This window comes from Vipera berus, assembly GCF_964194415.1.
Source record: "Vipera berus genome assembly, chromosome: 1".
NCBI classification, from domain to species: domain Eukaryota; kingdom Metazoa; phylum Chordata; class Lepidosauria; order Squamata; family Viperidae; genus Vipera; species Vipera berus.
Window position 1 is genome coordinate 343,244,671 of NC_138202.1, and position 1,072,708 is coordinate 344,317,378.

Consider the following 1,072,708-nt stretch of genomic DNA (forward strand, 5'->3'; position numbering starts at 1 on the left):
CCATACCATTCTGGGAAGCTTGTGCGTTCATTTATTTGCAGACTGTGAGTCCTTCCCCTCTAGCCAACCACTGCACTGCCTTTTTAAAAAGTTAAATAAGAATAAGCTTAAAGAAATAGCAAATGTTTACAAATACTGCACTGCCAACCTACCCTCCTTTCAATTACATGGAGTCAGGCTAAATGATATGAAAAACAGGCATGCTGCTTCTGACAATAGTCCATTCAATCCACTAGGAAAGACCACAATCAGGAAATTATGATGTCCCTTTCTTACAGTTGTTTCCTAGCATACACAGCATTTGGATATGCAAGATACATCTGGATCATAGAATAATTTTCCTTTAAGTTTGATTCTGCCTGTATAACTGGGCTAAATAGGAAAGATGAATTTGGAAGCCTCAGTATCTCAAAAGGCCTTTCGACTTGCACAAATTGGACAAGCAAAAATAATTTGTAGAACCTCTAAAGAAGCAGCTCAGCTAGAGGTCTCCAGTTTTTAAGTCAGAAACCCGTAACGTTCAAGCCCTTCGCTTACCTTTGCTTGTCCCTGAACTTTGGCCACTTACATCCAAAGACCTTCTCCTTCAGATCCTGGGTTTGGAGAACTGGAGGTGCCCTCCCATCTCAGCGTTTCCAAGCTTCTCTGTGCAATTAAGCAGGATGCCTTCTTCAGCTGGCTGCAAACGATCCGTTCTTCTGTGTAACAATGGTGTTGGGTGGCTGTTCAAGGAGGGAGCCAAACAAAAGGTGGTGGCTCTCAGCAATGGGATGCAATTGTATAGCTCACAGATTCTGACGGTGGGGGAAAAAAAAGGAGGTGGTGATTTACTGGCTTCGGCTGAATGCCACTTCTTTCATCTGCCATTCCCCATTCTCTTTCCAGAAAAGCTACTGCTCTTGCTGCTGTTGCTTGGAGATTCTGCTACAGCATTGCCCGATGCACCTCCTCTCCTATTTTCTAGTCCAGAGTGATCGATGCCCAAAGACAAGGACTGCCTGCTTTAACAAATGCTACGGCTTATGTCGGACTGCTGGTTTGGTGAGATGATAATCTGAAGCCTAGATCAGAAGAGGGCAGATAATAATGCATTTACTGAGTACTTCACTGATCCCGTGGCTTTCTTCTAATCTCTCCTAAACACCACAGGCAGCACTAGTGGCCATTGCTAAGATCTAGATAGAGGCACAGGTTCCATAATTAATGTTGCAAGGTTCAACTGTCTGGAAACATGCATATTTTTTCAGTATATTTTATTGGCTTCATCCATTTAAGACAACTGCAAATATTTTTTAAAAGTGTAAAACTTGTGAGGATTTGAAAAGGAAGGTGAGGGCAACCAATCAGAACCAGGCACCGCTGGCTTCTAAAGAACCAGCCAATCAGAAGTACAGCTATCTTGTACATTGTTTTATTTCCCCAAGGCATGCTCCAGTTAAAGGTAGCACAAGAGAGAAGACACCAGTCACATAATTAAAATACATGGAAATGACTTTTTAGAAATAAGGTACAGCAGGGCCAAATAAGAATAAGGGCCCTTAAGATAAAAATATTTTGTTTAGATCTGGTAAAGGATAATATTATGAAGATGATGCCTTGACTGAAGCTTTCACTTAATTATTTCTGATGCTAAAGAAAAAGTGTGAGGACATAGGCTAGTGTAGTCAATGTTTATTTTCTCTTTCCTTTTTTAGAAAAAAAGAATACATAAAAATGTGCATAAAACGTAATCACGTTAATGAAGCTCCAGAAATATTTAATAATGTGGTTTCTACCAGATGGAATTGATCTGATAGGGCTGGCATGCTCCATGTTCCATGCTTCTTCTATTAAAGAATGCTACCTATCAGGACCCAGAGTGCATGTTTTCTCTGTTGCGCCTGCCTTCTGGAAGGAAGTCCCTGTTTATTTATTTATTTATTTATTTATTTATTTATTTAATTCCATTTATATACCGCCCTTTCCCTGAGGACTCAGGGCGGTTTACAGGGAGTTAAAAAACCAGCAATACAAAAGTTAAAACCCATTTAAAAAAGATTAAACTAACCCTGTGCATTTAAAACCCCGATTAAAATAAATTACTCCTCAGCCTGGGCCCGAGAGCTCAAAGAGCCAGGTCTTCAGGCCCCGGCGGAATGACCGGAGGTCGGGGGCAGTCCTCAGCTCCACTGGCAGCTGGTTCCAGAGGGCAGGCGCCCCCACTGAGAAGGCCCTATCCCTGGGTGTCACCCGCCGGCAATCTCTTACCGGTGGGACCCTGAGCAGACCCTCCCTGTGGGAGCGCACTGGGCGAAGGGCATTTGATGCCGGCAGCAGGTGTTCCCTCAAATACCCCGGACCCAGGCCATGTAGGGCTTTATAGGTGATAACCCCCCTCCCCCCCAGCTCTGGTTGGTGCAACCCTGTTGGCTTTCTGAAGCGCCATGAAGGCCAGGCTGTTCTCCCAGGCTCAGAGCTAGCTATGTTTTCAGCCCCCTTGTCAATTGCTGATGGGATCTTCTGGGTTCACAGTTTCCCCTCCTTTTTTGTCCAAGTCTGATTTTGTTGTTCTTTATCTTTATTATATGGCTTTTGGTGTATTATGAGCTGCCCAGGGCTGTTTAGAATCGGGCAGCATCAAATGGAACAACATAGTAAATAAATGATAAGTGTTTTATTATACACTGAAATGATCTTCACACATAAGCAGCACACATTTCTCACTGCTACTTTTTTCAAAACATTTCAGGCAGAATGACAGAGCATGCCCCAACAATTATTCACGGATTCCTTTTCCTAATGAGAAAGTACATAATTCAATCCCCCTGGGGGGGAAAAGTAAGATATAAATAAAAAATATTGTTTCAAAACTGAGACATAGGTTGTTCACCTGAAAATGTTGTTGGCTCTATTGCATTCTCTGATGTTTTTTTCTGGTACTGTCTTTGCAGTATCTCCTGATGCATTCTATCATTTATTTTCCATAAGAAATAAATATTTCAATGCATAAACTGTATAGTGACAGAATGCACCTTTTGTACCTTTGGATTGCACATAGGGAAAGGTAAAGTAATACTGTAGCCTCTACTATTCAGATCTCATGAGTTTAAATTAGAGGAGCACCAAAATGTTTTAGGCATTAGATAAAAATGTCTCCATTAGTCCAACAATGGACCTAACACACAGGGAAAACAGATATGTTCTCACTTAGTGGAAATGCTTGTGGATATTCTCACTTTCAATTTTCTATAAGGACCAAAATATGTTCCTCCACTACCAATTCTGTAATTTAGAAACATGAACCTTGTGGAATAAACTCTGTAAGTAGAGAATATAAGACAACAGAACTCACTTTCAGAATGTGCTCTTTCACCCCAGGATAGTTGTCCTACTGGGCGTTATCAACACAATATACTTTTGTTGTGCTGCAGTGCCACCTCTGTGGGGGCCAAAGCTGAAACTGCAGCTGCTCAGCCCAGACACAGCTCAGCTGCTAGCAGCTGGATTTTGAATTAATTTCCAGTTTATAAGTGGCTTTTAAGAGCGGACTGAATACATTGCAGAAACACATCTGGTGGCTAAATCAACTGTTACCAGAAATATACACATTCCCATTGCCCTGCAGTTGTATTACATTAAAAGCATGAAATCTTTACAGTTGATTCATCAGTACAAATCTTGTTAGATTGCCTGTGAAAGAGCAGGCATAGCAGGCAACACATAGGCAATCAATCATACAGAGAATCAATTTGCTATAGTGGTTAAGGAGCTGGGCTAGATTTTATTTATCAAATGTATTTGCCATCCATCTCGTGGTTCAAGGCTACTCTGAGTGGCTTGAATCACAACACTGTTCAAGACCTCCCTTAGGAATGGAATGGAATGGAATAGAATAGAATAGAATAGAATAGACCTTGGTGATCTTCTAGTCCACCCCCCCCCCCACTCAAGCAGGAGGACCTATACCATCTCAGACAGGTGATTGTCTAGTCTCTTCTTAAAAATCACCATTGATGGAGCGCCCATGATTTCTGGAGGCAAGCTGTTCCACTGGTTGATTGTCCTCATTGTCAGGAAGTTTCTCCTTAATTCTAGGTTGCTTCTCTCTTTGATCAGTTTCTAACCATTGTTTCTCATCCTTCCCTCTGGTTAACAATGTGACCCCATCTTCTCTTGGCAGCCCCTCAGATACTGGAATATTGCTATCATGTCTCCCCTATTTCTTCTTTTCTTTAGACTAGCCAAACGCAAGCCCTGCAGCCGTTCTTCGTATGTTTTAGTCTCCAGGCCTTGGATCATCTTAGTTGCTTTTCTCTGAATTTTTTCCAAACTCTCGACATATTTTTTGTGATATAGTGACCAAAATTGGCTGCAGTATTCCAGGTGTGGTCTTACTAGGGTTTTATAAATACTTCGTGTGATCTTGATTCTATGCCTCTATTTATACAACCCAGGATTGTATTAGCTCTTTTGGTTGCTGCTGCATAGTGCTGGCTCACAGTCAAGTGATCGTCCAAGGTCCCTCTCAGTTACTGTTTTTAAGCCAGGTCTCACCCAATCTGTACTTCTACCTTTGATTTTTCCTACCTAAATGTAAAACTTTGCTTTTCTCCACATTGAAACTCATTTTGTTGGATAGGGCCCATTGTTCAGGTTTGTCTAGATCTTTTTGGATCTGGAGTTTGTCTTCTGGGGTGTTGGCTACGCCTGTGAGTTTGGTGTCATCTGCAAATTTGATGAGTTCCCCTTCAATTCTCATCTAAGTCATTTATGAAGATATTGAAGAGTATTGAAGGTATGGGTGACTTTGGGCCATTCACTTTGACTGAGAGACAGTCAAGCCCACTTCACAGGGTTGTTGTTGCAAGGAAAATGGAGGCAGAAGTATTAGATATGTTCCCTCTCTTGAGTTATTACACAAAAAAGGATAAAATAATAATAATACATAAGATTTGCCATATAATGACAAAGCAGGGTCAACGAATGGCTGTATTCAAGCAACACATTTAAAGATGTTGCTGAATGAACTTATAATCTGGGCCATGAATCACAAACTAATTAAAAAGGCTACACTTGTCCGACATATCAATGTATTATACATAATTTAAGAGAGGGGTGTGATTTTTTTAAATGCAAGGGACGTGCTTGGCTTGGTGTGCCACGGCCTTATAAGAGTAAGGAAAAAGGAGTAGTTTTTGATATCAACATTTTGTTTTTAAAAGCACATCCCTGTTTTTATCTGCCAAATGCAGGTTGTTGTAAAAAAGCAGTTTTGAAATGTAGGTGGGCAGTTTCTAGGAATGCATTTTTGTGTTGTATTTTTAATTATTTGGTTTGCCTGAGAAATCTTGAAATTGGAATGGGGGTTGGATGCAGGGTTTTTAACCGCTTGCTCTTAACCTAGGTCACCGGTTCTCAAACACTGCGTGCCAGAAGCAATGAGAATCAGAAGAGTAGGCAGCATAAATTACCCAAAGAGGTAAATATCTTACTGCTGTTGCTTTCCAATCCAGTTGGAAGCAGGCGGGTGGCCACTGATAATACAAAACTCGTCACCCAGGGGGTAACCCTGCGGAAATCGCTGGGTTAGATAATCAGAACCTCCGTTTTCAAAGGCTTTCTACCCGTTGCAAGTCCCCGATGCTATCAGCTTACGGTCCTGCGTAGCGATTTCTCCTATCTACTCACTCTCCGTAGAAAATAAAACTCCCGCCCCCGCGCGTCTCTTTTTGACAGATTAATCAAATCAAACACACCGAGTTGTAGCTCTTTCGTTTTCCCTTTCTATGCAGCCAATCTGAATCTAATAAACAAAATCCCTCTGAAATAACCAGGTGATTCTTCCCTTTTCTTATCTCTATGCCGCAAGCTTCCCTCAGCCAAAATTAACACCGTCGGACATTACCTCTCTTGCCCCTGCCGTCAAAAGACGAGTCCCGATCGCCTTTTCGCGGCATTCTGAGACGCTCGCCTCGAGTAGGCGGCTGTGATTTTTGCGACTCTGCCCCAAAATGAGGCCCAGCCCTCTGCTGCTGTAGTCTCCCCTGCTCGGCTTTGCGGCGTTGCCGAAAAGCGACGCGATCACTTTCTCTCTTAATAATTAGACGACAGGGGGCCATCTTTGGCCGTGCTGCTTGGGACCCTGGGCCCCCTCCTCCAGCTCTGCTTTACGGCAGGGTCGTAGACCGCCAATGGGCGAGCAGACTTTGCGACGTTTAGGCGGAAGTGTGTCCTGAGGGAAGAAGACGCGCGAGAGATAGAGAGAGAGAGAGAGAGAGAGAGAGAGAGAGAGAGAGAGACGGCCTTTCCTGACCCGTGACAGGAGTTCGCCTGAAGGGGGGAAGCCGGAGGGCGAAAGGTGGGCCGAGGGCTTCATGGGGAACGTGGGTAGCCACAGCGAGGGAGAGGAAGAAGAGGAGGAGGCAGCAGCGGGAGGAGGAGGAGGAGGAACAGCGAACCTCGTCACCTGGAGAAATAGTAACGGCAACTGGGCCGCTGCCACCAGCGAGTCACCTCCGCCGGGAGCTATGGAGGCCGCCTTCCCGGGCCTAGCTTCTCCGCCGCCAGCTTCGTCGTCGTCGTCGTCTTCCTCCGCCGCCTCGACCCTCCCGCCGCCGGCGGTGTTGCTAGGACAGGCCCGCCTGCGCGAGGAAGCCGCCGCTCGCCTGCGCGAGGTGCCCGCGGCCGAGTCGCTGCTCTCGCGCCACCACGCCGCCCTGGTGCGCTGGCTGGAGGAGCGCCTGGGCCGCGGGGAGCAGGCCATCAGCCTCGAGCAGCTCTGCGAAGCCTTGGAGATTCGCGCTGGGCCCGCGCAAGGGACGACAGCCGCCGCCGCCGCCGCCGGGGCAGGAGGAGACGCCGCTGCCGCTGCGGCCGAGGAGCGAGTCAGGAGCGAAGAGGTGAGCACAGGATGGCCACCCGGGGGGAAAGGAAAAGCTGAACTGCACCTGCAGGGCGAAAGGCTAGTACCGGACGCTTCTTTTCCGGGGCCGGCACAAAAAGAGGTTGTTAGTGCTCACAGAGGCTTTCGGGGCATCTTTCCCTCGAGGCATCTTTCTGAGGAATGTGTGTGAGAGGAGAATCACTGAACAGCCAGTGGAATAGCAATCAACCAATGAATCAGTAGCTTGCCTTCAGAAGTTGTGGGTGCACCAGCACTGGAGGCTTTTAAGAAGAGACTGGACAGCTATCTATCAGAAATAGTATAGGTCCCCTGCAAGAGCAGGGGGTTGGACTAGATGACCTCCAAGGTCCCTTCCAACTTTTACTGTTACTGAACTGCAGTCCTATCTAGAGCAAATGTCCTGCCAAGGTTCCATTATGCTCACACCCTAAGGAACAATGTTCAAAAAGAGCAGAATGCACTCACTTCAAAAAAAATATATCTTTTTTTTTGTGGGACTGGTTTTTCCCCCCCCCCCCCCACTAAAGATGCACAAACTGACTCATAAACTCTGGGTTACATTCAGTACTAAATGTATTATTGGAATTTCATCTTGGGCTTTCTCCTGAACCAATTAGCAGGCTGCAAGCATATGCAGCTTTCACCAAGGGTGCCATTAGGGAATACATTTGAAATAATGAGACATGGAATGCCTAGAAACATTTTAAACCATGTACAATTTAGCCGTAGAGAAATGAGGACCAATTGTCAGTATGATTTTAATGGAGTCCTTTCAGCATGTTTATTTCTAGATAAATACAGAGTACTAATCCTAATGTTTCCTTTTGGGGCATCAGTGTTATGCAGAAAAAATAGTAAGCAAAATAAATTAGAATCCACTGGGGTTGGCTGGCAATAAATTTAGATTAAATAATGATGGCAAGAGATAAGTGAAAAAGGTAAGTAAAAACTCATGAAAGTTTTTAAAAATTTTCTTACCTATCATTGTTTCCACTATGTCTGTACACTGCCTCATACATTACCTTTTGTTCTTTAATCCTACTGTGTTCAACTTTTTTTTCCTGACCAAGTCTTCAGTATAACAAAATGGTTAGAAGCACGTTCTTAAATGGCAAGCATTCATTCACAGACCATATATTTCCCATGTCTATTAATTTTTCTTAAAATTTATCCATTTTCTCATGTTTAATAAACTTTCTGTGCAAATTTCATCTAACTATTCTATTTTTTTGTGATTTATCTCTTAAGGCCTGCAATAATTTGCTGCATTTCTTTGTCCAACACATTTTTATTACATTATTAATTGTAGATCCATATTCCTTGTTGCATCATTAGTGCAATATTTGTGGCAACTTCTTTAGGTTCTTAGCCAACAACTTTATTGTTGCGTATAAAAAGTACAAAATGTTTATGCAATCAATGACTCACACCAAATAGCTGTTGGCCACACTTGATATATTCTCTTTATCACAGAGAAGTGATCTGATAACAGGAGACTTTTGCACAAGCTTTTGTCACAGGTCATTCCTCATGACATAGAGTTTAATGGGGGCTGCTAACCTCCATAGGGAAAAAGCATTGATTTAAGATGATCTGCCTCAAGTGCTTGATGAACCTACAGGGTATTCAGATGAGTTTGGGGAATTCTTCAACAACTAGGACAGCTCTATTGAATGTATTGATAGCCTCTATCAATATAAAGGTGATAAGTATACTACATAGGGCTGCTTCTTTCAGAGTGACTGGGTTTTCTGATGAGTTTTGGGAAATGAAGCAAAGAGATACTTAGAGCAATGTTGGGGAAAGTGAGGTGTGAATACAGCTGGAAATAGGCATGAGCAAAAATTTGAGCCTAATAAGGGCAACAAAGCAAGATTACATTTCTGTGTGATGAGCAGCATATAAATATGATTCAGTAAATAAATTACTACTTCCTCTTGTCTGCAGAAAAGCTCATCTAGGGAATTACAGCTAGAAGTCCCTGCTGGGAAACTGCAATTACCTGGCTAAGCATTTCAGTGATAAGATTGCTCATACTTCTCTTTGAAGCTTGGTGAACGGTATCTTGCTAGTTCCAGTGATGTTATATCTAGGTGGGTAATGAAACATTTGCAAGAAAACAACCAAGCTCAGGGAGCACCAAGGATCCCACAGTATCTTAAAATATTGCAGAAATGACTTATTTACCTGAGTGGGTTTTGAACCTGTGGCACTTGAGGAAGTGAGAAAATTGTTGAGGAAATGTTGGAGCAATAATCAAAAGCTCTGGAAGATATGTGGTAACTGGCTGCTGGGAAACAGGTCCTAGTAAGGAGAAAGACTGCACTTATTGTCCTCATGGTTCTGGGCTATCATGATTGTCCTTATCCTGCTCAACCTCTCAGTGACAAATACTGTCAACCACAGGTTTCATGGGCCATCTGTGAGGATTGGGAATTGGAGGCATTTTTTGCATTGATTACACTCTGATTTGAGTGGGTGGATCTGACTCTGGGCCAAAAAGTCCTGTCCTGATGTTTGGAATCTGTCAGAACCTTGATAGGAAAAAAGAGCCAAGCAAAATGGAGTGGATGTTAAGTCAGAAGCCTTCTGAATCCAGGATAATATCAAATATAACTCTTAGTAGGGTTAGTTAGTTGGCACAGGTTTACTACTTCAGGATTCTTTTGGATTCATAGTACCTGCTACAAAAGCAGATGGAAGCATTTTGTGTTTTGTTCAGCTTCACTTGATGCATGATTTGTAGATTGGATTACTATAATTTGTTCTTAATGGAGCTGCCCTCAAAGACCATTCAGGAACTTCAGGTGGTCCTGTATGCATTGGCAGCAAGACTTACTGAGCAGTCTAGGCCACAGGTCTGCAACTTGCGGCTCCGGAGCCGCATGCGGCTCTTTCAGCCGTCTCCTGCGACTCCCAGTCCTCTGCCATGTGCAGTCCAAAAAAAAAAGTGGGACTAAAAAAGTTCAACCAATCAATTCAAACTTCTCATGGAAAAAAAAACACCTTGTGAAGCTTGAATTGATTGGTTGAAGTTCATTGGTTTGTGGGACTTCCCACAAACCTCTTTTCTTCCTCGGACTGCACATGGCGGCAGCAGAGGAAGAGACAGGACTGCTGGAAAGTTGAGTGGGTCGGTCAGATGGGGCGTGCCGGGGAGGGGGAGTTCTCTGTGTGTGTGCGTGTGCGTGTGTGTGTGTGCTCTTCCTTTGGGCCAAAGACAGAGAGCACAGCAGCTACCATGCCGGCCTGGAGCACCTCCAGCATCTCTCAGCGAGTGCACTAGGCCGCCCCAACAACAGCAGCCATCGCCGGAACGATTCCTCAGCCCTTGGGGCCCACTGCTGCCATGGGGGCCGGCCCAGGAATTTGTTTCTGCGGGGGAGGAGGAGGCTGACGGAGATGCGGCAGACCTCCAGCGTCTCTCTCGCCGCCACCGCTACTGTCGGCTTCCGCTATGGCCGAACCCGGGCAGCCTCCTCCACACCCAGCAGTGGCATCTGGATGTTTTCCGGTTTCATCGGAACCAAGCAGCAAGTGGAAAATTTAGCAGTAGCAGCACTACCGGGAGCTGTTTCAATCGGCCCCTTCATTGCCAAGCGTCCCCATAGAAGTCAATGGAGGCGCCGCGGCTGGCTTTTCAAGTGAATGAGAGCGAGAGAGAAGCTTTTCCAAACAAAACGTGAGTGAATGAGAGCAGAGGGGGCAGGGTAGGTGCATATCTTGCCTTGGCTCCACTCTTCAGTCAAACCCTGTTCTGCGCATGCGTGCATGTACGCGCATGCACACACAGTTTTTGCAGCTCCCAGTTTTTCCTTTTGTGAGGGAACCGGTTCCGACTGGCTCTTTCACTGTTTCAGGTTGCTGACCCCTGGTCTAGGCACTGCAATGTTACACTACTGTTCTGAGAGCTACATTGGTTACCATGTGTTTTCTGAGTGCAACGTTATTGGTGTTTAAATTTCCCTTTGGTTTGGAGCCTCGATGTTTAGGAGAGCATCTTTCCCAATTAGAGCCAATTCTAATGATGGGGTGGATGCTAAAGATCCCTTCCTACTGCATAGAGGGGTTTGATGAAGGGCATTCCTTAACTCTCCTTTCAGAGTAGTATACTTTCTGATTGTAGCACATTTTGATTTTAAATTAATAGTGCAATCAAGAAAAATGCCAAAAGCATTTGAAGGCTAGATTAAAACAGGTAAAGTTGAATCTGTGAAGTATTTTGTTGCTTTTGCGGGAAGGGTGTGGAAAGTAAATAATGTAATAAAAGATAATGTCAAGAGAAGTACAGTATTGCTTCTGGGCAAAGGTTCGGTGGACCACACCCTGTTAAAAAACAAGTTACTCAGATAGGAAAGCTGGTTGATTTACATGCCTTCAAGCTGTAGCAAATGGCAACATTCTCTTGTTTACTTATATTTCTAGAGTCCATTTCTGCAAATCCAATCACAGTACCAATTACACTATGGAATATATTGAAATAAAGTATGATCTTAAAAAAATACCACATTACCTGACAGCTAGTTAATTAAAGATTAGAAAATTCAAATACAATTCATAATATATGGTACATGACATATTAAGACTAGTGGTGGGATTCAAATATGTAAGCAACTGGTTCTCTCTGTGGATGCTGCTTTTGGAAGTCCATTCAAGGCCTGGGCAACAAAAAAATGGCTACGAGTTCTGCTAAAGTGGTGCAAACCAGCTGAATCCCACCACTTATTGAGACATATCATAACGTCTGCAAATAGAAATAATCAAAGTAGCACTATAGCAGACAAAATCAAAATTGATTATTAATTATAAATAAAATCTACCAGTACTGAACATAGAAAGCTCTGAATAAGAAGTTTACTCTTTACTCTGTTTACATTCCATTGATCTCAGAAAATTGCTGCTTAAGTTGTGGTAGGTGCTGAATACAGGTGAAACAAATGTATTCTACATAAATATTTTTATTATACTACTGCTAATATGTCCAGAGGCAGGTAATTGTTAGTGTAGATTTCTCCTATGTTTCCTCACAGTATCCCTTCATGGTCATTTTTATGGATTGTGACAGATTCACCAGAAATAATCCAAGCTTTTCAAGTCTTATGTTTTCTAGATGAATGTGGACTCCCATAATTGCCATTATGCTTACCACTGTCACTAGCAATTCTTAGAGCAAGAGTTTTAACACATTTATTTGGGGACCACCATTCTGTGTTCACTGGATATCATCTAATGCAGGAATGGATGGGCTATAAATATCCCTCAAAATTGTTTGCTTCCATTAGATAAAGCAAATCTGCTCAGCAGTATTTCTGCATTGATGGTAGAATTTTAAATAAAAATGAGATCTTCTCAAAGAATCAGGGCTTACTGATTGAGCTGAAACTGCTATATTAAAGGTGGCAGAATATTTTCTTAGGAGACCATTATGATATCACTTTATGTAGTATTTCATATAGATTATATTTGTAAAGATCAGATGCAGCAGCATTCTGTATGCATTTGCAGTGTTGACCCTTGTGTTGACAACCAGAATTGTATTTACCGTAGTTTCCAGCGTATAAGACTACTTTTTAACCCATGAAAATCTTCTCAAAAGTCAGGGGTCGTCTTATAGGCCGGGTGCTGAAAATTTAGGGACAGGGCTGGCTGGAAAACCTGGAGCGGATCTCCCATTTAGTCTGCGCAGGGAAAGCGGGACCAATTGGAGAAGAAGCTGCAGTCTGTGATTTTTTACAGGCTGGGGTCTGGGCGTCTTTCCTTCTAAAGTTGAAGAGCAGCTGTAGTATATCCTAACTTGAAAGGCAGGTGGGGAAGGCAGCAGCCAGAGCAGCGGCTTAGCTTTAAGGACTCAGGAACTGGGCGGGCTGGCTGGAAAACCTGGAGCGGATCTCCCATTTGGTCTTTTTTTAAAAAAAAATAAATCCCATTTATATCCTGCCCTTCTCTGAAGACTCAGGGTGGCTTACAATTTAAAGCACAAATCAATGTGCTTAGCAATAGCCTTCATTCTGTGTATATGCCTGTTTATTAGGGCTTTCACCCCCCCAAGCAGCATTATTACAAAGTCAGCTTATTGCCCCCAACAATCTGGGTCCTCATTTTACCTACCTTGGAAGGATGGAAAGCTGAGTCAACCTTGAGCCTGGTGGGATGCAAACCTGCACTAATTGCAGGCAGCTGGTGCTACTTAAGGCTCTGCGCAGGGAAAGCTTTAGAGTGAATTAGGAAAAGTGAAAAAGTGAATTAGGAAAATAGGGAACGGTTGCTGGAATTGGGTATGTGTAGTTTAACGAAGAGAAGGGTGAGGGGTGACATGATAGCAGTGATTCAATATCTCAGGGGCTGCCACAAAGCAGAGGGAGCCAAGCTATTCTCCAAAGCACCTGAAAGCAGGGCAAGAAGCAATGGATGGAAACTAGTCAAGGAGAGAAGCAACCTAGAACTAAGGAGAAACTTCCTGACAGTTAGAACAGTTAACCAGTGGAACAACCTGCCTCCAGAAGTGGTGAATGCTCCAACACTGAAAGTTTTTAAGAAGAGACTGGACAGCCATTTGTCTGAAATGGTATAGGGTTTCCTGCCTTAGCAGGGGGTTGGACTAGATGACCTCCAAGGTCCCCTCCAACTTATTATTATTATTATTATTATTATTATTATTATTATTATTATTATTATTATTATTATTATTATTATAGTTTAATCCACTTGCACTGTTTTATGTTTACATGTTTGATGGCAAACAGCCTTATGTTTATAAGTGACAGTTTTCCTACTAAGCACCTGCATGTCATAAGCATTTGAATTAAAATTACCATATTAAAATCAAATCTGATGTTTTTTTATTTTTATTTGGTGTGCGTTGGAAGAGGGGTAGTCTTATACGGCGAGTATAGCCCAAACCCTTGGACACGGAACCCCTGATTGGTTCAAAATTGGGAAAGGAGTCCGGCAAGGCTGTATACTGTCACCTTGCCTATTTAACTTATATGCAGAGCACATCATGAGAAAGGCAGGGCTAGATGAATCAAAAGTTGGAATTAAGATTGCCGGAAGAAACATCAACAACCTAAGATATGCAGATGATACCACTCTAATGGCAGAAAGTGAAGAGGAACTAAAGAGCCTCTTGTTGCGAGTGAAGAAGGAGAGTGCAAAACTTGGGTTGAAACTAAACATTAAGAAAACCAAGATCATGGCATCTGGCCCTCTCAATTCCTGGCAAATAGATGGGGAAGAAATGGAGGTAGTGACAGATTTTATTTTCCTGGGCTCCAAGATCACTGCAGATGGGGACTGTAGCCAAGAAATTAAAAGACGCTTGCTCCTCGGGAGGAAAGCAATGGCAAATCTAGACAGCACACTAAAAAGCAGAGACATCACCCTGTCAACAAAAGTGCGTATAGTCAAGGCTATGGTCTTCCCAGTTGCAATGTATGGCAGTGAAAGTTGGACCATAAGAAAGGCTGAGCGCCAAAGAATTGAAGCCTTTGAACTCTGGTGCTGGAGAAGACTCCTGCGAGTCCCTTGGACTGCAAGGCGATCAAACCGGTCAGTCCTAGAGGAGATCAACCCTGACTGCTCTTTAGAAGGCCAGATCCTGAAGCTAAAACTCAAATACTTTGGCCACCTAATGAGAAGGAAGGACTCACTGGAGAAGAGCCTAATGCTGGGAAAGATTGAGGGCAATAGAAGAAGGGGACGACAGAGAATGAGGTGGCTGGATGGAGTCACTGAAGCAGTAGGCGTGAGCTTAAATGGACTCCAGAAGATGGTAGAGGACAGGAAGGCCTGGAGGAACGTTGTCCATAGGGTCGCGATGGGTCGGACACGACTTCGTAACTAACAACATAGCCCAAACCCTATAATTTAACAGGAAATGTAGGGGGTCGTCTTATACGCCCAGTTGTCTTATACGCCGGAAAATACGGTATACTGTTTGGAAGGCAACTTAACCGGTTTCAGAGAAAGGTCTTTGAATGCTTTGTTTCTTGTCATCAAATATTTGCAGCCAGTAAGGGTACTGTAATCTAAAATTGTGGTTCACAGTTACCTTAACTGCCGAGATCAGAAAAGATGAAGGCCTTCACCACCATTAATATCTATCCTTTCTGTGGTCGGACTGTGGTAAGTGAAAAATAGGGAACAGTTGCCTGGAGAAATATGAGCATTTGTTTCTTCAGGCCAGGCCTACTGAAAGCCTGTTACTCAGGTTTGTATACGTTGTATTTTGCTTTGCATGTTACCCCAGGACAACCAGGTTTCATTTATTTGTAATGACTGCGATTCTTGATTTCTCCTGTGAGAGGCCTTTTATGGAATTTAAATTTGTATAACCATATTAGAGATAATTATGTGAGAGTTATTTCTTTAGAACCTCAGGAAGGTCTTTCAGCAAGATGCTGTTAATGCTGACCAAATTCTAATGAAGAATTTGTTGATTTCCAAAAGTTGATGGGAATGATAAGTACTGAGAAGCTTTTCTAACTTTTTTTTTCCCCCACTAGGCTTTTGCTCAGTTTGATCCTGAGGGTGATGGCACAGTGGATGTGGAAAATATGCTGGAAGCTCTCAAGAACTCCAGTGGTGCAAATTTGCAAGGAGAGCTTAGTCATGTAATCCGGCAAATGCAGAGTTGTTCACTTATTCCAGGTAAGAAAGAAGGAAGGAACATGTTCCTGGCACCTTCACTTAAACTATCTTTGATTTATGCACTGGAGAAATCCTTTCACTGAGACCTCGGAGAGTCCTGGTTTAGATGGATACAGCTTTTAAGAAACATGATGTTTCAAGTTGTGTATGTGCATATATACTTTGTCTACTGCCTGAAATAAAATATTAAGTTCATGGAGCTCTTCCAAATATCTAAATAGAGGGAACAGTGGAACAAAATTATATTTTCAATGCCCTTATTTTATCTTCAGTTATTTTTTTCTAAAACTATCTAACTGAACCTTACAACTTAGAGCTGGAAACTTTTATAAAAATGCCTATAATTAGGCTTATATGAAAATGTGTCTATATGTCATTCTAAGATAGATTAAACAAACAAAGCAAATTTAAAGTGTTAATACAGTGGAACCATTGGTTACTTTTCATGTGGATACATAATGAAATCACAGGTAGCTTTTAAATCACGACATGAGTTTATGCTGAACAATAATATCTAGATTCCAGGCAGCCAAACTTAACCCATGCATTTATAGAATTTATGCTTAAAATAATATTTTCATGAGTTTTACCAGAAATAGCTTTTCTCTCTTTTCCAGCTCTATTTGATTGATTGACTATGTACCATAAAGCTGTTGTCAACTCAGACACTACTTAGATAGATTTTGATAATCTGTCCCTAATCTGGTTTCTCAGGTCTTTCAATGATGCAGTCAGACACTATATCTGAGTCCATCTGTTTGACTGTTAGTTACCCTCTTTTCTTCTATCTTTCCCCACATTACAGTGTTCACCAGAGAGTTAGGTCTTTGCATAATGTGTCCCAAGTAGGATAATTTGAGTCTGGCCATTTGTGCTTTGAATGAAAATCTGGTTGATTTGTATTCTCGGGATATTCTCCAACACTCAGTTTGAAAGCACCTATAATTTTCATTTGTGATGAGGTTTTATTAAACTCCCAGAATGTATACAACGGTAGAATAAAATAAGTTTTCCCACCAACTTTTACATGTTTTCCCCTAAGGATCTTTTCTTTCTCTTACAGGTTTTATAGATATATTTTCAGACTCAAATGAGCGCCTTAGTCTTCATGCTACTATGGTTCTTAGATTCTTGCATCGGCATCGTATCACCAGCACTGTTATCCCATATCCAGTCTTGGAATACTTTAACAATATTTGCACTATGCGATCTTCTGTACTAAAGGATTCTTTAGATCGACTTCTCCTAAAAGAAAAGGGTATTAAAAATTAATTTTTAATAGATTTACTTTGGACTTGCTTATTTAAAATATTTATATCCTGTTTTTCCTGTTGCTAGGCCTTCAAGATAGTTTTCAAAATTTGGTACCAATGAAGACTGTATTGAATTGCCCATCAAAAAAACCACCATTATTTCAATTGCAGTTGATTCTTCTACATTTGAAATGCATCACTTAAAAAATCCACCCCCCTACCCACCCCCGTTCTCATCCTATGTCCTTCATCTTATGTTGGCATCCTAAATAGGGCTTCCGATGCTGATATTACAAAAAAGATAGGCTTATATGAGAGAAGGAATTTGTTAGAAATTCCCCTGTAATCAAAGATGTATCAGGCTAACAGTTGGGATTTATAATAATCTGACTTTTTTATCTGGATTTGATAAAATTAGTTAGTGATCTGTTGGCCTCTGTGCTTTTCTTCAATTCCCCTAATACTTAACGAAAATGATTTAAAGCAGGATTTCTCCATAGTGATCACTATCAACTCCCAGGGATGAGGGTTGACCAAAAGTGGTTGATGATACCATTATTATTATTTTTAATATTATTCGTTAAAGTAGTATTTATTAAATTGTTTTCATATAATAAATATTTGGGGGGAGCAGTCAAGAAACAATCTCAAAATTCATGAAGAGGTTGATGAGCTGAAGAATTTGGGGATCTCTGATTTACAAGCATGCTTACAGAATTACTTTTCCCTGCTGCTCTTTTCCTGGAAGGATTGTGTAGCTCAAGAAGCAAGCTGCAGCATTGTGTAATTGTTAATTTAGGCAAGTGGATTTGTATGCTTTTAAGTGGAACAGAGCCAAACTCACTTAAGTGTTCTAGGTGTTTCTTTCTTTCTCTTTCCTCTTCTAAGTAAAAGGCCATTTTGCAGAATTTTCCTTAAGTGTTCTGCAGCATTTTGGAGGTGGCCATCTCTCTTCTCCTTAAAATGACGTAGAACAAAGCTAGGGCTGAAGCATGAAGGAAGGTACAAAGCAGCAGCTCTTCCGCGACCATAGCTGGTGATGTCCTTTGCTCCTTCCCTTCTTGAAAAACTTTAGGAAAAAAAATGAATTGCTGTTTCATTGCAGCAGAGACCTATTCCTGAGAAACCATTGAGGAATGTTTCTCACACTGTGAAAAACTGAAGTAAAATGATTCCATACATTTCTCTGCCCATAAATAGTGTGGTAAATTTGATTTGCGCAAATCAGTCAACAGTTTCGTTTGGATTTTTTGTTTCGTTGTTTAAACAAGTGCACATTAGTCAGCAAAACTGGGGAAGAAGCTGCTTCCCTCTTTTTTTTATCAAATTGAATAGAGACAGCTACAGATGTCAAAAACCACAAACAAGAATTTTTAAAAAAATAATAATGTAGAAGTGGGCTCGGTAATCACCATACAGGAGGGGGTGGGTGAAATTCTTCTCGTCAAATTTCAGTTCTATTCACTGTGGGATGTGCATTTTATGATTTGTGAGAACGCAGTTTATAGAAGTTTTTAGTGAAACACTTTAGAATATGGCTTGAAACTATTCTGAGTTTGTAGTGGCACATTTTGAGGGTAGCCACCATGAGGAGAGAGAGCAGACATTCACAGAGAATGGTGGACAGATCTGTCTGTCTATCTAATCATCCATCTCGAATACATATCTCTGGGAAATTAACAAATAAAAGCAAAACAGTATGCAAATTGATAATGACATCTGTTGATAATGAGTGCTTCTGACTCTCCTGTTTGTCTCTATATCTGATCATTTTACAGAAAGCCCTAGTGATTTAAATGGAAATCAGGAATTGGACAAACTCAAATCAGTTTCTAAGTGCTATACCCATATAGAAACCTCCTCTAATTCAGCCGATATAGACAAAATGACAAATGGAGAAACTTCCTCCTTCTGGCAATCAGATGGGAGTGCTCGATCACACTGGATACGGTGAGACCTTCTTGCTAAATATTAATTAGCTGCCAAAGATGGCTAGAATAAAATCTGACTTTAATGGAAATTGATCTATAATTTTGTTAATAAAAGATTCCCAGGTGTAATGGGTGGTACAACTGGATTGTATTCATTTAACTAGCCAAGTATGTATAATACTCATAGATTGGGCCTGGCCTGAACCTAATGCCGGCATATACTCAAAACATATGAACTCTTGACCAGATAGAAGTCTGGCTTGTAAGGGCATTCACTTTATCTGGCCAAAAAAAAAAACCAAAAGCATTTCTCTCATACCGATTGGTGGATCTGAAATAGCATACTATGATTATCTTTCAGCTCTATTAATTGATTGCTTGATATGTTAAATATTACGATAGGTTAAATGATAAAGGTTTAACGATAAAGGTTACATTATATGTTAAATTTGCATAAGAGAAACCTTTTTCTAATGGGAAAAATCTCTTTTCAGTCTTCAGAATCATGCCCTCTTGTTTCAGAGATAATGGCATTTTTAGCTAGATTTTATGTGTAGTGTATATTATATGCACATATATAATATACATGGTATTTATTACAGATAATTTAATAGCAGATTAAAAATGAAAATATTTTAAAATAAAAGCATGAAAAATGCCTGGATAAAAGCAGTGCATTAAAAGACCAAAGTTAATGGCTGGATAACACTAACACACATTTGGAATCTTTAAAAGATTCCTTAAACATGTAACTTTTATCAATCTACAATGGAGTTCTATACATCTCTAATAACCTGTTTTAAGTAAATGGAATTTTATTTCTTGTTAAGTATGTATTTATTCCTTCAACTTATATGGAAGCCCATCTCAAATATATGACTTTAGGCAACTGACAAGGTTAAAACAGGTAAAAACATCATAATATAAAAAACAAAAACACAATAGTCAAGATAAAACTACCCAGGACAATCAGTCTATATCTATATATCTGTATCTGTAGCAGTAGAAATAGGAATGCAGCCTAAATGTTGCAGTATTTTGTTTCCTCAAGATTCTGTGAAAGGGAAACATTATTTTACCTTTCTCATGAAATATAAGCCTATCAATTGATATAGTCATGCTTGCTGTATTACGCTGTTTACTGTCAAGTAGACCACAGTTGAACCTATCTCTGTATTGCTTACTGAGAAATGTGAGCGTTGAAGGCATTCCTTTTGGTTTTTTCATGTTTTCGTGAATAATGTTTGTATTAAAAGTTTCCATAACAGTAATATATCATCATATCTTAATTGTCCTGTGTTTGGGTTTTTATATTCCACTGCATATATTCTTGTTTTGTGAGGCTCCTGTGCTTGCAGTTGATAAATAAACTCTTTCATTCTGCCTTGCAGTTTAAAGATGAAACCAGATGTCATTCTGAGGCACCTCTCCATTGCTGTTGCAGCAAATGACCAGAGTTACATGCCCCAGCAAATTACAGTAGCAGTTGGAAGGACTCCCAACAATCTCCAGGAGGTCCGAGATGTTCACATTCCCAGCAATGTTACTGGATACGTGACATTGTTGGAAAACGCTAACATTAGTCAGATGTGTGAGTCAATAACAATACAGTTGGCTTTTTTTTTGCTTTGTTTTTTTTAAATAATAAGTTACTGAATGACTTGGAAGCTAAAGGGAGAGCTTTGCAAACAAGGTTTTAAAACGTTGCCTTTTCCACCAAACTATACAAATACAATTGCAAACACATCATTTGGGTTGCGGCTTACTCTTCCCATCCCTGAATAGGAATAAGTAGGGAACTCAGTAAAGAAGGTGCAAGCAGCCCATTGGCTGCTATTTACTAAAGCTGAATGAGAAAGATCACTCTTTTCTTCAGTCTGGCTTTCTCTGTGAGAAAGAACATGTTTCTTTCTCTTTTGTTAAGAGGTTACAGGAGATAGAAGCAACAAGGCTGCTGCGGCCCTCTGCCAATGTGGAAAAGAGGTGGTTCTATCCCTATGAGGTTAGCCTTTTCAGAAGCATCTGCTGTGCCAATCTGCCATTCCTTTTCTTTGTAGAAGGTAGGAAGCAATGGGTGGGTTTTCTCTCTTCCCATTGGAGTTTTGCAGGCAACAGCAATGAGGTCCAACACATACTTTGGTAAAGGTATTGATAGAACAAAACCATCTTTCTTCCTCTTTGTTGAGAAGGAAGTTAGTAGTAGTGAGTCTTTCTGCAAATTGGGCTTTTAAAGAAATTGCAACCACCCTCGCCTGTTGGCTTTTTAGAACGAAAAAGAGACTGTCCTCAAAATCTTTCCCCTCCTTTTTTTTCATGTTGGTTTTTTTCAGGAACTAGCTTTGAGGTTCCATTATTGCTTTCTGAAAAAAGAAGTCTGTAAAATAGAAAGTATCTTTTCTGAAGGACCTGAGAGAAAAGGGGAAGGAGCTTCTCACAAGTAGGAGCTATCTCACAAGATAGATACAAAAGGGTTCATCTCTTAATCGAGAGGTGACAATATGTTTACCACCTCTTTCATCAGATAATTTAATTACAAATGTGTTTCCTCCTAGCAGAACCGTCTGCTTTTTAAATTCTATTTTTTCATCCATTTATAGCACCTAAAGGGACGCGGTGGCTCAGTGGGTTAGGACGCTGAGCTTGTCGATCAGAAGGTCGGCAGTTTGGCAGGTCGAATCCTGAGTGCAGCGTAACAGAGTGAGCGCCTGTTACTTGTCCCAGCTTCTGCCAACCTAGCAGTTCGAAAGCACATAAAAAATGCAAGTAGAAAAATAGGAACCACTATGGTGGGAAGGTAACAGCGTTCCATGCGCCTTTGGCGTCTAGTCATGCCGGCCACATGACCACGGAGATGTCCTCGGACAAGCGCTGGCTCTTTGGCTTTGAAACAGAGATGAGCACCGGCCCCTAGAGTTGGAAACAACTAGCACGCTTGTGTGGGGGAACCTTTACCTTTATAGCACCTATCAGCTTACAAAAATACTCGCACAAGTGAAATTGTTTCTCAGAATTCTGTCCTGAGATTGTGGTTTGGTTCATTGTAAGCGTCATTATGAAAACAGCAGCCTTGAATCTTTGGCTGCTTATTTGTGTAGAAATGGAGTAGGATCACCTAAAAATAAGATAGTGACTTTTACATAACCAGGCACTTTAATAGTAATAATGTCAGTGGTGGCTGGCATAGATTGTTGGAACACTAACATGAGAACTACTCTGGGTTTTATACCCAAATAAGGTTATACTCAGGACTCCATGTGCATACATATTGTGCACATGTCTATAAAATAAGAAAAAGCTCAAAAATTATTTGGAACTTTACAGTATGTACAGAATGTTGATGTACCAGTTTGTTGTAAGGAGGAAAATTTCCTGCACTTAAATAAATTTGTGTTTCCTCTCATCTTCATAGCCTAAGAAGAGGGTGAAAGTACTTTCTCCTGTTCTTTTCAGAAATCTCCCTCCTTTGAACTCTGAACTTTTAGGTTTTCAAGGGCAACCGGCTCTATACAGTGTCACTTTTTAGATCTAGAGATGCATTGGGGCACTTGATTGCAGATCTCAATTGTTTGTCTCAATTCTTGATTGTGTGAATATGCCTGCGACATTTTGGGAATCACTAGAATTTCTCTTTGGACAACAGTCATGTATTATAATTATAACTAAGCTTTAAATATATACTGCTCAAAAATGAAGGGAACACTTAAACAACACAGTGTACTGTATTTAATAGTAGGATGTCTTATCTTGTGTTCCCTTTATTTTTTTGAGCAGTATATATGTTGGCAGTGACATTCAAAACAAATCCTTTAAAAAATGAAGAAATTGTTGCCTAGGCCAGGTAAATCAGCAATTTTGAGAATCGGTCTATAAGAATAGAGACAAAAGGAGCCCCGTTGGAGTAGATATGATAGGGCTGAAAAAATTACATTATGTGGGTTATTTCTTTGGTTTGTCTAAGGAATGTTTTCACTTTAAAATAGTTGTGGTAGTGGAGTTCTGATTCAGAATAATAAAACAGTGATACTGTGGGAATAATGTTCCCTTCTATTAAAAGCTATACTATTATCTCCCCACCCCATTACATTATTGCTGAGTGCATACTTTCCTCTATGATTAATAGTTTTAGGAAAGGTAGTTGGATCAGAAAAACAGTGCAGGTTGACTCGTATACTGATCCAATTGGAATTCTACTTCCCTTTGTAATTTCTGGTTTTATTTTCCTCCAAGTAACTACTTTAGCAGATGGTCTATATTCATCTGCTGTTTTGCTGTTGGTATATTATGCTGTCTTAATTCCTTTTAAATTTGACTGATTACTTAGATGTAGGAATTGTTAATTTTTGCAATTGGGTTCTGAACTCCAACCTTATAATCATTGAGAAGAAATGATCCTCTAATAAGTCAGAGGTGGTAAATTAGTTGTTCTGGTTTCCCCCCTGTTTTTTTAGTAGAATTCCAAGGATTGAACTTGCAAACATGAGACAAATCAGCCTCCAGTGGCACAGAACTTAGTTCCTACTAAGTTATGGTATCATAGGAATTGATTTCATGGTGCTGGGGCATCCATTTGTTGAAATTGTTGGATGTTGTGCTTTTTATTTCAAAAGACTCATTCAGAAGGATATACCACATGACTGAATTTATATTAATCCAGTTAGGTTATAGAATGCCATTTTGCAATTCTCCAAAGCCCTAAAACCAGAACTGACATTGTCACAGGAGTATTGCTGGCCATTTAAAACTGTATTTGACTGACATGGGAACTATGTAGGTTTCCTTTGCTTTTTTGCTGTTAGATCATCCATATCTTTTCCCTATAAATTCACAGGGGATATTGAGTATATGTATGTGTTCAGCACATGTACAGATATAGATGTAGCCTGCTCTAGGTGATGTTGTAGCATTTGCTTGCATTTAACTTGCTTGCTTTCCCACTGTTAAAGGATTTATAGTCTAGTCATTTCAAGGTCATGTTTCTGAAAGAGTCTAGTACAGTTTTCAATTGATATCTTTTTGAGCTGGCAAGAGGTTACTTATTTCTCTGATACTTCCTATGAAGTACCTATTCATTACTCTTAGCATGAGAAATGATTAGAAATCAAGAAATTTAGAATGACTTCTGAGAAAAAAAATATTATTAGTACAACCACCACAACAAAGGTGTGTAGTTTTCCCATTGTAACCTGATTATGAAAATGACTAGACATTTACTTTCTCTAAATTACAAATTCTTTCCACTGCTTCAAAAACACTCTTCTCACCTTTCATCATTCCCCATACAAACTGTCCAGAAATGCAAAAAAATTGATTTTAAATCCTAAACTTTGTTGATTTGAAATAAGTTCCTTTATTCCTGCTGCCCACAGTCGTTCAGCCTATAAATTTTATCAGTACATGCTGCACTTTTATTAATATAGTATAAATCTTCAAAATGAAGCAGGCAGGATCTTCAGAAAGTGGTCTCAAAAGATACCATGGATCAAATGCTTCTGGATCTTAGAAGCCATGAGCCTACCCTTTGTTAGATTTGCTGACTAGGAAGACACATTAGTATTCCCTGAAATAATTGAGATGTATCTATATTTCCCATAATGTATACCTGGATGCAATTGTGTTTAAAGATTCATTCAACCGTCTAGCTATGTGCCTTCAGAACTGTTCTTAAATGGTGTATCAAGAACTGACTGGCTTCTGAAATTTTCAGTTTGGCCCTTGACTGGAAGAAATTACCCTTCTTTGATATTCTTGACAGATGTACAGATTAACATCAAGCGTTGCCTTAGTGATGGATGTGACACAAGAATTCATGGTCTCAGGGCTATTGGGTACCAAAGAGTGAAAAAAGACTGTGTCTCTGTATGTGATGCTTCAGCAATCTGGTACTGGTCACTTTTGACCTCTCTGGTCACAGCATCCATGGAAACCAACCCTGCGATTGTTCATGCTATTCTGCAAAATACCCAGTAAGTTCTCTCCTCTTTCAGTGCACTAACTCTTCTTAAATCACTTCTCTGTTTCGTACTGTGAACATACTTCCTTGTATATTCTTTTATAGCATTAAAGAACAGTATTCATCCATATTTACATTTAACCTAGGGCAGTGGTGGCACTCAGAGCCCTCTCTGTTGGCACGCGCACCACTGCTGGCAGCAGCAGGTCCATCAGGCTGCTACCACTGCCCAGAGCAGGAGCCCCACCCAGCACAAAGGAGGCGAAGCGGCCGACTAGCAACCTCAAGTAGAGGTGGTAGAGCAGAGGTCACCAACCATTGTCGATTGGTGGACTGGAAGAAAAGGGAGGGGGAAGCATTTTGCATGCATGCGTGCACTGCAAATGGGGTGGGGCTAGTGCCTGCGTGATACTAGCCCTGCCCCGTTCTTGCGTGGTGCAGCGCCTTTAATCAGCGCCTTGGAGCACGGTGGCCCATTTTTGTGCCTCTGATTTTTGCGTGCCAGAGGCGGCACTCAGAAGCGCCTCCCTGCCCTCCCCCCCCTGAGGGCACCATAATGCTGATGCGCCCCTTGCACTTTGCAATAAATAAGTGGGTTTTGGGTTTCATTTTCATTTTATTAAATTTATATGCCACCGTTCTCCCTGAGGACTCAGGGCGGCTCACAACAATAAAAATTAAAAAACATAGAGTAAAAAATTTAAAAGAGAATTAAACAATAAATGCAAAATTACAAGACAATTTAACCCAATAAAAAGCCTAATTAAAAATCGTAGTCAGTCCAGGCCCACTTGTTGTGGTTTGGGCACTCGGTCTCTAAAAAGTTCGCCATCACTGACCTAGGGATTCAACTATAGGTCAGTCTTGCCCAACTTTGCTTTAACTCTCAGCAGTAATCATGCTGGCTGAGGAAATGTGGGAATTGGTTTGCCCATCTAGAGGGCTTTCAGGTGAAAAAGGTTGCTCTGCAGCTTCTGTTCGGAACTTTGAATGACAGCGTGTAAATACGGTACCTTTAATCCAGGTATTGCAAAATGCAAAAAATGCAAAAATGCAAAAAATTGATTTTGAATCCTAAACTTTGTTGATTGGAAACAAGTTCCTTTATTCCTGCTGCCCACAGTCGTGCAGCCTATAAATTTTATTAGTACATACTGCATTTTTATTAATATAGTATAAATCTTCAAAATGAAGCAGGCAGGATCTAACTGCTCTTGTCCAAAAAAAAAAAGATAGGAAAATCAGATGCATTATTCTTTGTTGGTTTGTCTGTCTTAGAAGCAATGCAATTATTAAATCTCCATTTAGATTGATGATTTTTTAAGTAAGTGATTTTGAAATACTTTGATGATTTTATGCATCCTAATAAAAAGTTAAAACTTTACAGTTATAAAGTTGTATAAAGCTATGTAATTAACTCAGTCACTAACTAATTTCTTCACTCCCTCCATGGAGTGAAGGAAAGCCTGGAGGAAGCCTAAAGATATTAACTGCTAGCCTAGTGGCCAAAAGATTCAAGGTCAGTATAGTGTTCATGCTACTTTATAGATAACCATGTTGACGATCAACCAGTTTTTAAGTGCATCTTCAGGGAAACGCTAAGAAGTGTATCACAGGACTGGATGACATGGATTAAACCAATTTGATTGTAAGCCAGGATGTTTTTGTTTCTCATACAAATTAATTTCCTTGAATTGTCTGTAGAATAAGCTCTCATGATCAAGGGCAGGTATCAGAGTATTAATTAACAAATTGCTTTTATTCAGGAACCAGAGCAGCTAAATACAAGCAAAGGTTGCTGAAACACAAAGTAAAGGCAAATGTAATTAAGTCCCTTGTTCTTTTGTTGCCAGATTCTTGGGCAAATATTACCTATTATGACTTGTCTTGTGATGGGCTTGAGGCAATTTCTGATGGACTGCCTTTTCTTTCTCTTGCCCTCTAGGAAGGCATTGCAACATATGCCGCCTCTCTCTCTGTCTCCAGGCTCCACAGACATTTCAAGTTTCTTATCTTCCAATGTGTTGGAAGAAGTGGACAATTTTCTCCTGGGAATTACCAGGTATGGTAAGGATTAAGCTAGAATATAAAGAGGAGGAGGAGGAGGAGGAGGAGGAGGAGGAGGATGGCAAATTAGAATAAATTGCAAGTTTTAAAAATTTAATCTTTCTTTTTCCGTTCCAGCTACTGTGCCTCTCCAGAAGTAGAACTTACGCTGCTAGCATTTTCTCTGGCCAGAGGGAGCCTGACGAAAGTGTTGAATTCACTTTGCACTATTGCTGGCCACTTGGAAACTGCTTATAAGGCTGCTTCTCTAATTACTTCCATGGCTACAGTCAGGCAAAACCTGCTCTACAAATATGGTAACCATTGCTGGAAACTTTGTGCTTGGGGGATGTTCAGTCCTCTCTGGGTTAGACTTTGGTATTGTTGCCACCAGGAGTTTATTTTGTTTCTCTGCTAGCCTTCCACAATCCACAAACTACAGCACAGGGAGGCAGCTTGCAGGCCGCCTGATGTTTTCCAGCATCCCCCACATCTCTGAAATCAAACTGATAAGATCCAGTGGCAAGATGGCCCATTTTATACTGTATGGTGCAATATAGATAGGGCCCGCAACTTGGGCGTCCTCCTGGACTCACGGCTCAGTTTGGAAGATCATATAGGAGCCGTGGCCAGGGGGGCTTTTGCCCAGGTTTGCCTGGTGCGCCAGTTGCGGCCCTATCTGGACTGAGATGCCCTACGTACAGTCACTCATGTGCTTGTGACCTCCCGGATAGACTATTGCAATGCTCTCTACATGGGGCTGCCCTTGAGGACCATTCGGAGGCTTCAGCTGGTGCAGAATGCAGCCGCGCGAGTTGTGATGGGGGTCTCCCGATACTCCCATGTAACGCCTCTTCTCCGCGAGCTGCATTGGCTTCCAGTTGCCCTTCGGGTGAGATTCAAGGTGCTGGTGATGACCTATAAAGCCCTAAATGGCAGCGGTCCGGATTATCTTAGGGAGCACCTGCTGCCAGCGTCAACTTCCCATCGTCCTGTGCGCTCCCACAGGGAGGGCCTCCTCAGGGTGCCGCCGGTCAAGGAGTGCCGGCGGGTGATTCCCAGGGGGAGAGCATTCTCGGTGGGCGTGCCTGCCCTATGGAATCAGCTGCCAGTGAACCTCCAGATCGCCCCCGACCTTTGTTCGTTTCGCCGGGACCTAAAAACCTGGCTATTTGAGCTGGCTGGCCTGGACTGAGGGGTTTTTAAGGTTTTAAATTCAATTTTAAAGTGTTGGGGCTATTAATTTAATTGTATTTTAATCTGTATATTGTATTTTTTTTTAATTTGCCCTGTAAACTGCCCTGAGTCCTTCGGGAAAAGGGCGGTATATAAATCGAATAGAATAAATAAATAAATAAATAAATAAATAAATAAATAAATAAATAAATAAATAAATAAATAAATAATAAATATTTGGGAGCAAATTAAAGCTGGGAATGAATGTGGGAGGCCTCTGAAAGTCAAGTCATTTCCATTCCCATCTTTAATACTCCCATTTCCTACAACCGTGAAGACCACTTTTGTGCTAAGTACCATGAGCATTATTTTGTGTGGGTGCCCCCTGTCATGTTGGGAGGTTTAAGGAGAGAATGAAAGAGGTTTGCCTCTCAGAAGCTGTAACCACTTTTCCACTCTTTTCTCAAGCCCCCAAATGATTCTGATCCTAGCTGAACATCTTAAGCTCTGCACTAGGCTGATTTTTATGGAGTCAAGCAATCAGGATGCTTCTGAGCAGTGACTCGGCCAAATCATTTTTTTATAGTAGTAGAATTTAGTCAAATCTTTTGCCTGTAAATCCGCATCTGTTTCTCCTCCCCATTTTCCCCTGAGGTGAACTACTTCCAACTGCACCTGTTGTGGAAAAAAAACCCCAGTTATTTACCTCCCTTTGTTTTACTCATTTTAACACCTTACTAGATGAAAATACAGGTACTCCTCGACTTTCAACGGTTCGTTTAGTGACCATTCACAGTTAAATGGCATTGAAAAAAGTGACTTAGACTGTTTTCACATTTACAACCGTAAATGTGCAGCATCCTTATAGTCATGTGATCAAAATTCAGCAGTTCGGAACTTAACGATGGTTGCAGTGTCCCAGGGTCATATGATCACCTTTGGCAACCTTCTGACAAGCGAAGTCAATAGGAAAACCGGATTCACTTAATAGTCATATTATTAATTTAACAACTTCAGTAATTCACTTAACTGTGGCAAGAAAGGTCACAAAATGGGGCAAAATTCACTTAACAACTGTCTTGCCTAGCAATGGAAATTTTGGGCTCAATTGTGGGCATAGGTCTACGACTGTACCTGTATAAGTGTTTCTTGAATAGTCAGTTATAATGTGGCACTTGTGTTGTTGAACATATATTGGGAAGAATAAATTTAAGTTTTTCTTTCAACCACATACTGCCGCTGGTAAATGTTGGGACGTGGAGTCATCCTCATGAACTTAAGCTGAAAGAGTACAGGTTATTCTGAGTCATTCTTAGCCCACTCTGTTCAGTTAGACTCAGTTGGCCCCCCTGTGTCTCTTCATAAAACTTCTCTGCTTTTCCAGGAACAGCCCTGCATCTCACTCTGCAAGCTTGTGATGTCAAAGGGAAGGAAGACAAGTCAGGACCTGAAAATATGCTTGTGGAACCATGGACAGGCGATGGTAAGGGCTTCCTTTGATTCTCATTTTCAACTCAGTAAAAACATTTCCATCTTACTTTTCTGCCTCAGACAGAGATATCAAAGAGCCGTACAATAAAACAGTAATTTAGAATGTTAAAAACGCAATAAACAGAAAAGAGGAACAACAATATAAATGTGTGACATGTGTGACTTCACAAGACAACCGTCATCATGGTAGAAAGTTTTTTTCACTTATCATAAATTATTTAATATTCTGGTGGTAAGAGCCAGCAATCTGCATTGAGACTGGAAACAAGAGCAATGTGCGAAATAACAGGCATTTTTTAACATTTTCTCATACTTGTTATGAAAGTTTTTAGATGCTCTTCAGAGCCGTATTCAGCATATTGCAATAGAACTGGGCATGTGTAACAGTGGCTTGTAATACAAGTAGTCCTTGGTTAACAACAGCAATTGGAACTTGAATTTCCATCTGCAGTCATAAAGCAGAACTGCATATGGCCATGCTGCTTAATGACAGCAATTACACAACTTCTGGTTGCTGCTGTTAAACAAATCCTGCAACATCACATAGTTGCCATTTGCAATTTCCTACTGGTTTCCCCATTAATTTAGCTTGTTGGAAGCAAGCAGTGAAGGTCACAAATGGTGTTCACATGACCATAAGATACTTATGATGTTGTAAATGTTAGCCAGTCACTTACTACCCAGATTGTGATCACATAACCATGAGGACGCTGCCACATCCACCCAGAACTTTGAGGACCAATCATAAGTACCACTTGTTCAGTGCTGTTGTGGGTTTGAATAGTCACTGAATGAGTGGTCATTAAGTGAGAATCATCTTTGCATTTTATATACTAGCCAGCCATCAGGAGTAAAGCAAGTTCCAAGAGCACACTCAAATTATAAACTTAATTCTTAGACACAGTTAAGTTTTAATTAATGTGCACACCAGTTGTACAGTCTCAAGCCAAACATGTAACAAGGTGGAAAAGTTTGTTCTGAACATTCCAGATAAGTTGTTGCATATTCTTTATCCAAAGGCTTCCTGACAGAGACCGGAAAAAGGCAGGCCAGCATCATTCTCTCAACTGGGACAGAATCAGCCTTTCAGGTCACACAAATCAGAATAAAGGTCTGAATGCTCTTCTTAAATATTCTTGGTGAATCTCTTTGCTTTGCTTTTAATTGCATGGTCTTTATATAAGTAAGGAAATTTTGCTCATTTAGCTTCTTGTAATAAAAAATGGGGGCGGGGAGTTTGCAGGACATATAATTTAAACAGTAAAATATTAATAATAGGAATAGTTTTTTTCAGAGTAGGGAACCCTTAATAATAGTTTGTTTAAGAATTGAAATGGAATTAGGTTGGTCACATAGCAAGAAAAAATGTTGGTAGGTGGACCAAGGCAGTCAGAATAGATCCCACTTGATAAAAAGCATCCACGAAAGAGATCTAAAACAAGATGAATCAGATGACATCAGCAAGTATTGCGGGCCCAATTAGCAAAAGAAAGCTCAGGACTTTAGTGGTTGGAAACATGCAGAAGTGCCCTTCGTCCTGCAGTGGGTAGACAGATAATGGCTAAAATGAAGGAGAAGAAAGAAAGGAAAAGAAAGGAAAGGAAAGAAAGAAAAAGAAAGAAACAAAAAAGAAAAAGAAAGAGAAAGAAAAAAAAGTAGTAGTAGTAGTGAACATCTGTATCCTCTACTTTTATGAATGAGTTAGATAATGCATCAAATCAATTTGAAAGTTGGGAAGAGTATTATTTATGTAGAATAAGGTTATATGGAGTTTATATGGCCTAGTCTCAGAGGAGTCATTTAGTTTTTCTCCTCTTGATTGGTGCAGTGCTAAACATCCTTTTTTTTTCCTCGTAGGTGCGGAGAGGAGCAATTGGAGCCCGATGTGGATTGGTGTTTGCTTACAATTCCTCTTCAGATAAATTTCATGCAGATGAACATTTCAAAAGATTTGAGAGCTATGGCAAATGGAAACTAGAAGAATTCCGTTGCTTCTTAAAAACAAGGTAGGTGTAAAACAAATGTGCCTCATTAACACATAATGTTAAGCTGCCTTTTACTAAGTTAGCCTATAAGCTTCTTTCATTGGCAGTAAAACTCCCAAAGAGCTCAGTAGACAAAATCCTTGCCTATCACAGCTCACTTGCTCTTTTTAACTGAAAAGACCAACAACTGACTCTGGGGCTTTCTAGGAAGACTCTTTGACTTGTGACATTTCACTGAAAACTAAACATGGCAGTCTGTTGGGACAGAAGACGCGATCCCAACAGTCAATTCCAGCTGAAAGTGTCACATTGGACCAGCTAATCCACCAGATATTCTACCCCGTGCTTCTTATCATGCTGCACAAATCATGCTAAAACAAATGATAAGGATGAATATCTTTGCCTTTAAAAATACAGGTAGTCCTTGATTTACAACCACAATTGGAACCAGGATTTCCATTGCTAAACAAGGCAGTTGTTAAGTGAGTCGTGCCTGATTTTTTATGACTTTTTTGCCATAATTGCTAAGTGAATCACTGCGGTTGTTAAGTGACTCACAAGGCTGTTAGGCGAATCTGGCTTCCCCCATTGTCATCACTTGTTGGAAGCTGGCTGGGAAGGCTGGAAATAGTGATTACGCAACGTATCTAGTATATAGTACAAGTATTATTATTTTTAATACTGCCTGTTTTCCAGAAGTAGCATTGTATGTGATGAACTTGGAGAGGAAGATCCTGTTGGATGGTTTGAAATGGAAGAGGAATGGGATGAAGTAGAAGTCAAAATGCAGCAGTGTAGAATATCTAAGGTAAAACTGACAGACTGTCTCTTTGTCTATGGATATACGTGGCGTCTTTCCTCTGAAAGCTCAAGATAACTTGTGTGGGGATATTCCTTCATTATCTCCACAATAGGAACTGGCCTGAGAGAGTAACTGGCCTAAAGTCACCCAGTGCTTTCTTACAATGAAGGAAAGTACACTGTATCATACTGCCTCTCGTTGTATCACATATCCGGACTTAAAAGAATAAGCTATTACCTTATGGTTAAATGGTGGTTCAGTGAGATGCATATAACGTCTTAGATGGACTTATTAGCCAAACCAAAAATAATAATTCCTCAAGCCACCATTTCCTGGAGGTCAAGCAAACTAATCTAATAAATACATGAATTATATATCAGGCTTAATGGAGGTAGGTACATTAATCTGCTGTTAGGTATCTCATTCACATCAAGCTAAAGGCAACATTACAAACAACATCAACATTTTATTGTTACTTTTTATTTTTCCCCCATTGTTATCTCATTTTATCTCATTAAGCTGACTTTGTAATAATGCCGCTTGGGGGGGGGGGCGAAAGCCCTAATAAGCAGGCATATACATAGAATGAAGGCTACTGCTAAGTTTGTAAGCCGCCCTGAGTTTTCGGAGAAGGGCGGGATATAAATGGAATTAAAATAAAATAAAAATAAATAAATAAATTTTGGTGACTTTTTCTATGCAATTCAAACTTTATATTAGGGACTGTTGTATTGTTGCTGTTAATAGAGTAAATCTATGTATATTTGATCATAACAAAGTATAGCTTTAAAGCAGAGGTGTAGTCTGGGGCCACAAATGTCCTGCTAGCTTCTCTTACATATATCCTTGCCCCACACACGTTGTGGTGATCCCATATTTCAGCCTTTTTTGTTGTTTTTTCAGGGTTTTGCAAAGTTTTAAGATATTTAAATCCCTAATGATTCCTGTCCCTAAAATGGGTCCTGATCCAGCCCTCTTTTCTTTTGCACTAAGTGCCTTGATCTAATGGTAATTGCACACTCCTAGTCTAATGTAAGAAGACACACACTATTTTAGATGTGTGCTAAAGGCTGCAACAGGCATTGTATTAAAGGCATTACCTCCAACAGGAAAGAAGCTATTCTGTAATCACCTGAATCAAACATTTTAGTTTTAAGAATTCAGAACACTTATGTTGATGTTAAAAGAACTGAAAACAGAATAGCTAACCATATTTCATAATAGAAATGTGTTTGTAAATCTTAGTGTGAAATGGTCTAGTCTTTTTTTTAAAGTTGCTTGGACTCATGTTTGTTTTCTGCACTTTTCTAGTACTTGATGGTAAAGTTCTTATGCACCAGGCAAGAGAAAGCTGAACGGCTGGGAGTACAAGGATTAAGTGTCTTTGGTTATATTCGCTCAGCATCTGAAGAACCTAGCAGAAACAAAATTTGTAGGGAATGTGACAGACTAAATGACGATACCGTTTGTGGAATGACTCTTCTTCTAAAAACTCTGTCTTTCATTCAACAACTTGCACAAGATTTGGTATGTGGTGTTCTGTTCATTGTAACTTTTCTTCTGTAGAGTGTTTTGTTAAGCCACATTGACAACAAGCTTTAATAAGCTCTTAAAAATAAATGATCTTGTCAAGAATGACAATATAAAATGGTGTAAAATTTCAATAAAACCCATTCTGTATGGAATTCAGATATGTGAGGAATTATTAAAGTATTAACCTGAGTGAGATTGCACTCTTCAAAATACAGATTTGCAACTTGAGGCATTTTTATTTGGCCTGTTGCATTTATGTCTGAGTTTCTTGCATCATAGTTGGGTGTGGCAGCAGGGTCTGTGGTTAGAGATGATCTAGAATGATAATGCTGCTCCTTAGAATAGAATAGAGCTGGAAGGGACCTTGGAGGTCTTCTAGTCCAGCCCCCTGCTCAAGCAGGAGAACCTATACCATCTCAGATAAGTGACTGTCTAGGCTCTTCTTAAAATTCTCCAGTGTATTTATATATTTATTAAATTTTTATACCGCCCTTTTCCCGAAGGACTCAGGGCGGTGTACAGGGCAATAAATATTAAAAAACAAAGTACAAAAGTTAAAAAACAATTAAATAATTATGCCCGATATATACAATAATAAAACCATGTTAAAAACCCAATTATTTGGAGTGCCCACGATTTCTGGAGGCAAGCTGTTCCATTGGTTAATTGTCCTCACTGTCAGGAAGTTTCTCCTTAATTCCAGGTTGCTTCTCTTTGTTCAGTTTCCAACCTAATAACATCTAGACTAGATTACCATAACACTTTGATAATACTTGAAAAGTACTCAGTAACTAGAATGTATAGCTTACGTGATGACAGGTGCATTATTATATGAATCATTTCAGACTTTTAGATGTATTATGCAATTATCTTTCAGGGATTGGATTCCATTTCAGTGAATAGCAGATCAAGTGCATGATTCAAATCCACAAAGTCTTATTCTGTCATAAATTTTCTATCTTCAGAATGTCACTGGATTTTTTTGTTCTCAAAATCGGTTCACTCATTGCTATTTAAAAGCTGCACCTTTGGTCCCAGCAAAATCTAGTTCATATCAAATTCTTTTCCATTTTATTATTTAGTAATTTCTTTTATAGGTTCAGAAGAAGGAAAGTGGTCAACGATATAAATCATATCTGGACTTCACAGGCCTGGATTTAAAACTTTTCTGGAATTTTTATAGTAAACTTCAAGAAAAGTAGGTCCCTTTCAATTATACTAAACAAAAGTCAGCACAATTAGTTATATTTAGGGTTATCATTGTGGTTATTAATAGTGAAAACCTTCAGCTTTGGTCTGTTGTCAAATACATGAGATTGGTAACTTACAGCTCTCATAAATCATATGCAATTATCAGCAGGCACAATGCTGTTGTTCAAAGGAAATCATTATACAGTTGAGAAAAATAAAAATCTAAAGCAAGTATTAGATTTTCAAGAAGTCTGTGTTACACAGAGTCCTTCAGAGATATTTATTAACTCCCACAATCGTGTTATAAAGACTTTCTGCTGATTGGTACATAGGAAATTACACAATGTAAGGTTCTGTGCTTGGTTATGTTTAGGGAACGCATTTTAAATGCTGAATTACTGTCTTAACCATAGTTTCATGACAACTGTTTTGTGGCTTCTCCTTGTAGCCCAAGAGAAGAATGCATTGATGCCCAGGCCATTCTCTTACAACTTCTTCAGAGTTGCTTCTCAGTGCTTACATCAGATCCCAAAGCTGCAAAGACTGAGAAAGCTGCTCAGAAAACAACAGTAGAAAGTACAGAAGCAGCAGAGGAACTTTATAAACATTTGTGTGAAGGTGATTCTTCTCATCTTTCGCTACAACCCATGAATTCCATGTAGTTAAGACTTCTTCCTTTAATATAATAATGTGAGGCATTTATAGAGCAGGGTAGCTGGCAATTCTTTGAGGAGTTGTGGGGAAAGAGAATCCAATTGCTATGAAATTCCTAGGAACGAGGATGTCCTACTGATCCTTTATTCCATGACAGATATCTAATCTCAGATCTCAAGATGTCTGGCCTTTGGAGTTAAGTATACTTTCTGCTAGGGAAGTTGACCCTTTTATATTCTTCCTACTAGCTTCTCATTGTGGTCAATTCCTTCTCGACTCAGAGAATAAAAAACAAACAAACAGGGACCTTGTGCATAAGAATATCTGTTAATCTCTATTTAAATCTCTATTTAATCTCCTGTTTGCTGGAGCCCAAGCCTCATTCATCAGCTGATTTCTGTTGGGGTGGGAGTTGTCATAGCATCTTCCAACCTTTTGTAGGCTTCACAAATTGTTACAAGCTGCTGAAATTGTTGCATACCTAGTGGACTGTAATTTATCCTCCCAAAACAAAGATATCCTTAATTGGTATCTTCTTGATGGGTCTTAAAGAAAAGATAATCCCTGAGTGTTCAAAGTTACAATGGCACTGAAAAAAGTGATTTATAACTGTTTTTATACTCATGACTGTTGTAGCAACCCCATGGTCACGTGATCAAAATTCAGACACTTGGCAACTGGCTCATATTTATAACGGTTGTAACATCCCAGGATCATGCAATCGTCTTTTGCAACCTTCTGACAAGCAAAGTCAATGAGGAAATCCAGATTCACTTATCAACTGTGTTAACTAACTTAACAACTTCAGTGATTCACTTAACTATGGCAAGAAAGGTCATGAAGTGAAGCAAAATTCACCTAACAACTGTCTCATTTACAGAAAGTCATTACTAAAAGCCATCATGGGTTTGTCAAAAACAGATCATGCCAGACAAACCTTATTGCATTCTTTGACCAGGTGACAAAATTAGTGGATCAGAGGAATGCTGTGGATATAATTTACTTGGACTTCAGTAAGGCATTTGATAAAGTAGTTTACAACCTACTACTTGATAAGATAGGAAAATGTGGGTTAGACAGCAGCATCACCAGATGGATTCGTAGCTGGCTGACAGGCCGTAATCAGCATGTGGTCCTCAATGGAAACACATCTACATGGAGGGAAGTGTGTAGTGGGGTCCCCCGGGCTCTGTTCTGGGCCCAGTGCTCTTCAACATCTCCATCAGTGATTTGGACGAGGGGATAAATGGGGAACTCATCAAATTTGCAGACAACACCAAGCTGGCAGGAATATCCAACACTCCAGAAGACAGGCTTAAGATACAGGAGGATCTGAACAGACATGAACACTGGGCGCTATCTAAAAAATTGAAATTCAGTGGTGGAAAAAATAAGGTTCTACATTTAGGCAAGAAAAACCAAATGTACAGATATAGTATAGGGGGTACCTTGCTCAATAGTAGTAACTGTGAGAGGGATCTCGGAGTCCTAGTGGACAATCACTTAAATATGAGCCAGCAGTGTGCTGCAGCTGCCAAAAAAGCCAGCACAGTGCTAGGCTGCATTAACGGATAGAATCAAGATCATGTGAAGTATTAATGCCACTTTACAATGCCTTGGTAAGGCCACACTTGGAATACTGCATCCAGTTTTGGACACCACGACGTAAAAAAGATGTTGAGACTCTAGAAAGAGTACAGAGAAGAGCAACCAAGATGATTAGGTGACTGGAGGCTAAAACATTATAAGGAACGGTTGCTGGAATTGGGTATGTCTAGTTTAATGAAGAGAAGAACTAGGGGTGACATGATAGCAGTGTTCCAATATCTCAGGGGCTGCCACAAAGAAGAGGGAGTCAAGCTATTCTCCAAAGTGACCGAAGGCAGGACAAGAAGGAATGGATGGAAACTAGTCAAGGAGAGAAGCAACCTAGAACTAAGGAGAAACTTCCTGACAGTTAGAACAATTAACCAGTGGAACAACCTGCCTCCAGAAGCTGTGAATGCTCCAACACTGGAAGTTTTTAAGAAGAGAATAGACAACCATTTGTCCGAAATGGTATAGGGTTTCCTGCCTGAGCAGGGGGTTGGATTAGATGACCTCCAAGGTCCCTTCCAACTTTATTATTATTAAGAAATTTTGGGCTTGATTGTGGTCATAAGCTGAGATGAGATTGCAATAGAAGTTTAGAAACAGCAGGAAAAGTAATTGGAATTCAAAATGTACTTGGTTTATTAGGTTAGCATATTTTTATCTTTTTTTAATGAACAGTTGTTAACAGCAACAGTGATTCCACACCGCTGAAGACTCTGAAGCAGGAAGTGACTAACACATTACTCAATGGAGCAGCCATCTTTTTCCCCCATAGACATACCAGGCGGGAACAGCTCTTTGCAATGCTGGTATGTTGTGAAGATCAGTGAAATGTAGCTTTTGTTGTATATGTTACTTAAAAGTACTTTTTAAAGATTAGATTCCTTAGATACATGCATCTTCTGTCCAGTCTACCTCAGTCTGCTTCCCAACAACAATTTTATTAGTTTTAATATTTATTAACTATATTTTATCTTGTACATGTTCATTATAAATAACACTATCTAGTTAAGTAGATTCCGTTACCGCTGTTTTGTATCTACCTAACAATCCTTTGAGATATTCCATTCTGCTTATTTATTCTGTTGCCAAAAGTGTATATTTGTGAGTTATTTTTAAAAGATCCTTTTCTATTTTTCAGAATAATATTACAAAGCAGAAACACAAGCCATCTGTGCAACTTACTTTCAAATCCCTTTGTGCTTATTTTAGGTAAGCAAGTTAATCTTTGCATTGTTTGATTGAGTTATCTCATTGGCATTTTTTTTAACATTTTCAAATCTGTCATTTTGTGATATGAACCTGCTGATCATCAGAATGAGATTTCTGCTTCAGGAAACAAAAAAGTAGAAATGGTTAATATAGAAACTGTATCTGAATTACTTAAAAAAAATAAACTGTAACCATAAGGATTGAAAAATACATGGCTCTATTTTAGAACCTGCAGCAATTCATATGTTGGTTTATATTATTTTTACAAATAACTCAAGGTGGTGAACATATTCAGTATACCTTCCTCCTCCTATTGTCCTTAAAACAACAACCCTGTGAGGAAGGTTGGATTGAGAGAGAATTTATTTATTTATTTATTTTATTACATTTGTATACCGCCCTTTCCCTGAGGACTCAGGGCGGTTTACAGGGAATTAAAAATCAAACATACAAAAGTTAAAAACCAAGTTAAAAAATATTAAATTCACCCTGTACTCTTAAAAACCCCAGTTAAAAATTTTCTCCTCAGCCTGGGCCCGGGAGCTCAAAGAGCCAGGTCTTCAGGCCCCGGCGGAATGATCGGAGGTCGGGGGCGGTCCTCAGTTCCACCGGCAGCTGGTTCCAGAGGGCAGGCGCTCCCACTGAGAAGGCCCTATCCCTGGGTGTCACCCGCCGGCAATCTCTTACCGGCGGAACCCTGAGCAGACCCTCCCTGTGGGAGCGCACTGGGCGAAGGGCGTTTGATGCCGGCAGCAGGTGTTCCCTCAAATAACCCGGACCCAGGCCATGTAGGGCTTTATAGGTGATAACCAGCACCTTGAATTTCACCCGGAGGGCAACCGGAAGCCAATGCAGCTCGCGGAGTAGAGGTGTTACATGGGAGTATCGGGAGACCCCCATTACAACTCGCGCGGCCGCATTCTGCACCAGTTGAAGCCTCCGAGTGGTCTTCAAGGGCAGCCCCATGTAGAGAGCGTTACAGTAGTCCAAACGGGAGGTCACAAGCGCATGAGTGACTGTGCGTAGGGCGTCTCGGTCCAGATAGGGACGCAACTGGCGCACCAGGCGAACCTGTGCAAAAGCCCCCCTGGTCACGGCTCCTATGTGATCTTCAAAATTGAGCCGTGAATCCAGGAGGACGCCCAAGTTGCGAGCCCTATCAACGGGGGGTAACACCTCACTAGAATGACTAGCCCAAGGTCACCCATGGCTTTCATGCTAAGGCAAGACTTGAACTCATGCTCTCTTACTTTCTAGCCTAGTGTGATAACCACTAAATTGGCTGAATGATAAATCTTAGCATCAGTTTTTATTGCTCATACTGGCTGAGGTGGTTGATGTCAAATTCTGCATTATCTGGAGCAGTTTTTCTCAATCGTGACAATTTCCAGGAATGTGTACTTCAACTCCCAGAAATCCACAGCCAGCACAGCCATTGATAACAATTTTATTTATTTATTTATTTATTTATTTATTTATTTATTTATTTATTTATTTATTTATTAATTAAATTTCTATACCGCCCTTCTCCCAAAGGACTCAGGGCGGTGTACAGGGCAATAAAATGCAACATACAAAAGTTAAAAAGAAAATTAAAATTAATTAGCCCTAACAATAAATAGTTAAAATAAACTCAAACCCTTAGTCCAGGCCGGCCTGTTCAAACAACCAAGTCTTCAGGTCATGGCGGAAAGAGTGAAGGTCGGGAGCTGTCCGGAGCTCAACAGGCAGTTGATTCCAAAGGGCTGGCGCCCCCACAGAGAATGCTCTCCCCCTGGGGGCCGCCAGCCAGCAATCCCTGACCGACGGGACTCTGAGGAGGCCTTCTCTGTGGGAGCGCACAGGACGAAGGGAAGTTGACGCCGGCAGCAAGTGCTCCCGTAGGTAGTCCGGACCCATGCCATTTAGGGCTTTATAGGTCATCACCAGCACCTTGAATTCTGGCTGTTGAAATACATAGGCCTGGAAGTGGCCATGGTTGGGGAACACTGATCTAAAGATTAACCAGTTGCCAATTCTAATTGGTAATTAACAATACATTATTATGGAAATGTTGTTTCTTCTTCAGTGATCAGGATCCAGGTGGACTTCTGCTATTACCAGATAAAGGAACATCTGCAGATGTTGATGTTACTGAAGTGCTAACAGTAATGAGGACCCTCCTGGTGGTGATGTCAAAAGAGGTTGTAGTCTTTAAAAATGTTTTTTCCCCATATGGAAGTGATAATTTATATATACATTATTTCTTGAAAAGCTACTTCGGACAATTTGTTCCAATAGTTTCAGAACAGGTATACCAGGGTTTGTTTGTTTCAATAAATACTATTGAGGTGGCAATATTGATTGAATTTGCAGAAAATTATTTGCAAATTTAAATACCAATAGAGCTGGGTTTTCGTTAGTCATAGCTAAAGCTGAACAAAACATTCGTAAGTATTTAGTGATAAGCTCTGCTTGATGTAATATCACTATTTTGCATCATTTTTAAATTAAACAGTATTGTAAAGTGTACAATAGAGTATAGAATGTAAAGCATAATGTTTAATGGTTTTTTTGTATATGATGAAGTAGAGATGCCTAATTTTTTTGGGTGTTGTGTCACATTTGACATCTGCATTAAGCAGCAGAAAACTGATTGGATTTCATTTTAAATTACAGTATATTTAATTATAATTAAACATATTTGAAAGAACTGTGAGCAAGTTGAGGTGGTGGATAGCCAGCATACTCTCTTCGTTTTGATTTCTGATGGGACATCAATTTAAACTTAGTGATTCAATGCTGTTTCACAGATTTTTTTTTAAAAAAAACCCAAATAGCCATATCCAGACTTCTTATATGATGTTATCCCACCCACTTTATGTTCCTCAATTGCTTCATCCCAGTCAGGTTGGGCAATTGCCAAAAGAGTGTCCACCCTGCTTAATTATTATTGATGTCACGTTTAGACTTAAAAAGTGCAGTTTCTGTCATGTTGATACATTTTAAAATAATAAACTTGAGAACATTAAAAAAATGTGATGTTGAATACCCATTCCTCCAATTAGTTAGCTGTTCTAATTCAGGAGTGGGAGCTCACAGGTAACAGCTTCTTTGGTTACATATCTCTTCTGGTCCCCAAGTAAAAATTGTGACCCCTCTCAGGTCAAGAAAGGGGTGTGTATTTTATTTTAGTTGCTTAATTTCTAGTTTTGATTTCTAACAACTTTGAACTTAACTGATTTTTCCTCAGTGTGAAATGTTGATGAAGGACATTGTATTGCAAGATACTGGCCCTGTTCTCTCATCCTTATTCTGGTCAGTACAGGGTAGCCTTCTGTCTTGGTGTTACCTGCAACTTAAAGGCAATGATGCAGCATCCAAACCTCTTGCCAAAGAAATCCTTACAAAATGTGAGTACTGTATCTGAGGTAATACTCATAAGTAGTCACCGACATTTTAGTTTAGCCTGCTCTAAAGTGATGCATGTGTCAGTCTCTGAAGATGAAGGTAGATGTAATCCAACATAGTTAGTGGGCACCGAGTGACAGAATCCTGTTGCTGATATTTCCTTTAACTGTTGCCTTACGTTTGTTTGTTTTTGTCTAGATGTACAACAGTTTCTGTCAAATATTAAGACAATTTTAGAGTCTCTCCTATCTCAATACAGTGTGAAAACCACTGTGGAAAAATTAAGCAACTCTGTTTTTGCCATGGTGGTCCGTCAGCTGGTGAGTGAGCTGAATGAGTTCCTACGGCAGTTGCCTATTTTCAGTTTGGTGCTTCTTTGTGTAAGTGTTAACATCAGATGCTTTGTGTGTTCCCTAGGTGATCTTTCTGCAGGATTTCTGCATTTTAGACATCCCCCATGGGAGCCTCCTGCAGGATGTTAGCACATTGACAAAATTACTGAATGACCTGTCTGCAGAGTCTGAAAATTGTCCAAATAAGGTAATCTGAGGAAAAAAACACAAATGCTTAACAATATTTCATTTTTTTAAATTAAATGCTAGGATTGTAATGCTAACACTGTGAATAAGAAGTCGTAGTGAAACATTTAAGTAGATTGCAGGCTTCTGGGTACTTAAGAAACACTTATCTTTAGATAAGTATCTAAAAAAATAAGTATCTATTGTAGCTGGAGTAGCACTGAGAAGTCTGTTTTTATTCAGTCATTAATTAAGTTTTAGCTCTGTACTGCTCTATTTTTACAACTATTATTTTTAGTACTTGTAGCTGATATTTCTCTTTCCTGCTTAAAGTATGTGCCAAAATCTGTAAAGCATTACAGAGTCTTCAGTCGAATAGCAGGTTTCTAGCCTCTGGCATATGAAGATTTGTTGTTAACCAGCTTAGGAAAATCTGATTTTGAAAGTCAGATACAACTTTTAAAATAGAAAAACAGATCCCTGAGTGAGCAGGCCATAGCTATCAGACAGGTCAGGATCTAAAATGAAGGATTGGATTAATTTTCCATGTGCCCGTTGGTCACAATTGTTTTCTAGATCAAGCTTCAGAGAGTTAACTAATATCTGCTCCTCCTTTTTATTTTATTTGTATCAGATGGGCATAGAAAGCTGGCAGCAGGAGCAGCCAGTGGTACTACGAACATGGACAGCAGAATCTCCTCATAATTACGATAACAACTGCCATGATGTTACTGTCTTCCTGTGCCCAGGAGCAACTTCCTTCGATGTTGAGTTTGACGAAAGATGTGAAACGGAGCGGAGGCAAGTTGATCAATTAACACTTTTTGGTTAACATTTCCTTTTGGCCTTATGAGCTGCATTCTTGAAGCTACAACAAAAGAGATAGTTTTTAGATTGTATATGTGAGACCAGTTCTAGGACTCTGCTTCCTCAAGAGTCAGAAATTTTAAAACCTAGAACCAAAATATAAGAAGACAAATGGATGGTTCAGAACGATAACATTTGTCTCACGTCTTATAACTTCTCTCATCAGGTCCCTTAATTGCTAATGTTTGCTACATAAGAAAATGTATTGGTAGTCAGTTTCTTGTAGGGATTGCAGTGTATTGCATTCAAGTGGTCACTTAGTAAGTGGCATCTTCAATTTAATTAAAAACTGAGGTATTGACTAAGGTGCTTGTAGAAGGCAGAGGGAATGGCCTTGAAGAACAGGAGGAGGAGTTGCTACCAGGCAATGTCTATGGAGATTCTCAATCATCCAAGTCATGGTTGTCCCAAAGGTGCTTTTTCCAAAGACTTTTCACTTCTCATCCAAGAATCTTCTTCAGTTCACAAACTGAAGAAGCTTCTTGGATATGAAGCAAAACAATTTCAAGGAAAAAAACAAGAAAGTCCAGTTACCTTTGGGACTACCAAGGCAATGGTCAGATAAAAGCAGCTTGGCCCAGGCCAAGAATATATCATGAGGAGAAATCTCATACACTTCTTAATTTGGAAAAAAACTCAGAAACCACTTGACAACTTTTCAGCAACATTCTTGGGGAGAGTAGGCTTTCTGCTGTTCTGCTGGTGGGGGCTTCTGCTCGCTATGTAACTTCCTTCTCCATATCAACTTTCTGTTTTCCTTCAGCATCATAATGGGCCTTCTTTCCTTCAGGAGTATTGGTGGCCAATATCCATAATGAAAAAAACTGTCTTGTGGCTCAGTTGCATGACTTATTTCCAGATTAATCAAAGGGTGCCAAAATTAGTCCATTTAAGACTTGTTCTTTTAATCTGTTCAAAAAAAATTGTAGGTATGATTATCTGGAATTTACTGATGCCAAAGGTGCCAAAACTCGCTATGATACCAAAGTTGGCACAGATAAGTGGCCCAAGGTGAGTAATCTCCAGATTCTAAGCAAGAAATATATATTGTTGTCATTCCTATCCCTGATATCTGATGTTAACTTGTTTTTCTAACCTGTTACACCTCTAAACATCTGGCTGTTTTATTGTTTGGTAGAAAATGACCTTCAAAACTGGCCCTCGGTTGCAGTTTCTCTTTCACTCTGATAGCAGTAATAATGAGTGGGGCTACAAGTTCTCTGTTACAGCCTATGGATTGCCTGATGTTGACATTTCTTGGGTCCTGGATTTGCATCTTCTTGTGGCCAAGCTAATGGGGCGCCTAGCTTCACAGAGTATGGTGTTGAAATCTTCACAGGGTGAGTAATTAATAGTTTAATTTTCTTCATTTTCAAAACCTTGATGCTTTTGTAAGTGGGGAATGGATGTGATATGAGACAGCTGAAAATCATTGCTGACTTGCAATTTTTATTCTCAAGGTTTATACTTAAAATGCCTATACATTTAGGAAACAGTGGAAGAAATGCTAAGCAATGTGCTTTAAAACAAATACTCAGCATCAGAGCTGAATTTGTCATTTGTCTAAATTCATTTAGAACTTCTGTGTTTCCATATCCCACTCACTCATATATCCTCAAAGGATTATCTTGACTGAAGTGTTGTGCATCTCTCTCTCCTTCCCCCCCTCCTCTGAGTTGTAAGCCTTGGTGGGGAACACTTCATCCTGACAAAAAAGGAATAAATAATAACTTTGCTAGAAAGTGGATTGGAAGAGGGATATTTACCCTCTGGTGCTTTATATTAGCCACTACAGTTGCCCAAAGAAGTATTGTTCTGACATGAAATCCAATATCCAACAAAAAATAACACCATAACCTATGGCAACACTGAATGCATCTATTGAGAGTCTCAGAAGGAATGGAAGCAAGGGTGCCAATAGTGCCAATTTCTAAAATTTTATATGTATTGGCTGGCTTTTATAGTGAATTTACTTTTCATTTTCTGAGACCTTACCTTTGTAAATATAGATTACAGACTGTAATCTTAAAATATATTAAATTTGATAATGCCTCTGCTATTCTAACTTAGTGTTTATTCTCTTCAGGGGTAGGTAGTGAAATAGAATTGCCTCCTACAGAAGCGGCAGCTGTTCTTAACACTCCTTTATGGAAACCTGTCTTCAGGCATCGGATGCGTTCTGAGCAAACACCAGTAGACAGAAAAGAAAGCCAAACTCATCAGGAAAATACAAAGGTATTAAGGTTGGCTGCTTACACTTCTTTTCTGACAGGTGTTACATCATTCAGGGACTGGAATGCTATGCCACAATTTACCACTTTTGTATCAGAAACAAGTGATCAAGACTAAGGAGGGGATCAGATAGAGTTTGGATTAAAAGCATGTTTAACATCTGTCTGGGAGCAGCTGTATTTAGGCTAATTTCATTCATGGCAATGGGAGAATTCTCTTTTTTTCTACCCTAATTTTAGAATTTCTTCAAAGTTCCTGTTCAGTTGTCATGTAATTTTTGTTTTCATGGACATTCTTTTACTTCCTTGTCTGGAATTCTTAGGCTACTACAGCAGAGTAGCTCAAACCAAGGATTTATTCCTACAGTATTTACTTTTCAAAAAGAATTTAAAAATAAGTGATTTTTATAAGAAATTGGAAGCCCATAACACAAAGAGTGTTAAGTTCATACAGATTTATCTCTCAGGGTTTTATTTCCTGTAATAAATTGTGGCATAGTTACCAATAGTTGAATAACCTACTTGAAATCTTAGCTAGTTTGCTGATTTTTCTTTCTCATGATAAAGCCAACCATCAGCAGACCCCATAACCAGGATATAAGACTTCAGCTTTCTTTTTCTAATTCCATTTCAGTTAGGAAACTAGAAAATGGATCCCCAGATTTTAAGGAATAATGGTCCAGTTTTTTATCTAAATAGGATAGCTTCTTTTTTTGAACTTCTTATTTAAAATTATTTTTAACTGCATCTAAGATAAGTTTTTATTCAATCTAATTAAAAGCTTTTATGACATTTGTTTTAATGTTCATATTAAGATTGGATCTTATAATGCTTATTGGATTAATCATTAGGGACTTTGGGTTGAAGTAGAAGTTAATCCCTATATCTCTTCTGATGTTCTTTTTTAGGCAATCAACTCAGATGCCAACTGCTGCCATAATTTTCTCCTTGAGTTCTCAAAGTCAGATCCCACCCAGGAGTTCTGTGGGCCAAATTCTGAACTTTTCACAGGACTCTTACAGGCATGTAATAAACAGGCCCCAAAGACAGATATAATTGCTGGTTCCACTATCGATCAAGCTGTCCAGTCTACATTTGCTGCTTTGGTGTATCTCTCTCCAGATTTGTATGGGAAGCTGCAAAAATATGGTAACTTCTACATTAGTGAATATATACTTATAACAAAGACTGCTGCTCATATTACATAGCAGTCTTCTGTGACCTGGTGTCCTCCACGTGCTGGATGGCAGTGAACATTCAGCATGTGGCTTCAGGAAGCAGTAATATTACCGACAGGGAAGGAGTTGTACAATGTTAATTTTTCCTAGGAAGCTTAGTATAGGAAATCACACTTTTGAACATCCTCCGGTGAATGTTTTGAGATATGTTTAATTTTCAAGACACCATAATAGAGTATCACATTTAATTTGGGTGCATTTGCGCCCTACTTTGTGATTCTTCTACCTCAAAAGATGATAGACACTTGGTTACCTTGGGTCTTAATTGAAGACAGGGGTATTGAGTTGTAACATATCATTCTGATTCTTGATACAATTAAACAGCTCAAATGAAAGGGGAAGACATATTTCTGAAATACTGTAAAGTCATAGGTTAAGATGGTTGGGAATTCTGGGTGTGGTAGAAAGCTCAGTTCACTATTTTGTCCTCAGCAAAGCTTTGCCACCTCTTTAAGAAAGATCTAGAAAGATTTTGCACTTTGTATGAAGGATGTGCCTTGTTCTTTGATTTAGGCTAAAAGGATCTGTCTTCTTATCTCCATCTTTTTGCCTTTGCAGTGAATAGTGGTGGCAAAACTCCTTTAAGTGAAGAATTTGCACAAGTATATTTGCTGGCAGATGGGATCAGAATATGGATGGTAAGAGGGCTGCTAATTGTTGTCATATGTTCCTCATTTACTAAGTTGGTCACAAAGTTGATCTGGTTCAGAGCTGTTCAGAATCGATCAGATATTGCTTAAATGCTTGAGTATCTCTTAGTAGCATTAATCAACTTTTCTTTTATGGGGCGATTCATCCTGCAAAATTCATTTCTCATGGAATTGATCAATATCTGCAGGAGGTGAGGGCTCCCAAATATCCTTTCATTTAAAAAAAATAGCATAAAATCTTGTTATTCAACATCAGGGATCCCCAACCCCCAGTCTGCATCCTGGTTACCAGTCCGCGGCCTATTGGGAACTGGACCACGCAAGCAGTGGGCAAGCACATGAGTGCATGATGCTCTGTATAAATGGTTTGTGCGTGTGCGAAATCACACCCTCTCCCCACCACCACCACTGCTTCCATTCTGTGGAGCCAGAAAGGTTGAGGACTGCTGCTCTCCATGTCAGGGAGCATGTTTAGTGGGAGCTGCCCCTCCAAGTATACTAACTTTCCAGAAGAAGAAATCCACTTAAATGGGACCTGAGACAAGCATATATTTCACTTATCCATTGGTTTTCTTGATGAGCTACTGGTATCCTTACTTATGCAAGAAATGACATGGAAATTATATTGTTAATTCATTCAGCCTGCTAAGGGTCATATACCTCCTGATGCAATCTGATTTCCAAAGACCCAAATGCTTTGCCGAAATCTGAACTGATCATTTTCAAACTTAGGTCTGTTAGTACTATCCTGTCTATAAACTGGCCATCCTTATATTTTTCTAGGTTTTTCTTTTAAGATGTGAACTCATAATACCATTCCATTGATCTGTTGATTTCCACTCATTGTGAGGAAATGTGTTTGTGGAGATGTCATCTGAGAAAGGCAAATATGAAATTCTTTCATTCTTTTTAAACTCTCTTTTCTGCAGCTGGAAATGAAGCAGAAGTTCCTCATGGGCCAGAGAAGTAATGGGGAGGAGCAACAGGCTGGTGAGATGAGCGAGGTAAACCCAGAATGTCTTGGTAAGTCTCCTTCTGCACTTGCCTCTTTTTGCAATCCTATTAGTTATTAATAATATGTCCATTCTCCAAAGGACCTTTTGAAGAACATTTGTTGTTTCTCACAAAAAATAAAAAGGCTTCATTAATAATTTACCACTCCCTCTTAAAATGCAACCAGATAACTCTTCATTCTGTACTTTGCTCCCTTTTCTATAAATCCATTTCTTCAGCTGTCCTTATTAATCAGCAAAGATCCATTAAAAATTAGCCAAAAAATATTCACAGACATTTCTGAATATTATAATTGCAGAAATAACAGAGAATCACCAAAGAGAAACACTTATCTGTATTGGCATAAAGCCTCTCTTTAACTGAATAACAAATTATAATCCAAAAATTTCATTAGAAATAAGAAATGTAGGTGCTAGAGTCCATAAATTGGGATGTGAACTTAAGGGAAGACCCTCCCTCCCTATTGCTCACTTCACTAGCTGATTGAGAAAAATCTCAATTTCTGTGACTTTCTTGTGAGGAATGACAGTCCAGAGGACAGATGTGCTGATTTCAGATTTCCTCCTTATTTCCAGAGGGAGAAAAAGCATTCCTAAGTATAACTGGTAGCAAAACAGTTTGGAACACCGTCTCCCTTTGAAAATGGTTAAACTTTCATTTTCCCCACCAGACGTCAGCCCAATAATAAAACCTAAAAACTAAACATAATCCAGAAACTTAAAATTAAATTATTTAAAATGCATCCACATACAGCAAGAATAAAAATGTTTTGTTGTGTATTTTTAAAAATCCTGAACAAGTTTTAAAGTAGCATATATACATAACATAGCATCCATATCACGTATAACCCTTTTAAAGGGACATTCCAAAATCAGGGCAGCAGAAGTCTGTCTTGTTTGAAAATAATAGATCAACCTAGAAAGAGGCAGTGAGAAAGCTTTTCTCTGATCTTCATGCATGAGATACTCCTTCAGATATTTGGACTCTAAGCAATTCAGGGTTTTAACAGTAAGCTACTAGCACCTTGAATTAGGTTCATTAGCAAGTAAAAAAAAGCTTCAGTTTAGTTATGTTCCTCTTAGGCCAGTAAGGAAGCATGCTATAGCAACAGAAGATTGATAAGACCTGCTGCTTTTCTAGAAATGCCTGACACATTTGATGACTGGCTTTTCTGTCTCTCAGTAGTTCCAAGGTCTTGTTACCAACTGGTACTGTGTTTGAATTACAGCATCCAGGCTCAATTTGCCATTGCCTGGATTGACAGAATAGTGCACTGGTGTGCTTAAGGTCAACCCTGAAATTTGCAGAAGAACCCAAGGCATTATTCTACAGCAATAGCTACTTTAACGTGTGAAATTTGTATAGCTTTTTTATAGTCTGCTTCATTCACTCACTCACTCAGAAATGCTGTATTCCAAAGGTGGGTGTTCTAGTTTTCTAAATAAAAACCTCAAGAAAGGTCTGAGAATCTGGGGTGCAGAGTGTTGCTTGTGCTATTCTTACAGAACATCTATTGCCTTCCGTTGTAGCACAGCAGTGTATCCAGAAAAGTCTTCTGTTGCTGAACTTTTTGCCCGTACGGTCCAAGACTGAAGGCCTTAACGCTGATCATCTGGAGGACCATGGGCAAGTCCTTAATGGTAAACGCCATAGGACAAGTTCTGTAGTAGAAGCAGATTTCCAAGCCTCACATCTATCACCTGCTTGCGAAGCAACTGGTTTTCCTTTCCCAGAGGGAGGTCAAAACTCTGAACTCAAGAAAAAAGAAGTGCCCGATTCCCCACAGAGGGAACTGTCTTCAACATCCCAAAGTAGTTCCCTGGAAAAAAACTCAGAGCCAGAAGAAACCTTGTCCCCCCCTTCAACCCCGACCCGCAAGCCTCCATTCAGCCGTGGACGGCTACGACTCCTCTCCTTCCGTTCAATGGAAGAATCTAAACCTGCACCCAGCATAAAGGAGAAATATCCCATCTTGAAAGACATCTTGGATTTCATTAAAGATCAATCTCTTTCTCATGAAAGGTGAGCCAGATTGTACCCAGTATTTTCTGCTTTAGAGTTCCAGGAGTGGATAAGTTGTTTAACCCTGTACGTTATAGTCAAGGAAGACTGCAATCAAACCTCAGATATTAAACAGGAATGGGGCAAATGCAAGAAAATATGTTTTCATAGTTATTTCAGTACTTAAACAGAGCAAAATAGTCCCTGTTTTAGTAAAGAGAATAATTGTTTCAGTTTATAGTTTTAGAGCAGATATCGAGTGGATTGCTCTACAGAAAAGAAATTAGGCAGTTAGCTTTGAAAGTTCAACAGCAACCTGAATTAATTTCAGAACAAAGCAAATATAGATCTTGAACTTCTCTTTGAAATTGCATAAGGCAACAGAAATAGCATTTTCTCTTGATTGCTTTAGCTAGTGTTGATCTCTGAAGTATGGCAAGCCAACTGAAAGCTATGTGTCCAATAATGCAAGGAAAGGAACATTGTTGTGAAAATGAGAGTGGTTCTAACTGGCTCCTCAGGACTTGAGACTTGACAGGATAGTGGAAGGCAATCATTCAGGTGCTCCAGGATCCAGGATAAGCAATTCATGCCATGCTATCCTATGCTAATTTGGAGGAAAGACATTATCTGCTTAATCTGAAGTTTAATCCACAACTTGAGCAAGACTTGTAGCTTTTTCCCTAACAAGATTCTCTTAATTCTGATGCATCCAACATCTAATTATGGTAGTGATATTCTGTCATCTCATTTGGATTTTTGTTTTATCCCCAGTGTCGTGAAAGTCCTTGCTTTGAGGAAAAGTCAAGCCAAAAATATTTTGGAAGTGCTGAAGATGATCCTCCAGTGTCTAAAATCCCTCAGCCAACCTCACTGTTTTGTTCCACCTTGCATAATTTTCCTGCTGGAACTTTTAGCTTGCCAGAAGGACTTCACAAAGTAAGTCATGATGAAAACCATTCCCCTGACATTTGATCAACTTAGACCATAAATGTGTGTTTTGGAATGTCCACTTATCCATGGAATGTCCTATCCCCACATCCCATATATGTATGTATGTATGTATGTATGTATGTATGTATGTAGATGGAGAGAGAGAGAGAGAGAGAGAGAGAGAGAGAAGAGAGAGAGAGAGAGAGAGAGAGAGATGTAAAGTAGGTATCAGTGAAGGATTTATGATGTAGTTCATCCGCCAGCCTTATGTTGTTGTTTTTGCTTGTTTCCAGCTATTTTGGACACTTAGAAGGGTGTGGGGCTGAATTACACCGAGAAATTCGGGAATCCTTCTACCAGCTGCTTCACTTCTTGGTCAATGCTTTGAAAGGATTTAACAACTACAGTGACAAGTATGAGCCTTATTCATAAAGAATGCTAAATTACTCTTTAAACTTATTGCTTATCTTATTAATTGATCTTCTTGGTAGCCAATGGTCCTTCTATGATGGAGAGTTTATAAACCGTTATTTGCTCATTTTGTATACATACATACACATATTTTTCTGAAACGTTTGAGGTATTATTTTTATATGGATTTTATTGGTGTATCTGATTGTTAGCTTCTCAGAGCCACCAGGAATGAATACTATAAAAATATTATAAATAATCACCATGTATTGTTTGTAGTGGATGAGAAGAAAGGGATCCGTTATATTCATTGTTATATTCAAATTTTGCTAGGTTGCTGTTTTCGCTGGGAAATTTTTTTTGAGTTGCTGTCAGTCTGTTGATTCACAGGGATAGACATCTATATGTTTTGATTATGTTACTCATAGAAACTATTATTCCAGTCAGTGAGTTATAAAAAAATTAGCTGGACTTTCTTGGTCTCTCAAATTAAACTTTCTTCTAGAAAGAGAGATCCTGAAAATTCAGTGTCCTTTTTAGAAACCTGCATTGCCAGGATAACAGTAGATCTTAACTAAGCGAAGTTTGGTTTTCTCACAATTCAGTTAATATCTAGATCAGTTTATATACCATATACAGCTGATTTAGTGATGTATTTAGTAATTATATTAATTCAGTGATGCTAAGAATTACACAGACTGAAAGAGATAAGCAAGTCTTGTTTTGTCTTTCTGAAGAAATAAAAATCTATTAAACTAAAACCAAACCTGGTACATTTCAGACAGATAGTGGCACATTTTCATCTCACATTAAATTTGACTAATCAAACCTTAGGCAGAATGAGTGGTTATAGTCAATATAAGTGTAAACATTTGCTGACTTCCATGCAATGGTCTCTTATTTGTTTCTTTGTTGGATTTCAATTTATTGTTAGAAATTTATCAATATGTGGAGTAAGATTCAGGATTTTTTAATGTTAGTAGCCATTAGGTGACATTTCATTTTTTTTATACCCTTACTGATATAACTGAGTACAACTGTTCCACCAATGGAGATGGTGAGTTATCATTACCCTGGCATAGGAAGAATGAAAGCTGTATTCTGAATATAACTAGATGGCACTAAATGGGAAGAGCCTTGGTGGAGCAGTGGGCTAATGCCTCCTTAAGTAACACCAGCTGCCTGCAATTAGTGCAGGTTCACATCCCACCAGGCTCAAGGTTGACTCAGCCTTCCATCCTTCCGAGGTAGGTAAAATGAGGACCCAGATTGTTGGGGGCAATTAAGCTGACTTTGTAATAATGCCGCTTGGGGTGTGTGTGAAAGCCCTAATAAGCAGGCATATACATAGAATGAAGGCTACTGCTAAGCTTGTAAGCCGCCCTGAGTCTTCGGAGAAGGGTGGGATATAAATGGAATTAAAATAAAATAAAATAAAAATAAGAGGCTATATCAACCAAATCATAAACATTGCTCCATTTGACAAGTGAAAGAACCCCATTTTCTTAAATCTGGCTAGTTGGCAAAACAGAATAGTTTTCATGCTGTTCGCCTGCCAGCTTCTGGCTATTCCTGTGCTTCAAAATTTAGGTTCTTCTCATTGATTATGTTTCTGATTGCCGTGTAAAGTCATCTTAATTGGCAGCTATTACACAATCTTCCTGGTAGCTAAATTGTATATTATATAAGCAGGATGCCTTGAACATAGCAGCGCTCAGTTTCATTAGATTATTATTTGTTTAGATCATTACTGCCTGCCTTGTCCTGTGTGCAGACATGTCTCCTTCACTTTTTGGATATGGGCTGGGAGGCAAAAGATCTTTCCTTCTTCATTGATATTCAGCTGCCACGTCTCCTCCTCACCATGTCACAAGAGAACATAAGTACACATGACAAGATAATTTGGTAAGTCAGAAAAACATGTAATATTAAAAAAGAGAAGTCAGTGAAATAATTTTAAGAATATCTTTTGCACATGGAGATTTTCCATAACCGCTTTGAAGGCTGTTCATTAAAAAGGTATTCATTATAAATAAAAAGGTAAAGGTAAAGGTTCCCCCGCACACGCATGCTAGTCGTTTCCGACTCTAGGGGCCAGTGCTCATCTCCATTTCAAAGCCGAAGAGCCAGCGCTTGTCCAAGGACGTCTCCGTGGTCATGTGGTTGGCTCAGTGGGTTAGGATGCTGAGCTTGTCGATCAGAAGATTGGCAGTTTGGCGGGTCGAATCCCGAGTGCCGCGTAACAGATTGAGCGCCTGTTACTCGTCCCATCTTCTGCCAACCTAGCAGTTTGAAAGCAAGTAAAGCAAGTAGAAAAATAAGGACCACTATGGTGGGAAGGTAACAGCGTTCCGTGCGCCTTTGGCATTCATTATAAATACCAAAACTTAATTTGAATATTGATGGGAAATTAAAGCTTGGAAAAAAAGCAATAACAGGACATTGATTGTATATAAGGATTGAATGCAAATACAATTAAGTTATGTATAAGCTAAAAATTATTGATAAATGTAACAAAGATGTTTTACTTAGTTGAGAATAATAAGAACTGTATTAGCCTAATATGAGATAGTAGATATTAAGGGAAAAAGAGAGGAAATATCTGATGTTGTAATTTGAGATTTATACTAAAGACTTATGTATGGTATTGAACTATTGATTAACCCAGTCACCATGTTGTTTTTTAAATACTGAATTGTAAAATTAGAAAATTAATAAAATATTATTAAAAAGATAGTAATCTTTAAACGACTATATATAGAATGTGCTAATATTGTAAAAATTATGACTTCACTATTAGTCACTTTCTGCAAAGAGGTAATAGAATTATAGTCTTAGGTTTGTTTTGTTTTTTATTTAGAATAATGTAGTTGTTGCTTAAAGCTTGATTTAGATTTGTTTGCAAGTGCATGCAGGCATCAATGCATATCTACACTGCAAATGGGTTGATGGGTGTGCATAAGTTGCAGATGGCTGCAGATGAGTTGACACGCACACCTCCCAAATCTCAACTACACGTTGTGCAAAGATGTGCATCCTGCATGGTAATTGGGTTAATAAGACTATATTTTCTATGCTTTGTTTTTGAGTGCCCCCCCCCAGCCAGGGGGTTAACATTTGCAAATGTTTAAATGCAACAGCAATGCAACCATCTCCCAACTACATACGTATGCGTTACCTCACATGCAGTGAAGCAGAAGTCTAATCCTTGGTTTTGAGCATTAGGCAAAGTTGGCCCTCGTTTTTCTTGAAAAGGAATAAAAGTTTAAACTCTGAGAAATTTAAAAACTGGGAAATTAAAAATAATGTTCCATAAGTAGGGGCAAATTACTTTCTTAAACACTATCAAGAAAAAAACGTACGATGCAGTCAAGCTTGGCTTGGGAGCATCTTCACTATTATTTTTACTATTTGCAATTATATTTACATCTAATTGGTCATTCATTTCCAGTGGCGTACAGAAGCAAGAAGGGCTGCTTACTTAATAGATATATGCAAAGAGGACACAACCATGAAACCAGCTCATACTGAGTAATGATTGTCAATGTTGAGCCCCAACAGATTGGAGGTGTTAGGCTGAAAAAAAACCCCACTACAATTGCTCTCCCCTGTTGTCTCTCTCTCACTAATTAGATATAAAAAGGTAAAGGTGTCCTTGCAGGTTTTATTCTGCTAGTTGTAGCCAATTTTAGGAGGCACTGCTCATCTCCGTTTCTTTAACTGATTGAACCAGCACCGGCCAAAGACATTTACTTAGTCACATGGCCAGCATGACTTCATGTCACAGCACAAAGCATATGGCCAAACACAGAACGCTATTACTTTCCCACTGAAGTGGTACCTGTTTATCTCCTTGCATTTACATGCTTTCAAACTACTAGGTTAGCAGGATTTGAGGCAAGTGACAGGAGCTCACTCTGTCACACAGTGGTAGGGCTTGAACCTCTGGAGCATAGACCTTCTCCGGTGTCTTTTAAGCCACTGAGATGCTGCAATTAAAGTTCTGCTGATAGTATTTAATTATACATTTTTATTGAAGGTGAAGCAATAATTGTGAAGCAGGTAAGCCTATCCTTCCTGGATATTTAGATTTTCTGTTGATATTATCTTAGAAGTATTTCGTCTTTTGTGAGAGAGAAGATGAAAAGCATATTTTAAGATGACATTTCTGTCTGTCATATGTTAAAGCTGTACTTATTTTTTTTAAAATCTCTCTCTGCAACTGGATTTCCCGCTGTTCAGTTACCATATATTTCTTACCCAAAGGTCATGCTAGCTAAAAAAATGTTAAAGGCTAAGATCGTTATATTTCAAAAGCAGCAACACAGAGAATGCTGATTACTGAACCAGAAACTGCAGCTTCTTCCTTTTAGTTTTGCTTATGCAAATTTGTTGGAGATGGTCTTTCTGGCTTTGTCATTGTTCTAAATGAGTTTTTAATGTAATGCTTTGTTCTCAGCCAGTGTAACAAAGAAGAAGAAATTGCAGACTACAAGCAAAACTCAGAGTGGATGGATGAATGCCAGGAAGGAGTTTTTGAAACCTGGTGTGACAAGATAAGCCAAGCAGACCCTGATAAGCAAAGAAAGGTCATAAGGATAAAAATGTTAACATGGTTTTTTTTTCCAGATAAAAACATTTTTAAAACAGAATGATGTGCTGTAGCTTATGTATGTTTTGGACAGCAGTAGGAATGGAAGAGTCTGTTCAGCAATATCTGAACAGTTAATCCTCGACTTATGACTATAATAGCCTGGCAATTAGGGTCATAAGTTGCAACAGTTATAAAGCGAGTCATCATATGGCCAATTTTACCATCTTGGTGGAGCCTTGGTGGAGCAGTGGGCTAATGCCTCCTTAAGTAACACCAGCTGCCTGCAATTAGTGCAGGTTCGAGTCCCACCAGGCTCAAGGTTGACTCAGCCTTCCATCCTTCCGAGGTAGGTAAAATGAGGACCCAGATTGTTGGGGGCAATTAAGCTGACTTTGTAATAATGCCGCTTGGGGTGTGTGTGAAAGCCCTAATAATCAGGCATATACATAGAATGAAGGCTACTGCTAAACTTGTAAGCCGCCCTGAGTCTTCGGAGAAGGGCGGGATATAAATGGAATTAAAATAAAATAAAAATAAAAAATAAATCTTAGTTGTTGTTAAGCATGCCCCCTTTTTTTTTTTTTTTGCTCTGGGCCAGTTTTTGCTGGAAACCAGAAGTAAATACCAGTTTACGGCAGAAACATAAATCATGGTTATGTGATTGCGGGATGCTGCAAACAGCCATAAATACAGACCTGTTGCTAGGTGCTCAAAGCACAGCGGAGCTAGTCAAACTTCAAAACCAGGTTGTAAGATTTTGGAGGAGGGTCTGTTGTAACTCTAGAGAGTCCCTAAGTGACCATCGTATGTTGAGGACTACCTTTGTGGCTTTGGGAACCTTCTGTATCCAAGCCTCAGTTGAGTTCAGAGAGATTAGTTAAGCTATTATAGACAAAATATAATATGTATTTCTTCCCTTTGAAATTCAAACCAATTCTGTCAGTGAAATTACTTCCAGGTTTTGGAAGATGCCATCTTTCTTGGATTCCCATTTCCATCTGATTGCTCCTGTGCTTTTCTCCAGTTTTCACTAGGTGGGAAAATAGCACAACACCCCCACTATCCCTAGCCATTTTGTTATTTATTGTTCATCAGCGTTTTATCACTATTTCTTTCTAGATGCACATGTTCATTGCCCGCTACTGTGACCTGTTACATGTGGATATATCATGCGATGGATGTGATGAAATTGCTCCGTGGCATCGTTACCGCTGTTTGCAATGCAATGATATGGATCTGTGTAAAACTTGCTTTCTGGGTAAGGTAGATAGATGGAAACTGTATCATAGCCTTGATTTCCCATAATGGAGATGTGGTTCAACTTCCACTGTTATACTGAAAGTCAGTTGGTGGGGTGGGGGGGCACACATACATATGTGCACACTTAAGACAAATATATTCACAAAGTAATTCCACAATTTAATAAAGTGTGGAAGGATATTTGTTGAAACCAAATGTCTATGTCCATTAAATCTAAGTGGGCTTTTTTGAATTTCTGTAGCAATACTGACAGTGATGTGATGTCATAGGCAGCTGCTCTTCTAGATGTAAACCGTACAGATGATTATAGCAGGTGGAGAACGGGTATTTCAAACCTTTCCAACTAGCAAATGTAGGATTGTGTAACTAGGAAATGTCTAATTGTCCTTGTTTGCTGCCAGGGGTGTTGTTAAGAGTTATTTTTTTTTAGATTGTTATCCCACCTTTTTATATATAACTCATATTTAATGCTTAGGCCTTCTATTTTCTTCACTGCAACAGCCTTGAGAGGTGGGTTGGACTGAGAGAGAATAACTGGCCCCAAAGTCAGCTTTCATGCCTACCTCATACCTTTCATGCCTAGACCTCATAGTTACCAATAGCTTTCTTTTTTTAATTATGTACATAAGGTTAAATTTTGTTTGTTACAGCTGAAGTCTACTAAACTGAGGGTTTATTAAATCAAGTGCTTATTGCTATTTGTCTATACACACATCCCACCATTACTTTGAAAAAAATGGAAACATTTTAAATAGAACTATTCAATAATACAATGCTAATTATGATTTAGTCTCATGGCCAGTTCGTTATGATTCTATGAAATAGACTTAAAACAATCTGCTGATTTCTTAACTATTAACATTTCTCTGGAGTAATGTATCAGCTTCTTGTGGAATGATATTCATACAGCAAGCAGAGCAGTTATTTTGTGGCGCAGTTTCTTAGCTTCTTCAGTAGGAGAAAAACAGGCAGCAGAGCAATGCATCTACTGGCCCCCAGTTACATGACAATTTTGGATGTGTGTCTTTGAGGCTTTAGATCAATGTTTTATAAACTTTGCAACTGTAAGATGTTTGGACTTCAAGTCCCATAATTCCACAGCCACCAGTGCAGAATTTATTTATTTTTATTTATTTTATTGCATTTATATACCGCCCTTTCCCTGAGGACTCAGGGCGGTTTACAGGGAGTTAAAAATCAACCATACAAAAGTTAAAACCCAATTTAAAAAAAAAATGACCTGCAGGACAACAATGCAGCATGTGAATGATGGAATGATGTGTTTTGCATTTGCCTACTAAAAGGTGGAGTGAGACCTGAAGGTCACGAGGCCAGTCATGACATGATTAACATGGAGTATGCTTGCAATCACTGCCAAGGGATTATTGTTGGCCAGCGCATTAACTGCAATGTGTGTGAAGATTTTGACCTTTGCTATGGATGCTACTCTACAAAGAAATACTCTGACAGGTACTGGCCCATAAGCAACTACTAAATGCACGCCAATCACTTGGTCATATTTGGGGGTCATTTCTCTATGCATTTACACTTGTCTTTGCTATATGAAGAAAGATGACTGGGGGAGGGTGAAAGGAACAAAACGGGTTAATTGAAAAGATTTAATTTCTTAGAAAACCACTTTGGTTATTCCATTCTGCTTTGCTTTACTGTCCTCCCCTATAAGCAAAGGTTTTCTATATTGATAGTCCTCAATTTATGACCATAATGGAGCTTGCCCATCAAGTTGTAAGGTGTGATGGTCATAAAGCGTGTTGGTCACATGACAAACCCAATTTTGTAACCTTTTTTGCTGCGGTCAATGAACTAAGCAAATTTCAATTTTGGGCAAAACCATCATAAAATGCAATCACATGATCACAGGATGCCACAAACAGCCATAAATGCAGCTCAGTTGCCAAGAGCCTGAAGTTCAGTCACATGAAAGAGAGGGCCATTTGACTACCTGTACTGCAGTGCTGTTCTTCCTCATCCTTATAGAATTGAAAATCTATTGATCCATCTCTGCTTCCAGTATATCCTGATCTTATTTGCATAATTTCTATCAATTTTTGCTATGGTCTTTGACATTGTTCCCAATATTTGGTATATGTCAGGAAGAGCTGCTTCTGTTTAAGCAAAAACCTAGTATCTGTAAAATCACTGATTTTCAGCTGGGTGGTACAGACTGAATGGTAGCTGGTGCCTTGCCATGAAGTGGGTCACATGATTGAACCATCTGTGTTTCATTTTTCACTGAGGCAGACAGTAGGCTTCAGATATACAGTTGCAAGAAAAAGTATGTGAACCCTTTGGGATTACGTGGAGTTTTGCATGAATTGGCCATAAAATGCGCTCTAAACGTCATGTAAGTCACAACAATAGAAAAACAGTCTGCTTAAAATAATACTACACAAACATTAGCTGTTGTCATGTTTTAATTGAAGATAAGATGGAAACATTCACAGTGCAGGGTGGAAAAAGTATGTGAACCTTTGGACTTAATAACTGGTTGACCCTCCTTTGGCAGCAATAACCTCAACCAAACATTTCCTGTAGTTGCAGATCAGACCTGCACAACGATCTGGAGTAATTTTGGACCACTCCTCTGCACAAAACTGTTTCAGTGTAGCAATATTCTTGGGATGTCTGGTGTGAATCGCTCTCTTAAGGTCATGCCACAGCATTTCAATCGGGTTGAGGTCAGGACTCTGACTGGGCCACTCCAGAAGGCGTATTCTGTTCTGTTGAAGCCATTGTTTTGTTGAATTACTTGTATGCTTTGGGTCATTGTCCTGTTGCATCACCCATCCTCTGCGGAACTTCAGTTGGCGGACAGATGGTCGTACGTTTTCCTGCAAAATGTCCTGATAAACACTGGAATTCATTTTCCCATCAATGACAACAATCCATCCAGGCCCTGAGGCAGCAAAGCAGCCCCAAACCATGATGCTCCCTCCACCATGTTTTACAGTGGGGATGAGGTTTTGATGTTGGTGTGCTGTGCCTTTTTTTCTCCACACATAGTGTTGTGTGTTTTTCCCAAACAACTCAATTTTGGTTTCATCTGTCCACAGTATATTTTGCCAGTAGTACTGTGGAACATCCAGGTGCTCTTTTGCAAACTTCAAACGTGCTGCAATATTTTTTGGGGGCACCAATGGCTTCCTCCGTGGTGTCCTCCCAATGTACTCCATTCTTGTTTAATGTTTTTCTTATTGTAGATGTGTCAACAAAAATGTTAGCATGTGCCAGAGATTTCTGTAGGTCTTTAGCTGACACTCTAGGATTCTTCTTTACCTCATTAATCATTATGCACTGTGCTCTTGCAGTCATTTCTACAGGACGACCACGCCTAGGGAGAGTAGCAACAGTGCTAAACTTTCTCCATTTGTAGACAGTCTGTCTTATCGTGGACACATGAACATCAAGGCTTTTGGATATACTTTTGTAACCCTTTCCAGCTTCATGCAAGTCAACAATTCTTGATCGTAGGTCTTCTGAGAGCTCTTTTCTGCGAGGCATGGTTCACATCAGACAGTGCTTCTTGAGACCAGTAAACCCAAAACAGGTGTGTGTTTTTAAAGGGCAGGACGGCTGTCAGCAACACATCCAATATCATCACACTGATTGGAGTCAAGGTTGGCTGGCTCCTGGCTCCAATTAGCTCTTGGAGAAGTCATTAGGCTAAGGGTTCACATACTTTTTCCACCCTGCACTGTGAAAGTTTCCATCTTATGTTCAATTAAAACATGACAACAGCTAATGTTTGTGTAGTATTATTTTAAGCAGACTGTGTTTTTCTATTGTTGTGACTTACATGACGTTTAGAGCACATTTTATGGCCAATTCATGCAAAACTCCACGTAATCCCAAAGGGTTCACATACTTTTTCTTGCAACTGTATCTGAACAAAGTGCAGGGGGAAAGTACCTTGTTTTTATTAATGATCATATCAACCAGCTTTTATAACCCTTTTGTCATTTTAGCCACCTGCCTACCCATAGCATCACTGTGTATCCAATGATGACCTTCAGGATCAGTGACTGCCATAGGCTCATCCAGCCTTATCTTCACAACTATTCCTGGCTCCTTTTTTCTGCCTTGGCTCTCTACAGCGCTGACTTAACTTGTGGCAAACAAGCAGATGGGGAAGAACTCAGCCCAGAGATCATTGCTCATGCTAAAATCCTACAGCAAGAATGTATCCAGCTGATTGGAGATTGCCTGATGAAAGTGCAGCATGGCAAAGGTGAGCCGAGATGTTGTAACAGCCCGTGGGGATATCCTTGAGAAATGGGAGGAGGAAGAACCGCAGCCAGAGCAAAAAGTGAGATATGAGACATCTCAGCCCACAAAGGGAATAGGGGAAAGCATCTCAAATGGGACTCTAGTTGCTTGGAAAATAAAAGAAAGGGGGGAACTGATGTGTTTTCAGACTTGCAAGATTCAGTTACTGTAACCTTACAATAAAGGCAGTGTTAGAACTCATGGTTTCCTATCTGGAGTACCTTGAAAGGCTGACAGACTTGCTATTTGAATACAAGATATTTAACATTCCTGTCCTGGCACAGCTTTGGCAGGCATAAGAGTCCACCAACAAATCTGTTCATCAGATACTCTGTTCTAGCATTGGAACCTTATCTGGACTTGACTTCCTCCTGAATAGCCATTGCAGTCTGTATAATTGATTCCTTAGGCTGTTTCTCTTCAACTTAGTCATATAACAAAAATAGTAGGAATTGGGAATTTATTCTCTCCACACAGATACTTCCAAATTATTCCACAGTGGTAGATTAATAAACATGTTACATTCTGAGGTTTCTCTGTGGAACAAAGGAGAGCTCATCTTTTTGCTTGTATGAACCAAGGTGTTTTGACTACTCTTGCCATTATTGTGGTACCTGTAACTCTCAGATGCTTGTCTTGCCTCAAGAAACGTTCAGTTGCTGCTAGTGATGGTTGACCTTCCACCTTTGTTAGCACCATTTCTGTCGTAAAATTCTCTTTGTACTAAGTTCATTTTTCCTGAATTTGCCAAGAAAATTCAGGATGACCTCACTAATGGTCCAGATCTCATGAGCAATGATATTTAATGCTACTGAAAATAAAGCAGGATAAGGAGGGCTGTGTTCCCTCCCACCATCCACATTTTGTGCAGGCCATCCACCACAGTAAGCAATGCTGTTCCTGACCCAAGTCCACTTCATCCTGGATTGTCGGAAGTAATTCTAGAATAGATGAGGTAGACGTTGTCCAGGATGGCTGGATTAAGGAATCCCCATTTTGTCCCTTTCCTGGCAGCTTGAACAGAACAGAACAGAACAGTCACACAAGGAAGGGGAAGGATTCAATAGATATGTGGTGAAACTCGTTCCATGATGTATCCTGTCTTCCTGAAATTCATTGATTGGGGTGAATCCTGAATTCAGACTGTTTTCATCCTGTCTTGAACATCTAAACTAACTTTCTTCACCTGCAGGTCTGAAAAGCCAAACTCTGCTTAGTATGTTGCCAGAAGAACCTTTGTCTGAAAATGGGATGCCCACAGTTGATTCTTGCACAGAGAGCAATGAAGAAAACCATGCCAGTAAGGAAATCGTGGAAAATAACAAGATGCCAAAATCTGTCATCCATAGCAATGTAAATATTTTTTTTAAAAAACACACATATATTGAGTGGTTTCATTTGCTTATAAATGCAGAGCCTTGTATTAAAGAGACATATGCAAATATGTGAGTATCTCTTATGCACTCAACAGAGGGGAGATGGATTCTAAATGAATTTATTTTAGTTTTTTTATCCTGTTTTTATAAATAAGGCAAAGAACATACTTAATACTCTTTCTTCCTTCTATTTGTCCTCTACAACAACCCTGCGTGGTAGATAGGGCTGAGAGAGAGTGACTGGCCCAAAGTCCCCCGTTGGCTTTCATGCCTTAGGTGGGACTAGCACTTGCAGTATCCTGTTTTCTAGCCTAGTTACTTAACCACTAGATGAGTAAGCAGGTCAAGCTGTATCCTATAGATAGAGTAAGGTGAATGAATTCCAGGATTATTGGTTCACCTGGTCTTAGGCAAGATCTTCTTATGACTTCAATTACATCAAATTGAAGAGATTCTAAATATTCTTGGGGCTGAACCTTGAGCCTCTGTATCTCTTATCTCTTGTGTTCATAGTCAGTTTCTGAATAAGCTGCAGTTGACACTCTCCCTTTGGAGACCTAGGAGGTTAAATGTTCCTTCAAAACAGCAGTCTTTAACACTGAGCACTCAAGATGTGCTGCCACTGCAGTTCCCAAATCTGATGACTTTGCTAACTCGGAATTACAAACCCCGCATATCTAGAGAGCTCTAACTTGGGGAGGTTAGTTCAGATATTGGGAATGATCCCCTTTATTGCTTAACATAGGAGCATTTCTTCAACAAGAGTGTTAGAATTTTACACTGGTTTATGGTAAGTTATTCTATTGGAGCAGTGCTGTTGAACTCGATTGCAAATAAAATGGCTAAAATTAAAAACACTTAAAAGTCACTAACTGCTTAAAAATACAGTTTGAAGTTAATTTGTTGTTTTTACTTAGGGAGATGGAAGCATTACTGAAATTCAGACTTCAATGAATAATAAACAAGAGAGTAAAATGAAAATTGAGAACAAACTTTCCAATGGTCTTCCACCAAAGAAAGAAATGGTATTACAGGAGAAACAGACACTTGCTTTTAATTCAGACTTACTTGCAAAAGAGAGCATATCCCCAGGTAAATATTACTTTTTAGCTCCTTTATATATAAAAAAGCAGTTGCTGTTCAGTTTCTTTTTTCTTACTTCTTTACGTACATTCTTTGCAACCAACTGTATTACTATTGGTCTACTCCTAATAGCAATACATTATTGTTAATTTCTAAGTTGCCTAATTTTTTTTAAAAAAACTGATCCTAACTAGTCAGTTTTTAGAAAATTTTAGGCAATTTCAAAATTAATAATTATTGTTATTAGGGGCAGACCCATAGTAACACAGTTGGTTACAAAGAATGTACAGAAACATTCATAAACATAAATAAGGAAGAATGAATGATTGTTAGCAAGCATAATATATGAAATTTTAAAAAGAATTTTAGAGCAATCCATATTTAATACTCCAAGTTGAAAGTGAAGACACATGTAAGAGAAAGTTAAGAGAATGCTGGATTTTGTAGTTAGCAATATTTAAAGGGTCCCTGGTATTTTAATATTTTGTATGTTTATTTAGTGTGCTCTTATATCTAACCACGGTAGAAAAACTTATTTTTTCCTACAACAAAACTCCTGTGACATAAGTTGGGCTGAGAGAGTAATTGGCCTAAAGTTACTCAGTGAGATTCCATAACTGAGGTTAGATGAGATACTTTATTCACTTCAACACAGGCTCTCACTCATTTCTCATTCGTGGCTTAAAAAAAATCAGTGACATTAAGCCTAGCTACATACACAAGGACATTTTGAAAATTAACACTAGTGTAGGTGCCCATCATACAATCAGAAAATTGCTATGATTTTTTCAAAAACCTTATATTTGCAAACAGTAGTTAATATAATACATGTGTAATGCTGTATCCTGGTAATGCCAAAAATGATCATCTGCCTTCCAGAGGTAGATGCATGAATTCCTAGTATGCTCTGTCTGCCTCTCTACAGTCCACGTACAGATAGTCCTCAGTTAATAATTACTTGTTTAGTGATAGTTCAATGTTACAGTACTGCTGAATAAGGAGACTGCACAGCATCTCTGCAGTCACATAATTGCAATTTGAGCATTTAGCAATTGACTCTCAATTATGGCCACAACATCCTGCAGTCACGTGATCGCCATTTGCGACTTTCCCTGCCAGCTTCTAACAAAGTCAGTGGGGAAGCCAGCAGGAAATCACAAATGGAAATCATGTGACATCATCCTCAGATAGACGGATGTGAATCCCTCCTCTTAAGATGGGGTCCTGGTGGTCAGTTGGGCCTACTTCTGGTATACCTCTCTCCAAGCTGCGCAGCAACGGTTCTACCCAGGCTACTTGACGCCCTCTCAGGATTGGCGGTTGAATTTCCAAGACTTATGGTTCTGGGAGACTTTAATCTACCTTCCCTGGGCAGTGCATCGGAGGTGGCTCGAGAGTTCATGGCTTCCATGACGGCCATGGACCTGACCCAAATTATTCAGGACCCGACTCACGAGGGAGGAAACATGCCTGATCTTATTTTTATCTCTGAGCAATGGCTTAATGGACTGGGTGGGGTTACTCCAACATCTCAACCCCTTTCATGGACAGACCATTATCTCCTGCGGTTGGGCCTCCGTCACGTCACCCCCCGCTGTCAAGAGGCGGAACCGACCAGATGGTTCCGCCCCAGGCGCCTGATGGACCCAGATAAATTCCAGATGGCGCTTGGACTGATTCCCACCTCCCTCTCCCACAGCCCGGTCGAGTCCTTAGTTAATGCCTGGCAACAGGCTGCTTCGGAGGCTCTCGACTGCGTTGTACCTTTGCGGCCTCTGACCCGGCGCAGGTCCCGACTCGCTCCTTGGTTCTCCAAGGACCTGCGGGAGATGAAACGCCGGAGAAGGGGCCTAGAGAGCATTTGGAGAACCAGTCGGTCCGAGTCTGACCGAACACAGTTAAGATCCTTTTCTAGATCTTATCTTGTGGCAATGAGGGTGGCAAAGCGCGCTTACTTCACCCTCATTGCGTCCGCAGATAACCGCCCGGCCGCCCTATTTAGAGTGGTCCGCTCCCTTTTAAATCAAGGGACGGGAGAGGACCCCCTACAAGGACAGGCTGAGGAATTTAGTAAATATCTGGTGGACAAAATTGCTCAGATTCGGGCTGGTCTGGACTCTGACTGGGCAGTATCTGACGAGAGGAAAACGATGAATTTGGCCGAGAACATTTGGGAAGAGTTTGATCCTGTGACTCCGGATGAAGTGGACAAGATCATGGGGAAACTAAGTGCCGCCACATGTTTGTTGGACCCGTGTCCCTCCTGGCTGGTCTATGCATCTCGGGAGGTTACACGAGGCTGGCTCCTAGCAGTTATCAACGCCTCACTGAGTGAAGGGTACTTCCCTGCCGCCTTGAAAGAGGCGGTGGTAAGGCCCCTCCTTAAGAAACCTGCATTGGATCCAGCTATTTTAAACAACTTCCGTCCTGTCTCCAACCTTCGCTTTCTTGCGAAGGTTGTTGAGAGCGTGGTGGCACGACAGCTCCCTTTGGTCCTGGAGGAAACTGAGTATCTGGATCCGTACCAATCGGGTTTCAGGCCCGGGTATAGCACGGAGACTGCATTGGTCGCACAGGTGAATGATCTCTGGCGGGCCCGAGATAGAGGTTATTCCTCTGTCCTGGTCCTATTAGATCTCTCAGCGGCTTTTGATACCATCGACCACGGTATCTTACTGCGTCGTCTTGAGGGGTTGGGAGTGGGAGGCACCGTTCTGCGGTGGTTCTCCTCCTACCTCTCGGGCCATTCGCAGACGGTGTTAGCAGGGGGGCAGAGGTCAAGCCCTAGGCCCCTTAGTTGTGGAGTGCCTCAGGGATCGGTGCTCTCGCCCCTCCTGTTCAACATCTATATGAAGCCGCTGGGAGAGATCATCCGTGGCTTCGGGGTGAAATATCATCAATATGCTGATGATACCCAGCTTTTCATCTCCACCCCGAACCAACCCAGTGATGCCCTCGATGTGATGTCCTGTTGCCTGGAAGTGGTACAGATTTGGATGGGAAAGAACAGGCTTCGGCTCAACCCGGCCAAGACTGAGTGGCTTTACATACCGTCATCTCGTTTAGTCCAAGAGGTTCCATCTTTGATTATAGGAGGAGAGATGTTACCTCCCATTGATAGAGCACGCAATCTGGGCGTCCTCCTAGATTCACGACTCAGTTTTGAAGATCATATTGGAGTCGTAGCTAGGGGGGCATTTGCCCAGATTCGCCTAATATACCAATTGCGCCCCTTTCTGGACCGAAATGCCCTACGTACAGTCACCCACGCACTCGTTACCTCCCGTATAGACTACTGCAATGCTCTCTACATGGGGCTGCCCTTGAAAACCACCCGGAGGCTTCAACTGGTGCAGAATGCGGCTGCACGGGTAGTGATGGGAGCGCCCCGATACTCCCATATAACACCTCTGCTCCATGAGCTGCATTGGTTACCGGTTGCCCTCCGGGTGAGATTTAAGGTGCTGGTACTTACCTTTAAAGTCCTACATGGCTTAGGCCCGGGATACTTGCAGGACCATCTGCTACCGGGAACGAATTCCCATCGCCCAATACGCTCACACAGAGAAGGCCTCCTCAGGGTACCGTCGGCTAGACAATGTCGGCTGGCGACCCCCAGGGGGAGGGCCTTCTCTGTGGGAGCGCCAGTCCTATGGAATCAGCTCCCCCCTGAGCTTCGGATGGCCCAAAATCTCCAGTCCTTTCGCCGCGGCCTCAAAACACTCCCTTTCTACCTGGCTGACCTGGACTGACAGGCATTTTAATTATATTTACAATTTTTAATTTATTTTTAATTTTTAATTTTAATTTATTGCACAGATGATTTTAATTTTATTTTTATCTTAATTTCTGTACTTATTATATGTTTTGTTGTTAGCCGCCCTGAGTCCTTCGGGAGATAGGGCGGGATATAAATCCCATCAATTAATAAATAAATAAATAAATAAATAAATAATAAATAAATAAATAAATAAATAAATAAATAAATAAATAAATAAATAAAATGATTGCACAGGATTTGTTTAACAATGGGAACTGGAAGTGCCATTTAAGTTGGCATGGTCACATACATGAATAGAATAGAATAGAATAGAATAGAATAGAATAGAATAGAATAGAATAGAATAGAATAGAATAGAATAGAATAGAATAGAATAATAACTTTATTGTCATTTTGAATGTACACTCATCAGCATACATTAAAATGAAATTTCATTCCATGCAGCTCTTAAAAGGGCCACCATCTCATATATTCACTACATAAATATGAAAAATAAATAAATAAATACAGAATTATTTATATATCCACATGTATTATATGACACAGAGAAAGAACAATCTAGTTCAGGTTATGTATAAATGTGCATGGCGAGAAAAATGAATCTTGCATATACACACACACATGACACAGAAACAACAGTCTAGTTCGGGTTATGTATACATGTGCTGCCGATAATGTTTTGTTTATCGACAGAGTTACCAGTTTCAACATTATTCACCAAGGATTACCTATATATAAACATGGAAATAATATTCATTTGGGAATATTTTACTATATTATATATGATGAGGAAATGTGCATCATTGTGAACATTGAATTGATGAATTGTAAATCTGCAGTGATTGTAATATTACTAATATTTTCAACAGTAGCATAATTTGAGGAAGCATTTTCGTTTGTTGGTTTACAGATGTTGAAGTTTCTGATGTTTTGCTTCCACATCAAGCTGAAGAAAAAGCAATGCCTAGTCAAGCAGAAATATTTGCTGAATGTTCCCAGAAGAGGATTCTTGGGCTACTAGCTGCAATGTTGCCTCGCCTGAAATCCGTAAGGAATTATCCAAATTAGGAAAAACAGTGAAGGAGTTTAAGTGCCAGATAATTAAGGAAGTAAGAAAAGGACAATCCCTCCAGAAGATCATATGAATCATTATAGTTTCATCAAAGAATATGAGAGTAGGAAGGATCTACCTAGGACATCACATTCAATCCCTTCCTCCGTTCAGGAATCTATATCCAAATATATTTGCTTAAGCAATGAAATGGAATCCATTAGCTCTAGTTCCACTGGCAAATTGCTGTTACTGTTGGAAAGTTATTCTAAAATTCAGTTGGAGTCCATTTTCCTGTAACTTTATTATTTCACATCCTATGCTTTGGAATGAGAGATGTCTTGATCTTGATTTGTGTAACTTCCTATCAGTCTTGGGAGATAGCAGTATTAAAGTGCAACTAAATAACATAAGCAAATATTTTAAGAATGCAATTACGTTCTCCTTAATTGTAGGTTCTGAAAACTAAACATGACTAGCTTCTTTATTCTCACTTTATAAATCTTAGCTTCTGGTCCCCTCATCATTGTTCTTCTCTGAACCTATTCTAGTTTCTTCAAATTCGTCTTAAAGCAGACATAGTACGTAAAGTAGAGTGCAGAATAGGGCGCAAAGATTGCTTTCTGCAATTTGGAAATCATATTCCTGTTGATGCAGCCTGAAATTGTCTTTGTCTTTTTTGTAGCCACAGATCATTTTGAGTTTTCTTTCTGTCTCTTAAGGAAACTTCTAAGCTATCACATCCAATTTTATATAGTCTATCAATACGTGCCTTCTGTCCATCTCTTTCAAGTCATTAATTAAAATATTGACAAGTAGAGGACCCAGGACTGATAGTTGTGCATTCCACTTGATACCTCTCTTGTAATATATCATCTTTGCATTTTTTTCTCTTCAAATAATTCTATGTAATAATGTGGGTGGTCTTCTGATGGATCTGGTATTCTGGGTCAAATCATAACCAGTATATCATTTCATGGTCAAAATTTTCCAAGTCAATTCATGATATTTCATTATTTTGCTGTATCTTCCTTCCAATGGTTGTAGTGTTAATAAAGGTAAGGAAGAGGGAGCCAATATTGTTTCCTATGTTGTAATACTTTTTTGTGATAATAATCCATTTTCCATTACATTGGCTTGTTATTCATTATAAATAGTCTACAATGACATGGAATTGAATAGTTTTTACAGCACAGTCCAAATGTAGTAAAAATACTGTAATTACTGTAAAAAGTGGTTTAAAGCCACTGTGGTTAAAAACAATTCAAGAGCTCCCTCTTATGGTAATAACTATAATTCAAAAAGAGAATTAGGTAAAGGTAAAGGTTCCCCCGTACATGCGTGCTAGTCGTTTCCAACTCTAGGGGCCAGTGCTCATCTCCGTTTCAAAGCCGAAGAGCCAGCGCTTGTCCGAGGATGTCTCCGTGGTCATGTGGCCGGCATGACTAGACGCCAAAGGCACACAGAACGCTGTTACCTTCCCACCATAGTGGTCCCTATTTTTCTACTTGCATTTTTACATGCTTTTGAACTGCTAGGTTGGCAGAAGCTAGGACTAGTAACAGGCGCTCACTCTGTTACGCGGCACTCGGGATTCGACCCGCCAAACTGCCGACCTTCCGATTGACAAGCTTAGTGTCCCAACCCACTGAGCCACCGCGTCCCTTAAACAGAGAATTAGGTCCAGCTAAAACACATGATAGCCGAATATAGGAAATACTGGAAAATTGGAGCTGATTACAAATTAGAAAGTCGTACATAACTTAATATACAATAAAATAAGTGCTGATGAAAAAAGTAAATTAATGCTGTGCTTAGTCACCACCAGCCTGGCACTATCATTTGTAGATAGGTAGTCCTTGACTTACAGCCACAATTGAGCCCAAAATTTCTGTTGCTAAGTGAGGTAGTTGTTCAATGAGTTTTATCCCATTTTACGACTTTCTTGCTGTAGTTGTTAAGCGAATCGCTGCAGTTAAGTTAGTCACACAGTTGTTAAATGAATCTGGCTTCCCCTGTTGACTTTGCTGGTCAAGAAGATCACCAAAGGGAGGATCAGATGATGCCAGTGTCAAGGTTCTGATCGACAGAGACAAATAAAGCAGAACGAGGCTTGCAAATTCTTCAAAGAACATGTTTATGGATACAGATTATTGGTACTTCAAAAGTGAAACCAAGTCTGAAGAGACGCATAAAAATTCCCCAATACAAAGTTAAGAAATCCCACCCCCAACACTGTGCAAGCAACTATGTTTCCCCACTCAGCTTGTTGGCGGGCTTTTCATGAAACGTCCAGCCTGCAGTCTTGGGAGCAGCCGATGACCTTGGTTCCCATGAGAGAAAGTCCAAGAGAGAGAAAGTCTGTTTTGCCTAGCGCAACCACCACCACCCCCTCCCTCCGTGCTATGTGGCAACTAGGAATGAGAAGGAAAAAGATGGCTGCAACCAGGCTCATTCTAAAGTTGACACCCAGGATACTACAAAGGTCGTAAATATGAGCCACTTGCCAAACATCTGAATTTTGATTGCATGAGCATGCTGCTGCTGCTGCAATGGTCGTAAGTGTGCAAAACGGTCATGAATCACTTTTTTCATTGCCATTGTACCTTTGAATGGTCATTAAATGAATAGTTGTAAGTTGAGGACTACCTGTATTTATTTGAAGTCAAGAAAAAAATGGGGAAAAAATGACTGGTTAATCTTTGTTTTACTGATCTCAGTTTTTCATTTGGATTTTGTACATAACACTGAGAACTGAAATTATGTAGTCCCTACTCAGAACATCCCTTGAATTTGTTCTTTCCACCCCAAGCTGTCCCTGAAGGATAAATTGTTCTTTGGGCGTAGATTCTTGACACTACTCTATGAATAACCACCATGATTATGAAAATGGGAAACTACGACAACATTCCTCCTGTAGAAAGTTCTACTTCCTCTGATGAGCCCACCATCTTGGAATTCTGATGCTTGTTTCATCATTCTGACAGAAACAGCTTCTGCAGACGCCCGTGTCCAGTGATTCTATCCCAAGTCCTCTTCCAGAAGAGGAATGTTCCCAGTTCCCTTGCTTACTTCTTGTATTCATTTCTTTTCCTACCCTGCAAAAGTATTAGAAAAAGCAGTGAAAAAAACTTGAGACTGTTTCAAACTTTTCTCAGTTATCTAAATTGACACCTTTTAATTGAGAACAGATACTGGGTAGATAATAGATTTTTTTCCCTACATTTCCTACTTTACTACGTTACTATCTGGAAAAATGAGTTGAGTTTCTAATAGTTACTACATACTCAGTTGAATAATTCATCTGTGTACCCAATTGGATTTGATGAAGCTAAGCAGAATGAGTATAGCTTGCTCTTTGTCAGCAGTCAATTTAGAATCCGCTGTTTGATATCCAGTACACCCGTTGTTGGTTCAAAAACAAAATTGCAAATTGTCTATCTTTGAAAAACTGAACTTTTGAGGTATGTTAATTAAATGTCACCACCACCACCCCTCTGCTGATTTCCATATTCTTTCCTGTTCTCTCTTTGTAGGGCTTAACAATGTCTCTAATTAACTTGGACCAGATCCTTCCTCTCATGTTTGATGTTGTGATCTCCAATGCTGGCCATTTAAATGAAACTTACCACTTAACCTTGGGGCTCCTGGGACAGTTGATTCGGAGACTGAGTCCTGCAGAAGTGGATGCTGCTGTGAACAATGTCCTCTCCACCAAGCACAGCCTTGTGGCTGCTGGTGATGGCTCCATAGTGCCAGAAGGCTGGAAAACAACCCATCTCCTCTTCAGTCTGGGAGCAGTGTGCCTGGACAGGTCAGTTTTCATGACCGCTTAATCTCAAAAGCTTTAATATGTTCAGACGATCCTTTCTGTTATAAACTTGTCATGGAATGCCAGGGTGTTAAAAATGTTTGCATGCACTGCTACTGCTCAAAAAAAAACCCCGAAACCTAATACCGCCTTCAATAAAAAAAAACAAAATTGAGGCTCACAAGGAATCAGTAAGAGCCATGGTGGTGCAGTGGTTAGAATGCAGTATTGGAGGCTAATTCTGCTAACTGCCTACTCCCAGCAGTTCGGCAGTTCGAGTCTCACCGGCTCAAGGTTGTCTCAGCCTTCCATCCTTTCAAGGTCAGTAAAATGAGGACCCAGATTATTGGGGCAATACGCTGACTCTGTAAACCGCTTAAGAGAGGGCTGTAAAGCACTGTGAAGCGTTATATAAGTCTTAAGTGCTATTGCTATTGCTACCAGTAGTACTAATGTAAATATTTTTTTAAGGGAAGAAAGAGAATTTGTAGCTTGTTTGAAAGTAAGCTAAGTTAAACTTTGGAAGACTGTCCTGCCTAGAGCAAAGATCTCAAAATCACTGCCTGAAGGCCACTTGCTACCCTCCAAGTCATTTTCTGCAGCTCATTAACAATCCCTGGGGGGAAACAGTAAGTTCTGCAAGGAATGTCCCTCCTAGTTGGCAGGATCTACCCCAAGAGAAGGCAGCCTATTTCAATGGGAATTACCAGTGAAGCAAAATAGTCATTGGCTGCTTTCAGTTTTTGAAGCAATGCTGATGTAAGGCAGGCACATTCAGGAGCACATGTGACGATAATTAATTCTAACTCTTGCTTTCTAGCCGTGTCGGATTGGACTGGGCTTGCACCATGGCAGATATTCTGCGAGCGCTGAACTCCTCCACTCAGTGGCATGATGTGATTGCTGCCTTCACAGACCACTGCATCAAGCAGCTTCCCTTTCAGTTGAAACATACCAACATTTTCACGTTACTGGTACTTGTTGGCTTTCCAGAGGTGAGCATATTAAGGCACGCGCTTTTCTAGGCCACTTTCTGAAGCTGCAAGTAAAAATGCAGCCAAGGCAGGCAGTGAAAACTTGATTGACTTCAGTTTAGAGGACTTTAGATGCAATAGACAAAAGTTATATCCAGGCATGCTTTCAGAATAACAGGCCAAATATCAGTGAATCACATAAATTGACGGACTATAATTTGTGTCAATTTACATGTGTATGTAATTATGCCAGTGTCATAAATAGATACAAATGATGTAAATTTAGATTACAATGGCTAATCCCTCCCTCATATTGTCCAGTAAATCAGTTTTACTTGTAGCTTGCTTGAATAGAGAGCAAATCTAGCTATAATCTACATTAACTGAACAAATGTCATTTGAATGTCTCTTTCCAACTCTACAGGTTTTATGCATGGGAACCAAATCAGTGTATATGGATAATGCAAATGAGGCCCACAATGTGATCATCCTCAAGCATTTCACAGAGAAGAACAGGGCTGTGGTTGTGGATGTTAAAACTCGAAAGAGGAAAGCAGGTTCATATTAACCCATTTGGATATTTGTTGATGTCTTGTATATAGAAACTTAGTTTGTGTGAGCTAAGTAAAAAATCACATGATCACAACTGTGCTTTCTTTTTCCCCCACTCACGATCCAGTGCTGGGATAGTTGGCATATTGCTGCTACTTGTAATTATTAGCCCTGTGAACCGCCCTGAGTCCCTAGGGAGAAGGGCGGTATACAAATTAAATAAAACCTAAACCTAAACCTAAACCTAGTTTCATAACTTCCACATTTGTTTGCCTTCTAACCATTCCTGCTTTCAAATGGTTATCCTAGTACTGAGATAATTAACAAGAAAGGAATTAGTGTTTGTAATTTACATTTATTAAGAGAGGAAGGAATTACAAGAGAGTAAGCAGACATACAAAGGGGATTATACTGACTGTCTGCATAGCATGCTTGGTGCTGCCAGTGCTACTATGTCCCATTGCGTGCTTTCCTCCTATTGCAGTCCCTTCCTCTCCAATCTCTTCTCTGCAAGGGTGTGGGGAGAAAAACAACAGGACAATGCATACTGACTGTAATGGTGATCATGTAACTGAAGGATGCTGTGAAGGTTGTAAATACAGACATTGGCTGTAAAATTATTTCTCAGCACCCTTGTAACTTCAAATGGTCACTGAACAAGGCAGTCAATAAGAAAGGGCTATGTATATTGGAGTAAAATATTAGAAGTGGCTGAATGCGAATAATACGACAATATTATTTACTGCCAGCCTATTCTTAATCTATATTCTGTCTACATCATCTTTCTGTGAATATAAAAAACATAGTTCTTTAAAGAGTTTATTTTTGAGGTAGATCTGAAAACATTTTTAAAAAAAGAATTTGTGTTTTTCTCACATTGCATCATGCTAAGCCAAGGCCAGAATTAAGTAAACAGAGCTGAACCCAGGACAGCTACTAGCTGGAATTTATGTATTCATCTATTTCTGTTCTAGTAAAAGATCTTCAGCTGATTAAGCCATGTGAGCAAGATGATGCTGAGTCTCAGGGCCAGCTCCACCGGTACCTCCAACACTTTGTGTTTATAACTAGCCATCTTCTCCAGACCAGCATTGACAGTAGCTTTGCAGAGGCAGTGGAAGCAACTTGGGTCTTATCTCTTGCTCTGAAGGGACTTTACAGAACACTTAAGGTACAAAAATGGACAAAGATTCCCAAGCCATCTTATGACTCAGAATTATATAAATCATTGTGTGGAGGGGGCATAGAAGAAAGAACACTGCTGATTTCTGATAAAGAAACATAGAATCATAGTACTGGAAGAGGACGTTTTGTTGTTGTTCAGTTGCTAAATCGTGCCCAACTCTTTGTGACCCCATGAGCCACAGCACGCCAGGCCACTTGTCCTCCACTGTGCCACAGTCTGCCCAAACTGATGCCCACTGCATCGATTATACTATCTAATCATCTCATCCTTTATTCTCCCCTTCTCCTTTTGCCTTCATTTTTCCCAACATCAGGATCTTTTCAAATAACACATCTTTTCTCATTTGGTGGCCAAAGTATTTGAGCTTTAGCTTCACATTTAGTTTTCTGTTCTCTAATCCAGATTAAAGCATTAATAAAAAATGGCTGTCTAGCCTTGACTTTGAACCAATCATTTTAGGTTCTTTAAAATAACAGAAGAAATAACCCGAAGGAACAAGAAGGTCCACTAAGAACACAACTTAAGAATGTTGATAATTTTTATTAGAAAAAAGTTATAGTTAAGACAAAAGCCAGCAGCCAAAAAACCCTTCACCCTTCTAAAAAGTTGTTTTCAATCTTTATAAATTTAATATACAAGCACTGCAATCCGACATTACATTTTGTTGATCAGGAATATTGTATACCACACTATTTTTTTCTTTGGGAAGGAACAGTGGTCTATAATTCTATACACTATAGATGAAAATGTGATCTTTATATGTTCAGTGCCTTTCTCATGTAAGAAATCCTTTAATAAAAAATCCTGAAAAAAGTCAGTCCATATAGATCAGCATTTCTCAACCTCAATATATGTTAAGATGTGTGAACTCAACATTGTTAAGACATGTGAACTCCCCAAAATCCCCAACATGCTGCCCGGGAAATTCCAGTTGAAATCCATCTATCTTAATGTTGCTGAGATTGAGAAAACCTGATAAACCATCAATCTTAGTCAAAGTGTTAACTGTTGCCATTTTTTTCTTGTGGCCAACAGACACATGCTTTTGAAGAAATCCGCACAGCCTTTCTGCAATCTGGTTTGCTTAAGCTATTGGTGAAGAAGTGTAGCAAAGGAACAGGCTTCAGTAAGACTTGGCTTCTACGAGACTTGGAGGTAACATAACAATGCTTCTAAGGGCTGGGCAAATTCTTCCCTACGTACTCAGTTATTTGTTTATTCTGTACATCAGCAGTTCCTTCTCATTCTTGCAGTTTTATATTCTTCATAATTTCAATCTTTCTAATTGTGCTGCAGCTATGGAGAAGGAATGTTAAATGGATGTGTTGCTAGCCTTTTTGCTCCAGACTGCAATGATATACCTAGCAAACCTCAACTGAATGGAAATTGATGGGGGAAGGTGGGCTGGATGTTTTGTGAGTCTGTTATGGAACTACATAGAGCAAAACCCGTGAGACAGCCTTTTTGAGAATAAGAGTTCCATGGCACAATTCAATGAACTAATGTTCACTTCATCACTTACTGATATATTATTATTGGTTATGTTCATGCTTTATTGTTCAACTCCTAAAATTGAAGAGTATGGCTAGAGGCTAAAGAGGAAACAGCCTTACGGAAGAGAAGCAAATCTGGCCTATAATTTGTCTTGTAGCTTCAGTGGCTTTCCAATGGAATTTAAGTTGTACCTTGTCTCTGTCCTTGCAGATCTTGTCGGTCATGCTTTATTCTTCAAAAAAGGAGATAAACTCTATGGCTGAGCAGAAGGACTTAGAATTCAATGAGCGAGATCATGAAGAAGCAGTAAATGAGTCTGTTGACACTTCTGATGCTGAGCAGAATAGGCTTGACCCACTGGAAGGCTTGGATGAAACCACCAAAATATGCTTCCTGGTACTGTTTTTTAATGTACAGTAGATGGGGTAGGGACAATGCTTCAGTTGTTCTCAGAAGCACAGCATGTAAGCTTGTGTTGCACTGTGCATGTTGTTTGAAGTTCTCTTCAGACAACAAGGGATTGGTCCTCATCAAGGCAAAAGACAGACCTAAGAATACAAGCAGAAATTTGAGATTAGTGTTTCACTCGGGGGAGAAGGCTACTGGTATGTACAGTCATACAGTGTGTGACCCTGAAGTTATATTCCAATTCACCACCTCTGCTTCAATATTCAACTTCAGTTTGTCCCAAAATCCAAATAAAAATCCTATTAGAATGTTACAGTGGCAAAAATACAAGATCCAATTATGCCTGAATGATAATACTATCAATGATGTACTATCAGTTTCATGGACTCTAGTCAACCTTGAACAAATACAGAGTTAGCCTCCGAAGCGAATGTCCAAATGTAAAACTTTTTCTTGAACAAATCTATCTAATCTTTCAGGTAATACTAGGCTGATGTTTTTAGTATTTTTACTTCTTTGCTGTTTCCTGTGAAAGTAAATGTAATGAATTGACAGAAATTCAGCATTGACACTCCCACCCCCACCCTCCAGCCTTTGCAGGTAGATCTTATCCATCCAGCCAGTATAATGATTGTATGGGGTGAGGGCAGGGTATTTGTGTGTTGTGGAAGCCTAACAAAATAACTCAGATTCAAACGTTGGCTCTACCAATGCAATTCTTCCACAGTGGTTTTTAGGGGAAAAGGAAAAAAAAGTGAGTTGGATTTTTGGTGTTCACTGGCAATGAAACATCTGGTAAAAATAATATATTTGCAGTTATTGAAAAACAAACAAACAAGCCATAACCAAGAATCCAACAATTCAACCCTGAGCTACATTGTCTACTATTAGAAAGTATTTTCCTTCTTCTCACCTAATCAGAGTTAAACCTATTTTCAGATGACACATGATGCTCTTGATGCACCTCTGCATATTCTTCGAGCCATGTATGAATTGCATATGAAAAGGACAGATTCTTTCTTCCTAGAAGTTCAGAAGAGGTAAGAGAATTCCCGAACCCAACTTGGAGTGAAAATTTGTGTATCCATAGTGACTTTATTAATCAAGAATACCTAAAGAGGAAACTAACAGATGGCCAGGAGTTTATTTTTAACCATTGCAGGTATTTTGCAATGGGGCAGGAAGACTTCTTCTATTTCTAACTGAGCTGTTGATGATTTTGAGTAAGACGAGTACCATTTCAAAGAAGAGCTTTCTTGTAGGCCAGGTTTTAGTGAGGAGAACTATTTAGTGTGCAAGGAACATTCCATGGTCTTGCCCATTTACAAGCTGAAATGGCACAACCCCAGAGAGAGGCAGACCACTTCTGTAAGATACCTTTATGCTATAATCTTTTGATAAATCAGCCATTTCCAAGCTGTTATCCTTTCATTCTTGCTGTAAATCATGGTAGTTATAGCCCAACACATCCACAAACCTTCTTGACCTTGGAGACAGAGAGAGGATAAATTACTTGCAATCAGTTACCTTGTCTTTGAAAACATGCTTATATTGCAAATTAAAAGTGTAAGATATAAAAGATATTCTAAATTGCATGGAACATGGACAAGATATCTAGAAACAAAGAAAGCCACATGACCATATAACTGCTAATATAAAGAGCACTTGATGGGATGAAACACAGGGAAGTGGTTTTAAATGTAGAGATTGCTCAGCTCAAAGGTATTGTCTTTAAATTCTGACAGTAAAAATATTTGTGTGCATATTTTTAAAGATTTGATGGAGAAGTGCTTACCATGGATGAAAAGATTCGTACATTGGCTCAAAAATGGCAGCCCAGTAAGCGTTTACGCACAGAAGAGCAGAATTCCAAAGCCCTGGATACAGATATGATCATTGTGCCATGTTTGGTGAGTGTACTGTTTTATACAAAGCCTTTTTTTTTACTTTGTTCCATTTATGTAGTAATATCTAATACTTCCACCAAATGTGATCATTAACCATATTAGCCAAAACTGATTAGAATTGTAGTCTAAGCATCTGGAAGGACATGGGCATTGAAAAATACTTGTTGATTGGAATGTACACCAAACTAATATTGCTATTCTTCAAACATTCATTGGCATAGCTGTGAGATATTTGGAGAAGCAAAAATTTAATACATCTGAAGGATATTAAACTAGAAACACACAACAAGAAATACAACATATCTGCAAGTATCAAACCCTTACCTTCAGAATGTACTGTAGAATATTAGTGCATGTTTAAATTCTAGTCTCCATTTTGGAGAGCTTTACAAGTAGTCCTCAACAAGTAGTCCTCAACCTACGTCCAGTCATTTGGGTGTCAGGGATTAGCTGATTCAGCATGGTATATCAGTCAGGATTTTAGATGTGGACAAGCAAGACTTGAGTTCCACTCTCCACTTAATTATAAAGATCCGTCACAGTTTCTATTACTGACTATTACAAAAAAATAATAATCATACAATACATGGGCAGCATCCAAAAGCAGGGTAGATTTTGAAATGAGACAACTTTGCATCTACTGAGACACCCTTTTATGTTACAGTCCAAGCCTGCTCCCTGCAGCAAAGCCACTGAAGAATCCAACCCAGTGACCCAGAAACTCATCACCAACACAGAAAGTGACCTCCAACTTAGTTATGCCAAGCAACGCCGCACCAAAAGTTCTGTCCTCCTGCATAAGGAGTTGGACTCCAGAAGCAAGAAAACTGTGCGGGGTTATCTCTACCGAATCAATGAAGCTACTGCTGTCCTCTATGCCAGGCATGTGCTTGCTTTGTTGTTGGCTGAGTGGCCTGATGACATAGCAATAAGCGAGGAGATGTTAGATCTCAGTGGCCCAGCACACATGACGTATATCCTGGACATGCTGTTGCAGCTAGAGGAAAAACAGCTGTGTGAAAAGGTAATGACTTGTTTTAGTATATCCCTCTGATTTGGGAGCGAACCGTGAAAAGTAGCTTGACACGAGCAGCAAATCAGAACATCAGTCTGTCCTAACTCAATTGTTTTGTTTTGTTTTGACCAATTTTGTTTTTAATGTGCTAGAAGCCAATATTTTAGTCTACTGTTCCAAGTTGGATTTTAAGGAGGAGAAAAGTGAAACAATATTCCCATTTTCCCTCCTTCCACGTTTTTCCTTTCCATGTTGCCTGGTTGTCTCAGCTGCATAATTAGATTATTCAGGAAGATTGTTTGAAGTTCACGACAGAAGAGATCAGATGTAGAATGTAAGAAATTGTAAAACACTCATTTGGCATGTAGAAGATCATAGTTCAGTCTCAAATAAAGCAATCCTAGAATGCTTGAGAGTTTGGATAGCTGCTAGTCATCGTAAATGGAATTGGGCTAGGTCAGGGGTAGGCAACCTCGGCTCTTTTATGACTCATGGACTTCAACTCCCAGAATTCCTGAGTCAGCATAGCTAACTCAGGAATTCTGGGAGTTGAAGTCCATGAGTCATAAAAGAGCCAAGGTTGCCTACCCCTGGGCTAGGTGGACGATAGCTGCCTTATTTTCTCAGGGAGAAGGCGTGCTTCCTTTGAACATAAGTGATGTTACTGGAGCAGTCCACTAATACTAACAAAGAAAATTCCTTTAGATTATCAGCGTTTTGACCTGTAGAAATGTTCTTATCCATGTAGGGCTCTATAGTGCTCTAAATTTTGGCTTGTGACTTAAAAACCATCTCCTTCCTCCTAGTTTTCTTGCTTAAGTTGAAAAAAAAAGGTTTGAAATTGCTTCCTAGTCTTGTTAAGGATGATCTCTAATTAATCTTGTTCATACTTAAATCTGTGAATCCATTCCAAGTAGGAGAAATAGTGGATATCAAGCACACCTCTACCAGTAATCTAAGCATAAGTTCTTTTCTCACTTTTAAACGTCAGGGTCTTGGGCAAAAGCAGACAAGGGCCATCCAGGGTCTCTGTGTCTTCTATTACTTTACCTTTCTTGTTTCATTACTCATCACACCCACCTGTATTTTTATTGATACCAAACTTAACAGCACTTTAACCAACATTTATTTTGTGAATCGTTTTGTGTGGTCATTCCCTCCCCCTGATCCTTCCTACAGATTCTCCTGAAAGTGCTCTGTGGATGCAGTGGAACCATGCTTGCAAAGATGGCACTTACAGCCTGTCAGTTCATGGAGGAGCCTGGGATGGCGGTCCAAGTGCGCGAGTCCAAGCATCCTTACAACAATAATACAAACTTTGAGGTACTATGCTTAGTAGTCTTGACGCCAGGTGAGCAAAATGTCAGCCATGCTTGCATTGGCAGTTCCAAATGAAAAAGACCATCCATCTCATATTGTTCCATTTTATCAAAAGGGTGGCTATGGCCAACCCAATTAAATGCCTTACTGTGGACTAGGTACAAGACTTACCAAAGAAGAAATGGCAGACTGGCAAATGGCTGTCCAGTCTCTTCTTAAAAGGCAGTTCCGCAAAAAGTGAAGCTAATGACTTGAGTGAAATGAAGAGCTGGCAAGTAGCCCCGCTCTGATAAGTCCTCTCCAGACGAGGAGTGAACATGCGATTACTCACGAGTGCTGCAGACTGTTGTTCCTCACGAGGTGACTGTGAGAAAGCAGTCTCTGGCGGGTTTAGAGCTCTGGGTAATGAGGAAATGGCCATTTTGCTCAAACTCTGGTTGTCACCTTTGAAAGGACACTGGGTTTGCATGCTTCCTTTTCTAAACGCTTTCAGAAATTACTTATTCATTGCTTTTCAGCTAATTAAGAACTTTTGGATCAACAAGTTTTATAGCACCAGATGGGTTTCCTTTAATCCTTAGTGAAAGAAGTTTTAAATACAAGTTTAAGGATTTTTAAAAAAAATGCTTGGAATAAACAACAAAAGGATGATTAAAATTTTGATTTTAGAAAGCTACAAATGGATTAAGGGGCCAGATAAGATATTTCAATCTTTTATGTTTAAGGGGAGTTAAAGCGCGATAGAATTTAATATGTTTTTTTAGTTAGGTAGCATATTTTAGCTTAAGTTTGTAAAGTTAATACCCTGTATTCAGCTCTGGGAAGTCGGGGGGGGGGGAGGGTTAGGGAGGGCAAGGGGGAGGGCAGGGGGAGGGAGGGAGTTTATGTTATTAAAAAATGTATTTTAAAACTTTTCAATGAAAAAAAAAGATATTTCAATCTTGATTCGCAGTAAGATTTTGATATTGATTGTAAGGAGTCCTTCCCATTAGAAAATGTTTTTTTAAAAAATTCTTAAAAATATTTATATAATAAAATAAGATTTTAAAAATTAGACCAGAGGGAAGTAAAGATTACCATTAAAGGAGAAAAACATTTAAATTTGATTCTGACAAGATTGACAAGTAAATTTTAAAATGTCAGGCAACAAGAATGACATAGAAAAAGATGTTACATTGGACATACAAAAGAAAACCAGCTGATGTCTTAATAATTAAAAGGGATATACAAATAATAAATCAATAATGTCTTGGGGTAATTTTTTTAATATTGGATTTTAAATAAAGATTTATCAAAGCTTTGAAGAGTTTTGTGAGAAATGAGAAAAAATGAAAAGAAATCAAGTTCTGAGACATTCTTTAAAAGGTCTAAAGACCAAGACTGTTAGGAGTAAAAGCAAGGACTATAATAAAGTTGTTTTGATCAAGGGTTACCAGAAATAATAACAATGTTGTTTTTGGATTTTTGCCGACCTCCAGATAGAAATGATGAGGCTTTAAGGATTTGTTTATACGTAAGAGATGGAATATAGGTAGAGATCATTTGTGTTTTAAAAGAAGATGATACATTGCTAAAATTATTTGACGAAGATATCATAGCCACTTCCTTGATAAAAGGAAACAATATCAGATGAATTCACACATGGCCCTTGATGCATCTGTAAGGAAGGAGGGGTCTCAGGGGTCTGCCCTAGGCTCAGGCTTTTCAGCAAGGGGATAGAAGGGATGCTCATCAGATTTGCAGATGATTCAAAACTGGGAGAAGTTGCTAATCCCTCAGAAAACGGGTTTTAGGTTGTTGTTTTTTTTAGACTTGAACATTTATTTATTTTTATTCATTTTGTATGTCTTAAAATTTTATGCCCTCCATCTCCCCTTTCAAGATGACTCTAGACCAACGGTCCCCAACCTTTCCAGATTGGCGGACCAGCGGGGGGGGGGGGAGAGGGGATGGTTCTGTGTGAGTGGCAGGCACATGCATGAGTGTGTACAACTCCTGTTTGTACAAGTAAATCATTTAAGGGGAGAATCAGGAGGACTGTCTCTCAGAAAGGGGAGCAGGATAGCTGCTGAGGTTAAAAACAGCAGACGCAGAAATTCCTTGAAAGAACGGTGAAATAAATCACTTTATTTTATTTAAAAATGTTCGAAATGCTTAACCTTTAGCTTTTGGTGAGGTGGCTAGATAGGCCCATGCAACTTTATCTAGAGCCAAATGGTAGCTAGGCTGCATGTTCCTCTTCATAGACTAGGCAAGGATGCCTTCTGCAGCCTACCACTCATAACATTTTTTATTCTTGCATCAGAGGCATAAAACTATCAAACCTCCACAGTGATTTCCCCATTTTTTGAGGTCTAGGATTCCAGCAGGTTGTCTTTAGTCATTTTGGTTGATCGGCTTCTACCCATTTGGAATGAGACTGCGGAACACCACTAATATTCATACATTCTTTTATCCACAGGATAAAGTTCATATCCCTGGTGCTATCTACCTCTCAGTCAAATTTGACTCTCAGTGTAATACCGAAGAGGGATGTGATGAGTTGGTCATAGCCAGCAGCTGTGACTTCATCCACGATCGTCATACATTCAGTGGGCCTCCACACAAATGGACTGATTTTGAACTTCCAGGTAAACTACAAAAGATTTCTTCAGGAAATCAACTATCCCTTATTTTGAAGATCCGTGTCAGAAGTAACAGTGTAACAAAGTTGGAAGGGACCTTGGAGGTCTTCTAGTCCAACCCTCTGCTCAAGCAGGAGACCCTATACTATTTCAGGCAAGTGGCTGCCCAGTCTCTTCTTAAAAGCCTTCAGTGATGGCACCCACAATTTCTGGAGGCAAGCCGTTCCACTGGTTATCCCCGAAAGATGCTTTTCCACAAGGCAACTGGACTTCCTTGTTTTACTTTGAAGATGTTTCGCTTCTCACCCAAGAATCTTCTTCAGCTTCTTGGATGGAAGGATTTATACTCCTGCAGACAGCTGCTCATTTTCATTCATTAAAGCTACCTGGGGGCTTATCTGTGTCTTCAGGTCATCTGAGTAGTGCAAAGGGGTGTTTTTATTGTCTAAGCTGCGTAGAGTCGCTGAGAGCAAGTAGACGGCTATATAAATATTCTAAAACAAACAAATCTTGATTGTTAATTTTAAACCCATCATGATTAATTCCAATAAAAGAAGGAACTTTTTTTTTAAAAAAAACCTAAAGCAATTTTAGTACAAATTCGTATCATAACTACAAATAGTAAAAAAAAATAGTTAAAGAGGCAAGTCTCCCTCCTGCAGGTGTATGAAAGAAATAGGGAAGCCTTATCAAATGGGTCACTTCAGCCTGTATGAGAGAAACTTTCCTTCTTATTTGACAGGAGATACACTATACTACCGATTCACCACTGACATGAGCAATACCGAATGGGGTTACAAGTTTACAGTAACAGCTGGTCACCTGGGGAGATTCCAGACAGGTCAGTACTGCTTAGTACTGGAGCACTGTATTATTGCTTGGTGGGTATCTTTGTGTAGGGACACTAAATAATATAATAAATATGTACGTCGAGAACTTAAGAAGATCTAAGTCAGTCTCCTTCCATCAACACTTGAGAGTGACCCTCCAACACATCTAGATAGGGGAAGTCAGAGTGCTGCCCTGAATAAATAAAAATAATTGTACTATCTATCTTGATTGTACTATCTATCTTGATTATTTTAGCTTTATGAAACGGCTTTTCTAATCTCTTCAAGTATACTGTATGTTTTTCTTTAGCTGTGTTTACCAGCTTAGTTATGAACGTCTCTGCGGATAAGAATATAGGATTAATTAAAGAGAAGAATACAGAGACTTAAAAGAAGGCATAGGAAATGCAGTGTGCTTATATTGAATTTCAGGCTTTGAGATCTTGAAACAAATGCTGTCGGAGGAAAAGGCAATTCCTCATATTCCACTTGCTAAAGTTTGGGAGTGGCAGGTGGGCGTGGCCTGCAGACAAATTGGACACCAACGATTGAAAGCCATCCACTTGCTCCTGAAGATCATACAGTGCAGCAGTGAGAGGTACACGTTTTGATCCTACTTTTGCTTTTCTCGAGGGAGTTCCCAGCCCTTGTGTTTTTGCAGAAAATGCATAATCCACAGTACTACCGGATATCATGTCATCTTATGATTTTGAGGGCTATATATTTTCATTTTAACCCCTTTCTTTAAATTCTCAGTTGGAATTGAAAGTGTAAAAATGTTGACTTCTCTCAGTTCCAAATTGTAAATGGAAGAAATAGCTTTGGCTCACAAGTGGTTACTTAGCTTTTTTTTTCATGCTTCTTTCTTCATAAATATTGACCCGTTTGTTTTTCCAATGAATCCAGTGGTAAGTCCCTCCCAACCACTCTCAAGGTAGCACTTAAATTTCTTCTGCAGCCTCTACAGCAGGAGTGTCCAACTTGGCAACTTATAATTTATGGACGTCAGCTCCCAGAATTCCCCAGCCAGCATGGCTAGCTGGGGAATTCTGGAGGTTGAAGTGCACAAATCTTAAAGTTAGTAAGGGTGGACATCCCTGCTGTACATAAAGGGATATTCTCTTCTCCCAGTTGTCGATTTGCCTTGCTCCAGAGACAGTGCACAGCTGTGAATTTTATGGGCCATTCATGTGACCAGAACAGTCAGAACTTTCCCCCCTCTCTTTTGTTCCTTTTCCCTTTAACTTAATACAGGTGCCAAGATTAGCAGGCTCATGTAACTTACTCTCTCAGAGGATCTCTGCAGTGGCTGAGGCCAGGCATGGAGACTGGGCCCAGTGGTGCAGCAGTACTCCCCCTCATCTCTCTGTGGCATTCCTTTCTATGCTTCCCCAAGAGGAAAGAAGAAACGTTGCCTTGGGTTGCCAGCTGGCACAAGTCACAAGGGCTTTGTGGGCAGAGTGAAACATCACCAGCCCCCAGCTCAGCGGGCAAACACCATCCTGCCACTCTTGTAGGGGGATTCTTGCCTCCATCCTAAGGAGAGACTTAGGTTCACCATCTCAACTATCATCCGGTCAGATGCAGAACCAGCTGGCAAGGAAGTGCCATTCTCCTCAGATAAGGAACATGACCAGCAATTAGTTCCCAGGTCCACTAGGCTTAGTCAGTAAGCAGGTTTTTCACAACTGCTCGGGAACTTCTAGACATCAGCAGGCTTGAAAGACTCAAAATCATTTGGCCCTTCAGATCTCCCAAAGGTTCTGACCAGAAAAATAGGTAGGCACCTCAGGACTCCATCCCGATTTGCATCACTTGTGTGCGGTTTTCACATCTCAGTGCCTTATCCTTCTGCACCTTTTTTTCTTGCTTGGCATTCTAATGCTGGGGAAGGCACTCTACTTCTTTCAAGAAGAAATCTTGAGCCCTGTCTCCGTAACAAGTGGGCAGAAGATGCCTACTATCAATTGTCCCAGCTCCATTGTGGAAAATGAACATTTACATTGGACCTTTTTTAGTGTGGCTTTGTGTAAAACTAATACTTGGATTCCTAAGAACAACGGAGATAAAATGGCATTCAAAACAGTAACTTGAGAAATCGGTGTGCGTAGGTAAAACAGCGCTTAGCGGCCATGCCATTTACAGTGCACTATCTTCCATGCTAATTTTAACACACCTCTTTATTTTCAGAGACTGTGATCTCACTTTGCTGAAGCCGCTATGGCATCTTTTCAGCCACATGGAAAAAAACATGAAGCATGAAGTGACTAAGCCAGGGGTCCTTCTTCCACTCCACCGGGCACTCACTGAACTTTTCTTTGTTGCTGAGAGCAGAGTTAGTGTAAGTCATTTGCTTTTCTTTGTTTTGCAGACCACAGATGTATATTCCTATAGTTTGCTTATGAGCCTCACTTTTTCTGTTTGCAGGAACTTGGGTCTCTGCAGGATTACTTGCTTGCCTTAAATACGGAAGACCACCTCTACCACTGTACAGCCCAGGTAGGACGGCCTGCTCCTCTTTCTTCTAAAGCTCCTCCCCATATGGGTGGAGTCCCTTGAAGAGTTGAAACAGATTTGAAATGGGAACTGCGTGAAGTCCTCTGGAATGACTAAATTGGCATAAGGCCAATGAATCCAGAGACATTGCTCCAAAAATTAGCTCCAATCCCGTAGTAAGAAAAACCAAGTGTTTACTCTATTATGTTCTAAATCTGCTTTCTCTGAGTGGGGAAAACTGGCTTTGAAATTCGAATTAACATGCTAAATTGAACCTGATTAAAAACTTAACAGTCAGTGGCATTTCTCGATAGTAAATGTGATATGCTTTTAACCATCTTTCCGCTTTGTTTAATTGTTGGTTTGTTTGTTTAACAGGCCCTGAAAAACATTGCTGCTATTAGTCTTGCCATTAACTATCCCAACAAATCAACAAGTCCCTGGAATGTCTAGGAATGTCTTTTGCTGCTCAGAAGAACTTAGTTCTTGTCCAGAGGAACCTTTGGTGCAAGCGTTTTCGCTCGGTTCCCGAATCGGAGAAAGGCAGAGGCCTTTCCTGCTTCAGTGTATGTGCACTCTGCAGCCAGCCAACCTTCCTCCCCAACCTAGATCCTGTAAAAGCAAAAGCGCACATCTGGGCAAATGGGGAGAATTCCCTGGAGCATTTCCGGTGCCATATGCACTTCCTATCTCTGGAACAGTATTCACCCTCTGAATCTTGGAAGAAGAAAAAAAAGGCAGGGAAGAGGGGATGAAGTTCCCCCCAAAGAAAGAGAACTCAGGTCATCTTCTGGCAGTCATCGCATCTTCCGGTCATCCTGTGCATATCCTCTACCCAGAAGGCTAACGAGCGAATGAACTGGAATTAGCAAGTTGCAGCCTGTAAATGCCTGAATGAGGATGGAAGAAGCAAGATATTTAAGAGGGTTTTAGGCTACAGCATGGCGGAAAACTGAGTTGCTGCCTTACACCCTTTTTTTTTCTTTCGAGATGGGGGCTCCTTCCCTAGCAAGGGCCAGCTTCCAGGATCCAGATCAGTTCCTACAAATGAGCAAAAAGAAAGAATGTATTTTCTGAGAAGAGCAGGGTAGATTATCTGGGCATTTATGGAATGATAGTGTTGGGGTAGAGAACCAAGAAGCTGGCAGTTTTCCTTAAAAGCCGGTCTTTCACAGATAACTCCAAACTACTGAAGATGTCATACAGTAAAAAATTCCCATGGCCTGGAATTCACAGTATTTGCTCATAAGAAAGCAAAAGAAAGGATTTTTTTTCCAATAAGATCACATTGGGAAGAAGGTGGGTGGGAATGCAATGGGGTTTTTCCTCCCACAAGATCTTAGGAATACTGTGGTGTAGAGAAAGTGAACTCTTCATCCTGCTTTTCACAACAATAACCACAGAGCTCCTTCTGAACTGGGAAGACATAAGAAGATCTCAAACATGAAATATATAGGCTTTAATTTCTCACCTCAGGAGAGAAAGTAGCAATGCAGGGTAGGGGAGATTTTGTTGTTGTTTTTTGTCCTCTCCCAGGACAACTGCATGGAAAGCTAGGTGCTTCTGTGTGGAAACCATATATTGCCAGCTGTATATTTATATTATTATCAAGCTTGCCAGTCATCAGTTGTGCTTCAGTATGTCTTTCAGGATTTTCAGAATCCAGGGGAAAACGCACCTGGAGGATCTGAACATTGTGAAAGCAAATCAGTGTAGGGACACGCATCAAATATATTGCTCCTGCTGAAGCATTAAAAAAAACACCAGTGTTTTCTTTATAAAATGCCTTTTTAAAAAAATGGTTGATGTTTTGAAAGTGAAAGAAAGAGAGCCCATGTTTCTCAACCTTAGCAACTTTCAGAAGTGCAGACTTCAACTTCCAGAATCCCCCCCCCCCAGACAGAAAGGCTGGCTGAGGAATTCTGAGAGTTGAAGTCTGCACATCTTAAAAGTTGCTAAGGTTGCAAAAACCTCAGGCTAGATATAACTGCGGGAGATGATGCTGGGAACGCTGGGTGCTTGCATATTGGTCTTCATGATTGTGCCAAGGGGCTGGAGCTTTCCTGGCTTAAGCAATACTATAGGAAAAGTAGAGAGTGCTTGACTGTTTACAGTTTACAGTGGTAAATGTCAATCGATGTAGAAAAACCTCCAATTCTCTTCTCTCTCATCTCTTTTCAAGAACAGAAGCCATAACCAGCACAATCAGCTTTTGGCCAGGATGCATTCGCTCACACGATCAGATTTTCTATAAGGCATCAATCCTAGGAGATGATCCCTGTTGTAGCAAAGATACCTATTGTCTTCCGAGCTGTATGTTGAGACAAGCTATGGATCACATGCAGCCAGATGGGAAGCATTTTCTGAAGGCCATTTCAATGATAGTTGTATCCAAAGAGGCCAGAAATCCATTTGGAGAGCAATGTTGCTCCTGTTAAAAAAAAAGAAGAAGTCCCATCACAATTTTTAAAAGGCAGGATCTTTTGATGGATAGTTTGTTGAAAGGGAAAAGGAACTCATGACAACTGGAGTCTTGGCTTATTTTTCACTCTCCTCCAAAACAAAATTGCAAATCTTATTCATGGGATGTGGCATGACCCCGAGACCTGTAATCAACAGTGTCATGGTTTCAATCCCTCCTGTTTCTGTTTGACTTACGATGTGTCCCTTTCTACATAATCATATAAATATTGAAAGGAAAGTAACTGTTACCTTGCTTATTGCTTTTCCTATGACCAATAAGAATTTTGAAGCTAGAAAAGATTGAAACCATCTTTTGTTTTAACCTCTGTACAAGGAATTTACTGGGTCACCGCTGAGCATGAACATCAATCATTGCCTTACATTGATTGCTCTCTTCATTTCTTATTTTTCTCACAGGGAAGAATTATGGCCTTTGTTTTAGCTAGCGTTAAAGATGCACATTATACATTGAATTAAGACAGTTAACAAACATTGCAGTTAATATCTGTAGTAGTTTCAGATGAATGCAAAATCTGAGATTTGAAGGGTGAATGTGGAGAAGAAAACAAAATGTGCCTACAAGTGATTATTGTGAATCTTAAATTGTATCCAACATATCAAGAGACTATTACCATCCTAATGCAACTTTATTTTCCCAACATAAAACTTAAATGTTAGCAGTGGGGGGGGGAGGAGGGATTCAGAAAAAAATATTTTGGTTGGGGGAGGATAGTCTGTTTTGATTTAACATTATTAAAATCAACTTCTTAGATTTACTCCTGTTTGGCTTAATATGTATTTAAAAAGAAGTTATAAATGCGATGAATATATACAAATGAAGAGATATATTGTAAAAAATTATATTAAAAATGGAAGTACCCAAATATGTGACTGATCATTATGTAAACGTATTTGTTGACAATCAACAAAAGTGTTTGAATTGTAGGAATTCCAAATAAATGTTTTTGGACTACCAGACCTTTGAGTATAGCATCCTTCTCCAAACTGAGGCCTTCTGGGTGTGTTGAATTGGCTCCTATCATCCCCATCCAGTGTGATGGGAAGGATATCTCAACATATTTGGAGGGCATCAGGATTGGAAAGGTTGGTCTATAGATAACTGCTTTATTCACTCATTCTCCTCCAGCATTGGCAGATTCTGTCCTTGTCCTATTGATTGTGCTCCCCCATTTCATTGCCCCCCCCCAGTGTGTTAGGAATGGAATCCCATCCAGAATTTCCAGCTACTTGTAGGTTGGCTGGCTGGGGAATTCTGGGCGTTGAAGTCCATACCATCTGAAGGCTGCCAAGGTTGAGAAACACTGCTAAAAGATGATCAACCAGGGCACTTTTCCACTTTCCATATACATTCTTTGTATAGTATGAAACAGGCTGATGGTCACTTCTGCGGCTTTGGTTGGCAGACAAGGTTTGTGAATGGTTTTTGATTGCTTTCCCACCTGATGTCCTGCTATGCCACCTCATCATGGTTGGAGGGAAGGGCTTCCTGGGAGAGAGAAACAAAGAACATTGTGAAGGTATTCCAAAAATACAGTGTCTCATTCCAGCAGGATCACCCAAAGCACGAAGGTGATTTCAACTGCCCAGTTAAAGCAAGTAGGCACATATATCTGACATCAGTATTATAGGAAGATGCCTGAAAGCAAGTGACCACTTTAGTAACAAGAGCAAAGAGTCATACTGTGTGGGGGGAAAGCAACGATAAACTATTCCTGCACTTTACCAAGAATGGCAGATTGGCAGACAATATAAAGTGGTTGACAAATAATGCCAGATGATAAGACTTCTCAGGTCATATGGCAGTATTACTACTGAGGAAGAACTGAGAATCTTTCGGTGTACTAGCGAACGATGCAGCTATATTAATGTCTACCTTGTGATGTTGCCATACAAGAAAAAAAAAGCTGCAGACTTATGTGGGAACATAGAAATTTAGAACAATGAATATGGGAAGTCACAACACATTGAAAGATTAAAGGAATCAACTAGACAGTAATGTCTTGGGTGTCAGTAAATTGAAATTGAAATTCCCCAGCCAGAATTCCCCAGAATTGGAAACTTTCAGTGGATCATACTGTTTTACTTGTTGGAACATGGAAACAAGAAGTGTTGTTTTTCATACAGCAAAAGCAGTACTTGGATGCAATGCAGTCAGCAGATAACATCAATTAGATTTCACAGTCAATACAGCATTTCTCAACCTTGTGAACTTTTAAGATGAGTGGAATTCAATTCCCGGAATTCTCCAACCAGCATGGGTGGGGGGAGAATTCTGGGACTTAAAAGACACACATCATAAAGTTCACAAGGTTGAGAAACCCTGCTTTAATAGGATGGTTATCCAAGTTTGTGCTTCAACTGATGCAGAAGAGGAGGCTGACAAATTTCATATTCCAAGTTTAATCTAAAAATTTTAGTCTTAAGCAATGCAAGCAGGACGTGCAGTGGTAGTTGGAAACTGGAATGCTGAAGTAGGACGATATGGCCTAAGTAACAGCAATCCAATAATTTCTTCATTACTGTTCTGATGAACATTTTTCAAACAACATGGACATCCCCAGATGAAGGACACAGAATTAGATTGACTATATTATTGATACAAGGATTTGGAAGTGCTCAGTTAATTGGGCTGACTGTGGAATGGATTGTGAACTGCGCATATGCAAACGAGAAGCTGAAGAACAAAGGCTGTGAGTTACCACAATAAGACCTTGAGCATGTGTTCACCCATTTTCAAAGAGAAACTGAATCACTTTGAAATCCTGATCCTCACTGATAGGGAACCAGGTAGGAAAAACCGTTTGCCAAAGATCAAGAAAAAGAAAAGTTGGATATCAGAACAAACAGTGGAAAGTGCAAAGAGGAGAAGCCAAAGCTAAGAAAGATAAAGATCTCAGGAAGGAACCTAACAAAAAGAATTTCAGAGAACTGGAGACAAGAAAAAGTATTATAATTAAATCGTAAAGATTTCAAAAATTAAAAACAAACAGAAAAACAAGGAGAGTTTTCCAAAACATCTCCAAACTCAGAATCACAGAATCATAAGGCTGGAAGGGAAATCTTCGGGTGTCGCGTTGAGCGACCGATCAGGGTTCCGGCCTCAACTCTTAGAGCCCCGTAGCAGGGGTGAGAATTTAGAGGGACCCTCGCAAGGGTGAACACCTTGAATATGGAAGGATTTTGCCCTTTGCCACCGACCCAGTGTGCCGGACGTTCCAACGGTCACACTTGGGAACTGCGATAGCGCAGGAACAGAATCCTAGGACAAACTGAGGCACCAACACAAGTTTGTTCAAGGTGAGAGAGCACAGAGTGCCCGGGGTGGATGGTGTTGCCCCCGAACAGCTTTGCACAGCACTCTTTTATTGAGCAGTTTCATCAGGGAGGGGGAAGTACACTCATGAGGGAGCAACATATAGAAGGTCATAGGAAAACATAACTCATTGCATACAACTGCTAATGAAGAGGGCAAAGGTCATCACAGGAAACAATAAAGCATAGCTTATCGTATACAAATGCCAACAGAGAAGACAAGGGTTATTACAGGAAGGCATAACTTGAAAGGCATAACTTGAAGCAAGGACAATTACAAGAGACATTATCACAGGAAGGCATAACTTGTATCACAGGAAGGCATAACTTGGAAGGCATAACTTGAAGCAAGGACAATTACAAAAGACAAGTCTTGTTATATACAATTGTAAATGAAGCAGGAGACAAAGGTCACTGGAGACAGGAATGCAGAAGGCAAAAAGGTCTTTTGGGAGTCTAGGATAACTACATTCGGGTCCAACCCCTTACCTAAGGCAGGAGTCTTTATACCATCCCTGACAAATGATTGGACAATATTTTCTTGAAAACCTCCAGCAATGGAGCACCAGTAATATCAGTAACCTGTACTATGCTGAGGACATTACTTGGATTAACTGAAAAAGTAAATGATCTTCAAACCCTAGTAATGAAAATTGACAGGAACAGTGAGAAAATAGAGCTACATGTAAGTATGAAGATAATCAAATTAATAATAATAGGTAAAGCCTTAGAAATGGTGCTCTCTGAGCTCGCTTGTTTACTTGAAAATGTTTCATTATCCAAACTAGGTAACATCAGATTAGCACTGATGATGTTACCTAATTTGGATAAATGAAACATCTGCAACAAAACAAGCAAGCTCACAGAGCACAAAGGACCCCTCATTTCAACCCTGAGCTACAAATATTCTCCTTTATTAAAAGCCTTAGGAATGAGAATAAAATTAGCAGTAGATAGTCTCTGTTCTTTAGGATTAACCATCAACAGCAATCAAGAAATATCTGCCAGGGAAACATTTGGCAGGGTAGCAGTTGAAGGCTTTGGAAAAGATATTTAGACATTATGGACTTTCTGTACCCACAAAGATGAGAATCAGAACCAATGCAGGCAATGGGTTTCCCTTGACCCACTAAGGAAGTAAACATTCAACTTTGAAGAAGCAGGATAACAAGATTGATACTTCTAAATTTTGGTCTTGGAGAAAGCTCTTGAGAAGATCATGGAAAATCAAGAAAACAAACTAGTGGATCATCAAATGAATCGACCCAGAATTCACACTTGAGGCACAGATGACCAGACTCAAATTATTGTATTTTGGATATGTTATGTGAAAACCTAGCTTTCCTGAAAGACTGTGATGCTGAAAAAGGTAGAAGTAAAGAGGTGGAGGATCAGCAGCAACATGAATGGCTTCAGTTACAGTGGTTACAATGATTTTCATCATTGGAAAATCCAAAAGAGCAGACAGGAGACAGATCATCCTGTAAAAGGTCTGTGCAGCTATTAAGACACAGCATCAACTTGAATGTCCATAATCAATTGGCCTGCTTCCCAGCCTATTTCTCATTCAGTGGCTCAATTAATAGATTTGACACTCATGACATAGTGTCCCTCCCAGGGACTTACAGCCTAATAACAGATGAAATCTAGAAAGGTGGAGGGGAAAAAATAAGCAGTAGACTGTTCAATTATAAGTGACACAATTTGTTACAGAGGATAATGGGCTCTTAGCAGGAGCTCACAACATTTATGGAGTTAAGAAGTTGCCTTCAAAGTTGAACAAAATGTCCCCAAATGAAATTGAAGCAGCAATGTATAGTTAAATTGATTACTCCTCGTTTAGTCACATAATTTCTTAGCAACCTTTGGAGAGAGGGGGTTGCATCCAATGCTTTCAAGGTCTACATGCAGCCTGGAGACATCAGTGTGTATTGTAAGCTTTGAGAAAAGTCCAAAAAGTCTGTTGCATGGAATTTAATTTTGGCCAGTTTTCAGGCCTTGAAGTCTTCTTTTTCTTCTTCTTTACTTTCTTTTTTATCATTTTGGGTGTTGAGGGAGATACAAAGTTCTGGTCTCTTGCTCTTCTGGCGGCCTCAACCATTGTTAATTGATGTTGTTGTAGCATGACTTTGATGTTGTTTCTCCATCTTTTGGGTTTGCCTCATGTTCTTTGACATTTGCCTCTTTTTGTACATGCCTTGTATGGTATAGAATCCCATGACACCCTCTCCAGGTGAACAAACCATTTTATTTGCTGTTTGTGTATGTAATTTTAGATCGGTTCTATGCCAATTTTTTCTCTAATGCTCTCATTTCTGATTTTATCTCTTCTGGTCATTCCAGCAAACGTCTGATTTCTGCGGTGACTAACTTTTATTTATGTTTGGTTGTAAGTGTTTGGCACTAGTAACCTAGCCTTTGAGACCTCACCTTAACCACAGTTAGTTTAGGAGACAGCTCTAGAACAGGAGGGCAACCTTGTTCTGTTGTGCTTTGCAATCCTACATAGCCTCATTACCAAAGGTGGATGGAGGTGAAGCAAGTGCTAGGAAGGCCTTTACACACCGAGTATCTTCTTTGTTATCTATGAATGGGGTGGGTGGGGGAATGAGGTGGACATTTCCTGATCAGGCAGTTAAAAATATACAAAAGGCTGGCTTTGAAGATTAGCCCTAGATTAGGGTTTCTTACTTGGCGGTTCTGAGCCAGTTTAGTCTAGTGGTGAAGGCACCAGACTAGAAACCAGGAGTCCATGAATTCTAGTCCTGCCTTAGGCACCAAAAGCTGGCTGGGTGACTTTAGACCAGTCACCCACTGTCAGCTCAACCCACTTCAGAGGGTTGTTGTTGCAGGGGAAACAACAGGGGGAAGGAGAACTAGATATGTTGACTGCCTTGAGTTACTTATAAAAACAATAAAGGCAGGATATAAATTTAAAAAATAAATAAAAATATGTTTAAATGTCTAAAAACAAAGTTTCTCCCCCTGTTCCCCACTATCCAGTTCTCTTTCATTTTATCTTGATTCTCCATTTCTCTTTCCATTGCAGGGTCTCCATCCTTTATTTATTTATTTATTTATTTATTTATTTATTTATTTATTTATTTATTTATTTATTTATTTATTTATTTATTTATTTATTTAGTAGGAGTAAGTGAATGTCCCCCCCCTTTTTTAAAAAATCTACTAGAAGGTGGAAGGGAATTGCATTAGAGGGCAAAATAGCTGGTAGATGTTGGTAGAGGATCATTTTATCGAAGTCATTGGCTATACTGTGTCCATTTTAATCGGGCCTTTTTGAGGAAAAGGAGATCATGGCTCTGCCAATTCTGGACTGGCTTCCAGCAGATATGTATTTGTATCTGTACACACACACACACACGGCAGAAGTCTTTGTAGGAGGAGAGACGGATCAGTCTACAGTAGCCAAAATTCAGAAGGATCTTTGCAGGTGAACACATTTTATCACAAGGCAGATGCTTTCATAAACTGGAAAAGTGGTCGCAGGCTCCTGAATTACTGAGGAGGTGAAATCTCCAGAGGCGTTGTTGCAATCTCAGTGGGTTAGGACGCTGAGCTTGTCGATCAGAAGGTCGGCAGTTTGGCGGGTCGAATCCCGAGTGCCGCGTAGCAGAGTGAGTGCCTGTTACTCGTCCCAGCTTCTGCCAACCTAGCAGTTCGAAAGCACATAAAAATGCAAGTAGAAAAATAGGGACCACTACGGTGGGAAGGTAACAACGTTTTGTGCACCTTTGGTGTCTAGTCATGCCGGCCACATGACCACGGAGACGTCCTCGAACAAGCGCTGGCTCTTCGGCTTTGAAACGGAGATGAGCACCGGCCCCTAGAGTCGGAAACGACTAGCACACATGTGCGGGGGAACCTTTACCTTTACCTTACAGGGGCCAGGGGCTGGGCTGGGTATGGCACAAGGTTTTGTGTGATTCTTCTTTGTGTGTATTCTTCTTTGGTTGATGGGGACTATTTTAAATTCAGATTGGTTTCCCTTTCAAGGAAATAGAGTTATTTCTTTTCCTCTTTGTCCGGCAGGCTGCCAAGGAAGGGACAGATTGTTCTTCCTACGTTTCTTCCCAGAAGTCTAAACTGATGGCTTAAAAAGCACTTTCAAAATGAGGCTGAGGGCTGTGTGGCATTAAGCCAAAGGCTGTTCTTGCTATGCTTACCTTAAATGGACTAAAGACCTTGTTCCTTGAGGCCTTCTTTCATTTAATTCAATTTGAAAGGGGTAAGAATGAAACTGGCTATGCAAAAGTAAATATTTAGCAGTAAATAAATGTATGATTCATCAAATTAGCTTTCCTGCAAGAAGCCCAAAGTGGCTCAGATGTTTTTTCTTCACCGCATTCTCGGAAAGAGTGACCGACTGACCCAAGGTCAGCAACAAGCAGTGAGGCTTAGGGGTGGTTTGAGCCAAATCCAATTATTGGCTCCAGCCTTTAAGACATAGCCAGGTTGGGATTATTTCTGTTTATATCTAGTATTATCTTCCCTAACTCAAAGAAAAGAAGCAGGAATTCACATCGTCTTACACAGTAGAGATGCCAAAAAATGAACTGGGGGCTTTTTACATATCTCATTTCCTCACTTCTTCAGAACCTGTTAACTGTCTGGGTATGCCCTGCAAACAAGCCCAACATCCTCTAGGACCGTGGTGGCAAACCTGTGGCATGCATGCCACAGGCGGCACACAGAGCCCTCTCTGTGGGCACGCGCACCCTCGCCCCAGTCATAGGCCTTCACCTGGTTTTTATAAAACCTTTTCGCTTTAGGCCAGACATGTCAAACACAAGGCCCGGGGGCCAGATCCGGCCCGCGAAGTGGTTTCATGTGGCCCCCAAAGCCATCCTGGAAACAGTGAGGGAACGGTCCCTGCTGCCTTGGCCCTGGCCCAGAGACCCTCCTTCTGCCAGAGACCCCCAGATCTGTCCCACTCCTGCCCAGGCCCCCATAGGCACCCTTGATGCCAATGATGTAGAGCTGGCCATGCCCACCCAGTAGGCCATACGCACTCCAGCTGCGCCCACCCAGTAGGTCGCGCCCACCCTGGCCATACCCACCCGGCCCCCCGAGGGCAACCACAATGCTGATGTGGCCCTCAATGAAATTGAGTTTGACACCCCTGCTTTAGGCTTCCAGAGCCATGTGAAAAAAAAAGGTTCAATCAATCAACCAATTTCAACTTCTCGCGGGGCAAAAAAAGATCTCACAAAGTTGGAATTGATTGATTGACTTTTAAGTCCCACCCAGTCTGCCGTTACCACCAAAGCCATGCCCCCTAATAGGGCACACCCACCCAATTGGCCACGCCCACCCAGTGTGCCCTGCCCACCCGGCACCCGACGCTACATACGTGGGTTTTGGGTTGCAGTTTGGGCACTCGGTCTCTAAAAGGTTAGCCATCACTGCTCTAGGAGGTCCTCCATGAAATCTTCCTAGCCTGCAGTGAAGGGAAAAGAATTAAGACGAAGGGAAAGGAATTCAGACCCGGGTCGATAGAGTTGTCCTGAACCAGCAGGGCAGCCTTGTCTCCAAAAGAACTCTGGAGAGTACACTGCCCGCTGAACTTTTATTCACCTCTAATATTACAAAGATTACATCAGTCTCTCACAACCAGGATACACAGAAATAATTGGATACTCAGGTGCTTATGAGATCACACAAAAACAAGATAGCATAAGATGCATGTGAAGTCTTTATCATAGCATTTCCCAAACCTCCCACATGCCAGGCCCCCCTCCTAGCCAGGAGAGTGTGCCCTCACTGAAGCTACAGAGAGGCCCAACTAGGAAAGCACGGAAAGGCTGAAAGGTCAAAAGCCAAATTCTTGGGAGACCAAATTCTGGCCGTTCCCACATGTCCCCTTTTTTTGTGTAATGACAGAAGCAGAATGTTTGAGATAAGCTTGCATAACATGTAAATCTTTGGCATTGAAGGTAGAGGTGTGAGATCGTTTAACAAAAAGCGAACGGCACAATGCCAGCAAAGAAGGAATACATTGGATACAGCAACACAAACTAATCAATATAACTATAGTTAAAATACCATAAACAAATAAATGCTTAAGCCAAGCAAAATCCGGTAGCCAAGATGTAAGCCACTGCCAAATACCCCATCCTTTATCCTGACGAATTTGGTGAACTAATGTGTGCAAAGCAGATATATGGTTACGAATGGCATTGGAATTATCAGTTATATTAAAACAGCACATTTCTTCCACTGCTTCACACCCTGTATTATGTAAAAGCATAAGATAATCTATAGCAGCTCTATTTTCTAAAATAGCATGGCGTAACTCCTTCTGTTCATCATTTAACTGTGCAATAGCAGAGGAAGTATGGTTCAAGGCTTTAGCTACAAGACATGCAAGAGAATTAATATTTCTGCTATTTCTAGCAGCCAAAGCACGAGGAACAAACAAAGCCAGGGCTAAAATTTCCTCCTTGTTGAAAAGACGTGTGGAAGAGTCACAGGTGGAGTCTAACTCATCGTCACTGTACGCACGCCTTTTACGATAGACCGGAGATGCTTGCCTGATGGTTTTACTGTCAGGCATGATGAGCGCTAGACGGCTCAAACAACAAAAGGTTGGACTGGACAGATTGGCCGGAATATAATTAAACGTTCTCTGTCCACATGAAAAAAAACCATCCACTGGGAAGAGGAATGTGACCTAAAGTGAAGGATACATTAACAATCTGAACACAATTAGTTAAAGCTGAATTACCAAAATAATAACAGTTATGGGTACAATTAATGATTCTAGCACAAGTGATATTCTCGTGGTGAATAACATTTGGAGTAATAATAGAAAAAGCATTCTTCTTAAGTTTATAAGTGGGAGAGCCCCAAGAATACATAGTATCATAAGTAGTAGATATATTAAAATTGGCAAAAAGAGTATAATTTTGAATAACAGTAGCTGGAGCACAGACAGGAACAATGCAAGAGCTAGTGACTTCATGAGCAGAGGCAGACATTTTTAAGCAAAAATTACTCTGACCAGAAATATTGGCCAGTTGCAGCTACAAATTGAATTGTCCTCTATCTGCTAAATCTTCATGAATTTCTACAGATGAAAAAATAAAAATCAAAAAACACAGCAACAGTCCAAGTGCTGAATTGGTGTTAAGTTGAGCGTGATAAATGCCGACAGGAATCCTGCTGGCCGCGAAGGTCTTTTACGCCTTCGTGGTATTTCATCCACCGGGTTCAGGTTCAATGTCAGAGCTGGATTGAACTCTGGGAGTGGACTGCTCAGCTTCTGGTGCCAGCTCATGTTTGGCTCGGAATGGCTTCACACATCTGGCAGGCACCCGCACCGGTCCTGTGGGAGTAAGAATAGATGCAAAACCCCTTCCCCAAGTAATCAATTCATCTGGTCCCTTCCAGGTTGGCTCGGGCAGCTCCTTATATAGCACTTGTGGTCGCTCCAGGGGAAGCTCTTTCCTAAAATGTCTCTCTGCAGGAATATAAGCTTGATTAGTGATAGTTAAATGATTCAAAGTAAATAGCAATACTGGAATCAAGGATTTAAGATCTGAGGGAGTAATTCCCCTTTCTTTAAAATGTTTAAACAACAAAGCTTTAAATGTACGATGTGCACGTTCCACTATAGCTTGGCCTGAGCTATTGTATGGAATGCCATGTCGGAGAGAAATATCCCAAGTTCTGCAAAATTGAGAAAAAGCATTAGAAGTATACGTAAGAGCGTTGTCAGTCTTTAAAACAAGTGGTCGTCCCATGACAGCCATGGCAGCGAGAAGGTGCTGAATAACAGGAGAGGCAGTTTCGCTGCGAAGGGGGGTAACCCACACATCTGTTCCTCTTGGATTAACAGCATCAAAGGGAAAAGAGAGGGGGGAAGAGGAGCAAGGAGGACAGGCTGAGATAATATCACAAGCCTGAGAAAGTGGAATGTTAAAGGTAGCACGAAGAGATTTAGCATTCTGATGAAAAAAGGAATGGCTAGTTAAAGGGTCAGTAAAAAGTGGAGCCACCTTAAGAGAATGTAAAGCAGCGTCTGCTCTGTGGTTGCCATCAGAAATAGTATCAGAAAAACCTGTATGAGAGCGAATGTGAGCAACAAAAAATGGAATAGTTCGGTCACGCAAAAGAGTTTGAAAAGTAAGGAATAAAGAAAGCAAATTACGATCTAAAAGTGGAGACAAATAAGCAAATGCCATATGATTAAAAAGATTATAAATATATTGTGAGTCTACAATAAGATTAAAGGGAATTGAATCATGCAATTGAAAGGCTAAAATCACTGCAGAAAGTTCAGCACGCTGGGCTGAGGTTTGAGAAGCTGTGAACTTAGCTTGCCACTTGCCATCAACTTGCCAAACAACCACCTCACGGGTATGAGATCCATCTGTAAATAATGTAATAGCATTAGGAAGAGGGGTAAAAACCTGTGCAGATTGAAAAACAAAAGGCAATTCCTGTAATAAAGTCAAACGTTGGTCCTTGGGGGGGTTAAACAATACAGCTCCCACATAATCTACAAAAGCAATTGCGTAAGCATTAGACATTAGCAGAAAGAAATTATGCTGATCCTTGGTGCAAGGCAAGTGAAAGACTAAAGGATGAAAGCCAGAATATAACATCTCAATGGGAAATACATTTTTAGCTGGTGTGTGTGGCAAATACAACCATTCTACAATGCAGATAGATTTAAGCGTTTCAGGAAAAAATAAGATAGCAGTTGGCTGCAAAGGAGTATGAAAAAGGGCTGCTGACATTAATCCTAAAACAGGGGCTCTGTTAACCATAACTTTGCGAAGGGCAGAATTGATTTGATGAAGGCAATGCCGCATTGCCAGGGAGACTGGAATCTGCGCGTCAGGGGTTAAATGACCTTGCAAAGCAATAAAAAGTGGACGCAACAAAGCAGTAGTTAACCCTAAAAATGGTCTAGCCCAATTAAGATGACCCAAAAATTTTTGCAATTGTACCAGAGTGAAATGAGATGGAATGCGCAGAGCTGGAACAAAAGGAGAAAAAGAAGATTGAAGCATCCGAAGACCTAAATATAAAAAAGGAGGTTTATTTTGAACCTTCTCAGGGGCAATGACAAGTCCCGATTTAGCCAAGATTTCCTGTAAGGTTAATAAGCAGTCAACAAGTAAAGGCTTTCCAGTTAGCAAGTTATCATCCATAAAATGGTAAGCAAAGCATTTTTTGTCTTTGGCTGGATGAAATACAGCTGCAAGAGCTGTGGCCAAAGGTTCTGTCTTAGGAGATTCAGTTTCAATGTTCTGACACAAATCAATCATCGGAGCAATAGTTGTCTCAGGTTTGGAATCAATTGCTTTCAGGGCTGTTTTGCAGTTCTGATTAATATTTTCAAATGCCAATTGTTCCATCAGAACGTCAGCAGCAGCAGCTTCATTTTTAGCCTTCTCAGGGAGAAGCTCTTGGGTGAAACTGCTTTGCAACCCATTTTCTGTAACACTTCCTTGCAGCTCTTTGTGAACTGCAGATGGAACAGACTCATGGACTTGCTGATTTTGAGCATTTTGGACCACGGGGCAGACAGCCATTAATGGCAATGCCTCCTGGACGTCCTCTGAAGTTTCAGAGACCAATGCAGACTGTACCATTTGCTGAATAGCAGTCTGTGCTTGAGGCTGAGGAGAGTCTGAATTTTGCTGACTCTCAGAGCTCCACTGCCGAGAAGAATTAGTATGAGACAGTGGTGGCTGAGGGTCTGGGGGATACAGAATTGGTGCCTCAGGAATTATTAATTTTGGAGGGTACAAGATTGGTGCCTCAGGAATTATTAATTTTGGAGGGTACAAGAGAGGATTGGACCACTCAACAATAGCTTTACCACAAAGTTGCCAAGTGTGCAGTACTGATATTGGAGTGGTTGCAGCCCGATGCAAATTTTTCCCAATTTCTTGCCAATCTTTGGGATTAAGAGATCCATCTGCAGGATACCAAGGGCATAACTTACCAATAATCTTAACCAGCTCTTCTACATCCTCCTTATAAACTTTAACTGTTTGCGTAGTCCTTGTCAACAAATTCCAAAGATCAGATACCTGTTTTTTCTGTCCTGTTGAAAGAGAAGTCCCCATACTTACCTCGTTGATTCCTCAGAGGGAATGAAAAGTTGAACGCGTTCGTTTAGCTCCTGCCGAGCGAAGGTAAGCTAGAAGTTACAGTTGGCCTCACAGCCTCACACGCGGGGACACCAGATGAAGGGAAAAGAATTAAGACGAAGGGAAAGGAATTCAGACCCGGGTCGATAGAGTTGTCCTGAACCAGCAGGGCAGCCTTGTCTCCAAAAGAACTCTGGAGAGTACACTGCCCGCTGAACTTTTATTCACCTCTAATATTACAAAGATTACATCAGTCTCTCACAACCAGGATACACAGAAATAATTGGATACTCAGGTGCTTATGAGATCACACAAAAACAAGATAGCATAAGATGCATGTGAAGTCTTTATCATAGCATTTCCCAAACCTCCCACATGCCAGGCCCCCCTCCTAGCCAGGAGAGTGTGCCCTCACTGAAGCTACAGAGAGGCCCAACTAGGAAAGCACGGAAAGGCTGAAAGGTCAAAAGCCAAATTCTTGGGAGACCAAATTCTGGCCGTTCCCACATGCAGTGTTCATGACACCTGTATAAAAGGTAAAGTAAAGGTTCCCCCTGTCCAGTCTGTCTGACTCGAACAGTGCTCATCTCTTGTTTCTTAGCTGAGGGAGCCAGCGTTGTCCAAAGACACTTCTGGGGTCATTTGGACAGCATGACTATATGCTGAAGCGCACAGGACGCTATTACCTTCCCACCAAATTGGTATTTATTTATCTACTTGCAGTTGCATGCTTTTGAACTGCTAGATGGCCAGAAGCTGAGGCAAGAACGGGAGCTCATCCTGTTGTGCAGTGCTTAGGTCTTGAACCTGACCTGTCAGCTTTCCAGTTGACAAGCTCAGCGTCTTTAACCACTGATACTAACGATCTGTCCCAAAAAGATGTACTCTCTGTGCAGAATGATTTCCAAAGCTTGGGGCAGGAACTTAGCAGAATAGGCTGTAGGCTTACTTTTCCAGAGGTTTTACCAGTGTATAAGGAGCAAAATGGAAAAGGCCAGCGTATAGCAGAATTTAATATGTGGCTAAAGGAGTGGTGTAAAGGAGAAGGCTTTGGTTATATTAGTCACGATGTCTATAGCTGGTCCAATGAAAAAATGTATAAAAGAGATGGTCTGCATCCATCCAAGAAAGGGACTGAGTTACTTGGCAATAAAATCACAGCTTTTCTGGAGGAACATTTAAACTAAACGGGGACAGTGAGTTAATTGATACAGAACATCACTGTCCCCGGCAATCTAAAAAAATAGGGGAAGCCAGGCACCACACAAGTTATGCAGCAAGTAAACACAGGGTCAGTCATAAAGGACTCAAATGTCTATACACTAATGTACAGAGTATGAACAGTAAGCAGGGTGAACTAGAAATTCAGGTAAATGAGGGCGGATATGATATTGTTGCCATTACGGAAACATGGTGGGACGAAACCTACAAATGGAACACACAGCTAGAGGGATTTAAACTATTTAAAAGAAACAGACTAAACAAAAGAGGAGGTGGAGTTGCTCTCTATATAAGAAAAAACTATCTCTACAGAAATAGAGCACAACAATGACGAAAACTGTAAACTTGAATGCATTTGGGTCAATATAAAAGGGGAAAAATGACATTGCCATAGGTGTATACTATAGGCCGCCCAACCAAGCAGAGGAAATAGATGAACTTTTTGCTAGTCAGCTAACTAAGGTATGTAAGAAGCACATGACAACAGTAATGGGGGACTTCAATTACCCTGATATCAACTGGGAGACAAACAGATTCCTGACAAACCTAGCAGACAACTTTCTCTCCCAAAAAGTAAAGAAGGGAACTAGGGGATTAGCCATATTGGATTTAATTCTCACAAACAGAGATGAAATGATAGAAAATGTCGAAGCCACAGGAACCTTGGGGGGAAGTGATCATGCAATATTGGAATTCAACATTCTGGAGGCACAAGCAATAGAACACAGCCAAACTAGAGTCTTGGACTTTAAAAGAGCTAATTTCAATAAACTTAGACCATAGGAAGAATTCCATGAATGAGAATCCTAAAGGGGAAAACAACTCAAGAAGCTTGGGAAATTTTGAAAAGTGAGATAATAAGGCCCAGTCTAGTACAATACCAACAAAGAAGAAAAATAACAGCTCTCAAAAGAAACCAGCATGGCTGCATAAAGAACTCTCTGATAAATTGAAAGATAAAAAGGACAAGTATAAGAATTGGAAAGAGGGTCACATAACTAAGTCAGAATATCAGCAAATAGCCCGTGCCTGCAAAGATGAAGTGAGGAAAGCTAAGGCTCAAAATGAACTAAGGCTTGCAACCAAAGTCAAAAATAACAAAAAATGCTTCTTTCAACATATAAAAAACAAGAAAAAAGTTAAGGAAATGATTGGTCCATTAGTGGGGGAAAGTGGCAAGAAGGTGACAAGCAATAGGGAGAAAGCAGAACCATTTAACTCGTTTTTTGCATCTGTCTTTACACAAAGGGGAAAAACAGTCCAACCTACCCAAACCAGTGCCATAAAAAACAGAATAGAAACGCAAGTTAAGATAGGCAAGAAAATGGTAAGTGAGCACCTGTCCAGCCTAGACAAGTTCAAATCACCAGGACCAGATGGATTACACCCCAAAGTTCTCAAGGAACTGGCAGACGTGATCTCAGAACCACTGAACTATATTTTTCAAAGATCCTGGAGCACTGGGGAACTACCAGAGGACTGGAAGAGAGCTGATATAATTCCCATCTTCAAAAAAGGGAAAAAAATAGATCCAGGAAACTACAGACCTATCAGCCTGACCTCAATACCTGGGAAGATTCTGGAAAAGATAATCAAACAACAAATCAGTGAACACCTAGATGTAAACAAAGTCATCACTAAAAGTCAACATGGGTTTGTCAAAAACAGATCATGCCAGACAAATCTTATCACATTCTTTGACCAAGTGACAAAATTAGTGGACCAGAGGAATGCTGTAGATATAATTTACTTGGACTTCAGTAAGGCATTTGATAAAGTAGATCACAACCTACTACTTGATAAGATAGAAAAATGTGGGTTAGATAGCATCACCACCAGATGGATTCGTAGCTGGCTGACAGGCCGTACTCAGCGTGTGGTCCTCAATGGAATTGCATCTACATGGAAGGAAGTGTGTAGTGGGGTGCCCCAGGGCTCTGTTCTGGGCCCAGTGCTCTTCAATATCTTCATTAACGATTTGGATGAGGGGATAGATGGGGAACTCATCAAATTTGCAGACGACACCAAGCTGGCAGGAATAGCCAATACTCCAGAAGATAGGCTTAAAATACAGGAGGATCTGGACAGACTCAAACACTGGGCACTATCTAACAAAATGAAATTCAATGGTGAAAAAAGTAAGGTTCTACATTTAGGCAAGAAAAATCAAATGCACAGGTATAGTATAGGTCACAGGTCGGCAACCTGCGGCTCCCAGCCGCCCGGTGCGCACGCACCTCTTCCAACGGGCAGTGGTGCGCGCGCACCTCTCCAAATGGAGAGTGGCACCGCCCGTTTGGAGAGGTGCACGCGCACCTCCCCGAATGGGCGGAGGTGCGCGCGCACCTCCCCAAACCTTTGGAGAGGTGCGCGCGTACCTCCGCGCGAATGGGCAGCAGGGCCGCTCTTTCAGGAAGCTGCCGCGGCCCGTCTGTGAAGCTGCCGAAAGCAGCAGCTTAGCAGACGGGCCGCGGCAGCTTCCTCAAAGAGCGGCGCCCCTGCCCATTCCGAGAGGTGCGCGCGCACCTCTCCGAACGACCGGAGTTGCGCGCGCACCTCCCCAAACCTTTGGGGAGGTGCGCGCGTACCTCCGCGCGAAGGGGCAGCGGTGCCGCTCTTTGAGGAAGCTGCCGCGGCCCGTCTGCTAAGCTGCCGAAAGCGGCAGCTTAGCAGACGGGCCGCGGCAGCTTCCTCAAAGAGCGGCGCCCCTGCCCATTCCGAGAGGTGCGCGCGCACCTCTCCGAACGACCGGAGTTGCGCGCGCACCTCCCCAAACCTTTGGGGAGGTGCGCGCGTACCTCCGCGCGAAGGGGCAGCGGTGCCGCTCTTTCAGGAAGCTGCCGCGGCCCGTCAGACGGGCCGCGGCAGCTTCCTCAAAGAGCGGCGCCCCTGCCCATTACGAGAGGTGCGCGCGCACCTCTCCGAACGACCGGAGTTGCGCGCGCACCTCCCCAAACCTTTGGGGAGGTGCGCGCGTACCTCCGCGCGAAGGGGCAGCGGTGCCGCTCTTTGAGGAAGCAGCAGCTTCCTCAAAGAGCGGCGCCGCTGCCCCTTCGCACGGAGGTACGCGCGCACCTCCCCAAAGGTTTGGGGAGGTGCGCGCGCAACTCCGGTCGTTCGGAGAGGTGCGCGCGCACCTCTCGAAATGGGCAGGGGCGCCTCTCTTTTTGAGGAAGCTGAGACGGGCCGCGGCAGCTTCCTCAAAGAGCGGCACCACTGCCCATTCGCGCGGAGGTACGCGCGCACCTCCGGTCGTTCGGAGAGGTGCGCGCGCACCTCTCGGAATGGGCAGGGGCGCCGCTCTTTGAGGAAGCTGCCACGGCCCGTCTTCAAAGCTGCCGAAAGCGGCAGCTTTGCAGACGGGCCGTCGCCGTCGGGCAACCGGGAACCGGTTCCATCTCATTTTTAAAAAAATGGCAGCCGCGTGCGTCCGCGCATGCGCAAAAAACCTTTTTGCGCATGCGCGTGCATGGACACACGCACGCGGCTCCCTCTTTTTTTAATTTGTGATGGAACCGGTTCCCAGTGGCTCTTTTTCTTTTTTAGGTTGCCGACCCCTGGTATAGGTGGTACCTTGCTCAATAGTAGTAACTGTGAGAGGGATCTCGGAGTCCTAGTAGACAATCACTTCAATATGAGCCAGCAGTGTGCTGCAGCTGCCAAAAAAGCCAACACAGTGCTAGGCTGCATTAACAGAGGGATAGAATCAAGATCAAATGAAGTACTAATACCACTTTACAATGCTTTGGTAAGGCCACACCTGGAATACTGCATCCAGTTTTGGTCACCACGATGTAAAAAAGATGTCGAGACTCTAGAAAGAGTACAGAGAAGAGCAACAAAGATGATTGGGGGACTGGAGGCTAAAACATATAGGGAACGGTTGCTGGAATTGGGTATGTGTAGTTTAATGAAGAGAAGAGTGAGGGGTGTCATGATAGCAGTGTTCCAATATCTCAGGGGCTGCCACAAAGAAGAAGGAGTCAAGCTATTCTCCAAAGCACCTGAAAGCAGGACAAGAAGCAATGGATGGAAACTAGTCAAGGAGAGAAGCAACCTAGAACTAAGGAGAAACTTCCTGACAGTTAGAACAATTAACCATTGGAACAACCTGCCTCCAGAGGTGGTGAATGCTCCAACACTGGAGGTTTTTAAGAAGAGACTGGACAGCCATTTGCCTGAAATGGTGTAGGGTTTCCTGCCTGAGCAGGTGGTTGGACTAGATGACCTCCAAGGTCCTTTCCAACTACTTCTTCTTCTTCTTCTTCTTCTTCTTCTTCTTCTTCTTCTTCTTCTTCTTCTTCTTCTTCTTCTTCTTCTTCTTCTTATTATTATTATTATTATTATTATTATTATTATTATTATTATTGTATACAGTTTTGATCTTTATGCATCTGGTTTCTTCACAAAATGTAGCTTCAAATTGCATTCTTACTGATTTTTAATATTGGCATTAATTTCCAGCTTTACCCCCAGCACCATCACCTCCATTCCCAATGCTATGAACTTAACTTTTTCTGATCACAATGGTTGAGACTGGTTGCAGGTTCTCTTGTAACTAAGACACCAAACCTGGTTGCTAAATGGCACTGTTGTGTTAGCATGGCAACAAGCTCTCAGAAATCTGACAGCAACCTACTGATGCTCATGTATTTACTCTGTTTTTCAGAAATCTGGGGGGAAAAAGTGGATTTTCACACATTGGGCAGACCAAATTTTCAACGGATCTTTTGTACCATCCGCAGGAATGTCATAGGGAAAGGCATGAAAGGTGGAACTTCAAAGTTACAAACAGATGGCCAGTGGAAACCTGGCACTCAAGCAAATCAGCCATCAATAGACACATAGAGATAAACAACATCTTTCTACCACTCAAAAGAAATAATAAAAAAGTCCAAAAAGAAACAAACAGACTAAAACACCACCTTACCAGCAATCAACACCCAGATTAATGCTAGACTAACAATCAAGAAGCAAACAATATCCCAATCAAGAAACTACCAATTCAGACAAACAAGCAACAGTAAACAACAGCCCAATCAAGGAACCATCAACACTGAGAGGGCGAGCTACTAGTATATAAAATGAGAGCAAATCCCACTCCCTACCAGCACTGATGATGTTACCTAGTTCGGTAATGAAATGTCTGTAAGAAAACAACCAACCTCACAGAGCACCAAGGACCTCACAGATGGCTAATTATTTTCTCCTCTTAATTAAATTGCATTAAAAGAATGGGAAGGGGGAACAACCTTTTTTTTTAAATCTACCATCAAGAGGATCAAGCACTGGTTGGAGCCTAATGTCTGTTTCTTTTTAAGATGGTAATTGCATGGATGTGTCATATTTCATTTTCCTGGAAAAATGTGGAAGGCATTTGCCATTGCCCTCTTGCAGAATGGGTTTTGACTTCCTAGCCTAGTTACAGACCTTGATGGTAGTCAAGTACTACTGTATGTCTGAACTTGCTTGGCTTTTCTGAGATTAATGAAGTAGCTAAATGCAGATTCTAGCAGTAGTAGGCAACTTGGTATCTTTATTCCCACCCCCTTTTTGGGGAGGAATTTAGTATATTGCACAGCAAACTACAGTACCCACTGCAGCATAATTTTTCCTTACAGCAGTATTTCTCAACCTCAGCAGACCTACCGTATATACTTGAGTATAAGCCGAATTTTTCAGCCCACTTTTTGGGCTGAAAAAATCCACTTCGGCTTATACTCCAGTCAACAAAAAAAAAAGAACTTACCGAGGACTTGCGCGCGGCCGAGCTACTTTGCCTGACGCTGCTGGGGTCGCCCGGGCGCCTCTGCTCGCCCTCAGCAGCACCTGGCCCGGAATCACATGCGAAACAAGCCCGGCAGAGGAGCCGGAGCGGCGAGCAGAGGCGCCCAGCCCAGATCCTGCAAGGCCCGGCCTAGACACGCCCCCAGCAGCGGAGCTGCTCCGGCTCCTCTGCCGGGCTTGTTTTGCATGTGAGCTACTTTGCCTGACGCTGCTGGGGTCGCGTCTCGGCCGGGGCCTTGCAGGATCTGGCCCGGGCGCCTCTGCTCGCCCTCAGCAGCACCTGGGCCGGAATCACATGCGAAACAAGCCCGGCAGAGGAGCCGGAGCGGCGAGCAGAGGCGCCCGGCCCAGATCCTGCAAGGCCCGGCCGAGACACGCCCCCAGCAGCGGAGCTGCTCCGGCTCCTCTGCCGGGCTTGTTTTGCATGTGAGCTACTTTGCCTGACGCTGCTGGGGTCGCGTCTCGGCCGGGGCCTTGCAGGATCCGGCCCGGGCGCCTCTGCTCGCCCTCAGCAGCACCTGGCCCGGAATCACATGCGAAACAAGCCCGGCAGAGGAGCCGGAGCGGCGAGCAGAGGCGCCCGGCCCAGATCCTGCAAGGCCCGGCCGAGACACGCCCCCAGCAGCGGAGCTGCTCCGGCTCCTCTGCCGGGCTTGTTTTGCATGTGAGCTACTTTGCCTGACGCTGCTGGGGTCGCGTCTCGGCCGGGGCCTTGCAGGATCCGGCCCGGGCGCCTCTGCTCGCCCTCAGCAGCACCTGGCCCGGAATCACATGCGAAACAAGCCCGGCAGAGGAGCCGGAGCGGCGAGCAGAGGCGCCCGGCCCAGATCCTGCAAGGCCCGGCCGAGACACGCCCCCAGCAGCGGAGCTGCTCCGGCTCCTCTGCCGAGCTTGTTTTGCATGTGAGCTACTTTGCCTGACGCTGAGAAGACCCGCTTGGGCACTCGGGTTGGTGTCAGTCTCCGCAGGCCCTTCTCGTTTCCAGGAACGTCAAGCGCGCTTGGCTCCCCACCCCCACGGCAGGGCAGGGCAGGGCAGAGACTTGCTCGCCCTTCTGACGGCCCTGAAGAGAAACGAAGGGCTTGCAAACTCCCCGCGAGAAGCTGGGCGAAGCGCGCGGCTGGGCGAGTGTGTGCCTGCGCGCGTATTTACGAAAGAAACGCTCCGAGAGTTCTTCTTTCTCCGCCCCCTTGGGGGGAACTCTAGCGACTGCTGTAGCCGCGCTTCTCTTCTCGGCTCCGAAAATAGGGATTTCTACTCTCTCTCTCTCTCTCTCTCTCCCCTCCCCACCCCGCATTTTCCTGCCTCTTCGATTGCGACAATAAAAGGGCGAAGGGTGCGCTGGTTTCTTCCTCCTTCCTCCCCCCCTCCCCTCCCCTCCCTGATTGTCAGGTGAGGCAGCTGGAGGTCTGGCCGGGAGATTGTAGCCGTTTTGAAACGCCGCATCTTGAAACGCCCGATCAGCTGATTTTCGGGTGGAAGAGCCGCGGCTTGAATCTGTTTGCATCTGCCTGAATTAGACCGAAACGGCCTGAATTTGACCAGAGTTGCTTTGTAATGGCTGGAGGAACTGCAGAGGAGGTCTTGCCGGGAGATTGTGGCCGTTTTGAAACGCCGCGGCTTGAAACGCCCGATCAGCTGATTTTCGGGGCGGAAAGAGCCACGGCTTGAATCTGCTTGTATTTGTTTGAACTTAACCAGAAACGGCTCGTAATGGCTGGAGGAACTGCGGAGGGAGTGAATGCTCCAGCCTGGAATATTTGGAAAGGCTGGGGGAACCGGATGAACTGCAGCTTAAGCGACTGTTGCCGGAGGAGCCATGGCTTGAAACGCCCCAGTTTTGGGGCAGCGTTTGCTTGTTCCGGGTAGAAAAAACGCTGTCGACCCCGGCATCTTTTGCGGGGATTTCCCATTTCCCGTTGCGAAACCAGCCGAGCCCAAGTCCACCCTTTCTTTTTTTTCCACGGCACGCTCGGTGCCTTTCCCACGATCGTGTCTCCTTCAGATCTTACGCAAGCTTCCTCGATTTCCTGGTGTGTGTGTGTGTGTGTGTGTTTCTTTCTTATTCCTCCCTTCTCTGGTGGTTGGAAAGGCGTGTGACGCGCTTCGACAACAACTCTGCTGGCTCTCTCGGTGGGAACCTCCCATCCTCTATATACCCCCATTTCGGCTGCTTCGCAAACTGCTTCCTCCACCCCACCCCACCCCACCTCACCCCTCCCCGCAAAAGATGCCGGGGTCGACAGCGTTTTTTCTACCCGGAACAAGCAAACACGCAGGCAACCCTGCACTATTCAGCTCAGTGAAGTCACGCTTGGTTAAAAAACAGATTTAATAATAATAATAATAATAAGAAGAAGAAGTTGGGCTGATCAAATGTTTCAATAATGACTGAAGGAGAGCTGCTTGTACCTTGGTCTTTGTGCTGGTGTCTTGACATGCCAGTGTTTTTATTTATTCCATTTATTCCATTTGATCAGCCCAAAGTACAAAAAAAACCCCCAAAAACAAGGTCTAGTTTCACGGCGATGAGCGACCGGAGTGCCAATCAATTAGTTAACAGACTTCATCAGTTCCAAAATCAAGATCACACCGGCAAGCTTTGTCAGTTGTCACTCGCGGCAGTACAAATACACTAGTACGGAAAGCTGCCGTTCACTTTCGGGGGGAGGAAAAAAAACAACAACACCGCATGCTTTCCGCCCCGAAAATCAGCTGATCGGGCATTTCAAGCCGTTTCAAGCGTGACTTCACTGAGCTGAATAGTGCAGGGTTGCCTGCGTGTTTGCTTGTTCCGGGTAGAAAAAACGCTGTCGACCCCGGCATCTTTTGCAGGGAGGGGTGAGGTGGGGTGGGGTGGGGTGGAGGAAGCAGTTTGCGAAGCAGCCGAAATGGGGGTGTCAAGCCCTACGGGGACCAGGGGAGCACTTCCAACAATGCCCGCGCAGCACCGAAGGCCCATTGGCACCCGCACCCCCCAACTGTTCGGCGGGCGAACGCCAGACCCGCTGCCGCACTTACAGCTGATCGGCGGCCGGAGGAGATTGTGGACGGGCGCAGAGGGTCCGCGTCAGCACAGACAGCTGATCGGCGGCTGAAGGAGACTGCGAGCGGCTGCGGAGGTTCCGCGCCGGCACAAACAGCTAAGGGACAGCCGGGGACGTCTACCAGTGGTCACGCAGCGCGATCAACTGAGCGGCAGCTAGAAACAGCCGCCGACGGTCGCACGGGCCTCACGGGACTTTTCGGGTCCGATGGCGGCTTGGAGAGTGTGGGTGGCTGCTTCGCAGACCTTGCATGCCGCTACAACCGCCAGGTCTGCGAAGCAGCCACCCACACTCTCCAAGCCGCCATCGGACCCGAAAAGTCCCGTGAGGCCCGTGCGACCGTCGGCGGCTGTTTCTAGCTGCCGCTCAGTTGATCGCGCTGCGTGACCACCGGTAGACGTCCCCGGCTGCCCCTTAGCTGTTTGTGCCGGCGCGGAACCTCCGCAGCCGCTCGCAGTCTCCTTCAGCCGCAGATCAGCTGTCTGTGCTGACGCGGACCCTCTGCGCCCGTCCACAATCTCCTCCGGCCGCCGATCAGCTGTTGATCCGGCCGCGGAACCTCTGCAGCCGCTCGCAGTCTCCTTCAGCCGCCGATCAGCTGTCTGTGCTGACGCGGACCCTCTGCGCCCGTCCACAATCTCCTCCGGCCGCCGATCAGCTGTTGATGTGGCCGCGGAACCTCTGCAGCCGCTCGCAGTCTCCTTCAGCCGCCAATTAGCTGTTTGTGCCGGCGCGGAACCTCCGCAGCCGCTCGCAATCTCCTCCGGCCGCCGATCAGCTGTAAGTGCGGCAGCGGGTCTGGCGTTCGCCCGCCGAACAGTTGGGGGGTGCGGGCGCCAATGGGCCTTTGGTGCTGCGCGGGCATTGTTGGAAGTGCTCCCCTGGTCCCCGTAGGGCTTGACACCCCCATTTCGGCTGCTTCGCAAACTGCTTCCTCCACCCAACCCCACCCCACCCCACCTCACCCCTCCCCGCAAAAGATGCCGGGGTCGACAGCGTTTTTTCTACCCGGAACAAGCAAACGCTGCCCCAAAACTGGGGCGTTTCAAGCCATGGCTCCTCCGGCAACAGTCGCTTAAGCTGCAGTTCATCCGGTTCCCCCAGCCTTTCCAAATATTCCAGGCTGGAGCATTCACTCCCTCCGCAGTTCCTCCAGCCATTACGAGCCGTTTCTGGTTAAGTTCAAACAAATACAAGCAGATTCAAGCCGTGGCTCTTTCCGCCCCGAAAATCAGCTGATCGGGCGTTTCAAGCCGCGGCGTTTCAAAACGGCCACAATCTCCCGGCAAGACCTCCTCTGCAGTTCCTCCAGCCATTACAAAGCAACTCTGGTCAAATTCAGGCCGTTTCAGTCTAATTCAGGCAGATGCAAACAGATTCAAGCCGCGGCTCTTCCACCCGAAAATCAGCTGATCGGGCGTTTCAAGACGCGGCGTTTCAAAACGGCTACAATCTCCCGGCCAGACCTCCAGCTGCCTCACCTGACAATCGGGGAGGGGAGGGGAGGGGGGGAGGAAGGAGGAAGAAACCAGCGCACCCTTCGCCCTTTTATTGTCGCAATCGAAGAGGCAGGAAAATGCGGGGTGGGGAGGGGAGAGAGAGAGAGAGAGAGTAGAAATCCCTATTTTCGGAGCCGAGAAGAGAAGCGCGGCTACAGCAGTCGCTAGAGTTCCCCCCAAGGGGGCGGAGAAAGAACTCTCGGAGCGTTTCTTTCGTAAATACGCGCGCAGGCACACACTCGCCCAGCCACGCGCTTCGCCCAGCTTCTCGCGGGGAGTTTGCAAGCCCTTCGTTTCTCTTCAGGGCCGTCAGAAGGGCGAGCAAGTCTCTGCCCTGCCCTGCCCTGTCGTGGGGGTGGGGAGCCAAGCGCGCTTGACGTTCCTGGAAACGAGAAGGGCCTGCGGAGACTGACACCAACCCGAGTGCCCAAGCGGGTCTTCTCAGCGTCAGGCAAAGTAGCTCACATGCAAAACAAGCTCGGCAGAGGAGCCGGAGCAGCTCCGCTGCTGGGGGCGTGTCTCGGCCGGGCCTTGCAGGATCTGGGCCGGGCGCCTCTGCTCGCCGCTCCGGCTCCTCTGCCGGGCTTGTTTCGCATGCGAGCTACTTTGCCGGCCGCTGCTGAGGGAAGATCTCTGGAGAGGAGCATAAGGTGAGCTGCTGCATTTCCCAGCCTCGGCTTATACTCGAGTCACCAACTTTTCCCACTTTTGGGGGGTAAAATTAGGGGTCTCGGCTTATATTCGAGTCGGCTTATACTCAAGTATATACGGTAAGCTGTATGGACTTCAAGTGCCAGACTTCCCCAGCCAGCATATCTCTGGGCTTCATGTGAATGTTGTGTGTTCAGCTTTGTCCCAAGAAGTCAAAGTAGCTTGGAAGGTCAAGAGTATCCTGGAAGGATGAGACCAAAAATAATGGTGTATCCTTGTTTATTGTTTGAAAATAGCAGAAAGCCAGAAGATTGATTGGAATCTAATAGTGGATCTCTAAACGAGAAATTTAAAATGTTCTGTAGATTGAGGAAAATGTCTTAGTCATGTCACAGCATTAGCCAATTGGCACTATCCACAGCTGCCTTATGCCTTAACCTTACAGGGCTTTTGTTTTGCAGAACTCAGTTCTAAAAAGATAACAAAGGATACCTAACTATGAGAATTGCGTCTCCTGCCAAGAACTTTCTGGTGACTATAAAGGTTACGTTTTGTGCCAAACAGGTCCTTCCGCTCTCGAAAGCATGCCTCATAAATCATTCAGACAGCTTGTCCATCCAGCTCCATACTGTCTTTACCGGGAAAGAATCTCTTAAGGGTTTCAGACTTGATCTTTAGCATTACCGGTACTTCCTTGAGATGTTGTGGAGTCCTCTTTTTGCAAATCAGCTCCCCTAATGCTGAACTCTCATCTACCCACCAGCTTTAGAACCAGTGTCTGAGGAAGCCAAGAGCCAGGGTGCTTATCCTTGATTGGCCCAGTTGCTGCTCACAAGTCCCTCGGCTTGACTCCAAGACACACAAAGGACACGAGGAACGCCATGTCCTGCTGCCGAGGATGGGTAGGTCTGTTCCGGGAACTTCAGGAACTACGACATAAGGCCTGCAGGCAACTCTTTCTCCACCTACATATCAGCTGTCTGGGTGAGGGCCTCCTAGCATGCAATGCAAGCAGCTGTTCTCCTGTGACTTCTTTCTGTCTCTTCCTTTTCTGTTTGCTAATGCCATTTCCCCCCCCCCCAAAAAAGCCATTTTTAAACAAGCTTTCTCTACCTGATTTGCCTTAAGACCGTTTGCCTCAGCAAATCAGCTAGATTGCAACAAAGCAAGAAACGGACCTGTTCTAATCCTAAATAAATTCATTTCAAACAGATCTTAGCATCCTTTGCTTTCGATGCTGAGATGCAGAAACAAATTAAACAGAGATACGCAATGTACCCCACATCACTTCTGAAGGTATTTTTGGCAAAAAAAAAAAAGTAAAAGCAACCCAACGACAAAAGTGAGTTTGTCTTCAACCTTTGCAAACAAAAGGACTCCAGTGCCTTGAAATATTGATTTGACCTGAATGTTATTCGTTATTTTTCTTGGGTGGCTGCCAGGCTGCAGGAGGAAGTACTTGAAAAGAGAAAATTGTTGAGAAACAGATTCAGATGGTCTCAATCAGGAAGTTGTGTCACTTCAGGGTTGGATAGTTTACTTAGAATAGTTCAACAAAGTATCTATAGCACTTGTACATGTACACACACATTCTCTCTCCTGGAAACTCTAGGTTTCCATTATGGCTTTGTTTTTTGTTTCTAAAAAATGCTGTCTTAATGTAGCTGTTAACATTTTTTGCTAAATATACATGTACAGTTGCTGGAATTCCTCAGGCTGAGGCCACCTCATTAAAATCATGAGACCAAACTTTCTTAACCTAGGACCCTTTCCAGATATGTTGGAGGACAATTTCCAGCCTGCAAAGGTCTGGGAATTGGGAAGTCAACCCAGTCAAAAGCCTTTCTATGCAGGGCGGGGGGGGGGGGGGAAACGTGCTGGAAGGTGCAAAGATAATCCAGATCATTTTAGTGAAATGACTAGCAAACCTTCCTGGGAAAGGATGAAGTTAATTTGAGATCACTCTTCTCTTTAGTAGGGCCTTAAACACTGGTAATGGTGTTTAAGGCCCTACATGGCATGGGTCCGGAGTACCTTAGGGAACACCTGCTGCCGGCATCAACTTCCCTCCGCCCTGTGCGTTCCCACAGAGAGGGCCTCCTCAGGGTGCCACCGGTCAGAGAATGTCAATTGGTGGCCCCCAGGGGGAGGTCCTTCTCTGTGGGCGCCCCGGAGCTATGGAATCGGTTACCGGTTGAGCTCCGGATGGCGCCCGACCTTCGCTCCTTCCGTCGCGATCTAAAGACATTCTTATTTGAACAAGCTGGCCTGGCCTGATGGGGGATGGGAGGGGTTTTTTATTGTTATTTTAATATTTGTATTTACTGTTTTTAGTTGAGCATATTTTAACTTTTGTATCTCTGTATTTTTTATGCTTGCCCTGTTCACCACCCTGAGTCCTCCGGGAGAAGGGCAGTATATAAATAAAATTATTATTATTATTATTATTATTATTATTATTATTATTATTATTATTATTATTATTATTATTATTATTATTATTATTATTATTATTATTATTATTATTATTATTATTATTAGATTCCAGGGCAGAACATGCTTTTAGCCAGATCCTCCCAACAAAAACCTTAAAGATTTTCATTTCATGGTAATGAATGTTAAATATGTCACGCAAAAACAAAATGCAATTCTCCAAGAGAGAATAAAAACCAATGATGTCTACAGTTGAATCAGCCCCATCTTGACTAAGTTTGCTGAGGATGCTATTGTCCCTCCTCATCCCACTGCCATTTTGCCCCACTTTCCATTGCCCTACCATGTGATGCTTACTGGGAAAATCCCTGACTGTGTGAAAAGAGCAGAACCAGAGGGAGACAGAAGGAAATGCTTTGTCCCCACCAATCGTCCCATTCACTTGTGCTGCCCAAAATCATCCCACAGAGAAGAAGTAAACCCAACCCAGTAAAGCTATCTTAGGGTGCAAGATGGAGATCCAATCTGAGCTTATATAAGAGACCTTCAAGTGGGCACTTTGACACAGTACAGTACTCTATGATTTATTGTTTGACATTAAGTCACAGTTGAACCTTAGTTGAACAGATATCTTGTTCCTAAGATGCCGTGTCTTCACCTTGGTCTTTTCAAGTCTTCCAGTAATTTCTGCAGCAATCAAGTCTATCTGCCTCACTGCTGGTCATCCTTTTCTTCTATTTCCTAAATCTTTCTCCAGGATTATGGACTCTCAAGGGAGCTGGGTCTTCTGAAATAAGGTATTTTGAGCCTCTTGTGCCTCAACTGAAAATTCTGGATCGACTCAAGGCCGGTTGGAAACCACACCAGGACCTCTGTCATCACATATTGGTGATGTATTTGAAATCACAGCTAAACCTAGCCATTTCTCTAGAAACATACAGCTCTACAAAGTGTGGGGCTGGCTGGTTGTCCCCAGATGAGGGATCTTCCCTCAGTCCATTAGCAGTTTGTACTTTCTGTTTAGCCAGGAATGGAAGGACATTTTTGTTATTTTTGCATGTGCCGCTGCTTATGGTAGCCCAGTGATTAAACCTTTTTGCTCTTAATATCCGAGGTTGGCAAAAAGGAATACACAGATTGTCTTTGGACTGTTTTTAAGAGATAGCGTAATGAAAACAATAGCGATCTAGAAGGGCCTTAACGAAGCCCACTAGGTTCCTAGGCTATTTGGACAATCATGTCCAATTCTTTGAGACTGCCTGGCAAGGTTTTTCAGAAGCGATTGACCATTAGGGTTGAGTGAAAGCGACTGACCCAAGGTCACCTTGCTGATTTTATGTCTAAGGCAGGAGTAGAGCTCACGGTCTCCCACTCTATTTGTGCTATGCCGCGTTTGTATATAAGTAAGCGGTGGCTCAGTGGGATAGGACGCTGAGCTTGTCGATCAGAAGGTCGGCAGTTTGGCGGGTCGAATCCCGAGTGCCGCGTAACAGAGTGAGCGCCTGTTACTCGTCCCAGCTTCTGCCAACCTAGCAGTTTGAAAGCACGTAAAAATGCAAGTAGAAAAATAGGGACCGCTACGGTGGGAAGGTCACAGCGTTCCGTGCGCCTTTGGCGTCTAGTCATGCCGGCCACATGACCACGGAGACGTCCTCGGACAAGCGCTGGCTCTTCGGCTTTGAAACGGAGATGAGCACCGGACCCTAGAGTCAGAAACGACTAGCACGCATGTGCGGGGGAACCTTTAAGCCTGAAAAGCAAAATAATATAGAAAATGGTGCATTCCTTTCAAGGGAACCAGTTTACTCTTCAGAACCTTTATTTACCATTAGATATCATACCAATATATTTAGTTTTCTTCTCCCCTCTTTTTTTTTTTAAAAAAAACTGCTCTGCAATGGTCACAGCAATCTTTTCATGCTCTTTTTTTTAATTCCAGTGATGCTTCTGGTATCTTTTGTTAATGGGTATAGTTAACTCAGCAAGGACTTGGTCTCTAGATGCCAGATTTGAGACCTCTTCTGCCTGTGCTTTCACCCCCGATGACCTGTTTTGTTTCTTGCTGGGAAAAATGTTTCTTCTTGGCCCAGGGAACAGTGACTCATTCACGTGTGAAACTCCCACTGCTTCTTGCCATGCTTTTAACAAAATGAGTTGGCAAAGGAGCTCATGCGTTTCTGCTTCACAGGGCTCAGGACCCTTGGGATCCAGAGTGCAGAACAATATTTGGCAAAGGCTCGCCCCTGAACTCCCCCCCCCCCGTGTCCTTGCCAAAGGAAAACTGACAGGCACACTTGATCTTATGGGGAGATGTGGGCAAGGCATCAAGACCCTGCAAAGTCTCCCCAGGTTTACTTGTGAGGGATCCCTAAGCATTGCAGGAGAGGGAGCAACAAGTAGAATGCATTAAACAGAGGGCATTGAGGGGCATTAAACAGCTTTTTGAGCGTTGTTGCTTTTAAGTTTGTATAACCAAATAACAGAGTTGGAAGGGACCCAGGAAGTCTTCTAGTCCAGGGCTTTTCAACCAGTGGTACGGGTACCACCCGTGGTACATTGGCACCTGGCAGGTGGTACGCGACCATCCTAGAAAAGTGGTAGCGGGGGAGGGGAATGAGCTGAGCCGGTGGCAGCACCACACAAGCCTGAGCAGGAAATGGCTGGAGCTGCAGGGCTGTCAGGGCTCAGTGGACGTGCCAGGATCAGCGCCAGGCTCCAGCTGGAGCTCGGCGCTGATCCCGGCACTTCTGCAGAGCCCAGAAGAAGCGCCGATTAGCTGGAATGTTGCAGCATCTCCAGGGTTTTGTGATTTACATTCAGATGCTTGGCAACTGATTCATATTTATGACAGTCACAGTGTCCCAGGGTCATGTGAAGTGACCAAAACCTGCTGCAACCACCCAGCAGATGGGGGGAATAAAAACCAAACACTCCCACCCCACCCCTGCTGCCAATCCTCGACAGAAATGCTCACAACAATGAAAACCTCGGACAGGAGGAAGAGCACCACTGGGCAGGTAGGCAGGTGTCTTGCTCGGCTGTGGCTTGGGGGCACTTTTTTCAGTGCCATTGTAACTTCAAACAGTCACTAAGTGAACTGTTGTAAGTCAAAGACTACGTGTACTTTATCACTTTTTTCCCTTTTTTTTGGTCAAGTTTTTGACACCTTGCTAGGCGACTGGTGGTACTCGGATGTTGCCATATCCTAAAAGTGGTACAATGGGGGAAAAGGTTGAAAAGCCCTGTTCTAGTCCATTGCCCTGGTCAAGCAGGAAACCCTACACCATTCCAGACAAAACATTGTTTTGGGGAACATTCCCATCCTGAGTCACTTCATCTCTGTAGTTCAGCCTTTCTTAGCTCTCTGGTGGCCTCCAGATGCACTGGATTTTTATCACCTTATTTTTTTTCCAATTTTTATTATTTATTATAAAATACAAATAGAAATAAAAGTCAGGAAAGTTAAACAAGAAAGAAGGGAAGAGCAGAGAGAAGGAAAGGGGGGAAAATTTGTGGCTTCTGACTATTTTCAGTGCAACAGAATACAAAAAAAGTTACATCTTTAACCTTTGGCTTTACATTTCTAAATATGTCAAGCTGGTTTTATAACAACAAAGTTATTCCAGTTGTCAAAACCTAAAATTAGCATTTCATTTTTTTCAGTTTTAAGCACAGTAAAGATAGTCCTTGACTTACGACCACAACTGAGCCCAAAATTTCTGCTGCTAAGCAAGACAGTTCTTCAGTGAGTTTTGCCCCATTTTACAACCTTTCTTGCCATGGTTGTTAAATGAATCACTGCAATTGTTAAGTTAGTAACATGGTTGTGAAGTGAATCTGTCTTCCCCATTGACTTTGCTTGTCAGAAGGTCGCAAAAGGTGATCACATGACCCCAGCAGACTGCAACCGTCATAAATATTGAGTTCGTTGCCAAGTGTCTGAATTTTGATCATGTGACCACGGGGAGGCTGCAATGGTTGTAAATGTGAAACACAGTCATAATCATTTTTTCAGTGCATTAATTCCACTGTGTGAATTAATGTGTCAAATTTTACCATCTTAATTTGGCCACGCTAGATTTGGAGAGCTGAAATCCAGTACTTTTAATGATTATTGGAGGAAGATCCCACACTTCAGGTTTTTTAGGATCTACTTGTTTTTGTTAATAATCCTTCAATCTATGTGACCCTCACAGCATTCAACACTTACCTTGAATGGGCAAAACCATTTTTTTCATCTTTGAGAGTGGGGACTGTTTATGGGAATTTGCAGAGATTTCAGGCATCCATTTCACATCGGTTCTCATGCTAGTTTTGGAAGGTGGGGCATTAAGGGGCAAATGGTCACTATAAATCTCAGGAACTTTATTTATTGCCATCCCTCACCAGAAAATAGGATAAATATTTTACCCCTAGCCACTTAATGACTTAAGAATATCGCCATCACATTAGAGACCGAATGTGTTTTAAAGTTCAAACTCCGTAACCACAGAAAATTTACGCACTTCTGGCTTAGAACTTGGAAATCCACACCCTAAGTGGAACTAATAACAGTGTGGATGACATACTGTTCTCAGCCCAGGAATATCACTGGTGATCAGAATACCTTCACCAGTCCACAGTGTTCTAGTTATGCCATGGTGGCGCAGTGGTTAGAATGAAGTACTGCAGACTACTTTTGCTGACTGCCAACTGCCAGCAGTCTGGCAGTTTGATTCTGACCGGTTCAAGGTTGACTCGGCCTTCCATCCTTCCGAGATCAGTAAAATGAGGACCCAGATTGTTGGAGGCAATATGCTGACTCTATAAACCGCTTAGAGAGGGCTGTAAAGCACTATGAAGCGGTATATAAGTTTAAGTGCTATTGCTATTGCCATGCTATACTCACTTTAATCAATATAAATTTATTTTATTTATTTAAAAGATTTGTATGGTTGTCCATCTTAATTCACAACTCTGATGGGTAAGCGCGGGAGGCAACTCAGTTGTCACTTAGCAGTTGCTAACATTAGCCTTAAGCCATTACAGGTAGTCCTCGATTTATAACAGTTCATTTTGTGACCAAAGTCACAAGAGTCCTGAAAAAAGTGACTGTTTTTCACACTTATGGCCATTTAAGCATTCCCAATGGTCATATGACTTGGCAACTTACTCATATTTATGATGGTTGCAGTATCCTGGGGTCATGTGATCACCTTTTGTGACCTTCTGACAAGCAAAGTCAAGGGGGAAGACAGATTCTCTTAACATCTGTATAACTAACATAACAACTGCAGTGATTCATTTAACAACTGTGGCAAGAAAGGTAATAGAACGCAGCAAAACTCACTTAGCAACTGTCTTGCTTAGCAATAGAAATTTTGGGTTCAGTTGTGGACATAAGTCGAGGACTACATATAGGAGTGTTTGACTGTAGTCAATTGACCACGAGTCAACCAGAGCTAGTCCAATACATCTCAGTCAATCTCTTGAAATTTGCAGCCATCCAGCTTGGTGAACTTCAATTCCTATCCTTCTCAGGCAACATCGTCATTATTGGCTCGGCTATTGGAGCCATGGTTCAAACACATCTAGGGGTAATCCTAGGTTGGGGGAAGTTATGTTCTTTGCTCTGCCTTCTTTTTCAGCATTTTGGTTTGGATGCTACCTTTCAAATATGAAGTGTTAATCTCTTTTTATCTTTATCTTTAATGATTAATAGTAAAGGTTCTCTTCTTGTGCACATAAATTGCCCTATATGCTTCCAGTTGAGAAAGCCGGGTGTTGAAGGATAGCATACAATTTAAATAAATAAATAAATGTACCAAAAAAGCTAATATTTATTTACTTGGATGTGTCAGCTGCCCAACTCAAATAGGTGGAATACAAAACAGGCCAGGGAATTCTGGGAGCTGAAATCTGCCCGTCTTAAATTTGCTGAGATTAAGAAATACTGATAAGAGATCAACAATTTATCACTTACAGCAGTTACTGTTAGTGTATTTGATGGTGAGTACACCTGCTCAATATTCATGCCTGCCCTTTGAAGTTATCCAATTCTGCATAAAGATATTTATTTCAGTGAACACTCTTAGGTGTATGCTCCTTCCCTCCCTTTCATTGGGCTAAAATATTGATTATCTGCCCTCAAGTCATTTTTGAATCCTAGCAACTGCATCGATATTATAATAATTATATCACATGGTTGTGTATATAATAATAAAATTCAAACAGACAAGCACCTGCCAGAAAACATCCCAAACTTAACAATTGTTGATAAGAAAACAGTCTGGATAATGAACATTGAAATACTTGGAAATAGCAGAATAGAAAAGAAAGAACTGGGGGAAAATCACAAACAGAAATAGAACGACTGTGACAAAAGAAAGCAAAGGTAGTACCAATAGAAATAGGCTCCTTGGATGCAATCCAGAACATCAGGAACATCACTTGAACAGTATTAGCATTGAGAAAATCACCATCAGTCAGTTGCATAAGGCAGCTTTACTTGGAACAGCTTGCATCTTGCGACGATACCTTGAAAACCGTCAAACAACATCTGCCTACCACAGGTCCTTGGGAAGGACTCGATCGGTGGATAAAAATGCCAAATGCAGTCTAAACATTTGGCTGACTGTACGACCAACCATAACAATATTGTATAAATAAAATACTGTCCACACAATATGTTGGAATAAAATACTGCTATACATGCAATGTGGCACCAGGAGGAGCTCCTGTCCTGGGTAGCTGTAAGCCTTAGTTCTTGCAAGGCTTGTCTTGAAAAACTTCCTCTCTTTCATTTCATCTCTGTCGTGGAAAGTTAGAGTAGTCGATGAGTTGCGCTTCAGAGGGACGTAAAAAAATGGGACCTACAGAAAAGGATTAAAAAGAGAAGGACTCGGGGAATGATGCAGGTTTCTATAGTTAATTTGGGTTTGAATCAAAATCCCCCAAATTTTGAAAGAAAAAAAAAATCAAGACCATTTGCCGTACATCCAAGAGAAGAAAAGCAACCCCATGTATTTTACCCACTTAAATTCACTCTTGGATAGTAAACAAATCTATATAATGCAACCCCAAATAAATATGGCATAATTGTGCATATGATGTTCAGGATGGTTTAATATGGGATTTTTGGAATGATCTCTGCTAGGCTGCTCCCCATAATTCAAATTGGAATAAGTATTTGCAAAGTAGAGAAAAGCCAGTTTTTTCTTGCCTGATTTGCTTAGGTGCAACTTTCTCCACCAGGCTAGCCTCTACCAGTCTCTTCCCCCCCCCCTAATAATGATTGGAGTTGGGAATTCCGAAGGCCAGAACACCTGGGAAACTGCACTAAACACAAATGCACCAAACGCTATTTTTCAAACTTGGCATCTTTAAGATGTGTCCAATGGAGAGTCTCAGTCATCCAGGTCTTGGTTGTTCCAAAGGTGCTTTTTCAAGAGGCAACTGGACTTTCTTTGTTTCTGCTGTTCAGCTTCTTCAAGAAGAAGCTTCCTGGATGAGAAGTGAAACATTTTCAAGCAAAAACAAAGTCTAGTTGCCTTTTGAAAAAGCAGCATTGAGTTTAAGGTGTGTGGACTTCAATTCCCAGAATTCCCTGGCCAGTGGAGTTCCTGGCTTCCCTCACTCCACTGGTGTGTTTTTTTTTATGACAAAGCTTGCTGCGACAAAGATATACATACGTCCAATGTTTCCTTGATGGATTGTGCACATTGTGATTACAACAGGCATTAATGCAGAGCTAGCTTTTGTATACAAGTGTGGCTTCTTACATGAAGTTGAACAACTTTCAATTGCTGTAGGCTGTATTGAGTTGGTACAGCCCTTCTGCAGAAACAAGCAAGAATGTCTAACAGTTTAACTGGGAAGGAAAAATCTCTCCTAGATCAGCACACTGGTGATAAATAATAAAAAAGGAGGCAGCCATGACAATAGCTGAACACCCAGAAAAAGGAGAAGACACTTGAATCTAGGTGAGACAAGCAATCCTGTCAAGAACATCAACTCAAGGCCCATTGTGAGTTATGGGTGTTGGAATTCAGCACATCTGAGTGGCATCAGATGAGGGGAAATTGCCTTGGTGGAGCAGTGGGCTAATGCCTCCTTAAGTAATACCAGCTGCCTGCAATTAGTGCAGGTTCTAGTCCCACCAGGCTCAAGGTTGACTCAGCCTTCCATCCTTCCGAGGTAGGTAAATGAGGACCCAGATTGTTGGGGGCAATAAGCTGACTTTGTAATAATGCCGCTTGGGGTGTGTGTGAAAGCCCTAATAAGCAGGCATATACATAGAATGAAGGCTACTGCTAAGCTTGTAAGCCGCCCTGAGTCTTCGGAGAAGGGTGGGATATAAATGGAATAAAAATAAAAAAAATGGACTAAATTCACCCTACTGCTGATAATACTACATTGTGGTTATATTGGCAAGGCTGACTTTTCCAAAGAGTGCTATCAAGGACTGTGGTCTTCCTGTTCAAAAAAGAAAAAAATATCTGAGAAAACAGTGCTATACAAGGCAAGCTTACACTTGTTCTGGCCAGCTGACTTTAAAATAATGTTGCATTGTTGAACAAGTCCTGCAGAATAATGTGCAGATTGCTGGACGGTTCTGCCCAGTTCCTGTGGAAATGGCTTGCTCAGATTGATTGATGGTTTGTTTAGGTGATCCTTGAGTTGTTTTGTTGGTGGGGGAGTGGGGAACAAATGTACCAAAGTGGAATGCTGAAGCATCCAGCAATATCCTGTAGGTGTCAAATTGGTTGGTTTTTTTTTTAGATAAGGGCAATAATTTCCAAGCAGCATGCCAAGACATTTTTCTCTAACACACACACACACACACACACACACACAGAGCAGGTTTAATGTCAATCTTGATACTTAAACTCCATTGCTCTATCCAAATTTGTCTGAAATGGTATAGGGTTTCCTGCCTGAGCAGGGGGTTGGACTAGATGACCTCCAAGGTCCCTTCCAACTTTACTATTATGATTATGATTAAGATGACTGAAGAGGGGGGTCAAAATCTGCAAGATGACAGATTGGGACAGAAAGTTTCCCCCACCCTTTTGGTTCATGCCGCAGTTCCATATATACAGAAGAGATGAGGCTTGTATCTTGACGTGTCTGCATCTTGCAAATTTGACTCTGTCTTAAACACACACACACACACACACACACACACACACACAAAAAGGTGTCCCTGCTCTAGATTTATCTTTTCTCTGTTCTTACCCATCCCCAGTAGTAAACAAAGCCGCTTCTACCTGGGGAAGGGATATGCTCAAGATTTTACATTTCAGAAGGCGACTTCTCAATGTATCACAAAGACCCAGTTCTTCTCTCTTTTGAATTTACACTGTTCTGGACCCTTAGGCAGGGACACTGGGAACCAAAATGTGTCCGGAGGAGAAGCACTAAAATGGTAAATGCTGTGGAAGGTAAAAGAGATATGCGGTGTTTCTCAATCTTGGCCATTTTAAGACATGTGGACTTCATCTCTCAGAATTCCCCAGCCAGGCCTGCTAATATCTGACAATGTTAGGTATGTTTAGCTTGCAGAGAGAAATCATGTTAGCTCTCTTCAAATATCAAAAGGGTTGTCATATAGAAGGTGGGTCAGAACTGCTTTCCAAGGCAAGACAAGAAACAAAGGGTTCAAAAGCCCTGGAAGTAGATTACATGGAAGTAAATATCAGAAAGGGACATGGTGGCTCAGTGGGTTAACACACTGAGCTTGTCGATCAGAAGGTCGGCAGTTTGGCGGGTCGAATCCCGAGTGCCGCGTAACAGAGTGAGCGCCTGTTACTCGTCCTAGCTTCTGCCAACCTAGCAGTTCGAAAGCACGTAAAAATGCAAGTAGAAAAATAGGGACCACTATGGTGGGAAGGTAACAGCGCTCCGTGCGGCTTTGGTGTCTAGTCATGCCGGCCAGATGACCACGGAGACATCCTCGGACAAGCGCTGGCTCTTCGGCTTTGAAACGGAGATGAGCACCGGCCCCTAGAGTCAGAAACGACTAGCACGCATGTGCGGGGGAACCTTTACCTTTACCTTTACCTAAATATCAGAAAATGGTTCCCAACAGTAAGAATGGTTCAATAGTGGAGCTGTCTCTGGAGCTGAGGGCCTATTCTTTGTTGGAGGTGCTTAAATAGAGGCTGGAAACCCATTTGTCAAGAATGCATATGGAGATTCTCAATCATCCAGGTCATGGTTACAAAACTGAAGACGTTTCTTGGATGAAAAGTGAAACGTTTTCAAGGGAAAAAACCCCCAAGAAAATACAGTTGCTTTTTGAAAAGCACCATTGGGACATTTGTCAAAGATGCTATAATAGGATTCCAGCTCTGGGAAAGGGCTGGGACCCTTTTAGTCTATGTGAACAGAACAGGATCATGAACAGGGAGAGAAAATATTTTCAAAACCAAGGTTTCTGCATTTAAGCCTAGATAAAAGCTAATGGGCTTCTGCTTTCACATACATGCATATGGAGCCATGCATACACATACATACATACATACATACATATATGATAAAAAACTTTCCCCCTCCTCCATTTAATCTGGTCCTCCTAAATCCCTAACATTGCAGCAACAGCTGATACTATGGAAAATGCTAAGCTCAGCAATCATAGAGTCCCCTGGAGTCAGAGGTGAAAATACAAGATAGGGAACTGTTGCTGGAATTGGGTATGTGTAGTTTAATGAAGAGAAGGACGAGGGGTGACATGATAGCAGTGTTCCAATATCTAAGGAGCTGCCACAAAGAAAAGTGAGTCAAGCTATTCTCCAAAGCACCTGAAAGCAGGACAAGAAGCAATGGATGGTAACTATTCAAGGAGAGAAGCAACCTAGAACTAAGGAGAAACTTCCTGACAGTTAGAACAATTAATCAGTGGAACAACCTGCCTCCAGAAGTGGTGAATGCTCCAACACTGGAAGTTTTTAAGAGAAGACTGGATAGCCATTTGCCTGAAATGGTGTAGGGTTTCCTGCCTGAGCGGGGGGTTGGACTAGATGACCTCCAAGGTCCCTTCCAACTTATTATTACTCTGGTTTCTGAGGGGCCTCTATGGTAGGCTAATTTCATGAATTTCATAATTTCTGTTCCTTGCAGTCTGAAGAATTCTGGGAGTCCACTCACCTTAAAGCTGCTGCGATTGAGGGACATTGATCTAGTGACTAATGACTAGTGGCTTCTTAAGAAAAGTTATTAAGAACTCCATAATAGCTGCATCTAACAGAAATGGGGGCCCTGTTGAGATACTCCTGATAAGTCAAGAGTGGAGTGTGAGAATTAGAAGTATTGGGGAGGGGCACATTAATAGCCCTGGAGAATTGTCCACCTGCAATGTACAAAGAGCTTGCCAATGCTTCATGGTTGTGAAACAGGTGCAGGAGTTAATGAGATTATTTTAATTCAAGGGGAAAATGCTGAGCTATCAAACTACTGTACAAGATATATGGGAAATCCCAACTAAGGATGATGGAAGTAACATTAATACCTCCTGTTTTCTTGGAGGGAGGGATTGCAGGGGAGTAGATGAATTTCAGACCCATGGGATTTATTTTGTTTTTGCTTAAATTCACTAAAGGAACTACGAATATAATGCTGTATAGTATTTGGTCTTTGATACATTAATCACATGTTGAATTATTGTATTATACAATCTATATAACATTAACTGTAAATCATTTGGGCTGTCAGCCAGGAACATCATCTTTGTACTCAGAAGTGCAGGTGCATTCCCATTTCCAGCTAACATACCTCAACTGTTTGCATACGTAATCGCTTCTTACCCATCTTCATAAATGCATTAAACAGTCAAGGGGCATCATACATTCTTGTCTTATTCCTTACTCCTAAAGTTTCAAGCTGACTTCATTTCCAGCCAGTTTACTCACAAAGGTTTATAATCTGTTTTTGCTTAAATTCACCAAAGGAACTAGGAATGTAATACTGAACAGTATTGAGGCAGCCCTGAACTACAGTCCATGAACAATTTGTTAGTTGGCTGTCTCTATGAGGCAGAAAACTAGATCTCAAGGGAAGCCATTAGCGTGGTTTTACATCACTGTCCTTGGGGAGATGAGCATGAGATATTTCCCTTATCTGAGGGTTCAGAAAAGAGGATTACCTGCCCTGTGAGCATACCAGCAAAGCCACTTGGGGTCATTCAAAGCCACCCTAGACATCCACATGTTGGCAAATGCTTTGAAATGCATTGGTTTCGGCACAAAGCAAGTCACATCTACGGAGTTTCTCCTGCAGAAATATGCACAAATGAAGGTGAGACTTTTCTTCTTTGAAACCTGGATAGGCTCCGTGGTGGCTGTGGATTCAATTCCATTGTGGTCAGTGATGGGCATTGATAGGCACGAGCAGTGCTTTTTTTTGTCATAGAACGCACCGGAACGCAGTTCCAGCACCTTTTTTTGATGGATTTTCTAAGTTTTAAAAGTAACTTGAAAATTTGATGTTTGGTCCACGTGGATTTGAATCGCCCTGTTGAGTGTAGCAGGTTGGCGGGAAAATCATTAAAATGGTGCATGCAGGCTGCTTGTGTGTTGAGTCCGATGCATGTGTACTTTGTCCGTACTGGTTGTGATGGCGCTGCTCGGCTTGTGGCACTGCTCGGCTTGTGATTGTTCGTATGGTCGCATGCTGAGTGCGGCGACCATTATGTTTCGTTATACAACTGCTGTATGTGTGTGTGTACAGCAATTGACTACACGCGAAAGGTAAATAATTTCTTTATTTTAAAAAATTGTTGGTGAATTGAAAATCTTTTTAAAATTTTTAGTGTAAAAGTGTGACCCCAAATTTAAAAATGAAAAAAAAAATACTAATTACATCTCGACCACTGGTCCTGCTAAGAACTGAATATATAATTTTCATAAATAAAAGATTAACAAGATGTGTGTTCCGGCACCTTTTTTCTTACAAAAAAAGCACTGGGCACAAGCACCTATCAAAGAGAGGCAAAGAGAATGTGGATCAAACCTGAGGCCTGCTAAAACCTTTGCTTTCACATAGAAAGATGAGGATGCTTTCCTCTTTTTCATGTACAAAAATTGGCCCCTGGAAGTGGCTTGTTGTTAGTTCAGGTAGTATTACATTGTTATCCTTACTGAGTGTTAATGGCCTTAGATCAGTGTAGCCTCAACCTTGGAAGCTTTAAGGTGTGTGGACTGTGTGGCCTTTAAGCTATCTAGTCATTTAATTACCAGAATTCATGGTGGCTGGGGAATCCTGGGAGTTGAAGTCCACACAGATTAAAGCTACCAAAGTTGAGAGGCACTGCGTTAGACCAAAGTAGCATGCCCAGTCTGCATTCTCCGTCCAGCTGACCTTCACAAAGGAAAGTTGGCAACTTTCCCTTCTATTGTGAAGGTCCTGGTTCAAATAAAGAGCTGAGGTGAAGAGACCTTATCAGAGCTAACATGCTTTTGGAAAAGAACGAAAAATCTCTTCCCGCCAAGTGTTCCAAAGTCTCCTGTAAACAATGGTTCCAGGGAAAAGCAACACCTTGTTTCATAATGGCCCTCCCAGAGCCCACAGGGAGAACTTCAGGGGAACAAAAACCATAATGACCATGGCTTCCCCCTTTGTTTTCAAATGGTCATTCTCTCTCTTGCCCTCTTTTGGCCTATTCAATTTTCTAGGATTTTTCAGGTTTACCACTGAGCAGAGTTTCCCCCCCCCACACACACACACAAATGGAGCCTTAGTGCTACTAGAACAAGTCTGTCAGCCTCAGAGGAATCAAGTACTTCAACCCCTTTCTTGCCTTGCCAATGGGTACAAAAATAGGTGTGATGTGTGTAGGGCAGGGGTAGGCAACCTCGGCTCTTTTATGACTCATGGACTTCAACTCCCAGAATTCCTGAGTCAGCTATGCTGGTGTAGGGCTACCAGAGGACAGGTCCTCCTTTTGGTTCTCATGTCCTCTGTCCAGCAAGCATAGCCTCAAAATAAAATATATTCTCTGGCTTTTTTAGTACTATATCTAACTAAGCAGCCTTTCTCCCCATTTCCCTAATATGTGCTAACTCTAAGTTAACAAGCTCCACCTGAAATTTGACAAGACCTTAATTACTTACTGAAGGATTTAGCCTCCTAACCAGCTCTAACCACTCCTCTCAAGATTATTCCTCATTGTGTGCTGGTTTATTCACTTGCAATCTCATCCTCTCCAATTGTCGGCCTTCCCAGTAGACCAGTCAGGCAACATGATCAGATGAGCTAATGTTACTTTATTGTAAGGCTACATGAACAAAATCTTGTGAGTCTGAAAGTACAATTTTCCCACCTGCTCCTTTACAGCCTGAGAATGTAGGGTGTGTGTGTGTGTGTGAGGTGCCCCATCTGACCCTCTTTTTCTATCAATTATGCAGCTGCAGGCTATGTCCTTTCTTATCTGACCATTCCCTAAATGGCGTCTTCCCTCCCACCATCTCCCAAGGTTATTCTCATACATTACACTGATGAATGTAAATAGAAACATTAAACAGTTAGTGTGTCCTCTGCCCACCCACCCACCCCTTTCTCTTCTTTTTCAAGTAATCCTGTCAAGTGTAGGAAATCTGGAGTCCAGGGAGATCAAATGAATATAGGTTTATTGAGTTAATGCTATCTACTAGAATCTGAACTACTAACAGTCAAAGCAAATTGGCGGCAAATAAGAGTCAACCAAATTGAAGAACTTAATTCATTTGACCCCTCCCTCAGGCTCAACCTTGTCATCTCCTACAAATCCACTTTCTGTTCAAATGCTAAATTAATTTAATTTTACTTTTAACTTTTGTATGTAGTATTTTATTGCCCTGTACACTGCCCTGAGTCCTTTGGGAGAAGGGCGGTATAGAAATTTAATAAATAAGTAAGTAAGTAAGTAAGTAAGTAAGTAAGTAAGTAAGTAAGTAAGTAAATAAATAAATAAATAAATAAATAAATAAATAAATAAATAAATAAATAAATAAATAAATAAATATCTGGTAATTCTGCTATCAGATTGTTGTTGCTGTTGTTGTTAGTTAGTTGCGAAGTCGTGTCCAACCCATCGCGACCCCATGGACAATGTTCCTCCAGGCCTTCCTGTCCTCTACCATCTTCTGGAGTCCATTTAGGCTCACGCCTACTGCTTCAGTGACTCCATCCAGCCACCTCATCCTCTGTCGTCCCCTTCTTCTATTGCCCTCAATCTTTCCCAGCATTAGGCTCTTCTCCAGTGAGTCCTTCCTTCTCATTAGGTGGCCAAAGTATTTGAGTTTCAACTTCAAGATCTGGCCTTCTAAAGAGCAGTCAGGGTTGATCTCCTCTAGGACTGACCGGTTTGATCGCCTTGCAGTCCAAGGGACTCACAGGAGTCTTCTCCAGAACCATAGTTCAAAGGCTTCAATTCTTTGGTGCTCAGACTTTCTTATGGTCCAACTTTCACAGCCATACATTGCAACTGGGAAGACCATAGCCTTGACTATATGCACTTTTGTTGGCAGGGTGATGTCTCTGCTTTTTAGTGTGCTGTCTAGATTTGCCATGGCTTTCCTCCCCAGGAGAAAGCGTCTTTTAATTTCTTGGCTGCAGCCCCGTCTGCGGTGATCTTAGTGCCCAGGAAAATAAAATATGTCAGGGCCGGATGCCATGATCTTGGTTTTCTTAATGTTTAGTTTCAACCCAAGTTTTCCACTCTCCTTCTTCACTCGTAACAAGAGGCTCTTTAGTTCCTCTTCACTTTCTGCCATTAGAGTGGTATCATCTGCATATCTTAGGTTGTTGATATTTCTCCCGGCAATCTTAATTCCAACTTTTGATTCATCTAGCCCTGCCTTTCTCATGATGTGCTCTGCATATAAGTTAAGCAGGCAGAGTGACAGTATACAGCCTTGCCAGACTCCTTTCCCAATTTTGAACCAATCAGTTGTTCCGTGTCCAGTTCTCACTGTTGCTTCTTGACCCACATATTGGTTTTCAAAGAGACAAATAAGATGGTCTGGTACTCCCATCTCTTTAAGAACTTGCCACAGTTTCTTGTGATCCACACAATCAAAGGCTTTAGCATAGTCAATGAAGCAGAAGTAGATGTTTTTCTGGAACTCCCTAGCTTTCTCCATGATCCAGCGTATGTTGGCAATTTGATCTCTAGTTCCTCTGCCTCTTCGAAATCCTGCCTGTACCTCTGGTAGTTCTCGATCCACATACTGCTGGAGTCTAGCTTGTAGGATTTTAAGCATAACTTTACTAGCATGTGAAATGAGTGCAATGGTGCGATAGTTTGAACATTCTTTGGTACTGCCTTTCTTGTAATGTAAACTGATCTTTTCCAATCCTGCGGCCACTGTTGAGTTTTCCAAATTTGCTGGCAAATTGAGTGTAGCACTTTTACTGCATCGTCTTTTAAGATTTTGAATAGCTCAGCTGGAATACTGTCACCTCCACTAGCTTTGTTGTTGCTCAGCTTTCCTAAGGCCCACTTCACTTCACATTCTAGGATGTCTGGCTCGAGGTCAGTGACCACCTCATCGTGGTTATCAGGGACGTTAAGCTCATTATTGTATAGTTCTTCTGTGTAATTTTGCCACCTCTTCTTAATCTCTTCTGCCTCTGTTAGGTCCCTGCCATTTTGGTCCTTTATCATGTCCATTTTTGCATGAAATGTTCCCTTCATCTCTCCAATTTTCTTGAAGAGATCTCTAATCCTCCCTATTCTATTGTTTTCTTCTATTTCTTTGCACTGTTCATTTAAGAAGGCATTTTTATCTCTTAGCTATTCTCTGGAATTCTGCGTTCAATTGGGTGTGTCTTTCTTTTTCTCCCTTGCCTTTTTCTTCCCTGCTGTCCTCAGCTATTTGCAAAGCTTCCTCAGACAGCCATTTTGCTTTCTTGCATTTCTTTTTCTTTGGGATGGTTTTAGTTGCTACTTCTTGCACAATGTTGCGAACCTCAGTCCATAGTTCTTCAGGCACTCTGTCTATCAGATGTAATTCCTAAATCTATTTGTCACCTCTACTGTATATTCAACAGGGATATGATTTAGTTCATACCTGAGTGGCCTAGTGCTTTTCCCTACTTTCTTCAGTTTAAGCCTAAACTTTGCAATGAGAAGCTCATGGTCTGAGCCACAGTCAGCTCCTGGTCTTGTTTTTACTGACTGTACAGAGCTTCTCCATCTTTGGCTGCAGAGCACATAGTCAATCTGATTTCTGTGTTGACCGTCTGGTGATGTCCATGTGTAGAGCCATCTCTTGGGTTGTTGGAAAAGAGTGTTTGCTATGACCATCGTCTTCTCTTGACAAAATTCTATCAGCCTGTGCTCTGCTTCATTTTGTACTCCATGGCCAAACTTGCCTGTTATTCCGGTTATCTTTTGGCTTCCTACTTTAGCATTCCAATCCCCCATGATGATAAGGACATCATTTTTTGCTGTTAGTTTTATAAGGTGCTGTAGAGCTTCATAGAACCGGTCAATTTCATCCTCTTCAGCACCGGTGGTTGGGGCATAGACTTGGACTACTGTGATATTGAATGGTTTGCCTTGGATTCGAACTGAGATCATTCTGTCATTTTGTGGATTGCATCCCAGTATTGCTTTTCCTACTCTTTTATTCACTATGAAGGCTACTCCATTTCTTCTAAGGGATTCTTGCCCGCAGTAGTATACCTGATGGGCATATGAATTAAATTCACCCATTCCTGTCCATTTTAGTTCACTGATTCCTAAGATGTCGATGTTCATTCTTGTCATTTCTTGTTTCACCACGTCCAGCTTGCCTTGATTCATGGATCTTACGTTCCAGGTTCCTATGGAGAAAAAACCTTTACAGCATCGGACTTTCCTTTCACCACCAGATACATCCACAGCTGAGCGTCCTTTTGGCTTTGGTCCAGTCTCATCATTCTTTCTGGCTGTTAAGTCGTAGCCGCCGCGTGGACACAATGAAGAGACTTGGTACATGACTGTTCCTTTTATTGATTACATAATGGACGCACCCGTCCTACCCTCATTTACCCCTTATATTCTACTGATGCCCCACCAGCTGACCAACCCGATTGCTCTATTTTCCCGCCTGTCAGGAAACACCCAACCCGGTGTTATATATTTCCCGCCACACAGGTTTACCAATCCCATCACCTGGGTGATGTCAGTGATGTTAGGTTGGCTGTGCCGGTCAAAGCATCCTACATACACAACACCCCTTCCCCCCCCACGAGAACGAATACTACCCATGTAACACCAACAATCACCTCCCATTAATAAGGTCTCACATAATCCTTAAGATAGGCCAGAGTTTTGTGAGTTCTGACAGGGTACCTTCCCGACGACTTCCCGGCCTCTGTGTTAGCCCTTCTTTTAAAACAGACACAAGGCCCGGGGGTTGGATCCGGCCCGCAAAGTGGTTTCATGTGGTCATCCTGGAAACAGTGAGGGAACGGCCCCCACTGCCTTGGCCCTGGCCCAGAGACCCTCCTTCTGCCAGAGACCCTCAGATCTGTCCCATTCCTGCCCAGGCCCCCATAGGCACCCTTGATGCGAACGTTGTAGAGCTGGCCATGCCCACCCAGTAGGCCATACACATAGCCACGCCCACCCAGTAGGCCACGCCCACCCAGTAGGCCATGCCCACCCAGTAGGCCACGCCCACCCTGACCATACCCACCCGGCCCCTTGAGGGCAACCTCAATGCTGATGCGGCCCTCAATGAAATTGAGTTTGACACCCCTGACATAGCTGATACTGGGCTGTGTTACAAATAAAATAATTCAATACATCAAAAACTGAACCAACTATATTTGGTGTATTGTGTCAGCTCAGCCAAAAGCAGCTTTGGGAGTGGGACAAAGGGGCAGCAACACGGAGGTGGAGGTCACTCACTTGGGATTCTTCCCTCCCTCTCCTTTCTTGGTTTCATCATCAGAATAGAGGCAGAAGAGATATGCAATTGAGATCAAAGAATATAGTGTAGGGGTGAGCGGTTAATTTCTTCTGTCACCTCTTCATGTGTTTAAGCAGTAGGGGAGGAGAGTCAAAGGTAATGATAATTATAATAATGATAATAATAATAATAATAATAATAATAATAATAATAATAATAATAATAATAGTAATAATAATAATAATAATAATAATAATTGCACAGTCAGTCAGATGTTCAGATTGGATTTGGCATTTTTGTCTATCTATGGAGTCCTTACCAAGGACCTGGGATATTGTTGTTGTTGTTGTTGGAAGGGACCTTGGAGATCTTCTAGTCCAACCCCCTGCTCAGGCAGGAAACCTATACTATTTAAGACAAATGGCTGTCCAGTTTCTTCTTAACAACTTCCTGTGTTGGAGCACTCACTTCTGGAGGCAGGTTGTTCCATTGATTAATTGTTCCAACTGTCAGGAAATTTGTCCTTAGCTCTAGGTTTCTTCTCTCTTTGATTAGTTTCCATCCATTGCTTCTTGTCCTGCCTTCAGGTGTTTTGGAGAAGAGCTTGACTCCTTCTTCTTTGTGGCAGACCCTGAGATATTGGAACACTGTTATCATGTCCCCCCCTCATCCTTCTCTTCATTAAACTAGACATACCCAATTCCAGCAACTGTTCCTTATGTTTTTCCTCTAATCATCTTTGTTGCTCTTCTCTGTACTCTTTCCAGAGTCTCAACATTTTTTTATATTGTGGTGACCAAAACTGGATGCAGTATTCCAATTGTGGCCTTACCAAGGCATTGTAAAGTGCTATGATCTTGATTCTAACCCTCTGTTAATGCAGCCTAGCACTGTGTTGGCTTTTTTGGCAGCTGCAGCACACTGCTAGCTCATATTTAAGTGATTGTCCACTAGGACTCTGAATTACTACTATTGAGCAAGATTTTTAGGTTTTTTTTGCTTAAATGTAGAACCTTACTTTTTTCACCATTGAATTTCATTTTGTTAGATAGAGCCCAATATACAAGTCTGTCCTGTATCTTAAGCCTATCTTCTGGAGTGTTGGTTATTCCTGCCAGCTTGGTGTCATCTGCAAATTTGATGAGTTCTCCATCTATCCCCCATCCAAATCATTGATGAAGTTCCTATTGCCCCTTGGATTTTTTGGGCCTCTCATGAAAGTGATTAGGAAGATCTGGCTGAGGAACATGCCAGCCATGCCACTAAACATCTGGTTGATTTGCTAAACTTTTGGTATGTGTATTTGTTCTCCCACCTGTTAATTTGGCTGCTTCCTCCCTTACCCCAGCTCTTAGCAAACATTCAGACTTCTGCTGGAATTGCTGCTTTGCCCTAATGTGACAAGATGGTTGTCAAGGCAACAATTTCATTAAAGAAAATGGCAGGGTTTGAAGTCTGTCTCATTTCTCCAAAGTAAAGCACAAAGGATGCTCTGAGGTGGCAGCTTCCGGGGATGTAGCATTGGCCTGCTCCTTTAATGTTTTCCCCAGATGTGGCCTCCTGCCAGCCAAAATCTGAACTTGGATTGCCTCGTTCACTTTTCCCTTTTCTCTGATATCTTGAAAAAGTTTGCAAAATTGCAATGCAACATCTTCTCCAAAGAATGCTTTTATGCAAGCCCTCGTCCTCTGCTTCTAATGTATCATAAATAAGGTTTAGGACATCACTATTATCATCATCATCATCATCATCATTAGCGTTATTGCTCTTATTTTTCATGATTATAAGGAAAATACATGTAATCTTTATCAAATGTACACAGCTGCCCATCTCATGAGTGTGACGTGTAATATTCAAGAAGTGGACAACACCTCATTCTGTTGCCTTCAGAGCACCCTCCCCATTTTTTTCTGGCCCCCAAACTCTGCCTATTTGACTCATTAATGAAATGAGGAATTATTGCATTATACAATCAATCTAACATTCACTGTAAACCATTTGGGCTGCCAGCCAATGACAACATTATTGTATGCATTCACATCTCCAGCTAATATACTTCAAATGTTAGGACAAACACTCCTTACACATCTTCATAAATGCATTAAACAATCAACGGGTGTCATACATTCTTATTTTATTGCTTATTCCTTTTAAACTTTCAAGCTGGCTTCATTTCCATTTAGAAAAATGATCTTTCTTTCCCCATCCCCTTTTGCTGGGACAGGATTTAATGGTCATCCTACTTCTAGAAAGATATTTTCTTCCTTTTGTTCTTGTCAGAATACTATTGATATGAAACTGCTGTGAAAATTATGATGACAGCTGCAACTTGTGGCTACTGGTGACCCTGAGGGATAATAATAATAATAATAATAATAATAATAATAATAATAATAATAATAATAATAATAATAATAATAATAATAATAATAATAATAATAATAATGGAAGGGACCTTGGAAGTCATCTAGTCCAACCCCAAAGCCACTTGGTACCCACTCAACTATTTTGCTTTGGGTTCTTTCTGAGAATGAAAACACAGGGTGAGGGAATGTATAAATAAATAACATGCATAAATAAATAACAGGCTGTGAGATCACCATTTGTCTGTTGTCTCCTGTGCCGGATGCTTCCACAAATGTCCAATCTATACTTTTTAAAAAAAAATTATCCTGCCCAGTATAATTGTTGGCCATGCTGGCCAGGGACAGTCAGAGTCAGAATCCAAATGATGAGCAGCATTCAGGGACCAAATTATAAGTGTACTATGCACACCTAGTGCCAAACATTGTATTTGGGGGTTGGGGATTTTTCTGGAGATACTGGCATTGTCTTCAGCTCTGGAGGGGCAGCATCCCGAATTCTTTGCTGATTACTTGGCTAATAAAGATCAGTTTGACTCCCACCTCCCACTGCAGCTGTTGAGAAGAGAAATGGTTGTGTGGCACATGAGTAGCTGTGCATTTCTGGGAGTAGCAGGGCAGCTGTCCTGCAGCAGTCACTTCACTTCACATATTTTTCACTGTTATGTGGTTACTTTATTAACACCTCCTATAGTGATTTTGTTAACGATTACAACTGCAATAATGAAAGCTAATAGACATGAAAAAAGAATAAAGAGAAAACTAGAAGAAAAATAGAGGGACGCGGTGGCTCAGTGGGTTAGGATGCTGAGCTTGTCGATCAGAAGGTCAGCAGTTTGGCGGGTCGAATCCCGAGTGCTGCGTAACGGAGTGAGCGCCTGTTACTCGTCCCAGCTTCTGCCAACCTAGCAGTTCAAAAGCATGTAAAAATGCAAGTAGAAAAATAGGGACCACTACGGTGGGAAGGTAACAGCGTTCCGTGGACCTTTGGCGTCTAGTCATGCCGGCCACATGACCACGGAGACGTCCTCAGACTAGCGCTGGCTCTTCGGCTTTGAAACGGAGATGAGCACCGGCCCCTAGAGTTGGAAACGACTAGCACGCATGTGCAGGGGAATCTTTACCTTTACCTTTAGAAGAAAAATAACAATAAAGAAAAAGAAAAGAAATATATAGAGGAGTGACTACCCTCTCCGTCACATTAAGTACAGGTAGTCCTCACTTAGTGACCATACCATGTTACAACAGCAGTGAAAAAAGTAACGTATTGACAGTTTTTCACAGTTACGACCATTGAGGCATCCCCATGGTCACGTGATCAGAATTCGGACACTTGGCCAACTGACCATATTTATGACGGTTGCAGTATCCTGGGAATCACACGATCACATTTTGTCACCTTCTGACAAGCAAAGTCAACGGGGAAACCAAATTTACTTAACAACCGTGTTATTAACAACAACTGCAGTGATTCACTTAGCAATTGTGGTAAGAAAGGTCATAAAATGGGGCAAAACCAACTTAACTCTCTTAGCAACAGAAATTTTGGGCTCAGTTGTGGTAATCTGTCGAGGACTACCTGTTTAAATAATTTTAGTAATCTGTGCCTTCTCGTTAAATACAATAAAATGTCTGTTCTTCCCATGTCCCATATTTTAGCCATGAACAAATCCTTAAAAAGTTGTCATTTCCATCCTTACATCAGCAAAATTCTATTAAGGGTTAGCAGAGATAACAGCATACTTATTTTATTTTTGATCACATTAGCTAAGTCTATACTCCTTTCTTTTACTTCTAACAATCTTGATCTTTAGTTCCTTCAAATAATGTCCTTGAACTTGATCTCTTTTCTGTTTGTCTTTGTCATGTCTCAAAAAAAAAAAAATCTTTGAAATTTTAACAAGCTTCTTTTGTAAATCGAAATAAATAATAAATAAATAAATCCAGTATAGCAAAATTGTCCAGGTCACTCTTTGGGTTTGTTATTTGTATATCCCTTTTAATTATTAAGACAGCAGGTAGTTTCTTTTAGATCAGTGTAACATCTTTTTCTATGTCGTTCTTGTAGCCTGTCATTTGTAAACCCACCTTCAAATCAATTTCAATCTTGTCAGGTAAAACTTGTTCCTCTTCCATATAGCATCTTCCTGACAGTGAGGACAAGTAACCGGTGGAACAGCTTGCCTCCAGAGATCATGGGTGCTCCGTCAGTGGAGATTTTAAAGAAAAGACTAGACAATCACCTGTCTGAGAACTGGGGTAGGTTCTCCTGCTTGAGCAGGGGGCTGGACTAGAAGACCTCCAAGGTCCCTTCCAGCTCTATTCTATTCTAAACATCTTTGAAACATAGTCTATCCAAGAGGCACACTCTTAAAATTAACTTCTGGGTCCATTGTTCAAAATATCCATCAATATTTATTAACATCTATGCCAGGGGTGTCAAACTCAATTTCATTGAGGGCCGCATCAGCATTGCGGTTGCCCTCAGGGGGCCGGGTGGGTATGGCCAGGGTGGGCGTGGCCTACTGGGTGGGCGTGGCTAGAGTGCGTATGGCCACACTCTACATCATTCGCATCAAGGGTGCCTATGGGGGCCTGGGCAGGAGTGGGACAGATCTGAGGGTCTCTGGCAGAAGGAGGGTCTCTGGGCCAGGGCCAAGGCAGGGGGGGCCGTCCCCTCACTGTTTCCGGGATGGCTTCGCGGGCCACATGAAACCACTTCGCGGGCCGAATCCGGGCCCCGGGCCTTGTGTTTGACATGTCTGATCTATGCCATTCATCTCATCAAAGGCGACAATATGTCTAATGTTAAAATATTTTGCTTCATTCTATAATTGTGAGTTAAGTTTGAATGTTCTTCTAATTTAATTATAATCTTTAGTTCCCTCTAGTGTCCAACTATTAAAGTCTTATCGGGTCTTTTTGAAAAATCAAGCAAAAACATTTTCCATTGGGAAGAATTCATTACTGTTAATTCCCAAGTTTTACTTCACATTTTTCTGGACCCTTAGTTCCTTTGTAACTTTCTAAAATCAAAATTTTAATTCTTCTTTTGCTATTTATTCCATTTTTTAAAAAAAAATCAAAGAACAAATTGTTAGCTTTGATGGGTTAAACTAAAGTCTTCGAAAAGGGTAGAACCAAAATACTTTTTCTCAGAATAATCATAAGCAGGCATGTGTTTTGACAGGAAGGATGACAAAGCCCTTGGGGCAATATTGTTGTGTCCATCTCCCACTTTCCTTCCTATCAAGGAATGAATGTGATAAACAGTTTAGTTCCTGCAAAAGTCTTTCCCAAGTCATATGAAATGCACTCAGTTTTATAGCTGGTGGCTTATATACCAGGCAAGGAATAACTGAAGGGCTAATCAAGGAATCCCAATGAGTATCCCAAATGTGCAGAATGCTTTTTGTTCACTCAGTGCTGAGTAACATAACTAGCACGCCTAGTACTGTGATAATTTTTTATTATTTCTTTTTCAGCAGAGCTCATGTTTGTGTTTCTAATGAATTTTATATACCAATAGTATCAGTATTTAACAAGGCGTGTTCTCTCACAATACCCCACAGCCTTCCTGCCTTCTCATATGGTAATCCTCATTTAGCAAGCACAGTTGGGACCGGAAACTTGGTCATTAAGCAAAGCAATTGCTAAGTGAAACTGCTGCTGTAGGAGATGACCAGTCTGAACCTGAGGAAGGGGTCAAGTGTGTCATAAATCTCGAATCCTGTCATGTACACAAGAGACCCAGCCTACCTTGAATTCCACTGACTCTTATCTACTACCAATTTGCTTTGACAGTTAGTATTTCAGATTCTTATAGAGAGCATGAGCTTGCAATAAATCTTTATATTCATTTGAACTATCTGGACTTTCTGATTTTCCCTGTGCTTGGCAGCCAGTGTTCTTATGACCTTCCTTCAGCCTTCCTTTGCTTTACAGGGATGCAAAGGTATAAATGCAAAAATTTGTTGCAAAGTTCCTTTTTTTACCACCATCATAACTGGGATGATTGATAAACAAGGCAATCATGAAATGAGGACTACTATATCAGAATATAAAAATCTCATGAAATGTTGGCGGTTTTGTTTTTTAATTACTTGGAGGACAATTGGAGGCAATCTTTGGGGAGGCATCTGGCTCCTTCTGCGCAATAAAAAGACAACCACAAAATAACCACAAAAGTCATTAAAAACTTTAAAAGACAAATGTTTAAAATTATTAAAACAGAAGCTGTGGGAGAGTACCATTCATTTTCCTAGACATATTTTTTTTAATCCCATTTATATCCCGCCCTTCTCCGAAGACTCAGGGCGGCTTACAATTTAAAGCACAAATCAATGTGCTTAACAATAGCCTTCATTCTATGTATATGCCTGCTTATTAGGGCTTTCGCCCCCCCCCAAGCGGCATTATTACACAGTCAGCTTATTGCCCCCAACAATCTGGGTCCTCATTTTACCTACCTCGGAAGGATGGAAGGCTGAGTCAACCTTGAGCCTGGTGGGATGCGAACCTGCACTAATTGCAGGCAGCTGGTGTTACTTAAGGAGGCATTAGCCCACTGCTCCACCAAGCCATATGCTCTCCACCAATGTCACCAGATCTCCAGGGTTCTCTGAAGCTGTTGTGCAATCACCTTCCCAACAAATCTTCTCTACAAAGGGAAAATAGGATATTGGATTAAATTTGTCCAGTATGGTTGAGTCCAGTGATGGCTTCTTGTGGAGGGAACAGACCAAAGCCTCTTTAATCATAATCAGATGCTACCCTGCTGCTCGTGATACACAATCATCCTGGGATAGTCTTTAAGTCTCCATCCTTTGGGCCTCCAGCCAATCCAGCAAAGAGAAACGAAACTAGGTGGGACAGAATGAATGCTTTATCAAAAAGGAGATACTGTACTTGCTCAGTGAACGAATAAGGCTGCAGGCCCAGACTAAGAAAGGCTCCAGCCCCAGCCCTAATTTCAGTACCAATAGAGAATATTTGCTACTCAGGGTTGAAATGAGGGGTCCTTAATGTTCTCAGAGCTTGGTTGTTTTCTTGCAGACATTTCATCACCTAAACTAGCACCAGCACTGTTGATGTTGCCTAGTTAGGATAATGAAAAGTCTGCAAGAAAACAACCATGTTCAGAGAGAGCACGAAAGACCCCTAATTTTAGTGATCCACAAAATATCCCAAGTTGCCTGGATTCCATGGAAAACCAAACTCTTGCTAATAAAAAACATGAGTTCCGAAACAAATAATTTTTTGATATCATATTGCACTGCTTTGTGAGGAAGGAGCCATGGCTGACTGGGGCAGTTAAAGACCTAGTAGCTATAGTCACACAACGTTTTAAACTTGGTTAACCTTGGTTAGTTTTTTGTGATTGGAGTGAACCCAGCCTGCCTGGTTATAGTTTAAGATTCAGTGCAGACAACCATACTGCGTTGTGCAAACCCAACTCTTAGTTAAATTATGGCTCTGTGTAAGGCACAACACAAGCAACTAGGTTTTCTTAGCCACTTTTCTTGGTGACCACCAGGCTCCTTGTTTCATCTCACTTTTGGTAAGGATTATTCTATTTTTTTTAACAGAGTGAGTGCCTGTTACTCGTCCCAGCTTCTGCCAACCTAGCAGTTCTAAAGCACGTAAAAATGCAAGTAGAAAAATAGGGACCACTACGGTGGGAAGGTAACAGCGTTCCGTGCGCCTTTGGTGTCTAGTCATGCCGGCCACATGACCACGGAGATGTCCTCGGACAAGCGCTGGCTCTTCCGCTTTGAAACGGAGATGAGCACCGGCCCCTAGAGTCGGAAACGACTAGCACGCATGTGCGGGGGAACCTTTACCTTTACTTTTACCTATTCTATTTTTTTTTAAAAAAGCAAAGAAGCTGCCATGCCACTAAGTAAAATGCCATCACATGCCATTGTATTTATTTAAAAATATATCCTACAATGTGCCCAATGAGGTGATTAAGGGTATTCTGAACGACCAGTCACCATTTGGCCAATGGGCATTTTGTAAGTGGTCATGTGCATTGCGGTAGCCATTTTGTGAGCATGCCATCCCAAGCATTTCAAATGTGCCTCTGGAGTGCCTATCCCTGCGGTAAACCTCAAATAAACATATTTAGTGCAGGGCAAGATACTCAAAACTGGCAATTTCTGAGTAGTGCATAGTGTATATATTATTTTATTTTAAATAGAACAGAACAGAATAAATAGCTTTATTTGGCCAAGTGTGATTAGACACACAAGGAGTTTGTCTCCAGTGCAGTAATCCCCAATCTTATTTTGTTTTATTATTTTACTTTATTATGTTATTGTATTTCCTGCCTTTATTATTACAAGTAATTCAAGGTGGTGAACATATCCAACACCCCTTCCTCTTCCTATTATTCCCACAACAAAACCCTGTGAGGCAGGTTGGACTGGAGAGAGTGACTGGTTCAAAGTCACCTAGCCCACTTGTCTGTAAAAGGGGGTTCCTATTTCATTCTGAACTCAGAGTTTAATCTATTAATCTACCAATAATAATAATTACTGTCCCTAGAAAGCATTTCTCTTTTGCTCCCAGGAATAGAATATAGTTTCCTTTCAAAAATGTACGGTAATTCCCTAACCCACCCTCATTGTAGTGGTTTTCATTGAATATGTAAATGCATGAAGCAAACTGTCAGCTATAAGCATCCATGGCTTAATAGTTAATACATCATTATTGCTTTATTTAATTTTCCATTCCTTGGATGCTGCCATATTGCAGAGCTCTAGGTGGCCTGCAAACCTAAGCCATAAAACAGTAAAACCATTAAACCATCAACCATGATGCTGATTAAAATGAAGGATAGCATACAGTCAAACACATGGCAGGCAAAGTGCAGATAATTAGTCACAAAGGGTTTATTAGAATTAGCCACATTTGAACAGCTTTCCAGAAGATGACTGAGGCAGAACCCTTTCTATATTGGTGACTCACTAGAAGATCCACACCAGTCTGATGGTCCCACAGTTATCACAAACGTGATTTGACCTTGCAGAGCAGAATATACTTCAGAGAAGGTTAATGGAGAAAAGAAATACCGAAGTCATGCAGGGATACACTGGGCAACCTCCTTTGTGAGCTAGTCCTTTGGGATTTCAGGAGCCTTTAATTAATTGACTAATTTAATTCTTTCTTGGCAGCATCACTCTCTCACAGCCAACTAGAGAATTCTGGCATATGTTTCAGGAATTAACTGGCTTATGAATGTCTTTACTTTAAAGACCAACTTGATAAAGTGAATGCTTGGACCAAGATGTTCTAGCATTTCCTTGGCCTTAGAAGGAATTTATCCATTTAGAAGGTTTGGAACGGAACTGAGTTAGTTGCAGGAGATATCCAGACATACTGGATCCAACACAGGCGAAAGTAGTTATAATAGCCTCTGGCAATTAAATGAAAGAATGACCCACAAAGGACAATTACCCTGAGAAGTGCCAACTGAATCCAATCCAGAAGCTAGCAATAGACATTTTTTTTCAACCTGTGCAACTTCTGGGAGTTGAAGTCCACACAAATTTAAGTTGTCACAGTTGAGAAACACTGTTCTATTCTATATAACTATTTCCTTTGCTCTGGAATTTGCCTTAGTCCTCTTAACCAGCACATAGGCACCTGAAGCCTGTGCCTATATGCTGGTTAAGAGGACTAAAGCAAATTCTAGAGCAAAGGAAATAGTTATATAGAATAGAACAGTGTTTCTTAACCGTGACAACTTGAAGTTGTGTGGACTTCAACTCCCAGAATTCCTCAGCCAGCCTTCTGGGAGTTGGTCCACACATCTTCAAGCTGCCATGGTTGAGAAACACTGTAATAGACTTCCGGTTTGCCATGTGGCCGCCATGGACGCCTGGGAGACAAACTCCGTCTCCCCCGTCCAGTTTCGGATTGCTGGGGAACCTGAAAAGGGTCAAAAGTTGCCCCGTAGAGGCAACCAGCAAGGAGGGGCTGTTGTGGGAGAGCGGCAACTCTCCTGCTAGAGCCAGTGAATCCCTGCAAACCGGCGGACGAAAGGCCGACCATAGAGATATGGTCCGCCACAAGGCTGCAGACAGCCGAAGTCACAGCTACCATCTGGCACTTGTAAAGCAGCATGGAAGAGACTGGATGAGATCTAACCCTCTTGTATCCTAATCACCTTTTTACCTGCATAAGCTGCTAAAGTATTCCCCCCCCTGTGGTGAGGGAAGGGGGATTTTAGCCCTCCCTCCAGAAACAGCGGCGATCAATCTACCCAGGGGAGTTTTAAAACATTGAAAAAATACTAGGATCCTAATTGGAACTCTATTTCCTAACATTGGTGGGTTATAAGATTTTTAACTTTCTATTTTTCACTGCTCTCTGATTTTTATGCCTATTTTTTCTGAAGATTTCGGTTTCTTTCCTTTAAAATAGAAGAAAAAACCCCAAAAGATCAAAATAGCTCTGGGGTGACATCTGCTGACTGAATTTGAGACTCTAACCCCATGGTGGCAGACCTATGGCATGGGTGCCACAGGTGGCACGCAGAGCCCTCTCTGTGGGCACGCACGTCGTCGCCCCAGTCCCAGGCCTTCAGCTGGGTTTTATAAAACCTTTTCGCTTTAGGCCTCTGATGCCATGTGCAAAAAAAAAAGGTTCAATCAATCAATAAATTTTAACTTTTCACAGGAAAAAAAATCTTGCAAAGTTGGAACTGATTGATTGAACTTTTTAGTCCCGCCCAGTCTGCTGTTACCACCACAGCCACGCCGACCCAATGGGCCACGCCCACCCAGCACCCGACAATACATAAGTGGGTTTTGGGTTGCAGTTTGGGCACTCAGTCTCTAAAAGGTTTGCCATCACTGCTCTAACCTGTTATTGTCTAAGAGGGACTTGTTGACAGCTTAGAAAAGAAATAAGATATATTCAGCTCTGAAACACCAGCTGGAAGAAAATCAGCTCTGTTTTTTTTACTTTGTGGACTTTCTGACTATAAGCTTTCAGTTTCAATATACTGCAATGGAAGAAAAACAGGAATGGAGCCTTCCTACAGAGGAAGAACAGCAACCAACTCTTTCATCTTAAAAGCGATTATCCAAATTCGTATCACAACCGGAGATGAATTAAGAAACGGCAGGAAAAAACAAGAAAGTAGCATGGACATCCAAACTCAAACTATGGTTTCTACTGAAGAATCATTTATACAGAAGTCTACTGAAAAAGTGAAACAATTAAATACTATGACAAAAGATTCAACTATTCAACAAATACAGATAATGGAAATACAGAAAAGAAAATGATAATAGAGAAAAAGGAAAGGACTTTTCTTATAAATCAGAAGGAATTTGAAGATTCAAAAGAAAAACAGATGAAAGAGAAGATAAATACTTTGAGACAACTACATCAAGATGGAAAAACAAGGAAATGACCTGCCAGATCAGCTAGTCCTCTTAAAAAATGGCAAGTGGATGGTCCCCTCAATGCCAAACAACAGATACAACAACACAAGGAGATCTGCTTGATGACTTAAAAGCAAAGACACGGAACATGATCTGGCAAAGAAAAAAGCTAGAATAAGACTGAAAAGAAATAGGGTTTTGATTTACACATGAGATCTAAAGTAGAATATATACAAGCAGATAAAACATGTATTCTGAACATAAACATTGTAATGGTGTGAGACAAAGAAAATTTTGGTTATGTAAAACTCAGTAGTATAAATATTAAAATAAGATTTTTATATTGTTTTATTAATTTGTTAAATAGATGATAAGAACCTATATATTAGTTGTGTATCTTAAATATTAGATTTTGTGAGAATGGAGATAAAGGAATTGTGGATAATTAAAAATCTGGAAAAAATAAATATTAAATGTTAAATTTAAATATCAAGGGAAAATTAAAACTGGGAAAGGCTTATTAGGTCACTGTTGGGTTAAAAGATTGAATGTTAAAAACAAGATTTGAATATAAGCTATTGCAATGAAATAAGTGTGAAAAAAGTACCGTAATCTTGGCTATTAAATTGGAGATTTTAAGAAACCTGAGAATTACTAGAAAATAAGAATATCATGTGTATTATTAATGGGTTGATTAGACAGCGAGAAGTCTGCATAGATAAGTGTATTCAGAACTACAAATTGTGGGGGAATTGTGATAAAAAATGGGGTCATTTAAAACTTGGAAATGATGAAGACTAAATGTTAATTTTAAAATACTTAATGGAAAACCAAAACTATTAGGTTACTGATTGTCTAAAAGATGAAATGTTAAATTAATTAAGATATACATGAATTGAAGATTATTGATGAATATTAGAAAGCTGTTTGCCATTTGATCGATAGAATAAGAACTGTGTTGGCTTGAATATGAGACAGTATAAATAAAGGGGGAAAGAGATGCAATTAATTGTTGTAATATTTTGAGATTTGCATTGATGACACTTAAATGTAATGGAATTATTGCACTCAGCCACCACGTTGCTTTTCAAATATGTTAATTGCAATATTAGAAAAATAATTTAAAAATTTTTTTTTTAAAAAAAGAGAAACACTGTAATAGAAGAGTCAAGGGCAACTTAGAAGCCTACAGAGACAGATCACAACTACTCCTAGCTCAGTACTGCTGCACTGCTAAAGTAGCTCATCTAGGAGATTTTCCCAGGCACACCTGGAAATCCTGGAGATTAAATCTGCATCTTCCTACAGAGAATCCTTGACCCGAGTTAGTGTTCTTTCTTGAACAGTAGAAAAAGGGAATGAAATTCTAGACAGGTCAAGAAAGGGAAATTCCAGTTGAAACTCAAGTTCAGCCATGCATTATTTGATGACCCATCTCAGGATCCACCACGTCAGGCTTTCACTTATTTTACAATGTTGGAAATAATGAATGAAAAATTGGAAAACAATACCAGCGAAGATGAAGCTGCTACACTGTGTTTTCCATGGAAGATATGCAACAAAAACTGACTATAACCCTTCCTAATCTGCTACCCCCTCTAAGTGCAACTGGGATATATTTATAATGGTGGCAGTATCCCAGGCTCATGTGATCACCTTTTGTGACCATCTGACAAGCAAAGTCAATGGGGAAGCCAGATTTACTTAATAACCGTATTACTAACTTAACAACAGCAGTAATTCACTTAACAACTCTGGCAAGAAAGGTCACAGTACAGGGCAAAACTCATTTATCAACTGCCTTGCTTAGCAACAGAAATTTTGGGCTCAATTGTGGTCATAAGTTGAGGACTACCTATATAGCCTGTGTTTTCTTAGTTTTGTGCTCTTTCTTTAAACCCTCTCCTCCAGATTCATTATAGATCTCAGTATAGTCCAAAAACGTATTCAAGGGGAAAACAAAATTGTATCTCATTATAATCATTATGAGAAACCAGATATTATAAGCAAAAGGCAAAGGAATTATTGTTCATCGTTATTTTGGAGATTTTAGTATAATGATGAAATGCTTGTGAAGTGTTGAAAGGGGGTTTAATCCAGATGGCAGAGATTCATTAGGGTCTGGGAGAGACCTAAATTGAACTGGATGCTGCCTTGACAACAGCTAGAGCTTCAGAAAAAAAAAGCAAAAGTGGTATTTGCAGTAATGTAAAGCTTCAGATTTCCTCAGCCAAAGCAGCTTTCACCAAGAAGGTGAAAACTTCCAAATGGGGTTGACTACAGGTCCCACAATGCTCAGCTAGCTTGTAAATAAAATTGACTCAAGGTTTGCTTTTCTAATTATATGCATTTTGGTGCATACCTGTACATGGGAAAATTGCATCACAAAATTTAAAAGTATGTATTTCAAGGTATAATTCCCATTCGAAGGGTACAAAGCTTATCTACTACGAAAGATTGTTGCAGATAGACCAAAAGAAGGGCCTTCTCTGGGGTCACTCCCTCCCTTTGGAACATCATCCTTGCAAAGATTAGGTTGGCCTCCACTTTGACAGTCTTTCACAAAGCTTTGAAGACCCAGAATGGGATGGAGCCCATCAAGTGGCTCCATAGCCAGCCATGGAGTTGAAGTCCACAAGTCTTAAAGTTGTCAAGCTTGGAGACTTCTGATTTAATGTTCCCCAGATATTTTACAACCCACAAGTCCTGGCTGTTGCCTATAACAGCCAGATCTCATGGAGCTGTATCCCATCAATATCTGAGAACATCACCTTATCTACCTTCCTTCTGACAATGTTTCAAACAAATCTGTAAAGTAAGATACAAGGTGATCATCATAAATACCATCATGGTAGCTCACAAAAGCAACAAAACATGCATTTAATCAGCAAATCAATGGTGGCCTGATTCCTATCAGGGCCAGGGTTCAACCAGACCTCAGGTCTCTTCTCAACTAAACTCAGTTTAATTTGTCAAACTCTGAATCATTCTGAAGGTGGCCCAGAGTTGTGAACAATCAATGCATTCCTTAATTTTAACAGGTGGACTGTTCAAGAGATCTAGGGCATTTCAGGTCAAGGAGAAGATCAGATACAAATTCAGGAAATAGAAGAGCTTGATGGGCTGTAGCACTTTAAAGGCTGTATAAAAATTAACATCCATAACTGGGCTTGGATTCAATTGAGTTTGTCATCTATATTGCTGAACAAATGTAGGGTGTTATATGCTAACCATTAGAGAGTGTCTGCCAGTGCCAAAGGCAAGAGAGATGGTCTTTTCAAATTTGAAGACACAGCAATTTTCTTAAATAGGCTTCATTGTTACTTGATAAATACATTTTTATTCCACCTTTCCCCCAAAGAATGCAAGGCAGCATATTCCTGTCATCCTTTTTCCCTTGAAAACAAGCCTTGGGTGGCAAAGGTGGGTTGAGAAAGGCTGTTAATTTCCATTTGTTACGTCCTGTTGTTAGCGATCAGTTCTCAGCATTTTTGGTTGGGTGTCTTACTTAAGCACTGTTAAAATCAATTAATATGGATTAGGAACCAGGACAATTGCCTTATATGAGTCAAACAAGACTGCCAACTGGGGCTTTTGGACCACCCAAAATGTTTGATGTGACTCATAGCAATGGAAGGCATTCTTCTGCAATAAATGCATGCCCACAAAGACCATAGTTGAGTCCAAGTTGACTCTTCTTCATCTTCCCACTCAGTGAATAGAATAGAATAGAATAGAATAGAATAGAATAGAATAGAATAGAATAGAATAGAATAGAATAGAATAGAATAGAATAGAATAGAATAGAATAGAATAGAAGCTGGAAGGGACCTTAGAGGTCTTCTAGTCCAGCCCCCTGCTCAAGCAGGAGAACCTATTCATGCTAACTGCTTTGGGTTAATAGTTTATAGTTAATTTTAGTTAATTTAGTTTATACTACTAATAAATAATTTTATACAATTAGTTAAACAAATGCTGAAAAAGGTAAAGCAGTATAAATACTACAGATAGTCCTCAACTTACAACCACAGTTGGGACCAGAATTTCCACTGTTAAGCAAGGTAGTTGTTAAATGAGTTATGCCAGATTTCACAGCCTTTTTTGTCATGGCTGTTAAGTGAATCACTGGAACTAATCCTGTGCTTGTTAAGCAACTCCAGTTCCCCCCACTGACTTTGCTTATTGGAAGCTGGCTGGGGAGGTCACAAAAGGGGATTACATGAGGCCAGGATGCTGCAACTGTCATAAATACATGCCAGTTGCCAAGTGCCCAAATTTTAATCATGTGACTATGGGAATCCTACGGTGGTTATTAAGGTGTAAGGGGGAAGGCTGATCGTAAGTATTTTTTTTTCAGTGCTGCTGTAACTTCAAGTAGTTGTTAAATGACTGGTTGTATTCCGAGGACTACCTGTAATCAAAAGCACAAAAATAGCATTAATAATCTGCATAAGTTATCTTAGAAACAAGCAAACAAAAAGCAGAAACAGCAATCACATCTGCAATAAATGTTGTATAAAATAATAATAAAGTAGCAACAAATTACCCGAGTTCTAAAACACCAACATGGTTATTGACATGCACAGGAAAATAAAATGGGATGCATCTGGAGTTGAGATCATCATGAAAGTACTAGTTGAACATTTTTTTGGAGAGCATGTTCTGCAGGTGAGGGCTCTATTACAACAAACAAAAAACACCTTTTCTCTGTCAACTACCTGTCTTGTCTCATTAGATGGGATACCTGGAGATGAAGATGTTAGGCCCCCAAGAAGCTAATATGGGTGGGGGGAGGGAAATGCTCTTTACACCCAAGCGATGGACCAATTTAAAGAGCTATGGTGGGACAATGGCTAGAATGCAAGATTGCAGGCTAATTCTGCTGGCTGCCAGGAGTCTGATCCTGACCGGCTCAAGGTTCAGCCTTCCATCCTTCTGAGGTTGCTAAAATGAGGACCCAGGTTGTTGGGGGTAATAGGCTGACTCTATAAACAGCTTAGAGAGGGCTGTAAAGCACCATGAAGCAGTATATAAGTGTAAGTGCTATAGCTATTGCTATTTTAGTATAGCTTTCTTTTTCACTTCTCTGATTTGACCAAGTGGTAACTGGGTGATTGGCTAATGAATATAACATAAACGAACTTCTATCTGATCCCAACATCCAGAGCGTCCTAAACCAGTGAACAAAGTCTCACAGATTGGGTGGAAAACTGAGAATAGCAGTCTATCGGAGAGGAGTTCTAATCCAACAACATCTGGCCATCTCAGTTCAGAAGACTTGGGCTCTGATCTGTGAAATGAATATGAGGCGTTGGTTTTTTTTGTGAACCGTTGGAACATTTGAATTCCCACCGAATCTAACAATCTCCACTTTGAAGTCTGAAACCTAAACTGACCTCTTATGCTAGCCTCACATTTTTTTCCTTCCTCAAATTGTTCCTTCAGATCTCTCCTTGCCTCTAACAATTCTTCTTGCTCTCCCACTGCAAATCCTAGCAACATAAACACTACGGGACAAATTTATCACATAGAAAAATGTGCAAGACATAAATCAGCCTCAGTCAGGAACTGAAGAGTTGATCATAGTAGAGGAATAAGCAACCTAATTACAGGACTCAGGGATGTGAACAGTTGGAGGTGGGTGTCCCATGCTGAGTAGCTGGATATCCAGCCAGGTGGACATGTTTCATATGGTACTTTTTGCTTTTGTTTCTAAATGCCTAATGTGCAACCCATGCTGTGAAGCTACTTCATGTAACCTGGCACTTTTGAGACTCTAGCTCCCAGAATTCCCAAACACCAGGGGGACTGGCAAAATATGTATTTTTGGAAGATTTTGAAATACATACAGTAGCTATGCCATCCTCAACTCCTCACCCCATCTTTCTCACCAAAGAAGAATAGAAAAAACTACTAGAAATGAGAGACTGGAAAAATTAAAAAGAAAAACACTTCTTGCGGATTTTTTTTTTGGCCAAGTGGTGTCTGGAGTTCATTCAAATATAATCCATTTTCTGCCTTCTTGTCTGCATCCTAGTATTTGCTGACTCATTTTGAAGGAACTTCCTGTGCTCTACACGGTTTAATTAACCGTGTAGAATCTTTCAAACAGCCTTTCGAGGACTACCAAAATTACAGCACCCTGAATCTCAACCATATGCCAATTTCCATGGCAAGAGGGAACTCTAATTCTATTTCTAACCCATCTGGAGGACACCTGGTTGCAGAAAACCAGTTCTTTATTAACTCCTCAGAACTTGAAGAACATTGGGAAGCACCACGGCAGAATGTAGAGTTGAGAACATCGGGGAGGACCACAGCAGAATGTAGAGCTCTGCAGGTGACCCATTTCAGATACTTCAGGTGCCATGGAAAATTTGTACCTGAGAAATCAGCCATGTAGGATTGAGCATCTGCACATACAATATCTCCATGTTAGAATACCAGATGCCCTGGAGTAATTGTGAGAAAGAACTACAGTTTTCTTTTGTTGACTTACAATTTCTTTAGTGACTGGTTGAAGTTACAACACTGAAAAAAGTGAGTTATGACCAGTTTCCACACTTACTATCATTACTATCCTCATAGTCAAATGATCAAAATTTGAGCACTAGCAACTGGCAAATATACACATATACATATACATATACATATAGGGCAGCTGCACTGTCACAGGGTCATGTGATCACCACTTATAACCTTCCCAGCTGGCTTCCAATAAACAAAGTCAATGCGGGAAGTGAGACTGGCTTAACTCCCACATGATTCACTTGACAACTGTGGCAAAAAGATCATACAATGAAATGCAACTCATTTAATAACTGACTTGCTTAGCCCCTACCTGTACTCTTTATACACATATGACTGTGTATCATCTGACCCATCCACTGCGATAATTAAGTTTGCAGATGACACAACTGTGGTGGGTCTCATTACAGGTGGGAATGAGACAGCATACAGGGCGGAGGTACAAAAACTATCCATATGGTGTAGTAACAACAACTTGCACCTGAACATCAGCAAGACAAAAGAGATGGTGCTAGCCGTCCGGAGGAAAAAGGAGGAACCTGCCCCACTTTACATCAGGGAGGGCTGTGTGGAGAGTTTCCTCCTTTAAATTTCTGGGAGTCTACCTCTGTGAAGTTCTGACCTGGAAAGTTAATACAACCCAGGTGGCCAGAAAGGCCCAACAGAGGCTTCACTTTCTCAGGGTCTTGCAGAAGAACATGGTAGAACAATGGCTAATGACCCTCTTTTACCAGTCTACTATAGAGAGCGTCCTCTCGTATGGTATTGTGGTTTGGTATGCTGGTCTGACAGCTGCGGATAGGAAAGTATTACAGAGGGTGGTGAGTACAGCACAAGACATTGTGGGCTGTTCCCTGACACCACTGGATGACATCGCCAGGGCTCGTTGTCTTGGAAGAGTGAGGAAGATTCTCAGGGATGACTCACACCCTGGACGGTATCTCTTTACTCTCCTACCATCGGGTAGGAGATATAGGAGTATAGCCAGCCGCACCAACAGGCTGAAAAACACCTTTTATCCATGGGCTGTTAGGCTTTTGAACGAGAAATAACTTGTGTGAATTTTATGCAGAATTGACTTGGGAGGCCGGTGTGTGGTGTAGTTGGTTCACATGGTGTAGTAAGATGGAGGGTTTGTTGTCACTGTGTGTTGGGGGGTGGGAGTACACAGGGAGGCTCAGCTAATCTCAATGTATACATAGTTGTACTTTGACAATAAAGATTCATTCATCCAAAAGAAATTTTGGGCTCAGTTGTGGTTGTAAGTTGAGAACTACCTATATTCTGGGAGAAGGTTGTTAGTTCATATTTTATCCAATCTGCCAAGCTTATATATTCATACTAGTCATGATAGATAGTATACCATATCCCGAGGGATCCTTGTTTCTCTGTTAACTTGGTGGTTTACTTGCAGATATTTCACTACCAAACTAGGTAACATCATCTGTGCTAGAAGAGAGTAGGGTTTGCTCTTATTTGTATATACTATTGGCTTGCCCAGTCAGTATTGGTAGGAGTGTTCTTGATGGCAACTTGATTAGACTGTTGTTTACTGTTAGCTTGTTTGTCTGAGTTAGTAGTTCCTTGTTTACTTAATTATTTATCTAATGTTAATTTTGATGTTAATCTCTGCTCGTATGGGTGTTGATTGCTGGTGGTGTTTTGGTCTTTTTGCTTCCTTGGGGGCTTTTTGATTGTCTTTTTTGAGTGATATGTAGATGTGCCCATCTATGTGCCTGTTGATGGCTGATTTGCCAGGCCTTTAGGAATTCTCTGGTGTTTTGAATTTGGCTTGATCTAGGATGCTCACCGTTTCCCAATATGAGCAGAGATTAGCACCAAGATTAACTCTGAACCTCATCAACTTTAAGATGTTGGGTAGGTTAACTTTAAGATGAGTAGCTGGGCTGGGGAAATCTGGGTGCTGAAGTCCACACATCATAAAGTTGATGAAGTTCAGAAACATTGATCTAGTAGCAAAATACAGTTGGACCTTTTGAGTAATCCTGTAAATTTTCCAGTAGAAGATGGGCCTATAACAGTAAACAACAGTCTAATAAAGGAGCCACCACTATCTGGTCAATCATGGCCTCTTTCAAATGCATCTTCCCTACTCAGGTGAAGCTTTGCCCTTTTTGCTCTTCAGAGAAGCGTTAAGCCCCAAATGCTGCTCTTCTCCCCATCCGTGTTTCAGACTGAATCACCCACTTGACCTCCAGCTCGCTGCTGCTTCCTTGAATGCTCACCCACCATCTTCTGTGCTGCAAAGGCCAGGGTCGTGCAGCACAATCAAAATGGCTTCTCCTAGTAAAGGACCGGGGAACCTAGCAACATTGTTTTCTATATTTGCATCATTTTTAAAGGATGAGAGAAAGGATGACACACTCTTCCGACAAGTGTGTAAATTCAGTACTGAGGCCATCTGAGCCTCCCACTCACTGTGTTAAAATTGTTTTTCCCCTCCCTTTTCCTTTTTAACTGTTTACTTTTGAGTGAGTGTCTTTGTCACTGCCAGTGTTTTAGCCCCTAAAGCAGCCAGGGAAGGTGTGAGCCATGGCAATTCCTTGCTAGAAAATCCACCCCAGTTGTTATATGAATAAAAGAATCAGCAGCAAGGTGATCAGGACCCACTCCTACCTGTTTCATGTCAGAAGGATAGGTCATAGTCTTCCTCAAAATCTTCATCCTTGGGTGTCGGCACCATCTTTAAACAGGAGCCATGACACAGAAGCTGAAGCAGAGGTATTCTTGCTAAGAATGAAGGCAATTGTAATCCAGCTCATCTGTTTTATAGTTTTTATGATGATATTTCTGTCTCATGCAAATTACAATTTGACTGTCACTTTTGGAAGATTTTCTGGGGATTTCCCCCAAGGCTCCTGGATACAATGGGCCTTCACAAGGCCCTTAGAGAAGAGTTCCCCAACAATTCAGGCTTTGTGGTCCGGGGTGGGGGTGGGGGGGAGAAAAGGGATGGTTCTGTACAAATGGCCGGCAAGCGTGCTTGCAGCTGATCCATTTGCATGAGTGGCAAGCACAGGTGCCTGCTGCTCACTTTAAATGGAACACACACGGACGTAACTCGACTGTCGTTTGTGCAAGTGAGGATGTACACATGCTCGCTGGCTGTTTCTGCAGCCCCATTTTAAAACCCTCATGGCCCACTATTGGGCCACAGCCCACAGGTTGGGGACCCCTGCCTTAGGGGGCCTCAGATGGTTCATCCCTGCCTGATAGCAACTCCATGCTTTTAGCTCTCTCTGACAGATTTCCACATCTAAACTTTATGAAGACGTTAAGGCCCTGAGGTTGAATGGCTGATTGCATAAAGCACAGGTTGGGGAACAGAAGTAAAATGTTGGAACTCCACCAGAAGAAAGTTGTTATTCTCAGTTTGCTAAGGAAAGCCGAAGTTTTTCATGAAGTGGGTCCCCTTTTCCATCTCTGCTATTGCTAATGTCAAAAATCAGCCTGAAATGATGGAAATACAATGCCAGTCAAATCGGACAATCCCTAACTTCATGATAATCCAACAGACTGTTGCACAGAACACCACAGCCAGCAAAAAGCCCCTTAGGTCATTGAATGCAACCCCAGTTCAGTCCGACGTGACCTAAAAACATACTTATTTGAACAAGCCGGCCTGGTCTGAAGGGTTGTGGTATTTTAATTGTAGTGTATGCTCTTAAGCATACACAGGATGTCAGCACAGCAGGGGGCTGGACAGCTCCAGGCTACAACCGCTTTTGGCGGGAAAGCCTGAATAGAGCAAGTCGTTGACAGCCCCAGGGCATGGTCAGCTCTGGCGGGAAGCCAGGGTTTAAATCCATTGGCCACCTGCACTGGTGGGAAGCCCAGGTTTGAATCTATTGGTTGCGATTCACCTGGGCAGGTATAAATAGACGCCAGGTAACCCCTTTGCCCCAGCTTCATTCCTGATCCAGTAAAGAAGTTACTACCCAGCTCCAGTGTCCATCTCTCTGTGTGACCACGCGACATTGCATTAATATTAACTGTATTAATTTTATTGGAATTGGGCTGTATTATTTAATTCTTTTTAAACTTTTGTACATTGTATTTTTACTGTATTTGCCCTGCACACCGCCCTGAGTCCTTCGGGAGAAAGGCGGTATAGAAATTAAATTATTATTATTATTATTATTATTATTATTATTATTATTATTATTATTATTATTATTATTATTATTATTATTATTATTATTATTATTATTATTATTATTATTATTATTATTATAAAAGCATCTCAGTCAGATGATTGCCAATATTGTTCTGTGTGAACATATCCAGTGAAGAGGAAACTACCATTTCATTGGGAAATCTTACATTTTTAAAATGAAGTTTTATTATAAAAACTGTTATCATACACTAAGCTAAAGCTTCTTCTGAACAGAATGCAGAACAACGGAGTTAGAAGGGACCCTGGAAATCTTCTAATCCAATGTCCTGACCAAGCAAGAGACTCTATACATTCTGGACAAATGGCTCTCCAATCTCTTCTTAAAAACCTCCGGTGATGGAGCACCCACAACTTATGTAGGCAAGCTGTTCCTCTGATTAATTGTTCTCACTGTCAGGAAATTTCTCCTTAATTCTAGGCTGTAGCAGATGTAGCATGGAACAAGTTGAGCATCAGCCATTTGAGCAGCACTTATCCAGCAAATTAGAAAGATGGGCAGCTATATAAATGTTTTAAATAAATAAATAAGTTCCTCCAACAGGCCATGGTGTTCCTGAAAAGAGCCACCTCATGGCTTCATCATTATTCAAAAGTGCATCCCTGCAGGGAAATGCAGAAGCTGGTTGGTGACATTGAATAGGGGCAGAAGGTTCTAGGAGAGTGGGAGCAGGAATTAGGAAGCAGCAGGTATGGTCAGTCTAGTTCCTGTGAAGAAAGCATCAAGGAAACTGTTGTGTAGTGAGTTCTTTGGAGGCAGGAAACGAGACGAGAGGTTTCAAACAGGAACATTGCTTTATTGAGGCAAACAGGAACAGAACTGAATCAGAGGCTTCTGCGCAGCTACTTATATAGTTGGCCACTAGGCGGCGAACAATAGGTTTAAAGGAACCCATTCTCGCCCCAAATCATCCAATGATCTTCTTGGAGACAGCAAGTCTGGCTAGTCAGTGACCGTTACACAGACACCTCAGTTGAGCAACCTTAAGCAGCATTCAAAAGACACGTGAACACAGTTCAAGTAAAATCCCAATATGTTACAGAAACTGCAGTTAGATAATTTGAGATCCAGGACAGTATCTCTTTGAAAACCTGAAAGCAGTGTTTGTCAACCTTGGGAACTTGAAGATGTGTGGACTTCAACTCCCAGAACTCCCCAGCAGCTAACTGACTCGCTGGGGAATTCTAGGAGTTGAAATTCACAGATCTTACAGTTACCAAGGTTGAGAAACATTAGCTTAGAGCAGGGGTCTTCAAACTCGGCCCTTTTATGACTCATGGACTTCAACTCCCAGAATTCCTCAGCCAGCCTGGCTGAGGAATTCTGGGAATTGAAGTTCATGAGTCATAAAAGGGCCGAGTTTGAAGACCCCTGGTTTAGACAAACAGAGGGAAAAGGATGGTGGCCCTTTTATCAAAATACCCATCACATCTTTGCAGAATCCAAAGCAGATCTGGTGGTACAAAAGGGTGTCTACCTTGTCTCTCCAAATGTTCAGGCCAAATTTATTCTCTTCTATTTTAAGGCCATGAAATTGGGTCCTGTCCTGTCCTTTGTGGGCAGTAGAAAATCTTCTCAGTGCAGTCTAGTTTGAGAACCCACACTGAGATGGTTTAACATCTTTCCTATCCTGGGAGGAAATGCTTACGTGGCAGTACATTTCTATCCATTGCTTATTTTATTGTCAAGATTTTTTTAAGTAGATTGCTTCCTATGTTTTCCCAAAACTAAAAAAAAAAGTTATTTTTATGGGCTAAGGATTCTTTTGAGGGGATTCTCCTTTAACTGATGACAAATAATTATTTTTGTAAGTCCGTGTGCCACTATTCCTACAAAACCCATGCACAATTCCCCACCTGTTTGTGCTGTCCACCAGGCAGTGGTTTTTTTTCCCTGTGTTGAGTGGTAGGAAGGAACACCAAGAAAAGAAATGCCCACCTCCACTCTTTTGCCAAGGCTGAGCTGAGTCAACTCTTTTTCTAAGGGAAAAAAAAACTTCCTACTTTTCCTCTAAGCTATCCATCATCCTTTCAGCACTGATGGTGCTTCATGGCTCTGTGCAGCCAGAGGCTTTCCCGCAATCCAACCGCAGCCTGTGACTGGTGCCATTACATTGGAAGCCCTTAATTCACCCTGGAAGATGTGTGGGTTGGCATGAAGGTGAAGCAAAGGCCTGTCCTTTGCTTCACCTTCATGCCAACCCACACATCTTCCAGGGTGAATTAAGGGCTTTCTCTTCCTTCTATGCAACATGAGCACAAGCCGCAGCATCAACTGGACTGGGAGTTCCTGATATGGATGGTGAAACAAAACAACACCAGTATCCTGTTTCCAACAATGGTCAGCCAAATGTATCATCCTTGTTTGAAAGGTTTCTTTTTTTCTTTTAAAATCTACTTTGGTGTTTCTCAACCTTGGCAACTTTAGGACATGTGAACTTCAACTTCCAGAATCCCCCAGCCAACTGATCCTTCCATCCACAAACTCCTCTTGGACGTTTATGGGAATTATAAATCAGTTAAAATGCAGATGTCAACGCTGCTAACATCGAATGTTATTGCTTGACAAGAGATGAAGAAGTAGCCATTTCATATGTTAAACTTGTGTATTGCTTTAAAATATTTAGTTTAAGGCTGGGAGGGGCAATGAGTAGGATTGCACCTTCAAGGCCATCTGTTTAACTAAAGAAGATAAGGTCTTGGTTTTCTAACGGAAGGGAAACTGATTCTTTAAATTAATTGGAGAATATGATTAATGACAAAATTAGAAAGGTGGAGAATTGTGTTTTAATATATTGTGCAAGGGGCAGACATTTCAGCTTCCTTCGAGCAAGCATTTGCTGGTGGTTTAGGCTAATAAAGGACTTTTAAGGTAAACAATGCTTCAGAGTCATTTGAAAAGCCCATATGTCGGAAACTTGACAGCAAACATGTATTTATATCTTGGACTCCAGTATTCCTTCACTTTTAGTTAAGGTTAACAGGAAGTATAGATAGACCTCGATTTACAATTGAGCCCAACATTTCTGCTGCCAAGCCAGTTGTTAAGTGAGTTTTGCCCCATTTCACAATCTTTCTCACCACAATTGTTAAGTGAACCACTCCACTTGTTAAGCTACTAACACGGCTATTAAGAGAATCTGGCTTCCCCATTGACTTTGCTTATCAGAAGGTCACAAAAGGGGATCACATGACCTTGGGACACTGTAATGTCATAAGTACGAGTCAATTGCCAAGCATCTAAATTTTAATCACGTGACCATGGGGATACTGCAACAGTGTGAAAAGTGGTCATAATTCACTTTTTTCAGTGCCATTGTAACTTTGAACAGTCACTAAATGATCTGTTGTAAGTCGAGGACCACTTGTAGAGTGTGGCATTGGGAAAAATGGTTGCAGAAATGAGCACAATATAAATCCAATGTATCCTTGTGGGACTTGACAGTAATCCACTCCTCCCTTTGATGCAATCACTCCATTTCACCAGGTATCTAATTGGAGTACCTGTACTATAGAAGTCAACTGACCTAACACGATTCCCAGAAAAAGAAGCCTAAAGTGTCAAAAGCTATAAAAAGGGTGATTTAACTATTCATTGCTGGCAGAAAAAAAAAGCAGCTTCCAGTAGCAGGCTGCAGCCAGTCTGTTTTCAGCCAATAATTTGCAATTGCCAATAGAAAACAAGCCGGCTCAGCTGCCAGATCTGTTTTTGGCCAGTAAGAAAGGAACAAAATGTGTTTTTGCAGTGTTTGAACTTGCGCAGTGACGCCACTATGGAAGCCCTGTTATGCTGCATCATATGACACAGACATGTAAAGAAGGAGCTTATAAGGTGGTGTCACTGTGGGGTGAAGCTTACTACAGCTCAGTATTTTCCAGACTTGGCAACTTGGCTGGCTGAGGAATTCTGGGAGTTGAAGTCCACACATCTTCAAATTGCCAAGGTTGGGAAACACTGCTACAACTTATCCCACTTTACTGCAGTGCATCTGATCTAGTGCAATGCTGGCCTTTGTTTCTTGCACCTTGAATAGTGGTTGCAGCAGTAAAAGCTTCAGTTTACCAGTTTCACACTGAAGGAGAGAGGGAGAGAGAAAGGATTTGGTGGTTTTCATCTGGAAATATTTCTAAAACGGCCAGGGACTTGTAGGGAACCACCACCAATACTTTCCTCTGCATTTCCTCAGAATTAACTCGCAGCAATGATTGCCAATCTCTTGTAGGTACTATCAGTACAGCCACTCCCCTGTGTCTCCGTGTTCTTTAAGCCAGGTACTAATTTTTTCAAGGATAGACATGTCCATCAATCCCAAAATGAGAACATATTCTTCAAGGTTCTTTCTGCATTTGGGTCAGAAGCACCTACACAGCGAACCAAAGGGTGCTTCTGGATTGAAAGGATTTGCCGGTGACAACACCAGAGCCCAGGGCATGCCCAATTGCCAAAATTACAGGTAGCCCTCAATTTACAACAGTTTGTTTAGTGACCATTCAAAGTTGAAACAGCATTAGAAAAAGTGACTTATGGCCATTTTTCAGCCTTATAAATGTTGCAGCCTCCCCGTGGTCACGTGATCAAAATTCAGACACTTGCCATACTCTACAGGTGGTCCCCGACTTACAACAGATCATTTCGTGACTGTTGAAAGTTTCAATGGCACTGGAAAAAAGTGACTTATGGCCACTTTTCGCACTTATGACTGTTGCAGTATCCCCATGGTCACATGATCAAAATTTAGATGCTTGTCAACAGACTCGTATTTATGATGGTTACAGTGTCCCAAGGTTACGGAGTCACCTTTTGTAACTTTCTAACAAGCAAAGTCAATGGGGAAGCCAGGTTGTAAAATGGGGCAAGGCTGATTTAACTGACTCACTTAGCAACACAATTTTTGGGGTGAATTGTGGTTGTCATTTGAGGACTACCTGTAATGCAATCTTTGGGGAGGCTCCTTTCACGTCCCCATACTTCATCACCGGGAGAAAGATTTGTGTAAATTGTGCACGTGTGAATTTACACAGAGATGCAAATGTAGAACTATTGATGACCTAAACAGTCTTTCCAGAAGAGTCCAAAAGAAGGCTTACGCACATTTGCATATTCAAATAGGAACAATTAATGAGAAATTGAATATGTTGCATCTGTGTATGGAATCATTTAAGAATCATTTAATCATTTAAGGATCCTACATTTTCCAGCAAGAATACAGGGGAAAAAAAGTCTTTTCTCTCCCGCTGTATATGCATACAAACTTTATGAATCCTACTCATTTTTTCTAATTTCCTTTTTTCTACAATTTACAGTGACCATAGAATTGTCACGGTAGAAATCAGTGTATGAGACAACCTAGCTCCATCTGGAGAAGACCCGATGGCTACTGCCATTTGCAGGAAGAATTTCGAATGGGTTCTGTTCCTCAAAGAGTCTGGTAACTTAAAAGCCTCTTCAAGAAAGAGGTCAGAGCATCAGTTAGGAAGATTTTGTAAATCTTGCTGAAATAGGGCTAAGGAACCAACAGCAGCAGGAATAGCTGCTATAGCAATTAGTTTGAAGGTGGGATGGAGAGTTAGTAAAGCAGGATCCTTCAAAGTGTCCTCTGTTGATTCTCAATTCTGAAACATATATTCAAAATCATCATTATCACCCTTTATTAAAGGATTACAACCAGTAATAGTACATTGCCAATAAAGTTTTACTTTTATAGTTAACAGCATAATAATCCTAGATCGGTGGTTCTCTAAGTGTGGTCTGGGAACACCTGGGTGCTCTCTGAGATCCGTTTTTTTTGGGGGGGGGTCTGCAAAGTCCAAGAAATAAATATTTTAACATTTCTAAGATTAGATTTCTCCTACAGTACCTATTAATAAACAGAAATCACATAAACCATGGCTTTTTGGGTCCTCCATCATTTTCTTAGGATGGAAGAGGTTCTGAGACCACAGTGTTTGAGAACCACTGGCTTAGATAATATTCATTTGCAAACACGAGTTTAATTTACAAATCTGCAGCATGGCAGATGTGGCTTCCTGATCAAATCACCTATACTATACCTGTGCATTTGGTTTTTCTTGCCTAAATGTAGAACCTTACTTTTTTTCAGCACTGAATTTCATTTTGTTAGATAGCGCCCAATGTTTGAGACTTAAACACTGTAAGAATAGACAGAACAGAATAACAGAGTTGGGAGGGACCTTGCAGGCCTTCTAACCCACTGCTCAAGCAGGAAACCCTATACCACAGGTCTGCAACCTGCGGCTCCGGAGCCGCATGCGGCTCTTTCAGCCGTCTCCTGCGGCTCCCAGTCCTCTGCCATGTGCAGTCCCCCCCAAAAAAAAGTGGGACTAAAAAAGTTCAACCAATCAATTCAAATATGCAGGGTAGGTGCATATCTCACCTTGGCTCCACTCTTCAGTCAAACCCTGTTCTGCGCATGCGCGCATGTACGTGCATGTGCACACATTTTTTGCAGCTCCCAGTTTTTTCCTCTTGTGAGGAAACCGGTTCCGAGTGGCTCTTTCACTGTTTCAGGTTGCTGACCCCTGCCCTATACCATTTCAGACAAATAGCTGTCCAATCTCTTTTTAAAAACCTCTGGTGTTGGAGCACCCACAACTTCTGGAGCCAAGTCATTCTACTGATTAATTGTTCTGTCAGGAAATTTCTCCTTAGTTCTAGATTGTTTCTCTCCTTGATTAGTTTCCATCCATTGCTTCTTGTCCTGCTGAATAGCTTGACTCCCTTTTCTTTGTGGCAGCCCCTTAGACATTGGAACACTGCTATCATATCACCCCTAGTCTTTCTTTTTATTAAACCAGATGGTATTTTTCCAATTTCTGTTTCAGTTTCAAATTCGTTTTTTGAAAATTTTACATTGTTTAGTTAGTATATACTACAGCACATACAATATATATTGCAGTATTATATTTCTGTTGTCATACACTTCCTTAATTATTTTTGTTATAGTATTAGTACAAAATTATAATTTTTTAAAGGATAATTGGCTTAGTGTTTAAAACTATGAAATAACTATATCACTTATTTTAATTTAACTTCTTGGAGATGGTTGAGCTTGAGCGATAAATGTTTCATTGAGTTGGGATTAAGAGACATGGAACAGAGGAGTGTGTCTGAAATGAAAAAAGATAAAAGATATACCATTGGGACCAACAGAAACACAAAACAAGACTTTGCCCCTCTCTTTTTCTTCTAAGAGCATAGAGGTTGGAGACAAAAGCCCAACTTGAGTGCCACCCACCGCAAGCAGCAGGAAAATTGGCCAAGGAGATATTTTTTTTAAAAAATAACCATAAAAATGTCCATAGAAAATAGGTAGCAGGCTACAAATAAATATTCCTTTCAAGGATTGCTATGGGAATTTTGCTCCTAAACTGAGGAACCATTGACCAGGACTTTTTAGTGAGGCAGCCCTAAGCTAAGACTGGTCTGAGGAGGCTTCTCTTCTGTTGCTTGGCATATCTGTATCCTTTGAGCGATGTTAAGCAGTTGGATCAAGCCATCCTTTTTCCCCCCAACACCTGGAGTAATGCAATGTCAAGGACACAGTTAATTTAATTTAATTTAATATTTGCATTTGTATACCGCCCTTTCCCTGAGGACTCAGGGCGGTTTACAGGGAATTAAAAATCAAAACATACAAAAGTTAAAACCAATTTAAAAAGCATTAAATTCACCCTGTACATTAAAACCCCAGTTAAAATTTTCCCCTCAGCCTGGGCCCGAGAGCTCAAAGAGCCAGGTCTTCAGGCCCCGGCGGAATGATCGGAGGTCGGGAGCAGTCCTCAGTTCTACTGGCAGCTGGTTCCAGAGGGCAGGCGCTCCCACTGAGAAGGCCCTATCCCTGGGTGTCACCCGCCGGCAATCTCTCACCGGCGGAACCCTGAGCAGACCCTCCCTGTGGGAGCGCACTGGGCGAAGGGCGTTTGATGCCGGCAGCAGGTGTTCCCTCAAATAACCCGGACCCAGGCCATGTAGGGCTTTATAGGTGATAACCAGCACCTTGAATTTCACCCGGAGGGCAACCGGAAGCCAATGCAGCTCGCGGAGTAGAGGTGTTACATGGGAGTATCGGGAAACCCCCATTACAACTCGCGCGGACATTTCAACAGCTACTTTGCATTTCAAAGTATCAGGACTCATGGTTTTGGGAATCACCTGAGCAAATAAGCTACTTAGTTCCATAGGAAGTTAATATAACTTATCTCCCATGCACTGAATAGTTTCTTATCAGATCAGAAATTACAATTTGGCAGCAAATTTTGAAAGAACTATTTGGCTGCTCACCCAATACTCGGTCTACCTCTGGTTCTGGGTTCTCAAGTTGTATAAACAAAGACACCCACAAAACACACTAAATCAAAATCCAATGGAATAGACTGCAGCACAAGAGGTTACTGTGTTTGAACTCAGTCAAGGAGTCCAATGTTAGTTAGAGGTAATTGTTCAAGGGGCCAGTCACATTGTCAAACTATAAATCATGTCTCAAAAAAGGACTAAACTGGTCTCACAAAACTGCAAATCTGACTGCTATTCAGAGGGTGACAAAATATGAGGTGAGGACTTCTAAGCAATTCTTCAACATGCACTGGCAGAACTCATGTGAAATCTGCCAGGAGAGATTTAACACTTTGAGAGTTAATTACCTGTATTAATAGATTAAACAGTGTTGTCACCACGGGTAGGTGGAAAGTTGCACAGAATTGTTTTGTCTTATTGCATTTATTTCTTGATTATTTTTGTGTGGTGGCTATGCTTTGAGTAGAATGGGCATTTAAAAACAAGATTTTGCTTTATTGTGAAAAGGTCTGAAAGCAAACTTGGTTCAAAAGTGAGTTGACCATCTCTCCAGACAGAGCTTCGATCCTTTAGTAGCTAAGTATCTTTTTCTTCCCCAATTCTGCAGCATCCACGTCACCCATTCTCTTTGTAGCCTCTCCACTGAGATTGGGTGTTTCAATGATCTGGTTGCAGATTCCCCCAGCTGGTTGCTAATTCCAATTCAGATGTCCCCTCCATTTTAATGAGGTATGCTTCCTGTTGAGTCAGGCTTTGGGATACAACAATCAACCTACTGTTCTTAACCCCACTGTAATTCTGAAAAATGAAAATGAAAGAAAGGGGGATGAGAAGGTGGTGGAGAAAGAGATGTGACAGAATAGTCTTCTTGAGCCATTGTTGCCTTGTAGGGGAGAGAGGGAGAGAGAGAGAGGGAGAGAGAGAGACTAGAAGATCTCCAAGGTCTCTTCCTATTCTATTCTATTCTATTCTATTCTATTCTATTCTATTCTATTCTATTCTATTCTATTCTATTCTATTCTATTCTATTCTATTCTATTCTATTCTATTCCATTCCATTCCATTCCATTCCATTCTATTCCTTTCCACTCCACTCCACTCCACTCCACTCCATTCCATTCTATCATTCTGTTAATTATGGCCAACTTTTAGGTCTTGTGGGGTGGGTTCTAGGAGACACAACATTCTCACTCTGACCCCTCCTGTCTGCTGCCAGCAAAATTTAGCCATTTTAGCACCAAATACCAGTAATACAAGTTCATTGGTTCCCTAGCCTTCACTGTCCTCAGGTCCCTGCAACATTCCATTCTGGCTGTGACCATGGGACCAAGTTTTTCCAAGTAGAAATAATGCAAAACTATTTACCCAAGTTAGGAGCCCAGGTGATTATCTTGGTTTCAGAAAGAAGAAAGTATAATGCAATTGTTAAATCAATCTCTGTTATGTGCCTTATTATTTTTGCCTTTATTATTTTTTGCAGCTATCTCATTAAACCTAGTTGGTCATTCTCTCCTTCTTCAGCTCCTTTCTCAGAAAATTTTAAGCAATTAATTTTTGGTGAATACAGAGGTTTTTCCATGTGTGTACACGGACTCAATATCATTGTTCAGAGCAGGCTGGCTGTTTCAGGGTGTGGAGCAGCCTGGTATTTATTTTTAATTTTATTTATGGTTTTTGTATACCACCAAACTTTAGAAACAGTGGTCTGGTTTGAATATTGTAAAGAATATTGAATATTGAAAAGAAATGTTTGAGACCATGGCATTTCAATACATTCCTGAGATTATTATTTATTATTTAAAGGACTTCTCTTCTACCTGTCACCCAGGAAAGCTTGTGGAACATCTTACAGATAATAAAAATTGAAATGTACCCTGTACAGAATTCATACTCTCAATTTAATGAGACCTGTCATAAAAAAAGACATGGATAGGTTAAAAAAAAAGGTAATGCAGTTACCAATTGTTAAGGTCACACAAGTCCTAAGACATCCAGCAGAAAGTTTTATTTATTTATATATTTTATCAAATTTCTAGAACCATCCAAGTCTCTGGCTGTTTACTACAAAAAACAGCCAATAGAAATTCCCAATAAGATTTGTCCATTTTCTTCACTGCTGAAAACATCCATTTCCCCCCCCTCAAACCCCCCCAATAAAATCCAGAGCAAAGAAAATCAAGGTATAATTTGTACGTCATATATTTTGTGGACAGAATTTGAGAGAGAGGGAGTTTAGCTATTTTGAAGGAATAAAGAATTGTTAAGTTTTTCTCCTTTTCTCTATAAACCTGGGAAGAATACCTTGTGCCCTCCTCACCATCACCACCCCCAAGAACTCATTTGCAGCCCTTCTTTCAGAGCAGATGGGGGTCAAATGGGAGACTGTGAGTTCGACTCCCTTGAAAGCTAGCTGGGAGACTTGGGCTAGTCACTCTCTCTGAGCCCAACCCAACTCACAGAGTTGTTTTTGTGGGGGGAAAAGGGGGAGGAATAATAATAACAGGTGGGATACAAATAAATAAAAGAAATTAATATTTTTGTCAGAGGTAATCCTCGACTTATGACCACAAATTCTGAAATTTCTGTTGCTAAGAGGCACAGCTGTTAAGTGAGTTTTACCCCATTTTACGACCTTTCTTGCCGCAGTTGTTAAATGAATCCCTGCAGTTGTTAAGTTAGTAACACGGTTGTTAAGTGATTCTGATTTCCTCATTGATTTTGCTTGTCGGAAGGTTGCAAAAGGTGATTGCATGGCCCCGGGAGACTGCAATTGTCATGAGTCAGCTTCCAAACATCAGAATTTTGATCACGTGACCATGGAGATGCTACAGCGATCTTGTGAAAAAGGGTCATAAGTCACTTTTTTCATTGCTGTTGTAATTTTGAATGGTCACTTGTTTACATCTTAGCAAAGCTGGGCAAGTTGAACTGTCCAACTGGATGGATAAATAAATCAAATCCATTTTTCTGCTCATTTGATTCCTTTCTTCCTTCCTTTATTTTAAGAAGAGGCTGCACAGTCACTTGTCTGAGATGGTTGTTCTGTACCAGCCTGCTACCGGCCTTGCAGAAAAGGCAACCCCTTTACAGACGGCAAGAGGCTGGAATACGTCTGCCAAATTTATTACAAAAACAAACAAGACACAAACCAAGATACCGGAGCTTTGAAACACTATCTGAGCGGTTGCTTTCAGCAAACCAGCCCTCCCCACACAAGTCCTTTATAAAGAGTTCAGGGCGTGGCTTCTCTCTCCCTCCTTCCGAGAAGCCCCATTGCCTTCCTCTGTTTACTCCTACTTGACTGCCTCCTGCGTCGGGCGTCCTTGAACAGGGCCAGCTGTGGGTCATCTTCATCCACGCTGTCAGGCTCACACAGCTGGGTCTCCGTCGTGACCAGGTGGGAGGGGCCTGGCTGAGGGCTCTCATCAGCAAGATCTCCAACCCCCTCAGCAAGCTCTCCAACCCCCTCAGCAAGCTCTTCAACACCCCCCTCCTCCTCTGAGTCGTCCGACCCAACTGCCGAACCCACAGGCTGACCCTGAATCACAACAATGGTATAGGTCCGTGGTGGCGAACCTATGGCACACGTGCCATAGGTGGCATGCAGAGCCCACTCTGTGGGCACACGTGCCGTTGCCCCAGTCCTAGGCTTCAGCTTGGTTTTATAAAACCTTTTCGCTTTAGGCCTTCGCTGCCGTGTGCAAAAAAAAAAAGATTCATTCAATCAATTTCAACTTCTTGCGGGGAGAAAAAAAGATCTCACAAAGTTGGAATTGATGGATTGAACTTTTTAGCCCCACCCTGTCTGCCATTACCACCGCAACCACACCCAGCCAATGGGCCACACCCAGCCAATGGGCACACCTAGCCAATTGGCCACACCCAGCCAATGGGCCACGCCCACCCGGCACCCGACGATACATAAGTGGGTTTTGGGTTGCAGTTTGGGCACTCAGTCTCCAAAAGGTTCGCCACCACTGGTATAGGTTCTCCTGCTTGAGCAGAGGGCTGGACTAGAAGACCTCCAAGGTCCCTTCCAATTCTATTCTATAGTAATTCTTTCCAACTTTCTGTTTCAACTAAAAAACATGCAGTTCATCTTAATATAAATCACCAGGCCCTGACAGATTATTCTCCAATAATCAGGACAAGAAACAATGGTTGGAAACTGATCAAAGAGAGAAGCAACCTGGACAGTCACTTGTCTGAGATGCTACAAGTTCTCCTGCTTGAACAGGGGGCTGGACTAGAAGACCTCCAAGGTCCCTTCCAGCTCTATTCCATTCTATTCTTTCTTTCTCAAACCACTATTGTGCTCTTGCACAGACATGCTGGATCCAAGGGAAACTTTACCTAGGCTTTTATCCTATTATTCATTATAAAAGTCCTAAAGCAGTTGACAGCAAGATAGACACATAATTACAAGCTAAAAATAGTCCCTTTGGAAGACAAGAAAAAGCCAAACAGAATTTTTTTTAAAAAAACATCAGAGTTGTGGGCCATAATAGACGGAAAGTATTGCAAAGATAGAAAGTACAACACAGTGTAGGATCCAGGGAATTCCGTGTGTGTGTGTGTGTGTGTGTGTGTGTGTGTGTGTGTGAGAAGTTGTGTTAAAAAAAAGTCAAGATGGCAACTGTTGCTGCAATCATTAAAAAAAAAAAACAGAACATTACCATTAGAGCATAACTGAACTGGGTGGCCAATAAATTTTAATAAATTCATCATCATTCATCAGTGTCCTTCTGGATTGGATCCCTGGCCTATCTAATCCAGCAATCTGTTCTCCTAGAGGTCAACAACTGCACAAGGAAGCCCACGAGTCTCCTGCAGATGGCCTTCAGAGGCAGTCACACTGCCACAAAAGCTAAAGGCGAGGGATCCTGAGGACTCCATGAATTGATCTAAACCTTTTTCGAAATCAGGAAAACTGGACGTCCGCACCAATCTTTTTCACACACAATGCAACACACATAAAAGTGGGCAGGGCTTAATTTTTTTTATCCTTTCTCAAAATGCCCTTGGTAGGACTCACTCCAAAGATAACAAATGAAGAACTAAACAACATGGTGTCCTCTGGGTGGAGCTTATGGGAGGCTTACCTCTCCCCCCCTTGGCCACCAGTCTCAGAAAAGGAGATACAGTCCATCATTAAAAGCTTAAAGAGCAATAAAGCCCCAGGCGACTATTTTTTACCAGCAGAATTATTTAAGAAATTTCCCAATTGGTGGGGCCCTGTATTAGCAGGTCTTTTTACACACATAAATAACACCTGCCATATACCAGACGGGTGGAAGATGGCAATAGCTGTTCCCATATATAAAAAAGGGAATAAAAAGGATCCTAGTAACTACAGGCCCATCAGCCTGACTGACATGGTAGCAAAAATATGTGCTGGGTACCTTTTGAACAGAATAGAAATCTGGGTAGAGGAAAACAACATCCTCACAGAAGAACAAGGAGGTTTTAGACAAAACAGATCTACTATTGATAACTGCTTTGTCTTGAACCACCTAATTGCCAAATATGGCTGCTTTCATAGACCTTACAGCAGCATTTGATATGGTAAATAGAGAAGTACTATGGAGTAAATTGACATCCCTTAAAATAGAACCCAGACTTCTGGCTTTGATTAAAGCCCTTTACACAAGTACCTGTTTGAGGGTGCGGTATGGGGTTAATGGGGCCCTGACTAACAGGATTCACACAAATAAAGGGATAAGGCAAGGGTGTACCCTGGCCCCATTATTATTTAATTTATACATCAATGACTTGCCTGGGTTAATGGTACACATGCCGATGATCCTAAATACTTAAACAGCTTGCTTTATGCTGATATGATTTTATTATCATATTCACAAGTAGGATTACGGAGGCTATTAAGAAGATTCAGCTCTTATTGCCAGGATAACTTCTTAATCATTAGCAAATCTAAATCAAAAACAATGGTGTTTGGAAGAAACCATCAGATACATAAGTGGCAATTAGATGGTGAACCAATTGAACAAGTTAACACCTTTGTATATTTGAGTGTAACTTTTTCCAAGACTGGGTCTTGGGCCTGCCATCATCAACGGAGTACATTTAGAGCAAAAGCCCGTTTGAATTTACTGCTCAAACTAAAGAACCATAGTTACCCAGGATCCCTAGCCCCATTAATCAAGGTTTATAAGGCTACGGTTACCACAATGCTCTTGTATGGAGCAGAAATTTGGGGTCTTTACTCAACCACAGTCCTAGAACAGACACAGTCCCAGCATTTGAGATGTATTTTGGGTGTAGATCCAAGAACATCTGCTGCAGCAGTTAGAGCTGAATTGGGAATTCATACAATTCATGCATTATCTAAAATTAGAGCTTATAACTACTGGTGCAAAGTTAATGAAATGGAGACTGAAAGACTCCCCAAGTTATGCCTACTAGAGCAAATAAAACTACAATCACAAATCTCCTGGATCACCAAACTAACAAATTTTGTAAGAAGCTGTGGCCTTCCCGTCTCTTGCGTAACAGGAGTCCAATCCCAAAAAAGAGTTGCCCAAAGAATTAAGGATATAGAAACACAAATTGATATAGCTATCCTTGGTAAGGTGGGTAACTTGAAATGGCTGAGTAAATACAAACGTACTTTTCAAGTAGACAGTTATTTGAAGTCACAACTCCCAAAACACCTCAGGGAGATATTTACGCGAGTGAGATTCGAACAGCTTGACACAATGGTCAGATATGGGAGACTTCATGCTATATCCTATAATGAACATCTCTGCATTTGCGGAGCAGCAGAAGTAGAAGACCTGGCTCACATCCTGTTTGACTGTTGCCTGTATAAGAGGGTGAGAGGCAGGTATCTTGGTCTATATACCAAACGAATGACCCATTGGGATCCCCATATCAAAACAACTTACCTCATGTCCGGCCAGAATTTGAAAATAACATTTAACGTAGCACAGTACTTAAACAAAATGGTCCAGTTGAGATCTGCATAGGTGGGGCTGATTGGGGTAGATTCGCAAGGGCGAAATATAATTTTATCATATTTTATCTATATCTTAAATTATTGTACATTATTACAATTTCATTTTAGATTGTATTTTATTACCATTTCATTTTAAATTGTATTTTATTCTGATTCCATTTTGAATTGTATTTTATCAAATTCCAATTTGGGTTGTTTTTGTCAAATTTTGGTGGCAATTTGTGCTGGAACTTTGCACTTTGATATGGCACAAGGGCTAATCAATAAAGTTGTTGTTGGCTTACCATACAAGTGGTTAGATCAGAAATCTATATATAAATTTAACAGGCTGTAATCTCACAAATTGCCAAATCATGTGAGATGTTCATATTTTTACATATCCTTTGGGCTTTCGAGTGAGAATTTGCAAGATGATAATGGTGAGATCAGTGAAATTACATGAGAATTAGAAAGAATGGGTGATGTGACCACAGCATCAGGGCAAACCCAGGGCTTTTTTTCTCATACAACGCTCAGAACGGAGTTCCGGCACCTTTTTTGGATGGAACCTTGTAGGGTAGGCAAGGCGGGTTGTATGATGTGTGTGAGTTCCGGCACCTTTTTCTTTTACAAAAAAAGCACTGGGCAAACCATACTGCATTCGAAAAGATAGTCAACTCCTGTCAAAGCAGGTTATTTTAGCCGGAGATATTTTGTAAATGAGGAGTCCTTGGTTCTCTCTGAGCTTTCTTGTTTTCTCGCAGATGTTTCATTACTCTAACTAGCATGCCTGGCTGAGGAATTCTGGTAGTTGAAGTCCACAAGTCATAAAAGGGCCAAGTTTGAAGACCCCTGTTCTGGTATCTTGCCTGCCCATGTGGGTGGGGGCAGTCTTAGGGATTCTTTGGTTGACCTGTTTACTAATGGCTCTTTGATAGTTTCTTGATTGGGGTATTGCTTACTTGATTGTTGGTCTGAAGCTGACCTTGGAGTTAATCTGTGCTGATCTGAGTGCGTATTACTGGTGGAGAGATTCTGGGGTCTTTTTCCTCTTAGGGGCTGGTTGATTGTCTCTTTTGCAAAGTCTATAGATGTTAATGTCTATGTGTCTATTGATGGCTGATTTGTCAAAGTGCCATTTGAACTAATGATGGTCTCTACAACTTGGGCCTTCTGACAACTCTCAACAACAGAGGTGTACTAGAAGGCCTTACATTGAAGATTATGCCTAAGATGATGACTGTACTATGGTTGTTAGGTTTTATGATTCTCTATGTCACTTTAATTCTTCACAGTGGATTTTTTTTTAATGTTTCATAACTGCTGATTCTAGATTGCCCCAGGTAATAAATCTAATACATAAATCAGTAAGATAGCTCAGTCTCCAAAGGGCCCCAAACACTTGAATGATATCCCCCCATCTCAGTTACAAGCATTTCCTTGTTTTTGTAGCTATGAGTGACTTATACTTTCCATTATACTAAGGAAGGCAGGAAGAATTTAGCGGCTAGATTTGGGCTAGATTTGGGCTAGATAGGGTTTCAGGATGTTGACCTTTACTGAGTGTGGGATCTCCCTCTGAAAGTACAGTATGTTTCTATTTTTGATTCCGTATCTGGCTTGGTAACATTTACTTCCTTCCTCTTTTTCTCTCTGGTGAAGTCCGCTGAGAGGGTAAAGGAGGCAGTAGGGAGACAATTGCTTTTAAGAGGTTGAGCAGATGCATGCAAAGTCATTTGAAATGCTTCGTTTAAACTGGGTGCCACGGGAAGCTTTTTCTGGCTGTCTGCAGGCTATTCTGATCAAGCCGGAAACTCTCTGGGACTCTTCTGCTTGCAAGGTTCACTTTCTTATAAAAGCTTGAGATGCCTATTGTTATAGCATGGCCAACCGTGTGGAGACAGGAACGAGACAGGGTAGTACCGGTACGTAGAGCCGTTTATTGAATACAAGATGGAATCCCCTGCACGCCCCCCGGTGCCCCTTTTATAATGCCGATGCCCCTTGAGCTAACCAACCCAGTTGCTCTATTTTTCCGCCGGTCAGGTTGACCAATCAGGTGGCTGCTCCGACCTGACGATCCTATGTACATAACACCCCTTCCCCCCCCAACGAGAACAAAACTGCGGTTGAAATTCCCTAGTCTTCACTGCCACCCATCACCAACACTAAGACCTCACAAAGTCCTTGAGATATGCTGGGGTTTTGTGTGTCCTGGCCGAATGTCTTCCCGGCAGATTCCCGGCCCCTGATTCACTCTCACTAGTTAGATCACACACCCCTTCCCCTGCAATGTCAGCCTCCCGTCCTGCTCTTGGCTGAGCCCCCTCCCTTATCAGATCTGTATGGGATTCCTGCTGAGGCCGTTGCACTGGTACAGTTCTCCTGTATTCTGCTGTTAGTTGACCCTCATGTGACGCCCGCTCATCCCTTGCATTTGCAGATACTGGCATTGTTTGAGGTGGTGTTGTTTTTTCAAATTGATGAGCTGGTGCTGGAAGTGGTGGTTGTAATACAGCCGTTAGGCCCTCTTGTTGTTGTTGCTGGTTCTTCGGTGCCCGCTTCCTGAGTTGGTCAATATGTCTTCTGACCTGACGGCCCCCTTCCCCCTCAACAACATATGACAATGGCCCTGTTTTGTCAACCACCACCCCTTTGCATCCACTTCTCTCCCATTCCATAGTTTCTGGCCCACACTAATTCCCCCATGGCCAGATCCCTGGCTGTGTTGGGTTGTTCTGCCTCTGCGGCCACCCTGTCTGTGTGAAGTCTGTCCAATCTAGATATTAGTCTTCTTCCCCAGCGCAACTCCGCTGGGCTCTTACCCGTAGCCATACAGGGTGTTGTGTGTTGAGCCAGTAAGAATTGAGCCAGTCTCTGATGCCAGTCACCAGCTATGATGCATCTCAGCATGTCTTTCGTTGATCTCACCATTCTCTCTGCCAAGCCATTACTGGACGGGTGGAAGGGCACAGCCGTTGTGTGTCTAATCGAGTTGGCCTTGATGAAATCCTGGAATTCGGTAGATGTGAATTGAGGCCCATTATCAGATACAATCACATCAGGTAACCCATGTGTGGCAAAGAGGCCCCTCAGCACCTGTGTGGTCTTGGCAGACGTCATACTTTTCACAGGCACCACTTCTAACCACCTAGAGTAGCTGTCCACGACCACTAAGAATAGCTGCCCTTGAAATGGTCCAGCATAATCTATGTGCACCCTGGACCACGGATTGTACGTGGTTTCCCACCTGTGCACAGGAGCATGTGGTTACTCAGGCCTGGACTTTTGACATTGGTAGCACCCCGCTACTTGTTCCTCAGTGGCTTTGTCCAGGCCAGGCCACCACAGGTAGCTCCTTGCGAGGGCTTTCATGCACACAATTAATAGGTGAAAGCATTGGGTAAGGTTCCCAGAGCCTCTTGGGAGTTTATACACAAAGGTAGTCCTTGACTTACCACCAGAATTGGCACCAGCATTCTGTCATTAAGCCAGATGACCACTGAGTCGTGCCTGATTTTACCACCTTCTTTTGCTGTGATTATTGAGCGAATCCAGCTGCTCTTATTGGCTTTGTTTATTGGAACCAGCTCAGAAGGTTGTAATGGCAATCATGTGATCCTGGGATGCCACAACCTTACTTAAATACATGCCGGTTGCCAAGGGCCCAAATTTTGATCACATGACCATGGAGATGATGCAAATGTCTAAGTGTGAAGGCTGGTCATGTCACTTTTTCATCTCCCATTGTAACTTCAAATGGATGCTAAATGAATGGTTGAGGACTTCCTATTATCTAGTTTCTGTTTCAGTCTTCCACTGTTCCTGCATCACTCAGCATTCCGAAATATCAATTGTAGGAGAATTTCCCCAAGGGCACATTTGAACCATAGACCACAGCACATTACACAGAAGCCCAGAAGGCTTAATGTCAACATTGCAGTTAATGTTGGGCCTAAAGAGGGGTGGGGGTCACACTCCTTCTTTATAGCCTTATGCAAATTGGAGTATACATCTGATTGGGTACAGCAGCAGGACATTTGATCGGGTAGATCCCAAGCAATTATTTGATTGGATGTAGCTCATCATGTGCCTAGAGAGGTCAGTGAGGCTATTAGGCTGTCTTTATGGGGCAGGACTACAAGGCTGTGGGGCTTGGAAAGAATAAAGAGGCCGTTATTCCTTGAACACAATTTCTTTTGAGGGAGTTGCTTTCCTTTCCTTTCTCAAAGCTCTGATTGCCTCGCAGATTGTCCTTATTCCTTGGCCTGAGCTGACAGGATGGTTTTCCCAGGAAAGTGTTTTTGCAAATGGGACAGCTGCACAATTTGACACCATAGAGTTGCTGACCCTGCGCTTTGTTTTCCTCTGGAAGATGCAATTAAGTTAGGATCTTTAGCCTAACCTCTTTTCCCCACCCCCAAATTCTCTCATTTCAGTTTGCAACAAACCAGGAGAAATGACTAACCTTAAGGACAAGCCTATTAACCCAAATTACATCTCCTGGTTTTGGTCCAGCCACATTTTCACTATTTCTTTTTTTAACAGCCCTACTTTTTGTGGGGCCAACGTGGGCACTATTCAAAAGGGTAAGTGCAGCCTTACATTCTGAAATGTTGCATAGCCCAAGGATTTCTGCATCAAAATAGACTCCAAAGGGTTCAAATTAAGGACAGAACCAGTGTGTGCATATGTGTAGGTGTGTGCACACGAGAGAGAGAGAGAGAGAGAGAGAGAGAGAGAGAGAGAGAGAGAGAGAGAGAGAGAGAGAGAGAGAGAGAGAGAGAGAATTCAAGTTGGTGGCTACACATGATCAAAGCTCTGTCATTGGGCTGAACCACATTAGGACCCAACAGTTGATAAGTGAAGCTCACTTGAATGCAAGGGCATAACTGGTCAGTCTTACACTTAGATTCTTTCCTAAAGCTTGGTATTGGTTATCTGTGAGTTAACACACTTTTCTTATCTGGTTTGGAAAATGTGGCCTGCTTGGTAACCTTATGTTATCAGCTTCCTCCAGATCTGGTAACCATGTCACCCAACGAGTTCTGCAGCTCCATAAAAAGCCCAGCAAGAGTCATGGGAATATATCTCTATATTTTAGAAGTGTGTTTGTCCTTATCAGCTGCATGGAACAGATATAACAGATAAAAATATAATTTTCCTCTAGCTATCGCACTCTTTAAGCCACAGGAATAATTTTCTTCATCTTTTCCTTCTTCTATTCATATTCCTGCTCATATTTGTACTTCCCCCCTCCTAAGTACTCCCCCCCCCCAGCTGCAGCAGAAATATCAGGGAAAAGAAACAGCATGAGATGTAATTATGTTTGGTCAGGCAAATGATAGCTGGCCAACCATCCTCCTTTTGATGGATGCTGATGGTGAGTTTACAAATTACATACACACACACACACACACACACACACAAACACACTATCCATGTTCCACTGAGTCATTGTTTCAGAGATATTTTTTACCTGACCAAGGAAGGGCAAAAAAGCAATGGGACAGGAACAACTTCCAATTTCCTGTCAGTTTCCCCACACTACGTTTATTTATGGGAATCTGGCAAAAGCATTGAAAATCCTTCCTTCCTTCCTTCCTTCCTTCCTTCCTTCCTTCCTTCCTTCCTTCCTTCTTTTCCCCTTCCCCTGCTCAGCAGGAATGTAAGTGGATGCTGATGGGTTAGAGAAGAGAGAAGGATTGTGAGACTGTCTTGGATACTGTCATGATGAAAATAAAGATCATGTGACTGTAGCAACAACAGCCTAGCAGCAGCCAATAACACTGAAGCAGCCACAACTTCCTCACATTTCATTCCCTCAAGTTCATAATATGGTAGCAGATATATTACATGGCAATGCTTTGAGGTTGAGGGGAATGTTAGAGAATCCACGTGGGGAATGCTTTTGAATAGATGCATCTTCTGCCATCACCTTCAGACAAACAACTGCCTTGAAGATAGTACTTTCCCTGGCCTCCAAGAGCCAAGCTAAATCCATCATGCTGTCTTTAAAAAAAGCAGTCCCTTGTTCTGAGGCATGTAAAAAAATATAAAAATTAAATATTTTTTAAAAATAAAAATAGTAACATAGGTCTATATACTGCCTACTTTGGACTACCTGCTAACTCCTGCCTTGCTTGGAGAAGCTCTCCATGCTCCCAGAAGTCCTGTGCCTGTTGTGAAATCTATGATTTGAAATCTATCAGAATCCATTTGATGATGTGCTATCAAATTTGTGTCAGTTCTTAACGGCTATGTAGGCCAGGGGTCTTCAAACCTGACCCTTTTATGACTTGTGGACTTCAATTCCCAGAATTCCTCAGCCAGGCAAGCCAAGTTTGAAGACCCCTGATGTAGGCAGATCTTCTCCAGGATGAACTGTCCTCAACTTGCTTCTTCACTGCTATAATTAACTTCATCCACCTTGTTGTGGTGGTCTTTTGGGAGTAGATCTTTCCAAAATATGATCATTTGAATCTGGTCCTTTGTCCTCCGAGTGAGAACTCTGGACCAATTTCTTCTGTGATCCATTTCTTTGTTTCCTTGGCTATCCATGTTATTTTCAGGAGTCTTCTGGAGCACCCAAGGTTCAAAAGGCAAACCCTAAAACTTCCTTTCCCAATTTGAGGAGATTGCAAATTCAGACCTTCTATCAGAGAATTCTGGGAGCTACAGTGTTTGAATGTATCTGGAGGGAACCGGCTTAGGAAAGACTACATTAAAGCCATTGTGTTCATTAAAGTTCCCCTTGTCTTGGAAACTGGAATAAACTTTATCCCAAAGCAAAGTACTAAACATGAAGTCAGAATCAACTGAAGCAACAAACTGCATCTGTGTGTATCAGCTCTCCTGGGTTTCCTTATCTGGGCTCAGAATTGACCTTTCAATGTTACACATTTGTTTGCATGGTGTCAGTCCGGCTTTCTGTTGTTTCCACAATAAAATGCATTAATGAAAGTAAAATAAACCTTTGAGGTTGACAAAAATACTTTCTGTGTGTGATAAATGTGTTGTATATAATGAAACCCGATCACTTTGGTGGCTGCTGACTGAAAGGGTGAACCTGAACACCTTGTAAGATAAACGGTTGGCTGCTCCTGAACTGCAGGTGTTTGGCAAGCGAAAACCTCTCCCCCCAGCCCCCCTCACCCGTGCTCTAACGGAGCTGCATAAAGGCACAGCAAACAATCAGGATATATAGATGCAAAACAAACAACCTGAATAGAAATTGTTCATCAAATGTATTGTCAGCAATGGACCTGAAAGGCCTTGAAATGAAATGGAGGCACACAGGGAATTTTATGCAGCTCCATTTCCCTTGAACCAGCTGGGGCAATGTGTGTGTGCAAAATTATGTTTGTGCAATTTTAAATGGTCAAGTGGTTTTGCTTCTGCAGATCTTTCTTAGTGGGAGTGAATTGATGAATGGGGGCCTAGCAGGGATGTTATGCCCATGCCCATATTCAAGAACAGATAGAAATGCATGGGCTGTGTTATAGGTAGCCCTCACTTTACAACCAATCACTTAGCAACCGTTTGAAGTTATGATGGATCTCTCCAAAGTTACTTATGGCCCAGTTTCACATTTCCAATGGCCACACACACACACACACACACACACACACACCCCGCAATCAATGATCACATTTTGGATGCTTGGCAACCAGCTCATATTTACAGCTGTTGACAGCCTCCTGTGATCACATGATCACAATTTTTAGCATTTTTTTTTTGCTGAGGTCTGTTTTTTTTGGCAAAAAACAACACACTTGTTTAACAACCGCAGCATTCACTTATCAACTGCTGCAAAAAAGGTCACATAATAATCTAGGGCAACCATGTGGTGGCCCACTTAATGATTACCATGACTTATGTCTGTAATTTATGAGAGGCTCAATTACAGACATAAGTCAAGGACTACTTGTACTTTCATCATAATCGGGTGGAAGCAGATCTGGATTTACCGTTAAACTCCTCTTATAATTTGTACTTCTCCATGATATTAAATGGAGGAGTTGAAAGTAGTAAAAGTGTTCAAGAGATCACACAGTTCACACAGGGCAGAAGAAGTAGCCCAAACAGTCATGGGTGCTTCTCATTCTGCCTATATAACACCATGACTCTGGGAACTTCAATGGTTACCAGTTGGCTTTGGAGGCAATCCAAATGTGAGTTATTTAGGGCTTGGCTATCTGCAGGACCACATGTCCTTAATAACATCTGCCTGGCTGATAAGGTCAAAAAGGACAGGGTGTCCCCTCTTCCAGGGACTTCCCCCATACAGGGCCCACAGAAACGCACTTTCTCCATTGCTGTTTCTCTCTCTTGAAATCTCCATTGAGAAAACATGGTTCTTCAAACACACTTTGAGGGCTAAAGGATATGTTTGTTCTTTTGCTAACAGAAAGGTTTTTTTTGTGGCTATAAGATGAAACTATTTATAGAATCTGGATTACTGACAATACCGGGGCTAAAGAGGAGACCGTCGGTGTATAAAATAAATGTATTTCCACTATAAGAGCTGGACAATTTCAAATTCATAGTCCAGCCTTATGAAACTAAAGGCACAAACAGAAAGATTTCTTCAAATTTATCTCAGGTGAAAGATCACTTTTGTTTGTGTGTTCGCCATTTGAAATATGTACCTTCTTAAAGGTCAATATATTGCCTGTAGCTCTTGCAGAAGAAGTCGGTGCCTTTTAATATCCATCTAACCAGCTTTGTTACCATTTCTTTTCTTGGGGAAAAAATGAACATCGATTAAATTGCACAGACTGAAAACCCTGTTAGTTTCAAACGTTGAGCAAGGAGGAACCCCTGAAGGAAACTGCCTTCCATGAAATTGATGAGCGTTGACTTGTCACTTTCAATCAGACAAATGGAGCTATGGAAAGTGATCAGACCTACTCATCTTAGGGAGAAGAAGATTAAGAGAGTGGTACTAAAGTAATCAAGTTAATTATTTTATATGAATGCAGCCTGAGCATCTGCAGAGAGTAGAGAAGTAGAGAACCAAATGGTTATAGTCAGGGCTTTTTTTTCTCATAGAACGCTCAGAACGGAGTTCCGGCACCTTTTTTGGATAGAACCTTGTAGGGTAGGCAAGGCAGGTTGTATGACATGTGTGAGTTCCGGCACCTTTTTCTTTTACAAAAAAAGCACTGGTTATAGTACTAGGGAAAAAAATGTTGGCATTTATCTAAAATGCTCTACAGGTAAAATATGCAGATTAACAGGTGGGAACATAATACTAAAAGATACAAACAGTAATATATACTCACCAAAAATACTGAATTAAAGTTAGATAACATCAGACTTTGTTTTCCTGCCTGAGTTGCAACTCAAATCTTACTGGTACATGACCTAGAAAACAGATGAGCAAAGCAGTCCCTGGCCTATACATTCCATACTTTCTGTGCCCCTGGGCTAGATATTAAGATAGGGCCAAAAAACAAGCTCTTTACATTCATTTACATTGTATTGTCCCCAGAGACCCATTCAAAGTGACTGGAATTTTCAGCTATCTATGCCATCCACCCTCTTAGAGAGCAGGGGGTATAAAGGAACATTTATAGACACCCCAACTTTGCATACTGAAACTTTGAGGTTCAATTTTGACACAATCTACAGGCAGTTGCTGGTTAAGAGCACCCAACTTAAGGATAGAACAGAGATACTGTATAACAAAGATATATGAATGGGCTGCCTAGTAATAAAAATGGTAAATGGCATTATCTTAAAGTTGATGAACCCCTGAAGCCTCACAATGCTTTCAAGAACCCCCAAAGCTGTATGTTTTTAATGTATAGCCTGTTTTCAGCAGTTTTCAGCACTTCTTGATAACACTGTATGGCTTTAGTGGTTCATCAACTCAAGGAAGGACAATGCTGTCTGCCATTTTTAATGATGGGCAGTTGGTTTGTAAGGATGAGTTGCAACTTAAATACAAGTGCAAGTTAAAGACAGAGTTAAGGAATGCAACTTATTCTTCATCTGGGGACTGCCTGTACTTGGATCTCAGCAGACAAGAGTTGGGGAACATCTCATTCTTAGACCATCCAGACGTGAATTGAATCACAGCAACTTCCTGGAGAAGAAAACCAAATGTAGTTGCAACTCAAATCTTACTGGTACATGACCTAGAAAACAGATGAGCAAAGCAGTCCCTGGCCTATACATTCCATACTTTCTGTGCCCCTGGGCTAGATATTAAGATAGGGCCAAAAAACAAGCTCTTTACATTCATTTACATTGTATTGTCCCCAGAGACCCATTCAAAGTGACTGGAATTTTCAGCTATCTATGCCATCCACCCTCTTAGAGAGCAGGGGGTATAAAGGAACATTTATAGACACCCCAACCAATTAGGCCCCACCTCTGACCTATTAGATCAACTGGGCTATTGTTTTTCTAGTCTTGCAATGTCACCACCAACAAAATTCTGAAATAATGTTTTACCTGAAGTTCCTTGCAACAATCAAAATAAACATTGAGCATCATAATTCCCTTCGTGTCAGCCCAGCTGTTCTGTGTGCATAGGAAACCTGGGGCCAAGATGGAAAGACAACAAGTCTAACAACACTAATATCATTGCATTATGTAACATCTCTATTCAGAATTGTCACAGATGCTGATCACTGACAAATAAAACCGAAAACATGCTGGGGACAATGCTGTTCACTGCCCCATCCTCCTCCCCTGCCTCCATCTCAGCTTTCCAGAGGCTCCGAACCTTCCTCCCACTTTTCATATGAAAATAGAAACGCAAGATGTGGGGCAGAGAACAAGTGCAGGAAAACAAATTGTGTTCTTTGAAGGAAAGCGCTGGCACATCATCTGTAGTTCCAGCTCAAATTAAAGTAAGGGGGTGTAGATGCTCTAATATTTATGGAACTATCTCAATCAGATGCCATCATTCTTCCTGGACAGAGGCCATTAATTCTGTTCAATTACAAAACACCACATTGTTTATGATTTTGCATGCTTAGACAGGGGTCGCTTCCTTGCTCCAAAGATAAATAGCATGCTGAGGAAAAAAAGTGATGAAATAATTAAGTGGAATTGTACATGCAAGCTGCCTTCTCAGATCAAACAGGAGCTCAGTTACTTCAGCTTTATGTCTCCAGCAGTGACCAACCATGTGTCTTTTGAAAGCCCATAAAAAGGCATGAAAGCAACAGCCCCCAAGTGTCTGAAAGCTTTAAGGAAGAACGTCTGTGAATATAGTGCGTGCTTTCTAAAATCATAGGTAATAAAAATGTACAAGCCTTCTGTAAAGCTCAGAAGGAAAATATACTCTGCCTATATAAGGAGATTTTCAAAAAGAGACACACCTTAAGGGTCTGGATGCAGGTCAAAAGTTGCAACCTGTGACTTGCAGGGCAGATGTGGTTCCCCCAGTCCTGTTTTATTTTATCTTGCTTTCATCTGTCAGAGCCGCAACGAAGTTTGGTGTGAAGAGTGAAATGAAAGCCCTGCAATTTCCACTAATTTTCAGCAGAAAACAAAATAAGTACATTAACTCTCTTTTCTTTTTGCAGCTCCTAATGCCTCTTCAGAGTGTTGAAAGCCGATAGCACAGTTTCCTGATATTTTAAAATGAAAAACATTGGGATTTGCAGCATTAAGCCTTAAAAGAATTTTTTTTAAGGCACAATACAAATTTAAAAATAAAGATAGCCCTATACCTATGCCCACTCTGGTCTTTTCTAAAAAGTTTTTAGCTATCCATAGGTTGTGAAACCGGAACAGAAAAGGAGAAATGCATTCCAATACTAAAAAAATGAAGAACAAACTCCAGATTAAAGCAAGATCAACATTAAAAGGTCTGGAGCAGGCATCTACCAAGCAAGATGGTGTCAGCAATGGAAGCCAGACCCCTTTTTAATGATAGATGCACATAAAGCCATGTGGTCATCATCTTGACTTTTTAGACCCTTCCCCTGTAGATGTGTTGACTTGGAGGAATATAAAACCTTTTTCTGGAACTCTCCTGGTGGGCCCAGAGTTGTTACAATATCATTCCAATGTGACAAAAAAGGTAAGTCTTAACTAGCCTAGCTGTCACCTTTTCCCCTCCACACCTGAGGAGGAGGAGGAGGAGGAGGAGGAGGAGGAGGAGGAGATATAAACAGGGCTTTTTTTCTCATAGAACACCCAGAATGGAGTTCCGGCACCTTTTTTGGATGGAACCTTGTAGGGTAGGCAAGGCAGGTTGTATGACATGTGTGAGTTCTGGCACCTTCTTCTTTTACAAAAAAAAGCACTGGATATAAAGATATAAGATAAAGATAACCTTTGCTTTAATGGCGAACATCGTACGCAATAGACAAAATTTGCATCTGGGTGTCACTTCAAAATACAGGTAATCCTCGACTTACAATAGTTCGTTTAGTGACCATTCAAAGATACAATGGCACTGAAAAAAGTGATTTATGACCGTTTTTCACAGTTAAATCCTTTGCAGCATCTCCATGGTCCGGTGATCAAAATGCAGATGCTTGGCAACTGGTTCATACTTATGTTCCAAGGACACCTTTTGCGACCTTCTGACAAGCAAAGTCAATAGGGAAACCAGATTCACTTAACAACCGGGTTACTAACTTATCAATGGCAGTGATTCACTTAACATCTGTGGCAAGGAAGGTCGTAAAATGGGTCAAAACTCACTTCACGAATGTCTCACTTAGCAACAGAAATTTTGGGCTCAGTTGTGGACGTAAGTTGAGGATTGCCTGTAATGGACAAATCTGTTGCATCCAGAGTTGCCTGGGCAATTCAGTTAAGCTCTAAGCATTTGCCTTAATTTGCCTCATTTGTGTAAATACACACTTATGCCAATAGTGCCATTTATATTATTTGTATCAATTTACATAATTAATTCAAAACAGGATAGGCTGATGCAAGTGACATACATTTGGATTTAACAGACATATGGGTATAAGAGATACCCCCCTCCCTTCAAGTGAGCCTTTAAATGAATCAGTCTACATAGGGAGTGACTCTGCTAACCTTTTTCAAATGAGTTAATATTAATTTACTTAAAACTGTATATTAAATTACATGTAGACTTGGTTCACAGGATACCAATTTCTTTGTGTCACCTAAACTGATGAAGGAAATAAGAGAAAAAAGGACCTCACTCGGTTTTGTCAGATGTGTACAAACTTCCCTGACATTGGGGAAAGGGGCAAGTTTTATTTGTTTTATCACAGCAAAAGTCTTTATTATGCCTTCTAGTGTATTACCTGTAGCCTTCATTTCTTCACCATGGGCTCAAATATGGCTGGAAATATATATTTCTCAGCTAGATGTCTCGCACTAATTTATGCTTTTCAGCTGTCTCTCAAACCATTATCAACCAATCAATATTATTGGCAAGCTAAAAGGATTGATAGCTGAGCTATAGCAATTGCCAAAATTTCATCCAGAAATCCGGCTGACAGATGATCTCCACTACTAGAGAATATTTTCCAAAACAGAAATTGGATCCAAGGCAATCTTCAAAAAAGTTTGTTATATTTAGAATTTCCATAACAATTAAATTTATTCACTGATTATATTTGCTGAATTAAATTGGGGACATTACATTTCCCCCCCAGAAAGCCTCTTTAGTCTGTTCAAATGAGAGCAATTACGTTGGAAGAAAGTACTCAACCTTCAGAATTTACTCCCAAATTTTCTTTATTTCCTCTACTTTCCCATTATTTTCCCCTTTCTAGTGATTTATTGGATGCTAAGTAGCACACCTTTTTGTGGCTGTTTCTGAAAACAATGAGTTAAAAGGGTGTTAAGCTTCTACTAAATTAAACATTCTTCATTTATTTTGTCTTATAAGAAAAGTGGTAACATTTTCACTCTACCTCCTTTGGTGACATCTCTGTGACTCAGAAATGCTAAATTTCTAGTATGTTGTAGTATTTGATCACAAAAAAATTGCTCAGCTGCAGAAAAAAAACCAGCTGGGGTAATTTACAGGGTATGAAATGGCTGTGATTTTAGAGAATATTGGTCGACTATAAAGGTCATCTAATCCAGCCCCATTGACTTGACCCAGGACATCCAACTACAGTAGAGTCTTCAGGATAGACAGCTATTCCTAGAAGGAATTGTAAATTATGCATTTTTCTTCTTCTGCCTTTTAGTTCTGCTTCAAGCCTTTAACTGGGGCAATAGGATGGCTGCACTGACATAACAAGAGAAACCATAAAAGCTTGAGAAATTGCCATGCTGTGATTCACATAGACTAATCTGCAAAACAAGCAAACTACATGCCTCATTTATGTGAATTGTATGAACTGTCCAGGGTCACTCCTCAGAAGCTTCTCAGCACATTTTTAAATGGGTGAGCTGGAATGAAATAGAATATCACACTGATTTATCTCTTATTATTTATTTCAGTTTAGAATAGAAGAAAACTTTTTTTTTACGGGGACTAAATATCAACTACCTCAAAGTTACAAGTGATCCCACAAGAACCTCTGCCAACCCAGATGTTTCTATGTGTAGTCTTAGTGAGGGTATTACCTCAATCCACTACTGGGGGAAAAAAATGTGTGTGGAACTTTGGCACATTGCCAATATCAACTCATCCTGTCTCATAGTGGATACTCTTAAGTTAGGGATGAATTCTAACAACAGTACCAGATATTGGTACGTCTTGGCTCACTTTCTGATCAGCACATGGAATCCAGAGGTATACAGAACCAGTTTGGTCTAGTCAGTGGTTAATATACCAGGCTAGAAAGCGGGAGAGAGTGAGTTCAAGTCCTGCGTTAGCCATGAAAGCAACTTTGGGCCAGTCATTCTCAGCCCAACTCACTGCACAGGGTTGTTGTTGTGGGGAAGTTAGGAGGAGGAAAGTCTGTTAGTTATGTTTGCCTCTTTGAGTTATTTGTAAATACATACATACATACATACATACATACATACATACATACATACATACCTGCCTGTGGGCATGAAAGTTCCACTCTTACCAATTATGGTTCCTAAGAAGAACAGTCCCTGAGGTATCAAACCTAACACTCATCTGTGTAGCCAGCGTTTCTCAACTTGGCAACTTTAAGCCGTGTGGACTTCAACTCCCAGAATTCCCCAACCAGCTGAAGAATTCTAAGAGTTGAGATCCACACATCTTAAAGTTGTCAAGGTTGACAAACACTGGACTACTTTAAAAAAAAAGATTTTGTCTGAGACATTTACCAGCTCAATATATATCCAGCCATTTTAGTTTCTTTCAACAACATTTAAGCTTAGCAATAGATCAAACAAATCTACCTTTCTACCAGCATTTGCATATCTTTAAATTGCTATGCCCATTTCCCCTTTCTCTTTAGTCAACATGCCAGAAAGGCACACAAACCCATCTGCTTGCTCTAATGTTTCACCTGTGTTAACAACAAATGCAATAGCAATTGCTCACTCCATTTCCTCTGCCACACATAATCATCTTGGTTTTTAATGCTGTAATAGTCAGATTCATAATCTTTGTTGTATCACATAATCTATCTAACGCTTGTGGCAAATCATTTGGGTTCTCAATTTACAGAATGGCATCACCCTCATAAAAAAAATACAGAGACTGTCAGTGCTAACTCTAACTTTACAACAAGCATTCCCAACACATTTCTATGCAAACATCATTATGGAATATCACATATGAATAACCTTATGCTTAAAACATAAGGTTCAATACCAACTTCTTCCTAAGGAGATACTCATCACTCATTAATTCTTGGGTCTCTGAATAGCCAGATCACTTCCTTGTTCTTCTCTCTCCTTTCTTGTCATTTAACCCCCTACTCCAGGGGTCTTCAAACTCGGCCCTTTTATGGCTCATGGACTTCAACTCCCAGAATTCCTCAGTCCATGAGTCATAAAAGGGCCAAGTTTGAAGACCCCTGCCCTATTCCATTCATTCACAATGTTGCACAATTTCCCCCAAACTCACCTTTACTTCCTTCATCAACAGCATGTGGGAAGTCACCCCCCCCCAGAGAAGGAAATATTAAAAGGGCAGAATATTATATTTCCTCAAAGGATCTTAAAGAGGCAGAAAAGCATGCCCAGTTTTTTCTTAATAGCCCCAAGTCTTCCTCCCCCAAGCAGAAACCAGCTCTGTAGAAATGCAGATGTAAATAATCCATTCAGGAAGGTTGGAGGCCCCCAGCTAGAAGCTTAGGAAGACAAAAACACCTAAAATCTACATACCCCACCCAAACTCTAAGACAGGACATAATAGGATTAACCCACAGATGCCAAAGGGCACACTCAGACACAGGTCAAAAGTACATGACACAGGAAATACAAAGCCTCAAACAGGAACAGGAAACAACCTCAAGAACCCCAGAGGGTATAAAAACCCACTCCCTACATGTGCTCTCTTTCTCTTCTTCCAGAGCCATCTTCCTGTCTGGCTCTCCTCTTCAATAAACTGCAACCTTCTTTCTAAAGCAGTCGCCATGTTGTTTATTCCTGGCTTGGACTGAACCATGGTGAAGACTTTTCCTTCAACAAGCATTCACTATTAAAATGCAACTATTACAAACCTATGGATTCCTACTTTCACACCCAGTCATAACAAACTAGAGGCACTGGAATTTTCTAGGATACATTTTAGCCCTTTCATTCATTAGAAAGCTTGGCTTCTGCATATATTCATCAACTCCATTCTATAGGATCAGGTCACTTCATTTATATATTTTTCATCCTTCCCTTTTATCTTAGTTGTGCAACATGTCACACACACAACTCTTTACATTTCAAGTCAGAATTTTGATATGGCACCAATGTCCCCAAATAGGGCCCACTGCACTGGTTAATTAAGTCTTTTACAAAACATATTTTTAGTAAGACAGAGAAGTGTAGACTGATATCCCAGATTTATTTGTAGTTGGGACAAATGCAGCATTCCATGCTAACAGTAAACACAGGACCATTCAGTTTTGGCACAATTTGGTCATAGTGCTATAAGCCGAATCAAAGCCCAGTTTTACCCCTCTGGTTTTATTCCATTCTACCATCAAGTTATCTTTCTGTATATGGATATTTTTATTGTGCTTCTGTTCTATGCAAGTTACTCTTTAAATGACACTATTTTAGAAGACAACCTACAACTGCCTGCACCTCAAGTAGAAAGCACATGCAGTGTAAAAACACATGGATATAGATATGCTCTCTCTCTCTCTCTCTCTCTCTCTCTCTCTCTCTCACACACACACACACACACACACACACACACACACGTCCGCAAAAGAGTTGGCTCCGTTCAAGACAAAACGCCGTTTGGTCCAGGTCCAAGGGAGCAAAGATGCGTTGTGATACCCGAAATTCTCCAGATCTCACCAACATTACTTTCCATTGCTGCAACGACTGGAGATTCGTGGATTTGTTTGGTTTTTCCTCCTAAAATAAAGGTCCAGGAGGGCGGGCATTAAAAACAACAATCAAAAAGTGAATGTTCAAAAGCAAACATCTTCCCGGTTCGGTCCGAAAAAGAAAAAGACCATAAACAAATTAAGAACTCCCGCTTTGGCCAATGGCAGTAAGGCAGGAAGGTATCAAGGGCGTAACGGAACCAATCAGAAGAAGGCAGGTAGCTTGTGAATGGGGGAGGCCGGCGAGGTTGTAGCCGCCCGGCGATCCCGCTTCAGCCCTTCAGTGGGGATAATTAAATAAATACGTCCAAGGCGATCGAGGGTGTCGATCAAGGCGGGAGCGGAGGAGATCTTTGGCGAGCCTGGCGGTGGAAGGCGAGAAGACATTGTAGAGCGAAGGAAGTGGTGGGAGGGGCGCGTTGTCAGGCAGTTCTGCAGCAGCCGAGTAGAAAGTAACTTTCCAAGGCGAGGCATGGCCGCAGTAAGGAACCCGGGGACGATCCGTCTCGGCGGCCAGGTTCGCCGGCTTTGAGTCTCCCCGCTTTCCGAGCGGGAAATCGCTGGCGACTCCAAAGGAAAGAGGACGCCAGCAGCGGCACAGCGGGCAGGGCTGGCCCTCGGGAAAGCGCAGTCCTTTCCGCGCGCAGCCCGTGTCGGCGGATCCGGAGGGAGCGAAGGGGCTCCCCGCTTGAGCGGCGAGGGAGCTTCGAGCGCGGGAGGCGCTGCGCCGTCGAGGAGCTTCGCCCTCCCGCCAGCCCTTTTTGCAAACCTTCGCCGGCGAGGAGCCTGGCTCGGCTCTGACTCGTGAAGTCAAGCGAGCGCAGAGGCTTCCGCCTCTCGGAGTTGCTCCGACGACAGCAGGCAGAAGGGCAGCGCCGAGAAGCGCTTCCAAGCCCCTCGGGAGCAGGCGATGGAGAACACGCACAGCCTGACCGCCGAAGAAGTCCTGCGCCGTTTCGGGGTGCGGGAGAGTTGCGGGCTCAGCGCCGAGCAGGTCCGACGGCAGCGGGAGAAGTACGGCGCCAACGGTAAGAAGGCTGGAACCTGCCCACAGGCACTGAAGCCGCGTTGCGCGGAACGGCCGGGGTGGCCGGCGGAGGGAAAGAGGGTCTTCTCCGAGTACTGCCGGCGATGGGGAGGGCTAGCCGGGCTCGGATTGTGGTCGTGGTCGCCCTCTCCGGCTGCCGGTCGGGTCGGCACGCGTGGGGTGCATGGAGGTCAACGGGCTTAGGCGGAAAAGGAAACGAATCGCCCCCAAATAAACAAAAAAAAGAACAAGAGGCTTGTCGAACCGTGTCGAACAGTCCAGGGTCAGGCAGCATCACTTTTCCCACGGTGGCCGGCCGGCAGCAGAAATCCCACGGGCACTCGGGGAGGGGGAGGGGGGCAGGCAGGAAGCTGCTGCTCTTCGGCGTTCGAGAGAAATTGACCTTAACGCCGGTTTCTCTTCGCAGCCGCGTCGCATCTCCGAGCCCGTTAGCTTGTAAGTCTGGCCTCCTGAATTTGGGCAGTGGGGTCCCTTCTAAGAAGTCACCTCGAAACAGTAAAGGGCTATTTAAACAGGACTTAGCAGACCGTGTCCATGGTAGCCAGCCGAATGTGTTCTGGAACCAGACAGAGGTGATAGTGGTGGTGGTTGTTTCCATACACCCCTGTGCCTCATGTTTATAGATACACTGTCTCTGTCCATGGAAGCTCCCTTTAAGTGTCTCTGTAATGGGTAGGAGGAATGCTGGAGTTAAGCCGTCATTCAGGTTCATGAGCTTAATGTATTGTGTGAATGCAATCGTTGTTTCTTGTGTCTTTACCCAACTCATTGTGGTTTGCTCAGAAAACCATAACAAAGCAAAGTATGGCTTAGTTAGTATAATATGTGAATTGAGAAGGCTGAGAAGTCAGGGCTCATGAGAGAATTGCGGACGGGGCCACTATTTTTTTTGTCTCTCTCTCTCTCTCTCTCTCTCTCTCTCTCTCTCTCTTTTCTCTCTCTCTCTCTCTCTCTCTCTATCTATCTATCTATATCGTATTTACTCTATAGAAATCTATATTTATAAATAAGATTTACAGAATTAAGAAAAAGAAAGAAGTGAACAGACCTCCTCTAGCAGAGAGTGAGTCAGGACATCTGAATGACAAGAATTTGTAGGTAGTAAATTTGGATAGCAAGATGGTTATAAGGCTTGCTTTGTAAATAGAAGGTTCCTGACTCAAAACCCAGAAGAAACTTTGAATGCCATTGTGGTTAAGGAGTTGATCTATAAGAGCATCCATGGAAGCTCCCTGCATGACTTTGGGCCAGGTATCCCCTCTTGGCCCATCCTTCCCCACAGGGTTGTTATGGGGAAACATAGATCTTGGTGGTGGTGCTTAGATAGAAGTACACACCAAATACTAATATTTAAGAATGATGCAGAAAAGGGATAATCCTGGGCTGACTTTTGAGGCAACATTTTGTAAACTTAAAGTTGTTTCCCAGCTACTAAAACCCTTTTTAACTGGGGATGAACCCTCTGGTCTTCTATAGACAGAATTGCACCTTGAGCCTTCGGTTATCCTGCCACTTCTACAAGTGCTCATCTCTGGTCTGGTTTTGGAATTGTAGGTTTCGATTGCTAAGAGAAGTACATTTTCTCCCCTTTTTTGCACGACCTAACTGCAAACACATCTAGCGTCTACTTGCAAGGTACTGCAGCATGGATAATGATTGATCTCTGCCAGCCCTCCCAATCTACCCACCTCAAGATGCTAGGAGATTACCGTGCCCATAGTCCTACATGGGTTGCCTGGGAATTATGGGTATTGTAATTCCTACATATCTGAAAAGCTGGGCAGCTAGCTTCAGTGCTGCAAAAAGTATCTCTCCTGAGATCAATGTTTGTTTTTGGGTTTGTTTTTGGATGAAGCGAACAAGATAGGTGGAGTGACCATATTTTCCTCTTGGATAAAAAAGCCAGGGGGGAGGTTCATTGAAAAGCTGAATGATGTATCTGGAGGACATGAAAGTTCAGTGGATATGAAGAAGCTAACTGTTACACGAGTTAATGAATAACAGAATTACAAAGTTGGAAGGGATCTTGAAGGTTTAGTCCAGGGGTAGGCAACCTCGGCTCTTTTATGACTCATGGACTTCAACTCCCAGAATTCCTGAGCCAGCTTGGCTGGCTCAGGAATTCTGAGAGTTGAAGTCCATGAGTCATAAAAGAGCCGAGGTTGCCTACCCCTGGTTTAGTCCAACCCTCTGCTCAGGCAGGAGACCCTATGCCAGGAGTCCCCAACCCTTGGCCCATGGATCGGCACTGGGCCACAGCATGCTAGCAACCGGTCCACACAAACCAGCAAAGCTCCATCCACGGGATGCAGGCAGCACACCAAACCATGCACCCCCTGGTCTGCGGAAAAACCTTTTCTCCATGGAACCGGTCCCTGGTGCCCAAAAGGTTGGGGACCTCTGCCCTATGCCATTTCAGACAAATATTTGAAATGAACCTTTGTTGTCAAAGTACAACTATGTGTACATTGAGATTAGCTGAGCCTCCCTTTGCGCTCCAACCCCCCAACACACAGTGACAACAAACCCTCCATCTTACTACACCATGTGAACCAACTACACCACACACCGGCCTCCCAAGTCAATTCTGCATAAAATTCACACAAGTTATTTCTCATTCAAAAGCCTAACAGCCCACGCATAGAAGCTGTTTTGCAGCCTGTTGGTGCGGCTGGCTATACTCCTATATCTCCTACCCGATGGTAGGAGAGTAAAGAGATACCGTCCAGGGTGTGAGTCATCCCTGAGAATTTTCCTCACTCTTCCAAGGCAGCGAGCCCTGGCGATGTCATCCAGTGGTGTCAGGGGACAGCCCACAATGTCTTGTGCTGTGCTCACCATTCTTCATTCTCTTCTTAGAAACTTCCAGTGTTGGAGAACCCACAACTTCTGGAGGAAAGTTGTTCCACTGATTAATTGTTTTAACTGTCAGGAAATTTCTCCTTAGTTCTAGGTTGCTTTTGCTTCTCCTTGATTAGTTTCCATCCATTGCTTGTTGTCGGGCCTTCTGTTGCTTTGGAGAATAGCTTGACTCCTTCTTCTTTGTAGCAACCCCTGAGAGATTGGAACATTGCTATCATGTCACCCTTAGTCAGGGCTTTTTTTCTCACAGAACGCTCAGAACGGAGTTCCGGCACCTTTTTTGGATGGAACCTTGTAGGGTAGGCAAGGCGGGTTGTATGACATGTGTGAGTTCCGGCACCTTTTTCTTTTACAAAAAAGCACTGCCCTTAGTCCTCCTTTTCATTAAACTAGACATACCCTATTTCAGCAACCGTTCTTTATATGTATTAGCCTCCAGTCCCCTAGTCATCTTTGTTGCTCTACTCTGTACTCTAATGAATTTGAGGAAAGCTGGGTGAGGCTCTTTGGAGTGGGATAAATCAGATCATCAACCCATTCTGGTTCAGATAGCAAGCTTTCCAACTCTTTCTGTGTCAAGGCCTTTCATTGTCCTTTTGCAATCTTTTGCAACATTCCCCTCTGAATGTGCACCTCCAAACTATAGCAGTGCGTTGCCAATTTTTTCCCTTACCTATTCCTCTGCCGCTATGCCCTCCCTTTGCCAAAATAAGGATTCAATGCAGAAGGTTATGAGAGTCAATTGCCATCTTTCCCACATTTAAGCCTGTCATCAATCCTGTTCTTCAAAGTGGGCTAAAACTGGCTGACATTTGATTAAAAATTTTGAGTAAACATGTCCAAATTGGGATGCTATAAGTTCAGTCCCTTTTTCCTGGAGGCAAATGGAAGTGATTTCTCTCCCCACGCTTCCTGCCTTTAACCTCCACACCTCTCTTGGTTATTGTCTGGAAGCTGAAATGAGCCCTCACACACACACTTCTTGTCACATATAATGCACTATACAATGATTGTTAGGATTAGATTTTGAAGTCCTTGAGTTCAAGTCCCGTCTTATGGTAGTTACGAAAGACAGCTGGGTGAACAACCTCATAAAGTTGTTTGCTGTGGGGAAAATAGGAGGAAGATGTGTTGGATATGTTCACTGCTTTGAGTTATTAGTAAAAATAATAAAAGTAGAATACAAACAAAAATAAAAAAATGCCATTTTTCCAGGTCTTATTAATTTGGGCAGCATCTAAATTATATATATGAAAAAGCTAGAAATTCTGTATGGTTATCCTCACTTCTATGAGCCACAAAGAGTCCTAGGGAAGCGGTTTCAAAAATCTTTGAATGACATTCTTTAATAGATGTGGCACTGACATTTTTCTGCTTTTACAAAACTTTCTTGCATAAAGTTTTCAACAAAAGTTTCCTTTTCCTTCCTAAGAAACCTCAACTTCCTTGTTGGTTCCATGTTTCTTTTAATCTAAGAATGCTTCAATTCGTCTTTGGCCCTTGTCAGATTTCGTTGGCATATTTCATTGCCACATTTAAGCCATTTTATTTTTCTCTTGGCAAGACTTCTCTCCCAAGCCAACCCTTTTAGGACAGTATTTTATTTCAGCTACATTTTAGCTGGTCAAGAAAACCGCAGTTGCCCTCCCCAGCTATCAGCAAGCATTCGGATTAACAAAAGTTGGTTCCTCAGCAACCATCATAATATAATTAGAACATTTATAATGTGTCTAAATTAGGCTTCATTAAAGCCATGATGTCCAGAGGAAAAAAAGAATCATAGGTGGTTAATATTTGCACTTCTCAAAAGTTTTTTGCGGAGTTCTGGAGAATTCAGAAACTTACATATCTGATTTCCAGAAATCAACTGTGGTGGTCTTCTACAGCTGGGGGAAAAATGGCTATTATAACACTTCTAAAATTAGCTGATTTTTAAATTACATATGGGTGAACCAGGAATTTATAAAATTACTGTACAATTCTGAACTGTAGTCCAAGCTGGAAATACCTTTTGAATTTAAAGTATAATTTTTCAACATGCACATGAATGCTGGAGATCCAGTAAGTCTAAAGAGGCAATTTGTTGTCCCCCTACCTTGATATTCAGAAAAAGAAAGGAAAAAAACTTCTAGTAATACTGGAGTTTAATTGCAACAAAATTCCCCCCTCCCCATTTTCTAACTGATGTTTGGGGGAAAACTAAACCACAGTGAAGACTTTGCATTGATAAAAACTTTCCTTGTTGAATTAGTGTATCAATACTATCCTACTGTATCTATGTTCTAATGAAGTTCATGTTTAATTTTGTTAATCTTCGTTTTGGGTCAATTAAGTTTTTATGGAGGTGTAGAATTGGACAGAGACGCGGTGGCTCAGTGGGTTAGGATGCTGAGCTTGTTGATCAGAAAGTCGGCAGTTTGGCGGTTTGAATCCTGAGTGCCGCATAACAGAGTGAGCGCCTGTTACTCATCCCAGCTTCTGCCAACCTAGCAGTTCGAAAGCACATAAAAATACAAGTAGAAAAATAGGGACTACTACAGTGGGAAGGTAACAGCGTTCTGTGCGCCTTTGGCGTCTAGTCATGCCGGCCACATGACCACGGAGACGTCCTCGGACAAGCGCTGGCTCTTCGGCTTTGACACGGAGATGAGCACCGGCCCCTAGAGTTGGAAACGACTAGCATGCATGTGCAGGGGAACCTTTACCTTTAACCTTTTAGAATTGGACAAGTGGCTCATCCTAGTTTTAATCACTGTTTTTTGAGTGTACAGTGTTTTTTGGTGGCGCAGTGGTGAACAGCTCAAGGTTGACTCAGCCTTCCATCCTTCCGACGTGGGTAAAATGAGGACCCAGATTGTTGGGGGCAACATGCTAACTCTGTAAACTGCTTAGAGAGGGCTCTAAAGCACTGTGAAGCAGTATATAATTCTAAGTGCTATTGCTATTGCATTCTTGAATATAAATCAGGAATCTTCTGAACAATTTTTTCTGGGTCCTTAAATGTCTGGGTAATTTTATAAATTTAATAAATAGTTATTTTTTCTGATGTATTTTAAAGAGTTTATGATGTGTAGAAACCCTATCCTCATTTCCTAGATATTCCTCTTGAGTTGTTTTGAACAAGATTTTTAGAATTATGTTGTGTAAGAGCTTCATGGGCTTCAGAGATTAAGGAGAAAAAAAACCACTCAAATGCAACCATATTTCTATCACCAGAGTTTTGCCTCATAATCAGGAGTTTCAGATTTCCCCCCCCCCCCACCATTTTAACTAATAAGTTCCATAGCCTGAAAGAGTTTGAAAACCCCTGGTGTACAGCAATGGTACCTACACAGTTCAAAACCTATCCTGGTAACCTTAAAAAAAGCGGGACAGACCCTTAGTCTGCTGTCTAGCTCAACATGATCTATATATAGAATTAGTTTCCCAACCTGGCAACTTAAGATGTGTTTAACAAGTGTGGACGTCAGCTCCCAGAATTCTGAAGCTGACTTCCCATCATTCCCAGATATCAGTGGAAACAGTGTTGGGAGAGTTTGATTCCAGCACAGCTACATATAAAGTTAGGGAAGGCTGTTCTTCACTGACAGGCAGATGTTTTCTAAAGCAGGGGTCCCCAACCCCCGGTTCGTGGACCAGTACCGGGCTGCAGCATGCCAGCAACCAGTCTGCACAAACAAGTAAAGCCACATCTGCAGGATGCAGGCAACACACAAAACCCGCACACTTTCCGGTTCACGGAAAAACCTCTCTCCACGGAACTGGTCCCTGGTGCCCAAAAGGTTGGGGACCTCTGTTCTAAAGTCTTTCCAAGCAGTCTTTCCTAGAAACTAGGGATATAAGGGATTACCCCCTGGTCTTTCTGCATGCAAAGCGAGCATTATATTATGATCTACCCTTAAGGATTAGAAACTTCTCTCTGAGTTTAATTTTCTCAATGCTAAACTGCATATGAGAATCAGTTTAGTATAGTTGTTAAGACACCAGGGTAGAAATCGGGAGAATATGAGTTCTAGTCCTACCTTAGACACAAAGCCAGTGAGGTGACCTTGGGCCAGTCACTCTCTCTCAGCCCTAGGGAGGAGGCAATGGCAAAAAAAACTTTCTAAGAAAATTGCTGAGAAAACTTTCCAAGAAAATTGCAGGGATTGGTTCAGGCAGTCTCTGAGAATTGAACACAATTGAACAAAAGAAACAACAACAACAAGCCAACCTGCATCTAAGTTCTAAATATCTTTATGTGTGCATTTGATTTTGTTAATGTGCATCTCATAATAAATGAGATCGGATTTTTCCCCCTTAGGTTTTTGTCTTTGTGTGCTTGGTATGCTAGGTGAATGTTAGGCCAATCTTGATCCGTTTGGTGTACTGGTTTGTGTGCTGGCCTAAAAATCAGGAGGCTTAGAATTTTAGTCCTGCCTTAGGCATGAAAGCTGGCTTGGTGACTTGGGCCAATCACTTTCGCTCAGCCTAACCCACCTCACAGGATTCTTATGGGGAAAATAGGAGGAAGAAAGAGTACTCTGTATGTTCACTACCTTGAGTTATCTATTTATCCCTATTTTGTTGGTTGAAAAATCAACAAAATGCCCCAGAAGGCAGCGGCCAACCACTTCTGTTTCCTGCCAAAATAGAACAAAGATGTTTCCTTTAAGTCACTGAGAGTTCATTTCAATTTAAAGGACACTTTTAAAATAAATAGGTATACATACTATTAAAAGGGACATGGTGGCTCAGTGGGTTAGGACGCTGAGCCTGTCGATCAGAAGGTCAGCAGTTTGGCGGGTCGAATCCCGAGTGCCTCGTAACAGAGTGAGCGCCTGTTACTTGTCCCAGCTTCTGCCAACCTAGCAGTTCGAAAGCACGTAAAAATGCAAGTAGAAAAATAGGGACCACTACGGTGGGAAGGTAACAGCGTTCCGTGTGCCTTTGGCATCCAGTCATGCCGGCCACATGACCACGGAGACGTCCTCGGACAAGCACTGGCTCTTCGGCTTTGAAACGGAGATGAGCACCGGCCCCTAGAGTTGGAAACGACTAGCACGCATGTGCGGGGGAACCTTTACCTTTACATACTGTTAAGCTGTCCTGTTTAAAGGTAGCGTGTTCTGATGATACAGATATTGTTGGAATATTCTCATTTGCCCCCTGTTTGATCTTCCAGGCTGTGGGTGCCAATTTCCCACCCACAGAAAAAACAAGTTGTGGCTTAAGTGGCATTCTTTACTTCCTCCACCTAGACCAGAAGTTTTCAAGCTTGGTGTGTGGACTTCAACTCCCAGAATTCCCTAGCCAGGAACTGTGGGAGTTGATAGTCCACATATCTTAAAGTTCCCAAGGTTGAGAAACACTGTCCTAGATTCTGAGCATATTGCTCCAAATGCAAATCAGGCACAGGGACATATTTTATTTCAGCTGAGCAGGGGAACATTTGTTTTGCCTGCAGAGAAATCTCCCCCATCCCTCCTTCCTTCCTCCCATCCTGCCCTGGACATTTCCAGGGAGACTGGGAAAAAGGCCTACCTGAAAGCAAGGAAAGCTGCTGTTTTCCCTAATATCAGACTAAAACATTTTGAATTATCACAGTATTTTAAATTTTGATTGTTCATGCGTGTTTGGGGAATGATGCCTTTTTGATTATAGGTAGTCTTCGACTTACGACCACAATTGAGCCCAAAGTTTATGTTGCTAAATGAGTTTTGCCCCACTTTATGACTTTTTTTGCCATAGTTGTTAAGTGAATCACTGCAGTTGTTAAGTTAGTAACCTGGTGGTTAAGTGAATCTGGCTTCCCCCTTGACTTTGCTTGTCAGAAGGTCACAAGAGGTGGTCCCAGGACCCCAGGACACTGTGACCATCATAAAAATAATCAGTTGCCAAAGCATCTGAATTTTGATTACGTGACCTTGGGGATGTGGCAGTGGTCATAAGTGTGGGAAATGGTCACTTTTTTCAGTGCTGTCGCAACTTTGAACAGTCACTAAATGAACTGTTGTAAGTTGAGGACTACCAGTATTTAATAACTAATTCTAGGCTAGGGCACCCAACAGTTGGAATGAACAAAGGTCAACTTTGCATCTATTGCTGACTGCCACTAATGAACGGTTACAGATAGTTTTTGACTTACAACCATTCTTTTAGCAGCCATTCGAAGTTAGTGGCACTGAAGAAAGTGACTTACAACTGGTCCCCACTCTTATGACCATCGCAGATCTGCACAGTCATGTGATCAAAGTCTGGGCACTTGGCAACCAGCATGTAATTAGAGACAGTGACAAGGTTATTTATCGCAATTTACGACTTTGCTTCTGACAAGCAAAGTCAAATGGGGGAAGCTGGAATCGCTTAATGATTTCATGATAAAAACTGCACGGATTTGCTTAACAACTGTGGCAAAAAGCGCTCATAAAATTGGGTGTGCCTCATTTAGCAACAGAAATTCTGATCCCAATTGTGGTTGTAAGTCAAGGACTACCTGTATTCTGTCAGAGATTTTCCTTCACAGGTGACTCCATTGAAAAGGGAGGGTTTGGGGGTTTTTTCTTCCCTCCCCATCCTTTTTCCTTGTTTGTCTTGGTGGGCTCATCTTTGCAAGCCACCCTGAATATCATTTTGGCAAAAGGATATGGTAACAGTCCTTCTAATAAATCCATTTGTGAAGCACACAGGAGCCAGGGATAAAAGAATGGATATTTTCATGCTCAGACTAATTGTAAAACTGTATTTAAGCAGGTGTTCAATGTTTAATGGCTTGCTGATTTTTGATAAACATGTTTATTTTTGTGGCCACTGCTATTTTTATTGTTGTTCTGTAGATCTTTGTATTGTTTTAAAATGAAACAAAGTCTTATCCAGCTTTCTAAAAATAATTTTTTTAAAGTAAGTGGCATTAGCATTCTAATTTAAACTTTTGAGTGGTTCAAGCAAACACACAGAGAGGTAAGAAGCAGGGTCATGCTCCCAGTTTACTTTCAGGACCCATATAGTTCACTTTTTTCTAGAGACCTCAGGAAAGGGAGAATCTTTAGATAACCAAATGGAGCCCTTCCTGATCTGGTGCTCTCCAAAAGAGTGGATTTCAGCTCCCATTGTCCTCAGCCAGTATAACCAATGACTTGATAAGCTAGAGATGATGGGAGATACTACTTTAGCTAACATTTGACATTCAGGAAAGCTACTCCAAACATAGAAAGGGATGGAACTTGCTCATTGGGGAGAAAAGTGCAAATTTCCACCTGAGTCAATATTTGTCTCGTTTCAAAAAATGTTGGGAAGGGCCTTTTCCACCCAAGTCATATTTAGCATATGCAAATACCTTTGACGAAGCCAAAGTAAGATGGGTGTGCAGCTAGAAGACGAAAGAAGGGAAGTGGTAGGATGTACTCTGTAGCCTAAACGGCACTTTGAAAGCCTTTGGGGGGAGGGGTGTGTGTGATCATCTGTGGATCATTTTTTTAGCGCATGCCTAATTTGTTTGTGTGTGTGCTTTATGTGTTCCTTCTAAAGGAAACAGACTATATATTGTCTGTAGGTAGAAGGGAGGGGCCTCTGCCTTGTTAGTCTTCCAGGGGATTATGGGATGCCTTCTGCTTTCTGCATAACTTTTGGGAACCCAGAGTTTGTGGAGCCTTGGCAGATATTAAGAAACAATGGTATGATTCCTGCTTAGGAAGTGGCTTTACTTTGGCTGGGATTGTGTGATACAGTGAATTTAGCACAGCACAACTATGGCAAAAAAAGACCTATCACAGATAATCAATCATCCCAACAAGGTCCCCCTGCAATTGTATGGCCTACTACCACCTACTTCCCCTTTAATTTGTTGTTGTTGTTAGTTGCAAAGTTGTGTCCGACCCATTGTAGCCCCATGGACAACGTTCCTCCAGGCCTTCCTGTCCTCTACCATCTTCTGGAGTCTATTTAAGCTCATGCCTCCTGCTTCAGTGACTCCATCCAGCCACCTCATTCTCTGTCGTCCCCTTCCTCTCTTGCCCTCAACCTTTCCCAGCATTAGGCTCTTCTCCAGTGAGTCCTTCCTTCTCATTAGGTGGCCAAAGTATTTGAGTTTCAACTTGAGGATCTGGCCTTCTAAAGAGCAGTCAGGGTTGATCTTCTCTAGGACTGACCGGTTTGATCGCCTTGCAGTCCAAGGGACTCTCAGGAGTCTTCTCCAGCACCACAGTTCAAAGGCTTCAATTCTTTGGCGCTCAGCCTTTTTTATGGTCCAACTTTCACAGCCATACATTGCAACTGGGAAAACCATAGCCTTGACTATACACACTTTTGTTGGCAGGGTTATGTCTAGATTTGCCATAGCTTTCCTCCCAAGGAGCAAGCGTCTTTTAATTTCTTGGCTGCAGTCCCCATCTGCAGTGATCTTGGAGCCCAGGAAAATAAAATCTGTCACTACCTCCATTTCTTCCCCATCTATTTGCCCTTTAACTTAAAAAATGTAAAAGAAACGCATACACCCTGTCAGCGCTGCTAACATTGGATGCAAGCAATGCCTCGAAGTTCTTTTAAAGAGTTTCATCTGTCGGAACCATGACACCCTCACACTCTCCCCTCCCCCTCCCTCTCATTTATTTATGTTTTAAAGTCATTGGCACAGTTGCATTTTGTAACAGTAAGAAATTTTGTCTGTCTGTAATTTCTTTTGAACAAATCAGGTTTGGCCTAAATTAGAAGATGACCTGCCTCCATTGAATACAGCGTACATAGCTTGCTTCTGAACAAATATGAACGAATTAGACTTCGGATGCTGTTGCAATCAGAGAAATGTCATTCCATTTCTGTATAGTAATTCCATTGATTGAAATGGGATTTCATTTGATTACCTGTCAATTTAGTTGGCATTGGGTTAAGTTGTGAAGGTCCTGGATTTGACTGGGAAGAAATAAAGGAATTGCCACACTTTGCATATTGTGCTTAAAAGTTCCTCAGGTGGGATAATAAATATCAGGATGCTCATAATGTTACCATGACTTATTTTGCACAGCTGTGATTGCACTAACTAAGCCATGGTTATGTGGTTGTCATATTATGGATTGCATGAACCCATCCACTATGGCTTATAAATTAGGATTTATAAAGCATACTTTAGGGCAGTGTTCTCAACCTTTACAACTTTAAGATGTATGGACTTCAACTCCCAGAATTCCTGAGCCAGCCATACCCACAGTTCTCTTGGTATAATGCAGCAATCTTTGGCTCTGCTTCCTTCTGAGTTATTTCTCCGTTTATCAGTGCAATCTGTAGCCCTGGACTAGATTCTTTCCCATTCAAATACTACCCAGTGCTAACTCTGCTTAACTTTGTTTCTGAGCCAAGGTTTCCAAGTTACTACCTCCTAACAGGTCATGTCCATTCAATAAATCATAGTTAAGTAAACCATAGCTTATATTGCTGTGTAATCTTGTCACTACATGATCCCAGTAGCCCAAATGAAAGATGGCTTGTTTATGATGAATGAATGTTGTGAAAGTGGAGCCCTTTTATAAACTACTGGCACGCTTGTAAAAATAAATTGAAAAAAGGTTTCTTTAGCATGGCATGAATTTATAGTGAGTAATTGAAGGCTACATTTGGCTACATCTTTGGAAAGCTTTCAAAGAGCAAAGGGAGACAACCTAAAATAAATCGTTGTTGAGCTAATACTCTCATAGAGGCTTGGTCTTTGCAGAAAGCCCAGTTGGTGGTGATTTTTCACATTTCATAGGGTTTGGGGGAATAGCTCCAGTTCCTGTGGGGGTCTGGTTGCATATAATGGGAACAGTAGCTGTGGAAGCCCTGGCCATTCTCTTGCATTGTCTGCAAGCTCCAGGACCCAACCGGTGCCTGTGTGAGAAACAAAGCTGCTGCCACCCCCTACACAAATGCCAAAGAACATCGGAGGAAATTTGTTAATTTTGTTCAGAGGAAATAACACAGAATACATCCAAAAGTCAAGGTTTTAATGAATGGTTTTCACCTTATTTTGCATTTGGTAGGGAAAGCAGACTTGTGCAGTAGGTTTTATTATTCAATTTAAAGCTACTTGTGGTTTATAGAGAGAGTCCTCGACTTAACAGCCACACTTGGGACCAGAATTTCCGTTGCTAAGCAAAGCGATTCTTAAGGGAGGTGCAGCCTTGTTAAGTGAACCACTGCAGTTGTTTTAAGCGAATCACGTTATTGTTGAGTGAATCTGGCTTCTCCCATTGACTTTGCTTGTTAGAAGCCAGCCGGGAAGGTTGCAAGTCGGGATCACATGACCTGGGGATGCTGCAATTGTCATTACTATATGCCGGTTGCTATGTGCCCAGATTTTGATCATGTGACCATGGGGATGCTGTGATGGTTGTACATGCCAGTAAGATAAAGGAGGGCTGTGGAAAGGAAAATCAACATACAGTTATGCGAGAAGCACATGCTTTCTTCTTAGCAACCATTTTATCACTGTGAGGACTGGATTAAGTCGCTTTTTCCAGTGCCACTGTAGCCATTGCCTTTGTGCCTGCCATCTTGACTTTGTTGCCCATCCTGCCAATCCATGTAGAAGCAGAAGACTGGAAGGCAAGGCTGATAGACACTTTCAGGTGCAAAAGCTGCCTGATTTTCTGCTTGCGACTTTAGTGTTTCCATCCCACAGGGAGGGGTCCAGTTTTTCCACTCCTCTCCTCTAAAATGTCAGTCTGCCAAAAACTGGAATTAGTCAAAGGCTCTCTATGTAAAATGGAGCTGAAACAGTCTTGTTTGGTCCCCGTGCTTTAATTTGCAGACAGGTGTATAACCAAGGATATAAAAGGCTCTTTATTTGTGAGCTGAAGGCAGGGTGAGAATTCCTCAAAAGAAAAAAAAATGCAGATGTGAGGATAGAGGCATTTTTGATTTAATCCTGAGTTTTGTTCCCTTTTTCATTGCCCTGTGCATGCCTGCTCAGAAGGGAGACTCATTGCACAGGTAGTCCTCAACTTATGACCACATTTGAGCGCAAAATTTATGTTGCTAAGTGAGACATTTGTTGTGAGTTTTGCCATAGTTGTTAAGTGAATCACTGCAGTTGTTAAGCTAGCAAAATGGTTGTTAAGTGAATCTGGGATCCACATTGCCTTTGCTCGTCAAAAGGTTGCAAAAGGTGATCACATGACCCTGGGATAGTACAGTTGTCATAAACATGAGTCAGTTGCCAAGAGTCTGAATTTTGATCACGTGACCATGGCGATGCTGCATGTTAAAAATGGTCAGAAGTCACTTTTTTCATTGCAGTTGTAACTTTGAACAGTCACTAAATGAACTGTTGTAAGTCGAGGACTACTTGCAATTGATTTTGCTGAGATGTGGCAGAGTGGTTCAAGAATTGGACTAGGACAGGGAAGTCTCTGGTTCAAATCCACCCACAGCCTTGGAAGCTCACTTTACATAGTATTGAACCTGTTGCTCCATTCTAGTCCAAACTACCTCACAGGGTTGTTGTTGTTTTTATGGAAGTAAAATGAAGGGAGATCCCCGTGTAAGATGTCTTGAATTTCCAGAGTGGATGTATTATTGATTATTAATATTAAATTGCATTTCTCAGGTGACAATAGGATTGCAAATTAAACTTCTTCTTTTGGCCATGGAAGTTACATTAGTTTGGGAGAGGAGACGGTGCTTCCTCCCAGATGTTTGAGGCTTCATCCCCTCTTACGTTTTTTCAGGTTGTCAGCTTTTCTGCCCTGTGACTTAACTTTGATTAACTTCAGTTAAATTTAAATTAAATAATGTTTCTCCCAGTCACCCAAAAATAATTGCCTCCACACTGCCAGCGAAAAAAGGAGTTTAGAAGCTGATGTCATTGCTTTGAAGGAGTTGGTGACTCGACAGTTGAACTTTCAAGATATAGATTTATTATTTAAAAGAAGTGATAAAATGGTTGCTAGGAAGAAAGCATGTGCTTCTCGCATGACTGTATGTTGATTTTATTTTCCCCAGCCCTCCTTTATCTTATGTTTTCTAACTGGCAGCTAAGCTAGCGGAAGATGCACTGCGGTAGAGTGGTAGACAAAGAATGATTTACCTTTTTTTTTGTAAAATTCCTAGGTAATATTTCTCTGAATATTACCTGAAGAATTGTGCCTTGTAGCAGCACAAGAGACAAATCATGGGCACTGGAGCCTTCCATTGTGGTTTATTAGAGCATTGTATAATCCCCCAACAATGTTCACTGGTTCATCCCCCATCTAAGGAAATACTGTCCTGCAGTGGTGTATGACCCATGGCAGTACAGTATTTCCTGGGCACGTTATGCATTTTTATGGGAATTATTTCGCTTGATATGGGGTTAATAGCTAAAAGAACTTTTAAATTGTTTTGGGTAGTGATCTCTAGCTTATGTATGCATCCCATAAGCAGATCAATCCTTGCAGGGATGTGGAGCTTTGGAACAAAAGGCCAACATGTTTAGAGGACAAAAAAAACCTGCCTTTGTGTTGCCTCAAGCAGAAGATGTGATTGCTGGTCCCACTTGAGACAGCCAGAATAAACTCAAATGGATGGGAATAAAACAAATTACTTTATTCACAGGCATCCTATGTCAATAACTCACGGTTACAGCAAAGGCTCTTCTGGAATGTAAGGTTGTAATCTGGTCCCATCTCATTAGGTAAAAGAATGATGAACTTTCCATCCTGTGCAAAGTTACATGTTGAAACGGAGCTTGATATCCCAAGCCAACATGGCTAGGGTTTATCCAGAGAGATAATACAAAGACAAAGACAGGAAGTCCTGCCATAAACTATAAACTCCACCCACTTAACCAGGTAAGCATGGTATTCACTAAACAGTTAGACTACAATTCCCATAAGGCATCTCTTGAGGAAATAACGTTTAACCCTATAAATGCTAAATACTCTTAACACAGTCCTTAATTCCTAAACTAGATATAAAATGGAGCAGCTGGATGTATACTGGTCCAGCACAGCCTTCTATGATGTTGTGAAATCCTCGTTTTCTAGAAGTATTTAAGCTTCTTGGGTGGTGGGAAAAGGAACGAAAAGGAGAAGGGGGGGGAGGAAAAGAAAGGAAAGGACTTCCTGACTCATCCAACTCAGCTGTCTGTTCTTTTGCACATCGCCCACCTGCCAGCCTCCCAATGTACACACTTAAACTGTCTGATTCATAAACATTCACCTCTCTGCTCCCTACCTGTGCCCCTCCCTTTCAGTCTCTTTCTTTGGAAAAAAAATCTGTTTGTTTCAGTGCTTGGAAGGTTTCTGAACCAGAAAAAAAAAGAGCCATGTTGGATCTGAATTTGTTTGTGGCTTCCTTCTCAGGACCCCTGTCTCAGATCATTGAAGGTGTTGGTACATTGTGCAGATTGGAGGAGCAGGTGGCAGCCTTGGCCCTGCCTGTTGTGCACCATTTCTGGACCAGCGTGCCCTTTTCACAGTCACCCACACCTTGGTCACCTCCTATTGTGAGGCACTCACTGTACATGGGACTCCCTTTGAAGAGTATCTGTAAGCTTCAGATGGTTCCAAATACAGTGCCCTGCACAGTTTTTCCACAAGGCTAGATTTCTGCATGTATCAACTCTTTTGTGAAAGCTGCATTGGTTGCCGATTTGCTTCTGGGTGCAGTTCAAGTTGTTGATTGTCATGTTTAAAACCCTACATGGCTAAGGGTTATTTGAAGGACTGCCTCTCTTCAGGAAGGCAGGACATGTGACAGATCATCTCTGTTAAGGAGGTCCATCTAGTGGGACCATAGGAGCACGGAGGTTCTCGTGGTTATGATGCTGGGTTGGAGGTTAGCAAGTCCACAGTCGAGACCTGGGTGCTGCAGCGGGGCAGGTGAGCTCCTGTCCTTTGCTCTAGCTCCTGCCAGGGACATGAAAGGAGCCCCCAACCGGGTGTCCTCCAGGCAATGATGATGTCACCGGCTAATTCTTTCAACCCAGAAGCACCTCGGTGCTTCTGATACCAGTGTGATGCAGTCTAGTGGGACCAAGAAGTAGGACCTTCTCCATGGTGGCACCCTCCTTGTGGAATATCATTCTCTCACAGATATGATTGGCTACCACCTTATTACTTTTCTGGAAGGCCTTGAACTGATAGGCAGCTTGTGCACCCCAGGGTGATATGGAGCCAATCAAATATCTAGAATGATTGTATCTGTTGGCACTCAGGTGTGGTAGCGATGGCAGAGTTTTAAATTATGATATTTTTAATGTGGCAAACCACCTGGAATCAATGTGTGTGAGGTGGGCAGTCATATAAATTTAGTAGGGTAGCTTACTTTTTCTGCCTAATTCTAGGTCATTTATAAACAAGTTAAAAGCTTTGGCTCCTGAAAGGGACTTTACATAGCTCCATTCTGAAAAGTACTCATGTTTCCTCCTTTTTTGCATCTTATGCCTTTATATGAATTGGGTAAGAAAAGAAAAAGGTATTCTTAAACCTTTTTTTTTAAAAAAATAGGCTGTGTTGAAGCTAAAAACAGGAAGTTGGATCAGGTGGAATATGTTCTACCCTCCCCATTGCGCTGCAAAACATCGTTTAGGAACATATGAAGGGTAATCGTTGCTCATGTCTGGGAGGTGGCTGTTGAATTTCACTTTAAAAATAATTTAGAAAACATCTTGCTACACTCTGCAAACAGTTTGTATTATTTTAAACATTTCTGGGCTCGTTTTACAGCAAAGCAATCCCCAAGCAGCTTATATAAACAGGTATTCTTTGGTTAAGGATGGTAATTGGGACTGGACTATCAGTTGCTAAGCGATGCTGTCATAAAGCATGAAATCACATGACCACATTACTTAGTGGTGGCAATCCTGGCAGTTTTCAGTTCCTGATTGACTGCCTCCTGCGTCAGGCGTCCTTGAACAGGGCCAGCTGTGGGTCATCTTCATCCACGCTGTCAGGCTCACACAGCTGGGTCTGCGTCGTGACCAGATGAGAGGGGCCTGGCTGGGGGCTCTCATCAAGCTGTCCAATCCCCTCAGCAAGCTCTTCAACACCCCCCTCCTCCTCCTCTGAGTCGTCCGACCCAACTGCCGAACCCACAGGCTGACCCTGAATCACAACACCACCATCTTCTTCCAGGAGGAAGAAGATGGCAGTCAGCTGTGGGTTGCAGGCCAGCAGAGTGCAGAATGGCCAAAAGAACAGTGATGTGTGTGTGTGTGGGGATAGATGGATGCCTCTTTGCCTTGTGGTTATAAGTGCGAGTGGGTGCCAAGCCCTGGAATTTTGACCACGTGACAGCTGGGACATTCCCGAGGTCCTAACTTCAAAGACTGGGCATAACTACCATTTGTTCAGTTCCGCTGTAATTTTGTACCGTCACTGAATGAAAAGTCATTAATTGAGGACTAGCTGTAACTATTCTATAAAAACCTATTAAGAGCATATCCCCTGCCTATATCTATGTACATATCTATGCAGATATATAGATATACAGATACATAGATATATATCTAACACAACAATTAGAACAATCATCCATGATGGTTTTCTGCAAAATGGTTTTAAACTGGCAGCATGTGTGTTAGAAGGTCAGTCTAGATAACTTGGAGCAACAAATGGATTTTCCTCTAAGTCCTTTTAAAAACAAATACTCAAATATTCAAATGTCATGATGTGACTATCTCTACAAATATCAGAATTGTGCAAGCTGTTATATTCACTGCGATACTTTATGGGAGCAAAGATTGGACCTTGAAGAAGTTGGATAGAAAGAGTATGGATATCTTTGTATTTTGCTATCAGAGAAGACTGCGAATATCAAGGACAGCCAAGAAAGCAAACAAATGGATCATCAAAGCAATCTATCCAGAACGCTTACTAGAGGCACAAGTAACCCAAGCTCAAATTATCATACTTTGGACATGTTATGTGAATACCCAGCTCCCTGGAAAAGGCTCTAACGCTGGCAAAGATGTAAGGAAAGAGAAGAGGACAATTAAAAGCAAAATGGAGGGATTCAGTTATAGTGGCTATAAGTTGCACCACTGGGAGACTTGAAAGACCAGGTTAGGTGTCAATCATCATGGGGAAAATCTGTCTGCATAGTTTTAATATATTTTAATTATTTTTCTATTTGTTTTATAGCCTATAAGCAGCCCAGAGACACCTTAGAGGGGAGATGGGTGGCATAAGAATTTAAATATAACAGCAACAACAACAACAACAACAACAACAATAAACCTTAGCCTGGCAGCCTAATCGGATGAGCAGCAGCATGTCTGTATTCTATCTAGATAACAACTGTTGTTAATGACAACAACAACAACAACAACAGTTTCCATCCATTGCTTCTTGTCCTTCCTTCAGGGTGCTTTAGAGAATAGCTTGACTCCCTTTTTGTGGCAGCCCCTTAGATATTGGTACATTGCTAACATGTCACCCCTTGTCCTTCTCTGCATTAAACTAGACATACCCAATTCCAACAACCGTTCCTTATATGTTTTAGTCTCCAGTCACCTAATCATCTTTGTTGCTCTTCTCTGTACTCTTTCTAGAGTCTCAACATCTTTTTTACATCGTGGTGACCAAAACTGGATGCAGTATTCCAGGTGTGGTCTTACCAAGGCCTTGTAAAGTGGTATTAGTACTTTACGTGATCTTGATTCTATCCCTCTGTTAATGCAGCCTAGCACTGTGTTGGCTTTTTTGGCAGCTGCAGCACACTGCTGGCTCATATTTAAGTGATTGTCCACTAGGACTCCGAGATCCCTCTCACAGTTACTACTATTGAGCAAGGTACCACCTACACTATACCTGTGCATTTGGCTTTTCTTGCCTAAATGTAGAACCTTACTTTTTTCACCGTTGAATTTCATTTTGTTAGATAGCACCAGTGGTGGGATTCAGCCAGGTTGCACCGGTTCAGTAGAACCAATAGCTAATTTTTTGTTGACTTCGGCAAACCGGCTGATGCCCTAGCCCTTTTTCGCAAGGCCCAAAATGGACTTCCGGAAGTGCATGGACGCCACTTCCGGAAGTCTGTTTTGAGCCAGGGAGCCTCCAAGGTTCAGAACGGACTTCCGGAAGTAGCACCCAAGCAGAGAACCGGTTGTTCAGATATTTGAATCCCACCACTGGATAGCATCCAATGTTTATGGATAATAATATCTTCCCCCCTTTTTTCTTGTGGTTCTGGGTTTTTTAATGAAACCTGGACTGGATAACTCTCCCAAGAGAAAACATAGAATCTCCCTCCCATGCAACTTTCTTGGAAGCAGTATGAAAATAGTCTACTATTGCCTTTTTATGAAATGATGGAGGATATAAAGCCAGTAGATTGAAAGACCTAGATATGCTGGCTTTCAAGGAAAGGCTGCTTGCGAGTAATGGTTTATTCCATCCCCTTTGGTGAGCTGAGTTGTTGATGAACAGTTGGTGCTGGGTGGAGGCTCCCTGCCTGCAGAGCTATAGGTCTTCACTTAAAAACTGGCCAAAGCTGAAACAATATTGCCATTGTATTGATCTTGGACCTATTGAAGCCTTATCCCTTGAAGTTCAGATGGTGGCTCTGTAGGATTCACTCAACCATTGAACTGATCCAGAAGCTGAATGCCAGCCTGTATCTATGTGCTTGCCTGCCTTTGGCCAAGAACTGAACTATATATTATCACAGTAGCTAACTGATGCTGACACAATGTGCTTATTATATAGTAGTTTGCTTGCTGTTCACTTAACAGATTTTGCAAACCCAACTCTGCAAAAATTTGCAAATAAAAATTAATGTAAACTTGCATGGGCTTTCCCCCCCATTCTTTCTTGTTTTACAATTGTCAAACTAATGCTAGTATCAGATGAAACATATTTCAGTTTGCAAATAGATACCAATAAAAACCACCCTTGCTATATGTGTAGCCCTGTTTCATCACGTTCTTTTTGAGTCTTTCTAAATATTGGTAAGAGAAATCGCTAATGCTGTGCCCACAACACCTTCCTGTGAATGGGAGGTGCAAACCCACATGACCCATCTCTTTCCACATCTTGATTCAGAGAATAATTCCCCAGAATCCTACCAGGCATTCTGAGAAAATAAGCACTTGAAAGCTGCAGCCCCATGTTTGGAAATATTTGTACCTGCCTCAAAATATTTGTACCTATCCCAAAAGAGTTGAAGTAGGAAAAAGCAGGCTAAAAGATATAGCTGGCAGACTTGCCTTTTTGTAAATGGATGCTTTGGTTGTGTTATCAAGGCAGCCATTTTGTGAGTGTGCCCATGACATATTCTCAGAATTTGAAATGCAGAGACCATTGTATGAAAAAATCTAAAAGCAGAACAGCTTGATAAAGTCAGTGGGCTGAAGGGATTGTGGCCTTCCTCATGCTGAACATCTTCAAGCAGAGGTTAGAGAACCCTCTATTAGAGATGGCTAAACTCTGAAAGAGACAGGTAATTTAGATTGATTAGATTTCTATTCTTTCAGGATTTCAAGGCAACATGCTCAGTATTTCTACTTTTTTCTCCACAACAAGAACATTGTGAGGTAGACTGGGCTGAGAAGTCATCCAGTGTCAGCCTTACCAGACAAGAAATAGGACCATATGAATTAATTCTAGTTTATTGTAAAACTACATTAACAGAACCTTGCAAGACTGAAAGTACAATTCTCCTGCCATTACTTTTACAGCCTTTACTTTTACAGATAACTTAGGGCAGGGGTAGGCAACCTTGGCTCTTTTATGACTCGTGGACCTGAGCAGGCTGGCTCAGGAATTCTGGGAGTTGGAGTCCACGAGTCATAAAAGAACCAAGGTTGCCTACCCCTGACTTAGGGAGATTCCCTCCTGAGCTTCTTGCTTTGCATACCATGCAGCTGTGGGCTATGCTCCTTCTTATCTGATTGTTCTGTAGGCATTCATCCAGTCTCCCAAGTTCATTCCCACATAACATTACACCCAGTGAGCTTCCATGGCTAAAGGTAGTCTAGAACCCAGATCTTCCCACCCCTGGTCCAACAGTTTAACCCAGTGTTTTTCAACTTTGGCAACTTTAAGATGTGTGAACTTCAACAGCTAGAACTCTCCAGCGAGTGCTGGCTGGGGAATTCTGGGAGTTGAAGTCCACACATCTTACAGTTGCTAAGGCTGAAAACATTGACTTAACCACTCTAACCATTTGTCTCTTGTACGGAGGTCCTGGGTGCCTTCCTCTAACTCTGATTCTGCATGTCATTTTTTAATGATCGCTAATTAAAGCATTGTATTTAAAGTACAGTAAGTGTAACATCCCCAGTGCTTTATAAAAGAAGCTGCAAAAATCTGAAATGTTTGAATTGAAGTGGTTGTGAATTGACATGTTGCTCAGAGCAGCTGAAAGACTGTGGTTTCTTGAGTTTTCTTGAGTATTTCCATGACGTACTTGACGTGTGTTAAGATTCATTCTTCCGTAGGATTAAAACTGGGGGGAGGGAACGTGCTAGAGCCAAACTGGAAATTCGCCAGTTGTTTCTTATGCTTGGGGGTTGTGATGGCAGGGAAAAGAGATTGCCAAACCATGTTAATTTCCCTTTGGGAATAATCAATGTAGTTTGGAAAATAAAGGAAGAATGAGTTTAGCGTATCTTAATGATTGAAACAACAGCAGCTAATAAAAGTTTAACATTTTCCTATTGTTTTGCACTCATGTTGAAACTCACTGGAAAAGAGCAATGGCTTTTGTGATATTCCACCATCTCCCCCTTCCTCCTCTCCCCCCCCACCACTGAATTAGAGAAATAATCTTTCATTACAGGATTTTTGATGAAGGATTTCCATTGTTATATTTATAGAGCAAGTAAAAACATAAGTCTGCTGAGTTCCCATTTTAAAAGACAATAATTCCTTCTTTATCCCTCCCCACCTCCTTTTAATCAGCACAATCCACGAACAGAGAAAACAAGTGAATAACACTTAACACAGGCAAGAAGCATGCATGAAAATCTGCAGGGAAAGCTCAGATCTTTACTATCCTGAAACCACCTGATTTCCTGTATTAAGCCATGATTGTCTAACCATGGCTTCTGAGCATACCACAAGATGCTGAATCATAAATGGTGATATTCAAGCCACACTGGCTAGGTTTGGCAGCACACTAGGCTCAAATCAAACATCTGCAATGTATGTATGAACTTTGCCAGAGCCTTTAGAGAAAGACCACACACACATACACACAAACACAAACTTCATATAATTTCCTAACCCTTTGTCTTTTGCTCTCATTTTTCCTCTCCTCTTTTTCAGAGCAGCCTGTAGTGGTCCACCATTGAAATTCACTTGGCAAATCTGTTCATTCACCCTAAATACTGGTAGTCCTTGACTTACAACAGTTCATTTAGTGTTCATTCAAAGTAACGTCACTGAAAAAGTGACTTATGAACATTTTTCACATTTATAATAGTTGCAGCATCCCCATAGTTATATGATCAAAATTCAGACAGTTGGAAACCGTCTCATATTTATGATGGTTCGAGTGTCCCGGGGTCATGCAATCCCCTTTTGCAACCTTCTGACAAGCAAAGTCAATAAGGAAACCAGATTAACTTAACCACCAGGTTACTAACTTTAACCTGATTCACCAAACAACTGTGGCAAGAAAAGTAATACAATGCGGCAAAACTCACTTAAATGTCTTGCTTAGCAACATAAATTTTGGGCTCAGTTGTGGTTGTAAGTCATAATAATCCTTTACATTTCATCTCATGTTGGCTGATTTTCTGGCTAATCTTAAATCCAAGCTTAGTATTTTTCCGGAAGAGCACTATTCTAAAATAGTCTTGAATCCAGGTACCACAAGCGTTTTTCATGCGGGCGCAAAACATTTGTGCAAAACAAAGCAAAAAAAATTGACACTAGCTAAACCCTCCCATCTTGCCATCTGTCAGAACTCGCCTCCTCCCCAGCCTGTGTTCACAAGAACAGTTGCTGGATGTTTTCTTCTGCTGGCTGGTGTCACTTGATAGGAAGGCAGACAACGCTCAGGGAATCCAACAATCCCTTTCCTTCACTTGTCCCATATTAAATTTGCCAGGACTGCATCATTTCCTGGCCTCCTTATTGGGACAGAATAAGGGTCAGCAATGAGGGCAAGGCAAAGCATGCCAGCGTACTTTCTGTCACCTCAGAGGCAGGAAGAAAGCACTTTAAGGTGACCCTTGAGGAAGAACCCAAGCCATCAGAGGTGAGACAATCCTTGATCTCAGTTCTTGTAAAGACATAGCCTTGAAAGGAAGAAAAAAAGAAATGGGAGACAGAACATTAAAAAAAGTGGCATAAGTTCTTATAGTAATTATCATGGCAAACTGGTATCAAGACTGGCTGTGTCTCTTCACAGATTTTACCTGGTAATTTTGTTAGGTTGATGAAAAAGACCAGATGGTTTTATACCTGTGTTTTTCAAACTTGGAAACTTTGAGATCTTCCAGAATTGGGGGAATTCCAGCAATTGAAATCCACATGTTTCAAAGTTGCCAGATTTGAAAAACTCAGTTTATAACTTTCTGGAACCCCATTTTGGAGTAATGAAAGAGGGAAGGGAACTTGATCCTGATTCACTTCCCAAAACGGAAAATCTCAGATCCATCCACAGTTTGACCCATCTTCATTCTTATATAACCGTTTTGTGCCAGCTGTGTGCGTGGACATGGCATGAAATGTGCAGATCTCAGGGAATATGACTGCAGTGGGCAACAGCAATAGGAACATGACCAGCCATAGGCATTCACGGTAGGAAGCAAAGTCAGCAACTGGCAATATGTAGCAATAGCAATAGCACTTAGACTTCTACACCACTTCACAGTGCTTTACAGCTCTCTCTAAGCGGTTTACAGAGTCAGCATATGGCCCCCAAGAATCTGGGTCTTCATTTTATCAATCTCAGAAGGATAGAAGGCTGAATCAACCATGAGCCGGTCAGGATCGAACTCCAGGCTGTGGGATGCAGAGTTAGCCTTCAATACTGCATTTTAACCACTGTGCCACCATGGCTGGTGTACATCGTGCCATCATCATGCACACTTACCTACTTGCATCAGACATGACATTAGCACTGAATTGGATCCTTCGTGCAGTAATGTGGTGGCTCTTTTTGATGTCTTGTTTCAGGTCCTCCTAGGGCCAGGGTTGTCCACAAGGTAGGATAAAAAGGGAAGATGAACCTTCCATCTCTGCTGACATCTTCACTTTTTTTGATTACCACTGCCTGGGACAGGCTCTTTGATCCCAAATTGATTCTTACACATCCTTTTAGAATATGAATATTATCATGTTTCTGTTATGTACCAATCAGAATAAGAAGATGTTCCAGATGCTCCACTGAAAAAGGAATGGAAGAGAAGGATATTCTTTTCTCTACTCCAAGAGTCTCCAGATTTTTAATTTCTCTGAGGTGGAGACCAGTGTTTTTCAACCTTGGCATCTTTAAAGATGTGTGGATTTCAACTCCCAGAATTCACTAGCCAGATTGAGAAACGCTGGTGGAGATGATTCCTTCTTTCTTTATGGCTGTGTTTGTACAGGCTGCTAAGCCAGTTTATTTAGCTATGTTTTAGTGACTAAGCCATAGTTGACTGTTATGCCAAAACCGAAAAGAAACCCCATACAGCTTTAGCAGGTTGTCCAAACAAACTGTTAAATCATCCTGCACATTGATTTTTAAAAAACAATCCTCTATTACTTCGGGTTTCTTTTTTTTTCTAAAGGACAAGAGTGGAAATTTGCAAATGTTTTTGAGGTAACCCAACATATCAGCCCACGCTAGGTGGATTTGGAAGGAAGAGCATGGAAAATTATTAGTAGATTATCTTCTTTCACCTGCATGAAAGTTAAAATTCCTGCTTCTGTAAAATTGTTATTATTAATAATAATAATAATAATAATAATAATAATAATAATTAATAATAATAATAATAATAATAATAATAATAATAATAATAATAATAAGAAGAAGAAGAAGAAGAAGAAGAAGAAGAAGAAGAAGAAGAAGAAGATGGAAGGGACCTTGGAGGTCATCTAGTCCAACCCCCTGCTAAGGTAGGAAACCCTATACCATTTCAGACAAATGGCTGGCCAGTCTCTTCTTAAAAACTTCCAGTGTTGGAGCATTCACCACTTCTGGAGGCAGGTTGTTCCACTGGTTCGTTGTTCTAACTGTCAGGAAGTTTCTCCTTAGTTCTAGGTTGCTTCTCTCCTTGACTAGTTTCCATCCGTTGCTTCTTGTCCTGCTTTCAGGTGCTTTGGAGAATAGCTTGGCTCCCTCTTCTTTGTGGCAGCCCCTGAGATATTGGAACACTGCTATCATGTCCCCCCTCACTCTTCTCTTCGTTAAACTACACATGCCCAATTCCAGCAACCGTTCCTTATATGTTTTAGCCTCCAGTCCCCCAATCATCTTTGTTGCTCTTCTCTGTACTCTTTCTAGAGTCTCAACATCTTTTTTACATTGTGGTGACCAAAACTGGATGCAGTGTTCCTTGTATTGTCCTGGTCCAGACTACTTGTGTGTGAATTCTGATGTTTTGATTGTTTTGTCAGTGACTTTCAGAAAGGAAATCCATTTTTCTTGCCCTCTTGAGCCTTCTTACTTTTCAGTTTAACTCCCCTGGTTCCTGTCATTGATTCTGGCTGGCTTATAGTTTTGAGCCTGCTGTTTCCTGGCCTTTCAGAGTTTTTTATATGTACATTTTTATGTGTATATTTTTAACCCCATCTAAAGAGGGCAAGATGGGATGAAAATAAGTACAGAGAAGTAGGACATTATTGGAGTAAGAGGAAGGAACTTTTGATGTGTGGCATTTCGGATTGTAGTAATGTGCAAAAGGATAAAGTCCTTTTGGCAGTTGGTGGCTGCAGTCCCACACTGCACTAAGATTTAATGCCAATAATTTGCAGCCTACAAGTTAGCATTGCATTTACGATAATTCTATGGGAAAGCAGTAGGGAAGCTTTTCTCAGCTGGGGCCCCTTGTTGGCATTGCAACTTTCATAATTCACTGCCACACTAAAGGAAAGCTAGCAGGCATCTTGGGTGCCAGTGGGAAAGCCATGGTCATCAGCCTAAGTTGATGTGGTCCTTAGATTAAGTTTTCACTTCTCTGGGAGTCATCTGTTCAGACATCAAACAAACAGCACGAGGCAGCAGATTTGGCATGAAGAAAAGGGATGCAATAGAATTCAATGGGAAGCCAGAGAGAGGGGGGAAAAAGAGCAGTTTGTGTCTTCAAATAAAGAAGACACAACACACCATAGTCACACAACCTCCAAGAGATACATCTGGAAAGAAAGGTCAAGTCACACATTGTGTAGGTCCTTTGCTTGTGGGTCATGGATCATACCATTGTGAGACATGGTTTACTTATTTAAAAAATATACAGTATATCACTGGGTATTTAATATATGGCTTCTATAGGGCCTAACTCAACACGACTGTTTTATCGCTTAGCTTATAGGTAATCCTCAATTTATGACCATAGTTGGAACCAGAACTTCCATCGCTAAGCAAGATGGTCATTGAGTGAGTTGTGCCTGATTTTATGATCCTTTTTGCTGTGGTCGTTAAGCAAATCAACATGATTGTCAAGTGAATCACATGGTCAGTAAGCTTTCTCCATTGACTTTGCTTGTGAAGGTTGTAAATGGAGCTCAAGTGGCCACAGAATGCTGAAACCATTGTAAATATGTTTTGGTTGCCAAGCACCTAAATTTTGATCATGTGGTCATGGAGATGCAGTAGAGGTAAGTGCAAGGGCCAGTTGTAAGTCACTACTTTCAGCGCCATTGTAACTGGCAATAAACGAATACCTAAAAGTTGAGAACTAATATATGAACTCAGCTAATTAAGGTTTGTTAGGTAAATTGTGGTGTAGTACAGTTCATATTAAAGGATTTCACATAGCTGTGTTTGCTATATCTAGCTGAAATGCAAGGCAGTTGTAGGAGGAGGAGTGGCAAAGCCTGGAGACAGTCAAAAGAGGAATCAGCCTAAAGTCTTTAGTTGCCACAAAAGTCCAACCTCTCTTGAATTCCATTAACCGTTATCTAGTGCCAAAATAGTGCTAACTATTAGTTCAGGGAACTTCAACCTTGGCAACTTTACGTCTTGTGTACTTCAGTGCCCAGAATTCTCCAGCCATTCATACTGGTTGGGGAATTCTGGGAATTGAAGTCCACAAATCTTAAAGTTGCCAAGTTGCCCCTGGGTTAGTTGACTAGATTTCTGTGCATAGGCATGAGCAATAAGTCAGTTTCATTGGAACTTTATTTGGGGTCCTGGTCTTTCACACCAGACAGCAGTTAAGCCTACATTGACCTAGATATATCTAAGCAGAGATTGGATAGCCATCTGTCATGAAAGCTGTCATTCAGGGGTTAGCAATCAATGACTTCTCAAATATTGTTAAACTAGTTACTCGTCCCAGCTTCTGCCAACCTAGCAGTTCGAAAGCACGTAAAAATGCAAGTAGAAAAATAGGGACCACTACGGTGGGAAGGTAACAGCGTTCCGTGCGCCTTTGGCGTCTAGTCATGCTGGCCACATGACCACGGAGACGTCCTCGGACAAGCGCTGGCTCTTCGGCTTTGAAACAGAGATGAGCACTGGCCCCTAGAGTTGGAAACGACTAGCACGCATGTGCGGGGGAACCTTTACCTTTAGACTGCCTTGCTATTTACTGTACTTTCTAGGGATGCCGGAAGTTATAATTCAATATGATCGTAATTGCCACAGATTGACGTCCCATTGCAGTTGAGTCTTTGCTTCGAGCACTTGGTTAGACTAGAGTTGTAGACAGGAGACATTTGGTGCTCCAGATATAGTTCCTGGCAGCTCTGTTTAACATGGCCCATGCTGAGGGATGCTGGGCATTGTAATTCAGCAACATCTGGAAGGCGACATGTTCTTTATCTCTGAACCATGTGGCAAATGGTCTTCTTCATTATAAACTATCCTATGTTTTCAGCTTTATAACAAGGGGCAATTATCTGGATCTCCTGATTTACAACTATAATTTTAAAGGATAAATGCAGTGTCTTCATTCCTTAGAAAAGGCTGATGCAGAAATTTGTCTGCTAGGGCTAGGCTATGACTGGGAAGATGTTGATATAGGATGTGGGTGTCTGGCCAGAATGTGAATCTACTTGACACTTGCCTATTTCAGTTAATTGCCTCCACTGAACAATCTGTTGGGTTTTTGTTTTTTTTAGGAACTGCTTTTTGTAAAGGAGCAAAATGCCACATTGCCTGAGGGATAGGCACAGGAATGAAGCGGAGAAGGACAGGGCTTCTGCCATCTGTGAAAAGTTGTGTAGGAGAGAGAATTTTTGCAGGTGTTAGCTTGGTTTTATGCCAGCAATGAGACAAGCTGCAAGCCGGAGTGCCTTTGCTTTAGAACAGGGGTGGGGAACCATGGTTCTTTTATAATTTGTGGACTTCAGCTCCTAGAATTCCTGAGCCAGCAGGAATTCTCAACAATATTTGAGAAGCCATTATATGCCAGCCCCTGAACTATAGCTTTCATGACAGATGTCTATCCAACCTCTGCTTAGATACATGTAACTCAACATAGCCTGAACTGCTGCCAGGTACGGAAGACTAGAACCACAAGTAATATTCCAATTAAACTGATTTATTGCTCATGCCTATTCAAAGAAATCAGGTGAACTAACACAGGGGTCTCCAATATGTCTAGCTCAGGAATTCTGGGAGTTGACGTCTACAAGTCATAAAAGGGCCATGGTTCCCTATCACTGCTTTAGAAGACCATGTTGTGGCCTTCTTTCGTTGCCATTGGCACATGAGAATTTTCCTCACCACCTCTTTGGTTGTGACAGAACCTCTAGTCCAGGCATGTTCCAGAACACTTGTGGACGGACTCTAAAAATTAAAAATAAAAAATAAATAGGGGGAAGGAGCATTGTGTGTGTCTGACCCCTTGAGTTATTTATAAAAAATACTTGTAATAAAGGCAGGATGTAAATAAATAATAGAAGGGGACAGATATGTTGGGTAATTAGAATAATAATTATAGATTAGATGAATAAATCTATTGGTGGGATCTTGTGACAGGGTGAATTGATGACATTAATTTTTATGAAAAACCAACAAAATCTTCCTTTGAAACCTCTTTTTTAAATACATGAGGGTCTCTGCACATCTCATGGAGAACTGTATGTAATGAATGAAGTTCAAAACATTGATCCAGTGTCTCCTAAACTCTAGAAGGACAGTAGCTAAATTTCCATTGATTTGAAAGGGCAGCAAGAAAAAGCCTAGAATTTAAACCTTGGAATACAAAAGCATACACAAGCATACACACACACACACACACACACACACACACACACACACATATATTGGCCAACAGCTGAGGGCAAAGAATTGCTTGCTTGCTGGTCAACCACCAAGTGCCTGGCTCACCCAGTCAGGTTTCCCTGGGTTCCTGCCTTTTAAAAAAATCCTCTCTTATTTTCCCAGAAAAAAAAATAAAGAAAATTAGTGTTCTCCCTCTTGTATGCACTTTGTTTCTTTGTTTATGAATTTGTGAACATTTTTCCATTGTTTTGGAGTAAATCTCAGAAGCAATTGGAAGTGATGAGATCTGGAATGGCGGCAGTGTTGATGGTAGTATTGATTGATGAATGAATATTGAATGAATCCATGTCTTTCAAATCCTCAAAAACTTCCCATTTGCCCTACTAGCGAAGATCAACTGCCTTCCAAGCCCTTGTCCCATTTAGTGGTGACAAAGCAGCAGTTCTGCGATTGTGTACTTTCTCCTAACCATGCCAACCAATTGCTATCACGGAAGCCCAGGAGCTAGAAGGTGGGCTGAATCAGGTAGTTCCTCCAGTGGGAACAGAGAGTCCACTAAATTACAAAAACAATGATTATTGCTGTTTCTAAAGCAATTAGATTGCAGAGATTCATGGTACATAGTGATTTTAGAGCCCTATAGAGGACTGTTGGGTAGGATGCTTTGTGACTTTTGTGTTGGAACTGCATCATCATCAGGAACAGCTGCTTCTCTATTACCATTTTATGCTGCCATTTTATTTGCACTATTGTGATGTCTATTGTGCATGCGCTGCAGAAAGATAGAACATGACCTCAGACATCCAATAGTTTCCCATCTGAAAGTTGGCATATACAGGAGACATGTAGGTTTGAAGTTAGCTCTAGACTTAGTCATATTGTAGGCAAGTCTTACTCAATTTGATGAGTTATAGATATATTAGAGCAGGGTCCCCAGCCCACAGATCAGCACCAGTCTGCAGCCCACCAGGAACTGGGCCATGCAAGTAAGTGAAGCCCCATCTGTGCACACGTGGGATGCAGGCAGTGTGTGAAACACCCCCCCCCACACACACACACGTGCACACAGTCTATGGAAAAACCACTCTACATGTAACTGGTCCTTGATGCCCAAAAGGTTGGGGGCTGCTGTATTACACTACATTTCCCATGATTCCTCATCCGTTATTCTGCTGCATATTGCTGAGCCAATCACATTGCAGTTTAAGCATGTTGGTAATGTTTATAGAGATATCTGTCCGTGGCATATTAAGCAGCCTATAAGAAATAAATATAGTTACTGAGAAGCTGGCCACTAATTTCCCCTTTTATAAAGAGGGTGTCAAGTATCTGGTAAATACTTCTGTGATAACAGAGCAATAACACAGATATTGTAGATATAGTGGTTCTGATCCTGATTTTTCTCTGCAAATTGATATGTGTGGAGATTATTTAATCTCCCTATCTTAAAATTACACTATTATGTTGCACAGTAGTTTACAACCACTTAACTTTACCCTGCTGACCTTTATGATTTGTCAATTTGCCTCCAAGTTGTTTTGTTTTGTATGCTGTATGTGTGTGTGTTTCTGTGTATATTCTTGTTTCTCAGTAGCATACTGCCATTGTCCAGGTTTTTTTTTTAATAGATGCCTTTCTTTTGTCATAAATACTTTATGTTATTTCCTAGACCTAGAATTTGGTATTTAGGGTATTGTCAAGGACTGAGCAGACAAAGAGCTCAGATTTCTTATTACATAGAATTTAATGTAGAGGGAATGGGCAAGTACCTGTGGCCATCTTGAGTTTCAAGAACACAGACGGCCGACATGTAGCCCTCGAAATGTTGTTAATTCCAGTTCTGATCAGAACCAGGGGTTATGGGAGTTGCAATGGAACATCTAAGCGGGGGTGTCAAACTGCTGGCCCACAGGCTAGATGCGTCACATTGAAACCGCGCCTACCCCATTGCTGGCAATGGGGAAAAAGTTGCAGTACGTTGCGACACATCACGTGACGTTGCGAGTTTGACATGCCTGATCTAGAGGAATTGCTGCAGAGCAGTGCTTCACAACCTCTTTATGTTTAGCCTTATGTTTTTATTGTTTTGAATGCTGTAGTTTGTCTTGGAATAACTTCTGTCCTTAAAAAGGCCCTGAAATATTTTAAACAAAAATAAACGTATGATTGTAAAAATTGGATCTGAAAAAACCAAGACAGGAAGAAAATGGACTCGTTTGAGCTGTGGTGCTGGAGAAAGCTCCCGTGTATTCCTTGGACAGCAGAGTTGACTAACAAGCAGGTACTGTAACACGTAACACCAGACATGTCACTGGAAGGCAAAATCATAACGTGAGTTGGCCACGACTGAATGGAAACTTAACCCTCTTGTTGTACTGCCCACATGAGAGGAAAAACAAATATCTGTTCTTTAAGGAACTGTGTGTGTATGTTAGCAAAGAGACATACTACAGCTTGTTCTGACTTTTTCTACCTCATGCACTCTGAATGAGTTTGGTTGTATATCCCATTGTGAAGTCCTTCATGCTCTCTGAGCTTGGTTGTTTGCTTGCTTGCAAATATTTCATTACCCAACCAAGTAATATTATCAGTGCGAAGGAAGGTGGGGTTTGCGGTCATGCCCTTATCCTGCTACTATATATTATATAATCCTCCAGTTATGACTGTAATTGAGCCTAGAAATACAGTTGTAAGTCATGTGGGTTGTTAAGTGGGTTATCATGTGACCAACCCAATTTTACAACCCATTTTTTTCCTGGTGATCGTTAAGCAAATCCACAGTTATTGAGCAAATTTGTGGTTGTTAAGCAAATCCATTGTCCATGACAAGTGGTTTTTTTGCCAGAAACCAGAAGTGAAATGCCAGTTTCTGGCAAAAAACATAAAACATGGTTACGTGATGGTGGGATGCTGCAAAAAACTGCAAACGCAGTACGGTTGCCCAGTACCCAAAATGTGACCATGGGGTGGGGACAGCATTGGAATTTTGAATCCCAGTCATAAGTAGCTTTTTTGGAGTCTATCCTAACTTCAAACTGTTATTAAGTGACTAGTTTAAGTTGAGGACTACTTGTGTAAGCAGGCAGCACCTTATCTGGATCAATATCTTACATAATTCCAAGTACAAAAGTGAGAAAGATGCCTCATCCAAAAACTTCTACAGCTTTCTCCAGTAGAAACTGATAATCTGTTCAGTAAGGTCACCTCTCTGTAAAGCAGATTTGGGAGAGATTTTGTTACTTTGGGTGAACAAAGTAGGATTTTCATTTTGCATTGTTAATAATTCTCTTTTTTAAAGGAGTGCTGTCTCAATCTTGCAGCACCTTCATAAAAAGTGAAAGCCTTGAAATAGATTTTTTTTTGTTTTGAAATATGTTTGAATCACAGCTGACTAATTCTTCCCCTCCCCACATAACACCTCGCATTTTCTGATTCAATCTCTGTCAAGGCCTATTTAACATTATCATTTGAGTATATGAAAATACTAACTCTGGTTGTGTGGGAGAATAATATGATGGATTGTTCTATCCCCCACCTCATGTTAAAAGATATAGAAAACCAGCATTCATTGATATGGAAGTTTGGGCAAGATTTTTCTTCTTGATATCTCAAAGGTGCTTTTTCACACAGCAACTGGACTTTCTTTGTTTTTATTTGAAGACATTTCGCTTCTCATCCAGGAAGCTTCATCAGTTCTGGCAGGATAATGTGGAGTTGGAAGGCTTAGTTCTGACAGGATGGAGAGGGCAAATGGAAGGATCATTTTTCTTTATTTCTAAGCCTTCCATCTCCCCCACCATCCTGCCAGAACTGATGAAGCATCTTGAATGAGAAGTGAAATGTCTTCAAATAAAATAAAGAATATTCAGTTGCCTTTTGAAAAAGCACCTTTGAGGCAACCATGACTGGAATGACTGAGAATCTCCACAGACTCTTCAGTTTTTGTATGTCTATGGAGTCCTTGCTTGGGGAAATTCAGCCCACAATCTACCTACAGTAGTACCTACTATCTAGAGTACAAAGTGGTAGAATCCAGAAACAATTTGTCTTCCAATGTTTATCTACAACAGGCCCAATTTTTCATGTGTGTCCATGAATTTTAGATGAACTGTTGACACTTGAAAATTAGCAGAGAAAGGTCTGTAATGGGAGAAGACCAAGTGCAAAATCAGTGCTTATTATGTTTATCTTGGAGACTTTTACTACTAAATCGATTTTACTTGATTTAGTTCAGGTCAAAAGGGGTGTCTTGCAAAAGATGAAGCAGATATGTTCCATACTGCTCCAAAGGACAAAGCTGGAATTAATTAATGGAAACTGCAAGGAAACAAATTTAGACAAGCAGTCAGGAAAACCTCTAAAAGTGGGAACATTTGACAGTGAATTTAAACAGATGATATTGTACATTCCTGCTGCTGAAGGTCTAAAATGAGTATGGTAGATGATAACAGAATAACAGAGTTGGAAGGGACGTTGGAATGGTAGATGATAACAGAATAACAGAGTTGGAAGGGACGTTGGAGGTCTTCTAGTCCAACCCTCTTTTCCAGCAGGAACCCCTACACCATTTCAGACAAATGGTTAATCCAATCTCTTAAAAACGTCCAGTGTTGGAGCACCCACAACTTCTGGAGGCAGGTTGTTCCACTGATTAATTGTTCTAACAGTCAGGAAGTTTCTCCTTAGTTCTAGGTTGCTTCTCCCCTTGACTAGTTTCCATCCGTTGCTTCTTGTCCTGCTTTCAGGTGCTTTGGAGAATAGCTTGACTACCTCTTCTTTGTGGCAGCCCCTGAGATATTGCAACACTGTAATCATGTCACCCCTCGTCCTTCTTTTCATTAATTTATAAGTTTTTTCCCTCCTTTCTCGAGTTATGTGAGTCAAGTTTTTGTTGTTGTTGTTCTTAAATCTGTTCTGCACTCAGAAATGCTGCAGGAAGAACGCCAGCCAAACTTCTATCATTTGAACATGCATGTAAAAAGAAATGAGAGAAATCTCTGTAGGTGAATAGAACAGAGCAGATTTGATATCCAGGAGAGTGGAAGATCCTATTGATGGTTGCCAGGCTCCAGATATCATATTAAGCCATAATGTTGGTTGGGCTTCTTTGGGCTTCATGTGAAAGGGTCATATGAATTCATTGTGCTAAATCAGACGAAGCCAACAAGCCATGGTCCAAGGTGCTGTGTGAATCACATCCCTTTCTTATTCGTTGTAGCCATCAAAACCCTGGAGCTGAACTTGGAATATGACCATAGGTAGTCCTCAGCATATGACCACAATTGAACTCAAAATTTCTGTTGCTAAGTGAGATATTTGTTAAGTGAATTTTGCCCCTTTTTATGACCTTTGTTTTTACAGTTGTTAAGTGAATCACTAAAGTTGTTAAGTTAGTAACACGATTGTTAAATGAATCTGGCTTCCCCATTGACTTTGCTTGACAGAAGGTTGCAAAATGGGATCACATGTCCTCAGGATACTGCAACCATCATACATATGAATCAGTTGCCAAGCGTCTGAATTTTGATCACATGACTGTGGGGATGCTGCAACGGTCGTACGTTTGAAAAACGGTCATAGGTCAGTGCCATTGTAACTTCAAACAATGATTAAACAAATTGTTGTAAGTCAAGGACTACCTGTATTTAAAAATACACTTCTATTTGTTAGTTGGGAAAGATGCCACAAGATTCCTTCTGATTTTTTGCTTCCATTTTTTCCAAGAATACTTAACTACAGTTTTCTTCACTCCTCTCCCTGCCAGGATAATTTCCATTAAATACATTTTAACTGAAAAAGAATAATTGCTTTTAAGATTTTGGAGCAAGAATTATTTATTTATAACACCTCCAATCCACTCGTGCTTTTTACCCAACACTTTCATCCTCATCACCGTCCTGTGAGCTAACAGTTTTGGAAAAATTTTGGTGTCAGTTCTGGATATTTTTCTTTATTATTCCATTTCATTCCCAAATTGATCTTCAAGGTATGTATTTTTACATTATTGAAATAAGTATTTTCTCTTACAATCTGGGACTCTTTTATGTTACATTTAAGCATGCATACATCCATTTTCCAAAAATGTGGTTGGAGATGGGACACAATGACTTAATGGCAAATGAATAAAATTGATGAAATGCAGCCTTTATTCATTCTAATACATCTAATAAACTTCTCTGTCATCATATTAAATATTTCAGTTCAGTATTAACATTCGGAGGGGCTACACCGGAGGATTTGGTGGATAAAAATTGTGCATCCCTGAATTGGGCAAAACTAAAATGCATTTTTTTTCTTCTTCTCCAGACATTCTTTAGGGAAAACATATGTTTTGAGAGAATTTTTTCTATTGCTGCAACCATCACCTCCATCACCACCAAAAGCTCCAGAGTAATCCAGGCACAGAACAGAATTAGTGCCAAACAGACCCAGATCAAAAGGGGGCATGAATGGGAAACAGCTTTTGGACCCTGTGAAAGTTATCTTGAACTCCTAAGGATAATAATACAATAGCAATGGATAAATAAATTGCGCAAACACCCAGATCCAAAAATAACTTAGGCTAAAGTGCTAAGTACATTGATTCTGAAACCACACTATTTGTCTGTTTTTTCCCATTCTTGGCAGCTGCTGGAGCCAAGAATTTCTTCCCTAAACATCCTTGTTTGAAAGTGGCTGGTTCAGAAAAGTCTCCCTTTGCGATGTAATGTGTTTCATGTTCTTTTTTATTACAGATGGGAGTGTAATAAAATGAACTCTAACCCACAAAATGTGGAGCTTCCTTTTGAAGAACTATTGATTATTTTCCATTGCAAATTCAGTTTAAGCAAATCATCAGCTAATACTAAATATCTTTGTCCGTTGTGTACATCATGAGCATTGCTGTATATCCAAATTTTATCCATATTTTTATTCATACAATACATCTCTGTTTCAGGGCATGTCTCCACTTTCCTCCAGTTCTTACACCATGAGCCACCAAATTGTGAGAACTGTTTTCCTTCTCATCTTCCTAGTCTTCCTGGGTTTTACAGCACCTTTCATGACTGATACTGTAGTATGGGTAGGAGCAAAGCCAGCTACACTTGGAGTACCAAATGTTGTGACCTGGTCCTTATTTATTGTTATTTTGTTTTTGAGTCAGTCTTGATTCTTGGTAACTACCGGTACATTACAAGTCCCTGCAATTTTCCCGGCAACATTTTTGGAAGTGGTTTTCCATTGCCTCCTTCCTAGGGCTGAGTAGGAGTGACTGACCTAAAGTCACCCAGGTGGCTTTCTGCCTAAGGCAGGATTAGAATTCACAGTCTCCCAGTTTTTTGCCTGATGACTTAGCCATTATACTAGACTGGCTCTTGTTCTATAAAATATCAAGTATTTAATGTGTGTACTTGACACCACTCTGGTTCTCTCCCCACTCTTTCCCACGTCTAATTAGAACTGAACCCAATTTGTCTTTCTACCATGTAAATGGATATAATTTACTATAGCTGATTAACCACTTAAATAATATTTTAATAAATAATCATAGCTTTTCCATATATATATATATATATATATATATATATATATATATATATATATATATATATATATATATATATATATATATATATATATATATATATATATATATATATATATTGTACACTTTGAGAGCAGGCAACAGAATTTCATTTTTAATGTGTGCCAGTGTGCCCACAGTGAAAAAAATGACAAAAAAGTTTATCTATTTTATCTTTACAAGACTCTGACAGGTTAGACTGGGCATAGTCCTTTCACAAGAGAGAAGATCATAAAATGGGCCTTATTGCTGAATGCTCACAAAGATCCTGCTCATCTAAGTAATAGCAAGAGAAACTGTTAATCAATTTATGAAGAAGATGAACTCTTCCCTTTTATTGCCTCAAACCTGGAAGACATAATGCCTCTAAGCAATGAGGTTCTATTTAAAACTGTAGCTGATTTTATAATAGATCTGTATTCTGGTTCTTCAATGCAATGAGCCTGCCCTCTGGAATGAAGCCCCCCAGCTCCCCCCACTCCGAGATTTGAACATATCTTACCTTGCTGATGTTTCAAAGAGTTTTAAAGAACTGACTCTTTGCCCAGGTCTTCAGAGAATAGGATTTTCTTCCTTCCTTCCTTCCTTCCTTCCTTCCTTCCTTCCTTCCTTCCTTCCTTCCTTCCTTCCTTCCTTTCTTCCTTCAGCTGGGTTTATTTTACTTTGTTTTGTGCTGTTTTTGTGTGCTGGTTTATTTCTTGTATTGTTCTTTCTTTTTAAATATTTTAATGATAGTAAGCTGCTCAGAGTCATCGGGATTCAGGTGACATATACATTAAATTATTATTAAGAATAGAATAGAATAGAATAGAATAGAATAGAATAGAATAGAATAGAATAGAATAGAATAGAATAGAATAGAATAGAATAGAATAGAATAGAATAGAATAGAATAGCAGAGTTGGAAGGGACCTTGGAGGTCTTCTAGTCCAACCCCCTGCTCAGGCAGGAAACCCTATACCATTTCAGACAAATGGCTGTCCAATCTCTTCTTAAAAACTTCCAGTGTTGGAGCATTCACAACTTCTGGAAGCAGGTTGTTCCACTGATTAATAGTTCTAACTGTCAGGAAATTTCTTCTGAGTTCTAGGTTGCTTCTCTCCTTGATTAGTTCCCGTCCATTGCTGCTTGTCTTGCCCTCAGATACTTTAGAGAATAGCTTGACTCCCTTTTCTTTGTGGAAACCCCTGAGATTATATTATTATATAGTTGGTTGCACTGCAAGCCAGATGTTTAGTTCGATTTGACATGTTTATCCACCTATTGAGTCCTTCCCATGAGTCTGGCATAGGCATTCAATTGTGTTAAAGGTATCGTCACAAGATGTAAGCTATTTCAAGTAAAGGCTGCCTTTTTCAATTGACCGATTGGCATTGTCAATGCCAATACTGTTCAAGTGGTGCTCCAAATGTTTTGGGATTGTACCCCCAGTGCCTATTACTATTAATACTGTTGTCATAGTCATTCTACTTCTATTTTCAGGTCTTGTTAGTCGTTGTTATCATCATCATTACTCAATAAATAATTATCATTTATCAAAAATACGATTGATGGGTAACATAACTGCTTGCTTCACTTGAAAAAATGCCCATCTTATAATAAAAAGGCTCAGATAAAATGCCCTGATAAAAAGCATTTGGTTGGGAAAGGGTAGGTGGGTAAGTTGTGACTGACCATACCACTCTGGTAGCCATTTTGTGAAAGGAATCACATCTTGATCTCAAAATTTGAATCATGTTCACTGGACAAAAAGACTAAAGCCCTTAATCTTTATCTTTGATCAGTTTTATTTCTCTGGGGAAGTTGTTTTTAGTTTAGCATCTGGTCCACTTCTATTGTCTTTATGTTTTCCCCAGCATGATGGGAGAAGAAGCTGGTTTATGCTTTCCTCTTTGGTAAGCTGATTAATTCCTTTGTGTAATTTGCCATTTGATTTGGAGTAAGTTATTTTTCTATGTAGTCGTGATGCAACAAAGAACTTGGGAGTTGAATGGGTTAGGAGAATTCCAGTATTCGGAAAGAGAGAGAGAAAGAGAGAGAGAGAGAGAAAATGTGTTTAATAATTCTCTTTTTTCCATGATGGAGGTTTATATGAAGAGGAACCTCATGTCAACAGTTTTGTTCTATTTCTGAGCTTTTCAAGTTTTGAGATTTATTTATTTTTTCCACTTTTCATCTTTGGATTGCTATCAAAGAGTTCCAAGCAGCCTTGAAGCTGAGTTAGATAAAGCAGCTCCCTTTTGGGGTTCAAGTCCATTTTATGGCAATCCTTTTGCAAAACCCAAGGGCTGGCTGGCAGCAGAGAGGGCCCCCCAAGATTGTACCGGGCTGATATTCAAGAGACGTGGCAGAGGAAGAGGCTAGAGAAGGAAGTAGTTCATAATATTTCGACTTCTACCCTGTTGGCAAACAAAGGTGAAAGGAGTTCAAAACAAAAGGCTAGGGTGTATAAACAAGGGCAGGGATGGAAAATACCTCTTAAGGGAGACCTCTCTTTAAGTTCACCAGCCCAATAGCAGGGGAAGTGCTGTGGTTTCCTGTAAGTAAGTTGAAACATTTGGTGCCATGTTCCAGTTGTAGGTTTCCTTGTTGGTTTTTGGCTGCAGCTGCAGCTTTTGCTGACATTTATCTTGATCTTATTAAATAAGCACAGCAAACAGGTAGTTAGTTTTCTGGTTAGAAGAGGGCGCCTGATGGACAGGAAATGGGGCCTTTGATCTCAATGGACAGAATGCTTCTCTCTCAACCTACATTATTTAGAGCAGGGGTGTCAAACTCAATTTCATTGAGGGCCGCATCAGCATTGCAGTTGCCCTCAATAGGCCGGGTGGATATGGCCTGGGTGGGCGTGGCCTACTGGGTGGGCGTGGCTAGAGTGTGTATGGCCTACTGGGTGGGCATGGCCAGCTCTACATCGCTCGCATCAAGGGTGCCTATGGGGGCCTGGGCAGGAGTGGGACAGATCTGAGGGTCTCTGGCAGAAGGAGGGTCTCTGGGCCAGGGCCAAGGCAGTGGGGGCCGTTCCCTCACTGTTTCCAGGATGGCTTCGCGGGCCACATGAAACCACTTCGCGGGCCGGATCCGGCCCCCGGGCCTTGTGTTTGACATGTCTGATTTAGAGCCACACCCTTGGTTCTTAAGCAGTGCCCTCTACACCAGCCAAGCTATCATGTCCTTAGTGTAACGTGCAAAACCTACCATATAAATTACAGGTAATCCTTATTTGGTAACCACACTTACCAAACAAGTAGTTGCTAAGTGAAACCTGACTTCAGTTTTCCTTTGGTTTATAGACCTGTGAAGGTGATAACTGCAAGGATTGTTTGCAGAGTTATTTTTTTATCACCACTGTAACTGTGAATGGCCACCAAATGAGTTGGTTGTTAAGTGAAACCGCAACTGGACTTGCAATTTGACTTCAGCTTTCTTTTGCTTTACAGACCTGTGAAAATTGTAAATGCAAGAACTGCTTCCAAAGTTAGTTTTTTTTAATTTCCACTGTAACTGAATGTTCACTAAATAAGTCAGTTGCTAAATGAGGGCTACCTGTATAAAACAGTTTTATGGATTAGAATCGTGTGTGAATTTTGCCAAAATTATAGAGTAACAAAATCATGGCTTATCATGTCCTGTCCCATACATTAGAAGTTCAGAAGCAAAACAGGACTTTGAAAGCAGATAGCAGTTTCAAAGATGTGCCTGAGCAGGCCATGATTAAGTCTAGTAGCTATTGTTGTATTGTGGTTGAAACAAACCACAATATCAAGTTCAAAATGGATTGTCTTTACCATTTTGAAAATACCTTCTGTTTGAAATAGTTGTTTTGAGTTTGAAGTGCTCTATTTCAAACTTGAAACACTTCCAAAATGATCCAAACAGCCTATTAGAAGCAATTCAGATTTATAATGCTTTGTCCACTCTAGCTGTTGACCACTGATTAGCATGTCCCCCATGAATTGGCCTAAATCCCCTTTAATTAATTTAAACTGGGAAAGGATTGAAGAAGCAGGGGGAAAATGAGGGGGCAGTAGTTTGGTTGCCCAAGTTGAAAGAATATAAGTTGAAGGCAAATATATGAATTAATATTGATTTTCCCATCGCTTGAGACATAGTAGATTTTCAGAAACATTGCTAGTAGTTTATCTGTTTATTTAATCTACTTACCTATCTGGGTCCAGAGGGTGGAGGCAGAATGTTCAATTTAGTCATACACTCCACTTCACCCAACCCCAAAGGGACTCAGATTTTTTTTAGAAGCAGTTGGGCTTGAAACTGTCAGAGTTTTAAAGCAGTACCTCCACCTCCCTTCAACCCAAGCTATATAGGGGTAAATAAATTAAATACAAAATATATAAAAAAAATCCTTGCAGGTGGAATGAATCAGCAAACATTCCAACCCCAGAAAAATCTCACCATTTGATGGTAGGTAGGGGTGGGGATCATAATAATATGTTCAGCTCCAGTTTCAATTTATTTTTCCCAAAACCTGCTGTGATATTCTCGTATTCTTTGTCTCCCCTTTTCTCCTTCATTGCAAAACCATTTTATTTCACTCTGAGGATTGATTTGGGAGTTCCTTTTGTTGTGTTTTTGCTGATGTGACATGGAGCTGGACAAAACCTGAAATACTGCATCCAGTTTTGATCACCACAATACAAAAAATGATGTTGAGAAAGAGTGCAGAGAAGAGCAACAAGGATGATTGGGGGCTGGAGGCTAAAATACATGAAGAATGGTCGCAGGAATTGGGTATGTACAGTTTAATGAAAAGAAGGACAAGAGGAGACATGATATCCATCTTTCAATATTTGAGGGGCTGCCACAAAGAAAAGGGGGTCAAATTATTTTCCAAAGCAGCAGAAGGCAAGACAAGAAACAATGGATAGAAATTAATCAAGGAGAGAAGCAACCTAGAACTCAGGAGAAATTTCCTAACAGTGAGAACAATCAACCAGTGGAACAGCTTGCCTTCAGATGTTGTGGGTGCCCCATCATCACTGGAGGCTTTCAAGAAGATACTGGACAACCATTTGTCTGAAATGGTATAGGGTCTCATGCTTGAGCAGAGTGTTGGACGATGATTTCCAAGGTCCCTTCCAATTCTGTTATTCTGTAATGTTTTTCCCTCTTTTGAAATATTTCTTACTACGTCTGTTGCTGGGTTACTGTAATCATGATTTCAGATTTGCATATTTGACTTTGTACAATTCTAGGAAGAGGGAATGGACTGAAGCTGAAAAAGAGCAGTCAAATCCTGCATTTGCATGGACACGATAAAGATCAAGGGAAGGCATACGTTGATGACTGTGCAATCTTTTTTCCATTGTGGTCCAGCTGCCTGAAGATCTGTGCTGCTGGTTTTGGTTTTCTTATCTCTCTTGTCAGTTGAAGAGCTGGGGAAACACTGTATCCTCCATAAGTCTCATCCGCTTCCACTCCTGCTGCAACTTTGTCTGCCTTCAGAGCTCTCTATTTAAGGAGTTCCTCGGCTATAACTTACACGAAGGGAAATCCCGACCTTTTTAGGCGTATCACTTTTCTGTGGGGAAGCAGAGAAGGTTCACACCCAGGTTGGCATGCCAACTTGCAAATGCAACAGGAAAAAACAGGGCAGGGAGGTAGTTAGAAAAAAAACAAAGCAAGCACAGGAGACCTCATTCATTGCTATGGTTGATTGCTTTGAACAAGGTATATTATTTTTGCTACTATCTGCAGTATTTTTTTTAATCTCTGCTGTTAGCCCTTAGTCTGAATAGTCGGATTGCTTCATTTTAGTGTCTGTAGATTAGTTTGAAATGCTATTAATGAAGAATAACCTTTCTATTAATAGGCCATTGAATAAATTTGGAAGCTCAGAGCTTCCAATTTGTCTTCTCGTTACAGCTATCTTGCCCCAAAGGAAGAACAGCACTGTGAGTTATCAGCTGACCAAATGGTTAGGCGGCCTGGGACTGCAGCCCAAATGGTCCCTTGGGGCTTAGAATTGAGGTTCTTCTAGGCTAGGCAAGGTTGACATGTAGATAGGGTTGACATGTCAAGCAACAGTGTAATGTGATTGTTTGGTTAGGATGTTAGGTGGATCGGAAGTTGATGAGTTTATGAGGGCTAATAAAATTAAAGGAATAAATTTGTTCTTGCTCCAAGTGGGCAGTCTCAAATAAGGGAGAGGAGAGCCTTTTCTTGTTCATTTACCTTGTAGATCTAGTTCAAAATTTAGGGACAGATAAAACTGAAGTAAGTGCTGCTATGTTCATAATCACATCACTTGCTTGATGCTGGATAAGAACTAAAAATCCAGAGGAACAATTGTAATACCCTGAAAGACAGTCACATATTGGTTACAGAAAAATGTTCTTTGCAATGAGGAAGTCCTCTCCTTGGCATCTCCAATTTAAAAAAAATTAGAGAAGAACCTATGAAGGCACTCTTTTCCACTTTCTTCTGCTTAAAAGCTTTTAAAGGTACAATACTGTGTGTGTGTGTGTGGTTTCCAAAAGCTTTAAAGTTGCAAGTATCCCCACCTCTTCATGATGAGCATCAAATCACACAAATATGCCTGAGCATACGCAAGCACACACACACAAACACCACTTCCACTTTCTTATAGATGTGCGCATGAGCTGTGAGCCATGCACTTACAGTATCTTGCACTTCCCGCATCACTCCAGTTTTCTTTTATTGTGGCATAATTTCTAATAGTCACTCATAAAATCTGCCGTAGAAGAAACACAAATTCTTCATATTGGGATCAATTCAAAAGAGGGAGGAAGTTTATGTTGAAGTCTGCATGGGCCAAATTCTTACAAATTACATAGATAAGTCCTTTTGTTTTTCTTGGCAGCACTACGGGTATGGATGACCATTGCCTTCTTAAGTGTTGTTTTTTAACATCTCAGTCTAAACTAAATTTGTGGGGTTTCCTGGGTTTTTCCCATCTAAGTACTAACCTGGCTTGGCATGAACTTGTTTAGCTTCTGAGCCCATTAAATGTTGAGAAAAGGAGGCAGACAAGGCATAAACAAACAGAGCTAGTTTACAGTCCTATTTTAAAAATATATAAGAAGATTCACTGGTTATTTCTATCATTCTACAAAGCACAGGGAAATAACCATTGCTTTTGCTGGAGGAAAAGCTACCTTTTGGCTTTTCTCAACTAACATCTGGACAAGAACCATTTCCTTAGGGCAGTAGTTCTTAATATTTGTATTTTAAGACCCAGCAATTCCACGATCAAGGAGCTTAGCTTCCACCAAGTTAGAAAGAAAACCCCCTCTTTTCCTAAGAGAATTACTTATTTGCATGCACAACCTTCAGTTATTAATAGTTTGGGGTTAAAGTAGGGTTGAAGTACACTCAAAAACTGCAGTAATATGGGTGACAGCAAATTTCACTGCTGTGACTGTGAAACTCTAAAAGGAGAAATAGTTTCTTCCTTAGGAAAGATGTGAAAATAATGTGAGAAGTTGTATTTTACCAGCTAACATCTCAGCCAAAAGGAATTAAAGTTCTCCTTATAGTAGAACTCTGTTTCTCAATCTCATGAACTTTAAAATGTGTGGAGGTCAATTCCCAGAATCCCCCAGTCAGTTTGGCTGGCTAGGCAATTCTGGAAGTTTTCGTCCAGGCATCTTAAAATTGATGAGGTTGAGAAACACTGAAATAGAATAAAACAATGCAATGCAGAGTTTATCTCAGTCAAAAAAAACCCATCTCAATACAGGTAGTCCACAACTGAGCCCAAAATTTCTGATGTTAAGTGAGACAATTGTTAAGTGAGCTTTGCCCTATTTCATGACCTTTCTTGCCACAGTTGTTAAGTGAATCTGGCTTCCCCATTGACTTTGCTTGTCAAAAGGTTGCAAAAGGTGATCATATAACCTTGGGACACAGTAATGACCGTAAGGATGAACCAGTTGCCAAGCATCTGAATTTTGATCATACGTTCAAGGGGATGCTACAAAGGTCATAACTGTGAAATATGGGCATAAGTCACTTGTTGTAAATTTGAATGGTCACTAAATGAACCATTGTAAGTCAAGGACTACCTATACAGCCCTGATCCATAAGGGTCCAAATAATCCATTGAACAGTGACTTGTTGCTTTGTTGGGGTGACGTTTTTTTGCATACTGTGATAGTGCACCTACTATTTATTCTAATCCATAATAAAAGTTTTTCTGCCCTCCAGTAATCCTGTGTCCCATCCAAATTACAATTAAAGTTTTTAACAAAGCTGACTTTTAATATTTCTGATTGGAAATATCAAATTTACATCTAGGCCTCTTTACTGAAACAGCATTCATTTAGAAAATGGTTTTGCATCACCTTAAAGCCAACGCCAGGTGTTTGAATGTAATAGTGGCTGGGCATATACATGGCAAGATGAAACATTTTCAGTCTTTGAGCTAAACCACAGAGACTTATTGTGGCACAAAGATGCTCCACTTAACAGTTGCTGTGGGCATGTCCTCAGAATGGAGCTTCCATCTTACAGGCAGCTGAGTACAGGTGGTTCTTGACTTATGACCACAATTGAGCCCAAAATTTCTGTTGCTAAACAAGTCAGTTCTTAAATGCCCCATTTTATGACCTTTTTGCCATGGTTGTTAAATGAATCCCTTCAGTTGTTAAATAAATCATGTGGTTGTTAAGCAATTATGGCTTCTCCCATTGACTTTGCTTGTCAGAAACTCTGATAAGAAGGTTGCAGATGACAGCCCTGGAATCCCGGGATGCTGCGACCATCGTAAATGCATGCCGGTTACCAACGATTCAAAATTTGATCATGTGACTGTGGGGATACTACAACGATCAAAAGTGTGAAAATTGGTCCTAAGTTCCTTTTTTCAGTGCCATAACTTTGAACAGTCATTAAACAAATGGTTGTAAGTCTAAGACTACCTGTACTAAGTTGGTAAAAGGTCTTTTGGCATAAAAGTAGAACAGAAGAAGACTTCACATAGGGATAATCCATAGTGCATGAGGGAGGAAGTTTGAAGTAATGTAGGGCAGACAACTGCTCAGTTACAACTGGCCCAACACCTCCTCCTGTCTAAGTCCCTGGACTCAACATCTATTCTGCAGTGCTATTTTGACTGCAAGAGGAGTAAAACTATGTTTTCCACAGCCCCCATGTCTCACCCCTCTTCTTTTTAAAGTGGGTTGGTCCACCAGTAAATCTAGAAGAGTTTTCAACCTCAGCAATTTTAAGATGTCTGAATTGCTCTAGAGCGGGGGTGTCAAACTGCTGGCCCACAGGCCGGATGTGACGTGGAAGCTACGCCTACCCCAGCTCCAGCAAGGGGGAAAAAGTTACAATACGTTGCAACACATCACGTGATGCGGCGAGTTTGACACCCCTTCTCTAGAGAATTGGAAATCCTGAAATTATGGGCTGAGAGAGCTCCTGGCCCAAAGTCGCTCAACTAGCTTTCACGCCTAAGACAGGACTAGAATTCACTCTCCTGGTTTCTAGCCTGGTGCCTTAACCACTAGACTAAAATGCCTCTCTAGCTCATCTGCAGCTTAAGAGATGTACCGTATATACTTGAGTATAAGCCGACTCGAGTATAAGCCGAGACCCCCAATTTCACCCCCCAAAACTGGAAAAAGTTATTGACTCGAGTATAAGCCGATCCGCCGTTCTGCAAGCCTCTGCCACCAGCAGAGGCTCGATCCGCCATTTTGCAAGCCTGAATACACAGGAATACCCTGTGTGGCCGCGGCTCGTCGGCAGGTCTCCGTTCCTCCTGCCGACCTTTGGGGAGGTTTGGGCGCCTCCCCAAACCTCCCCAAGTCTCCGTTCCTCCTGCCGACCTTTGGGGAGGTTTGGGCGCCTCCCCAAACCTCCCCAAACCTCGGCAGGTCTCCGTTCCTCCTGCCGACCTTTGGGGAGGTTTGGGCGCCTCCCCAAACCTCGGCAGGTCTCCGTTCCTCCTGCCGACCTTTGGGGAGGTTTGGGCGCCTCCCCAAACCTCGGCAGGTCTCCGTTCCTCCTGCCGACCTTTGGGGAGGTTTGGGCGCCTCCCCAAACCTCCCCAAACCTCGGCAGGTCTCCGTTCCTCCTGCCGACCTTTGGGGAGGTTTGGGCGCCTCCCCAAACCTCGGCAGGTCTCCGTTCCTCCGCGCAGACCTGCCGACCTTTGGGGAGGTTTGGGCGCCTCCCCAAACGTCCCCAAACCTCGGCAGGTCTCCGTTCCTGTTTGGGGAGGTTTGGGCGCCTCCCCAAACCTCCCCAAACCTCGGCAGGTCTCCGTTCCTCCGCGCAGACCTGCCGACGTTTGGGGAGGTTTGGGCGCCTCCCCAAACCTCCCCAAACCTCGGCAGGTCTCCGTTCCTGTTTGGGGAGGTTTGGGCGCCTCCCCAAACCTCCCCAAACCTCGGCAGGTCTCCGTTCCTCCGCGCAGACCTGCCGACCTTTGGGGAGGTTTGGGCGCCTCCCCAAACGTCCCCAAACCTCGGCAGGTCTCCGTTCCTGTTTGGGGAGGTTTGGGCGCCTCCCCAAACCTCCCCAAACCTCGGCAGGTCTCCGTTCCTCCGCGCAGACCTGCCGACCTTTGGGGAGGTTTGGGCGCCTCCCCAAACGTCCCCAAACCTCGGCAGGTCTCCGTTCCTGTTTGGGGAGGTTTGGGCGCCTCCCCAAACGTCCCCAAACCTCGGCAGGTCTCCGTTCCTCCGCGCAGACCTGCCGACCTTTGGGGAGGTTTGGGCGCCTCCCCAAACGTCCCCAAACCTCGGCAGGTCTCCGTTCCTGTTTGGGGAGGTTTGGGCGCCTCCCCAAACCTCCCCAAACCTCGGCAGGTCTCCGTTCCTCCGCGCAGACCTGCCGACGTTTGGGGAGGTTTGGGCGCCTCCCCAAACCTCCCCAAACCTCGGCAGGTCTCCGTTCCTGTTTGGGGAGGTTTGGGCGCCTCCCCAAACCTCCCCAAACCTCGGCAGGTCTCCGTTCCTCCGCGCAGACCTGCCGACCTTTGGGGAGGTTTGGGCGCCTCCCCAAACGTCCCCAAACCTCGGCAGGTCTCCGTTCCTGTTTGGGGAGGTTTGGGCGCCTCCCCAAACCTCCCCAAACCTCGGCAGGTCTCCGTTCCTCCGCGCAGACCTGCCGACCTTTGGGGAGGTTTGGGCGCCTCCCCAAACCTCCCCAAACCTCGGCAGGTCTCCGTTCCTGTTTGGGGAGGTTTGGGCGCCTCCCCAAACCTCCCCAAACCTCGGCAGGTCTCCGTTCCTCCGCGCAGACCTGCCGACCTTTGGGGAGGTTTGGGCGCCTCCCCAAACGTCCCCAAACCTCGGCAGGTCTCCGTTCCTGTTTGGGGAGGTTTGGGCGCCTCCCCAAACGTCCCCAAACCTCGGCAGGTCTCCGTTCCTCCGCGCAGACCTGCCGAGGTTTGGGGAGGTTTGGGGAGGCGCCCAAACCTCCCCAAACAGGAACGGAGACCTGCCGAGGTTTGGGGACGTTTGGGGAGGCGCCCAAACCTCCCCAAAGGTCGGCAGGTCTGCGCGGAGGAACGGAGACCTGCCGAGGTTTGGGGAGGTTTGGGGAGGCGCCCAAACCTCCCCAAACAGGAACGGAGACCTGCCGAGGTTTGGGGACGTTTGGGGAGGCGCCCAAACCTCCCCAAAGGTCGGCAGGTCTGCGCGGAGGAACGGAGACCTGCCGAGGTTTGGGGAGGTTTGGGGAGGCGCCCAAACCTCCCCAAACAGGAACGGAGACCTGCCGAGGTTTGGGGAGGTTTGGGGAGGCGCCCAAACCTCCCCAAACGTCGGCAGGTCTGCGCGGAGGAACGGAGACCTGCCGAGGTTTGGGGAGGTTTGGGGAGGCGCCCAAACCTCCCCAAACAGGAACGGAGACCTGCCGAGGTTTGGGGACGTTTGGGGAGGCGCCCAAACCTCCCCAAAGGTCGGCAGGTCTGCGCGGAGGAACGGAGACCTGCCGAGGTTTGGGGAGGTTTGGGGAGGCGCCCAAACCTCCCCAAACAGGAACGGAGACCTGCCGAGGTTTGGGGACGTTTGGGGAGGCGCCCAAACCTCCCCAAAGGTCGGCAGGTCTGCGCGGAGGAACGGAGACCTGCCGAGGTTTGGGGACGTTTGGGGAGGCGCCCAAACCTCCCCAAAGGTCGGCAGGTCTGCGCGGAGGAACGGAGACCTGCCGAGGTTTGGGGAGGCGCCCAAACCTCCCCAAACAGGAACGGAGACCTGCCGAGGTTTGGGGACGTTTGGGGAGGCGCCCAAACCTCCCCAAAGGTCGGCAGGTCTGCGCGGAGGAACGGAGACCTTCCGAGGTTTGGGGAGGTTTGGGGAGGCGCCCAAACCTCCCCAAACAGGAACGGAGACCTGCCGAGGTTTGGGGACGTTTGGGGAGGCGCCCAAACCTCCCCAAAGGTCGGCAGGTCTGCGCGGAGGAACGGAGACCTGCCGAGGTTTGGGGAGGTTTGGGGAGGCGCCCAAACCTCCCCAAAGGTCGGCAGGAGGAACGGAGACCTGCCGAGGTTTGGGGACGTTTGGGGAGGCGCCCAAACCTCCCCAAAGGTCGGCAGGAGGAACGGAGACCTGCCGAGGTTTGGGGAGGTTTGGGGAGGCGCCCAAACCTCCCCAAAGGTCGGCAGGAGGAACGGAGACCTGCCGAGGTTTGGGGACGTTTGGGGAGGCGCCCAAACCTCCCCAAAGGTCGGCAGGAGGAACGGAGACCTGGGGAGGTTTGGGGAGGCGCCCAAACCTCCCCAAAGGTCGGCAGGAGGAACGGAGACCTGCCGAGGTTTGGGGAGGCGCCCAAACCTCCCCAAACGTCGGCAGGTCTGCGCGGAGGAACGGAGACCTGCCGAGGTTTGGGGAGGCGCCCAAACCTCCCCAAACGTCGGCAAGTCTCCGTTCCTCCGCGCCCTGCCTGCCTGCTTCTTTCCGCTGCGGAAAGAAGCAGGCAGGCAAGGCGCGGAGTTTGGGGAGGTGCGCGCGCACCTCCCCAAACCTCCCCAAACTTCGGCAGGTCTCGGACGGCGGTGGCTTGGGAGAGGTGCGGGCGATCCCGGAAGCACCAAAGCCTCGGCCGCGCACAAGTCCTCGGTAAGTTTTTTTGTTGACTGGAGTATAAGCCGAAGTGGAATTTTTCAGCCCAAAAAGTGGGCTGAAAAATTCGGCTTATACTCAAGTATATACGGTAATTAAAACTGTAGTTGACAAGAATCAGGTCTTGGGCTTTTGTAGGCTTAAGCCCTTCCAAAGGAATCCTTCAAATTCCCATCCCTTTAAAAGAGGGATGTTCTTTTAAACTGTTCACTCCATTATTGAATGTAACCTGGTAAAGATAGCTTTGACAAATAGGTAACATTTTCCTTTATTTTATTTATCCCAGCTTTATTTATGCTGTGATTTCACATAAGAATCAATAAGTGATTTCTCAAACTCCAGCTCTTCAACACCATTTAGAGCCGTGGTGGTGCAGTGGTTAGAATGCAGTACTGCAGGCTAATTCACTGCTCACTCCAGGAGTTCGATCTTGACTGGCTCAGTTCTTGACTAAGCCTTCCATCCTTCTGCAGTCAGTAAAATGAGCACTCAAATTGTTGGGGGCAAGATGCTGACTCTGTAAACCGCTTAGCAAGGGCTGTAAAGCACTATGAAGCGGTATATAAATTCTAAGTGCTATTGCTGTTTATTAAGTGGTTAGATTTTGGATGCAAAAACCCAATTGACCACTAGTTGGCAGCTATGAGAAGCAAATTCTCTTTACTTTCACCTAGTGGCTGATGGGCTGATTGAATGTTGATCAAATAATTTGGGAAAATAATGTATTTTCCAAAATGGAACTGGACTTGAGAGTATCCCACCGCTGAACACATCTTTTACACAAACTGAAACTCCAAGAATATTTATATGGTAACTGCATTGACTGGCAAACAACTACTATCTTGTTCTTAAGAGAGAAACAAACTCTTTGATACCATCTAGTGGTTGGTAGATGGAGAGGTCAACAGTCCTTTGGAAAGATTTACAAATGGGTAGATGGAGTGCTCAAACCTTTCAAGAGCTATCTTAGCACAAATGTTCTGTATGATAATTGGTGGCAGCTTTTCTTCAGATTTCAGCCAGAAAAAATAACTGGTTGTTGTCCTTACAGTGTCACACATGTATTCTAGGTGCTCATTAAGGGCTTGCTGGGAGGACACTGTAATTTATGCTGGCAAGGTTTCCTTTTGGTTTCAGGTTGGGAAGGAAGCACAACAAAATTGCTGTGTGGCTGAGTTGCTTACTTACCCATCGGTACACCAAAGGAAATTATTTTTGTCTCTTCTGAATTTCACACATGTCCACCTACCTGGCTGTCTTTTACAGAGATCTGAACAACTCTTCTGATCTTTTCTTCAACTGTTGCATCTCTCATCATCATTTAGAAAGGTGTAAATTCTTGTGCCATGTGCTTTTCTTCTCTAACTTACATGCTGTAATGGAATGTGGGAAAGGCCTTGGAGAGAGAGAGAAGGCAAATTGCACTTTCAGACTTGCAAGATTCTGTCAGTGTAGCATTATAATAAAGTAGAATTAGCTCACCTGGTTGTGATTCCTGTCAGGTTAACCCTGTGAGGCCAACATTAATCTTGGAACTCTGAAAGTACAATTTGCCCTCCTGTCTCTTTTACTCTGCCTCCTAACAACTTAGGGAGGGCCTCTTCTGAGCTTCTTGTCGGTCCAAAGTCCAGCTTTGGGTTGTGTTGTTTCTTCTGACCATTTCCTTGACAGCTTCTCTTTGCCCAGTCTCCCAAGGCCTTTCCCACATGTCCTTACACATGCACACACTCAAACAACACACATTAGGATTGCTCACATAAAAACCGCTGTGCAGCAGAGAGGACATTTAATCAGGTTAGCTCAAACTCTACCAGCTGTATTTGCAAAACATGCTAAACTTGGTTAGTATTAACACTAACATTGGATACATTTTTGAGGGCTAGCATTTGTATAAATCTTAGTTTATGATGCACTATAGCGTACAAATCCAGACAATGGATTAATTCACCAATGAGGTTTAGGCTGGCAGTGGTAGTCTAGCAGGCAGCATTTAGGTCAAGAAAAGCAAAGAGATCAGGATAGTTAAAGTGGTGCATTACAAATAAATATACCTTCTGTATATTTGGTGGAGCAGTGGGCTAATGCCTCCTTAAGTAACACCAGCTGCCTGCAATTAGTGCAGGTTCGCATCCCACCAGGCTCAAGGTTGACTCAGCCTTCCATCCTTCCGAGGTAGGTAAAATGAGGACCCAGATTGTTGGGGGCAATAAGCTGACTTTGTAAAAATGCCGCTTGGGGTTTGTGTGAAAGCCCTAATAAGCAGGCATATACATAGAATGAAGGCTACTGCTAAGCTTGTAAGGCGCCCTGAGTCTTCGGAGAAGGGTGGGATATAAATGGAATTAAAATAAAATAAAATAAAATAAATATTTATTTTTTTATTTTTATTTATTTTAATTTTATTTTAATTTATTTTAATTTTAATATAGATAGTCCTGCTCAACTTACAACCACAGTGGAGCCCAACATGTCTATTGCTAAGTGAGATATTTGTTAAGTGATTTTTTGCCCAATTTTATGACCTTTCATGTCACAGTTGTTATGTGAATCGCTGCAGTGGTTAAGTTAGTAACACGAATCTGGCTTCTCCACTGACTTTGCTTGTCAGAATTCCATAAAAGGTGATTACATGACCCTGGGACTCTGCAACGGTCATAAATATGTGTCAGTTGCCAAGCATCTGAATTTTAATCCTGTGACCTTGGGATGCTGCAACAGTTTAAGTGTGAAAAACAATCATAAGTTCCTTTTTATGGTGCTGGAATTGGGTATGTCTAGTTTAAGGAAGAGAAGGGTGAGGGGTGACATGATAGCAGTCTTCCAATATCTCAGGGGCTGCCACAAAGAAGAGGGAGTCAAGCTATTCTCCAAAGCACCTGAAGGCAGGACAAGAAGCAACGGATGGAAACTAGTCAAGGAGAAAAGCAACCTAGAACTAAGGAGAAACTTCCTGACAGTTAGAACAATGAACCAGTGGAACAACCTGCCTCCAGAAGTGGTGAATGCTCCAACACTGGAAGTTTTTAAGAAGAGACTGGACAACCATTTGTCTGAACTGGTATAGGGTTTCCTGCCTGAGCAGGGGGTTGGACTAGATGACCTCCAATGTATAAATGTATGTATTTATACAGCTATGTATAAATGAATATAGACCTTCATGCAGAAAATCTAAAGCAAACTCCGCATTAATGCAGAAATGGAAGAGAGTGGTTTTAACAATCGACACTTTAGAAAGTGATACACATTTTTAAAAACCCTCCTTTTTTTCCAACCAAATTCTTCAACTCCGAGTGCCCACCTTTAAAATTAAAAATTCAGAGTATAAGTTCTTTAATGAGTTGAGCTCTTCCAAAAAGCTTTAACAATTTCCCATGGAAAGATGCATTTTAGTCTTCTTGATGTTAAATGCATACAGAGATCTTGGCCATGATGAGTTAGTTAGTTGTTGATGGTGGCCTGTACCATAACCATGGCAACAGTATAATTTGTTGGCTTGTCGTGACTGAAGAGAAATATTTGATGGTTTGAAACTTTTTTTAAAAAAAAAATCAATGCATCCTCCAAGTAGAAAATTTCTGATATTTCAATGACAGCAGCAGCACAAAGGTTCAATTGCAGCTGTTAGGATCCAATCCCAGGCCTTTCATATATACCGGCCCAGGTACTTGGATGTCTCTAGAAGCACCTCCCGTGGTGTCCCTACCCCCCAAAAGCCAGATGGTGGCTACAACAGGCGGGGTCTTTTCAGTTATGAGTCCCTGCTCTGTCAAAAGAAAGACACTTGGCATCTATATTAATTTTTCTTTCACCATCAAGCAGTGACATTCCTTCTTGCAGGAACATCCACAGTGGGTTTTTAAAGTTCCGTTTTGATTTTAACCTCTCTACTCAACAGTATAGTCCTGGACTAACAACCATTTATTTAATGACCATTGAAAATTACAACAGCACTGGAAAAAGCACTTAACAACTCCCTGACTTAACAACAGAAATTCTGGTCTCAATTATGGTCATGAGCCGAGAACTACCTGTGCTTAGCAGAAGGGTTTTTTTAACACAATTTTTATTTTTACTTATTTATTAAAAAAATTTCCTGCCCATCTGCCTTATAAGATGATGCTGTGTGGCTTACAGATGGCTTAGAAAGATAAAAAAGTAATTAAAATATTAAAAGTATGCTTTTTTAAAATACAAAATACCCAGAACTAAGAGACAGATGGCAAGGGGTTGTGGTCTTCTTATCCTGTCAACCAACAGGTCTAGGACAACTTGCCACGGCCAACTCGCCATGGGCCAAGTCACCATGGCCAAGTCACCACAGAACAACTCACCCTGGGACAATTTAACATGGATAACTCAAGAGAGGGACAAGTGAATTGCAGTGGGCCTTCTCTTGCTTTAGGTTTGAACCTTCTCAAGTTAGAAGTTCTCAAAGTTGGGATGAGCTGCAATTCTACTTGTCCCTCTCTTCAGATATAATGATGATGATGATGATGATGATGATGGAAGGTACCTTGGAGGTCATCTAGTCCAACCCCCTGCTCAGGCAGGAAACCCTGTACTATTTCAGACAAATGGTTGTCCACTCCTTCTTAAAAACTTCCAGTGTTGGAGCATTCACAGCTTCTGGAGGCAGGTTGTTCCACTGATTAATTGTTTTAACTGTCAGGAAATTTCTCCTTAGTTCTAGGTTGCTTCTCTCCTTGACTAGTTTCCATCCATTGCTTCTTGTCCTGCCTTCAGGTGCTTTGGAGAATAGCTTGACTCCCTCTTCTTTGTGGCAGCCCCTGAGATATTGGAACACTGCTATCACGTCCCCCCTCATCCTTCTCTTCATTATACTAGATATACCCTATTCCATGTTACATTGTCCCACAGTGAGCTGTCCCGCAGTGAGTTGGCCATGGCGAATTGTCCCATTCCATCAACCAACTCCAGCAGTGAGCGCCCTCTCAGGCCCCTAAGCCAACTGGCAAAATCAAGTTATCCCTCTTGAAGGCCAAAAGGGTGGGAACAATTCTCACCTCTTCAAAGAATCCTTGAAATCTGGTTTAAAAATTGTGATTCTTACCATATTGGGTGTGAATTCTAAGAGTTACAGTCCTAGGATTCATAATGGCGCGAGACTGAGGGAGGTAGCTGTACCGTAACATTACTACTTTGCTGATCTTAGGTGAGGGTGACTGATGCATGAATGGAAAAGCATGATTTACTTAAGAAGGCAAAACCTATAAAGAGTAAAGCAGAATGGAAAAAAAGAAAGAAGAGTAAAACCAAAACAATGGCTTGGAGACAAATTGCAAACCTACTGCCAAAATCTAGATAAAATGTTAATTTTTTAACTTGGTGATAAAAGAATGTCAATGAGAGGAGACAGCCACATCTCTTGGATTATTTTGCCGTTTTACACGCTGGGGACGAAAACAGCTAAAATTGCTCTCTTCCTGGAAAAACAAGTACTCGGAGCAAGACTTCCAAGGATGTTTTTACATGGACAGGTTTCTGTCCCCAAATTACAAGGAAGTGTAAACAACAATGGAGCTATGTTTCTGATAATAATTAGTTCATATTTCAGCTCTCTTGTTCACATCCTTGTTGGGTGAAAAACATTATGGTTTTAAGATGCATTTGTTAAGTTTTAAAATAATAGTTCACCCTCACAATGGAATCAGTGGGTGGAAATTTTAGGGAAAGCAGATTTCAGATAACAGTAGAAAAAATACTTCCTGGTTAACTTTAGAACAGTCTGCTTAGGAAGATGAGGCTATTTAAGTAGCTTCATCTTTCAGGGAAAGTATGGGTTCTCCCCCCCCCCCATTTATCTGTATATGTGGGTGTATCTCCTCCTGAGACTTTTAATTAAAAAAGTATATATTGGTAAAGAAAGAGGCTTTAAGTCCCCTTCTGTGCTATAAGGTAAAGGTAAAGGTTCCCCCGCACATGTGTGCTAGTCATTTCCAACTCTAGGGGCTGGTGCTCATCTCTGTTTCAAAGCCGAAGAGCCAGCACTTGTCCGAGAATGTCTCCGTGGTCATGTGGCCGGCATGACTAGACGCCAAAGGCGCACGGAGCACTGTTACCTTCCCACTGTAGTGTTCCCTATTTTTCTATTTGCATTTTTACGTGCTATCGAACTGCTAGGTTGGCAGAAGCTGGGACTAGTAACAGGAGCTCACTCTGTTACGCGGCATTCGACCCGCCAAACTGCCGACCTTCTGATCAACAAGCTCAGCGTCCTAACCCAGTGAGCCACCTGTAGTGGGGAACATCCAGCCTCAACTCCAGTAGACCCTACCACAATTAAAGCAGAGCTGGCTGTTGATGCTGGACACATAGATTCATACAATCACAGGGCTAGAAGGGACCTTGGAAGTCTTCTAGTCCAATCCCCCTGCCCAAGGCAGAAGATATTATTTCTTCTTGGACAAATGGCTGTCCAGTCTTTTCTTGAAAACTTCCAGCGATGGAGCATTTATACATTGGAGCATTTATACATTGGCACCCACAACTCCGGGAAGCAGGAACTTATAAAATATGCCCTCCAGAATAGTTTAAAGAGTTTGTATAGTTTAAATCCCTAAAAGTTCAGGTTTGGATCCTTAAAAACCTCTGAAAATGAGAGCAGTGGGGTACACATGCACATATAGGGTGTGGTACAGTGGGCCTTGCTGACTCCCATGAAGGTGTTGTCTAAATTCTCTACCCACAGTCCTACTTCTAGAAACTTCTGTAAAAATCCAGTTTGGTGGATTCATTAAGAGTTCAAGTCTTTATTATGTTTGTCAAGCTCCAAGAACAAGAAGGAAGTGGAAAATCACAAAAGGAGGCAAGCGCTGTTCCTTCTGGAGATACTGATCTCATCTACCTGTTCTTTCAGCCAAGCTCTTCTGCAACACCCCACACTTAGAACTAAGTCCTAGCTCAAATTACAGTTCCTAAACATATAGAACATACACATCTAGTTCTACCGGTCTCATTTGCACTCTGATTCTCTGATCTCCAACCCAGATTTTTACAGATTGGGGTTTCTTTTCTGAATTGTCTTCCAGTCAGCCCTGAATAAAAGCTTCGATGGGAACAAAAGCAAAAGGTATAAGCAACATAGGTCTCTTTTTAAAAGCCCTGCCATGAAAAGAAAGCTCCCAGTCCCACTCTATTTTGATGGACTTCAAATGTCCAGATTGTTCATAAAGATGGTCAAAGATGGAGTCTATGAAATCCCACTCAAAATTTCTGTTCTGGCTAACGTAGAGTAAAAGCGCTTTTTTTCAGTGCAATTGATCAGTGTGTTGCAACTCCATGTATTATTTGTTGTTGTTGTTCAGTTACTAAGTCATGTCCAATTCTTTGTGACCCCATAGACTACAGCACTCCAGGACCCTCTGCCCTTCATGTCTCCCAGAGTTTGCACAAATTCATTTTCATTGCATTGATTGCACTATCCACCATCTCATCCTCTGCCATCCCCTTCTTCTTTCGTCTTCAATCTTTCCAACATCAGGGTCTTTTCCAGTGAGTCCTCTCTTATCATTAGGTGGCCAAAGTTTTTGAGCTTCTGTCCTTCCAAAGAACAAGCAGGGTTTCCTTTTGGATTGATTCATTTGATCTCCTTGCATCCAAGGGACCCTCAAGAGTCTTCTCCAACACCACAGTTCAAATTGTGTTGAACGCATATTATAGTACCATCTAATCTACATTTATCACAAGGATACTGTGAGAAACTTTGTCATGTGCCTTTCAGAGAGTGAGGCATTCCCTTGGCCAATCTGATCACTCTATCATAAAAAAAGAGATAAGGGTAGATCCAATCTGGGTCGGCCACTGGGTCCAGAGGTTTACTCTTCAGATTGGATCTTGCAGCATTATCCTGGGACACACATGTTCGCCTTCATTCGTGAGAGATAAGGCTAGTCTCATTTGACTGGTCGTGAAAACCCTTCATGGCTCTTGGTAATGATAGCAATAGCATTTAGACTTATATACCACTCCTTGGTGCTCTACAGCCCTCTCCACGTGGTTTTACAGAGTCAGCATATTGTCCCCAAAAATCTGGCTCCTCATTTTTACCAACCTCAGAAGAATGGAAGGCTGAGTCGACCTCGAGCCGGTCAGGATCGAACTCCTGGCAGTGGGAAGAATCAGCCTGCAACCCGCCCCCCAACTACAAAAAATAGCATTTTTTCCCAAGTACCTGCAGACTGATTGTGTCTGAAATGGTTTAGCCCCTTACCCAATATACCCGTATATGTTGTTAAACTAAGTGATGTCTACTTTCCCAAGTCTCGTCTCTACCCCTTTTTGAGAATGGGGCTAGAGAGTTGCTTGATTCTAATCATCCAGCACTTCATTTGTTCAATTCCAGCACTGAATTCCATTTGTCATCTTTGTGTAAAAACCTCAAGGATTGTTCACCTTTCTTCTCCATTGCCGGAGCAGCTCATCTTTTCCCCCTTTAAAAAAGACACGGCTACGAAAATCAAACCGGGAGAAAGGAAGAGTGCCATCAGGCTCATCCTGAGGGAAATTGGGAAGGAGGAACTGAAGGAAAAGTTGGCAATAAGTAATTTTGCATTAAGTTGTCAACTATGGTTGTGAAATGACAACCCTCCCTCTTTTTCACACACACACGGAGAAATACATGCACCACACGAACACATAGACACACACACACAAACATACAAACATTTTTTTAGCATGTATAAGATGTGGTTTCTCTCATCAGTGTGTGGGCTGAAATGTAGCTGGTTAAAATAACAGTTTATTTTTTGAAAATGTCTTGGCGAGAAGCAGTGTCCCCAAAATGATATTGTCAGGGAGGGCTGTTCTTTGTCTTGCTTGCATCTGACAACTGCAGTTCTTCCTGTTCCATAAATTTCATTTCAGAGAGAGAGAGAGAGAGAGAGAGAGGCATCCGCCTGGTAGAAAGATAGAAATTAATGTCTCTCCTGCTTTCTTTTCTTTTTTTCTTTTTTTTCTTTTCTTTTCTTTTCTTTTCTTTTCTTTTCTTTTCTTTTCTTTTCTTTTCTTTTCTTTTCTTTTCTTCATCCCTTTTGCCCAACCTGTTTCCCTTCCTTCTCCCTTCATTTGGGATGGCAATTTGCTTTCTACTCATCTTGGAAGAATGTACAGGTAGTCCTCAATTTACAACGGTTCATTTAGTGACTGTTCAAAGTTATGGTGGCAGTGAAAAAATTGACTTGTGACCATTTTTTTCACACTTAAGACCGTTGCAGCATTCCCATGATCACATGATCAAAATTCAGATGCTTGGCAACTGGCATGTATTTATGATGGTTACAGTGTCCCAAGGTCATGTGACCATCTTTTGCAACCATCTGACAAGCAAAGTCAGTGGGGAAGCCAGATTCACTTAACTAATTTAACAGCTGCAGTGATTTACTTAACAAATGTGGCAAGAAAAGCCATACAATGGGAGAAAACTCAGTTAACAAATTTCTCACTTAGCAACATATATTCTGGGCCCAATTGTGGTTCTATGTCAAGGAATACCTGTGCAATGTTCATATAGGGCCATATATCTCTTTTTATGGAGCACCAACTTGCTCAGTGAACTAGCTAAAATTGGAAATTCCCATATGGCAGTTTTGAAGGCTATAGCTGTAATCATAGCTCCTTTGGACTGTTGATGTTTGCCAATGATGTGGCTAGTGCACATTCTGGACTCAACAGATGCATGCAAAAAAGGTCTTGCATTCTGGCAAACAGAGGAAAAAATAATGGGTGCTTGCCAAAGACAAGCCAAGATGACAAGCACTTGTCTTGACAATTCCTAGAGTTGAGCTGGACTTGATGGCACATGATTAATTCTTATCTCATAGATCCCAGGATCATTTTTTTATCTCCAAGAACACCTTTTAGCCCCACTTGCTCTTAGGAAGTTAAAATAGTGAATGGATAAAGCTCAGGATTTTAATAAGAAGGTAAAAAAAGGCAAAGATAAGTAGGGGTGGTAGAAACATCCTAGTTTGTACAGGAGGAGCTGAAAAATAGCCCCACTGGGCAGTCCCATCAGGGTAGTCATTTTGTGAGAACACCCACAACAGTGTCACCTGAGGAGCAGAGTGCCTAACAGTCACAAAAGGGGAATCTTCCACACTTCCAATATATATCGAGTCGCTCTTGATGAACAAGATGGGTGGCATGTAAGAAGGCTAGTAACGAAAGTGCAAAACCAGAATTCTTCTCTGAAACAAATTCTATGAGTTGACTGTTTCACACTGCATGAAAACAGTATCTTCACACAGAAAGAAATACTGTAGGCAGGTGACATGAGCTTTGGGGAAAACATTATGAGTTGAGCAACTGGTACAATTCACACAGGGGCAAATTTGTTGTTTTAGGACTGCTTCCCTCCAACCTGGAGTATTGGACTCCTAGTCCCATAGTCCCCAGCCAGCAACAACTGTCATTGCTGCAGTGCCATCTCCTTCTTCAGTTTTTCCCACCAGCCATCTGCAGCCTGCTTTTTCCCCACTCTAAAAGAGCAAGGATCTTGCCACATTCTTTCAGTAAATCAACAGAGATGAGTGCTAACATCCAACTGTTTTCCTGGGATGTAGCTTCCATTTGTGACTACTTAGATATGTGGTGAGACATTTCCAAAATGAATTAAGCTGGTTTTGAATCTATCTTCAGTTTTTGTCTCCAAAAAGGGCTCTTGGTCTTTTTTTCAATTTGCAGCTGCAGTTGAAAAAAAAGCAGCTTTATTAGTTTTCTTATTCTTATTTACTTCCTCTTCCATTTCCTGAATTTTTCTGGGAATATAAACCTTATTGTCTTATTTTTCCGTTGTAACCAAGTTTCTTACGTGTCTACACTGAGGGAATCTTGCTTGGTGTATGCTCAAGGAACTGAAATATTTGTAGGTTTCAACTATAGCTCTGTACTCAAGACCGTTATCTGTATTTTTAACAAAAGAGAATGTCTGTAGCTCAGGGTTGATCTGTGCAGTTCTTGGTGCTCTCTGAACTTGGTTATCTGTTTGCAGATGTTTTATTACCCAAGTAGATAACTTTATCAGTGCAAGAGAGTGTGGGGTTTCCTGCCTGTTGATATGCTTGCTCTGCCAGATTTGGTGGCAGTAATTCCTCCTTGATGGTTTCTTGATTATTGTTTTCTGCCTGATTGTTTGTCTAGTATTGATCCCTGCTTCTCTGAGCATTAGCTGCTGGAAGAGATGTGTTCTAGTCTTCGTGTCTCCTTCTCAGTGCTTTTTTTGTAAAAGAAAAAGGTGCCGGAACTCACACATGTCATACAACCCGCCTTGCCTACCCTACAAGGTTCCATCCAAAAAAGGTGCCGGAACTCCATTCTGAGCGTTCTATGAGAAAAAAAGCCCTGCTCCTTCTTAAGTTTTTAATTAATTAATTAATTAATTTTATTTGTATACCACCCTTCTCCCGAAGGACTCAGGGCGGTGAACAGGGCAATACATGTTAAAAAACAGAATACAAAAATTAAAAAAAGATTAAACAAGTGCCCAGAACTCTTAGATAGATTAAAACGCATTTAAAAGTAATAAAAACCCAACCCCCTCCCATCAGGCCAGGCCAGCTTGTTCAAAAAGATACGTCTTTAGATCGCCCCGGAAGGAGCGAAGGTCAGGCGCCATCCGGAGCTCAACCGAAAGATGGTTCCATAAATCCGGCGCGCCCACAGAGAACGCCCTCCCCCTGGGGGCCACCAGTCGGCATTCTTTGACCGGAGGCACCCTGAGGAGACCCTCTCTGTGGGAGCGTATTGGGCGGAGGGAAGTTGATGCCGGCCGCAGGTGCTCCCCAAGGTATTCCAGACCCATGCCATGTAGGGCTTTGTAGGTCAATACCAGCACCTTGAACCTCACCCGGAAGAGGCTTTTGTTTGTTTGTCTCTTTTAAATGGAATGCACCTGGTTGGGTAATGAAATATCGGCAAGCAAACAACTTAAAGAGCACCAAGAATGCCACAGTACTTATTTCTGTACTTTGTGTCTCTTAAATCATACAGCATTGGAAGAGAAAACCCACCCAAAGTTCTGTTTGATTGATAACACAGGATTGAAGACATCATTACATATTGACGCTACACTGCGTTGCTTTTGAAGCTCTTTTTTCCTGATTCAAAGAAATATTCATGGGTTCTTGGCAGCTGCTGGGAAAAGGATTTGCTCCTCCTGCTAATTTTCAGCACCAGAGATCTTTGTCCTTCAATGCAAAATCTATGGGGCAAAACCAATTATGAGTCTGCATATTAAAAAAAAGGAAAGGATTAGGCATTCAATTTCTATTCACCAGTTCCATGTACAATGGTACACTTTTGTCAGATTACTGAATTAACACATTTTTCTTGATTCATATAGTAATATTATCAACTCAAAAAATGGGTTGAATTTTCCCAACAGAATAAGCCACAATAAACTAATCGATATTTAGAAGTTTCAGAAATGTAGCTGCTAGGTTTTTGACCCTCCTGGTTAGCTGTATGATGTGAATACAGGTGTTATTTTTCCCCCCTGAAAAGTTTGTTTTTGAAATACTGCATCAAATGGTTCCACAACCTAAGGAAGTTCTGAGCTGAGCATTATAGTTTCCATTCCAAAAAGCAACTTTCACTGATATTAAATATTCAAGTCCCTATGACTGCAAAGATCAGTCTGGAGATATCTGTGTACTGGTGCTGTTGAGTCAACAAAATGTCCTGTGGGCAAGCCGCAGTTCCTGTTCTTATAGATTACTTCCTTATGCTTATAGATTAGTTCTATAGACAAATGTTTTTAATATTCACTATTCATACTGTAGGTAATTGTTCTGTTTGATTTACTAAGAGCGAGTTTTGAAGGATCAACATCCCTGCCCATATTTATCAACTTCTCTGTCACCTGCCTGCTGTATGTTGTTTGTAAGGGATGCCAGTGTGAGGTTTCCCTTTGCAAAAGGATGTTTGAATTGGCAATAGCTGAAATGTCAGTGCTAGTCAAATAACAGATGTACTTGGACGTCAAGTTTCCCTGGTGATCTTTTTTTTCCAGATTAATCTCCGACAGACTTGACCTATGCACAGCTCTGGCAGATTTTTACCATATTCATTCAAAGTTAAAATAACATTTATTGAATTCTGATCCAAAATTTTTTAATGAAAAATTTGCGTATTTCCAATTGATTAAGCAATGTTGGTTTAATTTGGAAAGCATTGACCTTTTCCTGGGTTCATTTATCATGCTAAGCAAACAAAGTGAGTTCACTGTGGTTTGTAAGCCATGTTTATGGTAGTTGAGCCCAAATTAGAGCCTGCCAAAACTGCATGCAAGCCTGCATACACACACACACAAAATTGTAACTGACAACATAACAAAAGAGGAAATGTAATAAATACATAACTGGAAATTTATTGCCTCATTCACTAATTTTGGGAATGGAGCCTCCCCTCAATATAACATCTGTAAACCTAGTAGGGTTCTTAGTCAATAAAAAATTGAGGACTTCTACTTTATAGCTAAGCACATAATCCAACAAAATAGTCAAACACACAAGCCCCTTACAAACTTCCATGCAACATCACAATGCAAGTACAAAAGAGGCAGAATTTGCATTGCAACACAACAAAGCATGCTTTGTCTTCCCTTGTATGCCCCCATCCACAAAGGCCCAGGAACCAAGTCACTACAGGTAATCCTCAAGGTATGACTACAATTGGGGCCAGAGTTTCCAGGCAGTTGTTAAGGAAGACACACCTGACTTTATACCCTTTTTTGCCATGGTTCACAATGAGTGAATCATATTGTCGTTAAATGAATTGGTTGCTAAATGAATGGTTGCAAGTCGAGGACAAGTTGGTTCTCTCCTTGATTAGTTTCCATCCATTGCTTCTTGTCTTGCCTTCTGGTGCTTTGAAAAATAGTTTACCCCCCCCCCTTCTTTGTGGCAGCCCCTCAAATATTGGAACACTGCCATCATGTCACGCTAGCCCTTCTTTTCACTAAACTAAACCTACCCAATTTCTGCAACTTTCTTCATATGTTTTAGCCACCAGTTCCTTATTGTTCTTCTCTGCACTCTTTCTAGAGTCTCAAGATCTTTTTTATATGGTAGCGACCAAAACTGGATGCAATATTTCAAGTGAGGTTTTACCAAGGCATTATAAAGTGATATTAACACTTCAAGTGAGCTTGATTCTATCTAAACATGGCTTTTCTGGTAATTAAAGAGCCTATGAAATCAAGCTTATTTTTTTTCCCCAACTCATCAGTTTCCAAGAGACTACAGCATTGCAACCTAAACTGTTTGAAATTGATTTTCTTAATAAGAAGTATTTAAATTGTGACTGAGATCCTCTTCCTCCTGCTTGTGAATGGGCGGAAAAGGCCTTTGCTGATGTGACATATACAGTTAAAGACATGTGATCCCAGAGATATAAACGGTGTTTTTTTGTCTGTTGGGGATTTCCTACCCTGAGCCCTACCACTTATGCAGTCTTATACGTTCTATTTATTTTGCTCGCATTTCAGCCTCACCCTAGGAGCACTTAGGACAGCTGCCAACAATAACATCACAGTTCAGTTGATTATGTGCCATCAAGTCATTTTTGACTCCTAGCAACCACACAGATACAGTTTCTCCATGACGATCTATCCTTAACCTTCCATGGGCTGTTAGGCTCTTGAACGGGAAATAATTTTATAATTTTATGTGTGACTGACTTGCGAGGCCGGTGTGTTGTGCAATTAGTTTACATGGTGTAAGAAGATGGAGGGTTTGTTCTCACTGTGAGTTGTGGGGGGGACACGGAGGGAGGCTCAGCCAATCTCAATGTATACATGGTTGTACTTTGACAATAAAGGTTCATTCATTCAATGGTGTACTAAGTGTCACTGTAACTGAACCCACCCGCTTTGCTGGCTGGAGAAATAATAATAATAATAATAATAATAATAATAATAATAATAATAATAATAATAATAATAATAATAATGATGATAATAATGGTGATGATGATGATGATGTAGGAAGGGATCTTGGAGGTCATCTAGTCGAACCCCCTGGTCAGGCAGGAAACCCTATACCATTTCAGACAAATGGCTGTCCAATCTCTTCTTAAAGACTTCTAGTGTTGGAGCATTCACAGCTTCTGGAGGCAGGTTGTTCCACTGGTTAGTTGTTCTAACTGTCAGGAAGTTTCTCCTTAGTTCTAGGTTGCTTCTCTCCTTGATTAGTTTTCATCCATTGCTTCTTGTCCTGCCTTCAGGTGCTTTGGAGAATAGCTTGACTCCCTCTTCTTTGTGGCAACCCCTGAGATATTAGAACACTGCTATCATGTCATCCCTCATCCTTTTCTTCATTAAACTAGACATACCCAAATCCAGCAACCGTTCCTTATATGTTTTAGCCTCCAGTCTCCTAATCATCTTTGTTGCTCTTCTCTGTACTCTTTCTAGAGTCTCAACATCTTTTTTACATCGTGGTGACCAAAACTGGATGCAGTATTCCAAGTGCGGCCTTACCAAGGCATTGTAAAGTGGTATTAGTACTTCACATGATCTTGATTCTATCCCTCTGTTAATGCAGCCCAGCACTGTGTTGGCTTTTTTGGCAGCTGCAGCACACTGCTGGCTCATATTTAAGTGATTTCTGGGAGTTGAAGTCCAAACGTCTTAAAGTTGCTAAGGTTGAGAAGAACTGCCCTAGACTAACACTGCTGTCCCCTTAAAATGCTTCCCTATTCTGCAAGTCTTGTTGTCTGATGCTTTCCTAATCCAAGCCTTTCTCTCTTGTTTCTCCTTATGGACGATATCTGAGTTTCCATCCCTCCGTTGCCTGTATTCCCTCAGTTTTAAACTCCTGTATAGAAGGAATACCAATTGAGGCAGTCGAGCTGCACTAGAGAGAGCTCAATTTTCTGGCTCTGTGTGAGTGAGGTAGATATTTCTCCTGTGGTTGAAAGTTTTTATTCCTTCTAACCTCTGCTGGTTTTTTTGTTTTTTGTTTTGCCAGCAAGAGAAAATTAATATTTCAGTAGAAGTGAGAATCTGTTTGTTTCTCTCTTGCACAAATCAGGCTTGTCCAGTGAGATTGAAGCTTGCCTGTCCTAACACTTTGGGAGCAAAATGGACATCCTCCCCATCATCATCTCACACCTATCCCAAAGGTGCTTTTCCAAAAGGCAACTGGACTTCCTTGGTTTTTTCCTTGAAAATGTTTTGCTTCTCATCCAAGAGGCTGCTTCAGTTCTAACTGAATGTGGGGAATGGAAGAATTTATATTCTTTGCAGTCATCTGGTCATTAGCACTCTGAGGGTCAGTCATTAGCTCTCTACTTTCAAGAAAGTTCAGCTGCCCTTTGGAAAACACCTTTGGAACAACCATGACTTGGATGAATATCAGACTTCTCACATCTATGTGACTAGAGAGAATGGGGGTGGTGGTGTCTCTTCCAATGCGAATGAAAAGTAAAGACTAGGCAAAGGACTCTAGTTCTGAGCTTGCCTAAAAGGGTCCTTACTGAGTAACCTAACTTAGAGCTACAGAGTCAGTACCTGCCAAGTGTCCCATGGGTTATCAGCCGTGGTGCTCTCACTTCCTCTGCAGAAAACCAAATTGCTCCCTAACTGCAGTGAAATGCTTTATTCTGTAGTTTCTCTGCAGTTGTGAGTCACTTGGGGGCCTGCTATGAGTAGTGAATTCATTTACTGAATGTTAATCAAAGTGTGTGTGTGTGTGTGTGTGTGTGTGTGTGTGTGTAGGGGGTGTTCACGTGTATGTGAATGTTTTAAATGTGCAAATGAGCAGATTTGTAGAACCCAGAGTTTTTAATTCCTCCCCCCTCCGTTGAAATTATATTTTTTCAACGATCTGCATGAAATATTTACTGTCACCTAAGAGGCACATGAGAGTGGGTGAATCTGATGAGTATCATCCCATAATGCTTTTGAGCATTCTTATCTATTCTCTTCTGTTTCTGTAGCAATCTAAAGGTTTTCTTGGAAAAAAAGCTCAAAACACTGTATTTAAAATGTCAATTCCCCTCTCCCTTCCCCCCAAATGTCATATTTAAGATTTTGTGTTTTATCTCAGATAAAACTCATGCATAATTATGATGTATTTAAATCACTAAGACTTGTGTTGTTGGCATGGTATTTTAGTTAACAGTGGGAGACCAGGACAGATAAGAGGGTTCTAGGTTCAAACTGCACCTCAGCCATCAAACTCACTGGCTAAATTTAGATGTGTGTGGATTCATCCATTGTGCTAAGACATGATATGGTGTTGTTTAATTTTAGCTCAGTATGATGTGTCTATCCAACTGTTACAGCATGTAACATGTGGCGTGTATACATATGTTTACTTCTCTTCTGTCACATTCTCATCATACTCTAAATAATAATAATACTAAGCATGTAATCCAATGTGTATGGCTTAGGGTTCAATGAAACCCCCCAGTTTATGACTTAACAAATAATATTTCTTTAAAAAAACTAGGTTAAGTCACTAATTCATAAGGCTACTATGAGGATTAAAAAATGGGAGAAGAAATATTTTGTAGGCCATCATTGTTCTGTCTGTTCATTCATTCATTCATTCATTCATTCATTTCAATTTCTTAACCATCCAACTCGATCAAATTCTCTGGGCAGTTTACAATTCCAAAACAATAAAAAGCATTTACAGTAAAAGCAATAACATAGGACAGATACTTACAAAAAGCCAGCTTGATTGGGACAAGTAGATCCCTGACACCCTTACCTGTCCAAAATGATATGGAAAATTCCTACAAGGGTAGAAGGATGTTGAAATTTGAAATACCGGTAACTAAAAACACAATGCTTTCAAAACGATCCTATTATATTTCAAGACAGCCAGATGTAATCTTTGCTCTTGCCAATAAACACAAAACTATAGAATGAAGGCTTTCATTAGTTTATTTATGAATTCTCTTATGGTTTTCAAGAAGGGGAAAATAAGCTTGAGAAAATCCAGTTGAAAAGTTGTCCATGTCACAGTTATTTCAACTCTGTTTGCAGTTGTTGGATTAGATGGGTTAGATTAGAATTATAAAGTTTTGATAATCTTTTGTAACATTTTCGGTAGATGCCAAAAAGAAGAAGGGCTTAGGGATTATAGTAACCACTCATGTGGGATGATTTATTGATCCAAACCTGCTTGTAATTCACTTGATGGGAAACAGAAAAATTCTTTCTGGCCTCCAACCAGCTTCTTATCATACATCCAGGGTTCTTGGACATCAAAGATGGCATTTTGAAAAGCGTGTGATCATGACACTTGTTATCCATTCAGTCGTGTCTGACTCTTGCCGACTCTAGGGGCCAGGTCTCTCCAAGTCTTCTCTTCTTGCACTACTTCTTTGAGTTTTTCTAATCTATGCTATGCTGAAAAATTATGCTGAAAAGCCTATGTGGAGGCCAATTTCATAGTATAATTTGTCTTTTATTTGTATGGAATAGTGATGGTACAGCATTGGTTTATGGGCATTGGATGGCATATCATTACAGGTAAACCTTGACTTACAACAGTTTGTTTAGTGACCCTTTAGAGTTACAATGGCACTGAAAAATGTGACATGACTGTTTTTCACAGTTATGACCTTTGCAGCAGCCCCATGATCATCAAAATTCAGATGCTTGGCAACTGTTTCATATTGCTGTGTCCCATGTGATCACCTTTTGAGACCTTCTGACAAGCAAAGGCAATGGGAAAGTCAGATTCACTTAACAACCGGGTTACTATCAACTATAGTGGTTCACTTAACAACTGTGGCAAGAAAGGTTGTAAAATGGGGCCAAAGGCACTTAAGAAATGTCTCACTTAACAGTAGAAATTTGGGGCTTAATTGTGATCATGTCAGGGACTACGTGTACACGTTTTGAAATTGTCAGATCCATTTGTCAGTATCTGGTGACACTAGAGTGAATTGGGCGAATTTATTTATTTGTTTGTTTGTTTATTTATTAAATTTGTTTGCTGCTCATCTCACTCCAAGGCAGCTCTGGGGAATAGGGGAAAAATTGGGTTGTTTTTTTTCTCAATTTTAGCACTTGCAAAATCGTTGATTATTGGGAGAAGAAAAAGTGGAGCTTCTGAAAGACTAGGTAAAGTCCATATCTCTGCAAATCAACAATGTTTTATTCTTTTTCCCTCCTTCCCATTGGCTGCGCTTTGTGGATCCCCCACTGGAAACCTGTAGAACTTCCAGCTGAAGAAGGTAAGTTTGATTCCTATTAGCGATCATTTGATTATCTCTTTATTTATTTAACTTCTATGTCTCCCCCCCCCCTTGCTGAAGCAACTCTAGGTGGCTTACAGTCACATCATATTTTAATAAGAAGGGGAGGACCCATGGACTATGTGGGAGACAAAGAAGAGAAAGTTGAGTTCAAATCACAGGTCATCCATGAAGTTCTTTGGACTGATCTTGGGATCACTGTTCTCTTTTAAATAATCTACCGTACTTTGCAAGTATGTTGTAGGTATATTGCTTTTGGGCCACTCATGGGATGAAGAAAGTGATAATATTTAAGATACCCACTGGTGTGATCTAGATGGGAAATGCTTCATGTAATCAGTCCAAGAGGTTGATCATGTTTACCTTGATGGGTCCTTGGTGCTCTCTGAGCTTGGTTGTTTTCTTGCATACGTTTCATTACCCAAACTAGGTAACATCATCAGTAGACTGGTGATGTTACTTAGTTTGGATAATGAAACGTCTGCAAGAAAACAACCAAGCTCAGAGAGCATCAAGAACTCCTCATTTCAACCCTGAGCTACAAATATTCTCCTTTATCAGTATTATGTTTATCATGAATTATATCTTTATATGGCGCGCATGTTTACCATAGAATTCCAGTAGTTCTTGCACTTATGTGCCCAAGTTGTGACAAAAGGGTCTACTATAGTCTGGACACTGTGTGTCCAAATGTCCCATTCTTTGTATTCCTCCATTGTATTCTCTACTTTAAAAAACTAGACAACTAGTATTAGTGATTCTAATTAGTAAATTAGTGATTCTAGATTTTTCCCTGACATGTTACATTTTTGCTATGCCTGGATTTTTATTGATGTTCATGTTGGTTTATATATATTTAAAAATGCCATCCAAGAACAATTCCTTGCTTTTGAAGCCTTGGTGGAGCAGTGGGCTAATGCCTCCTTAAGTAACACCAGCTGCCTGCAAATAGTGCAGGTTCGCGTCCCACCAGGCTCAAGGTTGACTCAGCCTTCCATCCTTCCGAGGTAGGTAAAATGAGGACCCAGATTGTTGGGGGCAATTAAGCTGACTTTGTAATAATGCCGCTTGGGAGGGGTGTGAAAGCCCTAACAAGCAGGCATATACATAGAATGAAGGCTACTGCTAAGCTTGTAAGCCGCCCTGAGTCTTCGGAGAAGGGCGGGATATAAATGGGATTTTTTTTAAAAAAAGATCAATTATAAATCTCCTATTGTCAGAAGAAGGTAAAAGCATACAGAAGTTTGCAATTTTTTCCCTTCTGATAGAATTGGTTTCATCTATAGAAATGGCAGAAAAAACCGAATGTTCCATTGAGTCTGCACTTTGAGTTTGTTTTTAATTTCTAATTTATTTTTTTAATTATTATTTTTAAATTTTATTAATCTTCATTTTTTATTTTTGTCGAATGACATGTTTAAACACATCTCCTCTCACCAGCTGAAGTTTGTTCCTAATTTCCACTATTCTCTTTGCGAAGTAATACTTTCTAACAACACTTTTGAACTTCCCACCTCGCAGTTTGAGGTTATAACCCCATGTTTTTGATTTTTACTTATTTTCTGCTGATTTTTTAATTATTCTAACATGAGATTTAAATTAACTTTGTAGGAAAATCACTTCTGGAACTAATATTGGAGCAGTTTGAAGATCTCCTAGTACGCATCCTTCTCTTGGCTGCTTTTGTTTCCTTTGTAAGTATGTTTACCTCAATTGAGATTTGTTTTATTTATTTATCAAATTTCTATATCACCCATCTCACTTGTGTGCCTCTAGGCAGTTAATAGATCAAACATTAAAATGATATAAAAGCTTTAGCCAAAAACTAAGTTTTAAAAACTAACAAATGATTTCCTAGTAACTAAATGTTCAACTCATAGTACATGAGTAGAAATATGGATGCTGACCTGGTTCAATCCTCTCCAGGAGACAGGTTGCTAATCTCACAGAAAAAGCTTGAGTTTTCTAGTTGGCTTGGTGTGTGTGTGTGTGTGTGTGTGTGTGAAATATCATACCAGCCCAGAAAATTGCCAGATATCAAGTCAGATCATGGTTCTCTAGCTCAGTCCCATTTGTACAGATTTCTATGGCTGGGGTGAATGTAAACTTTTATTTATTTGTATCCCGACTTGATTATTTTTACAAATAACCCAAGGTGGCAAACATCTCTTCTTCCTTCTACTATTTTCCCCACAGCAACAATCTTGTGAGATGGGTTGGGCTGAGGTTAAGTGACTGGCCCAAAGTAACCCAGCTGACTTTCATTCTTAAGGTGGGACTTGAACTCACAATCTCCCACTTTCTAGCCTGGTGACTTAACCACTAGACCAGGGGTAGGCAACCTTGGCTCTTTTATGACTCATGGACTTCAACTCCCAGAATTCCTGAGAGATTTTGGTTATTTACATGCAAGATTGCTCCTTTGAGAATTTGGTGAAACCTATAGCCTCTTCTAAATACATAACTGGAAATTTATTGCCTCATTCACTAATTTTGGGAATGGAGCCTCCCCTCAATATAACATCTGTAAACCTATGCTGGCTCGGGAATTCTGGGAGTTGAAGTCCATGAGTCATAAAAGAGCCAAGGTTGTCTACCCCTGCACTACACCAAACAGGCTCTCAGCTTTATCCATTTATCCCTTTCAGAAGTTCTTAATATGAATATATTACAAGGGGGTTGGTCTTTGAACTTGGATGGGAAAAAATCAGTTTTGTTTCCACTGGTAGCTGAAATTTAGATTCTTGTTCAAACGTGTATTGGCAACAATTTAATATATGGCTGCTAGACTTCAAAAATGTTCTTAAATCTCACATATCTTTATAAGGTATTATCTTTTTATTGATTAATAAAAGACAGCACAGCTATCAATGTATGTGTCATTTTTGAATAATGTGGTAACTGTGTTTGAATATGATTAGTTTCCTCTACAGATATAAAACAATCTATATGCATGTATTTTATGCATTTAATTTTAAAAACATTTTTCTTAGAAGAGGCTATAGGTTTCACCAAATTCTCAAAGGAGTCCGTGATATATATATATATAAAATGGAGAATCCTTGCTTTAATTGGATTTGCTGAACAAACTTGCATGTAAATAACCAAAATCTTATTTAGATTAAATTCAGGATATGTAACATATCCTGAAAATATCTATGGGCTGCAGGTTATAGAAAGTATGCACCTCCATATTTTTGTTTTAACATTTCATATGTCTCATAATAGCAGTGGGAAATTCTGTTACCTGCATAAATACACACATAGATCTTATAAGCAGTTCTTACTTAGTGACAAGCGGATGACAGAGGGAAAAGTAGAAATGGAGGCCAGGAAAAGATAAAATTGCATGCGCTGTATAATTTTAGTTATGTAATGTTGTGGGCAAAATGCCTGCTTAAATAAGAAATGAAAGTGTTTAGACAAAGATGCAACAAAGTACCTTTTACTGGCACATACAGCTGTAGTGATCATGGGGCTCCTTGCCAGAAGAGTGCAGAAGAGCCCCAAAGCCCTCATAGTCACAGATTATGTACCCTGTTAAATGATACAGAAGACTTAGAAAAATAATGTAAATTATAACATGATCTGATACAAGATTTGAAAACAACATGAGGTGACCTTACTGTGGGCTGACTCAGTGCCTCTGCATTCTGCTCTTCTCAAGATAGTCATCTGTTGGGGATGGTATAATGAATCCTATAGTTTGCAGAGCATTGGTGATCTCGCAGGTCCTTACAACTCTATGATTCTCAAGAGACTCCAAGCCCGACTTTTGGTCTGAACTACAACTTTCTGATATATAGGAATAGCAGTTAGACTTATATACTGCTTCGTAGTGCTTTACAGCCCATGTCTAAATGGTTTACAGAGTCAGCATATTTTCCCCCAACAATCTGGGTCCTTATATTACTGACCTCGGAAGGATGGAAGGTTGAGTCAACCTTGAGCCGGTGAGAATTGAACTGCTGGCAGTGGGGAGAGTCAGCCTACAATTGTGCATTCTAATCACTGCGCCACCACTGCTCACGTGGTCCGTTATTATACCCATATATTGAATCCCTTCACACCACAAAAAAGACGTTTCGTTTGTGGTCTGTTGCCTTCTCTTCCACAGTTATCTGGCAGCTTCAGCTTGCCTGCGCTATCTTCCATGCAATTTAGCATCATGCATGCCAGGAGAATATTATTTATCCTCCACAATATACTTCAAGTTGTTTAAACATGGCATGGAACCAGGGAATGTGGAAAGGGATGTCATGTTAGGAATACAAGATGCACCAGTTAGATTGCAACACTTAGTTGTATTTGGCTGATTCCAGCAAGCAAAGCAAAATCAGATGTGACTGGTTCTTAGCTGGAATATCACTTAAGAAACCCAGTGCAGTAGATTTAATTGAAAAAATGTCCTGGAGAAAAGGCAGTAGTAAACTACTGCCATACTGTTGTCAAGAAAACTACACATCCACGTAGAGGCCAGGAGTCAAGCTCAACTCAGAGAAAGCTGGGGAGCTTCGTCATGAATTGTATGGAAATCTCAGGTGATTTTTTTTCTTATCATGATCTGCTTGTGAAGGAGCCCTATGAAAAATGAGCCAAAGGACATTTTGTGTCTATGTTTAATTTCACAATTGCCTGCTTTTTATTAGCCTAAATAATTTGCATATCTCTAATGGAATTTGCAAGATATTTTATGAAAAGAAATCCCTTAGATGTAATTTACATGGTAAAAGCAGGAACGGAAGAAAGAAATAAAGACTTCTATTTTATTTTTGAGCAGTGGCAGAGGAGTTACATTTGCCTTGTAGTACCCTCCCTGGACAAAAACAACTTTCAGGACTTTTTCTAGTGTTTTAGGTTGAATGTTACACACCTGGATTTTCTTAAGGCTGGTGAATTGCCAACAGATCTATTATCTTAATTATTCCCTCCTCCCAAAAAGTTAGACAATATGGGTATCAAATTAAAACAAAGCAACACAAACTTGGTGAGCTACAATTGTGCACAAAAAATGTGTAATCTTGCCTTAAAGTAATGGGCATTTGGCATGTTGCATAAAGAAGCATGCTCCATCCTCATTCAGCTGTTTGAGGAAGCATTTCGTATTTCCTTTAAAGATAAAAAAAAAGATTCTTTTGCATTTTTGTTTTGTTTGGGGAGGGGTTCTCCCAAGAATGCTGCTACTTCCATCTACAAACAATCCCTAACTAACGACCATTTGTTTAGCAACCTTTTGAAGTTACAGTGACACTGAAAAAATAATTTACAACAGGTCCTCACACTTAGAACCTTTGCAGCATCCCCGTCATGTGATCAAAATTCAAGTGTTTGGCAACCAAGATATATTTATGACAGTTACAGCATCCTGGCATTATGTGATTGTCATTTGTGACCTTCCCAGTTGGCGTCTAACAAGCAAAGTCAATGGGAAAAGCTGGATTCACTTAACAACTGCATGATTCACTTAACAACACTATACCATTTTAAAATGCCTTGGTAGGGCCACTCTTGGTCACCATGATATAAAAAGATGTTGAGACTCTAGAAAGAGTACAGAGAAGATCAACAAAGATGATTAGGGGACTGGAAGCTAAAACATATAAGGAACGGTTGCTAGAATTGGGTATGCCTAGTTTAATGAAGAGAAGGACGAGTGGGGACATGATAGCAGCCTTCCAATATCTCAGGAGTTGCCACAAAGAAGGGAGGGGTCAATCTATTCTACAAAGCACCTGAAGGCAGGACAAGAAGCAATGGATGGAAACTAATCAAGGAGAGAAACAATCTAGGACTAAGGAGAACAATTAATCAGTGGAACAACCTGCCTCCAGTAGTTGTGAATGCTCCAACACTGGAAGTTTTTAAGAAGAGATTAGACAACTATTTTTCTGAAATGGTATAGGGTTTTCTGCCTGAGCAGAGAGTTGGACTAGAATACCTCAAAGTTCCCTTCCAACTCTCTTATTCTATTCTATTCTATTCTATTCTATTCTATTCTATTCTATTCTATTCTATTCTATTCTATTCTATTCTATTCTATTCTATTCTATTCTATTCTATTCTCTATTCTATTCTATTCTATTCTATTCTATTCTATTCTATTCTACTCTACTCTACTCTACTCTACTCTATTCTACTCTACTCTACTCTACTCTATTCTACTGTATAGAATTTTTACTGGCTGTTTATTTTGGGTGAAGCTCCTGGAAAGACCAATGGAGAAGGGACACATGACTGTACTGTGGCTTGGGCATTTTATATTCTTCTGATGTTGGAGTTGGACAATCGTCAGCAAGGACAATTTAGACAAGTAGAAATTGTCCAAGGTAGTGTGGATAGGAGAGACAGAAACTGTCTAAAGTCAAGTTTCACCTTGTACAGTATGAAAGAACAGAACGTGTGTTATAATAATTGCAGCTTAACAACTATGGCAGAAAAAAGGCATAAAATCTGGTGCAACTCACTTAACAATCACTTTACTAAGCAATGGAAATTCTGGTGCAAATTGTGGCCATAAGTTGAGGACTGTCTGTATTTCATAAAGGCCGTCTTGCTTCTCATCAATCCTCACACTTAGTTTTGCATTAGAATGAGTGATCGAAAAGTCTCTGAAGAGAAGCAGTGGATCAATAAAGATACTAATTATGGACAGTCAGAGAAAGAAGGATTAAAGATTAAGCTGCCAATATAATATATTTATGCCAACCTGTGGTATTGTGTATCACTGTAGTCATCCTATACCACAAAGATAATTTAGTACTGTAGTATCTTTTTGCTGATCCCACTATTTCTAATTCAGCAAGGATATACCAAGAAGTGGACAGCCATGCCATAATCAAGTGTGTATTTTCAGAGATGGGCCCCTTTTCAAATGCATATATAATGGGATACAAAGTCTGCAATAATATTTTCCTTTCTATTTTCCTCCCTCCTGTTCTGCATGATTATAATAAGTGTGTATCCTGTTGGGTTTCTGTTCTTTCACCTCAACTTTATTTTCTTATTAAGATCAAAGGCTTAATCCAATAGAAACTGAAAAACCACAATATGGATCCAGATCAGTGGGGATTCAACAGCTTGTTCAATTCAGTCTGTTCTGTTTTCAAATGTAGCATTAACTCAACAGGGACCAGTTCTTTTGTCTTTTGAGCTGGCTTTCCATCAGAAGAAGGAAAATTAAACTTTGCAGCTAGGTAACTGAGGAATATTGTCCAGGAATGTTTGGCTGAAAGCAAAAGGGTTAAAAAAAAATCCCCAAATTAAGGAAGTTTCTGTTTAGAACAACTGCTTTGAAGTATTTCTTTTGGTATCAGATGTGTAGCTACAGGAGATTCGAGTCACTTCCCTCCACCTGAGAAAATTATTTGCTGAAAGAAGTTCGTTTATTTTTACTATCCACCACTTAGGTAAGCCTTAAAAAAACACAATTTTCAGATTACATTTTCCAAGCTTTTTCTGCCTCAACAACAGTCAATGGAAGCTGCAACATGTGGCAGACTACATCTGGGCAGCCAGTGGTTGTGGGCATTACATCTCCCAGCATGCCTCACTATGCACTCCACTAGTTGAGACTGGAGGAAGCCACAAGAATAATTTCCCGCTGTAGATCATGGGATGGTGACTGAATGGAAGAATGTTATTTTATTTTGACTTTTTTCAATTTGGATAGCTACACATCTCACATTTGTAGGAACCTCACAACAATTAAAACGCCAATAAAAACAGCAAAATGCAAATAAAACCAAAAGTACACTGCAGCCATACCCACTTTTAATATTTAGATTTTAGATTTAGATTTTATTAGATTTAGATTTAGAGCCTTGGTGGAGCAGTGGGCTAATGCCTCCTTAAGTAACACCAGCTGCCTGCAATTAGTGCAGGTTCGCATCCCACCAGGCTCAAGGTTGACTCAGCCTTCCATCCTTCCGAGGTAGGTAAAATGAGGACCCAGATTGTTGGGGGCAATTAAGCTGACTTTGTAATAATGCCGCTTGGGGTGTGTGTGAAAGCCCTAATAAGCAGGCATATACATAGAATGAAGGCTACTGCTAAGCTTGTAAGCCGCCCTGAGTCTTCGGAGAAGGGCGGGATATAAATGGAATTAAAATAAAATAAATAAATAAATAAATATACCGCCCTTTCCCGAAGCACTCAGGGCGGTTTACAGGACATTTTAAAATCATATCAATATAAAATACAAAGTTAAAAGAGAATTAAAAGATTAAATTATCCCTGAAAATAAAACCCCAGTTAAAATTCTCAGCCTGGGTCAGAGAGCTCAAAGAGCCAAGTCTTCAGGTCCCGGCGGAATGAGCGTAGGTCAGGGGCAGTCCTGAGCTCCACGGGCAGCTGGTTCCAGATGGTAGGCGCACCCACAGAAAAGGCCCTCTCCCTGGGTGTTATCCGCCGGCAATCTTTTACCGGCGGCACCCTGAGAAGACCCTCCCTCTGCGAGTGCACTGGACGAAGGGAACTTGATGGGAGCAGCTTTGTATTGTCCTCAAAGCCTTTTCTATTGCCAGGTTCAGTGTTTCTCAATCTTGGCAATTTTTAGATGGGTGAACTTCAATCCAAGAGTTCCTCAGCCAGCACTGATTGAGGGCTTCTGGAAATTGAAGTCCACCCATCTTGAAGTTACCAAAGTTGATAAACACTAGTTGAAGCATTAGCTGCTCATCCTTAAGAGAAAACAAGAAAATTTGCTGTTGCCATTACTCATTCTGTACTTTCTCTGTTACCTGCAATGGTCTGCCATTAGGCATTTAAAGTAGTGGCATCTATGTGGTGGGGGGAGAGACAAGATGGTGGATGTAGTAATTGTCAACGCTGCTAACATCGGATGTTCTTGCTTTGACAACAGATGGAAATGCAGCCATTTTTCCTCTATTGTTTTTAGAGTTAGTTGATGCTGGGAACGGGGATGTATATGAGAGTCCAGCTCGTCATAACAATAATAACTCAGCCGTGGGAACTCAAGGTTATTATGTCCAGAGCTGATAGAGATTTGGTGGGCTGGAGAGCTGGGGAGAAAGCCCGCGCTTCAAGTTAATTGGGGAATGTGATTTATGACTATTAATTGGAGGAGGGAATTGTGCCTTGCTACTTTGTGCCAAGGGAGGGGAATTCAGTTTTTGGCTTCTATTACGTAGTGCCAATACTTTATTTCTCGAATAAAAGATTCTTTAAGGAAAACAATGCCTCGAAGTTCTTTTGAAGAGATTCATCTGTCAGAACCATGACAGTAATATTGATACTAGTAGTCCTTGACTTATGACCACAGTTGGGATTGGAACTTTTATCACTAAACAATGTGGTTACGTGACTGCACCAGATTTTACAATCTTTTTTGGTGCAATTTATTAAGCAAATCCAGTTTCTCGATTGACTTTGCTTGTTGGAAGCTGCTTAGGAAGTCCACAAATTGCAATGATGTGACCCTGCAATGCTACAACTATTGTAAAAACATGTTGGTTACCAAGCACTCAAATCATAGTCATATGATTGTGGAGATGCTACAGTGGTCTTAAGACCAAAGACTGATTGTAAGTCACTTTTTCCAGCACCATCATAGCTTTGAACAGTCGCTAAATGAATGGTGGTAAGTCAAGCACTACCTGTATCTTAAATTGTAGTTATTACTGACAGAATATTTTTCTTGTCGTTTCTATTTTCAAAACTCTAAGCCAGGATTTTTCAAGCTTGGCACTTTTAGATGTGTGGATTCAAGTCTCAGGATTTCCCAGCCAGCATGATTTGAATTCAAAACAAGAATGGGATGGAGATAGCATCTCAAAAGGAACCCTCCCTAATTCTGTGGAATATAAAAGCCGGGAAGGGGGAAGAAGGGTTTTCAGATTTGCAAGATCCTGTTACTTTAACTTTATAATAAAGCTAGTATTAGTACTCATGGTTTTGGTTTTGCTGTTTGGACTATCTCAGAGGGTTGACAGTGGCAATTAAACCTCTGAATTCAGTGACTCTGAACCTCTGAATTAAACTGTTCTGTAGGCACTGAGCATCACTGTGGGATTGGGAATGGCATCCTCTAGGGAGCAATTAAGGGGACTTGGTATGTTTAAAAGAGAAGATTGTACAAGGACAAGATAACATTTCTCAAACACCTGAAGGGATGTGGTGTAGAAGAAGAAGTCCACAAGGTTTCCTTGGCTCCCCAGCATGTGAGACTTAAAGATGCTTAAAAATCAAGAAAGCAGACTCTGGTTGGACATTAGTAAAATTCCCTAAATAGCATGTTTCATTTTAACAGTAGAACTAAATTACCAAATGAAGTTGTAGACTTGTCTTTAATGAAAGTCTTCAGAGTTGTTTCTCAGAAATACTTTATACTCAGTAGGGCCTCGGTGGCCCTTTCAGATCCAGCTTCTGTTTTGGTAATATGAAAAAGGCTGTTTTGAAAAATCAAAATGAGGTGCAGTACAGCTGCTAGGGAAGGAAAAGGCTGAAAACTTGTTCCAGGAAGCAACTTCAATTAATTTAATTTAGAATCCTAATTTGTGGCAGGTCCCTTCCCACATTATTCCTCAGCACCCTTTTCCTTCGACATCTAGAGTGGCATTTAGGGATTGGAGGTGTCTTTGAGATTGGGGGAGGAAAGGGGATTGGAAACTTTCCTTCTATGAGGTTCTTCAGTCTGATTCATGTGAAAATTCAAGATGATAGATTTAAAGTATAAGCTAATCTTCCTCTCTGTGTTTCAAAAATAACTACGAGCAAAATCACACCTTTTTTAAGTAGAACAGCAGGTAACTTTAAAAGTTGCACCTCTTTCACAGGCGGCACAAGTTTGTTTTCCTACTGCACTGCTCCATATGTATGGATGTATATATTCAAGCATCCCCTCATCGTAGGAGGCGATGTTCTGTCTTCTCAGACAAACCTGATAGTGATTAACAATTTATCTTAAAAAAAAACTTCTGAAATTTGTTTAAGTCAGTTTTCCTTTTGGATGGGATGAAGCCCTCAGCCATGACTGCTTTTCATCTTTGTTTTTTGAGCTGGTTGTCTAAATGTCCCCTTCTCATCTCCTCCCTGTTCCCTCCTTTTCCTTTCCTTTGCAGATTCTGGCCTGGTTTGAGGAAGGAGAAGAAACCACCACAGCCTTTGTGGAGCCTGTTGTGATTATTATGATCCTCATAGCTAATGCAGTGGTAGGAGTCTGGCAGGTATGTTAACGGGCTGGTCACCTACCTGCTTTGATGTGTCTTCAGGTGGGAGGGAGGAAACAAGTTATAGCCAATTCACCTCAGCTTCAGGTGTGCTTTAGGAGTTATTTGATATAATTGCAAGTCTGAATCCAGTCTGTGTCAGTTTCACATTTATTTATTTTTTTGCAATAGTATCTGCCAAATGGAGAGGAAAAAAATCTCCCTCCCCCCCCCCATTTATCATAGAAGCTGCTTTTCAAAAGAAATTAACAGTTAGTTGGTGAGAATGGCTAAAGATATCTGAAGGAAAGCATGGAATCCTTTGAAAATTGGCCAGCTTCCCTCAGTGATTTTTTTGTAATGATTAAACAAGTTTATTTGATTTTCTTTTATTTTCCCCGCCTCTTAATCTCCATCCAGATGGCTCTGCTCTGCTCTACTCTACTCTATTCTATTCTCCCCTTTATCCTCCCCCTACTCCTTTCATTTATACCGTGTAATTCCTTCTCCTTTTTCTTCTCTCTCTGTCCCTCTCTCTCCTTCTCCTTTCTATTTCTGCTGGTGTGTGTGCACATATGAGTGGTTTCTATGTATGCAAGTATATGATCCGTACATATAAATAGGAATCACTTAATTACATCAAGGTAGTTCTTTATTTTACAGGCAATTAATTTTAATCAGGAATTTTGAATTCACTCATATGCAGTGCTTTTTTTGTAAAAGAAAAAGGTGCCAGAACTCACACAGGTCATACAACCCACCTTGCCTACCCTGCGTGGTTTCTATGACAAAAAAAGCCCTGCTCATATGACTTCTGGGTATCCCCAGAAGCTTTCTGCTTTTATTAGAATGATGGGAGTAGCATCATGCTGTCATGATACAAACTCCACACTATAGGATATTACTTTGATTAAGAAAAGGGGTGAGATTTGCATCAGTCCTATGGGAGAAGGGAGGTATATAAGTCTGATAAAGATAAAGAATGGTGTGATGCATTCTGCTCCTTCACACACACACACAAACACACACACACAGAGAGAGACATATACATCCATGTAGTTTCCACTGAGTAAGGTGTAGTGCCTGGATATGTTTATTTGAGGGGGGAAATCTCCAGGTTTCAGCTAGAGGTGAGCACCGTATGTTGACAAAAGGAAAAAGGTGGGGGTGTTTCATAGAATTTTAGTCACATATCTATTTTCTCCTAATTGTTCCTTCTATTAGGGAGGGTTGTATTAAGTGTAAGATTAACTTCCTTTTATAAAATACAATATTTATTGGAGCTTTTCATTTGTCAGTAAATGGGGGTCAATGAATCTGCCTCCTGTCCTTTGTAATCTCACACCTATAACAATACAGAATGGAATATAAAATAACCGAGTTGGAAGGGACGTTGGAGGTCTTCTAGTCCAACCCCCTACCCACACAGGAAACCCTATTCTGGACAAATGGCTATCCAATCCCTTCTTAAAAACCTCCAGTAATGGAGCACCCATAACTTCTGGAGACAAGCCATTCCACTGATTAATTGTTCTCACTGACAAGAAATTTCCCCTCCGTTCTAAGTTGGATTTCTCCTTAATAAGTTTCCATTCATTTCTTCATGTCCTGCCCTCAGGTGCTTTGGAGAATAGGTTGACCCCTTCCTCTCTATCACAGCCCTTCAAATAAATCATTTGTCTTTTCTATTCAGTTCCTGCATAATTCTGCATTTTTAAAAGACATGCACACAGATTTGTATCTATTTTTATACCAATTTCCTTTGCATAGCTCTGTGTGTATAATATTTAAGCTAAGAGATGCCATGTACTGTTTTGGATGTTGCAGTCTGAAAAATAAATGTTGGTCTAGATATTAATCCAAGTAGTTTAGGGAGTTAATTTAAAAACAAAGATCATTTTCAGCTCCAGCCTTGCATACCATCATCTCTCCTCACAAATTGATACAAACATAGAAGAGAATGCAATTTTGATTGAACACATGCCAAATTGACATTGGCTAGAAATATATTTTTGAAAGTAAAAGAGGTTACAAAAATAGCTGGGGCAACTTTTTAAAGAAGGCAGTTGAGGACAAATTTGTTCCAAATGCACATATACTAATGTTTCCAAAATAGTCATTTAAAAGAAAAGAATTATCAAAATAATCCAATATGAAACAACACGAATAATATGAACCTGGTTCAACAATCCAACCCACCAAGTGCATATTTTCAATCTGCAGAATAGCATCACAATGCTAGTCCATAGCAAGATATACAGCAGCGCTCCTGGGCAGTCACCCAAAAGACCTTGCGTGTGGTGGACACCATCTATATCTGGATAGGGTAGATCTTTTAGTTTAATTTCAACTGGAAAAACATTCTCCCCTGAGACATTCAGATTGTTTAGGGGACTTTTATGTTGGAAAAGTTCAAGTTTTAAAAAGCTCCCCCCCCCCCGTTGTTGGTTTTTTTTTTGGGCAGGAGAGGAATGCTGAGAGTGCAATTGAGGCCCTAAAAGAATATGAACCAGAAATGGGGAAGGTGATCAGAGCAGACAGGAACGGAGTGCAGCGGATCCGAGCTCGAGACATCGTCCCAGGAGATATTGTGGAGGTAGCAGGTACAATCTCAGTGTTTGGCTTGCCTTGTGTATGTAATGTTGACCTACGTTCTTATAAAATCCAGATGGAAATACCGTGTTTCCCTGAAAATAAGACTGGATCTTATTATTATTTTTTCCCTCCAAAAGAAGCACCAGGACTTATTTTTGGGATAGGCCTTACCTCACCTCTGTCACCGACAGCCCCACCCAGCCGGTCCACGTCTTCTGGGGCCTAAGTTCTGCAGCTGCATTCGGGCCTGCATTTTGCAATCAAGCCTCTCCAGAAGGCCTAAGCAGCTGAGTACCAAGTTATGGATTCTACTGAGGTCTTGTAGAACTGAGCTACTGATTGAATCCATAGCTTGGTTCTTGGCTGCACAGGCCTTCCGGAAAGCCCTGTGACTGAGAAAGGCAGGCCTGGCTGCAGAAGAGGCCTCAGAAGAAGTGGGCTGGCAAGGAGAGGTCTGGCTGCAAGGTAAGTGGGTGCAGAGTGAAGAGGGCGGGGCAGCTCCACCCCCCCACCCCTGCCTTAGCTTTATTTTTAGGTGTGTGCTTTGCCCCAAAACTAGGGCTTATTTTTGGGATAGGGCTTACTTTTGGGAAAACATGGTATGCCTGCTTATTTGCAGTCAAATGTTAGCGGCTGTAATTTACTTATGCTATAATAAAGGTTTATTAGTCATTGGGAACTTTTCTTTCTCTGAAAACTACCTATGCTACTCTGTGGCAGCAAACATAACAAATCATCTTGTAGCTGCCCTGGAATAATCTTTCATGGACTTACATCCATGCCATAACAAATTTGTAGCCTTTTAAAATGATGCCATGATTCTGTTGTTGTTGTTGTTGTGGCTTTTAGGTTGTTTCCTATATGGGCATCAACTACTCAAAGTAGTTGGCAAAGTAAAAGAATAATCATAAGAGCTACTCCCAATACTAAAACTAATAAAAATCAACTTCAAGAATATTTACTAGTGTTGGAAGACATTAATGATGAGGATGATTTAATAATATTGTATTGTTTGTGTGTTTTGTAAAGGATATGACAGATATTTATTTTAAAGGATTTAGAATCTAAAATAAAAAGCAAAACCAAAGGGATGGAGGCAAGAATATGTCATTATTCTAACATCGTGTCAGAATCCATTTATATCACATTCATAAATGTATGTTTAAAACATTATCCCCCCCCATGGATTCTGCCATCTCCCGAGGAAGGAGGAGCACATGTGGATTCAGCCTGCCTTAGGTTATTTCAAAGACCAAGGGAAACCTTTTGAACTGGGGGAACAAAGGGGGAGGGTTAGGGCATCTGGCCTGTGTCTCCATTTGAATCTGTAAAGGAAGAAGGCAATAACCATAAAGATTCGAAGTTCCCTTTTTCCCACGAAAGGGATGACACGAAGTAAAATGATGGGGGGCTGACCAAGAGTTTTGTTTCCCTAAGATGTGGATTGGGGTGGGTCCTGACACAACACATACATTGCTTAGGGATATATATATATATATATATATATATATATATATATATATATATATATATATATATATATATATATATATATATGTATATGTATATGTATATGTATATGTATATGTATATGTATATGTATATGTATATGTATATGTATATGTATATGTGTGTATATGTGTATATGTGTATATGTATATATACAGTATGTATGTATATGTATATGTATGTATATGTATATGTATATATATATATGTATATGTATATGTATATGTATATGTATATGTATATGTATATGTTGGGGGCAATTAAGCTGACTTTGTAATAATGCCACTGGGGTGTGTGTGAAAGCCCTAATAATCAGGCATATACATAGAATGAAGGCTACTGCTAATATATAGTAACCTTTTCAGGCCCAGGTCTGGAAAATAAATAGAGAGACGGATAGACAAACAGACAGAACCATTTTATATAATATCCTGGGCACCCAAATAAAGAGCTGATTTCAGTGTTACAGAAACAGTGTTGTCTCTTGCTCCTCTGGAATTCCCTCCCTCCCTCCTGGAAATATGAACAACATTCCATCACAGGAGAAGAGATGTGTGAGATACCTACTTTAAAATAAAGTAAAAGCAAAACATTATTTGAATTAGAAAAGAGCTAAACTTTTTCAGACCTTTTTTTCCCCTGAAAAAAAAGTTTGTGATCTTTTCTTTCTTACCCCATATTAGAATGTTCTGAGACTAGGTCTTTTAAATTTTGTGAAGCCACCATTTTCTAGTTTCAGTGCCAAGGAAGAATAATATAGAATCTTGCAAGACTGTTAACCCAATTACTGTTGCAACTAATTGTGGCAGTTCCTAATCCAAATTTCCACTGTCCACATATTTACCTTTAAGGAAAACAAACCTATTGGAACATATATGTCCCATTTTGCAGGAAACACTGGAGTGCTTCAAATTCCGAGTGCGTGGGAGTGTGATATAGTATCTGTCTGCAGCTCTTTAAAGCAGCTGCATCATTTCTTGGAATTGCAGTGGTTGCTATCTTCTAGGGAAAGGAGCAAAAGGTAACTTACTGAAGAGTTGTAAACAGATGCTACAGTCACATCTCCACATTCTCTGAAGCATCTTTTTGGAATCAAATTCAAAACATAGCATATACCTATTAAACACTGCTTTATAAATCTCTCATTATTTTGTAAATGACTGACGGTGGATTTCAGACACACATCATTTGTAATAGCAAACTGTCTCATTATTCTTCTTGTCTTTTAGTTGGTGACAAAGTGCCTGCTGACATCCGAATCATTGAGATCAAGTCCACAACACTGAGGGTAGATCAATCCATTCTTACAGGTAGGCATTCTGTTCCAGGAATCCCCAACCCCTGGGCCGCAGCCCACTACTGGGCCATGGCCTATTCAGAATTGGTCCATGTGAGTGGCTGGCTGGAGTGCACGCTCTCAGTGGTTTTGGACTCTTCAGCCCCTCCTCAGAGAACTTCTCTCTCATCAGAATGTGTCCCTCACGTTCTGGTGAGAGAGAAGTTCCCTGAAGATGGGTTCTAGCATGAGTCCGAAAGCTCAGAAGACTAAACCTCGTGTCAGTGACTGACCGAGCTTGGATCGTAAAGTTACATAGGCATTCTTGTGGCCTCTAGTCTAGTTGACATGTTTGTTGATGCAGGTGGGATTTGTGGTCCAAAGCATCTGGTGAACACTAGATACTTTACCCTTGAGCTCGTAAGCAGTAGAAATGAGGAAAAATCTGCCCTTCTTCCATTTTCTAGTCTTGCCCTCCCTCTTATCTCAGCATTGGATTGCATACTTGATTGTTTGTATGTGTGATCTGTAGCTCAAGTTCATTCCAAACCTGAAACGTCTTGTTACAAATTCATTCTTAACTTTTGAAGGAAAAATGAATTTCAACATTCTCTTCTTTCTGCAGGTGAATCTGTTTCCGTCATTAAACATACTGATCCAATTCCAGACCCAAGGGCTGTTAACCAAGATAAAAAGAACATGCTTTTTTCTGTAAGTGTCCTCAGCTCACCTTATAAGCCCGCCCTGCTTCTGGAACGAGGCTTCTCTGTCCACAGGTCTCTAGGGAATCACCGTGTATGATTGACAAATGGTAGAAACCTAAATAGATAATATTATGTTAGGCTATAAATAGGTAAATAGGATTCATTGTTTTTGGATGCAACCCAAGAAAAAAGCAGCACAGCCAAGAATAATCTGCAACTGATGTGCTACATATTGTTTATTGGATGTTTGTTATGGAAAAATAATTCCTCCCTCCCTCTTCCCTGCAGCTGCCCCCTAGTTTGTTGCAAATTCTTCTTGTTCAGTTAGTACAGGTAGTTCTCAACTTACTTGAAGTTACAATGGACCTTCCAAAAAGTATTTATGATCCTACTCCAAAGTTCCAACTGCCCCCCCCCCCGCTGTGCAGTCACGTGACTGCATTTCGCGCACTCAGCAACCGTCTACATTTATGACTGCTTGCAGGATCCTGTGGTCATGTGACTGCAATTTATGACATTTTTTGCTGAAAACCAGAACACCCCTTGGCAATGGGTTTGCTTAATGACTGCAGCATTTGGCTTAACGATCATGGATTTACTTAACAACCATCTTGTTTTGCTTAACAACTGCCATAAAAAAGGCCACAAAATCAGATCGTTCATGACTCTCACCACTTAAAACTAATGGGCTGACTCCATTATAGTTGTAAGTCGAGGATTACCTGTACCTGAATGTCAGTCAACCTTTTTAATGCTGAGAATTGCATTGCCCTGGACATGATCAACTGGAGAGTGGGCAAAACTGAAGTCAGCAGTGGGTGATGTCACAGAGCAAAAAGAACTTAGGTGAAATTTAGATATGTGACCCAGAGACAAACAAACAAATGTAGTTGGGAGCTAAGTTAAGCCCTTTTCTCTCCGATGCTGTCTTTTATTTTCTCCGTCTGTTACCTTCTTCCTCTTGTGCACCCAAATGCATAGAAGGTCTGAACTGTTCTCCTGTAGATAGATTATGAAGTTAATCTAAGGGCTACATATAGCCCTATGGTCATCATTCTAGTCCAATACTCCAATATTTCCTGGTTACATACTTTTGATCATTGTCAGGTTACATCAGAGGACCCAAACTGGACCAGAGAGCCACCTTTAACTTCTTAAAAGTTGAAATGTATCAGGGCTCAGCTGAAATTGGGGTAATCTCCTGAATGGGAAAATGGCAGAAAATGTGAACAAGTATCTGTCATCAGTGGATAATATGAAGCCTTGAGAGAAAAGGAAATTCAATGCTTCTGAGAAATTAGCCCTGCAAGAGAATGTAAAGCAGGGGTCTTCAAACTTGGCCCTTTTATGACTTGTGGAGTTCAACTCCCAGAATTCCTCAGCCAGGCATGCTGGCTGAGGAATTCTCGGAGTTGAAGTCCACAAGTCATAAAGGGGCCAAGTTTGAAGACCCCTGATTTAAAGACTTTGAGAGATGATTGGGTATAAATCTGGAGTTCCATTGTTGCTCATTTAGAGATTGTCGATTGTCTTTTAAGGATACTGTTTCTTGCAATACCTCACATACAAGATATAGTTTTTAGTAATGTTCATCCATGTCTTCAATACCCAGAGACCTCTAAATGTTGTTACCATATTCTAAGAAATCTCCTTAACTCAGACATGTCAAACTCGTGCAACGTATCGGGACCGTTTTGCCATTGCCGGCAATGGGGTGGGTGTGGCTTCTGCATGACGCATCCAGCCTGCAGGCTGGTAGTTTGACACCCCTGCCTTAACTGGAGAGTGATCATAATAACTATGTTTCATTTTGAGGAAATATACATGAAAATGAAAAGTTTAGCTGTTTTCTTGGCTCCACCTACTTGTCTACTATTTTTGTGTGAAGCCCTCGAAAGGTGCCATCAGGCCACAGGTAGCCCTGGTCTGCCAGAAGGTGTGCAAGCTGAATGTAGGCCTGTGTGAGAGAACCTCATCTAAATTTCTTTTCTCTTCCTAAGGGAACGAACATTGCTGCAGGCAAAGCTGTTGGTGTTGTCATTGCCACCGGAGTGTACACAGAGATTGGGAAAATCAGGAATCAGATGGTGGCCACAGAGCCCGAGAAGACCCCTCTGCAACAGAAGCTGGATGAATTCAGCCAGCAGCTTTCCAAGGTCATCACCCTTGTCTGCATTGCAGTCTGGGTCATCAACATCAGCCACTTCAGTGACCCCGTGCATGGTGGTTCCTGGTTTCGTGGTGCCATTTACTATTTCAAGATCGCTGTGGCTTTGGCAGTGGCTGCCATCCCTGAAGGACTTCCTGCAGTTATCACCACTTGCCTGGCATTGGGCACTCGCCGGATGGCCAAAAAGAATGCCATTGTCAGGAGCCTCCCCTCTGTGGAAACCCTAGGATGCACTTCAGTCATTTGCTCTGACAAGACAGGCACCTTGACAACCAACCAGATGTCGGTCTTCAGGGTGAGTCCTGAGCATCAAGTTGTGTGGGATACTGGACAGGGGTGCCAGATTAATTTCTGCATTCTCAATTTGTTGGCAATGCTTCTAGCTCGGTTAAGGGGCTTATTATTTGAAGGGGCCGCTTTTATTTGCTCTGTATTTGCTGGTGTGTTTTGCCAGCAAAACCAAGTAGTTGGAGCAGCCAACTATGTTTTCTACAGCAACATTTCTGAGCATCCACATTTATAAGACAGATGTAAAAACAGAGGTAGCATATCCCAAATAGAAGAGCTGTACCACCAGGTCAATGCTTGCATTATTGGGGTAGAGGAAGACAGGGCCCATGTGAACAGTATTTATTTAGTTGTTAGGTTTTTTTTATCCCAGCTTTATTACTTTATAACTCAAGGCAGTGAATGTACATAATACTCCTTCTTCTCCTATTTTCCCACAACAGTTCTGTGAGATGAGTTAGACTGAGAGAGAGTGACTAGCCAAAGTCACTTAGCTGTTTTTTCATGCCTAAAGCAGGACTAAAGCATCCAATCTCCTGTTTTCTAGGCCAACACTTTAACCACTACACAAAACAGTATTACAGAATTGAAAAGGGGCACATGGATCTTGGGTCCAAACTCCTTCTGAAAGCGGGAATTCAGATCTTTTCCATCCAGGAGAAAGCAGGACATATTAAATAGACTTATTTGGAAACTTGATTGATCCCCAAATGCTCCTGGAACAGCTTATGATTTAATATTGAACAATATCGTCCTTGTTCTTGGCCTTACACACACAAGGAAAAAGGGATGGGGAAGGGAAAAAAGAGAAGGGTTCTCAGCCACCAGATATTAAAACTTCTTATAAGAATTCTTATAACAACCAGATGGAAACTATTCAAGAGGAGGAAGAGTCAAAAGGGGCTGTAAAATTTAGGAGGTAGTTTTGGGTCCATAAGTCTGGTTTCAAGGCAACCTTTTGGTGATTAAGATAATCATTTTTTACCATGTAGATAATCTGCTTGGATTCATTAAATGTGTTTATGCTTTGCTCTTTTTCCTTCCAAGCTGGCCAGGGATTTTAAATTAAAATTACCTGCCTAAAAGGGCTCAGTGTTGTGTCTTGAGCTGTGTACAAAGTATGACCAAGTGCATTGTTTTTATAGCATGTAAAGGTGAACAGGTTAATTGAGTGTTTGGTCAATCAGAATACAGCTGGAAGGTACCTTAGAGCAGGGGTCTTCAACCCCCAGTCTGTGGACCAGTGCCGGGCCGTGGCATGCCAGCAACAGATCTGCACAAATGAGCAAAGCCCCATCCATGAGATGCAGACAGCAAACAAAACCACGCACTCTCCGGTCCACGGAAAAACCTCTCTCCTTGGAACCGGTCCCTGATGCCCAAAAGGTTGGGAACCTTTGCCTTAGAGGTTTTCTAGTCCAACCTCCTGCTCAAGCAGGAGACCCTATACCATTTCAGACAAGTGACTGTCCAGTCTCTTCTTAAAAACCCCCATTGATGAAGCACCCACAACTTCTGAAGGCAAGCTGTTCCACTGGTTAATTGTCCTCTCTGTTAGGGAATTTCTCCTTAATTCTAGGTTGCTTCTCTCCTTGATTAGTTCCCATCCATTGTTTCTTGTCCTACCCTCTGGTGCTTTGGAAAATAAGTTGATCCCCTCCTCTTTGTAGCAACCTCTCAAATACTGGAATACTGCTATCGTGTCCCCCTAATCCTTCTTTTCTCTAGACTAGCCAAACCCAAATCCTGCAACAGTTCTTCGTATGTTTTAGTTTCCAGGCCTTTAATCATCTTAGTTGCTCTTCTCTGAACTTTTTCCAAAGTCTCAACATCTTTTTTGTGATATGGTGATCAAAACTAGATGCAGTATTCCAGGTGTGGCCTTACCAAGGCTTTATAAAGCGGTACTAATCCTTCATGTGATTTTGATTCTATGCCTCTGTTTATACAACCAAGAACTGTATTAACTTTTTTGGCTGCTGTCATACACTGCCGGCTTATATTTAAATGATTGTCCACTAGGACTCCAAAGTCCCTCTCAAAGTTACTGTTTTGGAGCCAGGTTTCACCTAACACATACTTACACCTTTGTTTTTTCCTGGCTAAGTGTAAAACCTTTCTTTTCTCCATATTAAATTTCATTTTGTTGAATAGTGCCCACTGTTCAAGTTTGTCAAGAACTTTTTGGATTCTGAGCTTGTCTTCTGGTGGGGTGTTGGCTATTCCTGCCAGCTTAGTGTCATCTGCAAATTTGATGGGTTCCCCTTCTATTCCCTCATCTCAGTCATTTATGAAGATATTGAAGAGTACTGGGCCTAAGACAACACTTTGTTGTACCCCACTGCTTCCTTCCTTCCATGTAGATCAGGGGTGTCAAACTCGCAATGTCACGTGACATGTCATGATGTATTGCAACTTCTTTGCCATTGCCGGCAATGGGGTTGGCGCGGTTTCGCTATGATGCATCCGGCCCATGGGCCAGCAGTTTGACATCCCTTATGTAGCTGTAGTACCATTAAGAACAACCCGTTAAATACAACCCGTTTGTCAGCCAATTACAAATCCACCTGGTGGTGATGATGCATATGCCACATTTTTCTAGCTTACGAAGAAGAACATTGTGGTCTGCTTTGTCGAATGCCTTGCTGAAATCTAAGTATACTATGTCCACAGCATTTTGCTGTGATCCAATTTTTGGATTGGTGTAAAGTTCCATATTCCCCAGCTTGAATGTTTCTAGTCTAGGTACACGTAGTTCAGGTTAGACTCCATAGTTCTGAATTCTAGACAACAAAGAAAGAACCTTGACATGTGTTTGGCAAGAAGAGAATAAAAGTGCAGACAGTGCCATCCGGACAATAGCTGTGCATGTTCTGAGAAGGCTAGCTTCCATTCTGGCCTAATCCTCCAGAAAGTCATAAGCCGCCTGATGCAGTTGCAAGACATTTGCACACAAACAAAACAGCAGATTGGAGTTTCCCTTTCAGTAAAAAAGGTAAAGGTTCCCCCGCATGTGCATGCTAGTTGTTTCCGACTCTAGGGGCCGGTGCTCATATCTGTTTCAAAGCCAAAGAGCCAGCGCTTGTCCGAGGATGTCTCCGTGGTCATGTGGCGGCATGACTAGACACCAAAGGCGCACGGAACACTGTTACCTTCCCACCGTAGTGGTCCCTATTTTTCTACTTGCATTTTTACGTGCTTTTGAACTGCTAGGTTGGCAGAAGCTGGGATGAGTAACAGGCGCTCACTCTGTTACGCGGCACTCGGGATTCGACCCGCCAAACTGCCGACCTTCAGATCGACAAGCTCAGCGTCCTAACCCACTGAGCCACCGCGTCCCTTTCAAAGCACACCTTAATCATCATTTTCCTAGTTTTGTTTTTGCTCCAACTGGCAAATGCAGTCTTTGCATACTGCTTTCCTCTGGGACCAGGAGGCAAATTAATGCTTGGACTTGTGAGAAGAGTGTGTCTCTTCACTGTTTCCTTAGCAATGCAGCTTCGTAAATGGTCTGCAACAATTTTGTGCATCCAGTGTGGGGGAGGCAGCAAGCCGTTGGGTGATAAGCTGATGGGGGTCATACCCAGCAGTGGAACCATCACTTACTAATGAGGTTGTGGGAGGAACAGCTCATCTCTCGAGGAACCTGTTTTTAGTCCTTGCATGCTGGGGTGGCATTTTCTTGGGTCTAGTATGACGGGCAAGTAGCAAATCAGTGCCTTGCCTCCCCCAAAATCACAGGGATGAGCATCATCGGATGCTGCATGTTTAAAAAACCAAAATCAAACACATTTTTGCCCTGTTTATTTGCTTATTTACTACATTTACAGGATGCAAGCCCTGTGAATGATAACTAAAACAGAGCATTCAGAAACAATATAAAAAAATGAATGCACAGTTGGATTGTTTTAGATTATAGGATCAAGTTGACACATGTGGCTAACAGAGAAGAAAACGAGCATATATGAGTTTTTAGAAATGCTCCATTTTCAGTTTATTATACTCAAAGCAGCCATGTTACCTTGGCATTGAAATAGGAAATACCCACAAATGTTTATTCCTTCCAAGGTGGTCACAATGCAGTACCGGTACATTAATCACTATTAAGTATATTACAGCAGTAATAGAGTAGTTATAACAGTTCAGTTTTCAGGACTCTGATGGTTGTCAAATGTAACTCTTCTCCCTTCCTAACCACAGACTCTTGCCTGGGAAAAAGGCAGCCTGAAAATATGTTTACAATCAAATTAGCAATCCATGACCTCTTGGGTCATCATTTCACAAATATTTCCTTACCTAAACAGAGAAACAGAGTAAGCAAGGGCAAAAAAAACCCAGTGAGAGCAGGAGCAATTTCCAGATTCCTGCTGGCTTGACTACAGCTGATCTCTCTCTGGCAGCCAATGGTGGGACTGGTCTACCAGGTCTCTGGAGAGCTAGGACAGGACTAGTCCATCTAATCTCCAGTGGCCAAAAGAGGGGATGGGCTACCTAGTGTCCAGGGGGCTAGGTTGGGACCAGTCTACTGAACTTCTGAGCAGTAGCATGGCAGTACAGCAACACTGAAGCAACCATAAATCTGCCAATTTTCAATTCCATAGAAGTTATGGGTCCCAGATTTTGGATGCATTCTGTAAGTTAGCCCACTTGGTTTAAAAATGTAGCCCTATGATGCGCTGTTTCATCCAGTTAAAGGTAGTAGACAATAAGAGTTTCAGTAGTATATCGATAAGTTCAGAATTCTGAAAACATTACACTTTAAGCATTTTAGACTTCATTCAAAATTAATAGATTGAAAGCCCCACTGGTCCATGGAGCTCATAGAGAGATGTTGGGCCAGTCGAAATGTTTCAGTCCAGACCATTTCATGTGCACTTTGGAGGGAACAAAATAAGTAAAACCCTCCTAGAAGCCACCCTGAGTTTTCAAGAAGAAAGGGCTACAATATTTACTTGATTTATTGATGTAGACAGTTGCTTTGCCTGGAGAAGAACAAGTTTGTGAGTGTGAATTTTTTATTCTAGTTGAGTAATTGCATATGGTACATTGTGGTGGTAGCATGTGTGTGGGTTGGTTGGTTATTGTGGAGGTAACTGTGTTATCAGGAGAGGTCAAGGTAATATAACTTTGATTGTGATAGATTGAGGGGGACGTGGGGGTGCTGCAGAGGTATTATAAGGGAAGGGAAACCAGCAGTTTAATACTATCTCTGTTTCTAGGCTGCTAATTGAATTCTGGGTCCTTATGGTTGAATCGCTGGTGAATTTCAGCTCATGTTGCTGTTGATAAAAAACAGATCCATTTTGATTCATGACTTGATTGCCGATGAATAGGCATACATGGTGTGTATTCCTGAGAATTCCTGGTAGGTGAAGACAGGTATAGTGTAGGTGGTACCTGGCTCAATAAGCAGTAACTGTAAGAGGGATCTTGGAGTCCTACTGGACAATCATTTAAATATGAGCCAATGGTGTGCTGCAGCTGCCAAAAAAGCCAACACAGTTCTAGGCTGCATTAATAGAGGGATATCATCAAGATTACATCAAATGTTAATACCACTTTATAATGCCTTGGTAAGGCCACACTTGGAATACTGCATCCAGTTTTGGTCACTGCAATATACAAAAGATGTTGAGACTCTAGAAAGAGTACAGAGAAGAGCAACAAAGATGATTAGGAGACTGGAGGCTAAAACATATAAGGAACGGTTGCTGGATTTGGGTATGTCTAGTTTAATGAAGAGAAGGATGAGGGGGTGACATGATAGCGGTGTTCTAATATCTCAGGGGTTGCCACAAAGAAGAGGGAGTCAAGTTCTTCTCCAAAACACCAGAAGGCAAGACAAGAAACAATGGATGGAAACTAATCAAGGAGAGAATCTGGAATTAAGAAGAAACTTCCTAACAATGAGAATAATTAACCAGTGGAAGAGCTTGCTTTCAGAAGTTGTGGGTGCTTTATGAAGAGATTGGACAACCATTTATTTGAAATGGTATAGGGTTTCTTGCCTGAGCAGGGGGTTGGACTAGAACAGTAGTCCCCAACCTTTTGGGCACCAGGGACCAGTTCCATGGAGAGAGGTTTTTCCGTGTACCAGATGGGCTGTGGTTTCGCATGCTGCCTGCATCCCACAGATGGGCCTTTGCTTGTTGGCACAGCCTAGTTTCTGGCATCCCGCAACTGTCTTGGTCCACAGACCGGGGGTTGGGGCCCCCTGGACTAGAAGACCTCCAAGGCCCCTTTCAACTCTGTTATTCTGATATTACCCTCTTGGGGATCTGCCCTTCTGGTCTTCAAATCCTGCAGTAGCCATGAGCTTGAAACAATATGGTGGCATTGATCATATGGGACAACTTATTAGTGATTAGGAACTCTGCTCTTCCTTTGGCAGGATGTTAAGTGCCTGCACATTAAGCCGGGTGGTAGGGGCAAAGGCAAATTGGGTAATTTTCTGATATACTAACTGACCTGTTGTCCATCCACTACCTGGATTCCTTGATCTAGTTTCTGGGCTGGTTTGAAATTGTCATACCTTTTGGTATTGGGTAACTTCAACCTTCTTAGCCTCAGTTGAACTTCTGTGTGCTCAACATGAGGTTGCCTTTGACGATCATCCAGAAAGTGCAACTGATATGGATATTGGCTGCCACCGTGGTCTTATTAATCTACTTTGTGTGGCCCTGCATAAACCAGAAGTCGAATTACATTAGCAACCTATTGTTGCTAGTTTTCATTACAAAGTCCTTATATTGTTTGACTTCTGGGTATTTGCAAGGTAGCCTGCTCCAACCTGAGTTGATCCTTCTGGAGAAGCTGTGAATAATGGCTCAATTTTGGAAAATTAGGGAGTTAAGGCCAGAAAGCCCTGCCGTGGTGCCTATTCTCTGGAATAACCTCCTCCTAGAAGTAATGCTGACCTCATCAGGGATTGGATTTCACCAACATTATGCTTTTGGTACTGTATAAATATTATTGATTTCTTTAAATACTAAGAAACTTTCTAAATACCATTGATCTGAACAGTCAGACAGCCTATTTAATAAAGGTTGAATTAGCTGGGAGTGTACAGTAATTCCTTGTATAATCTGTACATCAGGAAGACATTTTAAGGTTTCATTTCATAAAAAGCAGAGAGGTATTTGTGTTTGCCATCTATGATTGCAGAGGGAAGAGTATTGAAGCATCTTTAGAGAAAACCTGACCATATTTGGGTCATAATAACTTGTGTAGGTATTGTGTGGGTTGTAGTTTCTTTCTTTCATTATAAAGTCAGCATAGCCTTTGGGCAGCTACAAGTTTGTTCTGGAGCTTCCTATTTTCCAGCCTTTGCTTGACAACCCCTTTTGCTTTATCTAATCAGGGATATTCCCAAATAGAGAAATTTGCTGGCTACAGTTCTGGGCCATTCGGACTGCAAGAGGTTTTGCAATAAAAAGAACAGTAGCCCTAGAGAAGATTGATTTTGAGCCAGTAAGATATTATTCATTGCCAATTTCAATAAAAGTTTATATAGTATAGGGGTGTAGTTCTACATTCTTAAGTTTTCCACTGTATCTTTGGAAAAATGTATCATTTTATTAGACTGTATTCATAAAGTGTGACTTCTTCATTTCAAGCAAACGTTGTGGAGTCAATTAATTAATCACATGCATTTTGATTAATAGGCAAACCAGTACTTCTTTAATTGGATGCTAATGAGCTAAAGACCCTTACACCTTGGAAAAGAACCAGTACAGTATTCAGAGTCTAGGCCAAAACTAAGAATATCTGACTTGCTAAAATAAAAAATAGTTGATGGTTGGATTTTAGTGAGTAAAATAATGGCTCTGTTAGCTAAATATTTATTACTTCAGACATTAAACAATGCTATAATGAAGGAAAAAAATAATGTTTAACCTTCAGGAGTTCCCTTATTAAACAGGGGTAAATATTTAATTGGAAGGAATATAGCTGTTGTTCATAAATTTGCAGACATAAGAAGGTTAAATATTTGCCTGGGTGCCATGGAACAGTCCCTTCTCCAGAGGAGATTATATTTATTGCTAAGCATGTTAGCTTCTGCCCTGCCCTCAGCACTGTATAACTTGAGGCAATCTTGTAAAAATATTTATTTTAGTCTTGTTCTAGACAAGGTAAGCCAGGGATAGACAACCAGTGTCCCTGTAGATATTTATTTCATTTTTTCCCCCATGTCTATCCCAGTGTTTCTCAAAATGTGGTCTGAGGACCCCAGGGGTCCTCCAAGACCTTTTCAGAAGTCTACAAAATCAAAATTATTCCTCAGTCTCTGGTGAAAAATAATAGAGTATTAAACCCATCAAACAATTGTGAGGACTGGCAGTGAATGCATCCTTTTTAATTTTTAGTATGATAAAAGTAAAGATTTCCCATGTTTAACCGTGTCTGACTCTAGGGGGCGATGCTCATTTCTTCGCTGAGGGAGCCAGCATTGTCTGAAGACACTTCCTTGAACGTGTGGCTAACATAACTATACGCACAGAATAGAGAATAGAATAGAGCTGGAAGGGACCTTGGAGGTCTTCTAGTCCAGCCCTCTGCTCAAGCAGGAGAACCTATACCATTTCAGACAAGTGAATGTCCAGTCTCTTCTTAAAAACCTCCAGTGATAGAGCACCCACAATTTCTGAAGGCAAACAGTTCCACTGGTTAACTGTCCTCCATGTTAGGAAGTTTCTCCTTAATTCCATGTTGCTTCTCTCTTTGATCTGTTTCCAACCATTGTGTCTTGTCCTGCCCTCTGGTGCTTTGGAGAATAGTTTGATCCCCTCTTCTTTGTGGCAGCCCCTCAAATACTGGAATACTGCTATCATGTCACCCCTATTTCTTCTTTCTTTAGACTAGCCCAGGGGTAGGCAACCTCAGCTCTTTTATGACTCATGGACTTCAACTCCCAGCTATGCTGACTCAGGAATTCTGGGAGTTGAAGTCCATGAGTCATGAAAGAGCCGAGGTTGCCTACCCCTGGACTAGCCAAACCCAAGTCCTGCAGCCATTCTTCATATGTTTTAGTCTCCAGGCCTTGAATCATCTTAGTTGCTCTTCTCTGAACTTTTTCCAAGGTCTCAACATCTTTTTTGTGATATGGTGACCAAAATTGGCTGCAGTATTCCAGGTGTGGTCTTACTAGGGTTTTATAAAGCGGTACTACTTCACGTGATCTTGGTTCTATGTCTCTGTTAATGCAATCCAGGATTGTTTTTTGGTTTTTTTGGCTGCTGTGCATACTGCTGGCTCATAAGCAAGTGATCGTCCACTAGGACTGTTACCTTCCCATCAAAATGGTACCTATTTTATCCACTTGCTTTTGTATCGTTTGAACTGTAAGGTTGGCAGAAACTGGGACAAGTAACCTGAGATCATTGTGTCATGCAGTGCTCATTGTCTTAACCGCTGAACCACCACGCCTTCTTTAATATGATAAATAGACAAATATAAGCCATACAGACAAATGCTTGTTTGGTGTCCAACATGGTTTTTAAAAGTGGGAAGAGATCCTGAAAGAAAGAAGTTTTAAAAACACTAATCTAGATCATGCTAAGACTTTTCAGTTGTTGTTGTTGTTGTTGTTATTATTATTATTATTATATTTATTAAATTTATATGCCGCCCTTCTCCCTAAGGACTCAGGGCGGCTCACAACAATAAAAAATTAAAAAAACATAGAATACAAAGATTAAAAAAGAATTAAACAATAAATAAAGAAATAAAGGACAATTTAAGCTCAGCAACATATGAAGGCCACCAATTTCCCATCACTATTGTAAAGCAATATTGACAAGAACAGCCTGGAAGTCTTAGAATCACCCCTGTTCCCCACAGTTCATGGGTCTCCTTGGGCACAGCAAGAGAAGTCATAGGTAGTAAAGTTTCCACAGTCATCATTCCCAGTGATATTCCAAGAGACTAGAAACAGAAATGGTTCAGGAAACCCTAAGGAACAACTGTCCAAGATTTTGACACAATTTTGTCCTAAAATGCTACCCTCTTTCTCAGAGTAAGGGTGGCATGTTAATTGACCCTAACAAACACTCATGATGGCAGCAAATATTGCTAGAACTATTACTGCCCACAATAGGCTTTAAAAACAAGGGTATTTCAGAGGAGCTAGTAGTAGATCTCGGAAGCAATGGCAAACAGAGGTAGTGGTTTGAGTGGGTGGCCAAGATGGCAATAGATGTAGATGGAACTGTTGTAGGTCCCAGTGAAGCTGATCCAGGTACTACATTTTCTTAGACTTCAGATTTTCTGCTTTCAGTTTTCTCCATCCCGCTAAGCAGTAATAACTCTGCCCTGATATATCTGCTCTGCCTCTACAGTCTTTTAAAATATCTATGAGGATATTAAAAATAGATGAACAGACACATAACTGTCGTAACAATCTATTGTCAGTTATTCAAAATTCAGCCTTGCCAAGCAAGGCAAATTTGCAGACAGTGCAATGATGTCATTTGTTCAAGCATGTGCATTTAGAGCAGCTGTGGAACTTGTGGTCCTTGCCCTGCATGTGAGGCAAGATGGATGATTATTATTGTTTTTAAATAAATTTCCATGCTGCCTGACTCTGGGCAGCTCATCAATACTGTAGATATGACATGTATGCAGCCTATGCCTCAAAAGTTAACACATTAGCCAGTCTTCCTGTAAGGAAGCACTTTACGTGGACGCTAGAAATGAATCTGTCACTAAAATAAGGGATGTAAAACTAGAATGTATTTATCTATCTTGACATCTGCATTTTCACGCTCTTGTTTTTGAAAATATATACTTAAAGGCCTGTACATATTTTATCAGAAGCAGATCCCACTGAGCTTCAGTGACTCGTCCAGAATGGAGGGACTGCATCCTGAGTTTCAGTGCTTCATATTTGTATCTGCAAAGATCTCTTCTGACAGAAACCCAGAAGCATAATAAAGATCAGAATAATAGTGTGTTGCTATTTTGGTTTGTGGTTTCGATGATTTTAAGGTTTAAATTACACAACATTCAACAACTGTTGTACGTGACTAGATTTTTTTTTGCCAGGTGATGAAACTTGTAGATATTGAATAATTTCATTTCAACCAGATTACTGAGTAAAAGCAAAGATTTACTGAGAACATTTTAGCAAAGCTCCATTTTATTTTTCAGGAAATCCTATGTGCTTTTGGTTTCTTGGATTTTGCTTGAGGTTCTGATTTATTAGACTATAGTTTGCAATCTTAAAATTGTCTCAAGTAGTATTCAGGTTGATCAATTTTGTCCTGAATTTGTCCCTCTGTTTATGAATTCTCCTTGACAGAAATATTGACTCAAAGGGGCAGAGAAACATTATCAAGAAAATAAAATATAAATCCATCTCTCTTTTAGTTTAAATATGACTCCTCAAGCAATTTCAAATTACAGCTTCCATCACCTCCTCTTGCCTCTGATTGGTTGATGGGAGCTGAAGTCCAAAACATTGGGAGAACTACAAGTAGCATAGTCCAAAATGGGCAACTTTTGGAGTTGGGGAAGGGAGGGCCAAAGTAATGTGATCTGTGTTGACATGGCTTCATCATTCAAGCAAGTAATTCTCTGTTTCCCCCTTAATGCTGGGTGTGATTATTGAAAACTGATGGTATGGTTTCCCAAATATGGGGAATGGTGGGTCTGTGGACCAGAATAAAAAATACTTGCACTACAGGCTGCTCTTCTCTGTATAAAAACGTATTTAATTGTATGAATAGCAGTAGCAATAGCACTTTAATTTATATTCTGCTTCATAGTGCTTAACAACCCCCAGTCCATGGTCCAGTGCTGGGCCACAGCCTGTTTGGAACTGGGCTGTGGAATTGGTGGGTGAGCACAGATGCATTTGTGAAAGTGGCGCACAAACACAAAACCATCCCCTTTCCCCCACCACCACTGCCGTTCCGCCAAGGCAGAAAGATCGGAGACTGCTGCTTTACAGAACTCTCTAAGCGGTTTACATAGTCAGCAAATTATCTCCAACAATAATGGTTAGTTATTAACAATCTAAGAGTGATTAGATTGGACAACCCATGAAGACAAGGACTTCATAAGCCACTTCTTTTATTGATCCTGAGCATTAGACAGCAAGAGTAATGCTTGATTAAGATAGAGTTCTGCGTAGCGTTGTTCTTCACATCTCCCCAAGGCAAAAAGCTAGAATCTTCAATGAATATTGAAGGTTTTGGGGGGATTCAGATGTGTCCATGGACTATGGCCAAAAATGTCAGGGGTTGGCCATGATGGTGCACATAAAAATTGGTGGAGCTTCATCTCCATCTTCTCCACCTTTCTTTTTACCAGACACTCCAGACATCCACAGGGAGATATCTTCAACGTTTCTGGCTATGATGCTGTGCCAAAGCAGCATATGCAAATTTCTGGGTATCCTATATAGGTTGACCTTAGAGGTTTTTCTTTATGTGAGACTACACCTTTCTTTTTAATATAAGAATCTACACCCTTGGATGTAAATAATTAAGACTATTTAATGGCCAAACTCGCAGGTTGCTTTCCAGGGTGTGCTCTGCTTTTTATCTCTGCTTGATCAATCACTTTAATTCTTCTTTTCCTAGCTTAATTGCTGGAAGAATGTGTAGGTTGTGGTCAGCAACGTGATTCATCCTCCCCTCCCGCTTCTTCTCTGATTTCGTAGGCAGGACTATTTTTATTTAGCGTTGCTTTGTCAAGGAGACAACCTAAAGAAGGTATGTTGAGAAAAACCACATGGTTTTTTTCCCCTAGACATACCACTTTAAGAGTCAAGGGAAGAACTTCATTTTTTTCTAGTTTATACCTATTGGGAACTCCTTGTCTCCTGCCTCCCAGCAAATGTTTATATTTTGTCTGTGCAAGACGTTGGAGATGGTCATCTATCAATCTTCTGCTCTATCTTCCAAGTCTCTTAAACAGGTTAAGTATCCTGAGCCCCTAAATTAAAAGCCCTTTGGTACCCCAATTGGCTGCGAATACCAGCTCATGTGCTGCCCTTCCCTGTCAGCCTGATTCTTTGACCCATCTGACATTTTATATTTCAGAGAGAGAAGCAAACGCATGCACACACACACACACGTACACCCACCCACCCCACACACACATGTACACACCAAACAACCTGTCAACAATTCTGAGTCTGCCCACTACCACTGACAAAATATACTTAAAGGAATGTGATCTTCAGCTAAAACAACAGCTTCACCTCTGTTCTATTATCGCATACTTGGTTCCTTTCTCTTAAAAATAAAGTAAAAAACTTTCCAAAACCCACTTTTCACAGCACAGCCCTCCTTAGGAATTTCACAGAGATGCCTGTAAAAGTCAGATGAATAATTTATCAGGCACGCTTCCTAATTAATGAGCATTAATAAAAACTAAAAAAACTTCAGGAAATCTGTATCCACCTATGGGAGTCAGACATGTTTAAGAAGTTGAAATCAGTGGGATTGCCTTGTTGAAAAAATTTCTAAGATGTCAAAAAATAATAATAATCCGGTTTCTCTGAATGGTATAGTTCAGGGCTTTTCAACCTTTTCACCCATTGTACCACTTTTAGGATATGGCAACATCCAAGTACCACCAGTCGCCTAGCAAGGTGTCAAAAACTTGATGACCCCCAAAAAGAAAAAAGTGATGAAGTACAGGTAGTCCTCGACTTACAACAGTTCGCTTAGTGACTGTTTGAAGTTACAATGGCACTGAAAAAAATGCCCCCCAAGCCACAGCCAATCAAGACACCTGCCTGCCTGCCCGCCCGGCGGCACTCTTCCTCCTGTCCGAGGTTTTCATTTCTGTTGAGGATTGGCATCCCCCCAGGGTGGTTGCAGCAGGTTTTGGTCATTTCACATGACCCTGGGACACTGTGACCATCATAAACATGAATCAGTTGCCAAGCATCTGAATGTAAATCACAAGACCCTGGAGATGCTTCAACATTCCAACTGATTGGCGCTTCTTCTGGGATCAGCAGAAGTGCCAGGATCAGTGCCAAGCTCCAGCTGGAGCCTGGTGCTGATCCTGGCACTTCCACTGAGCCCTGACAGCCCCGAAGAAGCGCTGATCCTGGCGCTTCCGGTGAGCCCTGACAGCCCTGCAGCTCCAGCTGTCTCTCGCTCAGGCTTGTGCGGTGCTGCCACCAGTTCAGCTCATTCCCCTTCCCCGCTACCACTTTTCTAGGATGGTCGCGTACCACGTGCCAGGTGCCAATGTACCACAGGTGGTACCCGTACCACTGGTTGAAAAGCCCAGGTATAGTAGATAGCAAATGGTGAGCTTAAGAACCAGGCTTCTAAAATTGATCTTAAAAGCTAGATGATATGATAATTCAGGACATTTTCCATAGTATATATTGGAATTAAAACAGGGCCTGTATTTGATTTTATGATTTGGAAAGGGCATCAATAGCCACCAATCCCAATCTAAAAGGAAGTGTTTGTTTTAAAAATCCTTACACATTATATTCCTGCATATCAACCTGCTGTTCTGTTGATCAGCTCATACTTCTGAGTCTCTTTTGAATGCCAAGTTCCTGCTTCCTGTTCGACCTAAACTTTTATTTATTTAAGAAAGATATTTTCATTTTAAAAAATGGAAACTTATCTTAAATGTTTAAATATTATATCTATAAAATTGGCATTCTGCCCTGCAAAGCAGGTTTTCCAAGGCAGCTTGTAAAAAGCTAAAATCATCAAATAAAACCTAGAGTCTTAACATACATGCGGACATTAGAAATGTAGCACTAAAATTGTGGAGCAATAAAAGCAAGCATACTGCAAAGAAAAATATTAGCATCCAACTTCATCTGTATTTCCAAGAACGCTTCTGGCCCTAAATAGTACCCCAAATTACTTTAGGTTATCAAAATAATGGACAGCTGTATTCTGGAGCTTTTTTTTTGGAAAGTTTACACATGTCTGGGGGAAAAAATGGGTCAGGATGGCACATCCATGAGGAAAACTGTTAGACTTATGATAAATTGATGCTTTATAACTAGGTACATTCTCCATTATACATATAGGCTTTGATTTGAGCCCAAAATTATAATTGTAAGTCATGGTAGTTGTTAAACGGATCACCACGTGACTATACCCGATTTTACGTCTGTTTTTACAGCAAACATTAAGCAAACCATTTTCCCCAAGGATGGAGGGTTTTTTGTCAGAAACTAGAACTAAACACCAGAAACCAACAAAAAACACTGCAAATCATAATCACGTGACCTTAGGATCCTGCAAAAACCCATAAATGCAAACCAGTTGCCAAAGACTTAAAATACAATCACAAGACTATGAGGGGGGAGGGTTGTGGCTATCAGAACTTTGAAAATATTTTATAAATCTAGGGAAGTGCATCATAACTTTGAATGGTTGCTAAGCAACCGGTCATTAAGCAAGGACTACCTGTACATAAATATCTGAATATCTGAACTGCAAAAATCTGAATAACCAACAGAAGGCAGCCTAGGAACTCTCCTTTCTGACATCTAATGGTCATCTGGATTCTTGCATACCAGATGTGGTGGCCCTATCATGCTAACCCCGTGGTGGCGAACCTATGGCATGCGTGCCAGACTGGGCATGCAGAGCCCTTTCTGTTGGCACACAAGCCAGAGGGACACTCCCCTCCCCCTTGCCACATGTGCCTGACTAGTGGGAACTGGAGAAGGCAGGGTAACCGAATCCAGCAACACTCTTGTGGGAACAGCTGCGAGAGTTGGGTGGGGAGAGGGGAACCTATAAAAGGAGCAGGTTTTGATGGGAGTGCAGCAAGAGAGCTAGTGAGCAAGCAGACGGCCTTTGGAAGCGATGGTGGGCATGAGTTTGGAGAAGACAAGTAGGACGTGGTGTCCATTTGCGCTTTGCAGAAGACTAGCGGAGGAAGGAGGACACATAAGTTTGGACTTTGGAGAAAGGGAGGAAGGAAAGAAGAAAGGCCGGGCCCACCAGCACCGCTGGGTAGATGCGCGGCCAGGCCTGCCCGGGTGACGCCGAAGCCAGCCAGCCCTTCTGCAGGAGCGCGGGGGGAGAGTGGCTATCCATGAGCACCACACCTGCCTCCCTTTGGGCTCTCTCAGCCTCTCCCCCCCTCCAGGCTGGGGCTGGTCAGATTCCCCCCGTGGGCAGTGCTGTAGCTGTCCCCGCCCAGCCCTCCTCCCTCCTCCTCCTTCTGTGGGCAGACCATAGCTTACTGAGCCGGGCAGTGTCTCTCCCCGCACTCGTCCTCAGGTTGAGGAGCCGGGCAGCCGTGGCTCTCACTCCCCTCTGCCTCCATCTGTCCAAGGTCCAAGTGTGGCGCGCCCAGATAGCTGGCGATGGGCTGGAGAGCGCGGGACGGCACCAGCTGCCCCGGGATGAGCGGTAGGCAGGGTGGCCGCTCCCGATGTCCTCAGGGGAAGAAGCAGTGCTGCTGAGCTGGCACACCTGAATCAAGAGGGGGGATCCCCCTGCCCAACGTTCTGCAATTAAGTGTCTGGGGAGGGAGTCAGAGGGGCAGTGAGCCCATCCAGATGGCCTCCAAGAACTGTTTGTATCATTGAAAGCTTTGTTATTTGGGGGGAGGTGGAGTGAGTGGGTGATTTTTATTTTTTGCCTCATTTTGCTCTTTTAAAGAGAACGTGCCCCCAACGCCCCCCTGCATAGCCAGAAGCCTTGCGCCATCACCGTTCACCTGCCATGCTCCCCCAGCCCCTTTCTTTCCCTTCCTTTGAAACAAACAACCCCCCAATCCTCCCGTTCCTGTCTTCTGAATTAAAACGAGAGAAAGCCAAGTTTTTTTTCTTTTGTGGTCTTTACATGTTTAAACTGCAGCTAGAAGGAAGTGGGGAAGAAAACCATCGTGAGACACTCTTCCGTTTTAACTTTTTTTCCTTGTTGCTTTTGGGAGTTTTCATCCTGCTTTTGTGAGACGGCAGCGTTTGGGAGTGGGTGTAGCTGCCCCCTTCCCTCCCCAAGCCATCAGCTGAGAAAGACGCCCTCCTGCCCACTGCCCCACCCACCAGAGACCTCCTGGATCTCCCCCAACCCTGCCCAGCCCCCACAGGCATCCCTCCCCAGGAGCAACATTGAGCTGGCCACGCCCACCTTTGCCATGACCACCCAGTCTGCCATGACCACTGCAGCCACACCCACCAAGTGGGCCACGCCCACCTGGCAATACATAAGTGGGTTTTGGGTTGCAGTTTGGGCATTCGGTTTCTAAAAGGTTCGCCATCACTGTGATAGCCATTTGACGACAAGATTTCATTTCCCAGCAGTTATGTTGTACAGGTGTGTTGAAGGAAAAATCTTCATCAGGGTCCAGTCCAAGCCTGGAATAAACAAAATGGAGACTGCTTTAGAAAGAAGGTTGTAGTTTATTGAAGAGCAGAACCACAAGACATGTGCCTCAGGAGCAGCTGACCCCATGTTGCTGGGAGTGGTGGGTTTTTATATCTTCTTGGGCTTTTGTGTTTGGAGTTGTTCCTGTTCCTGTGGCTTTGTATTTCCGGTGTCATGTACTTTGACCTGAGTCTGAATGTGCCCTTTTTGTATTCTGATGGTGGTGAGTTAATCCTATTATGTCCTAAAGGTCATATCCTGCTTTCCTGGGGCTGAGGCTGATGGCTCTGTCCTGTGTTGGATGGGTGAGGGGTTGCTGGTTCTAATCCTATCACTGTGCTATTGTTAGCTATCAGTTTTGCTCCAAGGGATTTTGAAAGATCCTGTCTTGAATGGGCTTCTGCATGCTAGCATTTGCTCATGAATGGGACCTCAGACTTTCTGAATGGGATTATCAAATCTGCATTTCTACAGACCTGGCCTGCTGAGTTTCTGCTTGGGGCTATTAAGAAAAACTGGGCCTGCTTTTTTTGCCTTTAAGATCCTTTAGGTAAAGGTTCCCCCGCACATGTGTGCTAGTCGTTTCCGACTCTAGGGGCCGGTGCTCATCTCCGTTTCAAAGCCGAAGAGCCAGCGCTTGTCCGAGGACGTCTCCGTGGTCATGTGGCCGGCATGACTAGACGCCAAAAGCGCACGGAACGCTATTACCTCCCCACCGTAGTGGTCCCTATTTTTCTACTTGCATTTTTACGTGCTTTCGAACTGCTAGGTTGGCAGAAGCTGGGACGAGTAACAGGCGCTCACTCTGTTACGCGGCACTCGGAATTCGACCCGCCAAACTGCCGACCTTCTGATCGACAAGCTCAGTGTCCTAAACCACTGAGCCACCGCGTTCCTAATAAGATCCTGTAGGGAAATATAATATTTTGCCTTTTTAATATTACCCCAAAATATTTCCTTCTCTGGTGGTGGTGGTGGTGGTGGTGCTGTCTTCCTACAGGTGCAAAGAAATCACTCTCAATTTCCCAATAGAGCAACCTCATGAGATCAAAAGGGAATTTATTGCCATTGATTACATCAGCTTTCTCCCCCCTATTGGGTGAGATATCTATTCCCACCATCCCTGACAGCACGGCTGTACTGGTTAAGGATTGTGGGGGCTGAAATCCAATACATCTGCTCAGCCTTCCATCCTTCCGAGGTCAGAAAAATGAGGACCACAGATGATTGTGAGACCACCTGCTGCCATTGTCAACCTCCCATCGCCCGGTTCGCTCCCACAGAGTCGGCCTCCTCAGGGTGCCGTTGGCCAGGCAATGCCGGCCGGCGGCCCCCAGGCAGATAGCCTTCTCTGTGGGCACGCTGACCCTCTGGAATGAACTGCCTCCGGACAGCCCCTGACCTTCGGTCCTTCCGCCGTGACCTGAAGACCTGGTTATTTCAACAAGCGGGTCTGGACTGATTACGGTTTAAATTAGGCTTCTATTGGGTTAAATTGTCATGTATTTATCATATTTATTGTTTAATTCTTTTTTAATTTTTGTACTTTATGTTTCTTAATTTTTTATTGTTGTGAGTCGCCCTGAGTCCTTAGGGAGAAGGGCGGCATATAAATTTAATCAATCAATCAATCAATCACATGCTGACTCTGTAAACTGCTTAGAGAGTGCTGTCAAGCACTATGAAATGGTATATAAGTCTTAAGTGCTATTGCTATTGCTATATGGCACTGTTTGGAGAAAGACTGGTCTAAATTCTTGCTGTTGGAAGAACTAGTTGTTGGTTTGGGGCAGTGTTTTTTCAACCTTGGCAAATTAATTCCCCAGCCAGCATGCTTTCCATTTTTGCTCAGGAGAATTGGAAAAGCTATGTGTTTATAGCTGCGTCCCTCACCCTGGGTTGGGTGCCACATTCCTAGCCAATATTTCTAGGCATTATTTGTGTTTCTGACTGTGTGACTAACTTAATCCTCCTCCTCCTCCTCCTTCTCTTTTAATCTGTCTTGGAAAAAAAGGGAATAAGAGAGCTTTTGTGTCTAAGTGCCTCCTGGCGGCCTTTTTGATTAAGCAAATTGCTTTTTTCTTTCTATTTGAATCCTCAGCTAATTAGCAGGATGTTTGCCGTATTCCTCTGAAAAGGTGATGATGCTGAATTGAAGTCAATTCAACCCCAAAAGAAATAAAAATCAGAAAAATAAGTATAGATATGGATAAGAATCTTCCCTACTTACTTACTCCATACTTCCCTACTTCATTAACCTGTTGCCAATGCCAGTTAAATTCCTCTCTCCATAATAAATGGGTACACTTGGTACACTTACACAAGTGTGTGCATACGCACATACACACACACACACACATAGAGACACACAAATAGACACACACATATTTTTCCAAGATGTTACAGTAAAAGTAAACCCTAAAGTAGAATGAATGTATACTAATTGAATTAATGACTCCCAATTAAAATCCATTGCTTGTAAAATAAGCTACCCACTGACAACATTAATGCATCCTTATCGGTTTGTACTAATTATTCTCTTTCATGCACACAGAAAAATACATGGAAAGGAAGGGGAAGGAAAGCATGAACTGAGGGGAGACATGATAGCTGTCTTCCAATACTTGAAGAGCTGTCACAGGGAAGAGGAGGTTAATTTATTCTCCATAGCATCCAAGAAGCAATGGGTGAAAGCTCCTCACAGGGAAATTCAACCCGGAAATAAGGAGGAATTTCCTGATAGAACTGTTTGTTTGTTTGTTTTTGTTTGTTTGTTTGTTTAACTTCTATGCTGCCCATCTCGCCACTTACAGTCATTCAATTAAAATACCATATACAACATTAAAACAATAAAGACCATAAATTTAAAATTCAGTTAAAATTCAATTGACCAAGAAGGAGAGGAAGGGAGCAAAGTGTGCACCGGGAGGTGGTGGGGTCTGTCTTATTCATTAGCAATAGCAATAGGCTTATATACCCCCCCCATAGTGCTTTACTGCACTGTGTAAGCATTATTTGCATGTTGCTCCCAACAATCTGGGTCCTCATTTTAACAGCCTCAGAAGGATGGAAGTCTGAGTCAACCTTGAATCCTGTCAGGATCGAACTCCAGACTGTGGACAGAGTTTGCTTGCAATACTGCATTTTAACCACTGCATCATCAAGGCTGTTTAACCCTCATTAATCATTGCCAGGATGCCACTTCCCCATTGTGGCCACAGGTCAGTTGGCAGAGCCCTTCAAGCCCTTTAAGAAGGCCAAAACGGTGGATGAGGATCTCACCTCGGGGGGGGGGAGGCATGATGTTCCAGAGGGCAGGCATCGTGGCAGCAAAGTGTCTTCTCCTGGACCCTGCCAGGAGAAATTCCTTGACTGATGGGGGGTCTGCAACATACTTCTCAAGACATGGGTGGGGTGCATGGGGGCATTCCTTTCTATGAAGATGGTTAAGTCGATTTGGATCTTTTTTAAAAAAATCCCATTTATATCCCGCCCTTCTCCGAAGACTCAGGGCGGCTTACAATCTAAAGCACAAATCAATGTGCTTAGCAATAGCCTTCATTCTATGTATATGCCTGCTTATTAGGGCTTTTGCGCCCCGCCCCCCCAAGCAGCATTATTACAAAATCAGCTTATTGCCCCCAACAATCTGGGTCCTCATTTTACCTACCTCAGAAGGATGGAAGGCTGAGTCAACCTTGAGCCTGGTGGGACTCGAACCTGCACTAATTGCAGGCAGCTGGTGTTACTCAAGGAGGCATTAGCCCACTGCTCCACCAAGGCTCTTGTTCAAAGAGCCCTTGGTGGTATAATGAAAGCAACTTTAAGTGAAACTGCAGCTGCTGGGTGTTTTAAAGTTGTGAGAACGATCAACTCTGGATGAGTGGGCAGTTTGGTCCTTGGCCACTAGAGCTTTGGAGCAGGTGCAGCGTGTACCCATACACCTTTTCAGGTAAATGGATCTGAATGTGGATGGCTAGGCTCCAAATCTCTTTTAAAAGGGCTCTTGGAATCAAATATTTTCCTATCCGGTTTGGGGATTAGCTGTCTGCTTTTTCCGCCACTCTGTTTACATTCTGATGAAAAGTGGGAATGAGACCATACGCAAAAGGGCGCAGACAAGAGAATGTGATCAGATCTCTCCATGGTGAACTTTCAGCGTCGTCCCCGCTTGCATTTGCGCTTTGTTGACAGAAGAAATAGCATGCCAAGCTTGGTTGCTATAGGATACCAAGCACTTTTCCATATGTGGTAGGCCGAACCCTGAACTGGGGTTGAATTTAACAGGCCCAGACTGGTGCAGGAATAACCACAGCCAAGAAAATACATGGAAGGCTACTGGGTCAGAAAGGAGATGGGTTTAGAGAAGTGGGAAATCCCACCTGTTGGAAAAAACAATTATTCCAAAATTGTGTGGCATAGGTTGGAGTAAGATACATTAAGAAAGAAAGAAGCACATGCCTATAAATAATGCTACTGTGTGAGCAGAGTAAATATACAAAATATGTAAATTTCTAAATTCACCAAGTGCTTTGTGTTTATTTTAAATTATAGAAATGTTTTTGTGACATTCCCGTTTATAACAATATGCCCAGTCGTAGCCACCCAGCTTCATCTGCCTGAGATCATATAAGTCCTCAGTCTTGCCATTTGTTCCCCAAAAAACACAATATTTGAACATTTGTGGTAGCTCCATTAAAAGCCACACACACTGACATAGAATAGAATAATCTTTACTGTCACTTTGAATGTACACTAATCGGCATACATTAAAATGAAATTTCATTGCATACAGCTTTCAAAGGGTCACCAGCTCCAATATACACTACAGAAATATGACAAAAATAAATAAATACAGAATTATGCATATACCCACATATATTATATGACACAGAGGGACAACACAGTCTAGTTTGGATTATGTATACATGTGGATGGCGAGAAAAGCAAATCTTGTGAGTTGACCAGACAGATGGCATAGGGAACAAAGCTATTAAAGAATCGGGTACCCCTGCTATAAATACTTCGAAACCTCCTCCCAGAGGGGAGCAACAGAAACAAACCATAAAGTGGGTGTGTGGGGTCTCTAACAATGCTTCAAGCTCTAAGCACATAGCGCTTATAAGCAGCATCCTGAATACCAGGGAGTGAGCTTCCTATGATCTCCTCGGCTGTCCTTACCATTCTCCGTATGGACTTCTTATCTGAGGCACTGCTGCCACCAAAGCAGACAGTGATGCAGTTTGTTAAAATGCTCTCAATCATGCCTCTGTAAAAAGTGGCCAGGACAGAAGGCGAGACATGTGCTTTCCTCCGACGCAGGAAATGCAGACGCTGGTTTGCACCCTTCACTAAGGATGAGGTGTGGAGAGACCAATTCAGATTGTTATGTTATCTGTATTAAGTATCCCAAGATACTTAATACTGTTGACCACCTCTACAGCTGCATCCTTGATACTAAGTGGAGTATGACTATGCCGGATCTTTCTAAAATCTACAGTGATCTCCTTTGTTCTATCAGCATTTAGAACCAGGTTACTTTTGTTGCACCAGTCCACCAGAACCTTCACCTCTTCTCTATAAGCATCTTCATTGTCATCCCGGTTAAGACCCACCACTGCCATGTCATCTGCAAGCTTCACAATATGATTCGTAGCAGATTTGGTACAGCAGTCATGGGTCATCAAGGTGAACAGTAGCGGACTCAGGACACAGTCTTGTGGGGAACTCGTACTCAAGGAGATGGTGTTGGAAACTTTCTTTCCAACTCGCACAAACTAGGGCCTATCAATAAGGAAGTCAAGTACCCAATTACATAAAGCAGGGGTCCCTAACCCCTGGTCCTTGGACCTTTACTGGTCCACGGCATGCCAGCAACCAGTCTGCACAAACCAGCAAAGCCCCATCCGTGGGATGCAGGCAGCACACAAAACCACACACTCTCCAGTCCATGGAAAAACCTTTCTTCACGGAACCAGTCCCTGGTGCCCAAAAGCATGGGGACCTCTGACATAAAGTATTAAAACCCAATAGGCCCATAATGAGTTCAGTAACAAATTAACAGAGATGAAAGTACAACATTCAAAAGAGGAACCTTTTAAAATAACTAAGAGAACAAACCAACTTTGCCTGGACATTAGATGAATGTTTAAGGAGAAGGGAGCCTATTGTTGCAAGACTAAAGAGATCAGGACGTGGTCATAGCATCAGTTCATTCAGAAAGCAGAGCTTGAAATGGCTTTCTATCTCATGCCCCTTGTAGATTCAAATCCCACTGCTTCCAAGAGGGATAAATATATACAGTTAGTCCTCGACTTAGACTGTCATGGTTCTGACAGATGAAACTCTTCAAAAGAACTTCGAGGCATTGTTTACCTTAAAGAATCTTTTATTCAAGAAGCATAATATCGGCACCACATAGCTGAAACCAAAAACTGAATTCCCCTCCCCTTGGCACAAAGTAGCAAAGCACAATTGCCTCCTCCAACTAACAGTCATAAATCACATTCCCCAATTAGCTTGAAATGCGGGCTCTCTCCACAGATCTCCAGCCCGCCAAATTGTTATCAACTCTGGGCTTAGTAACATTGAATTCCCACGGCTTGGTTACAATTGTTATGACTAACTGGACTCTCATCCACATCCCCCCTCCCAGCATCAATCACTCTAAAAGAGAAAGAGAAAAATGAATGCATTTCCATGTGTTGTCAAAGCAATAACACCCGATGTTAGCAGCATTGACAATGACCTGCTTAGGGACCATTTGAAGTTATGACAGGCCCGGAAAAAAGTACTTACAACCTGGATTCGAAATTCTGACTGCTGCCTCCTTGTTGCAGTCACATGACCACATTTGGGGCATCTGGCCCGCATTAATGGCTGCTTGCAAATGTAACTGCTGGAAAGTTTCCAGCAAAAAGACACCTCATAGAAAACAATGGATTTGCTTAATGACCACAGCATTCACTTTACAACTGTGCATTCACTTAATGACCACTGCAACAAAAGGTGTAGTGCTGTGATGACAACCGTAATTAGATAAGATAACCTTTATTGTCATTTTTTACTGTGAGCATACTGGCCCACATTAAAAATGAAATTCTGTTGCCTGCTCTCAAAAGTGTACACATACATAACACACAAATAGACATGCTATATACATACATATGTATATACCTAAACCCTTACATATAAATATTAATCACTGTGCATCTTGAATACATAGTGGGAAGAGGAAGCTTGAGAGTTCACAAGGTTGCTACTGTATGGAACAAAACTGACTGAATCTGGATGTTCTGCTTCGGATACCACGAAGCCTCCCACCGGAAGGTAGCAAGGAAAACAGGTCGTGAAGAGGATGTGTAGCTTCCCAGACAATCCTGCGGACCCTGCTCAAGCAACGTGTATATGCCATGCCCTGAGTGGAAGGGAGGGCACTGCCGATAATCTTTTCTGCCATCCTCACCACTCTCTGCATTGCCTTCCCCTCTGAAGCAGTGATGCTTCCAAACCAGACTGTAGTGCAATATGACAGGAGGCTCTCGTAATTGCGGGGTCAGCTATGGTTGTAAGTCAAGGACTACCTGTTTAATACGATTTTCTTTTAATTTGTGTACAGATATACTTTGGCAAGTTAAAACATCATCTCATTTTTTTAGAAACTATTATTTTGAGAGAGGGACCCTTCACCTCGCTTGCAAGTGGATAGTATACAGTCATCTGAATCTGCTATTAAAAGCCAGGATAATGAGAAGAACAAATAAGGGACTCTTGAATGAATCTCTCTGCAGGTAGCTAAACCACAATTTCCAGCAACCCCAGTCCTAGGCCACAGGTGAAATAGGCTGGGGCTGTTAATTCAGCAAAATGCCGCTTGGGGGGGGGGGGCGAAAGCCCTACTAAGCAGGCATATACATAGAATGAAGGCTACTGCTAAGCTTGTAAGCTGCCCTGAGTCTTCGGAGAAGGGCGGGATATAAATGGAATAAAAATAAAAATAAAATAAAATAAAATCAAGTAGGATAGAGAAGATTTTAGAACAGGAGTTGGGGCCTTCTGTGGATTGCTTTGTGTTTCTTTCTTTTTTTTCTTTTGTATGTTTTTTTTTAAAAAAATGTTTGGCCTGATTATTTGTTTAAGTCATTGAAAACTAGAATTAGTCTTTGGCAGAGGCATCTGTAGTGCTTTGATATCCATTCTGTTTTTGTTTTTAGCAACTAAGCATCACGTCACTTTTCCCCATTCATCATATCCCCTTCACTGCTTTCTCATTGTCTGGAAAGTTAACCAGGTTTCAGCAACAGCAACAGCCCACTTTCCATACACAAATCACCACAGGGATCCCCAAAATTTGTGGGATAGGACAGGCAAGATGTGCTATACAAAAATATAGAGTTGTTAAAAGCTTGCTTTTAGCTGATTAACTGGCTGGGTCATTTAATTCTTTTCTGAGCCAGATCAACTGAAGTCCAAGCTTGTGGCTGAAGGATCTTCAAGTCCTGGAATGACCAGCTAGCGATTAGCCTAACATGTAACCAAAAGCTATTTCCTTTTCTTTTCCACATCTCAGTTCTGTTTCTACTTTCTGAGGCAGAAAGTGTGAATAGAATAGGGCTGGAAGGGACCATGGAGGTCTTCTAGTCCAGCCCCCTGCTCAAGCAGGAGAACCTATGTCATTTCAAACAAGTGACTGTCCAGTCTCTTCTTAAAAACCTCCAGTGATGGAGCACCCATGACTTCTGGTGGCAAGCTGTTCCACTGGTTAATTGTCCTTACTTTTAAGAACTTTCTCCTTAATTCCAAGTTGCTTCTCTCTTTGATCAGTTTCCAACTGTTGCTTCTTGTCCTGCCTTCTGGCGCTTTGGAGTAGTAAGTGACTTATTACTCATCCTCACACTTATGACCCTTACAGCATTCCTATGGTCATGTGATCAAACTTTGGGCACGTGGCAACCAGCATGTATTTACAACAATTGCAGTGTCCTGGGGTCATGTGATTTCCATTAGTGACCATCCCAATCAGCTTCTGAGAAGCAAACTCTTTAAAGTCACTTAAAGACCTCATGATTCATTTAATAACTGCAGTGATTTGCTTAACTGTGGCAATAGAGTTGTAAAGTCAGGCACAACTCAACAACTGCCTTGATTAGCAATGGAAATTCTGATACCAATTGTGGTTATAAGTCGAGGACTACCTATAATTGTCAGATTTTGCATTTCCCCCCAAATGCTGCATCTCAACACTGGACAGTTTGAAGCACATCAACTCATGAATTTAAGGTGTTGTATTGGAAGATTGTAAGCATTTCAGATGATGATTTTACATTGTAAAACTATAAACAGCAGCAGAAATTGTTATCGTGGGTAGAGTAGTAAAAGCCCTAAATCTGAAGAGGCTGGGAGAGAGAAAAGTAACAGCTCTTTCCTAGTTACTCAAGAATTTGACAAATGTGGGAACTCAACAGAGAAAGTTCCCATGTGCTGAGAATTGCTTAAGAGTCTGATAAAAGCAGAATAAATTTTGACATGAACAGGAATCAGATTGCATTTTGTTGCAGTGACATCATCCCTTTTTGCTCCCCTGGTGCAATGTGGGAGCAGACTGAGGCTTTATTTCCACCCACCCACTGATTGTCCTCTGATAACCTGCCCTTGGGTGTCATCTCTTAGTACAGCAAGATGAGTTTTAAAGGGCACAGAGGGCCAGTTCTAAGCCTAGGCAATCTAGACAATCGCCTAAGTACCAATTTTAAGGGGTGCCAAAATGGAAAACAACTTCTGAAATTCGCCATATACATCTGTAATAGTATGTGGGAGGACTGGGCCCAGGGATACTGCCTAGGGAACAATAAGTTAAGAAACAGCATAGTCTACAGCTGGATAGTGGGCAGGGCAAGAAGAGACACACCCTAATTTCTCAGAGTATAAAGGAAATTAGAGAGGCGTGGTAGCCTAGTGGTGAAGATGCTCACCTCTAACTCAGAAGGTTGAGATTTCAAACCTAGGTAGTGACAGATGTTTCTCTTTCATGGCACAAAGAAAAAAATATCTGCTGCAAACTCCATGTAGGCATCAGGAAGGGCATCCAGCCAGTAAACATTCAGCTCCATCCAATCGCCCCAACTATAACCTGATTTAAGGGATTACAGGGTCAAAAAAGGGGGGGCAAAGGATACTAGAGAGAGATTTGCACTTTTGAACTTGCAAGATTGATATCAGCCTTACCAAGTGGATCAATTAGATTACTAATTTTGCTTTATTGTAAGATTATATTAACACGATCTTTGTTACAGGTAGTCCTCAATTTACAACTATAGTTGAGACTGAATTTTTCATCATAAGCAATTGCAGTCATAAGTTCAGTCAGACCCAATTTTACAACAATTCTTACTGTGGTCATTAAGCGAATCACACAATGATTATACAAATCCAGGTTCCCCAATGGTCATTTTTTGCTGGAAATTGGCAAAAAAAGGTCACAGATTATGACCACATGACCACAGGACACTATAACAGGTTGTAAATGCGAGTGAGTTGCCAAGTGCCCCAGTTGTTATCACACAGACTGCAGGGGTAGTATAACAGTCGTAAGTGTGAGTACAGGTCACTTCTTCCAAGGCCGTTGTAACTTTAAGCCATTGTTAAATGAGCAGTTGTTAATCGAGGACTGCTTGTGCTATGTCAGAGAACGTGGAATGAGGGCTGAACATCATTCATGTAGCCCAGTGATTGTATCTGATTGCAGGCTCAGATGATTGCAGTCTTTGTCAAAATAGTCTGCTTTTTCAGTGACAAAGCAATGTACAAATGCTTTAAACTTACTTGTGACTTGTAAATAGCCCTTCAACAGTGCAATCTTTTAATTGCTCCTCTTTCTTTCTCTTGTTATGGTAGATGTTCATTGTGGAGAAGATTGAGGACAGTCACTGCAGCTTGCACGAGTTCACCATCACCGGGTCCACCTACACTCCTGAGGGACAAATGTAAGTGACTCTACTGACCACTAGGAGGCACTGTGCATTGATGTTTGAACTTGTGAAGCATAGCTGTAAAAACTTCCCAATGTTTGAAAATTGATTGATTGATTGATTGATTGAGCCTCTGAGTCAGTATTAATTCCTGGCAACTGCCTGGACAAGTCTTGGCAGTTTTCTTGGGAACATTTTCAGAACTGGTTTAGCAATGTTTCCTTCCTAGAGCTAAGCGGGAGTGATTGGCCAAAATCATACAGCTGACTTTGTACCTAAGGCATGTCTGAAACTCATAGTCTTCTGGTTTTTAGCCTAGTGTCTTAATCCTATACCAAACTGGCTACACAATTCATTTAAAAAAAGGAAAACTACTCTATTGCTGTATCTGTCAGGTGATATCATTGTTTTCAATTTTCTGTGCTGTTTTGGCATCTCTTTTCTGAAAGTTTCAAATTACCAGCTAATTTAGAAATGTAGGATGGATACCAAAGCAGGAGGATATTATTTATTTGTTTCATTTTATTTATTCAATTTATTGGCTGCCCATCTTACCATAAGGTAACTCTAGGTGGCTCACAATATTAAAAGAGATTCCAGGACTAAAACGAAAAGAATTGTGTTTTTTTAAAAATTATGTATATCCAACTTCTATAATTTTTACAAATACTCAAGGCGTTGAGTCACATACTGCACCAAGGGCCTCTTTCTTTTTATTGAAAAGTTTTAAAATACAGTTTTCCCTTAAGAAACCCCCCTTCCCCCTCCCAGCTCCCCCCCTACCTCCCCCCAACCTCCCTCCCTCCCCCCCTCCCTCCACCCTCCCCCTCCCCCCCCCCCGACTTCCCAGAGCTAAATACAAGGTATATACATATAAAAAGGCAACCATAAACAACCATATACTAACAACTATAAGTTCTAAAATCCATCACTCTCTAGCTTATATAGGATAAGACACACCTTAACAATATTAAATATATATAAAAAACTAGAATAAAAAAAAAGGAAAAAAAACGAAAGAAGACTTATTCGAATGCTACATAAAACTTCTTAACCCTATACTTGTTCTGGATAAACTCAATCCATTTTCTCCAATCCATAATATAGCGTTCTTGCGAATGATCTTTCAAATAAGCCGAAATCTTCGCCATCTCTGCCAGGTCGGAAACCTTTAAAGTCCACTCTTCTATGGTCGGCAGTTCCTCTTTCTTCCAATATTGGCCTATCAAAAGTCTTGCCGCCGTAATTAAGTTCAACATCAGCTTGGTGTCCACAACTGTAGCGTCTGCAATTATTCCCAACAAAAAAAGTTGCGGACAAAACTTTATCCTCTGTTTAAAAATCTTCTGCATATTCCACCAGACTTTTATCCAAAAAGCCTTAACCTTCTTACATGTCCACCATATGTGGAAATACTTTGCATCTTCATCACCACACCTCCAACACTTAGGCTGATAATTCGGATACATACTTGCAAGCTTTTTAGGATCTAGATGCCATCTATAAAACATTTTGTAAAAGTTCTCTCTTAAATTTTGAGCTTGAGTAAATTTTACGTTCCTCACCCAAATCTTTTCCCACATGTCCATTGTAATAACTTCCTGGATATTTTGGGCCCATTTTATCATACAATCCTTAACAAGCTCTGTTTCCGAGTCAATCTCTATCAATGCAAGATATATCCGTTTAATATGTGCTGACCCCTGATTTCTAATCTGCTTTATCAAATTTCCATCAGTCATTGTAAATCCATTTTTCTGGTCTTCTTTCCACCTGGCCTGTAATTGAATATATTGAAACCAAGATTGAACAACCTTCTCTTCTCGCAAGAGGCTATATGATTTCAAACACCAAACATTCCTTTCCAGGCTTAAAATTTCCTTGTACGTAGTCACATCATGTTTGAAACCAGCATGTATATTTTCTATTGCGTGTTTTGGAATTGCCCACAATGGTATCTTGCTGCTTAGCTTATGTCTATACTTCTTCCAGACTCTCAGCAATGCCTGTCTTAAAATATGCATCCTAAACACAGTATCTACCTTCTTATCATACAACAAATATGCATGCCAGCCAAACAACAAATCATGGCCCTCAAGATTTAATAACCTCAATTGCGTCAAATTAATCCAATCACTTATTCCTACTAATGCAGCAGCTTCATAATATAATTTAAGATTAGGCAATTTAAGGCCACCTCTCTCACGAGTATCCTGCATAATCTTAAGTTTAACTCGTGGCTTTTTCCCTGCCCACACAAATTTATTGATACCTCGCTGCCATTCCTCCAGATTAGAATCTTTCTTAAGAATCGGTATCATTTGAAACAAAAATAAAAATTTGGGCAGGACATTCATTTTCACTGCTGCAATCCGTCCCAGCAAAGACAATTGCAATTTTTGCCAACTCTCCAATTCCTTTTGAATTTTCCCCCATAGTTTTTCATAATTATTTTTATATAGCTTTGTATTAGAGGGCGACAAAATCACCCCCAGATATTTAACCCTTTTAACAATCTCAAATCCAGTTAATCCTTCTAAGAGAGCCTTCTGTGAAACTGTCATATTTCTAGCCAAAATTTTAGTTTTCTGTGTATTTACTTTAAATCCAGAAACCTTCCCATATTGTGTTATTATCTCCATCAGGTCCACAACAGAGTTCTCTGGCTGGGTCACTGTAACAACCAGATCATCTGCAAATGCTCTCAATCTATAGTCCTGATCCCCAACTTGTATCCCTTTGATTTTTTCCGAGTTCCGAATCTTAACCAATAGTATCTCTAATGTTAACACAAATAACAAGGGCGATAACGGACACCCTTGCCTTGTGCCCTTCTCAATATTACATGCTACTGTCAGGCTATTGTTAACTATGATTCGGGCAGTTTGTTTTTGATATAATGCCCTAATCGGCTGTAAAAAAGTTTCCCCAAAATCCATTTTATCTAAAACTTTCAACAAAAATTGCCAATTCAATTGATCAAAGGCCTTTTCAGCATCTAAAAAAATTAGCGCTGCAGAGATCTGGTTGTGCCTTTCCAAAAACTCTAACACATCAACTATATGTCTCACATTATTTTTCATTTGCCTGCCACTAATAAACCCCGTTTGATCCCCATGAATCACCTGTTGCAGAACCCTCATCAGTCTATTAGCCAAAACCTTAGCAAATATCTTATAATCTGTATTTAAAAGCGATATCGGTCTGTAATTTTTAACTAAAGTAGCATCCTGGTCTTCCTTCGGAATCAAAGAGATAAAAGCTGTTCTCCAAGACGGAGGCACCTTTCCCCCCCTCTGGATTGTCTGGAACAGTTCCTTTAACGGTTTTATCATCTCTAATTGTAAATTTTTATAATAGGCCGCAGTCAAGCCATCCGTGCCTGGTGCTTTATCCACCTTCAGTTCCTTAATAGCTATAAAAATTTCTTCTTCTGTAATCAGTTGATTAATCCCCTCTTTTTGTACTTGCGTAAGAACCGGGATGCTAGCCTTCTCCAAATACTTATCAATATCTTTTGCATTAATGTCCTCTTTAGTATATAATTTCGAGTAAAAATCCACAAAGGCATCCTTAATAAGATTCTGTTGATACACAACCCTTCCTTTATACTCAATCTTATCTATATTAGATGCCCTTTGTTTTTTCCTCAGTCTATAAGCTAACCATCTGCCTGGTTTATTAGCATTGCAGAAAGTATTATGCCTAGCAAACCGCAGATTGGTCGCCACTTGATCAGCCATTAATTTATCAAATTGTCTAATAGCCTCCTTGATCTTCACATCCTCTGGGTTCAAAATCAAAGCCTTTTCTTTTTCCTTTATTTCATTCTCCAGTTCTTTCCTTCTAGTTTCCACTGCACGTCTATGTCTATTATTCATATATATCAACACCCCTCTCATATAGGCCTTGCTAGCATCCCAAACCATATCCATAGAGGTACCCTTATTCATATTAATCTCAAAAAAATCCTTCATCCGCTGTTTGCATTCTTCCACATTTCTCTGATTTCTAAACAAATTCTCATTTACGCGCCATGAGCGCCTATCTCCTTTTTCCTTATCAATCTCCAACCACACTGGACTGTGATCAGAGATAATTCTTGCGCAGATCTTCACCTTTTTAGTTCTCAAAAGAAAATCATTAGTCAACAAAATAAAGTCAATCCTCGAAAAAGATTGGTGTCTATCAGAATAAAAAGTATAATCCTTCTCCTGCAGATATCTCTCACGCCAAATATCTCGCAATTCCAGGTCATCCTTCATTTCAAAAAAAGATTTAGGCAGTCTAGCGTGACTTGGAATGCGCTTAAAGGCTCCAGCCTTATCCAACTGTACATCCATAACTCCATTCCAGTCCCCCATAAAAATAAAGGATTTATAATCCAACTGGGTAAGCTTTGTATGAAGTAAACTAAAAAAGTCAGCTTGTTGTTGATTTGGTGCATATAATCCAACTAAAAGCGTCTTTTTACCTGCTAACAACAGCTCGATCATAACATATCTTCCATGCTTATCTGCTTCGATTAGATCCGCTGTTAAGGCACTTTTAACATAAACAACCACTCCATTTTTCTTATTCTCTGCAGAAGCAACAAATTGCGTACCCAGCCTCGAGTTCAATAAGTACTTTTGATCCAAAACTCTAATATGCGTTTCTTGCAGGCATATAACATCTATCTTAAATTGTTTTAAATATTGAAAAACTTTCTTCCTCTTCTGCGGTGAGTTTAGTCCATTAACATTCCAGGTTAAAAATTTAGTTGCCATGTATATCCTCGAAAAGCTCTTGGACCACAGCTTTGATAGGACTAGCTTCCTTAGGCCGTGCTCCTCCCACAGCTTGGCTATGAATGCGTTGTGAAGAATCTGAAGGCTTTTGCTGATCTTGTTCTTTTATTTTCTTTGCTCGTTTTAAAGCAGCACGTGTCACTCTTTGCTCTCTAGGATCATCCAAAGAAATTGTAGCTTGATCTCCTCCAGCACCATTTTCCTCTGTTTCCTCCTCTTGTTGTTCTTCTTCTCCAGATCCCTTTCCAGCTTCCAGAAGCGTTAATGGGGTTGCTTTTAAGACATTATTGTAGAAATCACGCGCTTGTTTCACAGTAATCAGCCTGTACCTTTTACCTTCATACATCACCATCAGCCCATCTGGAATCTCCCATCTGAACCTTATATCTCTTTGCTTAAGCTCTTGCACAAGAAATGTATAGTCCTTTCTTCCCCTTAAAATCCTTGGAGGAATTTCTTTTAAAACCAAGACTTCTTGTTCAGCAATCACGACCTTAGCATCATAGGCAGCTTGTATAACTTGATCTCTAATTTCTCTTTTTGCAAAATAAACCACCACATCTCTAGGCAATTTTCTCTGTCTAGCAATCCATGAATTCACCCGAAACACTTTGTCCATAGCTGCTCTTATTTCAGATGCTGGCTGGTTCAATACCCCTTCGAGAGCCTCAGAGATCAGCTGCTTTAAATCTTCTTTAACATTCTCTTTTAAACCTCTGATTCTGACAGCAAACTGCATCTGGTAATATTGGGTAAGGCTTAACTCCCTTTCCAATTTGCCTCTTACATTTTCATTCTCCCGTGCTTTTACTTCTAATATAGCATTCCTTTGAGCCAAATCATCCATTTTCTCATCTAAATCTTCCACACATTCCGCCACTTTATGCACTGAAGTCAAAATGTCTACCCTCATCACGCTATACTTCTGTTCCATCCTCTCTTCCATTCTTTCCTCGAATTTCTCCAATTTCTCCTCCATCTGTGCAAATTTATCAGCAATTGACTGATTAATTGATTCCAAAAGTACCTGGGCATGTTTATCCAGAGCATCTCGCAAATCCTTCGATGTCAGCACTTCAGGAGGGTGCAACGCCTGTAGTGATGATTGTTGCACCGGCGAGGATCCTCCACTCCGGAGAGTTTTAGAGGGAGGTTTAGCCGCCATCTTTTAATCCTCAATTATGACGCACTTTCAATTAAAGTTTAAAAAGTCCAACAAGTTCGAGAGTATAGTAAAATAATCCTCTTCACCTTTTTCCTCTTGTACCGCTCTGCCTGCTCCTTTAAATCATAGTCCTTTCTTCAGGCAGGGATGGTTCGCAGACGCCTGGCTCTGCTCCAAAAAGTTCGGAGCAGAGACGACGGCCAGCTGGGAGCAACCCAGGCTTCGGGGGAGTTCGATCCTTCAGCCGCCCAAGCTCCAAGCTCAGGCGGCCTCGGAGAACTCTACCCCTACCTGGGGCCTCACCCCCTCCTCTTCTCCCGAGGAGGGGGCTTCAATTTCGCCCGAACAGCTGATCGGCGCTGTTTCGGGCGAAAAAACAAACAGCTGAGCCGCGGGCAGCCAGGGGAGGCTGTCTTCGGCGCCGCGCCGCCACCGGAAGTCGAAAACCCCAAGGGCCTCTTTCTGTCTGCAGTGGTGAACCCCAAGTGGTGGGGACAGTCTTGTCAGGTAAGAAGAATCAAGACCCCACATTAAGTCTAGTTAAGCTGATTTATTGCTCACACCTAGGAATCTAGTCAGCTAACAGTCAGCATTAAATTGGTGCTAGGTAAAGGTAAAGGTTCCCCCGCACATGCATGCTAGTCGTTTCCGACTCTAGGGGCCCGTGCTCATCTCCGTGTCAAAGCCAAAGAGCCAGCGCTTGTCCGAGGACATCTCCGTGGTCATGTGGCCGGCATGACTAGATGCCAAAGGCGCATGGAACGCTGTTACCTTCCCACCGTAGTGGTCCCTATTTTTCTACTTGCATTTTTACGTGCTTTCGAACTGCTAGGTTGGCAGAAGCTGGGACGAGTAACAGGTGCTCACTCTGCTACGTGGCACTCGGGATTCAACCCGCCAAACTGCCAACCTTCTGATCGACAAGCTCAGCATCCTAACCCACTGAGTCACCGCGTCCCTAAAATTGGTGCTAGATAACAGTTAATGGAATTCCAGAGGAGTTGGATTTAGACCATTTGTGGGAACTTAATGACTCAAGGCTGATTCCTCTCTTGACTCTACCCGTAGGTCTGCAAAATTTGACTTACAAGAGGGTTGCTTTTGTTGAACAAGCTTTATAGCCCTGCAACCTCTCCTTTTCCCTCCATCCCCAGAGTTGCTCAGTTTAGCCATCAGCAAAGGTTAGACATTAACAAGGATTAAGTGTCTCGCAGGCACTGGACACTTGCTACAACAAAAGAGAGAGATAATTATCTGATTGGGATTAGGGTTGGAAGTTTGTTATTTCATAGCTCACAAGACTAAATAGAAAGATCTAGCTTGTCTAAGTAGCCTTTCTTCTAGGTCAGACATGGCCCGGGGGCCAGATCCGGCCCGCGAAGTGATTTCATGTGGCCCGTAAAGCTATCCTGGAAACAGTGAGGGAACGGCCCCCACTGCCTTGGCCCTGGCCCAGAGACCCTCCTTCTGCCAGAGACCCTCAGATCTGTCCCACTCCTGCACAGGCCCCCATAGGCACCCTTGATGCGAACGATGTAGAGCTGGCCACGCCCACCCTGGCCACACCCACCCGGCCCCCTGAGGGCAACTGCAATGCTGATGGGGCCCTCAATGAAATTGAGTTTGACACCCCTGTTCTAGGTGTAAATTGAAAAATGCAGGTCAATCACAGGACATCATCTTTATTGAATTTCGTCAGATTCCCCCCCCCCCTCAAATCTTCCATGCATGCACAAGTAGACCTATTAATATAACAAACATGTATGATATAGCCAGCTGTAGTATTTATTTATGGCCATGTTTAGTCTGCTTTTTATTAAAGAAAACCCCAAAGCCAGGTGCAATAAAATAAGCCAGGAAAACAACCCTAATTATAAAGTGAAAACCATAGAACAGAAGCATGGAACAGTTAACAAGCCCCAGGATCATAAGCTCAGCCCAAAACTTTAAGCAAACCCCCAAAAGCAAATTAGTCTTGGCACCAACCAGAAATGGAGAGGGATGGTGTCCCACAACTGATATGCAATATACCCCACAAATTATGTGAAGCATGTTCAAAATAAAACAAAGTAAGGTCATCCCCAAGGAATGAATTCAACCAAATAATGGCATGGGGGTGCAGAATTAAAACATGTTTTCCACTGTACACACCATAAATTTCCACCCATAACAGTTGCTTATGTATAAATTAGTTTTGGATGTAACATGTTAATTTAAGCGATTCACTTTTTATCTCTGTTTTATTTTTGACACAAAATACTCCGACAACATAATTTGGAGAGACAATGTTTTGAGTTCCATGGTGAAATCTCTGTAGCAGTTGCCAGGGTCAAAAACATTTTGCACAGTTCTGAATTATTTTGTTGTTATTCAAAGGCCATGGGAAACGACAAGCAGAATAAATTTTCACCAGAGAAAGTGTGACCATTTCCCCCCTCAGCTCATGTATTATCGAAGGAGCTAAACTGACTATATTCTTTCTATCTCCATTCCCTGGATTTGTGGGAATCCACAACTCCTGCCCCAAAGGAATATACAAATAATTGTAATAGAAAGTTGGATTTACTAGGTCAGTGATAGCTAGTAATGGATAGTTGAGAAATAATTCTTTGGAGCAGGGTCCGGAGAAATTTGAATCTAAGAAACAAGAAACAAATAGCACTAGAAAACTTCAGAATGTAGTAGATGACCTACTTGCATTGTCCCACATCACAGAAAATAATTTAGGCCGACCTCTATCCTGCATTTTCTTTCTCTTGACTGTGAGGATGGGCAAATCTGTACATTTTTCTCAGTCCTTCCTTCCTTCCTTCCTTCCTTCCTTCCTTCCTTCCTTCCTTCCTTCCTTCCTTCCTTCCTTCCTTCCTTCCCTTCTTACTTTCTTGCAGTCTTAAGTTCAATTTGTCTCATTTTTGCATGTCCTGTTACAGAGGTTTTAACTGCACAAAACTATATACATTTCCCTTGTATTTCTTGTTAAATATATATTTGTCTATCTTGTTTTAATTGGGGGGGGAGGTTGGATCCAAATAATTTTCTAAAGCTTCATTACATTTGAATCTTTTTTTCTATTTCGATTACCCATGTACCTGGATAAAGTTATTGCAGAAAAGTCAGCTTGCTGGCATCGTATATCACAGTAATTTTTCTTCAGCATTTTACTGATGCAGCAAGTGCTTTTGTGTGTTGGAAACACCTTGTACCAGTAGAATACAGATACTGTTTTGCATATACAGTATGCATTTTGTCAACTTATATGGGTATAAAATGGCAAAAAAAGAGAAAAGTTATTTTAGAAGTATCTTAGAAATTAATGTCTCTTGTGTTTACTCGGGTTACCGCATGTTTTATGATGGATATTCCCATTTTCCCCCAGGTTAATCATGACCATAAAAGCAGAAGATGATGGATTGTTAACTGCTAAAGTTTGGAGCATAGTGCAAATCTGTACAATGTTCCTATTTTTCTCATGCCAATGTTTGTTGTGCAATGCACAAAATAACCTTCACTCCTGATCTGCTAGGTGGAAGAGTTGGGATAGAGAGACCTGCACACACCTTTAGTGATATCCAGGAAAATGCATTCATGTGGGCCACCCCCAAGATGCTCATACAACATACTTTGTCATCCTTTTTACCAGAGGTTCACTGGAAACAATTACAGATTCCATGGGATCCAGTGGATCCCGGGGTCGCTCACTCCTGGTGCATTCCAGGTTGATATCCATTACCTATCCAAGGCAATGTCTGATAGGGGAGTATTTAATGGGAACAGAATTTGATAAATCTCCAGTAAAACTATTCCTCTTGGGTTCCTACCAGTTGCAAACCAATTGGGTATGAAGTGTTACTCTGTCATTTCAACCCCCACATCCCCCCCACCCCAAACTCCCAGGGTTCAGAATTGCTTCTATGACTCTGCTTTTAATGTTTGCAGTGGACAAATGACAACATCAGTGTGATGAAGTGACTCAAATGCTTCGGCTGATATCCTTGTGTCAAATATCAGGGTGCAGATACTTAGGGCATTTGCATGATGCTCATGTTGACATTTTGTGCCTTACATAAAATTAGTAGCAATATGATTTACCCAGTGGTCTTGCTTCTGAGATTCTTGCACATAAGGCAAAGCAAAAAAACTCCCTTGTGTGCAGCTTGACTCTCGGTGTCTTCATGTCATTTTCCTGGCCACAGTATGGTAATAGTATTCCATTACCTTCTTTGCACATATTCTTTCAATTTTTTTATCCAACCCCAGTCCAGTGATTTTCTCATGGTCCCCAATCTGGGTATGTGCTAGGTCTATGACGACTTGCCAACTCGCTGCAGCAATTCGCCGCAGGATAACTAGCCGTGGGACAAGAGTTACACTAATATCGAAGAAATAGTGGAATGAAAGATGCCAACGGAGGGACAAAATGAAATGTGAATGACAAAAAATAAAATATTTTTTATAATTATTTTAAATGATTTGAATTGAATTGTTGAATTGTCCCGCAGTGTGTTGTCCTGTGGAGAGTTGGCCGTGGAGAGTTGGCTACAGCGAGTTGTCCCATTCCATATTAACTGACTCCAAATCTTCTTAGATTTTTGTGAGATATATTTAGGCTTTTCTCTTTTTTTGGAAATAATCAAAAAGGCTTAAAAATAAGGGAAAAAACAGGACTGTGATTCCCCCTCCCCACTTACCACCCTTAATTCTGCTTCTCTAGGATCATTACAGCACAGAAAGGTGTTAATTTGCCTCTTCTTTTGGAAATGTAAACTCTTCTTTCCTGTGAAGATTCTTGTGTGCCTTTAATTAGCAAGTTCCTTTTTCATCACAGCTGTGCTTTGTCCAAGACATTGGGGAAAGGGTACAATTTGTCAGTCTCATAGGAGCCACTCACTGACAGATGGCCTTCTTCGGACATTCCTTTAATAAGGCTCTTTCACAGGAATTTGTCTGGAGAAATTTCTGTGTGTGCATGCACACATGCTAATTGGAAGCTGGCCTTCCCATAAGAAGTTGTCAGGAGGTATGGGCAAAGCTCCTCTCATTTTATGCAGTAGCCACATGATCTTCTCATTTCTCCCATCTGGAGACTGCCAGGACTTTTCTTTTGCAAAGGATGTACCCCATCATTGTGGAGCATGTCTTTTGCAGAAGAAAAGTCCCAGCAACTTTCAGATGAGAGAGATGAGAAGAAAGACCATCCAAAAGCCTAGAGCAGGAGTCCTCAAACTTGGCCACTTTAAGACTTGTGGACTTCAACTCCTAGGGAGCTGAAGTCCACAAGTCTTAAAGTGGCCAAGTTTGAGGACCCCTGGCCTAGAGAGCTGTTGACAATCAATAATGTGGGGTATCTATGAGGTGATTTGGTATGACAAAGATCTCTGAACACATATTAAGGGCATGGGGGGGGAGGATTCAGAATAATTAGAGACTAGTGATGCTTATTAAAGAAATACCAAATTGCTGATCCATCTAGTCTGATTTTTACTAAATATCTGAAATCTCAGGTGGAGGGGGGGTGTCTCTAGACCAGCCTTCTCCAATCTGCTATTCTCTATGTTGAACCCCGGATCCTAGAATGTCCAACCTTGTCATCAACTATGATCATATTGGCTAGGAATCCTGGGAGTTTTAATTGTTGCACATTTGGAGGACAGGAAGATGATACTTGTTGCCACTGGCTTTCAGATCAGAACTTTCTCCCATCTGAAGGTGCTGCTGGCACCTTCTCCTTGCATTGCTTGTGATCCCCCCTTAGGCAATTGTTGCTTTTCTATAAAGTTCGTTTATCTTGATTTGGGATCCATCTAGGTCAGTTCTGTCTGCTCTGACTTGGCAACAGCTCTCCAAGTCATCAAAAATATTCTTCTCACTCTTGCTACCTCACACTCCTTTTGGATCCCTTTGTCTTCCCTCCCCCCTCACTTACGGTTTCACAGTGAGAATCAGATGTTGTAGCATTAGCCAGTTGGTGGCAGTTTAGAATTCAGAAGAGAGACCTGCAAACTGGAATGGTTCCTTCTTGTTAACGAAAAAGAAGCAAATAAATACCACAGAAACGTAGGTGTATTTGGAAATAAAGTAATTTCAGAAGAAATTTTTTTTCCTAACTCCAGGTGGTCCAGTTATTTTGAGATACTTCTTTTGAAACAGAAAGTAGCATGCATTCTCTGTCTTACCTATAGGTTAAAAAAAAAGGTGAACGTTTTCCCTGTTCGGTCATGTCTGATTCATAGGGAGAGGGTGTGCATCTCCGTTTCTTAGCCAAAGGAGCCAGCTTGGTCCAAAGAAGCTTCCGTGGTCATGGGGCCAGCGTGACTGTATGCCAAGGTGCATGGAATGCTGTTTGCTTCCCACCGAAGTGGTACCTATTTATCTAAGCTTGCCCCGTTTTGAGTCTTGAACTGTCAACCTTCTGTTCAACAAGTCCAGCATCTTAATCACTAGGCCACCTATAAGCATCCATGCTGAGCCTGGAGAAGCAGCACCCAGCCACTGGCACTGGGGAGAAGATTTCATAGCACTGTTGAAATAATTGTCCTGGAGCTCCATTGCTTCTGCTGGTTCCAGCATCTTCATAATTCAGTTTTACAGTCAGGGCTAAGGGCCTGACGTTGGCTGAGACAGACAAAAGTTTAAAACTATATTTTGTAGAAATATGTTACTGAATGACTGCAGGAACAGATTATCTGCCAGATATGGAACTTGTCCTAAGTCTCTTTGACAATTTTCTTCTAGGAAAGCTATGGTAAGATATATTACTATTAATAAATAATAATAAAAAAATCAATGTACTGCTCTGTTATATTGGTTACTGCATTTTGGTTGCAAAGTACGGTATATAGGTTTCTTCACTGCCAGTCAGATAAAATTTTACTTTATTTTCCCTCTTCTCCCTTTAAAATGGCAGCTTAAAGAATGATCACCCTGTTAAGTGTGGAGAATTTGATGGCCTAGTGGAACTTGCAACCATTTGTGCCCTTTGCAATGATTCCTCGCTGGATTATAATGAGGTGAGATTTTATTAGTATTAGCTATAGTATTAGCAATCTTAGACTAATATGCTGCTTCATAGTGCTTTACAGCCCTTTCTGTACAAATGTCAGTCCCCAACAATCTGGGTCCTCATTTTACCGATCTTGGAAGGATGGAAGGCTGAGTCAACCTTGAGCCCATTCGGGATCAAACTCCAGACTTTTAATTTTAACTGGGGTTTTACTTATGCAGGGACGAATATAATTTTTTAATCTGTTTTTAACTTTTATATTTTTGCTTTTAATCACCCTGTAAACCGCCCTGAGTCCTTCGGGAAAGGGCGGTATATAAATGTAATAAAATAAATAAATAAATAAATAAATAAAGGCAGAGTTAGCCTGCGATACTGCATTCTAACTACTGCACCACTGGTGCTCATATATTATACATCAAATCAGGAAGAAAATCATACAGTAGCTCAGCCTTCATTTTCCTAGAAGAGTTTTCTCCGGTTTGAATTGTGAAGTCTGCCTGCAGCTGAAGGGAATTGTAATTCAGAAGGCTTCACTTTTACAATGAATTTGTCATTTCTTTTGACGTGCAAAAACAAGTATATTACAGGTATTATTAATACCTTAATTGTCAGAGGGGGAGGAAATAGCATGCAAAAAGGTATATCCTTTTTTAATAATTTTCTTGAAGTTTAAAAACAGATAAAAATCCTACAAATTAAGAAAAAAAGAAAAAGTGCAGAAAAAAGGGGGAAGGAAAAAATAGGTAAAAGAAAAAAGAAATATACCCTGTTCTATTATAAAACCTTTTAAGTTAAAAAGTTAACTTAAAATTTAAAGTTTAAAAGTTTAAAAATCCAGATTCACTTAACAACTGTGTTACTAACTTAACAACTGAGGTGATTCACTTAACAACTGTGACAACAAAGGTCATAAAATGGGGCAAAATTCACTTAACTGTTTTACTTAGTAATGGAAATTTTGGGCTCACTTGTGATCATAAGTTGAGGACAACCTGTGAAGACAGATAGGCCTGGAATTATTTGCAACATCATTATCCTAAGACTTACCATTTACCATTCCATATGTAGAAATAATATGTCCTCTTAGATATATTAATTAGAAATTAATTTTTTCTACCTACATGTTAAGCAGACATACTACATATCAGACTCTTTGTTTTACTGTTTTTGTTTTTGCTTTTAATGTTGAGATTTAAACATCCATCCTCACCAATGTCATGGTTCCGACAGATGAAACTCTTCAAAGAACCTCAAGGCATTGTTTATTTGAATAGCATAGTGTTGGCACATACATGGTCAAAGCCAAAATCTGAATTCCCTTCCCCTGAGCACATAGTATCAAAGCACAATTCCCTCCTCTAATTAACAGTCATAAATCACATTCTCCAATTAGTTTGAAATGCAGACTTTCCGTCCAGTTCTCCAACCTGCCATTTCTTATCATCTCTTATTTCATACAACCTTGAATCACACACTACTAGGATATTGTTATGTCTAACTAATTCCCATACACATTCTTCCTCACCCCCTATCATCTAATTCTAACTCTAAAAATAACACACAAGTTAAGGAAAATGGCTGCATCTCCATATATTGTCAAAGCAAGAACATCCGATGTTAGCAGCATTGACAACCAAACTAACATAAACAAACTAGACTGCAGTGCTTACCATGAGGGGGATCTTGGTTTTGTTTTAAATACACCTTCCTTTTCGGTTTCTAGTCCAAGAAAGTTTATGAAAAGGTGGGCGAAGCGACAGAAACAGCCTTGACCTGTCTTGTAGAGAAGATGAATGTCTTCAACACAGACGCCAGCAGTTTCTCCAAAGTAGAAAGAGCCAGTGCCTGCAATACCGTGAGTAAGGGGTTAATTTCTCCAGGGTAGAGACAGAAGAAGTATTTGTGATCTTTAAATGGGGACTTGCAGACCATGTTTAGCCATGGTTTGCCCAATAAAAGCCCCTTCCTAGCCATAAACCATTTCTGCAGTTCCCTGCAGTGGAGAAATGGGACAATTCCAGAGCACTAAAGCATGGCCAGTTCCTCTGTTGATTGTTGGACGCTGCCTTGAGGATTTGCATAATGGAAAAGCTGGACATAAATCCAATAATTAAATATTAAATTTGGTGATTTCTTAACACTCACTGGTAACCTATTCATGTAGTTATGCATACAATAGCCTTGTAAATAAATCCAGTTTTTAACTTGCAAATTATTTATTATCTGTTAGATAATAAATAGATAGCCCTTTTAGTTGCTGGGTGCAAAATATTTCTAGGCTATGTAACCAAGTCTCTATTTCAGTGCCATAATGCTTTGGACTGGCAAAAAAGGTCTGGAGCTAGAATTGGCAAGTAATGGACCAAATGCAGTTCCGGAGGCTTTCCAGAACATGCCACTAAACGTCGGCGACCAAGTATCAATATTTAGATGAAATAAAAAACAGAAGAGGATTAAATTTTGAAAGGCTTAATGTAGCTTTTTTTAAAAAAAAAATCCCTCTTGTGCATACTCAAAGGGAACAGACAAATACCACTGTTATTGGCAACAATCAGTATTTTCTGTAGGGCATCCCAGAGAAAACAAAGTAGCCCTTCCATCTGTTTTTTTTTCCTTCTGAAGCAAGTATAATACTCTGAAAAGAACACGCATGGCATCGTAGACAGTATATTTTGCATTCCAGATGCTACTCTGCATTTGTGATCTATGTATCTAGAATGCTTATTTATATCTGTAAATTTAAACATTGCTTAACAAAAATATTAATAGGACAATGCCTATGGCTGGGACTCTGATGATTACCTGTTGTCATTTTCACCCCACCCCACCCCCCACAGGTGATCAAAAAGCTGATGAAGAAGGAATGCACCCTTGAATTTTCCCGCGACCGCAAGTCCATGTCTGTGTATTGCACACCTGTGGCCTCCAGTCACAATTCCTCGAGCAGCAAGCTCTTTGTCAAGGTAACTACTGGCATCAGGTCCAGCTGTGGTGAAAGCACCGCTAGAGGCGCCGCTGCTATGGCTTTCTCTAGGCATTGAACTTGACAGGTGAAATGGTGGTGCGGTTATGGTGGTGCTTCACTTTTCAATGGGGCACACATTGGCTTATCAAAGGTTGCTGCAGCTATGGACTTTTGGGAGATATGGGTCTTAGCAAAATGTTACACAGCAATATCCCTGCTCAGGATCCCAGCCAAGAGTCATTGCTCAGTCCTCATTACAAGTTCTCATTTGCCTCTTTGTTTCCCTGCATCCACCCTTAAGATAGTTTCCTTTATTTCTAAAACATTTTATATTTTTGGAATTTAGATTCCCTCAAATTATGAGTAATGCCGTCTAATGTGTTGATGAGTTTGCTGTGATGTGTCAAGAGGAGGAACTCCTTTAGGGACTAGAGCACGGTTTTTCAACTTGGCAACTTTAAGATGTGTGGACCAAATCTCGGAATTCTCCAGCCAGAATGGGAATTCCAGGAACTAAAGTCCAGGCATCTTAAGGCTGCCAAGTTTGAAAAACACTGCTCTAGAGCGCATGGGGTGGGCAACTATTGTCCCTTTATGACCTGTGGACTTCAACTCCCAGAATTCCTCAGCTAGCCAGTCATACTAGCTTAGGAATTCTGGGAGTTGAAGTTCACAGGTCGTAAAGGAGCCATAGTTGTCCATCCCTGCTGTAAAGGATCAAACTCTGTCTCTTTAGAAGCAAAATGGTTTTGCTTTAAGCAGGGAAATGATTTTCCCTCCCTCCCCCCACTCTTTCTTCCTTTTCCCTGATATCTTTGATACATCTTGAAAAAGAATGGGTGTTTTTGTTTCAAAAATAAATGTTGACTTAATCTCCAAGAGATTCCTTTAAAGTCCTGTGTTTCCACTAGGGCACAGGTCTGCAACCCGCGGCTCCAGAGCCGCATGCGGCTCTTTCAGCCGTCTCCTGCGGCTCCCAGTCCTTTGCTATGTGTAGTCCAAAAAAAAAGTTCAACCAATCAATTCAAATATGCAGGGTAGGTGCATATCTTGCCTTGGCTCCACTCTTCAGTCAAACCCTGTTCTGCGCATGCACTCATGTACGCACATGCGCACACTTTTTTTTGCGGCTCCCAGTTTTTCCTTTTGTGAGGGAACCGGTTCTGAGTGGCTCTTTCACTGTTTCAGGTTGCTGACCCCTGCACTAGGGGGTGCTCTTTGATTAGTTTTCAAGGTAGAACTTATTTGGAGAGAGAAAATAGGCCATTCTGACCTAATAAATTAACTAGCCTTTGCAGGAAAAAACTTTTATTTTTCACACAGCTAGCAATTGCCTTTAGCCTTTGAGTAGTGTGCACAAAAAACTTCACATTCTCAAATGTAAGCTAATCAGATCACAGACATAAATAGAAGAAGAAGAAGAAGAAGAAGAAGAAGAAGAAGAAGAAGAAGAAGAAGAAGAAGAAGAAGAAGAAGAAGAAGAAGAAGAAGAAGAAGAAGAAGAAGAAGAAAGGGACCTTGGAGGTCATCTAGTCCAACCCCCTGCTCAGGCAGGAAACCCTATACCATTTCAGACAAATGGCTGTCCAGTCTCTTCTTAAAAACTTCCAGTGTTGGAACATTCACCACTTCTGGAGGCAGGTTGTTCCACTGGTTAGTTGTTCTAACTGTCAGGAAGTTTCTCCTTAGTTCTAGGTTGCTTCTCTCCATGACTAGTTTCCATCCGTTGCTTCTTGTCCTGCTTTCATGTGCTTTGGAGAATAGCTTGACTCCCTCTTCTTTGTGGCAGCCCCTGAGATATTGGAACTCAATTCCAGCAACCGTTCCCTTTAAGATAGATTTTTTTTAACTTCCAAACACGTTGAATGCCATTAATTCCTTTACTACTCAGGTATTTACCAATTTCCTCTTTTCTTAGATGAATAAATGACATTAGACTAAAACTTTTGGAGAGATGGCAAAGCTTCACCCCATCCAAGATTTACAGGGTTTAAAATCACAGGGACATTTTGCATAAGTCACTAATAGTTTACCTGCTTGATCATCAGGGTCAGTTCAGACATTTCATTTCTTTTCTTTCTCAAGGGCGCTCCAGAAAGTGTCATTGAGCGCTGCAGTTATGTTCGTGTTGGGGTAAACCAAGTCCCTTTGACTTCTTCCATCAAAGAGAAGATCCTCTCCAAGATTCGGGAATGGGGTAGCGGCATCGACACTCTCCGCTGCCTCGCCTTGGCCACGAGAGACCATCCACCTCGGAAAGAGGACATGCATCTAGATGACTCCAGCCAGTTTGTTAACTATGAAGTAAGTGAGGCTGGCTAGAGGGTGAGAATGTCTTTATTATAGGCCATATACAAGTAGTCCTCAATTTACAACCTTCATTTAGTGACTGTCCAAAGTTACAATGGCACTGGGAAAAGTGACTTTTTCACACTGATGACCCTTGCAGCATCCCCATGGTCACATGATCAAAATTTAGATGCTTGGCAACTGGCAGGTATTTAGGACAGTCTCCTAAAATCATGTAATTGCAGGGTCCCAAAATCATGTAATGACCTTCTGTAACCTTCTGACAAGCAAAGTCAATGGATAAGCCAGATTCACTTAACAACTGTGCTACTAAGTTAACAACCATAGTGATTCACTTAACAACCTCCAGCCTTTTAGGATACAACATTTTCCCTAGATCCAAAGTTTAGAAAATAGCAAATCAAACATTGGAAAGATGTATTCCCCCACTCCCTTTTCCCTGCAGACGAAGTTGACCTTTGTTGGCTGCGTGGGAATGCTGGACCCTCCTCGGAAGGAAGTGGTGTCATCTATTGAAATGTGCAAGAAAGCGGGCATCCGTGTCATCATGATCACCGGAGATAACAAAGGAACAGCTGTGGCTATCTGCCGGAGGATTGGGATCTTCTCAGAGACTGAGGTGGTGACCGACAAAGCCTACACGGGCAGAGAATTTGACGATCTCTCACCAGAGGCCCAAAGCAATGCCTGCCGTTCAGCTCGATGCTTTGCCCGGGTAGAGCCTGCGCATAAGTCCAAGATAGTTGAATACTTACAGTCATTCAATGAAATCACAGCAATGGTGAGTTCAGACCATCCCTCTTCATCTTTTGATCCTCCAGATTTACTTAAGGGTATTGGAAGATAGCAGGGCAATGTAGATGAAAAGCAAGATAGAATCAAATAATCAAATAGGTAAATAGGGTTGCATGTGTTCTTCAGGTTTCTTTCTCCTTCCTTGGATGAGAATCCATCATTGTCTAGTTGAACCTTGGCAACTTGAAGACTTCAACTTTATCATACTGGCTAGGGAATTCTGGGAGTTGAAGTCTACCCAACATCAACCTGTCAAGGTTGAGAAACACTGGTCTAGTCTTCACACCTATGTTGGACTTCAATTCCTAGAATTCTTAGGCATGTTGGCTGGGAATTTGGGAAATTCCTAATCCATCACATCTGGAGGGAACTAGGTAAGGAAAAACTAATATAAATGTACCTGGTTTAATAACACGTCAAAAATATATAGATAAGACTAGTAGAGAATTGTCCATCATTGCTATAAATATTGACAGTCTAAACTGAAGCTTTAGCTTTTGAGTTAATTTATCTTCTGTTTTTCTGGAGGCATCAGGCTGGCCAGTGTTGGAGACAGTTCCCAAACCAGACATTGGATTAGGCAAACCTTTGGGCAAAATTAACTTTATTTTCTTTAGACTGGTGACGGAGTGAACGATGCCCCTGCTCTGAAGAAAGCTGAAATTGGTATTGCAATGGGCTCTGGAACAGCAGTGGCCAAATCAGCTGCAGAAATGGTTTTGTCAGATGATAATTTTTCTACCATTGTGGCTGCTGTGGAGGAAGGCAGAGCTATTTACAACAATATGAAGCAGTTCATCCGCTACCTCATTTCTTCTAATGTTGGAGAAGTCGTTTGGTAAGAGCTTAAGGCAGCCCTGGTCAGAACAGAAAACAATGAAGGGTAGAGAAAGTAGTTATGGGATTGCAGATTTCATCAACAATAAATATTGGGTCTTCTGTGGAGTCCTTGGTGCTCTCTGAGCCAGGGACTCCACCATTCAACTTTGTGCCACATATATTCCATTGGAGATGGACATTTTGGTTGGAGATGGTAGGTGTGGGGTCCTGGAACACTAGGAGACTATATTTCCACCACCCCACATATAGTCAAGTGAGTTAAGAGGTAATTCTCTAGCACATCTGCTGGAAAATTTAACAGAAATAATAACAAGCTATGTCAAATATTGTTCTTAGGGGACATTCAGTTCTGATCTGAGAACCTCTGCTTTCATTCAGTATTGAAACCAAAAGGGTTCCATTTGAGCTGGGGCAAAGTTCAGTGAGGAAAACAGTCCCCAGGTGTGGGAGGCCAGGTGTGCACTTTATAATTGTGAAGAATTTCTCTAGATACCCTCGCAAAATGACTTTCAAAGTCTACATGCCCATTTACAAAGTCACTGTTGTGGTCAGTATGACTGATCACAAAGTCCCCATTTCAGAGATGAGGCTGAGAGCTCCAAAACTTGTCCAAAACCTAAGTAGAAGGTGGAAGGTGGCACCTGGAAAGGTCACAAAAATATATTGTATTCCATTTTCAGCATCTTCCTGACGGCCATCCTGGGCCTTCCTGAAGCTTTGATCCCAGTCCAGTTGCTTTGGGTGAACTTGGTGACTGATGGACTGCCGGCTACGGCCCTTGGTTTTAATCCTCCTGACCTTGACATCATGGATAAATTGCCCCGGAACCCTAGAGAACCTCTCATTAGTGGGTGGTTGTTCTTCCGCTACCTTGCAATTGGAGGTGAGAACATTTTTTATGCCTATTTTGGATGCCTTCCAGATGAGTGGATTTCAAATCCTAGAATGCTCTAGTCAGCATGGCTGTGCCTGGGAATTGTGGATTATGGAGGTAGCCTATATTAGGGAAGGCAATTTGATATGTACAAACAACAGCGGGCAAGTTACAGATTCATCCACACACCTTTTACCTGCCCCTTGTGAATATGCATGAATTAACCGTTTAGCCCCAGTATAGTTATTGGCCAGGGTGGAGTAACCTTTCAACACGTTTTTTGAGATACTAGAAAACCTGTGTCCCATTGGGTCATTGTTTCAGAGGTATTTCCTTACCTAAACAGAGAAAGAAAATGATCAAGAGGGGGCAAAAAAGCAATGGGAGCAGGAACAACTTCCAAATTCCTGACAGCTTCCTCACTGAGTTTCCTCGTGGGAATCTGTCAGGGAGCATCAGAAATCTTCTCCCTTCCTTTCCCTTCCCTTCCCAGGAGGCAGGTGAGTGGCTGCTACTGGGTGGGGGAGGGAATGAGGGGGTTGCGTGATTGACTGAGAAACTGTCACAGAACATTGAAACATAAACATTACAAAATGGCGGCAACAGCCTGGCAGGTGCCATTACCATTGAAGCAGCCACATGTTTCCAAATTTCATTCACTCGGGAGTTATGGGTCCCAGATTTGGACACATTCTTTACATTAGCCTATTTGAGGTACCTTAGTTCAAAAATTGTCGCCCTACGATGCATCATTTCACTCAGTTAAAGGTCATGGTAACAAGATAATAGCATATAGATTAAGAAATGAAACAGGTAACGTTTAAGCTGCTTAGATTCTTTGCTGAAGCAGGGTATAGATTGAATTAACAATGTGCAATGACCTTGGGCTTTTATTTGAAATATATCAGGTAGTGATGGTGGTTGGAATGTAGTTAGAACGGGTTGGGCTGGTTCCTGATCATAAGCATCATATAACGAAGACCAAAAAGCTATTTAGCTTGGTCCCATTCCTTTATTTAATTTTCCTTTTCCCTTGCAGTTTATGTGGGGTTTGCAACTGTAGGAGCGGCTACTTGGTGGTTCTTGTATGATGCGGAAGGACCTCAGGTTACCTTTTACCAACTGGTAAGTTAGAGATCTAAAGTGGAAAAAACGCAGTTTGCATCTTTATACCCTGCAGAAATGCGATGCATGTTACATCTAGAGCCAAAAACGTTGCTTCAGAGTAATTGTGGACAGCATCAGGCTGAGGCTAGGAACAGGTATAGCTCCTCAAGGATGGGCCACACGTCCTCCAAAGGGCTATACCAGGGGTAGGCAACCTTGGCTCTTTTATGACTCGTGGACTTCAACTCCCAGAATCCCTGAGTCATAAAAGAGCCAAGGTTGCCTACCCCTGGGCTATATTGTCTTTTTGTCTTGAAGATATTGAAGGTGAAGATATTATCGTTAATTTATTTAGACAGCTGATATTACAGCATTATACTTTGAATATTTTTTTAGTTTATTTTATTAAGCTTTTCCATGGGAATTCCTTTTTATTTCAAGGGAATTCATTCTTTCTATTCCAGTGGATTGTGGAAACAGCAGGAGTTTCCATAATGTAGGGAATGTTTATGGATATCACGGAGACAAAATTTACTAGTTGCATTAAAAAAAGGAAAACCATTAATTCTTACTTTTTCTAATGTCTAGAATATGATGCTTAGCTAATGTGTTTAGCCAATGTGACAAATCTCACACAGAGCAAGAAAGCATCCCTGTAGCATCTAAAAATCAAACACTGACTTTTTGTGTTAACACAGAACAGGGGTTCTTGATGTTAAATTGTGGAAACCTTCCAAGAGAATTATAATTTTACTTTATTCAGATTTAGAGAGGCTATTACATTTTGTTTTTCTGTTCCATATGTTTTCAGAGTTATTTGGCTTTGTAAAATCTTTAGATTTATAACTTGAGTTTTCTTCCTATCGGACCTGAGTGCAATATACATGGCACAGCTTCTTAGCTTTTGAAAAGATGATAGTATTTTTCTGTTGCTTGTAATATTTGCTGCGTGCTGAGGTTTATGTTTTTATTTATTACGCTCTATGGACTTCAACTGGCTTGTGATAAAAAGATCAAGATCACAATATAAAATACCCCAAGTTTTCATTAAAATGATAATAAAATTCCTCCTGTAGTGACTATCCCCAGCACTAAAAGTCTTTGTACCACTGCAAGCTTTAGAAGATTTTACTCTCCGAGCCACAACTCACAGCAGTCTTCACACTGAGCCTTATGGTTTTTTGTTTTTTTGCCTACAGAGAAACTTCATGAGATGCACAGAAGACAACCCCATCTTTGAAGGCATTGATTGTGAAATCTTCGAATCCCGTTATCCAACTACCATGGCACTCTCAGTTCTGGTGACAATTGAGATGTGCAACGCACTAAACAGGTTCAGTGTCACCAGCTGGGTGTTTCTTAGAGAAGAAAAGCAACAGACTGACCCTGGTTTCATTTTTTAAAAAGGGATTGATAATACGGAGTGCAGGATTTAGAGTGCAGCTCTTCCAAGAAAAATTGGTGCTTTTTCAGGAGGTATCTGGACTTCCTCGGTTTTTCTTTGAAGACGTTTCGCTTCTCATCCAAGAAGCTTCTTGGATGAGAAGTGAAACATCTTCAAAGAAAACCGAGGAAGTCCAGTGGCCTCCTGAAAAAACACCTTTGGGACAACCACGACCTGGATGACTGAGAATCTCCATAGACCTCTTGAAGCTGACACGTGTTTTGTGAGTGCATCTCAGTACTTAATCAAAACAAACTATCCATAGATAATTTTCTTCCGTGGCATAAATTCTAAAAATCACTGCCAGTCCAATCACTGGAGAAAGTCATGTCAGCAGCAGGTTATGGAGTGCAGTGGAGTGCAAAGACAGCAAACTTTTATTTCATTTGTGCTTGTTTCTTGGTTTATCTCTTGGGTATTTTATTGCCAGGGATGGGGTGAATTGCTGGTGGGGTTTTCTGCCCAATTAACTTGACAGGGTATTGAATGTGTCTTGTAAGGTCAGTGGAATTTGTCTACAAAATAGGATGGATGACTACAGATGTGACCTTTTTTAAATAATTATGTAGCATCTGTGTGCTTTGTACGGTTGTAGGTGTTGAGCCATCAACTTTGGATAGCATACAGACAATCCTTGACTTATGAACACAATTAGAACCAGAATTTCTTTTCCTAGGCAAAGTGGCTTTTAAGTGAGTCATGCCTGATTTTATTACCTGTTTTGCTACGATTATTAAGTTAATCACTACAGTTGTTAAATGAATCATGTGGTCAAGAAGTAAATCCAGCTTGCTCCATTGGCTTCCTTTGTGGCAAGCTGGCTGGGAAAATTGCAAATGGCAATCACTTGATCTGGGACACTGCAACCACCTGAATTTTGATCCCCATATGATCATGGGGATGCTGCGATAGTCATAAGTGTGAGGACTGATCGAAAGTCAATTGTTTTCAGCATAACTTTGAATAATCAATAAACAAATGGTTGCAAGTCAAGAGCTACCAGTAATCGCAATTGCTTAGAACTGTCCCCCTTGCCTCAAATGACATAGCGAGAACGTATTGTGTATGTAGATGCCTTCAGAATGCTAAGGAATTGGGGATGCCTGATTAGTTTCTGTCTCCCCTACAGTGTGTCTGAAAACCAGTCACTGCTCAGGATGCCTCCCTGGCTGAACATCTGGCTCCTGGGAGCCATTGTCATATCTATGGCTCTGCATTTCCTGATTCTGTACGTGAAGCCGTTGCCTGTAAGTAAAGTCCCTTGTGGCCAAATTGGATTTAGAAGGATCTTACTGAGCCATATCCTGCCTCCACTGCTCTCTTTGGATTCCTGGTGGCAACAGTGGGCAATGTTGGTCTCAGGATCCCAGAAGCAGGATATCTGATCACAGTTGGGGGAATTCAGGTACCAACATTGCCAAAACTCGGCAGTAAGGCTCCCTCCCTTTTTGAAGCAGCAAACACACGAAATGAGAACCTAAAGCAGTCTTTCTCAACCTTGGCAAATTTAAGAATATAGACTTCAAGTCCCAGATTTCCCCGCCAGAATGGCTGCCTGGGGAATTCTGGGAAGTGAAGTCCACCAGTCTTAAAATAAGGTTGAGAAACATTGGTCTGAAACAACAAAATAACGTAAAAATGCAAATGAACCCTGGCTGCACCCAGTTTTGGGTAGCCCACGCCTCTTCCCCCAAATGTTAGATGTGGCTCCTGATTCCAAAATTTTGCCTATCTTGAAATTTCTTGGTATTTCAGCAAGGCTGGGTGTCTTCAGGTTTTTCCTCTCTTGGAACGCTATAGAAGCAACAACATTCCTAGACTGAGCTTTGAAGGTAGTAATAGCAATATACTGCTTCATAGTGCTTTACAGCCCTCTAAGTGATTTACAAAGTCAGCATTTTGTCCCCAACAATCTGGGTTCTCTTTTTACCAACCGTGGAAGGATGGAAGGCTGAGTCAACCTTCCACCGGTAAGAATCGAACTGCTGGCAGTCGGCAGAATTAGCCTGCAATACTGCATTCTAACCACTGCGCCATCATGGCTCTTGAAGTAAGGTAAAGGATGTAATCCACATCATTTTCTTATCTTGCAGCTGATCTTTCAGGTGACCCCACTTAGTTGGCCTCAATGGGAGATCGTGCTGCAAATCTCTTTGCCAGTTATCTTGCTGGATGAAGGCTTGAAGTATCTCTCCCGTAACCATTTAGATGGTGAGTGCCCTTGCGGCTAGATTGCCCATCAGCTTTGTGACTTGTTAATTGTGTTGATGTAGGGTGCAGCTTGAACTGCAAAAGTAGAAGACACCCTGTAAAATAAATACCGAAGCCCAAACCTTCCTGATTTAATTAAGATAATATCTTAAATTGTAGTCTTCTGCCAGCATCAATTTCCAGAGCAATGAAATTCATTTATTTGTTTGTTTATTTATTAAATGTATTTGCCGCTCACCTCGTATCCAACTCTGGGTGGCTTAAAACATAAAAGCATTAAAAAAACATTAAAATCATCAGTCATAGAAGCACAGCAGATAAAATCATGAACAAATACAAACCATTATCACTAGGTGAGAAAGGAAGGAGCCAGACACACAGGGTGGGGAGATGGGATTAAGTTTTAGTTAATCAACCACCTCCAGTATGAAGTTCCCCCATTGGGTCCCCAAGTCATCTGGCAAGGCCGGGTCTTAAGGCCCTTATGTAACGTCAGGAGGGTGGGGCCAATCTCACCTCAGGGGATAAAATGTTCCAGACCGCAAGAGCTCCAGCAGAGAAGCGCTTTCTCCTGGACCACCCCCCACCCCCCCGCTGAAATAACTAAAGACATGGGATGGGGAAACATTGATTAATACCAGCCAGCAGTAATTCTTACAAGAAAGCAACTAAAGAATGATAATCCTCATTAAACAACCGCTAATTCAACAACTGTTCAAAGTTATAATGGCCTTAGAACTGGTCCTTAAATTTGCAGCCACTGCAGCGTCCCTGTTGTCATGTGATCACAATTCTGGCAATTGGCTCACCATTACAACAGTCTCAACATCCCTCAGTCACATGATCACCATTTGCCAACTTCACAGCCGACTTCCAACAAGCAAAGTCAGTGGGGAAGCTTACAGGAGGTTATAAGTCACAGTCATGTAATGTTGTGCTTAACAACCACATATGATTTGCTTAACAACCACAACCAGAACTGCCACAACGGCTGTTGTAAGTTGATACAGTCACATGACACCATGCTTTTTGAATCTGTCGCTTAGCAACAGAGTTCCTGTCCTCATTTGCCATTGCTAAGCAAGGACTATCTGTAAGTTATTCAGCTGGCATTTTAAAAGGTCTGGTAAAATTAAATGATACTTAAATGGCAAGGCTCTCCTTAGAGGGAGAACTTAGAGAATAGGAAAAGTTTATGTAGGACTCTCACATACATTTTCTCTACAGGTAGTTCATGACTTAATGACCACAACTGACCCCAAATTGTGAGTTGTCATGTGAATCCCTGCAATTGTTAAGTTAGCAACACGGTTGTTAAGTGAATCTGGATTCCCCATTGACTTTGCTTGTCAGAAGGTTGCAAAAGTTGATTCCATGACCCCAAGACACTGCAAGCATCATAAATATGAGCCAGTTGCCAAGCTTCTGAATTTTGTTCACGTGGCCATGGGGATGTTGCAAAGGTTGCAAGTGTGAAAACCAGTCAAAACTCACTTTTTTCACTGCCATTGTAACTTTGAATGTCACTAAATGAACTTTTGGAAGTTAAGGACTACCTGTATATGAGATAAGATGTGTTTGTGTGTAGTACATTTGGAGGAATTGTGTAAATCTCCAAGATTTACAGAAGAACCCCAGACTGAGAACAATCCAGACATCAAAATCTTAGTTTTTGCATTTTAGTAATACATTACTTTTGTCCCATTTGTAGAACCAAATTAAGAAAGAATTTAGAGCACTTTCCAGCACTAGAGGGTTCTGCAGTGGAGTTTGTGGCCCTTAATGTTTCCCATTAAGGGACGCGGTGGCTCAGTGGGTTAGGACGCTGAGCTTGTCGATCGGAAGGTCGGCAGTTTGGCGGGTCGAATCCCGAGTGCCGCATAACAGAGTGAGCGCCTGTTACTTGTCCCAGCTTCTGCCAACCTAGCAGTTCGAAAGCACGTAAAAATGCAAGTAGAAAAATAGGGACCACTACGGTGGGAAGGTAACAGCGTTCCGTGCGCCTTTGGTGTCTAGTCATGCCGGCCACATGACCACGGAGACGTCCTCGGACAAGTGCTAGCTCTTCGGCTTTGAAACGGAGATGAGCACCGGCCCCTAGAGTCGGAAACGACTAGCACGCATGTGCGGGGGAACCTTTATCTTTACCTAATGTTTCCCATCCTTATCAAGTTAGTTATCTTGAAATAGTGACTGCTTCATCTATCGCATTAAATCATGATTTGTTCAGCTATAATTCACCGAGCAAACAAAAGTAACTAGGTTCACAGCATACATTATTCCAAAACTTTAGGGCATAAAGTTTGAATCTATTTCAGATGATAAAAATGTTTTCTACAAAGAAACTCTTTTCTTTTGTTATTGAAAAGAAAAGTCAGTGCAAGCATTAATTAATTTTTAAAATGTTGTTTCCTGTCCCTATCTCCAGGCAAAGAGATCAAGGAATGACCAGCACAAAAGAAACTCAGTTTCTCCGCAAAATGAATCATAAACTCTTACCTGGGACTAAAGAAATTGCATGCTTGCATTTCCAAAAGACATCAAGGAATATGCATGTTTTTGAAGTCTCGGACTTAATGCGGGTGAATTGTCAAAAGAAATGAAAAACTGATAATTTTTGTTTTGTTTTTATTTTTACTTTTGTTATGTAGCTGGATTTTCCCCCCCTGTATATAGTTGTGCAAATACTGGACAGTTAAATTATGGCTGGGGAGGGGAGGGTAAAGTTTGCTCTTTAATGGAGGCAAACCTTTAGATGTCTGCTTCTGAAGATTTAATTCCTTTTTTTTAATCTTTCCTTTTTTTGGCACTCTAAGAACTGCATTTTTCTCTAGAAACAAATTGTTTCTGGGATATTCTATGGTTCCTGTCAGAAGTAGCCACTGGTGGGATGAATCTATCCTTCACCAACAAGACCCTCTTTGACATAGTCCTGTCAGGTTTTATAGGAGATAGAAAATACCACATGACGTGAGGTAGCCTATCAGATTTTTTTGAGAAATATGTTTGACCACCCAATTGGCTACTGTATATTCATCATATCTTACTGGAGACTGGCTGCTGAAATCATGCTTGGCTTTGCGTAGAGGCCTACATTCTAGAATTTGAACATGGCTACAATGCTTGTGCTTGCAGGCATATGACAAAGAGGGCAGAAAAGCTCAACATACCCTTAACCATCTACTTCTGCTATGTTTTGTTCTTGTGGGAAATGTTTTCTCCACCATTTTTTTCAGAGCTTTATTGTGTGGAGGAGGATCTCCGGCTTCTTCTATACCAGAAAGCTGAATTCATCAGTAAAGATCCAGTGTGGAAAGCTGGTATTTTGAAAGAAAGATTCTAGTCTGGCCATTTCTCTCTATCAAAACCCCACTTTGTATATAAGATATTGCCCTGAGACAGATCTACCCATGTTTGCGTGACTGTAGACCATAAATACAGTATATGGAGATGTCTCATTAGAAGTCAATTCATTGATCCATTTATTGCAGGTGTGTCAATCCGCAGCCACATGCAACCCTGGACAACTAGAAACACAGCCCCATAAGATCATAAACTTTTAATATTATTATGTGATTTTTAGCAATATTTTATATACAGTAACTATATTACATGTTTTGTATGCTGCCCAAGACATTCAGTGCGGCTCAGGCAAGCCAAAAGGTTGGACACCTATATTTTAGCCTATCTGACTGGTAGCACAAATCTGTGGGTTATCGTTTTTCTCACTTGCTGCCTGAAATCTTTGTAAATGGAGATATTGGAGGTGGAATCTCTGCATGTCTACAAAAAAACTGAAATATTTTGCCACTGAACTGAAAAGCTACCTTTGGGTAAACTAATGAGTCATCTTGGCTAGTACTGTATTAGTTTCTATGTGAACTATCCAGAGTAGCTTTCAAATATATAATTGGGGTGCCATAAGATCAGAATAATCATAATAATTACTTCCTAACAAAGGGACAGCATGATTTAAGTGTCAACATTCCCTCTGTATAGTTTGTTCTTAACAGATCTCTCAAGAAGAAAAGCTGTCAAGCAAACCAAGAGTCTTGCACTGAAAAGGGTCCAGATAACATTCATGGATGATATGGTAAAAGACAGAGCAATTCTGACTCTCCATATCCTAAGAGACACAGGACATTTATGCAATTTAGCTTGTGGTCTTTGAAGATTTAAGGGGTGCAAATGTCTTCATTTGGGGCAAGAGTATGCATTCTCATTAGTTAACAAACCTGGCTGATTTTCAGGCCAGGTGCCCAGAACTGTGATCTGTGTAACCCATAACTCTTACAGCTGTAACAGGGAAGATTTGATGGCATGGGTGCCTGACTTTAATTTCTGACCATGGATTTCCATGGAAAGCTTCACACTTCAGGTGGGTTATTCTCACAACAGCAGCAGATTTAGGGATGTGGAGAATCTTAAGTGATGAATCCCAGCCTTTGGAAATGAGATGTGATTTCAGAAAGGTCATCTTGAAAGTTGTTTTTGCAACATGGCCAAGGGTTTTTTTCCCCCAGGAAAAAAAGGTAGTCCCACAGTAATATTAACATGAAGTGTGGCTCTCCTGCCTGACAGCTTTTTTTAAAAGAACAGTACCTAAGAGCAGATGATAATTATGGAGGAGGAGGAGAAGAATTGTTAGAGTTCTCTCTCACCTTTTCTCCACTATTACAAGACCGCTTACCTGAGCTTCTCAATTTTACTCTTTGAGGGGCTGGGCTGGGCTGAGGGATAATGATTATCCCAAAGTCAAGCTTCCATGATTGAGGGGGACTACGCCAACTTCATACACGTCCAGTGTCCTAAAGGTGCTTTTCAAGAGGCAACTGGACTTTCTTTGTTTTTCCTTGAAGATGTTTCGCTTCTTCAGTTCAGTTCAGCTTCTTGGATGAGAAGCTAAGCGTCCTCAAGGAAAAGCAAAAGAAAGTCCAGTCGCCTCTTGAAAAAACACTTTTGGGACAGTCATGACCTGGATGAATGAGAATCTCCATAGATATTTAATCTATGTCCAGTGTATGTTGAGTTCACTTCTCTTTTTTTGCGCACAAGAATTGCTTTTTTAACTGAGCATAATTCTAAAGGCAGGTAGCTTTAGAGGACTCTAAAGGCTTTTTCCCACAGCTGTTGAAATGCTTCCCACCCATATCTGAGTCAGCAGAAAACAGGCAAAATATTGACTGACTGTCTTTCCTCTTTTTTCCCCCTCACTGGCAATCATCTGCTTTTCTGGAAAATGAGGATTGATAAACCTTCCCCGAGTAGGGAAGAAAATGCAACTTTAGCAGCACTGTATCTAAGGATGGTTTAAGAATATGTCATGGGGGCTGGGAATAAGATTCCGACAACATCAAGGGGTCAGGACATATTTATGTAAGAGGAGAAAAGCTCCAATCTTCTTTCCTTATTTGTTTTTCTGCTTCCAAGTTCTTATGGTTATTGGCTGTCACATGTTTTGGCTTATTGAAATAGATGCTTCCTGAGGCTACTTAATATATTGAGCTTTAAAGGTATGTTTGCACTGTGCATTTAAGCCGACTTCAATCTTTCTTTATTCTCACTTTTGATCTACAAACACCTGGAAAATGAAATATGACAGAGCAGCAGAGGAAGAAATTTTCTGCACACTGCAGAGCTTCTATTCCTTGTATTATTTGTCTTTGTGTGATTGGTTTGCTTGCTTGCTTATTTCTCTGAGGGAATGAGATTGAGTTTACATAAGTTTTATTCCACAGTAAATGTGCTTTCTGTGTTACTGAATGGGGAGGGGGCAGTTAATCATGAAGCCAGCAAGGCATCATAGGAATCTAGATATTTGCAGTGCCAACTCAGGGAACTTTGTCTGCCACTTCCATGTGTCCTGTATGTGGGCAAAGGTTTGCCTTGAAGTATTTGGAGTTCTATCATAGAGGTCTTTCATAATTAATTGTGCATCATTCCTTGTGAAGAAGAAGATTGTGTATACATGCTGTATGAAGCTTCCATCTCCTGACATTGTTTTCTTTTGTTTTTTAAAAAAATGGTGTCTTGAACTATTGAGACACATTTCAAACGTTTCCTATCAGTCTTCTTAATAACAGCAGTAAGGATCCAGGAAATTATTTCAAGCAGGGCAGGCGTATCCATGGGGTGCAGAGGGATTAAAAAAGAAAAATTAAGTTGGTGGTTATGATTCCTCCACTTTTGCTTTATATCTGTTGTGTCTACAGATATAAAAAGGGCCCAGGGATTTAACATGAATGTGTAACCATCTTCTTGGTTCTTTTTAACTCTCACCATCTCTTTCAGTTGCCCCTGGAGCAAAGGGCAGAATTGTGAATTGTGCATAAGTGTGAAGGCATTTAGTCAAATGTTCAATAAAAAATTTTGGTAGATGAAGTTTCCTAATCCCTCTACGTCTTTGTTAATAAAAGCTGCATTTGGTGAGATCTACATCTGTCATGCAATAGGAAATTAAAATCACAGGCATGTTCTGTTCAAGACACAAAAGCACTGCTTCAAAAGGTGATGCCACCTGTTAAATATGTTGTGTTTCTGATCCTAATATCTTTCTTTTGGTAACCTTGTTCATCTTCCAGCAGTTTTAAACCATCTTGTCTGGAGCAGGGATGACTTCTATTCCCAAAGGGCCCGTTTCTTTTGAAAATCAAAACTGGAGAATCTTTTTGCAGTTCTCCTTGTATCTAACGTTTTCAGCATCTTCTCTAACAACAAGAAAACCTACAGTCCCCGATAAAGTCTCTATGATACTTAATCCAGTATCCAATATGGACAACATGTGATATATTTGTTTGTTACCATGCATCTATATTCCGGGAAATATGTCTCTTTGTACATAGGCTGAATAGAGATGGATAAACTTGTCACTTCTGATTTTGTTTGGTTTCTTTTTCTTGCTGTAGTATCATGTTTATTTTACCCCATTTCACCTTGATGAATAATTTTAATTAAAATGCCATAAGAACATTTTTGTACACTTTTTCCCCAATATGCATGTTTTTGCACATATTTTCTTAAATTGCTGGACTGCATCAAAATCTTTGGGAATGTGCAAATATTGACATTTTTGACATTATGGTTTGTGTCTGGGTGGGGAAAGTATATATTTATGCTGTAAACTGAAGAGATTTTTCTTCCATTCTTATTGAATGCCACTGTCCATGTGATGTTTGCAAGATTGAATGATCTCCGTTTCCACAATTCAAGGTTGTTGTTTTTTTTAAAAAAAAATGCTAAAAATTTGACAAAGTCCTGAAATTGTTATCTATTTAAAAGAAAGAGAGCCCACATTTTCAGCTAATTCACAGATATTATTTAAGATGATAATTCTTTAGAAACCACATGCCACCTTTCTTCCTTATCACCAGCATTGTATAAAATAAAATATTTCCAAGGTGGGGAACTTTGCTAAGTCTTTGGGAATGTATAGATTTAAATATACTACTGAGCTGGTTGAGCTGTACAGAAAAACCTTGCATGAAATATTGTTAATGTATTTAATATATACTTGTAATCAAGAAGTTTTAATATGAAGCTTTGGGGAAAAGATCACCTTTATAGATACGTGTGGTTACCAGAAAGTTTTAAGAAACAGAAAGAAAACATATTCTTCACTTTCTAAATGTGTCATGTTTCTTTTGTTCTATTGGTGAAATCTTTGGCTTTTCAGTAATTTTTTCAGAATAATTAATCCTACTTTTCAGTCCCTCTTCCCCCCCATCCCCACACACCCATGATGTTCATTTTCAGAAGTTCAGCTCCTCTCTAATAAAAGGTTTACCAAACTATCAACAGTGAAAAACTGCTACAAGGATTTTTTTCTGCTTTATAGTAAAAACTTTATCCAATGAATAAATGATACAGAAATTCATAATTCCAATCTATTTTGTGGTGCAATGATCCCACCTCGAGTGCTGGGTCCATGAGGATTCTGAAAAGTTCAAGCTTCTGTTAAAATCAATTAACACAGCTTGGAATGGGTCCAAGGTTCTGGATCCATTGATATCAATTTTCCAAACCATAATTAATAAACTGTTAGGCATTCAAATAAATCCCACAACAAGGATTTGTTGAAATGTTACCAGCATTTTGAGGAAGCTAACAAGAGGGACATTGAACATAGAGGGGAAAAATACTATTAATGTGAAATACATACACATGTATAAGTTGCATAAACCTTAATGCTTAGCAGTAGAACAGTTCACCTGAGGTATACATTATAGAGCAATTCTTTAGGAAGAGAATTCTGGGTGTGAAAGTTATCTGATTACACAAATTATTTAAGAAAATTAACACACGGACTGTGAACAGCTCCAAAGGAATCTTTACAAACTGGTGTATGAATATTAAAATAGTAAAAGTGGTTCAGTGTTAAAGCCTGGGCAAAATGTACATACTGTATCTATTTAGCAGATCTCCAACAGACTCAACAATTATGCAGTAACAAGTATTAATTATAATAATATTAGTAACAAGTGTTTGGGACTCAATTCCTCTTCAAGTTGGAATCAGTTACCACATAGCATACCTACAGATTCATTAAAGACTTGAAAGCAGAGAAAACACATATATGATTTGTATATAAGACAAACTTGATAGAATAGCTATTATTGTAGAAGTCGCAAACAACACTCAGAGGACTGAAAAAAATGGTGAAATTCACTAGAGACAAACACTAAGCTTTCATTTAAGAAAAATAAATCCAAAGAGCAGATACAGGGTAGGGAATACCTGACTTGCCAACAGCATGTGTAAAAAAAACATGGGATTTAATTAATTAATTGGAAATTAGTTACAGTAGTTGATTGTTTTGGGACAGCAAAATACAATTTAAAACTTCCCTGCCAACATCAGTAGAAAAATAACATTTTATCTCATTTTTTTATCTTTTTCACACATGGGTATCTTAGACCTGGGAAGCATTACATTTTGACTCTTATTTACATAGAGGACTAGTTGATGATGAACAATTAAATACAGTTAAAGGAGAATATTTGTAACTCGGTTGAAATGAGGGGTCCTTGGTGCTCTCTGAGCTTGGCTTTCTTGCAGGTGTTTCATTACCCAAACTAAGTAGCATCATCAGTGCTATTACCTAATTTGGGAAATGAAACATCTGCAAGAAAACAAGCAAGCTCGGAGAGCATCTAGGACTCCTCTATTAAATACAAATAAATAAAACTTAGTAATACAATTAATACAATGCAAATATAAATATATAGGGACACAGTGGCTCAGTAGGTTAGGACACTGAGCTTGTCGATCAGAAGGTCGGCAGTTTGGCGGGTCGAATCCCGAGTGCCACGTAGCAGAGTGAGCGCCTGTTACTTGTCCCAGATTCTGCCAACCTAGCAGTTCGAAAGCATGTAAAAATGCAAGTAGAAAAATAGGGACCACTATGGTGGGAAGGTAACAGCGTTCCGTGCGCTTTTGGTGTCTAGTCATGCCGGCCACATGACCACGGAGATGTCCTTGGACAAGTGCTGGCTCTTCGGCTTTGAAACGGAGATGAGCACCGGCCCCTAGAGTCGGAAACGACTAGCACACATGTGCGGGGGAACCTTTACCTTAAATATAAATATAATGAAGTAATTCTATAGCTGCATTAATTCTAGGCACTTCATCACTAAAACTGCTCCTGAATATCCTATTCCAGAGTAGTAAGTCACAAGAGCTACCTGTGTTAATTTATTTTTTAGATACCCTGGTTAGCTCTTGTCCCTTTCTTTCGCCTCTTTTTATCTGTCCTTTTATCAGCTTCCTCTCTCTGCTCTTAATTGCTCCTCCTTTATTTCTCTATTTCTTTCAATTTTCTTAACCTCTTGGGCTGCTATTTCAACAAAAAGATAGCTAGTCTCTATTATATTTATTATATTTATTTTTTTAAAAAACCATTTATAAAGTGACCCATCTTACGACAGTGACTCTGGGAAGCAAACAAAGATTAAAACTACCATCACAATATAAACCCACAATGCTCTGGTTAAACAATAACCCCCAAAACAAAAATCATATCAATAGAGCTTATATAACTACCTGACCCAAATGCCTGGGAGAACAGCCAAGTCTTCAGAGCTTTACAAAAAGTTAACAGGATTGAAATTATCATAGTGAGCACTAGTGTTCTGTGACTTGCTAATCAGAAATTTGCTTTTTTGCTATTAAAAACCTATAGTTCATCTATCACTGCCTCTCATTCCAATATTCACACTGCTGGCTCAAACACAGAAGTCATTCAAAGAAAACAATCAGGTGATCAAGAAAAGGCAAAAAAAAAATCTGAATGAACAAGCCTCACTGAGGATAGGCAGAAATGTTTACAAGGAAGAATATAGTTTACAATTGATGATAATGGCCACAGATCTCTACAGCATGCTGTTTCTCAGCCTTTCCGAGCCGGCAAAAATATAAAAAAAAACCATAAAGACATAAACAGTGTGATAGTTCCTGTCTGTCATTAGTCTGAAGGGAAAGGGAAGTGCATTATGTTAAGATAAATTGAAGCAGGAGAGGGAAGAATAACGATTTTTTGTGCTGGAGGAAATTTGGTCAGTTGAAAACTCGAAGAGAACTGAATGAAGAGGTTGTTCTAGAATAGATGGGTGCAAATGGGGTTAATTAGATTAGTCCTTCTAACCTGAAAGCATTCATTCCAACCTTCATAGTAAATACCATTTGTTTTCATTGTTCCTCAAATAGACATTCTGTTTTTAAGACTGCATACTTTTCATGCAGCCGATCCAATCCACGGTTTCTCCAGATATGGCTGGAAAAAACTCTTGCCTAAAATTCTGAAGCTGCCATTCATATTTGGCTAAATTTAGAATTTGCCAATCTAGTTACTTCCATCTTCCTTTTTTTTCCAGTTCTATGCTTACCCCATTTATTTTTCCAATTACTTCTTCCAACTTGCAGCTTGTCAAAAACCCCAAGGGCAATGGAAAACTCTTTTTTTCCCCCATGATCAGTTACAAGACACATGCTGTCTTATATGCACTATTAGAGCAAGCATGTATTGAAGCCATGCTAGGATATCCTATGCAGTGTATGCCTCCCAGCATACACAAAGGACAGCACAGCAGGAGGCTGATGGTGCAGATCAGCAGAGGGGTTGGACAGCTCCGGGCAATAACTGCTCACTCAGGATAAGCCTATGAGTTAAGCTGTTGACAGCCCCAGGTGGGAAGCCAGGATCTACACCCATTGTCACCTGCACTGGCAGGAAGCCCAGGTTTGAACTGATTGGATGCCATCCACCTGGGCAGGTACAAATAGACGCCAGGCTTCCCTGTTTCCCCAGTTCGTTCTGTTCAGAATAAACTCATCTCCACCCCAGCTCTGTGTCCGTCTCTATGTGAAGCACGCGACTTTGCATCCTAGTTTCAACTAATTTATTAGAACATACTCTACAGATAACAACATATGAAATTCTTGGTGTTCTCTGAGCTTGGTTGTTTTCTTGCAGAAAACAATTAGGTAACATCTTCAGCGCTTGAAGCGACAGGGGTTTGCTCTCTGTCACAATCAACTGGCTTCAATCAACACCCAAATAAATTGGGATTAACACCAGGATTAATACCAGACTAACAATCAAAGAATAAACAAGAGCTTAATCGAACTACCAAGAAGAAAGTAACACTCCCACCAACAATGAGCGGGCAAGGTGCTGTATATAAACACAAAGCAAACCCTGTTTCATTCTAGCACTGAAGATGTTATCTAGTTAGATAATGAAATGTTTGCAAGAAAACAACCAAGCTCATAGAGGACCAAGGACTCCATATTTGGGAGATTTTAAAGAGCTCTTTATAGGTGAATCTCAGCTTTCCAGTTTCCAGCTTTGAACGTCTATGGATCATAATATCTTGTGTTGGTTTTCACCATACGTGTCAATACTTTATTCGGATCTCACATATTTTCTTTTTGTTTGATATTTCAGTTCCTCTCTCAAAGAAATATCATATTTATCAGCACCAGCATGCAATCAGATAAACATTTTCTTTACTTTGTTTCTGTTTATCAGCTCTAACGTTTGCCAGTTAATGGTTTAATCTGGGTTCTTGAACTCTCTTATCTTGTTCTTCCTTCCCCTCAACTAGAAACAGAAGGACAGAGAGCATTGTAGGGTTCCTACAGAGTATAGAATATAGATAGATACACAGATGTAAACATACCAATAGATCTCAACTAGTACTGTTAATCAATTCCACAAAATGATCACATTATTCAAATTTGCACTATTCAAAGAGATTTTTATGGAAAATAGGGTAACTGGTTCCAGCTCAATTGAACCTCAGTGAAAAATTTTAAATATAAATTTTTATATGTATATTAATGAAATGTTACAGTAAAAGATAAAAATATTTAAATTTATGGTTAACATAGTTATAGAGTAGTTGTGGAAAGCAAAATAAAAGCAAAAAAAAATTCTACTTTAAGTTTAGGCATTCAAATATTTTGTCCTACTTTAGTGTTGCTATGACCTTGTTCATGTCACGCAATTAAATCAAATTGTTGCACTAATATTATAATAAGCATTTTCTTTTTGAAACTTGGACTGTTTTATTTTGATGGAATCTTCCTTTTCTCCATTTGCACATACAAAGATAAGCATGTCTGAAACCACAACCACAACTGCGCATATGCCTCAGTGTCACATGCGCTAGCTTCACATTAAGAGCCTTGGTGGAGCAGTGGGCTAATGCCTCCTTAAGTAACACCAGCTGCCTGCAATTAGTGCAGGTTCGCATCCCACCATGCTCAAGGTTGACTCAGCCTTCCATCCTTCCGAGGTAGGTAAAATGAGGACCCAGATTGTTGGGGGCAATTAAGCTGACTTTGTAATAATGCCGCTTGGGGTGTGTGCGAAAGCCCTAATAAGCAGGCATATACATAGAATGAAGGCTACTGCTAAGTTTGTAAGCCGCCCTGAGTCTTCGGAGAAGGGCGGGATATAAATGGAATTAAAAAAAAAACTGTATGGGTCACATGAAATGCAATCTGGTATCAATTTAAAACTTGCACTAAATCAAATATCACATTATTTGAACTCAAATAGTTCAGATAACGTGACCTGCCTATATTAATAGTTCAAATGGAACGGCTTGCCTTCAGAAATTGTGGGCACTCCATCACTGGAGGTTTTTAAGAAGAAACAGGACAGTCACTTGTCTCAGATGGTATAGGTTCTCCTGCTTGAGCAGGGGGCTGGACTAGAAGACCTCCAAGGTCCCTTCCAGCTCTATTCTATTCTAAATACAGTGATTTGCCTGTATTAAGATGGCAAATATACTTTCATATGTTCACTGAAATCTTCAGATCATCTAATACTTTTTAAGGTATGATTACCCCTCATCTAAATGGTTGTTCCACCTTTCCAAACATTAATCCCTGATCTTCATGAGGTTTCCAACCCAGCTTCTTAACCTGCCCATCCCAAAACACATACATTTAAAGTTGTAAACATTCATCAGAAGTTTGGTGTAGCATTTGCACTGTGGTTCCTTGGTACTATAAATATGTATATTGGTTATAAATGGAAGTGGAAGATGTGGAGAAGCAGATGAAGTAAAAACTGCAGTTAAGAAAGAATGCTCTCATTCTGGAGATAATTTTATAAATTCTCCTGGTTTCCATACCGTTCAGAAAAAGGAGAATGCAGATTACTCAGAACAATAAAGAAGAATATTTGTAGTTCAGGGTTGAAATGAGGGGTCCTTGGTGCTCACTGAGCTTGGTTGTTTTCTTGCAGCCGTTTCATTACCCAAACTAGGTAACATTATCACTGCAGTAATGAAACGCTGCAAGAAAACAACCAAGCTCAGAGGGCACCAAGAATCTAATGTCAGAAAGAAGGTGAAATCTGCTAAATCCTAGCATAAAAGGAATATAGTACAGTACCCCTGTCCACATACAAGACAGAGGACTTAGGATGACTGAAAGGAAAGAGCTGAGACAGCAGTCAAAACAGCCAATGCAATGCTAAACTGCATTAATATTTACCATTTAATATATTAATATATATTACTATTTAATATATCAGTGATTTAATATATTGGTGACCTGGCTCAGTAGCAGTAACTAAGAGATGGATCTTGGAGTCCTAGTGGACAATCACTTAAATATGATCCAGCAGTGTGCTGCAGCTTCTGAAAAAGCCAAAGCAGTCCTAGGCTGCATTAACAGAGGATAATAATAATAATAATAATAATAATAATAATAATAATAATAATAATAATAATAATAATAATGATGATGATGATGATGATGATGATGATGATGATGATGATGATGATGATGATGGAAGGGACTTTGGAGGTCATCTAGTCCAACCCCTTGCTCAGGCATGAAACCCTATACCATTTCAGACAAATGGCTGTCCAGTCTCTTCTTAAAAACTTCCAGTGTTGGAGCATTCACAGCTTCTGGATGCTGGTTAATTGTTCTAAATGTCAGGAAGTTTCTCCTTAGTTCTAGGCTGCTTCTCTCCTTGATTAGCTTCCATCCATTGCTTCTTGTCCTTCCTTTAGGCCCTTTGGAGAATAGCTTGACTCCCTCTTCTTTGTGGTAGTCCCTGAGATATTGGAACAGTGCTATCATGTCACCCCTAGTCCTTCTCTTCATTAAACTAGACCAGGGATGACAAACTGCCGGCCCATGGGCCGGAGCGTCACGGAGAAACTGCACCCATCCCATTTTTGGCAATGGGAAAAAGTTCCGATACGTCGCGCGACGTCACGTGACGTTGCGAGTTTGACATGCCTGAACTAGACATACCCAATTCCAGCAACCGTTCCTTATTTGTTTTAGCCTCCAGTCCCCTAATCATCTTTGCTGCTCTTCTCTGTACTCTTTCTAGAGTCTCAACATCTTTTTTACATCATGGTGACCAAACCTGGATGCAGTATTCCAAGTGTGGCCTTACCAAGGCATTGTAAAGTGGTATTAATACTTCACGTGATCTTTTTTCTATCCCTCTGTTAATGTAGCCTAGCAGTGTGTTGGCTTTTTTGGCAGCTGTAGCACACTGCTGGCTCATATTTAAGTGATTATCCACTAGGACTCCAAGATCCCTCTCACAGTTACTACTATTGAGCACAGTACCACCTATACCAGTGATGGCGAACCTTTTTGAGTGCCCAAACTGCAACCCAAAACCCACTTATGTATCGTCAGGTGCTGGGGTGTGTGGTCCAATGGGTGGGCGTGGCTGCGGTGGTAATGGTAGACTGGGTGGGACTAAATAGTTCAATCAATCAATTCCAAATTTGCAAGAACTTTTTTTTGCCCGCAAGAAGTTGAAATTGATTGCTTGATTGAACCTTCTTTTTTTTCCCCACATGTCAGCAGAGGCCTAAAGCAACAAGGTTTTATAAAACCCAGCTGAAGGCCTAGGACTGGGGCGACGGCGCGCATGCCCACAGAGAGGGCTCTGCATGCCACCTGTGGCACATGTGCCATAGGTTCGCCACCACGGTCATATTTGCTTTCAGAAGAGTTGGTGACTTCAAGTGACATTTAAAACCCAGCTCTACAGACTGTGTACGGTTCCCTAAGCATTGGTTCTGCTATTTTTATTAGGATGAAGTCACATTCTTAAGTATTTTTATTTCCCTTTTCCAAAATTGAATTTGGCTGCCTTGAACAATATCTCTTTTCTTGACAATGTTTTGGCATTATTTGTGAACTTATTGCCCTGTTGGTTCACATTGTTCTGACTTGTTTTTACATCCCATCAATTTCATCTGTCCAGATAGCTGTCTAGTAATGCCAGCACTGGTCCTAGTCTCTCCCTACTCATACAAAGTTTTACAATTATAATATTTTACAATTCTAATCATATATTAAAATTCTGAATCAATAATGCTTTTTTATAAATTTCTAATGCTAACATTTTAGAATCCCTCATGCCAGGAATATTATGTTGATTATCTAAAGTTACTTTAATGTCACATTTCTGTTATTACATGTCACTGATATTATTGCCGTGGTTGTAGTTGTTACTTCTGTATACCATATGGAGTAGCTTTGACTAAAATGGTTTACAAGAAATAAATCAGCAGGATAAAGGAAAAATGTCACTTAGACACAACAGAGTCAGAAGAGGCAATAGGATTTTTACTAGCATATACCTTTTCCTATTTTCTGTGTAAAAACTAAAAAGTTTAAGTTTAAGTTTAAGTTTATTATATTTGTATACTGCCCTTCTCCCGAAGGACTCAGGGCGGTGAACAGGGCACATATAAAATACAAAGTACAAAAATTAAAAAGAGAATTAAATACAGAGCCCGAGCTAAAACAATAAATAATAATGTAAAACCACAATAAAAAACCCCAACACATCCCCCTCAGGCCAGGCCGGCTTGTTCAAATAAATAGGTCTTCAGATCGCGTCTGAAGTAGAGAATATGCAAAAAGCTAGTATTCTATCTATTCATGCACATTTAAAGTTCTCATATAATTTATCAACTATTCATGAGGTATTTCAATACCCAAGTAGAACTAATGAATAAAACAGGATTTAAAGTTGAGAAAGGGGTAAAATATTTAGGGTTTACCCTGATGGGCACGTGTGCTTTACCAAAACAATTATGTCAAAATGTGGAATGAAATTAATAAAGATATTTCAGGGTGGGATAATGTACAACTGTCTTTGATGGGGAGAATATCTTTTTAAAAATAAATGTATTACCAAGAATATTATTTCTATTTCAAACAATACCAAGTTTGATTTTGGACGTACCCTTTAAACAAAGACAGAAAGAAATATCTAGATTTATCTGGCAAGGAAAGAAACCAAAAGCTAAGCATAAGATTCTGTGTGATGCTAAAGAGAGGAGAGGTTTAGGCCTGCCAAATGTGAAATTGTTCTTTACAGTCTCTTGCCTTATTTGGTTAAAAAAATGGATGATGTTAAGAAATTTGAGATTGGGATGGCGTGCATACCTATTGTACAATAAAGACTTTAGAAACCACTTTATTAGCCTGGTCATTCTGAGAATTTGGAACAAATATAAAATGAGATTACACCCAAAAATGCCTTTATGTCTTCCGCCATTAACCATGTTATAGAAAGGAAATGTTTAAGATATGCAGATTTATATATATGCACTGGTTTGTGTATTTGCAACTGATGGAGAGATTTAAAAATGATAAACTGATAAAATCAAGGCTATAATTTGAGATTTAGATGGCATGCATACCTATTGTACAATAAAGAGTTTAGAAACCACTTTATTAGTCATTCTGAGAATTTGGACAAATATAAAATGAGATTATGACCAAAATGCCTTTATGTCTTCTGCCACTAACCATGTTATAGAAAGGAAATGACTGTGGGACAAAAATGTTTAAAATATGCAGATTTATATATATATGGACTGGTTTGTGTATTTGCAACTGATGGAGAGATTTAAAACTGATAAGAAACTGATAAAATCAAGGCCATAATTTGAGATTTGGATGGCAGGCATACCTATTGTACAATAAAGACATTAGAAACCACTTTATTAGTCATTCTGAGAATTTGGAACAAATTTAAAATGAGTTTATGCCCAAAAATGCCTTTATGTCTTCTGCCACTAACCATGTTATAGAAAGGAAATAAGTCTGGGGCAAAAATGTTTAAGATATGCAGATTTATATATGTGTTTTTGCAACTCATGGAGAAATTTAAAGTTGACAAGAAACTCTATGATTTTGAACATGATAAAACTACTTTTGAAATGGGACTGTGTACAAACAATGAATATCCAACTGCTAAAATGTACAAACTTTTGTTAAAACTGGAATCAGATGAATTAGTTAAAAATTGTACAAGTTGGGCAAAAACATTTCAATATAACATACCAAATGAACAATGGGAAAACATGTGGATAAGGGGGCTGAAATTTATATTATATTATAACCTCAAAGAGAATTTTTACAAAATCATTTACAGATGGTACTTATCCCCAGAAAAATTGGCTAGAATATGGAAAGGATCTCCAAACAATTCCTGGAAGTGTAAAACTCAAATAGAAAACTTTTACCACCTTTGATGGACCTGCAAAAGAATTAAGCAATATTGAATTGGAATTAGTAATGCAATTCATAACAATCTTGAAAATCAACGTGCAGTTCAGACCAAAACCTTTTTTTGTTAGGGTTTATGAATAAAACATTGGAAAAATCATATGGTAAACAGTAGCACAACTTTTATATGCCCAGCATTAGAAAGATCCTATGATACCCACAATAGAGGAATGATTGATAAAGATGACAAAACTGATAGTTTTTCTTTGAGAGAAAAATCACTGAAGAAATTCATCTATAATTGGACACCCTTTGTGGACTTTTTGCAGGAGATGAAGAAAAATCAAAGTTTGAGATATTGATTTGATGACTGTTAAAAATTTTAAAAAGAAAAATATCCTTTCCCCTTTCCTTTTTTGAGGGTGGGAAAAAAGACATCATATTGCAGTCTTAAACTAAGAATTGAATGTACGGTAAGTGCTCCTTACATCCTTGGAAGAAGAAATCATCATTTTTTGTATACATTTTTTTCCCTTTTTTTTAAATTAGAGGGGTCCTTGGTGCTCTCTGAGCTTGGTTGTTTTCTTGCAAACATTTCATTACCCAAACTAGGTAACATCATCAGTGCTGGTAAGGAAAGGGGATTGCTCTCAATTTATAAACTAATGGCTTGCTCAGGGGTGATCTAAAGCAGTGGCCCCCAACCTTTTGGACACCAGGGACAAGTTCTGTGGAGAAAGGTTTTTTCCACTGACCAGAGGGACTGTGGTTTGTGTACTCCCTGTGTTTGGTCCAGACAGACGAATGACTCAGTGAGGGTTAACAGCAATAAGGTTTATTAATTCACATATGTCAACTGACAACTGTCAAAGTAACTCCGGCTTATATACTCGAGCTGTTTGAACTGTATCCAATCCCTAGCCCGGGTTTTCCCGCCTTTACAACATTAACCAATAATTGCACCAGAATCTCCCGCTTCAAAGGAACCTTCTTTGTAACGAAGCTACTGACATAACACCCCTTCCCCCCCAGTTGATGTTATTTGTTGACGTAATCTCTCAAGTATTTGGGTGGCCTATGGACCCTAGATGGGTATCTATTGGGTTGGTTACTTAAGTCATTGTTAACTGACTGCCTGATTGGCTGGCTGATATTTAAGGGTCTGGAATTTTGAATTACAGGCTCTGAAACTTCACTACTGACTGATTGAGATTGCTGTTGTGTTTGTTGTTGTTGCTCAGGTACTGTTGGTCTGTTCATAGGGGACAACTCCCAATCAATTTGACAATGTTGTGAGTTAGCTGCAGTCGCACTGGTTTGAGTTTCCGCTTCTCCGTTAACTGGCAAATTGTTTTGATTAAGCCAAGATGCAGTATCACCCCCGTGTACGTTTTGACCCCCATCAACTGGCATACTTCCGGCAACCCTCTTCCTTAATTGATCAATATGTCTTTTGCTTACTCTATTCCCTTCCCCCTCAATGGTGTAAGACAACGGCCCCAATATGTCAGTGACTACCCCAGGAACCCATTTGTCCCCCTGTCCATAGTTCCTGGCCCAGACTAGGTCTCCAATGTTGAAGGACCTGTTTGGGATGTCAGGTTCAGCACTTGAGGATAGTTTGTCAGGATGTAACCTGTCCAGTTTAGTGGTTAGCCATTTGCCCCACCTCATTTCCGCTGGGCTTTTCCCGGTAGCCGTGCAAGGGGTTGTGTGTTGAGTCAGCAAAAAGTCTGCAAGTCTTTGGTGCCAGTCGCCTCGGATGATTCGCTTCAAGGCGTCTTTGGTGGTTCTCACGTTGCGTTCAGCCAAGCCATTGGTGGACGGGTGGAAAGGTGCTGATGTTGCGTGTCTAATCGAGTTGGCCCTGAGGAAATCCTGAAATTCAGCAGAGGTGAATTGTGGCCCATTATCCGATACAATCACATCAGGTAACCCATGAGTGGCAAAGAGGCCCCTTAAAACCTGTATTGTTCTACCAGATGACATTGAATTAACAGGCACTACCTCCAGCCACCGAGAGAAACTGTCCACCACAACTAGGAAGGTTAGGCCTTGAAATGGCCCAGCAAAATCAATGTGAATCCTAGACCAAGGATTCCTGGCCATTTCCCACTTATGTGTGCGTGCGTGTGCCAGCTCTGGTCTAGATCGCTGACACAGATAACACCCTGAAACGCATTCTTCAATATCTTTATCAAGCCCCGGCCACCACAAATGACTTCTGGCTAATGCCTTCATTTGCACAATTCCGGGGTGCCCTTCATTTTAATTCAGATAAAACTGTATTTCTGTGAAGTTCAGGAATAACAACACGGTTACCCCACAATATACATCCCAAATGGGGTGATAGTTCATTCTTCCTTCTAAAATATGGGATGTACTTGGGATCAGGGTTAGTGCTTGGCCAACCCCCTAGAACCCAGGTCATAATCCTCTTGAGAATATGGTCTTTCTTTGTAGCCGCAGCTATTTCTCTAGCTGTTACTGGGCATTCAGGAATATCATGTAATGACATAATTTGTCCAACTGGGGCAGGGTCCTCCTCTGTGTTGGTTAAAGGCAGTCTGCTAAGGGCATCCGCATGGCCCATTTCTTTACCTGGTCTATGTTGCAGTGAAAATGAATATGCTGAGAGGAAAATTGACCACCTCAGCATTCTAGGAGACATTATTTGGGGTGTCTGCTTATCAGTGGTAAACAGTCCCAATAATGGTTTGTGGTCAGTGAGTATGGTAAAGTTCCTACCATAAAGGTAATCATGGAACTTTTTTACTCCTGCCACAATAGCTAATGCTTCTCTATCAATTTGTGCATAATTCCGTTCGGCTTTAGTAAGCGTCCTGGAATAGTATGCGATTGGCTTTTGAATGCCCTGACTATCCATGTGGCTGATAACAGCCCCCACACCATAAGGTGAAGCATCACAAGCTAAATAGATCGGTTTGTTCTCAATAAAATGAGTAACTGTGGATTGGCTTGATAGGATATCTTTTAAAGTCTGAAAACTGACTTTATGTTTTTCTTGCCACTGCCATGGGGTTTTTCTATCTAATAGTCTATGTAATGGTTCCGCGATGGCAGCTTTATGTGGCAAGAATGTATGATAGAAATTGACTAATCCTAAAAAGGCTTGTAATTCAGCCTTGTTTTTTGGTTCTGGTGCCAATTTAATTGCCTTAATTTTATCAGCTGTAGGGTGAATTCCATTCTTATCAATCCTAAATCCTAAAAATTCTGTGGATTTAACTCCTATACAGCATTTTTCCCTTTTTAATTTAAGTCCAGCCTCCCTAAACCTTCCCAATACCTGTTCCAGACGCTCAGCTAAAATTTCTTCATTTCTTCCAGCTATTAGAACATCATCAAAGTAAGGGCATACACCAGGTATGCCCGTTAAGGTCCTCTCCATCACCTCCTGGAAGATGCCTGGAGCTGCTGCAATACCGAATTGCAGTCTGTGGACTCGGAACGCCCCCTTGTGGGTAACAATAGTTTGAGCTTCAGCAGCCTCCCTGGAAACAGTAAGTTGCAAATACGCCTGCGCCAAGTCTAACTTGGCAAATATGGCGCCGTCCTGTATCGTGGCGAGGACCTGCTTCACCGTCGGGACCGGGTAAGCATGTTTTTTCATTCCGAGGTTCAGGGTGGCTTTGTAGTCAGCGCAAATCCTCACATCCCCATTAGGTTTAAGGGGTGTGACGATTGGCGTCTCCCACAAGCCACCCTCGACCGGTTCTAAAACGCCTTGGCCTACAAGCTTATCGAGCTCGGCCTCGATTTTTTGCTTAAGGGCAAAAGGCACCCGTCGGGCCTTAAGCCTGATGGGTTTAATTGCTGGGTCTAAATTAAAATTAATAGGGGGCCCTTTATATTTACCCAAGGACCCATCAAAAACGTCTGCGAATTCATCGCAGACATTTTTGAGGGTTTTATTATTATTATTAACGGTGTTAATTCCCCCGACCCAAATTCCCAGGGCAGGGAACCAGTTAAGGCCTATTAAACTAGTTCTATGGCCTTCTGTGACTATCAAATCTAGGAATCCATTAAACCCCTTATATTTAACTTTAAGGGTAACTTTTCCCTTAATTTTTATAGGGGTTTTTTGGAAATCCGCCAATTGAATTTTGGTTGAACTAAGTGGAACTTTGCGACCACTTTTAAGTTCAATCTGTTTAAGGGTCTCACTTGAAATTATGGACACTGAGGCCCCAGAATCAATTTCCATTTTGCAAGGAATTCCTTGCAACTGGACTAAAATTTTTAATTTTGATCCCAAAATATGGTTTATTTTTCTCTTTCCTATGTGATTGACTCGCGCCACCTCCCCGCGGTTGGGGTATTGTGCCCAAGGTCTAGGGGTCTCCTTGCCACTGTAGTGAGGGGTTACCTTACCTTCTGGACAAACGTCGATTTCGTGTAGACGATTGTCGCGTGCACGACCCCTGCAAATGGCTTGAATGTGGCCGGTCTTTCCGCACAATCTGCATCTAGCAGAGCGGAATCTGCATGTTGCTCGGGGATGGTTGCCCCCGCAGCTTCCACATCGGTTGTCGCTGTCGCGCTGTCTTGCTGGAATTTCTCTCGGTTGTCGTTGCGGCGTTGTTGGTTGTCGTTGTGGTGTTGTTGTTTGGAATCGGCGACTCGGTTCCGGTCCATCGCTGCGGGATGGTTTTGCCGCCATTTTTCCAAACCGTCTGGTGACTTCGGCTATGTCAGCTTCCCATTGTTGGTCCACCTCCCCGCAGTCCACAAGGCTTTCTTGGTTTATTTCGGCAGAAGCAGCCATGCTATTGCGGGGGGGGGGGTCGCGATACCCCATGGATTCATATGTTAAAAGTTCGTCGAGGACTTCTTGCAAGTCGCCGGTGGGCTTAGCGATTATTCTGTTTTGTAACTGCTCGTCTCGCAAGCCCAGCACCACTCTGTCCCGGATCCTTATTTCTAAGTTGTCATATTTACAGCGTACCGCTGCTTCTCTGACTGCCGCAACGAATTTTTGGATTGACTAGCCCGGTCTCTGATTTCGTTTTTCGAAAATGCGCCGCCAAAAGAGTTCTGATCTTCTTGGCGTAAAATGTACTTTTAATTTGGCCAGTAAGTCGGCATACGGAACGCTTGATACCGGCAATGGTTGACACAGTCCCACGGCAACCCGGTACACAGGTGTGCCGCAAATAGTTAGTAAGGCAGCCGCCTTTTTCCGGTCGTCGGTTATGCCGTTCACGAGCAAGAACCCTTCGACCTGTCCCATATATTCCTCCCAGTCCTCTGGGTAGTTAGGATCGAATTCTTTTAAAGAACCAATTTGCACCATTCGGAGGTTTGTTGACTCCGCCGCGGCCGCTTGCGGTTGACTGTGAATTGTTTAAATTTACCGCCTTACGCGCAGCTGTTAGTCACCGATCCTTCACTAGTCCGCCGCCTATCCCACCTTCGTCGCCAGTTGTTTGGTCCAGTCAGACGAATGACTCAGTGAGGGTTAACAGCAATAAGGTTTATTAATTCACATATGTCAACTGACAACTGTCAAAGTAACTCCGGCTTATATACTCGAGCTGTTTGAACTGTATCCAATCCCTAGCCCGGGTTTTCCCGCCTTTACAACATTAACCAATAATTGCACCAGAATCTCCCGCTTCAAAGGAACCTTCTTTGCAACGAAGCTACTGACATAACACCCTGCATCCCGTGGATGGTGCTTTGCCTGTCTGTGCATCCCGGTTTCTGGAGTGATGCCAGTCCACAGACCGGAGGTTGGGTACCCCTGATCTAGAGGTCCTTTGGTTGGGCTGTTTGGCAGTTCCTTGATTGGTTTTTTGTTTTTGTTTTTACTTGATTGTTGGTCTGGTGTTAATCTTGGAGTTAATCTATGCTCGTCTGGGTCTGACTGCAAAAATTAATAAAATTATTAGAAACCATGCATGTGGTATCTTAAGACAATTAAAATAATGGTGTTCTTTACCTCCTAATTTTTGAAACAAATTCATTTTATATACTGGTCACTGACAGCACTTAGCAATATAAACAAAACAATTCTTCATTTTCATATTATATTTAAAATCCACACTGTCAGAAACATATATTCAACAGAAGTATAATAAGAAGTGGGATTCAGCAGCAAAAATAATTGATAAACAGATTATAAATTGGAGGCCAACAAAGTTGCTTCAGCAAAATCTGAGCATTTATAGCAAATACTTATAAATTCAAACAACAAACTCAAAAGGAGACTTCCAACAGCTAGTAATATATGCAACACGAATCATAAACATCTTAGTAAAAATCCAAAAGTCTGATCACACCTTTCCCCACTAACATTAAACATATTAAACAGCATAAATTTTTGTGACAAACATGCCCCTAGTGACCTCATTTTTTTGCCAGCAGACTTAACATGTCTCTCCTCCTACAATCATTTTTTTAAAAAAATATTAATATTATTTAAATTTATTGACCACCCAACTCCAGTGAACTCCCATGGACTCATCCAGTGGACTCACCATACTAGGATTCATAGAACATAAAATAATAGGGTGGGAAGGGACCTTGAAAGTCTTCTAGTCCAACTTCCTGTCCATGGCAGGAGATCCTAAACCATTCCAGTCTTTTTGGGGGCTTAATGGGATGTATACACATGATCATAGAAAGAACAACAGAATGCTAGATAATAAATCAATACTTATTGAGTATTTGATTATTATTAATTCAATAAACGTGGGGGGAAATCCTCCAAATCCTAATTCTATGTAAATTTATACAAAAGAAGGGCTGAATTGAGTAATAGGAAATGGTTTGTTAAAACAGTTTATCCTAGGAAATGAGTTTCTCCTCATATCCCCATAGTTGTTAAGTTCTCTCAGTCCACGTTAGGACTTCGCTCTTACAGCATTAAAAAAAAGTTATCATAAACTCCAAATATCTGATTACATATAACCAGTAAGACTCCTAATTGATTTGTCTTCTTAATAAACACTAGATGTCAAAGAATATACTACAATATACTACAATGAGCAGTCACGATGAACAAAACAACATTGAAACCCCCAAGAGGGAGGGAAAAGGATGCTTTTACCTCAAATTCTCTTATGTTAATTGAAAACATCTACTCACGGAAAGCTGTAAACAAAAGATAGGATTAGCAAAGAGAATGTCTTTATTAATACCTTTAAGCCCAAGAACAGCACACTGATTGAGGACAATTGACGTACCAGAGCTTTGTTGCTTCTTTGGCTCTTTGCATAGCAACAGTTCTACATTTAAGCATATCCATCTAAATCCATAAAGGAGCTGAACAAATCCATTTAGATCTTAGATTCCAACCCCCACTCTGGGCCTCCTACCTCACAGAATACATTCAGGAGATGTGGGATAGTATGGGAAAGAACAGACATTAGAAATACATTTCCAAATGATTGGATTTGGATGGGGCCTCAAGGGAAAGTGATGAAGAAGCAGAGATTCAAAAGATCAATCAGTCTCTCGTGAAATTGGTCAGGCCCCTAAACTTGAAAGAATATCTGATAACTATCAGATCGCCTACCAAACATAGACTCTGCAGAACCTGATAACCATCATTTATAATCTAGGGATCAAGGCAGGCTTTCTAAAGAAAACTCTAGCCAAGTGAAAACATGAATTGCACAAAATGCAGCCTTCTAAGGAAGGTTGAGTAGACCACCATGCCAAAGTGGTGACAATCAGAAAAACAGGGCATCTAAATTTAACTGCAAGGCTTATGGTAAAAATGCAGTCTCTTATGTAACTGAATCCACGATCTTATCCAGTTTATTCTTATTGGGAAACACGTCATAGTCTCTTCACTGATTAACCCTATAGCCTCAGCATAAAATACTGTACCGTATATGAGTTGGAGTAGGTTAACTCAAACATTCATACCTACCCCAGCAGCATCTGCTGTAGAGTTGTTCAACAAGATTTGTTGTTGTTGTTGTTGTTGTTGTTGTTGTTGTTGTTGTGGTTGTTGTTGTTGTTGTAGTTGAAACCTAGCTAAGAGTTCCATAACTATACCAATTTTACAATGTGACTGCCATCTGTCAGGTCAAAGGAAAGGCACAATTAAGCCGAAACAGGGAATCACCTTACACAAGAACACCTGTAGGAGGGGCAAGTCAAGAAAAAAAGCTATGCTCAAATCGCACCTTTTTCATGTGCATGTACACATAAAAAGAAGGTGAGGCTTCTTCCATCATGCCTTTGTCCCCACCATCCTGAAATTTCTCTGAGCCCAAAAGACAACAAGGTGATGCTCAATTATAGACTTATAAAATGTGAGAAAAGAACACCTGCAAACATCTCAGTGGGAATATACACACGGTACCACCGCAGATTAGAAGACATTTTTCCAGCCAAAGAGCTATTAGTAAAATAGATTAACTAATTCAAGTGGCAATTCTGTACCACCGAATTGAAATTAAATCTCGTTGAAATTGATGGGACTTCTTTCTGAATAGACATGTGAGGGATCTCACTATAAATTATGTGATTTCCATCTTCTATTCTTCTTCTCTTCCCCAGCCTTAATTTCATTTTCATTTGCAACCAACCTCTAGCTTTAGTTCACTTTCTTGTTTGCTGCTGAGATTCCTTAATATTGTAGGAAAGGTTTGTAGAGTCTGTAGAGGAAAACATTGTAACACCCAGGGATTATGATGCTCAATGTAAGGGATAGTTTTTTAAAAAATAATTCTGTTTGGCATAATAAGAGCCTTGGTGGAGCAGTGGGCTAATGCCTCCTTAAGTAACACCAGCTGCCTGCAATTAGTGCAGGTTCGCGTCCCACCAGGCTCAAGGTTGACTCAGCCTTCCATCCTTCCGAGGTAGGTAAAATGAGGACCCAGATTGTTGGGGGCAATTAAGCTGACTTTGTAATAATGCCGCTTGGGGGGGGGGCGAAAGCCCTAATAAGCAGGCATATACATAGAATGAAGGCTACTGCTAAGCTTGTAAGCCTCCCTGAGTCTTCGGAGAAGGGCGGGATATAAATGGAATTAAAATAAAAAAAAATAAAAAAATAATTGTTCCTCTCATGTAATAGAAAAAGGCTAAAACACAGAAGTGGTTACTTCTTATCACCACAAAATGTTTAAAAACAGGAGGGGGAGTTTCCCCCCAGGTCAGTGATGGTGAACCATTTAGAGACCGAGTACCCAAACTGCAACCCAAAACCCACTTATGTATTGTCGGGTGCCAGGTGGGCATGGCCGTTTGGGTGGGCATGGCCCATTGGGGGGGTTGTGGCCCATTGGGGGGGGCGTGGCTGCAGTGGTAACAGCAGATTGTGTGGGACTATAAAGTTCAATCAATCAATTCCAACTTTTTTTTTAATCCCATTTATATCCCGCCCTTCTCCGAAGACTCAGGGCAGCTTACAATCTAAAGCACAAATCAATGTGCTTAGTATATGCCTGTTTATTAGGGCTTCCCCCCCCCAAGCGGCATTATTACAAAGTCAGCTTATTGCCCCCAACAATCTGGGTCCTCATTTTACCTACCTCAGAAGGATGGAAGGCTGAGTCAACCTTGAGCCTGGTGGGACGCGAACCTGCACTAATTGCAGGCAGCTGGTGTTACTTAAGGAGGCATTAGGCATTAGCCCACTGCTCCACCAATCTCTCTTTGCGAGATCTTTTTTTTTTCTGGATAGAAGTTGAAATTAATTGATTGATTGAACCTTTTTTTTCCCCTCACACGCAGTGGCGGAGGCCTAAAGTGAAAAGGTTTTATAAAGCCCCGCTGAAAGCCTAGGACTGGGGCAATGGCATGTGTGCCCACAGAGAGGGCTCTGCGTGCCACCTGTGGCATGCGTGCCATAGGTTCACCACCATGGCCCTAGGTTCTTTGTAGATTATGCTAACTTCTAAAAAACCTGCTCGCTTATTTCTTGCCACACAGATTTCTTTTTAAAATCATTGGTTCATCTGAATAACTCAAGAGTTCATTGGCTATATGACTTTTAGGCAAAATTTATTGATTTAATCTCTGCATTCATGGATATTGGAGGGAGAAGAAACGCTCTGCCAAAAAAGGCATTGTTGCACTAAATAAAAGCCAGATGCTCTGCAAACACTGAGAAGAAGAATGCCACCGTTACAAGGATCTGGCCTGTGCCCTGAGTTCTAGTCCTACCTTAGGCATGAAAGCCAGTTTGGTGATTTTGGCCCAGTCGCTCTCTCTCTCAGTCCAATTTGTCTCACAGAGTTGTTGTTAGGGGGAAAATAAGGAGGAGGAGGTTATGTTAGATATGTTCGTCGTCATGGGTTATTTATAAAAATAATAAAAGGGGATACAAATAAATAAAATAAGAACATTTTTGCATAAGATCAGCTATTTATACTTAACAAAAAAACTATTTTGGTATTGAGAGATTCGGATAATACTGCACTAGTACACATGGCCAAAAGTTTATATATTTTAACCTACTTTTCATATTTTTTAAAATGGAGTATTTAATTCTATATTTAAGAGGTAAGCCAACCTTGAAGCTCTAGAAACATATTGGACAAGCAAAGGTATGGAAAGATAAAATAAAATAAGTAAACATAATAAAATTAAAAATTAAAATAATTAAAATTAAAAAATAAAAATAACATCAGGCCTGAAATTGCGTCCAGTGAGGGTTAAATCCTGAAACTCATTTAAGAATGATGGGACTTGCCTGCCTTCAACTTTCTCTTTAAATATCTTGCTCAAGAAAAGGGTGTTATGAAACTCATCAAGACTCAGAGAAGAGAAAAGATGGACAAATAAGTGGAATTTTGGATCCTGATCCCCTGTTCTCTCTCTCTCTCTCTCTCTCTCTCTCTCTCTCTCTCTCTCTCTCTCTCTCACACACACACACACACACACACACACACACACACACACACTCTGTCTCCCCAGAAAATGTGGCCGTTGACCAAAATTAACCATACACAAATGAAAACAATTCACTTTCTTCCCTGCAGTTAGCAGTTACACGTATTGCTTCCTTTTCAAGCTATTTCTGTTTAGTGTGTCTGCAGATTTTTTGGTGGTGCTACTACCGGTATGAATGAAAATTCAGTTCTCTACCAATGTCAGACCTGCGCTTACTCTAGTGGGCATTGTTTCTCAACCTTGGAAATTTTGTGACAGGTGGACCAGTTCCCAGAATTCTCCAGTAAGCCATGCTGGCTAGAGAATTCTGGGAATTGAAGTACACGTGTCTTAAATTTGCCAAAATTTAAAATTTATCTAGGGCTGTCTGTGTGTTTGGGTGTATGGGGGTGTGTGTGTGTTTCTGTATGAAGATTCTACAATGTGATCTTTCAGTTAATTCTTTTCCCACAAACACACACTGCAAGACCATGTTGATAACAAAGTAATCCAAAAGACCTGCCCTGTATCAACAGAGACTCTGTCCACCATCTGTCAACTAATATTCTTCTTTTTTTTCAATCTGGCAGTGCCATGGTGTAAAACTAGAAACTTTCAGGAAAAAATGTGCTCTGTTACTCAGTTTACTTTAAAAGCAAGACTTTAGTACTCATGTGTTTGAATAAATGATTGCTTTAAATAAGAAATGCAGGAAGTTACGTACTTCCTCTGGTCCATTTTATCTGCATTGGTTGTCATTAAATCCTATCTATACTTGCTGGGAAATAAATCTGATGGAGACAATTAAATTCTACACTGAATTAAATTCCACATAGTTTAGCATATCATATATGGCATATATGGCAAAGAAATTAAAAACACATAGACAGTATTTTACTGTTAAACTACAGTTTGTCCTGTGAAGGCAGAGTCCAGATCTTGTTCCATTTAGATTTTGCATAATAAAACAAATACTTCATATTTACTTTTTTATTTTCACTTGGCCTTTCCTGCAGAGACCTTGAGGTAACATTCCTGATATCTCCCCTCTTTGCATTTAATCCTCACAACCACCTTGTAAAGTAGGCTTTGCTTGCCATCCAATGGTTATCTAAAGCTTTGTGAATCTGGAAGCTTGATTTTAGGCCATGTTTTTCTGGCAGTTTAGAGATTTGAATTGCATTTTAACCCCAAACTCCTTCTGAGCAAAGTAAAGTGTTAAGCCCTGAGATGTAATAGACTTAGGGCAATAGAAGTTTTTCCTATTTTAATTTGTGAAACACAGAGAGGTTGTCAATTATAAAAACCATTCTAACCTTTGGAGTCATCACTCCATTCTATAATTGTCTAGAGCAGGATGCAAAAATGAATCTTTCCTGTTCAGCTGTTCTTGGGTGGTGTTTTGTGGCTGCCTCCACTTGGTAAACACACCCTGTCCCACCCCCCCAGACCATCTAAGGAGATGTAAAGTAAACTACTACACCCAGAAAGAGAAGGGACTTTTTGCTGTTGCTTACACAGGGTAAGACAAGAAAGCCTGCTGAGAAGTCAAAGATTAGCAGAACGTGAGAAAGACAAACTTTGGGAGAATCAACCATCAGAAGACTTTTGCCTGCAGCCATCAAACAAACCACATCAACTATTCCTTATGGGCCATAAGTTCACAGAAAAAATATCCTCATTTCTATTTGAATATGACACCCCAAGGATGGTTTTGGTGCACAACAAGAAGGTGGGCTTAACCTTCCGGCTGATCCAGCTGGTAGTCCTTACCTACATCATTGGGTAAGTAAGTGTTTAGGATCAGACAAGGGAGCCATTCAGTTCTCCCTAGAACTCTCTTTTGTTTCTCCTGTGACTGGGTGCCCAGTTCATGAATCCCATCTGTTTAATTAATTGACTCAGCCTTCCATCCTTCCATCCTTGTGAGGTTGGTAGATTGATGACCCAGATTATTGAGGGCAAAATGCTGATGTTGTAACCATCCAGAGAGTGCTGTAAAGCATTACGGGGCAGTATATAAGTCTAAGTGCTATTGCTATTGCTATTGCTATGGTCTTGATTAACCAGAAGACAGATCAAGGTCATCCACTCTAAGGAAACAATGAGCGTTATTAGTTTTTGATGGCGTGGAAGGATCTGAAAATGCAATTGAGGGCAAAAGTCCTAAATAGGCTATGAAAAATCATTTAAAGGTCTGGAATTGTGCATGGCAGCCATCTCCTGACTATCTGCATATGTATCCCCCTCCGGGTTGATTCTTTGGTTTCCATATGGAGCAGCTAGATTTAAAATGTGGGATTTCTACTCACATCTGGAACAGGAGTCAACTCTTCCCAAGAAGTAGTTGTCGTTTAGCAAGACTTCCAGCTGTGCTAAGGTTTCTGCTCCCTTTCACTTCAAGCCTTCTTTCAAAACCTGGCCAGTTGCCACTCCACTTGGCAAGGTGAGGACTACGGGGCAGGAATTTCATTACAAACCTTTACTCTTGATGTCTATGGAGATTCTCAACTGAGGTCATGACTGTCCCAAAGGTGCTTTTCAAAAGAACTGAAGAAGCTTCTTGAATGAGAAGCAAAACATCTTCAAGGAAAAACAAAGACCAGCTGCCTTTTGAAACAGCACCTTTGGGATGTTACTGTTGATCCTGCTTTAAATACCCTCTCATCTCTAGGGACTTGCCGGACATTCTGGCTGGGGAATTCTGGGAGTTGAAGTCCACACATCTTAAAGTTGCCAAGGTTGAGAAATACTGTTCTAAGTCATTTTTGTGGGAAGCTGAGGATCTGCAGCTTTCCCAACACCGCCAGGCCTGCCTGAAGCAGAATTTCTGTTCTGTCACTGAGTAATCATTCTTTGCCACCCATTAAAAAAAAGAAAATTTAATACTTGTTGCTGCTGCCATTTTACTATTTCTTGAATTCTGTTTTGAACGCTGATTGCCTCCCAAAGCAATTTGTTTCAGCACTAAAAAGCATCTGAATCTAATATCAAGTGAAACATTGGTTCATTTAGTTTAGCATTCCCTATGCTAACTATGCTAACTAAAAGGGACGCGGTGGCTCAGTGGGTTAGGACGCTGAGCTTGTCAATCAGAAGGTCGGCAGTTTGGCGGGTTGAATCCCGAGTGCCGCATAGCAGAGTGAGCGCCTGTTACTCATCCCAGCTTCTGCCAACCTAGCAGTTCAAAAGCACGTAAAAATGCAAGTATAAAAATAGGGGCCACTACGGTGGGAAGATAACAGCGTTCTATGCGCCTTTGGCGTCTAGTCATGCCAGCCACATGACCACGGAGATGTCCTCGGACAAGTGCTGGCTCTTCGGCTTTGAAACGGAGATGAGCACCAGCCCCTAGAGTCGGAAACGACTAGCACACATGTGCAGGGGAACCTTTACCTTTACCTTTATGCTAACTGGAAAGGATTCATGAAAAGCATCCAGGGTGGTCAAAAAAGTCAAGATGGCAGCTATATAATTCAAGTTCTGTTGCTTGTTTATATGTGGTACCCTTATGACATATGTCCAAAGATCAGATTTAGCTAGGAAACAACTGCCTGTTCTTTATTTATTAATTAAATTAAATGCCAACAATTTTGCTCTGAAAGTGATTCTTTATTGTCTTTGCCTATACTTTTATCTTCTGTCTGTCAAGTTGTGAAAAACAAATTTGAAAGTTTAATTGTGTGTGTGTGTGTGTGTGTGTGTGTGTGTGTGTGTGTATAGAGAGAGATGTACTTTATCATAACTCTCTCCCTATCTAATATACTATATGCACATGTCTGCATTCAAAAAACAATACTAACCTTCACCACCAATCTGCATTCTTAAGTGGCATAATCCAGAATTCTAACATTGTCTATTTCCCACATTATTTAAATAATGGATAAAACAGCTCTCTGGCTGTTGTGTTGACATTCCTTCTTAATTAGGCAAGAAATCACCTTGTAGTAGGTCTATTTAACATTCTATTTTTATTTGTCCTTTGCATACCCAAGGATATGAAAAAAGTACAGTAGAAGTAAATAGTGCTGTAAATACCCATAATGCTAATGGTTAAAAATGTGAAAAGCAAGCCAGAAATAACTCAGTATTGGGTACTGTGCCACATTAATCCCTGTGTTGATGGTTAGGTCAAAAGTTAGTCTGGTGCTGATGCTCCCCTGAAACATCTATATCCCCTTTTGCCCTTCAAAAACAGGACAGAATATAGTTCCTTGCTGATCCTATGGACTGCTTGCTGAAGGAAGCAGCTGTTTTTTCTGCTATCTAAGCATCCAACACTTAGGAATATTTCCCAAAAGAAGACTTTGGGGGAGGGGGAGAGAGAGAGAGCTAGAGCTGAGAACTAAGTATTTGAAGAGAGAAACTTCCTGTTCAGCTTCCTGTTTTACTAGGTCATTTCACAAGGTTTAGTTCTATCAGGGCAAGATTAGAGAGAACTTGGTAGTTTCTAGGTGCTGCTGAACTCCAACTGTTACTATCCCCACCCAACATAGTCAAGAATGACTGGAGATGCATCTAACGTGGATGGAAGCAGAGTGGTGGAATGTAGGTTTTGCCTAGAAGTGACTCCCAGCAAGAAGGAGGTCACACCTTTGCCAGAAGATGTGGTTGTCCTTCAATCATCTCATCTCAGAAGCTAAGTTAGATTAGACTTGGATGAAGAACTGGCTGAGAATTCCAGGGTGGGATGGTGAACAGGAAAACATCCTTAAGGAAATAATCCTAAGGAAATTTTAATTTATAATTTTCCATAACAGTGCAATTGAAAGAGATGCAATGCACGTTATTCAAAGGAAAAGGCTGGGTCCAGGTAAATTGTATTCTTCAGGGCTCTTCCTTACAGCCATATTAATGTGTTTTCCTTTCATCTTGGAAGTTGGAGGAAAATGCAGTAATAGAAATTGTGCTGACCTCATAAACCATCTTTACTATGCCTCTGCAAGGAGACCAGAGGTATATCAGGGGAAGTTTTTTTTTTTTTTTTAAAGGCAATATATAGCCATGGCTGCTCCTTTTACATATGCTGAACAAGGATGGCCACAGGCACCATTTTGAATTTTTTGTCCCCTTCCTCTGATGTCCCTATCAGTCAGTATCATACAGTTTAAGATGGGGTAGTTTCCAGATTGAAACTAGTAGATTTTCTGTTTTACTTTCTCTTTCCACCAAGATTCACCTACCTCGGGGAAAATCAACTACCCAGCACTTTCTTGAACCTGAGGCAAGTTAGCTCAGGTTGCCTCAGCCGAGGCAAATTAGCAGTTCAAGGAATAATTATTATCTTTGTGTATAATAGAATGGATCCAACTGGGCTTAATTCTTATAATTGAATCTACCCTTCTGCAGACAGAGCTATCCAGGAGCTTGATAGTCCAATAACCCATCATTATTGCAGATCAACAGGCAAAAGTCTTGGCAAAACAGAAGACTCATTGTCCCAAAGCAAAAATCTGTCTGAGAGATTAGAAGAGCTGGTTTGGCATATAATAAAACAGACAAACCAAACCAGAGGGACTTTAGTGTTGTTGTGCCTCTGGGTTTTATCTCTTACCTAGTGTTTCTTTCCAAGTGCAGGATATACTTTTTTCATATCAACCAAGTATTGATTCATTGGTTGTGACAGGAATTGACTGACCAGCTTGTCTCCTGAATCTGACATCATGGGCTGAGAGAGGGTGATTGGCCCAAAATCACCCATCTGGCTTTCATGGCTGAGACAGGTCTAGAACTCACAGTTTCCTGGTTTCTAGCCTGGTGATGTCAAGCTTCTGACGGATGAACTCTTCAAAGAACTCTGAGGCACTGTTTACCTTAAAAGTCTTTATTAGAGCAATATAACATCAGCAATACTTGGTTAAAGCCAAAATCTGGATTCCCCTCTCCTGAGCACAATAATATTAAAGCATAGTTCCCTCCTTTAGTTAGCCGTCATAAATCACATTCTCCAATTAGTTGGAAAGGTAAGTTTTCCCTCCTTAGCTTAACCCGCCAGTTCTTATGCCTCTTATTACATACAGCCTTGAAAATGCTCTGCTGCTATGTTATTATGTCTAACTAATCCTCCATGCATATTCTTCCTTCCCCCTCCCATCTTCATCTAACTTTAACTCTAAAAGTGATACACAAGTAGAAATATAAAATAGCTGCTTATTCATCTTTTGTCAAAGCAAGAACATCCGATGTTAGCAGTGTTGACAGGTGCCTTGGCCACTTCACCAATCATTGTGAGGAATGATCCATTATAACTAGGGGACATCTTGATGTTAAATAAGAAACATGTGTAGATACACCTTCTATCTGCAATCTAGGAGCTAGGTATAAGTGAGTAACTTCAGCACCCTCCCTACTTGAGCCCCACTCCTGTTCCCTAGAGCTGGCTGGGGAATTCTGGGAGTTGAATCTTATAATTTTAAAAATGCTGAAGTTGAAAACTACTGCTTTAAAGCTCCTCTTTGTTTTCCCTTTGAGTAAAACCTCTTGCAATTCTGTTAAGAGGAAAGAAGAAAGATCTGCTTCCTCTTTAGCACTGTAGTAATTCATTGGCAGGAATGATTCCAAGGAGGAGGCTTGTGTGGATCAATATAGGTGAAGTTCATTTCATTGTTCCCATAAAATGGGCAATAATTCAGATTGATTTGGTTTAATAATAGTGCTTTTTTAAGAGGAACCGACAAATATGTGGTTCCATTCAGAACCTTTCCTAATGTAGAAGGCACGTCTAGGCAATTAACATTAATGTCCACACAACTGTATACATTTACCCCAAATCTTTTTAAAACCCAAATTTCTCTAATGTCACTTTTTATTGTATATAAATTTCCACAATGCAAACTTTTTAAAAACTTAAATATTAATATTTTTTTTAAAAAAATTACTCCGTTTTATATGTAACATTCTTAAATGGGGTGAGAACTTAAAAAAAATAAAAGAAACTTATATTTGTACTTTTTCATTTTTCTATCTCAGAGGCTCATAGCGTTATCTGGGCAGGAGTGACACTTTGGTGGTGTAGCTTTAGGTTAATTTCCAAGAATAAAGTTAGATAAAGACAGAGGAAAGATAAACATAATTTAATTTAATCCAGATGAGGAACAGTCAAATATTTCACAATTTCTATTTAATTGTAATTTAGCAGATAGAGAAATCGTGAAATATTTGTTCCACATCTGTTTAAAAACTTGGGAGAAGAGATTCTTAGGATTTGCAGTCCAGATTTTAGGAGTACTTTGTAATTTGAAGTTTCTGATTAATTCTTTCCACCTCTCTCTTGCAATTTTGGACTGCAAATCATAGAGACATTCAAAGGATGTTTCATTTTTTTAAAAGCTGTACGCATTTCTAGCCTGGGCTGCCCAGAGGAAGGAGGAAGACAATGGCTTAACCAGACAGCTAGTACCAAGTGTAATAATAATAATAATAATAATAATAATAATAATAATAATAATAATAATAATAATAATAATAATAATAATAATAATAATAAGAAGAAGAAGAAGAAGAAGAAGAAGAAGAAGAAGAAGAAGAAGAAGAAGAAGAAGAAGAAGAAGAAGAAGAAGTTTGAAGGGACCTTGGAGGTCATCTAGTCCAACCCCCTGCTCAGGCAAGAAACCTTATACCATTTCAGGCAAATGGCTGTCCAGTCTCTTCTTAAAAACCTCCAGTGTTGGAGCATTCACCACCTCTGGAGGCAGGTTGTTCCACTGGTTAATTGTTCTAACTGTCAGGACTGTCTCCTTAGTTCTAGGTTGCTTCTCTCCTTGACTAGTTTCCATCCGTTGCTTCTTGTCCTGCTTTCAGGTGCTTTGGAGAATAGCTTGACTCCCTCTTCTTTGTGGCAGCCCCTGAGATACTGGAACACTGCTATCATGTCACCCCTCACTCTACTCTTCATTAAACTACACATACCCAATTCCAGCAACCGTTCCCTATATGTTTTAGCCTCCAGCCCCCTAATCATCTTTGTTGCTCTTCTCTGTACCGTTTCTAGAGTCTCGACATCTTTTTTACATCGTGGTGACCAAAACTGTAAAAAAGATGTCGAGACTCTAGAAAGGGTACAGAGAAGAGCAACAAAGATGATTAGGGGGCTGGAGGCTAAAACATATAGGGAACGATTGCTGGAATTGCTGTTTTCACATAATTTACTACGTTTGATTAGTTTTAATATTAGTGATTTCTCTGGCTAAGGAAATGGTGTGAACACAGCCTGATTAATTTGGTTTCCTGTTTGGTGAAATTCAGTAGCCAAAATAGGAATGTTATACGTACCCAATCTGTAATCCAGTGCAAGTCTGTTTAGAAGTAAATCTGTCTGAGTTCAAAGACTTACAGTCAAGCTCCCGTATACAACATTGCAAGAATATAAACTGAAGTCGGAATTCCATATTTAGGGAGGTTCCTAGATAGGAGTCCCTCCCAAACTCAATTAATCATCCTTCCTTAACTTTCACTCTCACAATACTAGAATTCAAGGCTATCTAATGAGGTCAGCAAATTGTAAATGTAGGGCAGGGCAAAGAAAACATACAATTACTTTATGGAATTGACTGTTAAGCTGAATTCCAACTGAAATACCCCCCAAAAGGGCATAACAAATTCATGGAGGAGGAGGTAAAGGAGAATCCTATTAGTCACCACAACCAAATGGAACCAGAGAGTCTATCTGGTAAGCCCTCTACTTATTGCTGGGGAGAAATAGGGTAGAAAGCCCGTTGCTTTAAGCCTTAAACTGGCAAATTTCTTCCAAAGTACATCTCTGCGACAATTGCTGGAAAATTGAATACTAGATTCACTGAACACCAGTTAATGGCTTGGCTTAATTGAAAAATAAATCTGTGTGTATGTGGGCCTATCAATAACCTGATCTTTTTACTGGCTGAAACGTTGACTGGTTGGATGGTTGATTGAAGATTCTCACTCTTAGGATTGAAAGCAGTTATATAAGTTACTGTCAATGTGTAAAATTAGGCATTTTATAGAATGCCTAAGAAATCTAAAGTAAAGGTAAAGTTTCTCCCGCACATGCGTGCTAGCCATTTCCAACTCTAGGGGCCAGTGCTCATCTCTGTTTCAAAGCCGAAGAGCCAGCGCTTGTCCAAGGACGTCTCCGTGGTCATGTGGCCGGCATGACTAGACGCCAAAGGCGCACGGATCGCTGTTACCTTCCCACCGTAGTGGTCCCTATTTTTCTACTTGCATTTTTTCGTGCTTTCGAACTGCTAGGTTGGCAGAAGCTGGGACAAGTAACAGGCGCTCACTCGGGATTCAACCCACCAAACTGCCAACCTTCTGATCGACAAGCTCAGTGTCCTAACCCACTGAGCCACCGCGTCCCTTTAAGAAATCTATAGAATACCAAAAACGGGACGTCAAAGTATGAAATGCTTAATATTCCACACATTTCGTAGGCATTCTATGCAATGCCAAAAGGTAAACCAGAAAAGTATAAAAGACTCCCACTAAAATGCCATTTTAGCCTTCCTTGTTGCAACAAGTAGGTAACGCTGGTCTTTGTCTCCTGTTCTTTTTTTTTCAGCAAGAAAATCCTGTACTTTGCATTTCTTCTTTCATTTTCATATACAACTTTTCAATAAAGGGTTAGGGTTAAAGTTAGAGTTAACCCTAACCCTAACTCTTTTCATCACTCTCTTTTCATACTTTGCCTAAATAGTCATTCTGCGTAATGCCTGGGAATTATATGTAATGCCTATATGACATATTAAAATAACACAGTCATTTCATAGTTTGCCTAAAAGTGTCACACATTCTATAGATTTCCTAAGCATTCTATACAATGCCAGCTTTTCACATATTGCTGGTAACCTATATAACGCAATTCTGGCTGCTGTGCATAGCTCAAGCTTTAATTGATTTCTAATCTATGGAAATCTTGACCTTTTATCATTTTTGTTGGGTTTTGGCTGCCAGAATAAGTCAAATGTCTCATAATATGGGCATTTTCAGCAGACAGAAAACTTTCCAGACATTTCCTGCTTATAGTTGACCTGGCCTTTACCCTACTCTTGAAAGCCTGGGAACAAGAATTTGGCATGCTGAGTTCATTTAAGTCCTATATCTAAAGTAGGTTTTGACGTCTTAAAGATCTATGTTTCTTCTGGAAAATCTTATAAAAGGCACATTGCCAGGCTGGGTTGAAAAGGCATTTTAGTAAATGATAAACACACATGATAAAACTCGTAAGCTATTCCTAGTTGCATTCTTGTCTTAGACACCAAGAAAATAGTAAAGGGTTTCATATTATAGCCTTCTCATTAGCAGCACCCAGGAGGTGGAAACTGTTATGTAATCTGTTCTTATTTGCAACATGTAAATTCCCCCTTTCTTCTAGGGGTTCAAAGCAGCAAGGAGAAGATGGCTGCCACAAGGTCATGGACGCCCATGTGTTTCATGGTTGATTCTGGATTTGAAACTGGATTTTCATGGTCCTAATCCAATACCTAATCCAGCGTTTCTTAGTCTTAACAACTTTAAGATATATGGATCTCAACTCAGAATTCCTCAGACAGCATGCTGGCTGAGGAATTCTGGGAATTGAAGTCCACATATCTTAAAATTGCCAGGGTTGAGAAATATTGCCTTAACCACTAGACACACTGTCTCAGACCTGATTGCCTTCTTCTCCACAACTAGGTAGCAGGAAATTTTCTTTTTAGATAACTATTATGTCACAGTATTCTTGTATTAGTTGGATATGATGCTGGCTTCTGGATTTCCTTCTATATATTATAGATATTTTCTAGAATTTTCTTTTTGTAATATTTCACGTTTATTGGTGTTTTACCTGATTATATTAATGTCTATAAGCACTGAAAAAGGCAAAACATAAGTTGCGACAGTATTTTATCTTTAATGCACATAAAATAATCAGAAATTCAGTTCAATTCAATTGCTATTGTCCTAGGATTATACCAGGTATCTCAAATATAGATATGTATTTTTACTGACTCCTTTAGTAGGTCTCACCCCTGATCTTGACTTAATCTAATGATTCAATGTGGGTCTGCTCCCTAATCAGTTATTTTTTCTTGCTTGCTATGCCAAGAATTGCTCCTGTGCCAGCAACAATGGATGATAATAATTATAATAGTAAAGTTGGAAGGGACCTTGGAGGTCATCTAGTCCAACCCCCTGCTCAGGAAACCCTATACCATTTCAGACAAATGGCTGTCCAATCTCTTCTTAAAAACTTCCAGTGTTGGAGCATTCACAGCTTCTGAAGGTTGGTTGTTCCACTGGTTAATTGTTCTAACTGTCAGGAAGTTTCTCCTTAGTTCTAGGTTGCTTCTCTCCTTGATTAGTTTCCATCCGTTGCTTCTTGTCCTGCCTTTGGGCTCTTTGGAGAATAGCTATCACGTCACCCCTAGTCCTTCTCTTCATTAAACTAGACATACCCAATTCCAGCAGCTGTTCCTTATATATTTTAGCCTCCAGATCTCTAATCATCTTTGTTGCTCTTCTCTGTACTCTTTCCAGAGTCTCAACATCTTTTTTACATCGTGGTGACCAAAACTGGATGCAGTATTCCAAGTGTGGCCTTACCAAGTCATTGTAAAGTGATATTAATACTTCATGTGATCTTTATTCTATCCCTCTGTTAATGCAGCCTAGCACTGTGTTGGCTTTTTTGGCAGCTGCAGGACACTGTTGGCTCATATTTAAGTGATTATCCACTAGGACTCCAAGATCCCTCTCACAGTTACTACTATTGAGCAAGGTACCTCCTATCAAATGCCTTACTGAAGTCCAAGTAAATTATATCCACAGCATTCCTCTGATCCACTAATTTTGTCACTTGATCAAAGAATGAAATAAGATTTGTCTGGCATGATCTGTTTTTGACAAACCCATGTTGGCTTTTAGTAATGATTTTGTTTGCCTCTAGGTGCTCGCTGATTCGTTGTTTGATTATCTTTTCCAGAATCTTCCCAGGTGTGGAGGTCAGGCTGATAGGTCTGCAATTTCCTGGATCCATTTTTTTTCCTTTTTTGAAGATGGGAACTACATCAGCTCCTTCCCAGTCCTCTGGTAGTTCCCCAGTGCTCCAGGATCTTTGAAAGATATAGTTCAGTGGTTCTGAGATCACATCTGCCAGTTCCTTGAGAACTGGCAGATGAGTCTTAATGTGAGCTTACAGAAGAGAGTCCTCTAATTAGAGGACCACTCTGTATTTTAAAATGTCCTCTATTTGGTGCATTGATCCAAGGGTACTCCCTGAAGACCATATTAATGCATTCCTCTAGGCCAGGGGTTCCCAAACCCTGGTCCCTGGATCAATACTGGGCTGCAGCATGCCAGCAACTGGTCCGCACAAACAAGCGAAGCCCCATTTGCAGGATGCAGGCAGCACACAAAAGCACACATTCTCCGGTCTGTGGAAAAAGCTTTCTCCACAGAACTGGTCCCTGGTGCCCAGAAGGTTGGGGACCTCTGCTCTAGGCTATGAATAGGCTGAAAAAATGTATCAACATAATTTGCCTTGGGTTCGACAGTTTGAGTCTCACCAGCCCAAGGTTGACTCAGCCTTCCATCCTTCCAAGCTCAGTAAAATGAGGACCCAGATCATTGGGGGCAATATGCTGACTGTAAACTGCTTAGAGACGGCTATAAAGCACTGTGAAGTGGTATATAAGTCTAAGTGCTATTGCTATTGTCCTGCCATAACTGCTGAGCTTTAGTCTGCTTTAGTAAAAGGGAGTAGTTCTGTCCATACAGCTCTATGGCAGGATAGTTTAAGAGCGGTAATTATTAGATTCTCCTGGCTTCTATTTCCAGTCATCCAGTGTCAGCTGCCAGTGACACTAATCAGTAGTCCCTTGAATGTGCAGTGGGCTCAATGCCCTAGGGGTATTTCTGTACCCAGGCCATGGGTCTTCTGGAAGTCCAGTGACTGTTTTTGATTGATTGATTAACTGACTGATAACAAGCCATCAAGTCACTGCTGACTATTATCAGCCACCCAGATAGATTTTTCTCCAGAACTATCTGTCCCTAAGCTAGTCTTTCAGGTCTTCTAGCAGTCCACTTTCTAGCCACTGTAAGTGAGTCTGTCCATCTTATTTATTTATTTTATTTATTTTGGGACTTATATGCCGCCCTATCTCCTGAAGGACTCAGGGCGGCTAACAACAATAAAAAATACAATAATACAAAAGTTAAAAAAGGATTAAACTAGTAGCCCCAATAATAAAATTAAAAACATTTTTAAAATCCCTGTCATCAGTCCAGGTCAGCCTGATGGAAAAGGAATGTTTTAAGGCCGCGGTGAAAGGACTGGAGATCCGGGGCCATCTGGAGCTCAAGGGGAAGTTGGTTCCACAGGGCTGGCGCTCCCACAGAGAAGGCCCTCCCCCTGGGGGTCACCAGCTGACATTGTCTAGCCGACAGCACCCTGAGGAGGCCCTCCCTGTGTGAGTGCACTGGGCGATGGGAAGTCGTTCCCAGCAGCAGACGGTCCTGCAAATATCCTAGGCCTAAGCCATGTAGGGCTTTAAAGGTAAGTACCAACACCTTAAATCTCACCCGGAGGGCAACCGGTAACCAATGCAGCTCACACAGGAGGGGTGTAATATGGGAGTATCGGGATGCTCCCATCACTACCCACACGGCCGTATTCTGCACCAGCTGGAGCCTCTGGGTGGTCTTCAAGGGCAGCCCCATGTAGAGAGCATTGCAGTAATCCATACGGGAGGTAACAAGTGCGTGAGTGACTGTACATAGGGCATCTCGGTCCAGATAGGGGCGCAACTGGCGCACCAGGCGAACCTTGCTGCTGGTCATCCTCTTCTCTTTCCTTCTACCTTTCCCAGCATCAGACCCTTCTCCAGAGAGCTGGGGCTTCCCATAACATGTCCAAAGCAGGGTAATTTGAGGTTGGGCATTTGTGCCTTAATGAGAACTCTGAGTTGGCTAGTTGAGGATCCATTAGTTTTTTTGTTTTTTTCCTTAACTATCCAGTGTATGCTCAGGAATCTTCACCAACACCAAAGTTCATTGTCCTGAGTTTATCCAAGCCTTGGGGAAACAGGTAAATCATGGACCAAATGAACTATTTGAGGGCAAAATTTCACCAGTTTTCCAGAAGACTACGAGAGGAGTAAACAGCTTTACTTTTCTTCCTGTCATTTGGTCTGGAAATGGAAATTTGCTGAAATCTTGTCAATTTCAACTTTTAAATAACCCAAATGGAAAAGTGTAAGGGTAGTGCCAGGAAGAACTGACCACAGTTGGTATTTGAAGCATGCAGAATGACTTTACAGTAAATAAAATCTCTTTCTTCCACCACCACCACCCCAAAAAAAACACTTAATAAAAGCAGTAGAAAGTTCAGCAGCCCTGTAAAACCCCTCATGGATAAAAATAATCGAAAACCTTTAATGCATCCATTTAGGACAGAACCAGCAACCTATTTTTCTTCCTGTTCAAATCAACCATCAGTCCTTGTTTTTTTACAGAATAGGCACAGTGGTCTTTTGAAATACTGTTGGAAGTGTGTTGAATAAAAGATCTTCTCAAAGATAGGCATACCAATGTAACAAAGGGCTGGATGGAATTTTGCAGAGAACAGACCAGGAATTACTCAAGCAGAGTCTAAAGCAGATACCAAGTGTCCAGCTTCTCCTGCAACCCAAGCCAAAATGACCCCAAAGGTCAATGACTGGTAACCCAGGAGAGAGAGGTATGGCTGCCACAAATACGAGCACAGTAGATACCAGCCCTCATCATTGTGAATGGAGAGGTAGGTCATTTGTATGCCAAGATTTGTGTTGGGAGAAGATGGAAAACATTACTTTCAGGCTGCTTCTGCAATAGCAATAGCACATAGACTTATATACCACTTCACAGTGCTTTACAGCCCTCTCTAAGCAGTTTATAGAGTCAGCATATTGCCCCCCCCAAAATCTAGGTCCTCATTTTATTGACTGTGGAAGGATGGAAGGCTGAGTCAACCTTGAGCTGGTGAGAATCGAACAGCGGGCAGTCAGCTGTTTCGAGTTTCTTTCTCACATCTTACCCTGTTGATTCTGCAAGGGTGACTGGAACTATATTTTATTAAGATAGGCTACACCCAAAGATGCTTTTTCACAAGGCAACTGGACTTTCTTTTTTCTCTTTGAAAACATTTTGCTTCTCATCCAAGAAGCTTCCTCAGCTCTGACTGGATGGTGGGGAATGGAAGGATTTATATTCCTTGCAGGCACCTGGTCATTTGCATTCTTTTAGCGAGTCATTGAGGCCAACTGGAGGCTTATCTGTGTCATCAGGATCACCTGAGTAGTGCAGAATGGATGTGAAGCCTTCTTGGAACTCCTTGGAACTGCTGAAAAGACTGTGTTGTAGACTGGAGATAGATGATGTTGAGAGAGGGCTGTTCAATTTTGACACTGATGACCTCTTTGACCCCTCTTTCAGACCAGAGGTCCTCTCTGTCCAAAATGTGGATTTGCTGTCTTCGAAAAAGTGACCAAAAAGAAAAAAGACAAAGGCCACTTATCTGATGACACAGATAAGCCTCCATGTGACATCAATGACAGCAAATGACCAGCTGTCTGCAAGAAGTATAAATCCTTCCATTCCCCACCATCCAGTCAGAGCTGAAGAAGCTTCTTGAATGAGAAGTAAAATGTCTTCAAAGAGAAAAAAGAAATTCCAGTTGCTTCCGGAAAACGCACCTTTGGGACAACCATGACCTGGATGACTGAGAATCTCCATAGACATTTAAAAATAGGCTAGAGTAACAGCATTTTGAAAACCTGTGTTTTTCCTTCCATCTCTCCTATACCCCAGTGAATGAGGACAGAGCCAGTCTGAGCATTTTTCTGATGCTTCACTGTTTTCTGGGCTCAAAGCATGCTCGGTTTTTGCTACCATTTATATATTTTTTTTCTCTAAAGTCATCTCCAATGATCTCTATAATACCATCACCAATAGTGATTGTCAAGATCATCTCTGCATTCCTCCTCAGTGGGGCATCTTCATGCCATGGTTAATGGGACTGCAGGTGAGCACTGAATCTAGTTTAAGAATTAAGCATCCTAAGAAAGGAATGCAGGGCTACTTTGAAGTTGCCTATCAACATCTGAATAGTAAACACAAGTGTCTGATATGTCTCCTACCAAGATTAAATGAATTTTACTCTTGAGATTGTACTTTTAAAATTATTTCTAAATGTGCATCCATCCATACAGATTAGCAACTAGTAATTTCTTGGGATATGACTATTGCCTTTTTTGGAAGAGTTATACAGTAAACCACCATAAATAGTAAGTACGATTCTCCAGCTATTTGCACTGGGTGAATGATCAAGTTCTCTAGGGGAGGGATGAGCTATAGCTTGAAGAATTAAAAACTGAAACACTACATGAAGATATAAAAATAGGAGGAAAATGGTGGCACCAATTTAACCAAGAAAAAAAATGCTGCTACTATTTTTAAGAAAAGGAACAGCTGGAACATATTTTGTGTTGAGCACAACCACATGTATTTAATGCAAGACCCTGATTTGCGATTTGAAGCAATACCCTTCTGCCATTCCAGATTTAATTTTTGAGGATAGCTGATAATCAGTTAGAGAAGTCAGCCTTTTCCAGCCTGAGGCTTGGAATACCTTGTCTCATAATAATAGGAGTTTGTTTAGTGACTGTTCAAAGTTACAATAGCACTGAAAAAAGCGACCTATGACCATTTTTCATACTTATGACTGTGCAACATCCCCATGGGCATATGATCAAAATTCAGACATTTGGCAACTGACTCATATTTATGACAGCCGCAGTGTCCCAGGGTCATGTGGTCACCTTTTGCAACCTTCTGACAATCAAAGTCAATGGGGAAGGCAGATTCACTTTACAACTGTGTCACTAACTTAACTGCAGTGATTCGCTTAACAGCTTTGGAAATAAAGGTCGCAAAATGTGCCAAAACTCACTTAACAAATGTTTCACTTAGCAACAGAAATTTTTGGGCTCAAATGTGGTTGTAAGTTGAGGACTGCCTGCAATAAATATAACATAGGTTGAAGAATGCTGCTTTATGGTAAAAGTTGTACAGAATAGTTTCTAGAAATATTTATCATTATAAATCATAATGTGCCATTCTACAAACAGTTACTGATATGGTCAGTAACCCATACAATACTCCTGTAAGGTATTATTACTTTGCAGATGAAAGACACAGATGAGAAAATGATTTGGTGATGTAATGGCTAAGGACATCCACATTCATAGTTCATCATGGTTCAGCAATATTAGCAAGCATGTCCACAAATAAATATTGTTCTAAAACAAATATTTGGCCAGCTGAGTAGTGACTGACTTGCCATCTAAAGTCAATTTTATGTGCATTCATCAGGAAGTAGCCACTTCTGAATATAATGGAATTTGTTCTGAAAAAACTGTTCCTAAGGATTATGCCTTGATTTTTCCATATTTGTTGAACAAGAGGTATTCCTTTACTTTGCATTATTTTATAAGAAGATAGATTGCGATCTACTGAGTTGGCAAGTGTTTCTCACCCTAATTGTTTAACTATATAATAAAGATTATTTGTCACATAATGAATTGTTTAACTATACAATCAACCACTCAGTCTCAGTTTTATTTCTGAAATGAGGAAAACTTGAAAATCAGTAGTAGATTTCTTTAAATAAAATTTAAAAAATGTTCAAATTCCTCAATTCAAGCCCGTTTACAGGTAGTCCTCAACTTACGACCATTTTCTTGTTGTAAGTTACAACAGCACTGAAAAAAATGTCTATTTCTCACATTTACAACCCTTGCAGAATCAAAATTCAGATGCTTGGCAACTGGCATGTATTTATGACGGTTACAGTGTCCCCGGGTCATGTGATCCTCTTTTGCGACCTTTTGACAAGCAAAGTCAATGGGGAAGCCAGATTCACTTAACAGCTAACCGCAGTGATTCACTTAGCAACTGTGGCAAGAAAGGTCATAAAATGGGCAAAACTCACTTAACTCTTGTTTAGCAATGGAAATTTTGGGCTCAACTGTGATCGTAAGCCGAGGACTACCTCTACCTGCACAGGTTTTAGCCTCCTGGCTGATTACACATTCAAATTTGTGTACCTGCTGACAAATGACTCTGACAAAGGGAGGGGAGAATGAGACTTCATTGGGAAGAAGATGGGAATCATTGCATGACTGACAAGAGAAAGCCAGAGTCTGCACCATACAAATATAAAAAGAAGAGTTCTGAAGTAAGGAGAGGACCCTAGAAAGAAATAAAAGAAATTGAAATATCTGGTGTCTTTTTCTGTTGTCAGGTGTTGAGAGGATTAGAGAGGCATGAAAGTAAGGAAATCTCAACTGCTTGAGCTAAAGTGGTAACTCATGCCACATTCCATTGCTGTCAGGCAGGAAGAGGAAAGGGTATCATAGATTTTTTTGGCTCCAGATGACAAATAAGTGGAAATAGAAAGTGGGTAACCATATTCTTCAGCTACTTACTACCACAAAATAAGTATGGTGTGGGGGGGGGAGAAAGTAGAGAAGGTGGCGGTGTTAGAAATAAACCTGCCAAGAAAAGAACCAGGGGTTTCCAGACTCAAGGCAATTATTATATTAACTCACCCAGCTAAAGTGAGGATGGCCAAATATCCTTTGATTTGAAAAAGTGGGAGGAAAAAGCCTAAGATTTAAACACTGGAGCTTAGATTTATATATAAGATTTGGTTGCTAAGTACTGCTGTTGTGGTTGACTTAATTTTGTTCTGCAATAAGATAATCAGTTTAGCTAAATCTGTGAGCCTCCACTTAGAAAGCCAAATTCTGAATTAGGAGTCTGCAGAACACATTAATAGAGGTCAAAATCTGGAGAATCTAGACTTACAGGTGTCAGGTCTACAGTGATTATGACTTAGATTATAAGTGGTAAAAATGTAAAATATTCACATTGATATCACTTCAGTCAAAAATATTTGTTGTTTTAAATGTTATTTATTTCTTTGCTAGATTAGTTTCCCTTTTTGCTTTTACTTTCTAAGCCTGTTACTTACCTTTTTTTGTAAAAAAAAATATATGTCTTCCTTAGGTGGGTATTCCTGTATGAGAAAGGCTACCAGTCTAAGGATAGCATCATAAACTCTGTCTCAGTGAAGCTCAAAGGCATCGCACTAACAAACATTAGTGGCATGGGTCCGTACTTATGGGATGTGGCAGAATATGTTTTCCCTCCTCAGGTAAGATCTTGGGAGCGAGGAAGAGTTGTTTCCAGAGAAGAAACAGAGACTTTGGAACTGGGTCATAAGTGCCTTTTGTGGGGGTCTCTCATAACTTCAATTGGTTGCTAAGCAACTGGTCATAAGTCAAAGACTACCTGTATTAATTTAGGAGAACTTTCCCTTTTACTTGTTACTGGTTGGTCAAAGGTTGACTCCAGGGTTCTGCTAAAAGAAACATGGCAGTCAAAAGGAAAAATCAACCTGCTCCTATTTTGGATGAACATTTATTAGTTAAAAAGGTAAAAGGTAAAGGTTCCCCCGCACATGCGTGCTAGTCGTTTCCGACTCTAGGGGCTGGTGCTCATCTCCGTTTCAAAGCCGAAGAGCCAGCTCTTCTCCAAGGACGTCTCCGTGGTCATGTGGCCGGCATGACTAGACGCCAAAGGCGCACGGAACGCTGTTACCTTCCCACCATAGTGGTCCCTATTTTTCTACTTGCATTTTTACATGCTTTCGAACTGCTAGGTTGGCAGAAGCTGGGACGAGTAACAGGCGCTCACTCTGCTATGCGGCACTCAGGATTCGACCCGCCAAACTGCCGATCTTCTGATCGACAAGCTCAGCGTCCTAACCCACTGAGCCACCACGTCCCTATTTATTAGTTAGATTAATATTAAATTAAATACAGTGTCACATCAATATTTTAAAATCTTCCTAGTTTAAAGGGCTGGGAATTAAATTGTTCAATTCTAATTTTGAAGCTCCTGGGAAGTCCAGATTGTCTACATTTATTTCTCACCTATTCCTGCCCCTGCTGTGAATAGCAAGAGAGTTTTGTCCTCATTTTCTCTTCAGGCCTATTGGTCATTCAGCTCCAGCTCTAAGAGGTGTGGTGGCTCAGTGGCTTAATGATGCTGGAGATGGTCTCTGCTATGGCAGTTCAAGCCTTAGCACTGCATGGCAGGGTGAACTCCTGTCACTTGCCTCCGTTTCTACCCACCTAATAGCTCGAAAGCATGTTCTATGCAAGTAGACAAATAGGTACCACTTTGGTGAGGAGTCAGCTGGTGCTCTGTGCAGGCAGTCAGATTCCTAATGGCTCTGAATCTTCCTGTTTGTGAGGTGGCTCTGGGAAGGGAGGGGGTCATCTTTCTCTGGTGCTACCCTCCTGTGGCACATTTTGGGACGTGCACAAGCATTTCCTATAACGGAGCTGGTACCTTGGCAAACCAAACTACTCCTCTGCACTAGCATTGTGGTCTCCTGGCTACTGCAACATATCATCATCATCATCATCATCATCATCATCATCATCATCATCATCATCATCATAGTAATAATAATAATAGAAACAACTAGAAAAAATAACAAAATACTGCAATCTGCACATTAAAGTTGAGTGATTGTGGAGGAAGAAATCAATAGTTGTACCAAAAGTACAACTTGCCCTTGGAGCAATACGCAAAGGGTTGCCTAGATACATGGAAATTTTGAACTTATCAGATCTAAATATTCTGACTTTGTAAAAAAAACAACACCTTACTCGGAAGTGCCTTTACTCAGACGTCCCTTTAACAGCTCTTAGGTCCTTGGTTAGGACTTGAACTGTTAAGTGTTTGCCATTCCCAGACTGTGAATCGAATTGAAAATATTATTATTATTATTATTATTATTATTATTATTATTATTATTATTATTATTATTATTATTATCATCATCATCATCATCATCATCATCATCATTATTCATCATCAGTCAATTGCAAAAGGTGGCTTTACTGGGGACAGCTTCCATCCTGTGACGATATCTGTAACACTGTCAAATATCCAGATCTGCCTCTCCCAAGTCGATAGGTAGACAAATATGCCAAATCCAGTCTGAACATCTGGCTGACTGTGCGATGATTAATAACAACAACAACAATAATAATAGCCCCAGCTTTTTCTTATTTCCTTAGCTTATGAACAGAAGAACATTGAAATGCATCATCTATTGCTTACCTCCACTTAAAAAATCCACTTTTACCTACAGCCATGGTATTTTTCTAATGTTTTTCCATGCGAATATTAATGAGGTCAGATCTTGCTTAAGTTTTCCAAAGTTTTTCAAGATAAGATACCACTTTATAATGCCTTGGTATACTGGAATACTGCATCCACTTTTGGTCATCACAATGTAAAAAAAACGTTGAGACTCTAGAAAGAGTGCAAAGAAGAGCAACAAAGATGATCAGGGGACTGGAGGCTAAAACATATAAGGAACGGCTGCTGGAATTGGGTATGTCTAGTTTAATGAAGAGAAGGACAAGGGGGGACATGATAGCAATATTCCAATATCTCAGGGGCTGCCACAAAGAAAAGGGAGCCAAGCTATTCTCCAAAGCAGCTGAAGGCAGGACAAGAAGCAATGGATGGAAACTAGTCAAGGAGAGAAGCAACCTAGAACTAAGGAGAAACTTCCTGACAGTTAGAACAATTAACCAGTGGAACAACCTGCCTCCAGAAGCTGTGAATGCTCCAACACTGGAAGTTTTAAAGAAGAGACTGGACAGCCATTTGTCTAAAATGGTGTAGGGTTTCCTGCCTGAGCAGGGGGTTGGACTAGATGACCTCCAAGGTACCTTCCAACTCGATGATGATTATGATGATGATGTCAATATGAACTGGCTGCTACCTCAAGAGAGGGCGCATAAAAGTATGAACTCCTAGATTTACCTAACTGCATCACTACAGCCAAAGGTCTAATGGTACAAGTCCTGGTGTGATTTTTTTTAACTTTCTGTGCTTAGCCAGGAATCAAGAGGCTAATCTGCAACTATTAAATGAGTAATTTCATATTCATTTTATTTTCCTCTGCAGGGAGACAGTTCCTTTGTGGTGATGACTAACTTTATTATCACTCATGGGCAGAAACAGGAAACCTGTCCAGGGGTATGTAGCTTGATATTGTCACTGCATATCTTTTAGTTTATTCGTGTTCTGTAGGATGCCATAGAGAAAACCTCAGAAAAAGAATGTAAAGTTAGAAAAATTTGTATGAAGCCAGAGAAGACAATGTGAGGAAGAGACTGGAGGTTGCCCTGCCTTGACTTTCTGTAGCATAAAAAAGATGAAAGGAAACATTATCAGGTTTTTAAGATGCTATTGTTGTAGCCTAAATCCTTATAGTAGAGTTTCAGTATGCCTTGCAAAGTCTGTTTTCTGATTTAGTTTACCTCAAAGTGTTGACATCCATCTTGAAAGCCTGACATTTCCCCTTCTCCCTCTCTTGCATCAATGAAAGTCAAACATATTAAGTTTGTCCTTACCCTATCTGCTCTCCCCAGATTTAATTCAAAGCTTGCTAATGATATTTGCATTATTTCTTCAAGGTCATCACTGCAATTTTATACTGCACATTCTCACTGGGGAAATGATAGCAAAATTCCTAAAATACATCTGAAAATTGCACCTAAAATACACCTGAGAATTGCAGATGCAAAATATCTGAGGAGGTACCATAGTGGGGAAAGCTGGTAAACAATCAAAATTGTCTGAGGAACACCCCTTCACCAAACAGCACCATCTTGTATATAAGGTGGAAGTAACAAGAACCTCAGATTGACTTTCATACAAACTGTAGAGTCCCCAAGATTTTCAGGAATGTCTCTCAGTCATTCATACCACACTTACACACATATTTAAATAGGAAGTAGGGGATAATTCCCCCAAAAAATTTTTTTAATGAAAATTGAGTACGCTTTTGTGCATCCAAAATACTTGGAAAGCAGAAAAAAAACCAAAGGATAGAAGGAAAAATATAATTTGTTGGAAAACAACAGGATTAGTTTACATGAATATCGAACAGAAGGGTTTCACATGTTCTCATAGGACCTACTTGTTTCTATATCTATTTGGATAGTGTCTCACATTCCCAATCTTCTGATATTTGTGGTTAATATCTAGTTAAATATTTGCTGCAGTGAATGGCAGAAGTAAACTTGTTGTGGGGATTCCCTCCTCTTTTTTAAAGAAAGACCCCTAACTTGAACACACTACCATGGCACCTGGAAGAATGCCAATGTGCTCACACAAGCCTCTTTTGATATTCCCTCATACTCCATCATCTCACTCTTTTTCTGAAAACAGAAAGGCTGCAAAACACATTCCCTTCAATATCATTGGTATTTCCCAAAATATATCTAAATGCCACTGACCCTCAACCCCCCACCAACTCCTAATGAGTTTCACAAACTTGCTTAGTAATAATAATGGCAACTACTGTCCAACAGTTTGTTTGAAAGACCCTTCCATAAAAAAGGACAAGGATGATGTAATGGTACGTGGGAAAGAACTTGGAAGACAGGGTAGAGACATTGGCAAGGGAACCTTCAGATAAGAGGCAGCATAGCCTGCAGCTGGATAGTGGGCAAGGCAAGAAGCTCAGAAGAGACCTCCTCAGACAGTAAAAGGGGAGGAGAATTGTACTTTCAGACTTGCAAGATTCTATCAATGCAGCTTTACAATTAAGTAGCATTAGGTCATATGGTTATGATTTTTACCCCGCAAAGTCGACAATAGGGGAACCCCATAGCATCCTGCAAGAAGGGCGACTAAAGAAGAATGCAAGTTGCATTCTTTGTAAGTGTTCCCATGGCAGCCATGTTGTGAATGGGCAACCGTCTCCTGAACAGCCATGTTGCAACTGTACACCAACATGCCCACCAACTGAAAAAGGTTCTATAGCTAACCCCTCGCTTAACTATACTAAACACATGGAGTTTTTGTTTATTCAGTAATATATTTTAAAAGTTCAGCTTTCTGTCATTTGCATAACTGAGTCCCTATAGTCACACATTTTTAAAATAGACTGCTAAATGTCACGTTACTGGGCAATGAGGTCTAGCAAGACTGTTAAGAGGGCTTGCAGTCACTCTCTCCTTATTGAACTGCTTCCATTTTTCTCCTCTTTGCAGCATCCTGAGAGTGAGAAGTGTAACAATGACAGTAACTGTAATAAAGGACAGTTTCTTCGCCGAGGTCAAGGTGAGAAAGAAAACTAGTTTAAGCTCTAGATACACAGCAAACTTAATCAGGTCAAATATAGCCCAATGATTTTCTCATGGTGTCTTATCTGAGAACAGGTAGTCCTCGACTTACAAGAATTCATTTAGTGACCAAAGTTACAAGGGCACTGAAAAACATGACTTATGACTGTTTTTCACACTTATGACCATTGCAGCACTCCTATAGTCATGTAATGAAGATTTAGATACTTGGCAACTGACTCGTATTTACCGCAGTGTCCTGGGGTCATGTGATCCCCTCTTGCGACCTTCTGACCAGCAAAGTCAATGAGGGAGCCAGATCCACTTAACAACCATGTTATTAACTTAACTGCTGCGATGATTTACTTAACAATTGCGGGAAGAAAGGTTCGTAAAATGGGGCAAAACTCATTTAACAAATGTCTCATTCGGCAACAGAAATTTTGGTCTCAATTGTATTTGTTATTTGAAGGCTATCTTTTGCATCACACACTGAAAGCTTGGTTAGTGTTAACCTTGATTTGATTGTTTTTATGATTTAATGTGTCCTATGAACTCATATGATAGTATTAGTTTATAATTCAATGTATTGTGTGAACGCAAACAATGCCATTATATTGTATATGTTCAATAAAGAAAGTTACTTCCTTGTTTATGTTACTTGTCATGTGAGTTATTAGATATACTTTAAAAAAAAGTTTAAAAGAATTTTCCTGGAATGTTTATAGTCCAATATCCTGTCTTCCATAATGACTGATGGGAAACCCACATACAGCTATAAATTAAGTATGAACTGACATGAGATTTTTTTTTGAATTTCTCATTTTTGAAAACATGCCTGTTTGGGTTCTTTCACTGTTTCATTTTGTGAATAAAGTTTTAAGATTAGATTTGTAGACAAAGTTTTGCCATTTCCTTAATGGAACATATTTTTCATGAGGATATGCATGTTATACAGTATGTATTCCGTAATACTATTTTTTAAATTGTTGACACACTGCACTGCCAAATACAGAGAACCATGAAGTTTGAACATACCTAAGCTTCCCATTTGAATATTGATTCAAAAATCCTAAATTACAGTGCATGTAACATTTAACAGGCGTACAAAAAGAGCATCTAAGAGGAGAAAAATGAGGATAGATACCAATCAGTGGCTGTGTGATGTTGACAAATTGTTTTACAGGAGCTGGGGAGAGGAAGGAAATTGGGGCTAAGGTTTTGAACAGAACCACTTATATTGCAACATTTTGAGGCTCTTCCTCCATTATTGTTTCATTGCTCGCTGCTGCTGATATAAATGCAATAGAGCAGCTTTCTCAAGCTTGGCAACTTTAAGCTGTGTGGACTTCAACTCCCAGAATTCCCCAGCCAGCATGTCCACATAGCTTAAAATTGACATGGTTGAAAAACACTGGCATAGAGAGGTAAGAAAAGTTAACAATACAGGTAGTCCTCGATTTATAACACAAGTCTCCGAAAAAGAGACTTATGGCAGGGGTGTCAAACTGCCAGCTGGTGGGTCAGATGCGTCATGCCGAAACTGCGCCCATTTCATTGCTGGCAATGGGAAAAAAGTCACAATATGTTGCGACACGTCATGTGACGTTGAGAGTTTGACACCCCTGACCTATGGTATGGATTCAAAGTTCAAACATCTGCCCTTATCTGCATCACAGTCACATGAGTGGATTTTGGGTATTCAGCAACCAGTCTGTATTTATAGTTATTTGCAGTGCCCCGTGGTCACATGGCCACAATTTACATTTCTGCTAGAAACCGGTATTTACTTCCTGTTTGCAGCAAAACTACCCCATTGCAAATAATGGTTTCACAACAACCATGGTTTGTTTTTTCTGAACGACCCTGGCATTTGCTTTACCACTGCCACAAAAATTGAGTCCCATAAAATTGAGCCTTATTACCATCACAACTTACAATCGTAATGGCAGAGCTCTGCTATGGTTGTAACTTGAGAACTACCTGTATAAGAATATAATTATGTGGACACATACAGAGAGTATTTAGTCTAAGGCTAAGTGTACCTAAATCCTTTATCATTTCCTGACGGAATCTGATTTCCAGACCCTTCACCATCCTAGCAGCCATCTTCTAAATTTACTCCAGTTTATTACTCTTGTATAGCCAGTTCTTTGCAGGCATTGAGCGAGATGGAAGGTTCAAAACAGCAACATGCTCTATTGAAGGTCAGAACAGAACAGAAGCAACAAGGGAGCTGCTGCACAGCTATTTATATGGTTGGCCGATAGGCGGTGACCAACAGGTTTGAAGCATGAGTTTCCCACCCAAAGACCTACTTAACCGGTTGGAGCCAACCAGTCTGGGCCAGCTAGCAAACGTTACAAAATACACAACTAGTACTTAGCAATTGAATGCAACCAATTAGAAAGCAGTGCAACAAGAGCAAACACAACATGTACAAAAGGCCAATACATTACAATTACTATAATTTTAGTTTTGAATGCTGGTCCTGAGAATCGGACACATCATCCCAGATGGAGAAAGTAGAGAAGAATTATTACACCCTGAACTACAAAATTGTTAGCTTTGATTGTGTTATGTTGCATCATGAGTTTAAAAAGCAATAACATAGAGAGAGGAGTAATACAGGGTGGTCTTTGGTTCAAAGGCTCTGTTTGGTTCATGATGGTATCTAGGGTGATGTTCATTCACATTTTGACTATACTTTCCTCAGGAATCATGACTGGGAAGTGTGTGAATTTTAGCCGTACACAGAAGTCCTGTGAGATATTTGGCTGGTGCCCTGTTGAAATTGATGACAACATTCCCAAGTAAGAAATGTGGGGGTGGGAACGGGGGTTTCTGTTCATAATGATGCTAAATCTCAGGAAGGAAGAATTAGTCTTCTATGGACTCCAGTATTTCCATGTATTTTCACACCTACACATCAATGTTTATCTCTTACAGTCCACCGTTGCTTCTGGAAGCTGGAAGGTTTACCTTGTTTATAAAAAACAGCATTACTTTCCCCAGGTTTGGAGTTTCCAGGTAAGTCAAGGATTCTTGTGACCATAAGCTACAGCCCTTCTGTGAGGGTGGATTTTATTATATTTGGTGATTTATCCCTCCATCCATTCAAAACATTTACAGGTGTCCTTTATTTATTTATTGTATTTTGATTCTGTCCATCTCACTTGGATGACTCTGGGTGGTTTACAAATAGAACCATAAGATCATATAAAAGCCATAGTTAAAACAAAGTAAAAAAAATGGAATTAAAACAAAATTAAAAAGAACAAATGAGAAAGTTAAAGGCAGAGTGCTGTCAACCTACCATTTACCTCCAGGATTGATTAAGCAGACTTTTAGAGTATCATATATCTTTTAAAATTTGTCTTATTGAAGAATTGAGATGGCTTAATTCTCAGCTGTTGGGACGCAATGGCTCAGTGGGTTAGGATGCTGAGCTTGTCGATCAGAAAGTCGGCAGTTTGGCGGGGTGAATCTCGAGTGCCGCGTAGCAGCGTGAGCACCTGTTACTCGTCCCAGCTTCTGCCAACCTAGCAGTTCGAAAGCACGTAAAAATGCAAGTAGAAAAATAGGGACCACTACGGTGGGAAGGTAACAGCGTTCCGTGTGCCTTTGGCGTCTAGTCATGCCAGCCACATGACCACAGAGAGGTCCTCGGAGAAGCGCTGGCTCTTTGGCTTTGAAATGGAGATGAGCACCGGCCCCTAGAGTTGGAAATGACTAGCACGCATATGTGGGGGAACCTTTACCTTTACCTTTAATTCTCGGCTAGAAATATTGCTATATCGCCACCTTATGATATTTTTAATACACCTATTATTATAATCATTATTCAGATCTTTATATTTTCCCTATCTGGTTCATACTGAGATGCTTAAGAGATGTAACATAATTTGAAAGTAGTTATACCGTGAGCTAAGAACAGAGAAACAAGTTGAGACAATGGTTTGCTTTCCTCTAATACAGACGCAATCTTGTTGAGCAAGTTACTGAACGCTATCTGAAGAAATGTGTTTATCACAAAGACAAGGATCCACTGTGCCCTGTGTTTAAACTTGGATATATAGTGGAAGAATCTGGACAGAATTTTTCTCAACTTGCTTTTAAGGTGAGGCTGTTCTGAATGGTCAGAGGCACAAAAAGTTGACAGACCATAGGCCGAGCCACAGGATCCAATACAAGCCACCATGATGTCACATGCTTGGCATGAATTATATTATTAAAATGGCATAAATTATATTATTTGCACAATGACATAATGTACATGACATCACTTTCTTCTTTGCAACCCTCTCTGCTGCAGAAGCAATCTGATTTGCGTAACTTTCCTCCATCATACCTTGATGTGCTTTTTCAAGAGGCAACTGAACTTACTTTGCTTTTCCTTGAAGACGTTTTGCTTCTCATCCAAGAAGCTTCTTCAGTTCACTAAAGAAGCTTTTTGGAAGAGAAGCGAAACATCTTCAAGGAAAAACAAAGTCCAGTTTCTTCTTGAAAAAGCACCTTTGGGACAGCTATGACCTGGATGACTAAGAATCTTCATAGACATATACCCTTTGTGATTCACAAGACAGTTTGTCACCCATAAAAGAAAAGGAATTTCAGGGGCAAAAAACTATGATAGAAGGTTCTGTGTTTACTTAAAAGCAAAAGGCCTTAAAGCTTAGTGTCATCCTTAGCTGGTCCAATGTAAAAGTACTGTTGCCCTCTTTACACAGCAACAAGCAGCAATTTTGCTTCACCAGTCAGTGTCACATCCTTGTGACCTCCGTAGAGTTTGAACAATCTGGCATGTAATGGCCATTTTAGGCTGCTCCTCTCCATTTTGGCTCCTCAGTGGTATAAGATTTAGCCTCTAGACCAGGGTCCCCAACCCCTGGTCCATGGAACAGTACCGGGCTGCAGCATGCCAGCAACTGATCCGCACAAACAAGCAAAGCCCCATCCGTGGGATGCAGGCAGCACACAAAACCATGCCCCCTCCTGTCCATGGAAAAACCTCTCTCCACGTAACCGGTCCCTGGTGCCCAAAAGGTTGGGGACCTCTGCTCTAGACCCCTTATCATCTTTGTTGCTCTTTTCTGCACACTTTCCAGGGTCTCAACATCTTTTTTTTGCATCATGGGGACCAAAACTGGACACTTGCTGCTTCATTACACAGTTTTCTCTATACCTATCAGCCATTGTTCAGGTTGTTTTTGAATATAGGTTTAGTATTCTTCCAGCATAGTGCTAAACTTGTACCCCAAAGTACCATGATAATCAGTTTTGTTTTGGTGTGATGTCTCAAAGATCTAGAATGACAGAGTAGCATTAAACCCTTATACCATTAAACTTATATATAAAAAACACCTATGCCACATCAGAATACGTTTTGACAGATGGTTAAATTTGCTATTTATTAAAACTCCCTTCCTATGAAGTTGTAGGCCCTTCTCGGAAAATGATTGGATATTTTTCCACTGTTTGGTTAATTCATGGGCCAACAAATCTAGGGGAATCCACCAATCTCTCTCTAAATGGTCTCCGTGCAATGAAAATAAGATACTTGTTAGTATCATGCCAATGGCAGGACAAGGATCAGCAGAAGGGGCATCAAATTTTATACCACAGCAAAATGCAAACAGCACTTTAACTCAAGTGTGAGGAACCATTCTAAGCTCTCCTTCTGTCCCCATAAATCTTCCTACAATCTTTAGGCACCCAGCTTAGGTGTCAAGCAGTAATTTTTCAGCACCTCATTTCAGAAAGTCAGAGGCCATCTCTATATCCTGTGCTGACAAATGCCACAGGTTAACACAGTGTCATGTGAAAATATCTCTCCCGCCCTCCAGGTTGAATTTCCCACTCTCTAGCTTTTATTGCTAGCTTTTTATTATGAGAGCATGAGAAAACATCTATTCACTTTTGCAACATCATTTATTTGTAGACTTAAATGATGTCCATTTTAGTCTATGATTCTTGCATACCACTTTGCCTTTACATTCCTTCTAATATATGTAGCCATGCCATTGCTGCTGTGGTAGGTGGCTCCAACAGGTTGTAGCCATGAATTTTGCTTCTTCTGAGTGGCTGTTCTTTGTTTTCTGTGTGCTTTTCTTGAAAAATGGCCATGTCTATATTACTTTCCAATAAATATTTGGAAATATATTGGATCCTGGCTCTGCTGAGCCCTTCAACATTGATTTGGCACATTCAAATAATATTCCTGATCTCTCTTGCCATTTGGGCCTGAAAAGATCTAGAAAATGGCCTAGACATTGGTATTTGAACATAGATCTTTGTAACATTTATATTTTATTGTGGTTTACTAATCTAGGTGAAATGTTGATATAAATTCCTAGTCTATGTATGATATGCCATACACTAAATAAATAACCCTCTTTCCCTTTTTGTGCCCAGCTGGAGTACAGAAACTTAATAATAATAATAATAATAATAATAATAATAATAATAATAATAATAATAATAACAACAACAACAACAACAACAACAACAACAACAACAACAACAACAACAACAATAATGTTGAAGGGACCTTGGAGGTCTTCTAGTCCAACCCCCTGTTCAGGCTGGAAACTCTATACCAGTGATGGCGAACCTTTTAAGGACCGAGTGCCCAAACTGCAACCCAAAACGCATCATCAGGTGCCAGATGGGCCTGGCTCATTGGGTGGGTGTGGCTGTGGTGGTAACAGCAGACTGGGTGGGACTAAAATGTTCAATGAATTCCAACTTTGCGAGATTTTTTTCCGCGCGAGAAGTTGAAATTGATTGAACCTTTTTTTTTTTGCATATGGAAGCGGAGGCCTAAATCGAAAAGGTTTTATAAAACCCAGCTGAAGGCCTAGGACTGGGGCGACGGTGCGTGTGCCCACAGAGGGGGCTCTACGTGCCACCTGTGGCATGCATGCCATAGGTTCGCCACCACGGACCTATACCATCTCAGATCAATGGCTATCCAGTCTCTTCTTAAAAACCTCCAGTGTTGGAGCACCCACCGCTATTGGAGACAGATTGTTCCACTGGTTAATTGTTCTGTCAGGAAATTTCTCCTTAGTTCTAGGTTGCTTCTCTCGTTGGTTAGTTTCCATAGAGAGAAGCAGGGCTTTTTTTTGTCATAGAATGCCCAGAACGGAGTTCCAGCACCTTTTTTGGACTGAACCTTGTAGGTTGGCAAGGCGGATTGTATGATGTGTGTGAGTTCCAGCACCTTTTTTTTAAAAACAAAAAAGCACTGGAGAGAAGCAACCTAGAAACAACTCTTGGTACAGCTGAAAATGAAGTGGGATTATATTTGATTAGTATTTGGAACAGATTACCAGAAAATAACAGGGCTTAAACCTGGATTGAGAAGTTGAAAGAAATGTTCTGAAAGTTGCCAAGAAAAATTCATGGACAAATCCAGGACGTCATCAGGAATTGAGGAATTAAGGAAATGAGTTCGCCCTAAATGAAATTTCAACTTCACCTTCTATTATGTGCCTTTTTCTTTAAATAGCCTTAAATATTCTAATCAATTTATGAACAAAACCTACTGTGATATTTTTAAAAAGTGCTGCTTCTGTTTGGACAGGGAGGCACTGTTGGAATTACCATAAATTGGGACTGCGACCTTGATTGGCCTCAGAAATACTGTGTACCTGTTTACAGATTCCATAGGCTTTACAATGAAGACAGTAACGTCTCGCCAGGCTATAATTTCAGGTATGGATTGACTTTTGTGGTTGTTTCATTTAGTGCCCCACATTTCAGCTGTTATGTAAACCAGTCTGGGCCCTATACAACTCAGGAGAACAAACAAGGAAAGAAATATCAGGGAATCAAAGTCAAAAGTCAGGAGCCAGTAAACCCAATGGAAATTTAGGATTAACCTGAAAGCTTTGCTAGTTCAGCATACGAACTGAGTACTTAAGAGCATTAGGACGTGTCATTGTCTAGAAAACCCAAACTAGTAACATGGAGAAACAGCACACAAAGCAATGGATTGTTGAGATAAGGTATGATCTCTGTTTACAGTCTCTGGATGTTTGCTTTAAAAAAAAAAGTCATTGTAATGAATGTCAGTTTATATTCCCCATAGGAATAAGTAGGTTTAGAAGTGGAAATTCTGTTCCAGCTCAATAATTATAGTAGACCAGCACCATCTTGTGGATTGCTGAGAACACTGCATGCATGTTTGGTTACATTGAGTTTCATACAGAAAAGTGGTTCTCAATATGTGGGTCTAGGGATCCTTAAGACCCTTTCAGGATCCTGCAGAATTAAATAATGTTTTAAAATGACTCTGTTTAAATTAGTAATGCCATAAATATTAATAGATGCAACCCAGATAACCACAGCTTTTTAGGGTCCTCTATCATTTTTAAGGGACGCTTTGGCTCAGTGGGTTAGGACGCTGAGCTTGTCGATCAGAAGGTCGGCAGTTTGGCGGGTCGAATCCCGAGTGCCGCGTAACAGAGTGAGCGCCTGTTACTCGTCCCAGCTTCTGCCAACCTAGCAGTTCGAAAGCACGTAAAAATGCAAGTAGAAAAATAGGGACCACTCCGGTGGGAAGGTAACAGCGTTCCGTGCGCCTTTGGCGTCTAGCCATGCCGGCCACATGACCACGGAGACATCCTCGGACAAGCGCTGGCTCTTCGGCTTTGAAACGGAGATGAGTACCGGCCCCTAGAGTCAGAAACGACTAGCACGCATGTGCGGGGGAACGTTTACCTTTACCTTTACCTATCATTTTTAAAAATGTAAAGGGGTTCTGAGACTGAAACGTTTGAGAATCGCTGAGATAGAATTTTTTTGTTAATAAATTTTGATTTTGATTATATCTTGTGAGATTGTTCTAGTCTCCATCTCCACTCCACAAAAAAAATGATTGGGGTGGTTAAAGGGCAATCTTCCCACTACAGTAATATTGACAACTAAACAATCCATGATCTATTGGATCATTGTTTCAGAGACATTTCCCTACCTAAATAGAGAAACTGAATGACCAAGGGCAAAAAGAAAGCATTGGGAGCAGAAATTTCCAACTTTCTATTGGTTTGACTGTGGTTGACCACTCTCTGGCAGCCAATGGTGGCACTGGTCTACCCAGGCTCCAGAGGGGTAGGCCAGGATCACTAGTGGCTAAAAGAGGAGACCCTAGACCTAATCCTAATGTTCAGTCAGCACTTAATGCAAGAATTGAACAATTCCCACCAAGTATCTATTTTCTGTGATTCTGTGATTTTTATCATTTGGTTCAATGTCTTCATAGTTACCCTTGTGATATGTAGCCTATAAAACTGTAATCTATTGCTTTGTGTCATCATCCGTTGCATACATGGTCCAATAATTCAGGACCAGGTGTCAATATTTAAGAAATTGTAATATTTATTTTATTTATTTTATTTTTATTACATTTATATCCCGCCCTTCTCCGAAGACTCAGGGCGGCTTACAAGCTTAGCAGTATACAAGTTGAGATTTCAAAACCCCGAAGTATTAAAAAAAAAAAACCTTTACCTTTAAAAGAGGAAGGGGGAAACTTGAAGCACAGGCAAATCCTGGGAACTTGACCAAAATTGGTCAAAAGAATCCAGGTGATAAAGGTTCCAGACTACAAACTGTGGAATCCAAAGTATTGGCTTTGGGCCTAAGGTGTTTAGGAGCAGTTTATAAGAATGACTATGTCCAAATGAGCCTGGCCATTCTTTTGAAGATCAGCACTACATTCTGATCCATAGCTGATCTTTATACTTAGCAATACAGGCATTGCCTTTTTGCATAAGCTCTATGCACATAGAACACTCTCTCAAGGGTTGTAAGCAGGTCTACTTTTTTTTAAAAAAATGTATTTATTGTATCTTTTAGTACCTGCTTTGATTAAATGTTGCCTAGAAAGACAGCTCACAAATATTTTAAATTTATCAGTGCATCATTGATAATAACAGTTCTTCATTCCAGCCAATCTCTTGCTTTTTCTGCTTTATTTTTGAAAGGTATGCCAGATATTACAGAGAAAATGGGAGAGACATGAGGATTCTGTACAAGGTGTTTGGCATCCGATTTGATATTTTGGTGAATGGGAAGGTAGTGCTTGTTTTTATAAAATGATTCTTTCCATTGTCTCTGTCCCCTGGCTTATCTCTAATACTGTCCTTCTCACAAACAGGCATTATGTTGGCTTGTAATCTCAGATTACTTTATCTACATATCATGAACTGTGTCAGGTCTTTATCCAACCTATACAGACAGCTAAGCAGGCTACCTTTCCTCAAAGCCCACAGTGGCATAAATAATTCCTCACTGTCCTCTTTTATCATGACAACAAACTCAGACAGTGATTGACTCTAAGTCACTCTTTAGTTTATTACTAGAGGAATAGCTAGGCTAATTGCTACTTTTGGTGCTTAATTAGTCAACCAAAGCTCACTTGAGGTCTCTAATTGGTAACAGCCCTAATAATAGCTACTGTATTCACATCTTCTTTTCCCAACATCTTTGAACTTTCTTTTTCCTCTGTTTATCCAGGCAGGAAAATTTGATATTATTCCAACAATGACTACTATAGGTTCTGGGATTGGTATCTTTGGAGTGGTAAGTGCCTGTACTTTGTCTGTATCTGTATTTTGCTGAGATCTTAAGATTCTACTAACAGTTCATAAGATCCCTAAAACCTTTGCAACTCTCATAGAAGTCCCTTTTTAGAAACTTCAGCATGCAGCATTCTTGACAGTTATGTATATGTCTAAGTTTGCCCATATAAGTACTGTATGCTACTATGGAAACTGCATGGCCTGGTGGTTAACCCTATGTAGTTTTAAAGAGACTAGCACAGCTTTAAAATCTAGGTATCTCCAAGATGGCCTGCTCTGAGTAGAATCTGCCCATCTGGTGAAATGTCATATTATGGGTCCTAGTGTCAAAAGGAGGTCTTTTAGTGATGATGTCTCCCTCCTAGAATAACCTCTCCCTGGATAAGGATTGCCCGTCTTTAATAGGTTTTGAAGATACTTGAAAATCTGGTCTTTGGAGGTCCTTTGGAGATAGTATCACATGATCCTTGGTCACTGCAACCATTGTTAAATATGTGCTAGTTACCAAGCATCTGAATTTTATTTTATTTTATTTATTTTTATAACATTTATATCCCGCCCTTCTCCGAAGACTCAGGGTGGCTTACAATCTTAGCAGTAGCCTTCATTCTATGCATATGCCTGCTTGTTAGGGCTTTCACACACACCCCAAGCGGCATTATTACAAAGTCAGCTTATTGCCCCCAACAATCTGGGTCCTCATTTTACCTACCTCGGAAGGATGGAAGGCTGAGTCAACCTTGAGCCTGGTGGGACTCAAACCTGCACTAATTGCAGGCAGCTGGTGTTACTTAAGGAGGCATTAGCCCACTGCTCCACCAAGGCTCTTCACATGACCATGGGGATGCTACAACGGTCATAAGTGGGAGGACCAGTCATAAATCATTTTTTCAGTGGCAGTGTAACTTCAAATGGTTGCTTAATGAAGTCGAGGAGTACCCGTAGTTTGGCTGCTCCTGTCTAACATGAATTCTCTTCCAGCTTCTAGTGATGGATTCTAAGATCTATTTCTGAAAGACCACGTGATCGTTTCACCACTACCGCCCTTCTCTAGAAACCCACACTGATTTGTTTTCTGTACCAACATGCACAGTGGCCACTTACACATTGCCAAAATAAAGCAATACATCAGCAGAAGGAGACACAGCGTGAAATGTACTCAATTAACTGAAATATTGAAATACAAATTTAAGAAACGTTACTGTAATTTAAAAAGAAGGAAGCATCTCCCTATCATGGAGAAAACTGGCTGAAAGAGCTGTAACTAAACAATCTGCTGCCTAGATACCAACTGATTGTGAATGGGCAAGTGAGGACAAGCAACATTTATTAAGGAAGTCATATTGTCCAACAGAAATCATGCATTTGTGAGCCTTCTGTCTTTGTGGTGGAGGAAAGAGAAAGAAGGAATCAGGTTGGGAAGTAGACTTTAAGAATATTGTGCTTGTAATTGAGGGGAACAGACAAAAAAGGGAAAAAGCAGGCATCTCTTCATTGTTTTTTGTATTCCTAATTTCCTAGTGGTCAGTGGGACAAAGGGAGCCAAGAGTTGGTGTTTTTACAATTTAGATCCAACATTATGTATAATGGCACAGTTGTCAACAAGTCAAGATTCTTATGGAAGGTTTCAAAATTTGATAAATAAACTTGTAGTCACACAACATTTCCAAGGGAGAGAAAGCAAATGATTGAAGTCAGGACAGTAGTTTACAAGATTATTTCTTCTCTAAATTATCGTGGATGCCCATCTTACTTGTATTAAAAAGCAAGGATGATACCTGCCTGCCAACCAGTCATTCTCTATGAGAATGATAGAAAATGGTGTCCAGTTCTACCTCACCATATTTTTCAGACTATTTCAATACGTTAACTTTATTGGTTTGGAGGTTTTCAATATGTTTTGTTTCTGGCAGGCCTCTGTACTTTGTGATCTGCTTCTGTTAAATTTCCTATCTGACCGGGACTACTACAAGCAGAAGAAGTTCAAATATGTAGAGCGGAATTATATCAATTCTGTGAGTAGACATCAATCTTATTCAGCTATGCACTGAAATATTGTCCTTTCCTTATTGAGCAGGACCCCAAGCACACTTTAAAATGGAAATCAGAACTGAGAAGATTCACCTGTCCAGTGACATCCTTTCTCATGTTCTGGATTTCTTCTGCCTAATCAGATTGGCCATGGGATCCTCATGGGAAGAAACTGTTTGTAGAGACTTTCTTTTGTGGGTTAATATGCTTACTGAGTGCCAGTAATTGTTATGATTCTGCTATATTTCCATACATTCTTCTTCTGCCCTGCCCTGGTTTTAACTTTCAGGTTTGATTCCCTATCAATAGCCACATCCTGCGTCTTTGACTCCTTGTAGGAAATTCAGTAGTAAACACAATATCTCTCCAGAAATGCAATTTCAAGAAGAATTCTACCCAAACGTTTTGCCCATGGCAAGGTAGAAATTACTCCTATCAGATAGGAGTAATTGAGTATAGGTAGTCCCTGACTTATGACCATAACTGAGCCCAAACTTTCTGTTGCTAAGAGAGAGAGTGAAGTGAGTTTTGCCCTATTTGACATGTTTTCTTACCACAGTTTCTGAGTGAATCACTGCGATTAATTTAGTAACACAGTTGTTAGGTGATCCATTAAATTTTCATGTCAGAAGGTTGTAAAAGGTGATCACATGATCCGAGAACACTGCAACCATCATGAATATGAGTCCATGGTCAAGCATATGAATTTGGATCACGTGACCATGGAGATGCTGCAACGGTCGTAAGGGTGAAAAATGGTCATAAATCACTTCTTTCAAGGCCTTGTAACTTCTAATGGTCACTAAATGAATGATTGTAAGTTCAGGACCACCTGTATACCAGAAGGCAAAATGAAAGACCAATCAAAGCACAGAGCAGTCACCATTGCTCAGGAAGACTATGTTGCTATAGAAGGGCTAATTAGACTAAGAAGCTTTACTGAACTCATCCCTGCCCCAGATTCAATGGTGAGATTTAAGAGTCAAGCCATGTAGACTCTCCCATCTAGGCGTTAATTGGATCCAGACTGGCTTAGCTTCCAACAAATTGGGATATTTGGATAGAAGAATATTCTGTGGGATGAAATCTTTGCATCCAGAAGACAAAGATTCTTGCATTATGCACCTTTCATTCAGACCTAAATCCTGAAGACTTTTTAGCCTTTTGCATCAGTTATATAATGTTAGATAAAGAAATATACCTCCCATTTTATTGAATAACATGTTTATCTTATAATCTTTTAAAACAATATTCTTAGGAAAAAGAAGACATTGACATGAGCAACTCACAAGGGAAAGAAAAGAGTTCTCTATGAAATTGTAAGTGAAAATGAGAAATAATGATCATAGGAGAAATAATCCAATCCCCATTATGCTACTTAAATAATTAAATGTATCTTCCTTCCTCTTCCTTCCAAACCTCACAAATGACATAGCTTCTCTGACGTGCAGAAAACAGAATCTAATAAAAGATCAAGCATTATTGCCATCAAATTCCATGCCCTGGTTTTATCCATTCCCAGTAAAAACCAAGGTGTGCCCATCAATTTCCCCATACAACATTACCCAAAAAGCAAGTTTTAATATGAAATGTTAAAGATATTTCCATGGTGGCTTTTTGATCTTGAAAATTATATGTCTGATTGTTTGTTTCAAGTGTCAGAGTTCCAAACTTTTATCATCTCCCTTTTTTTCTGATTTGCAGCAAAGGTGGGATTTGATCAGCCTTTTTCCCTTATACACTGGACTTGCTTCCTGAGATCCTGTTTTAAAGAACCATTCAATGCGTTCAGCACAGAAACACTGGACCCACACAAGGAATGTGATTTTAAAGTCACTCAGTCTGGAACACTTTTCACTTCAGTTATGTATTTATCACAAGGTGAAAGGTGTTGCAATTGTGTCAGTTGGTAGGATTCCAGGGGTGTAGAAAACAAAAGCTGTAAGTAATAGTTTGCTATCTTGTAGATCTAAACAAATTATAATGCCAGGTTTTTACCAGGTATTTGTGAGCTTCCTCATACCTGCCAGGGGCTACTAAGTTGCTGTGGTTACTTAAAACTAGGCAGCCCTGTGGAAGGGATGTGCGGGCTTTTCTCAGCTGAAAATGCTAGTGGAATCTTCCCCACTCAGTTTCCTTTCAAATTCACTCGGACTACAACTCCCAGAATTCCCTAGGGAGCTACTATAGAAGATTCTTGCCACATGACTATTTCTACATACTTTGGCTGGCAGGGGTTCTAAGCACTCCCAAGGATCAAAGTGCTTGTGAGCTTAATGGCACAGCTGAAGGCCTGTATTATGCACACACACATGTATACACATCTTTTCCACACACACAACCCTTCCCCTTATTCTTTTCGATCAGTAGCATCAACTCCTGTTCATATTCCATGAATCAGTGAAAAAGAGCTGCAGAGATTTATTTTGAGAGAAATATTGTATTTTGCTAAAAGGGGAGGAAATGAGAGAAAGAGAGCAATAAAACTAGTTTTGATACTACCTCAACTTGTTTTGTTCAGTGATTCCCTTTTTGAGTATGTGAGTTTAATAGGGGATGGATGTGTCAATAGGGGTACCAGACAAATCTGCTCCAGATTTAATGTATGATGTCTGCAAGCTTCTATCATCTATCTATCTGTCTGTCTGTCTGTCTGTCTATCTATCTATCTATCTATCTATCTATCTATCTATCTATCTATCTATCTATCATCTATCTATCTATCTATCTATCTATCTATCTATCTACCTACCTACCTACCTACCTACCTATCTATCTATCTATCTATCTATCTATCTATCTATCTATCTATCTATCTATTTTCAAAAACTGAATACTTACACTGGAGAAATGCTTGCAAACAATGATCTTATTCAAAAAAGGGAAGCCAATTCCTTGCCTGGAATTGTGGCCCCTCACAGCAAGTATTTCCATCTTGCCTGTTCATTCATTCATTCCTTCATTCATATAGAGAGAAAATATATAATGCCCAAGAGGTACAAGAGCCTTGGTGGAGCAGTGGGCTAATGCCTCCTTAAGTAACACCAGCTGCCTGCAATTAGTGCAGGTTCGAGTCCCACCAGGCTCAAGGTTGACTCAGCCTTCCATCCTTCCGAGGTAGGTAAAATGAGGACCCAGATTGTTGGGGGCAATTAAACTGACTTTGTAATAATGCCACTTGGGGTGTGTGTGAAAGCCCTAATAAGCAGGCATATACATAGAATGAAGGCTACTGCTAAGCTTGTAAGCCGCCCTGAGTCTTCGGAGAAGGGCGGGATATAAATGGAATTTTTTAAAAAAAGAAAGGAAACTATAACAAGGAAATAAAATGATTTCCAACCTTTTCTTCAACACATAATTGCAGTCTTATAATCTCTCCTCCCTCTTGGATATTATGCAAATCTCTTCAGGCCCACACTTAATTCACTTTTTAAAAAATCTTCAAACCCATAAATCATCATATAAGGATTTCCATCTTTTCAAAACTGAGCTTTATTTTATTAAACCTGATCTAGCCCATTCCCATCAGAAGAAAGCCACAAATCTGTAACCTGGAAATGTTACAGATTTGAGTGTCATCAGCATACTGATAGAACACAGCTCCAAATCTTCTCATGAAGTTTTCTAGCAGTTTCATAGAAATATTGAAAAGCTATGAAACATAACAGAGCCCTGAAGACACCAGATACCAGTTCCCATGCCTCCAGACCTCCTATTTCCAAATCTCTCAGTAGATGTAAAATATCAAAACCCACTAAGGGCTAACTGAGTTGCATCGTTGTATTTATAACAGTTCTTCTCATACAGTCCCAAACATTTAGCTACCATGAAATGGAAAGACGCTTGCTCCTTGGGAGGAAAGCTGTGGCAAACCTAGATAGCACATTAAAAAAGCAGAGACATCACATTGTCAACAAAGGTCTACATAATCAAAGCTACAGTATGGGTTTCCCAGCAGCAATGTATGCCTGTGAGAGTTGGACCATAAGGAAGCCTGAGCGCTGAAGAATCGATGCTTTCAAACTAGGGTGTTGGAGAAGACTCTTAAGAGTCCCTTGGACTGCAAGGAGATCAAATCAGTCAACCCTGACTGTTCTTTGGAAGGATAGATACTAAAGCAGAGGCTCAAATACTTTGGCCACCAAATGAGAACAAAGAGTTTATTGGAAAAGACCCTGATGTTGGAAAGACTGAAGACAAAAGGAGAAGGGGATAGCAGAAGATGAGATGGTTAGACAGTGTCATCAATGCAATGGGCATGAATTTGGGCAGACTCCAGGAGACAGTAGAGGACTGTCCATGGGATCATGAAGTGTTGTGACTTAGCGCCTGAACAAAACTTCTGTTATTATCCAACAGTCCCCAAATCTGGCACCATTCAGATGTATTGATTGCAATTTCCATTATCCTCAGGCAGCGTTGATTGATTCTGTGCCATCAAGCAATTTAAAACACCTAATGATTTTACATATAGATTTTCTCCATGACAACATATCCTTACCGTGTTTTTTTCAAGTATCCCAAAGGTGTAGTCATCACCACCATAAATGAGTCCCTTCACCTTGCTGATAGTCAAGTCTTCTTCTCTTTCCTTCCATCTTTCCCAGCATTAGAGCCCTTTCCAGAGATCAAACAGCATAGCCAAGCTGAATTAGTGTTCCAAACTAGAAATAAGAGACTCTAATTTCAGTTCTTCGATCAACCATGAAGCTTTGCTGGGTGACCTTCAGCTGTCAAATCTTGTGAAGAAATCATGCAAGAGAAATCCAAGCAATATTTCTTTCCTGAAACTCTATGACCAGTGACTTAGAGGGAGACTTGGTTTATTCTACCAGGAGTCTCTAGTTTTATCGCTTCAGTTTCTAAGCAATTTGATAATCCATAATTAAGCCTATGGAGAATAATTAGCACAGAATTAGATATGGCCAGCAGGGGGAAGAGGAGCACTTGCTAAAGGCTGCTGAAAGTTCATAAAAAGTTTTTTTTTATGAACTTTTTAGGACACTGAGCTTGTCGATCAGATGGTCGGCAGTTTGGCGGGTCGAATCCCGAGTGCCGCATAACAGAGTGAGCGCCTGTTACTCGTCCCAGCTTCTGCCAACCTAGCAGTTCGAAAGCACGTAAAAATGCAAGTAGAAAAATAGGGACCACTACGGTGGGAAGGTAACAGTGTTCAGTGCGCCTTTGGCGTCTAGTCATGCCGGCCACATGACCACGGAGACGTCCTCAGACAAGCGCTGGCTCTTCGGCTTTGAAACGGAGATGAGCACCGGCCCCTAGAGTCAGAAACGACTAGCACGCATGTGCGGGGGAACCTTTACCTTAACCTTTACCTTATCATTTAGAAAAATGATAAAAAAAGATTTCCAAAGGTTTTGGCATCTGACGATTCCCCACTTTTAATCCAGCATCCTTTCTGTAGGCTACTTCTACAGATAGAAATGCTAAAATTCTCCTCATCTTAATCCCTCCATGGATTTTACTGTTGTTTACTAACAACAAAACATAAACATAAAAGTTAGTTACCACAGAAATGAGATGTTTGAGGAAAGCTGCTGAAGAGATAAAATCAGAAATGAGACCATCCAAGAAAGAATTGGCAGGGAACAAATTTTAAATTACATACAAAAGCGACAGGTAAAGTGATTTGCTCACCTGGAAAGAATGTCATGGGATTCCATGCCATACAAGGCATATGCAAAAAGAGGAGAAGGACAAAGAACATGAGGCAGAACCCAAAGAAGATGGAGTGACAACATCAAAGACTCAATACAACAACATCAATTAACAATGGTTGAGGCCACCAGAAGGGCAAGATCCAGGACTTTGTATCTCCCTTGTCACCTGAAGCGGAGGAAGAGGAAGAGGAGGAAAAGGAGGGAGGAGGGAGGAGGAAGAGGAGGAGGAGGAGGGGAGGAGGAGGAGGAAGTTCCTCCATGGTCATCTTTTGGGGGTGAGCGGAGACATTAAATAATTTTTCCTTTATTAATATTCTAATTTTCAAGATATTTCCAGGAGATACTTGGCTTGACTCAAGTTTGAACCACTTCAATTCATTAACTGATGGAAAAAATAGTTAATATGCTGCATATATTATAAGCATTCCTTTTCTTTCTGATGACTAAGTGTGAGTTATCAGTGCACACAATCAGCAAGCACAGGTTCCACTCCAAGCTAAACTATTTTTAGGAGATTGGAAGGAAGTTCCCCACCCAAATTCAGTGAGGACCAAATGTGCTTAGTGGCCCTAAAATGCTAAGAATTGCCTGACACCCACTCACTCCCCTCTGAAAAACAAGAAGGATAGGGATTTGGAATTGATGACCACAGAGGTCTAGGTAGGATCTTAAACTGTTTTGCAAATCCTATTTTGTCTTTTTCATATGCCATTTTACTGCTGGGATGAAATACATGAGCACAGAATAAAAGCTTCAAAAAAAAAAAACCCCAGTGCTGATAAACAAGAGCTGTGGTGACACAATGATTAGAATGCAGTATTGCAGTCTGACTTTGCCGGCTGCCAGCAGTTCGATCCTCACTGGCTCAAAGTTGACTCAGCCTTCCATCCTTCTGAGGTCGGTAAAATGAGGACCGAAATTGTTGGGGGGAAAATGCTGGTTCTGTAAACCACTTAGAAAGGGCTATAAAGCACTGTGAAGTGGTATCTAAGTCTAAGTGTTATTGCTATTGCTATACTATCAGATCCAAGCTGGGCTTCTGCAGTGCTTTCTCCATGTCTAAATCTGAAATATGAGAAGTGTGCAAAGCAGTAAAGATACATGTGATCAGCCCACTAATTAATTTTAGGAGGGCTTCTAAGCTCAGAATTGCTCCAACTGTGAAGTGGTTGGCGTATAAAATTAATAAATAAACAAATATATGTTCAAGTACTGGCTCCTAATTGCCTAAAGGGTCCTGAGTGCAAATGTGGAGGCAATTTCATGCCCTTTGATAATGCTGAATGTGTTGGCAAACTTTCCGAATCAAAATGCAATATGTTGAGTTTGAAAAAAAATCCAGACAGAATTCTGCCCACAGAGTTTTTGCCTGTGACTTTCGATCATGCCTTAGCACTGTATCCCAGGCTTCATCTGGGATTCATACCAGATTTTATTAAGAGAGAAAGGATATACAAAACATTCAGCTGCAATATTTCCCATTCTGATGAGATTGCTTATATTTCAAGTATAATTTGTGATATGTAAACATACACAAAGACGCCCTCCAGTTAAGTTTTGGTTCCTGGGAACTGTGTCCACACAATTATCTTGGAAGTGGTTTGCCACTGCTTTCTTCTTTATTTTCCAGTCTATCTACAGCACTGGAATGCTCATGTGTTTCCCAACCAAATACTAACTAAGGTTGATTTTGCTTAGCTTCTGAGATTAGCCAAGATCAAGCTACTTTATGTCCCTATAGGTTTCTCTATGAATCCACAAGAAAATGTCTAAGACAGTTATTACTAAAATGGAGTTTAGAAACACAGAGCAAATATCAGACACAATAAAGAATGAAGTGGATGAAATCTGCAAATATCTGCAGGATGCATAAAGCCTCTCTTGCAGCCATTGAAGGCTCATATCACCTCAATGAAAAATGACACTTCTCCCAAAGGAACAAGGAAGAAGAAAAATATTATAAACACAGACAGAACTCAGTCAGTGGAATGTACAGCCTCCCTTCTTCAGGAATCTAAGGCTGCCAATTTCAGCTAAAATATTTATTTATTTTTATTTATTTATTTTAATTCCATTTATATCCCGCCCTTCTCCAAAGACTCAGGGCAGCTTACAAGCTCCACCTCACCCTCCCAACAAATGTATTTCTATGCATTACACATGGGTGTCTCGTATATTCATTAGAAGTCGCTACTAAAAAAAAGCAGGGTGGAAGTTTTGTGCTGAATTCAAAATTCATTGAAATTGAATTCTTAATTGCAGATTAAAATTTAATTTTTCCTTTAAATTAAAGAACTCCATTAATACAAAGGAAAATCAGCTGCAAACTGTGGGATTCAAAGGCTAAGAAAGAAGAAAGGTTGATACAAAAAAATTGGTTCCTTCTCTAGGTGAAATCTGTGCACATGAGTTCAAATGACCTTGTTGGTAATTAAAGTTTCTAAGACTTACTGGGATCATTTCTCAAGCTAAGTGCAAAACTTCAGCTGGCTTGTAATTCACCATGCCATACTGGGAAGCTAGATATAGAGTTTGGATCTAAGGTTTTGCAGAAGATATCTTCCTTATTTATTGATATGTAAAGAGCCAATTTGGGGTAGTGGTTAAGGCACCAGGCTAGAAATAAGCTATTGGTTAAGAACCAGTTTCACTAGAAATAAAGAAGTGGTTAAGAAATAAACTAATGATTATAGAATCAGGCTGGAAATAAACTAAAGATTGTGAATTCTAGTCCTGCCTTAGGCACAAAGCCAGCTGGGTGACCTTGGGCCAGTCACTTTCTGTCAGTTCTAGGAATGGCAAACCACTTCTGAAACCTTGCCAAGAAAACTTTAGGGACTTTCTAGGCAGTTGACTTCAAGGTACGCATGCACAAACACAGAACCAAAGAAACATAGAATGTATGGGAGTTGCCCATGAGCTAAAATTCTCATATAAAAAATTTATATATAATAATAACTGTTAAGTCGTGGGCTCTGGTGAGCAGGAATGAATACACAAGGCTGAGTACAGAAAAACTCATTCTTTATTCTCAATGGAACTGTACTTGGGCTTGAGCCACACCCAGCCACAATATACTGTATATAGCCTAGCCCTAAGGAAGCAGCCAATAGGATTAAACCCATGCTTGCTGCCTGGGCTGACCAATTGCAGGACTGGAGACGGCCTGTCTATGTAGCTGGGGAGCCGTTAGCACTCCAGCAACGCACGTGGTGATGATACCACAAGCCCAATACATAACAATAACAATAAAGTTGGAAGAGACCTTGGAATCATCTAACCCAACCCCCTGCTCAGGCAGGAAACCCTATACCATTTCAGACAAATGGCTGTCCAGTCTCTTCTTTAAAACTTCCAGTGTTGGAGCATTCACCACTTCTGGAGGCAGGTTGTTCCACTGGTTAATTGTTCTAACTGTCAGGAAGTTTCTCCTTAGTTCTAGGTTGCTTCTCTCCTTGACTAGTTTCCATCCGTTGCTTCTTGTCCTGCTTTCAGGTGCTTTGGAGAATAGCTTGACTCCCTCTTCTTTGGGGCAGCCCCTGAGATAGTGGAACACTGCTATCATGTCACCCCTCACCCTTCTCTTCATTCAACTAGACATAGCCAATTCCAGCAACCGTTCCTTAACTGCAAAAAAAAAAAACCTTAAGAGGAAATACAAAAACAACTAAACCTAAAATCTCAAAAACAACACATTTTAAAAGGATTCATCCACAGAGATTAAAAAAATCTAAAACATATCAACATTAAAAGGCCTATTTTCTTAGCAGAATATATTTACATGCCATTTGAAGCAAGGTCATATGTAAATATGGCTCACTCATAATGATTTACTTTTTATGTTAAAGTACAATTAGGAATAGAAGTTGCATTAATGTAGATATTACAGAAGGACTGCCTTTGCACTATTTTCATCATAAATGAAGTAATAGAAGCAAAAGGTTGGGATTTTCCATATCTGGAATATCCTTTGAGGATTCTTTCCGTAATGGTACATGAGGGAGAGAGATAGCAATGATCATTCCCCCCCCCCATACCCCTGAGTCATGTTCCAAAGAAAGTGTGGGTATATTGTGTGTCACTACCTGGAAAAAAAAGTCCCTACGTTCACAACACTGTTGCCTTACCAATAAGTGGTGATTGCTAAACACAACTGGTTTTATATATTAACATGGCTGTGATTTGATAAAATACATTCCCCATTTTCTTCTGCTTCTGTATGCCAAGCCTGAATGTCTTCATGTTATCTTTTACTACCTGCTTATATCTCAGCAAAGATCAAGAGCAGAGCATAAAGAGAGTCACATATTCTGTGGTCCATGGACTTTTCTTTCCTGAAAGAAGTACTCCCTGCAATATTCCAGCTCAGTGTTTCTCAACCTTGGTCACTTTATTTATTTATTTATTTTTGGGACTTATATGCCGCCCTATCTCTCGAAGGACTCAGGGTGGCTAACAACAATAAAAACAACAATACAAAAGTTAAAAGAAATTAAATAAACAGCCCCAATAAATAAGTTAAACTAAACAATTAAAAATTAAAAAACATTTTAAAAACCCTGTCGTCAGTCCAGGTCAGCCTGATGAAAAAGGAAAGTTTTAAGGCCGCAGCGAAAGGACCGGAGATCCAGGGCCATCCAGAGCTCAAGGGGGAGTTGGTTCCACAGGGCTGGCGCTCCCACAGAGAAGGCCCTCCCCCTGGGGGTCGCCAGCCGACATTGTCTAGCCGACGGCATCCTGAGGAGGCGCTCTCTGTGTGAGCGCACTGGGCGATGGGAAGTCGTTCCCGGCAGCAGACAGTCCTGCAAATATCCCAGGCCTAGGCCATGTAGGGCTTTAAAGGTAAGTACCAGCACCTTAAATCTTTAAGATGTATGGATTTCAACTCCCAGAATTCCCCAGTTGCCAACTTTGTGAAATATTATTCTAGTAGTTCTTCCCTAGTCATGAGAGTCAGCCAGGTGACTTTGGGCACATCATTCCTTCCCAGCCCTAAATGAGCACCAGGCTCTTGCCGTTTCATTTTTCTGGGTGAAAAATAAAACTCTTCATTGCATCATGCATTCAGAGTTTCAGAAGACAGGCTGTCTTATGACTATTTCTTTAATGAACATTCAAAATTATGGCAGCATTTTAAAAAGTGATTTATAGTGGGTCCTCAGCTTGCAACCGTTTCAACATTCCTGCAGTCACGTGGTCAAAATTCAGGCCCTTGGCTACTGGAATGTATTTACAATGGTTGCAGCATTTGGAGGTCACATGATCACTTTCAACCATCATGGGTGGTTTCCAACAAGCTCAAATCAATGGGGCAGGGGTAGGCAACCTTGGCTCTTTTATGACTCGTGGACTTCAACTCCCAGAATAACTGAGCCAGCTGGACTTCAACTCCCAGCTGTGCTGGCTCAGGAATTCTGTGAGTTGAAGTCCATGAGTCATAAAAGAGCCAAGGTTGCCTACTCCTGCTAAGTACCATGTGATTCACTTAACAACCTTGGCAGAAAAAAAAGATTATAAAATGAGCACATCACTTAGCTTTCTGGTCCCAGTTGTGGTTGAAAGCTGAGGGCTACTTGTGAGAACTGTAGCAAACCTAGGGCCAAAGAAACAGATTCTGTAATCATGAAATACAAATGCTAGGAGCTTTTTTTTCCTGAGAAACAGTTGCACGTCAATTGCATTTCTTATTCAATTAATTGGTTCATTATGGCCTATTGTTGCGCAATCTCAGCGCATGCACTCAGTGCACTGGTCATCTCTCATCAGGGCTACCACAATGCATTCGGGGCTATACTTGAAGAGTATTCGGAAGCTACAGCTGACAGAACGCAGCAGGGCAGACAATTTTAGGAGTTCCAGGCTGGCCCACATTAATACCACCATTACGCAAGCTGTACTGATTCCTGGTTCAACTCAAAGTGTTGATTATCACCTTTAAAGCCATTTATGTACATCAGATGTCCATGTTATCTGAGGAACCATCGCATCCTAATGGGATTGGCCTGGCCCACTTGCTCTAGCAGAAGAGGCATGCCGAGTAGACTATGTCGGTCAAGGAATTCCACCTGCCATGGCTCCTGCCTTTTGGAACATCGGTCCCATCAAGATGAGATCCACCACTACCCTACTACTAGCACTGATGGTGATACCTAGTTTGGGTAATGAAATGTCTGCAAGAAAACAACCAAGCTCAGAGAGCACCAAGGATCCCTCATTTCAACCCCAAGCTACACATATTCTCCTATATTAGTACCCCTATTCTCTTGGCCTTCCGAAAGGGCCTGAAAACCCAGCTGTGGCCACTGGCTTGGGACCCCAATAGGGGCATCCCACTCTGGAGGTGGTTAATAGATTAGGAGACGATCCCACCTTTTTAAGCAGTTTCTTGTTAAGGTTAATATTTTAATTTAATGCTCTTCGTGTTTTATACTGTGTTTGATAACATTGTAAGCCACCCAGAGTCACTCAACAGTGAGACGGGAGGCATACACATTTTATAAATAAAATAAATAAATAAAATGTGCAGCTGTCCTTGCTGTGGATGCCCCCTGTTTGATCAAAGGCCAGGTCTTTGCTCTCAGATGACAAGCTTAACAGTACTCTGTATCTCATATTCATATTTTATCTGTTTTCCTACTTTGCATACTTTCTTCTTTTAAAGAGCCCTTAGAGGCTCTCCCTGATTCACATTCTCCATCCAGATGGAATCTTGTCGCTTTCCAAATATGCCGTCAGCCAGAAACGAAATGAAAGGGAACTCACGGTGAGTCACAAGCTGGAGAGACAAGCTGGGAGGGATATGGAAAAAATGAATGAAGCATGTGTGAGAAAGATGACAGCAGCTGGGCTGTGTTCCATTTATACCTGGGGAAAATTGAGCAAGGGAAGTTACAAATAAAGCTGAGATTTTTGGGGAGTCATCTTGCAAATGTTTAATCATGCACTACATACTAAAAACAATATTGATTGCATGCAGGGAAAGCTGAAAAGATTACAGTGGGTGAGTCATGCTTAATACGATAGGACAGCGGCCACTAGTTTAGGTGGCTTTTTGCAAAATAAATAAAAGGGGGAGGTCAGAAAATTAATAGGGGATGAGTCCATTAATTGCCCACAATTATGAGACCAATTCCCCATGTATGGAGGCAATTTGTCTCTGAATCTCAATTGCTAGTGGAGAAACAATAGGGGAAAACTCTTGCTTTCAAGTGACATGGAACTTCTAGCTGAGAAATGTACAAGTCCTCAACTTGCCACCACAACTGAGCCCAAGATGTATGTTGCTAAGTGAGACATTTGTTAAGTGAGTTTTGCACCATTTTACGACTTTTCTTCTCATAGTTGTTAAGTGAATCCTTGCAGTTTGTAAGTTGGAAATGCGGTTTTTCAGTGAATCTGGCTTCCCTGTTGACTTTGCTTGTCATAAGGTCACAAAAGGGGATCACATGACCCCGGGACCTTGCAACCGTCTTAAATATAAACCAGTTGCCAAACACCCAAATTTCAATCACGTGACCACGGGGATGCTGCAATGGTCGTAAGTGTAGAAAACAATCACAAGTCATCTTTTTCAATGCTGCTGTAACTTTGAATGGTCACTAAATGAAGCGTTGTAAGTCAAGGACTACCTGTATACATTTCTCAGCTAGATGCTGGATTAGGTGGTTTGTTGGCTATCCTCAAATTCTGATAGTTACGTGATTAGATAAAGAGCAAGAAAGTCAGCCTAACCATTTAGTAGTTGAGACCCATGCAGTGAGTAACCTTTGGCTGCAGATATCCACACAGTATATGAGGGAGACATTTTTCCCTGTCTTTGCACCATTCCCCCTTGTATGTAGGTCTGAGGTCCAAACACATCATTATCTGTAGTCCTGGACTATTCAGTGACCAATCAAAGATATAACAGCATTGAAAAAAGTGACTGGTCCTTGCTCTTACAACTGTATCAGCATCCTCATGGTCACGTGATCAAAATTCAGGCACTTGGCAACTGGCATGTATTTATAATGGTTGCAGCTTCCTTGGCTCATGTGATTGCCATTTACAACCTTCCCAACCAGCTTCCAACAAGCAAGGTCAGTGGGAGAAGTACACTGAAAGCTTATGCACCAGAGAAAAATTCCTTGTGTGTCCAATCACACTTGGCCAATAAAGAATTCTATTCTATTCTATTCTATTCTATTCTATTCTATTCTATTCTATTCTATTCTATTCTATTCTATTCTATTCTATTCTATTCTATTCTTTCTGTTGTTGTTCTATTCTGTTGTTCTATTCTATGCTCTAAACAACCAGGTGATTCACCACGTGATTCCTAAGTCTGCTGCTGTTCACCCTGTTGAATCATATTGTGAAGTATGCGGCTGATACAACAGTAGTGGGCCTTATTCAAGATGACAATGAGAGTCCTTACCGCAAGAAAGTTGAGGGCTTGGTGAACTGGTGTAAGAAAAACAGCCTAGTTTTAAATATTGGAAAAAACAAAGAGATCATTGTTGATTTCAGAAAAGCCAGGCACAGCAACACTCCTCTGTGCTTTAATGATTCACCTGTGGAGATGGTTACCAGCAACAAATTTCTGGGTGTGCAGTTAACAAGTGGGCTGGCTTGGTTGCTCAACAGCAAGACACTGGTGAAGCAGGCACAGCAGTGCCTGCATTTTCTGTGTTGCATGAGAAAAGCACATCTTCCTTCCCCGCCCTTACCATATTCTACGGAGGGACAATCGAGAGCATCCTGTCATACAGCATTACAATTTTGTCTGGATGCATCACTGCTTCAGACAGGAAGATGGTGCAGAGAGTGGTGAGAAGGCAGAAAAGATTATTGGCAGTTCCCTCCCTTCCATCTAGGACATAGCATATAAGGATTGCTTGAGCAGGGTCTACAATTCTCTGGGTCACTGCACATCCTCTTCACAACCTGCTTTCCTTGCTACCTTCTGGGAGGAGGCTTCGTGGTATCTGAGCAGAACATCCAGATTCAATCAGTTTTCTTCCATACAGTATTAACCTTGTGAACTCTCAAGCTTCTTCTTTCCGCTGTGTATTCAAGATGCACAGTGATTAATATTTATATGTATTTAAATGTAAGAGGGTAGGTATATACATATGTTATATATAGCATGTTTATATGTGTGTTATGTATGTGTACAGTTTTGAGAGCAAGCAACAAAATTTCATTTTTAATGTGTGCCAGTGTGCCACAGTAAAAAATGACAATAAAGGGCAACAGGGTATCAATAAATTTGTTTGGGCAGGGAAAAGGCCACGAGTTAAATTTAAGATTATGCAGGATACTCGTGAAAGAGGAGGTCTTAAAATGCCCAATCTTAAATTATATTATGAAGCTGCTGCGTTAGCAGGAATAAGTGACTGGATTAATTTGACACAAGAGAGATTATTAAATCTTGAGGGCCATGACTTGTTATTTGGCTGGCATGCATATTTGTTGTATGATAAGAAGGTAGATAATGCGTTTAAAGTGCATATTTTAAGACAGGCATTGTTGAGAGTTTGGAAGAAGTATAGACATAAGTTAGATTACAAGATGCCGTTGTGGGCAATCCCAAAGCACGCAATAGAAAACATAAATGTTGGCTTCAAACATGATGTGACTACGTATAAGGAGATTTTAAGCTTGGAAAGAAATGTCTGGTGTTTGAAGCCGTACAACCTCTTGCGAGATGAGAAGATTGTTCAAACTTGGTTTCAATATACTCAGTTACGGGCCAGGTGGAAAAAAGATCAGAAAATTGGTTTTGCAATGACTGATGAAAATTTGATAAAGCAAATTAGAAATCAGGGTCCAGCACATATCAAACGGATATATCTTGCTTTGATAGAAATTGACTCAGAAACAGAACTTGTTAAGGATTGTATGATAAAATGGGCCCAGAACATCCAAGAAGTTATTACAATGGACACGTGGGAAAAGATCTGGGTGAGGAACGTAAAATTTACACAAGCTCAAAACCTAAGAGAGAACTTTTATAAAATGTTTTATAGATGGCATTTAGATCCTAAAAAGCTTGCAAGTATGTATCCGAATTATCAGCCAAAATGCTGGAGGTGCGGTGGTGAAGATGCAACATATTTTCACACATGGTGGACCTGTAAAAAGGTCAAGGCTTTTTGGATAAAAATTTGGTGGAATATGCAGAAGATCTTCAAGCAAACGATAAAGTTTTGTCCGCAATTCTTTTTGTTGGGTATAATTACAGATGCTACTGTTGTGGACACTAAGTTGATGTTGAATTTAATCACAGCAGCAAGACTTTTAATAGGTCAATATTGGAAGAAGGAGGAACTGCCGACTATAGAAGAATGGACTTTAAAGGTTTCTGACCTGGCAGAAATGGCAAAGATCTCGGCTTATTTGAAAGATCATTCGCAAGAACGTTATATTATGGAGTGGAAAAAATGGATTGAATATATCCAGAACAAATATGGGACTAAAAAGTTTCATTTAGCATTTGAATAAGTCTTCCTTTCTATTTTCTTTTTTTTCTATATGAAATATTAGTATTGCTTGTAGTTATCTCATATGAGCTAGAGAGTGATAGATTTATGAATTTATTATTGGTAGCAAATGGATGTTTATGATTGTTTTTTTTGTTTTTATACCCTGTACTTAGCTCTGGGAAGTCGGGGGGGGGGGGGAGGGGGGAAAGGGGGGGGAGGGGTAGGGAGGGATAGGTAGGGGAGGGGGAGGGGGGATTGTTAAAGATAAAATGTATTTTAAAACTTTTCAATAAAAAAATGACAATAAAGGTTATTTTGTCTTATCTTAACAACGATAGTGATTTGCTTAACCATAGCAAAAAAAAGATGTAAAATTGGGTGTGACTCACTTAACAACAGTCTTGCTTAGCAACAGAAATTCTAGTCCCAAATGTTAGCATAAGTCAAGGACTACCTGTAGCACTAAAGGCTTTCTAAATCTGAAGCTAACAACTTTAAAGTCCTCTAAAAATACTTAATTCACACCTTCAGGCAGTCCTTGCGCTATGAGATCTGGAATGGAAACATCCAGATGATCACTAGATGGCAGCAAAGAGTAATTGTGTTTTTTTTTCTTTTGTCAGAGCAGTCAATTTGGCCATCTCTACTAACTTCACGTAAGGGATGCGGTGGCTCAGTGGGTTAGGACGCTGAGCTTGTTGATCAGAAGATTGGCAGTTTGGCGGGTCAAATCCCGAGTGCCGCGTAACAGAGTGAGCGCCTGTTACTCGTCCCAGCTTCTGCCAAACTAGCAGTTCAAAAGCACATAAAAATTCAAGTAGAAAAATAGGGAACACTACGGTGGGAAGGTAACAGCGTTTTGTGCGCCTTTGGCGTCTAGTCATGCCGGCCACATGACCACAGAGACGTCCTCGGACAAACGCTGGCTCTTCGGCTTTGAAATGGAGATGAGCACCGCCCCCTAGAGTTGGAAATGACTAGCACACATGTGCGGGGGAACCTTTACCTTTACCTTACTAACTTCACCAACTTTTGCAGCTATTCATCCATTGCGGGAATTGAAGCCCATATACTTTTTCCTGAAATGTTCATACAACACAATTCACTTACTAAATAAACCCAATACTGTGTAGGAGATGCCCGGCTGAGCCCAAGGGAGGGGTCAAGCATGTCATCAGTCTCAAGTCCTTCACACCCAAAGAGATCTAAGTCCAGCCTACCTTGAATTCTGTTGACTCTTATCTACCGCCAATTTGCTTTAACTGTTAATAGTCCAATTTCTTGTAGAGAGTTAACATGCAATAAACCTGTATTCATTTGAACCACCTTGACTCCCGATTTCCTGTGCTTGACAATTTTGGAACTACTCACTGGCTCAAAATCAAGCTGAGCCATTAAAACTCCCCCAAACAAAGTTTGTTGAGCAAATGTAGCCCTTCTGTTTTTAACTAATCTGATTAAGCACATGTTTGGGAATAGGAACACCTACAGACCACATATGAAGCTTAATGTGGTCCATATATTCCCATAAGTGGTAACAGAATTTATCCAGTTTTGGTTTGGCATATTATGTGAATTCAGCAACTGTGGGTTGGACCCCTTGATTTATGGCAGCCTTGCCCAATTTGGTACCTTCTAGATGCCGCTGGGGCTGTTGGAGTTTAAGTCAGGAAGGCATCAGACTGGAGGATTGCTTAGTATATTGTATGAGCCTAGTTAACTGTGTTTTATTCAATAAAATCTGATTAAACAAGCCATAGGTTAGCAAGATGATTAGATTACATCTTTTTTCTGCAGGAGCTCATTAGACATCTACAGGGAGTTCCCCATGTGAAACACGATATGAGGACAATAATTCCTCTGTTCCTGGTATTGTTCAACAGTAGATCACACAATTTATCTATTTTTTTTTATTTTCACCATTAATCTATAGTTGCTTCCTTTTGCTTACTTGGGAACGTTCTAAGGGAGAGAGAGCTTTTAAAGGATCTTGAAGCAAGCTTATTTGGCTACCAAGCAGCTCTAAAACATAGGGAGGCAAGGAAGGAGGTTTAGAAGAAGTGAGAAGCAAAACCAGAGACAAAGAAAATGTTATGGATATTAATACCTAGGTTTGTTGATTATACAGTATGCAGTGTTTGGTTTCTGAAAGGTGCAACATGAAATGAAAGCTTTAGAAATGAGTTGGAAGATGACTCCTACAATTCCACGTGTGACCTGACTTACTTTAAACAAAAGGACAGAGAAATGAAGTGTAAAAAAATGCAAGGCAACAAAAAAAAAGCCAAAAGGAATATTTGTGGCTCACTTTTGCTTTTGCTAGGAAAAAAACAAACACAAACGATTCCCCAGGGATCTGTTGAATGAAGCTACCAATCACAGCTACATTAAACCAGATAGTGTGGTTTTAACAGCTCACTCCTTGTTGGTAGTGATGCCTTAATTCTGCCATGATGAACCTAATTACAAATGCCAGTTTCCTCCAGCAAAGCTTCTTGGATGTTTCATTGCTCTTTTTATTTTTTTTACAGGTACTATGAGAGTAATGTAACACTAAATCCAGGGTTAGGTGTCACCTTTGGCTCTCTTAGTGATTTGTCATTTATTTATTTCATTTGGTTCGGCTGCTGTCTAAACTCCAAAGTCATTCCAGGCAGCTGACAATACAATAAGCCCTACAAGCATGATACAGAACATAACAAGATAGGAATCAGGTCACCTGATACAAAAACATAGATAAAAAACACATCCACCCAAAGCCTGGAAGTAGAGACAGGTCTTCCAAGGCCTAGCAGAACACCAACAGGATGAGAATTGTTATGTATTGGGCTTGTGGTACTATACCACGTGCGTTGCTGGAGAGCTAACGGTTCTCCAGCAACCCAGACAGGCCGTCTCTGGTCCTGCGATTGGTCAGCCCCAGGTGGCAAGCAAGGGTTCAAACCTATTGGCTGCTACCTTAGGGCTTGGCTATATATTGTGGCTGGGAGCAGCCCAAGCTCAAGTACAGTTCCAGCAAGAATAAAAGAATGGGTTTCTCTGTACTCAACCGTGTGTCTTCATTCCTGCTCACCAGAGCCCACGACTTAACAGGAACCCTATGGATTTCAGAGGGAATCTCATTCCAGAGGGCAGGCACTACAAAAAGGAACTGGCTCCTGCTGCTTGGGTCAAGATAGATAACACTGTTTAATCAAAGGGATTCAGAGCACACCAGACCTGCCAGGTTATATCAGCCAGGTAGAAACCATGCGAGATAGGTGGTCCTTCTGAAGGAGGACAAAAACTTTGTAACAACCATTCTGGCTGCAGTTTCAAAAGGATGTGCTCTTAGAAACTGTGGTCACAGCCCAAGGAGATGTGCCCCCCCATCCCCAAGCAACAGAACAATAGCAGGGGTTAGGCTCAAAACACTTCAGCAGGTGTGAAGTTCCGTAAGTTATGGAAAAAAGGTGGGGAACTGGGGGGGTTAAGGAAATCCCCCCAGGGATACTAGGATGGCATTGATTAAGTACACCAGCACTTTAACATGTAACCAATCATAGCACTTCCATTTATTTCTTGTAAAAAGGATATAAAAACTCATGCATAACTCTGTTGGCGATTCCTTCTCTTTGATTGGAGGCAACCCTTTTGCCACTGCACATCAATAAAAGGAATTTGGCTCAAGACGTTTCTCGTGTTGAAAGAAAAGTCTTCCTCATGGTTCAGTCCAAGCTTGGAATAAACAACATGGCGACTGCTTTAGAAAGAAGGTTGCAGTTTATTGAAGAGGAGAGCCAGACAGGAAGATGGCTCTGGAAGAAAAGAGAGAGAGCACATGTAGGGAGTGGGTTTGTATAGCCTCTGGGGCTCTTGAGGTTGTTTCCTGTTCCTGTTTGAGGTTTTATATTTACTGTGTCATGTATTTTGATCTGAGTCTGAGTGTGCCCTTTGGCATCTGTGAGTTTATTTATTTTATTTATTTATTTATTTATTTATTTTATTTTAATTCTATTTATATCCCGCCCTTCTCCGAAGACTCAGGGCGGCTTACAAGCTTAGCAGTAGCCTTCATTCTATGTATATGCCTGCTTATTAGGGCTTTCACACACACCCCAAGCGGCATTATTACAAAGTCAGCTTAATTGCCCCCAACAATCTGGGTCCTCATTTTATCTACCTCGGAAGGATGGAAGGCTGAGTCAACCTTGAGCCTGGTGGGATGCGAACCTGCACTAATTGCAGGCAGCTGGTGTTACTTAAGGAGGCATTAGCCCACTGCTCCACCAAGGCTCTTTTTAATCGTATTATGTCCTGTCTTAGATTTTGGGTGGGGTAAGTAGATTTTAGGTGTCTTTGTCTTCTTAATCTTCTAGCTTCAACCGTCCTGGATTATTTACATCTGCATTTCTACGGAGCTGGTTTCTGCTTGAGGGAGGGAGACTTGGGGCTATTAAGAAAAACTGGGCATGCTTTTCTGGCTCTTTAATATTTCCTTCTCTGGGGGAGGGCTGACTTCCCACACTCGTGTCCAGTGGATTTAACTCAGTCCAATCACCTGAGTTACAAGCCTGTCACTTCAAATACCTTGGCCCTGTGCCATGTAGGGCTGCATCTTGAAACATGGATTAACCAGATTCATAGCCTGTAAGGCTTTATACAGTATCATGTCCTTCACTATCAGTATAACAAGGATTAACAATCTGATCATGATTTTACACACTAGTGCCTTGTCAAAAAAATTAAAAAACCAAACATGGTTCAACTCTTGCAAGTCTTTGCAATCTTATCTCAGATTCCACCTGTTCTTAGTGTCCTTGCTGAAATATCTTGCAATCTCCTAAAATACCAAAAGGGGGCAAGATTTGGCAATCCCTCCCAATTTCTGAGAGGCTTATTTTCTTAAAATCAAAAACAAAAAAACCCCAAAATGTTTAATTCTGCTTTTCTGTAGATATCTAAAGCTGCTGCAGGTATGTTGCAATCAAAGGTGCTGCAGCACACAAGTTGCTGTGGAACACAAACCCCAGAAAGCTACTGTTGATTTTCTGCTGGTGTTTTTCCACTGGTTAGCCAGCTTGGAATCACAATGCTGGCAGGAAATTCCTCCAAAATCAGATTCGTTCTCTGTATCATTGTGGATGATATGAATTAAGTCTAATAAGGTGTGAGAAGACAACACAGACCAAGGAAGCTTTTATGGGAAATTCACTACTACGCATTATTTTAGAAGAGTTAGGAGAAAAATAATTGCAGTTGACAAATTCAGCATGTGATATATGTAAGAAAAAAATGTACAGCCTTGACCTAAGGCGACAAAAATTATGAACATGCCAGCACTTCTAGTTGTAAAAAGTGGGAGGATATACACAATTTGTTCCTCTTACCTCCACTTTTTCAGACCATTTATTTTCCTTAATATAGCACACTGTAGCTGTGATGGATTAAAGCTCCCATCATCCCCAGCTAGCATGACCATTGGGGGCAGGGTGTGTGTGTTATATTACAGCACTCTGGGAGAATACCAGAACAGGGAAAGCTGTTTCAGACTACAGTATATATCCTTAATAATGCTGCAATGTGATATGAAAGTTCAATCTGTAAAACAGCTCTCACCAGCCTGGTGGTCTTTTGGAACATTATTTGCTTGTTTGTTTGCATTTTGAAAACATTTTGATCAATGTTTCTCAAACTTGGCAGCTTCTGCTTTAACAAAGCAGAATTAGATTTGGGGAAACAAAACCACCACTTCACAAATGCATAGCACAACACAGAAGAACACTTCACAACTGTCTCACTTAGCAACAGAAATTTTGGGCTCAATTGTGGTCGTAAGTTGAGGACTACCTGTAATATCTTCTCTCTTATGTCAACCCTATGCCAGAGTGGCTGTCACAGATGCAAAACCATCAGGTTTTATCCTCCATTATCTTGGAGGGCTAATGTCGGCAGTGACCGAAAGTGAGGTGAATTCCATGATGATGGTAGCTGTCAGATCCACCTTTCAGCCTGGCACTTTGCTGGCATTCTGCCATTAACCAGGGCAGGGAGAAAGGAACAAATAGGCAATAAAGCTGCATACCTTTATGATCAGAAATTGGGAGGGGGGGATTGACAACTGAGAAAGAACAGAGCATTTTGCAATAAGGTCCGTGTCGGCATCTTCAAGGCTGCTTATCCTGAGTGGAATTTCATCAGCCAAAACACCTCAGTGCTTCTCAAAACATGTCGGTGGTGCCAAATTTGTTGTACATGGATGGACTATGGGGGGAGGACTGGGGTAACCAAGGGCTTAGTTTTGTTTTGATGCGCAGGAACCTCAGATTCTACTTGACTCTACTGCAATCAGCATCTCTTAGTAAAAGTGCCTTTTCACTTTAATCAAATGGAGTCGAGTGTTTTTCTTTCCTAGGAGATCAGACTGAGGCAGGTCTGACAGTAGCTTTCTGATAATTCAAGAATGGCTAGAGCACATCAGAACTAGTTGTGTGGAAAGGACATAGCCCAGAACTTGCAAATAAAAATGCATAAAAATAAATATAAAAATAACTCCCTGAGGGAAGTAAGCTCCCCAGAAAAGGAAATATTAAAAGGGCAGAAAAGTATATTTCCTAAAAAGATATTGAAGAATCAGGAAAGCATGCCCAGTTTTAATAGCCCAGTTCTCTTTCCCCCAAGCAGAAAACCAGTTCTATAGACCATCAGGAAGGTTGGAGCTAGAAGCTTAGGAAGACAAAGACATACCCCAGCCCCAGGAAAGCAGGATATGACCTTTAGACACAATAGGATTGACCCACAACCATCAAGAATACCAGAAAGGCACACCCAGACTCAGGTCAGAATATGTGGCACAGGAAATACAAAGCCTGAAGCAGGAAATAACTCCAAACAAAAGACTCCAGGGGGTATAAAACCCACTCCCTACATGTGCTCACCCCTTTTTCTGCTGGAACCATCTTTCTGTCTGGCTTTCCTCTACAATAAACTGTAACCTTCTTCCTAAAGCAGTTGCCATGTTGTTTATCCCCAGCTTGGATGGAACCATGAAGACTTTTCTTCTTCCTACATCCCTTTACATTATAGTTCTTTACAGAAAACCTGTGTTTGCATTATTCATAGTTACCATGGTTTATCAAATTAATTTAATTTAAACAACTGCATGGGCTGGCTGGGGCAAAACGTATTCAGTGCAGTGAGATAGTATGTCAAGCAAGGGTGGTGAGTTTTGCTATATTTAGTCTGGGCTTGACACAACCTGCTAAGTCACGAACAAGAGAACTACATTTTGTCTTAGCACGTAAACACAGCCTGTGTGCCACAGAAAGAGGAGGGCATACGCCTCCATTCCTCGACCCGATCACTCAGTTATTCCCATTTTCCTTTCTTTTATGAATCTATCAAACGCTTCCGTCAAGGTTACCGCTAGCCTTGAGCTGTTTATTAAAAAAAAATAATGATGGAATTTCAATAAATCAATCAATCTGATTATCTGGGTTGTAAGGGAGTAACAAATCATCAAGTAATGCACCAGAGACCAGAGAAATCACACACGTGCACGCCCGTATAAATCACAACTGCAGATTAACTGTAAAGAAGGTGAGCTCAGCCCCAAAGGGAAAGCGGTGACTTGGGGTAGGGGAAGGTTCCCTGATCTTGGCCGCTTCTCCCGGCCAGCAAGCCCGGGCACTCGATATAGACCAGAGGTCTTCAAACTTGGCCTTTTTATGACTTGTGGACTTCAACTCCCAGAATTCCTCAGCCAGCAAAGCTGGCTGAGGAATTCTGGGAGTTGAAGTCCACAAGTCATAAAAGGGCCAAGTTTGAAGACCCCTGATATTATAGACCCTCCACAACTTTTCTGCTTGGCAGGCAGCAGCGCGGCGATTCAGCGGCGGCGGAGGCGGCAGCATATCCGAAGATTCTCCAATGGCGATCCAAGCCCGGGCGGGCAATTGTCCAGTCCAATGAGAACCCGAGGAGCTGCTGTGCCATCTGCCAATCGGGCCGTCTGTCACAGGAGCTGCCCCAGGAGGAGGAGGAGGAGGGCGGAGGGAGGGGGGAGGAGGAAGCGCGAGAGCCTGGCTCAGGCGCCCTGGGCTGCGGATTGGAGGCTCGTGGGAGCGCTCTGCCCGCGTCTGTTGCAGGCAAGCAGCACGTTGGGAAGCGGCGGGGCGAAGGCGGGTTGGCTTCGCCTGGGCGGGGCGGTTGGGCTGGTTAGGTGCTGCCGCCTCTTGCTTCAGCCCGGGAGGCTGGCAGGTGAGCAGCGGCACCCAATGCGAGCCGCGGCGATCGCTCCTCTGGCAAACGGAGCGAAGGCTTTGCGGAGTGTGGACCGTCTGCTGGGAAAGGTAGGTCCTTTGTTCGGGTGGCTTTACCCGCCGCCGGGCTCCAGACCCAGCGCCAATCGCTCTGGATCCGGCGAGAACTCGGTCTGCACGCTTCCCTCTTTCACTTCCCAGGCTGGTAATGGATGCGGAACCCCGCTTCTTTGCCGGACGCGGCGTCCTTCTGCTGAGGGGTGGTCGCGCCCGGCTCAGAGAGGACGTAGGAGCTTGAGAAAAACCCTGAAACCAGACGAAGGGGGATGGAAAGAGGTGAAGGCGAGAAGGGACAAAGTTGCCTCTGAGCGAGTGCAGAGCGCCCAACCGTCCCCCCTCGTTCTTTCGAGCCAGGGGCTGGCTGAACGGGCGAGGCGGGAAGGGTTTTCCGCAGGCGGAGGCGCATTCCCAATGCGGGGAAAGTCCGGAGCAGCTCAGCCTCTGCTCCCCAGCAGCCCCACGTGCAGGTGTGTATCCTGGGCGGCTATGCACACGTTCATTCTGCTATTGCATCTTGACGTGTAGCTTCCTTCAGGTTTGGACTGTTTTGAAGCCCACCTCTTACAGTATTTTTTTTAAAATTCCATTTATATCCCGCCCTTCTCCGAAGACTCAGGGCGGCTTACAAGCTTAGCAGTAGCCTTCATTCTATGTATATGCCTGCTTATTAGGGCTTTCACACACACACACCCAAGCGGCATTATTACAAAGTCAGCTTAATTGCCCCCAACAATCTGGGTCCTCATTTTACCTACCTCGGAAGGATGGAAGGCTGAGTCAACCTTGAGCTTAGTGTATTGAGAGGCTTTGTAAAGACCGACAGTCCTTAACTGGAGCAAATGATTCTAAAGGGGCAAATTCCAGTTCACACCTGCTCCTTTGAAATCAAGAGTTTCTCCACCATTTCCCCCCCCCCTTTCCGACCTTGTTTTTCTCCTGTGCCCCTCCATCCAGATCCCAATGCCAAATACAGACATGGGACAGTAAATGGCGCATTTTCTGACATCTAGCAGGCACAGTTATAATACGCTTTGCTTTTCTGTGACCTCCTCAGATGTGTCCTGATCCACCTGTTAATGTTTCATCTGTGGCCCCCTTGAAATATCCTAGGGCTGCGGGGGGGGGGGGCATAGGGCCCCAGTTGTAAACCACTCTTTTAAATTACATTTAGTGTGCAGTGAGATTGGGTGCATTTTTGACACAGGCCTCCACTTCTTTTACCTAGCCTACTTTGCATGGTTCCTTTAAGCTTCCTTGAAGCAGTCAGAAATAAGAAAGGCATATAAGGAATAGTAACTAAAATCCAGATCTGCATTTAAACCTTCTTAACTCCTATAATTTACCCCATTTTTTCATATTCTGCACCAAGATGCTCCCTTAAAAGGGCTGCTCAAGTTCTTTTTTTTTCCCTTTTCAAGACAGGAGGGAAAAGATTATCATGGCATGATGACCTTTCTAGGCAGATAACTTTCATGGTTTACTGATGAGCTGTCTTCCACCAATGTTTAATCTTTAATTAAACATGATCTTTTCAGACCCTTTGATTCTTGCCCTCTCACCAGCATGTTCTATCCAGAGAGAGAGAATTCATTTTCTTTCCCATCTGAACTCTGACGCTAAAATACTTTTACGGCTGGATTTAAAGTCTTAGTAAAGCATCTGCTTTTTTGGATTGCCATCAGTTGCATGAAGCTTTACCCCAATTAGCAGTCATGCAGGAGAACCAAAAAAAGAAAAATGAATGAAAGCAAAAAATTTACAGGGACCCCTGTGTCGATCCAGGTGTGGTGTGTAAGACAATATGCAGGTCTGGATGGAGATGTGGGATTGAATTTGAAGGTGGTGCATCCTTGAAAGACTAGATGTGTATTTTGAGATTCTCCTATAAATGGAGATGCTGTTACCTGTAGAAGGGCAGCTACAAAAACGGGAATCCTTTGCCACTGGCATTCCCTTTTGGAGAAACCTGCTCTTACTATTTTTTGCCCCATTATGGTTAGATTAAATCACTTTTTTATTTCTTCCGTTCAATGCTGCCTTTTAAGATGGTGCAGATGCTTCAGCCAATGAAGAATGTAGCCCATCTGGTTGCTGGCTAGAGATTGGCAATGGGCCAGCATAAACATAGCCTGATCATCAGGTCCAGTTTAAAGGTCTGCTGACCAGACTCTAAAAGCCAAAATGACTTGCAGCCAATTTATTTAAAAGATTGCTTGTCACTGTACAAACCAGTACTGGTCTTGAGGTCTTCCATGGAGACCCCCTAGTTTATCATTTAGTTGCAAGGGATATGACTTTTTCTATGGTAGTTGCATCCTTATTAAATGCTCTTCTGTTCGAAATTACTTTCTGACTATTTCCACCTGGATTTTAGAGAGCTGGATAATCTTTCCTGCTTTTAACTGCACAATGATATTAGATGGCTTTTAATGGTCACATGTATTTATGCATTTAAAATTGTTCTGAGGGCCTTGGTTTTAAAAGGTGGCATAAAATATTTAAGTGCTGTAAGTAAAAATGCAAACATGGAGCCCAAAGGAAATGTGAGACCATCCATGAAAGGTTCAAATGCAAAAAGATTGTCTATCACCTATAGGAGCTGAGATTTCTATTTTTCTTTAAAAAAAACATCACTACGCTATTTAAACACTACAATGGGACAAAGAATAGGAGCCTTGGTGGAATCATCCCAAGAAAGAATCACATCTCTTAATTAATGAATGTGTAATGTCCTTGTGCAGTCAATTTTCTGAGTGATGTATTTATCTGGCTCATACGTTACTCTATAGCATACTGTAGTCTACACAACAATGATTTCTTAAACAAATCATAATTGATCGGATTTGCCCAACATGCTAACTATAAAGCATGGTTATATGCTGCAGGCTGACCAAATCCACGTTATGGCTTGTTATGAAGGGTCAATTCAGTCATAATCTTTTAGCTAAACAAACTTCAAATTGCTTTTATAAGGAGAAAATGAGAAGGACAGGGTAACAAAGTAGTTAAGCTATTCATAATTCTTTTTCCTTTACTCATCCTATCTGAGGCTAACACCTCATAAAAGTAATGGAGTCAACTCAAATTCACAAAAAAGTTTAATCAAACAGGTCTGTCTTATTCTGTCTTATTCAGGAGAGAATCTTGTGTAAAGATTCATTTATTCATTCGTTCATTCATTTTTAAGATCACAATTCTTCTCATGTTCACAGACTAAATATTTCCATAATATTCAATTCCTTCTTAAGATTTGGAAAATTGGAACATAGATTGTTCATTTAAGCTTGCAACAGCCTTCCATTTTTGTTTGTAGCTCCATTTTTTTCTCCACTTGCTTCTGTTTCTAATAGGGTGAAACCCCAAATACTGAAATAACTCTTGATTATAAGAGTTATTAATTAATTCAATTAATTGAATGAACATTTTGATTTATCTGTTCATTCCAAATATTGAATCATATTTTGCATGATGTTGATTTGTTTGTTTGTTTGATTGACTGATTATGTGCCATCAAGTCTTTTCCAATCCTAGCAATTACATAGATACTCTCCATGCTAATCTATCCCTGACACATATGTTGAACCTAGGACAATTCCTACTTTCCCAAATATCTTGTTACTATCACCAGTATTACCCTAAATGTCACTATCTTCTTTCTTTCATTTAAGCTGCTCAGAGTCACCTTGAACCATGAGATAAAGGGCACGTAAATTTGATAATAATACTGCAATAACTGACAACTCCATTTGCTATATCTGTAAGCGTGTCTGTAGAAGCAAAATGCTCGTTTTTAAAAAAAGTGTTCTTGATAGTTTAGAACACACCTATTTCTGACTTTCCATTGTCCAGAAAATCAAATTTTATCCCTTTCTCTTTTGAGCACTGCAATTTCTCATCACTCTAGTGCAATGTTTTTCAACCTTTGCAACTTTAAGATGTGCTAACTGGGGGATTTTGGAAGTTGCAGTCCACATGTCTTGAAATTGTTGAAAAACACTGCACTAGGGTGTGTGTGTGTATGTGTGCATATGTGTGTGCACTTCTTTAAAAGTAATCATCTGGCATCATCTAGTGATGAGTTGATACTTCCTCCCCTATGGCTCAGAAAACTGGTTAATCCACAATTAACTACTTTTCCCTCTGGTGATGTTCTTGGGAATGAAATCATTTGTTTATGAATGGCAGAAAATTCCCCAAATTTCTATCTAGTTCTTTTTGGTTTTGCTAATTGATGTTTTATGTTTGATTTGTCTTCCCATTGTATTGACACAGGTTCCTGCAGTTATGGCTCTCAGTCCAATAAATGGGAAAGGCTATTTTATTTCTAGTATTTTTTTTCTTGTGTCTCAGACTTTAGTTTTTGGTATGAGTCAGTGTGATGGGTAGGCCCCTAAAGTGTGCTGATTCAAGCCCACAGTGATGATTCATATAAGAGCTATATCTCTATAGTAGCTACTATAATAGTTACTAGTAGGAGCATGCAACTTTTTTAGGATTTGATCACATTTCCAAAGCTAGAATAAAAATGCGTGATTTTACTGTATTTCATTGAAATATAAATTGCATGAATGGTAAAATTAAATATTAATATAATCATTCCCAAGGTATTGAATACTTTTCTATACTAGAAGAACTTTGCTGTGGGAGGTTAGAAGGAGCCTCAGTTATATACCTTTATTGTGCAAAATCTGTATCCCCTGCTTCCATCAAGTTATTTGTACAACATCTCCTTAGCTGCAGTCAATTTTAGACAAGAAAGCTAAATTTACACTTTGTGCCTTTAAAATGGAGATAGGAAGGAATATCTGCAGAAATGGGGCAGCATTCTTGGTTGATACAAAAGCTAAGAAAGGTCAGATTTCATTACTACAGATATCGACTTACAACGGTTTGTTTAGTGACTGTTCAGAGTTACAACAGCACTGAAAAAAGTGACTTACGACTCTTGCAGCATCCCATGATCACGTGATCAAAATTCAGACGCTTGGCAACTGGTTCATATTTATGACCCTTGCAGTATCCCGGGGTCATGCAATCACCGTTTGCAAAGTCAGTGGGGGAAGCCAGATTCACTTAACAACCATGTTACTAACTTAACTGCAGTGATTCACTTAACAACTGTGGCAAGAAAGGACGTAAAATGTGGCTAAACCCCACTTAACAAATGTCTCACTTAACAACATAATTTTTCGGCTCAACTGTGGTCATAGGTTGAGGACTACCTGTACTTGGATGGAAAAGCCATGTTGTAGAATTAGCTGCATTGCCTTGATTTTTTTTTTCTGTGTGTGAGATTAATCCTGCGGGTCAGCTCTGTTTTCATTATACTGCATCTCTATCTTTTGGAAAAATTAAATGGCACTAGGTAATGTGGAGTCCTTTTTGAACATACCACTCAGCCCTTTTAAACTAAGGTATATGATTATAATATAGAGCAAACGGTGATCTTCTCTTGAAACACTGACAGTTTGAATATACAGTTGAATTGATTGATGACATGCCATCAAGTCACTGTCAGTTCTTAGCAACCACACAGATAGATTTTTCTCCATGGTGATCTGTCCCTAACCTTGTCCTTTAGATCTCACACCAATGCACCGATTGACACTGTAAACTGAATCTATCTTGATCTTGATCTTCTGGTCATGATCTTCTGTTTCCTTCCACATTTCCTACCCGTACAGCCTTCTCCAGAGAACTGGGTCATCACACATTGTAGTGGTTCTCAACCTTTTCTTCATCATGGACCCCCTTTAAATAACTTTCATGGTCACAGACCCCAAGACTTAACTCAAGTTTTAAATCATAATATTTTTTTAAACCTTCACAGATACCCTGTGATGACATCGTGGCCCCCCCAGAGGTCCATGGACCACAGCTTGAGAACCACTGACATATTGCGTCCAAAGCAAAATAACAGAATAATAGAATAACAGAGTTGGAAGGGACCCTAGAGGTTTTCTAGTCCAACCCCTGCTCAGGCAGGAAACTATACCAGTGGTGGCGAACCTATGGCACGCATGGGTACATACGCTCTCGCCCCAGCTCCGCCTCCCCCTGCAGCCCCCTCCTCCCCAGCAGCTCCCCCCGAGGAGAGTTGCCCCGAGGCGCAGCCTGCATAGAGCAGCACAGCCAAGAACATGGCAGCCAGGCAGCGGGGACAAGACTCTGCCCTCGTGCCCCGTCGTGCGCAGATGATGCTGCGGGGCACAGGCGGAGGGTGTGGCAGCCATGGCGCTGCTGGGCCGCCTGGGCAATCTGCGGCGGGCCATGGAGGTGGTGGGTGACCCTGCAGGCAGGTGGGGCAGGGCGGTTTTTCAGCACTCAGTCACTGCTCTATACCATTCCAGGCAAGTGGCTGTCCAGTCTCTTCTTAAAACCCTCCAGTGATGGAGCACCCACAACTTCGGAAGGCAAGCCATTCCACTGGTTAATTGTTCTCACTGTCAAGAAATTTCTCCTTAGTTCTAGGTTGCTTCTCTCCTTGATTAGTTTCCATCCACAGTTTCTTGTCTTGCCTTCTGGTGCTTTGGAAAATCGGTTGACCCCCTCTTCTTTGTGGCAGCCCCTCAAATATTGAAACACTGCTATCATGTCACTCCTAGTCCCTCTTTCTTATTATACCTCAGTGTGGCATAATAATTTGAGCCTGGTCGTTTGTACCTTGTGAGAATTCTGGGTTCATTTGTTCAGTAAACCATTCGTTTGTTTTCTTGGTTGTTCACTGTTCTCCGGAGCCTTCTCCAACACCAGAGTTCAAAAGCATCAATACTCTTCCTAGCTTGCTTCTTCAAAGTCCAGCTTTCACTTCCATAGAATGACACAGAGCATAACATAGCTTGCACAATTCTGATCATGGGATTTGGATGAAAATAGCTTTTTTAATGCATCATTAAAAGGATATTGGAGGCAAATGCTGAAGAAATGCCTTCCTCGTGCTGTACTAGAGATAGCAGATGATCTAGGAAGAAGCAGGGTACTTTCAATCCATCCTAGCTCAATTTGCATAATAGTGTGACTTTCAAGAACCTTATAGAGATGCATTCTGATTTCCTCCCTTGCTCGTGCAGCACAGTTAGTCTCAATAATGGGGAAAATGGATTTTCTCCTACGGATGAACTCTCTTGAAGAAATGCTATTTTATCTTTCACCCCAAACCTTCCCAAGATGTCTCTTTAAGACAAACAGTAAATGAGGGGACCTGCCCCCCTAATGAGAAAAATGTTTCTTGCTTTTTCTTAGATCCCTTATTCAAACTGCCAGCAAGAGATTCTGTTTTGTGAATGCATTTCTGCATCTACAAATTAAAGTTGCACGCATACCTAATGGTACTTCATGATATTGTATGTAATATATTAACTTGTGTAGTTTCCTTAGAGATCAATAGAAGTCTTTGTCCCAATTTCCTTCCTCTTCCTTGATAAAACAAACAAAATCCTCTGCAAATGACTTCAGAGTAAGATGTGTTTAATTTTTTTTTTCCTGCGTCATGGATTAATAACCATTTTCAGGGCTCTGAGATTGATATAATAGATGGGAGAAAATGCTGAGAAAGACTGTGAATAAGTTCTGTTTAGTTATCTGCTCAACATCAGATCCAAATAATATTTTATTTTTGCATGCTATGCCAACCTATGCTGCAGGCTTTTTATTCTTAATGTTATTGCCCTTGACATTAGCTAATTAAGCTTTATCCTTGCAAAGGGATTTGAGGCTCAAACTCTTTTCAAAACTGTATTGCTTAAAATTTTGCATTAACTATATTTTTACTTCTCCCTCTCTTTTTCATAAATTGGAATTTTAAAAAATGCAGTCTCCCAGCATGATCTTCATTTGTAAGCCCAGGATGGTGCTTGCCTCATACACCAGTCAAAATGCACCTGGTCAAGCATGCGCGGCATACAGAATGACAGATGGCATTATAACACTGAGAAGGTTTTATAATGAGCCTGATAACTGTGCTAACCAGACAGGTATCTATAATACAATATGGCTGGCCCAATGCATTAGCTCAGCAACTTACTAGCAGTGACTTATTTTCAGCAGAATTGACCTATTGTTAGCATTGTGAATGCATCATCTCTAAAGTATTTTTTGTCAGAAAGCCACGGATCCCCCCCATCTGAAAAATGTAAATTTTGGAGGTACAAAGCCGAGAGAGTACTCTCTTACATTTATTCATATTTATCTATTCTGTTTATTTTTTACCTGTCTGCTAATAAGTTTTATATAAACCAGTGTCAAATGGTGACAAGCTGCAATTCATTAGAGACCACAAAGGAAAAAGAATGAGAGAAAAATAATAAAGCCAATATCAGTTCTCGTACATCTGAATTTTTGAGTACAGTTGAAGAAAACCAAGATCATGGCATCCGGCCGTCTCAATTCCTGGCAAATAGATGGGGAAGAAATGGAGGTAGTGACAGATTTTATTTTCCTGGGCTCCAAGATCACTGCAGATGGGGACTAGCCAAGAAATTAAAAGACGCTTGCTCCTTGGGAGGAAAGCCATGGCAAATCTAGACAGCACACTAAAAAGCAGAGATATCACCCTGTCAACAAACGTGCGTATAGTCAAGGCTATGGTCTTCCCCGTTGCAATGTATGGCAGTGAAAGTTGGACCATAAAAAAGGCTGAGCGCCAAAGAATTGAGGCCTTTGAAGTGTGGTGCTGGAGAAGACTCCTGCGAGTCCCTTGGACTGCAATGCGATCAAACCGGTCAGTCCTAGAGGAGATCAACCCTGACTGTTCTTTAGAAGGCCAGATCCTGAAGCTAAAACTCAAATACTTTGGCCACCTAATGAGAAGGAAGGACTCACTGGAGAAGAGCCTAATGCTGGGAAAGATTGAGGGCAAGAGAAGAAGGGGACGACAGAGAATGAGGTGGCTGGATGGAGTCACTGAAGCAGTAGGCGTGAGCTTAAATGGACTCCAGAAGATGGTAGAGGACAGGAAGGCCTGGAGGAACGTTGTCCATAGGGTCGTGATGGGTCGGACACAACTTCACAGCTAACAACAACAACAACAACAATGCACTGGGATCATATGGAACAATATTTATTAATATTGTAGGCTCAAAATGTAAGCAAATCAGCCTTGTTAGAGAGAAGGTTTCATAATGAGCCTGTTTTTTCGGAGCTGGAAAAAACATAGGTATCTTAAAACATTGTTAACCACAAGCAGATGGATATTATATTTCAGTATTGGTTTTATCTGGAAAAATGACAGTCCTTTGATCTTGCATTCTGGGGGGAAAAAAGTTCAAATGGCTTTGAAACTCAAGATTACCCTACTCACTGTTGTAAGAGGGAGGAGTGGGGAAACGCTGTCAGTCTTAACATTTTGTTAAGCTATAATAATAATGTAGAATTTCAGTATTTCTTGTGAAACTTGGTTTCTTGACCTGACTTACTTCAAAGAATTGACATTAATAACCATGTTGGTTCTTGGTTTATTTGACAAAATACTTGGCAAAATATGTCCTTAGTTTTGGTGGGTAAAGAGAGAAGGAGATCAAAATGATAATTTTCAGTCAAGAGTTTCATCAAAGGAAGAAAGGAATATATGGTACATTTGACAAACGGAGCAATTCACCGACCCTTCATGAATGTTAACATCAATCATCCCCTCTTTTGATTGTCACAAAGTCAGAGTTGAGCCTGCTTGTCTTTTATCAGCCATCATCAGTCTTCAATGATCCAATCATCACAGAGGTTTTTTTTCAGAATCTGATGGGTGGCTATAAAAGTCTTTTAAATAAATAGACAGACAGACAGATAGTATGAATTTAACAGGTGTTATGCTCTTTTTATTGACATTGTTTTAATTGTTGATTGGGATTTGATACGAAATTTGATATGAAATGGGCAGCTATATAAATGTTTTAAATAAATTTATCAAATAAATTAATGGTAAGCCATTTTGATCTAGGGATTGTGGCACCAGACTAGAAACCAGGAGACTGAATTATAGTCTGCTTTTGGACATTAGGACTTTGGACTAATCACTCTGTCTCAGACCAATCCACCTTACAGGATTGTTGTTGTGGGGAAAATAGGAGGAGGAAGGAGATTTTTTGTATATTTAATCACCTTGAGTTAAATAATAAAGATGGGATATGAATAAACAAATATATAAATACAGTTTCTCATCCCTTCCTTTCTAATAAGGAAAAAGAGTTTTAACTTGTATGTGGAGCTGCAAAGTGGCTGCAAAGTGCAGGTTTTCAAATGTTTCACTATCTCTTGTACTCATAAAGGAGTGACTTAGAAGGAAGGGAAACAGTACAGATAATCCTTGACTTAGGACCACAACCGAGCCCCAAATTTCGGTTGCTAAGCAAGATACTTGTTAAGTGAGTTTTGCCCCATTTTATGACCTTTCTTGCCACTGTTGTTAAGCAAATCACTGCAGTTGTTAAGTTAGTAACACGGTTGTTATATGAATTGGGTTTCCCCATTGAATTTGCTTGTCAGAGGTTTGCAGAAAGTAATCACATGACCCCAGGACACTGCAAGCATCATAAATATGAGTCAGTTGCCAATTGTCTGAACTCTGACCATGTGACCATGGGGACGCTGCAATGGTTGTAAGTGTGAAAAAGAGTCATAAGTCACTTTTTTCAGTGCCATTGTAACTCTGAACAGTCACTAAATGAACTGTTGTAAGTAGAGGACTACCTTGTATAACAACCATTCATTCAGTGATTGTTCAAAGTTATGGCGGCACGGAATAAGGCATAGTTATGATCAGGCTTTGAAGTTATGGCTATTGCAGCACCTTCGTGTTATCAAAATTCAGATGATTGGCATCCCGCCTGCATTCATAACCAAAGTGGGTGCTTCAGTTTCCCTTTATCTGTCCATCTCTCTCTCCATTACTGCCCTTTTTTGTCTCTTTGTCAAAAAAGGTCTCACAAAGGACCAGGAGCTGCCTTGGCCAGGTGTGCCTTATCAGCAGTTGCAGGAAGAAGATGGTGAAAATCTGCTGAAGGCTGGTGGGTTGGCAGAGTGCAAGGCTGCCAAAAGGCATAGATGTGGGGAGATATGTGCTGGGGGGGAGTTGAAGCAGAGGTGAGTGGGGCAGGACAAGAGAAGCATCATTTCTTCGCCTAACAACAGTGTGGTCCTTGCCTAACAACTGTAACCGGGGACTACCAGATCTGCCAAGTGATGTAGTTACTGATATTTTGCCTAATGATGGCTTTGCTTAGCGACAGAAATTCCGGTCCCAATTAGGGTTGTTAGGCAAGGGCTACTTATATTTGTAAGTTTTCCATATGGCTTCCAGGAAGCCTTGTGTTCAGGCTGGGGGAAAAAAGTTAATTTCCTGTAGAGGGAAAAAACCCGCTGTTAGCAAAACGAGAGCTGTTAGCCTGTAAGAAGACAGCTTAGAGGCTGGCTGGCAGCTGCAAGAGGGAAAATGTAATTTTCCTGCTTGATTTCTTTCTTTCTTTTTTTTTTGGAATAATGTAGTTTCAGGTATGAACATTAATAGGCCTGCTTTGCTTTGAGATGGGTTTTTTTTGAGAGAGAGAGAAAGAGAAATTGTAGTGATTATATTCGGATTTAGGTTGCTTGTACAATGGAACAAAAGAGAAAGATCTAGGTTGGAACTCCTTAACCAAGGCTTACAACAAGAGTCCTTGAAATTGTTAAATATGTATCAAAATATAGCAGGTAGGAAAAACAGGTTATAGGTCAGGCATGTCAAACTCGCAACGTCACGTGACACCGTGCGATGTATCATGACTTTTTCCCCATTTCCGGCAACAGGGTGGGCGCAGTTTCAATGTGATGCATCTGGCCTGTGGGCCAGCAGTTCGACATGCTTGGTATAGGTAGTTCTCAACTTATAACCATTCATTTAGTGATCGTTTAAAGTGACAAAGGAAAACTGACTTGTTAGATGATTAGTGCCAGCCATTGGCAGTTCCCCAAAAAGGTCATCAGATGGAGGCAAAGAGGCTTCTTTGCTTCCACTGATGAGCCAAGGGTCCCAGACCCGACAGCCCCATTGGTGAGAGTGTTTTATGGTCAGGGAGGGACCAAGACCCCCCATAAATACCTCTGCACGAGGGGCTGTTCTTTGTTCTAGTTCTAGTCTCCATTTCTCTTCTAGTTTCTATTCTCTTAGTCTTTCTGTTTTAGTCATGTAATGCTAGCTTGTTTTGTTTTATTTTATTTCTCTGTCACATGCAGGCATGAATGCTTTCATGCCAAGTATTTCTTTCTCTTTGATCTATCATTGAATAAAGCTAATATGATTGCATCTCTGCGTGATGCCTTTGCTTGGAAGCTCCTTTAACGATTCATCGTGAGATCACCTCACATGACTTATGACCATTTCTCACACAATTGTTGCAGCAGATCACTTTTTGCATTCTTCTAACGAGTTAAGTCAGTGGGGAAGGCAGATTCACTTAGCATCCAGGTTACTAACTGAACAGTTGCAATGATTCATTTAACAGCTGCAGCAAGAAGTAAATAGGGCAAAACACACTTAACAACTTAGCAATGGAAATTTTGGGCTCAATTGTGGTCATAAGACAAGGACTACCTGTACTTCAGAATCATGTCTTTCTAAAGGACATGTTTCGAAACCTATATAAAATGCTTTAAATAAATAAATAGCTGGGGCAAGGAATGGGGGCTCATCCCATCCTGTGGTGCTTGGATCTTGAACCCAGGCTGTAAGCTGTGTTTAACCACTGAGCCATCACACTCCTACTGCAAAATCCCCACGCTAATTCTAGCCAAATTTCTCATATATCTGGAACTGTTTTGCTACATGATTTTTCCTTTTCATGTCAGCACCGATTCATAAATCTCCATTTCCAGACTTGGCGGCGCTGGGGTTAGAATGCGGTATTGCAGGCTAATTCTGCCGACTGCTGAATGTTTGTTCCTCACCAGCTCAAAGTTGACTCAGCCTTCCATCCTTTTGAGTCAGTAAAATGAGAAGCCAGAAAGTCCACGTTTTGGACAGAGATGACCACTGGTTTGAAAGAGGGGTCAGAGAGGCCATCTATGTCAAAATTGAATAGCCCTCTCTCGACAGAGGGGGAGGGATCCAACATCATCTATCTCCAGTGTACAACACAGTCTTTTCAGCAGTTCCAAGAAGGCTCCACACCCATTTGCACTATTCAAGTGACCCTGAAGACACAGAAAAGCCTCCAGGTAGCTTTAACGACTTGCTAAAAGAATGCAAATAAACAGGTGACTGCAAGGAATATAAATCCTTTCGTTCCCCACCATCCAGTCAGAGCTGAAGAAGCTTGGATGAGAAGCGAAACATCTTCAAAGAAAAACAAGAAAGTCCACTTGCCTCGTGAAAAAGCATCTTTGGGAGAAGCCAGATTGTTGAGGGCAATATGCTGACTCTGTAAACTGCTTGGAGAGGGCTATAAAGCACTATGAAGTGGTATATAGTAAGTCTAAGTGCTATTGCTATATTTCTAGGGATAATGTAGGACCATTATCTCATGGGAAGGCCTTTATAATGAAAATTTGAATTGTAAGCTTTGGCTGTTTTTTAATTTATGGGGTCACTGTAAGAAGGTGAGAAAGGGCCTCTCCCCAGTTTAATCACACCAAGTGGTTCTTTGGCAAGCAAAGAACTCTGCTTTGTTAAGTTGTTTTGAAAAACCAGCTTCTGGGAAGAGAGCTCATGTTTGCACACTTAGAAAATCTGTTGTTGGTAAAATAATACCTACTACCAATCCCCCAATCTCCTGCTTTAATTTCAGTGTCGCTGTCAAATCCATGAGCTAACAAAACACCAACCCACTACATTTGGCTATGCTACATCTACTGTTTTTCCATTTTGGCAATCTGGCACAGAGAGATGAAATTGGAATGCATGTCGAAGGGAGGTGAATCTACATTAAGCCATGTTCTCCAATCCCTTCCGGAAAAGGGTGATTGCAATACAGGTAGTCCTTGACTTACGACCATAGTTGAGCTCAACATTTCTGTTGCTAAATGAAACATTTGTTAAGTGAGTTTTGCCCCATGTTATGACCTTTCTTGCCACAATTTGTAAATGGATCATTGTGGTTGTTAAATTAGTAACACAGTTAAGTGAATCTGGCTTCCCTATTGACTTTGCTTGCCCAAAGGTCGTAAAAGGGGATCACATGGCCCCGGGACACTACAACAGTCGTAAATATGGGTCATTTGCCAAGTGTCTGAATTTTGATCACGTGACCATGGGGATGCTGCAACAGTCATAAGTGTGAAAAACGGTCATAAGTCACTTTGAACAATCACTAAATGAACTGTTGTAAGTCGAGGACTACCTGTACTAGGATCAAATGAAGGTTAGGCATGATGCTGATACACGCTTCCTACTTGCCCCAAGTTATTAAATGTTTTAGGAACAGTACCACTACACAGTAATATATCTGATACCACCTGATTCCTAAAAATATATCATGCACATCCAACATATTTTATATACAGTCTGATTAAAAATGTCTCAGTGCTTGGATTCAAAACAGTTGCTGTTCTTGTTTCTTATTCAAAGACCTGAATTGAACTCTGAAGGAAAATTCCCCAGTATCAAAAGTGCATCTACACATTTTCAATGAACTGTCAGTCAAACATGCTGGATATTAAATAGCAGTCCTCTTAAAACAATTAAAAGTTATTTGTACCATAAGCAAATATGGAATCATAGATTCAGATTTCAAAATATGAGCTTCTGTAAACACATTAAAAATTGCACACAAATACTTCCGGATCTGAACCCATCAACTTCCTCAAACCAAGTTTTGCTCTCCCTTTCATCAGAGCAACGTTGTTGAATTTTGTTACGCTTTCTATTCAGTGGCATGTACTTGAGCAGATTAGCCCACATGACATGTTCTGGTGAAACATGGCTTACTTTGAAAGAATCATGTTAATACTTGCAGCCTATTTGCTGCTGCTTGGATAACTTAACCCAAGTTCATTGCCTGAGTTTGGAGAGAAAGATATCAGAAAGAGGAGATGGAACAGGAACTGATTTGCTTTCATTATATATAAGGACTCACTGGAGAAGAGCCTAATGCTGGGAAAGATTGAGGGCAAGAGAAGAAGGGGACGACAGAGAATGAGATGGATGGATGGAGTCACTGAAGCAGTAGGCGTGAGCTTAAAGGGACTCCAGAAGATGGTAGAGGACAGGAAGGCCTGGAGGAACATTGTCCATGGGGTCGTGATGGGTCAGACACAACTTTGCAACTAACAACAACAAAATATATAAACTTAGGGAGAGGGAGTTCTAGTTTGAAAGGCTGTAATTCCAGTGCAGGATAACTTCATGCCTGTTGGCATAATTCAAAGTAGAGAGGTTCACCATGAAATCTACAAGGTACTTCAGGAGAATTTACTGTCACAGATTCTAATTTATCAGTCTAACTTTGAGGGACTCAATTTTTACTACTCTCATAATTCTGAACTGGAATTGTGGCCCACACATATATTTATTATTATAAATAACTGATACAACAGCATGTCAAGCACACTTAGATGGTGGTGGTTGTCAGTGATTTAGGCACTAATATTCAGGAAAGGCCATTGGATGAACTTTTCAATCAGAGGTGGGCAATTTCAGAGCAACCTATTGACTCCCTAGCCGTGTTTTTTCACCACAGTTTAACAATTTTTGCTGTCAAAATGGCTCAGTGGTTAAAGATGCTGTTGTCAGCTGACATCCCAAGTTCAAGATCTGAGTGTGAGCCTCCATTATTGTCCCATCTCCTGCCCAGCTAGCAGTTGAAAATCATGCAAATGTGAATAAATAAATAGGTACCACTTCAGTGGGAAGGTAACAGCATTCCGTGCTTCCCCGGGAATGTTTTTAGACAATGCTGGCTTCCTTGGCTAAGAAATGGAGATGAGCATTGCCCCCTTACAATTGGATATGGGGGACAGAGGAAATCCTTTACCTTTTTTTATACTGGCAAAATGCAAAATATCTTGGTCCTTTTAAAAAAAAAATCAAGAACAATGGGAAATACATATATGAAGTCTTTGCAGGGCCAAACATATTTCACTTTATTAAAATAATAGATCTTTCCAAAGCAAAAAACCCCCACTGAAAATTGTAGCTCCACTGTCTTCTGATATGATGTCACGTTCAACTTCATACTTTCTATTGAAAAAGAGTTCCCACATTGTCCTAAATTATGCAATATATATCATATATCAGATGTCTTATTCCTGGTGTTTCAGTGTCTGACCTTAGCTTTTACTGAGCACCAGTTGAGGCATTTCCAGTTTTAAAATCTGACTTCCAACTTGATGGGAAACAGTATAAGCCTGAGAACTTTTCTTAAAAGGAAATGTGAAGAAACTGCACAGGAAATGCACACTAAACAAAGCAGAACCCACTTTGGAGCAATTTTAAGCTAATTGGCTGTATACTCATTTAAAAATAGATGCTCTCAAAATGAAAAAATGCACTTCATTTGGGAAAAAAGACTAGAATTTGTTTTTTTAATTGCCTTGTTAATGGTTATGAATGCACAGTTAGAAATTAAGATACTCCAATTTTGAATTATTGTCAAGTCACAAATGAATGACTCAGTTTTGACACGTCTTTGATTTATTCATTCATTAACACTGAACACTGAAATCTCAGTTGTTTACATTAAATGCCGTATAAAGTATTTAGGAAATAATGCCATAACCACGTTTTGAGCAGCATATTAAGAGCTACACCCCTAGACTCGGGGGAGGGGGGGAAACAAGGCCTGTATTTTGGTGTGGCTATCAGAGGTTTGAGGGGTCTGATGGAGGTCTTAAAGCTGCGTTTCTCAGTTGGTAGCATGTACGTTGCAGATGGTCCTCATTCTTTGGTGCTCATCTGTCTTTCAAATGTCTGCACTGGACAAGAAGTTAAAAAGAAACCAGTTTTGAGTTTAGTGTGCTGAGGCAAATTGATTGAAGTCATAGCAATTGGCCATGAGGCACAAATTAGGGCATGGTTAGTTGTTAGTTGGAACTGTGCAGGTATTTTCTTTCAAATGAAGCAAACAGTTCGTTTCATTTTGTCATCCATGTAAGGAAAGATTTGATTTTCTTTTCATTTCTTCATTTATAGGATTTATATGGCCACCCTTCTTAAATACATAACCTGGAGCTGCTATCAACAATCCACAAAAATATGTACCATAAAACCATGAAACACAAATACAGATCAAAGTTAAGACAGCCATAGTATAATAGCAAAGGCACCCTACTGAACAAAACTACATTGTACTAGGCTCAATTAACATCTTGACTCAGCAATAGGGGGAAGAACCAGGTCTTCATAGCCTTCTGGAAGGCCAGGAGTGTTGGGGCCTTCTGGATGTTGGAAGAAGGCTGTTCCATAAGACAAATGCCATAACAGAAGCCTCTGAAATCCCAGCAAATGAGATTGTATCATAGAGGTAATTTAAAAGCAAGCCTACTCTGCTGGATCTAATAAAGAGAGGCAAAAACCCGTCAGGAGAGGCAGTCCTACAAGTAAGCAAGCTCTGAACCATATTGGATTTTAAAGGCAATAACCAGGACCTTGAATTGTTCCCAGAAGCATGCCAGAGTCTTGAAGAAAAAGATTTTGGTTCTTCATATTATTCCAGCAGAAGCAGTGATACTTTTTTTTTGTCTGAGACTAACAAATACTCAATGGATCAAGGTTAAGGAGGATATTTGATTCTCTTTTGCTAGTCAGTGAAATGTAGCCACAAGCTTCTAATTTATTACCCTGTTTTTCCTCATGATGACATTCCTTTTAAGATCGGTGATTAGAGCAATAAAAATCATCCAAAGTATTGCTGCATTTTTTTTGTTTCTTAAAGCTTTCTGTAACCCTGTATATTTATAATAACAGAATCCTGAAAACATCTACCGATCTTTCTGTGAATAAAAACAGAAACCTATTGTTTCTATATTGGTGTAGGCTCTTAAATGGCGATTCATGGGATCTACCATATGAAAGGTTAAGAGCCATTGCCTTAAAGCAACTGTCAAGTTCAAATCAACTGCTCTTAACCCCCCAAACTGACAAAAAGGGGAAAACAAGGGGAAAAAGGAATTCTGGGGGTAAGAAATGGGATATTAGAGGGCCAAATGCAGTCTCTCAATCACCAGGCTATATTTTTGTACCCCTATTTTAAAGAAACGGGTATGCCCTAGGTAGAATCCTGAAAACCCTGAGAATAAAGGACATTTTTTTATTTCTTATAAGTTTAGCATCTGTGTGATAGCATTACAATAATAAAAAGATCTCTCTCTCTCATTACAGCTTCAAAGAGGAAAAACATTGCACTTAGTTGAATTGCTTTCCCCTTGTGATGCAATTAATGCTACAGGAAAAGCCTGGCTATGAATAACCTTTTTCCTATTAATAATTTGTAAACAGTATGTGTGTTCTGAAGATATATTTATGTTTATGGGCTAATTGGCACCTATGCCCTTTCACTTACACACAAACACACCCTCTTTGAGTAGGGAGTGCTAATGCATTTGAAAGAAAATCCCATTGCATAAGTGTCTTAACCTACAACTAAGAGATAAATCTTCTCTGGTCAGGGCTGCAGCGGTGATAATAAGGTGACATATGAGAAATGGTCAGGTACTTTTGATGAGTATGCAGATAGGGGTTTTATTGAGTGACTGACTTGGAAATATACCATTATCTACATATTGTGATTGGGTGGTATATAAATCTAGGAAATAAACAAAGTCTCTCAGCACACTTAGCAAATCTTGCTTCTTTGTTTTTCTGCTGTTTGGCTGGAAATCTTGGTACTTATGCTAAATAATTCACCCATCAAATTTTGGCAAGAAAATAGCTGCTAACTCTCTAGAAAGTCTAATTGTACATCATTTTGTGATATGGAAAGCAACACATTTAAGATCCATGGCATATTGTCTTGGCTACCTGTTTGCTGATCAGGTGTTGCTGCGTGAATTTGCTTGGTATTGCTACTCTAATGCATGAATTCTATTATTTTAATGAGATTGCTCTGAGATATTCTTAGTGGTGTGTAGGAAAGTGGTGTATCTAAATGTATATGAATGTCTGCCTTACCTTGCTGTCCTATCCATCAATGTACCTCTGTCTGGCAGATTGATCTTTAGTTGAACTGCATCTGGCACAGGTTTCAGGCTAGACTAGCAAGCTCAGACAAGGTGAATTAGCATTTTGATAGCTCTCTTTGCACTGCAAGGTGACTCTCCAAGTGGCTGGGTCTGGGCATTCTGCCCAGCGGAGCCCCTAGACACAGCACTGATGAACAGGACTAAGATGAACTCTTTACTGAACTAAATGCGGCAACAGCTAATCCTGGCTGGCCACCTGGGTCCTGCAAGATGAAAGGAGCTTTGCTTCTTTTGATGTAACTGCAACTGGCAAAACACATGTACCGTATACATCCATACAAAGAGTGTGCGTTTCTTTCTCTCCTTCCTTCCTAACGCAAAGCATTTTTACAGAAACCAACTGCAAAAAAGCAGGACCTCACAAAATGATACAGGTGCTCCTTGACCTACGACCGCAATTTGTGCCCAACATTTCTGTTGCTAAGTGAAACATTTGTTAAGTGAATTTTGCCCCATTTTACTACCTTTCTTAGAACTTAATTTTTTTAAAAAAAAAATCTGCCTTTTTAGAACTTATTAAATCCAGGTGGGAGGGTAAATGTAGCACTTGTGTGCTTTTCTTTCCAAAATTGAGATATTTTTTATCTTCCATTCTCCTCCTGTTCCAAAGTCTCATGGAGAAAGTGAATTAGTTTCAAGAAAGCTATTTCTTAATGCTTACAAAACAATAAATCTCCCCAAAGAAACATTAAATGTTTATGCTGTCTGAAGAATAAAAGCTCTGGCTAGTGTTGGTGAAATTAAACTAAGTGGAAACTGTAAAAACAAAGGGTAGACAAGCAGAAGAGGTGTAGGACTTTGTTTGGCACTGAAAGTTGAGTTTGCTTAGGATCTGCCGGAACAAACATTTGTATGCAGCAAAAATAGGTTAAGAAATGTAATGAAAAGTTTATAGTTAGGGGAAAGTCTGAAACTGGTAGATTATATAGAGAAGGAAAGGGATAGTTCCAATCTATCACCCTAACTTTTTTTTCCTTCCTTCCTTCCTTCCTTCCTTCCTTCCTTCCTTCCTTCCTTCCTTCCTTCCTTCCTTCTTTTTACAAATAACTCAAGCCAGTAAACATATCCAACACATCTTCCTCCTTCTCTTTTCCCCACAACAATGACCCTTTGAGGTGGGTTGGGCTGAGAGAGATTAACTGGCCCAAAGTTACCCAGTTAACTTTCATGACTAAGGTGGGACTAGAACTCACAGTTCTCCTGCTTTTTAGCCTGGTGCCTTCACCACTAGTCCAAACTGGCCCATCTGATTGGTCTGTCCAGCTTCCAAGGCTTTTAGTTAGACCCTTTTAATTCTCCCTTACATATTCTTCACCATTGATCGTGTTTGCTCATGTTTATGGATTGGCTTGAAGTTTTATGTTCGCCAAAAGTTTTGAAAGAGTTAATATCAAGGCTGGCTGGCTGTTAAGCCCTTTCTCTAGTCTCTCAGGGGCAGTTCTTATTCTTTATGAAGTTCATCAGGTTTTGCCCAATCTCATGGGGGCTACAAGAGGGAATTCTTTCTCCTCCCACTAGTGCAGGGGTAGGCAACCTTGGGTCTTTTATGACTCGTGGACTTCAACTCCCAGAATTCCTGAGCCAGCCTGGCTCAGGAATTCTGGGAGTTGAAGTCCACGAGTCATAAAAGGCCCAAGGTTGCCTACCCCTGCGACTAGTGGATCCCTTCCTCTGCAGTCTTCAACTTTGCCAGATTAGCTTCTGAGTTTTTAATGAGATGGCAGAATTTCCTTTAAAAACTGCTCATAAGTTTGGGGTCATCTACAGTGGGAAATCTGAAGTCTTATGTATACCTCCCATGTGGTTGTCTCCAGAACAAGGCAGATTTTGCAGTTGGAAACAAGTAATAAAATGACTGATTTTAGTAGCTGGTGCAGCCTCGTTCTGCACTGGTTGAATTTTCCAACTTGCTTTTCAAGATAGTCCAGCATTTAGTAGTATATCAATCCTGTGCAGTAGGTACGGCTGAGAGAGATTGGCCCACCTACTGAACTTTATGGCTGAGAATAGGATATGGTTCTGGTTTTAGGTCTACGTTGAGTCTGAAGTGGTATCCAGTGAGAATTTTAAAGAAATGCAGTTATTTATTTATTTATTTATTTATTTATTTATTTATTTATTTATTTATTTATTTATCTATTTATCTATTTATCTATTTATCTATTTATTTATTTTTTAGAATGAATGAATGAATGAATGAATGAATGAATGAATGAATGAATGAATGAATAAGACTTGTATGCCACCCTATCTCCCGAAGGACTCAGGGCGGCTAACAACAATAAAATACAATAAATACAAATATTAAAAAAGAATTAAATTATGTCGAAGTCCCACTAAAACCAATAAAAACATTTAAAATCATAATTAAAACCCCATTATCATCAGTCCAGGTTGGCCTGTTGGAAAAGATATGTCTTAAGGTCACGACGAAAGGACCAAAGGTCTGGGGCCATCCGGAGCTCCCGGGGGAGCTGATTCCACAAAGTAGGTGCCCCAACAGAGAAGGTCCTTCCCCTGGGGGTCGCCCTGAGGAGGCCCTCTCTGTGCGAGCGCACAGGGCGATGGGAAATCGTTCCTGGCAGCAGACGGTCCTGCAAATATCCCGGGCCTAAGCCATGTAGGGCTTTATAGGTAAGGACCAGCACCTTGGGGGAGGCTCAATTAGTAGCCTGGTTATTGTTATCTGAGTCAGTTTCATTTATGATTTCCAAATCTTTGGGTTAACAGACCAGCCTTTTTGATTTTCTTTTCCTGTTAAATAATAACACTTGTCAGTTTTGCCTCTGCTCTCCAAAGTATAATCAATCTTCAGGTATGAAGGAAAGCTGCATCTTTTTTCTCCCCTTCCACCCCCTTTTCCAGGTTGCCATGTTTGTTTTATTTTTCTTTACACTATGCTTTTTCAAAGGTCTTTCTATGAATCTTCCTATAATGCCTTACTTCGGACAACTCAAGGAGGTTTATATAGACGAAAATGTAAAAATGTAACAGCATGGGAAGTTAAAGCAATAGAAAATGTTCAAAGAATACTTGCCATAATCTTTTAGTGACTCTTAATTTTTTTTTATGAAAGAACAAGGGCATAGAAAACCTACATCAGATATATTGTCTTACATCCTGCCTGCAGATGATAATTGTCTGCAGAGTTTAGGTTATATACTATTAGAGAAACATTAGCTTTCCCTACAAAGTCAATTCTTCTTTGGTGGATCAATCACCCATATCTCAATCCCAGTGTTTAATGCAGAGCTACATGCTCAGTCTCTTCTCCCTAATATGTGATTGCCCAACAGTAATACTGAATGTGACAGACGAGAGAAATTTTGGAAAGCAAAGCGGAATTTCTTAAATGATCAACTTACCTTCCTGTTTTCTACCCTATGGGTAGAAGACAAACAGAACAGGCTGAGCTAGAAATTTCTCCCTAGATTTGCTAGTTTTTTAAAGTTTAATCTTCAAATTTCACATTATTAGCCTGGGAGATGTGTACATTAGCCAACGATTGTGTTACAAGAAGTAGCCACCAAGTCAAACAGTACAGTATTTTTTTTTAATTGCATACCATCCAGAACTGGTTGTAAGATGATCAGCTACATAAATGTTTTAAATAAATAAATATTTCTGGACTAGATCAGCACGATGCAAAGGAATGGATGGATTCAACAGCAAGAAAACAAAAATATTACCCCTCAAGAAAAACAGCCTACTTAATAGAGGGTTTAGAAATTTTAATCTTGTTTTGTTATTGTTATTGTTTTATCTATTTGTTATTAATATAATAGATAGATGACAGGTCAATAATTTGCAACTAAAGTTAGAAGTTTAAAAATTTGTGGCAAGGATGGGAAACTAATATTGCAATATGTTTATCAATATTCGGCTAGGAGGGATAATGTACTGTATATATATGTATATAGCTTTTTTAATGCACATTTTTAATGTCTTATCCTTTTTATTTGTTTTTGTAAAAAAGTCTATTGGAGTTTTATATTTTAGTTTTCTAAATAAAAAAATAAAAAAACTGAAAAAGGGGGGGGAACAGCCTATTTTTTCTCTCACACAGGACAAAAATTTACAAAATGTGGTGGTAAAAGTACCCACACATACATATGAGTTGCATTCACTACCAAACTAGCGACACCTCGTCTTTCTATATGTGTAAAGAACTTAAAGTGCCCTTTTAAGAATACTTCCACAGCAAGCTGAATTGGCTCTGAGTGAATCAGTCTGGAATCTCTGGCCTAGATTTTTTTTTTATAGTCTTTGGACATAACTCAGGGAGAAGTGTACAGATGACCTGCCAAACTAGTAGTAAGGAAGAATAAGAAGAAGGTCACCCAGACGGGTTTACCAGAAACATTCCAACATCATAACTATAATTTGCACTCTGTCTGCCTTTTCCTTTGTCTTGTCCTTGTAATATAGCTGGCCAAAAGTATATGATGAAGCTGTGGCTCTGCTTTTCCTCAGAGCTGCCCAACAAGCTGCTAGTGGTTTACTGGAAACCTGGCGCACATTTTGTTGTCTCAGGGGTCTTTGGTGCTCTCTGAGCTTGGTTGCTTTCTTGCAAATGTTTCACTGCCCAAACTAAGTAACGTCATCAATGCTAGTGCTAGTTTGGGTAATGAAGAAAAGAACCAAGCTGAGAGAACACCAAGGACCCCTCATTTCAACCCTGAGCTACAAATATTCTCCTTTATTGATTCTGTTGTACGCAGGCTAATATATTTATGTTGTATCTTCAAAATGATTTGGCTGCTTTAAGAGAGCCAAGGTGTAGGCACAACAGATTGGTGCAGTGATCAGAAAGATGGAGGGAGGGAGGGAGGGAGTTAGTCACTTGCATCTATCTCTCTATATCTATATGCATACCACGGTTTCCATAGCTGCAGCCTTTGCAAATGGAACATTACATTAAACATCGTTTTGTTTTTGTTTTCACTCCAAAGAGCACAGGGTCTTTTATGGAAGCATTCCTTTATCTGTGTGAAAAACCAGTCTTGTAGAGTTGTCTAATGAGATGATTGTTCCAAAATCACCAACTGAATTTGTGGAAAAATGAAGTTTTAAACGCTGTGAAACCATTTATGGTCATAGTAGTTCTTACATTCAAAACTGAGAGATAGATATATAGTATATTGTTACTTCCTCTGTACAGCTAAAAGCCTGTAAAAAAAATAGTTGAATATCAGAGCAGAAATGCACTATATCGTGGTGTCTCCCTTCTCTCTCATCCCCAGTAGCAAATAAAAAAGAAGGAAAAACATCTTTTATACTTCTAATACTAGAAACCTAGAGCTAAGTCTGTCTAGAACTGAACCTTTTCTAATGCACGTGGAGGCTTTATTATGCCACTCTAAATTTCAGAGAAGGATTAGTGAACGGCTGTGCTTTCTCCACGAACATCTGCAAGGAAGAGGAATGGAGGGCAAGTGTTGTCACACGCACCATGAGATACAGTAGTTCTAGATCAGGGGTAGGCAACCTCGGCTCTTTTATGACTCATGAGTCATAAAAGAGTCGAGGTTGCCTACCCCTGTTCTAGATAAACACATCAAGGGAACACAATTGGGAGTTACTTTGTAGAGCGATGTTTCTCATCCTCAATGACTTTAAGCTGTGTGAACTTCAACTTCCAGAATTCCTCAGCCAGCCGTGCTGACTGGGGAATTCTGGGAGTTCAAGTCCAAACTTCTTAAAAGTTGCTGAGATTGAGAAGTATTGCTGATTAAATCTGGAATAAATAATAGGTGTTAAATTTGGAAGCTTCTGTAGTAAGGTATTTTCTGAGCCATCAAATTATTTTTGTACACCTGCTTTAAAATGGCTATTTCTCCATATATTTTACAGTTTGAGCAGTGTATCCTTTGTCTGCTAAAAGCACTGATGGCAACTAATGGCATAAAGAGTGGGCAGACGAGAGGGTAAGTGAGTCTCTGACTAGAGAGGTTTTAGGTAATTATATTTTATTTCTTTCCCACCGCTATTACATGCCTGTCTTAATTCTTAAGTTAATTCATGATCATTCAAATAGGAAGAGAAAATGGGACGTGAGGGATTGCTTGCTTGTGTTATATAAATATATTAAATTAATATTGTGGGACATAAATATTTTGTTATTTATCACTAGGGTACCAGGAGGCTCAAATGACCCTACAGATAGCTTAATAATTTTTTAATCCTTCATTTAGACCACTTTGCAACTTGAGGATGGGTGGACTTAAATTCCCAGAATTCCCCAGTTGGGAGTTGAAGTCCAAGTTGCCAAGGTTGAAAAGCACTGATTTATCCCAATGTACTGTATATAATGAGATGCGGTGGCTCAGTGGGTTAGGACGCTGAGCTTGTCGATCAGATGGTCGGCAGTTTGGCGGGTCGAATCCCGAGTGCCGTGTAACAGAGTGAGCACCTGTTACTCGTCCCAGCTTCTGCCAACCTAGCAGTTCAAAAGCACGTAAAAATGCAAGTAGAAAACTAGGGACCACTACGGTGGGAAGGTAACAGCGCTCCGTGCACCTTTGGCGTCTAGTCATGCCGGCCACATGACCACGGAGACGTCCTCGGACAACCGCTGGCTCTTCGGCTTTGACACGGAGATGAGCACCGGCCCCTAGAGTTGGAAACGACTAGCACGCATGTGCGGGGGAACCTTTACCTTTACCTTTTTACTGTATATAATACAGTTAAACAGAGTCAGGGAGTGAGATTGTCTTTCTGTTCCTCTTTCCACTATTTTCTTAAGTGTTATTCACAAATAGTGAATAAATTATTCTCATACTTTTCAAACCAAAAAGCAGCCCCTTACTTAATGTGCATTTCATTCAATTCTCAAAGACAGTTAACAAATGGAGTTTAGACCTAAAGTAACAAAATAGAATATATGAATTAGAGCCAGTTTCTGCAATTGAAACAGAATGCTTCAAATACTAAAGGTGTAGAATAATTTTATTTTACCAATTAGGTCTATGGTATCTCTTGTTTACAAAACTGACAAATCCAGGAGGATTGGATCTGTCCAATGTGCATCTGTTTCTTTGAAGAGGATACTGTGCAAGTAGTCTCCGACTTTCAACCATTTGTCTAGTTACTGTTTGAAGTTACAACACACTGAAAAAAGTGACTTATGACCAGATTTCACACTTATGACTGTTGCCGCCCCCCCCCCATGGTCACATACCGTATATACTTGAGTATAAGCCGAATTTTTCAGCCCACTTTTTGGGCTGAAAAATTCCACTTCGGCTTATACTCCAGTCAACAAAAAAACTTACCGAGGACTTGTGCGCGGCCGAGGCTTTGGTGCTTCCGGGATCGCCCGCACCTCTCCCAAGCCACCGCCGTCCGAGACCTGCCGAAGTTTGGGGAGGTTTGGGGAGGTGCGCGCGCACCTCCCCAAACTCCGCGCCTTGCCTGCCTGCTTCTTTCCGCAGCGGAAAGAAGCAGGCAGGCAGGGCGCGGAGGAACGGAGATTTGCCGACGTTTGGGGAGGTTTGGGCGCCTCCCCAAACCTCGGCAGGTCTCCGTTCCTCCGCGCAGACCTGCCGACGTTTGGGGAGGTTTGGGCGCCTCCCCAAACCTCGGCAGGTCTCCGTTCCTCCTGCCGACCTTTGGGGAGGTTTGGGCGCCTCCCCAAACCTCCCCAGGTCTCCGTTCCTCCTGCCGACCTTTGGGGAGGTTTGGGCGCCTCCCCAAACGTCCCCAAACCTCGGCAGGTCTCCGTTCCTCCTGCCGACCTTTGGGGAGGTTTGGGCGCCTCCCCAAACCTCCCCAAACCTCGGCAGGTCTCCGTTCCTCCTGCCGACCTTTGGGGAGGTTTGGGCGCCTCCCCAAACGTCCCCAAACCTCGGCAGGTCTCCGTTCCTCCTGCCGACCTTTGGGGAGGTTTGGGCGCCTCCCCAAACCTCCCCAAACCTCGGCAGGTCTCCGTTCCTCCGCGCAGACCTGCCGACCTTTGGGGAGGTTTGGGCGCCTCCCCAAACGTCCCCAAACCTCGGCAGGTCTCCGTTCCTGTTTGGGGAGGTTTGGGCGCCTCCCCAAACCTCCCCAAACCTCGGAAGGTCTCCGTTCCTCCGCGCAGACCTGCCGACCTTTGGGGAGGTTTGGGCGCCTCCCCAAACGTCCCCAAACCTCGGCAGGTCTCCGTTCCTGTTTGGGGAGGTTTGGGCGCCTCCCCAAACCTCGGCAGGTCTCCGTTCCTCCGCGCAGACCTGCCGACCTTTGGGGAGGTTTGGGCGCCTCCCCAAACGTCCCCAAACCTCGGCAGGTCTCCGTTCCTCCGCGCAGACCTGCCGACCTTTGGGGAGGTTTGGGCGCCTCCCCAAACGTCCCCAAACCTCGGCAGGTCTCCGTTCCTGTTTGGGGAGGTTTGGGCGCCTCCCCAAACCTCCCCAAACCTCGGCAGGTCTCCGTTCCTCCGCGCAGACCTGCCGACCTTTGGGGAGGTTTGGGCGCCTCCCCAAACCTCGGCAGGTCTCCGTTCCTGTTTGGGGAGGTTTGGGCGCCTCCCCAAACCTCCCCAAACCTCGGCAGGTCTCCGTTCCTCCGCGCAGACCTGCCGACCTTTGGGGAGGTTTGGGCGCCTCCCCAAACGTCCCCAAACCTCGGCAGGTCTCCGTTCCTGTTTGGGGAGGTTTGGGCGCCTCCCCAAACCTCCCCAAACCTCGGCAGGTCTCCGTTCCTCCGCGCAGACCTGCCGACGTTTGGGGAGGTTTGGGCGCCTCCCCAAACCTCCCCAAACCTCGGCAGGTCTCCGTTCCTGTTTGGGGAGGTTTGGGCGCCTCCCCAAACCTCCCCAAACCTCGGCAGGTCTCCGTTCCTCCGCGCAGACCTGCCGACCTTTGGGGAGGTTTGGGCGCCTCCCCAAACCTCCCCAAACAGGAACGGAGACCTGCCGAGGTTTGGGGACGTTTGGGGAGGCGCCCAAACCTCCCCAAACGTCGGCAGGTCTGCGCGGAGGAACGGAGACCTGCCGAGGTTTGGGGACGTTTGGGGAGGCGCCCAAACCTCCCCAAACAGGAACGGAGACCTGCCGAGGTTTGGGGATGTTTGGGGAGGCGCCCAAACCTCCCCAAAGGTCGGCAGGTCTGCGCGGAGGAACGGAGACCTGCCGAGGTTTGGGGAGGCGCCCAAACCTCCCCAAACAGGAACGGAGACCTGCCGAGGTTTGGGGACGTTTGGGGAGGCGCCCAAACCTCCCCAAAGGTCGGCAGGTCTGCGCGGAGGAACGGAGACCTGCCGAGGTTTGGGGACGTTTGGGGAGGCGCCCAAACCTCCCCAAACAGGAACGGAGACCTGCCGAGGTTTGGGGACGTTTGGGGAGGCGCCCAAACCTCCCCAAAGGTCGGCAGGTCTGCGCGGAGGAACGGAGACCTGCCGAGGTTTGGGGAGGTTTGGGGAGGCGCCCAAACCTCCCCAAACAGGAACGGAGACCTGCCGAGGTTTGGGGACGTTTGGGGAGGCGCCCAAACCTCCCCAAACGTCGGCAGGTCTGCGCGGAGGAACGGAGACCTGCCGAGGTTTGGGGACGTTTGGGGAGGCGCCCAAACCTCCCCAAACAGGAACGGAGACCTGCCGAGGTTTGGGGACGTTTGGGGAGGCGCCCAAACCTCCCCAAAGGTCGGCAGGTCTGCGCGGAGGAACGGAGACCTGCCGAGGTTTGGGGAGGCGCCCAAACCTCCCCAAACAGGAACGGAGACCTGCCGAGGTTTGGGGACGTTTGGGGAGGCGCCCAAACCTCCCCAAAGGTCGGCAGGTCTGCGCGGAGGAACGGAGACCTGCCGAGGTTTGGGGAGGCGCCCAAACCTCCCCAAACAGGAACGGAGACCTGCCGAGGTTTGGGGACGTTTGGGGAGGCGCCCAAACCTCCCCAAAGGTCGGCAGGTCTGCGCGGAGGAACGGAGACCTGCCGAGGTTTGGGGAGGTTTGGGGAGGCGCCCAAACCTCCCCAAACAGGAACGGACACCTGCCGAGGTTTGGGGACGTTTGGGGAGGCGCCCAAACCTCCCCAAAGGTCGGCAGGTCTGCGCGGAGGAACGGAGACCTGCCGAGGTTTGGGGACGTTTGGGGAGGCGCCCAAACCTCCCCAAACAGGAACGGAGACCTGCCGAGGTTTGGGGACGTTTGGGGAGGCGCCCAAACCTCCCCAAAGGTCGGCAGGTCTGCGCGGAGGAACGGAGACCTGCCGAGGTTTGGGGAGGCGCCCAAACCTCCCCAAACAGGAACGGAGACCTGCCGAGGTTTGGGGAGGCGCCCAAACCTCCCCAAAGGTCGGCAGGTCTGCGCGGAGGAACGGAGACCTGCCGAGGTTTGGGGAGGTTTGGGGAGGCGCCCAAACCTCCCCAAACAGGAACGGAGACCTGCCGAGGTTTGGGGAGGTTTGGGGAGGCGCCCAAACCTCCCCAAACGTCGGCAGGTCTGCGCGGAGGAACGGAGACCTGCCGAGGTTTGGGGAGGTTTGGGGAGGCGCCCAAACCTCCCCAAACAGGAACGGAGACCTGCCGAGGTTTGGGGACGTTTGGGGAGGCGCCCAAACCTCCCCAAAGGTCGGCAGGTCTGCGCGGAGGAACGGAGACCTGCCGAGGTTTGGGGAGGCGCCCAAACCTCCCCAAAGGTCGGCAGGAGGAACGGAGACCTGCCGAGGTTTGGGGAGGTTTGGGGAGGCGCCCAAACCTCCCCAAAGGTCGGCAGGAGGAACGGAGACCTGCCGAGGTTTGGGGAGGCGCCCAAACCTCCCCAAAGGTCGGCAGGAGGAACGGAGACCTGCCGAGGTTTGGGGAGGCGCCCAAACCTCCCCAAAGGTCGGCAGGAGGAACGGAGACCTGGGGAGGTTTGGGGAGGCGCCCAAACCTCCCCAAAGGTCGGCAGGAGGAACGGAGACCTGCCGACGTTTGGGGAGGTTTGGGGAGGCGCCCAAACCTCCCCAAAGGTCGGCAGGAGGAACGGAGACCTGCCGACGAGCCGCGGCCACACAGGGTATTCCTGTGTATTCAGGCTTGCAAAATGGCGGATCGAGCCTCTGCTGGCGGCAGAGGCTTGCAGAACGGCGGATCGGCTTATACTCGAGTCAATAACTTTTTCCAGTTTTGGGGGGTGAAATTGGGGGTCTCGGCTTATACTCGAGTCGGCTTATACTCAAGTATATACGGTAATTAAGATTTGAGCTTTTGGCAACTGGCATTCTTTGACCAAGTGACAAAATTAGTGGACCAGAGGAATGCTGTGGATATAATTTACTTGGACTTCAGTAAGGCATTTGATAAAGTAGACCACAACGTACTACATGATAAAATAGAAAAATGTGGGTTAGACAGCTGACCGGCTGTACTCAGCGTGTGGTCCTCAATGGAACTGCATCTACATGGAGGGAAGTGTATAGTGCGGTGCCCCAGGGCTCTGTTCTCGGCCCAGTGCTCTTCAACATCTTGATCAATGATTTGGATGAGGGGATAGATGGGGAACTCATCAGATTTGCAGATGACACCAAGCTGGCAGGAATAACCAACGCTCCAGAAGATAGGCTTACGATACAGAAGGATCTTGACAGACTGGAACATTGGGCACTATCTAACAAAATGAAATTCAATGGTGCAAAAAGTAAGGTTTTTCATTTAGGCAAGAAAAACCAAATGTACGGGTATAGTATAGGTACCTTGCTCAATAGTAGCAACTGTGACAAGGATCTTGGAGTCCTACTGGACAATTACTTCAATATGAGCCAGCAGTGTGCTGCAGCTGCCAAAAAAGCCAACACAGTGCTAGGCTGCATTAACAGAGGAATAGAATCAAGATCACATGACGTGTTAATACCACTTTACAATGCCTTGGTAAGGCCACACTTGGAATACTGCATCCAGTTTTGGTCACCACGATGTAAAAAAGATGTTGAGACTCTAGAAAGAGTATGGAGAAGAACAACAAAGATTATTAGGAAACTGGAGGCTAAAACATATAAGGAACGGTTGCTGAAATTGGGTATGTCTAATTTAATGAAGAGAAGGACATGATAGTAGTGTTCCAATATCTTAGGGGTTGCCACAAAGACGAGGGAGTCAAGCTATTCTCCAAAGCACCTGAAGGCAGGACAAGAAGCAACGGATGGAAACTAACCAAAGAGAGAAGCAACCTGGAACTAAGGAGAAATTTCCTGATAATTAGAACAATTAATCAGTGGAACAACCTGTCTCTAGAAGCTGTGAATGCTCCAACCCTGGAATTTTTAAAGAAGAGACTGGACAGCCATTTGTCTGAAATGGTATATGGTTTCTTGCCTGAGCAGAGGATTGGACTAGATGACCTCCAAGGTCCATTCCAATTATTATTATTGTTGTTGTTGTTGTTTTTCATCACACAGTCAGCCAGATGTTCAGACTTGATTTGGCATTTTTGTCTACCTATCAAGTCCTTACCAAGGACCTGGGATAGGCAGATGTGTATGTTTAAATTGATGGTATTACAGATATCATTACAGGATGGAAGCTTTTCCTAGTAACGCCGCCTTTTGCAATTGACTGATGGCAGATTTGTCAATGCCAATGGTGTCCAAGTGGTGCTCCGGTTGTTTTGGGATTGCACCCAAGGTGCCTATTACTATTACTGTTGTTGTTATTATTATTATTATTATTATTACTATTATTACTATTATTACAGTTGCACTGTCTCAAAATCATGTGATCACCATTTGTAACCTTCTCAGTGCCTTCTGACAAGCAAAGTCAGTGGGGGAAGCCAGTTTCAATTAACAATAGCAGTGATTCACTTAACAAAAAGGTCATAAAATGGGACAAAACTCACTTAACAACTGCTTAGCAATGGAAATTTCGGGTTGTATTGTGGTTGTAACTCGATAACTATCTGTACTCTAATTAGGATATTACTGAGATAGCTTTGTTTCTAGTGCCTCTTCCTTAATTTCTAAATGGCCAAGAATATTAAGAGCGGGTCTAACGAAGATTTAAAACAGCTTTCTGCAGCCTGATACCTTTCTAAGATGTTGGAAAATAATTCTTAAGATTCTGAATTAGCATACTTTTTGTTCATGATGGGAATTTTCTAGGCTTATTCTCTGTCAACTTACAGTCTTAAGTTTTCAAACTATCGTCTTCTACTTTCCACGTTGGCCAAGAGGCCTAACAGAAACCCAGCCCATTAAATCATCTTGAGCTGGATGATATGCCTTTACTGATGCCCCCTTTTCTGACTTTTATGGAAAATGATCTCTGGCACAAAGCTTGTACATTTTTCTCCCAACCACATTTCCCATCCTCTTCACCTCATTCTTTTTATTTTTATTTTGTTATTCTTCCCAAGAATGAATATAAGCAATCTGTTGCCATAGCAATGACCACTATACCATCGCCCAGAAGCACATAAATACTTCAAATGCTTGGCTTCTGTCAGTAGCAGCCATTGTCAGTTTCCCCACACTATTCCTCTCCTCACTGTCAGCTCTACGATTCCTTCCTACTTCCTCAGTGGGTTTTCAAAACCATTAACGAAATGAGGTGAAAAATCTTATTATCTTTTTCCTCAAAGCATCTGGGGCCTGCTAGTTCTTGAGATTCTGTATAGGTCAGACATGTCAAACACAAGGCCCGGGGCTGGATGTGGCCCATGAAGTGGTTTCATGTGGCCCGCGAAGCCATCCTGGAAACAGTGAGGGAACGGCCCCCACTGCCTTGGCCCTGGCCCAGAGACCCTCCTTCTGCCAGAGACCCTCAGATCTGTCCCACTCCTGCCCAGGCCCCCATAGGCACCCTTGATGCGAACGATGTAGAGCTGGCCATGCTCACCCAGTAGGCCATACGTACTCTAGTCACGCCCACCCAGTAGGCCACGCCCACCCTGGCCATACCCACTCGGCTCCCTGAGGGCAACCGCCATGCTGATGCAGCCCTCAATGAAATTGAGTTTGACACCCCTGGTATAGGTGATGTGTCAAGAATAATTTTAAATGCCATATGATTGCAGTTCATTTAGCATTTAGCTCCCTTTGAAGATCCAGTGGCCACCTGAAGCATCTAATAGGTAATGCTCACCTGTTAGGGCAGACATGTCAAACACAAGGCCCGGGGGCCAGATCCAGCCCGCAAAGTGGTTTCATGCGGCCTGCGAAGCCATCCTGGAAACAGTGAGGGAACGGGCCCCACTGCCTTGGCCCTGGCCCAGAGACCCTCCTTCTGCCAGAGACCCCCAGATCTGTCCCACTCCTGCCCAGGCCCCCATAGGGACCCTTCATGCGAATGATGTAGAGCTGGCCATGCCCACCCAGTAAGCCATACGCACTCTGGCCACGCCCACCCAGTAGGCCACGCCCACCCTGGCCATACCCACCCGGCCCCTTGAGGGTAACCGCAGTGCTGATGTGGCCCTCAATGAAATTGAGTTTGACACCCCTGTGTTAGGGTGAGATAATAGGGCATTTAATTTCCCATATTGTCTTAGAATGAAGCTTTGGGGGGGATTTCTGGAAAATTAAAATAATGGTTCACAGAGTCACTTACTTGACACTGGAGAATCTGAGGCCAGAACAGAGGTTGTACAGGGGCTCTCTGAGCCCCTGAAAAATGGTTGATTTGATACCAGCCATTATCATAGCTATTTCACTGCTCATATTTCATCCTATTTCTGCTTTATTTTCAACTGTTAGAGCTATCGGCCTTCAAAATCTAGCTTCCATACCATGAAGTTTAAACAACAGACTCAGGAATGGATAATGGTTACATCTGGTGCTCTGTTCCCAAACAAATATAGCTACCAATGTGTATTTTGAACTATAAATATTGGGGGACGACTGTCAACATTTGCAAGATGATGGCGCAAAGCCTACTTCGGTATGTGTATGTACACTGCACATGCAAAAAGAGCTCTGATACTGCACTGACCATCTCACAGATTTTGAGAACTTCCCCCTGACTCCCCCCCTCCCCCCAGGATGGACAGTGTATCCTAGTTTCACTTTTCTGCTCTGTCTTTCTTTGACTTGTGGGAAAGGCAATGATTTGTTTCACACATTGTGCTAAGCCGTAATATATAAACAAACTTGGCATAGCACAGTATGTGAATCCAGACACTGCACTTTTAAAGCCATAATTTCAATCTAGGTGCAATATGCAAATTTATACACTTGTAGTAGTTTATTCAGTGAGTACATTCAAGGGACCTCAGCTGTTTTCTTTGCAAGACTTTTCTAAATTTGCCTCTGTTCGGTCAGAAGGCTTGTGCATTGAGTCCTGAGGTTTGAAGACTGGAATTAGCTATAGATAGTCCTCGACTTATAACCACAATTGAGCCCAAAATTTGTGTTGCCAAGGGAGACATTTGTTAAGTGAGTTTTACCCCCATTTTACTACCTTTCTTGCCACAGTTGTTAAATGAATCACTGTAGTTGTTAAATTAGTAACACAGTTGTTAAGTGAATCTGGCTTCCCCATTGATTTTGCTTGTCAGAAGGTCATAAAATGTGAGCACATGACTCTGGCACACTGCAACTGTCATAGATACAAGTCAGTTGCCAAGTGTCTGAATTTTGAACACATGTCCATGGGGATGCTGCAATGGCCATAAGTGAAAAATAGACATAAGTCACTTTTTTCAGTGGTATTGTAATTTTGAATGGTCACTAAACTAAGTGTTATAAGTTGAGGACTACCTGTATTCACTGTCAATGCATTTTTCATTGTAACCAAAATCAGTTATGAATCCAATACTGTGCCTTGATCTTTACAAGTAAGTTATTTAGTTATTAAATTAAGGTTCAATGTAACCATTAAAAGTGTGGCCTAGTCATGTTGCTTCAGTTATTGAAGCTCATCTGCCATCAACAAACAAAAACATGTGTTTGATAATCCACTATGGCAGGGGTAGGCAACCTCGGCTCTTGGATTTCAACTCTCAGAATTCCTGAGCTGACTCAAGAATTCTGGGGGTTGAAGTCCATGAGTCATAAAAGAGCCGAGGTTGCCTACCCCTGCACTATGGAATGAATGCCTTTAATCATGCAACAGCTCCATAAAATGTTTGCAGATGCTTTTCCTGAAAGGGTGTTTCCCAAGTGCAACTATGACATAAATATACCCTCGTGATTTATTTTATTTGCTTTTGCTCTAACCTCAGATGTTTGCAAGGCAGCCAAAGGCAAGGTGAATGAGAAGTACGTGCTGACATAATCATGCAAATTGCAGGTGTGTTCTTGCATCAGACATACTGGCTTAAATACAGAATTCTGGCAAATTTGTGTGATTTTGGCATCATTAGAGTTTGCTTCAGATGCTGCTGTTTGTTTCTGTAATGTTGTCTCCAGCCTGTGAGTGAAATACTCTTTGCTTAAATTACCCTTAGCTCTATACAGTAGATCAGGGGTCTTCAAACTTGGCCCTTTTATGACTTGTGGACTTCAACTCCCAGAATTCCTCAGCCAGACACGCTGGCTGAGGAATTCTGGGAGTTGAAGTCCACAAGTCATAAAAGGGCCAAGTTTGAAGACCCCTGCAGTAGATGTTCAATAGCATTCCCCTGCCCCCTTATTGGGACGGTGCCTGAGGGCAGCCTCAATGTGTGTAAAATCCCTATTACCTTTTACTTTGGAGGGAAGTCAGGTGACAGTAGTGACTGTGAAGAGAAGCAATATAGGTGGGACAAGACTTACCACAGAGGAATAGAACTATACTTGCAGAAATAACTGAGCCAGCAGTAGAATTTCATTTGGAGTCCTCTGAACTTGGTTGTTTGCTTGCAGACATTTCATTACCCCACTAGGTAACATCTTCAGTGCTACTGAGAGTGATGTTTGCTCCCTGATTATATACAATATTGCTCTGCCAGTGTTGATGGGGGTGTGGCGTTTCTCCTTGGCAGATTATTGATTAGAGTATTATGATTTGTCTGCTCTATTGTTTGCCTCTTTTAATAGTTCCTTGATTAGGAAAGTTGAAAAGAGATAATAAAGCCAAGAAGGAAACAACAAAAAAAATCCTCTTCAGCATCCAGCACCTAGATAAGCAGGAATTAACACTAGACAAATAAACAAGCAGAAAATGATATCTTCAATACTATTTGATTATAGAAGAAATTAAGCGTGTTTGGGGACAATGTACTCAATAGCTACTCACAAGAATGTTGGATATTATAGCAGAGGATTTAGATTAGAACACGAGATTGCATTGGAGACAGATTGATTTGAATTTGGATTTGGAGAAAAAAAATCTGAATTACAAAACTGATATGAAACAAGAAGATGTGGATCTGAAAATGGATTTTAAAATGCCAAAATATAAGAATAATAAGAAAAAAGATGCTACAAATTGACAGATGAAACAGCTGATGTCTTAATAATTTGAGGGGATATTCAGACAATAGAAAAATGACTTGCAAAGCTTTCATATTTTGGATATACAAAAGAAATGCGTGAAAACAAGGAATCTGTTTTGGAGACTTGATAAAACTGATCCTGCAAGGAGACAAAGAGACAATGATGAGAAATCAACTTGTGGGACATTATTTGAAAAGATTAAAAATTAAGCTTTTTAAAGGTAAACAAAAAGTTTATAAAACGAATCTGTTTGACCAGGGTCAAACTATATATTGTGGCTTAGGGTAGCAGTTAATAGGATTTCTTTATAACATCATTTGAATAACATCAAATTCCTGGGTGTAGGCTGGCTTGGTTGCTCAACAGTGAGAAACTAGTGAAGTGGGCACAACAGCGCCTGCATTTTCTACGTCGCATGAGAAAAGCACATCTTCGTTCCCCTGTTCTGACCACTTTCTACAGGGGGACGATCGAGAACATCCTGTCATACAGCATCACTGTCTGGTTTGGAAGCATCACTGCTTCAGACAGGAAGACGGTGCAGAGAGTAGTGAGGATGGCCAGAAAGATCATTGGCAGTTCCCTCCCTCCCATCCAGGACATAGCACAGAAGCGTTGCTTGAATAGGGTCCATAAGATTGTCTGGGACACTACACATCCTCTTCACAACCTGTTTTCCTTGTTACCTTCTGGGAGGAGGCTTCATGGTATCCGTAGCAGAACATCCAGATTCAGCCATAGTTTCATTCCATACAGCATTAACCTTGTGAACTCTCAGCCTTCCTCCTTCTGTTATATATTCAAGATGGACAGTGTTGTTGTTAGCTGCGAAGTCGTGTCTGACCCATCGCGACCCTATGGACAACATTCCTCCAGGCCTTCCTGTCCTCTACCAAGATGGACAGTATTTAATATTTATTTATCATGTATATGTAGGGGTGTGGGTCTATACATATGTTGTATATAGTATGTTTAGGTATGTGTCATGTATGTGTTTCATTTTGAGAGCGGGCAACTAAATTTCATTTTTGATGTGTGCCATTGTGCCCACAGCAAAAAAAAAAAAAAGACAATTAAAGTCATCTTATCTTAAAGAGAAGGAAATGGCAAACCACTCCAGTATCTTTGCCATGAAAACCCTATGGACAGTACCAAAAGGCAAAACGATATGACGCTGGAAGATGAGCCCCTCAGGTCGGAAGGCGTCCAATATGCTACTGGGGAAGAGCAGAGGGCTAGTACTAGTAGCGCCAGAAAGAATGAAGCGACTGGGCCAAAGCCGAAAGGACGCTCAGCTGTGGATATGTCTGGTGGTGAAAGGAAAGTCCGATGCTGTAAAGATTTTTTCTCCATAGGAACCTGGAATGTAAGATCCATGAATCAAGGAAAGCTGGACGTGGTCAAACAAGAGATGACAAGACTAAACATCGACATCTTAGGTATCAGCGAACTAAAATGGACAGGAATGGGTGAATTTAATTCAGATAACCATCAGGTATACTACTGCGGGCAAGAATCCCTCAGAAGAAATGGAGTAGCCTTCATAGCCAATAAAAAAATAGGAAAAGCAATACTGGGATACAATCCTCAAAATGACAGAATGATCTCAGTTCGAATCCAAGGCAAACCATTCAATATCACAGTAGTCCAAGTCTATGCCCCAACCACCGGTGCTGAAGAGGATGAAATTGACCGGTTCTATGAAGCCCTACAGCACCTTATAGAACTAACACCCAAAAATGATGTCCTTATCATCATGGGGGATTGGAACGCTAAAGTAGGAAGCCAAAAGATAACTGGAATAACAGGCAAGTTTGGCCTTGGAGTACAAAATGAAGCAGGGCACAGGCTGATAGAATTTTGTCAAGAGAATACGATGGTCATAGCAAACACTCTTTTCCAACAACCCAAGAGACGGCTTTACACATGGACATCACCAGACGGTCAACACAGAAATCAGATTGACTATATGCTCTGCAGCCAAAGATGGAGAAGCTCTATACAGTCAGTAAAAACAAGACCAGGAGCTGACTGTGGCTCAGACCATGAGCTTCTTGTTGCAAAGTTTAGGCTTAAATTAAAGAAAGTAGGGAAAAGCGCTAGGCCAGTCAGGTATGAATTAAATCATATCCCTGTTGAATATACAGTAGTGGTGACAAATAGATTTAAGGAATTAGATCTGATAGACAGAGTGCCTGAAGAACTATGGACAGAGGTTTGCAACATTGTACAACAGGTAGCAACCAAAACCATCCCAAAGAAAAAGAAATGCAAGAAAGCAAAATGGCTGTCTGAGGAAGCTTTGCAAATAGCTGAGGAAAGGAGGGAAGCAAAAGGCAAGGGAGAAAAAGAAAGATATGCCCAATTAAATGCAGAATTCCAAAGAATAGCTAGAAGAGATAAGAATGCCTTCTTAAATGAACAATGCAAAGAAATAGAAGAAAACAATAGAATAGGGAGGACCAGAGATCTTTTCAAGAAAATTGGAGAGATGAAAGGAACGTTTAATGCAAAAATGGGCATGATAAAGGACCAAAATGGCAGGGACCTAACAGAGGCAGAAGAGATTAAGAAGAGGTGGCAAAATTACACAGAAGAACTATACAAGAATGAGCTTAACGTCCCTGATAATCACAATGAGGTGGTCACTGACCTCGAGCCAGACATCCTAGAATGTGAAGTGAAGTGGGCCTTAGAAAAGCTGAGCAACAACAAAGCTAGTGGAGGTGACAGTATTCCAGCTGAGCTATTCAAAATCTTAAAAGACGATGCAGTAAAAGTGCTACACTCAATTTGCCAGCAAATTTGGAAAACTCAACAGTGGCCACAGGATTGGAAAAGATCAGTTTACATTCCAATTCCAAAGAAAGGCAGTGCCAAAGAATGTTCAAACTATCGCACCATTGCACTCATTTCTCATGCTAGTAAAGTTATGCTTAAAATCCTACAAGCTAGACTCCAGCAGTATGTGGATCGAGAACTACCAGAAGTACAGGCAGGATTTCGAAGAGGCAGAGGAACTAGAGATCAAATTGCTAACATACGCTGGATTATGGAGAAAGCTAGAGAGTTCCAGAAAAACATCTACTTCTGCTTCATTGACTATGCTAAAGCCTTTGATTGTGTGGATCATAACAAACTGTGGCAAGTCCTTAAAGAGATGGGCATACCAGACCATCTTATTTGTCTCTTGAGAAATCTATATGCGGGCCAAGAAACAACAGTGAGAACTGGACACGGAACCACTGATTGGTTCAAAATTGGGAAAGGAGTCCGGCAAGGCTGTATACTGTCGCCTTGCCTATTTAACTTATATGCAGAGCACATCATGAGAAAGGCAGGGCTAGATGAATCAAAAGTTGGAATTAAGATTGCCGGAAGAAACATCAACAACCTAAGATATGCAGATGATACCACTCTAATGGCAGAAAGTGAAGAAGAACTAAAGAGCCTCTTGTTGCGGGTGAAGTGCAAAACCTGGGTTGAAACTAAACATTAAGAAAACCAAGATCATGGCATCTGGCCCCCTCAATTCCTGGCAAATAGATGGGGAAGAAATGGAGGTAGTGACGGATTTTATTTTCCTGGGCTCCAAGATCACTGCAGATGGGGACTGTAGCCAAGAAATTAAAAGACGCTTGCTTCTGGGGAGGAAAGCCATGGCAAATCTAGACAGCACACTAAAAAGCAGAGACATCACCCTGTCAACAAAAGTGCGTATAGTCAAGGCTATGGTCTTCCCAGTTGCAATGTATGGCAGTGAAAGCTGGACCATAAGAAAGGCTGAGCGCCAAAGAATTGAAGCCTTTGAACTATGGTGCTGGAGAAGACTCCTGCGAGTTCCTTGGACTGCAAGGCGATCAAACCGGTCAGTCCTAGAGGAGATCAACCCTGACTGCTCTTTAGAAGGCCAGATCCTGAAGCTAAAACTCAAATACTTTGGCCACCTAATGAGAAGGAAGGACTCACTGGAGAAGAGCCTAATGCTGGGAAAGATTGAGGGCAATAGAAGAAGGGGACGACAGAGAATGAGGTGGCTGGATGGAGTCACTGAAGCAGTAGGCGTGAGCCTAGATGGACTCCAGAAGATGGTAGAGGACAGGAAGGCCTGGAGGAACATTGTCCATAGGGTCACGATGGATCGGACACGACTTCGCAACTAACAACAACAACTATCTTAAAGATCCATTTACGAGTGGAGAATGATTTCTTTTGCTTTATTTCATAGAGAAAGTAATAAGTCTGAATGTTTTTAATTAAGATTATAATATGTGTTAATATTTTTGGTAGCTCTTGATTGTCTTTTGCTGAAAGATTTGATTATTGATAAAAATAAAGAAGAGATATAGAAAGAAGATATTTTCCTTTTTTATTGTCCTAGAAAAGACTCAAATGTTTTTTATATTTGTCTGGAGGGAAGGGAGAATTATTTTTCATATATCTTCTTTTTCTTTTTCTCTATTTTTCTTTCTCTTTTGATATTTCTCTTATTTTGCAGTAGTTTTTTATCTTTGTACTTTTAAACTTTAGTAAACTTTAATAAAATTATTGAAGATCTATTGGCGAACTTAGTTGATCCACCAAATTTGCTGTTTTGTAGCTTTTTGGTGATGGCAGCAACAAAGAGACTTTTCAATTTGTCTGCTGAGGTGGAACAAAGTTTGGGAGATGATAAAATTATGAAGTCAGTTTTGGTTCTTAAAGAGTTTTGGGACTGTGCTAGTGTTCAAAAACATCCTACTCTTTTATTCTTGGTTGTTTCTTGATCCAATGAGTGTGTCAGACCTGCCCCAGTCTGATCTCCTAGGGAAGTAAAACTCAACTCCATTTGGTTGAAGTGAAAAGGTACTTTTTACTAAGGGATGGTGAATGCAGTAAAGTCAAGTGGAATCTAAAGTTTCCATGCACCAATACAGAACTAACCCCCTGGTTTCCTTAGCCCTCCTCCCATGGTCCACCTGTGTGTAGCCAGTCTGGCACTGCTGAGATATTTTGGGAAATGTTGAGGTGTTTGGGCTGGTGAAATTCCATTCTCAGGGTAAATGGCCTTGAAGATGCCAGCCCACCAGCATGAACCGGATTCCTAAATGCTCTGTTCTTTCTCAACTGTCAGTTTCCCCCTCCCAATTTCCCATCATAAAGGTACACAACTTTATTGCCCATTTGTTCCCCCCCTTCCCCAATTGATGGCAGAACACCAGCAAGCGAAAGGTCGTGGTTCTGACATGCTGCCCCCCCTTGACAAGGACATCAGTTCTGCAAAGCAAATGGAAAGACACAACAAAGAGAGAGGGAAACAAGGTAGATATGTGGTTAGATAAGGGAGTGTTATGTACCAGCCTACTACCGGCCCTGCAGATAAGGCAGGGACAACCCCTTTACAAGAAGGCAAGAGGCTGGAACTAAGCCTGCCAAATTTATGGACACAAAAGCAAACAGAGCAAAACAAGACACGAACCATGAAACAGGAGCTATTCAAACGGTTGCCTTCAGCAAACCAGCCCTCCCACACATTCCCCTTTTAAACAGTTCAGAGCGTGGCTTCTCTCTGCCTCCTTCCGAGGTGCCCCATTGCCTTCCTCTGTTTACTCCTGATTGACTGCCTCCTGCGTCGGGCGTCCTTGAACAGGGCCAGCTGTGGGTCATCTTCATCCACGCTGTCAGGCTCACACAGTTGGGTCTGCGTCGTAACCAGATGGGAGGGGCCTGGCTGAGGCCTCTGCGGAGCCTCATCAGCAAGCTCTCCAACACCCTCAGCAAGCTCTCCAACACCCCCCTCCTCCTCCTCTGAATCGTCCGACCCAACTGCCGAACCCACAGGCTGACCCTGAATCACAACAGGGAGCTATTTTGGTTATTGGTTATGGAAGCATTTGAGACGTTTGGCCACTTTAACATGCTTACAGTCCACCCATTCAGTTTTGAAGGGAGGAAAGTCTTTTCATGCAACTAAATACTGGAGCTTTCCTTGGTGTTTATTAGAGTCTAAAATGTCCTTCATTTCAAAACGTTGTTCCCCCTCAATCATGAATGGCTCTGGTGGTGGACAGACCTGTTTTTTTTTCATTGTTTGCCTCCTATAATTTTGATATCTACATAGTTTGCTTAATATTGTCTTGCCTGCTCACTTCTGCTCAGTGCTTTTGAAGGAGTAGATTTTTTTAGCCATTGTGCCCTTTTCAGTGAGGACTATCACCATTTTAACTCTTATTCTTAAGAAGTAGCAGAGAACTGATGTTGTTAGTATATGGTATTTCCCTTTTTGTTGGCCATGTTCTTGTCACTTCCACAAGTGAAACACACTATCATTTAAACTTTGATGGAATGCATTTGATTTTTGATTTGCATCCTAGTTATCACCATCCCCTGCTTTCCCTGGGTAATTCTTGGCTGATTACTGCTTATACATGCAATTAGAATAATTACATCTGATTATGCAAATCAGTATCATTGTGTAATTAGAACACAGAATGATAAAGAATAAGACAGTGCCGTTTTGTCTCTTATTTCTTGTTTCACTTCCTAAGCCAGCTGCATAAGAGCATAAAATAGTTGGTTATTTCTGCTGTTGGCCTTTAAGTAAGAGAGCTCATTAAAGAACCTCAGATCTTTTAATGCAAAGTTCGCCATTTAAATAATTTATATTTGACTAGACCAACTGCATATTTTAGTCATTTTATTATTAACAGAGAACACAGATGTATTATCACAAAGGGAGTGGCTTTCGTGCTGGAATGGAAAGATTCTGCTTTCAGGCCCTGATTAAATTGTGTCTGCCTCTTCCCGTATCTTCTGTTCTCCTTCCATTGAGCTCACTTTGGCATATACAGATAGTCCTTGGACTTCTGGGCCCAGTGCTCTTCAACATCTTCATCAGATGTTGAGACTAGAAAGAGTACAGAGAAGAGCAACAAAGATGATTAGGGGACTGGAGGCTAAAACATATAAGGAACAGTTGCTGGAACTGGGAATGTCTAGTCTAATGAAGAGAAGGACTAGGGGTGACATGATAGCAGTGTTCCAATATCTCAGGGGCTGCCACAAAGAAGAGGGAGTCAAGCTATTCTCCAAAACACCTGAAGGCAGGACAAGAAGCAACGGATGGAAACTAACCAAACAGAGAAACAACCTAGAACTAAGGAGAAATTTTCTCTCAGTTAGGACAATTAATAAGTGGAACAACCTGCCTTCAGAAGCGGTGAATGCTCCAACTCTGGAAGTTTTTAAGAAGAGACTAGACAGCCATTTGTCTGAAATGGTATAGGGTTTCCTGCCTGAGCGGGAGGTGGTGGACTAGATGACCTCCAAGGTCCCTTCCAACTATTATTATTATTATTATTATTATTATTATTATTATTATTATTATTATTATTATTATTATTATTATTATTATTATTATTATTATTATTATTATTATCACCACAGTCAGCCAGATGTTCAGACTGGATTTGGCATTTTTGTCTACCTATCGAGTCCTTACCAAGGACCTGGGATAGGCAGATCTGGATGTTTGATGGTATTACAGATATCGTCGCAGGATGGAAGCTTTTCCTAGTAAGGCCGCCTTTTGCAATTGACTGATGGCAAATTTGTCAATGCCAATGGTGTTCAAGTGGTGCTCCAGTTGTTTTGGGATTGCACCCAAGGCGCCTATTACTATTGGTGCTACCCTTGCTTGCCTTTGCCACAGTCTTTCTATTTCTATTTGTAGGTCTTTGTATTTTGTTATCTTCTCCAGTTCTTTCTCGTCTATTCTGCTGTCTCCAGGCACTGCCACGTCCACTATCTAGACTTTTTTGTCTTTCTTATCGACAATTGTTAAGTCTGGGGTGTTATGTTGCAGGTGCTTGTCTGTTTGAATTCTGAAGTCCCAGAGCAGTTTAACTTTTATCATTTTCTATGACTTTCTCTATTTTATGATCCCACCAGTTCTTGCTTACAGGCAAATGATATTTCTTGCAGATCTTCCAGTGCGCCATTGTTGCTACTTTGTCATGCCGCTGCTTGTAGTCAGTCTGTGACTCTGTGCGATCTTCTTGCAGCAGCTTTCCAGGTGGTCCACTGTTTCTTCAGCTTCTTTGCATAGGCGGCACTTACTGTCTGTTGCTGTTTTCTCAATTTTGACTTTGTATGCATTTGTCCTTAAGGCTTGGTCTTGTGCAGCCAGAATTAGTCCCTCGGTCTCTTTCTTCAACTTTCCTGCTCTTAGCCATTGCCAGGTCTTGTTATTATCTACTTTCCAGCTATTTTTTTAATGTACTGTCCATGTAGTGGTTTGTCTTCCCATGCCTCTATTCTGGTCTTCCCATGCCTCTATTCATGCCTCTTCATTTGGTCTTTCTTGTAGGCCAGTTTGGTCTCTCCAGTAGTCAGTAAGCCTTCCTGCTATACTAATTTCAGTGCATCTTCACCATTGTCCTTCAGATATTCTTCCAAAGCCATTTTTTTCTTCTTCAACCATCTGGTGTACTTGCAGCATTCCACGTCCACCTATTTGCCTTGGTAGAAAGAGTCTGTCAATGTCACTGCATGGATGAAGGGCATGATTCATTGTCATTATTTTTCTAGTCTTCCTATCCATTGCTTTTAGTTCTGCTTGAGTCCAGTCCACTATTCCACTGTGTATCTAATGACTGGAATTGCCCAGGTGTTGATTGCCTTCACGGTATTTCCTCCATTGAGTTTGGACTTTAAGATCTTCTTCACTCTCTTAATGTATTGACCTCTAATCTTTTTCTTGACTTCAATGTGCTTGATGTTGTCAGCTTGAATGATACCCAAGTATTTGTAGTAATCTTCCTCATCCAGACTCTTAATGTTATTTTCATTGGGCATCTTGATACCTTCAGTTTTCACTATTTTCTATTGTTTGAGAGTAAGTGTGGCACATTTGTCCAAGCCAAACTCCATTGCAATATCTTGGCTATATATATGGACAGTGTTCAGCAGTAATTCTATTTCAGATGATGTTTTTCCATACAGCTTTAGATCATCCATGTAAAGGGGCTGGGATAGTCTGGCAGATGTTTTTGATGTTTGATAGTCATGTCCTGAGTTATTCAGTATTGTTGACAGAGGAAACAGTGCAATAACAAATAGTAGTGGTGATAATGAATCTCCTTGAAATATTCTTCTCTTGATATTAACCTCTCCCAGTCTTTCACCATTGACCTGCAACTATGTCTTCCATTGTGCCATCGATCTTTGCACAAATTTTCTGATGTTTGTTATTATTATTGTTATTGTTATTATTATTATCACAATTGAGCCCAAAATTTATGTTGCTAAGTGAGACATTTCTTAAGTGAATTTTGTCCCATTTTCTGGCCTTGCTTGCCACATTTGTTAAGTGATCCCCTGCAGTTGTTAAGTTAGTAACACAGTTATTAAGTGAATCCGGCTTCCCCATTGACTTTGCTTGTCAGAAGGTCACAAAAGGAGAGCATATGACCCCCGGGACACTGCAGCTGTCATAAATATGAACCAGTTTCCAAGCATCCAGATTTTGATCCCATGACCATGGGGATGCTGCAAGGGTCTTTAGTTGAAAAACAGTCCTAAGTCACTTTTTTCCGTGCTGTTGTAACTTTGAACAGTCACTAAACAAACTGTTGTAAGTCAAAGAGTATCTGTACTGGTAGTCCTCGACATACAGTCACAGTTGGGACCAGAATTTCCATAGCTAAGTAAGATAGTTATTAAGTGAGTTGCCTCTGATTTTGTAACCTTTTTTGCCATGGTTGTTAAGCAAATCACTGCAGCTGTTTAGTGAATCATGTGGTCAATTAAGCCTATCTGGCTTCCCCCATTGATTTTGCTTCTCAGGAACTGGTTTGGAGGGTTGAAAATGAGACCACATGACCACAGGATGCTGCAAATGTCAAAAGTACATGCCAGATGCCAAGCACCCAAATTTTAATCACATGACTGTGGGGAATGCTGTGATGGTCCTAAGTGCAAGGACCAGTCATAAGTCACTTTTTTCCTTGCCATTGTAACTTCAAACAGAAACTAGACAAATGGTTGAAAGTCGAGGACTCCCTCTGTGAATTCAAGTTATTCTTCTGCTATCCTATAAACACGCGCACACAAACATACACATAATCCTGCAATGTGGGCAAGGGTTAGACAGCAACTTGCCCCAAGTTGCACATACAATATATATTCCCAGATCTCTACAGCCAAAGTCTATTAATTTTTACTCTCCTGACAGTTCCTCCTACATGTTCTGATATAATTACAAAATAGAATTAATTACAAAAACAGAAATGTACAATGAAGAGATAAGAAACAATTTTGGATATGCTGGATTTAAAGACCGTCTGTTTCTATAATGTGTTCCCAGAATAGAGATAAATCACTGGAGCTAGCTTAATAATTATTTATTCATTTATTGAGTTTATTGAGCTGTTGATTGGTGAAGATTCCTGTTGGTTTGTTAACAACAGGGTTAAAGCCACCATTAGTAAAATAAATATTACAAAAAGCAACAATTAAAAGCTGATGGAGAGATTATTTGCCTCCTTGAGAGAAGCCAGCCTAGCTGCCTCTTGGCTAGCCTTTATCCTATCAATGCAAGTCTGCAAAAGCTTGGAAACCATCAAGTTCTCCTTTCTCAAGCTGGTAGAACAGGTTGGAAACCATCCTATACCAAAATCTTGCACACCAAAAGGAAAATGAAGTGATGATCATTTTCCTGATGTGGCTACTTTTATTGCTTCACCAAAGTAAAATAGCTTATTGTGGTTCAGCTATGCTGGCCGAGGAAGTTGTCAAGGTGGCAGACCCCTGACCTCGCTGGCTTCATGTCTTAAGGGAGGACTATAAATCATCATCTCTTGGTTTTTAGCCCCCTTCCCATCTCAGCTTCTGTATTCAACTGGCATGAAGCTTAATTTATAATAACCAGTGCAAAATTAAATCCCAAATCATCAGTGCTTGGCAAACCTATTTCATGTATAGATATGTTCAGGCTGTGAGTTTCGATGAAAATTGACTGATAAACCAAACACAGGATATTAAACTCTTTACAGTCGCTGATTTTTAATATTAAAATAGATTATTCCACTTGATTGCATCACAAGGAGGAAACAGAGAAGCGACGGAGGTCGTTTTTCTCAGAAACATATCACTGGCCATTTTCTCAGCAATTACGGTACATCTGACAGCAAGAAAGCAAAGACTTCCCCATCAGCCTTAATTGGCCACCTGCCATTTCATAAAGTGTTTTGAGGTTGCTTTCAGAGCCTCTTCTTTCCTTGTCCTTTTCCTGTGTTACTGAAAAGTGTAAGGTAAAGGTAAAGGTAAAGGTTCCCCCGCACATGCGTGCTAGTCGTTTCCGACTCTAGGGGCCGGTGCTCATCTCCGTTTCAAAGCCGAAGAGCCAGCGCTTGTCCGAGGACATCTCCGTGGTCATGTGGCCGGCATGACTAGACGCCAAAGGCGCACGGAACGCTGTTACCTTCCCACCGGAGTGGTCCCTATTTTTCTACTTGCATTTTTACGTGCTTTCGAACTGCTAGGTTGGCAGAAGCTGGGACGAGTAACAGGCGCTCACTCTGTTACGCGGCACTCGGGATTCGACCCGCCAAACTGCCGACCTTCCAATCGACAAGCTCAGCGTCCTAACCCACTGAGCCACCGCGTCCCTTCTCTGAAAAGTGTATCTCCTTCCATTAATGGCCAATAATATCTCCAGGAAAGCAATTGGTTGCAACTGACCTAATACAGAGGGTGGAAATGCCAATGGTGCTGCTGATTATGCCTGCCTGCCTGCTTATTTATTTGTTTGCTTGTTTGTTTGTTTAATTTGTATGCTGCTCATCTCTCTACCAAGCAACTCAGAGCTTCATTGGTAGTATTTAGACTAAAGAGAAGCCAGCTGAAATTAATGGTATGTTAGCTATTATATTATCATAACTCTGAATGGTGCTTCTTACCAATAATTTAGTTTGCATGCTGTGCTAATGAAAATAAAAGTTTAAAGCTTCTTTTTGTACTTGTAGAGCATCTCATTGATTGATTGAGTGAGTGAGTGATTAGATTTGTTTGTCATCCATCTAGCTGTCATCCTTCTAGCTTCGAGGTGATTTTGGGCTGCTTACAACTTTAAAAGCCAATAAAACCATCCAAAATAAATATTTCTAATATCAGTAAAAATTACAGTTAAGAATGATGCGCAGAGGGGGAGGTGGGATCTTCTCTTAATCTGTCAACTACCTCCAGTGTGATACATTCCTGGTGGTTCACTGGCAGGAAGGTCAGAAAAATGGAAGCAGACCTCGTCTCAGGTGACAAAATGTTCCAGAGGGCAGGAGTCACAGCAGAAAAAGCTCTTCTGGGCCCTGCCAGCTGAACTCCTGTGGCCAAGGGGGCTCGCAGCATCCTCCTTCTGCTGGCATGGGTGGGACGGGCCAATCCCATTGGGGTGAGACCATTCCTCAGATAGCCTGGACCCATGCCAGGCAGAGATTTAAAGATTTTTTTTTAAAAAAAGGAGAGAACAACTGTGTATCTTGAACTAAAAAGAAACTGTATATTTTAATCCCAATACAGTAAGGAAAAAAATTCATGAAATACAAAACAGGTTGCAAAAGTATGTTACCCCAGATTGTGAAATATTTCTGAGACAGTGCTGTTAAATGTTGGATTTCCTTTGGAGCAGATAGGCCTGGGAGAGTCACGTGTTCTGTTTTCCCATATCTGCAACAATGCAGTGCATAGTATAAAATATAATTCACTGAAATAGCTAAAGACCAGGTTTCGCCTGAGTTTAGCATATGTGGCGAGCTTATGTTCCAATGTATTATGTGACCTGTGTTTAGCATACGTGCTTACATTACGTTTCAATGTATTGTGTGAACAGTGCACCCTACCTGGTAAATTTAGGCTCAGTTGTATACCTGGCTAGTCCAATTAATGTACCTGCTTTGAGTGTCATGTCTAATGTTATTTGCATCAGATTCTCAAGATCCATGTATTGGTCCAAACATTTAATTGTATCCTTGCCTTTCCTATTATTGCTATTTCTTTTCTCCAAATTCAGGGCTATATGCATTGTGTCACAGTACTATACAGAGCCACACAGAGCAACTTACTTAGGTCAAACTGAGATGTTTGACCAGAATTTAGCATTAAAAACAAGAAAGTACTTGGGCTCACTGAAAATTCTCCTGAGTGTTTATTTCAGTAACCATAGTTATGAAGGACAGTCCTTTTTTCCAGAAAGCTGTCCTTTAGATTTAATATTTGTTTTCTTGGTTTTGCTCTTGCATGCTTCTTTGTAAAGCAAAATTACCAACATAAACAGTTATATTTTTATACTAATGAACCTCTTTCAAATTTGCCCCCTTTTCAGGTTTGTCCCTTATTATTTTCCAAGACAATAAGGTCACTGTAAGTGCATATGCTAAACCAGGGCTTTTCAACTTTTTCACCCATTGTACCACTTTTAGGATATGGCAACGTCCAAGTACCACCAGTCGCCTAGCAAGGTGTCAAAAACATGATGACCCCCCCCAAAAGTGATGAAGTACAGGTCGTCCTCGACTTACAACAGTTCGCTTAGTGACTGTTCGAAGTTACAATGGCACTGAAAAAAGTGCCCCCCAAGCCACAGCCGAGCAAGACACCTGCCTGCCCGCCTGGATGCTGCAAAGTTCCAGCTGATCAGCACTTCTGGGCTTAGCAGAAGCGCCGGGATCAGCGCCGAAGTCCAGCTAGAGCCTGGCGCTGTTCCTGGTGCTTCCGCTGAGCCCTGACAGCCCTGAAGAAGCGCTGATCCTGAGCCCTGCAGCTCCAGCTGTCTCTCGCTCAGGCTTGTGCGGTGCTGCCACGGGTTCAGCTCATTCCTCTCCCCTGCTACCACTTTTCTAGGATGGTCGCGTACTACCTGCCAGGTGCCAACGTACCACAGGTGGTACTCGTACCACTGGTTGAAAAGCCCTGTGCTAAACCGCCAGAAAACAAGCTGTTCTGCATAAGCATCTATCAAAGCTGCTGTAGTTACACTGGGCTTGAAATATCCTACATTGAAAAGAGTGTTCGGAATAGATTGCTTCCAAGGTCTCTTCCTACATTTTAGCCCTGTTTGCACAAAACACTTAAATAAACTAGTAACAATTCTATTGTTCAACATGCTAACCTTAGAAAATAAATCTCAGAAAGAAAATGGAGGCTGCACCCTTTCTTTTAGATCTGAGTGGGATCAAACCCAGTTAATCTCTTTGCTTAATCCTCTAAAACCCAAATTAAACCAAAGAGTAGAGCCGCTTTTTTAGGGACGCGGTGGCTCAGTGGGTTAGGACGCTGAGCTTGTTGATCAGATGGTCGGCAGTTTGGTGGGTCGAATCCCGAGTGCCGCGTAGCAGAGTGAGCACCTGTTACTCATCCCAGCTTCTGCCAACCTAGCAGTTCGAAAGCACGTAAAAATGCAAGTAGAAAAATAGGGACCACTACGGTGGGAAGCTAACAGCGTTCCGTGCGCCTTTGGCGTCTAGTCATGCCGGCCACATGACCACAGAGACGTCCTCGGACAAGCGCTGGCTCTTCGGCTTTGAAATGGAGATGAGCACCGGCCCCTAGAGTTGGAAACGACTAGCACACATGTGCGGGGGAACCTTTATCTTTATCTAGAGCTGCTTTACAGCTCACAGCATAGCCCTAAGAAGGGAATTGCAACATAGTAACAAAGTTACAGCTTAAAGTTCCATCCTCAGTTAGGGACACACACACACACACATACACACACACACCAATTATTTCAACATCCATCTCCTTAACAAGGGACTTCCCCAACTCTGCTGCCACCTCTGAAAAAACCCTTTTGCCTACCAATAGAACTAAGCCCAGGTACATGAACAAGGACCTACCTAGCTTCTCCCCAGCCAATCAGATACCTCGTATTTCTGGCCTTGTAACCCTCAACTTGTATGAAAAATATTTCATTTTCTGTTGTTCAGAATCACCCTTTCTTGTAAAGCCGGCATCCAATATCATTGCTGCAATAAACATGTTGGGTTCTGTAACTGGTTTTTCCGTGGCAAATCTTTTTCAACTTGTCTGCTGCCAGGAGCGACTTCCCATCGCCCAGTGCGCTTACACAGAGAGGGCCTCCTCAGGGTGCCGTTGGCTAGACAATGTCGGCTGGCAACCCCCAGGGGGAGGGCCTTCTCTGTGGGAGCGCCAGCCCTGTGGAACCAACTCCCCCTTGAGCTCCGGATGGCCCCGGATCTCCGGTCCTTTCGTCGCGACCTCAAAACATTCCTTTTCCATCAGGCTGACCTGGACTGATGATAGGGGTTTTTAAAAAGAAAATGTTTTTAATATTTTATCACTGGGGGTTATTAGTTTAATCTTTTTTTTAACATTTGTATTATTGTGTTTTATTGTTGTTAGCCGCCCTGAGTCCTTCGGGAGATAGGGCAGCATATAAGTCCCAATAATAAATAAATAAATAAATAAATAAATAAATAAATAAATAAGTATGCTGTACAAATCTGATACTTTTGGCTAATTTATGGTTCTAATTGTGTGACCAGCTAAAATATGCTGTGCAAATGCAGATTAAAGGTAAAGGTAAAGGTTCCCCCGCACATGCGTGCTAGTCGTTTCCGACTCTAGGGGCCGGTGCTCATCTCCGTTTCATAGCCGAAGAGCCAGCGCTTGTCCGAGGACGTCTCCGTGGTCATGTGGCCGGCATGACTAGACACCAAAGGCGCACGGAACGCTGTTACCTTCCCACCGTAGTGGTCCCTATTTGTCTACTTGCATTTTTACATGCTTTCGAACTGCTAGGTGGGCAGAAGCTGGGACGAGTAACAGGCGCTCACTCTGTTACGCGGCACTCGGGATTCGACCCGCCAAACTGCCGACCTTCCGATCGACAAGCTCAGCGTCCTAACCCACTGAGCCACCGCGTCCCTTAAATGCAGATTACGACTCTATAATTGTACATTTCCCTCCCTGGCCAATCATATTAGCTTCCTAGTATCTGCTTTTTTTAATGCACTTCAGGGAAGGAGTTTTCTCTCCAACCCACCATCCTTAGGTATTCCAAACTGTGCATGTCGCCTTCTGTTTGTCTTCTAAAAATAGTACTCCTTGTTGATTCCAATTTGAGAAGTATATTTTTGCCACACATGTAGAAATGCTGTGTTTCGTTTTCCTAAGGGTTAGTTTTAGGCAATAGTTCCACTGACCTCTTTTGGCTGTCTGTTACATCTCTTAAGTAGCCTAGCAGATGTTGTGATTCAGGGTCAGCCTGTGGGTTCGGCAGTTGGGTCGGATGACTCGGATGACAGATGAGGGGGAGGAGGGGGGTGTTGAAGAAGAACTTGCTGATGATGGCTTGGAGGCTCCGCAGAGCCCCCAGCCAGGCCCCTCTTACTTGGTGGAGACCCAGCTGTGTGAGCCCGACAGTGTGGATGAAGATGACCCACAGCTGGCCCTGTTCAAGGACGCCCGACGCAGGAGGCAGTCAAGTAGGAGCAAGCAGAGAAAGGCTGTGGGACTTCTCGGAAGGAGGCAAAGAGAGGCCACGCCCTGAACTCTTATAAAGGGAGTGTTTGGGGGAGGGCTGGTTTGCTGAAAGCAACCGCTCCGATAGAGGATCAAAGCTCCGGTATCTTGTTTCATGTTTTGTTGTTTGTTTGTGTAATAAATTTGGCAGACGTATTCCAGCCTCTGCCGTTTGTACAGGGGTTGCCTTTCTGCAAGGCCGGTAGCAGGCTGGTACAGAACAGCAGATCACAAAAGAACTTAAATTGGATCAAAACATTATTATTTATTTATTTATTTATTTTATTTTATTTGATTTATAAAAACGGTAAAGGTTCCCCCGCACATGCATGCTAGTCGTTTCCGACTCTAGGGGCCGGTGCTCATCTCTGTTTCAAAGCCGAAGAGCCAGCGCTTGTCCGAGGACATCTCCGTCGTCATGTGGCCGGCATGACTAGATGCCAAAGGCGCACGGAACGCTGTTACCTTCCCACCGTAGTGGTCCCTATTTTTCTACTTGCATTTTTACGTGCTGCTAGGTTGGCAGAAGCTGGGACGAGTAACAGGCGCTCACTCTGCTACACGGCACTCGGGATTCGACCCGCCAAACTGCCGACCTTCCGATCAACAAGCTCAGCATCCTAACCCACTATACCGCCCTTTTCCCGAAGGACTCAGGGCGGTGTACAGGGCAAATTAAAAAATAAAATATTCAGATTAAAATACGATTAAATTAATAGCCCCAACACATTAAAATTGGATTTAAAACCTTAAAAACCCCTCAGTCCAGGCCGGCCAGCTCAAATAGCCAGGTTTTTAGGTCCCGGCGAAACGAACGAAGGTCGGGGGCGATCTGGAGTTCCACCGGCAGCTGATTCCATAGGGCAGGTGCACCCACCGAGAACGCTCTCCCCCTGGGAATCACCCGCCGGCACTCCTTGACTGGCGGGACCCTGAGGAGGCCTTCCCTGTGGGAGCGCACGGGATGATGGGAAGTTGATGCTGGCAGCAGGTACTCCCCTATATAGTTCATTTTTCCATGTTTCTTTTGAAAAACACCAGTGTCTTATCTCCACATTTGGAAAGAGAAGAAAATGACCAATATTTCACATTATATTGATTACACATAGTCCTCAACTTACGACCACAATTTACCCCAACATTTTACAATCTTTCTTACCATGGTTGTTAAGCGAATCTGGCTTCCCCATTGACTTTGCTTGTCAGAAGGTTGCAAAAGGGGATCACATGAACTCAGGACATGGCAACGGCCATAAATTCATGCTAATTGCAAGTGTCTGAATTTTGATCATATGACCATGGGCATGCTACAACAGTGATAAGTGTGAAAATTGGTCCTAACTCACTTTTTTCAGTGCCATTATAACTTTGAACGGTCACTAAACAAATGGTTGTAAGTTGAGGACTACCCTTGCTCTTCTTGAAAAATAGGATCCTATTTTAAGTAAATTTTTATGTCCTGCCAATTTGGATCAGTGTCTTTGCATGTTTTTGTTTTGTATCAGTATTTCTTGTCTGCAGTCCTTCAGATGTGTTGGAATTTAGTGGCCCGTCATTCTGGTTGAAGATTATGGGAAATGAAGGCAATATATTTGGGGAACGTAGATTAAAAAGAGTAGTTTTACAGAGATCTAGTAGTAAATTTACATAAATTTAACAGCAGTGCAAGCCGTAATCCATCAATTCCTTCCTTCCTTCCTTCCTTCCTTCCTTCCTTCCTTCCTTCCTTCCTTCCTTCCTTCCTTCCTTCCTTCTCCTTTATTAGATTTTTTTTAACAAAACAACATTTAATCTTAAAGAAAAAGAATTTTTTAAAAAATTAAAAATACAAGCAAAGAATACCAACTAAAAAGGGAAAGGGAAACAAAATGTATATTTTATAACTATCAGTAGTCACTGTTTTATCAATGAATTGATACAATAATATGAACAAAACAGTACTATCTTGTATAGGTCATAATATTATAGTGAATTCATTGATAAACTAATGTAATGAGTGTCTACTGTTAATATTAATAACCCCAGCATGATAGGAAGTACTGGCTGAGGAATCTGGGAGTTGAAGTCCACACATCTTATTGTTGCCAAGGTTGAAAAGCACTGTTATAGAGCAGACATGTCAAACACAAGGCCCGGGGGCCAGATCCGGCCCGTGAAGTGGTTTCATGCTGCCCGCGAAGCCATCTTGGAAACGAGGGAACGGCCCCCACTGCCTTGGCCCTGGCCCAGAGACCCTCCTCCTCCCAGAGACCCTCAGATCTGTCCCACTCCTGCCCAGGCCCCCATAGGCACCCTTGATGTGAACGATGTAGAGCTGGCCACGCCCACCCAGTAGGCCATACGCACTCTAGCCATGCCCACCCAGTAGGCCACGCCCACCCAGGCCATACCCACCCGGCCCCCTGAGGGCAACCGCAATGCTGATGCGGCCCTCAGTGAAATTGAGTTTGACACCCCTGTTATAGAGGGTCAACACCCACCCTCTCACAAGGCTTGTGGGGAACATCCAGGTGTTGATTTTTTTTTAAAAAAAATCATCAGGATGGAAGCCATACAGATCTCTTGGGTGGAATGCTGTTCCAAAGGACAGGCACTGATTTTGACACTGTTTCTGTTGGTACTCATTGCCTGACTTCACTATTGGGGGAAGGGTCTAACCCAGAGCATTTTTGTGGAATTTCCCCCCCCCCCCAGATGCATGTTTTTACATTTAATAATTAGCACTTCCTAATGGAACAGTGGTGATATTTATGGATCTTTCTGCTACTGTAGTAGCTGATTCCTGATGCTGTGGGCTTCACTTTGGAAAGGTATTTTAATGGCACAAACGTGGAGCCAAAGGTCACATAACAAAAATGACAAAAGCATCATTATTTGTTTGCAACTTAATTTCTCCATCATTACACTCAGTGCTTTTTTTGTAAGAAAAAAGGTGCCGGAACTCACATGTTTTTAATCTTTTATCTATCTTTCGCACATAGTCAATCACTGTACACACACCCACACATGTTAGTTGTGCAACGAAACATAATGGTTGCTGCCCACAGTAAGCACTCAGTGCGTGACCACACGACCAATCACAAGTCGAGCAGTGCCACAAGCTGAGCAGTTGGATGAAGTACGCATGTATCAGACTCGACACAAGCAGCCCGCATGCACCGTTTTAATGATTTTGCCACCGACCTGCTACACTCGACAGGGCGGTTCAAGTCCACATGGACCAAACATCAAATTTTCAAAAGTTACTTTTAAAACCTGGAAAATCCATCAAAAAAAGGTGCCAGAACTCCGTTCTGGTGGGTTCTATAACAAAAAAAGCACTGATTACACTATATGTAATAGTATGTGGGAATGACCTCAGGAGATGGTAGCAGGGGAATGGTCAGATAAGAGAGGGCATAGCCTGCAGCTGGATACTGAGTGGGGCAGGAGGCTTAGAAGGGACCCGCTTTAGTTTCTTTGAGGTGTACAGAAGAGGTGGTGGTTATGTACTTTCAGACTTGCAAGATTCTGTTAAAGTAGAAATAGTTCATCTGGTTAGGTTTCCTATCTGGTCTGTCTGGGAAGGAGCCAGAGAACTAAGAGAGGTTAACCTAAAAGTAAACAGGCAAACTACATTTATACAAACCACACTCTCCTATGTGTTATAATCTTGCATATATATATATATATATATATATATATATATATATATATATGCAATTTACACAAATATGAGCTGTCACTGTTGTGACTACTGCCTGTCGATGGCCTTCGGTTAGGCTGAAACAGGAAATAAAGATTTGTCCCATGTTTGGGGCCTAGCAAGGTAATCTAAATAGTTAACAAGCATTTAACATATTATATATATATATATATATATATATATATATATATATATATATATATATATATAAGGGACGTGGTGGCTCAGTGGGTTAGGACGCTGAGCTTGTTGATCAGAAGGTCGGCAGTTTGGCGGGTTGAATCCCAAGTGCCATGTAACAGAGTGAGCGCCTGTTACTCGTCCCAGCTTCTGCCAACCTAGCAGTTCGAAAGCACGTAAAAATGCAAGTAGAAAAATAGGGACCACTACGGTGGGAAGGTAACAGCGTTCCGTGCGCCTTTGGCGTCTAGTCATGCTGGCCACATGACCACGGAGACGTTCTCGGACAAGCGCTGGCTCTTCGGCTTTGAAACGGAGATGAGCACCGGCCCCTAGAGTTGGAAACGACTAGCACGCATGTGCGGGGGAACCTTTACCTTTACCTTTATGTTATATATATATAATCTCAGAAGGGTATGGCTGACTGATGAAAACTAATAAGTTTGAAATGCATATCAGTCTCCCTTAATTCTTTGTTAGCAATTTAAAATTTACACAAATATGAACTGTCACCGGTGTGACTACTGCCTGTCGATGGCCTTCAGGTTAGGCTGAAACAGGAAATAAAGATTTGTCCCATGTTTGGGGCCTAGCAAGGTAATCTAAAATAGTTAACAAGCATTTGACATGTATATATATGTATGTATATGTATAATGTATGTATATGTATAATTGCTTGATATTTGCTCAAAAAATATTTTGTCCTTTTTTTAAAGAACTGTCGCATATTGGTTTGCTGGGGGCAAGCAGATATAATTATAGTAATTAAGTAATTAGAACTTGTAACTTGCTTTAGTTGATGTAGTAAAATAGTGGCTGACACAAGCTGTATTCACAAAATATCAAGGTTTCCAATGCCAAGATGCAAAATAAGTGCAATATGTGGAGTCTGCAATAGACTAATTAGTCTGGAACATGTTGCTTTTAACGGTATTTCCAGTTACAGGATACAGCAGAAGTGCAGGTAGTCCTCAACATAAGACCACAATTGAGACTAAAACATCCATTGCTAAAAGAGATGGTCATTAAGTGAGTCATGCCTAATTTTATAACTTTTTTTTTCTTATGGTCATTAAGCAGATCCAGCTTTGCCTGCTGACTTTGCTTCTGAAACGGGCTGGGAAGGTTGGAAATAGGGTTCATGTGACCTTGGGATGCTGCAACTATCATACATACATGTCATTTGCTAGGTGCCGGAATTTGGATCACATGATTGCAGGGACACTGCAACAGTTGTAAGTGTAAAGGACCAGTTGTAGGGGTTTTTTTCAGCATGGTTGTAACTTCGAATGGTCTTTTAAATGATTGTACATTCAGGATTACCTGTTGGCAACTTTGGAGGCCCAATATGCAGATTTGAAATATTGGCATTCATGAAATAGCTGCTGGTGAAAGGGGGTTGCCTGTTCCAAAAATGGTTTCCATAGTGGGCATGACAGAATAACAGAAAAACAGAGCTTGAAGGAACCTTGGAGGTCTTCTAGTCCAACCCCCAGCTTGGGCAGGAAACCCTATACCAGGGGTAGGCAACCTCGGCTCTTTTATGACTCATGGACTTCAACTCCCAGAATTCCTGAGTCAGCTATGCTGACTCAGGAATTCTGGGAGTTGAAGTCCATGAGTCATAAAAGAGCCGAGGTTGCCTACCCCTGCCCTATACCATTTCAGACAAATGATTGTCCAGTCTCTTCTTAAAAACTTCCAGTGTTGGAGCATTCACAACTTGTAGAGGCAGGTTGTTCCACTGGTTAGTTGTTCTAACTGTCAGGAAGTTTCTCCTTAGTTCTAGGTTGCTTCTCCCCTTGATTAGTTTCCATCTGTTGCTTCTTCTCCTGCCTTCAGGCGCTTTGGAGAATAGCTTGACTCCCTCTTCTTTGTGGCAGCCCCTGAGATATTGGAACACTCCTATCATTGCTATTACCGCTAACATGACATCAGAAGTTGACAGACTGTTCTCTCTTGTACCTTTGTGCTAGCCTTAGGCACAGCTTAAAGTATTTTTGTAAATGAAGGTGATGATTTGCAGCAAGCCAGCTGCTGTGTTGCCTTGTCCTATGACAGTGCTGGCTTCCTGTCCTGTTTTATAGGAGTAGAAAATTTTCATTCCCAGTTGTGTAGAGAATTGTATTGTTTTTTCCTAAGGAAATAGAAAGGTTGCTAAAGATGTTTTAATCTTCCATCTCATTAGGCTACTTACTACAAAGTGTGAACCAATAAATTCACTCTTATTCATTTGTTCTTCATTTTTGTTTGTCTTTTCTGTTTTCAGCAGTTACCCTGATTTTCTGCATAACATTCCATCATACTTAAAGAAGTATTTTCAAATGGTGCCATTTCAGTTCCAAATTCATAGGCAGCCAGCTACCTGAGTTTGTTGTTGACTTGATAGGGAACACCTCCTCCCCAAAAATAACACCCTTCATGAACTTGCATATAGTTCAGCCTTAGCTATATCTCTTGTGCAGAGTTTCAGCAGACCAGCAGTGGACCATTCTGGGGCCACCATCTTCTCTGTCCAGAATGGAAGACCAGCCATAGGACAGTGACGGCGAACCTTTTAGACTGACTGAGTGCCCAAACTGCAACCCAAAACTCACTTATTTATCACAAAGTGCCAGGGCCGCATCAGCATTGTGGTGCCCTCAGGGTGGGGGCAGGGAGGCGCCTCTGACTGCCGCCTCTGGCACGCAAAACCCAGGGGTGCAAAAATGGGCCACCGTGCTGCAAGGAGCAAAAATGGCCACCGCCACACCGCAGGGTGCAGATATACAAGGTGCTGCACCATGCAAGAACGGGGCAGGGCTAGTGAGTATCACACATGCACTAGCCCTGCCCCATTTGCAGCGCGTGTGTGCTCGCAGCCCTGTGCACGCATACACGCATGTAAAATGCTTCCCCTCCCTTTTCTTCCAGTCCACCAATCGACAATGGTTGGTGACCTCTGCTCTGCCACCTCTATTCGAGCTGGCTAGTTGGCTGCTTCGCCTCCTTTGTGCTGGGCGGGGCTTCTGCTCCGGGTGGCGGTGGCGGCATGATGGACCTGCTGCTGGCAGCAGTGGCGCGCGTGCCAACAGAGAAGGCTCTGTGTGCCGCCTCTGGCACGCGTGCCATAGGTTCGCCACCACTGGCCTAGGATATAGGACAAAATTGTGCCTCATCCCAGTTCTTGTAACTCTTACTTGAACACGTTCAGGTGGGTAAAATAGGGAAGCTACAACTATTTGGAGCAGCCCCAGTGCCAGCAATTCTTACATGAAACAAGGGGCTCCTTGGTCCTCTCTGAACCTAATTGTTTTCTTGCACACTCGCTGAACAGTGGTCAGCACTGATGATGTTAGCTAGTTTGGTAATGAGATGTCTGCAAGAAAACAACCAAGCTCAGTGAGCACCAAGGACCCCTGAGCTACAAGTATTCTCCTTTATTGGTTACATGAAGCGGCCCACTTCATTTTGACTGGTGATAGAACAGTTCCTGGCAAGGAAGAAGAAGGTAAGGTGGGAGCGATGCAGCTAATTCCTGAGGCATAGCCAGTGATTTGGTATTTACAAAAAGACGAAAAGGGGAAACAATTTTCTGCTCTTGAAAGTCTTCTCCTTCTAAAATCATTTCAGGTGAAGAGCCTCAGCCCTTAAAGCACGGGTGTCAAACTCGTCGCGTCACGTGACATGTCACGATGTATTGTGACACACACACCCCACATTGCTGGAGCTGGGGTGGGCGGGACCTCAGCATGATGCAACCAGCCGACTGGCAGTTTTGACACCCTTGCCTTAAAGCAAACCAATTCATTCACCTCCCACCAATTGTCATTTTAAGGATCTCTTTTCAAAGCCACTTGACTCCTTACTTGCTGTGAAGGTTAACTCGACCTATATATGTTATATTCAGAGGTGCTTTTTTCCCAGCATTTCTATGGCTTCATGCAGCTTTTAAAAGCTTATCTTTTCTCCTTCTGGCAAAATATGTCCTCAGCAGCTGCATTAACTGAACAGATGATTATACCTGAATCTTAGCATTCTGCAGCATGTAAAATGGCTGTACAGCATCTGGTGCTTGAAAGATTTGTGCAGGCAGGCAACCAAGTAGATTATGGGGATAAACAGAGCTCCTGTAGGAAAAAAGCTACAACACTTGTGGCTTTTTAAGATACCCCAAAGAGTAGACTTTTCTGTCCCATTCTGAGAATCCTCCAAATGGTGTGGTCCTCAACTTGTTGCTGGGAATCCTGCGGTTCCTATCCACACATATGGATGGTGGACAGGCCTAGTGGAAGCTATGAAATACATAAAATCATGCCTGGTATGGAAGTGTGAACAAAGAGAAGTTTTTCTCCCTCTGGATGATATGGGATCATCCACTGAGATGTATTGTAGGAAGAATCAAGGTTAATAAAAGAAAAAAAATATATAGCACCCAGATTTCATCTGTAGAATTTGTTGTTCTTAGAATTTGTTGCTTCAACCACCAGCTAAAATGTTTTTTGTAAAAGGGAGTCTCAACAAATTAATGGAGGATTACACTATCTAGTAGCCATTGATGATTTTAAAAAAATATGTGCCATATTTTAATCATTTCTGGCTCCTAGTGACCACATAGATTTTCTCCAAAAATCTCTATCTCTAACCTGTTCTTTTGTGTCTCCCAATGGTGCACTCATCACCGTTGTAACAAAGTCTTGATACCAACTTCCGAATCATAGCCTACACTCTTTAAATACTAGCTCCTACGGAAGAGGAAGCAAATATTCTCCTCCATTCCCTGTTTGTGAGTTTTCTGTAAGCACTTATTAGGTGAAGAATGATGAACCATATTGGCTTATGGTCTTCCTTTTGGGACTCGCCTTATTAAGGGAGAGTGTAATAGAAGTAGGATCCACCTCTTCCCAACCTTGTGTTTTCATTTCTATAGCAGCTTCTTCATCTGGTGAGCTTCAAATATATTGGATTTCATCATTTGGAAAGTATTGAGGGTCTATGACAATTTGCCGCAGCTGACTCACCACAGTCAGCTTGTCATGGCCAACTCGGCACAGGACAACTCACTGAGAGACAAGAGTTACATTAATATCAAAGAAATTGTAGAATAGAATCACTAAAGAAAGGATGCAAAAGGAGGGACAGAATGGAATGTGAATGGCAAAAATTAAAATATTTTTTATTTTAAATAATTAAATAGAATTGTTAAATTGTCCCGTAGTGAGTTGTCCTGTGGCAAATTGGCCACAGTTGGTAAGTTGGCTGCAGCGAATTGGCTGTGCTGAGTTGTCCCACGGCGAGTTGCCCATGGTAAGTTGGCTGCAGTAAATTGTCCCATTCCAATATTGGATTGGAGAAAAAAGTTCTAGAAATATGTTAGCACCCCAGAAAGGTTAAAAAAGGGCTAGCAATGTATTTATGAGACAGGTTATAACTGATAGATCAAGATGGTTGGGGAGTGGAGTTGAAAATGGAAGAAATGCAAATATACCGTTATAGCAGTTCACTACTTAGCCCCCTCCAAAAGTGTGGGATTTCAGCTCCCATGAATTTTAGGCAGAATTACTGGTGACAAAAGATTATGAAAGTTGTGGTCCAAAATATCTGGAAGGCATCAATTTGCTACCCCTGCTATCCTGGCTTTAAAAGTAATGGCTTCCTCTTTGCTTTCTCTTTTCCTTATTACAGTTCTTTCCAGAGATCCATTTGGCCAAGATCCCCACCTTGGACTCTTCAAATGAACTATTCAGTCCCGATGGCCTACACCATCATCTAATAACATAAAAAGCCAGGAGTCAACTATGGGTGATTCTACAGCAGAGATTGTTGGTCAAGACACAGACATGGGTTGCAAAGATGCTCAGATGGGGCTTGCCAAGAGAGTAGCTGCCATCACTGTAACGGCTGGTCCCAATGGAATTAAACCAAATAGTCAGGAAGCAATAGAAGAAACTGTTGGTCCGTTATCTAATTGCACAGCTGAAAACAACCAAAGGAATGGGGTCAGTGTTGATTCAGGAACCTCTGAAGAACTGGATGGCACCAATGAGCTACATGAGCCAAAGAAGGTCCCCAAAAGGCCCAATTTGACTGGCAGGAAGTATTCCCTTCAAGAAAAGACTACTGGGAATTACTTGAGTTCCTCTGATCTTCCAGACTTTGGTCCATATGCCACGGGACCCTCCATGCATATTTCACCACGAACAGGGAGGAGGCCAACAATAGAGTCCCACCGAGTCTCTATCTCGGATGCTGCAGTAAGTTTGCTCTTTGTGAGCCATTCTGATGGCTAACTATTATGTCAGTTGGAAATTTCTATGAATATTCTCAGTCATCCAGGTCATGGTTGTCCCAAAGGTGTTTTTTCAAAAGACAACTGGACTGTCTTTGTTTTTTCTCTTGAATACATTTTGTTTCTCATCCAAGAAGCTTCTTCAGTCATAACTGAAGAAGCTTCTTGGGTGGGAAGTGAAATGTCTTCTTGGATGAGAAACAAAATGTGTTCAAGAGAAAAAACAAAGACAGTCCAGTTGCTTTTTGAAAAAGCACCTTCGGGACATGTCTGTTGGGAATGACTTTAGTTCAGCAATGCAAAAAGGTCCACCCAGCCTATTCCGAATAATTAATGCAAGTGTTCCTCCCAGCTACCAATATCTGAATCATAATTTTACCACCTGCCCCTTCCATTTCTTTCTACCATCATTTTTGGGTGCATCTGCTTTGGCACATATCTGTGGAAGTTTTCTCTGTGGCGGTAGCTTGCTGATTATTATTTTATTGGCTGACGTGCGTAGCATTTCCCAGAGGACTCACATAAGAGCGGAAAGCAAGCAATTCAATATTTTAATGCAGGCAAAGAATGCGTGGTTGCTACATATTGATAACTTCCAAAGTCCACATAACACTCTCGCTGGACCACAAAGACTAGCTGATGTATTGTAGCGTCAGCTTTCATTAAGTCAAGTCTCCTTTGTCTGTTGCTCTTAGTTGGCAGATATATTTATATTTGTGCCCAGAAGAAAAGTATTTTAATATAAATTGTCAAGGCAAAATGACCATGAAATGAAAGAGGTTCACAGTCAGACCTGTGACATCCCTTTCCAAATATATAAAAGTTGTGGATTGATTAATTCCTTTGTAATAATAGTAACTATTTTTATATTGCTATGTAAATTTATCAGTGAGGGAAAACTCAGTTGTTTAAGACATGCTGTGATGAAAGCCAATGAAATAAAAAAGGGGTCCCTGATTTTGGGAGAACAGAAATTTGCAATTTTGAAAATATGCAATGGGAAGCCATTAGGTATCTAATGTAGCTACACACAGAGCTGTTTTAAAGGCAAGCTATTCAATCTTCTGTTAAGAATAATTACACTAATAAAGATTCCTTTATCCCATATTTTTAATTCAATCTGTGGTTATCTTCTGCAAGTATCATCATATTTTCCTCTGATCTCTGCCCTTGTTTGTTTCTATTTTTCAAACATTGTTGAAGGTCCCTGGGAAGGCCAAAGAATGAGTCTCTTTAAGGACACTAGCTTTTGTGACCTACCACATTTCTTTTTAAACAGCAAGCTGTCGCTAGAAGTGAAGTTTAGTGTGACATTGATGGAGACTAACAGCGGAATGACTGATTTTGTCTCTAAGACATAGCTATTTATTCTAGGTTTCTAGGTCCACCCTTCCTGCCTTTTCCTTTCATCTTTAATGCATCTTTTCCATCACTGCTGACTGCAGAGTTAAAACAGATGTGACATGTTTTATTTTCAGTATTTACAGGTAGTCCTCAATCTATGACTGTAATGGAGCCCATAAATTGCATTGTAAGTCATGATGGTTGTAAATCAAGGCAGCCCATGACCCAATTTTATGACTTTTTGGGGCAGTTGTTAAATGAACGCCACAGTTGTTAAGTGAATGCAGCAGTCATTAAGCGACCACTGCAGTCATTAAGTGAATCAATATACAGTATTTCTATGCGTAATTATTGCCAGAAAGCAGCCAGAAAGGCTAGAAACTAGCACAAAACATTGTAAATCATAGGCACATGACTGTTGTAAAGATGAGCCAGTTGCCAAGCACTTGAAATGCAGTCATGTGACCATAGGGGTATATGCAGACAGCAGACTAGTCTTAAGGATTACCTGCATGGAGCACAAAGCACACATAGACATTTTGTGTGCAAGACATTCTCTTTGTTTCTGATATTGATGTAATCCAAAGCCATACATAACTGGAGTGGGGGAAAGCAGCATCTTGAGGTCTATAAATTTCTTTTTAAAAGATTTTCAGAAAGACCTATAGGGGAGAGATGAAATGGAATGCTGAATGGCAAGAAAGAGGACTGGATGGACAGGAATCTCCAATTGCAGTATTATTATTTTTTTGCTACAGGCCCTAATTGTAAAGTATCTGTGTACAGCAGGCTACTCTTAATTCTGTCCAGATGTGTTGGACTTCAGCTGACAAGTATCCCAACCAATACTGTGCCATAGGGAGTCTTGAGTAAAGATTGAGCACATCTGCTAAGTACCAGATCAGGGAAGATTAAAAAAAAACCACACAAGAAGATTAAAAAAAACAGACAAAATACCACCCACAGAATAGCCCAAAGCACAGACTCTTTTAGACAGAAGTTCCCTGAGGATGGACTCCAGCAAGTGTCCGAAAACTCAGAAGACAAAACTTCTGGTCCTGGTGACTGACCCAGATTGGATCCTGCAACATTATCCTGGGACACGTATATTTGCCTTCATTTTTGAGGGAAGATTAGCTTAAACATTTGCTTTATCAAAGAGTTGGCCTGTTTGCAATTTCTTTTCTCTCCCGGCCCCCACCTAAATCATAGGAGTGTTTGACAGGCACATTATGTTTGTGTAATGCATTATGTATGTGTTGAAGATTGCCTGCTTTCCTAGACAAATTTCTTCCAGTCTCCCTAGAACCTTCAGATGCCTAAGAATGCCTTCAAAAGCAACACCTCCTAAGTCATTTGTCATTGTCAGTCCCCAGAGGCAGTATATCCATACTGCCACGGTTAAACTCATTATGCAACCTAATTTATTCATCTTGGCAAAAATGAAGATGAAATCGATCAATGCCATCAGTTGAAGGTGAAGATGGATGACTGCTTCCCACTGCATGATGTAAACAAGGAACAGCAAAAGCGGGTGCCATTTGAAGCCTCTGCATACCCAGCCAGTGACACATTTTTTTGGCAAGAAGAGATGACATATTTTCTGTGGTAATATTGCTAGAGAGCCAATTGCATCAGCTGAAAGCAGCTAGATTGTTATGTGCTCTTTCTGGTGATTTAACTCTCTTTTTCAAAGCTTCCAGAAGAAAATGTTAAACATTAGGATGAGATTTTGGAATCGGAGGACAGCATAATTTTCTTTCTTTTTTTTTAAAAGAAATGTTTATTAAAAAAAGATTTTACATATGCTTAAAAACCTACAGAAACTTAAAAGAAAAAGTATTGAAAGAAAATCTACAGGAGTTAAAAAAGTGAAAGATTACAAGAGAAAGAAAAAGCAAAGTCTAAAGCAGCTACTTCAAGTCTTCTGTGCAGCAGTTACTTACACAGTAATTGCCATTTCCATCTTCCCAAACTGCATACTGTGGTTTCCTTCTTTCCAGAAACCAATCTTTTATAGCAGTCAATCCCCAAATCAACTGTTCATTTTATCCGTTTTCAGCAAAAAATCCAAAAAGGGTCTTCCACTATTTTATAAAAGTAATTGTTTATCTCCTTTATCAAACAAGTCAAACAGTGTTCCAATATTTGAGGGGCTATCACAAAGAAGAGAGTGGTCAACTTCTTTTCCAAAGAACCAGAGGGCAGGACAAGAAACAATGAATGGAAACTAATCAAAGAGAGACGCAATGATTTTTAAAAATCATTTAAATCTACATTTACTTTAACTGGTTACCATAAGTAACCACGCTATGCAGACCATGTCCTTCTGATTCTCTCATTTCTTAACAACAGCCATTCCATAATCCAAACAGTAGGCAGCTAAATGCAGTTTAAGATCAAGTAGTCAGAATCTTCCTCTTTCTTTTGCATCTCTAGAGAATCATTGTTGTTGTTAGCTGCAAAGTCGTGTCCGACCCATCGCAACCCTATGGACAACGTTCCTCCAGGCCTTCCGGTCCTCTACCATCTTCTGGAGTCCATTTAAGCTCACGCCTTCAGTGACTCCATCCAGCCACCTCATTCTCTGTCGTCCCCTTCTTCTCTTGTCCTCAATCTTTCCCAGCATTAGGCTCTTCTGCAGTGAGTCCTTCCTTCTCATTAGGTGGCCAAAGTATTTGAGTTTTAGCTTCAGGATCTGGCCTTTTAAAGAGCAGTCAGGGTTGATCTCCTCTAGAACTGACTGGTTTGATCGCCTTGCAGTCCAAGACACTCGCAGGAGTCTTCTCCAGCACCATAGTTCAAAGGCCTCAATTCTTTGGCGCTCAGCTTTTTTTATGGCTCAACTTTCACATCCATACATTGCAACTGGGAAGACCATAGCCTTGACTATACGCACTTTTGTTGTCTCTGCTTTTTAGTGTGCTGTCCAGATTTGCCATGGCTTTCCTCCCCAGGAGCAAGCGTCTTTTAATTTCTTGGCTACAGTCCCCATCTGCAGTGATCTTGGAGCCCAGGAAAATAAAATCTGTCACTACCTCCATTTCTTCCCCATCTATTTGCCAGGAATTGAGAGGGCCGGATGCTATGATCTTGGTTTTTTTAATGTTAAGTTTCAACCCAAGTTTTGCACTCTCCTTCTTCACCCGCAACAAGAGGCTCTTTAGTTCTTCTTCACTTTCTGCCATTAGAGTGGTATCATCTGCATATCTTAGGTTGTTGATATTTTTTCCGGCAATCTTAATTCCAACTTTTGATTCATCTAGCCCTCATTTTCTCATGATGTGCTCTGCATATAAGTTAAATAGGCAGGGCGACAGTATACAGCCTTGCCGGACTCCTTTCCCAATTTTGAACCAATCAGTGCTTCCGTGTCCAGTTGTCACTGTTGCTTCTTGGCCCACATATACAGTAGGTTTCTCAAGAGACAAATAAGATGGTCTGGTATGCCCATCTCTTTAAGAACTTGCCACAGTTTGTTATGATCCACACAATCAAAAGCTTTAGCATAGTCAGTGAAGCAGAAGTAGATGTTTTTCTGGAACTCTCTAGTTTTCTCCATGATCCAGCGTATGTTGGCAATTTGATCTCTAGTTCCTCTGCCTCTTCGAAATCCTGCCTGTACTTCTGGTAGTTCTCAATCCACATACTGCTGGAGTCTAGCTTGTAGGATTTTAAGCATAACTTTACTAGCATGAGACTAGAGAATCATATTTAATGCCAATAAAGGAGAATATTTGTAGCTCAGAGTTGAAATGAGGGGTCCTTGGTGCTCTCTGAGTTTGGTTTTCTTACAGATGGTTCATTAACATCACCAGTTGATGATGTTACCTAGTTTAGGTAATGAAATGGCTGCAAAGAAAATGACCAAGTTCAGAGAGCACCAAGGACCCCTGAATCTTGTATTTAACTCTTGAGGATAGGATAATTTCTTCAAGTTGCCTTGAGGCCCCCACTTTTTCCTCCAATTGAAAGTGTGATGAATTGCTAGATTTATCTGTCATTGTTCCTCTCTCTAGTCTATATGGCAAGCCAGGTAGGTTCTTGGCTTCTGATGTTGGAGTGAGTCCAGCCAGCCAGCCTCTTATTGGATCCTCCTAATCAGGAATTACTTGTAGTACAAGATCTGTTTTTCTCAGATTCCTTTTGTGGTGAGCTACTGAATGGTGCTGCAGATATGTTGAAACCCTGGGACTGCATTATCCACTCAAGGAGGGGATTAGATTCTCCTGGATAAGGAAGAGAGAAGGACTTTCAGTATCATCTTGTTTGAGTTGACAGGTCTCTGTAAGCCCTACAGCAGGGCTTTTCAACCTTTTCCCCCATTGTACCACTTTTTGGATATGGCAACATCTGAGTACCACCAGTCGCCTAGCAAGGTGTCAAAAACTTGATGACCAAAAAAAAAGTAAAAAAAGTGAAGTTCAGGTAGTCCTCAACTTACAACAGTTCGCTTAGTGACTGTTCGAAGTTACAATGGCACTGAAAAAAGTGCCCCCCAAGCCACAGCTGAGCAAGACACCTGCCTGCCCGCCCGGTGGCGCTCTTCCTCCTGTCCAAGGTTTTCATTGTTGTGAGCATTTCTGTTGAGGATTGGCAGCAGGGGTGGGGTGGGGGGGAGTTTGGTTTCTATTTCCCCCCCTCTGCTGGGTGGTTGCAGCAGGTTTTGGTCATTTCACATGACCCTGGGACACTGTGACTGTCATAAATATGAATCATTTGCCAAGCAGCTGAATGTAAATCACAAGACCCTGGAGATGCAACATTCCAGCTGATCGGCACCTCTTCTGGGCTCAGAAGTGCCAGGATCAGCGCCGAGCTCCAGCTGAAGCCTGGCACTGATCCTGGCGCTTCCACTGAGCCCTGACAGCCCTGGCGCTTTCATTGAGCCCTGACAGCCCTGCAGCTCCAGCCATCTCTCGCTCAGGCTTGTGTGGTGCTGCCACCCGTTCAGCTCATTCCCCGCCCCCGCTACCACTTTTCTAGGTTGGTCGCGTACCACCTGCCAGGTGCCAATGTACCACAGGTGGTACCCACTGGTTGAAAAGCCCTGCCCTACAGTACAGTATGTTCTTCTATACACAGTTGTTTCTTCCTCCTAGTATAGCATCTTACGTTACTGTAGTGTTACTTTTCTCTACTTCTTTTATTTTACTTTTTGGCTTTTCCCACAGTTCTCTCCTGAGTTCTGGCTTGTTTCAAACTGTTGCTGAGATCTAGCCTTGATTTCAGATTCTGTCTGTATGCTATCTGGCTCCAGTCCTGTGTTCTGTCAAGCATCATTCCGTACCCTGCTTTTTGATCCACCAATCCTTGGTTCAGTCTATAGATTAGCTTCTGCATTGCATAGGGCTGCAGCTAAAGCCTCTTTAATTCCTCTCTCCATTGTGAATGGCTTTGTCAGAGGAATAAGCCTTCTTTCCCTCCTTATAACCATGCTCCATTCACTTTTATTAGCTGGTTGACAAAGAGAGCTTCTGTAAAAAGATTTCTCAGGTTTATTCACAAGCAAGTATTACCATGTCAACTCAGCAGAAATGGAACACAAGAGTTAGTTTGGTAACTGGGGGCTGTGTTAGCAGCCATAAGCAGAGCCATTTGAGCCTGATTTGGCCATGAGTGTCTGCTTTTCCTTTAGAGCAGAGGTGGGGAGCTATGGCCCTTTTATGACTTGTGGACCTCAACTCCCAAAATTCCTGAGCTAGCCAAGCTGGCACATAAATTCTGGGAGTTGAAATCCACAAGTCATAAAGGGGCCATATTTCCCCACCTCAGCTTTAGAGACTCAAAAAAATTCATCTGTATTTTTTTTGAAAAAAAACAACCGTGCCTGAAATTAGGAACCAGTTCTAGGGAACAACAAGCTTCCAGAAACCTTCTATGCTTACAATGCCACCATTCACTGGTGGCCAGAGAGTGGATTGCAGCAGCTGTTTCAATTTGGATGTTAGAGGGTCAATAGAAATACAAGCTGGACTTCTAAAGATGTTGATTTTGGCCTTTTCTTTTAGACATTATCTTGGTTTCTTCTGGGTTCCACTCCACCATTTGACTGTTCTCTCCCAGAACCTTACAGCTCAATTTTAGTTCCCCGTGGCATGTATCCATGCTGTACATATGACTTGCACATTACAGGGCACATGCAATACAAAGAAATAATCCTTTATTTTACATTGTGGGTAACATTTTGTATGAATACCTTGGTCATAGTAAATATTATCCATGGTCTTGCTCTCACAGAAGAGCATTCTGAAATTGAATGAATTGGGACTTTTGATTAATTGTCTCACTGCACTTTAATTCTTTGTATTGCAACAGCATCAACCTAATACCAGTGTGTTGCATAAAAGGGCAGTTGGGTCTATTGTGCTCACTGCCAGCCATTGTTGCAATTGCTGAATACCTCAAAGAATAGAACTTTAGCTCCAAAGTCCAAACTGGCAAATGTTATAATAAGAAAGACATAATAAGGACAGGTGCTGACCAATGAGAACATTCAATCTAGAGCTGGTTTATTGCTACCTTAAGCCATAACTCTCTTTCTTCTGTTTATGTGTATCAGTCCTTGAACATTATAAAGTCAGGGTTTGGTTGATAGCAATTTTCAATGTTATCTTCTTGCCACACTTTGTGCAAACGTTCTGGTTCATGAGAACATAAAGTTCATGTTAGAAAGTCCTGCGGTTGGTCATAAAATATGACTTTAAGAGGTGGCTGTGAGGTTGGAAATCTGTTTTGCTCTGCCATGGTAACCGAGGTATTGCCAGACTGCTATATTCTCTTCTTCAGTCATCGTTATCTGATTAGGCAATATTGTTTACATGATGATGAACCTGCCAACTTATTTAGATTTTTTTTCAGGCATTTCTCTATAGATTCTCATTTATTTGGAGATAAAATAATTTATATATGAGAAGTGACACTATATGTCTATTGAAAGTGAGGCTGTTTTCTTTTTTAAGCCCACTTTTTTGGTAGACTAGAAGAAGTTCTGGCTGCTTTTAGGATATTTTATCCTGTGGTTTTATTGTGATTTTTTTTTGTGGGCTCTTCTACAGCCTCCTCCTCCAGCTGGATAGGTTCGTCAGTCAGGAGCTGCAGTCTTCTAGAGGCCCCAGTTGTAGGGAAATTTTGTTCAAAATGTGGGAGACACTCCTCTCTTTCACATAGAAGGGAATGGTTTTCTAAAAAGTAGGTTTTCTGCTGCTGAGACACTTCCTTCTATAACAGTGTGGCTTGGGACATACAGCATATGCTCTTCTCTCTTCACATTGTTTTGCCTGTTTATTTGTGCAGATAAAAAATAGGGCTCTGTAGCACTGATTCAAAGGGGGAAAAATCTTCATGGTATATAAACAAGTTCCCATAACACCAATCAACTACAACCGGAGGGAAAGACACTGCTGCTTTGAAGAGCTACAGACAAGTGTTTTATGAACTCCCCAAACAGCAAAAACCAATTTTGGTTTTGAATCTATAGTGCTAACTGCTGTAATGCATAATATAAGAGATAGCTGTTTGGGGACTTTGCTAGAGAGAGATGCATATCATATAAATATAATGATCTTTGCACAACAGTTTTATTCAAAGTCATCGGTTTTGGGGATTCACAACATACCCTGATATTCGGGGTCAATGTTGACTCTTGGAGACTGCTGGAGTAGTTCCTGCAGATCTTTGGAAATTGTTTGCCATTGCCTCCTTTCTAGAGCTGAGAGACAGTGACTGGCCCATGGTCATGCACCTGGCTTTGTACCTAAGACAACTAGAACTCACAGTCTTCCTGTTTGTAGCCTAGTGCCTGAACGCCTACTCCAAACTGGCTTTCACCTTGAAATAATTAGGAATATCTAAATTGTAAACAATCCATTTTAGCCAGAATCAAGTACTGGAAGGCTCACTGACCAAGAGTTCCATATTTAATTTAAATTTGTCAAAAGGTCATCCAGTAGGGCTATTCCAAAAACCAACTTATAACTCTAACCTGTGGGCTTAGAGTTATGCAGTGTTCTAACTTCCATTAACATCCTAATTGCTCAGGTGTGATGGAATTTATTTTAGCATCTGGAAGATCATAGGTCCCTCACTATACTATACTACAATAAATGGAGTTTCAGAGTTTAGATCATCTGTAATTTGTTTTAATGACCTACAACAGGGGTAGACAACCTTGGCTCTTTTCTGACTTGTGGACTTCAGCTCCCATGTCTGGCTCAGGAATTCTGGGAGTTGAAGTCCAGGAGTCATAAAAGGTTGCCTACCCCTGACCTACAGGCATTTTCATCAAACTAAAGAGAAATTTTGTTTAATTAGCTGATGAGACTTTCTACCTGGACGGCAAATGAGAATGAGGCATTTCCTGCAAAGGATATAAGGCAAGGAAGAAGGCCTCTTCTACAATAATGTACATTGCTCCAGATGGGAGTAATTTGAATTAAACTGAATTTGAATTAAAAGGAAGTGTTCATTTGAACCTTCTTTTCCAAAGAGCATATGGCTGTTTATTTGGAAATGAGAGCTATTTTATTTAAGGGGATATACTACATGACTAGTATGGGTAGTCCTCAATTTATGACTGCAATGGAGCCTGCCCATTACAGTCACAAGTCATGATGGTCATAAAGCAGGTCATCACATGACAGACCCATTTCTGTCATCTTTTTTGGGACAGTTATTAAGCAAACACAGCAGTTGCTAATACCATGAGCTATGAGCCCTATTTGCTGAAAACCAGAAGTAAATTGTGGATACATGATTGTGGGATAGTCCAAATGGCTAAATGTGGGCTGATTGCCAAGCACCCAAAATGCACTCCCAGGACAATGGGAGGAGGTGTCCACACACCATAACTTCAGAAGCAGGTTGTAAATACTTTTTGGGTGCTCCCTCGTAACTTCAAATGGACACTAAGCGAACCGTTGTAAGTCAAGGACCACCCTGTATGTTGGTGGTTGCAGTGTTAATTGAGGCTATGATCAGACTGCTCAGTACAGTCATAATGAGCTACCAACATTTTCTTTACTTCTGTATCGTCCATTATGAGTCATAACCCCAAATGTATTATTTGACACCTGACGCACTTAGCAATATTGGCATTTGCCTAAGGAAGCAGAAAATTTTGGAAATGCTGTTTATGGAGTACTGTCTTATTTAATATTCTTGCCCCACTGCAGACTGCAGATACCTCTGTAAAATAGGACAAGGGTGCTCAGTTCCATGCGGAGAGAACTTCAGCGACACTCCTAGAAAGGAACAAAATGTAGCCGAAGACCTCTCCCAGAACTCATTTTCTCATCAGTAGAAATAGGAAAATGTTAAAACCCTGTTTCTCAACCTCAAAATTTTAAGGTATGTGGACTTCAATTCCCAGAATTCATAGCTGATTGGGGAACTCTTGAGAGTTGAAATCCACAAATCTTGAGGTTGCTGAGGTTGAGAAACACTGCATTAAAAGGTTTCCTCTCAGTGTGTATGAGTAGCTATTTATAGGGAAGGGAGGAGAGCAGGAAGGGTGATAATTATTTCCTGAGAATTCTCTTTCCGTATTTCAAAGGAACCCATTGTTCCTTCTTGTGTCATTCATGTTTCACAGAATTATAATCATCTCCTATTTCATGTTCACTGCAGGAGATTTAGTGCTACAGCATAGAATCAAAGGGTAAATAAAACTGTGGCGTTGAAGGACCTTTGGAGATCCCCTGCTCTAGCTTTTTTGATCCTATAGGTGCATGGACTTAAAATTCTGAGCAATGGTCACATTGGGGGGAAATGACCTGGTCCAGCCTTTGGCTGCAGGTGGAACCAGAAATGTACAATACAATACAACTCCAGTATCCCCAAAATTGGGTGATTCCAATGAGGAAGAGAGCCTCACAGCCTCCTATCTGAGGTCTATTCTTGTTTTCCCAATGTATATGTGGAAAGGCAGGGCTAGATGAATCAAAAGTTGGAATTAAGATTGCCGGAAGAAATATCAACAACCTAAGATATGCAGATGATACCACTCTAATGGCAGAAAGTGAAGAAGAACTAAAGAGCCTCGTGTTACGTGTGAAGAAGGAGAGTGCAAAACTTGGGTTGAAACTTAACATTAAGAAAACCAAGATCATGGCATCCGGCCCTCTCAATTCCTGGCAAATAGATGGGGAAGAAATGGAGGTAGTGACAGATTTTATTTTCCTGGGCTCCAAGATCACTGCAGATGGGGTCTGTAGCCAAGAAATTAAAAGACGCTTGCTCCTGGGGAGGAAAGCCATGGCAAATCTAGACAGCACACTAAAAAGCAGAGACATCACCCTGTCAACAAAAGTGCGTATAGTCAAGGCTATGGTCTTCCCAGTTGCAATGTATGGATGTGAAAGCTGGACCATAAAAAAGGCTGAGCGCCAAAGAATTGAGGCCTTTGAACTATGGTGCTGGAGAAGACTCCTGCGAGTTCCTTGGACTGCAAGGCGATCAAACTGGTCAGTCCTAGAGGAGATCAACCCTGACTGCTCTTTAGAAGGCCAGATCCTGAAGTTGAAACTCACATACTTTAGCCACCTAATGAGAAGGAAGGACTCACTGGAGAAGAGCCTAATGCTGGGAAAGATTGAGGGCAAGAGAAGAAAGGGACGACAGAGAATGAGGTGGCTGGATGGAGTCACTGAAGCAGTAGGCGTGAGCTTAAATGGACTCCAGAAGATGGTAGAGGACCGGAAGGCCTGGAGGAACGTTGTCCATGGGGTCGCAATGGGTCGGATACGACTTCGCAGCTAACAACAAAATATGTGGAATAGCCCACGCTGAGCTTGTCGATCGGAAGGTCGGCAGTTTGGCGGGTCGAATCCCGAGTGCCGCGTAACAGAGTGAGCGCCTGTTACTCGCCCCAGCTTCTGCCAACCTAGCAGTTCGAAAGCACGTCAAAATGCAAGTAGAAAAATAGGGACCACTCCGGTGGGAAGGTAACAGCGTTCCGTGCGCCTTTGGCGTCTAGTCATGCCGGCCACATGACCACGGAGACGTCCTCGGACAAGCGCTGGCTCTTCGGCTTTGAAACGGAGATGAGCACCGGCCCCTAGAGTCGGAAACGACTAGCACGCATGTGCGGGGGAACCTTTACCTTTACCTTAACTTAAGAAACTGAGATCTTGCCTTAATCAAGTTCAGCTATCTTTTACTGTTTTTCTATGAAATTTGAGCTTTTTGTCTATTGTAAAGAGGGCTAAAATGTGTTCTCTGTCCCTTCCCTTGCTGCCATTGTCAGTTGTTGCTTCAGATCCCCTTTCCCTCAAATAATAGTTTGATTGGTAGCATTGTTAAAATTAATTCCAAAACTGGGTTATTAATGTTACTTTTTGGTTCCTTCCATTGTTTATTCCCTTCCATATGCAAGCTATTTCAGAAAGTAGGCGAGTCATCTCCTGTGCATTGGTAAAAATACTGCAGAGAAAGAAACTTGACTCAGAGGAAGGGACTTTGGAGACTTTATCAACATACCCATGTAATCTTCTCAGCAGTAGCAATACAGAAGTGGTCAGGCTGTCAGTTGGACAATTAGGAAAGAAAGTCTCTCGAACTCATGGCTAGCGAAAATACACTTTACTAAAAGCCAAGTAGTTACAGTGGAGCAAAACTAGATCTGGAATTTTACCTGCAAAGCATCTGCTTAACTTTTCCCCTGACTTCCCATCCCACCCCCTATGGTTATCAATTGATGTCTAATGGTATTCAAATAAACTGTTTTGCTTACAATCCCTGGCTGCATGAGCTGGATGGTACTGCATTCCATCAAGCGACCTTGGAGCTCATGGGTGACCCCCCTGGGACAGCATGAAGAGTAGTTTCGTTTCCCCATCTTCTACCTCCTACCTTATGCCCAGTCCTTTCCCGCTTGGTGCAATATGGCAGATTATTAGGATCTACAGGATGTTCTAAGATGGCGGCGCCTGGAATGGCTGCGGCTGCATTGGCTCTTGAAGGCGAATAGTTTTGGGAGGGATAGTAAGGGCTATAGGCCACATGATCAGGAAGATTTTAATGTGTTTGAGCAACATGGTGGAACTAAGGTAACATACGACATACGACCGACAATCTTTGCTGGCCTGGCGAGTTTCTAGTTGTTTTGGAACTGTTGATGAGACCATTAAAAGTCGTTGGCGCTGTTTGAATTTGTTCTACCAGCAGCAAGATCTGACTGCTGGCCCAGTGATGGATTGTATTGCAAATCAGGGCTGTTTCCAGAGGAGGCAGAGGAGGAGAGGACCTGGAGCTTATGGGGCGAAGGAACTGGATGAGGCTGTCGGCAGGCCCAGAGGAAGAGAGAGAGGCTTTTGGAGGAGTTGGTGGCGGCGGCAGCAGCGTGCTCCAGGGGCGAAAAGAAGCAAGGCCTCTTTAAGGAAAGGGTGGAAGAGTCAGTATCAGAAAAAGGAAAGAAGGCGAGGTTGTCAGAATACAAGCTAACTTGAGGGCTAATCCACATGGAGCCCCATTTCCATCTGTCCTGTGTGCCATCGTTCACTCCCTAGAGACTAAAATGGACAATGTGAAATTTGAGCGGGCCCCGAACAAGGAGTATATATCGGAGGTGGTGACCCTTTGAGAGCTGTATGCAACGAAATTTCATTTTGATGTATGCCGATTGGTGTACATTCAAAGTGACAATAAAGTTATCATCATCATCATCATGGGACAGCATGAAGAGTAGTTTCGTTTCCCCATCTTCTACCTCCTACCTTATGCCCAGTCCTTTCCCGCTTGGTGCAATATGGCAGATTGGCATCTAGCGAAGCATTGGAGGGGTACCAGCGTGGCAGACCTGACACAGACATTGTCACTTTCTGGAATGGTGTTTTCAACTTCCCAGTCTAGTCAATGGCCTTGAGATTTCTTGGATAACCTTCTGTCCAGTAATAATAGTCGGTCTGACCTTACTTAGATTCTGAACTTATTCAAAGTTACCCAGTTTTCTAAAGCCAAAAAAAGGTTGAAATAAAATACAAAATAATGGAGGATTTTTGATACTTTACTCACCATTGGGAGCATGCTTGGGCAACTTCCTTCATTGCAAAGCTGTCTCTTCTGTCTGTTGCTGTAATTATTTTTTAATAGAAGCAGGTTGGAAGCATTGCTGCTTAAAAATATTTATATCTTATCTTCCCTAGTGAGTGAGGTCCCAAAATATATTTGTCACTTCTCATTATTTTGAGGAGCTTAGAGAGAAGTGAAGCTACATCTCAGACTTTCTATTTTTTTGTCCCCCCTCCCATACTAACTTGGTTTATCTTTTTTAATCCACAGGATTGTGTGCAGCTGAATCAATACAAACTGAAAAGTGAAATAGGAAAGGTAAGGTTTATAGCACCTTATTCTCTTATTCCCCAGGGTTGGATAGAATGTAGATTGAAGTTAACTGGGAGGTCACTTGGATATTTTGCAGTAAAGTTTCTGTCTCCTTCTGAGTTTCTAAAAGTATTTAAGGAATTTAGACTAAACTAATTTAAAAAATATTTCTAAAACCGGAAATAATTAAACACTCTCAGTTTTGTTGCAAAAAAGGATCATTATGAAGGGGGTGGGACAAAATTCAGAAGAATTCTTTGTAGGAAAGATAATTCTTTAATTGAAGATTGTTGTCAACTTTAGAATGAGCATGGTTGCAGCCATCTTTTTCCTTCATAAGAAGAAGGAGGAGGAGAAGGAGGAGGAGGAAGGGGGTCATCTAGTCCAACCCCCTGCTCAGGCAGGAAACCCTATACCATTTCAGACAAATGGCTGTCCAGCATCTTCTTAAAAACTTCCAGCCCCTACCCCTACTGCTATCATGTTACCCCTAGTCCTTCTTTTCATTAAACTAGATCACAGGTCGGCAACCTGCGGCTCCGGAGCCGCATGCGGCTCTTTGAGCCGTCTCTTGCGGCTCCCAGCCGCCCGGTGCGCGCGCACCTCTTCCAACGGGCAGTGGTGCGCGCGCACCTCTCCAAATGGAGAGTGGCACCGCCCGTTTGGAGAGGTGCACGCGCACCTCCCCGAATGGGCGGAGGTGCGCGCGGACCTCCCCAAACCTTTGGAGAGGTGCGCGCGTACCTCCGCGCGAATGGGCAGCGGTGCCGCTCTTTGAGGAAGCTGCCGCGGCCCGTCTGCGAAGCTGCCGCTTTCGGCAGCTTAGCAGACGGGCCGCGGCAGCTTCCTCAAAGAGCGGCGCCCCTGCCCATTCCGAGAGGTGCGCGCGCACCTCTCCGAACGACCGGAGTTGCGCGCGCACCTCCCCAAACCTTTGGGGAGGTGCGCGCGTACCTCCGCGCGAACGGGCAGCGGTGCCGCTCTTTGAGGAAGCTGCCGCTTTCGGCAGCTTCCTCAAAGAGCGGCGCCGCTGCCCCTTCGCACGGAGGTACGCGCGCACCTCCCCAAAGGTTTGGGGAGGTGCGCGCGCAACTCCGGTCGTTCGGAGAGGTGCGCGCGCACCTCTCGGAATGGGCAGGGGCGCCTTTCTTTTTGAGGAAGCTGCCACAGCCCGTCTGCGAAGCTGCCGAAAGCGGCAGCTTAGCAGACGGGCCGCGGCAGCTTCCTCAAAGAGCGGCACCGCTGCCCATTCGCGCGGAGGTACGCGCGCACCTCCGGTCGTTCGGAGAGGTGCGCGCGCACCTCTCGGAATGGGCAGGGGCGCCGCTCTTTGAGGAAGCTGCCACGGCCCGTCTGCAAAGCTGCCGAAAGCGGCAGCTTTGCAGACGGGCCGTCGCCGTCGGGCAACCGGGAACCGGTTCCATCTCATTTTTAAAAAAATGGCAGCCGCGTGCGTCCGCGCATGCGCAAAAAACCTTTTTGCGCATGCGCGTGCATGGACACACGCACGCGGCTCCCTCTTTTTTTAATTTGTGATGGAACCGGTTCCCAGTGGCTCTTTTTCTTTTTTAGGTTGCCGACCCCTGAACTAGATATACCCAATTCCAGCAACCATTCCTTATATGTTTGAGCCTCTAGTCCCCTCAGTTGCCACATAGCACGGAGCGAGGGGGTTTGCCAAGTATTGCGCTAGACAAAACAGACTTTCTCTCTCAGACTTTCTCTCATGGGAACCAAGGTCATCAGCTTCTCCCAAGACTACAGGCTGGGCATTTCATGAAAAGGCCACCAACAAGCTGAGTGGGGAAACGTAGTTGCTTGGATAGTTTTGGGGGCAGGATTTCTTAACTTTGTATTGGGGAATTTTTATGCATCTCTTCAGACTTGGTTTCACTTTTGAAGTACCAATAATCTGTATCTGTAAACATGTTTTTTGAAGAATTTGCAAGCCTCAGAGTTCTGCTTTATTTGTCTGTCAATCGGAACCTTGACAATTGGCTTGGTAACATGTTAGCTTCCTATTTTTAATTTTTTTTTCCAGTTAAAAGAATCTAGCTTAAGCTTAGGTGTGACTGGAGCTTGCAGGATATCTGTGGACATATTGGTTTCATAGGCACTACACTTGGGACTCAGGGAAGAAGGACGTGGGGGATGAGTTCTTGAGTGCAAGTATGAGCACTCTGTATAAGTACTGTATTAGTGCCAATAATATTAAAAATACATTGTTGATTGTATTATTAATCAATTTCAGAACTATTTGTCTGCAACTTTAGATTTAAATAATTTTAAAGTGAAGTTTCCAGGTTGAGTTTGATTTTGCGCGTGTGTGAATTTACAGACACATCCAAAAAGCTTAGCTGCAAAACATCATTGGTTTATCTGTTGCCTTTTCAATTTTTAAAAAATAGTTTCAATTTATAGCCCTGGTAATCCCTGGAAATCTTCCACTCAAAACCAGGCAACCTTCCTTAGCTTCAGGGCTAATTCTTCACCAGGGGACAAGCATTTTTATAAACATTTCCACCCTCAGAATTGGAAATAATAATTTTAGAAAGAAAATACTGGTATTTATCACCCGCATTTTTCATGAGGAAAGCTCAGGTAAGGAAATAATAATTATTGGTTTGCATTATCATTATAATGATACCTGGAATTGTAATTATTACTGTTACACTTTCCTTTTCATCTAGGAGGATTTTCCCTGGCTGTCTGCCTGGAGTCCTCAGACATGATATAAAGACTTTTAATCACCTTTAATGCAGCCAGTTGTTGGAACTTCAAAAGCCCAACCTTTTTCAACCATGCCAATGGGCCTGGTTATTTTCATTCAGATGCAGTGTAGTTTAACTATTTCCTCAATTCAGAAGTGTCCCAGAGCTGGAAGGCATTTTAGAGTGAATAGGTGAATAGTTTCCCTACCTGGAGGTTGGTAATAAAAGCAGAATTACAGATAATAATAATAATAATAATAATAATAATAATAATAATAATAATAATAATAATAATAATAATAATAATAATAATAAGAAGAAGAAGAAGAAGAAGAAGAAGAAGAAGAAGAAGAAGAAGAAGAAGAAGAAGAAGAAGAAGAAGAAGAAGAAGAAGAAGAAGAAGTAGTTGGAAGGGACCTTGGAGGTCATCTAGTCCAACCCCCTGCTAAGGCAGGAAACCCTATACCATTTCAGACAAATGGCTGTCCAGTCTCTTCTTAAAAACTTCCAGTGTTGGAGCATTCACCACTTCTGGTGGCAAGTTGTTCCACTGATTAATTGTTCTAACTGTCAGGAAGTTTCTCCTTAGTTCTAGGTTGCTTCTCTCCTTGACTAGTTTCCATCCATTGCTTCTTGTCCTGCCTTAAGGTGCTTTGGAGAATAGCTTGACTCCCTCTTCTTTGTGGCAGCCCCTGAGATATTGGAACACTGCTATCATGTCACCCCTCACTCTTCTCTTCGTTAAACTACACATACCCAATTCCAGCAACCGTTCCTTATATGTTTTAGCCTCCAGTCCCCCAATCATCTTTGTTGCTCTTCTCTGTACCCTTTCTAGAGTCTCGACATCTTTTTTACATCGTGGTGACCAAAACTGGATGGTAGCATAAATGAAGACATTTTCTTTGGGGGGGGGAAGAGAGATAAATCTCTTTTACCAGAGGAGAATGATTTCTGTTTGCTCAGAAGCCTTTTTGTAGGCTTTTAAGAGCTGCACCCCAAAGGTGGAATAATCAGAATCCAGGATAGACTTCACTGAAGGAGGGGGAAGTTTTTAAAGAGGTAGAAAAGGTGCCTTAATCCTTTAAGCCACCACCCTGCTTGTTTTTCATTATGTTGTTCTAAGCATTTCAAAATGTCCAGTACATTTCTAATATTGTCCCTCAACTGTCTAGAGATCACAATTTTCTTGCATAAAGATACCATGTCAATGTTCAGAAGTTATACAAGACGTTTCTTGCATAAAGGCCCCGTGTCAATGTTCAGAAGGTGTAGAAAAAGTTTCTTGCACAAAGACCCCATGTCAAATGCTCAATAGCTGTAGAATTGGATTGCTGCAAAAAATGTAGAATGCCGGAGCAGCTCAGGATAATTATTTATAATCTGGAGCTGATTGGACTGCTCAACCCCTTTTTATAGCTAATCATCATCATCATCCCAAAACTACTGGAGCACCACTTGAACACCATTGGCATTGACAAATTCACCATTAGTCAATTGCAAAAGGCGGCCTTACTAGGAACTGCTTCCATCCTGCAATGATATCTATAATACCATCAAACATCCACATCTGCCTATCCCAGGTCCTTGGTAAGGACTCGATAGGTAGACAGGAATGCCAAATCCAGTCTGAACATCTGGCTGACTGTGCAATTAATAATAATAATAATAATAATAATAATAATAATAATAATAATAATAATAATGCCACCTAGGATGCTGGCAGCAACCCATGTCAACCATTAGTGCCAGTCAAATTGAGTGTTCAGTTGACTGAGTTTCATGTTTTATGAATAAAAGTTTTATAATAATAATAATAATGATGATGATGATGATGGAAGGGACCTTGGAGGTCATGTAGTCCAACCCCCTGCTCAGGCAGGAAACCCTATACCATTTCAGACAAATGGCTGTCCAGTCTCTTAAAATCTTCCAATGCTGGAGCAGTCATAGCTTCTGGAGGCAGGTTGTTCCACTGAATAATTGTTCTAACTGTCAGGAAGTTTCTCTTTAGTTCTAGGTTGCTTCTCTCCTTGATTAGTTTCCATCCATTGCTTCTTGTCCTGCGTTCAGGCGCTTTGGAGAATAGCTTGACTCTTTCTTCTTTGTGGCAGCCCCTGAGATATTGGAAGGCTGCTATCATGTCACCCCTCGTCCTTTTTTTTTAACTTCTTTTTCTGATACCAAATACATAGGTCACATATAGGTTTAAAAAGGTGGGGAAAGAAAGACAAAACACACTCCCCTAACTGGAGAAGAATAATAGGTCTGGCCATCTTGCATCATTACCCTTCCGTACAGAGGATAATAAAGAGCAGGCATCAGGAATGGAAGGGTACAACCATCACAGAGAGAAATTATCTTCTTTAATAGCACTACATTTTAGAGCAAAGCTGCCAACAACCTCTAAGCACTAAGCAGTTTTTGGCAGCCTAAAAAGTTGGCAGAGATCAAAAAACAGATCCCCGGCCTTGTTCTGCTGGATGACAGCATCCAAACACTGCTCTATTTCAGGCAGTTCCTTACCCAGGCAGAAAGCCATGTCGATCTGAAGTGGACCAGTGGACCAGATTATTTTTACAGTGATTAGAAGCTGCAAAAAATTTGTGGGGGGGGGAGGAAGTTGATTGGGGGTGCAGAGATGCAAAAAGCATTGCAGACTTTTGAAAGAGAAATGATTGTGGTTTTTCTTATCTTTCTTTTTTAAAAAAACTGCATAAAGTCTGTTTTTACAAGTTTTATAGTAGGAAAAAAGTGTACCCCCTATTTCAGATCACCACCAGAGAAGGCTTGGGAGGGGGCTGCAAAATATTCAAAATCTGCTTGCCCACTCTGCTCCATAATCTATCTGCAAAGCAAGGACTGGGGGAATGAAAAAATGCCAAATGGAAGGGAGAAGCAGTGGGGAGTGGGTTTTAGAAGGACTATCTCCAGCTTGAAACAGAGTTTTGGACCGAATCTTTCCCTGGAGCAGGTCAACGAAACAAGAAACACAGTGATTTTGATTGTGTGTTTATTTCTAGGGTTCTTACGGAGTTGTGAAGCTGGCATACAATGAAAATGATGATCAATATTATGTAAGTTGCAAGTACCTCTCCTGATCCATTGCTACATGAATGAGAATGACATGGGACAATAATGGGACATTTTCTTTGATACCTTTGAATTCCTACACAGTTAGAGGTAACAGCTTGGGAAGATTGCCTAAGTTATTGTTTTAATTGCTTAAAATGTTCCCCATTTCCATTATGAGCTGGAAGAACTATAATCTCCCACACAAAATGGCTTTCCAGATTTGTTGAGCCACTGAACAATATTTAAAAAGAAAAAGAATAATTACTCAATAGAAAGAAAAAGAAAATTATGTTCTTTCTTATTTTTCTCTTTTTTCTTTCTTACTTATTTTCCATCTTTGGTTTGGTTTGGTTTATTTGTGCCTTAGAATCGGGGGTTTTTTCCCCCCCCCACTGCTGAAGACTGCCTGGAAAAGTTCCTTTTTGGCAAGGGATTTGCCATTGCTCCTTCCCAGGACTCTGAGAGAGTGACTGGTTCAAGGTTACCCAGTTCGCTTTCTGTTAAAGATGGAACTAGATCCCAGTTTCCTGGTTTCTAACCTGATGTCTTAACCACCAGACGATACACCAAACTGGTATATTTTTATTATATTGAATAGACATACCTACATACACAGTTGCATATACTGTAGGAAAGGAAAGGAAAGGAAAGGAAAAGAAAAAAAAGAAAAGAAAAAAGAAAAGAAAAGAAAAGAATATAATTGAATTTTATGGTTGGATACAGTATTACATAATTAGTTAATAGCTGGTGAGTTCTTCCATGCTTTTACGATTGTCAAGGCACTTCAAATTGACACAAATTCCACGTTCTCTTTATTGCCATTTTGCAGTAATCCTATAATTATCTCATACGTACCATTTGTAAGAGCTTCTCACCCCTGATTTTGACAAATAGGAATAGTTATTTCCCCCTGGTTTTTCCACACCCGTTATTGCACATTTTACAATTACTGATATACAAGCAAAATCTTTTTGGATTTGTACCAAGTGCCCTCTAAAGTAGCCGAGAAGTAGTTACATTCTTCTAAAAGGCTGTTTCTCAACTATGGCAACTTTAGGATGTATAGATTTAAAATCCCAGAAATCCCCAGCCAGCATGCTGGGGAAGATGGGAAATTCACACATCTTATGTTTGTCAGGGTTGAAGAACACTATTCTAAAATATCATTAGTGTAAAAGCTTAAGGGTGGGGGATGAAGAGGAAGTAATCTTTCTTCCATGCATGATGGTGATTCTTGATAGGAGTGCATGAGCAACTATTGACCATTTTTTCTTGCTTAAAAAAGAAAAGTCCTGAGGAGGGACTTTCATCCCAGGATACAAACCTCAAAGGCTTCTTGCTACCTGCTTCCTTAAGCACCTCAATTCCAATTATAAAAATGAAATGATAGCATGCCTTTAGATATCCTGGCAGGGAGCAGGGATTCCTATGGATGCTGGATGACCAACTTCGATCACCAACTTTTACATTTGGTGTTCTTGTCAGGAACATCAAACAAATTTCTCCTCCTACAGGAACTCCTATAGCTTTTAAAATGTTATTATCTTTCTCTTTTGCCTGCAGGCCATGAAGGTCCTCTCAAAGAAGAAGCTGTTAAAACAGTATGGATTTCCACGTAGGTATCTGTGCCTTGTTAAGGCATAAAGATACAGCAAACTCTTCCATTTAAATCAGATTTTTTTAAAATCCCAGTGTTGTGCATTCTGAGTGGCAATGGTTCACTAAATTTGGTTGTATGTATGTATATACCGTATGTATGTATATTGTCTTTGAGTTAGCACAATCCTTGGCAACTGGCTAGAGTTGCCGGTAGACTAAAGAATTCAGAAGTGGTTTGCCCTTGCCTTTTTCCTAGGGCTGAGAGAAGTTGACTGGCCCAAAGTCACCCAGTTGGCTTTGTGGCTAAGACAGAGCTAGAACTCACAGCCTCCTGGTTTGTAGCCTGGTGCCTTAACCACTACACCAAACTGTCTCCCGATAAGGAAATAAAATGGATGGATGGCTGGACCCAAAAAGTCCTTACCTTATAAATTCTTTGCATTCATTTCTTCTTGAAATGAAACTTTGTCCTGATATATGCCAAGAATTTATGACATATAAACTTTTCAGGTGGTTTTCCTTTTCAACCCACACTTAGTAAATGAGAGTGCCATGTGGGAGTGAATGAGAGAGACAAAGGGAATTATAGCATTATATCTATGTGCTCATATATAAAAAATGAAAAAGTGCATATCCTCATCTGCATTCATTATGTCAGGTATATGAATCTGAGTCCTCAAAGCTTGGTGTGTCCCCCAAATCCTTGGGTCTGCCCCCCGTCTCCAAAAGCTGCTACCAAACTGTTATTTGGAGGAGAACAGAGAATCCTAATTCATTCAGTATATAACTGAATCATATCACCTACATTTCTTTGGAAACATACTAATTATTTCTTTTTCTCTTTTCTGGCATGCAACCACTGCACACCACTCATTAAATGTTGTGCAATCCTGATATTTTCCAGCTTAACTTGACAAGCTGTGTGGCACTTAAGGCTGAAAAAATTGCCTGCCTGGGCAATTTGGGATTGGATTAATTAAGTTTAATTTTAAAGCACAACTCAGTGGTTAATAGGCACTGCAATTTTCCATTTCACATTTATTTGTTAGATTTGTACCCTGTACTTTCACTGAACAGTGGAACTCCAGCTAGATAATATGAAAAAATGAATAAAAAAAGAAACAAAAACAATAAAAATGCATTACAAAAAATAGACTTCTTAAAAAGCACATTGGTAAAACAGATCACATCCAATAAAAATGTATTACAGTAAGCTTCAAGCTCGTATTTCCGTTCTTCTTTTGCATGTCATAGGAGATGACATCTGCTTTTAAATTAACCAAAGCTCACTTGGTATCAAAATTGTTATTTTTGAAAGGATGGTCTGATAATGCTGGATCACTTTATATTTTCTTCCTGGAAATGTAATTTTTTGAAACACTGAGGAGAGATGGCTGTTTTCTAGTGGACTATAAATGCATCACTTTACTCATCTTTTTCCATGACTACAATGGGCCACATGGTCAGAGTTGATTTGCATGGATATCTACTATGCAGCATTTCATTTTTTTACAAGCCAAGAAGCTTTAGCCAATCCAGCTGTATGACAGTGGCATTGTGTGTTTTTTTTAAAAAAAATATCTGCTTTATGTTCATTGTTACTGAGAAGACCAAAAAAAAACTTGTCAGTGCACAATATTTGACAGCATGTGGAGATGTTTGTGTAGAAGGTTGTGTTTCCAGAAGTACCCTCAAAATAGGGATGGACAATATATGACCCTCCAAAGGTTGTTGTCTACAAGGTCCCATCGGTTTTCCTAGATGACCATGTTGATGTAAATTGGGAATTCAACAGCATTTGGAGAGTCACAATATCATTTATATTCTTTATGTCACATCACATGTGTAACCTGGTTTTGCATTAACTTGCTTTTTGGGTGCACACAATTATTTGAATCATAAATTTATAAAATGAGTTGGGCTTGCACAGCATGCTAAGGAAATTAAATAAGTGAAAAGTAAGACTAACCAGGCCTAGTATCTTGTAAGATGTAGAGCCACAAAAGTCTTAAGTGTGTTACGCAAACACAGCTCATAATTCAATTGTACTTGATGTAGCCTGTTGAAATTAAAGGGCCTTCAGCAACTCATGACTGTTCTTTCTTGATTTCAAGAGGCTTACTCAAAGAGTGATTAAACCAGAAATTAGTCCACTGGATTTACTGTTTTTTTTTAAAAAGTAGAAAGGGTTGAATGTGGAACTGCTATTTTTGGCTTTGTTTCCTAGATAATTGCTATCAGAGTGATGTGAACAGATTTGACTTCTTTTCTCAGAGAAAGAGCATTTGTATGAATGGTTAAGTAGCTCCGCACTGTATCAAATTTTGTAATCTAGATCATCAGAGAAGTAACTGCATCTGAATTAAGTTGGATATTTTTCTTGGTTCTCATAGATATGCCTGAAAGCTAGGGAAAAAGTCAACCTTAAAGCAACATGAAAACTAATTCTCACTACAACATGTCTTTTGATTTCATTGCCAAAGGCCGGCCTCCACCTCGGGGATCAAAACCCAATGCAAGTGGACAGATGAAGCCAATGGCCCCTCTAGATCGGATATATCAGGAAATAGCAATCTTGAAGAAGTTGGACCATATCAACATTGTCAAGCTGATTGAGGTTTGTTTGCTTGTGTTCTGTGCATGAGGTAGGTTGGGATTTTCCAAAACTCCCTTTAATTGAATTTCTTCCTGGATTTTAAAACTCTGGATTTTTTTAATTTTGTTTCAAATTGAGCATGGAAGGTCAAGACTTCTTCATTTTTTTTGCTGTAGGTTTTTCTTTTGAATTTTGTATGGAAGATTATGAGTGAACAGTTTGCCCAGATTTCAGCATCTTCTGACTTTCTCATAGTTCCCATTTAGTCATTACAAAACTTGAGTAAAGTCTGGGAAAATAAACAAGAATCTTGAACAAAGCTGAGTGCTGCTACCGTTAGCAGTGGTTGTTTGAAAAAGCAACCTTTTTAAAGGAGTTTTCTCTTTTTTGCTTTTTAAAATAGTCACCACTTACAGATTTCTGGCTTGTGTTCTAGAGACAAAAGTGGACAAGGTTGCTTCTGGGATTTCAGTGTTACTGTATGCCTTTTTTGGCTGTTATACTATTTTAGTCCCTGGTAATGTTTTATGTAGGGATGCGGTGGCTCAGTGGGTTAGGATGCTGAATTGTCGATCAGAAGATCGGCAGTTTGGTGGGTCGAATCCCGAGTGCCGCGTAGCAGAGTGAGCGCCTGTTACTCGTCCCAACTTCTGCCAACCTAGCAGTTCGAAAGCACGTAAAAATGCAAGTAGAAAAATAGGGACCACTGTGGTGGGAAGGTAACAGCATTCCGTGCACCTTTGGCGTCTAGTCATGCCGGCCACATGACCACGGAGACGTCCTCAGACAAACGCTGGCTCTTCGGCTTTGAAACGGAGATGAGCACCGGCCCCTAGAGTCGGAAACAACTAGCACACATGTGTGGGGGAACCTTTACCTTTACCTTTTAATGTTTTATGTGTAGTTTTTGCTTACCTGCTGTTTCATTCAGCAACCATTTGAAGTTACAATGGTGCTGACAAAATAATTTTGTGCTGAATGCCTGCATTTACAACTTTTGCAATATCCCTCAGACACATGATTGCTATTTTAGTCAGTAGATGCAGTTCTGTGCCTGACCTGTTATTTTTCTTTCTCTCTCCCCAGCCCCATGCAGAGTGGAGAGATTGGAGAAGAAGAGATTTAAACAGAGTAAGCAGGCACATAATGGGGAATACACATCTGAAGAAATCTGGTAGTGCTGATAGCTCTGACCATGCAAGTGGTATATCCCCTATTGTGTGCCTGCTTACTCTCTTGAAATCCCTCTCTTGCTTTATGTGAAGGAGGGGGAAATTCTATAGGCAATCTCTTCTGGTCCTGACCTGTTTCTCTCCCTCCTCCACAGATCAAGAGATTGGAGAGAAAGGCATTACAAGAGAATAAGCAGGCATACGTGGAAAATGCACCTAGTTGTTTGTGTAGCATTTTTGCAGCTGCCAGCCCTGATATGCACTTGGGGCTAGCCAGCACTCCTGTATTGCTTTTGATGTGTATTCCCCATTGTGTGCCTTCTTACTCTCTTGAAATCTCTTACTCTGCAATGAATGTAAATACAAACATTAATTCTCTTCTTGCTAATTACCCAGTACTGGAGTGAATATTCCAAAGGGCGGAGGAATGAGGAGTGGAGTCATATGCTTTCCAACTTTGCTTAATGACAGAGCTACTAGTCCCAATTGTCATTGCTAAATAAGGACTACCTGTTTGCCAAGTAGTTTTTCTAAAGCTTTGTATGCCACTGTATTCACATCTTTAGGAAATAAATAACAAAAGGCAGCTGGAGAAGTTAACCAGAGACTAGAGGGGGCATGTGCCCACATTAGGTTAATACACCCAATAAGTGCCTCCCTCAGTACTCCGTACTGGTCACCTGACTTTGTTTCCAAAATAATGGGTAGTAAAGCATAATGCATTTTATGCATTTTGAGGCTTTTATATTTATATTTATATTTATAAAATTTTTATACCGCCCTTCTCCCGAAGGACTCAGGGCGGTGTACAGGGCAATAAATATTAAAAAGCAAAGTACAAAAGTTAAAAAACAATTAAATAATTTATGCCCGGTCTATACAATAGTTAAAACCATATTAAAACCCAACCCCAACCCCATCAGACCAGGCCGGATTGCTCAAATAAATAAGTTTTTAGGTCCCGCCGGAAGGAGCGGAGGTTGGGGGCCATCCGGAGCTCAACTGGCAAGCGGTTCCACAGGTCTGGCGCGCCCACAGAGAAGGCCCTCCCCCTGGGGGCCACCAGTCGACATTCTCTGATCGGAGGCACCCTGAGGAGGCCCTCTCTGTGGGAGGGCACTGGACGGAGGGAAGTTGACGCCGGCCGCAGGTGCTGCCGTAGGTAATCCGGACCCATGCCATGTAGGGCTTTGTAGGTCATTACCAGCACCTTGAATCTCACCCGGAGGGCAACCGGCAGCCAATGCAGCTTGCGGAGCAAAGGTGTAACATGGGAGTATCGGGAGACTCCCAACACAACTCGCGCGGCTGCATTCTGGACCAGTTGGAGCCTCCGAGTGGTCTTCAAGGGCAGCCCCATGTAGAGAGCATTACAGTAGTCCAAACGAGAAGTCACGAGCACATGAGTGACTGTACGCAAGGATGGTATCAGAATAAGTAGGAAAACACAACTTTAGTACTTGTACAGTTAGTGGTAACTTAAAGCTATCTCATTCATGAGCTTAGAACAAGATGAAGTGTCATGAGGACAAGGAGGAAATTGTTGATATAAAGAAATGTTTGCATCATAGTTAAGTTCCTCTATTGTTTTTCCTGCTGCTTCTTTGACAATGCTCAAAGGGACATGTTTTCTTCAGTGAAGAACTCCCCTCTGAAAGAAGAAAGGAAATATAAAACAAATCAGGAATTGCAATACAAACAAAGTTATTTTTTTGTAAGGTGTCATCCATGTATATATGTGTATCAGCAACAAAGAATTGGCAGGAGCAAGTTTGCAGAACTGCTGAGGGAGTTGAAAGTAGTTTGTAATGGCATGTATTTCAGTTCCAGTTTTTGTTTTCTTCTGTTCAGTCCTGTCTGATTCTTGGAGATTGTCTAGACATATCCCTGCAATTTTCTCGGAAAGGTTTTTCAGAAGTGGTGTACCATTGCCTGCTTTCTAGGGCTGAGAGGAAGTGACTGGCCCAAGGACACTGTCTGGCTACTGTCTTTCAAGGCTGATATTTCTAAGAAAACAGCTGTAATCATTGGGCTGGTTCTCCTAAAGTTTGAATAAATTTGTTTGCCTTACTTTACCTTAGTTTTACTTTAGTTTTACTTTACTTTAGTTTTAGTTTTAATTTACTTGAGTTTTGCCCTCTGGAGCAAAAGTAAAAAGTATCTGATCCATTGTCTGTATAATGGGATCTGTTCATTTCAGGGTTCCCCCAAATTAGCATATTTTCATGCACACTTTGATGACATATTGAATCTTTTTTACAGCAAAACTGTATCCATGGAATTTATTTTATTGTACCTTGAGCTGGTATAAAAATAAAAAAGCTTATAGCTTACCTGCTTCCTTCCAAATGTGTTCGACTACAGTTCCCATTGTCCCAGTCAGGATAGTTTAGATCACCCTTTCCCTACCTGGTACAACCTAAGCGTGTAGGGAGGATAATTTCTAGATTTCCTAGCCAACATGGCTAATTCTGAGAGCAGCAGTGTCAAAACAGTTTTAGGATAGGGAGAATTACGTTAACAGTGCTGCCATTTAGGGCATCATAACTGCCTGCAGTGTGAGATGAACCTGAACGATGGTTCAGAAGTTGAAGTAGATATATTCTTCTTTTCAGGTACTGGATGATCCTGCAGAGGACAATCTATACATGGGTGAGTAATGTAGAAGAATACAAGAAATGGCTGTGCTGGAGGAGACCGACACTGTCTGATTCCTACAGCACCGAATCTGTTTGGGAAACTCAGAAAGAGGTCACGAGAGAAGTTCTACTTATGTTTGCTAGCACTTTCCACTGATTCAGGGCCATATTCATATTTATCCTGAAGCAGGGCAATCATTTGCCGAGGAGGGGGCTGGTGTCACCTTCAAGAATATGATGATGTGTCAAGCCCAGTAGACAACTCAGACCGGGAAATCTACTGTGCAGGAAGGCTAAGGCTACTTCTGTTGAGATAGGTTATAACAGAATTTTGCAGGTCTGCTTGTGCTCTGCCTCCCCTCATTTTTATACACCAGTGTATTGCGGGGATACAGGTAGCCCTCTACTTACAGCAGTTTGTTTAGTGATCATTCAAGATTACAGCAGCACTGGAAAAAGTTACACTTACAACCATTGGAGCATCCCCATGATCACGTGATCAAAATTCAGATGCTTGGCAACTGACTCATATTTATGACGGTTGCAGTATCCTGGGATCATGTGATCCCCTTTTGAAATAAATGGGATTAAAAAAAAACATTCTGACAAGCAAATTTCAGTGGGGAAGCCAGATTCACTTAACAACTGTGTTATTAACAACTGCAATAATTCACTTAACAACTGTGTCAAGAAAGGTCGTAAAATGGAGCAAAAATCACTTAACCAATGTCTCACTTAGCAAGATAAATTTTGGGCTCAATTGTGGTCGTATATCAAAGACTACCTGTATCCGAGACACTTCTGAATATTATCTTGTTCTGGACTTACCCCTTTTCCCTTGGAGCAGTGGGCTAATGCCTCCTTAAGTAACACCAGCTGCCTGCAATTAGTGCAGGTTCGCATCCCACCATGCTCAAGGTTGACTCAGCCTTCCATCCTCCCGAGGTAGGTAAAATGAGGACCCAGATTGTTGGGGGCAATTAAGCTGACTTTGTAATAATGCCGCTTTGGGGGGGTGTGTGTGAAAGCCCTAATAAGCAGGCATATACATAGAATGAAGGCTACTGCTAAGCTTGTAAGCCGCCCTGAGTCTTCGGAGAAGGGTGGGATATAAATGGAATTAAAATAAAATAAAATAAAATAAATGATTCCTTAATATTGCTATCTCCCTTACCCTCTATAAGAGGCTGCTAACTAGATTGGATTGATTCATTTCTACCTCTTTTGCAGTGAGGTTTTTTTCCCCCCTTATATACACATTGTCTTTTCCTTTCCTTTGTAAACAGAATTCAGCTCAGCAAATCTGGTTTCTGTTTTTTGTTCGTTTGTTTTTTATTTTTAAAGAGTTCTCTAATGCACCATAAAGTGGTGCTCTGGTTTAGTGATGCGGCTGATCAATATTTCCCCTGCAGAATTCTCCAGAGTGGAGTCAGGAAATAGTGCTGTCACTTTTAATGGCTTCAGAATGGTGCTGTGGGGTCACTCAGTATCTTTCTAAAACCACAAATGAGTCCCGTGTACTCCAGAGTAGGAGTGGCCAGCTTCAATCCCTGGTCCTCGTACAGGTCTCTATTCTAATTTGTGGCACCCAAGAAATCACACTGCTGAAATTCTGCAGAAAAAAATATGTGCAATTTTTCACTACATAATCTTTAGCTTTTTAAATAAACATTAGACTGGAAATATTATTTATTTATTAAACAAATTTATATAGCTGACCAACTCACACACAGTGAATGCGGGTGGCATATGACATTCAATATCCAGTTAAAAATTCATGACTTAAACCCCTCCTCACACCCCAGCCCATGGCATAACAACAGAATCAAGCAAGCCACTTGATTGGCTCTGAATGGGGTCCCCAGGCTCGCTGACAGAACCATGTCTTCAAGGCCTTGTGGAAAAGCAACAAGATGGGGGCCAATCTTATCTCTGGAGAATTGATTTTGAAAGGGAGGCAGCTCCCATAGAGAAGGCCCTTTTCCTAGATGTGCTTCCTTGATAGTTGAGATTAAATAATAAATAAAATAAACCTTTTATTGTCAAAGTACAACATGTGTACATTGAGATTAGCTGAGCCTCCCCCCGTGCTCTCTCCCCCCAACACACAGATCAGCAACATGTTCTGCCTTCCTGGTGGACCCCGTAGATGTATTTGGGGAGAAGCAGTCTGTCAAATAGATGTGAGACAAATGTCCATTATTAGTCCTTGAGACTGCCATTAAGGCAAAAGGGGAAAAAATGACGAATTCAAAATGTTTTGCACTCACATCATTTATATGATGTCTCTCTGTCACAAGTACAATCACCAGTGGCATTCAAAAGGTAAAATTTGCAAAAAGATGACTCCAGGCAAATAGGTTCTCCCTTTGCTCTGGAAACACTGAGAAATCAAAGAAATGGTAACCCCATTTTCTACAATTGGGATTACTACAGGACTTTGGAAATAGATGATCACAGAAGTGAAAACTGAAAGTCTTTTGCTTGGAACTCAAAGTCCTTTTATGAAGAACATTTGCTTAACTCTTACTTTGAAGGTCTGTTTAGTTTAGTATAAAGTTAGTAGTGTAAATGCTAATATCATTGTTGATTTTTTCCTACAAAAACATTCTCAACAAATTTTAAGCTTAAAATTTTAAGTTTATGGACCTTTTCTATAACATCTTTGTATTAGAGATTAGATGGAAATTAATTCCATCTAATTAATTCCATCTTTTCTAAAAGTGCATTGGTTGAGAGCTGTCTTTTTCCTTTTCTTTTTTTGTCCCCTTTAGCATTTGATCTCCTCCCAAAGGGGTAAGTAGTTTATAATAAACAAAGATTGTGTGAATGCCATATTATGGGGATTAAAGCCTTACAATTTTGGAACAGGGTGTTAAAAGTGCAGTATTGCAAGCAAACTCTGCCCGCAGAATTTCCATTCTTACAGGGCTCAAGATTGACACAGCCTTCTATCCAGTGGTGGGATTCAAATATGTGAACAACCAGTTCTCTGTGTAGATGCCATTTCCGGAAGTCCACTCTGGGCCTGGGCAACAAAAAATTAGCTACCGGTTCTGCCGAACTGGTGTGAACTGGCTGAATCCCACCACTGCTTCTGTCCTTCAGAGTTTGGTAAAATAAGAACCCAGATTGTTGGGAGCAATATGCAAATAATGCTTACTTTGTAAACTGCCCAGAGAATGCTGTAAAGTACTATGGGGTGGTATATAGGTCTAAATGCTATTGCTATCAGGTTCATTGCATGACTGTTGAATAGGCCTTAAGTTCTGCTCAGCAGCAGCATCTGCTGGATGATCTGTATCAGCACCATTAAAGTTATGGCATCCTTAAACAAGACTTTGAAAAAATAGCTATGGGTGCCATTTTGGCTGTTTTGACGCTTAGTCCATGTACACCTCCCAACTCCTTGAGAATCCAGTGAATCCAGCACTTGAAAAGCTGTCACCAGGAAGACAGAGTGGGTTTATTCTCTCTATGGCCTGAGGGTAGGACAAGAATCCATGAGCAAAGCTTTCCAGGGAGAGATCTAACTCAAAATAAGAAGTGATTTCCCAACTGTAAGAGATATTAAACAATGGAACAGCCACTGCTTCTTGGAATCCAGCGCTTATCCAGTGTTTCTTGGAGACATGGGCTCCATCCATGGAAGTTTTCAAACAAACAGTTGGACAGTCATTTGTCTGAGATAATTAAGGACTGCTGCCCTGGGCAGAGGGCCAGGGAGAGATTAAGAGTCCTCCCCCTCCCCCATCTTTCTATGAATCCCTCTTCTCCATTTTTTTGCACTATTAACTGGAAGGAGGAGGCCTGTGTTGCTATGCTTTGATTGGTTCCCCCACCCAGTCATCCCATAAGCTACAGTACATCGTTCTTACAATTTGGCATTAATAAAAGCAATAAATAACAGTCAACACCAAAATTAAAAATAACTCCTAATGAAACAAAACAAAATGAATTGTTGAACAAGCCTCACAAGCTTACATCATTAGAATAAGTAAAAATACAGAATAAAATGGCTGTTACAGTCTGGTAAAGTACTTGTCTTGTTCTTTGTGCTCTATTTTTTTAGGCCTGTCATGGAGGTGCCATGTGACAAACCTTTTTCTGAAGAACAAGCTTGGCTTTATTTCAGAGATATTGTCTTGGGCATTGAGTACTGTGAGTATAAAGCAACAGAGTTATTGTTTTCAATGGATTCTTTTTCCTTTGATGTCCCTCTTTTTTTCTACTTAAATGATCCTCTAGCAAAGGAACTGTAATTCATTCATACATTTCAACACGTTTTCAAAAACATTTTCACAGCAGGCTCAGATCTAGTCAATTTCTCAACTTTTGGGAGAGGAAGTATTTTTTCTTGTGACAAACCCATCAGTCTACATAACCCTTATTAAATTGTATATATCATTTTCTGAGCAGAAATTGGTTTATAATAACTTAACCAAGGTTCAGCAGCCTTCACTACTGGAGTGGGCACGACAGTATAATGTAATTTTGTAAAATGACACTTACACTGAATGAAATGATGAGACTCTACAGTAAGTTGAATTCCATTCAATCGTTTTGGAATTTTATCTATTTCTCTAAGCAGTCTATAAGACACCTCAGTCACTACTAGGTAACATATAGTTATATAAGGAATACAATTCAAAGCAACCATGAAGAAGTACGTATATCAGTGGGAAAAGAATGGAGAATTCACACCAGGGAAAGAGCACAATTGATCTGAGTTGAGTTGAGTTGATTTCACCTGACCTGACTTGACTTATATAGCTGCCTGTTTCACATAAGTGGCACTTGGCAGCTGACAACAAAACTAGTTAAAAACATACAATATAAAAAATAAAAACACAAAGTAGTTGAGCATCAAACAAATATTAATTGTGGTGTTTAGCTGTTTTTAATTGGTTTTAATGCTGAATTTTGTGGTTGCTAGTTTGTGCTTTAATTGAGTACACCTCCCACAATCACATGGAGATGAGATGAGCTGATATATAAATTGAAATGGAATGAATGAACGAACTACTATTAACAAAGCCAACAGGGGGGCTCTGTCCCACATCGAGGGTCCCAGGCTCAGGCACAATCTTTGCACATTGGTTGATCATAATCAAATCAATATCAAAGCTGAATATTTGTTCCAATGAGAGTGATTTCCAGTCCCTATCTCTTAACTCTCCCAATATATAGTATATTTAGGCTTCTCCATTCCATATATTTCTATATCTACACATGGCTGCTATTGCCCAATTTGTGCCCTAAGCCTAAAAATGATACAGAATGTGTCAGAGTATCTAGAAATCTTGCGTTCTTTAAAAAAAACAAAGCAAGCAGCAATAACACTGTAAAGTTGAAATGGTTCCAGCTGGTGTGACAAGAAAGGGAAATCAATATTTTACCATCCCCGACTTACTTCCTTCTATGAATTATAACACTTATTGATTGTATCTTGGAAATGCAGCACAGTTAATGTGGGGGCAGTTGCCACAAACTTCTCTAGGGAACCATTTGTATCTTGACCGGGATAAACAAGCTTAGAAAGAGAGGAAACACAATACCGGTGGCTTAAACCACAAGTAACGAAATGCAATTGTTGATCCCCATCTGTGCTTCCTGAAATCGCAGGCCAATTCTACTGCAGTTTTCTAGAATCTCTCTCAAGGCACTTAATTCAGTGCTAATGGAAAAAATCATGTTTACACTAGTTTAGTTCGAAGGTTTAATTAAACAGCTTCTGAACCTGTTTATTTCACACTGGGAATTCATACTATAATTATTTGTTATTGTCATAGTACAACAAATATTTATATTTCATCTGACATACAGCGTGTCCAGACACAGTACAGTTTAAAAGCAAAAAATATAATATCCAGAATATTAAAAAAATCAACAATACAAGCTACACTAAATGCAATACACAAATATAAACCAAATACTTTTTTTAATTTGGCTATTTATATTTATGTTGCATTTTATTTTGTATCATAAATATAGATTTAAAAACAAAACACCTCTGGGAATGTAGCCAAGCCAGTAAATGGTTCAGCCATACCATTGTGTTTAAAGGCTGCTGAATGAAACATTTTCAGCATATGCCTAAATTGCAGTGAAGTCAGAAAAAGCTTATTTTCCGAAGGGGATATTCCCAAGATGGAATGCCCCAAGAAAAGGAGGCCACTGTCAGCCTGGTGCATTTTTTCAGAAGACCCAGTACACATTTTCTGTAGAAACATGTCAAGGAAACACTAGATTTGATGTCCAGCACTGACCACAGGCTCCCCCTTGCATAGTTAACAAGCCCCCCCATCTTCCTTGGAATTCTAGTTTTAGATTCATGTATCTGAGGAAGAGGGGGCACAATGCCTCAGCGGCTAAAGATGCTAAGCACTGATGCTAAGATGCTAAGACCTGAGCACTGTACAATGGGGTGAGCTCCTGTTCCTGCTCCAGCATTGTCCACCTAGCACTGTGGTGGTGAACCTATGGCACGGGTGCCACAGGTAGCACACAGAGCCCTCTCTGTGGGCAGGCGCGCCGTTGCCCAGTCCTAGGCCTCCAGCTGGGTTTTACAAAACCTTTTCGCTTTCCACTGCCATGTACAAAAAAAGGTTCAATCAATCAATTTTAACTTCTCGCGGGGAAAAATAGTTCTCGCAAAGTTGGAATTGATTGATTGAACCTTTTAGTCCCACCCAGTCTGCTGTTACCACTGCAGCCACGCCCACCCAATGGGCCATGCCCACCCGGCACCCGATGATACATAAGTGGGTTTTGGGTTGCAGTTTGGGCACTCGGTCTCCAAAAGGTTCGCCATCACTGAATCCTAGCAGTTCAAAAGCTTTCAAATGTAACTACATAAATAAATAAAATTTTTATTATTATTATTATTATTATTATTATTATTATTATTATTATTATTATTATTATTATTATTATTATTATTATTATTATTATTATTATTATTATTATTATTATTATTATTATTATTATTATATACCGCCCTTCTCCCGAAGGACTCAGGGCGGTGAACAGGGCAAATGTATAAAATACAAAAATACAAAAGTTAAAAGGAATTAAACATAATGCCCAAGGTAAAAACAATAAATACAAATATTAAGAACAAAGTACCACTTTGGTGGGAATGTAATGTCATTCTGTCTGCCTTTGCAAATAGTCATGCTGGGCACATGACTCCGGAAGCAGTTTTGGACAACACTGGCTCCCTTGGCTAAGAAATGGAGATCAGCACTGCCCCCTAGAGTCAGAGGTAACCTTTACCTTGACCTATCTGAGGGAGATTGTTTAAGAACCAAGAGGCAAATATCAAAAAGGCGTGTTTCCCAGGTCCCGTAAGGCTGCTTGTTCACGGTTTAAAGAAAGAGCATGTGCTTTCCATGCAAAAGGTTCCAGGTTCAGTCTCCAAAATTGGACTGATAAAGATTTTTCCTTGCTGGGCCTGTGTTCAGGAGGTCTGTCGCTCTCATTGTCCCTTGCCAGCACTGAATTTAGCCATGCTTATTGGTGATGAGGCAGGTTGCCATCCAGCACAACTTGAGGGTCACCAGATCAGGGTAAGCCTGGTGAGCAGCACTGAACTAGATAGGAGCAATAGTCTGATTATGTCGCACAGACTAGCATCCTCAATTCATGGTCCCTTCTCTTTATATTTCTATGGATCTAGCACAAATTGGCCTTCTGTGAAAAAAAAAAACCTCTCTCAAATGCTGTCCCCCAACTCACCTCGGTTACTTTCCTCTGCAGATTTCTTTTGATAGGTGCTAAATCATTTCTCTGCTCTATGACATGAAGCTGACGGCAAAGTGAAGCAGCAGCACTTTGAGATTGCATTCTGTCCTTGAAGTGCAGGAGATTTCTCCATTAATCCAATTTAATGCAGTTAGCAGCAGCTTCAGCAGACAGTGCAATGTGCTAATATAATTGAAACACATTTTCCTCTATTGGTAACACATTTTTCTCTTTCCCCCCCCCCAAATGGTAGGGAGTTTGATACGAGGCAAAAGCATGTTGACACAAAAAGCCATCTCCATCTGCCTGGTCTTGTCTGTCTCTGTCTGTATATCGGTCTGTCTGTCATGCCAATAATCCAGGGGTATAGATTTCCATCAGTGCAAGGCTCACAAACTTGATATGATTAGAAGCTGATCTTCTAAGTGGGCAGAGCTCAGACCCATTTGGAGACAGGGTTTCAGAAGTTATAATATATGAAATGAACATTATTTTGGGGGGGGGAGGTGAGCTGCATAAGCCATGGTGATTGTGATTGTTCACATGAGGTTGTCTGGTTGCATTTTTTGCACCCTAGAGTAGCCTATACTTGTTTTAAAGATATGCAAGAGTCCCCTGGAAGCCTCTGAGCCCAGGTGTTTTTTCCCCCCTTGATATCAACACTCCAAACATTGGAAAGGGGAAAGGAAGACATGGTGACAGTGGGACATCCTATGCTTTCTTTGAGAAATTGTGAGTCCCGTGCCTTGCCTTCTGATTTCCAGTGATCTAGTGCTGACAGCAATGATTGTACTACTGGTAGGATTTTGATTAGAAGACTTGAGATCACTGAGGAAGCATTCAAAATGCATCTGGCCAAGCGAGTGTGCTTTATTTTGAATCAATATTTCAACTCCTTTACACTCTGTTCTAGAGCAACTCTGTTAAGAGGACAGAACTTTTAAGCAAAGTCTCATCCATGGACTCTTACAAGAAATTTAAATAATTGGAGGGCTATATTTCATGTGGATATTTTATATAAGTTTATTTGTGTAACAATATTTACCTTTGAGTAATTTTTCTATAGTGGGACGAGGTAGCTCAGTGGGTTAGGACGCTGAGCTTGTCGATCAGAAGGTCGGCAGTTTGGCGGGTCGAATCCCGAGTGCTGCGTAGCAGAGTGAGCGCCTGTTACTCATCCCAGCTTCTGCCAACCTAGCAGTTCGAAAGCACGTAAAAATGACTTCCGGTGGCAACGCCGCGCCGAATGGCGGCTTTTCTCTGGCCGCCTGTCCTGAGGCTTCGTTAGATCCGTGGGGACGGTGACAATAAATACTTTGGTATTTATGCCCTCCCTGGAGTGGGTATAGATTTCTTCCTGTTGATTTCAGTGAGAAAATTTAGGTTAGAAAAAAAGGTGATCAGGGAAGAAAATTCTTGTTCTTCATTTTTGTTTTTTAAAAATCCAGCAGGGCCTTGGTTATGGCATAAACTCCCAATATACAGTAAACCTTTTCTGCAGTAAATAATAGAATTGCTCTTCTCTGGGGAATAGAGAGGTTCAAAGATATAAAAATTTGGAGACATTTTTTATTTCTATTTCAACTTCTCTGTGCATGGGAGATGGAGAATGGAGATTTTGTGTTATAGCTATTCTTAAATAATTAAAAAATCTCATCCATCCTCTTTTTAAAATTAGTTTTTAAAATTAGTTTTTAACTTAATATGTATTGATTTTAAGGGCATGATGTTTAATTGGTTTTTAATGGTTTTTTAATTTTTGTATCTGATTTTTATTGTGTATTGCCCTGTTCACCGCCCTGAGTCCTTCGGGAGAAGGGCGGTATAGAAATCAAATTATTAAATTAAATTAAATAGATCGCCCAGTAACCTTTCAGTAGATGTTTATTTTGTCAATGCTGCAAACACTGACATGTTTTTGCCCCTGTTTTGCCCCTTTTAGCAAGTCTAATTTCATATCTTTGCAAAAACAGAAAGAAGCATAGCTGTTAGGCTTCACATCAAGCACAGCAGTACATCTTGACATTGGAGATGGGAAGTTTTAAGTACTCCAGCTGGCTGGCTCTCACACCAGAGTGTGAAGATGTCTTCCCTCAAGGAACACACAGCTAGATAGTCAGATACTCATTGCAATGTAGTTTTCATTCCCAAGAAAAGAAAGAGTGAGTTTGGGGGAGGGGGATCCTGAGGGTCATCTGTCCCAGCCCACATGCTTGGTTCCTATTTTTGTTGATTATGGATTTTAGCTGCTAGGGAAGCAGTCTCAATTCTGACCCCACAAGGTAAGCCAGACGGTGGGCAGTTTTCTGGGTGCAGAATGGAAGTAGGCATAGGATCATAGATAAACAGAATTCTGGGTTCCACAATAAAACATCTGCCTGATCATTTTGTGAATTTGGAATCTTAAGAGATCTAAAAGTGAACATGAGAAAGAATCACAACCATCTTGCCTGATACTGTATGAATCTATGACAAGTCTGTAAATTCTTGTGGTCAGTTCTGACCTCAGTAGGGTATTCATCTCTTTCAAGGTGACACTAATGGTGAATAGATGTTTTGATTATGTAAACAAATTTGTTTCAAGTTTAGAATTCTGTTTGGATAGAAGGAATTACCTGAAAAGGAATGTGCAGACCTCCATCCCATCTTCAAAAAGTCCTAGTCACTGCAGTCCAGCTATTGCAGCAATATTTCTGGTGTATTAAAGATGCAGATCACATACAGATTCTGAAGTTTTTGCTGCAAGGAGGAAGAATCTCAGATCCTTTTGCCTCTGCGGTGCCCAAACCTGCATAGTTATGGTCTTCTAAAGCAAATGCTGTCTTAATTGCCACCCTATACAAAATGAAACTTGCCAAAATAAGGAGGTAATTAGCAATTAATGAATTTGAACAGCCATTTGAAGAGTAGTAGATTAATTAAATGGCTCACCTCTCTCAATGCCTGTTCATTGATATATTTCACTAGATCTGGGACACTCACACTTGAAAGAATGTTGTATCAAATTTGGTAGTGATTAGACATATATGAAATTGTTCTGATTATGGTGCAGAATCCTTTTGAGATGCTTTGTGATAAAACATATTTACCTTTTTGCACGACAATATTATTTTGCCTTTTCTTCATTCTTGGTTGAATTCCAAAAATGTATTGAACCATTGTGGAAAAGGGTGGGGCCTTTAATCTAAGCAAAACTCCTATTCTTTAACTTGTATCAGAATTTCAGTCAATATGCCAATGATGGTATAATTCAGTAGGCTGAGTAGCAATGATTCAGTAAATAAAACATTGCAGTGAACAACAGTAATTTAATTTCTCACAGTTGTTGTAAGAGTGATTGAAAATAGAATAAAACAACCTCCTCAGTGCTCAACTAAAAGGCGTTGGTATTTGAAATAGAATTGCAGAAAATAGATAAATAACAGAGTTGGAAGTGACTCTGGAGGTGTTCTAATCCAACCCCTGCTCAAACAAGAAACCCTAACCATTTCAGACAAATGGTTGTCCAATCTCTTAGATCCATGATGCAGTGATGCACTTTCAGATTTGATGGATATTCCAGAATAATAGACACTCTTCTTCCACTTAGCCCATTAAATTAAATTCTCTAATGCAGTGTTTCCCAACCTTAGTCATTTTAAGATGTGTGGACCAACTCCCAGAATGCTGGTTGGGTTATTCTGGACGGTGAGGTCCACACATCTTAAAATGGCTAAGACTGGGAAACACTCTTCTAATTGATCAGAATCTGAAAATTCCCAAGAGACAGGATTGGAACTGTTGTTATAATTGAAAGTGGAATTTGATTTAAATATAGCTGTGGTTGCTATCATGGACATTTCAGAAATCCACCAAAGCTTCATGTTCTTTATAAATAACATCTCCATTCACAGAAACCTCTTCCTGTTGCTGGACCTTTATCTGGACCACCGACATATCCTACTGTCTCTGTTGTAGACTGTGAATTTTCACGGATGTCATGGAGACAACAATCCAGTTAAATCACTTCCCCTTGTTTGCCAGGCCTAGTGCTGCCATATTAAGGCAACTTTTTATACTGGTCTTTCTCAGCCTTTGTCTTCCAATGCTATTGGCCTTTGCAAAGAACATTTTTAGATTTTTTATAATGACAGAAAGTTACGGTTCTTAGAATGGACCATTTTTCTTCTAGATCTTACCAGTCTGATAGTTCTGAAGAGGATTTGGTGGCTTTCCAGAATTTAATATTTCAAATTGAAAGTGGTTTGCAGTGCTCTGGATGAAGTGGGAGATTTGCACATCTCTAATTTTAAATAAAGTCTACTCCCTTGGGATCTGTGCTCAGACTTTCACTCTGTCTGTTTTTACAAGAACAATTAGAGTTTATCTCCTCAGTTAGGTTTTTAAATGTCAATGGTTTTGATATTTGCAAAAATTAAGATGATTTAAATTACTATGTTTGTAACTTATTAAAAATATCTTTGCACTTTTGTAATGTTCTACCAAGGGAAAGGAAAGATATAAATTGGATAAATAATTAATTTTAACATATTCCCTTCTACAGAGTGTCTCAAAGGATATCTTCTTTTGGCAAGTTGATATCTGAGAAAATCAATGTATATTTTACAAAAAAAAAACACATACAAATATTTTTGAATGACCGTAAGCAGAAACAACCGTGGGAAGAATGTGGCCAGACTGAAAACAATTTTAAGAGAATTTTGTTGATTTTCAAAATAATTTGCTCAGGAACCAAGTGGTGAATTTTGCAGCCATAACATCTGATACTGAATCTAATACTAATTTAATTATTGGAAGCCTCTTCCATAAAACTATAACTGAAAAACAGGCTGTATTTCCCTATACTAACTTGTCTATTGAAGACTAGACAGCAGTGCCCAACTAACCTTAGTTGATTTTTTTAAAAAAGGTAAATAGGGTGAGAAACCATCAGGAAATCCCAGGACTGTGGGATTAATTGAGAAATTACTTTTTTAAAAAAGAGCTTGCATTTTGCTAAGAAGACATCATGAATGATGCATGTAGTTCCTAGAAGTTGCACTTGAATTGAGGGGGTCTTAGTAATGGAAAGATCTGGAGGTGTAGAAAACTATTTGCTAGTTTGTGGCATCTGAACTGAGATATTGTCCTACAATAGTTTTGACTTTTCTTAGAGCCTATGTGGCTATCTTAGTTTCTAGAAAATTTGGAAATCCAAGATTAAGAGAAACAATCAGCAAAGAAAATTTTAGAAAGCAACCATCCTATTTGGAATTCTTGTAAGATAATATGGAGCGGAAGTAGTTACTCCTTTAGCCACCACTGGACATCATGTTTTCTTTTTTTTTCTTTTTTCTTTTTTTTTCTTTTTTGCCTTTCCAGTGCATTATCAGAAGATCATTCACCGAGACATCAAACCATCAAACTTGCTCTTGGGGGATGATGGACATGTCAAAATTGCTGATTTTGGAGTGAGCAATCAGTTTGAAGGCAGCGATGCCCAGCTCTCCAGCACTGCTGGGACCCCAGCCTTCATGGCCCCCGAAGCTATTTCAGATTCTGGAAAGAGCTTCAGCGGAAAGGTAGAATCCTTGTTTATCTATATGGCTTTCACATGCACGTTCAGTTGGAGGGACTATAATTATTATGAATTATATTTATTTGTAATCCGTCTCATTTCAAGGTGACTCTAGGCAGCTTACAGCATAAAAACATTAAAATCATGAGAAATAATTATTACTAACCTAATAACAATATATTCTTCATTCTACTGTTTGCCCTACACCAGAGAGGTCCAACTTCAGTGAATTTAAGACTTGTGTCTGGGAGTTGAAATCCACAGGTCTTAAAGTCACTAAGGTTGGGACCCTGCTCTACACTATTATTTATATTATAAGACCTCATTTTTCTTGATTTTCATGGGAAAGTTTTGAATGTTTCAGAAGCTGTATGAACATATCCATCTTCTATGTTCAGTATCAGACCTCCAAATCAGTACCTTTATTTCCAATGTTCAGCTTGTGAGGACCAATATTTATCCAGCCAAAAATGGCATTATCAACGTGTAAGAATGTAATATCATCATGTCTCAGGGAAACTCCAAAAGTACAAACAAAACAAAAAAAACAATCTTTAGAAAATACATACCCAAGAGAGGGAAAATCCTCAAACCAGCATACAGTACCAGGCCATGAAAAATAATGAGAAGTAAAAAATGTTAAAACATAGGAAAGAAATGAATAGATTAATTAAATGTTTTTTTCCTTTCAGGCTCTAGATGTCTGGGCAATGGGTATTACTCTCTTTTGTTTTGTATATGGGAAGGTAAGGAATCTGTAAATGGGACTATTTTTTTTGTAGGGGGGTGTTAGAGTTAAATCATCTGTTCTAGGGCTGTCCAGTTCCCCTTTCACCCAATAAGGCATACTAAAAGTTGTATCAATATATTGGATTGAAGCACCCTGTTAAGCATTGTTTAGCCTTCCCAGGATGGTATTTGGAAACTAGCTTTCTTGTAAGGGTTACGGACTTTCATAAGTTAGAATATTAGATGATTGTTTACAATATGCATGCATTGTTTTGTTCTACATTATATTGTAATGTAGATTATTTTCTACAATACAGCTAGAAATTAGTTGTAGAACAGGAAGGGGGGAGGGGAAGGGAAGGGAAGGGAGATTTTCAAAGCTTCCTGCAAGATTCCCAAAGAAACTCAATGGGGAAGCTGGCAGGAAATCGGAAGTTGCTCCTGTTCCCACTTCTTTTTTGCCCACCCTTTGCCAGTCATGCGTAAATATATATATAATAAATATAATTGAACCAGCTAATGATTTGGTTAAGACCCTACACACACACACACACACACACACACACACACACACACACACACACACACACAGAGGGAGGGAGGGAGGGGGAGAGAGAGAGAGAGAATATATATAATTCACAGATAATTAACTGTTTTAACTGAAAAGCGGATTGCTTCCACTACAGTATAAGTGAAAAATTTAATATGACTATGAGTGCATAGGAATATTGATATACGAGTTCATGATATACGAGTTCAAATACCACAACAATCAGTCCTATAAAAAGCTCCTTAGGGCCTAAGACATAACTGTTCCTGCCAGTGTAGGGTTATCTATAGGCCAAAAAGAATGGAAAAATGGTTTGTTTTTCAGTGTCCCTTCATTGACGAATACATCCTGGCGCTTCACAACAAGATCAAAAACAAGCCTGTGGAGTTTCCAGAAGAGTAAGTAGACTTGTAGAGTTGACTACCGCAATCAGAGTTCCTTAGCTGGAGTCATCTGAACATCTAGTCTTGCCCATTCCAAACAGGTGGTAATCATGCCAGTAAACAGCAAGTATGCCAGTCTCTTTTCAGTTTGGGTAACATCTGGAACAGCAATGGATGAAAGCAGGGACTGAACCCATGGAAAATGGGCTGAGGGGGTATCCCACAGATAGACTGTTGAAGATCAAGGGTGTTGTAATCCCAATAAGTAGAGGACATCATCCTAGTAGTCCTTGATTAGTAGCTCCATTAATAAAGATTTACTCTAATTATACCTATCCCATTAATAACCTTCTTTCCTTTGTTTTCTTGTCTCTGCTTTCTCCAGCCACTTTACATATCATGGAAGCCTCATTTCCCACATTGTATTAGATATGCTGTATAATTAGTTATACTGGTATTTAAGGAGTATTTTCCCAGTTATTCCTATATTGTCCAATGACAGCCTGAAAGGATGTTTCATAAAGCTCTCTCTTTTTGAAGATGAAATCATTTTCAGTCAAAAATGTATTTCTCCCTTCCTTTTGACCCTTCTGTTATATATTGGTTTTGAGATTTGGTCCTAATTATTTCTCTGTCACACAAAAGTATCTCAATTATTCTCTCAACCTTTGGTACAGGTCAGTCACCTTTGTATTTATTGACATTCATTTACCGGCAGCATCCATTCTCTCTCTTGACCTTGTCTGTTCTCATTTTGCTCCACTTTTAAACACTCCAGGGCAATTGAGTTCCATTTCCTCTATGATATTCAAAATTCTCACTTCCATATAACGAAATAGAGAAAAATGGCCTTTCTCCATACTCCATACTCTTTTTCACTTCTTTTAATAAATGACCACATATCATCTACTACTTTCTACCTGGATTGCATGCCTTAATGTTTTTCCATCCATTTTTCCATTTTTAATAAAACAGTCTACCCAGGTACAGAAATGCATCTACTTCATTAATTCACTTTTCCCTGTCAATCACAGCTACCTTGGTCTTAGATGCATTGATTTTCACATCTGTATTCCCTGTGACATCATACCGACTGTCTAACAGCCACTGCAAATAACATGATTTGTTAGGCAAAAACATGGCATCACTAGCATACAAAAGTATACACACGTTTACATTTTCAACTAACATACTTCCTTACACATACATGTATAAGGAGGCGTATTGTTATATTTAAATACATTAACAACCAAGGGAACATCACACATCCTTTTCTTACACTCTACTTTCCCAAAAAACTGGGATAGGCAAATGTTGTTTCCTAATATAAAAGGTATCATCACAGACTGTAAGTTGTTCCAAGTAAATCTACCTTTGTTATTGACTGATGGTGATTTTGTCAATGCCCAGGGTGTTCAAGTGGTGCTCCAGATGTTTTGGGATTGCACCCAAGCCATCTGTTACTGTTGATACTATCTTTGCTTTCTTTTGCCACAGTCCTTCTATTTCTGTTTGCAGCTCTTCTATTTTGTGATTTTCTTCCATTCTTTCTCTTCTATTCTGTCTCCATGTATTGCCACATCCACTATCTAAATTTTTTTTTGTCTATCGACAGTTGTTAGATCTGTAGTGTTAATGTGGCAAGTGCTTGTCTGCTTGAATTCTAAATTCCCAGAGCACTTTAGCTTCTCCATTTTCACCTTTATTACATTTTTTATTGGAATTTTGACAAACTCTTCCCCCCGTAGTTTTCTATTTCCTCTTGCTGTCTTTGTTTAGGAGAGCCATAACGATGTCCTTCAATTGTCAGGAACAGATGTAGTTTCCACATACTTAGTAAACAGGTTGCTGAGCCACACTGCAGATAGTCCTCAACGTGAGACCAGAATAGAGCTCACATTTTCCATTGCTAACCATTGCTAAGTTAAGTGAGTTTTGCCCCATTTTGCAATCTTTTTGTCACAGTTGTTAAGGAAAGTACTGCGGTCGTTAAGGGAATCATGTGAATCAAGGCCATTAAACGAACCTGGCTTTCCGCCCATTGACTTTGCTTGTCAGAAGCCAGCTGGGAATGTCACAAATGGTGATCACATGACCCTGGGACAGTGCAAGTGTCATAAACACATGTCAGTTGCCAAGCGCCCAAATATTGATCACATGCCCCTGGGAATGCCACTATGGTCATAAGTGTGAAAGCTGGTTATGTTGTGACTCAGGGCCAGCCTGTGGGTCCGGCAGCCGGCTCAGATGTCTCGGATGACTCAGATGAGGGGGAGGAGGAGGGTGTGGAAGACGAACTGGCTGATGATGGCTTGGAGGCTTCGCAGAGCCCCCAGCCGGGGCCCTCTTCTCAGCTGCGTGAGCCCGATAGTGCGGAGGATGATGACCCACAGCTGGCCCTGTTCAAGGACGCCCGACGCAGGAGGCAGTCGAGCAGGAACAAACAGAGAAAGGCTGTGGGACTCCTCGGGAGGAGGCACAGGGAGGCCACGCCCTGAACTCTAAATAAAAGGAGTGTTTGGGGAAGGGCTGGTTGCTGAAAGCAACCCTTCCGTTTGAGGATTCAAGTTCCAGTGTTTTTGTTTCTTGTTCTGTTGTTTGAGTAATAAATCTTGGCAGACGCTTTCCAGCCTTAGACGCTCTCCAGTCTCTACTGTTTGAACAGGGGTTTGCCTTATTGCAAGGCCGGTAGCAGGCTGGTTCAGAACAGGTTATAAGTCACTTTTTCCAGTGCTGTTGTAACTTTGAACAGCCACTAAATGAAAACTTGTAAGTCAAGGACTACCTGTATAAACAAATCCTATTAATATTTTCTCCAGTTTAACATCTACCCTTGAAGGCTTCACACTTTTCAACATTTTTCACAGCGTTATGACTTTCTTTTCATCACTTTTTTCTTGAGCGCTAAAATGGATAATACAGTATTTGCTCCAGTTCTTCCTTTGATGTATCACTGTCATTCCCATACAGTTCTATAAGACACTCTTTCAGCATTCTGTCACTTCAACTTCACACAAAATTATTTCATCGCTTTTAATTCCACTCACTCTGCGGAAGAGACCTTGTTTAGCCCTCTTCACTCACTACCTCAACTTCCTAAATTTTATTTCAAAATTGTGGTGCATTTTAATTAATTTAATTCAGTTTAACTTTATGCTGCTCTTTGATTACATTATTTGAAGTTACCATTTTTCTGTGCAGAATTTTATTTCTTTCATCCTTATTTTGCAATAGTCCTTCTGTATGCATTTTTTCATCACTAACTGCAGTACCTGTTTTATTTCATTGTTCAATTTCAAATTCAGAATAGAGCTGGAAGGGACCTAGGAAATTTCTAGTCCAACTTCCTGCTCAAGCAGGAGACCCTATACCATTTCAGACAAGTGGCTGTCCAGTCTATTCTTAAAAAGCCTCCAGTGAGGAAGCACGCACACCGTGTGGAGGCAAGCCTTTCCACTGTCAGGAAATTTCTCCTTGGTTCCAGGTTGGATTTCTCCTTGCTTAATTTCCAACCATTATTTCTTGTCTTGCCCTCTGGTGCTTTGGAAAATAAGTTGACCCCCTCCTCTTTGGGGCAGCCCCTCAAACCCTGGAGTACTGCTATCATGTCACCCCTAGACTTTCTTTTCTCTAGACTAGCCATACACAGATCCTGCAACTGTCCTTCATATGTCCATCCATATAGACATTTCTCATGGGGAGATGACATGGCTAGTTCACACTCTTCCTCCTATATCAGAAGATTTTCCAAGTTTCTACTCTCCAAACATTCTTTTTCCTACTTGTCATTATTCCACACAGTTCTATGATACTCGATTACATTATTCTTTCCATTGTTCAGTGCAGTTTCCCTATTCTCTTTTCTTCCATTCACTTTTGATTCATTCTGTTAGAAGATGACTGTATCTTTTACTATTTTTAGGCATGAGTTTTAACTTCCTCTTCCTGCCATTATACCACTTTCACTCTAGTTTATTTTACTTCTTTTTTATATCCATTTTTTCTCAGTATCCATTCTTGAAACTGCTAGATAATAGTATGTCTTATTATTTTTTATGCCTGATTAATATTCCCCAGTCTGTCATTGCACACAGTTGGGGTTTTATATTTATGTTCATCCATTTGCTATGTGTATGTGTGAATATATTTATACATAAACAATTTATTTGAAATGGATTTTTCCAAAGAATGTTGCACATTTTCTCCCAACTTTCTGATGTACATTTTAACCCTTTAGCCCTTTCATTAATAATTAAATCTGCATCTTCGTTTGCTTCCAATTCATTAGCTATATTCAACAAAATCAAACCACATTCATTCAGAACTTCATTCTTTCTCTTATATGTTGATTCAACCCTTCATCATTTACTCCTCTTATATTCCCAGTAGCAATTTTCCATATGCTATGGTGGTTACCAGATGGGTTATATAGAATTAATCTTGACAATCTATTCTGGATTTGATCAGTCAAAACCTCCATGTAACAGTTATTTATACAATTAAAAAAATGCATGGACTAGATCAGTGTTTTTGCAGGAGAAGGAACTGCAGAGCCTAGGAGCAGAGTTAAAAGAGGAATCAGCATGGAATCTCTACATTCTCACAAACAGTCCAACCCCTTTGAATTACAATAACCCTTATCTAGTGCCAAAATAGTGCTGGCCATTAGTTGATTAGATTCCTGTGTATAGGCAGGAGCAATGCATCATTTTCATCGGAACTTAACTTGTGGCACTGATCTTTCACATCTGACAGTTTTTCAAACTTGGCAACTTTAAGATCTGTGGAATGCTGACTGGGGAAGTTGAAGTATACTATCTTAAAAAGATCAGGTTTGAAAAATACTGGACTTATTCCCCAATCTTAGTTGTACCTTTAGCACATACCATGGTGGCGCAGTGGTTAGAATGCAGTACTGCAGGCTACTTCTGCTGCCTGCTGGCTGCCTGCAGTTTGGCGGTTCGATTCTCACCGGCTCAAGGTTGACTCAGCCTTCCATCCTTCTGAGGTTGATCAAATGAGGACCCAGATTATTGGGGGAAATAGGCTGACTCTGAAAAACCACTTAGGGAGGGTTGTAAGTAAAGCAGTGTATAAGTCTAAGTGCTATTGCTATTGCTAGACAGTATTCTTTGCTAATGGTAGAGCCAGCTCTGGTTAGCACATTTCAGCCAATATGCCACAAAGACAACCAAAGCCATTTTAAATCCAAGCAAGCTTATGCTATTCTAGAATCTTTAATTAAAGATTACCTTACAAGTAAAGTATGCCAGCTTCCCACCAACAAGGAGATTCATGCATTGTGCTGACACACACTTAGATTACAGACAGGAACATGTATTACCTTTTTAATTATCAAAGGAGACAGTGAGTGTTATCCCGTGTGGTGTCTCTGCTGATAGAAAGCTCTTTGATGCAACAAAGACATTCATTAGCACAATGACAAGATACACAATTTAGTTGATTTTCCTGCCCAAATCTATTGTTGAGGATTGGGGTTCCTTTCAGAACAGTTGGGAGAATATTGTTGAATGTTCATTGTATTCGTTGTATTTGTTGAATGCCAGTTGCATTTTCCTTATCTATGGATAAACTCACATCATTCAGGTAGTCCTTGAAATACGACCATTTGTTTAACAATGGGTCAAAGTTATGATAGCCTTGGAAAAAATGGCATGGCCCATCCTCAAAGTTACAACTGTCTCACCATCCCCAGAGTCACGTGATTGCAGTTCAGGCTCTTGGCAACTGGTTTGCATTTACAAGGATTGCAGCATCCTGCAGTCCTGTACACAGGATTTGCAACCTTCCCAGCCATCTTCCAAGGAGCAAAGTCAGTTGGGAAGCTGGATTCCCTTAACGACTGTGTGAATCACTTAATGACCACAGTAAAAATGGTTGTACAATCAGGTTCAGTCATGTGATAACTCGCTTAATGACCATATTGCTTAGCAACTGAAATTCCGCTCCTAATTGTAAGTCAAGGACTACTTGTCCACATTATCATGAATGGCACACTGCGCACTTCTAAAAGCTTTTGTAGGAAGTTTCCACTCCACAAATTTGTGTTTTGGACGAGATGCCAAAAGCTATGATTCTTTCCATTTGGCACCGTAGAACAGCAGCAAAGAATTTCTGACCTACTTCCATTAATTAAATCCTTTATTTCTAATTGAAATGTAAAAATGATATACCTCTGTGGGTAAGGAGGGAGGGGGGATGGAGAGTATAGTGAGTGAAGGAATGTTCCCATGAAAAGCCATGAATGCCAAATAAATAATCCCTTTATACTTTGAGCTTATTAACTGATATTATAAACCATTTAAAGCTAAGGGTTCTCTGGCATCCTCCCCCACAACCCCTATTAGCACTCTTAACAGCCTGTGTGGGTGATCATTATAATGCAGTAGGCTGGAAAGCCATCCTTAGAGTCGTGCATACTGGTATGATAAAGCAGGGGGTGGTTTGGCAAATTTCAGGGCATCCGTGCAGAAACGTGGGAAAAGTGCTACAATCCTTCCAAAAGGAATAATTAGATTTCTAGAACACCTTCTCTTTCTGCTTTCCTGCAAAATCAAGTGTGGGGCAATAGGCACTGCCTTCATTCTGATAAGTTCATCATCTCATAGCATCACCAGGAACTCAGTTCAGAGTCAGGGGGATGCTATCTGTGTTTGCCATAGCTGCTGATTTTTTTGCCAATACAGTGTAAACCTCGGCTTCTCTATCACTTTTGTCTGAATTAATACTTTTTGTCTGTATGACCAGTCTTAAAAACAGGAATAATTACATACAGTATTAGTTGCAGCCCCTTAACAAAGATTTGCTTTCCTCTTTGTTTTTTAATGTATGTATTTCAGTACTGATATTTATCATTATTCTGATGTTTTAACTGTATTCACTGTTCAGAGTTGCTTTAAAGAGATGGGCATCAATATAAATGACATAAATAACAAACAAACAAGGAATGTACGTATTCAGAAGTGGGAAACTTTTAAGACCTCAGAGATATGGAAAACAATTACTTGGTTGGTTATAGTGGGGTGGGCAGCGAGGGACAGTTAAGGGCGGGGATATAGAATTTAGGGATTGTGGTGCACAATTCTCAGATCTGGCTATGCAATATTACAATACACATGAACTCTAATAAAACTATACCTTTCTCAACAAATGGAGTGAAGGGACGTTTCTGTTTAGAGGTTTAGGTTGTGGCCAGACTGACAATAAGGAAAGAGTGAAGAATCTGAATTGTTACATTCACAAAATGCTTTTAACTAGGCCACCCTAGAGTTCCAGATGTTGACCACTTTATTTATTCAGTTAGTTTTAAAATATTTACTTCTTATTTTAACTTTTATGGCAGAGGCGTGTGCCATGTGATTTATGTATACTTAAATAATTTACATGGCCACCCATCTCACAACTGTGACTCTGGGTGACATACAAAGATTAAAATCTAGCAATTAAAACAATAATCCATGACACTCTGAGTAATTTCAATAAACTTAGGGAGACCTTGGGAAGAATTCCATGGATGAGAATCCTAAAGGGGAAAACAACTCAAGAAGCTTGGGAAATTTTGAAAAGTGAGATAATAAAGGCCCAGTCTAGCACAATACCAACAAAGAAGAAAAATAACAGCTTTCAAAAGAAACCAGCATGGCTGCTTAAAGAACTCTCTGATAAACTGAAAGATAAAAAGGACAAGTATAAGAAGTGGAAAGAGGAGCACATAACTAAGGCAGAATATCAGCAAACAGCCCGTGCCTGCAAAGATGAAGTGAGGGAAGCTAAGGCTCAAAATGAACTAAGGCTTGCGACCAAAGTCAAAAATAACAACAAAAAAAGCTTCTTTCAACATATAAGAAACAAGAAAAAGGTTAAGGAAATGATTGGTCCATTAGTGGGGGAAAGTGGCAAGAAGGTGACAAGCAAAAGGGAGAAAGCAGAACTATTTAACTCGTTTTTTGCATCTGTCTTTACACAAAGGGAAAAAACAGTCCAACCTACCAAAACCAGTGCCATAAAAAACAGAATAGAAACACAAGTTAAGATAGGCAAGAAAATGGTAAGTGAGCACCTGTCCAGCCTAGACGAGTTCAAATCATCAGGACCAGATGGATTACACCCCAAGGTTCTCAAGGAACTGGCAGACGTGATCTCAGAACCACTGAACTATATTTTTCAAAGATCCTGGAGCACTGGGGAAATACCAGAGGACTGGAAGAGAGCTGATGTAGTTCCCATATTCAAAAAAGGGAAAAAAATAGATCCAGGAAACTACAGACTTATCAGCCTGACCTCAATACCTGGAAAGATTTTGGAAAAGATAATCAAACAACAAATCAGTGAACACCTTGATGCAAACAAAGTTATCACTAAAAGCCAACATGGGTTTGTCAAAAACAGATCATGCCAGACAAATTTTATTGCTTTCTTTCACCAAGTGACAAAACTAGTGGACCAGAGGAACGCTGTAGATATACTTGGACTTCAGTAAGGCATTTGATAAAGTAGATCACAACCTACTACTTGATAAGATAGAAAAATGTGGGTTAGATAGCATCACCACCAGATGGATTCGTAGCTGGCTGACAGGCCGTACTCAGCGTGTGGTCCTCAATGGAACTGCATCTACATGGAAGGAAGTGTGTAGTGGGGTGCCCCAGGACTCTGTTCTGGGCCCAGTGCTCTTCAACATCTTCATCAACGATTTGGATGAGGGGATAGATGGGGAACTCATCAAATTTGCAGATGACACCAAGCTGGCAGGAATAGCCAATACTCCAGAAGATAGGCTTAAGATACAGGAGGATCTGGACAGACTCGAACACTGGGCACTATCTAACAAAATGAAATTCAATGGTGAAAAAAGTAAGGTTCTACATTTAGGCAGGAAAAATCAAATGCACAGGTATAGTATAGGTGGTACCTTGCTCGATAGTAGTAACTGTGAGAGGGATCTTGGAGTCCTAGTGGACAATCACTTAAATATGAGCCAGCAGTGTGCTGCAGCTGCCAAAAAAGCCAACACAGTCATAGGCTGCATTAACAGAGGGATAGAATCAAGATCACGTGAAGTGTTAATACGACTTTACAATGCCTTGGTAAGGCCACACCTGGAATACTGCATCCAGTTTTGGTCACCACAATGTAAAAAAGATGTCGAGACTCTAGAAAGAGTACAGAGAAGAGCAACAATGATGATTGGGGGACTGGAGGCTAAAACATATAGGGAACGGTTGCTGGAATTGGGTATGTGTAGTTTAATGAAGAGAAGGGTGAGGGGTGACATGATAGCAGTGTTCCAATATCTCAGGGGCTGCCACAAAGAAGAGAGAGTCAAGCTATTCTCCAAAACACCTGAAAGCAAGACAAGAAGCAACGGATGGAAACTAGTCAAGGAGAGAAGCAACCTAGAACTAAGGAGAAACTTCCTGACAGTTAGAACAACTAACCAGTGGAACAACCTGCCTTCAGAAGTGGTGAATGCACAACACTGGAAGTTTTTAAGAAGAGACTGGCCAGCCATTTGTCTGAAATGGTATAGGGTTTCCTGCCTGAGCAGGGGGTTGGACTAGATGACCCCCAAGGTCCCTTCCAACTTATTATTATTGTAAATGACATCTTCCAATCACACACACACAAAAAAAACCCCATCAACAACAGGGCTAGCCTAACCTCCTAACCTAACATCATGGGCACTCCCTGTCATGACACAAATGTTTATTTCATATAGGCTCTGCCTAGACTCTCTTTAATATAACTTTTAATACAACAGCACAATGATGAACCTATATACAGTAGTAGTCTTTTACATTGTGTCAGCTGGCCAGCCATGTCCTCTTCTAAGAAACTCTATTTTATTCCTCTCAACATTTTGCTACATTTGCTAGCCATGGAGCAAACTTAATTTTTTATCAAATGTTTGGAGGGTTCCTTCCCTGCTGTTTTTAATTTCAAGATTGTATTTCTATATGCTTCAGACTTGCCTGATACCACCATCTTACCCATGGATGACTGGTTATGAATATCACATCCAGGTTGTTCCTTAACAATTAACTAGCTAAATGTTCTCCGGGATCTCTCCCCAACTTGACCTAGCTGGTCTTCCAACCATGTACATATTGATAAAGTGACTGAAGTGACATCGTCTTTTTCTGTCCACTTTTCTCAGCATTGTAGATTTCTCCAGAGAGCTAGGACTTTGCATAGTGGGTCCATACTGTGCATAGGTAGAGTTACATAAATGAGAGCACCTAAACACTGACAATTAAGGAGTTCTCATATGTAGGGGTAAAATGACGTGTAGGCTCCTCCAGCCTCAAGTTTGCCATTTGCCAAATTTGAGGCATTTTGCCCACCTTCTCCCCACGATCATATATTTAGGTTTATTAGTCAGCTTGTGAGTGCCACTTCTCATCTGCCTCCATAGCAAGGGATTAACATTTAATGAGCTGATTGGATATATTTTTCACTGATGAACCTTTTTCTTCTCTTCACTATCTCCTGCAGCATTAACTCTCACTGTGTGACATATCTACCACTCTGTGGTCTAGTCTTTCCTACTTAAAAAGCTTTTCTGCTCATTAGTGCGTTAGGAGGACAAAAGGGATGGGCTGTGGATTCGGTATTTGAATGAAGCCAATTAATTTGATAGGGTCAGTAAGAAAGACAGAAAAGATGGGGAAAAGATAGCCTTAAATTAGAAGCCACAGAGTTGGTTTCACCTCAGACTTTTTATGAACTTGGTGCTAGTTGGAAGTTGAAAATGTTTTGCCTTGGTGACAAAGCATATCACTTTCTATTCAATCCATACAATCAGCTAAACTCCACTGAGATAAGAAGTGGGTAGTTAGTAATTGAGCATGGGGAAACCCACTACAGTTTCAGCATTTTGTGGGAATCGAGATATAATTATAAGCCATAACCCTGTTTAGTATCTTGTAAACCCAGCCAGCTGGAGAATTCTGGGAGTTGAAGTCTACAAGTCTTAAAGTTGCCAAAGTTGGAGAGCCCTGTTATGAAACATAGCCTCTGTTTACAAAGAGGCCAGAAAAAAGTATGGGTAAGGAAGTAAAAAGAATTAAATAATAAATCATGACTGCTTTGTCACTTACCTTTTCTCACTTGGGATTCAGAGTCAAGGACCCTTCAAAGAACAGATGCAATATTGCAGCAGTTGGAATTTATTCTTATTTGCAGTTTCTCAGGTTTTGTAGAGAAACACAAAGATGACCTTGGAGGAAATAGGCAGATATTTTTATCAAAATATGAACACAGTCTGGAAAAAACGTGGTGGGTGCTCCATCACTGGAGGTTTTCAAGAAGAAATTGGACAATCATTTGTCCAGAACAGTGTAGTCTCCTGTTCGAGCAGGAGGTTGGACTAGAAGACCTCCAAGGTCCCTTCCAACTCTGTTATTCTGTTTCTTAAAAAGTTGATATTTGGCCCAAAAAGTTTTCCTGTTTGAGTGAGAATCTTCTACCTGAGTACCTGAGGCATAAAATCTCATAAGCATTTCTCCCCCTAATCTCCCCCTAATCCCCCTAATAACAAAATATGTTATTAAACTAAGCATTTCTTCTCTTTCATATCATCTAAATTCTATGCATCTGCTTCATTCACACTAATGATCAGATCAGCCTGTCTTACACACTAATCTCTGTGTATGCTTTAGCTCAGCAGCAGAGAATGTGTTTGCCTAGGGAAGATCAGAGGAAACCTTGGAGAGACATTTTAATGATTTGGCAATAAATGAACCAAGGATTGGACTGGATCAAGGGGTGTGGGTGGTAAGCCTCTCATGAGGCAGAGTTCAAATTAATTCTCCCAGATCACTTATGTCCTATAGATTGACCAAGATAATTGGTGGAAATACTGTATATTCTTCTTATCTAGTGAGTAGAACAGAGATAAAGTTCTAGGTTAGCCCCCCCTCCCAATAGGATTTTCGACATTCTCATAATAAGGTACAATCAATGAATCAATAAATAGCCAACCAAACAAAATTAAAGCTTAGCATGCTATGTGGATGTAGCTATTAGGTCCTTAAGGGATTGGGTTAAGTATTTATTAATTTATATCCCATCTTTATTATTTTTACAAATAATTTTCAATATATCCAACATAACTCCCTTCTATTTTCCCCACAACAATAATCCTTTGAGGTGGGTTGGGCTAAAAGAGAATGACTAGTCCAAAGTCATCCAGCTTGCTATCATGGCTAAAGGAGAATTTGAACTCATGGTCTCCTGCTTTCTAACCTGGTGCCTTAACCACTACTAGACCAAACTGGCTGTGGTTATTTGCAAATATAGCTAGCCAGGTCCATCAATATACATAATCAATCTGTTATCTTTTCTAATGGCTCCGGTAGCACACAATAACCCTAACTGAATTACAAAAATCATCATTGAGGGATATTTCAGAACAAAGGAACCAAAATAAAACTCCCGTTTGGCATTGCTAAAATCTAAGATGTGTCATTAGAAGTCCAGTTGAATCCAATCAGTTCTGTCCTCACCCTGTTTCTAAATGGGGCTCCAGCCTTACAGATCAACAGCCTTACAGGTCAACAACTTCAAGCCCCAAAGTCAGAAAGCTTACTTAGCTCAGTGCAAGCCATGATTGATATCTGAACTCAGCCAGCTCAAATAGAAACTTATCGGTGGCAGAATTCAGTAGCTTTGGATTCCTGGTTTATAGGGACCTCACCCCCAAATAGGGTCATGTTCTCCATTCTTCCATCATCATCCCTTTCCTTTCCTCTGCCCAGTTATCTCTGATAAACAACAGAGTGCTAGGGGAACTTGTGTATGTTTATGCTTAAATTTATGGGCTGGGTTTGTTTTGTTTTTTGCTATAAACAGCTTTCAAAGTGGTTATGATAAAATCATAAACAATTACAACATCACAAAGCAATTACTAGGAACATAATGATTCTGGCAAAATTTCTGAACCTAATTTTGGGAGGGGAAAAGACACAAGAGTCTGGCATGCATTTAGGATGGTTGCACTGTCCTGGGCATGATGTGTCCACCGGTCAAAGAATGTCGACTGGTGGCCCCCAGGGGGAGGGCGTTCTCTGTGGGCGCACCGGATTTATGGAACCATCTTCTGGTTGAGCTCCGGATGGCGCCTGACCTCCACTCCTTCCGGCGCGATCTAAAGACTTATCTCTTCGAACAAGCCGGCCTGGCCTGATGGGATGGGGTTGGGTTTTATTACTGTTTAATGTGTTTTAATCTATTGTTATAGTTGTGGGTACTTTGTTTAATCTCTTTTAATTTTTGTATTTTGTCTTTTAACATGTATTGCCCTGTTCACCGCCCTGAGTCCTTTGGGAGAAGGGCGGTATACAAATAAAATTAATAATAATAATAATAATAATAATAATAATAATAATAATAATAATAATAATAATAATAATAATAATAATTTTGTGACGGTCTGACAAGCAAGTCAAATGGGGAAGCCAGATTCACTTGACAACTATGATACTAACTTAACTGCAATGAATCACTTAATAGCTGTGGCAAGAAAGGTCGTAAAATGGGACAAAATTCACTTAACAACTGTCACTCTTAACAACATAAATTTTGGTCTCAATTGTGGTCATAACTGTGGTTAGAATTCGGCACCTGTTGGAAAGCAGTCCCGATTCATTCACCGCTCAGCTCCACTCTAGTTGAAATAGCTAGATTTGGCGGGTAAGGGTTTACCTGCAAAGCCTTATGTCATATAGGATTTTTTAAATTTAAATAATGGTGCCTGGATAAGGAGTAAGGTTGGTAGGTTGTAGTTTATATCTGGGAGTTTTATTTTAAAGATGCCAAGGTTAAGAAACATTGTCCTACAAATATTTTATATTTGCTTCCACAAGGATCAAGATCACTGAGGAACTAAAGGATCTGATTCTGAAGATGCTGGAAAAGAACCCTGAATTAAGGATAACTGTTCCTGAAATTAAAGTAAGCAATTATGAACTTTAGTGGATTGTTGAAAATGTTGCGTCTTCTGAGCTGTTCCATATCACAGTAATTGAATGGATAGGTTAAATCTTATTTAGTATTCTTATCGATTATGTGCTGCTACACTAGCTTTCCCCAACCAGGTGTCTTCAAGATGTGCTAGCCCTGCGCTAGCCTATAATTTCCTAGCCAAGAATAACTTCTAGAATTTCCAGCCACTGAGAATTTTAGGAGCTGTAGTTTATTTATTTATTTATTTATTTATTTATTTATTTATTTATTTATTTATTTATTTTATTGGATTTGTATACCGCCCTATTCCCGTAGGACTCAGGGCGGTTTACAGGGCAGTTAAAACCATGAATACAAAAAATTAAAAACAAATAAAACAATTAAATTAAATTCAAGCCCCAAGAGTAAATCTAAAACCCAGTTAAATTAACAACCCCACAGTCTGGACCAAACAGATCGAAGAGCCAAGTTTTCAGGTCCCGGCGAAATGAGCGAAGGTCGGGGGCAGTCCCAAGTTCTGTGGGTAGTTGGTTCCATAGGGCAGGCGCACCCACAGAGAACGCCCTTCCCCTGGGAATAACCCGCCGGCATTCATTAACCGGCGGTACCCTGAGAAGGCCCTCCCTGTGGGGGCGCACAGGACGATGGGAAGATGATGCCGGCAGCAGGTGTTCCCTTAGATAGTCCGGACCCAAGCCATTTAGGGCTTTATAGGTCATTACCAGCACCTTGAATCTCACCCAGAGGGCAACCGGAAGCCAATGCAGCTCACGGAGAAGAGGTGTTACACGGGAGTATCGGGAAGCTCCCATCAAAACTCGCGCGGCTGAATTCTGTACCAGTTGAAGCCTTCGGGTGGTCCTCAAGGGAGTTGAAATGTTCAACACATCTAGAGAATATTGGGGAACAGCATATTAAACTTGGAAATGTAAGGGTTTATAGTAACTCTGCATGTCTTTGTGCTGCAAAAAGCAATGGCATATAGCATCCACATACAAGTAATCCTCGACTTATGACAACAATTGAGCCCTAAATTTCTGTGGCTAAGCAAGAGTTAAGTGAGTTTTGCCGCATTTTATGACCTTTCTTGCCACAATTGTTAAATGAATTTTTGCAGTTGTTTAGTAACATGGTTGTGAACTGAATCTGGCTTCCTCCTTGACTTGGCTTGTCAGAAGGTTGCAAAAGGTGATCTCACAACCCAGGGACACTGCAACCATCATAAATTTGAACCAGTTATCAAAAATCTGAATTTTGATCATGTGGGGGATGCTGCAACGGTCATAAGTTTGAAAAACGGTCATAAGTCACTTTTTTCAATGCCATTGTAACTTCGAACGGTCACTAAATGAATGATTGTAAGCTGAGGACTGCCTGTATTGCAGATCAGCACAATTCAGTCCTAGAAACCATGCTCTCCTCTGATTGCTTAGGATCAGCTTTCAAAATGGATTGAGCTTTAACAAAAGAAAATTTGTACATGGAAATGAAGTCTTTAGAAATTCAGACCATCTTGCTAAAAGTAATTGTTACCGGATTGCTAACTTGAAATAATCATCCCATCAAATAAAAAAAAGAAGGATCTGGATTCTGCTTGATAATTTTTTTCATAGTTTAGCTGGTTAGAGACTAATAATGTCATAATCTTAAAACTTGAAAGCTTTGCTACCTAAGCCATTTGCTAGAACAAGAAGAGTGACAATTGCCATCTTACATTAACAGGTGATTTTGTGGCTTCTTTTTTGAAAAAAAAATATCTAAGAATTGCCATCTCTTATTTCTTTTTCCACTCTGTCCTTTCTGATAAAATTCAGTTAAATGGACATGAGTAAGACATAATAAAGCTCAGCCATTAATTTACTGTATGACTTTTGACAAGCCCGTCTTTTGTAGATTCCGCTCTGCCCCACCTTGGAGGTCATAATTTTGGGTTGTTTAACAGCAGCTTTTTCAAAGAGTGGACTATGATCCCAGAGAGATCACAAAGCAACAAATGGAAGTTTGCAAGAGAGGTGTCCCTGGCTGGTTCTTTCCAAGCCTGATGCAAAAGTATGCAAATATAAAACAGCATGACCATTTCAGAACTCTTCCTGAAGTCTTGTTTTGCTGTAGGCTTTCACAGCCAGTATCTGTTGGGAAGTACTGGGCTTCAGGGTTTAGTGACATCAGATTTCCTGAAATTTCAGACCACTGTGGCTGACATCTTCAGAGGCAAGGTGGTTTGATTTCTTGTTTATTTTTGTTGCCTTGCCTGGAAGGTTTTTATGTTCTTTTTAACCACGGCTGTTATTTCTTCGGGCCACATCCAAATACAAGCTGGCTCCTTTCATTAATTCTACACAAAGAAAGAATAGTCTGAAGGAGAGCTGATAAGGCAGGGGTCCCCCACTCCTGTGCCCTGGACCACTAGCGGGCCACGGCCTGTTCGAAACTAGGCCACAGTTAAAATGGGCAAGCACATCCATGTGAAGCTCCACTCACGCAAGCAAGCAAACACACACACACACACACGAAGCTCCACACGTGCGAGCGGGGGGCACTTGTGCTGCTCTGTGAAGCTCCATTCATGCAAGTGGAGCTTCGTGTGCAAGTTTCTGCTGCTTGTGTGAGTGGAGCTTTGTGCACAAGCACCCTCCTCTCACACGGACAAGCTCCTCTTGTGTGAGCGGACAGCTTGTGCACACATTCACCTGCCACTCACACTCCTGGGACTGCTGTGATATAAGGCATCATGCACTCTGGTTATGTTTCTATGCAGGAACATCCATGGGTCACCAAATATGGCAAGCACCCTCTTCCTTTAGAGGAGGACCATTGCACCATAGTAGAAGTAACTGAAGAGGAAGTGAAGAACTCAGTCAAGACAATTCCTAGTTTACCTGCTGTGGTAAGTATTAATGGTTGCATTATTAAAAGTTGCTCTCCTCCCTCTTTGTTTTTGTAGTGGATGGAGTGCTGCACAGAGCTCGGTGGGTTATTTTATTTTCTTTTTATTCAAAGTTAATTGAGGAACCAGATTGTTGGGGCAATTAAGCTGACTTTGTAATAATGCCACTTGGGGTGTGTGTGAAAGCCCTAATAAGCAGGCATATACATAGAATGAAGGCTACTGCTAAGCTTGTAAGCCGCCCTGAGTCTTCGGAGAAGGGCAGGATATAAATGGAATTAAAATTAAAAAAAATAATTTGGAATAAGTCATATTTATGGCACTGCAGAAGATATCTGAAGCCCGTTTTCCTGTAGCACAGGCAACTAGAGGTAGAACCAGAAGTATCTACTGTAAGAGGAGGCTGGGCAGATGGTTTCATCTGAAATAAAAACGCTTGGATTTAAGCAGGGATTAGGAAGTGAACAAGTATCACAGTGGGTAGAATAATAATGTTGCAAATAAGCCAGGCCTATGTCTTTACAGGTTGTCCTCAACTTATGATCACAAATGAGCCCAAAATTTCCATCACTATTTAAAACAGTTGTTAAGTGAGTTTTGTCCTATTTTATGATCTTTCTTGCCACAATTGTTAATGAATCACTTCAGTTGTTAAGTTAGTCACACGGCTATTAAGTGAATCTGGCTTCCCCATTGACTTTGCTTGTCGGTCACAAAAGGTGATCACATGACCCTAGGATATTGCAACCGTCATAAATGTGAGTCAATTGCCAAGCATCTGAATTTTGATCACATGACCTTGGGGTTGCTGCAGCAGTTGTAACTGTGAAAAATGGTCATAAATCACTTTTTTCAGTGTCGTAACTTTGATCACTAAACGAACTGTTGTAAATCGAGGACTACCTGCATTCAGAATCTCTGAATTGATAACACATTTTTGTTTGTGATTCTGAGTAGCCATTAGAAATCAATACCCTTCCTATATCTATTGAGCAGAGGTTTTCATTCAAACCACAAATGACCAAGCTATGTACCACTCAAAGCAGTGACACTCTTTCTGCCAAGATCTTCAGACAGAGAGCAGACAAATCATGCTTCAGCTGAATGAGATAAACCTGAAATGTTGGTGACCTTGAAAGTCACCTTGTTTGTCTTTATAATGTAGCTGGTTCTCCCCAATAGCTATTGTTTTTGGATAGACTAGGTTTAAACCAAGCCTTGTTTTTAATGTGAAATCAAAAGAGCAAGTTACAAGTTTCATTCTGAGTAATTTGAAGCAATTTCAAAGCAACTTTGAAGTAATAAAAATCTAGGCTCCCAAAAGCTATCTAAAATGATTGAGAATAACATCATTTTTCCAACTGCATCACTTCTGTACTTCTGATTCTTCTCTTTCTCCGTATACCCAAGATTTTAGTGAAGGCCATGCTGAGGAAACGGTCATTTGCCAACCCATATGAGACCCAAACGAGGCGAGAGGAAAGATCTATGTCAGCTCCAGGAGACTTACTAATGTATGTGATTTTATACCCATACTTAATATTTGCATTTTCAAGTTAGTCATGTCAATTTCTTGCGTGTCCATAGCACAATGTATTTGCACTTGCAAATAAAGCTAAATTTGTGCTGAAATCATCCCCAATGATCAGCCGCTGCATAACTAGCACAGATGATGTTACTCTAGTTTGGTAATGAAACATCTGCAAGAAAACAACCAACTTCAGAGAGCACCAAGACCCCTTAGTTGAACTCCAAACAAGAAATATTCTCTTTTATCAGAACTGCATATTAATATAGTGGAAAATAGCAATCTTCTCTTTAAAATAATGACTCATACTTCTAGAAAAGCAGACAGCCAAAATATTATATAACATTCTTTAGAAATGAAAAAGGAAATAAAACCAGTATTAGAGTTTGCTGCCATTCAGAACAAATCCTGTCCATGTGCCCTACCAACTTTTAATTAATTTTGTTGACCACCTTTCAGTAAAAAAAGAAAAAGCAAAGATGCAACCTGACAATTTAATTTATGGTAAATATTTTTGGATGCATGCTGGAAATAGAGCTATGATAAAACCCATCTTTGCAGCCAAGCCATTATTTAGCAAATTGTTCAAGGATAAAAACAAAACAAAATCCTCAAAACAAGCTTCATCCTATATTCAGGATTTATTTATTGTATTTATTTTAAAAATGGTTGAAATGAAAGAGATCTTCGTGTACTAAAATGACTGTTATGTGGAGGAAGCACAGATGTGCTTTTTGCTGCTCTAGAGCAGTGTTTGGCATTTTAAGGCATGCAGACTTCAATTTCTAGAATTCCTCAGCGAACATGTCCATACATCCACGTCTTGCCAAGTTTGAGAAACATTTATCTGCAGACCAGGGTAAGAAGCCTGGCTAGAGAAGCTAAGCATCCAGGAACAATCTAAAACAGGAGTCTTCAAAGTTGGCTCTTTTATGATTTGTGGACTTCAACTCCCAGAATTCTTTTCTTTTTTTTTTTTGTTATTGAAAAGTTTTAAAATACAGTTTTCCCTTAAGAAACCCCCCTTCCCCCTCCCTGCTCCCCCCCTACCTCCCCCCAACCTCCCTCCCTCCCCCCCTCCCTCCACCCTCCCCCTCCCCCCCCCCCCCGACTTCCCAGAGCTAAATACAAGGTATATATATAAAAAGCAATCATAAACAATCATATACTAACAACTATAAGTTCTAAAATCCATCACTCTCTAGCTTATATAGGAAAAGACACACCTTAACAATATTAAATATATATAAAAAACTAGAATAAAAAAAACAGAAAAAAAAACGAAAGAAGACTTATTCAAATGCTACGTAAAACTTCTTAACCCTATACTTGTTCTGGATAAACTCAATCCATTTTCTCCATTCCATAATATAGCGTTCTTGCGAATGATCTTTCAAATAAGCCGAAATCTTCGCCATCTCTGCCAGGTCGGAAACCTTTAAAGTCCACTCTTCTATGGTCGGCAGTTCCTCTTTCTTCCAATATTGGCCTATCAAAAGTCTTGCCGCCGTAATTAAGTTCAACATCAGCTTAATGTCCACAACTGTAGCGTCTGCAATTATTCCCAACAAAAAAAGTTGCGGACAAAACTTTATCCTCTGTTTAAAAATCTTCTGCATATTCCACCAGACTTTTATCCAAAAAGCCTTAACCTTTTTACAAGTCCACCATATGTGGAAATACGTTGCATCTTCATCACCACACCTCCAACACTTAGGCTGATAATTCGGATACATACTTGCAAGCTTTTTAGGATCTAGATGCCATCTATAAAACATTTTGTAAAAGTTCTCTCTTAAATTTTGAGCTTGTGTAAATTTTACGTTCCTCACCCAAATCTTTTCCCACATATCCATTGTAATAACTTCCTGGATATTTTGGGCCCACTTTATCATACAGTCCTTAACAAGCTCTGTTTCCGAGTCAATCTCTATCAATGCAAGGTATATCCGTTTAATATGTGCTGACCCCTGATTTCTAATCTGCTTTATCAAATTTCCATCAGTCATTGTAAATCCATTTTTCTGGTCTTCTTTCCACCTGGCCTGTAATTGAATATATTGAAACCAAGATTGAACAACCTTCTCTTCTCGCAAGAGGCTATATGATTTCAAACACCAAACATTCCTTTCCAGGCTTAAAATTTCCTTGTACGTAGTCACATCATGTTTGAAACCAGCATGTATATTTTCTATTGCGTGTTTTGGAATTGCCCACAATGGTATCTTGCTGCTTAGCTTATGTCTATACTTCTTCCAAACTCTCAGCAATGCCTGTCTTAAAATATGCATCCTAAACACAGTATCTACCTTCTTATCATACAACAAATATGCATGCCAGCCAAACAACAAATCATGGCCCTCAAGATTTAATAACCTCAATTGCGTCAAATTAATCCAATCACTTATTCCTACTAATGCAGCAGCTTCATAATATAATTTAAGATTAGGCAGTTTAAGGCCACCTCTCTCACGAGTATCCTGCATAATCTTAAGTTTAACTCGTGGCTTTTTCCCTGCCCACACAAATTTATTGATACCTCGCTGCCATTCCTCCAAATTAGAGTCTTTCTTAAGAATCGGTATCATTTGAAACAAGAATAAAAATTTGGGCAGGACATTCATTTTCACTGCTGCAATCCGTCCCAGCAAAGACAATTGCAATTTTTGCCAACTCTCCAATTCCTTTTGAATTTTCCCCCATAGTTTTTCATAATTATTTTTATATAGCTTTGTATTGGAGGGCGACAAAATCACCCCCAGATATTTAACCCTTTTAACAATCTCAAATCCAGTTAATCCTTCTAAGAGAGCCTTCTGTGAAACTGTCATATTTCTAGCCAAAATTTTAGTTTTCTGTATATTTACTTTAAATCCAGAAACCTTCCCATATTGTGTTATTATCTCCATCAGGTCCACAACAGAGTTCTCTGGCTGGGTCACTGTAACAACCAGATCATCTGCAAATGCTCTCAATCTATAGTCCTGATCCCCAACTTGTATCCCTTTAATTTTTTCCGAGTTCCGAATCTTAACCAATAGTATCTCTAATGTTAACACAAATAACAAGGGCGATAACGGACAGCCTTGCCTTGTGCCCTTCTCAATATTACATGCTACTGTCAGGCTATTGTTAACTATGATTCGGGCAGTTTGTTTTTGATATAATGCCCTAATCGGCTGTAAAAATTTTTCCCCAAAATCCATTTTATCTAGAACTTTCAACAAAAATTGCCAATTCAATTGATCAAAAGCCTTTTCAGCATCTAAAAAAATTAGCGCTGCAGAGATCTGGTTGTGCCTTTCCAAAAACTCTAACACATCAACTATATGTCTCACATTATTTTTCATTTGCCTACCACTAATAAACCCCGTTTGATCCCCATGAATCACCTGTTGCAGAACCCTCATCAGTCTATTAGCCAAAACCTTAGCAAATATCTTATAATCTGTATTTAAAAGCGATATCGGTCTGTAATTTTTAACTAAAGTAGCATCCTGGTCTTCCTTCGGAATCAAGGAGATAAAAGCTGTTCTCCAAGACGGAGGCACCTTTCCCCCCCTCTGGATTGTCTGGAACAGTTCCTTTAACGGTTTTATCATCTCTAATTGTAAGTTTTTATAATAGGCCGCAGTCAAGCCATCCGTGCCTGGTGCTTTATCCACCTTCAGTTCCTTAATAGCTCTAAAAATTTCTTCTTCTGTAATCAGTTGATTAATCCCCTCTTTTTGTACTTGCGTAAGAACCGGGATGCTAGCCTTCTCCAAATACTTATCAATATCTTTTGCATTAATATCCTCTTTAGTATATAATTTCGAGTAAAAATCCACAAAGGCATCCTTAATAAGATTCTGTTGATACACAACCCTTCCTTTATACTCAATCTTATCTATATTAGATGCCCTTTGTTTTTTCCTCAGTCTATAAGCTAACCATCTGCCTGGTTTATTAGCATTGCAGAAAGTATTATGCCTAGCAAACCGCAGATTGGTCGCCACTTGGTCAGCCATTAATTTATCAAATTGTCCTCTTAACAGTCTAATAGCCTCCTTGATCTTCACATCCTCTGGGTTCAAAATCAAAGCCTTTTCTTTTTCCTTTATTTCATTCTCCAGTTCTTTCCTTCTAGTTTCCACTGCACGTCTATGTCTATTATTCATATATATCAACACTCCTCTCATGTAGGCCTTGCTAGCATCCCAAACCATATCCATAGAGGTACCCTTATTCATATTAATCTCAAAAAAATCCTTCATCCGCTGTTTGCATTCTTCCACATTTCTCTGATTTCTAAACAAATTCTCATTTACGCGCCATGAGCGCCTATCTCCTTTTTCCTTATCAATCTCCAACCACACTGGACTGTGATCAGAGATAATTCTTGCGCAGATCTTCACCTTTTTAGTTCTCAAAAGAAAATCATTAGTCAACAAAATAAAGTCAATCCTCGAAAAAGATTGGTGTCTATCAGAATAAAAAGTATAATCCTTCTCCTGCAGATGTCTCTCACGCCAAATATCTCGCAATTCCAGGTCATCCTTCATTTCAAAAAAAGATTTAGGCAGTCTAGCGTGACTTGGAATGCGCTTAAAGGCTCCAGCCTTATCCAACTGTACATCCATAACTCCGTTCCAGTCCCCCATAAAAATAAAGGATTTATAATCCAACTGGGTAAGCTTTGTATGAAGTAAACTAAAAAAGTCAGCTTGTTGTTGATTCGGTGCATATAATCCAACTAAAAGCGTCTTTTTACCTGCTAACAACAGCTCAATCATATCTTCCATGCTTATCTGCTTCGATTAGATCCGCTGTTAAGGCACTTTTAACATAAACAACCACTCCATTTTTCTTATTCTCTGCAGAAGCAACAAATTGCGTACCCAGCCTCGAGTTCAATAAGTACTTTTGATCCAAAACTCTAATATGCGTTTCTTGCAGGCATATAACATCTATCTTAAATTGTTTTAAATATTGAAAAACTTTCTTCCTCTTCTGCGGTGAATTTAGTCCATTAACATTCCAGGTTAAAAATTTAGTTGCCATGTATATCCTCGAAAAGCTCTTGGACCACAGCTTTGATAGGACTAACTTCCTTAGGCCGTGCTCCTCCCACAGCTTGGCTATGAATGCGTTGTGAAGAATCTGAAGGCTTTTGCTGATCTTGTTCTTTTATTTTCTTTGCTCGTTTTAAAGCAGCACGTGTCACTCTTTGCTCTCTAGGATCATCCAAAGAAATTGTAGCTTGATCTCCTCCAGCACCAATTTCCTCTGTTTCCTCCTCTTGTTGTTCTTCTTCTCCAGATCCCTTTCCAGCTTCCAGAAGCGTTAATGGGGTTGCTTTTAAGACATTATTGTAGAAATCACGCGCTTGCTTCACAGTAATCAGCCTGTACCTTTTACCTTCATACATCACCATCAGCCCATCTGGAATCTCCCATCTGAACCTTATATCTCTTTGCTTAAGCTCTTGCACAAGAAATGTATAGTCCTTTCTTCCCCTTAAAATCCTTGGAGGAATTTCCTTTAAAACCAAGACTTCTTGTTCAGCAATCACGACCTTAGCATCATAGGCAGCTTGTATAACTTGATCTCTAATTTCTCTTTTTGCAAAATAAACCACCACATCTCTAAGCAATTTTCTCTGTCTAGCAATCCATGAATTCACCCGAAACACTTTGTCCATAGCTGCTCTTATTTCAGATGCTGGCTGGTTCAATACCCCTTCGAAAGCCTCAGAGATCAGCTGCTTTAAATCTTCTTTAACATTCTCTTTTAAACCTCTGATTCTGACAGCAAACTGCATCTGGTAATATTGGGTAAGGCTTAACTCCCTTTCCAATTTGCCTCTTACATTTTCATTCTCGCGTGCTTTTACTTCTAATATAGCATTCCTTTGAGCCAAATCATCCACTTTTTCATCTAAATCTTCCACACATTCCACCACTTTATGCACTGAAGTCAAAATGTCTACCCTCATCACGCTATACTTCTGTTCCATCCTCTCTTCCATTCTTTCCTCGAATTTCTCCAATTTCTCCTCCATCTGTGCAAATTTATCAGCAATTGATTGATTAATTGATTCCAAAAGTACCTGGGCATGTTTATCCAGAGCATCTCGCAAATCCTTCGATGTCAGCACTTCAGGAGGGTGCAACGCCTGTAGTGATGATTGTTGCACCGGCGAGGATCCTCCACTCCGGAGAGTTTTAGAGGGAGGTTTAGCCGCCATCTTTTAATCCTCAATTATGACGCACTTTTAATTAAAGTTTAAAAAGTCCAACAAGTTCGAGAGTATAATAAAATAATCCTCTTCACCTTTTTCCCTCTTGCACCGCTCTGCCTGCTCCTTTAAATCATAGTCCTTTCTTCAGGCAGGGATGGTTCGCAGACGCCTGGCTCTGCTCCAAAAAAATCGGAGCAGAGACGACGGCCAGCTGGGAGCAACCCAGGCTTCGGGGGAGTTCGATCCTTCAGCCGCCCAAGCTCCAAGCTCAGGCGGCCTCGGAGAACTCTACCCCTACCTGGGGCCTCACCCCCTCCTCTTCTCCCGAGGAGGGGGCTTCAATTTCGCCCGAACAGCTGATCGGCGCTGTTTCGGGCGAAAAAACAAACAGCTGAGCCGCGGGCAGCCAGGGGAGGCTGTCTTCGGCACCGCGCCGCCACCGGAAGTCCAACTCCCAGAATTCTTCAGCCAGTGTGCTTGGATGAGGAATTCTGGGAGTTTGAAGTCCACAAGTCATAAAAGGGCCAAGTTTGAAGACCTCTGGTCTAAAAAGAAAGATTTGTAGAAGAGATTTTTCAAAGAAATAATAGCTCAAGACCTGTTTCTGCTGCTCTGTGTTTATAATTTAAATTTTGGTGCTGAGGAAAAAAAGTGAGTAAAGAAAACCAAGAATAATAAAAGGATAAAAACAAGTAGCCCAGTTTATTTAATCAGATTTCATTCTGGCAGCAAACATGGTCTAAAAAGGGATTAAACCTGTGCCTTCTGGTTTGATAAAAGAGCAAAACCTGGAAGTGAGATGTGGATTTCCAAGCAGTATTAAGAGCTAAGCAAAAAAGTCTCAAGGAAGAATGAAGGCAAGTATTTTTCTTGGAGTTATAAGCATACGTAGCATCCAAGAAGACCTCCCCTAATCTGTTTTAAAGGTGCATCATCCTAAGTTTTATGCTAAGAGGGCAGCAATATAAATAAGATCTGTGGATTCAGTAATGACAGAATTTTTAAAATGACTGGATCTGTGGCATTCTGGAAAAGGATTAAAGGCCTCCAAAGTATTCAAGAAGAAAGGGCAAGTTTCTTGGGACTACAGTAGAAGGTCTGCTGAAGGATGACAGCTTTGAGGAACCATTATAGCAATAAAGTTACAGCTTTATTGTTCTGTCCAAACATTCAAAGCAGAACCAGCTGAATTTGCCATCAGTTCCCCTTTAATAGGTAGAATTCTATTAACGTGAGTAATATGAACTAAGTTTTTTTGTTTTCAAATCCCCAGTTGAACTTTCCTTCCTCCCCCTTCCTTCCAGTTTGGGTTGAAGAGGCTTTGAAGTATGTGAAAATTAACATTTGTTGCTAGTTGGATGATAGCTTTCATGAGCCTTGGTGGAGCAGTGGGCTAATGCCTCCTTAAGTAACACCAGCTGCCTGCAATCAGTGCAGGTTCGCATCCCACCAGGCTCAAGGTTGACTCAGCCTTCCATCCTTCCAAGGTAGGTAAAATGAGGACCCAGATTGTTGGGGGCAATTAAGCTGACTTTGTAATAATGCCGCTTGGGGGGTGTATGAAAGCCCTAATAAGCAGGCATATACATAGAATGAAGGCTACTGCTAAGCTTGTAAGCCGCCCTGAGTCTTCGGAGAAGGGCGGGATATAAATGGAATAAAAATAAAAATAAAAAAATGTTCCTCTAACAGGAAATGAAGAGAAAAGCAATTAGAAAAGCTAATTTTCACAGTTTGTTTAATTAGCATGAACAAAATATTCCTTTCTCCTCTCCTTAGAATTGCTTAAAGCAGTCTTTCCAGATACATTGGATTTTAATTCACACAATCCTCTGTCAGAATTATCACTGACGTAAAAAGTCTTGTGCCTCTTAGGCTTAATGCTGCTTTAAATTTTGCATTAAGTGTTTGGACAACTGAGGTTATATTCTTTGGTAGAAGAATACCTTGTTTTCAAGATATAAAAGCAATTTAAAATCATATTCCTTGGAGAAGAAATCAAAGAGGAGATAAGTTTTCTATTCTGATTGATGTACTTAGCCAATTTCCTCTGTAATTCGGTTTCCTCACAAGCAGATTCTATGATATACGTGGATCTTAGATGTTCCAGCACATCTAGGATCCACATAGTTTATGAAGACTAATCTCCATTGTAAGTAGGATTTCCTTTTTAGATTCCAACCATGCCAAATTAACAATGAATGGAATTTGCAGCCCTCCGATGTTGCTGAACTACAGTTCCAAGCAGACCTATCCAGCATTATCAATGATGAGAAGTCCTGAGAATTGTAGTTTAGCAACATCTGGAGCTTTATATATTTCCTACCTAATTGGCTTGATATTTTGTAATAACCAGCCTAATTGCTGCTGCTTCAGTAGATCATGGTTTAAATAATACTGGATAAGAAATGCAACTATAGCCCCCATAATGAATAAGACCTCCAAAACTTGTAGGATTCTAAGTAATGGTTAAGGTGTTAGTCTGAGAACATGAAAAGCCATTTCCTAATCCACCTTCAGCCATGAAAGCCTTCCACTTTCAACCCAACCTACCTTAGAATGTGATTTTTCTGGAAAAATAGGAGTAATATACAGTACTTTGAGTGTCTGAAAGGAAGAAGGGAATATAAGTCAACCAATTCGGTGAATAAAATAAATCAGCCTCTGCCAGTGGCAAACAGCAAATTTCATGAATTAATTTTGCCTCTTTGAAGGAATTATTATTTTGTCTTCCCATTACTCCAAAGTCCTATCTAAATTCTAAAGTGGCTTTCTTCAAAAGGTAACTGGGCTTGTGTTTTTTCTTTGAAGAGATTTTGTTTCTCATCCAAGCAGCTTTCTCAGTTCTGACTGAATGGTGGGGAATGGAAGGATTTATAAACAATTCTCCACCATTCAGTCAGAACTGAAGAGGTTTCTTGGATGAGAAGCTAAACATCTTCAAGGGAAAACAAAGTCCAGCTGCCTTTTGAAAAAGCACCTTTGGGACAACCATGACCTGGATGACTGAGAATCTCCATAGACATTTATTTAAACTCTGTCCCTTGTTCCCATGGAAATAGTTTGTTGTTTTGTTTTGTTTGGCTCTGCTGCATTTTGACATCCAGATTTCTTGCATGCAGTCTCATTATTTCATTGTTTGTCCCCTTCTCTTTCATTTTGCTCTTTGCTTCCAGGCACGGTTTTCAGTTAAACCCCTCTGTGTATTTGCATCCAGCTTTAAGGTAACTTGTTGTCTGTGTTCCTCCCACTGTGCAATGAAACCCCTTATTCCCCCCCACCCCCATCCCCCCAGTGAATCTGTGGTGCTGTATGTGTTATAGCATGTTACTTACTTCTAGAGCTGAGTGAGCATGTGCTCTCCCATGTGCTCTCCCATATGACTTTTAATGGGCATTCACAAGAGTCATCCATTGTCATTTTTCTTTTCATCATTTATTTATTTATTTATTTTATTTTTGGGACTTATACGCCGCCCTATCTCCCGAAGGACTCATCCCTTTTCTTTCCTTCTTTCTTAAAAAAAACAACACACACTTTGGTGCCAATGATCAGTGGGATTTGCATTTTCATTCCTATTGTCTAAAAGCAGCGTTTCTCAACTTCGACATCCTTAAGATATGTGGACTTCAACTCCCCAAATTCCCCAAACAGCACTCTGGGAGTTGAAGTCCACATATCTTAAAATTGTCAAGGTTGAGAAACGCTGCTCCAGAGCTAGACAGGAGGAAACAGGAATGGTGCCATAGAGCTTATTCTACTAAGAATAGCACACAATGAAGGGGACGTCATGGGTGTTTAAAAATACCTTCTTTTGGACAAGCTGTCAAGAGTGGCTTTAAAAGAAGCCTAAAAGGCAGAATGAGGTCTTTGGATAGGGTCAACCAGAGTTGCCACCTAGACAACAACAGTGAACAGCTCACGGTCCCTCCTTGCTCATAGAACCATGGGGCAGGAAGAAACCTTGGAGGTCTTCTAGTCCAACCTCCTGCCCAAGACTGGAATCCTTATATCATCCTAGACCAGGGGTAGGCAACCTCGGCTCTTTTATGACTCATGGACTTCAACTGAGTCAGCTATGCTGACTCAGGAATTCTGGGAGTTGAAGTCCATGAGTCATAAAAGAGCCGAGGTTGCCTACCCCTGTCCTAGACAAATAAGTGTCCAATCTTTTCTTGAAAACCTCCAGCGATGAGTCACCTACAACTCTGGGAGGCAAGCTGTCCCATTGTTAGTTGGTCTCATTCAGGACATTTCTCTTTAGTTCCAGATAGGATCTCTCTTTTAATGAGTTTCCATCCGTTGCTTCTTGTCCTGTCCTCAGATGCTTTGGAGAATAACCCTCTCTTCTCCGTGAGTGTCCCTCAAGTACGGGAAGACAGCTATCATGTCACGCCTAATCCTTCTCTTCATTGGGCTAGAGTTAGACATACCTAGTTTCCCTTAACCATTCACCATACAGTTTAATCTCCAGACCTCTTATCATCTTTCTTCTCTGCACTCTTTCTAGGGTTTCAGCATCTTTTTTGAATTGTGACAACCAGAACTTTTTTTTGTCTATTTTGATCTGTTTTTCTGTCTCCCACAGTGCTACTTTTGATAAGTTGGACTGTTTTTTCCCTTTTGTGTGAAGACCTATGCAAAGAAGGAATTAAACAGTTCTGCTTTCTCCCCTGCTGCCCATCACCTTGCCACCTTCTCCCATTAGTGGACCTATCGTTTCCTTGACTTTCTTATTATTCCTTACTGATTAAAAGAAACTTTTTTTCTGTTCTTCTTGCAGATTTGAGCTGTTTGCTGATATTTTGTTCTAGTTATGAGCCCCTCTTTCCATTTTTTATACTTGTCATTTTTGTCTCTCGGTTTCTCAGAGAACTCTTTATGCAACCCTGCTGGTTTTATCTGAGGTCTCTTTTTTTCTTTCTCTGTGGTATTGTGTTTGATTGACATTTAATAATCTCATTTTCATCGTTTCCCAAGCATCTTAAGTTGTTTTTCCCTTAGGATTTCCATCCATGGAATCCTTCCTAATTTCTTTTTTTAGTTTGTTGAGGTGAACTCTCTTGAAGTCCAGAACACTAGTTTGACTTTTCCCAATTGCCTATGCCTGCATTATGTTGAATTCTAGTATGACATGGTCACTCTAGGTCCCTTTGAGTGGTGCTCATTTGAGACGTTTTTCATTTCAGCTGAAATAATCATAATTACTTGCGTCTCTACACTTAGCACTTGCAAAGTTATTGCAAAGTGACATCTGTTTACATATATGCATATTTTATGCAAACTGGCAGCAGCTGCTTTTTTAAGGCAGTGATAGGCTTTTCTACCTGAGATAAGAAGACAACTCTCTTCCACATATCTCTTGGATTATGCAAGCAGACCAAACCATCTGTTCAAAGTGATGCCCTGGAAACACTAAAAATCTTCTAACTATTGTAGTGGTATCCCTAACCCTCTGTCTACATGTGAGCTGCATTCCCTACCAAACCTACTAAGACTCAACCAACCACCCAATACATGTGAACTGCTTAAAGTGTCTTAAAAATCATTTACAGCAAGCTGATCCTGAGTGGTGACAGTGGGGAGATGTGTGGCCCAGTAAACCAAATTGTTTCTATTCTGTGGCTGTATCTCAAAGGTAGTATGGCTACCATGCACACATAGTAGGATGGGATAAATATAAGAAAGTCATCCAGATGGGTTAATCAGAACAATTGCAACATCATGTTCTAATTTACACTGTGTCTACCTTTTTCTTTGTCTTGCCTTTGCAATGTAGTAGCCGAGGGTAAATAAGCTGTGGTTCTATATTTTTTTCTTAGGGCTGCCCAACAAGCTGCCAATGCTTTGCTGGGATTGGTATCTATTATTATATGTATGGTAATACATTTTGCATGTTAACAAATCTTAAGCAAACCGAAGAACCCAGGAGCCCAAGAAGAAAAATACAGGGAAGATCTGTTTAGGAGCCCCGATGGTGCAGTGGTTAGAATGCAGTATTGTTAACTCTGCCCACAGCCTGGATTTCAATCCTGACTGGCTCAAGGTTGACTCTGCCTTCCATCCTTCTGAGGTCGGTAAAATGAGGACCCAGATTGTTGGGGGCAATGTGTTGACATTGTAAATCGCCCAGAGACTAAAGCACTATGGGGCAGTCTATAAGTCTAAGTGCTATTTCTATCTACAGCATACAGTATAAGGACTGTAACAGCCACTATAGAGGACAGATAGGCAAGACTATCAGATTGCATCCATGAACATCAACCAGCAGTCAGAAGACAATGAAAACTCCTTCGTCTCACAACACATGGAAGCTATAATTAGCCCTAAAACCCTATTTTAAAACTCTCAAAAACTAGCAAGCTGAAGAGGTGATGGAGGGGGCAGTCCATCCTGGAATGTTGCCTGTTAATACTCTGTCTCACAGGTTGCTTGGCTGATACACAATTAGATAACACTTTTCTGCTTTTCCTGCCCAAGTCTATACATCGTGTAGGAAAGCTGATAGTCCGTACATTTACTACATTTACTTGTGTCAGCCACCGTTCCATCATTCTTTAACTGCACAAGAGCACCTTCAGAGCTTGTCGGCCATCTGGTGCAAAGGCTGGGTTTATCAGAGTGTTTAATAAGAACCAGTTCTTTCTTTGTATGTTTGCTAGCAATATGTGAAGAGCTGTGCAGGAGGGAAAGGCCCAGTTAGTCCAACAACCTGGAAGCCCAGAAAGATGAAGATAAAAACCCTTGTATGCCATAGCTTTTCCAAGATAAACCTTAATGGATCCCTTGCCATAGTTATATTCTCTTCTCCTTTTAAAACCATTGACGGCATTGAGGTGTTAACGTACCACCAGGTCTATCAAGCTCACTATTTTAATTCTGGCTGTTTTCTCACAACACACTTGATTTGGTCAGATAAAAATTGAGCAGCTGTATTTTCACAATGTTGCTGAATGTAGCCGGCATTAGTCATTATTAATTTTGTTTGTGTGCGTGGCTTGCTGTGTTGTGTGACTCCAAATCAGTTGACAGCTTTATGGTTCAGCACATTGTGTGAGTCCAAAAAAAATAAATTATTTTGGTAACTGAATTAAATGTGTTAGGTAAATACAGCAGGTAGTGACTGACTCCTCAGATTTTTTGGCACTACTGTTTTTCCTATACCCAGAGATGTCTGGGACTGAACATTAAGCCGGCTGGATCCAAAGTGTATGTGCCACTGTTGAGCACATTAATAAAGGACGATTCTAGTTCTCTTGGTTTCAAATAACATTCTTTTCTATTGAATGGCACTTGTCAATACATGCTTGTCCAAATGTAATTTTCTTTCGTTTGTGGAACCAATAAGACAGTCTTTCTCAACTTTTATGTTGTGTTGTTTTCAGTTCCCACAATTTCCCAGCCAGCAATAATGTATGTGCATCTGCAGTTAACCTCTTGTATGAAGGCAAATCACTTACAACAGGGATTGTTATACATTGCTTCTTGATCTTGTGATGAAATGTTCTTCCTCTTGATGGTGTGTAGAAACCAAGGAAGCCGGGAAGGGCTTAAAGACCCAGAACTGCCCGATGTGAATGAAGATGACACGACCTCTTGAAACTCCTCGAATCACACTACTGATCATCCAGCTAGAGCTGCTGCTGTAACTATTGTAATTGGTGGTGTTGTCTTGCACGCCATGCTGTTATCATCAACCAGGGTTTGTGATCTGTGGGAGAGAAAGAAGAAGACATAAGTACAACACGAAGGACTAAAACAGCAAACACCAATCCAAGATATGATCCACCGAATAGCTAATTCTTCATACAACCTGCTGCCTGCATTTTTTCCACGATGTAAGACATTTTGATGTTGTACACTTGATATGTGCCTCTTCCAGCTGTGTTTCATGTTTTGGTGTGTGGTATGTGTCAGTTTTGCTGAATGTTCCCTGCTAGGAACTGCTCAGTTAAAACTTCTATTCCTACTCTAATTTTGGCATGAGCTGTTGAGCAATCAAATTGCAAGCCCAGTATGTTATTCAACACATTAGAAACTTTGCATCTCTCTAATTGCTGGCTCAGAGTTGCAGTAACTTTGGCTTGTTTTGAAATGCAACAGCAATACAGTAGCTCTGTGGTCACTTTGCTTCCGCATGATTCTTAAGTTGTGCATGTCTGTATCTGTTAGAAAATGCCCAGTCAGGTTGCTAAAAACTAGAAAGGCTTCTGGATTTCTCCTTCTTTAGATATTTCCCCCAATTCTGAATTATCTGCTCATTTACAGAAAGACGTTCCAAATTAAGAGAGCTAAGATGTCCCCTTGTCTTCTGCCTTCCTTCCTTTTTGCCTTCCTTCCTTTTTGCACATGGAAAAGGGATAAAGCTCAGTGGGAGGGCATAGGTTTTTGCATGCTTTTGGACCAATTCCTAGATCCATCTCCGTATGGAACTGGGAAGGCCTCTTCTGTGAAATGATGAATGCTGCTGCTGGCCAGAACCGACAGTACCGTGCCGTATGATTCACGATTTGACTTTACAAAAGTTAGCATCATATGTTCCTTCCAAATAATATCCAAAAAAGCAATTCTGATGTTACATTAGTAATGACTCTGTCATGTGAGAATTCTGCCCCTAGAAGATAGTTCTGGATTCCGTATTCTCATAGAACTGGGTGTGTTTGGAATTTTGAGCTAATTTAATTCTGTATCTGCTGCAAAAGACAAACGGAAAAATTTCCATTTTCAAATATGACATATTCTGGAGTTCTGGAGGTTGAGGAAAAGGGTGGTCTTTTTTCCCATTTATTCTTGATTTCTCTTACCTTCCTTCATTGCAACTCAAAGCTCTCGTGACAGATTTCACTCGCTGTCCTGTCAGTAAACCTCTCCTTAATCCTTTCTAGTCTAAATATTTAGAAGAAATTGCAGAAGGAAAATGGTGCATGGGCCCTAAGTTTCTTTTGTGGAATTGTTGATCAGCATGCAGGAGCCTTGTCATTACAATATACAAAAAAAAACCCTTGATTCGCTCATACACATAATCAGGATCAAAATTAATGGAATGTAAATGGAGCTTTTCTAGTTGCACTAGTAGACCTCCTCTAGTGAGATAATTAATTGTAGAGATGCTCATTAAACCAGATTCGCTCATTCCTATGTTTTGAAATAAACACACATGGATAGCCAGTACATATAATATGCTATTGCAAAATGTCAAATTTAATCACTGGGATGCATTCTCAAATGTTTGCCTATAGCTATGAATCTCAAGCAGAAAATACTTCTAAGGCCATCTTCGTGACAAGAGGGCCTGCCCTTTCAGCAGATAGTTGCCTTTCTGCCTTGATTTGTATTTTCTGAAAGAATCTGTCACTGATTTCATATTGATTGCCAATAGATACCCAAAAGTTCTGGGCACGGATGAGAGCTAAATGTAGAAGAAAAAGAATCTTTTCCAAATCCAAGATACATTTACAGTATAGCAAACCCTTTTAGTTCCTGTCAGAATTTTAATTCCTGCAACAATTTTAGTCCATCACTGGATAAAGAGCAAACTTTTGCACTATGCATTGTAAATCTATAAGCACACTTATTCAGCGTCAGACTCATTAGAACTATGAAGAATGCAGGGGGAATGAGAGATAAGGAATTTCATTCTCTACTGGTTATCAGGATATCCTCTCTGGGTTTTACTACAGGGATGAGCAAGCTGCACTGGTGTTGAAGTTGTCATTCTCTGGTGTTGAAGTTGTCATTCTCACCAAAATAATCTGGGCTGCATTGGTACCAAGTTGATTGAGACTAAAGGGAATATTGTTGGGGAAGAACTAAATATGATGATGCCACTGATTCTTTCACTTTTTCACATATCACACACACACAATCTCTTGTCTTGCACCCTATTTTCTGACTCTTCCTCATACTGAAATGGGGAGGAATTTATTACCCTTACCAGCATCCAAATTGACTGTTTACAAAGAGAGTTTGAACTTCTAAACAAGGGCTTTATGAAATTATGACAAAGACTACATGTGACACAAGGGCTATTGGTTGCCCAGCCCATTCTACAAAATCTGGGATTGTTTTCTCAGATGTGTTTAACCTGATAACCAAGTTAATCCATTTTGGGGGTTGCACAGCTAAAGGAATTATGAACTAACAGAACAGGCTTTCTGTTAAAATAAAAAATTAAACAAATCTTAGTATATCGTATGAATGCACTATTAGGTTTAATTAAGTAGGTTACATGTACATGTGAACACAGCCCAGTATTTTTTTTATGTTTTCCTCTACAAAGCAAGAAAAACATTAAAGGAGACCTTCCAAACAACTTCTGTTACTTCATTATAATTCTGCCAATTTAATCTCTCTTTGAAATTTACACTCAATATATCACAGCTTTTACAATGATAAACTTAAATCTTGAGCATATTTAGAATTGGCCACCAAATGGTAAGAAAATAATGGCAGAGACTTACAAAAAGGAGAGCAGATTCTGACCTATTTCTGAGTCATGTGCTTCAATATGTACAAATTCAGGTCATTTTGAAATAATCCTATTTTTGTATGACTGATGCTTAAATTAAGGGATGGAAAGATGGACTTTATGCGACTTGTCTTCATTTATAAATCTGTCCCATATTCTCATCAGCAAATTCAGAATTATTTGTTTCATTATGTTTAATATTTTAAGGCATTATGATAGGCAATTGGGTCTGTGTACTTAGCTAAGAAAATTTGGAGATATTCAAAAACCAAGTCTTTCTAATCCCACATATTTGTCTGGCAATTATGGTTAATTTGGTAAAAAAAATGTAACTTAAAAATGAGAACTTCAGGTACCCCTGTAAAAAAAAACCTGTTCCAAAAATGTATTTCATTTTTATGTAAATTTTATGAAGCAGCTGATGTCCTTTCCCTCTGACATTAAAGTTGATTTCAACAATTATTCAAACTCAAAACAAATCATTTTATTTTCTTCTGTTTTTCATTTGCAAGCTATTGCAACATTGACTTTTAATTCTATTTAATCCTACTTTTTACTTGTATAGTACCTGTGTAACAGCCTTCCTTAGTTCGTTGTCTTCTAAATGGATTACACTTCAACTTTCTAGAAGACCAGAGAGAACAAATGTTCTTGTAGTTGTAACAGAGCACTTAAAAGGTAAAGGTAAACGTTCCCCCGCACATGCGTGCTAGTCGTTTCCGACTCTAGGGGCCGGTGCTCATCTCCGTTTCAAAGCCGAAGAGCCAGCGCTTCTCCGAGGACGTCTCCGTGGTCATGTGGCCGGCATGACTGGACGCCAAAGGCGCACGGAACGCTGTTACCTTCCCACCGTAGTGGTCCCTATTTTTCTACTTGCATTTTTACGTGCTTTCGAACTGCTAGGTTGGCAGAAGCTGGGACGAGTAGCAGGCGCTCACTCTGCTACGCGGCACTCGGGATTCGACCCGCCAAACTGCCGACCTTCTGATCGACAAGCTCAAACCACAAAACTGTCACTTTGGTGCGTGTCATGGGCAAAAGTCTTCAGCTGGTTGTTTAACAGCATGTTTGTCAGCACTTGAATAAGAATGCCACAATTAACAGGATTTGGTATAGTTTGTAGCCAATCAATTCTGCCAAACTAACCTTACCTCTTTTTTTTAATCGAGTTACTAGTTTAGTAGATCAGAATACTGTAAACCAGTGTTTCTCATCCTCAGCAACTTTTAAGATGTGTGGACTTCAATTCCCAGAATTCTTCAAAGTACATCCTGGCTGGAGAATTTTGGGAATTGAAGTTTACATGTCCTAAAATTGCAGAGGTTGAGAAACACTGTGTAGATCAGGGGTCTTCAAACTTGGCCCTTTTATGACTTGTAGACTTCAATTCCCAGAATTCCTCAGCCAGACACACTGGCTGAGGAATTCTGGGAGTTGAAGTCCACAAGTCATAAAAGGGCCAAGTTTGAAGACCCCTGGTGTAGATATATGGTACCTGGAATTCAGCAAAGCTTTTTATACAGTCTATCTTGATAATCTCTGCAATAAAATGGTAACAAACAGGCTGGATGGTACTAATGTTAGATGAACTCACAACTGGGTGAATGACCACATCCAAACACTGCTCATTAATAGCTCCATTTCAGCCTGGAAAGAGTCAAATGCTACACAACTGTGTCTAGGTCGTGGGTTCAGCAGAGTTACCATAACATGATTGAAGGACTTGGAGGGACATATCAAGCTTGCAGATAACACATTGTTGGGAGGGGAAGTTGTTATTTTACAGGTATTCCTCACTTAACAACTGTAATTGGCACCGGCAATTCCATTGCTAAGAACTGAGGTCACTAAACAGGCAATCATATGAGAGCAATAGACTTATGAGGTCACTTCCCATTCTGTCATTAAAGAAGTCACCTCAGTCATTCAAGAAAGTCATTCAAGTGACTGCTATTTGCAATTTTACGTCCTCATCCTACATTTAATTTAGTTGCAAGCCACTTTGGAAACAGACAAATGGTGATCACATGACCACAGGAACCATGATGATCAAAATGCAAGGATTGGTCACAAAGCTGTGTTTTTTAACACCATAGTAACACAATGGTTGCTAAACAAGGCAGTAAGCAAGGATTAGCTCTAAAGCAGAAAGAAGATTCAAAAAGAACTAGACAGGCTTGAAGAGTGAGCTGAAATAAATAGAATGGAACTTAATCAAGAGAAACGTAAAGTACTACTTCTGGACAGGAAAAAATAGGGCAAAATTTAGCTTGGGGGAGATGTGGCTTTGCAATAGTACAAGTGAACAAGATCTAGGTGTTCTTGTTGACCAGAAGCTGAATGTGAGCCAGGAATGTAATGTAACAGTAAAAAGGCAAATGCTGTGTTGGGGTACTTTCACAGGAACACAGAGTCCAGTTAATGGGAAATAATACTTCCATTTATCTGCCATGGTCACATTCCATTTGGCACATTATGCCCATTTCTGGGCATCACAATTCAAAATAGACAGTGACAAATTAAGTTCAGCGGAGTGCTGCCAATATGATATAAGGGTTTAGAAACAAGCCCTCCAAGAAACAGCTAAAGAATCTCTGTTTGGCTTGCAAAAGAGACAACTGAAGGAAGATGGGACGGCAGTGTTCAACTATTTGAAAGGCTGATACATAAAAGACGAAGTGGATTCATACCTTATAGACTGAGAGAGCAGGACTAGAACTAACAGCTGTCAGAAGGAACATTCTAGCTATACTTGCTATTGGCCATTGGAAGAAGCTCCCATATGGTGGAGTTTTCCTCAGGAGATCTTTCAAACAGAGGCTAAATGGTCATCTGTGAGCTGGATCCCATGCTATACTGGACTAGATGAGCTTTCAGAGCTACATTTCCATAATTCCATAATTTGTAGACATCATAGCCAATGTTGAAGTGTATATACTATAATTTGCAGGGTACTGAGCCGTTTATAGTGAGATATTCACTTATAAAAATGTACTTTTCACTGGATTGTAGGTGACTTTGTGTATGTGTACCTACAAATTAGTCTTGGCTCCTGGTGACTACATTGTCAAGTCTGTGCATGTTTCAGTGTTTTCAGAAAAAGTTTGCCATTGCTTTCTTCCCAGGAGTGAGAAAAAGAGTGACTGGTCCAAAGTCACCTAGTTCACTTTGTGCCTAAGGCAGGATTAGAACTCACAGCCCCCCTGAAGATCCCATGAAAGACTGATATTGGGGAGGGTAGAATACCACAAAAAACTATGGTGTTGCTATTGATAAGGCCATTCTGGGGGCCCTGCCTTCTTTGTCTCTCAAAGAGACGATACCTCTAGCTCTCCTTTCAATTATACCGTATTGGACAGACTCCCCCTGGTACAGGTGATCCTGAAGGTAATAAACTCAAGCCATCTCCAGCCAAATAACATGTGGGTTGCCCCTGCTTCTTTGAGGTTTGTCCCCTTCTTCTTCTGCATACCAGCAATTGTAATTCTTCCACCACCACCACCCCTCCTCAGAGTGTTCCAGTAAAGCAAATGGCCAATAAGTCATGCTGGAATGAGAAAGGCTACTTTTAGTTGTTTATTTCTGCAGAAATAAAGTGCTTCACACTTAGGACAGAGGTCCAAATCAACCGCCCTGAACAAAAAGTTAGCTCAAACCTTCATACAAAACGTTTCTTCATTGTTTAAAACGTCAATCTATGCAATTTCTTTCACAAGGTTAGTGTTTACATTTGGTTGATTACATTTGTCTTTTTTGGTACTATACAAGATGACATTTGTTCTAATTTAGTACAAGATAGCAAAATCTTCCTAATCCTATCATTGTCAGGAGTTTCCTGCTGCATTTCTATAGTAGTTCAGTTTCATAAGGAAGCTTAGACAGTCTGGTGGGCAATTTAATCAGTTCTGACTTTGGTGACTCGTTTCTACATACTTTGATCATTCCTGGCTGACTTGGTGTGGAAAACATTATTTGACACCTTTGAATAGGATTCCTTTGAAGTGATGGGATTTGCTGTTGTTCCCTTTAGATTTTAAAATGGACTTTGCCTATTTAAAGGATTCCATTATTTTATATTCTTAAGCTGTCATCAAGCTATCAGTTAGTGAGGTTGCAGAGCTTTACTTATTCTAAGGGTTTACAAGATCCCACAGTGCTGAGAATTCCCTTGCCATATCTTCATGCTACTTTGCACTCGAGGAGAAATTTCCTGACAGAACAATTAACCAGTGGAACAACCTGCCTCCAGAAGCTGTGAATGCTCCAACACTGGAAGTTTTTAAGAAGAGACTGGACAGCCATTTGTCTGAAATGGTATAGGGTTTCCTGCCTGAGCAGGGGGTTGGACTAGGTGACCTTCAAGATCCCTTCCAACTTTATTATTATTATTATTACTATTACTATTATAAATCCATGCTTCTCCTGTGTTGGTATTTTGTGTTATGTTCAATGTGAAACTCATAACCCCCAACTCCACCACAGAAACAGAAGGCATGACAATGTATGTCAACCTTGTGCCAAAAACTTGTTGGGAGCAATGCTTAAGAATTCCCAGGAGAGAAACAGTAAATTATCCAGCCACCCAAGGGCCACTACACTGAAAATATGTACCACGAAAAGGTTAGGGTTGCAGTTGTGTGCATCTGAAGGTTGGGGTTGCAAGCTTTTGTACTCCAAGAAATGAAATGGGAAGGGGGACAGAGATGGAAATGCTAATAAAGTGCTTAAAATTAAAGTACTGGCTGAGCTGTGACTGAAATGAGAGACCCAGGCATTGCTCCTGACATCTATGTCATCAGTGAGTAAGTCACTCATTTCTGGAGACTAAAGACTCGCCATTGTTTTTCGCATTCTGCAACATTTTTGTTTTTAAAAAATTGGAATAAAAATAACGTTATTGTGACTTACATATCATTCCAGACTTGAAGGCACCCATGTGTGCATGCAAGCACACACTCACACAAACAAACATGCAATGAGCACAGGGAACCTGTAGGCTTTTGTAAAATATTTTGAGATTAGGAAAAGTATTTTACATCAAATAAACCCAGGGACTGGATTGGCATTGGTTTCAGGCCCGGGTACAGCACGGAGACAGCATTGGTCGTGCTGGTGGATGATCTGGCGGGCCCGAGATAGGGGTTATTCCTCTGTCCTGGTCCTATTAGATCTCTCAGCGGCTTTTGATACCATCGACCATGGTATCTTGCTGCGACGTCTTGAGGGGTTGGGAGTGGGAGGCACCGTTTTACGGTAGTTCTCCTCCTACCTCTTGGGCCATTCGCAGACAGTGTTGGCAGGGGGGGCAGGGGTCAGCCCCTAGGCCCCTTAGTTGTGGGGTGCCTCAGGGGTGGGTACTCTCGCCCCTCCTGTTCAACATCTATATGAAGCCGCTGGGTGAGATCATCCGTGGTTTCGGGGTGAGGTATCATCAATATGCTGATGATACCCAGCTTTTCATCTCCACCCTGAATCAACCCAGTGATGCCCTCGACGTGATGTCCCATTGCCTGGAAGCGGTACGGATTTGGATGGGGAAGAACAGGCTCCGGCTCAACCCGGCCAAGACTGAGTGGCTTTACGTACCGGCATCTCATTTAGTCCAAGAGGTTCCATCTTTGGTTATGGGAGGAGAGGTGTTACCTCCCGTTGATAGGGCACGCAATTTAGGCATCCTCCTGGATTCACGACTCAGTTTTGAAGATCATATTGGAGTCGTGGCCAGGGGGACATTTGCCCAGGTTCGCCTGGTGCGCCAGTTGCACCCCTATCTGGACCGAGATGCCCTACGTACGGTCACTCACACACTTGTTACCTCCCGTGTAGATTACTGCAATGCTCTCTACATGGGGCTGCCCTTGAAGACCACCCAGAGGCTCCAGCTGGTGCAGAATGCGGCCACGCAGGTAGTGATGGGAACATCCCGATACTCCCATATTACACCCCTCCTGCGTGAGCTGCATTGGTTACCGGTTGTCCTCCAGGTGAGATTTAAGGTACTGGTACTTACCTTTAAAGCCCTACATGGCTTAGGCCCGGGATATTTGCAGGACCGTCTGCTGCCGGGAACGATCTCCCATCGCCCAGTGCGCTCACACAGAGAGGGCCTCCTCAGGGTGCCGTCGGCTAGACAATGTCGGCTGGCGACCCCCAGGGGGAGGGCCTTCTCTGTGGGAGCACCAGCCCTATGGAACCAACTTCCCCTTGAGCTCCGGATGGCCCCGGATCTCCAGTCCTTTCGCCGCGGCCTTAAAACACTTCTTTTCCATCAGGCTGACCTGGACTGATGACAGGGATTTTAAAAATGTTTTTTTAATTTTTAACTTAAATTGTAATTTATTTTATTGGGGCTGTTAATTTAATTCTTTTTAACTTTTGTATCATTGTATTTTATTGTTGTTAGCTGCCCTGAGTCCTTCGGGAGATAGGGCGGCATATAAGTCCCAAAAATAAATAAATAAATAAATAAATAAATAGGAGTCTGAAATGGGACAGGCTAGTTGGGGGCTCAGTGGAGTCGGGGCTTTTACCTTTTTATAAGAGGAAAAAAATCTGCTTCAAGTTTGTGGAAATGCCTGTATTGTACCAGAGAATCATGTTGGTAAATTTGCATCAGATAGTCAAAAAAAGTCATCATCCAATCTGTAGAGGTGTTGTATGAATCAGAAAAGCTGTTTTCTCCACCCTGCCCATTTTAAATAGGTTGCTACAGTTTTACAACCTTTTTGTGATGTTCTAATTATTACGCTTTTAATTAATTAATTTAAAACATTTATATAGCCACCCATCCAGCTCAGGATGACTCCCAATTAAAGGTTAAAACAACATATAAAATCATATTGAAATTATAAAACTAAACATTTCATAAAACATTTCATAAAGCTAAACATTTCATAAAACCTATATGAAATTTCATTAGATAAAACAATAACTAGAAAATAAAACTTGTCACATTCCTTTGGTGCCCCCTACTGGATTCCAAGTTTAAGATTACTGGTATGAACATTTCATCCATCTCATGATTCCATGAAGGCTTACCTATATCTTATTATTCTTCCTTTGTAATGTTTTAATATTAAAAAATGATAACAATTACTAATAACATATAGCATGCATGTGCGGGGGAACCTTTACCTTATATATGTATATATATATATTATATATATATATCCTTATATATATATATATATATTATATAATAACAATCGGAGGTTTTTTGCAACATTTTCAGAGATCGTTTGCCCTTGCTCTCTCCTCAGGTCTGGGAGAGTGACTGCCTCAAAAAAAAACCTAAAATCAGGATTAGAACTCAAGTCTCGTCATTTTTTTGAATGCTTTAATCTTTACATCAAACTGACTCGCAAAATGAAAATAGGTCATAAAATATAGAATTGGAAGGAATCGCTCAAGCTTTTGAGTCCAACCTCCCACTCAATGCAGAAATCTAAAACCTCGAGAAGTATCCAATAAAAGGGAACCCCCATGTCTGTAGGCAATTGCCCTCAATATTAAATTGTTCTTCCTATTAGTTTTCTGTTCCTGTAATATACATAGTCCTCATTTAATGACTGCCACATAAAATGACCATTTGCAGTTAGGAGTGATCAGAATGTAACTTTACAACCTGTCTTTGCATTTATGACCTTCACAGGTCTGTGGAGCAGAGAAAAGCCGAAGATCATGAGAAGACTCACTATATTTCATTTAGTGACCACTTCACTTAATAATTGCTGGTCCCAATTGTGGTCTTTAAACGAGGACAACCTATGTAAATCCACTGTTCTCCTTCTTGCACTATAGAATGATATAGAGGTAACGTGAGCTTCCGTTTGCATGACACTCAAGAAGTTTCCTGTCATTTATAATAGTTGATTAAAACTCTCCTCATGGAATTGAGAAGTTTTAAAGTTTAATTTCTCATCCAACATTAATATAATAATAATACAGTTGGAAGGGACCTTGGAGATGATCCCCTGCTGAGGCAGGTAACCCTATACCATTTCAGACAAATGGCTGTCCAGTCTCTTCTTAAAAGCTTAGTTTCTGGAGGCAGCTTGTTCCACTGGTTAATTGTTCTGTCAGGAAATTTCTTAGTTCTAGGTTGCTTCTCTCCTTGATTAGTTTCCATCCATTACTTCTTGTCCTGCCTTCCGGTGCTTTGGAGAATAGCTTGACTCCTTCTTCTTTGTGGCAGCCTGAGATATTGGAATACTGCTATCATGTCCCCCTTCTTCTCGTCATTAAACTAGACTTACCCAACTCCAGCAACCGTTCCTTTTATGTTTAAGCCTCCAGTCCCCTAATCATCTTTGTTGCTTTTCTCTGTACTCTTTCTAGTCTCAACATCTTTTTTACATCATGGTGACCAAAACTGAATGTAGTATTCCAAGTGTGACCTTACCAAGGCATTGTAAAGTGGTTATTAATACTTCACGTGATCTTGATTGTATCCCTGTTAATGCAGCCTAGCACTGTGTTGGCTTTTTTGGCAGCTGCAGCACACTGCTGGCTCATATTGAAGTGATTGTCCACCAGGATTCTAAGATCCCTCTCATATATAAACCTTAGGCCCGCAATGGTCAACCTACGGCATGTGTGTCAAAGGTGACACGCCGTATTTTGGGTGACATGCCAGCATTCAACAACACCCAACAACTATTGTCAAGAGCATGCACGTGATTTTTGGAAGGTTGTGGAGACCGTACAAGGATGGGATGTGCCCTTGTTTGACTTCAGGACGTTATGCAAGAAGGCTATGCTCTCGTGAAGCTTCGGGAACCTCCAAAAATTGTGCAAAAACAGGGTGTGCTTTTGTGTAGATTTCGGAAGCTATAGAGACAATGGAAAAACGTTCTCTGCTTCAAAAATAGAGGCCTTGTGTGATCCAGAGCAGCCTCAGGTAGGCCACAGAAAGAGGAAGACCAGCTGCAGGTTAGCAGAGTGTGGCAGATCCTGAGGAGCCTTAAGCCCTTGGGGCAATCATGCCATTCCCCAAGGCTCGCACAAGGTGTGCTTTCTGAGTGCCAGCAGTGGTGGTAGGGTTGAAATTGAGGCCCAGGCCTCTATTTCAGGCCCAGTCTCGGGACTAGAGAGACTAGCCTAGATGGGGAAGTGAGGATAGAAAATTGTCTTTGTTTGGAGGAGCTGGGTTGACACACCAGCTGAGTCAAGTTAGCCATCTTCTGGATTTATGACATGCCAAGAGTCACCATCACCGCCTTAGGCAAAGCAAGGGATGACTCTTAAATAAAACTGTCCATCTAGAAATAAACCGAACCTTCTCTGCAGCAACCCAAAATAATGGAGTTCTCTTTTAAGTCACTTGCATATTACAAAATATGCCTTTTTTGTATTGGTTTCTGATACATATTAGGGCAGCACACCCCCTTAGAATACATCCTTAACTAAGTGGGTCTTCTGCAATCCAGTGCTGGAAAAGGCTGCTTGGCCACTGGGCCGCATGAAGGGATGGCCACTCACCCCCCCCCACACACACACACCCATGTTAACGCTGCCCTGAGCATCCTGCCAGTGCTAGCACGACCCCAAGTGTCCCACCGGCACTAGTGCCACCCATAGCGTCCCACCAGCGCCGCCCCGCCCCCAAGCGTCCCACCGGCATTACTGCCACCCAGAGTGTCCCACCGGCACTAGCACTGCCCAGAGCATCCCATTTGCACATGTGTATGCACTCACATGTGGCCATTTGTGTGTGCACATGCGCTTGCACGTGGCCCATTTGCACATGCGCACATAGCGGTGCCTGCTTCCCTTTCCAGGCCGCCAAACCAAAAAGGTTGGAGACCTTTGCTTTAGGGAACTCCAAATGGGTGATATGTGAGCATTCCTCCTATCCTGACCTGAATACAGGTAGTCCTCGACTTACAACAGTTCACATTGACCATTCAAAGTAACAACAGCACTGGAAAAGTGACTTATGACCATTTTTCACACTTATGACCACTGCAGCATCCCCATGGTCACATGATGAAAATCTGGATGCTTGGCAACTGGCTCATATTTATGATAGTTGCAGTGTCCCAAGGTCATGTAATCACCTTTCGCAACCTTCTGACAAGTAAACTCAATGGGGAAGCAGATTCACTTAACAACCATGTTACTAACTTAACAACTGTGGCAAGGAAGGTTGTAAAATGGGGCAAATCTCACTTAACAAATGTCTTGCTTAGAAACAGAAAATTTGGGCTCAATTGTGGTTGTAAGTTGAGGACTACCTGTAGTTTTGTTTCTGCACTTGAAGCATGACACAACCCTGCTATACAGATGTGCATGCCTTGTTAAATCCAATGTACTGCTTAGTGCATTATTACTAAGATTCTCATGGTCATACTTGCAAACCACCATGACTGAAGTAGTAGATACATTGCATAAATGCTTAAATATAAAAAAGGTAAAGGTTCCCCCGCACATGCGTGCTAGTCGTTTCCGACTCTAGGGGCCGGTGCTCATCTCCGTTTCAAAGCCGAAGAGCCAGCATTTGTCCGAGGACGTCTCCGTGGTCACGTGGCCGGCATGACTAGACACCAAAGGCGCACGGAACGCTGTTACCTTCCCACCGTAGTGGTCCCTATTTTTCTACTTGCATTTTTACGTGCTTTCGAACTGCTAGGTTGGCAGAAGCTGGGACGAGTAACAGGCGCTCACTCTGTTATGCGGCACTCGGGATTTGACCCGCCAAACTGCTGACCTTCTGATCGACAAGCTCAGCGTCCTAACCCACTGAATTACCGCGTCCCTTAAATATAAAAACCCCTCCCTAATTTCCTAGGCTACATTAAACCACATGGCTCAGGTACGCAGATCCAGGAAATACTTTAGCATGCTGTGGGAACTAAGCCATCAAATCAAGCTATAAAAGCAAGTATCCGAGGGGTCCTTGGTGCTCTCTGAGCTTGGTTGTTTTCTTGCAGACATTTGCAGAGCAGTGCTCAGCACTGATGATGTTACATAGTTTGGGTAATGAAACGTTTACAAGAAAACAACCAAGCTCAGAGAGTACCAAGGATCTCTTACTTCAACCTTGAGCTACAAATATTCTCCTTTATTGGTGAGCATGTACAGTATCTTTGGGTAAAGCATATTAATGTTGATTTTAACATGGCAACATTCAGTTAATCCAGGTTGAGTTCTGCAGTTGGGTAGGAACTCCATATATCTGAACCACATCAAATTGGAAGAAAGCCAAGCATACACACACTTTACAATAATAGTTCAACATTATTTTTTATTTTCACATTATTTATTTTTCCTTTTTAAACTGTACAAACCTCCACAAACTAGTTGACAGCTGGACGGTCTACAGTTGCAGAATGGCTGCAATGTCCCATTCCCCCTCTGACCCCCAAGTGGATATAATCAACTCCAGAGAAAAGCTTCAATTCTCTCTTCTCTAGTTTCCTGGGGTTTTAAAATTAGAGTCCAGGTTTTGGAGGGCAAAAAGTAATCCACTCTCAAACTCCCTCGAAAGAAAGACTGACCTCCACGCAGCTCATTCAGCCTACTGACATTTGACAAAATGCTTCAGATCTTCAAGGAACCGAATGTACTCTTTATGCTCCAGGGCTGTGCTGAGGTTCACAAGCTCATCTGCAAATGTATTGTCCACCCCTCGGTCGGCCAAGAAATCCATCAGGTGGTCATACAGGGCCTGAGAACATGTAAGAAGAACACAAGAAATGCACACATTGTAGAAGGACAGCCATGTCAGTCAGTCTACGGTGGGGAAAACAGGTGTCTCGTAACACTTTTTCCAACAAATGTACTTCATTACATTTATTAAAATAAAATAAAAACTATCAGCTTTCATGAGCTTCTTTATCAGATGCTCAAGAAAACCTTTGAGTAAAAAAGTTCTCCAGGGCTATGGTACCAGACTATTTAAGACAGGGGTCTTCTAACATGGCCATTTTACAACTTGTGGACTTCAACTCCCAGAATTCCTCAGCCAAGCATGCAAGTCCACAAGTCATAAAAGGGCCAAGTTTGAAGACCCCTGATTTAAGAAATGGAGACATACTTCTGCATATTCTTTTAATAGGTAAGGTGAATACAGGTTTATGCTCAAATAAAGAATTGTCACCAGTTCAGTATCGCAGGATAAGGTTAGTGGCACTTCCAACCCTAGTTGTATTCACTTAATACCAACTAAGCCTTTAAATATAAATAAAATATTGTTGTTTTTTTCAAGTTTATAAAACACTCCACAGGGAGAGAAATCCCTATTTTTTCAATTTGTCCTAAATTGTGGGATCCATGATGGGAGGACCATTTGTCTCAAGTAGGAATGTTCAATGATTGGAGTCACACAAAATAAACTCTAAACCTGGATTCAAAAAAAAATAACCTCTCTTTTGAGTTGAGCTTAACTCCATGTGACATCTTGAATTGTCCCTTCAGGTTTCTTAGCAGCAGCTCAGTAATGAGAACCCCACTACAATGTTCAACCCAGATGCTATACCCAAACCATATTTTGGCTTTAGGCAACAACCTGGCTAACACAACATTGGCTGGTTCCTCACAAGAAACTGACTCATAAACCAGCCAACCTGTTTTAGCCTAGTCTCTTGTGTGGTGTGATTCCAGCACCTCCTTCACTTGCCATGCCTGCGGTACACACTCTTACACTTTTGTCAACCTGGCACCCTCCAGATTTGTTGAAACTGCAACTTCTAGAAATCTCAGACAGCCCACTCATGCTGGCTGAGAGAACTGCAATCTCAGCCTATTTGGAGGCTACAAAATTGAAGAAAGTAATTTCCTATAAACAAACTCATAAAAACTTACACAGTGAATTACAAATTCTCTTACCCAGTCTAGAGAGTCAGTGTTGAGAGTATAGTTGTTGTCCTGCCATTCTGAATCTCCTGTAGGCTGGAAACTGACCTCTTGGATGGAAAAAATATCACTTTCTCCTTCTCCACTGTGGCTAATCTGCTGGGCAGAACAATTCAAATGGGATGGGTAAAAAACCAAGTCATTACCAAGCAATTCATATTATTTACTCTCTATAAACTATAGAACACTTATGATCTATACAATATGAAGACTTTCTTACTTACTTGGTGTATTACTGTAACCACAGCAGAGTGCTTCTGCACAAGTCAAACCACCTGTTCCATTAGGTAAAAGGTAAAGGTTCCCCCGCACATGCGTGCTAGTCATTTCCGACTCTAGGGCCCGGTGCTCATCTCCGTTTCAAAGCCGAAGAGCCAGCGCTCATCCGAGGATGTCTCCGTGGTCATGTGGCCGGCATGACTAGAGGCCAAAGGCACACAGAACGCTGTTACCTTCCCACCGTAGTGGCCCCTATTTTTCTACTTGCATTTTTACGTGCTTTCAAACTGCTAGGTTGGCAGAAACCTGTTCCATTACAAACATCTAATTTGGCATCGTATGATCCAGCCATCTGCCCTCATGATTGGGAGGACTTGCATTACACACATTGTGAGTCTAGGGAAATTCCCTTCCATCCCACAACAGGCCTATTTTGCAGAGTCAAAAGAAGACAGTATCTCTAGCTCAGGGTTGAACTATGGAATCCTTGGTGCTCTCTGAGCTTGATTGTTGGCTTGCAGATGTTTCATTGCCCAACTAGGCAACATCACCAGCGCAACTCCCACACTCAGTAGCACTGATGATGTTAGCTAGTTGGGTAATGAAATGTCTGCAAGCCAACAGCCAAGCTCAGAGAACACTACCAACACTTGTTCAAAAGAAGCTGCTGGTGGTATTAGCAGTGGCTTCCTTCTCAACAAAGTAGCACAATCAAGAGTGAAGATGGGGGGAGCGTCATTGGGGAACAAGAAAAGGAGTCGCACTTGTGGGTTTTTCTAAAGGCATATCTGGATAGATGCTGCTGGAACAGAAATCTGAATTAGATGGGCTTTTAGTCTGATCATAGGGACGCGGTGGCTCAGTGGGTTAGGATGCTGAGCTTGTCGATCAGGTCGGCAGTTTGGCGGGTCGAATCCCGAGTGCCGCGTAGCAGAGTGAGCGCCTGTTACTCGTCCCAGCTTCTGCCAACCTAGCAGTTCGAAAGCACGTAAAAATGCAAGTAGAAAAATAGGGACCACTACGGTGGGAAGGTAACAGCGTTCCGTGCGCCTTTGGCATCTAGTCATGCCGGCCACATGACCACGGAGACGTCCTCGGACAAGCGCTGGCTCTTCGGCTTTGAAACGGAGATGAGCACCGGCCCCTAGAGTCGGAAACGACTAGCACACATGTGCGGGGGAACCTTTACTTTTACCTTAGTCTGATCAAGCATCCTCTCTTCAAATTTTTAAGAACTAAAAAATAATAATTAATATAAAGTATAATGCAAGAAAAAAAAACATTTTCCAGCAGAGTGAATCCAGACTGCCCATAAATAACACACCATATTGCACAAGATCTGTGACGCAGTGATTAGAATGCAGTAGTTCAGACAAATTTTGCCAACAGCCTGGATTTTGATCCCGACTCAGGACTCAAGTTTCCATCCTTCCAGGATTGGTAAAATGAAGACCCAGATTGTTGGGGGCAATATGCTGACATTTGTAAACCACTCAGAGAGTGCTCTAATGCACTATAGAACAGTATATAAGCTTAAGTGCTATTACTATTGCTATGATGCAGTTTTTCTCAATCCAGGTTTAATTCACCATGCACAGTGGAGCTTGTGGGAGTTTCAAAAAACACCTGCAAGGGCATTTAGCTCTCAGATATCCCGTTTACCTAAATAGAAAGCTAAACATATATGTTCGGTGCACCATTTCTGACCTTGCAAAACTGATTATATTGCATTCCCTAAATCCTTCTTCTGGTTGGAATGTCAGCAACGATGGAGAAAGCTTAGTTAAAACATCTACTTCATTACAATCTCCTGTTTTATGTTGATTTCCAACCCTGGACAAGAGGACTTCATTTAGGGAAGACAAGAGAGAGAAAATGACCACACTCACTTCATCCTCAGGGTAATGGCAATCTAGCACAAGAGTTTGCTTGGTATCATCTTTGGTTACTTCTACAACAAAGTTTGGGGTGGATGTCAGCTCAGGCTGTAGAAGGAAGACAACAACATAAACCTCAGAACCAACGACACCAACCACATCGTATTTGATTGCAGCAATTCGGATGAAATGGATGAAACTGTTTCCCATCCTGTTCTCATCATAGGAAGCTGCACAGACCTGATTCCCCCGAAATGCTTCCAAGTCTTCTAAAATTAAGGTACCGTATATACTTGAATATAAGCCGACTCGAATATAAGCCGAGACCCCTAATTTTACCCCCCAAAAATGGTAAAAGTTGGTGACTCGAGTATAAGCCGAGGCTGGGAAATGCAGCAGCTCACCTTATGCTCCTCTCCAGAGATCTTCCCTCAGCAGCGGCCGGCAAAGTAGCTCGCACGCGAAACAAGCCCGGCAGAGGAGCCGGAGCGGCGAGCAGAGGCGCCCGGCCCAGATCCTGCAAGGCCCGGCCGAGACGCGCCCCCAGCAGCGGAGCTGCTCCGGCTCCTCTGCCGGGCTTGTTTTGCATGTGAGCTACTTTGCCTGATGCTGAGAAGACCCGCTTGGGCACTCGGGTTGGTGTCAGTCTCCGCAGGCCCTTCTCGTTTCCAGGAACGTCAAGCGCGCTTGGCTCCCCACCCCCACGGCAGGGCAGGGCAGGGCAGAGACTTGCTCGCCCTTCTGACGGCCCTGAAGAGAAACGAAGGGCTTGCAAACTCCCCGCGAGAAGCTGGGCGAAGCGCGCGGCTGGGCGAGTGTGTGCCTGCGCGCGTATTTACGAAAGAAACGCTCCGAGAGTTCTTCTTTCTCCGCCCCCTTGGGGGGAACTCTAGCGACTGCTGTAGCCGCGCTTCTCTTCTCGGCTCCGAAAATAGGGATTTCTACTCTCTCTCTCTCTCTCTCTCTCCCCTCCCCACCCCGCATTCTCCTGCCTCTTCGATTGCGACAATAAAAGGGCGAAGGGTGCGCTGGTTTCTTCCTCCTTCCTCCCCCCCTCCCCTCCCCTCCCCGATTGTCAGGTGAGGCAGCTGGAGGTCTGGCCGGGAGATTGTAGCCGTTTTGAAACGCCGCGTCTTGAAACGCCCGATCAGCTGATTTTCGGGTGGAAGAGCCGCGGCTTGAATCTGTTTGCATCTGCCTGAATTAGACCGAAACGGCCTGAATTTGACCAGAGTTGCTTTGTAATGGCTGGAGGAACTGCAGAGGAGGTCTTGCCGGGAGATTGTGGCCGTTTTGAAACGCCGCGGCTTGAAACGCCCGATCAGCTGATTTTCGGGGCGGAAAGAGCCACGGCTTGAATCTGCTTGTATTTGTTTGAACTTAACCAGAAACGGCTCGTAATGGCTGGAGGAACTGCGGAGGGAGTGAATGCTCCAGCCTGGAATATTTGGAAAGGCTGGGGGAACCGGATGAACTGCAGCTTAAGCGACTGTTGCCGGAGGAGCCATGGCTTGAAACGCCCCAGTTTTGGGGCAGCGTTTGCTTGTTCCCTCCCTCCCTCCCCTTTCCCTCCTCTCTAAATCCTTCCTTCCTTCCTTCCTTCCTTCCTCCCTCCCTCCCTCCCTCCCTCCCCTTTCCCTCCTCTCTAAATCCTTCCTTCCTTCCTTCCTTCCTTCCTTCCTTCCTTCCTTCCTTCCTTCCTTCCTTCCTTCCTTCCTTCCCCAGCCCTAATCCGGAAAGTGGAAGGAAAGAAGAGTAAAGGCTGGGCGGAGGAGGAGGGGAAGTGCAACCCTGCACTATTCAGCTCAGTGAAGTCACGCTTGAAACGCCCGATCAGCTGATTTTCGGGGCGGAAAGAGCCACGGCTTGAATCTGCTTGTATTTGTTTGAACTTAACCAGAAACGGCTCGTAATGGCTGGAGGAACTGCGGAGGGAGTGAATGCTCCAGCCTGGAATATTTGGAAAGGCTGGGGGAACCGGATGAACTGCAGCTTAAGCGACTGTTCCCGGAGGAGCCATGGCTTGAAACGCCCCAGTTTTGGGGCAGCGTTTGCTTGTTCCCTCCCTCCCTCCCTCCCTCCATCCCTCCCCTTTCCCTCCTCTCTAAATCCTTCCTTCCTTCCTTCCTTCCTTCCTTCCTTCCTTCCTTCCTCCCTCCCTCCCTCCCCTTTCCCTCCTCTCTAAATCCTTCCTTCCTTCCTTCCTTCCTTCCTCCCTCCCTCCCCTTTCCCTCCTCTCTAAATCCTTCCTTCCTTCCTTCCTTCCTTCCTTCCTTCCTTCCTTCCCCAGCCCTAATCCGGAAAGTGGAAGGAAAGAAGAGTAAAGGCTGGGCGGAGGAGGAGGGGAAGTGCAACCCTGCACTATTCAGCTCAGTGAAGTCACGCTTGAAACGGCTTGAAACGCCCGATCAGCTGATTTTCGGGGCGGAAAGAGCCACGGCTTGAATCTGCTTGTATTTGTTTGAACTTAACCAGAAACGGCTCGTAATGGCTGGAGGAACTGCGGAGGGAGTGAATGCTCCAGCCTGGAATATTTGGAAAGGCTGGGGGAACCGGATGAACTGCAGCTTAAGCAACTGTTCCCGGAGGAGCCATGGCTTGAAACGCCCCAGTTTTGGGGCAGCGTTTGCTTGTTCCCTCCCTCCCTCCCTCCCTCCCCTTTCCCTCCTCTCTAAATCCTTCCTTCCTTCCTTCCTTCCTTCCTCCCTCCCTCCCTCCCCTTTCCCTCCTCTCTAAATCCTTCCTTCCTTCCTTCCTTCCTTCCTTCCTTCCTTCCTTCCTTCCTTCCTTCCTTCCTTCCTTCCTTCCTTCCTTCCCCAGCCCTAATCCGGAAAGTGGAAGGAAAGAAGAGTAAAGGCTGGGCGGAGGAGGAGGGGAAGTGCAACCCTGCACTATTCAGCTCAGTGAAGTCACGCTTGAAACGGCTTGAAACGCCCGATCAGCTGATTTTCGGGGCGGAAAGCGTGCGGTGTTGTTGTGTTTTTTTTCCTCCCCCCGAAAGTGAACGGCAGCTTTCCGTACTAGTGTATTGGCATGTCAAGACACCAGCACAAAGACCAAGGTACAAGCAGCCCTCCTTCAGTCATTATTGAAACATTTGATCAGCCCAACTTCTTCTTCTTATTATTATTATTAAATCTGTTTTTTAACCAAGCGTGACTTCACTGAGCTGAATAGTGCAGGGTTGCACTTCCCCTCCTCCTCCGCCCAGCCTTTACTCTTCTTTCCTTCCACTTTCCGGATTAGGGCTGGGGAAGGAAGGAAGGAAGGAAGGAAGGAAGGAAGGAAGGAAGGAAGGAAGGAAGGAAGGAAGGAAGGAAGGATTTAGAGAGGAGGGAAAGGGGAGGGAGGGAGGAAGGAAGGAAGGAAGGAAGGATTTAGAGAGGAGGGAAAGGGGAGGGAGGGAGGGAGGAAGGAAGGAAGGAAGGAAGGAAGGATTTAGAGAGGAAGGAAAGGGGAGGGAGGGAGGGAGGGAGGGAGGGAGGGAGGGAACAAGCAAACGCTGCCCCAAAACTGGGGCGCCCCAAAACTGGGGCGTTTCAAGCCATGGCTCCTCCGGGAACAGTCGCTTAAGCTGCAGTTCATCCGGTTCCCCCAGCCTTTCCAAATATTCCAGGCTGGAGCATTCACTCCCTCCGCAGTTCCTCCAGCCATTACGAGCCGTTTCTGGTTAAGTTCAAACAAATACAAGCAGATTCAAGCCGTGGCTCTTTCCGCCCCGAAAATCAGCTGATCGGGCGTTTCAAGCCGTTTCAAGCGTGACTTCACTGAGCTGAATAGTGCAGGGTTGCACTTCCCCTCCTCCTCCGCCCAGCCTTTACTCTTCTTTCCTTCCACTTTCCGGATTAGGGCTGGGGAAGGAAGGAAGGAAGGAAGGAAGGAAGGAAGGAAGGAAGGAAGGAAGGAAGGATTTAGAGAGGAGGGAAAGGGGAGGGAGGGAGGGAGGGAGGAAGGAAGGAAGGAAGGAAGGAAGGAAGGAAGGATTTAGAGAGGAGGGAAAGGGGAGGGAGGGAGGGAACAAGCAAACGCTGCCCCAAAACTGGGGCGTTTCAAGCCATGGCTCCTCCGGCAACAGTCGCTTAAGCTGCAGTTCATCCGGTTCCCCCAGCCTTTCCAAATATTCCAGGCTGGAGCATTCACTCCCTCCGCAGTTCCTCCAGCCATTACGAGCCGTTTCTGGTTAAGTTCAAACAAATACAAGCAGATTCAAGCCGTGGCTCTTTCCGCCCCGAAAATCAGCTGATCGGGCGTTTCAAGCCGCGGCGTTTCAAAACGGCCACAATCTCCCGGCAAGACCTCCTCTGCAGTTCCTCCAGCCATTACAAAGCAACTCTGGTCAAATTCAGGCCGTTTCGGTCTAATTCAGGCAGATGCAAACAGATTCAAGCCGCGGCTCTTCCACCCGAAAATCAGCTGATCGGGCGTTTCAAGACGCGGCGTTTCAAAACGGCTACAATCTCCCGGCCAGACCTCCAGCTGCCTCACCTGACAATCGGGGAGGGGAGGGGAGGGGGGGAGGAAGGAGGAAGAAACCAGCGCACCCTTCGCCCTTTTATTGTCGCAATCGAAGAGGCAGGAGAATGCGGGGTGGGGAGGGGAGAGAGAGAGAGAGAGAGAGAGTAGAAATCCCTATTTTCGGAGCCGAGAAGAGAAGCGCGGCTACAGCAGTCGCTAGAGTTCCCCCCAAGGGGGCGGAGAAAGAAGAACTCTCGGAGCGTTTCTTTCGTAAATACGCGCGCAGGCACACACTCGCCCAGCCGCGCGCTTCGCCCAGCTTCTCGCGGGGAGTTTGCAAGCCCTTCGTTTCTCTTCAGGGCCGTCAGAAGGGCGAGCAAGTCTCTGCCCTGCCCTGCCCTGCCGTGGGGGTGGGGAGCCAAGCGCGCTTGACGTTCCTGGAAACGAGAAGGGCCTGCGGAGACTGACACCAACCCGAGTGCCCAAGCGGGTCTTCTCAGCATCAGGCAAAGTAGCTCACATGCAAAACAAGCCCGGCAGAGGAGCCGGAGCAGCTCCGCTGCTGGGGGCGCGTCTCGGCCGGGCCTTGCAGGATCTGGGCCGGGCGCCTCTGCTCGCCGCTCCGGCTCCTCTGCCGGGCTTGTTTCGCATGTGATTCTGGGCCAGGTGCTGCTGAGGGCGAGCAGAGGCGCCCGGGCGACCCCAGCAGCGTCAGGCAAAGTAGCTCGGCCGCGCGCAAGTCCTCGGTAAGTTCTTTTTTTTTTGTTGACTGGAGTATAAGCCGAAGTGGATTTTTTCAGCCCAAAAAGTGGGCTGAAAAATTCGGCTTATACTCAAGTATATACGGTACTCTGTGCAGAATTATGCTTTGTGTAAAGCACTGCAGTAAAAGCAGAGCCTTTTGCCTACCATTTCCAGATGCCTATTGTATCCAAAATACTGTATGTCATCTGCATCAATGCCATTTGTGCAATAAGAAATAACACAAAAAGCTTCATTGTGACTATGCAAATAATGCTGAAATAAATAGATGTAACATACAAGTAATTATTGTCACAAAGATAATGGAGCATCTGTTGTACTGGGCATGTCCAGACATGAGGTTGATCTATTTTCATTCTTTATACTGTAGAAACGAAATCAAGCTATGTTTCTGTAAGGTCTTTATTGATTATTCAAAGTCTGAACTACAGATAGTCCTCAACTGATGACCACAATTGAGCCCCAAATTTCTGTTAAAACATTTGTTAAGTGAGTTTTGCCCTGTTTTATGACTTTTCTTGCCACATTTGTTAAGTATGCATGTGTGTGTGTGTGTGTGTGTGTGTGTATTTCATTCCTTTTCAAGGAGCCTAATGTAGCTCCTGTTAGCGTTGCAATGAAGAGGACTTGGGGGAAAGTTCATCAACTTCATTGAGCTATGAAGGTCACCTGCTTTTAACTAGGATCTTTCACAAGGACATAAATGCTTCACTGATTGTCTACACTGCTGAGTCCTACCCTGCCCCCAAACAAAGGAACTTTTTTTTTACCTCTGCCTCATCATCCTTCTGTCCTTCTGGGGGTTCATCAGTGCTTGGTGGAATGCTGTTATTTACATTGAAGGAGACGGTGATCCTAGGGAACAACATACCAACAATGAACAAACCAAGATTAATGCAGGAGAGCAGCCTTGACTGTAACACATGGCCTCCAAGGCTTCCAATTTCTCAAAAACTGTAACGCACACTGACCCAGCAACAAGTTCAAATGAATTGCCTCAGTCTGAAGCCCTATTAATCAATCCTTAAAATTTAGTCACCATATTGCCAGAGTTGTCACATAGTAATCAAATCTACTGAACTATGGTGCTGGAGAAGACTCCTGCGAGTCTCCTCCTCCTGCAAGTCCCTTGGACTGCAAGGTGATCAAACCGGTCAGTCCTAGAGGAGATCAACCCTGACTGCTCTTTAGAAGGCCAGATCCTGAAGTTGAAACTCAAATACTTTGGCCACCTAATGAGAAGGAAGGACTCACTGGAGAAGAGCCTAATGCTGGGAAAGATTGAGGGCAAGAGAAGAAGGGGACGACAGAGAATGAGGTGGCTGGATGGAGTCACTGAAGCAATAGGCGTGAGCCTAAACGGACACCAGAAGATGGTAGAGGACAGGAAGGCCTGGAAGAACGTTGTCCATGGGGTTGTGATGGGTTGGACACAATTGCGCAGCTAACAACAACAATCAAATCTACTGATCTGCAGCAGTCTGATTCTGATCTATCAACCTTGTTATGTCTGTACATTATGCATGTAACTATTACTCTATTAACAAATGTGGTATAAGGGTGAGAATGCTACTAGAGTGGGGCAGACCCAGTTTCTAATCCATATTCAGGCCCAGATCATCAATGGGTGAATTCGGTCCAGTTAAGAACCTCGGCCCAATACAACTTCTGCAAATGTCTGGCTTCCTCCAGACTTGTGATTCTTCTATGTTAAATGTAATCTCTCCAGACCAGACATGTCAAACTCGTGACGTCATGTGACATCGTGCAACGTATCGGTACGGTTTTGCCATTGCTGGCAATGGGGCGGGGGCCACTTGCATGTGACGCGTCTGGCCCGCAAGCCAGCACTTTGACACCCCTGCTCCAGAATATTTAAGCAATGGACTTTCCCCTTCTGCACCCACTGAAATCCGGAAAGCAGGTTCGGTAACTGGCCAACCTTCTTGCCCACTTACATTTCCCCAGCCACTTTCCGTGTAAGCTTGGCCTCAGTGCCATGGATGTCCAGCTCCCACCCTCCAGACATCTTCGGCAGGGATGTGTGTTTCTGGATCTTCTTCTCCTCTTTGATTTCATCATTTAGAAACTCAGTAAAAGCCTTGTCACCTACAGATTGAAAAGAACAGCAGCTAGTTCATTTTATGCATCCAAACTGTACTCAATATAGCGAGTGCTACTTCCAGTGTGTGAGTCCCACAATGACATTACTAATTACTAAAGCATTGTAACACTTAATCACAGCAGATCCCCACACCAGTTAACTTTGGTCCATGCAGAAAAAAGTTAAGTAGTTTTCAATCTGATCCTAATTCCTGGTGTAGATTAAACTGACAGCAAAAAATGCTGAAAGGTGTCCAAGAAGCCCATCAACAATGTTGCCAAGAAATGAAGCTTTTATTTTTTACCATAGGTTTGGGCCCAAAGGAGCTTACCATCAGTAACAGACAACAGCTCTACCTTCAGCAAACCTATGGATAAAAATCTCACGTAATCTTCAATTCTAGGCTTAAGTACCCAAAAGCTTTGGGTTCACAAAAATTATTACATAATTTATTACATGGGACAAGATTCCCACAGATGCTATGAAAACAGGAATCTCAAATCATTAGCTATCCAATCCCTTTATAATCAGATTCTTATTTTTTTGAGCAACTGTACCACAGTTATTCAGACCGAGATGCATCCAATTGTATTTTTTATACTGGAAACTATACAGGTTTGCACAAGGGGATTACAGAACTCCAAATGTTACTTTCAATCCTATTCCAAATAGTTTCTAGTCTGGAATTCATTGTCTTCATGGCTGACCAATATTAGATGAAGCTTTTCAGCCACCGTACTTCTCACAAGTTTTAGATCAACCTTCCCCAACCAGTGTCCTCCAGAAATGTGCAGACTACAGGTCCCAGAATTCCTCGGGGAAGGAAGGACCTTTGCAATAGTACTAGATCTAGAAAATCTGAAAAGGGCCAGTAATGACTGGAAGAAAGTAAGATTTTGCTTGCATGGATGATCTTCGGTTTGTGCTCTTCTTTTCCCCCTCCCTCCAACCTGCAGCCCATTTCCCCTTAAAACAACCCACGTGAGCTGTTTAATGAGCCGTCTGTACAAGCCGAATCAAGATAGGATTTTACTGCACGCACATGGCGCCAGTTAATACCCGTGCACACCTTGATGCGGAAAACATGTCTTGCGGGGTTGCAATTTGCGCCTCGCTATTTTACTCAATTTCTACGTGTGTCTTCTCCAACTCGTCCCTAACGGCCTTTCTAGGCAAAAAAACAAAACAAAAACGCATGGGCCCCTCACCACCACTCCCGCGTACCTTTTCGAGATTCAAACTAAATTGTCCTAGTAGTAAAGCATCGACGTAGGAATGAGCCACCTGGTCTGATGGGTTTGGGGTTTTAACATTGTTTTTAACTAACTTACTACATTGGGCACAATCACTTAACTTTAAATCTTGTATCCTGTATTCTTATTTTTACTGCCCTGTACACCGCCCTGAGTCCTTCGGGAGAAGGGCGGTATATAAATCAATCAATCAATCAATCAATCAATCAAATAAATAAATAAATAAATAAATAAATAATAAATACATACATACATACATACATACATAAATAAATTTAACGAGGCTAACCTTGGAGCACAAGCATCTAAAGCTCCTCGGGTCTTTCACCCGTGATCCCAATTCTTTTAATCCTCGCCTCTTATTCTCCAGCACCCCTCGAGCCCTAGCATACCTCCGATCCTGCTGGGAGCAGGTTAGGAGCGGAAAGCAACCCCCGACGGAATCCAATGACTCCCTCCAGATCGGCCGCGCCTAACCCAGGAGCCGGGCTGCTTCCGCGGGAGTAAAGGGAATGCTCGCCCGGCTCCCGACTCCCCCGCGACTCATCCTTTCTCTCACCTTCGGTATGAAGGCCGCCGCAATGGCACGACACGGAGGGTGAGCCTCGCAGAAGGCCGGGAAGGCCTTTTCCGGAGCCGCGGAGCACCCAGAGCGAGCGGGTCAATGGCCGAGCGGCCGCAGCGGCAATAACGGCGGCCGCGGGGCGGGGCGCGCTTGTCTGCAAAGGCAACAGCGGCAGAGAGGAGCGCGCGGCGGCGACGGCGGATCGCAAAGCCCGGGCGACCAGCATGGTGAAGGCCGGAGAAAGACGGAGCAAGGCAGAACTCACGTGGAGGGAAGCCCGGAAGGGAGGGGGGAAAAAAGGAAAGGAAACCAAGGTCGTCGCCCCAGACTCCGCCTCCTCGATCGTCCCTCCCCCTTTGAAAGAAAGCGCCGAAAGCGCTTTTGGCGCATGGGCTGTTTCAAGCGGTGCGCCCTGCGCAGCTGGTTGTTTTGAGGATGACTTTGGCTGGAAAAAGGGGACGCGGTGGCTCAGTGGGTTAGGACGCTGAGCTTGTCCATCAGAAGGTCGGCAGTTTGGCGGGTCAATCCCGAGTGCCGCGTAACAGAGTGAGCGCCTGTTACTCGTCCCAGCTTCTGCCAACCTAGCAGTTCGAAAGCACGTAAAAATGCAAGTAGAAAAATAGGGTCTTCCACTACGGTGGGAAGGTAACTTTTGGCGTCTAGTCATGCCGGCCACATGACCACAGAGACGTCCTCGGACAAGCGCTGGCTCTTCGGCTTTGAAACAGAGATGAGCGCCGGTCCCTAGAGTTGGAAACGACTAGCACGCATGTGCGGGGGAACCTTTACCTTTACTTTTGGCTGGAAATACTGGGGTGGAGTTCTGCATTTCCAGCCCTCGGGAAGCCCAGTTTACAAAGGCGGGAGGGTAACGTCGCCCTTGTCTTTGGCTGAGTGTCTTCAGCGGTAGATTATCCCTGTTTCCTGAGGCACTATCCTTTGATCAATACCGTGGCACATCTATGTTCACAAACCTGCCATGAATAGAATCAGGGCTTTTTTTCTCACAGAACGCTCAGAACGGAGTTCCGGCACCTTTTTTGGATGGAACCTTGTAGGGTAGGCAAGGCGGGTTGTATGACATGTGTGAGTTCCGGCACCTTTTTCTTTTACAAAAAAAGCACTGAATAGAATAATAGGATGGGGAAGAGTAAGAATAGAATAGAATAGAATAGAATAGAATAGAATAGAATAGAATAGAATAGAATAGAATAATTTTTATTGGCTAAGTATGATTGGACACACAAGGAATTTGTCTCCGGTGCATAAGCTCTCAGTGTATATACAAACAACAAAGTGATAGATCATAAGATACCAATAGAAGAAGGCAGAGGAAAGATGAGAAGATGAGGAAGACGTGAAGGATAATAGCAATACAGCCTACTATATTAGTAAATATCTAGGCCTAAGATAGTGTTGTGGGAATTAGGTGTTCAGCAGAGTAATGGCATGGGGAAAATTATCTTGGTGTCTAGTTGTTTTGGCATGTGATGCCCTATAGCACCATCCTAAGGGGAGAAGTAGAAACAGGGATACTAAGCGGGGAGAAGAATGTAATGTACTTTGACAATCTGTTTTGCCATTGATGATGATGATGATAACTTTATTGTCACTTTGAATGTACACCAATCGGCATACATCAAAATGAAATTTCGTTGCATACAGCTCTGAAAGGGTCACCACCTCCGATATATATTCACAAGGAATCCACAGTTGCATCCCTTAATCCGGATCAAATATTAGATTAGGAAGTTAGCAATTAGTGTGGTTGTGGTGTCTTAATTATTTTAAGGTTTACAAGTGCTGAGAATTTCCTTGCTGTGTTTTCGTTGGTTCATGCTACTTTGTACTCAAGGTCCATGCTTGTCCTGTGTTGGTCTTTTGTGTTATGTTCAGTGTGAAGCTCAAACTCCCCAAACCCCAAAATCTGAAAGCCTGGCAATGTATGGTACCCTTGTGCCACAGACATTTTTTGATCATACACTGAGAATTCTCAGAATGAGAGTAAACTATCCAGCCACCCATTCAGCCAGTCGAGCCATTGCATTGTAATACCGGCATATACTATAAATAATGCCTATCGGGTGGTTGGAGTTGCGTACTTTTGTACTCCAAAAAATAGAATGGGGTTAAGCTGGAAATGCCAATGAAGTGGTTAGACTTACAACTACAGGTACCGGTATACCTTGACTTACAACCTGTTACTTAGCAACCATTCAGAGTTCTGACAGACTTCCCTAGGGATATGATCCAGATTCAAAGTTCTAATGCCTCCCCCCTGCGTTCATGTGACTGCATTTTGGATGCTTGGCAACCAGCCCACATTTACAGCCATTTTAAAGTCCCAGTTTCGTGACTCTGATTTATGAATTTTTTTGCCAGAAACTGGCAAAACTCACTTTAGCAGTTCTATGTAATTAATTGCATTAGCCCAGGGGTCTTCAAACTTGGCCCTTTTATGACTTGTGGACTTCAACTCCCAGAATTCCTCAGCCAGGCAAACTGCATTAGCCTATGAAGTACCTTAGACCAATGGTTCCAAATCATTTTTGGTCATGGAGCCCTTCAGTCTAAAACTTAGGCTGTATAGATAGGCTCACACATCATGCCAAGTCAAAATTGTTTTCATACCATGGCTGGGTTCACATATCTCATTTGCCCTAAATCTGACAATTCCATTATTTATTTATTTATTTATTTATTTATTTATTTATTTGTTTGTTTGTTTGTTTGTTTGTTTTTATAAACCGCCCTTCTCCCGAGGGACTCGGGGCGGTGTACAGAGTAAGGTAGGTAAACATAATGAAACAATACTGAAAAAACAATAGTCAAAACAAACTGGGACCGCAATTAGAGCTATCAGGCCAGGCCGGACTGCTGGAAAAGGTAAGTTTTTAAGTCGCGCCGGAAGGTGCGGAGGTTGGGGGCCATCCGGATTTCAGTTGGTAAGCAGTTCCAGAGGGCTGGCGCACCCACTGAGAATGCCCTCCCCCTGGGGGCCACCAGCCGACATTCCTTGAGTGGTGGCACCCTGAGGAGGCCCTCTCTGTGGGAGCGCACAGGACAGTGGGGTGTTGACATTGGCAGAAGGTGCTCCCGTAGGTAGTCCAGACCCATGCCATGTAGGGCTTTGTATGTCATTGTTAGCACCTTGAACTTCACTCGGAAGGCAACCGGAAGCCAGTGCAGCGCACGGAGGAGAGGTGTGATATGGGAGTATCGGGAGGCTCCCAAAAGTGTCCGTGCCGCTGCATTTTGCACCAGTTGAAGCTTCCGAGTGGATCTCAAGGGCAGCCCCATGTAGAGAGCGTTACAGTAGTCTAGGCAAGAGGTCACAAGGGCATGGGTGACTGTACGTAAGGCATCCAGGTCCAGATAGGGCCGCAACTGGCCGTAGTTGGCACACCAGTCGAACCCGGGAGAAGGCCCCCTTGGTCACAGCTCCTATGTGATCTTCCAGGGATAGCTGCGAGTCTAGGAGGACACCCAGGTTGCGGACCCTATCAACAGGGGGTAGTAACTCATCCCCGATGTTAAGGGGTGGGATGCTCTGAGTATCCTGGCTTGCCGGTACGTACAGCCATTCAGTCTTGTCCGGGTTCAGTTGAAGCCTGTTCCTCCCCATCCATTCCCGGACCGCTTTCAGGCAGCGGGACATCACGTCGAGGGCATCACTGATGCTGTTTGGAGTTGAGATGAAAAGCTGGGTGTCATCAGCATACTGATGGTACCCTACTCCAAAGCTACGAATGATCTCACCCAGCGGTTTCATGTAGATGTTGAACATGAGAGGCGAGAGGACCGACCCCTGAGGGACTCCGCAAACGAGAGGCCTCGGGGTCGACCTCTGTCCCCCTGCCAGCACCGACTGCGAGCGACCCTGGAGAAAGGAGGAGAACCAACGCAGAACCGTGCCTCCCACTCCCAGTCCCCTGAGGCGCCGCAGCAAGATACCATGGTCGATGGTATCGAAAGCCGCCGAAAGGTCTAATAAGACTAGGACAGAGGAATGGCCCCTGTCCCGGGCTCTCCAGAGATCATTCATCAGAGCAACCAATGCCGTCTCCGTGCTGTAGCCCGGCCTGAAGCCCGATTGGCACGGGTCTAGATAAACCGCTTCATCCAGGACCTGAGGAAGTTGGTGCGCCACCACGCTCTCAACAACCTTCGCAAGGAAGCGAAGATTGGAGACTGGACGAAAGTTATTCAATGAGGATGGGTCCAAGGTGGGCTTCTTGAGGAGAGGTCTCACCACCGCCTCCTTCAAGGCGGTGGGGAAGTGACCCTCACTCAGAGAAGCAGAGATGACCGCCAGGAACCAGCCTCGTGTCCCCTCTCGAGCCGCATAAGCCAGCCAGGAAGGGCACGGGTCCAGTAAGCATGTGGAGGAGCTCAACCTCCTCATAATCCTGTCCACTTCCTTAGGAGTCACAGGATCAAATTCCTCCCAGATGACGTCGACAAGACTGTCCATGTCCTGTTCTTCCAACTCTGCCCAGTTGGAGTCCAGGCCGGTTCGAATCCGAGCGATTTTATCCAACAGATATTGACCGAATTCCTCGGCTCGACCCTGCAAGGGTTCCTCCCTCACCTCTTGCTTCAGTAGGGAGCGAGTCACCCTGAACAAGGCAGCCGGGCGATTATCTGCGGACGCGATGAGGGTGGAAAAGTAGTTGGATTTTGCCACCCTTATCGCAGCGAGATAAGACCTGGTGAGGATTCTTAATCGCAATCGGTCGGATTCGGATCGACTGGATCTCCAACGGCTCTCTAGGCCCCGTCTCCGACGCTTCATCTCCCGGAGCTCCGCGGTGAACCATGGGGCTCGCTGGGATCTGCGCCGGGTCAGAGGCCGCAGGGGTACAACTCGGTCCAGAGCCTCCGTGGCTGCCTTTTCCCAGGCTTCCACTAAGGCATCCGCCGAGCTGTGAGCAGGGAGTGCATGTGCGTCCTCAAGCGCTGCCTGGAACCTATCAGGGTCCATTAGGCGCCTAGGGCGGTACCATCTGGTTGGTACCGCGCACCCACGGCGGGGGGTGGCAAAGGGGAAGTCTATCCGTAGGAGGTGATGATCGGTCCATGACAGGGGCGTAACGGTCGTGGCACCCCCACCGATATCACGCCACCGTCCAGACAAGAACACCACGTCTGGGGTGTGGCCTCCCTCATGAGTCGGTCCAGAAATTATTTGCGACAGGTCCATGGCCGCCATGGAAGCCATGAACTCCCGAGCCAGTTCGGACGATCCTCCCAGGGACGGTATGTTAAAGTCGCCCAAGACCATGAGTTTTGGGAAATCAACCACCAACCCTGAGAGGACATCGAGTAGCTTGGGCAGGGCTGCCGCTGCACGATTAGGTGGTAGGTACGTCAGCAGCAGGCCCAACTGCGCCCCCGGGCCGTATCTCAGAAGGAGAGACTCACACCCAACTATCTGAGGGACGGTGGTCTCTCGCGGGTTAAGGGATTCCCTGATGATAACTGCCACACCCCCGCCCCTCCCATGGGCCCGAGGCTGGTGCAGCACCTGGAAACCTGGCGGGCAGAGGTCAACCAGAGGGACACCACCCTCTGGGCCCAGCCAGGTTTCTGTGATGCAAGCCAGGTCCGCGTGCTCGCTCTCCACTAGGTCACGAACGAGGTGAGCCTTGTTAGCTACGGACCTGGCATTTAGGTAGACCAGCCTGAGCATAGGAGGCTGCACACCTTCGCTCCCGGGTCCTCGGGGGAAGTACAGAGGGTCGGAGCGTTTCACCGCTTGTACAGGGCGGAGATGACACTCCCGGTGACGATACGGCCCTCTGTTTGTGCACCTTCTGCCGTTCCCCACCATCCTGGGAATAGGCTGTTCGTCAGTTCGCCACTGGGCTTTGTCGGCGACTGGTCCTCGTTTTTCACCATCGCGAATGGTCGTAGGCCTGGCCTGTGCTGTGGTAGCTGGAAGGCCTGCCTTCCCCGAGCAACCATAGTCTTTTCCCGCCCCCCTCCCTAACCCGACAAAAAACTTGACTAGAAACTTAACCAGGGGCCTCTTGTTGGACTTGTGATGAAGGCCCCTGACCCTGCCTGGCCATCTCTCAGAGGCCCAATGGTCGGGCCCGTCATCGAGGTTCGATGTATTGTAGGCAGGACGAACCCAGGAGTGGGGGGAACTCCTGAGGGCGAGTAGGTCTATGCTTGAATATTGGAGAAGCATAGGGAGCATTGGGAAGCATTGGGAAGGCGGTCCCCTGGGTGGAGCATTGGAAGGAGGGTCGAGTTGGGTAGGTGGGTATCTGGACCGTCATCCATCCACTGCCACTTGGCTGGGTGAACCCCAGAAGCAGGCCACACCCCATCCTCTCACGATGGGTTGTGACTCTGCTTCTGGGGGTGGTCCAGGACCCACTCTGGGTGAAGCATACCCCATAGAGCTCACACCTCTATGGGGTTGCAGGTGTAAGGACAGGCCACTCTGCCACCGTGGCTTGCACCCAGGCCCATCATGTCCTGTGGGGCGAGGGAGGGCAGGGGGTTGGGAGCTGGTGGAGGCAAGATGATGATGGCCTTGGTGGTCTAGCCGCCGCTATCTCCACTGGTCAGCTGCATCGTGGCGTCTTTAGGTTGTAGATCGGCACGGAGACACCGTCGGCACCCAGGGTGCGGGCCGGAGACGCCACGCCGCGTCTAGTAGTGCTGCCGTCGAGGGTTTTTGGTATGTTGGTCGAAGTTGTTGTTGTCAATGTTGCCACCGTCGCTGTCATCGTCGATGCTGTCTTCACTGATCAGCTGGTCCGCGGCGTCTCATTGATGAAGATCCGTACAGAGATGCCACCGCCGCCCAGGAAAGATTGAGGCGGCTGAGGCATAGAGGGGACGTCGGCACCCACTCGAAACGGCTGCAAGCGGTTCAGGTGCGGGCCGGAGATCTCCCGCCGCCACCGCCGCTGTCGGAGGCCCCTGCAAAAGCTGTCGACCAGGGGTCGGGGCCAAGGAGGCCGAGGGAGAGCGGGGATGCCGGTCCCACTCGTAGCGGGTGCAGCGGTTCAGGGGGCGGACTGGAGGTGCCACGCCGCCGCCGATTACCGCCGCTGTCAAAGGCTTATGGCTTATGCTATGGGTCCACCCTAACACTATTTTCTCGGTCCTCCCTGATTGACAGCTAACTTTCAAGGACTTCTTTAGTCCTTTTCCCTGGAGATGTCAGGGTCTTTGATCTAGGACCTTCAACGTGCAAAGCTGTTGTTCTAATACAGAGTTGTACCACCCTTGGTGTAAGCACAGGACCAAATCCAACAGCCTTATTTCCCCCCCCCCTTTTTTTTAAACATTAGGCACAGATTGATATCAATGTAGTATATTTCCATCCTAAAAATAAATATTATTTAAAATTATTTTTTCTCACGTTACATAGTAATGGTAAGATGCCGTGCTGACAAAGTATGTGACAAGGCAGTTTTCAAAATGTACAGATTTACCAGGTTTGTCCTAAAAACGTATCAGATTCTCTTTTCTTTATATGGCATGCTTTCTAAAGGACTGAAGACAGAGGCAGGCTTTACTTATATGAAAACCTCATAATGCAGTTGGAATGGGGAAAAAAGGAAGGCTAATCACAAAGCATTTTGAGAGGCAAAATCTGCCTGTGGCTTCTGTTATCTTTTCTAGGTAGGTACAGCCTGTGGATCATGCCCACTTAAGGTCCTATTCCAGAAGAGACTGTGGAAGAAACATGATGAGGTCCAGCTCATTTCTGCCAGCGGGAAGTCAGTCAGTACAGCAACATTCCTGTATATTCAGTTACCAAAGTCATGATTCCAGGTCCTGTAAGCAACTAATTTTGTTCTTATACCCTATCTTATGGTCCATTCTTGGCTGCTCTGAGTTTCCGGCGGAAGTATTCGGGGGCCGCATCGTATAGCCAGTCAGCATCCACCACACAGAGGTCCCTCATGTAGCATTTGCTGGTGTGCAGCAGTTCATTGTATGTCACGCAGGCTGGTTTGCAATGGAAAAGGACTGAAGAAGGGTGGATGGCCACTGGCTGATGGGTATCGGTTGTGGCATAGGTGCCATCTGGCTGCAGCTCTGCTGTATACATGAAGAGGCTATAGGCCAGGCAGCGGCGGATAGTCCCAGTATCAGAGCGGGAAGACTCCAGAGGTATTGAAAGCTGGATTTCAAGAACAAAAACACAGCAATAAGAACAGAATTGAAGGTTTGGGATACATTAGAGGCAGGATGACTTTCTGGCTTAGTAAATACATTAGGAATTTTCAAGGCATGCTAAGATTTCTTGCAAATGTCAGCCTTAGTGGAAGTGGCAGTCACCAAAAATGGACAAACTCCAAGAATCCTACCCATCACTCTTACTTTGGTTTTGGTTTTGGGTAATCAGGTATGTTTCTAAACAAGGACACTGATTCTCATTATTTTCCAAATGTCTGTGGGATCTATGGATCTCACAAGCTGGTGTTTTCCAACACTGTCACCCCCTGCCCCACAAAAAGTGAGGCCAAGAGCTTGTCAGATACCAAACTGCATCTGAGTTACACCATTCTTTAGCTTTAAATACAAACCTCCTATGAAAGCAAGATAATTACATCCAGGCATAGTACATCGATTGGAAATGCCCTGCAATTATTATCATAACCAGAACTGGTGAAGATTGGAGGACTGTAAGGATCTTACTATACCACAGCCTCTCTTGCATTCCACTCTTCTGCTTTTTTCTAGGAAAATGTGTGAAATTTTCGCCTACCCTAAAAGGTAAAGGTAAAGGTTCCCCAGCACATGCGTGCTAGTCATTTCCAACTCTAGGGGCTGGTGCTCATCTCCGTTTCAAAGCCAAAGAGCCAGCACTTGTCCGAGGATGTCTCCGTGGTCATGTGGCCGGCATGACTAAGGTGCATGGAACACTGTTACCTTCCCTATTTTTCTACTTGCATTTTTACGTGCTTTTGAACTGCTAGGTTGGCAGAAGCTGGGACGAGTAACAGGCGCTCACTCTGCTACGCGGCACTCGGGATTCGACCCGCCAAACTGCCGATCTTCTGATCGACAAGCTCAGTGTCCTAACCCACTGAGCCACCGCGTCACCAGGTTAAATACTGCAGCACTAAGGACCCTGATTCAGTTAAAAACAATAAGTTTTGATGGACATCTGATTCAACATGAACCACTTTGAAACCTGTTAGAGATTAAACTTGATTTGGGTGACAATATTATATAATGGAGTAAAAGCACCTTTAAGGAGTTAAACGGCCTAAGGGTGTGGCTGTAATTATTCCACATAAAAGAGAGTTAGATGTTACACGTAGTTGCTCTTGTATATGTGTTTGATGTTAGTGTTTGGATACCTCTTGTTCTCTTGTTTGCTAACTTGATATTTATTCTCTCAAGAATTAACTGCTTGCTACAGTGTATATTGTTTTTGATATTGGTAAGCAGCTTTTGTATTTTGATACTATGTTTTTTATGGACTGACTTTTATGTGCATGATACTGGATTGATACTTGGACTATTTCTTACTGTGTTTCTTTTTGTTGTCTGAGTAAAAATAAGTTATAAAACTCGTGTTAGTGCATTACTGTTTGCCTACAAGTCCCAGTACAACTTCCACTGTGTATTAATAATACTCTGTTAAACAAACCATTTTTTCAACAACATATTCTAACAATGGTTATGGGCCCAGATCCAGTGTGGTGCTGAGGACAGGCACAGTATTGTATTTATATTTCCTAACTGAGTTTTCAAATTCAGACAATGGCACAAGGACTATTCAATCCATTCTGCATTACCCGGCTTAATGGGTCAAACTACGTATCCTGGTCTACACAATGTAGTTTGTTATTACAAAATCAAGGTCTTTGGAAAATAGTCCATAATCCTCCTGATGTAACTGCCTGGGATCCAACTAATGAAGAAGATAACAAGAAGATTGTAGACTTCAATAAAGACAATGATAAGGCTTTATCTATCATTGGGCTAACATTAGGAGACCAACAGCTAGTCCATGTGCGTGGAGAAGAATCTGCTGCTAAATGTTGGGCTAAGTTGAAAAAGATTTTTGTTCGGGACAGTGTTGGTGCTCATATAAATCTTACCAGAAAGCTGTTTAGAGCTAGACTGGAAAAGAATGGCGATATGTTAGCTCACCTTAACTTTATAAAAGCAACTTTGTTGGAACTGCAAGAAAAAGAACTTATTTTCTCAGAGCTTCACCAGGTTTACATCATTTTATCATCATTGGATGAGAGCTACGATGCCTTTGTATCGTCCTTGGAGGTTTTGTCCAAAGAAGACCTAACTGTTTCTTCAATAACTGGAAGGTTGTTGGAAGAATCAAGATGTCGTATGGAGAGAAAACAGTTGAGAGAGCCATTGCAACAAGAAATAAAGAAGACTGAATCTGCTTATATTTTAAGGAAATGCTTTAATTGTGGGTTAAAGGGACATATTGCTAAGTTTTGTCAGAATAGTAATTGTCAGAGAAAGGAAAGCCATAGAAAGAATAAAAAGCTGATTAATGTAGCTGTAGCTAATAGAACTACTAATAACCACAATTGGTGGGTGGTAGATAGTGGAGCTACACACTGTATTTCAAAAATAAAAAGGGATTTTGAGAATATAAGGTCTAGTAAAAAATATATTTCTATGGCTAATGGCTGGAGAGTCAAGGTCTCTGGAGAGGGTAAGGTTTACTGTTCATTTTTAAAACAAAATTTGGAAATGCTATATGTTCCCAGATGTGATTATAATCTATTATCAGTTAAGGCATTATTGGAAGCAGGTTTTAAAGTTACTTTCCAAGGGGAGGAATGTCTTATTCAAAAGAATGAAGTGAACTTAATAGCTAATATGAAAGATGGTTTGTTTGTAATTAGCAATGATCCTATTATAATGGCTACTACTTGTACAAATCAAAAACCACATGATGAATGTATTCATTTATTACATAGAAGATTGGGTCATGTGAATTTTAATACACTAAAAAGAACTGTAGCTTTGTCTAATGGGTTTAAGTTAAAGGCTTGTAAGAAATATCTGCAGTGTAACGTATGTGGTAGAGAAAAGAGCAGGGCAGCACCAGCTAATAGGTTAGATGGATTTAAAACCACAACTCCATTAGAACTGGTATTTATGGATTTGATAGGTCCTATGAAACCCAGTTTAGGGGGTGCTTGCTACATATTAAATATTCTAGACCATTATAGCAGATATGGGTTCTGTTATCTCCTTACGTCAAAAACTGAAACTATACAAACAATATCTAATTGGCTCAAGTTTGTACAAAGGAAAACTCAGTTAAATGTAAAAACCATAATAACAGACAATGGAACTGAGTTTGTTAATAAACAGTTCAATGAGCTGTTAGTTTCAGAGGGAATAGAGCATAGACGTACAGCTCCTTATAGACCTCAGCATAATGCATTTGTTGAACGGAGGGGCCAAACATTGCAAGCTATGATTAGATCTATGATTGAAGATTCTGGTTTACCTGATAGCTTATGGGGAGAAGCAGCAAAATGTGCTAATCATATTTTAAACAATGTGGTTAGTTCAGCCACAGGTAAAATTCCTTATACCTTATGGTATAAGAGAAAACCAAATCTTAGTTATATTCACACATTTGGGACACCTGCTTGGGTACATATTCCAAGTTCAATAAGAAATAAAGGAGAACATAGAGCTAAACAATTATTTTTTGTTGGCTATGAGTTAAACCATAAGTCTTATCGGTTCTGGGAGAAAGGTACTAAAAACATTTATTGTAGTTCTAGCGCTGTTTTTCAAGAACAGTCAGGCTGGGAAAGGGTAGAAGATATTGTATATATTCCTCAACAAGATTTAACTAACTCCTCAAATGAAAGTGATAAAGAAGAGGAGGAACCTGCTAGAGAGATCAAACAAGAACCACTGATAGTGGAGACAGGAGAGGAAGAAGATAATAATGTAAATGTACCTATAAGTCCAATAATTCTCAGAAGGTCTAACAGGGAAAGACGACAGCCTGATCGTTTCGAGGCAGGTTTAATTTGTCAAATAGACATTGAACCTTCTAATGTTGAAGAAATAAAAATGTATCCTGAGAATGAAAGAAAGAATTGGAAGGTAGCTATGGATAAAGAAATAAAGTCTTTGCAAGATCTTAATGTTTATCAAGAGGTTAAAATACCTAAAACAGAAAAGTTAATTGGATGTAAATGGGTTTTTAAACTGAAAGAAAGTGTTACAGGAGAGGTAATGAACCAATAAAAGTGTATGAAGACAATCAAGCAGCTATAAAATTAGCAACTAATGCTGCAGTGAAAACTAGATCAAAACATACGGATCTACGGTATCTAAATGTCAGACAATGTGTTAAAGATAATTTGATTAAACTGGAATATTGTGCAACTGAAGATAATATTGCTGACCAGTTTACTAAAGCTCAGGGTGCTATAAAGCATAAATCTGTTTGTGATATGTGTAATTTGAGATTGTAAAAATATATGTATAATATGCCACCCAAAAGGGGAGATTGTTAGAGATTAAACTTGATTTTACCTAAAACAGAAAAGTTAATTGGATGTAAATGGGTTTTTAAACTGAAAGAAAGTGTTACAGGAGAGGTAATACATAAAGCAAGATTAGTTGCTCAAGGATTTGCACAGAATAATAGTGATTATGATGAAGTATTTTCCCCAACGTTAAGAGCTTCCACTCTTAGGGCTGCTTTAGTTTGGGCAGCAAATAAGAATTATAGTATAAAACATGTAGATATTGAAACTGCTTATTTGCATGCAACATTAAACCATGATATATATATGAAAGTTCCATCAGGAATAGAAAGTAAGGTAGGGTACTGTTGGAAACTGAATAAGAGTTTGTATGGTTTAAAACAGTCAGGTTATGAGTGGAATAGATGTTTAGTAAAAGAGTTAAATAGTTTGGGATTTAAAGCTAGTATTGCAGATCCTTGTTTATTTATAAAACAGCAAAATAGTGAATTATCATTGTTATTATTATTCACTGATGATATTGCTATTATAGCAAAAGATGAAACAGAAACTGAAAGAATAATTTCAGGGTTAAAAAGAAAATTTAGAGTAAAAGATCTAGGAGCTATTAGTCATTATCTAGGGCTGGATATTGTCAGGACTAGTAAAGGATTTAAACTGTCTCAAGCTAAGAAAATTAATGGTTTGCTGAAACGTTATAATATGGAAAACTGTAAACCAGTAAAAACACCTATGGTTCAAGGTTTTGAGAGTTCAGCAGATAACAGCAATGTCTTTGATAAAAAGATATATCAATCATTAATAGGCAGCTTGATGTATTTATGTAACTGGTCAAGACCTGACATAGCATTTACAGTTAATCATTTAGCTAGATATTGTGAGAATCCTACAACCAGATGTTGGCAAGGTGCGAAAAGAGTTTTAAGATATTTGAAGCACACCATACATTATTCTCTATATCTAGAGCCAACAAAGGAATTGGAACTAAAAGCATTTGCAGATGCTAGTTTTGCATCTGATACTGTAACCAGGAAATCCACTTCAGGATTGGTTGTATTATTGGGAAACGCTTTAGTAGGATGGAGGTCTAACAGACAGAAGCATATAAGCTTATCAACAACTGAATCCGAATTTTCTTGTTTATCTTTATTATGTACTGAGCTATTGGTATGGAAACAATTATTGTTTGATATGGGTTTAAATTGTAATGAACCAATAAAAGTGTATGAAGACAATCAAGCAGCTATAAAATTAGCAACTAATGCTGCAGTGAAAACTAGATCAAAACATACGGATCTACGGTATCTAAATGTCAGACAATGTGTTAAAGATAATTTGATTAAACTGGAATATTGTGCAACTGAAGATAATATTGCTGACCAGTTTACTAAAGCTCAGGGTGCTATAAAGCATAAATCTGTTTGTGATATGTGTAATTTGAGATTGTAAAAATATATGTATAATATGCCACCCAAAAGGGGAGATTGTTAGAGATTAAACTTGATTTGGGTGACAATATTATATAATGGAGTAAAAGCACCTTTAAGGAGTTAAACGGCCTAAGGGTGTGGCTGTAATTATTCCACATAAAAGAGAGTTAGATGTTACACGTAGTTGCTCTTGTATATGTGTTTGATGTTAGTGTTTGGATACCTCTTGTTCTCTTGTTTGCTAACTTGATATTTATTCTCTCAAGAATTAACTGCTTGCTACAGTGTATATTGTTTTTGATATTGGTAAGCAGCTTTTGTATTTTGATACTATGTTTTTTATGGACTGACTTTTATGTGCATGATACTGGATTGATACTTGGACTATTTCTTACTGTGTTTCTTTTTGTTGTCTGAGTAAAAATAAGTTATAAAACTCGTGTTAGTGCATTACTGTTTGCCTACAAGTCCCAGTACAACTTCCACTGTGTATTAATAATACTCTGTTAAACAAACCATTTTTTCAACAACATATTCTAACAAAACCTTCCAACATTTACCTTTATACAAATATCCCTTAGCTGAGCTCTAACATCTGAGACCAACATCATGTTCCGACTGTTCACAAAATTTTCTTTACACCATTCCTAAAATAAGCAGAAAAGAAAGGAGGACAAAAGAGAGATTATCAGGAACATCAAGGATCAAGTAGCAACTGCCTTGGAATAGGATCTTTAAAGCTTCTTAAATCTCATCCTCTATAAATGAGGCACTGAGAATCAGAGTCTATTTATTTCCTGTACTGGGTTCTCTGATTCAGATCCACCATTCCCTTTCCAGGCACAGATCAGCATTGGCCAAATAATCTTTCCTCCTATCAATAAGACAGGAATACTACATTACCAAGTAGTACCAAACACTACAATCAAGCAAGCAACAGTCAAGGAAGTATCAAGGAAAAAACAACACCCACATGAAAACTTGACAGGACAAGCTACAGTATATAAACAGAGAGCAGACCTACTTCGTTCTAGCATTGAAGATTTTACACATATAAGATACCTTAGACATTGGCTTCTGGTTATAAGGTGAGAAAATATTGTACAGTGGACATGCTAAAATATGGCTTTATTTCTTTATTTCCAATATATATATATCCTACTTCAATTCTGACAGGTGCTGGGTAGCTAACCAGAGAATAAACATAAAATATAACACTAGTAAGGTAAGGTAAACTAAACTAAATTAAACTAAACTAATAAAATATCTTATAAAACAACAAATGGTTGAACGCATGCTTGAGCCATGCAAGCAAGTACCTGTACCAGGTGAGGAGATAGATTATTCCAAATACTGGGGCTACCACTAAAAAGGACATGCCAGCTGGTTCACACATAGAAACCCACAATGAGGGAGGAATCTTTTACAATCTAGCACTTGCCCAAATGGAGCCATTTCAAGTCTTACCCGATTGCCATTGATATTTTTGAAGGCCCGGTAAACATTCAGCAAAGTGACGTGATCCCCTTCACTGGAGATGAATTTCTTTCGGACGGCCTGGACTTCGTCCCGACGGGAAGGAGGATTGTAGAGGACACTGTCCACAGAGAGCAGCGAGACAATGGTCAGGATCTCCTCCGTACAGTGGAACCTGGGAGACATTAGGATCATCTGCCAAAAGACAACAAACACCACACTTGAGCATATCTCTGCTCAGTTTTGTAACTCTGAAGCTCAGCTAGGTGCTCCCACCTGTTGAGTTAACGCACTGCAACATTTTGCTGTTGTTTTTCATTGTTGTGAGCTGCCCATGTGTGCTGATTCCTTGAAGGTCAAAAGCACCACTCCATCATGAAAAATGCTTTATTACTACCTAAACCAACCACGGCAACTGGCTGCTTGAATAAACCAAAATGAACAGGGATCCAGAGAACATGCGACAGGCTGCTCAGTTAAGTGTCCTCATGCCTCACAAATGAAAGACCAAAACCTATGCCAGATACTTCAATGTACGCTGTATCAAAAGCAATGTTCAAAAACACTTTATCCACTACAGGACAGGATCCTCAACACACTGGTGAGGTAGATTAAGTTGAAATGCATCTCTTCACTAAAAGAAACACAGAAACCTCAGAGCTTATTGGAGATTTATGCTTATAATGATACTATTATAACTGTTGCATCATACTGGTTTCTAATTACTTCAAGAGAACATTTACTGAATCAACTGCCAAATGCGTATATCAAAATAAGGATCAGCAAGGGTGAAAAATATCCATTGTTTTTGTGAAGTCTTCTCTCTGTTGAAGGGTGGGGAGGGTTTTACAGGGAAATAACAATAATAATTTAGCCTTCCTCCAAAATATTTAACCGAAGTTTGTGTTTCAATCTGGTGCATAAATCTTGAAATGAGAGAAAGTCTGTTGGCACCTCTTTTGGATTCTATTCAAGAACACACTCACAGGAATCTTACACCTGGTTTAACTTGTGTCCTTCCAATTTATTATGTTAATTCATGGGCAATTATTTTTCTGTCTTTCTCCTCTCTCTTTGTATTCAGTATTGTTGGATTGGCAGAGCAACATATTCCTATTCAGCTTCAGAAGCAGAAAGGGATAGGCACAATTTTATGAAATAGGCAAGAATGGAAAGATAGGTCCAACTTTTTTAACCAGCATAACCAAAAATACCACATATCTCTGTGCCTTGGACCATTCAGAAACTGAGCCAAACAACACATAGTGAAAAGGAAAAGAGCTAAGTGTGAATTCAGCTGTGTTTTCATGCATTTTTCTGTGTTGTGCATTTTATGATGACTTCTATAGTGTTGGTATATACCAAGTTACAGTATATTCCATTCCCCACCATCCAGTCAGAGCTGGAGAAGCTTTCTTGGAAACATCTTCAAATAAAAACAAGAAAGCCCAGTTGCCTCTTGAAGAAGCACCTTTGGGGGACCTATTCACTGTACAAGCTGATGGATGAGCTCAAACACCATTCTTTCCATCCCACCAGCATGCTATGAAATGCAATAAAATAATCTATAGAAACGTGATGTTCTCAAGAAATTCAAACCCAGAGAAACGGCTGAATTTCAAAATAAAACTCAAAAAAGGGGCTAAGGCATTTTTTTCAGAGAAATAGAAACAAAAGTTAATATGTTACTTTGGAAAATTTGGGCTCGAGAGGAAATGCAGCCATCTTTTTTCCCAATGGCGTGAGGATCAGCTGATCTTTCTTTTCCACTGCACCCAAGAGCGCCAGTTGCTCAATGGCAGCCTGAAGTGCCTCTGTCAAGACAAAGATGAAGTTCACATGACTGACCTCTTTCTTAAGTAACAAACCTCCAGAGTCCCAGCAAGAACTAAGATAGTGTCAATAACTGTTGTGAAGGATCACCAAAATTCTTTAGCTCTACTCTGTACAGGAAAACCATGGGATTTATCTGTTGTGTCTTGTGGCGTTCTGCAACACTCCTGTAAGCTGAAAGTTGGTGTGTGAAAAAATGTTGGATTGAAATTGCTGAGAAGACTCCATTCCACCACAAGAATCGTTCTTTTGGGCCACTCTCTACCTAGCCTGTCTCAAAGGTTATTATGAGGATAAAATGGTGGGCAACCTCATGTATATTATCTTGCACACATTATGGAAAGGTGGGATATAAATGCAATAATTAAAATAAATAACCTGGTGTCTTGCAGATGTACTGGCCAGGTCAGCCAGGGATCAAGACACAGGAGTGCAGTAGAAGCCACAATGATGTCATGAGTCACGGTGTCATTGCACCAAGTATGCTATTTATCAGCAACACAACAATATCACGATGCACTGATATCACTTACCACTCTTCCCCCAATTGTGGAGACCTATGGATCTGGAGAAATGAAATCCATCTCACCTAAAGACTTTACACTTTTCCCAATATCTCTAGTTAAAAATGAGTATGGGGGCAACCTGGGCCCTCTTTTGCTGTATGCTGCTCTTGATCTTTTTGCAGACTGAGGGGGCCCCTGCAACCATGATTACCAAAAAGTGACAAGACAAGTTTCCCCACACCAATGAGATAAGAAACAGAGGAACACAGCATCCTTAACCCCAAAATACGAAGGGAAGATTCTGGCCCCAAAAGTTGCCTACCCTTAAACTGAAAGAATCTATGGATATGGAAAATCATAAACCTGAGATCCTAAAAGCCTTCCATAAATCACTCTAAGCTAAAAGGAGAAATAGGTTAACTTGTTATAGGCAGCTTCCATAGTTCCAATGAATGATTTAAGAGTCTCCTGGTTTCTTTCAAGAAGTAGGGAAGCTTAAAAATTACAACATATCTACTCCTTCATCTGGGTATCATGTTTGTAGTTGTTCAAAAGAGTTTTCAGAAATATACTCTTCTGCTTTTTTCAGACGTTCAGGTTTATGGCAATTAATATAGGAATAATGGATCTAAAAATGCAAGAGTTCCATGTTTTAATCCACAGCCAACTTCTCTTCTTTTGGGTCCAATTTTTAACAACAATGAGAGCCTTTATCCAGTTGCAATTTTATAGTTGAGGCTTACTTACCTGGGGATGGCTTCGAGACAAAGTCAAAGGTAAGGACATTTGGGATTCTGAGAGCCAACAAATGGAGCACCACACTGGCCAAGTTACACCTGCAGAAACAGAGTTTCAAACTTTTTGAATTCTACCAAATCAAGGCAAGACACAATATATCAATAGAGAAAGAATTCATCTAGCTTGCAAAAATGGCTACTGCAACTTTCCTCAGCTTGAATGCCCTCGAGATGTGTGGTTTTCAACATCCAGAATATCTTAGCCGGCATGGATGTCTTGGGGAATTCTGGGATTTGAGATCCGGTGGGCTCTCCTAGGTGAGAAAGGATGCACTATGGCTTATCATCTACTTTCTCATCTCTCTACAGAGAATATAGCTCAAAATCAGAAACAAGAATTTAATGTTGGAAAACACTTAAAGGATTGGGGTGAGATTGCATTTAGACAAGTTCACATGGGATGAAATGGTCCTCTAGGATGTCCATAGACTGAGTCACTCAGAGGAGCAAAATTTAAAACCAGCACCTTTATTCTTTAAACAGCATAGGAGTGACTGAACAACAAAGAGCATCAAGGATATAAAGACAAATCTTTTGAAGCTTCACTTTCATCAAGAAATCTAACTTGTTTCATTATCCACAGCCCATTTCTATTCCCAAAGTGCTTTTTCAAAAGGCAATTGGATTTTGTTTTTCCTTGAAGACGTTTCACTCCTCATCCAAGAAGCTTCTTCCGTTCTGACTGAATGGTGGAGGATAGAAGGAATATAAATTCTCTATGGAGATTCTCAGTCATCATGACCTGGATGACTGAGAATCTCCACAGACAGCCCATTCCTATATATTGATACAATGCCTATGGAGGGCTGCCATTCTGGAAGCGTGCAATGAGAATTTCCCACAAGACACCTCACCTTTGGATCTCTGGTATGGTCATCTTATCAAACTTCTCAAATTCATCTTCTGTGTAGAGGCGGTAACAAAATCCACTATCCTCTCTCCCGGCTCGACCAGCCCGTTGCCAGGCCTGGGCTTTTGAGATCCGCTGGACTGCCAGGATCTCCAGGCCACTTTCTAGGAAAGGCAAGAAGAGCTTACGTTTTTCTTTTTGAAATGCAATTCTCTCTTGGAGATTTGGAAATGAACTCACAGGATCTAACTACACCCAGAATAAGAAACCTGGTGCTCTTAAAAGTGTTTTGGATTCTAAATCATGCAAGACCCGGTAAATATGGACAACAGTTATGGGCATCAAGAAGGATCTAGGATGGACTACTAAGCGTAACTTGAAAACATTAATTTCTTTGGCTCCATAGTTTATGCCAGGGGTAGGCAACCTTGGCTCTTTTATGACTCACGGACTTCAACTCCCAGAATTCCTGAGCCAGCAAGGGAGAGGGAGGGAGGGAGAGAACTGGCAGCACAGCCAAATTTATGATGATACATTCCTTCCATGCCAATCTCATTCTATCCCAGTGCTCGGTGGGAAAAGCTGAGTCTTAAACATTTTTTTGGAAGGATAAAAGGGCAGGGTAATTGGAATTACAAGTTCTACTGTAGTAGCCCCGGTCAGCCTAGTTAATGGTGCAGGGTGATGGGGATTATATTTTAGCAACTTCTGGTATGCTACCGGTTGGTCTCATGGTCTGTACTGACAGGCAAGACACATGGCTTTTGATTCCTATGCCTAGGACCATGCTCACATTACTTGAAAGACCCAGTTATTTCTATCTGTCCAATTTGGTCCAGCAGGATGAGCGTGCTATGGGTCCCATCAGTCAAGCAATGTCAGCTGGCAGGAGACAAGCCTTCTCTACCATAGCTCCTGCCCTTTGGAATATTCTCCCTTCAGAGTTGACAATGACCCCCCCCACACACACACACGACCCTGTTGGTCTTTGTAAGGCCTTGAAGACCTGGGTTTGTGCCTGGGCTTGTGGCCCTCAGTGTGCAAAGCACCCTGTTTTCAGGCTACATTTTTCCCCCTCAAATGCCATATATTTATTTTTGTATTATACTGTAATTGCTTTAAATTGATTTGTATGACTGTTCACAGACCAGGGTCACTTGTTTGAGATGGGAGGCTATATAGAAAATAAATACTCCATAAAGGAAGAGGGACCTCCCCACCAAAACAACTAGGTAGAGCCAGGATTAAAAATAAATGTGATTTAAATTAAACATTGGAATATGTTTAATATTCTTCCTTTCTATATATTTTTTCTCTTCTCTCACCTTAAAAATTACATAGGTATGATACCCAAGAATATGGGGAGCCACATGCAGTCTTCAGACTTGAGATACTGCACCCAAAACTTAAGTCTACATGTCTATCTTTATCATTATCCATATATCTATACTTTCATATGATTTGCTGGACATGTTTATAGCTTAGCATAGCTTTGGTTTCCAAAATACTTTTAACTGATACCGATATTCAGAAGCTACCTATTTAGAAGGAGTGAATGAAAAGTTACTTGTCTAAAGCTTTTGAAAAGTTTCTGCCTTGGGCTAGGCCACGGGTTGACATCCCGCGGCTCTGGAGCATGCAGCTCTTTCAGCCTTCTCCTGCGGCTCCCAGCCATTTGCAGAGAGACAGAGACAGAGAGAGGCACTTGCGCTTCCCTTCTCTCTCTCTCTCTCTCTCTCTCTCTCTCTCTCTCTCTCTCTCTCTCTCTCTCTCTCTCTCTCTCTGTGTGTGTGTGTGTGTGTGTATGTGTGTGTGTAACTCACATTGTTCTCAGAGAAGCTGACAAGCTTATTGGGTGGGGCTCCTGCCTTTGCTGTGTCTCCACAGGAAGCAGCAGCTCTCAAGGGCAGGAGAGCCAGCCCAATAAGAATGGGTGTCAGCTTGTCCAGAACAGCGTGCAAGTTTTGCGGCTCCCAGTTTTTTTCTCTCTAGGAAATGGGTCCAAGTGGTTCTTTGAGTGTTTAAGGTTGCTGACCCCTGGGCTAGGCTGATGCAAAATGCTTGCAAGCTTGAAACATCCAAAGCTATTCTCCCTCCCCCTCCTAATTAATTTATAACAATTCATGACTGCAATGTATTTTTTGTGTCCGCAGAATAATTTCCTGAGCAGCAGAAACCCTCACATCATATCCATTGCCTGTAACAACGATCAGGACCACCACCCAAGCCATACACCCCTCAGTAATTTCTGTGTAAAACCAAGTACTACTTATACATACGAGGCATATATTTCTTTGCTTTGACCATCCCTGTATCCACAACATATTTGATGCCTGCAATGGTGATAGAAGTTTCTGCAATGTTGGTGGAAAGAATCACTTTGCGATAACCCTGGTAGAAAGAGAAGATTTCTCAGTTGTTTAGCTTTTCTACACTGTTCATTATACAAAACAAGCAAAAGTAGATGTAAGTACTGAAGAAGAATCAATATGTAAGAATCAATACGTCTCCCAGTTTTGGGTGAAGGTTGTAGACCCTTCAAAAGGAATTTCCAATTGTGAAGGCTCAAATATACAATACAAAGGGTATTATTATATGAAACTCATGACTTCCTTTCAAGGAACACTTTCTCCCGGAAGTACTTGCCAAATGACCACCCTCAACCCTACCCCAAGTTACACAAGTGACTACAAGACTATGAGTCACTTGACTATGAGCCAGCAGTGTGCAGCAGCAACAAAAAAGCTAACAAAATCCTGGGTTGTATAAACAGAGGCACAGAATCAAGATCACGAGAAGTACTATTACCGCTTTATGAAGCCCTAGTAAGACCACACCTGGAATACAGCAGCCAATTTTGGTCACCATACCACAAAAAAGATGTTGAGAGTTTGGAAAAAAATTCAAAGAAAAGCAACTAAGATGATCAGGGGCCAACATATGAAGAACGGCTACGGGATTTGGGTCTGGCTAGCCTAAGGAAAAAAAGAAATAGGGGAGACATGATAGCACTGTTCCAGTATCTGAGGGGCTGCCACAAGGCAGAGGGGGGCAGGTTGTTCACCAAAGCACCAGATGGAAGGATGAGAAACAATGGTTGGAAACTGACCAAAGAGAGAAGCAACCTGGAACTATGGAGAAATTTCCTGACAGTGAGGACAAATCAATCAGTGGAACAGCTTACCCCCAGAAATTGTGGGTGCTCCATCACTGGAGATTTTTAAGAAGAGACTGGACATCCACCTGTCTGAGACGATATAGGTTCTCCTGCTTGAGCAGGGGGCTGGACTAGAAAACCTCCAAGATCCCGTCCTATTCTATTCTATTCTATTCTATTCTATTCTATTCTATTCTATTCTATTCTATTCTATTCTATTCTATTCTATTCTATTCTATTCTATTCTATTCTATTCTATTCTATTCTATTCCATTCCATTCCACTCCACTCCACTCCACTCCACTCCACTCCACTCTCCACTCCGCTCTAAAAGAACTGTGGCCAGTAGCATCACCTGTGGAAATCCTTCCAAGGGGGACACAGACATTCATGTCTCTGATATCCTCTGACATTTTTCTAGTTAGAATGTTTCTAAGTAAGGCATTCATGCTTTTCTATGCTGCTTAAGGTATTTCATTTGTTTTATTTGTTTTATTGTTTTTAATGCTTTAAATCATTTGGTAATACTTCTTAAGAACTCTGCTTATTGGGCCGATAACAAATAGAACGAAGAACAATTGAATTAGAAAGAAACTTACTGCTGAAAGCGTTTGTTGGAATGGTTTTGAGGGGTCTTCAAAAAGAAAGCAAATGGACCATGCACAATATGTGGCCTTAGGACCACATATATAATTGACCAATGTCACTAAATTGTAATTTTGTTGCAGCAAAAAGTGGAACTCTGTCAAATATTGGGGAAGTAAATACGTTAAGTCTCTTCTGAATCAAGCTTGGCTCCCTCTGTCTAAATGGACAGATATGGAAATACCGGTAGTTTGCTGCTGTTTTCCTCTAGGTATATATTTTTCAAATTACATTGTTCAACCCAAAATATACCTACAGCCCTTGGATTTTCTGGTGGTCTCTTTTCCAAGTACTAACTAGAGATGATCCTATTTAATTTTCTGGCAGGTGTTAGGTGCTATTCCTCAATGGAGCCAAGCATACTGATTATGTCTAGTTTAATGAAGAAGAGGGGTGACATGATAGCAGTGTTCCAATATCTCAGGGGCTGCCACAAAGAAGAGAGCATCAACCTATTCTCCAAAGCGCCTGAAGGCAGGAGAAGAAGCAACAGATGGAAACTAACCAGAGAAACAACCTAGAACTAAGGAAAAATTTCCTGACAGTTAGAACAATTAATCAGTAGAACAACCTGCCTCCAGAAGCGGTGAATGCTCCAACACTGGAAGTTTTTAAGAAGAGACTGGACAGCCCTTTGTCTGAAATGATATAGTTTCCTGTCTGAGCAGGGGGTTGGACTAGATGACCTCCAAGGTCCCTTCCAACTTTACTACTACTATTACTACTACTACTATTAAAATAATTTGATACAATTTAACTTGAATCAAAATTAAATTAAAATTTAGTTGCTATTTTGGCTCATTTCTTTGGCATGTAACCCTGGCATGACATATATGCATCTATGAGGTATCTATGCCAATAGTTCAAATTACCACTTCAGCAGATTTTTATTTTTTAGGCCAGTGCTGTCCATGAAGAGATTGGAAGTTAAGCTTATCTTGAAGGAGAGTTTGCATCCTTCTTTGTGATTCCCACAGCCTTGTTCTGCTTCTTACCTTGGGTGCAACCTGGAAGACCCGGAGCTGCTGTGAGTAAGGCAGAGAAGCATAAAGAGGCATGACCACCATCTGAGGGCAGCCATCTGGAAGATGCTTTGCAATGTCCCGACAAGTTTTGGTCATTGCTTCGATCTCTTCCTGGCCTGTCAGAAACACCAGGATATCCTGGGAATAAGGTGCTTCCTTTACAGAAAAGAAAACACAAGGATATTTACATAATCTTAGATTCAATAGCCAACTGATGTTTCAGCTCAGCTGCGATTGGGAAATAGCCTCACTTATTGCCCTCCAGATCACTTGATATGCTGGTACTTGAAGATCTTCGCGGCTTGAGGCCTAACATTCCAGAGTTTGCCTTACCCTACCACAGTTCTGTTCCAAACTAGCCTGTATTCTGACATTGTTCCTCATAACCAAATGAATTGTAGGCCCTCAACTTGCAGCCACAATTGGAACCTGAAGTTTTGTTGCTAAGGAAGGCGGTTAAATAAGTTGCGCCCAGCTTTATGACCTTTTTGCCATGGTTGTGAAGCGAATCACTGCGATTGTCAAGCGGATCATATGGTTGTTAAGCGAATCTAGCTTCACCCACCAACTTTGCTTTTCGCAAATCATGACCAGGGGGCGGCAACTGTCCTAAATACGTGCCGGTTGCCTATTCTCGAATTTTGATCATCAGGCTGTGTGGATGCTATGACGGTCATAAGTGTGATGTCTGGTTGTAACTCACTTTTTTCAGCCCTGTTGTGACTACAGTCACTAAATAAATGGTTGGAAGTCAAGAACTAACTGCACTACAAGGAACAGAGGCTTTATCAGAATTGCTTCAAAGATTCAAATGCCCACCTAGAGAAGTTTGGACCTGGTCTTCTTTCTCTATTTCCTGTTAACATGAGAAACATTACACTTATTTTTAAAGCATCTGACAAATTATCTTTGTATGTTTCAATTAACCTGGATTAAAAAAACCCTAAATAGTTTCAAGTGCCTTAAAAACTTTGGGCGTCTACACTTTTACTAATAGCTAGTAGTCTAGATTTGTTTTACAAAGGAGAATCGGAGCCTTCTACTCTGCAACCAATATGCAGAAACAAGGGATGAACCTCTTAGCAAACTGTAGTAGCAATTTGTTGCATTGCATGTTATTTTAAATGCTTTCTTCAAGGAACTGGCAAAAGAAAATTGCTATTTACTGAAGTCCCCTTGATATTTGAAATAGTCAGTTCGAAGTTTTCAGATTTAAAATCCTTTGGGCTTTGGGGAAATAACAAAATGGCAACATTCTTAGTGCATTAACACCCTGACGATTGAGGGAAGCTTTAATGTATTTATGGGCAATAGTTAGACTAGGCTTCCCCAACCGGTGCCCTCTAGATATGTTGCACTACAACTCCCATTATTCTTTGCCTCCTATTTAGGTGACAGGAATTAAATTTAAATTCAAATTGTTTTAAAAGATCAGGCCTCTGCTTTCAGTTGTTCATGCAGCCATAGAGCTTACTGGGTAATGTTAGGTGAATCTCCACCTCCCAATTTAATTTGCCAAACAGGATTGTTATGATGGTAACAAGAGGCAGGGGGAAAGAGGCAGCAATAAACTTGTGCATTATCCTGAGACCACAAGAAGAGCGGAATAAAAAAATATACCAGATAAACAAAGACAAGTAGTTGAGATATAAACAACCCAGGGTTATACCTGATGGATCTGGAAGACTGTCACTAGTGCTGCTTGGAGGTAATCACTCTGAGATTGCTTTGTGTAGAAAATCTGGATGGGGTGTTGCCGGCCTTCCAAGTAGAGAACTGGTGCTCCATTGAAGTACTGGGAGAACAAGTCTACATCCATAGTAGCTGACATGACAATCACCTGTAAAATGTTGGGTTATTACCAAGAACTGCTCTGGACTAGAAGATTATAATAAGGGAATTTTGCATTGTGATCTGCACAAATATTCAAGGAGTACATACGTACAGGTAAGTCTTCGACTTACGATCACAATTGAGCCCAAAATTTCTGTTGCTAAGTGAGACATTTGTTAAGTGAATTTTGCCCCATTTTACAACTTTTCTTGCTATAGCTGTTAAGTGAGTCACGGCATTTGTTAAGTTAGTGACACAGTTGTTAAGTTAATTTGGCTTCCCTACTGACTTTGCTTGTCAGAAGATGGCAAAAGGTGACCACATGACCCCAGGACACTGCAACTGCCATAAATATAAACCCGTTGCCAAGACTCTGAATTATGATCACGTGACCATACAGATGCTGCAACAGCTGTAAGTGTGAAAAATGGTCAAGTTATTTTTTTCACTGCTGTTGTAACTTTGAACAGTCACGAATCAACCTGTTGTAAGTTGAGGACTACCTGTACTTTATTCATCTGTGTATAGTGTTGAAGGCTTTTTAACTCAGATTCCATGCATCCTTTGCCTGCCTTCATCTTTCATATCAACCTTGGACTGAGGAAAGATGCGCTCAATAATGGTAACGTTTCAGTTAGTTCATTAAAATACATACCATCAATTGAAGCCTAATAGATTCATACATTGCACTTTTTTGTGAAGCAGAGTCAGTATTACAAGCATCTTATTTTTTCATTCAGAGCCAAAGACTTTTTTTTAAATAAAATTCAGCCCTTCTTACAGACTATAATGGATATTGAAAATACCTGATAAAAGAATATTTATTTAAACAATGTTGCCACAAATCCCAGTTTATTTTTGAACTGCTTCTCACTTTCCCCTGCAACCAACCAGAATATTTTTGCCTTTGTAAAGTTTGTTAAGTCAGGGGGAAAAAATAGCCTATAACAGCCTCCACTCAGGCTTCATGTCTGATTAGGCCTAGCTACCCCTCTGTTCCCCTTCAGCACTCACTTTCAGGGGTAATTTCCCAAGCTCCTTCCGTTTCTTCTGGGCTGCTTTCACTACGCCAAAGAGCACATCTGTGTGGATTGTTCTCTCATGTGCCTCATCCAAAATGACCACACTGTATTTATGCATAAGAGGGTCGCCAATGGCTTCTCGAAGCAGCATTCCATCCGTCAGGAACTTGATTTTTGTTTCATCTGAAGTAAGATCTTCAAATCGCACAGTGTAGCCAACCTAAGAAGAAAAGCCATTGGGATAAAAAAAGAGGATTAGTCATGTGGCAACCATTTAGAGGCATCTTTAGGCACTAAATATGCACGGCAGAATAGTTAAGAGCTGCATATATTGGTTCTTTGAGGTTGTCCAGACAAGAAGCATCAGCCACGAAAATGAACTCTACCTTCATTGTAAGATTATAGTAACATAAACTTGCAACTCTGAAAGTACCTCTCCCCTCCCTTACTTTTACTCTTCTGAAAACTAGGGAGGGTCCTGTCTGAGACACTTCCTTCAATTCCACCCGTCCTTTGGATTCAGATTTCGTTTATCAAACCACTGTCTAGGCTGCAACCCTTCCTTCAGTCTTTCAAGGTAATCCCCACATGCCGTTACAATATGATCAGGGCCTTGACGAGGCAAAGGGGCTTGTGTGGGTAAATGAAATTGTGGACTGTGTCATCAGACATGTATGTCTCCAGAAGGGTCTCCCAAGGCAAACAGGCCATGATGAATTCCCCAGACTAACACCGATCACATCTGCCAACCCGCATTGGAGCAGCCTGGCAGATTATGGAGAAAAGGAGGGTCCAAAGAGAAAGAACAATCTACATACCAATTTTCCTAATTCAGTTTTCTTCTCATCTGAGACTCGAGTAGCCAAGGATATAGCAGCCACACGGCGAGGCTGGGTCACAGCAACTATTCCTTGGCGCCCAATTCCCCCCTCATAGAGATACTGTGGAATTTGAGTTGTCTTTCCAGAACCTGTTTCCCCTACAAATTATGAAGCAAATAAAGGTCATTTTGTTAAATACATCAGATATGGCATCTCCACTATTTATCCTAACAGAAAATAAAAGAGAAATATTTTCTGAATTCATTTAATAAACCAATGGCCTCAGTCAGCTTTCTCTAACCTGGGCACCACCGTGCACTAAAATTCTCAGTAATAACTATTCTGAATGTGGATTTTAAGTCCATTCATTTGGAGTGTCATGGTTGTCCCTCCAGATCATGGTTGTCCCAAAGGTGCTTTTTCAGGAGGCAACTGAAAAGGCACCTTTGGGACAACCATGGCCTGGATGACTGAGAATATTCATAGACATTTAGCTATGCACTTTGGGATGAACACCCTTCAAATGGTGAGGGACTATGAATGGATTTCCAGAAAACACTGCAGACTACAAGAACCATTTGTGCTTCAGTTTGAGATGCAGACAACACAGACTCATCCCCAACAACCTGCGCCTGTCTTCAACAGTGAAGGGACACAGGGCAGAAAGCATCCTGCAGCCAAGAAGGCTCCACACACATTTGCACTATTCAGTGTGACCCTGAGGACACAGGCAAACCTCCAAATGGCCTCAGTGACTCTCTAAAAGAATGCAAATGACCAGCTGTCTGCAAGGAATATAAATCCTTCCATTCCCCACCATCTAGTCAGAGCTGAAGAAGCTTCTTGGATGAGAAGCGAAACGTCTTCAAAGAAAAACAAAAAGTACAGTTTTTTCAGCCTCCTGAAAAACACCCTTAGGACACCCATTTGGAGGTTATTCATGTTGTGGATACTAATAAACATGTTCACTGGAACTTACCTCTAAGCAAATATTGTGGAACTGAAGCCTTATTTTACCTGCTGCTTTTCAAGTACACCATAATACCATAACACTGAGAGCTAGCTTCGTTAGTGGTGAAGGTGTTGAGCTAGAAACCAGGAGACTGTGAGTTCTAGGCCTCCCTTAGGCATGAAAGCCAGCTGGGTAACTTTCGGCCAGTCTGTCTCTTCCAGCCCAACCGATCTCACAGGGTTGTTTTGGGGGGAAAAGGGGGCATGAGTATTAGGTATGCTTGCCCCTTGAGTTAGGTAAAGGTAAAGGTTCCCCCGCACATGCGTGCTAGTCGTTTCCAACTCTAGGGGCCGGTGCTCATCTCCGTTTCAAAGCCGAAGAGCCAGCGCTTCTCCGAGGACGTCTCCGTGGTCATGTGGCCGGCATGACTAGACGCCAAAGGCGCACGGAACGCTGTTACCTTCCCACCGTAGTGGTCCCTATTTTTCTACTTGCATTTTTACGTGCTTTTGAACTGCTAGGTTGGCAGAAGCTGGGACGAGTAACAGGCACTCACTCTGTTACGCGGCACTCGGGATTCAACCCGCCAAACTGCCGACCATCTGATCGACAAGCTCAGCGTCCTAACCCACTGAGCCACCGCGTCCCTAGACGCCCCTTGAGTTACTGGTAAATTAATAAAGGTGGAATAAAACAAAATAAAATGTATTAAAAAGCTAGGATAAAGATATATTACTAATTATTATTACCCCACCCCCCCATTTCCTTCCCCTACTAACAAAAAAGGTCCTAACAACTACAGTATATAACTGTAGTACAATATATCTGGAACATTCCAAATTGGAGAAAGCAGTTTTACAGTTTATCTACAGGAGCTGTTCTTTCAGCACCAAAAAAAGGAGCTAGATACAACTTCCTACCTGTATTCTATGTAAATGTCTTAGTACTGTTAATTATAAAGAACATAGCCATTCATTATCTCCGGCAGTAAAATATGCATGCCAAATATTTATTTTCCACAATATTTTTAAAGCCAACATATTTTAAATTTGTCTGATTATCTGTCTATAAATCACTGGTCATTGTGATATACTACTATTTGATTTGTTTGTATTTTAGGACAATTTGGAAAATCCACCCCCCCACATTGGCTGAGTTCCCACAACATGCTAATCCCTAATCCTGGCTAAGAAAACACAACTGCAGGGGTCCAGTAATGTGCTGCTCCAAGATACTCAACCCCATTTTAGCTTCTTCTAAAGTTTGCATAAACTTGATGATTGTTTTAATGTTACACTGCAAATTCATGGCTTAGCTACTTTCAGCTACCCAAACATTGTTTTCAAACCTCAATTCAGGGCAGTATCACATTTATGCTAAGCCAGTGAGTAAGCTCATGTCAGTTACCTTCTGTCAGATAAAATATTTTTTCCCTTTTAAGCACATTAATTTGCTAGATTTTGGAGGAAATCCTCTTCAATAAATGAGGAAAATGAAGTGTAATATCCACCCCCAAACTTCAAACACTGGGTTGCATTTCAAATGCTTGAGCATAATTGAAAAGAGGCTAGTTAAGCCATATCCAACCAAAAAGCAGGGGCTATCACCAGCACCTCCGTATACCTTTTTAAGAAAAAGTAGCAAACTCTATATGAGGAAACCATAAGCTGGAAGCATTGTTAGAGACCTACACACCCACTTCACACAGTCTGTTTCTGTTGCTCCCCTCTGGGAGGAGGTTTCGGAATATTTCTAGCAGGACTACTAGATTCTGCAACAGCTTTGCTCCTTTGCTCCCTTGTAAATTTGCAGGATTCTTTTTTCTTGCCATGTATATATATATATACATCCGAACTAGACTGTGTTGTTTTTCTGTGTTATATATGTGTGTTTATGTGGTTATATGCATATATTTTTTGCCGTATTTGTGTAGTGTATATTGGAGGTGGTTACCCTTTGAGGGCTGAATGCAATGAAATTTAATTTTAATGTATGCTGATAAGTGTACATTTAAGATGACAATAAAGTATTCTATTCTATTCTATTTCTATTCTAATTCTATTCTATTCTATTCTAATTCTATTCTATTCTATTCTATTCTGCCAAAGTCATGTCAGCAGCTGTAGTGGGTTACAGCTCCACAATTCCTATCCTCTTTGGGAAACCTGAACATGGTAGTTCCAAGCACAGCACTAAAACACCCTGAAAGCTGGTCATAAACTCCGACCCTCCAGCACTGCAGAGAAAGGGGAGGGTAACAGGATGATCCCCAGCAGAAGTCGCCCTACAAAAAGCATTAAAAAAGAGGGAGCGCCCGTGGGTGCCTTTCATTGGCAAAAGGGGAATGTTGCATCTAGCCGGCGGCCGAGAGAGAAGAGAAGCAGCCTTCTTCCGTTCTGCTTTTCTTCCGTTCAAGGGAAAAAAATTCCCCAGCGCGGGAAGTTGAGAGTGAAGCAGCAGCTATGGGGAAGCCCCGCCCTCCGCACAGCAGCGGCGGAGGAACGAACGAACGCACGCACGCACGCACGCACGCCAGACTCCGCCCCTTTCCTGCAGGAAGCAAGGGGGAGCACTCTCGCTCAACCACCCCTCCCATTCTGAATAGGGACGAGGTTTCCGTTGGCTCCTCCCCCAGCAAGTCTGTTTAGAAAGGGTGGGGGAAGGGCATGATTCCCTTACCGATCAGGACGGCGCAGTCCAAGGTGCGGAGCTGTCCGAGCAGCGTCCCGCGCGCTTGGAAAATCGGCAGGCTCCGGCGCTGGCTGTCGATCCCAATCGAAGAGGAGGAGGAGGACGACGACAAGGAAGAGGAGGAGAACGAAGGATGGCGTTTTGTTCCCGGCGTCGTTAGTAACATCGCTCTGCGCGATCCAGAGGCGAGAGGCAGCGTGGTGGACGCCAGCTTCGGTTTCTTGAACGGGGGCAGTTCCTCGGTCCTCTGAGGCATCCTCGGCTCCCAGTGGCAGCAGCGTCGTCCTCGCCGGCGTCAGGTAACATGCTTCGCCGGGCCCCGCCCCTCAGTTTGCCTCAGAAAGTGCGGACTACATTTCCCAGCAATCCTCGCGCCCGCCTCTTGTCAATGCCCGCTCACTAACGTAGTGGGAGGCTCTTGGAGATTGTAGTCGCTTTCGCTTTCTCCAATTTAGGCATGCGCCCTACTGCTCACCCGAGGGCAGTCTTCAAGTTATGCTTGCCGCGGGCGTGAGAAGCGTGGTTTTGTGAAACAGAGCGTTCGTGTTACACGTTAGAACGCTTCCTGCCCTCGTGTTTTGCTTGTTTACTTTGCCGCCGTTCTTATTATCGGGAATTCCAATTTCCACGAGGCAGGGCCCGAGCTTTTTTCCCCACAATCTTTTATTCTTTTTAAAGCACGTAGCTATTATTCTGAGTCAGATACACGATATTCAATTTTATGTCTGATGTTTGCAGTGTGTGGACGTATCGGTAGGAGTAGGCTTACAACTTTTTCTTTCACTGCTACCAGATATTCTGGATTCACGTGAAAAAGTGCCATATTTATAGCTGCTTAAACAGTATTGACTTCTATGTTTGTCAGTTAACACAGTAACATTTAACTGAATTAACTGAATTGCTTTTATGAGACAACAGAGCTATCCTTAGCTGCACTACCAGGCAATCCTGAATTTTTAATACTTTACCACAGAGTCGTCTTTCTGGCACAATACAACGTATGGATAGGAAATAGGCTTTAAAATGTAAAAAAAAAAGCCCAAACATTTGACTCTACCCCATTTACCCATAAAACAGTTACTGACAATTTGTGCTGAACCACACATTTTACACTCCTTATCTAAGGGAGGTCAGTCTATGAGGAAGAATGAAAGTAGTTTCAATCTACATCAAGTCCAATTTTACTGTTCCAAATTTTTAAAAATCAGCATGCACATGCACACAAGAGCATGCTTGTTTGGTGCTGTGTTTGAAATGAGCATTTTTAAGTTTGGAAATGGGGAAAAGCTAGTGACAGCAATGCAGTTATCGGGACAGTTACCAGCAACTGTGTAGTTTTAAGTTATGAGGAGGGCTGACTGCTTATCGGAGAACATATAGAATGATTAAAAACTGCCTGAAGGCCAAATGGATCATCAGTCAGGTTTTTTACATTCCAAAAACATCAGAATTTAAGTATGTCGCACTCTTCAAAATCCTAAGACTGCAGCTCAACTCCTGAACTCTCACATTTTTTAACTGGCCAAGACCTTGGGTACAATAATCTTAAGATGTCACAAAATTTTATGATTTTGGGATTCCAGCTGTCTTTTATTTTGTGGGATGCTAAGGCCACTATGCAGCAATTTAAGTGTGAAACTGGGAAGGTAATTCTCCCACACAAAAGACTAAATAAAGGCCTGAAGAGAACTGGTCTTTTGTAATACAGATATTTTGAGCAAATTATAGCTTAGAACTTTCATTCTTCCATTGCTGTCTGTCATGACATTTGTATGAAACAGTATTATTAGTTTCTTAGAAGTTCCCTTTTGAAGTAGCAATAAAGGAAGACAAATAATGTTCCATGAAATAGAAAAATAGTAAAGATGCCAATGGAATTGAAGATATAAAAGTCAGTTATATAGAATCTAATAGTATCTACATTGCCTCTAATCCCAAACCCCACATAAGAAATCTACTTTTAAGAGAATATATAACACTGTATGTAAGGAAGATGGATTGTACCTTATAGCTAACCAATTTTACAATTTACATATGAAACCTTATCAACCAGCGGCCTTGGTCCCTAGCCACCATTGGAGGTAACACTGCACACATAACAGTAAACCGGTTTTGGTAAACACAAAAGACTTCCAACATAATTTAGCATATAAAATCTGCCCAAATCTTCTGAGAAAAAAAGAGGCTCTTTAGTTGCAGTTTGCTTCACAACACCATTGCCATGGCCAGCAAGTCAAGTAAGCTTACCTGTTTAATTATCTAATGAAAAAGGAAGAATAAAATAAAGAGATTTATTTATCTTCTGTAGTTACCGAGTCCTGTATGAAATAAAACTTAAAGGGCCTTACAAATATTTCATTTTACACATGAACTGAAGAACACAAGAATGTGCATTTCCAGTTTTCCTTGGCTTGGATCATTCATTTCTAAACAAATCAATGTAAAAGTCTCCAAGTGGGTTTGAAGTCAGTTTCTTGAAAAATGTCTTTTGATCATTTTTTTCATTTTTGAAAAAATGTTTTGCATATTCAGAGTTCTCAAAACTTCCTTTATGCACAAGAGAACCGAACCATTCTCCAGAGTGGTTTGCTTGCCTAGTCTCTTGTCAAAGATGTTTGCTGGATCTCAGCCTCCTAGGCGCTGACCTTCTCCCCATGCAAAACCTCCTGGCCTTTCTTCAGGCAATGGGTTGTAATTGGGATCTTCTTCTGGAGTATCAAATATTAGTTTCCTGTTAAACAATGCTCAAGTCAATAGAAATAGAAAATTGTACATACATTCCTAACAGAAGGGAAACATTTAAAGCTCCATAATTTCTGCCTCATGTTTTTTTCTCTTTTGCCTCAAGAGCAATTGGAAAGAAGAGCAGGTGGCGAGAATTAGTTATGTATATATATTTGGCTTAGGAAGAAACATTAGTTCCCACAGTTCTGAACTGCATAAAACAGGATAGGGGAATTTCTTTAAGCTCTTGTTATTATTGACATTTATCAAGTTAAACAGTTATCACTGTTTATTCCTTTGTGTAGGATATAAACTGAATTCTAATCAGATTTAAAACCTACTAGACTTTTCTAAGATGATATGGTTCAGTCTAGCATGGTAAATGACATATGAAAAGGTCTGAGTCCAAAAGGTATCCACCTATTTCAACTACCTGTAAGTAAACAGTCAGATGCTTTTATAAATCCCAGAAACAGTACTTATAGACAAATATTCTCTACAGCAATTATCTGACACTTTAGATCATTTAGATCAGTATTTTGCTAACTTACAGTGCTTCTCTAGATTTTTAGGTATTATTCCCAGTTCTATCTATACATGATGGTTTTGAATTTGGTATTCATCAAGTGAAACATGTGTCCTAATATCAAAGCTCTCTGGCCCAGGCTGAGGATTAATCTTATTTTAACTGGGGTTTTATTTATGCAGGGACAAATATAATTTTTTTTAAATTTGTTTTTAACTTTTGTATCTTGGTTTTTTAATTACCCTGTAAACCGCCCTGAGTCCTTCGGGAAAGGGCGGTATATAAATGTAATAAAATAAATAAATAAATAAATAAATAAATAAAGTAGACTTCCTCTGGCAATTCCATTTAATTATACACCTCTTAGGTATGATCAACTAAGCCAGGGCTTTTCAACCTTTTCACCCATTGTACCACTTTTAGGATATGGCAACAGTCACCTAGCAAGGTGTCAAAAACTTGGATGACCCCCCCCCCAAAAGGAAAAAAGTGATTAAGTACAGGTAGTCCTCGACTTACAACAGTTTGCCTAGTGACTGTTCAGAGTTACAATGGCACTGAAAAAAGTGGCCCTCAAGCAAGACACCTGCCTGCCTCCTCGGCGGTGCTCTTCCTCTTGTCCGAGGTTTTCATTGTTGTGAGCATTTCTGTTGAGGATTGGCAGCGAGGGTGGGGGTGGGGTGTTTGGTTTTTATTCCCCCCCATCTGCTGGGTGGTTGCAGCAGGTTTTCGTCACTTCACATGACCCTGGGACACTGTGACTGTCATAAATATGAACCAGTTGCCAAGCATCTGAATGTAAATCACAAGACCCTGGAGATGCTGCAACATTCCAGCTGATCGGCGCTTCTTCTGGGCTCAGAAGTGCCAGGATCAGTGCCGAGCTCCAGCTGGAGCTTGGTGCTGATCCTGGCGCTTCCGCCAAGCCCTGACAGCCTTGAAGCTCTGATCCTGGCGCTTCTGCTGAGCCCTGACAGCCCTGCAGCTCCAGCCATCTCTTGCTCAGGCTTGTGCGGTACTGCCACCAGTTCAGCTCATTCCCCTCCCCCGCTACCACTTTTCTAGGATGCTTGCGTACCACCTGCCAGGTGCCAATGTACCACAGGTGGTACCCGTACCACTGGTTGAAAAGCCCTGAATTAAGCCATGCTTGGAAAACAGTGGAGAAACCTGGGAAATTAAGGCAGTAATCCAGAATTCAGTGTGGATTAAATTCCATCTTTGCCCATTTTCTATCTTTTTAGGTTTGGAATTCTCTTGCTGCATACAACTGTTTTGCATTAGTCTGGGTACAGTTTATTCTGTCTCTTCCCTCTCAGTCAATATTCTTCACAAAAGAAAACATATTTGATTGGGAGCTGCCCAGAGTTGGCTATAAGATGGGCAGCTATATACCGTAAATAATTAAAATAAAAAAATAAAATAAAAAATAATAGAAAGCACTTACAATATAGATGGAGTTTTTAGAAGCCTTCCTCCCCCAGGCTGATTTGGAAAGACGTCTTCCAAGAAGAAATATATATGACCCACAGCAATGCCTAAAGATGAGGGGGGAAATATTGAAACACAACATTATTTTATTATAAAAGTCTAAAAGCATCCAATTACCCAACATTAATCACTCCAGTTTGAAGAAGGCATTTTAAAAGCCTGTTTCATAAAAGACTACCTGAGGCTCGAAAAGATTGTCTCTTAGGAATTCTAAACAAGATAGTTTCCTTTTCCAATTGTGTGAATATTTAGGTGCAAAGCAAAACCTACTCCTGCTGCTTTAAAATTTAAAACATTTAATAGTTTTTCACACCATCAGTTCATTTATTTTTAGAAGAAGCACCTCAAGTTACATTTTGCAGGCTGTTCCTATAAGATTTTTATATGTAGAATTGCTTTTCTTGGCCTCTTTTTTCATACATAAACTGTAAGACAACAAGCAGCACAGTGGTGCTTTTATGAATTCTGCATTTTATGTTGTGTGAAGTATATATAATTCCCATTATTAAGCTAGCTCAGGGGTAGGCAACCTCGGCTCTTTTATGACTCATGGACTTCAACTCCCAGAATTCCTGAGCCAGTAAAGCTGACTCAGGAATTCTGGGAGTGGAAGTCCATGAGTCATAAAAGAGCCGAGGTTGCCTACCCCTGAGCTAGGTAATCAAATCTGTATTCCCTCGTAATGATTAAGAGGCTGCTACCAAAGATTATTTTTTTTATTAGGTGCCATCATGTTAAGGATGACTTTTAGTAACTACCTAGTCCTAGATAGTCCACCTCCAGAATGATCTGGCTCATCACATCTTCTAACCGTGTAATCATGGCTGCTGTACTTATGCTGGGATTCCTCAGGAACTAGCAATGTATTGCTTAATTGTAACTTTGTATTAAAAATGTCCTTCAAATCTCAGTTTTAATATGCACAATCAGAAAAGCAGATAACTACTTTTAAGGGATAAGGCAGGTCAACAAGGCAAGGATTTTATTATAGTTCATTTACTGACAGAATCATCTTACCTAGAAGATCTACTATAATGGAGTTTCCCAATAAAAGTGAAAATCCCATGAGGACCCATGGAAGAAATGGGGCCTGAAAGATGAGAAGCCCGAAGAAATTCATGCGAACAAAAGGATTTCTGCGGCTCCAGACATATACTAGCATTATCGTAAATGCCTGCCCTAAAAAAACCAAATTGACAAACAAGCCAAAAAGCTGACGGGAATAATAGTTAAAGAAAAAGTCACTGTACTCTTTATCAAAGAAAAAAATTAAAATAATTAGCAGAAACTAATAATCCTGCATACATATTTATTTTGGCAATTCACAGTGTCTAGTAGCACATTAGGAATGAGGAAGAACCAAGAGGTAAATCAGATTTAAACCCTAAAGTAACATTCCAAATTTTAGAAAAAAAGAACCTCCACAATAGAAAGGTTTATTGCTTAATTTACACACTGTGGAAAATCCTTAGCAGGACCGGTTTCCTGAAGCAGATCTACTTCAACCTGTGGTACAGTTTTGAGGCCAGATTGCAAACCATTTTTGTCTAATCATAATGAAACTTTTTAAACTGAGACTGATGCAATGCCTCAACTGAGTGAAATCTTTGCAAAACTTCTAATTCTCCAGAAAAAAGATATGTTGGAAAAGAGAAAATAGCCACTATGATAGGATTTCTGCACTTGCATCGCATAATCAAACACATAAATACTGCAAAGAGGAGTTTTAGTTTTTAGTAGTTAGCCCTTGACTTATGACAATTGAACTCAAAATTTATGTTGCTGAGACAATCATTAACCAAGCTTGGCATCATTTAACAAACTTTCTTGCCAGTTGTTAAGTGAATCACTGCAGTTGTTAAGTGAATCTAGCTTCCCCATTGACTTTGCTTGTTAGAAGGTTGGAAAAGATGATCACATAACTGCAACTGTCATAAATATGAGTCAATTGCCAAGCATCCAAATTTTGATCATATGACCACAGAGATGCTGAAACAGTTGTGTGAAAAATGCTCACAAGTCACTTTTTCCAGTGCAATTGTAACTTCAAACAGTTACTAAATGAACTGTTGTAAGTCAAGGACTACCTGTATCTGAGAGTAAACTGGCAAAGTCCCTTCACCTGGAGAGTGGTTGCCACTTAATGTACATAAATATACAGCCCTAGTGTGACTCAGCGTAAGCCTAGGTTTCACTTCCCATTTCACCAAGAAATTATGTAAAGTGATCTGGGGCTGAATTTATATTCTTAGCCTAATTATCGTCACTAGATGACTGTGAAGATAAAATAAACACCTGCACACTGACCTGAGGAAAGGAAATAAAAGTTATTGCAGTAGGTCAGAATTGGACCTTGTTTTGAACGTTTGAAGTTTTTCACTACCAGTATTTTTCTCATGCAAGTAAATATGTATTTTGAAATTAAATAATCTTAGATTACCTCTGTTCTTCAGAGGGGTTCTCAAATTCTAAGATATTTTTAAGAAATGGATTTTGTTTGAAAGTACCACCTAATAAAAGTTTCCAGTTCTGAAAATCTTTGTGAAGCGGTACATTTGAGACTTTAGAAAGTTAAGGGCCAGCCAGTTCCAAATCAAATCAAGGAAATATTTTCTTTTTAAAATATGGTTATTTTTATAAATAATTTCCCCTGATCAGGCCTAGTGAATATCATAATGGCACTGGAGCTTTCCATCAAATTGGAACTTTCCATCAAAATAAGAACCTAGAATTCTTTCACAAATTATACATTTCTGAAAAAAAAATGTTTAACTGCCTTCCTAGAAAACATATTCATTATTAAAGAGCTATCCCCAAAATAGATGGAGAACAATTATAATTATTTTGTGTTGTCCCAGATCTTATATATAAAATCCAACAATAAAAGGATACTGTCATTAAGAGTCCACCAAAAAGGAACATAAATACAAAGTCTGCTGTCCGGCCACGAAATGATCCTTCCTCAAGCATTCGACAATAGCGATATCTGATTATCAGTTCAGGAAAATACTTGATGTAGACAAATGTTTTATTTTTACAAGAAAATGAAACTGTACTGTGTTTTAGCTTCAGATTTAGAGGTGGAAGAAAAGGACTTTAAGCAGGTACACCTTTAGTCTTATTTTAGCTTTTAGAACTGAAATAATTCAAGGCTATTGTTAATTACATAGAGTCAAATATTTTATCAGATCTTTTTAGGGAAAAAAGGCCAATACTGATATTAAAACGTCTATGCCATAAAATTGGGATACATCAGGGACTTTTGGGCCATACAATCCAAAAATCTAAGGTAGGTTTTTGTAACCAAGTTACAACCAATGGGAAGGATCTGCCTCCTATCATTACAGATCTAATTTTGTATTGATTTGCTGCCAAAAATCATATTTTTTAATTCAGACTTTTACACTTGGAGATTATCAGTGCAGATCTCACAGATGCAGCAAGAACAAATCACAAAGTTCATGTTCTCTTTTGGGTTATGGTTATTATAATTTTGTTTTATACTTCTGATATGAGTTGTTTTTCCATGGATTATTTTTAGCCACTAAAGTTGTATATTTAAAATGGGCAGCTATATACATTTTATAAACAAATACATTATTTGGCTCAGATGTGTAAATATAATCCTTCTACAAAGAAAATGGATCTGGAGAAATCAACATCAATAATATGTATTCAAAATAAGTCCTCATGTTCATCTTAAAGTTTTGCTAAAAATTATATAGTCAGCAATGACACATGTCTAGCATGTAGCAATCCAGCAACTAAAGGAATATTCGTGATTCAACATCCAATGCTTCAAAGTTATTTTTATTTATATCCCACATTTATTATTTTTTACAAATAACTCAAGGCAGTGAACACACCTAATACTCCTTCCCTATTTTCCACACAACAACCCTGAGGTGGATTGGGCTGGATGTGATTGGCCTAAGGTCAGCCAGCTGGCTTTCATGGATAAGACAGGATTTGAAGTCCCATTCTCCAGGTGATTTTATAAAATATTATAAATGTAAAAAACTATTTGGTGAGCATCCTCACCAATTTCAGTTGGTATTACCTGCTTCAGGAGAGCTACAATGAGAAAATACTTAAGTAACTAAAACCTCCATCTGTAATAAAGCATCTGCATTGGGGGGGGAGTATCCTGAAAGTTTGGATACTACCACAAAGTAGGTTTTTCCTCTCATATCATTTCCAAAGATAATCTGTACCTCATGAGATAATACCAAGGAATGGCCAAATTAATATTATGACAGATCTTGACTGTAAGCAAAGCTTGATTTTCCCATAAACAAATTAGGAGCTAGCACTGCTGACATATGAAAACAAGTGGCGATTACCCTTAAAATTCAGCAAAACAGGATAAACATGTGGCTTATAATATTTTTCCAAAGAAGGAATCAGTTGCAGCTAGTGGCATCCCCCTTAAATTACTTATTTGCTTCTAAAATTGTTGCTACACTACCTAGTCCATGTAAATCACGGGTGTCAAACTCGCGACATCATGTGACATGTCACAAAGTATCACAGTTTTTTTCCCCATTGCTGGCAATGGGATGGGTGCAGTTTTGGCATGATGCATCCGGCCCGTGGGCCGGCAGTTTGACACCCCTGATGTAAATAAATAAAATGATACTAGAAGATTCAACCAACTTTCATTGGGGTAGTTCTAAAGGGTCTTATATATGCAACCATATGTAAGCTTGCACACAGAAGATAAGCAAAAGATACAAGAATATCATATTAAATAAAAAATTGAATCCAACTGGCCCAAAGAAAAGGTAGTTTGTAATCAACCTCCATACCTGCAAGAGATATGAGGAATGAGAAATTAATAAATTACATTTAAGCAAATGCTTGTTTGCTTGAGGGTGGCATAGTGGTTAGAATGCAGTGTTGCAGGTTAACTCTACCTACTACCAACTCTACCTACTACCAGTTCAATCCTCTTTGGCTCAAGGTTATTCAGCCTTTCATCCTTCCAAGGTTGGTAAAAGGAGGACCAGATTGTTGGGGATAATATGCTGGTGTTGTAAACTGCCCAGAGAATGCTGTAAAGCACTGTGGAGCAGTATATAACTGTTATTGCTATTGCTAAATCAAAAAAACTCTCAAATGATATAAATGTACTTTGTATCTAGAAGTAGCACTACTTCTGTTTAAGGCAAAGATTCTGTACGGGAAGACCTAGATATGTATATTTAAAAATAAGGTCTCATACAGAATATTGTAAGATGCTGCATTTATTAGCACTAATTATCAAACTGTATAATTAGTTATGGCTAAAAAATCCTTAATGTTATCAATATTGTCTGAATGAATAGCTTAATTAAAGTTTGCAGTCCAATAAGAATCACAGCAAAACCAGCTGTAGCTCATTGTATTACAGAGCAATCATATTTTGTAGCAGAATCAACTTGTAACATTATTAGGAATAAAGCTTGTAGCTATTAGTAATTAGTGGGTTCCACCATAAATCTCAAGAATTTCATTTACAACTTGAGCAAAACACCATACAATGTGGGAGGGAGATTATTTACTTGATTCCACTTGTTAAAAATACCAGCAACTCTGATTTGGGAAAACTGAATTATGCTACTTGCCTTTATGAAAAAATGACATGCAAAGAAGCACTTACTTGAAAGTTTTTAAATATCAATTCTGGATTGAAGTACAGTTGAAAAGGTGTGATTAATTCTAATTGCTAAAAAAAAAGAAAATACAAAGGAAGGAATAATTATACAACATTGTAATTTATGAATCCACCATTAGACAGGTTATATTATTGAATTTGGAATTCTGTGATGACCTAGTGTAATCTAGTCCATAACTAGTCTATCTTCACGCATAAACACTCATCTGATTTCATCCAATACTAACCAGGTAGAACCTGCTGGAGTTTTTAAAAACACAAATCAAAATGCCATCTCTTTCCCTCCATAAAGATGAACCCTCTTATTGGACTATTTATTCTCTTTCAGAATTCTAAGCAAAAAAATAATAGGAGTACATTAAGGTATAGCAAAGACCACTTTTTTTTTTTTATTGAAAAAGTTTTAAAATACAATTTTCCTTTAACAAACCCACCTTCTCCCTCCCTACTCCCCCCCCTACCTCCCCCCAACCTTCCCTCCCTCCATCCCCCCCTCCCCCCCCCCCCCGACTTCCCAGAGCTAAATACAAGGTATATATCTATAAAAAGGCAATCATAAGCATCCATATACTACCCACTATAAAATCTAAAATCCATTACTCTCTAGCTTATATAGGATAAGACACACCTTAACAATATTGACTATATATAAAAAACTAAAATAAAAAAGAAAAAACGAAAGAAGACTTATTCGAATGCTACATAAAACTTCTTAACCCTATACTTGTTCTGGATAAACTCAATCCATTTTCTCCATTCCATAATATAGCGTTCTTGCGAATGATCTTTCAAATAAGCCGAAATCTTCGCCATCTCTGCCAGGTCGGAAACCTTTAAAGTCCACTCTTCTATGGTCGGCAATTCCTCTTTCTTCCAATATTGGCCTATCAAAAGTCTTGCTGCCGTAATTAGGTTCAACATCAACTTAGTGTCCACAACTGTAGCGTCTGCAATTATTCCCAACAAAAAAAGCTGCGGACAAAACTTTATCCTCTGTTTAAAAATCTTCTGCATATTCCACCAGACTTTTATCCAAAAAGCCTTAACCTTCTTACATGTCCACCATATGTGAAAATATGTTGCATCTTCATCACCACACCTCCAACATTTAGGCTGGTAATTCGGATACATACTTGCAAGCTTTTTAGGATAAAAATTGTAATAGGTATTTGTACACAGAAATTTAATGTTACACTTGCAGCAAAAAGGAAAGCTACTGTCCTGCTTTTCAAGTATTTGCTGGGCCACTGAGAAAAACATGCTAAGACTGCTTTACTTACGTTCATACTATCCCAAAAGTCACTGCTCTAAAAATCTATACACCTTCAATATCAAAGATCTAATATTTTCATCTATTTTGTTTTGCACATTCTAAGCTGAGTTTGTTTATACTAGAAAAATGTCTACAGTAATATCAGCAAATAATAGGACAGCTATGTGATACTTTAAGTTATGCTGCAGGCAAGTAGATTGGAAGATGGTTTCTCAGACTACATTTACTGTTCAGTGGAATAATAAATATTTTGATTATATATGGACTGGGTTCCAGATTCTATTTTACACAATTTTCGCTTAATTCTCTTTTCAGCCTGATTTTAATTTTTACAAGCATATGGTAAATCAGTCTGAGGGATCCTAACTCTTCATGGCCTGATCCAATATCGGTTCTTAGCGGATGGATCACCAGGAGTGGAAAGATTGTTTACATTCAATGCAATGCCATAGATAACAACCTTTCTTCAAAACTTAAGCTGCACGAAGTTTCTATGCCGCGCAGAGTCACTTCAGATACTGAGATGGGCGGCATATAAATTTAATTAATTATTAGAATCAGAGAGGGGGGGAAAAAGAGTTCACCAAATCTAGAAATAAAACATCTGCCCAAAAGCCAAGGTAGAGTATGTCAAGGAGAGGCTCTGCTGATTCCTCTCGAACGACTGTTTATTCTACCACAGAGCGACCACGGGACGCCCACCCTTCTCCCCTACTCACCACAGCAGCGGTGGTGAGGACGCAGGCGGTAGTGTAGGCCCGTGTGACAGGAGGCACCTGCAGGTACTCCTGCCGGAAAGTCTGATACGCCATCTTGGCGCTGCCGCCTAAAGCTCTTGCCTCAGCTCACAGTATCTCTTCGATGTCGGCCAATCATATCCCCAAAGCCATTGGCTGAATAGCCAATCTGCCATTTCCATTCTTTTTTTTCCCCTCCCCTCAGCCAATCTGCGCCGTCCACCTCCCTCCCTCCGTCTACTTGTTGAACCCAATCAAAGCTGATTTGGTGTGCCGATGAATCGTGACGACTGCCGGAAGTCTAGTCTTCGGTAGCTCTAGTCTTCCCCATCTCTGTGGTTAGCTGTGGAAAGGGGCGGGTGAGAGGGAAGCTGTTCGGAACAACAAGCGAGACCAAAGAGGCGGGAAAAGTGAATTTCAATTCGGTGGAATATCTTTGAGCATAACTTGAATTCTACCCAGGGACGGAGAAGTTTTGAGGTAAGTTGGGGCTCCAGACCTAAAAAAATGTAGCCTTTTAGATTAAAGCATAAGGCTTAATGCAAACGCCGATAATAATAAAATAGGGCAAAATGGAGCAAAAAAAGGACTAGACGTTAATGCGATAGAAAAAGCAGAAAGAAAACGGCGAAGTACGTGGCCAGTGACCGTAAAACCTGAGGTAACATTTTGGTATTAAACGGAAATCAAGAAAGGAAGGCAAACTATTTCACGGGTAGAATATTCCAGAAGTGCTTTCCCGCCCCCGTTAAAAGGGGAAATGGCATTGGGAGGACAGTTTTGAGTGATGTTACCTTTATTTGTTACATTTATATATCTCAACCAGGAGGTGGGTGTATGTGGCGTAAATGTACGCGCACCTCAGAAATAATAGATAAATGTAGGTCTGGCTTCCGTTCTATGAGGCAGCTTGAACTGAAGGATCCTAATTCGGGCCTCTCCGGCTCAGGCCCAACCAACACTGCATTCTCTTTGTTTTTGAGGCGTTAAATAAGCTTGTGCTGCCCACTTGCTGGGATTGAAAGGAAAGTAACGGCGGCAATGTGAACTCGCCAACAGATGGCGGTGCTAGAACCTCTGACCTGTTTTTTTAGCATCTCTTTTTTCGCTTCAGTTGGCGGGAAGTTGATGAGAGAGAAAAGGTTGGGTTGCTATTGCTCGTGAAATGGAAGCCTGCACTGAGTACTCGGCAATAAGCTTTAAGCAACGTGCCGTGATTGAGTTTTTGACTGCCAAAGGAGTCCCTCCAATTGAAATTCATCACCGAATGCAGGCAGTTTATGGGGATGACTGTATTGACGTGAGTACTGTACATCGATGGGTCCAAAAATGTAAAGATGGGGAATCGGGAAGAACCGACTTGTCTGATCAAGAATGAAATGACAACAACCAACAAGTTTCCTATGAGAGGATGATATACAGAAGAACAGTCAGGGATCACTTAAAGGGAAATTGCTGTCTATCCTGGCATTTTACAGGATTGAGCTGGTCACATTATTGTCCTTCTTCAGCACTGGAAGGTTTGTACAAGATAAAATTCTTGCTTGTTTATAGCAAACATAAAACTAAAATTGAACTAAATTATGGAATTCTGGTCCATTCACATTTGGTTTCCAAACAAAATAATCTGCTCATATTTTGGGCTGGAGTTTTGATGTAGTTAAACAATTGGTATATTGTTATTATATATTGATAGGGAATGTAGTGTATTTGGAAACCTACCAGATGATCCTATTCAATTTTCTGTTAATTGTATAACATTCCTGTTTTTAAAACCCAACCAAGCATATATCTTTTTGAAAAGTCCTATTAAATTTAACAAGGTAATTTTTCACTATTGAGAACTGCTGTATTGTTGAGAAAAAATATCCAAATTCAGTTATAAGTGTTTAGAGCCCTTTAATTAGAAAGAGCTCTGAGGCTTAACAAGTTTGGCATTGGAATTTATTTAAAATTCAAAAAAGAAAAGAAACCCCTACCAAAGAAGTAGTAATAAATAAAATCCTATCCTGCACTGAAACGGATAAGTTAACATTAGAGCTTAAAAATAAAACCTAAACAGACTATTACAAAATTTGGAATGAAGTGTATAAATGGCTAGAGTCAAGGAGGAATGCTGGGACGAATGTTGATTGATAAGTTAACAATTTAGAAATCTTTATACCAGTATTCTCTATAAAATAGAACTGAAAGTTATTTAACCACAATGTATATGATTGAAAGAATGCTTACTAGAGAGTTCACAGATTCTATATGTATATTTTGTTATAATGTAAAGAAACTTCTATTTCTTTTCACAAGGTAATACTAATAGTATTGTTTAAACCAGGGAAGTTGCATGTCCACTGTGTTGTTGTTTTTTAAACTGTATATTCAATAAAATTATTTAAAATAAACTTGTTGCTACACCACCTAGGTCGCTGAAGTCCTTTCCAGCCCTAAGATTCTTTGTAGACGCCTCTATGTACAGGTATAATTATCTGTGAGAATGTCCTAAAAAAAAACAAGGCAGCAGCAGACTAGGCAACAGTGAGATGAGAGGCACCTCAGCTCACAGAAGTAATAGTGTAGCAAAAATCTCAGAAGGTTTCTTGGAACATAAAGGCAAGGGGAAAAGAGATGTATTTTCAGACTTGCAAAATTCTCTTATGGTAACCTTACAGTGACCTCATGGTTGGTTCTTCTTGTCTGGACCACCTCAAAGGGCTGATAATTTAATACAATGTGTGAACCCAGTCCAATTAACTTACTAAAGACTGATTTTTTAAAAACAATGTTCTTTTCAGGTATTTCTCAAGATGTCAGTAAATCCAATGGCATACGAAGCCCAGTTTTTTGGTTTTACCCCTCAAACATTCATGTTGCGGATATATTTTGCTTTTCAAGATCATCTTTCTCATATAATGCTGGTAGTGGAGAAAGTTATATTGAATAGACTAGACAACATCTGTCCTAGTCTTACACCTACTGTAATCCGGAGGAGCACAGAAAAATTCTTTACTTTCATGAAGGAACGCTTTGATAATCTGTTCACTAAGATGGAAGAACCTCTTTTAAGCACAGTTTTGAGCATCCCCAAGAATGTTTGTCTTCCAGAAGATAAAATCCAAGAGGAATTCTGCTACACTGCAAAACAGTTTCAAGAGCTGGAGAATGAGATCAGCCAGCTCAAAAGAGAACTTAAAGCTGAAATGTGTGCTGAGCAAGCTCTACAAGCAGAACTGGAAGAGCAAAAGATTGTCCAGGGGCATCTTGAAGGGATTCTACAATGGTTTGATGGTCTTGACAATATAGGCAGAAATGAAGGGACTGGAAACCTTAAAAATAGCTTTGCTGCCTTGACAAAAACGGCTGCTAAACTGCATAATATTGTGCAGGAGGTGGAGGAGAAAATGAACAGACTGAGAAAGTGATTGTGTAGCAATATAATAAACACATTTCAATCCATTTTCCATTTTTCTTCAGAAGTATTTCTAAGAGGTTTGTGGGGCAGTCATGATTTATCTGCATAATTTGCAAACAGTAAGGAAAGGAATGAAGTTTAAAGCTCTTGATTAGTATCTTTTGCTTTAAGGAATATTGGCCTTAGTTGTGGGAAGACTACATGGCAAGTGGAAGTAAAGTCAAGCTAGGATCTCATTTTAAGACCTTAATAATTGAAATTGCTAAAATGATTTTGCAGGTTCTGCTCAAAGCTTTATAAAGGGCACCAATTTAATTTTGTGTCCCGATTACAATGGATTATAGCATAACAGGAAATGAAGAATCTTATAGTAGTTTAATGTTTGAAAAGAAACAATAGGTAGTTTTGCATCTGGATTTCAAGTAACAGAAAACATCACAAAGTTAACAGCTTTAGAGGTAGTTTATTTCTTAAATTGTATTCTGCCTTTCCAATTAACAAAAGTCAAGTTGGTCAACAATTTAGAAAGTAAAAAAAAATTGAAATCAGAATATTAATTAACAGCACCCACCTAGCTACTTATTTATACACAAAAGAGTATTTGAAGAAAAACACTTTCATGTTGGCAGAAGGATAAGAGAAAGGGGAATCCCACTGATCTTTTGGTGATTCACAACAGATAGTAATGGAACTGTCTGAATCAATACATGCTGCTTAAAACTAGCTCTAGTCAACAGTGTGACTGTATATTGAGCCAGCTTTTTTTTTTTTACGAAGTCCAACAGAAAAAAAATTACACTGATTTTAAATGTAGCGTATAACACATCAGAATTGGTATTGGCAGGAATGAATACATTTGGTGTATTAGTGCAAATATGTTATACTCTGTTCAGGGATACATTACACAAGTATGTAATGTGAATAGGCCAACTTAACTATATGAGCCATTATTTTGCATCTGACTTGAATTTGATCTTTTAAAACTAGCATGGGGAAAAATGCAAATGGAGGTATCTGATTTATATTACACATCTTGGTGGGAGCACAGCATCAATGTCAGGTTTTTTTAAGAAGATAGAGGAACTACAAAACGATCAGATACTGTTTGGCTACCATAAGGTAATTTCAATTACTTAATTTCAAAGAACTTTTCCTCCAAAATGTGGGGAAAAGTAATATACCTGATGGTATATTCTTGTCCCTCTATCCCAGCTTGTCAGTGTTTAAACAATACAGTATTTTATATGGATTTTTCCTATACTATCCAATCTCTGCTAAGGTGGCTTTCAAAATAAACATGCGTCAGTAATGCACCAACTTACACATCAACGACTTCCCTAAACCCAAATTCTGGGATTTTCTGAAACGGAAACTACCAATGAACAGCTTTCCCATAGAGCTCCAGAAAACCGGCTTGCAACAGAAATCTGTATTTCCATTTCCAGTGGATCTTTATGCCATTGCTTACCAATAGGCAGCATTCTTTGGGACAAAACGAGGCCAGGCTAAAAACCCTTTAGTGGAATAAGGAGGTAGTGTCTTTCCTCTAAAAAGATACATTGAAGCTACCAGAGACTTTCTAGTTACTCAGCGGGGTAATTTGCCCTCCCCCCCCCTTTAATCACAGCTCTGAATTTCAGCAGCATATCTGGAAGGAAAGCACTCCATGAAAGTACTGATTTATTTCCAGATATGCGTTATGCTGCTTTATGTAATCAATCAGGCCACTAGCCAGTGTTGTTTCTACTAACAGGAATTTAGAGTTGGTGACTGGTATGTTGGCCAAACTAACTGCAATCCTTGGTCCTGGCCTTTAGACATGTCCAAGGATGAAATATAACCATCCCCATCTGTTATCTGACCACCTTTAAGCAAAAATGTCACCAGTTGGAATCTAGGAGATATTTTTTGCAAAAAAAAGTGCTTCACATATGGCAAGTCCTTTAACCCTTTATGAAAGTACATGCAATTTGGATCAACGTTTCCAAGAATTTGTACAAAAAAGTGCTGCAATCAGAAAAGTCTCCAAATCTATAATCCCCAGCTCTTATCATAAAAGGAGAGGGTTTATTCATTAGGACACTAGAAAAAAATAACACTGATCCAGTTAAATTAAAAATAGGCGACGCTTTTTGTACTCATATACATTGTGAACATTATATACATAAACACCCTTCTAAAGAAGAAGGCAGGGGAGACAACAGCAATGCCTTTCTACAATACTGTAGAGTGCTACACAGATGGAATTAAAAAATCACTGTCCAAGAATCACAAGCCTAGAACCAAAAAGAAATAAATCCAAGTTATCATTTCTTATAGTCATTCATTAATAAAGTGCTAGTGTGTATTTTAATATATTTATGGCTCTTTCCCACTGAGCAACCTTTTAAACATATCTTCCATCTTCTAAGTTTGGAAAGCTATGGCACCTCTCTAGAGGGTTTTTCTCCCTCTAATAGTTATGAGGAAGGAAAACATTCTTTGTTGCCAGTACCTGCAAAACTGGGATACTCTACAGAAAAGCTAACTATTCTGATTTGTGTCCCAATTTTTTAAAAAACCCTTTACTTTTAGCCAAAGTCTTTAAATAGAATAAAAACTTGACAAGAAAGTAAACCATGTGATGATTCCAGGCTTGTCCTTCAGAACTTGTCCTTCAGAGCCTTGGTGGAGCAGTGGGCTAATGGCTCCTTAAGTAACACCAGCTGCCTGCAATTAGTGCAGGTTCGCATCCCACCAGGCTCAAGGTTGACTCAGCCTTCCATCCTCCCGAGGTAGGTAAAATGAGGACCCAGATTGTTGGGGGCAATTAAGCTGACTTTGTAATAATGCCGCTTGGGGTGTGTGTGTGAAAGCCCTAATGAGCAGGCATATACATAGAATGAAGGCTACTGCTAAGCTTGTAAGCCGCCCTGAGTCTTCGGAGAAGGGCGGGATATAAATGGAATTTAAAAAAAAAACTTGAAGGTTGAAATTGCTGAAAGTTCCAGGATTAAGGTTATGATAAAAAAAATCCCAGAAGATGGGAGGGGTGAACCAAGAAAGCTGCATGGATGCAGCCATGAAAATTTGAGCTCAGTTCAAGGACATCTTAACTTTTCAAGAGGGTGAGATTAGCACTGGATTCACAATATTGTATATTACAAACAATGCTTCTGATTTTAGTGGTAAAAATTCTTGGGGGGGGGAATTATTAGAGTGAATTGTCAGTGAATATTCTGTCTGAATTTGGATTCTTACCTGACAGCTCATAAGAAGATTAGTTTCTCCTTCCATCATATTAGTTACAGTGAAATCAGGACAGTGCTGACAATGTTGGCTATGTTCCATCAGACATTCTTCTAAGAGCAACTGGAGCTTTTCCTCAGTCATCCCCTTAAAAGAGAACAAGTTTGGATGAGTCAAGCTATTGCTTGTCCAGTTGCCAATTTGCCCAAATTCCCTCCTATTATAAACACATGAAGAGAGTATAGGATGTTTTAAATCGGGTGTCAACTTGCATTCATACTTTTCTAAGAACAGCTCTCAATAAAGCTGAAGGCCTGTTTAACTAAGCTTTTTGCTCTCTACTATGGTGATCCAGATGCTATGGAAAGTTCACAAGTAGGGCGTGAAGGCAATACCTTAATTTCTTACATGAAACTTCTGCTTTTATCTTACCGGTAGCCCTCCATTCTAACCCCAACTAGAACTGGAATTTCCACGCTAAGCAATGCAGACATAAAATGCAACCACATTGCTTATCAACAGCATTTGTTAAATGAATTCCACCAGTCATTAGTCAAGGACCCACCCCAATCCAAGCCATTCTGGGCTTGGTCACTTCCAGCCCTGAGCCTTGGTCCTTCCAAAGCAAGGCACTTTCTCCCCTTCAACTCTCCCCACATGCCTATCCCCTTCCATCTCTGTCATTCTGGCTGCCCTGCAAGAGTTGTGCAGCTCTGGAACGCTTGCCATGCTGCGACTCAGGCTTCCTGATGTGGTGTGACTTGAGGGCTGCAAGAAGCCCCTGAGCCAGTGTGCAAAGCTTCAGCTGCCACTGGAAGTCTCAGCCATCCCAGGAAGCCCCAGCAGAATGGAGTTGCTGCCCAGAAATTCCTTAACATTTGCTTACCAGGCTATTGATGCAGAGTCCACATTGGCATGCAACCATGTTACTCATCACGCTGAGATGGTTCCTAGATGCAAAGAGAATTGCAATGATGAAAGTGAAAAGTAACTTATCTAGATTGTCCTCAAAGGCTTCACACATGAAGATCAAATGAGAAAGGAAGTAAAAAAACCACCAACTGATAAAACTAAATCAGCAAAGCATTTCTGCTACTGTACTACCTTGAAAAGTTGATTATTTAAAACTAGAAGCCTTAAAACAATTTTAGGGTCAAATTTATATATTCTGCGGAAACTGAGTGACTAAAACGTGCCATGAATTGTTACTAAAGTCTACAAGTAGGAGGATCAAGTGACTGAAGAAAGCATTTCTTTCCCATAGTAATAAACCAGGTATGTTAGAAGAATTCTGAGTTGCTGTCAGTCTAGCCAGTTTTCTCTAGGTGGGTTCTGATGTCTAGCAAAGGCCTAGTTAGTGAATAACACATAGTAGCCGATTCACAAGTCACAACAGCTGAGAAATTAGGATTTCCAGCCGTTGAAATCAACTATGGGATATAAAACTAAGAACAAAAACTCCCTAGTCAAGCAACATGTGCAAAACAGAAGTCAGCAAGAGGGAGAGAACATGATCTGCAGAAATGGAAGTTATTTATTTAAGCTATGAACCAGTGACTGAACAGCATGACAAGGAAAATCAGAAAGGAGGAAGAATAGGAGGCACTTTCTGGAATCCTGAATATGGAGCCCTCCACACTGCCACATTATACTATAAATTCCACCGGTTAAGAAAATTAACCTTACTTCAGGATGCAAGTAAGGAAAACCAAATTTTTGGTCTCCACTTATCTCTGAAGATGGAAGAAGGAAAAATGCCTTCATAAAAAGAACTCGCATTATAATTCAGCAAAATGAAGCTGAACACAACAGTCTGACACAACAGTCCAGCTTTGTTAAGCTTTGTTAAGGTGTTGGTTTAGGAAACCAGGAGATTGTTTTAGTCCGATTCTAGTAACGAAAGTTGGCTGGTCACTCTCGGCCCAACACACTTCTCAGGGTGTTGTTGTTGTTGTGGGGAAAATAGGAAAGAGCATTATATATGTTCACCACCTTGTCCCAAAGGTGCTTTTTCAAAAGGCAACTGGATTTTGTTTTTCCTTGAAAACATTTCACTTCTCATCCAAGAAGCTTTTTCAGTTCTAACAGAAGAAGCTTCTTGGCTGAGAAGCAAAACGTCTTCAAGGAAAACAAAGTCCATTTGCCTTTTGAAAAAGCAACTTTGGGACAATCATGACCTGGATGACAATCAGGACCTGATGAATCTCCATAGACATTCTCCATCTTGAGTTATTTCTAAAACTAGTAAGGTAGGATTTAACTAAATAAGTAAATAATCATGTGGCCTGGTACCAAGGCAGAGATTTCTCAAGCCAATCACTTCACCTTCTGCAAACAGGACAGATGATATGGTGTTCTGCATCTAAGCCATCAAGCATTGCATTAAGACATTCCTCATCAAACTTCAGGCTTTGCTCATATTCCTCTATGGCCAGCTGTTCTGCAAAAGAGAGCATTGCTATTAATTGGTTAAATCTCTTTCAAACTGAGTTCAGTTCTTAGTGACTCCATGGAGCTGAAAATTCCTGGCTTAGAAACCTGCATTTTGATCCACTTTCTGATTAATATGACCCATCCAACCCATCTCACAGGTTGTATTGGGAAAAAGAGGAAGAGGAAGGGGTATTAGGTATGTTGATCACCTGGAGTTATTTATAAAAATAACAAAGATAGGCTAAAAATAAATACATTTGTAACTTCCTATTCCACTTTTTCTTAGTGCTTAGTGCAGTGGTCCATTTCTTTACTTTGCAATAACAAGATGAGAGGTTGAACTAAGAGAGCGGTTACAAAGTCATTGACTTACGTTTCTAGGAATAGGATTGAGTCTAATCTTGAGCTGATCCTATCTTTCCATTATCACATTCTAATTCAGCTACATTTTTAGCAGTATAGTTTACAAGCATGCACTGCTACAGGACACACAGCCCTGAGATTCCCTAGTAAACTTCTGGATGACCCTGCTTGACTTTTTTTAAAATTTGTCAAGGTCCGTTATGCACTGTGCTTTAGTAAAAGCATTAACTCAAGCAGCAGTTATCAACAATAAGCTTGGATACCTTGCAAGATCAGTTCCTGATGGATTTCATCCAATACAGCCAGTTCTTCAAGCATCTAAAGAGAAAAGCACCCAGTTAAGTGTTCTGGTCATAATATTTAAAGAAGGGAAATGGTATATGTGTGTGAGAGAGGAACACTTAGGGTGCTTGCAATTCATACATGCTGTCTCCAAAATGAAGACTGGAAACTAATGTTTGCCCAGGACCAATCCACGCACATGGTACATACATATTAGGCTCTCTGTCAAAGGTTCTCAGAACTCCACAGTGAGTTCTAGTAAAAATCTTTCCCCTGCTTTCTTTCTTAGCTTTATAACATCAGGTCCATCATTCAAGAAGGTGGAAGGCATTTTGGCCTCCTCTAAGGTATACTTTTAAGGGATGCGGTGGCTCAGTGGGCTAGGACGCTGAACTTGTCGATCAGAAGATCGGCAGTTTGGCGGGTCAAATCCCGAGTTCCGTGTAACAGAGTGAGCGCCTGTTACTCAGCCCAGCTTCTGCCAACCTAGCAGTTCGAAAGCACGTAAAAAAAATGCAAGTAGAAAAATAGGGACCACTACGGTGGGAAGGTAACAGCGTTCCGTGCGCCTTTGGCGTCTAGTCATGCTGGCCACAAGACCATGGAGACGTCCTCGGACAAGCACTGGCTCTTCGGCTTTGAAACGGAGATGAGCACCGGCCCCTAGATGAGCACCGGCCCCTAGAGTTGGAAACGACTAGCACGCATAAGGTATACTTTTAAGACTTAGGTCAAGCCCAGAATTCTTATTGGGACAATGCATTCTGACTATGGTAGAATGGTATGTTGCTTTGTTTTTTAACACAGCTTTTCTATAAGGAATTCAAGATGTCATGCTTTCTCCACAGCACCAATTGAGCATTCATTTCCCCCACCCATCTAAGTTATGACTGCTTCAGAATTTAGTATTTTCTTAGCTTTTCAAAATAATACATAATTTATTAAACTTATATGCTGCCTGATTCTCAATGACTGAGCAACTCAGAGAAGTTATAGTAAAAATAAATAAAACAAAGTACAACATACTAAAAGTAAATTGCGTTTCTACTCACACTCCACTGCTTATTTTTTCAAACTATCTTGAAATTGTTTTATAAATTACTTTAAAAGCCTCATATGCAAAGGTACTTTCCACAAGTAACTATAAAAGTATTTGCTTTTTGCTTAATAAGAAAACATGTAACATGTAAAACTTATTTAGATGAATTGCTATTAAAGCAAGAATAGGACATTCTTTCCAGTCCTAAACCACCATTTCAAACTGATGTGAAATAAAAATAAACTTTTAAATTGGACATATCTCAAAAGACTTAGGCCCAGATTTGCAACTGCGATAATAACATCTTGTGGGATTTTGTGCCTACTTTTTGGCCCTAGCACCATTGCATGATGACATCAGAAAAGACTATCGATCCTTTTAAGGCAGTGTTTCTTAGCCTTGACAGCTTGAAGATCTGTAGACTTCATCTCCCAGAATTTCTTAGCCAACATGGCTAGCTCTGGGAGTTGAAGTCCACACTTGAAGTTGCTAAAATTGAGAAACTTCTTTAAGAACATGGACACCATGTCCTAACAAACGCACCCACAACTTCTTCATACGGCACTAACCTGGGAAGAGTCCTGCTTTCTCAGAGAGGGTAGCTGAGAATCCACAGACTGCAAAGCTTTCCACTCAACTTCCATCACCTCCTGTACCAACAAGGCTTTATTTGATCTGCAAGCTCCATTTTCTCCCACTTGACGATATCTTTCTAGCAACTTGGCCCGACTACTTTTCAATCTCTCTACACAGCGCTAAAGGGGAAAAAAAAATAACTTCATGTCAGCAGTTATTTCTAGATAGAAAAAAAAACCCAAACCAAAAAAAAACTTTTCTGCAAATCATAAAAAAGCTTGTTTCAAACTTCCTACAAGTAGCTCATTCATTTGGTGACCGTTCAAAATTATAACAGCACTGAAAAGAAGTGATTTAATAACTTTTTCACACAAGACAGCATCCCCATGGTCATGTGATCAAAACCTGGATGCTTGGCAATGGCATGTATGCTGGTGATGACCTATAAAGCCCTAAATGGCATGGGTCCGGATTACTTACGGGAGCACCTGCTGCCGGCGTCAACTTCCCTTCGTCCTGTGCGCTCCCACAGAGAGGGCCTCCTCAGGGTGCCGTCGGTCAGGGAGTGCCGGCTGGCGGCCCCCAGGGGGAGAGCATTCTCTGTGGGCGCGCCAGCCCTTTGGAATCAACTGCCTGTTGAGCTCCGGACAGCTCCCGACCTTCGCTCTTTCCGCCGTGACCTGAAGACTTGGTTATTTGAACAGGCCGGCCTGGACTAAAGGTTTGGGGTTTATTTTTAACTATTTATTTGTTAGGGCTAAATTAATTTAATTTTACTTTTAACTTTTGTATGTTGTATTTTAATTGCCCTGTACAACGCCCTGAGTTCTTCGGGAGAAGGGCGGTATAGAAATTCTAATAATAATAATAATTAATAATAATAATAATAATAATAATAATAATAATAATAATAATAATAATAATAATAATGTATTTAGGATGGTTGCAGTGTCCCAGGATCAACATGGACAATTGTGTTACCAATAACTGCAGTGATTCATTTAACAACCATCATGCTTAGCAGTAGAAATTTTAGGCTCAATTGTGGCTGTAAGTCAAAGGCTACCTGTATATTTCATCAGAGAAGAGGTGGCAAAAAACAAAGCAAGGAAATAAAAAGAATTATATACGTGCATTTCTCCCAGCGCATAATATTCTACATGCATGTCTCTATACGTGTATAAAATTGTATTTGTATTACAATGAATAAGAAAGCAAAAATCATGATTTATCTAATTAGATTATTTAGACCCTGGAACTGGGAAGCAAATAGTCATTTTGCCTTTACTGCACATAACTAATTAGTTTAACTCAGTATGCAATTTACTAAAGTATGCTCAAAATCCAGAAGGCTTAGCAACCTCTGGATTTCACTGAGAATGGAGACAGGGTTTTAAGGATTTATTTATTTATTTATTTAGTTGCATTTATATACCGCCCTATTCCCTGAGGACTCAGGGCGGTTTACAGGGAATTAAAAATCCACCATACAAAAGTTAAAAAACCAATTAAAAAATATTAAATTACCCTGTATACATTAAAACCCGGATTAAAAATTTCACCTCAGCCTGGGCCTGAGAGCTCAAAGAGCCAGGTCTTCAGGCCCCGGCGGAATGATCGGAGGTCGGGGGCAGTCCTCAGCTCCACCGGCAGCTGGTTCCAGAGGGCAGGCGCTCCCACAGAGAAGGCCCTATCCCTGGGTGTCACCCGCCGGCAATCTCTCACCGGCGGCACCCTGAGCAGACCCTCCCTGTGGGAGCGCACTGGGCGAAGGGCGTTTGATGCCGGCAGCAGGTGTTCCCTCAAATAGCCCGGACCCAGGCCATGTAGGGCTTTATAGGTAATAACCAGCACCTTGAATTTCACCCGGAGGGCAACCGGAAGCCAATGCAGCTCGCGGAGTAGAGGTGTTACATGGGAGTATCGGGAAACCCCCATTACAACTCGCGCGGCCGCATTCTGCACCAGTTGAAGCCTCCGAGTGGTCTTCAAGGGCAGCCCCATGTAGAGAGCGTTACAGTAGTCCAAACGGGAGGTCACAAGCGCATGAGTAACTGTGCGTAGGGCGTCTCGGTCCAGATAGGGACGCAACTGGCGCACCAGGCGAACCTGTGCAAAAGCCCCCCTGGTCACGGCTCCTATGTGATCTTCAAAATTGAGCCGTGAATCCAGGAGGACGCCCAGGTTGCGAGCCCTATCAACGGGGGGTAACACCTCACCCCCCATCGTTAGAGGATAATAACTGATTCAACTTATTTCTCTTCAGTTCAGCACTTTGAACAGCACTACCAGATAATCCTCAACTTGGATTATTTAGGATTAGGAGCCTTGGTGGAGCAGTGGGCTAATGCCTCCTTAAGTAACACCAGCTGCCTGCAATTAGTGCAGGTTCGCATCCCACCAGGCTCAAGGTTGACTCAGCCTTCCATCCTTCCGAGGTAGGTAAAATGAGGACCCAGATTGTTGGGGGCAATTAAGCTGACTTTGTAATAATGCCGCTTGGGGGGGGGGCGAAAGCCCTAATAAGCAGGTATATACATAGAATGAAGGCTACTGCTAAGCACATTGGTTTGTGCTTAAATTGTAAGCTGCCCTGAGTCTTCGGACAAGGGCGGGATATAAATGGGATTAAAATAAATAAATAAAAATAAAATAAACTTACCAACACAATTGAGGCCAAAATTTCTATTGCTGTGCAAGACAGTTAAGTGAGGTTTACCCCATTTTATGACCGTTCTTGCTATAGTTGTTACGTGAATCACTGCAGTTAAGTAATAACACGTTAAGTGAATCTGGCTTCCCCATTGACTTTGATTGCCAGAAAGTAGCAAAGAGTGATCACTTGATCCCCCAGGAAACTGCAACTGTCTTAATTACATGCCAGTTGCCAAAAGTCCAAATTTTGATCACATCACCACAGGGAGGCTGCAACAGTTCTAAGTGTGAAAAATGTTAAGTCACTTGTTTTCAGTGCCATTGTAACTTCAAATGGTCACTAAACCAATGGTTGTACTACCTGTACAAATGCCAACAGTACTATATGTTCTGTAAATAAATAACACTGCTACCTATTGATCACAAAACTCTCGGTTATAAAATGAAACAAATGACTGCACATAAAGTCGTTTTAATTTTATATAACTGTCCTGTCATTAACATCCAATTTTAAAAAAACAATTAAACAATTAAAACACATAATTCCTGAAGCTATTTACACCTACACAGATAATTCCCTAAAAATGGGCTCACCTAACGTCTTGCCACAATGACCGAGCCAGGTTTTTAGCACCCAACAAAAGATTGGCAGGATGATGGCCATTCATATCTCAGGGTGTACTGTTCTACAGGGCAGATGCTATAAGAGAAAAGCCACACCTTCTAGGTCCCATCAAATAACATTAATAGAAGGAATCCAGAGCATGCCTATCCTGTACATATAGAAATAAATTGAGATAAGGAGTCCCAAAAGCAGTCAGCCTTGGGCTTCGTAAGCCAACCAGCTCCTTAAATTGCACTGGGAGCTAATGCAACTTCAAAATGGTGCGTTACGCTTGCTAAGATGCACTCATAACTATTTGTCCTATTGTGTTTTGGACCAACTAGAACTTCTGAATGGTTTTCAAGGGCAGCATCAGTACAGCTCATTCCAGTAAAATTCAAATGCAAGGTAACCAAGGAATAAATTATTGTGAGCAGTGTCTCTGATCCAGAAATGGATGCATCTGTACTGTCAGTCCCCTGCAATTGCGCATTATAAAAGCAGAATGAATACAAAGACGTACAAGATGGATTTTTGCAAAGGATTTCCTAGCTATAGTGGCTTCCTGCGCCTTTAGAGCAAGAGCTGAACCCAATAGGTCTCTCCTATTCATTTTTGCGACAGACAAATACAAGATTCATGCTTGCACCGATTTGAAATGAGGGGTCCTTGGTGCTCTCTGAGCTTGCTTGTTTTCTTGCAGACGTTTCATTACCCAAACTAAGTAACATCATAAGTACTAATAAGGAGTGCAGTTTCCTGTCAGTTTATATTCTGGTGGCTTGTTCTGTTTGGGGGGGGGGGGTTCTTACAGATTCTTTGGTTGGGCTGTTTACTGTTGGCTCTTTGGCAGTTTTTGACTGGGGTATTGTTTACCTGATTGTTGGTCTGATGTTTAATCTTAGAGTAACTCCGAAACCACAAATAAACTACTACAACCATATGGAATCACCATTGCACACAAGCCAAATAAAGCCCTTCAAAACATCCTAAGCAAACCAAAAGACCCAGCAACCTCAGAAGAAAAAACGGGACTCATCTACAACATACAATGTAAAGGACTGCAACAACCACTATGTAGGACAAACAGGCAGAAGACTGGCAGAACGCATCCATGAACAGCAACTAGTTGTCCAAAAAAAAAAACCATTATGAAAATTCTTTTAATTTCACTACAGATAGACAGGAAAATGTGACCATCCCAGACCAAGCCAAATCCAAAAAATGCCAGGGAATGTCTAGGCTCTCTAGAACAAATTAGCCATCAATAGACACATAGACATCAACATCTATTTGTTGTTGTTAGCTGTGAAGTCGTGTCCGACTCATCGCGACCCTATGGACAACGTTCCTCCAGGCCTTCCTGTCCTCTACCATTTTCTGGAGTCCATTTAAGATCACGCCTCCTGCTTCTGTGACTCCATCCAGCCACCTCATTGTCTGTCGTCCCCTTCTCTTGCCCTCCATCTTTCCCAGCATTAGGCTCTTCTCCAGTGAGTCCTTCCTTCTCATTAGGTGGCCAAAGTATTTGAGTTTTAGCTTCAGGATCTGGCCGTCTAAAGAGCAGTCAGGGTTGATCTCCTCTAGGACTGACCGGTTTGATCGCCTTGCACCCCAAGGGACTCACAGGAGTCTTCTCCAGCACCAGAGTTCAAAGGCCTCAATTCTTTGGCGCTCAGCCTTTTTTATGGTCCAACTTTCACTGCCATAGATTGCTACTGGGAAGACCATAGCCTTGACTATACACACTTTTGTTGACAGGGTGATGTCTCTGCTTTTTAGTGTGCTGTCTAGATTTGCCATTGCTTTCCTCCCGAGGAGCAAGCGACTTTTAATTTCTTTTTAATTTAATTTCTTCAACATCTATAGGCTATGCAAAATAGACAATCACCCAGCCCAAAAGGGAACAAAAAGACCCAAGCACCAATCCACCAGCAATCAGCACCCAGATCAACGTAACTCCAAGGTTAACATCAGACCAACAACCAAGTAAACAATACCCCAATCAAGAAACTGTCAAAGAAGCCAACAGCAAACAGCCCAACCAAAGAATCTTCAAGACCAACCCCACCCCCATCAAACTGGAGTCCTGATGTTGCCTAATTTGGGTAATGAAACGTCTGCAAGAAAACAAGCAAGCTCAGAGAGCACCAAGGACCCCCTCGCGTCAACCCTGAGCTACAAACGTTCTCCTTTATTAGTAAAACTCTGAAATTCAATGGTAATTACGAATTAAAAGTTTTAAGAGGTGCGTTGACCGAATTCCCGAAAGGGAATCTAATGAGCTTGATATTAAAACCCGAATCAACTGCAGGCGTTTTTAGACTTCGTGGCTCAGAGGCTATTCCCACTTCTTCCCAGGGGTCTCCCTCCCAGGAAAGCCAGCATCCCAGATACTCTTCCGCAGGGGTCTTCAAACTTGGCCCTTTTATGACTTGTGGACTTCAACTCCCAGAATTCCTCAGCCAGCAAAGCTGGCTGAGGAATTCTGGGAGTTGAAGTCCACAAGTCATAAAAGGGCCAAGTTTGAAGACCCCGGCTCTTCCGGATTGGGCGCGGGTTTTGCCGGGCGGGGACTACCAATTTGGCGGCGGAATTGACCGCCCCCGTTCCAACCTTGGAACGTTGGCGCCTCCAGCGTTCCAAGGACGGGGGGGGCAGGGAGGAGAGGGCAGAAGTGGGTCTGCTTACCTGCCGGAAAGTCTCTTTCCACGGTGGGGTCCGGAAGCTCTTGTAAAGAGCCTGGTGCCGCGGCAACAAGCCCGCCATGGCGAGTCCACTCCAGCGGCAAAACAAACGTGGGCGGGATTAGCCGTTGGATTTACATGCCAAGCGCCGCCAAACCAAAGGCATGCCGGGAAACGGAGTCCGTCAAAGTTCCTTGGCGCCCGTTGCACGATGGGAAACGCTTTGCTCCCGGCTTGCTAGCGCGGTCAGAATGTTTCTGGTGCGCGATGGGAATCGTAGTTCGTGGAGGCGTAAATATCATTCGTTTGCTAGGAGAAACTACAGCAAAGTAAAGTTTTTTTTTCCGAGCCCTTGTTGGAGGGATACGACACTAGGTATGGGTAGGACACTAGGATACGAGACGAACTACGAAGGGTAGGTGTTTTTTTTTTGCTGCCTTAATTGTGCTCCAGTTTTAAGTCTCTTCCTTTTCTGGGCTTGGGAGAAAAAAAAAGATTTTGTCGGGCCATTGTGGTATGGTTAAATGCAATATGGAAAGTTGCAGATTTGGGCCCCGGGCTCTGGTAAATCTGGTTGATTATGTGCCATCAAGTCAGTGTCAACTCTTAGGCTAGTAATGCCACCTATAACATGCCAACTCATGGCATTGTGGGGAAAATCGGAAGCAGGAATGTGATGTGCACTGCCTTAAGTTGTATAATTACAGTAGAAGGTGAATATATACTTGCTGATCTAACAGTGTGACAAATAGCATTACTTGTCAATACTACTCCATTATTCTTTCCATTCCAAATGGGGATGATGTTCCAGAAAGTGGGTGCCATGGCAGAAAAGGCCCTCCTCCAGGATCCCATCTGATGAAACTATTTGCTCTTTTAAAAAAAACAACAACCTTTAATGCTACTTTTATTGTTAATTGTCCAGAATCATGAATTTCAGATGGGCAGCCATGTAACTTGAAATAATAAATAATAAAATAAATCAATTATTCATCTTGAAATCTCAACAGATTTGATGATCTCATGAAATTTCAAATGAAAACAATAACAATATACTGGTAGGCTTTCACAGCAAGCATCAATGAAGTGGTGATGGGCTTTCAAGCTGAATGGTGGTGGCTTACTATCCATGGCCTTTTGTTCTGACTTCTGTAGCTATGGTGGTATAAAAGGTAAAGGCAAAGGTTCCCCCGCACATGTGTGCTAGTTGTTTCCGACTCTAGGGGCCGGTGCTCATCTCTGTTTCAAAGCCAAAGAGCCAGCGCTTGTCCGAGGACGTCTCCGTGGTCATGTGGCCAGCATGACTAGATGCCAAAGGCGCACAGAACGCTGTTACCTTCCCACCGTAGTGGTCCCTATTTTTCTACTTGCATTTTTATGTGCTTTCGAACTGCTAGGTTGGCAGAAGCTGGGACGAGTAACAGGCGCTCACTCTACTACGCGGCACTCGGGATTCGACCCGCCAAACTGCCGACCTTCTGATCGACAAGCTCAGCATCCTAACACACTGAGCCACTTTTCTGCAATTTACAGAGAACCTTTGGTCACCATCTATAGGAAAAAAATATAACTTCACCCCTAAATCCTTTCCTAATAATTCCACTGCCTGGCTCTCCTGTGAGGCAAGTTTGTCTTTTTGAGTGCCATGAGAAGCAACAAATCATGCTACCTTTAATGACTATTTTTACTTCCAGGAACAGGGAAAAGTATTTATTGGAATTTCCACTTTAGGGGCTAGAACCATCTAACAATGCACACACTGACTGAGAAGGAGCAGCTTGGTCTCAGCAAGCAAAATATGTTGTGATAAAACACTGTTATAACATTCTGCCTATTTCTCACTGGAAACACAGTCTTGATTGCAGCACACCTCAGCCTCATTGACTTGCTCACTCAAAAACCACTCCTTGCCCCATAATACTTTAGCTGGGTACTTTTCAATGTGAAGGGTCCTTGGTGCTCTCTGACCTTGCTTGTTTCCTTGCAGACATTTCATTACTCTAACTAGGTAACATCAACTAATGCCTTCTTAAGTAACACCAGCTGCCTGCAATTAGTGCAGGTTCGCATCCCATCAGGCTCAAGGTTGACTCAGCCTTCCATCCTCCCGAGGTAGGTAAAATGAGGACCCAGATTGTTGGGGGCAATTAAGCTGACTTTGTAATCATACCGCTTGGTGTGTGTGTGAAAGCCCTAATAAGGAGGCATATACATAGAATGAAGGCTACTGCTAAGCTTGTAAGCCACCCTGAGTCTTCGGAGAAGGGCGGGATATAAATGGAATTAAAATATAAAAAAATCAGTGCTAGTAAGGAGTGCTGTTTGTTCTGTTTATATTCTGATGTCTTGCCTGTCTGTGGCTCTGGCAGTTTCTTGATTGGGGTATTGTTTACTTGATTATTGGTCTGAAGGTGACCTTGGAGTTGATCTATTCTATGCTGATCTGAGTGCTGATTACTGGTGGAGAAGTGCTGGAGTCTTTTTTTCTTTGGGGCTGGTTGCATAAGCATAGATCAGCATAGTTTAACTCCAAAGTCACCTTCAGACCAACAATCAAGTAAGCAATACCCCAATCAAGAAACTGTCACAGAGCTATTAGTAAATAGCCCAAACAAAGAATCTCTAAGACTGCACCCACCCAGACAGGCAAGACACCAGAATATAAACAGACAGCAAACAGCACACCTTACTAGCACTGATGATATTACCTAGTTAGAGTAATGAAATGTCTGCAAGAAAACAAGTAAGCTCAAAGAGCATCAAGGACCCCTCATTTCAACCCTGAGCTACAAATATTCTCCTTCATTGGTACTTTTCAACAATGTAATCAGGTCTGGCCTATTAATCTATTAGCAAACTATTAGGTGCTTTTGTAACTGAATAATGAATTAATTTCAACCAAAGTTTCTGCCTTGATTACTCTATTGGTGCTTTCAGTCAAATTCAGTCAATCAGCATCCACTTTGGTATCTGTTAGCAAAAAGTGTGTGTGTGTGACCACAAATGCTTCATATGTAAGCAATGTCAGTCTAGTTGGTAGGATGTGGCTCTGTAACTGTGCAGAAGAGTTTTGCAAGTGGGCTCATTATTGGAACAAGCAAAGGTAATTTGCAGCATTAAATTTAGCTGTTTGGGCAAAGGTCCAGAGTTAAAACAGTTTAGCATTAGTGTGTTAAAAACACACCAGAGGGTGGAGAGCTTAGGTAATTAAATGCACCCCTCCCATCCTTATTAGATTTTAGCCTAAACTGCACAGCTTCAATAAATCAGGAACAAGTGCTAAAACATGAGGAAATTTTGATGGGCAGATACGTTAATGGTATAAAAAGAGCTTCTTAAATTTCAGCAGACACACTTGATTTGAATAAGTGTACCTCTCTTTAATTCTGCACAGAAAAAAGTATGAAAACTCAATTTCCTTGCTCAGTGTGATTTTTGATTCATTGTGCAGGGTAAAATAAACCAGTGTTGGGCTTGGCCAACAGTTAAGTGATAGCTGCTGGTTGTTTGGCTGGTGTTGGCCTTCATACACATCAATTTCTTCCCAAGGTTGTTTAGATTTTTGTCCTAACTTATATATTTGGGTCAACTCAAGGCAATGAATACAGGTAATCCTCCACTTACAGTTAGTGACCAAAGTTACAGCAGCATTTTTCACACATTATGGTTGCAGCATCCCCATGGTCATGTCATCAAAATTCAGATGCTTGGCAACTGGTTCATATTTATGCCAGTTGCAGTGCCCCAGGATCCACTTTTTGCCGCCTTCTGATGAGCAAAGTCAACAGGGAAGACAGGCTCACTTAACACTTAAGTGACTCGCTTAAGTTAGTCACTTAAGTGACTCACTTAACTGCAATGATTCACTTAGCTGTGGCCAGAAAGTTAAAATGGAGCAAAACTCACTTAACAAATTTTGGGTTCCTATTACTCCTGCTTCTATTTTGCCCTCAATGCCCCCATGACGTGGAGTGGACTAAAATAGAATAGAATAGAGCTGGAAGGGATCTTGGAAGTCTTCTAGTTCAGCCCCTTGCTCAACCAGTAGGACCTATACCAGGGGTAGGCAACCTCGGCTCTTTTATGACTCATGGACTTCAACTCCCAGAATTCCTGAGCCAGCCATGCTGGCTCAGGAATTCTGGGAGTTGAAGTCCATGAGTCATAAAAGAGCCGAGGTTGCCTACCCCTGACCTATACCATCTCAAACAGGTGATTGTCTGGTCTCTTTTTAAAAACTTCCAGCGATGGAGCGCCCACGATTTCTGGACTGTGAAGGAGTGACACAAACAAAATTACCTGGACGGTTTTCATGCACAAGGGAGGTCTAGAATTGACAGTCTCCTACTTTGCAAGCCAGCACTTTAATTGTATTTCTCAACGATATATTTCCCCTTTGGAGGACTGGAGGGAGGAAAAACTTCCACAACTACTTGGATTTATTTCTAACCGGAAGGCGGCGAGAAGAGTTAAAACCCGCCAAGCAACTCTATGGTTGCCGCCGAAATGCACGCTGGGAGCGGTAGTTCTGCAGTCTGAGGTGGCCAGGTTAGGACCGTTCAGCTGCCTATTAAGCGACCGACATTCCAGTCGCCTCGCTGAAGTAATCATGGCGGCGGCTGTGTCGCCGGGTTTAGGAGAGCATTGGTGGGCCGAACTGCCTCGCCATGTCGTGCTGGGTCGCCTGAGAGAGCAGGCCTCTGAAGTCGGGCCGGAGACAGAGCAAGCCAGGCCAGCCCTTCCGAGGGATCTGATGTTTGGCATCGGCGGGGAACTCTTCCTGTGGGACCGCGAACGTGCCGCCTTTTGCGTCCTCAGCCTGAGGCACCTTGGCGACGACCCGGACAGCTTGGGCCGATACCAGGTGGGACGTTCCTTGAGCGGGTCTCCTTAGAGGGAAGGCCAGGTCACGGAGGCTCCCTTCATAGTGGCCATGTTGATGATGCTAATCGTAATAATTGGGTGCTGCAGAGAAAGCCCGTTCTCTTGGAAGGCTTGTTCTTCGGAGAAGGGCGGGATATAAATGGAATTAAAATAAAAATGAAATAAATCTCCATCTGGAAATACTACATCTTCCTCTGTTTTAAAAGTAAAATATCTGATATTTAGAGCAGTAGGTCTCGAAGAATTTCAGCTTCGCCTTGTTGAAATGCTACCATTTTGTTTGTGGGAACCATTCCTTTGCCTAAGAAAGAACATGTCTGTAAACTTAGCGCATCACGTTTGTGGAAGGAGCATTCCCCTACCTCCCTTAGGCTGAATTTACCTTATGCATACAGCCATATATGCACAGGCAACCTTATTTTTGATCCAAGTATTGAATGTGTAAATTTGCGTTGAATCAGAAAAGTTCAGTTTTCCATGGAAAAATGGGGGTATTCATTGTGCAGAAATACAAGTGGCATCTGTAAGAGAAAACAAGACTGTAATTGTTCTTGAACTCCTATTTGGCACCAAAGTTAATGGCCACTAACTTTCACAGACCCTTTAAATTATACTAAATATAATTTTATATCTGGGATTGCAATTGGCTTTTAATTGATTTTTAGTATTTAATGTCACTTATTCTCAAAATGCAAACTCTGGCATACAAATTATCGTATTTGTATAGCTGCCCATCTCACAAGAGAATGACTCTGGGCAGTGTACAATATTTAATTAAAGAAAATCAATAAATAGTTATTAAAATTATTAAAAGATATAAAAATTGTCCTTCCATTGAATTTTGTTATGGGGTGACTCATAAATTAGATGAAGAATACTACAAATATTTGTTAGTTGGTAGGTAGGTTGATTGAAGATGCCTGAAAAAAATGGTCATGTGAACGCTTGATCTTACCTGTAGTGTGAAGCAGTATAGTCTCCAAACAGTCTTGAAATTTCTGTGAGATTTTTTTCCTGTAATTCTTTTCTGTTCTTATTTTATATAAGTTGGCAAATCAGAAGAAATGCAATTTAGTTTTTGCTAAACAGGGAAAATCCAAAAAAGTACATAAAGATGTTAAATGACCTTTGATCATTCCGCCGAGACCTGAAGACCTGGCTCTTCGAGCTTTCCGGCTCAGGCTGAGTTTTAATTTTAATTGGGGTTTTAACTGGGGTTTTACATGTTGCAGGGACTTAGTTTAATCTTTTTTAAATTGGTCTTAATTTTTGTATTAATGTTTTAAAAATTATACCCTGTAAACCGCCCTGAGTCCTTCGGGAAAGGGTGGTATATAAATTCAATAAATTAAATTAAATTAAATAAAGCTTCATTGACAAACCAGGAATTGTTTTCCATAGTGTCAAAAGACTATCCATCACACATCTGTTTCAGTTGGAAGAATGAATAATTCCTTTTGCCTGTGACTGCCAACTTCTTAATCATCTATTGTAATTATGAATCTAGTCCTTGAACATTGGCAGTTACTAGTTTTATTTTTATTTTTATTTTAATCCCATTTATATCCCGCCCTTCTCCGAAGACTCAGGGCGGCTTACAATTTAAGCACAAACCAATGTGCTTAGCAATAGCCTTCATTCTATGTATATGCCTGCTTATTAGGGCTTTCACCCCCCCAAGCGGCATTATTACAAAGTCAGCTTATTGCCCCCAACAATCTGGGTCCTCATTTTACCTACCTCGGAAGGATGGAAGGCTGAGTCAACCTTGAGCCTGGTGGGACTCGAACCTGCACTAATTGCAGGCAGCTGGTGTTACTTAAGGAGGCATTAGCCCACTGCTCCACCAAGGTTCCTAGTAATACTACAAAAGCTTCATTTTGTGTGAACACAGCCATTATGTTTTGTAGATTGTGGTTCATGACTTTGCATGTAGAAATATACCCATTTTAAGTTTATTCAACAAATCATGATTAAGCAAAGCAAGGCTTAGCATAGTATATCAGTCCTTATGCTAACGAGAAAAATATCTCTTAACTAATCAAATCTATTTTTGTTTTCAGACTCTTCTTTGCATAAATTCACCCTTTTTTGAAGTGTATCAAACTTCTTTAAGTCCTATGCAACAGCATGTAGCTCTCATAGGAACAAAAGGATTAATGGTGTTGGAGTTACCTAAACGTTGGGGAAAGAATTCTGAATTTGAAGGTGGAAAATCTACCATTAATTGTAGGTATGTAGAATTTCCATTCATCTTGATTATCAACTTTAGAATCACCTAAATCACTGTTATCCTTTTCCTTTTTGTATCTTTGAAAATGGTTCATCATTTCAGTTAAATCTACTTACAATATGGAGGTAGATGCTAAAGATTTCAGTGAAAAAGCAGGCATGTACCTTTGAAGAAAAATTCTCATGAAAGTGTTCTGGAAAGCAGTTTTGGACTTGAGAAGGAGCATGAGATTGAGGTTGTAAGGAGAATTTTTAATAAGGGTCAACTGGGAAAGCAATCAAAAATATCAAGCCATTCTAATCTATGTCTCTGATAGCAGGTTGGCCTACAAGTCAGTGGATAAACGTTTCATAGCATAGACATTGTAAGCACGTAATTTGCTGGTTAGAGCATTGCAACAGATGAATGAATGGTAGATCTTTTGTGGCTGAAATGCAGACATGTGTTTTCCAGTACCATACCTATTGCTGAAAGATTCTTCACCAGTTCATCATCCCTGACCCTGAAGCATGCTTCTTGGTACCCCAGTGAGATTCTGGAGCCCCATGTTGTGCTATTAACATCTGACAACACAATAAGGTAACATTCTCTTGCTCTGAATAGATTGTATTTTAAGAGAGTTATAACTCCAAAGAAACATAAAAACAAATCTCAATAAGGCCATCTCTTGTTTTGCTGCTGCTGCCAAAAAAAATCCAAATATTCCTCATTTACCATAACTGAAATGTACACTTACAGATACTCAATGTGAAGAAATAATTATGTGGAATGTTTTTCCTTTCTTTGTTTAATAGGATTTATAGTTTGAGTTCTCCCCAGACACCTGTGAAAGTGATAACTCTTTCGGATGCTGATGAGGAAACACTGAGACTTAATAAGGGGTAAGATTGAATTTTCCTCCTCTTCAGGCACGCTCAGCCATTGTTTGTTTGTCTAAAAACTGGACCTGTGTTTTTAGAGTCACTGCAGAGTAAAGTCTCTATCTGCCTTTTCTGCTTCAGGAGAACATATACAGCGTTGATAGGAGAGACTGCCGTGGCATTTGACTTTGGACCTCTAGCAGTACTTCCTAAGAACATAACTGGTCAGAGAGAGAAAGAGGATGTGCTGGCATATCCTATGTATATCCTGTATGAAAATGGAGAGACTTTTCTGATTTACATTAATCTCTTGCACAGGTAAAGACTTACTTGAGAAAGTTCACTTAGTGGCATTCAGTTCGCCTATCTGCACTAGAGAATTCGTTTTCAAATTAGTTTATAAAATTGTTCTAAAAGGCTGAATGGAAATAAACTGTTTCTTAATAACACTTCATCTTCTGCCACTGGTACCATGCCTCGGTAAGTTTTGAGTATTCCAGCGCTGGCAGGTTTTTTATTAGCTATTCAAATATTCTCCCATTGGGCTAACATTTAGGGCACTGCAGTGAAACTGATGAAGAGTCAAAGACCAAACAAAGTATTTGCATCCAATGCAAGACAAATACATGGAGGATGTTTCATGGTTATGAATAAAGCAACACTATTAGGACACCTAAAAAGTCTGGTTAATTACATTTGATTTTTAAGAAGGCAGTATCTTAAAAATTCTCCATTCTGTCCCTAGCAAAGCTTAGAGCTACGTCACTTCTCTGAAGTGTGGCTCAGGTGATTGCTTCCAGGAATGACATTACATTAGACTTTTACAAAATACAAGCTTTTTTGTTTGTCCTCAGAATAAATATTAAATATGAGAGACCATGGAGCATTCTTAGCTCCTGGTAGTTCAGGCTTAAAAAGTTTCTTTTTCCAAGCAGTTAGTTTGGTTTATTTGGCAGGAGAGGAATGATGAAAGAATGCTATTAAACAACTTCCTACTCATCTTGAAATTATTTTTATTCTAGCACCAGTAACCTTGGCAAGCTGCTGGGCCCAATGCCAATGTATCCTGCAGCTGAAGACAATTATGGCTATGATGCTTGTGCAGTTCTCTGTCTTCCATGTGTTCCTAACATCCTAGTGATTGCTACCGAATCAGGAATGCTTTACCATTGTGTGGTACTAGAAGGAGAAGAAGATGATGAACAGTTGGTATGTTACTGCTACAGTTTGCACTTTTGAAAAAAAAAGTATTGATATATGGGAGGAATCTCTAGTTCAGTAGTAAAACAAAAAGTTCTGCATGCAGAAAGCTCTAACGTTGTCCAGATGAAAGAATCAGATTTTAATTGCTAGAACGGATCCATGCCTTGAGCACCTAAAAAATAGCTTTTTCTACCAGAAATGGTCCCAAATATAGGGTGAAATGACCTGAGTATAAAATCCCTTAAAACATTTGTGTATATTTTTAGGCATCTGACTGCACAAGAGATCATTTGCTGTATTTCCAGATTTCTTATAGCGATCTTGCATATTAATTTGAGTTATAATAAACAGTGTAGTGCTTGTGAGTAGCCTATGGGTTGCATATTGCTCCCCAGCTCTTTTCACTGCTGTCACTCAGTACTAAAATAGATGACTTTCAGTTTCGTAATTTTGACCCCATACAGATACTTGAGTGTCTTTCAGAGAGGCATTGGAATAATTTGGGAACCCTCCATCTGTCACTTTCTTAATCTGTTCACCCCTGGTTTAAAAAATATGCTAAAGTCTTTAAGTGTGCCACTTCTACGGAACCAGATAGAAGATTGGGGGACTGAGAAGCAGCCTCTGTCTTTGCCAGCGTTTTTCATCATTGCCTTACAGCAGGGGTCTTCAAACTTGGCCCTTTTATGACTTGTGGACTTCAACTCCCAGAATTCCTCAGCCAGCATGCCTTACAGTTATATTGCTGTTGACTTCAAACACAACAGTTTGAAATGTGTGATCTCTACCCAAGAAATATGTTTTATCCTAACCATTCAATAGACTGCTGGAAAAGGGAGAATGTGCCCTTGACAGACATTTAAACTGATTGATTACTGATTGAAGTTAAATTGAGTGTACTCCATGCACTTCTGCTCTATCTCCATGGAATAATGCTTCTAAGTGAATTTAACAGAGCCCTGGTGGTTCAGTGGTTAAAATGCAGTATTGCATGCAAACTCTGCCCGTAGCTTGGAAGGTTGACTCAGCCTTCCATCCTTCCAAGGTTGGTAAAATCAGGACCCAGATTGTTGAGGGCAATATACAAATAAGGCTTCTATTGTAAACCGCCCAGAGAGTTTTTCAACTTTTTCACAGATTAAACCACTTTTAGGACATGACAATGTTCCAGTACCACTACTGCTTAGCAAAGTGTCAAAAATTTGATGACTAAAAAAAGGGAGGGGGGTGGATTTTGGGCTTTACTGGTTAGATTCATTTTTTGTTATAGAAATGGCTAGTTTATAATATTATGGAAAAGTAAAAAGTTGAGGTTCAATGTTAATGTTTCCTTCTACTGGAACAGAGGAAGTCAGAAGTTAATGCCTTTTCTTTTTCCCTTCTCTCCCTCACTTTTCCCTTTCACCCTTTGCTCACAAAGGCCCCTCACTTGCTCTCTCACTCACTCGCCCTTTGCTTGCAATAGCTTCTCGCTTGCTATCTTGCTCTCTCACTCACTCACCCTTTGCTCGCAAAACCTTTTTCACTTACACTTTGCTCGCAAAAGCTGTTCTGTCTCTCACTCACACTTTGCTCACAAAAGCCTCTCACTCTTTTTTTTTATTTTTTTATACACCTTTATTATAAAGACCCAAAAAAGAAAGCTAAATGGCTCAACTAGAGTGTCACAGTGCAGCAGAGCCAGGCAGAGCCAGGTTGCCCAAGCCACGAATGTACGCCATGGCACCGCGAGAGATGCTGGAGCTGCGGCGTTACATAGACAAGAACCTGGCACAGGGCTTTATCCAGCCCGCTCGCTCACGTATGGCAGCACCCGTTCTCTTCAGAGAAAAGAAGGACGGTGGGCTACGACTATGTGTGGATTATCGTGGGGTCAACGCGGTGTGCGTTGAGCACCTGTACCTGATTTATCAACTGCATGAAGACCGCAGGAGCCCCTTGGAGCCCGAACAGCATCACACGAAACTGAAAACTGCCGAGTGGGCAGTTAAACGCAGTTTTCCATTTGTCGCCTTCTTTGATGCGCACTCAATAGTACGCCTCCCGCAGGTCCAAGCGAGTGAAAACCCTCCCACTGGCTAGATGGGATAACATGTCCTTCATCAGAGGCAGTGGGTACAGGTGCTCAACGCACACCGTGTTGACCCCACGATAATCCACACATAGTCGTAGCCCACCGTTCGTCAGTGTTACTGGGATCGTGAAAGGGCAGATCGGTGCACTTACCATTGGGTCTTCCTCCTGTCCATCACCGTCCCCGTAAACCTCTAGGTCCACGTCCGTTGGCCTCTCAGTCTCCACTTGGTTGTTTCTCCTGGGCGTCGTGTCCAAGGCTTGACGGTTGGCTCGGGATCGCTCCACAAACCGTGGGGAAGTTATACCCCGTGCTGGGGTTGCTCCTGCCATCGCCTGGGGCGCCGGCATTGCACAGTCAGCTACACGGTGCCCCGGCTGGTCACACCGGAAACAGCGGAAAGCAGCCCGGGGCGGTGGTCCTGTGGGTTTCTGCATCGGCGACGCCGGTTTTTGCCCCTCCCCTTGCGGCTTCTGCGGAGCCTGTCGGGGGTCTGCTGGAGGTTTTGCACGCCGCTGGCAGCTCTGTAGGCCGACGTCCAGCTCAACCACGACCCGGAACCTTTCCTGGAGTCTGGGAGGGATGCCGCGGACGATACAGGCCCTCTGGAGGTGGTCGTCCAGCCCAGCCCGGAAATGATGGATCAACATCTGCTCCGGCCACGAGCTAAGTTTGCCTGCCACCTCCCTGAACTCCCGAACAAACTCTTTTGCTGGCCGGCCGTTTTGTCGGAGCCCAACTATCTCGGCTTCAGCCCGCTGTACCCGGGTAACGTCTTCAAACCGGGCTCGCAATGCCTCGAGGAACAACCCGACATCCCCCAGCTCTCTAGCACGATCGCTGTACAGGTTAGCAACCCACGCCGCAGCCTCCCCCTGCAGCGCTGTTGTGACCGCCATCACCATTGCCCACTAAGAGGCATACACGGGGCCGTACTTATCCAGATGATGGATCACGTGACCAAGGAAGAGGGCCAGGCGGTCGGGGTGGCCATCGAAAGTTATGGGCAACGGTGGCGGGCCCCACGCTGCTGGTGCTCCGCAGAGCCCTGCCGGAGCACCCGATCCTTCCGCTATGAGCCCTGGTTGTGGCCAACCCAGCACTCCTGCCGGTGGCCCCGGGCGTAGCGCAGCACCACCGCCCCCCGTAGCACCCGCCCGTACGGGCCCTTGACCTGGTGTGGCCGCGGGGCCCGGCAACGAAGGTGCAGTCGCCTGCGGGGTGCCGGAACCCTGCGGAGCCCGAAAACGGGGGCTAGCCAGGCGGAAACGGGCCTGGCTCTGCTCCACAGGGCCAGCCCTGTCCTGAGACCAACGGCCAGCATCCGATTCGGGTTCGATGGGGGTCCATGGCCTAGGCTCCCCGAACCTGTCCCTCAGGACGTCCATAGTATAACTCCCTGGAGCCGTGGAGTAGCTCCACTCCTCCCCTTCTTCGTCGGTAACGCGACGCTCCCTCCACTCCAACAACGGCCCCCTCTGCCTGGGTGGCCGCTCCTGCCCAGTCTCCAGTTGTCCCAGTACAGAACTGAGCCACCATTCCCCAGTCTTTGCTTGAGCAGTCGGCCCCTGGGTCCCAATGCCTTCAGCCGCTGGGCAAGGGTCCCGGACCTTGGGCCGAACTACCGGTGGGGCCTCTGCCAACTCCCCCATGTCCAGAGGCGCTGTAGCCCCAGCCGGCTCCTCTCCCTCCACAGTAAGCACAGCCCCCTGGGTTCTCTCAGCCATGTCAGTTGCCTCGAAGTCCAGAGCAGAACACAGCAACGAGGAAATGCTGTAAGCAACACTGACTTACTGTCACAGCCGTCCACGCTGAAAGAACGATGACAACGTGGTACGGGTGATGACGAGGTTTTCTTTACTTCAGAAAAGCCTAGCAGATACAAGGTCAGCGTTGGGAGCTAGCCGTCCCAACGCGTCTTTTATACATTGGGGGTGATTAGCCCCACCCCTCCCCATGCAAACCAGCATCTGGCTGAGTCTGCTCAAAACCCGCCCCCTTCCCAGCTCTCCACACGTCACCCCGCCCTTTGTGCCTGAGCTCCCACACAGACTCCAGGTGAGTTTATGCCCTTAACCCCCCTTTCGTGCTCCCCCACCCCTCCTCCGTGCTCCCCTCCACCGTCCAGCGTGTCAGTGTTACAGCCCCCCTAACAGCTCCCCACAACGCCCCGCTATCCGGTCTTCGTTCTGAGCCGCCCGATGCCCCCGCCGAGGAGCAGGCGGCTGGGTAATCCCAGGACGAGCTGCGGCTGCCGGTCTGACTGCCTATGGGTCCCTTCAGCAGCTCCGTCGACGCAGACACGCCAGAAAGCCCCGGACCAGCTGCCCGTGGTTGCTGGCGGCCGTTTGACTGTTGGATGTGCTGTTCCCGGGTGGCTCCAGCAGGAAGGTTCGGGCGGGCGGTTTGCGCGGCGTTTCCCCTGCTCCCCTCGTGATGTCGAGCCCACGGGACTTGACATAGAGACAGAATGTTTTAGTGTCAGCTTCTGCATGATTTGTATAAATATGACAGGGATCAATTTGATAACATCAGAAACATTTATTTTTAACTAAAAGATATGTTTTTCTATTTGTTTTATACAAAATTCCTTCCTGTCAAAAAAAATATAAGGAAGCAATAAAGTTCAAGAATGCAGAAAATATCTTAGAGATCAGCTCTTCACAGATTTTTCTGATTTCCTTATTTTACCTTTTGCTCGATGCTGCTCTCCAGTGACTGGATCCTCATCTGCTCTTTGCGCAGCTTGGCATCGAGCACAGTCACCTTCAAATGGGCTTTGCTTCTCATCTGGGTGATATCCTCAGTCGCTTGGTCTAGCTTTTCCTGCGCATGAGCCTTCAGGGCTTGGTACCTCTGCTCCTCCTTGATTCTTTCCAGGTAGTCCTCCATGCATTTCTTCAGAATTTCTTCATTCTTTTGAAATCCTTCGATGGCCTCCCTTTGTTTTTTGAACTGCTTGAAGAACTCACGAGAAAGATGTTTCCAAGGCATTCAGGTCAGAAACGGCCTGCTGTTTTTCATCCAAGGCTTACTGAGCTTCTTTCTTGGCAAGCTCCTTCTGGCTCCGACAGTCCTCCATCACTTGTACTATGATGTCCTCAAACTCGCCAACAATTTTTCAGATGTTAAAAAATTTGGAAGTCGAGGTCCTCCAGCTTTTCCTCCTGTCCAGGTGCTTTGGCTTCAGGGGAGGCAGTCTTGGTGGAAGTTCTGCTCATGAACCGGGCTCGGAGCCCCCTCTCACCACTCAGCTGGGAGCGAGGATGCGGACATGGAATCGCACCCGAGGAAAGGGTTAAACACGTGGGAGTCAGCACAGACCCTTCACCGCCGTCTGAAAGCCGCTGCATCAAAAGCCTCTCACTCTCTTACTTGCTCACTTTGCTTGCAAAAGCCCCTTGCTCGCTCTCTCACTTTGCTTGCAAAAGCCCCTTGCTTGCTCTCGCTTTTTCACCCACTCACTCTGCTTACAAAAGCCCCTTTTTCACTCACACTTTGCTCACAAAAGCCCCTTGCTTGCTCACTCACTCACACTTTGCTCACAAATGGAGCTCTCTCACTGCTTCGCTAACAAAAGCCTCTTCTCTCTTTCTCCGTGTTTTTTTCCCCTCCTTCTCCCACCAAAACTTGCTCCTTTTATAGCTCCTCCTCTCTGCCCTCCTCCTCCTTTTCTCTTTCGGATTCGCTGGAAGTTCCAACTAGCATGCAGCTGCGCACGCAGATCCTGGGGCCTCTGCTGAACCCTGCAGCTCCAGCTGATCTCCTCCAGGCCTGTGTGGCGCCGATTTAGCTCATTTCCTCCCCTGCTACACTTAGCTAGGGGTGGTGTACCACCTGCCAGGTGCTAAAGTACCACCGGTTGAAAAGCCCTACTCTAAAGTGCTATGGGGTGGTATATAAGACTAAATGCTACTTCTTATTAACCTGATGTGTCTCAAGGGATCATGACTTGAAAAACATTAATTGAATCATTCCATTCCCCCTGCAGTCTGTCAAGTCTTGGGATTCCCGAACTGACCTCATTCCATCACTCTATGTGTTTGAGTGTGTTGAACTGGAACTTGCCCTAAGATTAGCCTCCAGAGAAGGGGAAGAACCGATAGAGTCAGATTTCTCTTGTCCAATGAAATTGCACAGAGGTAAGAACACAGGTCATTATTTTTCTTACTTTTGTTCTCACCTTGTCCGTTTAATATCTGATAAACCTGCCTTTCAGGGCATATAACAAAATATTTTTTTTAAAAAAAATGCCCATCTGGAAAGTTCCAGCATTGTACCTGGAGTCTGGAAGTTATAAATACTGTTTAATTCTAGTGTTGGCTGGAGGGCTATGGATCTTCCACAGTCTTTCAGCCTAATCTACCTTATAGAACAATTGAGACAATCAAATGGAAGAAGGAGAGTTGCAAACGTGACCTTGAAGTGTATTCTTATTAAGACTTAATGTAGGCTTAGTTGAACACAGATGATTTTTTTAAGTAGACATGCACAGCGTTGTACCATGAGTCACTGAAAGTAGTACAGTATGTAAATATATAATGTTTATCATCTATCTATACACTTTTATGTTTTGAGCAGAAATGGCAAATAGTCAGAGGCAAATAATTTCCTATTCCAATTATAGAGGTGAAGGAGGATCCCTTACAGGGTCGTGCCGAGGAATTTAGCCAACATCTGCTGGACAAAATCGCTCGGATCCGGACCGGTCTGGATTCCGACTGGGCAGAATCTGACGATGAGAACATGGACAGTCTTGTTGATGTTATCTGGGAAGAGTTCGATCCTGTGACTCTGGACGAGGTAGACAAGATCATGAGGAAGCTGAGCTCCACTACATCCTTATTGGACCCGTGCCCCTCCTGGCTGGTTTATGCGGCTCGGGATGGGACACGAGGCTGGATCCATGCAGTGATAACTGCTTCATTGAAAGAGGGCAGTTTCCCCGCAGCCTTGAAAGAAGCGGTGGTGAGACCCCTCCTCAAAAAGCCTTCCCTGGACCCAGCTGTTTTAAACAACTTTCGCCCGGTCTCCAACCTTCGCTTTCTTGCAAAGGTTGTTGAGAACGTAGTGGCGCATCAGCTTCCTCTGTTCCTTGAAGATACTGATTATCTAGACCCGTACCAATCAGGTTTCAGGCCCGGACACAGCACGGAGACGGCATTGGTCTCTCTGACGAATGATCTCTGGCGAGCTCGGGACAGGGGTTGTTCCTCTGTCCTGGTACTATTAGACCTCTCAGCGGCTTTTGATACCATCGACCATGGTATCTTACTGCGGCGTCTCAGGAGATTGGGAGTGGGAGGCACTGTTCTTCAGTGGTTCTCCTCCTACCTTCTGGAACGTTCACAGTCGGTGTTAGCAGGTGGACAGAGATCAACCCCGAGACCTCTCATTTATGGAGTTCCTCAGGGGTCGGTCCTCTCACCTCTCCTGTTTAACATCTATATGAAGCCGCTAGGTGAGATCATCCGTGGTTTTGGAGTGGGATATCATCAGTATGCTGATGATACCCAGCTTTTCATCTCGACCCCAAACCACCCCAGTGATGCCCTCGACGTGATGTCCCGTTGCCTGGAAGCGGTCCGGGTCTGGATGGGGAGGAACAGGCTTCAACTCAACCCGGACAAGACTGAATGGCTGTACATACAGGCATGTCAGGAAATTCAGATTATTCCATCTCTTAATATTGGGGGTGAGTTATTACCCCCCGTAGATAAGGCTCGCAATTTGGGTGTCCTCTTAGATTCACAACTCTCCTTAGAAGATCATATAAGAGCTGTGACTAGAGGGGCCTTCGCCCAGGTTCGTCTGGTGCGCCAGTTGCGACCCTATCTGGACCTGGATGCCTTGCGTACAGTCACCCATGCACTTGTCACCTCTCGTCTAGACTACTGCAATGCTCTTTACATGGGGCTGCCCTTGAGAACCACTCAGAAGCTTCAGCTGGTACAGAATGCAGCTGCACGAGTTCTTTTGGGGGTCTCCCGATACTCCCATATTACACCTCTGCTCCGTGAGCTGCACTGGCTTCCAGTTGCCTTCCGGGTGAAATTCAAGGTGCTGGTGATGACATACAAAGCCCTACATGGCATGGGTCCGGATTACCTACGGGAGCACCTACTGCCGGCGTCAACTTCCCTCTGTCCTGTACGTTCCCACAGAGAGGGCCTCCTCAGGGTACCACCGGTCAGAGAATGTCGGCTGGTGACCCCCAGGGGGAGAGCATTCTCGGTGGGTGCACCAATCCTCTGGAACCGCTTACCGGCTGAACTCCGGATGGCCCCCGACCTTCGCTCCTTCCGGCGTGATCTAAAAACTTATCTATTCGAACAAGCCGGCCTGGCCTGAAGGGTTTGGGTTTTAATATTATTTTAACTAATGTATTCTTATTTTTATTGCCCTGTACACCGCCCTGAGTCCTTCAGGAGAAGGGCGGTATATAAATCAAATAAATAAATAAATATCAATTTTTTTGATTAGTCAAAGCAACATTCTTTCTTTAAATCCCTTGCCTTATTTTTCAGGTTGTTTTACTATACAATCATGAGCAACTGAAGTTTTGGGAGATGATGGAACTGGTTCAGATAAGAAACCTGGCAGATTTCCATTTTTAAACTCATATTATCAAGCACATGAGGTGTGAAATATGTGTCTTATGTCAATTTGGCCATCTGTTAACACAAATCCTGTTTATATTTCTCAGATCCCAAATGTCCTTCTCGCTACCATTGCACACATGATGCTGGCGTACATAGTATTGGACTCCCCTGGATCAACAAACTACACAAATTCCTTGGTTCTGGTAAGTCAATCCTCCTGGCTTGTAATTTGGTTTTTGTTAAAAGTACACCTTTAGGTTCTTCCCATTGCCTTGAGTTTAACATTCATGAAAAGGGTAAGATACTAATGTGTTCATAACTAGCCTTTGATTTTGGTGGTTTCTGCTCTTTGGAGTGCTCTCTGATATTTGGAAAGCAAATACTGATATATTTTTTACGTCAGTATTGGATCCTGTTTTTCATCAGAACTTTCTGCGAGAACATGTTTTTCCCAAATACATTTTTCCTTCCTTTTAAAATGTGTATTTCATATGTGTCACATATATTTATATTTAGCTACAAATTTATTTTATTTTGTTTTTATCTTTGTGTTTTAACACAGAAATGTGATATAAAAATGTATCAAATGAATAGGGCAGTTTGTTGTGATATCCGAATCCTGCAAATTGGAATTAAGTGTTTTGTATTAAATTAGAGGACTTGCTCTTTCAGATGAAGAAGACAAAGACAGTTTGCAAGAGCTTGGGGCAGAACAGAAGTGCTTTGTGGAGCATATCCTGTGTACCAAGCCTCTACCATGCAGGTAGGAGCCAGTGTGGCTTCCACCTTTTCTCCAATTGATGTTCTTCATGCAGCTTATCCTTGGAGACCTTTGCTCAATAACTGTTACAGATAGTTGTTGTAACCTTTGAAACAGTGAAGAATATGTCGGCTTTGTTAATAATTTCGTGGGAGATGGGAAAATGCATGATGTGTTCGGGATGGAGACTGGTGTTGGGGGGGGGTGTCACGTGTACTGCATTTACCTTGCTCAAGTAGAGCTGTATGTTATAGAAAAAATAATGTTCAAGAGAATCATAGGTTGGATCTTTCATTTTATATATCTAAATATCTTAGCCCCCGACTTTAAACTCTTCAGATATGTTGGAGTGTAACTTTCATCTTTTCAGGCATGAAGAGTAATTGTGCTGATTAGGGATGATGAAGGTTGCAATCATGGCATATACCTGGCTATTTGCGATACTATCTCCACTTGTATTTTTTTTCTTTTACTTTTAAGCATCCCCGAGTCATTGTGGCTTATAAATTATGTAAATAAATAAGTCTCCCAGAGCCATGGTGGTCTATGCATTGTATAAACAAATACAGTTGTCAAACATTTGGTTAGGAAGGGTTATGCTGGAAAAAAGGAGACACTTCCAGGACTTGTAAACTGAAGATGCCTGGAATCTAGAAATAATCACCCAAATCATTTTAAGAAGCAGGCAGCACACCTGGGTCATACTGCCCATCCAGTTGGCACTAAATAGCTTCCCATAGAGAGAAAGAAGCTTTTGTTTATGAGTCTGAATATAGTAAAGATGGCTGTTCTTCTGCCATTAAGACTGCCAGAACTTTTAAAGAAATGTTTTGTTCCTGTAGACAACCTGCTGCAATTAGAGGGTTCTGGATTGTGTCTGATATTTTGGGCCCTACAATGGTTTGCATCACCAAGACCTACGAATGCATTACCAGGCCTCTTCTGTAAGTATGAAGCCAATTATAATTTGTGCCTGATCATATTTACTTTTAAGTTTTCTGCAAATGAAAAATATTGCTGTTTGCATGTGCCGTCATAGATTATAAATATATTACTTTTTTTCTTGGCTTTGCTTTAATTTTAAATCAGTGTTTCTCAAGCTTGGTAATTTTAAGACAGGAGGACTTCAACTCCCAGAATTCCCAGATAGGCTGGCTGAGGAATTCTGTGAGTTGAAGTTCCCCATCGTAAAGTTTCCAAAATTGAGAAACTGTTTTAGATTGAGGTGGCTTGTTCCACAAATCTTATTAAGGTTACCCAGATTCAAATGCAGTATTAAACAGTTAATCAACAGTTAATCAACCTAGTTGACAGGGATTTTTAAATTCCCTTGTTTGAATTACAACATTTGTTATTTTGTCTCGAATGCACATCTGTTTTTTCTTATATATCTGTTGTTTGGCTAACTCCTTTGTGATATGTTTGCTGGCACCAGCCCTCATTGAGCTTGAATTCTTCAGGTTGAGACAATGACCTTTATATACTTGGCTTTTATTTAATCGATCTATGAAGTAGTATTTTAGTGAGGATCTGCAAAACAGATCCTATAACCAATAGCTCAATAACTGTAGCCTGTTCAAACAAAGGTAATGGGGCATCTCTGGTGCTTTCTGCAAGAATACAAATGGAAAATATATGTCTTTTTTCTGGTTTCCAGATCGATTCTATCTCATAGCAAAATAGAAAAGAGCATTGTGTCCCCCAAACTAGGGTTAAGCATTTATTTTGCTATGTTTTCCTGGAAAAATCCAATCTGGAAGAAAAATAGATGCAAGAATGTTTTAGTGGAGAGTGTGTTAGATGGGAGAGAAACTGATGAATTCTATTGCAATTTTGTATGCCCTGCAGTGCTTTTTGCCAGCGTCTTACCTACAGAGAGAAAGAAAAAAAAAACCACCTTGATTTCTCTAATCTGTTCTCGTAGAAAGGAGGGAAAGTTCATTAGCAGCAAGATACAATATTGAATAAGCCTCTCTGACATTTTCTGCACAAGAGCTGTGGATAGGAAGAACAATGGCAATACAAGCCATGATTTTATTTTTGATAATTGGTAGGGTTATAAATATTCAAGGAACTTACTGAAAAGGTGAAAAAAAGGAAGAGGAGAATCGTTGATATTAATAGATGCCTGACATTTGTTTTGACAGTTCCACAGTCCACCCAACATGCCCTCCACTTCTGTGCACCATGGAAGAACCACAGACGTTTTCCTCACCTCTCCGCATTCTAGCTGAATCACAGGACTCCTTTGAGAGACATATCCGAAACATCTTGTGTCGCACCTCCGCAAATCCATTGTTGCTGAAGTACAACGTCTTTCTCTTTGTGAAAATCTAATTTCACATTAAGTGGATTTTTTTGTTGTTTTTACTTTGCTGCTTTTCTCACTGATGTGCTAAGACTCTTTCCAAACCTTGTGTGTTATTGCTTGTTCTTTGTTTTGGCTCTTGGTTCTCATTACTGCAGTTGGCAAAACTGCATCTTGTTTGGGATAGACCACCAAAGCTCAGTCTTTTCAGTGGTCTCATGATTAGACTTTTCTTTTTCTGGCTGAGTCTCATATTCTGTATTTGGCTGTTTTTGCATTTTTCAGCTATTGCCCTAAATCTGTTGTTCTTCTTTCATGTAAGACTGGTAGAGTTTCAGAGAACACAAGCATCTTGCTGGTTTCCACTGAATTATTATGCTCATAGAATAGTGTCTCCTGGTTGATTAAGGGATGGGGGAATTGATTAGGGAGCTTTTTCAGTGAGTACTTTAGATGGGATGCTGTTCAATGTCTCTGTCTGTCTGTCTATCTACCTACCTATCTATGTATGTGTCTGTCTCTGTCTGTCTGTCTGTCTGTCTGTCTGTCTGTCTAATACTTCTTAATTGCCCATCTCCCTCAGAGATATATTTTTATCATATATATATAAATGTATCCTTTTCCAAGCTTGGATGCCCCAACTTTGCTTGTGTTTTTTTAAAGGGCTGCAGATAGAGAGTCTTCCCCTCCCCCAGAGGAATGCCTCCAGCTTCTAAGCAGAGCCACACAAGTATTCCGGGAAGAATATATTCTAAAACAGGACTTGGTTCGAGAAGAAATCCAGCGAAGGTAACCTTGGCTCTTTGTTTCTAAATTTCTAAATCCTAAATGTAGTAAGTCATTTTTAGCCTTTTCTTACAGTGACTAAAATGAGGCTGTTTTAGGTCTTAAGGTTCTGCTGCCCGAAACAAAATAGAGCAGAATTCAAAGTGCCACTATAATTTTTCTTAGATGCAATGTTTCAGAAAAGGGCACTTAAATGATTTGCAATGTGTATATAACAGTACTTCTAAAAATGAACAATTCTGCCTGCATGTTATCGAAAAACTTCAATAAAAGTTTAAAATTGAATTTTGAATCATCGGTTTTATTTTGAATCATCTTGGTTTTCTGCTGACCTAAAGTGTAATACAGCTGATAAACCTACACATTTAAAAAATAATCTGTTATTCTGAGAAAAGCATTTATTCTATTTTTCTGCTCCCCCAGTGATTTATTTAACACACACTACAAATGAAAAGAAATCCCATTTTCTCCACATTAACTATACTTAATGTTTCTACATTTTTCTGCTTTAGTCCGTGGAATAGAAGAGCTAATACTTGTTTTTTAAATATTCTGAATATCTACTTTAAATATTAGGTATTTATCTTCTGCAATATATTACTCAACAAATGTGATTAGAGGGAAACAAAATATGCACAGATTGAGGCATTGTTTCCCATCTAATCTTTTAATCTTTTCTCCATCTCAGAGTGAAATTGCTGCGTGAACAGAAAAAAAAACAGCTGGAAGATCTAGGGTACTGTCGAGAAGAAAGGTAAAGACCGGCCCATTTGTGAGCTGTTTGGCACCCCCCCTTTATTGATTTAGACAATGTAAATGTTATTTCTTAGCCAAAAGGAATCCTAGAATGACTTATTGAGTAGGACATGTACCACTTTTAGGGCTTACAGTCTAAATGACAGACAAGGAAGTGGAGATGAATATTAGGAGAAGGAAGTTCAGCGTGAGTTCTCACTGCTAGTTCTTTGGCCAACAGCTGCAACGCAAGCAGTTCATGTAACTGCATGGAATACTGCCACCAATGACAGTTATGAGAGATCAAAAATTGATTGTTTTCAGGAGAGTAAACAAAGTAACCTTGTCTCATAGTTAGGCAGAATGGTTTAGAGCAAAACTACACAAAGAATTATGACGGGTTTCCTGGTTCCAAGTACTGGATTGCCTCATGGAAGTAGCAAACGTCAATGCTTGTACAGAAAGTATTTCAGATTCACACACATTCAATAGCTCGAATGGCTTGGCTTTTAATGTCTATAGAGATCCTCAATCATCCATGTCATGGTTGCCCCAGAGGTGCTTTTCCAAAAGGCAATGAGTCTTGTTCTTTTTCCTTGAAAATGTTTCACTTCTCATCCAAGAAATGCAACTTAAGAAACTCCCTGGACGAGAAGTGAAATATTTTCAAAGAAAAAAACCAAGGAAGTCCAGTTGCCTTTTGGAAAAGTAATTTTGGGACATGAGTTATAGAGTTGCAAAAACCCATTTGTGCGTAATTTTGGAGAGCTACTGCCATATATTAATAGGTACCATTGAACAAGACAAATTCACCTGTCTTAGACTGGGAGGGCCAGGCATTATAGGAAGCAATTTGTATGACTACTGACCCAGGTTGCTGAGTCTCAGTTTTACAACCTTAATTTTCTGAGGTTGTGAAACTGAACTGTACACTAACCAGATTGTTCATACAATTTGCTGAACTATGAAATAATCTAGCCAAGGTTAACACGAGCATGCATCTGCTGGGTGCAATATTCTAACCATTGTCCATGCTGGCACAGAAACTGAGGTTCATGGGTGGAAGCTTCTGTCTTAAGTTTCACTGTAAACAAAGGAAGGCATAGGGTAGACTAGAGAACCTATTTCTTCTCCCACCACAAGAATTGTAATTCCTATGAAGCATTTAAGGAAGCCTTATGTTGCTCAGTCCAGGCATAAGGTAAAACTTACGTTTGTGGAGTTTATTGGGTTTGGACAGATGCTTTTGGCCTTTTTCCTTTTCCTCTTTAACATTACCAGGCTTAGCATTTAACTCAAAGGTGAAAAACTTAAGTTGTATATTCTGTATCTTAGTGCTCTTCTGGTTCTCCATAGATGCTGCTACTAGGGATCATAGAAGTTGATTTGCAATGAATGTATCCATTAGAAATTGAATGAAATTACTCAAGGAATAAATAAATTTTGTGTGTAAAAAAAAGGTGTGCTGCTGTCCTGAAAGTAACGTTTTGTCTTCTCATAAAGGAAAAGTTTGAGGGAGATGGCAGAGCGTTTGGCTGACAAATATGAAGAAGCCAAAGAGAAACAAGAGGATATTGTAAACAGGTGAGGATATCTTATTGTTCTGATTGGATGAAGTAACTGTAATTATCTAACTTCTTGCTAAAGAAACTGTTGTAGACTTGCTTAGAACCCCAGTCATTAAACTGAATTCCTTTCCAAATTATAATACAGGTGTTAATAGAGGAGTTTATGGAAAAGCAGTTACAGACTACATACCAGCAAAATGAAAACGGATAAGCAGTTTTACCTCTGGAACTGCTTCACTAAAATACCAGATGACATACTTTACTGGGTTCAGAAATTCTGTCAAGTCAAACCAAACTAAACTATTATCATTTAATTCAATGTGAAAATTGCTTTAGCGCTATTTAGAAAAAAAGGGGCTGCTAGTTTTCTAACATTCTTAATACTGTACTATTGTACATCTTTTTCCTTGTCAAACATCAAACAGCTAGAGTAACCTAGAATTCTGCTAATATTTAATTAGGAAAAATGAACTTTTGAACAAAAGTGTATGTCACACCTCATCAAATAAGAAACTAAAATCTACAAGTAAATTTGAAAGGGACGGTTATATACTGTATAGCACTATTCTGAGAAGATATTTAGTTATGCAAATGCATAGCAAAACTCCACCTCCACTGCCCTTCGTTAGAAACCTGACATTCTTTTTGTGGCTACAGGATGAAGAAAGTTCTCCGTAGTTACCATTCACAGCTGCCTGTCCTATCCGATAGTGAAAAGGATATGAAGAAGGAGCTACAAACAATACAAGAACAATTGCGGCATTCAGGCAATGCTATCAAGCAGGTAAGTGGTTGCTCATTTCTAAAAACATATCTAGAAAATGAACGTATTTTTGAGGTGTTTCTCCTTGTTGCTTCTCTATAACTATAGGTTAAAATGAAAAAGGATTACCAGCAGAGAAAAATGGAGAAGGGCAACAGTCCACAGAAGCGAAGCATCAACCTCAGCACATATCAGAGGAAATGTATCCGGGCTGTTCTGAAAGAAGAGTGAGTCTTATTGCTTGCTGAGCTAAATGATTATTTTCTTGCATTATTAATATTTGGCTAATGGCAAATGCCTGCATGGTGCACAGGCTTCTTATCTTGGTTGAGTTTCTAGGTTGCTGGCAAGTGCTATACTAATGCTGTATATAAGTGATATGTTCTGGCCAGAGTTGTACAGGTCCTAAATATTTTGTGTATTTACTAGCTTTCTGAGAGTAACAGACCCTTCGCCCCAATTCTATTTCCAGTAAGAGGAAGGCAATTTGTATTGGTGGAGCAGTGGGCTAATGCCTCCTTAAGTAACACCAGCTGCCTGCAATTAGTGCAGGTTCGAGTCCCACCAGGCTCAAGGTTGACTCAGCCTTCCATCCTTCTGAGGTAGGTAAAATGAGGACCCAGATTGTTGGGGGCAATTAAGCTGACTTTGTAATAATGCCGCTTCGGGGTGTGTGTGTGAAAGCCCTAATAAGCAGGCATATACATAGAATGAAGGCTACTGCTAAGCTTGTAAGCCGCCCTGAGTCTTCGGAGAAGGGCGGGATATAAAATGGAATTAAAATAAATAAATAAATAAAATAAATTACTTCTACATCATATACCACTGGACTAACCAAAATATGTTAAATTTAAAGATTTAAATTACAAGCTGTCTTTCTTACTACCCTTGCTCAATACTGAGATAAAGAAAACATTTTTTTTTATTTCTTTCAGGGGAGAACACATTCAGGAAATGGTGAAACAAATAAATGACATCCGGAATCACGTAACCTTTTAGTCATCAGACTAAAGACTTACATTTTTGGAATATTAAACATTACCAGCTGCCTTTTTCCTAATTTATAAATTGAACTTTTTTTACAAAAAGATTCACGATTAAATAGTTAGAGGATGCATCCAATTATAATGCACGGTGCAGCATTTTACAGGAGGCATGATGCTACAGACATCTGACATCCGCCCGTTTGTGACTTCAACTTAAATACATGCTTGTAATATCACACTGCTTATTTCAAAATAAAAATCAATACTGTACCAAATCTTTCCTCATAGATCATCATCTGAGCTAACCTTATGAACCCTTCTTAAATCATCAGTACAATACATTTAAATAGAAAGAAGGTATGAAAAGAATTGCAAGACTTTTCTCCTTTAATTTGGAACACTTTTGCAGTATACACCTCCAATACAGTTAACAAATGGTTACATTTTTTAATTCAATAGACAGGATAATTTTACATCCACAGTTTCACAGGACACCAGTGGCTTTTGCTGGAATGCAATATAATTCCAAAATTGTGTAATTTGAAGGCTAGTTTTTTTTTAAAGGGGGCTTTGTAGATTACTTACCCATCTCCCATCCTTATCCTTGGCCACGCTGTGTTGTTAGAAGCTGTATAGCCATAGGAGATTCAAAAGTGAAAGGAAACCATTTGACATGTTGGAAGAACCTATTGTGCACATATTAAGATTGTACAAGTCTTCCAGTAATTCTGTGACTTTGTACATTTTGCATACAAAAAGACTCTACAAGTATACAGAACAGAGCCACCCTTACTGTTCTTTACTCATTTTGCACACAATCCGTTTAAATCAGTACAGGTCACTGTGTTATACCTATTTGTAGTAGCTAAGCCTTTGAATGAGACTGAAAGGTAATGGTATAAATTACTCCTTTACATAAAAAAAAACTCAGATCCATACAGCCTTTTTAAAAAAAAATTAATTATGAAAGCAATTCATTTTCAAAATCAGTTTTGAAATTAGCATATCCTGCCATTAAAACAAATTTTCCCTTTTAAAAAATTGTGTGAACTAGCAGCATATTCTTCTTCTCGGGTTTGTGGACTTGTGGATTTACAGTATTGTCAATAATTATATGTATCAATTTTAAATGTAGTACTACAGATCTATTTTCCCTGTGTTTCCTTCCACGTTAGTTTCTTTCTTTCCCTAATGATTCTGAAATACTTCCAGGCTTCAGGATGAATAGCAGAACAGTACTTGCTAAATAGAATATTATGCATCCAATTTATGGTATTTTTTTATGTGTATCATAGCTAATCTCACCACTTTAGAGATCATAGCATTGCCTCCCCAATTAACACATGCAGTTTTTAGCCAATTTAATACAAATGCTTAGATGAGCTTGACCATATTTGGCAGGGGTCTTTGAAAATGCTGCTTTCCTAAAAGGAAAGCCCTCTGCTGAAATTTAATGATACCATATTAAAGATGCAAAGAAACATGCTAATGCACTTCATTAGAGCAAGTTCTTCATTTCTAGGCATAAGTCCACTTTTTTGTCACTGCATTGTTTTTAACATTTTTTTCTAACCAGATTGAAACAGACTGGATTCCAGCAAATGTTTTTTTGATTTTGTACCAGTTACATAATTAGAACTTACAGGGAATCAAGTTGCCCCCTCTCTTCCTCACCTCGATTACTACTCAGAAAACCTGAAACAGATAAACTCAGTTGATGGTCCTTGCCCACCCAAAAGTAAAATAGGTAGCTTTTTTCAACAATGGGGAAGTACTCAAGCTGCTCATCTATTTACACCAATATATGAACTAGATATTGGATCAATACTTGCTTGTTCAAGAACCAAGTAATAATAAACATGATTAAATTAGACTGATTCTGTTCTTTCGAAAATAAATGTCATAATTGATAGTTGCTCTCTTGATAGGTGTGGAAGAATTGGGAAAGAACAGTTGCTTGCAACTCTTTTAGCCCAGTTCAACATTGATCTGTTCAACTGCTTGACCACAAGAATAAAAATTCAATAGAAATACAGATTAAACACATTTTATCTACTTTACACTCATCCTATTTAAAACAATTCCTAGGAGTTTATAAGCTCTTATTGGAACCCAAGTAATCATGCAGCCTCCTGACTGGAAAAAAAATTAATAATTTTAAATTTTAATTAAATTATTTTAAAAGTTCCATTTTAAGTATAGAGAAGCATCTTCCTTTCCCCTCCAAGTTGGATCACAGCAAATCAGTTGCATTTGGGTTCTGCTGGGACCTTTCCATAATGGAGTTTAATGCATTCTTGCATGTTCTGATTGCAAGACCAGAACAAGATTTTCCAAGATCTATATCATGAGTACTGGCTTTTCAAGAGAAGCATTCAGTCCAAGCATAAACATAATTGCAGCTTCACAAACATTTCCTATCTGATGTGTTGCAGCATTATCTTAAATGTATAATTTTAAACCCCAATCTTTAAACAAATACATTCAAAGTAAAAGGTCTTCCAGAATCTGTAACAATTCACAAAACACCTCTGTACTATAAGTATGATACGGCTTAATTTGTTTTACGCCAGGGTAATCGAATGTGTATTGATAAATGTGACTAACTCAAGTTCACATATTTCAGTGAGAAAAGTGTAACGCTGAATCCAGCCATATGTTGATATTGTGCAATGCAGCTTTTTTTTGGGGGGGGGGAGTAATGAGAGATACAAAAGCAATTTATTTTCATTTCCTTTTCTTTCTATGAAGATTAGCCTTCAGTTCCCTGACCTTTGGGTCCCGAGAATTTAAGTGACTTATTTCCACATTCTAATTATCTGTTTTTTCCCCCTGTGCCTTAAGTTCTTTTTTGTTGTTGTTGTTGAAAATTTGCAGCCTTCTCTAATCCTCTTCTGCCTATATTCTGTACATGTTTTTAGTTAGGGCTCTTCCAGCACAACATTCAAGGTACAAAAAAAATGTACTGAGCTAGAAAAACCCGAAATCCAGTATCCTGCAAATAAATTCATATTTTAATATAAAATATTAATACAATATACTATTTTCCCCTTCTGCCCAACTTGCTATTGTAACTTCACTCCAAAAGACTTGGGGTGGGATGGGAGGAGACAATTTCCAGCAACTACTTTCATCACAGTATTTTAACAGGGTATGGATGAGAGGGAGGGAGGAAGGGAATGCCGTATTCCAGAATCATGGGGGGCGGGGGGCGGCAAGAGGATGAAGGTAGATGAGTTATATGGAAAAGTCCAACTACACTGAAGGCAGGTACCCCTGGACGGTCCCGCAAATGGTCTCAGTGTGAAGCTTTCTTCCCGCCCAGAAAACCTTCCTCTCCCACCCAGAAACACAAACTGGACTGTAGCTCTTGTGTCATCTTCTGCTCTTTCTGTTAGAATTAAATAATTATTAAAGGTTTCGCTATAAAGAGGAAGGTTTAAAAAAACAAAACAACCAAAATGTAGCTTTGCAGCTCTACTACTGAGGCTGTCATGTTTCAGGTAGCTGATTAATGTCAGTCAGTTTTGTATCATTGAGGATTGCACGAATTCTCTCCAGGGAATCGGCCTGCCGGATCCGTTCCAACTGGACCTGAGCAAAAATGAGCAACACATAACATTAACAGAATGGCTATCTGTAAGGGGGAATTGAGTTTCTCTTAAGTTATAAAATTTAAAGATCAATAGATTTATCTACCAATAGACGCACAGGGAGAGGGACTGGGTACGTTTAGCCTGGTAGTTCTTAAGATTACAGGGAGTTTTCAAAAATCTGAAAGGCTACCATGTAGAAGCTGGGGAGTAATTAATTCAGAGCGGTTTCAGAAGGCAGGACAAGGAATAGTTGTTTAAACTCAAGGAGGAAAATCTGGGTTGGCTCTCAAGAAACATTTCCAAACGGCAAGGGCTGTTCCCAAAATGTAACGTACTGCCTAGGGATGGGGTGGATTTTCCTCTGCTGGAAATTAAACAGAGTCTGGATGGATAGTGGATTCGGCATGAGGCAAGGATTTCCAAGATCACCTTCTACACTTACATTCTAGTATTCTCAAAGAAAAAAAAAGATTTCTCCCCTGAGCATGAAGTAACTACAAGAAGGACAAACTTTAGCAAGACCTATTTTACTCATCACCATTATTGGAAGGACCTGATGGGTCTTGTGACTTTGGAAGGTAGAAGCAACCCAGCAGAACAAGAATAGGACAAACATCTGAGAGAAACCTAATTCTAGTGACTAGAAAATCCAAGAACTGACACTTTTCGCTGCCTTTGTTCCCGAGCTGGCCACCTCACCTGAAGGGTCTGAGAAAGCTTAACAAAGTCTCTCTGTACTTGCTCACTGACATCCAATTCTGTCTGCAGCCGTTGAGCTTTGTTCTTCTCCTCGAATACCATGTGTTCCAAGTTAGCCTGGGAAAGGAAACAGCAATGATTTCTGCATCTTGGAGATATGGGGGTGCTTATAAATGGAGCTGCATGATGGCCTTCCTAGTTTTAGGAAAGAAGGGATCTCTTACTACATGTACTGCACTATTTCAAGGTAATTTATCCAAACCAGGTGTATGAAATTGAACCCGCTCCTTCTCATTTCCAATCCTCCGTTCCCTATGTGCGTATATTGCTCATACTGTACTGAATCTAATTTGCTGCCTTTCAAATCTCTTTGGATTTTGTTGATTTCAGAAATGCAGTATTGATCCCAGTCAAGTCTCTTCTTTTGGGAACTGTTTGTCACAATGACAAACAGATCCTCCACCAATGGCAAGGCTTGAGCACTTTCGGGCCCCCTTCCCACGTAGCAACTCAGTACCCTTTAATGTCACTCGTGCAAAATTATTTACCTTTGTGGCAACTTCCTTCTTCAGCTGTTCTTCAAGACCATTTCCCCTCTCCTCAAAGTTTTCTAACTGCTGCATCTTTTCTTTCAAGGTGGATTCCAACTGTGAAAATGGAAGAGCGCACTGAATGGGCTAAAATCGCTCCGGTTCCAACCAATCACTACAGCCTATCCATTTTTGCTTTTGTAAATCTTGTGTGGTGGAATAGTTCAATTATGTAAACCTCTCCCTTATTGAAAGCAAAAACTGAAGCTATCACCATTTATGTTTAATCTCCTCTGCTGCTCAGAGGTTCCTGACACCATCTGTTTTCTGACTATTTGTTTTGCGAGTGTGATGTCAGGATACACACAGAGCAAGCAGTTTTATACCAGGTGTACATAAAAATCTGAGAACAACATTAATTAGTCCTTTGACATGCATCTTACTATCATTAGTCCGAAGTAGCTTGTGGCCTTGAATATGATCCTCAATTTTAGGTAGATACTTTGTCATGAAAAGAGGAGGACAAGCATGAAGAACCACTATTTGCTGGTCTCATATAAATGCTTTCAAAACTTATTTCCTTCCCTGTAGCCCCTCCCTTACCATTTCTTCTTTATGCCCAGGAAAAAACAACATAACTAGGAAGGAAGATACACAGCATTTTCTCCACATCCAAGAATTTGAAGTAACTGCACTACTAGATAAGGATTTACTCTATCTTTGAGACAGACATGAAGACCTTTGAAAGGAGACCAATGTAATCCAAAGAATACAGGGGAGAAAAAAAGAACATCAAGGGTTGGAAGGTATTTGCCATGGCACCCAGAACATCTCCCGAAGTCTTTAGATAAGTTACCTGCCCTTTATCAACTCTCATTTGCTCCAATTCTGCTTTTAGACTGGATGCAGCAGCTGTTAAAAAATGGGGAAAGATTTTAATTTCATTTATGGACTCGTATTCAGCTCATATTAAGTAGGAAGGACTAGTAAATTAGGAAGGCAAGTGGAATTCCCTGAAAGGTGCTTAAATATAAAGAGAGCCCGAGTCTCACCTATTTCCTCTTTGCAATTCTCTATTTCTAGCTGCAGAGTCTCTTCTATGTTCTCTTTTAAACATTGTTCAGCTTGAATCTGTTCTTTTAAGAATAAAATTTCTGCCTTCAGTTTTTCTTCCAGATGATCGGCCGCAGTTCGTACACTAATAATGTCTTCACGATACTTGAGGACCAGTTCGCGGAGTTCCTGAAACAAAAGCTTATATAGGTCAAAAACTGTCTTCCTGCATATATATATACCATGGTGTAATAAACTGTAAGGGACCTTGACTTAAAATTGATTTTGAAAAGGACAAAAGGAGGGGAAAGATACAAAAGGGGAAATAGTCTTGAATGCTTACAATATAGTAATTAGAAGTCTAGGGAATTCTCTAGACTCTTAACTGTTTTCAGAGTCCAGCTTACAATGTTGTTTGAAAACATATTACCACAATTGCATAATAAGCTAACTTCCTTGATGTCAAATGCTTTCAAGCAGAAATGGGATGAACCTATGTGGCTACAAAAAGTTAAGATAACAAAATATAGTATAGGCTGCTTTAGAGTGAAAATACCAGTGATTGTTCAAGATATATTGGAAGTTATCTAGTTTAAGGCAGATAAACACTAAAACAGAACCATAGATAGGGTTACAGTTTTTACTAAAGATTTCAGTTTAGATAAATATTATAATCAACTTGTGGATCTACTCACATACATTACTAGAAACACATTTCTGCTTTTCTAATCTTAAAAAAGTGATAGCCATTATTCTTAAACTTTAGTTGCAAGAATGTCTTACCCAATATTATGCCCCAAATGGAAGTATTTAAAATTAACCAAGAGGTATCCTACCTCTCCAGTTTCTGGAAGGATAAAATCCTCAGCTTGTTGTAAAGACACATGCAGACAATGTTTTCCTTGAAGGCTTTCATTGTCTTTCTGGAGTCTCTCCAATTCCTCTGAAACAAGCTCTCGTGACTGCATCAGGACAGCCTCCAGCAAACCAAGAAAGAAATAAACCCTCAAAAATAAGCTCTTCAGATTAACTCACATTTCATTAACATGGTAGAAGTAGGTAGTGGACAAAACAGGAAAACAAAATACCAATATGAAGAATATCCTCGCTCACCATGACTTTCTCCCTGTTCCCACAACTTAATTAAATAGGTGAGCTGTGAAGTTTTCAATTAAAACACTGAAAAAAGGGATCAGTTAAAAGATACAGCTGGTCTGTAAGGCTATTCAACCCAAAAGAAGCGTAAGTATTCTGTGAAAACACATAAAACCCAATTAAGGAAATCAGTTTGGCTAGCATATCCTTGAAGAGAAGGAGTTGGAGAGGAGAACCAATTAAAAGATTAAATCTTTGATTTTCAGAAATCACTTCCCAAACACTGACTCGTGTTGACCAGCTCACATCTATTGCTGCTTCCCTTGCCAATGGGAAAGTCTTGTCAGTACTTTCCTAGTGCAATGACTTATGGGATAGTAAGCAATTCCTTAAAAAACTAAGTCAGGGGCGTCAAACTGGTGGCCCACGGGTCAGATGCGTCATGTGCAGGCCATGCCCACCCCGGCTCCACAAAGGTCTGGACTGGAGGCTAAAACATATAAGGAATGGTTGCTGAAATTGGGTATGTCTAGTTTAATGAAGAGAAGGACGAGGGGGAACATGATAACAGTGTTCCAATATCTCAGGGGCTGCCACATAGAAGAGGGAGTCAAGCTATTCTCCAAAGCGCCCGAAGACAGGACAAGAAGCAATGGATGGAAACTAGCTAAGGAGAGAAGCAACCTAGAACTAAGGAGAAACTTCCTGACAGTTAGAACAATTAACCAGTGGAGCAACCTGCCTCCAGAAGTTGTGAATGCTCCAACACTAGAAGTCTTTAAGAAAAGACTGGACAGCCATTTGTCTGAAATGGTATGTTTTCCTGCCTGAGCAGGGGGTTGGACAAGATGACCTCCAAGATCCCTTCCAACTTTATTATTATTATGATTGTTGTTATTATTAAAAAACATCATGATACGTCAGGATATGTCATATGATCCGATTGAGTTTGACACCCCTGAACTAAGTAAAGATTCTGCATTTACAAATGATTTGGTCCACTTATTTCAACTGTGATTTGTTGGAAACACTAATAGGTAAATGGGTTCACCTGTGGTAGCAAGGCCTTAGCAATTTTAACATTCTAGAAGTAAATCAGACACAGCAGATACTATTCTGTAATCATTAATAATTACCTAACTTTAAAGAAAACAAAGAACAAACATAGGAATCTACATTAGGTGAAAGAAGTTTGGAGTGTACAGTTCTAGAAAAAAGAATAACTGTATAATTGGCTGCATAAATAAAAATATAGACCCCTCCAAGGGCATGATTTCCTCCAAAATACTGCAGAACAATAGATCAACTCATAAGGAAGGCCAAACTGTCTAGAGCTTATTCTTACCACTTTTAAGCTGCTATTTCACAGGCAGCACAACTAATGAGACTATGAGGAGTTTATAGGAAACCCACCCAACTGAATTTCAGACCTAACTTTTGTCTCAATCCACCTTCCTGACTATATTAATGGCATGGCCCCAAGGTCTCTTATCAAGTATCATTCCAAACAATTGTATTCCTTTCTGTTCAACATTTTCCTAAATGTCATTCTGGTCCGTTGAGACAAACTGGTCTTTCACTATTTAGACCAGCTGGAAAAAACACACACATCTGTTCGCTGATATCTAGGCAATACAGCAATCCTCTCTAGGTCCCAGCTTCAAAAAGTACAGGTGGATCATCCGAGTGACCATAAAACCAAAACCATCAAAAATACTGTCTTAGTGTACAAGTAGGAACAAAAATTAGCAGTTTTGATGCTTTAAATCTATTCATTTATTAGACTGGTATATCACTCATTTTGTATAATTCAAGGTGGTGTATATAATGTTTCTACCTCCTATTTCCCCAATAACCTTGTAAGTTAGGCCAAAGAGCAGCTACAATGTATATATGAAAACAGGCAGCATAGTGGCCACAGCATCGTGAGCATGTACGTTGTGACTGCCACTTATATACACCTGCCACAATTTTACAGGATACTGTTATCCTGCCTGTGTTGACGTCCCTATAGATGACATTGGGACCCAAGTCCCCCAACATTGAAGGACAGACATCACCAGAAAACGTCCAAACCCAACATCATCTGGGTTCTCCTCCCCCATTTACTGTCAAGCAGACCAATATGTTCCTTAAACAGTATCTAATTGATGCAGAGTGCCAAACTGGGTTAGGGCAGGTTCCAAATTTCTCCTTCATAAACAGCATGAGGTAATTCCAACTGCAGATCTTAATCACAGAAGGCTATTAGTCTAATTTGTTGCAGGTGTATGGAAGAGAAGATACTGAAAGATCCCCTTCCCAGAAGCTCTGTGCCCCTCGTTGTTTCACTGGCTATTCCTATGAACTAATTTGTGCTTTTCATAGAGTATATAAAAGTTGGTTTTGCTCTTCAAATAAGGACAAGAGATACATTCTTTGCAGCTTTTGAGAGCAAAACCAACTAAAATATCCTAAACTGTCCTCCATACTCAGCTAGAACTGGACAGCACACAAGAGTGATACTTGTCTGTAGAACAAACCTACTTCATTCTACAGTACAGATAAATGGAATATATGTATGTATGTATGTATGTATGTATGTATGTATGTATGTGTATATATGTATATGTATATGTATATGTATATATGTGTGTGTATGTGTGCGTATGTGTGTGTATGTGTGTATATATATATTAACTGTAGATACAGAATAAACAACAACAAATATATTCAAATATGTGTATTAAAATAATTCTTCAATGTTTACCATTTGATCTTGGACATTTCTTTTAGCTTGACAAAATGCCTGCTGTAATTCACTAAGTAAGGCATCAGATTCTTGAACTCTAGCAGTAAGTGATGAGATCTATCAAAAAGAAGGAAGGGGGGGATATGAATAAATTATACACACATGTTACGAATACCAAATGGCATATATACCTGGTATGCAAACTTTTTCCTAACTTTTTAGCAGGCTTATTTTCATTTTTTTTCCCCTACAGAATTCCATGCTGAAATCTCAGTAACAATGGGGCAAGTGCTCCAAAATATTTAAAGGCAATCTCCAAGTTGAGCTCTGCTTCTGGTGATTTCCCAAATACATCCATGTACAGGTAGCTGGAACTGCAATCTCAGTCACTGAGCAATGCCCACAATCCTGGCACTCCCAATTGCATGGGTAAAGCAATCTTCGGGGTCATGAAGTGAATCTGCTGGAGGGTTTCCTCTCTCCTCTATGGGGCTCCAGAGTGGAGCTGAACTCTTCAGGATTTCAATTCCATTCCTGCAGCCACACAAAGAATTTCAACTTTTCTTTATCCCCTCTACTTGCAGCCTTTCCTGCCAGCTTCCCCACTGACCCTCTGGAAAAGCTGGTGGAGAAAATTGCAAATGGTGATCACATGATCGCAGGGCACTTGGTAACTGATGTAAATGCATGCTAGTGGCCAACCACCTGAAATGCAGTCATGTGACTGTGAGGAGGGGCAACATTTTATGATGGCCAGAAATAAAGCACCTTTTCTGAGGCCATTGTAACTTTGAACAGTTGTTAAACAACCAATTGTAACTTGAAGACTACCTGCAGATTTTTAAAAAATCAACAATACAGAATTGGTTTGCCACTGTTGCCTTCTGGTATGTTTTTTGAATTCCCAATCTGTAGTAACAACCTCATACTAATCATATTTGATCCTGTTAACTTTATAAGATAAGCATACTCTCAAAACATCTCCAGTATATTCTACAGTATACAATTTGTGTAAAAAGAATCAACCAGTTTAAATATATGCTCTATGCAATGGTCATTTTCACTTAAATAATTTTTAGTTTTCTGTAAGATTTTCTTTACCTGATTTACTGAGTCTTCACTACTTTGTTTCATAAATTCCTCCAGCTCCTGTTTCTCTTGTATTGTTTTTTCTAGCTGATCATTAGCCTGCCTCAACATCATCTGAAGTTTTTTCACCTATGGGGTTAGACACAATAGAACATAAACATCCCTGTTCTAAATAAGGTTACAATTTTCCCCAAGACAAAATGCTTGTAATTGAGAAGCAAGATAAAATAGATAAAGAAACCATGAAAATGAGAATTTCATTATAGTCCACTCCCTCTTTGCTTAATGATATAACCTTTTCTAACATCACAGCCATCTGATTCTTTATCTTAAAACTGTAGAAAGGTAATCTGTAGTGTTTGATTATGTTCATAAAAATGCACTTCTTTTAGCATTAATGGAAATACTGTGCAATATGCTTTCATTCTCTGAAACATAAATATTTATAGCAGAACATAGAATCAAATCTTATCCAAATCTTTATGAAGAGACTAAATTTAAAGGTTCTATTAAATTCAGTTTAAACTTTAATAAGATCACTAGAGATTAAAAAATCTGAAAGTATTTGGTTTGTCTTCTGGAGGGTTTATGCACAGGATCAGGTACTATTCTTTTTCTGAACTATTACCATCTGGCAGACAGTACAGGATCATAAAAACAAAAAGGCTGAAAAATAGTTTTTATCCTAGAGCTGTAACCATATTAAATACCACTGTATAGTGCAACATTGAAGTGCAATATTAGGGGCAGCGCAATGGTAAATAGAATGTGAAGGATGTGTGTATATAATGTATGTTATTTGTGGTTTTTGCTTGTGTGTTGTGTGCACTGTGGACAGCACTTAATTTCATTGTGAGTTACACAATGACAATAAAAATATTCTATTCTATTCTATTCTATTCTATTCTATTCTATTCTATTCTATTCTATTCTATTCTATTCTATTCTATTCTATTCTATTCTATTCTATTCTATTCTATTCTATTCTATTCTATTCTTCCAACCTCCAACTTGTACATATATTTGAGAATGAATGAGAGGTTGAACTGAGCTGAAAGCAAACAAAGGAACTCTTCCCCAAAATTAGGTGCTTTTAACTCATTTCTCATGAAAACAAGAACAGATTTGCTCTCACCCTTATACAGATGCGGATGGAAGGCAGAAATCTCTGCATCTGTAAGTGACCCATGAACTGTACAAGAAAATAAGCATAATAATATAACTGGGGAATCATCACGTGTTGAAGGGAATCAGTGCAGAGAATCAGTCTAAGTGAATCAGCTTAAAAGCCAACTCTGATCTTGAGAACAAGCCCGAAGTCTTTAATGAATGAACTCCAAATCCAAATCATTCAATACTGACCGACAGTTCAATTAAGTACTGTTTAAACAATCTGAATGGTTGTACATAAGCAGCAAATGAATTTTATTACAAAAGTCAGGACAGAAGCAATATTTATAATAAGTTGTTTTTCTTACTCCTGTATATAATAAATGATGCTGAACTAATTGATTACTGAATTAACACAAGGAGCAAGTTTGCATAAGCGGCATTAATTTATGTGTACAGAAGAAAGCATGAGAATTCATAATGTAGCAAAGAGAACAAGTGGTAGCAATGTTGTTTCTACCCGCTGTTTATTCTGTCTTAAGGTCCAGCAGCTTTTCCTTGACATAAATAGCAACAGGCATTTCATAGATGTCTCTACCTTAGCTGCACACACTGACTTGGCTATTCTTGAATTAGGCATAAATATCAGCATAAATATTACTGAGAGAGAGTTCAAAGGCCAGCTCCTATAGGGCAAAGGTGTTGGAACGGGAATTTGCTGAAACCCAGGTGAGTTTTCAAACTTCAGATCTCTCTCCAATTGTTTAATGGTTGAGTGGCTTATTCTTATTAGATGGCTTCCCTATAAATGTCTCATTTATTACAGAGAGGTAACTCTTTTCATACACTCTATTGGCCAAACTAGTGAGTTTTAAATATGTTGAATCCTAAGACGTTGAGTCAGAATAGACAAAACTGAAATAATAACTGAAAAGGAGTAATATCTGAGGTTCATAGAGAACCACCACCAAGTGTCCTCATTTTACACTAACACTTTTAATAGGATGAAATATTAATGGGATGATCAGTGAAGGTGGATTGCCTTTGTGATTTTTTACTGCATTTTATTTTAATTTTATGATGTAAATTGCCCTGAGTTGTGAAAAGATAGGGTAGTATTGGTGCTGTAAATAGTAACTAAATAGCCCTAAGTGAAAATTAACTTTTTATTTCTCCTTACCCCTTGGAATCATTTCACTTTCTGCATGATTAGAGACCAAACTGCACTCACCTGATCCCTTGTTTCAGCCTCTTGAATCTGGATACCTTGCAACTGTTTTTCATAATTTGAACACATATCACAGCGCCTTCCCAGCTTGTTCCCAGCATTTTGCACCTGGAGAACATAAAACCATTACTTCTCTGGGAAGCTTCATAGAAGAACATGTGTAATTTTCACTATGATGATGGCTATAACTGTAGCAATTTTGGATAAAAATCAAGATGTTGTCAGGAGGGAGGTACTATATAATGCACAAATCATCCTCTGTAAAATAATCCTCAGATGAGAGTATGTAGTACGTACAAACACATACCTCTTTCTGAAGCAGATTCCATTCTGTTTCACTAACTAAACGGTAACCATTAGGAGACACGTAAGCGTTTTCTACACTCTGTGTGATGCTGGAGAGAAGGGATGCTGTTTCCTCCTGCTCTGGTGTCATTGCTGTGATTGCTTTTTCCTGGTCTTTGGTTAGCATAAACCCACCAGACATTTGCAGAGAGCCCAGGGAGGCAGTGTCAAAGTTCTCCGATATAGAGTCTGCCCCAACCAATGGCCCAAAGTCAGATTCATCAAGGTTCCCAGCTGATTTGGCTTTATGGTTGTAGCCCAGACTTTTGGCTTGTAACGATCCTGATGTTCCCAAACTGTCTGTTGACTGAGCTCTACGCAGTCCCTCTTTAAACATGTCGTTGTCCGACTTGAGAGACTCTCCCGAAGACAGCAACGCATCTGTGTCAAGCGAGTGGGCTGAACCATGAGTGCTGTTGATGTGCACCTATAATTGAAACAGGAAAACTGTCCAACAATAGAAACTCCCTTATATCCAGCCAAATCATTGCTCCACCAACCCGGTCCTGTCTACACCGAACAGCTTTGAATACTTCTAAGGATCAGTATTCAAGAAGTGCTGAGAACTGAATGGAGAATTTGGGGAGTATTAAAATATTTAATCTGCCAGTGAGTTATGGACTTTCCCCCTCATTGATCTCCAAAATGAAATTTTCCTCCAACTACCCCTTCAGTGGAGTTTTCATTATTCATAACATTTCTCTTTTGATGCATGCTATCTCTTTATGGCTTATTTCCATTCAGATTAGGAGTTATTTCTTATTCAGAAATCAACAGTTAGTCAGACCCTCCACTTGCTCTGGGATGGGCTGTGCTCTTAAAGAAATAGCTCTAAAGGAGTCTAGAATGTTTCTAGATTCCGACTCTGAATGGATCAGTAGGTGGAGAATATGGCCAGAGATGCATTTGCTTAGCTACAGCTTGTTGGGGAGCAGGAAGCAATTCATAGTCTCTTCAACTCAAAAAGGGTTACTGAACTATGCTCTATTTACAGCTGTCCTTGAAGACCGCTCAAATGCGGCAACTCGTACAGAATGTTGCAGATTGCATTCTGATGAGGAAGATCTGATTCAACTGTAGGACCAGATTTGTAAATACTACATTAATTGCTAATACGTTTCTAAATACAATTTAGGTGCTGATAGTGACCTACAAAGCGCTATAGAGTTTAGCCTCAGGTACCATCAGGATTGATTCCTCCTAATAGAACCTGCCCATCCTGCTTGTAACTCATAAAAATAGCTTCTTTACTTTGAAAGTAAAGCTTAAGATAAATATTTTGAGGAAGCAAAAAAAAAATTCTCATTGGGAATTTATCGTGAAAGAACTGGAACATCTGTCTTCCATTTTAGGCTTATTTGGAACAGTTTCTCAAATACAAAGTTATCAAAGATCAGTGATTAATCTGTTTGTAAGAGAACAGAATCCCTTGCCAAAATCTTTTGCAAAGTCATGTAACAATCTCTCCCTTTTTTAAACCATACTTACGTCTCAAATTATTTCTGACTTGTACCTTGATTAAAAGCTAACTTCTGAAGCATGTTTTGTCATGGATCAACAATAAAATAAATTTCAAGTCAAGTTACATATTTGTAGGAGATGATAAGAAAACTCACACAATGGACCAATTGCCTCACAATAAATATTGTAATTTTAAACATTGTTGCAAGAAAAGAAGGAAGAATTTGCTTTCAGTTGCCAATTCCAGGGCTGGTATAGAACCAGCTCTTATAGATTACACTATTCAAAAGTCAAATGCATTCTCCCCCTGACTGTACCTTCAATCTCTGTCAAACTGTTCCATAAAAAATTCATTGAAGAGTGACTTTTGGAACTATTCACACAGTGTGCTTAACCTGGTTATTTAATTAGCCACACAATACACTGTCAGTTTGTACAATATACTGTGCAATAAACTGACTAAATGGGTTGATTCACGTAACACGCTAAGCAAAAAAAAAAAAAAGAAGAAACATTCCCAGTGAAGAGAGTGCTGTTAAAATAACTAAGTTTACCTCTTCACCAGGGAATGATGGAAGCGCTTCTTCATGAACTGTAGAACATATTACCGGTACATTTGATTCATCGTCAGTGCCTTTCTCCTTCTTTCCTTTCCTTTTATGAAGTCTTCTTTGCTCTTCGTCCTCCTAGAATAAAAGTTGAAAATCAAAGTAGTGTTTTTTTTTAATTTGCAAGACAGAAAATGCTCCCTCCCCTTTATCCCTACATACCAAAACTGCATCATTTCAAATTAATACAAATCATTCTTAAAAATCCAGACTACAACATCATTATCTTTTAGTATAATTGACATTTCAATATATCTAACTTATAAGTTGGCTTCCTGATGCAAAATATTGGATCTTAGTAATGCAAACATCAGAAGCCCAAACAAATTATGCAAATAGTACTACAAGTAGTCCTTGACTTACAACTATTCTTTAGCGACCATTTGAAGTTACAACAGCATGGAAAAAAGTAACTTGGATCTGATCCTTGCACTTTATAATCGTCACAGCATCTCCGTGGTTATGTCATCGGATTCTGGGCACTTGGCAACCGGCATATACAGTCATGGCCAAAATTGTTGGCATCCCAGAAATTTTTCCAGAAAATCAAGTATTTCTCACAGAAAAGTATTGCAGGAACACATGTTTTGCTATACACAGGTTTATTCCCTTTGTGTGTATTGGAACACAACAAAAAAGGGAGGAAAAAAAGCAAATTGGACATAATGTCAAACAAAACTCCAAAAATGGGCTGGACAAAATTCTTGGCACCCTTAACTTAATATTTGGTTGCACAGCCCTTGGGGAAAAAAAATGAAATCAGTCGCTTCCTGTAACCATCAATAAGCTTCTTACACCTCTCACCCGGAATTTTGGACCACTCTTCCTTTGCAAACTGCTCCAGGTCTCTCTTATTGGAAGGGCGCCTTTTCCCAACAGCAATTTTAAGATCTCTCCACAGGTGTTCAATGGGATTCAGATCTGGACTCATTGCTGGCCACTTCAGAACTCTCCAGCGCTTTCTTGCCATCCATTTCTGGGTGCTTTTTGACGTATGTTTGGGGTCATTGTCCTGCTGGAAGACCCAAGATCTCGGACACAAACCCAGCTTTCTGACACTGGGCTCTACAGTGCGACCCAAAATCCTTTGGTAATCCTCAGATTTCATGATGCCTTGCACACATTCAAGGCACCCAGTGCCAGAGGCAGCAAAACAACCCCAAAACATCATTGAACCTCCACCATATTTCACTGTAGGTACTGTGTTCTTTTCTTTGTAGGCCTCATTTCGTTTTCGGTAAACAGTAGAATGATGTGCTTTACCAAAAAGCTCTATCTTGGTCTCATCTGGCCACAAGACATTTTCCCAGAAGGATTTTGGCTTACTCAAGTACATTTTGGCAAACTGTAATCTTGCTTTTTTATGTCTCTGTGTCAGCAGTGGGGTCCTCCTGGGTCTCCTGCCATAGCGTTTCATTTCATTTAAATGTCGACGGATAGTTCGCGCTGACACTGATGCTCTCTGAGCCTGCAGGACAGCTTGCATTCCTTTGGAACTTGTTTGGGGCTGCTTATCCACCATCCGGACTATCCTGCGTTGCAACCTTTCATCAATTTTTCTCTTCCGTCCTTGACCAGGGAGATTCGCTACAGTGCCATGGGTTGCAAACTTCTTGATAATGTTCCGCACTGTGGACAAAGGCAAATCTAGATCTCTAGATGGACTTGTAACCTTGAGATTGTTGATATTTGTCCACAATTTTGGTTCTCAAGTCCTCAGACAGTTCTCTTCTCCTCTTTCCGTCGTCCATGCTTAGTGTGGCACACACAGACACACAATGCAAAGACTAAGTGAACTTCTCTCCTTTTTATCTGCTTTCAGGTGTGATTTTTATATTGCCCACACCTGTTACTTGCCCCAGGTGAGTTTAAAGGAGCATCACACGATTGAAACAATCTTATTTATCCACAATTTTGAAAGGGTGCCAATAATTTTGTCCAGCCCATTTTTGGAGTTTTGTTTGACATTATGTCCAATTTGCTTTTTTTCCTCCCTTTTTTGTTGTTTTCCAATACACACAAAGGGAATAAACCTGTGTATAGCAAAACATGTGTTCCTGCAACACTTTTCTGTGAGAAATACTTGATTTTCTGGAAAAATTTCTGGGGTGCCAACAATTTCAGCCATGACTGTATGTATGATGGTTGAAGGGTTCTGGAATCCTTTGATCTCTGTTTACAATCTTCTCAGCCAGCTTTCGACAAGCAAGGTCAATGGGGAGAAGCCAGGTTCATTTTACAATCACATGGTTCACTTCACGAGTGCAGTGATTCGCTTAACAACCATGTCAAAAAAGGTCATAAATCAGGTGCAACTCATTTAGCAACTGCCTTTTGTAGCAACAGAAATTCTGGTCTCAATTGTGGTTGTAAGTTGAAGACTATCTGCATAATTCACAATGCATATCCTTCTTCCGTTCATTCAGCATATGTACAACCAACCAACCTCACAAACATATCACAATCCATTTTAATCCCATCTAGATATTTGATATCATTAAGAATATGCCCCCCCCCAATATTACAGTACTAGAAACAAATGCTCCCTTACATCTTCCTCCAGTCTCCTTTGTTCAATCACAAGAAATCTCAATGCTGCATTAGCTAACCTGGTCTTTTTTCTTTAGTTCTTCAACTTGCCGTAGCTGTTCTGAGGTCAGCACCATCTCCATCCACTGCATGTCCCTCATCAATAAACGCTGTGACTCCAAGAACTGGTCATTGGCCTTCTGCCACGTGTGTTTGAGCTGATTATGCTGTTGCCTTTCTTGCTCTAGTAGATGGCATACTATATGAAAACAGACAATGAACTCCATTTTGAATAGTTGCAGTTACGTTTGCTCACAAAGTTAAAATGCAATAATATTTTGTACAGATCTAGGAACATACTGAGCACTAACATACACAATAATTTGAAGCAAAGTAAGCATACTGTTCAAGTAGCCCTCATTAATAATTTAATGTCATAATTTACTGCTGTTATAGAAAGCAATCACAAAATGCAGACAATTAAAAAAAGAATCTTAAAAGCCAAATGAGTACAACAGAAACTATATAGCTAAAAACAACAGCAAGAAAATTGGTAATAAATTTATTTTATATTTATATATTAATATATATATATTAATATAAATATATTTAATAAACATAAGGAACAATACAACATTTTCAACCACACATTCAATGTTTTTATCCTAACTAAAATAGAAATAAAATGCAGCAAAAGGAATCTTTAAATTTTCTTCATGACTCAAGAGAATAACAGAGTTGGAAGGGACCTTCAATCTAGTCCAACCCCTGCTGAAGTAGGAATCATGAAATCATTTCAGACAATTGGTTGTCCAATCTCTTCTTAAAATCCTCCAGTGATGGAACATCTGAAGGCAAGCTGTTCCATTGGTTAATTGTTCTGTCAGTAAATTTCTCCTTATTTCTAGGTTAGTTCTCTCCTTGATTAGTTTCCATCCATTATTTCTTGTCTGGCTGAACCCCCTCTCCTTTGTGGCAGTGCCTCAAATATTGGAACAATGATATCACATCACCCCTGTTTCTTCTTTTCTTTAGACTAGACATACCCAGTTCCTGCAACTGTTTTTCATTATGTTTTAGCCTCCAAGCCCCTAGTCATCTTTGTTGCTCTTCTCTGCACTCTTTCTAGAGTCTCAACATCATTTTTATATTGTGGCAACCACAACTGGATGCAATATTCCAACTGTGATCTTACCAAGACATTATAAAGTAGTACTAACACTTCACATGATCTTGATTCTATCCCTCTGTTAATGCAGCCTTGGACTGTGTTGGCTTTTTTGGTGGCTGCAGCACACTGCTGGCTCATATTTAAGTGATTGTCCACTAGGACTAGCAGTTACTACTATAAAGTCAGGTACCACCTATTCTATACCTGTGCATTTAGCTTTTCTTGCCTAAGAGTGAAATTGTATAAAAAAGCATTTTTAATAATAATATTGTAAAATCATAATACAGGCAAATCAGATCTGAGCCTCAGAAGGTTACTCATAGGTAAGAAACAGTGTCCCAATTTTATTCTGTCTGTTCTCAGTACTCAAGAACACATGAAGAACTGAATTTACTACTTGATATTGCTCACGTAAGCTTACCCTATTTCAACAACACTGCTTCTTTATAGCTCTTTATTGAGTTAATATTCTTTATAATTTCATTCTGCAGAAAACCATTTGTTCAGATGTCAAATAGAGTAAAAGGAAAGTCAAAAAAGAGAACACTCCACAAATTACAAGATAAATAGTTCCCTTAATATGCATCACATATTAAAAAATAAAATTTTAACGTTATATACATACTAATTGTAAATCAAAGACTAGATTCTGGATGGTATGAAGCTTACTGCCTTCCTTGGATTGTGGGCTCTAAGAGTTATTTTTCCAATATGAGATGACATTACACTGTATTTAGAAGTGCATTACATACAGCTTAGCTTGAGCGTGTATTGCATGTTCTAAATCTATATTACCGGTAAATTATTTTCATATTTTTAGCCCAGAGAAAAAAATCCATACCTTCATGAAGTTCTTTCCGTAATTTTTCTGCATCTTCTTGCAGAACTGACTTTTGAGTATTCAAAACGGCCACATACATTTCTAGATCTGTCCTACAGGATTTCTCAGCTTCCAAGTAGTGATTCAGTTCTTTAACCTGAAAAACATACAGTGAGGCAAAAGTTAATGGTTAGCACAAATATTTATCAAGTATATTTTTAAGCATGTTAGAAAAAATTGTCATTCAGGAACTGTGATACTGATATATGTAACAACATACCTAGGTCTTGTATATTACCCACATTGTAGCTTTACAGTGGTGCTTAAATGTTTGTGAACCCTTTTGAATTTTCAATATTTCTGTATAAATACAGTATGTCCTAAAACACGACCTGTTCTGCACACAGGTCCTTAAACTAGATAAAGAGTACCCAATGAAATAATTGTCAAAAATTTTATACTTGTTCATTGATTTTTTGAGGAAAATGATCCAAAAATATGACATTTGCAGTTCTCCTTATTGCTTATTAGATTGGAAAACGATCAGCATATTTCAAAACTAGAGGAAGAAACATTAATAATTTATACTACAGTGTCACTTCAATGATAGCTGAAAAATCAAATTATCTGTAAACTCTATTAACAACATATCAAGAAGCAAAGTGAAAAAAATGGAACTGAGATTAAATATGAAACCAGAAATAATGATAACCGGTACAGCAATCAGCCTTAGAATTGACAAGGAAGATAGCAAAGATAGTATCTGTATTTTGGGATCAACTGTGAACAGTAAAGAAATCAGCAATCAAGAAATATACCGGAGATTAGCATTTCGTAATGTAATATTGAAGGCCTTGACAAAAATATTCCTTGACATGTCAATACCTACAAAGTTCAGAATTATGCAGGCAATTGTTTTCCCTGTAACAGTCTATGGAAGTGAATGCTAGATTTTGAAAATCACCAAAAGAGTACACTTTCAAACTTGAAGACTCCTGGGAATACTACGGATAGCAGGGAAGACAAACAAATAGATCACCGAACAATCCAAGTTGTTACTTGAAGCACAAATGAGCAGGCTGAAATTATATTTTGGACACACAATGTAAAGAGAAGCTCTTTTGAGAAATATATGATGCTAGGAAAGAGAAGAAGAAAACCAGCAGTAAGATGGATGAACTTGAATATAGTGGTGACAGGTGCTATATTGGACATCCTGAAGGGCTTGGTTGGGACAGATCATTCTACACTAGTAAAGGTAAAGGTTCCCCCGCACATGCGTGCTAGTCGTTTCCGACTCTAGGGGCCGGTGCTCATCTCCGTTTCAAAGCTGAAGAGCCAGCGCTTGTCCAAGGACGTCTCCGTGGTCATGTGGCCGGCATGACTAGACACCAAAGGCGCACGGAACGCTGTTACCTTCTCACCGTAGTGGTCCCTATTTTTCTACTTGCATTTTTACGTGCTTTTGAACTGCTAGGTTGGCAGAAGCTGGGACGAGTAACAGGCGCTCACTCTGTTACGTGGCACTCGGGATTCGACCCGCCAAACTGCCGATCATCTGATCAACAAGCTCAGCGTCCTAACCCACTGAGCCACCGCGTCCCCATTCTACACTAATGATCACTAATATGTGATGGCACATAATGAATCAATAGAAGTTGGTGTTTTACTTTATTACTTGTTTTCCTATTTTTAAAAGTAAAAATATTGCTTCCTTTAAGGATTTTAGCCCATACATCAGCCTCTAACATGCCTATAACAAATTATATAAAGACATTATATATGTGTATAATAATGTGTCATTAAGAGAGGATTTTAAGATGACAGCTGTTTGCTTCATAATATCTTCTGCTTCAGTTTCATAGGTTAATAGCAGGCAAAGGACTGTGAGGAGGATCATCTCCAACACAGTATTTGTGGAAAGGTCAACTCTACAGTTAGAAAGATGCTGCTGCTTCCTTATCTTTTAATATTCACTTGCTAGACAAGATCTTCTGTAATCCTCTGTTGAAAGCAAATATTACAAGTTATTAAGAAAAAAAGGAATGATGTATCTGGGATATCTTGAATGTTAAACAGCAGAACTGCTATTAGTTTATTAGGAAGAGGGTATTATAAGAAATAAAACCTATTACAAACTACCACTTAAATGCATCTAATCAAGGAGAGAAGCAAACTGGAATTAAGGAGAAACTTATTAACAGTGAGGACTATTAACCAGTGAAACAGCTTGCCCCCAGAAGTTGTGGGTGCTTCATCACTGGAGGTTTTTAAGAAGAGACTGGACAATCACTTGTCTAAAATGGTATAGGGTCCCCTGCTTGAACAGGGGGTTGGACTAGAAGACCTCCAAGGTCCCTTCCAGCTCTATTCTGATTAATCAATTAAATTTTCAATGAGTTTTAACGCTTACTAGTAAACCTCTGTTTTCTTAGTAAATTCAAAATGTATTCAGCAAGATGCAGATGAAGCAAAGCTACAGGTCTGACTTTTGAAGAAAGCGATGATGCCATGGCATAGAAAGAGCCGAAACAGAGGACACAGAGATAACTATATTTTTAAATCTGTTTGCAATGCTTAGTGAGTTGGACAATAGAAATCTCCTATAGCAATGATGGTGAACCTTTTAGAGACCGAGTGCCCAAACTGCAACCCAAAACCCACTTATGTATCGTCGGGTGCCGGGTGGGCGTGGCCCATTGGGTGGGCGTGGGCGCAGTGGTAATGGCAAACTGGGTGGGACTAAAAAGTTCAATCAATCCATTCCAACTTTGCGAGATCTGTTTTTTCCCCGCAAGAAGTTGAAATTAATTGATTGAACTTTTTTTTTTTGCACACGGCGGTGGAGGCCTAAAGCGAAAAGGTTTTATAAAACCCAGTTGAAGGCCTAGGACTGGGGCAATGGCGCACAGAGAAGGCTCTGTGTGCCACCTGTGCCACGTGTGCCATAGGTTCGCCACCACGGTCCTATAGTGTCATGTTCCCTGTCCCAAAGAACAAGAAAAACGGCATGCTGCAAAGTAAACAATGTGTACTGTTGATAGATGGGTAATTATTGTACTCTTCCTCAGCAATTATTGTTAGTATTTTGTTTTCCTCACCTCTGAAGCTTCCAGCTCTTTTATTCTTTCTTCAGCCTCAGTCAGTTTATCCTTTAAAGTTGCAATCTCCTTCTCCATGGGCATCACAACCGAACGAAGTTTTTCTGCATCTTCTTGAGCCTGAAATCAACATTAAAGGATACAATAAATCCAGCTGTGACCTGATTTTAGTCATCAGTCTATTGACTGAAAGCTAATAGACTTTCAATATCAGTTTTAGGCAACAGATTTCTTTTGTGCTGAATGTATAAAAGACACGCCACTCCGTTGACAATTTCAAAGCCACCTGGGTTCAATGAAGACCATTGTGAATCAAAATGTCTCTGGCCATCAGACTAGAAATTTCTATTTTCAACTGAAATCTTGTAAAAATTCCTAAGAAGATAACAGAATGTTTTTGGCCATTTCTAATCAAAATTTAATTTTAAATAATTGGGGATATCAGTGGATACCATCTGGGGATTGTTGTTGTTGATTATAATTAAATTTGTATGCCATCTGACTTCTCAGTGACTCTGGGAAGCTCACAACAGTCAAAAGAAGTTGCAATATTTTAAGATAAAATCTTTACTATTGACAAACAGGCTTTTGGGAGTAATATATTTAATTTTTTCTATATATTAACTTTTTAAACTTTGAGGCACTATCTTATGGTAATTCCCCACCTTCTTCCATGCCCAGTTTCATTTGGTTTTGGTAAGAGAGCCTTAGGCTCCTGCAATATGGGGTGCCCTCAGGTTCAAGCCTTTTTTCTCCACTCATTTTTAACATTAGTTGTCTGGATACACCCAAGCTACTAGAGGACAAAAATAGTAGGGGAGGACATTCGTCAACATGGGGTCCAGTATCATCAGTATGATGATGATACCCTAGCACAGGGCTTTTCAACCTTTTCACCCATTGTACCATTTTCACGATATGGTAATATCCAAGTACCACCAGTCACCTAGCAAGATGTACTCCTCGACTTACAACAGTTCGCTTAGTGACTGTTCAAAGTTACAATGGCACTGAAAAAAGTGCCCCCCAAGCCACAGCCGAGCAAGACACCTGCCTGCCCGCCCGGCAGCACTCTTCCTCCTGTCCAAGGTTTCCATTGTTGTGAGCATTTCTGTTGAGGATTGGCAGCGGGGGTGGGGTGGGGGTGTGTTTGGTTTTTATTTCCCCCCCCCCTCTGCTGGGTGGTTGCAGCAGGTTTTGGCCATTTCACATGACCCTGGAACACTGTCATAAATATGAACCACAAGACCCTGGAGATGCTGCAACATTCCAGCTGATCGGCGCTTCTTCTGGAGCTCCAGCTGGAGCCTGGTGCTGATCCTGGCGCTTCCGCTGAGCCCTGACAGTCCTGCAGCTCCAGTCGTCTCTCGCTCAGGCTTGTGCGGTGCTGCCACCGGTTCAGCTCATTCCCCTCCCCCGCTATCACTTTTCTAGGATGGTCGCGTACCACCTGCCAGGTGCCAGTGTACCATAGGTGGTACCCGTACCACTGGTTGAAAAGCCCTGCCCTAGCACACATCTCCACACTCTTAGTCCCTTCCTCCTAATATCTTATGGAAGCTAGCTCCTCTTCATGCTTTTTCTGTGGCAGCCCATACCCTATAGAACACTCTTCTCCCTGAAATTCAGCAGGTCTGTACATTCCTAGCCTTTCGTAAAGCTCTGAAGCCTTGGCTTTCCTCCCAAGCGCTGGGATAAGATGAGTGCCAGGTTTTGTATTTGTGTCTAATTTTTATAGTTTTAATGCAGCTTTTATGCCATGGGTGTCAAACTCAATTGCGTCACGTGACACATTTTTTTGTCTTTGTGGAGCTGGGGTGGGCGTGGCCGACACATGAGGCATCCGGCCTGCAGGCCACCAGTTTGACACCCCTGTTTTATGCTGTTTTAATTTTTGAATGAGTGCTACTCAGACAAGCAATAGTCTTCTGATTCAGCCACTATTTACAAGTATGTGTGACATGTCAGTAATATAACTATGCAGAGAAGCCCAAACTGTACAACTGTACAACATACATGTGCATACAGAAGAAAATCCCAATATTTTATTGCTTTCTAAGTAGATGATGTATTGCAGCAAATTGCTTCTCGCTTCCTAAAAGACTCAACCAATACTATTATTAACCTAAACACAAAATATCTTGCCCCATCCATAAACAAAACAAGTTTTAGCAGAAACACAGAATTATGGTTTATACACTACAAATTTCAAAGACAAGTTTACAGATCCTGTGAATGTATGTCACTAAATCTTTAAATGCTTATGCATTTGCTTTACTATAAAGAAATAAGGCAATTAGGGTAGCATAGAAACAAAGGGTATAATGATACAAAAAAGAAAAAAACAAGGACAAAAAAAGAATTTTTTTAACACATACATAAAGCTTATCTATCCACCAAATTAAGAATTATCTATCCATCCAGCCAGCCAGCGAGCCAGCCAGCCAGCCTTTATGTCTGTCCATCTTTATAAATGACTCTGCTGAAAGACAATGCAAAGGCTTCCCTAGCCACAGATGCCATCTATAGTTCCAACCTTTCTGCAAGGAGTGTAATGCCAGAGAAGTGAAGACTCACCAGACAGGAAGTGATCTGACCACGACAGGGGAGAAAACAATATCCCTAAATCCAGAACACCATGTCCCTACTGTGGCAGAAAACAAAGTTCTAAAACTTTTACAAATTTTCTGCCACAAGTTAAATTTGCTTACATCAGACCATGTTCCAGTGATTAGGTAAAGGTAAAGGTTCCCCCGCACATGCGTGCTAGTCGTTTCCGACTCTAGGGGCCGGTGCTCATCTCCGTTTCAAAGCCGAAGAGCTAGCGCTTGTCCGAGGACGTCTCCGTGGTCATGTGGCTGGCATGACTAGACGCCAAAGGCGCACGGAACACTGTTACCTTCCCACCGTAGTGGTCCCTATTTTTCTACTTGCATTTTTACGTGCTTTCAAACTGCTAGGTTGGCAGAAGCTGGGACGAGTAACAGGCGCTCACTCTGCTACGCGGCCCTCGGGATTCGACCCGCCAAACTGCCGACCTTCTGATCGACAAGCTCAGCGTCCTAACCCACTACCTTCAAATTAGAAGAGATAGTTTCACTTACTTACAATTGATATTTTGATATAATACTATATAATGAAGCAACAAAACAAGAGTAACTTTGAGAAACCCTTTTCAAGAAAATCATACAAATCAAATATCAGTAAGAACAAGAGGGGACGCTACAAAGGCAGTATTAAAAAGAGAATGTATAAACCAGATGAGTATTGTACTGGCAAATAAACTGGAAAAAAACTAAGAAGAAAAATATGTAAGCGCAATTAAAAATGATCAAAATTAAAGGTATAAGTGAACAATTCAAATTTTTCAGCAGTTATATTTCTCAAATAATCCTTCATCAATAAAAATCAATCAATATTTAAATAAATTAACATTCACAGAATTGGCTCCCAAAGATATATAATTTATGGAATTTTCTTTTCTCTTTCAGAAATCAATGAAGTCTTGAATACTATTCCAAATGGAAAGTCTCATGGCCTTGACGGATTGTCAGGGAAATTTTGTACCTGAATTTCTATTTTTATGCAATACTTTGCATTAAGGGGAACCTTTACCAGAATCTTAGAAACAAGTCTCTAAGGTAATGTTGAATCAAATAAAAATCTCTGGGATTTGGCATTTTATAAGCCCATCTCACTTCTCAATATGAATTATAAACTGTACACTAAACTGTTAGCCAACCAATTAAAAGTGATTATGTGAAATTATTCTTATGGATCGATCTGGCTTTATTCCAAAGTGTAATATATCTACCCCATTAGGAAACTATTAAATATTATACCAATTGGCATAATAAATCAATCTTCATTAACCATATGTTCTTTAGATGTATTTAAAACTTTCAGTCTGTGGAAGTACAATTTTTAAAATAAACTTTAGTTTAAATTTGGCTGGTTTCTATAAGTTGATCAAACATATTTATGGACCAGCTAATGCCCAGATATGTCTTAACAGCTATGATTCATGACTTTAAGAGGTACCAAGCAGAATTGTCTTTCACCACCAACAGCACTTAGATCCTATAATCAGATTAAAGGGATAAAAATGGGAGATAAGACACATCTTTTAAATCTATTTGCAGATGAGATGATCTTAACTCTTTCAAATGCTTTTCATTTAGCTAGCAACATTAAGAAGGAATTAAGAGGTCTTTGTAGAGGTATAAGGACCATCAGCTAATTTTCACTAATCACATTTGATGTTTATTTGTAAATCCCAAAAAACTCAAAAGGAAATTTCCACACTTTTAGGGATTCCAATAGTATTTTGTTGTTAGTTGCGAAGTCGTGTCCGACCCATCGCGACCCTATGGACAATGTTCCTCCAGGCCTTCCTGTCCTCTACCATCTTCTGGAGTCCAGTTAAGCTCACGCCTACTGCTTCAGTGACTCCATCCAGCCACCTCATTCTCTGTCGTCCCCTTCTTCTATTGCCCTCAATCTTTCCCAGCATTAGGCTCTTCTCCAGTGAGTCCTTCCTCCTCATTAGGTGGCCAAAGTATTTGAGTTTTAGCTTCAGGATCTGGCCTTCTAAAGAGCAGTCAGGGTTGATCTCCTCTAGGACTGACCGGTTTGATCGCCTTGCAGTCCAAGGGACTCGCAGGAGTCTTCTCCAGCACCAGAGTTCAAAGGCCTCAATTCTTTTGCGCTCAGCCTTTCTTATGGTCCAACTTTCACTGCCATACATTGCAACTGGGAAGACCATAGCCTTGACTATACGCACTTTTGTTGACAGGGTGATGTCTCTGCTTTTTAGTGTGCTGTCTAGATTTGCCATGGCTTTCCTCCCTAGGAGCAAGCGTCTTTTAATTTCTTGACTACAGTCCCCATCTGCAGTGATCTTGGAGCCCAGGAAAATAAAATCTGTCACTACCTCCATTTCTTCCCCATCTATTTGCCAGGAATTAAGAGGGCCGGATGCCATGATCTTAGTTTTCTTAATGTTTAGTTTCAACCCAACTTTTGCACTCTCCTTCTTCACTCGCAACAAGAGACTCTTCAGTTCCTCTTCACTTTCTGCCATTAGAGTGGTATCATCTGCATATCTTAGGTTGTTGATATTTCTTCCAGCAATCTTAATTCCAACTTTTGATTCATCCAATAGTATATAAATCTTTAAAATATTTAGGTATCACTATTACTAAAGTATTATTAAAATTTTACAAATAATTATATATCAATAAGGAAGAAATTAAACAAAGAAAGGAACTTTAAAACTGGGCTTTAAAACATTTCAATATTTTGGGACGAATTTCAATGATAAAAATTTAAAATTATTCCATGGCATAACTTTTTATTTCAATGCTTCCCAGTGGTATTTTCAGACCAGCCTTTAAGACATTGGCAAAACAATTAAACAAACAAACAAATAAAATATGCACAAAAAGTGAGACTAAATAAAAGGGGTTTTTATACAGAGTTCAAAGCTTAGAAACACTAAGGGTGGGACCAGCCCAATTTGTTATTCTACTATCAAGCAGCAAAATTAAAGAATATGGTTCCATTTTATCGAATGCGGGCTGGAGAATTCTGAGAGTTGAAGCCCACCCAGTTGCCAAGGTTGGGAAACTGCTCTATCCTGACTAACCTTCTTCATTTCATTCTCCAAGTTTTCTTCTTCTTGACCTTCTGAAAGTCGCCTTCTCAGCTCTGCTATTTCCCGTTCGACATTCTCTCGATACTGATTCCACTGAGCTCGCTCTTGTTCCAGACTGTGATGATACTGGCCTTCATATTCACGGACAGTTTCTGAATAACAATTACAACAAATCATCTTTGCTGACAATCTTATTACAAAACCACCAGAAGTCCCAGAGTGAGACTCTTAAGCATACTATTTGGCATACACCTAAAATGCACCAATCCAACAAGTCGGGGGTTGGTCTAATACATTTACTAGAATAAAATCTTCTAGAACAGGAAACGGCACCTTCACTAAATTTGTACAGCTTATGATTAAACATCCAAGTCTGGAGTATATTTTCCAAGTAAATATAGAAAATGTAGATGCTGTAGTTACACTTAAAAGATTCAAACCATACTCTATGTTCTAGTGGCAGTGACAGAAATGACTCTGTAAACTTTTCTACACTGGAGAATGTTCCAGATATTAATGGTAAATGCAAAATGGTTACAAAAATGCCACAATACCTCATGCAGTTATCAATTTTTTAAAAAAAAACATATTTAAAATTGCACGTCTGAAACTGAAATAGAAAATCTGTGCAGAATACAAGTCATAACTACAATTGCCACTACACATTCTTCTGTAAACATTCTTCTGTAAACATTAAGTTGTCAGTAAGAACTGTTCTAGCCTATTCTTCTTATTAATATGGTTGCTTTTCATACACATCTGCTTCAGATAATTGGAGGGCAGGACAAGAAACAATGGTTGGAAACTGGCCAAAGAGAGAAGCAAACTGGAATTAAGGAGAAACTTCCTGACAGTGAGGACAATTAACCAGTGAAACAGCTTGCCTTCAGAAATCGTGGGCACTGGATGTCTTTAAGAAGAGACTAGACCAGGGGTAGGCAACCTCGGCTCTTTTATGACTCATGGACTTCAACTCCCAGAATTCCTGACCCAGCCAAGCTGGCTCAGGAATTCTGGGAGTTGAAGTCCATGAGTCATAAAAGAGCCGAGGTTGCCTACCCCTGGACTAGACAGTCACTTGTCTGAAATGGTATAGGTTCTCCTGCTTGAGCAGGGGGCTGGACTAGAAGACCCCCCCCCCAAGGTCCTTTCCAGCTCTATTTTATTCTCTAATTAAATTTATTTACTTTTTAAGTATATATCCTTTTTTAAAAATAGAAAGATTTTATTACCAGCAGTCATAATTTTTATGACGAGCCGATTTATTTTTGGAGGTCTGTCTGAACCAACTTTTAACACAAGCAGGGTGGGTATTTTTAAATTGGAACAAAAATGTGAATCCACAAAATTAAAGAAACCACAGATGATGCCAAACAATGACCTCATATATCAAATCATTCTTCTGAGTCAATTTAGTGCAGTTTCCTTTCCACAAGAGCTAACTGAAGTAGGCAGTTTCTCTGTATAGAGGTTTGGACTAGCAAGCTATGTATCGGAGATATTAGTAAGTATGAAACTGGCCTATCGATCGATCCATTTTTGTTAGTCCTACCTTTCATTATAGCCTGCAGAGAGACAACTTCTTCCTGCCATTGCTTCTTTACGTCATCAATAGCTTCCTGTTTAGTATTTTCAGACACTGTAGCAATGGCTTTGATGTTCTCCATTTCAGCCTGTGCTTCCATGAGTTGCTTTTGTAATTTCTCCAGATCATCATGTGCTGCCTGCAATTCTGCATTTTGCCTCTTCAGATCCTCTTTAAAAACAATAGGGAATAATTATATAAATATTTATTTATTTTAGAGATTTCTGGTGCAAAGGGGAGAAACTTCCACTTACTGCTAACATTCAATTAGCTGTACTGTATAAATTCTACACCCAGTTTACTATTACAGCTTTATGTCTCATTCTCAGTTCCCCTTCCAACTCTATGCTAAGCTTGAAATACTGAAATCCATACTGTTGTTTTAAAACTGCTTTTTATTATGGAATCATACTTCCTAGTGTCAGAAAGCGGACCTTATATACTCACCATGTATTTGTCATCTTAGGATGTTTAATGTTTTTAATTTTTTAATGTTTTTAATCTTCTTGAGCAGACCCAAGTCTTCTCAAGAAGTCTGCTCAGGTTTGCAGGGAGAAGCTGCCCTACCTTTTCAGATTGGATTGTCCTAGAAATAACCTACCTTAACCATATACCAAGCTATAGTTAGAGACTTCTACACACTCGGATGAACACTGTTCACAATTAAAAACAATTTTAAAAAAACCTTGCGGCCTCCTTAATATCAGAAAAATGCCCTCTTTTTGTGCTTTGTGACATCAAATTTTGAAAGCCTTTTATCTTATTTTGTATGTTCTGTTCTTGAAAGTTCATCCAGATGGTATTATTCATAACCTCTGATAGGTAACCCAATTTGATCAACTATTTGTCTTCTAGTATCCAGATTGCTTCCTGGAATAGCAGTGGCGTAGTGTGGGTTGTCAGCACCCGGGGCAAGCACCCGGCCGCTGCACTGTCCCTCCCCCAGATAGTCCCTCGCTCTCTCTCCGCACTGCACCGCACGCCTGGCACCCCCCCTCCACAGTGGGCGGCGACCCGGCGGCTCGGATCGGATTCGCACAGCCAGCACTGCAGTGAGAGAGAGTGAGCCAGGCAGGGGCAGAGAGCTGCGAGTGCGAGCGCCCCCCCCCAGATGTTGCACCCGGTGCAGCCGGCCCCCCCTGCACCCCCCACGCTACGCCACTGTGGAATAGCTCCAAATAAGGATAAAGAACAGACTCTGGAGAAGCTTTGGACGGTTACAAAGCTCATGTGCCAATGGATTAATAAGAACCAACACAATCTGCCTACTTTAACCAATGGATGAGGGCTGCTGAGGCCTTCCTCATATTCTGGATGATTTTGGAAATCAGAGAAACTGTCAATGTAACTAAATACACTATTATGGAAGTTTTAAAAATGTGCCACCGCTCAAGTGCCACTTTTCACTTTTTTCTATAAAGCCCTATGGCCTATGACCTTCCCATTATTCTTTGCCAGGAGAAACAAGGAAGACATGAAACAGAAAGTAGGGGGGGGGGGAAATATAAAGGAATATTTCTTCTGAAGGTAAGGGGACTGAAAAACAAAAAGATCTGAACATCTACGGAGATTCTCAACCATCCAGGTTATAGTTGTCCCAAAAGTGTTTTTCAAAAGACAACTAGACTTCCTTGGAGTTTTTCTTCCTTGAAAATATTTCGCTTCTCATCCAGTTCTGACTGAATGGCGGGGAATAGAAAGATTTCTGTTCTTTGAATTGAACCGACCTTCAGAGTGCTAACAACCAGACGGCTGCAAAGAATAGAAATCTTTCCATTCCCCACCATTCAATCAGAACTGAAGAAGGTTCTTGGATGAGAAGCAAGGCATTTTCAAGCAGAAAATAGTAATAAGAAAGTCCAGCTGCCTTTTGAAAAAGCACCTTTGGGGAAAAGATCTGAAAAACACCAGTGTGGGAGGACATGCAATGCAGCTCCTTCAGAAAAGCAACAAAGGGGCTTTCTTGCACATTTAGGAAGAGGCGCCATTTCAAAATTGAAAAGTGTCTTCTGTGAATTTTTACAAATGTTGTTCTCTATTTCCTTCGTTACCTAAAAGTTCCATCAATCCCAAAAGCTAATGGTATAAGCATTTATTTTATTTCCTACATATTAGGGGGTCATACTAAGGGGCGCAGTGGCTCAGTGGGTTAGGATGCTGAGCTTGTCAATCAAATGGTTGGCAGTTTGGCGGGTCGAATCCCGAGTGCCACGTAGCAGAGTGAGCGCCTGTTACTCGTCCCAGCTTCTGCCAACCTAGCAGTTCGAAAGCACATAAAAATGCAAGTAGAAAAATAGGGACCACTATGGTGGGAAGGTAACAGCGTTCTGTGTGCCTTTGGTGTCTAGTCATGCCGGCCACATGACCACGGAGACGTCCTCGGAGAAGCGCTGGCTCTTCGGCTTTGAAACGGAGATGAGCACCGGCCCCTAGAGTCGGAAACGACTAGCATGCATGTGCGGGGGAACCTTTACCTTTACCTTAGGGGGTGATATTGTAATATAATTTGGAGAATCCTGAACATACCAAACATCAGAATAGTTATCATGACTGCTCAGATTTGTTTATAAACTCACATTATGAATCCAAGTTATTAATCAGTCTCCCAGGCCTGGTAAAGACCTATTTAATGCTATGGCCCAGAGCTTCCAATTCTTTCTCCACTAATTTCATGAGTTTGTTTAATGCCAAAATCTGTAAAATCTAAGCTGGCCTAATACCTTTAAAAAAAATTCTCATGACTTGCAAGGGCATTCTTTGTTTCTTCTCAAGGGCTGTGATAATTCAGCTACCACAAAACCAATAAAGACATTCCTTATTAGTCAAGACACTTCTACTCAAACAAAATAGGATGGGAGTAGAGGCTCGCTGCAAATTCTTCAAGATAATACCCACTATTTCAAATCAGTCTTGTGTTCATTAAGGTTATACAGAAAGAAGAAGCTGCAGCTGGTCATAAATGCTTAGTGCTAAGTGCCCAGAGTGCAATCACACAACCACAGAGGGTGTTGGAACAGCCAGAACTTTGAGATCTGGTCATAATCACCATTTGTTCAGGACTGCTGTAACTTCAAACAGTCACTGAAAAACTGGTCATAAGTCAAGGACTAACTATTCCATTCTAAATTATTTGCTATGCTTTTTCAACTCATTTTGAAGCCTAAGATTTGTGAAGGGTCTTTATGTCTTATGAGACAGAGAATAATGCTTTTCTGTGTGGGAAAGATCCTTACATACATTTTCTCAAACAGTACATTCCCTCAAAAAATAATAATTACCTAGCCATCTTAGTGAAGAGTTAGCATTTTTACATCTACTTAGAATAATTAAACATTACCTTCTTTAGCCAGATACAGTTCTTTAAACTTGGCTCTCTTTTGATTAAATTCTTGCTCGAGATGCTGTTTTGTACGTAGAAATTCAGCATTGACTTTCTCTAGTTCAGCTACTCGTTGAAGAAGAGCTAAAAATGAATCAAAGAAAAAGCAATGATCATGACAATAAAAATACTGTATATTTCTTTGAAAAAAAATTATTACATACAATATTGTTGCACAGCAACAAATTAGCGAACACCTAGAGGCAAACAAAGTCATTACCAAAAGCCAACATAGGTTTGTCAAAAACAGATCAGGACAGACAAATCTTATTGCATTCTTTGACCAGGTGACAAAATTAGTAGACCAGAGGAATGTTGTGGATATAATTTACTTGGACTTCAGTAAGGCATTTGATAAAGTAGACCATAGCCTACTACTTGATAAGATAGAAAAATGTGGGTTAGACAGCATCATCACCAGATACATTTGTAGCAGGCTGCCTGGCCGTACTCAGCACGTGGTCCTCAATGGAACTGCATCTACATGGAGGGAAATGTGTAGTGGGGTGCCCCAGGGCTGTTCTGGACCCAGTGCTCTTCAACATCTTCATCAATGATTTGGATGAGGGGATAGATGGGGAACTCATCAAAATTGCAGATGACACCAAGCTGGCAGGAATAGCCAATACTCCAGAAGATAGGCTTAAGATACAGGAGGATCTGGACAGACTCGAACACGGGGTGCTATCTAACAAAATGAAATTCAATGGTGAAAAAAGTAAGGTTCTACATTTAGGCAAGAAAAACCAAATGCACAGGTATAGTATAGGTGGTACCTTGCTCAATAGTAATAATTGTGAGAGGGAGGGATCTCTGAGTCTTAGTTGACAATCACTTAAATATAAGCCAAGCAGTGTGCTGCAGCTGCTAAAAAAGCCAACACAGTGCTAGGCTGCATTAACAGAGGGATAGAATCAAGATCATGTGAAGTGTTAATACCACTTTACAATGCCTTGGTAAGGCCACACTTGGAATACTGCATCCAGTTTTGGTCACCACTATGGAAAAAAGATGTTGAGACCCTAGAAACAGTACAGAGAAGAGCAACAAAGATGATTAGGGGACTGGAGGCTAAAACATATAGGGAACAGTTGCTGGAATTGGGTATGTGTAGTTTAATGAAGAGAAGGACGAGGGGGGACATGATAGCAGTGTTCCAATATCTCAGGGGCTGCCACAAAGAAGAGGGAGTCAAGCTATTCTCCAAAGCGCCCAAAGGCAGGACAAGAAGCAACAGATGGAAACTAACCAAAGAGAGAAGCAACCTAGAACTAAGGAGAAACTTCCTGACAGTTAGAACAATTAACCAGTGGAATAACCTGCCTCCAGAAGTGGTGAATGCTCAAACACTGGAAGTATTTAAGAAGAGACTGGACAGCCATTTGTCCGAAATGGTATAGGGTTTCCTACCTGAGCAGGAGGTTGGACTAGATGACCTCCACGGTCCCTTCCAACTTTATTATTACTATTACTAGTACTATTACTACTACAAAAACTAGCCCATCAACATCCTGTTTCTGTTCTCAGTACAATAATTGTACTGATTTCTAGAGTGAAGCTCTCCAATTTAGTAAACATTACAGGGTAATTTAACAGCCATTCTAATGAGAGAGTTATACTACCAAGCATTTATTAAGTCTTTTAACAGAAACCCCCTATTTATCAGATCCTTACAGTTTTCTGTAGCTGCTTTCTATGGTTCTTGTACATTAAAAAAAAGTTGGCTAAAAATTAGGGATCAAAAGCAACTTTGCATCCCTATGTTGTACCATTAAAATAATGCTGTTTGAGAGCTCCAATATAATTACAATGCATCAACAGCTCTGAAGATACTACTCCGGAATGACCTTTATTGAAGCATTCATTCTTGGGCATTGTTGTAAAAAAAACCACAACCTAACTAAAGTGGAATTGTTCACAGAATGAGGCTTGGCAGTTAAAAAGCAGTAACATTTAAACCCCTTCACAGTTTCCTTTCTCTACAAATAATAAATAATTTAAACAAGGGGGGGAGCACAAGATAAGACTTAAGGCATTATTTAGCAACAAGGGAGGGTCAGTGATTTCATTTCTTCTGAAAAATACTACTGTACATGTTTCCTATTCTTTTCATTGCCTTACTTTTTCTTCATAATTCTTTGGGAATGCTCAACTGCAACAGCAAAAAAAAATTGGCTTCCTAAAGGAAGAAAAACCAATAATGCCTCTTATTGCATGGTTGAATACACAAGAGTATACAACTTAGTTTCACTCGGTGTATTTCTGGACCTGGCCCGATACTGACTACTTTGACAAACCATTACAGGTAGTCCTTGACTTACAACAGTTCTTTTAGTGACCATTCAAATTTACAACGGCACTGAAAAAAAGTGACATGTCCATTTTTCACACTTACGACTTTTGTAGCAGCCCCATGATCACGTGATCAAAATTCAGATGCTTGGCAACTGATTCATACTTATGACCATTGCTGTGTCCCAAGGTCACGTGATCACCTTTTGCAACCTTTTGCCAAGCAAAGGCAATGGGGAAGCCAGACTCACTTAACAGCCAGGTTATTAACTTATCAACTGCAGTGATTCACTTAACAACTGTGGCAGGAAAGATTGTAAAATGGGGCAAAAGTCACTTAACAAATGTCTCACCTAACAACATAAATTTTGGGCTCAATTGTGGTCATAAGTCGAGGATTATCTGTACTTAACAGGACGCTCTCTGTAGGGGATCTAAAGAGAAAATATTAGCTTACATAATTAACTTTTGAATATTTTATTCATTCATTCATTCAGGAAATTTATCTGCCACCCATCTCGTATCCAATGACTCTGGGCGGCTTACACATAAAAACTTTAAAGCATAAAAAAAACATAAAAAATCAACAATCATAGAACACAGCAGATGAAATCATTTAACCCATACAAACCATTAACACCAGATGGGAATAAGGGGAGCCAGCCACACAGGGGGTGGGGTGGTGGGATTAAGTTTTAATTAGTCAACCACCTCCAGTATGAAGCTCTCCCATAAGATGTTCCAGAAGGCCGGAGCCACGCCAGAGAAGGCTCTTCTCCTGGAGCCTACCAGCCAAAATTCCTTAGCTGATGGGATGCCAGCACAGGTGGAGTGGGCCAGTCCCATCAGGGTGAGACGGTTTTATCTCTCTTTAAACCATAACAGCGCAATAAAAAAGGAATAATTTCTAAAGCCTTGGTAATAACTTTTCTGCAGTGGCATATGCTCTATGGCAGGCAATTTGTAAATATGTAAGTATTCTCTTGGCAGACAATTTCTGAACTCACTATGCCCTCAAACTTCTAGGTGTGCTCTTGCCCCCCAAAGGTTTGCTAATTTGCAATATCTTGTGGACTAACTGCACACACACATAGCAAGTACTAACATTCTTTATTAGATCTTAACCAATACACTCCTTGCTGTCAGGCCTTTACTTGCAACGCTTTCTATTCAATTATTCAATATTCCCCAAGGTCCAAGCTTTTGTTATCTGTTTCATAATCTGTTTTACCAATGTCTTTAGTCAGCTGTAGAGTTAGAAGTATATAAATATTTTCACTGGTCTGCACTAGCACTACTACAGAAGAACAAGGTATCAAACAAGCATGTATAGTTCTAAGTAACTCTAGAGGCACACAAGTCACAATACTGTTTCAAAGTCCTGAGAACCTTCATTACTATAAAAAGAAATATGGGGGGGGGAGGAGGACCAAGATGTGTAAAATTGAGTGTATATTAACCACAGTAGAAGAACTAGGGTGTCAACTGTCCTGTTGGCATATGCAGCAAAAGAAACTTCTAGGACATTATTTTACCAAGAGTATAATTTTACTGATAATTCCACATAGGCACAGAAGAAGCAAAGCCAGTTCTGAAGTTTTCATGCATGATGTTGTGATTCAGGGTCTGCCTGTGGGTTCGGCAGTTGGGTCGGACGACTCAGAGGAGGAGGAGGGGGTGTTGAAGAGCTTGCTGATGATGGCCTTGGGGCTCCGCAGAGCCCTCAGCCAGGCCCCTCCCACCTGGTCAGTACGCAGACCCAGCTGTGTGAGCCTGACAGCGTGGATGAAGATGACCCACAGCTGGCCCTGTTCAAGGACGCCCGACGCAGGAGGCAGTCAATCAGGAGTAAACAGAGGAAGGCAATGGGGCACCTCAGAAGGAGGCAGAGAGAAGCCACGCCCTGAACTGTATAAAAGGGGAATGCGTGGGAGGGATTGTTTGCTGAAGGCAACCGCTTAAAAAGCTTCTGTTTCTTGGTTGGTGTCTTGTTCTGTTTGTTTTTGTATTTATAAATTTGGCAGGCTTTATTCCAGCCTCTTGCCTTCTTGTAAAAGGGGTTGTCCCTGCCTTTTCTGCAGGGCCGGTAGCAGGCTGGTACAGAACACATGAAGAGGCATAGGCAAAATCCCCTTTTCTCTCCTGGGCCACCCACTGTCCATTGTCCACCAATCAGGTTTGTCAAAAACAGATCATGCCAACCCAATCTTATTTCATTCTTTGATAAAGTGACTAAATTAGTAGACCAGCAAAACGCTGTGGACATAATATACTTAGACTTCAGTAAGGCATTTAACAAAGTAGACCACAACCTGCTGCTTAGTAAGCTAGAAAAAAGTGGGATAGACAACAACACCATCAGATGGATCTGTAGCTGGCTGACAAACAGTACTCAGCGCATAGTCCTCAATGGTACTACATCCACATGGAGAGGAGTAAGCAGTGGGGAGCACAAGGCTGTCTTAGGCCCAGTACTCTTCAATATTAATCATATAAACCTTTATTGTCAAAGTACAACATGTGTACATTGAGATTAACTACTTACTTACTTACTTACTTACTTCCCTCACTTAGATGAGGGAAGGGACATTTTCTTACTCCTTCCCCACAATTAAATTTTTAAGAAAGACAATATGGTAGTGGTTAAAGAGTTGGGTTATAAATCAAACTATGAGTCCTAGTCCTCCCTTAACTGACAGGGCGATTTTGAGCAGTCATTCTTCTCTTAAACCAATCTACCTTGCAGCATTGCTGTTGTAGGGAAAAATAGGAGACAAGAGAATGAGGTATGTATGCTACCTTGATTTAACCAAAAACAAAGAAACGATAACAATTAAGTAAATAAATAATTTCCTACAAGATAAAAAGATATCAGGCTTTATTTTTACAATTTTTCTCTTTTTTCCCCCCTGAAACTTGTTTTCCATTTTAGTATTTTATGTACTTAATTTACAGAATTCTGATGTTTAGCACTAGCACGGTATCTTCTGTTTTATACTGGAGCTACTTGTTCATATTGTATTTCTTTGCTTTCCTTGCCAGCAAAGTATAATTTCTATCTTTACAAAACATACATACATTTTAAGAAGGAAAATTCTGAGGCAGAAGCTTAACAGTAGGGAATTAAGATGTATCAGTCAACAGAGCACAGTGAATTGGTTGCTAAGTAAAACTCTTCTTTAAACATGGTTACAAACTATAGAACAGCGTATGTTCAAATGTCTGCATTTAATTACATATTGGAAGCAGGTTCAAGATTAACAGCTGGATTTCAAAAAGAGGAAATAATCAGAGTTTGAATATTTATTCAGCCCAACAGTTTAATGAATGTTCTGGGTGCATCTGATACTAGCCTAATTTACATGTCTGGAGCCAGCTCTAATATTCCTCCCAACTGTGAAAAATATGGCTTGTATATCAACTCCCCTTTTCCTTCTTTGTGTTTGGGTTTCTTGCTTTGATGAAGACTATTTTGAGAATTCAAGATGATTGCTTTTTTATCTAGTAACTGCAGTGAGATTATTATGTGCACAAAGATGGAAAGACTGAAATACTCCCAATGGAGAAACGGTTAATAAAGATGACAGAATTTGCAGGACTGGTAAAACTGACTTGTTTGATTGGGAAAAAGACATTTGTCAGTGGCTTTAAACCCTTTATGGACTTGTTGCTGAAATTGGAAAGAAATGAAAGTGATTTATGGATTTGATGATTACAAATGGTAGAATATATAAAGACAAGACCCAAGATGTAACCAGATAGAGAGGACAAAATATAAACGCATTTATAGCTGCTGCAAAGAAGATCAGAAGCCACTTTTTCTTTTTTTTCCTATTTACTTTTCACTTCCTTTTTACTTTACTTTTTTCTTTTAAATTTGTATTGTTTTTACTTTGTAAATTAATAAAATTATTTTAAAAAGGGAATTCAAAAAATTGCAGTTGTAACCTCAGACTCATCTAATAAATTATTTCTCATATACAAATTTTAAATCAAAACATCCTAGGAAGAAACTCTCAGCATCTATTTTTTTTAAATAACTGGCACAGAAATATAACATCTATTAGTGGACAAATTTACCAAGATTGTACTCTATAGCTAGTGCTCAGTGTATTGGAAATTAATCATGAAAAGTGTCTATTTTCTGAATACAAAATGTAATACAGTATGTAAACAGGAGGCTGGCCTTCAGTTGACCTCAATCTTTAAATATAGTTGTTATACCATTGTTATAAATAAACATGTTTATGTTTAAGTAGTTCTACTCCAATCAACTGTAATGATAGCCTCTATGTACAGTATAAATATAGTGACCACCTATAAACTAAAACAAACATTAAGTTAGCAGAACTAAAAAATACACCAGCTGAGTGGGAGATGGGCAGTATATAAATTTAATAAATAAATAATAAAAAGCTTGGAATAATACCGATACCATAGATGTATGGCATGAAGTTGTTATAAAATACCAAAATCCAGGGTGCAGAGAACCTTTTTGTATGACCCATGATTCAATATATTGTAATATATTGGGGGAAAGAAGAGATCAGTCATTTGCTGAAGCCTTGTCATTAATTCCATAAGAAAAGAAAGAAATAATTGAGTATAAAAGGAAGCTCATTCCAGTGCAGTGCCCAAACTGAATGCAATATTTTAAGTGAGATTTGGCCAATACAGAATTGAGAGGAAAATGGATTTCTCTAACTCTATTTCTTGACTTATAACCATTCATTTAGTGACTGTTCAATGTTACAATAGCTTTGAAAAAAGTGACTCATGACCAGTGATGGGATTCAAATACGTGAACAACCGGTTCTCTGTGTGTATGCCACTTCCGGAAGTCCATTCTGGGTTTGGGCAACAAAAAATTAGCTACTGGTTCTGCCGAAGTGGTGCGAACCGGCTGAATCCCACCATTGCTCATGACTGATTTTCACACTTATGACCACTGCAGCATCCCCACGGTCACATGATCAAAATTTGGGCACTTGGCAACTGACATGTATTTACAATAGATGCAGCATCCCAAAGTCATGTGATTCCCATTTGCAAGAAGCAAAGTCAACATGGGAAATTGGATTCACTTAAGAACTGCATGATTCACTTCACTGCAGTGATGTGTTTAACAACCATGGCAAAAAAGCTCCTAAAATAGGGTGCAACTCACTTAACAATTGCTTTGCTTAGCAATGGAAATTATGGTCTCAACTGTGGTTGTAAGTCAAGGATTACCTGTGAATTCTCAGTAGATTAATACTAGTTTGAGCATTCCTTGACTTTTGTTTGCAAAACATTATTCTTTCTCATAAGTTCCTTGTCCTGTCCTTTCAAATATCTGTTTTAATCAAATATTTAATTTTAAAGTGTCATCCCATTACAAGAAGGATTAAAGAAGGAAAAGTATAACATAGTATTTTGCTGGCTAGTTATATTTTATTCTTGTCACATAGTGAAAAAAGCTTCCTACACATAGTAAACCAAGGAAGAAGTTAGTTAAATAATGTAAATTCCACCTCATAACTTAAAATTATTAGGCATGTAAGATTTCAACAACTATGCCAAAGTTTCGGATAATATAATGCAGGGCTTTTCAACTTTTTCACCCATTGTACCACTTTTAGGATATGGCAACATCTGAGTACCACCAGTTGCCTAGCAAGGTGTCAAAAACTTGATGACCAAAAAAAAAAAGGAAAAAAGTGATGAAGTACAGGTAGTCCTTGATTTACAACAGTTCATTTAGTGACTGTTTGAAGTTACAATGGAACTGAAAAAAGTGCCCCCCAAGCCACAGCCGAGCAAGACACCTGCCTGCCCACACGGCGGCGCTCTTCCTCCTGTCCGAGGTTTTCATTGTTGTGAGCATTTCTGTTGAGGATTGGCAGTGGGGGTGGAGTGGGGGGTGTTTAGTTTTTTCCCCCTCTCTGCTGGGTGGTTGCAGCAGGTTTTGGTCACTTCACATGACCCTGGGACACTGTGACCATCATAAATATGAATCAGTTGCCAAGCATCTTAATGTAAATCACAAGACCCTGGAGATGCTGTAACATTCCAGCTGATCGGTGCTTCTTCTGGGCTCAGCAGAAGCACCAGGATCAGTGCTGAGCTCCAGCTGGAGCCTGGCGCTGATCGTGGTGCTTCCGCTGAGCCCTGACAGCCCTGCAGCTCCAGCTGTCTCTCGCTCAGGCTTGTGCGGTGCTGCCACCAGTTCAGCTCATTCCCCTCCCCCACTACCACTTTTCTAGGATGGTCATGTACCACCTGCTAGGTGCCAATGTACCACGGGTGGTACCCGTACCACTGGTTGAAAAGCCCTGATACACAGTGATAACTTTAGAACTAAAAGCAAGCCAATTATTTCTGAACACGTTTTCATAAAATCGTAGCACAGAAGCGTTTGCTGAATTTTTTTTTAAAGTAAGCAACCATCAAATTCAAACAAATATATGCATTGGTGGAAAAAAATAATATTTGCCAACATGGAATATAATTATTAACTGAAACATATAGAAGAGCTAAATAACAGTATTAAAGTTCCATAAACATGGTGTAGCTTATTTACATGCCCTCAACATATTTATAAGATACCTAAAGAACATTTACTATAACTACTCATGCTTATGTATTTATAACAATAATAAATCTGCCTGACTCCATGATGACTCTGGGCAATTTACAACAATAAAAATACAGAAACCATAAACAAGGGAGAAAAGAGGCAAAAAAAACCTCTGGAAGAGATAACTATCAACTCAAATGATAAAATTTTATGACAGCTCACTACTCAAACGAATTAGGGGAAAAGCCATATTTGTAACAATTTTCTAAATGAATGCAGGGTAGCACATTCCCAAAGAATGCTAGATCAATTCCTCAACAGAGAAGGCTCTCTGGATCTCATCAGATTATTTTGTTTGATTTCACATATGAAATGATGATTTGAACTCTTATCCTAGCTTGAGGAAACATATTTAGTGGAACCCAATACTATTTTAACTATCTTTTATCCATATTTATTTTGGAAGTTTTTTTTATCTCACTTTGTAATATTATCTAGTCTTTTGTTTGTTGCATTATGTTATATATTTCTAAGTCAAGATTGATGATGGCCTTGGTAAATGACCAAGTATGAATGCTACTTAGAACAAACACACACATTGTGTGTTGCACAAAAATGATAAATAGAAACTCAATTCTTTCCTGTCCATCTCTTGTAAATTACTATCACATCCACATCACTGTTAGTAACCTATTGCATGTTGTAGTCACCATGTTGTGTAAAGCAGACCTCCATAAGACTTACAACAATGTACATTTCTACTCACACAGCCTTCCTCTTAATATTAAAGCCCACTATTTCCAAAGCTTTCAGAACTTGCTTTAAACCAGATTAATCTGCAGAAATCTTGCTAATTCTACTTCATGCTCTACATTACGTCAGCAACAAAAGTGTCCGACTCAGCAGAGGAACTTAAATGAGCTGCTTCATTATTCTGAACACCTGGGCTAACAGCCTTATGGGGCTCAGTAAAGGTAAAGGTTCCCCCGCACATGCATGCTAGTCGTTTCCGACTCTAGGGGCTGGTGCTCATCTCCATTTCTAAGCCGAAGAGCCAGCGCTTGTCCGAGGACGTCTCCGTGGTCATGTGGCCGGCATGACTAGACGCCAAAGGCGCACGGAACGCTGTTACCTTCCCACTGTAGTGGTCCCTATTTTTCTACTTGCATTTTTACGTGCTTTCAAACTGCTAGGTTGGCAGAAGCTGGGACGAGTAACACGCGCTCACTCTGCTACGCGGCACTCGGGATTCGACCCGCCAAACTGCCGACCTTCTGATCGACAAGCTCAGCGTCCTAACCCACTGAGCCACCGCGTCCCTTATTACTGAGCCTTATGGGGCTCAGTAATCCTAGTCAATTGGAAGATTACAATTATTGTAATTCTCAAACTAACAAAAGTTATTTTTAAAGGAAGATCATTGTTCCAACATATTTTAAGTTCACATAATGAGTTTACAATTAAGTTCTGAATTATATGAGACAGGGACCATATATTTACCCAAATGTCACTGATTCATGTCTGCACTATCAGATATGAATGAATTTATTCAGAACACATGCCTTCAGGCAGGAAATAGAGGGAGCTGTTCAGACAGAAATGCTATTAAGACTGACAATATGTTGTAAGCAACATTTGTTGTTTTGATTATATGCCATCAAATCAATGTCAACTTTTAGAGACTACACAGATAAAGATTTTCTCCATGATGATCTGTAAGCAACATCTGTACTTATCAATACAACAATTCAAAACAGAATAGGCAAAATATTTTACAGACATGCCATTCAAAACCAAACAATCTTATGCATTCAGAATAAGCATTCCTGATATCATGGAACTGACTTCCCAAAAAGTACATCAAGGTTGCTACTTAACTGATCAATTCAGTTACTGAGTACATTTGCATACAAAAAGGTAAATATGTCTTTTACCTGAGATCCACATCTAGTACATCTATGGACTTATCCATACATAGGGGCAACAAAACAACACTGATTTGTCATTCCTTGTTTCTGTCCCCCCCCCCCGGGATCTAGTCTATTGTCCTGGAATTGCCTGATAAGACATTCTCTACCATACTTAACCAGACAATGTCAGTCAGAAATTGCTATTTGCTGAGACAAATTTGCATTTTTGTAAGGTAATAATTCTGAAGGAGAAAAAAACCCTACATTACAGTTTTAAATACAGACATCCACTTATCTATTATTTGCTTTTTATCCCACCTTTATTACTTTATAAGTAACTAAAGCTGGTGAATATACATAATACTACTTGCTCCTCCTCTTTTTCCTCACAACAACTCTGTGAGGTGGGTTCGGCTGAGAGAAAGTGACTAGCCCAAAGTCTTATGGCCACGATTAGGACCAGTTGCGTAGTGAAGTGGTCGTTATCAGAGATGTCATGTGACTGCTTCACTCAACCACAATTCCGGCTCTCCCAGTTGCAGTCATTAAGTGGATCGCTGGGGAGAGGGCTTGGGCCTCTTGGGTGTGCTAGGGCAGAAAGAGGACCCATGTCTCTCACCACACCCAAGAGGACCAGATCCTCTCCATGCTCCACTGGAGAGAATGACTGTGAGAATGCTGATGTTCACTAGCGCTTGTGTGATTTGAGGTACCTTGGCATGCTGGAGGAACAGACCTCAAACAAACATGTAAGGAACAGACTTTATGTTTTCAGCCTTTCAAGGTCCCAAGGCTGGTATGATTATGAACGTTCATTACACAACCAGTGTTAAGTCAAGAAATTGTTATGACAAATGCACATTTGGAGGAATCTACCATTGGGGTTAAAGTCGGTGGTAGGAGTATCAACAACCTCCGATATGCACATGATACAGCATTGCTTGTGGAAAGCAAGGAGGATCTGGTGTGGCTAATCCTGAGAGTCAAAGATGAAAGTTGAAAAATTTGGACTGCACCTTAACATCAAGAAAACAAAGATAATGACAACTGCAGAGAACATACTGGTCACAGTACAGATCAACACTGAGACCATCAAAACAGTAAAGAAATTTATCTTCCTGGGCTCTAAAATCAACCAAAATGGTGACTGCAGCCCTGAGATCTGTTCTGTACCAGCCTACTACCGGCCCTGCAGAAAAGGCAGGGACAACCCCTTTACAAAAAGGCAAGAGGCTGGAACTAAGCCTGCCAAATTTATTGACACAAAACAGAGCAAAACCAAAACACGAACCATGAAACAGGAGCTATTCAAACGGTTGCAAACCAGCCCTCCCACGCATTCCCCTTTTAAACAGTTCAAGGCATGGCTTGTCTCTGCCTCCTTCCGAAGTGCCCCATTGCCTTCCTCTGTTTACTCCTGATTGACTGCCTCCTGCGTCGGGCGTCCTTGAACAGGGCCAGCTGTGGGTCATCTTCATCCACGCTGTCAGGCTCACACAGCTGGGTCTGCGTAGTGACCAGATGAGAGGGACCTGGCTGAGGGCTCTGCGAAGCCTCAGGGCTGTCCTCTGCAGGCTCTCCAACACCCCCCTCCTCCTCTTCTGAATCGTCCGACCCAACTGCTGAACCCACAGGCTGACCCTGAATCACAACAAGATCAGCAGGCATTAGTACTTGGAAGAACTACAGCGTCCAGCATGAATAACTTCTGGAAGAGTAGACATCAGGCTCACAACCAAATGCAGATTAGTTAACGCAATAATTTTTCCAATTGCTACTTATGACTACGAAACCTGGACTCTGAAAAAGGTAGGTAGAAGGGTGGACACTTTTGAACTGTGGTGCTGGAGACGATTATTACACAACCCATGGACTACAAAAACAACAAATAATGAAGGTCTGGATCGAATCCCACCAAAAATATCACTGGAAGGCAAGATCACTAAACAGAAGATGTCATACTTTGATCATGTCATGTGAGCTGATTCCCTCAAAAAGTTGATCATGCTGGGAGTGATCAGCAGAAAAAGGAGAAAGAGTTGTCCTAGTATCTGTTGGCTGGACACTATAAAGTGTAACACCGGGATGACCATGGTGGATCTGAAGGAGGCAGTGCGAGACAGAGGGGCAGGCAGAGTACTGAGCCACAGAGTGACCGAGGGTTGGACACAACTGAATGGCAGAGAACCATGACAACGGTAAGTCAAGAACTACTTGCACTATATGATCATATCCTAGTCTCAACATCTCATCTTAGATTTATTTATTAGATTTTTATGCACCCATCTTACCTATAAGGAGAGTCTGGGCAGCTTACAAGTTATAAAATAAGTAAAAAATAATTAAAATATGAAAACATTAAAATTACTCAGATTTTGATTATAGAATTATACTGAAACCAGAACCAAGAGATGGACAGGACAGGGATGGGGTCTTCTTATCCTGCCAGCCACTGCCAGCAATGAGTACTCTCCTCGGGATCCCAGGCCAACCAAAAAAGCCAAGTTTTCATACCCTTCTGGAAGGCCAAAAGGGTAGGAGCAGTCCTCACCTCCGGTGGTAGTGTGTTCCACAGGGATGGGGCCACGGCAGAAAAGGCTCTTCTCCATGAACCCGGCTGCTTGAAATCTTAAACAGACAGGATCTGTAGCAAGCCTCTTCTGCTGGTGTGAGTGGGGCAGGCTAGTCCCACTGGGGAGAGACAGCTCCTCAAATATTTCTCCAGCAGATGAAATCCCAATTCAAATAGATCCAGATCATCAGTGTTATACGAGTGTGTCTGAAGCCAAGAGACCACCACTCTTCAAATCATCTTGCAAGAATGGAACATCTAAGACAGGCCTATAATTTCCAAGATCTTATAACCTGCCCTAAGCTGGCAGCAAATATTTCCTGCTTAGGGCAAGTTCTAATCCTAACTTATAAGTTAGTTAGGATGGCATTAATCATCTCCTCAGGGAAGCATTAATCATTTGCTTAAACAAAGGATCAGTATATATATCTGCTACTTAATCACCCAGGAGGGGCAGCAAATAAACTGGCAGAGTGACTCATCCACATCCCTGAGATCTACCCTGAAATAATCCATTTGAACATAACAAGCAGTTGTTGAGGTCACCTCCCTATGATCTATGCTATTTTTGGAGTTGAAATTGATGTCAATGTAATCAATTTTGTCTTCAAAATACTGAAAATTCTCACAGAGAGCCTTTGTTTTGGCTCTCCTCTGCCAACATCTGCCAACCCTTAAATGGTTGAGATGCCACATAATATGGGAAGCATTCTTGTCGATTCTGTGTGGATGCAATGTAGGCAGAGAAGTATGCCTTTTTCACATCATCTGCTGGGAGGGAGGATTTCAGGGCTGGATTCCATGTTCAATCCAATTCTTCCTGAGAGTTCCTCCACTTCAATTCCACACATGAATTAACTATTTTATTGCTCCGAACTCCATGGTAAATCAAGTGCTACTTAAACTCTTCTAGATAGGAATGATCATGTCAACTACCCAGGTTGACTTAATATTTCAGAGATTGGCTATAATTTCATAGTATTATAGTATTATGAAATACTATGAGGAATGGCTTACGATTGTGAGTTTGCAGACATTAAAAGAGGTACAGCTTTATAGTAGTTACCAGTCAAGGCAATAACAAATTAACAGGGAGGAAAAATCATCAAACAAATCATGACAACTTTGTTGTCTGCAAGATTTACTCAAGTTTCATATCTGGCTTTTCAACAAATCATAATTTTTGGATGTCACTGCTGTTCAAAAGTTTACTATAGAAACTTGTAGAAATTTTAAAAATACTTTTTAAATTATTCAGTCATTTTCATCTGTCCCCATTATGTGGAATCCATGTAACAAGCAGCAGAAACGATCACAGAGTGTAAACCAGTGACCAACAGATTTTCACACTGATGTGAGTTGTTCAGAAAAAAGTAAAAATACCCTTTGTTCTTTCTAAGAATACTTTTAATTTAAATAGGGATGTATAAACTGAATTGAATCGTTAAGAAAACTACCAATAAGCAAAAGCAAAAATTCTACTACCTTGCAAGCATATTTGTGAGTTCCACCAAACATTTGAGACAGTAACATTCTTTTAAAATCAATCTCCAAAGCAACTATTATGAGAATTATCTTACATTTTTATTACAAGGAGCATAGGACAGATATTTTACTTAGAAATGCTATAGAAAGTAAAAGAAAAAAGAAATACTAGTCTAGGTTTAAAAGGAACAATTTGAATCTTTGCTTCCTTCTCCAAGTAGACACAACTCAGACATGCTGCCCTTTCTGCACAACCATTAATTGTTCTGATTTAGGATCGTTAAAATCCAATACATTTGGAAAATTCCAGAGAAAGTTGCTCTCAAGTAAAAATCCAAAAGTTCAGTCATATTAATCCACAAGCAAAAATTGGAATTCTCACATAGCTTTCGCACAGAATATTTTCAGATCAAACAAACTCAAGGTATTCTTCAGCTCATTCCCACGTTATTGTGTGCCCAATTTTAAATTATTCAATAGAAAAATTACCTAATGTTTTAAATATAAAGACATTGTATTTTTTGTCCTGATCCTGAACTGAAACTATAAACTGCTTATACAGGGGTTGTTCCTCTGTCCTAGTCCTATTAGACCTCTCAGCGGCTTTCGATACCATCGACCATGGTATCCTACTGCGGAGTCTCAGGGGGTTGGGAGTGGGAGGCACTGTTTTGCGGTGGTTCTCCTATCTCCTGGGCCACTCGCAGTCGGTGTTGACGGGAGGGCAGAGGTCCGCCCCAAGGCCTCTTGTTTGTGGAGTTCCTCAGGGGTCGGTTCTCTCGCCCCTCCTGTTCAACATCTATATGAAGCCGCTGGGCGAGATCATTCGTGGTTTTGGGGTGGGGTATCATCAGTACGCTGATGATACCCAACTCTTTTTCTCCACCCCAAACCAACCCAGCGATGCCCTCGCCGTGATGTCCCGCTGCCTGGAAGCGGTCCGGGTCTGGATGGGGAGAAACAGGCTTCGTCTCAATCCTGCCAAGACTGAGTGGCTGTGCATACCGGCATCTCGGGTTAACCAGACTATTCCATCTCTAACGATGGGGGGTGAGGTGTTACCCCCCGTTGATAGGGCTCGCAACTTGGGCGTCCTCCTGGATTCGCAGCTCACTTTTGAAGACCATATAGGAGCTGTGACCAGGGGGGCTTTTGCCCAGGTTCGCCTGGTGCGCCAGTTGCGACCCTACCTGGTCCGAGATGCCCTACGCACAGTCACTCATGCGCTCGTGACCTCCCGTTTAGACTACTGCAACGCTCTCTACATGGGGCTGCCCTTGAGGACCACCCGGAGGCTTCAACTGGTGCAGAATGCGGCCGCGCGAGTCGTGATGGGAGTCTCCTGATACTCCCATGTAACACCTCTACTCCGCGAGCTGCATTGGCTTCCGGTTGCCCTTCGGGTGAGATTCAAGGTGCTGGTGATGACCTATAAAGCCCTAAATGGCGAGGGCCCGGGATATTTGAGGGAACACCTGCTGCCAGCATCAAGTTCCCTTCGTCCAGTGCGCTCCCACAGGGAGGGTCTCCTCAGGGTGCCGCCGGTTAAAGACTGCCGGCGGGTAACACCCAGGGGTAGGGCCTTCTCAGTGGGTGCGCCTGCCCTGTGGAACCAGCTGCCTGCGGAGCTTAGGACTGCCCCCACCCTCCGTTCTTTCCGCTGGGACCTGAAGACCTGGCTCTTCGAGCTCTCTGGCCCAGGCTGAGAATATTTTTAATTTTAATTTTAACTGGGTTTTAATTTTTTCAGGGTTCTATTTAATCACTTTTAATTTGTTTTAACGTTTGTATTGACTGTTTTTTAAATGCCCTGTAAACCGCCCTGAGTCCTTCGGGAAAGGTATAAATCTAAATAAAATAAACAAAATAAATAAATAATATGTGTCATAAACAGTTATAAATATCTAGGCAAATGCAAAATTAATTTGATGAAGAATTTTTACCTTAAAAAGCAGATTTGGGCCCTTAGGTGACTGCAGTTTTTTGGCAATTTGCATAGACCATGCTAGGTCTAATTTTCTACATGATTTAATATTCTCTCTCAACAGCTAGCACTGTTTACCTATTTTCAAACTTCCCAGAGCTTGCAAAAAAAAAACACAACAGTAATTATAATTACAACCCTTGAAAGAAAGGCTGTATTATTTAGCTGGAACAATTCATGCATATAATAGTTTGTCATCAACATAAAAAATTGTACTTCTTTGGCACAGAATAAACACTTATCCTGAACATGCATTTTAAAAGCAATAGCCATGCCTTTGTGTTTGGCATGCTGACAAAACTGGCTACATTAAATTCTTAAGTGCATGTTGCTAAAGTCCATCTGGAAAAGCAAGCAGAACTAGAAAAGTATGTGGAAGATTTAACAAATAGCGAATATAGATAGAAAAATATACAAGACTTAGGGAGATTTGTAACCCAATTTTTCTTTAAATTTTTATTTAAAGGGTAATACAAATATATACATAAAAGCTATATTTCAAGTATTGAAAAAGCACTATGCAATATTGAGAATATCTTTATCATAACAACTTTAATAATAAACACAGAATTTTACAAATATTGGACAATTCAGTTGGAGTCATAGAAAGATCACAACCTTTAAACCATAAGATATTTTTATAACACACTAAAAATAAGGAAGAAGAAATATTCTGGTCAATTTTAAAAATGGAATAAATACAATAATGAAGAGATAGAGTCACATATAAGTTGTCTCTGTTTACATGATTCAACTCAAATCTAACAAGCTTTGAGAAATTAATAATTACCCCTCTCAATCTAAAGAAAATATCTCAAGAGAAAAAAAGGAGAGATGGGAGAGAGAGAGAGAGAGAGAGAGAGAGAGAGAGAGAGAGAGAGAGAGAGAGAGAGAGAGAGAGAGAGAGATGTTAGAACTATATGGATCTAAAATAAGTTTGAGAGACACATTTAGGGAAAGGAATGGAAGACAGAAAATGATTTCCCTTTGGAAATCATGAGTATATAACAGTCCATCATCCATGCATTCACTATCAATTCAGTAATCTTTATTTGTCTGAAAGAAACTTCTCAGCTCACAGTACAAACCCAAAAGTGTACTTACCATTAAAAATTTAGTTCACATTACTGGCAGATATGAATTACCGGTACTATTATTAAAACAACATATTGAGAAGTCTGCTAAGAGGATATAGATTAAACTGCAGGAAAAGTTAGTATCAAACAATGCACTTCAATTTAAGAGCTAGAATACATATTCTATCTATAAAGTCATAATCAACCAGAGAAACAAAATATAAACAACCAAGCTGAAACATTCAATAATAATTTCACTCTTTATCATTTTTAGGTGATTATTAGAATAAATAATAGCTAAAGTTATTTATCTGCATTTAGTATCTTACCATGTTGTAAACATATACTGTGCAGCTACAATTTTTCTGATGATCAGATCAACACTTAATTCTCACTCCAATGATATAGGCAAAATAGGATAAACAGCTTCTCGGTGTAGCAAATTCTACTGAGCTTTTTACATAGGTCCATCTAAAAAGCTAGCTCCAAGCCAGGAAGCTCCGTAAGATATAACCATTTACTATACATTTTTAGCAAAAACTCCTCTCAGTTACAGATATTCTTCAAAGCTTTTTTGGTAACTGCCAGTGCAGCTGAGTGGACACTGTCCACCCTGAAAGTCTATGCTTTATTATAAACAATCAATCGTGTTTTTAGATTTATATTCATTCTTCTACCAAATGTACAAATCTAGCCATATGTACTTAGGTGTTTATTTGAAACAATGTTATAAACAGTTATTCATCAAGCATTACTATTCTTGTAGATTCTTGGTTTCATTCAGAACCAATCACAATCAGCTGATGTTGTTGATTATGCAAGATAAGGCAGAATAACAGAATAATCATGTTGGAGGGGACCTTGGAGGTCTTCTATAGTCCAACCCGCTGCTCAAGCAGAAAATCCTATATCATTTCAGCCTTCTCATTTGGATACTTTGTAACACTGCTTTTCTTGGATGCCATTGTATCTCCTTTTCTAATCCTTTTGGATCCTGATAAAGAAAATTCCAATATAGGTAATCCTCAGTTTATGTCCATTTGTTCACTGATCAAAGTTATGGTGCCGCTGCAAAAAGGGACTATTCTCAAAGTTCTGGCCATTACAGTACTTCCAGTGGCACAGGATTGTGATCAGGGTACTCAGTTCATGATTACAAAACTTCAGGGAGTTGCAGTCACATGATCAGTAAAGAAATCCAGTAAATAAATAAATACCCACATTGTCTACCAACCACCACCAGCAAAGTCAATGGGGAAGGTGGCAGAGGCGGCCACATGTTGCCTCTGCTTTTCCTCTTGCCAGCAGTACCACCACCCTCCCCAAGCACGGCGCGTGCCGGCCTTCCCAGACCATCCTCCACCATCCAGGGGCATCCCAGCACTCGATAACTGGGACTCCCACTTCTTCTGTATGTCTTGGGGTTACAATGTCAACCAAGATTGCTGGGATGGTCACTATACAATGCAGTCACATGATATTGTACTCGATGACTGCATTACTTAGCAATGGTAGTCCAGATCCCAACTGCCTTCGTAACTTAATGGCTACCTGGTTATTGATTAATTTGTTGGCTTTTTTCTGTCCTGTTCAAATAATGTTTGTTTTTATTTCATTTTTAATACTGGAATACAGCACTTTAAAGTGTCTTCAAATCCAAGTTGTTTGTAGGTAAAGGTAAAGGTAGTATGCTAGTCGTTTCCAACTCTAGGGGCCGGTGCTCATCTCCATTTCAAAGCTGAAGAGCCAGCGCTTGTCCGAGGACGGCTCCGTGGTCATGTGGCCGGCATGACTAGACGCCAAAGGCGCACGGATCGCTGTTACCTTCCCATCGTAGTGGTCCCTATTTTTCTATTTGCATTTTTTACGTGCTTTTGAACTGCTAGGTTGGCAGAAGCTGGGAAGAGTAAAAGGCACTCACTCTGTTACGCGGCACTTGGGATTGGACCCACCAAACTGCCAACCATCTGATCGGCAAGCTCAGCGTTACATTAATACAAATAAAGCATAACATTTCATATAAATTTATATAATACTGAGGGAAGCAGTTCTCAGTAACCACCTGATAGGAGCAGAATAAAGAATATCAAAGAATATCCAGTTTTTCAAAAATGACAGAATATTCAAACATAAGGCTTTTTTTATATTGTTGTTCATGCAACAGTGAAGAACCAGCCGGCACTATCGATGTTACTGGCTCTTCACTCCAAGAGAAAAAAGCACATACTCATGTCACATAAGGAAAAAAAAATACTATTATACAAATTGTATATACTGTCTACATGGTCCCCTTTTGTCTCTCAGTTGAGATAACCATCTTAGACTCCAACACAATTTCTTAGTGAATAAGCTTAACACCAAAATCCTTTTTTTTTGTCAATCTCTCAACATAGCATAATTTCCATGTGCTTCTAAAAACAGTTCCAAATCAGGATCATAAATTATAGTTGGATCATTAAATAATTTTTTGGGAAGACAATTATAAATGGTTAATATACTATATTAAAAGGGAAGTCTTATAAAAATAATAACCAAATAAAGACTGCTATTGTTTGAACCAGTTCTACAAGATCAAATTACTTAGAGATGCATTCCATATAAAACAAATTGTATTTAAAAGGAAGCATACGGTTGCCATTCATTAAATGATAGCGCTGAATAAGTGCAGAAGCTGTCTGAGAATTACACTACTGTACTAAAAAAAGATTTTGTGATTTCTTTGCTGCATTTTTCTGGCAGTTTTTTTTAATCTTCATAGTTTGATCCACTATGTTCACACAACAGATATAAACAGCTAAATGTAATTAAAATATTCACCTAGCAAACAACCTCTGTGTCAGGTAGCACTTACTTTTTATTTTTACAAACAATAAAAATCAACAGTGATCAGGACTGCATAGAGCACGGAAAACTTATTTTACCCCTACTCCTTAGCTCTTCAAAACAGGCACCAATGCTGATTAGAAACTGTGCTATTACAGGTACAGCCTTGTTTTATAGCTGCCCTTGCACACTGCTGTATATTGTTTTCTTGAAGGATTAGTGGTTGCTTAACAATATAATAACTATTAATCCCAAGATAGGCAATACAATGGACTACAGTGAAAGAAAATATGACCTAAAATAAAAATATGGCTTATGATTAAAGTTAAGACCTCCTCCTTGGCTACAATAGTAAGCCTTAAAACAAGCATTCTGCGACTTCTCATTTTAAGCAGCAAATTTTAACACAATTAAAAATATCCTTTTCAACTCACGACATATTAGTATTAGATGCAGTAAAGTGCTGTCATTTTTACAACTGATTCTTTATTCTGAAGCAATAATTGATTTTTAAATATCCCATTCCAATACAACAGAGATTTTCAGTTATTAAGAATTACTAACTTGCGGCAATTCAGGGAAAAGATTTCTTTTTGTCAACTTTTCAATGTTTCTCTGGTAATTATATTTTAAGTGCAATGCAATCCTTTTCAAACAGCCAATGTCTGGAGTATCAGAAAGGTATCTCCAAGCTTAACATATCTATTTGCAACTCACTTCATCGTGTCCACCTGATTTACTTTCATTTTAAATAATTAAATGGCAAACTATCAATGGCAGAGAAAATGTGCCAGCCTCCAACATAAATTTTATTTCTAGGAATGCCTTTTACTTAGAAAGTAAAATAATAGATGATATCCCCATGCTCTGTACAAAAATATCTCAAATCCCCCTCTCTTTTGTCTATGAGATTTTCTCAACAATATTTTTGGAAGTGATTTGTCATTGACTTCTTTTTGGAGCATTGGTATGAAACTCACCCCATCACGTGACGTGTTACGACATATCGCGATTTTTTTCGCATTCCTGGAGCTGGGGTGGGCATGGCCTCCACACAATGCAACCGGCCTGCGGGCCAGCAGTTTGACACCCCTACAATCTAGAGCAGGGGTCCCAAACTCCCGGTCCATGGACTAGTACCAGGCCGCGGCATGCCAGCAATCAGGCTGCACAAACAAGCAAAGCCCCATCCGCGGGATGTAGGCAGCACACAAAACCATGCACCCTCCGGTCTGCAGAAAAAGCTCTCTCCACGGAGCCGGTCCCTGGTGCCCAAAAGGTTGGGAACCTCTGATCTAGAGTGACTGACTGGCACAAAATTACCTAGCTTGCTTTGTGCCTAAAGCAAGATTAGAACTCATAATGTCCTGGTTTCCAGCCTGATACCTTTCTTATTACACCAGCAAGTCTCTCTCATTTCATATGCTTCACTAAAAATAATACCTCCTCTGGAGACTACTAGATAGACAAAAGATATCATATCTTATAAAATAAGTTAACAGTCAACCAGAAGTTATTAACTCTTCTCCAGAACATATTATATAGTCAATATTATCAACTTGAAAAAAATATTTTAGAAATTGCCATCATTATCTCCCAAAGTTCAATATTTCATTTGATCTTAAAGCAAGATATTAGATCATTTTACTATGGACAGAAACTCTTTCACTCCTGTACTCAATTTTTGAGAAAGAAGTCTATTTCCAAATAAATCTCTGTACCATTTCAGGTAATTGTTCTTGCCATACATATGCAATCCCCAACAAGTTTTCAAAGTTTGCACTACACAAATAAACTACAAATTTTAATCTATACACTCCACCTCTTTTCCACTATAATATTATTCCATAATGGAAGCAGATGATCATCATACAAATATTCTGCATTTCACGGATGAAAAACCAAAAATCATTCATGTAACAGTAATTTAAAAACTGATAGTACTAGAGCAAACTGGATCATCTGAATTCCCTTAAGACCTAGGATAGAACCTCATAACCACAAGATTACACTTTTCATTCTCAATGCATCAACACCTTTAACAGATGCACTCACACATTATAACCATAATTTCTTGAATAACCCACAACTGGATAGCCATGTATATAATGTCCTAAATCATGTGCTAAAGCTGGGTTTGCCCAACAGGTCAAAACAAAATAAAATAGACATTATAGGTTTAATACAAAACAGGCCTTCCTCTCTTTTGCTCTCACTAAAGAAATCCAAAAAGTTACCAAAAGATAATTTTTCCTTTATGAATAACACAGAAATAAAAATAGTTATAAGGGAAAGGAACTCTTCTTTAGATATGTCCTGCAGTTTAATACATTTGTTTACAGGGTACTAATATGTGTGGATTTTCAGAAAAGCATTTTCGAATTCCTTTTCCTCCATGTAACAAAAGTAGTACCTGGTCCATTCCTGGCTGAAATGACTTTATTCATCTCTTGGTTAATCATTTCTTTATTCTTATGAAGAATTTTAACAGTGACAGAACCCACACTTCTATGTTGTAATTTATTTTCAGGTAGTTGCACTGGCCATGACTGTCTGTCTCCAGTTTTGCAACGTTTATCACTCATACATCTCTCTGGAGGAAGTGAGACCTAGCCATTGCTACCTACTGTACTATGGTAGCTACCCAGTAGAATTAAAGTTACATTCAAGCCTGAAAATGCCTTTGAAGAGTATAAAAAAGTTACAAGCTTTCCAATATACAGTATTTGGATTCATGTCCAGAGTGGAGAAATAATGCAACCACCTATAAAAAGCCAAAGTCATGCCAAAGTCACTCCATAAGAACATTTAAAGCTGAGAATGGCTTTGAGCTAAGGCATCTGAAAATTGCTTTAATACACGTCCAACCTCTCCCCATGTCCCAAAACTCTATCCTAGAAATAAAACCCTATTCATTATTTCTTTAACTGCAGAAAAATAAAGTTCTGCATCCTGATTTTGATCAATACACCACTAAGCCATAATCTGATTAACCATGATTTATACTTAGTTGAATTAAGATGATATAAAATGCCACAAGCAAACTGCATCATAGTTTAGTGCAGTGTATGAACCTAACTAAAAGCTAGTTTGGTTGTAGTTGTTAGGCACCAGGGTGGAAATTGAGAGACTGTAAGTTCCAGTCCTGCCTTAGAAGATAATAGCCAACTGGATGATTTTGGGCCCGCCATTCTCTCTCAGTCTGCAGATAGTGACAATGACAACCACTTTTAAAAATGTTGCCAAGAAAACTGCATGGACGTTTCCATATAGTGAAAAAGACTCACTTAACACACAAACAAACACAAAAATCCTAGCCAATGACTTTTGGACTTCTATTCTTTAAAAAGTCTATCTAACTTAGCTTAGATTTTTAGATTTACTTCCTCTTTTTTTGACTGGGTACCAAGAATTAATTGAATATTTTTATCTATATAGATGGTTTTACAATTTTTTACTTTTATTTATTGATTCATTATTAGTTACTTTACAAGATTATGTAGCATTAAAAACAACTTTTCTATAAGTATCCTTGTGGCTTACAATAAAATCCGTTATCCAAAATATGCACGTTTCACACACAAATACATCTCAATTAAATAAATGCCATTTGATTACAGTAGCAGATTTCTGTATAACTATCACACCATTTTTCAAAATTGACATCTCTACCCATGGTAGTTGTATATGTACATGCACTATGGGTGGTTCCCCTCCTTACATACAATTTTTACATACTTCCCCCATTTATTACATTAGTTATTTTCTAAGAAAACATCACCCATAATATATCTTCATTAATACTCCCAATATTTTTCAAGTCAACTATAAATTGTGTATAAAAAAACAAGTGTGCCAGCATAGTGGAAAAGTGCTGATTAAAAAAGGGAACCAAGCCTGAGTATACAGCAGAAGGAGAAAAGTTCAAGGAGCAACCAGTCCACAAACATGAGGCATCAGCTTTAGAAAATTAATAAAATTATTTATTCTTTTTTATTTATTAGATATAAATCTGCCTTTCTGTAGAATGTCCAGGCAGTTTACATAGTATTCCTCCTTCAAATTGTTTCCACAACCACAAAGCTGTGAGATTCATTGGAATGAAAAAGTGACTAGTCTACAATCTTGCAATGAGTTTCCATGGCTGAGGGAAAACCTGAATCTCAGTCTCTCCAGTCTTAGGCCAATGCCATAGCCATCACATTTCTGTCTTCTATTTATCTCTGTAGTGATTAAACATACAGTTAATGTTGGGATTATTTGATCTAGATAGCCTGTATAAACCTGTTGACAAAATTAATCCACGTTACTGATAAAGTAGTCTCAACCTTACCACAGCTGATACCACACTTAGTATTACTATTTAACATCTCAAGGATGGAGGAAGTGGTTGCTGTGCAGAAGAAACGAACAGTAATATAAAAACTGTTTTGGTGACAGTTCAAGTAAGTGGTTGGATAGGCGTGAAGGAGGATCAGAGGTAAAAAGAGACCATTAAAGTCAGAAAAGTAAATGTTGAGGGGCTCCGAGAATGAGGGTGAAGCTATAAGCAGAAAAGATAACAACTGGAACAAATCTTGCTTTGCAATGAAGTAAGAAGGGGAAAAAAAAGAAACACATTGTGTCTGAATTTATAGCCTGCCACTAAGTTAACAATAAATTGGCTGGGTTCACACGACAGACATTCTACGTCCCAAAGAACTCTACTTGCAGCCAGTGCACACAACTCCAAGCTGGAGAAAGCTAAAGTAGAGGGGTTAGTGGGGGGAAGAGAATGAGCAAAAAATAAATAAAATAGTTTGGGGTAAGACTCATCACAAAGATAAGAAGGGAGACAACTGTGTGGAAGAGAGGAGAAGGATCCTTGTGATTGGGAGACTGGAGGGAAAGAAATTCTCAAGTCCCTTGAGAAGGAGAGGTGGGCTGTGATGGGACAGAGACGAGAGGCGGCAGGGATGGGTGGCTGAAGCCAGAAGCCATTGTGAAAAGCGATGGTGGCTAAGGAGGTGGGGACATTTGGGCCAAGGAGAAGAAGGGACCCAGGGGAGGGGAGGGGGAGAGCAGGAGGCCGAGGGGGCTGGCAGGAAGGCAGCGGAGCCAGAGAGGGAGAGAAATGGCGAAGGAGGGTTTCTAGGATGCGGGCGAAGGAGAGCGACAACGAAGGTAGTAGAAAAACGGAGGGATTAAGTCAGGGTGGGCACGGGGAAGGTAAGAAGCGGCCGTGGGAAGCGAGGGGCCGATAAAGTGGGGCTCCGCTCCTTCCAAGCCCACCACCCCTCCCTCCCTCCCTCCTTCCTTCCTTCCTTCCTTCCTTCCTTCCTTCCCTCGCTCTCTCTGCGGCCTGCATTCCTCGCCGCTTCCCACGCCCCCCCCCTTTGCTTCCCTTAGGTCGAGGCAGGATTAGCAGGCCGCGCCGGCGCCCCGCCCCCCCCCCCCCAGCCTTCCCTTCCTCACCCTCTGTCGACTCCGAAGCCGGGGTCTCCCCGGGCTGGGCCATGACCGAGCCAGCTCGTCCCCGTCACGCCGAGGCCGGGTCCGCTACGTCAGGAGACGAAGCCGAACGCATCTTGACAGGCGAAGGGGGCGGGGAATCGGCGGCGGGAAGGAGGGAGCGCGAGCGCCTACGCATGCGCCCGCTGGCGCCGAAGGCTGTTGCGGCGGCGGCGGCGGTGGGGGGGAGGGGGGCGGGATATGTGCTTTGGGAATAGAGCAGGGGTCTTCAAACTTGGCCCTTTTATGACTTGTGGACTTCAACTCCCAGAATTCCTCAGCCAGCAAAGCTGGCTGAGGAATTCTGGGAGTTGAAGTCCACAAGTCATAAAAGGGCCAAGTTTGAAGACCCCTGGAATAGAGCCTAGTGGAGAAATAGAAGCTGCCGCAGCTCCCCGCTCTCAGGGTGATGGAAGCGGCTGCCGAGTTGGGGGGGAAACTGAATTAAAAAGCGGGGATGAAGATTCAGTGTCTCGTTGGGGTGATGTGTTTGGAATAGAAGTTCACATTGGCTGGATCCGCACGTTAAATTAATGGCTTAGTAGTTAGTGCAATGCTGGACAAACGTTTTGTAGCTAGTTTTTTTTTAGTTTTTTATTATATTTGTATACCGTCCTTCTCCCGAAGGACTCAGGGCGGTTGAACAGGGCATATATAAAAATACAAATTACAAAAATTAAAAAGAGAATTAAATACGAGCCCAAACTAAAAACAGTAGAAAAATGTAAAAAATCCCCAATAAAAACCCCAACGCATCCCCCATCAGGCCAGGCCGGCTTGTTCAAATAGGTAGGTCTTCAAGTCGCGTCGGAAGGAGCGAAGGTCAGGTGCCATCCGGAGCTCAACCGGCAGCTGATTCCATAAAGCTAGGGCCAGACTGCTTTTTTTTTTTAATTAATCTCTCACCGTGATGATGCAGTGCTGCTGCTGGAGTTGGGAGACGGCAGACCTAGACATTATTGTTATTGATATTGTTGTTATTGTTATTTTGGGGTCCTTGGGGTTAACTAAGAAAAATAAAGTGAATGTGGTTGTTCCCAACTAGAGATAAGTTTATCACAGATGGCAGTCAGAAATCTCAGTTGGAGTTGGAACGTAGGAAATGAATAAATAAACAATGTGGGACCTAGATAAGTTGTCAAAAGGTTAATTAAAATAAATTCTGTTAGAACAGTGGAACAGTCTACCTAAATACAAAGATTGTGGGTAGTCTGCCTCTGAAATTTTGGAAGAGCCTGGATATCATCCCTGAGGACAGTTTGATTGACATTCCTACACACTGCAGAATCTGGGCTAGATGATCCATGTAATTCATTTCTACTCTACAATTCTGTGTTTTTATGATTTAACATCCTTCAAAAATAATAAGTACAATAATAGATTATCTGTAAACATATTCCTAGCGCCAGCCCTATGGAACCAGCTCCCCCCTGAGCTTCGGATGGCCCAAGATCTCCACTCCTTTCGCCGAGGCCTCAAAACACTCCTTTTCCACCTGGCTGACCTGGACTGACAGGGATTTTAATTATGTTTACAATTTTAACTCTAATCTTTAATTTATTTCAATTTTTAATTTTAATTTACTGTACAGAGACCTTTAATTTTTTTTGTTGTTAGCTGCCCTGAGTCCCTCGGGAGATAGGACGGGATATAAGTCCCATAAATAAATAAATAAATAAAAATAAATAAATAAATAAATAAATTTTCCTGTTATGGTGAAACCAATTTCTTTGAGTGAGTAATTGGTGGGACTTAAAAGATGAAAAACTGAGGATTGCTGGCCTAATTTACCCTTTATATTTGTTTTGTTCTTCTGAAACCATGGAAAATCAGGCTGACCTGGATGATTTGCCCCAAATTTTAGAGATGCAGTTGAGGCCCCAGGGTCTCTAAAATAGTCCAGGCAGCATCCTTGTGTTCAATGAAGTTACCACAGACAAGTATACTGTATATCAGAGTTTAGCAGCAGCAAATCTGAACACATATGTCATGCCAAACCACTGTAGGAAGACACCCCCCAGAGAAAGAAATATTTTGGGGAATATTAAAAAGGCAGAATATTATATTTCCCCAAAAGAATAATAGAAAATCTTAGGCAGAAGCCACCCACAAGTCTCTCTGCCCCAAGAGAAACCAGGTCTGTAGAAATGCAGATTTGATCATCTTTTCAGAAAAACGAGCCAGGAAGCTTGGAGCTGATGGGAGTACAAAGACAAAGACCCCTAGAACCAACAATCCCTCACCCAAAAAATCCAACACAGGACATAGCCCCAGCCCCAGGGAAGCAGGACATAATCTTTAAGACATAATAGGATTAACCCACCACCATTAGAATACCAGAAGGGCACACTGAACCTCAGGTCAAAGTTCACGCCACATGAACAGGAACAATTCCAAACACAAAAGCTCAAGGTTAAAAAAAAAAACAACCCACCACTCCCAGCTCCTTGTGGTCAGCTGTCCCAGAGCCATATTTCTGTCTGGTTCTGCAACTCAAAAAACAATCTTTTCCAAAGCAGTCTCCATTCTGTTTATTCCTGGCTTGGAATGGACCCTGATGAAGATTTTTCTTTCAACACCACCTTGCACAAATGCTTAGATAAAGATAGATATGAGTTTGCGGTTGTATAGTTAAGGAAGGCAACCCTGAAATGTTGGCATCCTAGCTAGTAAATTCTTTATTTTGTCTTGATGGTTAAACATGCCTCCCGCACAAGGAAGGATGAGATAGAAAAATTTAAGAAAGGGTAGTTGGGATTCAGTTAGGCTGAACATCATGTTCTTAAATGCAATAGAAGTCTAATTATAAATTGAAAAATATAGATATCTTATCTGTTTTCTCTGCATGCTGATGTCACAGTAATTAGAACTATATTATCAACATAGAAATGCTATTTTTTGTTTTAGAAGCAAAAAGATTATGAGTAGTTGGCTTGCATGCATAATCATAGATCCATTGCATTATTTGTAACAGTACGTTATTCTGCAAATTTGGTATGGAAAATTTATCTTTCTGAGGAGTAATCCCAAGTGATATCTAAGACAGCAGATAGGTCCTTGTTATTGCATGCACTGTAGTGCCAAGAGGAAGAAATGATTTAGTGCAATTTTTATTTTAACGCAATACTATTAATATATCTGCTCCATATGTATTTACTTATTTTCTCCTCCTAGCATATTAAAATTGTGATTTAGATGGCAACGCCTGAAGTGGTTTAATGGACATTATCCAGGATTTTTTGAGGGCTGTCTACACCCCTGAGATCTCAAGTGAAAGACTATTTCTGTTAAGTAGGATATAGAGGATTGTGTTTGGAGAACAGCTTAAAACATGAGTATGCCTGCACATAGGTAAGAGCTAAAGTTTGAGCTTATTATGTAAGCCGTAAAGGTGGTGAAGCACAATCACTTCCATACTTTTACTCCATTGGCAAAATGTTGACCAACTGTATTATTTAAGGTGTCCCAGATCTTTTATATAACGATTGGCCAGAAGAAGAAACAAGCTATTACAGTCTTGGTAAAATAGCTCTTATCTGATCCAAGCTGGAAACTAGAGATGGACTCTATTGAGTTATCATTGAAGATTTTTTTAGTTGTAGATCTCAAGGAAGAGGACCAAGTTCTCTATAGTGTTGCTCTGCCATTTGTGCATTGGGTCCCTGCCCACCCTGGGAAGAGATTAAAAGTTGGATCCAGGTTGTAGTCAGTGCTTCTCTGAAGGAAGAGGACATTCCAGCCATTCCACAAGAAGGCTGGCCTGGATCCCATGGAAAGAACAACTTTAATCTTATATACACCCACCTTTTCTTGAAGAGGCTTGGGAGAAAGTAGTAGGGCTCTACCAGTTTGAATTCAGACCTGACCATGAGTAATAGTTACATAAATTACTTATCTTAGATGTGAAAGGAGGAAGCATTACATCTTGTGCTCCTCAGCAGTTTTTGATAATGTCAGCCAGTGTTTTTCTGGTTGGTTCCAATCAACTTCCACATTCCACTTTTCATTCATTCCATTTGAAGCTTAGTGTTATATTTTTATCACAATCCAGTACTTTTTGCCGGTACCGAGCCCAAGAAACATGTTCTTTGTATCCACCATGATTAAAATCTAGAGCTAATATCTATGAATTTTCTGACCTCAGTTGTCTTAATCTTAGTTTAAGAAATTTTTAGGGTTTACATAACACACTGAACTATTAGCTTGTAAAGACATAAGCTAGGTTATTCTACAAATTATGAGAATTTCATCTGCATTTCTACAAGGAACACAATTAAATTCCATTGAGGATTTTTTTTTTCCATTTCCAATTCAGTCAAAGGAATTAAATCTTTAGGGTCTCCCATATCTGAATGTTAACCTGGCAAGCCTGTTTTCTAAAATGTGAACTTGGGCATAGTTTTATTGTTGTTGTTGTGCTGGTAATTCCAGATTCCTCAAGGATTTTACAGTGTAGATTTTCAACCAAGGTTTGAATAAATTAAGTCTGTCAATTTACAACTTTGGAGCTGTATCCCACAAATGCCCCAAAACAATGTCAGCTCTTTTTTATCCCCTCCTCTAATGAAATCAGAAATAAAAATGATGCATGTACGTTGCTAAGCAAAGACATATTTATTAGCATCTTTCTTATTAATACTATTTTGTTGTGGAAACTTAGGTAAGCTGCAGGATTCTCCTGAGAGGCTGGTGTATACATTTTTAACTGCCAAGGATCATTCCAGCAACAGCTCCATAAATTTGGTTTTCATCCTGAAACAATAGTTTGGTTGCAATCATAAATTATCTTAACCTATCCCGCCTCCCAGATATTTTATGTGATTGAAAATCTTTGCAAAAAAACATTTAGAGATGTAATTTCCCTCCTCTTGTCTAAAAGGTTCCATGTGGATGCATGTTCTGAATAGATGGAAAGCAGATGAGACACCTCCCCAAATGCTGAAAACAAATGTACTAGTAGTTAATGTTCCTTGCATTGACTATGTTGAAATAGATTCAAAACTCATGATCTCATTTGAAAACTGTCTGTATTACGAGTCCTGAAAGCACTCTTTCATTCCTCTGTAAGAAGTGTTCACTGAAGACTTTGATATTTCATGAACCTGAAAATTTTGTTTCTTCCTGCAAAAAATATTGATGGAAACTAATTATTGAAAAAATAACAGCACTCCGATTTTAGGTTAGGTTGGAGAAGCATTTGTGGTGAAGTTCCCATGTTAGCAAAATCTGCTAGTACACCATGAGAAATTATTTTTTTAAAAAAAACTATGTTTAATGGTACATAGACTGAAAAAGGAATCTGTTCTTATCTCTGTGATTTACTTCTTTGGATTTGTTTTTTTTCCAGCTAGTGGTTACTTCTGAAATGGCAGTGAATGGAAATGGAAAATTCCTTCTCTCCCCAATACTGTACAGGCGTAAGAGAACTGCCCACTTTGAAAAGAACCTACTGACTGTAGTACGGCAAGAACAGTTTTCGAAATTTGCCCCTTTGCATAAAGGACACGTAGAGTCGAAACATTATTAGATGTTGTATAAACAGTAGAAACAGAGAACCCACATTCCCATACTTAACAATGAGTTGTTTTCTTCCAGGCAGCTTATTAAAAAAATATTTAGCCTAACTGCTGAACAAAAACTGAACTGGTGAAGAATCTCAAATGGGCTCGCACAGGACTATCTAGAGCGCATCCTGGAGTCTCACAAAATGACTTGCTGCCAGTTTTAATTTCAGTTTCTGCCAATTAAAAAGTAAGTAAAGCAGTAAATCTCCAGTTGAATTGGCTTAATATATTGTGTGAATACGGTGTAATGTATTGGCCTTTTGTATATGTTGTGTTTGCTTTTGTTGCACTGCTTGCTAATTGCTTGCATTCAATTGCTAAATACCTGCAAAGAACTGGCTACACAACCTACACCATAAGTTGAATTCAAATATCACACTACCTAGGACTTGTTCTTAGCTTATTTGTTCAATAAAGTACCATTGACTTTGTTCATACTAACTAATGGCTACAAAAGATATTTGAAAAATCAGATTAGCTAGGATCAGGACTAGGCAACCTTGGCTCTTTTATGACTCGTGGACTTCAACTCCCAGAATTCCTGAGCCAGGTGTGCTGGGTCAGGAATTCTAGGAGTTGAAGTCCACAAGTCATAAAAGAGCCAAGGTTGCCTACCCTTGAGCTAAGTCAAAGAACACAATAAGCCAAGCTTAACAAAGCACTTGATAATTTAGCTTGATCTATAAACCCAACTGCGCTGTCTTGTACTTACATTATTTTTCATAGTTAAATAATAATGTTTGATTAGTCATTTTTAATGCATCAAACCTCTTGTTAAACATTCATTTCAAAGGAGGAGGAAGAAGAGGAGTCACCACATAGTAAAGGGGGTATTGTACGGCTGGAATGGGTGCAAAAGTGATGTTGCATTTTGTGTAATTTTAAACAGCACAATGGTTTTGGAATGTTTGGTGACTTGTTGCCAAAACAAAACTTGATGTATAAACACTATTCTTAAGATCTTTCTCTTTTAAAGAAGAGAAAAAATATATGTTCCATGTGCCTTTCAGAAAATCAAATAGATATTGCCAAATTGAATAAATGCTGCATCGGAGTTTCCCCAAAGGAGAAGAAACAAGACTGAGAATGTGTTCCAACCCTGCTTCCTGGGAGTCGTCTTTTATAGACAATATATGAGTTACTTCTCATTACAGCTAGCATAGTTCTTGATTCCTTCTCCTCCTTTAGAGAGAGAAATGACAATCTGACACATGTATACATTTTGTTTGATCTTTTAAAGTATTATAATAAGAGGACCTCTCCAACTACCTTTACTTGACTCTAATTTGTATAAAAGTTTCATTTATTATCTATAAAAATGTAGACAAAAATGGAAGTGACTATTTTGTGGAGAAAATGAACTTTACTGCACAAGCCTTTGCATGATTAGTTAAATCATTTGATTTAATAGCCCTTATTTTTGCATGGTCATATTATAACTCAGAGAAGATCCAAGTGTTTTTATCCCTCTGTTAGAATCCTCATAGCAGTTTCCTCTTTAACAAGGTCCAGGTCAAGCTACACGTCTGCAGAATATTTTTATTTTTCTACTCCTATCAGCATGATGTAATCATGATGGACTTTTACCCATGTCAGACTCTGTCTTTCTCTAGTATTACTCTTGGAATTAAGATTGCTGGAAGAAATATCAACAACCTAAGATATGCAGATTGTGTGGATCACAACAAACTGTGGCAAGTTGTTAAAGAGATGGGAGTACCAGACCATCTTATTTGTCTCTTGAGAAACCTAAATGTGGGCCAAGAAGCAACAGTGAGAACTGGACACGAAACCACTGATTGGTTCAAAATTGGGAAAGGAGTTTGGCAAGGCTGTATACTGTCGCCCTGCCTATTTAACTTATATGCAGAGCACATCATGAGAAAGGCAGAGCTAGATGAATCAAAAGTTGGAATTAAGATTGCCGGAAGAAATATCAACAACCTAAGATATGCAGATGATACCACTCTAATGGCAGAAAGCGAAGAAGAACTAAAGAGCCTCTTGTTGCGGGTGAAGAAGGAGAGTGCAAAAATTGGGTTGAAACTAAACATTAAGAAAACTAAGATCATGGCATCCGGCCCTCTCAATTCCTGGCAAATAGATGGGGAAGAAATGGAAGTAGTGACAAATTTTATTTTCCTGGGCTCCAAGATCACTGCAGATGGAGACTGTAGCCAAGAAATTAAAAGACGCTTGCTCCTCGGGAGGAAAGCCATGGCAAATCTAAACAGCACACTAAAAAGCAGAGACATCACCCTGTCAACAAAAGTGGGTATAGTCAAGGCTATGGTCTTCCCAGTTGCAATGTATGGCAGTGAAAGTTGGACCATAAGAAAGGCTGAGTGCCAAAGAATTGAAGCCTTTGAGATATGGTACTGGAGAAGACTCCTGCGAGTCCCTTGGACTGCAAGGCGATCAAACCGGTCAGTCCTAGAGGAGATCAACCCTGACTGCTCTTTAGAAGGCCAGATCCTGAAGTTGAAACTCAAATACTTTGGCCACCTAATGAGAAGGAAGGACTCACTGGAGAAGAGCCTAATGCTGGGAAAGATTGAGGGCAAGAGAAGAAGGGGACGACAGAGAATGAGGTAGCTGGATGGAGTCACTGAAGCAGTAGGTGTGAGCTTAAATGGACTCCAGAAGATGGTAGAGGACAGGAAGGCCTGGAGGAACATTGTACGTAGGGTCGCGATGGGTTGGACACGACTTCGCAGCTAACAACAAGTATTACTCTAGATGTTTCTTCTGCAACTTCATCTGCCAGGACTACTCTATAAACTTGAAAAGCCCTTCCAGAGAGTATAGAGTATACAGCATATAGAGAATGGCCACTCAGGTGAAATCTAAACCAGGACCATTGTCACCCATTAATTTCAAGTAGCTAAGACCTTATTTGAGATACATGAAAATGATATAAGAGTGTTCATGCACTATTTATCATTAAGGAATCCTTGGATGAAATAAACCAAAGCACACTTAATGTTCCTGGGAGGAAACTTTGGTCTCAGATAGTTAATGATTTCACAATTTTTCCTGCTATTATTGATAACGTCAAACTCATTGAAGCTTCTGCTCAACTACTGGTAGGCAAGGGATTCAAATATAAGTAAGGAAACGATGTTACTCAGCTCTCTGATCTCATTCTTACAGTTAAAGAGCAAGCTGCTTTATCAAGCGTGGATGAAGAAAAGCAGGAAGATGATACCAAACTAGAGTTGAGTTTGTCAATTTTAAATAAGTGGTTGCAGCCCGCAACTGAATGATTAGATCGGAGATGGATCCTTTTCAGAAATGAAGCATGCTTTAGTGGAGCAACGAATGCCAACAGATGTGATGTAAAAAAGATAACAATTAAAGAAGAACACAAACTAACTTTATAATTACAGAATGAAACCATAGATTATAACATTGGACGTACCGAAGGATATTTTTGAACTATGGACACGGAACGTAATTTTAATAGTGTCAACAGAGGCATCACTTGCCACAGTCATCTCGCCACAGGACAACTTGCTGCAGAACAATTCAACAATTCAATTATTTAAAATAATTTCAAAATTATTTAAATTGTCATCCACATTTTATTTTGTCCCTTCTTTGGCGTCCCTTCTTTAATGATTCCATTAGACTATTTCTTCAATATTAATGTAACTCTTGTCCCACGGTGAGTTGTCCTGTGGTGAGTTGGCCATGATGAGTTGTCTCGCAGAGTTGGCTGCAGCAAGCTTGATGTGGGGAGTTGGCCTTGGCAAGCTGGCTGTGGTGAGTTGTCGTAGACCCATCCAAAACACATTATGGAAGAGGAACAAGTTTTATCTGACAAGATTGGGATTGTGTTGAAAGTAGATTTACAAATAACACGCTACCAGAACAACATAAAAAAAGATGATGCACTGAACAAGAAAAGAAACTGGCTGATGTCTTAATAATTAAAGGAAATATACAAACAATAAACCAAGAGAGTGACCGGGATAATTTTCCTGTGTTGGAAAAAGACTTGTTAATGTTATGAAGAATGTTATGAGAAGGGGCAAAGAAAAATGGAAAAGAGGCTTCGTCTCAATCGTGCCAAGACTGAGTTTTGAAGACCATATAGGAGCCGTGACCAGGGGGGCTTTTGCCCAGGTTCGCCTGGTGCACCAGTTGCGACCCTACCTGGACCGAGATGCACTACGCACAGTCACTCATGCGCTCGTGACCTCCCGTTTAGACTACTGCAACGCTCTCTACATGGGGCTGCCCTTGAGGACCACTCGGAGGCTTCAGCTGGTGCAAAATGCAGCCGCACGAGTTGTGATGGGGGTTTCCTGTTACTCCCATGTAACACCTCTGCTCCGTGAGCTGCATTGGCTTCCGGTTGCCCTGCGGGTGAGATTCAAGGTGCTGGTGATGACCTATAAAGCCCTAAATGGCTTGGGTCCAGGATATCTGAGGGAACACCTGCTGCCGGCATCAAGTTCTCTTCGTCCTTTTGCCGCTGGTAAAAGAATGCCGGCGGATAACACCCAGGGGGAGGGCCTTCTCAGTGGGTGCGCCTGCCCTTTGGAACCAGCTGCCCATGGAGCTTAAGACTGCCCCCGACCTTCGATCATTTCGCCGAGACCTGAAGACCTGGCTCTTCGAGCTTTCCGGCCCAGGCTGAGTTTTAATTGGGGTTTTAACTGGGGTTTTATATGTTTTATATTTTTTCAGGAATTTAGTTTAATCTTTTTAATTGTTCTTAATTTTTGTATTGATGTTTTTATGCCCTGTAAACCGCCCTGAGTCCTATGGGAAAGGGCGGTATATAAATTAAATTAAATTAAATTAAATTAAATCAAGTTGTACAACATTAATGTAAGATTAAAACAATCAGACGTAAAAGGAAAAAATATAAAGTTGATTTATTTGATCAAGATTAAAATAGATATGTTGCTATCCCTGATGACCCTGGTGGACCTTTGCTGACACCAAGACTGAAACGATAATGCTTTGTGGATTTGTTTATAGATAAGAGATGGGATATGGGAAGAAGAGACATTTTGTTGTATTTTAAGAGGAAAGAAATAGAAATCCTTTGTGGGGCTGGAGAAATGTTTTAGAGTGAAAGGGCTGCCTACTGGGAGTCTTTCTCTTGGTTTACTTAACTGCCAGTGAGATTGCTGAATGACTGCAAGCAAGAGTGCCAAAATTGCAAGTCACTGAACAAAGCCGTCATGTGGACATCTTGCTTATCTACCACTTCGCTGAGTGACTGAGATTCTGGTCCCAACTATGGTTGTAAATTGAGGACTACCTGTAAGTGTATAGAGAAGAGAAAGGGGAAGCAAATGACAGGCACTAAAGATTGCCAGACCTAGTAAAATTAAATAAATCACAGTAAGATTTGTCTTAGACCATATTTATGTAAGCTAAACTACAGCATACTTAACTATGGTGTGTATAAACCACAAGTAGCTGTTTGTACAACATATTATCATAAACCAAGAGTTTTAAATCATAAACGCTAAATTTCACATAACACACTAAGCCAAATGTAGTCTTAGCTTGACTGTGAACCAGGTCTTCATTCAGTATTGCCTGAGGAAAGGACTTTGCTGTTCTTAGAGACCTAAGAAATCAAATGAGTTCAGGAAGTATACGAGATCCAAAGCTATGCATTTTTCATTGTGTACAGCACAGTGAATGCTGATTCCCTTATTATACAATTCCAAGTCAATGCAATTATTCTCATATTTGGAAGAAAAATTAATGAGTTTGTAATCATTAAAAATGCCTAATGAAAACGTCAGTTATTAATAAATAATAGCCATTTATTTCTCCAACATTTATCATATTACTAATTAATAATCAGCATCTCCTCTCTGTCCCGTTTCTCATTTACCAAATTAGTAATATTCTTCAGGAACTTCACAAATTCCATTCGGACATCTTCAGGGTCTTCTTCAAGGCTGGAGTGTATCAATGTCAGTCTGTTCAATGGTGAAGCTTTGAAGTTGAAGAGAGAAAACAGTGAATCAGGTCTGTAATTTGACAAAGATAATACAAAAATGGGGAAATAAAGGTTATGGTCTTACGCAAAGTGAGATTCTCTACATCTGCAGTGCCTGGCTTATGATGTGCAATGAGCAAGCACTGATTCTCAAACAACTGCTGCTGTTGGACAAAACAGGAGTACCACATTTCAATTTCCTTCACATGGCTTGGCAAGTCTGGATTAAATATAATGATGACCCCATGGGAATCTTTCATCAGAGCAGGCCAGCAAGTCTCAAATCTAGAAGTGCAGAAAAAAAAGAATGTTGCTGGAAACAGAGTATTGTTTGCTGGAAATTATGCAAACAGCTGCAAATAATGACTGGTTTCACACTGCCTCAATCCACAGTTTTCAAGGTGTTTATATGCCGCCCATCTCATTATCGAAGTATAAAGATTACCATAAAATGTCAAGCATAGTTTGCTAATAACAGCAGTTGTCTTCATATACCACAGTATTTCTCAACCTCAGCAACTATGGGAATTGAAGTTTACATATCTTAAAGTTGATGAGGTTGAGATATATGAAACCAACAAACCAAATTATAATTTAATTAAGCTTTAGTGATATATGTGTTCACGTCTCAGTCTTCCTACAGCCCAACATAATTCACAGGGTGGTTGTGGCTTGAATAATGGGAGACAAATTCTCACTATGACATTTTAAATTCTCCAAAAATAAGCAGTGAGGGATATAATTGCAATAATAAATAATTTAAAAAATTATGTGCCTTGAGCATATCTCCTTTCAGAACATAATCTACAAACTTGTTCATCATGCTAATACCCTCCAGTTTTAGAAACTACTTGTCTGCAACAAGGTGCCTCTTTATCTGGAAGTTTTCTGTGATTTAAAAAACTGGTTTGTTAATTGATGTATCATACCGATACAGTCTCTGTTTCAAATCATAATTTCTAATTCTATTGTGCTAGTTTATTGCAAATCTTTCATCAATTCAGCTGGTTCCTTAGCTTAATGGTCTGGCACAGGTTGTAGAATGGACCTGTACCAAGAGAGCTGGCAAGGCACATAAGAAACTTGCTCACTTTTGATCACCTCCACAATCCCACAGTTCAAACCGACATCCTGGTCCTTTGCTGTTTCCATTGAAATGTGGCTTCTCATATTCTAAAATCCTAAAATTTAAAAACAGGAACCACATTTGAGTAAATAAAGCAGGCACGCTAGAGAAAAAGGAACCCTGATCTGCATACTGCCAGAATATTTTTCAGATGAACTGTACTGTATTATATTACTTGCCATGATTAATTTCTGTTCCTTCCAATTGAAGCTTAGTTAGAACTCTCTCAGACATTCAATCTTCTCTGCCCATTGGCTAACTTCAGCCACTATTAACTCGTTTCAACAGAAAGAGGGATTCATAGTCTTGGATTTATGCATTAGCCTGTCAGTTAAGAGCTGCATGCAGACAAATGTACTAACATGGAATCTGCATGAAAAGGGCAATGGAAGACACTACTAGACCATTCCCTGCATCCTGAGATTACCAAATCAAACAGGGTGCCAGAGAAGGCGAACTCCTTATGTTCTCAGCAGAAAAATGCAACTATCTCATGTGAGCCACACATTTGGCAAACCTTTCTGCAGGATACTAACTTTGGGGAGATTTATGTACAAGCAAGATAATCATTCACTTCTGCAGTGATCCACATGCATTAGACTAGATATGTACTAAATGTCAAGATTTCATTACTGAAGAAGCAACTTAGAACAGGTAGTCATCAACTTACAACTATTCGTTTAGGCCTTCTTCAAAGGTATAGTGACACTGAAAAATATGTTACTTAATAACTGCCTTGTTTAGCAATGGAAATTCTGGTCCCAATTGTGTTACAAGTCAAGGACCGCCTGTAAATCAGTATGATCTAAGATGTTTTCGGACAGGGAGAAATGAATAACAATGAGTTTAATGAATGAATTCGGACATCTTAAAGCTTGTGTAATCAGAAGCACAACAAATTAGCCCATTCCTCCTCACCTTACTCCTTGGGTGGGGATGTAACTGCCAATACCTTCAATGGTCTCTGACAAGAAGTTTGCCAAGACAGATTTTCCAGCCTATCACAAACAAATACAGAAACACAATTACAGAAGCATTAGTAGGAGTAAAATTAGGATGAAGTATTGCGATGCACCTGACAAAACTATACCTTTTCATGGCTGCTCTTGAGAAGTTTGAAACAGAGGTATTTTTAATACTGGTTGCAGCTTAAAGATGATCCCACCTGGAATTCCTCCCCAATGTGGTTGATATATTTTATATAGTTTAGAAATCTGATGCATGATTAGTTTCAAGGGATATTCTGACATTGTTTTTCCCATCCAAGGTGAGAAAGGACTTTTTTTGGATTCCAACTCCCATCTGACTCAACCCAAACTGGCAATGATTAGAGATCTTGAGAATAAACTTTCTTTAGTAGGTAGTTCTCGACGTACGACTACAATTGAGCCCAAAATTTCTGTTGCTAAGTGAGACAGTTGTGAAATTTTGCCCCATTTTTACAACCTTTCTAGCCACAGTTGTTAAACGAATCACTACAGTTGTTAAGTTAGTAATATGACTGTTAAGTAAATATGTAATTTTGCTCGTCAGAAGGATGCAAAAGGTGATCAGATGACCCCAGGACACTGCAACCGTCATAAATATGAGCCAGTTGCCAAGCATCTGAATTCTGAGCTCATGAATATGGGGACACTTCAAAGATCGTAAGTGTGAAAAACAGCATTTTTAGTGCCGTTGTAACTTTGAACGGTCACTAAATGAGTGGTTGTAAATCGAGGACCACCTGTAATAAGTAGAAACCTGCTGGATCAGATTATCGAGGAAAGTAGAGAAGAAAGACTCAGCAGAATATTAAGGAAAGGATCTCTTGTTCACAAAGATATACTGTTTCTTCGCATGAAGGTTCTACAGTACTGTTAATGGCCATTGTCGATTATACCAAACTCGAATCCGGTTTTTCAGCATCCTGTTTCTCGCCCTTAGGCAACCCGACGCCTTTGGGAGTCCCCCGAGCAATTGAAGTAACTAGAACTCCATCCTTCCCCACCTGGCGATCTTCGAATGAGTTAGGCTGTAATTCCGGTTTGTCTCGCAGCCTTTCCCGTCTGATTTTAGAAAAGGACGAGGAGTCAAGAGACAAGACCGTGAGACGTTTCCTTTCTTTGAGAAGCTCTGGGAAGCACACTCACCTCACTAGGGCCTACGAAAAGGATTTTTACTTTTAGCATCCCTTTCGGATTAGGCCATAGAGCCTCGGCCTTGCATAGAAAGCCGACCCGACGCTCGAAAGGACCGGAGAGCCAGACAGCTCCGCCCAATCCAGCCACGCGCGTGTTGCTAAGCGCGGTTGCTATGGGCGGGAGAGGGAGAGGCTGCACTGACAGTCTCTTTTTGCAAATCTCGGGGCGGGGAGGGCGGGAGAGAGTTTCTTTATCGTCGTCTGTAATTAAATTGTTTGCTTCTGTTGCAGACCGTAAAAAAAATCTGACTTTTGGTTTAATGGTAACAGATGATATTCTGACCATGCTTCCTTTTAAATCACAGAATCACATCGCACTATTTGCTAGGAATACACTCCTAAGACAACTTTTTCTTTATTTCCTTTTCCTTTTCTCATGACTTTATCCCTGCTTTTGCTGAAGCAGGCTGTGATTCATGAAAGCCTATGGAATAAGTTGCCAGAAGGGATTGTAAATTGAATTCAGTGCGATATTGCATCCGAGGAAATATATACTGCTCAAAAAAAAATAAAAATAAAGGGAACACAAGGTAAGACATCCTACTATTGAATACAGTACATTGTGTTGTTTAAGTGTTCCCTTTATTTTTTTGAGCAGTATATTTTGTTCCTATTCCCAAATCCAACCATTTTTCAAAGCATTGCTCAAGTTTCCTGTTTTTTTTTTAAGTCCGACAAGTTAATGAAGAAAAACCTCACTGAACACTTTTGGGTGAACTAAGCAGTGGTGAGAATCCAGAGGGAGTCCTCTGATGGGTTAAAGTTTGGTGAACAGCTGAAAACAATAAGAATAAATGCACAATTTTCACAATGGAGGGAGGTAAGAAACAAAGTCTGCTTTGATTATCTGCTTTGGACTCAGTGTTATTCAACTTATTCAGCTGAATAAGTATCTGGGTTCTAGAATAGTGGAAAGGACACAAATTATGTAAGAAGGTGAAGATAGATACATATGGACTATGATCCAAAGTTGTTCCTCTAATCTTGGTGACTGGATCACTATTTAGTGTTAGCTAGGCAATCAGGTTTTGCTTATAAATGATAAGGACTTAACTGGTGTGGCTAACCAAGAAAAAGATTTGGAGTTGTGGTACCTAATTAGTTTAGCAAAATCACCTACATGATATTTTAATGTCTCACAATAAACTGCTTGGCCATTTCTAGAATACAATGCACAATTCTGACTGTCACATCTCAAGAGGGATATTGTGTAGCTGGAGAAGGTGCAGAAAAAGCAGCCCAAAAGATAGGAAGACTTGAAAACCTTAAGAGACAATGGTTGGAGTTGTTTAGCTTAGAGGAAATATTTTACAAGTTTGATTGGTCTTATATTTACCCACAATAAGGAAAAAATGCCAGTCCTTCCTAAGAGTTGGTTGGTTTATACACCAAAACAAGTCTGCTCTCTTAAATGTTGCTCTGTGTCTTTAATTGATAATTCTTGTTCAGTTGAGGGAGGGGGTTGATCACAAATATTTTCCTTGGGCGCAGAGTTCTCTCCTAATACCCTTGTTGGTAAATTAACAATAGACATAGAGATGAACTAAGCAATTTGTTTATTTACAAAAATAGAGCTAAATTTTAAAAATATGAAGCCGCTTAGAGAGGGCTGTAAAGCACTGTGAAGTTGGATATAAGTCTAAGAGCTATTCCAATTGGATAGAATATTGAAACTTAAGTAGAACGTTATATAGCAGTGATGGCGAACCTATGGCACGTGTGCCAGAGGGGGGCAGTCAGAGCCCTCTCTGTGGGCACATGCGCCTCGCTGTTTGCCTAAGTTTTCGCAGGAAAAAGCCATTTCTCAAGCCCCTTCCTAGCCAAAACAAGCCTCCAGAGCGAGCACGCTGTTTTCAGCTTTGAATTATATAAAATCTGACACCAGAAACAGACTAACAGATGATCTGAGTGCTGCATGTGTTGCTTTCAAATTTACAAACTATAAGCCAAGGTTAGACAAATTATCAGCATGTATACAACAGCAAAAATCACATGAATTGTTCAAAAGCATGCCAAATACAAACTTTTACCTTTCAGTAAAAAGTTGTTTGTATCATTGAAAGCTTTGTTACTGTGTTTTTCTTTTAAGACAAAAGATGTTAATGTATGAGTTGTTTTTTTCTAAACTAAAGCCTCAGTATTCAGATTAAATTGCCATGTTGGCACTTTGTGATAAATAAGTGGGGTTTGGGTTGCATTTTGGGCACTCGGTCTCTAAAAGGTTCACCATCATTGTTATATAGGGATATGTAGTTGTTGGGGTCTGAAGTGAGAAAGATGCTTCAAGTCCACACTCAGCAGCTCCATAAAGAAATGGAGTCATGCAATCCCATAAAAATTCATATGTGAGTCAAAAAAGCACCAAAAAGGGATTAGGGAGATGACAACAGGGATATGTAAGTATAATTATGAGAGTCTGACTGCATCTTTCTCAGTTCTGAAAGTTGGTCCACTCCTCTGTAAGATACCTTAAGTAGAGGATGAACACAACTATTATTGCTATTGCTAAGAAATATTTAATCCACTCAACAATAATTGCATTTCTGTGGAAAATTTACACAATGATTTCAACCATAAAACAATAAAATGATAGTAAATCATCACAAATATATCTTCTGTACATGATTATCATTTTAACCTTTAACCACAAGTCTTGTCAGGGCAGAAAACAAAAAATGAGATGGTAGAGTTGTTTACTGCTCAGAAATTGAGAACACTCTTTGGACAAATGTAGTAACAGGCAGCACTCTTTTGGATATATCTATAGATATATAATATTAGTATACACACTTATTATATCAGTTCTAGTTGGTGAGATTCAAGGTGCTGGTGATGACCTATAAAGCCCTAAATGGCTTGGGTCCGGACTATCTAAGGGAACACCTGCTGCCGGCATCAACCTCCCATCGTCCTGTGCGCTCCCACAGGGAGGGCCTTCTCGGTACCGCCGGTTAAGGAATGCAGGTGGGTTATTCCCAGGGGGAGGGTGTTCTCTGTGGCTGCGCCGGCCCTATGGAACCAACTACCCACGGAACTTAAGATGGCCCCCGACCTTCGTTCATTTCGCCAGGACCTGAAAACCTGGCTCTTCGAGCTGTCTGGCCCAGACTGAGAGGTTTTTAATTTTAATTGGATTTTAGATTTTAATTTTAGGGCTTAAATTTAATTAATTGTTTTAACTGATTTTAATTTTTGTATTTTATGTTTTAATTGCCTTGTCCTATGGGAATAGGGCGGTATATAAACTCAATCAATCAATTAATCAATAGTTAGTTAGTTAGTTAGTTAGTTAGTTAGTTACCAAACTGGGAGAAGTGTGCAGCAAGGCAATCAGAGAGCAGACAAAATTGGCTTTGCTTTCAGATTCATATTTATATATTCTGTATGTTTTTATGTCAAGTTACTTTTTTGGATTTATTGTTTGCTTTTTGTTGTTGCACACCACTCTAAGACTTACACTGAATTGGGCAGCCTTATAAATCTACTGAATACATAAATAAATGTCACTTAGGAAGACTACTCTTGCACTCTCAAACAAATTCTATTTTTTAAAAACAAAATGATTTATTTTACTTGTAAGTGTTTATAGAACTGGCTCAAAGAGCATGCTGTTTCTTCTCAAGTGAATATTTCACTGAATTGATTCTTTCTTGGAAACACAATACTGTATTTTTGCTCTGCAGTGTGAATACTGCAGATTCTGACTTTTCCAAAATGTTGTCCAGATTTCTCTTTACCACACAAGGGTTGGTGGTAAAGTAATGGCAGAAAAAATAAAACAGTGATTGCATCAGAAGCGGTAAAACTTTTCAACTGAAAACCTAGAAAGAGGGGTACCCAAAGGATACTCAGAGCAGTTTCCCTTTCTTTATAAAGCAATTGCCAATATAAAAACTGATAGAGCAACAGTAGCCCCTAGTGGCTGAGTGTATTTAAATTAATTTCCTTTCTCTCTGTTGCCCGTAATACGACTGACAGGTTTTCATTGTGTGTAGCAGCACCCTCCCCCCCAACTTTTCTTCAGTCCTCTCCTGAGTTCTGTTTTTTGTTAAGATAGAAATATGAAACAGTATCCCACCCATTTCTCTCTCTCCCTCTCTCTCTCTCTCTCTCCTCCCCCCCCGCCCCCCCAGCATTATCTGGTTCAAGGAGCAGAATGCTGGATTTGTTGCTGATTTAGCCTGTGAGTGGGTGGGCTATACACTTCCTGACTTGCTGGCACCCTGATTTCCAGTACACTTTCTCTTTTTTTGTTTTAAAGGAGAAAGTCATCTAGCTGGTGACAAGGCAATGACTTCATTGCATTCGATAACCTGACCCTTGTCTGTGCAACTCAATACTTCCTCAGGAATCACACTTCTTCAAGTTTAGGTCCAGGGTGGTTTGTGCAGTTTATTTGCTTCTGGAGCAGCTCACTCATCAGGTAGTTAATTCATAGCTCATTCCCTTGAAATCTTCTGGCACGAGCGATTAGTGCAGAAGGGATTCTCCAACTCTTCTTGGTAAAATGGTCTCATTCTTACTATGACCCCGGTGGAGTCTTTGAGGGTGGAGGGCAAAAAAGACAAGTTGGCAGCTGTGACTGCCCGATTGAAGCCCTGCCCCTTTCTTATGTGCACTATGATGCACGTAAAACGGGCAAAGCTTCAATTCTGCTTCAAATATTCAGTAACAAAATTCTGTTACTGTAACCTTACCATAAAGGTAGTTGTCAGGCCCAAGCCCAAAGACAACACAGCAAATTCCAATCAAGTGCAATTCTTTACTTGCTTATACCTACTAGACAGAATCTTACCAGAGTAAACCTATAACCTTCTAACCTATAGATATATAGGTAGTCCTCAATTTACAGCCAGTCACTTAGTGACCATTCAAAATTACGATGGAATCCCTACCCCTAAACTACTTATGACCTGATTTCAAAGTTATGATGCTACACCACCCCACAGTCCATGGGACTGCATTTTGGGTGCTTAGCAACCAGCTCACCCTTACAACATTGCCTGCCATCATGTGACCATGATTTTTGACATTTTGGCAAGTTTGATGCATTTATTTTCGGGGTTTTTTTGCAAAAACAACAACACCCATTGGCGTTTCTCTCTGGAATTTACTGCCTCTTCCCTGAGAAACATTTCATTTCATTTCATTTATTATATTTGTATACCGCCCTTCTCCCGAAGGACTCAGGGCGGTGAACAGGGCACATAAAAATACAGAATACAAGTGGTGCTCCTGCCAAGATTTCCCCCCCCCCGCCGCACATGTTCCTTCTCCAGATGCACATGGCATGACATTAGTAATTATTACTCAGGGTTTGTGCTTCTTGTCTAGACAACCTCAAAGGGATGACAACTCCCCAGAACCCGAGTCTCTTCCAGGTCTCCCTTATCTCTATTTATTGACATAGTTACATAAACCTTTTCCCCAATTTAGATCTCACAACGGTCCCTAAAATGTTGGAGTAGATTGCTAGCAGTTGGAACTACTGCCCTTCTCCTTCTGGATATTGTCTGCTTCTGTATCACACTGGGCACCTAGCTGAGTTCACTTGTACAAATACATAATATAAGTGGATGGTTGGGAAGATTACTTTCTTTTGGCTCACATCTCCTGTGCCTAAAATACTGGCAAGTGGACAAGATGATAAAATTCTGCTTAGGCTTGTAAAAGCCTGATCTATTAAGCTGCAGGTCCCCGTTTGCTGCCTGAGTTACATTATTTTTTTTTTGCTATCTTCGCCTGTGGTCTAAGACAGCCCTGGCTGACATCTGGGCTTAGAGACCAATAATATATATATATTTTTAAAAAGTTGACAGTGATTGGACCGATATTTTGCTTGCATCCTAGGAACACTTAACTTTTCCTTTGTTCACTGCTCCGTCTGGCAAATTACATTTGCAAACAGTTGTACATATTGCTTGTGCTTTTGGAACTGAAAATAATAAAATCTGAGTACTGGAAGTAAAATATTATGTCTACTTGTGAGTCGTGACTAACCCATGGTCTCTTCAATCTCTAACTGGCTGCACTCATACATGGTGCTAAAACAATAATGTGGTCTGCCTGATTTGGCTTAGCACATGAGGTAAATCCTAACCATTATTGAGATGGTTATCATCAAATCATGGTTATCCCACAAATTTGAAATCAGATGTTTACATTAATCATAGTAAGATATCTAATGCAGCATATCAATAATTTAGCAATTATGTTTCTCCTAATTATTTAACAATAGTTATATGGTTTTTAATGTTTTTCTATATTTACATTCCATTTGTTTTTGTTTTCAACCATTTTAAGCCACCCAGAGCCATGTATATAGGATGGGTAGCTGTGCAAATTGAACAAATGAATGAATGAACGAATGACTGAATAAATAAATTGCAGAGCTTCAGAATGTCACCAGCCAAGCTGTATTTTAGCTGAAAGATACAAAAGAGGGAGGAGAGATTCTGGCATCTGACTTAATTTGCTCAGAGAATACACTGGGGCTCAGTCATGATACCGCTCAGACCGGTGAGGAGAATGAATCAGATTGATTAGGACAAAGCTTATGAAAACAAGACAAGATCCTCCATTGGGAATAATAAGCATGAGAAAGAAACAGAAAAGCAAAGGGTGGTGAGGGTGGAAGGACTGATCTGGCAAATCTGTTTCGGTCTCCATGTGAAGTGAGTTACTGGAGGGGGATCCTGAGAATCTAGCCAAGCTGGATGCCTAAAATGAAGTGATGGCAGATGAGCAAGGAATGGAGTGGAAGAGGCCTGAGCTGGAATAGCAAGTGGGACAGCAGCAGCAGCTGAAGAAAGCAATTTATAAGCCACCCAGAGTTGCTTGACAATGAGGTGGACAGCATGCAAATTTAATAAATAAAATAAAATAAAATAAAATATTGGAGTTAATGCTCCTATCCACTATGAATGCACCAGGAAATCTTAGTGAGACTATGTTCTCTGAACTTAATGACTGATTTAGATAACTTTAAACTACCCTGCAGCATTGTTGTGAATACAACAGCATAAGAAAATGTATGCAGGCAAACAACAGTAACTCCATCTCTTTTATTATGAATGTTTATTATGAAACCTTGCCAAAGGTTTACTTGGTTTTTGGGGTGTTTTTTTTGCTCAGTGAATTGTATGTATTTGTTGCTATGGTAAATAAACCCATTATTTATACCTTATTTGTTTATGCAATTTATATGGCTGCCCATCTCGCAGATGTGACTCCAACGTTAAAACAATGCAAAAAGAAAAAAGTTGTCAACACAGCATTAAAAAGATAACAATGGTCACCAAGAAAAAAACCCAATAAGCACTCAGAAGAACAGTAATATCTCATGGGTCACCTAACCATCATGTAAAATATGGTAAATTAAATAAGCTCCCAGTACTTAAATCTTAGAGCACATCCAGATCTTTAGTGCTTTGCAAACAGCTGGCAGAGTCAAGGACAGCCTAATTTTGTGGGGTGTGGTCTTCCAGAGGGCAGAGTGCAAGAGAAAAGGAGAACTGGTGGCAAAGAGGTTAAAGTGCAGCAATGCAGGCAAACTCTGCCCACACACTGCAGTTCAATCCTTAACGGGGCTCAAGGTTGACTCAGCCTTCCATCCTTCCAAGGTCAGTAAAATGGGGATCCAGATTGTTGGGGGCAATATGCTGACATTGTAAACTGCCCCTAGAGTACTGTAAAGTGCTATAGAGCAGTATATAAGTCTAAATCGGGGGTCTTCAAACTTGGCCTTTTTATGACTTGTGGACTTCAACTCCCAGAATTCCTCAGCCAGTGTGCCTAGTTGAGGAATCCTGGGAGTTGAAGTTCACAAGTCATAAAAGGGCCAAGTTTGAAGAACCCTGGTATAAATGATATTGCAAGTGTTATTGCTAAGAGAAAAGAATTTCTCCGTATGTCTTGCCCATCCTAACTGTATTTTCATTTTTTATTGCAGTTTTGGAACCCTATTTATCTGCAGTATTTATTAATAGTACTAATTTTATTTAGTACTGATTTTTAAAAAGCTACTTTTTACTCATTTAAGTTTTTAATTAATTTCTATTTTTTATTACTTATGGGCTTATACTGTCAGCCACTCTAGTCAGCCAACTTTCAGCTCCCCAATGCACAATTGAGATGAATACCAACACAAATCTAATTTAAAAATAAAACCATATATTATAATAACATAAAACTGAGAGACATACTCAAGAGAATAAAATTCATTCATCCTCGGGAGGGGTATAATACACTTACTTACAGAACAGGAAGCATGGACAGAAGGCTGCAAAGAGGGGATAGGCACCATGTAGCTGCAGACCACCCATCCCTGCAGTAAGCCATGTTTTGTGTTGCAAGCCATTAAACCAAAAACAAATGAATCACGTTTTGGCTCAGCATGGTATGTGAACCCAGACACAAGAAGCAGCAGATGCTACTTTTCATCCAATTAAATAATTGCCTAAATGGTTGTTATGTAGCAAATATTTAATCAATACACTTAGCACATTTATTTATTATTTATTTATTCATTGTCCAAGGTGATTCTTTAAATTTGTAGTAAAACTGCCCCTTTTCTTCCTGTTACCTTATTAGTACATACTACTTTTAATGGATTGGCCTGTTCACATTTCTAGGTTGCTCTTCTTTAAACACAGAAAAGAAATCTCCTTGATAAATGGAACACAGAGATATTTTTGTTGGCTGCTTCTGCTTCCAAACTGTGCTGCTTCCAATTTATCAACACAGTTTTGAGAAATTGTTCCGATAGACAGTTTTGAAAGACACCTTAGGGAAAAAGAGAGAGTCCATTTATTACTCCTAATATAAGCCATTATATTACATGTCTCCAAAAGACTGAAGAGTATATGTCATCTTCAATTTGCCACTTCTAAAAGAACTTTGCTGCTTTCCCTCTCTTCTCCAAAACCAACCTAATGTTGACTTGAAAACAGGTATGCCCGTAACTAGTTTTATATATATTTTTAAAAACAAATTATTTACTGTCATCATTTTCCTCACTCATTATCTTACTTTTCACACTCTACAGGACATCAGGATCTATATTCCATATTCACCTCCAATGGAGTTTAATTAAACTTGGCAAATGATGCAAGGGAATAGAGCTAAATATGCCCCTCATTGCTTCTGCTCCTATCCCAGCCTTCTGCAAAAAAACATTTTCCTGTCAGGTGCAAGCCACTAGAGCAGACATGTCAAACACAAGGCCCGGGGGCCGGATCTGGCCTGCAAAGTGGTTTCATGTGGCCCGCAAAGCCATCCTGGAAACAGTGAGGGAATGGCCCCCACTGCCTTGGCCCTGGCCCAGAGACCCTCCTCCTGCCAGAGACCCTCAGATCTGTCCCACTCCTGCCCAGGCCCCCATAGGCACCCTTGATGCGAATGATGTAGAGCTGGCCACGCCCACCCAGTAGGCCATACACACTCTAGCCATGCCCACCCAGTAGGCCACGCCCACCCTGGCCATACCCACCCGGCCCCCTGAGGGCAACCGCAATGCTGATGCGGCCCTCAATGAAATTGAGTTTGACACCCCTGCACTAGAGCTACTCAGAATAATAAAAGTCAGTAACTTTATTATATACCACCTTTGTTACAAAAATCTCACCAGACCCCTTGCCTTCTCCTAGGAACAACCAGATAAGGTTTCATGGATATTGGGAAAAGTTAAGTTTATCCTGTTTATGGCTGCACGAAGACTTCAAACTAGGCCCTTGTTTAACCGTCCTTCCAGCCTGGTTGGCAGTTTCCCAATATCTGCAAACCTAACTGAGAGTGCAACTCTTATAATTCCCATTTCCCATCCTGGCTGGAAATTGCATTTGGAACATAAATGTAATTTTCAATGTCATTCAATTGAGATGACCAGTTAGGTTTGATGGATAAGCCATTAGAGAAAAAATATGGGACTTTGTTTCCCTATGATAGCTGCAGCAAGAATTTTGTAAGCTCAGAGATGGAAAGACATACAGAATCCCACACTGAAAGAATAATAATAATAATTTAATTTCTATACCGCCCTTCTCCCGAAGGACTCAGGGCGGTGTACAGGGCAAATACAATAAAAATACAATATACAAAAACTAAAAAGGATGGATGGTGAAGATAATGAAACTGACTGAGATGGCAAAATTAACTACCTTTATTTTTTAAAAAAAGAATTTGTTTAACTTTGTTTCCATGTGGAAACTGCTTTCTGACTTTTTGCTAGAATCTGAAAAAAAAATGCTACATTAATTTTAAGATTTGGCAAGTAGAAGTGTTTATGGTTGTAAAAATATAGATACTGAATTTTAGATCAAAAGTTTAATGCATTTTATATTTGTAGCTATCTTGAAAGTTGAAAGTTATTTCTTTTTGTTTTTATTGCTTTGTACCTTCCCTTACCCAATCTTTTTCCTTCTTAATATTTTTTTTTGCATTTTATATTTTAGCTTTTGTAGAACTTCAATAAAATATATAAAAAAGAAAGAATCAGGATGACCAGTGATAAACATAGAGACCAGGACATCACAGGGGGAAAAAAGAGTTCAGAGTTAAACAGCCAAATTTGTATTACTAGAACTTTGCTACCTGATCAAGATTTATGAGACATTTTTAAACTAATAATTTCCATAACCTGAGGTTTGAAAACCCCTGGTATCGACCAATGCCTAATATCTCATCCTGGCTCTGTAATTCTCCAAAGATACTTCATTGATTTCCCTTATCCCATTCATCTTTTTTTTCCTGCTGTTTTCCCCTTTTTGTATTTCCCCAATTTGACAAAGTATATTAAAGTCCATCATCCACTTACAACAACCACAGTGATTGTTTTAAGGGAGCAATTGATTTAATTCAGATTTAATTAGCTACTTTTAGTCCATGGTACTTCAGTACATAACTAATTTTAAATCTATAATTCAGAAGCTTTCATTTTCTTTCTCTTGTACCTTTTCCATAACCAGCTTTCATCCAGCTCCCTATTATCACAAAAAAAACACCATTTTCTTTAGCTATTCTATCTTTGTCATAGAAATGTTCTTCATGATCTTGCCCAAGTTTGTAATTGTATTCTTCCCTTGGATTGGCCTCTTTGCTTCTCCATTGTATAGTCCATCTTTATCTGTTTTTGAGCTAAGAAAACAAAACTATTTATACCTTAACATCTTTCCCATTAACTGGGAATGAACTAAGCCTGCAGGTTGACATTTCGTTTGCCGTCTTCTTAATTTTTAACATTAACAAAGATTTGTTAAATTCATAGTAGGTTTTTATATGTCTTTTCTATCATTCGTTAAAGCGGTGTCATATATGCATCTCAAACTTACTTAATGGTCTAGATCAGACATGTCAAACACAAGGCCCGGGAGCCAGTTCCGGCCCGCGAAGTGGTTTCACGTGGCCCGCAAAGCCATCCTGGAAACAGTGAGGGAACGGCCCCCACTGCCTTGGCCCTGGCCCAGAGACCCTCCTTCTGCCAGAGACCCTCATATCTGTCCCACTCCTGACCAGGCCCTCATAGTCACCCTTGATGCGAGCGATGTAGAGCTGGCCACGCCCACCCAGTAGGCCATACGCACTCTAGCCACGCCCACCCAGTAGGCCACACCCACCAGGGCCCCTGAGGGCAACCGCAATACTGATGCGGCCCTCAATGAAATTGAGTTTGACACCCCTGGTCTAGATGAAACCAGAACTGTGCTTATCATCTCACTTCAGCTTTCCTGACACACTCAATGAGGACTACCTGTATTATATTAACTGAATAAGTTAAACAGATATGGGGACATAGTTTATTTTCCTTTTCTTGTTAGTTTCCATTATTTGTTGACTTTCCTGAGATACTTTCCTTGCCTGTTTCTTTCCTTGATTGATGTTAAAAATCTTGAGTCATTTTATGTTGCTTTTGGCCACGCCTTTCATCCTTCATTGTATGAGCTTTTCTTGAAATTTTGAGAACTTTTTCCTACTTTTTCACAGTGCTTAACTCTTCCTATTGAGCTTCAGATTCTTTTATCCATCAGTACTGAATCTCTCCCCTTCCTTTCCCTTCCTGTACCACTCAGCTCCCAATAGTCCAGGTATATCCTCCAGATGTAATCTTCCTGGCAAATCTACTTTGTTTAACTCTAATCTTATCCTTTATATATGAACAATAATTCATGGTCTGTTCCAAACCTTGCACCTAGAAATGTTTTGGCTGACTATAATGCAACATCTTCTGTTTTGTATTACGTATTTAAATTTACTCCAGAGTCTGCTGGTAATTTATGATGCTTGAAGCAACTATTAGTAATGAAAAATGAACTCCTTTTATAATACTCTATGAATGCAGGATTTTCCCCCCCCCTGAATTATAGCTCTTATATTTATATCAGCTGAGAAGACAGAAATTCTAAGACCAGGTTAAGAAACCAAGATTGCTGCATTTGTGTAAAATGCTATGCCCTCCAAAAATAAAGTGCTATAAGCAATATTGTTTAAGTAATGCTCTGCCTTACACAACATGCTATGATAGTATTTCCCACAGCTTCCTAAACTACCCATCTATGCATAACCCTATTTTAGCTTTTAGCATGTTATGTGACTTCAACCATCCTTTCACACATACAATAAATGTACAATATTCCATCTTGTTGCTTTCCTCATTTTTCAAGTTGTCTGGATATCAGTATGGAATAAGGAACTCAGGTACATCAGATATACTATATGCAATGACCTTCTCAAACATTTCTGAAGATCTCTACTTGTAAAAAGGACTGTACCATATGAATCAAATGTATATTTCTCTTTTCCACAGGTCCCCAGCAAAATAAGAATGAGCATTGGAGAATCAGATCAAAGTTTCACTTAGGATTCTTCTTCCCACAGCAGGTAAGAGACAGAAAGAACAGGAGCTTCTCCAGTAATGCTCTATAGCAACTATCACTAAGGATCTTTGAACATGAAGTTTCCATATTACCATCAGAACTAATTACATTTATTGTAAACCATTTGGGATATTCACTTCCGTATTGTTCTCCAGTCAAAAGAATAATTGCACCATCAAAAAGGATGTCTCATATTTAACTTGTGGTCAACAAAGACAAGAGCCAGTTTGGTGTAGTGGTTAAGGAACAATCAAGGAACTGGGAAACCATGAGCTCCACTCCCATTCTAAGCCCAAAGGCAGCTGGGTGACCTCAGGCCAGTAATTCACTCTTAACCTTAGGAAGCAAGTAGTGGCAAGCCAGTCTGAAATCCTGCCAGAAAAACCTGACTTGTCCAGGCAGTCAGCAGGAGCCAACACTGACTCAAAGGCCACAAACACACACACACACACAATCCTTTTCATACATATTATTGCCAATGCCAGTCTCTCTCATTCTATACTTGTGCCTTTATTTTTTCTTTTTCAGATGAAGAAAATTATGTTTTTTCCTGTTAAATTCCATCACCTTTATTTCAGTCCAGTGCTCAAATCTGTTTAGAGCAGGGCTTTTCAACCAGTGGTACGGGTACCCCCTGTGGTACATTGGCACCTGGCAGGTGGTACGCGACCATCCTAGAAAAGTGGTAGCAGGGGAGGGGAATGAGCTGAACCGGTGGCAGCACCGCACAAGCCTGAGTGAGAGACGACTGGAGCTGCAGGACTGTCAGGGCTCAGCGGAAGCGCCAGGATCAGCACCAGACTCCAGCTGGAGCTCCAGAAGAAGCGCCGATCAGCTGGAATGTTGCAGCATCTCCAGGGTCTTGTGATTCATATTTATGACAGTGTCCCAGGGTCATGTGAAATGGCCAAAACCTGCTGCATCCACTCAGCAGAGGGGGGGGGGAATAAAACCCAAACACACCCCCACCCCACCCCCGCTGCCAATCCTCAACAGAAATGCTCACAACAACAAAAACCTTGGACAGGAGGAAGAGCGCTGCCAGTTGGGCAGGCAGGTGTCTTGCTTGGCTGTGGCTTGGGGGGCACTTTTTCCAGTGCCATTGTAACTTCGAACAGTCACTAAGTGAACTGTTATAAGTCGAGGAGTACCTGTACTTCATCACTTTTTCCCCCCGTTTTTTTTTTTGGTCATCAGGTTTTGGACACCTTGCTATGTGACTGGTGGTACTCGGATATTACCATATCCTAAAAGTGGTACAATGGGTGAAAAGGTCGAAAAGCCCTGGTTTAGAGATGTTTGAATCCTCCCTCTTTTATCTAAGGCATTAGCTGCAGCTGACAGCTATGTGTCATTTGCAAACTTTATAAGCATCCCCTCAGCACCTTCACCCAAGTCATGGATAAAAATGTTGAATAGCACAGGGCCTAGGGAAGAGTCCTATGGGTTTCCGTCAACCTTCTCTCCAAGCTGGAGCCAGTATGAAGCATTTTTGTAGTATGGTTATTTGGCCAATTGCAAGTTCATTTAACATAGTATCATTTTAGCCCATATTTTATAATTTAAGAAAGGAGAATCTCAGGAGGCATTCAATAAAAATGTTAATACACCATGTCTAGATGATTCCTTTGATCTACTGAACTACAAACTGTCAAAGAAGGAGTTCAGCTTGTGATAGTGGGTTGACCCCTTTTGTATGAAAGACTGCACAATTCATTTGCGATAAATCCATGCTGGGCCTATTAATTTCTGAACGCTTATCCAAATGTTCAGAAACATCGTTAGTAAAGAAACCAGCAGTCAAGAAAAATGCCACAGACTAGCTCTTGGTAGAATAGATTTTTAGATGCTGTGACATGTGATACCTACAAAGTTCAGAATCATGCAGGCAATGGTTTTCCTTAAGATACTCTGTGGCAGAAAACTCCTGAAATTACCAGAGATAGCATAGAAAATAAATATATGGATCCTAGAAAAAATCAATCTAGAGTGCTCACTTTAGGCACAAATCGCCAGGTTAAAATTATCCTACTCTGGATACATTATGGAAAGACCCAGCTCTCTGCAGAAAGTTCCAATGCTGGGAAAGTTGGAAAGAAGGAGAAGAAGAGAATGACCAGCAGCAAGTTGAATAGAGCCAAATACAGTGGTACTGTGTGCACCATTGGGAGATCTGAAGGGCCAGTTTGGAGTCCAGTTTTTGAAGATGGAGTGATATTAGCTCTCCTCCAGTGTCTTGGAACCTCACCAATTTTTCAGGAGTCTCCAGAAATTACCAACAGCAGTTCTGCAATAACTTTCACTAATCCAGGGATAGCAAACCTTTTGGGTTTGGTGGCTCAAAAATTTGGAAAATTCCTAACTAGCTGTCCTCCCCTTCCCCCCCTCTCTCTCACACACACACCCTGGAACAATTCTGTATCTCCTCCTGATTTAGGCCACTCTAAACAGGAGCACTTGGTGGCAGTTCCAAGGCTGAAGCTGAAGAACAGCCTTGAGCCTTGACTTCAGCCCTAGTGCCACCACTGCTGCCCCTCAAAAAGGCCATGTCATTCCATTCCCCAAGGCACGCAAACCCTGGAGACTGGCATGACTGACCCCACAGCCCAGCGTTTCTCAAGATTGGCTATGCCCCACGTAGCTGTGTTCTCTTTCTTTATGCCCCTGCAGCCTATCCGAGGCTGCTGTGGGTTGCATGAGGCCTTCATTCTTGAAGCAGCTTTGGAGAATGCTCTTCCACGGCCATCTACAGCCTCCATAATTATATGAGATTGGTGTATACTTGTGTATTGGTGAATGCTAGTGCATCACCTAAAACGTGGTGTGTCACCTTTGACATGTGTCATAAGTTTGCCATCATAGTCCCTTCAATACGTGGGACTGTAATTCATCTGGCTGGGAACTTGAATGCATTTAAGTTATTAAATTTTCTCTTACCATCTTCTTTTCCCACTGACACCACCATGATCAGCTAGGCCTCCATTTCCCTTCTGAGGGAAGACAAGGAAAACAAGAACTAAGAAGTTGTGCCTTCTCATTGTCATTTGTTACAAGCTTCAGCACTTTCTCCACACAATAGATCAGTATATTCCCTCTGCCTTTCTTTTTATTTCTGGGTTTGTAGTATCTTCAGAAGCCCCAGTTCATTCTGAACCATTAACCACATTAACTAGGATCATAAAACATACTATAATTAGACAATCATATTTTAACCTAGCATATTGTATAAATAGGGTTTACAGAAACAAGGGATCACCTTGTTTATTTGGTTTGGGATTAGTCCAATATGCAAACCATCATTCTGATGTATAAATTGAAGTTTATGGCTTAATGTATTTTCCTCTATGGCACCGTTTCACAAATATATCTCACAAAACTTTTGTGAGAAAATTCGTGCAAGAATTCATGTCACTAGCCAGAGTTCCTTGCAGGAGGTATTGAAAAAAGTATTTTTAAAGAAGTATACATTATATTGAGGTGGCACCAGATATTTAGAGCATTTTCTGAAAATTGTTACAGGTAGTCCCCAATTTACGACCACAATTGGAAAGAGAATTTCCATTGCTAGGCAAGGCAGTTGTTAAGTGAGTTGCACTCAATTTTATAATAGCTTTTTTGCAAGGGTTGTTAAGCAAATCACTGCAGTTAAGTAAATTATGTAGTCATAACTGTCATCAGGGCTTTTTTTGTGATAGAACGCTCAGAACGGAGTTCCAGCACCTTTTTTGGATGGAACCTTGTAGGGTAGGCAAGGCGGGTTGTATGACATGTGAGTTCTGGCACCTTTTCCTTTTATAAAAAAAGCACTGACTGTCATAAGTCACTTTTTTTTTATTAAAGAGTTTTACAAAAACAAAATTTTACAATATATCCCCAAATCCCACCCACCCCAAACCCACCCACTTCCCCCCCCACTTCCCAGAGCTAAATACAGGATTATAGTTACAATAATCATATTCTAACTAAAAATTATGCATAATATACAATTAACCAAATTCATAATGCGCTTTAACTCTCTTTTAACATAACTACGAACAACGTACCAATAACAATATCCCACTAAAATCTACTCATAAGCTAAATGGTACTTTTTAGTCCCATATTTGTTTTGAATATAATTTATCCATCTCCTCCAAACTGAAATATATCTTTCCTGTGAATGATCCTTCAGATAAGCAGAAATCTTAGACATTTCTGCAAGATTCGAAACTTTAAACACCCATTCTTCTACAGTGGGCAAACTATCCTTCTTCCAATATTGTCCCACCAGTAATCGTGCTGCCGTTATCATGTTCAACATCAAGTTAGTTTCTTTAACATCACAATCTACAACAATGCCCAATAAAAACAATTGCGGGGAAAACTTTATCTTTCTCTTAAAAATCTTTTGAATGTTCCACCAAATTTTAATCCAAAAAGCTTTTATATTTCTACAAGTCCACCACATGTGAAAATAGGTAGCTTCTAAACTACCACACCTCCAACATTTAGACTGTAAATTAGGATACATGTTGGACAACTTCTTGGGATCCAGATGCCATCTATAAAACATTTTATAAAAATTTTCTCTTAAATTTTGAGCCTGGGTAAATTTAACATTTCTGACCCAAATTATCTCCCAGGTGTCCAACGAAATTGGTTCCTGAATATTTTGTGCCCATTTCATCATGCAGTCTTTAACCAGTTCCGTTTCCGAAAAAGTCACCTTTTTCAGTGCCATTGTAACTTTGAATGTTTGCTAAACAAATGGTTGTAACTTCAGGACAATCTATACTGTACCACTAAGTTACCTATCCAAGGTAAACATTTGATCAGAAGTTAAATGTGTGTGAAATAGCTCTGCCTGCATAGGCCATGTTGAACCATAGCTCAGCCTCTTCACATCGAATATGAATTGAGAAGTGTTGTGGGGATTTTGTTTAAAAAATATCTAAATTTACCTGCTTGCTATCTCGCTTTCGCTTTTCCCACTTCGGCTGTGTAGCCTTCCTGCTTAACTGTGTACTTCAAGACAATTGTATTTATGTGGAGTCTTTGGTGCTCCCTGAGCCTGGTTGTTTGCTTGCAAGTCGTTTTATTACTTTAAACCAGAAGTCCCCAACCTTTGGGGCACCAGGGACCAGATCCGAGGAGAGAGGTTTTTCTGCGGACTGGAATGTGCGTGGCTTTGTGTGCTGCCTGCATCCCGCGGATGGGGCTTTGCTTGTTTGTGTGGACCAGTTGCTGGCATGCTGCGGCCTGGTACAAGTCCACGGACTGGGTGTTGGGGACCCCTGCTTGAAAGCATTACTTTTACTCCAGTCGGGTAATGAAAGTCTTTAGGCAAACAACCAACCTCAGAGACCACCATGGACTCCACAGTTCAGCCCTGAATTGCACACACACACTTTTCTATGGGAACAATGACATCTGCAGCAGCAACAGCAGCAGCCTCGTTCTTGAAGGGTTAAACCGGCGCCCCCCACCCACCTCCCGCCCCCTTTTGCAGAATGCTGCTGAACCAACCTCGCTACGGTTTGAAAAAGCACCCTCAAAGCACTTGTGCGCCTAGAGCGCACGCAGCTCCCCTTAAAGGCGGGGTGACTTTAAACCCCCGCTTTTCTTCAGCTCCTTCCCCCCCCCCAATAATCCAGCATTAGCTCTCCCCGCCGCCCTCCCTCCTTCGTTTGGCCTTAGCCCCCGACGCCGGGGCGCTCCGCAGCCTGGGAGGATGAGTCTCTAAGTCTCTCCTAGGGTCTCCTTTCCCGCGTCTCCACCGCATCCTGCTTGTTGCACTGCCAAGCGCCACTCCAGACTTTGTTCCCAAGATGTATCTGGTTTTCTTTTGGTGCTCCTGTTGCCTTTGGGGAGGCTCCTTCGGGACCGGATTTCTCTATCAGTTCCCGGCATCGACTCTGCAACACAATTATCCCGAGCAGAGCTCCGGCGGACCGGCGGGCAATGCTTTCGCCAATCGTCGGTGAGTAAGCCGGAGACCTCCGTCAAACGTCGCGGCTGGGAAGGGCCCGGCACCTCTTAAGGACGAATGGTTCCGTTGTAGATAATAGGAGCGACGGCCAAGTTGGGGAGGCTCCGTTTCTTGGGGCGGGGGGTGGGGGTGGGGGGAGAAGAAGATGCGGAGATTTAACCTTGTCTGCGCGTTTCTTTGGTCGAGCGGCGCAAGTCGTTGCCCTCCACGCCTCCCTCTCCATCTCCCCAGTCAGTAGTAGGGTTTTGGTTTGTGATTATCTGTATTAGTATTTAGTTGCGTATGTGGGCTATTGTAGATTTCCTTCCCTTTCCCCCTGCTTAAGATCTGCCTCGTTTTTATCGCGCCAATTAGTTCGCATTGCTCTTCTTTCTTAAAAAAGGAAGGTGTTAGAAGCTATTGGGAGAAAGGCCGAACCGTAGTTAGACATCCCCGTAGGATGCCAGAAAGTGGACCCAACTTTTCTCCTCTTAAAAACTTCCAGGGTTGGAGCATTCACAGAAGTTGTGAATGCTCCAACACTGGAAGTTTTTAAGAAGAGACTGGACAAGCATTTGTCTGAAATGGAATAAGTTCTCCTGCTTGAGCAGGGGGCTGGACCAAAAGACCTCCAAGGTCCCTTCCAGCTTTATTCTACTCTACATTCTATTCAAGTTTCTTTTGTACAGCTTTTCTCTCTTGGGAAATATGTGAATGGATCTATGATTGGGTGGCCCTGTTTGCACATCACGCTTCACTAACTGAGTTAAAGTTCCACTGGCTGTATTTGCATAATATGCAAGTTTCACTAATTCATAAGAGTTCATAGTATAATTTTAATCTTGGTGCTTAGCTTTAATTTTATATTAGAATAATTTTAGCCTAATGTTGCTTAGTGGTTTCTGTTCCATTTAGTTAGTGGTTGAGTGTAGACCAGAAAGCATTAGTTCAGTAGCCTAGTTAAACTAATTCAGCATTTCAGGCACAGGAGCGTCAACATTTGTCTGCCAGCTTCAGAGCTTTGGGTCATTTTTTAGAACTCAAATGATCCAGCGTATTGTGAATCTGCCCAGGAGATCTACTTCGGGTGTTCTACATTTCATACATCACCAGCGAGTCTGAGGAAGAGGGTTTAGAAGGTGTTTGCCTATGGATCATGGTTTCTTGTTTTTCTACCACCATCATAGACTTGGCGCTTTACATAATCAGGTCTCTGCTCCTATGAAGTTTAGAATCTAAAAGCAGACAAAAAGAACAATGAGGGAGAAGTAGAAGAAGAACTGTGTTCTGCAATGTTTGGTTGCAACTGGAGTGCAGATTAATGGTTTTAAGTCATTCCACGCTAGCAAGTAATAATGTCTTCATAGCATCATCCAGCCATATTTGAAGTCTGACCTCATTGCTATTCCTGTGGCACAGTGATGATTGGATGACACCAGAAACTACTTTGAATTGCTAGCATGGAAGTAAAGCCAAGTGCCATATAAAAAAAGATGCATTTTGAGAAGCGACTTGAAGAAACCAAATGGATATATAGCCTGTGCATGTGAAAGGGAATATGCTGTAAGGGTATCCATGAGTGCTGTATGGCACTCATGGATACCTACCTTGGGAACTACTGGGCTACATACTCCACATGGTTTCATTTCATTATTTTTAGATTATTGTAATTAAAAACATAAAATGGGACTTACCCAGTTGCAAAGCAGACGTTTAATTACAGGCATACTATTTTCTGGATTTCTTTTGCATATACTTCAAAGGTATTCGTAGAGAATCAGAGTTATAAGAGGCTGCAGTCTAGTGTTTTGTATGGATGTGTGCCCATCAACTCAGAAAAAGAGATCCAGAGATGTATATATTATTTATTTATAAACATTGGCCGAGGGAGGTAGCGTTGACAAGAAACAGAGATGAACACCGTGCCCTAGAGATGGACATGACCGACAGGGAAACCTTTACCTTTTTTATTTACTAAACACATTTATATGGCCACCCAATTCACATATGGTAACTTCAAGATACATTGAAGTGGCTGTGAACTTCCAGAAAGGCTAGAGTAAGCAATGAGGACCAATCTCACCACTTTGCCTTCTAGAAAAATGACTGGATTGGCAATCTGGCAGTCATTTTGTGAGAGAGCCACAGTACGCTATTAAATTCTGGCTGTATCAGCCTAAAAGGATAAGGAACGTTAACATTGTAAGCTGCCCAGGGTCACCTTGTGGTTGAGATGGGCAGCAGATAAATTTAATCAATTTCTCTGTGTCATTCTTCTAGATTTGTCCCTGCTGAGATCAACTTGCCACTTGCAGCATTGTAATGTTCAACATGCAGAAACTTAATTTTACAGAACAGAGTTGGAAGGGACCTTAGAGGTCTTCTAGTTCAACCCCCTGCTCAAGTAGGAAAACCTTTACCATTTCAGACAAGTGGCTGCCCAGTCTCCTCTTAAAAACCTCCTCTTAAAAAACCACCCACAACTTCTGAAGGCAAGGTGTTCCACTGGTTAATTGTTCTCAGTGTTAGGAAACTTATCCTTAATTCTAGGTTGCTTCTCCCCTTGATTGCATTTCAATCTGAGGTTGAGGATTTGGTTCTTGGGAATGAACCAATTAGAAGAAACTCTATGGCTCTTTCTAAGTGCAGCAACTCTGTTTCTGGGTTCCTTTTCATTACTGAGTTGGATGATGCTGTAGTGGTGGGCCTTATTCCTCCTGATGACAAGGTGGAAGCTTACCGCAAGGAGGTTGAGGGGTTGGTGAACTGGTGTAAGGAAAACAGCCTAGTTTTAAATACCGGAAAAACCAAAGGGATCATTGTCGATTTCAGAAAAGGCAGGCACAGCCACACAGCCATAGTGCATTAATGATTCACCTGTGGAGATGGTTAAAGGTAAAGGTAAAGGTTTCCCAGCACATGCGTGCTAGTCATTTCCAACTCTAGGGGCCGGTGCTCATCTCTGTTTCAAAGCCAAAGAGCCAGCGCTTGTCCGAGGACGTCTCCGTGGACATGTGGCCGGCATGACTAGACGCCAAAGGCACACGGAGCGCTGTTACCTTCCCACCGTAGTGGTCCCTATTTTTCTACTTGCATTTTTACGTGCTTTCGAACTGCTAGGTTGGCAGAAGCTGGGACAAGTAACAGGCGCTCACTCTGTTACGCGGCACTCGGGATTCGACCCGCCAAACTGCCGACCATCTGATTGACAAGCTCAGCATCCTAACCCACTGAGCCACCGCGTCCCTTGTGGAGATGGTTACCAGCATCAAATTCCTGGGTGTGCAGCTACCGAGTAGGCTGGCTTGGTTGCTCAACAGTGAGAAACTGATGAAGCGGGCACAGCAGCACCTGCATTTTCTGTGTCACATGAGAAAAGCACATCTTCCTTCCCCTGTCCTGACCACTTTCTACAGGGGGACGATCGAGAGCATCCTGTCATACAGCATCACCGTCTGGCTTGGAAGCATCACTGCTTCAGACAGAAAGGCGGTGCAGAGAGTGGTCAGGATGGCCAAAAAGTTCATTGGCAGTTCCCTCCCCTCCATCCAGGACATAGCACAGAAGCATTGCTTGAGCAGGGTCTGTAAGATTATTTGGACACTACACATCTTCTTCATGACCTGTTTTCCTTGTTACCTTCTGGGAGGAGGCTTCATGGTATCCGTAGCAGAACATCCAGATTCAGCCGTAGTTTCATTCCATACAGCATTAACCTTGTGAACTCTCAGGCTTCCTCCTTCTGTTATATATTCAAGATGGGCAGTATTTAATATTTATTTGTTATGTATATGTAGGGCTGTGGGTCTATACATATTTTGTATATAGTATGTTTTAGGTCTGTGTCATGTATGTGTTTCACTTTGACAGCGGGCAACTAAATTTCATTTTTGATATGGGCCGTTATGCCCACAGTAAAAAAAAATGACAATAAAGATTATTTATCTCTAGAGAAGATTTCTGTGTGGTGGTGGGGAAAATCAAAGGTCTGGAACTTCCTATCATCCATAGAAGCAACTGAAAATGAATAAATAATGTTTGTAGCATTCACTTAGAAAATTATACCCCATTAAAGCAGAAAGCAAATATAGGTATGCCCAATTCTAATTAGAATTTGGATTAAATGTAACCTAATGCTTATTATTGTAAAGCTGATACATCTTTTGATGTCCTCCCAAACTACTGGACTTCAAGTTCCTTTGGCAGTATTGTCTGGATAGCATGGAAGGTCCAATATATTTAAAGGACAATAAATTGAGGTAGGACCACTTCCAAGAGACAGGGTCTTTCAGAAAGAGTAAGCTTTCACCAATACTTGAAATAGTTAAGAGAGGTAGACATGATAGCTCATAGTAGCAGAGATGAAAAAGCAAAGTCCATGTTGGAGATATAACATATATTATAATATGAGTCTGTGTTTCAATTACATGTGTTCCAACTTATATAGCTTGTTTATCTGTTTACCATTTATTTGCTGCTCCAGTCAAAAATGATTCCAAATGGCTTAGATTCCCCATTAAAGTAATAAAGTCAAATTAAAGCTAAATCAACATTATTGAAACCAAATAGCACAGGCAGAAACTGTCATCTCCACATAGCCATACCTGTCAAATCACAACCATCACTTAGTTCTGCAGGAGCCACTTAATATTCCTCCATTCCCAAATGCCCCAGGAGGCTCTTAATTGCATTATGGAAAAAACATCTTGGATGGGCCTGACCTTATCCTTGAGGATTGTTCAAGAGGAGAGCTTTTTTCAGTCCTTCAAGGCACTGTAGTCAGTCAAGAAGTGCATGTTTTCTTTTGATATCAACCACATTAAACATTAAACATGGGTGCAGTGGAAAAAAAGAAATATCAAAATAAGGCTGGCTTCAGAAAAAGGCAGAGGGACAGAAGATCAGAGAGCTGTCATATAAGGGGTAATGGGAAATAAAGAGAACCTGAGGAGGTTTACCTTTGCTTTTTTCACTATAGAAAGTTTTTTTTATTATTCTGTAGACCATGCCAGAACATGGAATACATTAACGGTAAGGGGAATGCCAAAACTTGTGATAATTCATCTCAGGAACCATTACAATGAATAAGCTACTGCAAGGACTTGAGTTTGGAGAAGCAAAGTGATTCAGAATAGGGAAGGAGTAAGACAAGGACGTGTATGGTAACAATTCTGTTTAACTTATGCAGAGAATATGTTATAAGAATGGCAGGCTGGAAATAAAAAGGAAGGTCAAAATGCTAATAATTTGAGATGTTCCCATGGTTCCCCTTGGATAGATGAAAGTAAAGAAGGCTTAGAAGGGCTCATAATGGAAGTAAAAACAAAAAGTGAAAAAAACCTGGGTTAATGTTAAATGTTAAGAAGATAAAAATGCTATCAACCACCCCATTTAGTTTACCTACTATTGATGACAAAGAACTGATGGGGTGGGGCAATAATCTTGTTTGCTGATGTTCAAAAACAGATGATGATAGATAACAGGGTTTTCATGCAATGAGAAAATGTTGTCCCCCCCCCCCCCCAAACTAAAGCAAACTTTCAGGTTTCAAGCTGTGTACTGTATTTCCAACAAATTTCAAGACCTTTTTTTGGCCAGGCAGTTTGGCACAACTGAAACATTGATTGTTCCTGGTTTCAAACAAAATCTTGATGGGTGAGTGGGCCAAATTGATGATCATCAAGTCTTCTCTTCCACCCCTCAACATTTGTTTGTCTTTTTATAAGGTTTGCATGGCTGCCCATCTTGGAGTTCAAGTATGGGCACTCACAACAACAATAAAACCACAAAACAATAAAACCATAAAAACTACAAAAAAACAAGACTAAAATCCTGCATCTCAAACATCCTCCTAGGATGCCCTATCAGCAGTCCATAGGCTCCTATCCCACTTTCCCCCAGTGTGGGGGGAGAGGGGAAGGGCCAGATCATACGGTCTTCCAGAAGGCCAAAAGAGTGGAGGCTGTCACATCACTAAAGGATATTTCACAAGGTAAGGGGCCATCATGGAAAAGGCATGCTTCCTAGGAATCTCTCTATGGCAGTATTTTAGGGAAAGGATCTGGAATGTGCCACCCTATCTGACCTGGTCAGATGAACAGACAGTGTCAAAAAGAGGCAGTTCTGCAAATAATCTGGCCTTATTCCATGTAGGGTTTTAATTGCACCTGAAAGGAAATTGGGAGCTCGTGCAACGATGGTGTGACATGAGTAAACTGAAAGATGCACAACACCGTGCTCCATCACATTCTGTGCCAATTGCAACTTCTGGATGATCTTTAAGAACAATCCATGTAGAGTGCATTGCAATAGTCCAGCTGAGAAGTGAATAGGGAATGAAACTCTACTATCCCTGATTTTCTCAACACCTTCCTCCCCTCCTCTTAATTGCTGCCACTCTTACACACCCTCTGACCACCTGGTTCCCATCTTCTCAGCCTTTTTCCTCCACCACCACTGCAGCTGATATTTCGCTGTGGCATATCTCACCAGCCATCATTTCCCCAGGATCTTCTGTCCTCCCAACTGCCTCTGCTACCATCGCCATTGCCGTCATCAGAATGTTCTTCTGTACTTTGATATTAAAAAGGGCACAAGACAAGGATGTCCTCTATCACCATTGCTATTCATATTGACCTTGGAAGTATTGAACAGAAATATTAGACAAGACTCTGAGATCAAAGGACTGGAGATAAAGGGTGAAAAATATAAATTTCAAACATTCGCAGATGACTTGGTCTTTATACCGGAAGAACCTCTGGAAACAAGTACAAAATTGTTGGCCATAATAGAACAACATGGTGAGGTAGAAGGCCTGATAATAAATAGAGAAAAGACCAAAGTTTTGACAAAGAACTTAACAGAAAAATAAAAAATGCAACTTGCAAGAAAAACAAATCTTCAAATAGTTAAAAAAGTTAAATACTTGGGAATTTATTTAACAGCAAGATGTATAACAGTGAAAGAGGACAACTATACAAAATTATTAAAACAAATAAAACTGGACTTAGAAAAGTGGAAAAATCTCCAACTGTCAATATTGGGGAGAATAGCTACAGTTAAAATGAATATCTTACTGAAAATACTCTTTATTTCAAACCATTCCGGTAAAATTAGAAAAAGCCTTTTTTAATGAATTGAATACCATAATATTGAAATTTGTTTGGCAAGGGAAGAAAGCACAAATTAAAGTGAAATTGCTACAGGACATTATAGAAAGGGGAGGACTTCTATAATTTTAATTTTATCTTAACTTCTGTATTTATTGTATGTTATTGTTGTTAGCTGCCCTGAGTCCTTCGGAGATAGGGCGGCATATAAGTCCCAATAATAAATAAATAAATAAACTTGGACTTCCAGATTGGAAGTTATATTACCAAGCAGCTATTTTAGTGTGGATTAAAGAATGGATAACACTTAGAGACAAAAGATTACTATACTTAGAGGGGCATGACCTGCAGATTGGCTGGCATGCCTTTCTGTGGTAAGAATACAGCGCATAGATATTTTCAGAATCATGCTATAAGAAGTGCACTTCTCTTAGAATGGGAAAAAATAAAAGAAAAAAAATTATACTAAGATACCTGAATGGCTCTCAACAATGGAAGCCTTTGCTTACCCAAACTTAATTAACTATGATAAACTTGTAACTTATAAAGACTTACTGGACAATGAAGGAAGATTGAAATCTAGACAAGACTTACAACGACAAGGTATTGACCTACCATGGTGGCCATATTTACAAATTCAATCGAGATATGAAAAAGACGTGAAAGCAACAGGGCTCTACAAGGAACAGATAGAACTTGATCTTACATTGTTAAAACAGATGAAAAGCTGATTAAAAAACTCTATAGATTACTGCTTAACTTAAAGATGGAGGAGGAACAAGTTAAAGAAACAATGATAATATGGGCAAAAAGTAACACCAGCTGCCTGCAATTAGTGCAGGTTCGAGTCCCACCAGGCTCAAGGTTGACTCAGCCTTCCATCCTTCCAAGGTAGGTAAAATGAGGACCCAGATTGTTGGGGGCAATTAAGCTGACTTTGTAATAATGCCGCTTGGGGGGGGGGCAAAAGCCCTAATAAGCAGGCATATACATAGAATGAAGGCTATTGCTAAGCACATTGATTTGTGCTTAGATTGTAAGCCGCCCTGAGTCTTCGGAGAAGGGCGGGATATAAATGGGATTTTAAAAAAAAATGTTGGACATACTATAGAGCTTGAAGAATGGGAAAAGCTATGGGATAGAAATATTATATTAACCAAAGCTATATCATATAAAGAAAATTTGTATAAAATGTTTTATAGATGGCACATGACACTAGTGACACTAGCTAAAATGTTTAAAAATACTTCAAATGTTTGTTGGAAATGTAAGCAAAGACCAGGTACCTATTATCATATCTGGTGGACATGTCCTAAAGCAAAAAGGGTTTGGCTTAAGATACATTTATGGTTAGAGAAGGTGATTAAAAAACAAATAGAATTTAAACCAGAATTGTTTCTCTTAGGAATGATAGGCCCTAACTCTGATAAGGAGAGCGGATACTTAATGTTACATGTATTGACAGCAGCGAGAATTATCTATGCCCAATATTGGAAAAATGAAAAGTTACCGACTGAAGAAGTATTAATTAAGAAAATATTGGATTGTGCAGAAATGGATAGATTAACTTTAGAGATTAAAGAGAAAGAGCATTTAGTTTGTTATAGAACTTGGAATAAATTTTATCAATGGCTAGATAAATGAGTTAGAGAGAAAGGAATGTGATATGCAACTTTGAATTTATTTGAGTAAAAATGATATCATACATTGAAAATTTAGTATTGTTTCTGATAATTTATTATACCTATCAGTGTTATTGTTAGCTTTATTATCTTTATTTATGTATATTTACCCAGACAACATGCTGTTTGCCAAATATTGAATGTTATTGGGGGAAACCCCAACTCTCACCCCCAACTTATCCTCTACCCTATCCCAAATTCCCATTTCCCTACCCTCCTTTTTAACCCTATTAAAACTAATAAAACATTTTCACAAAAAAAGAATGTTCTTCTGTATACTGAAGATGTTCTGCATACAGAACATACATTGGTCTGTTGTATATCGTTTGCCAACTGCCCTGTATTTTTCAAGCATCTTCACTTCTTTCCCTACCTTCCCTCAGTTGCCAAAGTCCTTAATTTTCCTCATTCCCCATTAAAACACTTCTGCCCAGGTCAAAATAGCTTTATATAATTCTGTGCATGGACCAAAATACTCCAAACTTTAATTTAGGCATAGACTTACTGAAACCAATAGTAATGTGTAGAGCACATTTTGTGCATGGAATATTTTGCACCTCTTTAATGGGCAGTAGGGCAGCTTGCTATAGTATTAAGATATTGGTTGGGTTAGAACCTGGGAGACTGTAGGTTCTAGTTCCTGTCTTAGACACAAAGCCAACTGGATGACCTTGGGCCAGTCACTCTGTCTCAGCCCTAGGAAGAAGAAGCCAATGGCAAACAACTTTCAAAAATCTTGCCAAGATAACTGCAGGGTCTAATCCAAGCAGACATCAGGAATCAACACTGACTAGCGTCAAAAATCCTCCTGACGAAAGCACAAAAAAAACCAACAACCCCACCCACGATAGGTAGTACTTGACTTGCGGTCATAATGCAGGCTGCCCATCATGGTCTTACATCAAGACAGCTGTACATCAATGATCTGATTTTATGATTTTTTTTGCAGTGGTCATTAAGTGATCACTGCGGTTGTAAAGTGACTGCTGAGATCATAAAGTGAACCCATTGTGTGCTATGGGCCGGGTTTTAGGCAAAAACATTGTAAAATGTAGTGACATAACTGTGGGATGCCGGAAATGGCCATAAATGGTAGGTAAAATGAGGACCCAGATTGTTGGGGGCAATTAAGCTGACTTTGTAATAATGCCGCTTGGGGGGGATGTGAAAGCCCTAATAAGCAGGCATATACACAGAATGAAGGCTACTGCTAAGCTTGTAAGCCGCCCTGAGTCTTCGGAGAAGGGCGGGATATAAATGGAATTAAAATAAAATAAAAATAAAAAAATAAATGCAAGTTAGTTGCTGAACATCTGAAGAGTAAGAAAAGAGACTGGTCACTGGAACTTTGGAACCAGGTTGTAAGTACCCCCAGGGAGAAACGTTATAAGTTCAAATGATCACTAAATGACTAGTCATAAGTCAAAGACTACCTGTGTACCGGAGAAGAGATGATTAATCCTAGGGAGGAAAGCAATTACTAACTCAAACAAGACCATAAAGAATATTTCTTGGATAGCAAAGAATAATAGAATAACAGAGTTGGAAGGGACCTTGGAGGTCATCTAGTCCAACTCCCTGCTCAAGCAGGAAACCCTAAACCATTTCAGACAAATGGTTGTCCAATCTCTTCTTAAAAACCTCCAGTGTTGCAGCACCCACAGCTTCTGAAGGCAAGTTGTTCCACTGATTAATTGTTCTAATTGTCAGGAAATTTCTCCTTCGTTCTTGGTTGGTTCTCTTCTTGATTACTGTAGTTTCAATATCCAATATTTAATCTCCATGATTAGATCCAAACATTAATTTTTTTCCCACCAAGGTAAGGTATGGCTGTGAAAGCAGGATATTGAAGTAGAGTAAGAGAAGAAAAAATAATTCCTTTAAATAATGAATTTGGAAGTGGTTACTCAGAATACAGTGGATTGCCAAAAGAAGACGACTTGGAACAAGCAGGCTGACCGCCTTGCAGAAACTTGCATATTTGGGGTGTACGTTGCAAACGGATCATGCACTAGAAGCAAACTACCCTTAGCAAAGTTGATTGTCTTACTTGTTCTTGTGAAACCAGGTCAGAGGAGAAAAGCTGTGCAACTCTCAGGATTTATCAGAAAAACAAGACATTTAGCCATGGTACAAAAATGAGGCATGGTGTGCAGATGTACTCATTTTATAATCGTGCTCATTTTGCTCAGTTGGTTTTACCACTGAAGTAGGTACAATACAGAACTGTTGCCCGGCAATCTTACTTTATGCTGCTTTATTTAAGAATAACAGATGCTGAATTAAGTCTAAGTGTCTCCAACTCTGCTGCTTTGGTCAAAATGACAAAAGCAATGTTGAGTCATAAGCACTGTCCTTGGAGATGGGTATGGGATGACAGGAGGCATATAGAAAAGGGAATGGGGGCTTGTATTACAATAATGCAATGCTGCTTTCATCAGACTGATCTGTTTGATGCTCAGTTGTTTACCAAAGCACGATTAAAGAAATCGTGATGCAGCATAACAAGTTGTTGTGTACTACTGTGTAGTTTGCTTTTCTCCTAATTGCTCTGGTGCCTCTGGTGCAGTCCTGTGCATTTGTGTTTCTCTTTTCTCAGCTTGACTTTATGGTGAGAAGACTGAAGCCTGTCTTGCAGAATGCAATGCAAACTGCTGGCTAGTTCAGTTAAAGAAAAGGTAAACAAATACTGCTTGCCAAGTGTAGAAAGAAATGGATTTTGGCAAGTCTTCAGAAGGTCATCAGGGTTAAATGTAAATTTCTTGCAAAGAGAATTCTCTGAATTAAATAATTCTGGGAACTGTTCATCGTGCCTAGTGGCATCATTAAAACTAAAAAAATAAAGGGATTTGAACAAAAGCAGCACAGGAAGGAGAATTCCTTGGGATAAGAGAAATTGGAAGGATGCCATTCTTCCTTTGAAATGCAACAGTGTGTAATCTCATCTTACAGGCTATCAACTGTCTCTGGCAAGGGCAAGGCAGAACTAGGCACCAAGATACTCCTGGAAGCTTTTAGGGAGTGGATGGAGTAGAATGGAAAAGAGGGGAATTTGTGATGGTTTAAATACTTTCATTGCTTTGGCTGGCTTCTATGCACAGGGTCTGTTCCTTCCTTCCTTCCTTCCTTCCTTCCTTCCTTCCTTCCTTCCTTCCTTCCTTCCTTCCTTCCTTCCTTCCTTCCTTCCTCCCTCCCTCCCTCCCTCCCTCCCTCCCTCCCTCCCTCCCTCCGTCTCTTCCTCCCATTGTTCCTTCTGCAAGATATTTAGAAGGCTTTTCTGTTAATTACTTAGATGGCATTTCTTTCATTTGATGTCACTATTGCTCACTATCTTTCACCGTGCTTTGGAATCTTTCATTAGGGCTTTTATTCACCCTCTGTAGTGTCTACGGAGCAGAATCAGCATTGGCCTGGGGATGCCAAATAGAGATGGAGCTGATGAAGTGATTGGTCTGATTGTGTTGCCCCTGCCATGGGTGTGTGGGTGGAGAATAATAATAGTAGTAAAGTTGGAAGGGATCTTGGAGGTCATCTAGTCCAACCCCCTGCTCAGGCAGGAAACCCTATATTATTTGAGACAAATGGCTGTCCAGTCTCTTCTTAAAAACTTCCAGTATTGGAGCATTCATAGATTCTGGAGGCAGGTTGTTCCACTGATTAATTGTTCTAACTGTCAGGAAATTTCTTCTTGGTTGCTTCTTTTTGGTTAGCCATTGCTTTTTGTTCTGCCTTCAGGTGCTTTGGAGAATAGCTTGACCTCCTCTTCTTTGTGGCAGCCCCTGAGATATTGGAACACTGCTATCATGTCACCCCTCACCCTTCTCTTCATTAAACTACACATACCCAATTCCAGCAACCGTTCACTATATGTTTTAGCCTCCAGTCCCCCAATCATCTTTGTTGCTCTTCTCTGTACTCTTTCTAGAGTCTCAACATCTTTTTTACATTGTGGTGACCAAAACTGGATGCAGTATTCCAAGTGTGACCTTACCAAGGCATTGTAAATTGGTATTAATACTTCACGTGAAGTATTTCTATTCTATCCCTCTGTTAATGCAGCCTAGCACTGTGTTGGCTTTTTTGGCAGCTGCAGCACACTGCTGGCTCATATTTAAGTGATTGTCCACTAGGACTCCAAGATCCCTCTCACAGTTACTACTATTGAGCAAGGTACCCCCTATACTATACCTGTGCATTTGGTTTTTCTTGCCTAAATGTAGAACCTTACTTTTTTCACCATTGAATTTCATTTTGTTAGATAGCGCCCAGTGTTCAAGTGTGCCCAGATCCTCCTGTATCTTAAGCCTGTCTTCTGGAGTGTTGGCTATTCCTGCCAGCTTGGTGTCGTCTGCAAATTTGATGAGTTCGCCATTTATCCTTTCGTCCAAATCGTTGATGAAGATGTTGAAGAGCACTGGGTCTGTCTTCTATTCCCTCTTGAGTTACTCCCTGGTGTCTCATTGCACAAGTATCTTGTTTCTCGGTAAGGCAGGACAGGAATTTAAATAAAACTGCGTGGCATTACCTGGATGTGAGTTTGGTGGCCAAGTAAACTTGTTTAATAAATAAAATAAAGGTACATCTGCCATTTTGCCAATTTTGACCCCCCCTCCCTCTGCAGACATCACTCTTCCCTCTCTGGTCTTTGGCCCCAATAGTCAAAAGGGGGAAAAAAAGGTGCATTCCTAATACTGTAATTCCAATGGGTAAGATATAAAATTCAAAAGAAGGAACAAGATGAGTGCATTTCAGAGTAGGAGTTTGTTTTCAGTATCAGAAGTGAGATTATGATGACTATTGTACTGTGGTAGTTACTTTTTATTTCATTAAAGCAAAACAATCTCTAGGCTAAAAACTTACTAGTGCATGAAATGTACTTGAGCATGGATTCTGGAGAATGCCAAAGCAACGGAAATGTGGAATCATATTTTATAGAAAACAACTTGTCTTTTTAAAACAGCTTTCCCTAACTTAGCATACTCCAGATGTGCTGAAATCCCACAATTCCCAAGCAAGATGACAGTTCTGGATAGGAATTTTGGGAGTTACAGGCTTGACATTTCTGGAGGGCAGCAAGTTAAAAGAGACTGTTCTAGTTTATGTTAACATAAGGCCCCCTCCCATCTTTCTTTAAGATTAGTGCTGTTCAGGCTATTGTAAAATGAATGAATGAAATGGACTGGAACAGAATGGAATTGAAAAGATAAGATAAAGCAAGATAAGATAAATAGAGCCATTAGAAATAGCTGGCTGATCAGAGATTTGCGATGCTTACTTAAAAAAGGAATTCCACCATATGCCCCCTTTCATCTGTGAAATATTAATGGGTGGGTTTACATAGTCACACACACACAAAATCTCTGGAGATCCCATTACTCAGCGGTGGAAGAGGGTAACTTTGCTTCTTTTAAATGCAATCCCTGCATCTCTTGCTAGCCTGATGGGTGGTCTGAGAAAGACCCCCAAGAGCCACTGGTTAAAATAAACAGTAATGGGGGCCTGACTTAATATAAGGCAGTTTCCTAGGGTGTTGAATCAATAAATGATTGCTTATCAGCAAACAATGCACATAACTACTTCAGTATATGCAAGGAACTAGTTTGAGCAGATCAGCAGCCTAGTTTTAGTTTTTTTTTTCTTTTGCCACAGAGATCTTCTGCCAGAGGTTTCTGAGATGGCCACAGGTAGCTAGGCCACAGGTAGCTAGGGTGGCTACAGGGCACTCCCCAAAAGAGGGGAATTGCATAGCATGGAAGAGAAACCGAAGATCTGCATAACAGTTGTATTTGTTCATGCATCAGTTCGATACAGTGCTGTTGATTAATACACCAAGGGCAATTTGGAAGCTATCGTAAGAGAAACACAATATATTGTGCTATAATGGGGAAAAGGTACAGTCACCATGCATTGTACAGTTGCTAATTCCATTTGATTAATGGAATGAGCTCCTTTCTCCCTTGTTTCCTGAAAGTGATTGGGCAGAATTTCAAACAGAAATAAAAGTTTCAAGGAGGATTCAACAACTGCTGATTTCAAGGACACATTCATGTAATTTTCTTGGTAGCAATATCAGAAGTGATTTGCTGCTATTTGCCTTCTTCTAGAACATGGGTGTCAAGCTCGCCACATCATGTGATGTGTCACGAGGTGTCACGACTTTTTTTGTATTGTCAGAGCTGGGGTGGGCGCGGTCTCTGCATGCTGCAACCGGCCTGCGGACCGGCAGTTTGACGCCCCTGTTCTAGAATGTTTGCCCAGACTGGTATTTTGGAGTGCTAACTAGGCTTGACCTTGTTTAATTTGTGAGTCTAGATAAGCTTGGCCAGGATCTCCCATCTGCTTCGCATCCCACCAGGCTCAAGGTTGACTCAGCCTTCCATCCTTCCGAGGTAGGTAAAATGAGGACCCAGATTGTTGGGGGCAATTAAGCTGACTTTGTAATAATGCCGCTTGGGTGTGTGTGTGAAAGCCCTAATAAGCAGGCATATACATAGAATGAAGGCTACTGCTAAGCTTGTAAAGCCGCCCTGAGTCTTTGGAGAAGGGTGGGATATAAATGGAATTTAAAAAAAAATATTATAGAAAATTCCTTCAGTCAGAGATTAAGGAAAAGTAGAGCACATGTGAGCCTAGATGGACTCCAGAAGATGGTAGAGGACAGGAAGGCCTGGAGGAACATTGTCCATAGGGTCGCGATGGGTCGGACACGACTTCGCAACTAACAACAACAAAGAGCACATGGTTAACTGGGAATAGAACACTCACATAGCTGCTATTCATTCCTGAACTTGGTGATTATACTTAGTTATCCCTAAGAATTATTAGTTTGGCTTGGATGATCACATCTTGATTTATTATGGTAGCAATAGCACTTAGATTTACATACCACTTCATAGTGCTTTACAGCCCTCTCTAAGCAGTTTACAGATTCAGCATATTGCCCCCAACAATCTGGGTCCTCATTTTACCGACCTCGGAAGGATAGAAGGCTGAGTCAATCTTGAGCCAGTGAGGTTGAACTGCCAAACTGCTGGCAGTCAGCAGAAGTAGCCTGCATTCTAACCACTATGCCACCACGGTTGCCAGCTGTGATGAGATGTGATACCTTTTTTTTTTGCCCACACTTATAATCCTTTGAAGTCAGAACTCAGCCAAGAATTAATTATAATCTCTTAAGTCAGCCAAAAAAACTACAATTGTCAGCTCAGGAGCAAACCAGGGTCTTAAACCAGCTTCAAATCATAATTTGGGCCCCAGATCCCAAATGGCCAGTGAGTGGCATTTCAGACCTAAGAAGTGGAAATATGGTAGGTTTTTCCCCCCACACCAACATTATTCAACATCTGGACCCAATAGCACTATCTGGATTGAAAGAACTAGATGGTCTACACAGCAAGGATCTCTAACCCCCGGGCTGTGGCCACACAAGCAAGCAAAGCTTCATTTGCGCATGCATGGGATCTAGGTAGTGTGTGAAACCACCCTCCTGGTCCATTTTTTTGGAAATTGTTTTCCATGGAACTGGTCCCTGGTGCCCAAAGGTTTGGGGGCCACTGCTTTACAGGGTGTGTTCCCCTACTCATTGCTTGGCAGTTTCGCCTTTTCACAGCCTAGCTGCACAGAGCAATGGGAATCTTCCAGCTTCAGTAGACAACCTGTCTGCTAATGCCATAGGGAAAAGCTGATTTTAGGCTTGCAAGTTCAGGAACATGCCGGCGATGCACCAACTAGACCCCAAGGCTGAAAAGTTGCTCAGAAAGATCAGTGTGTAATTGTAGACCAAGCTGTTTTTAAGCAGATGCACTGGTCAGCAGGGATTTATTTTCATTCCAGAACTGGAGCTTACACACACGTATTTCCATCCATGAATCTGTTTCTGCTTTCTCCCACAATTTCTTGGTTAGGCATCCTAATTTAAGAGAGTGAAGTAAGGTTATTTACTGTTGCTACTAAATGACTGGGAGTGGAAAATGCATGCTAATCTTCTACAAAGTATCTTGAGATTTCCCCTCCTCTGCTGTATTGAACAGAAAAGACCTCCTTGGTCCTTGACTCAGAAAACTTAGGTGATTTCATTGTATCTTGTTTTATTCCAGTGTGGAGTACAATTAACATATGTGGTGCATTAACTCAGAGGGAACCAGATGTTTCAAAACTAGAGTTTTAAGTTTAGCTAACAGATCAGTCAATTTTGGGTAGGGAAGGATTAAAGACACACATACTGTATGTGATTTTTTTAAAGACTTGTTGGTTCTTCTAACAGTGAATGTGATTTTAATTATGGCCTTTTTCATTCTTTCAGCAGAGTGATTAATCACAATGAACAGGTACTTCATTTACGCCCCAAATTACAAGCACTTGTACTTTGATTTTCTAATATGTAGGGGCTCTAGTCTTACTTTGCTCTAAGCCAAAAAATGATTAGCTTCTATGTGCTTTAGCTTGTTGCACAAACCCAGCTGTTGTTTTAAACCACAATTTTCAGCACAGTGCAGTTCTGTGAGCTCAAGTGATTGAGGTTTATTCAGTAAACCATGATAAAAAACCAGGCAAAGCAATGTATAAACTCAACCATTATTTAAAATCACAGTGCATAGCATGTTGCATACATATAGCCAATTGTAATTTATTTAACACATCATGATGCAAATTCCATTACTTACATATTTGCATCTGATGTTTGATTGCAAATAAATAAAGGAAGATTTGCTCCATGGCTCATGTTTGTTATTTGTCCCCATTTGATATCCATGCTGCTCTGATATACAAGAATTGATTATTAATTGATTATGTGCTATCAAGTCATTTGCATCTTCTAGCAACCACACAGATTTTCTCCCTGATGATCTATCCATAACCTGTTCTTTCAAGTGCAAACTGATACGGAAAGGCTTGCTTGAAATTGGAAAATTCAGACTTTTGTTCTGTACTGTATAATGCAAGAGCGTTAAATACTGTTCCTGGCAGTAGAGGGAGCATGTCTATTTTTAGAAACAAATGTTACCAAAATTGAGGAGAAAATTGAGTTCTCAGTTCTTAATTTAACCAACTTAACGATTTACTACCTAATTTGTTTCAAAGAAATCAAGACCAAGCACTTTGAAAGTAAAATATATTGATATGAATTAAGCTAACCTAGGTAAAGGTAAAGGTTCCCCCACACATGCGTGCTAGTTGTTTCCGACTCTAGGGGCTGGTGCTCATCTCCGTTTCAAAGCTGAAGAGCCAGCGCTTGTCCGAGGACATCTCCGTGGTCATGTGGCCGGCATGACTAGACGCCAAAGGCGCACGGAACGCTGTTACCTTCCCACCGTAGTGGTCCCTATTTTCCTACTTGCATTTTTACGTGCTTTCAAACTGCTAGGTTGACAGAAGCTGGGACAAGTAACAGGCGCTCACTCTGTTACACGGCACTCAGGATTCGACCCGCCAAACTGCCGACCTTCTGATCAACAAGCTCAGCGTCCTAACCCACTGAGCCACTGCGTCCCTTATAAGCTAGCCTAACCATATGTAATTATGAAATTAAAATGGGATAAAACCAAGCAAAAGAACACTTAGTTATGCAAAAATTGATAAGAAAATGCAGTGCTGACAAAAAGTGGAAGTATGATAGGGCAGCTCCAGAGATGCTTTTTCAGGAGGCAACTGGACTTTCTTGTTTCTCTTTGAAGAAGTTTCACTTCTCATCCAAGAAGCTTCTTCAGCTCTGACTAGAAGATGGTGGGGAGTGGAAGGATTTATACTCCTTGCAGACAGCTGGTCATTTGCATTCTTTTAGAGAGTCGTTGGGGCCATCAGGAGGTTTACTTACCTGTGTCCTTAGGGTCACCTGAGTGGTGCAAATGTGTGTGGAGCGGAGCCTTCTTGGCTGCAGGATGTTTTCTGCCCTGACTCCCTTCACTGTTGAAGACAGGCACAGGCTGTTGGGGATGAGTCTGTTGTCTGCATGTCAGATTGAATCGCAAATGGTTCCTGTAGTCTGATTTCTGGAAATCCGTTTATACTCCCACACCATTTGAAGCACCTTTGGAACAACCATGACCTGAATTACTGAGAATCTCCATAGACTTATGATAGGGTAGAAAACAAAGTGTGTTCAACTGTAGTTAATCACAGTTTGGTCATTTAGGGGGCTGGAGGCTAAAACATATAGGGAAAGGTTGCTGGAATTGGGTATGTGTAGTTTAATGAAGAGAAGGGTGAGGGGGTGACATGATAGCAGTGTTCCAATATCTCAGGGGCTGCCACAAAGAAGAGGGAGTCAAGCTATTCTCCAAAGCACCTGAAAGCAGGACAAGAAGCAACAGATGGAAACTAGTCAAGGAGAGAAGCAACCTAGAACTAAGGAGAAACTTCCTGACAGTTAGAACAATTAACCAGTGGAACAACCTGCCTCCAGAGGTGGTGAATGCTCCAACACTGGAGGTTTTTAAGAAGAGACTGGACAGCCATTTGCCTGAAATGGTGTAAGGTTTCCTGCCTGAGCAGGGGGTTGGACTAGATGACATCCAAGGTCCCTTCCAACATTATTATTATTATTATTATTATTATTATTATTATTATTATTATTATTATTATTATTATTATTATTATTATTATTATTATTATTAGCATTCCTATCAACAATGTTCAAATAATCACCTCCAAAGGGAAGATGATCCAAAAATACATGTAGCACAATGATAACACACTTTTGGCCTGCTAATGGAGGAAAGTTTTGGGTGTTCACCACATAGAGAAACAAATACAGGCAGTTCTCGATTTACAATGGTTCATTTAGTGACTGTTTGAAGTTACAACAACACTGAAAAAAGTGACTTATGACTGTTTTTCTCAACAACCATTGCAGTGTCCCCAGGGTCATGTGGTCAAAATTCAGACACTTGGCAACTGCCTCCTATTTATGATAGTTACAGTGTCCCATGTGTGTGTGTGTGTGTGTGTGTGTGTGTGTGTGTGTGTGTGTGATGTGATCACCTTTTTCAACCTTCTAATAAGCAAAGTCAATGGGGAAGCCAGGTTTACTTAACAACCATGTTATTAATTTAAGAAGTATAGTGATTCACTTAACAGTTGTGGATAGAAAGATCATACAATGGGGTAAAATTCACTTAACAAATGTCTCACTTAGCAACAGTGATTTTGGGCTCAGTTGCGGACGTAAGTCGTGGACTACCTGTAACTTCCTAATAAAGACTGAATATTCTCTAATACTTTCAACTGTTGGACTCCACAAACCAGAAATGGTGTGGAGAGTTTTGGAGGTCCCTAGTGTGGCCACATGTAATGCTACTGTTATACATGAACTATACTGGCTGCTGAACTGCTTCTGGGTGCAATTCAACATGTTAGTTATCACCTTTAATGGCATGGTTATCACATCTGTGGCATGGGTCTAGGACAGAGATCCCCAACCTTTTGGGCACCAGGGACAGGTTCTGTGGAGAGAGGTTTTTCCGTGGACTGGAGGGGGCCTGGTTTCATGTACTTTGCTTGTTTGCGCGGACCAGTTTCTAGCGTGGTGCCAGTCCACGGATGGGGGGTTGGGGACCCCCCAGTCTAGGATATCTGCGGAATTGTCTTTCCCCCAACGGGATTGGCCTGCCCCACTTGTGCTGGCTGAAGGGACCTACTGAGGATCCCATCAGTCAAGGAATTTTGGCTAGTGGGATCCAGGAGAAGAGTTCCTTCTGCCATGGCCCCTGCCCTTTGGAACATCTTGCCACTGGATGTGAGAACTGCTGGTTGTCTTGGAATCTGGAAGAAGCTGTTGGCTGGAGGGTGGTTGGTGCAGTAACAGAGAAGGCACCTTTCCGCACTAAACCCAGGGCTTTTAGTTTGTTTGATTATTTTGCAATTTTAACCTGTTTTATATTTATAATTGTTTTTATATTTGCATATCCTATCACAGTGTAAACTGTTGCCTCAGGCTGTGGGATGGGTGGCAAATAAATTTAATAATAAAAATAAAATGGTAGTCCCTCGGAGATGGATAACATGGTATATCACTGTATACCTACAGCTCCTGTCATGTTGATCTCTTTTGGACAATGCAATTATATCATGTGTACCCCTAAAAAAGAACTATTCTAAGTAGGCAAGAATATTTTGAATATTATACACTTCTATAGCTGTTTTGTTGGATATTACGTTATCTTATGGAGTCACTGAAGCAGTAGGCGTGAGCCTAAATGGACTCCAGAAGATGGTAGAGGACAGGAAGGCCTGGAGGAACATTGTCCATGGGGTCGCGATGGGTTGGACATGACTTCGCAACTAACAACAACAACAATGGAGTATTTTCTTTTGAATTTTCCTGTCTGAACCAGAACAGAGGAAGAGACTGATCACATCCCTGTTGCAACTGTTAATTGCTTTGTTTTTAATTGGAGTTTGCAAAGATTGGGAATCCTGTACCACTCAGAGTTGGTTTCAACTGAAGCATGTTATAAATAAATAACAGAATAACAGAGTTAGAAGGGACCTTGGAAGACTTCTAGCCCAATCCACTGCAAATCTTGCAAAATTAATAAATGTTTAAATAATCCTAATAATCTAGACTGTAGTAGTTCACAAAAGACAATATATAATTTTATATAACTCATTACAAATCAGTAAGGACAAAAATATAAGCAATGATAACCCAATATCTAAATCGCGCTCTCTCTCTCTCTCTCTCAACACCATTGCCTATGTTGACCTTGTTGTCCTTACAAACAATCTTTCCTTCAATAAATATTTTTAAGCAATCTGCACAATAGGGATATAAGGGCAGAGCTTATATGTGAACTTTTTTATGCTCATGGTGCTTGAGTTGTTATGCAAACACAGGCTGGGATTTGTTCCATTCTGGCTTAGCGTGTTGTATGAACCCAGCCATTGTAATTTATTAACAAAGGTTTATGACAAGAGAAGACTATCTGTAGGTTACTTTAGCCTTCAGAACAAGAACAGCTTGCCTGTGGTGCTTCATCACCAGAGGCTTTCAAGAAGAGACTGAACAACTGCTTGTCAGAAATGGTATAGGATCTCCTGCTTGAGCAGGGAGTTGGACTAGATCAGAAGTCCCCAACCTATGGGCCATGGTCCACTACCAGGCTGTGGCTTCTTGGCCACTAGGCTGTGTGAGTGGCTGGCCAGTGCATGCGTGCATGAGCACACACTCACCTCCCTTCCACCGGTGCTAGCCAAGCTGCCAGCCTCTCATCAGCACTAGCTGAGCCGTGAGCCTCTTACCAGTGCTAGCTGAGCTGCGAGCCTCTTACCAGTGCTAGCTGAGCCACGAGCCATGCGCCAGTGCTACCACCCCATTTGCAGAGTGCACATGCTCACGGCCCCGTTTGCGTGCACGCATCCACATTTGTGCGTGCTCACATACACACATAAAGGTGCCTGCCCCACCTTTCCAACCGGTCCACCAAACCAGAAAAGTTAGCGACTGCTGGACTAGGTTCGTTCCAACTCTGTTATTCTGTAATTTTAATTCTCCATTTGGTAGCAACATGGCCAATTGCCATGATTTTTCATATACAAAGCAATATTAGTGAAGGAAAGGGATGCGTTAAGCCACTTTGAGGCAATCACTGAAATTCCTGACTCTCCTGAAACCTTGTCTTTCCTAATTGGATTTAAAATAAGTGCTCCTTTTTGCTTTACAGCACATTTATTGTCTAAACTTTGTCGGGAAAGGGTGTCACCTTACTTTATGAAATCCATGTTATGTTCTCCTGCCCGGATCTTTTGTTTTTCAGTCGTCAAGTTGTGTCCAACTCTTTGCGACCTCATAGACAGAGCGCATCAGCTCCCCCCCCTCCATCCTCCACTGTCTCCCGGAGTCTGCCCAAACTCATGCCCATTGCATTGAGGACACTGTCTAATCATCTCATCCTCTACTCTCCCCTTCTCCTTTTGCCCTCCGTCTTTCCCAACATCAGGATCCTTTTCAATGAGCCTGGGACTGCTTTATCCTTTTCCTTAAGGCACCTTTTTTCCCGCCATATAAAAATGACACAAGCTTAACATTGTTCCTTGCCTTATTAAAACACAGAGAGCTATAAGCTTGTATTTGTGTACATATTTGTGTGTGTGTGTGTGTGTGTGTGTGCCTGTTTGTATTTATAAGTGTATAAAGGTAAAGGTAAAGGTTCCCCCGCACATGCGTGCTAGTCGTTTCCGACTCTAGGGGCCGGTGCTCATCTCCGTTTCAAAGCCAAAGAGCCAGCGTTTGTCCGAGGACGTCTCCGTGGTCATGTGGCCGGCATGACTAGACGCCAAAGGCGCACGGAACGCCGTTACCTTCCCACCAGAGTGGTCCCTATTTTTCTACTTGCATTTTTTACGTGCTTTCGAAGTGCTAGGTTGGCAGAAGCTGGGACGCGTAACAGGCGCTCACTCTGTTACGCGGCACTCGGGATTCGACCCGCCAAACTGCCGACCTTCTGATCGACAAGCTCAGCGTCCTAACCCACTGAGCCACTGTGTCCCAATTAAGTGTATACGTATACCTAATTCAGAGCCTTTGAATTTTTTGCTGGTCTATAAGATTGTGTTGGCTTGATCTCAAGTCTAGCTCCAGAATAAATAAATGTAGAGCTATCGTTGTTTCCACACTTCCATCTGTGCAGATTTGAAGTGTGTGTGTGTGGGGGGGTGGGGGGTGGTATGTGGTGTGGGAAACAGAACTTTCTTTTTCTCTTCTTTCTTTTCCTTTTAATTCCTTGATGTGGTTTATCCTCCCGAGGGTTAGTCTTTCTATTTGACCTTTCTGCAGAAGGCTTAAGTTAGGAGGTCAGGTTGAGCCTGTCAGAAGAGGGAGAAGGAAGTTGGGAGGGGATGAAGGGGAGAAAGTCTGGAGCTTCTGCCTGGAGGGATAACAGCAAGCCACCTTCAAGCCAAGCGAGCTTCTTCTGGGACTCAATAACTTTTTTGTCTGAATCTGGAATCTCCACTAGTTTCCTGTATCCCTGAGGCTTTATTTAGTCATGCTTGATAGTGAGTCTAAGTGGAAGTTGGATCCTTCGTTTCTTCCTCATTAGCTATGAATAACAACAGCAACAAAGTCTCTTCCAATATTCAGCTATCTTTCACATTTTATAGTTAAGTGAGGGAGCTTCTGTGTAGAAGACAGTACAGTAGCATCATTACTCAGAAGATGAATTTATTTCACAGTTCAAGCTAAAGATCCTGATTAACAGGCACATAAGCACACATGCTACCATCCCTTCCTGTTGTGGTCGTAAGCTGAGGACTATCTGTGAAACATATCAGGCAAACCTAAACAAACTATATTTAGACATTGTGTGATGTTTGAATAGAGATGTGCTGAATTACATTTTCTGATTCTTTTCTCCAGTTAAACTTTCATGGACCTAATGTTAGAGAGAAAGTAAAAGTAGTTATGTACACTGAAAGGAGACAGAACTAAGCCAACCTGTTTATAATAATAATAATAATAATAAATTTGGAAGGGACCTTGTCCCAACCCTCTGCTCAGGCAGGAAACCCTATACCATTTCAGACAAATGGCTGTCCAGTCTCTTCTTAAAAACTTCCAGTGTTGGAGCATTCACAGCTTCTGGAGGCAGGTTGTTCCACTGGTTATTTGTTCTAACTGTCAGGAAGTTTCTCCTTAGTTCTAGGTTGCTTCTCTCCTTGACTAGTTTCCATCCGTTGCTTCTTGTCCTGCCTTCAGGTATTTTGAGTCCCTCTTCTTTGTGGCAGCCCCTGAGATATTGGAACATGGCTATCATGTCCCCCCTTGTACTTCTTTTCATTAAACTAGACATACCCAATTCCAGCAACCGTTCCTTATATGCTTTTGCCTCCAGTCCTCTAATCATCTTTGTTGCTCTTCTCTGTGCTCTTTCCAGAGTCTCAACATCTTTTTTACATCGTGGTGACCAAAATTGGATGCAGTATTCCAAGTGTGGCCTTATCAAGGCATTGTAAAGTGGTATTAATACTTCACACGATCTTGATTCTATCCCTCTGTTAATACAGCCTAGCACTGTTGGCTTTTTTGGCAGCTGCTGCACACTGCTGGCTCATATTTAAGTGATTGTCCACGAGGACTCCGAGATTCCTCTTACAGTTGCTACTATTGAGCAAGTCACCACCTATACTATACCTGTACATTTAGTTTTTCTTGCCTAAATGTAGAACCTTACTTTTTTTACCATTGAATTTTGTTAGATAGTGCCCAGTGTTCAAGTCTGTCCAGATCCTTCTGTATCTTAAGCCTATCTTCTGGAGGGTTGTCTATTCCTGCCAGCTTGGTGTCGTCTGAAAATTTGATGAGTTCCCCATCTAGCCCCTCATCCAAATTGTTGATGAAGATGTGGAAGAGCCCTGGGGCACCCCACTACACACTTCCCTCCATGTAGATGCAGTTCCAATGAAGATCACATGCTGAGTACGGCCGGTCAACCAGCTATGAAACCATCTGTTGGTGATGCTATCTAACCCACATTTTTCTATCTTATTTAGTAGTAGGTTGTGATCTACTTTATCAAATGCCTTACTGAAGTCCAAGTAAATTATATCCACAGAATTCCTCTGGTCCATTAATTTTGTCACTTGGTCAAAAAAAGCAATAAGATTTGTCTAGTTTGACTGTGTTCTATTGCAGGGCTTTTCAACCAGTGGTACGGGTACCACCTGTGGTACATTGGCACCTGGCAGGTGGTACGTGACCATCCTAGAAAAGTGGTAGCGGGGGAGGGGAATGAGCTGAACCGTTGGTAGCACCGCACAAGCCTGAGCGAGAGACGGCTGGAGCTGCAGGACTGTCAGGGCTCAGCGAAAGTGCCAGGATCAGCACCAGACTCCAGCTGGAGCTCCAGAAGATGCGCCGATCAGCTGGAATGTTGCAGCATCTCCAGGGTCTTGTGATTCATATTTATGACAGTGTCCCAGGGTCATGTGAAATGGCCAAAACCTGCTGCAGCCACCCAGCAGAGGGGGGGGGAAATAAAAACCAAACACCCCCCCCACCCCACCCCCGCTGCCAATCCTCAACAGGAATGCTCACAACAATGAAGACCTTGGACAGGAGGAAGAGCGCTGCTGGGTGGGCAGGCAGGTATCTTGCTTGGCTGTGGCTTGGGGGGCACTTTTTTCAGTGCCATTGTAACTTCGAACAGTCACTAAGCGAACTGTTATAAGTCGAGCAGTACCTGTACTTCATCACTTTCCCCCCCCTTTTTTTTTTGGTCATCAGGTTTTGGACACCTTGCTAGGTGGTACTCGGATATTACCATATCCTAAAAGTGGTACAATGGGTGAAAAGGTTGAAAAGCCCTGTTCTATTGCTTGTGCTTCCAGAATGTTGTTCCAATATTGCATGATCATTTCCCCCCAAGGTTCCTGTGGCTTCAACACCTTCTATCATTTCATCCCTGTTAGTGAGAAGTAGGTCCCATATGGCTAATCCCTTTCATTTAAACTAGCATTTGGGCATTTCAGTTTGGAGAAGTGGAATTCTGATTTGCTTTCTGATCTACCTTTTGTAACTGAGCCATTTCACTTGAGCATGGGGCTTTTGAAAGCATTTCCATGCATTTTTGTCTGTGTGTGTTAACTCCCAGGCTGTTGGAGAAGGTGCTATATTTCTTCAAACAGACACTCCATTTTCTCTCTTTTTTTGGCCATGTTTCTGCAACTATTGTCCAGCGCACATTCTGCACTATCTAATAAATACATTTTTGTAAAAGAAATTTCTGTCCGCCCCTTTAAATTTAAGAGTACTTATATCTTAACAGCAGTCAAAACTAGCTTATCTCTGCAAATGGAAGTTAAAGGGGCTGGCTTGTGAATGCCAAGTTCAAATAATGAATTTCCTTTCTCTCTCTCTCTCTCTCTCTTTTTAAAATGAGTTATGAGGTGCTTTGGTTCACAAGCTCATAGCAACTTTGAGGTTAAGTGCTTTGGGGGTTCTTTTTTAAAGTTTTGTTTAAATTAACTTCAGTATTTAACAGAATAAGTACCTTATGTTTAAAATAAGTTCAGTATTTACCAGAAGTACCTTAGAAGTGGCAAAGGACAATAGCAATACTTAGTACTAATGCAATAGTTCCGAGTGCTCGTTGCTGTCTTGAGTGGAAACATTTTGGCTTGAAGAGCCTTCCTGCTCAGCTCAGAATTATTATTGCATATTTGGTGGTAAAGACAGTTAAGTATACCATATCAGAGCTGAGAAACAGTCAGACTATAAGTAAATGGCAATGGCAGGCACAGTGGCCTAGCGGTTAAGCTGCTGGGCTTGTCAAACAGAAGGTTGGCAGTTCGAGACACAAGCACCCCATGACAGATTGAGCTGCTATTCTTGCTCTAGCTCCTGCCAATGTAGTAGTTCAAAAGCAAACAAATAGATATCACTTCAATGGGAAGATAACAGTGTTCCAGACACCTCGTCGTATAGTCATGCTGGCCACATGACCACAGAAGCATCTTTGGACGATGTTGGCCCCATGGCTGGGAAATGGAGTAAGCTCCACTCCCTAGAGCAGGGGTAGGCAACCGCGGCTCTTTTATGACTCATGGACTTCAACTCCCAGAATTCCTGAGCCAGCTATGCTGGCTCAGGAATTCTGGGAGTTGAAGTCCATGAGTCATAAAAGAGCCGAGGTTGCCTACCCCTGCCCTAGAGTCAGATAGAAATGGACAGGGGGAAACCTTTAACTTTATATAAGTAAGCGGCAGCAAAGCATTAGACTTCTTTGAATCTCTTTGCTTGTCAGCTAGTAGCAGTTTAGGTTCTTGCAGCCCGGTTAAAAAGCCCAACTGAAAATTGTACTAGGAACCAAGAGTTTTGAAGCCTGAAGTCTGTCTCCATCAGGCTATTTTTGGATAGAGGATGGACATGAATGAAAGTGAGAGTAATGGTCAGTTTGGAAGATTGGAAGACTGGGCAAAGAGATGCTGCCAAAATCATGGCTAGATAAGAGAATGGCTAGTCCGTAGCTGGATAGTGGGCAGGGCAAGAAGTTCAGAAGCAGGTTGCTGTTTCCAGTGCCTTTACCTTGTCTGCAAGATCCTTTCTGAAAAGTTGCAGTTTTCTCTTTTTTGCTTTCTGGCACCTGACATTTGAAATAAAACACTTGCTTTTCTTAGGAATGCTGTGCTCCCTAAGGTCCGTCTCAGATATTGCAAGGAATTATTGTGTTTCCCTTTTCCTGCAGGACCTTCCATCCATTCCCTCCTTGGTGAGCATGGCTGCACTTTGGCCAAAAGCCTTGCTATTATATTTCTCTGCAGGGGAGGCCTGAGTTCCACAGCAGCAAAGGGAAGCCTCTCCATTCAATGCCTTTCCTGTTTGGTACCTTGGGCGGGTTACAGCCATCCCTTGTAATGAGCGTTTGGAAAAGGAAAGACTTGCTTGGGCCTCTCAGACAGATTTGGAGGAGGGGGACAGCTTGGATGCAAGGCTGGCTCTTGCTTGAGGCTGGATGAACCTCTTAACGTCAGGCAGTGGATCTGGGCTGGACCCCAGCCCACTACGGCTTCTGCTGTAGCTCTCCAACCTTGCACTGCCTTGGAGACAAATCTTGCTTCCATACTTTCCACTTTTTGCTCCCTGCCCTGCCCAACAACTGTTTACTACTGTGATTTTGCCACCATGGGGCACATGCCCAAAGGGCCCAGCTTATCCTATGTCTGACTCTGAGGAAGGACTCATTTGGAGCAAATTGGCACAAAGTCTAGTCTTTGCTGTAGTTCACATGACAGGCTAAGTCAAAAGCAAATATGTCGCACTATGCTTTAGCACCACATGTTTTCAAACTCGGCAGCCTTAAGATGTGTGGACTTTAATTCCCAGAATTCCCCACCCAGCTTTAGCATACTGTGAACTTCCTTCTAGCCCTTCCTTCTTCCTTATTTAGAAATTTTTGAAAGGGTGCATCTTGCCATCACAGCAATGCAATAGTAGTACAAGAAATAGGGTCAACGTTCACAGTGGAGCTGTTCTTCTTCCCAGCAAGCTGTTGGTAGCTAATACTGGCTCTCATGCTACCAATAATGCAACAGCCATATTACTTAAAGAAAAGAGGGAAAAGAGGGAAAAGCAGGTAGTGCTCATTTAGTGACTGCCTTGTTTAGTGACTGTTCACAGTTATGACAGTGATGAAAAAGTAACTTTGTGACCAATCCTTACATTTCCATATTTCTGTAAGTCCCATCATCTTTAATTTTAATTTTTTTTTAATTTTAATTCCATTTATATCCCGCCCTTCTCCGAAGACTCAGGGCGGCTTACAAGCTTAGCAATCCGCTCCTTGTCAAGGATTGCCCTTGGACCGCTCTCTGGATGCAAGTTCAGAGGAGGAGGGTGAGTTTGAGTTGGCAGAGGAAAGCGCAGAGCTGAGTGTTGGTCAGAAACGGGGCTCGGAGAGGGCTAGCCTGACAGAGTAGCCTCAGCAGAGTCGATGGGATGAGCGGCAGATTGAGCTAGGGGAGCCACAGCTACAGAAAGTTGACCAGGAGGCTCCAGATTGGGAGCAGCTGCCGCCTCTTAGCAATGAGGAGGAGGTGGAGTCCACACTTCCTGATCCAAGGACATGTAGAGCAGAGAGGAGACAGGCACAACACTGGTCAGCTAGATGACTCATGAGGAGGCAACCTTGCCTCCCATGAAAGGCTGCACCACATTGCCTACTTAATCCCGCCCTGAGGACTTGAGTGTTGCTGGAGCAATGTGCCCAGTTCTGTGCCCTGTGTGCTTGTGCTGTGTATCCTGACCCACTTGACTCATGGATTGCTTTCCTGGACTTTGTGTGTACCCACTGGACTTGATTACCCAGTGATTCTTGCTGTGCTGAACCCGGAATCTGGACCTGCTGTCAGACCTTCAGCATTTATGTCTTTTAATCTGCTTTTTTGTTCTGCTTTTGGCTCTGTCATTCTGCTGGGAGGGGGAGGATGGCCCTTAACTGTCGGGTCTGCTGGGAGGGGAGAATCTGGCTTTCCTCCATTTTGTTAGTTATCCCTTTGATGCCTCTGGGTGTGAACAGAAGAAGGAATGTGCCATGGGTCATCTACCTTATCTTCACTTTGGTGGGTGAATGTTGAGAAAGAAACGAAACCCCAGGACTGGCACCTGGGAACTGTGCTTATAACTTTGGCTCCCATAACAACTTTGCACCTGGGGATTGGATGAACTCAAACTGGACATTTGGCCATTGAGATGGGGTTTGGGGAAGGGGATGGTTTAATGTAATGTTTCATGCGGGAAAACATTAGATCTTGCTTTACTCTCTTGCTATCACTATCTCTCAATGAAAGTTTCTTTTGAGACAATGCTTGTTTCAAGAGTTCTACTTTCTTGGGAGGACTAGTTGAGGCAGGACCTTACACCTGCACAATGGGGATGCTTACTGAGGTTCTGTTTGGAGGGTTTGAATAAACCCTGTAGACTTTTCCTATGTGTGTGTGTGGGGGGGGAGCAGGGCAGCACACTCCTCTGTTGTGGGTATTTTAGTGTTTTTCCCCTCTTTGTGCGTACAATAGTCTTGCTGCAGTTATCATATATCAAATCAGTTTTTGTGAGTTTTATCTAATTGGCTATCCAAAAATCATCTGAATATTGATCTTTAAAATTCTATCATTATTTGTATTTGTATCTGATCTTCATTTGCTTTTTTGTAAGTCTACTATGCATAATAAAATGCTCCGTGTTTTTCACATTTCCAGCATTGATTAGAAGTAATTTTATACACGTTCGAACATTTCTCTGGAGCCATATACTGATGATACATCATTTTATAAAAGTTCTCTTTTCTGTTGGAACACAATGTGAATTTCTGTCCTTTTTTCTACATTCTCTCCCGTTGGTCCATCTGTATGTTATAACCAGAATTCTTTGCCTGTTTTATCATGCACTCCTTAACTTGTTTCTCTTCTGTTTCAAATCTCAATAGAAGTTTATACATTTTAGCAATAACATGTTCATCATTTGTACATAATTCACTTTCAAACTTTCTTTCTTCAGTTTTGCCCTCCCCCAAGTCTGGCTTTTGCCTATTTTTAGAATGTGGGTTTCAATTATTGTGCAAAATCCAACATGGCTCTAAAGTTGATGGAAGTGGGGCACAAACCATCTGAGAAAGAAGGCAAGACTGCTCTGCTTAACTCTTTGGTGTAAAAGAACAGGTATGAAAGTATGTACAGTATACAGGTAGCCCTTGACTTAAAACTACACTTGAGCCCAAGATTTCTGTTAAGTGAGATATTCAAGTGAATTTTATCCAATTTTATGATCTTTCTTGCCACATTTGTTAAGTGAATCACTGCAGTTATTAAGGTAGTAATATAGTTGTTAAGTGAATCTGGCTTTCCCATTGAGTTTGCTTACCAGAAGATCGCAAAAGGTGATCACATGATCCTGGGACACTGCAAGTCTCATAAATATAAAACAGGTACCAAGCATCCAAATTTTGATCACATGACCATGGGGATGCTGCAATGGTTGTAAATGTGAAAAATGGCCGTAAGTCACTTTTTTCAAATGGTCACTGTTGTAAGTTGAGGACCACCTGTATAGCAATCCTCACAAACTGGTAAGCAGTTTGATCCATAAAATCAAACTGTTGTAAGTCAAGGACCACCTGCATAGCAATCCTCACAAACTGGTAAGCAGTTTGATCCATAAAATCAAACTGTTGTAAGTTGAGGACCACCTGTATAGCAAACCTCACAAACTGGTAAGCAGTTTGATCCACACCCTTTCTTAATTTTAAAGTTCTTAATGGTTTTGTTGACTCTGATCAGTCCCCTTTCTCGCTCAGAGTCAATGACCTTTGAGTTTTATTTAAATTCCTGTCCTGCCTTACCGAGAAACAAGATACTTGTGCAATGAAACACCAAGGAGTAACTCAAGAGGGAATAGAAGACAGACCCAGTGCTCTTCAACATCTTCATCAACGATTTGGACGAAAGGATGAATGGGGAACTCATCAAATTTGCAGACGACACCAAGCTGGCAGGAATAGCTAACACTCCAGAAGACAGGCTTAAGATACAGGAGGATCTGGGCACACTTGAACACTGGGCGCTATCTAACAAAATGAAATTCAATGGTGAAAAAAGTAAGGTTCTACATTTAGGCAAGAAAAACCAAATGCACAGGTATAGTATAGGGGGTACCTTGCTCAATAGTAGTAACTGTGAGAGGGATCTCGGAGTCCTAGTAGACAATCACTTCAATATGAGCCAGCAGTGTGCTGCAGCTGCCAAAAAAGCCAACACAGTGCTAGGCTGCATTAACAGAGGGATAGAATCAAGATCAAGTGAAGTACTAATACCACTTTACAATGCTTTGGTAAGGCCACACCTGGAATACTGCATCCAGTTTTGGTCACCACAATGTAAAAAAGATGTTGAGATTCTAGAAAGAGTACAGAGAAGAGCAACAAAGATGATTAGGGGACTGGAGACTAAAACATATAAGGAACGGTTGCTGGTATTGGGTATGTCTACTTTAATGAAGAGAAGGACGAGGGGGGGACATGACAGCAGTGTTCCAATATGTCAGGGCCTGCCACAAAGAAGAGGAAGTCAAGCTATTCTCCAAAGTGCCTGAAGGCAGAACAAAAAGTAATGGATGGAAACTAACCAAAGAGAGAAGCAACCTAGAACTAAGGAGAAACTTCCTGACAGTTAGAACAATTAACCAGTGAAACAACCTGCCTCCAGAAGCTGTGAATGCTCCAACACTGGAAATTTTTAAGAAGAGACTGGACAGTCATTTGTCTGAAATGATATAGGATTTCCTGCCTGAGCAGGGGGTTGGACTAGATGACCTCCAAGGTCCCTTCCATCATCATCATCATCATCATCATCATCATCATCATCATCATCATCATCATCATCATTATTAAAATGCTCCTACCATTTTTTCTGCTGCAAATATTGCGCTCAGTTGGGTATTGCACAGAGAACTTTTATCTTTAGGAAAACAAGATAATTTAATGCAGTAGTTTGTGCTGATAACATGCTTTTAAGACACCCTGCTATCAAATTTGCAGAGCCAAAGATCCATCTATTTCTAAATGCCAGGGCCATTATCATTTATTTATATAAAGTACTTTCATCTACATCTGAAAAAGTTTCCTGAGCAGCATACAGATAAGACATATAGATCTGATGGGACCTGGATCAGATTTTGAATATGTCATGATACTGACAGAGATCTTTCACATGCCACTGGAATGGAGAGTGGCAAACTCTTGGGGAAGGGCAGGTTGATGGATAGGTGGGTTGGCCATTTCAGGTTGCAGACGTAAGGCCACCTTCTGTATTCATTTATTGGACCTCTAAGCTGTTCCAATCACAGCTGGCTCTGAGTGGTGTATATATTGAATTAGGTTATACATAATCCTCGACTTAACAGTGGTAATAGAGCCTGGAATTTCTGTCATAAGTCATGACAATCATAAGTTGGAGACCAGAGCAGACCCAATTTTATGATTTTTTTTAATGGCAATTGTTAAATGAGTGCAATGGTTGTTAAGAGAATGTCACAATCTTTAAATGAATTTTTATGGCCATTTTTTGCCAGATACCCAGCAAAAAAGCCATAAATCGGGATCACATGATTGCAGAATGCTACAATCTGCCATAAATTGCAAGCTGGTTGCCAAGCAGCTGAAATGTGGTCATGTGACTGTGGGGTGTGTGTGCATCCTTGAAACTCTGGAACCGGGTCATAAGTATCTTTTAGGGAGTCTGTCCTAACTTCAAATGGTTGTTAAGCAAGGATTATTTGTATCTAATTTGCTTCCCGTGTGCATAGCCATGTGATATTACATCTAGAATCCAAAACGTTTCTATGTAGTGGTTACATCTGGAACACTGAAGCAATCCTGTGGATGCTCTTATGTTATCCATTTATAACAATGATTTACTTGCATATTACCAGTCATACCCTTTGTCTCTTTCCTTCCACACGATGCTCTGTATGATCTTTATTTACCTTTAGACCTTTTGCGGATGTTGGACATATTTCCAAATAAAAGAAAATCTTTTGTCTCTGATAGATACTTAACATATGTGTAGAACATCCTCCTAGATGCAACTATTTACAAAATTTATAAGACCACCCAATTCTGCAAAATCTCTTGGCATACAATAGAAACAAAAACACTATTCAGTTAAAAACAACCCCCCATCCCCATCAAAATGCCATGAAAAAAGCAGCCATAAAAAGACAGTCAAACATGGATGATCTAGGCCTGGAGATAGACCCAGGTTTTCAGAGGTTTTTTTTAAACAAGTTTTATTAATTTTTTAATTTTACATCCAAATATTTATGAAGCAATGTGGTGGTTAGGTAATCAAAGGTTAACAATAACAAGTAACAAAATCTTTTGTAATCAGCTCAGGTTACATCAACAAGAGTTCCCTCTCCAATTCCCTTAATTACAATAACATAGTCAAATTAATACATTTCTAATTATGACACAATCAATTAGAACAATTTTCAGTATATTTTCATTTATACATATCCATGTCCTGTTTTTAAATTTTACCTAATTGCAATACAGTGTTCCAAAATAGCCTGTAGTATCTCGAAAACGTAATTTTCGGGTGACCCACATTTCCCCTACTAGATTATATAATAATTATCATGTGAAAAATACAAACATTGTTCATTTCAGTGCATTCTTAGTTTATACAAATATATTCTGCTTATCATCTTAATAATTCATCAATTATTGAGAAAAATAATTTTTGTATCATTCCAAATTCTATAGTATAATTCAGAGTTGTGTTCTAATAGCTAGTTTTCCTTAGAAATCTAAAATCTAAATATAAAGTCAGTTTATACCTTTTGAAGATTTCCCTTGGTCCATTTAAACGAAATTTTAAGCTCTGTCATTAGAAATCCCAGCAAGTAGGGAAAAACCCCATTTTTTAAAATCTAACTCTAGCCTTCTTTTTGTGCCAAACAGGCTTCCATATCAGTGCCTTTAAATTCTCAAGTGTGTTTCCCTTTCTTCCTACACATATTGTTTGAGTCCAGGGAGATCATCTATTTGTCAGTTTTTTAAAAGAAATATCCCCTTTATAATTAAATTGATGCTTTAATAAGTCAATTCTTGATGTTTGGTGCAGTATAGTTGTCATTAGTTGAATCTGATCTTCTTCTTCCAGTTCCATCTGGCTCAGGTAAGAGGTCATGTCCGGTGTAATAGTTGTTATTTGGTTGGCTGGATTTTCAATGTACTGTATTTGAAGGCCTTTGGCATCCTCCATCTTAGTGTTGCTTTCTTCAGCTTCTGTTGTTTTTTGAATTGTAGTTTTTGTAGTTAGAATCAAGATTTGGGCATCAAGGTCCTCAGTAGGTTGTATTTGCTGTTCTTTAGCATCCCCTATTTTTATGTTAATTTCCTCCTCTTCATTTGGTTTTTGAATTGTCAATTCATCAGTTGAGATCATGTTTTGGTTTGGTAGATTTAAGCTATCAGATTTATTTTGCAGTCTGGCTTTCATTTGCTCAGCCACTGCCAAGATTGTTTCAAGTATGAGTTTATAGTCAAGTGGTGCATAATATCCTTCCATTTCTTTGGTGTTTGGAGATAGGTCTTTCGTGGAGGCTGTTTTTGATGAAAGCCAATAAATGTCCACCTCCACTATTCCTAAAAGTTGTTCTTCTGTGCCAGGTGTTGCCAATTCTTATCTTTAAAGATAATGTCAAGGTCAAATCTGAATTTGACCCAAATCTCAGAACAAAGAGGTTTACTTGCTGTATCAGGTTTTGCCACAAGATGTCCTCAATAGAATGTAAAATCTTTTCCAAACTTATAAAAATCCATTTTTTTCCTTTTTGCCCTTCTTTCACAGCTTAAAAGATAGATAGGATAGTAGGTTCCCATAAAGATAAGGATTTTTTAATAGCCCAAAACTTCCAAAAGTACAAATAACATTGCTTAATTATTCAGTTAATAATTTCCATTTCTTTTAAGGCTTTAAAATTTTAATTCCCCAAGTAAGTAGTCGCTGTTCTTTCAAGAGGGGGTGAGGCAATTTTCAGGAAAGTCCCACAGGAAGGTAGTTAGGGGAGTAAGAAAGGTAAAATCTCACCCAGATCCTCCAGATTGCCTCGTTATGCTTGATAGTGCTTTTGGCTTTCGGCAGAAAACAGCTTAATGATCGGCCGTATTAATGGCCGATCTCTTCTTCTTTGGGCCAGAGGAGCTGCTCCAGATCAAGCGGAGGGCTGCTGCCCTTATGCAATCACAGGGAGGGCCTCCTCACGGTGGTCGCCTCTACAGGGCGACTTTCGACCCTTTTCAGGGTCCTCCGAGGAAGAAAGATTGGACGGCAGGGAGAGGGTTCTTCCTGCATGTCTGCTGGTGCCGTGCGCGCAAACCGGAAGCCCAGAGCTCTTTTGAACATAGCCAGAATGGGGGCTAGATATATCTTGGGGAGGGGATCAGAGGACAGCTGCTATGTCAAAGAAGGCACACTTGTTAAATTCCATCAGATAATATCATTTAATGGAGACAACCTAGAGCAATAGATAGAATAGAATAGAATGGAATGGAATGGAATGGAATGGAATAGATAACAGAGTTGGAAGGGACCTTGGAGGTCTTCTAGTCCAGGGGTCTCGAAATGTGGTAACTTTAAGACTTGTGGACTTCAACTCCCAGAATTCTTCAGTCCACAAATCAAGTTTGGGGACTCCTGTTCTATTCCAACTCCCTGCTTAAGCAGGAGACAAATGGCTGTCCAATCTCTTCTTAAAAACCTCCAGTGATGAAGCACCCACAACTTTTGAAGGCAAGTAGAAATTCTGAAAGTTTTACATGGGCCAGATGAGATAATGCTCATATCAAGAGTGAGTATATTTGCAATTCTTAAGCGCATGCTATGGACATTTTTACAAATGGCTCCAACAGATTGTAAGTACAGGTAATCTTCAATTTACAACCATTCACTTAGTGACCATTCAAAATACTGGCAGACCTCTCTGGCGATATTTACGACCCAGTACCAAAATTCTGAGCCCCCCCCCCCCAATGTCATGTGACATCATTTCAGGCACTTGGCAACTCGCCTGCATTTATGGCTATTTTCATCATCCTGTGGTCACATAACTGCGTTTTACAATGTTTTTGCCAAAAACCTGAATTTATTTTAGGTTTTCATCCAAACCTACCCAAAACAAACAATTGCTTCACCTAAGAAGAACAGCGTTTGCTTACTGACTGCTGCAAAAAGGTCGTAAAATTGGGTCAGTCATGTGGGTGATTTGCTTTACGATTGTCATGAGTTACAATGGTGATGAGCAAGCTCCATTATGGATTTTGTATGTTCAGACAGAAATAGTTCAACTTAGCGGAAGACCGCTAATGAGATTGCTCCCCACCATCCCTTCCTTTTTCCAGAATGTTCTCTGCTTCCATAATGTATCCCCCTAATTTTTGTTTTCTCAGCATGCCAATGGGGATTATTGGAGGCTCAGAAGTACGCTTGAAATAAATGATCTGGAGACGGGACCTGTGTTTCATATCTTGTCAGATTCCAAAAGGAGGTGTTGGCAGGCAACTGGTAGCCATGGAGATGATGACTTTTTTGTGGTGATGCTAAACAATGGTAACTTCTCAAGTTGCCCAAAATCTTCCTCATTCTTCCCCAAAGAAATTTAGAACAAATCGTTTTTTATTTACTCAATCTGCTTTTTTAAAGTCTGGATTTTATTTTCTGGCTGTGTTGTTTTATTCGCTCTTATTTTATTGTTCTGATTTTAAAAGCTTGGGGTTTTAAACCTTGGGGTCCAAAAAATGGGCTTTTGTAGAATTTTGTGCACTCACTGAAGTATGTCGATTGTACGATCACTTATCTCCTTTGCAACCACTGGTTTTAGCTGGATGCACTTGATTGACTTTGGATTCAGAAAATAAGTAGGACTTGATGAGTACTTCAATATGGAATTGTGAAATTGTTAGGAAATTCCAGCGGTATAGTCTAGACTGGGAAATCAAAAAAGCATTATGAAAGAAGACAGTTGCCAACCATTTTCTCACTTTTGCAGTCGAGGCATCTAGTTCAACATAAAGAAGGCCTGAAATCAGGAGTTCCTAGTTCTGCCTTAGGGTGACTTTGGAGCAGTCATTGTCTCTCAGTCCAACTCACCTCACAGGTTTGTTGTTGTGGGGGAAAACAAGAGGAGGGAGCAGTACTAAATACGTTCACCACTCTGAGTTATTTAAAAAAATAATTAAGGTGGGATATAAATAATAAATAAATAAAAATAAATAAATAATACCTGGAATTTTGAAATACTTTTCTCCCACAACTTCTATGACAGACAGGTTGCTTAGTGCATTCTAGCTGCTATGTGAAAAATCACAACAGGTAATTATTTATTTCTGACAGCTTGCTTAGCGACAGTTCAGCTATGACTGACCTCCTCAAGGCTATTTATGACCCTATTTAAATTGTTACAATGTATGCCCCACCCCCACCCCGCCATCAGTTGATCACATTTTTTTTCACCAGGCACACAGCCACCAATAATAATAATTTAGATTTGCAGCATCCCACAGCCACGTGACTTTGATATATGTTTTTTGCTGGAAACAAGCATTTATTTCCAGTTTCCTGTAAAAAACGGCCATTATGGACAATGGATTATCTCCATGACAGTTCTGTTTGTTTAATGATCACTGCAAAAATGGTTGTAAAATTGGGCGACGTCATATGATCTGCTTAAGACTGGCAGATTGTGACCATAATTCTGGTCTCAATTATGATTGTAAGTTGAGGACACCCTGTTTTGTCTTCCTACAATAGCTCCAAAAGAATATTTTTCTCAACAGTCAAAAAGTTGTTTTAATGGTTGTTTTGATTCATATTTAATAATAATAATAATAATAAAGTTGGAAGGGACCTTGGAAGTCATTTAGTCCAACCCCCTGCTCAGGCAGGAAACCCTATACCAGGGGTGTCAAACTGCTGGCCTGTGGGCTGGATGCGTCATGCAGAAGCCAAGCCCACCCCATTGCTGGCAATGGCAAAACAGTCCCGATACGTTGCGTGACGTCACATGACATCATGAGTTTGACATGTCTGCCCTGTACCATTTCAGATAAATGGCTGTCCAATCTCTTCTTAAAGACTTCCAGTGTTGGAGCACTGACAGCTTCTGGAGGCAGGTTGTTCCACTGATTAATTGTTCTAACTGTCAGGAAGTTTCTCCTTAGTTCTAGGTTGCTTCTCTCTCTGGTTAGTTTCCATCCGTTGCTTCTTGTCCTGCCTTCAGGTGCTTTGGGGAATAGCTTGATTCCCTCTTCTTTCTGGCAGCCCCTGAGATATTTGAACACTGCTGTCATGTCCCCCCTTGTCCTTCTCTTCATTAAACTAGACATACCCAATTCCAGCAACCGTTCCTTGTATGTTTTAGCCTCCAGTCCTCTAATCATCTTTGTTGCTCTTCTCTGTACTCTTTCTAGAGTCTCAACATCTTTTCTACATCATGGTGACCAAAACTGGATGCAGTATTCCAAGTGTGGCCTTACCAAGGCATTGTAATGCTACACTGTTAATGCAGCCTAGCACTGCGTTTGCTTTTTTCACAACTGCAGCACACTACTGGCTCATATTTAAGTGATTGTCCAGTAGGACTCCGAGATCCCTCTCACAGTTACTAATATTGAGCAAGGTACCTCCTATACTATACATGTGCATTTGGTTTTTCTTGCCTAAATGTAGAACCTTACTTTTTTCACCATTGAATTTCATTTTGTTAGATCGTACCCAGTGTTCAAGTCTGTCAAGATCCTTCTGTATCTTAAGCCTGTCTTCTGGAGTGTTGGCTATTCCTGCTAGCTTGGTGTTGTCTGCAAATTTGATGAGTTCCCCATCTATCCCCTCGTCCAAATTGTTGATGAAGATGTGGAAGAGCCCTGGGGCACCCCACTACACACTTCCGTCCATGTAGATGCAGTACCTTTGAGGACTATAGCTAAAATTCCATCTGGTGGTGATGCTGTCTAACCCACATTTTTGTATCTTATCAAGTAGTAGGTTGTGATCTACTTTATCAAATGCCTTACTGAAGTCCAAATAAATTATATCCACAGCATTCCTCTGGTCCACTAATTTTGTCACTTGGTCAAAGAATGTCATAAGATTTGTCTGGCATAATCTGTTTTTGACAAACCCATTTTCTTGCTGTTATGTACTGGGCTTTTCGTACCTCACCACGTGCGTTGCTGGAGAACTAACGGTTCTCCAGCAACCCAGACAGGACGTCTCCGGTCCTGCAATTGGTCAACTTTGGGCGGCAAGCATGGGTTCAATCCAATTGGTTGCTTCCAGAGGGTCTGGCTATATATTGTGGCGGGGTGCACCCAAGTCCTCAGTACAGTTCCAGCTTAATAAAAGAATGAGTTTCTCTGTACTCAGCTGTGTGTCTTCATTCCTGCTCATCAGAGCCCACAACATAATATTGCCTATCTTAACTTACAACCAGTTTTTTACAGTACTGTTTTTGATAGGTTGGGCTGTTTTTTCCCTTTGTGTAAAGATGTATGCAAAACACGAGTTAAATAGTTGTGCTTTCTCCCTGTTGCTTGTCACCTTCTTGCCAATTTCTCCCACTAATGGGCCAATCATTTCCTTGACTTTTTTCTTGTTTTTTACATGTTGAAAGAAGCTTTTTTTGTTATTTTTGACTTTTGTCACAAGCCTTAGTTCATTTTGAGTCTTATTTATTTATTTTATTTATTTTATTTATTTTAATTCCATTTATATCCCGCCCTTCTCCGAAGACTCAGGGCGGCTTACAAGCTTAGCAGTAGCCTTCATTCTATGTACATGCCTGCTTATTAGGGCTTTCACACACACCCCAAGCGGCATTATTACAAAGTCAGCTTAATTGCCCCCAACAATCTGGGTCCTCATTTTACCTACCTCAGAAGGATGGAAGGCTGAGTCAACCTTGAGCCTGGTGGGATGCGAACCTGCACTAATTGCAGGCAGCTGGTGTTACTTATAGAGGCATTAGCCCACTGCTCCACCAAGGCTTAGCTTTTCTCACTTCATCTTTGCAGGCTCAGGCTATTTGCTGATATTCTGCCTTGGTTTTTGCCCCTCTTTTCACTTGTTGTACTTGTCCTTTTTATCTTTCAATTTATCAGAGACTTCTTTATGCAGCCATGCTGGTTTCTTTTGAGAGCTGTTATTTTTCTTCTCTGTTGGTATTGTGCTAGAGTGGTCTTTTATTATCTTACTTTTCAAAATTTCCCAGCTTCTTTAGTTGTTTTCCCCTTGAGGATTCTCATCCATGGAATCATTCCCAAACTTTCTCTAAGTTTATTGAAATTAGCTCTCTTGAAATCCAAGACTCTAGTTTGACTGTGTTCTATTGCTTGTGCTCGCATAAGAATTCCAATATTGCATTCCCCCTCAAGGTTTCTGTGGCTTCAACATCTTCTATTATTTCATCCCTGTTAGTGAGATTTAGGTCCCATATGGCTAATCCCCTTCTCTACTTTTTGGGAGACAAAGGTGTCTGCTAGGTTTGTCAGGAACCTGTTTGATCTTCCATTTGGTGCATAGTTTGTCTCTCAGTTGATGTCAGGGTAATTAAAGTCCCCCATTACTATTGTGATGTGCTTCCTACATACCTTAGTTAACTGACTAGCAAAAAGTTCATCTATTTCCTCTGGTTGTTTGGCTGGCCTATATTATTTTGTTCAGTCACCTTCACCAGCCCAGGCTGGAAATCCTCCAGATATGTGAACTTCAATTCCCAGAATTCTCACTAGTCACCATGCTGCTCATGGGAAATCTGGGAGCTGAAATCCATATGTCCATATATCTACTGTAGAAGGTGCCTAGATTAGGCAAAGCTATTCTACAGCCATTCAGGAGGTGCCGATATGTTGCAGTAGTCATTATGACATTTATGATATCTCTCTGTTATTCCAAACCATTGACTATGCAGAAAACAGTGTGTTCCTAAGGCTGTTCATAAGAAAGAATCACTGTACTGAATTAACCTGTGCTGTAAGAGGTGATTGACAAATTAAATTTGATCTGCTGAGCACAGGTGGAATTCTATATCTTTAAGAAAGTTGATAAACGTTTTTCAGGTACATATGGTTTCAAAAAAACAAGCAGCTGTGAGCATCAGAGAGTTAAAATGTGAATCAGTACATTTTTTCTCCACATGGAGAAGCAGTGCTATATCTATTGCTATTCTGGGTTTGTGCCAATTGCATTTTTAATGATTTCTTGCACTGGGACATCTGTATGTAATGTTGGTGGTAGGACATTTATAATGTCTGGAATTTAAGATGGTGGTATTTTATTGCCTTTTGGCAAAAAGCTTTGGAATCTCATAAGAAGAGTTAAGTTATTGGTTTACAGAAAGGATAACAAATACTTTTTGTTGCTCTTAATGCACATGACCAGGCCAGTTTGTATTTAGGGTGTCCACCTGCATTTTGTCAAATAAGATAATACATTGGTATGTGAATGCTGTGCAAATCTGCTCTCCTTTGATTCTTTTCACTCAGCATGCAGAATCTATAATACAGGTAGTCCTCGACTTACAACAGTTCATGTAAAAATGGCATGTAAAATGTTTCAGAAATGTGTTAATACTTTATTAGTGTTTATTTCCCAATTTTATTTTAAAAAATTATAGAATAGGAGGTTCATATAAGACTAATCACACAGTCAAATCTTTACAATTCCTGCATGCAGAGGACAAGTTAAATAATACCGTTCTCGGGGGCAACAAAATACAACTCTTTCTCCAAAGAAACATAGTATTCATTTTCACAAGAGGAGGGCTTGGTTTTTCTTAACTCATGGCCTTGCTTGCTTTTGTTAACTTTTAATGTCGAACAGTCTTTCCCAACCATAGCAACTTCCAGATGTGTGGCTGTTAGCCCCCAGAATTCTCCACAGTGGCCAAATTGGCTGGGGAATTCTGGGAGTTGAAGTTACACATCTGGAAGTTGTCCTGATTGGGAAACATATACATAGAGGTAGGTCAATTTGTTCCTGTCTTATACTGAATCTCAAAGGCACTGGGAACGGGATAGGCCTTGGCAGTAGCCTCCATTTAAACTGTAAAGCAGCATTTCTTAACCTTAGTAACTTGAGGGTGCATGGAATTCTGGGAGTTATAGTCCATTCATCTTTAATTTGCTAAGGTTGAGAAGCAGTGCTTGCTGGCTGGGGGATTCTGGAAGCTGACATCCATACATCTTCAAGTTGCTAGGATTGAGAATTACTGTTATATAAAGGGTACTTTAAAAAGTAAGAATGGGATTGCATATATTTCATTTTTCCCATTGTTTTCAAGAAAAATACAGTGGTACTTCAGTACCTATCCTTAATTGGTTCTAGGAGATGCGATGAGTACCAAACACAATGAGTACAGAATAGACTTTTATCATAAGGAATAATATAGTGGAGGCATAGGCAACCTTGGCTCTTCCATGAGTCATAAAAGAGCCAAGGTTACCTACCCCTGATAGTGAATCACAAGGCAGCCAACAGTGAGAAGTTCTAGCTTGTGCATGGAGTACCAGGACAAAATTTTCACATCAAAGCGTGCTGAGTATCAAATTTGATGAGTTTCAAAGTAGTTGAGGTACCACTGTAAGAGAATTTTCCCCTTGTTCCTGCAATTTTACATTTTTATTTAGTAACATATCAGTTACTAAATCGGTCTATCAGTATGTTTTCTAGCTACTATAATTTCCATCATTTTAAAAAGATAGAAAAATGCTTGCATCTTTTTTATATTTTGGCAATAGTTTTTATCTCTTTAGACATTATCAAAACAGTTAGGTACCTTAAGTGTAGCTTTTGAGGAAAACTTTCTTGTCCAACCAAAATTTTTCCTCATTCACAGAAGAAACCCCTCCCCTGCTCCCAACAGAACAGAACTGGGCCTAGGTTTTTCAGCATTTAACTATGATATGCTTTTTTTCTACATTTACTTGTGTTTGAAATTGTGAAATTATTTCTTCCATTCTTAATTTTTTCTTATTCTTTTTTAAGGTGATATTTAATAGATTATAAGTTGATAATTTTCCTTCACCATTATCTGTCCTTGGATGTCTCTGTGAAGCATGGAATAATAAACTTTTAAATCTCCTACTGTAATGTCATTGCAGTCAGTCCATTTAGGATAATAGTCTCTAAATTTACCAGATAAATTTAGAATCTAACTATAATTGCTGTATAAAAAAGATCTTTCCAGATAGAGAGGTTTAAATGCACTGGGCATTTTTGTTTTGGATGTGGCAGATTTTTTTCGGCAAAACTCCTCATTCACTTGAAAGATTTTTTTTTAAAAAATAAATACCTCTTTCTTTGTCATAAAATTACAGCCCCATGAGGTCAAAGCCATGAGTCATTCCCATAAAGATGAGAAGATGCATCCAAGGGACTGAGAGAAGCTTTTAATTATCTCGCTTGTTTTATTGCTAGGAAATCCTTCATTCCAGGATGCAAAATTTTAACTGCATTGGGTAATGTAAACACAGCTAGGATCTCCCTTCTCAGTGTCAAATCTTTGTAAAGTCTAATCCTTCTTTAGTATACTTTCCACTTCATCTTCCTATCTTAGTGTTTCCTGGCAAGGAAAAGCTAGCCAGCTTGCCAGGCTTCACATGTGGGCCAATGATATTGAAGACTTCCTGCAATGCCATGCATTTACTAAATGTACTAAAAGTAGGGATGGCCGACATTACATTTATCTGGATACATGACAAGAGCATAAGAAATGTTAGCAGACCAACTACTATCTACAGCTAGTCCTCAGTTTCCATTGCTGGGTAAAGCGGGTGTTAAATGAGTTGATCCCAATTTTACAACATTTTTGCCACAGTTCTTAAACAAATCACTGCAGCTGTTAAGGGAATCATGCAGTCATTAAGTGGATTCAGCTTCCTTTGTTGACCTTGGTTGTTGGAAGCTGGCTGGAAAGGCCACAGATGATGATCACATGATCCTGAAGATGCTACAGCAGTTGTAAATGTGAGGGCAGGTCCTGACTCACTTTTTTCAGTAGCTTTGAATGCTAAATGAATGGTTATAAGTTGAGATCCCAAAGCTGCTTTTCCAAAAAGCAACTGGACTTTCTTGTTTTATTTTCCTTGAAAATGTTTTGCTTCTCCTCCAAGTTCTAAAGAAGTTTCTTGGATGAGAAGCAAAACATTTTCAAGGGAAAAAAAAATCAAGAAAGTCCAGTTGCCTTTTGGAAAAGCATCCTTGGGATAACCGTGACCCAGATGATTGAGAATCTCCCTAGATTGAAGAATACCCATAGTTTAACATTCCACTTCTTTTACATGGGCAGAGAGGACAAGAGACATCACTCAGTGATTGAGCAATTATTTTTCATGATTAACATTTCTGTTTCAATCCCTCCGGATTTGATGGTAAAAATTGCTGCCTCAAAGCGTGCAGGGTTAATGTCAAGATCGTGTTGATTTTGTGGTGGCTAAGATAAAGTCTAACTAGGTGGAAGACAAAGTTTGATGTTTGTGCTTCTAGGAATTTCATGGGCAGAATGTGAAGGATAAAGTGCTTTCAGAACTATTAACTTCTATGCACATAGGAATTTAATTTCAGTCTTATGGCTGATAGCCAGTGATAGAATGATTGATTGACAGATAATGCATCATCCTGAGTGGCCTCTCCTCCCCTTGATATAGGGAGGAGGTAAGGAACTGAAGTTGAAGAAGAGATCCTAGAACACTTCTGGAGGTGATAAGGAGTGAATTGATTGAACATGAGTTAGAGCTGCTCTTAGGGCCTATTGTGTGGTGATAAGGACAGAGAAATGTCAATATTTCTCTGCCCTTATTACATCTGTGGATAGCTTTCCAGTCGCCTGGTTTGGGTGACTTCATGCCTTCTGGGTGGAAGTGATTCTAAGGTTCACCCACAGGACTCTGTGAAGAGTATGCTAGGCAAAGTGGACAAAGTTGATCGGATCTGCTCTGAGTTGGTCTCTGGCCTCGAAGCAGGTCCTGTGGAGGTTACTTTGGTTGGTTCTAGCTTGGCTATCTTTGATCCCACTGGGACTGAGAAAGTGAACTTGGTCCTTGGGGCTGTTAGTGCAGGCACTTCTGAATTATATCCATGTCCTCCTGGCTGACTGAGGCTTCTTAGGAAGGGACATGTGATTAGGTTCTGGTGGTGGTTAACTGCTCTTTGAGGGAGGGGGTAGTTCTGTCTCTTAAGAAGGCAGTGGTTTGCCCCCTCCTCAAGGAGCTAGACTCTACCATTTTGTACAATTTTCATTCAGTTCCTGCTTTTCCCTTTCATCTTTGGTTCTGGATGGGGTGGAACTGTCCCAGACAGACATGGTGCTCAATCTGGGGGTCCTCCTGAACTCAGATGGTAGCCATGACCAGGAAGTCCTTTGCAGAACTTTGAGCTTTGTGCCAGTTCACTCATTCCTGGATCACAGAGCTCTATTTACAGTTATTCATGTATTTGTGACCACCAGATAAGACTGCTGCAATGTGCTTTACATGGGATTGCCCTTGAAGAGTATTCTGAAGTTTTAACTGAGCTGCATTGGCTGCCAGTTGCCCTCCGGGTGAGATTCAAGGTGCTGGTAATGACCTATAAAGCCCTACATGGCATGGGTCCAGATTACCTACGGCAGCACCTGCTGCCGGCATCAACCTCCCTCTGTCCAGTGCGCTCCCACAGAGTGGGCCTCCTCAGGGTGCCTCCGATCAGAGAATGTCGATTGGTGGCCCCCAGGGGGAGGGCGTTCTCTGTGGGCACGCCAGATCTATGGAACCGCTTGCCGGTTGAGCTCCGGATGGCCCCCGACCTTCACTCCTTCCGGCGCGATTTAAAAACTTATTTATTTGAACAATCTGGCCTGGTTTGATGGGTTTGGGGTTGGATCTAATTTTAACATAGTTTTAATCATTGTATTATATTGGGCGTGATTATTTAATTCTTTTAACTTATTTTAACTTTTGTATTTATATTCTGATATTTATTGCCCTGTACACCGCCCTGGGTCCTTCAGGAGAAGGGCGGTATAAAAATTTAATAAAAATAAAAATAAATAAAATAAAATGTGGTGGCTTGGGCATACTGGTGCTCAAGTGTTTTTCTGGGTGCAACCTTTAAAGTCTTTCTTAGTTTAGGATTGAATCACTTATGGGAACATTTCTCTTTAAGTTTTAGTTTAAGTTTAAGTTTATTATATTTGTATACCGCCCTTCTCCCGAAGGACTCAGGGTGGTGAACAGGGCATATATAAAAATACAAATTACAAAAATTAAAAAGAGAATTAAACACGAGCCCAAACTAAAAACAGTAGAAAAATGTAAAAAATCCCCAATAAAAACCCCAATGCATCCCCCATCAGGCCAGGCCGGCCTGTTCAAACAGGTAGGTCTTCAAGTCGCGTCGGAAGGAGCGAAGGTCAGGTGCCATCCGGAGCTCAACCGGCAGCTGATTCCATAAAGCCGGGGCGCCCACAGAGAAGGCCCTCCCCCTGGGGGCCACCAGCCGACATTCTCTGACCAGTGGCACCCTGAGGAGGCCCTCTCTGTGGGAACACACAGGGCGGAGGGAAGTTGACCCTATCTAATCTGGGAGGAAGAGCATGCTCTGGGTAATATCCACTAGGAACTGTTGGCTGGTAGGGCCCAGAAGTCAGCCTTTTCTGCAATGGCACCCGTGCCCCTTGGAATATCATTACCACCACCTCCCATCCCCAAGATTATATTGGCCCCATTCCTGTTAGCCTTTAGTAAGGACTTGTAAACCTGACTTTGTGCTCAAGCCTGGGATCCCGGGCATGCGTTCAGTCTTTTTCTGTTAATTTGTACTTTTTGACTTGTCTTTGGAATTTGTAGTGAACTAAGGTAAAACAAGTAATTAAACCTGAATAACAGATTTTGTTTTCTGGTCTATTCCTCAGGCATTGGTGCCACTACACAGTCACACGGACGGTTTCGTGTCAAGTGCAGAATGGCTCGGAGACAGTAATCCAAAGGGTTTATCAGAGCTGCCGATGGCCAGGACCTTGTGCCAACTTAGTGAGGTAATGGACTGTGTTTTAGACCTTTATTGATCCAAGCCACAGAGAAATAGTGATGAATAAATAATCTACTGTGTTGACAGATGCCAAAAGTTGGCAAACCTCCATCCAGGAATGTTTAAATGATCTGCTGAATGAAATATGTACAGTTGTTTGGAAACTGTATCATTCTTTGACATCATCTATACTTCTGTTCAGAGTCATCGGTAAACATGTGAACTGAGGTCTACCTGAAAAAAAGGGAGCAATTCTTGGGTTATTACCTGGTCAGTCTGAATAGTATATCGGATAGGTCCATTTGCACAAGCGCTCGCTACTCATGCAAATGGAGTTTTGCGTGCGAGCGCCTGTTGCTCACAGAAGTGGAGCTGAGTGCGAACGTGAGTTCCTGTCACTCCTGCAAATGGAACTGCGCATGTGCACAGGTTCGCTCACTGCTTGCGCGGCCCAGTTCTAAATGTGCTGTGACCCTACCAGGTCATGGCCTGAGGGTTGGGGAGGCATGTATATTGTTATAATATTGCGAGTTTCTTCTAATTTATTCCTAAAGTATACTATAATGAATCCTACAAGCTAGATTCCAGCAGTATGTGGATCGAGAACTACCAGAAGTACAGTCAGGATTTCGAAGAGGTAGAGGAACTAGAGATCAAATTGCCAACATATGCTGGATCGTGGAGAAAGCTAGGGAGTTCCAGAAAAACATCTACTTCTGCTTCATTGACTATGCTAAAGCCTTTGATTGTGTGGATCACAACAAACTGTGGCAAGTTGTTAAAGAGATGGGAGTACCAGACCATCTTATTTGTCTCTTGAGAAACCTAAATGTGGGCCAAGAAGCAACAGTGAGAACTGGACACGGAACCATTGATTGGTTCAAAATTGGGAAAGGAGTCCGGCAAGGCTGTATACTGTCGCCCTGCCTATTTAACTTATATGCAGAGCACATCATGAGAAAGGCAGAGCTAGATGAATCAAAAGTTGGAATTAAGATTGCCGGGAGAAATATCAACAACCTAAGATATGCAGATGATACCACTCTAATGGCAGAAAGCGAAGAAGAACTAAAGAGCCTCTTGTTGCGGGTGAAGAAGGAGAGTGCAAAAGTTGGCTTGAAACTTAATGTTGTGTACATAGTTATGGGAGTGGTTTCCCTTCGGCGGGAAACCTGAGTGCAATCATTGGCTGCTACTTCCCGGCGGGAGATTCTAAGCCGGGGATTGGTTATGTTTGAATGGAGTTAGTATTTAAGGCAGGGTTCAACGGCTGCTAGCCAGTTGACCCATGTGAGTTCCAATAAACGTTCCTTGTGCGACATCGCTGTCTCCGCTCGTCATTCCGGACATAACAGTGGCGACGAAGGTGGGATTGACGGCAGAACAGCGAGAGAACCGCGGAAAGCCGACAGAGCGAAAAGCGGGAAATTTGAACCACAGTCAACCGAGCAGCAAGCAAATTAAAACAACAGAATGGCGCAAGTCGGATCCCTGAAGGAGTTTGACCCTAACTACCCTGAAGACTGGGAAGAATATGTCGGACAAGTTGAGGGGTACATGCTGGTCAACGGGATCACGGAGGACAGGAAGAAGGCGGCAGCGCTACTAACTATCAGCGGCACGCCGGTTTACCGGGTGGCCGTCGGCCTGTGCCAACCCCTGCCAGTCTCCAGCGTATCGTACGCCAACCTGTTGGCGAAACTGAGGGTCCACTTCACCCCTAAACGGTCGGAACTGTTCTGGCGGAGGATATTTGAGAAGAGGAACCAGCGGCCGGGCGAATCAATACAACAATTTGTGGCGGCAGTCCGAGAAGCAGCCTTGCGCTGTAAATATGACAATCTCGAGATTCGCATCAGGGACCGAGTGGTTTTGGGGCTGCGAGATGAACACTTGCAAAACCGAATCATCTCTAAGCCCACCGGCAACCTCCAAGAAGTCTTAGACGAGCTACTCACGTACGAGTCTACAGGCAGACGCGACCCCCCCCTACAACAGCATGGCAGCCTCAGCCGAAATTAACCTGGAGAGCCATGTGGATGGTGGGGAGGTGGACTACCAGTGGGAAGCCGAGATTGCCGAAGTAGCCAGAAGGTTCGGGAAGATGGCGCCGAGACCACTACGAGCCGAAGGCCCAGATCAGAACAGAAGGCAACCACCACCAGCGCCGCAACGACCCCAGAGGGACAACCCCGCCAGACCTCGAGACCCAGAGACCCGGTGCGGAAGCTGCGGCGGAAATCACCAACGATCGACTTGCCGATTCCGAAATGCCAAATGCCGAGGGTGCGGAAAAACGGGCCACATCCAGGCCATCTGCAGAAGCCGACCGCATGACAACCGCCTCCACGAGCTCGACGCTTGGGCCTCAGGTGAGGTAACCCCCGAACGGAGTGGCGGAGAGACCCCTAGGCCCAAGGCACGCACTTCCAACCTGGGGACTGGGGTGGGGGTCAACCACGTGGGGATCCCTAGACGAAAGTACACCCCTAGAGTCAACCACATTTTGAGGCCTAAATTAAGAATCGAAGTCCAATTGCAAAGTGTCCCTTGCAAAATGGAAGTGGACTCCGGGGCCTCAGTATCTATAATTTCTAGGGACACCCTTAAATACATCGAAACCAGAAGCGGCCAGAAAATTCCCCTTAAACCCACCAAATTACAATTAGCCGACTTCCAGAAATCACCCATAGAACTAGTGGGAGAGGCTACCATCAACGTTAAATATAAGGGGTTCAGTGGAGTATTAACTATTTTAGTCACCGAGGGCCAGAGAACTAGCCTTGTAGGCCTTAATTGGTTCTCGGCCCTAGGCATTTGGGTGGGGGGAATTAACACCATTCAGAATAAAACCCTAAAATCCGTCTGCGATAATTTCGCAGACGTATTCGATGGGTCATTAGGGAGGTACAAGGGACCCCCCATTAATTTTAACTTAGACCCCGAGGTTAGGCCCATCAGGCTTAAGGCCCGGAGGGTGCCTTTCGCCCTCAAACAAAAAATCGAGGCCGAACTAGATAAGCTAGTAGGCCAGGGCGTCTTAGAACCGGTAGAAGGGGGCCTGTGGGAGACACCGATCGTCACACCCCTGAAACCGAACGGGGATGTGAGGATCTGTGCCGACTATAAAGCTACCCTGAACCTCGCAATGAAAAAACATGCTTACCCGGTCCCGACGGTGAAGCAGGTCCTCGCAACGATCCAGGACGGCGCCATTTTCGCCAAGCTCGACTTGGCGCAGGCGTATTTGCAAACCGTGTCTAAGGAAGCCGCCGAGGCTCAAACAATAGTTACCCACAAGGGGGCGTTCCACGTTCACAGACTTCAGTTCGGGATAGCTGCAGCTCCAGGCATCTTTCAGGAGGTGATGGAGAGAACCTTGAAGGGCATTCCAGGTGTATGCCCTTACTTTGACGATGTCCTCATCGCTGGAAAAACTGAGGACATCCTAGCTGAAAGGCTAGAACAGGTACTGGGGAAATTCAGGGAGGCAGGATTGAAATTAAAAAAGGATAAGTGTTGCATAGGGGTAAAATCAACTGAATTCTTGGGATTTAGAATTGATGCATCAGGCATCCACCCTACAGAAGGAAAAATTAGGGCCAAAAAGTTAGCTCCAGAACCCCAGAATAAGGCGGAACTACAAGCTTTCCTTGGCTTAATTAATTTTTATCACACATTCCTGCCTCACAAAGCAGCTATTGCTGAACCCCTCCATAGACTTTTAGATAGGAAGACCCCCTGGCAGTGGCAACAAAAACACAGGACCAGCTTCCAAACTTTAAAGGACATCCTGTCTAGCAATTCTACAGTTACTCACTTTATAGAGAACAAACCCATATTCTTAGCTTGTGATGCTTCCCCTTATGGAGTGGGAGCAGTTATTAGCCACATGGATGAGCAAGGGCAACAGAGGCCTATAGCATACTATTCCAGGACCTTAACAAAGGCGGAACGGAATTATGCACAGATTGACAGGGAAGCATTGGCCATAGTGGCAAGCGTAAAAAAGTTCCACGATTATCTGTATGGTAGGGACTTTACTATTTACACTGACCACAAACCCCTGCTAGGGCTATTTACTACCGATAGACAGACTCCACAAATAATGTCTCCCAGGATGCTAAGATGGTCAATTTTCCTTTCCGCTTACACATTTTCAATCAAACACAGGCCGGGCAAGGAGATGGGGCACGCTGACGCCCTCAGCAGGTTACCCCTAGAGGATACAGGTACAGACCCCGCACCTGTGGGACAAATCATGTCCCTACAAGAACTCTCTGAGTGTCCCCTAACTGCCAGGGACATTGCAGCTGCCACCAGGAAGGACCCCATACTCAGCAGAATAGCAGCATGGGTACAAGGTGGGTGGCCTAGCAAAAGCCCTGACCCCAAGTTCACACCATATGTTAGAAGGAAGGATGAACTATCATCACATGTTGGATGTCTATTGTGGGGCAACAGGGTTGTCATACCAGAGAGGCATAGAAACACAGTAATTGGGGAATTACATGATGGGCACCCTGGAATTGTGCGTATGAAGGCCCTAGCTAGAAGTCACATATGGTGGCCAGGGTTAGACACAGCCATAGAGGATAAAGTTGCAGGGTGCTACCAGTGTCAGCGTTCTAGACCAGAGCAAGCACACACAACGGTACACAAGTGGGAAGAGGCCAGGAACCCGTGGTCTAGGATCCATATTGACTTCGCCGGCCCTTTCCAGGGCCTCACATTCCTTGTAGTAGTGGATAGCTACTCCCGGTGGTTGGAGGTCGTGCCCGTTAAGTCCATGACATCAGCAAAAACCATACAGGTCTTAAGGGGACTCTTTGCCACTCATGGGTTACCTGACGTAATTGTCTCTGACAATGGGCCACAATTCACATCTAATGAATTTCAGGACTTCCTCAAGGCCAACTGGATTAGACACGCGATTTCAGCACCCTTCCACCCTTCCTCTAATGGCTTGGCAGAACGGAACGTCAGAACAACCAAGGACGCCCTCAGACGAATAATCCACGGTGACTGGCATCAGAGACTGGCTCAGTTCCTGCTGGCCCAACACACCACACCGTGTGCGGCCACAGGGAAGAGTCCTGCTGAAATGAGGTGGGGCAGGCGATTGATAACAAAATTGGACAGACTACACCCTGACAGACTACCTGCTGAACACGACCCGGTTACCCCAACCAGGTCTCTGAACATTGGGGACATGGTGTGGGCTAGAAATTACGGACAGGGGGACAAATGGGCACAAGGGGTCGTGATAGAGAAAACTGGTCCCTTATCTTATTTAATTGAGGGGGAAGGGAATCAGCTGATTAGGAGACACATCGATCAGTTAAGGAAAAGGGCCCCTGAAGGTGTACAAGCCAACAAAGAGAGGGACAACTCTACAACGAACTCTACACCTTCCCCAGCCAAGGGTAACCAAGCACCAGGGGGGAAAGGGAGGAGAATACATTTCAGGGCAATTGAAGCAAACCCCCAGAATTGTAACGCAAACCCCCAGAATTGTAACGCAAGGATAGAAATAGCGCCCCCTGACAGCACACCAGGGGCATCCAGTCAACCCAATGTACCCCAACAACAGCAATCACAACAACAGCCCAATAAGGAAACACCACCTGGGCCGTCCACACACACAACAGGGTCAGAGGAGGTAGTCACCGGTGGAACCGAAGGAACCCCAGCAGTTAGTATGGCCAGCAGATATCCAGTCAGGCAACATAAACCCCCAAGCTACCTGAAGGACTATGTCAAATAGTAATTTCATCCAGGGGGGAAGGGGTGTTGTGTACATAGTTATGGGAGTGGTTTCCCTTCGGCGGGAAACCTGAGTGCAATCATTGGCTGCTACTTCCCGGCGGGAGATTCTAAGCCGGGGATTGGTTATGTTTGAATGGAGTTAGTATTTAAGGCAGGGTTCAACGGCTGCTAGCCAGTTGACCCATGTGAGTTCCAATAAACGTTCCTTGTGCGACATCGCTGTCTCCGCTCGTCATTCCGGACATAACACTTAACATTAAGAAAACCAAGATCATGGCATCCGGCCCTCTCAATTCTTGGCAAATAGATGGGGAAGAAATGGAGGTAGTGACAGATTTTATTTTCCTGGGCTCCAAGATCACCGCAGATGGGGACTGTAGCCAAGAAATTAAAAAATGCTTGCTCCTTGGGAGGAAAGCCATGGCAAATCTAGACAGCACACTAAAAAGCAGAGACATCACCCTGTCAACAAAAGTGCATATAGTCAAGGCTATGGTCTTCCCAGTTGCAATGTATGGAAGTGAAAGCTGGACCATAAAAAAGGCTGAGCGCCAAAGAATTGAGGCCTTTGAACTGTGGTGCTAGAGAAGACTCCTGCGAGTCCCTTGGACTGCAAGGCGATCAACCGGTCAGTCCTAGAGGAGATCAGCCCTGACTGCACTTTAGAAGGCCAGATCCTGAAGCTAAAACTCAAATACTTTGGCCACCTAATGAGAAGGAAGGACTCACTGGAGAAGAGCCTAATCGTGGGAAAGATTGAGGGCAAGAGAAGAATGGGACGACAGAGAATGAGGTGGCTGGATGGAGTCATTGAAGCAGTAGGCGTGAGCTTAAATGGACTCCAGAAGATGGTAGAGGACAGGAAGGCCTGGAGGAACGTTGTCCATGTGGTCACGATGGGTCAGACACGACTTCGCAGCTAACAACAAGGAAGCTGTAATATAGAGTGGCAAGAAAAGTGAATGGTCATTTATTTTCAACTGCGTAGGAGTTGTATGTTGCAAAATAAAACCAGCTGAAATAGACTGTTCACCAAATGCTTCAACTAAGGTCCTCTAATTACTGTGTAAGCAACTTAAACTGATGGATCATAATTGCATCAATGAAATAAACTTTTGCGCCAGGTTCTAAAACCATTGAAAATTTTATTCTGCATTGGTTAGGGTATGAAGAGTAACAGGGCTAATAAATTGCACTTCTCTGCTGTTGGTGATTTGAGGTCTTCTTAATTATCTGAGGGTCCCCCGGTTGAAAAGTCCCCCGTGAGGTTTTCTTAAAAAAAAAGGCTCTGGAGTGATTCTGGCATTTACTTGTGAAATGACTTGTAGTTCCACAGATGTATCACCTTCTAACTCAAAGGAAGAAACTGTCAAGGAACAAAAGCTTGGTTTAATGTCCTTGAGATCCACAGCAATAGTGGAGTTCAAGAGAGCCTTCTTTGCTTCTCCATGGCAGACAGTTTACAAATAATAGTAAAATCTCCTCCTCCTATTATTACCTTCATGCCTCAACACCTTAATCATCCATTGGTTAACATGCTTATCAGAAAGTCTTTCCCAAACTGCTCAGGCTAAGATGATTTTAAGGCACATCTCTGGCGAACAACTGGAAATCAGCTCTAGGTAATCCTTGACTAATGACTATTGCTTAACAAGTGTTTGAAGTTATCACAGACCTTGTCAGAGCTACCTACTACCCATTTTCTGAATTACAATGTCCACACAGTCTCCTCCCTCAATAATGTGATTGCAATTTGGGCCCTTGATAACCAGTTCACTGTTATGTCCCTTTGTAGTGTCCCGTGGTCACATGGACCCAATTTATTATTATTTTTTGCTGGTTTCTAGAGTTTACTTCCAGTTTCCAGCAAAAAAAAGCCATTGGTGAAAAAGGATTTACTTAACAACCACATTTGTTTAAAGACCATCATAAAAATAGTTGTAACTTTCGTCACATGATGCCTCTGACAAGGTCATCTCCTACAGCCTCAATGTATGACCACAACCATAATTCTGGGTTCAAACACAGTCATAAGTTGAAGACTACCTGTACTCCCAAATTTGGCAATTTCCACGCTTCAGTTTGTGATTCAATTTTCTGTGGTTCTCCTGGCTGAGAAAAGCAGCTCTAAATCTTTGTATGAAGTTGTGGTAATCACCCACCAATGCATCATTGCCCTTAATGAATGGCATATGCCATTTGACTGCCCCTTCTTTTAGCAATCTGTAGGCAATTCCACTGTTTGGCCTGACAGAAATAATTCCCATGAGGAATTGATCGTGAGCTCTCCCTCCCCCCCCCCCACAATTTTTCTGGTAGACTTCCCAGAGAATGGAGCAATACTGAGTGTACAACTTCTTCTATGATTATTCCAGTCTTTGGAGAACCTTATTATTTCAGTAGATGAAGGCAAAAACCAGGAACGGCAAAGTTTCTAGGAATGCTCTTTATGGTTATAGGGCAGAATAACACAATTTACAATGCCTATCAATCTTTCTCTCTTCCATATTTTATACCAAACAAATTCAAGGCAGGGTTATTTTGAGGTTCTTTCTCACATTTGCCTCTTTCTCTGGAAATACTTTTTGGAATGTTTCCCTTCGATGGCTTGCTTATCTTGTCTATGGGAGAAAGTCCGCTTGAATTCTGTTTTGTAGTTTGAGGTGGTACAACTAATGAGTTATGCCATATCAAAATAAAAAATAGGCGCTGAGTTCTGATAAAATGTCATCATTCTGATGAGTGGCCTTGCAAGTGTCATGGATTGGGATGGTGTATCGGAAAATGTCCAGGGCCAGAAAAAGTTGCTGTTCTTTTTGGATAAATGAAAATACATCCCTACTGACAGCTGTATATGCTCCTGAGTATAAAGAAAAAAATAGCGAAGAAGGAGATTAGGTTGCAATCTTAACGCAGTTATATGGCTAAAGATTAAATATGCACATACTGGTTTTTTTAACCGTTTCCAGAGAGTTAGTGGTTTCATTCTCTTGCAGCAAAAAGAAAGAGCCAATCTTACATATTAGGAAATTTGGCAAATGATTTTTATTCTGTGAAAAATTATAATACATGTTGCCACAGGTTTCTTGCATGATTCGTGTAGTTGTGACATTTTGTGGCCATGTACTGTTGATAATACAAGCTAGGCTTCTAATCTGGTGATGCACATGCCTTTTGGTAATTTATCCTGAGCAGAGGAGCTCAGAAACAGCCCTGCGTGTCAGTAGTTTTCTGAAAAAGTAGAATGCAGGGAAAGTCCATTTGAGAGCATCACCCTAAGAAAACCATGGAGATGAGTTCTATTTTAGTCTAACCAAAAGTGCCCAGGATGCTTCATTCAGATGTTGAACTTGAAACAGGTAGTCCTCGACGTACAACCATTCATTCAGTTACTGTTTGCAGCTTCCATGTAGGAAAGCCACGTGGTAGATCAGCTTCTTCTAGAAAGATCTGTGGAAAAGCAAAGTAGACCGAGCTCTGACAAGTGAGGAGGAGGGTGTGGGACCCAACAGGGCCGGAAGCAGGTCCAAATCCTGGGGTACCCATGTGGCAGGAAGTGTGTCATGGGTTGCCTCAGGGAATCTGGTGGGGCCCTGCGAGGCCTGGGACAGACATGCAATGTGGGCCCTGGCCTATGCTAGGCTTCCCAGGATCTTTCTCACTCAAGGCACCTTGCAGTCTGCTTAATGATCTATGTCATGGTTACGACAGGTGAAACTCTTCAAAAGAACTTTGAGGCATTGTTTACCTTAAAGAATCTTTTATTCGAGAAACAAAGTATTGACACTACATATGAATTCCCCTCCCCTGAGCACAAAGTAACAAAGCATAATTCCCTCCTCCAATTAACAGTCATAAATCACATTCCCCATTAGCTTGAAGCGCGGGCTTTCTCCCCAGCTCTCCAGTCCTACAAATCTTTATCAACTCTGGGTGCAATAACCTTGGATTCCCACGGCTGAGTTATTATTGTTATGACTAACTGGACTCTCGTCCACACTCCCCCTCCCAGCATCAACCAACTCTAAACATCTGTTGTCAAAGCAAGAACATCCGATGTTAGCAGTGTTGGCAATCTATTTCAGAGGTCCCCAACCTTTTGGGCACCAATGACTGGTTCCGTGGAGAGAGGTTTTTCCACGGACTGCAGGGGGTGTGGTTTTGTGTGCTGCCTGCATCCCACAGATGGGGCTTTGCTTGTTTGTGTGGACCAGTTGCTGGCATGTTGCGGCCTGGTACTGGTCCATGGACTGATCTATTTGGTCATTTAATAACTGCAACATTGAGAGCAGGAATTTTGATCATTAAGTGAGGTCTCCAGAAGCTGTGAATGCTCCAACACTGGAAGTTTTTAAGAAGAGACTGGACAGCCATTAGTCTGAAATAGTATACGGTTTCCTGCCTGAGCAGGCGGTTGGACTAGATGACCTCCAAGGTCCCTTCCAACTACTACTTCTTCTTCTTCTTCTTCTTCTTCTTCTTCTTCTTCTTCTTCTTCTTCTTCTTCTTCTTCTTCTTCTTCTTCTTCTTCTTCTTATTATTATTATTATTATTATTATTATTATTATTATTATTATTATTATTATTATTATTATACAGTCAGCCAGATGTTCAGACTGGATTTGGCATTTTTGTCTACCTATTGAGTCCTTACCAAGGACCTGGGATAGGCAGATGTGGATGTTTGATGGTATTACAGATATCGTCACAGGATGGAAGCAGTTCCTAATAAGGCCGCCTTTTGCAATTGACTAATGGCGAATTTGTCAATGCCAGTGGTATTCAAGTGGTGCTCCATTTGTTCTGGGATTGCACCCAAGGCACCTATTACTATTGGTATTACCCTTGCTTGCCTTTGCCACAGTCTTTCTATTTCTATTTGTAGGTCTTTGTATTTTGTTATCTTCTCCAGTTCTTTCTCATCTATTCTACTGTCTCCGGCCACTGCCACATATTATTATTAATTATTAATTATTGTTAATTATTATGTGGACACCTCACTTAATGACTGCCATAACCTATGACCATAATGGAGCCTGCCCTGTCATAAGCTGAGGACTACTTGTATTGATGTTTTTCATATGCTCATATGCATCTTCCATCATGCCTAACTCTAAATGCTTATATACAACTCCCATCATATCTGACTCCTGCCAGTCAAATTGGTATTGACTCTTAGTAGCTATGTAGATAGGCCTTCTCCAGAGTGACTGCTCAGGAAGATGAGCAGTTGATGCTGTAGGAAACAGCACAGGTGCTACTAGATAAAAAATCTGGTTTGATGCATTGTCTCAGCAGCCCTCTTCTTCTCTTACATTTTATCTGTAATGACCCATTTGGGTTATCCAATAAGCCCCTTACGCATTCAGATGTAATTTTTACACATGCTTAAAAAGTATATTTTGAGAAGCTTATGAAGAATATAATGCTGCTCTCATTGCTTAGGAAATACTGTGTGAGCTGTGCCAGACACATTTTGTTATGGTTACCCAATGTAACACTCACTCTAGCCTTCCCAATTTGATATCCTCCATATGTGTCAGACTGCAATTTCCAAATTTCCGAGCTAGCATATGTAGGCCAGACATATTTGGATCCACATTTTCCTTGGCAACATTTTTCTAGTACAATAGTCAATGTGCAATATTGTCACAATTTGAAATTGTAGGTGTGGAGTTTCATCTCTCTGCTGAGGATGGGACTCACTGCAAACATAAAACAGAAGCCCTAATTCCTGTACATTAAAATAGTAAGGGAAGTAAGAAAGTTCCTGATATATGCTTAAATTTCAATTAGTCCCCAAATTTATCATTTGAGTAAAGCTTGAAAAAACCTCTATGTGTAATAGAAACTTTAATGTGCGTCGTAGTGGTGGTGGTACAGTATGAGAGCTATATTTGCTTGAGGAATTAGTCAATAATGAGTGAAACCAGAGTTAACAATGGAAGAACTATTTTGCTTCTATGGTAGGATCTTATTTCTCTGCTTCCCTTTCTCTTTTCCCCCACATACATAATATATATACATACATATATGTCCTTAATAATTATAAAAATACGAATCCCAGGCATATCTGTATGCTATACATACATATATACATACGTACACAGATACAAGTATATATAAGTAACCTTCCTTCCTTCCTTCCTTCCTTCCTTCCTTCCTTCCTTCCTTCCTTCCTTCCTTCCTTCCTTCCTTCCTTCCTTCCTTCCTTCCTTCCTTTCATTAAAACAAACCACATACAAAACCCTATTGTACAGAGAACATCTCGATCTGTAGACTCTGCGATTGGAAAATTCTCACCAATGCATAGAATTGCTTTGTTGGTATATTTTTGGAATTAAGAAAAACAAACAAGAGGAGCTGGCTCGTGGCTTACCTGTACTTAGAACTAGAGTGTAAATCCACAGATCACCTGCTCAAACTCTTCTGCTTTAAATGAGATATTTAGCATTTTTTGAATTATAGCAATTATTTGTAAGTTTTTATATCAAAATGTTTTGTCTAGCCCCTTCTGCATTTTTTGTGTCATTACTACACTGCAGAACATTTTAACAGCAGTAGCAATAGTAGTAACACTTAGACTTACATACCGCTTCATAGTGCTTTACAGCACTCTCTAAAAGCAGTTTACAGCATATTGCCCCCAAAATCTGAGTCCTATAATGAGACCAATTTAGCTAAAAAAGAGACCAAATTCAGAGACCGCCTAGTAAATAAGTAATTCTATCTGGCCCAATCTAGACCAACACTAGGCTGTTATCTTGCAGTGTAGATCCAAAATTGATCTCAGTCTTAGTAAAAGGTGGGTTATGTGTATAATTCACATCTTTGCACAAACGCTAAACGTTGAAGAGCAAATATTTTAAACACAATGAAAATATACAGATCATGTGGTTCCTCTGTGTCCCAGGATGCTACTTTTCTTTGACGTGATCCAAGTTGTGTGTCCTATTTCCTTTGTCGGCTTCCAGTCTTATTTCTATAAAAGAATAAGCCTTCTTAAAGTCACACACTTCAAATAGAACATATCAGAGCTTCCTTCAAAATAAGATGGCTATAGAAATTGAAAGAATAATAAATAACTATTTCCATCAGATATCACTGGATTTAGCAATCAACCTTTAACTTCATGCAGTATTTGTGAATAAGATTCCATACAGGTAGTCCTTGTCTTATTACCACAATTGAGCCCAAAATTTATGTTGCTAAGCGAAACAGTTGTTATGTGAGTTTTGTCCCATTTCTTGCTTCAGTGGTTAAGTGAATCAGTGAACTGGTTCAGTTAGTAACATGGTTGTTAAGTGAATCTGGCTTCCCCATTGGCTTTGCTTGTCAGAAGATAGCACAAGGTGATCACATGACCCTGAAACACTGCAGCTGTCATAAGTTGGTTGCCAAGTGTCTGAATTTTGATCACGTGACCACAGGGATGCTGCAACAGTCATAAGTGTGAAAATGGTCATAAGTCACTTTTTTCAGTACTGTTACTGTTCAGTCACTTAGAACAGTCACTAAATGAACCATTGTTAAGTCAACTGAAACCTATTCAATTTATCACACAATTTCTATAAATTGTAAAAATCTGATGTAAGATTTTATTGTCCATTAAGGTAATTGTATACATCCCTCTTCAGAAATAAGTTCCAATGGGTTATCTCCTAAGTAGACAAATAAAGAAGGTGGATGAATAAAGAACTTTTAAGTATAGAGTGCAAATTTTTAGCCACTTACCTGGAAATAATCCCATTGAGCTCTACCTGAGTTGAGGTATATTGAACTGGGTTGCTTAAAACTGTACAGGTAGTCCTTGACTTACAGCCATTCATTTATTGACCATTCAAAGTTACAACAGCACTGAAAAAAGTGACCTATGACCTATGACACAATGGTTGCAGCATTGCCATGGTCACATGATCAGAATTCGGACACTTATCATCTGACATGTATTTATAATGGTTGCAGTGTCCCGGGGTCATGTGACCCCCTTTGGCTACTTTCTGACAAGTAAAGTCAATGTGAAAGGCAGATTCACTTCACAAAAGTGTTACTAACTTAATAACTGCAGTGATTCATTTAACAACTGGGGGGAAAGGTCGTAAAATGGGGCAAAACTCACTTAGCAACTGCCTTGCTCAGCAATGGAAATTTTGGACTCAATTGTGGTCATAAATCGAGGACTACCTGTATTTGACCTTGTTCCTATGAGTAGCTACTGATGTTGGCAGATTTGGGCTGAACATTCTGGATGATGTGTTGCTTGTGTTAGTTACAGGACCCTCATCCGACCCACGTACAAGATAGCTTACCGAACAGTAACTGCTCTTGAATGGCGATGCTGCCCTGGTTTCACTGGAAGCAACTGTGAGGAAGGTAAGGCTACCGCATACTTGACGGACTCTGCCCATCAAGAGGGTGTCTCTATGAAGCTGTGAGTATATCATCCAGCCTTCTCCCATTTGGTGTCCTCTAGTTGTATTGAGCTTGGATTCTCACAACTCTAGTCAGCATGAATCTCAGCATGGAGACTGTGGACATAGGTCCACCTTCTATGGCAGGGGTGTCAAACTGCCAGCCCATGGGCCGGATGCATCATAGCAAAACCGCATCCACCCCATTGCCGGCAGTGGCAAAAAAAGTCATGATACGTTACAACACGTCACGTGATGTTGTGAGTTTGATACCCCTGTTCTATGGAGCATGGGAGACTGGAATATGTTAGTAGATAGAAATGGGATGATTTACTGGTTTAGAACAGAAATACTGGACTGTGATCCTATCAAAGTTCCATCTGTGTTTACTCTTAAGCATTCTTAATTTTCTGAGGATTTCATAAATGTGTTTTTTATGGCTTGCAAGTCACACTATTTTTAAGTGATATATCATTATGTGCTATTTAGATAGAAAACAGGTTTTTTTTGTCCCAACATGCATTGTTTTCAGTCTACAACTAATTAAGAAATTTAGTAATTTATTGTAATTCTCATGGCAATAGACAGAAGCACTATGCATCTCATGTTCTATATACATTTCCACCATGTTAGTCTCTGTTACATGACCGAACATGTTACAGGATGGCTCCTAGTAACTCACATGTGGTCAAACAGATAATAGATGTATGCCACAAAACACCCTGACCAAGCAGTGACCTATAGTAACTACGGAACATACAGTATTTTTACATTTCTGTATTATATAAATCTGCTTGTCTATTTTCTTAATATGTACACCCATTATTACAAATGTTTATGAAGATTCTCAGTTATCCAGGTCATAGATGTATCAAAAATGGTTTTATTTTGGCTGGACTGATTTTTTTGACAAAAACCCAAGACGTTTCGCTTCCTGGAAGCTTCATCAGTTGTATTGGATGCTGTGGGAGATGGAAGGACAGGTATTGATAGTTGCGATTAGATGGTGGGCCGGGGAATGATAGGTTCTGACAAGGATGGTGTGTTTGTGTGTGTGTGTGTGTGTGTGTGTGTGTGTATGTGTGTGCAATAGAAAGATTGTGGTTTTTTTTGCAACTAATCTCAACTGTCAATACCTGTCCTTCCATCTCCCCAAGCATCTAATACAACTGATGAAGCTTCCAGGATAGGAAGCAAAACGTTTTGTTTTTAACTCAAAAAAAATCAGCCCAGTTGCCCTTTCAAAATAAAAACCACTTTTGATGCAACCATTATTACAGTTATAATACACAAGAGGAAAGCCCACCATTTTCCAAGAAAGAACATTCTGCTGTGAATTTTAAGGGTGGGACTTGCAATAAAACCCACTGATTTGCCATTTCTCAATTCCCTTCTCTCACTTGTTGCTGTTTTTTTTCCCCTGTCAACCATCTTCTTGGTTCTTGGTTTTTCCATTGTTTGTTCATTTGTTTATTAGTTTCTAAATGGCTGCAATCATGCCACTCTTGGCAGGGGATGAAAATAATTACAAAATGTCTAATCATAAAAATACCAAATAATAGTACAACACAATTAAAATTAAAAACAGCAACTTAGAGCAATATAAACACACATGTTGTGTTCCCCTGCTATATCAAATTTAAAAAGACTTTCAGAAGAGTTTTGTTTTATCTTGTTTCCAGAAAGGCAATAACCTCAAGGCCTGCCTAGTTTCTTGGGTGAAGCTATTCCATAATGTAAGACCATTACATTACAATAGCTGCCCAGAGTTATTGACTGAGATGGGCAGCCATAGAAATTGAACAAATAAATACATTATTGTACTGAGAAACAGCTTCTCCTGGCCTCAGCCCACCGCCCGTTTCATAAATATGGGGAAACACTACTAATATTTTCTGAGTTGTCTTTAGTTTGGTGGGTTCTTCTAGTTGAAAAAAGTAGTTCTGAAGGTGCTTCAGCATCAAACCATATAAGGCTTTATAAATTAAAATCAATACTTTAAATTGCACCTATAAACCTATTGACAACCAGTGAAAGGCCCCTAACACAGAGTGATGTATTCATGTGTCCAGCACCCATTAATATATGGGCTGCTCTGTTTTGGATGAAGTGCAATTTCTGTTCTGTACCAGCCTGCTACCGGCCTTGCAGAAAGGCAACCCCTGTACAAACGGCAGAGGCTGGAATACGTCTGCCAAATTTATTACACAAACAAACAAAACATGAAACAAGATACCGGAGCTTTGATCCTCTATCGGAGCGGTTGCTTTCAGCAAACCAGCCCTCCCCCAAACACTCCCTTTATAAGAGTTCAGGGCGTGGCCTCTCTTTGCCTCCTTCCGAGAAGTCCCACAGCCTTTCTCTGCTTGCTCCTACTTGACTGCCTCCTGCGTCAGGCGTCCTTGAACAGGGCCAGCTGTGGGTCATCTTCATCCACACTGTCGGGCTCACACAGCTGGGTCTCCACCAAGTAAGAGGGGCCTGGCTGGGGGCTCTGCGGAGCCTCCAAGCCATCATCAGCAAGTTCTTCTTCAACACCCCCCTCCTCCCCCTCATCTGAGTCATCCGAGTCATCCGACCCAACTGCCGAACCCACAGGCTGACCCTGAATCACAACAATTTCTGAGTGGTAGAATCTAGTTATGCAACATTACTGTTACAGTTGCAAAGTCCTCTTGCTCCAAGCAGGGCCACAATTGATGTATCAGCCAAAGCTAGATGAGGGCCCTGCTAGCTAGATTTGCACCCACCCATCTGGCAATTGCTTGCACTCCAGGAGGACCCCCAATTCATGTAACTGCTCCCTCAAGGACAATGGTACCTGTCTGAAGGATAAAACTGGAGTTGACAGAGAACCTAGCTCAATAAATTCATCATATTTACCCTGATGTTCACAAAGGCAAGGTCTAAGACAACTCAGTGCGGCCAACTCCCCACGGCCAACTTGCTATGGCCAACTTGCTGCAGGACAACACAACATAGCCAGTTCGTCACACTACAATTTGCTGCAGGACAAGTTACACTACTGTCGAACAAATGGTGGAATAGAATAATTAAAGAAAGGATGCAAAGAAGGGACAAAATGTAATGTGAATGACAAAAATTAAAATTACGGTATTTTTAAAATTATTTTAAATACTTAAATTGAATCATTGAATTGTCCCACAGTGAGTTGTCCTGCAGGGAGTTGACCATGATGTGTTGTCCTATGGCGAGTTGGCTGTGGCGAGTTGGCTGCGGCAAGTTGGCTATTCCAACAAGAGCATGCCTCTAGTTTCTTCTCTCTTTTCGCTTCTGTCAAGTCCAATATCTCTGAGATATTGTTCCAATATCTCAGAGACATTGGAACAATATCTCAGAGACATTGGAACAATATCTCAGGGGTTGCCCCAAAGAAGAGGGAGACAACCTATTCTCCAAAGCACCTGAAGGCAGGACAAGAAACAATGGATGGAAACTAATCAAGGAGAGAAGCAACCTAGAACTAAGGAGAAATTACCTGACAGTTAGAACAATTAATCAGTGGAACACTCTGCCTCCAGAAGTTGTGAATGCTCCAACTCTGGAAGTTTTTAAGAAGAGACTGGACAGCCATTTGTCTGAAATGGTATAGGGTTTCCTGCCTGAGCAGGGGGTTGGACTAGAAGACCTCCAAGTCCTTTTCAACTGTGTTATTCTGTTATTCTTGAACTTGCCCAGGTGTGTGAGAATTGACTCTAAGGATACTGCATGCATACTGATGGTTGAGAACTATAGAAATAGTATAAGAAATGTGAGAATGAGCTAAAGTTGACAAAGGATGCTAAAAACAATAAAAAGGCTTTTATAGAGCTTTTTAATATTAGAGTTGTTTAAACCATTATAAGTGTGAAAGCTTTTGAGCTAAGAAGTTGTTTCAAGTTTTAAATGGGCTGTTCTGTCCTGACAGGAAGCCTTCCAAACTTCCTGGAAATGTTCTGAGCTTGAAAAGACTCCGATAAATACTTTGAGTTTGGAATAACCAATCCCAATCTTGAATTCAAGAAGTTTGCACTCAACTATCTAAAATAAAAAGAAGAGAAAAGAAGCAATAAACTAACAACTCAATGAAGACATAAAAATGTTAACAGGGAACAAAGAAAAGCAGAGAGCTCTTGTTCTGATTCTGTTTTCTCCAATAAAAGGGTATGTGTTTCACTAGGTAATTGTGAAGAGCAAAATTAAGGACCAGAACTAGAGTTTGGGACTACCTGAAATATAATTGGGGAATATCTAAATCTTCAGAGGAATTAACTTACAGTAAGGGACCAGCTAATGGTCTACCTTTTTATTTTCATTTATTCATTCATGTATTCGTTGATTAATTTAATTTATATTTCACTTGTATTATCTTTGAGAAATTGTTGAGAACTGATAAAGGGTCAGGCAATTGGAGGAAGGCAAATATTGTCTCTTCCTTTCAGAAAGGAGGAGATAAGGTGTGGGGAAATAAAATAAAATAAAACAATTGGAACTAGACTAGCCAGCCTGCCTGCCTGCAATCAATATCTTTTAGATCAAATCAAAAGTTGTTTTTTTCCTGGTTTGTTGTGAGGATGAGATAAAAACAGTGTAGAGCTGGAATAAAAACTGTAGGCCTTGGAATTACAAATTCCTGTTTGGAGCTTGAAATGTTTTAAGATTGGAAAATGTTACACAACCTATTATTTTTCTCTGACAAATTGTAAGTGATTTGCTGAAATGACCTTCCCCCCCTCCCCAACTTCTGTAGTTTGTAGAACACTTATGGCTACCACATTTATTTTTGGAGCCTGCTGAATCAGATTGTTTGGTGAGCAGAGTACTGCTTCCCCCCCCACTTAAATACCCTTAAGAAGAAAATTGCATATCTAGGTGTGTGGGGAGAAAGCAGGTCAAGATTCTCTCCTCATTAACTCTGCTCATCTGCTTTATGACTGGAAAAGGTATCTTTGCAACTATTAAGTAAGCAGTGACTGAGGTCTTTGGATCTCAAGGGTTTACTTATCATTCAAGTATTAATTCATAAATCTGTTTTTACATTAGTGAATGATTTTTAAAGTGATAATTTTATTAAAATTTATGGACCATATTCTTATACTGTAGTTGCACATTTAGAGAGAGTCATGGTGGTAGAGTGGTTAGAATACAGTATTGCAGGCTAACTCTGCCCACAGCCAGCAGTTCAATCCTGACTGGCTCAAGGTTGACTCAGCCTTCCATCCTTTTGAGGTTGGAACAATGAGGACCTAGTTTGTTGGGGGCAATATGCTGACTCTGTGAACCGCTTACAGAGGGCTGTAAAGCTCCATGAAGCAGTATATAAGTCTAAGTGCTATTGCTATTTAGATGAGGATTTTCCTTCAATATATACTTTTCGATATATCTTTATACTGAATTATGTATTTTTTAAAAAATGCTCTATATTTTAATCCAAGTGCTTTGCAGAATTTGGAGAAAGACCACTTTATAGTCCACATACAAGATTCAAAACAAGTCAGTGCGAATTAAAGTTTGTTTAACTGCTTTCTCTATTTACATTCTTAAGCTTCCCTAGTTGGACCTTCAGTGATCTATTTTCTGAGCCTCCTTGTCGTAGTTTGTGTGGCTTTACATAATTTTTTAGGCTAGCTTTAAAATGGGGTTGGATTATTTTCAGTTCAGTGTGTTGTGAAAATGTAGCTATTTTCTTAGTCTATTGTGTGAACTAGACCATTATGTTACTCCCGACTTATGTTTGGTGCAACTTATCGTAGGAGTGCAGTAATTGTATTTTTATTTATTTATTTAATTTTAATGTGTAGGTTTGTGAGCTCCATCAGCCCTGGTCCTATATCATGCCACTTTTTTTTTACCTTTTCAAGGCTTATTATTGGGTGAGTCCCTTCCAACTTCTTCTTCTTCTTCTTCTTCTTCTTCTTCTTCTTCTTCTTCTTCTTCTTCTTCTTCTTCTTCTTCTTCTTCTTCTTCTTCTTCTTCTTCTTCTTCTTCTTCTTCTTCTTCTTCTTCTTCTTCTTCTTCTTCTTCTTCTTCTTCTTCTTCTTCTTCTCTCTTATTATTATTATTATTATTATTATTATTATTATTATTATTATTATTATTATTATTATTATTACTTTGGGAAAGAGAGGAAGAGATGTTTCTTAGGAAACAATCAGATAAAAGAGGCAGGAGACCCCAATGGCTTAACAAGCAGAAAAAGAAACTTGGAAAGGACTCTCCATAATGGATCAAGCAGTTAAAAGTAGTAACAGGAAGTTTTGTACTTTCAGATTTGCACAATTCTGTCAATGTATCTTACATTAAAATAGAATTACCTCATCTAATTGTGTTTCCTGTCTGGCTTAACCAGGAAACCTGACATAAGCATAAAGAGATAAACTGCCCAAAGTCACTTAGGTGAGATGAGTGGTGTAGAAATGTGATAGACAACCAGCATCTGCATTAAAGTAGGATATTATAGAATTAATGGACATTTGCTCCTCATTGTTTAGGGCCCAGTTCTGGTGCAATTCAACTAAGAACAAAAGCAAAAGAAGGATTGGCCCATAGTTTAGACCAGAAAAAGTAATAATGTCTCCTAGAGTGGGATTTCAGAAAAAAACTCTGTGAAATTGCCCTGTGTCAACACAGACTTGACATATTCCATAGGAAGGAGAACATCTCATGAATATATTATAGAGGAACTCTTTCCCTTAAGAGGAAAAAGTGATGATTTAAAGCTCACATATGACATAGAGTTGAGTGAACTGCCAGAAAGATTTCTTCACAGGCTGGAGTTCTTTTTTTGTCAGCTGCCTGGTTAAGAATTAAAATTCCTGAGATAATTATAATCTAAACAATCTGTAGCCTTTAGCATTAAGGAGGTGCCCACCAGCTGGTGATGGTTAAGTGGTTACTTTTCTCAAAACCTGAACCTATTAACAAAGGGTCAAGACTTTCTGTTTTAATCTAAAATGAGATTCAACAATGTTCAACTCTACAAAGCAAAAAAATATTCGCTGGGGAATGGGGAGAAACAGATTTTTTGCAACAAAAAATAGGATAGAAAAGGAATGCCAGAGAATCCAGTCCATGGGAACAAAATCCATATGAAGTAGACAAATAAATACATTCAGGCAACAGGCATGGGGTCTGGTTATTTGAGGAACTGCCTATCTTTCATCATTTTTGCCCATCTGATAAGATTCAGCCCAGTTGGGAGAGTGTTGTGCCAAGTGTGCATTACAAGCTTGTACCTGCATGAACTGCAGGAAATTATCTATGAGGCTTTTGTTGGAGGAGGGACAGCTATGGGCAATTAAACTGATTTTAGATAACAGATTGATATATTCTTTTTCATCTTTCCAGGTTCTGACACATCCTGTGCACACAAATTACAGATTGGCTGTAGCTTTTTCCCTTGGCCTTAACTCCTTAAAAGTTTTAGGGCATGATGGCAGAAAAAATCATTAGCGTAGCAGCTACAAGACTGGTTTGCAAATAGAATAGGTTGACTCCTATTTTGCATTAGGTAGCTTCACACAAGTGAATCCTTCTCATTCCTTCAAGCCTGCAAATCTAACTCTAATCTAAGGTTAATTTTCTTTGCAGGGTTGTGGCCAGGTAGAAAAATATCATCTACAGTTGCAAGAAAAAGTATGTGAACCCTTTGGGATTATGTGGTTTTTTGCATGAATTGGCCATAAAATGCGCTCTAACCGTCATGTACCGTATTTTCCGGCATATAAGACGACTGGGCGTATAAGACCACCCCCCTACATTTCCTGTTAAATTATAGGGTTTGGGCTATACTCGCCGTATAAGACTACCCCTATCCAACGCACACCAAATAAAAATTAAAAAACATCAGATTTGATTTTAATATGGTAATTTTAATTCAAATGCTTATGACATGCAGGTGCTTAGTAGAAAAACTGTCACTTATAAACATAAGGCTGTTTGTCATCAAACATGTAAACATAAAACAGTGCAAGTGGATTAAACTATAATAATAATAATAATAATAATATAATAATAATAATAATAATAATAATAATAATAATAATAATAATAATAATAATAATAAGAAGAAGAAGAAGAAGAAGAAGAAGAAGAAGAAGAAGTTGGAGGGGACCTTGGAGGTCATCTAGTCCAACCCCCTGCTAAGGCAGGAAACCCTATACCATTTCAGACAAATGGCTGTCCAGTCTCTTGTTAAAAACTTCCAGTGTTGGAGCATTCACCACTTCTGGAGGCAGGTTGTTCCACTGGTTAATTGTTCTAATTGTCAGGAAGTTTCTCCTTAGTTCTAGGTTGCTTCTCTCCTTGACTAGTTTCCATCCATTGCTTCTTGTCCTGCTTTCAGGTGCTTTGGAGAATAGCTTGGCTCCCTCTGCTTTGTGGCAGCCCCTGAGATATTGGATCACTGCTATCGTGTCACCCCTCACCCTTCTCTTCGTTAAACTACACATACCCTATTCCAGGAACCGTTCCCTATTTTCCTAATTCACTTTTTCACTTTTCCTAATTCACTCTAAAGCTTTCCCTGCGCAGAGCCTTAAGTAACACCAGCTGCCTGCAATTAGTGCAGGTTCGCATCCCACCAGGCTCAAGGTTGACTCAGCTTTCCATCCTTCCAAGATAGGTAAAATGAGGACCCAGATTGTTGGGGGCAATAAGCTGACTTTGTAATAATGCTGCTTGGGGGGGGGGCGAAAGCCCTAATAAACAGGCATATACACAGAATGAAGGCTATTGCTAAGCACATTGATTTGTGCTTTAAATTGTAAGCCACCCTGAGTCTTCGGAGAAGGGCAGGATATAAATGGGATTTTTTAAAAAAAAGACCAAATGGGAGATCCGCTCCAGGTTTTCCAGCCAGCCCGCCCAGTTCCTGAGTCAAATGTGTCCTTAGAGCTAAGCCGCTGCTCTGACTGCTGCCTTCTCCACCTGCCTTTCAAGTTGGGATATACTACAGCTGCTCTTCAACTTTAGAAGGAAAGATGCCCAGACCCCAGCCTGTAAAAAATCACAGACTGCAGCTTCTTCTCCAATTGGTCCTGCTTTCCCTGCGCAGACTAAATGGGAGATCCGGTCCAGGTTTTCCAGCCAGCCCTGTCCCTAAATTTTCAGCACCCGGCGTATAAGATGACCCCTGACTTTTGAGAAGATTTTTATGGGTTAAAAAGTAGTCTTATACGCCGGAAAATACGGTAAGTCACAACAATAGAAAAACACAGTCTGCTTAAAATAATACTACACAAACATTAGCTGTTGTCATGTTTTAATTGAAGATAAGATGGAAGCATTCACAGTGCAGGGTGGAAAAAGTATGTGAACCTTTGGACTTAATAACTGGTTGACCCTCCTTTGGCAGCAATAACCTCAACCAAACGTTTCATGCAAAAAACCACATAATCCCAAAAGGTTCACATACTTTTTCTTGCAACTGTATATGAAGCAGAAGCTGTATAAATCAGAGGTCCCCGACCTTTTGAGTACATGTTTTTGTGTGCTATCTTCATCCCACAGATGGGGCTTTGCTTGTTTGTGCGGACCGGTTGCTGGCATGCTGTGGCCTAGTACCAGTCCATGGATCAGGGTTTCGGGACCCCTGGTATAAATAGAAGGGTGTTTTTTTTAAAGAAAGAGGAGATATTATTTGTTTGGACATAGCTTCCTGCTCCCAGTGAAAATTTGTTTTCAATGCATTTGGAACTTAAAATACTTTAAACATTCAATTGATTTAATTTTTCATTCACTTATGTTTGATTTCATTTCCCTTTATTTTTCTTTTATTTTAACATTATTTTTTTAACATAAAAGCCAGAACTTTGTAACTTTGATGTTTTTCACTCACAATATGCAAATAATTTTGGGGTAACTAATATTTTTCAGCATAATAAAAGGAAAGGCCAATCTTTCTCATGTTGGTGCCTTCCAGCTATCTTAGATGATGACTCCCAGTAAGAGCATTAGCTATAGACATTGTTGGGGAAGGCTGCCATAGGCATGAAGAAAGATATGCGAAATGCAAAATTTGTCTTTCCCCCTAAAACCTTGGAAGTAATGGGTTTTTTCCCTCATGCTCAGCAAAGCTCTTGAGATAGTAGAAAGACGTTGGGATCAAAAGAATTTGTCTAGCCAAACCTGGAGATAGATTTACTGATCCTGTCTCATCTTGTGTCAGAAATGCAGGAGCTAGAAAGGGGAAAAATATTAATTACATTTAAAAACATTAAATTTTTTAATAAAAACATATATTTTTAAAGTTCTAGCCCAATGCCAGGCTACATTGATGGCAAGGATATTTGTGACCAGCAAGTCATTCTGTATGCATATCAGTCCAATGGGGCCCTGTAAAAGATGGATAGTTGTTTGAATAGTGCCACTTTCACAATAAATATCCTTGTCCTGTGAGGGAAGCCCCATTTTTCCATGTGGTGTTTAGTTCTAGCCAAACCAGTGCACAGTTTATTTAAACATCTCCAAGCCGTCCACTCCTCTTCCAAACCTCCAGGCAATCCCTCAAGCGGTTCTATTCAGTTATGAAGATGTTTAACTTAAAGTTTCCATCTTTTTAATTGTTCCTTTTGAGGTGTAGTAACAATCTCCTTGGGGCAATCTAAAGAGCTCCTTCTTGTTTTCAATCTTTTTGTAGGGGGTACTTGGCCAAATAATGGGTGTGCTGAATCATGTAACAAAGTGGTGCCCAATCTTTCCACCTTGGCGGGATGTATTTGAGTGGCACTTGCATACCCATATGCACAGCTCTCTTGGTGCAAGCGGTGAGTGCGCATGCCCTCCACTTGTGCGAATGGAATTTCGCCTGTGAGCAGAGGGCACAAAGCTCCACTCACATGAATGAAGAGTGCTCACACTAATCCAAACAATTTATTTATGTGAAAGGAGACTACTATTTTATCTTTCACCTCTAACAACAAAATATCTGGAGAGTTTCTTCTCTACTTAAAGGAATTATTTGACTCGAGCTGCCTGAATCCTAGATTCAATATTTCTAGCATCCTTCAATTTTGGGACCTGGATCATGGAAGATGCTGCAAATAAATCTGTGTGATGAAACATGTGAGGCACACTAGCCTTGGGGACTCATCAGTATTTATTTGTTTATTCCTTGTTCTTGTATCTTTGTTAGGTTGGTAAGATAATGAAGAACTTAGCAGGAATTGTTGTTTTGGCTTTGAAGGCATTTATTCAAACAATTCTGCTGTATAATAAGCTTGACTTTATTTTTCTCTCTCTCTTTCTTTCTCTGTTTGGAGCAAAGGGTTTTTTAGCTAGAACAGGAAATGAGCCTATTCAGCCACCCAGACTGCTAAATCCTGATATAAAGAACATATGGAAGGGGGCAGCCCAGAGGTGATGTGCACTAATTATTGCAACGTGCATCAACTTGATTGATTTGAATCCAAGATAATGCTGACACCTCAATCTAGTCTGTTTCCCTTCTCCCATGAGCTTAGAAGTTCAAAGATGAGGATTTTCTTTTGGGAGGCTAAAATGTCCCCCACCAACTTGGAATCTTGGCACCAATTTGATGCAGCCCACTAATGACAACTGTTTTACGTTTGCTCATATAAATGTCAACTCTGTCTTCTGTCCTTTTTACATACAGATTTTCTTTATGTTTTAAAGGGATAGCAGTGATTCATTAAGGGCGACAATTACGCTACCTGATTATTCTGGGAAGGGTAGTCTGCATGCTGTGACTTTGTGGTAGTTCAGGATATAGGGCCAAACCTACTTTCCTTAGCGTATATTTTTTTTCCAGAATAAAGTGTCTAGCTTTTGCGAAGATATGCTTAAAGGTACATCCCTACTACCTGCAGTTTAAAAAAAATACAAAGAACAGCTAGAGAACTGATTTAAACAGTTCTGCTAAGGATGTTCCTGCTGCCACTATTTGCTTCTTCTCATAGAAACTAGCCTTCATCTGACCATAGCAAGTTCTCTAACAAATGTATGAAAATGTTTTAGGCACATCTGGTCAAAGTGTATTTTTCACTGACTACCTAAGCAAAAAACCCCTGCACAATTTGAATAATAATAATAATAATAATAATAATAATAATAATAATAATAATAATAATAATAATAATAATAATAATAAACCTTTATTGTCAAAGTACAACATGTGTACATTGACATTAGCTGAGCCTCCCCCCCCCCGTGCTCTCTCCCCCCAACACACAGTGACAACAAACCCTCCATCCTACCACACCATGTGAACCAACTATACCACACACCGGCCTCCCAAGTCAATTCTGCATAAGATTATATCCCATTTAAAAGCCTAACAGCCCACAGATAAAAGCTGTTTTTCAGCCTGTTGGTACAGCTGGCTATATTCCTGTATCTCCTACCGGATGGTAGGAGAGTAAAGAGATACCGTCCAGGGTGTGAGTCATCCCTGAGAATCTTCCTCACTCTTCCAAGGCAATGTGGTTGAAAGTTAAGTCTCTGCCTGTAAAGTTGAGTGTACATTTATATGCAGAATTACAGATTTGAATTAAACACTATTATGGCATAATTTTGGGTGCCCTTCACTTTCTTTGGAACAGTTTCTTTGGAATCAGTAACAGCTTGCAGATATGTCCTGTAGTCCAGTAGGCTAAATTCTTGCCTTTGGAGTTTTTTTCTTACTCTACCTTGCACAATTCTTCTTGCTCAGAATTGTTCTCAGGTTTCTTTGCATATGCTATGTTTTTGAGATCCATTATGGAGAGTTTCCATCATACTCAATTCTTGGCCGTGTAAATGCCATTCCAAAACCATTACCTTTCTCCTCTCTTAATTAAAGAATTTCACACATTAACTTCTTGGATATGTTTATATTTAGCTGAATGCATTAAGTCTTCTACATGCTGTTTCCCATGCCAGTGACTAATACACAATCTCAAAGCATAATGCTTAGGTGCAAGGAGAAGTAAAAAAATTCTGAAAGCAAGCACATAGGATTCATGAAACATATAGAGTCAGTCCTTGTCTTATGACCACAATTAAGCCCAAAATTTCTGTTGTTAAGCGAAACATTTGTTAAGTGAATTTTGCCCCATTTTACGACCTTTCTTGCCACAGTTAAGTGAATCACTGCAGTTGAGTAACACAGTTGTTAAGTGAATCTGGCTTCCCCATTGACTCTGCTTGACAGAAGGTCACAAAAGGTGATCACATGATCCAGGACACTGCAACCGTCATAAATATGAACCAGTTGCCAAGCATCTGAATTTTGGTCATGTGATCATGGGGATGTTGCGACGGTCATAAATGTGAAAAATGGTCATAAGTCACTCTTTTCAGTGCTGTTGTAACTTTGAATGGTCACTAAATGACTGGTTGTAAATCGAGGATTACCTGTATTTTGATCAGGGTTCCTAAGTCTGTAAACAACTGTAGCTGTTATAGCTAACTGTTTCTAGATCTATCTTCTGTGAATAGATCTTAGTCCTTCTAAGAATTCAAAAAAACAAAAATCTTGAATATCTTGTTTTGAATATATTATATCAAACATTATACACATTTGAAATTGGGTAGAATTTCAGTATCACTTTCAGCATCTTTGTCCTTCTCTTGATTATTTATACATTTATTTACAGCATTTTTGCTGCTCATTCATATATTTGTGGAATATATGTACTTCAGTTTCAAGAATTTAGGCACAATGTAACATGGCCAATGAAATAGCACAGTAATACAATAAACCCCAAAGATAACTGTATATACTAATTATTTAATAGTGCTCACATTTGTTGCCAGTAAATATAAAATAGCAAATTACAAATACCTTTCAGAACAACCTAAATCTATACAGACTCCCACAATGCTATGAGTGTGTGTGTGTGTGTGGGGGTCACTAAAGCCTTTAGGGGCAAGCCATTTCAGGGAAGGGGGGGCTGCCACACAATATGCCTGTTTTTTGCCCCCCCTCCTTTCTTCTTAGCAAGCATTCTCTGATTGTGAATCTTGGTACTGTATAGTCACTTTTCTCTTTCAGACTAATATAGAGGAGGGAGATAAAAACTGCATGGGATACCAGGATGCATCAGTCCTTGGATGCATCCACTTTAGTGACATATTTTGCAGAGCTCAGCTGTAGTTGTCTATTCTGGCACAGCATGTTAGTTATCTGTGGGTTAAATTGACTTTAACCCACTTAAAACCCGCTTAGTTGATATTTTGATTTAGGTATTTCCTCCATTGCCTTTGTAAAAAGAAACCAAGTTTTTTTTTTACATTATTTATTTTGGAATCTTATTGCATGGATTTTTGCCTATTTCTCCATTGTCGTCAATATTTGATTGTGTTCCTTGCTTACTAGATATTCCCAGTACATCATAGCTTTCTTATCATGCAAAATTCCATTTTGCATTTTCCCATTTTCAGCCACCAATCTGGAAAGAAGACCTTTCATTTGGTTGGGTGTCCGAATTGTAGTTTCTTTGCTTTTCAGCTTCATTACTTTGCCTGCACTGCAAATTACAACAGCTGTCAGGCTCTCAAAAGAGGATTTTACAAGAAAGAGAAAAGAGATCTGGAATTCATTTCCAAGTGCTTGACACAAAGTTGGAGAATTTGGCACTACAGATGTTTGATTCAACTAGCATGGGCAGTGGTCTTGAATCCTCTGGGTTGTAGTTCTATAAATATTTAAAGGCCATATTCTCTTCACCCTTGGCTTACAAAAGTGGCCGTGATACCTTGCCATTCTCATGAGCAATATTTCAAGTTTGGATTCAGTTAAACATACAATTGCCATCATGCTTTGTTCATTTTATTGAGAGGCTTCACAAATGTCAATTATTCTTTACGACCATTCCCAGCACATTACATGTAATGAAACATCCTCCCATCTATTACCTACAACCTAAGGTGTATTTATTGATTTACCATACACAAAGAACAGTATGCACATGCTCCTAGCAGAGATCATAGTTGTAAACTCAACTACAGATAATTCTCATAGTGACATATAACAGATAAATCATAGAAACAAGCTTACTTAGTGGTGATGCCTAACCTTGGAATGCCTTCCCCTAGTGAGATAGTCTTAGACCTTACTTAGACCTTATAAGATGATCAAAGCCCTGGAGACTAAAACATATAAAGAACGGCTGCAGGAGTTGGGTTTGGCTAGTCTAAAGAAAAGAAGAAATAGGGGAGACATGGTAGCTCACAATTTCAACATTTGCACCATCCTACAGTGGGTTAGGACGCTGAGCTTGTTGATCAGAAGGTCGGCAGTTTGGCGGGTCGAATCCCGAGTGCCATGTAACAGAGTGAGCGCCTGTTACTCGTCCCAGCTTCTGCCAACCTAGCAGTTCGAAAGCACGTAAAAATGCAAGTAGAAAAATAGGGACCACTACGGTGGGAAGGTAACAGCGTTCCGTGCGCCTTTGACGTCTAGTCATGCCGGCCACATGACCACGGAGATGTTCTCGGACAAGCGCTGGCTCTTCGGCTTTGAAACGGAGATGAGCACCGGCCCCTAGAGTCGGAAACGACTAGCACGCATGTGCGGGGGAACCTTTACCTTTACCTTTTACAGTGCTATCATTGCCATTTGCCACCTTCCATTCTGTCTTCGTGCAAGCAAAGTCAGCTGGGAAACTGACCATGCTCCATAGTGCCCGCCCACAGCATCTGCCTGCCCTCCACTCCATAGCACCTATAGTACCTACCCATCTGCCCAACCATGCCACTGCCCGTTTGTCTGGCATGGTTGGGTAGATGGGTAGGTGCTATAGGCACTATGGAATGGTGGGTAGACAGATGCTGTGGGCAGGCACTATGGAGTGCAGGCAGGCAGGCAGGCAGGCAAAAAAGCAGCAAGCAACCACTCATAGCAACTACCTCACTGCGTGCTGGGCTGCTTGCCTGGGAATCCCACCTCTTTCCACATTGTTACGCGAGGTCCTTGTTTAACGACCCACATGTTCCTGGGGTTTTGACAGCAATTGGGATTGCCGTTGCTAAGCAATCCAGTCACGTGACATCAAGCTTTACAACCACATCCCAATTGCTTTGTAACTTGAGGACCTCCTGCAAGGATGGAGACTGAAACTAAGTGGATGTATTGTACGTGGGCATGCTTCTTCCTCATGATTATTGCTATTATTGTTATTTGTGAATTTATATGACCATCTGTTTGGAATAACGTTTAGCCTCTTGGAATCTGTGTTATCTAAGATGTACCTCTTTGATGAGTATTGTGGAATGAAGGTTTGAAACACTTAAGCTGTTAACCAGAAATTCAGCCTGGTGATCTGGAGTTATTTCATCTCTCTCTTTTTCCTGTCTGTAAGTCTGTCTGTCTGTCTCGTTTATTCAGCTGTTGTATGAAATTAGGAGACGGGGGGGGGGAATTGCATATGCTTCCTGAAGTCCTTGGAGAAGCAGTCAAATCAAAATATCTTTAGTAAAATTATTCATTAATGTGGGATTGGCTTAAAGCCTCTACATAGCAGCTCCTGGGGCTTTCTTAGATGAGATCTGGATCTTTTGATTAAGCTAGTCAGAATTAAAAATAGAATTATTTTTAATTGTCTGGGATGATAGTATGTACAGAAATTAATATGTTAGCTGGAGGAAAACACACTGACCACTATTCTAAATCCTGCATTGCTTGCTTTTTCCCCTCTTGTTTTATTTCTGTGTCCCAGTATGGGTAAAGAAGATTCTGCCAGGTGAGAAAACCGGCTTTGGAAATTCGGATATTAAAATGGTCTCATTTTATTGACATTGTATTGTTCTATGTTGCATCCCAGGCTTTCCCTCCAAGTTTCCATATTAGAGGTAATCAACCTGTAGTCCTTAGCCTAACTTTGTCAGCCTTGTGTGTGTGTGGGGGGGGAGTTAAGATTTATAGCAAAAGAAATTTGTCTCTTTTCCAGCAAACTGCAGGGCTGAAAGAAAAAAGTATTGGTAAAACAAAAGTGGTGAATGGATGGGGATGAGAAAGAGACAGAGAAAAGACGGGGAAAAAAGAATAAAAATGGTTATTTATTCCTCTTTAAATATGAGATGACCGCTTTTATGCCCCAGGGCCACATATGGACTTAGAAAGCCTTGTGTGTGGCCCCCTGTACAAGCATACCACATTTTATTGCATTATGCTTTATTGCGCTTTGCAGATACTGTGTTGTTTTTTTACAAGACCCTCCACCAACAAAATGATTATGGCTTGCTGAAGGCTCAGATGATTAGCACTTTTTAGTAATAAAATCTTTTTTTAATTAAGGTATCTACATTGTTCTGTTTTTAAGATATAGTGCTGCTGCACACTTAATAGACTACACTTTATTGTAAACATAATTTTTATATGCCCTTGGAAACCAAAAAAATGTGTGTGACTCACTTTATTGGAATATTTGCTTTATTGCAGTGGTCTGGAACCAAACCCACAATATCCTCAAGGTATGCTTGTATTTCTTCAAAAGTCCCCCTCCCCAACTGTAGTGCTTAATGGGAGAAAAGAGGAAAATAATTCAGACAGGGAATACCATTAACCACATTTATTGAACATTTACAATTAACAACGATTAACTCAAATTTAAAATTGCTCCTTGCTCACTCACTCCTTTGTCTCAGATCTGTCTGCTTTCAAAGTGGCTGGGTGTAGTCCTCAGCTTGAAAAAAGCTGCCATGTTTATTACTAGCCAAGGCAAAGACGATGTGCACCCAAGATCTGATGGAAAACATTATTTATGTCTGGCAACAAATGCAGGTCTTTCTGGAATCCAGGTTCAGGTGCAGGGGGCCCAAGGCAATCCAAGTTGTAACTGAGGCAAGCCAAAATCCAGAAATTGCCTTTTCTTGAGAGTAAACCAAGAAAACTATGGTTTGCTGCCTTTTTAGTCTGCTGCCTTACTCCGTCCAATGGCAGAGCTTGTTCTAACAGGAAATTCCCCATGGAGGCCCACTGGCCCTTTGACTTGGCAATCCGATGGTCCTCTCCCTCGACAGTGCTGAACCTTACCAGTTGTGGTTGCTGTGGCAATAGCTCGGCCAATTTCGGCCTGTTTCCTCTCATCTCAGGTAAATAGCAAGGAGATGGTCCCTGTCTCTGCCTATGCTTGCCTGCCATATCCTTCTCTGGAAATAGGCTTGTAATAATTCAGTTCCACATCAATATGCTTGTCTGTACTTTGAAAGTGCTTAATGATGATGCTGGGGATTGTCTTGTGTGCCTCCAAAGGACATGTCCATTGAGATTTGACCTGCAGGGAAGCCATTGTGCTGTTCAAAAAGGGACATTTCTTTTCCTGTTTGTGCCAAGCAAGAATTTTGGGTAGAAAGTTCTCTTGCTCCTTTCCTTCTTCCTTTCTTTAGTTCCCCTTTGCTCTCAGGTAGTCTGCTAGTTTCTCCACCGCCTCGACACAGACACTGGGGTACATGCCTTGGGAGTAGGTTCCGACCAAGACGAAGGTTCCTGTTTTAACTAGTATCACTCCCTCTTCTTTTGCTTTAAGATAGATGGAGTTGCCATCTGCTCGGAAGCATTTATAATAACGGTCATTAAAGTACTGCCCTTCCTTTCGCATTTGGGCCGGGTTGTTGTAGAAGGCTTGGACAAAGACTGAGGCCCAGTTCTGAATATTAAAGCCTGAAGTTGCTGTCATCACAGCCATGTCGGATATTCTGATAAGGGCAGCATTGGCTACATGTTTTGTCTTGATGAGACCGTCAAGCAGCAGAGTTTGTGCCTGGTTCATCTCCCTCTGTGTTTGGTAACTAAGGCTTCTGGTAACTAAGGCTTCAGCTTCTCCTTTGAGAATGTAAACAGTTTAGTTGCCCTGGTTTCTCCCAAGGAATTCTGGGAATTGTAGTTTATGAAGAATGCTGAGCTCACTTGCTCAGCCATAGGCTAGCACCTCTAGGTAGAGGAGTAGAGTTACCTCCAACCTCTTCCACGTGAAATTACAAAGTTTGTTTTGTTTTTAAATCTCTTTCCTTTTTAAACATAGAGATACAGAACAAAGTGTGCAAGGAGAATTTTTTCCAACAGATTTGAAAGGTGTGCCGAAATCACTCTGTGTTCTAACTTTTCTGTCTTAACCTTGTATTGACTGCACTGATGCTTGAATAGCACTCATACAACCCTTCTGCCCCCAAATTAAATACCAACTGTACCTCAAAAAGCATGACATTGAAGATGTCAGACAAAACGTAGAGCAAAGGAATCTATTACTTCCCTTATTGGAATTTTAGCAAATGTAAAATGACTCCCCAATTATTAATTTAATTTTTTTTGGGGGGGGCATAGTTTTCCTTTCAGGTAGATATGATGTCAGTAATAAAGAAGTAAGAATGATCTCTCTATGGATCTTGGATCTTTTATACTGCTTCAAAAACCTGCAGAATCCATTTGATTAAAGACAAAAATGAAATATAGTAAAATTGTTCTGATTTTCTTTAATACTTCCATTATTGATTCTTAGAAGTGCCATCCACCAAATAGATGTTTCACAATGTTTGTTCTTAAATAAAGCCACTGAAATTTCTAAGAAATCTTTCTGAAACTGCAAATAGACTATTTGAGAAATTCTTATTAAACAACATCAGACTGGTTGCCACATAGATTCTGAAACCATTAGGTAGACAAGTTCCCAGATGAGTCTCTCTCTGCCTGTGCAGCATTCAAAAACAGACTTTTCCTTTTATATTTGAGAAAGACCTGGTTTCTTGCACTCACTATGATGTTTTGGCCAAAAATATGCAACTGCTGCCTCTTTGGGAGGATAGTAGCTTTCTGCCTGGGAATATGAAAAGTTCAGTAAGGAAAAGGGAGAACATAAAAATCAGAAATGAAAAATGTAAAATAAAAATTTAAATGGTAATATCTTATAAAATGATAACATCTCAGAAGTTGATCAAAGTGACTGTTTCATGTTAAATTTATTTAATGAATTAATGGCAGTAGAATTAAAGAAAACAAAATTGTAGTATATCTTTTTTTAAAAAAGAGACTTTCATATAGTGTATGGGGAAAAATTTCTAGTTTAACATTTTCCTTGGCACAGGGTTTTTCTGTCTAGGACAAATCATACAGTTCAGTCAGAGGAAGTAATTGTTTTACTTGATTCTGCTTTAATTAGGCTCTTTCACAAGTACCGTGCTCCTTTTGGGGTATCATGCTTTAACAAGGATTTTTAAAAATATAAGATTCAGATGAGGGCAGAAAGGATTATCAGGAGACTTGAGTCCAGAGGTGCCTACAGGGGATGAGAGAAGCAAGATGCAGACGCTGTCTCACATACATGCCATGATGTGCTGGTTGTTATGTACTGGGCTCTTGAGGAATACTATGTGGGTTGCTGGAGCAGCTAACGGCTACAAGTCTCCTGTGCTGCAGTTGGCTATCTCCAGGCGGCAATGGTTGATTCAAACCTATTGGCTGCTGCCTAGGGGCCAGACTATATATTGCGGCTAGTTGCAGCCATTTCCCCAGTACAGTTTCTGCACAAAATAAACTATGAGTTACCCTGTACTCAGTTATGCGTCTTCATTCCTGCACCAAAGAACCCGCTATTTAACAGTGGCGACGAAAGTGGGATCCTGCTTCACTGAATAAAGAGTTGAAGTGTACAAGGGAAAGGCAGCGCACGCCGGAGGGAAAAGGCATTTCTCCCCCCCCCCAAGGTTGGCTAGCAAGCTACACTAGCGACCTCGTGCTCAGTGGACTCATTCCCTGAGCCTGGAAGCAGGATTTGGAAGAATGCAGGAACCAGCAAGAAAGAATGCTGAAGGTCAGAAAACTGCGAGAATTCGATGTGAAACAACCGGAGGAATGGCCATCATATTTATCACAAGTAGAAAACTACCTCAGGGCCAATCAGATCACGGAAGAAGGACTAAAGGCCACAATGCTACTCTGCATGTGCGGCCCAGCAACCTTTGATTTGGCCGAGAATCTTTTCGCGCCGACACCGATTGAAGCGGTCTCCTATGCAGATCTCAAAAAGAAGCTAACCGGGCATTTCCAGCCCAAGATGTCTGAAATGGCTTGGCGGTTCAAGTTCAACCAAAGAATGCAGCTACCTGGTGAATCAGCTTCGGAATTCATAGTGGGCCTAAGGCAGGCCGCATGCCTATGCAAATTTTCAAATTTAGAAGAGCGACTATGAGACTGGCTCGTCTGCGGCCTACGGGACAGAACACTTCAGCAGAGACTCTTTGCTAGGCCAAACTTAACGTTTTCTGAAACACAAGACAAAGTGATGGCCGACGAAGCCACCGGGGGTGCAGTTCAAACAGTACAGCCTGCCAAATCGACAAAGTTTGAAGAAACGGTCCACCTTGAGGATGCCAAACGCACCAAAGAATCTTCCGAGGAAAAAGAACCTGAAATCAACCAACTCCAAAAGCAACCCAATGCGCAACACTGCAACAGCCAACAGCGAGAGGACAGTTACAAGGCAGTTCTCTTATCGAGATGTAAGGGGTGCGGTGGCAACCATTTTCATGCCAATTGCAGATTTTGATCAGCCACGTGCAGAGCTTGCGGAAGGACAGGCCACATCGCAGTGGTTTGCAGAGCCCGCCAGAGAGACCGGCCACCCAAACACCAGTTGGAAGAACCGACTAGGAAAGGTACTGGGGCCCAGGGTCCAGTTAGTGTGGAGTTTTTCAGAAGCCGTAGAAGTGTATGCCACACCGGGGCTCGACATCCCCTCAAATCCAAACTTAAGCTCATGGTAGAGCTACAAGGAGTTCCATGTAAGATGGAATTGGACTCTGGCTCTGCAGTCTCAATTATTTCTCAAGACACTTTTAACTTCATGTGTAGGCGCAGTAACAATTGGGCCAAACTAAGACCCTCAGATATAATCCTAACGGACTTTCAAAATGCTCATGTTAAAGTTAAGGAAGAAGCCACTTTGTTGGTAAAGTTTAAAGGGTTTTTGGGGCACCTGGATGTAATAGTAGTAGGGGGCCAGAGAACGAGTCTCATTGGACTCGATTGGTTTCATGCCTTAGGTATTCAGATTACTGGCATAAACCGGACACAAACTACAGACCTCGTGTCAGTATGTGAGGAATATGTGGATGTTTTGATTCAACCCTAGAAACATACACTATCTCATTTAAGCTAGATTCCAACATAGTTCCAATCAGGGTTAAGCCTTGTAGGGTCCCCTTTGCCTTAAAACATAAAATTGATTCCGAAATCGATAAGCTTGTAGAACAGGGCGTGTTGCAGCCTGTTGATGGTGGGGAGCGGGAAACTCCTATAATCACTACACTTAAAGCCAATGGGGAAATTCGTATTTGTGCTGACTATAAATGCACTGTAAATAAAGCCCTCAAGCAACATGCTTACCTGGTCCCAGTGGTCAACCATATTTTAGCCTCCTTGCAAGGGGGTACTATTTTTGCTAAACTTGATTTATCACAGGCTTATCAGCAATTACCGGTTGATGAAGCCACAGCCGCGGCTCAAACGATCATGACTCACAGGGGGGCTTTCAAAGTTAAACGCTTACAGTTTGGAGTCAGTGTTGCACCAGGTATTTTTCAGCAGACTACCACTGCCACTAATGGATCCAGATCCGGCTCCAGCTGCTAGAATATTGTCCATACAGGACATACCTTAATTTCCCCTCCATGCAGGGGACATTGATGCTGAAACTGCCACAGATAAAATACTTAGTAGAGTGTCATCATGGGTATACACGGGCTGGTTGGATAAAAGTCCAGGCTCAGAATTTCATAGCTATTTTGTCAGGAGGCATGAGTTATCTGCCCATAAAGGGTGCATTTTATGGGGAAACAGAGTCATAATTCCCACTTCCCTAAGAGACAGGGTTTTACAATCATTACACGAAGGCCATCCAGGCATTGTCAGAATGAAAGCTTTAGCTAGAAGCTACCTCTGGTGACCTGGCCTTGATAAGGACATTGAGGCTCAAGTCCATGGTTGTTATACATGCCAGCAATCTAGGCCTGAAATGCCACAGGCTCCAGTTCACAGGTGGTAGGAAACGCACACTCCCTTGTCTAGGATTCACATAGACTACTCTGGGCCCTTTCAGGGACAGCTCTTCCTTATAGTAGTGGATAGCCACTCTAAATGGCTGGAAGTAATTCCAGTTCCTAACATGACTACTGCTAGGACCATCCAGGTGCTGAGAAAACTCTTTGCCACACATGGGTTGCCAGATGTCTTAGTTTCAGACAATGGGGCCCAATTCACTGCTGCTGAATTTCAGGCCTTCCTTAGAGCTAATCTCATCAGACATGCAACGTCTGCACCTTTTCATCCATCTTCTAATGGTCAAGCTGAACGTATGGTGAGGACAACGAAGGAAGCACTCAAGCGCATTGTCACAGGTGACTGGCATCACAGATTGGCAGATTTTTTTACTCTGCCAGCATTCTATGCCCTACACTGCTACAGGCAAAAGTCTTGCAGAACTACGTTGGGGGAGGCATTTGATCACTAAACTGGACAGGTTGCATCCAGATAGAGTGGCAGCAGAAGCCTCTCGACCAAAACCCCCAAGGGGGCTGCAGATGGGCGATTGGGTTTGGGCCAGGAACTATGGTCATGGGAATCTGTGGGTTCCTGGTCAAATTACCAAGGCATCTGGACCCCTATCTTATGAAGTGGGGTTGGTGGGAGGGCGAGTTGTCAGACAACACATTGATCAGCTCAGGAAACGGTTTCCAGAACGGCCACTAAGTGAGGACTGTGTCATAAGTCCCTCCCAAGGTCCTCAAACTTGCGGCCAAGCCACTCCTCACATGGACTATCAGGACTTTTCCTTCTTAACTGAGGTGGAACCAGAGGGAGAACTGGGGAGTCCTGGAATGCAACATGGATCCCCTGAAGGAGCAAGCCAACCGAACTTCAGCAACCGCTGTGCCTACTCTGCTGAACAGTCTGACTCTGGGGTGGGCCATCCTGGAGAGGCCAGCCAGAGAGCATCAAATCCCCTTGACTCAGGAGCACAAAGGGACACAATTCTACCCAGCCCACTGGGTAAGCTGCTAGACCACAAAGTGATAGGAACTCCGAGACGTTCCTCTAGGGCACACAAGCCTCCTTCATATCTTGCAGATTACATTGTAAAATAAAGAGCTATATAGTGTTGTAATTCCTGTTTGCCACTATACTACAGAAACTAGTGCTATGATGTAACTGTCTAAAAGTGCCATCTTTGAAGCCTATTCATTCAGATGTTGTTTAATAACATTGTAACCTACATTGTTTTTTATTTTTTATTATTATCACTTTTACTTTAGTGTGTTTGGATAATGAGTCTTGATAATTGTTGAGACTGTTATTATGGTCTGTTCTAAGAGGGGAGGGGTGTTATGTACTGGGCTCTTGAGGAATACCACATGGGTTGCTGGAGCAGCTAACGGCTCTCCAGCAACCCAGACTACAAGTCTCCTGTGCTGCAGTTGGCTATCTCCAGGCGGCAATGGTTGATTCAAACCTATTGGCTGCCGCCTAGGGGCTAGACTATATATTGCGGATAGTTGCAGCCATTTCCCCAGTACAGTTTCTGCACGAAATAAACTATGAGTTACCCTGTACTCAGTTACGCGTCTTCATTCCTGCGCCAAAGAACCCGCTATTTAACACTGGTATTTATTAAATGTATATGCTGCTCGTCTTGCTATCCAAAGTGACTTTATGTAACTCCATAACCACCAGCTCTGCTAGTTCCACGGCTGCCACCATGCCATGCTGCTGGTTGCCATACAGCTGATTGGCACAATAGCCATTGCAACTCAGCTCTGGTCTCATCTAGCTTGCAGAATTGCAGAATACTTAACAATCAGTTCTCATAAGTAAGTACAAGCTGCTCCAGACACTATTGTATCGTCATTGTCATCATCATCTTATCCTATTTTTCTTTTAATGCTTGGTAAACTCAAGGCAGCAAACATACCTTATTGAATAAACATAATACAATAGAAATACTTTGACTTGCTTTAGCTTTTTGCCATTTATGCATAACTTGGATTTGTTTGCTCTTTTCCCCCTCAAATACAGCCACCTTTATCTTCAGTATATTAATTTTCAGATCTGTGGTCCTTCCTGTGGCATATTTTATGACTGACATTTACTGGAAATCATTTGAGCTGTCAGCCAAAATGATGACTTCATCTGTGTACAAAAATGCACACCCTTTCCTCTCACCAACGATTGCACCTCTAACATCATAGCAACCATACCTTATATGTTTGTCCATAAACACATTAAACACTCAAGGGAAGTTTATACAACCATGTCTTACTCCCTGCTCAAAGTCAAATGCTCCAAAAGATCATATTTTATAAATAAGTTCAGGTTCTTGTCCTTGTAGTATTAGTCTGTCTGCACCCATACACATAGGTATTCTACATTAACTGCAACTGGCTCTCTTTCCTGACTTTAATCTAAACCATTCACAAGCAACTACTTATGAATTGGAGATTATCTGTGGTATTTGTCGTCCCTCCTTACTGCAAGGAATACTGATTCAATGGGGATTCTAACATTTGTGGCCTGCCTTCTTGACAGAGTACAACAGTCTTTAAAAGCCATTGCCCAGGCCTAGAACAGCTGTTACGTGTTTTTTCCCCTCTTCTTCTCCACTCCTTAACCCACTAATCACCCCTTTTGCTGACCTGAAGGCAATTATACATCCTGGTTATTGTAAATAGACCACAAAACACCAGGCATATCTTAAAATGATGTCATGTCTAGACATACCATTCAGGTATAAATTATTGAAAAAGTAGCTTGTTTAGCGGTTAAGGCTATACAAAATTAACAAGATAGTTTTGCATCTGTCTTGTAAGCAGACTTTCATATGCAGGTTTGTACTTGAAAGAATTTTCAGTGACCTCCTGATTTGGGAGGAAGAGTTGGTTTTGGGAACTGGAATTCTCCTGTCTCCTCTCTCTACAGCTATTTCATTTCATAATTAGTGCAGTGTTTCTGAAATAGAGATGAGGGAGTATGAGAAACTCATACAGGTAGTCCTTAACGTAAGCCATTCATTTAGTGACTGTTCAGAGTTACAGGGGCAGTGAAAATGTGACTTACAGCTAGTCCTTGCACTTATGATGACAGCATCCCCAGGTTACATGATCAAAACTGGGCTGCTTGACATCTGGCATATATTTACAATGGTTGCAGCATCCTGGGGTCATGTGATCATAATTTATGACCTCAGCTGGTTTATGGCAAGCTAAGTCAATGGAAAAGCTGGATTTGCTTGAAGATCGTATTATCCACTTAACAATTACAATGATTCCCTTAACAACCATGGCAGAAAAGGTTGTAAAATTGGGTATGACTTACTTAACAACTGTTTAGCTTAACAACATAAATTCTAGCCTCAATTGTGGTTGTAAGTTGAGGACTACTTATATGCCTTCGCAGAGTTTTAATTGATGTCAATAAAGCATGAAAAACCAAAACATGGATTTTCCAAACAGGAATCAGTGGCAAGGGAGGATAGGAATATGATTCCCAGATACTGATTTATTTTCCTCTGGTAGGAGAAAGAAATAGGGGACATGCGTTCTCCAGCTCAAACTGCAGAAGACTCTCGTCCTACTGCAGAATTTTTTAAGAGTAAGCTATGAGTCAGTCTGGATTCTTGGCCATTGCCTGGATTACAGTAGTCTCTGCAGTTTTCTTGGCAACATTTTCAGAAGTGGCTTCCCAGAATAACAGAGTTGGAAGGGACCTTGGAGGTCTTCAAATCCAACCCCTTGCTCAAGCAGGAAAACCTATACCATTTCAGACAAATGGTTGTGCAATTTCTTCTTTAAAATCTCCAGTGTTGGAGCACCCACAACTTCTGGAAGGAAGCCATTCCATTGATTAAATATTAGCTATAATAATAGAATTTTGCAAGTCTGATTGGGTTGTATTTCCTCACCATTCATATATTCCATTGAATTAGAGAGGTGTCTGCCTGTTTTACTTATTGACTTTCAAAATGCTTCAGCAGCTTTTATTTAGGTTAGGGTTCTTGTATATTTCTATATGGAGAGTTAGTTTATTGTAGTGATTAAGGCACCAGATAGAACAACAACAACAACAACAACAACAACAAAGTTGGAAGGGACCTTGGAGGTCATCTAGTCCAACCCCCTGCTCAGGCAGGAAATCCTATATCATTTCAGAGAAATGACTGTCCAGTCTCTTCTTAAAAACTTCCAGTGTTGGAGCATTCACCGCTTCTGGAGGCAGGTTGTTCCACTGATTAATTGTTCTAACTGTCAGGAAGTTTCTCCTTAGTTCTGGGTTGCTTCTCTCCTTGAGTTTTACTCCTGCCTTTAGAACAAAGCCCGCTAGGTGACCTTGACTTAGTCACTTTGTCTCAGCCCTAAGAAGGAGGCAATGGCAAACCACTTTTGAAAAACCTTGCTAAGAAAACTGCTAAGACTTGCCCAGGCAGTCTCCGATTGAATAGAAGAAAAAGAAACATTCTGTCAAGGTTATTTTCCTAATTCTGTACACCAAAAGCCTGGATAATCTTGAGATTTGCTCATATAACACCTCTGCTCCAAGAGTTGGACTCTGCCAATTAGTTTCTGTATACAATTTAAAGTTCTAGTGATCACTTTGTAAAATCTGTATGGTTCAGGGCATGTCAGCCCTTCAAAGTAATGCAGAACAGGAAACCAAAACCAAGAATACTACTGTATCTTTATTGTAAGGTTAAAATAATAGAATCTTGCAAGTCTGAAAGCACTTACCACCTCCTGTGGTTTTACTTACCAAAAAACTAGAGAGGGTTTCTTCTGAGATTCTTTCTCTGTCCCCTTTCCTGCTTTGGAATCAGACCATTTGTCTAGGCTGTAGCTCTTCCTCCTTTCACTCAAGGTTGTTCTCACAGCCCATTATAAAGCCTGGCTATTTTCATATCACGTTTCAAAGTGAATGTCCATGCCATGTATGATCTTGGAAACTTACTCTGCTGAGGCTCCCATTTGAAGAAATTCTCTCTATAGGAGATCAAGAGCAAGGCCTTGTCAATGGTAGTACCCATCTGGTAGAATAACTTGCTATCATGTGTAAGAATTGCCTCCTTCCCTCCTGAGTTTCCGATATGAGATGAAAATCTCCAGTGCTTTTTTTGTAAAAGAAAAAGGTGCCGGAACTCACAGATGTCATACAATCTGCCTTGCCTACCCTACAAGGTTCCATCCAAAAAAGGTGCCAGAACTCCGTTCTGAGCATTCTATGACAAAAAAAGCCCTGAAAATCTCACTCTGGAAGAGAGCATTTGAGGTTTAAGTTTAAGTTTCCTCCACTATTTAGTGCTATCACAACATATACATCGTCGCTGTTTGATGTCTTTAACCTTCCCCTCCCCCCCTGTATGATGTTCAGAGTCATTTTGAAATATAGTCGCACAGAAATCCTAGTAATAAATATGTAAATAAATGAACATAGTTGGCCCTGCCATACCTCTTCATCCTTCTTTCCCTCTCCCACGTTTTTATTGCCCTGTCTCCAAGTAATTTTGTGGGACAGCTGTGAGGAAAAGCAAGAAATGGGAGAAAAAGGGATTGCATTGCAACATGGACCAATAGCTCCTAAGATGAAATGTGATACTTCCTGCAATATTTTCTTTTTAAATAACTATTAGATTCTAGTGACAAGTACCTTGGTTTCTAGATAGGCATAGTTTTGTTTTAATTGGTTTTATGTGAAATTGATTACCTGCCCTGGAAAATGTAAAGAACAGCAATAATTTGACATTGTGTACTGTATACATATATAACTTATCTTGGAATGTTGTATACAGTCAGGAATCTGTGATTTGCTCTGAATGCCCCACCTCTGAAAGGTTTTCCTTTGTTTTATCTTAAAAGGATAAACTGTACACAGTATTCCAAGATAGGTTATATACAGTGCTTTTTTTGTAAAAGAAAAAGGTGCCGGAACTCACACATGTCATCCAACCTGCCTTGCCTACCCTACAAGGTTCCATCCAAAAAAGGTGCCGGAACTCCGTTCTGAGCGTTCTATGACAAAAAAAGCCCTGGTTATATATGTATACTGGAAAGGAAAACCTTCCCAGAGTGGAAAAATTAATCATTCTTCTTTAGAGATAGCAGAGGAATTCTTGCTCATCTTAAACTTACATTTGAAACATGAGGCACCTTTGTCTTCCCTGGATTTTCAGGGAGGATTTTAGTACAGTATAAAATGTAACAAACTTATTTATTATCCTAACTTCTACCTTATCACATATTACTAAGCTTATACTATATTATCCTATACAGATAGTCTTCACTTAACAACCCTAAATGGGACAGGCAACTGCACCACTAAGTGGTTTAAATGGGAAATCACATGGCCATGACTATACTTTCTGACTGGAAAAAGACAAAACTAATCAGTTTCACACCTTCAGCTTTTCTATGCCTCCCAACTGCCCTTTGGAATGCCCCAGTGCCCGCTTACTGTCTTTTACACATCAAAAGCAAGGTGATCATACTGAAGCTGGGAGCCATTGGCATGACATATAAACAGTTTACTCTCTTGCCATCTCTGCCTCCAATCTCTCTGCTCTGTGAGGAAGATAGGGAAAAAACCCCCAAATGATTTCTGTGGGTAATCTTCCTTCCCCCTGCTGCAGAGCAGAGAGATTGGAGAGGAAGGAATTGCAGGAGGAGAGTATGTTATTTGTTCTTTTATGCATCAAAAGCAATGTGATCATGCTGGCAGCCTGGGGCTGGGACCACAAGGGTGTTATGTGAGCAGCTTACTCTCTTGCAAACCCTTCCTCTCCAATCTCTCCATTCTTCAAAGATGAGAGAGAAATCAATCTATTTATATGGGTAATCTCTCCTTGGCCTGACCTTTTCTGTTGCTGGGGTGAGTGCATTTTTTTAATGTATATGAGCCTATAGCTTACTCTCTTGAATTCTCTTCCTCTCTAATCTCTCTGCTCTATAAAGGTGGGGAGGGCCAGGCAAAGTTGCCTCCAGACCTGCACAAAACCTCCCTCAACCCTCCAAAGACATCCCCCCATTCCCCATGCACCCCCGTGGTGTCCCTATGTTTTTTACCTGGGACTACAACTACTTTCTGCTTAATGACCTACACATCTTGGGGTTACAATAGCAATTCCCATATGACCACATCCTAAGCGATGTGGTCATATGATGCCAGACTTTATGATCACACCAATAGCGATGGTATCCTAGACCCAATTGCTGTCATAACCCAAAGACTACCTATATTTAGAGCCACAACCGCATCCCTTGACAATTGGGTCAATGCCACTGGAAGCTGTGGAATATAGAGCCTAATACTTTTGGCTGTATTCATTGAATTTCATTTTCATTTCATTTTATTAAATTTGTATACCGCCCTTCTCCCGAAGGACTCAGGGCGGTGAACAGGGCATATATAAATAGAAAATACAAAAATTAAAAGAGAATTAAACAATTGCCCAGATAAAAACAGTAACAGTATAAAAACCCATTAAAAACCCTAACGTCCCCCATCAGGCCAGGCCAGCTTGTTCAAATAAATGGGTCTTCAGACCGCGTCGGAAGGAGCAAAGGTCCGGTGCCGTCCGGAGCTCGACCGGCAGCTGGTTCCATAAAGCCGGAGCGCCCACAGAGAAGGCCCTCCCCCTGGGGGCCACCAGCCGACATTCTCTGATCGGAGGCACCCTGAGGATGCCCTCTCTGTGGGAACGCACAGGGCGGAGGGAAGTTGACGCCGGCAGCAGGTGGTCCCCGAATGTCTTACACTGAATCCCTACAGGATCTAGTGAATACATGTGCATAATTAAGTTTGGTTGAACAACTTTGTTCTTGGTTTTGTATGTTTGCTTTTACTGATTTAGTATATTGACTCAATCAAGTCTATTTAGTTAGTTTACAATTCAGCAAACTGGGAAAATTCAGTGTCCAAATTAAATGAGTTAGATGGATCTTCTTAGAAGGCTCCAGCTTTCAATTACAAATATCTTCTTGGCTTTACTATTAACTGGGCTAATAATATTATAGTTAGCTGGGCTGGACATCTTAATGTAATCTCCTGCAGGGGAATTCTGTCTACAGTAATTCTAATGTGTCTAGTAGGCACCTGTCTGGGGAAAGTTGCCCCAATAATCTAAGATGGGAGAATTAACTGTGAAATGTGATCCTGCTAATAATACTTTAGAGTCCATCTGTGATTCTAGAAGCAAGATTTGTATGCACTGGACACCTAGTCTGCTTTATTGTCATAAATTCATATTTAAGAATAAAAAAATTAAATAGTATTGCTATAAGAAAACAAAACAAGAACCAGGATGTTATGTAAATCTTAATGTAATTAAAGCAGGGCTGGAGGGGTTTGGATACTTCAACTCCAAACTACAGTACTTAGGGCTGTTTTCACTTATACATCCTGTTTATTGACTTTTCATTGGGACATGAACCACTATAATGTTTCAAAAGATGGACTGATTGTTTGACCCAGCATTTCTTGTTCTATGTCCTCAAACAATTACAGTAAATGTGAAGTAGCATTTCTATTTATTCTTTCATATAAAAACCAAACAAGGACAAAAAGTAAAATGACATGCATTGCAATTTTGAACTAAATCACTTAAAATTGTTTCAATTTTCCCAGTGTGATTGCATATGTTAAATGCTTGTTAACTATTTAGATTACCTTGCTAGGCCCCAAACATGGGACAAATATTTCCTGTTTCGGAGATAGCTCTATTCGGAGATAGAGCTTGTGGCCTAGAGGTTAAACAACTGCCTAATGTGCAATCAGCCAAGGTTCGAATCTCAGAAGGGTATGGCTGACTGATGAAAACAAATAAGTTTGAAATGCATATCAGTCTCCCTTTAATTCTTTGTTAGCAATCTAAAAATTTACACACACACACACACACACACACACACACACACACACACACACACACACACACACACATATATATATATATATATATATATATATATATATATATATATATATATATATATATATATATATATATATATATATATATATATATATATATATATGGAATCCATTATATCTTGCTCTGTTTGATGGGAGGAAACATGGTCTATACAGTGAAACAAAAGACATCCTGGAATCTATTATGCTCTCTGAGAAAAAGACAAAAGGAACATGAGGAAGGACATTATAGCATCAACGGATCTAATAAATGATGTGTTGGCATTTCTCTTCCACCAAGTTGTGAATTAACAACAGATGTTTTACACTTAGGAATAAAGGATATATTAAGTTAAAACAGCTTTCTTCAATTTGGCAATTTTCTGATGTACTGAGACTGCAAATCCCAGAATTCCCAACCAGAATGGTCTTGAGCCATGCTGACTGGCAATTCTAGCAACTGCCTTCCAACACATCTGGAAAACACCAAATTGAGGAAAACCGATTTAAAACATTGTTACTGTTAAAGACAGGAATTCTATAATGCAAGTACCCACCTCCTGAGTCTATGTCTAGAAAATGCTGCTGAACTCAAAGAAATACAGTAGAAGATTTTCCTCTTAAGCAAAAAGAAACAAAAAAAGAAGTTTGTTTCCCAGTGAGCTTTCTTACATTGTATAATTAAGAAGTTACATTTTTCTGACTATAGCATATACCAGTATTTCTACCTTGACAATTTTAAGCTGTGCGAACTTCTTGGTTTCCTGGCGGCTTAAAGAAATGAAGCAGCAGAATGTCTCTATCATTGGTAGAAAAAGATAAAAGATAAAAAACGATTTTGACCAAGCCCTGATAGATGCTTCCAGCCCTTCATAGTAGTCAACAAATGGGATATTGTTTGTTGAACAAAAAGATTCCAGGAGTGTATTGTAAGGTAAAAGGATAGTTTCCTGGGTCTGGGAAATTGTCAGTTTCTCATTTTGGGAGGGGTTGTTGCCTGTAATCTTAAAGGAGACCTTGGTCAGCCCTTTGCTGAAGATGCCTTCTTGGGATGCAGACATGTTGGACAACTGCCATGTTATTAGAGAGGATTGTTGAAACATTGATGGGCAACAACTACAGAGCACCCAGAAATGAATGCTAGATATCTGGATGTTTTTCCATCAGACTTCAGGCTTGGGGCATAGAACATAAACAGCATTTGTTACACTAAGCAACAATTATTGCTGAGATCTGGAATGGAGAAGTGTGCCCATTGTATTCTTCTATCTAGACCACTTAGCAGTTTTGTTAGAAAACATGAACTGGGCTAAAAAGATTCACCCAAAAGTATAGGGCTTGGTTTTGTGAAAGTTGTTCTCTGCGCCTCCCCTTTCAGATTTTAAAAATTTCAGGAATGTCTTTTGCCTAAGACATGTAATAGATGTAATATAGGGCAAAGAGACTATTGATGGTATTCTGGAAACATGCCAAATGCTGAAATTGGAAAAGAATAGTTTTTGCTATCTATACCATGCTAAGCATTAACCTTGGATTTTTTTTTCAGGCTTAGGTAGGCCATAAATGAATGAATGAAGGCAAATATGCATGTCCCAGGATAATGTTGCAATTCGGGTTGGTCACAGAGGTTTATTCTTCTGAGCTTTCGGACTCATGCTGGAGTCCATCTTCATGGAACTTCTCTCTACTGGAGTACAGTATCTGCTTTGGGCTAGCCCAGGGGTAGGCAACCTCGGCTCTTTTAGGACTCATGGACTTCAACTCCCAGAATTCCTGAGCCAGCCAAGCTGGCTCAGGAATTCTGGGAGTTGAAGTCCATGAGTCCTAAAAGAGCCGAGGTTGCCTACCCCTGGGCTAGTCTATGAGTCGTATTTATGTGGTGCCTTCCTATTTGTTGATTGGTATGTTGATAGCTGGCAATTGGCTGTCGTTCCCTTGTACTGCCAAGCCCTCAGCTCCCACGTACCTGATAAGCTGGTGGTAAATCAGCACTCCTGTTGACTGACAAGGGGCCCATTTCCCAGGCTTCAGCCATTTCCCTGGTTATCTTTGTACCTGCATGGCCAACAGTTTTAGTAAGCAACAAGCTCAGCAAGCTCATGACCCCTCATTTCAACCCTGAGCTTCAAATATTCTCCTTTATTGGTATCAAAACATTTTTTTTAAAAAAAATACAGTACTCATTGAAACACTTTAAAGATACAATATCTACATTTAAAACACTTAAAATGTAAACACAAACCTCTTGCTTATTCTTCTTTACTACCTCCCTCCCTGTCTGGGAGCTTTGTTTGACTTTTATCTTACATTCCAGCTGGGAATGTAACTTAATTTATCTCTTACTGCTTCCTTTCCATCTTCACCTGACTTGTGAGATATCAAGGAAACAAGGCCAAATGGAAAAATAGTGCTGAAGAAGCATGCCCCCATTCTATTTTCTTTTGGGTTCTACTCAGTGCTTTTTTTGTAAAAGAAAAAGGTGCCGGAACTCACACATGTCATACAACCCGCCTTGCCTACCCTACAAGGTTCCATCCAAAAAAGGTGCCAGAACTCCGTTCTGAGCGTTCTATGAGAAAAAAAGCCCTGGTTCTACTTATTGCTTCATCAATGTTTCAAATTTCAAACACACCCTCCATTAACTCCTCTTCTTTGAAGCTGAAACTTCAGCTAAGAACCCCAAAACTTCAACATTTGATCTCTTGATGAAGTTCATGAACTGGTTGCTAATGGTTACTAGGATGTTAGACATCTGGGAATAACTCTAATCAAATAAACTGCTGACTCAGGCTGGATAAACCTAGACCAGTGAATTATTAGGTTTGACATAATGTTATATTTATTTTTTCCTTGTGTTTGGCTGTCTCCAGCGAAATGGCTATGTTTGACAGAGGAGTATGTGTTTCTTAGTGGAGGCAGATAATAGGCCCATATTGCTGATATAGAAGACTTTCGCTCAATGTACTGCCTGGAGATGCACTGGGACTTTGTACTCATGTAGTTGTTGCAACATATATGGGTACATCATTGAGCACACTAACACACTCACTAACAGGGTGCTTGCTGCTGTATATACTGTACATGCCAAACTCTTAATATCATGAGATATGACCTCAGATGCTTAAGACAAGATAAATGCCTACTAGGGCTTCTGGTTTGCCATCGCGGCTGCCGTAGACACTGGAAGGTGAGCTCCATCTTCTGCGTTCGATTTTGCACTGCTGGGGGACCCTGGAAAGGGTTGAAAGATGCCCTGTAAGGGCAACCAGCAAGGAGGGGATCCCCACTTGATTGCGGGAGGGCGGTAGCCCTTCCGCTCAATCTGGGGCAGCCTTCCAAACTGGCGGACGAAAGACCGGCCATAGAAATATGGCTCATCACTAGGTTGCAGACAGCTGAAGTCAAACTTACCACCAGGCACTCCAGAGCAGCGCAGATGAGACTGGGTGAGACCTGAACCTCTCTTTAATCCCAAGTTATTTTTTCTCCTGCAAAAGCTGCCCAAAGTATCTCTCCCCCCCCCCCGTGAGGAGAGAGGGAATGGAACTTTTATCCCACCCTCTAAGAATAGGGGCAACTGACTACCCAGGGGAGTTAAAACACTGAAGGAATAACCTTAATCTAACTGGATTTATATGCTTCTAGAATTTGGGGGCCAAAAGATTTCTTATCCTTATCGAAGATCTTGGTTTTTATTTACAAAAAAGAAATAAAATTGGAAAAGGGATTATAAAAATTTTGGACTTAAAAAACCTTAAATGGCATTGGTGACATCTTGTGGCTAGGTTTGATATTTGTTGTTGTTGTTAGCTGCGAAGTCATGTCCGACCCATCGTGACCCTATGGACAACGTTCCTCCAGGCCTTCCTGTCCTCTACCATCTTCTGGAGTCCATTTAAGCTCACGCCTACTGCTTCAGTGACTACATCCAGCCACCTCATTCTCTGTCGTCCCCTTCTTCTCTTGCCCTCAATCTTTCCCAGCATTAGGCTCTTCTCCAGTGAGTCCTTCCTTCTCATTAGGTGGCCAAAGTATATGCTTAAAATCCTACAAGCTAGACTCCAGCAGTATGTGGATCGAGAGCTACCAGAAGTACAGGCAGGATTTCGAAGAGGCAGAGGAACTAGAGATCAAATTGCCAACATACGCTGGATCATGGAGAAAGCTAGAGAGTTCCAGAAAAACATCTACTTCTGCTTCATTGACTATGCTAAAGCATTTGATTGTGTGGATCATAACAAACTGTGGCAAGTTCTTAAAGAGATGGGCGTACCAGACCATCTTATTTGACTCTTGAGAAACCTATATGTGGGCCAAGAAGCAACAGTGAGAACTGGACACGGAACCACTGATTGGTTCAAAATTGAGAAAGGAGTCCGGCAAGGCTGTATACTGTCGCCCTGCCTATTTAACTTATATGCAGAGCACATCATGAGAAAGGCAGGGCTAGATGAATCAAAAGTTGGAATTAAGATTGCCGGAAGAAATATCAACAACCTAAGATATACAGATGATACCACTCTAATGGCAGAAAGTGAAGAAAAACTAAAGAGCCTCTTGTTGCGGGTGAAGAAGGAGAGTGCAAAAGTTGGCTTGAAACTTAACATTAAAAAAACCAAGATCATGGCATCCGGCCTTCTCAATTCCTGGCAAATAGATGGGGAAGAAATGGAGGTAGTGACAGATTTTATTTTCCTGGGCTCCAAGATCATTGCAGATGGGGACTGTAGCCAAGAAATTAAAAGATGCTTGCTCCTTGGGAGGAAAGCCATGGCAAATCTAGACAGCACACTAAAAAGCAGAGATATCACCCTGTCAACAAAAGTGCGTATAGTCAAGGCTATGGTCTTCCCAGTTGCAATGTATGGCAGTGAAAGTTGGACCATAAAAAAGGCTGAGCGCCAAAGAATTGAGGCCTTTGAACTGTGGTGCTGGAGAAGACTCCTCTGAGTCCCTTGGACTGCAAGGCGATCAAACTGGTCAGTCCTAGAGGAGATCAACCCTGACTGCTCTTTAGAAGGCCAGATCCTAAAGCTAAAACTCAAATACTTTGGTTTGATATTACAACTTGTTATCGTCTAAAGGAGACTTGGCTGGAAGCCCAGACTACAGGTAAGACCTTTTCAACCTTGACAATTATCAGCTGTGAGAAGCTCAGCTGTATTCTATACTCAGTTATAAAATTATTTTCACTCTCTGACTTTAAAACTCCTAATTTAACACACTACTAAGAGAATATGGATGAAGACAAGGAACAGATTCTCCTTATGTTAAAAGCAATACATGAAACCATTCTTTCAGGTTGTGATGAAATAAGATGATGCAGAAAAGAACAAGATGTCAGCCTAGATATGCGAACTCAAATTTTGACTACAACTAAAGAATCAACTACACAAAACATTATAGGAGAAGTGGAACAATTAAATACTATGACAGAGGATTCAACTGACCAACAAATACAGTCAAGAAAAGGGACTGACAACATTGAAAATGGAAAAGACTTTCTATATAAACCAGAAGAAACTTGAGGAGCAAGAAGAAGAACAGACCAAAGGGAAAATAAACATACCAGGACAATTGTGGGGATCTGGAATAATAGAGAGATGATTTATTAATCCTTCCAAAAGAATGGTAACTTGATGGTCTCTTTTATTTCAAATAATATATATAATAACAGAGGGAGATCTATTTCATGACCTAAAAGCACTGACATGGAGGGCGAGATGGCAAAGGAAGAAAGCTAGAATAAGGCTGAAGAAAATTGGGGTTTTGATTTATCAGCAAGGATTTTATATTACCAATTAAAATAGAATATACTTAAATAGACAAGATGTGTACTTAGATTATCCGATTTTGTTATGAATTCAGATAAAGAAAACTTTGGTCATTTAAAACTTGGAAGTATACATACTAAAAGTTGAATTTGAATATTGATGGGAAATTAAAAATTGGGGAAACCAAATAAATAGGATATTGATTGTTTATAAAGATTGAATGTAAAAGTAATTAAGATACGTAATAAGCTAAAAATTTATTGATAAATGTAATAAATACATTTTTATTTAATTGAGATAATAAGAACTGTATTAGCTTAAATATAAGATAGAGAAATAGGGAGGAAATATTTGATGTTGAAATAGGGGAAAGTTTGGTCATTAAATTTAAGACATTTGGAAACTAGTTGAAAATAAGAAATGTTATATTGTATTATTAATTAGATGATGTAAGATGGTGGGAAATAGAATATACTCAGATAAGATGTGTATTTTGAATATTAGACTTTGTTAAGAATTGTGATAAAGGAAATTTTGGTTGCCAAAAATTTGGAAATTATAAATATCAAAATTTAAATTTAATTATTGATGGGAAACTAAAAATTGGGAAAAACTACAGGACATTGACTATTTATAAAGATTGAATGCTAAAGTAACTAGGATATGTATAAGCCAAAAATTTATTGATAAATGTAACAATGCTATCTTTACTTAATGGATATAATAAGAATTGTATTAGTTTAAATATGAGACAGTAGATATTAAGGGAAAAGGAGAGGAAATATTTGATGTGGTAGTTTAAGATTTGTACTAAAGATTTTTGTATGTTATTGAATTATTGATTAACCCAGCCACCACGTTGCTTTTTAAATACTTAAATGTAAAATTAAAAAATCAATAAAATATTACCAAAAAAGTATAAATGCCTACTAGTGGTATATTTGTACTTGGTTTATGGTGATGCCACCATTCTGTGGAGGTATTTCTCCTCCAGAATGTGCCTCACTGGTGATGGCTCTCCTCTGTACGGATTTGGGCCACATGTATTTTCATGGTAAGTCAGATTTCCCATGAATTCTGAGTGACTGTGACACGCAATTCCTTCTGTATATACCATGTAGGTTACTAAAAAGAGCCTCAATAAACAGATAAGAAAGTGGTGTGACACATTGTCTTGGCATGACCTAGTTGTTTTGCTGAATAGGTTGGAAGTGATTTAATCTTGGAGCTTAATTGAATTGAAAGTGTCATTTCAAAAAGATAACAGTCAGAGTGCACTGCATTAGCTTGATTAAAGACTTGGCACCATTGTGTAGAAGCAGAAATATTTATCTGAGGGATGGTGCGAGTGTTTAAATAAGAAATAGAGTAGTAGCATAATTAGATCACTAGGTTAGTTTAATTTTTCTAAACATATGTGTGAAATCAGTTGTGCCTGTCAATTGCATTTCTGAGGAATCAAAGAAATGGAAGGGGCAACTTTGCATTTCAAATCCACCCCTTTCTCAGTATAGGAATCCAAATGAAAGTGTCCAAGACAGATGGTCATCCAACCTGCAAAGAGGAACTCACTGCTCCACTAACAAACTGCTTTTATTATTAGATAGAAGGAGGCTGCCTCCTATAATTTAAAACATCATTCTGATTCCTGTGCTTTGGATAGTTCAGAATAGATCTTGATCTTCTTCTGGGTGACACTTCTTCAGGTACTGGAAGAGTATTCTTCTACCTCCATCCCCATCTCTGTTGTTTTTTTAAGGCTAAACATATCCACTGTTAGCTGATTTTCTACTCCCTAATGGCTGCTTCCTTTCTTTGAACTTATCCAAGATCATATAGTTCACATGCAGAAGAATCCAATTTCAATCCCTGAAGCATATGGACTAATGGTTTATGTCATTTGCTGGAAAAACATTGCTGAAACGTCATGCCCACTTGCTATCTAGGATGCATTTTGAGCTCAGTGGGTTTTGCATTCCTTCAACAGTAGTTATATGTGGCTGCACTTCACTGCTCTTTACCTTGGTTTTCCAGTTCTCTGTCCAGACTTCCAGAGGATAGAACAATCTGCATTGCCTGAATTGCTCCTCAATGGTGTGGAGAAGGACAGCCAATTCCTCCTCTTTGGACATCTGTTGTCTGGTCTTCTTAAAGTTGCTGTTCTTCAGTTTCTGTCATCTCTCTCTTTCTCTCTCTCTTTGAATTAGCATTGGAAACTGGTGCCAGTTGGAAGCCACTGCTCTCCTTGAAAGGCAGAGCCAAAAATTGAAGGCATTCTCCCAAGGGATAGGAAGAGACATAAATATTTTTGGCTCTGCATTCTCAAAACACAGGGAATTCATTCCTGTTTTTCATTTATCTTCATTTAGTAACTAAACAATATCTTACCAGCATCTCTGCAGCAAACACAAGCAACCATTGCAATTCCTCTTGTGAAGATAATATTGGCCTGCTGATACCTGGGAAGCAAGTGTCTTGTTGGACCCTTCTCCCTTGCATCTATAATGGAAGTGGGATGGAGGAACAAGCAAGCACAGATGTCATTAATATTTATTTATTAAATTTGTTTGCTGCCATCTCACTGCAAGGTAACTCTGGGCAGCTTACAGCATTAAGTCCATAAAAATAAATATTTCTAATAACAATAAAAATAAAAACTATAATTAAATTATAATTAAGATGGGGAAGGATAGAACAGGATGCACACAGTGGGTGGTGCTGGGATCTTCTGTTGGTCCATCAATCACCTCCAGTGTGATACTCCCCCGTTGGGGCCCCAAGCCAACTGGCAGAGCCAGGTCTTCAGGCTCTCAGGGAAGGTCAGGAGGATGGGACCAACATATTCCAAAAGGCAGGAGCTACAGCAGAAAAGGCTCTTCTCCTGTACCTTGCCAGCTGGAATTCCATGACTGACTGGATCTGCAGCATGCCTCCTCTGCCAGCATAAGTGGCATGGGCCATATTACTACCCATCGGAAGAGAGTGACAGCAGCAGCTGGACAGCCCCATACAATCAAGAGGTGGAAAAGAAAGGTTACTGCTGCCTCCCTTTTCAAAGGCAGAGACCGCATGAAAGATAAATTGATAACCGATCTGGCCAATTTCAGAAAGAAAGAGTGGACAGCAAAGAGTGATTCAGTATATGTACTAGCAAGACGGTATTATAGGCACACATGTCTAACCATCCTGTAGACTCTTCATACATTTCCTATGATGTCATTTATCTTTCTTCAACTGCCCCTAGAGAAGCCACCTCTTCCATGAAGCGTTTGGCACCTTCCCCAGTCTTAAAGTGGTGGTCGTGGATTTACAGTAATGAGCATTCTTATATTTCTTCACTGCCCTTATAAAGTCTATTTGATCCAGATTGCAGCCACATGAATTTCATCACTGTTTATTCTGGCACGTCTCTCTATTCCATAGAAAGGGAGTGGTCTTTCTAGTAGTCTTTTAAGTGGAGATACTATAGCTTGGAATGGAGAGCTCTGGCATGCAAAACACCTCTTCACCAGCTACTATGAGGTTAGCTTAATATGGATTGTTCCATGGGAATGTATTCCAATGTAAGCCTTACAGTGTATACATTAGGGTACTCAAACTAGGTAACTGATGATGTTCCTAGTTTGGATAATGAAATGTTTGCAAGAAAACAACACATTCGGAGAGCACCAAGGACCCCTCATATGGAACCCTGAGCTACAAATGTTCTTCTTTAAGGGTACCCTATGTTGATTGTAACAGTCCAAATAGCACTAGACAGAAATATTCTTCTGCATTGCCTTTCATCCATCTATAGCAGGGGTGTCAAACTCAATTTCATTGAGGGCCGCATCAGCACTGCGGTTGCCCTCAGGGGGCCGGGTGGGCGTGACCAGGGTGGACGTGGCCTACTGGGTGGGTGTGGCTAAAGTGCGTATGGCCTACTGGGTGGGCATGGCCAGCTCTACATCGTTCGCATCAAGGGTGCCTATGGGGGCCTGGGCAGGAGTGGGACAGATCTGAGGGTTTCTGGCAGAAGGAGGATCTCTGGGCCAGGGCCAAGGCAGTGGGGGCCGTTCCCTCACTGTTTCCAGGATGGCTTCGCGGGCCACATGAAACCACTTTGCGGGCCGGATCCGGCCCCCGGGCCTTGTGTTTGACATGTCTGATCTATAGAGTCATCTAGATTTTTGCAGCCCAGATAGTGCAAACAGGATTGCTAACAGCCAACAGAACAGCAGCACAGCTAGATAAATGAATTTAAAATATTTTTGATGATTAAAAAATTCATTGGACTAATGACTCAGACAGTGGGTTTAAAAAACAATTATGTTGAAATGCGTATCAAGATGCTGGGTTTCAGGTTAAAACAGGTTGTCCTTGCCATTCTGGACATGTTGCTCCAAACATTCTGAGCTCTAAATGTTTTAGTTTTGATAGTACTGAGCTGGAGGCAATTACTAACATAATGGAGATAATCCCTGCTGTTTTGTTTAGAAAGGCTGCTTTTTCATGTTTTGTTTATTTTACTGTCTTTCATACAGCTCCTTTAGATTGGAGTTCAAAATGATTTAACTTGGGATATGCATTAGCTACTCTCTGCTGTTCCATTTTTCAGTTTTCAGATATTGTACCAACACTTCTCCCGCATGCTTTGTGGCAGGTTTTATTTCTTTGGGTTAATTTATTATCTTTAACTCACCTAATTGATTGGTACTGATCCTTCAATTCAGGGGCAGTCAGGAATGTATTACGATCACATTTATCCTTGTTTTAAACATGCAGTGTTTATCCAGTAGTAACAGGGAGAAAGTAAGAATACAAATGGAATTAAGTAAAATCAGCAGCAAACCTACAGCACTCCAATGATGGAATTGTATTTATGTCTTTATTTATTTATTTGGTTTTTTTATCCTGCTTTTACAGGTAATCCTCTACTTATAACAGTTCACTTAGTGACCATTCAAAGATTCACACTTACGACCATTGCAGCATCCTCATGGCCACCTGATCAAAATTTGGATGCTTGAATTATGCTCTTATTTATGATGGCTGCAGTGTCCTTGTGATCATGCGATCCCCTTTTGCGACCTTCTGACAAACAAAGTCATTGGGGAAGCCAGATTCACTTAACAACCATCTTACTAACTTAACAACTGCAGTGATTCACTTAACAATTGTAACAAGAGAGGTTGTAAAATCGGGTAAAATTCACTTAACAGCTGTCTCACTTAGCAATAGAAATTTTGGGCTCAATTGTGGTCATAAGTGGAGGACTACCTGTATTATTTTATAGGTAACTCAAGGCAGTGAACATACCTAAAACTCCTTCCTCCCCCTATTTTCTCCACTACAACAACCCTGTGAAGTGGGTTGGGCTGAGAGAGAGTGATTGGCTCCATGTCACTTTCATGCATAAGGCAGAGAAATTCTCCTACATTCCTTTACTTGAAATTCAACAAGATTAAGATACATGTCTGATAAAACTGATAGAAGAATAAAAGAATCAGATGGGGGAATTTTGCTCCCCAAAGAAACTAAAGGGAGAATTTCCTTAGGCAAGGAAAAAAGAAAATGCAATTAGTCTGCTTGCTGCTTTGCTGAAAATGGCAATTTTCTAGCTCCAATTCCCAAAGGAGAGTTTCAAAAGAAAATGTGCTTTCATCCTTATTCTCGGCATATAATCAATTTTTGCTGGCCTAATCACAGTTTCCTGGATTAGCTTCTTTTGCAGCAGTGTACTGTAAGATAAAAATGATGGTGATGATACATGCCCACACAGAATAGCAAATTGCCTTTTCTGGAGAAAAAAAAGCCAGACTTCCAAGAATGTTTGCCTTTGTTCTATAGCTTGACTCAAAAGAGTATCTTTTCCCAAGTCAACAGGTGACTTCTTCCCTATCTCTGTCTATGAAGACAAAGAAAATCTCCTGTGGAAGCAGGGATAGCAATCATGGATCTCTTTGGAAATAAAAGTATAAGCCAAGGTCAATGTCAAGTTCTATGAACAAAACCACTTGGGGGTAGAGTTTACAGTATTTATTTGTATGATTATTTCTTTGATGTATTTGCATGCTGCCATTATCATGAATTAGCAAACCTGTTTACTATTAACAATTAAAATAAAGACAATAGAATAATAGCATCAAAACCAAGAAGGCCTACTGACGAATCACTGTAAGATGATACTCTATAATTCTTAGTACACATAGGAGGACCTTTCTTTCCAGACTGTTTTAGCAGTTGATCCCAAATTGTAATCATAGCAAGAATCTGCCAAGAATCTTAGTCCCAAGTTATTTAGAGCTGTCTCAGAAGCTAATTGGCAGCTAGTCTAGTTACTTCAGTAATGATGCATAGTCCACAACCATATTGGCTGATTCATAGAGTACCTTATTCCCTTTTCTCTAGCAGCTTGTGCATTGCCTCAAACAAAATGAAAGAAGTACAGTATCTATCTAGGATGTTGCTGATTCAGGAGATGTGAGACAAAAGGGTGTTTTAGTTTAGTTAGTTTTTCAAAACTTTTCTAACTCTGATCACCTAATAAGTTTAAATTTCTTTGCACCATGGTACCATGCAATCTAACTCCATACTTAGAATTGGGCAGATGGCCAGTTTACAAAGAATAAACTAGGGCAGGGGTAGGCAACCTCGGCTCTTTTATGTCTCATGGACTTCAACTCCCAGAATTCCTGAGCCACCCAGGAATTCTGGGAGTTGAACTCCATGAGTCATAAAAGAGCCGAGGTTGCCTACCCCTGAACTAGGGTCTAGTTTTTTCTTGATAAATTCCCATAATGTCTTCACCTTTCACTGTTCTGAGTATGGGATTTGCAATCCAGCACATCTAGAGGTCAGCAATGTGGACAAAGTGGAGAAGGCCAGTCTGTAAATTTGTTGGAGTAATTAATATAAAAAATTAGGTTGACTAAAGTTGTTTCCCTGTTTTTGTGTTTAGATTACAAAATGCTGGTCTAATTGTTATTTCCTCTTCATTTTCCTTGTCTTCTTCCTTCTGGGTAACCTTCTATGGATATCTGTTACAGTATCATTAGGAGACTAAATTACTATATTATATACCTACTGCACAGTAAATTCAATTTTACAGTAGGCAGTTCTTGTGTTCTTGCAATTTTTATTCATCAGATTGGTTACATATCTTTTTGGCTCAGTTGGCCTTAATTCCTTCATGCTTCAGATGGATCAAGTGCCCAGGCTGACCCCATAAATAGACCTCCTTTTTTGGTCTGCCGCTTTTGAGCAAAATGAACACAATATATGTTTTGAATCTGGAAGTATGCAAATATATTGCAAACATATGGTCTTAGTATGGAGAAATGTTGGGGGAAAAAACTCACCGTGTGTAACAATAAACCTAATGCTGAAAACCACATTATAATGGGCGGGAGGGGGAATTGCTTTTGCTATATGTTTCAGGATTTTTTTTTAAGAGCTAGAAAAAGACAGGTTATAAATTAAATCTGTATCATGCTCTTAATAACAGAAATATACAGTCCTCTGCAAGTACAAACTAAGGAAATGTGTTTAATAACATACAGTACAAATGGTTAGAGAAGATAAGGAAATAAAAAGGCATATATATTTATCTCAATTACATCCAGTAGGTACGGTAATCACAGATTATTGAAGCATACGTGCAAATACATTTCTTAATACCCACCTATCTTCCTAGTTCACTCAATATTATTTTATTAGATTATTTTGAATTCCTTTAATTAGATATTTGGGAAATTGACACATTGTACAATGTAGTATTAGCTTCCAGCATCTTGATTCCCAAAATGTCTTTAAGTTGCACATAACCATGCTTGGAAGATAAAAAGATAGGTGAGTGCAGCTTAGTGTTTTGTTTAAAAACATGTCTTCTGTGGCACATAAAGTAGGTTGGCAGGAAGTTAGTTGTGGATCAAGATGGGATGGTAGGAAGAAACCTCATCAGTTGTGTGATTGGCCATGCTCTCTATGGTGGCATTTTGAGAATAGGTGAGGCATGATGAGAACACTTCTAATTTATCCAACATTTCAACATACAGTATCTAAAAAAGTCTAGATTCCAAACAGTTGCTTTGGAATCATTGGACGTCTTTTTAGTTGTCTACCAGAACTTAGACGTCTCAAGACCACTTAGCTCAGTTCACATAACACATTTAAGGTGAACTAAAGTTGGGCTATCATATCTGGACATCTGCAGGTGTCTTGAAGTTGGTAGTAAGGTCTTCTGTTTTTGGATCTCTTTGGTGCCTACTACATGGTGGTGCATTGAATTTCTGAAGTTCAGATATGATAGCCCTACTGAAAACCCCAGTGCTTATGTTTGTGTAGTATATGTAGCTTGATTAGTTTTAACTTTTATTTGTATTTGTGTGTGTGTGTGTGTGTGTGTGTGTGTGTGTGTGTGGCTTAGCCTGCTATATGAATCCAGCTTATTTGTATGTGGTTCAATGCATTGTGCTAACCCCCCAAAAATGATTCTGTAACCAGTAACTAGAGCCTTCAAAAACAGCAGGACCTTGAAAAATGGTTAGCTATTGATTGCAACATGTGTAAAAATAAGTACTGTAACCTGTTTCATCTAGGAAACAAAGTTGTGTGAAGTTGTAGCGAATTTGCTGGGTCTCAGTAACACAGAAAGCAGCCTTGACTGCAGTTGAAACCCATCCAGAAATATTATCAAAATATGTTGATAATGTGCTGGGTGAATTCACACAGTTTGCTTCAAAAAAACTTAGAATGCCATCCAATGCTGTATCAGCACAGAGATTCAGAACAAGCAGGGGAAGAGGAATAGATCAGCTGCTCTCCAACAATTCACAAATAGGAACATCTTTGTAACTTGTTTGGAAGTTGAGTCATAGCAACTGGGGGCCTCTTTTCCTGTTGGTGAGAAACATTTTGCATTCTTTTTTTAGCATTCAGGTCTCATGCTTGTCATCTACTCTGGCTGGTCACAATAAAGGGTTCTAAGTTAACACACAGCCAGACAGATTAAAGGGATACAGACATCAGCCATTTGAAGCTACCAGCTTGCTTGCTTCTGCTTCTTGCTTCAGTTTTTCAGACTGAAGAAGCTACTTGGATGCTATCTGTCTAGTTTAATGAAAAGAAGGACTGAACTTTCAGAACCTCTGAAAGAATCACAGATCCTAGAATTCATTCTGGTTTGATGTTCAGCTGCAGTTTCAGTTTTGATGTTAAATATACTTGGAGATCTTCCAGAAATCTCTTCATGCTGTTCCTCATGTACTGCTGATTTAATTGAGGGTTTTCCTTCAATTCCCTCAATCTCTGCTCTTATTTTATGAAGTTGCCTTCTTCCTCCTCTGGAGTGCTCTTGACAAGCCTCCAGATTGTGGTGTGCCAGATCCAGGTGTCTGGAATGAATGCAGACTTTGTATAAGTCAGATGTGTGTGTGTGTGTGTGTGTGTGTGCACGCGCGCATGTTACACTTATGTGTTACACTGGTTTTTTCTTCTTTTAATGTTTTCAAGACAAGAAGTTCCCAAAGAGATGTCTGGACAGTATATCATTCCAGGTTCACATCTGATGTTGACTCAGCATGTTTGTGATGAATCCATGGCTTTTGTCTGCTTCAGAAGGAAGAAACAATTCCTTTCAATCCCAGGTGTTTGGGGGAAGGGGGTGCGCTGTGAATGGGCATCCCAGCTATATGTGACAATGTGTTGGTGCTAACATGTCTCCTTTACAACCTGCCCATTCCTTTTTTCTCCAGTTCTCTGTATTTGGACTTAACTATTTCATTTCTTCTGATTAATGCACTTTTCACTGTCCACAGTTAACAGCAAAGTGGGAAAGATTCAGAGTCCTCAAACCTCTGCTTAGTTGGTTTTCTTAAGGACCCCAAAACAGAGTTAAGGCAAGGCTTTTGGAATGCATTTGCCCAATTTCAGTCATGTACATTTATGTACCGATAGCTCTCAACTTGTGATCATAATTGGGGCCAGAATTTCCATTGCTAAACAACATGGTTAAGTCTTAAGTGAGTTGCACCCAATTTTACAACCTTTTCTGACATGGTTGTTAAACAAATCACTGCAGTTGTCAAGTGTTAGCTGCCACTTGGAGAATCTTTAGCCTCTAGTATAATGATGGACCCCTTCATGGATTACTGCCTTGTCGTGGCGAAGGGGCTTGCGTAATTCAATGAAGCTATGAGGTATGCCGTGCAGGGCCACCCAAGACGGACAGGTCATAGCTGAGAGTTCTGACAAAACCTGATCCACTGGAGAAGGAAATGGCAACCCACTCCAGTATCTTTGCCATGAAAACCCTATGGACAGTACCAAAAGGCAAAACGATATGACGCTGGAAGATGAGCCCCTCAGGTCGGAAGGCGTCCAATATGCTACTGGGGAAGAGCAGAGGGCTAGTACTAGTAGCGCCAGAAAGAATGAAGCGACTGGGCCAAAGCTGAAAGGACGCTCAGCTGTGGATGTGTCTGGTGGTGAAAGGAAAGTCCGATGCTGTAAAGATTTTTTCTCCATAGGAACCTGGAATGTAAGATCCATGAATCAAGGAAAGCTGGATGTGGTCAAACAAGAGATGACAAGACTGAACATCGACATCTTAGGTATCAGTGAACTAAAATGGACAGGAATGGGTGAATTTAATTCAGATGACCATCAGGTATACTACTGCGGGCAAGAATCCCTCAGAAGAAATGGAGTAGCCTTCATAGTCAATAAAAGAGTAGGAAAATCAATACTGGGATACAATCCTCAAAATGACAGAATGATCTCAGTTCGAATCCAAGGGAAACCATTCAATATCACAGTAGTCCAAGTCTATGCCCCAACCACCAGTGCTGAAGAGGATGAAATTGACCGGTTCTATGAAGCCCTACAGCACCTTATAGAAGTAACACCAAAAAATGATGTCCTTATCATCATGGGGGATTGGAATGCTAAAGTAGGAAGCCAAAAGATAACTGGAATAACAGGCAAGTTTGGCCTTGGAGTACAAAATGAAGCAGGGCACAGGCTGATAGAATTTTGTCAAGAGAATACGATGGTCATAGCAAACACTCTTTTCCAACAACCCAAGAGACGGCTCTACACATGGACATCACCAGACGGTCAACACAGAAATCAGATTGACTATATGCTCTGCAGCCAAAGATGGAGAAGCTCTATACAGTCGGTAAAAACAAGACCAGGAGCTGACTATGGCTCAGACCATGAGCTTCTCCTTGCAAAGTTTAGGCTTAAACTGAAGAAAGTAGGGAAAAGCACTAGGCCACTCAGGTATGAATTAAATCATATCCCTGTTGAATATACAGTAGAGGTGACAAATAGATTTAAGGAATTAGATCTGATAGACAGAGTGCCTGAAGAACTATGGACAGAGGTTCGCGACATTGTACAACAGGTAGCAACCAAAACCATCCCAAAGAAAAAGAAATGCAAGAAAGCAAAATGGCTGTCTGAGGAAGCTTTGCAAATAGCTGAGGAAAGGAGGGAAGCGAAAGGCAAGGGAGAAAACATAGATATGCCCAATTGAATGCAGAATTCCAGAGAATAGCTAGAAGAGATAAGAATGCCTTCTTAAATGAACAGTGCAAAGAAATAGAAGAAAACAATAGAATAGGGAGGACCAGAGATCTTTTCAAGAAAATTGGAGAGATGAAGGGAACATTCCATGCAAAAATGGGCATGATAAAGGACCAAAATGGCAGGGACCTAACAGAGGCAGAAGAGATTAAGAAGAGGTGGCAAAATTACACAGAAGAACTATACAAGAATGAGCTTAACGTCCCAGATAATCACAATGAGGTGGTCACTGACCTCGAGCCAGACATCCTAGAATGTGAAGTGAAGTGGGCCTTAGAAAAGCTGAGCAACAACAAAGCTAGTGGAGGTGACAGTATTCCAGCTGAGCTATTCAAAATCTTAAAAGACGATGCAGTAAAAGTGCTACACTCAATTTGCCAGCAAATCTGGAAAACTCAACAGTGGCCACAGGATTGGAAAAGATCAGTTTACATTCCAATTCCAAAGAAAGGCAGTGCCAAAGAATGTTCAAACTATCGCACCATTGCACTCATTTCTCATGCTAGTAAAGTCATGCTTAAAATCCTACAAGCTAGACTTCAGCAGTATGTGGATCGAGAACTACCAGAAGTACAGGCAGGATTTCGAAGAGGCAGAGGAACTAGAGATCAAATTGCCAACATACGCTGGATCATGGAGAAAGCTAGGGAGTTCCAGAAAAACATCTACTTCTGCTTCATTGACTATGCTAAAGCCTTTGATTGTGTGGATCATAAAAAACTGTGGCAAGTTCTTAAAGAGATGGGAGTACCAGACCATCTTATTTGTCTCTTGAGAAACCTATATGCGGGTCAAGAAGCAACGGTTAGAACTGGACACAGAACCACTGATTGGTTCAAAATTGGGAAAGGAGTCCGGCAAGGCTGTATACTGTCGCCCTGCCTATTTAACTTATATGCAGAGCACATCATGAGAAAGGCAGGGCTAGATGAATCAAAAGTTGGAATTAAGATTGCTGGAAGAAATATCAACAACCTAAGATACGCAGATGATACCACTCTAATGGCAGAAAGTGAAGAAGAACTAAAGAGCCTCTTGTTGCGGGTGAAGAAGGAGAGTGCAAAACTTGGGTTGAAACTTAACATTAAGAAAACCAAGATCATGGCATCTGGCCCTCTCAATTCCTGGCAAATAGATGGGGAAGAAATGGAGGTAGTGACAGATTTTGTTTTCCTGGGCTCCAGGATCACTGCAGATGGGGACTGTAGCCAAGAAATTAAAAGACGCTTGCTCCTGGGAAGGAAAGCCATGGCAAATCTAGACAGCACACTAAAAAGCAGAGACATCACCCTGTCAACAAAAGTGCGTATAGTCAAGGCTATGGTCTTCCCAGTTGCAATGTATGGCAGTGAAAGTTGGACCATAAGAAAGGCTGAGCGCCAAAGAATTGAGGCCTTTGAATTATGGTGCTGGAGAAGACTCCTGCGAGTCCCTTGGACTGCAAGGCGATCAAACCGGTCAGTCCTAGAGGAGATCAATCCTGACTGCTCTTTAGAAGGCCAGATCCTGAAGCTAAAACTCAAATACTTTGGCCACCTAATGAGAAGGAAGGACTCACTGGAGAAGAGCCTAATGCTGGGAAAGATCGAGGGCAATAGAAGAAGGGGACGACAGAGAATGAGGTGGCTGGATGGAGTCACTGAAGCAGTAGGCGTGAGCTTAAATGGACTCCAGAAGATGGTAGAAGACAGGAAGGCCTGGAGGAATGTTGTCCATAGGGTCGCGATGAGTCGGACACGACTTCGCAGCTAACAACAACAATAATGATGGAGAATCTATGACACACATGTCAAAGATAACACATTACAATGTTTTGGGTGACAGGCCAGCATTTACCAATGCCCTCCAACAACTATTCTCTAAAACATGCCCTTTTCTTGCATTTTTTGGGGGGGAGGCTGCACAAGCTGTGGGAGTATGGGGTGTGCTCTTGCATCACCCTCTGGAAGTCACACTAGAACAGGTTGTGGTTTTGTGCGCTTTTCAGACACTGCAGAGAATGAAGGTTTCATATAAGCCAGAGTAGTCTCGGGTAGGTCACAGAGGCCTGTCAACAGAAACCGCCTGAAAGTAAGCAGCACATGGCAGATCCTGGGGAGTACTCTCTCTGTGTGTAGCATTTGGTGGAGTAGCATTTTGGAGTGTTAATAATGGTGCTAGGGCTGAAGTTGAGACCCAGGCCTTTACTTCAGGTCCAGTCAATGCCATTGTTCAGGGTGGCCTAGATAAGGAAACAGAGAATAGTTTCTCTTTTGTTCAAGTGTGTGTGTGTGTGTGTGTGTGTGTGTGTGTGTGAGAGAGAGAGAGAGAGAGAGAGAGAGAGAGAGAGAGAGAGAGAGAGAGAGAGAAGGCAGCAGAGCTGAGTTAGGCATTTTCCAAATTTTTGACATGCAAATCCAAAAAGTTCACCATCACTGCTCTAGTACAGTTTTTTCAACCAAGTGCCCCCCAGATATGCTGGAAGATGTAAATATATAATGCCATGGTGAGACCACACTTAGAATATTGCATCCAGTTTTGGGTGCCATGATAAAAAAGGATGTTGAAACTCTAGAAAGAGTGCAGAGAAGAGCAACAATGATGATTAGGGGACTGGAGGATAAAACATATAAAGAACAGTTGCAGGAACTGGGTACATCTACTTTAATGAAAAGAAGGACTAGGAGGGACATCATAGCAGAGTTCCACTATCTAAAAGGGCTACCACAAAGTAGAGTGGGTCAACCTATTCTCCAAAACACCTGAAGTCAATGGAAACTAATCAAGGAGAGAAGCAACCTAGAACTAAGGAGAAATTTCCTGACAGTTAGAACAATTAATCAGTGGAACAGCTTGCCTTTAGAAGTTGTGGGTGGTCCAACACTGGAGGTTTTTAAGAAGAGGTTGGACAACTACTTGTCTGAAATGGTATAGGGTCTCCTGCTTGAGCAGGGGGTTGGACTAGAAGACCTCCAAGGTCTCTTCCAACTCTGTTATTCTGTTAAAAGCTGGGTTGGCTGGAATTTGCAGAGATCTGCTTTTTTTCCCCTTTGGATGACATCACAGAGAAGGAAGAGTTGTATGGCTAGTAGCTTAGGCAGAGATTAGACTTCATTTCAAGGACAGGAAGGGCTTTAACTCATGGCATGTTTTTATTATATTCTTGATTGAACAAGAGATCTGGTTAATATTGCTCAAGATGTCTGCCATTTCCACTACCACCAATTTCGTGTACATTGAATTTGGAACATGATTAGGATAAAAGATGAGGGGGCAAGCACAGTCATTGAAAGAAAACAGATACCACCAGATAGTTCACAAGGTCTAATTTATTATGTCCCATGACATAAACATCTGCTTAAAATAACGTTCTACCATGGAGAGAATTAAAACAAGAGGAATTAAAATTTGACTTTGTCTGCAATAGCTATATGTTTGTCAGCTGGAAATTTAATACACCAGGCAAATATTATCCCTTGTAATTGCTGGCTGGGATATGATTTTGAGGGGCCAGTGGGAAGAAAAACAATTGCTATAGTTTTTGTTTCCAGATTTTGAAGCATGGTTAGCATTTCAAAAGTTTATACTCCATCGATTTCAATGGGATACGTTGGTGTAAAGTTACTCAATGGGAATATTGTTGGCTTCACTCAGAACCTGAAAACAGTTGTTTAGTTTGCCATATGCTTATAAAACTCTAGGTGAGGGAAAATTGAGGAATTTGGGCTTTTGTTTCCATATATAAAAGAAAATGCAAAATTTTGCTTGTGACTTACAACCATTCGCTTAATGGCCATTCAAACTTACAATGGCACTGGAAAAAGTGACATATGACCATTTTTCACACTTACGACTGTTGCTCCATTGAGAGGCTAAGTCAATGAGGAACCCAGATTTACTTAACAGTTGTGGCAAGGAAAGATGTAAAATGGGTCAAAACTAATTTAATAACTGTCTTGCTTAGCAAGTGAAATTTTGAGCTCAATTGTGGCTGTAAGTTGAGGACTACCTGTAGACAGTGGTGGGATTCAGCTGGTTTGCACCAGTTTGGTAGAACTGGTAGTTAAATTTTGTTGAGTTCGGAGAACCGGCTGAACCAACACTGCTTCTGGAAGTCCATTCTAGGCCTCAGAGGCCTAGAGGAGGTCTCTCAGGCCTAAAACGGCCCATAGGAAGTATTTATTTATTTATTTATTTTATTACATTTATATACCGCCCTTTCCCGAAGGACTCAGGGTGGTTTACAGGGTAATTAAAAAACCAAGATACAAAAGTTAAAAACAAATTTAAAAAAAATTATATGCATGGATGTCACTTCCGGAAGTCCATTCTAGGCCTTGGAGGCCCAGGCCTGAATCCACACACAGAACCAGATGTTCAGGTATTTAAATCCTACCACTGCCTGTAGGGACTGTTGCTCTGTTGCCAACCCAGGAAACTTTTTCATTTACAGCTATACAACAAATATCCAAGAGCTACATTAAATGTCTTACATTGTTCTAGAACTGTGTCAAAGCAGGAGGAGCTGTTAACTCTCCCATTCTTCTCTTGCCCTCAATCTTTCCCAGCATTAGGCTCTTCTCCAGTGAGTCCTTCCTTCTCATTAGGTGGCCAAAGTATTTGAGTTTCAACTTCAGGATCTGGCCTTCTAAAGAGCAGTCAGGGTTGATCTCCTCTAGGACTGACCGGTTTGAACGCCTTGCAGTCCAAGGGACTCACAGGAGTCTTCTCCAGCACCAGAGTTCAAAGGCCTCAATTCTTTGGTGCTCAGCCTTTCTTATGGTCCAACTTTCACAGCCATACATTGCAACTGGGAAAACCATAGCCTTGACTATACACACTTTTGTTGGCAGGGTAATGTCTCTGCTTTTTAGTATGCTGTCTAGATTTGTCATAGCTTTCTTCCCCAGGAGCAAGCATCTTTTAATTTCTGGGGTGCAGTCCCCATCTGCGGTGATCTTGGAGCCCAGGAAAATAAAATCTGTCACTACCTCCATTTCTTCCCCATCTATTTGCCAGGAATTGAGAGGGCTGGATGCCATGATCTTAGTTTTCTTAATGTTGAGTTTCAAGTACACTTTTGCACTCTCCTTCTTCACCTGCATCAAGAGGCTCTTTAGTTCCTTTTCACTTTCTGCCATTAGAGTGGTATCATCTGCATATCTTAGGTTGTTGATATTTCTCCCGGCAATCTTAATTCCAACTTTTGATTCATCTAGCCCTGCCTTTCTCATGATGTGCTCTGCATATAGGTTAAATAGGCAGGGTGACAGTATACAGCCTTGCCGAACTCCTTTCCCAATTTTGAACCAATCAGTGGTTTCGTGTCCAGTTCTCACTGTTGCTTTTTGACCCACCTATAGGTTTCTCAAGAGACAAATAAGATGGTCTGGTACTCCCATCTCTTTAAGAACTTGCCACAGTTTGTTGTGATCCACACAATCAAAGGCTTTAGCATAGTCAATGAAGCAGAAGTAGATGTTTTTCTGGAACTCCCTAACTTTCTCCATGATCCAGCGTATGTTGGCAATTTGATCTCTAGTTCCTCTGCCTCTTCGAAATCCTGCCTGTATTTCTGGTAGTTCTCGATCCACATACTGTTGGAGTCTAGCTTGTAGGATTTTAAGCATAACGTTTTCCATTGGTTTTGTTATGGTGTTTGCACAACACATTAACAACCTTATCCCTTGCCCCAGTGAAGGTTATCAGGTGAACAGGGTATATTAGTTCAGACTGGTCTGGACCTCTATAAAATTCTGAATATTGGGATCCAGATTTAACTCTTTATTTCTTGTATCAGTAACTCCCTTTTTAAGACCCTATAATCCCTTAATTTGGGGTAGAGTTGGGGCAACTGGATAGATCTCAACATTTACTGGCTGAATGCCCTTCCTGATGCCACATGAAGTTTGCAGCAGATATTTTTTTCTTTGCATCTGCTGCTACCTAGGATTGAACTATCAACCTTCTGAGTGGGAGGCCAGAGTCTTCACCACAAGGCCACCATGCTGCTCATTTGTTGTATCACTAAAACTTTCATAAATGGCAACACTGATAGTTTTAGCTGTAGTAACCAGTGCATCAACTAATTGGACTAATAGAAACTCTCCATAGAATCTTTCCAAATTGGATGAATGACTTTAATAAAAAATAGAATTTTTTTATTGTATCATCCTCTATATGGAGGATGGAACCTGAACTAGTGATGAGTGCCCATGAAAAGATGCTGGAGGTGGCTAAATTGTGATAAATAGTTCATTAAAATTGCCAAAGTGGAGAAACACTGCTCTAAAAGGGTTAAAGAATACTGGTCTTTGGAGAGGTAGAGCCTTTGTGCTCTGAATTGTTCTACTCTTGAAATAGGTATTTGGTCCCACAGAGCAGAGATTCCTGTATATGTTTGTATGAAAATGCCCAATTCCCTTTTCAAGCTATCTAAATTAAAGAGCAACTATTGGCAATTGTGGCACTGAGTTTCTGTGTTTGTAAAAGTTGAGACATTTCCCCACAGGTTGCCAGGGGTTACTTTTCATTATGGGAGAAGAGGGCTAATTACAAATAAAAATAAATCTCTTGGCCACACACTAATCTACGGGTGTGCACAACTTTTCCTGAGTTGAAGAATGCCTTTGTTTTACTAATAAGCTTACCACATCTAGGTCTGCAATATCCAGACTAGAAATATGAACTGCTAGAGATACAGAAAACCCCTGTTGGCCCTCTGTACTTTTTCATTAAACATGACATTCAAAAACATAATAGCCTTGGTCAGTCAAAAACAAAAAAAAAATGACTTTTATTTCATTTACATTGAAATGCAATCAAAGTTAAATACATTTAACATGACTGTTTGCAAGCCATGTCTTTAATAGTTCCCCCTTTCTGTAATAATTGCTTTTATGATTTGGTAACTATAGTGGGAGGTCTCTAAAGTTGACAGTTATAGCTTTTGAGCTGCATGTATCCCCAGAAGCTCCAATTGTAAGCTGGGAATACTTCAGTGCATTGTTACCTTGGAAAAAAGTAGAACATTTTCCCGATTATGATGCCATTGAAATAAGTAGCAGCTTCTCCCCTTGACTGGATCTGAAGGAACATCATAATAAAACCACGGCGTTTTCTCTGCATTGTTCAAAATGCATTGTTTGTTTGTTTGTTGATCTGTTTCAATGGGAAAAAGACATTTGCAGATGTAATCTTCCCTGGATGACCTGAAATTTTTAAGCAGAAACAATCTCTTTTGGAAGCTGATGAAGGAGAGAGTTCCACTGCAGCAGCTGTTTGAGAGTTTGGTCCAAAGAAAAACCATTACAGTTTGCTCCAGTTAAGAGATTATCAAACTTTCAGGTATGGCCTCTGGGAATCCTCAAGGATTCTTCTTTCGGATGCAGCAGAAGGTCAAAGGGACAAGGGAGATTAACTTAAACTTTGCATGTATTTTGCCTTTGGAAGGTTCAGTTACTTCAGCTGCTTTCGCGAGCCTGCTCTTTTTCTTCTCCGAAGTTGAGTTAATCTTCAGCTATAATTTGATGCTACACTGTTCCCATCATTGACTGTGTTCGTGTATTTATCTTAAATTAATTAATACATTACCTGGTCTGTACAACAGATGGAATAATCAATGAACCAAAACAGGCTGACTTCACACAATGCAACAAGCCAGAAAAACCTAATGTAGCTTACCCCTAACTCAGGTGAACATATTGCGAACATATTTTTATCTGGGTTTTTTTTTAATGTATGTAGCAACCATTTTCCGAGGACTTGTGCTGCTGTGTGACTTCTCAAATCTTTGGTATATAGCATAAGTTTTCATCCTGCCCATTCTCAAACGATTCAAGAGTCAGTTGTCGAGATGGGATGCCATACAAATTGAATGAATAGATAGATAGACCGACAGACAGACCGACTGATTGACTGTGATGGATTAACAATATGTCAGAGCCTGATTCAGTTAACAGTGTATCATTCATTGTGCAATCATAAAGCAGCTAGGTTAATTCCTTGTGACTGAGAATGCATTGCCTTTTTAGTTGACTTAAAATGCTTTTGACAATTTCATTGTGTCATCAGATTTACACACATCACATAGTAGAATTACATAGGGTATTATAGACTCCCGGTTTTATTGAATTATTGTAACATTTTTTTGCAGCAAAGCAAGACAGGGGTCTAGTAACACCCTGAAGACTAAGATATTTATTATTAATGTCATTTCATGGATTATATTCTAGGTTATACCTCTGGCTTCATAGAATCCTAGGGATCCAATTTCAAGTCTCCTGGGCAAATGATTTTCAAGCCTCCATTGAACATAATTTAGAAAAGCCAACTATCTTAACTGAGCACACTGTCAAATACCTCTTATTATTATAAATGTTATAAAGGTTAATATTATAAATCCTTGTCTGAGAGTGCTTCAATACTGGTTTTATTCTTGCTTGGGGATGGATTCATGTGACAAATCCACCTGTTATCAGAAATGATGCAAAATCTGCTGTGTTGGGAACATGAAGGACCAACAGCAAAGCAGAAATTTTAAACTGAGTGGTCATTCCAGATATCTGGATGGGTGTTTGTATTGTCACCATGATATAAAAAGGATGTTGAGACACTAGAAAGAAGAGTACAGAGAAGAGCAATAAAGATGAGTAGAGGACTGGAGGCTAAACCATATGAAGAATGGCTGCAGGAATTGGGTATGTCCAGTTTAATGAAGAGAAGGGTGAGGGGTGACATGATAGCAGTGTTCCAATATCTCAGGGGCTGCCACAAAGAAGAGGGAGTCAAGCTATTCTCCAAAGCACCTGAAAGCAGGACAAGAAGCAATGGATGGAAACTAGTCAAGGAGAGAAGCAACCTAGAACTAAGGAGAAACATCCTGACAGTTAGAACAATTAGCCAGTGGAACAACCTGCCTCCAGAAGCGGTGAATGCTCCAACACTGGATGTTTTTAAGAAGAGACTGGACAGCCATTTGTCTGAAATGGTATAGGGTTTCCTGCCTTAGCAGGGGGTTGGACTAGATGACCTCCAAGGTACCTTCCATCTTCTTCTTCTTCTTCTTCTTCTTCTTCTTCTTCTTCTTCTTCTTCTTCTTCTTCTTCTTCTTCTTCTTCTTCTTCTTCTTCTTCTTCTTCTTCTTCTTCTTCTTATTCTTCTTCTTATTCTTCTTATTCTTCTTCTTCTTCTTCTTCTTCTTCTTCTTCTTCTTCAGAGGGGGTCAACCTATTCTCCAAAGCACCTGAAGGAACAACAAGAAGCAATGGATGGAAACTAATCAAGGAGAGAAGCAACCTAGAACTAAGGAGAAGTTTCCTGATAGTCAGAACAATAAAGCAGTGGAATAGCTTGCCTTGAGAAGTTGTGGGTTCTCCATCACATGAGGTTTTCAACAAGAGACTGGACAGCCATTTGTCCAGAATGATATAGGGTCTCCTGCCTAAGCCAGAGGTTGGATCAGGAGACTTCCAAGGTCCCTTCTAACTCTGTTATTCTATTTCTTACACATATACTTGCTTTCTCACATAGGCACTGAAAACTGAGATGGGCAATATTTCAGATGTTCAATTCCTTGCTATTTTCAAAAGAGAACAGAAGTATTCTATGTAAGAGAACTAAGAATGGCCCTTCCTTTCCTTTTTGATGGCTAAAATAAAATGCATTTAAAAATGAGAAAGGATTTGTATTCCAGAAAGCAATTTGTTCATCAAAGATCTGGAAAAGAATTAGACTTCTGATATTTAATATTTAGACAGCTATGTAAGACAACTCTGTTTATTTATGCCTAACTTCTTTTAACATTACATCAGTTGTGATTGGGAAAGGGGAGCCATCAGGACTGATGTAATGCTGGCTTCAATTTTGTACCTTACACCAAGCCAGACCATTGATCCATAGGGGTTACAATGTATGAATTAACCTATCTTGGTTGGTTGGCTAGATTGGAAAATTGCAACTTTAAATGCATTTGGAGAATATCAGATTGGGCAAGGCAGGTCTGCGTGGATGGGTAGCATCTCTTTAGCACCTTAGGTAGATCCCCCCCCCCTCTTTAGCAGAAACACAAGATTGAACCTGAGCCTTGTGTATCAAAAAAAATAATCTGTATTTTCATGATATACAGTACTAGTCTTGATTAAAATAGGAATATAGTGCAAACCCATCAATTGTCATAGCATGTTGTGTGAACTAGGACCATTGTATTAAGCCATAATGCTGTTTATTTTTTTCAGGGTATAACACATTAAAAAAACAGAGTAGTTATGTTTTATTAATTTGGATTTAGGATGTATTGTGTTTTATGAACCCTGCTAATAGTTCCTCTGTCATTGAATGTGTAGCTCCTTCTCTATTAATACTGATATTTCCAACATTAACCAGTGGCAGTTAATCTCCAACAAGATTCTGGAATGGAGTTTTCCCTGGCTCTACCTGAAAGTATGGGAGCAAGGTTAAACCTGAAGGCATCTTGCATGTATAACATGTCATGTACTGCTGCACTTCATCATATGTTGCAAGCAGTTTCTTTCACCTTGGTGGGGGTGGGGATAAGGGGCTGTTTTCCCGTTCTACATTAGAGAAAATGGTGAAAATACAAACACTGGAATGTTTGTGGTGAAAGGGAAGAGATAGAATCCAGAGCAAATTACAACATGTCTCTTACAAGAGTTGTTCTTTCATTGGGGTCACTGATTTCAGAGTTTCCTGTTTGAAAGTTGAGCAATAACATCAGGATTGTAATTTATCTTAGTCACTCTGTTCTGTGCCCCTGCTCCCACCTCAACCCCCATTTGCCAAAATCTGCTCCACAACTGTTTTCCACTTGGATATACTTTTCCCCTCCTTGAAAAGTGTGCATTCTGTCTGTACTTTGAAGTAATTGTTAATCATTGCAAGACGCTCTCCTTCACATAGATAAGCACGAAGCACTGAAGTAATTCTCATTCTGCCATTAAAAAGGTAAAAAAAAATACAGAAAAGGAAAATTGCTGGCTGAAACATCAGTGAACTTTAAATCAAGCCACAGGTGGTTTGTCCTGTGGACCATCTTTCTTTCTATTCCTTTAAAATGGACTCTGCTCCTACATTTTTTTGGGGGGTGGGTGGGTGGTGAATTGACCATTCTGTTTTTAATTTGCTGTCTGCTTTATAGTTATTAAACAGCTTAAGCTGCCTGCTTTCCTGTGTTTGCACATCACTTTAAGCCCCCCAAAATGTGCTCTAACAAAGACGAATGTGAATAAATTGAGCACTGTGTACCCACTTTGTGTTAGAAGATAAACTACAGTAACCCAGAAGGGGGTCTAGATTCAGGAATATGGCAAGACAGGTTTTGTAAGGTAATAATTGATTTTGAATAAACATTTGGGAGGAAGAATTTGTTACTATAAAACTTAAAGGTAATCTTTACATATCATTATTACCAAAGTTAGTTAAAAACTAGTGGAGTGGATGCAGTCATTTACATGCTAAATCATCGTGCAAATGACATAATTCCCACCAGTTGTGGAATGGCGTCATTGTATGCATGTTGTCCCTTGCCTTCTCACCCCTTCCCCATGAATTTCCATAGTAGCTTTTCTGTTTAATATGATGTACTTTTGTTTGATTAGTTATGATTCAGTATGTTGTGCTGACTGAAAATGAATAAAAGAAATAAACAGGTTAAATATGTGTGTTAACACAGCCAAACACTGCCAAGTATTATCTCCCTTGGGTGCACTTTTTTTTTTAAAAAAAACCAACCAACCCAACCCTCTGTTTTTCAGGAAGAGGAATGAGTTGGGTTCACACATTGCTCTAAGTAAGCTAATAATGTGGTCTATATAATTTTGGCTTGGTAAGTATATATAAATCCCTGCATTGTGGTCTGTACATCATGGTTTATTGCTTACTTCATTGTGCAAATTACCCTAAAACTACAGGTGGTTGTCTTCCTTCCTTCCTTCCTTCCTTCCTTCCTTCCTTCCTTCCTTCCTTCCTTCCTTCCTTCCTTCCTTCCTTCCTTCCTTCCATTCTAATCTACAGGAACATTGAAAGTACAGTTCTTCTATGACAATTTCAGTGAATAGAATAGCAGAGGACGTGTGGTTTGGCAATATGCTATGTTTCTCTTGTAGCACAAAAATGAGGAAAGGTTCTATTTTGATCCCTGGGAAACACACTGTGGGAATGAGCAAGTACACTAATCCATATTCAGGCAATCATTAGAGGGCAGCAAAGGTTAGGCATTTCAGGACCTCCTTCTTGCTCCCTAGTGGTCTTCCACATTTTTGCAGCCTAGATTTGATACTTCTCACCCATACCCATTTTCCTGTTCTTTCTTATGCAATATACATACAGGTGGTCTTTGATTTACAATCATAGTAGCTGCTATTATTGTCATAAGTCATGACTGTTGTAAATTGAGTGACAGGTGTAAATAGGTGACAGGCTCAGTTTTACAACTGTTTTTGTAGTGGTCATTAAGCATACACCACAATCATTTACTTGAACTCCATGATCGTTAAATGAACCAATGACTCACTATAGGCCAGTTTGAAGTAGATGCCAATTTTTGGCAAAACTGTTGCAAAATGTGGGCACTGCAAATGGGCATAAATATACACCAGTTTCTGAGCGTCCAAAGTGCAGTCATGTGACCCCAGTGGGAGGCAGCCTGTACTACCTGTAATTTTTTTACTCATTTGTTTAATTGGGTTCTCTATATCTAGTTTTAGGACTTGTATAGAAAAGTTTTAGGTTATATTTATGCAGAAATATTGAAAATCCAAAATGGATTTTGGATCTTTCATCATCACTGTATATATTTTCATACAGACTGATTGGAATACCCAATCTAAAGTTTTATATGAAATTCAAACTCGTAATAGTAATTTGCTTAAATAACCTCTTGTTAGACTTCCCCAGAGTGGTGCTTTCAAACTATGTTATGGCTACAATTCCCTAACTTTCCAATCACGAATGCCCAGGCAGGTTGAAAATTTGTCTCCCTAACATAATTGGAAGACCATTGAACTACATCAACCTTTTTTCTTAGAAGCACAAAGGTGACTTTTTCTCCTCCTCTAAAAATTCAACCATCACATTTTACACTTTTGTAATTTTCCGCTTATATATTTTGGCTTTAGACCAGAACTTGAAAATGGGTACTCATATGGTTTTGATAAAACCCCCTGAACTCAGACAATACATCTTAACTTTGTCTTCCTGTAAGATTGGAAGGTGATATCAAATAAGTAATATTTTATCGGTAGCAGATAGATATCTGGAAAAGATATGGCTGTGAATCTCCATAAGACAGAAAGGGATTGTAGGCACAATAGTTTACAGGACAAGCCTGCAGATCTTTCAAAAACAGAGAAATAAAACAGAAATAAAGGAAAAGCAAAGAAAGTCCATTTGCCTTTTGAAAAAGCTCCTTTGAGATAGCTGTGACCTGGATGACCGAACATCTCCATAGACATTTGAAATATAAACAGTTTAGATTGAGAAGGTCCAGCTTTTATTAATTAAGAGGTCACCCAATGTATCTAGATTCAAGATAGAAGAAAGATATGAAGCAATGAAAGATGGAACATTTTAACATCCATGGGGAACAGGTGTGCGGATATTTTCCCCTTATTTGAAACTGTTATTGAAAAACCAACAAGTCCCAGACAGCGTTTGGCTGAAGCCTGTATATCTTAAGTTTGCAGAAATATTAGCCTGGTGGGAGAGGTCCAGGGATCTGAACTGACAGCAGTGTGAAAGCAAGAAAGGAAATAAATCAGCTGCCAGAGAGATGGAAGGCCTCTCTAGGTTATTAAACAAAACAAAAAAATAACAATGAGAAAACGAAGGATTCTTCTTCGTTAGTGTTGATACAGGAGTAGTAGCATATATTTTTTTACTTTAATATAATTGGTCATGGGAAAGGTACAGGATAAAATAAGAACTGTTTTGCTGGATTGATTCATATTGCTTTTTTTCATCTAAATTTCCAGTTGAGCCCAGTATTTTGTTTCTACAAGTCGGCAAGATAATCTTTCAGTTTGAAAAAGTTCATCATGTTTGTTTAATAAAACCTTCCTGACTTGTGCCCTCCAGATGTCTGGGATTCTAGTCATTAGGTTACTCAGCCAGTAAGAAGAACTTTTTTTCCCCACATCTTTCTTTTTCTTAAAAATAACATAACCCAAAGCAACTTACACTGACAAGCTATAGCACAATAAAAACAACAATACTAACCTCAGATTAGTTTTAATACTTGCAGTCCAAGGCTAAAGAATTTGGTGATTAGCAGAATGTCAAAGGTTAAGCTATAGTACTTCTGTGTAACTATGTACAAAATGGAGCCAAGGCAAGGATGCTGCTTTCTCAAAACTCACAGTTTGATCAGGCATAGCAAAGAATAAAAAGATAGAGACAAGCCTTCTCTGAGAAGGACAATCTATGGTGTGGACTCAAGTGGTATCTAGTCTAGAGAAAAGAAGGACTAGGAGTGACATGATAGCAATTAATCCAGTATTTGAGGGGCTGCCACAAAGAGGAGGGGTCAACTTATTTTCCAAAGCACCAGAAGGCAAGACCAGAAATAATAGATGGAAACTAATCAAGGAGAAGCAACCTGAAATTAAGGAGAAATTTCTAACAGTGAGGACAATTAACCAGTAGAACAGCTTGCCTTCAGAAGTTGTGGGTGCTTCATCACTGGAGGTTTTTAAGAAGAGACTGGACAGCCACTTATCTGAAATGATATAGAGTCTCCTGCTTGATCAGGGGGTTGGACTAGAAGACCTTCAAGGTCCCTTCCAGCTCTATTGTGATTGACGTTTAGTGAGACAATGGGATTTGCCCTGTTCACCACCCTGAGTCCTTCGGGAGAAGGGCGGTACAAATAAAATAATAATAATAATAATAATAATAATAATAATAATAATAATAATAATAATAATAATAATAATAATAATAATAATAAAAAATCCATTTGATGATTAAAAGTCTGTTTATTGGATTTTTACAAAATTTGGTTTTTAATAAAGTGAGAGCTGTAGAGCTGTACAATATTTTTTTTTCTGGAGTCAAGTGAAAGGATGTAAGGAGAGGCTGGGGTTCCTTTGTCACACAGCTGGATGTCCATCTCTCTGAATTACAGGTAGCTCTTGTTTAGTAAGAGCTTTGTTTAGTGATCGTTATGGCTGTTACAACAGTGATGAAAATGTAACTTAATGACCAGTCCTCACATTTATGATATTAGCAAGTCTATAAAACAGAGGAAGACTGAGTTAAAATCTTAACATTATGATCTTTCATTTAGCAATTACTTCACTTAATGACCATGTTACCTGTTCCAGCTGTGGTTGCTAGTTAAGGACTACCTGTATAAGACTTCTGCACTGAGCAGAATGCTATATGCAAAGGTCCCTTTTAATATATCACACTCCAGGTAACAATGTGGCATGTTGAATATGTGTTATGTGTTCTTTGAACACAAGAGACATTAAGTTTGTAGGTGAGCACGTTGTTTGAACCCAACAGTTTTTGCAATAAAATGTAATTAAGCAAACAGTGTAAGACACAGTGAACCTAGCTCTCTCTTTGGCTTGCTTTTTGCTTTACATCAGGGGTGTCCAGTCCTAGCAACTTTAGGACTTTAAGACTTTTGGACTTCAACTCTCAGTTTCCCCATGTTGCCTGGGGAATTCTGGGAATTGACATCTACAGGTCTTAAAGTTGCCAAGGTTGGACACTCTTGCTTGTACACTGTATGAATCAGTCAATTGCTCAACTCTCCATGATTTATGTGAAATTGTATAATTTCCAATATGTTGTCTATGACACTAAAGTGCTGAGTTTCAAAGAAATAAATGTGGTTTTTTTTCCCCAGCAAGAGGGCAGTTGTAGCAAAATAAGCTAGCCTGAGAGATTTCTGCAGATTTCCTTGGGAGATGGAGGAAAGGCCAGCTCATCTGGCTCCACTTAGAATGAAATTTGCTCAAAGTCAGAAGTTCAGGGGATGAAATTGTGCTCAGAGACCTTTCAGCTGGATCCCTGGATTGTATCCACACTCTGATAGTAAACTGGAACTGCTGCATTAAGAGGATTGGGGGCGGGATGGGAAGGGTAGACTGGTGAAGCAGAATCTCCTCCTTTTACCAATGCTTGCAACTGTGAAATTGCAAATCTACAGAACTGGCCATTACATTAAATTCAAATGTTTACACATTCAGAGGTGCTTACCGATCCTGTAAGGAGCTGGACATTGTATTAGATCAAGAAGAGACACGTATGCAGGTAGTCCTCGACTTGTGACCATATTTGAGCCCAAAATTTCTGTTGCTAAGTGAGGCAGCTGTTAAGTGAGTTTTGCCCCATTTTACGACCTTTCTTGCCACAGTTGTTAAGTGAATCACTTCAGTTGTTAATAGCATGGCTGTTAAGTGAATCTGGCTTCCCCATTGACTTTGCTTGTCAGAAGGTCGCAAAAGGGAATCACGTGATCCTGGGACACTGCAACCATCATAAATATGAATCAGTTGCCAAGGGTCCAAATTTTGATCACATGACCATGGGGATTCTGCAGTGATTATAAGTCAAAAAATGGTCATAGGTCACTTTTTTCAATGCCCTAGTAACCTTGAACAGTCATTAAATGAATGGTTGTAAGTCAAGGACTACCTGTAAATTATTTGTTCTGAAGACAGGGTAAAAAACAATGATGACAAGAAAGTAGATCTTTTACTAGAGTGGTTTATGAGAACCTGGATCACTTGCTGTTGAGATCCTGTGATCATGGATTCCTGTAGTAGGTAGAGTTGAATTAGATGATCTCAAAAGTCATTTCCCACATTTCCATTCTTGGATTCAATGAACTCCCATTGCTTTCCAAACTAGATATATTGGGAAAATAGCAAAATGAGAGTGTACAAATGATGTATGCCAGGAAAATATGCTTTTGACAATAACTGCTATTTGTTTTTTTCCAGGACTTAAAAATAATTACAAATTTGACAGAATGCTTTTAATGGCAGAGTGACCTGGTTTAAATGTAGATTGATTCACTCAACCCTCCCTGATTATTCTTCAAATTTGCAGAAGTTAAAATAGGCTGGCCCTTGAAAGTGCCCCCGCTCCATGGAGGAAGGGTTGGGACAGAAATATACCGGTATGAAATGTATACATCTTTTAGCATTCTTCTCTCTTCTTTCCTTATCCTGAAACATCTTCTCTTGATTCAGTCCTTCACAGGTCATTCGGTTTCACTTAAATGAAGTTTCATTCATTGCCATTAATGTAAGTCAAGGATTAAAATAGTTGCCCTGAAGCAGGTGGAATTCTGTTCTCAAGTCAAAACGTACTACTTTGGCACTTGTTCCACAGCGGTTTTCGGAATCCAGGATTCCTTTTTCTTTTAAGGAAATATTTCTGAAACATAAAACTCTCTTTTTAGCCAACTTTATATATTTTGCCAAGTGTACATTGTATGGGATGTACTTTTTTTTTTGGCTATCTCTGTCCAGGATACATTTCCTTCCAGGTTTATGCAATCCAGCGAGGGAAAATGTTTTAGCTATAAAAATATATTTAAAAGCTACTTTTTAGCCAAACTAGACTTTTCAAGGGGATATTTAAAATAAGAAATAAAACACATTAAGCAGGAAGACACATTGTAGTCCCTGCTATTAGTAGAGAATTGGAAACCTGTCATCTTAAATTAAAAACTTAAGCAGAATCAAAACTGTTTATTTTCTGCTTAATGCTAAGCAAAGTAAGGTGCTTATCTAACCAGCATTAGAAAGGAATTCCAGAGGAAGAATGCTATCCCAGAAACTTAGCCATCCTTCGTTGGTGGGAACAATCTACCAGTATTCTATTTATCTGTTTATCTTCGTAAGCAGCCTGGAGTGACTGAGAATGAGTTGGACAGCCATTGGAATGCTTATTCATTCATTCATTCATTCATTCATTCATTCATTCATTCATTCATTCATTCATTTATTAATACATAAATACATACTAATAGGGCAAGAAACAATTTACAAATAGGGTAGTCAACTTAAGGCCACAATTGGGACCAGAATTTCCATTGCAATGAAGGTGGTTACAGTATTAAATGACTCACACCAATTTTATGTGAATCACTGCAGTTGTTAAGTGAATCTGGCTTCCCACATTGAATTGTCAGAAACCAGCTGGGAAGGTCACAATTGGTGATTGCATGATCCCAGGATGCTGCAGCTATTGTGAATAAATGTCAGTTACCAAGTCCCTGAATAAGTCTAAGTACTATTGCTATTTGGTTTAGCACTTAAGCATTTAAGAATGTGAGGCAAATGTGAACTCCATTTATAGGGAAATCTAATTATTTTACAAATTTTAAAATAAGGACAACAGGAATCTAAGAAAATGGCTATTCCGTCCTTGAGTCAGCTACTACGTTGTAAAAGCCCTCTGACAGATTAATAGGCAGCCATGGCAAAATGTTGACATGAACAACTTAGAAGACAGAGATTGAATGACAAAAGTATCATGGTGGTCTTTTTAATTGTAATAAATCTAACTTACCATTTTGTAAGAAACATACATATGTACACTCCAGGAGATTGATTAATAATGCTGAACTCTTTTGCAGGGTTGTTATAAAACACTCATCTGTCACACCTAACAAGGGTGAATAACAAGAAGGATTGGCATTTCTAAAGCACCCTCTTGTTTGTGAATAGCAGTGTATGCAGGATATGCTGTTTGGTGATTCAGAGACTTTGAAAAATTACCAGTTTTTATGAGTAGGATTTGAAGTAGACATTACAGAACTCTGGGTTTGGGGGTTTTTTTGTTATTGCTATCCCCTCACAGGTAGTAGATAAACTGGGTTTCTTTTTTCCCCCCTTTAGGAAACAGCAATTCCCTGCCTTAGGGGAGCTAAGAAAATAAAATTAACCAGAATCTGCTTTCTCCAGGCTGTGTACTGTATATATCGTAGTGAAGAAAAGGGGTTAAAATTGCCCTCTATGCTAAGAAAAAACTGTGTTGAAAATGTTGACTGAAGTGCCTGCCTCCCCATCCTTTCCCAAGGCAACACTCAGCTCATCCCCTTTCCCACAGGGACATAAACATTTACAGGCTTGGAAATCTGACAAAGGAAGTGAGCAATCCCCTCCCAGCTTGTTGAGAGAGACAGACTGATCAGCACACACTTGCCTATCCACACTGTTATCCCAGCTATTTGACTGGTGTAACGACAACCCCAGCTGGCTAATTGAGCCACAACCGGGCTTCTTTAAGGAAGGTACCAACACCTATAAGCAGCACACCTATGCCAGTAGCCTAGAAGGGAAAAGCCAATGTATATGCATGAGGAGGAGATACAAGAATGGGAAGAATTGGAAGTTGGATTCGAAACTTACTGAAGAATAGAATAGAACAGAACAGAACAGAATAGAAAAGAACAGAACAGAATGCTTTAATGGCCAACTGTGATTGGACACACATGGAATTTGTCTCTGGTGCATTAGCTCTCAGTGTATATACAAACAGCAAGGTAATATAATCAATGTACATACAAGCATACATACAACATGTACATGCAAGCAAAGTAATATAATCATAAGATACTAATAGGAGAAAGTAATAGAAAAAATGAGAAGCATAATAGAAGGATAATAATAATGCAGCCATATTACATGTGTTCAGCAGAGTGATAGTATGAGGGGAAAAAACTGTCTCTGTCTAGATGTTTTGACATGCAATGCCCTGCAATGGCGTCTTGAGGGGAGGAGTTGAAACAGATTATGTCCAGGATATGAGGGGTCTGTAGATATTTTCTCAGCCCTCCTTCTGACCTGTGCAATATACAGGTCCTCAATAGAAGGCAGGCTTGTTGCAATTGCTGTCTGCAGTCCTAACTATCTGTTGATGGGTTAAATTAATAAAATAAAAATATGAATGAAGCAAAGAAAAAGCAGGATGCAATGCCTGGACAAGTGTGATGGTTACAGGGTAACAAGAGAGATGACAGTCAACTTCCAAGACCTCAAGCCATAGTAAGCAGCCCATCTTGACTTGATCCCTGCTTAGAACTTGGAAATAAGCTTGGGTGTTCCAAGAGAAGAGCATAGAGCATGGCCTGGAGCTTATGAAAGGAGCCACCAGGTTGAGGCAGCATAGAATCCCCAAAGAATGCAAGAACTTATGGAAGGAGGCAAGGACTGTATGTCACTTTAAAACCTTTCAAACTTTTAATTACCGTATATACTTGAGTATAAGCCGACTCGAGTATAAGCCGAGACCCCCAATTTTACCCCCCAAAACTGGAAAAAGTTATTGACTCGAGTATAAGCCGATCCGCCGTTCTGCAAGCCTCCGCCGCCGGCGGAGGCTGGATCCGCGCTCTGCAAGCCTCTGCCGCCAGCAGAGGCTCGATCCGCCATTTTGCAAGCCTGAATACACAGGAATACCCTGTGTGGCCGCGGCTCTCGGGGAAGCCCTGGCTGTCCGCTTCCTCGCTCCACGCTGCCATTCGGGGCCCGCGCGTTCCCCGGGCAAATCGCGGCGCCCAGCAGGTGAGGAAACACGCCCGCTCCAGTCGCCCCCCCTTCCCTCAGGAGACGCGAAGCAAGTGACCGCCCGGAGCTTACCGAGGACTTGCGCGCGGCCGAGGCTTCGGTGCTTCCAGGATCGCGCGCACCTCTCCCAAGCCGCCGCCGTCCGGAGACCTGCCGAAGTTTGGGGAGGTTTGGGGAGGTGCGCGCGCACCTCCCCAAACCTCCCCAAACGTCGGCAGGTCTCCGGACCTCCGCGCCCTGCCTGCTTCTTTCCGCTGCGGAAAGAAGCAGGCAGGCAGGGCGCGGAGGTCCGGAGACCTGCCGACGTTTGGGGAGGTTTGGGCACCAAACCTCCCCAAACGTCGGCAGGTCTCCGGACCTCCGCGCCCTGCCCGCCTGCTTCTTTCCGCTGCGGACGGCGGTGGCTTGGGAGAGGTGCGCGCGATCCCGGAAGCACCAAAGCCTCGGCCACGCACAAGTCCTCGGTAAGTTTTTTTGTTGACTGGAGTATAAGCCGAAGTGGAATTTTTCAGCCCAAAAAGTGGGCTGAAAAATTCGGCTTATACTCAAGTATATTCGGTACTTTAAAACTTACTTAGGTAGCTAAGCCAACCTGTAAGGGCTCCAAGGGTAGAGTTAACGTTGTTGTAGCCAAGGCCATAGCCTATTGCTGGGGTATGTAGGTGTTAAATAAAGCACAGGTAATCTTTGGCATATGAGTATAATGGAGCCAGTCTGATTTTATTACCTTTTTTTGCATCGGTTGCAAAGTCTCTGTGGTGGTCATTAAGCAAACTGCACTTGTTAAGTGAACCAGTGACTTGCTATGGGTGCAGTTTGGCTGAAACATTTTTGCCGAACACTGTAAGTGCCAGTTTGGGGCAAAACCATTGTGAAGTGTGATCATGTAACTGTGGGATGCTACAAACAGCCATAAATCTGGTTGTGTTGCCGAGTACCTGAAGTTCAGTCACATGTCCGCAGAGGCAGCCCAACCTTTGGAATTTCGTATTAAGGTCATAAGTAGCCTCAAGGTAGAACTGTTGTAGCTTCGATCATTTGCTAAGTCATGGGTCGTACGTTAAGGGCTATCTGCAGTGTGTGAAATTTTCATCTCTGCTGTGGTGTGCCCAGTCATTGCCAAGAAGAATCCCTCATAGTCACTCATTGCTAGGGCATTTCATTCAACACTGCAAAGCTATAGCAGATGTTACAAAAGTAGAGAACTGTAATTGCTTAATTTGTCCCATAACTCATCATCTGGAAGGGCAAGAAGTTGTAGAAGAGATCAGGGATCTTCTGGTTTGGGTGACTGATTCTACTTCCCTTGGAAGGAGCTTTTACCCATATGCAGAAAGCAGAGGAAGATTTTAAGGAGGGATCACTGGAATTACAATGATGAGTAAAAATCAGGCCCTGATTAAAATCTGGTAAATTTGCCAGAGGACCAGATATACTTGTTTTGGCGGCCATCTCTCCTTTTCTATCTGAAGTCAGATTAGTGTTGGGTCATTTCTACTCCAAGAGCTGGGTCAATTATTATTTTTTTTGCTGAAAATAATTGTTTTTCTCTTTGAGACAAAGATTATGCTCTTCTCTAAGCAAAAATCCAACTACTTTCTTTTCCTCCACAGTATGTGCAGAAGCCCAGTGTTATATTTAGCTGTACTGAGACAAAGGAATAGAAGAACGTTGAAATGTTAAAAATGGAAAGTTGGAACTGACATTTTGTAGTATATGTGTGAAGGCTGGTTTCTTTTAAAATCTAAAGAAAGACATGCTCTAATTTAATCTTGTGGCAAATTAAAGTTGGTCAGACCCTCCAGTGTATTACTCCACACTGTGTGCGATTTATATCACCTTCCACAGTCAACCTGAAAAGAACAGTGCAGTGCCCAATAGTATACAGAAGGAAATTAGGACTCTTCATGTTTCAAAAACAGTTTGAAAGATGTGTTTCAGATGTCCTAACAGTGTAACACCTCTCTGCGTTTCATTAAAAAGGGTTCTTTACACACACACACACACACACACACACACACGGACGCACACACACTGTGCCCCAAAGGTCTTCCAAGGGATCCTGGAAAAAGATGCTGCTCTTTTAGAAGTCATGTTAATGAGTTGACTCATTAAAGCAGTTCCTGAGAAAACAGGCATTGTGCTGGAATTTATGCAAGGTGCACAGCATTTCCTGTTAATTACTTCTGAACTGCATACAGGTAGTGCTCGCTTAGTGACTGCCTTGTTTAGCAACCGGTGATGATGATGATGATGAAGAAGAAGATGAAGAAGTAACTTCCAATCCTTGCATTTACAACCTTTGCAGGTCTGTAAAGCAAAGGAAAGATGAAGTAAGGTTCTCAGCATAGTCACGGTTTCACTTTTTGACCGCTTCGCTTAACAATCAAGTTGCCAGTCCCAATTGTGACAGCTAAATGCAGACTATTTGTACAGCCTTAACCAAAACAGGGGAACATCCATATCTATAAGGATCTTACACAGACTGGCTATATTCTGTGTATATTCCAAAAGACCAATCTAGTGATAAAGAGATTGAAGGGAAGAAACATATTAGTCTTTGTCAACAGAGCAGACACAGAATCTGATAGCATCTTCAGGAGTATGGATAGTCCTCCTAAAAACCCTAATAAAATTGATTTGTTTTGACAGTGCTACCTGACCCAGTGGAATGGGTAATCTCATGACACTAGTAAATCAGAATTCACATGATGTAATTCACAGTGTTGCTCATAAGTGTGCACCCAAGGTGAGACCCATAGCTACCCTTTTGATTTTCCAAAAGGGCTGGAAGACATAGCTCTGCCAATGGCCTGGGGCCCCAATGGGGCTGTAGCATCCTGAAGGTGACTATTGGATGAGACCTATTCCCTGTGCACATTTTTCTCCCTTCCCCTTCATCTTGGTCTATTTAATTCTAACTGAATTCTAAATTTATGGCTTTATTACCGTTTTAACATTTTATATGGTATTTTTACTGAATGATTGTATGGCGCCTAGAGCCGCCTTTGGCAAGATGGACAGCATATGAGGGGGGGGAATAAAAATTTGAGCTCTACTGAAGGGTCTTTGTAGGGGGAATTTAAACTTGAGATATATAGATAGATAGACAGACAGACAGACAGACAGACACACAACCTTTATTGTCATTGTTTACTGTGGGCACGTTGGCACACATTAAAAATGAAATTTTGTTGCTTGCTCTCAAAAGTGTACACATACATAACACATAACACATACTTAAACATGCTACATACAACATATGTATAAACCCGCATCCTTACATATAAATAACATATAAATATTAATCACTGTCCATCTTGATACGTAGCAGAAAGAGGAAGCTTGAGAGTTCACAAGGTTGATACTGTATGGAACAATACTGTGACTGAATCTGGATGTTCTGCTTCGGATACTATGAAGCCTCCTCCCAGAAGGTAACAAACATTTCATGAACAAAATTGCTGTCTGGATTTTTTTTGACCAACTTCCTCCAAGGACATCTGTAGGTCAACCTTAGACAGAAGGTCTAAACCATTTCATATCCCCATCTACCATCAATTTAAAAGCCAAGAACAGCCATCTTCAAACCAGAAATTTTCAGTGGGTTGGGAATTCTGGGTCGAATATGACACACAGGTCATTTGGAAAATGCCCAGCCAAGACTTCTTTCTGTTAAGAAAATCACAAATGTCTTCTCAATTGTTAGTAGCTTAACATATATTTTATGATAGGCCTTTGGCATGCTATGTGGTTTTTGCAGAAAATGTAATGGCTGTTGTAATAACTGTTTTAAATAATGGAGACTATTCAAATTATAATTTTTTTAGTGAGATGAGAAAAAGGGAAAACTCCTATTTTATTTTCAGAAAATGTTTTTAGCTTTCTTGTTCTGTTTAGCCTGTGATGTGATCATCAGCATGGGGGAGTACAGCCAAACGAAGCAGAAAGTTGGATATACACTGAGGTAGAATTTGCAGATTTCCTCCTTGAGGGATGTATGTGTTACAATTGAACATAAAAGACTGGAAAGAAGGTAGCTGGGTTAAGGTATTGTTCAAGGATTCACTTTCATTAGGTTTGTCACACAGCCAGATGTTCAGATTGGATTTGTCATTTTTATCCACATATGGAGTCCTTCCCAAGGACCTGAGTTAGGCAGAGGTTGATGGTGCTACAGATATCATCGCAGGATGTAAGCTATACCAAGTGAAATTGCTTTTTACAATTGACTGACGGTGAATTTTTCAATGCCGATGGTGTTCAAATGGTGTTCCAGTTGTTTTGAGATGGCAGACAAGGCATGTATTACTATTGGTACTATCTTTGCTTTCTTTTGCCACAGTTGTCGTATTTCTGTTTGCAGGTCTTTGTATTTTGCTGCTGCTGCTGCTGCTATTATTATTATTATTATTATTATTATTATTATTATTATTATTATTATTGTTGTTGTTGTTGTTGTTGTTGTTATTATTATTATCATCATCATCATTATTACATAATTTAAAGAAATAAAGGAAACAGATAATACAAATATGAGTATAGAAGATATAAAGAATCCAGATAAAAATCCAGATATATGGTATACAGTAAAAGCAGTCAGCTAACAAATCTGAAATGTCATATGACTAATATACTCTAATATAATCATTGAATATGTAAGAATTTCATATCTTTTTAATCAAAGCATATCTATATATTACAGATATATCTATATAGCCTAGATTTATAAATGATATAGGGTCTCCTACTCAAGCAGGGGTTTGGACTAGAAGATCTCCTAGGTCCCTTCCAACTCTATTATTCTATGTTCTGTGTTCTACTACTAAAACTCTCATTGTCACGATGTTAAATAGGTGAAACAGTGCTTCATAGGGCAATAATTTTTGAACCAAAGTACCTCAAATGCGTCCAAAATCAGCGATCCATGACTCCTGAGGGAATGAAATTTGGGGAAGTGAATGTTTCAGTGGTACAGCTGCTGTTTGTGCTGCTGAGCTGCTGCTGTGGTCACATGATCTTTATTCTCAACATTTAGTGATAGTTTCCCAGCCAGTCTCGCAATCTCTCGCTCCCTCGCCCACCCAGCAGCAGCCACTTACCTGCCTTCTGGGATGGGAAGAGAAGGGAAGAGAAGAGAGATTCCCACAAGGAAACCCAATACGAACTCAGCAAAAAGTTAGAACTTGCTCCTGCTCCCACTGCTATTTTGTCTACCCCTGTTCTGTTTTAGATAAGGAAATATATCTGAAACAATGACCCTGTGGGGCATGGGTTGTCCACATTCCCTTAAAATTTAAAGGTACTGTTTAACACAATTTAAATTATTAAAAAGAAAGGGAGAGACAGAAAGGAAAGTAAAAATTTATAATACTATAAATTTTATGTGGCTTACGTGACAATATCTAATCTCTAAAACTCAATTTTTGGATGTAGCACAATTCCATATATAAAATTAGAGTCTAAAATGGTTTCTGATAGAACTGAACTCTACATCAGATTTATTTTCTAAATACAAAATTATACCAGACACTGAAGCATACTCCCACGGTTTGGTTAGCCATTCTTCCATGGAGGGAATCAAAATTGTTTTCCAATAAAAATCATACAAAATCCATGTAGTCATTAATATATGCAATGCCAATTCAGTATATTTTAAAGGAATATATGATTTCATGAAATGTAATAAAAATATCTCAGGATGGAACAGGAGTACATCTTTCTCAATTGTTCGATTCTACGGTGGATTGTTTTTTAGTGTTGTTGAGCTTTACAACATTGCCACCACATATGGAAAAAGAATCCAATCTGTTAAGTATATTTCCAGCATTTCACTGTTGGATAACTTCATGATGCCATGAAATGATAACAAAAACTAGAATATGTATATATATATAGTAGCTCCCCCACCCACTGGTCACTCATCCAACTCTGAAAAGCTTTCCAGATTTGCATTATGCAGTGAAGTAGTAATATTGGGGGAAAGCATTTTTGACTCAATATTTTAAATCAGTTTGTTGCCTCTTTAGGTTAGACCATAATAGAGCCAATCAATGCACAATGATTATATTTCTATTTTGATTATATTCTAAGCTGCCTAGCATTGCTTAGAATAGCGAAATGGGTGGTAGATAAATTTAAGCTTCCAATTTAGAGTTTTCTTAAACAAACGTCTAGTTTAGCTGTAATAAGAATATCCTCCTTTAAAGGACTGCTTGCCAGAAAGTCACAGAATAGGTTCAATATGCAAATTTCTTAATATAAAAATGTAAAGAAGCTATGATATTGAGCTTGGTTTGGCTGACTCCCCACCGTTTTCATGGCAGTGGTAGAGAAGTGGTTTGCCTTTAGCAACTACCAGAAAGTTTTATTGACTACTTCGTCCTCCACTTACGACTACAATTGGAGCCGGAATTTCTGTTGCTAAACAAGGTGGGTTGTCGTGAGTTGTGCAAATATTGCAACTTGTTTTGCCACAGCTGTTAAGCAAATCACTGCAGATGTTAAGTAAATCACATGGTTGTTAAGCAAATCTGGCCTCCCCCATTGACTTTGCTTTTCCGAGGCCATTTGGGAAGGTCACAAATAGTTGTCACGTGGCCCTATGGAGAATCTCTATAGACAGGGCCCTAGGGTGCTTCAACTATCATAAACGCATGCCAAGCACCTAGATTTTGCATATTTCATCATGGAGATGCTAAAACGATCGTAAGTGGGAGGACTGGTCATTTTTAAACTGCCGTTGTAATTCTGAATGGTTAGTCAAGGACTATCTGTACAGTGTGCCTCAGTGGCCTACAACAAGCATATTTTTGCATGAAACAATCTGATTCTGTAATCTGTCTCTTTGTATCATGCATTCTATCTTTCCTAAATTAACAATTACTGAGTTCAAAAACGTCTTAGGCTCTGTCATGGTCAGACCATTACCTCCTGAGGCTAGTTTTCCGTCATGCCATCCCCCGCCGCTGGGCGGCGGAGCCGACCAGGTGGTTCCGCCCCAGGCGCCTAATGGACCCAGATCGGTTCCAGAGGGTGCTTGGGCCTATACCTATCACCCTTACCCACAGCCCAGTCGATGCCCTGGTGGAGGCCTGGGAAACGGCAGCCACCAGGGCACTCGACTGCGTTGTACCCATGCGACCTCTGAACCGACGCAGATCCCGTTGGGCCCCATGGTTCTCTGTGGAGCTCCGGGAGATGAAGCGGCGGAGACGAGGTCTAGAGAGCGGTTGGAGATCCAGCCGATCCGAATCCGACCGATTGCAGTTAAGAACCTTTATAAGGTCTTATCTTACGGCGATAAGGACGGCGAAGTCTAACTACTTTGCCGCCCTTATCGCGTCCGCAGATAATCGCCCGGCCGCCCTGTTTAGGGTGACTCGCTCCCTCCTTAATCAGGAGGTGAGAGAGGATCCCTTGCAGGGACGAGCCGAGGAGTTTAGTCATCATCTGGCGGACAAAATCGCTCGGATCCGGACCGGCTTGGACTCTGACTGGGCAGAGTCTAATGTGGAGGAATCAGGCGGTCTTGAGCACGTTATCTGGAATGAGTTCGACCCTGTTTCCCCTGATGATGTGGACAGGATCATGGGGAGACTGAGCACCACCACCTGTTTGTTGGATCCGTGCCCCTCCTGGCTAGCTTATGCGGCTCGGGAAGGAACACGAGGCTGGTTCCATGCAGTAATAACTGCTTCCTTGAAGGAGGGTGTCTTTCCTGCCGCCTTGAAGGAGGCGGTGGTGAGACCCCTTCTCAAGAAGCCTGCTTTGGACCCGGCTGTTTTAAACAACTACCATCCAGTCTCCAACCTTCGCTTTCTGGCGAAGGTTGTTGAGAGTGTGGTGGCGCATCAGCTCCCTCTGTTCCTGGAGGAAACTGATTATCTGGACCCGTACCAATCGGGCTTCAGGCCCGGACACAGCACGGAGACGGCATTGGTCGCGCTGGTGAATGATCTCTGGAGGGCTAGGGACAGGGGTTGCTCCTCTGTCCTGGTCCTATTAGATCTCTCAGCGGCGTTCGATACCATCGACCATGGTATCTTACTGCGGCGTCTCAGGGGGCTGGGAGTGGGAGGCACCGTTTTACGGTGGTTCTCCTCCTACCTCCAGGGCCGCTCGCAGTCGGTGTTGACAGGAGGGCAGAGATCCGCCCCGAGGTCTCTCATTTGTGGAGTCCCTCAGGGGTCGGTTCTCTCGCCTCTCCTGTTCAACATCTATATGAAGCCGCTGGGCGAGATCATTCGTGGTTTTGGGGTGGGGTATCATCAGTACGCTGATGATACCCAACTTTTTCTTTCCACCCCGAACCAACCCAGTGATGCCCTCTCCGTGATGTCCCGGTGCCTGGAGGCGGTTCAGGTCTGGATGGGGAGAAACAGGCTTCATCTCAATCCCGCCAAGACTGAGTGGCTGTGCATATCGGCATCTCGGGTTAACCAAGTTATTCCATCCTTAATGATGGGGGGTGAGGTGTTACCCCCCGTCGATAGGGCTCGCAACTTGGGCGTCCTCCTGGATTCACGGCTCAATTTCGAAGACCATATAGGAGCCGTGACCAGGGGGGCTTTTGCCCAGGTTCGCCTGGTGCGCCAGTTGCGTCCCTATCTGGACCGAGACGCCCTACGCACAGTTACTCATGCGCTTGTGACCTCCCGTTTGGACTACTGTAATGCTCTCTACATGGGGCTGCCCTTGAAGACCACTCGGAGGCTTCAACTGGTGCAGAATGCAGCCGCGCGAGTTGTAATGGGGGTTTCCCGATACTCCCATGTAACACCTCTACTCCGTGAGCTGCATTGGCTTCCGGTTGCCCTCCGGGTGAAATTCAAGGTGCTGGTTATCACCTATAAAGCCCTACATGGCCTGGGTCCGGGATATCTGAGGGAACACCTGCTGCCGGCATCAAATGCCCTTCGCCCAGTGCGCTCCCACAGGGAGGGTCTGCTCAGGGTCCCGCCGGTAAGAGACTGCCGGCGGGTGACACCCAGGGATAGGGCCTTCTCGGTGGGAGCGCCTGCCCTCTGGAACCAGCTGCCGGTGGAGCTGAGAACTGCCCCTGACCTTCGATCATTCCGCCGGGGCCTGAAGACCTGGCTCTTCGAGCTCTCGGGCCCAGACTGAGGAGGAATTTTTAATTTGGGGTTCTTTTTAACTGACTACAGGGTTAATTTAATATTTTTTAATTTGGTTCTTAATTTTTGTATTTTGGATTTTTAATTTCCTGTAAACCGCCCTGAGTCCTCAGGGAATAGGGCGGTATATAAATATAACTAAATAAAAATAAATAAATAAATAAATTTTGCTGCATGTCATTGTCATGTTGTGTTGTTGTTGTTGTTCTGTCCCTGCTCAGAAGTGAAAATAGATTTCAGTATCCCAGCAGGAGCTGATCAGAGAGCCTAGTTAGCTTCCACGGAAGTAAAAGGTTGTTTAGGAAGTTTGTACCTCAGTGAACATCTGTAGATTTGTTCTAGGGGAAAGCCTTGGGAGTCATAGAAACAGCACATCTGCTAAGCAGATGAGCTACCCAAAACCACAGAGGGATTTTGTAAAGGAAGCAATGGCACATCTGGGGATAAAAGGGCTCAGTCCTAGATGTCTATCTTTTGCCACCCTGGCAAAAACCAGCAGGCTCAGCAGAAACCTAATGCCGGCTGCAGCACAAACCTGAGTAATTTGCTCCAGAGTAGAACCTCTAAGAAGGACAGGACATGTTGTTTTAGCAAACCGGAGGTGCAAAGCCAGGTCTCTGGAGATGAATTTGGGGGCTGCTGAAGAGATTTATCTTCCTCTCTCTCAAAGTAGTATGCTTTTAACTGCTTTTCTGTAAATTGGGGGTGTGGGGGGATACTTGTAGAAATGGCAAAGGTTGTCATCATTGGAAATGGATGCCTGGGCAGAACAGAATCGGAAGTTGCAGGTCCTATAATTACTGGATGAACTCCCTCGGTTCCTGGTGTCTAAGGCTCACTATTAAGGCATCAGAAGATGGCAAAGGGAAATGGGAACTTTCTCCAAGACTCCGCTGGGAAGTTTTCCATTCTAAAAGAAGGTCCACACAAGGACAAAACAGTTGAAAAGAGAAGGCCAGATTGCTGTCTGGGGAAACCTTATTTGAATAGATGCCAACATTTTAAAAAGAACTCCCAAGTAGAAAACCAGCAGAGTAGGCAAAGGGTGGATTAAATCTTTTCTTGAATTGCTTGTTTTTCTACTGGTGAGAGGCCATGCTTTTATATCATTCAGTCAGGGAGCTCATTAGATAGGCTTCAAATGAGGTAGTAATGGTTAATGCAGGTTGTTTGCTTTATTCTTTCTTCCTGCCTGGAAATGAATAGACAGAAAGGGCATTGGGAGCTTAGCATCCCATCTGATTATTGACAGAGTTGGAAGGGTCCTTGGAGGTCTTCTAGTCCAACCCCTTGCCCAAGCAGGAGACCTTAACCATTCTGAATAAGTGGCTGTCCAGTCTCTTCTTAAAAACATCTACTGTTGGAGTACTCCCAACTTCGGAAGGCAAGCTGTTCTACTAATAATTTTCACTGTCAGGAAATTGCTCCTTAGTTCTAGGTAGGATCGCCCTTTGATAATTGTCCTGGCCTCAGGTGCTTTGGAAAAGAGTTTGTGACAGCCCCTCAAATATTGGAAAACTGCTATCATGTCACTCCTAGTCTTTATTACCAGTTCCTGCAACTGTTCATCACATCTTTAATCATATGTTGATCATATTTTTATTATTGAACAACCCCCCCCCCCGCCTCAGCTTCTAATCAGCTTTAAGTCAGGATTTAACAATCCTAAATTATTAGTCACCATCTGTAATGTTCTGAACTTGAGAAATCACTGTCTTCTATTGGTGTAAACTTGCAAATAATGAAACAATTAGATTAAAATGAGCCTGATATTTTTCTCTGGAGAAACACATTGCCTGAGAAACCATCTTTGGGCAACTTAAAATATCATAAGAAGTTTATCACATGGATTTCGTTGAAGGACTGGGTTTCTGCATGAGTGGAAAGAAGCATTTGATGAAAACATTAAATTATCCCTCAAGCTGGATCTACAAATTCTGAGCTGGAGAATAGACCACTACTAGATGGAAGCAAAGAAGTCCATAGTCTTTCTCTTTTCAATCACCATTACCACCATCTCTTGTAAAGAGATTAATGTTTGGTCTAGTGGTTAAGGCACCAGGCTAGAAACTAGGAGATGGTGAGTTCTAGTCCTACCTTAGGCATGAAAGCCAGCTGGGGGACTTTGGGCCAGTTCCTCTCTCTCAGCCTAATTCACTTCATAGGAATGTTGTTATGGTGAAAATAGGAGGAGGAAGGAGTATTGCCTTGAGTTATTTATTAAAATACTAAAGGCAGGATTTAAAAAAAATCTAAAAAAGAAGTTCTTAGAGAAACTAAAATTTTCCAGGGCTACTATAGGATTATGTTCCTTACAATAGTAAGGTAAAGGTAAAGGTTCCCCCGCACATGTGTGCTAGTCGTTTCCAACTCTAGGGGCCGGTGCTCATCTCTGTTTCAAAGCCAAAGAGCCAGCGCTTGTTCGAGGACGTCTCCGTGGTCATGTGGCTGGCATGACTAGACGCCAAAGGCGCACGGAACGCTGTTACCTTCCCACCGGAGTGGTCCCTATTTTTCTACTTGCATTTTTACGTGCTTTCGAACTGCTAGGTTGGCAGAAGCTGGGACGAGTAACAGGCGCTCACTCTGCTACGCGGCACTCGAGATTCGACCCGCCAAACTGCCGACCTTCTGATCGACAAGCTCAGCGTCCTAACCCACTGAGCCACTGCGTCCCTTATGATAGTAGAAAGACTTAACAATGGTTTTGATTTGATTTGATTTTTCCTGGAAAATATATATATATATATTTGTTTTGTCATTGATTCTTTAGTAATGCACTGCAAATAAATATGGCTGATTGGGTAGTGATTGATTTAAACAGCCATGAGGTTTAAATATATTTAATCCACTTTATACAGATCTATCTCTGGTCTGATTTATTTTTAAATTTATTTTTAATTAAATTAATTGAGACACTGACTTTTCTGTGATTTATCAGTTATATCCAGCATTTCCCTTTTTTGGGAACAGTCTCGAGATAGGATTAGAAAGTTATTTTATGTATAGTTGCAGTCAGTTCTCCTTCTCCCCGCTTTCTTTTCTGTATGATACATTGAAGGACCATTTTCACAATATTTATCCAAATCTATAAAAAAAACCTAGGAGCTGTACTCTAACATTAACCCTTAATGTTAATTAATGGTTACACATTAACATTGTGTAAGGGTTAAACCTTAACCCTTAATAGGTTAATATTAACTATACTTAAGATAGGAGTATTTGATTATTTCTGTTTTTGAACCTTACTGAAAATTATGAATCTAGAAAGTGGATTAATTCAGGAACTGGATTGAGTGCACAATGTGAACAGACTCAACATTTAATAGAGGGGTGGGACAGCTGGACCCTTCAGGTGGAGAGGCTAGCCCGCTGTGCTTTAGATATTTGCCATCTGTTTTCTTTCAAGCATTTTCTGGCCATTTCCTGAATTCAGCGGTATGTCGGTATGGGCTTGCCCCTATTAAAACATTCATTTGTATCAAAGGGAACTGCAATTTTTTTGTAAAACATTTTATAAGCTGGTCATGTGCAAAAGAAAAAAAAATGAATAACCTACCTTCTTAAAAGTAGGTTATTTTCTTGAAAACCTCCAGCAATGAAGCATCCACAAGTCCAGGGGGCAAACTGTTCCATTGCTTAGTAATTCTTACCGTCAAATAAGTGAGCCATTTTGCAGTCGGCATTTACCTATTGGGCTCTTGTGAGTTAACACCAAACACATTAGGAGCATTTTTTCCGTAGTCAAATTGATTTAAATTCGTCCATCCATCCATCCATCCATCCATCCATCCATCCATCCATCCACCTATCCATCTTCCAACAAATAGGTCTGGTGATTGATGTGTTCTTTCCACTGTAAGCTATTTTACTATTGTTAAAATACCATTCTAATGAGTCAAGATTAGTCTGTCCCTCACCTTTCCTTTTCCTTTTTTCCTCCTTTTCCTAGATGTTGCTTTGTCAGTACTGCCACCTAGTGCCTTATTTTAGTTTATAAATTTTAAATTTTATTTTACATATTGGTTGTTAGTTGTTGTTAGCTGCGAAGTCGTGTCTGACCCATCGCGACCACATGGACAACGTTCCTCCAGGCCTTCCTGTCCTCTACCATCTTCTGGAGTCCATTTAAGCTCACGCCTACTGCTTCAGTGACTCCATCCAGCCACCTCATTCTCTGTCGTCCCCTTCTTCTATTGCCCTCAATCTTTCCCAGCATTAGGCTCCTCTCCAGTGAGTCCTTCCTTCTCATTAGGTGGCCAAAGTATTTGAGTTTTAGCTTCAGGATCTGGCCTTCTAAAGAGCAGTCAGGGTTGATCTCCTCTAGGACTGACCGGTTTGAACGCCTTGCAGTCCAACGGACTCGCAGGAGTCTTCTCCAGCACCATAGTTCAAAGGCCTCAATTCTTTGGCGCTCAGCCTTTCTTACGGTCCAACTTTTACTGCCATACATTGCAACTGGGAAAACCATAGCCTTGACTATATGCACTTTTGTTGACAGGGTGATGTCTCTGCTTTTTAGTGTGCTGTCTAGATTTGCCATGGCTTTCCTCCCCAGGAGAAAGCGTCTTTAATTTCTTGGCTACAGTCCCCATCTGCAGTGATCTTGGAGCCCAGGAAAATAAAATCTGTCACTACCTCCATTTCTTCCCCATCTATTTGCCAGGAATTGAGAGGGCCGGATGCCATGATCTTGGTTTTCTTAATGTTAAGTTTCAACCCAACTTTTGCACTCTCCTTCTTCACCCACAACAAGAGGGTCTTTAGTTCTTCTTCACTTTCTGCCATTAGAGTGGTATCATCTGCATATCTTAGGTTGTTGATATTTCTCCCAGCAATCTTAATTCCAACTTTTGATTCTCTAGCCCTGCCTTTCTCATGATGTGCTCTGCATATAAGTTAAATAGGCAGGGCGACAGTATACAGCCTTGCCAAACTCCTTTCCCAATTTTGAACCAATCAGTGGTTCCGTATCCAGTTCTCACTGTTGCTTCTTGACCCACATATAGGTTTCTCAAGAGACAAATAAGATGGTCTGGTATGCCCATCTCTTTAAGTACTTGCCACAGTTTGTTGTGATCCACACAATCAAAGGCTTTAGCATAGTCAATGAAGCAGAAGTAGATGTTTTTCTGGAACTCTCTAGCTTTCTCCATGATCCAGCATATGTTGGCAATTTGATCTCTAGTTCTGTTGTGTCTGTAAATAGTTGCAAACATGTAAAATAGCAGGTTGCAAAAGTAGGTTCTTGAAGCGGGAGATTCTGGTGCAACCATTGGTTAAAGTAGCAAGAAGCGGGAAAATAGCGATTGATGATTGGTTACAGTTTAAACAGTTCTACTATAAAAGCTTGAAACATTTGACAGTTGTCAGTTGACTTATGTGTATTGAATAAACTCCTTTCATTGTGAACCACTCTGAGTCATTGTCTACCTGAACCAAACAACTGGCGACGAAGGTGGGATAGACGGCAGACCAGAGAAGGTTCGACGGAACAGCTGCGCAAAGGCGGCAAAATTTGAAAATAAGTCACAGTCAACCACAAGCGGCCGCGGCGGAATACAACGATCCTCTGAATGGCGCAAATCGGGTCCTTAAAAGAATTCGACCCAAGCTTCCCAGAGGACTGGGAAGAATATGTAGGACAGGTCGAAGGATTCCTGCTTGTTAATGGGATAACGGACGACCGGAAAAAGGTGGCAGCGTTACTGACAATTTGTGGCACACCAGTATATCGGATCGCTGTAGGACTTTGTCAACCACAGCCGGTCTCAAGTGTTCCGTATGCCGATCTGTTAGCTAAACTAAAAGTACATTTCACGCCAAGGAGATCCGAACTCTTTTGGCGTCGTATTTTCGAAAAAAGGAACCAGAGGCCGGGCGAATCAATTCAAAAATTCGTCGCTGCAGTCAGAGAAGCTGCAGTACGATGCAAGTATGACAACTTGGAAATCAGAATTCGGGACCGAGTAGTACTGGGCTTGCGAGACGAGCATCTACAAAATAGAATAATCGCCAAGCCCACCGGCGATTTGCAAGAAGTACTGGATGAACTATTAACGTACGAATCCACCGGGTATCGCGACCCCCCCCGCAGTAGCATGGCTGCGTCTGCCGAAATCAGTCAAGAAGGCCTTGTGGACTGCGGGGAGGTGGACCAGCAATGGGAAGATGACATCGCCGAGGTCACCAGACGATTTGGGAAAATGGCGCCAAAACCATCCCGAAGGTAAGGTAACCCCTTACTATAGTGGCAAAGAGACCCCTAGACCGTGGGCTAAATTTTGGAACCGTGGGGTGGTGGCGCGAGTCAATCATAGTAGGAAGGGAAAAATTAATAATTTTCCGGAAGGAAAATTAAAAATCATAGTCCAATTGCAAGGGGTTCCTTGCAAAATGGAAATAGATTCAGGGGCCTCCTTGTCCATAATATCCAGTGAAACCCTGAAAATGATTGAACAAATAAGTGGCAGAAAAATTCCACTTAGTTCAACCAAAATCCATTTGACCGACTTCCAAAAAACCCCAATAAAAATAAAAGGGAAAATTACCCTTAGTGTTAAATTTAAGGGGTTTAAGGGAGCTTTAGATTTAATAGTTACTGAGGGCCAGAGGACTAGTCTAGTTGGCCTTAACTGGTTTCCTGCCCTGGGCATTTGGATAGGGGGAATAAACACAGTTATTAAAAATAAGACCCTCGAATCAGTCTGCAATGAATTCGCAGACGTATTCGATGGGTCTTTAGGTAAATACAAAGGGCCCCCAATTAAATTTAATCTAGACCCGTCGGTTAAACCCATCAGGCTTAAGGCCCGAAGGGTGCCTTTCGCCCTGAAGCAAAAAATCGAGGCCGAGCTCGATAAGCTTGTAGGCCAAGGCGTCTTAGAACCAGTCGAGGGTGGTTTGTGGGAAACGCCGATCGTCACACCCCTTAAACCTAACGGGGATGTGAGGATCTGCGCTGACTACAAAGCCACCCTGAACCTTGGAATGAAAAAACACGCTTACCCGGTCCCGACGGTGAAGCAGGTCCTCGCCACGATACAGGACGGCGCCATATTTGCCAAGTTAGACTTGGCGCAGGCGTACTTGCAATTAACTGTTTCTGAAGAGGCTGCTGAAGCTCAGACGATAGTTACCCACAAGGGAGCGTTCCGAGTCCACAGACTGCAATTTGGTATTGCAGCAGCTCCAGGCATCTTTCAAGAAGTGATGGAGAGGACCTTAAAGGGCATACCTGGTGTATGCCCTTATTTTGATGATGTCCTGATAGCTGGAAGAAATGAAGAAATATTAGCAGAGCGTCTGGAACAGGTATTGGAAAGGTTTAGGAGGGCTGGACTGAAATTAAAAAAGGAAAAATGTTGCATTGGGGTTAAGTCCACTGAATTTCTAGGATTTAGGATAGACAAAAATGGAATTCATCCTACCCCTGATAAAATCAAGGCAATCAAATTGGCACCAGAACCAAAAAACAAGGCTGAATTACAAGCCTTCCTTGGCTTAGTTAATTTTTACCACACATTTGTGCCACACAAAGCTGCCATAGCAGAACCTCTTCATAGACTTTTAGATAAAAAGACCCCGTGGCAGTGGCTTAACAAACATAGAGTTAGTTTCCAAACATTAAAAGACATTCTTTCTAGCCAATCAACAGTAACCCATTTTATTGAAAATAAACCAATTTATTTAGCTTGCGATGCTTCACCTTACGGTGTGGGGGCTGTTATCAGCCACTTGGACAGTCATGGTGTTCAAAAGCCAATCGCATATTATTCCAGGACGCTTACTAAAGCAGAGCGGAATTATGCACAGATTGATAGGGAAGCATTAGCAATCGTGGCAGGAGTAAAAAAGTTCCATGATTACCTTTATGGTAGGAACTTTACCATACTCACTGACCATAAACCATTATTGGGACTGTTTACCACTGATAAACAGACACCCCAAATAATGTCGCCCAGAATGCTGAGGTGGTCAATTTTCCTCTCAGCATATTCATTCTCCCTTCAACACAGACCGGGCAAGGAAATGGGACATGCAGACGCCCTTAGCAGACTGCCATTAAATATAACTGAGGAAGACCCTGCCCCTGTGGGACAAATAATGTCTTTACAGGACATTCCTGAGTGGCCCTTAACCGCTAAAGATATAGCTGTGGCAACAAATAACGACCATATCCTAAAAAGAATTATGGCCTGGGTCCTTAGTGGGTGGCCAAGTACTAACCCGGATGCCAAGTACATTCCTTATTTTAGAAGAAAGGATGAACTGTCATCCCATTTGGGATGTGTTCTGTGGGGAAACCGTGTTGTCATTCCCGAAATCCACAGACCTACAATTTTATTAGAACTACACGAGGGGCACCCTGGAATAGTACGTATGAAGGCATTGGCTAGGAGTCACTTATGGTGGCCAGGACTTGACAAGGACATTGAAGAATGCGTTTCTAATTGCTATTTGTGTCAACGTTCTAGGCCTGAGCTGCAACACACACGTACTCATAAGTGGGAGTTAGCCAGGAATCCTTGGTCCAGGATTCATATTGATTTTGCTGGACCTTTCCAGGGGTTAACCTTTCTAGTAGTAGTGGACAGTTTCTCTAGATGGCTAGAGGTGGTACCCGTCAGTTCAATGACTTCTGGTAAAACAATACAAGTTTTAAGGGGCCTCTTTGCCACTCACGGGTTACCTGATGTAATTGTGTCAGATAATGGGCCCCAATTCACCTCTGTTGAATTCCAGGATTTCCTCAGGGCCAACTTGATTAAACACACGACATCAGCACCCTTCCACCCGTCCACCAACGGCTTGGCTGAACGAAATGTGAGGACCACTAAAGATGCATTAAAGAGAATCATCCGTGGCGATTGGCACCAAAGACTGGCAGAATTCTTGCTGACCCAACATACGACCCCGTGAACGGCTACCGGAAAAAGCCCAGCAGAAATGAGGTGGGGGAAAAGATTAACCACCAAACTGGACAGGTTACATCCTGACAGACTACCATCAAGTGCGGAACCGGACATTCCAAACAGATCATTCAAAATTGGGGACCTAGTCTGGGCCAGGAATTATGCACAAGGGGACAAATGGGTCCCAGGGGTGGTCACTGAGATATTGGGACCCTTGTCTTACACTATTGAGGGGGAAGGGAACAGGGTTAGCAAAAGACATATAGATCAGCTAAGGAAGAGGACTATTGGTTGTATGCCAGTTGAGGGGGATCAAAGTATACACGGGGGGAACATTGCATCAGGGCTTATTGATAACAACCTGCCAGTAAGTGGGGAAGCAGAAATGCAAACCAGCCCGTCCACAGCTAACCAACAACAACACAGTCAATTTGACTGGGAGCTGCCCCCTTTGAGCAGGCCGGCAATAGCTGAACATCAAACACAACAACAACCACAACTTGTTAGCAGAGGAAGCATCTGAGCCAATTAGCCAAGAGTCCAGGTCCACCAGAGTAAGCCAGCCAAGCAGACAATCTGATAGAAATGACTTAGGTAGCCAAAGCAATAGATATCCTTCAAGAGTCCATAGGCCACCCAAATATTTAAAAGACTATGTCAATAAATAACAACAACTGGGGGGTAAGGGGTGTTGTGTCTGTAAATAGTTGCAAACATGTAAAATAGCAGGTTGCAAAAGTAGGTTCTTGAAGCGGGAGATTCTGGTGCAACCATTGGTTAAAGTAGCAAGAAGCGGGAAAATAGCGATTGATGATTGGTTACAGTTTAAACAGTTCTACTATAAAAGCTTGAAACATTTGACAGTTGTCAGTTGACTTATGTGTATTGAATAAACTCCTTTCATTGTGAACCACTCTGAGTCATTGTCTACCTGAACCAAACAAGTTCCTCTGCCTCTTCAAAATCCTGCCTGTACTATTGGTAGTTCTCAATCCACATACTGCTGGAGTCTAGCTTGTAGGATTTTTAGCATAACTTTACTAGCATGTGAAATGAGTGCAATGGTGCGATAGTTTGAACATTCTTTGGCACTGCCTTTCTTTGAAATTGGAATTTAAACTGATCTTTTCCAATCCTGTGGCCACTGTTGAGTTTTCCAAATTTGCTGGCAAATTGAGTGTAGCACTTTTACTGCATCGTCTTTTAAGATTTTGAATAGCTCAGCTGGAATACTGTCACCTCCACTAGCTTTGTTGTTGCTCAGTTTTTCTAATGAAACATTATATATCAGGTTCAGCAACTTTTTTTCCAACAGCAAGCAGTCCAGACCATAAGCAGAGCATTGTTCCTATGGCTCTTTATTGGTTTTCATGTTTGTAGCAACTGGTACAGAGAAGAGCAACAAAGATGATCAGGGGACTGGAGGCTAAAACCTATAAGGAATGGTTGTTGGCATTGGGTGTGTCTAGTTTAATGAAAAGAAGGACAAGGATTGACATGATATCAGTGTTCCATTATCTCAGGGGTTGCCACAAAGAAGAGCAAGCTATTCCCCAAAGCGCCTGAAGGCAGAACAAGAAGCAACAGATGGAAACTAATCAAGGAGAGAAGCAACCTAGAACTAAGGAGAAATTTCCTGACTGTTAGAACAATTAATCAATGGAACAACCTGCCTCCAGAAGCGGTGAATGCTCCAACACTGGAAGTTTTTAAGAAAATACTAGACAGCCATTTGTCTGAAATGGTATAGGGTTTCCTGTCTGAGCAGGGGATTGGACTAGCTCCAAGGTCCCTTCCAACATCATCATCGTTGTTGTTGTTGTTGTTGTTATTATTATTTAGAAGAAAACTGTCTATGATTCTGAAAGGATTGTGCCTAGTAGGAAAGTTGGTGGCTTCCTACCAGCAGTCTTGGAATCTGAATAGATACACTGCAAATGCAAGATGACTCAGCTCATGCTTAAAAATGCTTGCAAAAGAGAGAAAAAGATAATGTATATACTATGGAGACTACCTCAGTAGAGATTTTTCAAGCTCTTTCTTTAATTTCTTCCAGTCTGAAAGGTTCAGGTCACTCGGTAATTTCATATATACAGATTAAAGGAAGGCAGGAGTTGACTCCAATGGGATTTGATGGCCCCAGATAGTGAGATGTAAAAACATGAGAGCCAATCGGTGTAGCTGTTGTTGTTGTTGTTGTTAGCTGCGAAGTCGTGTCCGACCCATCGCGACCCTATGGACAACATTCCTCCAGGCCTTCCTGTCCTCTACCATCTTCTGGAGTCCATTTAAGCTCGCGCCTACTGCTTCAGTGACTCCATCCAGCCACCTCATTCTCTGTCGTCCCCTTCTTCTATTGCCCTCGATCTTTCCCAGCATTAGGCTCTTCTCCAGTGAGTCCTTCCTTCTCATTAGGTGGCCAAAGTACTTGAGTTTTAGCTTCAGAATCTGGCCTTCTAAAGAGCAGTCAGGATTGATCTCCTCTAGGACTGACCGGTTTGATCGCCTTGCAGTCCAAGGGACTCGCAGGAGTCTTCTCCAGCACCACAGTTCAAAGGCCTCAATTCTTTGGCGCTCAGCCTTTCTTATGGTCCAACTTTCACTGCCATACATTGCAACTGGGAAGACCATAGCCTTGACTATACGCACTTTTGTTGACAGGGTGATGTCTCTGCTTTTTAGTGTGCTGTCTAGATTTGCCATGGCTTTCCTCCCCAGGAGCAAGCGTCTTTTAATTTCTTGGCTACAGTCCCCGTCTGCAGTGATCTTGGAGCCCAGGAAAATAAAATCTGTCACTACCTCCATTTCTTCCCCATCTATTTGCCAGGAATTGAGAGGGCCAGATGCCATGATCTTGGTTTTCTTAATGTTAAGTTTCAACCCAAGTTTTGCACTCTCCTTCTTCACCTGCAACAAGAGGCTCTTTAGTTCTTCTTCACTTTCTGCCATTAGAGTGGTATCATCTGCGTATCTTAGGTTGTTGATATTTCTTCCGGCAATCTTAATTCCAACTTTTGATTCATCTAGCCCTGCCTTTCTCATGATGTGCTCTGCATATAAGTTAAATAGGCAGGGCGACAGTATACAGCCTTGCCGGACTCCTTTCCCAATTTTGAACCAATCAGTGGTTCCGTGTCCAGTTCTCACTGTTGCTTCTTGGCCCGCATATAGGTTTCTCAAGAGACAAATAAGATGGTCTGGTACTCCCATCTCTTTAAGAACTTGCCACAGTTTGTTATGATCCACACAATCAAAGGCTTTAGCATAGTCAATGAAGCAGAAGTAGATGTTTTTCTGGAACTCCCTAGCTTTCTCCATGATCCAGCGTATATTGGCAATTTGATCTCTAGTTCCTCTGCCTCTTCGAAATCCTGCCTGTACTTCTGGTAGTTCTCGATCCACATACTGCTGAAGTCTAGCTTGTAGGATTTTAAGCATGACTTTACTAGCATGAGAAATGAGTGCAATGGTGCGATAGTTTGAACATTCTTTGGCACTGCCTTTCTTTGGAATTGGAATGTAAACTGATCTTTTCCAATCCTGTGGCCACTGTTGAGTTTTCCAAATTTGCTGGCAAATTGAGTGTAGCACTTTTACTGCATTGTCTTTTAAGATTTTGAATAGCTCAGCTGGAATACTGTCACTTCCACTAGCTTTGTTGTTGCTCAGTTTTTCTAAGGCCCACTTCACTTCACATTCTAGGATGTCTGGCTCGAGGTCAGTGACCACCTCATTGTGATTATCAGGGACGTTAAGCTCATTCTTGTATAGTTCTTCTGTGTAATTTTGCCACCTCTTCTTAATCTCTTCTGCCTCTGTTAGGTCCCTGCCATTTTGGTCCTTTATCATGCCCATTTTTGCATTAAACGTGCCCTTCATTTCTCCAATTTTCTTGAAAAGATCTCTGGTCCTCCCTATTCTATTGTTTTCTTCTATTTCTTTGCACTGTTCATTTAAGAAGGCATTCTTATCTCTTCTAGCTATTCTCTGGAATTCTGCATTCAATTGGGCGTATCTTTCTTTTTCTCCCTTGCCTTTCGCTTCCCTCCTTTCCTCAGCTATTTGCAAAGCTTCCTCAGACAGCCATTTTGCTTTCTTGCATTTATTTTTCTTTGGGACGGTTTTGGTTGCTACCTCTTGTACAATGTCGCGAACCTCTGTCCATAGTTCTTCAGGCACTCTGTCTATCAGATCTAATTCCTTAAATCTATTTGTCACCTCTACTGTATATTCAACAGGGATATGATTTAATTCATACCTGAGTGGCCTAGTGCTTTTCCCTACTTTCTTCAGTTTAAGCCTAAACTTTGCAAGGAGAAGCTCATGGTCTGAGCCACAGTCAGCTCCTGGTCTTGTTTTTACTGACTGTATAGAGCTTCTCCATCTTTGGCTGCAGAGCATATAGTCAATCTGATTTCTGTGTTGACCATCTGGTGATGTCCATGTGTAGAGCCGTCTCTTGGGTTGTTGGAGAAGAGTGTTTGCTATGACCATCGCATTCTCTTGACAGAATTCTATCAGCCTGTGCCCTGCTTCATTTTGCACTCCAAGGCCAAACTTGCCTGTTATTCCAGTTATCTTTTGGCTTCCTACTTTAGCATTCCAATCCCCCATGATGATAAGAACATCATTTTTTGGTGTTAGTTCTATAAGGTGCTGTAGTGCTTCATAGAACTGGTCAATTTCATCCTCTTCAGCACTGGTGGTTGGGGCATAGACTTGGACTACTGTGATATTGAATGGTTTGCCTTGGATTCGAACTGAGATCATTCTGTCATTTTGAGGATTGTATCCCAGTATTGCTTTTCCTACTCTTTTATTGACTATGAAGGCTACTCCATTTCTTCTGAAGGATTCTTGCCCACAGTAGTATACCTGATGGTCATCTGAATTAAATTCACCCATTCCTGTCCATTTTAGTTCGCTGATACCTAAGATGTCAATGTTCAGTCTTGTCATCTCTTGTTTGACCACGTCCAGCTTTCCTTGATTCATGGATCTTACATTCCAGGTTCCTATGGAGAAAAAATCTTTACAGCATTGGACTTTCCTTTCACCACCAGACACATCCACAGCTGAGCGTCCTTTCGGCTTTGGCCCAGTCGCTTCATTCTTTCTGGCGCTACTAGTACTAGCCCTCTGCTCTTCCCCAGTAGCATATTGGACGCCTTCCGACCTGAGGGGCTCATCTTCCAGCGTCATATCGTTTTGCCTTTTGGTACTGTCCATAGGGTTTTCATGGCAAAGATACTGGAGTGGGTTGCCATTTCCTTCTCCAGTGGATCACGTTTTGTCAGAACTCTCTGCTATGACCTGTCCGTCTTGGGTGGCCCTGCACGGCATAGCTCATAGCTTCATTGAATTACGCAAGCCCCTTCGCCACGACAAGGCAGTAATCCATGAAGGGGATTACTGTTAAGGTGCTGCATTAGAAAGTGGGACATTGTGAGTTCTAACCCTCCCCTAGGCATGAGTGACTCTGGACCAATAACACTCTGTCAACCCAATCCACCTGACAGGATTGTTGTTATGAGAAAAATGGAGCATTAGGAGCCATGGTGGTGCAGTGGTTAGAATGCAGTATTGCATGCTAACTGTGCCCACTGCCAGGACTTTGATCTTGATTGGCTCAAGTTTGACTCAGCCTTCCATCCTTCTGAGGTTGGTAAAATAAGGACCCAAATTGTTGAAGGCAATATGCTGACATTTGTAAACTGCTCAGAGAGTGCTGTAAAGCGCTGTGACGTGGTATATACATCTAAGTGCTATTGCTATTATATTTGCAGCCTTGAATTGTACAAAATAAAGGCAGGATATAAATCTAATAAATATATGTGCATTTCAGAACAATTGTGTAAAAGTATTACAGGCCTTTAAAGTTCAGAAACACTGACATCAAAAACAGAACACAATGGATGTCATAGTAGATGAAGCTTTACATATAGATGTGGCACTACCAAGCGAAGAGTAGCTCTAAAGCAAGTGGAAAGGATTATAAATATTGGTACTGGAATGGTTTTCCCCATAGTTTTTGGAATGTTAGCAGCTTTGACAGAATTGTCAAAACAGCCCAAAAATTATATTTATCCTCAAAACATTTAGCTTAAATAAAAAATACTGTTGTTTGGAATTGCTTCTCAAAGCACCCAAACACATAAACAAAGAAGAGAAGAGAGACACGCATCAGAGATGGAATGCATTACTTTGTTTCTCCTTAAGGAGGCATGGTTCCACAGTGGTTAGAATGCAGTATTGCAGGCTGACTCTGCCCACTGCCAGACGTTTGATTCTGAACGGCTCAAGGTTGACTCAGCCTTCTATCCTTCCGAGACCAGTAAAATGAGGACCCAGATTATTGGAGGCAAAATGCTGACTCTGTAAACCACTTTGAGAGGTCTGTAAAGCATAATGAAGCAGTATATATGGCATGGGTCCAGATTACCTTAGGGAGCACCTGCTACCAGCATCAGTTTCCCATCGTCCTGTGCGTGCCCACAGGGAGGGCCTCCTTAGGGTTCCGCCAGTTAGAGATTGACGGCGGGTGATTCCCAGGGGGAGGGCGTTCTCTGTGAGTGCGCCCGGCCTTTGGAACGAACTGCCGATGGAGCTTCGGACTGCCCCCGACCTTCGCTCTTTTCGCCGGGACTTAAAAACCTGGTTGTTCGAATTGTCTGGCCTGGACTGAGGGATTTTAAATTTTAAAGTATTTAATTAAATTATATTAAATTATATTAAATTAATTTTAAATTTTAAATTTTATTGTTATTAGGAATTGTTATTAGGAATTGTGGGCCTGTACTAATTTAATTCCATTTTATTCTTTTTTGTACCGTTTTAATTGCCCTGTGAACCGCCCTGAGTCCTTCGGGAATAGGGCGGTATATAAATTCAACTAATAAATAAATAAATAATAAATATATGACAAGCTTGTAAATGTTTTACAGAAACATATGCACTTCCTATAGCCAGTGCTAGTTAATGGGTTGGAAAGAGTTCCAGAAGTTGTGTTCTGAATGCTCTGTTACATTACTGACATCTCTCTTTGGAGCATCCAGTGACTGAGTTCCAGTTGATGCTGTTTTTCCTCCCTTTATTGCAGGTTGTCCTCGATTTAAGGCTGTAATTGAGCCTGATAATTACAGTTGTAATTTGTGATGGTTGCAAAGTGGGTCATTGCATAATTGTTTTGTTATCTCTATGGTTTATTGCATTGTAAACTGCCCAGAATTGCCTCAAATTGCAAGATGGGAAGAACATAAATTTAAATAAATAAATAAATAAATAAATAAATAAATAAATAAATAAATAAATAAATAAATAAGTAAGTAAGTAAGTAAGTAAGTAAGTAAGTACATTGCAGTCCTGTGAACACAAGACATTGTAAATGCCAAGCCCCCCAAATGCATTTGTGAGACCGTGGAGAGGGGATGGCCATCAAAACGTCAGAACCAGGTTGTAGGTTTTGAGGGGTTCATCGTAACTTGACAATTGCTAAATCACTGGTTGAGGACTATCTGTAGTTCCCTCCAACAATCTTCGCAGAGGAGAAGGAATATGTGTTCTGAACTCCCAAGTCTCCATGCAATTCTGTTGCTTTTCCCCATCCCTACTTTGGGCACAGTTAAGCAACCAAAGACTTCTGAACAACAGTTACTAGAATCCTTATTCATTGGCCTTTTTGTTTGGTGCTAATGGGAATTGTAGTCCAAATCATCTACCACTCTGTTGTCTAACCCTTGCTCTCCAGCAAACAAATTTGGTTAAAACATTTCTCATTGTTTTATCATTATTGTTTCCAGGCCAGACCACTCTTTAAATGTTGTAAGGATCATCCATCTGCTTCTTTTTTGAAACTAATCATTTATTTATTTGCATCCAACATAGGAATGTGTACTGTTTTTGAAATGTTATTGTGTTAATAAATCATTACAATTACCCCCTAGGGATTTTTTGAAAAAAAATTGAAAAGCTAAGCCAGAGAGTACATTGCAGTAATTAAAATAAAATTAAAACATGATCAATGTGAGTTGTTCATTTATTTCAACCATATGTTGTAACAAACCCAATGTTTTTTTCTTTCTTCTAGAATGTATGAATTGCACAAAGCTCATAGATATGACTGAAAGGCTGAATATCTTGGAAGCCAAAGTAAGTACATTTTTCAAGAAACCATTTGGGTGGTTGAGAATGCTCCCTACCTTTGGCCTTCATCTACCTGACTTCAATGATCTCAGCTGTCGCAAAATATCTTATCCCACTTTTCTGGAGCATCTCCCAGACTCTAATTTAAAACAGCAATCTCCAATCTTCCGGTTTTGAGGACTGGTGGTGGTGGTGGGGGGAGGCAGAGGGAATGGTTATGCACAAGTGGCAGGTGCGCACACATGCGCACAGCTGCATTTGCGTGAGTGGTGAGCCACACGCCTGCTGCTCACACATATGGAGCTTTGCAAATGCGTGAGTGTGCGCACTCACCCACCACTTCCATAGCCTTGTTTCAAATGGACTGTGGCCCATGGATTGGGGATCCTTCATTTAAAAGACTTCAACCATTCTCCTTTAATTTATGAATAGAAAAATGTTCATAATCATAGAATTGGACAAGATCTCAGAAGATACACACCAGTTCAGTCTGCTGCTTAGTGCAGGATCTGAGAAAACTTTTTAAACAAATGACTATCCAGTGTCTATCTGAAGATGACCATCAAGGGGGAAGAACAGGCCACTTTATCATTGGAGGTGTGAATTGAATGGCATTGATTCTTCAGCACCTCTTGGCCTACAGATCTCAAGTAGGCAGTAGGGTATAGATAGCATTAAGGTTTGATTCTCTGTCTCTTTTTTTAATCTGTCAGGATCCTAATTTGTGGCGATTTTCTTCTGTGGCCATTTTCTTCCAAAATACAGATGCACACAGAACATGTGCTCTTTGATTTGGTAAAATATAGCTAGCTAGGTGCTAGCATTATCTATTCCCATAATTTACTTCCTGTTATAGTTATATCCTGCTTCACTAATAATTGCTCAGGTCAGATTTCTTCTCTTAGGAATGTCCACACATATTTGTAGAATGTTTTAATTTCCAACATTCATGAGTCAATCTCTTATCGTCAAGAAATTTCCTCATAACATCTCATCTGACTCTATTACCATGAAGTTTCAATCCATCAGCAGTGGTCTTGTATGATGCCAGCTTTCTTTCTTTCCTCAAAATCATAACACTACATGTTATCAAGGTTACTATGGGCTGGGCGGAAGGAAGCCAAGATTTATTTGTATCACAAGCTAGGGACCTTTTTCACAGAGGTTAAGGTGAATGTATATTAGTCCTAGATTTTAGCGGAGGCAGGAAGATCACATCTTTAAGGAAACAAAGAGAATTTGAAAAGTCCAGAAGCAACATTTTCTTCACATCTGCCATTAACTAAAATTCACCCAAGTCAAAGAAATGAAAGACAGCCCTTATTTGTTTTTTTCCAGTTTCAAAATTTGCATTAGTTTATCAAAACAGAAAATAACAAAGAAAAAGAAAAATAGTGGTAAAGTTGATAAGAAATTCCTGAAATCACAATCCCAAGTTTGTGGGCATCTTGTTAAGGTATGCCTGGGAGGCATCTGGGTTCATACAGTCCATTTCCATGAACTTGTCCAAAACTAATTTGTTCTCAGAAATCAAGCTTCTTTGTTTTCCCCCCCATCATTATAGTATCCAGATACTGTTGGATTGACTTTCCCCACCCAAAAATGGAAGGATTTTTTTTATCCTATGTTGACTAATGCATCTCTTCCCTTCCCCATGCACGCTCTTGTCCTTAAATTGCTAAGACCCCAAGATTTCCCTATCTACTATATTTCCTTTGCTTCTTCGTGGCACAGTAAGTAGTGTTAATGGTTTGGCTTTCCTTGCTGCACCACATTTCCCAGTAAACCTAGCTGCTAGAACCAGCGGCTAACTGCCTGAGGATGGGTTGATTGAGAATTTTCTTTTGTATGAGATTTCCTTGACCAATTCAGTTGAGCTGATCCCACCACATAACTTAGGTACCATCCCAAGTGAGAAGTCACCAAAAGAGATAAAGCTGTTGCTGCTTTAGGTCAGGAGATCTGGTCTTTTGAAGTTCAACTTCAGGGAAGTAGAACTTAGGAAGAATATGTTATGTGCATAGATTTTTAAGATTTTCATTTTTTTCATTAAACCAGACATATCCAATTCCTGCAACCATTCTTTGTGTGGTTTAGCCTCTAGCCCCTAATCATCTTTGTTATTCTTCTCTTCTTTTTGGTTATTGTGGATCTTCGTTTCCAAGCCCACCAGCACTTGACCAACCATGAAGCCTTGCGTGTACATGGCTGCATGTAGTGTATACACTATATGTTATTTGAAACTATACTTAGGTATTAGATTTCACAATGCATAATCTGTCCAGGACTATCTATATTTGTCAGGTTCTCTGGAGCCCAATTTTTTTATTATTTATCCGCCATAAGCTTTTAGCAAAATCCATGATGGATTATGAATAGTCTGTTAGAAATTTAAGGTTTGGATCACTCTTTGAAAACTTGCAGTTATCTGATCTGATATCATGCATCCCAGTGAAAGGCATAGGCTGTGGTGTCCTGGATATGAGGACATGAGATTACACAAATGCTAGTTACGATTGATTCCATATGTGATTGCCAAACGACCATATGCTTTTTGCATGATCACTCTTTTTTTGTAATATAATTCTCTCCCTTTGCCAGGCTCCAGATTATAACGTTCCCCCCATATCATTAAAAGGCTTGTGCTTATTTATTTCAAGCAAAATAGAGTGTTTTGTTCCACACATTTAATTTAAACACATTTTTCTTAATAACTGTTAACAGCTATGTGAGATGAAACGCAGTCTTGTCCACATCTACTCAGAAATAAGTCCCAGTGAATTAAATCATGCTTTCTTATAGATAAGAATGCAGACTTAATTTAATAAGGGATCTGGAGGCTAAATCACATGATAAATGGTTGAGGGAGCTAGCTATGTCTAGCCAATAGAAAAGAAGGATTAGGAGGGACATGATATCTATCTTCCAGTACTTGAGACCTGTCACAGAGAAGAGGGGATTGACTTATTCTCTAACCTAAGACACTAGAGCAGGGCTTTTCAACGTTTTCACCCATTGTACCACTTTTAGGATATGGTAATATCCGAGTACCACCAGTCACCTAGCAAGGTGTCCAAAACCTGATGACCCCGCCCCCAAAATAGGGAAAAAAGTGATAAAGTACAGGTACTCCTTGACTTACAACAGTTCGCTTAGTGACTGTTGGAAGTTACAATGGCACTGAAAAAAGTGCCCCCCAAGCCACAGCCGAGCAAGACATCTGCCTGCCTGCCCGGCCACGCTCTTTTTTCTAACAGTGAGAACAATTAATCAATGGAATAGCTTGTCTCCAGGAGCTGTGGGTGCTCAATCACTGTAGGTTTTCAATAGACTGGACAAACCAATTGACTGGGATGGTAACATCTCCTGTCTTGAGCAGGGAGTTGGACGAGAAGACCTGTGCGGTCCCTTCCAGCCCTATGATTCTATGCTCTGTGTTCTTGAAACTACCGTGCAAGGTTAGTAAGTTATGTAGAAAACATTGGCAGCTGCCTAAGCTGTAGTAAATTCTAGGACTATATGGTCATTCTCAACGTTCTTACCACTTCCAATTCCTTCACCACTTACTCCTTGTTAATATTAAGTCCAGTATAGATGATTCTCTAGACCCTTCCTCCATTGCAGTTGTCTACAAGATATGTCAAGAAATTATTGGATCTCCCACTTACTGCAGAGTATGATTCCCAGTGATGTCAAGGAAGTTGAAATCCTCCATTTTCACTATAGTGTTTCCTGGATATCTTGATCATCCAGCCTGCAAAAATTTATGTATCTTTTGCTTGTTTGAATTGCCTGTAGTACATGCCCACAACGTCATTTTGTTTTGTTTTTTCAGTCTTAATATTTACCCAAGCACTTTCAACAGTGTCTTCCTCCCTGATGTGTTGTTGTTATTAAATTTATTTGCTGCCAAAGTCCCAGTGACGTATGAATTTCTGTATAGATGTGTCTTTATATCCAATGAGATTCTCCTTTTGTCGGATCTGTTTCTTCTGAACAAATTACATCTTTCCTGCACAGTATTCCAATTATGATATCCATCCCAGCTAGTGTCTGTAATACTTTCAATGTCATATTTACTCTCCTGTACTAAGACTTTAGGTTTGCCTGTTTGCTCCCCATACGGGCATCTGAGCCCTTTAGTAATGCTCTTTTAAAAATTTCTTCGCTATATCTCCTAGTGAAGAGTTCCCCAACATTTACTGCTTTGTGGACTGGCGGGGGGAGTTTGCCTACCTGGCTGGCAGGCGTGCGTGTGTGCACAGCTCCATTTGCATGAATGGCATTAAAATGCTCCTGCCTCTCACTCAAATGGAGCGCATGTGCATATGCTCTCTGCTGCTCACCTCTACTTGCACAACTGAAGATATGCATGTACGTGCACATGCTTGCCGGCCATTTCCACAGCCCAGTTGCAACCCCTCATGGCCCACAGGTTGAGGACCCCTGTCCTGGTGTATGTAAGATACAGTATACTGACTTTAGACTTGTGTTTTAAGTGTGGCTCTAGGAAATAGAATCCCTTGCCCTCCAGATGACTTAAACAATATGTTTTCCAAAGATATTCTTCTTAGTTTTTGCAAGGTGCAGCCCATCTGCCCCAGAAGCTCTTCCTATAGGTACTAAAGACTGTAACCCAGGAATCCAAAGTTTTCTCGAGGACACCATACCTTGAGTCAATGGTTCAAAATCCTATTTCAGAGAAATTCCTATTCTCTGCTGGGACAACATTAATCCAGCTGCTCTAGTACTCTAGGACTGATTCGGAGCTGTTCATGGTCCTGATTTTCATTCAAACACCATGTCCTACTCAAAAAGATTTGGTATGATTGCCTCCATGTCATTTTCATATATACAATTTGTTTTGACCATTATGTTTTCCATCCAGATCCATTTGCTTGAGGCTGCAGAACGACCTTCACCTTCAGACAATGATCTTCCAATGACAAGAACTACAGCCACTTGGTATGATGATGTGGTGCCTGATGCTATTCCCCTAGCTAATCCAGGAACAGCCCTGAGGAAACCAATGGGACCTGTTGGTGAGCAGATTGCCTCATGTTCTCTTCCTGGGCATCTGATTTTTATAAAAATGGGAAATGCCATGTATTTCCTAATAGGCCAATTCTGTCTTTTTTTCCGCACTGAACTTGTGGTTCATTATTTCAATCAAATAACATTATTTCTGGGCTTAGGCCAAGAAATTTAATCATTAGTTATAGCATTATCATTTGCTATACAAGTGTCTTACTTATTTAAGTAAGTAAGTAACGAGCCTTTCTGGAAAAGGTATGTCTAGACATTTTCCAAGAAAAGGGGAAATCCTGTTGGATCTTCATAAAGAGAGAAGTCTTCGCCTATGCCAGGGGTCTCAAACTCGCAACATCACGTGATGTGTTGCAACGTATTGTGACTTTTTGTTCCATTGCCAGCAATGGGGTGGGCACAGTTTCGGCATGACACATCTTGCCCCCAGGACAGCAGTTTGACACCCCTGCCCTATGCAGTCAGCTCTGCAAATAAGATGTTCCCAGTATTCACTAATCCAGAATGTCTAGAGACATGGGTTTCCACAATTACAGCCACTTTTATCAAAATGATGAAAGCAGTTCACACTGCTCCTTTTGGACTTCTGCATAACATCATGAGCATGATATCATTATGATGTCATCATAAAAGATGTGATGCTGCTTTTATCGAAATGACCAGTGCTACTTGACCTCTTTTACTAGTTTTCCTTGGTTGAAATAGTAATGGATAGGTTGCAAGTATATGGCCATCACTTCCCTACTACTCTCTCTCTCTCTCTCTCTCTCTCTCTCTCTCTCTCTCACACACACACACACACACACACACACACACACACACACACACAAATGAATATGCTTAGGAAATGAGTGATCAAAGACTGAGGAAGTCTTTCTTTCAAGCTTTCCTTCCACCAGTAATAATGATGTTAGGATGTTAGTGGTAATTTCTTATGATATATGTAATAGCACTTGCTCTCTCTTCCCATCCTCTGGTAGAAGAAGATTGCCTGAGTGACAGGGAAAGGCTGGAAAAGGGAAGAGAAGGTGTAAAAATAATTGAGTGAAAAATGGTCTTGGGGAGAAATGTTCCAGGGAAGGCAGTGCAGAAAGAAAAGAGTAGAAAAACAGGAGTTCTCTGGGGAAAAGGATTCAAGGATGATTAAGGTGGCTACATGTGGAAACAGGGCAAGAGAAATGGGATTTCAGGATGGAGGTAACTGTGAGGGTGGGGGGAGAGAGGTTACAGGGGGAAAATGAACAAGGAAGGAAAGTTTAATTTCCCCACTGCAAATTATATTACTTGTTCAAAGTATTGTAATTATTTGATCTGCAAATATTATTTTTAAGTGCAACCTTTTTTTAATTTAGCAAAGGATTAATTAATGGCATACGGGCATTCCTTTAGTTTTGTAATGCCTGAGATCACTGACTATTATTGTATATAACAAATATCCATTATATCCGTGGAGAAACAGACTGTGTGGGATTTATTGGCCTCACTTATTCTTCACAGAATAAATTTAGTTTGGAACAGGCATCAGCTAATTCATGTCTTAACTTCTTAACAACAATCAGATCATCTACACTTTTTCAATGCATTTGAAAGACACTGGGTTGAGAAATAGCTACATATAGTTGCTCAATGTACTTAACTAGTAATGGAATTTACTCATTTTATGAACCATAAACTGGCTGGGTTCATACAATGTGCTTAGCTCTCCATCCACTAAACCAGGGGTAGGCAACCTTGGCTCTTTTATGACTCGTGGACTTCAACTCCCAGAATTCCTGAGCCAGCATGTCTGGCTCAGGAATTCTGGGAGTTGAAGTCCACGAGTTATAAAAGAGCCATGGTTGCTTACCCCTGCACTAAACCAAACTCTTAAATAAAAATCACCTTAGTTATTTGCAATGGTTGCCTTAGTTGCTATGTAAATGGAGCCACTAAGGTTTTGAGTAACTTGGTTAAGCATGTTTTGTATACATAGCTACTAGCAAGGTCTGATTTACTTTTTGTTCTGGGAATCACAGAATTTGAAGTGGCTTTAAGCCTCATGTAATCCAGTCCTATCCAGTTCAGGAATCTATTTACTATAGTACCTCGACGGAGTCATTCAGGTTCAGTTTAAGCACTTCCAGCGAAGGAAGAAAAATTCCAAATGGTTGGTCTATTTTTGAATATCCCATATCTTTAGGAATGTTTTCTCAATATGCAACCAACATGTACTTTTTTGTAATTTAAACCTATTATGTCCTGTCTTCCAGAAGGACTCTTAAAAAGTCTGTCTCATCTTCTACCTGTCAGCTTCTACCTGTCAATTTAAACTAAACATCCCTGTCCCTGGCAATCTAAAAATTATAGGGTTATCAATGCATGTAACATAGATGTCAATGCTGCTAACATCAAATGTTATTGCTTGACAAGAGATGAAGAAGGAGCCATTTCATATGTTAAACTTGTGTATTGCTTTAAGAGATTTAGTTTAAGGTTGGGAGGGGGGATGAGTAGGATTGCACTTTCAAGGCCATCTCTAACTAAAGAAGATAAGGCCTTGGCAGTTTTAACAGAAGGGAAACTGATTCTTTAAATTAATTGGAGAATATGATTAATGACAAAATTAGAAAGGTGGAGAATTGTGTTTTAATATATTGTGCAAGGGGAGGAGGTTTCAGATTCCAGCTTCCTTCGAGCAAGGATTTGCTGGTGTATTAGGCTAATAAAGGACTTTTAAGGTAAGCAATGCCTCAGAGTCACTTGAAAAGCCCATACGTCAGAAACTTGACAATAGATATGTTTGTGGACAAGAATATCAACCTTGCTGTCAAGCAAAATCAAGCTTTTAATAGCGAGTGCCACACAAAGTGCACTAACCAAACAGGTGGTAAGAAAATAGGGGAACTCAGACAGCACACAGGTTATGTAGAAAGTAAACACAGGGTCAGTCATAAAGGACTCAAATGTCTAAACACCAATGCACAGAGTATGAACAGCAAGCAGGGTGAACTAGAAATTCAGGTAAATGAGGGCAGATATGATATTGTTGCCGTTACAGAAACATGGTGGGATGAACCCACAAATGGAACACATAGCTAGAGGGATTTAAATTATTTAAAAGAAACAAACCAAACAAAAGAGGAGATGGAGTTGCTCTCTATATAAGAAATAACTACACAAATAGAGCACAACAATGATAAAAACTGTCTTGAATGCATTTGGGTCAATATAAAAGGGGGAAAAATACATTGCTATAGGTGTATACTATAGGGCACCCAACCAAACAGAGGAAATAGATGACGTTTTTGCTAGTCAGCTAACTAAGGTATTTAGGAAGCACATCACAATAGTAATGGGGGACTTTAATTACCCTGACATCAACTGGGAGACAAACTCTGCACTAAGTGGAAGATCAAACAGATTCCTGGCAAACCTAGCAGACAACTTTGTCTCCCAAAAAGTAGAGAAGGGAACTAGGGAATTAGCCATATTGGATCTAATCCTCACTAACAGAGATGAAATGATAGAAGGTCTTGAAGCCACAGGAACCTTGGGGGGAAGTGATCGTGCAATATTGGAATTCAACATTCTGGAAGCACAAGCAATAGAACACAGTCAAACTAGAGTCTTGGACTTTAAGAGAGCTAATTTCAATAAACTTAGAGAGAGCTTGGGAAGGATTCCATGGATGAGAGTCCTCAAGGGGAAAACAACTCAAGAAGCTTGGGAAATTTTGAAAAGTGAGATAATAAAAGCCCAGTCTAGCACAATACCAACAAAGAAGAAAAATAACAGCTCTCAAAAGAAACCAACATGGCTTCATAAAGAACTCTCTGATAAATTGAAAGATAAAAAGGACAAGTATAAAAAGTGGAAAGAGGGGAACATAACTAAGGCAGAATATGAGCAAATAGCCCATGCCTGCAAAGACGAAGTGAGGAAAGCTAACGCTCAAAATGAACTAAGGCTTGCGACCAAAGTAAAAAATAACAAAAAAAGCTTCTTTCAACATGTAAAAAACAAGAAAAAAGTTAAGGAAATAATTGGTCCATTAGTGGGGGAAAGTGGCAAGAAGGTGACAAGCAACAGGGAGAAAGCAGAAGTATTTAACTCGTTTTTTGCATCTGTCTTTACACAAAGAGAAGAAACAGTCCAACCTATCAAAAACAGTACCATAAAAAACAGATTAGAAACACAAGTTAAGATAGGCAAGAAAATGGTAAGTGAGCACCTGTCCAGCCTGTGGTTGTTGTTAGCTGCGAAGTCGTGTCCGACCCATCGCGACCCCATGGAAAACGTTCCTCCAGGCATTCCTGTCCTCTACCATCTTCTGGAGTCCATTTAAGCTCACGCCTACTGCTTCAGTGACTCCATCCAGCCACCTCATTCTCTGTCGTCTCCTTCTTCTCTTGCCCTCAATCTTTCCCAGCATTAGGCTCTTCTCCAGTGAGTCTTTCCTTCTCATTAGGTGGCCAAAGTATTTGAGTTTTAGCTTCAGGATCTGGCCTTCTAAAGAGCAGTCAGGGTTGATCTCCTTTAGAACTCATCCAGCCTAGATTAGTTCAAATCACCAGGACCAGATGGATTATACCCCAAGGATCTCAAGGAATTGGCAGATGTGATCTCAGAACCACTGAACTATATTTTTCAAAGATCCTGGAGCACTGGGGAACTACCAGAGGACTGGAAAAGAGCCGATGTAGTTCCCATCTTCAAAAAAGGGAAAAAAATAGATCCAGCAAACTACAGACCTATCAGCCTGACCTCAATACCTGGGAAGATTCTGGAAAAGATAATTAAACAATGAACCAGCGAACACCTAGAGGCAAATGAAGTCTTTACTAAAAGCCAAAATGGCTTTGTCGAAAACAGATCATGCCAGACAAATCTTATTGTATTCTGTGACCAAGTGACAAAATTAGTGGACCAAAGGAATGCTGTGGATATAATTTATTTGGACTTCACTAAGGCATTTGATAAAGTAGATCACAACCTACTACTTGATAAGATAGAAAAATGTGGGTTAGACAGCATCACCACCAGATGGTTTTGTAGCTGGCTGACTGGCCGTACTCAGCATGTGGTCCTCAATGGAACTGCATCTACATGGAGGGAAGTGTATAGTGGGGTGCCCCAGGGCTCTGTTCTGGGCCCAGTGCTCTTCAACATCTTCATCAATGATTTGGATGAGGGGATAGTTGGGGAACTCATCAAATTTGCAGACGACACCAAGCTGGCAGGAATAGCTAACACTCCAGAAGATAGGCTTAAGATACAGGAGGATCTGGACGGACTTGAACACTGGGCACTATCTAACAAAATGAAAATCAATGGTGAAAAAAGTAAGGTTCTACGTTTAGGCAAGAAAAAACAAATGTACAGGTATAGTATAGGTGGTACCTTGCTCAATAGTAGTAACTGTGAGAGGGATCTTGGAGTCCTAGTGGACAATCACTTAAATATGAGCCAGCAGTGTGCTGACGCTGCCAAAAAAGCCAACACAGTGCTAGGCTGCATTAACAGAGAGATAGAATCAAGATCAAGTGAAGTACTAATACCACTTTACAATGCCTTGGTAAGGCCACACTTGGAATACTGCATCCAGTTTTGGTCACCACGATGTAAAAAAGATGTTGAGGCTCTAGAAAGAGTACAGAGAAGAGCAGCAAAGATGAAGGCTAAAACATATAAGAAACGGTTGCTGGAATTGGGAATGTCTAGTCTAATGAAGAGAAGGATGAGGGGGGACATGATAGCAGTGTTCCAATATCTCAGGGGCTGCCACAAAGAAGAGAGAGTCAAGCTATTCTCCAAAGCACCCGAAGGCAGGACAAGAAACAACAGATGGAAACTAACCAAAGAGAGAAGCAACCTAGAACTAAGGAGAAATTTCCTGACAGTTAGAGCAACTAACCAGTGGAACAACCTGCCTCCAGAAGCGGTGAATGTTCCAACACTGGAAGTTTGTAAGAAGAGACTGGACAGCCATTTGTCTGAAATGGTATAGGGTTTCCTGCCTGAGCTGGGGGTTGGACTAGATGACCTCCAAGGTCTCTTCCAACTTTATTATTATTATTATTATTATTATTATTATTATTATTATTATTATTATTATTATTATTATTATTATTATTATTATTACCTGAAAATACTTGAAGACAGCCATCATGTCTTCCTCCAGTGTTGTCTTCTCCATGCCAAACATAGCCAACTTTTTCAAGCTTTTCCTCTTTTCTCATATTATCTCTCAGACTCAAATATGTGTTGGACCCATTGTAATTATTTGAGAGTGGTGGGAGAAAGAGGCTTATCTTAGTCTTGATCTGGGTCTTATTAAAAATAGTTGTAGGCAGATCTCATGCTGAATATGTAAAATGTTTATTTTGTGACAGAAATTTCAAGGAGATCCCTGCTGCAGCTGAATTTTTGGCAGTGCTTATCAATTAAGAACACAGCTTCTGAATCAATTAGGAAGGTGTGAATTATTATTCTTGATATGTTATGAGCAGTTTCCTATTAATGAATATCTTATAGTTAGACTGCTTAGTTAGGCGAATCGTATTTAAATTTTGCTTTCTCATTCAATTTTTTTTACTGTAATAAAGATACATATAGACACATAACTATATTTGTAAACATTGCAATAGCACTTGAACCTCTGTACTGCTTCTCAGGGCTTTACAGTCCTATCTAAGCGATTTTACATAATCAGCATATACTACTACTACTACTACTACTACTACTACTACTACTAATAATAATAATAATAATAATAATAATAATAATAATAATAATAATTGGAAGGGACCTTGGAAGTCTTCTAGTCTAACCCTCTGCTCAAGCAGGAACCCTACACCACCTACACCGTGAGGATTGAACCCCTGGCAGTCAGCAGAATTAGTCTGCAGTATTGCATTCTAACCACTGCGACAACATGAAAAATATACATTAACTGACTCCTGTTGTTTGACACTGTTGCTTATCTTTTGAACCAAAGTGTTTATGCTTATATTTTTTAGGGCTTCCAGGGCCAACTGGGAGACCAGGACTGCAAGGCCCAAAGGGAGAAAAGGGGGAGATTGGTGAAAGAGGACCAGCTGGACCACCAGGTAAGTGGAAGAGAGAAACAGCTATACTTATGGGAGGACAATATGGAGCCTGAGTTGGCAGATTTCATGAAGATACTTGAAGTTGGGCTACATGTTACGTGGCAATTCTGCAGCTTCCAGATGAACCATATTCCCATAGTCCTCATCAGCACAGTGATTTAGATTACAGGAAAGGACTGCTAGGACTTGGAGCCCAGCACACTCAAACACAAATCTTCAGTCTTGATGGCTGAATTGAATTTTCTTCTTGGCTATCCTTTCTAATCCCAATGATATTGAAGCAATTTGTTTCCAAAACTTAAAAACAGGTCTCTGTAATTTATTCCATTTAAGAACTGTTATATGATTTGTCATAGGTCCTCATTTTATTAATGAACATCACATGCATCATCAAAGGCAACAATTTCTCATCAGTAGTAGTAGTATGTTTTATTTTTTAGAACATTTTTGTGCTTAAAATCTGCATGGCATTCAATACATGTGATAGTAGTGGGGGGGGGGAAGCCACTAATCATTTTTAACATTACTTTGAATCATATTTCTAATCTATTGGGATGTAAGCAATTCTATTACATGTGAAAGTTTCCCTTGATTTTTAGACTATGATGACTGGCCTGGGAAGGTGGAAGTTGTATCTGGAGAACAATAGGTTGTAGAAAAATGGTGCCATGTAAATAAACTTGCTAACTCATCAGTTGACTTGTCTCCAGATATGTAACAGCATAAGTATGTCTAGAAATTGGATAGAAAACATTTCCCCAAATTTGAGAGGTATCATATGGCATCTTCTTACTTGGTATATTCCAGTTGTTTAGACTTCACAGTCTAAACAACTAGAATGTAGGGAGAAATTCATGAGTATACCTCATATGCAATTTTTGCAATTCCAGTGACCAGGGCTTCTAGGTCTTAGCTCATCCAAGCTCATTCTGAACAGTTCAGAACCAGTGATTACTTTTTTTTTTCAAGGATGGAGTGTTTTCTACTTTGGTAGGCAGTGAAGGGTGAAGGGGCAGTGGGACAGGACAATCTCACTAAGGGGTTTTTGACCATATCAGCTCAAAAGAGGAATAGTGGAATAGCCTTGGTGGAGCAGTGGGCTAATGCCTCCTTAAGTAACACCAGCTGCCTGCAATTAGTGCAGGTTCGCGTCCCACCAGGCTCAAGGTTGACTCAGCCTTCCATCCTTCCGAGGTAGGTAAAATGAGGACCCAGATTGTTGGGGGCAATAAGCTGACTTTGTAATAATGCCGCTTGGGGTGTGTGTGAAAGCCCTAACAAGCAGGCATATACATAGAATGAAGGCTACTGCTAAGCTTGTAAGCCGCCTTGAGTCTTCGGAGAAGGGCGGGATATAAATGGAATTAAAATAAAAAAAATAAAAAAATAAGCAGGGAATAAGCATGAAACAGGATGTTCCTCCATCACCTAGAGAGCTAAGCAGAAGAAGTGTAATGAGCTGTGAGAATAACCTTGAGGAATAAGAGGAAGAGTTGCAACCAAGCCAACTGTCAGATAAGAGAGATTTGAATCCAAAGCAGAAATATAATTTGAGAAAGGGTCTTAGGCTTGATCCTCCCTAATTCTCTTGTAGATAAAGATAGGAAGGGGGAGCTGCTTTCAGACTTGCAAGACTGATGTCATCTCTTCAAGGTAGACCAGACTTGGTAAACAAAGTTATAAATATTAAAAATACTTTTATTATAGGATTATAGTAATAGTAATCTTGCAAATCTGAATGTGCCTTCCCTCTCTCTGCTAATATTTTTGCCAGTTTGAAGTCCATTCCTGCAGCATAAGGGAGGATTTTGCCTCCTTGCATGATAAGAGGGCACATGGCAACCAGATGTAAATGCAAACAAGTTGCCAAGCACCCAAAATGTCGTCATGTGACTGGTGGGGGAGCAGTACAGCTTTTTACAATGGCTAGAAGTGCTCTATGGGCTGAATTTTGAGACGGCAAATGGTCATTAAAGACAAAAGATTGTAAATCAAGAATTACCTGTATAGTTCTTTGCAACCTTCTATGCTGGAGTGAGGATGCTTCCCCATCCAGGCCAGCCATTCAGTCTTTTTGGAGAGGACTAAGAAAAGTTCCTCTTCAAATTGAAGCTCACTTGAGCAGCCCATTCTCCTCAAGTTGGTATACTTTCCTCTACCATTTAGACTTTTTTTTTTACAAACTGGCTTATTCCTTGGTTCTTAGTTGCTTTGTAGCTCAATTGGATGCACTAATCTTCTTTTGCTCTGGTCTCCTCCTCACAGCCAGGACTTTCTCCACCAATGTCTAGAAATTGGCATGCAAAATATTTATGCTTGATAATCCAATGTTGGGAGGAAGTGGTTTGATAGCCTGGGGTTGGGGGGAAATGACTCATGCTTGGCCATGCCTTAGCTGTGACAGAAAGTTGTCCTTTATCAATGTTTCACATATTTCAAGCAAGATTTTTTGCATTAAGGAACAGGCTCCATGACAGATGCCTTAAGGCTCAGCTTAATCCTCAGCAAAACCAATGCACTTCCAGTGCTCTGAGGAATCGTGACTCTTTCTTTGCTCTGAATTCTAGGACAACTTGGACCTCCAGGACCTAGAGGATATCCTGGTGAGACAGGGATTCCTGGACCACCAGGGCCACCGGGACCTCCAGCATCTCCAAATTTCCCATTAACATTTCAACAAGGAGTTCTTTACTCACTGCAGCCCAATGGTGAAAAAGAAAGTAGGTCTACACATGGTTTGAAAAAGAAATGCATACCCAGTAAACTGTATATGCACATAAAGAGCTGTTGAGGAATACTGGTGAAAGTCCTGAACTAGGAGTGGGGAGGACCCAGGTTTAAGCCCCTCCTCAGCCATGGAATCTCCTTGGTACCAGTTCCTCACTGTCAACTCAACCTCCCTCCCAGGGTTGCTGAAACAGAAGGAGGAGGAAGTGTCTTGAGCTCCTGAATAAAAAAGAACAGGAGCTATATAAATAATTACAAAGAAACAAATACATATAACAAACTATTGCAAAAAACAAATTGTTGAACGAGGGATGGCCACATAGGTAGTTGTTGATGGGCATATGTTGAAGTTCTTGTTATTATTGACCATTCTGACATTTCCCTACCATCTTGTTTTATGCCATCCCTCTTACTTCCAACAATCCTCTCTTCTCTGAGTTTCTGCAAGCACAACAAGAGTGAAGAGATGGAAGAGTATCCTTCTTTTGATTTCCCCCCCCCTCTTCCTCTATGTGTGACCTGAACCTAGAGAAAGGGCAAGCACGTGAGCTCTGTGCAGAGAGTAAGCAAGAGGACCTTGATGGAGATACGTAAGATGTTGTTCTGTACCAGCCTGCTACCGGCCCTGCAGAAAAGGCAGGGACAACCCCTTTTACAAGAAGGCAAGAGGCTGGAATTACGCCTGCCAAATTTATTGCTACAAAAACAAATAGACCAAGACACGAACCAAGAAACAGGAGCTTTTCAAGCGGTTGCCTTCAGCAAATCAGCCCTCCCACGCATTCCCCCTTAAATACAGTTCAGGGTGTGGCTTCTCTCTGCCTCCTTCCGAGGAGCCCCATTGCCTTCCTCTGTTTACTCCTGATTGACTGCCTCCTGCGTCGGGCGTCCTTGAACAGGGCCAGCTGTGGGTCATCTTCATCCACGCTGTCAGGCTCACACAGCTGGGTCTGCGTCGTAACCAGATGGGAGGGGCCTGGCTGAGGGCTCTGCGGAGCCTCAAGGCTATCCTCAGCAAGCTCTCCAACACCCCCCTCCTCCTCCTCTGAGTCGTCCGACCCAACTGCCGAACCCACAGGCTGACCCTGAATCACAACAGATGTGTAGCCAGGCTCAAGGTCATCCTTCTTACTCTCTACATCAGTGTTTTTCAACCTTGGCAACTTTAAGATGTGTGGACAGCTGGGGAATTCTGGGAGTTGAAGTCCACACATCTTAAAAGTTGCCAAGGTTGAAAAATATTGCTCTGCATCATGGTACCTTGAATAAACTCTCTTCCAAGCCTTCTCTTTCCAAAAAGAAATGCCATCCCAGTGGTTTCTGAAGTGAAAAAGAAGTGTTGGATAGAGGAGCTAAAATGATCAAGTGATTGGATAAAAGTGATCCCCGTTGGAAAAACAATAAATGTTCAGGACTGTTTAGAAGGGCAAGGAAAGAAAACCATGGGGGAGGGGACAGTGGCCATCCTAAAAATGTTGGGCTAGAATGCCTGTCATGCTGCCCACTGACTGAAAGAAACGTGGGTATGCTTGGATGTTAAAATGGAGATTTTTTTTAGGAGCTTCAGTCTATTTATTCTTAACTATAAATTTGCATTTTATTTTTATCGTTGTTTGCTGTTCAGAGTTCTTTTGGCAGATGGGAAGCTATATACATTTGATTAATACATTAATTAATAAACAATCTGGGTTTCAAGGCTGTCTTGAGGGCAACATGTTCCCAACCCTTGTGACCGAAGGGTGGTAAAAAAAAATATGACGGCGAGAGAAAGAGAGAGAGCAGCCGAGATGGAGACTATGTAATATACTGACTTCAATATCGGTCATTCGGGACAAATACAAAAAAAATATGATTGTAGTTGTAAGATATGCCTTAAAGGTGACTGGAGAGACCGCATGGGTGGGAGGAGGACATGTGATGATTCCCCTTTTTCCTCTCATTTGCCCCTTCCATCAACCGGAAGACCACTTTTATCCTCTAGATCAGCACGGAGCTGGCCTCTGAGAGCTCTCTCTGAAGCACACTTTGTGAGTCTTCCAGAATGGCTGCCTGTGCAGGTGCATATGATAGCCACCTCCCAAGGCGTCTCCAGAAGGATCATCTCAGAGCAACATGGCTCGGGCAGTTGTCTCGGGTGGCAAGTTATTCTAGAAAGCCACAAACATTACCTTAAGTGCAATAAAGCCTTTGCTGCGGATTAGGAAGATAGAACTTGCCCATACTCACTGTCTGTCCATGTCTACCACTTGAGATTAGAGAGTAAGGAAGATGACCTTGCTTGAGATATGCAAGTTCTGTTGCCTAGGCAAAAGGGGCGTAATTCACTGAACCATAAGGAGGAGGAGAAGGTCCAGCACAATCAGACCTGCATGATTTGTTTACTGTAGCCAATCTCAACAAAGGTAGGCTTAACCTTCCTGTGATTTCTTGGCCTGATCTGTCTAATGAGGCTGAAGTTGCTCTGGTTTGCCTAATATTTGGGCCAGTCCTGAATATATCCATGAAACTTTGCATAAGCAATTCTGAAAAGGGATTAGGCAAATTGTTTTCTATATACTCGTTTATTTATTCACATTTATTTAACCTATTTTATTTATTTAATTTATTCTGACCTTTTTATTTTTATTTGAATATTGAAGGCAGCTGACATCAGAATACAGAAGTATTGAAAGACTAAGACCAATGTTGACATTGTTGATTCATGAAGACTGTTGCATTACCCAAATGGAAGTTCCAGATTTGATAGAACCCTAGGAAGCTAATAGTTGAGCCATCAAATCCAACCCCCTCCTTAGTGCTGGAATCCAAATTAAAACTTCCAGAGAGGTGTTCAGTGTCTCCCTGAACCCCGCTTCCCCCCCCACACACACAAATCTTTAAATATAACCTATCATTTCTCTGGGCAATTGGTTCTGGTTTCAAATTGCCCTTAGCGTTAGGAAGTTTCATATTTAACTAGAATCTATCTTCCTATAAATTAAATTCATTATTCTATGAACTGTATTTTGGAACAGTTTAGAGAAGAGATCTTCATCTCCTATGTTAGATCCTTTCAAGAATTCAAATGTATTTAATTTTTAGCTTTTGGTCCTGCTACTTGTGGATTTCTCACCAGATCTGCTTGGCCACTTCAGCTTCATGGCCTTTGGTCTGCAAAGTTAGTCCTTAGCTGTCATCTTCATCAATTTCCAGATTAGCTCTTCCCAAAGGGGTGAAACAAACTTTTGTGAAGCAGAATGCTTTACAGAACCTGTTGCAAAACTTTAAGCTGCAGCTCCAAATTACTAACAGCAGAGGGAAGCAGAACCTAGATAATGGTGAAAAACTACTGTTAGGGGTAAACTGCTGGTGACTATGATGATGTGCTTTGATGGTTATTTTGAAGTTAGTGTTGATTCTTAGCAACCACATAGATAGATTTTTTTTTTTGCACAATGTTCCTAACCTAGTCTTCTAGATCTTCCAGTGGGGCATTGTGCTGTTGGTCATCCTATTGTCTTCTTCCTTCCACCTTTCCCCCCATTATGGATTTCTCAAGGGAATAGATATTTGAAGTCGGATAATTTATTTTTTATTTTTATTTTTATTCCATTTATATCCCGCCCTTCTCTGAAGACTCAGGGCGGCTTACAAGCTTAGCAGTAGCCTTCATTCTATGTATATGCCTGCTTATTAGGGCTTTCACACACACCCCCAAGCGGCATTATTACAAAGTCAGCTTAATTGCCCCCAACAATCTGGGGGCAATATAATAGATACCTGAAGTCGGATAATTTGAGCCTGTCATTTGTGCCTCAAATGAGAATTCCAGATTCATTTGTTGGTTTTCTTGGCTGTCCGTGGTATTCTCAGGAATCTCCTCCAACGGTCCAAAAACATCAATATTTTTTCTATCTTCCTAACCCTGGGTCGATCAGAAGGTCGGCAGTTTGGCGGGTCGAATCCCGAGTGCCGCGTAACAGAGTGAGTGCCTGTTACTCGTCCCAGCTTCTGCCAACCTAGCAGTTCGAAAGCACGTAAAAATGCAAGTAGAAAAATAGGGACCACTACGGTGGGAAGGTAACAGTGTTCCGTGCGCCTTTGGCGTCTAGTCATGTCAGCCACATGACCATGGAGGCGTCCTCGGACAAGCGCTGGCTCTTTGGCTTTGAAACGGAGATGAGCATCGGCCCCGAGAGTCGGAAATGACTAGCACGCATGTGCGGGGGAACCTTTACCTTTAACCATGGGTCAACCTGTTTTTTCAGATATTTTCTTCATGAAGCTTTTTTTTGCTTTCTTTTTTCATCAGGAGTGCTCCAGGTGTATTGAGACCTAGCTCCCATCATTCTGAGCCATTGCTATGAAAAGTTTTTACTGTCAGGGAATTCCAAGGCATCCAGTATGAGAAGACCAGTCTAGCAAAAAGCACTTTTAAGCTATTTTGGGTTATGAAAGTGGGAAGCTTTTTGATGACAGCTGTAACTGGAAGGTACCAACCTCAAGTCAGTTCAAATGACATCACTTTACAGGATTTTATAGTTCTTTGGCTTAAATCACTGCTTCTTTGTGTTGTTGGGAGAAAAAAAGGGAAAATATTATTTTTAGTAACTCAAATAGTATAACTTGCTCTTTGGTTGGTTTCAATACTTGACAATATTCTTCCTTTTATTTGCACATGTTGATCTGTTCTACTCTACCTCATAATCATCAATAAATAAAATTTTGATATTGGTTTGTTCCCATTAGTATTGATACATTCCTCTTTTACTACTTAGGAGCAAGAAGAAACAGTTGGTTTTGCAGCGTCTGCAGTGCCACTAGATGGTGGTCAAGGATCATGATGGTGATGATCTCTTGGTGATGACAATAATAATGCTGCAGTATCCACTTTCACCTGATATAGCCAAATCTCGAAAAGTCTCTGTTCAGACATGAGATCTTGTAAGAGTTTGGCATTTTTAATTTTGAAAAATTAGAAGAAGCATGATACGGTGTGCTTTTTGAAGATGCTGTTGACTCCTGGTTTAAGGATTTCTTAGTAGTGTCCAGTTAGTGTTCCCAAAGGCGGGGAGAATTGTAGGAGTTGTAGGTCTAATACATCTGAAGGGACGCTAGATAAGATAAGATAAGATAAGATAACCTTTATTGTCATTTTTTACTGTGGGCACAATGGCAAACGTCAAAAATGAAATTTAGTTGCCCGCTCTCAAAGTGAGACACATACACGGCACACACCTAAAACATACTACATACAACATATGTATAGACCCACACCCCTACATATACATGAGAAATAAATATTAAATACTGTCCATCTTGAATATATAATGGAAGGAGGAAGCCTGAGAGTTCACAAGGTTAATGCTGTATGGAATGAAACTATGGCTGAATTTGGATGTTCTGCTATGGATACCACGAAGCCCCCTCCTCCCAGAAGGTAACAAGGAAAACAGGTTGTGAAGAGGATGTGTAGTGTCCCAGATAATCTTACGGACCCTGCTCAAGCAACGCTTCTGTGCTATGTCCTGGATGGGAGGGAGGGAACTGCCAATGATCTTTTCGGCCATCCTCACCATTCTCTGCACTGCCTTCCTGTCTGAAGCAGTGATGCTTACAAACCAGACTGTGATGCTGTATGACAGGATGCTCTTGATGGTCCCCCTGTAGAAGGTGGTCAGGACAGGGGAAGGAAGATGTGCTTTTCTCATGCGACGCAGAAAATGCAGGCGCTGCTGTGCCCATTTCACCAGTTTCTCACTGTTGAGCGACCAAGCCAGCCTGCTCGTTAGCTAAGTTGGGAAAGTTGAATTTGGGAATTGTTGGACTGCATATAGCCTGACCATCTCAGTAAACATCTCAAGGCCCAGACCTTTGTTTTACTTTGCACTTCAGGTCCTATAAATTCTTCTCCTGGATCCGTGAGCTGTGTCCCTGTTTCTCTTCACCTACCCATTTCATTATTTTATATTCTGCAGTTTTACTTTAGTCTCTGTCCAATGTTCTTTTTCCAACACTATTGAAGGTTTCATTCTGGAAAGGGGAGAGGAAGAAAGAACAATATTTTCTCCAAATGTTCATGGTTGCTTTTAAAAAGGAGAAATAAATAAGGGAAAACACCAAGGTAATGCTCTGTCCAATTCATTATCCTGTTCCCAGCATGTTCATTCAACCTTAGCTTCCTTACCAATATATTACAAATAAACCAGAAGGTCCAGGACAAGAGAGAGATATTCAGAAGAACAAGGGAGCATAGCAAATTCTTTTAGAATTTATTGGCTTCAACATACACATTACAGATAGTCCTCGACTTATAGCCATATAAGTGAGATTCAAGGTGCTGGTGATGACCTATAAAGTCCTAAATGGCATGGGTCCGGATTACTTACGGGAACACCTGCTGCCAGCATCAACTTCCCTTTGTCCAGTGCGCTCCCACAGAGAGGTCCTCCTCAGGGTGCCGTCGGTCAGAGAGTGTCGACTGGTGACCCCCCAGGGGGAGGGCGTTCTCTGTGGGCGCGCCAGACCTTTGGAACCATTTACCGGTTGAGCTCCGGATGGCTCCTGACCTTCGCTCCTTCCGCCGTGACCTAAAAACTTATTTATTTGAACAAGCCGGCCTGGTCTGAGGGGTTTGGGGTTTTTCAATATTAATTTTAATTATTTTTTACTGTAATTGGGCTTTAATATTTAATTCTATCTTAACTTTTGTACACTGTATTTTTATTGTATTTATTGCCCTGTACACCGCCCTGAGTCCTTTGGGAGAAGGGCGGTATAGAAATTAAATTATTATTATTATTATTATATTTGAACCCAGAATTACGGTTGTAAATTATGGCAGTCTTAAGTAGATTACAGATGCACCCAATTTTACAACTTTTTTTGCGACAGTCATTAAGTAAACTTAATGGTTGTTAAGCCAACCCATTTTCTCCAAATGGTTGTTTTTTGCCGGAAATAGGAAGTAAATGCTGGAAATCAGCAAAATCAGCTAAAAATTACAGTCATGTGACTGCGAGACTGCAAACAGCTGTAAATGCAAGTCAGTTGCCAACCAGCCAAAATACAACCCTGTGACTGCATGTGTGTGTGCAGCTATCAGAACTTTGAAAATGGGTTATAAATAATTCTGGGGAGGAATCTGTCATAACTTCAAACAGTTACTAAGTCATTAGCCCATACTGCCTGTATTAAAATAGAAATTGGAACACCCTCCAACAGTAAGGTTCTTTTTGTTCATTTTTTTTTAAATAGGCCCTTTTTACACTTTCATAAAATGCTGCATGAACAAGGGAAACCAGCAGTCTTAACATGATAGTACAAAATTGTAAGGCAGTTCAATATTATAGCAAAACATGGGAGTTGTGGAGTATATTACCTAGATACTGCATTAAAAAAAACTTTGGTACCATCACGTAGGATTGCAGGAAAATCATTGTTTTGAAATATTTTATTAATGGATACCAGCAGATCCATAACAAAGGATGGAGAAAAGCTGCAGATGGGTCAAAGGAACTGTTGCCTACCTGACTAATTTTGGAAATGAACATTGGGTGTTCTTTTTAAGCCAGAATTCAGAAAGAGCAGAATGAAGATGGGGTGAATTTGCAGGACAATGAACGAATGGAAAAATAGAAAAGATGCATGCTAGTAATTATTGCAGTATTGTTCAGACTTGTTTTTTGTTTCACCGGAGGGTAGGGCTAGAGGCAAGTAAAGGCAAATTACAGGGAACAGATTTTGGCTCAATGTTAGGAGATATTCTTACTCTAATGGTAAGAGATGATCAACAATGCAAATAACTGTCTGAAGAAGCACAGGGCTTCCTCTCCTTGGAGGGCAGACGGCAAACAGTCAGGATGCTATGGCTGCATCTTGTGCTGTACCATAAAACGTGGACCGAAAAGAAATGAAACTGAAGGACTGACTGTCCAACTCTGAAATTCTATTAGTCTTCAAGGGAAATCACCAGATGGCACAAAATACAGTAACATGCATTTAATTTAACAAGAGCAATGATGTCTCACCTCTTGTTCTTGCTAATGCAGATGGAGAGCCACAGTTAGCATCTACTGTCATTGACACTATATTGGCTGGTTTGCCAGGACCTCGTGGGGCACCAGGACCCATAGGGCTGCCAGGTAAGACAGATGGTTTGATAGAAACAGAGGAATAAAGTAACAACTGTGTTTGACACTCCAAGTACAATCACTTCTAGAACCTGTTTGCTTGACACACCTGATTTATTTATTTTTTAACATCCCACCCTCAATCTTCCCATCTGTGTTCCAGTTGGAAAAAATAAATGGGAAGCAAACAAAGTAGCAGCTTGAACAATCATCTTTATTTTCAAGAATGTTTCTGGGACTCAGCAAGACTGTATAAGTGCTCTTGCGTGATAAGAATATGACAGCTGCACCGTGGAGCTTTGTTTGGAGCACACTCACCAAAGAGGCAAAGTTAAGCAGAGAAAGGAAACATCCAACCTCGTAGAGAAGTGGGGGCTAGCGGGACTCTCACGTCTCCTTCTGGTGAATTAGTGAACTGCAACTAATTTTCTGCCCAATGGCAACTATAAAGCCTCCCCATCTCAGAAGCCACATGAGTTCCACCTGTGCTCTCAAAAATCCAGATATACCCCACAAAACTAGGGCTTCTGTTACAGATGGAGTAGTCGCATTTGTTTGGAGCAGTGTCTGCCAAGCTCAGCAACTTTAAGTGTTTGACTTCAATTCCCACCTCACCAACTTTAAGATGTGTGGCTGGGGGGATTCTGGGAGTTGGAGTCCACACATCTCAAAAATGCTAAGATTGACGAATTCCGGTTTGGAGAATCAAAGTGAATCAAAATTTTGGCTAAGAACTGTTCATACGATAAGCAGTGCTGTGCTCACCATTGTGGAGAGCCACTGAGATGAACTTGGAGAAACTATGCAGCAGCAGTTAAAAATAAAGCACATTTTAAGCCCAGGAACTGAAGAAAGGATTAGAAAAAAAAGCCTCAAACTGCCTCTGCCTTAACTATAAGAAGAAAGGATGGGAAAACACAGCTTTTTATGGTAGCATTTCAATAGCCTGTCTTGAGTTCCAGTTAAACTTGTGCAATTGGTTTTCTGACCTGGTCTACCTTAAAGGGTTGACAACTGTCACCGTCACCCAAAATATCAAAGATGAGACTATGAAGTGTTTTTATAAACTTTTCAGGTTTAATCAAGGAGAGAAGCAACCTAGAACTAAGGACAAACTTCCTGACAGTTAGAACAATTAACCAGTGGAACAACCTGCCTCCACAAGCTGTGAATGCTCCAACACTGGAGGTTTTTAAGAAGAGACTGGACAGCCATTTGTCCGAAATGGTATAGGGTTTCCTGCCTGAGCAGGGGGTTGGACTAGATGATCTTCAAGGTCCCTTCCAACTTTATTATTATTATTATTATTATTATTATTATTATTATTATTATTATTATTATTATTATTATTATTATTATTATTATTATTATTATTATTATTATTATTATTTCTGCCAGCTTTCCACAAACTAGGCAGTCACTTCCAAACATTTCAATCTTAGGATCCCTTTGTATTCCTAACAATGATTGAGGCCCCCAAAGAGCTTTGCTTTATGTGGGTTAAATATCTAACATTATTTACTGTATTAGCAATTAAAACATTTTGAGGTTGGTCCTATGAAAACCTAAAACCAGCTTTGCACAAGGAATAAATAATATCATATCCATGTTCACCAGTATGAACAGATGCTTACCTTGATGCTGACCAGGTTTTCTGTCCCTCCAGATTTTTTAAAAATGTTTTTTAAACTAACAGAATAAAATAGGAAGCTAGCTTGCAGCGAATTTCATCGATTGGCCTCTTTGGCATACAGGTAGTCCTCGACTTACAACCATTTGTTGTTATCTTCCAGGCCTGTTTCCAACAATCAAAATCAATGGGGGAAGCCAGATTCACTTAATAACTGCAGTAATTCACTTAACAACAAGGGGGGAAAAATCCTAAAATTGGACACTATTCATTTTACAAATACCTTACTTAGCAACTGAAATTCTGGTCACAATTGTGGTCATATATTGAGGACTGCCTGTGATGTTGTTGCCCCATAGGGAGGTAAGAGAACAGCCTACAGAATAGAGAAGCAGGTAAATGATTTGCTGTGACTGCTTGTATAGCAGAGCTATTTGTACTCCTGTGGCAGCAATTTTATGAGCTGTAAATGTACTACACAAAAATTCTCTCTCCCTGTTTTATAAGAAGGACAAATAAATTTCTCTTGCAATTTCCTTTGAGAAGTTGACGTGGGAGTGGGGGAGAAAAGAGGGCTTTCTTTTATCAGTTTGGAGGGATTCTTGTACAAAGCATATATACTTTAAGCCTGCCAGAGGCTTAAACAACCTATTTGGGGGTCTTAATTTAGTAAAAAAAAAAGACACAACAATAAAATGCCAAAGTAAAGTGCATTTTACTGCCAAATTTCAGTAGCATAATCTTTGAGGGGTGGATGCCTACAAAAATGGGTCTGCAGGAATGATAGGCAGCTGTGGGCTATGGATTACCCGTGATTTCTTAAAAGGTGTAATTCCAATCACGCCCATTTTGCTTTTTTATTCAACTACTGAAACTCTCACACCAACTCAAACCATAACAGTTGTGAACTGTCTCCGGCTACCCAAAAGATGCCCAACCCTAAACTGAAAAAGTGGGGAAAGGGGATCATATAGTTGCAGATGACAGCAACCTTTTCAGTCCAGTGAACAATCAGGAATTAAATCATGATAGTTAAAAAGCTCTTCCTTCCATTAGACTGGCCTCTACTTCTAACCATAATGTTTCTCTTTCTTTCTTTCTTTCTTTCTTTCCTTTTCTTTCTTTCTTTCTTTCTTTCTTTCTTTCTTTCTTTCTTTCTTTCTTTCTTTCTTTCTTTCTTTCTTTCTTTCTTTCTTTCTTCCTTCCTTCCTTCCTTCCTTCCTTCCTTCCTTCCTTCCTTTCTTTCTTCCTTCCTTCCTTCCTTCCTTCCTTCCTTCCTTCCTTCCTTCCTTCCTTCCTTCCTTCCTTTCTCTTTCTTTTTCTTTCCTTCTTTCTTTCCTCCCTCCCTCTCATCTTTCTTCCTCCCTCCCTCCTTTCTTTCTTTCTTTCTTTCTTTCTTTCTTTCTTTCTTTCTTTCTTCCTCCCTCCCTCCCTCCCTCCCTCCCTCCCTCCCTCCCTCCCTCCCTCCCTCCCTCCCTCCCTCCCTCCCTCCCTCCTTTCTTTCTTTCTTTCTTTCTTTCTTTCTTTCTTTCTTTCTTTCTTTCTTTCTTTCTTTCTTTCTTTCTTTCTTTCTTTCTTTCTTTCTTTCTTTCTTTCTTTCTTATCGTCTTAAGTGGTTGGTCCACAGTAGCGGCACTCAAAAGTGACCTTCCATCAGGATGACAAGACGTTCTTTCTCTTATTACTACATTCCTGCATTGAGCCTTCAGCTCATTTCATCGCAGACTTTGATATATGAGGGTTGCATTAATTATGAAGGCAGATTCAATTGCCCTGGTGAGTGTCTGGAGCTCTTGGGGGTTTCAACTGAAACAATTAAGGCTACGTTTGGAAGGAGCCCACACCAGTCCCTCCCTCTCCCCAAAGATTGGCAAGTGTAATTAATAGTCGGCGTCTGGAAGAAATTATATCACTCCCCCTCCCTTTTTCCCCCCAGGTAGGGTAAAGCCATTTGAAGGCAATCTCTTAACGATGCAGCATTAACAAGCAGATCAGTCCAAATAAGCCTTCTCCTTCTGCCAAGCAGTCAGCTGCTGCATGCCAGGAAGGACTCAACGCTTGTTAGGAAAGAGACGCCGGGAAGTTCTAGCCTGTCTGGAGTCACAAGAATTCTCCAGGGCAAAGATTTGGAAGCAGGATCCAAAATTATGCCTGGCAAGTTATATAGGTGGCGTCTGGATCTGTCACCAGTTCAAGGGAAGATCACCTGCTTTGCTTGCAGAAACACAAGGTTCAACTCTTGGCACTGCTTCCTAAAAGCAAGGAAGGAGTGTGGGCAATCTGAAACATTCAGATTTCAGCAGAAAATTGCAAAGAAATCACAAGTTTCCTGCTGCTTTCCAGCCATAAATCAAAACAAATTGGAGGTGTAAACTTTTGTTCAGGTTTAATACACCTCGCCTGTGTTGTTGTTGTTGTTAGTTGCGAAGTCGTGTCCGACCCATCGCGACCCTATGGACAATGTTCCTCCAGGCCTTCCTGTCCTCTACTATCTTCTGGAGTCCATTTAAGCTCACGCCTACTGCTTCAGTGACTCCATCCAGCCACCTCATTCTCTGTCGTCCCCTTCTTCTAGTGCCCTCAATCTTTCCCAGCATTAGGCTCTTCTCCAGTGAGTCCTTCCTTCTCATTAGGTGGCCAAAGTATTTGAGTTTTAGCTTCAGGATCTGGCCTTCTAAAGAGCAGTCAGGGTTGATCTCCTCTAGGACTGACCGGTTTGATCGCCTTGCAGTCCAAGGAACTCGCAGGAGTCTTCTCCAGCACCATAGTTCAAAGGCTTCAATTCTTTGGCGCTCAGCCTTTCTTATGGTCCAGCTTTCACTGCCATACATTGCAACTGGGAAGACCATAGCCTTGACTATACGCACTTTTGTTGACAGGGTGGTGTCTCTGCTTTTTAGTGTGCTGTCTAGATTTGCCATGGCTTTCCTCCCGAGGAGCAAGCGTCTTTTAATTTCTTGGCTACAGTCCCCATCTGCAGTGATCTTGGAGCCCAGGAAAATAAAATCTGTCACTACCTCCATTTCTTCCCCATCTATTTGCCAGGAATTGAGAGGGCCAGATGCCATGATCTTGGTTTTCTTAATGTTTAGTTTCAACCCAAGTTTTGCACTCTCCTTCTTCACCCGCAACAAGAGGCTCTTTAGTTCTTCTTCACTTTCTGCCATTAGAGTGGTATCATCTGCATATCTTAGGTTGTTGATGTTTCTTCCGGCAATCTTAATTCCAACTTTTGATTCATCTAGCCCTGCCTTTCTCATGATGTGCTCTGCATATAAGTTAAACAGGCAAGGCGACAGTATACAGCCTTGCCGGACTCCTTTCCCAATTTTGAACCAATCAGTGGTTCCGTGTCCAGTTCTCACTGTTGCTTCTTGGCCCGCATATAGATTTCTCAAGAGACAAATAAGATGGTCTGGTATGCCCATCTCTTTAAGAACTTGCCACAGTTTGTTATGATCCACACAATCAAAGGCTTTAGCATAGTCAATGAAGCAGAAGTAGATGTTTTTCTGGAACTCTCTAGCTTTCTCCATGATCCAGCGTAAGTTAGCAATTTGATCTCTAGTTCCTCTGCCTCTTCGAAATCCTGCCTGTACTTCTGGTAGTTCTCGATCCACATACTGCTGGAGTCTAGCTTGTAGGATTTTAAGCATAACTTTACTAGCATGAGAAATGAGTGCAATGGTGCGATAGTTTGAACATTCTTTGGCACTGCCTTTCTTTGGAATTGGAATGTAAACTGATCTTTTCCAATCCTGTGGCCACTGTTGAGTTTTCCAAATTTGCTGGCAAATTGAGTGTAGCACTTTTACTGCATCGTCTTTTAAGATTTTGAATAGCTCAGCTGGAATACTGTCACCTCCACTAGCTTTGTTGTTGCTCAGCTTTTCTAAGGCCCACTTCACTTCACATTCTAGGATGTCTGGCTCGAGGTCAGTGACCACCTCATTGTGATTATCAGGGACGTTAAGCTCATTCTTGTATAGTTCTTCTGTGTAATTTTGCCACCTCTTCTTAATCTCTTCTGCCTCTGTTAGGTCCCTGCCATTTTGGTCCTTTATCATGCCCATTTTTGCATGAAACGTTCCTTTCATCTCTCCAATTTTCTTGAAAAGATCTCTGGTCCTCCCTATTCTATTGTTTTCTTCTATTTCTTTGCATTGTTCATTTAAGAAGGCATTCTTATCTCTTCTAGCTAGTCTTTGGAATTCTGCATTTAATTGGGCATATCTTTCTTTTTCTCCCTTGCCTTTCGCTTCCCTCCTTTCCTCAGCTATTTGCAAAGCTTCCTCAGACAGCCATTTTGCTTTCTTGCATTTCTTTTTCTTTGGGATGGTTTTGGTTGCTACCTGTTGTACAATGTTGCGAACCTCTGTCCATAGTTCTTCAGGCACTCTGTCTATCAGATCCAATTCCTTAAATCTATTTGTCACCTCAACTGTATATTCAACAGGGATATGATTTAATTCATACCTGACTGGCCTAGCGCTTTTCCCTACTTTCTTTAATTTAAGCCTAAACTTTGCAACAAGAAGCTCATGGTCTGAGCCACAGTCAGCTCCTGGTCTTGTTTTTACTGACTGTATAGAGTTTCTCCATCTTTGGCTACAGAGCATATAGTCAATCTGATTTCTGTGTTGACCGTCTGGTGATGTCCATGTGTAAAGCCGTCTCTTGGGTTGTTGGAAAAGAGTGTTTGCTATGACCATCGTATTCTCTTGACAAAATTCTATCAGCCTGTGCCCTGCTTCATTTTGTACTCCAAGGCCAAACTTGCCTGTTATTCCGCTTATCTTTTGGCTTCCTACTTTAGCATTCCAATCCCCCATGATGATAAGGACATCATTTTTGGGTGTTAGTTCTATAAGGTGCTGTAGGGCTTCATAGAACCGGTCAATTTCATCCTCTTCAGCACTGGTGGTTGGGGCATAGACTTGGACTACTGTGATATTGAATGGTTTGCCTTGGATTCGAACTGAGATCATTCTGTCATTTTGAGGATTGTATCCCAGTATTGCTTTTCCTATTTTTTTATTGACTATGAAGGCTACTCCATTTCTTCTGAGGGATTCTTGCCCGCAGTAGTATACCTGATGGTCATCTGAATTAAATTCACCCATTCCTGTCCATTTTAGTTCGCTGATACCTAAGATGTCAATGTTTAGTCTTGTCATCTCTTGTTTGACCACGTCCAGCTTTCCTTGATTCATGGATCTTACATTCCAGGTTCCTATGGAGAAAAAATCTTTACAGCATCGGACTTTCCTTTCACCACCAGACATATCCACAGCTGAGCGTCCTTTCGGCTTTGGCCCAGTCGCTTCATTCTTTCTGGCGCTACTAGTACTAGCCCTCTGCTCTTCCCCAGTAGCATATTGGACGCCTTCCGACCTGAGGGGCTCATCTTCCAGCGTCATATCATTTTGCCTTTTAGTACTGTCCATAGGGTTTTCATGGCAAAGATACTGGAGTGGTTTGCCATTTCCTTCTCCAGTGGATCACGTTTTGTCAGAACTCTCTGCTATGACCTTTCCGTCTTGGGTGGCCCTGCACGGCATAGCTCATAGCTTCATTGAATTACGCAAGCCCCTTCGCCACGACAAGGCAGTAATCCATGAAGGGGCTCGCCTGTGTAAAATACCTTTAAATGTGCCAGTAAATCTCCCTAACCCTAACTAATTCAGAGGTCCTTACTGTATCACCATTTTTTAAAATTCAGGCTGTTTTATTTTTCAAAAATTATAAAGTAAAATGAATCTGGCTGTTCTATTACTTCTTGCCAAAACTTGTTCCAGAATTGCAGAAATAAATTGATTTTTCAAGTTGGTTTATTTTTTGCAAATGAATGGAATTAAAAGCTTGAGAGTTGGTTATCCATCATTTAAATTTCTCCAGTCTCACACATCAGCCATTAATGGGTATTCTAGAGCAGGGGTCCCCAACCTGTGGGCTGTGGCTCACTAGTGGGCTGTGAGGGGTTTGTAACCGGGTGGCGGAAACGGCCGGCGTGCACATGCACGCACATCCCCACTTGCATGAGCAGAGGGCAAGTGTGCAAGTGTGGCCTATTTAAGTGAGTGTCAGGTGCATGTGCACACTGCTTGTGTAAATTTAGCTGCACACGTGTGATTGCTGGCCTGATGTGCAGAACCATCCCCTCTTTCCCCCTCCCCCTGGCAGTTTGAAAAGCTAGAAACATTGGGGAACTCTGTTCTGGAGTGTTGTGTGAAATTGCCAAACTCCACTATATCTTTAAATGTGAAATACCATTGTATGGTATGTCTGTATTGTTACAAGCTTCCAATCATTGCATGCTAGGCTCTAAATCCTATTTGCTCTCAACTGCTCAAATGATATGGAATGCCAAATGTTATTAAAAATAAAAAGTGAGAAATAGGATTGGAATATTAACCTGAAGTTCTGACCATCAAAGGTGAATCCAGTTCCTTGATGGGTAGGATCAGCCTATCAAAGTAAGCCTTTTTCTACCCTTGTCCTAGCCACGAAGAAGCAGCAACTCTGTTTGGGTGCCCATCATTTGGATTTCTCCAGTCCTGCACATCAGCCATAATGGATATTCCAGAGTGGTGTGTGAAATTTAAAGCTTATAATGAACTTGTGTTGGAAGCTGAAAGAAAGCACCAACAATGCCAAAACACATCCTTATAATAGAAAGCTAGCATGTCAAGATCATTGTCTATCCTTCTCCCTATGCTTTTTTTTGGTGAGATGCAGGGCTTTTTTGTCATAGAACGCCCAGAACGGAGTTCCAGTACCTTTTTTGGATGGAACCTTGTAGGGTAGGCAAGGCGGGTTGTATGATGTGTGTGAGTTCCGGCACTTTTTTTTTTTTTTTTACAAAAAAGGCACTGGTGAGATCCAAAGACCACTTTTTTGGGATCCTCCACATTTCTCCTCCAACAAAAAAGAACAGATAGATGAATCCTAGATGATGATCTAGAGCAGGTGTGTCAAACTGCCGGCCTGCAGGCCAGATGCATCATCCGGAAGCTGCGCCCACCCCATTGCCAGCAATGGCAAAACCATCCCGATATATTGCGCCACGTCACGTGACGTCGCGAGTTTGACATGTCTGATCTAGAGTTTTCCTCAGCATGATGCCTCCAGATATATTAAACAAAAGAGGTTAATTAAATCATTTAAGCTCATGGCAGCTGGGAATGACAGAATTTGTAATCCAACATATCAGGATATCATTGGCTTGACGAAAGTCTGGAATCTTGCAACTTTTAATTCAGCATTGCTATTTGTATCAGAATACACATGTGCATTAAGTAATATGCAAATACTTAAAATACATTAACATGTTTTTCACCAGGCCCACCTGGATCTTCAGGCCCCAAGGGAGCCCCAGGGCCAATGGGAGCACCTGGAGTACAGGTAGGCAAACCTTTTTCACACACTTGTTGAGCCTTTTCAGGTCAAATTAAAGTGATTTTTTTTACTAAGCTTTAAAAACATTACTGTTAACATTTCCTTTTGGAAAAGAGGTACGGTCGTAATAGTTTGATCTCCCTGATTCTGCCTTTCTGTACCAGACACATGATATAGTTTAACCTTTCAAATGATGTACAACCCATATAGTTATAGGTATTACTCAACGTACGACCACAACTGAGTCCGTTGCAGCCAACCTTTTCAAAAGAGCACCAGCCAATGCACAGAGGCCACCTGGGGCCATTCTGGAGGTCTGCCTCATTAGGGCAATCTCAGAAGAGCCTAATTTTCCAGGCTGACTGATTTGGAAAATCACGTCCTTTTGAGTGATTGTGAGAATTGCAGCTGCTTCTGGCAGCAGCTGGAATGGCACAAGGGGGCCTCTGTAGTAGGAAGGCCACACATTGCATTGACTTTCTCTTTTGGAAAGGCGACCTTCAGGAGAGGGTCAGTAGAGCAAGATGTGCTGGGACAGAGAGGAGGCCCAAGGCCTCTGAGGCCCTTTGAAGTGGAATGTGGGGGAAAGACTGCCTGGTGGGGGCAGTTGCAATGTTCCTGCGGTCAGTCATAAGAGCGGGTGGATTGGTAAGTGCATGGATTTTCATCATGTGATTAGAGGAGTGCTGCAATAGCTGCAACTTTGAGTACAGGTCATTTGTCCCTTCACTCAGCACCATTGTAATTTCAGTCACTGAACGAATGGTGGTAAGTTGAGGAGTACCTGTACTTTTTCTGCAATGCTGAAGGATTGCTAGTTATTGACATAAAGCTAGGCTAGAAAAAAACACCCCATGTTGTGTAAAGTCAGCATTTGTAACAAAAATGCCATAAATATTAATAATAACAATAACAACAACAATAATAATAAATAGGGGCAATGGTGTTTGCAGGTCATGGTAAAACCAGGCAAGATAAATGTGTGATCTATCTGTTTTGAAAAAGGCAATATTTTCTACCTATGAAAGGATCCAGCACTCTGTATTAATACGGAAGAGATTCTGTGATATTACAATAATATCTTGTATTGTTTATGTTATAGTAGTGAATTCATTGGTAAACCACTGACTATTGATAAAACATAAGACATAATTATTGCTGAAGGAGCCGTCAGAGAATACAGCTTTTCATAAGCAATATAACTTTTCTCAGTTTGGGCTGTTTTAAGATGTGTGGACTTCAATTCCCAGAATTCATTCAGGCTGGGGAATCCTGGGAGTTGAAGTCCACACATCTTAAAACAGCCCAGGATGACAAACACGGTTCTAATGTCTTTGCTTTCTATCAGGGCACTCCTGGTTCTCCTGGACAGCCTGGGCTGAAAGGCCCAAAAGGTGATCGAGGCGAAAGGGTAAGCCAATTTTTAGATTTGTGCCATTTTACAGATCACTGGTGTGGTTCAGCAAATCCCTTTTATACATTAAAAATATGCACTATGAACTTTGGGGCAATGTTTGAGTCAATGGACACAGTTCGAATTTTGGAAGCATGTTTTTGGTATGCTCCCATAATGGCTGTTTGGCTTGCTTGCTCACTTAAGAATTCTTTCATCTACACCAGTGTTTCTCAGTTGACAACTTTAAGATGGCTGGCTGAGGAATTCTGGGAGTTGAAGGCCACACATCTGAAAGTTGCTAAAGTTGAGAAACGTTGTTCTGCCCCTTGTTCTAAATGCTCTATACTATCCCAATTGACCTGTTAAAAGATCTGGGCAGCTAGATTTGCTCCTGAATGAATCACAAGACTGTAATTCTTCTTTGTTTCCATTTCCTAAAAATTCATGTGGGGCTCACATGAAGCCCAGAAACATTTATAGAAATAAGGATTAAATTGGAGGCTATTGTTGATCTTACAAAGAGGCAGCTTTCCATTTTTTTTAATTAGTGAGGAGGAAGTCTTGCTGGCATCAAAGATGTTTCCTGTAGCAACCTTCATGTTACATGATGCAATTGTGATATTGGACTGACTAACTCCACATAGTGCTGGCATACATCACAAGGTGGTGTATTGCTTGCTCTTTGGTAACTATACAATGTCAACGTCTCAGCTCATTCTCATCATTATTATTATTGCTAAGCACATTGGTCTGTGCTTATATTGTAAGCCGCCCTGAGTCTTCGGAGAAGGGCGGGATATAAATGGGATTAAAATAAAAATAAATAAAATAAAATCTGTAGTGCATGGGGAAACTATCATTCATGACATAAGGAGCTCTGATACTCCTGCCTGCAGGTAGTCCTCGAGTTACAACCATAATGGAGCCTTCCCATCACCACCATAAGACATGACAGGCATAAATTGGGTCAGCCATGTGATTTTACAATCTTTTTTGCAATGGTTGTTAAGTGAACCCATAGCAGTAGCAATAGAATTTTAGGCTTATATACCACTCCATAGCACTTTACAGCACTCTCTGAGCGGTTTACAATGTAAAAAGCATTATTCGCATATTCCCCCCCCCCCAAACAATCTGGGTCCTCATTTTACTGACCTCGGAAGGATGGAAGGCTGAGTCAACCTTGAGCCCCGTTAGGATCAAACTCCAGGCTGTGGACAGAGTTGCCTGCAATGTTGCACTTTAACCACTGCACCAACAGGGCAAACTCATGGCTTGCTGTGAGCTGGTTTTGCTGAAAACTGAAAGTAAGTGCTGGTTTTTGGTCAAACCATCATAAAATGTGGTTACGTGAACATGGGATGCTGCAAATAGCAGTAAATGTAACCTGGTTGCCAAGCGCCCAAAGTGTGGTCATGTGACTGTGTGGGGATTGACCGTTGAAACTTTGCAACCAGGTTGTAAGCCCCTCCCCCATGTCTGTCTGTCAGAACTTTGAATGGTTACTAAGCAATCGATTGTAAGTCAAGGACTATCTGTATTCAACAGCTAAAATGAAATCTTTAAAAGATTATTAAATACTGAGGCAAAGCATCAATCCAGATTCAGAGGGGAGGAGGTGATCAGGCATAAACTGTCCACACTGTACTTGTTGGCACCATATTAAATCAAACACATCTTCACTGGTGCAGCAAAAGCCCAGAAAAGAGTACAGTTCTATAAGGACTTACCAACTGGTATGAGGCAATTACCTTCAGGCATACCAAATCATCTCTTTGAGTCTGGATTATAGCACAGACTTACACAACACAGTGGCATATTTACTGTCAGATATTATTTGGTCCTACAATATATTTAATGACAGATATAGTTTGGTATACCTGAGATTATTATGATATCAAGAGAAGGGTCGTAGATGAAAAAATGCACTTCAGGCAAATTCATATGGGAAAAAGCTGTTCTTCAAAGCAGGTGGGCCCTTAAACTATTCTCTCTTTCTCTTTCACTGTTCTATACTGCAGTTCGGTAGATCTCTGCTGATTGACCCAAAAGGGAGTAGCTTCAGAACTTCCATAAACTCTTGTCCTGAAGGTGCTTTTTCAGGAGGCAACTGGACTTTCTTGTTTTTCTTTGAAGACATTTCGCTTCTCACCCAAGAAGCTTCTTCAGCTCTGACCAGATGGTGGGAAATGGAAGGATTTATATTCCTTGCAGACAGCTGGTCATTTGCCTTCTTTTAGAGCAGGGGTGTCAAACTGCCGGCCCACGGGCCGGATGTGTCATGTGGAAGCCGTGCCCACCCCATTGCCGACAATGGCAAAACCGTCCCGATAAGTTGCGCATCATCACGTGACGTCCCAAGTTTGACATGTCTGTTTTAGAGAGTCGTTGGGGCTATTTGGAGGTTTTCTGTGTCCTCAGGGTCACCTGAGTAGTGCAAATGGGTGTGGAGCCTTCTGAATGCAGGATGTTTTCTGCCCTGTTCCTGTAGTCTACAATGTTTTCTGGAAATCTGTTCATTTTCTGAAAAAGCATCTTTGGGACAACGATGACCTGGATGGCTGAGGATCTTCATAGACATCCATAAGATCTTGTTAAAGGCAACCAGGTGGATGCTCAAAAGAAGATTCTGAACAGAAGAAATTCTGTTTTTCTTCCATTGGTCAATGTGGGGAAACAGCCAATGCCACTGGAATGTATTGAACCCCATACATTTCAGAACAAAATACAATGTACGTTAAGACCAATGTACATTAGGCCCAAGAACCAATTATTATACATTCTTCTACACCAATTTTAGTGGTTAAGGTGCTGGATTGGAAACCAGGAGAGCATGAGTTCTAGTTCTCCTTTAACCATGAAAGCAAGCTGGGTGATTTTGGGCCAGTCACTGTCTCTCAGCCCAATCTACTTCACAGGGTTTTTATGGGGAAAATAGAAGGCAATAATGTTATGTCTGCCATCTTGAATTTTATATAAAACTATGTTAATATGCTGAGATAAAAATCTAATAAAAATAATATTTTTCCAAGGGTCACCAGGAATTGTCTATAGTTCCCTTAGTGTTGGAACTGCATTGCCTCTTCAGAACTTGAAATCAACTTTGCTGGCATTTTAAAAAGCCTTATAAACACATGTTTTGAGCAGACGTTTAATTTTTGTTGGATTTTAATGTTTACTGTTTGAAGTTTTTATTGAAAACCACCTTGAGGTTGGTAACTCATTAGTATGGTACTATTAAAAAAATAGTAAGAACAATAATACAAATAAGCAAAAGGATCTCAGGTTTTGTTCCCAAAGCCTTAGTTATTTCTTTTTCTAAAAGGTATCTCATTGTATCAAAACACTACATTTACTCAGTTTTATTTAATGTTGGTCAAAAGATTTTTGATTCTACATTCTGATGCTCATCTATCCCTCTGATCTATCCCCTTCTCATATAAACAGACAAACATGGAATTGCTTTAGCTACTAACCTAGCAGCTGGACTTTCCCATTAATTGATTTTACTTCTGACAGGGGCCAGCGGGGCAGACTGGTGAAAGAGGCATTAAGGGTTTTCCTGTAAGTGATTTATTTATGTGTGTCCATGTATGTTTGTGGGTTAATTTCACCCAAGGAATAAAGGTTGAGCTTCCACAGCACCCCCAGCTGAGACACCATAACCAGTCTTCCAATAAGCCAGGAGTCTCCAAACTTAGCAATTTTAAGACTTCTGGATGTCAATTTCTAGAATGCTGGCTGGGGAATTCTGGGAGTTGAAGTCCACGAGTCTTAAAGTTGCCAAGTTTGGAGACCCCTGCAATAAGCTCCAGGGGATCAAATAGGAACTGGGCCACACAGCAAGGAGAACATAAGAACATAAGCAGGATCTTTCATTTGTCACACTATCAGAAACAGGTTAGCCACCTCCATAGCATGACCTTTGGTCACAACCAAATTGTCCCAGGCACTCTTTGCTATCCCACTTCATAAACTTGAGGTGAGTCCTGACACATCTCTCTCCAGCCAAGTCTTGGTAACAGATGACAAGTCATAAACATACAAATTATTATTCTACATAGAACTGGCAACATCTTGATGCTGGGGAAACCCCCAATATGGTCACTTAGGCACTAGGGTGAGGATGCTGAGCTAGAAGAGAGATGAGTATCAAACTGCCTATTACTCTTCTCTAATAGTCAGCCCAGCTCTTATCTCCAACCCATTACCTCTTCTAACATTCACCCTTCATACTGCCTCCTCTTAGCTCTTCCTTGTTTCCCCTCCCAGGTGCAGGAGTCCCAAAAGCCACACCTCCAGCTCACATTCATTCCTATTCCATTCACACATTTTTCCATTCCCACTCTCTATCACTCTAATGAGTATCTGACCTAGCCACTCTGCCATTCCCTTGGTATCAATCCACTTCTGCTCCCACCAACTCATCTCTTCACTCTCATTCCACCCATTTTTAAAAATTTCCTGTGACTTTATTCCCCCACTGCCCATACTAACTGGGGCACCAGGAGTCCTAGCCACCCCTTAGGTTCTCCCAGGTTAGGTAGTCTAACCTCTTTCCTATCCCATTTAGGCCAGCATCTTTTTGATGTTAATTGATTACGCACAGATTGTTTAGCACTCCTTCCTCTGTGGCTCCGTTCAGTCTCATCCCCATCATCGTCATTATCAAGACCCTCTTAAAGGACCAATAGCAATCGCCCAAGGTCTCCTATTTAGACTCTGTGGCTTGCATTCAATGACTGGTTGCAGCTTCAGGCCAATGCTCTAGTCTTGGCCTCCAAAATGGCCTCCTCCCTGGAGCACTGATTTAGATCCCCATCACTCTCTCACCACCCACTGACCACTTGTTGGGGTTCCCTATTGTCCATCATTCACTTTCTGGATCACCTGATAGTCTTCATTGCCCCACATTGTTTCTCGCAGCACTAGGTTTCATTCTGTAATCCTCTGGTTTTCTTTATGTCACCTCTCTCTTCTTCCACTCATATTATTTTGTTTGCAACGTCTCTTATCTACTTTTCTTACACTCTGTCCCCTCTGTCTCCTCCTTTTCCTTTACTGCTGACTTCTTCATTCCAAATGAGTCCACGTCAATCTTCATCTCGGTTTCCTGTATGATTTGTTCTCAGCTCTCTCTGTTGCTTTCCAATTATGGTTCTATCACAATATCCAATATTGCTACACTGGCTGGGCCTCTTATATTGCCTTCTTCTCCTGGGATGGGTAGGGGGAGGGAGGAAATGGGTCACTCTCACCAATCAGCAACCCCTCACAGCCTCTAGCCCTGCCCATTCATGGGCATGATTTTCCTGACTGCCATGAACTTGACAGTTGGCCAGATCTGTTCCTTTGTCCAGCTCCTCTCCGGACTTATGCCACCGCTACTGAAACTTTGAAACTGGGTCATAAGTATCTTTTGAGGGGGGTCTGTTGTAACTTCAGACAGTTGCTAAACCAGTCATAAGTAGAGGACTACTTGTAATCAATGCTAATTTGATGGCACGAAAATGAAAAAAAAGAATTCTATTTATACCTATGTTTCCTCCCATTACTTTACTCAGACTTATTAGTGGCTGGAATTTTGGGATTTCTAGCTTAAGTAGATCCAGAAGACGTTAGATTAGAGAAACAACATAGAAAAACTATGTAAAAATGGATTCTTCCATTTTTTTGTATAACCTCTCCCAGTATATTATCTTTCTGTCTTTTTCTTCTGTCATGGGTAAAATCTTTTTCTGTCCTTTGCATTCAGAGTTTTTTCCAAGGACAGTCATCAGAGCCAAGTTTCTTCTGGAACATCCTGTTACTCAAGCCTGCCCTCTGTTTCTAATCCAATGTTTTTGTTTGTGAAGAGCTCCTTCTTGGGTGGGCCAGGAGATAATTTTAAAGTACGCCATTAATGGATAGTGTATTTCAGGAAGAGATCAAAGCTGATGCATATTGTTAATGGAATTCAGATCCCACACTTGCCCCTGGAGTGCTGTTTCAATAGGCACAGGTGTACCATTGCTGAAGCAGATGACCACAACCACTGCTGGCTCCTAAATATTATTGGCAAGCCTCATTATGGTTTGCTTGGTTTCATGAATCTACCCATTAAGTTTGTAACCCCTATCTTATTCAACAACCAATAGCATTAACTAAGCTAGTTAAGGGTTTTCTTGGAGAAGACAGAGTAGCTTTCTCCAGCCAATGTTGGAGGAACAGCTGATGAGAATTGAGAGTCGAAGTCCAGCACTTCAGGAGGAGACAACATTGGGGAATGTAGAAGGAGACTTAAGAGCTTGAATCATAGCATTCCTTTGGTTCTATCCCTCTTTACTACTGGAAAGACACCGTTGTCAGTTTGATATCAATTTCTTTCTGGTTTTTTTTAGGGTGAACCTGGTAAGAAAGGTGAAGAAGGAGACCGAGGTGCTGATGTAAGGATGCAACCAGCTTTTCTGAATCGTGTCAACCATCTCTCCTTGTGCTGCTATGTAAATTTATCTAGCACTGAATTCAAAAGGCCATCTCGGGTTCAGAAGCCTATTCTTGGAGTTCATAAAAGGGCCAGCATTTTTAGCCAAACTTCTCGGAAAGTAGGAGAGATTCTTTAATATTTTGTGTCCTGGAGGGCTTTCCTTGACAAGTGGTAAAGCAATACATGCTTTTTGTAACAAACTAAAACTGACCACCACTTGGGGTAAACAAGGTGACAAAAAGAGAGACCACCTGAGACTTGATAGCATTTGATGTAGCAGATTCACTTCCTAAAAACTCTCCTTCGCAATCATTACAAACTCAAAGCTTCCCAGTTAATTCAGATTCAGTCAATTCCCTGATTGTATAGTTGGTCATTCGGGGAAGGGCAGAACTAAATATAAATCTGAGCAAGTGATAACTCAGTGTACACCATTTTCTCTGAATTAGGTTTTGGCTTGGTTGCTTGCATCTGTTTTCAAGTCACCTCCAGACACTAATTCAGAGGTTCCTGTCTCTGTGGAAGAAATAACTGGACATAGGAGATGGGGGAGGGAAAGAGAATAGGTGCCTTCTGCATATTAGTTGCAATTCAATTTTGATCCTCCAGTTGATCTTCTGTGCCTTAATTCAGGTAAAGTTTCAAAAGCTGGTCAAACAGAATGGAAATTTGCAGGAGTTTAGAAGGTGTGGAGTACAAGAAAAATCTTCAAACACCACTATATGAGATCAGGGTCTGGTCCTTAAATGTGAAATGCCATTGTATGATATCTCCATGTTGTTATCGGAGCTTCCAGTCATTGTGTGTCAGGCTCTAAATCCTATTTGCTCCCAGTTGCTCAGATCCTAACAAGATGAGATGAAATGCCAAATGTTATTAAATGTAAATATCAAGTGAGAAATAGGATTGGAATATTAACCTGAAGTTCTGACCATCAAAGGTGAATCCAGTTCCTTGATGGGTAGGAACAGCCTATCAAAGTAAGCCTTTTTCTATCCTTGCCTAGCCACAAACAAGCAGCAACTCTGTTTGGTTGTCTATCGTTTAGATTTCTCCAGACCTGCATTTCAACCATTTTTTATTTTTTTTATTTTTATTTTAATCCCATTTATATCCCGCCCTTCTCCGAAGACTCAGGGCGGCTTACAATCTAAGCACAAATCAAATGTGCTTAGCAATAGCCTTCATTCTATGTATATGCCTGCTTATTAGGGCTTTTGCCCCCCCCCCAAGCGGCATTATTACAAAGTCAGCTTATTGCTCCCAACAATCTGGGTCCTCATTTTACCTACCTCGGAAGGATGGAAGGCTGAGTCAACCTTGAGCCTGGTGGGATGCGAACCTGCAATAATTGCAGGCAGCTGGTGTTACTTAAGGAGGCATTAGCCCACTGCTCCACCAAGGCTCCACCAAGCCATTAATGGATGTTCCAGAGAGTTCTGTGAAATTTAAAGCTTCTAATCAACCTGTGGTAAAAGCTGAGAGAAAGCCCCAAGAATGGCAAAATGCTCCTTGTAATAGAAAGATAGCATATCAAGATCATTATGCTGTTTTTTCAAATGCTGTGTATCTCTGTGTGTATGCACGCAAATGTGTGGGTACTGGTGAATCCACCCATATTGTAAACCAGAGGTCCCCAACCCCCAGCGTGCAGCTCACTATCAGCCCATGGCCTGTTCGGAACTGGGCAGGGAAGTGGCAGGCAAGTGTGTGCGTGCGTGCGGGCTCCACTTGCATGAACAGCAGGTGAGAATGCGTGCACACAGGTTCGCCCGTCACTCACATTGAATCATCCCCTCTCCCCTCGCTCTGCCTGTCCACAAAGCCAGAAAGGTTGGAGACTACTGTTGTAAATTAAAAACAGGTAGTTGTCACCTTATGTCTTATCACTTACCATTCAAAGGTATGACTGATCCAAAAAATGGGACTCCAAAGTTCTGATGGTTGGGCCTCTTCTGCAGTCACATGACCAAATTTCAGGTGCTCAGCAATACGGTTGTATTTAGAGTCGTTTGCAACATCCCTTGGTCACATGACCGCATTTTACGATAGTTTTACCAAAAACTAGCACTAGCTTCCAGGCTTTGGCAAAATCACACCCATAGCAAACCATTGGCTTGCTTGATGAACACAGAGTACACTTAGTGACTGCTGCAGAAGAAGGTCATAAAATCGGGTCGGTCACCTGATTGACCCTGTTTTATGATCATTACAACATGTGACTATAATGGGCAGGCTCCATTACAGTCATAGGTCGAGGACTACCTGTATCAACCATTTTGAAACAATGCAGCCAGCCCTTAAGAGGTTAAATGAGTTACTGAAATACTTACAATTTGTTTTAAGAAAAGGAAAAGAGGAAATATAAGTTTAACACCATGCACAAATTTCTCTCCCTTACCTTTTCTCTCCTCTGTAGGGTGAAGGGGTCCAACAACTGCGGGAGGCCTTGAAGATTTTAGCAGAGAGAGTGCTAATTTTAGAACATATGATAGGGATTCATGGTGAGTGCCGGCAAACCTGGTTTTACTTGAAGGGACCTGTTTGCCTTATCTTAGAGGGGCAATGTTCACTACAGGTCCAGTTTAAAGACCCTCAGAAGGGAGAATTTATTATTGTCTGTTCAGAACTGCAACCCCTGGACATTTGATCATACAGGCATGCAGCTCAGCAACCCGCTTTTCTCTTTTTATGAGATGATGTGCGGCATTTTTGTCTAAATTTTAAAATGGATTTCTACATTTGTAACTTGGATATTGAAATTTTAAGCAAAACCATGCCATGTTTTGGGTGATGTTGTCTCATTTTTGGAAGGGCAAAAGTGGGCCCCTTACAGTTTGGCTAAGTGTGGCAATACAGTAAGAGCAGCCACATGTCCAGAACACTATCCATTTATGACATTTTAGGGTTCTCTTCTGCCTATTTTCCCCACAACAAATGACATCCCAGTGGGGCAAGGCGGGTTGGGAGAGAATGTCTGACCCAAAATCACTGGCTAGAACTCAAGAGGCCCCCAGTTTCTAGTGCAACACTTTGACTGCTACACGAAACCAGTTCATGATTAGTTTTGATAGCAGTTGATTACAGTATTTATAATTTACTGCCATTGATTTGTCTGCCTCTCAGGCAGCCAAAGCTTTCAGACATCCCTCTTTCCAGGGAGATGAGGGTCTTCCGTGGCCAGGGCATTTCCCGCTGCCCCCTCCCTGTCTTTTAAACAACACACCCGTCCCGGTTTCCTTTGTTTTCAGATTCTTTGTCTTCCGTTGAACCAGGCTCAGGACAAGATGTGATCCTGGGCGCCCCGCTCCGAGCAAACCCCAAAAACAAGCGACACCATTCGAACCAGATCCTTTCTTCACTTCTGGATGACAGCAAACCCAGGGCGAAAAGTGACCGGAGACAATAACACTTTAGTAAGGTCCCTTATGGTCCTCTCCCTTTCAGTTGTGCAAGGCAGTGCAAATATGTGCAGACGTGTTGCCAAAAGATCCTCTCTCTTACTGGTCATCCTACTCAGCAATCGCTTTGGTACCACCTTGGCTGTGAACAGTGTTTTTCAAAGGGTAATAATTATTTGTTGGGAATTTGAGAAAGTTCTAATTCACTCACTTTCTACTGGCAAAAAAATATCAGAAGGAATTTGGCGACACCTTTTCTAACTAACAAAATTTACCAAAAAGCATAAGGTTGTGTGAAGTTGTGATTTTGTTTTTGTTTTTGGAGATTCAGGTCATAGTTATCTCAAATATGCTTTTTCATGAGGCAATTGGACTTTTTTTTTTCTTTGAAGACATTTCACTTCTCATCCAAGAAGCTTCTTCAACTCTACTGGTGGTGGGAAATGAAAGGATTTCAGTCTGCAAGGAATATAAATCGTTTCATTCCCCACCATCCTGACAGAGCTGAAGAAGCTTCTTGGATGAGAAACGAAACGTCTTCAAAGATAAAACAAGAAACTCCAGTGGCCTCATGAAAAAACCTCTTTGGGATTTTTGCTGCATGCCTTTTTCCCTACAATGTCCATTTTTTACTCTGTGTGTTAGCACAAGAGAAAAACTTGCTTGGAGAATGGATTTCATTGTGAAATTCAATTTGTTTAATCTGTAAACTAGATTAACCCTCAGTGGGAAGGTGGTACTTTTATTTATTATATATCTAAACAATACATCCCCTTCATGGATTACTGCCTTGTCGTGGCGAAGGGGCTTGCGTAATTCAATGAAGCTATGAGCTATGCCGTGCAGGGCCACCCAAGACGGACAGGTCATAGCAGAGAGTTCTGACAAAACGTGATCCACTGGAGAAGGAAATGGCAAACCACTCCAGTATCTTTGCCATGAAAACCCTATGGACAGTACCAAAAGGCAAAACGATATGACGCTGGAAGATGAGCCCCTCAGGTCAGAAGGCGTCCAATATGCTACTGGGGAAGAGCAGAGGGCTAGTACTAGTAGCGCCAGAAAGAATGAAGCGACTGGGCCAAAGCCAAAAGGACGCTCAGCTGTGGATATGTCTGGTGGTGAAAGGAAAGTCCGATGCTGTAAAGATTTTTTCTCCATAGGAACCTGGAATGTAAGATCCATAAATCAAGGAAAACTGGACGTGGTCAAACAAGAGATGACAAGACTGAACATTGACATCTTAGGTATCAGCGAACTAAAATGGACAGGAATGGGTGAATTTAATTCAGATGACCATCAGGTATACTACTGTGGGCAAGAATCCTTCAGAAGAAATGGAGTAGCCTTCATAGTCAATAAAAGAGTAGGAAAAGCAATACTGGGATACAATCCTCAAAATGACAGAATGATCTCAGTTCGAATCCAAGGCAAACCATTCAATATCACAGTAGTCCAGGTCTATGCCCCAACCACCAGTGCTGAAGAGGATGAAATTGACCAGTTCTATGAAGCACTACAGCACCTTATAGAACTAACACCAAAAAATGATGTTCTTATCATCATGGGGGATTGGAATGCTAAAGTAGGAAGCCAAAAGATAACTGGAATAACAGGCAAGTTTGGCCTTGGAGTGCAAAATGAAGCAGGGCACAGGCTGATAGAATTCTGTCAAGAGAATACAATGGTCATAGCAAACACTCTTTTCCAACAACCCAAGAGACGGCTCTACACATGGACATCACCAGATGGTCAACACAGAAATCAGATTGACTATATGCTCTGCAGCCAAAGATGGAGAAGCTCTATACAGTCAGTAAAAACAAGACCAGGAGCTGACTGTGGCTCAGACCATGAGCTTCTCCTTGCAAAATTTAGGCTTAAACTGAAGAAAGTAGGGAAAAGCACTAGGCCACTCAGGTATGAATTAAATCATATCCCTGTTGAATATACAGTAGAGGTGACAAATAGATTTAAGGAATTAGATCTGATAGACAGAGTGCCTGAAGAACTATGGACAGAGGTTCGCGACATTGTACAACAGGTAGCAACCAAAACCATCCCAAAGAAAAAGAAATGCAAGAAAGCAAAATGGCTGTCTGAGGAAGCTTTGCAAATAGCTGAGGAAAGGAGGGAAGCGAAAGGCAAGGGAGAAAAAGAAAGATACACCCAATTGAATGCAGAATTCCAGAGAATAGCTAGAAGAGATAAGAATGCCTTCTTAAATGAACAGTGCAAAGAAATAGAAGAAAATAATAGAATAGGGAGGACCAGAGATCTTTTCAAGAAAATTGGAGAAATGAAGGGAACGTTTAATGCAAAAATGGGCATGATAAAGGACCAAAATGGCAGGGACCTAACAGAGGCAGAAGAGATTAAGAAGAGGTGGCAAAATTACACAGAAGAACTATACAAGAATGAGCTTAACGTCCCTGATAATCACAATGAGGTGGTCACTGACCTCGAGCCAGACATCCTAGAATGTGAAGTGAAGTGGGCTTTAGAAAAGCTGAGCAACAACAAAGCTAGTGGAAGTGACAGTATTCCAGCTGAGCTATTCAAAATCTTAAAAGACAATGCAGTAAAAGTGCTACACTCAATTTGCCAGCAAATTTGGAAAACTCAACAATGGCCACAGGATTGGAAAAGATCAGTTTACATTCCAATTCCAAAGAAAGGCAGTGCCAAAGAATGTTCAAACTATCGCACCATTGCACTCATTTCTCATGCTAGTAAAGTCATGCTTAAAATCCTACAAGCTAGACTTCAGCAGTATGTGGATCGAGAACTACCAGAAATACAGGCAGGATTTCGAAGAGGCAGAGGAACTAGAGATCAAATTGCCAACATACGCTGGATCATGGAGAAAGCTAGGGAGTTCCAGAAAAACATCTACTTCTGCTTCATTGACTATGCTAAAGCCTTTGATTGTGTGGATCATAACAAACTGTGGCAAGTTCTTAAAGAGATGGGAGTACCAGACCATCTTATTTGTCTCTTGAGAAACCTATATGCGGGTCAAGAAGCAACAGTGAGAACTGGACACGGAACCACTGATTGGTTCAAAATTGGGAAAGGAGTCCGGCAAGGCTGTATACTGTCACCCTGCCTATTTAACTTATATGCAGAGCACATCATGAGAAAGGCAGGGCTAGATGAATCAAAAGTTGGAATTAAGATTGCCGGAAGAAATATCAACAACCTAAGATACGCAGATGATACCACTCTAATGGCAGAAAGTGAAGAAGAACTAAAGAGCCTCTTGTTGCAGGTGAAGAAGGAGAGTGCAAAACTTGGGTTGAAACTTAACATTAAGAAAACCAAGATCATGGCATCTGGCCCTCTCAATTCCTGGCAAATAGATGGGGAAGAAATGGAGGTAGTGACAGATTTTATTTTCCTGGGCTCCAAGATCACTGCAGATGGGGACTGTAGCCAAGAAATTAAAAGACGCTTGCTCCTGGGGAGGAAAGCCATGGCAAATCTAGACAGCACACTAAAAAGCAGAGACATCACCCTGTCAACAAAAGTGCGTATAGTCAAGGCTATGGTCTTCCCAGTTGCAACGTATGGCAGTGAAAGTTGGACCATAAGAAAGGCTGAGCGCCAAAGAATTGAGGCCTTTGAACTGTGGTGCTGGAGAAGACTCCTGCGAGTCCCTTGGACCGCAAGGCGATCAAACCGGTCAGTCCTAGAGGAGATCAATCCTGACTGCTCTTTAGAAGGCCAGATCCTGAAGCTAAAACTCAAATACTTTGGCCACCTAATGAGAAGGAAGGACTCACTGGAGAAGAGCCTAATGCTGGGAAAGATCGAGGGCAAGAGAAGAAGGGGACGACAGAGAATGAGGTGGCTGGATGGAGTCACTGAAGCAGTAGGCGTGAGCTTAAATGGACTCCAGAAGATGGTAGAGGACAGGAAGGCCTGGAGGAATGTTGTCCATAGGGTCGCGATGGGTCGGACACGACTTCGCAGCTAACAACAACAACAAAACAATACATGGCTCATTCCTCAGCTTGATAATTTCCAGAGCATCCTACACAGTAATGAAATCAAAGCAGTTCTTGTATTTGGTGTTTCAAATGAAAAAAATAAGATGACCTAGATTGAAGGAGAAACACTAGAAGAGGGAAAAGGAAGACAAAATAATTCAAGCATGAATTAATATGCCTCACTGTTTAATATTAAAAGTGAATGAGGAAAAAACCACTATTTCCCCCCTTTTGTGCATCACACACAGAAGCCTTTCCCAGCCTAGTACGTCCCAGTATGCTCCCCAGCTAAGAATAATGGTTGTGGGAATTGTAGTTCCAGCCAGCTAGGACACACTAGGTTAGGAAAAGCTATCGTACAGCAAAGCTCAAACAGCTGAGTAGTACAGAACTGAACAGAATAACAGAGTTGGAAGGAACCATGGAGGTCTTCTAGTCCAACCCCCTGGTCAAGCAAAAGACTATACCATTTCAGACAAATGGCTGTCCAATCTCTTCTTAAAAACTTCCAGTGATAGAGCACCCACAACTTCTGAAGTATCCAGAAGCATTTAACTATCCTCTGCCATTTTGTGGTCCGTCTGGAATAATCCTACATGTCAGCTTTGTCTGTAGCAGTGATTTAAAAATCAACAAGATTGAATATCATGATTCAAGCCCCATCCTTAAGGGAGGGGTTTGCATATGGTATTTCATCTGCCATCTTGCTGATTTTGACACACCTCCATACCCAACAGATGTTGCTGCTATATATTCATGAAGCACAATTTCTGAGACAATGAGACAAGGCTGGCACCACTATGAGCCTCAGGGAATCTATTTATAATAGAAATTCCAGCTGGCATTTGTTCAACAATTTGTTAATTGAAATTGAAGTCCCTTCAGCATCCAAACGTTTCCAGAATTCTGGAGTAGATTTTGGGGTAGATTTCTGCATAGTGGTTTTGTTTTTGCTTTTTTAAAAATCTGTAAAGCAGGGGTGTAGATCTTTTTTTTAAGTCAAGGACTGTCTTTGGCTTCTGTGTGACAGATTGCCTAAAGAACAATGGGTGCTACTGGTTGGGTTTACATTAAGTTAAAATGGGCTTAGATAGGGGCCTCGAGTCAAGACATGCTAAGAGGCCCCTGATAAAATTTTTAGCCGGTTATTTTAAGAGGTTAGGGAGGGGGAGGGAGGGGGGGGGAGGGAGGGAATCTTTAACCGGCACTCAGTCTGGTCCTGTTAGAGGTCCTGACGGGACGGGGTCGGGGGAGGTGGCTGCTGGTTCTGGGAATGTGGGGGTGGGGCTTCAAATCCCCACGGCGATAGGGAATGGCAGCAGGTGTTTGCGCGGAGGGCCATATCAACATCTGGGATCGCGCCCCCGCTATCTCCGAGCGGTGGCGCGCTCCGACCCTCCGGTTAGCACCCTCCTACCCGGGGATGAGGGTGATCAGGCCCCTGAGCTCAGGTTGGTCTATTTTAACGCTAGATCCGTAGTTAACAAAGCTCCCCTCATCCGTGATCTGATCGAGGAGGAATGTGCGGATCTGGCGTGCATCACGGAAACTTGGTTGGGTTCGGAGGGAGGGGTGCCTCTCACCGAGTTATGCCCGCCAGGTTTCCGGGTGCTGCACCAGCCACGGGCTCAGGGCAGGGGTGGTGGGGTGGCAGTGGTTATTCGGGAGACTTTGTGTCCCCGGGAGGCCACCATTGTCCAGATGGCCGGGAGTGAATCCCTCCTCTTGAGATGTGGTCCTCGGGTTCAGTTGGGCTTGTTGCTCACATACCTGGCGCCCAGCTGTGTGGCAACAGCCCTGCCTGAGCTGCTCGACACCCTCTCAGGGTTGGCGGTGGAGTTCCCCAGGCTTATAGTCCTGGGTGACTTCAACCTGCCATCACTGGGGGGGTCGTCGGAGTTAGCTCGGGAGTTCATGGCTTCCATGACAGCCATGGGCCTGACCCAGGTTATTGAGGGCCCTACTCACGAGGGGGATCATACTCTCGACCTGGTGTTCCTGTCTGGACAGTGGTTGGATGATCTGGGAGGGGGTTCTCCGTCTATCACCCCTCTGTCATGGTCAGATCATTACCTCCTGAGGCTGGTTTTCCGTCATGCCATCCCCCGCCGCTGGGCGGCGGAACCGACCAGGTGGTTCCGCCCCAGGCGCCTAATGGACCCGGACCGGTTCCAGAGGGCGCTTGGGCCGATACCTATCACCCTTACCCACAGCCCAGTCGAGGCTCTGGTGGAGGCCTGGGAAACGGCTGCCACCAGGGCACTCGACTGTGTTGTACCCATGCGACCTCTGACTCGGCGCAGATCCCGTTGGGCTCCATGGTTCTCGGTGGAGCTCCGGGAGATGAAGCGTCGGAGACGAGGTCTAGAGAGCGGTTGGAGATCCAGCCGATCCGAATCCGACCGATTGCAGTTAAGAACCTTTATAAGGTCTTATCTTGCGGCGATAAGGACGGCGAAGTCTAACTACTTTGCCGCCCTTGTCGCGTCCGCAGATAATCGCCCGGCTGCCCTGTTTAGGGTGACTCGCTCCCTCCTTAACCAGGAGGTGAGGGAGGATCCCTTGCAGGGACGAGCCGAGGAGTTCAGTCATCATCTGACGGACAAAATCGCTCGGATCCGGACCGGCTTGGACTCTGACTGGGCAGAGTCTGATGTGGAGGAATCAGGCGGTCTTGAGCATGTTATCTGGACTGAGTTCGACCCTGTTTCCCCTGATGATGTGGACAGGATCATGGGGAGACTGAGCTCCACCACCTGTTTGTTGGATCCGTGCCCCTCCTGGCTAGCTTATGCGGCTCGGGAGGGAACACGAGGCTGGTTCCATGCAGTAATAACTGCTTCTTTGAAGGAGGGTGTCTTCCCTGCTGCCTTGAAGGAGGCGGTGGTGAGACCCCTCCTCAAGAAGCCTGCTTTGGACCCGGCTGTTTTAAACAACTATCGTCCAGTCTCCAACCTTCGCTTTTTGGCGAAGGTTGTTGAGAGTGTGGTGGCGCATCAGCTCCCTCTGTTCCTGGAGGAAACTGATTATCTGGACCCGTACCAATCGGGCTTCAGGCCCGGACACAGCACGGAGACGGCATTGGTCGCACTGGTGAATGATCTCTGGAGGGCTAGGGACAGGGGTTGCTCCTCTGTCCTGGTCCTATTAGATCTCTCAGCGGCTTTCGATACCATCGACCATGGTATCCTGCTGCGGCGTCTCAGGGGGTTGGGAGTGGGAGGCACCGTGTTACGGTGGTTCTCCTCCTACCTCCAGGGCCGCTCGCAGTCAGTGTTGACAGGAGGGCAGAGATCCGCCCCGAGGCCTCTCATTTGTGGAGTCCCTCAGGGGTCGGTTCTCTCGCCTCTCCTGTTCAACATCTATATGAAGCCGCTGGGCGAGATCATTCGTGGTTTTGGGGTGGGGTATCACCAGTACGCTGATGATACCCAACTTTTTCTCTCCACCCCGAACCAACCCAGTGATGCCCTCTCCGTGATGTCCCGGTGCCTGGAGGCGGTTCAGGTCTGGATGGGGAGAAACAGGCTTCGTCTCAATCCCGCCAAGACTGAGTGGCTGTGCATATCGGCGTCTCGGGTTAACCAAGTTATTCCACCTCTAATGATGGGGGGTGAGGTGTTACCCCCCGTTGATAGGGCTCGCAACTTGGGCGTCCTCCTGGATTCACGGCTCAATTTTGAAGATCACATAGGAGCCGTGACCAGGGGGGCTTTTGCACAGGTTCGCCTGGTGCGCCAGTTGCGTCCCTATCTGGACCGAGACGCCCTACGCACAGTCACTCATGCGCTTGTGACCTCCCGTTTGGACTACTGTAACGCTCTCTACATGGGGCTGCCCTTGAAGACCACTCGGAGGCTTCAACTGGTGCAGAATGCGGCCGCGCGAGTTGTAATGGGGGTTTCCCGATACTCCCATGTAACACCTCTACTCCGCGAGCTGCATTGGCTTCCGGTTGCCCTCCGGGTGAAATTCAAGGTGCTGGTTATTACCTATAAAGCCCTACATGGCCTGGGTCCGGGGTATCTGAGGGAACACCTGCTGCCGGCTTCAAACGCCCTTCGCCCAGTGCGCTCCCACAGGGAGGGTCTGCTCAGGGTTCCGCCAGTGAGAGATTGCCGGCGGGTGACACCCAGGGATAGGGCCTTCTCAGTGGGAGCGCCTGCCCTCTGGAACCAGCTGCCGGTGGAGCTGAGAACTGCCCCCGACCTCCGATCATTCCGCCGGGGCCTGAAGACCTGGCTCTTTGAGCTCTCGGGCCCAGGCTGAGGAGAATTTTTAATTGGGGTTTTAATCGTGTACAGGGTCAATTTAATATTTTTTAATATGGTTTTAACTTTTGTATGTTGGATTTTTTTTTAATTCCCTGTAAACCGCCCTGAGTCCTCAGGGAAAGGGCGGTATACAAATGCAACTAAATAAATAAAATAAATAAAAAATAGAGTTAAAAAATTAAATATGGAATGACAAGAAAGTAAAGACATGAAATTGAATTGTTTCCTCCTATGGCAGCAACAATGGGAGGTCCAAAAGCTAAAGAAAATGTTAATGGATTTCTTTTCTTTGGTAGGTCCAACAGTGAAGGCTTGAAGAGACTTACCCCGTTTATTCCTGTTGGGAAGTCCTGCAGGTCAGGAGGATGGAGCCATGGCCAATTGGAATACCTTCCTTGAACTTTCCATGATCTTTTAAAAATATTCTTCACATTTTACATACTTGCTGTTTCTGTTCTTGTTTTGGGGTCCATCTCAGGTGATTACAATAAAATTCCAATCCCAAGAAGTCTCGTGTGCTAAAGACACCAACATTGTAGAGATGTCTGTAACATCACTGATGTAACTTGTCTGCCATGGAGCCAGTGCTGCAGTCTAGAACATTCACATGAAGAGTGCTGAATATGCTTGTTGGCCCTATCATTGCCTTGCATGAATGGACTATACACTATAGAAAACAACCCAAGTTTGTATTGCAAAGGAGGGGAGACAATTAATAGAAGTAAGCTGTGGTTAATGATCACAATGTTATAATCCAAAATTAAGGTCTATAAAACCAATAGCCTTTTCATTTTGCCAGCGTTGACCATCTGTGGTTCTTCTGTGGCTAATTTATTACCTATAAGATGATTTTTAGGTTCCTCCTTATTTCACTTTTTACTAATGTTCATTTGGACCTGTTGTTGATACTGTATACTGGATAATCTGGTTATGCTCCTACAACCTTCATAACTGAACAAATGAATGAAATTCCATAGGCAAAGTCTTTTCTAGCTCCAATGTGAAGGATGGCTCACCAACTGGATTTTAGTTTATTATGACATGTCAGTGGGGGAGACAAGAATAGTGTGGCATTTCTAGCATATAAGGAAAAAAATGACGTGTCTGATGGCATCTTAAATATTAATAAATTTATTATCACATACATTTTGGTATATCTCAGTCTGCTTAGATGTGATCAGACTGTGATAAACAAAAGATTATATAATAGATTTACTAAATTGCTAGTAGACATTTTGGCTTTTTTTTGTTACAAATGATTAACATCACACCCATCCGGAAATTGCAATATGTAAAGTTTTGTCTCTATTTCTGCTAGGCGGGACTGCTGAGATGGTTTTAAGGTTTTCCAGAACATAATTAGAATTTACATAAACTGTTGCAGTCATACGAATAGTTTGTTAATTGTATAGAAGACAAGCTTTAGTTCACTTACCAAAACTGAAATTCTTGCAACACAACTAAATTCAGTTTATTTGATTTAAAAATGTGTTTATCAACCTATAGCTTGTTATCAGTTTGTCTCTGAGCAATTGAAGGGCCTCTTTTAATTAACAAGGATGAAAATTAAAGCATACTTGATTTTTTTAAAAATGTTACTTTGTTTAAGGTATTTTATCATGGAAAATGAGAAAGAAAATAATCTTTATAAATGTAGCTGAAGGCTGTTTCAAGGTACTGTTCCTGTATTCTCTTTACTGAATCTTGTTTAATATTTTGAAAGCTATTAAAAATTACATTTCTTTCACTTTCTCACAAGGGCCCTTATCTTGAAGTTTTGGAAAACATAATCTAAAGACTTTTGTTGAATCATTTATTCCTCTGTTAATTTAACAAAAGAGGTTAAACAGCTAGAAATTATTTAGGTTTTATAATTTGATTTCAGACAGTTCTTTAAGACGTACAATTTGTACATCTGTAGTTTCTGATAATCAGCAATCTTCTTGTATGTTATAAAGTGAAATCATTTGTGCCATTTTGTTGCTTTTTGATTGCAAAATGAAATTATGGATACATAAAAGATACATTGCAAAATGAGATTATGGATACATAAAAGATGCATGTTGCAAGTTCCTAGATGGTAATTTGCAGAAACATGGCAGACAGAAGGCAAGTACTTAAGTCTTATTCAAGATTATTTTATCCCCACCATTATCACCAAGACTTTTCTTCCTTACTGGTTTTCATATGTTTGAGCCTACCGTATGGTCATGACAGGAAATAGTGATTGGGTGTTAAAGAAAAATCTGTCAAGCAAGGAAATAGCTACTTGCCTATCTGCCTTGTGCTGCATTGCAAATGTTTCTCTTTTCCATTTATTGCCACTGTCCGAAATGTAATATAGAAGCAGTTGATGGAATTTTCAGAGTTGTGACTGGGAACCAATGCAGAGGCTACTCCCAAGAGGTTCTTCAAAAAACAATATTGAAGTGCTTTCATACAGACTTTGAGGAGGTAGAAACGTATGCTGGCGTACTTGGCAATGCCCTCACTGTAGGTATGGATTTTGCCTTGAGAAGAGCATAAGGCTGTTCTTATTGGGTTTAATACAGGACAAAATAAAGAAATTGATTGGTGGGTTACATAAACTTAGTTTGCTGTTCTACCAAATGTCACGAGCCAAAAAGTTAAACATCCACCATCATTCTCTTAACATGGGCTGAGGCTGGAGAGTAGACGAATTTTGATAGATGACCAGAATAGCCACGTGTCAGAATATGTTTTCTTTTTCACAAGTGTGTATAGTCAAAAGAAGCCCCACTATCAGCTGGATATGGCTTTATCATTATCTTGAATAACAGAATAAAAGAATAACAAGAGTTGGAAGGTACCTTGGAGGTCTTCTAGTCCAACCCCCTGCTCAAGCAGGAAGTCTAGTCCCTTAAAATCCTCTGGTCATGGAGCCCCCACAACTTTTGAATCCATTGTTTCTTATCTTACCTTCTGGTGCTTGGGAGAACACTATTCCAAAAATAATACTAAAATAGCTTTTCTGGAATGGTTACTCCAGAACTGCATTATTTTGGAACAGCACAGTATCTGTACAAACCATGCTCTTTGTTTGTGAGCCTGTTTGCATCAGGCAAAGAAGAAACTTTATCCCCGCTCCAATTTCTGCTGCCCAGGCCTGGGATCCAAATAAACACTTCAAAGTGTGAGCCCCTTTGAATTTCAGAAAGGATGGTTTCTGTTGTATAGTGGGTTCTTTGGAAGCAGGAGGTGAGATGAGAGGGTTCAAACAGGAACATTGCTTCATTGCAGAAACAGGAACAGAACTGAGAACAGAGGCTTCTACGCAGCTACTTATATGGTTGGCCACTAGGCGGTGGCCAATAGGTTTAAAGAAACCTATTCACACCCCAGAGCCAACCAATGATCGTCCGGGAGACTGCATATCTGGGCAGCCAGCAACCGTTACACAGACACCCCAATTAAGCAATCTCAAACAGCATTCAAAGACCGTGAAAACGGTTCAAGTAAAAGGCCCAGTTTCAGTAACAGAAAGACACCCCAAGGGGGTAGAATTGCAAAATGAGCAAGAAACATGCATATGCACCATCATCACCACCCCCACGCTCTCTCTCTCTATCCCTCTCCCCCATTCTCTCCCCTCCCCCTCTCTTATAAACAGATCTATTGTTCTTTCAGATAAGGGGTATACATGTGTTTATAAACACATAACACCTGGAGTGTGTGTGTTTGTGTGTGTGTGTGTGTGTGTGTGTGTGTGTGTGTGTGTGTGTGTGTGTGTGTCAGAGAGCTCCAGTCAGGCACTAAGCAGGAACATTCCTTTGCAGATAGAAATCTTAGAACAATAAAGTTGGAAGGGACCTTGATGGTCTTTTAGTCCAACCCCCTGCTCAAGTAGGAGGCTCTGTATTAGATAAATGGTTGTCCAGTCTCTTTTGGAAGCCTCCAGTGATGGAGCACCCACAACTTCAGAAGGCAAGTTGTTCCATTGGTTCATTGCTTTCACCATTAGGAAATTTCTCCTTAGTTGTAGGCTGCTTTTGGCCTTGATTAGTTTCCATCCATTGTTTCTTGTCTTGCCTTTTGGTGTTTTGGAAAATAGGTTGACCCCTTGACCCCCTCGTCTTTGTAGGAGCCCCTCAAATATTGTAACACTGCTATCATGTCTCCCTTAGTCCTTATTTTCAATAGACTAGACATACCCAATTCCTCTAACTCAGGGGTGTCAAACTGCCGGCCTGCCAGCCAGAGGCATCACACAGAAACCACACCCACCCCATTGCTGGCAATGGCAAAACAGTCTTGATACATCACATGATGTCATGTGACATCGTAAGTTTGACATGTCTGCTCTAACTGTTCTTTGTATGTTTTAGCCTCAAGCCCCCTAGTCATTTTTGTTGCTTTTCTTTGCACTTTTTCCAGAGTCTCAATATCTTTTTTATATTGTGACCAGAACTACATGAAGTATCCCAAGTGTGGTCTTATTAAGGTTTTGTAAAGCAATACTAGAATCAGCCAGGTGTGTTTAGCAGCCAAGCCAAAATGGCCACAGAAGGCAATACTCAATTATCAGAGAGGAGAAAGTGTGTCTGCAGGACTCTTAAAGTAGCCAGAGGAAGCTGATCAGATCCCAGCCCTTGATGGCATCATCCCCAACACTGTGAAGGAGGCATTGCAGGTTACACTGTATGGTAAGACTTGCTTTGGGAGAAGAGAAAAAACATTACAGTATTTAGGACTGGAACAGTTAAAGATGAAATTAATTCATTAATTTGCTGGGGATGAAACCAAGGTAACATTGTGAAGCTATGTTCTTCAGCAAAGCATCTTTGTTCCATGGTTAGTGGGGCCTGAGAATAAGCCCTTGGAAGCATCCCTCAACCTCACCTCATTTCCTCTTTACAGGATGATGAAAGGTCCCTAGCCTGTGAATCAAAGAACTCAAAGGTTGCTGTCGAAATCCGCAAAGCACACTTTAAGCAGACATTTGAACCTGTTAGTTAAGACGGTATGTTAGTTAAGACAGTATGTATTATATAAATATATAGGCGAAATATTAAATATATCTATTTAATTTATAGCCATGCATTATGAACATTTGAAAATGTTCCAGCTTCTTTTGACACCTTACTCTTTTATCTGCTCTCTTCCTAATGGAGGTTAACAATATGAATAAAGTTTGGGTCAGAACTTGTGAACTTTATTGATATACAGTATTAAGTAGTAAAGCGGTGTGTCCAGACCATCAACTGGATTTCAGGCACGCTACTTTGAAGATGAGTGGAAGGCTAGTTTCAGAATCTTGCTTCTTCCTCCCAAGGGCTGCCTCAGAAATTGTTTCACCAGTGTTACTTGCTGCAAATTTTGTTTTAATTTTTACCTTTGACATGGTAACTACTTAAGGGAATGGAAATAGGATTTGAAACCTTTTTTTGTCCAGAGATTTCTAGATGCGAACACCTTGATGCAAACAAAGTTATCACTAAAAGCCAACATGGGTTTGTCAAAAACAGATCATGCCAGACAAATCTTATTGCATTCTTTGACCAAGGGACAAAACTAGTGGACCAGAGGAATGCTGTGGATATAATTTACTTGGATTTCAGTAAGGCATTTGATAAAGTAGATCACAACCTACTACTTGATAAGATAGAAAAATGTGGGTTAGATAGCATCACCACCAGATGGATTCGTAGCTGGCTGACAGGCCGTACTCAGCATGTGGTCCTCAATGGAACTGCATCTACATGGAAGGAAGTGTGTAGTGGGGTGCCCCAGGGCTCTGTTCTGGGCCCAGTGCTCTTCAACATCTACATCAACGATTTGGATGAGGGGATAAATGGGGAACTCATCAAATTTACAGACGACACCAAGCTGGCAGGAATAGCCAATACTCCAGAAGATAGGCTTAAGATACAGGAGGATCTGGACAGACTCGAACACTGGGCACTATCTAACAAAATGAAATTCAATTGTGAAAAAAGTAAGGTTCTACATTTAGGCAGGAAAAATCAAATGCACAGGTATAGTATAGGTGGTACCTTGCTCAATAGTAGTAACTATGAGAGAGATCTCGGAGTCCTAGTGGACAATCACTTCAATATGAGCCAGCAGTGTGCTGACGCTGCCAAAAAAGCCAACACAGTGCTAGGCTGCATTAACAGAGGGATAGAATCAAGATCACGTGAAGTACTAATACCACTTTACAATGCCTTGGTAAAGCCACACCTGGAATACTGCATCCAATTTTGGTCACCACGATGTAAAAAAGATGTTGAGACTCTAGAAAGAGTACAGAGAAGAGCAACAAAGATGATTGGGGGACTGGAGGCTAAAACATATAGGGAACGGTTGCTGGAATTGGGTATGTGTAGTTTAATGAAGAGAAGGGTGAGGGGTGACATGATAGCAGGGTTCCAATATCTCAGGGGCTGCCACAAAGAAGAGTGGGGTCAGCCTATTCTCCAAAGCACCTGAAAGCAGGACAAGAAGCAATGGATGGAAACTAGTCAAGGAGAGAAGCAACCTAGAACTAAGGAGAAACTTCCTGACAGTTAGAACAATTAACCAGTGGAACAACCTGCCTCCAGAAGTGGTGAATGCTCCAACACTGGAAGTTTTTAAGAAGACTGGCCAGCCACTTGTCTGAAATGATATAGGGTTTCCTGCCTGAGCAGGGGGTTGGACTAGATGACATCCAAGGTCCCTTCCAACTTATTATTATCATCATCATCATCATCATCATTATTATTATTATTATTATTATTATTATTATTATTATTATTATTATTATTATTATTATGTGGAGTACCTGGGGGACATCTATCTACCTTCTCGGCAGCTTTATATTATTACTGTTCACGTTCATAATTTTTTTATTGAATTGCATCTACTTTTCTTCCTGTTTATTATAGGTTTCATTACTGGATATGGAATGTTTTGTATTCTCCTTTTTGGGTGTTTGGGGTTTTTCCCCCCTCTACAGAACTGTGGGGGCAATATTAAAGAGCCCACAGATATCAAAGACATACTTATTTAATGCACTGACCAATAAAACATTCTGTATGTGAAAACAATCTCTTGTCTTTAAAATTGACTTTCTGCCTAAATTGGGCAACTCAAAATAAAATTGGACAAACGTGTGGGGACATTACCTCTGCCTTTTGGGAATTACCTTATTTCAAATATTTGACTCTTTCCAGAAAAAAAATATTAAAAAAGAAGCTGTAAAGAATCTTGGATTTAAATGGTTAGAATAAGATCAGAATGGGGATTTCTGTCTCATTCATACATATTTTGTTGCTGTCTTTAGCAGGGATTTCTCAACCAACTCAGCAAGTAAATGGACATATTTTGGACCTTCTCCAAAAAAATGAATCTGGTGTACAACATGTGTTTTTGGCTTCTGCATGTTATGCTGTGCTCCAAAATTAGGACAAAATGTGCAACCCCTCACTGCTAAAATGAAATTGAATTTGAATCAAACTATATGCAGTTAGCATTATTATTCCCCATATATTTTATATGAATGCAGAATGGAGCAGAACTTGTGAGATTTGAGAAATTCTAGCCTCTAAGAATGTAGTCCTGAAATAAAAATTGTGTTTGGGTATTAAAACTGATTGATTAAAATCTGATTGATTAAATCCAATACTTTGAATGCCAATAAACAGTCATTTGGAAGGAGATGCTTTTTACCTGAGCTGCAAAGCATGTTTCAAAAAGTATTTATTAAATTTATATGCCACCCATGTTCCAATTGGAGGCAAGTGTTATTATTGACAGGACCAGAATTTGGGATCAAAGTTTAGAGTTCTGTTCAGGAATAGGTCCTCCAAAAAGACCAGAATAACTTACTGCAATCTGATGTAAATCAATAAATACACATCGATGTCTTAAAAAGAGAGAGCCAGAAAACCACTATATCTAGAACCTTACATTACATAACTGCAGTTCTGCACCTTCCCTCTCTTCTATTTTTATTTAATGGATTAAAAAGTATCCTTTTAAAACATGGAGTATGAGCCAGGAAGTCCTCATATCTGATCAGGGTGATGGCCATGGAAACAGCACAAATATCTCACTGACTTGATGATTGTACAAAACTGTCAACTTGGATCCCTCAAGGATCACCTTTGCTTAGATGCCTTCTGACAACACCACTCTGCTTTCATTAGCCATCAGTGGCCAATAATTATTTTGGAAAGCAAATCACATTGAGCTCCATTCTGTATTAACATGTTTCAAAGAGTCAACAATGAACAAATGAAGAACTGGTATGGTCCCAAAATAGCGTAAGAGTTCATTCACCTTTCTCTTAGTAGTTTTCACATGACTTCCATCATGTACCAAAAAAAAACCCCACACCTTTTAATCCAAATCTTTTGATTAGCAGAATTATCCTATAACATATAGCTGTATATAGGAACGCAGAGTTGAAAAAATAATTGAAAATCAACAGGTTAAAATGCAAACTGATAAAATCTCAGTGCATAATGCAGCAGATTTAACTAGGTGAAAAGAAGAAAGCACGGACAATTGATGTGTCAATTGACAAAATTTCCATCTGTTAATTACAAAAGACCACAATGTTTGGATCTGCACACATGGTTCTTGCAAAGAATTCGATCTGAATGAAGGCAAACACCAGTTAATGAACTGGCAGCTGTGATTTCAAGTTTTGTGTATAATAATATTATAAGAGAGATGTAATAAAATGAGCAACAGGAATTGGCATGGAAGCACAGGAATTAGTTATGCAGGGGGAAATTTGTTTGCTGAGAACTTTATCTCTTCCTCATTTATTGAAATGTTTGCCACAGTGACAATCTGTGTGTCTCCTGCTTGGGCAGAGGGCTGGACTAGAAGACCTCTAAGGTCCCTTCCAGCTTCTATTCTATTCTATTCTATTCTATTCTATTCTATTCTATTCTATTCTATTCTATTCTATTCTATTCTATTCTATTCTATTCTATTCTATTCTATTCTATTCCATTCTATTCTATTCTACTTACAAGTAAGATTCATGAAATTCCATTAGGTTTCCAGTCATCTGAGTATAAGAGAGCAGCCTAAATCCCCAAGATCATGTGTGTCCAACATTTTGGCTTGCCTGGGACACATTGAATGAAGAGGAATTGTCTTGGGCCACATATAAATTCAGGTAGTTCTTGACTTACAAAAGTTCATTTAGTGACCATTCAAAGTTACAACAGCAGTAAAAAAAAGGGACTTATGACCTTTTTTCACATGACCGTTGCAGCATCCCCATGGTCATGATCAAAATCCAGATGCTTGGTAATTGACTCATATTTATAACGGTTGCATTGTCCCAAGGTCATGTGATCATGTGATTTTGTGACTTTCTGCCAAGCAAATTCAATGGGGAAGCCAGGTTCACCTAACAGCCATATTACTAACTTAACAAAGTTCTGCAATGATTCGCTTAACAACTGTGGCAAGAAAAGTTGTAAAATGAGGCAAAGCTCACTTTACAAATGTTTCACCTAGCAGCATAAATTTTGGGCTCAGTTGTTGTAAGTTGAGGACTACCTGTATAGAGTATATAATATCAGTGTGTATGTGTATAATATCTCTCTGTGTGTATATGTATGTATAAATAATATTAAAACCTTCCGATCTTGTGGGATCTTGAAAAACAGTTACAAAAATTAAAAGTGATTAAGAAATGAGGCTTGGCTGAACTTTGTGTCCATATAAGCTACATTATGACTGTAAGCTTAGGTGGAATCCCTTGACTCCCAGCCACCTGACTTACAAGCCAACCACAAAACCCTTAGCTCCTATGCTCTACTCATAAGGAGCAGCTGTCCAGAGTACATGTGGGCAATCTCATGAGCTCTCTTTTCTCCAGAGAGATTTCACTGGCCAGGTGATCCAGCTGCCAATCTCTGCCATAATGCTGTCCCCACTCGTTCAGGGATGTCTAGTTCTCCCTGTTCTCACTGGAAGTCACTTGAGAATGTCCTGAAAGATATTTTATTTCTGCCAGGTGAATATCACCTTTACTCTTGGCAGTCTTTTAATTCCCATGCTACATGGGGTTATGCTATTCTTCATCCAAACTCCCAACCTTATGTGTAGCATGTAAAAAATGTCTGCTTTTGAAGAATGAGAGAACAAGAGCAAGAAAAGATCCTTTGTATATAATTACTCATCAAAAAGATTCAGCAGGTATTACAGCTTTTCTCCAAGGCCTTTACTCTGTAATTGAATTTCATCCATACAAATTAAATCCAATCTCTACCCCTTAGTTAAGCCAAGTAGTAAGTATTTAATGCTAATATCTCTGACAACAACAAGAGGCAAGAAATACAAAGCCTGTTCATTTGGGAAATGTTCAGTTAATGTGAAGAGATTGCATTGTGAGTTTACAAAGAAGATAATAGATAGTCTTCTTTCACATCTGATCTCTTTACTGCGTTTCTGCCTTTGTCCATATTGTCAGATTTATGAATTTATTTGTTTTAAAAACATTTGGCCAATTCTATATAGTTGCCATCCTGATTGGGGATAATGGGTTAAGTACTTAAATCATCCCCTTCATGTCGCCTTGCCTATTTAACTTATATGCAGAGCACATCATGAGAAAGGCAGGGCTAGATGTATCAAAAGTTGGAATTAAGATTGCCGGAAGAAATATCAACAACCTAAGATATGCAGATGATACCACTCTAATGGCAGAAAGTGAAGAGGAACTAAAGAGCCTCTTGTTGCGAGTGAAGAAGGAGAGCGCAGAAGTTGGGTTGAAACTAAACATTAAGAAAACCAAGATCATGGCATCCGGCCCTCTCAATTCCTGGCAAATAGATGGGGAAGAAATGGAGGTAGTGACAGATTTTATTTTCCTGGGCTCCAAGATCACTGCAGATGGGGACTGTAGTCAAGAAATTAAAAGACGCTTGCTCCTGGGGAGGAAAGCCATGGCAAATCTAGACAGCACACTAAAAAGCAGAGACATCACCCTGTCAACAAAAGTGCGTATAGTCAAGGCTATGGTCTTCCCAGTTGCAATGTATGGCAGTGAAAGTTGGACCATAAGAAAGGCTGAGCGCCAAAGAATTGAGGCCTTTGAACTCTGGTGCTGGAGAAGACTCCTGCGAGTCCCTTGGACTGCAAGGCGATCAAACCGGTCAGTCCTAGAGGAGATCAACCCTGACTGCTCTTTAGAAGGCCAGATCCTGAAGCTAAAACTCAAATACTTTGGCCACCTAATGAGAAGGAAGGACTCACTGGAGAAGAGCCTAATGCTGGGAAAGGTTGAGGGCAAGAGAAGAAGGGGACGACAGAGAATGAGGTGGCTGGATGGAGTCACTGAAGCAGTAGGCATGAGCTTAAATGGATTCCAGAAGATGGTAGAGGACAGGAAAGCCTGGAGGAATGTTGTCCATAGGGTCGCGATGGGTCGGACATGACTTCATAACTAACAACAACAACAACAACAACTTAAATCATATGTAAAGGCCTCCAGCTGGGAATGTCCAGTTTTAGGTGAATGGGCGGCTACTTGTCATTGGTTCATGCATCAGCATGAAGGGTGGGTTTATCCAAATGGTGGCGGTTGGGAATCACTGAAACACAGAACTGAAAAGTATGTTAAAGATCACTTAGCAAGCTAGAAACCAATGCAATGTGAAACAGAGGTGTAATACAGGTAGCCCTCAACTTATAACCACAATTGAGCCCCAAATTTATGTTGCTAAGTGAAAAAAAAATTAAGTGAGTTTTGCCCCATTTTATGACTTTTCTTATCACATTTGTTAAGTGAATCACTGCAGTTCTTACATTAGTAGCTTGGTTATTAAGTGAATCTGGTTTCCCCATTAACTGCTTGTCAGAAGGTCGCAAAAGGGGATCACATGACCCTGGGACACTGCAACCATCATAAAGGTGAGTCAGTTGTCAAGCATCCAAAGGTAAATCTCATGATCATGGAGATTCTGCAAAGTGTGAAAAATGGTCATAATTTTTTTCAGTGTCATTGTAACTTTGAATGGTCACTAAATGAACTGTTATAAGTTGAGGATGACCTGTAGGTACCATTTTAGGGGCATGTGTAAATTATTTGCACTGCCTTGTTTTGCGTCTGTTGGAGCTTCTGAATACTTCAAGGGCAGCCCCATGTAGAGTGCATTGCAGTAGTCTACTTGGGAGGTGACCAGATTATGAGTAACTGTGAGCAGAGCTTGCTGATCCAGGAATGGGTACAACTGGCACAGAGTTTGAAGTTTGAAGTAAAGGCTTTCTCCTAGCCACGAGCAATAGTCATCAGACTCTAGAAGGATGACCCACTGCTTTGGGGGGAGTGCCATTCCATTCAGTACCTAGGATGGTAAAGTCTCAGATCTGGTCGCTGCTAAAACTAAAAGCCACTCAGCCTTAATAAAATTCAGCTCAGTCCCCAACATCAGTTTTTATACCAAATGTAACAGGGACACAGATAGTCCTCAGTTAACAGCCATTCATTCAGCAAACCATTTGAAGTTCTGATGCTGCTGACCAAGGAGACTTATGCTGGCCCTCAGTGTGGGTATCACCCCATTTGTGACCTTTTGCTGGCTTCCAACAAACAAAGCCAGTGGGAAAGCTGGCAGGAGCTTGCAAATGGTGATCATGTGATGTACTTAATGACTGTGCAGGATTCGCTTCACAACCACACCTGGAACTGCCAGAATTGCTGTTGTAAGTCAGCATGAACCCATGACTTCACATTTTTTGACTGGGTTGCTTAGTGATGAAGTTCCTGGTCCCAATTATTGTTATTAACTGAGGACTACCAGTAATCTATGGTTGATTGTTTGTTTGCTGAAGTATGGCACAATGATATTATCATCATGACATCATGGGTCATTTGTCTGACAATATGATGCATATAACATCTGGTAGAATCCCAAGCAATCAATACTGGTCATATAGTATTTTCATATAGTTTTAGCTGATATCATAGGAGTAAAAACATTATTTTGAAAGCAGGAATTTAAGGTTAATCACTACCCCTTGTTAGATTTATGGATAATTTGTACATGAACAAGCATAATGCATTAAACAACAAACTAGAACAAATATACTATGGGTATATGTAACAAGCTAATCTAATATTCAACACATTATCTGCTTTATCATGAACGTGGCTTTTAGCTACAACTTAACTGCTGAAGTTAAATATTTGATATTTTAATACCCTCACAAGGTAGTTAAAGATCAATTCCCTGTAGTTTTCACATTAAATTCCATTATCAATTTACCAGAAAATGCTTCACTAATAATTTACCAGTTTTTTTTATGGGACATCGACATAAAACTGCACATATATTGCTATGTGATTTTTCAGTTAATTGAATTCTAAAGAGATTTATCTCTAGGGTGATTAATAAATCTTACTACGGCCTATAATGTTCAATTGATATTTAATTAACCTGAGGAAACTGCCACATAAAAAGGACAATTATATATCTCTTTCTACCCAACCAAGCATATCATGATGGAGCAAAATATATAAATATATAAATAAATAAAGTAACATTACATGCAAGGAAGAGAAGCAAAACATAAAGTGAAGACATGCAAGGTTTAAGAGCATGAATTGCTCTTATTGGCAATATTTTGGGATTCAAAAACTGAAATTTAAATTAAAGAAGGATTGGAGGGACATAATAACTATCTTCCAGTACTTGAGGGGCTGTCAAAGGGAAGTCAAACTAATCCCCACAGGCCAGAACAAGAACTAACAGATGGAAAAATCAGAGGTCCAACTTAATATAATCAAACTTTACAGGGTAGGGTTACCCATAGATTGATTGATGAACTGATTGGTTGGTTAATGGATTATATGCCATCAAGTTGTTTTTGGCTCCTAGTGACCATTTAGATAGAACTTCTCCTTGATGAGAGAAAACTGCCTCTAATCTGGTCTTTCAGGTCTCCCAATGGTGCACTCATCACCTGAGTCCTTCAATCTTGTTACTGGGGAAAAACTAGGAAATTCTGGGCCTGTAACTTAGGCAAGGAAATTGGGGGGAAAATTCATCCCCCACAAAGTCAAAAAAACTACTAGGCTGTGTCACACTTGATTCAAGGGAGTCTTTTTTGTAAACAGAATTATTGTTATTCTTAAATATAAAGCAAATTAGAGAAAAAAATGTTACATTTGGGGTCATTTTTAAAATATTGATTCAGTATGCTGTACATTTACAACTACAATGTCAGCTTCTAATTGACAAACACTCAGGTCTTCAAAGAATACCAGAATCTGCAGTTTGTTCAGATGGAATATCCATTAATTCCAGCCTAGAAAGTGGTAGGCCTGCCATTCCCCATTGCTTAAGAGAGGTCAGTTCTGTTATCCACACATGCTAAGCATGGGGAGAATAAAAACGTTGGCCCCAGGTTTTCATTTCTAACTTCGTAGAAGTAAACCAAATAGACATTTGCATCTAGATTAAGTTAATTGATTTTAGGTCTCACTGCAGCCAGAGGTACTTAAATCATAACTAAATTGCTACATTAATTCCAATCCGATTTAAGTACAATTAACTGGCTACAGATTCTGTAGCTGTTCTCAGTTCCTTAATTCATTTGGGAACCTTTCATTTTGCCAGTCAGCCAAATTCACAGTATATTTCATCTATACAGGTTGCTGTGATATTCTACCACTATTTTTCTGCACACAAATCAATCTTGATAGGGTCAAGATTCTCACAAAACTTTATTGATTGATTGATTGATTGATCATTCATACAACTGCCTGTCTCACCCATCTTACCAATGCTTCGGGGCTAAGCAGCATGACACAAAATGCAGAAACAGTAACGCCAAGAAATAAAGAAATGGTATTTGTTCAATTCAGAGAAAGGGTTCTGCGTATTAGATAAATGAAACAATAGGTGCAACATATTAAATGAATAACAATTTGTAATTAAGCACAAAGAGATTTTTTTGGTGCTTTATAATGTGACAAGATGGAGACAACAGAACTAATTGCTTTCTGTGGTGTGAGGATGGAATGGGAAGGGCCCTCTGAGTTCCTTCTTCTCTGGACTGCTGCTTTCACATTGTCCATCTTTCTCCTTATTTTGACAGATGGGACACCATAATTGCACTTCAGGAGAAAAAAAGGAAGGGAACCAAAACAAACCATGCAAATTTTTAATTAATTCTGTGCATATGGCGTGCGTGATTGCAGAGCCTAATATCCAAATGGAGGGAAATAACTCTTCAACTGTTAAGAAGTGTTGAAATGTGAGCCTCCAACCATTTCCCGGGAGTAGGGAAGCACAGGCCTCTCTCTGTCTCTCTTTCTATCTGCCTGTCTATCTATCCCTCTATAAATCTTTTCAAGGTTGGTTTAAGAGTGTGATCCTGGCGGCATACGGCACAAAAAACAACAAATGAGGAAATAAATCCATGTAGCAATAAAGAACCCCTCCCTTTTTATGACCCTGTAATCCCTTAATTCAGGGTAGAGTCAGGGCAACTCGATGGAGGTGAGTGTTTACTAGCTCACAGGTCTGCAACCCGTGGCTCCGGAGCCGCATGCGGCTCTTTCAGCCATCTCCTGCGGCTCCCAGTCTTCTGCTACGTGTAGTCCAAAAAAAGGGGGGGGGACTAAAAAAGTTCAACCAATCAATTCAAATATGCAGGGTAGGTGCATAACTCGCCTTGGCTCCACTCTTCAGTCAAACCCTGTTCTGCACATGTGCACATGTACACGCATGCGCACACATTTTTTGTGGCTCCCAGTTTTTCCTTTTGTGTGGGAACCAGTTCCGAACGGCTCTTTCACTGTTTCAGGTTGCTGACCCCTGCACTAGCTGGATGCCCTTCCTGATGCCATGCTGAGTTCACAGCAGGTATTTTTTTCTTTGCGCCCTGGGAGAGAAACGTCTGACGCTACCTAGGATTGGACTCTCAACCTTCCAAATGGGAGGCAAGTGTCATCACCACTATGCCACCATACCTATTGTATTGTTTATAGCAATAAACAATACAAAAAATAAATGCAAAATAGAAGAAATACAAAATGGCCGATCAAGCATAGTGATCCTCTACCAGCATCTCTGCCTCCTTCTGAATGAGTGCTGAACATATTTCTTTTCCTTCATTAATTATTGGTCGTTTTCTCTCCCTATGGAGGTGAAAGGCTGGCTTTTGAAACATTTTTTTTATTTTACAACTTCAGTACTGAAACCAGTTGTTCTTGAATTGGGGGTAATGAAGCAATTTGCAGTTTGGAACTGGATTGCTGCTGAAACGCTTGTGTAAAAGAAGAGAGTCTGCTTTTATTTATCAGTTGTTTTTGTAGAAGTAATGACATTATTCCAGAGCTGGAAAAGGATAGATGGGTCAAACTGATTAAGACAGTGGTCCCCAAACTTTCTGGCTTGGCGGCTGGGTGCAGTGGGGGAGGGGGAGAGAGGGGATGGGTCTGTGTGAGTGGCAGGTGGGTGAACATGCGTGTGCACAGCTCCATTTGTGTGAGTGGCGGGAGCAAATGGAGCTTCATGCATGAGCACAAGCACCCACCACTCATGCCAATGGAGCTTTACACACTAGTGCAAGTGCCTCCTGCTCTTGCAAATGGACCTATGCATGCCAATGCAAGTGCCCGCCACTCTCATGAGTGGAGCTGCGCATGTATGTGCGCTTGCCCACCACTTGTGTGGCCCAGTTCCAAACCTGGTGTGGTCTGGTAATGTGCCGTGGCCTGGGGATTAGCGACCCCTGGCTTAAGAAGCACTGCTTTAAAAAAGTGAAACGATGGAGCTTTCTTTTAACAAATTAACATTCTGCCACTTTCCCTTTCTGGTCAAGTGACTGGAAGTAGGATAAAGCAAGTGGCCTTGACTTCCCTCTTTTTTTCTGGTCCAATGCTGGCTGGGGAATTCTGGGAATTAAAATCTACACTTAGTTGCTTTGTGAATGTTTGCAGAATTTTGTTTGAACTGTCTCATTAATTGGAACTATGACATGCTTAGGTTGAAAACCACCGCAATAGCACATTTGTTTGCTTGCTTGCTTGTATCTGCCTTTTATTATTTTTAGAAATAACAGGGTGGAGAACAAATTCAACACAACACAACGAATCTATTTCCCCCCAATAACCCAGTGAGGTGAGTTGGGTGGAGAAGGAGGGAGAGAGACTGACTCAAGGTCACCCAGCCAGCTTTATTTATATATGAATAAATAAATGAATAAATGGAGTTTATAGTATCTCAAAAAAAGAAACCTTATCGGACCCCGAGTGCTCACCTGTGTTTACTTTAAATGCAAGTAGTCAATTAAACTACTGAAGTTAATCAAGCGTATATGCACTGCTATATGCTTTATAAATGAGCTGAAATTGATCACATGCCATGCTGGGGAGAAAAATGGAGATGGAACAAGGATTCAGCAATGGAAAAATTCCATTCTGCTTGAATGGGAAAGGCAGATGGAATAGCTATATACTACTAAAACTCTTGTGTCTATTTGTTTGTTTGTAACCTTCAATTGGAAGAAATAGTGTTTCACAGGGCAACAGTTCTTGAATCAATGCACCTCGAATGGACTAACTTACAGAAGATGTTCGAAATCTAAGACCCATGACTCCTGTGGGAATTTTGAAATGAAATTTGGCAAAATTGTGGTCAAATCAGTGCTGTCATATTACTATGGTTAGCTGCTGTCACATGATCATTATTTCCAGTGCTCCCTGCCAGCTTCCTACAAGGAAACTCAATGGGGAAGTTGGCAGGAAGTCGGAAGTCGCTCCTGCTCCCACTGTTTTTTTGCCCTCCCTTGGTAATTCTATTTCTCTGTTTAGGTAAGAAATATTTCTGAAATGATAACCCAACAGTGCATGGGTAGTTTAGTCTGCAACTAGATTTACAGTATAAGACTGACTATGGGCTGATAAATAATCTAACTTGTGTCATTATTATTTGCAAATAGTCTCCCCTTCCATGAAGAAAAATCATGTTGTTACAAAGCCAGTTCAGAGTGAGGGTTGCTCATAGCATGAATTACTTTGTTCTTGTGATAGCATAACAATTATGACTTGTTTATTTCTAACAACAAAAAAGACGTGTTAGCACAATAAAACCCAATTGGAATCAGGAAACTCACTGTAAAATTAGCCATTTCTACCTGATCAGGTTTTCTTTTTTTAAGAAGGGCTGTTACTTAGGGATAACAATAGGAGTAGGATAAATCAGTCCTCAAATTCAAATTTCTAAAACAATGCCTCAGAATTCATCGCATGATGAAGGGAAGGAGTGTTGCCTTCACATATAATTTCACCCACATTATTCATCTTTTCTGAGAATACAGTACCGAGGAAGGGAATGATTCTTTTTTTTATTGAAAAGTTTTACAATACATTTTTTTAACAAAACAAAACCCCTCCCAACCCCCTCCCCTCTCCCCAACCCTCCCCAACACCTCCCTCCCTTCCCCCTCCCCCCTCCCCGACTTCCCAGAGCTAAATACAGGGTATAAAAATACAAACAATCATAATCTACCTTATGCAAACAACAATAAACTATTAAATCTATCGCACTTTAACTCTTATAAAATAACTACAAGCAATGTAAATATCACATCAATACTTATTCAAATGCTAGGTGAAACTTTTTAGTCCCATATTTATTCTGGATATAATCAATCCATTTTTTCCACTCCACAATATATCTCTGTTGCGAATGGTCTTTCAAGTACACCGAGATCTTTGCCATTTCCGCCAGGTTGGAAACTTTTAAAGTCCATTCTTCTATAGTCGGCAGTTCTTCCTTCTTCCAATATTGCCCTACTAAAAGTCTTGCTGCCGTAATTAAATTCAACATCAACTTAGTGTCCACAACAGTAGTATCAGTAATAATGCCCAGTAAAAACAATTGCGGACAAAACTTTATCCTTTTCTTAAATATCTTTTGCATATTCCACCAGATTTTAATCCAAAAAGCTTTAACCTTTTTACAGGTCCACCATATATGAAAATACGTTGCATCTTCACCACCACACCTCCAACATTTAGGCTGACAGTTCGGATACATACTTGCTAATGTTTTAGGATCTAAGTGCCACCTATAAAACATTTTATAAAAGTTCTCTCTTAAGTTTTGAGCTTGCGTAAATTTTACATTTCTCACCCAAATCTTTTCCCAAGTATCCATTGTAATGACTTCCTGAAAATTCTGAGCCCACTTTATCATACAGTCTTTAACAAGTTCTGTCTCTGAATCAATTTCTATCAATGCAAGATATATCCTTTTAATATGTGCTTGACCTTGATCTCTAATTTGCTTTACCAGATTATCATCAGTCATTCGGAAGGGAATGATTCTTGCAAAATCAAATGAACAGTGAATCTTCCACAGAATACTTTGAAAAAGAATAAACCAAAGGGTCTGAATTCCCCTGGCCCCATTCCCCCAACCCTTAACTAAGTGAACACAAAACAAGCTTTGCATGTCCTGTGAATGCAACCCAGAGTCAACAACTGACCCGGTGAACAGTAACCTAAGATTTGACCTGGTTAAGCCTAGTTTTGGCCAAGGAACTCCAGCGTGGAGAAAAACTTGTGATCCAGGATGAAATGGAATGCCATCCCAACTCATTCAGATTACTAGCTGTTTGCCTTTTTCAACACTGGAGGTTTTACCATTGCTTGTCTGAAATGGTATAGGGTTTCCTGCTTGAGCAGGGGGTTGGACTATAAGCCCTCCAAGGACCCTTCCAATTTGGTTATTCTGTTATTTTTGTCAGTATTTATGGTATCCCAGTTTCTAGACTAATGATGTCTTAACCACTGCACTAAACTGTCTCTTTCACCCTTCACATTAACAGCTGGCAAAGGAATCTCTCAGAGACAGTTTTGAGAAGGTCAGCTGGCAGGGAAGTCAACTGCTGCCATTTGTTTTACGGCAGCCCTTAATGTGCCCACCTGTTAACTTTTCAAGATGGGTGGTACAGGAAACATCAGCTTTAATCACTGGAAGAATGACTATACCTGGATTTAATGTCTTTGCCTCCCAAGCCCTCCCTCTGTTGTTACCCACCCCACATCCTGACTTGCTCCAACTCAGTCCAAATACCTCTTGCTAATTATACAAACTTTCCTTCTTTAACTGCAATTACTCAGAAGACTAATGGGTTGGGGGGAGGGGAGAAGGGAGCAGAGAAAGAGAATATGGATTACATTATATATAGTAGATATCCAGCAGAATGTAAATGGAGTCAGAAACACAGAGGCTTTCAGGGCAAAAACCCTTCCTTCCTTCCTTCCTTCCTTCCTTCCTTCCTTCCTTCCTTCCTTCCTTCCTTCCTTCCCTCCCTCCCTCCCTCCCTCCCTCCCTCCCTCCCTCCCTCAACTACTTAGTTGACAGGCTCAGATATTGACAGTTGTGAGACAGAGTGAGCCTCACCCAAGAGTCAGCCATTTCTGTTGAGGGTGTAGGTAAAAAAGCCATAATGGATTAGAGGAGCATCTCCTTTGAATGCAAGTGATCCTGAAATTAGATCCAGGTGGCAACAAAAGGCATTCTGTTTACTGAAGATCCTAGAGAACAGTTGCCATGCTGGGTGGGCAGATTTGATAAGTGGTGTAGGACAAGGGAGCTACCAACCCCCACCCCCCTGCAGACAGAAAGTTTGTATATCAGAAAGATGGCATGTAATTCAGTCTTGGTCACTGCTCTGCAGGAGTTCTAATTGCCCAGAAGGTGTTCCAGGCAGGAAAAGGCAGTGCTTTTTTTTGTAAAAGAAAAAGGTGCCGGAACTCACACATGTCATACAACCCACCTTGCCTACCCTACAATGTTCCATCCAAAAAAGGTGCCGGAACTCCGTTCTGAGCATTCTATGAGAAAAAAAGCCCTGGGAGAAGGTGAGTTTGAAACTTTACAATTTGAAATAGTACCATCTGTCCTGATTTTCTTCTACTCTAATATTATTATAAATGATTTGGGACAAGGTACTGAAAATCCACATTTAGAGATGTGGACCATTTAATAAGAGTTGGTGGATGAGAGAGGAACGTGGCCTTTTTCATTATTACGGGGCATGTTATAAATTGTAGTTCATGCAGTGAGAAGCAGAAAGCTGGAGTCAACACTTATTTAGCCCAACTGGTCCTCTTTCTGTTTTATCCACCTATGTAATTGCTGAGAGTGGACAACAACTTGCTGCCACTTAACCAGTCAATCAAAAGTTCATCTCATGGTGTTATTTCCCCAAGTACTGAAATTATTCTTCCATATTTAGGACAGCCTACCCTGAAAATGTTGCCCTCTGTAGGATTTCCACAGGCATTTAGATGACTGTGGGGTCCTTGGTGGTCTCAGTGCTTGACTGTTTTCTTGTAGACATTTCATTACCAAACTAGGTAATATCATCAGTGATGATGTTACTTAGTTTGGTAATGAAACATCTGCAAGAAAACAACCAAGCTCAGAGGCCACCAAGTCCCCACCTTTCAGCCCTGAGCTACAAATATTCTCTGATGCCTGTGGGTCTAGATTAGCAGAGAAAGAGAGAGAGATGAATATATACAGAATATACACATATTAGATCCAGATCAATTCCCAGTGGGCAGCAATTGTAAAAGTCATGTTATTTATTTATTTATTTATTTTATTTATTAATTCAATTTGTATTGTTGGTCTCTGGGGCCAAAAAATTCAAAAGCAGTCTAGTACAGGGGTCCTCAACCTTGGCAACTTTAAGACTTGTGGACTCCAACTCCCAGAATTCCTCAACCAGCTTAGCTGGCTGAGGAATTCTGGGAGCTGAAGTCCACAAGTCTTAAAGTTGCCAAGGTTGAGGCCTCCTGGTCTAGTAGTTTCTTTTCTGACTAACAAATTTTATTAAAAGGCATAAGTGGTTGTGAGGAGCAGCTCACTTTATCAACTCTGTTACTAGAATTTACTTTAAGCTTGCTTTGGGCCATCCAGTCCTGCACAGGTAGTCCTTGACTTAGAACAGTTTGTTTAGTGACCATTCAAAGTTACAACAGCACTGAAAAAGGTGACTTATGTCCGTTTTTCACACTTATGACTGTTGCAGCATCCCCATGGTCACGTGATCAAAATCATACTTACGATGGTTGCAGTGTCCTGGGGTCATGTGATCCTCGTTTGAGACCTTCTGACAAGCAAAGCCAAGGGGAAGCCAGATTCACTTAACAACCGTGTTACTAACTTGACACCTGCAGTGACTCACTTAACAGCTGTGCCAAAAAAGGTCATAAAATGGGGCAAAAATCACTTGACAAATGTTTCACTTAGCCAAAGAAATTTTGTGTTCAGTTGTGGTCATAAGTCGAGGACTACCTGTATGGAAGTAGAACCTCCATATGTTTCCCACATTTTCCCTTCTCAATTAGATGAACTCAGTATATGTGCTTTAAAAGATATCAATACAAACATTAATCAAGAAAGAAGAAAATAAACTCCAAAATGACTGTGCCAATTTGCCCACATTTCCTTTTTGTTCTACTTTTTCTAGCGCTGCTGGGAATATCTTTAAAATCCATGGCAGACATAACTTTCTAAAATATTCATTTATAGCCCTGCTACCTAGCATAATATACACTGGAGTCACTCTCAGCAGAAATACTTGGGATCATCATGTGACAGCAGGAATAAATCTGAAGATCCGTTTTGAGGCACAAGAGATTTTCTAACTCTGAGTCTCAAGATCCATGTCGCACATTCAATAAGGGGAGTCCTCGACTTACAACTACAATTGAGCCCAAAATTTCTGTTGCTACGTGAGACATCTGTTAAGTGAATTTTGCCCCCGTTTATGACCTTTCTTGCCACATTTGTTAAGTCAATCACTGCAGTTGTTAAGTTAGCGAAACTGGCTTCCCCCTCAACTTTGTTTGTCAGAAGGTCGCAAAAAGTGATCACGTGACCCTGGACACTGCAACCATCATAAATACGAGTCAGTTGCCAAGCATCTGAATTTTGATCATATGACCATGGGGATGCTGCAGCAGTTGTAAGTGTGAACATGGTCATAACTCACTTTTTTCAATGCCACTGTAACTTTGAATGGTCACTAAATGAACTCTTGCAAGTCGAGGACTATCTATAATATGCCCATTTAATTTCAAAAGCAGTATGAATGGTATTAGGATTGGAGTAGGCCATGTTCATTTTACAGAGCTGGGCTCTGGCACCAGTACCCTTATTATTTTATTTATTTATTTATTTATTTTAATTCCATTTATATCCCGCCCTTCTCCGAAGACTCAGGGCGGCTTACAAGCAGACATGTCAAACACAAGGCCCGGGGGCCAAATCCGGCCCGCGAAGTGGTTTCATGTGGCCCGCGAAGCCATCCTGGAAAGAGTGAGGGAACGGCCCCCACTGCCTTGGCCCTGGCCCAGAGACCCTCCTTCTGCCAGAGACCCTCAGATCTGTCCCACTCCTGCCCAGGCCCCCATAGGCACCCTTGATGCAAACGATGTAGAGCTAGCCACGCCCACCCTGTAGGACATACGCACTCTAGCCATGCCCTCCCAGTAGGCCACGCCCACCCTGGCCATACTCACCCGGCTCCCTGAGGGCAACCGCAATGCCGATGCGGCCCTCAATGAAATTGAGTTTGACACCCCTGTTATAGAGGGAGAAGGGATGCCAAAAACCGGGGCCAGCTGTCTCAGGAATTCTGGGAGTTGAAGTCCACGAGTCATAAAAGAGCCAAGGTTGCCTACCCCTGTGCTAAAAGAAACAGAAAGATTGCAGAATCCCTGCCAGTCTTGAATTTGCTTCATTGCTCTTAGTCAAATCTGTTCCTTCTTGACACAACTTGGTGGCCACGTCATCCAGAGACAGTGAACAGTTGTAAGAGCAAAATGGTAAGGCTGGATTCACACTATTGGAATCCAAATGTTGCATGTACCAGCTTGTTGCTTCAATACAGGTAGTCCTTGACTTGTGACCATAATGGATCTTGCCCATTACGGTTACAAGTCATGATGGTCATTAAGCAAAATATCCACTTGGTCGCATCTCTTAACGATCCACATGCCTGCTCTCACCGAAGGGTCATTAACGTGGATTGTTAAGTGGAGTTTGGTGTGCCTCGGGAATGGGGGAGGCCCTGGGAAGCCTTGCACAAGTTCAAACCTGCCTGCCTTCTGCAGCCCTTGAGGCACCCCATGTTACACTTCCCTCTCCTTGGGGTCCCTCCAGGCCTTGGACCTGCTTTCCCATCCAATCGGATCCCACATCCTGCTCCCACTCTCCATCACTAATCACTTGTCCACTGCAGTTTTCCTTCTGAAAGCTCAAGAGAATGTCAGGGAAGGAGAGCAGGCAGTTCTGGCACGTGGCTCCATCTCAGAAGTGCCCACTTCTGGGATTGCGCCATGCAGCCTCAGGACGCTGATGGACAGACCAACCTACTCCAGTGATTGTATTAGCGAAGGAGAGAAAGCCTTTCCACCCTTTTTCATCCCTGGGGTGGCTGGGACCTGGCAGGGTAAGAAGGGTGGGAGACAGGCAGGGGTGCTACAGCATCCCCACGGTCTGTTGCAAGGGTGGGGAGATTGCAAAATTTTGTTTATGTGACTATGGGGCAATGTAGTAGCCCTAACTGAAAATATAAGTAGCTTTTCAGTGGTGCGTTGTAACTTCAAATGGTCGCAAACCGAGCGGTCATAAATCAAGAACTACTGTAAAGCTGTTGATCATTAGGGGCCACAGATGTAGAGAGAGCAGAGAAACTCTACCCTTTGTTTATTTTAAAATACTTATTTTCATGTTTTTGTGAAAAATTTGTCCTCTTCTCAGAGCTTCCATCCTTTTCTATGGAGATTCTCAGTCCATTCTATTTCCCACCAACCAGTCAGAGGTGAAGAAGCTTCTTGGATAAGAAGTGAAACATCTTCAAATAAAAACAAGAAAGTCCAGTTGCCTCCTGAAAAGGCACCTTTGGGACAACCATGGCCTGGATGAATCTCCATAGACATTTAGCTATGCACTTTGGGATGAAGGCCCTTCAATTGGTGCAGAAGTATGAACGGATTTCCAGAAAACATTGCAGACTTCAGGAACCATTTGAGCTTCAGACAGACTCATCCCCAGCAGCCTGTGCCGGTCTTCAACAGTGAAGGGACACAGGGCAGAAAACATCCTGCAGCCAAGAAGTCTCCACACCCATTTGCACTTATCAGATGACCCTGAGGACACAGGTAAACCTCCATACGGCCACAATGACTCTCTAAAAGAATGCAAATGACCAGCTGTCTGCAAGCAATATAAATCCTTCCATTCCACAACATCCAGTCAGAGCTGAAGAAGCCTCTTGGATGAGAAGCGAAATGTCTTCAAAGAAAAAAACAAGGAAGTCCAATTGTGTCCTGAAAAAGTACCTTGGGACTGTCATCATTTTCTTATTCTGATGCTCTCCTTTTATTTTATTTCCTAAATAAAGCTTGTCTTTATTTTTCTTGCACGTAAGCATCAGCCTCAAGAATTGACTGATGAAATATGTGCCATCAAGTCATTTTTCACTCATAGGATCAAAGGCAACTCATCAGTGGTGGGATTCAAATATGTGAACAACCGGTTCTCTGTGTGGATGCCGCTTCCGGAAGTCCATTCTGGGCCTGGGCAACAAAAGAATTAGCTACCAGTTCTGCTGAACTGGTGCAAACTGGCTGAATCCCACCACTGGATCTCATCCCTCCTGGTCTTGGCACTGCAGGCCCCCAAACCTAGCAAAGCAAATATCCACAAGGGTGAAATTCCTGCCTTCTTCCAACCAGGCTTCGGTAAGAGCCTAATTTTCCTTCTTTTTTAGAATTCCAACAGATCTAACTTAGAAATAAGGAGAAATAGAACAATCTATCAGTGAAATGGCTTGCCTCCAGAAGTTATGGCTGCTCTGGAGATTTTAAAGAAGAGATTGGACAGCTATTTGTCTGAAATAGTATAGGGTCTCCTGCTTGAGCAGGGTTGGACTAGAAGACCTCCAAGGTCCCTTCCAATTCTGTTGTTCTGTAATTCTTTTTTTTTTGGAGGAGAGGACTGAGTGAGTGATACTGAACAATTGTTACAGTATTTGACTCAGTTTAGTTTAGGTGTTTATATAGCATGTCTTATTACAGGAGGGCACCTTAACCCCAAACAACCCTGGTGCTATTTTATGTTTGGTATTTGAATTCAGATATTTGCACAATATGTGGGTCTGCCAGTAACCCAGTGTAGCTTGTTTAGCAAACAACCACACCAGACAGCAGAAATAGTGATTCCCTCTTGTTATGTGAAACTGACATTGTTTAAAAAGCAATTGTTTCATGAAATGTTGTCCTTTCCCACCACACAAATGTAATTTCATTGATTTTTTTTTTAAAGTATGTTTACTTGGGACTTAGTGTTGTCCAGTTGCGTGATCCTTCCACAAACTACTTCAAAGGAAGGCAGCATTTGCATAATAGGTTTAATCTAGTTACTTCATTAACCCATTTTATGAGTTTGAACAATACACTGAACTCAAAACATAGCCAATTGGACTGTGTTTGCAAAAAACATAGCCCCAGAAAGCTAACCAAGGTCAACACTAATCAAAGTTAACATTTTATGCAAACATAGCTGCTAGGGCTTTCCGTGACCCAGTTAAGCACACTGCAAACCAAAAAGTGGCAACTGCAGATAGCACAGATATTTGAAAAGTTTCAAAAGTAAGTCTGAAAACACACACACACACACACAAACAAAGAGTCAGCATGAGAAGAACTTCTAGAATGACAGTTTCTAACTGTTCCATCCAAACATACACATACAGATAGTCCTCAACGTACTAGCACAACTGAGCCCAAAATTTCTGTTGTTAAGTGAGTTTTGCCCCATTTTATGACCTTTCTTGCCTCAGTTATTAAGTGAATCCCTGCAGTTGATAAGTTAGTAACCCAGTTGTTAAGTGAATCTGGCTTCTCCATTGCCTTTGCTTGTCAGAAGGTCGCAAAAGGTGATAACGTGACTCTGGGATATTGCAACCATCATAAATATGAGCCAGTTGCAAAGCATCTGAATTTTGATCACGTGACCACGAAGATGTTGCAATGGTCATAAGTGTGAAAAATGGTCATAAGTCACCTTTTTCAGTGCCGTTGTAACTTTGAATGGTCACTAAATGAATTGTTGTAAGTCGAGGACTACCTGTACACGTGGCCTTACTTCATGAGGTGAGTTATAAGGGTAACTGTTGCCCTTTTTGAGAGATTCAGGGCAGCCTGGAAAGAATAGATGAGAGCACAATGTAAACAGTTAGAAAATAGTGGGCAAGTCAGCTGATATCTTATCACCTAAATGAAAACTTTCTCCCAAGTGGAGAAAGAGGATTTTCAAATAATTCAAAAAAGACTCCACTATAATAAGCTGAGAATAAATGGGGTTAGGGCATTACCTCTTATACTTTCCATGATTCTGCACAATATTTATCCCAGACTAGCTTTGAAAATAGCTGAGTGAAATCTGGGGAAATCAGGCTTCTTTGATCTTGCCTAGATGAGTGGAGTTTGATGCCTTGATGCTCCTTGGGTTTTGTCCCCAAACAAAAATCTTGCTCCAAAGGAAGTGTAAGGTCGCGTGCTTCACATAGAGACGGACACAGAGCTGGGGTAAAGATGAGTTTATTCTGAACAGAACGAACTGGGGAAACAGGGAAGCCTGGCATCTATTTGTACCTGCCCAGGTGGATGGCATCCAATCAGTTCAAACCTGGGCTTCCTGCCAGTGCAGGTGACAATGGGTGTAGATCCTGGCTTCCCACCAGGCTGACCATGCCTGGGGCTGTCAACAGCTTAAGTCCTTAGGCTTATCCTGAGTGAGCAATCATCGCCCAGAGCTGTCCAGCCCCTCTGCTGATCTGCACCATCAGCCTCCTGCTGTGCTGTCCTTTGTGTATGCTGGGAGGCATACACTGCAGGAAACACCTCTTCTCCTGCCTTGCAGTTCCTCTCCCAAATGGAAGATCATGATATGTTCCTGCACTCTTGGTACTAATCTTTTTAATTTAACCATGTCCTATTCTCAAATAATTTCAACACCACTGATTTATGCATGCTCAGATTGAAGTGGTGCACAAGAGCATCCCTTGTGCAGCAGTAGCGCATCTCCAAAACCACTAAGGTCACTCTCATATTGACTGATGTTTTCAAATTCAAATTCAGAATAGAGCTGGAAGGGACCTTGGAGGTCTTCTAGTCCAACCCTCTGCTCAAGCAGGAGACCCTATTTCATTTCAGACAAGTGGCTGTTCCAGTCTCTTCTTTAAAAACCTCCAGTGATGAAGCACCCACAACTTCTGAAGGCAAGCTGTTCCACTGGTTAATTGGTCTCACTGTTAGGAAGTTTCTCCTTAATTCCAGGTAGTTTCTCTTTTTGATTAGTTTCCATCCATTGTTTCTTGGCCTGCCCTCTGGTGCTTTGGAAAATAAGTTGACCCCCCCCTCCTCTTTGCAGCAGCCCCTCAAATATTGGAACACCTCTATCATGTCCGCCCTAGTCCTTCTCTTCTTCAGAGTAGCCAAATTCAAATCCTGCAACTGTTCTTCATGTTTTAGTCTCCAGGCCTTTAATCATTTTATTTGTTTTTCTCTGCAGTTTTTCCAAAGTCTCAACATCTTTTTTGTAATGTAGTGACCAGAACTGGATGGAGTATTCCAGGTGTGGTCTTACTAAAGTTTTATAAAGCAATACCAATACTTTATGTGATTGTGATTCTATGCCTCTGTTTATTACTTGAGAGCCCGTGGCAAAAATGTTAGGCTTCATGAGGCCAGTATGGTAGCCTTTCTCAGTTGGGAACTGCACTATGTATGCTATGTTATGTTGGATTATAACTCCCATTTTCCACACCTAGCTTTTTATGGAAAATGAGAGTTGTTTAAAGCAGTGCTTTTTTTGTAAAAGAAAAAGGTGCCGGAACTCACACATGTCACACAACCTGCCTTGCCTACCCTACAAGTTTCCATCCAAAAAAGGTGCCAGAACTCCGTTCTGAGCGTTCTATGAGGAAAAAAGCCCTGGTTTAAAGAATTCCAGATTGAGGAAAGGCTGATCTAAGCATTTACAACTGTTTGCCATTTCCGTAAAACCACGACTCTTAGGCTTTCAACCATGTTGAAAGCTTTTTTTTGCATAATTTATACCTAATAATCCTAAACATATATAGCAATCATTGTGGTTGGTTTTATTTTATGGTGCCAATTCATGCAGATGGCTTTAGCAGCTTAGTCATCAACACACCTCCTGTTCCCACAAGGTTTGTTTGCTTCAAGCTGTGATTTTGCACTGGTATAACATCAACAATTCTGGGCTGCTATTATTTTGCTATGTTGCCTACCTTGTTATCCCGTTAACTGTAACATAATAATCATTAGTATTTTCAGCTTGACAATGATACTTGGGCTCCAAACAGCCGGTCAACTGCAGAATATCAGCAAAGGGGGATTCTGAATTGCTCTGCTTACCATATAAGGATACCTTGAGTTTTGCAGCCCAGATATGGGAGCCTTATCATGCAGCTGCAGTGGGTTAAGCTGAAATCAAATGAACAAGGTTATAGTTTGGTCTGTCTTGAGAATCTAAACCTTGACAAATGTTATGGTTCGTACATCAATGATGGACTGAACCTGAGAAAAGTTTTAGTTGTGCAAGGTCTCACACAGCTGAGCCAAGATTTGTGAACATACCCTTTTCCAAATAAGTCAAGGGCATTTAATGTATTGATTGTGGTGCTGATTGCTCTTATCAGTGATGATGTTAGAAGCTCAGTCTTTCCATGCCAAAAGATTCCAAGATTTCCATTTAGAATTGCCTAGAAGGCTGGGAAAAGTTCTCCCTGGGGATTTCCTTTTGTTAAGCCACGGGGGTAGAATGTGTCATCTCCTTGCAAACCATAAGGATGCCAAAGTAGCAACATGTATGCGATGATGTAATCATGCAAAGTCACAATTGCAAATATGTGTCAAGACATTTGGCTTAAACATGCGAGTCATAGTATTTGTATGATTGTATTGTCAATATACATTGTCACTTTCCCTTCAGTGGACACTCGTGACTTCTCCTCATATCTACACCCAGGAGAGAATCAAACAGTCAAGAGGGCTGCTGGAACTGTATGCTCCTTTTTTTTTAATGTGGTTTATATGATCTTGGTAAGAAAGGAGTCAGGCTTTGTTTATGGGATCATAATAGCTATTTTTAATGCTTCCATCGCTTCCCCACCACTGTGTTCTCCTCTGAATTTGAGGAAAACTAGTGTCCAAATGAGAAAAAATATCCAGATTCTGATCCTAATTTTCACAACTGCCTTGGGCTGTTAATTTTAAATTGGGATCCACATAAGGAGCCCTAGTGGCGCAGAGATTAGAATGCAGCATTGCAGACCAACTCTGCCCGCTGCCTGAAGTTCGATCTCGATGGAGCTCAAAGTTGACTCAGCTTTCCATCCTTCCGAGTCGGTAAAATGAGGATCCAGATTGTTGGAGGCAATATGCTGACATTGTAAACCACTCAGAGTGTGCTCTAAAGCACTATGGGGCAGTATATAAATCAAAGTGCTATTACTATTGGCATTCAATATTGAATGACAATTGTGGTTAAGTTCAATTCATTGGTTATCTAAAAGGCAAAGTGGCAAATCCTTGAAAGTATCAAATCCTGGAGTGAATTCATAAGATGACTCAATTCATATTTGGTGCATCTATTATAGCTTCCTACTACGGTGGGAAGGTAACAGTGTTCCATGCGCCTTTGGCATCTAGTCATGCCGGCCACATGACCACGGAGACGTCCTCGGACAAACACTGGCTCTTCAGCTTTGAAATGGAGATGAGCAACGGCCCCTAGAGTCGGAAACGACTAGCACGCATGTGCGGGGGAACCTTTACCTTTACCTATTATAGCTTGGAATCAGCTTTTCCACACTACTGTACTGTTTACTGCTCAATTAAACACTATTCTGTCATGCAATTTTTAGATGATCCAGGTTGCATGTAACTTTGAGATGGGGAACATGGACTTCTCTGCCTTTTGTGGATCACTTTCAACAGCCTTAGCTAGCATGGAAGGTGATGAAGAATGCTGGGTATTGTAGTACTTCAACTGCACCTAGATATAGACAGAATCCTATCTTTTGGTTTTGGACTAATCTCCTAGGTATCACTGGATGGGTAGATAGCTTCAAAGACTTTTTAGATTACAAGATAGGTAATCCTTGACTTACAACAATTTGTTTAGTGACCATTCAAAGTTACAAAAGCACTGAAGAAAGTGACTTATGACCATTTTTCACATGACTGTTGCAGCATCCCTGTGGGCATGTAATCAGAATTTGGATGCTTGGCAACTGATATGTATTTATGATGATTGCAGTATCGTGGGGTCATATGATCACCTTTCGCAATCTTCTGACAAATCAATGGAGAAGCCAAATTCACTTAATGACTGTTTTAGAATAATTGTGATTAGAATGCAATACTGGAGGCTACTTCTGCTGACTGCCGGCTGCCAGCAGTTTGAATCTCGCCGGCTCAAGGTTGACTCAGCCTTGCATCCTTATGAGATCAGTAAGATGAGGATCAAGATTGTTGGGGGCCATATGCTGACTCTGTAACCCGCTTAGGGAGGGCTGTAAAGCACAGTGAAAATGATATATACGTCTAAGTGCTATTGCTATTAACAACTGCAGTGATTCACTTAGCAAGAGAGGTCGTAAAATGGGGCAAAACTCAACAACTGTCTCGCTTAGCAACATAAATTTTGGGCTCAATTATGGTTGTAAGATGAGACCTGGCTGTAATATATTCTTGTCTTTTTAAAATAGCCCTTCAGTGTGAATACTTCATTAAAGATTGTATTCTCCATACTATATTCTGCAGTAGACTGGATAACCATTTGTCTGAAATGATGTAGGATATTTCCTGCTTGAGCAGAGGGTTGGACTAGAAGACCTCCAAGGTCTCTTCCAACTCTGTGATTCTGTTAGGTTGACCCAGTTTGAAAACTGGATCACTGTAGTCTAGATGGGTAAAGAAAACAGGTCCTTTGCTTTTTGCTTCTGGTAGCAGGAAGAAGCCACATCTGCAAGAAGGACATTCAGAAGGAGTTGTGATGGTGCAGTGTTTAGAATGCGGCATTGCAGGAGTGTATTAGGGGTGTATGAAAGCCCTAATAAGCAGGCATATACATAGAATGAAGGCTACTGCTAAGCTTGTAAGCCGCCCTGAGTCTTCGGAGAAGGGCGGGATATAAATGGAATTAAAATAAATAAAATAAATAAAAATAAAACTGCCTACTGCCAGGAGTTCTAACCTGCCAGGAATTCTAACCTGAGTCAAGGTTGACTCAGCCTTCCCTCCTTCCGAGGTTGGTAAAATGAGGACCCAGACTGTGTGGGGGAGGGAATATGTTGACTCTGTAAACTGCTTAGAGAGACCTGTAAAGCACTGTGAAGTAATATATAAGTCTAAATGCTACTGCTCTTTGTGTATCTTCTTTTGTTTCCTTCTGTTCATTATACCAACTATGCCTTATTTATTTCTTATTGTACTGTGAAGAGGAAACCTCGCTGCTTCTTACTTGGCAGCAACTCACTCAAGATGGTTAGAAGGAGGGAACAATGTACACATCTGAATGTAAGGGAAAGTAAGCAGTGGGGTTATGATAGCGTTACACATGTGTGAACGGGTAGGCACACATTTATCTGCATTATGACCTGTGCAACTCCCTGAGGTTAAAAAGAGATAAGGCGGACAGCATATCAATTTAATAAAATTTTAAAAAGCTGCCCACCTATGATTCAGTGAAGAAAATAGGCCTATGTTTGCAATAACCTCAGAGAAACCCATCTCAGAATATTGGGCTGGAAAATCAACAAGCTGCAGAATTCTGCAGATGGAACCACTTTGCAAAGCCAATATTCTTGACACCAATGATCCAAAGAACAGAGATAGCAAGATATTGTTATTTTAATCATCACCTCAAAATGTGTCTCAAATTTGCTTTCAGAAACCGTGGGCACTCCATCACTGGAGGTTTTTAACAAGAGACTGGAAAGTCACTTGTCTGAGATGGTATAGGTCAGGGGTAGGCAACCTCGGCTCTTTTATGACTTGTAGACTTCAACTCCCAGAATTCCTGAGCCAGTTGTGCTGGCTCAGGAAGTCTGGGTGTTGAAGTCCATGAGCCATAAAAGAGCCAAGGTTGCCTACCCCTGGTATAGGTTCTCCTGTTTGAGCAGCGGGCTGGACTAGAAGACGTCCAAGGTTCTGTTCTATTCTGTTCTGTTCTGTTCTGTTCTAATTCTATTTTTTATTTGAACTGCAAACTGAATTCTCTGCTGCCCCCTGGTCTCTTATTTTTTTTCAGCCCAGATGTGATAGGTCTATTTCAGTGGATTTTGTAGAGGGGACCCCAGGGGAAAATGAGAGAATAATTTAAGTTTCTCTTTAACTGAAAACCACTTGTGTTTCTCCCTTGTTGCTTTTTTTTGGTAATATTGGCTACTGTGTGAGGCAGCTTTGAGCTAATCCCCCTTGATTCTCTGCCATTCCTGGCAATTCCACCAAAGACCTGAGGCACTGAGTGAAACATCAAAAGGAAAATTAACATCTTCTATCAGCAATTAGAGGAAATTATGTAGATATACATCTTGTTTTATACCTTCTCATGTGCGTTTTTCAATCTTTACTCTTTGATTTCTCCCTTCACTTCCCTCTCCATTTTCTGAAAAGAAAGCATTTAGAATCCCTCTTGTAAAATCCAGAGACATAATTAGCTGGATGTTATACTTGGTATTTTATTCATTCGTAGAAGAACAATTTCTTTAGCTTTCCTCTTCATTGTAAATCCCAGAGGAATCCCCCCATCACTCTGAAATGAAACTCAATCTGTATATTACCTCTGTGTTCTTTCACCACTAAAGGGGTAGTGGAAGCAAATCAATCCTGTGCACTGGTTTACAAGGATTGTTATGTGTTTCAAACAACACACTTTGATTTCCATCCTCAGGGAATACTATATTCTTCAACATTTGACAGATGAAAATAGATAGACTTGGAATACTCTTGCTTTTTGATGAAGGTTACTCTATTTTATAATGCCTTCTTAAGACCACACTTGGAATACTGCATTCAGTTTTGGTTGCCCCAATGTAAAAAAGATGTTGAGACTCTAGAAAGAGTGCAGAGAAGACCAACAAAGATGATCAGGGGACCGGAGGCTAAAACATATGAAGAACCATTGCTAAAATTGGGTATGTCTAGTTTAATGAAGAGAAGGGTGAGGGGTGACATGATAGCAGTGTTCCAATATCTCAGGGGCTGCCACAAAGAAGAAGGAGTCAAGCTATTCTCCAAAGCGCCTGAAGGCAGGACAAGAAGCAACGGATGGAAACTGATCAAGGAGAGAAGCAACCTAGAAATAAGGAGAAATTTCCTGACAGTGAGAACAATTAAGCAGTGGAACAACCTGCCTCCAGAAGTGGTGAATGCTCCAACACTGGAAGTTTTTAAGAAGAGACTGGATGGCCATTCATCTGAAATGGTATAGGGTTTCCCGCTTGAGCAGGAGTTGGATTAGAAGAACTTCAAGGTCCCTTCCAACTCTCTTATTCTGTTATTCTCTTTTATTCCGTCTGATATCCTCAAGACTAAGGGTGGCCCTATCTACATATGACTTTTCATAGAACCTATCTTCAGTTTGAAAGACACCAGTTTAAACTAAATTTCCCAAAATTGGCACTCTGCAGATGTTTTGAGACTCTTTGAATTCCTAGCTAGCATCAACCATATCGGCTGGGAGGTCTAGAGGTTGCTTGCCCAGCATGTCTGCAGGGTAGAAGGTTAAAAAAAAACCCTGAGTAGGTGATTCCAAATAATAGATCCTAGATCTCTTTGTTAATGTGGTAGCTTCCAAGTAGATTTGGAACCACAGTTCTCAACTAGATGCTGATAGTCCCATGAGTTTGCCAAATTTCTGCTGGCATCTATGGGCATTTATACCCCACCTTTTCTTCACCAAAACAGAGAAAGTGCATCTCAGTTTCAATTCCATGGGGACATGAAGTTCTTTTGGCATCAGGAACCATGGCACCAAAAATTTCTTTCCCTCCTTTCCCTGGGTAAGAGAAGCAGAAGAAAATAGGATTTTTGTGACGAGTTTTGTGATCCCAGAGACTGATTATTCTATAGCAGGGGTCCCCAACCCCGGGTTGTGGCCCACTACTTGGCCTTGAGCTGTTCAGAACCAGGCCTCGGAAGGGGTGAGTGATTTGAGCGAGTGGTGGGCGCACATGCCCACAGTTCACGCAAATGGAGCTGCGTGTGTGCTTGCCTGCCACTCATGCAGAACCGTCCATTCTCTACCCAACCCCTGCCAGTCTGCAAAGCTGGGAGGTTGGGGAACTCTGCTTTATAGAATCAGACAGATGACATTAGAAAGTTTCTGGGTTTTCTGCTGCAGTAAAAGTGGCACCAAAGGAGGAATTCCCCATTCTGCTTTTATCTTCCTCCTGCTTCTGATGTTAAACAGTCCCCCTTTGCTAGGACAGGTTGCAAGTTGGAAATGAAACCAGCCTTTCTTTAAGCTGGATCAGTTTTCTGTCAGCTGCCACACTGGATATCCTATGAGAAGGAGGTTTATGAATAAGGACTGGCCTCTAGAAAGCTCCTCTCCCAAGTCTTAGATAAACTTTAACTTCTGGAAACTTTGGGAAATTAAGTTGAGATTTTGAGAACTACATTGCACAGATGGAGATTCTAACAGGGCATTCTTCCAAACCAAATTATAGATAGGGATCTAAACAGTCAAGAATAAAGTTTTCCTGTTCAACTGGAGATACATCAGTCTGGCCAAAGCTTTACATTGTGCTCAAAAAGGCTTTTGTTTATAAGAATCTTTTCTAGGTTACATTACAAAGGAAAGCCTCTCATCTTATTGTCCTGTGAAAACATCCCTCTCATCTTGGATCCAGGAACCTGGCAGGCAGCCATCCTTGTTTAGGAAAAGATCTGACAGCCCTAATAGCTGATCAGATCATTAGCTAGTAACATAGGTGTGTTACACAAAGCCTGCCAAAATGCTTGAAGTAACTTGTGTTTCCTTGGCAAAAGCTTGGAATCAGGCCAGAAGGAGGGAGACACTTGAGAAGGAGAAGGTCTAACAAACTTGCTGACTTGGAAGAGTTAAGTCTAGTATTTACTCATATCTATATTCCTTTCCAGACTCACTGCTTCTGTTAAATCGCAGAATTACTCTTTTGTAATAGATTCTTTCACATAGAACCAAAATCCGGAGGAGGAGGAGGAGGAGGAGGAGGAGGAGGAGGAGGAGGAGGAGGAGGAAGTGTTCAGTACCTCTGTAATATTTTACTTTTTTGTTATTCCAAGATTTTCTTTTTAAATGACTTTCCACTTTAAAAGTTTTCAAAGCAGCATCTGGATTACTGGTTATTTAGAAAACTTAGCAAATAAAAGCTAACCACATGTTAGCAAGAGAAAAAGAACTGGATCTCTTTGGCAGCCTTTTTCTGGTCATATACTCAGCAGAGAAAAATGGTCAAAGAATCTCCTCTGAAGAAAATCTTACTATAAGGATATACTCTGTCTGGGCCCAGTGCCAGCAGCTGGCAAGGCTGAGGACTTGAAGTAGCCTTGCCTAACCAGTTAGGGATTATGCAGCTGAGATCCAGAACAGGGAGTCAATGTCTCTCAAAATGCTTTGCACGGCTGGTTTAGTGTGCCTAATCCATACAAAATCATTGGATCATCATTAAAAGCAACCAAATAACTTTTTTGGGGTGTGTGTGACAGTCTGTGTTCAATAATTGCTTGTAAACTATAAGCTGTACCTCTAGGCTTGAGAATTGCAAGACAGACACCATTGGAAAAACCAAATGGCGCCTCTTCTGCACCAATTAAACTTTCCCCCCACTAATTAATATGATGAGATGATGTGTTTTATACTTTCAAATGGCTCTCGTCCATTATTGTAGAACATTTCCCAGTCTCAGCAACTTTAAGATGTGTGAGTTTCAATTCCCAGAATTCCTCAGCTAGCATGATGGGATTTCTGGGAGTTGAAATCTACACAACCTAAAGTTACCAAGGTTGAAAAACATTGTTGTAGAAGAATCCTTGGAAGATCAATCTTGAAATGGACCTTATGGTCGAGATTCTGCCTATTTGTATTTTCTCTCTTTTAATAGTAGCTGCCTGATATTAGCTTCTAGACTGATATGCCACGGGATCAGGGATGTTGGTGTGTGTGTGTGTGTTTTCAAACAAGTAAAGATGGCAGTGGCAATTGCATGATTGAAGCTCCTTCCCTTTTAATGTGCATTGCACATAAAACTTAGGTTAAAAGAAGTTGGGACTTTGTACAGTCTTGGCTGGCATCTGAACAGTTGAGTAGAATATAGAGCTAATCTGACCACAAAACAAGATCTGGTGATGTTTTTTGATTCTGGTTTGTTTGCTAATTATAATTTCAACAAACCGTAATCCTGAACAGAGCAGGAAGATGAGATTTGTTTAAGATCTGAAGCATTGGTTCTTGAGCTCCTCCTTTGATGTTTAAAAGATTGTGAGCCTTGCATTCCCTGAAACTCGGTCACAGAAACAGGCATGTCTCAGATTAGCTTTGCAATCCTATTCTAAGCATATAATGATTTATTCTGGCAATGATTTAGCAAGTCAATAGTATATGCATGATTAAGCAATGATTAACAGCCCCCAGCGTAGCATCCTTACTATGAGATCTTCTGCTTGATTGGACCCTGGGTCCACTTTTTAGTCCCTATTGTCAGGATATGATATGATATGATATGATATGATATGATATGATATGATATGATATGATATGATATGATATGATATGATATGATATGATATGATATGATATATGTGAAAATGGGACAGAGGAGTTTCAAAGAAGAATAGATTGGTCATTGCCTGCCCATTATACATTTCAAGAAGTTGGGTTGATGAACCAGACATGAGATTCACACAAAAATCCCAGAGAAACCTAAGTTCTCAAAATTCCAGCTAGAAAATAATACACTATGAGTAGGTAATATGCACACAATCCTAGTTGACTTTGGCTGAACCTGAAAGTCTAGGCAGATGGGAGACCACTAGGAAATCCCAAGCTTGAGTCCATGTAGTTCTTAAGAGTAAAGTGTGACTCAAGGGATACTTAATGAAAAAGCTGAAAGTGTTTTATGTTTGCCATCTTGTTCTCCAAAAGAATAATAGATGATGTATTTTTTCCCTCTGTATTTATCTATATACTAAAACTTTCATTCTCCTGACCTTTAACTGGGCAAAACAGTGTGTCACATCTGTAACAGTCCTGGCATCATAGGGCAACAATTCTGAGCTAAACACTGAACAATGCCTCACAGGGTTAATTTACAGAATGTGTCCAAAATCTGGAGCCCATGACTCTTGAGGAAATGAAATATGGGAAATTGTGACTGCTTCAGTAGTACTGGCTTTGCTGTGCTGCTGCTACAGTCTCATGATCTTTAGTTTCAACATTCTGTGACAGTTTCCCAGCCAGTCTCACAATCCCTTGCTCCCTTCCCCATCCAGCAGCAGCCGCTTACCTTGCATTTATTTATTAGATTTAGAGACTGTTTTTATACAGATCACCTGTTTCTCTCCACAGCAACTCCATAAAATTCATCTTGGAGAACTAAGGTTCTAGAATCAAGTGGATCTCCAGACTGATCAAATCCCATTTGTAGATATTCATCAAGCTATTTCAAATTCACTTTATTTTTGGACTGCCTCTGCAGATCACAGTTCTACTTACCACAACCCACACAGATTTACACCAGTATTTGAGGTCTGTTTAGCACAGTCAATTTTCTGAATTTTAATACACATTGGATCTTACCATATCACTTGACAGTGAATCGGTTTTCAGCCATTGATCTTTCCTACAAAGAGTTGACAATCTGGGTTGGGTCTTTGAATATCAGCTCTCTTAAAGAGAAAGGGCTGAGACAGCAAATAGGAGGTAGATGAGGCTCTGGCTGTGAATGTGAGGAGGCTGAAGCAGATGACCTAATTAACATCTGTTGACAACCAGTGATCCAGGGAGCACATCTAGAGAATCATGGTAGCTGCAGAGGTGCATTTAGCATCCTAATTCCCTTTTTTGCAACCTCTTGACTCCCATTCTTGTGCTGCCATATGTCACGTTTCTGCATTTTGAAGTGAGAATTTCATGAAACCTGTAGCATAAATCTAAAATAGTTTACACTGCTATAAAATCAAAGGCAAGATCAAGGCTAAATCCCTTTCAAGTTGAGTTTAATGCTTGGTGATATCATAGACACCATGTCTCCATGTCATTTTCTTGGGGAAAGTAAAAATGCCTTTCTTCCAGGATGGGATTATTTCCCCCCGCCCCCAACTTCTCTGTTTTTGCCACAGACCTCAGATGCCCTGGAGGTCCCCCACCCAAGTACTAACAGGTCCAAACCTGGTTAGCTTCTGTACCCAGGCAGGTTTTGCCTTGTCTCCCCAAAAGAATTTTTAAAAGCCATGGAGTTTCTCAACCTTGGCAACTTTAAGGCATGTAGACTTCAATTCCTAGTTGGTTGGGGAATTCTGGGAGTTGAAGTCCACATTTTTAAAGTTGCCAAGGTTGAGAAACATTAGTCTAATCTATGATATAGCCCTACCCACTGTGCCTCAGTTTCCCTACTCCATGTGGCGCTTAGTACCATCCCCACAGCTTCCAAATTATCAGCCGTAGCCACTTTTCTACTGCTTGTCCTAACAAGAATTCCAGGGAGCTGGACAGAATAGTGGTTAATTCCTAGATAAAGTTCCATCTACTGCCAGCAGGAGGAGAAAGTGATTCATTCTCCAGAGCCCGCAAAGTAGGTTAGGGCCATTCAAAATAGTTCACAATTCTTTAATTCACCAAGTTGAAGGCAGGGGATGAGTAAAAGGGAACAAAACATAAACGGGTATGTAAATTCTACTTGGAATGTGGAATTGTTGTTTTTAATGTTCCTTTCCCTGCTAAATGTCCCCTAGGCAATGGTTGTATGCTATTGTAGAAATATGAAAGCTCTACTTCCTCCTGTTAGCCCATTTTCTTTGTGGAAAGAACCTGTGGTCAGATGGCTCACCCTGCCCTGCCCCAAAGCCGTTTTATTCCTTGCAAAAGAGGCAGGAAAAAAACCCCTCCATTCCTCATTCCCAAAAGGACGAAACTGCATGAAATCCAGGGACAGGATACAACTCACCTTTAACAATCCATCTCTTATGCAATTGCTTGTATCTAACAGGTTGGGCTCACCAGTTCCCTTCTCCTGATTAATGTCTGCAGCTCAGAAGAAGGTGTTCATTGATGCTGTGCACTGCTGGTGAACTAATGGGTTCTTTCAGTGAGGCTTAAAATGAATGTGAACATTTTCTGGGTGTCCTGACGCTGGTCATAGGAGAGAAGTAGAGCGTAGACCCTCTTCACTTAGCTCTGCTCTGCTAATCTGGCATTAAACTACTGTCATGCAATCTGCCTGAAGATGACTTTGGAGACCATTCAGAAAAGATTCGTACCGCATGTGGGAAGTAAAATAGAAACGGGAGATCTGGTGATATAATTACATTGCTTCCGCAACAGTTGTACTGGCTCCCTGTCCCAATTTGTCATTTGTATTAGTTCTGCTCAACTTCAGCAATATACTTGTTATGTATTGGGCCTAAGGAAACACCGTGAGCACTGGCTTAACAGATACCACCAGGTGGCGCTGAACCGAAACTGTTGTGGCCGGGATCAGTTTTCGGCGGGAAACAGAGGTTCACCCTGATTGGTGGGATGTGTACCTTGTAATGTAGTGGGTCCAACGCAAGGAAGAGACGCCAGCCAGAGTACGAGTTCAGCTCTTTATTGTGTGTGGGGGTTCGTACTGGAGAACAAGGGCTACTTGGCCTCCTTATATACCTGGCCAGGCAGGCGGCTAGCCAATGGGGTTGGCCCTAGGTTTCCCGCCGAAACTGGGTTTCCCGCCAAAACTGTCCAGGCCAACGCCCCCTGGTGGCTGTTGCTATGCAGATGCCTGCACTTGGATACATAACACCCCTCCCCCCTTAGAGAAAAACCTTAATAACTATAACACACATAACTATTTACAATGCATGCATAATACATAACAACGAGTTGAGGTCACTTGCACACATAGTCTGCTAGGTACGCAGGTGTCCTGTGGGGGTCTGGTGGACTGTCTGGGTGTGGCTTCTCCCTGGCCCAGCACATCTGGCTTGCATTGCTCCTGTGCTGGGTTAAGTCCGGCTGCCAGGTTCCTGCCACTGATGATGCCCTGCTGTTGCTGCAGGGCTGGCTGCAGGAGGCCATCTTCCTCTAGTTCAAGGTCCGCGTGGTTTCCAGTTGATCTGGCCTCATCTGGGGTGTGATTGTGATTGTCTGGTTTGGCATGTGTGGTGCACTCAGGGGCCTCTCCTCTGAGCTGGTCAATATGACGCCTGATGTGTCGATCCCCCTCCACCCCTACGATGTAGGATAGAGGCCCCATTTTGTCAACCACTGTCCCCGGAATCCATGTGTGTCCTGCCCCATAGTTCCTTACCCAAACCGGGTCCCCCACGTTGAGCACCCTATGTACAGGTGGCTTCTCAGTGTCTGCCACCACCCGATCAGGGTGCAGCCTGTCAAGCTTGGTGATGAGGCACCATCCCCATCGTAGTTCTGCTGGGCTCTTCCTGGTGGCAACGCACAGTGTGGTGTGGTGTGCAAGTAAAAATTTTGCCAGCCTGTGATGCCAGTCCTCGTTGATGATGCGCCGGAGTGCGTCCTTGGTCGTCCTTACCATCCGTTCAGCTTGCCCGTTAGTCGATGGGTGGAAGGGCGCGGAGGTGACGTGTCTAATCCAGTTCGCCTTCAAGAACGCCTGGAAATCATTAGCAGTAGACTGAAGCCCGTTATCAGACACAATTACATCGGGGAGGCCGTGTGTGGCAAAAAGGGCTCGGAGCAACTGGATTGTCCTTGCTGAGGTCATGTTTGGGACAGGAGCTACCTCCAACCACTTAGAGTGGCTATCCACTACCACTAGGAACAGTTGGCCCTGGAAGGGCCCCACATAGTCAATGTGGATGCGGGACCAGGCTGTGTGTGTGGCTTCCCACCTGTGCACAGGGGCGTGTGGCATCTCTGGCCTGGATCTCTGGCATGTGTAACAGCCTTTGACCCAATCCTCGATGTCTTTGTCCAACCCTGGCCACCAGAGGTAACTCCTGGCCAGTGCCTTCATCCTGACTACCCCTGGATGCCCCTCGTGCAGGGATTCCAACACTCTGCTCGGTAATGCTGTGGGAATGATGACCCTGCTACCCAAAGGAGGCAGCCCCGGTGTGTGGATAGCTCATGTCGCCTGGTGAAGAATGCCTGGAATTCGGGCCCCGGGGACTTGTCCTGCCAACCTGTGCAAACCCACGAGTGTACCCTGCTCATGATGTTGTCTGAGGCTTTCTTGGCCGCAATGTCCTTGACGTGTACTGGGCATTCTGGTAGTTCTTGCAGGGCTAGGATCTGTGTTGCTGGTGCCGGGTCTGGTTCCGGGGTGTCAATTGATAGCCTACTGAGGCCGTCTGCGTGGCCCATCTCCTTCCCTGGCTTGTGCACCAGCTTGCAATTGTATGCTGCAAGGAAGATGGACCACCGGAGCATTCTGGGAGATAGAATTTGGGGGGTCTGCTTGTCTGTTGTGAACAGGCCAAGCAGTGGTTTGTGATCTGTGTAAATTGTGAATTCCCTGCCGTATAGATAATCATGGAACTTTTTTACCCCTGCCACTATTGCCAGGGCTTCCTTATCAATTTGGGCGTAGTTCCTCTCTGCTCCAGACAGCGTTCTGGAATAGTATGCGATTGGAATTTGGGCCCCTGAAGGTTCCAGGTGGCTTAGGACAGCGCCCACACCGTAAGGGGACACATCGCATGCAATGCAAATGGGCTTGGACTCTATGAAGTGGGTTACTGTGAACTTGTCAGACAGGAGCGCTTTTAAGGCTCTGAAACTCTGGTCGTGGATGGGGGTCCAGGTCCATGCTGCCTTCTTGTCCAATAACCTGTGTAATGGCTCTGCTATGGCTGCCTTGTGTGGAAGGAAGGTGTGGTAGAAATTGAGCAGACCCAGGAATGCCTGTAGCTCTGCTTTGTTCCTAGGTGTGGGTGCCAGCTTGATTGCCCTTACCTTTGACTCTGTGGGGTGAATTCCCGTGGCATCTACCCTGAATCCCAAAAATTCTGTGGAAGGAACACCAATACTGCACTTTTCCCTCTTCAGTTTGAGGCCAGAAGCGCGCAGCCTGGTTAGGACCTCCCTAAGCCTACCTGCCAGTTCTTCTGCTGATGCTCCTGCAATCAGGATGTCATCAAAATAGGGGCAGACTCCCGGGATGCCCTTGAGGGTTTTCTCCATGATCTCCTGGAAAATGACAGGAGCTACGCTGATCCCAAACTGCAGTCTGTTTACCCTGAAGGCTCCCCTGTGAGTCACTATCGTCTGAGTGTCAGCCGTTGCCCTGGTGACCGTGAGCTGTTGGTACGCCTGCGCAAGATCGAGCCTTGCAAAGATGGTGCCGCCTTGGAGGGAAGCGAGAACGTGGCTGACCGTGGGGACCGGGTAAGCGTGCGGGTTTAGGGCGCGATTCACCGAGCATTTGTAGTCGGCGCAGATCCTTATCTCCCCATTGGATTTAAGTGGGGTGACTATCGGGGTCTCCCATTCTCCCCCATCTATGGGCTCTAAGATTCCCTGGCCCACCAGCTTATCCAGTTCGCGCTCGATTTTATGTTTGAGCGTGAAAGGGACTTGCCGCGGCCTGACCCTAATGGGGAGGATGCTCGGGTTCAACTTGAACGTGATGGGGGGCCCTGTGTACTTTCCCAGCTTCCCATCGAAGACATCTGCAAACTCCTTGCAGACGGCCTCGATGGATTCTCCCTGGATCTGGTGGATTCCCGTGACTGTGATCCCCAGGGCCTCAAACCAGTCTAGGCCGACTAGACTGGCTCTTTGGCCCTCTACCACCACTACCTCCAGGTGCTCCTCGCGACTCTTGAACCCCATGGAAAGGGTGGCCTCCCCCTTTACCCTGACTGGCGTGTTTTGGAAATCGGTCAGTGCTAAATTTGAGGGCCGTAATTGAATCCACTGCTTGCTCCGGCTGTTAATGTAATTAAGGGTCTCATCCGAAATGACAGAGACCGCAGAGCCAGGGTCAAGTTCCATGTTGCAGGGAACGCCCTGCAAGCAGATTGTTAATCTAATTTTGGGTCTGAGCAGCCGGCGGCTACCCGTGTGGTGTATGCCCAGCCAGCTCTCGACATGGCCAATTTTAATTTGGATCGAGGGCCCCGTACCTCTCAATGGCGACTCCTCCCAGCGCAGCTTGTGGATCTCCTCTCGGGGGCGGTGGCTACGACAGACTGCGGCTATGTGGCCTGTCTTCTTGCAGGCCCGACATGTGGCTGACCGAAACTTGCAGAGGCTGCGCACGTGGTTTCCGCCACAGCCTGTGCACTTCTGCGAGTTGTTGGCCGGTTTGGGCTTGTCCGGGCGCCCACCTCGTTGGTCGGGAGTCGACTTCCGCCGGTGGAGGTCGATGCTTTGTTCGTCCTCCTCGTCCTCGGCTGAGATGACTTGCTGGTGGATGCTGGTCATCTGGCTGCCGGTTCTGGACTCCTGGACAGCCTGGACAGCCTCGCAGGCCACTTCATGGGCCAGGATGGCGTCCTGGGCCTCCTGGAGTGAGACCTACTCTTTCGCAAACAGGCGCCTCTGCAGCCTCGTGTCTCGTAGGCTGCAAACCAGCCTGTCTCGTAGCCGCTCCTCCAGGTTTGAAAATTTGCAGGCGACGGCAGCTTCTTGCAGGGCGGCGATGTATTTGGCCCCGGACTCGTCGGGACGCTGGTCCCTCTTCTCAAACTGTGACCTCGAAGCCAGTTTGGACAAGCGGGGCCGGAAGTTGGCATTTAGCTTGGTGACGAGGTCCCGGTAAGAGACGGTATCTATGGCCTCCGGGGCGAACAGGTTTGCGGCGACCTCGAGGAGTGCGGGTCCGCCTATGCAGAGCAGGGTGGCCACCTTTGAGCCGTCCTCCGAAATCTGTTTGAACCTCATGTACAGCTCGGCATGCGACAGGTATCAGGCCCATTTCTCGGGGTGGCGGGTGTCAAATTCGCGGGGTTGTCAAGTCCGTGCCATCACTTGGTCGGTTGTCCCGGTTGCTTGTGGTGGCCGGTCGCGGTGGCTGGCGGTCACGGTGGGGGGAAAAGGAAAAGATGCCTCTTTCCCTTCAGCATGCGGTGCTTTCCCCCTAGTGACTTCAGCTCTTCTGTCGGCAGTATCCCACCTTCGTTGCCACTGTAATGTAGTGGGTCCAACGCAAGGAAGAGATGCCAGCCGGAGTACGAGTTCAGCTCTTTATTGTGTGTGGGGGTTCATACTGGAGAACAAGGGCTACTTGGCCTCCTTATATATCTGGCCAGGCAGGCGGCTAGCCAATGGGGTTGGCCCTAGGTTTCCCGCCGAAACTGGGTTTCCCACCAAAACCGTCCAGGCCAACGCCCCCTGGTGGCTGTTGCTATGCAGATGCCTGCACTTGGATACATAATATACCTGGCCAGGTATATAAAGGGCGCAGGTAACCCCTATTCCTCAGTACAGTTCCTTCACCTAATAAACAGCTGCTATGCTGTACTATAATAATAATAATAATAATTTGGAAGGGACCTTGGAGGTCATCTAGTCCAACCCCCTGCTCAGGCAGGAAACCCTATACCATTTCAGACAAATGGCTGTCCAGTCTCTTCTTAAAAACTTCCAGTGTTGGAGCATTCACTACTTCTGGAGGCAGGCTGTTCCACTGGTTAGTTGTTCTAACTGTCAGGAAGTTTCTCCTTAGTTCTAGGTTGCTTCTCTCCTTGACTAGTTTCCATCCGTTGCTTCTTGTCCTGCTTTCAGGTGCTTTGGAGAATAGCTTGACTTCCTCTTCTTTGTGGCAGCCCCTGAGATATTGGAACACTGCTATCATGTCAACCCTCACCCTTCTCTTCATTAAACTACACATACCCAATTCCAGCAACCGTTCCTTATATGTTTTAGCCTCCAGTCCCCGAATCATCTTTGTTGCTCTTCTCTGTACTCTTTCTAGAGTCTCGACATCTTTTTTACATTGTGGTGACCAAAACTAGATGCAGTATTCCAGGTGTGGCCTTACCAAGGCATTGTAAAGTGGTATTAGTACTTCACGTGATCTTAATTCTATCCCTCTGTTAATGCAGCCTAGCACTGTGTTGGCTTTTTTGGCAGCTGCAGCACACTGCTGGCTCATATTTAAGTGATTGTCCACTAGGACTCTGAGATCCCTCTTACAGTTACTACTATTGAGCAAGGTACCACCTATACTATACCTGTGCATTTGATTTTTCCTGCCTAAATGTAGAACCTTACTTTTTTCACAATTGAATTTCATTTTGTTACATAGTGCCCAGTATTCGAGTCTGTCCAGATCCTCCTGTATCTTAAGCTATCTTCTGGAGTATTGGCTATTCCTGCCAGCTTGGTGTCGTCTGCAAATTTGATGAGTTCCCCATCTAACCCCTCATCCAAATCATTGATGAAGATGTTGAAGAGCACTGGGCCCAGAACAGAGCCCTGGGGCACCCCACTACACACTTCCTTCCATGTAGATGCAGTTCCATTGAGGACCACACGCTGAGTACGGCCTGTCAGCCAGCTACGAATCCATCTGGTGGTGATGCTATCTAACCCACATTTTTCTATCTTATCAAGTAGTAGGTTGTGATCTACTTTATCAAATGCCTTACTGAAGTCCAAGTAAATTATATCTACAGCATTCCTCTGGTCCACTAGTTTTGTCACTTGGTCAAAGAATGCAGTAAGATTTGTCTGGCATGATCTGTTTTTGACAAACCCATGTTGGCTTTTAGTGATAACTTTGTTCGCATCAAGGTGTTTGCTGATTTGTTGTTTGATTATCTTTTCCAGAATCTTCCCAGGTATTGAGGTCAGGCTGATAGGTCTGTAGTTTCCTGGGTCTATTTTTCCCCCCCCGTTTTTGAATATGGTCTCGTCCTCCTTCCTGCTCTCCAGAACCCACTACTCAACAATACTGACTAGGGATTTCTGGGAGTTGAAGTCCACTCATCTTAAAGCTGCTGAGGTTGAGAAATACTTCCCTACTGTACAACCTTTTGTGGCGTAGGGCTAGATTGTTCTCAGGAGTGCCTGTCTCCTATCATTTTTGCCTGTTTCCATCAGATTTGACAAAGTGGGCAGTCTCCTGGTTCTTTCCCTCAATAATTCCATCAGATGGGCCTTTTTTGGCATGGCATCTACTGAATGGAACTAAAATCCAGATAGATAGCTCCAATTATGGCCAGCCCCAACCCTTCCCAACCCAACATTCTGGCTGGGGTATTCTGTGAGTTGACATCCACACATCTTATAGTTGTTGAGAAACACTGTTCCAGATTGTTTGCTGGTTGAAAGTTACACACTCTGTATGTCTGAGGTGTCCCAAATTGTCGGAGAAAAGTCACCTCAGAAATCCAGAATTTGACACACATAGGTCTATTGATATGAAATCCTCAAACAATTCCTCTTCTATCAGCACATCATCAGTTAAACAAATATTGCAAATACCTAAAATGCTGCTCAACTAAAAAATGAGCTAACTTGTGCTCTGTTTTTCCAGGATAAAACTAATCCAAACTGATTTCCTGACTAAGATGAAAGGCCAGGTGGTGCCTCCCCCATTCCATGTGCAGAGAAGCTGACTGAAATGGCAGTTGACTCTTAATTCTTGCAGCCTTTCTTAAATTGCATCTGGGTAATGTAGATTCTCTGGGATGTAGCATGTAAACTGTGTGGCCTACTTCTAGATGAACAGCCTTTTTGGTCACTGAAATTATCTGCTTTCAGATGCAGCAAAGATCAATTGGGGCTCTTTGGATGTTTGCACACATCTAAACATTACGTCTACAGGTTTGCTTATACATCTGTGAGGATATAGACAGACCATATACAGACAGACAATAAATAGCATATCACCAATTGTCCTTCCTGGTCAATTGCTGACCAGAGAGAATTGTCAGACCTTCACCAGATCACTCATTGGACTGCAGTAAGGCAAAATGTTGCCACTTTTGCTGCAACATTTAACAATTAACTAGTGCAACAAATTGCCTTCGGAAATTATGGGTTCCCCAACACTGGAGGCTTTGAAGAAGAGACTGGACAGCCATCTATCAGAAATAGTATAGGTCTCTTGAGAGAGCAGGGGGTTGGCCTAGATGACCTCCAAGGTCCCTTCCAATTCTATTACTGTTATTGTTCACATTTGTTGGTTGAAACACCAAGTCCTTTTTGGCAGGAAGTCCTCAGTAGAGGTTGTCGTTGACTTACAACTGGTCACTTAGCAACTTTTCAAAGCTACAACCTACTTGAAAAAGAGAACTTAGAAGACAGATCTGACATTCCAATGACCCCCCCCCCTCACCTGATGGCACTTTGGGTGCTTGATTCCATGGCCACATTTTCAGCCATTTGCAGCAAGATGTGATCATGTGACCAGGTTTTATGATGATTTAGCTGAAAACCAGCAGTCAGTTCTGCTTTTTTTGCTAAAACTGTGCCCGTAGCGAATATTGGGTTTGCACTTACAACTGCCATGTTTGCTTAACAACTGACACAAAAAGCATTGTAAAATTGGGTCAGTCGTGTCATCTTCCCTCTGCTTCCAGACTCTTACCTACTTGGTATAAAACCAAAACTAATTAATAGACAAGATTGGTATCTCTTTGTACATGTTACAACAGCAGCGAGAATAACCTTCGCTCAACAGTGGAAGGATATAAATATTCCAACGGACCAAATGTTAATTAATAAGATTCTGAATTGTGCTGAAATGGATAAACTAACCTATATGTTAAAACAGAAACAAGAATCTATGTATCACACCAACTGGGAACGATGGTATGATTGGTTAAAAAATAGAACAAACCTAGAATAGTTAATATGACACTTCATAGTAATCTTTATGATAATATTTAATAGTCGAAATAGACAACGTTAAATAAGATTTAAGATTTACTGGGATGTAATTATGTATAATTGCCCAGGGAATTTCAATCCCCAGTCAGTTTATATGTATGTTTGTTAAGTGTTTGTTTGTCCTTTTCCTTTTTTTTCTTAATTTGAAATCTATATACTTAGTGTGTATGTGTTTGTAAATATTTAAAAAAACTTTATAAATAAAAAAAATAAAAAATAAAATTGGGTCAGTCGTGTGTGACAGTTATCAGACTTGTTTTATGACCATCACGACCTATGACCATAATGGGCAGACTCCCCCTTGTAGGACTACTTGTAGGTGCAGCGTATATTTGAGGACTAAGTGCCCAATCCAACACTGTAGTTCATCTGGAACTGTATAGTGTATACTTGCAGATGCAGTTCTGTCCTCCAACATATCATCTGATTCCTTGCAGTTTCTGTTTGAGGTAACTGTCCAGAACTGGAAAGTAGGACATAGGCTGAAAACTATTGGGTGAAATTTGCAGAGAAAACAGCTACCATCTACACTTTGAAGAAATGTCCAAACAAACCTATTTAGACTACGTACTTGGGGAGAAAAGGGTTTCTCTACTGGATGTATTTAAGATGGATTGTTTTCAATCAAGACCAGCTCTGTTAGCTTTTGCATTGTAGTATAGGTATAGCACTAAGTCAGCAATTCTCAATGTGTGGTGTGGATAACTCTAAACTTCTTGCATCTGTTTGATTGTTTGTAAATTTCAGCTGGGTAAAACAATGCCTCGTAAGGCAACAATTTTTGAATCAACATGCTTCAAATGGACTAACTTAAACAACATAGCCAAAATCTGGAACTCATGACTCCTGTGGCACTGAAATTTGGCAAAGTGACGGCTTTAGTGCCATCATGCTGTCATGGTCAGTTATGGTCATGTGATTATCATTTCCAACACTCCCTGACAGCTTCCTACCATGAAAGTCAATGGGGAAGCCAGCAGGAAGTCAGAAGTCTCTTCCCCTCTACCTTTTTGCCTGTCCATCATCATTCTGTTTGTTTAGATTAAGAAATATCTCTGAAATGATGACCCAACAGATTACAGATTGTCTAATGAATATATCATTTCTCCATTTTCATTTTTAATACAGTGCATGAATTAATACAACACATAAAGCAGAGCTCTTTCAGGCCTTCACTTTTAAGAATATAAAGGGGCCCTGACACCAAAATGTTTGAGAACCACTTCAGCAACAAAAATTATGGTTTAGGTAGCCTTCAAAGTTTCCTTCCAACTCTACCATTCTATGATTGTAATTCATAGGCCACAATAATAGACATTCTTGCTACCGAAAGCTAAAATACTTTCCTATCTCTATGTATTCAAGAAACTTCCAGTACAGTTGGTTTTACAGTTGCTCATGTACGTATTTTATGACAATACCTTCACTTTCAACCACCATGATGCTCTTCCAGAAGCTTGGGAGAACATGTGGAGCTATTCAAGGGTTCTGCCATTCCTACAGAACCTTTTCCAAACATTAGGCACACAGAAAAACAGGATCAGTGCCAAAGCACAGTCTCCATGAACTTTTCATGAGTAGATATGTTTGGATAAGAGCAAATCGTTCTCAGTGATGTCCATGGCTTGGCAGGGTTTGGTAAAAATGGAGAAATTGGCACGGTATATAATATGTCTCATACCAACCTTTTAGAGTAACACCTCCTTAAGTAACACCAGCTGCCTGCAATTAGTGCAGGTTCGAGTCCCACCAGGCTCAAGGTTGACTCAGCCTTCCATCCTTCCGAGGTAGGTAAAATGAGGACCCAGATTGTTGGGGGCAATAAGCTGACTTTGTAATAATGCCACTTGGGGGGGGCGAAAGCCCTAATAAGCAGGCATATACATAGAATGAAGGCTATTGCTAAGCACATTGATTTGTGCTTTAGATTGTAAGCCGCCCTTAGTCTTCGGAGAAGGGCGGGATATAAATGGGATTTTTTTTAAAAAGAGTCATGATAGTGCAGTAGTTCGAATGCAGTATTGCAGGCTAACTCACTGCTTACTGCCAAGAGTTTGAATCTGACTGGCTCAAGGGTCAGATTGCTGGGGGCAATATGCTGTCTCAGTAAATTGCTTAGAGACTGCTGTGAAGCAGTATATAATTCTAAGCGCTATTGCTATTATATGTTCTATAGCCAGAAGAAATTAGAAGAGTCCAGATGGAGCAGATCAAACACTTTTCTAGTCCAGCATCCTCTTTTCTAGAGCAGTCAACCAGATATTTCTGAGAAGTCTGCATGGAAGATTTGAAGCAATTGCCCTCCCTTCACTTGTCTCTCAGCAATTAGTATTCAAAGGTGCTTTTGACAACCTTGAAATTCTGCCTGGAGGTATTGTTCCCAGATGCAGCACCAAGGAAAGGTTGATTGTCGCCTACCTTGATGTTGCAACTCAAGCAGGTTTTTATGCATTCTTTTACGAGTACCTTGGAGAGAAGGGATGCAAAACATTGGGGCCCATTTGCAGCCACCAGCTTTCCATTTGCAATTCCTGGATCTTTGATACTAGAAAAACATTTGAGCCTTGGAACTAGGGGGTGGGGGCAGGAGATTTTTAGTAACTAAATTGGTATCTTAAATTTTGTAGAGGAAAGAAAAGGCAAGGTGGCAAGAAGAATGTATGTTAAGATATGCAGCTGTTATTGTTTCTATGTACAGGCCGTCCTCCCTCGTTTAGTGGACACAATTGGGACTAACTCTGTCGCTAAGCACTGTGATCACCAAGTGAAAAATCACATGACTGTGACATTTTATGATGTCATCAAGCAAAACACTCTGTGGGCCTGACTTGTGATTTAACTTCCATGTTCTCCATTAACTCTGCTTGTTGGAAGCTAGTTGTTGGAAGCAGACAAATGGAAATCATGTGACCAGAGGAGGCTGCAACAGTTGCAATGGATTGGTGGCAATGGAGTTTTTTATATATAGTTGTAACTTCAAATGGTTGTTAAAAAGGCAATTGGCAATCAAGGACTACCTGTATACTTACTGCTGCTATTAATAGCATTATATTTATTTCATACATTTATGAAATAATTGGACATGTATAGGACCTGCTTTATATGCAGCAATTGCTGTCTTGGAATAAAACCCACGTAAACTATGGTAAGTAGTTGAAGCAATCCATTGGATGGATGCTTTGGCTTGTCTCAAACATTTAGCTCCATGGATGAAATATATACGTGAGGGGTGTCCAACCTTTGCAACTTTAAGACCTGTGAACTTCAACTCCCAGAGTTCTCCAGCCAGTCACGCAGGCTGCAGAATCCTGGAAGTTGAAGTTCACAAGTTTTAAAGTTGCCAGGTTGGACACCCCTGATTTAAATCAATCAAGAATGAAAATCATAGTGATGCAGGAGGCAGTTGAAAGATGGATAGTCATATAACGGTTTCTCTGGTCCAAAGGCCTTCAGAGATTAAAAGGATTCTGTTTATTTAACTACTTTGATCAGTCTGCATCACGAATTCTCTTCTGGATGAAAATGAAGGAACTTTAGTCCTTTAATTCCTATCTCAACTGTTCTCATCACCATACTATCTGGAGACATGTTTCTGTATGTGCATTGGGGATAGAAGTAATGGATTCAATGTCCTGTATCTGATAGGTCAACCTCCTTAGGGAGGATTTGGAAGCAATACAGTGGACTACGTCTTTTCCACACAGAAGGCCCACATTTGAAGCCTAACAGTTTCAGTAGGGCTGGGAAATGGCCTCGAATGGAGATTTTGGAGAGCTACTGTCCTCTGGACTGTAAATAAAGTCACCTTCAGGTTGAGCTCAGCTTCTGATGATGTCTACATGGAGACACCCATGTAGTTTTTTTGGCAGCAGTGCAGACATGATCTCCCATTCCCTTCTCAAGATGGTTTTTATATTACTTCTCCACCTGTAGCCCTGGAATTTCTGAGTTGTCCCCCCATTCAAATAGTAACTCAAGTGAGCATGTTTAGCTTCAAGATCAATAGAGGGCAGCAAGCACTGTGGACCAATGCTCTGACCTGGAACAAAGTAGCTGTTTCTCACTGGCATCCATGTGGCATATATGAGCCGCCAGATTCTTTTTTAAGCCAATGAAGCTCCTCATGTTAACACCACTGAATTTTTTAAAAATATCTTACTTCATGCTAGGGGTAGACAATCTCTTCAGGTTTTTCTACCCTTAAAAGGAGTGTATTAAATCTCCAATCCATCTCAAACTTGTCTACAGATACTCCTTGACTTACAACAGTTCATGTAATGAGCCTTGGTGGAGCAATGAGGACCCAGATTGTTGGGGGCAATAAGCCGACTTTGTAATAATGCCGCTTGGGGGGGGGCAAAAGCCCTAATAAGCAGGCATATACATAGAATGAAGGCTATTGCTAAGCACATTGATTTGTGCTTAGAATGTAAGCCGCCCTGAGTCTTCGGAGAAGGGTGGGATATAAATGGGATTAAAATAAAAATAAAATAAATAAATTTAATGACAGTTCAAAGTTACAACAGCCCTGAAAAAGGTGACTTATGACCATTTTTCACACTTACAACCACTGCAACATTCCCAATGGTCACATGATCAAAATTCAAATGCTTGGCAACTGATTCATATCTATGACGGTTGCAGTGTCCCAGGATCATATGATTCCCTTTTGCAACCTTCCCACAAGCGAAGTCAATGGGGAAGCCAGATTCGCTTAACAACTGTTACTAACTTAACAACTGCAGTGATTTACTTAACAACTGTGGCTAGAAAGGTCATAAAATGGGGCAAAATTCACTTAACAAATGTCTCACTTAGCCGCAGATATTTTGGGCTTAATTGTGGTCATAAGTCAAGGACTACCTGTACTAATCTTAAACATTCTCTCCTAGCCAATCAAGGTGGATCCAAATCCAGTTTCTGGTCTTCATAGTGATGATTTTAAGCCACTGTCTTGCTCACTTCATGAGCTGGACCACTTCTCAGTGAGTAGAAAGGGCTTCCATCATTAGTATGGAGTGAGAAATTTCCATCATCGGACCTTAACAGAATAGAGCTGGAAGGGACCTTGGAGGTCTTCTAGTCCAGCCCCCCTGCTCAAGCAGGAGACCCTATATCATTTCAGACAAGTGGCTGCCCAGACTCTTCTTAAAAACCTCCAGTGATGAAGCACCCACAATGTCTGAAGGCAAGCTGTTCCACTGGTTAATTGTCCTCGCTGTTAGGAAGTTTCTCCTTAATTCCAGGTTGCCTTTCTCCTTAGAAAGAGACCCTTAGGAAGAACCTTTTCAGACAAAGTCTACCTTGTATGTCTAAAGTTCAATATTGGTGGCCAAAGGGAGCTTGGTAAGCCTACACATGTCTTGGCATCTTCTGTTTCACCAGCCATGGCATTAAGAAACACTCTGCAGATGGCAGTACTGTGAGGGGCATGAAGTTTGAAAATTTGAAAAGAGAGCAAACAGGTTTTCCCAAAACTGTGATTTTGGTGGTTGGCTGATCTGCCCGGTGCTTAAAAATGATTAAAGCTTCTCCTTTCTCTCAACGCCCATTTGCTGGCAGGCAGGTAAGGTCAGGCGGAATGAGCTTCAACGTCTCTGTCTGCTGAGAAGGGCTAGGCAGGTTTTTTCAGGTTCCTTGGCGTCATAGGAGACTCCGCCATGAGATAAGACGGCATTTATGTCTGCAGGCTTAGTGGGCGGGTAGTGGGGGGGGAGGGAAAAAAGGGGAGCCAATAATTCTGTAGCTTTGAGATAGGATAGATATTAGGAGTTGTGTCTCAGATAGTTTCTCAACAGGGCTACCAGAGGCATCCACCAGCAATTTTAATTATGTGATAAATGTGAAATATTTATGTGTGTACATTTCCTTATCATTAGATCAATGGGAACTACTGCTGCGCTCCCACACCTCTGCTCCAAAATTTAGCATACAATCCTGCATCAGTTGTAAGATGCCCTCTAACCTTTCATAGATAATGGGCAGAGGGACAGTGGTCAAAGAGAACCATCAAGGACACTGTGAAACGGTGTTGTTTATTCTGCGCAGGACCCATCTCATTTTTTACTCACTATGTCACTTTGGCAATACTTTTGCTTTATTTGCTTTTATGCAGAGCCCTGCAAGGATCCAAAATTCCGCCCCCCCCCCCCATGTCTTGACTCATTGCATATTAGAGCAGCTTTCCCCAAAATTGAGTAGTCTCCAGATGTTTGGACTTCAGTTCCCAGACTTCTTCAGTCAGCCTGATGGTTGCTGAGAAATTTGGGAATTTAAATCTATACGTATTGAAGATTCCCTAATGCGGCAAAACTATAATAGGAAAGAAGACTAACAGAATTTGGTGATGTCTGCAAGATGTACTCATCTTTTCATCAGCTTCCACGGAGTCTAGCCCTCTTTATTCATGAATGCATATGCAGTGAGAAATTGGTGGTCATCAAGATGGCCCAAGATCCTTGTTTCTGCCCTAGAGACTAAAGGAAGCTTTATATTTCAGGGTCTGACCTCAGTGTACAGCTGAAAACAATCCTCAGTAGCACTGTAAGATGTTCTAGCTCAGGGGTCTTCAAGCCTGGCCCTTTTATGACTTGTGGACTTCAGCTCCCAGAATTCCTCAGCCAGGCACGCTGGCTGAGGAATTCTGGGAGTTGAAGTCCACAAGTCATAAAAGGGCCAAGTTTGAAGACCCCTGTTCTGGCTTAACTGAAGGGCATTCTTTCTCTGAAAGATAGTCAGAGAACAGCCTTGCATTAAGCTGCCTTCTCCTGTTGGGATCTCCTTGGTAAAAGGAAAGAAGATCTCTTTCCCTTCCTTTGCTCTACTCTTCTTCTCCTGCCCACCACGGCAAGAGAAGCAAAATGAAAGAATGGATTGGATCTCTTCTCCTCCCGCCCTCCCCCACTCCAGAGATGTCAAAAGATTCAGGAAAAGAAAGGAGAAGGAGAGAAGCAATGGAGGATGGGTCCCATGGTGCAAGTCTTCCTATTCCCCCCAACTCTATGGGTTCAGAGAACTGACAGCAAAAGACCCGGGGATCTGCTGCCACAACTGGCACCAAAGGAAGATTTTTTTTTTCTCTTCCTCTGAGCTCTTGGCCCGGTCAGAAGCCCTCCTGGGCTTCAGGCTGAAGTTGACAAAAATCTGGAGTGCAAGTTATTACTTCTTTTGTGCTGGTGGTTGAAAAAAAGGGTTCATTATAGGCATACAGTCAGTTTACTTCCTTCAAGCTGAGGATAAAAAGATAAAAAAAGTATCGATATCAAAGAATGAAATACTAAAAGCGAAATAAAACATTGGCAGCCCTAAAAACTTTTCTACGAGGAACTATTGATAGCATATTTTGTCCCTTCCCTTCAATTCTTCCCAGCTGCTTAATCATTCATACTTTTCTTTGAGCATTAGAGATTATTGCTTGTTTGTCTGTTTAAATTGTTTGATCTATTGTTTTCTATTATTTTCTTGATTCTTTTTCTTGAAAACCATATTCCAAATATCTAAGCTGGCCTTGGTGAAATATCTCAGGGAGCCATTTCTGCTTGAATTGAGCTATTTTGTTGTGAATATATGCAGACAATTGTGCCATTGCTGTGTAGAGTTAGCAGTTTTTAAAACCATTGTAGCTTTCTGCCAGCTCCCACACTGGATACAAACTTCAGTGATGATAAATGGAAAACTCGCAAGTTGAAAACAGAAGAAGAGAACGACAAACAATCTGGAAATTGCTATTCCACAGTGATAGCAAAATAATAAGGTATATGAAAGCCAGATAACATTTTCCCACTTTGATGAGAAATAATGTGGTTATATTAAAATTATAATCATCAAACCTCAAACTTTGTCTATACACATCTTTTAAGAATACAGAGGTTTTTTTTTCTTCTATCCTTCTTTGCATGCTTTTTTATTTTAATATTGTGCAATGGGACAGCTCTTACCCTTGAAAGCTGATGATCTTCTGAGTATTTCAGAATACTCAGAATCTGGGACAGATTTTCCAGGTGCAAATATGTTGCCTTTGGGTTGCTCTCTGTATCCCTTACTAATAAGGTCTGACTTAAATAATATTGGGACATTCTTTTGCCAATTTGTTCTCATTTTCATTTAATCTATTAAACTGCACCAGTTTTATTCACTTTATAGCCACTTTCTCCAATCAAATGTGCTCATTACAAATCTCATAACCAACATTTGATAACATACCACTTTGGTGCATATCCAAAATAATCTTATTATAGGTAAAAATTTGTCCTATACCTCAGTGGTCTCCATCCTTTCCAGCTCAGTAGAGCAGCGGAGGCAGTGGCAGTGGTGGGAGGGGAGAGGGGAGATGGTTTTGCATGCCCATGCATGAGTGCCGCTTTCACAAATGCAGCATTGTGCACGCATGCACTCACCCACTACTTACACAGCCGAGTTCCGAATGAGTTGCGGCCTGGTACTGGTTTGCAGCCTGGGGATTAGGGACCCTTACTATATCCAACATGCACAAACATACAAGATTTTAAAAGTTGGGTTTATCACTTCCACCAGAAAAATATCTCTCTGTGAGCCCTTCAAGAAAGACACAGACTAGGAAACCAAAGTCACACAGGCCAATATTATTTTTAGTGTAAGCTAAATGGTAACCATCTTGTAAATCTGAATGTGTTTCTTCCTTCTTTCCCTTTTATCTTCATGAGAATTAAGGTGGTGTCTGTCTGAGACATTTTCTCGGGTTAGAGTTCTGGCCCAGACTCAGATTTCTTTTACCTGACCATTATTTTGGTTGCGGCATGGCCTTCTATTACTCAGGATTATTCTTTCTGTCCATTACACCACCACTCTCCAAATCAAGTGAGGGCATGTCAGTAAAGAAAGAATTCTACTATATGCAGGGCTTTTTTTCTCATAGAATGCTCAGAACGGAGTTCCGGCACCTTTTTTGGATGGAACCTTGTAGGGTAGGCAAGGCGGGTTGTATGACATGTGTGAGTTCTGGCACCTTTTTCTTTTACAAAAAAAGCACTGACTATATGAAAGAAGTCTACTACGAGTTGTGCTGAAAGTAAATCTGTGTGTCCCATTCAGTGAACTAAATCCTACTTTCAAAATCCTGGTTAAAGTCAAAACCCGGAATGAAAAAAAGCACCTGAGACCTTCAAGGAATGAAAGTTGTCGGGGAAACATTGGCAGTTACGTTTTAAATGAGAGCTTATATGAGGCAATTTGCATTTTAAAAGCCCCCATCAGATAAATCTATTTGTCAAAGAATGAAAAGAGGGTGATTTGCATTTTAAAAAAAGATTCTGAGGCAATTTACATTAACAGTTAATTACAGGAAGCTGTATAGAAACCTCCCCATGTTTTTGAGATACTGCAAACATAAATGGTGTTCAACATTAAAAAAAAGTCCATTAAAAAAAGAACTGGTTTAGAATATTGCCTCATTGGTGCTGATTTTTAAGATTTCAAGGATGAGCAGTTTTTAGAGTCCAGTAAGTTTGTACTTCAACCTTAAAACTATTAAGAAAAATGTGAACAAGGTAGTTGGTTTATTCTTATCTAGCAGCCATAAGAGGAAGTACTAATACCACTTTACAATGCCTTGGTAAGGCCACACCTGGAATATTCTATCAGTTTTGGTCACCACAATGTAAAAAAGATGTTGAGACTCTAGAAAGGGTACAGAGAAGAGCAACAAAGATGATTCGGGGACTGGAGGCTAAAACATATAGGGAACGGTTGCTGGAATTGGGTATGTGTAGTTTAACGAAGAGAAGGACAAGGGGGGACATGATAGCAGTGTTCCAATATCTCAGGGGCTGCCCCAAAGAAGAGGGAGTCAAGCTATTCTCCACAGCACCTGAAAGCAGGACAAGAAGCAACGGATGGAAACTAATCAAGGAGAGAAGCAACCTAGAACTAAGGAGAAATTTCCTGACAGTTAGAACAATGAACCAGTGGAACAACCTGCCTCCAGAGGTGGTGAATGCTCCAACACTGGAAGTTTTTAAGAAGAGACTGGACAGCCATTTGTCTGAAATGGTATAGGGTTTCCTGCCTGAGCAGGGGGTTGGACTAGATGACCTCCAAGGTCCCTTCCTACTACTACTACTACTACTACTACTACTACTTCTTCTTCTTCTTCTTCTTCTTCTTATTATTATTATTATTATTATTATTATTATTATTATTATTATTATTATTATTATTATTCAACTGTAATTTACTTCTTCTACATGGGATGCATCCCTGAAAGATGCTCGGTTGCCTTTGGTTACATTTTCCAGGAAAACAGAGCCTCCCGCCTTCTCTTTCACTGCTGAAGAGCTCTAACAACCAGGAACTTTTTCCTATATAAGTTTGAAATATGTTTTTTCCTGAAATGTCCACCCATTCATTCTAGCAATGAATCCTGATAATGCACCGTTTAAAGTGCAGTATTGAAGGCAAACTCTCTCCACAGCCTGGAGTCCGATCCTGATGGACTTAAGGTTGACTCAGCCTTCCATCTTTCCAAGGTCAGTAAAATGAGGAGCAGATTGTTGGGGAGGGGGCAATATGCAGTGCTATGGAGCAAAATATAAGCCTAAAATGCTACTGCTAGTCTTGCCATTCAAGGATGAGAAAACTAACTTTGTCTGCATAGTAGTCTTTCAGATATTTGAAACATATCTCCCCTTTAGCAGGTGACAGTAGCTGGTTTATCTTGGAAGTGAAGCAGGCCAGTTTTGTTCGTACTTGGAGGGAGCATCAGGAAATCCAGAGGCTATAAACTAGGTTGGGAATAAAAAAAAAGTATATCTGGAAGGAGACAAGCATTTCCAGCATCATCACAAACTCATTGGGAGCTGAATTTGATTCCAGAGTGTCTTTGTTTTTATACTAACATGTCTCTAAGCAATCCTCTCCAGGTAAAAATACACAGTGTCAGTCCTGGCCCAGCTTGGTCCCTTAGGGAAGAAAGAATCTCAGCTTCATTTGCACTAAAGAGTATATTTTTACTAAATCCAAGTGGTTGCAGTATAGCAAAAAACCAGAATTAAAGTTTTGTGCAGGAAGATTTTCCAGTTAATTTCCCCTTTTTCATTCCACCCCACTGTTATCTCCCCACTGTCCAGTTACATTTGAAGAAGTTGTTTTACTGATGGTCCCTGCTATGGTGGGCTGGATAGTGAACAATTCCATTCCATTCCCAAGCCTGTAGCTTTGGGAAGGTGAGCCAATGTCTCAGGACAGCACAATGGGGTGTTTCTGTTTCCCCCTTCCCACAGCTCTCCTCCCCCCCCCCAGTTTATGGCAGGCTGGCATCTAGCTAAGCAAAGCTGAAGTGCAGGATGGAAATGCAAGGCTGAAGTGCAGTGACACATAGGTTTTGAAGGAAACCATTCAGAGGAATGTCTCTTATCTATTAAATCTCTATGTACTAATTCTGAATTAAAATATACCACTGATTATCTTTGCTATGTTTTTGTCTTAATTCCACTGAATCTGGGTGGTAACTGGAGATTCCATTTTGATGATCCTGGCCACCAAAACGTTTTTCCTCCATTGCTGGCAGTAAATCCCGTAAGTGAATATGGGTTGAGTAAAGAACAAACACACCTTCCATGATACATCTTTCATTCCTGCTACATGCTGTGTGCAAGAACAAGGAACCTTTTCAAGCTTTGTTGATTCATCTGGATCAGGATGAATCTCTAGCAATCTTAATTAAAAATCAAAGGCAACCAGGCTTTGTAAACAGAATCGGTTATCACTCCTGAGAGAAATCTCATGGTTTGGTATTCATATCTTGAATCTCTCTCTTCTTTTAATTGCTCCTGCATAATTGATATGATGTTGATATTATTGGCATTCATCCACCGGATTTTGGGGAGTGGGGGTGGAAAGATGGGAAAGAACCTGGCTGATTTTGCAACTACTGTATCCCAAGATTCATTCTTGTTCCATAACCATTAAACCATCTCATTATTTGGTATTTGTTTCTTTGGTTCCTTTATACCTTGATTCTAAGGAAACATTGTGTCCTGAAGTGGTTTACCAAATTATAATTATAAAAGAGATATATGTTCCTCTGTTGGTGTTGGAGAAGACTCCTGAGAATAATATGGACAGCCAAGAAAGCAGACAAATGTTTGATAATCCAGCTCAACATATGAAACCAGATTCTCACTTGATGCACAAATGACCAAACTCAAATTATCCTACAGGTAGTCCTCGACTTACAATAGTCTGTTTATTGACCATCCAAATATACAACAGGACTGAAAAAAGTGACTTATGACCATTTATTACACTTACAACCGTTGCAACATCCCCATGGTCATGTGATCAAAATTCAGATGCTTGGTAATTGATTCATATTTATGTGCATTGCAGTGTCCCGGGGTCAGGTGATCCCCTTTTGAGATCTTCTGATAAGCAAAGTCAATGACGAAGCCAGATTCACATAACAACAGTGTCACTAACTTAACAACTCTAGGGATTCACTTAACAACTCTGGCAAGAAAGGTTGTAAAATGGGACAAAACTCACTTAACAAATGTCTCGTTTAGCAACAGAAATTTTGGGCTCCATTGTGGCCGTAAGTTGAGGACTACCTATACTTTGAGCACCTTATGCTCCCTAGCTCTGGAGGTAAAAGGAAAGATGGTAGATGGACTCAGTTAGAGTGGCAATGGGTGGGCCACTGGAGGACTTGACAGAGCAGATTAGATCATCACCAATGTTCACTAAGAGTCAATGCTGAGTTATGGCACATAATCTATCAATCTATCTAGCAATCACTGAAAAATGCGCAACTGGCAAAGCTTCTTCTATTAAACATGAGCAAACCATTGTAAAATAGGCAGGGGATTGAAGTGCTCAAATCAATTGGTTTAAAAAATACCTTTTTGCTCATCTTATCTTAGCCTATTTATTGTTTGAAGGGCTGTTGTACACAGTGAGATGTACTGCCTTAATCTGCTGGTTGGATGGATGAAAAACTGGCTATTGGAAACATCCCCCAACTGAAGTCTTGTCCAACTCCCACTTTTAAGGCTTTCCCTGCCTGAGGTTGACTTGAGCAGCTCAAGCTCACACAGGTCTAGTAATTCCCCTTAAATTTTTACAAGCTTATTCATGTTTGCTGTCAAACACATTACTTAAGATTTCTGGAGGCTATTCCAAGAGACAAACCATTAATTACTTGAAACAGCCCAAAATGTCTTGCTTGAGAGACATATCTGAAAACAATTCAACAATTACATAGCCATGCTGATAAACCAAGCAGCAGCAACTTGTTTTTTCCAAGAACGTTCAATTTAAAAGGAGGAAGAAAAAGATTGGCAAGCAAATCTGCCAACAGCTGAAATTTCCCTGAGTGCCAATGAGGGTCTTCCAATATTATGCAGAATTTTTTTTCCTTGATCCATCTTGAATTTTGTGATCTCAGTAGGATTATAAACTCCAGTGAGGTCCACAGAGTGTGGACACTGCATCGATCAAAGCTCCACCTGTTTCTTTTTCTTTTTTCTTTTGGACCATGTTCTATGGACACCGGTGTGCCCTCTAATTTCTGACATGCCAGTTGTGCAGAAAAATGGTTTTGTGTAACTTTTTACTATCCACGTATATCTTTTCCCAAACCAAGTACACAATACAGGTATACAAATAAATTGCAAATACATATTACAGGCATGTTATATAATATCCACATATTTTTAGTTAAAGAATTGAAACTGGAAAGTATAATACTGTGCGTTCCCACAGAGAGGGCCTCCTCAGGGTGCCACCGATCAGAGAATGTCGATTGGTGGCCCCCAGGGGGAGATCCTTCTCTGTGGGCGCTCCGGAGCTATGGAATCAGTTACCGGTGGAGCTCCGGATGGCGCCCGATCTTCGCTCCTTTTGCCGCGATCTGAAAACATTTCTATTCGAACAAGCCGGCCTGGCCTGATGGGGGATTGCTGGGGTCTTTTATTGCTGTATTTTTGGGGTTTTTATAAACGTATTGTATTAATTTGTTTTTAATGGGCAACTATTTAATCTTTTTTTAATATTTGTAATTTTGCATTTTATTCTTGCCCTGTTCACCGCCCTGAGTCCTTCGGGAGAAGGGCGGTATAGAAATATTAATAAACTAAACTAAAAAACTAAACTATGTCACTATACATTGAATTATTCCTGCTCTTTAACAGGATTATATTCATCCAGAAATATTTAAATATGACAGCAATTCTAATATTATTTATGAAAATCCATAGGTTTTACAACTTTTCTCGACAGTTTTTGGCATTTGTCCATTATAGATTCTGTCAAGATCTAGTATTCTACCATCAAACTGATAGCTTCTCACACACATAATTATCTCCAAGTGCTCAGTGTGTAACCAATTGCCATGAAAGATGCAAAAGACTCAATACATGGAAAAGCTGACACAAGTTTGTCTTTAACTTTTTCCGCAATAACAAACTTGCTCATGTATTATTAATTTCTCAGCCAAAAATAATCTTTGCAGACTAAAGGTTATCCATTCCAAAAAAGAAGATACAGTTAGCAATTGATCCAATATCAAATGTAGCCCAAACTTGATCTTTATTTTCTGGAAACCATTCATCCAACTGGACATACATTTATGAATTTATGATGGATTTGAACCCACACGTTCAACATTTATTTGCCTCCTAGGTTATTGTTTTAGGATTTCCTTCAGCAGGTTCATTAAGCCAGCAGCTCCTAACCTTTTTGGCAGCAGGGATTGGTTTCATGGAAGACAATTTTTCCATGAATTGGGGTGGGTGGGTAGTGGTTTTGGTTTTGCTCACTCACCCAGCTGTGCGGCTCAGTTCCTTACAAGTACCTGTCCATGGTCCTGGGTTGGGGACCCCTGCCTTAAGCCATCTTGAAATATTGAATTTTTGTTTCTGAGTTTCTGTACTTTGCCAACATGAGTCTTATTTGAGAAATGATCCTTTAGGAAGACCAATTTCCATTGTCCCATTGAAAGCTCTCTTTGCTTTGCAACAAATCAGAGTGAAAAACTCCACTGTACTAAAAATTATATGCAGTGCAACATACGTCACGCCTTATTCCTTTGCCATAGTAATTTTGATGGTCTTGTTTAGCCATTCAGATTTAAATGATGCTGTGGTTCTCTTCCACTTACTTCTGCTTCTGTTTTATACCATATATATTGGTTTGAATCCAGGCTTACCTATATTCAAAACAGACTCACATTACGTATTCAATACAAGGTAGCATGATGTCCTGTGTATCTTGACATCATCATACAGAGCAAGCAGAGTATAGAATTTGCATTAGCCACAACTGACACAGTTGACAACTGCATTCACATAATTTGCATTAGGATGTCATGAGCGCATGATGTCATTTGCCCCTTGTTCCCCTTGCTAATGCTGTGCAGACTTAATAAAATCAAAGTCAGTTGAATTCAATAGAGCTATAGCAATTGAATTCACTTAACATGCTAAGCATGGTGTGTGAGAGTGTGTATTAGAATGTTTTGTGGATTAGTCCACTACAAGTTTTTATATAGAACTTATCTTGTTAAAATGGTATTTAAATTAGGTAATTCTATGACTCGAGTTGAAAGAAATGTGTTTACTATTTCATACAGCCTAAGAGGAAAGATAGGGAAAAAAGAGGTTCCAAAAATAAAAGTAAGAAATACAGAAGCCTGAGACAACATGTCTCGTCTTTCTAGAGCCACAAAACAATTCAAAACAGACAACCGGCCAATACCCAAAGCCCTAGTAAGCAATTCAATGATTCTGACTATTTGCCTACCTCTGATAAATTCTTTAAATGGCCTAGTTTATTATTTTCAAAATAGATGAATCAGTATCTCTTCTTCTATAGAGAGATGGAGTAATACAATTCTACATGGTCTAGATTCTAGAATCATATTAAGGATTCAGTTCTGACTGAAGAAGCTTCAGTTCTGACTGAAGAGAACTGAAGAAGGTTCTTGGATGAGAAGCAAAACATCTTTAAAGAATAACAAAGTCCAGTTGCCTTTTGAAAAAAACACCTTTGGGACAACCATGACCTGGATGACTGAGAATCTCCATAGATATTCATAGCCATCATTTTGAGGTAAGCAACATTATACATGAGGCTTTTTTTGCACTCGTGTCAGAAGCACCCAGGGGCTTCTGGGTTGAAAGGATTAGCTGATAGCATCACCGTTGTGCCGGGGATGACCACTTGAGGCTCCTTTCATGTCCTTGGCAGGAGTGAAGTGAAGGTTGAAAGCTCAATCCTGCCCCACAGCAGGCCTCAGTTCTCAAACACAGGCTTGCTAACCTCCTGCCCAGCATACCAACCACTCAAGCCACCATGCTCTTTATTATACCCATTTTTACAAAAGGAAATAGTGCACAAAAGCAATGAGGAGACTGAAATAAGAAAAAGAGAGAAAACATAGAAAAAAACTAATTAAAAATGCAGTTTTAGTTATTGTTCATTATATTTCTCCATATCTTCCTGTCAGTGCTTTTTTTGTAAAAGAAAAAGGTGCCGGAATTCACACATATCATACAACCCGCCTTTACCCTACAAGGTTCCATCCAAAAAAGGTGCCGGAAGTCCATTCTGAGCGTTCTATGAGAAAAAAAGCCCTGCTTCCTGTCCTCACGAACCATCCTTGAGTCCACCATATTTACCTGTGGCTTCATACCTAGCCTTTAAATTTCTTTTCTCTTTTTCCTTTTCAGGAACATACCAGTGTCTTCCCAGCACAATTTCTTCTTTTTTTCCCAACTCATCCACTCTTCCTTCATTTAGAGTACTGACACATATTTAGGAAGAAGCTCTTGTCTGACTCTCATAGTATTTTTAAAATGAACTGTCAAAATAAATTGATGACAAAAATGAAAAAGTCCCAGGGAAACAGAGTAATTGAACTATACCTTTACGTTTGCATTATTTATTTAAATGCAACCTAGAGCTTGTTTTTTTCTAAAAAATGTTGGTGGGGGGAGAGGTTTTCTTTCTTTTTATCATCCTTGTAAAAAAAATGTCATTTTTTTTCTCCAAATATTTCCCACCTAATTAAAAACATAACCCCCCCCATTTCTAAACAATTCTACATGCCACGATCATTGCAGATCATGCAAAACAGTATCCAGGATGGTAACCCTATTACTCATGCAATGGCAGCATAATAACAATAACTATAACAACAACAATAATAATAAGACACAGTTGCAGGTCAATGGTGAGAGACTGAGAGAGGTTAATATTAACAGAGGAATATTTCAAGGAGATTCACTATCATCACTACTATTTGTCACTGGACTGTTTCCTCTGTCAACAATACTGAATAACTCAGGCCATGGCTATCAAACATCAAAAACATTTGCCAGATTATCCTACCTCCTTTATATGGTTGAACTGAAGCTGTATGGGAAAACACCATCTGAAATAGAATTGCTTCTCAACACTGTCCGTATATATAGTCAAGATATTGCAATGGAGTTTGGATTGGACCAATGTGCCACCCTCACTATCAAAAAATAGAGGAAACTGAAGGAATCAAGATGCCCCATGAAAATAACAATCTGGATGAGGATGATTACTACAAATATCTGAATATCCTTCAAGCTGACAACATCAAACACAATGAAGTCAAGAAAAAGATTAGAGTTGAATACGTCAAGAAAGTGAAGAAGATCTTAAAGTCCAAACTCAATGGAGGAAATACCATCAAGGCAATCAACACTGGGCAATTCCAGTCATCAGATACACAGCTGGAATAGTGGACTGACTCAAGCAGAATGAAAAGCAATGGATAGGAAGATCAGAAAAATAATGACAATGAATCATGCCCTTCATCCATGTAGCAACATTGACAGACTCTATCTAACAAGGCAAATAAGTGGATGTGGATTGTTGCAAGTACATCAGATGGTCGAGGAAGAAATTTTTTTTATTATTCTTTGGAAGAATATTTGAAAGACAATGAAGAAGACACACTGAAGTTAGTACACTAGGAGGGCTTATTGGGAGAGACCAAAATGGCCTACAAGAAAGACCAAATGAAAAACAGAATGGAGGCAAGTGAAGATAAAACACCAGATGGCCAATACATAAAAAAAAATAGCAGGGAAAGCAGGTAATAACAAGACCTAGCAATGGCTAAGAACAGGAAAGTTAAGAAAGAGACCAAGGGACTAATTGTGGCTGCACAAGACCAAGATTTAAGGACAAATGCATACAAAGTCAGAATTGAGAAGACAGCAACAAACAGTAAGTGCCGCCTATGCAAAGAAGCTGAAGAAATGGTGGACCACCTGGTAAGCTGCAGCAAGTTGATTGTCCAGACTGACTACAAACAATGGCATGATAAAGTAGCAACAATGGTGCATTGGAAGATATGCAAGAAATATAATTTGCCTGCAAGCAAGAACTGGTGGGACCATAAAATAGAGAAAGTCATAGAAAATGAAGTAGTTAAATTGCTCTGGGATTTTAGAATTCAGACAGAGAGGCACCTGCTACATAACACCCCGGACTTAGGAATTGTTGATAAGAAAGACAAAAAAGTCTGGATAGTGGACGTGGCAGTGCCTGGAGACAGCAAAATAGAAGAGAAAGAACTGGAGAACATAACAAAATACAAAGACCTACAAATAGAAATAGAATGACTGTGTCAAAGAGAAGCAAGGATAGTACCAATAGTAACAGGTGCCTTGGGTGCAATCCCAAAACAACTGGAGCACCACTTGAACACCGTTGGCTTTGACAAATTTGCCATTAGTCAATTGCAAAAGGCGGCTTTATTTGGAACAGCTTCCATCCTGCGACGATATCTGAAACACCATCAAACATCTAGATCTGCCTATCCTAGGTCCTTGGTAAGGACTTGATAGGTAGACAAAAATGCCAAACCCAGTCTGAACAACTGGCTGACTGTGTGATGATCAACAACAACAACAACAATGAAAAAGAAAGATACTGTCTGGCCATTTTAGCTAATGCAGCTATATGTATTATAAAATACATATAATAACTAAGTACAGTGGTATATATACAATATAAACTACAAATGGTCAGCATGTGACAACTTAGATAAATTAATCCTTTAAAGATGAGGAAAAAGTGTTGCTTAAATTATACAATTAATGCTGAGTATTACATTAATAAGCAGTTGCAAAATGCATCAGATTATTTTATAATATGAGAAAGGTTTCAATCCTTGAGATTAGGACTTAATGCTGAATTCTCTGTTGTACTGTTACTTAGAAATATTAAATGTAAAAAAGTGAAAAAAGAAAGGAGAGAGACCGAGAGAGCGCTGCCAGCTATGTGTTTAATTTTAAGGAAGCAACTCTTTTTAAGACCACATGTCATGTAGCTGTCAGGTGCTCTACAGAAACACAAGAGTGCCTACATCTCTCTAAGTGGGGTGTGGATCAGAATGTGGTGATTCTTCAGCTATTGTGTTTCTCAGAATTTGTAGTGCAGTTTTTCACTCCAAAGTATGCCCAATTATAGTTTTAAAGTGTAATTTTAAGGTCAGATATTTCTTATAGAAGATTAGAAATTAAACTGAATTTAGAAATAAGTAAATCGTGACAAAACATCTTCAAAAATTTGTATTTCAATATTTTTTATAAACGCAGTTTTGTGCTTGGCATTTTGTTTTGCTTCTTCAATTGCACATTAATGCAAACACACACACACACACACACACAAACAACAACAATTGGATTGAATACTTATAAGCGAACAGATGCAAAGCTGGCCTGGACTGAAATAGCACAATCTATCCCCAAAACTTGCATTAGATATTCTCATGTTCATTTTGCAAAAATGCAAAACACAAGAATGGATTGAATACTCATAAATGAACAGATGTAAACTGGCAAGGGGGCTGAAATAGCACTATCCATCTGCTAAAAATGTATTGTATATTCTCATGTTCTTTTTCAGATGTAACAAGAGCTTATGAGTCCTTTTGATCATTGTATTTCACTTAGTCTTCCTCCTTTATTTTATGTACCAAGCTCCTAGTATGGCTTTTGCAAAACACCAAACAGTATTTCTATTTTATTCAGTTTTTCTACTTGCTACTGTAGAAATTGGTGGTGCAGTCCATTTTGTTTCTTCAAATGTCTCCCGTCAAGTTTTGTTCATTCGCTGTTTACGAATTCAGCTAAAATAAAGGTTGCGTCCCCATTCTTTGTACATATTTTTGGGCACATTCTAGTAATGTCTACATTATTCTAAACACAATTCCTTCCATAGAGTCTTCTGCAAGGTTCTTTCTAACATTTATTTTTATTGTGTCATATTTATATGGCCTGTCATCCTAGAGACAGGTGACCCTAAACGGTGTACACCAAAGCTGAAAACAATGTATAAAAACAAATATGAATATTATTATTAAACGCTTTAAAATTATAAAAGGCACAAAACTAAAATACAGGTGGTCTTTAACTCACAACAATCCATTTAACTGTTCAAAGTTAGAAGAGTGCTGAAAAAAGTGATTTATGATCAGTCTTCACACTGACAAACATTGCAGCCTCTCCATGGTCACATGATCAAAATTTGGGTGCTTGGCAACCAACATATATTTATGACAGTTGCTGAGGCCTGAAGTCATGTGATCACCATCTGTGATAAGTGAATCACACGGTTGTTAAGCAAATCTGGCTTCCCTCATTGACTTTGCTTGTCAGAAGTCACCTGTGAAAGTCATAAATGCATGTTTGTTGCCAAGCAACCAAATTTTGATCATGTGGCCATGGTGATGCTAGGATGATCGTAAGTAGGAGGACTAGTCCTAACTCACTTTTTACAATGCTGTTGTAACTTTGAAGGATTGTAAACAAATGGTTGTGTGTTGAGGACTATCTGAGGGCCTGGTTGCAAAGCTGACCAAAGACAAAAAAAAAAGTGATTGCTGCTCCCGGCAGTCACTTACCTGCACTTCCAGCACCTGGCAACACAGCTGCATTTGAAGCATCCTGTAGTCACGTGACTGCTTTTTATAACAATTTGCCAAAAACTGATGGTACTTCCAGGTTTTGGTAAAACCTTGCCCATAGCAAACTATTGGTTCTCTTAATGATCACCACAAAAAAGTCGTAAACAGTCTTACAACCATAACCATAATGGGAAGATTCCATTGTGGTCATAACTCATAACTATCTGTATTCCCCAAACAACCATGCCCCCATTTTGTTTTTTTCTTACTTTACTTATTTCCATTCTTTGTACACAAGCCTTTTAGCTTACACTCCATTTAAAGCAGGGGTGTCCAACCTTAGCAACTTTATGACTTGTGACTTCAACTGTCAGAACTGGCTAGCTGGCAATTCTGGCAATCGAAGTCCACAAGTCTTAAAATTGCTAAGGTTGGATATCCCTGCTTTAAAGGGAACTAATGCCGCAGAAATGCAAAAGTCAAATATGGAGGAAGGAGCCCAAATATTCAGACATGGAAGGGAGACACGTTTTATGTTTTGGAGAGAGCCAGAAGCCTTTGCAATTCACAAATTCTTCATTTGAGGATCACTTATTTTTCCCCCACACAGTTAGAATCAGAAACATTTTTAAATGAAAACTGGGAGTCCTGCTAGCCCCACAAAAAATGTTTGCTTTGTTCCCACCTCCCCCCATCAAAGTCAAGATGTACTCAGGAGTGGGTGGAACCATCCAAAAGAAGAAATCCTGTCCTACCCAGATGTTTTAATTATACCAATCAGTCCAATCCTGTTCTTTATCCAATGCATACAGAAAGAGTACCCAGAATGAAGAGGCAGTTAAGTGTGCGGTATTTTATTTCACAGTCTCCGTATAGGAAAGCTTTGAAAGTGTATCCTGTCTTCATCAATTCAGCTAGTCTAAAGGGGGAAAAAAGAGGGGCCAGCAAATGATACCTGCAAAGTTAATTAAATTAAGGGGCACATAGGCCAAAGCAAACAGGAGTGAACAGAACATTCTCCATTTTTGCATTCTGCAGCAGCCATTCCAAGTCAGCGTTTCATTAAAGAAGCTGTTCTTTCTGCTTTTTTCTTTCAGTAAAGAGATCATTTACTATAAGTCACTGTGGAAGTTTAGGAACTTTCATCTAGGGTGTAGGTTGGTGATACAGTCAATTTGTGTTATTACCCCTTCTGGAAATTTCATCTGCAATGCATCATTGTATAGAACGGATCTTTCTGTGTTAATACAGGTAGTCCTTGATTGTAATTGCTTGTTGTTAAGTGAATTGCACCCAGCGTTTGACCCCTTTTTTGCCATGGCTGTTAAGTGAATCACAAGTGAATCATGCTGTCATTAAGTGAATCTGGCTTCCCCTATTGCTCATCAGAAGCTGGCTGGGAAGATCAGAAATGGTGAACACAGGACCCAAAGATGCTGCAACTGTCATAAAAAAAAATGCTAGTTGCCAAATGCCTGAACATTGATCACACGATCCTGGGAATGATGTGATAGTCATAAGTGTGAGAACAGAACAGAACAGAACAGAACAGAACAGAACAGAACAGAGTAGAATAGAATAGAATAGAATAGAATAGAATAGAATAGAATAGAATAGAATAGAATAGAATAGAATAGAATAGAATAGAATAGAATAGAATAGAATAGAATAGAATAGAATAGAATAGAATAGAATAGAATAGAATTGGAAGGGACCTTAGAGATCTTCTAGTCCAACCACCTGCTCAGGCAGGAAACCCTATACCATTTCAGATAAATGGCTGTCCAGTCTCTTCTTTAAAACTTCCAGTGTTGGAGCATTCACATCTTCTGGAGGCAGGTTGTTCCACGGATTAATTGTTCTAACAGTCAGGAAGTTTCTCCTTAGTTCTAGCTTGCTTCTCTCTTTGGTCAGTTTCCATCTGTTGCTTCTTGTCCTGCTTTCAGGTGCTTTGGAGAATAGGTTGATTCCATCTTCTTTGTGGCAGCCCCTGAGATATTGGAGCACTGCTATCATGTCACCCCCTAATCCTTCTCTTCATTCAACTAGACATACCCAGTTCCAGCAACCCTTCTTGGTTGTAGGTTACTTTTTTCCCCAGTGCCATTATAACTTTGAATGAATCATAAGTATAGGGGAGAAAGACCTCCATGCATGTCCCTCCATTTGAAATGCCTAACCCCATGCCACCCACTCACCTACTTTAACCACAGGAAGAGACCCTATGAGGTGTCTTGGAGGCAAAACAGAAGTGCCTAAGTGGTTCCTTGCAGGGGACACACACCAGGATGTGTCAAAATCAGCAAGATGGCAGGTGTGGCATCACAATTGAAGCCCCTTCCCCCTTTTTATGTGCATGAAGGTGTAAGAGGGTTGGACCTTTGGTGTTGATCTTTTGCCTAACAGGTGTCACTGAAGGGGAGAAAGTATACCAAGCCCTGTAGCCAATTGCAACTTAATTGAATCGGAACAAAGTGCCAGAGATGATCTGCTCCAAAGGGCATCAGAAAAGTCTGGTTGGAAAAGTGTTGAATCGCAGTTGGAAAACACAGACTGGGGGCATTTTTGATGAGTAGGATGAGGGCAACATCACCTCCTCTGGCATTCAGGAAGCTATGCTTAGGTGGAAGTGATGACACAGTCCAGGCCTCTTTGAATTTCTTTGTCATGCTGAGAACAGGAATGCAGGAGTATTTCCAAGTTTCACTTCTGGAATACCATCCTTGATTTATGAAACTTGGACTTTTACTATATATCCTACTGTATTGTTCAATTTGATAGTTTATGTTGGAATCCTATTTTTCAAATCAAATGGTGCTCAAAGCAATTAACAGCAATCATTTAGCAGAAAATAGTAAATATTTTAAAAAATTGAATAAAATGACATTTTAAAAAAATCTGGTCAGGATATTAATTAATTACTCCTTTTAAGCATGTCAGCGCATGTCAAGGTTATTCTCTTCTGTTGCAAAAATAATATTATTAAACTAGGTTTTTAGTTGAACATTTGAAACTCTTGTGCTGACTGGGTCCACCCATTGCACCAAACCATAAAAGTATTATCATAAAAACAGTTCAAATGGTTTGTCATTCTGGTTGACTAAAGGCAGAAAGAAGGAAAGAAACCAATTTGGTTTGGTTTGCAAGGGGTGTTCCATAGGTTGGAAATGCCTTAAAACAGGGGTGTCAAACTCAATTTCATTGAGGGCCGCATCAGCATTGCGGTTGCCCTCAGGAGGCTGGGTGGGTATGGCCAGGGTGGGCGTGGCCTACTGGGTGGGAGTGGCTAGAGTGCGTATGGCCTACTGGGTGGGCGTGGCCAGCTCTACATCGTTCACATCAAGGGTGCCTATGGGGGCCTGGGCAGGAGTGGGACAGATCTGAAGGTCTCTGGCAGAAGGAGGGTCTCTGGGCCAGGGCCAAGGCAGTGGGGGCCATTCCCTCACTGTTTCCAGGATGGCTTCGTGAGCCACATGAAACCACTTCGCGGGCCGCATCCGGCCCCCGGGCCTTGTGTTTGACATGTCTGCCTTAAAAGAAGTCTCACCACATCCTGGATAAGTAGAAATGTAGGATTTCTGAAGACCTTTGCTGAACACAGGTCCATAACTTGGTGGAGCAGTGGGCTAATGCCTCCTTAAGTAACACCAGCTGCCTGCAATTAGTGCAGGTTCGCATCCCACCAGGCTCAAGGTTGACTCAGCCTTCCATCCTTCCGAGGTAGGTAAAATGAGGACCCAGATTGTTGGGGGCAATTAAGCTGACTTTGTAATAATGCCGCTTGGGGTGTGTGTGTGAAAGCCCTAATAAGCAGGCATATACATAGAATGAAGGCTACTGCTAAGCTTGTAAGCCGCCCTGAGTCTTCGGAGAAGGGCGGGATATAAATGGAATTAAAATAAAATAAATAAATAAAATAAAAATAACTAATTAAAATGGAGTTTGGCAATAGCAATAGCACTTAGACTTTTATACCACTCCTTTACAGCATTCTTTCAGTGATTTACAATGTCAGTATATGACCCCTAACAATCTGGCTCCTCATTTTACTGACCTCAGAAGGATGGAAGGTTGAGTCAACCTTGAGTTGGTCAGGATCAAAATCCTGGCTGTGGGTACAGTTAGCCTGCAACACTGCATTCTAACTACTGTGCCACCACAACTCCTTAGCCAATTTGATCTTAGTTTTCTGAAAAAGTGGTGATCTCCAGACTTCAATTCTCCATCTTTTCTAAGATATAAAATATTCTTTTTGAACTGTATCCATATATATTATGAAGCCAACAGCACTGACTATTGGAGCCAAATGATGCTCGAAGCAATTAATACCAATCATTTAGCAGAATATAACATTTATAAAAAATAGAATAGAATGCCATTTTAAAAAAAGTTAATTGCTGAACTCTTTAGAACTTCATAAACTACTGACCACAAAGTGACAGGGGGGATAAATAGAGAAGGTGTGCAGAATTTGACTCACGTGGAAGATGAGTTAAAGGGTAAATCTTATAGCACTTTCCCCTCATTTCCCCACCCTTTGGATAGCAAGAAGAGAATTAATATTTGTATTTACATTCATTAGAGGAAGGGATTATAAGAGAGTAAGCAGACACACGGGGGGGACATTAAAAGCACTGTGGTGGTAACTTCCAGTTTACCTACCGGTAGCAAAAGAAAACTGATTAGTGTAAAATGATTAGAGTCTTGTCAGTGTCAGGCAGTAGCAAGAGGCAGATGAGGTTTCTAATCAATTAATTAAGGTCACAGAGCTGAGCTTGTTAATTTGCAGCTAACACTTTTTAGGGAAGTGCTTAGTGTAGAGCAAACCAACTTAGGAATAGATTGCTTATTTAGGCAATCTCTCCTCTCTGCCAGAGGGAGAAAAATAATTTAAAAATGGGTCAAGCACTGGACAACCTGTACTAACTGATGACTCATAACTGAGAAAGGAGCTTCGAAGTTCATAAATCACAGATATAACTGCAAACGGTTATCGTCCAAGTCAATTACTGAATAAGTTCCACTTGTAAATAAATCTCCCTACTATTGTAGGAATAACACCTGCTTCACTAATAATTGCTCAGGCCAAATTCCTGCTCTCAGGAAAACAACCTGTGTCCCTTTCTTACAATTCTTAGAATTTTCAGTGTCCAGATATATGATCAAATGTGCTATATCAGAGGTCCCCAACCTACTGGGCACCAGGGACCAGTGCCATGGAGAAAGGTTTTTTCACAGACCACAGGGGGCGTGGTTTTGAATACTGCCTGCATCCTGAGGACGGAGTTTTGCTTGTTTGTGCAGACCACTTGCTGGTATGCTACGGACTGGTGCCGGTTCACAGACTGGGGGTTGGGGACCCCTGTCCTATATATCTAGCAATGCAAAGGTATCAGTGGCACAAGCTACCTAATGAAATGAAGATATACATTGCAGCAACATTTTCATAAACTTGGTTAATTTTAATTTTGACATGGGGTTTATATGGGTCAATAGTTTAACATCTTGCACAAATCTAGCCTATTTTAGTTTACAAGAAAATATTCTGTGCAACCTAGAAAATGGATTAATTCAGTAACCAGGCTAAGCAGGCTGGGTGGATACAGGCAGTCTGTTCTGAGTAAGTTCTGAAATGCTTCTGCATTTCTGGTTCTACTTAAAACTTTGGGGGATGTGCTGTCTGGATGCCATCTATGTCTCTACCTAAAGTACCGTCTTGATCCTTTTCAAACAACAACAATCCTCCTTCCCTCCCACATGCACACGCAACACAACACAACAAAAACTTTTTTTATTAGCAATGCCAGAAAGTGATGAAAAGGAATTAAGAGACGTGAAGACAGGAGACAAACTCCTCTGCAGCTAATGAGTCCATTTGCATGAAGAATTCATGTCACCCCCACCTCTGTGTCCTTGGTCGTTCTCACTCCTCTTTGCCTGCCTAATGTCTCTTTGCATTTATTAATGCTATTTGCTTTGATGGTTTTTGAATCCTCAGCAACTGATTCCAGATGTGTGAGATGCTTTGATTGCAAAAGTAGCTCTCTGGAAATTTTCTGGAGACTTTACTTATTTGTTGAATTGTTTTTTTGAAAAATGTAAAATGTTCAGATTTGAGGTTTTTTTATTCTCCAAGGTTGGGTTTTGAATATAGGATGTAGGTTAATCAATCTATTGTTTTTTTCTTTAAGGATCCTTCTTTGCCCCATCCCTCAGAAAGATACAATTATTGATTTGGGGATGGGGAGTAGGGTAACATACATACATACATACATACATACATACATACATACATACATACATTCATGCATACATACATACATACATACATACGGCAAGACAAGAAACAATTGATGGAAACTATTCAAGGAGAGAAGCAACCTTGAATTAAGGAGAAACTTCCTAACAGTGAGAACAATTAGCCAGTGGATCAGAAGTTGTGAGTGCTCCATCACTGGAGACTTTTAAGAAGAGACTGGAGAGCCACATGTCTGAAATGGTACAGGGTTTCCTGCCTGAGCAGGGGGCTGGACTAGAAGATCTCCAAGGTCCCTTCTAGCTCTATTCTTCTTTTTATTTTTTTTAAATTTATTTGTGTATCAGGCAAACATTAAGTCAATAGCGGTTTACATCACATTGCAAGGAGGAAATAAGGTTGTCCCATTACATATAAGAAAGCAACCACAAAGAAAGGAAAAATCATTGCATATAACAAGTAATAAAATTCAATTAATAGCTCTTTTTGACATCCAATTGTACCATTGACTCCAAGACAAATAGTAATCTGTGTCCCCCTCATCCCCTTAACATCATAGTAAGCCGATCTGATTCCGCTCTATTCTTCTTCTTCTTCTTCTTCTTCTTCTTCTTCTTCTTCTTCTTCTTCTTCTTCTTCTTCTTCTTCTTCTTCTTCTTCTTATTATTATTATTATTATTATTATTATTATTATTATTATTATTATTATTATTATTATTATTATTATTATTATTATTATTATTATTATTATTATTATTATTATTTGAACTAAGGCTTGTGACCAAAGTCAAAAATAAAAACAAGAAAAAAGGTAAGGAAATGATTGGTTCATTAGTGGGGGAAAGTGGAAAGAAGGTGACAAGCAACAGGGAGAAAGCAGAACTATTTAACTCATTTTTTGCATCTGTCTTTGCACCAAGGGAAAAAACAGTCCAACCTATCAAAAACAGTACCATAAAAAACAGATTAGAAACACAAGTTAAGATAGGCAAGAAAATGGTAAGTGAGCACCTGTCCAGCCTAGACGAGTTCAAATCACCAGGACCAGATGGATTACACCCCAAGGTTCTCAAGAAACTGGCAGATGTGATCTCAGAACCACTGAACTATATTTTTCAAAGATCCTGGAGCACTGGGGAACTACTGGAGGACTGGAAAAGAGCTGATGTAGTTCCCATCTTCAAAAAAGGGAAAAAAAAGATCCATGAAACTACAGACCTATCAGCCTGACCTCAATACCTGGGAAGATTCTGGAAAATAAAATAAAAAATGTGGGTTAGACAGCATCACCACCATATGGATTCATAGCTGGCTGACTGGCCGTATTCAGCGTGTGGTCCTCAATGGAACGGCATCTACTGTACATGGAGGGAAGTGAGTAGTGGGGTGTCCCAGGGCTCTGTTCTGGACCCAGTGCTCTTCAACATCTTCATCAATGATTTGGATGAGGGGATAGATGGGGAACTCATCAAATTTGCAGACGACACCAAGCTGGCAGGAATAGCCAATACTCCAGAAGATAGGCTTAAGATACAGGAGGATCTGGACAGACTCGAACACTGGGCGCTATCTAACAAAATGAAATTCAATGGTGAAAAAAATGTGGTTCTATATTTAAGCAAGAAAAACCAAATGTACAAGTATAGTATAGGTGGTACCTGACTCAATAGTAGTAACTGAGAAAGGGATCTCGGAGTCCTAGTGGACAATCACTTAAATATGAGCCAAGCAGTGTGGCGCAGCTGCCAAAAAAGCCAACACAGTGCTAGGCTGCATTAACAGAGGGATAGAATTAAGATCACGTGAAGTATTAATACCACTTTACAATGCCTTGATAAGGCCACACTTGGAATACTGCATCCAGTTTTGGTCACCACGATGTAAAAAAAATGTCAAGACTCTAGAAAGAGTACAGAGAAGAGCAACAAAGATGATTAGGGGACTGGAGGTTAAAACATATAAGGAACGGTTGCTGGAATTGGGTATGTGTAGTTTAATGAAGAGAAGGACTAGGGGTGACATGATAACAGTGTTCCAATATCTAAGGGGCTGCCACAAAGAAGAGGGAGTCAAGCTATTCTCCAAAGCACTTGAAGGCAGGACAAGAAGCAATGGATGGAAACTAAGCAACCTAGAAGCAACCCAGAACTAAGGAGAAACTTCCTGACAGTTAGAACAATTAACCAGTGGAACAACCTGCCTCCAGAAGCGGTGAATGCTCCAACACTGGAAGTTTTTAAGAAGAGACTGGACAGCCTGAGCAGGGGGTTGGACTAGATGACCTCCAAGGTCCCTTCCAACTTTTATTATTGTTGTTGTTGTTGTTGTTGCTGCTGCTGCTTTGTTATACACTGGGTCTTATTTTAGCTGAAATGGAGCACTGCCTCCAGGAAACACCCCATATAAACAAGAACTGGCATGCTGAGTGGTCACAACTTGAGACAAAATTAAAATGAGAATGATTGTGCCTCTGCATTGTAACATTTTGCTGCAGTTCCTACTTGCATAAATTATGACAACTCATCCTGCACTCATCAAACTTCTGTTGAAATGATTTGCTGACTACCCAAAATGTGAATACCAGAGAGAATTTTATACTGACAGCAGACATATGCAAGAAATCATCGGTTGGCTGATGTAGCATTTTTTCTGCCTCTCAGTTCCTCCCTGTACATTGTCCCCACTGTGGTGTATTACAATAATAATAATAAAAAAGATTAAAAACTACAGGACTTAAAAAGCAATGACTAGATTGACTCTCCCTTGGTTTCAGTGATACTTCATTGCTAATAAAAGTAGAGTGCTCTGCTTCCTCTCCTGGAGGCAGAGAAAACCAGCAACTGGGAAGTATTTGCAGAATGATGGAGTGTTCCAGAGTCCAGACCACAGTAACAGGCCTATGTTTATCTGGAATTGCTGTAGTTTATGATAGGCAGTTAGCATCTGCTTGGAGCAACCTTCCTAATTTGGTTTTTCCACATATTTTATTTTATTTTATCTCTATCTGTCTATCATTTATCATCCTGTCTATCTATTTGCTTCTGTCTGTCTAGCTATCTACCATATATCATTCATATATATATATATATATATATATATATATATATATATATATTTATATATATATATATATATATATATATATATATATATATATATATATATATATATATATATATATATATATATATATATATATATATATATATATATATATATATATATGGGACGCGGTGGCTCAGTGGGTTAGGACACTGAGCTTGTCGATCAGAAGGTTGGCAGTTTGGCGGGTCGAATCCCGAGTGCCGCGTAACAGAGTGAGCGCCTGTTACTCGTCCCAGCTTCTGCCAACCTAGCAGTTCGAAAGCACGTAAAAATGCAAGTAGAAAAATAGGGACCACTACGGTGGGAAGGTAACAGCGTTCCGTGCGCCTTTGGCGTCTAGTCATGCCGGCCACATGACCACGGAGACGTCCTCAGACAAGCGCTGGCTCTTCGGCTTTGAAACGGAGATGAGCACCGGCCCCTAGAGTCGGAAACGACTAGCACACATGTGCGGGGGAACCTTTACCTTTTATATATATATATATATATATATACAGTATATATAAGAGCCAGCGCTTGTCCGAGGACATCTCCATGGTCATGTGGCCAGCATGAGTAGACGCCAAAGGCGCACAGAACACTGTTACCTTCCCACCGTAGTGGTCCCTATTTTTCTACTTGCATTTTTACGTGCTTTCGAACTGCTAGGTTGGCAGAAGCTGGGACGAGTAACAGGCCACCACAGCATTTCCACTGTCACATTATCAAAATTTAGGCACTTGGCAACTGGCATGTTGCCACGTTTGTGACATCTGCAGCCTTCTTGGGTCATGTGATTTCCATTTGCAATCTTCCCAGGCAACTTCTGACAAGAAAAATCAGTGGGGGAAGCTAGATTTCCTTAATGATTACATCAATCACAACTGCAGTGATTCTATTCTATTCTATTCTATTCTATTCTATTCTATTCTATTCTATTCTATTCTATTCTATTCTATTCTATTCTATTCTATTCTATTCTATTCTATTCTATTCTACTCTACTCTACTCTACTCTACTCTACTCTACTCTACTCTACTCTACTCTACTCTACTCTACTCTATTATATTCTAATTTGATGGGCTGCCACAAAGAAGAGTGGGGGCAACCTATCTTCCAAAGCACGAGAAGACAAGACAAGAAACGATAGATGAAAATTAATCAAGGATAGAAGCAAACCTAGAACTAAGGAGAAATTTCCTGACAGTGAGAACAATTAACTAGAAGAATGGGTTGCCTTCAGAAGTTGTGGGTTCTTCATCACTGAGGCATTTAAGAAGAGACTGGACAGCCACATGTCTGGAATAGTATAGGCCTTGAAACGGAGATGAGCACTGCCCCATATAGTTGGCAATGACTGGTGGAATAAACTCCACAGAGACTCTTTTACTTTTATCTTATGTTGTTAAAAGAGAAACAGAGACAGATTCCTGCTTGGTAGATGATCTTCAAGTGTTTGTGTGCAAGCAAAATGGAGAAGAACTGATTTGCTGCTATTTGTGGGATAGGGTTTGGAGATTTGTCCCAGTGAAATCTATAACAGGACAAATGTTAGTCCAACCTCCTATTTGCTTTGTCCTACTCTCAAATCAACACCATAATCACCTGAATATTGGGGGTAACATACACAGCAGTTGAAGTCCATTCCAGGAAGAATAGAGAAAAAACAAGATGTCTCTGCAAGGAGACTTTGTTAAAGGTTTAAAAAAAATGGAACAATTTCTTCAACCACCTTGAATATGACACAAAGTTGTGTACAGTCTTTGTCTGGCCTGATCCATTATTGCCAATATTTCTTTATATTTTTTTAAAAAAATCTTTTTAAAAAAGGGCTGGACCAAAAAAATGCCTTATTGAACCAAGCAGCAGAATGAAGTGGAATTGGGAGAAACCTCTCATCTCAACCATGAGGAGTGATGGATACCATCATTGCTCCTGGAAAAGAATTCCTAGTATTCTTGCAAACAGAAACTCTTTTGGCTCCTGTGTTGCTGCATTTTTATGATCTATTAGAATTTTTTTTCCCATGTACTGTAGGACAAAAAGTGTTCCCCGGAGGTCCTCAGCAAGTAATCTTTGTTTGTAAGTAGACCAATGGTGTAGCCATCTTGTCTTTTCATTAAATCATCTGAAACAGCACAGAACATTTGGTATTTATGTCATACAGGGCAACTGCCTGCAGAATTTGACAGGTGGATATAAGCCATACCACCATCAAGTTCTCCCTCTTCTTGACCACCCCACTTGAAAGTCTTAAGACTGGCAGGTGGATATCTCGGATACTTTTGAAGTTAGCCAATTAAACCCAGGCAATTTATAACACCAAACTGTTCCAAAAAAAGCAACTGGGGGTGGGGCACGTGGTAGAATGGTCTCCACTTCTCAAGCTGTTATATTATAGCCTCATGTCAGTGTTTTCATTATTGGTGCTTAATTATTTCCTACCTCCCAGCCAGTGTTTATGAAAGAGTTGTAGGAAAGTTTACATTCATGCCTGCAAAGGGGAGAAAAAAATGACTCCCTATGGAAAGGAAAGTCTGCGCTTCAAAATTTGTCAGCTGCACAATCTGAAATTGGGGCTGTGGTTGGTCTAACTCTAACCCAAGGTTGTATAGCCCAAGGTTTCGGGCAGTCCCCAGAAGCTTTGGGGGACACAACTCAGATATCCCGCACAGTGGATGCCCAGTTGTGATTTTTCAGTCTAACTCTCTCTCTCTGTCTCTCTCTCTCTCTCTCTCTCTCTGTCTCTGTCTCTCTGTCTCTCTCTATACACACACACACACACACAGACAAACATATGGGATTGGTATCAGGTTTTGTGGGAAAATAGAAATGATAACTATAAAGTGGTATACTTTATCCCCTACAATTTAATTGGATAATAGTTCTGAAATCAATAAAGTACATATTTATTTATTTTGTATCCCCCTTTATTATTTTTACAAATAACTCAGGGTGGCAAACATATCCAACACATCTTCCTTCTCCTATTTTCCCCACAACGAGAACCCTGTGAGGTGGGTTGGACTAAGAGAGAATGACTGGCCCAAACTCAACCAGTTGGCTTTCATGGCTAAGATGGGACTTGAATTCATAGTCTTTTGTTTTCTAGCCTGGTGCCTTAACCACTATACCAAACTGGTTCTCATATAACTAGTTATCTTTCCCTACCTACTACAAATGTGGAATATGAGTGACTATTTATCCCTCTTCCATTCTGAAGTTACAATTCCAACTGTGGTTTGGGTGGGAAGTGGATGCTGCAACATTTACTTAAAATCTTTACTAATAAGGATAGAGATCAATAATCTATAAATCAAAAAGGATCATGTATTCCATACACCTCCCTCTTCAATAGAAATTTAAATCAGTTTAGAAGTGTGGCCAACTGAGGACCCAGATTGTTGGGGGCAATAAGCTGACTTTGTAATAATGCCACTTGGGGGGGGGCGAAAGCCCTAATAAGCAGGCATATACATAGAATGAAGGCTATTGCTAAGCACATTGATTTGTGCTTTAAATTGTAAGCCACCCTGAGTCTTCGGAGAAGGGCGGGATATAAATGGGATTTAAAAAAACACATGATGTTCAGATTCTTCCACATTGTAGACCTCTATTTGTAGAAGACCCCTTCATAGATTACTGCCTTGTCATGGCGAAGGGGCTTGCGTAATTCAATGAAGCTATGAGCTATGCCGCGCAGGGCCAACCAAGACGGACAGGTCATAGCAGAGAGTTCTGACAAAATGTGATCCACTGGAGAAGGAAATGGCAACCCATGAAAACCCCATGGACAGTACCAAAAGGCAAAAAGATATGACACCCTCAGGTCGGAAGGCATCCAATATGCCAGGGCTTGTCAACCTTTTCACCCATTGTACCACTTTTAGGATATGGCAACATCCAAGTACCACCAGTTGCCTAGCAAGGTGTCAAAAACATGATGACCAAAAAAAAAGAAGGAAAAAAGTGATGAAGTACAGGTAGTCCTCGAATTACAACAGTTTGCTTAGTGACTTTTCGAAGTTACAATGGCACTGAAAAAAGTGCCCCCCAAGCCACAGCCGAGCAAGACACCTGCCTGCCTGCCCGGCGGCGCTCTTCCTCCTGTCTGAGGTTTTCATTGTTGTGAGCATTTCTGTTGAGGATTGGCAGCGGGGGTGGGGTGAAGTGTGTGGGGGGTGTTTGGTTTTTATTCCCCCCGTCTCCTGGGTGGATGCAGCAGGTTTTGGTCACTTCACATGACCCTGGGACACTGTGACCGTCATAAATATGAATCAGTTGCCAAGCATCTCATTGTAAATCACAAGACCCTGGAGATGCTGCAACATTCCAGCTGATCGGTGCTTCTTCTGGGTTCAGAAGCGGCAGGATCAGTGCCGAGCTCCAGCTGGAGCCTGGCGCTGATCCTGCTCATTCCCCTCCTCAGCTACCACTTTTCTAGGATGGTCGTGTACCACCTGCTAGGTGCCACTGTACCACAGGTAGTACCCATACCACTGGTTGAAAAGCCCTGCAATATGCTACTGGGGAAGAGCAGAGGGCTAGTGTTAGTGCCAGAGAGTATGATGCAACTGGGCCAAAGCCGAAAGGATGCTCAGCTGTGGATGTATCTGGTGGTGAAAGGAAAGTCTAATGCTGTAAAGATTTTTTCTCCATAGGAACCTGGAATGTAAGATCCATGAATCAAGGAAAGCTGGACGTGGTCAAACAAGAGATGACAAGACTGAACATCAACATCTTAGGTATCAGCGAACTAAAATGGACAGGAATGGGTGAATTTAATTCAGATGACCATCAGGTATACTACTGTGGGCAAGAATCCCTCAGAAGAAATGGAGTAGCTTTCATAGTCAATAAAAGAGTAGGAAAAGCAATACTGGGATACAATCCCCAAAATGACAGAATGATCTCAATTCGAATTCAAGGCAAACCATTCAATATCACAATAGTCCAAATCTATGCCCCAACCACCAGTGCTGAAGAGAATGAAATTGACTAGTTCTATGAAGCCTACAGCACCTTAGAGAACTAACACCAAAAAATGATGCCCTTATCATCATGGGTGATTGGAATGCTAAAGTAGGAAGCCAAAAGATAACCAGAATAACAAGCAAGTTTGGCCTTGGAGTACAAAATGAAGCAGGGCACAGGATGATAGAATTTTGTCAAGAGAATACGATGGTCATAGCAAACACTCTTTTCCAACAACCCAAGAGACGGCTCTACACATGGACATCACCAGACGGTCAACACATAAATCAGATTGACTATATACTCTGCAGCCAAAGATGAAGCAGCTCTATACAGTCAGTAAAAACAAGACCAGGAGGACTGTGGCTCAGACCATGAGCTTCTCGTTGAAATGTTTAGGCTTAAACTGAAGAATGTAGGGAAAAGCACTAGGCCACTCAGGTATGAATTAAATCATATCCCTGTTGAATATACAGTAGAGGTGACAAATAGATTTAAGGAATTAGATCTGATAGAGTGCCTGAAGAACTATGGACAGAGGTTCGCAACATTGTACAAGAGGTAGCAACTAAAACCATCCCAAAGAAAAATAAATGCAAGAAAGCAAAATGGTTGTCTGAGGAAGCTTTGCAAATAGCTGAGGAAAGGAGAGAAGCGAAAGGCAAGGGAGAAAAAGAAAGATACGCCCAACTGAATGCAGAATTCCGGAGAATAGCTAGAAGAGATAAGAATGCCTTCTTAAATGAACAGTGCAAAGAAACACAAGAAAACAATAAAATAGGGAGGACCAGAAATCTTTTCAAGAAAATTGGAGAGATGAAGGGAACATTTAATGCAAAAATGGGCATGATAAAGGACCAAAATGGCAGGGACCTAAGAGGCAGAAGAGATTTAGAAGAGGTGGCAAAATTACACAGAAGAACTATACAAGAACAAGCTTAACATCCCTGATAACCACGATGAGGTCACTGACCTCGAGCCAGACATCCTAGAATGTGAAGTGAAGTGGGCCTTAGAAAAGCTGAGCAACAACAAAGCTAGTGGAGGTGACAGTATTCCAGCTGAGCTATTCAAAATCTTAAAAGACGATGCAGTAAAAGTGCTACAGTCAATTTGCCAGCAAATTTGGAAAACTCAACAGTGGCCACAGGATTGGAAAAAATAAATTTACATTCCAATTCCAAAGAAAGGCAGTGCCAAAGAATGTTCAAACTATCGCACCATTGCACTCATTTCACATGCTAGTAAAGTTTTGCTTAAAATCCTACAAGCTAGACTCCAGCAGTATGTGAATCGAGAACTACCAGAAGTACAGGCAGGATTTCGAAGAGGCAGAGGAACTAGAGATCAAATTGCCAACATACGCTGGATCATGGAGAAAGCTAGAGAGTTCCAGAAAACATCTACTTCTGCTTCATTGACTATGCTAAAGCCTTTGATTGTGTGGATCACAAAAAACTGTGGCAAGTTCTTAAAGAGATGGGAGTATCAGACCATCTCATTTGTCTCTTGAGAAACCTATATGTGGAGCACATAATGGGAAAGGCAGGGCTAGATGAATCAAAAGTTGGAATTAAGATTGCCGGGAGAAATATCAACAACCTAAGATATGCAGATGATACCACTCTAATGGTAGAAAGTGAAGAGGAACTAAAGACCTATTATTGTGGGTGAAGTAGGAGAGTGCAAAAGTTGGGTTGAAACTTAACATTAAGAAAACCAAGATCATGGCATCCGGCCCTCTCAATTCCTGGAAAATAGATGGGGAAGAAATGGAGGTAGTGACAGATTTTGTTTTCCTGGGCTCCAAAATCACCGCAGATGGGGACTGCAGCCAAGAAATTAAAAGACGCTTGCTCCTGGGGAGGAAAGCCATGGCAAATCTAGACAGCACACTAAAAAGCAGAGACATCACCCTGCCAAAAAAAGTGCGTATAGTCAAGGCTATGGTCTTCCCAGTTGCAATGTATGGATGTGAAAGTTGGACCATAAGAAAGGCTGAGTGCCAAAGAATTGAGGCCTTTGAACTGTGGTGCTGGAGAAAACTCCTACGAGTCCCTTGGACTGCAAAGCGATCAAATCAGTCAGTCCTAGAGGAGATCAACCCTGACTGCTCTTTAGAAGGCCAGATCCTAAAGTTGAAACTCAAATACCTTGGCCACCTAATGTGAAGGAAGGACTCACTGGAGAAGAGCCTAATGCTGGGAAAGATTGAGGGCAAGAGAAGAAGGGGACGACAGAGAATGAGGTGGCTGGATGGAGTCACTGAAGCAGTAGGCATGAGCTTAAATGGACTCCAGAAGATGATAGAGGACAGGAAGGCCTGGAGGAATGTTGTCCATGGGGTTGTGATGGGTCGGACACGACTTCGCAGCTAACAACAACAAATTTGTAGAAGTCCTTGACTTATAACTGTTCATTTGGCAACTGCTCAAAGTTACAACTGAAAAAAACTGACTTGCAGTTATGTCTGTCACAACATCTTTATACTCATGTGAACAAAATTTGGGCACTTGGCAACCAGCATATGTTTACGATGGTTGCAGCATCCCTGGGTCACATGATCACCATTTGTGACCTTCCCAGCTGGCTTCTGAGAAGCAAAGTCAGTGGTGGGAGCCAGATTTGCTTAACGATTGCATAGTTCACTTAAGAACTGCAGTGATTTGCTTAACAACTGTGGGGGGGAAAAAAGGTTGTGAAATTAGTTGTGACTGATTTAACTTGTCTTGCTTAACAATGATCCCAAATGTTGTAACGTGAGGACTACAGCAGAATTCCATTTGACCTTCAGTTCTTTTTGCTTTTAAATATCTCCTCCAGCTTCCCAGCTTCTGCAAAACAGCGGTTGATTTCATATATGCTGTGAAGCCAAAATACACGTTGCTTGTGGCTTAGCGTGTTGTGTGAACCAGCAGCCATTTGGCTTATAAATCATGATTATGGCTCAGCGCATTATGCCACATTTGTGCTCTACTCAGTCAACTGAGGTTAACCAAATCATGGGTTGGAGTGTTTTGTGAACCAAACCAGATGGACGGGGACTTGTGGGCATAAAATGTCATAAAATGAAATGAGGTAGTCTATTATCAGCAACAGAGGGATTTTAGTCAAGGAGGGTTACAGCACAGCATCAGGATGGTCAGGACATACACATTCTAGCCATAGTTCTTTTTTCTCTATAGATTCTGCCTAGATTCACACATTCTCCGAACGTGATTTATTTTATTTTAGATTACATCATTGTGTGAACTCAGGTATATTTTTATGAACAGAGTGTTTAATCTTAGGGTGGGATACTAGAACAAAAACTCAAAGAAGGAAAGAATAGACCAGTGATTAAAAATATGTATAATCTAATATTATTAAATAAAATAAAAAAGAATCCAAATTTATTTGAAACAAAACATAGGTAATATGATTGCCCTCCAGTCATATATTTTATTATTTATCCTTCTGACATATTTGGTAAAAAAAAAATTGCAAAGAATTTTGAGGGAACTTCTTTCAGGTCCTTGGTCTGCAGTTTGATAACTGCTTAATGGTTTACTACACTATGTAAATCCCCCCTATTAATTGTGACAATACTTTCACACGAAACAGAATGCAGAAATTTGTTCACACTGTGTGCTTAATCTGATTACTGATGGAATTCATTTCCTGGGTTCATACAAAGATTGAATCACAAGCTAACCAAACAAGCTGAGTTTGCATAACAATAACTAACAAAAAAAACCTTAAGTGTGTTTAACAGTAATCAAGTTTAGCATCTTGTATAAATGTAGTTGTTTGGTCTTTAAGTGACCTAGTTAAACATGATACACAAAACAGCAAGAGACAGGTAAAAATGGAAGCACGTTTATAGGGTGTGCAGTTTAATCTCTGCTTGATGCACAAACTGCAGAATTAAAGTATCCCTGGATAGTTGTATAATCATTGTTTAAAGACTTCCAATGAAAGACAGCCCACTATCCCTCTAGATCAGAAGTCCCCAACCTTTTGGCACCATGGGTCGGTTCTGTGGAGAGAGGTTTTTCTGCAGACTGGAGAGTGTGTGGTTTTGTGTGTTGCCTGCATCCCGCACATGGGGCTTTGCTTGTTTGTACAGCCTGGTTGCTGGCAGGTCGCGAAACGGTACTGGTCCACGGACCGGGGTTTAGGGACCCCTGCTCTAGATAAGAGAGTCCTAAATTTCCACGTTTCCTAAGCTGTGCATCACAGCACCCCAAGGCGCTGCAGTGAACTTACTAACAGTTCTATTTATTAAATACGGGTAGTCCTCAACTTACAACCATTCATTTAGTGACTGTTTGAAGTTACAATGGCACTAAAAAAAGTGACATGATTATTTTTCATACTTACGACCGTTACAGCATCCCAATGATCACATGAACAAAATTTAGACACTTGGCAACTGGTTCATATTAATGATGGTCGCGGTATCTTGGGATCATGTGATCTACCTTTTCTGACTTTTTGACAAGTAAAGTCAATGGAAAGCTAGATTCACTTTATAACCAGGTTACTAACAACTGTAATGATTCACTTAGCAACTGTGACAAGAAAAGTCATAAAATGAGGCAAAAGTAAAAAACTGTCTCACTTAGCAATGGAAAGTTTGGGCTCAGTTGTGGTCATAAGTTGAGGACTACCTATAGTAAAATATCCTATGTTTTCTTGATGGATCCTATGTCGTCCTTGTGATTCACTCCAGTGCTATGCTGTAGAGTTTGGGAACCTCAACCCCTTTCCTGAATTGCTTTGGTTAAGAATCATAGAACCATAGCAAAAAAAAAGCTCTTTTCTGATGTTATTAAAAGGAATAAGCTCTCATGAGTTGCAGGCTACTTCATAAGATATGCTTTCTCTTTCTGATTGTTTTGGTAGCATAGACTAGCATGCTTCTCTCTCTACAATGTCTAAAATAGAATCTTAGAGATCCTAAGGGAAGGAAAGAGACCTTGGAGATCTTCATGTCCAACCATCTGTCCTGGGAAGATCTCCTTATGCCATTTTCAGCAAATGGCTGTGCAATCTTTTGTCTGAAATCTTCCAGTGATGGAGTACCCTCAGCTCTAGGAGGCAGGCTGCACCACTGCTTGATAGCTCTCGTGATCAGGAAATCACTTTTGGTTTTGAGTTTGGCTCTCCCTCTGCCAAGCTTCCATTTTGAAGCTCATTTTGAATCCCCTATCTTGTAACTAAATCCTGCTTTAGGGATAACACAGAATAACAAGCCAACTCTTCTGAACAGAACCTGGCATTGTATAACACAGTGTGACAACTATGGATGCAGGCACACCAACTTCCCACAAATCAAACGCCCACACTAAATTATTACCTTTTAAAAAATTAAAGGCTGATATCTTGCAAGTCATCTAGCTTGAAATGTTGTGTCAGATAACCCAAATCTCACAAGATTTGAGGCAATTAGTTTTTAAGGGAGCTTGTAGAAGTTACTGGCCCCCAGGGATAGAAAGATGGACTAACAGAATAATAAAGCACACTCGGAATGACTTATGGGGAATTTTGTTGCCTGCCAGAGATATACCTTTGAAACCAGGATATAGGTATAGTCCTCAAATTGAGAGAAAGAGATCTCCAGGGGTTGCCAAGAATACAACTATTGAATGCAAAACATTTTTAAAGATTCTTTATAGTGTATGCAGCT

At 41.2% G+C, this 1,072,708-nt stretch overlaps 16 protein-coding genes and 2 long non-coding RNA genes across 33 annotated transcripts; 8 read left to right on the forward strand and 10 right to left on the reverse strand.

Moving 5' to 3' along the window:
• Positions 1 to 6,268: 6,268 nt before the first annotated feature.
• ZZEF1 (zinc finger ZZ-type and EF-hand domain containing 1) lies at positions 6,269 to 91,090 on the forward strand. Its single transcript, XM_081344838.1, has 55 exons — positions 6,269 to 6,878; positions 15,388 to 15,532; positions 16,596 to 16,790; positions 18,564 to 18,735; positions 20,108 to 20,307; positions 24,469 to 24,679; positions 26,612 to 26,728; positions 26,851 to 27,029; positions 29,273 to 29,371; positions 30,399 to 30,490; positions 31,237 to 31,385; positions 32,061 to 32,172; positions 33,478 to 33,693; positions 34,797 to 34,897; positions 35,339 to 35,508; positions 37,816 to 37,946; positions 38,279 to 38,349; positions 40,418 to 40,532; positions 41,582 to 41,741; positions 41,938 to 42,059; positions 42,157 to 42,279; positions 42,892 to 43,058; positions 44,054 to 44,135; positions 44,263 to 44,464; positions 45,211 to 45,359; positions 46,264 to 46,504; positions 47,152 to 47,231; positions 48,173 to 48,266; positions 49,787 to 50,279; positions 51,033 to 51,197; positions 51,485 to 51,604; positions 53,346 to 53,507; positions 56,062 to 56,191; positions 57,316 to 57,454; positions 58,761 to 58,926; positions 61,443 to 61,705; positions 62,936 to 63,096; positions 64,037 to 64,211; positions 68,894 to 69,030; positions 72,571 to 72,848; positions 73,666 to 73,840; positions 74,244 to 74,376; positions 75,346 to 75,542; positions 76,593 to 76,712; positions 77,262 to 77,447; positions 78,399 to 78,499; positions 79,234 to 79,369; positions 80,031 to 80,390; positions 81,561 to 81,704; positions 84,163 to 84,331; positions 85,068 to 85,166; positions 85,588 to 85,753; positions 87,346 to 87,496; positions 87,583 to 87,654; positions 88,030 to 91,090. Exons 1-55 carry the CDS (start codon positions 6,354 to 6,356, stop codon positions 88,102 to 88,104), a joined length of 9,093 nt encoding a protein of 3,030 aa, XP_081200964.1. The 5' UTR covers positions 6,269 to 6,353; the 3' UTR covers positions 88,105 to 91,090.
• A 92,912-nt stretch (positions 91,091 to 184,002) lies between these two features.
• Positions 184,003 to 189,870, reverse strand: LOC308659977. 2 transcript variants are annotated; one of them, XR_014024657.1, is made up of 4 exons: positions 189,103 to 189,870; positions 186,162 to 186,314; positions 185,287 to 185,372; positions 184,003 to 184,915 (listed from the first exon to the last, which is right to left on the reverse strand). It is a non-coding gene; the product is annotated as an uncharacterized lncRNA (long non-coding RNA). The 2 variants fall into 2 exon arrangements; XR_014024658.1 differs by lacking the exon at positions 189,103 to 189,870 and having other exon boundaries at positions 186,162 to 189,063.
• Positions 189,871 to 191,229: 1,359 nt separating this feature from the next.
• Positions 191,230 to 344,524, forward strand: ATP2A3 (ATPase sarcoplasmic/endoplasmic reticulum Ca2+ transporting 3). 6 transcript variants are annotated; one of them, XM_081314138.1, is made up of 22 exons: positions 191,230 to 193,234; positions 263,197 to 263,214; positions 264,847 to 264,929; positions 274,314 to 274,418; positions 276,865 to 277,003; positions 279,734 to 279,814; positions 280,406 to 280,491; positions 282,485 to 282,949; positions 311,157 to 311,245; positions 324,090 to 324,192; positions 325,912 to 326,043; positions 327,026 to 327,151; positions 329,239 to 329,457; positions 329,909 to 330,244; positions 330,876 to 331,096; positions 331,779 to 331,981; positions 333,012 to 333,097; positions 334,279 to 334,412; positions 335,653 to 335,770; positions 336,617 to 336,734; positions 337,962 to 337,999; positions 339,163 to 344,524. In XM_081314138.1, exons 1-21 carry the CDS (start codon positions 193,117 to 193,119, stop codon positions 337,970 to 337,972), a joined length of 2,991 nt encoding a protein of 996 aa, XP_081170264.1. In that variant the 5' UTR covers positions 191,230 to 193,116; the 3' UTR covers positions 337,973 to 337,999; positions 339,163 to 344,524. The 6 variants fall into 6 exon arrangements, 4 of the variants coding, with proteins under 4 accessions (XP_081170264.1, XP_081170263.1, XP_081170265.1 ...); XR_014024654.1 differs by lacking the exon at positions 337,962 to 337,999 and having other exon boundaries at positions 191,231 to 193,234; positions 339,163 to 339,316; positions 339,971 to 344,524; XM_081314137.1 differs by lacking the exon at positions 337,962 to 337,999 and having other exon boundaries at positions 191,231 to 193,234.
• Positions 344,525 to 367,131: 22,607 nt separating this feature from the next.
• On the forward strand, positions 367,132 to 404,948 carry P2RX1 (purinergic receptor P2X 1). Of its 2 annotated transcripts, XM_081314146.1 has the most exons (13): positions 367,132 to 367,394; positions 384,678 to 384,825; positions 387,666 to 387,737; positions 389,762 to 389,831; positions 392,550 to 392,646; positions 392,783 to 392,863; positions 393,812 to 393,953; positions 397,422 to 397,552; positions 399,826 to 399,916; positions 400,358 to 400,423; positions 402,336 to 402,437; positions 403,712 to 403,772; positions 404,158 to 404,948. In XM_081314146.1, exons 1-12 carry the CDS (start codon positions 367,258 to 367,260, stop codon positions 403,766 to 403,768), a joined length of 1,194 nt encoding a protein of 397 aa, XP_081170272.1. In that variant the 5' UTR covers positions 367,132 to 367,257; the 3' UTR covers positions 403,769 to 403,772; positions 404,158 to 404,948. The 2 variants fall into 2 exon arrangements, 1 of the variants encoding a protein (XP_081170272.1); XR_014024655.1 differs by lacking the exons at positions 403,712 to 403,772; positions 404,158 to 404,948 and adding an exon at positions 401,404 to 401,836 and having other exon boundaries at positions 402,336 to 402,438.
• A 21,731-nt stretch (positions 404,949 to 426,679) lies between these two features.
• CAMKK1 (calcium/calmodulin dependent protein kinase kinase 1) lies at positions 426,680 to 565,801 on the forward strand. Of its 2 annotated transcripts, XM_081314144.1 has the most exons (17): positions 426,680 to 426,927; positions 489,393 to 489,961; positions 504,619 to 504,666; positions 510,395 to 510,448; positions 512,010 to 512,061; positions 514,529 to 514,662; positions 518,429 to 518,465; positions 521,227 to 521,248; positions 522,525 to 522,613; positions 531,560 to 531,759; positions 532,448 to 532,501; positions 533,359 to 533,432; positions 547,304 to 547,391; positions 550,162 to 550,290; positions 551,701 to 551,804; positions 561,218 to 561,265; positions 565,569 to 565,798. In XM_081314144.1, exons 2-17 carry the CDS (start codon positions 489,506 to 489,508, stop codon positions 565,639 to 565,641), a joined length of 1,662 nt encoding a protein of 553 aa, XP_081170270.1. In that variant the 5' UTR covers positions 426,680 to 426,927; positions 489,393 to 489,505; the 3' UTR covers positions 565,642 to 565,798. The 2 variants fall into 2 exon arrangements, with proteins under 2 accessions (XP_081170270.1, XP_081170271.1); XM_081314145.1 differs by lacking the exon at positions 561,218 to 561,265 and having other exon boundaries at positions 565,569 to 565,801.
• Positions 565,802 to 579,734: 13,933 nt separating this feature from the next.
• C1QBP (complement C1q binding protein) lies at positions 579,735 to 592,886 on the reverse strand. 2 transcript variants are annotated; one of them, XM_081313496.1, is made up of 6 exons: positions 592,594 to 592,886; positions 590,636 to 590,786; positions 589,448 to 589,532; positions 583,473 to 583,568; positions 581,338 to 581,460; positions 579,735 to 580,177 (listed from the first exon to the last, which is right to left on the reverse strand). In XM_081313496.1, the coding sequence occupies exons 1-6, from the start codon at positions 592,823 to 592,825 to the stop codon at positions 580,028 to 580,030; spliced, it is 837 nt and encodes a 278-aa protein (XP_081169622.1). In that variant the 5' UTR covers positions 592,826 to 592,886; the 3' UTR covers positions 579,735 to 580,027. The 2 variants fall into 2 exon arrangements, with proteins under 2 accessions (XP_081169622.1, XP_081169621.1); XM_081313495.1 differs by having other exon boundaries at positions 581,338 to 581,463.
• A 7,048-nt stretch (positions 592,887 to 599,934) lies between these two features.
• On the reverse strand, positions 599,935 to 624,412 carry DHX33 (DEAH-box helicase 33). Of its 3 annotated transcripts, none has more exons than XM_081314141.1 (12): positions 624,108 to 624,412; positions 620,474 to 620,634; positions 619,648 to 619,875; positions 618,470 to 618,640; positions 616,771 to 616,956; positions 614,253 to 614,364; positions 611,978 to 612,137; positions 611,074 to 611,162; positions 609,677 to 609,801; positions 607,979 to 608,182; positions 607,072 to 607,158; positions 599,935 to 600,751 (listed from the first exon to the last, which is right to left on the reverse strand). In XM_081314141.1, the coding sequence occupies exons 1-12, from the start codon at positions 624,373 to 624,375 to the stop codon at positions 600,437 to 600,439; spliced, it is 2,106 nt and encodes a 701-aa protein (XP_081170267.1). In that variant the 5' UTR covers positions 624,376 to 624,412; the 3' UTR covers positions 599,935 to 600,436. The 3 variants fall into 3 exon arrangements, with proteins under 3 accessions (XP_081170267.1, XP_081170268.1, XP_081170269.1); XM_081314143.1 differs by lacking the exon at positions 599,935 to 600,751 and adding an exon at positions 601,700 to 601,768 and having other exon boundaries at positions 607,058 to 607,158; XM_081314142.1 differs by lacking the exon at positions 616,771 to 616,956.
• MIS12 (MIS12 kinetochore complex component) lies at positions 624,302 to 639,967 on the forward strand. Of its 4 annotated transcripts, XM_081314151.1 has the most exons (3): positions 637,200 to 638,046; positions 638,943 to 638,996; positions 639,313 to 639,967. In XM_081314151.1, the coding sequence occupies exon 3, from the start codon at positions 639,325 to 639,327 to the stop codon at positions 639,937 to 639,939; it is 615 nt and encodes a 204-aa protein (XP_081170277.1). In that variant the 5' UTR covers positions 637,200 to 638,046; positions 638,943 to 638,996; positions 639,313 to 639,324; the 3' UTR covers positions 639,940 to 639,967. The 4 variants fall into 4 exon arrangements, with proteins under 4 accessions (XP_081170275.1, XP_081170276.1, XP_081170277.1 ...); XM_081314149.1 differs by lacking the exons at positions 637,200 to 638,046; positions 638,943 to 638,996 and adding an exon at positions 624,302 to 624,418; XM_081314150.1 differs by lacking the exons at positions 637,200 to 638,046; positions 638,943 to 638,996 and adding an exon at positions 636,791 to 637,006.
• Positions 626,397 to 636,731, reverse strand: DERL2 (derlin 2). The gene is made up of 7 exons (XM_081314147.1): positions 636,509 to 636,731; positions 634,502 to 634,567; positions 633,595 to 633,668; positions 631,753 to 631,846; positions 629,878 to 630,073; positions 628,817 to 628,907; positions 626,397 to 626,850 (listed from the first exon to the last, which is right to left on the reverse strand). Exons 1-7 carry the CDS (start codon positions 636,599 to 636,601, stop codon positions 626,745 to 626,747), a joined length of 720 nt encoding a protein of 239 aa, XP_081170273.1. The 5' UTR covers positions 636,602 to 636,731; the 3' UTR covers positions 626,397 to 626,744.
• Positions 639,968 to 640,372: 405 nt separating the features above from the next.
• Positions 640,373 to 653,952, reverse strand: RPAIN (RPA interacting protein). The gene is made up of 7 exons (XM_081314990.1): positions 653,801 to 653,952; positions 647,844 to 648,029; positions 646,217 to 646,271; positions 645,483 to 645,597; positions 644,044 to 644,107; positions 643,170 to 643,304; positions 640,373 to 642,205 (listed from the first exon to the last, which is right to left on the reverse strand). Exons 1-7 carry the CDS (start codon positions 653,876 to 653,878, stop codon positions 642,176 to 642,178), a joined length of 663 nt encoding a protein of 220 aa, XP_081171116.1. The 5' UTR covers positions 653,879 to 653,952; the 3' UTR covers positions 640,373 to 642,175.
• A 4,235-nt stretch (positions 653,953 to 658,187) lies between these two features.
• Positions 658,188 to 679,827, forward strand: NUP88 (nucleoporin 88). Its single transcript, XM_081345265.1, has 17 exons — positions 658,188 to 658,660; positions 660,744 to 660,913; positions 661,367 to 661,492; positions 661,708 to 661,794; positions 661,915 to 662,091; positions 662,796 to 662,982; positions 669,042 to 669,192; positions 671,757 to 671,855; positions 672,325 to 672,415; positions 673,255 to 673,356; positions 674,560 to 674,718; positions 675,384 to 675,509; positions 676,195 to 676,260; positions 677,745 to 677,825; positions 678,467 to 678,593; positions 678,681 to 678,799; positions 679,508 to 679,827. Exons 1-17 carry the CDS (start codon positions 658,406 to 658,408, stop codon positions 679,569 to 679,571), a joined length of 2,187 nt encoding a protein of 728 aa, XP_081201391.1. The 5' UTR covers positions 658,188 to 658,405; the 3' UTR covers positions 679,572 to 679,827.
• LOC308678229 (uncharacterized protein) lies at positions 658,671 to 666,359 on the reverse strand. Its single transcript, XM_081345279.1, has 2 exons — positions 665,203 to 666,359; positions 658,671 to 659,201 (listed from the first exon to the last, which is right to left on the reverse strand). Exons 1-2 carry the CDS (start codon positions 665,953 to 665,955, stop codon positions 659,148 to 659,150), a joined length of 807 nt encoding a protein of 268 aa, XP_081201405.1. The 5' UTR covers positions 665,956 to 666,359; the 3' UTR covers positions 658,671 to 659,147.
• Positions 667,068 to 668,988, reverse strand: LOC308678237 (transforming acidic coiled-coil-containing protein 3-like). Of its 2 annotated transcripts, none has more exons than XM_081345293.1 (2): positions 667,742 to 668,988; positions 667,068 to 667,538 (listed from the first exon to the last, which is right to left on the reverse strand). In XM_081345293.1, the coding sequence occupies exons 1-2, from the start codon at positions 668,042 to 668,044 to the stop codon at positions 667,224 to 667,226; spliced, it is 618 nt and encodes a 205-aa protein (XP_081201419.1). In that variant the 5' UTR covers positions 668,045 to 668,988; the 3' UTR covers positions 667,068 to 667,223. The 2 variants fall into 2 exon arrangements, with proteins under 2 accessions (XP_081201419.1, XP_081201420.1); XM_081345294.1 differs by having other exon boundaries at positions 667,069 to 667,503.
• A 1,762-nt stretch (positions 679,828 to 681,589) lies between the features above and the next one.
• Positions 681,590 to 739,623, reverse strand: RABEP1 (rabaptin, RAB GTPase binding effector protein 1). Its single transcript, XM_081345252.1, has 18 exons — positions 739,500 to 739,623; positions 713,303 to 713,428; positions 709,933 to 710,136; positions 708,372 to 708,532; positions 702,725 to 702,844; positions 699,645 to 699,780; positions 697,713 to 697,891; positions 695,050 to 695,181; positions 692,997 to 693,461; positions 692,693 to 692,797; positions 690,364 to 690,480; positions 689,281 to 689,379; positions 686,273 to 686,413; positions 685,436 to 685,625; positions 685,240 to 685,295; positions 684,402 to 684,500; positions 683,854 to 683,970; positions 681,590 to 683,152 (listed from the first exon to the last, which is right to left on the reverse strand). The coding sequence occupies exons 1-18, from the start codon at positions 739,540 to 739,542 to the stop codon at positions 683,051 to 683,053; spliced, it is 2,592 nt and encodes an 863-aa protein (XP_081201378.1). The 5' UTR covers positions 739,543 to 739,623; the 3' UTR covers positions 681,590 to 683,050.
• Positions 739,624 to 750,892: 11,269 nt separating this feature from the next.
• On the reverse strand, positions 750,893 to 754,468 carry IFT22 (intraflagellar transport 22). Its single transcript, XM_081314490.1, has 5 exons — positions 754,332 to 754,468; positions 753,118 to 753,197; positions 752,165 to 752,254; positions 751,159 to 751,358; positions 750,893 to 751,069 (listed from the first exon to the last, which is right to left on the reverse strand). Exons 1-5 carry the CDS (start codon positions 754,368 to 754,370, stop codon positions 750,921 to 750,923), a joined length of 558 nt encoding a protein of 185 aa, XP_081170616.1. The 5' UTR covers positions 754,371 to 754,468; the 3' UTR covers positions 750,893 to 750,920.
• On the forward strand, positions 753,739 to 768,268 carry LOC308660235. The gene is made up of 3 exons (XR_014024683.1): positions 753,739 to 753,845; positions 767,181 to 767,254; positions 767,779 to 768,268. It is a non-coding gene; the product is annotated as an uncharacterized lncRNA (long non-coding RNA).
• Positions 768,269 to 773,057: 4,789 nt separating this feature from the next.
• Positions 773,058 to 974,433, forward strand: COL26A1 (collagen type XXVI alpha 1 chain; the record flags this gene model as incomplete). Its single annotated transcript, XM_081312808.1, has 14 exons — positions 773,058 to 773,209; positions 820,924 to 821,046; positions 835,078 to 835,181; positions 931,107 to 931,168; positions 936,051 to 936,204; positions 943,207 to 943,296; positions 945,864 to 946,016; positions 954,054 to 954,146; positions 963,107 to 963,168; positions 964,511 to 964,573; positions 968,078 to 968,122; positions 970,939 to 970,983; positions 973,444 to 973,528; positions 974,276 to 974,433. 14 exons carry the CDS (start codon positions 773,058 to 773,060, stop codon positions 974,431 to 974,433), a joined length of 1,389 nt encoding a protein of 462 aa, XP_081168934.1.
• PFN4 (profilin family member 4) lies at positions 853,543 to 853,929 on the reverse strand (the record flags this gene model as incomplete). Its single annotated transcript, XM_081314368.1, has 1 exon — positions 853,543 to 853,929. One exon carries the CDS (start codon positions 853,927 to 853,929, stop codon positions 853,543 to 853,545), a length of 387 nt encoding a protein of 128 aa, XP_081170494.1.
• Positions 974,434 to 1,072,708: the final 98,275 nt, after the last annotated feature.

Excerpts from the sequence above, each read along its gene's own strand:
- RPAIN (XM_081314990.1), bottom strand. The coding sequence starts at position 653,878 with ATGGCGGGCTTGTTGCCGCGGCACCAGGCTCTTTACAAGAGCTTCCGG. Across the intron at positions 648,030-653,800 it reads GGAAAGAGACTTTCCGGCAG|CGCTGTGTAGAGAGATTGAA; the intron begins GTAAGCAGACCC and ends TTTCCCCTTTAG. Across the intron at positions 643,305-644,043 it reads GACTCTGCATCAATAGCCTG|GGGATGACTGAGGAAAAGCT; the intron begins GTAAGCAAATGT and ends TTCTCTTTTAAG.
- LOC308678237 (XM_081345293.1), bottom strand. The coding sequence starts at position 668,044 with ATGCCTTGGAAACATCTTTCTCGTGAGTTCTTCAAGCAGTTCAAAAAA. Across the intron at positions 667,539-667,741 it reads AGAGCAGCATCGAGCAAAAG|AAGCTGACACTAAAACATTC; the intron begins GTAAAATAAGGA and ends CAAATCATGCAG.
- RABEP1 (XM_081345252.1), bottom strand. The coding sequence starts at position 739,542 with ATGGCCCAGCCCGGGGAGACCCCGGCTTCGGAGTCGACAGAGG. Across the intron at positions 708,533-709,932 it reads TCTGCAGGCTATAATGAAAG|AAACTGTCCGTGAATATGAA; the intron begins GTAGGACTAACA and ends ATTGTTATTCAG. Across the intron at positions 689,380-690,363 it reads GTGAAGACTCAGTAAATCAG|ATCTCATCACTTACTGCTAG; the intron begins GTAAAGAAAATC and ends TCTTTTTGATAG.
- NUP88 (XM_081345265.1), top strand. The coding sequence starts at position 658,406 with ATGGCGGCGGCTGTGTCGCCGGGTTTAGGAGAGCATTGGTGGGCCGAA. Across the intron at positions 662,092-662,795 it reads TACATTAATCTCTTGCACAG|CACCAGTAACCTTGGCAAGC; the intron begins GTAAAGACTTAC and ends TTTTTATTCTAG. Across the intron at positions 669,193-671,756 it reads TCCAATGAAATTGCACAGAG|ATCCCAAATGTCCTTCTCGC; the intron begins GTAAGAACACAG and ends TATATTTCTCAG.
- MIS12 (XM_081314149.1), top strand. The coding sequence starts at position 639,325 with ATGTCAGTAAATCCAATGGCATACGAAGCCCAGTTTTTTGGTTTTACC.
- ZZEF1 (XM_081344838.1), top strand. The coding sequence starts at position 6,354 with ATGGGGAACGTGGGTAGCCACAGCGAGGGAGAGGAAGAAGAGGAGGAG. Across the intron at positions 75,543-76,592 it reads GACTTTACAGAACACTTAAG|ACACATGCTTTTGAAGAAAT; the intron begins GTACAAAAATGG and ends TGTGGCCAACAG. Across the intron at positions 85,167-85,587 it reads CCTGGGGAGATTCCAGACAG|GCTTTGAGATCTTGAAACAA; the intron begins GTCAGTACTGCT and ends ATTGAATTTCAG.
- C1QBP (XM_081313495.1), bottom strand. The coding sequence starts at position 592,825 with ATGCTGGTCGCCCGGGCTTTGCGATCCGCCGTCGCCGCCGCGCGCTCC. Across the intron at positions 589,533-590,635 it reads CGGAAAGTGGCTGGGGAAAT|GATCACCGTCTCCTTCAATG; the intron begins GTAAGTGGGCAA and ends GTTGTTCCCTAG. Across the intron at positions 583,569-589,447 it reads AGAAGGATGATGAGGCAGAG|CCTGAGCTGACATCCACCCC; the intron begins GTAAAAAAAAAG and ends TTCCTTCTACAG.
- DHX33 (XM_081314141.1), bottom strand. The coding sequence starts at position 624,375 with ATGCCTCAGAGGACCGAGGAACTGCCCCCGTTCAAGAAACCGAAGCTG. Across the intron at positions 612,138-614,252 it reads AGCAAAGAAATATATGCCTC|AAAGTGGCCTGGAGATCCTG; the intron begins GTATGTATAAGT and ends TGCCTTTCCTAG. Across the intron at positions 600,752-607,071 it reads TAAGGGATATTTGTATAAAG|CTTTCAATACCTCTGGAGTC; the intron begins GTAAATGTTGGA and ends CTTGAAATCCAG.
- IFT22 (XM_081314490.1), bottom strand. The coding sequence starts at position 754,370 with ATGCTAAAAGTAAAAATCCTTTTCGTAGGCCCTAGTGAG. Across the intron at positions 753,198-754,331 it reads TTTTCGTAGGCCCTAGTGAG|GCTGGAAAATCTGTCTTGGC; the intron begins GTGAGTGTGCTT and ends TGTTTGTGATAG. Across the intron at positions 751,359-752,164 it reads GATTGTGGAGGTGATCAAAA|ATTTGAGACTTGCTGGCCTG; the intron begins GTGAGCAAGTTT and ends CTGCACTTCTAG.
- DERL2 (XM_081314147.1), bottom strand. The coding sequence starts at position 636,601 with ATGGCGTATCAGACTTTCCGGCAGGAGTACCTGCAGGTGCCTCCTGTC. Across the intron at positions 634,568-636,508 it reads TCCTCACCACCGCTGCTGTG|CAATTAGAATTAATCACACC; the intron begins GTGAGTAGGGGA and ends CTTTTTTTTTAG. Across the intron at positions 628,908-629,877 it reads CATTATAGTAGATCTTCTAG|GCATTGCTGTGGGTCATATA; the intron begins GTAAGATGATTC and ends CCTCATCTTTAG.
- CAMKK1 (XM_081314144.1), top strand. The coding sequence starts at position 489,506 with ATGGGTGATTCTACAGCAGAGATTGTTGGTCAAGACACAGACATGGGT. Across the intron at positions 504,667-510,394 it reads TGAAAAGTGAAATAGGAAAG|GGTTCTTACGGAGTTGTGAA; the intron begins GTAAGGTTTATA and ends GTTTATTTCTAG. Across the intron at positions 522,614-531,559 it reads TGTCTTGGGCATTGAGTACT|TGCATTATCAGAAGATCATT; the intron begins GTGAGTATAAAG and ends TTGCCTTTCCAG.
- ATP2A3 (XM_081314137.1), top strand. The coding sequence starts at position 193,117 with ATGGAGAACACGCACAGCCTGACCGCCGAAGAAGTCCTGCGCCGTTTC. Across the intron at positions 311,246-324,089 it reads TACACTCCTGAGGGACAAAT|CTTAAAGAATGATCACCCTG; the intron begins GTAAGTGACTCT and ends TTAAAATGGCAG. Across the intron at positions 333,098-334,278 it reads AGGTTACCTTTTACCAACTG|AGAAACTTCATGAGATGCAC; the intron begins GTAAGTTAGAGA and ends TTTTGCCTACAG.
- LOC308678229 (XM_081345279.1), bottom strand. The coding sequence starts at position 665,955 with ATGGTGATGGCGGTCACAACAGCGCTGCAGGGGGAGGCTGCGGCGTGG. Across the intron at positions 659,202-665,202 it reads GACAGGAGGAAGACCCAATG|ATGCCACTTGTATTTCTGCA; the intron begins GTAAGTGCACCG and ends TTTCTCTTACAG.
- P2RX1 (XM_081314146.1), top strand. The coding sequence starts at position 367,258 with ATGGGCCATAAGTTCACAGAAAAAATATCCTCATTTCTATTTGAATAT. Across the intron at positions 397,553-399,825 it reads TCGCCAGGCTATAATTTCAG|GTATGCCAGATATTACAGAG; the intron begins GTATGGATTGAC and ends TATTTTTGAAAG. Across the intron at positions 399,917-400,357 it reads ATATTTTGGTGAATGGGAAG|GCAGGAAAATTTGATATTAT; the intron begins GTAGTGCTTGTT and ends CTGTTTATCCAG.